Source organism: Lissotriton helveticus, chromosome 5_1 (assembly GCF_964261635.1).
Source record: "Lissotriton helveticus chromosome 5_1, aLisHel1.1, whole genome shotgun sequence".
Taxonomy (NCBI): Eukaryota; Metazoa; Chordata; class Amphibia; order Caudata; family Salamandridae; genus Lissotriton; species Lissotriton helveticus.
Genome location: NC_136065.1, coordinates 1,998,335,634 through 1,999,400,578, shown reverse-complemented (window position 1 = coordinate 1,999,400,578; position 1,064,945 = coordinate 1,998,335,634). Strand labels below are relative to the sequence as shown.

Sequence of the window (1,064,945 nt, the reverse complement as noted above, 5' to 3'; positions counted from 1 at the left end):
GTGCTTTTTCAGGTGCCTCCTTAGTGCTGTTTTCTGGAAGTTCGGGGTGCTCTCATCTTCGCTTCTGTGGAATCTGGCACATACCCAGTCCCGCAACACCTCCCTCCCACCTCCCATTATATGGTGGCTGCAGCACGACTGCGCGCAGCTGTAGCGCTGCTGCCGTGCCTAAGGCAAGCCAGTCTTAACCTGTCCGCACCTGGACGGCGCCCAGCGCCCGACCCCTGCCCCCCAAACGCCACAACGCCCCTCTCTGCTACGACGCCAGTACCCTCCACGCACTCAACACCGATCTCACACATGCTTCCTGGACGCTCCGAAGCGCACATAAGGACTCTTCTCCTGCCAGAACTGCAGCTTTGCCAGCATCCGATCTGCCAATCCACCCACTGTGAAAGAACGCAACCACCTCAGATGCATTCTGCTCAACACCCGCTTCGCCCGCAAACACGCCGTCAAACTCTGGGACCTACTCAACTCAACCTCCCCAGATGTCGCCTTCCTGACGGAGACCTGGTTGACCCTCCTCTGCACCCAACATCGCCATAGCCCTCCCTGACGGCTACAAGATCACCTGCAGGGACCCGACCAACGGAACAGGAGGAGGAATCGCCATCGCCCACAGGAACACTCTAGGAATCTCGACCAGCACCGACGACACCCTCAGTACCGCCAAACACCAGCACTTCCAGATCCACGCCGATCCCAACACTACCCTCAGAGGAACGCTCGGCTTCAGACCCCCTAGACCCCGGCCACAGTTCAGCAACTCCATCGCCGACTTCGTCAGCACACACGCCCTGGCCTCCACAGACTACATCCTCCTCAGGGATCTGAACTTCCACCTCGAGAACAACAATGACACTAACTCCGCCACCTTGATTGCCAACCTCGGACTCAGGCAGCTCGTCACAACCCCCACCCACTCTGCCGGCCACACACTTACCCAATCTTCTCAGCAAGCTCCCACGTCTCCTTTAGCCACACCTCTGAACTCCATTGGACCGACCATCGCTGCATCCACTTCACCTTCCAGAAACCCACCACGCACCACTGCACCCAACAGATCCCTTGCCGCAGCTGGAGCAAAGTCACTGAAGACCAGCTAACCACCACCCGCCGACCCCACCGACCCCGACACTGCCGCCCGCAACCTCAGACAGCGAATCGACGAATGCGCCAATACTCTCTCCCGATCAAGAAACCCTCCAACAGACACACCAACAAGAAGGCCAGCTGGTTCACTGAGGACCTCCAGGCCTCCAAGCAAACCTGCCAAAAACTAGAGAAGAAATGTCACCATGAACTGACACCGGACAGTTACGCAGCCCACAACAACAACACCCGCAGACACCATCACCTCATCAGATCTGCCAAAAGGGCCTCCTTCAAAGACCGCCTAGACAACAACGCACACATCAGCAAAGAGCTCTTCAACATCACAAAGGAACTCTCCAACCCCAGCTCCAACACCAACGACATCCCACCATCGCAAGACCTGTGTGACTCCCTTGACACCTTCTTCCATCGCAAGATCGCAGACATACACGACGGCTTCAACGTCATGACCGCCCCGACAGCCACTGAGACCTCCGACCCCACGCACCGATCCCCTACTCTCCTGGACCAACACAAACGACAAGGACACCATCAAAGTCATGAACACCATCCACTCCGCATCTCCGTCAGACCCATGCCTACAACACATCTTCAACAAAGCCAGTGCCACCATCGAACCCCATCTCCACAACACCCACCGACCATGCACGCAACCTGGGGTTCATCCTCGACTCTACTCTCTCCATGACAAAGCAGGTCAATGCCGTCTCGTCCTCCTGCTTCAACACCCTCTGCATGCTCCGCAAGATCTACAGGTGGATCTCCACCGAAACAAGAAGAACGGTCACCCAGGTCATCGTCAGCAGCAGGTTGACTACGGAAACGCCCTCCACGCAGGTGGCTCGGCCAAACTCCTGAAACGACTACAAAGCATACAGAACGCCTCTGCATGCTTGATCCTTGACATCCCTTGCCGCAGCCACATCACACCCCACCTGAGACCTGCACTGGCTTCCCGTCAACAAAAGGATCAACTTCAAGCTCCTCACCCACGCACACAAGGCACTCAACACCGGACCAGCATACCTCAACAGACGACTCACCTTCTACACCCCCAACCACCAGCTCCGCTCCGCCGACCTCACCCTCGCCACCGTCCCCCGTATCCAAAGAGCGACCTCCGGCGGCAGATCGTTCTCCCACCTTGCCGCCAAGACCTGAAACACCCTCCCCATCCTCCTACGGCAGACCCAGGACCTGCTATCCTTCAGAAGACTACTCAAGACCTGGCTGTTCAAGCAGTAGCAGCACCCCCCCCCCCCCCCCCAGCGCCTTGAGACCCTCACGGGTGAGTAGCACGCTTTACAAATATATTGATTGAGAATCCAAGGCTTTCTAATTCTAACCGATAGGCCGGATCGGACCATCTGCCATTGAACAGTCATGGATCACGAGGAGGCGGGTGGCCAGGTAGTATAAAAAGGGGTTTGACATTCCCATTCCCCCATCGTATGGGGGCCGCAGACAATGTGTAAGGGCCAGGTGTGGTCTCGAGCCACCCCAGAGGAAAGTTGTGGTTACTGTTTGAGTCTATGGAACCAGCTGCGAGGGAGGTGAAGTGGGAGATTCAAGAGTACATATAGGAGGCGAGGCACAACCATCTTTTTGAACAGGGCGATCCTACCAAGGGGGTTGAGCGGGAGGAATCGCCAACGCAGTAGGTCATCGTTTGTACGTTTGAGTAGCGGGTCAACATTGAGGGTTCAGGTCAGCTCTGGAAGAAGGGCAACCCATATTCTGAGGTACATAAAAGAAAGCCTCCATAAGGGAATGCTTGTTTGACTGTTTACACACTTGTGAGACATGTAGGGGCACTAAATTAAATTTAGCTGGGTTAAGACGTAGGCCTGATGCTCCCCCAAAGGATTAGAGTATCTGGAGGCATCTCTGTCCAGATTGGGCCGGATCAGCCAAAAAGAGCAGGACATCATCCGCATACAGGGCAATCCGGTCTTGCCAGCGCCACCCCTCATCTGCACGTATGATACAGGCCAGAGGCTTTATCGCTAGAGCAAATAGGAGCAGGGAGAGAGAGTATCCCTCCTGATGGTAAGTAAAGGCGTTTGATAACACCCCGTTTACGAGAACCCTGGCTGCCGGGTTGGAGTACAGGACCCCCAATTGTTTCCGATAATGAGGACCGAAGCCCGCCTTCTCCAGCACACTCCCCAAGTAGCTGTAGTCAACTGTGTCAAAGGCCTTTTCAAAGTCAAGTAGCAATAAGACTAAGTATGGAGTGAGAAGATGGCGGTGAGCGAGGGCCACATGGAGGCGTCTCAAGCAGTGCCGGGTGCTACGACCCGGAATGAAGCCACATTGATCGGGGTGTATGAGAGTGTATATCACCCATTTCAGCCAGGCGGCCAAGATCGTACCGTAAATTTTGGGCAGTAGTTAGAGCATGAGGCTGGGATGCGGTCCATTTTGGGTATGACTATGCTGGTGGCTGTGTCTGCGTCAGGGGGAAAAGTGCCTCTCTACCACACTTCATCAAACAGGGTGAGGAGCTGTGGGGCCTTGCGGGTAGCCAGTGTCGAGATTGCTTCTCTGATAACCTCAGAAGTAATGGGCTCATCTAGGGCCTTTGCATCCCTCTCTGGGGGTTGCGGAAGGGGGACAATTTGCAGGAAGAGGGCGCCTGTGGTTGACGTACGCGGACGGTCTGCTGTGTAAAGCCTGCATAGTAGTTTGCGAAGGTCTGTGCAATGTCAGCGGGGGTGCGGAGGACCTGCCCTCGAGGGTTTCAAATCTCGGGTTGGCAAGGGTATGAGTAGCAAGCCAATGGAGTAATTTGCTGTTTTTGTCTCAACCATAAACCCGGGTCACCAATGATCGCCAGATCATCTTGGCAGATTCAAGAGAGAAAGACCTGATCATGTGGTGTGGGGGGAATCTTGGGTCTCCAACGGACGGTCAGCAGGGTATGCAACATAGTCTGTGCTGCTGCGACGGTCTTCACTGGATTCACAGAGCTGGCCTCCGGGGGGATAGGCCTGGCCGCCTCCCTTTTGGCCCGGGCTGGACATCGAGTCATCGCCGCCAGCTTCCCCAGGCGGTTATTTGCCTCCAGACTGCTGCAGGGGAGGGTGCCTCAAGCCTAGAGGTGCCTCAGTTGAAGGGATGCCACTGGAGAAGTGTCAGGATGAAGACGAATCTTAGAGAGGTCCAGAGCCCTCTTAGTGTGTGACCGCCATCTTGGCTCGCCAAGTCACGCCCCCAAAATGCTAGGGTGTTAATCCAAACCAGCTGTAGGAAGAGGTTACTTAGACTTCAGTTTAAAGCATCCCTTCCTTGGGGCCTCACTGCCCTGGCAGCCTCTGTTGCCATGAGACAGCTAGGACGACACCTCCTCAGATCCGTTTTAAGGCATGGCGAACATGGGAAACTGCCCTTTGCAAGTGACTGACTGGGACAGGCAGCAATACACATTTGCTCAGCAATAACAATGGATAGACACCAGATTTTTTTAGGGCTTGCCTACAAACAACTGTAACTGTTGGAGACCTTGTGTTTCTTTTAGAGTACAACATACTTATGCATAAACTCTGTATGGAGTGTGGGCTTTTAATCAACCTCCTTCAGCCATTGGCTATTGCCATTTTTATGACTCGGCTAGACAGCGCACGTGCAGTCTCAAAGAGTTAAGTTGTATTTGATATGTGGGATTCAGCCCACCCATAGGCTTCCCATTTGCGAGCTCCATCGCCACTCTCGTATTCTTTCTCTCCATTTGTCCATGACATGCATGCGTCATGCCTTTTCATTTACACAATGCCAGTTCACACCACATAGTTCCACACCACAACACAATTCCACTACACACCACATATATCCAATCCACAACACATAATTCCACAAAATTCAAAACGGTTTATAGTTTACTAAGGAGAGTAACTGTTCCTATGAAAGTGGGAGTGAGGGAAGTCGTTTTAGAGAAAGGCGTGAAAAAGACCTACAGACTTTTGCTTGATGCCCTCACACACCCTGAAGGATGTCATGCTTCATCATGGGGCGGTGCTTCTCATCGGGTTGGCGCTGCAATGCCCTGTGGGTCCCTCGAAGGGTAACTTTATCGGAGATCTTTTGTTGATCAAGCCGTATGATGTGAGCGGGTCAATGCTCAATGAGTAGTGAAAGGTGAGTTAAAAAATGGCTAGAGGGTATCAAGAGTGAGTCAATTTTAATAGGTGAGATCCCTCTGTCATGATTAAAAAACAAAAACTGTTAGGTGCTGCTTGAGGGTAGTTATGGCCCTCAGTAGCTGAAAGGATATAGTGCTTATTAATGAAAGTGGATTGTATACGGTTAGGTCGACATGTTTCACACTTTGATATGGTCTCAGGAGAAGATCCTTAGTGCTTCTCAAAATAGAGTGATAAAGGTATTGGAAAAAATAAATAAATGCGTGTGGTGGCTCAATAAGTGTAGTAGTGCCACTGAGGGGACCTAAAGGTTGGTCCAATCTATTAAGTATAGGTAGAGTATTCCATGAGTCAAGCGAGAGGGTGCTGATCATCACAATGGTTGTGTCGCCAGGCACAGGTACTTGCACCTACTAGACCTCTCTTTTGCTCAAAACGTTCATGGAATACTCTACCTATACTTAATAGATTGGACCAACTCTTGATACCCTCTATCCATTTTTAGGTCGAGCATTCGAGACCTGTTGTAATTTCTCATGTTGGCTTAAAGCCGTTCCCTGCTTTTGATTTGCTTGTTTCAGTGTCCCTTAGAAATCCTTGCTTGCTAGTGGTCAGCCCTGCCTCTTTGTTCCTCCTTTTCCTTTCTGTTCATCCCATGCAGCAGGGACTGTCTCATTCCACTATGGCTTTATGTTTTCTTCTAGGGACTATGTTTTAGGTCTCGCATAGGCAGTGCATGCGCTGCCTCACCGAGGCATCAAATAATCAGTATTACTAGTGAAACTCAACTATTGTGTTTGTCTTTGTTTTGTTGTTTGCCATTGGTGAAATCTGGCATTGCTTTTCTTATCTCGCTCATTGTTGGCTAGTGGGCCCATATGTCACTCCCGTTTTCTTCTGTTTCTGGAGGCAGCAGCATCAACCAACTACAGTTAACTTACGCTGCAGCACGGTATCTTTTAATGTAGGGACTACTTTGTGGTTTTTTAGGTCTCGCATAGGCAGTGCATGCGCCCCCTGCTGAATGTCCTCTGTGCCTTGAACCGCAGCCCCCAGGCCCTCCATTACTGCCCTGTCCACACCGCTCTTTTCTGGCCTGCCTGCGGCAGTACCTGCGCATAGAGATCACCGAGAGCCACTTCGACATCTGCTGCCCCGAGCGCGCTGAGCGCCTGCAGCCCCACCACGTCCACGCCATCCTACAAGAACCTCAGCTACTCGTAAATTACGAGGCCCTCGTGCTGCGCAGACATCTACCTCAGGATCTGGAATGCAGGTGGTGCCTGGCGCCTGACTGCGGGTAAGATTCTAGTAGGTGAGAGAGACGGGGGTGACAGGGAGGTCGGCATGACTTGCATTATTGTTGGTGGACTTTCGATTCTTTGTTTGCTTTTTTGTGCCACCTAGGCACTCCCTTTTCCATACAGTGCGAAGGAACTTTTAAGGTGGAGTTGTGAACATGTGCGGTGGAGCTGCATATCCCATACTGCCTCTACTCATTTATTTCTGTCGCCGAACTAACCACTTGCTACACCACGGAACAATCTCATCACACCAGTAGCCTTTCCATTCCACCCACGCGGGAAACATCCTTTACAGCGCAACTTTCACCACGCAGTGCCTTTACGACGCAACTATTACAACGCATAGCGCTGGGGGGCGCTCTAGGATAGGGAATAGATTTAATTTACTATCCAACACCTTCCCTACTATCCACGGGACTGGAGTTGGAATAGTAAATTAAACTATTCACTATCCAGCACCCCTAAGCACTATGCGTTGTAACAGCATGCGTTGTAAAAACTGCGTTGTAAAGGCATGCGTGGTAAAAGCATGCGTTGTAATGTCATACAACCGTTCCTCGCTAAATGCAGGGTGGTACTATCTTCTTTGATCTCTTCAGATTACATCTCTCAATTATCCATGATAGTTGCAGTGGCGTGGCGGGTAGTGCCCTCACATGCTAAGGTTGTGCCTGTACTTCACCGAACATCACCTGCTGTTAACTAGTCTGTATTTCGATCTGCTAACATTAGATTCTCCGATGTGCATTTGTCAGAGATACTAGTCAGTCTCCACCCTGCCCAAAAAATACATGTTAATGGTTTCTCCGTATTTCCTAGGAACCAGAGTATTCCTGGAAGCCATTTAATTCGCAGATTGTGGTATGCAGTTATGCTCACTCATTGGGCTGCACTACGCTTTGCTTGAATTCAAGTTTACCACGCATAAAATGAGGGTATTGTAGTTAACCGGTGGCAATGAACCGTGCTATAACGCATAAGTTGTCCGAATATTGTGGGACGATGTTGATGGACTCAGTTTGTTAGGTTTTGTTTTTATATCCTTACGCTGAGAAATAGTGCGCGGAGAAATAGGGGTGACGTTGTTTAACAACTTGTTGAATTTTCCATGTCAGTGCCCTCTTTTGTTAGTATGATGCCTCCCTTCTTGTGGATATGAAAAGGTTGAGACGGAAAGTGCACCCTTTCGATAGGTTTGGTGATGCATCCGTTAGATGTAATAGTCAGTCCTGTACGTTAAGAATGTTGCAGAATCCAGGTGTGCTAAAACATGATTTTTGAGACCCTTGCCATACCAACTCAATAAGTGCGAGTATACTTGAAATCACGAAGTACAACGTGTTTTTAATAATAAGTCCTTATTTGTGCTTGAACCAGCTTTTACTCTAAAGCGACACCTTGGCTATAAGTTCTTAGTGCTGGAGATGAGCAAGGCCCCTAGAACAGGGCCTACAGATTCGGGTTTTATATCTGCCTTTCTTTGCACCGCTGCAGTCATAATTTCCTACTTTTTAATGGCAGTGTTTTAAGGATATATTTATTGCCTTTTTTCGTCCACTACGTGGAATCATCGGAATGGAGAAAGAGTAGCCACAAAGCGTCTTCTCAAGAAGAGATAATTAAGTCAGAAGGGCCATGCCCAATTTCGTTTTGCTGACACAACCAGGGGCATTATTGCATATTACAATGGCCATCCGTTGAATGATCTCATAATGGGTCTAAAAATCCAAGCAGACATCATGAAACAAAGGAACATTTTACAATGCTTTTTGCTACTGATTGCTTGTGATGCAAAATGGGACAAATAGAACTGTTCTTTTTGCTTCCTTGGATGTATGTGTTTATGTGCTGGTAGTTGTATAGAGTAAACTTAGCTCAAGAGCAATAGAACAGCATGACCCCTGGGAATGCAATAATTGGGAGAAGGTCAAAGTGTGCACTGTCAGGTCAACAGAGGTGCTCTTTGAAGAAGTGTGTCTTCAGCTTTTTTAAAAAAAATGTAGCAGAGTTGGTACTGATAGAATATCAACAAGCATTTGCAATGCAATAGAGTCTCGCATTTAAGCGAGTTTAAGCTATTGCCATTGTAAATGACAATGCCTTTTATTTATGTTTTAAAAACGAAAACAAAAATAAAAGGCATTGTTATTTGCAATGTCAATAGCTCAAAGTAGCGTACATTTTCAAAACCTCTTTTTTGGTAGGATATTTGGGTTTTTTGGGCTTACTTTTATGGGGAATTGGGCTTGTTGAAGCCTTGTTTGTGAAAAGGCACAAGTCATTGCAGCCCCTACATGTGCTACGTCCCATCCCATTCAGAGGGTTCCTTGCAGCATGAGAAAGGCAACAGCTTCAGCCTCGTTTTAAAAGGTATCCATTATGGCACCCCGGTAGGAATAATGGTGCCTGCACCTTTCTTATGGTCAGTTGCATTGGCAAACACGGATGCATGCCTTTTTTTCTCTTTATTTATTTTGGTTTCAATCGCCGCACTCGCGCTGCGGCGGAATTACCGCCGCAGCGAAGGAGTTAATATATTTACAGTTAAAGCGCGAGTGCGGTGATTGTAAACAAAGTAAATAAAGAGAAAGAAAATGTGCGTCAGCCATTTTTTTCTCTTTATTTACTTTGGTTTCAATCGCGGCACTCGTGGTTTGGCTGTAGACATGCTAAAGCGCGAGTGCTTCAATTGCTTCAAAAGTAAAGAAATAGAAAAAAAAGTTTTTTCTAGTTCTTTAGTTTCGAAGCAATCTTGGCACCCACGTTTAAGCTTAAGATGTTTACAGCTAAAGCACGAGTGCGGCAATTGCATTGAAAATGCTTGTTTATTACTATGCAGGCTGCCACACACATACATTTGTAAACAGGCGCTGTGCTTTGTTTCACAACGGCACCTGTTTTCATGTTTAGGGGCTCCAATGTCTTTTTTCTCTGGCTGCAGCCTCCAGTCCTTACACTCTCAGCACCCACGCTGTTGCATTATGCACGGGCGCCATGTTACCTGTTTTAGCACAGCGCTCCCTTTTATGGCTCAATCCTGCTCTCCCTTGATTTCCTCCAGCTGCAACAACAGCAATGGTGCCTCCTTCCGTGTCCGGCTCCTCCAGTGACGCCTTTCATGGAGCAAGCTTGGAGACTGCATATACCTTTACTATGCCTGGGCGCCACGCTCCAATTTTTAGCATGGCCCCCTTTTTTGTGGTTAATGTTTTTTAGGTCTCGCCTACGCAGCGTGCAATCGCTACATAGGAGGGGACCTTTTACAATCGATCACCACTTTTGTCTAAACGCGTGCATGTTTTGCATTGCTTTGTATTGTAACGCGTGCACTTTTGTCATCTCCCTTGCGGGAATGAGCAGTGGCGCCATCTGTTAGTAATTATCTTCAAAACAGATGGTGCCGCTGCTCGCTTCCGCAAGGGAAACGCTGTGTGTGTCTGGTCCCCCTGCACGTCACCTCCACCCCACCTCCACAAAAGTGCACGTCGCTTTAACTTTCACGGCCGCGCTTGTTGTAATTTAGCATTTGCTACCCGCCGTCGCTGCTGCTGGTCAGTGCTTGTTTTGTTAAGCGCTGAGACTGCTACAGACAGGGACAGTGGGCTAGGATCTTCCACGCAGGGCCCTCCTTCTGTCATCCGGCTGACAACTCTGGACCACAGGCACCGCAGGCGGAGAGGATGGCGCAGGCCTCCCAGCAGCATTTCCTCGTTGGCCGGCAGCCTCAGGTGACCGGACAGAACGGGACTCAAGTGAGCCAACCCCCGCACATTGTATACTGTCAACTGATGATCACATCAGGACTTGGTTTCCCCTCTGACCCTCGTACTCACATGGAGTATGTGCACAACAGGACCGTCCACCCCAACCAGGGACCTGCCCAGCAGGCACCCTTTAATGTCCTCAGGTCTGCAGCTGCCAGTCTTCCCAGGAGCCAGGTCAATCGCTCACCGGGATGTGCGCAGGCCCGTGATTCCGCTGTCCAGGGAACCGCCACTGTGTTCAAAGTACCAACATCTTCAAATCTGCCGCATTCAAGGTTCCTCCTAAACTCATAGCTTCAGCACTTTGACTTTTGTGAGACAGCGAGGCAGTGGAAGGCCCATAGACAAGGGTTTGTTTGGCGCAAGCAGAGTCGGGCAAAAAAAGGCGGGTAAATACTTTCTCTTATTGTCCTTTATATTGTAAGCAATCAATCACTCTCTCTCTCTCACTCTGTTTCCCCCTCTCTTTTTTTCTGACTGTTTACTCTTTTACATCAGCTCACGGAGTTATACATATTTTTTTTGCATTCATTCTGACTACGTGCATCACCCTCTTGCAACCAATGCAATTAATAAATCATGACACTCACACTGAAACCGTTGCACAATGAAGTGTGCATCTTAGAGTGTCCTGAGTTGTTCACGTGAGAAGGATGAGACAAGCAGTGCAAACTGTGGGTATTAAACAAAGGTGACTTATGCTTAAGTTTGCTTCTAATCATTAGAAAAATAGTGTGCCGACTAATATTGAGATTGTGCTATCGAAAGGAACACAATCGCAAAATTCAGATCTAAGCTGCTAAACACGTTGAAGATTCTCACTGCTATCCGAGATCTTGCAGTTTGAGGGGACTGGAAAAAGGAATTTAGCCCTTTACAAAAAACTATAAAAAACTGTAAATAATCTAAATAAATGTGTCAGCTGCTGTCCCAAAACCACAGGAAACAGGTCAGGAAAGTGAAAGAGTGAGGCAGTTAGTTGCAGTCGTGGTTGTACGACGTCTACAGTGGTGTTAAGTGTAATAACAGTCACTAGCAACTAGCCATCCCCAAGTTTATGATAAATTGCATCCTAACATCTGTTTTTGCACAGTACTGTTTTCAGTTTTGGTTTGCTCTTCTTTGCCAGGGTTCTCTTAACACATCCCTAAGTCTTTTATTTTATGCAATAAGCGCGGGGAACATCCTTTACAACGCAACTTTTACAACGCACTACCATTACAACGCAACTTTTACAACGCAAGTGCTTTTACAACGCATGACTTTACAACGCATGCCATTACAACGCAGATGTCATTACAACGCAAGACTTTACAACGTAAGTATAATGTATTTTTTTATATTTTTATATTTTTTTTAAATATTTAAGGTATATTTTTTAAATTTTAAATTTTAAAATGATTTATATCCCTTTCATACTCAAGTAACAAATAAAAAAAGTTATGTAATACTTCGATTATTTTTGATTAAATTATATATTACAATTAATACTCCAGTAACATTTTTATACAATGAAAAGATAACATTTTTTTAAAAATGGGAAATCGGGTTCAGTAGTAATGGATAAATAATAATTAAGTATAAATTATTAAATGAAGGTATTTATTAAATAATTTGATTAATTTTAAATTTTAAATCAAGTTACATTTAAAAAAATTAAATATGAGTAAATTTATTTTAATAGATTTAATATATGTATGTATTTAAAAAATAATACTCAAGTAATAAAAAAAATTAAGGTATATATTAATTAATTTGATTACTTTAAAATAATATTATCAATAAAAATAATAATAAAGTAACTAATTTAATAAATGATGTATGAGTTAATATTTTATTATATTTAATATAATTATAAACATATATTAATTTGTATATAAAATGATTTATATCCCTTTAATACTCAAGTAACAAATAACAAAAAATTAATATTTCGATTATTTATCATAAATTTATATATTACAATTATTTCTGCAGTAACATTTTTATAAAATGAAATTATTATTATTATTATTACATTTATTTTAATAGATTTAATATATGTATGTATTTAAAAAATAATACTCAAGTAATTAAAAAATAAAGGTATATATTAATTAATTTGATTACTTTAAAATAATATTATTAATACAATTAATACTTAAGTAACTTATTTAATAAATGAAGTATGAGTTGTTATTTTATATTTAATATAAGTATATACATATATTAATTTGTATATTTTTATATATTTATTTTATAAAACAATAGTTTATTAAGTAATGAAATGTTTAAAAAAATATTAATTTAAATGAATTATTAAATTTATCTAATTAATATTCAAATAACATTTAAAATAATAATAGAAAATTGATTAATTAAAAGATAAATGAAATAAATATTTATTATTTAAAAAAATTAATTTATGGAAAAAAAAATATTTGTTGAACATGAACAAATGATTTAATAAACATCTATATTATTAAGAAAACTAAAAAATAAAAAAAATTGTTTAAAAATTAAAATATATGACATTTCCCACGCTTTTCTATTGAATTCAATGGAGACTTTTGTCCTTCATTTATTTCCATAGTTGAAGGTATAAATTCCGTGGAACTATTTGCAAGCTGCTAAAAAGGTACAAGAGAGAAGTTGTGGATGGAAATGGAATAAGCATAGAGGTAAGTAATATTTATCATTATTAACTATGTTGTAACATGTATCAATATATGAGATTTAGAATAATTACATTATAAAAAAAAGAGACACAATAGTTTTCATTTAATATTCTTATTTAACAAATTTGTATAGAATAAGAATTATTTTATTCAATTTTGTATTATTTTTTTAAAATTTAAAAGGTAAAGAAACATTAATAAATAAATGTTTTAATACGTTTATTAAAAAAAAATAGTCCTTTTTTCATCTTTGTAGCTCAAGGTGACGTCGACGCGTAAGCGTCCATGCAAGCGGCCATTTTGAACAGCGTCGATGGAGGAAGCAGCAGGAAGCAGATCTGCGCTCAGGTAGGAAACTCTTTAAACTTTATTTATAAACATTAGAATGTTAATTAGGATATATATATTGTAAAGAAAGGATAAGGAGAGGTTGCATATGTTAAATGTAATGTTTACATTGTAATTTCAGCATGTCGCCGATCATGTTAGTAGAGTATGCCTTTGTCGGGTCGCTATAAATATTAGGTTAATGTTATTTATAGATGAATTTTCTTAAAGAAAGGTAAAAGGTAATGTTATTTTAGAACGTCAGACTATTTATTGCTTTAATAAAAGTTATAATTTAAAATGCATTGAAAAACAATATCTAAAAGTGCATCGATTATATGTATTTGGAAATAAAATGGAAATCGAGATTGATAGATAGCTGGTTTCGTGGATTTTGGATTATTTTGGAGATTTAGTTGGATTGAAGTTTGTTTTCAGGAATTGTGGTTTTTATGGCGTTTTAGAATGTTGAACATATGGGCTTTCGGAAAGTTATGAAACCTTGCAAGATGGACTTAGTAAAAACATGTATTTCTAGGACTTACTATTATTTTCAGGATGGAGTTAGACTGTTTTTGGATTTCGTGCACGTTTTTTTACTTTCAGGATGCATATGGAATTTGGAAACCTTTCCAGATTTATTTTGAAAGAATATGGATTTAGTGGACTTTGGATTACTATCAAGATGCACATGGACTTTAGAAATCTTTTCAGATGGATTTGGTGAAAACATGGATTTCGTGAACTTTGAATGACTTTCAGGATGTATATGGACTTTGGAAACCTTTCAAAATGGACTTGGAAAAAACATGGATTTTGTGGACTTTGAATTTTTTTCAAGATGGAGATGGAAAGATCATGGATTTCGTGGACTTTGGATTACTAACAGGATGTACATGGACGTTGGAAACCTTTCCAGATGGACTTTGGAGAAACATGGATTTCGTGAACTTTGGATGACTTTCAGGATATGTATGGACTTTGGAAACCTTACCAAATGGACTTGGAAAGAACATGGATTTCGGGGACTTTGAATTATTTTCAGGATGGAGTTGGCAAGAACATGGATTTCGTGGACTTTGGATTACTATGAGGATGCATATAGACGTTGGAAACCTTTCCAGATGGACTTTGGAAAAACATGAAATTCGTGGAGTTTGGATGACTTTCAGGATGTATATGGACTTTGGAAACCTTACAAAATGGACTTGGAAAAAACATGGATTTCGGGGACTTTGAATTATTTTCAGGATGGAGTTGGAAAGATCTTGGATTTCGTGGACCTTGGATTCATTTTAGGATGCACTTTGAAAGTAAAAGGATTTTATGCGAAAAAGGAATTTTTTTTTAATATCCTTAAATTGCTTGGGTTATTGGATTTTGCCACCAAATGGATTTCTTTTGGGGAAACAAGATGAAGAAAAAGAAAGAAGACAACTAAAGGTAAGCTGACCCGAGGTTAATTTTTTAAAAATAATTTAGAAAAATGTGTTTGCCAATTGAATTGAAACGTTAACATAATTTAGGTAAAAGCAGGAAAGTAAGGTGTAAATTATATTTAGAAATGTAGAATGTTAGCAACATTATCAAGGTAGTCTAAAGCCACACACAACGAAAACTGTTGTAGAATAGCCAATAGTCTCTCCGACATTTCCTTAGATTTTTTGGAAATGCGTGGGTTCAGGCTACCAGTTAATGTTTGAGAGATTCTCATTTCTTGAAAACTTTGCTCCTTCTTCAAAGTTTCCAAAAATGAATAGAAGTTAGGGTGTGGTTTGTCAATTGTATGGTTGAAGGAGTTATGCCATACCTCTATGGCGTTGTTTGTTTTTGCTTCTCCTTCTAAACAGCTCGTGTAGCAGTTCCACCACTCCACATGGAAACGTGGCTTCCTCCTGCGACCCGATCTGCTTAGATGCCCAATCCATGTGTCCTCAAAATAATTTAGTATGGGTGGCAATTTGTCTTCATTTTCGTTAAACAATTCAGATTCAGTAATTGCAGTGTAGTACTCGTCTATACTTTCAGGAGGAACAAAGTGCTGTAAGTTTTTTTAATTCGAACTGTAGTTTGCTATCAGTTGAGTAATCTGCAATCAGGGATGTTTTTTGTAGTTTACGCCATAATGCCTGGGAAAAATGTAAAAAACATCCCTAAATTTGGGTATCCGTGTACCTTTTAGTGATCACATTGATCATAGTCAATTCAAAATCAACAATTATCTTCCTAGGACTTTTATTGGATGTTTTGCTTTTAATCACTGATAAAAGCTCAGTGTAGGTTGCAGATTGCTTATCAGGTAGCAAACTATATACTAAGGCAATTACATTGTGGTTAATCTTTGCGTAAATAGTGTAAATTTGGGTGAAAGGATGGGGTGTACTTTTAAACGTCCCATCCATCATCCAAATTTCACTGTTCTCTAACTTAACAAGGTTGCGGGGTGTACTAAAGATAAGAATACGTTTATGAGGGTTTTGGTTGTCATGCAGGAGGAAAGGTTCATTAGAAAAAGAAATAGTGAGTTCATCAGGAATTTGAATGTCAGAAAAAGTATGAGGAGCTGAAGTCTGTGTATTACTTGCCTGCTTTTGTCTTTGTATAATTCTTCACAAATTGGGAAAAATAGGCATACTACTAGCAACATGACTGGGAATATGCTGTGCAACCTCTCTTAAAATAGATCCAGTAGTGTCATTGGAGGTGCATGCAATTTCTTTCATTTCATTTATTGTTGCTCTTACTACAATCTCCATTGCAGAGGCAGAGTGGTTATGATCTGTTGTTTTAATAATGGTTTCACCAAGGGTAACCGCTCTGCCACTGCAATGGGATGAGTAATATTGCACACACCTCTAATGTCTACGTGGTTCACTTATCCTTTCTTTACAATATATTTCCAGCATGTTTTAACAAGCGGTTTCTCTTTTTAGATTTAATGTAAGATGCAGTTTCTTGAGTTGACATTATCTGTTAAAAAACTTGAAAAAAATAATTTATTATGTGAATTTTTAAATGTTACTCTTAGACTACACTATCACATACTTTACCTACTGATAAACCTTTGTGGAGGTAGAATAGTAAATTACAAAACTCTACACTATCCCTCACGTTTCTTACTGCTGCATCTTTCTGAGGTTTGATTATAATTTTACAGCCCTACACTATCCCTTACTTTCTCTGCTGCTGCACCTTCTTTGAGTTAGAATACTAATTTATACCCCTACACTATCCCTCACTTTCCCTATTGCTACACTTTCCTGGAGTTAGAATAGTAAATTGCACCCCTACACTATCCCTCAATTTCACTATTGCTGCACCTTCCTGGAGTTAGAATAGTAAATTGCACCCCTACACTATCCTTCACTTTCACTAATGCTGCACCTTCTTGGAGTTAGAATAGTAAATTATACCCCTACACTATCCCTCACTTTCCTTACTGCTACACCTTTCTGGAGTTACAATAGAAATTTACACCCCTACACTATCCCTCACTTTTTGTTCTGCTACACCTTCCTTGAGTTAGAATAGTAAATTACACCCCTATACTATCTCACACTTTCCCTACTGCTACACCTTCCTGGAGTTAGAATAGTACATTACAGCCCTAAACTATCCTTCACTTTCACTACTGCTGCACCTTCTTGGAGTTAGAGTAGTAAATTACACCCCTACTCTTACACTATCCCTCACTTTCCCTACTTCTACACTTTCCTGGAGTTAGAATAGTAAATTGCACCCCTACACTATCCCTCACTTACCCTACTGCAGCACCTTCCTGGAGTTAGAATAGTAAATTGCAACTCTACACAATCCCTCACTTTTCCTACTGCTACACCTTACTGGAGTTAGAATAGTAAATTGCATCCCTACACTATCCCTCACTTACTCTACTGATGCACCTTCTTGGATTTAGAATAGTAAATTACACCCCTACACTATCCCTCACTTTCCCTGCTGCTGCGCCTTTTTGGAGATAGAATAGTAAATTACACCCCTACAGTATCCCTCACTTTCCCGACTTCTGCACCTTCCTTAAGTTACAATATTAAAGTATTGCTCTATTTTTAGTTTTATACTGTTGCATTTTGATTTGTTTTACCTTTTTAGTCTGGTCTTCTTTCCTTTTTTTGTAAACTGTGTTTTTGGTCTTGTCTTTGCTTTTCTTTGTTAGGTAGTTGAGATTCTGCAAAGATTGAAAACATAATAAATGTTATTGCATGTTTTAAATTAAAACTTTTAATTGTTTTAAAAAGTTAAGATAACTGTATTCTTGTGCTCTATTTATCTTTTTGCCTACTGGTGCACTATGCTAGATTTAGATTAGGAATTTACACCCCTTCACTATCCCTCACTTTCACTACTGCTGCACCTTCCTGGAGTTACAATACTAAAATATTGCTCTTTGTTTACATTTATATTGTTGCATTTTGATCTGTTTTACCTTTTTAATTTGGGGTATTGCTTTTTTCTGTTAACTGTTTTCTTTGTATTGGCTTTGCTTTGCTTAGTAGCTGTGAATCTGTAAAGATTGAGAAGAATGAGAAGAATGAATATGTTATTTGATGATTTTATTCTTTAAAAAAGTTTCAATGCCTATATTCCTCTGTACTATGTATACCTTTCACTACAGATTAAACTCACAGGAGTAAGAATAGTAAATTGTACCCCTACACTATCCCTCACTTACCCTACTGCAGCACCTTCCTCGAGTTAGAATAGTAAATTGCACCTCTACACTATCCCTCACTTTCCCTACTGCTACACCTTCCTGGAGTCAGAATAGTAAATTACACCCCTACACTATCCCTCACTTACCCTACTGTACAGTGGCGGATCCGCCACGGGGGCGTTTGGGCACCGCCCCACTGCTTTCTCGCCGTGCGAGAAGGCAGAAACAAATAGTAGAGAGCTACCATTTGTTTCTGCCTTCTCGCATGGCGAGAAAGCAGAATTTCCTGTTTGGGAGAGAGTGGGAGGGGTTACTCGAGGGCAGGGGAGTGGCTTTCCCACTGTTGTTAATACGGTCTGTTTGGGCAGCCTGAGAGGCTGTCCAAACAGACAGTATTAACTGTATTAAGAACAGTGGGCAAGCCGCTCCCCCTGCCCTCGCGTAACCCCTCCCACTCTCCCTGCTCTCTGTATGCTGCAGCATACAGAGAGAAATTATGTAGGTAGGGCAGCCGGCCGAACCAATCACAGCGCTGTGCTGTGGTAGAGGGGAGGGAGGCTGCCTGCAGCCTTCCTGCTGCGTCACGACGAGTCGAGCACCATGGGAATTTCAAAAGGACGGCGCAGCGGGAGTCGGGACTTGAAGGAAGCGGAGCCTAAGGTAAGTTAAGTTTGACTTAACGTTAACATGAGCATTTTGCTCGGCCCTCTCTAAAGTGCACATTCAAAGCGCCGGGCATTATTTCCTGGGAAATCTCACTTATTCCATACATTGTTCATGCGCGAGCCGGGGAGGGAGCGCGAGACACTCGATTATAAAGCTTGATGGATGGCGCACCGTCACTATGGGCACTCTTTTTCACACTGACTATAATCGGGATGAGGCTGTGGCGTTTTCTGCATGTTTATAGATTTGCTGAATTTGCCACATACACCATCATCTGCGGCATATTCTGCTGATTTGAAAAACGCAGTTTGTTTAGCGCTGAAACAGATCAAAGGTTACTAATATTGCATCGATCTGTGTTGCCGAGCAGTAGAAGACTGTCAGATCTGCTCTGTGCACCATGCCTTGCTGTATAATTTTTAAAAAAACAAGCCGTTGTTGTGGAGATATTCAACTTGCAGGATAGTTTCTGAAATCTAATTAAGGGAAGCAGATTGCTCAACATGTGTGAACCAGCAAGCAATACAAACACAGTCAGCAAGGTGAAAAACTGCAGAGGCGCGCCGGGGTAATGACTGACTACCCAGCGATAGGGATGGGCTGTTTTATATGCACAATCACAAACCATGGCAGGGTTTTAGTGTGTGCTTTTCTATTGTATTTGAAAGTGTGCATTAGAGATGGGTGTGGAACCAGGACCAGTGAAACAATTCTAATTATACACGACATCTTGGTCTCATTAAATGCAACACAATAACGTTTTTGCAATGCTCTTCTGTTATAGCAGTGTACAACAAGCATGCACCCATGTCACCTGCTGTGTCGATTTGAAAGATATGATCCCCATAGACAATAACGTTACTAATACTTTGTATTTTCCCAAAGGTGTTTGTTTCATTTTACTTTTAGTTTCGAACAGTTATTTGGAGCAGTGCTGTTCTGTGTTTGCTTTTGACTTTCTTCAAGTTGGCAATATTCGAATTGATATTCACTAGGAGCTGACCCATTTCTCTTCCTTCATTACGCTCCACTGTACCGTGACCCTTCTGCTCAACAGTGCTATCCATCACCTTGTCAGTCCTCTCTGTTTCCTCTCATCATTCCATCTCCCTCCCGGGACCCTGCAATACTTGACATATCATACTGAGTACCTGAGGGAAATCTATGTATTCTGCTTGCCACTTCCGGCACCACAATGGTTACGTTTGTACATCTTCTCCAGTGGTCTGTGGCGTTGACCCACTAATGCACATGGCCCCAAAGTGTCAATGAGTCATTGCTTTTGTCAGAGAGATCCTTTTGTTACTTTCAGTTTGTAAGTTAAAATGCTAACATAGAACAGTGAGCTATTAACTGTCATCTAAGAGCTGTATGCAAACAGCAAGGTAAAAATTAGAGCGTTATGTTTTTGTACCGAAGTCTTTGATTTATTATCCTAATGTTTCACAAATAATTTGTTATATTTTAATTTAACCTTACTGCTTCCTCAAATTTGCTTGAAAATTCACCATTTGTCCACGCTTTTTTCTAAGAGTTCGGACTCGGTCGCTACGCTCACTCGCTACGGTGCTCTATGAAATTCATTTTCCGCCTCACCACTAACAAATGTCACCAGCCGCCACTGCTACTGTAGCACCTTCTTGGAGTTAGAATAGGAAATTACACCCCTACACTATCCCTCACTTTCCCTACTGCTACACCTTCCTGGAGTTAGAATAGTAAATTACACCCTTACACTATCTCTCACTTTCTCTACTGCTACACCTTCCTGGAGTTAGAATAGTAAATTACATCCCCTATACTATCTCTCACTTACCCTACTACAGCACCTTTAAAGAGTTAGAATAGTAAATGGTACCCCTACACTATCCCACACTTTCTCTAATGCTACATCTTGTTGGAGTTAGAATAGTAATTTACACCCCTACACTATCCCACACTTTCCCTACTGCTACACCTTTCTGGAGTTAGAATAGTGAATTACATCCCTAGACTATCCCACACTTTCCCTACTGCTACACCTTCCTGGAGTTAGAATAGTACATTGCACCCCTACACTATCCCTCACTTTCCCTACTGATGCACCTTACCTTAAGTTACAATACTAAAGTTTTGCTCTATGTTTAGTTTTATATTGTTGCATTTTGATTTATTTTACCTTTTTAGTCTGGTCTTTTTTCCTTTTTCTGTAAACTGTTTTTTATGGTCTTGGCTTTGCTTTGCTTTTCTTTGTAAGGTATTTGAGATACTGGAAAGATTGAAAACAAAGAATATGTTATAGGATTTTTAAAAATGTTTAAAAAAGTTAAGATGACTGTATTTCTGTGCACTATCTATCCTTTTGTCTACTGCTGCACTATTCTAGAGTTTGAATAGGAAATTACACCTCTTCACTATCCCTCAGTGTTCGTACTGCTGCACCTTCCAGGAATTACAATACAAAAATATTGCTCTATGTTTAGTTTCAAATTGTTGCATTTTGATCGGTTTTACCTTTTCAGTCTGGTGTATTGCCTTTTTCAGGAAGCTGTTTTCTTTGAATTGCCTTTGTTTTGCTTTTCATTTGAAGGTAGTTGTGAATCTGTAAACATTGAAAAGAAAAAATATGTTATAGTATGTTTTTATTTTTTTTTAAAGTTTACATGACTGTATTCCTCTGCACTATCTATCTCTTTGACTACAGATTCAACTCACTGGATTTAGAATAGTATATTACACCCCTACACTATATCACACATTCCCTACTGCTGCAACGTCCTGGAGTTAGAATAGTAAATTGCACCCCTACACTATCCCTCACTTACCCTACTGCAGCACCTTCTTGGAGTAAGAATAGTAAATTACACCTCCACACTATCCCTCACTTTCCCTGCTGCTACACCTTCCTGGAGTTAGAATAGTAAATTACACCCCTACACTATCCCTCACGTACTCTACTGTAGCACCTTCCTGGAGTTAGAATAGTAAATTACATCCCCTATACTATCTCTCACTTACCCTACTGCAGCACCTTTAAAGAGTTAGAATAGTAAATGGTACCCCTACACTATCCCACACTTTCTCTAATGCTACATCTTGTTGGAGTTAGAATAGTAATTTACACCCCTACACTATCCCACACTTTCCCTACTGCTACACCTTTCTGGAGTTAGAATAGTGAATTACATCCCTACACTATCCCACACTTTCCCTACTGCTACACCTTCCTGGAGTTAGAATAGTACATTGCACCCCTACACTATCCCTCACTTTCCCTACTGATGCACCTTACCTTAAGTTACAATACTAAAGTTTTGCTCTATGTTTAGTTTTATATTGTTGCATTTTGATTTATTTTACCTTTTTAGTCTGGTCTTTTTTCTTTTTTCTGTAAACTGTTTTTTTTGGTCTTGGCTTTGCTTTGCTTTTCTTTGTACGGTATTTGAGATGCTGGAAAGATTGAAAACAAAGAATATGTTATAGCATTTTTAAAAATGTTTAAAAAAGTTAAGACAACTGTATTTCTGTGCACTATCTATCCTTTTGTCTACTGCTGCACTATTCTAGAGTTTGAATAGGAAATTACACCTCTTCACTATCCCTCAGTGTTCGTACTGCTGCACCTTCCAGGAATTACAATACAAAAATATTGCTCTATGTTTAGTTTCAAATTGTTGCATTTTGATCTGTTTTACCTTTTCAGTCTGGTGTATTGCCTTTTTCAGGAAGCTGTTTTCTTTGAATTGCCTTTGTTTTGCTTTTCATTTGAAGGTAGTTGTGAATCTGTAAACATTGAAAAGAAAAAATATGTTATAGTATGTTTTTTTTTTTTTAAAAGTTTACATGACTGTATTCCTCTGCACTATCTATCTCTTTGACTACAGATTCAACTCACTGGATTTAGAATAGTATATTACACCCCTACACTATATCACACATTCCCTACTGCTGCAACGTCCTGGAGTTAGAATAGTAAATTACACCTCTAAACTATCCCTCACTTTCCCTACTGCTGCACCTTCCTGGAGTTTGAATCATAAATTGCACCCCTACACTATCCCTCACTTACCCTACTGCAGCACCTTCCTGGAGTTAGAATAGTAAATTGCACCCCTACACTATCCCTCACCCTACTGCAGCACCTTCCTGGAGTTAGAATAGTAAATTGCACCCCTACACTATCCCTCAATTACCCTACTGCAGCACCTTCTTGGAGTTAGAATAGTAAATTACACCTCCACACTATCCCTCACTTTCCCTGCTGCTACACCTTCCTGGAGTTAGAATAGTAAATTGCACCCCTACACTATCCCTCACTTACCCTACTGCAGTACCTTCCTGGAGTTAGAATAGTAAATTGCACCTCTACACTATCCCTCACTTTCCCTACTGCTACACCTTCCTGGAGTTAGAATAGTAAATTACACCCCTACACTATCCCTCACTTACCCTACTGTAGCACCTTCATGGAGTTAGAATAGTAAATTGCACCCCTACACTATCCCTCACTTACCCTACTGCAGCACCTTCCTGGAGTTAGAATAGTAAATTGCACCTCTACACTATCCCTCACTTTCCCTACTGCTACACCTTCCTGGAGTTAGAATAGTAAATTACACCCCTACACTATCCCTCACGTACTCTACTGTAGCACCTTCCTGGAGTTAGAATAGTAAATTGCACCCCTACACTATCCCTCACTTACCCTACTGCAGTACCTTCCTGGAGTTAGAATAGTAAATTGCACCTCTACACTATCCCTCACTTTCCCTACTGCTACACCTTCTTGGAGTTAGAATGGTAAATTACACCCATACACTATCCCTCACTTACCCTACTGTAGCACCTTCACGGAGTTAGAATAGTAAATTGCACCCCTACACTATCCCTCACTTACCCTACTGCAGCACCTTCCTGGAGTTAGAATAGTAAATTGCACCTCTACACTATCCCTCACTTACCATACTGCTACACCTTTCTGGCGTTTTACAAATGTATAAAAAAATAATAATATTTGTATATTATTACCTTTTATATTGTTGATAGGGAATTTGGCTCCTTTTTGAAAATTCTGTTTTCGTGTCTTTTATGGCTTTCACAAATTTAATTATTTGGCTGTCGAAAATACAAATTGGACATTTTCTTATTTTTAAATATAAGTAAATCGATTATTTTTTAATAATATTTAAATACATTTCTAATACTCGAAAAAATGTTTAACACTGTGTCCCTTCACATTTTGCGAACTTGTTTTTATTAATTTGAAATAATATGCATTGTGGCTTTTTAAATGTTTTTTAATGTTACCACTTTTAAACAAATTGACTTATTCTGCTATTTTACTTCATTTGCAAACTTTTGATTAATATTTATAGGTACTTACATATCTGTCTAAATTCGCTTTATTTTCGAAAAATTGCTTTTTAGATTCAGCAAATTATGGAAGATCTGTAATGTAATTAATGATCTAATTTAGTATTAATCCTTAGTTATTAAGGATTAATTCTTGTTATACTTCTATTTCTTTTTAAACTTACTTGTATGTGTCAAAATATCGCTTTTTCATTAACTCCTGGTCGTCGCTGTGTAAAAAGGTCAGAGGGTCAGTTTTTGGCGTCTGCTCTCTCTGGTAGTTGATAATCAACTGTTTTCAAAATGGTGTCTTGCTCGTATTCATAGGTTTGTGTCAGTGTGTTCTTAATTTTTGAGAAAGCCTGCGTTTTAAAAAGCTTTGTAGCAGGGTTTCCGTTCTCCCACAGAACTGTGCATAGAGATTTGGAACCTCGGCGAATTAGGGTGACCCAAAACTCACCTCAGTACCCAAAATCCCCTTACCAGGCTAGCTACAGTGTCTCATTGGTCATAATAAACTTCCAATTATTAGACAAACCAGAACATGAAGTTACGATACCTCAGGTTACGTGGAACACATGAACACTCTTTCGTTATACTATCATTTCAAACCAGAACGGGGAGTAAATGAGGACACGTGCACATTTGAAATATTTATTTACTAATGCCGTTTTCTCAAACGCAGTATCTTAGATAATACAAGGAAACATATTATCACAAGCAAAGTTATCAGCATAGTTACTAGTCCATAGAAAGCAAAAGGTGATAGCATGCTAAGATGCTTTATTGAATAAGGGTTAACAACACCTATTTCTCACCCTCCCTAACTAGCATATTATATTAATATCTAAGAAGGTCTCTTTGGCTTTTAGCAGGGCTGGCCCATACCTCAAGATCCTAGTATGAAGAGATCACATCAGCTTCCACCAGCTCTCTCTGCATTCGAACCGCATCAAGTGTGTATCTGTGCTCTAAGCAAAGCAATATAAAACACGCCTAAAGCCTGAATTTGGCAGAAGCTGCACTTATGTTATGTCTATGAAGGTGCGGAGATCAGACCTCATAACAATTCTGTGTCGTGTTATCCTTGAAGCTTCAGCGCTCTCAATAGAGACATAGTTTATTAAGCAAAGCTGATATCAGAGCAATAACATATTATTCTCATGTAAATCACAACGGTCTTCTAGGTTGAAAGCTAAATCAACAATTATGTGCCGTGTGCAGAAGCAGCAAAAGGAAAAAATTGTGTTTAAATATTTAATAAGCCTATGCTAACTTAACACATTATAAAGATAAGTAGTAGCTATATGACACCCCCCATGATCCGAGCACGGACAAGATAAGATAAGATAAGGGCATCTTCATGAAGGCAGAGTTCAAGAACGATGAGCAATATTATAATATAAAAATTGTTTGGAAAAAAAATTCCATTAACCAATTCAAAAAAATCCAAAATGGCAAAACTGTGTTCACTAGCACTCAAGTCAATAAGTCTGGGAGGCGAAAAATTCAAAGATAAAGGTGTCACGACCAGAAACCTAGAAAGTTTTTAGGGCAAGACCGAATATGCAAAATATGCAGCAACAGCCTCCAACATAAAATCACCGTCTTCATCCGAAAACAGTTCAGCCATCCAATTCAAAAGTGGGAAAGAACATACGTGTTTTTCTGGTACCGGAGCCTCTATTACCATCAGAGGACAACTTGGTGGGTTCTCAAGAAAGCTCTGAGCCAAGAAATCTTGCGCTGCTGCGAGTATGTTCCAAGGACCCATTAGTCTATGCATCAATGCCAAGGCCATAATCCTATCGCCAGAACAAACCAACTCGTGAGCCACGACGGGACACATCAGCTGATTAAAATCGACGTCAGGAGAAACTGTCTTGCAGAGACACAAATCAATGGCCCAGTCAAAATCACAGCTCAGGCAATGAAATACAGGCTGGACACAGGTGAAGTAGGAAAATCGAAACGATAATCCAAACGCCGTGCTTAAAGTTGCAAGCGGCAGTGTGCCATAGTATTCAAGCATCCGGTTGCGAAACAGCGCCAGGAGGGGCTGCGCGGCTTCTTGCACATGAAGGGCATCCATATTTAATGAAACAAAAAATCACCAGAACGCCTGCCGCTAGTGCCAGTAAAACCGGGAATCCACCAAACAGACTTGAAAAAATAGAATGGAAGAAAGCAGGAATGACTCCAAATATTTTCTCAAATGAAGTCACGAGACCGCTTCTAACTATTTTAAAAAAGTGCGCCAGCCCAATCGTGGAGGACGCGTTAAAGATTGAATGAACCAGTTCCCTGAAATGCAACGGTAAATCAGTATTTAAAAGGGCCTGAACCTCTGTACGGGTGTTAGCTATGTGAAGCACGAATGTTTCTCGAGCCAAACTCAAGGCCACTTCTTTTTGGGACAATAGGGCTCTTATTCTTCTCATGCCATTGAACTCCGCTATCAAGGTTGGGATGCGCGGCCAGATGGAAACATCACCGTTCCCATGCGTGGGTGGGTAAAGCACATTTTTGCAGCAAACCACACGTTCAGTTACTGTTACCACATAAGCAACACCTTTAATTAACCCGCAACAATCTTCATTATTTAAAAGCAAATAACTTCCGTTCCCCAGTAAGGTAAAAGTTGGGATGATTGCTGGAACTGGAGTCCCTTTTAAAACACAGGCTAAGTTTGGCCGGTCCTGATTACAAGAACCGTGCAATTGTATGTGCCTACACATCAATGAGTGATCTGGTGTTTCTGTACACTCCTCCCCATTCAGATAAACCTCCTGTCCGTCTTTTAAACATCTGTAAGTAAATGGAAGGGACCAGACTTCATGGAGAAACGCACTACCTAATGGTTCATATTGACCTATGGCAACATATCGCATACAATTTGTAAATTTATACAAAGCAAAAGGTAATGTTATCAAACCGTGGATAAGCCGCGTTGCAGCGGTGGCCTCAGCCACAGAAAAAGGCAAGGACTCTAATCTCTCAATATGTAACATTGAAAAGGATGTATCTCACATGGAAAGCAAGCGCTGCCTGTCAGTCAAATTAAAGGGGGCAAAGAGAGAGGAGACATTCATGTAGGTCCATGGCACCTTGCCAGATTTCAATGTTTGCAGGGTCCACGCAAATTGCATGATAGAACGCAATTGATTTTGACCATGGTACAATACAGATACTTCATCCTGTACAATATCCACTACAGAAGACACAATAATTATCTAACGTGTAAATGCGGGAAGAAAGCATGTTAATACTATTGTCTACCACTGCAAGCACTTTTTCTAGATTAGCTTGATCTATAGCTCTAAGGCGTGTCGCCGCCTCAATCTGTGATGTCTTCCAGATTTCATTGTAAATAGCATATATCCATCGTTTTGATCTACCACTAGCCGGGCCTTTTATGAAATCATTTAAATCTACATCTTCATTCAGCTTGGCAAGATGTAATTTAACTGCAGACAATTTAGAATGTTTCAGCCAATTTTGACATAATTTGCCCACTGAGTAAGTCGTGACAGGATGTTCAGTTTCAAAACGTGGATCAGGTCTGACCTGTTTAAAGCCATCAGATAAACCCAGAAAACGGTGCTGGCATGAATCAGCACTTCTGTGCCACATCAGCCAACCTTTTGGATCCATACTGGATATGTTAAAATATGAATTCAGCAATAGGGTCTGCAAGTCCCTAATAGAAAACTGAGTATAATTGCTCCAGCCAGAATATTCCTCTAACTCAGGGATGGTTGGAGTATTCAATTTTTTAGAAGTAGCCAATCCAAAGCATGTTGTCTGCGAAATAGAGGAATTCAAAAACAACATTTGATTTGGCATGCGATAAGCACGGTGCAAAGCCTCAGTGCCTTGTACCTGCCAGTTTTTAGAACCCCAAACTGATTTAAGGTCAACAGTTTCCTTCCACAATTCATAGCCGCCAACAGCCAGCTGATCAAGAAAGGACTTCGAGTACAATAATTTAGTATCGGTAAGTCTAACCTTGGACATTGGCTTCTGTGTCATTTCAAAATAAAAGAACTCGGGATTGGACTGATTGAAGTCAGTAAAATAAGTGTACTTTTTCAAAAAAGTACTGGAACTGCCTTGTTTAGGAGCTGGGCAATGCTCCCATTGTGTATCATTTACAGTATTCCTTCTAGAAGTAGTTTTATGTAAGAAGTGATTGCCAAAATGTTGAAAGCAAAACAAATCACCATAATTAGCAGATTCTAAGTACAAATCTTCAGCATCAGAGGCAGCATAGTATTTCAAATCAGAAAACAAAGACTCTACGGCCTGAACATCCCAATCATCAGAACGTATGTTTTGTTTCACTACATCCCCCATGTTAACTCTAAGCACATTAGGGACATTAACAACCTCTGTGGGGCCATGAATTTGAAATCTAACGGCATCCCACACTATCCCATCAAGGACAGGCCAAGCAGTGATGTTAACAAATGTCAAGTCTCTTTTCAGTCTGTGTGCAGAATGCGATGAGGAAAGGGGTGCCAAAGTTCCATTGAGATGTCGAATGCATGTTCTTTCCTCGACATAGTGTCCATTTACAATCCGGAAAAAATAAAACACAAACCCAATTGACATAAAAAGGTAAATTGAAAAAAGCACCAGCCAAATATATGTCCAAGGGGGAATCAAAAAATGTTTTTTTAAATAAGCTGGCATAAACTGTAAAACGTGAGGGTTTCTTCGAGGCATTGGAAACAGTGTCAAATGAAAATCTGGATTCTGTGGCCAAACGTGTTTGCAGGTCAGGCATGGATAAGTCAGTGGGGTAAGTGTAGTCTATTTCATCATGGTCAGTACCAGACAAAGTACTTAATAAAGGACTGGAAATTGCAGGCAATTCGATGGCCATTCCAGTTTCAGGATCAGAAGCAGTGGCCAAAACTGAATTTCTCACAATGGAAGGACAGGAGACTGCCGGTGTCATGCTAAGAAGAATCGGCCACTCTGTGTATCTTGACATTGTCAATTGAGATAAACCTGTTTTCCTTACGACCAGGAAGCGGTGGTAAAATGACTGTTCTTGTGCCCTTCATTCCAAGGACTGGAACCGGAGCTCGATAGGAAGGACCAAATTCTTTCTTGTTATCGATCTTCTCTCGAATCAGTTCTCCAACTTGGGGTAGCCAGCCGACTACCGGGATCTGCAACGCAACATCCGATGTGGAGGGCAAATGTTCCTTTGCAAGACTGTCTCTGGTCTTTTGTAGATCCTGTAAAACATTGCAATGTTCATCTACGTCAAAGGTTGTGGCGCGAGCCACGCAGTCTAGACCGTCAAGGTCAGGGACGTACATCTTGATGCCAAAGAGCATTTCGTATGGGGTCCGCCCACCCAGAGACCTTCTAGGGAGATTATTAAGAGCAGGCTGCACGCCATTGAGGTGGGCCAGCCAGTTTCTGCCAGTGCCTATAACTCGAGCTGTCAAAGATTGCTTTAAGTCACGGTTCATTCGCTCCACTACACTATTACCCTCAGGTCTGTAGGGAGACGAAAACTTGACTTGGACCCCCATCGAACTCATGACATCCTTATACGCCTTAGTGGCGAAAGCCGGACCCTGATCCGAATGGAAGGTACCACAGGCAAAAATCCCTACAAAGACACGCAAATCTCTAATGACAGTCCGTGAATCAGCGCTGCGATGGGGCCAAACCCATACAAAGCGTGTGCATGAATCCACTGCTACTAAGATGTACTTATACGCAGTATCAGAGGAAAAAGGACCGCCGTGATCTAAATAAACGCAACCTAGCGGTTTATTAGAAATGTACAACTGTGTCTGTGGCGAACGCGCAGCAGTCGAAGGTCTAATCTGCTGGCAAATGTCACATTGAAGGACATAATCTCGCGTCTGTTTGTACAGTCCCCGCCACCAGAAACGTTGTTATAATAGAGTTACAGTGGCCGAGACGCCCGCATGCGCAGACGCAACACCTTCATGTGCCGCTGTAATCAACGTAGCCCTGCGATCAGAGTTGGGAATCAAACGTTCTCCAACTTCAGGAATTTTCACAAAAGGAACCTGTTCGGGACTTAAGTGGTATGTGTACTTCGAAGGGAACCCCGTAGGATGTTTACCTCCCTACTCAGTGGCTGCAACAGCCGCCAAGATGTCATCATCAATCTTACTTTTGGACCGTGTAACTGCTGCAACTAAATATGTAGACACCGCTGATTTCGCTGCTTCATCAGCAAGCGAGTTACCGACAGCGTGGACTCCCACACGCTGATGGCCGAGAGTATGAATCACAAAAACAAGTGGCAACGTAGCCTTAAGCTCAGCCACTCGAACCCAGATCATCTTGTGTTTTATTGTGCTACCCTTGGAATCACAAAAATCATTCTGAATCCAAAAGAACAAGTTTTCATTGTAAGACTGGACACAGTAATAAGAATCACTCACAATAAGAGTCGTCACACTATGATCTGCGTACTCCAACGCTAGTAATAGAGCACGAAGCTCTGCCAACTGTGCGGTGCAGTCCCCTAGAGTCTGCGTGTGCACTACTCTAGACTTGAACTCATCGTCCACCATGGCACCGACCACAATGGCGCATGCGGAAACGTAGGTGTGTTTAGAGCCATGCGCAACCTGCGCCGAACCATCAGTGTAAATGATGCAATGGAAGTCCTCCAAAGGTCGCATAGCCAGAGGAGCAGGATGAACGAATTCATACTGCAAGTACTCTTGCGACCGTAAAGAGGCGTCAGAAATAAACGTGACATCCGTGGACGTCAAGGAAGCAGCCCATTGAATCCACCGAGGGTGCAAAGCTTTAGAATTTGGTACATTGGCTTTCGTAACTGCCTCTAAATGTGGGCAGGGTGTAACAACCAACATGCGCTTTCCCTGTGACAGAGCACGTTCCTTAAGAATCGCCATCTGCACAGCCGTTAAAACTTTCTCCACAGTGGAAAACCGCATTTCAGCCGAAGTGTACAAGTGTGACTTGTAAGCAATAGGTACTGTGTCTCCTTCATTAAAAGTGAGGTACGTGAAACCCACTGTCCCAGGAATAATTCCTATCACCAGGTTGGTGTGGTTATCACGAGTCAGTAAGAATTTAGAGGCAAGCAGATCAGCCTGCAAGGATTGCAAAACGGCTGAGTGCTCAGGCAGCCAGCATGACTTGGAAAATGTTGGTTGTATCAAAGCATACAAAGGCTTGATACGCTGGGCATATTCCGGAATGTATGTCCTCCCGAAATTTAAAAAGCCCAGTAAAGACTGTAATTTTTTCAGTGTTGTAGGAGCGCGCAACTGTGCGCATTTCTCCAGGAAGTGAGGAGCCAAACCTCTACCTTCATTATTGAGCTCATAGCCCAGGAACAACACTGTGTACTCTGCAATGTGCGATTTTGCAAAGTTAAATTTGTAACCCATGTCTGCAAAGGTACAAATTATCGAATTCACTCGACACAGATGCTCCCAAATTTCGTCGTCTGTGAGATATATGTCATCCACATACGAGCAAGCATCTGGGTCGATCCTCTCCAAAAGAGAGACTATGTGGGCGGTAAAAATACCAGGACTATTCTTATAGCCCATTGGGAGACGCCGAAATTGTTTTTGGACCCCAGCGCTTGTAAAACTGGTCCATTGGGAGCTAAAGCTATCCAATCTGTGGGCATAGAAACCGTTGGAAATGTCAAGCGTGGTTTTAAAACGCTTACGCACTAGACTATCCACTAGGGCAGAGCCGTGAGTATTCTGTACTGCACAGTTACGGCAATGCGAGTTTAAATGCCGGTAATCCAATACCAAACGATATGACTTGTCAGGCTTGGTTACAGTAAAAAGAGGGTTATTCATCGGTGACACACATGTTTCAATAACTCCCTGATATTCCAATTGTTCAAGGATTGCCGCGACGGAAGCTTTTGGCTTCACGCCGTATGGGATATTGAAGTTGAGGCTGCGGCTGAGACCGCAAAGGAATCTCGTGGCACGGGGACAATTTATCCCAACCACATTGGTTGTGGTACAGAGCCAGTGCTAGAGCCCTAGCCCACTCTTCTGCAAAATGCTGCGCATGCTCTTTCGAGACAGTGTTCGCGAAACTCGGGAGGATTACCTCCTCCCCTCGCGGCGTCGCGAGCACAAAACGTGGGGGCCAGTCAGCCTCCGAAAGCAAAATGTCATACGTAGACGAAAGATTTTCCCAAAATACCCCTTTGATGGTACGTTGTATGTCACCTTCTATTAACAGGACAATTTCATAAAGTCTATCAGGGGGAGCAACTCTTGTATCGGCTGTTTCTATCACAACATAAATATCAGTCGCTGTCACCTTCAGTAGTGGACGCAGGGCCTCTCTCACAATGGTAATCTCCGCCGCGCTGTCCAGCAAAGTCAGAGCCCATGTCAGATTCCGAAGCCGCGTTCTCACTATCTGTGGCATATCGATGCGCTGTTGGCAAACTGAGGTCTCTTCGGCGTTGAGCCGTCCTGCTGTCCTGTGCCTTCTGTCTGGCGGGGCTGGTCACGACCTTGCTGACCACCCCGACCCCTTCCGCCTCCTCCACCACCGGTCTTCGGGGCCGATGAGTCCTGAAAGGAACGAGGAGAGCGTTGATCAGAAACCTGAAATCGATCAGGTGATTTAATCATCGCGCGATCGCGCAAGTCATAAACACGTTCTGTTTGCGCAGGCAACTGAGACGCAGGTTGAGACTCCTGTTTCTGTTGTTGTTGTTGCTTACCCTGTTTCTGTTTTTTAGGCCAATTTTGTTTTCCGTTTCTGAAGTCTGCGCTTTGGGTTGCTTCTTCTCTTTTACAGAAAAAGGCTTTAGACCCTTGCTATTACGACCCACCTTTCTATAAGCAGCCACAATAATCCTCGCCAACTGCCTGGGTTTATCGGCATCGGGAATCGCCTCCAAAGCATTAGCCACTTGAAAGTTCACTGCATCCCCCCTGACATTAGCAAGAATGAGATCGCAAACTATATCGAAGGAGCCACACAGGCGCATACCCAATTCAACCGCTGCCTCCGGTCCGTGATCATCTTGAACACGTTTAACGATCGCAGGCAGGACAGCCACAGACACGGTGCCGTAACACCTCGCATAGACCGCCGCAAATGTTTTTCCCCAGGTCTCATAGTCAACGAGTTCGGGGGCCAAATCCTTCGGTAAACTAATCGTTAAGATCCTATGTTTATCTCCAGGAGTTGTATTAGGAAACACTGCTTCCAGCTGGTCAAATTTCTCGGCAAGCCAGAAAGGAAAATCATCCTTTTCCTGGGGACACTTACCCATCACAGCATTGACCATTACAGGACTGAGTTTCAAACCGCCCTGTCCCCACCCGGGAGATGACGACCTATGTATTGCACTAATGCACGAATCACGGCAATAGAAACTACATGTAGTCTACGAACCTCCGCTAAGGTACAATTGCCGTGTTGTGGAAGAGGAGTAAATCCAGCCAAAACAGGCCAATTTGCACCCGGAATGGACAAAGGACCTAACCTCGGAGCGGTCAAAGAATGGGGTAGGGCGCCACCAAACCAAACGCGATGCTGCCAATGATCAATATGTACTTCCAGTGCCCTGTACGGAGTATATTCATTTGGCACATGTGAGGGAGTGTAAGTGTGGAACACACCAGAATTAGCGTCCACAGCCGGAAACGTCACCCACGAAAAGAGTTCGTATGGGTAAGCTGCTTCCGCACTCACCACCAAAATCACAGCCAAGCCATCAACGGGTACATTGTAAGTTTGCAAATGATTGCGCACAGCAATTCGACCATGCTGCGGAATGTCCACAGGCTGGGCCATGACTGCAGAGGAATCAAAGAAAAACAAAGGAAACTTTGTAGCACAACTGGGTAGTAATTCAAGGAAACCGTTTTAGAGAGATTCAAGCTTGAAAAGACCTATTTCAAAAACAGGTAGGTTTTTCCGACACCACCGTTTTCCGGAAACGACAGTGAAGGGGTTAAGGTTTGAATGATATACTACTCGAGTGTCATGTTATAAGACCACCAACGGTTGGGCGCCATGTAGCAGGGTTTCCGTTCTCCCACAGAACTGTGCATAGAGATTTGGAACCTCGGCGAATTAGGGTGACCCAAAACTCACCTCAGTACCCAAAATCCCCTTACCAGGCTAGCTACAGTGTCTCATTGGTCATAATAAACTTCCAATGATTAGACAAACCAGAACATGAACTTACGATACCTCAGGTTACGTGGAACACATGAACACTCTTTCGTTATACTATCATTTCAAACCAGAACGGGGAGTAAATGAGGACACGTGCACATTTGAAATATTTATTTACTAATGCCGTTTTCTCAAACGCAGTATCTTAGATAATACAAGGAAACATATTATCACAAGCAAAGTTATCAGCATAGTTACTAGTCCATAGAAAGCAAAAGGTGATAGAATGCTAAGATGCTTTATTGACTAAGGGTTAAAAACACCTATTTCTCACCCTCCCTAACTAGCATATTATATTAATATCTAAGAAGGTCTCTTTGGGTTTTAGCAGGGCGGGCCCATACCTCAAGATCCTAGTATGAAGAGATCACATCAGCTTCCACCAGCTCTCTCTGCATCCGAACCGCATCAAGTGTGTATCTGTGCTCTAAGCAAAGCAATATAAAACGCGCCTAAAGCCTGAATTTGGCAGAAGCTGCACTTATGTTATGTCTATGAAGGTGCGGAGATCAGACCTCATAACAATTCTGTGTCGTGTTATCCTTGAAGCTTCAGCACTCTCTGTACAGACATAGTTTATTAAGCAAAGCTGATATCAGAGCAATAACATATTATTCTCATGTAAATCACAATGGTCTTCTAGGTTGAAAGCTAAATCAACAATTATGTGCCGTGTGCAGAAGCAGCAAAAGGAAAAAATGGCGTTTAAACATTTAATAAGCCTATGCTAACTTAACACATTATAAAGATAAGCAGTAGCTATATGACAGCTTTTAAAATCATTTTATTTGCTGTGTAAACATGCAATTTAAAACATCGTTTTTAAAAGTGTTTTAAGTTTCTAATTCCGTTTTGGCATCCATTTTGTTTTCAGTGTTTTGCTGTTACATTCATGAAAAGAGTTGTAGGACTATTTTTTAATGTTCACTAATTAAAATGGCTGAAATGTGTTTGTTATTTGTTGGTTGTTTCGGATAGTTATTTTTATTTCTCGTTCTTTTTTTTAAAATGATATTTCGAAGTCGTGCTTATTTTGTTTAAAAAATTACATTTTAGAACATTCGAGTACTTTTTTTAATACTCGTGTATTAATTTAATACTCACGTATTAATTAATTTAAATGCTTTGCTTTTCCTGAAATTTACGTACAGTTTATCAACACATTTTAATACACTTCCCCACCGAATACCCCTATTTTCCTTGCATCCCGTGCCAGGTTTTATTTTACAAAAAAAAAATAATAATAATTTTCGGGTTTTTTTTGCGTTGTAAGGGTATGCGTTATATGTGTTTTCGTTGTAATGGTACTTTTCCATTACTTTTACTATTTCGCGTTGTAATGGTATGCGTTGTAAAGTCATGCCTTGTAAAGGTACTTGCGCTGTAAAAAATGCGTTGTAAAAGCAAGCGTTGTAATAGTATGCGTTGTAACGTCATACATCCAATAAGCGCAAGTGCAGCAATTGCTTAAAAAATAAATAGAAAAAAAACACTTGCAATGCAGTAGCTCTGCATTACTGAAAATTTGAGCTATTGCAGTTGCATTATTATTAGCAAAGCCAATAGCTCAAAGGTTCACTAATGCAAGTCCTATCACATTTCAAGTGCTTGTTTATCTGGTGAGTTCCTTTTTTTTCTCTTTGCCCGTCACAGATCTGAGATTGTGTCCCAGATTCTGCTAAGTATCCCATGCCTCCATATTCGCTCTGCCGCACTTGCTCGGTGACACCACCTTACCCCCCCACACACACTCCCAGCCCAAAGGTTTTCAGGACTGCGAACAGGTATGACCAGTCGACTCGGTCAAACGCCTTCTCAGCGTCTATAGAGAGGAAGAAGGCCTGCGTACGGGAACGGTGCACCGAGTCCATCAGGTGTAGGAGCCGCTTGGTGTTCTCACCCCCTGTTGCGTAGGGACGAATCCCACCTGATCGGGTTCAATGATTCCGTCCATGAACGGGCTGAGGCGTGCAGCCAGGGTACCGGAAAACAGTTTCATGTCGATGTTGAGGAGGGACATGGGGCGGTACGAGCCGCATTCTTTGGCATCCTTACCCGCCTTGGGATGACCGTGATGACCGCCTCGGCCATGGAGGGAGTCACCCATCCAGTCTCCCTGAAGGATTTGAAGAGGCGCGTTAAGAAGGGTGCCAGTACCCCACAAAACTTCTTGTAAAAGGTGGCAGAGAAGCCATCCGGCCCCGGTGACTTGGCCGTCTTCAAGCACGAAATAGCAGAGATAACCTCTTCAACGCGTATCTACGTGTCGAGAGACGCTGCCGAGCTCTGGGAGAGGGGCGTGATTCCACAAGTCGCCAGGTAGGCCTGGACCCGGCCGGGTTCGGGGGGCTCACACGTATACAGCGTGTGATAGAAACGCTGAAAGATCGCCGCTATGCGGTCGTCAGCAGTCTGTTCTACAGCATGCACGTCCCTAATAGCCGGGATGGCCGCTTGCTGCGTGCGGGCCCTCAAGCGGAGCGCCAGCATCCTGCCTCCTTTATCTCCGCTAAGATAGAACTTGTGGCCTAAGCGCAGGAGTACGTACTCGGCCCGGTCAAGGTCCAGATGTTTAAGCATGCGCCTTTTCGTCTCTAGCTCTCTCCAGACACGCTGCGCCCCGGTACGCTTGTGGATCGCCTCCAACCCCTGCATGTCACGCTCAAGCTCTTCCCGTTTCTCCTTGCGCAGTTTAGCCAGCGACGCCGATACCACTATACAGTCACCCCTCACCACCAGTTTAAGCGCTTCCCATACCGAGCTCAATGGCATGCCATCTACATCATTAGTAGCGAAGTAATGCGTGATCGTGTCTCGCAGGCGCTCCACCACTGAGGCGGAATTGAGGAGAGAGTCGCGCAGCCGCCAGCCCCCAGATGATCGCAAGCCGCTGCCCCCTGCCACCCGCACTGAGATAAGAGTATGATCGGATAAAGAGCGCGGGGCGATCTCCGCCGAAGAGAGCTGGGGCATCAGGGAAGTGGAAGCGAGGAAGTGGTCCAGGCGCGCGTAGGTCTTGTGGGCCGCAGAGTAAAAGGTGTAATCGCGCTCTAACGGGTGCAAGGTACGCCAAACATCATGGAGCCCCTTCCTGTAGCCACAACAGACCCCCTTTGGATATGGCCCCTGTTTGGTGCGAGCGCGCTTCTGACCTATCAAGGGACGAGTCCATAACCATATTCAGATCACCCCCAACCAGCACCCACGGGTCAGGAGACATCAGAGCATCCGCAAGAGCTGAGGTCAGGAAGGGTTCTTGCTGCACATTGGGGGCATAGAGGGAGCCCACTGTAAGGTGTGTGTCGCCCCACTGGATCCGGACAGCCAGAAATCGGCCCTTGATATCCACCACCTGGGATAAGATCTTGCAGTGAGCCTTCGCGCTAATCAGTATCGCTACTCCCTGCTTCTTTGTTGTGCAAGAGGACCACATTTGGATCGGGAAACGCCTATCGCTCATTCTCCTGGTATCTTTAGAGAGGAGATGCGTTTCCTGCAACAAACAGATATCACTTTCCGCCCCTTCCAGTAGTGACAAAATCGCCGCACGCTTAACTGGGCTGTTAAGGCCCCGTACATTCAAACTAACAGGTCCTTCCCCATCGTAAAAGCAAAACACAGATAGCTTCACCAAAGCATGGCACACCGCAACTGGACAGCAGATCATACATTTCCAAAATGGAGGCAAGTAACGGCTGATGCGAAGTCCCCCCCGCCTCCCACAGTTCCCCAACCCAACAGCCCACCCCCCCCCCAGGAACCACCCCAGAAACAAAACCCCCAACAATTTGACAGCACCCTCCTGCTCGGAAGACAAGAGGAGGGAACGATAGTCCGTCACATAAGTCCAAAGGGCTGGGGGCATGGACTTAACCCCATCAGCCACCCAGATCCTGATACAGGACAGTATTTTCGGGGAACGCGGCACTACATTACCCATCAAGGTCCATCTTTCGGGTCCCTCCGACGCCAGCCAGCATCCTGCAGAGATCAAGTGTCTAAAGATAGGGATCAGGACCCCTCTGGAGCCTCCGTCACCTTCGCCACCGAGGCCACTGCCGCCCCTCTCTCCTGGAGACTAATGGATAAGTCCGGACCTGAGGGTTTCGCTGGTCTGCCCACTGTTTGCCACTCCGCGGAACGTCAGCGCCTTCTCGATGGGGAGCATGAGGCCTCCGGCTGGGCCTCAGCACCCTCCAGTCCCAACAGTTCACGAGCCGCCTCCAGGGATCGCACTTGGATCAACTTGCCCTTCCACTTGAAGACCAGTCGGAAAGGATGCCCCCAGGAGTAGGGGATCCCTTGTTCGCATCGGAAGGTGGTGATCGGCCGAAAGACTCTCCGCTTTGCTTTCTTCAGAATCCGTTCCTTCAACTGAAAATCGTGGACACATACCAAGATATCAGGGGGAGGTGCATTGGATCCCCGTGGGAGGCCGACCCTATGGACTCTGTCCATCTGAATCTCGCGGAGGTCTTCCTCCTGCAGGACGTGGCGGAAGAGCCCATCGACATATTCCCGCAAGTCTGTCCCCTCTCCTTTCCACGGGACAGCTCTGATCCTGACCTTGTTGCGCCGAGATCTATTCTCGAGATCCTCCGCATGTGCCTGCAGGTCCAGGTTCTGCTCCGTGAGGCGTAGGACATCCTGCTGAAGCTGATGAATGCCCTCGGCCGTCCCTAGGTCATGCTCCTCTAGAGTTGCGACTCTGTCTCCAATGGCGTCAACTTCCCTCCGCACCTCCCTGAGATCTGAGGCCAGCTGAGTCCGCAACTCCTGGATATCTTCCTTTATGGCTGTGAAGAGCTTTCGCATAAAGGCCTTGGTGGCAGGGGCGTCATTGTCATCAGGACTGTGGTGTTTGTCGGCCACTGGTGCAGGCCGCAGCGGCAAGCTCTTCGGGGCCCCATCACTGTACCCAGAGGCTGCTTCGCGTGGCGGACTCTTCTGTCAGAACACCACAGTCGCAGGGCCAAACTCGGTAGGGGCCCCCTGGTAGCGTTTCTGCGTCGTGTCTTCAGGCCCGCCGGCTCTTTGGCTCCGCAGCTAGGCCGGGGCGTCTCGGCGCAGGCCCGGGCAGGAGGGGCTCAAGTGTGGGCCCTGGGTAGCACGCTGTCCGGGGGACCACCAAGCTTCCACCAACCGTATGGCGCACTGCGGTCGCGGGCCGCGTTCACCGCATGGCCGCTCACCAGCGTCACCTCGCCAGCCCTTTAGGCGCCGGTCGCCCTCTCTGCACGGGTCTCGGGGACAGGCAGGTCTCCTCTTCGGGGCCGAGCCCCGACCCCCAGGTTCACGGGGCTGCGGACTCGCAGTGCGGAGCCCCCGAGCACGTCCCGCTCCCAACGCGGTGATCCGCTTACCCGGCTCCACGGGGTCACCCGATCTCCCCCGGTGTCTGTCTGGGCACCGCCGCTAGCCGCACCACTCGCGGGTGCACTCTCAGGACCCCCGGCAGCGGCCCGCCAGCTGCAGGGCGGCGCCGCGATGTCCGTCAGCTCCTTGCGCGGGCCTTCGTAATTCCGGCCCTCTGCGCCGGGGACTCCAGCAGCCGCTCGCCAGAAGCGAGCTCCGGCCACACAAGACGTGACGCCCCTGGTCGCGCGCCGATGGAAGGCCGCGCCCAGCAAGCCGGTCTCGGAGCCTCCAACCAGCCGCTTGACTCACGGAGAGCTTCTAGGCAGTGTCCGAGTGCCCGGCAGCGGCCGCGGACCTCGTACAGGGTGCTCTGCAGGGCACAAAACAATGCTATAAGAAAAGCGGCGACGGAGGGATCGAGCAAGACGTCTTACTCCGCCGCCATCTTGGCCACGCCCCCATCCTATACTTTTTGGAGTACACAGATCTACTCAAAATTGAAGCAGAAAGGGAAAATCACCTGGAATGGTTCTAATCTTTTCTTTGCTCAAGATTACGCCAAAGCCACTCCAGATCGTCGCACGAAGTTTCTGGAGATGAGACCTGCTCTACGTTTTATTGAATGCTAGTTATGGCTTATTCCACCCATGCCTCTTTAAAGTGACTTACAACAACAGGATGACGAATTATGAGGATCCGATGCTTCTTCAACGGTTTCTAGACTCTTGCAGATCTGAATCTATGGACATCCCTCATGCATAAATATTGACCGTAAATGTTTCTGCTTGATGTTGTGATGTTCTGTCAAAATGATCTGCTCTTTTATTTTCCCTGCTGTTTAATGTATTTCAAGTTCTGTTTTGTTATTATCTAAATTATTAATTAATTTCTCTTTCTGGAATCTTTCTTTTAGGTGCAGGTTTTGTGGTCACTTGATCGCTTTATATGTCCTTCATGTTATACCTGGAAGTCTTTATCCCTTTGCTGCGTTCCGATGGAGTCCTTGGTCCGGTGTGCTACCTTCCTTATGTGGTTCCACCATCCCCAGTCTTATTGTTGTTCTGTGGTATGTCTTTTTGATATCTTTTTTCGTCTTTTATTGTTAGATTTTTATTGTATTCTTGTTTTTTGTTTCTCTTTTCTCAGCTTTTTCCCTTCCTGTCCCTTTCACTTCTCTCTTTCTTTCTTTATTCATCTATACTCTACAGTGCTTCTCTTTTACTTTTTTCTTTCATCTTCTCACTCCTGAATTTTCCATATAAGTTTTTATTCTCTATTCTTTTTTCCTCAAGTAACAGGTTCCTGAATTCTTGTGCTGTTTGCATAACGATTGTTTATGTTTTAATTGATAGATGCTCATTTTACTGCTTTTATAATAATTGTATATGTTTGTTTTTAATGGTTCACATTTAGAGTTGTAACCTGGAATGTTAAAGGAGTTAACAATCCTATAAAAAGACAATGCGTGCTAAATTAAATACTGATATTGCTTTTATCCAAGAAACCTTTTTATCAGAAGCGAAAGCAGCCAAATTGAAAAGAGGTTGGGTTGGGCATGTTATTTCTTCCCCGGCTTTAGGAAAGAAAAATGGCTCTTCTATATTATGCCATAAAAAACATCAGCCTTCAGTAGTACATCATGAGAATGACCCGAATGGTCATTGGGTTATTGTTAAATTACTTATTGATCACATTCCTTTAGTATTGTTCAACGTTTATGCACCAGTTAATATTGATAATAAGTTTTGGAATCAAATTTCTGATAAGCTTCTTATGTTTGATGAGGACTATGTTATTTTTGGAGGTGATTGTAACCAGATTATGTACCCTATTTTAGATCGACACTCCTCTGTGAAATTCTCCAATACCAAGATGCACTCACAATTTACCTCTGCCATACGCCGCAAAGTTTTAATTGACATTTGGAGGCTCTGTAATCCAGATCTACAGGAATATACCTTTTACTCTCCCCCTCATAACTCCCAATCCAGACTAGACTATCTTTTTCTCAGTAAACCCTTGTCTCAACTTGTCTCGCGTGCTGAGATTGGCTCCATCCTAATATCCGATCATGCTCCAGTTTTTGTTGATTTTGATCTGCTACCTTTCTCCCCCCACGCTGGTAGGTGGCGTTTTAATAATACTTTACTTTCAGATCCCAATTTCACAGGCCAATTCACCTCTTTTGCGTCTGAATTCTTTTCTATTAATTCCACCCCAGACTCTTCCCCTGTAATGATTTGGGACTCTTTTAAGGAGGAAGCTAGAGGTTTTATCATAGATTTTGTTTCAAAGAAGAAGAACATTTTTTAAGGCAAAAATGCTCAGCTGTTAGCCAAAATTAAGGAACTTAAATATAGTTATTATCGCTCAAAGTCAGAAACATCCTTAAAAAAGCTTATTGAGGCAAAAATGTATTTTAGTAAATCTTCTACGGTAGCCGCATCCTCTTATCTCTTGAAAAGCAGTGCCCGATATTACGGAGGCCAGAATAAAATGGGTAAACTTCTTGCATAATATTTAAAGATTCGCCGGGAATGGACTAAAATTGAGTCCATTCGCAACAATGTCGGTGATTCGCTTTTTAAAGACAATGATATTTTAAATGAATTTGTCTCTTTCTATAAAAATGTATACACGCCGGAGCAACAACCATCTTCTGTTGATCTCTCCTCTTTCTTTCAATCAATTCATTCTCCTCCTGCTCATGACACTGATTTTGCCTCACTTGAATCGGACATCACCTTATGATAAAGATCAATTCAAAATGGTCAGGCGATTTCAGTAGATGATTCCTAAGTTAAATTTGCCCGGCGTAAAAACGCCTCTAATACCATACGAAGTTATTCAATAAAGAGGCAGGCGCTGGAGACGGGAAGACAGGAAACAAGTTTATTCCGACGGAGTAGAACACATCAGATCAGACAACAAGGTATCGTCTCGAGGTGCTCTCTCAGCCTCTTTGAGACCTGGTCTTTTATACACTGGTTTAAGACATGTGGACGTTCTTTATTACAACAAGGACATTGTGAAGTATGAGAACGACATCCCCGGCACCCCCCAGTTCCGGCCCCTTCCAACACATGACAACAGTAGAGGCCCTTTCCCCTCATATGATTGGGAGGGGGCTATCACGCAGCTGAGTGTTCTGCCGATTCCTTTGGAATGTGTGCGCCTGATCGAATCTCAGGGGGTGGGGAGGTTATGATCAATTGTGGCTCCTTTCAGGAAAAGCGAGTGCATACAGTAGTGGGCAATAAACTATATCCTCGGGCTAGAGGATGACCAGCGGTTCGTACAGGCAGTCGGGCTCAGAGGAAGCGGTAATCAAAGGAGGGGTATTCATGGACGGAAAGGAGGTGTTGGTCAGGCGCGGGGTGTGATTCCCTGAGACAGAGTCATGGGAGGGGAGGGTTCATGACTTGTGCATGTGAGTGCGGGGGCAGCCAGGGTGCGCGGGGAAGGCTTGCGAGGTTCAGGGAAGTGTGCTGACGGGCGATCGTGAACACGGAGACCATGGTACCTAAAATGGCTGTCGTGTATGCTCATACATGAGTCTGCAAGATGGCGTAGATGATGTTCAGTACACGAACTAAAATTCCACAGTCCTCCCTTTAACATGTCTCGCCAGCTTGTCAGTTCGGATCGATCCCCATGAGACCACGCACCTCTATCTCATATAGGGGACTCATGTGCTCAGTTTTAAAGTTCAAAGTCTTTGGGCACATACAGTTGGAAATGAGTGCACATAAAGGTGGTAAACATTGAATACCCAAGCAACACCCACACAGTATCATGATTGGTATCAATAAAAATGTGAACAATCTCCATCCCCAGTTCTTCAAAGTGTCCCAGAACCAGCCTCCAAGCGACCATCCTTCCTGCTCCTGGTGAACCTCCGAGGACAGTCTGTGGAGGTGTTCGATTGCTTTGTAGACTTAAGGTGAGTTATCTGGCACGTAGGTGCAACAGCTGGAGCCGATGATGCGGCATGCACCTCCACGGTCGGCCAGAACCACATCTAGAACAAGGCGGTTCTGAAGAGCCACCAGGCGGACTGCCTGAAGCTCAGCCGTGTTGTTAGCAAGGATGCCAGCGGTGATGTTAATGGTTGTTTCTACTGCCTGAGTCAGGTGTCGGATAGCGCGGCTATTTGCCATTGGTCCCCACAGAGGAACAAGTCCCTTTGCTGCATCCAGGAACTGTGCTCCGGTGGAGTCGGCTTGTTCAACATCTCCTGCGCGCTTTTGCCGGTGGTGGTAGGCTGAAGCCACATACGTGGGAGGAAGAATGAAGGCGATGTAGCACAAACCCCTCCAGCCTTTTGGGAGCCAAGTGTAAGCTTTGGTGCCACAAACAAAGAACATATTCGGAGAAGCAACAAAGGAGGGGGGGTCAGCTGAGACCAATGTTTTGGTGATGCGACAAGAACTGTGACCCACCAGCTGCGTTCCTTGTCCTTCGAGGCATACGAGACCTGTGACATTGATGACAGACAGGGCCACGGTCAGGGTGGCAGCCGTTTGTTTCCGCAGGTGGGAGAAGGTGGGTCTGGCTGGATTGTGGAGCACTTGCATTTCGACCCTTTCTTTGGCAGGGATGTGCGTAAGGAAGGTTGAACCTGAAATTGCAGGACAAACGGGAGCAGACATCTTTCCTGTTTTGTTCAGCCAGAACCCATAGTAGAAGTGTGACACTGTTTGACCAGAAGCGGCGTTGTCCTTGTGGCTTTCCTGCATGAGGATCAACCAGGCGAGGCAGGAGCCGTGAACTGAGAAAGGAGAAGGGATGAAGGGGATGGAGTGTCCGGTAGCATGTGGGAGCAACCCACAGATCCAGCAGTTCGTGGCATTTGCAGCAAGGTTGTGCTGGTGCTACAGTTGTACGAAGGAATTGTTCCAGAACTCCTTACGCCTTTCTCGGAGCTGAGGTGAAAGGGTGATCAGGTGGTGCTCTTTCATGGTGGTTGGCTGGACAGTGGTTGGCAACATCTGGTGAGCGGGTGTGCTTTCCTCCAAGATCCAGAAGGAAGTCATGAGGAGAAGGCAAAAGAGGAAGATAATGAAGAAAGCGATTGTCTTTGATTTGTGCAAATTATCAGTCTTTGGGTTTCTGTAGCGGGTATTTCCTGTTGCTTCCGACGTCTTCCTATCTGGCGCTTCCATCATCTTCATCTTCAAGGTGCTCGGTAGTGGGCAGAACCACAGACTTTGTTTAGCTTCTCTCCGGGTAACCCTTGGTTGCTTTGGGTCACCGTTCTGAGATTTTTAACTTAGTCAGTGGCCTACTTAGCCGAAGCTCCCTCCTTTCGACGCAGGAAATACCCTTCTCGGGAAGGCACAGTGGGATCAGAGTGTTTTGCAAGTTCAAGTGCCTCGGTATCAGGATAGCAGTTCAGTGATGGTCGGTCTTTGTTCAGGAGCTCTTCTTGGGTGCTGACGTTGTCTGTCGTGGCCAGGGTCGAGGAAACCTTTTTGCAGTGGTGTGCGTGCAGCCAGTTCTTCTTCCCCTCCACTCGAAGAGCCGTCCGAGTGGTGATCAGTACTTGCCAGGGGCCCGTCCACCGGGGTTCCAGACTCTTCGCTCGTTGAAAGTTCCGGACTAGGACGTAGTCCCCCGGTTGGATATCGTGACCGGGACCCCTGGAAGCATCGGGGATGGCCTGCTGCACCTGTTGATGAATGACAGACAACGTTTTAGTTAATTTGTATAAATAATCTGACAGCAGGACGTCGGGGACGTCGTGAATGGAGGTCGGTTTGGGGGCAGTCCAGAGGTTCATAGGCCGCCCAAACACAACTTCGTAGGGGGTCAAGTGGTGCTTAGTGGGAGTGGAGCGCATCGATAGTAATGCCAGTGGAAGGGCATCTGGCCACTTAAGTCCTGTGGTGGCCACTATTTTTGACAGTTTCAGTTTCAGTGTAGCGTTGTGTCGTTCAACCAGGCCAGCGGATTGGGGGTGGAAGACTGCATGGAACCTCTGTTTTACCCCCAACCCCTTCAGGATTAGTTGGATAACTTCAGCTATGAAGTGGGGGCCATTGTCGCTCCATAAAATTCGACAAAGGCCGTAGCGAGGGAAAAACTCTTTCAGTAGTACTTTGGCAGTAGTCATGGCAGTGTTATCTCGGGTCGGATAGGCTTCCACCCATTTGCTGAAGGCACATACAATGACTAATACGTACTTCAAGCCTTGGCACCTCTCTAATTGGATGTAATCCATCTGGAGGACCTCAAAGGGGTGGTCGGGGATCCCAAACCCTCCCCGGGGTACCACAGTTCCTTTCTCGGGGTTGTGTTGTAGGCAGATAAGGCACTGCTGGACTAGGCGTTTGGCCGAGTCGGGGATCTTGTTGTTGTGCCAGACTTTGGAAATGAGTTCAATCATGGGGGCAGAGCCTATGTGTGCAGGGGAGTGTGCCATTGTCAGTATGGGGATCAAATATGCATCAGGCAGCAACCATTTGTTCGTGTCCTTTGTCCGCCAGCAGCCTTCATCGTCCCTTAGACCCACCCGTGCCCATTCAGTCAGTTCGAGAGGTGTGCTGGCCGATTGGATGTCCCTGATCGTTTCCCTAGCGTCGGTCCATTTTTCTGCTTGTGACCTGGTCACATACATGCGTGTCGTTGTCCTATTCTCAGCTGTGGTTCGGGCAGTGATGTCGGCTAGTGCATTTCCCTGTCCAACTAAATCTGTCACCTTCTTGTGTGCCTGGCATTTGATCACTGCTAATTGTTTGGGGAGAAGAACTGCTTCAATCAGGGCGGAGACTAAATCTCCGTGAAGGATGGGCGTACCGTGGGACGTCAGGAATCCCCTTTCCCTCCACAGGAGCCCAAAATGATGCACCACCCCGAAGGCGTACTGGCTGTCCGTGTAAATGTTTGCCGTGGTTCCTGCTGCTATGATACATGCTCGTGTGAGGGCAATTAGTTCTGCTGCCTGTGCGGATCGTTGTGTGATGCGGGCTGTTTCAACTACTGTTCGAGCTGTCGTCACCGCATAGGCAGCAGAAGTGGTGCCGTCTGGGAGTTTGATACAAGAGCCATCTACCCATAGTTCTCCATCAGGATCTGTAAAAGCAATGTCTCGGAGGTCAATTCTACTCCTAGTCTGTTCGTCCGTGAGGGTCACACAGTCGTGTATAGGGGGCACATCGGGGTCATTTTCGGGCAGGGGTAACAGTGTAGCAGGATTCAATGTCGTGCATCTCTTCAGGGTGATGTGGGGTGCAAGTAGAGTCAATTCGTACCCTGTCAGTCGTGCACTAGTCAGGTGTTGAGTCTTGGTCTGGTTCAAAAGGGTGTCAACTGCATGGGGCACTAATACCGTGAGAGAGTTCGAAAGCACAATTCCCTCACTCTGGCGGATAGAGACAGCAGCAGCGGCTACTGCTCGAAGGCAGGCAGGTAAGGCTCTGGCGACTGGATCAAGAGTGGCAGAGAAGTAGGCACAAGGGCGTTGTTTGGCGCCGATGGGCTGAGTTAGAACAGACAATGCGCATCCCTCCCTTTCGTGAGTGAAGAGGGAGAAGGGCTTGGAGTAATCTGGTGTTCCTAGAACGGGTGCCGAGCAAAGGGCATCCCGCAACTCCTTAAAGGATGCTTGGCATTCGGGAGTCCAAGGGAGTGGGAACGGAACATCTTTGGCCAACAGGGAAAGTAGGGGTTTTATAATGAGACTGAAATTTGGTAACCATTGTCGGCAGAAAGAAGTAAGGCCCACTAATGAACGGACTTGCTTCTGTGTTTTTGGAATGGGGGTGTCTAGGATGGTTTGGATTCGGTCGGGCGTAAGTTTCCTCCCTTCTTTGGACAGGAGATGGCCTAGGTATGTCACTTGGGGCTGGCAGAACTGCAGTTTCTTTTTGGAGACTTTGTGGCCATTCTCCGCAAGAAAGTGCAAGAGTTGGATAGTGGCTGTGATTGCAAGTGGAGTGGTGTCGGCCGCCAAAAGGATATCATCGACATGTTGGATCAACACTACTCCATCTGGTAGCTGGACGGCGTCCAGCTGTCTTTTGAGGGCCTGGCTGTAAATGCTGGGACTTTCAGTGTAGTCCTGGGGAGCTCTACAAAATCGGTATGAACGTTTTTTTAAAGTGAAGCCGAAGAGATAACGGCTGTCTGGATGGATGGGGATAGAGAAAAATGCATTTTTAAGATCAATAACGGTGAAGGTGGTGGCAGTGGACGGGATGAGAGTCAGAATGGTGGCGATGTCTGAGACTAGGGGGTACTGTGGCACCACCACTTTGTTGACTTCTCGCAGGTCGATGATGAAGCGGTACGCTTTCTCATCTCCCTCACCTTGCTTCTTAACAATGGGTAGGATAGGGCTATTGCAGACATTACTAACCACTTCCTCTACCACTCCTGCATCTACCAAGGACTGAATAATCGCTACCAATGCCTTCTCGCCTTCGGGCGATATCCGGTACTGTGGGAGTTTCGGGAGTATTGCATCTGGTCGAACAGTTATGTGTACAGGATCGATCATCATTCGTCCTACATCCGAGTCGTTTCTGGCCCATAGGTACAGGGGTAGGGTATCGAGCAAGGATAGGTCAGCATCTGTTATGGCGTACATATGTCGTGCGGGGTAGGGTCTGGACATGCTCGGGTTGTCGTACAGGATGACTCGGACTCCATCCGAGGAACACCTAATAGTAGCTCGGAAATGTTTCAGTAAATCAATACCCATAATGGCGTCAGGGGAGTTGGAGGAGAGCAGAAACGTGGTGTCAGTGGGATTGTTTCCTAGGTCAAAGGAGATAGGTACAGACAGGGGATTAGTGGAGGGCGTTCCATCGAAACCTATTGAGGTAATGTGTGAGCCAGACAAGGGTGCCCTTGGAATCAGTCGTTTTGATAATACACTACGTGTCCCTCCAGTGTCTACCAAAAATGGAGACTTTGTACCTAGGACCTTAGCAGTGACGTAAGGACCTTGCTGGTCAACACAGAGCTCGACTGGATCCCTCCCTTGCCCCTGGCAGTCCTATGCAGAGTCGTGAGCATTTTTACAGTCGGACTGTTGGCACTGATTCTGTCGGGGGCGGTCAAATGTGTTTGGTCTGCCAGGTCGGTCATTGGTGGTGTCGTAGGTCTGCCCTCGCCCCTGCCCTCCAGTTTTTGGGCCATTTGTCATGTCCCTTGTCTCTTTATTTTTAATCATTTCCCGAAGGGCCGGGCATTGGGACTTCCAATGTCCAAATTCTTTGCAAAATGCACACTGGTTCTCATCGAGGTCAGTTCGTGGAGCACCGGGTGTGGGGTTGCGGTCTCTAGTGGGCGGATTCCTAGGGGCATTCGACTGGTAGTTCCCCCTATATCGTTCCCTTCCTGTAGTCACTCCCAGTAATTGAGCAATCATCACTCGTTCCTTTAAGTCCTTTTTCTTTCTCTCAGTCGCCCTCTCGTTCTCATTCTTTTGGTGTTCGTAATACTGAGCCATCTGAAGGATAGCTGCAGGTTTGGAGGCTCCCCAACTACTCTCACTCGTCTGTAACTTTTGGGAGACCTCTTGCGATAGCCCTTTTATGTAGTTTTGCACGAATAGGTGTTGTCCGGTTGCGGTGGTCATGTCTTGGCCACTGTAGTCGGAGAAAACCGTCTCAAATCGGGAGAAGTATTCTGATACATCCTCCTGAGGTTTCTGGCGGCAAGCCGTGACTACCGACCAGTCTACCTTCTTTTCTGGGATCAACGTCTTTAGCTTCTGCACTATTTTGTCGGGGAGTTCCAGTATGTCCTTTACGGGTTTCTTTCCGGGCTCTCGCTGCCTATCTAGTTCATCGAGTTGTTTCCAGGTGTGTCCGAATAGGTCTGTGTGGTCGGCTTTCCGGATTTGCTTCCACACATCAGCCGGCAGACACAACCCGAAAAACAAATCAATGTCCGATAGAGTCATTATGGTTGAGCCCAAGGCTGTGCATAGTTCGGTATAAAATGCTGTAGGGTTCTTTCTTAAATCGGGCAGGGTTTGCCTAAAAGTTAAAATATCTTGCCGATCCCATGGTTGGTAAACCCAGTTGTACACAACCCTCCCTTTTGCATCTGCGTGGTTGATATCATCGTTTGTTCCCTGACCTCTTGGGGGAACCCAGTAGGGGGCGGCTTCTCTGATAGGCATCATAGTGTTGGCTGCTTCTAATGAGGGCTCAATTGTCTCAGGGACTGTGATCTTGACCTCTGGTTTCTGTTCCGCAAGGTGGCGGAAGACCTGAAGCGTTTGCATGAAGAGGTCCGTCACATCGCTCTCAGTCCCATCTCCAACATCGACCCTTCTATATAGAGTCGTCAGTTTTGCAGGACCCTTATTCTGGTACCTATCCTCATATGCGTTCAGGGTGTGGTAGCTGAACCGTAAAATGAAATGCCGTCTGTGACTACCGGCATGTGAATTATGCATATTCATCGTATATTCTTCGCTCTCCTTCCGTTCTACCAGGTCTTTGCTATCTGGTCGATTCCATCCCGCTCATTTTTGCTCAACCTATTTGGCCTGGCTGTTAGCTGTTTGCCAGTCTCGAGTTCATCTGGTGTTGTTACCAATGCGGCCGGTGCGAAGGCCGTAAGAGTCGGGGCACTAGCGCTATGGTCACCCTCGCCTACATTTTGAACTGGTGAGTGTTGTGCTAGAGGTTGGCTGGGAGCATAAGGAGGGGGCATGTAGATAATTGGAGGACCGAGCAGTAACTCGTCATTTGCCCGCTTTTTGGAGGGCTTCTCCGGGTAGAGCGTAGGGGTGGTCCTGACAGGGCATTGGCCTGCCAGTCCTGATTCTTGTGTTTGTTTAACTTCCTCTCTTTTTCTTATTTCTTCATCTAGTTCTTTTGCGGCCAGATGGGCTGCTTTTCGTAATTCTTTCACTATTTTTGCTTCTTCTCTTTTCCTTCGCTGTTCTGCTTCTTTGCGCCACATGCCAATACTATCGAGCATAGTGGGCGTTGCCTTATTTATTTTTACAGCTGCTTCTAGTGTTTTTATTTTATTTTCATCAAAAGAACCTATCAGTGGCCACTGACTTTCAGGATCCTTTTTTGTATATTTATGCCATAACTTACTATAAGCTATAGCGACTAGTCCTTGCTTTAGTAAACATGTCCTTATTAGGGGTGCCTTCCAGTGGAGCTGGATGGTTCATCTCTAATAAGCGGTCCGGGTTGACCCAACTACTAACCAATGGGGAGAAGATAGGCATGACGGATTACAATGGGGGGCAAAAGCCTGCACTACCTATATTTTCACTACTTGCAAAGACTGGACAGAATATTCTATTCTACGCTATTTGCAAATAGAGAATACCTCCAGAAAGAACCAATTCCAAACAGTCAATGTTTGGACAAACAATCAATCAATGAGGAATGAAATAGGTACGACGGGTTAAAAGCTTGCGTTACCTACCCTTCACTATCTGCAAAGGGAGAGAGAATATTCCTATTCTTCCCCGTTTGTAGGCAGAGAAGATCCTTAAGAGAACCAACTTCGAACAATTCAATGCTCGATTCAATCAATCAATCAATGGGGAGAAAAATAGGCACGGCAGATTACAATGGGGGACAAAAGTCCGCGTTACCTATCCTTCACTATCTGCAAAGACTAAACAGAGTATGGCGATTCTGTGCTTGTTTGCAAATAGAGAATCTCTCAGAAACAGTCAATAAGTAATACTAGTATTTTCAAACAATCAATCAATCAATTTCACGATTCGTCGTGTGTCACGACCTTACCCGGACCGCATGGACAGTTTCTCGTCTTCCGCTTCCAGCGCCCGATCGTCCTCTACTCTCTGTTGCTATCACGGCACTCCTGGTGGTTCCCAGTCAGGACCGTAGATCACTCGGGAGAGGTCTGCTCGGAATCAGTGAAGTTCAGATGATCGGCTGTCAGACGAGGGTCTATCGGACAGGAGCTCTCCCGATCGTTGCAGTCGTTCACTCTGTCGTCGGGACCTCTCCCACTGGATCCACGTGTCGCTGATGGGCCCCGCGTTTGGGACGCCAATTGATAAAGATCAATTCAAAATGGTCAGGCGATTTCAGTAGATGTTTCCTAAGTTAAATTTGCCCGGCGTAAAAACGCCTCTAATACCATACGAAGTTATTCAATAAAGAGGCAGGCGCTGGAGACGGGAAGACAGGAAACAAGTTTATTCCGACGGAGTAGAACACATCAGATCAGACAACAAGGTATCGTCTCGAGGTGCTCTCTCAGCCTCTTTGAGACCTGGTCTTTTATACACTGGTTTAAGACATGTGGACCTTCTTTATTACAACAAGGACATTGTGAAGTATGAGAACGACATCCACGGCACCCCCCAGTTCCGGCCCCTTCCAACACATGACAACAGTAGAGGCCCTTTCCCCTCATATGATTGGGAGGGGGCTATCACGCAGCTGAGTGTTCTGCCGATTCCTTTGGAATGTGTGCGCCTGATCGAATCTCAGGGGGTGGCGAGGTCATGATCAATAGTGGCTCCTTTCAGGAAAAGCGAGTGCATACAGTAGTGGGCAATAAACTATATCCTCGTGCTAGAGGATGACCAGCGGTTCGTACAGGCAGTCGGGCTCAGAGGAAGGGGTCATCAAAGGAGGGGTATTCATGGACGGAAAGGAGGTGTTGGTCAGGCGCGGGGTGTGATTCCCTGAGACAGAGTCATGGGAGGGGAGGGTTCATGACTTGTGCATGTGAGTGCGGGGGCAGCCAGGGTGCGCGGGGAAGGCTTGCGAGGTTCAGGGAAGTGTGCTGACGGGCGATCGTGAACAGGGAGACCATGGTACCTAAAATGGCTGTCGTGTATGCTCATACATGAGTCTGCAAGATGGCATAGGTGATGTTCAGTACACAAACTAAAATTCCACACTTATCCGAAATTAAACATGCTGTATCAGTTCTGAAAAGGGGAAAAGCACCTGGTCCGGATGGTTTTACCATGAAATTTTATACCCATTTCGCATCTTTTATTACATCCCCATCTCTTACTACTTTATAAATTCTTTATTACAGAAGGTTCTTCCTCAGGTTCTTTTCAAGAAGCCGTAATCTCTTTAATTCCCAAAGAGAATAAAGATCACTCTTTTTGTAAAAATTATCGTCCAATCTCTTTAGTTAATTTAGATTATAAGATTATTGCAAAAATCCTCGCCCTTCGTATTGATCCCATTTTACCCAATATTATTGGCCCGGAACAATCAGGATTTGTCAAAGGTCGCTTATCTTCAGACAATTCCAGAGTTTTCTTTAATATTTTAAGTAAAGCTCCCTCCCTACAATATCCCATTGCTGCGATAGCACTGGATTCTGAGAAAGCATTTGACAGGATTGGATGGGATTTTATGTTTCAAGCACTTAAATAGATTGGGTTCCCTGCTAAATTAATTTCTCTTATTTCACTTTTATATTCTGGCAAAAGGCCTCTATTTTTGTTAATGGGAAATCCTCTGAATATTTTCCTCTTTTCAGAGGGGTACGTCAAGGTTGCCCTTTATCTCCTCTTTTATTTATAATTGCTTTAGAGCCTTTTATAACGAACATTAGATTAGATGACAGAATTACTGGTTTTGAGAGAAAACAAGGACCCCCTGGGTATCAGTTATACATAGACTCCTAGGGCAGGGTAATAACCAGTGTGAGTAAAAAATCCTAGGCCATCCGAGAAATAAGTGACCAGAAAGTCTTAATTATTAATTATTAATTATGTGAAACATTATTTGTATTTGGATGTATAATATTCCTCTCATGATGTTCTTTCAGAGTTTCACCTTTGGCTCCTGAGGAAGGCGTTTTCTCTGCCGAAACGCGCGTCGAGTCCTTAAAATCTATTTTGTAATAATTGCAATTGTCTTTTTTAAATTTTCAATGTATAACTATCTGTGATTCCTTATGGTTTTTAATGTTATTATGATGTATCTTGTTTATATTTTTTGAACTCTGTCCATAAACGTTTTTATATGTCGCCATTATACTGTACCATATAGTTTGACTTATGTGTTTAAGTCTCTATATGATTTTTTATTTATGCCTTATTAAATATATATATTTTTTAATATACACAACAATTTTTCGATTATTCTTCTTCGTCTACTGGTATTAGACTTTCTGGTCACTTATTTCTCGGATGGCCTAGGATTTTTTACTCACACTGAGAATTACTGGTTTTAACATTGATACTGCCCAGGTTAAAATGTCTGTTTACGCTGATGATATCCTACTAGGTTCAAGGTTCAAAAGATACTTTATTCGGTTTAAATCACAAAAACCATAAAAGTGTACAAGTATTAAAAAGGTCCACAAGTCACCAGGCTGCATAATTTGTGATAAAATACGACATAGATGCAAAACAGGGAGTACCTAATACAATATGCAATACATGGTGGCAAGAGTTTAAAAACAACAGCATAAACATTGATCACCTAATTAAAAAATTCATGCAATAGTAAACATTTATGGAGAGTCAACTAGGACCAAGCGATCTTTTTGCCAAGTCTCACTGCCATGGTTAAAAATGTTGCCACATTATAGATTTCCCATATTTCTGTCAAAAGTTGGAGGTACAACAGAGCTGGCTTCACTTGCCTAAAGCCTTTTCCTTTTAACAGTGGTATAATGAATTTTGATCTAATACCCTTAAAGTGATCACAAAAAAACAAAAAGTGAACAGTGTCCATAATTGAACAGCCATCGCATTTGCATAGATCTAAGTCCCTACTCCTGGTCCAGACAGGGCGGCCAGAAATTAGGAGGTGAATTTTGTTCAATCGGAACCTTGTTAACAAGTACCTGGTAGCTGGTAGCAGTGGAGGTTTTCCGTTTGACTACGCTTTAAAGGAGTGACTAATCATGGTCCCCCCATATATTATGAAACAGTGACTCAACTTCCACGCGGCAAGACTTCTCTAATTATTAAGAACTATATTCCAACCTCTGATACGAAATTGGACTACATGTTATGCCTTATGAATATTTCGGTTGACTTGACCAGGACTTTAAGGATCGCTTCCACTTGGATTTTTCCAAGCGGACCTATATTGATTACGTGATTCTAGATTTTATTCATTCCTACACTGTGTGACCGGACTCGTGTTTAAATAACACCCTCTAATAATATCCTTGGCCTTGAAAAAGTCTCATGTTGAGACGAAACACGTGTCGGCGGTGTGAGCTGGAAAAACTTTTAATGTGTATGAAATAAAGATTTTGAAGAATAACATCGTGTCTGGATCCGTATTTTGGCATCTTACTTTTTGAAAATGGACTTTATCCCCACTAAATAATTTAAGCACAATTGTCGAATGAATAATGTGTTCCATTACCCGAAGATCTTGTGAATCATAAGTATTAACGTCTGAAATACGCAATAATTTGTAAGAGTGCTTGATAAACCTGTTTTTTTCTTATGTATTTGATATTAGCATTCTGTGCTAGTTGAACACCCCTGGTGGTGGGTGTATAACAGGTTAAATAGTGCACCTTATAGAACTATACTTGTATAATTGACACTACACGTAAATATGCTTTGGGAGTTGTATTAACTGGATGTGCGGACGTTTTCTCTGTTAGAGAAACACTACCACCCTAAACCTGCTTGCAAACAAGTACCTGTGATTGGCATCATTAACAACTTTGAGGTACAGTTCCGGTTCAGGGCCAGCTGATGGGTCCTGACAGAGGGCTTCAGCAGCTCTCTGTCCTCTCTATCCATTTCTCTATTCAGCAAAAAAGTATTTTTGGCCCATTTCAGATCTCCTTTCACCAGGCTGGAAGGTTTATCAAACAATTCGGGCCGACCCAGCTTTTCACACATTTGTTGCACGTATTTCAACCAGGGGATCTTTTCCCAATGATCTAGCAACAAGCAATCTTTTAGGATTTCATGGTTCACTTCAAGCTCTGGGTTTAGCCAAACTGGTAACCATTTTAGTAGGGGGTCCATGGCAATTTTATCCTCCAAGTAACCCACGCCGCATTCCTGATGAGCTATGAAGCTTGCAGTGGATCTTGGGAGGGAAAGAAGTGTTTTTAAAAAGTTGTCCACTGTAACCTGAAGCGATGTAACTGGCCTAAAGCCCCACAGGTCGGCCCCATACATGGCGATGGCGGTACATTTGGCAGCATATACTTTTAACACTGCTTCGATGGGCTTCACCCCTACTTTACGAGAGAAGTTCAGCACCGCCGAAATCGAGCGTGCCAAGACTATTTTTTTCTCTACCATTTGGGGATGCCACGTAGAGCCTTCGTCAAAAACAACCCCCAGGTAGGGAAATCTAGAAACTCGTGACAGCTTGTGTCTGTTACAAAATAATGACATCACATTTTTTTTGATCCTTACTTTGTGGCCCACTACCATAACATGGGATTTGCCAAAATTAACACTTAAATCAAGGTTATTCATAAAAACATAAAAAGAGTTCAACAGGCATTGGAGTCCTACAGCAGTTCTGGCTAGGAGGGCAGCGTCATCCGCATACAGTAAGGCAGGCAGTAAATATTTCCCAGCCTTCGGAATATCCTTGCAAGCAGCACCCAAAACTTTACCTAGGTCATTGATATATAGTGTAAAGAGCAGGGGAGCGAGGATGCAGCCCTGCCTCACACCATTGATGATGCTAATTTTTTCCGTGCAGTTCCCCTTTCTGTCAAAGCGGACCATTGCTGTAAGATCCCTATGGAGGTCTGCTAGGAAATACACTATGTTAGGGTCTATTCCGATATTAAGGAGCTGGCCCCACAATTTGGATCTGTTGACTCGGTCGAATGCCGAGGACAGATCCATAAAAGCAATAAACAGTGACCCTTGCTTGGCTAAGGTGTACTTTCCGATAAGCAGTTGTAAATTTAGGCTTTGGTCAATAGTACTGCGCCCCTTTCGAAAAAAATACTGTAGAGGGGAAAGTGTATTGGTCTCCTCTAACCAATCTGTCAGTTTACCTAGAACCACTCTCCCTAAAACCTTGACTGCAGAATCGATGAGGGATATAGGTCGGTAATTGCCAGGATCCCCCCGGTCCCCTTTTTTATAAATGGGTACAATAACCGACTGCGTCCATGACTCGGGAATGCCTGCCTTCGAGACTCTATTAAAAACATTGGCTAAAACTTTGGACCAAAATAAAATATCAACTTTAAAAAGATCAGAGGGAACGCCGTCTGGTCCAGGAGCCTTATTTCTGGTCATCAGGCTGATGGCCGCTGCCACCTCCTCCTCATTCACAATTAAGGTATAGGGCGATTGGGGGAATGCAGACAAACCTTCTGCCGCCGTGGTCTCTTTTTCATAAACCGACCTAAAGTGCGAGTGCCATCGATCTTCTTGGATTCCGCAATCCAATTCATTATTACTGGAATCCGAGAAATAAGGTTGGTTGACCACAGCCCAAAACTTGGTGCTGCTTTTTAGGACATCTATTGAGGTCAGATCTGCCCAGGCGTCCTCTCTAATTTCGCGCCGCCTTTTTTCGATTGAGGTCTTGTATTCTTTCCTGAGGGTGGCCACAAGCCGTTTGTCTACTGGGTTTGACTTAAGTGCAACCTTAAGTTTATGGTTGGCCGCTGAGCAGTTTTTGTCAAACCAGCCATCCTTCCCTTGTGATCTACCTTTACCCTGGCGAGTCAGGTTGGAGAAAATGTTGAGGCAAACCTTTTTATACGCCTCCATTACTTCACTGTCTCCAGCCTGATCATCCATACACAGCGTTAGGTCGTCCCTGCTACTGAGACAAAGGTTACAAAAAAATTCTTCTGGAATTAGTTTGCACCATTTGATTCTGCGTGCATGGTCTGTCAACCGCATATCATGTTTCCCTACCGGGTTTGGGCAGCTATCCTTGATAACAAATATGTTCTTTGATTTCAGTACAACAGGATTATGATCGCTAAAGTGTGACCCTAGAACTGAGTAACTGCTGATTTGGACTCCACAGGTGCTACTGAGGAATATATAATCAATCACAGAGCCACTGCCACTGTCATGACCTGTAAACGTGGGAATATCCCCCTCACCCCCAATTGGTAAGACAAACCCATTTTCAGCCAACATTATTTCCAAAAAAATACCCTGCTCTGAATGTTCAAAGTGGGTATTTTCTTCATCCGAGGTACCAAATAACACATTGGGGGGACATTTATCCTGGCAACCGTGAACATTGAAGTCTCCCATCAACAAGATGACACAATCATGCTCTGCCGACTCTTTAAAATCAACCAAAAAAGCACTTAACATCATCAGGTTACTAACTGGGCTGTCCCTGTCAAATGAATTATAAAAGTTTATAACCAAAACATTATGGTAACTCCTATAAGTGATTAGAACAGCAAGGCAATAAGGGCAGCCAGTAGCTATTTGCTTGTATGTCCCAGGGATTCTAGCAGAAATCAGGGTTACCAGTCCCCCTCTGGCTCGCCCCCTCGTTGACTCAACAGCCGGTATAAAAAAAGTAGTAAACCCATCCATTGTCAATAAATTTTGGGTATCCCAAGTCTCCTGCATGACTATTAAATCCATAGATCCTATAAGATCCCGCCAAATCGGATCATCCACTTTGTTTTTGAGACCCGCGATGTTCCATGTTGCCATAGTAATGTCCCGGCCACTTCTGGCCACATCTGTTTTTGTTTGCAATAAAGCCCCGCCTTTCGCACCCTTGCCGTGGGTGGGAATTAAATCTGGCATCTGCCCATCCAGAATGGTATTTTCCTTTTGCAGAAGGGTGGGGAGGTTATTGTTGGACCTCTGTCTATCTGCTGAAACCTGTATTTGTCAGTCCACCCAATCCAAAGCTGATAGACAATCATAACGATTAGCAATTGGGAGGTTGAAATGATTGTCATATCCGTTAGCAGGCTGATGGTAATAGAGTGGGTGACTGTTATGAGGCCCAGCGGCAAACCCCCCTTGAAACGGTCTTCCTCTTCTTCTCCCAGCCAAGTTCCAACCCTCATCCCCACCCTCATCCCAGCCCGGAGGGTGCGCCTCCCACGGGGGGTTAAATCTCTGAGTTGCTTTTCGCTCATGTGGGCCCCTTAGCCAACTCCATCTATTGTCTGACTGGTTCCCAGGTAGGTAGAAATAGGAGAGGGGCCTAGCAGTAACAGTGCTTACGTGATATCTAGAGGATCCTCTACATATATATTCTACCGCATGTGTGTTCTCAAAAGTGACCACCACGCAATCACCTTGTAAGTTTTTTCTGTTCCCTCCCACCCAGGGGGTTCTTTCCACCATTAGAATATTACTTGGCATATTTGGCGGTAAGGGATGATTTTTGGAGAGCCAGTGGCACACTTTATTTTTAAGGGCCTGATGGGATTCTACTTCAGGAGATGGGATTTCAGTGACTCCAGTGAGAATCACTACGTAGGGGCAAGCATCTGGAGGAAGATGAATATTTCTATGGGTCTTTGACTTAACTCTAGGGGTCGGGTCAGGGTTTGGGATCTGCAGAGCGGGATCACTTGGTTTAACTTGGGGGATTGACTTGGATTTAATTTAATTCTCGAGTTGTTTTAACTCGGTGGCCTTGGGTTTAGTGCCTCCCAAATTAGGAGTACTACTAGTGTTATTAAGAACATTGTTGTTAGCCACAGTTACATTTTTACCAGCCGAAGATGACTTATTGGCTGTGTTAGCGGTGTGGGATGTCTTGGTGTTCAAAATAAAACTTGGGGCACTTATATCCTTATGGATGTTCATCAAGATAGTTTCTAAACTGCGTAATCTGGCCTCTATGGGTTCAAGTAGGGATTTTAATATCTTAAAAATGTTGTTATTATTAGCCATGCTTGACCCACTCCCATCCTGGCTATATTCGGCTAAGTTAGTGACTTTTCCACTGAGTTCAAGAATTTCCTCCAGACTTTTATCAACGATAGTGTCGTCTGGAAGGCTTAAAGGCAAACCAATATTTGTCAAGTGCACCCCCCTGGTTTCATTGCCACAAACTGCCGAGTTATTATTCACAGTTAGCGGGTCTGAGATGATGTTATTTCGATTTTGGGCGGTTTGTGCTTTCTTCCCTTTGAGGGTGGTGAGTTTATTTGCCTTTTGTTTGGGGATTGCCCCTTCTATCACTCCCCTTTGATTTGTGACACTTGCCCGGAGTGAATTATCTAGCTCAGTTCTGTCTAAGCTACACTCTGTCAAAAAATTGAGGTTGGGAGTAACTTCTAAGTCCATTTGTGGGCTTAAGATTTCAAGATCACCAGTGTCCCCAGTGTTATGTACAATTGCGAGTGTATTGAGACGGGACTCGGGGTTAGGCGTGCATGCCTGAGCAATAAGGCCTAGAGAAGATCACTTGGCCATAGCTAGATCCTGTGACACCCTCCTGTCCATAAGTACTATCCCCTCATCAATCAATGCATTGGTACGAACAATGAAGTCATCCAGAGTCCCAGTTAACTTTTTCGCTCCTGCAACAGCCATACTTCTGGTTTCCCGACGATTCATGACACTCCCCAGTACTGAGTTCAAGTGACTCTTTATCAAAAACAATTCGATGACAGGCCCATGCAAATAGTGCTTGACAATCAATAACATCTAACGTCCCAGTATCCAATGCTTGGTTGTTTGGCAGACTTACAGTTTCTGTGTCCAATGGTCACTTGGGCTGGAGGTAATCGGGCAGGGATGGTGGCCCAGGCCAGGCTCCTCAGGCCTCTGAGGGCCACAGAGGGCCCGCCCTTTGCCCGGGCTTAGCCCCGCGCTGTGCCCCGCTCGCGTCCCGCTGCTCCTGGTCCCGCTGGCAGACTCGTTCTCTGCCTCCGCAGAGGTAGCGTCTCCTCTGTTCACAGCAAATGTTGGAAAGGGCTCCCAAGGCGCTCCGGGCACGCTGGTGTTTTAAGCGCCTCCGGGCACCTACTTGCGCGTCACTACTGCGCGCCCCCGCAAAGGCTCCTGGGGGTTGGAGTCCCCCCGCTCTGCTTCCGCGTTGGTGGTGAGAGGCGGCGGCAGAGTGGACTCAGCTCCTGCTCCTGGTCCCGCTGGCAGACTCGTTCTCTGCCTCCGCAGAGGTAGCGTCTCCTCTGTTCACAGCAAATGTTGGAAAGGGCTCCCAAGGCGCTCCGGGCACGCTGGTGTTTTAAGCGCCTCCGGGCGCCTACTTGCGCGTCACTACTGCGCGCCCCCGCAAAGGCTCCTGGGGGTTGGAGTCCCCCCGCTCTGCTTCCGCGTTGGTGGTGAGAGGCGGCGGCAGAGTGGACTCAGCTCCTGCTCCTGGTCCCGCTGGCAGACTCGTTCTCTGCCTCCGCAGAGGTAGCGTCTCCTCTGTTCACAGCAAATGTTGGAAAGGGCTCCTACTATATTGTTCGAATCCCTCTACTTCTCTTCCGGCGTTCCTTTCTCAAGTTGATACCTTTTCTAAATTATCCGGATATCGACTTAATTCGGATAAATGTGAAGTTCTCCCTTTAAATGTTCTTTGTTTGAAACAGGATGTTATCTCTACTGGGTTCTCTTGGAAAACCTCTAAAATAAATATTTAGGTTTATGGTTTTCCCCCACTATTCCAGAAACATTAAAGGAAAACTTTGATAATCTTTCCAATACTCTATCTACATCTATTGACCGATGGCATCCACTTTTCCTCTCTTGGTGGGGTCGCCTAGATTCTATTAAAATGATGCTCTGCCCACTTATTCTCTATCTTCTATCTATGATTCCAGTAAAAATCCCTAATTTTTACTTAAAAAAACCTGATTCTATAATAAACAAATTCCTTTGGAAAAATAAATCTCCTCGAATAGCTCTTAGTGCTCTTAAAGCTGACAACATTTCTGGTGGTCTCAAATTTCTTGACTTTAAATCGTATCATTATGCTTTTTCTCGGCGACAGTCCTCTGGATGGCTTTCTCCGGATCATTTTGTTTATCCTCCTCTCTGGTTGAATATTGAAAAACACTTTATAGCCCCTTTCCATTTTAATGAAGCTCTTGCTTTTACTAATCATATCTCTTCTTTCCGTCCCCTCGTGATCTCCGATACACATAAAATTCTGATTCCTCTTCTTCCATCAGCTTATCATTCTTCTATCTCGTTAGATCAACAACCTATCTGGCACAATCACTTATTACGCATCAAGGGCCGTACTATTTATTGGAAAACTTGGAGACTCAAGGGATTACTATGGATTTCACAATTGGTATTTAATAATATTCCTTTATCCTTCTCAGATCTTCAATTAAAATTCTCTTTACCTTCTTCCTGTAAATCTCAGTATGACTCACTCCTCCTTCCTCCTTCACAATATCTTCTTTTCTTACCACCTCACCCTAACGTGCATACCAGATGTTCTAATCACTTTCCTTCATTATCTATTCATTCATCGGCTTCTTCTCTATATAGGAATTTGTTTTGTTTTTCTCCTCTGACAGGGTTAAAGTGAAGTCTGAATTGGCCTGGGAAACAGATCTTTCAGAATGTTGGTCTACCCCCTTTTGGGACAAATTATGGTTAATTATGGTTAAAAATTCATAAAACGTCAAAAGCAGCTAATACTTCTCAGACTCTTTGCTTTATCTACAAACGCCTCCTTTTCACCGCAGTCTGATTGGCCTCATTCTCCACAGACTTTTACGGAGGCGGTGGTGATCCGTCCACCATCCGTGCCCGTTCGCCACCTATTCCCCCCCGCCATATTACAATGGCGGGGGACCGCAGCGGGCGGGAAGACCATCTGCAGCTTTTTCGGCGGAAAAGGTCTAATATGTCTGGCGGTGTCTGATAGACACCGCCAGCCATATTAGGACGTGCTGTGGACGTGCCTGTCATGTTGTGCTTTGAAACGCACAACATGCATTTTTAGCATTGCGGCGGGCGGTGATTTCAGCACCGCCCGCCGCAATGTTAAAAATGCGGGATGCACCCGCCACTGTGGCGGATGCATCCTAATTCGAGGAACGGGACGTCCGCCCCTGTGGCGGATGGTCCCGTCCCCCGACAAAGTCAGTCCGCCATCCTAATTGACCCCTTAGGTTGGTCCAAAATTAATTATTTTCAACACCCAAATCCCTTTTTCCATTTCCAACATCTTTTTAGGCTCCTTATAACCTTCCTGGCCGCATCCAACTCCCAACCCCTCATTAATTGACTTATTACTAGCAATAGCCCTTCATTTAATAACTTCACATTGGAAACAAGCTGATAAAGTTACTTTCAGAGCTTGGTGGAACGCTCTTTGTTTCCATCACAGATTAGACATGAACAATGTCACTCCTATATTTTTGTCCATTAAGAGAGATCTTTTACGGCTCCCTCTTTCCTCCTACTTAACGGATGTAGCTTTATTTTCAACCCCTGATGAAGTCCGGAAACCTCCATAAATCCTCTGTTGTCTTTTTCTCTTTATTTCCAGATATGCTGTTTGTTATTACACCTTTTACCTTTTCAATTTTTGCAATTTTTGAGTTTAAGCCTGAATAGTTTACTCATTAATGTTTCTTGTTGATGTAATAGATTTACAATTCTGGTAATTTTCTTATTCATACTGTTTATTAAGACATTCCCCCTTTCCCTCTCTCTCCCCTCCCTCCCCTCCCCCTTTTTATCAATATTGGATTGTATTTTTGTTTTATAATGTATACAATTATTCTCCCCATGTATGCTAAATTCTTATTTTCAATAAACTTTTAAAAAAAAGATATTAATTACATATGTAATTGGGTTGCTGTACGCCCTGAGTTTTGTTTACTCCTTGCAAGCTGTTCCCTTCATATGGGGAATCAGTGCTCTCCTAAAGTTTGAAAAAACGCACATTCTAATGAAGATATCTTTTGGCTCACTCCGTACTCTCTCACAACACTATCTAGCTCTTTCACACACTAATACATCATTTCTCATATTTCTTCAATTTATGTCATTCGGCACAGTCTCATAACCACTTATTTTATACACATTAGCACCTCTAACACAAACTACTATCCCCTGCTTTTCGTGTCTTTTACCTACACATGCATGGCCTCTTTAAACGTCTTCAACCTTCTCTACCCTTCTTCCATTCTTTCACATACAATACACTATCCATATTACTTTCAATATATTCTATACAATGTTCACCAATATCTATTCACCATACCACATAATTCCAAAAAACAAATACACTGAACACCACACAATTCCACCTCACACAATTCAACAACTAAAAATTCCAATACAAACAACATATTACCACTACAAACAACATACATCCACTCCACTACAAACGAACATATGCAAAAAATATTATCGTTTGAAATACCAATAGCTCTAACTTTCACAAATGCGAGACCTACTGCATTGCAAATGCTTGTTTAACTCACCTTTCACTACTCATTGAGCACTGACCGCACACAACATAGGGCTTGATCAACAAAAAAGATCTCCGATAAAGTGACCCTTCGGGGGACCCGTAGGGCATTGCAGCACCGGTCCGACGAGAAGCATCGCCCAATGATGAAGCATGACATCCTTTGGGGTGTGTGATGGGCATCAACCCAAAGTCTTTACAACTTTTTCCCGCTTTTCTCTAAGAGGACTTCCCTCACTCTCACTTTCTTAGGAACAGTTACTCTACTTTTTCGGGAGCACGAGCCACTGGACCTATATCCAGCTCCCTCTCTCCCCCGCTCTTTCTTTTCAAGTACAAAATTTCAACACCACATAATTCCACTCCACGACATACAAAATCACTCCATATAACTGCACTCCATAACACAATCCCATTACAATACCACATTACTATCCACATAATTACACTGCACACCATGCCACATAATTCCACTACACATAACTCCACTCAACACCACACAATTCCACAACAACAATTCCCAACCCACTTAATTCTAATTCACACCACATACATCCACTCCACAACACATGGCTAAAAAACATTGACAATGCCAATAGTTCTCGAATTGCTTTGCCAATTCTCCTTTTTCTTTATGCTGTTCTCGAATGTTTCACGATTTCCATATTTTACTGTCAAATAAATGGCATTTATATCCTTCTGTGATGTGTCCTGATGCTTCAAGGGGTTCAGATGTGCACTTTCCCCACAATTGGCCCTATGATTTCTCTGTGATACAGATTCATGAACAGTTCATGATATGGTAAAGGAGGAGAATGTTGATTGTTTCAGAAAATCAAATTTGTATTCAGAATTGAACCAGCGCTGTAAAAATATCCGTATTAACGCTTCAAAGCTCCCTCAACACCTTTTTGTAATGAAAATTATTTGAAAACAGCTTTACACGAAACCACAAAAATAATGTGTTCTGAGTAAACTTATATGAATAGCAGCAGCGGGTGCAACTGCTGGGGGAAGCTTGGATTTGGGGACTCTCCAGTGGCCTCCAAAAGATCAGAGCGGGCTGCAGCTGAAGGCCAGTCCCCACCTGAACCAGAGAGAAGGAGGGCATGCAGCAAACATCCCCACTACACCGAGACCACTCTGGGCGCCGTATACGGGCACTCAATGGAGTAATGCAGGAGAGTAAGGTCCACGGGGACTAAACTGTATGGATGCTTGAGGTGTCTCCCGAGAGACCAATGGCGATGCACAAGTACACCTGATAAGCGTGAGGGGGGTGGGTGGCCACATTTCAAGCCACACCTGGGACTGGTCTTCATGATGTGGTAAATAAAAATATTACCCTGGCATAATTTCTAGGCATTAACAATTAGCATGCATCAAATTAGAGGCAGAGAGTCCGTGGTGTCCAAGTTAAAAGGGCTTTATTCCAATAACTCGAGTTAAGGGAGAATCTGTTCCATCACCACTGAGGTTCAGGAAGGGTCTTCTAACATTTAATAACAATGAACAACATATATACATTTTGTCTTGTACATAGGGCGTAGGAAGGAACGCAGAGCAGAGAAAGAAACAGATAAGAGCATGTGGGCATACATGTGGGTGTACACTTTATGAGTCATAGGTAGGTGATAGGTAGGTGTCATAGGTGGGTGGTACACAGAGGAGGAGTTTGCAAGACCAGCTGGAACTTTGCCCTACTTGTGTGCAACTTGGTCATGACGTGCAATTGACGTGTAACTGGGAGGAGAGCTGACTTTCAGTCTAGTAGAGAAGCCTTCAGTGTCAGGGCGACCAGTACGTCTTGTACTATCTGATATCTTGATATCTTGAGTCGGGGACGTATTATCTGAAGTAAAAGTTGCTCGTCACTAGGAATCAGAAAAAGCATATATTTCTTCGTTCATTGCGTGGGGCTGTGAGCTTTCTATGGATGCAAGTACTGTGATTTCATTTAAACGGAGACAGGAAAGCTAGGCCCTATCTTTACAGACGGATTCTGTTTACCTTCCTCACTGGGCAGGAATGTGACTCATAATATCTTGGCAACCCTTGCTGGGTCTTTCTGCTGAGCTAGAAGTATGCGAGGTCAGAGATACGTAACTGCAGCCTTCAGTGTGTCAGGAGTCATGAAAAACCCTTATTTCAGAAAGTGGTTCAGACTGAGCCACAAAAAGGGTTTGTCGTGATTTATTTAAAAGTGCAGAATGCAAATACATGGGCCTTAAATGCTAACTTAATATTTCTTACATGGGAGACTTGATGGCTGGCATCCTTAACGCAGGACGTGATTGCAGAGGCCTTGTGATTCAGGCAACTGAGAGAAATATGCATGGGTGACATGCACATATATGTAACATACATGTAACATAGGGTACACGTAGGGGGCATCTTGGTCAGGCAAAATTTCATTTTCCTCAATGACCCAAAGAGAAAATAATCCTGGGGCCATTGGCCTCACTGGACCACTCTGCAGCACCCAGACGTGGCAGAAGCTGGTACTGTCTGACTGGTCACAATGACGCAACCCATACCATGCCCGGCCGTAACGAAAACAAACCTTGTGGAGAGCTTCCATGCCTTCAAATAATGGCTCAGAGGGGGACTGAAAAGGCATAAATTGAGTAGACTTGTGGAACTAACCATGAACTAACCATAGTGCAAAATTCAACAACTTTGATCTCACACAGATTCAGTGGCCAGAGGCTGCTGTATGTGGAGACTAAAATTGAAGTGATGGAAAATGCACATGCGAGGGATTCCGTTAAAGAAAAAAAATCATGGAGCTGCCAGACACACTTGCTAAAACAAGACCCTTGGAACTGTTCCTGCTGGGAATATCTGAAGGTCGGGATAGTTGGGGGACAGGCAAAAGGAGGTGCGGCTCAACAGGCTTCACCACATGAGCCCTGGAAGATTTCCATCTGCACTGAAACTAAAAAGGTATTGGCTAAATTTCATTGCACAACAAAAGTGAGATCTTATTTAAGGAACCGTTGACCAGGACAGTTCCCAGGCCAGTCTTCAGCAGAAAAGCTACTATATAAAATATAGACACGCTCATCAATTTGTCCTTACTTTTGAGATAGAGGGGAAGCAGTTCCAAGTGATGGACAAGTTAGAAGCAGCTTGATTCCTCAACCTCCTCTCTCTCCTAGCTGCTAGCTCTGCAGGCACAAATGCACCTATATTAACCCTTTCATGGTTATGAGGTATGTATCCAAGAGAAACATTAGATCAATCAGATTATTATTATGCCCACATGTGAGGGGAGGGAAGTGCTGTGAGGGAGATCAGTGACCAAAAAGAAAAATAGAACACAGTATTCATTTGTATACACCAAAGGTCAATGTTCATATATACATTCATGAGGTGGCAACCTTAGTTCGGTGCCACACGAAAAATTGCAGATTGTCAATGTATTTTAACAAAAAACCAAACACTCCTAATTAGCTATGCGAATCCTGATTAACATTAGGAGAAGGTGAACACGTTAGAAGTAGTCAACGTTTCGACCCTAAAGGGGTGTAGGGTAGATCGCCCTTACATGATGGGTCTTCATCAGGACTGGGGGGTAGGTGGGCAAGCCTCCTAGGGTAAAAAGAATCAAAAAAACTAATCAAAAAAAGGATTGTATCCGATAAGAAAGTCATAGCGGGAGCACCCGCTACGCAGATTCATTAAAAAGACCTACAGCATGAGAGGACCGCATCCATGAACATTCCATTATGCGAACAAACATTAACCAGAAGTTAGAAGGCAAAAAGGGGTATTACCTTAGAAGAGGAGCAATTAGCCTGGCTTCGAGTGTTTACAAATCGAGCCTTCTACGTTATATTGGAACTACAAAGAAAACCGTGATAAATTATTTGTTAGAGTGTGCACAGATTTAAGACACACACGAAGCAAGGGGTTGTTCACATTGATATTACCGTATTTGCCTATTATCACTACGAAACCGTTGTACTGTATATAAATTGCTCCTTTAAGTTCGGGACCCCTCTGTCCATAATAATTATATACCCAGGTCCCAGTGACTCTTTTTGGGTTCAACCCTGTTTTTGCAGCATACTTCGAGCAGACGCTGTGTGCGAGGTTCATTTCTCTCTAATACTGAATTTGTAAATATTTTGGCTTTTGTAGCTACCACAGAATGGTAGACAAAGATATTCTCACCTACACTGAGGACTATATACAACAACTTTTACATGACCCTGCGAACAACTTCCTCTCTCCTAATATACCGCCCATTGACTTTACACTCAATGATAAGATCAGCAAATTGGAACGCGTAGAAAAAAAGTTGATTAGAACAAAACTGCATGGACATTTTCTGGCACAGTGCCTACAATCTAACATTATTCCAACTGGACTGCAAGTTAAGGTAGAACCTGCGATTTTTGTGGACATCCCGAAATTTAGGGAAGGGTTTAGCTTTGTCGCCAATAACTGTTCAAGACACTGGATGGTGTTGGGAATCGAGACGGCGGCAGAGCAAGTTCAGATTCTCACCAGACAGATAACTGATTTAAAAGCCGAAATTGCCGGCGATACGACACTTACCAACTCAAAAGAAGCGCTGACGAAATTGGTTGCGACACTTCAGGATTTTGAAACTACCACCATCAAGAAGAAACTAGAGAAGCTTGCACGTGACGTGCGACTTTACGATAAAAAGAAGACGTACCCCTATCTAACAGAAGAATACTATCGGCAAGACTCCCAAGGTCGATTCACCAACCGTGGCCGTGGTGGCTTTAGAGGCAGACGCAACTATACTACATTCTCTGACTCATCCTATAGCTCCGGAGAAGACTCTGAGCAGGCAGGTCCCAGTGGAGCCTACGGATATCAAGACCAGTACGGTCCAGCGTACCCACCAAACCCATTTTTAGGACAGGGTGGATGGAGGCCACCACGAGGCAGAGGCAACAACTGGAACAGAGGCACTGGCAGGGGTCAACAGAACATGGAAGCGGCGTGGGACAGCGGGAGAGGAAGAGGTGTGAAACAAGTTCAGTTCCCCCAGGAGGAACACGGGGAGAGATCAACCCGTCGAAAGAACTACAGGTGGTAAGAACGGTGAGCAACCCGGTGATACATATCTCTTCTTACACATTGAAGGAGGAGGAAGTTAAAATACTCAGTCGCGGTCTATCATTTGTACCCACCGCTCTACCCAATGTATTTACAACGGTAGCTGAATTGCATAACTTTTTCCGAAAAATCTGACTTCGTTACTTTTTCAAAGATAAACCATCACTGACCAATATGTCTACAACTGGCCTCCGAATACCATCAACTTTCGTCCCCCCAACCTATGCGACGACATCAAGGATCCTGGCATATGAGAGCCTAGTTCTACGTGACGTAAAGAAAATCCTAAATGAGAAGAAGTATACGAAATATAACATCAGCAAAGCTGAGAAACTCGCTTTATCCTCTCTCAGGGACAATAAAAATGTCATAGTCAAGCGTGCTGACAAAGGTGGGGCCATCATTGTCCAGGATGTGGACAATTATAAGGAAGAGATCATGAGGCAGCTGAATAATGGGATCAGCTATAAGAAACTACCCAGTGATCCGTCAAAAGAGCTTGCAGCTGAGATCCAGAGAGTCACAAAAGAAGGGCTTGAAGAAGGTTTTTTGTCTGATCAAGAATACCAATATTTGAACCAAAAAAATCCCCGCATCCCAACCATATATACATTGCCCAAAGTACAAAAAAACTTGCAAAAACCGCCCGGACGACCTATTGTGTCCGGTTGCGGCTCAATACTTGAACCTCTTTGCCGGTACATTGATTTTTTTCTGAATCCACTAGCGGAACAAACTGACACATACCTACGAGACACCACGCATACAATCAACATAATGGACGGACGTCCGTTTAACTCTAATGAAGAATTCCTGGCCACCTGTGATATTGTGTCGCTTTACACTAGTATCCCTCAGGAAGAAGCATTGGTGGTGGCGACTTTGGCACTGGATAGATGTGAAGCACCAGTACGTGTCCCTACTGCATTTATCATCCTGCTGCTTAAAATCGCAATGATGCGGAACTTTTTCATATTCCAGGAATGTTTCTACCTACAGACGAAGGGAGTTGCAATGGGGGCGGCCTATGCACCTGATTTGGCGATAATCTTCATGTCCACTTTTGAGAATACTTTCATTCTCAATGATTCTAATCCATTCAGGTCCAACATACAACTATGGATGCGGTACATTGACGATATCCTCCTGATTTGGGCTGGCACTGAAACTGAAATCAAAAATTTCTTCACGTGGCTCAACGGTAAATCCCATGATATTCAATTCACCATTCAATTCGATAAGACAAAAATAGACTTTCTTGACCTCTCCATCATTGCAGAAGATGAAGTCTTACATACAAACCTTTTTAGGAAACCAGCGGAACGGAACTCTTTGCTCCAGTATTCCAGTCATCATCCGAGGGGCCTTAGGGACAACTTACCCTTCGGACAATTTCTTAGGATTCGCCGCAATTGCAGCAAAAAGGAGGATTACATGGAACAGTCAGAAAACCTCATGGATCGCCTGATTGAACGCGGCTACCCGAAGCGTCTGACGAAGAAGGCAAGGAAGAGAGCGAGGTTTAATCCTCGAGATACTCTGCTACAACCAAATGAACGCACCAAAAATGTAGATCAACGCCTAATATGTGTAACCACTTTTTCGACCAAGAGTAATGCAATTAAAAAAGCGGTAAACAAACACTGGACAATAATCTCTGAAGATCTTGGCTCCCATAGTTTACCCTTGCACTCTTTCAAGAAGGCAAAGAACATCCGCGATCATGTGGTATGCTCATACTTGGAAAGTACAGCCATACCAACCATCACCTCACTCTGGAATCTTCCGCCCATTGTGGGCCATTTCAAATGTGGCAATTGTAAGGCATGTCCCTGCACCATTCAAACGAAGGAGTTCCTCTTCAAAAACCACCGCGAAAAATTGAAAACACATACCAACTGTAACACCACTGATGTGGTGTATTGTATCGTCTGTCCATGTGACCTAATCTATGTCGGGCAAACGCAACAACGTGTCAAGATGCGCTTTTTACAACATTGCAGGCGGGTCAGGTGTAAAGTGAGTGGGGCGCCACTAGTTGAACACTGTACAAAAGAGAATCATCTCCCTGAAAGTCTTAAATGGCTTGTACTTGAACAAGTGAAACTTGGCCCTAGAGGTGGAAATATTGCTCCTATCCTCAATGTTAGAGAACTAAAATGGATAGAATTTTTCGATTCTGTACAAAATGGTCTGAATGATTCTGAGAGTAGTTTTGCACAACTGGCGGTCTTATAAATCTCTCTATATCTGAATCAGCTGCCCTGCCTATCTATCTGTCTTATTCGCTACCGTATGGTCTCTATCACTATAACAATGACAAAATAATGAGTCGTGCATTTTTACCACCGTGTTGGGTAGGTACCTGCACTACAGTGTATAATCCATGAAAATGTGCCTCTTGTCTCCTTAATTACCTTTCATATCCCTTGTTTAAATTACATCTGTCTGTGGTCATGGTCTTTACCAACATGCTTGTTAGGTACACCAGCTTTTGATCCGCAATGAATAGTAATGATAACAACAATCAAATTGACTTTAAATTACCTCACATATTCGCGTTTCAAGTATGGTAATATTGTCCCAACTGTTTATTATGAATTATATTGGTCTTTACCAACATGCTTGTTAGGTACACCAGCTTTTGGTATACTGTGTATAGGTATATCAACAACAATCAAAATGACACTAGTCCAAGGGAGTTATACGATTTTATTGGAGGTATTTGCCATAAACCGTTTTTTTAAATTTGTTTTTGGGCCGGACAACACAGAATAATAATAAAGTGCTTTCACGGACTGTTAGACCTGTCAGCCCTAAGGTGGTCTTTCCCTGTGTTTTTTTTTTTGCCCTTGCCTCATTTTTCCCACCATCTTTTTGTTGGCCCTTAGGTCTTCGGGCACCTTTTCATGGCTAATCCATGTTAGGGTGCAGGTGCTCTCTACTTCAAACATGGCTGCCACTGGCCCCTGCTACTGCAGCGTGGTCTTTTTAGTGTAGCACCCTAGTTGCCAGGAGCAGGCTGGATCCCCATACAATGTTGCAATGCCAGCCACCCATCCCCTGTCCATAGGTAGAGTGGGGAAGCTCCTGGAACCTTCCAGAAGAAAGGCGCAGCTGATTTTTGCCGCCTTAGAGAGTGGTCACCTGACCTGGGCATATATAAGCAAGGGAGGGAACTTTTTCTAGTCAGTTGGGGCATCACTGACCTGGGGAACCCACGCAGGAGTTTTAGGCGGGAGGGCCTAGTTGGGAACCTATGCTACTGGGAGTGACAGGATTTAGGTGCTGCCTCTTAAGCTGGGTGAGGAGTCCTAGACTAGCCCCCTGATCTGGCCCAGCGTAGGGAACCCCAGGGTCCATCTGCAGTGACTGAGGAAAATTCATCAAGCCTCTAACTCACCCCCCCCCTTTTCAACTTCAAGAAACAAACATCTAAGGGCGCAGAACCATCCAAGCGCCAAGAAGTCTACTTTTCTGTGACCAGAGACTGCTGGGTGATCGACCAGGTACTGGACTGTGCTGCCCTGCGCACCTCCTGCCTGCAGTGGGCCCTCCTTGCCCCACTTGTCCCCCCCTGACTGAATTGCTCTGCTGTCCCTGCTAGACTGTGTGGAAAACGCTAGATACTGCTCCCCCCTGACCAGCGCTGTACATCATCCTGCCTGCCCCGAGCTAACTGTGCTCCCGTGGTTCAAGCGCTGTGATCCTGAGGCGCTTTTCTCCTCAGAACACATCCTGTCTGCAGTTGCCCCCAAGCGCTCTCCTGAGCCGATTGATTTACTTACCCCGTGTAGCGCTCACCGCCGCAGCCCGGAACTGTGTGACGCTGTCGGAGGCACCTGAGGAGGCCTGGCGTTCATCGCGGCGTTTGCGCCGCCCACGCGACACCCCTGAGGTGCGGCTGTCCTGCTGTCGCGTGGCGACCTGCGCCAGCTTCAATTGCCCCCTCGGCGGCCCCCGTATGTGAGGAGAGGGCCGCCGCGTTGCGTGCATCAGGCCGCGGTAGGCCCGAAGCCAAGCTGTCCCTTGCCACGTGACCGGGGAGCTCTTCTGCCCCGCCCCCGGGCGCCGCGCTGCCATTGGTTTAGGCAGGCGCGCCCTCGAGGCGGGCTATGCGGTTGGCTGGAGCCGCCCCGGCCCCGATCTGGATTGGCCCCGACCGGAGCTCTGCCTGTGGGCCCTGAGGCGGCCCGTAAACATCGTGGAGGGGGCCGTGGAAAGTCGACTTTCCATCCAAGATAGAAAATATATGGGGCTTTATAGGAACTAAATACCGCACTTTTCACTGCTCAGTCCATCGTGTGCAATCCCTATAATTAGCACCCTACTCCGAATTATAATATATATCTTGGGTTGGTGTTGACAAGTAGGTGGATGTAATCCATTTGTCTGTGTATCTGTGTATCCAGGACTGGTGCCTCATAATCACAACACCCGAGGCACTGTATAGTTGTCTATATGATTCCATGTGACATTTAATTTGTGATACATAATTGTGTTATATGTTTGTTGCACTTTATTGAATGTATATATGTATTTTCTAATTACTTTGTGTGTTTTTGATGACATAAGAAAAATATTTCTGAAAAAAACTTTTTTATAAAGTATCAATTTATTCAACTACATGGTTGTTCAACCTAGTAATTTGTTTGACTAGGCGGTGTATTAATTGAAATTCAACCTGCTCTGCCATTTGTTTTTGTTTATCCAATAGTAGCGGTCCAGGCCGGTCAGTGACAGGACCCAAGCCTTTCTTTGTTTTTCCCAGCTTGATAGGTACACGGCAGTGCAGTTAAGGGAGTTTTGTCAGGGGATGGGGGTGCCTGTGGGGACGAGAGCTGTAAAAGAGGAGCTCCGTACCGCCTTGAGGGCATGGGTAAGGGCCCACCCAGAGGAAGAAGAGGATGGGGAACAGGTCACACACGGGAAGGAGGACACTCACGAAGACCCAGGCCTGCTCAACATTGACATGTCAGACAATATATTGCCAGGAAGACGTTCCGGGGCAGGGAGCAGTGTATCTAGGGAGAGTGTGTCACCGCAGGAGTACGAGGACAGGAGGGAGGAGAGGCGATTGAAGTGGGAGCTTGCCAAGTTAGAGCACGAGAGGGAGAGAGAAAGGGAAGATAAGAATCTGGCTTTAGAGAGAGAAAGACTAGCTATAGAAGAAAGGAAGCTGGCGCACGAGCTTCAGCTCAAGGAAATGGAGCTGCAAGCATTGCAGTTGTGTGCGCCAGGAAGTCCTAATGGTGGCAGCGTACCAGGAGCTCATCAGGAGCCCAGATTCTGGTTACCTAAGGAGGTGATAGCGAGCTACGCCAAGGGGGATGACATTGCCAGGTGGTTGGAGGCGTTTGAAGTGGCCTTGACTGCCCATTGGGTGCCTGAGAAACATTGGGGAGGTGGTTTGTACCGGTATATACCTCCTGATGTCAGGGACTCACTCCTGTATTTGGATAAGGCAGACCAGTTTAGGTATTCCCCCATGAAGGAGGCGCTTATCAAACATTTTGGCCTCAACCCTGAAAGGTATCTCCAGAGGTTTCGTGGCAGCCATAAGCTGTCCATGCAGAATTGGGTGGATTTTTTTGAGTATGCCCAAAAGGCTCTGGATGGTTGGGTGCGTGGCAGCGAGGTGCGTGATTTTGAGGGTCTGTATAACATTTTTTTGAGCGAGCACCTCTTGGATAAGTGTTTTCCGGAGTTGCGCCAATATCTGGTGGACCGCAAGCTTACTGATCCCCGTGAGCTTGCGGAGGAGGCGGATACTTGGGTTAGCACCCGGGTGTCACACAAGGGCCCCGGGGGAGATGGCCCGAAAGGTGGACAGGGCACCCCTCAGAAGAAACAGGGTGGAGATAAAAGACCGGAGTTCTCACGAGGCCCACAAACTAGACAGTTTGGGAAAGGAGTAGGTACCCCACCTCAGAACCGTTCCCCAACACCCACTTACCCTGACAAGAGTCAGCAGCCAAAAGTGGTCCGGTGCTATGAGTGCGGAGAGGTCGGACACTATAAGGGAGATGCCCAGTGTCGCAAATGACCCCCAGCCCCCACTGGTGGCAAGAGTCCCGAGGTGGCTAGTGTAGCGCTTGGGTTGGAGCTGCCCTAGATAGGGAAGGGGAGTGGACAGGCCTGACCCTGGTTTCACTTGGGGATAGAGAGATGACGCCCTTACCATTGAATACTGCTAAGTACCAGCAGAGGGTGAAGGTCAATGGGGAGGAGGTGGACGCTCTGAGGGACACAGGAGCCAGCATGACCACCGTAGTGAGGCGGCTGGTGTCCCCTGAGCAGGTTGTTCCTGATGTGTACCATCCGGCCGTGTTGGCTGACGGCAGTATGAGCTACTATCCCGTGGCTCAAGTTCCCTTTGAGTGGGGAGGAGTGTCAGGCCCGTTGAGAGTTGCGATCAGCCCTGCCTTGCCTGTGGACTGTCTGCTCGGTAACGACCTCGAACATACCGCCTGGAAGGAAGTGGAGTTTAAGGCCCAGACTGAGATGCTGAGGTTACCAGGGTGGACTTGCGTAGTCACGCGGTCCATGGCTGCCCGACAAGAAGCTCAACCCGGGTTGGAGCCTGAAACAATGGCCCAACCCAGTGCCGGTCCAGAGGAGAGTGTTGAGGAGGACACACCCCGTGTGATGGATGGGGAGCCTGCGGAGGTAACCCCGGAGTCCGTGGAGGTGGATGTCGTTCCCGTGGGGGACTTGCCGACCCTTGCCGAGTGGCATGTGGAAGGCGGTCCTACCCGGGAGGAATTCTGTCGGGCGCAGAAGGAGTGCCCTACGCTTGAAGGCATGCGGCGACAGGCCGAAGCCCAAGCGGCTAACCGAGAGACTGGCGGTTATCACGTGTATTGGGAGGATGGCCTCCTGTACAGTGAGCCAAGGGTTCCGGTGCATGGATCCTCGAGGGCCTTAGTGGTCCCCCAGTGCTACCGGGCCTTTTTTATGGAACTGGCGCATGAGATACCCTTAGCCGGACACCTGGGCCAGGACAAGACCTTTGCGAGGCTCGTCCCACACTTTTATTAGCCCAGGATGAGAGTTGCCCCTGACACCTATTGCAAGACCTGCAAGACTTGCCAGGCCAGTGGCAAGACGGGGACCAAATTGAAGGCCCCATTGGAACCACTCCCGGTGGTCGGGACCCCTTTCGAGCGGGTCGGTATTGACATCGTTGGGCCGTTGGACCCTCCGACCTCTGCGGGACATCGGTTCATTCTGGTGTTGGTGGACCACGCCACTCGGTACCCGGAGGCCATCCCTCTGAGGACCGTTACTGCACCTGTGGTGGCGCGGGCCCTGATGGGGATATTCACCCGAGTGGGATTCCCCAAGGTCGTGGTGTCGGACAGGGGCACAAATTTCATGTCGTCCTACATGCAGGCCATGTGGAAGGAGTGCGGAGTGACCTATCGGTTCTCCACTCCTTACCACCCCCAGACTAACGGGCTCGTAGAGCGCTTCAACAAGACCTTGAAGGGGATGATCCGGAGCCTGCCAGAAGACTTGAGGCGGAAATGGGACATCCTCCTCCCTTGCTTGCTGTTCTCGTACTGCAAGGTTCCCCAGAAGGGAGTCGGGTTCAGCCCCTTCGAATTGCTCTATGGCCATCCCGTTAGGGGACCCCTCAGCCTGGTCAAAGAGGGGTGGGAGAAGACTTCGAAGAAGCTTCCCCGTGATGTTGTCAGCTACATACTGGCATTCCGCAGCCAGATGGCCAAGCTGTGGAAGGAAGCCTCAGACAACTTAGAGGCTAGCCAAGCCGTCATGAAGGAGTGGTATGACCGCAACGTTCGGACGGTAGAGTTGGAAGCCGGACAGAAGGTGTGGGTCATGGAGCCTGGGGAGCTTAGTGTCCTCCAGGACCGGTGGTCTGGTCCGTTCGAGATTGTGGAGCGTAGAGGCCAGACCACCTACGTCGTGGACTTGAAGACCCCCCGATAGCCCCACCGGGTGCTTCACGTCAACCGCCTGAAGCCTCATCATGAGCGATTGGAGCTGGCTCTCCTCATGGTGACGGATGGGAGCGAGGAGGAGGAGTGAGCCTCTTCCTGACCTTCTAGCGGCTCAGGAGAAGGATGGTTCAGTGGAGGGAGTTGTCCTCTCCCCATCCTTGACCCCAGAACAACAGAGGGACTGCCGCCAGGTTTTGGTGCAGCACGCCTCGTTGTTCTCCCTCACGCCTGGAATTACACATCTGTGTACCCATGATGTGGACACAAGGGACAGTCCGCCAGTGAAAACCAAGTCTTACCGGCTGTCCGATAAAGTAAAGAACAGCATCCAGGGTGAGGTGACCAAGATGCTGGAGCTGGGTGTGATCGAACCCTCCAGCAGCCCGTGGGCTAGTCCGGTCGTGTTGGTGCCGAAAGCGGCTCCACCGGGAACCACACCAGAACTTCGGTTCTGTGTGGACTATCGGGGATTGAATTCTGTCACCAAGACAGATGCTCACCCGATACCACGGGCAGACGAGCTGATTGACCGGCTGGGAGCAGCCAAGTACCTTAGCACCATCGACTTGACATCAGGGTACTGGCAGATTGCCATGGCCGATGGAGCAAAGGAGAAGACAGCGTTCTCCATCCCCGAGGGCCACTTCCAATTTCGAGTGATGCCCTTCGGGCTCAAGAATGCTCCGGCCACCTTCCAGCGGTTGGTGAACCAGGTGTTATTTGACCTGGAGTCCTTCTCAGCGGCGTACCTGGATGACATAGCTGTCTTCAGTAGCACCTGGGAGGACCATCTGCAGCATCTGCAGGAGGTGCTGCGGGCGTTGCAATGCGCTGGCCTCACCATCAAGGCTAGCAAGTGCCAGATTGGACAGGGATCTGTCGTGTACCTGGGACACCTGGTGGGCGGGGGTAAGGTGCAACCCCTCCAGGCCAAAATTGAGACCATCATGGCCTGGGAGCCCCCCAAAACTCAGCCTGAGGTCCAAGCTTTCCTCTGCCTCACTGGCTATTACCGCAGATTCGTCAAGGGATATGGCACCATCGTGGCCCCCTTGACCGAGTTGATGTCCAAAAAGCAGCCACGCAAGGTGATCTGGACGGCTGCTTGCCAGGAGGCATTTGAAACACTGAAGCGCGCGATGTGCACCGCTCCGGTGATGGCCACTCTGGACTTCCAAAAAGAATTCATCGTGTAGACAGATGCCTCAGAGCATGGCGTAGGCGCCGTGCTGTCGCAACTCAACGACCAACCTGCGGCCTTCATCTCTAGAAGACTCCTCCCTCGGGAACAGCGATGGAGTACCATCGAGCGAGAAGCCTTCGCTGTGGTCTGGGCTTTGAAGAAGTTGAGGCCATACCTTTTTGGCTCTCACTTCCTGGTTCAAACCGACCACCGACCCCTTCGCTGGCTCATGCAGATGAGAGGCAAAAATCCCAAGTTGCTAAGGTGGTCCATTTCCCTACAGGGGATGGACTTTAGGGTGGAACATCGGCCCGGAGCTGACCACGCCAATGCTGACGGTCTCTCCCGGTTTTTCCGCCTTAGCGACGAGAACTCCCTAGAGGTTGGGTAGTTCTCCCCTCTTTCGGCTGGGGGGGACGCATGTTAGACCTGTCAGCCCTAGGGTGGTCTTTCCCTGTGTTTTTTTTGCCCGTGCCTCATTTTTCCCACCATCTTTTTGTTGGCCCTTAGGTCTTCGGGCACCTTTTCATGGCTAATCCATGTTAGGGTAAAGGTGCTCTCTACTTCAAACATGGCTGCCACTGGCCCCTGCTACTGCAGCGTGGTCTTTTTAGTGTAGCACCCTAGTTGCCAGGAGCCGGCTGGATCCCCATACAATGTTGCAATGCCAGCCACCCATCCCCTGTCCATAGGTAGAGTGGGGAAGCTCCTGGAACCTTCCAGAAGAAAGGCGGTGCTGATTTTTGCCGCCTTAGAGAGTGGTCACCTGACCTGGGCATATATAAGCAAGGGAGGGAACTTTTTCTAGTCAGTTGTGGCATCACTGACCTGGGGAACCCACGCAGGAGTTTTAGGCGGGAGGGCCTAGTTGGGAACCTATGCTACTGAGAGTGACAGGATTTAGGTGCTGCCTCTTAAGCTGGGTGAGGTGTCCTAGACTAGCCCCATGATCTGCCCCAGCGTAGGGAACCCCAGGGTCCATCTGCAGTGACGGAGGAAAATTCATCAATCCTCTAACTCACCCCCCCCCCTCTTCAACTTCAAGAAACAAACATCTAAGGGCGCAGAACCATCCAAGCGCCAAGAAGTCTACTTTTCTGTGACCAGAGACTGCTGGGGGATCGACCAGGTACTGGACTGTGCTGCCCTGCGCACCCCCCTGCCTGCAGTGGGCCCTCCTTGCCCCACTTGTCCCCCCCTGACTGAATTGCTCTGCTGTCCCTGCTAGATTGTGTGGGAAACGCTAGATTCTGCTACCCCCTGAACCAGCGCTGTACATCATCCTGCCTGCCCCGAGCTAACTGCTCCCGTGGTTCAAGCGCTGTGATCCTGAGGCGCTTTTCTCCTCAGAACTCATCCTGTCTGCAGTTGCCCCCAAGCGCTCTCGTGAGCAGATTGATTTACTCACCCCGTGTAGCGCTGCGGCGCCGGGTTATTACCTCTACGAGGCGCTATTGATATCCCCCCTACTCACTGCCGCAGCCCGGAACTGTGTGACGCCGTCGGAGGCACCTGAGGAGGCCTGGCGTTCATTGCGGCGTTCGCGCCGCCCACGCGACACCCCTGAGGTGCGGCTGTCCTGCTGTCGCGTGGCGACCTGCGCCAGCTTCAATTGCCCCCTCGGCGGCCCCCGTATGTGAGGAGAGGGCCGCGCATCAGGCCGCGGTAGGCCCGAAGACAAGCTGTCCCTTGCCACGTGACCGGGGAGCTCCTCCGCCCCGCCCCCGGGCGCCGCGCTGCCATTGGTCCAAGCAGGCGCGCCCTCGAGGCGGGCTACGCGGTTGGCTGGAGCCGCCCCGGCCCCAATCTGGATTGGCCCCGACCGGAGCTCTGCCTGTGGGCCCTGAGGCGGCCCGTAAACATCGCGGAGGGGGCCGTGGAGCCTAAGTGCCCCCTCCTTTCAGCCCGCACGTCAGTCTCGCCCCGGCGCTGGTGCCCAGAAGCCACACCTGTACCGCGCCGGGCCTTGGGAGGGGCAAACACCCCTCCCCTTTACCGGCGACTAAGCAAGGGCCCCGGAGGGCCGAACAACACAAGGTAACCCTCGGGGAGGAGGGCGGTAGGCCGGAGAAGGCCCCGAGGTCACCCCTCCCCCGGGGAGAACTGAGACTGGGCCTTGTTGGCCCCCCCTCTTTCATGTGCCTTGATAATTGGGAGGTTTGAGGGGAACAGATACTTTCCCTACTGAATTGTTCTACCTGGCAGTTTAGGCCTGGAGCCTGTCAATGGAACTATGGGCTTATACTTAGTGATCAGATCACCCTCCTCTGCGATTGTTGGTGTTTTATGGCCTGTCTTGTTCATGCCTATTAATGGAATGGTGATTTACTTCACTGTACTGAATTTCTTGCAGGGGCGGGCTTCTACAGTTCCTGATGGGGCCGAATTCTGATACTTGTTGATTCATTTCAGTACTATTTTGATGACCTGAGTTCTGGTATTGAACTGTTGATATTTACAAGAGGAAATGTTTATGATTGCTTCCTACAGGTTAACCCATGGTTTATGAAACTACCTTTCAGCCTGCTGAATAGTTTAACGTGACAGGCTGTGTATTTGGAGTTTTCTGCTGTACTGAAAGTACTTAATGAAATGTTTTACCCTTTTATAGGAAATGCATTTTGAAAGGCGTTCATGAAATGTTTTAATGTGGTATTTTAAAGTAATGCTGATGATTTGCTAATGCATTATTTGCTTGATCTAAAGCCTACATAAAAGATCTTGATTTTCAAACACAACTAATGGTGTGGTCTCCATTATTGCGCCCACTTCATGACTCATTGGATGCGTGTGTCGAGTAGCTGCTTTACACGTAAGCCCCTGGCTACCTTCCTGCTCGAGCCAAGCTACCCCACGAAGAACTGGTGGTCCCAGTTCTTACACGGACGAATTGTAGATTTTAGAAATCATGGGTCTGATAAATTACGGTTTTCTTTGTAGATCCAATATAACGTAGGAGGCTCGATTTGTAAACACTCGAAGCTAGGCTAATTGCTCCTCTTCTAAGGTAATACCCCTTTTTGCCTTCTAACTTCTGGTTAATGTTTGTTCGCATAATGGAATGTTCATGGATGCTGTCCTCTCATGCTGTAGGTCTTTTTAATGAATCTGCGTAGCGGGTCCTCCCGCTATGACTTTCTTATGGGATAAGATCAGTTTTTTGATTATTTTTTTTGATTCTTTTTACCCTAGAAGGCTTGCCCACCTACCCCCCAGTCCTGATGAAGACCCATCTCGTAAGGGCGATCTACCCTACACCCCTTTAGGGTCGGAACATTGCCTACTTCTAACGTGTTCACCATCTCCTAATGTTAATCAGGATTCGCATAGCTAATTAGGAGTGTTTGGTTTTTTGTTAAAATACATTGACAAACTGCAATTTTTCGTGTGGCACCGAACTAAGGATACCACCTCATGAATGTATATATGAACATTGACCTTTGGTGTATACAAATGAATACTGTGTTCTATTTTTCTTTTTGGTCACTAATCTCCCTCCCAGCACTTCCCTCCCCTCACATGTGGGCATAAGAATAATCTGGTTGATCTAATGTTTCTCTTGGATACATACCTCATAACCATGAAAGGGTTAATATAGATGCTTTTGTGAATAAAAACATCGTACCTCTTTAATTGTTTTCTTTCTTATCACTACGAAACCTTTGTACTGTATATAAATTGCTCCTTTAAGTCCGGGACCCCTCTGTCCATAATAATTATATACCCAGGTCCCAGTGACTCTTTTTGGGTTCAACCCTGTTTTTTGCAGCACAGCTCTGCAGGCACTGCACGAAGGGCTGACCCGGGCCTGGTGGTCTTGGAGATGTCCTTGAACAAGTGACACCACCTGAAGGGCCGCATATTTTCCAAACATATCTCAGTGGATCAAGGACACCGCTCACATCTTAGACACATTGAGGTCGACAGAGGGGTATCATTTTTCTTTTCCCCCCCCACTTCCCTGGGTTTCTGATTTGCTTTTTAGAAGGGGGATACAGTGTTATTTTGGTAAGACAAACTATGGAAAATGCCAGCAAGATATATGTTGATGCCAGGGTAAGGCGGTCCAACTATACTCTCTTTGACCCAAGTAGCAGGTCCTATGCTGAAGTGATCTTTGGGCTGCGGTGGTGCTTGTTGGAGGGGTGAGGTTTCTTGACCCGATTCCAGGTGACTGTGGTTCACAACCTAGACTCTTGATAACTCTGAGGGAATAGACTTATTTCTGCTTTGTTGTGTATGCTTATTAATACGTTTTTTAGTGGAACTGTAAAGAGGGGACAACCAAAGAGCCTTCAGGGGCCACATGAGCTCTCCTTGCAAACGTAGCTACCCTTTAGAGAGGCCCAATCATCTACATCTTTTCAGAGGGGCCATTTGGAAAAGCCTAAAAAACCGCCAGCCCGACATCCTGTACTTGCAGGAGACTCATTCACTGAAGTAGGACCAGTGCAAAATGGGACACCTGTTATATCCCACTGCGTTTCACTCCTTAGTCACTAATAAAGTAAGGGGAAGGGAGTATTTTAAAAAAGTAATCTTCCACTGAGTTTTGGAGATAAGAACTCTTCTCATGATGCATTTATCTGTCACTTTCTGTTTTTTTTAACGATGGTAGAAATTGGGAGTATATATTGCTCACAGGGGAATTTAATGAGATTTGGAACCCAGAAAGGGACAGAGAGCGGGGAGACCAGGGTACACTGGCGCATTCTCTAAGAAACTTAAAAAGACACTTTGTAAATTGAGGTTGACAGACACATGGGGATGAACTTCACAAAATGGAGAAGTCCTTCAACTGAGCGAATTAGTCCTTTCTGCGTTTAACCCTTAAGAGAATGGGGTTAGGATCACATATTTTGGAATATGTTCCAACAATTTTAACCTAACAGCAAGAGTTGCCCTTTATGGCTGCAGGTCCCTTTGCATTCAGGCTGAAGAGCGGAACCAGAAAAGGATGTCCTGTCTCACTGCTTTTCTTTGCTCGCTTTACAGAACTTCTTGCTTGCCCTATCTGAATACATCGTTAGCAACAACTTTGTCTCCTGAGAATACAAAGTCACTCTGCATACTGATGATGTATGTCTCTTGCTATGATCTCTACGCTCCTAAAATCATCAAACCAGTCTCAGAATATTCAATTAACTACGTAAAATCAGTCCTTAAACCTAACCCTTTTGAGTGCGAGGACCAAGTACAGGCATAGTTCCTCAGGTTTCAATGAGTTCACTTGGCGTCCAAAAGACCTATTCAAAGCAAATTATCGCTCTCTTGTATCCACCATAAAATGACATCTTGAAGCATGGGGTGAACTGATAATTTCATGGATGGCAAGGATCAACGCTGTTGGACTTGGCCCTTTTTGCAGGGTCATCCTAAACTTTTTGCCTTTCTCCTAGCCATTTTTCTGACATGGTGTTAGTGGTTTTAGCACTTTAGTACTACGTCCAGTGTAACATGTGTGTGCTCTCCGTGTTAAATATGGTAAGATTGGTCTACACCTGTTTGGCCTATTTAATTTACTTGTCAGTCCTTTGTAAAGTGATATCTCATATACCCAGGGCTAGTGAATTAAATGATACTGGTGGACTTGCAGCGCTGATTGCGCCACCCACCAAAGTAGCCTTTCAAACCTATCCCAGGCCTCTGCCATTGCAGGCCCTGTGCGTGCAGTGTTACTGCTGTTGTGACGTGGCACCTAAAGTGTGTGCCATGTCTGTGATCCCCCTTTTACTGCATGTCAGTCACCCCTAAGGTAGACCCTAGCTAGCCCTCTGGGCAGGGTGCATTGTAGGTAAAAGATAGGACATGTACCGTAAGTGTGTGACATGTCCTGGTAGTGACAAACAGCCATTTTGGTTTCTCACTACTGTGGAGCTGCCCTCCCATAGGAATGCATTGGGGATTCCCTGATAAGTGTTTCAGTGGTAATTCCTGATATGACAGGCGTAGCGTGGTCAAGTTTGGTATATTTGGAATAGTGATAATAAACGCTGAGCAATGGTGTGCGCAGATTATAACTATTTTAGAAATGCCACTTTTAGAGGTTCCAGAAAAGGGGTTGGTGATGAACAGAGTGTCTGAATTAAGCAGACCACTCTTACCCAGTCCAAAGATCAGGGCTTGATCCATCACCGTTATTTATCTCACTGCCCCATCCCAGCTCAGAACCTGGCTATAGGCAAATTAGTCTGTCCCTGGCCCAGTGCATCATGGGAACAGGGCAGACCAAACTACAAAGCCAATTCTTCACCAGAAAGGAGACAAGCTACCGGGGACCGGTTTCTGGCATTTCAGCCTCTTCGGCCCGGCTTGCTTGAATCCTGATGGAGCAGTGAGAAAGGGACTCATGTCTGAGTATACCCTGCCACACCTATAGTGGCCAAAAACGATACAGAAAAGGGGGTGGTGATGAACAGAGTGTCTGAATTAAGCAGACCACTCTTACCCAGTCCAAAGATCAGGGCTTGATCCATCACCGTTATTAATCTCACTGCCCCATCCCAGCTCAGAACCTGGCTATAGGCAAATTAGTCTGTCCCTGGCCCAGTGCATCATGGGAACAGGGCAGACCAAACTACAAAGCCAATTCTTCACCAGAAAGGAGACAAGCTACCGGGGACCGGTTTCTGGCATTTCAGCCTCTTCGGCCCGGCTTGCTTGAATCCTGATGGAGCAGTGAGAAAGGGACTCATGTCTGAGTATACCCTGCCACACCTATAGTGGCCAAAAACGATACAGAAAAGGGGGTGGTGATGAACAGAGTGTCTGAATTAAGCAGACCACTCTTACCCAGTCCAAAGATCAGGGCTTGATCCATCACCGTTATTTATCTCACTGCCCCATCCCAGCTCAGAACCTGGCTATAGGCAAATTAGTCTGTCCCTGGCCCAGTGCATCATGGGAACAGGGCAGACCAAACTACAAAGCCAATTCTTCACCAGAAAGGAGACAAGCTACCGGGGACTGGTTTCTGGCATTTCAGCCTCTTCGGCCCGGCTTGCTTGAATCCTGATGGAGCAGTGAGAAAGGGACTCATGTCTGAGTATTTAGAGGTTGGCATTTCTGTGTGCTATGTGTCTGCCTGCCTGATGTGAATTGCATGTCTGGCTTTTGAGTGACAGGGGCTGATAATGTGTGTGTGACTCCAGGAGGGGCAGGGTGAGTCAGCACTAGGCTGATAGGGATATCTGCGTTTGGAGTAGTGGGAATAGTAGTCCCTGGTCCCGGAATAGGCCTGTGCCTAGCCTGTAGAATGCTGGCTCCGCCCCCTGTGGCGTGTCTGATGACGATCCCCCTCCTGACAAAGGGGACGAGGAGCCTTGTAAACAAAGAGCTCCAATTCCCCCCGAACCTGTTGCATCTGGTTCCCTTGAAGCTCTATGCTGCAAAGAAGAAATGACATAGAAATATAGGGGCTGTGGCCCCATGTAAAGGTGTGTGCTTCCTGGTGCTGAGGGGCCCTGCTTCTGCTGGGCTCCAGGAGGAACCGCCATGAGGGACTGCCTCCCTGCTGGGGGGCTCTGTGATCTGGCCTGCCTGGGCCCAGCCTTGTGCCCCCAGGACTTTGCTTACTGGAGCCTTTGGCTTCTAGCTCCTCGTGAGCGCTGTACTTTGATTGCCCAAGAGGAGAGGGCAGGAGCTTCGCAGCGCAGAGCTTCATCTCATTTAGGGGATTCCCCCACATTATTGCCCGACAGAGAGGGAGCCCACCCCACTTTATACAGATTTTCAAAGCGGGTGCCCACCACGTGTTTCTGCCGCTTTTGGTGGTGTTTGGCGGGTGCCCACCCCGCTTCTGTGCTTGATTGGGGTAGACGAGTGCCCACCCCGCACTTTAACTTTGTTTTTAAGCGGGTGCCCACCCCGCAATTGCAGAAAGAAAAGGAGCACCGAGAACGGAAGTCAGGCACCCACAACTGACTGTGGGCAGGGCCTGCTCAAAGCATGAGAGCCTGGCGGGCTCCCTTTAGTGCATCTCTCGCCCCAAGATTGGAAGTCCGGCGGAGGTGCCGCTGATTGTTGCATGGGGGCCCTCGTGACCTGGGAAGAGAACCCTGCGTGTTTCCTGACAACCAGCTTCAGCAGAGTGCGGCCCCCTCCCAGTTTTCCAAAGGAGGAATCTGGCCGCAGAAGGACCGAGGTTGAGGATAAGTCTTGCTGCTGAGCCACCAGAAAATCTTACGGAGCACGCGTAGGATGTGGAAGTAGGCGGACAAGACTGCGTTTACCTGTTTCTTTATAGATAACTTGCTGTCCAAGATGATGCTGCGGTTGCAGGCGTGGTCTGTCGGGCATGGGAAGGGCCGAGTTCAGCAGGCCACCAAAGTATCGTTCCATGACGAGGTGTTATTCCCAAAGGATGAGGACTTCCGTCTTGTCCGTGTTGAGCTTGAGATAGTTGTCCTTCATCGATTATGAATGGATTACATTTCCCTCACCTCACGCTAGGTGTCACAATTGCGTAATCCATAAGTCAGATTTGCCAAGCCACACAAGGCCACCTTGTGTGGTCCTGTGTGGCATGGTAAGTTTGGAATAACGCAAGGCAGCGCAAGTTGCTGCCTTACGCTACTCAGCCCTAGGAAGGCGTCCATGAGTGAAGCGTGGTTGTTCCCACGCATCCACCTATGGATTCTTAAGCATTTCCAGATTTACCAATACTGGTAGAACTGGGAATGTGTCAGAATGATATGCCTTCCCCATGCGAGGCCCAATGTGGAGAAATATCTTAATTTCTCCTCATTGTTTTCTCTTTCTAAGTGTGCTGCATTTTGCAGCGCACTTAGGAAGAGGAAAAAGCCTCTGGGGATTGTTTTTGTGCAGAACAGTGCCCCTTCCTGCACAAAAACAATCCTGCCTGCAATGCAGGCACTGTTGCACCATGGTACACGGGTTACTGCGTTGGCACTAGGCATCAGCTTTTGCGCCTGTGCAGGCAGAGAGCAGGAATGTGCCATATATTGATAGATATGGAGCATTCCTGTCCTCTTCCTTTCAAGCAGTGCAGCACATTTTGCAGGACTGCATGAAAAAAAAATGATAAATCAGGACCCGATTTATATGGAGTATGCAGGCCTTTTGTGATTTAACATAGGTCAAGAAGAAACAGATCACCCAATGCCTACTTGAGCACTTCAGTTAATGCTACTTTGAAGGTTTGGGATAGATTTGCTGAGGTACGTGGTCCGATGACGTATCCCTCACCTTGCACCCCCAACCATTTTAATGGTGAATTTACCCCACTCTAGGGAGGCACTTGTTTCAGCAATAGAAGAGTGGGTGATGATGAATGAATTTTGCCACTGACCAAGTTTTCTCACACGAAACCTTTGAGCAGTGCAAGGCTGAGTTTCAACAAACTGAAAAAGAGCGTCTACAATATGCACATATGAGACATTGGGTCACTCGCGCCCAACATGCAGCCACTAGAGTAAACTCCTTTTGAGAAACATTTGCCCAAACTCATAGCAGTTTTTATCCTTTATGGGCAATAAGTCACAGTGGACAAACCACAACATTGGAGACATAATAGGGCGTGGGAAGAAACCTTAGACAAGCACATCTCTTGCAAACTCTGGAAAGGGACAGGCCCTCATCTATAGCCGACAGGGAACATCCAGTATAAATTATAGTATGGGTATTACTATACCCCCTCTGTATTCACTTAATGTTTCCCCAATACAAATCCCAAAAGTTGGAGAGGATGTGATGCCATGGGACCCATGTGATATATTTGGTAGCAATGGAGGAAAATGTTTCCCTTTTGGGAGGAGGGGGGAGTCTACCACCCTCAGGAAAGTGTTGGGACATCAGATCTCAGCTTCCCCGCATGTGGTGCTCATGGGCTTTAAGCCGGACATTCTTGCAGCTATGATCATGGATACCCGCATACGGTTCTTCAGTACATAGGGGCTACAAAACTAACCAGGGCATTTAACTGGAGAAAAACAACACCAACCTCTCCGTGATATCATGAAATATTGACAACCCTAGCAATGAAGGGTTTAAATATTAAAATGAATGGCTCTTACCTTCCTTACTTCATAGTCAAATGGAAGCTAGTGTACGAGGTAATATGTACAGTAATGTTATTAGCAATACTGTCCCTGTGGGTGAGGGGGCGCCTGATCAGCTGCACCAGCAACCGGATCGTTTGGGCAAAGAGACACAGATCCAATATATGTAGATGGTGTGTTGTTTCCCCTTTTCAGGTAAATTGGGGGAGGGAATAGAGTTGGGGTTAGTTTATTTGGATAAAAAGGTATATTTTCCATTACTAAGGCCTCCACTGTGCCCGACCTACACAATTTACATTCCAAGCTATCTGGCCAATTGTCATAAACATTGTCGAACATTGTCAGTAAAGGAAAACATTGGCGAATATTGTCAGTATGGAAAACTTTAATAAATCATTTTGAAATTATCGTGCAGATTTGCAGCACGTAGATATGGGGAGGAGGCAGGCCGGGCCGCGCCTTGTCCGGTAAAATAAACCCGGCCCCAACTGCGTCTTATATTGCGCAGATGACCGATGATGATAACCACGCTTTATATGACGACTCATCTATATTAGATCATTTCACGAAATACTATAGCGAACTGTATGGCACGAAAACCACGACCACGCCACCAGAAATACATCAGTATTTACAAGATATTGCGGTAGCTTGGCTATCCGACATGCACCACAAATTCCTAGGCCGTCATATTACTAAGGACGAAATAGAGGACGCCATAAGCTCCCTCCCAAATAATTAAGCTCCTGGTTTGGATGGACTTCTCGGAGAGTTCTATAAGACATGTAGAGAGATACTCATACCGCAATTCGCCGAAATGTATGAAGAAGCATACGAAGAGGGCCGACTACCCGCTTTGCTAAGAGAAGCACTCTTGATAGCGCTCCCCAGACCAGATAAAGATCATACCAAATGTGACTCATAAAGGCCCCTATCTTTGATCAACATAGATGCAAAGATCTTAGCGAAAAAAGTTGCAACCAGAATACAACTGCTACAGGAAAAGCTGGTGTTGCTGGAACAGGCGGGTTTTGTATCCAACAGATTCACTACTCACAACCTCCACACCATCTTTGCTCTGTATCACCACTTAGACCCTGAGATACTAGCAGCGGCGGCCCTATTAGACGCGGCGAAAGCCTTTGATTTCGTGGAGTGGGTGTATATGATCACAGTTCTTTGTCGTATGGGATTTCCGGTGGGCTTTCTGAAGTGGATAATAACATTATACCACACTCCCAGTGCTAGGGTCAGAATTAACGGACAAACATCTGATCCTATACGTATAAGCAGAGGAACGCGCCATGGTTGCCCACTCTCACCTATCTTGTTCACGTTGATATTAGAACCTTTGGCCTGCAAGATAGACAATTGCACCCAGATGCGGCGCTGCAATTCCACCTCCGACCCCTTCATATTGCCCTTTATGCGGATGACATGGTGCTATTCACCGGGCATCCGGACACATACTTGAATACATTGATAAGGGAATATGTCAGGTTTGAGCAATATTCAGGTTTGCGGATCAACTGGGATAAGTCGGTGGTTATACCGCTTACGCCAGCCACTGCATGCCCGAATCTGGATTATCCTTTGACTTGGAGTGCAGATCCGGTAAAATACCTAGACATTTGGATACATAGAGACCCGGAATTGGTGGTAAGAGAAAATTACGAAAGAGCAATGTCCAAATTGGATGAGCAAATAGATAGATGGATAAGGCTGCCTCTCTCTCTTGCGGACCGTATAGCTTTACAGAAAATGATTGTCCTGCCGAAATTGTTGTATTTGTTTAGTAATATCCCAATCTGGTTAACACAGACACTGTTTGCGAAACTGAGAACGGCAATGTAGAAATTAACATGGGCTGGAATACAGGCGAGGGTACGCTGGGATATACTGACAAAACCATATCATAAAGGCAGCTTTGGGGCACCTGACTTGCAGTTATATTATTATTGCGCTCAGGCGCAACATGCCCATTATTGGCTCCAGCCACACGCTTTTATCCCCCACGTGGCGGTGGAAAGGGACAGTGTAGACCCAACACCCCTGACAGCATACATATCAGATCCTAACTCCTTCACCCACTCTGACAAGATAACGCCTGTCCAATGTCCCTCGTGGGCATGGCACACGCTGGCGTGCAGAGCTGAGAAACTTCCTGTCTATGGGGCAGCACTACCACTCGCGCATCATCCGAAATTGTCAGTTACACAGGAGAAGGGCATGCTCCAACTTTTGCGGGACATGAAATTAACCACCATGGCAGATATATTCCCACATGGCAGCTTTATTGGGAGGGAGGATCCCTCGTTGAGCATACACCAAACACCAATGAAACGGTTTGCCCACATGCAATTGCAGGCAGCGATAAAGGAACTATTTATCACATACCCAGATAAACCACCTAAACTACAAGCTCTGCAGGCTTTATTGACTGCACCAGACCACTGGAAACTGATCACACGATTATATAACACATCGCAACTGGAGCAGTGGGACACGGTGAATAGATCATTACATAAATGGGAACAAACACTAGGGGACAATATTAGTGAACAGGACTGGGACTATAGTTGTATGCAGCTGCACCTCATGACACCGAATTGTAATCTACGCATAGTAAACTTTAAATTCCTACACCAATTTTACTATACACCAACTCAACTACATAAATATGGCCTTCGCTCAACAGACAAGTGCTATAGGTGTGAATCTTTGCACGCAGACTTCCTACACACGGCGTGGGCTTACCCACAAACGCACGGATATTGGGAGAAGGTTACGGGAGCACTCACAATTATGCTATCCGAAGAAATACCGAATGCACCACTGACATGCCTGCTGGGTATATATAAGATAGCACCTGTGAAGCAGAGGACATTTCTGGCGGTTGCATTACTACTTGCAAAACACCGGGTCGCCATGAGGTGGGGCAGTAAACGCCCCCCTAGATTCAAAGACTGGCTCAAAGATATGTCCTACTGTACAGACACCTTAGAGACATATGCGGAAGAATTACGACTTGCGTCCAGACCCAGGGATTATTGGGAAGCTCGACTACACTACTTGCAAACCACACAGACAGAGGAGTAACGGACACATCAAACAAGGCAGAGGTAGAGACAGTGGTGAATTCCCTATGGAATGCAGGGGGGAGTATGGGTTTGATGTGAAGTATTTTGAAACTGTATAAGAATCATGTACGGGAATTGTACAACTTGAACTGTTGAGTTAGCCCGCACGCTACTGAGGACCGAGTGAGGTGGAAGAGGTGTAGATGATGATGATGTAGTAATTCCCCACGACAAAGAGGAACAAACAATGTTAACTTTTATGCTATTGACTATGTGATGTAATAATACGATGACTCAAAATGTGCTAAATTGTGAACAATGCTGACTGAACTCAATAAATAAAATTAAAAAAAAAAAAACCAAAAAAAAAAAACTTTTTTGACCTCCCGTTTAGCTTTGCCCCGCTTCACTCCCAAGTGTGTCCTTTCGAATCTTGACTGAACCAAACTAAACAGAACAACCTAATTTTTTAGCAAACTTTGTACATATTCGTCGAAGTTATTAGCAAATCAAAGAGGCCTTTTCAGTGAAAAGTGCAAAGTAACCATGAAAACAGTCTCATACTTGTGAGTTTGTATTCATTAAAGAAGCAGATAGTAGATGTAGTTTTTGCAGTGGCAGCAGTTGCTCCGAATTTCTTTATTTAATAAATGTCACATAAAAAGGAAAAAAATAAAGTAACTTGAAGATGTACTCTCTTCCGATTTCTCCCCATCCAGGTAACAGATAACGGGAACAAAAACTTGGCAGGACAATCTATTCCTAATGGACGCCATTTTATCTCCTGAAAAACATTAAAGAGAAAATACACTTAAGTTAGAGTTAGAAATGCACTTAGAGAAACACATGTTTGGGCCTTATTTAGAGTTTGGCAGATGGAGTAAAGGCAGCCCAGTTGCAGAGGACTTTATGTTGGCCACCTTCCCTTTAGTCCACCTATCAAACTGACAAGATGCCAGCTGGCCTTGCGGGCAGCTCTATACATTGGCAGAAACTGCCGTCAAACATGTTGCTTAGCCGTAAATGTTTTTCAAAGTTTTTATTTATTTTAAAACTCGAGAGATCAGGCTTTGTTTTAAAAAAAGAAAAAAAGATTGACCTACAAACCATGGGAGCTTTCTACTATGAGGTGGCGGGCATTATTATTTTGCCTGCCTCTCAATGTCAAGTTTTACACATAACGTCATCCTATATAGGGCAGACTGTGTTCAATCAATCAATCAAGGATTTATAAAGCACAGCAAATCACCCGTGAGGGTTTCAAGGCGCTGGAGTTGCTAACTGGAGAAAGCACTCAGAAAATGGGGGGAAAGAAAGGAGAAAGCAGTGAAAGCAAAGGGAAGACAGGAGAAGGAGCGATGCAGCAGCAAAGAGAAACCTGGACATGTGACCTGCTTAATGGGGGTCGCACTGCGGTCTCCATTAAATAGGTCCTGGGCAGATGGAGGGACACTGGGAGCTGGTGAGCTGGGCTAGGTGGGAGGTGGGAAAATGGGTAGCAGGCATAAGTGGCAATGAGGGAAAAAGGGAAAAAACAAGGAAGGGGAAATCATTAAAACATGGGAAAAGCAAGAAGGCACTAAAAAATGGGGGGAAGGAAGGAGAAAGCAGTGGAAAATGGGGGAAAAGGAAGGAGAAAGCTCTCAGAAAATGGGGGAAAGGCAGGAGAAAGCAGTGAAAAAAGAGGGAAAAGCAAGGAGAAAGCAATCAGAAAATGGGGAAAAGGCAAGGGGAAGACAGAAGCAGGAGCGATACAGCAGCACACGGAGTGCTGGGCCTGGACCTGCTCAATGGAGTTGCCCTGCGGCTTCTATTAAGCAAGTCCTCGGAGTTGGGAGGGGTGATTGGAGACGGTGGGCAGGACTAGGCAGGATGTCATGTGGCCCTCACTATATAAAAATAAATTTTACTCTGTCGGAATAAACCCGTCCAACACGAAATTGGATGGGGGTCCAAGAGTTTGGTAGAGAGGCCAAGCTCTAAATCTGGCCCAATATTCTGGCTTGTTTTACCTTCACCGTATTTAAATTATATTGTGCATATGTCCACTCCATTTCCAAACACCATGCTCAACAAAAAGGCAATTTCTAATTCTATAATAATTTACTAACCTTTATTAAACCACTCGAAAGTTGGGATGAGGATCCACACTGATTATTATAGTTTTATTCTGCTATATTTGTATTATTGAACTATCGTGCAACAGAGCAGTACAGTCTAAGCTGTATTAGGTCTGGCTGAAGAGAGATTAATACTCAATGGCAGCCTAATGTCTGTACAACAAAACGTTCTCTGCAAATCAGAAATAGGTGTTCTAAGTTTGTTCATTCTTCTCTTGCAGACACTATGGTTCCTTGTGTTCCCTACAAAGAGCTCCTCCTTTCTTCCACAGAAGCGTCATCTATGGGTACTGCCCGAGGGGTTCAGGCAGTTTGGTAGCTGCTCCTCCTCCGCCTGCTCCAGGCAGAGATGCTCACCTAGAGGCTTCCATTTGCACGAGAAGACACTGTCCGATCAACTGGGTTCTCCTTAACCCTTTTCATGCAGTTGCACAAGACAGCGAAGGGATATGTTTGGAATGAGGAAGAGGACAGATATTTTGTCTAGAGATGGAAGACAAGTTACCATTGTCTCTCCAGTATTGGTACTCACTTAGGGATGTTTCCGCTATTGCAGCTATGTGAGCAGGTGAGAGGTCAGAGCACTGGTGTCGAACAGAGCCTTCTTCACCTCGTTTATACACACTATGCAGCTGTAGGTGCCACACGGTAAAGTGCATGTACTTCAGAGAGAGGGGAATAATCATCGGAAGTCAGGGGATAAGAGAGCAAAGACCCATTGTTGTCGGACATATAGGGAAAGATTTAAAGAAAACAGCAAGTCCGAGAACTGTGTGTTCTTGGTTGAACAGATCACGAGTGGACTGCATCGAAGGAGGCTCCAACAGTTCAAAGTAAATCTTCATGATCGTTAAGCATTTTCTCTCGCCCTCAGCCTCTGTAACAACATCACTGCCTCCCAACATTCTGCGATAACCTATCAAATTTCAACCACAGCAAAATTGCAAACATCTACAGCAACTTTACACACCAACCCAACCCCAGAGAACTCATTGCTATCCTAACCACCAGCACGAAGACAGCCACCTAACCACCACCAGCCAAGACAGCCACCTAATTGAATGAACAACCGTCACCAAAAAGGACACAGGGGCAATCATACAGACCATCTACTCCTGGGCCCCAAGAGACCTGCCCCACCACATCTACAGCCTGGGACCATCACCAATCAGCACCACCCTGACCCACATCATCAACACCTACATCAAGTCTGCCACTTTCCTGGATGAATGGAAACGTGCAAAAGTCAATGCCATCCTCATGAAGCCACAGCAGCCAAAGTTATTGACCAGGCCATCAACAAGCAATTCACAGTCCACCTCAAGCTTCATCATCTTCCTTACAACATTCAATCAGGATTCATAAAGATCCACAGCACTGAAACAGCACTCTTCACGGCCACCAACAACATTTGAACCAACCTGGATTAAGGAGAAACAGCTTCCCTCATCCTGCTCTATCTGCAGCCTTAGATACAATCTCCCACAACACCCTCATCAGAAGGGCATAGAAGGATCCGTTCTCAACTTCGGATCTGTTCCTTCTTCATGGGAGGAACCATTAAGGATCAAGCTGCCACCCTTCAAGAAGGTGATATGCAAAGTCCCCAAGAGATCGTCCTTCAGCCCCACTCTTTTCAAAATATACATGACACTGCTAGCCAACATCATCCGATCACAAGACATCACCGTCATCTCCTACACCAATGACACCCCAGTTATACTCCCCCTGACGGACAAGACAGCCACCACCAAAACCAACTTCATCAACTGCGTAACCATCGTATTAGACTTGATGCAAATTAACTGTTCAGCTATGACAAGACTGGCCACTGTCGGAGCTAAGACTGACACCGATGGCAAGCTTAACATGAAGGCTCAAGTCAACGCAGTGAGCACCTCTTACTTCCACATTCTATGAATGCTGCAAACAATAAGAGTTCCAATATTACTTTTATTTGATTTCGTTAAAAATCATAAACGAGTGGGTAAAGCACTTAGTACAAAAATGTTAAAAAATGGGGGTTAAAAAGGTACAAAAGATTAAAAAGCGATGCTGTCATGTACTGAATCATCATCAATAGATAGTACACAAAGTATACATTTGTAGTCGATGCAATTTTGAGCAGTGCAAGGCGGTACAGTGAGCAAGAAGTCGGGAAATAATATCAGTGCAAATGAGAAAGGTCCAAGCAGTCTTATCTAAACCACTCCACTCCAGTTCATTCATTTATGTTGTTTAATTCTTTGGCTGCCATTTTCCAGAGCGTGATGACTTTACAAGATAGTTCAATTGACCGGCCTCCAAGGCATTGTATGACTCTGCATGTCCGTAGCTGTTTTTTTTCTCAAAAGCTCGCGGAGGACCATTTTCCGAATTTTTAAAAGTGAGGGGCAGATGCATAGGAGATGTAAAAGACTCTCTTCTCCTTTTCCGCACAGCCGGCATTCTTTTGTTAGCCATACATGTTTCCATTTTGAAGTTAAATCCTTCGTGGGGAATGACCCCAGCCGTAACATCGTCAAATAATGCTTTTTATGATGTGAAAAGTGTTCCAACAAATATGGTTGTGGTTTAAGCGTCTGATAAGATTGAATCACTGCCCAAGCGTGATTTTTCTTTGAGAATGCAAGTTTTGTCCATTAACTGCAAGATTTGGTTGGTTGCACGGTTTACTGCATTTTTAAAACCAGAGTAAGAGTTGTTTGTATGCCATGCCTCCTCGAGGTGTAGGTCCTTAAGTGATTCTTTTAGAACCGTGGCGATGGAATTATTTAGCCTCGCTTGCTTTTCGATTTCTACCCAGCAAAAGTGGTCTAATGTGTTATCTTCTGCTTGCCTCATCCGCCAATAGTAATTGACAACCGCCCCTTGTCTGACTGGTTTCTGGTTTTTAAGCCCGTATTCCAGTCGAATCTGGGCCTGAGAGATGTGCTGGGGGGAATGAGAACAAACTCTTGAAAAACCTCGATTGTGCTTGGCTTAGTGCGGCTGCGTCTTTTGTGTACATTATTTCCGACCCCTATGATATTGTAGGTATGAATTTTGCTGCGATTAACTTCAGCAGATGCCCTGTTGAGCAGCCTTTTAATTTCCTATGTAAAGTTTTGAAGGCGTGGAGAAGTTATTTTGCTTTCATTTTTCCTTGGTTCAGCTGTTGTTTAACCCCTTGCCCGCGGCCGGAATTCCGCTCCTGTGTGGCAGATTGCGGGCGTGGTCATGACGGCCCTCAGCCGTCATCAGCATGGAAGGGGTTAAAGTTGAGGTTTTGATCAAGTTGAAACCCTAGGTATTTGTAAGACTCCACCTGGGATATTGGTTTGTCACCTAGGTTCCAGATGAATTTGCCTTTTGCCCCTTTTTTATGTTGTTTTGAGAAGCACAGCACCTTGGTTTTCTTGAGATTTATTATTAATTGGGCTGCGATGGTATAGGCTCCTAGTTGGGTCATTGATCGCTGCAGTCCTATCGGTGTTTGTGATAGAAGGACGATATCGTCTGCATATTGAAGGCTGGTGATTAGTGTTTTGCCCAGTTTTGTGGGGTCAGTTTGAACTTGTTGAAGGTGTTTCTCGAGGTCGGCGGTATAGATGTTGAATAGGCAAGGGGCCAACACACACCCCTGTTTCAGCCCGTTTTTTGTTTGGATCTTACTTGTTATACTGCGCCATTCTCTTTATTTTATTTGGACCCACGTATTTGAGTAAAGGTTGATAATTGCCTCCAGAAGTTTTGTTGGTGCCCCCAAGCTTTGCATTTTGGCCCATAGCTTTGCCTTCTGTACTTTATCGAATGCTGCTCTAAGATCAATGCAGCAGGAGTAGAGGGAACGGGATTTTGCCATGGTTTGATTGACTAGGAGTGTGACCGCGGAGATGTTAGTGAGGCTGCCCATTCCAGCCCGGAAACCAGTTTCCGTATTAGGCATCAAATTTGTGTGACTCACCCATTCTTTTTAATCTGCCAGCAGGTTCGAGGCATAAATCTTGGCTTCAACGTCGATAAGTGCATTCAATCTGTAGTTAGCTGGGTCTGAATGAGAGCCCGATTTATATATGGGATTTAGGATGCTTCCTCTCCAGGATTCCGGAACCGTGTCTGATGATAGTACGTGTGTGAATAGCGGAGTAAGGATATCGGACCAAAATAAAGGGTTGTGCCGGAATAGTGCATTTGGCAATCCATTGGGTCCTGGAGCTCCCTCAGGCTTTAAGTTTTTTATGATTTTAAGGACCTGCTCTTGTGAAATCTGCGGGGGGAGATCTGGCAGTTCTATCTTTGACATGTCATGAGCTATTCCTGCAGTAGAGGTTCCGTGATTTATAGCTTCTAAGGGTGGGGTGTCTTTTGTATGTTTGTTCAATGTGTGCTTTCAGGGTGTCCTCCATTACGTCCGAGTTGAAATTTTGTTTCTTGCCGTTTGATAGCTGGTTAATTATATCCCAAAAGAGCATGGAGTCTCTTTGTTTACTGGCATGGAGGAGTTTTGCCCAGAGATGTTATCTGAAATCTTTTTAGGTCTTTTCTTAATTTTTATATTAGTGAGAGAATGTACGAGTTCGCAATTGCCTTAGATGTTTATTCAGTTGATTTTTTTGTTTCCTTGGACTGTTGGTGAACCACCATGCCCCTGCTGGTCTACCTGCTTTACAGCCGTTTACTTGTTTTGAGAATTCTTTGTTTAGATTTGATCAAAAGATTCCCAGGCCTTTATATGTGATGGTTTGACTTTAAAACTCTCCAAAAGAGCAGTGCAGTGCAGAACAGAGCAGTGCATGTGGCCATGATGTCACCAATGTTTTCCTTTTTCCAAATTAAACGTCTCAGGTTGTAACCTTGCGTTTGTTGGGACATTGCTTTACCTATTATTGAGTTAGCCGTGCTTAAAGAGTAGAGTGAAGGTTTGAGATGGTGGTCGCTTTCTGACCTTTTTTTGATTTCGAAGTTAAAGATGTGTGGGAGAATGTCCAGGTCTGTTATTGTATAGTCAATGATTGAGCATGTTTTCTGCGTAACCCTGGTATATGCTGGGAGGCTCTCTGATGTTACTCGTCCGTTTAACACACCCAATGATAGTTCTTCCAGCAAGGATGCGCATTTATTACCGTGTGTATCACGCTGTTTGCTGGGTAGAATATGGCCTTTTGGACTTTCTTTCCTGACATTTAGTAAAATCATGTTAAAATCTCTTGATAGAATGATATTGGCGTGTGGGTGAGCAAGTTTAAGCGTGTCCAATGTTTCTACTAGGGTATCGATATTTGATCTCTTTTGGTAGGATGATGGATGGATGTAGGCATTCAGTATTAGTAAGCTGAAGAGGTTAGAGGCCGTTAGTTTGATACATAACATCCATGTTGAGTCTAGGTCTACTTCCGAGGCCTGCCATGAGATGTAGGTCGAGACGTAGATTGAAAGGCCTCCTTTAACTCTTCGTATTTCGAGTCTTTCTTGGCCGGATTAAGGTATTCTTTGTATCCTACAATTGGTGAAAAATGTGTCTGCCATGTCTCTTGAAGGAGGAGTAGGTCGTGCTGTTTGAAAAATTCCCATGAAATCCGGATCTTCTAGTTTTGAGCTTAGGCCGTTTACATTCCAGGAACAGATATTACACCCGTTGTCTGTTGTTTTAGCTTTGGTGGAATTTGTTCATGCCATACATTGGCGGGTACCTTCTGTATTCAGTTTCCTTTGCCCGGTATATTTGACTGCTTCGGGGTGGGCGAAGGTTATGGTAATTTCCTCCCCGCTTGGTTTGTGCTCTTTGTTGGGCTATGTTGTTCTGGGCTTTTCGCACCTCTCAACATGCCCTCTGGTGAATTTAGTTGTTGTAACGGAGTTGGGTAGCAGGGGGGAACTAGCTTTTTTATTTCTATACCTCATTTAGGAAATGAAACCTGCTGCTGCCAGATTTGCTCTGGGATGGAATTGTCGTAGAAAGTTACTGTGGTGATTTCTCGACCAGATGAGTTGGGATTTGATCTAAATTCTATACTTTCAAGATTGCCAGTGTCGATATGACGCAGAGAAGGAAGTGCTTTGAGCAGTTTTAATATTACGCTTCTATTGAGGATAGTGTGAGTTCCCCTCGATATGTAGTGAGGGATGAAGTGCAGCTTATTGTTGTAGATGTTAATGATGTCAGAAGAGACCAGCCCGCATTCGATGTATTGGCTCTTTTCGGTTTGTTTTTCCTCCGTGGTTTGTCCCGGGGGATCGGGTGAAAATTCTGAGCGTTACATTTATTATTTTAGAAGTTTGTGTATCGTTGTTCATTGCAGGCGTTGGAGCGCCGCTTTCCGTACAGTTCCTGTATGTTATGTTCAGGGTACTCCCGTCCTTACTGTCTCCCTCACCGGACAAGTTTACATCATTAAACTGGTTTTAACAGGTTCTGTCATGTTGCGTCCCGGAATTGTTTTAAGGATTTGTGTGGCCTGAGATGTTAAGTGCCGTTTCTCTTCCTTTTCAACAGGCTTGAATATACTGTATACGTTTGCTGGCTGCGAATGTTCCATTATAGGTTGGTTGTGGATTTTTGAGGTGGTGGGCTTATTGATAGATGGGGTTGTGTCGACCACAAGGCTTGCTTCTCAATATTTGTAGTTGTTGCGTCGTCTTCACTTTGAGTCACATCTAGCTCCTTCTTGGTGCGGGTTACGTTCGGTACCGGTCTTGTTTTTTCCCTTTCTGACCGTTCTCAGGCGTTTTCTCTCGCTTAGATAGTGGAGCTGTAACATTTGTTTCTTTTGCAAGTTGCTCGTTGCAATGATCTATTAGTGGACTGGTTGAGATGCCTGTGTTGCCCAAAGCTGTTTTTGGTTGTAATGTTTTTGTGCTTTCGGGTGTTGGAGCTATGTTAGGCCCCAATGCTTTTTCATTATGCTCTTTTAGGGGACTAGGATGAACCTGATCCACTTCCTTCTGTGTTTCTTTGGTTTCCTAGTTGGTAAATTAGTCTTGGCTGAGGTGTCCCTGGCGACCCCCAGTAGTTTGGAAGTTAAATTTGGAACTACGGCTAGTTGGTCTATTATTTGGGTGCAGAGGCTCATTAGGTATCTTGTTTTTCGATCTTGCTGCACCCTCTTGATCATCTCATTAAGGTTTTGCAGCTTTTGTTCCACCCCCTGAACCTAAATGGCTAGAATGTTTAAGAGATCCACTTGGGCATCTAACTTGTCTGCCTGGTAAGACATGGCTTTACCAATGGTGTCCAGAGTGTTTAACAGATGCGGCCAGACTGCAGAGGGTGGTGGCTGGCTACCTGTTCCTCTAGTGGTGGATGCTCTGAAGACGTAAAGTCCAGAGGAACTGGAATTTCACATACTTTCTCCCTTTTTTGCGACTGTGGCACTGTGGGAGAATTTTCGAGATTCTTGAAATTAAGAAACGAGTCAGTCAGTCAGTCAGTCGAAACCACTTTATTCGATTAATTAAAATCATAAAAGTATGCTGTACAAATACCAAAACATTAAAAATATCATTTAAAAAGTATGGTGTACGAGATAAAAATACATTTTTTTGGTCAAATAAAACACATATCATCATACCCTTATTAAGGCAATTAATAGAAATACATTGTTAAGAGGATTCAAAATCTAAAATAGCTTTCTGTCCAACTCTCTTGCTTCTAACAGACGCTGCAAGAAAACTTGCAACACAAAACATTGTTAGTGGGGATTCTAACAGTTGTAGAAACAATAAAGCAGGTTTACACTGGTTGAAGTTCATCTTTTTCAGCAATGGAAGAATAAACCTTTTCCTGGCATCTTTATACAATGGGCAAAAAATCATAAAGTGCATAGTGTCTTGTGGGGAAAAATCATCGCATTTACATGGGGCAACATCTTCAGGTCTACTCCACCCCTCCAGATCCCAGAGTACTGTGTATATTTGGTTAAACCGAAATTTCGTCAATAACCATCTATGGAAAAAATTTGTCACGATGGTCAGATAAGGTGACATTGCTATTGACTGGGTGACCAAAACATGGCCCCTAACCAAAGGTTTGCACAGTTCTGCACCTTCCCGTTCTACCTCCCTTAATTTAATAAAGTTAATTTTTACCCACTCAAGGTGTGCCTTACAAAGAGATCCTGGGTTGGAAATGATCTCTGGTCGCCCCATATAAGTTGCTACCTTTTTTATGTACGACAACCAATCGATTTTGTACATATTATCGAGCATAATGCAGTCCTTTAAGATCTTATAGTTTAGGGAGAGGTTCGGGTTTAACCAGGTTTTGATACATAGCAGCATTGGGGCAATTTTAATTTTATCTGCTAGATAACCAATCCCCAATTCTAGGTGTACAGAGTGGGTGGCAGTAGACTGAGGAAGGCCAAGGAGGGACCTTAGAAATTTGTTTCTTCAATTTGGATAGCATCGGGTTTGGTATAACCCCAAATTGAGGCCCCATACCTTGCGATGGAGATAGTCTTGGCTTTGTAGATTGTTAGAATTGCCTCACAAGGTTTCCCCCCCAACCTTTTAGCAAAGCCTAGCACTGCTGCCGAAGAATTTCTCACAGAGTTTACCTTGATTGAGAGTTGGGGGGACCAAGAACCCTTGTCATCAAAAACTACTCCCAAGTAGGTAAATACCTTCACCCTGGTGATTACTTCATTACCACAAAAAAAGGTCTTAACTTTGTTTTTTGAAGGCCCCAGAGACATCACATGCGATTTGCTGTTATTGACTACCAAATCCAGACTTTTCATGAAGGCCCCAAACGAGTCCAGCAATCTTTGTAGGCCCAGTGGGGTTCTAGTCAACAAAACAGCATCATCAGCGTATAGGAGTACCGGAACCGGTGTACCTCCCATACGCGGAATGTCTGGGGTCGCTGGTAATAGGTTTAGCTCCAGTGAATTAACGTATAATGTAAATAACATAGGGGCCAAGATGCATCCCTGACGCACCCCTCTGCCAGACTTAAAGCTGGACATACATTTACCCTCATTTGTCATCCTGATTGAGGCGTTCAAGTCTTTGTGCAGCTTGGCTAAGAAATACACAAGGGACCGATCAAGTCCCAGTTCCAGGAGCATGGTCCACAGCTTTGACTTATTAACAAGATCAAAAGCTGTGGACAAGTCCATAAACCCCAGATAGATAGACCCCTAGCAGCCTTGGTGTACTTAGCTGTTATTAAGTGTATGTTCAAACATTGGTCCTCCGTGCTCCTCCTAGCTCTAAAACCATATTGGGCGTCAGACAGAATGTTATTGTCTGAGGCCCACCCTGTTATCCTTGCTAGGATCACTTTCCCCAGAATTTTAATTGAGGAATCTAGCAAGGATATGGGCCTATAACATCTAGGATCGGCCCTTTGGCCCTTCTTAAAGACTGGGATTATTGTTGATCGGGACCAAGATTTGGGGAAACCAACTCGGGCTGAGGTGTTAAAAACATTTGTCAGGATGTTAGCCCAGTATAGTGGGTTTGCCTTATACATATCTGTGGGAACACCATCTGGCCCTGGAGCTTTTCGTCCTGCGGAATCTTCGATTGCTTTTACAACTTCATCCAGGTGAAACCTTACTGGCAAGACAGGAGGGTCTGAGACTGGGGCCACAAAGATTTCTAACTCTAGATGGCTACCATAAATTTGTTCAAAATGGCTCAACCAGTCCTCCTCTGCAATATTTACTTCTAAAACTTGGTTTTTGCTATTTGAGAACAGGGGCGTGTTAATAATAGACCAAAATTTTGCACTATCTTTTAAGGTTGCTTTGTCCATAAGCTCTGCCCACGCATCATGTTTGATTTTATTTTTTCTTTCCTGTACTACTCTAGAGTACTCACTTCTGAGTTGGGCAACCAGAGCTTTATTCCTTGGTCGCTCCTGGAGAGCTTTTTTCAGGCGGTTATGGGATTTAGTGCATATGTGATCAAACCAGCCCGCAACCTCCTTATTTTTAGCTGGACGATTATTGGGCGTGAGTTCTTTGGCCACTAGGGCGCAGATAGCTTCGTAAGAAGAAATTACTAGCTCCCCGGTTGAGTGGAGATCTCCACAGATGTCTAAGTCCTGAGCGGCCTTAGCAGTAATGATATTAAAGAACTCCTCAGGCACCACCTTACTCCAATTTAACCTCCTCCCCTGATCTGTTACTTTTACTTCGGCCAGCACTGAAGGTGAGGTAGATGTATTAAAAAGCAAAAAAACATTTACCAATTCAATAGCCACAGGGTTATGATCAGTAAAACAAGAAGGTATAGCATTATAAAAAACAACATATTTTAAAAGTCCAGAAGAAAGAAATATGTAGTCAATTATGGTTTCACAATCCCTCCCTGTGAAAGTGGGGACACGAGAACTTTTATCAAAAAACTCTACTTCAAACGAATCATTGTTAGATAAAAGTTTCTCCAGTGCTTCCCCCTTGCTAGAGTGCTCAAAGTGTTGTGGGGATGTGAAGTCTGGCCCATCAATGTTAACCAAAGAACAATTTTGACTACATGAGTGGACGTTAAAATCTCCCAACAAGATAAGTTGGCATAAAGTGGTCTGCTTATCAATATAAGTGTTTAAAAAATCTGATAACCACAACAGGTGTACATTTGGGGAGTCCCCATCCTGGGAATTATAGCAGTTTACTAGAATTATTTTAGTGTTATTGGGAAGTTTACATTCCAGAATTAAAAAGTTATTAGTGGCACATTCTACCCTGCTAACTGTCCCTCTTACATTGACAGAGACCAGTAACACAAGTCCCCCTTTATCTCTCCCCGCCAGCGATTTTACTGCAGGGACAAAGTAAGAAGTGAAGCCATCCAACCAGAAGTCACAGTCTCTATCCCAAGTTTCTTGGAGAGCCACAATGTCATAATGTTTCACTTGGTTTAACCAGTTGATGTCATCTTTCTTTGAACGCAGACCAGCGACATTCCAGCTTACCATCTTAACCGTTGCCCCTTTAGCTTTACACAAATTTACAGGGTTACAATGGGTAGCCGGCGGGGTCAGACCAGAGTGGACCTGTACAAAGGGACGGAGGCTAGATGTGACTCTTCCCCAGTTCCCTTTTTAGCGTCCCGTCAATCGCACAGCTCCAAGGAGGAGAGCACATCAAATCTATTGTGAATAGGAATGTTTGGCCCAAAGTTAAAGTAGTTCTCACCTCCAGGTCCCTGAAACAAAACTGGCGTCTGCGCCATAACGGGAGTACAGGGTCTCCTTCTCATACCAGCACTCAAAAAGTTCTCTCCGCAATGACCCGGAATTCAGTTTGGTGTCTGGGCCATAGCGGGAGTGTAAGGTCTCCTTCTATCACTAGATGACTGCTCCCCAGCTAAATGATTGTAAAAGAACCCTAGAGGACGGACCCATATATTATTGGCGTCATGCGTCAATGAGGCTGCTCTCAACAGGACTGTAGCTGCGTGTTGTGGGTATCTAAAATTAATGATTATGCACTCCCCTTTACAGGTCTTTTTAGAGGACCCGATCCAGTTGGCCCTTCTAGTAGAAATAATATCCGGGGCAAATTTTGTAGGGAAACCACAGTTCCTGCTTAACTATGATACGGTCTTATTTTTAAGTGCCTCGTGCGATTCCTCATGTGTTTGGGCTAATTGCGTTTCTAATGGAGGAACGTTTGTTAAGACAACAACATAGGGGGAACATGCTGGGGGTAGGTTCGTAGACCTAGTTCTCTTAACCCAGTTGTTGATGGGTGGACTAGCAGCCCCTGTTGTTATTCCCCTCGCTCCGCTAATAGGAACTATTGTGGTAGGCATAATGTTTTTTGAAACCTCAGTATCTTGCTGCTGGATTACCACTTTAGCTACCTGCTCAGACCCACCTGTAACCATCATCGCTTCCTTGGGACTCTCAGCCATTGTTAGATGCTTAGAAAGCAACCCACCCAACCTCTTAACTTCAGCAGTAACACAGTCGAGTTTCTGCACTAGGGGTTGGACGAGCTGATCCAATTTAGCTTCGAACATTGCTTCCAAGTAGTGAAGTAATTTAGAGAATTGATCAGGACTTAAAGAGCTGTTAGACGCAGAACTATCTGTCTGTACATTATTTTGCTCATCTGAATTGGTGTGCGTTTGTTGGGGGATATCTACCCTTTTTTTTTAATGTTTCCATCCCCTTTTGGTTTGGTGTTTCCTGCAGTTTCTTACAGGTCTGGCAACGGGCATTGCTTCCTCACTATCTTCGCTTACACTATATCTATCTACATCTGGTGGTTCCACATGAACCTGAGCTGTAACCGTAGTGAGCACTACTGGAACCGGGTCTAGGGTAACAGACTGAGGGGAGCTCTCCACAGTGGTTGGCGACTCTAGTATAGTGTTAGAGAGAGTGTCTCTTCCCAGGGAGGCCCTTCTATCACTATTGATTTTTGTAACCATTTTTACAAGGTAATTATCAATAGGCCCTGACCCCGATACAAATTTCTCTTTAGAACTTGGCATGGTCAGACCTGAGCCTAGACTAATGTACTAGGATAATGGTAATGCCACAAATAAGACCAATACAACCAGTACAATGCAATCAGGGATATAGATCAAATATCCAGAGGGCACTTTACCGTCTTTGAATGTCTTTTAGGGTCCAAAAGAACCGATGCAGAAATGACCAGTGAGTGTGGCCCAGCCCTGCCTCTTCCTGTCTATGACTGTCATAGACTGTCCCGCCCTTGTCCCAGGCTTCTCCCAGGCGCGCCCGCGCGTCCCGCGGGACGAGGAGGCGTGTTCTCCTTTATGCGCCTCCCGGCGCTTCCTGAATGCGAGGGCGGCGGCGTCATTGCCGCGATGAGGCTGCTGGGGGTTGTAGTCACAGCGTCCCCCGGCGGAGCCAAGCCCGGCCAGGAGCACCTACAGCAGGGGACTGACGATGGCGGAGCCAAGCCCGACCAGGAACACCACAGCGGAGCCAAGCCCGGCCGAAAACACACAGCGGAACCCAGCCCGGCCGTGTGCTGCAACTGGTGAGTGATTTACGCCTCCCCAGAAACGAGTCATTGTGTGGCATGGAAAGCAATGATTTTCTACTGCTTTGATGGACAGAATCCGATGAATAATGTGGCGAGGCAAATCGGTATTGCTTGTTGGTATTTGCTTTGACAGAGTCGTCTGCAAGTAGGGCCGGCTGCGGCATGTGTGTATTTCCGAAAGGACTTAGGATGTTTGTGCTTATCTGATGTGTTGTGACGACTTCTTTGTTGCCGTAATTGCCTCAGTGGCTGAGTAACAATTGTTGTTGCCCCTTCGGTTGTAATTTTGAGATGGGGGGGTGGTGGTGTATTTGTGCTTCAATGGAATTGACTCTGTGAGTATGACCACTTTCTAAAAGGGATTTAATTGTTTGAACTTGGGGGCCGTGGGCTTCACTTTTTATTGCGTGATCAAGATCTGGTCCAGTTTCCTAAAGTTCAACTGTTTCATTGTTGTGACTCTTGCTGCTCCTATCCTGTCAGGTATTCATTTTGGCTTCACTTTGAACGTAATTGGTGTTGTTGCTGAGATTGGCGTATTTAGAGCGTTTGAATTGTTTAGGATCGTTGCGGTCCTGGTTATTCTTGACAGTTTTTGTGGCCACTTTTAAGAAGTCGGTGATCAATGCCCGTTTGCTACTGTTTGGGCATGAGAGGTGCCTAGTAGGTGCTGATGGCGTGCCCTTCTTGCCACCTTCATGAGTGACAGGCGGGGCAGACTCTGTGACTTTTTTGCTGATGGTTGACTTTGCACTTGAGAATCCTGAGGTAGCTGCAATACTCCATGATAGGGCTCCGGACCCGTGCTGCTTGTCGCTATTTGTTTGCCTCTGCTCAATTAGGGACGTTCCTCCCTGCGCGGTTCCTGATGGGGTGCTGTTATCCTCCATGAACAACGCCAGGGGGGCATTCCCTTTCTTTTTTGGGATTTTTTAGTATTGGCTGATGATTTTTTCTTTTATCTCCGCCCCCTTCGTTCTTCCAGACCTCATGATGGTTTGTTGCCCACCCACCTGGCAACCTAATGCTGAAGCAAAAAGTTTAGCTGAAGATGTGACTGCAAATTTTGGAGAAGATCGTTTTTTGGCAGATTCTGTTGCAGATTCTGTTGCTAAATAAGTTTTTTCTGTTTGTTTGTTTGTCCTTTTGTTTTGTTTGGATGCTTTGTTTATCTGTAGGAGAGATGAATGGTGGATTATGATGGATTTATAAGATTTTGACAGGCCGTGGGGGCATTTTTGGCGGATTTTGGCAATAAGGGTGCAGGACTGACACCCCCTCCCTCTCGCCCCCCTCCCCCCACCGACTTCTCACAGTCTCACTGTCTTCTCAGTATGTCCCACCCCCCGCTGACTCTGCTGGCTCAGTCTGCAGGCGTACTCCTTCTCGCAGGGGGCGGGCTCCTTGCAGCACACTTGACCCCACAGCAGGTGCTGTCAGATGCAGCTTTCTTGCTTGCTTGCTGTTTGCCACCGGCCGCTTGCAGCCTCGTGCCTGCTTCTCCCCTCTTGTGCAAGGCGGTGGTGCTCAGAGCGTCAGGGCTTTAGAGCGTCAGGGCGCAGAAGACGGAAGACCTCAGTGCAGCCGTACAGCTCGTTGACCCCTATGCTTTGGGGAGTTGAAGGGCGAGTGAATGCTGCAAACAATTTTCAAATGGCTGCCTCAGAACACCAGACGGACAATCATGCAAGCAATTATCACCAGCTGGCAGCACTCTTTATGTTGGAATCTCCAACAACTTCTACACATACTCCAGACGATCCAGAACGCTGCCGCAAAATTCATACTTGAACTACCATGACGCACCCACATCACACCACACCTCGGGAAGCTTCAGTGGCCACATTCACACGTGCAGCTAATTCAAACTTCTCACACACACAACAGACAACACTGGACCAGAATACCTGAACAGCTGCATACACTTTGACCAGACACATACGCTCTGCCTCACTTGCCCGCACTTACAAAAGTAAAACAGGAGGTTGCTCATTTTTTTACATCACACCCAAGGCATGGAACAACCTTTTTCAACACATCAGAGCCTCCTCCTCACTTCTATCACCCTACCATGCAATAAATAATTGGCTTCCATCCATTGGAAAAATGATGTTAAGATATCAATCAGACTTGCATAAAGTATGACAATATCCATATAGATCCTTATTAGTCGAAATTATCCTCAAGACATCCAGCAATGGCCATACAATACCGCAACAAAATGAATGGATGTTCCATATGCTTTTAAGACTAAAATCTAATGAAAATTTAAAATAAGGTTTATATTTTCCACGTTGGTGTCCTATCAAACATTCTCGCTGTGACCACCTCAAGCAAAACTATATCACCTAAGAAAGAAAACTAGATGTTTTTTCTAAATTCCTCATACACTCAATACCTTATCAGAAGTACATTGAGTGCATAGTGGTGCAGTACAGAGTATGATAATTCTGTTGAAAGGCATTATATTAATCCATTAATTATATCAAGCAATTGATAATGAAGAGTCAATCTTCAGTAAAAGTGATCCAATCAATAGCAAGACACAGAATTTTAGGTGGGTGACTGTAAATAACAAGGATATTTTTCACATAGGTGATCTGAGTTGAAATAAATAGACAACAAGAGTGAAGATCAAGTTGCCTATGATGTCTCTTGAAGTCCCTCATTAGCTTCTTAATTCTGGTAGATGAACTGGTCACATCCACTGCTCTTCATCCAACAGGGAATGGGGGATTAGGGTGGGCCTCCTATGTTTACAACAGAGGCTTCAACCAAATTCAATACTGATGGAGGCTGACCCAGATTTGCCTCTATGTCAGCTCCTGCCTCCATTAAAAATGTCACCCAACCATCAGCTGAGTAGAGGTCCCCAACAGTAACAGGTAAGCGGTGTCCTGCACACCCAGTGGGTTTTTGCTCTCACATCTCCCTATTTCCTACTCAGGGCATCCTGAAAGGTGGGCGAGGCATCTCTGGCAAGGGTAGAGTCTACGCTTTCCTGCCATGCCTTTCCAAAAAGGAGTACTTCTCGAGAACCGCATCTGGGCTATAATTCCCGAGCAGAAACACCAGGGATGTTTTTCTCATGACTCTATGCACCCCACCACATTCCCCTGGCACTTTGGCTGAATCCCCCAAGGGGACAAAATGTTAAAAACTATATTTCGGGCGTGGCATCAGCGGCAATGGAGTAGGCTGTGACTCCGATGATCTCCGGTGCCCCGCTGACTGTTTGAGCTATCTTGAGTGGAATTTGGGGGCTGCTCATCATCTCCAGGGCTAGGGGAGACCCCTGGTTGAGTGGGATGCTGCGAGAGCGACGACAGGAATCCCGAGCGCTGCCTGCGGAGCTGTGACGCGACGGCGGGGTCCCGGCGGGCAGTCGCGCCCACCATTTTCATTGAGAGGCCGGCGGTGGACCCTTCCCCTTACGCCTGGACTGCCTTTACAAGATGACTCTCGGCAGCGACCTGGTGGGCCTCACAGAGCGGCCCGGGCGTGAGCTCTGATCTTGTGCTGCAACGCCGAAGCCTGGTGCAGCTGACAGTGGTCCCGGCCGGCGGAGGCCTTGGCGCCCCGTAGCTAGAACGGGCGCCGGACTTGGCGGCGGGCTCCTCCTGTGAGCGACGGGGAGGCCTGAGAGAGCGGAGAACCTTGGCGCCGGCTTGCCTGGAGATCGCGGTGCAGCCGCACACTGTGCCTGGAGACGGGCTCCCCCTGTGACAGGTGGAGGGGCCCGAAGGAGCGGAGACCTTTGGCGCTGGCTTGCCGGAGGGTCGCGGCGCTGCGGAGGCGAGACAGGTACGGAGCGCCATTGCAGCTGCCATTTTGGGTATCCGCCCGCTGTGGCGGACGCGGATAGTGGTGACATCGCCGAGCTGCGGAGCCCTGAGGAGCCGACACAAGGGCGCGAGGGCAGAGGTGAGGTGCGTTCGCTGGGGGCTGCGGCTGAACGTGGAGGGCGCCCCCTCGCCCCTGGTGTCTTTGGCGGACTGAGGCCTGTCACCCTGCGCCCCTCCCCCCTTGTGGACTAGGGCCCGGTCCGAAAGCTGTGCTCGACGGGGGAGAATTGGGGCCCTGCGGCCCTCTGGCGCAGGGGACGCAGAGTGAAACTGTGCCTTTGGCTACCTGCTGGCCGCCCTCCCGTGTGTCCCGGAGGCAGGGGACCGCGGCGGACTGTCTCGGCTGGGGGCACTGAGAAGCGGCCTGTAAGGTGAGGAGCGGTGGGGTGCTGTGAGCCCTCCTTGAGGGAGTTCCCAGTCGGTCCGGGGCCCCCTGGGCCTGTGATGGTCCCTGACTGGCGAGCCATACCCTGAGATCAGTGGCGGCGCACCATCGCGCTCAACTGGGCCTCACCTGGCTACAGCCTGACCTCCCAATTGGTAGTGTGCAATTGGCGGGGGGTGCAGGGGCCCTGCAGACATTTGGAACTGCCGCTGGGCGCTGATTGACGGTGGAAGGAGGTGCTGCCTGCCGTTGGGAGTTGCCCTACACCTTGCAACTTGGAGACCTTGCCCCTGGTGTGGTGGCGTGGGCCCTGGACTGCCTGGGCAGAGGAGCTGGCCGGGGGGACTTCCGACGCCACTAGACCCGGGCCCTTGACGTTGGAGGTGTCCCTCCTCCGGCCTGCTCGAGCGGGCTACGGCGCCTTGTTGAGGTGTTGGGGACGTTGCTTCACCTGGGGCATTGCTTCTTTGAACTGTGTGCGCTCTCGCATCTTGTCTCCCTGCCTGTTGCCTCTCTACCCCCGAGTACGGCGCCTTGATCACCGCTCAACACTGCTGGGCCCTACCTTCTGCTTGCACTGCTCGAGAGCGCCCTCCCCCTGGGTCTGTGGTGGTCGGGGGGCCCTGGCCACTGGTCCCTGAACTGCTGCCGCCTGGGGGACCCGGGGTTTCGCCGCATTGAGAGGGGGGTGAGGGGGCTTGCGGTGACGCAGCCTGGTGTGCACTCTCCTCCCGCTGACTATCCCCTTGAGCCTGCGGGGCTGCACCCTGCTTGTAGTGGCACGCGCTCCTAGCTTTCACCTGCAGGCCTGACGATGACAAGGTCCAAAACAGGACCCGGCGGCGACGCCTAAAGACACGTCGCTGATGGCTATGTGGGGCAAAACTGGAGCGGCGGCGCCGGCCGACGGCCCCCCGTTGACGGCTGCGGACTCGCCGCCGGTGACTCAGGCCTTTATGGCCTCCTTCATGTCTGATCTTAAGACGGAGATAGGTTCCTTACGCACGGAGGTGAAAACATGCGTCAAGGAAATGCGCAAGGAGGTCACTGAGCTGGGCGACAGAGTGGACGGCTTGGAGAAGTTAGTCGACGCGCGCACGGAAGACCAAGAACAGCTGTGGCAGAGGGTGGCGGCCCTGGAAGAACAGAACATTGAACTATAGGTTAAGCAGGAGGACCCTGAGAACAGAAGCCGCCGGAATAACCTCCGAATCCGTGGTGTTCCGCTCGACGAGGAAGGGACGGACATTCTGACCTAGGTGGCACAGCTCTTACATGAGGTATGGGGGGACGAGGACGCCTCCCCCTCGACTTTAGATCGTGCCCATCAGGTGTACGGACTGACGGGTAGGGCGGGCCTCCTCCTGGACATCCTGACGCGGGTGCACTACTTTACGGAGAAGGAAGCCATCTTGAAAGCGGCTCGGGACAAGCCCAACCTCACCTACGGAGGCCACAAAATACAGATTTTTCAGGATCTGGCTCCTAACGCCCTGCGCCGGCGAAGAGCTTTTCGGCCGGTGACGGAGAAGCTGAGGGCTCTCAACATTGCTTACCAGTGGGGCCACCCCTTTGCCCTCATCTTTCGCTGGGAGGACAAACGCAGGGTCATCCGGTCCTACCATGAGGCAGCGCAAATTCTCAAGATGCCGGAATCGCCGGCCCACAGCCCTTCACGATCGCGACAACAGGAGAGAGTCCCCGCTCGCCCGGACTGGACCAAGGAACGGCGATATCGTCGATCCCCTCCGGTGGATGAGAGATCCACGTCGCAGGCCAAGCAGGACATCATAGCGCACATCCGCTCTCTTGAGGGCGACCGAGATGGCCAGTCTTCCCATCCGCCCACCCCGTGACCTGGACCTCGTTGGGACATGTTCTTCCGTGGCTTCTCCTGGCGCTATGGGGCGTTCCCTTGCCTACTACCTTGCGATACTGTCTTGGCATGCTGCCTACACTGACGCCCCTTGCGGTGCCTGGACTCCAGCACTTTGCTACTGTCGCCGGATGGAACACCAATCTCCTTGTAGCGCAGACGATCTGCACCCCCGCGACGTCCTGTCCTGGCCTGCGCTTGGGGATTCCACTGCCACCGACTTCAGCATACGGGCCCCCTCTGGTGCCGCTCACGTGGTAAAGTAAAGTCCACATTTGTAAAGCGCACAATCACCCGTAAGGGTCTCTAGGCGCTGGGGGCCGTCGGGAAGATTAAGCGAGCTATTGCCCAGAGTCACATGGTGCTGGGCTAACCTGCCGCCGGAGCCGGGGATCGAACCATGGTCCCCAGATTCCAGCGTCAGTCGCCCTGGCCGCGGCGCCACACCTCCTCCCGTGGTGGGCCTGGACCTGTAGGGGATCCGCCTGAACTGCAATGTCTGGTACGCCATGAGGGGCTGAGTGATGGCCGTTGATATGCCCGACTACTCCGTCCAGCTGTGAGGTGCCCCTGATTCCGGTTCGAGCAGCGGGGCTACCGGGGTCGAGGTTTCCTATCCTACCCGTGGGTACCCCCTGTACTGCCCCATAGGGAGTGACATTCCTGAGTGCGTCCAAACCCTTGGGTAGAGGATGCCTCGTGACTGGGGTAGTCCGAAATGGCCCTGTTGGCCTTTGTTGCCCTTGGTAAATACGAGGCGTGTTTGGCCTCCTGTTGTTTCCTTTCTCCCTCTCTTTCTCTTCTTCTCTCTTTTGCTTTCCTTCCCTTGGAATGCCTCTCTTTCCCTTTCTTCTGGTTTGGCGGGTGGTGGGACAGGGGTGGGGTGGTGGCTACCACCTGGGTGGGGCGGGCGGGTCCTTTGGCAGGCTCCTATGGTCGCCTTTCCCTGCGCTGGTGGGAGCGGGGAACATGGGCGGATCCTACTCGCTTTTCGCTATGGCTGCGATTGTGCCTAAAACCCTGAAGGTTTTGTCACTCAACGTTAAGGGCCTGAACTCCCCTAATAAGCGCAAGCAGGTTTGGCGCTATCTCCTCCAACAGCAACCCAACATTATTTATCTTCAGGAAACCCACCTACTGCAGGGGGACACACACCGCATGGCCCACCCCAAGTACCCTCTTCAGTTCTGGGCAGCTGCGGACACTAAAACTGCGGGGGTGGCCATACTATGCAGAGCTGGCTTCAGGCGGGGAGACTCCAGACCCTATAAGAGTGGGGATGGGCGCTTCCTCAAGGTCACAGTATATGCGGGACGGCGCAGATTCACTTTGTGTAACGTGTATGCTCCAAACCAGTTGCAGGACCGATATCTTCAGACACTCCTGAGGGAACAGATTCCTTGTGGAGACCCGCATATGCTATTAGGAGGGGACTTCAACCTAGTGTGGGAACCTGACCTGGATCGCTGTGGTGCTGCTTCTAACGCCTCCGGGGTGATGTTCTCTGCGCTGCGCAAGCAGATTGCAGACTTAGGACTACTAGACGTGTGGCGCTATCACAACCCGGATCTTAGAGATTATTCATTCTATTCGCACACCCATAGATGCTCCGAGACACGTTGGGAGCCTCCATCTCGGACATTTCTCTGTCGGATCATGCCCATGTGGAAATGTATCTCCAGGACCCGGCAGCGCGTCCCACGCGTGTCGCTCGTTGGTCTTTCCCACTGAGCGTCCTTCGGGACGCTGACGATGTGGATAGCATTCGGGAGGCCATAGACGCCTATTTTGCCTCCGACACCCCGGAAATGCCTTTCCCGGTGGTATGGGACGCCTTCAAGGCCACGATTCGGGGGCACATCACCTCCCTGGCGATTGCAAAGAGGCGCGCTGGCTGCAAACTGGAGGCTGACTTGGCAGTGGACATTAAGAATGCCGAGGTGCAGGATCGGGAGCGGTCGTCGAGAGATACTAGAAGGAGATTGGCCACTCTCAGAGGGCAACTCAGACTTCTGCGCACCAATAAGGCGGAATGTGCCCTGTTGGCCCTGAAGCAAAGGTACTTTGAGGGTGGTGACAAGGTAGGCCGACTGCTGGCGGGAAGGCTGCGAGCGCGCGCTGCCAAGGCTCACATAACTAGCATCCAAATGCAGGATGAGTCGAAAGTATTTTCGGAGAAATCCAAGCAGGCTGCATTTGTGGACTACTATACCTCTCTGTACGGGAGGGAACCTGTCTCGGTGGATGCGATAGCGGCTGTCCTGGATGACTACGAGGGACCGACGTTATCAGCTGGGAGCACAACGGAGCTGGAAGGCTCCATTACGGAGGACGAGGTCACGGCGGCGATTAAGGACCTCCCTTTGGGGAAAACGCCGGGTCCGGATGGCCTGCCGCTATCTTTCTATCGCACATTTCAGACCCAGCTTCGGCCTTACCTCCTTCGGCAGGTCAACTCTTTCTCTGAAGAGGTGGGCCCATCCCCTGACATGGGCATGGCGGAGATAGCGTTAATACCGAAACCCGGGAAAGACCCCGCACTGTGCGCGTCCTATCGCCCTATCGCCTTGCTTAATACGGATCTCAAAATATACACTAAGCTCCTCGCCCAACGCCTAGACCCGTATATGCAATGGCTTGTGGCCCCCGACCAGGTCGGATTTATCCATGATCGTCAGGGGGCAGAAAATGTTCGCAAACTTGCGCACCTTGTAGGGAAAGTGCGTCATTGGAAAATCCCGGCCTGCCTTCTCTCCCTGGACGCAGAGAAGGCGTTTGACCGGGTGGACTGGGCCTTCCTTAGGGCGGTGCTTAGTAAACTCGGGCTGGGTCCGAAGATGATTGCAAGGATCATGGCTCCGTATATAGGGCCCCAAGCTAGAATTCGGGTCAATGGAGACTTAACGCTGCCGCTAGCGATACATAGGGGCACTAGACAGGGGTTCCCCCCTCTCACCCCTCCTATTCGCCCTTGCAGTGGAACCTCTCGCGGAGCTGATACGGCGCGACTCTGGCATCCACGGGATAGCACATGGTGGGCGGGACAATAAGGTGGCGCTGTTCGCGGATGACCTGATCCTTACTCTCACGCGCCCGCGGGAATCCTTGCCGGCTGTTCACAGGGTGCTTTGCCTCTTCAAGAGAGCATCCGGCCTCAAGATCAACCACGACAAGTCCTGGGCTCTTAATCTTACCATCCCGGCGGAGGACCTCTCCACCCTGAGGGGGATTGTGCCCTACCAGTGGGCTGAGCGCCATATCAAATATCTGGGCCTCACCATGACCCCCTCCCTAGACGACTGGACCTCTGTCAATTGGCGTGCCTGCTGAAAGGAGATCCTGGAGGACCTGCGGCGGTAGAAACCCCTGATGTTGTCCTGGTTAGGCCGCCTCCACGCGGTCAAAATGTCGATCCTCCCCAAAATCCTCTACGTGTTTCAATGCCTCCCCACTCCAATCCCGCTTCACTGCATACGAAGCCTACAGCGCGAGCTCACATCCTTTATCTGGGGTGGTAAGCGTTCACGTATCTCCCACAAAATTCTTATGGCTCCGCGAGACAGGGGAGAACTAGCTTGCCCTAACCTGGTCCACTACTACTGGGCTGCGCACCTCCGATTTGTGATAGAGTGGGGGGTCAGAGAGAGTGAAAAGGGGTGGCTACACATGGACAGGGCGGTGACAGGGCGTACCATTTGGGACCTACCGTGGATCCATCGGGCGGCCCGCTCCAGAAGTGCATACCTTGCAGTGCTCCAGGGGTCTTACTACATTCCAGTCTCCGCCTACTCCCATAGCGGCAAACCCTCACTTCCCGCCGGCTTATCAAACTCGGGCGTTTGAGAACTGCGTGGAGGGGGACTGCAGGGTCCTCTGCGACTTGTTTGACGGGGGCTCATTTAAATCGTTCGACCAATGTCGCGAGGAATTCCTCTTGCAGCCCGCTGCACGGCTGCAATATGCCCAACGAGGACATTGGGCCTCCGAGCTGCCACGCGTGCCTTCACCCCTTTTGAACGCTTGGCGCGCACCCTCGGGGGCTTAAAACGGTTGGTCTCCCAAATCTACCACATTCTACAGCATCCACCACGCATACCCGTCCACCCGTATCAGCGCCAATGGCAGATAGCGGTCAATACGGACATTACGCCCTCGCAGTGGGACGCGGTGTGGAGAGACATCCCCAAGGTATATCGGAGTATCCCGCAGAGGGAGAATGCTTATAAGCTTTTAACTCAATGGTATTACACCCCCCTGCGGCTTCATAAGATGTTCCCCAATGTTTTGCCACTGTGCTGGAGGTGTCGGGCTGCGACGGGGGACTTTGTGCACATATGGTGGGCATGCCCGCTCCTAACTGTCTTCTGGAAGGAGGTCCTTAGCCATATCAAGGGGGTGTTGGGGTTCCCCTTGCCTGAAGCCATAGGTACGATCTTGTTGGGTGTCAGACCGCCAAACCTTAAGGCCCTCACCCGTAGTGACTGGATTGTAACGCTACAAATGCTAGGTGCGGCCAAGCAGCTCATAGCCTTGTATTGGAAGAAGAGTGAAGCACCTCCCATAGCTTCCTGGTTTGTGCGGCTATGGCACGTCTTGGCAATGGAGCTTCTCACGGCACGGCTCCAGTTGCGTCACACTCGCTTTGAGTCAGTTTGAAAGCCCTTGGTGCGCTACCTTTGCTCAATGGAACATGCACGACACATGCCCACTAGGCTCCGGACCCTGCATCTCTTTGAGGATGCTGTCGTCCCTACAGATCCCACTAGGTTGTTCCCATAGACGACCTCCATAACATCTGAGTTCTAGAGGCCGACCCTCGCTGCCTGATGCCACCCCTCACTCACGGACCAACTCATCCAACCTGCTAGCGCGCCATCCCTTCCATCTCTTGTCTCTGGCCTCTTTCTTCTTTTCCTTCCTTTTCTCCCCTTCCTTTGTAGCTCTTCTCCTTTGGGTCGTTCACAAGTGCTGGGTTTGTTGACTGCCCACCTACTCTCCCTGATCTGTCTTTGGGGCTCTGTAAGCGCTGAACAACTTTAACAGCTTATCCTAAGCCACGCGGCCGGCCCCCTTGGGGTTGTAGGCAAGGCGCTGTGTTAAACAGTTTGACTACGCAAAATTCAAGGCCCTATTGCACATTCTTCGCGGCCGGCCTCGAATAGAGGTTGTAGGCTCAACGCTGTGTTACTGTGCCCCTTCCAGGGGTTTTGTTCCAAAATAAAACAGACTTGTAACAAAAAAAAAACTATATTTCCTGCCCAGGGGCAAGAGATTGCACACCTCAGCAGGGTGCAATCGAACCCCTTAGGGGGAAACAGGAGTTACACCGCAAGCGGTACAACGCATGCCGTTGCAACACAAAAGGAGTGCAGCAGTGGGTAGAAGGTGTTGGAAATAACTCCAACACCTTCCCTACTGTTGCACACACTAGAGAAGGAATAGTAAATTAAACTATTCCAACTTCCAGCGCCCCCCGCCCCGACAGAAAGTCGGGGGGGTAATGGCATGCATTGTAACATCACATATCCTCCTCAGGAAACAGACAGAAAATTGGCCAACCATTTTGGTTTAGGACCTGATCTGGGCCTTTGTGCCACATCAAAGTATAAAAAACACAGTGATGGAAGGAATGCTTGAATTAATCTAAGCCACTGGTAATTACTCTGGCCGCTTCTCAATCCATTATTATTTTTCACAGAATGTCACCTCAGTGTGGACGCAGTTATTTACAAATCAGTCTTGATCCTACCATCCGATTCATTGAGGACCTGGCTTGGTATCTGGGGCTGGACGTTCTGAATGGAGTACAGTCAATACTGATTAGCACATAGCTGTGTCCAAACTGAAGTGACATGGTGCAAAATAACAATGGACTGGGATGCAGTCCGAGTAATTAACAGTGGCTTAGATTAATTCAACCATCCCACCCATCACCTTTTTGTATACTTTCGTGTGTCACCCTCAGTGGACCGTGCATGCTCAGACGTGGGTCCCATGTACACCTGTGTTACTGGAACCAAGCTCTACCTGGCTGAAGAGCCCATAATTAGGGCAAAACCAGTCCTGGGGTGCTTGTGTTCTGGTTCTGGAAGGATCTGGCTTGGCAATTTGAGCTGGATTGTTCAGAGTGGAGCAGGGCAAAGATGGATTTGCTGGTAGCTGGGTACAAACTGTGGTGACATGGTGTGCAAAATTACAATGGATTGGGATGAGGCCCGAGTAATTACCAGTGGCTGAAATTAATTCCAACATTCCATCCATCACTTTTTGTATGCTTTTGTGGTGCCACAGCAGGCAAGAATATGGACATTTGGGGCACTATGTAAAAGTGGGGAGTTTCCCCACTGTCATGGATTCCTGTTCAGGGATCAATGTTGGGAGCGTAATCTCTGAGCTGGAATCACACCGCCAGGCCAATGAGAGGAAGGTAATCTGTCCAACAGCAAAGGAGACGAACACTGCCCACAGGGGCCCCATTTTAATTTCTTTGTTTTTTTTACATGGGACAGCGGGTCAGCCTTTCAATATGAAGGACTACATTGTCAGCATCTGCTTCTTGACAACAAAACACATTTTTGCCTTTAGCCAATGTTTTCTTTTATAGATTGAGAACAGACAAGCAGCTTCCCCAACAACCTTTTCTAAACACCATTAATTTGTTTGTGGCGTGGGTGGGCCAAGGGGCATAACTAATTTTGAGCACTTTCTATTTCCAGGAAGGGCTGATGGCCTCAAGGCCCCTGAGAAAGAGAAAATATAATTACATTTTAGTTTGCCTTATTGGGCGTGTGGCAAGATTAAGTTATTCTTTATTTTCTCTGCGCACCAATAATTTTTTTCTTCTTTATTTAGGAAATCGTTTTTGCTGTCTTTGTCACTTTTGGAAGACTGCTGCCCAAGCCCCAACTCAAACAATGTAGCATAGCTATGATGCAGGTTTTAATACTGAAATTCCTGTCCCACCACCTCGAAATAAACAACCTCCTGAAGCACAACCAGGCAGGGTCCACGGCCTATCACAGCACAGAAATGGTCATGCTAGCAGTGCTAGACGATCTTAGGGACCGGGCTGACAAGAAAAGGCTGTGTGCTCTGGTCTTGCTGGATCTGTCCGCGGCATTTGATTCGGTCAACCACAACCTACTTCTGTCGCGGATACACGATCTTGGAGTCGAGGGCACAGCCCTCCAATGGCTTACATCCTTTCTCAGCGGCCGATCACAGAGAGTACAGCTGATGGCCCACACGTCCGATTCGGGCAGTCTTTCCTGTGGAGTCCCGCAGGGATCGGCATTGTCCCCCCTCCTCTTTAACGCCTACCTGCAGCCCTTGATAGCTGCCCTAAACACCATGGATTGTCAGATCTATAATTATGCTGATGACAGTCAACTCATAATCCAGATCGACAACTCCCCAGCCTCTCACGCTAAAACACAAAACACCCTTAAATTTATCACCAACTGGACAAGACCGAGGTCTAGGCCATCACCACCGCTTCTAACCCCTGAAGCAACCTCTTCTGGGCTCAGGAACTGGGCGCCGACCCAATCCGGGCCATGGCCGTTAAGAGCCTGGGCATCAAAGTTGATGCTAATCTGTCCATGACTCAGCAGGTGTCTGCAGTAGCGGGAACTTACGCCGGCCTGATGAGACAGCTCCGTAAGCTCGCCCCCCTCTTGACCTTTTCCACTCTCAGATTGATCGTGTCGGCTATGATAGTCTCTTGTATTGACTACGGAAACGCCTTGTACATAGGCCTCCCTGAGAAATTACTTGCCAGACTTGAGGGCACCATGAACGATGCTGCCAGGCTAATATTCAGACTGCCCAGAGGGGCTCACGCCACCCCCCTCCTCCAAAAACTCCACTGACTCCCAGTAAACCAAGTTCAAGGGCCTCTGCATCGCGCATAAGACCATCTATGGCCAAGCTCCTATGTACGTCAAAGATCGCCTAAAACTTTACACCCCGAATAGGGCGCTCCGGTCCTCAGAGGCCTGCCTACTGGCATGCCCTCGCTCTAGGCTTACCTCCAAAGGGGGCAGAGCCTTTTCCACCGCTATCCCCCCACTGTGGAATAAACTACCAGAGACACTGCGCAAAGAGCGCGTCGTTCTCCCCTTTAGGAAGAAGCTAAAAACGGTCCTTTGTTCAGAAGCTTGGGGATCTCCCCAATGCTAATCTCTTCACATCTGCAGGCCAGGACGTGCCTCTCTCTCTTGATAGCGCTTAGAGACCTGTCGGTGATAATTGCGCTCTACAAATGTAAAATACAAATACAAATACTGAGTCTGCATCTGAACGGAGAGGATCATGGGCTTGAATCAGGAAATAATGTTTCAGTTGTTCAGCTGGATGGCATGACACCTGATGATGACTTGTCTTCCATTGATTCTGAGAACATGTTCATGGCAGCCATGATGACCTTTCACAAGTATCATGAGTGGCAGTGTAGTCCATCAGGAGTGCAGGTAGGCACCGTGCAAAACACAGGGAGGTGTGCTCACTTGGCAGCTTACTAATGGGTTTCAGCCACAAATTCCTCCATTTACTGGAGATGCTGGATAAAAAGTCAGTATTGCATTTTTTTTGCCCATTGACTTTCATATTTTTTGTGGCTGACGTGTTCCTTGAAGAAACTGTGCACCAAACAAATTAGCACAGTTTCCGCTGTAGCATGGAGGCACTTTGAGGTCCCATTCTTGGGCACACCTGTGGATTCCCAATTCATGTGGGAAGTTAAAAGAATGTTTGAGTCTTACTATTCTTATGGGATAGTGTACAAACCAATGGAACAGTTTTAGTGGTCTACTCATATGGTTTGGGCAACACCCAACTTCATACTGGTCATGAACAGAAACAGTTTTTTGAGTTTGCAGGGTGTGCTGCATTTCAGTAATAATGGCAGCAATTGCGACAGGATCATCCAGACCATATTTTTTAAATTGGCATGTCGTACAACATTTGTCTGCCAAGTTTTCAAAAGATTTATACTCCTGGAAAGAATATAGGGGTCCAAACTTGGTTAATCATATACAAAGGGCAGTTGCTCTAACATTTGTCTGCCACGTTTTTACAGATTTATACTCTTGGGAAGAATATAGGGGTCACCCCTAGGTTAATAATATACAAAGGGCAGTTGCTGTTCAGGCAGTACATGCCACGCAAGAGAACTTATTACAGCATCAACTTGTACGAGAGTTCTACTGGTTATTTATAAAAACCTGCGAGTATATACTGGGAAGGCCTCTAGTTCAAAACCTGCAGGTTGCTCTTCTACATTAGAACTTAGTAAAAGGATTGCATTGGAGCTTGTGAAATCACTACTTCATAAAGGGTATAATCTTGATGTTGGCAATATCGGTAGAGGAGTCCTGTGAGACTAACAATGTAGGCATTGCGATTTGTGGTACAATTCGAAGTTGCAGCAAAGGATTCCCTCATGAAGATTGTTTCTAAGAATCTCCAAAAAGGCCAGAGCAGTGTAATGTGTTGCAACAAATTGCTGGCAGTGAAATTTATAGATAGATGGCAAGTCCAGGTGCTCATTACAATTCACGGTGAGAGTACTTATCAGGTCACAGTTTGGGGTCAGTTGCAGGAGTTTACAAACTCAACAGTATACTTTATTATAATAAGTACATGGGTGAAGTGGATAAATTGACCAGCTACTACAATCACACTTTGAGACTCACATATGGTATAAGAAGTTGGCTATCCACCAGAACAAGTTGTCAACATAACAGTGCATATGTTGTCTATTATCAGACTACCACATGATTACTGATGTCCTTCCTTGACTTTGAGTTAGCAATTATTGATAGTCCTACTGCTGTAGAAGCAGTAGCCTCTACGTCTGTTATGGAGGACGTTGTCAGGCTGCAGGATCTGCACTTTGATTACCCCATTCCTGCAACAGAGAAAAAAAATTGCCTGTATCGTCGATGCATAGTTTGCACTCTGCAAGGAAAGAGGGCAGAAACGTATTACTGTCCCTAGTATCCTTCTAAACTAGGCCTGTGTTTTCTACCTTGCTTCACTTTATGCCACACAATAGTAAAGTTCTGGGAAAATGACTGAAGTGGAGCAGTCAGATTAATAGTTAGTATTTAACTTTAAACTGAATACATATCTTCGGTGGCCCATTTACGGGGCTAGCTATGCAGCCTTTCACATTGTTCCATCTAATGTGGAAAATCTTTCTAATAGTTCACACCCAAAGACATACCATTACCCAAAACTGTTTTTCCTACTAAATTAGATTGGATACACTGTATTTTTTACTAATTCCAGTAAATTGATACTCATAAGTCGTACTTGTGGTCTGCTTGCTAACTTAATCCTGCACTAAAATGTGGTGGATCCGCTGTATTATAAGTGCAATATAGTCAATGCACTGCACATGATGGTAAATGGGACATCTGGCAAGTTTTGACAGAGAACTCTGTCCGCCAAACCCTACGGTCCCCTGTCTTTCTCCAAGTGCTTCTTAGAGAAGTTAGGAATATCTGACCCAGCAGCTTTTCTCCAATTTCAATTGTGTTCACATTGTCTGATGTGCAGGTCAATAAATACATCTTCAGACAAGTCTTCCTGAGCCCAATTGTAAAGGTCCACCAGGCAATGCACAATATTCTTCTCGCCATTACCTAAACTACACAGGAAAGAAGAAGTATGTCAGTGATTTGATAGTGCCTGGCCAAGAGCACATCGTAGTCAAATGGTGGCCTTGAAAGCTCTACCTCGCAATAGGGTAGAGGTATCCTACTGTCATGCTGAATACAAAATGACACTGAAATAACAGAGGAAATTCCTATAATCAGATGCATGGGATAATCTTCTTAAAGCCAGCATTCTTAAAAATAGTGACATTTTTGGGGAATTAGTGAATTGGCCTATCTTCTCCCTGGACCTCAGAATAGGGAAGAAGGCCTTCAATAAACTAATCAACTCTACAATAAAACTTTTGTCTCACTCATCGGATGAGAATACTTTACTTCAAAGATGGCATGCCTGGACGGTGATCAGCTCATATGGGACAAGGAAGCCCCAGGAATATTTATCAGCCTATTTCTCATTGACCCTAAAACATCAATTTATGAGACGGAGTCTTGGCATGTGGGAAACAAAAATACCTCATCTCATCATGGAAAGTTCAAAGGGAAAATTGAGACTGTAGATTATGCGGATACAAATATGAATCTATCCAATATATTTTCTGCGTATGCCCAAAGTTATTAAAAGAACGGAAGTCACTATTAAAAGGACTAATGAACAGTATGAAAATACGAACGTTTAGAGAAGCAGTAATCATCTGGCTCGGCGGGTCCTCAATCCCCCTAGTATGCAGGGGGGTAACACTTTTAAATTTGTATTTAAAGGAAATTGGTTGAAACTAAGTGGAGATCGAAATAGACTTTTATTGGATAACCAGAAAAAATTCTGATAAGCAAAATGCCGTCATATATGGTCAGTGATAAGGAGTAGTTTCTGTCCTGTAACTCCAGTTCTGTAGTAGGGGTATCTCTGTTATAGTCATAATCTAGTGAATAGTCCCGCCCATGTGCGTGGACCCCGGAGCAATCAAAAATAATCTCTTAAAGTGTCGAAAAAATGCTGAACTTCACAGACACTTAAGAGATAATTTAAAGACAGATAATGCAGCCTATACAAAAGCTACACTGTCCAGTACTTCAACTAGAAATTCCACCACAAAATCCACAGAACAGCAAAGCCTGTACAGATTTCCCTTGCTTTAATAGCAAACACCCTCTGGAATGATAGAGAGGAGGACCTGGACACACAAGCCCCATAGGCTGCCATTATGTGGCTCAGAACAGGATACTGTGCCTTTAAGAGAACCTTCCAGAACTTCACAGTATCCCAGAATGCCCTGCAGGTCCCATTTACTTTCAGTTCTTTTTGAAGGCGTAACACGCCAGACCTGTAGCATTCTTGACATGAATATCTCTCTCCACCGGGGAGGAGGGTGGGCGCTTATGACTATAACAGAGATACCCCTACTACAGAACTGGAGTTACAGGACAGAAACTACTCCTTCTGTAGTAGGGGATCTCTGTGTATAGTCATAATCTAGTGAATAGAATGGCAAGCCCATCCCCACGCCAAAGCGGCGGTGGAGAAACGAGAAATAACACCACTATTGTGCGAACAGATTTCGCAGCGAAGCCTGCCCAACCTGAGCGTCTGCCCTGGCATCAGTGTCCAGGCAGTAATGCTTAGCAAAGGTATGAACCGACTTCCAAGTGGCCGCCTTGCAGATTTCTGCAATTGGCACATTACGGAGCAAAGCAGTCGTGGCAGCTTTGCCCCTGGTGGAATGAGCCTTAGGTTTACCCCCTAAGGTCTAATTAGCTTTTTAGTAACACAATTGTATGCAGGACACAATCCACCTAGAGATGGACTGCTTAGAGGTAGGAAGACCTGTCCTGACTGATCCATAATTGACAAACAATTGGTCCGACCTACGAATATCTTTGGTTTTATCCAGATAAAATTTCAACACCCTCCGAACATCCAGGGAATGTAAAGACCTTTCCGCTGGAGATGAAGGATTCTGAAAACACGTAGGCAAAGTTATAGTCTGGTTGACATGAAAATCAGAAATAACCTTGGGAAGAAACTTAGGGTGAGTACGCATAACAACCTTAGCAGCATGAAATACAGTATAAGGTTCTTGGCAACACAACGCCTGAATTTCACTCACCCTGCGGGCCGATGTAATGGCCACGAGGAACGCCGCCTTCCAGGACAGGTGCTGCAACGAAGCCTTATGAATAGGTTCAAAAGGCTCCTTCATCAACCTGGACAGCACCACATTCAGTTCCCATGAAGGCGAAGGAAGCCTGACAGGAGGAAACACTTTCTTCAAGCCTTCCAAAAAGTCTTTGATCACAGGGATCTGGAAGAAGGAAGTCTGTGAAGGGCATTTCCTGTAGGCAGTCAATGCAGCCAGATGGACCTTAATGGAATGGACATTAAGGCCAGACTGCGGCAGATGCAGAAGGTATGGAAGGATGACATCTTCCTTACACGTCGTGGGGTCATAGTTCTTGGACTTGCACCAGATACAAAACCTCTTCCACTTGTAAGCATAAGAAGTCCTAGAGGAAGGGCGCTTAGCTTCCTTCAGTATGTCCATGCAATCGTCTGGGAGATTAAGATGGCCATATTGCACTATCTCAGGAGCCATGCCGCCAAACTCAAAGATGAGAGGTTGGGGTGCAACATCAGCCCCCCGAACTTCGTGAGAAGGTCCGGCCTGCACGGCAACTTCATGTGAGGAAGGAGAGACCGGTGAAGAGGGTCCGTGAACCACCACTGCCTGGGCCATTCCGGGGCAATCAGTATCATCCGCGCCCTGGACTGGGACAGCTTGATGAGAACCGTCGGAATCAGGGGAATGGGTGGAAAAGTGTACAGAAAGCTGTTCGACCAGTTGATCCATAACGCATTCCCCAGCGTCCCCGGCTGGTAGTACCTGGAGGCGAAGTCTCGGCATTTGCTGTTTTCGGCGGTGGCGAACAGATCTACATCTGGAGTCCCCATCTTGCGAAGACTTCTCCTAGTACTTCGTCGTTTATGACCCATTCGTGGTTTTCCTGAATCAGTCTGCTCAGTGCGTCTGCCTGAACATTCTGCACACCTGGCAGATGGGTGGCCGTTATCGTCAGTCCTCGGGCCAGAAGCCAGTGCCAGATCGCCTGCGCCTCCTGCGACAGGGTGCGTGATCTCGAGCCCCCCTGCTTGTTGAGGTAATACATCGTTGTCGTATTGTCCGTCTGCACAAGCAAAGAGTTGGTCTGGAAGGACGGGTGAAAGACCTTCAGTGCCAAGTGGACAGCTCTGAGTTCCAGGAAATTGATGTGGTACGTGGACTCCGTCGGGGACCACGTCTCTTGAATCTGTAAGTCTCCGGAGTGCGCTCCCCAGCCCTGGAGAGACGCATCCGTCACGATAGTCTGAGTGGGAATGTCCTTGTGGAAGGGAACCCCCTTGAGGAGATTCTCCGCTGAACACCACCACTTCAGAGACTGAAGAGCATGCAGAGACCGTCGTATCTTGTCGTCCCAAGATCCTCTCCTCTGGTCCCACTGATCCTCCAAGCACTCCTGCAGCGGTCTCATGTGCAGCCGCGCATGTGGCGTCAGGAAGATACAAGAGGCCATCGATCCCAGCAGAGAAGACACCGTCCTCACTGTTGTAGAAGGAGTGGCCAGAAGAGCTCGAGCCTTCCGAAGAAGTGGAGACACGCTTGCTGACCTCGTATCGATGGTGGCCCCCAAGTACTGAATGCACTGGACCGGAGTAGGGACAGACTTGGACATGTTGATGTGCAACCCCAGCTTGTGCAAGAGAACGCATGTCTTCTGGAAGTGCGCTTGAGCTTCCGAGAAGGAGGAGGCCTTGATCAACCAATCGTCCAGGTACGGGTAGACAAACACCTTGTTCTTCCTCAGGTGTGCTGCTACCACCGCCATGCACTTCGAGAAAGTCCTGGGCGCAGACTTTAGCCCGAACGGAAGTACTGTGTACTGATAGTGATTGGTGCTGACTTGAAATCGCAGGAACTTCCTGTGTTTGTGTGCAATGGGCACATGGAAGTACGCATCCTGTAGGTCTATTGCACATAGCCAGTCTCCTTGTTGCAACTGAGGATAAATCTGATGCAACGACAGCATGCGAAATTTTTCTCTGCGAATCCACTTGTTTGCTTGTCGCAAGTCCAGAATGGGCCTGAACTCGTTCTTGTCCTTCTTGCAGACCAGAAAGAACCGGGAGTACAGACCTCTTCCTCTTTGAGACAGAGGTAGTTCTTCTATCGCCCTTTTCCTTAACAGGATATCGGCCTCCGCCTGGAGCTCGCGCAGTTGATACTGCGAGCTGACCGGTGGAATTGATGGAGGCGGGCTGGTGAACCGAAGACTGTATCCATTGCAAACAATATTCAGCACCCACTTGTCCTGAGTAATTTTTCTCCACTCTGCCAGAAAAAGTTGAACGCTTCCCCCCACCGGAGCGGGTAACGGATGAAGGGGAAGTAACCGCTCAGGGTCGAGACCCGGCCGGGCCTTTGTTAGCGGTAGAGGACTGTTGTCCACCTCTACCCTTCTGGAGCTTTTGGAAGGGTCGCCGGAACTGCTGCTGTTGTTGCTGCTGCTGTCCCGAAGACTGTCCTCGTCCTTTTCCCTGTGCACCGAACCGTCTCTGGAACGGGCGGTAGGACTTCTTTTCTTTGGGCTTCTCCAAGCCCACAGCCGTTAGGGTCTCCGCCTCCGCCTTCATGCGGGCCATCTCATCATCGGCGTGTTTTCCGAACAGTGTCTCTCCGGAAAAGGGCAGATTGGCCACCCGCTGCTGGGCCTCCGGCTTGAGTGACGTGAGCCTGAGCCAAGCATGGCGGCGCTGGTTGATCCCGTGACAGTAACCATGGGCAGCCAAGAGCGAGATATCCGCAGCCGCGCTAATGACCTGGTTTGAAACCAGCATCCCTTCCTTAAGTATTTCTAGGAAGTCCTCCTTCTTGTCTCGTGGCAGAAGGTCCGCGAACTGTTCCAGGGAGTCCCACAGGGCACGGCTGTACCGCCCCAGCAAAGACGAATCGTTGGGAGGCTTTCATGGTCGTGGAAGAAGTTCCACAAGCCTTTCGCCCAGCCGAATCAATCCATCGGCTTTCCTTATCAGGCGGCACGGCGGAGGACGGGGAGGTAGAGTGTAATTTCCTGGCCGCCGTCACTATAACTGAGTCGGGCACTGGGTCCATCCGCAGGAAGGCCGGGTCCGAATCCGGTGCTCTGTACTTCTTCAGAAGTTGGGAGGGAGCGGCCTTCACCACCGCAGGCGTAAGAAACAGCTCCTCCGCAGGCTCGACCAGCCCTGGCACCAATGGAAGCAGAGGGCGAGACTGATGCTTCTTGTGAAGTGTCTCGAATATCACGGACGTCGTAGGTGTAGGAGCCGTCACCGTGATGCCCAACTTTGTAGCCCCCCTCAGGACAACCTCCTGGAACGTGCTGATGTCGTCCACCGGAGACACCCTTGTCCCCGGGGAATCCGACAAGGTCGGCGAATAGGAGCGTGTCCTGGAGGAGTCCGTGCGTGACCTGGACCCTCGCCTCCTATGGTGGCGCCTAGATCTAGTGGAGGATCAGCGCCGACTCCTAGATCTTCCTCTCCCTCCGGAGCGCGATCTGGACTTCCTAGGCCTTGGGCGATCCGCCGGTTCCACCGGCGCGGGCGTCTTAGATTTGGCCGGGGCCTGCGGCTTAGGAGTCCCCTTGGGAGGTGTCAGAAACCTGGGTAACGAAATCGACCTCGGAGGCACCGGAGGAGGCTTCTCCACCTGAGGTCGAGGTTCAGGTTGCGGAAGCGGAGGCAAAGGAGGAGGGGTAGGAGCCCTCGAAGGGAGACCCCTCGGCAATGGAGGCAGAGGCGTAACTTGTGAAGGCGTATACACCTCGGAATACACCGAGCCCGGTGATCCACCACCAGCCTGGGACGTCGGGGAGCCTCCCATGGCATCAGGCCTCCTCTCCCGTTTCTTCGACGTCGAAGAACGGTGACCAGATGGCGAGCGTCGGCCCCTCGACGTCGAGCGTCTCTTCCTCGACGTCGACCGACGTCCACGCCTCGACGTCGACTTCGAACGTTTCGACGTCGATCTCTCGTGTCTCGACGACGACCTCTTGCGCCTCGACGGCGACCTCTTCCGCCTCGACGTCGACCTCGACGGCGACCTCGATCGCCTCGATGGCGACCTCTTCCGCCTCGACGGCGACCTCTTCCGCCTCGACGTCGGGCCACTCTTCGACGACGAGGATCCCCTCGACGTCGATGTTCTCCTCCTCTTCGCCGACGGCGAACGGCAGTGTCGCTTCGACGGCGAGCGCCGACGCCGGGCCCTCCGACGTCGATCACTCGACGTCGAGACCGACGAGGATGACGACGAAATCGTCACTGGAGACTTCGACGGCGGTCTGTGCACATCCCTCGACGTCGAGCGTCGACGGCGCTTCGCCCCAGAGCCCTGCGGGGACGGGGAACAGACCGCAGTCATTCCTCTCGACGTCGTGGTCTCTGCAATCGACCCAGACGGAGAGTGGGCACGTTTGCTGGTCTTCCTGCCCCTGGAGAGCCCCCCAGAGGCCTCAGCATGGGTAGAAGGAGCCCCTCCAGACCCACCTTGTGCCTTCAGCCTTCTTTCCTCGAGTCCCTGAAGCCTGATCTTCTTTCTTTCCTTCAGGGTCCTGCCAGAGAAGCCCTGGCAAATCTCACACTCCTCTGGGACATGGGAAGATGGAAGGCAGAGGATACACACCTCATGGGAATCCGATTTGGCCTTCTTCCTGGAGCACTCCGGGCATTTGTCAAATAATGCAGGCATATATATATTTTTTTTTAATCTTTTTATTATTATAACACAAGAGGAGAAATATACATATCAGATGTCATTAAACGAAATACAACACAGCTGTGGACGGGCAAATGAAATGGAGAAATACCGTACAGTCAGAATCGGCAAAGAAATCAATACCAGCGTAAAGCAGTAGCAAGACAATTAGATAGCAATGACCGCAGGCACCCCCCCCACAGCACCCGCCCACCAGGAGTACAGGATATACGAAGCAGACATATGACACCCAGATACGGTTAGGCAAAAATCAGGAGAATACGCCACATCTCTTGTGAAGAAGGGAAAAGGGAAATAGAATGGTCATAGAAAATAACAAAGGAAAATTAAGAAACCCCCCACAACCCCCCACCCTACACCCCTGCAGATGGCTATGACCTAACCCCACTAGCAGCGTGCCTGTCGCCCCCTAAACTACACCCCAAGGAAGGGAAAAAGTTGGAGGAGGAGAATGTTGCAAAGGGATACGAGCTCCCGGACTCCCATCCCCCCGCCAAAAGCAGACACGCCCTACCGTAATGTTAAGCAAATTGTAGCAAATCAAGAGACAGTTCGTAGGGGAGCCGCAAACAGAAAAAAGGGACCATCCCGCCCGACCCCCGGCACCACAGAGGCAGCAAATCCCGTTCCGAGCATATCAGACCAACAATAATCAGACAATCAGAGTCACATCTGGCCCTCGCTCCCACAGATATCATCCAGCAAAGACAAAAGAAACAGTACATCAGAGTCCAATCAAGTTCAGCCCAAACCCTCACGATCCATCACGATGACCCCGTCCAATACAAATAGGCCGCTGCGTTTCTCCACGTGGGCTCTATCCATCCGAACCGCCATCGCGACAAAAATAATAGAAGATAGTAGTTTGGCAAAAACAAGTCGATAGGAGGGAAAACAGGATAGACGGCCACAAAGTCCAAAAGTCAATGCAAGTCCACTGCCCACCAGCGATAAATCAGCAAAGCAATTTTGATCACTCACAGAAAGAGGAAAGGATGTAATCCGAAAGACGTTGGGGAAGTCACAATGGCTTACGAAGATAATCAAATCCATCTCGGGCGGGGTCGACATAGGGCTAAATAAACGTCCAGTTCTTTCGAGCTCGATCGCCGCTATTTTAGGGTCGCAGTGGATTTCCGTGTCGGTATTCCGCACAGGGTCCTCGGTAACAAGCAAGGCGGTCTCCGCGGAAGAAAGATCTCGGCTCTCCAGGAACAAGGGGCCGGACTCCGATGCCGAGCCTATATGGTCAACAGTTGTGATAATCTCCTGAAAGGTGGCGGTGAACCGTGTGTGGAGCTCCAAAATGGCGGCCATTACAGTGCGTAGCGACGGTGTAGTTTCAGCCCGCTCCATCGCCCCTCAATGAGCGACCCGGCGGGTGTCCGAGCCTCGGAGGTCGACTACTCCGGGGCACAGGGCAGAAGCAGCGTAGAAACCACTGTTAACACGTCCAGAGCACGATAGCGTACCGTCGCCGCCCACGAGGAACCGAGCCCAGAAAACCCCGGGAGCTCAACGGGGCCTCCGGGCAACGGAACCCCGAGCAAATAATCGGTACAATAGGCCACCGAAGTTACTGGGTAGAGCTGTCACCAAATCACCATCCAGAACGGGAGATGAAAAACGCCACTTCGGGAGACCGGAACCGCCCTCGGTCTGTGGCCGATGTTGTTCAACTCCAACCCGGCCGGGTTAGAACTCGAGGCCCCGGCTTCAAGTCTGGGGTAGGCCAAAAATGGCACACGACATATCTTTGTCGTCCGAGCAGCTGGAAATGTCGGGATTGCACCTTTCGAGTCAGGCGCAGTTCACCAGCACGGGAGTCCGGCGGGAAATCAGGATGGGAATCAGGATTCATGAGCCTCTTGCGGAGGTCGGCGGAGCCGGGAGCTTATGCGGCCATCTTGGCTACGAGCGTAGCTCCTCCTCCCAATGCAGGCATATTTGACATCAAAAGGGAGCAAAAACCAAGAAGAACAGCACTAAAGCACTTTAGAAGCACTCAAAACGAAATTAATAGTGAAAAATCACCAATAAACCCTTGAAAAGGGAGAGCTCAATGCTCCAGGGTCCTGCTTGCAGGAGCCGGAAAAAAGAACTGAAAGTAAATGGGGCCTGCAGGGCATTCTGGGATACTGTGAAGTTCTGGAAGGTTCTCTTAAAGGCACAGTATCCTGTTCTGAGCCACATAATGGCAGCCTATGGGGCTTGTCTGTCCAGGTCCTCCTCTCTATCATTCCAGAGGGTGTTTGCTGTTAAAGCAAGGGAAATCTGTACAGGCTTTGCTGTTTTGTGGATTTTGTGGTGGAATTTCTAGTTGAAGTACTGGACAGTGTAGCTTTTTTATAGGCTGCATTATCTGTCTTTAAATTCTCTCTTAAGTGTCTGTGCAGTTCTGCATTTTTTCGACACTTTAAGAGATTATTTTTGATTGCTCCGGGGTCCACGCACATGGGCGGGACTATTCACTAGATTATGACTATACACAGAGATCCCCTACTACAGAAAGACATAGGCTTTCCAAATCTCTATTGTTTTTTTTTTTTATTTCAAATCGTTTTTATATTGGAGTAAGAAAACAAAAGCAAAAGACAGTACATTAAATCTTCCATCAAAAGTGAATTGATACAGATGTTGTCAGACCAATACAGAAACTACAAATAATAAAAGAAAGAGAAGAATCACTCTTGCTTGTCACATGGTTATTGATTAAGTTGTTATATGTTGACGTGTGGATGTAATGGGAATAGCTCTAACATACGGACTAGGTACACACCCATATATCTAAGGTATTATTACAAGGTCGCATTGCTTCAAGGCGGTTCAAAATGGAGGGATGAATTGTCTAGTGACTTCCATAACTTCTTATTGGATGGACACCACGTGGAGGACTGTAACGCCTGATTCGTGGCACCTCTTAGGAAAGACAGCCATTCCTGCCAAATCTTGAAATGTACTTCCTTAGCACATTTCCACTTGCATAAAACAACCTTACATGCCAATGTCAGCATTAAATCCAAAAGCTGGCGATCATGCTCATCTGCTAATCGCGGTTCCAGCCCCCCTAGAATGACATATACAAATTCCTTCATTGGCTTTATCTTAAATACATGCTGAATGCATACAAATATTTTCTCCCAGTATTCTCTCAGTAGGGGGCAATTGAATAGCATGTGAGGGAGATCACCAGTCCCTGATTGGCAATTCCAGCACTCCGGAGAGTCACGTAGTTTACATTTAAATAGCTTTTCCGGAGTCCAGAAGGACCTATTTATGAGCATATACTTCGTCTGGAAAAGGATGGGTGATACTTTATGGGCAAGTGCTGACTTATGAATCAATTCCCAATCCAACTCTATTCCTGTGGAGTTAGGTTCCGCTTCCCATTTCGCTTCCACAATTCTGTGAGATTTGCTAGGCATCGGTAGCAACAGTTTATACACCTTGGAAACGAAGTGACCTGTGTGCATAATGTGTGGGAGATGTGTTGTCAGCCACGGAGTGTAGGGTTTGAAGTTACGGCTGGTTAGTGTCGCCTTGACTTTTAGAAAGTTATAGAAGTCTATCGGGGACAGGTCAAACTTCGTCTGTAAGCTCGAGAACGGAATTGGGTCGCTATTTTCGTACAAATCTCCTACGAGATTAATACCTTTCCTGGACCATGACTCCCAGAAGAGTTCTACACCCGCGTGTTTAAGGTAGGGGTTTCTCCACAATGACATACATGATGATTTAGAAAATGTCAATGTGGTTTTATGCGTTTGGTCAAGTCTGAGTAGGGCCCTACGGGTATTTAACATTATATATCTGGAGTGAGGCAGGTGGGACAGATCCATGGTGAGCAAAGACTCAAGAGGGGCATTGCCCACTATTGACCTCTCAATGTCAATCCACACAGGGGTGTAAGTTGGTGATTTTATTAACCATTGAGCACCTTGCTTACAAAGAAAGGCTGTCTGGTAGTTCCTGAACGATGGCAGACCCAGGCCACCTTTATCTTTCGCCAGTTGTAGTTTCTTTAGAGATATCCTGGCTTTCTTGCCTCGCCACAGGAAGTTACCAAACAGCTGGTCTATTTTCAAGACAAAATTATTAGAGAACGTCATGGGGAGCATACTGGCCAGGTAGTTAACTAAGGGTGTCGACATCATTTTGAGAGTTTCTGCCCTGCCCCACCACGAGAGAAATTTTGGGGACCAACTTTCAAGAAGAGTAGATATTTTTTTCAAAGTCGATTCTTCATTTATTTTTAGAGTGGAGACTAAATCCTTATCAAAGTCCAACCCCAGGTACTTAAAGCATTGGGGCTGCCATGTAAGACCAGAATCCCCCAGGATCCTTTTATCTCCTATATTGTTCAGCAGTTTTACCTCCGTTTTGTCTTTATTGAGCTTGTAGCCCGATACCTTCGAATAGTCTGCAATGTCCGACATGAGTGCAGACACTGCCTCATCCGCCCTTTCAGATAGAACGAGCACATCATCTGCATACGCTGTCAACTTGACCGTGCAGTCTCCAAACGGTATACCTGCAATTTTAGGATCTTTCCTTATATGGTGTAAGAACGGTTCGATTGCCAATAAAAATAACGATGGTGATAGAGGGCACCCCTGTCTCGTACCTTGTTTTAAGCAAAAGGAGGACGAAAACGAACCACCCGCCCTGACTCGTGCCGAGGGGCAGCAATAAAGGGACATCACTAGCCGTGTAAATGTTTCCCCCAAGTTAAATTTATTGAGGACTGCTTCAAGAAAGGCCCAATCAACCTTATCGAAGGCCTTTTCGGCATCTAACGTTATTGCCACTGTAGGGGTTTCTAAAAGTTTAGCTTTCTCCAGCACATGCGCCAAAATTCGTGTGTTATCACTGGACAGCCTATGCTTTAGAAAGCCCGCTTGAGATGGATGGACTAGTTGTGGGAGCACCTTTTGTAGACGTGCAGAAAGTATCATTGCTAAGATCTTACAGTCAATATTAATTAGCGAAATTGGCCTGTAGTTTTTTGGGAGCGATGGGTCTTTCCCATCCTTAGGGAGTACTGCTATTGTTGCCTCCGCCAGAGTGCCCTTTACTTCACCAGAGCTATTTATCTCTTGGAATAGGTTTAGCAAGGGCCCGGTTAACATAGTTGAGAATGTTTTATAGAATTTTGCTGTAAAGCCATCCGGGCCTGGCGCCTTCCCTGATTTCAATTTTTTAATCGCACTTTCCACTTCTTCAGCACTGATCTGGCCATTTAGACCAATCTGATCTTCAGCAGTCAACCTTGGAAGATCACACTCATCCAAATAATTCTTAATTTTATCTTCCTCCACCTTTGTATTTTTTGCATACAGATCCTCATAGAACACCCTAAACACCTCAGCTATCTTGTCTGGCTCAGAATGTGAGTTCCCTGAGGCGTCCTTAAGGCTGTTAATACAGTTCTTTTGTACTTTAAATTTCAAATATGAAGCGAGACTCTTCCCCGCCTTATTGGATTCACAAATCTTAAATCTCCTACCTTTGTCTAGCCAAATTCCGGCCCTTTCACTTATTAACTTATTGTATTCATATTTTCTATTTGCCAGAGCATAAAGAGTCATATTGTCTCTTAACCTTAGATGTTTACTTTCAAGATCTCCAATTTCACTTTCAAGGGATTCTAATTTCGCGTTATAATTTTTATTCATGGCAGACCTAATCTTGATACATACTCCCCGTATTGTACTTTTCATAGCGTCCCACCTAATAAGATCAGATGTGTCTCCTTCTTTATTAATTTGCAGGAAAGAGACAATGCCAGCTTGTATAGTAGATCTGTGTTGAGCATCGCTTAATATCTCGTCATTCAGGCGCCAAGACGTCTGGCGAGGAGATGATTTGGCATTTGCAATGGACAGGGAAATACAAGAATGATCCGACATCACACGAGGTTCTATGGTGGTAAACTCTATTCTGGGTACCCCGTTCTGTGTTATGAGGATGTAGTCAATCCTGGAGTATGAGTCATGCGGTGTAGAATAAAAAGTATACTCCCTCCCTGTAGGGTTCTGGAGTCTCCAAGCATCCACTAAATGAAAGCGTTCACACAGATTATTAAAGGCTCTATGAGATCTGTTTGGTTTGAAAGGGCAGTGGGAGTCCCTATCTAGCGTTGCGTCTTTTGGAAGATTAAAGTCACCACCCACTATGTGAACAGCACTATCTGGGATATTTTCCATGTGTTTATTTAAATCTTCCCAAAACTTGAGGTCACTGGTGTTAGGAGCATATACGCTCGTGACATAAAACTCCGTATTATCCTTGCTTAGTTTGGCCGTAACCCACCTCCCGTCTAAGCTAGCCTCATGAGATAAAACCTCCACCTTTGACTTCTTTGCGACAAGAATCAACACCCCATTCTTTTTTTGTATTGATTCTGCACCAACAACCTCACTGTAAAACTTATTCCTCAGGTGGTAAAACAGCTTAGCTTCCAGCTTAGTTTCTTGTAGCAATACAATATCACCTTTCAACCTACGCACATAATCCATGATTTTTTGTCTTTTGATCGGCTGGTTCAAACCTTTAACATTGAGTGACAATATCTTCATTTTGTCCATATTACATACTCCCATCGGAGTATTCACAGCGTTATGCTTGAACAGTTAAAGAATGCTTCATTTGGAGAAATACATGCATCTCACTTGACCAACTACCAACTGTTAATCTTCCATCTCCCGGAGACTTCAAAATGACATATGAGTGAACATAAGGGCTATAACCCACACCACCATCAAGTGCCAGCGCAATAGTGAAAATGCAAGCAAGAAGAAAAAGAAGAAGAAGAAGAATCAAACATAAAAGACATGTAACATATACCCGAACCCCCAATCCCCTCAGCCCTCCACCCTCCCCACCCCACCTGTATGCAGTAGGCATGGCGATTGGAGAGAGAGTACGGTGTAGCCTCCCCGTGCCAAAACATATCCATATTATTGGAGCATACAAGACTATTGCCATTTACTGTAAAACTCGTGAGTTGTTCTAACTATCACAACTATAATAAACCATGTATCTAGTAACCATGCACGTATGAAGGAATTCAAAGACTGCAAGATAAGAGATAAACGAAACAAGGCATTACCTTCATATGAATGAATAACAGAACCCACAGCATTATCAGCTGATAAAGGTATAGAGCTACGTAGTGAGCCATGTGAAAGCGCATTAGACGTATCAAACGAAATTGCTCAAGGTAGAAGAATATAAACATGTAGATATGGAAACATCAGTCAAAGCTTTAAACCTGGGCCCTAACCTGTGCCCTCAAAGTAAATAGAAAAATGTTAACAGTATGGAGACATATATGGAGACATGAACTCCTAATCAAAAGCCTTAAACTTTGGCCTTAATCCTTGCTTCCAAAAGTACTATATTCGTGTGACACAATAGCTGAACATATTCCTTTGTTCTGCTTGACAGCCAGGAATAGAAAACCATTGGAAAATGAGTCTACCAGGATGCCCTTCATTTATAACCTGAGGCTGAAGCCTGGTCAGCGGAGCTTCCAGGATTATTCGTCTCCATGTCCAAGTCTTCAGGGCCATCCAGCATACGTTTCAATTTTTGTGGATCTGAAAAAATGTGTGGAGAGCCCTGAATAATCACTCGATACCTTGCCGGACCAATGAATCCATATTGGAAGCCCCTTTTCTTCAGCTGCGGCCGAAGCGCCAAGAATGCCTTCCTGACGTCCACCGTCTCTTTGCTATAGTCTTGAGATATATAGACCTTAGCAGACTTCCACAAAATGTGATTGTTTTTACGCATGAAGGTAAGTATCTGTTCTACATGCTGGTACCGGAGAGGTTTACAAACAATAGCTCTGGGACCCTTTTCATCTTTAGAGATCCTGGCCGGGACTCTGTGGGCTCTATCAAATTCCAAAGGGTGTAGAAACGTCATGTTTGTAGCTTGGGTAAACCAGGACTCAAGAAACGCCACGCAGCTCCCCATTTGATCCTCTGAACCTTCCGGAATACCAAAAATGCGTAGGTTCCCCCTTCGATTCCGGTCCTCCAATTCAGCGAGTTTCCGTGTTGTTTGGTCCGCTGCTATGCACAAGCGTTTAACTGCGTTGCAGGTCTTAACTTCCATATCCTCGAGTTTGCTAATCCTCGTTTCCGCCTCTAAAAGTTTTGCATTGGTGTCGCGGTTATCTTGCCTGATTGCTGCCACTTCTTCCTTAGTCGCTTTCGCCAGATCCCTGACTTCATCAAGTCTGCTAAGTATTAAATCTATTGGATCCGGGTTATCCTTCCTCCCTTTGCCAGGTGAGGGCAGATCAGACTTAAGTCTCTTGAGGCTTTTTGCTAGCTCTTTGTCTGACATGTTCATTCGTGGTGTAGACTGACTGATCGTGGACAGTGATTCCCCTGATTTGTGCCTGCCCGCTGTGGCGCACCTTCTTATCCAGCCTCCGGAAAATGTCTCTATTTGTTCCTATTTGTACTTCCAGATGACCACCAAGAAAGCCGAGACACCCAGGAGCCGGCAATCAACGCAACTGCCCGTTAATTGATTAGGTCGGTCACTGTGCTGAAGGCACCATTCTTATCTCAGGGTGGAAGCTTGCGTCGCCGTTTTGGAGACCACCACAGCGTTAAATAGGTAATATGAGTGAAGTGAAACTCACACTCATTCGCATTGCAGTGACACAGCGTGTGATAGGCGCAATCTCAAAGCATACATTCAGATTCCTCACTCTTTACAGCCCTTACCAGCTTTTACCAATCCTCGGTTGCCACAACTTTTGCCCAACGTAAGACATCAGCTAATCATTCCTTCACGATGAGCCAGCATCCAGCCATCATAACGTATGAAATCGTGGCAGCCCTGATGTCTTAGCAGTATCAAAGTAATTAGGTTGAATTGGGATCATGGTTAAGCCTCATAAACAAGATCACTATTAATCCTCAGGGGTCAAAAACATCACAGAAAGCACATTTCCGCTTGTCATTAGTTTACCGATTTTAAAGGTCCCAATGATTTCAGTGCTCAATCGTTTTTAATGTTCAGCCGTTTTTTAGCTCCTTTACCCCGGTGGAAACGCTGACAGCATATGGGCAAAATTAATTTGTATACCATGCAGCTCCCAACAAATGCGTTATGCCGCCATTTTGTGAGGGTACGAGCGTTGGCTGTTTTCCGTGCACTTTTTGTTGATGTGCCCGCCAAGCGTTACATTTACTCACGGTTTTTCCTCCCGCTACCTTTTTTGTGCATCTCACAGTCTGGTTTGCCGCCGGAATCCTTAGAAGACTGCTCTCATGTCGAGCTGGATCCTCGATTCCCGTCTGCCGGCGTCCTCGGCGGCTTGCTGGGCGGTCACGTAGTATTCCTCCCGCCGTCCTTTACCAGAGCCCGGCAGCACCCGGAGCGGAGCTGCAATAGCTCAAAACCGGACTTCTACTTCACGTAGCTCGTCGACTGAGCGCTCTATGTGACCCGCTCACATTCCGGCGTCCAATTCTTCTATTATTGTCGGCGCTGGAGAGATTTTGCACGCTCCAGATCTAGGCGATTCTTCGGCACGAGCAGAGAGACTCAGAGAGCCGCCATCTCTCTCGGCGTCCAAACCACGCCCCCCCCAAATCTCTATTGTAAATGAATTTTTAAATATTTGTTACACAAATAGATTGTAGATTAACTGTGTAAAAATTCTACCGACGATTTTATCTTATTTATATAGTAGTACTATTTGAAAATGTCGCTTGGTGTAAGGGTTTTGTTTTTAAAGACCGATCACTTAAATAAATTGAAATGGAAATCTTCTCCCTGGACATATATGGAGCTGAAGAGAAGGATTGTACCAGCGGCAATCTACCATTGTCCCTGGTTGACATAAGAAGCTCCACTAAACGTGAAGAGATTCAGTACAACAACCATCTTGGCAATGAGGGGATGGCATTGCGGTCTGGGAGCAAAAAGCGAGACAGGGAGCAGAGCTGAGCTGTACGAGGGATAGAGCTTGTGAAAAGCGTTTTTAAAGAAGTAAAAAAGGAGTTTGGAAACAATGCCCACTGCGTATGCTGAAAGACAGTTGGGCGGTGTGCTTGAGGAGGGCAAAAAACCGGGAGACGCATCACGTATGCATGCTGTTCACGAATGGGCAGGACAAAAAATGGAGCGATGGTGGTGCCAGCAAATGGCAAGCGTAAGGGTGGACTGCAAGCCCAGATGTAGCTACATCATGTATTGGTTCGAGGCAGTGCATGTGTGCCTTCTGGAGCAGAGATCTAAAAAAAATCCCAGCTCCTGCTCGCTAAAATACTTCTATCATCCTCCACCTTTCCCCCCCTTGCCCACTTTCCCTCTCCCTCTTAAAAACACATTTAAAAAAAACGTTTTCTATAGCTGCTATTTGCGGTCCCTTCATCCATCTCTGACTTTTAAGCCAGTGTCACTGTGCATGCTCGTTTTGGAGTCTATAAAACAAACCTACATTTCCCATAATCAAATTTGCTCTTAGGTTTCAATAATCCCAAACATGAGATTAAATGCCAAACAAGACGCTTGCCAGCTGTTTCGGTTTCAAAGTCTTTCTCTTCCCTCTCTTCCTAGTCCACTCATCACCCCCTCCTTCATTATACACAGCTCTCTTACCTGCTGTTGCAATAGTCTCTGTGGCTCTCACTCCCATCCTGTCCCCGGAAGGATCCTCAGCGCTCCCATATTCTTCCCTCCCTCGTTGAGTCCTGGGGAGAGGAGGGGTCGCAGGGTGGGGGGGAAGGAGGCCCCGGAGAAGGTGAAGAGCAGAGACCGGTCATCCACATTGTACACCGAGAGCCTGCCCGCCTCATAGTCCAGGAAGAGACCCACAGCCCTGGGGGGCACACGGGGGGCCAGGAGGGTGGGGGAGGAGGTGAGAGCTTTATATTTACCATCTCTGAGCCACACTGTCCAGAACCCATCCTCAGGTGTTAGTGTGATCCCCCCATTCCTACTCGCAGCCTCGTCACACACCCCCAGCTCCCAGGCCGTCTTGTCTCCCACCTCCACCTCCCAGTAATGCCTCCCGGAGCTCAGGCTCTCTCTGCCCAGGACAGCAATGTAGTAAGTGTATCTCTGGGGCGTGTCAGGCAGATCCTGTTCTTCGTCTCCGTCTCTCACGCTCCTTCCATCCTCGGACAGGACGAGGCTCCAATGAGCAGTGTCCGGATCTAGGGTCACCGCAGCTGCAAAACGGCAAGAGAGGCAGACAACAGTGCTCAGCAACCAGACAACCACAGCAATAACTACAATTCATCAAATCACACAGCACCCACAAGCAGCCAATCAGAATCCCAACAGCACAAGACTTTAACAGCATTAAATTCACATTTCCAACAGCATTGGCAAAGCCAATAGGTTTCGCCTATGCAAATTCCATTGACTGTCATTTTTTTACATGTTGCATATGCTGTGTAACCAGTTTTAAAGTAACAAACAAAACACTAGGACAATGCCGCCCGCATCATAGAGTTTTAAAAAGAGTTTTAGTTGTTACAAGAGATTACGCTGCAAAACCTAAAACGTAATGTTCCATACTTTTCTATAAAAAACAGGGAGCTACTGAGTGTAACGGTTTTAAAGCATGTTTTGTTTCTGAGTGCCTCTTTGAGAGCTATTAGAAGGTGGTAATCAGAGTAATCGCTCTTTGAACCGGCATGCTATGTGGTGCAGGAGTGCGTGGTTGCGGGAGGGCAGCAGGGTAGGTCTGGCGGGGTGGGTAGTGAAAATATACTGCGGAAAAGCTTCTGGTCCTCCTGGAGCTCTGCTGATCTGGGGGCACTGAGACCAAAATACCAGCCCAATATTACATGACTTTCCAAGATGGAGTAAGCCCCCACCGTTTGGACATATGCCCTCAGTATGATGTGGCCTACATCTGATTTGGTTATGGCGAGCAGTCGAAGTGTGTTAAATACAAAGTATGGGATATGTGATGCTGCATGCAGTGGGGGCGGGGTCAGTGAGCGTAGGGGCGAGGGCAAAGGTCTGGCTAAAAAAAACAAAAAATTCTGTGAGTTTTTGGTCTCTCTCCATCAGATAGCAAAATATAAAATAACGCACCTATTAAATGAAAAATTAAACAAAAGTCACCCGGTGGGGAATGCACAATAGTACATTATGAAACCTCTCTTACTTAATGCACTGGAGAGGTGTGTGTGTAACAAGAAAGCCATAGAATTAAATCTTGGTGACAGAAAGCACTATGAACATGTCAGTCGTTATTTGTAAGCTTGCATTACACACAGTTGAAGATCGATTGCCACAAAATGCGCAAAAAGCTTTAAGCTAAAATGCTGCTCCCATAATATAGAGTTTAGTAATACCCAAACTGCATGTAATGCATTATTTTTTATAGATTATTGTCCCTTCAACACCGCCTGAGGTAGTAAGCGCTATGTAAATACAATTACAATTAAATGCACCACTTCCCAGCTCAGTTGTTAACTTTTTGCACTACCACTCAAAAAGAATAAAGCTTTGTCATCATACAGTTCAATTAAAGTTGGCAAGGGCTTCCAAGCATCCTTTACATTTGCAGATTACCATTTACATTTGCAGATTAACTCGTTGCACACATTTGCATTTCTTTCGGCCAAGCAGGCACCCTGGAGGGAAGGCTTGTTAAACTGTCTGCCTGTCACTCGGTTTCACAACACTGGAGACTCACTGAATGACACTTCAGTTAAAGAATTTAAACTATTAGAAATGGACGGATGTCTTTTTACAACAAGCATTTGCAATGCAATAGGTCTCGCATTTGCCAGAGTTTGAGCTGTTGGCTTTGTAAATGATAATGCCTTTTTATTTATGTTTTGGTTTTTAAAACATAAATAAAAGGCATTGTCATTTAGAATGCCAATAGCTAAACACTCACAAATGCGATACCTGTTGCATTCCAAATTGTGTTTAGAAAACTCATGGAATGCATTTGCAGGGGCTCACTGTGATTGATGGCCGGTATAAGGAGGCGAGATATAGGACGGGCACTTTATAGCTAATGTTGTTACAGATGCATTTGAACAGAATGCTGTCACTTGATGGGAGTTTATTTTTGTATATAAACTAACAGGAATGATTTATGTTTCGGTTTTTAAGTACCAAGGAAAATGCGTCCTAAAAATGCATTCCATGTTGGGAAAAAAAGAAAAGCAAAACAGAAATCTAAACTGTTAGTTTATTTTAAAAACCGTCAGGTGAACGTGCTGTGTTTATAAAGCACATTGAATGCAAGAAATGCATTGTGGGGGCTCACTGTGATTGATGGCCGGTATAACAAGGCCAGGAATGCCTCTTTCGGTGCAGCAGGGTAAAACGACGAAGTTGGAGGAAATAAAAGCAAGCGCCCTGAACCTCCCACCCAATTCTGGAGGGTTGGAATGTAAGATCCCTGCCATATCAGTAGGTGACCCCAGTCAGTTTCTGAAAAAGTAAACATGCAATGCAGGCATTTATTTTTTATTTAATAAAATGACAACAATGTCGTGCACACGTTTAAAGAGGCTCCTACCTGAAGGGTCGAGTGCAGAAGTGGAGGACGTGCTGATAAAAGTGAGTGCAGACGGGGTGGATGTGCCGATGGAATTTAGATAATTAACCGCACTAACGAACTCCCGTAGGGTGAACCCGACATTTAAAAACACGGGCAGAAAGACATAGGCGGAAAAAAACAATTACAAGTGATAAGGAAAGGTTACCTGTGTCAGAGAGAGATTACAGCCACACTGTTTAGTGTCCCATGAAGCCCATCATGCACTGTAAAGGAGGCGGGAGAGCCGCGGAGTAATAAAGGTTCAGCAACTTCTCCTCCACAGGAGGCGATGATAAATCTGTGTGCGTCTTCATGCACAAAACAAAAAGGGTGGAGGGGGCAGGGGAGGAGGGGGCAGGGGAGGAGGGGTCCGGGGAGGAGGGAAGGGCCAGAGGGACTTGATGGGAGTGGTGGGGGGGAGGGGGAGGGTATAGAGAGGGAGAGGAGGAGAGACAGGACAGGGGGAAGCAGCAGAGACACGGCGGGTAAAATAAACAAACACGGCTGGCAGGGGAGGGGGCGGAGAGGGGAGAGGTGCGACACGGCAGTAGGAGGAGGAGGGGGGAGGAGAGTAGGGGAGGCACGGCCTAGCGGCAGGCAGGCAGGGGAGGAGAGGAGGAGGGGGGAGGAGAGTAGGGGAGGCACGGCCTAGCGGCCGTGCAATCAAGTAGTGAGGGGGCGGAGCTGGGGGAGGCTGTGAGAGAGAGTAGGCAAGGCAGGCGGCTGGGGGCATGTGCACGCGCTTTTAAGCTCAATGCACATGCGCATTGAGCTTAAAAGTCACGGGCACTGCAAGGAATCGCCACGATTCCTTGCAAGTTAGATAAAGTCTGGATGAGCCCCTATAGTCTCGCTTGCTCGATGCGCATGCGCATCGACAGGCGAGACCTAAAAAGTAGGGGAACGGTTGTTCATAAATCAAAACAAGCATTGGCATAGTCAATAGGTCTCGCCTTTGGGACCTTATAAGGGTTTAGCCAAATAAATTGTGCTACTTAACTAAATACTTATAAGGTCCCAGAGACCTATTGGCTATGCCAATGCTTGTTTTTGTAGTGAAAGTAAAGCATGAAAAGTGGGTAAGGAAGGAGCTGTGCTCTGTAGATAATTCTCAGGAGAGCATCGCAATTTAAGATTGATATAGATTATTCCCAGAACCCTTTTCTCTGACTAGGGCTGTGCAGATTAACTAACAAGGGCCAATGATTTCAGTCCCAGATGAGCGAGCACCATTTTTAGAGGTATATTTTTATAGCACTAGGAACAGGATGTGTGAAGACAACGAAGACTAATATTTGCATTATGACCTACTAACTGCCAGACCGCTAATTGTGCTGCGTTTCTGTGCAGCAGAGGTGCTATGACGTCTGAGTTGGTTCCCACCTATCTGTCAATGCCACAGTTCATTTCAATATCTTTTTATGCAGGCACCGGGAGTCTGAAACACTGTGCATGGTTTTTTGAAAACGGACAGTGTTTTATGAGTTAGGAGAACGAGGGCAAACACTCTGGTTCATGTTGGCAGGAGGGGGCAGCTGGGTACTGTGATCTGCTTGAGGCACACGAATAGGCAGTGCGAGGAGTTCCTACTGTAGCCACAGTATCTTCAATCAATTACCTTTTATGTTTTCCAAAGCCAAGGTTCACTGGCCTGCTTTATCAGCGATATATTGTATACTTCAGGTGCCTATAGAGTTGTGGTCACACAACTAGTGATTACTTTTAAACTGTGCTGTGGTTAAAAAATATGAACAAAAGTTACTTACCTGTAAACTGTGGTTCTCCAGTATTGGTGTCTTTCATAGATTCACATGCTTGAATATCCCCCGTCGTCGAAGTGGGAGTCCCACGGTACATAAAATAGCAGTCATATATGCATGTATACATGAAAATTATAATAAATAAAAATATACATACATATAATGCAATACATTGTAAATTGTACCATAGAACACAATAGGCCCATTGAAAAGCCCAAGGGAGAACTCACTTTAGTAGCATATTAGTGTCATTATGTGTTGGATCACATTCCAGCCAATCAGGCTGTAGCCTCCTCTAGAACCTTCTCCTCAGAAGCCCAAGTCCTCAGATTTTCGTAGCACAAAGAAGGTAAAAGTGCCTGAGGAGAAGAGAGCCTCTGAGGGGAGGATGGGAGGGTCGCATGTGAATCTATGAAAGACACCAATACTGGAGAACCACAGTTTACAGGTAAGTAACTTTTGTTCTTCTCCAGTATTAGGGGTGTCTTTCATAGATTCACATGCTTGAATAGAGTAGAAAGCAGTAAATCATCACATAAGTCATAAAGGTGATACATCAAGCAAAGAAGGTAAACATATTAGACAATATGCATTAAATACCAAAACATTATTAGTAAAAAACCTTTATGACTGGAGGCGGGTAGCAACAGAGGCTCACCTTTATTGGAAAAGATTCCGCAGCACCGCTTGACCGACTGCCGCATCCGCGGCGTCTGTTGATTGCAGGCAGTAGTGCTTAGTAAAAGTATGGCTGCTCGACCAAGTAGCAGCTCTGCAGATCTGTCGTAAGGGTACCCCCGCAAAAAGGGCAGCCGAAGTAGACACTGCTCTAGTTGAATGAGCACGAACTGGAGCAGGAAGGGGCTTTCCAGCCCGTTGGTTGCAGAAGGATATAGTAGAGGATATCCACCTGGTTATGGTCTGTTTGGTAACAGGTTGTCCTTTGCAAGTTGGACCATATGCCACTACAATTGATCTGACTTTCTGATAGGTGCAGTTCGTTGAATGTAGAATTTGAGACAACGTTTCACATCTAATGAATGCAATGACCGCTCAGCTGGAGTTTGCGGAGCAGGAAAGAAAGTTTTCAGGATTACAGGTTTGTTGAGATGAAAGTCACTGGGAACCTTTGGGATGAATTTAGGATTAGTTCGTAATGTCACAGCCTCGTTGGAGAATTGCAGGAAAGGAGGCTGTATGGTAAACGCCTGGATGTCACTGACACGTCTTGAGGACGTCAAGGCGAGCAAGAGAGCAACTTTCCACGTGAGAAATTTAAGATTTGCAGAGTGAATAGGCTCAAATTGTGGTAGAAGCAGTTGAGACAAGACCAAATTCAAGCGCCAAGCAGGCGGAGGGCGACGGATAGGTGGAAACATCCTAAAAAGGCCCTTGTAAAATTGCTTAATGATCCTTGAACAACATAGAGATGTGGAACCATCATGGCGGAAACGGGAAATCGCCGCCAGGAACACTTTAAGAGTTGAGTGTGACAGTCCTGATTTTGCCAGGGATAAAAAGAAAGGTAAAATCTGTTCAGGTTTTGCAGTCATTGGGTCCAAATCCTTAGTGCGGCACCAGACACAGAAACGCTTCCACTTTAATTGGTACGTTTTTATGGTGGAGGGAGCGCGAGCCCACGCTAACACCTCCCTGCAGTCCATGTCAATATTTAAACGTGCAAATTCATTGTACACAGGTTCCAGGCATGGAGTTGAAGATATGCCGGATCCGGGTGACAGATTAGTCCCTGCTGCATCGTGAGGAGGTGCGGTAGAGGACGAAGCGGTAACGGGTCGGACTGCGAGAAGAGGAGCAGGTCCGTGAACCATGGACGTCTCGGCCATTTGGGTGCGATCAGGATGATGCGACAAGGTTGGAACCTCATCCTGTGCAACAGGCGAGGGAGCAGAGGAAGTGGAGGGAAAGCATAGATGAAGTCGTTCGACCAATTGATTGAAAATGCATTCCCGCTCGACTCTCTGTGGGGATGCCGACTTGCAAAGCGTTGGCATTTCCTGTTGACAGCAGTCACGAAAAGATCCATCTGTGGCCGGCCCCACCGCCGGAAGATGGACTCGACCGTCGGCTGGTTGAGTTCCCACTCGTGATTGTCTGACGATGCTCGGCTGAGTGAATCTGCCAGAACATTGGCCACACCCGGCACGTGAATGGCTGTGAGATGAATATGACGCTGAATTGCCCAATCCCATATTTCTTGTGCCAGTTGTGAAAGTAGAAGAGACCTCGTGCCGCCCTGCTTGTTGAGGTAGTGCATGCTGGTGGTGTTGTCCGTCCTTACCAGCAAAGTGTGTCCCTGCACTAACCTCTGGAAGGATTTTAGGGCTAAGAAAATCGCCAAGAGTTCCAGGCGATTGATGTGCCAAGTTCGTTGGATTGCTGTCCACTTTCCTTTCACAGACATGCCGTCGAGATGCGCTCCCCATCCTTCGAGAGACGCGTCTGTTGTAAGCGTCAGAGTTGGAGGTTCGTCCTGGAAGGAACAGCCCGCAGATATGTTTGGAGGGTGAGCCCACCACTCCAGCGCTTTCTGGATGCGAGGTGTTAAAAGGACCTTGTCCTCGAAGGACCCCGACACCTGTTTCCACTGCTTGTCCAGTTCCTCCTGTAGAGCCCTCATGTGCAATTTGCAATTTGGGATAAGTTGGATGCACGAGGAAGCCATGCCAAGGAATGATTTGAACATTCGGACAGAAACGTACAGTTTTGATTGGAGGAACCGCACCATCTTTACCATGCGGTCCTGTCTTTCCTGGGAAATGAACACCTTTCCCTGCCGAGAATCTAGCAAGGCTCTGAGAAAATCTCTCCTTTGCGATGGATGAAAGTGTGACTTCTGGCAATTGATTGAAAGCCCCAAGGCGTGGAAGAGGGAGACGCAGACCTGAGTGTGCTGCTCCGTCAGGTGAAAAGTTCTTGCCTTGATGAGGCCGTCGTCCAGGTATGGGTAAAATTGGATACCCTGGAGACGCAAGAAGGCATCTACCGGGGCCAAGATCTTGGTAAAGACCCTCGGTGCTGATCGTAGGCTGAATGGTAGGACTTTGAATTGGAAGTGTAGCTGCCCGACTGTGAAGCGTAGATACTTCCTGTGTCTGGGGTGGATTGGCACATGGAAATAAGCGTCCTGAAGGTCGATTGTCGAATAGAACTCGTTTGGATTGAGAAAATTCAGAATTTGGAGCAGAGTTAACATCTGAAAAGTTATTGAAATGATAAATTTGTTTAGGGCTCGTAAATCTAAAATTGGACGCCATTCCCCCGACTTCTTCTTGACTAAGAAAAAGCGGGAATAAAACCCCTTGCCGCGTTGACCTTGCGGCACGACTTCGATGGCTCCTTTTCTGATCATCAATTTCACCTGGGCCAGAAGTTCCTTGAAATGAGGAGGTGGTGGCCCCGAAGGTGGATGAGTGGGTGGAAATTTTGTGAATTCCAGGGTATGTCCTTTGGATATAACGTCTAGGACCCATTGGTCGGAGGTGATTTCGGACCATTTGTAAAAGTACTTCGAGATGCGACCTCCAAGATTTACGGTCGGCAAAAGGAAGAGTCTGAGGCAGTCACTGCTTTTTGTTGTTTGAGCCACCTCTATAAGTGGATTTCCTCTGGTATGGTCTGGAGGTGGACTGACGATTTTGGGATTGATAGGAACCCCTCTGTCGGTTATCGTTGTAGGTGTTGTACGAACGATATTGACTTGATCCACGAAAAGTAGAGGAACCTCCGCCTCTACCCCGTGCACCTCGAAAGGGCCGCTTCTTGTACTGTAGGGTAGCCAAGGACCTTGCAGTGTCGGTGTCCTTTTTGATCGCCTCCAGGGCATCATCCACATGTTTGCCAAAAAATAATTCTCCGTCGTACGGTAAGTCTAGGACTCTTGCTTGTACCTCTGGACGGAAGGTGGTAGATCTTAACCAACCTTGACGCCTCAAGACTGCAGCCCCAGCCAATTGTCGAAATCCCGTTGAGGAAATATCGAGTGCACAATCAATGATTTCGGATGAAATCAACTCCCCCTCTTGTATAATAGCCTGTGCTTCTGCACGGATTGCATCAGGTAGCTGAGGAATCAATGCAGCAACCTCGGACCACATCTGGCGGTCGTAACGGCCCAGAATAGCCAGAGTGTTTGCCGCCCTCACCGTAGTAGCCGCCATGGTTGTGAATTTCTTTCCTATTGAATCCAATTTGCGGCCTTCCTGATCAGGAGGAGACGTGAGTGGCGTAGCAGGATTGCGCGATCTTTTTTGTGCAGCCTGTGTAATTACCGAATCTGCTTTCGGTTGAGACACCAAACAGGCCGGGGAAGACGACGGAGCCTTGTATTTCCTGTCCAATCTGGGTGAAACTGCAGGGACAGAATTTGGACGTTCCATCAATTTAAGGCCCTCTTTCCAAATATAATACACGATAGGTATAGTGTGGGATTGCCTTTGAGATAGGTCCTTAAAGTCATACAAAAAGCATTCACTTTCATGCTGTTGTTGCTCGACCTTGAGATGAAACCGTTTTGTAGCACGGATCATCAAATTGTGGAAATGTGCAATGTCCACCGGGGGCGATTGTAGAGGTGAGGTGGGCGGAGTGGAAGGTGTTTGAGCCCTATAATCGTCCCACTCAGTCATGTCGACGTCATTGTCGTCGTCATCATTATTGTGAGGATCCGGATCCTCGTCGCCAGTGTCAGGACGAGTGCCACCCGGTGAAGCAGGTGAAACCGGTGCCTGAGCAAGTTGAGGTTGAGGTTGCGGAGGAGGCGGCGGTGCTGGAGATGCAGGTGTAGAAGAAGGAAACCTGCGGTTATAATCATCCAGCATGTGCTGTAGGTTCATGACCAAAGATAGAGGTATCTGTGTAGTTGGTTTTGAAGGCATCGGTCCTGACGCGTCAACAGGAAACAATTCAGTCCCATCTTCGACATCGTCCACTCCATCACCCTCATCGCTATATTCCTGGCACTTAATGTGTAAATCCGAAGGACTGGTGGCCTGTTTAAAAAATTCTTCCACCTCTGAATCGTTTCCGGATTCCTCCTCACCAGACTGGAACAATTGGTCTGGGAGATGAGTGCCGCTCCTCACTGGACTCAGTTGGATGAGTGGTACTGTTCGCAAAGAAGAAGCAGTAACCACTGTATAGACGGCAGCCGTTTTTGTTGAAGGTGGACACGACGTCAACGAGCCCGTTGACGTAAGTGTGGCAGTGTCAGAAACAACCTGAGGCGGCTGTGTCGTCACCACAGAGGCAATCGGCGTGGAAATGGAAGGTTTCTTCTTCGTCGACGAGGATTCTTGTCCTTCGACGAAGCCGTCGACGGTGCCGTCGACGAGAGTGGAGCCTTGGTCGTCGACGAGTTTGGAGCCTTGGTCGTCGACGACGGTGTAGACGTCGACGGGATGACAGCCGTCGCCGAGGCCGTCGACGATGGAATTCTGGTCGACGAAGGCGCCGTCGACGAGGTGGCCGTCGACGATGGAATTCTGGTCGACGAAGGCGCCGTCGACGAGGCGGCCGTCGACGGGCCCGTCGACGAGGTGCTGGTAGAAGGCTTGATCTTCGTCGACGGTGTACGCGTCGACGAAGGCAGCGTCGATGACTTCGTCGTCGACGGTCTCTCTTTGACGGTCGTCGACGAGATCTTCACAACCGAAGAGATGGGTCTCACCTTCGTGGTCATCGTCGACGAGGTGGTCGTCGTCGACGTAGCGCTGGTCGACATTGTACATGTCGTCGTCGACGTAGAGATGGCAGACACAGATTTCGTCGACGCTGAAGACGTCGACGATCGCGTCGACGAGCCCGTCGACGAGCCAAAACCAGATTTTTTAATGGCAGGCATGGCTTTGGGCGCAGACGTCAGAGAACCAGGTCCCGTAGACGTGCCCTGAAGCAAATCCTGTGGGGAGACAATCCTAGAGGACTCCAACAATCTACTCTTCTTAAGAAAAGGAGAAGGAACCTCAGTCTCAGACCCACGCTTCTGAGAGGACTTTGAAGCAAAAGATGACAGGCTCTCCACATCAGAAACCACAGACTCTGAAGTCTTCAACTTCTGTAGCCACAGAAGGAGACGGGCCTCTCTATCCCTCAGAGTCTTGGGAGGGAAACTGCGACAGTACTTACAGTTTTTCACCTCGTGGTCTGGGTAGAGACAGTAAATGCATTTACTGTGTGGATCCTCGTGGAAAAGACGTAGTTTACTACAAGAAGGGCAAGCTTTAAACAAAGATTTCTTGTTTGAAGACATTTTCCTGAAGAAAAACAGTTGAAGTTGAAGAAAAACTGAGCAGAGCTCAGGGAGACTCCCTTCACACGACGTGCGGTAGAAAATCTGAGGACGTGGGCTTCTGAGGAGAAGGTTCTAGAGGAGGCTACAGCCTGATTGGCTGGAATGTGATCCAACACATAATGACACTAATATGCTACTAAAGTGAGTTCTCCCTTGGGCTTTTCAATGGGCCTATTGTGTTCTATGGTACTTTTACAATTTACAATGTATTGCATTATATGTATGTATATTTTTATTTATTATAATTTTCATGTATACATGCATATATGACTGCTATTTTATGTACCGTGGGACTCCCACTTCGACGACGGGGGATATTCAAGCATGTGAATCTATGAAAGACACCCCTAATACTGGAGAAATATATTTACCACAAGCGTCTTTTTGCTTAGATTAACTGAAGATCTGTGGTAAGACAGTAAGCTGGCAGAGGGAACATCTGTAGCTTATTTATAATGCTTGTGGTGACTGTGGGAATGCACGGTTTCATATCTCAATGCCAGCCAGTTGTGGGGCCAGTCAGGTGTGTGTGTGTGTGTTTTTGTTCCAACATTCCAGTAAAAACATGTCAGGAACAGCTCAGGCAATGCGTTAAAGCGCAGCTGACGGTTTCTGTTCTGCAGACACCTCGCCAAAGTTGGGGGTCATAGGCTTGATGGAGTTAGTGGGTTTTATCCTCGTTTCTATAACGCGTTGCTTCTTTGGGTGGAGCGCCTCAATGCCTTCTTCGGCTAGGCACCCCTTTCCTGGTGCTCTGGGGTTCCCATCGAAGGCTAGTTCATGGTTGCTTCTTGTTACATCCTTCCTTTATTTCTTGTCTCCCTCATCCCTCTCCTCCTTCTCTATTAGATCATCTGGCCTCTGCCAGCCCTAGCATACACTGTGTTTACTTTCCTTTGACATTCCAGATTCTGCATGATTTGTCTTGTACTGGAATCTTGTCGGTGGCCCAGTTGCATCTGGAGCTGTTGATGGATGAACTTATATTGCTGTGCTGGAAATAAATCATCTTCAGAATTTATTGGATAATTGGACTTTTATTTAACACTTCTGTTTAGCTACTGCCAGGCTTATTTATAATTCTCGGTTTAATATTTTCCTCTTAAAAGGGCTGGGAATGCGAACCACGGCCCTATAAGAGGCGTTCCGGCTCGAGCCTCTGCCCACATGACATAGCGCATTTGTGGAAATGGAATTCCTTTCCGAGCACGAAGCTTAAAAAGCCCTGTGTAGCCGGGGGCCACGCTGCCAGCACAAACACATTACGCCATGTTGGAATCCTGGGCTGGCGCGTACTTGGGTCTGTCAAACCGCCTGTGTATGCTTTGGTGCCAAGAAATCAAGTGGTAAAGCTGGGTTCCTGGTGAATACCATCGTTGTCCATCAATCACTGGGGATCGGGCCCTGGAATAAGGGCACAAGCTCTCGTGGCATTGTTAGCTTGGTGCAGTATATGAATTTATGATTGCGCAGTAGTGCAAATGCAGCAAAACAGTAGCACTGCTAGTGGGGTATAGGCAGAATGGATACTCCATAAGCAATGTATTGTGTTTGGAAACGGAGCAGGTGTGGTCTCCGATATGGAATTGGAGCTTTATTTCACTCTCTTAAATGAAATGTTTGGCTAGCATGGCTTCTGGGTGAAGAGCTTGATCCTTTCTGTGCTCTCGCATAAGCTTTGTGCTTTTTTAATTGTTTCCCAGTGGTAGAGGATTATTTTTGAGATGCTAGCTTGTTACAGAGTTCTTGGTTAACCTAATTGATTTGGGATAGAATAAAAGTGGGCATATAACTGAAACAATTTCAAAATCAAATATGGATATAGGATGTACAAGTAGCGTTGATAAGAGAACTGCAATCACTGGTAGTTCCTGTTGCTTATACACCTTAATGACTGTTTTTGTAGCGGTTCACAGATAGATTATTCTAAAGACTAGTAGCCAGCGGAAGAGTATGGTAACTTTGCTGACTGTGGATCAGACGTCATTTCAAATCATGGCTTCCCTCAATGATCACAGTTGTGAGATATTAGGAAATAATGGATCTTGGCCTCATTTTTCTTACTGATCAAAATCTGGAGTGCCTAGAAACAAACTAAATACTATATAAATATCATAAATGCCAAAAGACCTGATTCGGGTGGGAGGTTCCCGATTTTAAAGTAAAACAAGGAATGCACGTGAGAGAGAGGGGGAGAAGGAGATGAGCCCAGGAGTGGTGCGCGCGCAGTCTGTGCATTTTCAAGCACTGCACTCGTGCTTGTGGCGTGCCCCTGCTCGCTCCCGCAAGGTGGATGCCGCCACAAGCACAAGCGTGTGCTTGAAAATGAGCAGAGCGACGGCTAAAGGCCCTCGTATGCAGCGCATGCGCGCTGCGTAGGCGAGACCTAAAAATATGGGCAGGTCCTGTCCCTTTGATCCCGCCTAATTCGACCTCTGGATATGGCTAAACGTGTCTTCATGGCATGCATTTGTTTACATCATTAGTGAATCATGAATTTGCTTGCTTTCTCTTGTGGTCCATTGGTGTTTTCCCGGCAGTCTAAACAGCAGATATTTGGCAAGGATGATTGCAAAAATAATGACCCTCATGTCTTTGTGCTTAGTTTAATCCAGTGACGTCGTGCAGAGGCATGGCCTGGTCTTTCTAATCACTTTCACACAACAGAGCTAAGGAAAAGAGGGAGCACAATGTCTGCGCTCAACTTTTTTTCCTCTTTGCTAGTGATGGCAAGCAAGTGTTGAAGAAAATAAAAAGATAGTGCAACATATTTTTTCACTTGGACCTCATTCCGTGGAGTGTTATCCAGTGGTTAATTCATAAAAAAAATAACTGCCGGGGCTCTCATCAGGAGGCAACTTGCACCAGCCCATGTCTCCTGTTAGTGCCGCCTAAAGCACAAGTTACTTACCTTCGGTAACGATATATCTGTAAGAAACAGTAGTTAGTGTTAGATTCCTTTCCTTAGAATATCCCCAGGCGTCAGGCTGGAACCGGAAAGTTTTGCGTAGCAGTACCCCTGCGCGTCGGTAGGCGTCGTCTGCGGCTCCGCGTCCGTCGTCCGAGTCGTGCTCGCCGAGATGACGTAGTCAGAGTACTTAGACATTGCCCTCGCGCGCTGACGTCAGTTCTTGTACATAGCTTTCCGCGCCAGGAACACAGAGCCATGCCAGAGACCGACACTGGTGCCATGAAAACTAGGGCCTTCGAAGGGAAATACCTTAACCCTAGATGTCGGTTCACAGAACGGGGAGGATGGGTGGGGAGGTAAGGAATCTAACACTAACTACTATTTCTTACAGATATATCGTTACCGAAGGTAAGTAACTTGTGCATCTGAAAGAAACAGGTTAGTGTTAGATTCCTTACCTTAGAATAGATATCCCAGAAATACCAACACCGGTGGTGGGTCTGCAAACCAAGATCACACCAGAAAGTCCTGGAGAACGGAACGGCCGAAAAAGCTATCTCTCCGGACTTGGCTGTCCAGGCAGTAGTGCTTAGCAAACGTAGCCGCCTGACAGATGTCCTGCAAGGGTACTCCCCGACCCAGGGCAGTAGTAGCCGCCGTGGCTCGAGTGGAATGGGCCCTCCGCCCAACAGGAGTCTCCTTTTTCACCAAGGAGTAGCAAACCTTGATGCACAAAACGACCCACCGAGAGATGGTCCGTTTGTGCACCGCCCGTCCCTTCTTAGTGCCCACGTAACCAACAAAGAGCTGGCTGTTCACCCGGAACTGGTGTGTGTCGTCTAGATAGAAGGAGAGCGCACGTTTTAGATGGAGCCTCTCTTCCTCTTTCGAGGGATGCAGAGGCGGAAAGAAGGTGGACAAGGTGATGGACTGCCCGATATGAAAGGCCGTAACCACCTTGGGCAGGAAAGAAGGACGAGTTCTCAAGACAACCTTGTCCGGATAGACAGAGAGGAAAGGAGGTTTAGAAGATAGAGCCTGGAGCTCACTCACTCTCCTGGCAGAGGTGATGGCAACCAGGAATGCAGTCTTAAGAGTCAGAAGATGAAGAGGGCAATTGTGAAGTGGCTCGAAAGGAGCGCACATCAAAAAAGTTAGAACAAGGTTCAAGTCCCACTGAGGCATCCGGAAAGGAACACGAGGGAACATGTGTGTGATGCCTTTTAAGAATCTATTTACAACAGGGGACTTGAAAAGAGAAGGCTGATCAGGAAGCCTCAAGAAGGCGGAAATGGCAGAGAGGTAGCCTTTGATAGTGCCCAGAGCAGAGCCCTGCTGGGCAAGAGAAAGAAGGAAGAGGAGAACCTCTGAAAGGGGGGCAGAGAGTGGATCCACAGCCTTTGCTGTGCACTATGCCACAAATTTGTTCCACCTGCAGGCGTATACCGATTTTGTGGAGGGACGCCTGGCTGCGAGAATCACATCACAGACTTCAGGAGGCAAATCAAATGGCCTCAACTGTCGTCGCTCAATCGCCCACGCATGTAGGTGGAGACCGGACAGGTTCGGGTGGAGGACCGTCCCCTGCTGCTGCGACAGAAGGTCCTCGCGAAGAGGCAGACAAATCGGGGGATTCACTGAGATGCTGAGTAGCTCGGGATACCAGTAACTTTGTGCCCAGTCCGGAGCCACAAGGATGACTTGGGTCCGGTCGCGCCTGATCTTCTTCAGCACTCTGGGCAGAAGTGGTATAGGCGGAAAGGCGTACAACAGACCGCATCCCCACTCGCGACTAAAAGCGTCTCCGAGCGAGTGCTGCCTTGGAAACTCCAACGCGCAGAACTGATGACATTGCACGTTCTCTTCTGTGGCGAATAGATCTAACCAAGGCTCGCCCCACTGCTGAAAGAGGCTTTGCGCCACGTCCGAGTTCAGACGCCATTCGTGATCCATCAAGCACCGTCGGCTGAGTTCGTCCACCCTGGCGTTCAGAGAACCTGCCAGATGTGGAACCACCAGGGTCACCCCCTGATGTTCCAGCCCCTGCCAGAGGTGCAGAGCCTCCTGGCAGAGGGTCCACAACCCCACCCCGCCCTGTTTGTTGCAGTACCACATGGCGGCGGTGTTGTCTGTGAACACCTGCACTACACTCCCCCGGACAGAGGGGAGGAATGCCTTCAGTGCAAGACGGATCGCCCGCAACTCCAGAAGGTTGATATGGAGCCGGGACTCCGCCGGAGACCAGAGGCCTCTGATCTCGGCTCCCCCATGTGGCCTCCCCAGCCCTGGAGGGACGCATCCGTCACAACTACATGCTCCGGCTGGGGTAGGGAGAGGGATCTTCCGCTGACCCAATCGCTGTCCGTGAGCCACCACTGCAACAGTCTCGCAGTGCCCTCCGAGATCAAGACGTGGTTGGACAGGTGTCCTGATGCTGGGCCCACTGAAACTTCAGGTCCCACTGCAGAGCCAGCATTCGCCACAGGGCGTGATGCACCAGAAGGATGCAGGAGGCCATCAGCCCCAGAAGCCACAGCGTCAACCTGACCGAGACTCGGGATACAGGCTGAAAGATCGGAATCAGAACCTGAATATCCCTAACCCGCTGTTCAGGAGGATAAACCCGAAACTGCGCCGAGTCCAGAACCGTTCCGATGAAGAGGAGCTTCTGAGAGGGACACAGGTGTGACTTCGGCACATTGATGGAGAACCCCAGCAGGTGCAGGAGATCGGCCGTAGTCTGGAGGTGTCTGACGACTGTCTAGGGCAAGCCCGCATTCAACAACCAGTCGTCGAGATAGGGGAAGACTGAAACCCCTAATCTGTGCAGATGAGCTGCGACCACCGCCATCACTTTCGTGAACACCCGAGGGGCGCTGGTAAGGCCGAATGGGAGCACGGTAAACTGAAAGTGCTCGTGGCCTACTGTAAACCGCAGGCAGTGCCAGTGGGCCAGCAGGATGGGGATGTGGAAATAAGCGTCCTGCAAGTCCAACGCAACCATCCAGTCTCCAGGGCAGCCAAAACCTGAGCCGTTGACGTTCCGGAGGTCCAAGATAGGGCATAGGCCCCCTTTGCCCTTCTTGGGAACCAGAAAGTAGTGGGAATAGCAACCACACCCTACTTCTGGCCCAGGAACGCGCTCGATGGCCCCATTAGCCATGAGGGCAGTAACTTCCTCTTGCAGAAGTTGCAAGTGATTCCCCGACACGCGGTGGTACTGTGGTGGCATGGCTGGAGGGGTCGCCTCGAAGGGGAGGGAGTAGCCCCTTCGGACGATTTGTAGCACCCACCTACCTGATGTGATGGTGCACCTGTGGAGGAGGTGATGGCGAACCCTGCCCCCAACTGGCGTCGAATGGGCCTGAAAGCACGGGCCCGAATGCGGTCTGGGAAGTAGAGGCCTGGATAACCAGACTCTCCAGGCTGGGGTGGGTGGACAGGAAGCAGGGGTCGCCTGGGCCCAGGCGGTGGCGTCGGGCCATGTTCCGATCTACAGGAAGGTCTGTAGCGAGCTTGGACCAGGTTAAATGTTAAATGTTAAAAGATTTCTAAAGCGCATGGCTGCCCGTAAGCGTCCCAGCGCTGACAGAAGATGAAGTGAGGAGCGGAGGGAAGTTACGGGAACAGCCAGGTCTTTAGAAGCTTCCGGAAGGGCAAGAGGCTGTGTTGGGCACGGAGGTCCGGGGGGAGGGCGTTCCAAAGTTTGGATGCGTGGTATGCAAAGCGTCGGCCTCCAGAGCGCGCTTTCTTGATCCTGGGTGTCAAGGTTAGGTGGGCATTGGAGGATCGGAGAGTTCTGGCGGTGGTATATGGGACAACGAGGTCCTTTAGGATAGGAGGAGCTTTTCCATGGAGGATTTTATGGGTTAAGCATAGGGCTTTAAACTGCACCCTTTGCAGAACGGGCAACCAATGCAGTGCTCTGATGGATGGTTTAGCCGTGCAACGGTTCTTGGTGTCAGTAAGAATCCGGGCAGCTGCGTTTTGCACAACCTGTAGCCTGGCTATGACATTCTTAGGCGTGCCAAGGTACAGGGCGTTTCCGTAGTCCAGCCTGGACAGGATAAGGCCCTGTATAAGGAGCTTTCTTGACTGGAAAGGGAGCAGGGGGAGGATCTTGCGGGCGGTACGAAGTAGACCAAAGCAGATTCCTGCCGTTTTCCTTGCTTGAGTGTTCAGGGTAAGGTTTTGATTGAGCCAGATCCCCAGGCTTTTGATGTCTGTCTTGGGGGTTGGGGGAGGGCCCATGCAGGTGCCCATCAGAACGTCAGAGAGGGCTTCGTTAAACAGCAGCAGAGGCTCCGATGGGCATGACTGCGGATTGAGCACCTCAGTGAGGACGTTAGTCCTCACGGCCGCAACAGGGAGCTGAAGATCCAAGTCCTTGGCAGCCCTTGTCAACACCACGCAGTAAGCAGCCCCTTCCTCCGTAGCCACGGTAGGAGGGGAGACAAAACCAGTGTCAGGGGACGTGTCCAGACCACTGGCCTCCCCCAGCTCAACTGCCCAGTCCGGAAACGTGTCCTCAGACCCCTCCCAGTCCTCCTCGTCATCCATCTCCTGAAAATCAGGTACAAAAGATGGAGCTGGATCATGGATAGGTTGCTCATCTCTCGGCGCCAAAGCCGGCGTCGGGCGACGCCGATCCGACGCCGGATCCGGATCGGGGCTGGGACCGGGGACGACGTCGTCCGGAGACAGTGTTGTGGGCGACACCCTCGGGGTTGGCGCCAGCGGAGGGATCGTAAGGTCGACCGGCGACGACCCGGATCCTGTCCTAGATCCTTCGGGGTCCTGCGGCGTCGGGACCGGAGTCGATGACGGCGCCGGGGCCGAAGCACCAGACGGCGCAGGGGCCGGAGCCACCGGCCCGCTAGGACTCTCAGACGGACCCGCGGGGCCTGAAGGCGACCCAGCAGGGCCGTTGGAGAAGAGAGGTTCCTCATGGCCATGAGGAAGGCCTGAATCTCCTCTGGCGTCGCGTGCAGCCCAGGGACCGGCAGGTGTGGAGCTGGACGCGTCGCATGCGGCTCCAACGGAGCCGCGTGAGCGGTGTCACCCGAACCCCCGGCCGCGTCGCGCGAGTGTCGGGGGAGTCAGAAAAGCGATGACGCTTCTTCGACTTCTTCTTAGAGTGCCTCGACTTACCTGAGGACTTTGAGCCCGACGAGTGGTGGTGAATCATCGAGCGACCATCACGGCTCCGCGACTGGTCCCTCAACCTCCTCCTCGACCGGGGCCTGGAACGGCGCAGAGCCGACTGCCAGAGCTCGAGTGGCTTGCGGGACCGCTCCCACCTAGCCTTCGAGGTCAAGGCCCGGCAGTCTGGGCACGACTTGTCGTCATGGTCGGGCCGGAGACAGTAAAGGCACCGACGGTGGGGGTCGGTCACCGACATCAGTCGGTGACAGGCATCGCAGGGCTTAAACCCGGGAATCCCTATCGGCACCGGAGTCGAGTCCGACTCGAAAAAGAGATCAAAAGTGATCAAAAAAGTTAGTCAAAAATTGACTAGGAGTACTGCTCTGCCCGGATCTGCGCTTGAAGGCGCGGAAAAAAGAAGAACTGACGTCAGCGCGCGAGGGCGGCGTCTAAGTACTCCGACGACGTCATTTCAGCGAACACGACGCCGACGACGGACGCGGAGCAGCAGACGACACCTACCAACACGCAGGGGTACTGCTCCGCAAAACTTTCTGGATCCAGCCTGACGCCTGGGGATATTCTAAGGTAAGGAATCTAACACTAACCTGTCTCTTTCAGATACAGAACCAACCACTAACCATATTGGGAGAGGGTGTGGCGTAACGGTCAGAGCTGCGACTTCGGATCTGGGGAACCAGGTTTGAGTCTTGGCATTGGCTCATCATCCTGTAATTCTGGGCAAATCACTTACAGGTAGATTCATCATCGGCATGTCACTTACAGGTAGATTCATCATCGGCATGTTTTGCGAGTCTGTAATAGCGATTATTAAGGAATCGCTATTACAGACTCGCAAAACGGGATTCATGTAAAAATCGCAATATTTATTGCGATTCCTACAGCTTCCTTATTTGCGATTAGCTAATTGCTAATCGCAAATAAGGAATAACTCCCCATTCATTCCTATGGGCCTAAAGGCCCATAGGAATGAATGGGAAGACATATCAATGTGCGAATCGCTATTAGCGATTTGCATTTTGAGTTTGCGATTTCAAGGGTGCAGGGGTGTCCAAAGGGGATACCCTGTTGCACCCCTGAAATGATATTGGATGCTGGTGTTACGCACACACATGTCCCAAGGACATGTGTGTGTGTAACATGCAACTCAGAAAAATGCACTTAAGTGCATTTTTCTAGGTTTTCGCTATTTACCACGAGGTTTGACTACGCAGTAAATAGCGGCCCAATATTGCAAAATCGCAATTTTTAAATGTTTCATGAATTGCATTTAAGGAATCTCAAATAGAGATTCCTTAAATGTAATTCCTCGCAGATTTGCGAATTCTATAATAGCGAATTTTGCATTTGGGATGATGAATCCCAAATGCAAAATTTGCGCTCGCAAAGGGCCAGATTCTCAGAATCTGGCCCTTTGCGAGCCGATTTCGGCTTCATGAATCTACCTGTTAATCTCCCCATGCTTACCATAAATTAATGTGTCCTTAACTGGAGCTCATGAAAAACGTCGGTTTTGATAATTAAGTGCCGGTGCTGAGCTCCGGAAACCACAGGCTCAAATTAAGCACGGGTGTTACCGTTTGAGACCTTCAACTTATTTGTGACGATAGGGGACGTGCTTGTGTTGGAGTTGATATAACAAAGGCAGTCTTCCAGCATTCCTGAGCTATGTATTATTTTTCTCTTGACTGTATGCTTACTTGGGAGCAAACATTCCGCAGCATTCAGGCCTACTACATACATGTTTAATTGTAATGGACACGCAAAAAGCTGAGATGCAACATTTTTAACTGAAGTTCTGTTTTCATTTAATTAAAAAAGTCTCTCCATATCAAGAGTTGTATTTATATATATTTGAAATTTCCCCTCAGCTTGGTGGACGAGAGCCAGGATACCTGAAAAGCCTTTGCACATATCCAGCTGGCCTGCTCACCCTGATTATCAACCTCGAGCAGCAACGGAAGAGAGGAGGTGGGGGAAACAGAGAAAGCGCAAAGAAGGGAAAAGCAGTGATGGATCAGGGAGGGGGTGATGGGACAGGGCAAGCATTAGGAGGTGCGAGGGAGCAAGAAGGGACAGAAGGGAGGAGGTAGGGGAAACCTTGAAAGCACACCAAAGGAAAAGCAGTGACAGGATAAGGAGTGATCTGTGAATGGGGCAAGCACCAGGAGGTACAAGGGAGTAAGAAGCAACAGGAGGGAGGAGGTAGTGAAGCAACAAAGAAGTGGAAAACAGTGACAGGGACGGGGAGATCTGTGGACAGGGCAAGCAAAGGGTGCAGCGACTGGATGGAGGTGGCAGGAACAGGGCAAGAAACAAGGGAAGCACGTGGGTTGAGAGGGGTGGGTAGAGACAGCTTGCAAAACGATGCACTCTGATGGAGTGCTACAGTAAAAAAAAAAAATACTCCTGCAGGCACACAAAACAGACAGTAAGCAGTACTTGGTCCAAGTTCCACGACATGGACACACACGATCCCGGGGACAAAGCTAAAGGACGGAAGGAGGACCTACAGCGAGAAGCAGCCGCACAGGGCTCCATCGCGGTCAGCCTTAAACTTTAACTTTGTCGTGGTCTAGCGCGACTAGATGTGCCAATAGGAGCTATAGGTTTCTATGTTATATATAATTCTAAAAATGTATATCTCCATTTGCTACATTGGATTTATTTTTGTTTTGGTGTCATTTTAAAGATAAAGATATTTTCAATTTTTATAAATTGGTGTTGGATTTTTATTATGAGTTGTGTCTTAATTATTTACTAAAATTGTGTTTTTAAATACTTTTCATACCTGTCTCTGAAGTTAAGCCTGCCTGCTGGCAGCCAAGCTACAAAGGGTTGAGCATGTGAATAATTTTTTGAGACCTATTCTGAGCCCTAGACTGTGTTAGTGGCTTTATTGCCAGTGGTAGATGCATATTTACCACTACTAATAATCCACTTTCCAACAGAAAGTCAAAGTTGAGACAAGCCTATTGCTACCATTTTGATTCATGTGACTGGTGCCATATTTTACACCCTACTATAAATATTAATGATATAATATCAGATGAGAGCTTTGCAAGCAGGGCACATGTGATACAGTCAATCAATCAATCAATAGTCCTTTATTCGGTACTTAAAAAATACCATAAAAGTACATATTATACAGTTAAAAATCAATGAAAAACAGTTCGTAACACATGGTTAGAGACAATAAATCAAAAAATTAATTCAGCACGGCCCTCTTGAGTTCCTTAACCTTAAAGCAACCTTAATAAAATTCATGATGCAAAACAGTGTATGAGGATCACTAGCCCTTTGCAAGAATAATAAGGTAACCTTTGCGTGTTTAAACTTTGCCTGTTTTAAAATTCCTACTTCAAAACTACACCTAGGTAAAAACATAAAGTGGGCATAATAATACAAAATGAAGGGTATCCTGCGGAGACCTATTGTCGCAGCCGCAGGAACCCTTCTGCTCAACACTTAAAGTAAAACCTGGTGGATCAGTCAGTAGGTAGTGTAAAAGTTTGAGCCTAAAACAAGTAATTAAAAATCTATCCTGTGCATTATACATAAGAGTGGCAGTGGTGTTCTGTGCAGTGCTCTCAAGATGTTAACCAGGCCCTGATCAACCCCTAATCTGGGCATCAAGGCCCACAGCTTCTCTCTATTGACATGGTCAAAAGCTGCAGTGAGGTCCATAAACCCAAGATATAACGCCTCATTACTAGCTAGAGTGTATTTTGCCACCAATAGATAGAGGTTCAGGCACTGGTCCGTTATTGATCTCCCTGCCCTGAACCCGTACTGAGTATCTGTGATAATTTGATGTTCATCGGCCCAGTCCATGAGGCGGTTGAGAACCAATCGTCCCAACACTTTGGCCGTCACATCGATCAAAGATATGGGGTGGTAGCACTGGTGGTTGTCCCTATTCCCTTTTTTAAAGATGGGAACTATTGTTGCCGATGACCATGAACCTGGAAGGCCGGTTGCAACCGCCGCGTTTATCACCCTTGTAAGAATAGGGGCCCACAGCTCCACCTTGTTTAAATAAAGGTCTGGTGGGATACCATCTGGCCCTGGCACTTTATTTTGCATTAGGCCCTAGATACCCACTACCACTTCCTCCAGAGAGAATTCAATCGTGGCAACCCACTGGAGTTCCTTCCCATCATCCTTGTTGTTCTCCGCAGTATGGTTATATAGACTTTTGAAATGATCATACCATTGTTCTGGGAAAATGGTAGTACCAATTTCTGGGGCATTAGTATCCTGAAAACATGGGTTGTTTATTATTTTCCAGAACGCAGTTGTGTCCCTTCTGTCTGCTGCGGCCCTTAAATCTTCCCAGGCTTGTGATTGGAGGGAATATTTCCTGCATTTAATCGCCTTTTTGTATGTGATCCTACACTGTGCAATGCATAACTTGTACAGTGTAGGTACAGTTTTCAAGCTAGATTTGAGCTCTTTCTGTGCCGTCTGTGCCCGGGAACAATCTTTGTCAAACCATCTGGGGGGGGGGTGTTTACTCTCCCTGGCTTAGTGGTCTTTAGTAGCCCATCTATTAGATGCGCCACTTCCTCAAATGCTTTGACAACGGCAGGTCCCTCCACAGAAGGGTCAAGACATGACCCAATCACTTCATTCCCTTTCTCCATTAGGGATTTGTAAAAAGCGACCCCCATCCACTTTAGTCCATCTAAGTCGTCTCCCCTGATCCGTTACCCTCTCAATTCTGGCTGCCCCTGCACCTCTCCTAGCACTTCTAGGGGACAGACCTTCTATCTCCAGCACTAGGGGGTTGTGATCACTGAATATACTCCATTCAATCTCTGCCCTTCTTATCCAGTCCTTAAATAGACTGGAGACCACTACGTAATCTATGAAAGAGCGACACCCTCTGCCCTTGAATGTTGGATTGGCCTCCCCTCCACTTCCTATAGCCACGAGATCTATAGTGTGTACTAGGGCGTGGTTTTTTAAGACCCTATCCAATTCCATCCCCTCACTGGAGTGCAAAAAGTGCGGGCCTTCCTCCACCGTGCAACGAGACCAGTCCTCATTAACAGGTATCAGGTTGGGGCACAGGTGGCAATTAAAATAACTCGCTAAACCCACTAACGGGGCCACCACTCCCTTCCTCAAGGCTGTCTCCGCACTTAATCGATTATCTAATTCACTTATTATGGATCCCTTCCCCTTGACTGCCACTGCGTTATATCAATTAATCAAAATCACATTTAACCCATTTGTATGAAACCCAAGGGCCTGCATGTTATTTGTGGACCAGTTTAAATTGGTCCATACCCCTTCCAACTGCAAATCTACAAATGTCAAAAGTCCTCCCATAGCTCTTCCCGAGGTAGACTTCTGTGCAGGCACGGAAAAACACTTGTACCCCGCTAAATGAAAGGGGCTACAGTCTATCGCCCAGGTTTCCTGCAAACATATTACCTGGCACCTGAAGATATACTTCCTCCATTCCTGGTTATCAAATTTTGCTAAGAGTCCCGCTATGTTCCATGATACCAGTTTCAGCCCCTTCTACGTTTGTGTCTCTCTTGGGTATAGTGTGGCTAGCTTATTGTCATCTGTCCTTTCCCCTTTTGAGTCCTCATTAGCCCTGGGCAGATTGTGTAAATTCTCTAGTCGCTGAGGGTGCAGGAAATCTGACCCAGCCCCACTACTTCCTCACTCCCTGATAACCTACCCGGTTGTCCAGGGGGATTTCCTACGACAGGGGGGACTGCAACACAATCTGTAAGAGTCCCGTCCGGGCACTCCGCAACATAGCTAATTGGCACAATCAATGCACGGTGGTGAGATAAAGTTACAGTCTGGGAGATATTAGGGGGACAACCCTTTTCCCAAATTCAATTCGTGGGAGGGGTTCTGTTGCTCTTTAGTCAGTCCAGCTCCTCTAGTGACATAAGGGGGTCAAATCTGTTCCTCAGGCTCAATGCTCCCTGATTTCTAAAGGAAGCGTATGGCATTGGGCGGCAGAAACCCTTCCCTCCCAAAGGGCTATCACTTCTGCTTCGGAATACAGGGCCTGAACCAAAACACTGAATTCACCTTGGGTAGAAAAATCTCAGGGGCAAAGATCTGATGTTACTTAATTGGCTAACCGGTCCCCAACTTAATATTTGGTCGACTACGCGGTGGTTCCTAAAATGTACCACCACACAGTCGCCAGAAGCATCCTTTGACCTGTTTCCCAGCCAGCTCACCCTTCGGACAAACAGAATTTCCCCCTGTTCATTCCCTGTTAGCGGTCTATTCTTATTCAGCCAGAACATGGTTTTGTTCTTGAGTTCATCATAGACCTCTGTGCGATCTGGCTACAACTCCGGGACCCCCGTGAGTATAATTACATATGGGGCCGCTTCTGGGGGTAAGTTTATGCAGGGTAGTGGGTTAATGGTCGCCTTAGGTGGTGGCCCTTCTGATTGACACAGTGGTAGAGATTCTGGTGAGGGCTTCTTATGGGCTATGACTTATGGGATACATGTTGGTGGGGCAAGAGTAACATCACCTGAGCTCACAGTATAGCCATTGAGAACACAACTAGTATGTGGCTGGTGGGGGTTTGGGGACAATAGAGGATGCGTGGCAGTGGTGTTTTGCCCTTCTGGTGGGTTACTTGGTTGTACAACTAACGGGATCGTGGTGATAGTCTCAGTGACTTTGGCAGTTGTTAGTGGAGGCGAAGAGTTACCCGCCCCCACCCCCTTTGTTTTAACCAAGGTTACCACTTTGTCTAGCCGAATTAGTTTCATTTGAGTGTTAATGAGCTGCTCAAAATGATTCTGCAAGTCACTAATGATTTGAGATACCCAGTTCGGGGGTACTTGTGGTAGCGGCGCGTACCCCTTAAATTCCCCCGCAGCCACATTGCTGATTTCGGGCAGGGCAGGAATAATTTTCCCCCTCTTCTGCCTAGGTTTCTTAATGCTAATCCTCTTTTTTCTGGCGATGTGTCCCTTCCCCCGCTATTTGTGTCTCTAACTCATCATTGGTAGCCAGCTGGGCGCAAGGAATGTCAATGGGTGGAGAAACTGCTACAACATTTGGGGGGATTACAACCATATCAATCTCAGACTCTGGGGACATGGGTGTAAGGTCAATTTGCGGGGTTAATGAAAGACGCCTCTCAGTGCCCTCAATCTCGTTAGTAATCGCACCAATGGCCTTTCGCAGCATTTTATCAATTGCGGTGGGCTGAGCAGGTTTGGTCGCAGATCGGGTATTAGGTGAGATATTCAAGCTCGGCTTGGATCCCATACTTAATATAATTTTATTATATAAAACAAGACAACATTTTGAAACATGACGTAATCCACTTGTCATGTAAGTCTCAGCTGACGGATTGCTTGGCTTTAGGGGCAGCAAAGACTGTTTGACATTGATAAAGCGCCTTCTGTTAACGTGCAGCACTTTGTATTCAAGTTGGGTCAAGTTACAAATTGTTTGAAATAGGATTATCATTGTGAGCCCTTCAGCGCAATGAAGGAAGTTTTACTTGTGACTGCACTCTACAATCAATGCTTACTTGTTTAAGTAAAACTGCAATTTTATTATGACTAAAACACTTTTTAAATGAAAAATAAGCTGCTTGCAGCAGTTCTTTTCAACTGTCCTTTGAGGCCAAAGGAAACAATTATCACAGAAATAAATTAATATTGATGTGTATGCCAAACTACAGAACATTCAGGGGTAAACCTTTACATGCGAAACCTTTTCATACATGTCCTAAGGTTCATAAGATATATCAATTATACAATTATGTACTTCGATCTGATGTTTTGACATATAAACTAACTCGCACAGGGTTGTGCTTTATATGACTTGACACTGGAGTTTTTGAGTACTTAGCAGTCTCTTATAAATGGGGAGATATGTTTGTTGTCTCTTCGTGTACTTAGTCCAAACCATCCAAAATAGATCCATTAACTTTATATAAGGTATCCCTGGTCCCCGTAATGCAGGCGTAACCTTTTTTTTCCATTCCCGAAAAAATAGCAAACACTGGGGACACACAGAGGACAGAGCTAAGAAAAAAATTATACCAGAAGCAAACAGGCATTGGAAAAGTTAATAGGCCTCACTAAGGGGTCGATTAGGATGGCGGACGGACAAAGTCCGTCTGCCATCCTGTCTGGGGCAGGGACCGTCCGCCACAAGGGCGGAGGTACCGTGCCCTGAATTAGGATGCACAGTGGCGGGTGCATCCCGCATTTTTAACATTGCGGCCGACGGTGCTCAAAGCACCGTCCGCCGCAATGTCAAAAATGCATGTTGTGCGTTTCACCGCACAACATGACAGGCACCACGCAGTGCCTGCCATGTTGTACTGTGAAACACAGGGTGGTACCATAGGTACCCCCCCACACCCCCTTCACCCTGGGGGCCCGCAACGGGCCCCCAAAGCAAAGCCCGTATGCCTTTCCGTGGCGGCATTGCTGCCACGGAAAGGCATCTGCATCCGGCCATCCTAATATGGCTGGCGGTGTCTGATAGACACCGCCACCATATTAGACCTTTTCCGCCGGAAAAGTGGTGGACGGTCTTCCCCTTCGCCGCGGAGGGAAAATAGGTGGCGGTCGGGCAAGGTTGGTGGACAGATCGCCACTGCCTGCATGGCGGTGGCGATCCGTCCGCCATCCTAATTGACCCCTTAATGTGCTAACAAAGTCAAACAACATTCATACCATAATTTGTTTGCATGCTGCACATGCTGTATTTGCATGCAGTAGCACAGTGTTTCTAAGCTTTTGACATGAGTGGACTCCCAGTGAATCATTATTGGAAACCAAGGACCCCCACCCACTAAGTCGTTATTGGAAGCCAGGGTCAGCCGGCCTAAGCAATTTTTGTCATTAGAAACTCCAAACAAAAATACATATATACTCTTAAAAATACAAAAACACCAAACAGATGATCAAATATTCAAATATCTTATTTAATTCAAAAGCAAATATAGAAAAAGTTTACAATTTAGCATTTTTATTTGTATATACGTTGTTGATTTGAATTGATTAATTGTAATATTATTTAATTTTGTAAAGCATTTGCGGACACCTTGAGTAGGCCTCACGGACCCCTAGCTCAGACCACAGGTTAAGAACCACTTCATTAGTAAATTAAAGCCAAACCTGTTGGCTTTGCCAATGCCTGCCATCCAATGCAATACAGTACTAATGGCCCCTCTTGAGTCAGGCCCAGGGTCTTGAAGATTCTTACAAAAAGATACAGTATAGCAAGCCTTTAACAGAAGTTACCAAAAAAAAGTACTGTAGTGGGGAGCCACGGCCACCAGCCAATTGGTCAAGAGAGCCGCTGGTCAAAAAAGTTTGGGAACCACTGATATAACCTATAACTTTTGTAGTATTTCTAGGATGTATATCACTTTCATTTTCAGAAGCATTCTCAATAAGAATGTATAAACTCATTAAAAAGCTAATCAAAACTAAAGAAATAAGGATTATAAAAATATTTTTAAAGTTAGGCATCTTCTTTCTATAAAACACAATTCTCAAATATAAAAGTTAAATCTCTTACAGGGAGAAATAAATTCAAAACAAGTTCTTAAAAATCAAAAACCCTCTCAGTGATTCAAAAAATACAGTTTCATCACTCCTTCAGGAAATTATTCAAGGAAGATCACCATCATTCTCAATTAATTTCTGTTCATGAAGGTTCTTCCAACAGAAATCAATTGTCCCTCAGATTAATGTCTCTTTCTTTTGACCACATTTTTTCAGATATACCCATTCAGGTGCTGTGCGATTCTTGTTTGTCACTCCTCACTCTTACTGATCTTCTGAACTCGGGTTTTTCAGATCTTTCTCATTCAGGTTTGTTGCTCTTTGCAATTCTATGTCAGGACTGGAGGAGAGGATTATGACTTCTTTCTCCACTTTATTTAACAGCAGCGAAGATATCAAAGACTACATTTCCCATGGAACCACGGGAACATCTAGTTCAACAAGAAAAAACAGAAACACCTGGTAACAACCAATGAAATGTCCAGTCTCAATGTCCAATCAGGGCTCTGGAAGCCCCCACATAGTCCCTCAACAGTGTCCTTTCCTCCTCTTTCTTCGCTGCTGCGCAGCAAGATAAGTACCCTTCAGGCTTTTCCTTTGTGTTTTAGCCGTTTAAGGGTGATTGACATGTCTATTTGTAAAACGCTGCTTTCGTTTGATAGTCTGTGACTTTCCGCTGCGATAATTGCTCGTGGCTTCACACTGTGATAATTGCTTGGTTGCATTTGTTAGATAATGTGGCTTCGCGCTGTGTTAAGCGAGTTGTGACAGGATTTTCACTGATGCGTTTCAGGTGCTTCGGTTTCATTAGTGTGTACTTTTCTTTCCTACCTTGTTTTTATTTTCCTTCTCCCGCGGCGATAGAGCTGCGGGGAGAGGAGTTGCCGTGGCTACGGGTTTCCCCCGTACCTACGTGGCTCATACTGGCAGTTGCTCCCTGGTCCTCCCGCCTTTAGAGGGCGCGTGTGTAGAGACAGGCGCGGCGCGACGTTTGATCTCTCTTCAGAGAGGTTCAAGCACCGCTCGCGCGTCAGTTGGAAGCCCCGGCTGAGGGAGAACGCCTGTGAGGTGTATCAGCAGTATTTCAAAAGCATTTTTACAGCGATTCTTGTGCCCCACGCTCTGGGCCTGGATTTCTTTTTTGTGCTACCAGGGCAGAGCCTGTATTTGCAGCAGTAGCTGTCTCACGCCTGTTTGGTCTTGTTTGGCGGTTTTCCGCTACCTAAAGTGTTTGGCTGTCACCCAGCCCTTGCTAAGCCTTTCTGTCTCCAGGCCAGGGGGTGTCCACCCTGTTTAATACTTCACAGCTCCACACTGTGACGTCATGGAGTACTATGACGACTATCAGGAGGAGGAAGACCCGCTCGCTAACATGTCCTGGGGGGACGCCTTTTACGAGGCAGTGGATACCTCCATTTATAGGGCGGTCAACCATGCCATTTCCCCTCTATCAGATAGGCTGACGCGCCAAATTGACCAGGCTTTTGCAAAGCTTTCCCAGCAGATTGCTCCTACCCCCTCCCAGGCTTCTGCGCCAGCGCCCCAGGTCCCTCTTGGCTCCCCTCCACCTAAGCGTTCCCACGAGGCGGGTGTGGATGCTTTTGTCCACCTTAGTCAGACCTTTATGGCCAGTAGGCCAGCTGCCCCCTCCCCCCTCGGTTCCAGGACCGTCTTCCTCTCCCAGTCAGGTTCCCCTCCCTACAGTCCCAGTCCCTCAAGCCGTTCCAGGGACATCCCAAGAGCCTCCTAGCACGGCAGATATGTTGGATCCCAATGATATAGTCCACCCGCGGTCCTCGGAATGGACCCCCGCTGATAAAGTGGCAGCTTATGTGGCCGCCCATATCCGGCGCCCTCTTGAAAAGGAAGCTTGCAACTGTTTGCAGGCGGAATGCCCTCGCCCTTCCCTTGACGGGAAGGTGGCCCTTACACCACAGATTGACCCTAGGATGGGCACCTTTCTTCAAACGTTTATTAGAGACCCCAAAAAAGGCATCGACAGATCCTGCCAGGATAAGCTCCTGGACGCCTTGGGACCAATTACAAAAATCCTAGATATGGCCGAGGAGGCCAAAGTGTCCCGGTCTATCATTTCCCTTGAAACCCTTTCAGGCTGAGCACAATGAGTGGTTAATTTTATGGGCAATGCTAACTGTGCCCTATCTACAGAACGCCGCTGGTCGCTCCTTATCAAAATTGACAAGAAGCTCGGGGACCTGGCGGATTGGGAGGCGGGCACTGTCGCCCAATGAGACCTATTTGGCGAGCCCTTCGTGAAGGAGCTCGGTAAATTCGTGAATACCTTCACTTCACTTGACCGTGCTCAATCCACGATTAAGAAGTTTTTTCCCCGTGTTTTTCACGGGCCGGCCAAGGACGGGGCCGCTCGGCCAGTCGCCAACAGCAACGCCAGACGAACCAGAGAGGCTCCGGAAACTACCAGGATCAATCCAGGTTTGGAGATTTTTACCCCACACGAGGAAAAAGGGGTAAAGGGAGAGGATACCGTGGAGGAGCTGCAGCCTCTAGCCCAGGTGAGAATTCTCCCTTCTTCCCCACAAGACATAGGAGGGCGGTTGGCACAATGTTTTCAAGTGTGGCTTACCATCACGCACGATGCATGGGTTTTGCAGACTGTGAGGGGTTTTCACATAGAGTTCGAGGGAACTCCCGTGCAAGGTTCCTTGCCGCGCCCTATTCAGTTCTCCACTCAAGACGCCTTCCAGGTGGACGAGAAGGTTTCCTCCCTCCTTCAGAAAGGCACCATTGCCTGCACCTCTCGGCATCCCTGGGGTTTCGTGAGCAACTTTCTCCTGGACGACAAGACCGATGGGGGGAAGAGACCAGTGAAAAACCTTTCCGACTTCAATCAATGGCTTGTTTATCGCCATTTCAAGATGGAAGGGATCCATCTTCTCAGGGACGTCCTCAGGCCCTTCGAATGGATGGTCCGCTTGGACCTCAAGGACGCCTACCTGGTGATTCCAATTTTCTCTCCCCGTCGACGCTTCCTTCAGTTTCTCTGGGGTCCACACACTTACGAGTTCACATCTCTCCCTTTCGGCCTCTCGTCGGCTCCTTGGTGCTTCACAAAGGTGCTCAAACCGGCGGTAGAGTTTTTACGGTCCAGGGGTGTCCGAATGATCGTGTACCTCGATGATCTTCTCTTGATGGCGGCTTGTCCGCGCCGCCTGTCGCAGCACCTGCAGATGGCGGTGTCACTCCTTCAGGACCTCGGATTCGTGATCAACGAGAAGAAATGTCTGTTACAGCCGACCCAGAGCATTACATTGTTGGGATTCGTCATAGACTCCACGGTATCTCAACGTGGCGGACTGGTCTTCAGATTCCACATTCAAGCGGGTTTATTTCAAGCCGATCTTGAATATGGCACACTTAGTTGTGGTAATAACAAGAGATAGTAGGCGCGGCGCACAGCAGTGGGTAATGGGGGTTCAATAGAGGCAAAGTGCTAGTTCGTTGAGAAAGGTAAAGGTGCTCCTACAGGTGACGCAACTGTCCAGATGCGTCTGACTGATAGATAAAGTTGAGTGCGCTACTGGGACGTAGGCGCATCCCTGTATGTTGGGCACACTTATGTGGTTCAGCAAAGAAGCGTGGCTGACTCCAAAAATGTTCAATGAAATAGTTCAATAAAGAGATTTCAACGTTAGTTGTGTATTTATTTTCAAAGTTTCTTATAGTTTTGGCGTTACATCACGCAGTTCATTCAATTCAACATAATTCGAAGTACTTAAAGAATGCTCCGATGCATTTCGGACTACGGGAGTCCTTTCTCAAGGAGCGCTGTAGGAGGATACAAAAAATGCGTCTTAGATCAACGATGCATGGTGTAAAAATTAACTAGATGTAGTGAAACAAATAGTGCGAAAAAGAAGAATTTAACCGCATGCATGTAAACCAAACCCGTGTTCAGATAAAGGTGGGAGACGAGGGTAGGGTCATGAATGAGAACTAGCGGTGATCGGTGAAATGGGTGGTAAAAGCGGTGAAAAGGTGGAGTTGACGGTGAAAGGTAAGAAGACAGTTTGAGGCACACGGAGCTTACGTGCGAATGTACACAGTCAGGCTCTCGTAGGCACTGGGAAATGAAACGGTACAAGGCCGTTAGAATGTGAGAACGAAGGCGTTCTTGAATGAGTGAAGATGAAACGGTCAAGAGTACTTACTAGTTTAGGCTAGAAAAGCGGGTGGAGTGTGAGCTGGCTCAGCGGCCATAGTCCAGGAACTCCGCAGAGTGACTGCGGAGTTTTGGAGGGGGTTAGAAGAGAAAGTGGAAACAAACGAAGGACAAGAGAGAAAAGGAAAATAAGGCGGCCATAATTAAGTGGAGTCAAAAGAGAATCGAGTGATGATATATGATGGTTATAGTGAACAGAACAAGGGTACAGAGTATCAATCAAGTACCCCCTGGGTACTATAAGTAACAACTTAATTCAGTCCGGTCATTGAGACCAAAAGGTTTCAAGGATTGAAGTCTATAAATCCAAGATATTTCCCGTTGAAGGAGAATCTTGTTGTTGTCTCTTCCCTCTGTGTGTGAAACCATTTCTAGGACCAGGTATTTCAGTTGAGCCACACTGTGATTGGCTTCATTGAAGTGACTTGCCACGCTGGATTTGGTATTCTTGGTGCGTATATTCGACTTGTGTTCATTCAGACGAATTTTGATTTTTCTACTGGTTTTTCCCACGTAGATTTTTCCGCATGGGCATTTGAGTAAGTAGATGAGGTTTGTGGAATCGCATGTAGCGTCTACGTTCAGTTTGATCTCAAAGCCTTTCATCGGGTGGTTAATGGTGTTGCCTCTGATAATGTTATTGCAATTGTTGCAATGGTAACAAGGACGTGTGCCGGTGTGTTTCGTGGGTGCGGTGCTGGCTTTAGACAAAATCTCCCTGATGTTCATGGGTCTTGTGTAAGCAAAAATGGGAGATTCCTTGAACAGGTCCCCGAAGTCTGGTTCAGATGACAATATTCGCCAATGTTTCAGAATGATCTTCTTGTAGATTTTACTAGAAGTAGAGTATCTTGAAACTAAGGCCATTCTTTGGTTGTCATTCTTCTTTTTGCCTTTTAAGGCTTCCGAACGTGAAATTGCTTGTGCTCTGTTTATTGCCTCATTGATGATTGTCTCTGGGTATCCCCTGTTGAGGAACCTGGTGGCCATGGTTTGTATTTGAGAGTTTCTGGTGTTGGGATCAGACACAATTCGTGTGACTCTTAACATTTGGCTAAATGGCAGATGTCTTTTTAGGGAGTTTTGGTGAAAGCTGCTGTATTGTAACGCATTGTTACGGTCGGTGGTTTTGCGGAAAAGGTCTGTTTCAATGCCATTGGGGGTGACTTTGAGAAGTACATCCAGGAACGTAATTTCTTGGTCAGAGATGTTCCATGTAAATTCGATCCGGTCATCTTTAGTGTTCAAATCTGTGAGTGCCAGTTCTAGATTTTCTCGAGTGTCCTTCCAAATAAAAAAAAAGTCGTCTATATAACGCACACATAATTTCAGGTTGTCAATCCAATTTTTGTTCGTCTGAATATGGTTGTGTTCAAAGTTGCCCATGTAAATGTTTGCGTACGTAGGAGCGGCGCAATTGCTCATGGCCATGCCGGACATCTGTAGGTACCATTGTTGTTCAAAAGAAAAGTAGCTGTGATATAAGGTAAAAATCATAAGTTCCAGAATGAAAGTTTTCAAGGGGTCAGTTATGTCTGATTTGAGTAGTGCCAGTTCCACCGCTTCAATACCGCCATCATGGGGAATGGAAGTATATAAGCTCTTAACGTCGGCTGTACATAGTATCACTTTCTCATCTTGATTGATTTGTATTGATGTCAATTTATTAATGAACTCCGTGGTGTCTTTAATGTAACTTTCAAGGCTTACAACCGTGGGTTGCAGGTACCGATCGATAAATTTACCGATCGGTTCATGAATGGATCCTCAAGAACAAACCAAAAACCAGGAAGAATCGCTAGTGATAAACATCTCGGATATCAGTCTCTCCAGTAATGAAACAAGGATCTTACAAAAGGGTATGACATTCATTCCCACGAGTAACACCAACTTACTTGAGTTAGAAGTCAGCACCTTTAAACTAACTAGGAAACTACGTCTGAAACACTTTTTCGAAAATATCTTGGAACCCCCCAAGGAAAGCAAACCTGATTTGTTATTAGGCTTACGTCCATCCAGCAGCTACATGCCCACAAGCAGTCACAAGAGCATCGACACCTTTGAGACCTTGGTACGACAAGACATTTCAAAAATCAACTTTAAGAAAAAAATACGCAGCAACATCACTAACAAAGACAAGGATACCCTAAGAAACATCGCAAATAACGCTGCCATCAAATGCCTCAAAGCTGATAAGGGAGGAGCTTTAGTTATCCTCAACACCAATCTTTACAACCAGCGAGCCATGGAACATGTCATGGACACCAACACTTACTTGCCACTCAAAGGTAACCCCACCAACGAATATAAAATTGACCTATCAAAAATCATCAATAAAGCGAAAGAGGATGACATCATTGATGACAGAACCAAACGTTACTTAACAGTGGAACATCCTAGAAGTCCCACCATCACCATGCTGCCTAAAATACACAAGAACCTGACAGACCCACCTTTCCGCCCCATCGTTTCCACCAGAGGATCCATTCATGAACCGATCGGTAAATTTATCGATCGGTACCTGCAACCCACGGTTGTAAGCCTTGAAAGTTACATTAAAGACACCACGGAGTTCATTAATAAATTGACATCAATACAAATCAATCAAGATGAGAAAGTGATACCATGTACAGCCGACGTTAAGAGCTTATATACTTCCATTCCCCATGATGGCGGTATTGAAGCGGTGGAACTGGCACTACTCAAATCAGACATAACTGACCCCTTGAAAACTTTCATTCTGGAACTTATGATTTTTACCTTATATCACAGCTACTTTTCTTTTGAACAACAATGGTACCTACAGATGTCCGGCATGGCCATGGGCAATTGCGCCGCTCCTACGTACGCAAACATTTACATGGGCAACTTTGAACACAACCATATTCAGACGAACAAAAATTGGATTGACAACCTGAAATTATATGTGCGTTATATAGACAACTTATTTTTTATTTGGAAGGACACTCGAGAAAATCTAGAACTGGCACTCACAGATTTGAACACTAAAGATGACCGGATTCCAATTTACCTGGAACATCTCTGACCAAGAAATTACGTTCCTGGATGTACTTCTCAAAGTCACCCCCAATGGCATTGAAACAGACCTTTTCCGCAAAACCACCGACCGTAACAATGCGTTACAATACAGCAGCTTTCACCAAAACTCCCTAAAAAGACATCTGCCATTTAGCCAAATGTTAAGAGTCACACGAATTGTGTCTGATCCCAACACCAGAAACTCTCAAATACAAACCATGGCCACCAGGTTCCTTAACAGGGGATACCCAGAGACAATCATCAATGAGGCAATAAACAGAGCACAAGCAATTTCACGTTCGGAAGCCTTAAAAGGCAAAAAGAAGAATGACAACCAAAGAATGGCCTTAGTCTCAAGATACTCTACTTCTAGTAAAATCTACAAGAAGATCATTCTGAAACATTGGCGAATATTGTCATCTGAACCAGACTTCGGGGACCTGTTCAAGGAACCTCCCATTTTTGCTTACACAAGACCCATGAACATCAGGTAGATTTTGTCTAAAGCCAGCACCGCACCCACGAAACACACCGGCACACGTCCTTGTTACCATTGCAACAATTGCAATAACATTATCAGAGGCAACACCATTAACCACCCGATGAAAGGCTTTGAGATCAAACTGAACGTAGACGCTACATGCGGTTCCACAAACCTCATCTACTTACTCAAATGCCCATGCGGAAAAATCTACGTGGGAAAAACCAGTAGAAAAATCAAAATTCGTCTGAATGAACACAAGTCGAATATACGCACCAAGAATACCAAATCCAGCGTGGCAAGTCACTTCAATGAAGCCAATCACAGTGTGGCTCAACTGAAATACCTGGTCCTAGAAATGGTTTCACACACAGAGGGAAGAGACAACAACAAGATTCTCCTTCAACGGGAAATATCTTGGATTTATAGACTTCAATCCTTGAAACCTTTTGGTCTCAATGACCGGACTGAATTAAGTTGTTACTTATAGTACCCAGGGGGTACTTGATTGATACTCTGTACCCTTGTTCTGTTCACTATAACCATCATATATCATCACTTGATTCTCTTTTGACTCCACTTAATTATGCCGCCTTATTTTCCTTTTCTCTCTTGTCCTTCGTTTGTTTCCACTTTCTCTTCTAACCCCCTCCAAAACTCCGCAGTCACTCTGCGGAGTTCCTGGACTATGGCCGCTGAGCCCGCGAACACTCCACCCGCTTTTCTAGCCTAAACTAGTAAGTACTCTTGACCGTTTCATCTTCACTCATTCAAGAACGCCTTCGTTCTCACATTCTAACGGCCTTGTACCGTTTCATTTCCCAGTGCCTACGAGAGCCTGACTGTGTACATTCGCACGTAAGCTCCGTGTGCCTCAAACTGTCTTCTTACCTTTCACCGTCAACTCCACCTTTTCACCGCTTTTACCACCCTTTTCACCGATCACTGCTAGTTCTCATTCATGACCCTACCCTCGTCCCCCACCTTTATCTGAACACGGGTTTGGTTTACATGCATGCGGTTAAATTCTTCTTTTTCGCACTATTTGTTTCACTACATCTAGTTAATTTTTACACCATGCATCGTTGATCTAAGACGCATTTTTTGTATCCTCCCACAGCGCTCCTTGAGAAAGGACTCCCGTAGTCCGAAATGCATCGGAGCATTCTTTAAGTACTTCGAATTATGTTGAATTGAATGAACTGCGTGATGTAACGCCAAAACTATAAGAAACTTTGAAAATAAATACACAACTAACATTGAAATCTCTTTATTGAACTATTTCATTGAACATTTTTGGAGTCAGCCACGCTTCTTTGCTGAACCACATAAGTGTGCCCAACATACAGGGATGCGCCTACTTCCCAGTAGCGCACTCAACTTTATCTATCAGTCAGACGCATCTGGACAGTTGCGTCACCTGTAGGAGCACCTTTACCTTTCTCAACGAACTAGCACTTTGCCTCTATTGAACACCCATTACCCACTGCTGTGCGCCGCGCCTACTATCTCTTGTTATTATCACCACCCACTGCCCAATTGGCTGGCAGCACGCACCCTGATCTTTACTCAAAATACAGTACGACGACATTTCCAAATCCACAGAAGCTCACGCTGAAACATTAGCATTTGACTCTGAAGCAACGGAAAGGATCTATGCATTGATCAACGAGGATTTAACCCAAGCACCTTCTAGCAGAACAAAGGAACAGTGTATCAAGCACCTTCTTTACCTTTCAAAACGCCGTATCAACCAGAAACTTCATGCGAACACTTTGATCAAATACCACAAAGTACTCCGCATCCCCCGTGGCCTACGGATTGCCCTCAAACCCTCTTTATGTAAAAACTCAAAAGTATTTTTAGAGAGATGGTACGCTATTCTCAACAAGTGTAGTCTGGACCTCATATTGTTGATTATAGAGGAATTGTCAGGAATATTATTAGAACTGTCTCAAGAGATTACAACCATTGAAGGTGAACTAAAAGATTTAATAACTCCTGAAGAATTAGCTACAACCATGGAAGACGTCAACAGACAACTGGACAGACACTCCAGAGAAATCAATGAACGGAAGTTACGAAAATTCCGACGGGACACCTTGGACTACAAACTCGGGGAAGTATATACTTGGGCAGACGTCTATGCCCAACGCCGAAGGAACAAACCTTACAATCAGAACACCGACACCTCTTCCTCTGGTAGCGACAACACCAACCGTCCACCGAGACGACACCCAACAGGACCATCTACCTCCACTGATCAACTAGGTCAGACATCTGATCCATCTACCTCCAACTTGGATGCAACTACTATCGTGCCTTTTTTAGAGGTACGCCCAGACAGAACCGACGACCCAGACGGGGTAAAAGGGCAGGACAAAAACAACGAAAACACCCAACAACTTTTCAAGAACAAACCAAAAACCAGGAAGAATCGCTAGTGATAAACATCTCGGATATCAGTCTCTCCAGTAATGAAACAAGGATCTTACAAAAGGGTATGACATTCATTCCCACGAGTAACACCAACTTACTTGAGTTAGAAGTCAGCACCTTTAAACTAACTAGGAAACTACGTCTGAAACACTTTTTCGAAAATATCTTGGAACCCCCCAAGGAAAGCAAACCTGATTTGTTATTAGGCTTACGTCCATCCAGCAGCTACATGCCCACAAGCAGTCACAAGAGCATCGAAACCTTTGAGACCTTGGTACGACAAGACATTTCAAAAATCAACTTTAAGAAAAAAATACGCAGCAACATCACTAACAAAGACAAGGATACCCTAAGAAACATCGCAAATAACGCTGCCATCAAATGCCTCAAAGCTGATAAGGGAGGAGCTTTAGTTATCCTCAACACCGATCTTTACAACCAGCGAGCCATGGAACATGTCATGGACACCAACACTTACTTGCCACTCAAAGGTAACCCCACCAACGAATATAAAATTGACCTATCAAAATTCATCAATAAAGCGAAAGAGGATGACATAATTGATGACAGAACCAAACGTTACTTAACAGTGGAACATCCTAGAAGTCCCACCATCACCATGCTGCCTAAAATACACAAGAACCTGACAGACCCACCTTTCCGCCCCATCGTTTCCACCAGAGGATCCATTCATGAACCGATCGGTAAATTTATCGATCGGTACCTGCAACCCACGGTTGTAAGCCTTGAAAGTTACATTAAAGACACCACGGAGTTCATTAATAAATTGACATCAATACAAATCAATCAAGATGAGAAAGTGATACCATGTACAGCCGACGTTAAGAGCTTATATACTTCCATTCCCCATGATGGCGGTATTGAAGCGGTGGAACTGGCACTACTCAAATCAGACATAACTGACCCCTTGAAAACTTTCATTCTGGAACTTATGATTTTTACCTTATATCACAGCTACTTTTCTTTTGAACAACAATGGTACCTACAGATGTCCGGCATGGCCATGGGCAATTGCGCCGCTCCTACGTACGCAAACATTTACATGGGCAACTTTGAACACAACCATATTCAGACGAACAAAAATTGGATTGACAACCTGAAATTATATGTGCGTTATATAGACGACTTATTTTTTATTTGGAAGGAGACTCGAGAAAATCTAGAACTGGCACTCACAGATTTGAACACCAAAGATGACCGGATCCAATTTACATGGAACATCTCTGACCAAGAAATTACGTTCCTGGATGTACTTCTCAAAGTCACCCCCAATGGCATTGAAACAGACCTTTTCCGCAAAACCACCGACCGTAACAATGCGTTACAATACAGCAGCTTTCACCAAAACTCCCTAAAAAGACATCTGCCATTTAGCCAAATGTTAAGAGTCACACGAATTGTGTCTGATCCCAACACCAGAAACTCTCAAATACAAACCATGGCCACCAGGTTCCTCAACAGGGGATACCCAGAGACAATCATCAATGAGGCAATAAACAGAGCACAAGCAATTTCACGTTCGGAAGCCTTAAAAGGCAAAAAGAAGAATGACAACCAAAGAATGGCCTTAGTCTCAAGATACTCTACTTCTAGTAAAATCTACAAGAAGATCATTTATTTATTTATTTATTTATTTTATGTAGCTTATAAAGCGCACAGCTACCCCCGGAGGGGTGTCCCGGCGCTAGAACCTGAGTCTTAGAGGGGAGAGAAGGAACAGAGAGGGGAAGTGGCGTGATAAATCAGAGTCTAGAGAAGAGCCAGGTTTTGAGTCTGGCCCGGAAGGTAGATTCGGAAGGGCAAAATCTGAGATCGACTGGCAGCGAGTTCCATAGTTTTGCAGCAATGACACTGAATCCTCTGCCACCCATTCTGGATAGTCTAAAACGGGGAGAGATCAGAAGGCATAGGTCATTGGATCTCAGAGATCTGATGGAACGGGATATTGAAACTCGTTTTTTTAGGTAGTTTGGTCCGCGATCATTAATGGCTCGGTGAGTCAGAGTGAGGATCTTAAACTGAATACGGCTGGCCACAGGTAGCCAGTGCAGTTCTCTACGATATGCGGCAACTGACTGACGATAAGAAATATTACCAATCAGCCTCGCCGCCGCGTTCTGGACAATCTGCAGCCGGTCAATCAGGTATTGGGGAGCTCCGGCATAGAGGCTATTAGCATAGTCCAGGTGGGACGTGATGAGGGCATGGGTAACTGTACGGCGGGAATCCAGAGGGAGATAGGGGAGGATTTTCCTAATCATGCGAAGCTTCAGGAAGCAGGCAGAGGTCACTTTTTGAATCTGAGTCTTGCATGAAAGGGAGTCATTGAAATGGAAGCCCAGGTTACGGGCCGAATGGACGGGAGAGGGAGCGGGATCGAGTGCCGTGGGCCACCACCAGGAGGAGGGAATGGAATTTTTCTGGTTAAAAAACAGCACCTCTGTTTTGTCTGCATTGAGTCTTAGATGGTTTTCAGACATCCAATCACTGATGTTGTTAAGGCACCGGCGGAAGTTGGAGAACGCAGAGTCAGAGTGGCCTCTAAAGGAGAACACTAGCTGAGTGTCATCAGCATAAGAGACCACCCTGACTCCGCAGGACTCCACCACGCCGGCCAGTGGGGCAAGATATATGTTAAAAAACAGAGGGCTGAGGGCCGAGCCCTGTGGCACACCGCAAGATAAGGGTTTTTCCTCCGATCTGAAAGGCCGCAACAGCACCCTTTGACTTCTTCCAGAGAGGAAGGACTCGATCCAACTGATGGCAGTGCCGCCAATGCCTATATGCCGTAGACGGTCCAGGAGGATAGGGTGGGACACCGTATCGAATGCCGCGGACAGGTCGAGGAGGACCATTCTGAAACATTGGCGAATATTGTCATCTGAACCAGACTTCGGGGACCTGTTCAAGGAACCTCCCATTTTTGCTTACACAAGACCCATGAACATCAGGGAGATTTTGTCTAAAGCCAGCACCGCACCCACGAAACACACCGGCACACGTCCTTGTTACCATTGCAACAATTGCAATAACATTATCAGAGGCAACACCATTAACCACCCGATGAAAGGCTTTGAGATCAAACTGAACGTAGACGCTACATGCGGTTCCACAAACCTCATCTACTTACTCAAATGCCCATGCGGAAAAATCTACGTGGGAAAAACCAGTAGAAAAATCAAAATTCGTCTGAATGAACACAAGTCGAATATACGCACCAAGAATACCAAATCCAGCGTGGCAAGTCACTTCAATGAAGCCAATCACAGTGTGGCTCAACTGAAATACCTGGTCCTAGAAATGGTTTCACACACAGAGGGAAGAGACAACAACAAGATTCTCCTTCAACGGGAAATATCTTGGATTTATAGACTTCAATCCTTGAAACCTTTTGGTCTCAATGACCGGACTGAATTAAGTTGTTACTTATAGTACCCAGGGGGTACTTGATTGATACTCTGTACCCTTGTTCTGTTCACTATAACCATCATATATCATCACTTGATTCTCTTTTGACTCCACTTAATTATGCCGCCTTATTTTCCTTTTCTCTCTTGTCCTTCGTTTGTTTCCACTTTCTCTTCTAACCCCCTCCAAAACTCCGCAGTCACTCTGCGGAGTTCCTGGACTATGGCCGCTGAGCCCGCGAACACTCCACCCGCTTTTCTAGCCTAAACTAGTAAGTACTCTTGACCGTTTCATCTTCACTCATTCAAGAACGCCTTCGTTCTCACATTCTAACGGCCTTGTACCGTTTCATTTCCCAGTGCCTACGAGAGCCTGACTGTGTACATTCGCACGTAAGCTCCGTGTGCCTCAAACTGTCTTCTTACCTTTCACCGTCAACTCCACCTTTTCACCGCTTTTACCACCCTTTTCACCGATCACCGCTAGTTCTCATTCATGACCCTACCCTCGTCCCCCACCTTTATCTGAACACGGGTTTGGTTTACATGCATGCGGTTAAATTCTTCTTTTTCGCACTATTTGTTTCACTACATCTAGTTAATTTTTACACCATGCATCGTTGATCTAAGACGCATTTTTTGTATCCTCCCACAGCGCTCCTTGAGAAAGGACTCCCGTAGTCCGAAATGCATCGGAGCATTCTTTAAGTACTTCGAATTATGTTGAATTGAATGAACTGCGTGATGTAACGCCAAAACTATAAGAAACTTTGAAAATAAATACACAACTAACATTGAAATCTCTTTATTGAACTATTTCATTGAACATTTTTGGAGTCAGCCACGCTTCTTTGCTGAACCACATAAGTGTGCCCAACATACAGGGATGCGCCTACGTCCCAGTAGCGCACTCAACTTTATCTATCAGTCAGACGCATCTGGACAGTTGCGTCACCTGTAGGAGCACCTTTACCTTTCTCAACGAACTAGCACTTTGCCTCTATTGAACACCCATTACCCACTGCTGTGCGCCGCGCCTACTATCTCTTGTTATTATCACCACCCACTGCCCAATTGGCTGGCAGCACGCACCCTGATCTTTACTCAAAATACAGTACGACGACATTTCCAAATCCACAGAAGCTCACGCTGAAACATTAGCATTTGACTCTGAAGCAACGGAAAGGATCTATGCATTGATCAACGAGGATTTAACCCAAGCACCTTCTAGCAGAACAAAGGAACAGTGTATCAAGCACCTTCTTTACCTTTCAAAACGCCGTATCAACCAGAAACTTCATGCGAACACTTTGATCAAATACCACAAAGTACTCCGCATCCCCCGTGGCCTACGGATTGCCCTCAAACCCTCTTTATGTAAAAACTCAAAAGTATTTTTAGAGAGATGGTACGCTATTCTCAACAAGTGTAGTCTGGACCTCATATTGTTGATTATAGAGGAATTGTCAGGAATATTATTAGAACTGTCTCAAGAGATTACAACCATTGAAGGTGAACTAAAAGATTTAATAACTCCTGAAGAATTAGCTACAACCATGGAAGACGTCAACAGACAACTGGACAGACACTCCAGAGAAATCAATGAACGGAAGTTACGAAAATTCCGACGGGACACCTTGGACTACAAACTCGGGGAAGTATATACTTGGGCAGACGTCTATGCCCAACGCCGAAGGAACAAACCTTAAAATCAGAACACCGACACCTCTTCCTCTGGTAGCGACAACACCAACCGTCCACCGAGACGACACCCAACAGGACCATCTACCTCCACTGATCAACTAGGTCAGACATCTGATCCATCTACCTCCAACTTGGATGCAACTACTATCGTGCCTTTTTTAGAGGTACGCCCAGACAGAACCGACGACCCAGACGGGGTAAAAGGGCAGGACAAAAACAACAAAAACACCCAACAACTTTTCAAGAACAAACCAAAAACCAGGAAGAATCGCTAGTGATAAACATCTCGGATATCAGTCTCTCCAGTAATGAAACAAGGATCTTACAAAAGGGTATGACATTCATTCCCACGAGTAACACCAACTTACTTGAGTTAGAAGTCAGCACCTTTAAACTAACTAGGAAACTACGTCTGAAACACTTTTTCGAAAATATCTTGGAACCCCCCAAGGAAAGCAAACCTGATTTGTTATTAGGCTTACGTCCATCCAGCAGCTACATGCCCACAAGCAGTCACAAGAGCATCGACACCTTTGAGACCTTGGTACGACAAGACATTTCAAAAATCAACTTTAAGAAAAAAATACGCAGCAACATCACTAACAAAGACAAGGATACCCTAAGAAACATCGCAAATAACGCTGCCATCAAATGCCTCAAAGCTGATAAGGGAGGAGCTTTAGTTATCCTCAACACCGATCTTTACAACCAGCGAGCCATGGAACATGTCATGGACACCAACACTTACTTGCCACTCAAAGGTAACCCCACCAACGAATATAAAATTGACCTATCAAAAATCATCAATAAAGCGAAAGAGGATGACATAATTGATGACAGAACCAAACGTTACTTAACAGTGGAACATCCTAGAAGTCCCACCATCACCATGCTGCCTAAAATACAGAAGAACATGACAGACCCACCTATCCGCCCCATCGTTTCCACCAGAGGATCCATTCATGAACCGATCGGTAAATTTATCGATCGGTACCTGCAACCCACGGTTGTAAGCCTTGAAAGTTACATTGAAGACACCACGGAGTTCATTAATAAATTGACATCAATACAAATCAATCAAGATGAGAAAGTGATACCATGTACAGCCGACGTTAAGAGCTTATATACTTCCATTCCCCATGATGGCGGTATTGAAGCGGTGGAACTGGCACTACTCAAATCAGACATAACTGACCCCTTGAAAACTTTCATTCTGGAACTTATGATTTTTACCTTATATCACAGCTACTTTTCTTTTGAACAACAATGGTACCTACAGATGTCCGGCATGGCCATGGGCAATTGCGCCGCTCCTACGTACGCAAACATTTACATGGGCAACTTTGAACACAACCATATTCAGACGAACAAAAATTGGATTGACAACCTGAAATTATATGTGCGTTATATAGACGACTTATTTTTTATTTGGAAGGACACTCGAGAAAATCTAGAACTGGCACTCACAGATTTGAACACTAAAGATGACCGGATCCAATTTACATGGAACATCTCTGACCAAGAAATTACGTTCCTGGATGTACTTCTCAAAGTCACCCCCAATGGCATTGAAACAGACCTTTTCCGCAAAACCACCGACCGTAACAATGCGTTACAATACAGCAGCTTTCACCAAAACTCCCTAAAAAGACATCTGCCATTTAGCCAAATGTTAAGAGTCACACGAATTGTGTCTGATCCCAACACCAGAAACTCTCAAATACAAACCATGGCCACCAGGTTCCTCAACAGGGGATACCCAGAGACAATCATCAATGAGGCAATAAACAGAGCACAAGCAATTTCACGTTCGGAAGCCTTAAAAGGCAAAAAGAAGAATGACAACCAAAGAATGGCCTTAGTCTCAAGATACTCTACTTCTAGTAAAATCTACAAGAAGATCATTCTGAAACATTGGCGAATATTGTCATCTGAACCAGACTTCGGGGACCTGTTCAAGGAACCTCCCATTTTTGCTTACACAAGACCCATGAACATCAGGGAGATTTTGTCTAAAGCCAGCACCGCACCCACGAAACACACCGGCACACGTCCTTGTTACCATTGCAACAATTGCAATAACATTATCAGAGGCAACACCATTAACCACCCGATGAAAGGCTTTGAGATCAAACTGAACGTAGACGCTACATGCGATTCCACAAACCTCATCTACTTACTCAAATGCCCATGCGGAAAAATCTACGTGGGAAAAACCAGTAGAAAAATCAAAATTCGTCTGAATGAACACAAGTCGAATATACGCACCAAGAATACCAAATCCAGCGTGGCAAGTCACTTCAATGAAGCCAATCACAGTGTGGCTCAACTGAAATACCTGGTCCTAGAAATGGTTTCACACACAGAGGGAAGAGACAACAACAAGATTCTCCTTCACCGGGAAATATCTTGGATTTATAGACTTCAATCCTTGAAACCTTTTGGTCTCAATGACCGGACTGAATTAAGTTGTTACTTATAGTACCCAGGGGGTACTTGATTGATACTCTGTACCCTTGTTCTGTTCACTATAACCATCATATATCATCACTTGATTCTCTTTTGACTCCACTTAATTATGGCCGCCTTATTTTCCTTTTCTCTCTTGTCCTTCGTTTGTTTCCACTTTCTCTTCTAACCCCCTCCAAAACTCCGCAGTCACTCTGCGGAGTTCCTGGACTATGGCCGCTGAGCCCGCTCACACTCCACCCGCTTTTCTAGCCTAAACTAGTAAGTACTCTTGACCGTTTCATCTTCACTCATTCAAGAACGCCTTCGTTCTCACATTCTAACGGCCTTGTACCGTTTCATTTCCCAGTGCCTACGAGAGCCTGACTGTGTACATTCGCACGTAAGCTCCGTGTGCCTCAAACTGTCTTCTTACCTTTCACCGTCAACTCCACCTTTTCACCGCTTTTACCACCCTTTTCGCCGATCACCGCTAGTTCTCATTCATGACCCTACCCTCGTCCCCCACCTTTATCTGAACACGGGTTTGGTTTACATGCATGCGGTTAAATTCTTCTTTTTCGCACTTTGTTTCACTACATCTAGTTAATTTTTACACCATGCATCGTTGATCTAAGACGCATTTTTTGTATCCTCCCACAGCGCTCCTTGAGAATGGACTCCCGTAGTCCGAAATGCATCGGAGCATTCTTTAAGTACTTCGAATTATGTTGAATTGAATGAACTGCGTGATGTAACGCCAAAACTATAAGAAACTTTGAAAATAAATACACAACTAACGTTGAAATCTCTTTATTGAACTATTTCATTGAACATTTTTGGAGTCAGCCACGCTTCTTTGCTGAACCACATAAGTGTGCCCAACATACAGGGATGCGCCTACGTCCCAGTAGCGCACTCAACTTTACACTTGGTTGTGGGCAAGCTTTGAACAAGCATAATCCTCGCCTCCAGTCCTGACATAGAATGAAAAATGTCCTAGCTAACGTAACGGAAAGTTTCAATTCTATTAAGGACTCGGAGGCGAGGATTATCCTGCCCTGGCTTCCTGGAGGAGACCCCTCCTCGTATGTCAGTAAGTAAAAGTGATTAATTCTGTTTTAAGTGGTTTTCTGCATTGTGCTGACTTTGATTGCTGTTCCTCTGTGCTTCCTCTGGTAATGTAAGTTTCCTCTTGCCCTCAGGTTCGGATTCCAAGCAAGATGCCTGAAGAGATGAGAGTGACTGTCTACGCGCTCAGAAAGAGGAGGAAAGGACTGTGTTGAGGGACTACTTGGGGGCTTCCAGGGCCCTGATTGGACATTGAGACTGGACATTTAATTGGTTGCTACCAGGTGTTTCTGGTATTTCTTGTTGAACTACATGTTCCCGTGGTTCTATGGGAAATGTAGTCTTTGATATCTTCGCTGCTGTTAAATAAAGTGGAGAAAAAAGGCATAATCCTCGCCTCCAAGACCTTTCTCTCACACCTTCAGACCAATCAGCTTGTGTCAAGCTTTCATCTTCAGCCAGATCAGTCTCATTTTTTCTTTACCGGTCTCATGATTAGCCTTGAACTGCTCTTGAAGTTTCCAGAGTTCACAATTTGGAGGTTTGATTTTTGTGTTGTTCTATTTTTGTTGTAGTTCTTGTATTGCTTGTTCTCCTTATTCTCCCTCCACTGGATCTACATAGCAAACTCAAGTTTGACTGTCTGAATTAGTATTTTGTAGCACCACCTCTTCATGTGCAGTCTTTACTTTATTCATGTGAGAAGCATGCATCCAATGTGGCACACCTACACACTTCACAGCAGTATTCAGCACCAGGATCATGTGGCAAGACTCTATCTATCGAGATATAAGACAGTTCCTCCTGACATGCTTCTTCACCACAACCAAATTGCAGGCTCTACGTCGTGGCAAGGATCCTCATTTGCTGAAAGTGGCGCCAAGTGTACCGATCAACCAAACCATTGAAGTATCCAAAACCAGAGTATTAGTAATATTTCCAAGTGCAGCTGAAGGAATACCAGGAATCCTCGTAGGTCGAGCCACAGAATCTAACAAAGAGACAGGCTATTGGTCTTGTTGGTCATGCTCCTCATTCTTAAAAACAACAAAGAAAGGGCATCTGTAGGAAGGTAGATCCCTGACTATGGTTGCCCCCAACTTTTTGCCTGGTGTTTTGCTGGTTTTCTGACTTAGTTGACCTGAGGCCCTGCTATTCAGGACCTCAGGCCTACTGCTCTCTCTGTAAAATGGATTCCATGTACCCTAGGTACATATCTAATTGGATACTGAGTCACCTTATCAGTCCCTGTACAGTGTACCTTAGGTACCCAGGGCATAGGTGTACCCAGGGCCTACCAGGGGCTGCAGCATGTATTATGCCACCCCTGGCTGGCCATCCAAATCTGACACAACTGGCTGCACGACAGCTGGGGCAAGGTGGTGTACTCACCCTTTGCTATAGATATAGTATACCTATATCTAACCCTAAAATGGACACACAGATCTCCTATCAGTCACTCCTATGGCAGGCCTTAACAATCCTGAAGGCAGAGTGCTTGGAATCGTGTGAGATGGTGCTCTGGCATGAGCTGAGCCTGTCTGCGGCTTTCGGGATCCATCCCTTAGCCGTTTCCATGATATCGCATACCATATACTCTTAAGTGCATTATAATCCTCGCGGTTATATGCCAACTCTGGTATCGCTTTATCAAAACATGTCGAGTAAGGTGTCATACGAATTGGAATACTAACCCCTCGCCAATTCTGGCGACGGGGTTAGCATTCCACCCTTCTAGAGGGACACGACATGTATGTAACCCCTAACCCCGGTTAAAGTCAAACAGAGCCTCAGCTCCACAAAATGGATGCTGCCACCGAGACACAAGTCTGCCCTCCTGCTGCTGGGAGTCCTCCCAGAGCAGGAGATAAGGACAAAGGGTTTCCTGCCAGGGGCGGTGCCAGCACCGTCCCAGACAGGGTTTTGTGTATTGTAGGTAGGCAGGGCTTTAGAGGAAGGTGACTGCACGTGGCACCCCGGTGCTCACTGTGCATAGGCTGGCTGGAACCAGTTCCAGGGTCACTCCAGACCCTGTGCTGGGGAAAAGCCCGCCAAGGAAGTGGGTGTAACCACCCCCCTCCTAGTCCCACCCATAGGGCAGGACTTAGTCGCGTGCCAGCCCCTTTTTACAGGATAAAGGTAGGAACTGGCCCCCTTCCAAATCAGATCATCTTTGAATCCTGAAACTACTTTCCACGAAAGGAACTCAAGACTTCTTCCTAAGATTTCTCCCTTGTGACTAAGGAGTAGTCACCCTGCATCCGCAGGCACCATCTTAAGAACACTGCGGTCTGCTGCAAGTCTCTCCTCCGGATCAAGACTGCCCAGCTCGACGAGAACCGGCTTCCCTGGCACCTCTGACCTCTACCTGCATCATCAGTCACGCTGAGATTCGTGGGTGTGACGAGACCTCGAGGGACCGGCCATCTTCAAGACTGCACGACTTCTTTCCAGCAAGCCCGCCGAGTAATTTCCTGGTGAGTGCTTTGGGGTCCGAGAAGCCCCGACCCTGAGCAGCTCCAGCACCGAAGTGCAGCCTCCCAGCATCTCCACGATCTGCGTGGGGCCCTTCTGCTTTTTGCTGCTCACCGCGTTGTTTGGCTACTAGCCCGCTGGCTTGTGGCCTCCTGGACGACGCCCGACGACATTTCTGCTGCTGGTCTGGTTGCTCCAGGCTGGCCCTTGCTCCCTTCCAAAAGAGGAGCACCCCGGACCCTCCTGGTCCACTCAAGACGCCATTTTGAGTCCACCGCGTGGGCTTGAATTAGCCAAGGCTTGTTGCCCAATCCTGGGTAACTTCGACGCCGACAGCTTCATCCATCGTGGGACAGCTCGCCTCTCCATCCTGGTCGCCGACAACGCCTCCTGGTCCGTGAGATCTGCAGAGCCAGCGTCGCCCACTCACCTAGTCGAGGTGACTTCGCCCGGTGCCATCCTGGTGCCCACTTAATCACTGGCTAGTGATTCAAGAACTTGGTCCCCTCTGCTTTCAGGTTTCTTCTTCCTTGATCCAGGCTTGGATCCATCGAACTTTCCTTCACTGGTCGCCTGCCAGCAACTTCCTTCTTCCAGGCTCCTGGTCCGGCAACGAGATCCCCGACGTCTTTTCAGACCTATGCAGCTGCAGCCCCTGGGCTAGGTAACTTCGGCACTTCGGTGTCCCAGCATAGCCTCACTATCCTAGGGTCAGGATCCACTGTCGTTTTCTTCCTACCAGGTCGGGTTCGCCCGTGAACACTAACTTTGCCTTTACTAGCTTCCATAGACTTTGTCCCGCATCCCGCGTGAGAGTGCACACTCTGCACCCGAGTCCCCTAGGTCTCCTAGAAGTAATCTAACGATTCCCTAGTTAAGTCCTAGCGATTCCAAAGCCTATTAGTATTGTACTTACCTGCTAGTAATTTCGCATTCCACTTTTTAAGTATATGGTTTTTCGTGCCCCTCGGGCATTTGTGTATAACGTGCTAACTTAAGTATTTTCGTAAGAGTTTTGTTGTGTGCCTAGCACCCTGTCCTCATAAAGAGTACAGGGTTGTTGTGATTCTAATAAATACACTGTTTATTTTCATAACACTTGTGTGGTGTCCTTTCACTGGGTGTTCAAGGGGTAATGTGATGGTAAAACAGCTGGCTTAACACGCCCTCTAGAGTCTTAGCCTTAGACTGCTCGTATCCATGCTACTAGGATAGCTGGTCTATAAGGTTGACTTACAACCAATCATCAATAAGGGTTGTTTGGACTGATATATAGTGATCACTAGAATAGTGAGCACTGCACATCAGGCCAACTTCTCACATTGGTGAGCAGCGGTTGGGATTTGAGCTTGCTGTTGTTTTACCACACATGCCCTAAGAATATCTTGTGAAAGATCACATAAGTACTAAAGGTACATATAACTTAGCTTAGAATACTCTGAGTTCTACTGAACCAGCTGTTGTAGCTCCTAGGGCCTAGCACACCCTAAACTACAACTCTAGCAAGGGATCAGTAGGCAAACATATAGTGTAGGTAAGTGCACCACTTACACCTCACTAGAAAAGCATGTCTACCCAGGGAGATTCTACTGAGACTCCCCTGGTCAGTGTTGACCCTCCACAGGTCACTTCAAGATATGCAGCTCTCAGTTTCCAGGAGATGAGACAGATCTGTGTCTCCAGAAAACTGAAGCAGGGGTCTAACCCCACCATTCCCTTTCTGATAGGTCTCTTAGAGACATATGATGCCAGAAAGCTTTCTCAGTTACATGAGAACATGCCAGCCTTAGAGGGAACCTCTGGGGATCCAGACCTCCCCAACACTGCTACTGCAGTTGAGGAGGAGGAGGATCAGGAGGAACTCTCTGGGGATGAGGTAGACAAAGGTCTTGAGGTAGTCAGAAGGCTAACCAGGACCAACTTAGACTTACTTGGGCTAGGATCTGGGGGACCCCCAGTACTAACCCGAAGTGGGCCTAACCTTGGAGTTAGGAGAGATAGATCTCTTTCTAGGGACTCCAATAGATCTCTACACTCTAATGCCTCTTCTCAGGGGAGAAGGAATCCTCCACAGAGGAGATTTACTTCCCCTCAGAGAAAAGAGCATGAAGCTAGAATGAGACAAGCTGAACTGAGGATTGAAAGGGAAGAACTTGCCCTGGCCAAAGAGAAGCTTGCCTTTGCTAGAGAGCAGCAGATGAGTGGGCTAGCTCCCACTGGTGGCAGCAATCTCCCAAGAGATAGAGAGAAGGGTTTAGATACTAAACACCTGACTAAAATAGTGCCCCCCCTTTAAGCAAGGGGATGACATCCAAAAATGGATGGCTGCTCTGGAGAGGGCCTGCACTGTGCAGTGCATTCCCCAGAGTCAGTGGGCAGCTATACTGTGGCTCTCCTTTGATGGTAAAGGTAGAGATAAGCTCCTCACTACTAGAGTTGAGGATGCTAACAATTACCAGGTCCTGAAAAATGCACTGGTTGATGGGTTTGGCTTAACCACTGAGCAGTACAGGTTGCTGTTCAGAGACACCCAGAAAACTCAGTCTCAGGACTGGTCTGACTTTGTTGATTGTGCCACTAAGGCTTTGGAAGGCTGGCTACTGGGTAGCAAGGTTACTGACTTCACAGGATTATATAATCTTATTAAGAGAGAGCAAGTCTTAAATAATTGTCAGAACCAGTTATTACACCAGCACCTGGTAGACTCTGATCTGACCTCTCCACAAGAATTGGGTAAGAGGGCAGACAAATGGGTCAGAACCAGGATTAGGCCCAAGAACCAAGGTGGTGACCAGAAAAAGGAATCAACCAAGCCTCAAGAGAAGGGTGGGAATAAATCTACAGATCAAACCACATCAGGGCCCCAAAAATCCTCTGAGGGGGGAGGGTCCCAAAATCCTTCCAACAACCAGAAGAAACCTTATTGTTATCCCTGTAAACAGGTGGGTCATTTAAAAACTGACAGCAGTTGCCCAAAGAATAACAATAAGGAAAACATACCCCCAAGTAACATTCCCAAGCCTCCTGTTACTACTAGTAGAAATCCCCCAGGTGGTGGGAGTGCCCCCAAGAATTTGGGTGCATTTACTTTGGGAGTTCCTGGGGACTCTGGCCTAACCAGGTCCCCAAACTTAGATACTCTTGTCTGTGAGACTGGCATGGGGTTTGCCAACTTCACAACTTGTCCCAACACTTTGGGCAAGTACAGACAGGAGCCCCTCATCAATGGTATAAAAGTTGAGGCCTATAGAGATACAGGGGCTAGCATCACTATGGTGACTGAGAGTCTAGTCCCCTCAAGGCAACTTTTACCTGGTGCCACATACCAGGTGACCAATATTGATGGAGTACAGAGAGATCATCCCATGGCAGTGGTCAATCTCAGCTGGGGAGGTGTCACTGGCCACAAGAGAGTGGCAGTGTCACCAAACTTGCCTGTAGATTGCCTACTGGGGAATGATTTAGAGCTCTCAGCCTGGGCTGAAGTTGAGCAAGAAACCCATTCTAAAATGGTAAACACCCATGGTAAGGTTAGTGGGGCAGTGATAGCCACAGCCCCAGTCCAAGATGTCCTCCCTGAACAGGTCAGGAGGGTTGTGCCAGTCACAACCCAATCTCAGACAACTTCCTTCCCAGAACAGGTTGTCAAGGCTGTCATGGTAACAGCCCACACCCAAACTGAGCCCCCTCCTGAAAAGGTTGGGAGAGTTGTGATGGCCACAGCTCAAACTCAGACAGATGATAGTGTTGTGAAGCCTGAAACTATGGATCACTCCACTCAGACAGAGAGCATTGAGGAGGAAGAGAAATCTCCCTCCCACCAGACTTTAGGAAAAGATCAGCCTCCCCAGGGAACTGATCTGACCCCTTGTGAAGAAACTGCCACAGAGGTAGTCAGGCCTAGCCTGGCAGAACCCCTGATGTCAGTGGACCCTTCCAAGATGGGACCCAGTCTGGAGCAGGTAACCTGCCCCTCTCTACCCTGCCTCAGTCAGCCCAGGGCTGTAGAGGTCAGGGAGGCCAGTGTTGGACCCCAAAGGGCCCCCTGTCCAAAAGAATTCCCCAATCAGCAGATTAAGGGCACTGAAGCTAGTAATCCTAGCCAAGTGAAAATAACACATACTCCTGAGGGATCCCCCTTAAAATTAGTTAGGGACCTCCCACAGATGGACACTGTTGGGCACAGCCAAACTTGGGACCTGAGGGCCCCAAACCTGACCTGTCCCTCCAGTAAGCCAAACAGAGGGACCCAACCTCCAGCTGTAGGTAGCCAGAGGTTGACCCTGAGAGCCCAAAACAACTCAGTCTTGGAAAGAAAGGCCTCTACGGTGGAAAGTGATTGGAGGAAGCTGAGCCCAAAATTAGTGGAGCCTCACTTCAGTACTCCATTTCAGCACCAGCCTTTTACTTTGCCAAAACACACCACAGGTAGAGATTCCCTATGGTGGAGACCCTCAGACACCCTTAGGGTGAGGGATTGCTTAGTGGACCATGAGATAGGGGGTAACCATGCCAGTGCTGGTCCTTCCTTATATGGCCACTCAGGCAATATAGGCTTACCTGGCAAGGCTAGCCTTATCTCCTTTCGTTTGGGGGGGGGGGTTATGTAGGAAGGTAGATCCCTGACTATGGTTGCCCCCAACTTTTTGCCTGGTGTTTTGCTGGTTTTCTGACTTAGTTGACCTGAGGCCCTGCTATTCAGGACCTCAGGCCTACTGCTCTCTCTGTAAAATGGATTCCATGTACCCTAGGTACATATCTAATTGGATACTGAGTCACCTTATCAGTCCCTGTACAGTGTACCTTAGGTACCCAGGGCATAGGTGTACCCAGGGCCTACCAGGGGCTGCAGCATGTATTATGCCACCCCTGGCTGGCCATCCAAATCTGACACAACTGGCTGCACGACAGCTGGGGCAAGGTGGTGTACTCACCCTTTGCTATAGATATAGTATACCTATATCTAACCCTAAAATGGACACACAGATCTCCTATCAGTCACTCCTATGGCAGGCCTTAACAATCCTGAAGGCAGAGTGCTTGGAATCGTGTGAGATGGTGCTCTGGCATGAGCTGAGCCTGTCTGCGGCTTTCGGGATCCATCCCTTAGCCGTTTCCATGATATCGCATACCATATACTCTTAAGTGCATTATAATCCTCGCGGTTATATGCCAACTCTGGTATCGCTTTATCAAAACATGTCGAGTAAGGTGTCATACGAATTGGAATACTAACCCCTCGCCAATTCTGGCGACGGGGTTAGCATTCCACCCTTCTAGAGGGACACGACATGTATGTAACCCCTAACCCCGGTTAAAGTCAAACAGAGCCTCAGCTCCACAAAATGGATGCTGCCACCGAGACACAAGTCTGCCCTCCTGCTGCTGGGAGTCCTCCCAGAGCAGGAGATAAGGACAAAGGGTTTCCTGCCAGGGGCGGTGCCAGCACCGTCCCAGACATGGTTTTGTGTATTGTAGGTAGGCAGGGCTTTAGAGGAAGGTGACTGCACGTGGCACCCCGGTGCTCACTGTGCATAGGCTGGCTGGAACCAGTTCCAGGGTCACTCCAGACCCTGTGCTGGGGAAAAGCCCGCCAAGGAAGTGGGTGTAACCACCCCCCTCCTAGTCCCACCCATAGGGCAGGACTTAGTCGCGTGCCAGCCCCTTTTTACAGGATAAAGGTAGGAACTGGCCCCCTTCCAAATCAGATCATCTTTGAATCCTGAAACTACTTTCCACGAAAGGAACTCAAGACTTCGTCCTAAGATTTCTCCCTTGTGACTAAGGAGTAGTCACCCTGCATCCGCAGGCACCATCTTAAGAACACTGCGGTCTGCTGCAAGTCTCTCCTCCGGATCAAGACTGCCCAGCTCGACGAGAACCGGCTTCCCTGGCACCTCTGACCTCTACCTGCATCATCAGTCACGCTGAGATTCGTGGGTGTGACGAGACCTCGAGGGACCGGCCATCTTCAAGACTGCACGACTTCTTTCCAGCAAGCCCGCCGAGTAATTTCCTGGTGAGTGCTTTGGGGTCCGAGAAGCCCCGACCCTGAGCAGCTCCAGCACCGAAGTGCAGCCTCCCAGCATCTCCACGATCTGCGTGGGGCCCTTCTGCTTTTTGTTGCTCACCGCGTTGTTTGGCTACTAGCCCGCTGGCTTGTGGCCTCCTGGACGACGCCCGACGACATTTCTGCTGCTGGTCTGGTTGCTCCAGGCTGGCCCTTGCTCCCTTCCAAAAGAGGAGCACCCCGGACCCTCCTGGTCCACTCAAGACGCCATTTTGAGTCCACCGCGTGGGCTTGAATTAGCCAAGGCTTGTTGCCCAATCCTGGGTAACTTCGACGCCGACAGCTTCATCCATCGTGGGACAGCTCGCCTCTCCATCCTGGTCGCCGACAACGCCTCCTGGTCCGTGAGATCTGCAGAGCCAGCGTCGCCCACTCACCTAGTCGAGGTGACTTCGCCCGGTGCCATCCTGGTGCCCACTTAATCACTGGCTAGTGATTCAAGAACTTGGTCCCCTCTGCTTTCAGGTTTCTTCTTCCTTGATCCAGGCTTGGATCCATCGAACTTTCCTTCACTGGTCGCCTGCCAGCAACTTCCTTCTTCCAGGCTCCTGGTCCGGCAACGAGATCCCCGACGTCTTTTCAGACCTATGCAGCTGCAGCCCCTGGGCTAGGTAACTTCGGCACTTCGGTGTCCCAGCATAGCCTCACTATCCTAGGGTCAGGATCCACTGTCGTTTTCTTCCTACCAGGTCGGGTTCGCCCGTGAACACTAACTTTGCCTTTACTAGCTTCCATAGACTTTGTCCCGCATCCCGCGTGAGAGTGCACACTCTGCACCCGAGTCCCCTAGGTCTCCTAGAAGTAATCTAACGATTCCCTAGTTAAGTCCTAGCGATTCCAAAGCCTATTAGTATTGTACTTACCTGCTAGTAATTTCGCATTCCACTTTTTAAGTATATGGTTTTTCGTGCCCCTCGGGCATTTGTGTATAACGTGCTAACTTAAGTATTTTCGTAAGAGTTTTGTTGTGTGCCTAGCACCCTGTCCTCATAAAGAGTACAGGGTTGTTGTGATTCTAATAAATACACTGTTTATTTTCATAACACTTGTGTGGTGTCCTTTCACTGGGTATTCAAGGGGTAATGTGATGGTAAAACAGCTGGCTTAACACGCCCTCTAGAGTCTTAGCCTTAGACTGCTCGTATCCATGCTACTAGGATAGCTGGTCTATAAGGTTGACTTACAACCAATCATCAATAAGGGTTGTTTGGACTGATATATAGTGATCACTAGAATAGTGAGCACTGCACATCAGGCCAACTTCTCACAGCATCTGACTATTTCCATGTCAATGCACATACCTTTGCTAGACTTGCTTTCAGTGTATTATTGGCCCTTTCTACAACTCATGATATTTCTATGTGATATCTGCAATGAAATATATGTTTCACCTTCAGTGCCATGCAAAGAATTCTCAGGACCTCATTCTTAAAATGCGTGAACCTATCTTATTCTAAAGAAGTTGGCAACCCAATCCTAGGTATCACCTTTTTCAACAAAAGCTTGGCCACAATGACAGCATCACACTTCCTGGCTGGGCTGGCTTGAACTCACCTGCCAAACAAACAAGTACTAAGATATACTTTAGTCCATTGCATGGTGTCATCTCAACAACAAGAACAATTGTTACTTACCTGTAAACAGGTGGTTCTCCAATATTGGTGTCTTTCATAGATTCACATGCTTGAATATTCCCCGTCGTCAAAGTGGGAGCCCCACAGTAAATAACATAGCAATAAGAAACCAAAAAAAAAATATATATAATAACATATAATAGAGGTTTCGAAACAAGAAATACTTAAAAAGTATCAGGATTAGCATTAACACATAGGAATACATTGGAAAAAAGGAAACACCTTTATAACATATCCATGTCATTATGTTAGTCCAAACTATAGCCAATCAGGCGCAAGCAACTCTCTAGAACCTTCTCCTCAGAGGCTCAGGCTCTCAGATTTTCGTAGCACAGGAGTGACAAAAGAGTCTATTAGGAGAAGCGAGCCTCTGAGGGGAGGTGGGTTGGTCGCATGTGAATCTATGAAAGACACCAATACTGGAGAACCACCTGTTTATAGGTAAGTAACAATTGTTCTTCTCCAGTATTAGGGTGTCTTTCATAGATTCACATGCTTGAATAGAATAGTGAGCAGTAGTAGTCGGCTTTAGGCTCGGAACAGCCATGCAAGCATGAAAAGACTCAAAGAGACATAATGTAGTCATGCAAGTATGCAAGTAATAACAATAGCCATAGAAAATTATACAGGCGGAGGGAAGACAGAGGCTCACCTTAATGAAAGAGATTGCGAAGCACCACTTGTCCATCTGCTGTATCTGCTTCACTGATCGCATCCAGGCAGTAATGCCTCGTGAAAGTGTGCTTGTTGGACCATGTGGCTGCTCGGAAAATTTGATGGAGCGGTACGCCGGCAAACAGGGCAGTAGAGGATGACACCGCCCTGGTGGAATGAGCTCTCACTGAAGCTTGAAGAGGTTTGCAGGCTTTCTGATGGCAGAAGGAAATTGCTGAAGAAATCCAACGTGCATTAGTTGGCTTGGTAACAGGACGCCTTTTGCGCATGCGTCCGTAGGCAATGATCAGTTGATCAGACCTGCAAAAGGGTGCCGTCCTGCTGATGTAAAATTTAAGGTATCTTTTAATGCCCAGTGAATGTAAGCATTGCTCTGCCGGAGATTGAGGATTGTCAAAGAAGGTCTTTAAGAAAACAGGTTCATTAATGTGAAAGTCAGTGGGTACTTTAGGCACGAACTGGTGCGAAGGACAACACAGTCCGATTTGAATTGAAGGAAAGGAGGTTTAATGGTGAATGCGTGAATGTCACTCACGCGTCGTGAGGAGGTCAGAGCAAGAAGATGGGCTACCTTCCAGGTCAGAAATTTTAAATCCGCTTTGTGGATAGGTTCGAATGGCGCTTTCATCAATTGCGCCAACACAATATTGAGATGCCAGGTGGGAGGAGGACGCCTAATGGGCGGGAACTTTCTGAATAGTCCTTTGAAAAATTGGAGAGTGAATCTGGAGGAGCAGAGGGAGGAGAGGCATCCTGCCGGAAACGAGAGATTGCCGCCAAGAAAACTCGTAAAGTGGAATGGGAAAGTCCTGATTGAGCCAGATGTAAGAAGAAAGGCAGCAGTTGATCCGGAGTGGAATGAACGGGACGGACATTGGCATCTGCACACCCGTGACAGAATCTCTTCCACTTTAGCTTGTATGTTTTAACTGTAGACGGAGCTCTCGCATTGGCAAGAATGTCTCTGCATTCTGGTGAAATATTCAAGTGGGCAAATTCAAAGTGCTCAGGTTCCAGGCCGATAATTTGAGAGAGGAGGGATTCGGATGACAAATCTGACCCTTCGATCCGCTCGAGGATGAAGGAGGATGGGCTCGCATTGAGAGAGGAGCAGCAGCTCCGAGAACCACGCTTGTCGAGGCCATCTGGGGGCAATCAGGAGAATGTGGCACAGCTGTCTCCGCATTTTCCACAACACTCGAGGCACCAGCGGAATCGGAGGAAAAGCGTAGGCGAATAGATCGCACCAGTGCATCAAAAGGGCATTCCCGCACGATCCACGGTGGGGATGCCAACTTGAGTAAGATGGGCATTTCCGGTTCTCCGGGGTCGCAAAGAGATCTAAGGACGGACGACCCCAAATCCGAAAGACTGAGTCGAGAGTTGGCTGATGTAACGCCAGAATGTTGGAGATGCCTGGTAGATGAACTGCCGTCAGGGTAATGTGGTGACGAAGTGCCCAATCCCAGATCTCCTGAGCCAGCCGAGACAGGAGATGAGATTTCGGGCCTCCCTGCTTGTTGACATAGTGCATACTGGTGGTATTGTCTGTTTGGATAAGCACCGATTCTCCCTGGATTAGAAGATGGAATGATTTGAGTGCCAGAAAGATGGTCATCAATTCCAGCCTGTTGATGTGCCAAGAGCGTTGAGACAGAGTCCACTTGCTGTTTATGGACAGTCTCTAAAGGTGCGCGCCCCACCCGTCCAAGGAAGCGTCCGTTGTCAGAACGAGTTCTGGGGCAGTGGTGAGGAAAGAAGTCCCCGCAGCAATGTTGGACGGTTGCGCCCACCACTTGAGAGCCGCCTTCATGCAAGCGGTTACACGGATCCAGTCGTTGAAAGAGCCGGTAACCTGACACCACTGTCCGTCCAATTCTTCCTGGACAGGGTGTCTCTTCAGCCTACAATATGGGATCAGAGAGATGCAGGATGACGCCATCCCCAGAAATGACTTCAATATCCGGACTGAAATGGACTGTTTTGAACGAAGAATAGCCACCAGGCGGAGAATTTTCGGCTGACGCTCCTGAGAAACGAATGCCATCGCTAGTGACGTATCAAGAGTGGCGCCTACAAAGTTTCTGTTGGAAGCTGGGTCTACCTGAGACTTCTCGGCATTGATGGAAAGACTGAGGGAGCGAAAGACGTCCTGACAGAGTTGAGTGTCCCGAACCAGCTGTTTGCAGGATTGCGATTTGATGAGGCAATCGTCCAGGTAAGGACAAATTTGAACGTCCCGCAGGCGTAGGTAAGCCACCACTGGAGCCAAAACTTTTGTGAAGACACGAGCACTCTGAACTGAAAGTGTCTCCGTCCCACCCGGAAGCGCAAGTACTTCCGATGCTGGGGAAGGATTGACACATGAAAGTAGGCGTCCTGGAGGTCGATGGTGTTCATGAAGTCGTCCTTGGAGAGAAGACGCAATATCTCCACGAGTGTTAGCATGCGGAAGGATTGAGACTTCAGATATTTGTTCAGTGCTCGTAAATCCAAGATTGGATGCCAGTCGCCTGTCTTCTTGAGGATAAGGAAAAAACGGGAATAGAAGCCCATCCCTTCCTGAAACTTGGGAACCACTTCAATGGCACCTTTTTGTATCATAATGCGAATTTGTTGGAACAGTTCATTGAGGTGTGCTGAGGTGGACCAGTTGGAGGGGTGTGAGGTGGAAATTTGACGAACTCCAGGGCATGGCCCTTTGATACAATTTCCAGTAACCAATGGTCTGAGGTGATTGAGGACCATTGCGAATAGAACAGGGAGATTCGACCTCCAACTTTGGGCGGGAAAGGCAAGTCATTGTCTTTTGGAAGCAGATCCTCTATAGGAAGATTTCCCTCGATAGGATTTAGAATATTGCTGATGGGAGGACTGCTGTGATTGGGAGGAGTATCGCTGATTTCCTTGGTTGTAAGAGCGGTATTGAGTGGATCCTCCACGAAAAGTAGAAGAGGTGCCGCGTCCCCGTGCACCACGAAAAGGCTGTTTGCGGAACTGCAAAGTGCCTAAGGAACGAGCAGTGTCGGTGTCCTTTTTGATCGTCTGCAGGGCCTTGTCGACGTGCGCACCAAAGAGGGATTCACCGCCATACGGCATATCCAAAATTTTCGCCTGAACCTCCTGGCAAAAGGCGAGTAGACCGAAGCCAACCTTGGCGTCGCAACCCAGCTGCCCCTGCGAGCTGATGGAATCCAGTGCAAGCGATGTCCACAGAGCAGTCAATGATTTCCTCCGACGCTCTCTCCCCTTCTTGAAGGATCTTCTGTTTTGGAAGCTTCAGGGATAAGGGCCACAAATACAGACATGTCAGACCACATCTGACGGTCGTAGCGGCCCAGTATGGCCAGGGAATTGGCTGCTCGCACTGTAGTAGTAGCCATCGTTGAAAACTTGCGCCCGATGGCATCAAGGCGACGACCCTCTCTATCCGAAGGAGCCGTAATTGGAAAAGATGGGATCCTGGAACGACGCTGGGCAGTTTGGGTGACCACTGAATCAGGTTTAGGCTGAGCAACCAGGCACGCCGGGGAACCATGGGGCGCCTTGTACTTTTTCTCGAGGCGAGGTAGTTGTGCTGGGATGGAATTTGGCGTTTGCATCAACTTAACCCCCTCATTCCAGATAAAGTCGATAATGGGGACTGTATGGACCTGTTTGAATGGTTGACTTTTCAAATCATACAGGAAGCAGTCTTCATCCCGTTGACTCTAGGCAACTGAAAGCGTTGAGCCGCTCTATCCATAAGCTGGTGGAAGCTTGCAATGTCCACAGGAGGAGAATCCCACGGCATCACAGGAGGTGGGGACGGAGTCTGGATCTGGCACTCGTCCCAATCGGCCATATGACCACCGTCATCGTCCTGAACCTCACCATCCTCTCGTTCTGGGCGGGCATCATTATCATCATACACTGTAGTGTGTATCCGGACAGACGTTTGAACCAGAGCAGACTGTGCTGCTGATTGTGGCAGCGGAGCAGCCACAGGAGCCACAGCAGGTGCATGCTCTGTAGGCGCCGGTGAACCCTGGTGAGATGGCGGGAAACGCCTGTTGTAATCGTCCAACATAAGCTGGAGATTGGAGATGAGAGACAGAGGCAGTGCTGCTGTAGGAACTTGAATCAAACGTTCCTCTTCTTGAAAATACGAATCCTCCTGGTCATCCCCATAGTCTTGGCATTTAATAACCAATTCAGAGGGGGCTTAGTGCTGCTCGGAAAGTATCATCCACATCTTCCTCAGAACCAGAGTCCTGCTCCGAACCTGTGGCAAATAAGGGTGATGGCGGCTGCGTTTCACTTGGAACGGGTAGCGGGTCCAAAGGTACCTGGGGACGCTGGTGGAGAGGGTCAACGGTGGAAGGACCAGACCCGGATGAAACAGGCGGCATCAGTGGTAGAGATGCAAAGGAAGAAGATTTCGTCATCGATGAGATCGTCGTTGATGTAAACGACGGCGATGGTATAGGTGTCGACGAAGCTGCCGTCGACGGAGCCGCCACCGACGGAGCCGCCGTCGACGAGGTTGTCGTCGATGGAGCCACCGTCGACGAGGTCGTCGTCAATGATGCTGACGTCGACGGGGCACTCGTCGACGGAACAGATGATGAAGTACCTTTAACAACTCTCGTCGGCGAAGATCTTGCCGTCGAAGAACTCTTTTTCGACGACGAGGCGATAGGTATCGTCGACGAAACAGTCTTGAAGCTGAGGCATACCTTCGTCGACATGGATGACGTCGACGCAGCCGTCGTCGACGAGCCAGAAGCAGAAGTCATCGTCACTGTTGCCGTCGATTTTGCATGTTTTTTACGGAAACATGCTGTGAAGAAGCCGTAGACGCCTGAGTCAGATCTTGTGGGCGTAGGCGTAGCAGTAGAAGGTGGAGACACAGCAGGAGCCAGAGAAAGTTGCTTTTTCTTCTGCTTTCTTCTTCTGCTATGCTTTGAGGCGGCTTTTGAAGCTCCTGCGTCAGAAAGAGCTGAATCCTTGTCTTTAAACCTTTGCAACCAAAGGAGGAGACGACCTTCCCTATCTTTAAGGGTCTTAGTTGAAAAGGTCCTACAGATCTTACATTTGCCCACTTCATGGTCGGGATAAAGACAGTAAATACACTTCTTGTGGGGGTCCTCAGAGTAGAGCAGCAATTTCCCAGTAGAAGAACAAGGTCTAAATAAAGACTTCTTACTTGAAGACATGGTTGAATCACTGGAAAACCATAAGAAGCAGAAGAAAACTGAGCAGAGATCAGGGAGACTCCCTTCACACGACGTGCGGTAGAAAATCTGAGGGCCTGAGCATCTGAGGAGAAGGTTCTAGAGAGGTGCTTGTGTCTGATTGGCCATAGTTTGGTCTAACATAATGACATGGATATGTTATAAATGTGTTTTCTTTTTTCCTGTGCATTCCTATGTGTTAATGCTAATCCTGATACTTTTAATGTATTTCTTGTTTCGAAACCTCTATTATATGTTATTATATATACATATTTTGGGTTTCTTATTGCTATGTTATTTACCGTGGGGCTCCCACTTGGACGACGGGGAATATTCAAGCATGTGAATCTATGAAAGACACCCTAATACTGGAGAACTATCTGTAATATTGTGAAAGATCCTTCTGATATGACAACTTTTATCTTCCTACCTATATTCATCTCCAGGCAGGTAATGCATCATTGACAAATTAGCTACAATAACGCTAAAGATTGACCAATATTTCTTAAACAGTGATGACATACTGTCATGTCTCACATGTGTAGGTCCATGAAGATACCTTGCCATATGTTACAACATAGAATCAGGCAAAACACATTTTTGTCCGTGGGTGTCCAGATTTCATTTGAATCTTTTTAACAGCCTGCTTTTTCCAACCTTTTTTTTTATACCCTGGCACCTCGTTCTGCAGTTCCCTTCAACTGTCCGAGTGACTGAGTTGGCACAGACAAGAAAAGATAGACATTTTGTTATACATTCTGATGTTATGTTTGCTTCCAATGTCCCAGAATGAGGAGCACAGTACTTTGCAACTTTGTCTGCGAAGTTATTGCCACTGAAACCGTCATGTCCAAACTTGTGTGTTGCAAATTTGATAACAACAAAATTTTTCTTTGGGAACGTCAAATGTTCCAATAAATCCAGAATTCGTAGCCCAACATGGTTGAATGTACAAGAGGATGTCAAAAAACGTGTTGTTGACCACAATTGTCCAAAATCATGGAGACCTCCAAAATCTACTGGCTACCTTTACAGATTGTAACACTCATCTCATTGGCTATAAGGCAAGCTGTTGTAATTGCAAATAATTCTACTGTTTGTGCTGAAGTTAAATTACATAAGCAAGTATGATGCTTCCACAATATATGTTAATTATGCAGCCTGCATATGCTACTCAAAGAGTTCCATAATGGTCCTTCAGACAAGACCATCCTAAAATAAAATCAGCCAATTCAAGTGGTACATCTTGAATATCTGGTCTTGGTTTGGTGCATAATTCTCTCACATCAATACAATCATGGTCACATTCATCCTTTTCATTATCAGCTTCCTCCTCAAGCAATGGCATAAGTGTCGCAAGAGTCAAGTTATTGTAGCGCTTAAAATTTATTCTGCTTCCAGTATGGACTTTTCATATTTAGTTAAACAACTGATGCAGAGTATGGGTACGTGTCAGCAATGTCTCACAGGAATGGGGAACCAGCAGAACATGTGTGTGTCCCATCACAATCGTCTCACTTTGCACAATTCCCAAGAAAGTAGCTGCAACGCTCTTCATACAGCCCAGGAAAGGGGTGTCCCCCTTCATCCAGTTCAGTAGATAAGCATACAATGGACCTCTTTGCTCCATGCTGCCAAGAGAAGACTGAAAGTGTGCATTCTTCTCTTTCATGAAATAAGAAATACAACTATTTCTCGTAATCTGGTATTCCTAGCGCAGGGTCGCTACCCATTCTGTGGCTGGGTTCCAGGAAGGCTTGTTCTATGGTAAAGGGTCCATCACTTCACTGTGAGCCAACCTCTATAAAGGCTATGCAATCAATTAATAGTTTGGAATCACCTGACAACAGTAGCTAACCATCCCTAGAAACATCCTCACTTCTCTTTGTGTTGTTGATGGATTCATTTAAAGAACTGGCAAAATTAGTTCTATGGACAGCTTCCTTATTCCCTTCTAAATCTGGTGTCCCAAATAAATCACTTCTTCCTGACAATACTGTAATTTGGCAGGGGACACTTTATATCCATTTTCGGCTAAGTGGTTTAGAAAACCGATTGTGTCAAGTAAACAACTCTCTCATATTTTAGCTGTGACCTATAGGTCGCCTACAGATTTAAATAGCACTGAGCCACAGGGGTGATTTAGAGCTTCTTAGGGCTTGGGAGAAGATTGAAGAACTTTCTGTTAACCTACACCAAACCAAAACTCTATGGAATCTGAACGCAAACAGGTTTTGACTAACCTCATGAAGAGGAAGTGAGAACAATTCCTGACACTAATCAATCACTGTAAACTACAAGACTTTAGCTGGAATCTGAAACAATATCACTGCAGGATTCGGTAGGATGAGACAAGTTAAATTTGTGCCGGTCCTGTACTACCCCCCATTTTCTGCTACGTTTCTTTACTCCCATCCTCAGAGAGTTACATGGGCTCCCTAACACTTCTCTTATAATGCTCTGCTTAATTATTTTATCAATAACTGGTGCAATTCCGTTCTCTGCTTCACAAGTAAGCTTTACCGAGGAGTACAGTGATACACTGCATTCAGTTTCACAATAGTCTGCACTGGCTGTGCACTTTTAATCAATCCAAACTCTTTTCCAAACCTCCTTGTTCACAGTACACATTTGAGTGGTATTTTGAAATCAATTTGGATTAACCCACAAACCTTTTTCGAATGGCCAGTATTTCCACAGATGGCCTCAGGCCATTTAACATCTGTATATTATTAAAATTCTAATTAGACATGTTGTTCACAAACCCTCTTACCACCTCACATAAGCTGCATATCATTGAATTGTGCATTAATATGCACACCAGGACCAATACTAGATCTAGGCATCTGAAAATCACATTGAACACACTTCTGGAAAAGCTTGGTTTGATCAATCATCACTTTTTTCTTTGTCCTTTTCATCTAAGAATTTCAACAATATTACAATACTTCAAATACGCCAGATTCTCATCCACACATTTGGCCTGCCAACACATTATACCCTGCTGAATATGCAAACTGATCTCTGGATGGAATCCCTAAACAAAGCAGAAATGAATCCTGAAACGCCCTCTTTCCTGGTATCTTTTACTCCCTATTCCGTCTGTAAATGGGCATCAATCTCAAATAATATGTATGCACCGATTCACGTCGATCTTGGGTTGTTGTCATGATTATTGACCACTTTACTTGCTTATAGGGAACCCTGGTCTTCAAATGATCTATAACGTGTTTAGACTTCTCCATAACATCTGGATAAAGCTTATTGAGAAGGGCTTCTTTCTGTGGTTCTTCTGTTGGCCACTTGTTAGACCTGTCTCTCTTAGGGTGGTATTCCCCCAGAACGTGTGCCTGTTTACCTACTCTTTTTGCAGATTCTCTTTGTTGGCGTTAGAACTCTAAGGGCCAGATGTATGACCCTTCCAATTTGCGAATCACAAATTGCATAGTTTTTCGACTTGCAAAATGGAATTTACAAGTGTCTCATACACTGCTTGCCTGCCTCATTAATATTCATGAGGCAGGTGCAATTTGCGATCACATTGGAAATGGCTAGCAGTCGCAGGGATGGCGGCCTGCTGGGGTCAGCCAACCACCATGTCTGTGACTGCTTGTTAAACAATACCCCTTGAGGCACTGTCTTATGCTATACAATAAAAAAAGAGAAAAAATGAAACGTTACGATTTCATTTTTTTTTAGTAGGCAGTGTTCCGTGGGACCACTGCCTTCTCTTAAAAAATATTTTCACTGCCAGTCAAAAAGGTGAAGGAAAGGGAAAGGGGTCCACCTGGGACCCCATCCCATTTGCGAGTGGCTTACCACCCATTTGCAATGGGTGGTAAACTGCAAGTGTTTTGTGGCTGCAAAACAATTGTACATAGAAGTGTGACTCGCTATTTGGAAGGGACGCCCTTGGCACGACCCTTCCAAATAACGAGTCACAAACCCTATTTTGTGAATCGGTGATGGTTACTGAGTCGCAACATAGGGTTTGTAAATAGAGCAGGCCTATTTTGCGGTCGCAAACGGGCCGATTGCCCTTTGCGACTGCAAAAAAAGGTCGTACATCTGGACCAGAGCTCTTTACCACTGTTGATAAATTACATGTGCTTCTCCCCTAAACATGGTAACATTGGTGTGTACCCAATTGGTATATGTAATTTACTTATATGTTCCTTCTAAAGGAGTAAACCATATACCCAGTGCCTACAAAATAAATGCTTCTAGTGGGCCTGTAGAACTCATTGTGCCACCCACACAAGTAGCCCTTAAACCATGTCTCAGGACTGCCTCTACAGAGCCTGTGCCAAGCCTTAAACTTTACTTTTTATTACACGTAAGTCACCCCTTAGGTAAGCCCCTGTTAGCCCACAGGACAGGAAACTGTGTAAGTAAAAGGTAGGGCATGTACCTTAACATTTTGCATGTCTGGATAGTGAAAAACTCCCCAACCAGTTTTTCCCTATTGTAAGGGCTGCTCCTCTTATAGGTTAACATTGAGAATTCCTTAATACACTTTTAAGCTGTAATTCCTGATTAGAAAGAAGTAGCTCTGTTATGTTTCATATCTTTGTTTTTTTGTCCTCGTATGCCTTCTTATTCCTACTGAAACCTCTGTTCTCCCTTCTTATTATGTAGAAAAGAAACCAGCCCTGGTTGAAGGTAAGACAGATAACAGTTTTCCGGGCAAAGAAAGGAGGGGAAGAGATTGACTGTCAAGGCTATAATCATCGGACAGTAAGATAGTAATAACATCGGCCTATACCTACACCTACACTTCCAGGTCCAGACAAGCCCCAGAACCACGCTTCGCAGCACCCTTGCCTAAAGACCCCCCCCGGCTCCCGCACCCTATTCGCCACAACCATCACAGACTTCATCGAACCCCAAGCCATCGCTTCCATGCACTACATACTCATCGAAGACCTCAACTTCTACCTCGACAACCCCAGCGACCACAATGCCACCTCCTTCCTGGGCAACCTCGCCAACACTGGACTAAGACAACTCGTCACCACGCCTACCCACAAAGCAGGACACACCCTTGACCCCATCTTCGCTGGAGGAAACAACATCCAGTTCAGTCACACCACCCAACCCCCTGGACAGATCATCACTACGGGCTCTTCCTCGTCAACAAACCCAAGCCTCCCAAACCTGCCCCACGCCCTCCGCGAAGGAACTGGAGCAAAGCCACAGAGGATCAGCTCAACTCCACCTTCAACCACGACACCCCCACCACCTCGACCGACGTAAACATCGCAGCCAAGGAACTGCACAACCGGATCCTCAACGGTGCAGACAAACTTGCACCCCTACGCTGGTCCGACAGACAGCGCCCCAGGAAGGCCATCTGGTTCACGACTGACCTCCCAGGGAAACCACGCACATCACACCATCCCAGGACCTCTTTCGACAAGCTTGGATCATACTTCCATCTGAAAATCAAAAGCCTCTACAACAACTTCAACGACCAGACACCGGACTCCGCAGCCACCCCCTCCAACGGCAACACCAGCCACCCCACTATCTCCACCTGAACACTGGCCACGACCCAAGAGACCGCCTCAACCATGAAAGGGATCCACTCGGGGGCCCCTACAGACCCCTGCCCATCACACATCTACCACAGAGCCACCACCGCCATTGTGCCAGAACTACGACACACCATCAACACCACCTTCAAGACGGCACTTTCCCTGATAATTGGAAACAGGCTGAAGTCAGACCCCCTCCTCAAGAAGCCCTCAGCAGATCCCACGACCTCAAGAACTACCGGCCCATCTCACTCCGCCCTTTCGCGGCAAAAGTCATAGAGAAGACCTTCAACGCACAACTAACAAGGATGATCAAAGACAACTCTGTCCTCGACCCCTCCCAATACAGATTCCGCAGCAATCACATCACCAAGACCGCCTTACTCGCCGCTACAGACGACATCCGCTCCCTCCTCGAACAAGGACATACCACGGCCCTGATCCTGCTTGACCTCTCAGCAGCATTCAACACCGTCTCCCACCGCACACTCGCCGCCAGACTCCACGACGCAGGTATCCAAGGAAACACCTTCGACTGGTTCCACTCGATCCTCACCGGCAAACCCATAGAAATCAACTGCGGAGTATCCCAGGGATCATCGCTCAGCCCAACCCTCTTCAACATCTACATGGCCCCCTTCGCCGCCATCGTCAGACAGCACGGGCCTCAGCATAGTATCCTACGCAGATGACACCCAGCTCATCCTCTCCCTCACCAAAGACCCCCCCACCACCAGCCTCAACTTCCAGGAAAGAATCCAGGACGTCGCATCCTGGATGAGAAATAGCTGCTTCAAGCTCAACTCGGAGAAGACAAAATCCTCATCCTCTGAAGATCCCCGTCAGCTTGGAAGAACACCTGGTGGCCCACCTCCCTCGGCAGCCTTACGACCTCCACGGACCACCATCGGAACCTCGACATCATACTCGACTCCTCCCTCACCATGAACAGACAGGTCACCTCCAGCTGTTTCAACACCCTCTGCAAGACTTTCAAATGGACCCCCCCTCGAATCAAGGAAGACCCTCACCCACACAATCATAACCAGCAGTCCGAACTACGGAAGCACCCTCTACGCTGGGATCAACAAGTCTCTACTCCGCAAGCTCCAGACAATACAGGACACCGCAGCCAGACTCGTCCTCTGCATCCCACAACACGAACATATCACCCAACACCTACGCGACCTCCACTGGTTCCCGGTCGAGAAATGAGTTAATTTCAAGATACTCACCTACAAATGCCTTCACAACACCTGACCCCAACACCTCAACGAGAAAATCTCCTTCCACGCACCCAAAAGAAACCTCCGATCCACCAACCTCGCCCTCGCCAAAACCCCGCGTATCCATAGAGCCAGAACAAGAGGAAGAGATTTCTCCTACATTTTGAACAAGACCTAGAAATGAGCTCCCGCTCGACATCAGACGCACCCCGTCCCTGAGCATCTTCAGAAAGATGCTTAAAACCTGACTTTTCGGCTGAACAGAGGTGCTCCACCTCAGCCCCCCTCCCTCCAGCGCCTTGAGACCCTTACGGGTGACTAGTGTGCTAACAATCCCCTGATTGATTGAATGATTGATGCCTGTTCTAGGTAAATGCCTGCCCTTTCGTTTGTAACCAACACTTCAGGGGGACCATGGCTTATTCACCTTATTTATTGCCATGCAGTTTTTCTCTATCTCATAAATATATAGAACTGAATCAAGCCATTCTGCTTTGGAGGGAACAGTCGGAAAAACCCCATTTTTTACAAATAAACCTCCTTCCCAATAGTATTAGAAAAGATAACAGCTGGCTGTCAGAATTTGGCTAAGCTCCAGTCTCAGGTATTAATTCGAAAATAATAAGTTCAAGGATTACCTCAAGTTGGATGTGCAAAAGGTCTGACACAAACTTGCACACATCCTTCCAAAACCGGTGAAAAGGGGGACAGCTCAGAAACATGTAAATCAGCAGCATCAATAAGTACACACTTCTTACAACTGGCTCCTGTCGAGCCTATTACTTTCGTGAGGCTCCTAGGGACCAGAAAGCTCTATGGAGGGAGAACAAATGATTTTGTCTTAAATACAGTGCCTTAATCACCCTATATAATAACTGAAAGGATACTTGCCACAGAAGTTCCACATTTGCAGGTTGAATTACTACACCCAGAGCTGTATTGATGTGTTGTCACCTACGCCTTGAATATCCATGATCATCTTATAGCAAGTTGGGACCACCTTCTTTTGATAGTTATTAGTAATTAGGTGTGCTTCCAATTCATTGGTCCCCCGATTATTTTTCCTTCACCGACTGTGCCCAACTTTGTAGCTGTATAAATTTGAACTTGGATACCCACATCATAGTCAACTGTTGAGACTGGAACCAGGAACACAACTGCCCTTCTTGAAAAAGCTGATCCCATTCAGTAATTCCGGCCTCTCTAAGATGGACCGACAGTCTGTTTTCCAGGAATTCAGGTGACCCCAAGGAGTTCCACAATGGGGCGTACTTGCTATAATAAGGGAGCTTTGTTGTGTGTCAAATCTGTACACACAATTGAGCAGCTGCTAGTAGCACCTTTAATTTGATTTTCTTAAAGAATTTCTGGTGTCCAAATTTAAACATAAACCATGCCAACCTTTTCCCACCTCCTCAAGCAGGGCCTACCATAACCTTGTACTACCTGCCCCACCTTTATCTGACAAGAGAAATGTAAAAGTTTTTAATTGAAGAACCCAGGAATATAATTGAAAGTCTGGGAGTGCGATACCCCCTTTGTCGTACTTTTTCTACAGCTTTCTTCTTGCGATTCTTCTCCCCTTTGCAGCCCAGATGAAGGAATCTACCCTACTGAGAAGCTATTTAAAACATGGATTCTTAAAATGAAGAGGTATCATGTTAAAAAGAAATGTACATTTTAGAAGGATTGACATTTTAAGTAAGTTGGCTCTCCCAAATATTGTTAGAGTAAGATGTGACCAGGCAGTTATCAGCCTATTGGTTTCAGCCATCGCTTTCCTGAAGTGTAATTCTGCCAGTTTATCTAATGAGTGGGTCACCTTTATTCCCAGATCATTTATCTCATCTTTTATCAGAACATGACTCTCTTCCATGTTCCAGACCATTACCTCTGTTTTACTCGGGTTTGCCTCGTAACCTGCAGCCATCCCAAATTCTATTATCAGATGTTCAACACTCGCTACTGTTGACAATAGGTTTTGTGTATAGACCATGATATCCTCTGCATTAAGAGATAATTTTTTCCGCCAAACGTCACAATCAAAGAGGGTAATTTGTTGCTCCAGCCTAATTTTTTCTGCAAACAGTTCAATATATAATTTAAAGAACAGCGGGGGAAAGGGGCAACCCTGACTGGGGGTAAAATTACCGTTTTCCAAGATCCTTGCAGCAGGGATCCTATATATCCCCTGTATGGCCCTGCAAAATCTTTTACCCAAATTATAATGATTTAACATAAAGTACAAGAATTGCCAATTCACCCCGTCAAAAGCTTTGGTTGCATGATAATAGCTTTTATGCTGCACTGCCAAATCTATTGTGCCAATGAGATCATGACTTAAACACAGTGAGCAGGAAGTTAGTAGCAGAAGACCAGAAGAGGTTCATGAAACGTAGATACATGCATCATTTATTTAATATCTTAGGAATGGTAATGATCATTTCTCTTTACTGGTAAAGTTGGATTTAACATTACCATTTTAAAAATGCTACTTTTAGAAAGTGGACGTTTCTCTGCACTTAGATCTGTGTGTGCCTGTAGCCTGTCTGGAGAAGGTGACAGTCTCAATTTGTGCAATCCCGCTAGACAGCAACAAACACAAGAAAAGTAGGTGTGTCTCACTGCCTATCTGCATTCTGATGGCACATCCTGGGCAGGATGGGAGGGAGGACCTGACACATCGGAAAGGAAAGTGTCTAGTCCCCACACAAAGGGCTGATTACCCCCTGTTATAGGGGCTGGAAATCGAAGGACCTCTGTGCATTTCAAAGACCCTTCTTTGAAGTCACTCCCACATCAAAGGCTCAGGTGGGTATAAGTACTGGTTCTCTGCCTCCCTCAAATCAGACACTTCTGGACTTGTAAATAACCTCTGTCAGAAGAAAAGCTGTACTGCATCAAGGACTGATAGTCTGTGTGGTACTGCTAATCTGGAAGATCTGCTTGTCTACAGTGCTGCCCTGCTGCCTGCTGCTAGCTGACCCTGCTAAGGGAGAGCTGGACTCATGCTTCCAACTAAAGTGATCTCCAAGGGCTTGTTGGCTTGCCTCCTATTGCTTGAGCCACAGGGCTATCAAAGTCGCTACCCCTGCTTCACTAGACGTGTACCCAGATACTTGCACCAGCAAAACCGACGCATCTCCTGCATTCCCGAAGCAGCACTCAACGCATTAATCCTGTTGCAGGAGTGGAACCGGGGCATCACATTTGGGGCCAGAGCAGCATCACCAGAACTGCTGCATCGACTGATGCATCGCCACAGCCACAGAAGGAAGAACAATGCATCCCTTTGACAAGTGTGAAGAAATCAGGTACATTGGCATCGACGCAGCATTGAGTTAACTGCATTGCCGCCAGCACTAAAAGACTGTTGACGCAACCCTTCGACAAGGATGGACAAACCTGCCGTATCGGCTTTAGAACCAGCTTTCATGCTTGTTTCCAGAAACCAACGCACCGCCATCAACGCTTGTGTAACACTGATGCTCTTCATTTGTGGGAGTGTCATAGACCATCCCACCTTTCATGCTTTTGATAAGGATTATGGTGTTTTTGCTCACACCTGGGCTCACACACTGGGTCCTGTAGCCGGCCAACACTACCTGTCCAGCGCCACCCCTTTTAACTCGTAAAGCGCTATTTTCTTCTGCATTTATCCTTAAAAAATTGATATCTCAGCTTCTACTTATTGGATTTTGTTGTTGTGGTCTTATTTTGTTCAGAATACATTCTATTTTTCTATTTTCTATTTTCTTTTTGTGGTGTTTTCATTGTGTTCCTGTGTGTTGTGTTGCTCAAATACTTCACTGTGAGAGGGACGGGTAAAAGAAAAAGCGGGGAGGCCGAATTCGTGGATCTATGGTGATAGGATTTATTCATGAATAACACAACTGTAGTCAGTTCACTGATTGGACACTGAAGACTCTTTCCGTGAAGGGTTTTGCAGGACTTGTAGGGCTGTTCCTCACTGGCTGGTAGTCTTGATGTGGATTCGCACCCCGGCAGCCTCAGAAAAGACACAGACAGAAATGGCGGTAAGTTATCTGGCCTCACTTCCTACGAAATGAGAACCCTTCACTGAGGTAAGACACACCCTTCGTGTTTTCTGAGGTCTGGCCGGTAACAGCCTGACTGTTAAGAACTTAGGGGACGCAGATAGGGTTTCAAAAGATTGGGGAAAATAAACGGATGAATAGGCTTAAGGAAGATTCAGGATGCACATGCAGACTATTTTACGAAGAAGGACTGGTGAGGGATCACTACGAGGGTCAAGTGCTCACGCACGAACGAGTGCTGGTGGTATATGTACAAGTGATACTGTCGTGGGGATGACCCGTACATTTACACAGAGTTAAGTTGGCATAGGCTTATTAGAAGTTTAAATGCCATTTTTACTTTCCTGCTCTGCTTTGCACAGGACACATTCTTGCGCTAGTGTTTAGAGAACACTGACTATTTTGCTTCACATGAGAATAACTTGTTTTGCTGCACTTCTAGGCTGCTTTGATAGTTTAGTCTGAATAGTGTGAGCCGAGACCGTCAAGGTTATCTTAGACACTGAGGTTGTTGTTCTAACTGATCAGCGCACATTTTAGCCATAACACATATGCAGCTGTGGCCACCTCTTATTTTGGCACGTTTAATAATGCACCGCGTAGGCATGATCACACACACTTAGAGAACATTCGTATGCTGAGAGCTTGTGGAGAATCTGATGTGATCCACTTCTGCTAACTACCAGAGGTATGGGGCCGCCTATGAGACCTTCCATTAGTTATAATAATAACCTACTAGCAAGGGAGGGTGAAATCTAGGTATATGAAAAAGCCTATTTCCAGTTAGCATTATAACATGCTTTCTCCCTTTGTATTCTATGGAATAGTAACTATGCTGACACCATTGCTTCTTATAATATGTTTGCTTGTATTAGCTAAGGTACTGCGCCTGAGATCACGGCGTTAGAAATAAATATTTCAAACTAGCTCGTGTCTCTATTTACTCCCTGTTCTGGACTGGTATGAGAGAGTAATGAAAGAGTGTTCTTGTTTTCCACAACACCTGAGTTGCATGCTCTTGGTTGACTAATCATTGGGGTTTTTGCTATGGGACGAAGAGCCAATGAGTCACTGATGCTAGTCTGGTAGGGGATTTTGGGTACTAAAGTGAGTTTTGGCACACCCTAATTCACAGAGGTCCGAAGTCTCTGCGAACAGTTCTATGTAGGAACAGCATCCCTGCTACATGGCGCCCAACGTGGTTGTCCTTATTTACGAGTCACTTGAGTAGTGCTCATATCAGTCCTTAAGCCCCTCACTATTGACTCCGGTTAACAGTGGTGACGGATAAACCTACCTATAGTTACATAGGTCTTTTCAAGCTTGAATCTATCAAAACGGTTTCCTTTTGAATTACTACCCAGTTGTGCTACAAAGTTTTGTCTTGTACCACTTTCTTTCTGTGCCGCTATAGGTGATGTAGATATACCGCAGCATAGTCGCATTGCGGTACGCAATCAATTGCAGACTTATAACGTCCACTTGGAGGGCATGGCAGTTATTATGGTTGTGAGTGAGGAAGTAGCTTTCCCCTTTGAAATCTTTTACTCGTGGGTGACTTTTCCGGCAGTGAACGCGAATTCTGGTGTGTTTCACACTTATACTCACACAGCTGTGCCTGCGGATTATGTTCTGTGTTGGACGCAGGAAGTTCCTATTAATGCTAGGCAGCATCGAGTTTGGTTTAATGGCGCCCTTCCCCACTCTTTATTGGCCACTAGATTAGGTCCTTTGTCCATTCCAGGCGCTACCTGGCCTGTTTTGGCTGGATTTACACCGCATCCTCAAGCGGGAGCGGTTCCGGTAGCTGATTTAAGGTGCCTACATACGGCCGCAATTGCAGTCATTAAGGTCTTAGTACAATATATTAGCCGCAATCTCCTGGGCGGGGCATCTGTTGTTGCAGCGCTACCAGCCGGACCTGGCGGAATGAAGCTTAGTCCTGTGATGGTTAATGCAGTAATGGGCAAGCGTCCCCAAGATAAGGATGAAATGCCTTTTTGGCTTGCCGGGAAATTTGACCAACTGGAAGCAGTCTTTCCAACTTCGAATCCTGTAGAAAAACACAGGATTCTTACAATTAGTTTGCCCAAGGACTTGGTGCCTGAAGCCGGTGACTGCGAGTCATGTGGTATGATCTTTGCGGCAGTGTACACGAGATGCTTCGGCACTCCGTCAATGACTGTCCTGCCGACGGTCATTAAGCGTGTTCAGGATGAACACGGACCTGAGGCTGCGGTTGAATTGGGGATGAGGCTCTGCGGCACGTTTGATGTAGTTTCCGATCTAGTCCTTGCTAATGTCAAGGGAGATGCGGTAAGCTTTCAAGTGTCTAATGCTTTGCAGGCTGTTCCTGATGCCGACAAACCCCAGCAGTTACCGAGAATTATTATGGCGGCTTATGAGACCGTAGGCCGTAATAGTTTGGGTGTCAAGCCATTCTCTACTAAGGAGAAGAAACACACACAGGCTCCCAAATCTGATAATACAGATCAGCCAAAATCTCAGAAGCAAAATTGGGGTAAGAACAAAAAACAGGGGAAACAACAACAGAAACAGGAGTCACGTCCGGCATCACCTGTGCCTGCGTCTACTGAACGCGTATATGATTTGCGTGACCGCTCTACGATTAAGTCACCTGATCGTTTTCAGGTTTCTGATCAACGTTCTCCTCGTTCTTTACAGGACTCATCGGCATCATCGACCAGTGGTGTAGGAGACGGCAGACGTCGGGGTGGCCAGCAGAGTCGCGACCAGCCCCGCCCGGAAGACGGAAAAGGCAAGCAGGACAATTCTACACCGAAAAGACCCCAGTTTCAGAAAAAGAAAGTTGCCGCTTTAACAGTGAGATATGCCACAGATAGTGAGAACGCAGCTTCGGAATCTGACATGGGCCCTGACGCTGTTGGACAGCGCGGCGGAGATTATCATAATTCGCGAGACCCTGCGAGACCCTGATCAGTTTGTTGTTGTTGAGACAGCTGAAACTAGAATAGCTTTCCCTGACAGGCTTTTTGAGATTAAACTTTTAATTGAAGGGGACATACAACGTACCATAAAAGGGGTATTTTGGGAAAATCTTATGACTACCTATGATATTTTGTTAGCGGAGGATAACTGGCCCCCACCTTTTGTTCTCGCTGCTCTGAGAGGGGAGGAGGTGATTCTCCCGAGTTTTGCGAACACTGTGTCGAAGGAGCATGCGCTGAATTTTGCAGAAGAGTGGGCTAAGGCGCTAGCGCCGGCTTTGTATCGTACTCACTGTGGTTGGGATAAATTCTCCCCACGCCACGAGATTCCCTTATGGTCTATGCCACAGCCTCAACCACAATATCCCATACGACGTGAAGCAAAGGCTTCCGTTGCAGAAATCCTTGAACAATTGGACTATCAGGGAGTGATTGAAATGTGTGTGTCTCCGATGAATAACCCACTTTTTACTGTGACCAAGCCTGACGGTTCGTACCATTTGGTATTGGATTACCGGCATTTAAACTCGCATTGCCGTACCTGTGCAGTACTGAATACTCACGGCTCTGCCTTAGTGGATGGTCTTGTGCGAAAACGGTTTAAAACCACACTCGCCATATCCAATGGTTTTTTTGCCCACAACTTGTCTGATTTAAGTTCCCAATGGACAAGTTTTACTAGTGGTGGCATACAGCCAAAATTTAAACACCTAGCTACGGGCTATAAAAACAGCCCAGGTGTGTTTGATGCCCGTATAGTGTCTCTTTTAGAGAGAATTGATCCAGATGCGTGTTCATATGTGGATGATATTTATCTCACAGACGACGAATTATGGCAACATCTGAGCCGTGTAGACCACATAATTTGTTGTTTTGCGGAATTTGGCTACAAATTCAACTTTGCAAAGTCTCACATTGCAGAGTACACTGTTGTTCCTGGGCTATTAGTTCAATAATGAAGGCAGAGGCTTGGCTCCTCACTTCTTGGAGAAATGCGCACAATTGCGTGCTCCGACAACTCTGAAGAAATTACAATCTTTGCTGGGATTTTTGAATTTCGGGCGTACTTACATTCCCGATTATGCCCAGCGTATCAAGCCACTTTATGCTTTGATACAACCAAATGTTACCAAATCTTGCTGGCTGCCTGAACATTCAGGCTGATCTTCTAGAATCTAAATTCTTATTGACTCGTGATAACCACACCAACCTGGTGATCAGAATCGTCCCTGGGGCGCTGGGTTTCACGTTCCTTACTTTTAACGAAGGAGACACAGTACCTATTGCTTACAAGTCACACTTGTACACTTCGGTTGAAATGCGGTTTTCCACTGTGGAAAAAGTTTTGACAGCAGTGCAAATGGCGATTCTGAAGGAACGCAGCGCACTGTCGCAGGGAAAACACGTTGATTGTTAACCCGTATCCTGCCTTGGAAGCAGTGACGAAAGCCAGTGTACTGAATTCTAAAGCTTTGCACCCACGGTGGATTCAATGGGCCACGTCTCTGTCTTCAGGTGTCACGTTTATTTTTGATGCCTCCTTGCAGTCTCAGGAGTACTCACAGTACGAATTCGTTCATTCTGCTCCTTTGACTATGCACCCGTTGGAGGATTTCCATTGTATCATTTACACTGACGGTTCCGAGTAAGTTGCGCATGGGTCTAAGCATGCATATGTCTCGGCCTGCGCTATTGTGGTGGGTACTATGGTGAATGGAGAGTTCAAGTCCGATGTCGTGCATACACAGACATTAGGGGACTGTACCGCCCAATTGGCAGAGCTCCATGCTCTTTTGCTTGCATTGGAGTACGCAGATCCTGGTGTGACTACTCTTATTGTAAGTGACTCCTATTACTGTGTCCAGTCTTACAATGACAATCTGTTCTTTTGGACTCAAAATGAATATCGAGACTCCAAAGGTAGCACAATAAAACATAAAATGATCTGGGTCAGAGTGGCAGAACTTAAAGCGCGATTGCTACTGTGTATGTAATTCATACTCTTGGTCATTAGCGTTTGGGAGTACACGCTGTTGGCAATAGTGTGGCCGATGAGGCCGCAAAATCAGCAGTATCAACATGTTTAGTTGCAGCAATGACACGTTCCAAGAGTAAGATTGATGATGACATCTTGGCAGCTATTGCCGCTACTATGAAGGGAAGCAAAATTCCTGCCAGATTTCCTTCAAAGTACAATTATCACTTAAGTCCTGATACCGTCCTTATGTGAAAATACCCGACGTCGGTGACAGATTGATTCCCAATGCGGACCGCAGGCCCTCACTGATTACAGCTGCCCATGAAGGTGTTGCGTCCGCGCATGCTGGCGTTTCGGCTACTGTAACTCAGCTACAACTACGTGTCTGGTGGCGGGGACAGTACAAACAGACGCGTGATTATGCTCTTCAATGTGACATTTGTCAGCAAATCAAGCCTTCGACAGCTCCGTGTCCGCCCCAGACACAGTTGTACATTTCTAATAAACCACTTGGGTGTTTTTATTTGGATCACTGCGGTCCTTTTTCCTCTGATACTGCGTATAAGTACATCTTAGTTGCAGTTGATTCTTGCACACGCTTTGTGTGGGTGTGGCCACACCGCAGCGCTGATTCACGAACTGTCATAAGAGACTTGCGTGTCTTTGTGGGAATTTTTGCCTGTGGCACCTTCCATTCGGATCAGGGTCCGGCGTTCGCCTCTAAGGCGTACAAGGATGCCATGAGTTCATTGGGGGTCCAAGTCAAATTTTCGTCTCTATACCGACCTGAGTGTAATAGTGTTGTGGAGCGAATTAACCGTGATTTAAAACAGTCATTGACAGCCCGAGTTATAAGCACTGGCAGGAACTGGCTAGCCCATCTCAATAGCGTACAACGTGCACTTAATAATCTCCCTAGAAGGTCTCTGGGAGGGCGGACCCCATACGAAATACTCTTTGGTATCAAAATGTTCGTCCTGGACCTTGAAGGTCGTGACCGAGTGGCGCTCTCTGCTCCCTTTGGAGTAGATGAGCACTGTCATGTTTAACAGGATCTACAAAAGATGAGAGATGGTCTTGCAAAGGAACACTTGCCCACCACATCTGATGCTGCGGTGCAGATCCCGGTAGTTGGCTGGCTTCGCCGAGTCAGAGAACTGGTCCGAGAGAAGATCGAGAACAAGAAAGAATTTGGCCCCTCGTATCGAGCTCCAGTTCCTGTACTTGGCGTGCAGGGCACAAGAACAGTCATTTTACCTCCACTTCCAGGTCGTAAAGAAAAAAGGTACATCTCCATTGACAATGTCAAACTACACAGAGTGGCTGATTCTTCTTAGTATGGTACCTGCGGTCTCATGTCCGGTACTGCAGAGGAAGTCTCTTTTGGTTCCGGCTCCTAGGAATAGGCCTGATGTTGCTTTCGAGATGCCTACAATTTCGAGTCCTTTATTAACTGGTATTCCTGATTCTGTTCTTAATGAAACTGAATATACGTACCCCACTGACTTATCGATGCCTGATTTGCAAACCCAAATGGCCAATGAGTCCAGATTTTCATTTGACACAAACTCTTCAACATCGAAGTCCCCTTCGAAGATTTATGATTTTGCACATTGGTTTAAAAAACATTTTTTGATTGCCCCTTGGCTGGTCCTTTTTTCAATATTTTTTATTCATGTCAATTGGATTTGTGGTGTATTTTTTCCGCCTTGTGAATGTCCACTACGTTGAGGAAAGAACTGTGATTCGTCCTATTAATGGATCTTTGGCACCCCACTCTTCATCCCTACCTCGAGACCTTGGGTCCCGACCCCTACGCACAATTGCAACAAGGATTTACCAACAATATAACTTCAACTGTTATATACATTGAAAGACAATGCTTAAATTAAGTTTAACATTTATTTCGACACCATAAATGTTCATTCATTTAAATTCATTTAGTAAGTCATGAAACATAAATTTAGTAAGATACATTTCAAAATTTCATTTGTACATGCAAAAATATCATTTCTACATATTCTTCTGTGCTTTCTTGGAGATGCTCTATGCATTTCGGGTCACTCCGGACCCTTCATCAGGAGCAAGTGCCATTTGATCGATCCTAATTAATACTCTCGTGGATCGAAGGACTTCAAATATCTAGTGCCTGCCGCAGAACATCTCATGGAAACTTTCTTCTCTACGCCCAGGAACGGGACTACAGTCGGAAACCCGAATCTTCCTTCTGTTGACACCGCAACTCCGCTTTCTCAAACCTCCGTTTGATCCGTTCGATCAAATGGCACTTGCTCCTGATGAAGGGTCCGGAGTGACCCGAAATGCATAGAGCATCTCCAAGAAAGCACAGAAGAATATGTAGAAATGATATTTTTGCATGTACAAATGAAATTTTGAAATGTATCTTACTAAATTTATGTTTCATGACTTACTAAATGAATTTAAATGAATGAACATTTATGGTGTCGAAATAAATGTTAAACTTAATTTAAGCATTGTCTTTCAATGTATATAACAGTTGAAGTTATATTGTTGGTAAATCCTTGTTGCAATTGTGCGTAGGGGTCGGGACCCAAGGTCTCGAGGTAGGGAGGTTCAGTTTTCGACACGGAAAGGACAAACGTGTCACCCCAGCAGCACGCTAGATAAAGAGTCTAAATAGAGTGAAAATATAGTTGAAAGTGTATAGTAATTCAGAAGGGAGTGCATCTCTATATTTCAATAAACCCCACTCTTCATCCCACATCCACCGGTTCCGGAGAGACTTGGCTTTTGTGAATATTACTGCTTGGCCCGTTTTGGATGGGATTGTTTGGGACACAGTTAAATTTCAGAATCACAGTCCTACAGAAGTTATTAATGTACCAAATGTACTGAGGGTTTCCATGGGGGATGTAATAAAGCAAAATATTCGTTCTGATGATTGGGATGTTCAAGCCATAGAGGCTTTGTTTTCAGATTTGAAATACTATGCTGCCTTTGATGCTGAGGATTTATATTTGAATTCTGCTAATTATGGGAATTTGTACTGTTATCAGCACTTTGGAAATCACTACTTGCATAAGGCGAATACAAGACGAAATATAGTTAATTATACCCAATGGGAACATTGTCCCGCTCCTATAGAAGGGAGCTCTAAAGCTCTTTTGAAGAGATTCACATATTTGACTGATTTCGATCAGTCAAATCAAAATGCATTTTATTTTAAATTGAAGGAAAATTCCTCTTCCAAAGTTAGACTTACCCACACTAAATTGTTATATTCCAAGTCCTTCCTTGACCAATTGGCGGTTGAGTGCTATGAACTGTGGAAAGATACTAATGATCTTAAATCTGTTTGGGGTTCTAAAAGTTGGCAAGTACAAGGCACTGAGGCTTTGCACCGTGCATGTCTCATCCCTAACCATATGTTGTTTTTGAATTCAAGTATTTCACAAACAACTTGATTTGGATTGGCTACACTTAAAAAATTGAATGCGCCCTCGTTTCCTGACTTAGAGGAATATCCCGGTTGGAATAATGATACTTAATTTGTCCATCCGAGAATTACAGACAATGTTACTTAATGCTTCATTTAACATTTCCGAATTAGATCCCAAAGGTTGGTTGTTTTGGCACAAAAGTGCTGATTCATGTCAACATTGTTTTCTAGGTTTGTCTCCTGGCTATACACAGATTAGAGCGGATCCGAGGTTTCTGAGTGACCATTCTGTAACAACTTACTCAGTGGGTAAGCTGTGCCAGAATTGGCTCAAACACTCCACTTTAACATCTGTGAAGTTGCATTTGTCGAAACTGACAGATGATGTTGATCTGAATGACTTTGTTAAGGGTCCTGCAACTGGTAGAACAAAAAGATGGATTTATGCTGCTTACAATGAGTTTTGGAAAATGTCTCAGATTGAGGCTGCTTCGAGATTGAGGGCTATAGATCAAGCAAATTTAGAAAAAGTGCTTGCAGTTGTAGATAATAGCATCAACACACTTTCTTCCCGCATTTACACTTTAGATAATATAGTTTCATCTGTGGTTGATATTGTGCAAGAAGATTTGTCTGTTTTATTTCATGGTCAAAATCAACTGCGTTCCATCATGCAGTTTGCGTAGAGTTTGCAAACGTTAAAGGCAGAACGCGTACCTAGAAACTACATGAACGCATCTTCGATATTTGCTCCTTTTAATTTGACTGAAAAGCCACAGTTTATGTCAATGAAAGATGCAACGTTTTCTATGTTACATATTGAAAAATTAGAACCGTTACCTTTTTCTGTTGCTGAATATAATTCTGCTGTGTGGCTTATCCACTGATTAATCACGCTCCCGTTTCCTCTTTTCAAATTTGAAAGTTGCATGAAGTATTATGCCATAGGTTGTTATGAACCTTTAGGCAGTGCTTATCTGCATGAAGTGTGATCTCTGCCATTTACATACAGATGCCTGAGGGAAGTTGGAATGTATTTACAGCTGCGCATGATTTCGTGACACGCAGTTACATTGAAGTTAACCCGAGTTGTCCTCTGATGGTACTAGAGGCTCTGGTACTTGAAGAACACGTATGTTCATTCCCTCTATTAAATTAGACGGCTGAAATGTTTTCAGACGAGAACAATGATTTCCTATTGGAGGCTGTTGCAACGTATTGCGCATACACGCTGTTGGAATGAGACAATGTTGCTTTTCACTTTTTTCCCGACTGACGTCAGGAGTTCAACGGCAAATTTTTTCTTCTCACTTCTTCCTTTTGATTTTGATTAAATTATGAATGATTAATTTGGATTTTTGTATTTTTCCAAATTCGGAGTTTATTCCCGTTTTCTCTATTGTGGCAAATTTTAACTTTACTCTGACTCTAGAACTTGGACTCTGCGTTCCTGATTTGACCCCATTACTTCCACGTGCTCCGATCAAGGGAGGGTGTCGTGGGGATGACCCGTACATTTACACAGTGTTAAGTTGGCATGGGCTTATTAGAAGTGTAAACGCCATTTTTACTTTCCTGCTCTGCTTTGTACACGACACGCTCTTGCGCTAGTGTTTAGAGAACACGGAGTATTTCGCTTCACATGAGAATAACTTGTTTTGCTGCACTTCTAGGCTGCTTCGATAGTTTAGTCTGTACAGTGTGAGCCGAGACCGTCAAGGTTATCTTAGACACTGAGGTTGTTGTTCTAACTGATCAGCGCACGTTTTAGCCATAACACATATGCAGCTGTGGCCACCTCTGATTTTGGCGCGTTTAATATGCACCGCGTAGGCATGATCACACACACTTGGAGAACATTCATATGCTGAGAGCTTGTGGAGAATCTAATGTGATCCACTTCTGCTAACTACCAGAGGTATGGGGCCGCCTATGTAAGCCTATGAGACCTTCTATTAGTTATAATAATAACCTACTAGCAAGGGAGGGTGAAATCTAGATATATGTAAAGCCTATTTCCGGTTAGCATTATAACATGCTTTCTCCCTTTGTATTCTTTGGAATAGTAACTTTGCTGACAACATTGCTTCTTAGAATATGTTTGCTTGTATTAGCTAAGGTACTGCGCCTGAGATCACGGAGCCAGAAATAAATATTTAAAACTAGCTCGTGTCTCCATTTACTCCCTGTTCTGGACTGGTATGAGAGAGTAATGAAAGAGTGTTCTTGTTTTCCACAACACCTGAGGTATCCTAAGTCGCATGTTCTGGGTTGACTAATCATTGGGGTTTTTGCTATAGGACGAAGAGCCAATGAGTCACTGATGCTAGTCTGGTAGGGGATTTTGGGTACTAAGGAGAGTTTTGGCACACCCTAATTCACCGAGGTCCAAAGTCTCTGCGCACAGTTCTGTGTAGGAACAGAATCCCTGCTAAAATACATATTAGAACATTGGAATGTTGGGAGCTCCATTGAAAACAATGGAGCGCTCCGGGCTTATAATGGCTGGTATAAGCCTGGAGCTCCAACATTCCAATGTTTCTTTGTTCACAGCTCTGGCTGTGAACAAAGGCTTCAGGGAACCTGAGGGGATTCCAATCCCCTCACGCTCCCAAAAGGCTTTGTTTTTTCACTAGAGGACAGAATGTTCTAATAACTTTATAGCCCTTCGTAGATGGGCTATACCGCTATTAAAGTCCCTCTCCCTTGTTAAAGGCCCTCGCCTTTGGCTCGGGGCCTTTAACGCTGGAGAGGACCTTTAATAGCCGGTATAGCCCTCTACGGCGGGCTATAAGGCTATAATAGGGCAGTGGAGTGTCAAAAAGGGGTGTGCATGCAAACTGTAAGTACAGTGCCCCGTTAACCTGTTACCCTACTACCCCCTCCCTTACTGTTTCCCTCCCCTCTCGAGTCATGCACCGCATCAGCCGCAACTCTGCTGAGCGGCTCGTCAGCGTCCACCGGGGACGTCCACCACTCTTCGGTACAGAACTCCGCTTCCTCCTCAGGCTCGTGAAAAGCATTGGGACTGGTCTTCTCACTCGCCTTTCCAAGGTGTCCGCTGTTCTTCACGTTACTCTCGTCCTCCGGCAGGCTCATCTCCTTGCTGCTCCGCGCTCTTCCTCCTTCCTCATTCCGGTTCAACAACAACCTTGAAATGTTCTCCCGGGATCCTTTTGTACTCCCCTAATCCCACCTTCCTGTTGTCCCATTGGTTCCCGCATTCCTCAGACGGGACTCCACCCTGTGTGCAAGAGGCAGTGGAAGAGATTAACTCTTTCTCTCCCTGCCTTCGAGGAACGGGCCTGTTCAGCTTCAGGAATGACGGTAGGAGGGGCATGGTGTTTACGGAGACCACCTCCTCACATTCACACATTGCCTTTTTAGATTAGCCTGACTGCTCTGTGCCACGACAGCAGAGGGTGAGTACATGTACTCTCTTATTGTGTATCTTAGATACCCTGATAAGAATTGTTGTTTTTGATTGTACAGGCTGCATACTCTGACACCCAGAAACTCAATTTCTAACATTGGTGATCAGCGGTGAGTATAGACTTGTGTTTGTGCAATACCATCCAGTAACACATTGTTCACTACAACTCTGTACTAAGACCAATTCAAACCCTTTTGATTCTCCCTAATTGGCCTTTTGATTTCTTTTGCTAAAACTGGTCTCTCTCGGGAGAAACAGCACCTGCAGAATTTACTCTAAGCTGAGCCAGTTACAGTTCTTCACTGTGGCCCAGCTTAAAGATGTTTGCAAGGGGTTCCAAATATCTGTGAAAGGTTTCACCCGGAATGTGGAGCTGCAAAAAGCACTGAGAGCATGGGCAGTGGCCCTTAATATGGGGGCTGGAACCCCAAAGGAGGAGGAACAGACAACTGAGAAGTAAGATGTTGAGCTGATCCTAGACACTGAGGTGGCTCTAGGATTGGCTCTAGATGGGCCAACAACTTGCTGGAAGCATTGTCTTATCGAGGAGCTGTCAGACAGGAGGGAGGAGAGAAAGCTCAAGCTGGAGGTAGGTAAAATACAGCAGGAGCAGGAACTTGCCAAACTTGAGAAAGAGCCGGCCCTAGCTGAGAGAAAACAAGCTTTCAAAGAAAAGAGGCTGGCCATGGAAGAGAGGAAAATGGTTCATGAGCTGACATAAGAGCCCTACAAGTGGGGTCCAGCAGCAGTAATGGCGGCAGCATAGCTGCAGTGTCTACTACTTAAGTCCGAGTCTGGATACCCAAGGATTTAGTTTCCAGTTATGTGGTGAGGGGTGACATAGCGCCACTTCATAGGCTGCAAACCACTTGTCTGAGAGTGTGTTAGGTCTCAGAGGAGTCCTGGGGTGGTAGTTTATGGAGGTATATGCCAACAGTGGGGAGGAACACACTCCTTACACTAGAGGTGGGAGACCAGACATGCTACATTGCAATGAAGGCTATCTTGGTCAGTAAGTTTGGACTGACCCCTGAAAAGTATAAGCAACGGTTCAGGGGCAGCCACAAGATCTCATCACAGACATGGGTGGATTTCTTAGATATGCTAGCAAGACACTGAAGGGCTAGGTGACAGGATGCATCTATATCTATTACCCTTCATTACCCAGCGCAGTTTTTTAACACTGGCGTACAGCATAAAGAGATCCACATTATAGAATGGTTAAAGAGACCGCGTTAGGGTAGTTCAGGTCACCTGCAGTTTGTGCCTGGTCGCACTTATCAATCAACGTGGGGATCCCGTAGTGCTTGCCCACTCCTCATCTTCTATCCCCTTCTATCATATCCCTGATTAAATGCCAAGGGGTGAGTCTCCAACCCTATCCAATACACTTTGTTTGATTCCCCCTCTCTCAATATGCAGTGTCATACTGGCCTGATACTATTACTTTCAAAGATAAGGCTGTGGTGAATCTTCTAAATTAGTGGCTCACAGGAGAACTCCAGAGAATTCACAGAGACCTCAAAGTCTAATAACGTCTGACAAGTCTAATAACAAGTCTAATAATGACTGGTATAACTCGCCCATTGGGAAGAAGACCTGCCAAGCGCAACTTGTGCTAACACCCTTCCCTCCCAAAACAACTTCTATTGATAAGGTGCTGCAAAGAGCGATAGGGGTGGTGGCTACGGGGATAGAACTCACTGTGAGATAGCTGACAATGACTACATTCTCTTGTTGGTATGTCTGATCCGCATATCTGCGTACCCAGTCCAGACAGACCCACAGAGGAAGAGGACCTAAGGAACAGCTCACACATTACAGGCTCCCAAGGAAATCACATCAGTCCCCTTATAGAGAGCCCCTGTAGATGTGCTGTACCTGTGCACAATAGATTTGAGACCTTAAATTGGGTGGATTGATTCCCTGACCCTGCAGAGTCCATGGCCCCCAAGAACTTTAAGCAAGGGCCTTATCAGATTAGGTTGTTGGGATTGCCGGGCTCTCCAAGCAGGGAGTGTTTACAAAGTGGGGCTGACCTCACAGCATTAAAGTAGGATGCATCGTGGGTAGAGCAGGGCCTGACGGAAGTTCCACCTTATCCACTGAGCTACTGTGTCCTGGGAATGAAGGTCTTCGTAACACGAACAAGGGAGCAAGGGGGAGGAGGATGGTCGTAGGGGTGACCGTCCTGCTTCCCACAGACGCGGTCGCTCCCCACGCTGCTCCCCGCCCTGCCTGCCTTGCAGCCTGGTATCGTAGCGCATCACTGAGGCTATTGCTGGATTAATTTGCCCATTTGGATTGCTGGATTAATTTGCTCATTTACATAGTAGCGCAAGACTGCCTTGATTGCTTATTCATTTTAATCATTGTGAAATCGTAGCGCAAGACTGCCTAATTGCTTATTCATTTTAATCATTGTGAAATCGTAGCGCAAGACTGCCTGATTGCTTATTCATTTTAATCATTGTGAAATCGTAGCGCTAGACTGCCTTGATTGCTTAATCATTTTATTCATTCAGACATCGTAGCGCTAGACTGCCTTGATTGCTTAATCATTTCATTCATTCAGACATCGTAGCGCTAGATTGCCAAAGTGCGCTGTGAGTACAGTTTCATTTGTGCTGCGCTGCCTGTAGATTTCGAGGTGTGCCTGATTGTACCGGTTCCACCGCCATTTGCATCACATTAGCTCCCTGTTTCGTTTTAGGCTGCCTGCCATTTTGTTGTTGTTGTTTTGCCTCCCTGCCCGGGTCTCCACCCCGCTCCCGCCCCCCAGCTGATCCTCCCTCCCACTGATACTGTTAGGCCCGCTCTCACGTGATAGCGTTGTGACCGTCCTGCTTCCCACAGACGCGGTCGCTCCCCACGCTGCTCCCCACCCTGCCTGCCTTGCAGCCTGGTATCGTAGCGCATCACTGAGGCTATTGCTGGATTAATTTGCCCATTTGGATTGCTGGATTAATTTGCTCATTTACATAGTAGCGCAAGACTGCCTTGATTGCTTATTCATTTTAATCATTGTGAAATCGTAGCGCAAGACTGCCTAATTGCTTATTCATTTTAATCATTGTGAAATCGTAGCGCAAGACTGCCTGATTGCTTATTCATTTTAATCATTGTGAAATCGTAGCGCTAGACTGCCTTGATTGCTTAATCATTTTATTCATTCAGACATCGTAGCGCTAGACTGACTTGATTGCTTAATCATTTCATTCATTCAGACATCGTAGCGCTAGATTGCCAAAGTGCGCTGTGAGTACAGTTTCATTTGTGCTGCGCTGCCTGTAGATTTCGAGGTGTGCCTGATTGTACCGGTTCCACCGCCATTTGCATCACATTAGCTCCCTGTTTCGTTTTAGACTGCCTGCCATTTTGTTGTTGTTGTTTTGCCTCCCTGCCCGGGTCTCCACCCCGCTCCCGCCCCCCAGCTGATCCTCCCTCGCCCCTCCCCACTCCACTTCTACATATGACAGATGCCTTTGCGCGCAGCGTTCACGCGCAGCGGTTGCGCCCCATGCGCGCCGAAGGTGCGCCAAAGGTAAGCCCGTCTACGCCCGTCCGCGCCCAGCGCCCGACCCCCTGGTCCCCGCAAAACCCACTCCGCCCGCATAACGTACGCCGCCAATACCCTCTTTGCCCTCAACCCCGGACGCACACCACAATGCTGTGAAGCTACCCCAGGACACACCCATGGACCATTCGCCTGCCACACCTGCAAGTTCACCTGCATCAGGACACACACCAAATCCACTTCCTCCAAACACAGCTCCAACTCCAACCACCTAAAGTGCATCCTGCTGAACACCCGCTCGGCCCACAGACACGCCACTGAACTCTGGGATCTACTCGACACTACATCGCCGGACGTCGCCTTCCTTACTGAAACATGGATGAACGCCTCTTCAGCACCCGACATAGCCATAGCCATTCCGGACGGCTACAAGATCATCCGAAAAGACCGCCCCATCCAAACAGGAGGAGGTATCGCCATCGTCCATAAGAATACCATCCGAATCATGACCAGCTCCGACGACAACCTTGCGGCCACGGAACACCTTCACTTCCAGATCCACACCGACCCCAGGACCACACTTAGAGGCACCCTCATCTACAGACCACCAGGAACCCGCACACAATTCAACGAAGTCATCACTGACTTCATCAGCCCACATGCCCTCACATCCGAGAACTACATCCTACTGGGAGACCTCAACTTCCACTTGGAAAAGAAAAACGACAGCAACACCACCACCCTTCTGGACAACCTGGCCAATCTCGGACTCAAACAACTTGTTGACACCCCCACCCACCTAGCCGGACACATGCTCGACCCTATCTTCACCTCCAGCAAACACATCTCCTTCGATCACACCACAGCTCTCCATTGGACAGACCACAGCTGCGTCCACTTCAGCTACAAAAAGACCACGACTCACAACCCCCCACAACCTATTCCTCGAAGAAACTGGAACAAAATCACCACCGACCAACTCTTCACATCGCTTAACCAAAACCCTCCTACCATATCATCAGACCCAAACCAAGCTGCCACCAAACTCACACAATAGATCACCCACAGCGCTGACGAATTAGCACCCTTGAAAAACCACCAGATCAAACATGGTAGCAAAAATGCCCCCTGGTTCAACGGTGACCGTAAGAAATCCAAAAAGTTATGTCGTACCCTCGAGAAAACCTGGAGAAAAAACCCAACCACTGACAACCTGACCACCTTCAAGGACGCCACCCGCAAACACCACCAATTGATCCGATCCTCCAAGAAATCAACATTTAAGGATCGACTCGACAAAAACGCCCACAACAGCAAGGAACTATTCAACATCGTCAAAGAATTTACCAACCCCATCGCCGGCACCAACGACATCACTCCCTCCCAAGACCTCTGCGACTCTTTATCCTCTTTCTTCCACAACAAAATCGCCGACATACATAACAGCTTTGAAAACCAGGCCGAAGAACAGACCACTCCACCCACCTCCGAACCAAAACAGCACTCTCACAACCTCTACGCCTGGAACCCAATCACTTCTGAAGACACCATCCGCCTGATGAACTCCATCCACTTAGGTTCACCAACCGACCCATGTCCCCACCACATTTTCAACAAAGCAGACTCCATCATCGCACCCCATCTCCGCGATGTCATCAACTGCTCCTTCAACTCCGATACCATCCCGGAAAGCTGGAAACATGCCGAACTCAGCACCCTCCTGAAGAAACCCACAGCAGACCCCTCTGAACTTAAGAACTACCGCCCCATCTCACTCCTCCCTTTCCCGGCCAAAGTCATTGAGAAAGCCGTCAATAGTCAGCTCGCCGCCTTGCTCGAATCCAACAAATCGCTCGACCCTTCACAATCCGGCTTCCGAGCCAAACACAGCACAGAAACCGCCCTCATCGCAGCTACAGACGACATCCGAGCACTACTGGACAACGGAGAAACGGTTGCCCTCATCTTACTTGACCTCTCCGCAGCCTTCGACACAGTTTGTCATAGCACCCTCATACAACGCCTCAGCAACGTCGGAATACAAGGAAAAGCTCTGGACTGGATCATCTCGTTCCTCGCCGGAGGAACTCAGAGAGTCCGCCTCCCCCCATTCAAATCAGAGGCCACCGAAGTCATCTGCGGTGTACAACAAGGATCATCGCTCAGTCCCACCCTCTTCAACGTTTACACGAGTCCCCTCGCATCCATCGCGCGACAACACAACCTCAACATCATCTCCTACACAGACGACACCCAGCTGATCCTCTCCCTCACCAAAGACCCAAACACCGCCAAAACCAATCTACACGAAGGAATGAAAGAAGTAGCCGATTGGATGAAAAACAGCCGTTTAAAACTAAACTCAGACAAAACGGAAGTCCTCATCTTAGGATCATCCCCCTCTGCGTGGGACGACTCATGGTGGCCACCGGCCCTGGATACAGCACCCACACCTACAGATCACGCACGTAACCTGGGCTTCATCCTAGACTCCTCCCTCTCGATGACCAGACAAGTTAACACCGTCTCATCTTCATGCTTCAACATCCTACGCATGCTCAAAAAAATATTCCGTTGGATCCCCACCGAAACAAGAAAGACAGTCACTCACGCACTAGTCACTAGTCGACTGGATTATGGAAATACCCTTTACGCCGGAACCACAGCCAAACTACAGGAAAAACTCCAATGCATCCAAAACGCCTCAGCCAGACTCATACTGGACATCCCCCGTCATGATCACATTTCCGGTCACCTGAAAGACCACTGGCTTCCCGTAAACAAGAGAATCACATTCCGTCTCCTCACCCACGCACACAAAGCCCTCTACGACCTAGGACCAGAATGCCTCAACACACGACTATCCTTCTACACACCCACCCGCCAACTACGATCATCCAATCAAGCCCTCGCCGCAATTCCACGCATCCATAGATCCACCATGGGAGGAAGATCCTTCTCCTACCTAGCGGCCAAGACTTGGAATTCTCTCCCCACTCACCTCCGTCTTACACAGAACCACCTCTCATTCATAAAGCAGCGAAAAACCTGGCTGTTCGATAAGTAATGCACCGATCATTCCCTCAAGCGCCTTGAGACCCTCTGGGTGAGTAGTGCGCTATACAAATTCCTGAACTTGAACTTGAACAGGGGTGGGGGCAGAACAGGGGCTTTCAGATATGAGCTATGCTACTAGTATTGAGAATGAGAGATGTCTACCCAGGGTGGATAAGCGAGAGTCAAAAGCGGGTGGGGCTCTTCCAGTTAACAAAACTTTGTCAAATACCGAGAAAGTGGTATACTGAAATGTAGCCGACCTTGGGAATAAGCTAGAATGCAGCGACTAATGCGGCATTTGTAGACAAATTTGATTTAGCATTATTTCAGGAAACCTGGGTGTTAGAAATGGAGTAACCAATTCTACAGGGGTAGCATGGTGCAGAGCAGGCAGGCCAAACTCCTGAGGACATGTGTGAAGCATCCACGCAGTACACACAGACGACACACAAGGCACACCACAAAAAGAGACACAATACCAGTTTTGGTGATAAAGAATAACTTTTGTATTGGGTCAAATATGCAGTAGTAAACACAGTAGTCACAATACTGCGCCAACTGGCGCCAGGGCAATATATACAATGGGATTATTTACAGGGTAACTGAAAAAGGTAAGTCCATCAGTTTCCAGGCTGTAGGAAAAAATAACATAAAGCAACATCATATGGCATAGAACATCAGTAGACATAAATCCTGAGGCCTTAGACGGAAATGATATCAAGTCCCAAGAGCATCAGGCCTAACCTAGAGCAGCCTACTAGACCTTGCAAAAGCATAAGTAGCCTTAACTGTGAGCATCACCCTTAGGAAAGACACATTAGGTACATCAGTGTAGGGCACCATCCCAATAAGCATACATCGCATTAGGCATGACATTCACTGTAGGCACAACCAGGCTCAGGTGGGGGGCACAGACCATGAATCTCAATCACTCTGGGCCTACACAGGTGAGCCTAGGTCTAATATGGACAGAATCGTCGCAGCATAGAGCTTAAACATAAGTACCAGGGGCATATACCTCCCTATACCTCATGGGTGTAAGGCCGATGAACATGGAGGCATGCAGACATTAGGCCTAACTCGGGGGCATAAAGCATTAAGACACATGGTGAAGGGCCTAACACAGGGCCTAGGAGCCTTCTATAGCATGAGCACATTCAACATGGGGCATTAACCTGGGACAACAAGACATTAGGCCTGAACTCCTCCCATCAGGGGAAGCACCAACACCTTTGCATACATTTAGCAGGTCCTCCCTAGGCATCACACATCCAGTTATAAAGCAGCTCTTAAGCCCAGTTCAGCAGGCCTGTAATAACTGTTCCCTCTCACTCTATGCCCCAGTTACAAAGCAGCTCTTAAGCCCAGTTCAGCAGGCCCGTAATAACTGTTCCCTCTCACTCTAGACCTCTTAAGACTCAACACGGTGTGCCCCCAATCGCTGCCACTGCCCCCTGTCCAGCGGGGCAGTGGTGTCCCGTAAAATCAATTCAGGGCCTGGGGGAGCCCCCTCAACAAAACACTGGTCCCAAGGGCGGGCACCGACCCTGTGCCCCCCAACTGCACACGGCCCAAGCCCCACTCACCGGCAGACCTCAGGGCCTCGTCACAGTCCCAGGCTCTCCTCGCCAGTCTCCTCGGGGCATGTGGGGCTCTCCTCTCCGCACGAGAGCCCCGCCCACACCAGCACTCCTCCGGTCTTCACCCGGGCCTTGGCGGCGTGGTGTAGGAGCTCACGCTGGCCAGGCGGGCTCCTCGAGCCGTGTTCCCGGCCTGTGGCTGATCGGGGGCTCACGCTCTCCTCCGAGCCCCCTCACTGATGCTCCGGCTGATCCTGACTCTTCCGGGGCTTCTCCCGGGAGGTGTGGCGCCGGCCCCCAATCACAGCTCAGCCGGCTAGGGGGTGCGGCGGAGGAGGCCAATTGCAGAGCAGCAAGGGCGGGGGCACGGCCTATGATGCGGCCGGTGCCCCCGCCACGTGGGGAAGGTGTTCTATGGCTTCCCAGGCCCGGCGCGGCCTCTCCAAGGCCGCAGCGGTCCTCTCCTTGCTCTGGGGGCCGCAGCGGGGAACCAGGCACCGGCAGCACTTCTCCGCTGAGGCGCCGGGCCGCGGCGGTGTTTTCGGGCTCCAGGTGCAACCGGCCGCAGCGCCACTCGGCAGACTTCCCCCCACGTGGCGTCCGGGCCGCGGCGGTGATTTACGGGCCCCAGAGTACTTCCAGTCAGCTCAGGACAGCGCAGGTAACCCCGGGCCGCGGCGGTGATCGTCAGCAGCGCGTTCAGGCTAGCGCTTTCAAGGGCACAGTTCTAGCGCCACCGTTCTGGGCAGGATAGCGCCTAGAGATCACGGCGCTTTGCAGGTAGAGCTCAGCATTGCCTTGGGGCATCCAACAGCAGCAGCCTTCAAAAGTTCAGCGCTTGGAGATTACAGCGCCCACAGCACAGCGCTTGGAAATGCTAGCACTTAGGAAACAATAGTCCTTCCCTTTACACACAGCGCTTTGGAGGCAGCAGTTCTGGACCAATTAGCGCGTAGGAAGCACAGCGCTTCGGGGCTCAGCACTTCAGGTGGGCAGACATGTCTTCCAGGCACAGATCAGGCAGCAACTCTTTCCCGTCCTGGGCAAGCAGCTTCTAGCCCTCAGCTCCTCCTACAGGCGCTTTTAGGTGTAGCTCTCACGTGGCGCAAGGGCCTACCAGCCTCAGGGACCTAGGATGGCGCTCCTTCTTCAGGGGCCAGGTAGCAGAGCAGCAGGCACTACTGGGCAAGGTCAGCAGTCAGTGGGTACTCATCAGGACAGGGCGGTAGGCTTTCACCATCCTCCACTGTAGCTTGGCACTCCTTCTGTACAGCAGCCTGTACTCCTGCAGTGGGGCTTCCACTAGCCCTGTGGACAGCAGAGGGGTTTTAGTTGGATGCAGGGTCCAGCACACAGGCCCAAGTGGCGGTACCCCCTTGCAGCAGGTCCCCTCACGTTCATGTCCCTGCTCTGTCTGAGCACATGGTGGCACAGCCCCCCTATTTCTGTGACCCTCACTCCACCTACCAGGCAGTGCCAGAAACTTCTAGAAACCTCTGGGGAAGGAGTAGAGCACCCTGGGTGCCAGGCTTTCCCTCCAAACGCTGGGATGGTTGGGTACCGAACTAGACTGCTAACCCACCACAGTCAGGTGGCACCACACACAGCCATGGCATCCATTTTAAATGCAGCATGTTACCAGGGTACATTTCTACAATGGGGGTTAACAAGTGCGCACACCAATGCAGTACATTTACTAGGGCATCTCACACCACACATGGCCTATACAACTTTCTACCATGGGGGAGACATCCTAAAATAGGGGGGTGAAAGGTGAAACATTTTTGGAAAATGGGCCAAGTCCAACACAACTCCCCCCAGTCAAAAGCCAGGGTAGACCAATCATTGCCTTGATGGGCTTCCCTGCTTGGGGCGAGAAAAGGTGGACGCAGGCACGCAACTACAGGAGCACCTGCAGTTTCTTCGCCATCTGGAAAACGATGGTTCCCTCTCTCACCCTCCCTTCACCAACCAAACCACCCCACTGAAGCTCTCCAGCGGGATGTGGCCAGGACCGGCCACTAGGCCATCCAGATGTCTCGGGCCCTTGCTTTCTCACAGAGTGGGGGGCTTTAGCCCCAGGCCCATAGTACCCTTTTACCACTCTCCTCCTACCAAACTGCCACTGGTCTTCCCACCTGGGGTCCGCACCCTCAGGCTGACCAGCCACCAGGGGCGAGGCTCTCCTCCCCCTACCTCTCCTTCTGGGGTTTCGCCCTCTCCTCCTACGCGGGGCACCCTCAGAACACCACTCTCTCCCCAGTCCAGGGCCTTGACCCTGCAACTGATTCCCCAACCTAGAGTCTAAACCCTTAGGTTGAACTGGTGACAGGGGCATGTCCTTCCTCCCCCTGCACCCCCTCCCGGAGTTCCGCACCCTCCTAACTGGAGTAGTACCCCTGGAAGTCAATTCTGGGGGGACACTGATTACAGATGTCCCAATCGCTAGGTCAGGCAACCCCAGAACCTGGCATCCCAGCCCAGAATCTAAACCCTTAACCCCTTCAGTGCTAATGACAAGGGTAACTCGTCATGGAGTTTCCATTGATTTCAATGGAAAGTCAATGGAAGAGCATCAGGTGCCTTAGCAGCCAAGTGGTTAAGCTGACCCGGTGCAAGGGGTGAGTCCTCCCCCCCGCCTGCATCCCCTCCCAGAGTTCCGCACCCTCCTACCGGGAAAGTACCCCTGGAAGTCAATCCCGGGGGGACACTGATGACAAGTGCCCCTCCCTTCAGGTCAGGCACCCCCTGAACCTGGCAACCCAGTCCAGGATCTAAACCCTGCGATTGGGCAGACCCCAGAACCTCCAAAGCTCCGATTACAGATGCTCCGGGTCCTCCTGACACGAGGGGATCCCTTTCACTGGATGGCACATCAGGACAGCCTAGGTTCCCAACCTGGGGTTCCCTTCTGAAACTCTCCAGACTGTGGTTGGGGCACCTCGGGAGACCTCCCCGTCTCACTTCTTCCTGTAGATAGGATGTGAGGCCCTATAACCCTCTCGCTTCCCTGGGACCTAGCTGGGCTATTCCTCACCTCTCCCGCCTAGCTGGGTCGGAAGATTCCTGCACCACTCCTTTCATGATCACTCCCCAATGTCCTCTCAGACTCTCTGGCACTTACCCAAAGGTCTGCCTCCCGTGCAAGTTCCCTGGGGTCTGAGAACCCACACTGCACCAGATGGTGAGGCAGCCTTGGGAAACAATTCCTTAGCATGTGCTCCCTGATAACTACATGGCACAGCCCTTCCCAATCCTCCAATGCGCTACTCACCACCCAATCCTCCAATGCAGTCCAACACACCTCTGCAAACTCCCCCCAGGACTGGTGGGACAGTTTTCCCCTGCCCCTGAACTCCAACTCGTCCCCCTCTTCCTAGGAATCAGGCACCGTCTCCTGGGCTCTGGGAGTGGGACTCCCTGCACTGGAACCACTCTCGCTGCCACCACTGGATCTCACCCTCACTGGTGAATCCAGACTACAAAAAACACTCTCAGGGGACAACCGACCCACCTGAGCTAGTCTCTCCCTTGCAAAGGCCCTGTGCGCCTCCGCCATCCTTTCTTGTGCTAGGGCCTTCACAGTCTCTAGGCTCTTCTCTTCCACTCTCAGCTGCGCTAACTCCTTGGCATGCTCCAACCTGAGCTTCTCCAGCACCAGCTCATGCTCCCTTTCTTCCCTCCTATCTACCCACTCTTCTGGGAACAGGGAAAGGGATGGGGGCAGTGCCCCCGGGACTGGACTCAGCTCGGAACTCCCTATCTATGGTGTCCTCCTTCGCTACTGGAGTCTCCGCCCTATAAACTTCTTCCTCCTCCTCCTCAGAGTCACCACCCTCCAGGGTTATGGACTGGGACCCCTTTTCACTTTAAATATGCTGAGGGGTAATCGGACAGATCCCCACAGGGCTCTAAGGGTTCCCCCCTCTTGAGGGCGTCATAGAGAAACAGCTTCCTGTGAATGTCGCCTACTGGGGGTATCCCTCTCTCTTTGCAGAAGTACAACACTTCCTGCTTGGTGTACTCCATGAGGTAATCCTCATCATAGACCAACCCCATCCTGGCAAGGTACACAATTCAAAAAACACTTTTAGGAGGAAACAGTAATCAGAAAAAACACAATAATCCCCACAAAAACTGTGATTACTTTCCACTGCTCTATTTGCAGTGGGTATACAACCTTTACAACGAAACTTTTACAACGAACTACCATTACAACGCAACTTTTACAACGCAAACTATTACAACGCATTGCTCTGGGGGGCGCTCTAGGATAGGGAATAGGTTAATTTACTATCCAATAGCCTTCCCTACTATCCACGGGGACTGGAGTTGGAATAGTAAATTAAACTATTCACTATCCAGCGCCCAAAAGCATTATGCGTTGTAATGGTATGCGTTGTAAAACGTACGATGTAAAGGTAGGCGTTGTAAAAGTATGTGTTGTAACATCATACATCCTTTGCAGTGTAAACCGTTGCCGCTGCGGTACTGCGCAAACACAAGCCCTATCCCACCGCTGCCACCAATGTTAAAAAATGGGGTAACCAATTCTACGGGGGTAGCATGGTGCAGAGCGGGCAGGCCAAACTCCTGAGGACATGGGTGAAGCATCCACGCAGTACACACAGAGGACACACAAGGCACACCACAAAAAGAGACACAATACCAGTTTTGGTGATAAAGAAGAACTTTTGTATTGGGTCAAATATGCAGTAGTAAACACAGTAGTCACAATACTGCGCCAACTGGCACCAGGGCAATATGTACAATGGGATTATTTACAGGGTAACTGAAAAAGGTAAGTCCATCAGTTTCTAGGCTGTAGGAGCTCACGCTGGCCAGGCGGGCTCTCCGAGTCGTGTTCCCGGCCTGTGGCTGATCGGGGGGCTCGCGCTCTCCTCCGAGCCCCCTCGCCGATGCTCCGGCTGATCCTGACTCTTCCGGGGCTTCTCCCGGCGTCTGGTCTAATCCAGGAAGGCCCCTGGGAGGTGTCGCGCCGGCCACCAATCACAGCGCGGCTGGCTAGGGGGTGTGGCCGAGGAGGCCAATTGCAGAGCAGCAAGGGCGGAGGCGCAGCCGAAGACGCGGCCGGCGCCCCGACACGTGGGAAAGGTGTTCTTTGGCTTCCCAGGCCCGGCGCGAGCCTCTCCGATGCCGCGGCGGCCCCCTGCTTGCTCTGGGGGGCGCAGCGGGGAACCAGGCACCGGCAGCACTTCTGGGCTGAGGTGCTGGGCCGCGGTGGTGTTTTCTGGCCCCAGGCGCTACCGGCCGCAGCGCCACTCGAAAGACTTTTCCCCCACGTGGCGCCCAGGCCGCGGCAGTGATTTACGGGCCCCAGAGTACTTCCAGTCAGCGCAGGATAGCGCAGGTAACCCCGGGCAGCGGCGGTGATCGATCGGCAACAGCGCGTTCAGGCCAGCGCTTTCAAGGGCACAGTTCTAGCGCCACTGTTCTGGGCAGGATAGCGCCTAGAGATCACGGCGCTTTGGAGGTAGAGCCCAGCATGGCCTTGGGGCATCCAACAGCCTTCAGCAATTCAGTGCTTGGAGATTACAGCACCCGCAGCACAGCGCTTGGAAATGCTAGCGCTTAGGAGACAACAGTCCTTCCCTTTACACACAGCGCTTTGGAGGCAGCAGTTCTGGACCAAGTTGTGCATAGGAAGCACAGTGCTTCGGGGCTCAGCACTTCAGGTGGGCAGACAGGTCTTCCAGGCACAGATCAGGCAGCAACTCTTTCCCGTCTTGGGCAAGCAGCGTCTAGCCTTCAGCTCCTCCTCCAGGCGCTTTTAGGTGTACCGCTTGCGTGGCGCAAGGTCTCACCAGCCTCAGGGTCCTAGGATGGCGCTCCTTCTACAGGGGCCAGGTAGCAGAGCAGCAGGCACTACTGGGCAACGTCAGCAGTCAGTGGGTACTCATCAGGACAGGGCGGTAGGCTTTCACCATCCTCCACTGTAGCATGGCACTCCTCCTGTACAGCAGCCTGTACTCCTGAAGTGGGTCTTCCACTAGCCCTGTGGACAGCAAAGGGGTTTTAGTTGGGTGTAGGGTCCAGCACACAGGCCTAAGTGGTGGTACCCCATGGCAGCAGGTCCCCTCACGTTAATGTCCCTACTCTGTCTGAGCACATGGTGTCACAGACCCCCCCTGTTTATGCGCTCCTCACCCCACCTACTAGGCAGTGCCAGAAGCTTCTAGAAGCCTCTGGGGAACTGGTTCTAACTGGCTCAGGGGGAGGAGGAGAGCACCCTGGGTGCCAGGCTTTCCCTCCAAACGCTGGGATGGCTGGGTACCTAACAACTAGACTGCTAACCCACCACAGTCAGGTGGTACCACACACAGCCATGGCATCCATTTTAAATGCAGCATGTTACCAGGGTACATTTCTACAATGGGGGTTACCAGCTGCGCACACCAATGCAGTACATTTACTAGGGCATCTCACACCACACATGGCCTATACAACTTTCGACCATGGGGGAGACATCCTAAAATAGGGGGGTGAAAGGCGAAAAATGTTGGGAAAATGTGCCAAGTCCAACACTGGGCCATGGAGGAGCTAAGGCGAATTGGTAATGCAGCATTTTTCAAACCTGCTGTGACTGCAGGGAGCGGTAGACCCTCGGCGGGGGGCTTACAATCTGGATTGCCAGCTATTTAGGTTGGTGGGCAAGGGAATTTGAGACAGGGTCCCCTGACCTTCTGTGTGTGTTGCAGGAATGTACCTATGCTAGAACTCTAGTACTCGTTTACTTATACCCAAGAACAGTCAATAGGGGACAAGAATCCCCAGCAGTGGAGCAATTATCTATCCTCCTGTCTTCCCTTCCAAGGCATGACCTCAAGATCATAGGGGATGACTTTAATTGCCAATTTGAGCCACTGGGCATAGTACAGAGTGAGGCCTTAGAGGAAGATAGGCAGTGGGCTATACCTGCCTCCCTAAAAAAGTGGTCTTTTATAGCTTTACAGATCTACGCTCTTACACTAAACCAATCAATTTGGGTTTGCAATTGGCGAACAACGTCAGACAAACATGGCCACTCTACGTTTAATCAGACTGCGTCCGAGTCCATTATTGATTATGTCCTTGTGGATTCAAATATGTAGGCTTTGATTCTAGATGTTGCCTTTAGGCCCATAGGAATGAATGGGGAGTCATTCCTTATTTGCGATTAGCAATTTGCTAATCACAAATAAGGAAGCTGTAGAAATCGCAAATAATATTGCGTTTTCTACATGATTCCTCTACATGATTCCCGTTTTGCGAGTCCTTAATAGCGATTCCTTAATAATCTCTATTAAGGACTCGCAAATCGGGACATTGATGAATCTGGGGGTAAGTCTCCTTCTGCAATCAGGAAGGGAGAAACACTCTAGAGACAAACATAGTGACGAAGACTGGAATGATCATTTTTGATCACTTTATGATGTCCCGGATCCCCCTGAGGTAGTGGTGGCGGAAAAAGTAGACCATCAAACATATGACCTGAACCAGGTTGGTATAAAGGCTTATGAGGAATTCCCCATAGTTTCTCTTGCTGTATTGGGTGGTATGCCCATCCCTGAGACCTGAGCCGGGGCTGAAATAATCCCTGTGTATAAGAAAGATTCTGCCCTTTTACCGGGAAATTATAGGCCTTTTAGCCTCATACATGTGATGCAGAAGATTTTCTCAAGGGCCATCCTGGAACGGCTACAAGAGTGGATGGATGTCCGCGATGCTCTTTGCACTTGACAAGCAGATTTTAGAAACCGAACATACACCAATGATCAGGTATTCTGCCTCCAACTCCTCTACTGCAAAATTGTGGTGCTGGAATGTGGCAGTTTGCATCTGATATTCGTAGGCCTAAAATCTGCCTTTGACCTAGATCCAAACTCTGGGCTGTTCTAACTATAATGGGGGGTTCCCACCTACGTCTGTAATATCCTTAGGAGGCTACATGGAAAGAACTTTGGACAGGTTCGAAGTGAGAAACTAGGGGAGCTTTCTGAACCATTTCCAGTAACTAGGGGCATACAACAGGGCTGAGTGTTGGCACCAACCCTATTTTGTTGGTACATCAATGAGTTGGTGGATACCCTAAATGGGGTCGGCGATAATGACGCTCCTAAGATTTGTTCCACCAAAATTCCAGCCCTGATGTTTGCTGATAATACCCTCCTATCAAAATCTCCCATGGGGATCCAAAGGATACTCGATGGGTTTAACTCTTTTTGCTTCCAGCGGGGTCTTGATGTGAATGTTGCCAAGCCGAAATGTATGGTTTTTAATTCTGTGCATTCCACCAGAACCAAACCTGTGCTGAACGGAATCCCACTGGAGAGGGATGCCATTTTTTAGTATTTGGGGATCACTCTCAATGAGATAACGATTGGGCCTTTCACATAGGGAAACCGAGATTAAAGCTAGCACAGAGTACAGGTGGTCTGGCTCAGGTCCACGGGTCTTCATTCTCTAAGCCCCTTAGCCCCCTGATGGAAATATACAAAACCCAATCTCTGGGAGAAATTACTTATGGGGCAGAACTATGGGGCCATAAGTCTGTTAAAGGCATTGTATTGGCAGAAAATAAATTAATAAGGAACTTAGTGTCTCTTCTCCCTAGCACTCCTCCCTGATGTCGCTCCAACTTGATCAAGGGTTGCCCCCCATTTCGGAGACTATTGCTTTAAGACCTCTCCTCTTTTGGAGGAGAGTTTGTTCAACCCCAGAGCTGACTCCATATAGATAAGCATTAGAAAAACTTCTGGGGATACCAGGGGCCAAAAGCCTACCTTGGGTTTCTCTTCTCAGGGATACTCTGACTAGAATAGGACTGGCTTCTCTATGGAAAGACCCTCTAACAACTGCCCTGGATATTTCCAAGAAGAAACGTGTGGATTGCTACAGGGAATCCAGACTTTCCTATCTTATGAAGGGTTCAACAGAGGGCATTTTAACTAGGAATTTCCTACAGATTAAAGACACCTATAGATAAAAGATTTTCCTGGATGAGATCCAGCCAGCACTATACAGGAAGTTGTATTTGCAGTTCAGGCATCGCTCGCTCCCCTACGCACATTTACTAGTGCCTGGTAGAGGGAAATAGATCAGAATTGTCCCTCCTGTAGTACAGCAGAAGAAACCGAAGCACACATGCTCTTCTTTTGTCCGGCATACAAAAGAGTAAGACAAAAGTGGATAGTGCAGATTTGTAGGAACCTAGGGATTCCTAACCACCTAGAGGCCCTTAGAAAACTGAAATACGATCTCCACCACACAATAGTATTCGCAGTATCCAGATATCTTTTTTCCATATTGTGTGTTAGGGAAAGGTTCCTCGGATAAGGGATGGATATCTCACGTTGATCAGAATAGAGGGCTTCTTTGGTGATAAAGTCTAGGCCTATGCTGATGTGGCACTTGATTTTTATACTAAGTGCATGGGGTCTAGGAAGTAACCAATCTCATTTTAAGCTCTTCTTTTTTAACTAATTAGCTCCTTAATCCAATCTGGACTTTAATGTGTACATATTCGACTTATGTGCTTTTAATGCTTTGATGAATTTTAAGGCTTTTTAAACACGAAATAGACACTAAAGGTATGACGGAATGTAAATTTACACACCTTTTGGGTGACGTAGCGGACCCTTTCGGAGCATTTTCATAACGTTTCTCTCATCGAGCTTTTTGTCTCCTGGTCTTGGTTTTATTAAGGGGCAGCATTTGCCAATTGTTGCCCTATGACTGGATTTCATTTCTTTTTTACTGTGCATTGGTATTTGGATGCAGTCTGTCTTTAGGCATTTAAGCATGTTTAATGCTTTTCTACACTGTGCACTTTTATGGTCCACTGAACCGAAATAAAGTTAATATGATGATGATGATGATGAAAAGTTAAACCCAACTGTGACACATAGCTGGTTGGATACGGGTATCAGGTTCATCCCACTGGAAAGTTTACACTTTGACTAAGAGTCTATTTTAGAGTTTGGTGGAGAGAGTACTATGTTGCAATGGAGTACCTTTTGTGACAATCTGAAGGTTCACCTGCCTCATTTAAAGCCGGACGGACCTTCACTATGTCAGTGGCGGGGACAGCTCTGTCCCCGCCGCTGATAAAAATCTTCATGATCCCAACGGATTAAGGGCTGTCGGAGCTGTTGCCAACTGTCACCTGCCCGATTTAAAGTGGATGGACACATGGTATGTATTCACTGTCCATCACTGACAAATAAAACTTGGTGGTAATGGGCAATGAAAGCTGTTAAATTAGCCCTATGCCATGGGAGACGACTTATGTTGCGGGGTGGCGGGGATTTTGTTTTAATTTGCAAAACAAAATTCCTGATCCTGATTTTGTTAATGAAAGAAAACAAGTTACTTACATGTAACTTCAGTTCCCCAGTATTGGTAACTTTCATAGATTCCCATGCTTTTGTACCATTCCCCGTCATAGTAATGGGAGTCTCGGTAACAAAAATAACATAGCAGTAGGTACAAAAGAGAAAGAAACAGGCCTAGGCCTCATTCCCTTTTGTAGCATATCCGCCTCTTTTTGTAAAAGAGACCAAACCTAGGCATCAGCCAATCAGAAGAGCCTCACCCCATTGAACCCTCCTGAAGGAACATCAAAGCCTCAGATTTTCGTAGCCGTTGTGTAAAAGTCACCATGTCTGCTGAAGGCTGAGCTTTCCCCGGGGAGGTGGGTGGGCGCATGGGAATCTATGAAAGTTACCAATATTTGGGAACTAAAGTTACAGGTAAGTAACTTGTTTTCTTGCCCCAGTATTGGAACTTTCAGATTCCCATGCTTTTGTATCAGAGTAGCAAGCAGTTAGCACTAAAAAACACATTTTGTGTCATAACATACCTTGCAATAGCCAACATGACATAAGGATACAAAATATGCAACATAACGGAAGGTGGGATAGAAAGGAAAGCACACCAATTAGTGGAAGAGGTTCCTCAGGACTGCTTGGCCCACAGCCGTATCTTCCTGTTGTAAGGGTTCTAAGCAGTAATGCTTGGTAAAGGTGTGGACGCTGCTCCAGGTAGCAGCTCTGCAAATGTCTGCACACCTGCGAAGAGGGCTGTTGAAGAAGCCACTGATCTTGTGGAATGTGCTCGAACCATGCCAGTCAGTGGTTTGCCTACTGCAGTATGACAATGTAGAATGGCACTGGTAATCCATCTTGCAATCCCCTGCTTTAACAGAGGAAGACCCTTGTTTGGACCACCAAAAGCAACAAGATTTCCGGAATCCTTTGGTACGATCCAAATAGAATTTCAAACATCGCTGTACATCCAGAGAATGTAGCGACCTCTGCGCTGGCGTAGCCGGGTGAGGGAAGAAAGCCTTAAGAATAACCGGCTCATTCAAGTGGAAGTCCGAGGGTACCTTGGGTATGAACCTTGGGTTAGTTCTCAAGATAATTGTGTTCCTTTTGAATTGCAGAAAAGGCTCTTGGATTGTGAGAGCGACGTCTTGCTGATGTGAGGGCAAGAAGGAGAGCCAATTTCCATGAAAGGAACTTGATGTCTGATCGATGAATTGGTTCAAATGGATTTTTCATGAGTTGACTGAGGACTAGATTCAGGTGCCAAGTAGGAGGTGGAGGCCTCACTGGTGGATAGACTCGGAACAAGCCTTTTAGAAATTGCTTCACAATCCTGGTAGACCACAACGAATGTCCAGATTCTGACCGTCTGTACCTTGAAATTGCCGCCAAATGAACTTTTATCGACGAATGGGCCATCCCCGACTTAGCCAAGGACAAGAGATAAGGCAGAAGCTGATGAGGTTTTGAAGAAAAGGAGTCAATCTTCTCTCTCCTGCACCAAATGCAAAATCTCTTCCATTTGAGGCGGTAAGTCTTGTTCGTGGAATGAGCTCTCGCCTGGGAGAAGACTTCTTTAATTTCGTTCGAGATGGGAAGATTCATAAATTCTCGCTGCTCAGGAGCCATGCTGTCAGGTGTAATGACTGCGGATCTGGGTGCCAAATCTGTCCTTTGGACATTGTGAGAAGGTCTGGAATAGTCCTCAAGGGGAGCGGAGGAGCTATCGACAACAGATGGAGCTTCGTGTACCATAACTGTCTCGGCCAAGCAGGGGATATCCAGATCATCCTGCATGGTTCCACTTTGATCTTCTTGATCAATCTCGGGATCAGTGGGATGGGGTAAAGGCGTAGACAAATGTCCTTGACCAGGCTATCGAAAGCGCATTTCCCAATGATCCTTGGTGGTGAAGCCTGCTTGCACAAGACCGGCATTTCTTGTTGGTCGGCGTGGCAAAGAGATCTATTGCTGGTCTGCCCCACTGGTAAAAGACCTATTCTAGCACTCGCTGGTTCAGCTCCCACTCGTGACTGACCGAGGATAACCTGCTCAGTCTGTCGGCATTCTCGTTTAGAATTCCTGGCAAGTGTTCTGCCTGCAGCGACATTCCGTGAAGGATCGCCCATTCCCAGAGCTCTTGAGCTTCCTGTGACAACGGGAGAGACCTGGTTCCTCCCTCCTTGTTCACGTAATGCATGGCTGTGGTGTTGTCTGTCCTGATGAGCACTTGCAAACCTTTTAGGCGAGGGAGAAAGGCTTGTAGAGCCAGTTTTATTGCTCTTAGCTCCAAGAGATTGATGTGGAGCCGACGATCATGAGGAGACCAATGGCCACTGACATGCAGGTCTTGCATCACCGCTCCCCAGCCATCCAACGACGCAACCATTGTCACTACTTGAGGAGACGGATCGCTTACGAAGGATAGAACTTGGGACAGGTTTCTCTGGTCTGTCCACCACAGGGCCGCTCTTTTCATTGACGGAGTGACTGTCACTTTGTCGTTGAATGATTCATGAATTTGTGTCCATTGGATGTCCAATTGCTCCTGAAGAGGACGCATTCGCAGTCTGCAGCGAAGAATCAGAGGTATGCATGACGAAATTACCCCCAGCAGAGATTTGTAGCGGCGTACTGAAATACACCTTTTTTGTAAGTCCAGAGACATGGACTGCAGTTTTTCCTGCCTTTCTAGAGTTGGAAAAGCCTTTGAGAGTTTTGAGTTCAGGATGGCTCCCAGGAAACGTGCTTCCCTGGATGGGACCAGAGATGATTAGTCCTTGTTTAACGTGAGTCCTAGGTTTTGAAACAGGTTTGTACATGCCTGAACCGCGTCTCGCGCAGCTCCCCTGGACGGGGCCTTCAGAAACCAGTCGTCCAGGTAAGGGAAGACTTGAAAATGATTCCTTCGCAGAAAAGCCGCTACTGGCGCCAGCACCTTCGTGAAAATCCTCGGGGTTGAGCGAAGACCAAAGGGTAAAACCCAGAATTGAAAATGGCTCTTGGCTACTGTAAAGCGTAGGAACCTTCTGTGCGCTGGGTGAATTGGTACATGCAAGTACGCATCTTCAAGATCGAGCGAGGCCATGAAATACCCGGATTGATCATGCCGCAGGATGTCTTGAATAGAGACCATCCGGAAAGACAGGGAGATGAGATAGGTGTTGAGCTCCCTGAGATCTAAAATGGGGCGCCATTTCTCTAGCGTCTTCCTTACCAGGAAGAACCTGGAATAGAATCCCCGTCCCTTTTGGTTGGAAGGAACTGGCTCTATTGCCCCCTTCAGGAGTATTTGATGAGCTTCGAGCCGCAGGAGACGCAGATGTTTCAATGGAATGGCTGCAGGGGGCTTGGATGGTGGGATTTGAGTAAATTCTAAGGTATGGCCCTTTCGAATGATGTTGAGCACCCAACGGTCCGATGGTATCCTGGACCAATTCTGAAGGTTTTGGGATGCCCTGCCTCCAACTGTTGACTTTTTGGAGGAGGGCACAGTAGGAAGAGCCAGGAGGCCGCTATTGATGTTTGGACGTATCACGTCCCTGGCGAGCCTGCTTCCCTCTGTTGTTAGGCCTGGAGTGATTGGAGGATTGCCCTGCCTCTGTTGATAAGGCTGGCGGTATTGTTGCGAACCTGAGCCGTAGGGTGACTATCTCTGTTGTTGGTAAGATCCTCTGTAGTTTGTACTCTTTCCTCTGGACCCTCTAAAAGGAGTCTTGCGGTACTGTAGCGTACCCAAAGATTTGGCGGTCTCAGTGTCCTTTTTGATGTCTTGGAGAGTGTCGTCAATCAATTTCCCGAAAAGTGCCTCTCCATCAAAAGGAAGATCCAGGATCTTATTTTGGATCTCGGGTCGAAACCAGGTCGCCTTCAGCCACCCCTGGCGACGAAGGACCGCAGCCCCCGCCAGAGACCGCCAGAGACCGAAACGCCGTCGTGGCAATGTCCATGGCACAGTCAATGATCTCCATTGATGTAGCCTCCCCTTCCTGTAAGACTTTCTTTGCTTCTACTTTTGATTCCGGAGGAAGCTGATCCAGGAACGGTGCGACATCACACCATAGTTGGCGGTCATATCTGCCAAATATTGCCAGGGCATTAGCTGCCCGCACTAGAAGACTCACCATTGAAGAGAATCTCTTCCCGGCATTCTCCAATCTCCTTCCTTCCTGGAGGAGATGTTAAAGGAGCAGAGGGGCTGCAGGATTTTCTCTGTGCCGCTTGAGAAATTACCGAGTCCGGTTTTGGGTGGCCCGTCAAGGCAGCTGGACCATCGTCAGGCGCTTTGTACTTTTTATCTAGACGCTGTAGTACAGGGACCACCGTCGCTGGATTCTTCATTGCCTTAAGGCCTTCCTCCCACAGATGCTGCACTATTGGTATGGACCTTGTCGACTTCCTATAAGGCTCCTTGAAATCATACAAGAAACATTCCGAGGCCACCGCAGGCATTGCCAACTTTAATCTGCCAGTCGCTCTTTCCATCAGCAGATGGAATCCGCCTATATCTACTGGAGGGGAATCCACCGGATCCGGACATGGAGAAGGAGGATCCGGAATGATGTAGTCATCCCATTCAGAAGCTTGATCAGCCCCATGGTCTGAATTATGATCCTCATCCGAGGAATAATCATGGGTGTCTGCTGGCCTGGAAGGCTTTTGTGGAATTGGTGCCTGTGGTTGAGGACACACCTGAGTTGGTACCTCAGGAACAGCTGTTGAGGTAGGTGCCGGGACAGGAACGGCTTGCACAACTGGAGCCGGAGCAGGCTTTGCAGCTCTAGATTTGTAATCCTGTAGCATCTTGTGTAGATTTTGCAGGAAAGAAGATGGAACCGAAACCATGTCCCGATATGAATATTGTTGTGGTTGGGCAGAATGATGATGATGATAATCACCTTCTTGGTCATACCCTCCTTCTGACTCCGTCTCCTGGCATTTGACCAGAAGTTGAGAAGGACTGTCAGCGTAGTCATATGAGTCCTGATCTTCCTCCTCTGACTCATCCTCATCAAACAGTAGTGCTGGTGGCAAGGGCGTTACACTCCTCAGAGAAGTCATGTCCGGTGTAATTCTGGTCATTGAGATAGTGATTCTCTTCTCCAAAGCCAAAATGGAACTGAGAATGCAGCCGTCGTCGGCTTCGGCGACGGAATATGCATCGTCGACACTGAAACACTCGACAAGATAGGCGTCGTCGTTGCTGCCGTCGATGAGACTGTCGACATCCCCGCCGTCGATGTTGTCACTGTTGCCGTTGTCATCGCCATCGTCGACGCTGTAGTCGTCGGCATCTTCGTCGACGACTCCCTCGTCGACGCTGTCATAGCCGTCGTCGGCGATTCCTTCCCCGTCGATGATTCTGTCGTCGTCGGTTGTCCCGTCGACGAGCCCGTCGACAGAACCAGTTTCAGCTTAGGCTTCTTTTTCTTCATCGACAAAGCCTCCGTCGACGACTTGGAACTTCTGTCAGACTTTCCAGAAGATAGGGAAGAGGGTTCCTTGAAGGCTGGATCAGTCTTCGAATCCTTAGAAGGCGTAGATGGTCCTACCCTCTCCTTTTCACCATGGTGAGGAGATTCGCCTGGACCTTGGCTCTCAGACTCTCTGGGGGTCTTTTTTGAGGCCTTAGAAGATGCTCCACAGAAGGAGAAGGGGAACAACCCCTACCCCTTTTGACTGACCTTCTTGATGAAGACGCAGATGCAGAGTCCTCACTGTCGCTGGAGACAGTATCCTTCCTGAACTTCAACTTCTGGAGCCATGTCAGAAGCCTACCCTCACGGTCCCGGAGGGTCTTGGTTGAAAAGGTGCGGCAGATCTTACAGTCCCCAGCCTTGTGATCATGATAGAGACAATAGATGCAGTCTTTATGCTTATCCTCAATGAATAGACCTTTCTTACCACAGGTGGAACATGGCTTGAAAAGGGCCTTCTTTTTCTCCTTGTCAGACATCCTTGAAGGATCAGCTTAAGAGAACCTGAAGAAAAAACCTTGAAGAAAAACTTCTGAAGAGTAGATGTTGAGCAGAGCTCAAAGGAGACTCCCTAGCACAACGTGCGGTAGAAAATCTGAGGTTCCTTCAGGAGGGTTCTATGGGGTGAGGCTCTTCTGATTGGCTGATGCCTAGGTTTGGTCTCTTTTACAAAAAGAGGCGGATATGCTACAAAAGGGAATGAGGCCTAGACCTGTTTCTTTCTCTTTTGTACCTACTGCTATGTTATTTTTGTTACAGAGACTCCCATTCCGACAACGGGGAATGATACAAAAGCATGGGAATCTATGAAAGTTCCAATACTGGGGCAAATAAAAAAACATTGAAAGTTTGCCATACAGCTCCATCATGTTGACAAAGCTGTCTGTAACACTTCCAATGCATTGGCAGGAACTGCCATGACAGCGGTTCCGGTCAGTGCAAGAGATGTCTGCTGAGCCTTTGTACATCTCTAAATTTAACTGACTGGTACTCCGGCCCTGACGGAGTAAAAGCCCATCGACAAACTTCAAATGACGCCCATAGTTGTTTTTCTGGAGAAAACAAATTTCAACGAGGTGGTTGGAGGGCTGGATTGCCAGCTTGATTCAAAGGAGGGCTTGTCGACGGCGGATGCCTGAAGCACAGGGCCTTGATGGAAGCCTCGTGTGGAAGTTCGATGCTCTCTGTGTCAGCAGCGGGAAACCTTAGAGTGGGAGAAATCCGAAGTTGAGGCCGGTGTAGGCATCGTTTTAGTTGGGCTGCTGCTCATCATCGGTCCCAGTGAAGTCCTCTATGTTTGGACTTTGAACATTTCTAGAAGTCAGGATCCTTTTAATCCGGTGAATCAGCAAGTTCATTTCAACCAGTAGTTTGATTTCACGACTGCAGCTTGGTGGCAGTTACCTCTCTTTCTTTTTGCAGAATGTTTGAAAAAAGTTTTCAAGTGTATAGTCTTGCAGTTTTTGAGGGGACAAGAGTAAACTCCAACAGCAGGACCTTTAATGCACCACTTGTGGGTTAGGACACAAACTCTACAGAAGCCAACAGCAGCGTCCTGGGCAAATCCAGTTGAAACTGGTCAGCTGGGCTAATCAGAATCTTGGGCTTCTTGCACTTTTTGTGTTCCTGGAGGTCATTAGGAGCCTAGTCAACTACCCCTTGGAGTCCACTCTTCTTTCCTTGGAACAAGTGAGATCAAGGCCTGCCAATTGTACACCTTTTTAGGGGTCAGAGCACAGACACTCACCGATGAACATCAATGCTCCAGTGTGCAGATTCCTTACACCAGCAATAAAATCCAGCAAAAGGTGTGTGTGTGTGGTAGTGGTGGGGGTTCACGCAAAAAGGCACTTCCTCATAAAACACAATACGTAAACCAAAACAATTCTCTTGTCTGCCTACCAGAATAAGGGGATAAAAAAATCTAAATTTTCACCACAAAATGGGAATGTAACCTTTTACAGTACTAATAATAATGATATTTTTAATAATAATAATGAGATTTATAAAGTGCATAGCTACTTCAGCTGACGTGTCCCAGTGCTGAGTCCTATAATCCAGAGCACAAATACGAGGAACCTAATCTAAATTAACCTGAAAAAACATGTTTTTAAATTCTTGGGAAAAGCTATTTCAGATTGTTCTTGCCTGATCCAAAGAAGTAGGGAGCTCCACATCTTGGCTGCCAAATAGTTGAAGGAATGCCCTCCAAGACGAGCTCTCTTGATTCTAGGGATGCATACAAGACCGGCGTTCGCTGATCTCGGATTTCTTTTAGGAAGTTACGGTGTGTGGAGGGTGAAGATATTTAGGGCCTTTATGGTTGAGAATCTTGTGCAATAGCACATGGCTTCGAAAGACACCCAATACCTTAACGGAAGTCAGTGCCACATTGCTAGAGCTGGGGCCGATGGCGAGCGTCTAGGTAGATTTGATAGCAGCCGAGCTGCCATATTCTGCACCTGCTGTAGTCTTCCTAATCTACATCCAATCACACTAAGATAGATTCTCGACCAGCTGTAACTCACCTTTCAATCAGTGGATCAATTATTGCTCACAAAAGAAATGAACACTATATAAATAGTTCATATACAGCTAGACTATTAAGGATTTCATATGACTTCAAGCTATAGAACTTTGAACTATAACCTGATGCCACACGTCTTTTCATGAGAAAACCTTAATTTTTATCTTGAAGTCTTGGCTTTTGATAAATCCGCTAGCTTTATAGAAGATTCCAAATACTTTTGCACATGAAATCTTGATACTTTTTATCAACAGCACACTTTAAACAGCTTCAGCAGTTCGCGCAAGGCATTAAAATGAAATACACATTTTGTCTTTAACACATGCACAACACACAACACCACTGGCATAATACCACTATAATTTGCACTCTGTAGAATAAATAACATTCCAAACCATAAACCGCAAGACAAGGCGAGTACACCATCACAATTCACATAACAATCCACATTGCCCATGCAATGAAACTCACTTCACAAAATGCCCAAGTCAGGAAGTAGATAAGCATGTGATAGTGAGTCGTGCTCCACCGCATCTCCCGGTGCCCACCCAGAACAAATAGTTATTCTGCCTCATTGGAGGGTAGTCCAGTGACAACAAAGACCCCACAGATAGTGGAATGATTGTTCCCACCCTGACCGACTGACTGTAGGCACCCCAGAGCCTGTCAGAGGGAATTCGAGCTGTGCCGATCACTGAGACAGCCTGAAGCAAGATGGCGGCTGGGGTAAGTGAGCAGTCGGCACGATCTGTGTGGCACCGCAGGATACCAAAATACGACTGCCCTAATGCCTGACTGGAGTGAACATGGGGCACAAGCTGCAGGGAGCTCACAGCAGAACACCAAAGACAGGACGGGCCTCCCCTATCCAGCGAGGCCGGAGAGGTGGACCTAGGCTACAACTACAACCTTGGAGGACAGACATGGCTGGGTTTGCAACGCGCCTGCCCAACTAAACGGCTACGAGACTGTCCAGGAAGTGTACTCACCTTGACGAAAGTTTGACTACAGGGGGTCACTCCCAACACCTTGCTAATTCCAGCGATTCATTTGGTGAAACTCGATTACAAAGTGTGCGTGAAATAGGGAACCACATGTTGGAAGGAATGCATTCCAAAGATACCCAAGGCAGGATCAGAGGGAACTACAGTTTGGGATCTGGAGGGTCCTGATGAATGCTGGAGTGACCCGACTTTGTGGGCACGATTTAAACAGCAGAAACATGTCGACACCTTGGCTTTAAGGAGGGGTAATGGAATATTATTCTTCTCTTGTCACCACCATCCTTCACATTTTTAAGCCTAGCTGAATGGCCCAGGAATAAAGGTTCGAGTGCGTAGACATCTGAGCTAGTTTTAACTTTCACTAGCTGCACTTTTCCTCTGTGATCCCAAATTTTCATTGTTTGTATTGTTTTACCCTCCCCTTTGCTACACCCCAGGCGTTGGTCTGCACAGGGGTGTTAGTAAGCAAGCCCAAAGAGGAAGCATGTCACAATTTTGTGAGTGAGGGCAGTTTTTTCTCACTGAACACGTGCCACCTTTTAATATCCACTTTCCTACTACATTGTGTGTGTTGCACTCATAAATTGGGGAGGTCGGAGTAGGGATGTCACCTCTCCCCCCTTCAGGTTGTGTTAAATTACAACAACAAAAATTCTAGATGTGCGCAAGTTATAGCTCTATAACGTTAAGTGAATGGTGGTGCTATCCAACTTGAAAAGTAGGTTTATGCAATCAGAAATCAATAAATTACGAAGGAAAGGGGGACGTCAACGGGTTGGCATGACATACTATGCATATATGCGAGGGGTCTTAGTTTGTACAGCACCTGGTGTCCCATTCCAGATTCACCACACAGTAATTGACCTGCAGGGGAGGTACACAACCATTAGATGAAATGGAACTGACAGTGATGAGTATTTAAGCGACCAAGGTTAATCAAATTCAATTCCTACACTCTCTGAGAACTAGACTTGAAGACCACCCAGTCTGTGATTGCCTACTGGGAAGGGACTATAACATGGTGGTCAACATACACAGATAAATAGATCAGTGCCTACCCTACAGCTGGACCCCTGCAGGACATCCACTAGGCAGTTTGCCACCTGGTTTACACATTGCCAATTGGCTGAGATATGGGAGGAACAACATCCAGGACAGGCTAATTTGTTGTACTACTCTCATCTACACAAGGTACACACTCCACTTAACATGTTTCTCAGTAATCATGTTGCAGGGCTGGAGATAATAGGCACAGACTACCTAAGCAAGACATTCTCCGATCACAACCACTGTGGATAAAGGTGGAGGCAGGGAACCTGTGGCCCCCTGTGCCAATCTGGCGGCAGCAGGCAGACGCAGTCCTGGACATACCCTTTAGATTCACAAGAGGGGCAAGCATAACACAGTACTCCCGGGAAGAAGGCATGGGCAGTAGTACCTCTTCCGACTGGGAGCCCTCTTAGGTAGTCCTATGCCGGGTGTAGTTGAAGACTGCCTAGGAGACAAGGAGGGTTCTGACTAAAACGAGAACAAACATGGAACTGTTGTGTGCTTCCTGCATGGCCCATTGTAGTTTTCCCTCTGTTAGCCTAACTCTACACGTTGAAGGTCTCGTTTTATTTTGCACATGTTACTTTATAAACATGCTTGATTTTGTGCAACTTTGTATTTTCACACAGAAACCTGCATATGTTTTTGCATTCTGTTCTTTGCCTGAGATTTAGTCTGAACACCATAGACAAGGTCAAACAATAATGTCCCTTGTTATTATTTCTGGCCAGGCACTAGCACCTAGCCATAACACAAGAATGGAGCTGTTGTTTATATGCACACATGTGCTATCATAAAGATGAGCACATGAGCCAAAAACACGCACATGGAACAAGAGGTCCGAGATGAGAGCACTGCGTCTTATGAGATGTAGAGCGTCCAACTGTGTATGCTAAGGTACGGGGTCTGCCAGTAATCCCAGAGATCTTTCATTATAATCATTTAGCTTTAGTAGCAGGGGAGGGGGTTTAGGTCACTCCGTCCAAACAAATGAGGTTGTTTTTGATGGTATACGGATTATTAATCATGCTAACAGTCTTTGTAATATGCATTAGTTTTCTATTTGTGGCATGTATACTGCATTTTCGAGCACAATAATTTAAATGAATATTCTGAACCTCCTTCATGTCTCCTGGTTATCTTATTGTGGAAAAGTATGAGTGGTTAGGAGGGCAAGTGAATCACTAAAGCTAGTCGGACTCAGAATCATAAATACTGAGTTGGTATGTTGACTCAGTCCCTACATACTGATGTTCTATGTTTCCAGGTATAGTTCTGTTCCAGAGCAGAATCCCTGCAACAGAACAGGAGATACATACATTAGAAATGTGTAGAATCAAAGACCCAGAAAAAAAGAGGCAACATATTGATAAGGGTCTCCAATGTCGGTCCTGGAGGGCCGGATCCATGCCAGATTTTTAGCATATCCACGTTTAGATAAATGTAGTTATCTACAAAATATGGCATGAATACGGACCTCCAGGACTGACATTGGCGAACTCTGGGATAAAGAATACAATTATCTGATGCTATGACTTAAGCATCTCAACCTTTGGGAATATGCTGCCAGACAGCACTGGGGCATATATGGTATGAGAGGAAGAGGACCAAAAACCAATTTGAGCACTATGCTTGCCTGGAGGTCACATTGTCCACACACAGTTGGGTATTGATGGAGCAAGGACTCGTATAAAAGAGACTTGCTCGGACGCAATCCTCTCATATAAACTCGTAAAGAAGTATTAACAATGTATTTTGATACTAATATGCACCACATTTCTAGATAAAGGAAGCTTGCCTATGTGTTTTACTAACCAGTAACCTGAGTGGGATTAAAGATGGCTGCTAACGCGGGAAAACGTATTGCGCATGCGTCAACTGCAACTACGCCGAATGACATCTTTACGCTTGGGAGTGAAATTTCTGCTTCTGCGCAATAGCATCTAAAATAGCCGCTTAGAAACTCATGTGCTAAGCATCTGCTTAGCTGAAACTAAAATGAGTTGTATACTAAATGCAAATGCATGAAGAGTCTTTATAAGTAAATGGGATTAGAGTAGAGACAGGTGGTATACAGTGAAATCGTTTAATTTTTAAATTAATACTTTTTCTTTTGACCGCTCTATTAGTTTGTATTTGGGCCTCTGAGCGATGCTAACGTCTAACACCCACGTAGTTCCTCAAGCATGCGAAAAGATGACAACTCAGAAACAGTGAGGTCAGGTCTTGAAACCCGTCCAAGCACGTTCTCCGTACATGTCCTGGAAACCAGCTGAACATCCTGAAGATTCAATAGACAACTGTAAAATGTATACATAAAGTTTGCAAATATGGGTGGGAAATAAAGTTTGGGAGAACAAATTGATGGGTGGGAACTTAAAACAATGTACTAAAGAAAATGTATTAAAACTTAGCATGGTGTGATGATCATCCCCTCAGCTCGTCCAATCAGAAAAAGGAGTTTCATAAAGTTGAAATATTTAGGGGTGGTGCATGTCATTAAGGAAGTATAATTGGGGTAGTTAGTTAGATTAGTTACTGCAGTCGCAGCCAGAAGGCTGAGAGACCAAGATGCAGTCTGAATGCTGCTTGAATACCCGAAGAAGCAGACATCTAATTCTAATTTGCTTTGAAATTCTAAGAAGATCGCGGAAGAATCGAGGAGGTAATAGAATTAGAAGAAGATTGCAGAAGAATCGAGGAGAAAGTTGGTATCAGGGAGGGGTGAGACGCAGGCGTCAAATCCAGTAGCGGTCATCTATCCTGTCCTTAACTCCTTGTCATCTGAACCTTCAAAGGAGCCCATTAGCTCTTGGTCAGAGGGGTCTGATTTTCACACCATCCTAGGTAAATATATCTCTGTGTTTGTGTCAATGTACTTCTCTCTCTCTCCAACCTCTTTTTCCTGAGGAACTTGTTGTTGTGAAATCTCATTTAATAGAATACTAAAATTGAAAATAATGATCTTACTTCCTCGGATATTATGGAGTTATCACTGTAATATGTTTTGCTCATATGAATAATTAGATAAACATTTTAAACTTTCCAGAGTCTGTTATTATTTAACAAATAATAGGGTAAATGAACTTAGGTCATATCATCAATCACTACTCAACTAAAATAGATCCATTGATTAAAGAGTGGGCTTCAGATCAGTAATAGATTAGCAAATTGATAAGCAAATGAATCTACAATTTTAAGCCCTTATAAAAATTGACCCCCAGCGGTGTTGACTAGCCTATATGAGTGAGCGTGTTTATGGGCTAAGATGAATATAAAGTAATAGATTTTCGCAGGTTGGTAGCCCGCTGGATCAGTTAGCTAGTAGCAGAGTTATGTTTTTTATTGATTAGTTTGGTGATTATTGGTTATTGATTTATGTTTTAACAAACCCGTTTGTATATTGTTTCATGTTGTATGGAAATTCCCGGGAAGTGTATAGCGGTTGGGGAATGGAAGCCACACTGCAGTGAGGTTACTCGTCTGTTTGAAATAGTAATTAAGTCTTGTAAATAAGTGAGAGCGATTGTTAGCAAAGAGTTCGCTAGTGAAACTTTGGAGTTATATCACCTAGAAAGGGTAACACTAAAGGGGTAGCAGGTTCTTCTGAGCTTGGGTGAAGAGTAAGTGGAAGGTTTTACTCGCAGTGTATGAAGAGTAAGCGGAGGGTTCTACTCGTAGCAATAGAAATCAACCATTCTTTAGTTTAATGAAACAGACAAACTAGCAAATGTTTTTATGTTGTTATTAATGGAAATTTTGGTGATGGGTTAAAAGAAAATAAGTTTTTCAATTACCTTGTGAAGGGAGGGTCAGCTGCTGAAGTTGCACTGACGTCACAAAGTGCAGTGCTGGGATTGGTTGAGACAGCGGGTGTGTGACAAGACAGGGTATTGTAAAGGAGGGTTTAATTGTCGCACTGGGATTGGTCAAAACAGGGTGTGTGTGATTTGTGGAGGTTTTGTAAAGGAGGGGTCAGTAGAGAGAAGTGATACTGACGTCACAATAGAGCTGCGCTAGTATTGGCTAAGCAAATTTTGTGAAATTGAGCTTGATTGGGTAAGAGAATAAAAGCCGCAACAGTATTGGAGAAACCTGAGGGTAAACAAATGGACTAATTGGTTAGCAAAATAGAAGCAGTAACAATACTAGACAGTGGAGGTTGTATGTGGAAATACGATCCAAAATTAATAGGGAATCACCCAGATAAAATATATTTATGATTTGCAAGAGAAGAATATATAAGAGGATCTTCTCCTGAGATGTACAGAGAGAAAAGAAAAATGTCACTTATGCAGAGAATATAAAATTATTTCAAGAAAGATAAACCCATTACGTCTAGAAAGGGAATTCTTATCCCACCACCTAAAACTCCTGCCTCATTTATGATGATGGAAAGAGGTTACCATACCTGTGAGTGGTTAGAAAATTGGATTGAGTATACAAAAAAAGACGGAATACTAGCTTTCCCAGAAAATGGTACGTTCAATGGGAGAATTCTTCAGAATTTGAGGACGAGGATGAATGAATTAGAACCAAGACCCAGACAAACACAGTTTGAAGCTTTAGAAGACTGGGAAACAGAGGCATTTGAACGAGACAGATCTAGAAGTACCAGGAGTTATAGAGGATTTTACCCTAAACGAATGCGTGAGTCACATGAAGATCAGATGAAACAATGGAGACAATCAATGGTTACAGAAGGACTATATCCCGTATTAATGTTAGAGGAACAGTTGGGAGGAAAGTGTACAGGAAAAACTAAGCATTTAACAGACAGGTTGTGGGGAATCAGAAGAAGAGTTTATGGAAGATATTCTAACAAAGAATCCTCCGACCATACTAGGAAGGACCTAGTAGAACCACTCTAAGTGCCCCTACTCTAGAAACAACATTAGTGCCTACAGTTATGCATGACTCGTTAAATGGAAGGACACTCCAGGAAAAAGAAAGAGAAGCAATAAACAAAAATAGAGAAGAATTAATACAGAAAATAACACAATCGAGTGCACACCCTGAAGCTTTGACTATACCAGTGACTATAGGTCCCGTTGTCCCGTCATATGGGGATAAGAGAAGTTGTCGAAGAACCCGGACGCTGATAGTGAAGACGATACCGATCTGGGAGCGCCGGAAACAGAGTAGGCCCTTAACAGCACGTAGTTGTCATCATAAGGCCACAGTAGATATATATACGATAAGTGAGCCTGGAGTGGCAACCTTTGCATCAAGTCTGCATTGTTTGGTTACTGGAGACCACCAACTAAGCACTGCTAATGTTTATTGATAGTACAGCGTAACATTGGACGTGACGTGCCTGGAGGGAGGGTGGAGGAGGGAATTAGGTTTAGTTTAGATTTGTTAGGGCTAGTGATGCAGAGCTATTTTACGGGCACTATTAAGTACTAGAGGTTACTCCCTTGACCCATGTCTATTTTATCTCAGGGACAAGGAAGGATTTAATGTTTTTTCCCTGATTGTCTGGTCAATTATTCTGCAATATTGGAATTGAAAGTATCATGGATGTACGCTAAAGATCTTATATTTCTATGATTGTAAGCCACACCAGAGGGTGGGAGACTAGGCTTAAGATTTACAAATTGTCAATGTCTTGATTTATAAACCTAATAGAGTTTGTTTTAAAAAGTATTTTTTTTTAAATAAGGGAAGATTTCCAAAACCATCAATTATGGCCACTCCTATAATAGTACCTAGAAAGGAGAACATAATATTTGTAGATCAAGCCAGTGAATGTGAATCAGTAATATCGCTAATGGATTTGCTGATAAGAGAACAAATAAATGAAACTCTGAGAAGATTTGTTCCCAGTTGTTCAAAAGAAATACGATTAGAAACATCAACAGGAACTAATAGTGCCACAATAATGTCGCCAGAAGAATTAGAAAGGTGGGCCCCGGGAATAGACAAACCGAATCAACAACCGAGATTTTAGACATTTTTAAATTAAAAGTAGAATTGGAAGAAATGATAGCCGGAAATGTTGGAATAGACAGGCTAAATATGTATAGTGAAGAAGAATTGTTGTTCATATGCAGGAGCAGAACTAGAACCGTAAAAATATTTCATGAAAAATTGACAGAGCTTGCTACTGAGATGGGAATTGAAATTGGGAGATTAAAGATATTGCAGAAACCATACAGAGCAGAATTTATTGACAAAGGTTTGGAAAATATGAACCTATCTGGAAGAAAATTACAGATTAAAGAATTAATGACAATATTAAAGAAATGGGGAGATTTAGACAGGTGTAAAACAAGGTGGACAAGGAAAAAGGAGGAAGCACACACAAATAGAACCACATCCGAATATTCACTAAGGGGATCTAAAAAGTCAGAAAGATTATACCCAATGAGAGAGGCAGCAGGAGGAGGATATGTTCATGTTCCATGGACCCGACAAGATATTTTGCCATTTACTAATGATTTCCCGAAATTACGAGAGAAGCCAGTTGAATGGTATAGACAGGTTGAAAGGTTTGTGAAAGTGTCTAAAGTTTTGTTGAAGGATTTAGATGGTCTATTTGACATAGTAGTGCCTGCAGATTTATGGACTGAATATAAAATTACAGTTGATTGGCCTAGTGATGAGTACCCAAGAGATGAGAAAATAGAAGCACCCTCAAAGGAGGTAATGAAGAAATATCACCAGGTAATCACTTTCTTGCAAGGGAAAATTCCTCCAAAAGAAACAGATTGGATAAAAATAGACAGAACAACTCAAGAAATAAATGAGACTTGTGCATGCTTATTATGAACGCCTGCTACAGATGTCCAAGCAGTGTAGTGGATTTGATAATATCGGAGATAGAGGTATGGGACTTTTGTGTATCGGTTTGTATCTGGACTGAGACCTGAGATTTGTCAGATGATTCAAAAACATATGTTGTGTTGGCAAGGAAAGCCAATAGATGAGGTAGTGAAATATGCAAAATACTGCGGAAATGAAATCAAAAATAGACGCAAAAAGTTAGAAGAAACGGTAATGTGGGCACAAGTAAAATTGGCAGAACAGCAAGAGCTTAAATTAAATAGTCAGCATAACGATCAAACAAGAGGACATGGACAAAATGAAAATAGTGGGGGAAAACCGAAAGGGAAAATGAGTAGAGAGGAAGCAAAGAAGAAATTTCCTTGTCATGGGTGGGGAAAATTTGGGCATTAGAAAAACGAGTGTAAAATTATTCAAAATAATAATGGCCCAAATCAAAATTTAAATCCACAGACGCAGAATGAGGGGATAATGAGTCAACCGCAACCGGTTGTTAATCCACAGAGTCAGTTACCACCTGCCCCATGCCAAATTTTAGCAAAGTACAGTGCGGACGCCAGATTTCCAGGAGAAAGTGGTAAGATAAATTCTGTAACTTCTTTAGCAGAACAGTTGTTCTTTTGAAGATGATCAATGACGGTGCCTGAGGGGGGAGGAAGAAGAGTGCGTACTTGGTGCATCCTTACCAGTAGATCAATCAGGTCAATATATTTATGGAAAGGTAGAAGGAAAAGACATTACATTTTTGTTGGATACTGGTGGCTACCCGTTCTACTTTGTGAGAACAGCAGACATCCCAAACCTACCCCTCTCGGGCGAAGCCATCCAAGTAGTGGGTGTTTCAAATGGACAGATCAGAACTCCAATCACAGAACCCATGGAGGTATGCATTGGCAATTTTAGGGATATGCACAAATTTGTAGTGTGCGATTCTAGTCCTGTAAGCTTGTTAGGAAGAGACTTACTGTGCAAAATTAACTGCACAATTTATTGTACACCAGATGGTGTTGCAATTCATACCCCTGATGAAGATGGTATTTACAAAATATTGCTAGAAAAACAAGGTACAGAAGTAGATGAGATGTATTCAATGATGACAAAAGATGACTTACCTGTTGAATTGAAATTAACAGTAAATCCGGAAGTGTGGGATTTCACTGGAAAAGAAGTAGTGTTAATGGCAGATGTAGATCTAGTGAAAGTGACTGTGAAAGAAGGTGCCGTTTATCCAAATGAGCCCTAAAATTAAAGCAGTTGTCATAGCAGAAATAAAACGAATGATTGAACAAGGCATTTTAAAAGAAATAATGAGTAGTCCTTGTAATGCACCTAGCATAAATCTAACAGGAAATATCCAATAGTGCAGGATTTGCATAAAATAAATAAAATTATAGTGTCTTGCTGTCCTGTAGTGCCAAACCCAGCAGTAATCCTGTATCAAATAACATGGAATGCAGGATAGTTTACTGTAATTGATTTATATCATGCATTTTTCTCCATCGCATTACACCCAGACAGCCAGTGTCTTTTTACATTCAAATTTGAAAATCGTATCTGTGTGTGGAATTGGGTTCCTCAAGGGTACACAGGAAGCCCTTCAATTTTTAATCAGATTCTGAAAAAGTGTTTAGAAACACTGGTAAGGCCCAAAAATTCAGTCCCAGTCCAATACACTGACGACTTGCTTGTCTCATCAAAGTTACTAGATGATTGTGTCTTTGACTCCATTGCCCTTTTAAATCATATGGCTGATGGAGGACACAAGGCGTCACTAGAAAAACTAAAATTTTGCCAAACTAGAGTTAAATATTTGGGACATCAATTAGAAAGAAGAGTGACACCTGAAAGAATAAAAATAATAAAACAAATGCAGTTACCGCAAACCCAGAGAAAAATTAGAATGTTTCTTGGTGTGGTAGGGTATTGTAGACAATGGATTGTAGGTTTTTCTTTACTGGCCAAACCACTAATACAAATGACAAGAAAGCGAGCAAAGGACCCAATAGTCTGGGATGATGAAAGCAGGGAGGCTTTTGTGAGATTACGAAATTGTTTATTTGAAGCTCCTGCTCTAGGTATGTCAGACTATACAAAATAATTCACATTATTTTATTGTGAATGAGAAAATTGTGCTTTATCAGTATTAACTCAGTGACACGGTTTGATGCGACGTCCAGTAGCATATTTTTCTGCTACTTTGGACCCTGTAGCCTCAGCATTACCTGGTTTTTTAAAAGCAGTGGCTGCAACTTGCACAAGTCTTTAACAAAGTGAGTCCATTGTAATGAGACATCCCATAAAGGTTTAGGTTTATGTCCCTCATTCAGTGGAAATTCTTTTAACTAGAAGAAGAACTCAGTACCTTACTCCAAGTCGAATGACTAAATATGAAATACTATGATCAGGTGTACTATCTTAAACCAGTTGCCTGATGTACATGGAGAAGAAATGAGGGATGACGTTGAGCATGATTGTCTAGACGTTACTGAATATTGTATCAAACCTCACCCAGACATACAGGAAGAGCCTTTGAAAGAATGTGAAAACGAGCTTTTTGTAGATGGCTCGTGCATGAGGCAAAAGGAAGGAGGGTTAAGTGCTACTTATGCTGTCTGTACATTGGCTGGAATAGTCGAAGCATCCTATTTACCTGGAGTAAAGTCTGCACAAATAGCCACATTAATAGCTTTAATTAAAGCATGCAAAATTGGGAAAGATTGGAGAGTAACCATTTACACTGACTGTAGCCAACTCTGGATGCAGAGGGATTTCATGACTTCTTCAGGCCCCTATTAAAAATGGAATATTTGTGAAAGAGCTTTTAGAAGCAATACTATTGCCAAAAGAAGTGGCAGTGGTCAAGTGTGCTGCACATCCGTCTGGAGATCACTATGTGTCTGCTGGTAATCGATATGCTGACCAAATTGCCCAGTACTGTGCCAAAACAAAAATGGCAGTAAACAAGAAAATTGAAACAAGTGGAATCAGATGCCAACTTATGCTAATCTCAGCACTAGAGACATGGGATGAAGTAAGACATTTACAGGAAGAGGTGGAAGTAAATTAAAAGGAAAGTTGGATTAAAACAGGATGTCAAAGGACAGCAGAAGATGGTGTCTGGATTTCTCCAGATTGTAGACCGGTCATGCCAGACTGCATGCTCTCACAAATGGGCAGGATGTACCATGGAGATACACACATAGGTAGAGATGCCATGATCAGACTCTTTAGACAAAATTGGTATAATACGAAGTTTAGAACTGTCGCAGAGAGTCTTTGCCAGAGATGTTTAATTTGTCAACAGAATAACCCAGGTAGGAAAACAGTGGTCAGGTGGGGGAAAATTGGAAAGGCAGAGGACCATTTGTGAGGCTGCAGATTGATTTTATTCAGTTACCACCATGTAAAGGATTGAAGTATATTCTTTTAATAGTATATTTGTTATCACAATGGGTGGAGGCATATCCTACTAGAAGAAATGACAGCATAACAGTTGCCAAATTACTGTTAAGGGAACTGATAACACGTTTTGGTTTTCCAGTAACTGTGGAATCTGATAGAGAATCTCTCTTTAATTATGAAATTATTTGATTAATCTGTGAAGCATTTAAAATTGAACAAAAATTGCACTGTGATTACCGTCCAGAGGCTTCTGGGGTGGTAGAACAATTGAATGGCACAATAAAATCAAGATCGGCAAAGGTGTGCGCATCTACATCACTGTGTTGGCCAGATGCATTACCGCTTGTTCTGATGGGACTCAGAAACAATACTGACAGAAACACAGGGTTGAGTCCCCATGAAATACTCAATGAGATTAACCTATATACCAGGACACAAACTGTTAAGTATAACTGGTGATTTGGTATTAGACTATTGTAAAAGATTGGCTGACCTAGAGTGTTCTGTCTCTCATCAGGTTGGAGAAGAAACAGTTGCCAGGCAGCCGGATCAAGCACATGATCTCAATCCCGGAGACTGGGTGGTGGTGAAGAATCACACCCGAGAGACGTGCCTAGCACCCAGGTGGGATACACCGAGACAGGTCATACTGGTTACAACAACAACAGTGAAATGTGCTGGTTTGCCTAACTGGATACACGCTAGTCATACCATGAGATTACCAGCTCCTGATGAGGGAAATCCTCAACTGATACCAGCAGTTGATGGTGCTCAAGGTTGTGCAGCTGAAGAGTCTAGAATAACAGAGCAGCTGATCAAGAACAACCAAGCACTAGTCAGGAAGATTGGATACATGCCTGATGTAAATATCAAAACAAGAAATAGAATAAAATTAGAAAAGCAAGAACCTACAGAGGACCAGACAGGTGTAGTAGAACAAGCTCAGGAAATAGAAATTGAAGTTGTTGGAGATCCTGAGCAGGAACAGATAAGGAAAGAAAAATATACTCAGACAGAAGTGAAACAAAATATTCACAAATCTGAGGAGGGACAGAACAAGTTCAGGAAGAAGAAGAACAAGCTAAAGTAAAACCTGAACAGGATCAGATAGAAGAAGCAGAACATGTTCAGGCAAATGATGTCGCGATAATAAGTCCTGAACAAGGACAGTTAGAGAGGGATTCGGAAGACAAAGAAAATCAAATTGTGCCACAACTTAACAAAAATAAAAGAACTCTTGAGAGAGAAGAGGAAAGTGAAAGTGCAGTGCACTGTAAAACGGTGAGAAAAGGTGATAATTGGCCTAGTTGTGTCAAAAGACTAAAATATCACTTAAAGACAATAAATGAAGAACCTAAAAACGTGAATGAAGTCACTAGTCAGTCGGGACAATTAATTGAAAAACCCAGGTGAAGAAGTTAAAGACTAAAAATACTGAACACTAAATTCAAAGGACCGAATGGACCTGTGTGTTTATTGAAGAGCTTGAGAATTTAGATTTAAATGAAGAAAGTGACGAAAAAATAATTGCAGAACAGATTGACGAATTAAAAATTACGAAAAAAAGTGAAAGAAAGAAGAGAAATCTTCTTAAAATGCTTAAAGAAGTGCTGTAGAATATGCATATGTAGCATTTTTTTAGTGATTGTAGTATGGTTAATTTTGACTATAGCAATACCATATTTGATGAGCGTAGAAAAGAAAAATAGTACAGACACAAAAGGAAAGTTAAGAAAAATAGTACAGACACAAAAGGAAAGTTAGCTAACTTAAAGGGAGATAGAGTAGACTTAGAAGCATCAGATGAGTCAGAAATACATCACACAGTAACCAATAATAACACAGATTTAAATGTTTTCACCAAGTTATTGTTTCAATTTGTAGACACTATGGAAATTAGTGATTGTTATGTATGTATGAAATTACCAGCTTCAGTACCAGAAGGTGTCACTTATTACCATTTACTGCTAACATATGGCTTTTCATTTAGTGTATTAACAAGTCTGTTTTATAAAACAGGAAATTTGCAATATTATTATTCAAATTTAGATCTGATATTTTCAAATGTTCCAGTTCGGAAGAATATGAATCTAGTACTTAGTAGCCTAGCAGCGCAGTTTATGGGTGAATTTTTCTTAACACCAAAGGCAGAGGCTCACAAGCATAATTTAACATGCTCACTAAAAGAAGAAGAAAATATATTTTTGAATTTAGTAGAAGAAAGCAGACAGTATTTTCAGAAGCCAGTGAACAGAAAAGTAATATTCCACTATGGGCTGAGAAGGAAAGAATTTATACACTTGGCAAGACTCATGCTCCGATGTCTCTAGATTTCGAAAAGAAAGGGAAGATCTGTCTCCATAGATTAAAGACTGACTGTATTAACGCATTTATTGGTTCCAGTGAATGTGAACACAATTGTTGGGTTATTGGAGGATGGGGACTAAAAGGGGGAACTGATCCAGTATTTCCTGTAATTTATTATATATGTGGGAATAAGGCTTATTTTAAGCTACCTGCAAGATGGAATGGGAGTTGCTATTTTGGAATAGTATTCTCTAAAGTCTATAATGTGAGAAGAATCACTGGAAGCAATGAAAACAATAAAGAACTAATCCGTAATAAGAGAGCTCGTTTTTCAGAAATAGAAGGTGACATATTTAGTGAATTGATACCTTCAGTGGGAGTAATTTTGAATTCACGAAGAAATTGTCAACTATCCACAGTTTTGCAAAATCTACTTGCCCTTGATATATTATTGGCAAAAGAGGGGGGAGTCGGTAAAATGCTGAAAGTGCAACACTGTTGCACTTATATTCCAGATGAAAGTGTGGAAATTGGATGGTACATTAAAAATATTACTAAATTGGAAGAAGATTCAAAACCACTGGAAGTTTATGATTTATGGAAGAGCTTACCAAATAGCCTAACATCAATAGGGTCATGGTTTGCTAACCTAGATAAAGGACTTGGAGCTCAAATAATACTACCCATACTTGGAATAAAAATGATAGTTTTAGTAATAATGATATGGTGAAAATGTTATAAAAGGAGAGGAAGGTATGAAGTAAATAAACAGGGAAAGAAGAGAAAATACGAAAAAATTAAGATTGAAGAATTGAAAGGAGAATTATACAAGAAGATGAAAAACATGAAAGATAAAGATTAAGTGGAAATTGAAAAAACAGAGAAGGGAATTGAGATATGCTAAAGTTAGCATCTGGTTGGGTATAAGTAGTTTATGATGGCATAAATGCCATCAGAGAGGGGATTGATGGAGCAAGGACTCGTATAAAAAAGACTTGCGCAGACGCAATTCTCTCATATAAACTTGTAACGAAGTATTAACAGTGTATTTTGATACTAATATGCACCACATTTCATATATTTCTCGATAAAGGAAGCTTGCCTTTGTGTATTACTAACCAGTAACCTGAGTGTGATTAAAGATGCTGCTAACGCGGGAAACCGTATTGCGCATGCGTCAACTGCATCTAGGCAAAATGACGTTTTTATGCTTGGAGGGAAATTTCTGCTTCTGCGCAATAGCATCTAAAATGACTGCTTGGAAACTCACGTGCTAGGCATCTGCTTTGCTAAAACTAATATGAGTTGTATACTAAATGCTAATGCATGAAAAATCTTTATAAGTAAATGGGATTAGAGTAGAGATAGGTGGTATACAGTGAAATCATATTATTTTGAAAGTAAAACTTTGCAAACAGATGCCGCCGCTGCTCGCTCCCGCAAGGCAAACGCTCTGCATGCACGAGTACTCATTGGAAACACAGCAAAACATGCACGACAAAGTACAGAGCGATTCCAAGAGGTCTCTCCTAAGCAGCGTTTGGGCGCTGCGTAGGCAAGACCTAAGAAATGGGTGGGTTATGAGGGAAGAGTCTTGCTCAGGGATACCCGAAGGGGGATCGGCTTGGTTGAGAGAGCCATGGCCTGGGAGACACTGGGGGATACCATGAAAGATCCAGAACCAGAATCGTGAGAATCCACGCCACTGAAGCGACCCTGGAGGTGGGGCTTCTGGAGGAGACCTGGGAGAGTTTGAGGGTAGCCAATAGACTAAATTGGTAAGTTAGAAGAGATCATGATTAGGATAAAATCCAGGATGAGAGTGGGAATAATCCTGTTCACAGCTCTAAGGCACATTGCAGCAATCTGCAGAAGGGGAGGGAGGAGTTTGCAAAAGGGATGTTCTGAACGAATAATGTTGATGCATGCTGTTGTACGCAATGTAATTTGTCTTTACCCATTAACATGTCAAGAGTCTCCAGACTGATAAATACATTGAGTGGTTATTAAATGCAATACAATCTTTTTTTTAAATGACCAGAATGGGTTTATCCCCAACCAGAGTACCTAAATGAACCTGAGACAGCACTTCATGGTTATGGAAAAAGCTCTTGCTGCAGCCCCAAGGTCGTTGATCGCTTCCCTAGATACATAAAAGGAATTCAACATACTGGGGTGGCCTTATATATTGCAGTACCGGACAAACTGAACTTCGGGGGAGAGATCTTGTGGTGGATAGACCTACTTTACAAACGCCAAGCAGTAAGGGAATACACTTTTTCGAACCCTGGGAAATACAGAGAGGTATCCAGCAGAGATGCTCATTTACCCCTATTTTGTTTGCACTGGCCATTGAACTTTTTGAGTGTAAAATGAGGAAGAAAGTTCAAGAATGTGGCATCAAGCTAGCCAGGTGAACCCATATGGTCTCATTATACACAGATGACACACTGCTATATTTGCAGGACCGCAATCCAGCCAACAAGAAGTCATATGTGTCTGGAGGAGTTTGGCCGATTCTCTGGGCTCCGGGGCATTGGGGAAAGTAGTGTTTGTTCCTGATCTCCCTCGGGAGGGTACAAACTGACCCAGGAGGGAGAAGCTCCTGGCTGGGTTGGGAGCCTGATACTTTTCACTACCTTGGTGTACAGATTTACCACACCAAAGAACGTTTGATCGCTGGTAACATAGTGAACGCAATCTCCAGAATTAGACCCACCTTGCCTTTCATGTCCAAATTCCCTCTTTCACCTAGAGGGTGGGTATCATTTGCCAAGATTATAATACTAACATGCCTGATCTATTTGTAGTGTTACCTGCTATGCTAAAAAAATAATTATTCAAAGAACTTATGGGCCACCTGGTTGATTTGAAATGGGCTAACAAAAGGTAACGTTTAGCATATGGCAGGATGATGCGCTCCCTGAGCGAAGGTGGAAAGGGCGTACCTAACTTTGAAGCATATTATAATGCATCCCAATAGATATGGCCCATCCGGAAGGAAGCCACTGGCTGTGAGGCATTATATATAGCTGTGATCCAGTGTCAACGACAAATTAAAGAAGGCTTTATTGGACAATGGGATCCATCGAGAAGGTGGAATGCAGAGCCAGGCTGCAATGGGAGAGGGTTTGTGAAAGTTTCCAACCCATTGGACCAGTGAACCCAGCTCCCGGAGCTATTCCTGGAGGATCAAGATTGTGCCCAAAGGGCACCAAATGAATAATCTCAAGTATGATCCCGGCTTAGTAGGGTCTCGGCCCGACTTGTAAGAGCTAAAAGGAACCTGAACCACGTTTTGCTTCTACTTAAAAATAGTCCAAATCTGACTTTAGGAACAGAGACCCGCCCAAAGTTGTGATCATTATAGAGAAGAGCTAGATAGGAGGCAGCCAAGTCTGAGACAGACTTGTACCGGTGAACAGTTCTTTCAGCCTCCAGAAACAATAATGCCAGAGAGTTTTGGTGGCTGGTAAATTATGCCACAGGTCCACGGTTGCCCCCCTCAACTTTGCACATCACGGAAGCCTCCTTGTCTGCTTATCTTGAGGAAATGTATGGGGGTCCACTATCCCCTTCACAGGGGAACCAAGTAACCGAGCATTCAAATCTGAAGGTAGACTGTTCAGTAAGTTTCATCTCTACAGGAGAATTGGAGAAAATAATCACCACTAGTCGCTATGATGGCCCCCCAGGTTCTAATGACTTACTGCAAGCAATCTTTAAACAGAACGCTCATATGGCCACTTCATACAATCATGTTCTTATTAACCAGGTCATCCCAGTCAGTTGGTGGGGTAGAAACTGGCCCACAATCAACAAAGCAGCAGGCAAGCCCGTCTGTGCCAAGGATGCGCTCAGCGCCAGACAATATGCCGGTTTTTATAGGCATCAGAGGCTAACTATAGGACACTGCCCGGGCCGCTATACCAGTGAGGAACTTCACTCTATTGGTGAGTTAGGCAGGGGTAAGGGAGCTCTTGTCTTTGCTCAGTCAGCCCTCCCGCTGTCTGATTTTCTTGGCACCAGACTATTGTCGTGTGGACTATTGAATGTCAGGTCTCTACCTAAGCACCATACGGAAATTCAGCTGCTGCTGGAACATCATGAACTTGAGATCTTGTTCATGACTGAGACCTGGACCTCTCCCGACTGTGAGGTTGATCCAGGCTGGGCTTGCCCTCCTGGCTATAACATTCGCCACAAACTCCGCCCGCATGGAAGACGTGGAGGAGTGGGGGTGATTATTAAAGAGAGTTTGAATCTGACCATTTTTGATGTGGATGTGATCGCAGGATTTGAATTACTTGGCGTCACCATTAAAAATAATGACGTTCAAGCTCTAACTGGGATCATTTGTTATCGCCCTCCTGGGGTGTTCAGTGTTCTGCAGCAACAACTTTTGATGGAGATGCTGACAGATATGGCGGTCAGTCACCGCGACTAGTTATCTTAGGGGACTTTAACCTCTGGTTTAATGGGTCACTTGACTACGCCTACTCTAATGTCCTTCAGTCCTGCGAGGGCCTGGGTCTTTTTCAGCAAGTGCCCAAGTCCACTCATACAGGTGGGCACATGTTGGATTTAATTATCTCAGAGGATAATCATCTTTTGATCGGGGAAATTTTGCCAATGGAATGGTCTGACCATTCGTTGATTACGTTTTTTGTTAACGATGCTTCCTATTATGGTCGGGGCACAAATGTGGCCCTTGATTACGTGAGCAGGAACTGGAAGTCCCTCGTGCGAGTGAAGGGTGTTGCCCCTATGTTTAGGGTAGATGACCGTTTTTCTCCATCTCGGCCTGTTGCCGAGAACAATGCTTCTTTTTGTAGTGAGATTAAATCTATTCTGGATGTAGCAGCCCCCCTAAAAAATCATCGTGGTAGGGGTAGACCTTCGACTGCGTGGTTCAATGAAAACTTAAAAAGTATGAAATTGGACTGTAAGCATGCCGAAAGGAGATGGAGACGTAGATATCTTTATATCGATAAGACTACGTGGAAATTAAAGATTTCGAGGTACAAGAAAGCGATAAACATGGCTAGGCGGATCACTATTCTTCCCTGATACTTACGGCGCCTAATAGCTCGAGGAGTATCTTTAACATCCTAAATAGCTTGACCAGCCCGGAGTGTGTGAAGAATGTGATACCTCCCTCCCAAGAGCTCTGTGAAGACCTAGCAAGGTTCTTCAAAGAAAAAATGAATACCATTATCAACAATTTAGGAGGGGGCCAGCATCCCTCGGGGACAGTAGACTTGGAGATGGGTAGTGGCGATAACGCCGTCTGTGTAGATGGCGAGGTCCCTCACTGCCTTTCTGAGTTTGTGCCCCTAGGACTAGCTGACTTTGAGAGGGTGGCCGGTGGTGTCCACTCAGGTTCTCCATTGGATCCTCTGCCCTTTAAAATTTTGAGTGAATTTAAGGCAGAGCTATTCCCCACTCTTCGACGGATCTGTAATCAGTCATTGTTCAGTGGGATGGTCCCAGTACAGTGGAAACAAGCAGTGGTGACACCCCTGTTAAAGAAGCCCTCGCTTGATCCGGAATGCCTTAAGAACTTTAGGCCCATCTCCCTCTTGCCTTTCCCAGCCAAAGTCGTGGAAAGAGTGGTGAGTAGCACTCTCTCCAAGTATTTGGAGCAACACGACTTGCTAGAGGAGGTGCAGTTTGGGTTTCGACCAACTCATGGAACTGAAACTGCTCTGGTGACCGTGATGGACGAACTTCGGACGCGGGCAGACAGGGGACAGTCAGCAGTGTTGGTACTGCTTGACCTGTCTGCCGCGTTTGACACGGTCAACCACGGGATCTTGCTGAAGAGATTGAGGGAGGTTGGGGTGAGGGGAACTGCCATGAGGTGGCTGGGGTCATTCCTAGGGGGTAGACAGCAAGCGGTATCCCTCCCCCCATTTCTATCTACCTATGCACATATCTCACATGGCGTTCCACAGGGCTCGGCTATTAGCCCTATTCTATTTAACATCTACATGAAACCTCTGATTGCTGTTATCAAAAAGCATAACATTAACATCTTTAATTATGCAGATGACACGCAGTTGATTTTCTCCCTTGAGGGAGATCAATCAATATCAACAGAAGTGTTTCATGACTGCCTGCGTGATACGACCTCTTGGCTGAAGGAGAACTCGCTGCAATTTAATGCAGATAAGACAGAGGTGCTCTACTGTCCGAGGGACAGAATTCCCTCTGCCTTAGCTTGTGCCCTACCTTGTAACTTTTGGCCAGCAAACACCACGACCATGGTTCAACTGGTAAAGATGGGGCGTAATCTTGGCATCTTGTTCGATTCTAAACTTACTCTTGAATCACAGGTCAGGAAAACGGTGACTTGCTGCTTGGCCATTATTAGGTCCCTGCGGAAGATCCTCCATCTGCTTCCATCTTACGCTCGGGCTTTGATAGTCCATAGCACCATTCTTAGCAGGCTCGATTATTGTAACGCCCTGTTTCTTGAGTCACCTAAGTTTCTGCTTGAAAGGCTGCAAAGGATCCAGTCGACAGCTGCCAAACTGGCCTTGGGGTGGCCTAGAAGATCTGCCTCCTCAGTGGCGATGGCGGAACTACACTGGCTTCCTCTTGCACAGAGAGTTCAGTTTAAGTCTCTATGTATAGTGCTTAAAGCTTTACACAGGGTGGGTCCTGTGTCTATGCAGCGTAAGTTCAAGTGGTATGTGCCTGCGAGATGTCTCCGCTCCTCTGCGGCTAGACTGGTGGTAATGCCAAGAGTTAAGGAAGTCAGGTCAGGTGGGCGAACCTTTGGGTACGCTGCTGCTAAGCTTTGGAACCAACTCCCCTTGGAATTAAGACACCTTAGTGACTTGTGTTCCTTTAGAAGAAGGCTTAAAACTTGGCTGTTTCCTAAAACTTAGTCGGTCGTCCAGTCCCCTGTTTTTCATTTTCATGTTCCTCCTTGTGTTGACTCAGCAGCGCCAGGATGCATTTTTGGTGGTAGTGTGCTTTAGAAGTTAAATAAATAAATAAGGTGGTACTGATTTTGGTGATTAGGTGTGTTACATTTGATAACAAATGAAGGCTAACAGTACAAATATAAGTAAATAATGAATGTTATTGCATGATGTTTTAACTTGTGACTTTTGACTAAATATTATTTTTTTAATTAACTGAATATCGATTTTTTATGGGTAGCTGGGATCCGAAGGTCACTAGGGATAACAGGACTGCTGCTAGGCATCCGTAAAGATGTGCACGGACACCTAAGAGCAGTTTAAGTGGCTTAACATCGCTGGCAAAACTGTACGGTGAAGAAACACAGAGGAAAATTTAACTTGCCCAATATAATAATCCTGGGTGCCTACCAGAGTCTTGCTAAATGTTGGAGTGGCTCTTCCGAAGGCCTTAGTGGGAGGCAGGGATATCTAAGGTGGGGAAACTATACTGAGGTTGCAGGATGACAGAGTTTGTGACTTTAAAGGTGAAGAATGGGCTCGCTGTATGCCAGTTCATAGCACATGAGGAGTTGATGAAAGCGGCTCTGCACACAAGGAATGATGTAGCTATTGAGACGGACTGGTCGGTAGTACTAGATCAACTACTAAAAATGGGCGGCTACAGACATGCAGCGACTATATCGTACAGTAATCTGGCACCAATATTCTACATGGATATCTCTCAGGTTAAGATCGAATGAGAACAAGAACTTGGCAGGGAAATGGCAGAGATGGAATGGACAAATGCCCCCAACTACCCCAACATAGTCATCAGAAATCAAATGTTTAGGTTCAAATAGATAAACCGTCTGCATCAAAGGTATCCCTCAACAAATTGAGTAGCCCACAAATTCCCGAGAACAGAAGACCTCTACCCTACGTGTAGACAGTCCCAGGCGAACTTGTATCACATGGTCTGGACCTGTGAGCAGACTCATGCATACTGGGAGACAGTGATCCGGATGATGGGAAAAATAGTGGGCAAAACAGTGGCAGTAGAACGTGTTATCTGCCATAATAAAACTCATCACCACAACCAAACAGATGTTGTTTTATGGATCAAGAATAGTAGCAGAGAGGTGACTGACGCTGAGAGAGAACAGGCATGTCAAAGAGGACCCGCACAGTCAGAAACGCCCCGCTCTCAGAGCTGGAGTTGTCCACTCTCTCCGCATACAGTTCAATTCTGCGACTGTGGCTCTTTGGAAGCCTGCAGAAGCTCCTGAGGATTGCTCATGCCCTGCTAGACTACCCGCAAGGTTACCTCTCCCTCCTGACCTGTGCCTTGGCATCCCACATGTGCCCTCTACCGGATTAGAGTCCTGCTGCGCTCCCATGAGTGGAACCTTGCAGTGAATTTAGCAGGGGGGATGTGGTTGCAAGTGGTGGGAGAGGACGCCTCAAGGACAGGGGAGGTTGAGGCAATGGTTGGGGGGATTATGTTTTTACATTTTTAAGTGAGGAGGCAGCCCCTAGTACGCCTGCGGCTCCCAGGGACAGGTGAGATTGAGTTACAGCAGCTTCCTCCAGACTAGATTGGCTGTGAATTGGACAGTAGTGGTCCAGTAGTCGTTCAGTACAAGCGAGCCCCCTCAGTGGGGAACCATGCCAGGAATGGCTACCAAAAGCAAACGCTATGGGTAGAGCACGAAAGAGCCTCAACATCGCTAAGTTTACAACAGTCCCTCACGCAACTGCAACATAATGCCACAACAGCCACATGGAATCATATAATCGTTACACAGTATATCCTGCACTTTGTTACACCAATGTCACCCACAAACTAAAAAGCTGGATCTATCAGGCACAAGAGATGACTCCGTTCGATCTGGGAGACTAAGGTCCGTTCGATTTGTAGCAAAGACAAGAAAACGAAAAATTAGATTCTGTGGACTCCTGAGCGTCCTCCTAACGCCCACTGTGTTCAACTTAAAAAAAAAAAAAAAAAAAAAGGAAGGGCACATAGATGAATAATAGGGCAGTAGGGCATAGTAAGTTTAGATGTCTTAAAATCTGCTGCTACTGGCGATGGCCCCAAATGGGAACAAAGGGAGGAATGGGATCAACCGGATCACTGAATTATACGAAACAACCAGTGTCCAACAATCAGCAAAGGGTGCAGCTCAATATGTCCCGTACTAATATACCATTACACAGAACATTCGCTTTGACCATGCTCAACCCAGCTCAGACATAGAGCAAATAATGGCTAGCTGAACATCAAGTCCGCCCCCTTCTCTCAGCCTCCATTCTGAACTGCCAAGATTCAAGCATGACATCCCAGGGGCTCAACGTTCAAGCAAAAATCCAAGAGTACCAAAAGGGCCCACAATAGTGAGGAGAGGACCTTTCCCAAACTTGCAACCCATGGAGCCTCTACCCCAACTAGGCGGGCCACCTGGGAACTGCAGTCGAAAGGCCTCAGGCAAGCAAAGGACAATTGTAAACTCTTACTACTCTGAACTACATATCCACCCACCAGTTCCCAACAATTGGGGCCAAAACTGGGCTCCCTTAACACGCTGATGTCCGGCGCCCACGAAGGCTTAAAAACTCCTGCGAAAGAGATAAAATATGATCCAGAGTGTTGGGCCGTCCTATTGGACACATTACAAGCAACTAAACTTGACCTACAGGTTAAATACCATCGCCGTATTTATCTCGGTAATTGACACCAAACTGGGGACCTTAAACAATCTGATCTCTGGAGTACCAAGAGACCCTGAAACTAAATCAATCACATGCTACTGTCCCATGATACTGGAAAATCTAAGGTCATTGCCTCAGATTTTAAGCAGCTTGATTGGAAGATGAAGAAAAGCACAAGACAATCACAGTCACCAAACTGCGACAAGGAAAGAATCAGCACAAAGGCTAACACAGCCCCCTCAAAATGTCAGAAGGAGCAAGATGCCCCCGGATATAACCATGAGCCTAAGAAAAAAACAACTTATGCAGAATTAACTTCAAAAGGTGTCAGCAAAACATCCAACCCTAAAACTAGAGCAAGGTTCTCTAACGTTTTCTGTAGTGAGAGATACTTCAGATCAGTGAAAAACATTGTGAGCTACTGCAAGCCAAGCCACTCGCCCAATGTAATCAGACAACCCCACACCCAGTTTAATGGAATAGAGCCCAAGACTAAGGTCTGAACAAAATACTTTGACTAGGGGCACTATGACAGGACTGCCATGTGTGTCATCGAGAGCGTGGTCTTTGAGGGATGTATGAACATGTGTGCGCATGAATGGGATTTATGTGTATGGGTGAATGAGAGTCTGTGTTGTATTAACTAGTGGCACAGGACAAAGATTTTGCCATGTGTGGCATTGTTGCATGCATAACAGAAACATACAACCATTTTTTTAAATAGGAGAAAAGTAAAATGCAGAAAAATGCTCAGCAAAAATTTTCATAATATGGAACATTTTTCTGCACTTCAAATTTCTCCCACTTTAAAAAGCTATATTTGTGTAAATGCGACACTTTGAAATGGGAGAAAATTAAACTGTAGAGTTAACTTTATGTTTAAATGGATTCCATACAACTCGTCATTTAAATTTTCTCCCATTTCAACGTGTTGCCTTTACAAACAGCAGGAATCTTGCACCCAGTGGCCTGTAGACATGTTGCTATATTTATAACAGGACAATACAACTAGTTGTTTAAATAGGAGGAATTTAAAGTGAAGAAACATGCTCCTTAAAATATTAAGACGTAATTGGCTTACATGAAAGTGGAGAAAAACATTGACAATGTTTCATAGAAATATTTTTAGCCACTTTAAAATTGTCCCATTTAAATGACACTATTTTACAGTTAAGAATATGGCAGAGTGTCTACTGGTCACTCGGAGCAAAATGCTTGCTGTCTATAAATTCAACACTTTGAAATGGGATACATTTATTTTTGTGTTGTCATTTTTATTGGTTACCAAAACACAGAGTGCGCTGTGGTTGGAAGAGATGTTCTATGGGTTGGTATGGGGGCGTGTCAGGTGCAATCGGAGGGAAGGGGTGGGTGGGTCCTGGTGGGTGGGGGGAGGGGCAGACCATTACGTGGGGTCCCCAATGTGTGGGAGCGGCTGCCTTGCTGGGTAGGGGAGGGGTGTACATGCATACATGTCTGGTGTGGAGAAGGGGGAGGGAGAGGGGGTGGAAGGGAAAGAACAACACTGGAGGTGGTTGGGTGACTGGGGAGAGGGGTTGGAGGGGAGGGGGTAAAAAGAGGACAGGAGGTGAAGGTAGAAGTGGGTGTGGAGGGGGAGAAAGGGAAGGGTGGGGGGTTGGTAGCTGGGAGCTTCTGAAAGAGGTAGGAAGGTAGGCAGAGGAGGTTTAGCTAGTCAGTGTTTGCTGCAAACAGGGCATTCAGGCCGATGGCCGCTGAGGAGGGCGCTAGTGAGTGGCCTCCTGCAGGATGCTCCCAAGGTGTCTCCTACATAGGACCAGAAGGACCGGATAGAGGGGCAGTTGCAGAGAATGTGACCTGGTCGACCCGGTCGCTCCTCCTGCCGCGTGGCCACCCCGAGTGTGCCCGCTCTCCTCCCGCTGCTGCCGCCACTGCCGAGCTCAAGACTGCCCCTGTCTTGGTTGGCCCCGGTTCCCTGACTGTCCCTGTGCCTGCTTGCCGTTTTTTTCATATTGGTAACTGTACTTTCTTTGCTGCCGTTCTCGTTTGTGCCCTTTAGTTGTCCCTCTGTCCCTCGTTGTTGCCTGCCCCACTCCGCTCCCTGCCGCTGCTCCCCCGCGGCCCCACCCCCGCTCCCTCCGGCATCCCCGCCCCACTCGCCACCCCGCTCCCGCCTCTCAGCTGCTCCTCCCTCCCACTTAGGTACTTAAGGAGTGGCTCACGGGGCCAGGAGCTGTGACCTGACCTGACCTGGTCGGCCCGGTCGCTCCTCCTGCCGCGTGACCACCCCGAGTGTGCCCGCTCTCCTCCCGCTGCTGCCGCCGCTGCCGAGCTCAAGACTGCCCCTGTCTTGGTTGGCCCCGGTTCCCTGACTGTCCCTGTGCCTGCTTGCCATTTTTTTCGTATTGGTAACTGTACTTTCTTTGCTGCCGTTCTCTTTCTCGTGTGTGCCCTTTAGTTGTCCCTCTGTCCCTCGTTGTTGCCTACCCCACCACGCTCCCTGCCGCTGCTCCCCCGCGGCCCCACCCCGCTCCCTCCGGCATCCCCGCACGCTCCCCCCCACTCGCCACCCCGCTCCCGCCTCCCAGCTGCTCCTCCCTCCCACTTAGGTACTTAAGGAGTGGCTCACGGGGCCAGGAGCTGTGACCTGACCTGACCGGCCCGGTCGCTCCTCCTGCCGCGTGGCCACCCCGAGTGTGCCCGCTCTCCTCCCGCTGCTGCCGCCGCTTCCGAGCTCAAGACTGCCCCTGTCTTGGTTGGCCCCGGTTCCCTGACTGTCCCTGTGCCTGCTTGCCGTTTTTTTCGTATTGGTAACTGTACTTTCTTTGCTGCCGTTCTCGTTCTCGTGTGTGCCCTTTAGTTGTCCCTCTGTCCCTCGTTGTTGCTTGCCCCACCCCGCTCCCTGCCGCTGCTCCCCCGCGGCCCCACCCCCGCTCCCTCCGGCATCCCCGCACGCTCCCCCCCACTCGCCACCCCGCTCCCGCCTCCCAGCTGCTCCTCCCTCCCACTTAGGTACTTAAGGAGTGGCTCACGGGGCCAGGAGCTGTGACCTGACCTGACCTGGTCGGCCCGGTCGCTCCTCCTGCCGCGTGGCCACCCCGATAGTGCCTGCTCTCCTCCCGTTGCTGCCGCCGCTGCCGAGCTCAAGACTGCCCCTGTCTTGGTTGGCCCCGGTTCCCTGACCGTCCCTGTGCCTGCTTCCCGTTTTTTTCGTATTGGTAACTGTACTTTCTTTGCTGCCGTTCTCGTTCTCGTGTGTGCCCTTTAGTTGTCTCTCTGTCCCTCGTTGTTGCCTGCCCCACCCCGCTCCCTGCCGCTGCTCCCCCGCGGCCCCACCCCCGCTCCCTCCGGCATCCCCGCACGCTCCCCCCACTCGCCACCCCGCTCCTGCCTCCCAGCTGCTCCTCCCTCGCTCCGCCCCCCCCCACTACGCCATTTATGGCGGAGTCCACGCGCACGGGCAGCGTCCGCGCGCAGCGGGCGCGCCAAAGGTAAGCCCGTATGCGCCTGGACCGCGCCCAGCGCCAGACCCCCTGGCCCCCGAAGAGGCCAGCCCACCCGCCGGACCTACAACCACGCCATCCTCAACGCTCTCAACACCGGCCGGACCCCCGGCTGCCACCGAGCCACCCCAGGACGCACCCACGGACCCTTCACCTGCCAATCCTGCAAGTTCTCCTGCTCCCGGACCTGCACCGCACCCGCCAAGACGAGCACCAGCAGCAACCACCTGAAATGCATCCTGCTGAACACCCGCTCCGTCCACAGACACGCCGTAGAACTCTGGAACCTCCTTGACACCACAGCTCCAGACGTCGCCTTCCTCACGGAAACCTGGACGAACGCCTCCTCAGCACCAGACATCGCCATCGCTATCCCGGACGGATACAAGATCACCCGGAGGGACCGCGCCAACCAGACGGGAGGAGGCATCGCCATCGTCCACAAGAACACCATCCGCCTCACGACCAACTCCGACGACACCCTCACAGCCGCCGAACACCTGCACTTCCAGATCCACACCGAGCCCAAGACAACCCTCAGAGGCACCCTCATCTACAGACCCCCGGGACCACGCTCACAATTCAGCGAAGACATCGCCGACTTCAGCAGCCCACACGCCTTCCCCTCCGCTGACTACATCCTCCTCGGGGACCTCAACTTCCACCTGGAGAACAACAACGACCGCAACACCACTACCCTGCTGGACAACCTTGCCAACCTCGGACTCAAGCAACTGGTGACCACCCCCACCCACTATGCCGGCCACACGCTAGACCCCGTCTTCTCCTCCAGCAAGGACATCTCCTTCAGCCACGCCACCGGACTCCACGGACAGACCACAGCTGCGTCCACTTCAGCTTCAGAAGGACCACGCTCCACCACCAACAGGTCCCCCGCAGAAGCTGGAACAAGATCACAGCCGACCAGCTCGCCGCATTCCTGAGCCAGAACCCTCCCGCCAGCTCAGCGAACCCCAACCAAACCGCCAAAAACCTCACGAGGTGGATCAGCAACTGCGCAGACGACCTCGCTCCACTGAAGACCCCTCCCAGCAGACCCGGCAGCAAGAAAGCATCCTGGTTCACCGACGAACTCAAGAGCTCCAAGAAGAACTGCCGAGCCCTCGAGAAAGCCTGGCGCAGAGACCCAACACCAGACAACATGACCACCCTCAAGCTCGCCACTCGAGAACACCACCAACTGATCCACGCCACCAAGAAAACCGCATTCAAGGAACGACAACAACGCCCACAACAGCAAGGAACTCTTCAACATCGTTAAAGAGCTCTCCAACCCCAGCGCCGGAAACAATGACATCACCCCATCGCAAGACCTCTGCAACTCGCTCGCCTCGTTCTTCCACAGCAAGATCGCAGACATACACAACAGCTTCAGCACACAGCCGACGCACCCTATGACCGCACCAACGCCCCCCACCACCACCCTCCGCGCCTGGACCCCGATCAACACCGAAGACACCATCCGTACGATGAACTCCATCCACTCCGGATCACCAACCGACCCCTGCCCTCACCACGTCTTCAACAAAGCCGCCTCCGTCATCGCACCCCATCTACAGGATATCATCAACGACTCCTTCGACACTGCAACCTTCCCAGAGAGCTGGAAGCACGCCGAACTCAGCGCCCTACTGAAGAAACCATCAGCAGACCCCACCGACCTCAAAAACTACCGCCCCATCTCGCTCCTCCCGTTTCCTGCCAAAGTCATCGAGAAGACCGTCAACAGACAGCTGGCCGCCTTCCTCGAGACAAATGGATCCCTCGACCACTCGCAGTCCGGCTTCCGGGCCCACCACAGTACCGATACCGCCCTCATCGCAGCCACCGACGACATCCGAACCCTGCTCGACAACGGGGAAACAGCGGCCCTCATCCTCCTGGACCTCTCCGCGGCGTTCGACACGGTCTGCCACCGCACCCTAGTACAGCGCCTCAGCAACATCGGAATCCAGGAGAAGGCACTGGAAAGGATCACCTCATTCCTCACCGGAAGGACACAGAGAGTCCGCCTCCCCCCGTTAAGATCAGAAGCCACCGAAGTCATTTGCGGCGTACCACAAGGATCATCACTCAGCCCCACGCTGTTCAACATCTACATGAGCCCCATCGCGGCCATCGCACGCCAACACAACCTCAACATCATCTCCTACGCCGACGACACCCAGCTGATCCTCTCCCTCACCAACGACCCCGCCACCGCCAGAACCTACCTACACGAAGGGATGAAAGACGTAGCCGAGTGGATGACGAACAGCCGCCTGAAACTGAACTCAGATAAGACGGAAGTCCTCATCCTGGGATCGTCGCCCTCCGCCTGGGACGACTCCTGGTGGCCCCTTGCCCTGGGCAGTGCACCCAAACCAACAGACCACGCACGCAACCTGGGCTTCATCCTGGACTCCTCCCTCTCCATGACCAGACAAGTCAACGCCGTCTCCTCGCCACCGAAACCAGGAAGACGGTCACCCAGGCCCTCGTCACCAGCCGGCTGGACTACGGCAACTCCCTCTACGCCGGAACCACTGCAAAACTCCAGAAAAGACTCCAGCGCATTCAGAACGCCTCAGCACGACTCATCCTGGACATCCCCCGGCACAGCCACATCTCGGCACACCTGAGGAACCTGCACTGGCTCCCCGTCAGCAAGAGAATCACGTTCCGACTCCTCACCCACGCACACAAAGCTCTCCACAACCAAGGCCCAAGATACCTCAACGACCGCCTGAACTTCTACACTCCCACCCGCCAGCTTCGATCGACCAGCCACGCCCTCACCGCAGTCCCCCGCATCCGAAGAGCCACAACGGGAGGAAGATCCTTCTCCTACCTGGCCGCCAAGACGTGGATCTCCCTCCCCACCCACCTCCGCCTGACCCAGGACCACCTCGCCTTCAGGAAGCAACTCAAGACCTGGCTGTTCAAGCAGTAGCGGACCCCCCTACCCCAAGCGCCTTGAGACCCTCCGGGTGAGTAGCGCGCTATACAAATGCTTTGATTGATTGATTGATTGATCTCCAACACCTTGAGTGGGGCAGGAGGCCGGCCCTTTGTGGAGTGGAGCCTCCATAACCTAAGCCCAATCCTCCTCCTCGACTGTGATCGGTAGGCAGTCCTGCCACTTAGCACGGAGGCCACGTAACAGGGGTTTGGAGAAGTGGCGGCTCGTGAGCGTGCTGTAGTGTCCCAAACATCACTTCCATGCACTGACCCCAAATGGACAGATATTCCACTATCGGCGAGAGCCCAAGGGCGAGGACGGAGACAGCACTGCAGGCAGTGCTGCAACTGCAGGTACTGCCAGGCCTGCCGCGTGTGTAACCCAAATTCCTCCTGCAGGTGGTCGAAAGGTTTCAAATCACCATCCAGTAACACCTGATCCAGGGTCCTAATGCCTGCTTCTATCCACCGTGGCCAGCGGAGTGTCTGACCCTTTATGCGGATGCTGTCATTGCCTCACAACGTCCCCTTAATGTGTAGTGTGTGGTCCACATCTAATAGGCGGTGGGCACGGCGACAGGCTTTATGCGTGGCCTGTATGCGGATGCGGAGGAGGTAATTGAGTGGTGTGTTCTCTGTAATGGGGACTAAAACCGTGACCGCAAACGAGGAGCGAGCGTTCCTCTGTAACCCACGGCAGAGGATCCGGGGTGCCGGGGAGCAGGTAAGCAAACTGGGAAAGATGGAGGGCTAAAGAATAATGCTCCACAGACGGGAGGCCCAGGCCACTACAGGAGCGACAAGCCATAAGTTTGGACAAGGCCAAGCGGGGGCGATTGGAGCCCCACACAAAGGCCCGTATCTGGGAGTCATTGAGCGGAGAGTGGCTAGAGGCACTATAACGGGTAGCATTCCCAGCGCATAAGTAAAGCGTGGCAGTGTGACCATCCTTACAGCTGTACTCTGCCCCACATGGAAAATCCCAGTCTGTTTTCATCGGCGCGATCAGGGCTGTCGGGTCGTCCATGACCATCCCTTCCAGACCTCTGTTGACCAGGATCCCCAGGTATATGAGCAGTGAGGGTTTCCATTGGAAGGGGTAACCATGGATTGCCATCTTCAGGATGCCTAAGGAGAGCGGGAGTTATTTACAACAAGGGGTGGTGAGGGACAGAGTCTCTGAATTAAGCAGAATACTCTCACCCAGTCAAGAGATCAGGGCTAGATCCAACACCGTTTTTTAGCTCATTGCACCATCCCAGTTTCAGAACCTGGCTGTATGCAAATTAGTCTGTTCCTGTCCCAGTGCATGATGGGAACAGGGCAAACCAAACTACAAAAGCCAATTCTTACACTGGGAAGGAAACAAGCTTCCGGGGTGTAATGCCAGAAACCGGTCCCCGGAAGCTTGTTTCCTTTCCAGTAAAGAATTGGCTTGGTAGTTTGGTCTGCCCTGTTCCCATGATGCACTGGGCCAGGGTCAGACTAATTTGCATATAGCCAGGTTCTGAACTGGGATGGTGCAGTGAGCTAAAAAACGGTGATGGATCAAGCCCTGATCTTTTGACTGGGTAGGAGTGTTCTGCTTAATTCAGATACTCTGTCCATCAGCACCCCCTTTTTGAATCGTTTTGGCCACCACAAGTGTGGAAGGGTATGCTCAGATGTGAGTCCCTTGCTCACTGCACCATCAGGATTCAAGCAAGCCGGGCTGAAGACGGCTGTAATGCCAGAAACCGGTCCCCGGAAGCTTGTTTCCTTTCCAGTAAAGAATTGGCTTGGTAGTTTGGTCTGCCCTGTTCCCATGATGCACTGGGCCAGGGTCAGACTAATTTGCATATAGCCAGGTTCTGAACTGGGATGGTGCAGTGAGCTAAAAAACGGTGATGGATCAAGCCCTGATCTTTTGACTGGGTAGGAGTGTTCTGCCTAATTCAGATACTCTGTCCATCACCACCCCCTTTTTGAATCGTTTTGGCCACCACAAGTGTGGAAGGGTATGCTCAGATGTGAGTCCCTTGCTCACTGCACCATCAGGATTCAAGCAAGCCGGGCTGAAGACGGCTGCAATGCCAGAAACCGGTCCCCGGAAGCTTGTTTCCTTTCCAGTAAAGAATTGGCTTGGTAGTTTGGTCTGCCCTGTTCCCATGATGCACTGGGCCAGGGTCAGACTAATTTGCATATAGCCAGGTTCTGAACTGGGATGGTGCAGTGAGCTAAAAAACGGTGATGGATCAAGCCCTGATCTTTTGACTGGGTAGGAGTGTTCTGCTTAATTCAGATACTCTGTCCATCACCACCCCCTTTTTGAATCGTTAAGGAGAGCGGGAGGGCCTCACTTTTATTTCAGTTCACCTTGCTTCCGGACAGGGTCGAAAAGTCGTCGACAACTTCCAGTAATGCCTGCAAGCAGTGCTGGAGATCCGTGAGGGTAAGCAGAATGTCGTCAGCATTTAGGTACACTTTGGAAAGCCCACCTGCAATGGGTACGCCCACTATGAGCGGCAAGTGGCGGATGACAGAGGCCAGGGGCTCCATTAAAATGGGATACACTTAAAATAAAGAATTAACTTAATCATTAAGGTAACCCTTCATTTTAATTTTCTCTCATTGAAAACACCTGGTCTAGAGTCACAGACCCAAGGACAATGCCGCTTGCAGCCGGGGAACTCACAGACACCCGCCTCAAATCATCTATTTCCTATACACAGGAAGAAGCACAAGAGCATGCTCTCAGAGGACTAGGGATGTCATTACCAGTGGCCCCGCAGCAAGAGAATTTGCACGAAGTTCTCCAACAGCTCATCTAGGGGTTATAATGCAAAGGAATTAAGGCGCAATAGCTCCAACTGACACCCAGGCTTAGGCTCTCCAATCGTCGGTGGTGACAGCATAATAAGAGGTGCATAACAAAACTGAAAAGATTGTGAGGCCAATCTGGCAGATTACAAAGAGAAAGCATAAAAAGCTCAGCAAAAGAAGGAAACGTGATTCTAGATCATTTGCGCAGGCAGAGAAGGAACCCGGAATAAAATTATTTCCAATCTTCATTCAAACCCTGGCTTGTACGGATGGGTCAGGCACATCAGGGTAAACTCCCCTGCATTAAACCAGGATGAAGGGACTGCAGTGGGAGGGAGGAGATCAAGGTATACGAAAACATTTTGTGGGGCGTGGCTTGGACGGTCATCATGGCATCTAGTGGAGCTCTGAACTGAACCCTACCGATCCGCCAATAATCTGCAACAGTACCTACCATTGATCTCCCCTCCGCCGTCGTATCGACCCTTTGTACAGCGGTTGCACCATCCCTACCCCCTGGAATCCCGGAGACCCCCTACTGATGTTTGCCAGAATGATAGGACCTGCTGCGCCACCAGAGAGTTTGGGGTAAGGGCCTGCCTTTCGCAGCATTGTCTGCGAAACCCACCTCCTTGGGCCTACCAGTTACAAGCAGACACCAACGTGAGCCTCCACGCTTCCGGCATAGGTGGATGATACTGGCGGATCGGCGGACTGGCATGGGGATCCCGGAGGCTGACGGAGGTATGGGGAGGGCCTGACATTCAGCAAGGCCTCCTGTCGCCCTTCCCCTCTGTGCCGGGGCACGCCGCGAAGGGTGGCGGCGATCCTGCACAGCTTATCCATGGACTGTCTCTCCCCTGGGGCTGGTGACACGGCTCCTGTGCTGCTGCGGCTCCCGGAACCTGGACTCGACCTGGCTTCATACGAGGTATTGCGACCACTGCCTCACTACACGTCTGGGCCCCCTCCCCTGGAGATGGACGGCTGTCCTGAGACACATTGGGGCAGATTTACAAGGAAAGTGACCCAGTGCGTGCTGCAAGCCATTTGGCTGTGCCGCAGTGAGTCACTTTCAAAGCACAGGGATGTGACATATTTACAACAATATGTCACATCTCTGCTTCCCCCTACGCTGGTGCACGAACCGTTGCCAAGCACCGACGCAGGCAACCTTGTACCTTGGTGCAAGGATGCCTGCATCACGGGGAGGATTGTTTATGTGCAGGAAGGGTTCCCTTCCTGCTTATAAACAATCAGAAATGGTGTTTTACAACTTCTATGTGTGCTGGTTTAGCACAAATAGAACTTGCAAAACGTCACTGTGTTAAAGATTGTTTATGTGCAGGAAGGGAACCCTCCCTGCACATACACAATCACCAGAGGTGATATCCTCATATTATGTGTTCTTCAGAATGCAGCACACATAGAAAGAGGAAAACAACTAGGGGAAATTAATACATTTCTCCTCGTTGCGCCTCCATGCGCCTCCCCTGAGGAGGCGAAGCATTCAGATGAATTTCCAGATTTATGATTTCTCGTAAATCTGGAAATGTGTCAGGTTCCATGGGTGTTCCACAGCAACTCCCATGGAACGTCCCTTTCACGCAAATTGCTGTGTGTAAAGGGGCCGTATTTACAAGGACAGAAAAAGCCAAGCAGGGTGGCTTTTCCTGTCCTTGTAAACATGGGGCAGAAAAATATGCTGCCCATGCCGCACTGGTGGCGCAAGGGCCATGTAAAGCTGCTCCTGTGTATCTCACAGCGCACCACGAGGGAGGGCTGGGAGGCACTCCTCTTCCCTGTAGTGACTGAAGTCTGTGGCCCGTTGTGGGCTTTGTTCCTTGCCGTTGGCCCTCTGCAAAGTTCTGCCTCACATCGTGCCGGGTGCTGAGTGGCAGTGATTTGACCCAATTTGATTTTTTCAGCCTCCTAATGTAGGATGTGGACTATCTGATGAAGGCACTCCTGATTATTCCTATGGGGTGCTCAAATGGTCCATCCCCCGGCATATGCCCCTTCCAGCTCCCGTTGCCTGGGGGTCCTTCGTACCTCATTCAGTTTCCAGATCTCTAGCCTTTGTGGTGCTAATCTTCAGTGCAGTTCCCAGTCTGGGAGCAGCTATATTGGGGCCCTGGGAGGTAGTAGCAACTCAACTGCCTTTTTATTGCCGCACTCCTGTTCTTACCCTAACGATGTTTTAGCTGTACTGGTCCCACTTACTTCTTCCCGGATAATTGTTCCATTCTGAGTTGAGCTGCACTGTTGCGCCATCATTGTCTCCTAGGTTCTGGGGTCTTGCTCTGGGACGGCTACCCCTGGTTTGCCGGCAGGTGCTCTGTGGAGATGCTTGACCCATAATCATCTTTAGCATCATGTACAGCGGGGAGAGGGGGCTTTCAACCTGTGAACCTTGCTGCTGCGTTTGTGGTAAGTGGGCCAATCCCTCTTCAGTGTGGAGCCTAGGCAATCAGGCTGCGATGGGCAACGATAGACCTACACGATCTGCTACATCACAGACTCACATGGTCCAATACACTACTGGTCCTGCCAATGCACCAACGGGCCAGTCCAAGGGAGAAAAATCTGTTTTTCCACCCAATGACCTCACTGCTATTCTTCATGCTATCCAGACTTCTCAGGCCGCAGTGGAGATGAAAACTAGAGAGGTGCGAATGGATGTGGCATTACTGTGCCAGGATCTTCGGAAAGCCACGGCGCGCATTACAGAAGCTGAATCGCGAATCTCCACAGTTGCAGATGACATCTCCACTCTCAAAGTCCAGGTGTCGACCTTGCTCTCTCAGAAGGTGGAGCTCCATAGGCGCACTGAGGATGTAGAAAAATGCTGTCAGCAGAACAATGTGCGCCTAATTGGAGTTCCGGAGGGAATGGAGGGCAATGCACCTCAAATGGTAGCCGACTTGTCCTCCTGGTTCACCACAGTAAGGTCACACCAAGAGCTTCCCCCAGACCGATTATCACTTGTATCCTAAACTATAGGGAAAGGGATGTCATCCATAGAGAGGCTCGAATACAATCGGCTCTCCAATGTGGTGACGTCAAAGTTCTCATTTTTCCAGACTACATACGCCGGCGTTCCTACACAGAGGTGAAGTAGAAACTCTGGGCCACGGGACTTCAATACAGTTTATTTCCTGCTAGACTCTGTCATTCAAGCTAATAAGTCCCACTTCTTCGATGATCCTGAGTCGGCTTGGCAGGGGATTACTGAGGAACCCTTGCTTGGTGGATCAACTGCCTCCTTGTCGCACCGACTGGACTTTGCTGCCTTGCGGGATCCGCACTGCTGCCTAATCCTGAAGTTGGCGCACTTGCTTCCAGAGGCGAAGGAGAACAGCCTGCTCTGAGTCACCTCGGCGAACCCCACGGACGCAGCCATCACCACCATCTTTCTTGTCTTGTGTCCCACTTTTGAGGGAGATGAGGGGAGACCTGAGGTCTATGGGCCTCCGAACTTGCCATAACCTGAACCAGCAGCCTCCCATTCAGAAGCTGATCACTCTCGCAGTCCTGCAATTTGACAGGTGTTGAGTCCCAATGACTAAGTGGCTTCACTGTTGTTTGTTTATTAGCTGTGTTCCTCGCTCGGCGGCCGATCTGTTCGTCTGTCTAGCCTTATTGATGCTTCCACTGGACAGAATGGCAGCTATTGTCTTATCCTTTCTGAGGATGGGGTTCTCTCCTTTGATGATTCCAACACGATGTGTATATTGTTTTCCTTAATGTTTTTTTTTCCTAGGGTGACAGATACTTCTGGGGTGGAAGTCTTCAACGCCACAAGGCCTACTACCTCTCACTTTCTCCGACCCTTTCGCCCCTCTCAAAAAGCTACACCTACACTATGGAGCTCACAGGCCTGCACACCTTCTCCATTAAATACCCCCCTAACCTTACAAAAAAAGCGGCCAAAGGCTTCAAACATAGGCTATTAAAATCTCACCCATAAATTCCAATCTCTGACCCTTACTTCTCATACAACAAAGGGCATATAACGAATGACATCATCTTCTATACCAAAAGAAGTGGCCAATGGCGGAAAACATTTCTTGCCCTATTCTCAATTGCATCCACTAAGAAAACAGCACATGGTCTTACATTGTCCATCATTTCCTACCCGTTCTACAAAGCGGCAGCTATAATTACTATATATCATAATGGGATCATCCTCATGCAAGCATCAGACAATAACCTAAATCTACTGGATAACCAGTAGCAGCTCCTGGAGGGAGTGCTGCGGGGCAGGGCGGGTGGTAGTAAATTCCGGCATGCGGCCGAACAGAGGTAAGTAAAGAAATAAATTAATAAAACGAATTACATTGCACGTGCTGCATCGCCATGTAATTATTGCCGGAGTTTACTACCCCACTACCTGACCCTCCCCCGCCCCACGGCACTCCCTCCAGGAGCGGCTACTGTGGATAACATCTTTCCACGCATCAAAGAGAAGGCTGTAAAACCCCATCCCACCTCCCCAACAAACCACTCTCCCAGCTCTTTGCCCGACTCCCTACCTGACTCCCCATCAAGATTCTTTCCCTCGGTATCCCAGTGTGCATATACACCCACCCCATACCCAATCGACACCCCATTGAATGACATGCACCTCCCCAAGTCCTACTCCTCCCCCAGCTCCACCATAACTTCTACTATGCCTATCACTCCTCACACTCGTATCTCCTCGCCTCCAGTCTTCCCACAGCCCCTACCACTAATCCCGTCTCCACAACCACACCCTCTCACCCTTTATATAACACACCCCTCCCCACTTCCCTCTCCATCCCCAGCAACTCAATTACAAATTCTGCTTCAATCTTCCCTACACCCTTACATCCGATCTGCCCGCGTTTCCACCCTCTCCCTCCCCCCTCACGATGAATCTCACCATCCCTCAACCTATAGCACACATCATTACCCCCTCAAGTCCTTTCTCTACTCCCCCCCTTTCCACTGATTGCCACACTGATAAACTGCCATACAACGGACCAGATCACTTCTCACCCCAGGCCCCCACACAAGTAACAACCCTTCCTCACCTAACTACAGTCCAGGCTATGAATATGATAACTCCAACACCTGACCCTAGAGTAGATGAGAGATTACTACCTCTACAACAAGTCAAAGAAGACATCCAAACTCTTCATGACCTGATCTTGCAACAACCCAAGCCACAAGCGAAACTCTCCCATCAGCCACGCGCTAGCTCCCAGATACAGACGCTCCCTGTTGTATAGCATTTTAGGACCCGAGTGTAATTTTCCCGATTTATGCCCTTATATAGTTACAATTCTCATTGCCCTAATATAGACATAGAAATCATAACCATATTTAGACATAGTCTATGCAGTCCAAATACAGGCATGGCTACTTCCACCAGTTCCAAAAAGCCACAACGATTTCTTGGAAAATCGGCTTAAGCTGCTAGGGAACCTCCCCTTGCTTGAATATTGATTTGTCTACAAACTCATTCAGTTTTCAAAGGAATACCATTCCCTAGGGCTTCTATGATGACGTTATTATGTCCGACTTTACGTCAAACCAGGCACATTCAAGGTATAAATATGCCTTCACTTGCTCTTGGCAAATACACGGTGGTTCGGAGCAGTTCGACTATCTACTTGCCCGACGGAACTCGCTAAAGCAAGTACCGAAGGACGTCGACCCTCCAGCTGACGCACTGACGGAGAGGCTGCCTTTCTCTCGCTGAGAATCCAGCTCCAGTGTTTCCAGGCTCCCCTTGTGGGGTGTTGGGAAATCGAGTCTCGAGACAGAGATACCAGAGCTCCTTCATTCTGAAACCAAGGTACCGAGCTGATTAGACCCTAAGAGAAATCTTGGATAGATTCTTGGCAAAAGAATACTAAACCTATACCACAATTACTTCTTCCGTCGTACTAGACTTAGGTTAGGTACATTGGGGTAGGCGCATTTTAGAAGCACCAGTTGAGTACTTTTAGCCATTGTTATTTATGTATGTATTTTATGGCTTAGAAACCATACCATGCTTTTACAGTATTATTTTATAATACTATTCTTGCTGTACGCATTATACTTTACAGCCAGTATTACGATTGTAGCAGTTCATTTCTTCTGCATGAGAAAGAAGACTGTTCAATAAATACTTTTATTGAAAACCCAGTCTCTCTATTTCTCTGCACCTCTGATGAAATGAAGCATGCACGATTGACTGAGTGAAATACTTATCTATTGTTTCCACGACTTTGAAGATACGTTTTTATTCTTGGGGAAACAAAGTTGTCATGTGTATGCGGTTGTCAGAAATTAATCCCTTCTTGTTCATTCGAGAAAGTTTCAAGTGACCTCTGTGCTAGCTGGCACTCACAATTAAGTCTAATATATTTGATAGAGACCTAGTCGATCTAAGTCCTACGTCAATTCTATAGGATATATTATTCCAATGCGCAGACCCTATTGGGAATATAGGAACTACACTACATCCCTAGATAGAAAACAGTACCTTACCCCAATGCCTCATCCCGTCCGATCAGAAGAAAAAACCCTTTATCATTGAAAGATCTAACTTCCCTACTCCACTCTTACGAGCTCCAAACTTCACCCCATAATTTTACGTACACGAACAACACACAGAAATTGTCCTTTATCTAATCCATCCCTTCCAACGCCGCTAGAGCTACAAGACACATCCTCAGAGATATTGTTGAAAACAACCTCAAAAGAGTACCCATCTTACATGAACCCAACTCTACTCCTACCAGGACCTGGCTAAAATGTATCCTACTAAACTGTACGGCGGCCGCACAACATGCCACCGATATTGCCGAACTCTACTAGCTAATGAACCTGACCTCATAATTTTAACGGAAACATGACTAAATTAATCATCTATGCCCATCCTAGACATACTAGTTCCCCCAAACTATCACATCACAGGACTAGATAGAATTGATAGGCCTGCAAACATCGGAACAACCTCTCTGTGAACCGCTCCAACTCCCCGGTTCTCTCTTCCTGTGAATACCTATGTCTAGACATCACTAACAATTGCAAGCCAATATACTCACTACATTAATTTTACCATCCACCAGGAAACAACCTTATCTTCATTGAACACATAATGGATATCTTAGCCACAAATGTCAGACAACAGAACATTCAGATATTCCTGGGGGAATTCAACCTCCACTGGAATGACCTTGACGACCCTGAGGTCAATAGCCTCAAATCTTTCCTGTCCGACCTTAACTTGTCCCAAATTTGTGACAGCCCCACCCATGAAAAAGGCTCAACCCTCGATCTAGTAATTTCCAAAGCGGATTCCACCCAGCCGGAATTGATCCTCCCCTGTGACTAGTCTGACTATCACATCATCACTTTCCATATCAATGAAACTTTAACTACTCTCTGTCCAACCCACGAGAACGAAAATCTGGAAGAGGAAAACGTCAATCCTGTCTCACTCGCAACTTTTAGTCCTATCTTCATGCCCCCACCTGATGGATTAAATGATGTACATGATATGACTAATCATTACTTCCACTTTATGAACATGGTATTAGACAATCTAGCTCCCCTACAATTGAAAAGAGTCGCCACAAAATACTCAAACCCCTGGTATAATGGTAGGCTAAATGAAGACAGAAGATCACAAAGAGCAATTGAAAGACAATGGAGAGCAGCACCATCCTCTAATCACCTCGAATTACTAAGATGCACGAGAATCTCCTATTACAGAAAAGTGAGACGATCAAAAGCTTACTTCATCAGTAAACAATTAGACCAAGCCAAGAATCGTCCCAAAAGATTATTCGAAATCATGAAAATCTCAATCTAAGGGGGTCTCCCACTCTTCCCAAGTTAATCAGTAACACTCCCCAATTGCGAGGAATTTGCTTCCTTTTTCACAACGAAGACAGAAAGCATAAAGACAGACCAACTTAGCAACCTATTATCCCATACAGACCCACACATTATCTCCTTACTGACCCCGCTAAGTTGTTCTGCAAAGCTCAACCTCAAACACAACGCATCCTAGGCCTCCTTCAACCTCTACAGTGAAGAAACTACCCTAAAAACGCTCACGGCCTCGAATCCCTCCAATCACTTTCCAGACCCTCTCCCAGCAACCTACTTAAAAGACTTAATTCCAATGTTAGTGCCTCTATGGACTAGGATTATAAACACCTCTCTTCAGCAAGGAACCACCCCAGACAACCTCAAAGCTGGTCAGGTATCCCCCATCTTAATGAAACCATCAGCGGACCCATCAGACCTGAATAACTATCGCCCAATATCAAACATCCCTACCCTGGCAAAACTATTAGAAAAATGTGTTCACACGCAGCTTAGCAACCACATAGACCACTTCAACCTGCTCAATCAAGTCCAATCAGGTTTTCGAACAGGGTACAGTAGTGAATCAGCAAAACACACAAGATGATGGATGGAATGTTGCACAATGGCAAAACATTCACCCCCAGTCACAGATCTAGTTTTAATCCATCGTTATTTTGCTCACCAAGCCACCCCAGTTCAGACATGGCCATATGCAAATCAGTCTTGACCCTGTGCCTCATGGGAACAGTCCAGCCCGAATTGCCAAGCCATGTCTTCCCTGGACCGGAATCAAGCATCCTAGGACCGGTTTCTGGCTATCAGCCTTCTTCAGCCAGGATAGCTTGACTCCAGTGGCGTAGTGAGCAAGGGACCCACGTCTGGGCATACCCTTCCCACATAGGGTGAACAGCAAAACACACAAGATGATGGACGGAATGTTGCACAATGGCAAAATATTCACCCCCAGTCACAGATCTGAGTTTAATCCATCATTATTTTGCTCACCAAGCCACCCCAGTTCAGACATGGCCATATGCAAATCAGTCTTGATCCTGTGTCTCATGGGAACAGTCCAGCCCGAACTGCCAAGCCATGCCTTACCTGGACCCGAATCAAGCATCCTAGGACCAGTTTCTGGCTATGGGGGAGGGGGCAAAAAGTCCACCAGGCACCAGGGATATGTTTATGGGCATGCCATTGAGTAGCCCCATAGGCAAGGGCTGCTCCCCCTTTTTTAGGCACACATTTTGGAAGGAGGGAGTCCAGGGATGTTTGGCTTGCGTGGATCCCACATTGTTTTCCTACCCAGAATCCCCTGCACACCTCAAATTTTACTAAAAAAAATAAATAAATTTTCCTCACATTTCTGTGTGGGATCACTGCGCCAGCACACATTTCCTACCACCCAGCATTCCCCTCTGTCCCCCAACAAAAATGATACCTCACTTGTGTGGGTGTCCAATGCAGGGCCAGCCTAAAATGTATATATAAACAAATATAGCGCTTAGAGTTCACTGTGCTATCCACTTATTTTCTACGTTTTGGGTCCCTGTCAATCGCAGGCTCTTGACCCACCCACAGAAGTGAGGTATCATTTTACTCGGGAGATTTAGGGGAACACTGGGTCGCAGGAAATGTGTTTTGAGGGTTACAGAGGATTCTGGGTAAGAAAACGTTGGGGGATCCACGCAAGCCACACATCCCGGGACTCCCCCGGGTGTCTAATTTTCAGAAATTTGTGGGTTTGGTAGGTTTCCCTAGATGGCCGGTAAGCCCAACTAAAAACACAGGTGACTCCCTTTCAAAACCAGGTAGTTTATGCAATCGATAATTTCGAAGTCTCCACAGTACTTTTTTGGGTAATTTCCGATCGCGGGCACTAAGCCTACCCACACCAGTGAGGTACCATTTTTATAGGGAGACCTGGGGGAACGTTGTGTGATGGGAAATTAGTGGCCGTCCGGTGATCCCACAACTTTCACAGACAGAAAAGTGAGGAAAATGTGATTTTTTAAGCTAAATTTGAGGTTTGCAGGGGGTTCTGGGTAGGAAAATGATGGGAGATCCATGCAAGCCGCACCTCCCTCGACTCCCCTAGGTGTCTAGTTTTCAGAAAAGTCTGGGATTGGTAGGTTTCCCTAGATGGCAGCTGAGCCTGGGACCAAAAACGCAGGTTACACCCTCGCAAAACCATGCAGTTTTGCAATCGATAATTTTGAAGTCTCCACAGTATGCTTTGGGTCATTTCAGGTCATGGGCACTAGGTCTACCTGCGCAAGTGAGGTACCATTTTTATCAGGAGACTTGGGGGAATGCTGGCTGGAAGTTTGTGGCTCCCCCCAGATTCTAGAACTTTCCATCACAGAAGAGTGAGGAAAATGTTTTTCTTTGTTTTACAAAGTTTGAGGTTTGCAAGGGATTCTGGGTAACAGAACCTGTTGGGAGCCACAAAATTCACCCTATGCTGGATTCCCCTGGGTGTCCGGTTTTCAAAAATGTTTAGGTTTGCTAGGTTTCCGTAGGTGTCTGCAGAGCGAGGGTCCGAAATCCACAGCTCGGCACATTGTGAAAAAAGGGTCAGTTTTCAATGGGAAAATGTGATGTGCCGAAGTTACGTTTTGGGCAGTTTACGGGCACTAGGCCTACCCACACAAGTGAGGTATCATTTTTATCGGTAACGGGAGACTTGGGGGAATGCTAGGTGGGTGGAAGTTTGTGGTTCTCCGCAGATTCCAGAACTTTGAATCACAAAAATGTGAGGAAAATGTGTTTCATTTGACAAAGTTTTCGGTTTAAAGAAAATTCTGGGTAACAGAACCTGTTGAGAGCCATATGTCACCCAAACCTGGATTCCCCTGGGTGTCTACTTTTCAAAAATGTACAGGTTTGCTAGGTTTCCCTAGGTCCCGGCAGAGCGAGGGCCCGAAATCCACAGCTAGGCACATTGCGGAAAAGGGTCAGTTTTCACTGGAAAAATGTGTTGTGCCCAAGTTGCATTTCGGGCTGTTTCCCATCAAAGCCACTAGGCCTACCCACACAAGTGAGGTTCCATTTTCATCGGAAGACTTGGGAAAACACAGAACAGTAGCACAAGTGTTATTATCAATTGACTTTCTATGCTTTTCTGCCTTCCAAATGTAAAACAATGCGTAAAAAAGAAGTCATTTTGAAAAATGTCCTGTAATTCACATGCTAGTGTGGGTACCGACATATTGAGAGATGTGCAAATAACTGCTGCTTCTAAACTCTGTATTTTGTTCCCATTTAAAAAAAATACATAGGTGTCCTCGATACCTATTTTCACTCTTTACATTTTACAAAATGAATTGCTATATCCCCCATACACAATGAGAAACCACTGCAAGGCGCAACTGAGTTATTGGCTCTCGGTACCTTGGGTTTTTGGTGAACCTACAAGTCCTATACATCATCAGAAGGGTCTAGCAGACGTCACGGTATATTGCTTTCAAACATCTGTGAGACTTAAAGAAGTTAAAGGTGACTGTTTTTTTCAACATAATTGCAATATTTTTTATTTCAACTGTTTTTATAGGAACACTTTGAAGGATCTACACAAAGGATCCCTTGCAGAATTCAGAATTTTTTCTACTTTTCAGAAATGTATAGCTTTCCGGGAACCATTATTGGTTTCACACCCATTTCTACCACTAACTGGAAGGAGGTTGAAAGCACAAATAGGAAAAGTAGGCTACGTCCCAGTAAAATGCCAAAACTGTGAGGAAAATGTTGGTTTTCTGACAAAAGTCAGCCTGTCCCTGCAAAGCTGGGAAGATGGTGATTTCAGCACCACAAACCCTTTGTTAATACCATTTGCAGGGAAAAACTGAGACGCTTTCTTCTACAGCACTTTGTCCACATTTTTTCCCCCCAAAAACAAAATGTTGCTGTATTTTGGCTAGTTTCTGGGTCCCCTCCACGGTAATCCACAAACCCTGGGTATCTTTAAAATCCTCAGGATGTTGGAAGAAAAGGATGCAAATTTGGCGTGGATACCTTATGTAGACAAAAAAAAGTTACAGGGGCCGAAGCGTGAACAACCCCAAATAGTCAAAAAAGGTTTAGCACAAGGGGGGAAAGGCCTAGCACCGAAAGGGCTATGCAAGTCCTAGCCACGCGGATCCACCTAGATCAGTGTGGCTTTATGCTGGCCCATGGCACAAGGCCTTGCCTGCCTCAGCTTCACATGGCCCTGGCTCACTGTCATCTCTTACCAAAGGATCTGGCTTGATATGGTGGACTAGGGCTACCTTCGGTTAGTGCTCTGACAGCCAGCCAGAGAACCTCGATTTTGTGGCATGGTCCATGCTCTATATTCCAATCCTACCACAGGGGTCAAGAATAATGGGGTCCTCTACGCACCCTTCCACATGTAAATGTAAATGTGTGTATACTTGTAAAGCGCACTGCCGCCCCATCTCGGGGCATCCTGGCGCTGTATACCGCTGTGGAACCCTTCCTGGCTTTCCCTGTGAGTTGCCCCTCCAGGGCACCCCCAAGGTGAAGCCAGGCATCCCAGCGCTGTTGGGGCCATTGTGGAGATTAAGCAAGCTATTGCCCAGAGTTGCAGAGTGGGACCCATGATTAGAGTAGGCGCCGAGGCGAGAATTATCGAGTCCGCGGACATTGAGCCGAAGACCCTGCCGCGTCAGGAATTGAACCCTGGTCCCGGGCCTGACCTCTGCTTCAGGGTCTGCCGCTTCTAACCAGTGAGCCACACTTCTCCACATAGAGCGGGGGACTAGACAAAGCTGTTCCCTGCACTTGCAATTGAGCTTTTGGCCCGGCTTATTCGTGTGGATGCCCAGTTCCGAAGATTAGTTTGGACTGCTACCCAGGAGGATCACATAGCTCTATATGTGGATGACATCCTTTTATATCTGGCAGACCCCGCTACGAACAGACCCCGGTGTCTACAACTGTTGTGATGTTTCGAGTCAGCCTTAGCATGAATCTCTCTAAATCTGTGTTGGTTCCCTTGACCCTATCTAGAGAATGTTTTGACTGGCAGACTAATATTCCTCTTCGTCGACTCAGCTTCAAATATTTAGGCATCTGGGCCACTTTAAATCCAGACCTCATCGGGGCCCTTACCCTCCAGCTTTTGGTTGCGAGGGCCAAGTCTGACCTGATTCAATGGCAAACACTTCCCCTGAATGTTTTGGGGCGCATACCCAATATAAAATGATGATTCTTACCCACATACCAAGGACGGGCTTTGGAACTCTTGATGGGACGGCCACAACATTTCTGCGGCAAGGGGATCAACCCAGTCTTCCTTTCGCACATTGTCAACGGGTTCCCTACAATGGTTATATGGGAATGACTTATTTGTATCTTTATTATGTGGCTTCCAACCTTCTTGTTATTCACGATGGGTTTAATGGGGGATGGTCTGACCCTACCGATAGATTAGAATTATCCCTGCTGGGCTCGCAGGACCTGCTTTATGGCTCTCCACACCCTTCCACCAGGTCTCCAGTAACTAGCCTGGGGAGCTGCACTTAGACATGAACAATGGGAGGGCAAACGTACGCAACATACACCTCTCTGGCATGGCACATGGATGAGGGAGGTGGCAAAACATCATGGCTTTAGAGCTTGGGATCTCATTGGCATCACTCAATTGGGAGAAGTGTGGTCCGAGATGCACATAAGTTCCTTTTAAGAACTTCAGGCCACATATACCTTGGAAAACACTCAATTGTACAAATATCTTCAACTCTGACATGCACTTCATGCCCAGGCATTGAACTCCTTTCCTGAATTTAATCTTCTTGAGGCCAATCTACTAATGGGTAACCCAGGCTGTGGCTGAATTTCCAAAATCTATTGCCCCCTAATAATCAACTCCCCAGGCACGCTGCAGCATCTGTTATGTTATGTTATGTTATAACGTTTTATTGAGCGCGAACAGCTGCCCCAGCAACGAGGCGTCCCGGCGCTAAACTATAACAAAACCTGAGGGGGGAGAGAGAAAGGAAGGGCAGTAAGAGGTTAGGATGGGGAGAATAGGAATGTTTTAATCGCTTTGCGGAAGGCCAGCAGATTAGTTATGGAGCGAATGTGAAGTGGAAGGGAATTCCAGAGCCTTGCCCCCAGGACTCTGAAAGAGCGACCGCCCATTCTGCTTAGCCTTATACGTGGGGTAACATTAGAATCTTAGATTCTAATGGGAGGGCTGGTTGGTTTCTATTGAAGACTAGGATTGGCATGATGCCCTGATGGCTCCAAAGCAGCTCACTATTTCCACCCATGGTTGGTTCAGACATATTCCTTTTGCTATGCTTACCACTCTCTGAAACGAAATGTACCGAGCATGCCTCTGCTCTCGGTCATCCTGCCCCCGCGGTGGTACGGATCTGGTGTATTTTTACCACATGGACTGGTAATGCTCAGTGATTGCCAACTCCTGGACCAAGGTGACAGGGAATTTATCGGACGACCTGGGGTGGGATGGCCCCCTTTACCCTCTGATGTTATTGTTGGGTGTGCTTGTGGGCTCTGGAGGATCTCCTTGTTGCCAAGCGTGATAATGCAGCTTTATGGTTGTCACCTGCTCTTCCCACCCTGACAGGCTGGCGGCGAAAAGTGGACTGGTGTGATTAACAGAAGCTTGTGGTCTATGAGGCAAGGGGCTGTCCCCACAAACATGGACAGGTGGCTGTATCAATCCGTTTGAAATTGTTAGTGGGGAGTCATTTAAATGGTGCTTTCTTAAAATATGCGGTATGACTTGAGACGCTGATTTGTATAAATGCCAACTCTTCTCCTGTATTGCGCTTAAGGTGTGTCAATTGTTTTATCTATGCCACTCACGGTGGTTTAAAACAATAAAAATGTGATTATGAACAAAAAAAACATTCTGTGGCCCACAATAGCCCATCGACGTCAAACAACTGCTCACTTCATCACATTTGCCAAACTTGACCCCAAGGGCAGAGTCACTATGCAAACATAGCTCAAAAGAAATCAAAGACACACAAATGGATCCTACCCAGGCACATAATAACTAGGGGTTGGCGGAGTTCGCAGAGTCCCGCTACGCGGAATTCCGCGGAGTAGCAAAAAAACTCTGCCGCACCACAGAGGTCCACGTTTGGGAAGAGTTTGGCAGCGTCTGCTCGTATTGCATTGGGAACGCACAGTGTATCCACGTGTTCCAAAATCGCTTGGGAACGGCGCTATGCGATCTTGAAGTGTGATTGCGTTCTAAATCAGGCATGAACAGCACCAAGAGTTCCACATGGGCGCAGCCATAATGTTTTTCTGCTCTCTGTTATGGTGCTGGACCTCATTTTTAATCTGTTCATTTTTTTCATCCTCCTCCTTTATTACTTTTCTACCCCTAATTTTAAATTTTTACAATAGTGTGTGTATTTGTGTATTTTAAGTTTTTGCGTGTTTGTGACTTTTTTACTTCGTTTATTTCCCCCTACTTCTTTCCTTATCTCTTGCTTTACTTTCCCTTCCTTTTCTGTCTTAGTTTATTTGATTTCTCCACCAAGCACCATGGGAGAGGGGCGGCTCCCATGCGGGCGGTGCCGGCACCCAGGTGTCCAGTGCTTGGCGAACTTTGAAGAGGAGGAGGTGGCTGCACTTGGTTTTTTTTTGTATAGCACCAACTCCACTCTATATTAGCAGGAGGGGGAAGGTCCCATAGGAGCTACTCCCTGCGGGAGCTTCGGGGGCGCTGGGGTGCAGTGCGCCGGTGCATGCGTCTCCACAGCGAGGTGTCGCGCACCGCACAGTAAATGAGGCACAGCTGAGATGACTTTCTCGACAGGGAGCAGGACCTGCTCGACCTGCTAGGCGTCGAGATTCTGGGGTTCTGAGTATTATTTGTTGTGTATGTGCTCTACAATGCTAAAAGTAAGTTATGAGTTTAGTAGAGTTTACACTAGTATATTATTTTTATTGTGTGATCCAATTTTTAGTTTCTGCTAGACAGTTGTTGCTACCTAATCACATTCATCAGGTGCTCGCTTTGGCCGATTAGTAAAGAAGCCATTACAGATAGTTTTTTCTGTCACTATATTGAATCACTGAGTAGCGCATTCTCTCTGTGACTTTGTTTATGTAGCTCCTACAGTTCAAGGTTATTTACTTAATTGAATTCATAGCGATGATGTGAAGTATGCATCTATAAATTGTAAATAAAGGAGAGTGAGTTGGTTTATCAAGGGTGTTGAGAAATGGGAAAAGAATAAAATCAAAGATCATCACCTGCAATAAGTCGTTTTTGTTAAGGAGATTTGGAATATGGATTTAACGACAGTCGATAGAGTCGAAAGAAACTAGTAGTACTGTATGTGATCTGTTTTAGCGACTGCGTTTGCTTTTCATAAAATATTTGGTTGAGATTACCAGAATTGCTAATCTATTTTTATTTATATTCTTCATTTCTTTCATCAGCACCCAAAGGGAAGAAGAGGGACGATTCTGAGGGTTCAGGGCAAGCTGGTCAGCCGGCACCGACCACCAGCAACTGCCAAGGGCTCTGCAGATCTCAGTGAGTCCTTTTATGATTGTTGTGGAATCTTAGGGTAGAACAGACTGTAGAATCTTGGAGTATATTTTGTCTATTGGAATGTTGGTTCTATCGTGAAGATTCAGATAGAACACAGCTTTCCAAACTTTTTATGTTGGGGGACACACTTTTTGAAGATGCATCATTTTGGGACACAGTAAGGCAGTGTAGCGAGCGAATGTAGCGTTGCAAGCCCAAACTACCTAAGGGTGGTTCGGGGGGGAGGTCTCACTCACTCTGTCTGTCTCCCTCTCTCTCTCTCTGTAACTGTCTCCCTCCCTCTCTCTCCCCGTCTCCCTCCCTCTCTCTCCCTCCCTCTTCCTCTGTCTCCCCACCTCTCTCTCCCTCTGTCTCCCTCCCTGTCTCTGTCTGTCTGTCTCCCTCTGTCTGTCTGTCTCCCTCTGCCTGTCTGTCTCCCTCTGTCTCTCTGTCTAACTCGCTTCCTCTGTCTCCCTCCCTCTGTCTCTCTCGCTTCCTCTGTCTCCCTCCCTCTGTCTGTTGCCCTCTGTCTCCCTCCCTCTGTCTCCCTCCCTCTCTCTCCCTGCCTCCCTCCCTCTCTCTCCCTATGTCTCCCTCCCTCTCTCTCCCTGTCTGTCTCTGTCTCTCTGTCTCCCACTGTCTGTCTGTCTCCCTCTGTCTCTGTCTGTCTCTCTACTTACCTCCCTCCCTCTGTCTCCCTCCCCGTCTGTATGTCACTCTCTGTCTCCCTCCTTCTGTCTCCCACCCTCTGTCTCCCTCTCCTTCCCTCTGCCTCCCCCTCTGTCTGTCTCCCTCTCCTTCCATCTGCCTCCCCCTCTCCTTCCCTCTGCCTACTACCTCCCTCTGTCTGTCTCCCTCTCTCTGCCTCCCTCCTCTCCTTCCCTCTGCCTCCCCCCTCTGTCTGTCTCCCTCTCCTTCCCTCTGCCTCCCCCCTCTGTCTGTCTCCCTGCCTCTGCTTCCCTCTGCCTCCCCCTCTGTCTGTCTTCCTCTCCTTCCCTCTGCCTCCCCCTTCCTTCCCTCTGCCTCCCTCCATCTGCCTCCCTCCTCTCCTTCCCTCTGCCTCCCTCCGTCTTTCTCCCTCTCCTTCCCTCTGCCTTCCCCCTCCCCTTCCCTCTGCCTCCCTCCCTCTCTCTGTCTCCCTCTCCTTCCCTCTGCCTCCCTCCCTCTTTCTGTCTCCCTCTCCTTCCCTCTGCCTCCCTCCCTCTGTCTCCCTCTCCTTCCCTCTGCCTCCCTCCCTCTCCTTCCCTCTGTCTCCCTCTCTGTCTCCCTCCCTTTGTCACCCTCTCGCTGTCTCCCTCTCTCTCACTCCCTCTGTCTCCCTCTGCTTCTCTGTCTGTCCCTGTCTCCCTCCCTCTGTCTCCCTCTCCGTCTCTGTCTGTCTCTGCCTCTGTCTGACTGCCCCTGTCTCTGCCTCTATTTGTCTCTGTCTGCATCTCTGTCTGTCTGTGTCTCCCTCCCTCTCTCGGTCTCCCTCCGTCTCTCGCAGTCTCCCTCCCTATCTATCTCTCTCCCTTTCTCTACCTCTCTCTCCCTCCCTCTGTCTCACTCACTCTGTCTGTCTCCCTCTCTCTCTTTCTCCCTCTGTCTCTCTTTGTCTCCCTCCATCTGTCTCATGTCTGTCTCCCTCCTTCTGTCTCCCTCTGTCTGTCTCCCTCCCTCTGTCTATCTCCCTCTCTCTCTATCTCCCATCCTCTGTCTCCCTCCCTATGTCTGTCTCCCTCTCTGTATCCTTCCCTCTGTCTCAATCCCTCTGTATCTGTATAGCACAGTACTATGTCGGGACACACAGTTTGGAAAGCTCTGAGATAGAAGTTTCAAGTAAGCTAGTATTTTAAATTTAGAAAATCACCATGTATATTTGTTCAGAAGCCTTTCCTTTTCCTGCGTATGCCTCTCTCTATCACAGTTCAGTTCACAAGACAGGGGCCATGGTCATCATGGACCCCTCCTAGTGTAGCGTGCTGCAGAGTGCAGACACGTTCATTTATTGTTACAGTACACTACTAGTTTCCAATGCCAGTGCAGCAAGGCTGGAAAAAAAAGTATGAGGTCTTTCTCACCTTGCATTTGATACTCAATGCGATAGGTCTTTCATTGGGCGTTATTCCATTGCTGACTTGTCTAAGTTCCGGAACCAACCAATCAAATGCCCAGAGTGATATTTGGAAGATATGTTCTAATTGAGCTGTAGTGCTGCATTGCTGATGTCTGTCTCTGTCTCTCTGTCTCCCTCTGTCTGTCTCCCACTGTCTGTCTGTCTCCCTCTGTCTCTGTCTGTCTTTCTACTTACCTCCCTCCCTCTGTCTCCCTCCCCGTCTGTATGTCACTCTCTGTCTCCCTCCTTCTGTCTCCCACCCTCTGTCTCCCTCTCCTTCCCTCTGCCTCCCCCTCTGTCTGTCTCCCTCTCCTTCCATCTGCCTCCCCCTCTCCTTCCCTCTGCCTACTACCTCCCTCTGTCTGTCTCCCTCTCTCTGTCTCCCTCCTCTCCTTCCCTCTGCCTCCCCCCTCTGTCTGTCTCCCTCTCCTTCCCTCTGCCTCCCCCTGTCTGTCTCCCTGCCTCTGCTTCCCTCTGCCTCCCCCTCTGTCTGTCTTCCTCTCCTTCCCTCTGCCTCCCCCTTCCTTCCCTCTGCCTCCCCCCTCTCCTTCCCTCTGCCTCCCTCCGTCTTTCTCCCTCTCCTTCCCTCTGCCTTCCCCCTCCCCTTCCCTCTGCCTCCCTCCCTCTCTCTGTCTCCCTCTCCTTCCCTCTGCCTCCCTCCCTCTTTCTGTCTCCCTCTCCTTCCCTCTGCCTCCCTCCCTCTGTCTCCCTCTCCTTCCCTCTGCCTCCCTCCCTCTCCTTCCCTCTGTCTCCCTCTCTTTGTCTCCCTCTCTGTCTCCCTCTCTGTCTCCCTCCCTTTGTCACCCTCTCGCTGTCTCCCTCTCTCTCACTCCCTCTGTCTCCCTCTGCTTCTCTGTCTGTCCCTGTCTCCCTCCCTCTGTCTCCCTCTCCGTCTCTGTCTGTCTCTGCCTCTGTCTGACTGCCCCTGTCTCTGCCTCTATTTGTCTCTGTCTGCATCTCTGTCTGTCTGTGTCTCCCTCCCTCTCTCGGTCTCCCTCCGTCTCTCGCAGTCTCCCTCCCTCTCTATCTCTCTCCCTTTCTCTACCTCTCTCTCTCTCCCTCCCTCTGTCTCACTCACTCTGTCTGTCTCCCTCTCTCTCTTTCTCCCTCTGTCTCCCTCCCTCTGTCTCCCTTTGTCTCCCTCCGTCTGTCTCATGTCTGTCTCCCTCCTTTTGTCTCCCTCTGTCTGTCTCCCTCCCTGTCTATCTCCCTCTCTCTCTATCTCCCATCCTCTGTCTCCCTCCCTATGTCTGTCTCCCTCTCTGTATCCTTCCCTCTGTCTCAATCCCTCTGTATCTGTATAGCACAGTACTATGTCGGGACACACAGTTTGGAAAGCTCTGAGATAGAAGTTTCAAGTAAGCTAGTATTTTAAATTTAGAAAATCACCATGTATATTTGTTCAGAAGCCTTTCCTTTTCCTGCGTATGCCTCTCTCTATCACAGTTCAGTTCACAAGACAGGGGCCATGGTCATCATGGACCCCTCCTAGTGTAGCGTGCTGCAGAGTGCAGACACGTTCATTTATTGTTACAGTACACTACTAGTTTCCAATGCCAGTGCAGCAAGGCTGGAAAAAAAAGTATGAGGTCTTTCTCACCTTGCATTTGATACTCAATGCGATAGATCTTTCATTGGGCGTTATTCCATTGCTGACTTGTCTAAGTTCCGGAACCAACCAATCAAATGCCCAGAGTGATATTTGGAAGATATGTTCTAATTGAGCTGTAGTGCTGCATTGCTGATGTATCATTCGGTTGCACATCTGGGATCTAAAGAAAACTATGTGTAATGTTTTATATTCTAGCCACACAGAACATCAGTGATGCCGGCTCCAGTGCTGCCGCTGGAGGAGACGGCGACTGCTCAGTTCTTGCAGAGGGAGAAGTGGCAGCAGGGATGGGCACTGGTAAGTCACATATTTCTTGCAATTACTATGCTCATTAGCTATTGCCATGGCGTTGCTCATTGTCCTCATAAAAAATGACTGTGAGGTGAAACCCCTGCCCCCCCCACCTTTACCAGCCACATCGGTGGTTGTGTTATTAAGGAGGACTCTTCTATCTGCAAATGCAGCAAAATCTCACATAATGCGCTTTGATGGCTTGAGGTAGAGATGAAAGAACAGAAAGCAATTTAAAAGAAAGAAAATGGTATACAAGTGAAAGGGTGGGTGTGCCATTCTTGGCATGTGCCACATTTAATTGTGATACCCATGTGAAGTGATTCCAGAACATACATCATGGTTTCTCATAACAGTTCACACTTGTTCAGATTTTTTCTTGTGAATTTAACCGCGAGTGAATAAGCCAAAGTTGATGAATTGATGATCAGTGCAGTGGCCCCTCTATTATATAGAAAAAAGCTCTACTCTACCTGTCTAATCCCTCTACCCTACCCCCTGCAGTAGAGAAAATCAAGTTCCCTTTCCTTGGTTCTTACCCAGCACATGAATTTGTTGGAAAACGTGGTGGCAGGCGCGGTGACAGGGTAAAGTGGGAGAAAGTGCATGATTTGATATAAAGTTTGACATATGGGATAAACAGTGATGAATGTGCCAAATAAAATCTATATAAACAGTTCCTTTACCTGTAGTGTAGTCCATTACATTCATTTTCCTCAACGTCTACTTACGGCAGACAGGATAATATATTAATAATACCCTCATTTCATATGTCAGGTGTGTGACTGACATAGTATCTTATTTATTTTTCATCTTTGGAGACAGGGTAGAAAGAGAAATGCATTTGGCGAAGAGCAGGGCCATTCGAATTAGATAATTGTCAACTACAGCTGAAGTCAGTAGCAAACTATCAGAGGCGCTGGCTAGCATTGAGCATGGCTTCATTATTTTTCCAATACATCAATAAGAAAGGATCTCTTGGAAGGATCATCAATCAAACAATCAAACCATTCACACTCCAATATCTCATGAAGCAAAAAAGAATATCTCAAAGTCAGCCTTGAAGAAACCCAAAAGGCAATTAAATAAAATGTGTTTAATAAAGCATCCACATTTAAAAAACAATTGTACAGTTTATAAAATTCATATGGTGAAAAAACTCCAAGTGATATCATCAGAAGTATTCAACATAAATGTTATTCGAACATCACAAATAAGAGAGACACAACATTCAAGATGTACAAATTTGTCATTAAAACCTTGGTAATTTAAAGGAATCAATAAGAGAAGATGGCAAAATATCAGATTATTCAATGTGCCTCAAATATAACAACAAGCATTGTCATAGCCAATAGGTCTCACCTTTGGAACCTTATGTGTTTAGCCAGAACTTTTGGCTATGTTGTAGAGCATTGTGGCTGCTGTGCATTATGTTGAAAACTTATAATAAAAAGTGTTAAGCATTTTTGTTACCTTTATACAAACAAAGGCAACATTATATGCAACTGAAAAACCTGATTAAAAAAACATTTTAACAAAAATTGTCTTCTACTTTTTGTGTGCTTGATCTGCTGGCAACTACTTCTTGCTGTTCTCATGCTTGTTTTTTATAATTTTTTTTACTATGGGGGAGCCGTAAATAAATAACGGGGGAGTGGATGTTTGAAAACAGTAATTTAATTAGAACAGGAGCAGCGGACAGACAGTAGGGGAGAATCAACAGATGCCAGATTCCAAGGGCAGACTGACGTGATGCTTAGATGGTGCGCTGATGCAACATGGTGGTGGTAAATGATGTTTGGTGCTCAGATGGTGACACTATATGGTGTGGATTGGAGGTACGTTGTGGATTGTGGAGTTTGGGTGTTGAAATATGTTGTTTGGTGTGTAATTATGCGGTGTGTATTGGAAATGTGTGGAGTTGAATTGTGTGGCCTGTAACTGTGGGGTTCTGTGAAATTTTGCTTAGTGAAATTGTGTCATGGTGTGGAGTGCATTTTACATTAAGTGCAGTGTAATTGTGTAGCATATAATTATGTGGCACTGAGTGATATTGTGTGGAGTGCATGTTGCATTCAGTAGAGTGTAATTATGGGGCACTGAGTGGTATTTGGAGTGTATGTTGCATTGAGTACAGTGTAATTATGTAGCATATAATTATGTGGCACTGAGTGGTATTATGTGGAGTGTATGTTGCATTCAGTAGAGTGTAATTATGTGGCGTGTAATATGTGGCACTGAGTGGTACTTGGAGTGTCTGTTGCATTGTGTGCAGTGTAATTATGTAGCATATAAGTATGTGGCACTGTGTGGTAATATGTGGAGTGTATTTATGTTGCATTGAGTAGAGTGTAAGTATGAGGTGTGTAATTATATGGCACTGAGTGGTATTATGTGGAGTGTATTTACGTTGCATTGAGAAGAGTGTAATTAGGTGGCGTGTAATTATGTGGCACTGAGTGGTAATATGGGGAGTGTATGTTGTATTAAGTAGAGTGTCATTATGTGGCACTGAGTGGTATTATTTGGAGAGTATGGTGCATGGAGTGTAATTATGTAGTATATAATTTTGTGGCACTGTGGTTTTATGTGGAGTGTATTTATGTTGCATTGAGTAGAGTGTAATTATGTGGCGTGTAATTATGTGGCACTGAGTGGTATTTGGAGTGTATGTTGCATTGAGTGCAGTGTCATTATGTAGCATATAATTATATGGCACTGAGTGGAATTGTTTGGAGTGTATGTTGCATTGAGTACAGTGCAATTATGTAGCATATAATTATATGGCACTGAGTGGTATTGTTTGGAGTGTATGTTGCATTGAGTGCAGTGTAATTATGTAGCATATAATTATGTGGCACTGAGTGGTATAGTGTGGAGTGTGTGTTGCATTCAGTAAAGTGTAATTATGTGGTGTGTAATTATGTGGCACTGAGTGGTATTTGGAGTGTATGTTGCATTGAGTGCAGTGTAATTATGTTGCATATAACTGTGGCACTGAGTGGCATTTGGAGTGTATGTTGCATTGAGTGCAGTGTAATTATGTGGCGTGTAATTATGTGCCACTGAGTGCTATAATTCGGAGTGTAAATTGCATGGAGTGCAGTGTAATTATGTAGCATATAATTATGTGGCACTATGTGGTATTATGTGGAGTGCATTTATGTTGCATTGAGTACAGTGTAAGTATGTGGCGTGTACTTATATGGCACTGATTAGGTTAGAGTAATTATAGAGCGCATGGCTGCCTCGGCAAAAAAGGCGTCCCAGCCCTAAAGCAGAACAGAGCGGAGAACTTAAGCAGGGATTAGATCTGAGAGAAGAGCCAGGTTTTCACGTGTCGTTCAACGGTCTTATGATCTGATTCAGCGCAAATGTGAAGAGGAAGGGAGTTTCAGAGGGAGCCAGTCGTCTAAAAGAGCGGCCGCCAGATCTTGCTTTATGTATACGAGGAGTGCGTGAAAGACACTGATTTGCTGAGCGCAGCGCGCGAGATGGAGTGTACAGGGTGCACAGATCATTAAGAATGTCTGGGGCTATTCCTGTCAGTATCTTGTGCGTGGTACAGAGCGTCTTAAAACGAACCCGCTGCTCAATGGGCAGCCAGTAAAAACGGTAGAGGAGGTTGGAGGCGTTTCCACTGTTTATTTGTTTGAATTGCTAATTGTTGTTGGTATTTGTATTTTTGTCCCCCTCTGTTCCTGTCTGCCTGGTTTTCCCTGGTTGCCCCCGTCTCATCCCTCCCCGCTTCCCGCCACCGCCGCTAACCCCGCCCCTTTTTTCATTCTGTACCCTCCCCGCTCCCGCCTCCCAGCTGCTCCGCCCTCCCTCGCACTTGGCCATATATGGCGACCGTGCGACGCAGGTGAGTGTGACCTAGTCTAGGACACCCCCGCGCCGCACGCCACCAGCTGCTGCGAGTGCCTCCCCGCCTGCCTGCCTCTCTGCTCCGGCTGCCGCCGCGTGACCACGCCCCCTGCCATGGAGCGGCGTGGTCTGTGCTCGCTTTCCTGCCTGTTCCACTGTTTATTTGTTTGAATTGCTAATTGTTGTTGGTATTTGTATTTTTGTCCCCCTCTGTTCCTGTCTGCCTGGTTTTCCCTGGTTGCCCCCGTCTCATCCCTCCCCGCTCCCCGCCACTGCCGCTAACCCCGCCCCTTTTTTCATTCTGTACCCTCCCCGCTCCCGCCTCCCAGCTGCTCCGCCCTCCCTCGCACTTCGCCATATATGGCGACCGTGCGAACGCACAGCGGTCACGCGCAGCGGGCACGCCGATTGTGCGCCGAAGGCGCGCCAAAGGTAAGCCCGTCTGCGCCCGTCCGCGCCTGGACCGCGCCCAGCGCCGGAACCCCTGGCCCTCGCAGACCCCAGCCCACCCGCCGGACGTACGACGCCGCCACCCTCAATGCACTCAACGCCGGCCGAACGCCTGGATGCTACCGAGCCACCCCGAGACGCACCCACGGACCCTTCAGCTGCCGCTCCTGCAAGTTCACCTGCATCCCGACCTGCACCACTCCAGCAGTGCCCAAGACCTCGACGAGCAACAACAGCAGCCACCTGAAGTGCATCCTGCTCAACACCCGCTCTGTCCACAGACACGCCGTCGAGCTCTGGAACCTGCTCGACACCACAGACCCAGACGTCGCCTTCCTCACGGAAACCTGGATGAACGCCTCCTCAGCGCCCGACATCGCCATAGCCATCCCGGACGGCTACAAGATCATCCGGAGAGACCGCGTCAACCAGACAGGAGGAGGCATCGCCATCATTCACAGGAACACCATCCGCATCACGACCAACACCGACGACACCATCGCACCCGCCGAACTTCCAGATCCACGTCAACCACCCTCAGAGGCACCCTCATCTACAGACCCCCGGGACCACGCACACAATTCAGCGAGGACATCGCCGACTTCATCAGCCCACTCGCCCTCCCCTCAGCCGACTACATCCTCCTCGGGGACCTCAACTTCCACCTGGAGAACAACGACGACCGCAACACCACCAACCTGCTGGAAAACCTCGCAAACCTGGGACTCAAGCAGATGGTGACCACCCCCACCCACCTCGCCGGACACACACTCGACGCCGTCTTCTCATCCAGCAAAGACATCGCCTTCAGTCACGCCACAGGACTCCACTGGACGGACCACAGCTGCGTCCACTTCACCTTCAGAAGAACGACGACCCACCACCACCAGCAACAGGTTGCCCGAAGAAGCTGGAACAAGATCACAGCCGACCAGCTCGCCGCTTCCCTGAGTCAGCACCCTCCCGCCAGCTCAGCGAACCCCAGCCAGGCCGCCGACAACCTCACGAAGTGGATCAGCAACTGCGCGGACGAACTCGCCCCTTTGAGGACCCCGCCCAGCAGACCCGGCAGCAAGAAAACCCCATGGTTCACCGACGAACTCAAGAGCTCCAAGAAGAACTGCCGAGCCCTCGAGAAAGTCTGGAGAAGGGAACCAACACCGGACAACATGACCACCCTCAAGCTGGCCACCCGGAAGCACCACCAACTGATCCGCGCCACCAAGAGAACTGCATTCAAGGACCGGCTGGACAACAACGCACACAACTGCAAGGAACTCTTCAACATCGTGAAAGAGCTCTCCAACCCCAACGCCGGAAACAACGACATCACCCCATCGCAAGACCTCTGCAACTCCCTCGCCTCCTACTTCCACAACAAGATCACGGACATACACAACAGCTTCAGCATTCAACCACCGCACACAACGACCGCAGCAACGCCACCCACCACCACCCTCCGTGCCTGGACGCCGATCAGCACCGATGACACCGTCCGCACGATGAACTCCATCCACTCCGGATCTCCGACCGACCCCTGCCCTCACCACGTCTTCAACAAGGCCGACGCTGTCATCGCACCCCACCTGCGGGACATCATCAACACCTCCTTCGACACCGCCACCTTCCCGGAGGGCTGGAAGCACGCCGAACTCAGCGCTCTTCTAAAGAAACCAACAGCGGACCCCACCGAACTCAAGAATTACCGCCCCATCTCGCTCCTCCCGTTTCCAGCCAAAGTCATCGAGAAGACCGTCAACAAACAGCTGGCCGCCTTCCTCGAGACAAATGGATCCCTCGACCCCTCACAGTCTGGCTTCCGAGCCAACCACAGCACCGAGACCGCCCTCATCGCTGCCACCGATGACATCCGAGCCCTGATGGACAACGGAGAAACAGCGGCCCTCATCCTCCTAGACCTCTCCGCGGCATTCAACACTGTCTGCCACCGCACCCTAGTGCAGCGCCTCAGCAACGTCGGAATTCAGGAGAAGGCACTGGAATGGATCGTCTCCTTCCTCGACGGAAGAACACAGAGAGTCCGCCTACCACCGTACAAGTCAGAGGCCACCGAAGTCATCTGCGGCGTCCCTCAAGGATCCTCGCTGAGCCCCACCCTCTTCAACGTCTACATGAGCCCCCTCGCGCCCATCGCACGCCAACACAACCTGAACATCATCTCCTACGCCGATGACACCCAGCTGATCCTCTCCCTGACCAACGACCCCGCCGCGGCCAGAGCCAACCTTCACGAAGGGATGAAAGATGTAGCCGAGTGGATGACGACCAGCCGCCTGAAACTGAACTCAGACAAGACGGAAGTCCTCATCCTGGGCTCCTCGCCCTCCGCCTGGGACGACTCCTGGTGGCCCCCCGCCCTGGGTACCGCACCCACACCGACAGACCACGCACGCAACCTGGGCTTCATCCTGGACTCCTCCCTCTCCATGACCAGACAAGTCAACGCCGTCTCCTCGTCATGCTTCAACATCCTGCGCATGCTACGGAAGATCTTCCGGTGGATCCCCACCGAGACCAGGAAGACGGTCACCCAGGCCCTCGTCACCAGCCGACTGGACTACGGCAACGCCCTCTACGCCGGAACCACCGCCAAGCTCCAGAAGAGACTCCAGCGGATCCAGAACGCCTCAGCCAGACTCATCCTCGACATCCCCCGACGCAGCCACATCTCCGGACATCTGAGAGACCTGCACTGGCTCCCCGTCAACAAGAGAATCACCTTCCGTCTCCTCACCCACGCACACAAAGCCCTGCACGATCAAGGCCCGAGCTACCTCAACAACCGCATCAACTTCTACGCTCCCAAACGCCACCTCCGATCAGCCAGTCACGCCCTCGCCGCCGTCCCCCGCATCCGAAGAGCGACAACAGGAGGAAGGTCCTTCTCCTACCTGGCCGCCAAGACCTGGAACTCCCTCCCGACCGACCTGCGCCTGACCCAAGACCACCTCTCCTTCAGGAAGAAGCTCAAGACCTGGCTGTTCGAGCAGTAGCAGCACCTCCCCCCCCCAAGCGCCTTGAGACCCTCCGGGTGAGTAGTGCGCTCTATAAATGTCCGTGATTGATTGATTGATTGATTGAGGCGTGGCTAAATTTCGGCAGGGCAAAGATGGCGCGTGCTGCCACATTCTGGATCTGCTGCAATCTCTTAATCACAGATTTATTGGATCCGAGAAGAAGCACATTGCAGTAGTCCAGGCGAGCCAGGATAGAAGCTTGAACAATCAACTGGCGTGTCTGGGCATCAAAAAGTTCCAGAATTGATCTCAGGCCACGAAGTATCCCAAAACATTTCCCAGCTGCTGTTTTAGGATGTATTTCGAAATTCAGATCTTTATCCAATATAAAGCCCAAGTTTTTTACCGTGGGTTTGGGGTCAGGAGGGTTGCCCAGTGCCGAAGGCCACCATTCATTTGTCCAGAGATTGGAATCTTTGTCCACCAGGAGGATTTCTGATTTGGTGGAGTGCAATTGTAAACAATTGTTTGTCATTCATTCCGCTATGGTGGAGATATCCTCTTTGAATTTTTGTTTGTCTTGAGTGGGATTATTAGATAAGGTGATCACCAGTTGGGTGTCGTTGGCGTATGACAACGGGGAAATTCCTCTAACCTTAGCCATCCTGCCCAGGGGGCTCATATAAATGTTAAAGAGCGTAGGGCTCAGTGCGGAGCCCTGAGGAACCCCACAACGAAGCGGGTGGACCTAAGAGGCAAAAGGGAGAGCGGTCACTTGGAGCGTCCGCTAGGACAAGAAGGAGGAGAACCAAGCTAGAGCAGTATTTCCAATTCCTATCTCCTCCAGCCGGTGGAGCAGGATTTCATGTGAGACTGTATCAAATGCCACGCTTAGATCCAGCAGAACCAAAGCTGACGTGCTGCCGGCATCCAGCACGGATTTGAGATGTTCAGCCACCGCTAACAGGGCAGACTCGGTGCTATACCAAGGTCGGAAACCATTCTGTGAGCTGTGAAGAATGTTATTGATTTCTAAGAATTGCGATAGGGTGGAGTTCACATGGGCTTCCAGGATTTAAGACAGAAACGGGAGTAGTGAGATTGGGCGGTAGTTATCTGATTTGGAGCAATCAAGAGTAGATTTTTCAAGCAGGGGTACTACTTTAGCATACTTCCATGACTTGGGCACTATCGCGGTGGAGAGGGATAGCTTAAGTAATTCCAGACATGCAAGTGGGAGATCAGATTGAATTTTCCTGAAAGCTTCTGGTTTTAGGGATCGTCAGGGGATCTAGAATACATTTTGGCCACTAATCTCTCTAGTTCCTTAAAAGGCATGGGGGGGATTGATGCCAGGAGGGTAGATTCGGGACCGAGGTTCACATCCCTACTGCAGGCACTGGGGGAAGTGTTATTTGCAAGCTTTAGATATATGTCTTTGACTTTCTTCAAAAAGAAGGTTGCCAGCTCCTCACAGTGTAGGATAGAGGAGATAGTATTGCCAGATTCTGCTGGTGGAGTAGTCGGGTCCTTTAATAACGAGAATATCGTTTTACTGTGATTAGTAGTAGTGGAGATCAGATTGGAATAGTGTGCTGCTCTAGTTTTGCACACCAGCCTATGGAATGTATTAATGGCTGTTCTGTATAATATTTTAGCCTGGAGGTCATATGATTTTCTCCAGGATCTTTCCAGAGTTTTGCATTTCTTTTTGGTCAGCGTAAGTTCTTCATTAAACCACGCATTGGCTCGAGTGCTTTTGGGATGAGTAAGTTTAATGGGGATGCACGTTTCTAGGGCTTGGATAATCCATTTTTTAAAGAGCGCATCAGCCTCTTCCACATTGTTTGATTGTAGCAGAGGTTTTGCGCTTAGAGCTGTGCGTAGGTCTGCTTGATCAAGTTTATGCCATGGCAGTTTAAGTAATCGCTACTGGTTGGGCAGAGATTTAGCGCCACCTATCATTAGCCGCATCGGGACGAGGAAATGATCTGTCCAGATCATAGGGAGCGGAGGTAATACTTCCAATGTCTCTAAATTCGAGAATACCAGGTCTAGGAGATGTCCTGCTCTATGTGTCGCACCAGGGGCCAATTGAGTCAGCTGACAAGCTGCCAAGTCCCCAATGAAACTGAGAATCTCCGGAGAGTCCTGCAGTTCTAAGTGAAGATTTAGATTGCCTATGATATTAAAATTGGCGGTATGTAGGGCAAGAGCTGTCACCATAATTGTCAGGGCTTCTCTGAAGCATTTAGATGAGCCGGGCGGACGATAAATAAGAAGGCCGGAAAAGGTGAAGTTAGCACCTAGTGCGATTTTAAAGAAAGCGCTCTCGCAATCTGGAAGGTCAATATGGCACTGAGTGGTATTATGTGGAGTGTATTTATGTTGCATTGAGTACAGTGTTATTATGTGGTGTGTAATTATGTGGCACTGAGTGGTATTTGGAGTGTATGTTGCATTGAGTGCAGTGTAATTATGTAGCATATAATTATATGGCACTGTGTGGTATTGTTTGGAGTGTATGCTGCAGTGAGTAAAGTGTAATTATATAGCATATCATTATGTGGCACTGAGTGGTATTGTGTGGACAGAAGGTTGCATTCAGTAGAGTGTAATTATGTGGCAGTGAGTGGTATTTGGAGTGTATGTTGCATTGAGTGCAGTGTAATTATGTAGCATATAATTATGTGGCACTGAGTGGTATTATGGGGAGGTTATGTTGTATTCAGTAGAGTGTAATTGTGTGGCGTGTAATTATGTGGCACTGAGTGGTATTTGGAGTGTATGTTGCATTGAGTGCAGTTTAATCATGTGGCGTGTAATTATGTGGCACAGAGTGGAATTTGGAGTGTATGTTGCATTGAGTGCAGTGTAATTATGTGGCGTGTAACTATGTGGCACTGAGTGGTATTTGGAGTGTCACTGAGTGGTATTTGGAGTGTATGTATGCATGTGCCTAATAGATTTGGGGATGGGGAGGGCTGCAAGATTAGTAGGGTGCAGACATTGTTACCACCGACTTCTATGAACCTCTCTGGCTAAAGTGGAGGGTAGGGATTTTTTTTGGGTTAGCATTCCCTGTAGCCTAGCTTTCCTGATAGCCACTTCTGGGTTCTGTGGGGAGACAACCGTAAATCGGGGTCAGGATATGGAAATATCCCGTGTGGATATTGCATCTCCTGCAGGGAGATGAACCTTAGGTAGAGAATTGCACTTCTGGGAGAAGCGGAGTAAGGCAGAGAGAAGAGGTGCATCTCAAGAAGGACTATGTCTTAGCTGAAGAATTGCATCTCAGAAGAGCTGAAACCAGAGGTAAGAACTGTAGTTCAAGGGGCGGGAGTACATTTGTTTAAGTGAGAAAAAGGAATCTCAGGGAGAAGAACTGCACACAATCGAGACGACTCGCTTCTCGGGTGAGAATTGCATTTCAGGGAGCAGAGTGATCACCCGAAAAGAAAATCTGCATCTCAAGGAGAAGAACAGTATCTCAGGTGGAGAACTGCATCTCAAAGAGAAGAGCTGTAGTCCAGAGAAAAGAGTTGTGTCTCTGGGTGAACAAATGCGTCTCAGGGAGAAAAGCTGTAACCTAGACAGAAGACCTGCACTTCAAGCACTGCATCACCTTGAAATGAACAATGTCTCAGCGAAGATTGCTTCTGCAGTGGAGGTTTCATCTGCTAAAACTGCACCTAAAATAGACAGAATTGCATCCCAGTTAATGTTACGAAGCCCAAACCCCGAGCCCTCTTCCATGCCTCAGCCATTCCTGCATCACTCCTGCAAGTGTCATGTAAGAGCTCTGTCATTGTACTGACTCTGTGTGCAACAGCAAAAAACACTGCTCAGTTGATGGTTGCCGGTAAAAGTGCTGTTGGGTGGCACACTCCTTACGTGCTTGTGGATGGCACACTCCTGAACAGGAAACTATGGCAGTGAGTATGCCAGTACCCAGCCAAAGGAAGGGCGCGTGTCCCTGTCGGGATAACCTGGCAATAAATCAGTGCCCTTTTGCAAGTCCCAGATCAGAACCAGAGCTCTGGAGAAACTGCTTTCCATCTCACTGAGAACCCTGCCCTTCACCTACAGCCGTGAGGGACTCGGTGGTGGGGGTGCGGGGTGAGCTGGTTCTAGACAAGCCATGGCCAACCTTTGAGCCGGTGAAGCCCACTGGCACTCTTCTAGGGGGACGGCACTTTTTTTCTGCTTCAAGCTTTACCGAGAGCAAGAGATGGAAAACAAACAAAGCAGAGAGACGGAGGAAGAAAAAGACGGGAAACCGCCACCAGGGTAGGAACCAGGATCATGCAAGAGTGAGATAAGGGGGGACGGAGGTTATCTGGTAGTGGATTTAGGACCTCGCTGCCTCATTATTGAGCGTGACATATAAGACTGCGGGCCGCCTAATAATGAGCATTGTTTGAGCAGTGGAACTCTTTCTTTTGCAAATTAGGCACTGGGCCTCACCACTGCAGTGCCATGTGCCTGAACCTTTTGGATGAGGGGGTGGTTATGCGCACACCTTGTGGATTGCCCTTTGTAGTTTCGCTGCTCTAGAGACGTGGGCAATACTGTCAGTGAAAGGTGGGCTAGGTGGAGGGAAGGTGTGGGCAGCCTTGCACACATGGCCTATCACGTCAGACGATATCGAGCAGAAGGTGGCGGGAGTGGCTCGGCTAGAGAGGGAAGGGGTTGACATACATGCGCCATTGACATAATATGCTCCAGGTACCTGAGTGATACTGAGACGCGGTGGGTGGGGTATATTCTGGAGCAGAGAAGCACACACCCTTGCCTTCCGATGCATGCCTTGCTCAAGGGAAGTGATGTCACAGGATAGCGGACAGGGGAGTCCCCGGTGGCCCAGGTTGGGGAGGGTGGGTTTATGGAGGAGACATTCATGAGAATCCATTGCTAGAACATACTTAGAAATAAAAAACTAATAGTTGCAAACATTTGGAAAGTCAGTTATTTAGGTACCACATATCGCAGACGATGGGTTGAAACAACGGGGAAGCCGATTCTGTATATTTCAAATAGACATCAGCCATCAAGCTGTTATAGTTTCATATAGAAATGAATGTGAGCAGGGGGGTGATGTGTGTGTGTGTGTGTATGTATGTATGTATGTATGTATGTATGTATGTATGTATGTATGTATGTATGTATGTATGTATGTATGTATGTATGTATGTATGTATGTATATATATATATATATATATATATATATATATATATATATATATATATATATATATATATATATATATATATATATATATATATATATATATATATATATATATATATATATATATATATATATATATATATATATATATATATATATATGGTCAACTCCAAAAACGTCATGTGCTTGAGGACGCCACTCCACGGGAACTTAGCTTGCAAAGCCTTTATTTTTCACTGCCAACCGCTTCAATTGAAAAAATTATCGGGTCCCTGACGCGTTTCGAGGCAACATGCCTCTTCTTCATAGGGAAAGTAATCAGTGCGCGGTTGCGCCCTACACCCATTTTATCCACTTTGCTCCGCATGCCACTCACATTTTCAGTCTTTGTTTTTGCTGCATGCTGGGGGTTGTAGTGCGTTCCCTCCTTTGGGGTTTTTATAAGCCCCCAGTGGCTGCCGAGCACTGATGTGTTTATTTACTTTTCTTCAAACCCATTCATAACCCTCCAGTGGGTTTCAGTTGAAAACGCTGACAGCATTTTTAGAAGTCCCCGTGCTGCATAACAAGCCGCCGAAGTTCCAGCTCTCAGGCCCGCCTCTTCTGTCCGCGGGTGGTGCATCACTCCACGGCCTGACTGCCGCGTTTATTTAGTCAACTCCAAAAACGCCATGTGCTTGAGGACGCCACTCCACGGGAACTTAGCTTGCAAAGCATTTATTTTTCACTGCCAACCGCTTCAATTGAAAAAATTATCGGGTCCCTAATGCGTTTCGAGGCAGCATGCCTCTTCTTCATAGGGAAAGTAATCAGTGCGCGGTTGCGCACTACACCCATTTTATCCACTTTGCTCCGCATGCCACTCACATTTTCAGTCTTTGTTTTTGCTGCATGCTGGGGGTTGTAGTGCGTTCCCTCCTTTGGGGTTTTTATAAGCCTCCAGTGGCTGCCGAGCACTGAAGTGTTTATTTACTTTTCTTCAAACCCATTCATAACCCTCCAGTGGGTTTCAGTTGAAAACGCCGGCTTGTTATGCAGCACGGGGACTTCTAAAAATGTTGTCAGCGTTTTCAACTGAAACCCACTGGAGGGTTATGAATGGGTTTGAAGAAAAGTAAATAAATACATCAGTGCTCGGCAGCCACTGGAGGCTTATAAAACCCCCAAAGGAGGGAACGCACTACAACCCCCAGCATGCAGCAAAAACAAAGACTGAAAATGTGAGTGGCATGCGGAGCAAAGTGGATAAAATGGGTGTAGTGCGCAACCGCGCACTGATTACTTTCCCTATGAAGAAGAGGCATGTTGCCTCGAAACGCGTCAGGGACCCGATAATTTTTTCAATTGAAGCGGTTGGCAGTGAAAAATAAAGGCTTTGCAAGCTAAGTTCCCGTGGAGTGGCGTCCTCAAGCACATGGCGTTTTTGGAGTTGACTAAATAAACGCGGCAGTCAGGCCGTGGAGTGATGCACCACCCGCGGACAGAAGAGGCGGGCCTGCGAGCTGGAACTTCGCCGGCTTGTTATGCAGCACGGGGACTTCTAAAAATGCTGTCAGCGTTTTCAACTGAAACCCACTGGAGGGTTATGAATGGGTTTGAAGAAAAGTAAATAAATACATCAGTGCTCGGCAGCCACTGGAGGCTTATAAAAACCCCAAAGGAGGGAACGCACTACAACCCCCAGCATGCAGAGCAAAGTGGATAAAATGGGTGTAGTGCGCAACCGCGCACTGATTACTTTCCCTATGAAGAAGAGGCATGTTGCCTCGAAACGCGTCAGGGACCCGATAATTTTTTCAATTGAAGCGGTTGGCAGTGAAAAATAAAGGCTTTGCAAGCTAAGTTCCCGTGGAGTGGCGTCCTCAAGCACATGGCGTTTTTGGAGTTGACTAAATAAAAGCGGCAGTCAGGCCGTGGAGTGATGCACCACCCGCGGACAGAAGAGGCGGGCCTGCGAGCTGGAACTTCGTCGGCTTGTTATGCAGCACGGGGACTTCTAAAAATGCTGTCAGCGTTTTCAACTGAAACCCACTGGAGGGTTATGAATGGGTTTGAAGAAAAGTAAATAAATACATCAGTGCTCGGCAGCCACTGGAGGCTTATAAAAACCCCAAAGGAGGGAACGCACTACAACTCCCAGCATGCAGCAAAAACAAAGACTGAAAATGTGAGTGGCATGCGGAGCAAAATGGATAAAATGGGTGTAGTGCGCAACCGCGCACTGATTACTTTCCCTATGAAGAAGAGGCATGTTGCCTCGAAACGCGTCAGGGACCCGATAATTTTTTCAATTGAAGCGGTTGGCAGTGAAAAATAAAGGCTTTGCAAGCTAAGTTCCCGTGGAGTGGCGTCCTCAAGCACATGGCGTTTTTGGAGTTGACTAAATAAACGCGGCAGTCAGGCCGTGGAGTGATGCAACACCCGCGGACAGAAGAGGCGGGCCTGCGAGCTGGAACTTTGCCGGCTTGTTATGCAGCACGGGGACTGCTGTCAGCGTTTTCAACTGAAACCCACTGGAGGGTTATGAATGGGTTTGAAGAAAAGTAAATAAATACATCAGTGCTCGGCAGCCACTGGAGGCTTATAAAAACCCCAAAGGAGCGAACGCACTACAACCCCCAGCATGCAGCAAAAAAAAAGACTGAAAATGTGAGTGGCATGCGGAGCAAAGTGGATAAAATAGGTGTAGTGCGCAACCGCGCACTGATTACTTTCCCTATGAAGAAGAGGCATGTTGCCTCGAAACGCGTCAGGGACCCGATAATTTTTTCAATTGAAGCGGTTGGCAGTGAAAAATAAAGGCTTTGCAAGCTAAGTTCCCGTGGAGTGGTGACCTCAAGCACATGGCGTTTTTGGAGTTGGATATATATATATATATATTTCTCAATCCTCAATCTCGCTCCAACAGAACAAGAGTGAGCCGCACTCATTATGGTAAGTGAAAGCTTTATTTTCATCAGCGTGTTCCTAATATATTTCGGTCTCCCAGACCTTCATCAGAGGACAGCCGCAGCATCACAGGACCCCAAAGCACAACCACATTACGATGTCAGCGTTATCAGAGTTTTAATGCCCCCTGGTGGATTCGGGCATACTGGTAATTGAGGTGCGTTAGGGTTACTATGTTCTTACCCTTCTGTGGGCGATGTTTGCGCTTTCACTCCACCACAATCAGACAGCCTTTCATGTTGCTGGGGAGTGAGAGAGAGAGAGAGTGTGTGTGTGTGTGTGAGTGTGTGTGTGTGTGTGTATATATATATATATATATATATATATAATGCATTATGGGGCTTTGACATGTCTGAAGAGTGAAATGGAGTGAAGTGGGCGGACGTGCACGCGCTGCATTGGGCCCTGTCCATTCGGTGGTAATATCTTCAGGCGGGTGAGATGGGGGGGGAGGTGTGGGCATGCGTGCACAGTGCCTCCCCCGGTCACGGTGCACTTCCTCGAGTGGGAGGAAATACATGCACATGATTCAGATTGCTGTCTCCAGGCACCAAAAGGGGACTGGCAGACTTGCGCCGTGCTCTCTTTAGTGCCACGAGCTTCCCATAGGCAGGTGCGAAGCCTTAAAATGCCAGATAATAAAATGTGAAATGAAAAAACAAACATCATGTTGTTCTTTCTACCCCTAAAAATGTGAATATTTTCTCAGCTCCAAGCCTTTGTATGCCTTTCACGCACCGTCGGATTACTGGGGCTCCTTCAGAGGTAGGCACGCCCTGTATACTTTTTACACCCCTATTAAAATCCAAGCCTTTTGCAGCCGGCTCATTTGGCACTCGCAGTCCCAGTCCGGGCACCTCCTTTGATCTTCTCACATTTGTGTGCCACACTTTACTGGATGTTGGACATGCAAACAGACGGCATGAAACATAAATAAAAAGAAAGGGGCGCTTGGGTCCTAGCGGTCATTCAGTCTGGAGCATGTCTTGTGCCCCGGAGGAGGGGACAGAATGAAAGGGAAGCGCCCCCTGACAGCAGGCTGCAGCTGTCACCCTATGCGCTTCCGTAGGACGGGGACGCACGGGATGGGCATACAGCCCCACCTCCTATGAGAAGCATAACATGTGCTGGGGGTGTAGAGCCAGCTCGAGTCCACATGCCTTTCTTTTAGGTTTACCCACACACAAGAAACAAGCGCTCGCGCCGCAGCAGGAGGGAGGAGGGCGCGATTCACTCGCGGAAGCGATAATTGCTACCATATGGTGGCACTCACTCCCGCTAGTGAATCTCCAGACGTGCATGCATTGCCATTGAAGGCAAAGGAACGCGTGCACGTGCTTGGCTGAAAAGCCAAAGCGATAGGAATAGGTCATTGTGCCTCTGCAGCACATGCGTGCTGCTAGGCAAGACCAAACAAAAAAGGGCAAAGCGCGTTTCGGTGGGAAAACAAAATGGGACCACCTTCATCAGGACAACGATACAAATGATCTCTCTCACTGACTATGCAGTGTTCATCTTGATTCTATGGATTTTACAACAGGGGTGCATAGCCCAATACGCTGTCACAAGGTTGGTAAGAAGCATATGAGGCTCTTATTTAGTTGATGGTTCCCATAGGTATCGGAGGTTAAGCTTTGCTACAAGTCAGTGAGATACTCGTGATATATTCTGGACACCTTTCTTTCCTCCTCTCCCTATGCAGGACCCCTATATGTCTGTACTCCAAGAAGTTATTACTGATGTCTATCTCTCTCCTCAAAGGAATAAGTAGAATTATTATATATGTTATCATAATCAACACATCAAATAAATTCCAATGGCCCTTGCTACCAGCAAAGTACTAGTACTGTGCCATGCTGTTATTTAAAACAATTGTTTGCAAAGAGCATAATTTACAATTTGTCTTTTTTGTTTTTCTCAATATAGCTGCTCCTGCTAGTCCAGCCAGACCACCCGACAGGCAGGAGAGAGTGTCCCATTCACGGCGGCAGGGGCTGGAGCGTATCCAGCTTGAATACCGGTGGCTGGTGGTCCTGGAAGAGAGGGAGATCAATGTTCAGCTTCTGGGCCCCAGTGCAGCTGGTCCCCCCTCAGCCTCGCCGGCACCGCTGCCAGCCAATTCCAGCCACCCTCATCAGAATGGCAACAGGCCATTGCTGCGCCGCATCCTGCTGCGGCTGGACACTATCAAGGTCCGGCTCACCTCAATGGAGCAGAGCATGGATTAGCTCCGGGACCAACATCCATAATGCCCTCTTCTAACCCTTTTTAAATATTTTATTTTGGTGGGCAGGATTTGTTGTTTGTTGGGGCTTGGTGGAGAGGGTGGGAAGGTAGTTGGGCGTGGGACTCTAGAGACTTTGATGAACATTTTGAGCTTTGGAGCTAGGGTCAGTTTTGTTTGGGAGAGGGGTGGGCATGTTGTTTGGGTAGAGAGGGTGGGTTGCTCTGTAAATAAAGGGGGAAAATATTTTTTATAATCAAAATCTTTGCTTGAAGTAGTATAATTTAAATTTTACTTTGCACTGCTGCCTTCAAGTAGTATTTCATAGCCTATTTATGTGCTTGTAACTTAGGACTGGAGATATCGTAGCACTTATTTATAAAGTCTAAGCTTATACTTCTCTATCTTGACCATTATGTGGACTGCTGTCATGATGAGATGACCTAGGCTATATTGCGTTGAGGGTCTGAACTATCTAGATAAAAAGCAGTAGCAGTTAATTTATTTCCTACTAAGTTAAATTACAGCCTTACTAGTTGTCTTACCTGAATATATTTGCAGCAATAACAGGGGAGGCATTACACCTTTACAAGCGAATAAATGGAAGTAGAAAGACTGTGTAAGTAGGTTATGTATATTTATCAAAGATTTACAAACAATTGACACCACCTGATAAGAGTACGCGATGATGATGACACAATAAGAATGCCTGATTGTGCTAAAATAGAAAAAAATAGCAATACTAGTAAGTGTTTGCTAATGTAGAGCTAGCAGTATTTGTGAAATCTACAAGTTGTCAAAAATGGACTCAAAGTCTGGAGTCAACAGGTTAGGCGTTTACGGTTAGTGACGATGATGCTGACTACTGAAGTTCTTCATTCTATATCTAAAAATGGAAATACCTTCCCATTCATTCCTATGGGCTAGAAAGCCCATAGGAATGAATGGGAAGACATTCTCAATTTGCGATTCTCAATTAGAGAATCGCAAATTGAGAATGCAATTTCAAGGTTGCAAGGGTGTCAATAGGGCACCCTTTTGCACCCCTGAAATTAACATGTGTGCACATGTGGCGCACATACATGCGCTAAGGGCATGTATGTGTGCCACATGGCACTTTGAAAAATGCAAAAAAGTGCATTTTTCACAGAAATCGCAAATTACCACCAACTTGAAGTTGGTGGTAATTTGCGATTCCTTAAGCATAAATTCGCACAACTTGGGTGCTACCTACATTGCATTTAAGGGAATCGCAATTTGGCATTCCTTAAATGCATTCGCAAAATAAGGAATCGCAAATTTTGTGATTCCTTATTTTGCATGTGGGTGTTTGTGTGCTACATAGCACACTGCCCAAATTGCGATCGTAAATGCAGAAATTCTGTGAATTTCTGCATTTCCGATCGCAATTGGGCTACCTACATATGGCCCAAAGACCTGTGTGAATGATTTTTGAATGAACAGACTATTAGTCGTGTGTGCGGACCAAAATATTCTTGTATTTGTCTGTTGTGGAAGGCTTTTCACAACAAAGGGAACCAAAAGGGTCTGGTTTTCTTTGGCCAACTCACCGAATGTGACTACATTTCCCATTAGCTAAATAAGTGCAGTTCTATATCCTAGATCCTTTTTGTATAAATCAAAAACGAAAATTAACAGGGCTAAACATTTTCACAACACACATCCTCCAAATGCATTACCCCGCCTAAACACTGTTTGCGTGGAAAAAACAAGATTTTTTGTGGTTTTTCAAGTTTTGTATTTTAATCCAATGCCATCCATGGCCCAAATGATGTTTCAATTCTACAGATACCACAGAAACAGTTGTTTCATGCACCTGTGAATAGTACAGGACCTACTGTCTGGAAGGCTCATTGGTGAACTAGGACACATATAGCCTGATTCATCAAGCGAAATGCGCTCGCAAAAGGGTCAGATTCTGAGAATCTGGCCCTTTGCGAGTGCAATTTTTGCATTTGGGATTCATCATCCCAAATGCAAAAATCGCTATTTAAGAATTCGCACATTTGCGAAGAATTGTATTTAAGCAATCTCTATTTGAGATTCCTTAAATGCAATTCATGAAGCATTTTAAAATTGCGAAAATGCAATTTTGTGCCGCTATTTACCGAGAGGTCAGACCTCTCGGTAAATAGCAAAAACTTAGAAAAATTCTCTTAAAAGCATTTTTCTAAGTTGCATTTTGCACACACACATGTCCTTTGGACATGTGTGTGCGCAACACCTGTTTCAATTTGCATTTAAGGGGTGCTACAGGGTGTCCTTTGGACACCCCTGGCACCCTTTAAATCGCTATCTTATTTGCGAATAGCTAATTGCTAATCGCAAATAAGGAATACTCCCCATTCATTCCTATGGGCCTTTTGGCCCATAGGAATGAATGGGGAGTTATTCCTTATTTGCGATTAGCAATTTGCTACTCGCAAATAAGGAATGTGTAGGAATCGCTATTTATTTAGCAATTCCTACATGAATACCGTTTTGCGAGTCCTTAATAGCGATTCGCTATGAATCGCTATTAGGGGCGCGCAAAACGGCCCGTTGATGAATAAGGCTGATAGTGAATTAGTTAAACTTATTAAAAAACACGGAGAAGAAAAAAGAAAATGTACTGAACTAAGCAACATTTTTCCTATACAAAAGAAGATACATTTCATACACAAAAACACTAGGCCCCTACTAAAACTGCAGGCCACCCACCACAATAAATTTAAAAATCGAATACTAGTACAAATAAATTCAGGTGCATGCCCCCAGTCAAACAAACAACACCCTTATACACCAGTTTTTCAATGTACTTGTGATGTCTCAAAAACAAAGTCCTTAAATCCAATAGTATATATGCAGCAGACAAGGAGAAGGATCCTTCCAGCTCAAATCCCAATGAAAAGCAACCAGGAGAGGGACAAAGCACTGGGAGGAGCCTGCTGGACAGGAACAGAAAGTTGGGAGTCCCTGGGGCACTTCCTTATGATTCGAAAAAAAAGTTTTCAAAAATGGCTTCTTGCACAAAAAAACCCAACTCCAACTGCCAGTTTGAGATGGAAATCAGCTCCAGATGCCTCTCAGCTGCATTCTCAAGCAGAAAGGCTGGTCAACCACTCCATTTGTGATCGGCTCTAAGAATGCTAGATTGGTGCCGTCACAGCCGGAAGTCGTGAGAGTGACTGCAAAGTCTTGCAGGATATCTCCAGCGGTGTGAGAAGTCTTGCGTGCAATCGTAAGTGACCTATGAATCTTGGCACTCTGCTCGAAAAGTAGGAAAGGCCACCCTAACACTGTCCCAACAGCCAAAAAACTATGGGGCTGATTACGATGGCAGACAAACTTAATTCTGTCTGTTATCGTTCCAGGAATTGGGACAGGCCGCCAATATGGCGGTGGTCCCGCACATGTAATTACAATACAACCGCCACTGTGGCGGTCGCATTGGGCATGTTTACCATTGCGGCGGGTGCTGCTGGCTGCAGCACCCGCCACCATGATAAAAATGCATGCTGTGCATTTCCCTGCACTACGTGACAGGCACCATGTGGTTCCTGCCACCTAGTGTAGGGAACTGTAGGGTGCAAGATAGGTGCCCCTCAAGTGTACAAGTAACATGCCCCTGCAACAGGGGAGCCTGCAACGGGGCCCCCAAAGTACATCCCCACCAGCCTTTGAATGGCGGTTGAACCACCATACACAAGCTGGCTGGGATGCAGCATCCAAATCTGGCGGGCGGTGCCTGCTAGGCATGCCACCATTTTGTGGATGCTGGGTGGGTCTGACAGGCAATCGTAGCGATTGTCTGTAGCAGACCTGTGGCAGACAGGCTTTCCTTCCACCAGCACACCGCCGGTCATCCTTATCTGGCGGGCAGAGAATGGCTGCACGATGGCGGTAAACCTGCCCCGGCAGGCTGCCGGTGGCGGGTTCACCGCCATCATGATGACCCCCTATGTTTGTTCCTAAATACACATCCAAGGGGCCACACAATGTACTAAATCGCGGCAATTTGATAAAACTATTCAAGAACGACGAGAACCCAGAAATCCTAAACATCCTATCGGTAGCATTCTTAAAGCCCACATGAGCCCAAGCGACAGAACCTCCTTGACATCTTTTGCAACACCCGAAGTCGCCCTAAAACGTGCTTGGCGAAAAAGCGAAATTCTGGGACTGGAGAATCTGCATCTGCTCATGGAACATATCAGGCATACACTGATACAGAAGTTGTTCTGTATTTGAGGAAATTCCAAATTATTTTCTTACAGGATACTTGGGCGGAGTACTCGGTGGCCCTGTTCGGGTACCTGGAATACAACAAGACTGCACTAGGATAAAGTCCTAAAGGCAGAATAGTTAACTTATTCTGAGAAACGGCTCCTGTTTGTGAAAATTGAAAACTGGATACAAGGGGCAAAGCAACCACTCATGTTCATCAACGTATACAATAATACTGTATTCAGGAAAAAGATAGCAGCATTGACGAAACTGGAAACAATTCTCAACTATTTGGATCCCTGTTGACAACCTCAGGACTGAGAATATTGAACAGAAAATGTACAGGGTACAAGCCCCGACCTGGATGCACTTCTTGCAAAAGACCACCACCGTAATAGATTACTCAGTTGCCTCTCTTTGAATAAATCAGAAATGTTAGCATGGAAGAGAGTGATCATAACACACAAATAGTTATCTTGAACCTCAAGCCACACTTGCACTCAACAACCAACATCTTCACCTCGGACGTATATACAGAAAATCTGAAGAGGTTAAGATGGCATGTAAGATTCCAGGATGATTTTCTACTAAACGTCACAAACCTGCTGAACAATTATCAACTCACTCCGTACATTGCAATCGCCAACTAGGAACAATACTGTCCGGCATTGCTGTCTAAATACAGCAAGGAGAAGACACACCTTGTAACTGTTAAACAGATACATTAATTATGGATGACAAAACAGCTCATCTCATAAGGCACAACAAGAAAGGGTGAGGAAACTATGCAGAGAATACAAGAGGGCAGTATGGACGACCAAGAAAGAATACACTGACAAGTTCTAGGCAAAGATGCTCCACACCTGTAAAACCAGAAAAACCGAAGCCTTTTGAAAAATAGTCAGATAATTTGACAAGGTAACCAGATGTCTACAATGCACACATAGCCAATGAGTCCTGGCTGCAGTACATGAGGAAGCATGATTCCATTTTGTGTAAGCTTCCAAATCTTTAGCCTGCTGCCAAAAAAAAACACTAACAGCGCCAATAAAGTTATCAGGGCTAAGTGGAAGTAAAGATCAGGATGAAGAAGAAACTAGCAGAACTTGTATCTCCAACAACACAAATCAACTGACGGAGCCATTAAATCTTTCGGATCCAAAGGACAACAAAGAGCAGCCAAGTAAATGAGCCTTGGCAAACAGGCAGGGAACGAGATCGGCTCCTGCCAAGTCCCAGACGATGATAAACAATGGATACCAGGGGATAGCAGACCAAAATATTTACCCCACAGGAATCATCAAATGGAAAAGCAGAGCAGATGGGCTTTGGGCCCTAATGGCTTACCCTCAGCTCTCTTTAAAAGCAAAACAGAGTTCTAGGAAAAAAATATGACTTCCTGTATGGTGCAGTGAGACTGAAACGGGCTATCCTAGACTCCTATTCATCAAATCTTTGAAGGAGGAGATAGGAGCAACCCAGCCAACTACTGACTGAAAACTTTCCTTGATAATAAATCATAGTACTTTGCATGCCTAGTAATACAGGACCTTCTAGCATGGGTAGATAACATGGAACTCATTCTATTGAACCAAGCAGGATTTCATGCCAGGTATGTCACACTTTCAAACCTGGCCAACTTGGCAATTCACAGATAAAACACCCTCATCGCAAAATCTTTTCTCTAAGCGTGGTTCATTAATTTGAAGGCTGCATTTGATAGGGTCCCTCAAGACCTACTCTGGCAGAAAATGATATGTGCTGAAATTCCATCGAAAATATTGAGAGCTACCCAACCTCTGTACTCCAAAACGTGGCTCTGCATGAAGATATGCAACAGCACCAAGCAAATTTGCACCACAGTATGGTTGAAGCAGGGATGCGTTCTTGTCCTCTGCTGTTCAATATCTACATCTTAAGGCTGTGCAGAGGGTAGGCACATTAAATGCTCAATCACCAAAACTCGGTGGTCACCTCCTTACTCACATTCTATATGCAGATGACCTGCTCTTATTGAGTACGACCCTTGTGGGGCTACAGCAACATTTAGACTCTCTTCAGTTTTATGTAGCTGAACAAAATTCAAATCAATCACAAGAAAAACAAAGTTGTGAGGTTTAGTATGGAATTAAGAACAACCGGCTCACCGAACATCAATAGATTCCAGCTTACCTACGATTCATAAAATAAAACAACTGGGATGGTATTCAAATTCAGGGGTACCTTTCCCTTTCATATTGAGGCAATGAAATCCAAAACTGTACCACTGACATCAGGTTTCCATACTCTCTCAAGATCTCTGCACAGCCCATTCTAGGTCCTTTACAGAATGCCATGGCAGCAGAATTTCTACTGACTATTACGTATTGCTGCAAAATCATACCGAGCAAGGTGGCCAGGTTGCTAGATCTACTGATGGCTAAACCCTACCGGTTTGTACATATGCCCTGGAGCTACACTTCACAGGCACAACTGCGCCTGGAGCTTGGGTTGATAAAACAAACATGGGCCACAAACTGCTCTTTTCCTAGGATGTGTGACAAATTCAGAGTGGCTGAAGAAAACGTACAAGCTGCATGCACCTGGCAAGAAATATATAATTAGAACTTAAAATCTATACTTAGATGCTTCCTACAAGTAGCACTGCAGTTGCTAAAAAACATTATTCTATAGAACATTCAGGTGTCAACCAGGGAATTTACAGAACAACTCAACAGCATGACCAAATTCCTCTCCCTGCATAAATTAATTTATTTATTAAGCATGAACAAATGAAAGGAGGCGTCTTGGCACTAGTTGACCAAAGGAAGGTGGATATTGTTCTCCTTTTCTGATTAAAAGGACACCAGAAGGTGGCTATTAATCTACTTTTTCTAATTAAAAAGCCAGGTTTTTAAGGACTTCCTGAAATTAGCAAGAGATGGGGCTTTTTTTTTAAACTTATTTTTATTAAAACTACTTCCACTTTGACAAATACATGAAACATACACATACAGGTGGAGTCCATATAGACAGAGTACAGTTTGTGATATCCAAAGAGCATATTTTGGTATCACCATCACGTTAGTGTACTATTTATCCATTATAACAGTGTAAATGCAGTTTATATTTTTTGTTCATAAGCCTTAGACAACATAACAAATAAACAACACACTAATCATCCCAACTAGGGAGTAAGTACCTGTCCCCCCACCACAGGAAATAAAGGGGGCTGTGCACATGAAGGGTCATATAGGCCATAGAGAGAGCCTTAAAGGCAAAACATAGCCTGGCTTGTAGCCAGTGCTGTTTCTTGATAGCCTCGTTTGCTGACTGGAACTTAGGAATCTTTAACAAAAAGTATGCCACAGCATTTTGCAGCGTTTGAAGTTTCTTCAGTGAGGTATTTGAGGGATTAGAGTAGAGACCGTTACAATAGTCGAGACTCACCAGTACCAGAGAGATGACAACTTTTTTTAGAAGCTCATAAGGTAGATATTTATCAATCTTTTTTTCCAGTCTTAGGGAGTAGAGAGATGTCGACGTGACCTTATTAACTTGCTCTTTGAGATTCAGTTTGCAATCTATCGGAACCCCGAGGTTCTTGACAGTTGGTAGGGAGTGGGTCAATTTGGGAATGTCACCATGATGGTGACCATAAAGATGGATGGACCATAAAGATGGCGTCGCTCTTTTATTTAGAGATTTTCTCACTTGTAAGCAAGAGACCGACATACAAGTGGAAAACTGTGAAACTATGGCATTTTCAGTATCCTTAAACACTAATGTGTTATTCGGAGGAGTACTAATCTACAATCCTCCTGGCTGCACACTAAATTTCAGTACACAACTACTGGAGCAAATTATGCCAGTCTGCTTGAAGAACAAAAATATCCTCCTCCTTGGAGATTTTAACATACATTTTGATAAATGCAATAACCCCCTAACAAAACAATTAGTGGAGGATATGGAAATCCTGCAGATATCCCAAAGAGTTAACCAACCTACACACACGGCAGGTCATATATTGGACTTGGTATTTTCTAACATGGAATCGATTGACATTGACTCTGTAACACCTCTGCTATGGACAGATCACTATATGATCACTTTCCGTATCAATCTACCTACTATACACACGAGAACACTGGGTCTAAGTGTAGCAAGCACAAGGAGCTGGAAAAATTTCTCAACAGACAAATTCAAACAACATTTTTCACACCCGAGTTTAGCAGCTACTGATATTCATGAAGAAATAGATTTACTTCACACAAATATTAAGACTGCACTTGAGTTCTGTTCCACCCTCCGAGTTCATCACAAACCCAGAACTACAAAATCGGAAAGGTGGTACGGACCAGAATTGAAACTTTTAAAGAGAAAATGTACATCTCTGGAACATAAATGGAGAATAGGCAAGTCAGACGACACCAGAAACATTTATAAACAAGCACTCGTACTCTACAATAAAGCAATTAAGAAGGCAAAAAAGGAGTATTTTACACGTAGAATCACTGAGAATAAAAATTCCTCAAAGGAACTTTTTAGAATTGTTGGGGAATTATGTAACCCAACAAATCTTTCAGTAAAACTTACTCCATCACAAGAGAACTGCAATAAACTAAATGATTTTTTCTGTGAGAAAATTGATATCATCTATGCCTCTTTTCCTAATTGTAGGCTAGAAACCATCGAGCGCAGTGTACCAACCACAACTCAAGTTATCTGTTCAAGTTTTGGCCCTTTTTCAGAAGCCGAGGTAGGCAGAGTCATGCTCGAAGTTAAGTCAGGATCCCCACTAGATCCATGTCCGCACCACATTTTTTCTCAGCTAACCCCTATAATTTGCCCTGCTGTAACGAAAGCACTTAATCTTTCCTTATGCTCCGCTACATTTCCAAGATCTTGGAAGCAGGCCCTAGTCACCCCACTAGTAAAAAAGGCAGGATTAGATGTAAACAACCCTGCCAACTATCGACCAATATCCCAGTTACCTTACCTCTCAAAAGTGCTGGAGAAACTGGTCAATAGACGGCTATCCACTTATTTGGAAGCCAATGAACTGTTGGATGTCTCTCAGACAGGTTTCAGGGCGAACAACAGAACTGAAACAACACTTTTGGCGGTGACGTATACTATCAGGGCCCAGGTGAATCATGGTAAGACAGTCGTCCTGATACTCTTGGATTTATCAGCGGCTTTTGATACCGTACCACACGACCAACTACTGAAAGCCCTGGAAGCGAAAGGTATTCGAGACAAGGCATTGGGATGGCTACAATCCTTTTTGGCGGATCGAACACAATCAGTGTGTCTGGGTGATTTTATTTCCCCCCCGCGAAACATTAAATATGGGGTTCCTCAGGGTTCTTCATTAAGCCCAACCTTGTTTAATGTATTTGTTTCCTCATTGGCAGCCATTGGAAGAAAGTGGGGTGTTGAAATGTGTTCTTATGCTGACGACACCCAGCTGATGGTCACCATTGATGAGAAAGATGATCCTAAAACTCGACTACTAAACTGCCTGACTGAACTGGCCAATTGGATGCAAGAGCACTGTCTGAGATTAAATGCAGACAAGTCAGAAATCCTCCTGTTTGGCAAAAATCCCCAGCTCTGGGACAACAGCTGGTGGCCAAGTAACCTGGGCTTGCCCCCAAATCCCACCATAAAAGCGAAAAACTTGGGTGTGGTATTGGACAGTGCTCTGTCCATGAAATCACATGTCTCCACTGTCTGTGGCAGAGGCTTTGCATTATTGAAAATGCTCAGACGAGTCTTCCCCTGGATTCCGACTGAGTGTAGGAAGACCCTGATCCAGTCGCTGCTGATAAGCAGACTGGACTACGGCAACTCTCTGTTTGTTGGAATGGCAGACTATCTCTTCTCCAAACTGCAGATAGTGCAAAATGCCGCGGCAAAGGCTGTATGCAATAGGAAGAGATATGATTCGGCAAAAAGTTGCCTGCGAGAGCTACATTGGCTCCCAATGCGACAAAGAGCCAACTTCAAACTACTGTGTATCACACACAAGGTACTTTACAATACAGGCCCTACTATTCTACACAATAAAATCAAATTCCATAGACCATCAAGGAACCTTCGTTCCAGAACTTTAGGAAGAGCAAACACTACCCGCGTGAAGACTGTTAGGATGGGAGAGCGGGCTTTCTCTCATCTAGCTGCAACCAAATGGAATGAACTACCTTCCAGTCTCAGACTGACAGACTGTCTCCTATCATTTAGGAAACAATTAAAGACACTACTCTTCCCTAAACTAGAGTAATTAGTAATCAGTGCGGTTATCGTACCTCTCAGCACCAAACCTCAGCGCCGTGATATCCTACCCAGGATGATTGTTAGCGCTTTATAAATAAATAAATAAAATAAATAAATAAAATTTCTAAATAATATCACCTCGGTTTTAGATTAAGTTTCAAACTGTTTGCGTCCATCCATTTGCTAACCTCATTCATGCAGTTTCCGAAGGCGTCACCAGAGTTGGTCTCGTTCTTAGGGAGTGACACCACAATTTGGGTGTTGTCTGCAGAGGATGCTAGGGATAGGCCAAAGGATTATATGAGCATGGCTAGTGGGGTTTCATAAAGGTTAAACATTGTGGGGCTCAATGATGAGCCTGTGGGACTCCACATGGCAAAGAGTACGTTCTTGACTTAAACTCTCCCATTGCCACCAATTGTTGTCTGCTGATGGGAAAAGATTATAGCAGAGCTCTCGATCCCCAGCCCCCGCATGTGGTCAATCAGCATAGCATGATTGAGCCGCAGACAAATCCAGTAGAACAAGGGCAGAGTTTCCTTCCCTGTCCAAGGTTGCTCCTGGCGAAAAGGACCCACTCTTGGCAAATCATATATATTTTTTAGAAACATAATTTTGGGTGTTTTACAAGATAACAACAGTAAGTGTCTCTGTGACAGCGCCCTTCCCAGTTCAGGCATTGAGTTCAATTAAACAAGTTACTTACCTTCGGTAATGATATATCCATAAGAGATATATATTAATTATAGATTCCTAACATTAAAATTACCCCCAGGCGTCAGACTGGATCCGGAGACATTTTTTCGTAGAAGTACCACTGCGCGTCGATAGGTGGCATTGGTCGACTCTGCGTTCGTCATCGTGGTCGCCAGGATGACATTGCGGTGTCTACTTACACGCCGCCCTCGTGTGCGGACATCAGTTTTTTACACGACATTCCACGCCAGAAGCGCAGAGCCATGCAAGACACTGACCACTCGTGCACAAAACTAGGGACCTGAAAGGAAATCCTTAACCCTAGAAGACAGTTCGCAAAACGGGGAGGATGGGTGGGGCGGTAAGGAATCTATAACTAATATATGTCACTTATAGATATATTTTGTTACTGAAGGTAAGTAACTAGTTCATCTGACAGAGACTATTAGTTATAGTTTCCTTACCTTAGATTAGATACTACAGCAAAACCAACCCTGGAGGTGGGTCTGCGAACACACCAGGAAGTCCTGGAGAACAGAACGGCCAAAGAAGCTGTCTATCCGGACTTGAGAATCCAGCCAATAGTGTTTGGTGAACGTGTGCAGTGATGCCCACATTGCTGCCTGGCAGATATCATGAAGGGGAACTCCACATCCCAAAGCAGTAGTGGTTGCCAACGCAATTGTGGAATGGGCACGCCGTCCTACTGGAGGCTCCTTCTTTGCCAAAGAGTGGCAAATTTTGATACAAAGGACAACCCACCTAAAGATAGTCCGTTTTTGCACAGACCGGCCTTTTCTGGCACCCACATAGCCAACAAAGAGTTGGTCATCCACCCAGAATTGTTTTGTGCAATCCAGATAGAAAGATTCAGACGGTGGAGCCTCTCTTCCTCTTTTGAAGGATGTGAAGGTGGAAAGAAGGTGGGCAAAGTGATGGTTTGACCAATGTGGAAAAAAGTAACCACTTTAAGAAGAAAAGAAGGCCTTGTTCGTAGGACAACCTTGTCCAGATGAACAGCAAGAAAAGGAGGCTTAGAAGACAGAGCCTGAAGCACACTCACACTGCGAGCAGAGGTGATGGCTACCAGAAAGACAGTTTTTAAAGGCAGAAGTCTGAGAGGACAGTTATGTAGCAGCGTGAAAGTGAAAGGAGCGCAAATTAGGGATGTAAGAACCAAGTTCAAGTCCCACTGAGGCATTACGAAAGGAATAGGAGGAAAGAGGTGAGTAATGCCCTTAAGAAATCTATCTACAATAGGGGACTTGAAAAGAGAAGGATGATCAGGCAGCCGAAGAAAGGCTGAGAGATAGCCCTTAAGTGTGCCCAGAGCAGAGCCCTGCTGGGCCAAAGAAAGGAGGAACGAAAGAGGGGCAGAGAGGGGATCCATAGCCTTTCCTGTGTACCATGCCACAAATGTGTTCTATCTACAGGCGTATACCGTCTTAGAGGAGGGACGCCTGGCTGCCAAAATAACATTACAGACTTTGGGAGGAAGGTCACAGGCTGTCAACTGTCGCCGCTCAATCTCCACGCAAGGAGGTGGAGGTTGGACAGGTTCGGGTGGGGACCGTCCCTTGCTGCTGCAACAGAAGATCCTCCCGAAAGGGCAGTCGGATCGGAGGATCAATGGCCAGATGTAACAGCTCGTGATACCAGACTCTACGTGCCCAATCCGGAGCCACAAGAATGACTTAGGCCCGGTTGCGCTTGATCTTCTTCAGCACTCTGGGCAGAAGTGGTATAGGCGGAAAGGCATATAGAGGACCGCAACTCCACTTGCGACAAAAAGCATAGCCGAGCGAGTGCTGTCTTGGAAACTTTAACGCGCAGAACTGCTGACATTGCACGTTCTCCTCTGTGGCGAATAGATCTAACCAAGACTCTTGCACCACCTCCGAGTGAAGACATCATTTGTGATCCATCATGCACCTGCGGCTGAGTTCGTCCGCCCTCGCATTCAGTGCCCTGATGTTCCAGCCATGTCCAGAGGCGAAGAGCCTCTTGACATAGGGTCCATGACCCCACCCGCCCATTTAGTTGCAGTACCACATGGCGGTGGTGGTGTCTGTGAACACCTGCACTACTCCTCCCCGGACAGAGGGAAGGAATGCTTTGAGAGCAAAACGAATCACCCAGAGCTCCAGAAGGTTGATGTGGAGCTCGGACTCCGCCGGAGACCAGAGACCTCTGATCTCCACCTCTCCTATGCTGCCGCCCCATCCAAGAAGTAAAGCATCTGTCACCACTGTGAAGTCTGGTTGGGGAAGCGAGAGGGATCTGCTGCTGACCCAATCCTGGTTCGTTAGCCACTACTGCAATTGGCATGCAATGCCCTCCAAGATCTGGATGCAATCGGACAGATTCCCCATATGTTGTGCCCACTGGAACTTCAGGTCCCACTGCAGAGCCCGCATATGCCACCTGGCATGATCTACCAGCAAAATGCAGGCGGCCTTGAGGCCCAGCAGCCGCAGGGTCATTCTGACCGGCACCCGGGATAGAGGCTGAAAGATCGGAATCATAGCCCAAATATCCCAGACTCGCTGCTCTGGAGGGTAAGCCCGAAACTGAGTCGTGCACAGAACCGCTCTGATGAAAAGGAGCTCAGGTGTGACTTCGGCACGTTGATAGAGAACCCCAGCGAATGCAAGAGGTCCGTTGTAGTCTGGAGGTGGGAGACAACAGTCTGGGGCGAGCCCACCTTCAACAGCCAGTCGTCGAGATAGGGGAAGACAGGAACCCCTGATCTGCACAGATGAGCTGCGACCACCACCATCACTTTTGTGAAAATCCGATGGGCGCTGGTAAGGCCAAAAGGGAGCATGGTAAACTGAAAATGTTTATGGATCACCATAAACCATAGGTAACGCCTGTGGGCTGGCAGGTCGGGAATGTGGAAATAGGCGTCCTGCAAGTCCAACGCTCCAATCCAGTTTCCAGGGTCAAGAGCAGACAGAACCTGAGCCAAAGTCAACATCTTAAAGTGGTTGACGTCCCTGTGGTTTACAATAGGACACAGGCCTTTGTCCTTCTTGGGTACCAGAAAGTAGTGGGAATAGCAACCACGATCTACTTCTGGCCCAGGGATGCGCTCAATGGCTCCCTTGGCCAAGAGAGCCGCAACTTCCTGGCGGAGAAGGGCCAAGTGATACTCTAACATTCATACAAGGGGTACGAGAGGCAACATATATAGACAGTAATTTACAAAGTCTCTGGTTGAAAAGAATGAGTCTGTGTCGTGGCTTTTGTGTGTCTTTATTGCCGTAATGCTGGATTTTCATAAATGCACAGCCAACGCGTTTCGCCCAAACATGGGCTTCTTCAGGGCTGTAATAACATACAATGTACACACATTTAGGATTTCGCATGTCAATACATTATTGTGTGCACATACGGGTGACAGTTAATCTCAAGTGCTCCTGGTAGGAGAGCATGGAAAATGAGGAAACAGGGGCCGGAAGTCTGTCAAAACAAGGGGGGGTAAGAGTGTCTAACCAAAAGTGACCGGTGACAACTAAAGGTGTGTCGCCACCGGTGTGTGCCATCACATTGAAGGGAAGGGAAAATAGAACCATGTGGCTATGATGGCCAGTATAGTACAGAGCCATTAATTATACCCAAAAGTAAGACATGTGTCAAATTACTCGGCCTACCTAAGTGAGAGTGGAAGAAGGGAGGGTGACAGAAGTGGGACATAAATTGTTAGAGTGCTAAGAAATACATCACTGCAACCATAGTAAAGTGAAGGAACGACGCAAACACTCGAAGGAATGTGCCTGTAGTGTGTCAGAATGCGCTTACCGATTGAAAGGTGTTGTGGTCCTGCCAAAGTAAATTAATGGTGTCTGTAAACATTAAGGTCCGTGTTTTAGACGTAGGATCTCGCCAAGGTAAGGAGATCCCCAAAATACTGGTCCGTGTCAGGACGTGGATTGAGGTGTGTAACCTAAACAAGGGAGGGTAATAGTTTAGGAAGAGTACGGAAGAAGGTACTGCTGGTTCAATGCGTACGGTGCGGTGATGTGAGCTGTGTGTAGACCAACCTCAAGGCTATAGGCGCATCTCGTAATCCTTGTTCAGGTAAAGCTGTTCTCTGCAGAGAGGGTCCGTGTCAGAGACAGGGGGTAGCTGTGGGAAAAGGGGGGTAAGAGTAGAGTAAGTGTAAGCCACGTAGATCAGGCGTTTATGCATGAAAGGCCTGTTGGGCAGAGCGAGTCTCCAAAGGCGCTGTTTAAAAACTGCGCAATGGAGTGTAACTCGGGACAAGTACCTGTGTGTGTAAAGTGATTAGTGTAACTGGGGCAAAGGCTCACAGTAGTCAAATCGTTACCATTTGTCGTGAAAAGCGGTAGGAGACAGCAACTCTACAACACAGGTGGCATAAATAGATGTACTTCTTCAGATGGTATGGAATAAACGACAGAAAGGTTGAGAGCAAGGGCCAAAAGTGTAAAGGGCATCTGCAAGGCCAGAGTACATGCTGGAGCTAATGTGCACTTGTATTGGGCCAGTAAAAACTGCGCTGATATACGTATAAATGTAGTGATGGTTGTTAGAAAGTCCAGAGCCACCCTAATGTGAGAGATGGGCTAAGGCATCAAGGTGAAAGAAGGCTGCGGTGCCCATGTCCATGCGCGTTAGTGAGTGCTAAGCTAGCCCCTTCCAATAGCACATTGATTAAGACAGAATATCGTCCGTTGAGGCCACAACCATATGCTAGGACAGTGGCAGCCGCTATACGTAAAGGTGCCTATATCGCGGTATAGGCAGGGTGATAAACACTCGTGCAAAACAGACCGTGTGCCTGAAAGTTGAGCATCCGGTCCAATGTATACTGCTAGATCAGCTAAGGGTGCCCAATATGCCCCATCACTCCGCGCTAATCCCATCTCTTGTATTAACACTTACTTCTGTGAAAGAGTGAAGCGCTGTCCGTGTTCGGATGGCGTCGGGTCCCCTCAGTGGCAAAAGTGAGAGAGTCATGTCTCAACAGTGAATAAAGCAACTCCCCCATATAGTACTTCCGGTGTGACACGGAGAGTACTTCCGGGTGTGGTGGGCTGCATGAACACGTCTGGTCTGCTAACCAGGGCGGCCATATTGCTAGTATGCAAACTAGACGAACAGTAAGATGAGCCAAAGTTTGGTCAAATCCATGTGTGATGGATAATGATATCCAGAACCGATTGGCGGTGAGAGTAATGGGAAGGCAAACCGCCAAGATAGTTTAAAAAAATTGGTTAAGAAAAAGATCGTTAGGGAGAGCAAGAACACCGTGTAGGTATAAATGGAAAAAGCATGCACAGTAGTGAGATAACGTGAATCAGTGACTTGGGCGTTACTGTAGGGATGGTAAGGAAAGTAAATAAGGGTATTTATAGGTAGGCAGAAGTCAATAAAGCATAAGCTGTTTCAAATAGCTTGGATAATACAGGCAGAGCATGTAAACATTGCTGAAACCAAGAAGGACAATACGTTTGCTGCATGGTACATAAGGTGACACAGGTAAAGGAGGCCAGATTATGCCACAGTAAACGGTAGTGAAAAACAAACGGCGGTGTGAGTACAGATCACAGTGCCATAAGAAACGGTAATGTAGAACAATAATGTAAAATCGCTGATGGTGTGAGTACAGATCATAGTAAACACGATGGTGATCAGTGCCATTGCAATTCAGTGTGTCTGAACAGTATTACACAATAATCAATGTAACTAAATTAAGGTTCTGGACATGCTGTAATATGCGTGTTAGATCCGATGGCCTAGAGTAAAGAAACAAAGTGTATTACATTTAGCAGTATTGTAAGACAGTTGCTGGTACGGGAATAAATGGAATAAAAGTGTTGTAGATCTGTAACAAAAGGATGTAGAGAAGCAGAATAATCCCTAGTGTGAGACGCGAAAACCAGGTAAAATTATGTCACGTACAAGATGGGTGCAGTGGGATGTTGTGCTAGTTTCTGACAGTGGTTCACAAACACAGAAAGCCTAGTGCTAACATTCTCATAGACTTGGCTAACGTGTACGTTGTGTGTGAGGGCACTGGCGAATAGTCATGGTAAACAAAAACACAGGCAAGAAGAGATCTGATTGTACCTCAGTCAGGTGCCTATGAGCATAAGGCACTTATACATGGAACCAAGATGATGTGCCATCATGATGAGGTTATAGGAAGTAGTGCATCTCATTGTCACTATTAAGACATGCAATGGTATTGAGGTGGCATAGATGGATGGAAAGGCACGAAGGGGAGGGAGTAGCCCCTTCGGACTATCTGTAAAACCCACCAGTCCGACGTGATGTTTTGCCAGTGGGGGAGTGATGGCGAATCCTGCCGCCCACTGGCAACTGGTGGCCCTGGAGGGTCGGACTAGGAAGGTTTGGAGGCTGCTGCAGAGGGGGCACTGTTGGACTGGACCGCCCGCTGGCTCCCTGACCCACGCCGCTGGGTCCCACGTCCCCGGCTGCGCAGAGGCTGAACAGTTTGCGCAGGCCTGTGGCCCTGGGCATAACATGGTGGGGCAATGCTTCAGCAGGCACAAAAGGGGCAAAAGCAGACTGCGCAGGCCGGTTGGTAGCGAGGCCTAAGGATATGGCCACAGCCCTAGAATCCTTAAAGCGCTCGAGGGCGCTGTCTGCTTTGTTGCCAAACAGGCGACGGCTATAAAAGGGCCTGTCCAAAAGAGTAGATTGGACATCCAGGCGTAGAGTCTCAAGGCTACCGACGTGGAAATCGCCCTGCCTAGCAATCGGTGGTGTCCAGCCCACACTGAATGGCGACCCTGGCTGCATCTCTACCCTCTGCAACGGCATGGGAGAGAGTGGCTCGGGCCTCCTCCGGGCACTGTGGCAGCACCTGCACAACAGAGTTCAACACACAGTGGGTGTATCGGACCAACATACATGCAGTGAGTGTTCACCGAACGCAGTCCCAAGCTGGCGGAAAAAACCATCTTCTTCCCAAGATGGCCCAGCTTTTTGGATCTGGTGGGGCAGTAGGGAATGCGCGCTTGGATGTAGAGGCTTGGACCACCAAGCTCTCAGAGGTAGGGTGCTAAAGAGAGGAAAATGGGATCGCCCGGGGCCGGGCAGTGGTGTCGGGCAATCATCCTATCCACAGGAGCCACCGTGCTGGGGTTGGACCAGGTTCCCAGAAGGATGTCCGTGAGGTCATTGCCGGTTGAAGAACCTCAGTCAGGAGGTTAGTTCTGACTGCCACCTTAGGAAGCTCGCGGTTTGAGGCCTCAGCCGCCCTACGCAACACCACTGCGTAAGATGCACCCTCCTCCGTAAGCACGGTGGGAGGAGAAAGCCTACCAGGGTCTAGTGAGGTGTCTAGAGCACTGGCCTCACCCAACTCCTCTCTCCAGTCTTGTTCGTCCAACTGGTCTTCAAGAGGGTCCACAGACCCCGCCCAGTTCGCCTCATCCTCACCTGGTTGCCACACAGGGCAATAGGGAACTCCAGGATAGAACGGGGGCACAAAAGTACTCATCGGCATCGGAGCGAGGTCGGTCCAGCTCCGTGTCCATGTTGAGGTGGAGGCTGGGGTCGACGCCGGCTGTCGACACAACTGGCGCCAGAGGCGGCGGAGGTGTCGACTTTGGATTCGGCGCCGGAAGAGGTGTTGTAAAGTCAAACGGCGCCGATCCAGATCTGATCCTTGGGGCCCCCGGCTCGCTGGGGCCGGAGCCGCAGGGTTCAAAGGCCTAGAGCCCCCAACTGTGTCTGTGGAGCATGAAGGCGCACCGGCGGAGTCGGTCTACCCAAAGATGGAGTGGAGGGCTTTGTAAGAGCTACGAAGGTGAGCAGAGGTCGCTCCAGCTCGCAGAAAGGGTGAGGATCTCGGAGCTGACCCAGCTGGCTCCGCAGGCGGAGCCGCAGACCGAGCACCATCTGCCTCTGGACGGGGAGAACGCAAAGGGCGGCGATACTTCTTCGCCTTCTTTTTGTGCTTCGACTTACCCGAAGGGTTTTTGAATAATGGGAATAATGCAGTCACTGAAAGACTCTGTAGAGTTGGGTTTCAGAAATATAGCCTATGTGGATGATGGCAAGAAGTGGAAAGCTGTGCTGTGAGCAGTGGACTGTTCTGAAAGTGAGAGTGTGTACAGGGAGGAGCACTGTTGTTAACTGAATGCTTCAGAGAGAAGGGAACATGGGTGGGACAATGGGTAGACTGTTGTGCAGCACATTGGGTGCAGTGCAGAGAGTTGATTAGTGAGTAGAGTGGAGGAATGTGCAGACACTGAGATCTATTTAGAGAGTAGGGCCTGTTTAGAGAGTTGAGGGATGAGTAGCATTTAAGATTCTGTATACATGTAGGCTGGGAATTGACCTAAGTGGAGGATTGTGGTTGTGATGCAGGTAAAGGGGTGTACAGAGTAGGGCTGTGAAGCAAACTGATTGACAGACTGAAGGGTAAGAGAGTGTGCACTGAACGGAAGGATGTGCATAGAGTGGCAAGTGGGACTAAATATAGAGGTTCACAGCTCTTCCGGGAGTGTAGAGCTCCCTTGACACAGTGGCCCCATTGCATTGAAAACCCACCTATCCCCAAAGCAGGTATAAAAAACCTGGGGGTTTGGATGGAGAACTCAATCAGGATGGATTGCCAATCCAGGAAACTGTCAGGAATATGTTTTTCTCTGCTTAAAATACTAAGTAAGATTATTGAGGTTATCCCGGAACATCTGAAAAAAAATGGTCATCTAGTCTCTTACAATCTCGCGCTTGGACTATGGCAACTCACTTTACGCGGGCGCGCCCAAATGTGTGACAAAGACACTACAGGTAGTACAAAATGCGGCAGCAAGACTCCTTCTAAAAATCCCCAAACGCACTTCCAACTAAAGAAGCACTGAAACAGCTACACTGGCTCCCTATTGAAACTAGAATAACGTTTAAGTCCCTATCCTGGCATATAGGGCTGTTAACAAAAAATGCCCAATAAAACTGAGACAAATGATGTCCAGGTATATCCCGACCAGGCATGTAAGATCAGCCCAGCAACAGCTTCTTAGGATAACAAGAGCCAAAAGAGCAAGGTGGGAGGGGGGCAGATCATTTGCCCACCTGGTACCAAAGATGTGGAATGCCCTCCCATATCAAATAAGAATCCTACCAAACAAAACCATTTTCGGGAAGCATCTTAGAACTTTGCTGTTCCTCTCGTAGATGCCTTATGGATAGAGCTTGTAAACAGTACTCTTTAGAGCTGGGAAGCCTTCGGGCAGTCACGCGCTCTACAAATTCTTAAACATAAACATGTTAATAAGTGTGGCTGTGCAGCGTGAAGTACTTCTCAGTGGCTGTGCAGACTTGATCACTGTGTATACCACGTCCAGTAATTGGTGGTCATGCTGGGAGTAAAGAAACGAGAGGTATTCTGAAAGTGTTACGCTGCAAAAAGTGGAAAGATATGCAGAGTGAGACGTGTAAAGTACTGTGTGTCCAAAGAATGTTGAATTGTGCAGAATGCTGGGCAGGGGTCAGAGCTGCATGCACAGGGATAGCTGTGCTATGCATGGAAGCCTGAGTAAGATGGGGGCTGTGCCTGTGAAGTGAAGAAAGGTTCAGAGAGTAAAGGCCTCTCCTGGATTGGGCAGTGCTAAACAGTGACTGGATCTACAGGTCTCTGAAGTACTATGATCGATAGGATGGCTGTGCTGATCAGTGAATGGCTGTGCAGGCAGCGAAGTACTGGGATTGCAAAGTAGCTCTAGAAGGAGTGTAGTGAAGAGATGACAAGTTGTGCAGATAGAGGATCTCTAGAGTGTGTAGTATGTGGAGCGCTCTACAGAGAAAGGGAGTTGTATCTAATAAATAGAGCCCTGAAAGTGCTAATGTAAGTATTTGCCACCTTTTAGTGCTGAGTGGCGTCTTAAATAACTGAGAAGCTGGAGCAGCACTAAGGGCCAGCTGTACGACCATTCCGTTTTGCGAGTGGCAAATTGTGATTTTTTGTGACTCGCAAAACGGAATCTACTAATGTGTCTTAGACACATTTAACGATTCCCAATGGGGTTGCAAATTACCTGCTTCATCAATATTCATGAGGCAGGTCGCAATTTGCGACCCATTGGCCCCTCCAGGTAGGTCGCTCCCCCGCTGCACAGCTCCGCCTGTGTGCCCCTGCCGCTGCTGAGGTCTTGCTGGTAAGTGTGTTTCTTCCGTTTTGGTGCCCCGTTTTTATTGCCTTCTGTGCCACTGTTTTCTCCCTCCTTGTGCCCCGTTTTTTTTGCCTTCTGTGCCACTGTTTTTCCCCCTATTGTGCCCCGTTTTTTGTCTTCTGTGCCAGTTTTGCCCCCTCTTGTGCCCCGTTTTTTGCCTTCTGTGACAGTGTTTTGCCCCTCCATGTGCCCCGTTTTTACCTTCTGTGCCACTGTTTTGCCCCCTCCTGTGCCCCGTTTTTTTTACTTCTGTGCCACTGTTTTTCCCCCTCTTGTGCCCCGTGTTTTGCCTTCTGTGCCACTGTTTTGCCCCCTCTTGTGCCCCGTTTTTGCCTTCTGTGCCACTCGTTTCCCCAGCCGCTTGTCCCCTGAGGCCCCACCCCCTTGACTGCCCACTTCCCAATCGCTGCTCCTGCCTACCACCTCCCAGCTGCTCCTCCCTCCCACCTCCCCATATAGGCCGACTGCTGCGCGGTGAGGAGAGCGACCCTTGACCCCTCCAGGTAGGTCGCTCCCCCTCTGCACAGCTCCGCCTGTGTGCCCCTGCCGCTGCTGAGGTCTCTCTGGTAAGTGTGTTTCTTCCGTTTTGGTGCCCCGTTTTTATTGCCTTCTGTGCCACTGTTTTCCTTCTTCTTGTGACCCGTTTTTATGCCTTCTGTGCCGCTGTTTAACCCCTTGCTGTGCCCCGTGTTTTGACTTCTGTGCCACTGTTTTCCCCGTTTGTGTCCCGTTTTTTGCCTTCTGTGCCACTGTTTCCCCCCTCCTTGTGCCCCGTTTTTTGCCTTCTGTACCACTGTTTTCCCCCTCCTATGCCCCAGTTTTGCCTTCTGTGCCACTCGTCTCCCCCGCCGCTGTGTCCCCTGCGGCCCCGCCCCTCTGACTGACCACTGCCCATTCGCTTCTCCCACTTCCCAGCTGCTCCTCCCGCCCACCTCCCCATATATGCCGGACCCTGCGCGGCCGCGCAGCGGGCTTGCTGATGGCACGCCTAAGGCAAGCCCGTCTGCGCCCGTCCGCGCCTGGACCGCACCCAGCACCAGGAACCCTGGACCCTGCACACACCACGACACCCACCTCCGCTACGACTTCAGTACTCTCCACGCACTCAACGCCGGACTGCTGCCTGGCCGCCCCCAAACGCACCCAAGAACCCTTCTCCTGCCGGAACTGCAGCTTCACCAGCATTCGGCCCGCCAACCCACCCAACATGGAAACCAACTTCCTCAGATGTATCCTGCTCAACACCCGCTCTGCCCGCAAACACGCCGTTGAACTCTGGGATCTACTCAACACCAACGCCCCCAGACGCCGCCTTCCTGACTGAGACCTGACTGACCCCCTCCTCAGCACCTGACATTGCCATAGCCACCCCAGAAGGCTACAAGATCACCCGCAAGGACCGCACCAACGGAATCGGAGGAGGAATTGCCATCGTCCACAGAAATAATCTCAAAATCTCAACACACGCCAAAGACACCCGCAGCACTGCCCAACACCTGCACTTCCCAACACTACCCTCAGAGGCACCCTCATCTACAGACCCCCAGGACCCCGACCGCAGTTCTGCGACCCCATCACCGACCTCGTCAGCACACACACCCTCGCCTCCACGGACTACATCCTCCTCGGGGACCTGAACTTCCACCTCGAGAACAACAACGATGCCAACTCCTCCACCCTGATCGACAACCTCGGACTCAGACAACTCCTCACAGCACCCACACACTCCGCTGGCCACACACTTGACCCCATCTTCTCAGCGAGCAGCCACGTCTTCTTCGACCGCACCACCGAACTCCACTAGACCGACCACCGCTGCATCCACTTCGCCTTCCGGAAACCCACCATCGCACCCAGCAGATGCCTCGCCGCTGCTGGGGCAAGATCACCAAGGACCAGCTAACCGCCGCCCTCGCCCAGAACCCACCCGCAGACCCAACCGACCCAGACGCTGCAGCCCACAGCCTCAGACAATGGATCAACGACTGCGCCAACACCCTCGCCCCGCTCAAGAAACCCCCGAACACCCAAACCAGCAAGAGAGCCAGCTGGTTCACCGAAGACCTCCAGGTCTCCAAGCGAACCTGCCGAAAACTAGAAAAAAACTGGACCCGCAAAAGAACACCGGAAAGCTACACAGCCCACAGGAATGCCACCCGCCGACACCACCAACTCATCAGATCTGCCAAAAGGACCGCCTTCAGAGACCGCCTAGACAACAACGCACACAACAGCAAAGAGCTCTTCAGCATCGTGAAGGAACTCTCCAACCCCAGCTCCAACACCAACGACATCCCACCGTCACAAGACCTATGTGACTCGCTGGCCAACTTCTTCCATCGCAAGATCACAGACATCCACAACACCTTCGACGCCGTCACCACCCCGGCAACAACCCACACCCCCGCTCCCACGACCACTACCCGCACCAACCGCCTGCGTGCCTTGACCAACATAAACGACAACGACACCATCAAGATCATGAACACCGTCCACTCCGGATCCCCGGAAGACCCCTGCCCACACCACATCTACAACAAAGCCAGCAGCCCGATTGCACCCCACCTCCGGAAAACCAACAACACCTCCTTCGAGACAGCGACCTTCCCGGAGAGCTGGAAGCACGCAGAGATCAACGCCCTACTAAAGAAACCCAAGGCGGACCCCAAGGACCTCAAGAACTTCCGACCCATCTCCCTGCTCCCGTTCCTGGCGAAGGTCATCGAAAAGGCTGTCAACATACAACTGACCAGCTTCCTCGAAGAGAACAACATCCTGGACCCATCCCAGTCAGGGTTCCGCAGCAACCACAGCACCGAAACTGCTCTCATCGCCACCACCGACGACATCAGGAACATGCTCTACAATGGAGAAACCGTGGCCCTCATCCTCCTGTACCTGTCAGCCGCTTTCGACACAGTCGGCCACCGCACACTAAGAGCACGCCTCCACAATGCCGGAATCCAAGAGAAGGCCCTGGACTGGACCACCTCCTTCCTCTCTGTCCATTGTAGATGTGGTGAGGGCAGAGATCTGAGGGGGCTCCGGAGTGGATGCTCTTCATGAGCCTGGAGTGTTGTCAGAGGTTAGGGTAGTCCAGTTGGTCAAGGTCTGCTGGGCGCTGTATTCATTGGGTGCCGTGGTTGCAGGGGGTGGGGGTTTGGGTCTTGGGTTGCAAAGCTGTCGTAGATCTCCTTGATCTTGCGGTGGAAGAAGGTAGCAAGGTTGTCACAGAGGTCTTGGGACGGGGGGGATGTCTGTTTTCTTTGTGCTGGGTTTGGCGAATTCTTGGACTACGGTGTTCTTTACTGTTGTGTGCGTTGTCATTGATGCGTTCCTCAATGGCTGCCTTCTTTGTTTTTCTGATGAGGCAGTGGTGTGCATTGATGGTGGATTTGAAGGCTGCATGGTCTGCCGTGATTCTGCTGCTCCTCCATCTTTTCTCGAGCCATCTGCCGATGCGCCTGGACTCTTGGAGGGCGAAGGAGAACAAGCTGGCATTCTTGGTGAGCTGTTTGCCTACGTGTTTCTTGAGCAGGGCCAGTGTGTGGGTGCAGTCTGAAATCCAGCAGTATAGGTTGCGTGCTGCGGTGTTGGCATCCGTGGATGTCTGTGGTGGGGTCTTGCTGAGGGAGGTAGTGAGCTGGTCTTCAGTGACCTTGTTCCAGCTTCTGCAAGGGTCACAGTAGGCATGGTGGTGTACGGTAGGTTTGGTGAAGGAGAAGTGGAAGTGGAAGCAGTGATGGTCAGTTCAGTGTGGCTCGGAGGTGTGGTTGATGGATATGTTGTTGCTTGCGGAGAAGATGGGGTTGAGCGTTTGCCCTGCTGAGTGAGTTGGCATTATGACCAGATGTTCGAGTCAGACGGTGACGAGGTTCTCCAGTAGGGATGAGGTGTTGTGATCTTCGACGTTGTCTAGTTGGAAGTTGAGGTTGTCGAGGAGGATGTAGTCCGTTGAGGCAAGAGCGTGGTGAGCAATGAATTCATTTATGGCGTCGCTGAATGGGGGTGCGGGGTCCAGTAGGTCTGTAGACGAGGGTGCCATGTAGGGTGGCGTTCAGGTTGGTCTGGATCTGGAAGTGGAGGTGGAGGTGCTCCATGTCAAGTGAGTGGTCGTCAGGGCTGGTTGTGAGGCAGAGGGTGTCTTTGTGCACGATGGCGCTGCCCCTCCCGGTCGGTTCGCAGGGTCCTTGTGGATGATTATGTAGCCGTCGGGGATGGCAGCTGCGATATCCGGGCTGAGCTGGAGTTCATCCAGGTTTCTGGGAAGAAGGCGGGGGAGGTGGAGTCAAGCAGGTCCCAGATCTCCATGGAGTATCTTTTGAGGGAGTGTGTGTTGAGTACGATACATCTGAGGTGGTCGGGTCCCGTTTTTTTGTGTCGTGCAGACAGTAGGTCTGGTGTGCGGAGGCCGGAGAAGGTGTAGGTGTTGCAGGTGAACGGGCCTTGGGTGTTCTTTGGTGATGCAAGGGGCAGGTGGAGTGGCATTCGATATTAAGGACGTGGAGGGTGTTGGTGTCGTAGCAGTGGATGGCCTGAGGACAAGGGTCTGTGGCGCTGGGTGCGGTCTAGGCATAGATGGGTGCAGATGGACTTGCCTTTGGCACCCAAGCGGCTGCCATCAAGTAGCATGAGGGGGAGGGCTAGACAGCTGGGAAGGCGGGAAGCAGGAAAGTAGCGCTGGAGGGGGGGCAGGCCGCAGGATGCTAGCAGCAGCAGGAATACAGCGAGGAAAAAGCGCAAATGTGAAAAAGTGCAGAAAGTGAAATACAGTACCCAGAAAAGTGCAGAAAGTGACAGAAAAGCAGAAAAGATGGAAGGAGGAAAATAGAGATCAGAGGAGAAAAGGCAGAAAGCAGAGAGACAGAGGGTGGAGCAGCAACAGAGCAGAGATGCTCCCCACTGGACCACCAGAGATGAGGCACAGGCGGGTGCCTGTGGGTGGATGAAGGCCTCGAACTTGGGACCTGGAAAGGTCAGGGGGCAACCGCTACCAGACAGAGCTGTGTGGCGAGGGTAACTACCTTCTTAAAAGGTCATCACATTACAGTAACAGTACACTTCACTAGAACAAAATGCCACAAGCGCATATGCTTAAACATACTTGTTACACATTACCACCTCCAGATACCCGCTTTCATAAGACAGTGGAAATAATTGTTGGCACCAAGCATTGCCTTAACTTACCTCCATAGACTTTCAATCAACTAATCAGAAGATTTGCAGATCGCTTCTTGTCACCCGTGAGGGCATCCAGGCACTGGCAGGGTCCAGTTAACTAGCTGAGTAGCCAGGACTTTAGGGACCTTTGGAACTCTGGAAAAGATGGGGAGGTCCTGAGCTGAAAGGGTAGTTTGTTCCATGTCATAGCTACTTGGTAGGTTGAGGAGCGACCTCTACATTTGCTACCTCGAATGCAGGGGTGAGGGTCGGAGAAAGGGAAGCAGGGGTGTCTGATGGGCTGATAGAAGTTTAGGCTGTGGTTCAAGGAGGTAGGCCGGCAGTTCTGTAGGGCTTTGTGTGTGTGTTCAGGAGCCTGAACAGGTATTGTTTCTGTACAGGGAGCCAGTGTGTGTTCCTCTACAGAGATCCAGGACGAGTCTGGCTGCGGTGTTCTGTATGTTCTGTAGTCAGTTAGAGAAGGTGAGCTGTGATCCCTGCGTAGAGCCTGCTGCCATAGTTTAGTCGGCTGGAGGTGACAGCCTAGGTGATGGTGCATACTGAGTTTGGGGTAGCCATTTGAATATCTTACAAAGCATGCAGTGGATGAAGAAGCAGTAGGAGGAGACGGAGTTGACCTAAGTCAGCATGGTTATCTTGTTGTCCAGAACAATGCATTCCTAAATTGGTTAGTTGGGGAAGGAGTAGGTCTGAGTTCTGAGGGCCCCCAGGAATTTTCCCATGGGGAGCTTTTGTTTCCGAAGATCAGCACTTCTGTCTTTGTCTGTCTGTGTTGAGCTTCAGGCAGTTGACCTTCATCCAGCTGGCAACCTCTGTCATGTACTTGTGGAAGTTGGTCAAGGTGGTGTCTTCGGAGAGTGAGGATAAGTTGTGTGTTGTTGGTGTAGGATATGATGATGAGTCTGTGGGTTTTGACGATGCTGGCCAGCTGTGTCATATGAGTGTTTAGGAGGGTGGTGCTGAGTGAGGATACTTGGGGCTACTCCACATATTATTTCCGTGGGTTTGGAGGGGGAAGGCGGACCTTCTGTGTTCTTCTGCTGGGAAAGAGGCGATCCATCTGAGAGTGGTTCCTTGTATGCCTATGTTGGGCAGCCTTGATCTTAGTGTATGGTAGGAGACCATATCAAAGGCTTCTGAGAGGTCTAAGAGGATCAGAGCCACAGTCCCTCCTAATTCGAGGAGGGCTCGGATGTCATCTGTAGCCACTATGGGGGTTAATTCATTGCTATAGAATCCGGAATGGGAGGAGTTGAGTAGGAGGTTCCTTTCCAGATGTGAGGGTAGTTGTTGGTTGATGGCTTTTTCTAAAACTTTGGTTAGGAACGGAAGCAGGGAGATCAGTCGGTAGTGATTGAGTTTGCTGGGGTCTGCTGATGGCTTCATTAGTAGGGCAATGACTTCTGTGTATTTCCAGCCCTATAGGAAGATGGCAATTGAAGTGTTGAACAAGGTGCAGAGTATGAGGATGATTCTGGCTTCGTCTAGGTTGAAGATGTTGTGAGGGCATGGGTCGGTTGGGGCACCTGAGTGGATCGAGTTCTTGATGGAGGGGGAGTCCTGTAGGATGAGCTAGCTACATTCGGTTAGTGGACTGTCTGTGGTGGTAGCGGGGTCGTTGTGTTGCTTGAAAAGCCTAGGGTTGGAGTTTGTAGTGTCTGCAGATTTTGGTGATCTTGCTGTGTAAGAAGTTTGCCACAGATTTCCTGTTAAGGGGTATTGTTGTTTGTTGCAGCTGAGGGATTTGATAATTCTTTGATGAGGTTGAAGAGTACTTTGCTGTTAATGGAGCTTGATTTGATACATGAGGCTAAGGCCTTTTTCTTCAATTCACTCAACTGTCTGTGATCGAGGTTGAGGGCTGTCTTGAAGGTGGTCTGGCCGGTTGTGTCCTTGCTGGTGCGCCATTTCCTTTCCAGTTGTTTACAGTATCGATTAGTGGCTCTGAGGTCTTTAGTTTACCAGTTAGCCTGCTTGGTGGACCTTACGTAGGTGTTGTTGCTGATGGAAGTGACGCTGTCGGCGCAGTTGGTGATTCAATTGTTAACGCTTCTGACGCTCTGATCTAGGTTATTGGAAGAGATGGAGTGGATGGTGTTGGGGGTTTCGATCCATGTGTCTTTTACGACTTTGCTCCAACTGCGATGGGGGAAATTGGGCATACTGGGGACAGAGGTCTGTGAGCTGGTGATGTTGAAGTGCACGATGGAGTGGTCGGTCCAGGTGAGTTCAGTGGTATGGCTCTATCTGATGTGGTCGCTGTAGATGAAGATGGGGTCTAGTGTGCGGCCTGCGGTGTGCATGGGGTCGTGGGCGAGTCTGATGTTGCTCATGCTGTCGAGGAGATTGGTAGTGTGAAGTCATTGTGGTCATCAAGATGGAAGGTGAGGTCACAGATGAAAATATGGTTGTTGGGGTCTATGGCAAGGGGGGCGATGAAGTTGCAGAAGGCTGGACTTGGTCCTGGAGGACAGTAGCAAGGGTGCCCCTGATTGTGGTTTTGCTGTCAGTTTGAAGCAAAAAGCTGAGGTGCTATATGGCTGGGGTGGGATGTTGTCATTTGTGGTGGTGCACTGGATAAATGGATTCCTTGTGTATGATGGTGATCCATCCGCCAGGCTAGTTAAAGCATGGGTGATCTTGTATCCTTTGAGTGGTGCAGTGGTAATGTCTGGCGCGGAAAAGGGGTTGAGCCATGTCTCAGTGAGAAAAAGGGTGTGGTGGTGGAGATACATTAAGCATGTGTTGAGAAGGGCGCATGTGAGTTGGTGTTTTTGTTCAAGTGGCGTCTGTGGTGTGTTTGGTGTGGGGCAGGTCGGTGGGCTAGTGTGTGTGCTGTGGCAGGTGAGTGCAGGTGAAAGGTCCTAAGATGGAGCGTGGATCTTCGGGATGGTAGTGTAGAGCTCCGCAATCGTGTATCAATCAATCAGTATTTGGATAACTGCAGTGTCACCCCTAGTGTATCCGGCCGCTGACGATGCCACGTCTCTGTTGAAGATCCAGTTGCTTTCTGAATTTGCCAGGTAGAATGATGTTCGGAGGATATGGGGCAGGTTGTTCCAGGTTTTGGCCACATATAGGAGGAGGAGCTTCTTCCCTTGCGGCAGCAATGGTGTGTGCGAGGGCAAGTGAAGCACAGCGCAGGTGACTTGCGGGCAGGTGGAAGTTTAGTCGTTGGTTGATGTAGGAAGGAGCTAGGTTGTGTAGAGCCGTGTATGCATGCGTGACAATCTTGAACTGGCATCTCTTCTGCATGGGAAGTCAGTGAAGGTCTCTGAGGTGATTGGTGATGTGGCTCTGTTTGGGGGAGGTCAAGGATAAGTGTGGCTGCAGTGTTCTGTATGGGTGGAGTCCCTACAGGAGTCTGTTGGAAATTCCAGCTTAGAGAGCGTTACCATAGTCAAGACGGATGGTGACGAGGGTCTGTGTGACTGTCTTTCTGGTGTTGATAGGGATCCATCTGAAGAGTCTGTGGAGCATGCACAGGCTGTGGAAGCATGAGGAGGCAACTGTGTTTACTTGACGTTTCATGGTTAGTTGGTAGTCTAGGATGATGCGGCTACAAGTTGTGGTCTCATGCTGGTGTGTCTTTTCTGAAGATCAGTACTTTTGTTTTGTTGGAGTTATGTTTGAAGCAGGGGTGTGGGAGGGCCAGGGGTTGTGGCGCTGGGTGCAGTCCAGGCATGGATTGGCACAGACTGCCTCGCCTTTGGCACGCACGCTGTGTGGTCTCGCTTTAGCCTGCATTAAGAGGGTTCTGAGTTGGGCGAGGCTTCTGTTGGCGGTAAGAATAGTAGGCAGGAAAACCTGGACAGCTGCGGTGTCACTTGGTCAAACTGCGGCAACTGGATCAGGCTGGAACAAGAAGGAACTGGGGACACAGGAAGTGGCAAGCTAAGGGCCAGATGTAGGTAATTCTATTTTACCGACTCATAAATACCAAATTTTACAGATTCGGTATTTATGAATCGGTAAAATAGAAGGTGGGAGATGTAGGTAAAATCGGTATTTGAAATACCGATTCTGTAAAAATCGGTATTTACCGATTCTGTAATTACAGAATCGGTATTTCCCATTGATTCCTATGGGCTTTGAAGCCCATAGGAATCAATGGGAAATACCGATTCGGTAATTACCGAATCTGTAAATACCGATTTTTGCAAGGGTGCAGGGGGTGTCACTTTGACACCCTCTAGCACCCCCAATACTGTCATGTGTGCCATGTGACAGACAGACATGCCCTCAGGGCATGTCTGTCTGCCACATGGCACAGGTGTGCATGCACACATTTGCATGCACACCTGGATTCGGTATTTTACCACCCAATTGGATTGGGTGGTAAAATACCGAATCTGTAATGGCTTTGGGACTCTGAAGAGTCCCACCTACATATGATAGATTCCAAATCTGTAAAAATACTGATTCGGTATTTTACCGATTCGGTAAATTTACCGAATCGGTAAATGTAGCCCCCTACATACCGAAAACCCATTTACCGGTCGGTAAATGGCTCCTACATCAGGCCCTAGATGCCTACTCAAAAAAATAACACTAGCCAAAATGTCTGGAGGTCCAGCCCAGGGGTTCTACATGTAGGGTATATAGAGGGTAAGGCTCAGTTTAGATGGCTACTGAATAGCTGTGTTTCTCCAGGAATTTCATGTGCCAGTCACCACTGCAGATCCCAGCATCCGTGCAGACCCCAGCAGTGGTATATATCCCAGCAGCACTACAGATTCCAGCAACTCTACTGCCAAAGCAGAGTGAATATGCTACTTACCAGTATGCATCTGTTCTTGGCATGTAGGGCTGCTGACATTCATATCTATATCATAGATCGCCGCCTAGTGTTGTGTCCGGATGATTGCACATTGTTGTCCTGGAAGAGTCTTCGAAGTATCACGAGATAGCTGGCTCCTCCCCTGGACTACAGTGCGCATGGGCATCGACTCCATCCCCAGATTGTTTTTAGCCATTGTGGCGAAGATGGAGTGTAACAGTGTGAGCGATGACCATGCTAAGAGTAAGTTTGAAATCTGCAGCCGCTACAGGCGCCGGGGAGGAGGGCGGGCGATATGAATGTCAGCAGCCCTACATGCCAAGAACAGATGCATACTGGTAAGTAGCATATTCAGTTCGAGGCATGTGGGCTGCTGAATTCATATCTATAGCATAGAATATATAGCAGTCCCTCCCCTAACGACGGCTGCCTGTGCCAGCTGCAGACGTTTGAAAAAGTGTCTTAAGAACAGCCTGCCCTACAGCTGCTTGCTGCTTGGAGTGCACATCTACACAGTAGTGTTTAGTAAATGTGTGTGGTGTAGACCATGTGGCTGCTCTACAAATGTCTTCCAAAGGGATATTACCAAGGAAAGCCATGGAGGCCCCCAACTTGCGGGTGGAGTTGGCTCTGGGGGGGACCGTTAAAGTGCGCTTAGCCTTGTGATAGCAAATTTTAATACACTTAACGATCCACCTGGCTATACCTGCTTTGGAAATGGGGTTGCCTTTGTGCGGGGCCGAAAAGGCAACAAAGAGTTGTTGTGTCTTCCTAAAATCCTTGGTCCTATCGATGTAGTACATCAAAGCTCGTTTGACGTCAAGAGTGTGGAGCATACTTTCGGCTACTGTCTCTGGGTTTTGAAAGAACGCGGGCAGTTCAATGGTCTGGTTGACATGGAACTGTGAAACCACCTTAGGAAGAAATTTAGGGTTAGTGCGTAGCACCACTCTGTTTCAGTGAATTTGTATGAATGGCTCTTGGACAGTGAGCGCCTGGAGCTCACTAACACGTCGCAGAGACGTAATGGCTATCAGAAAAGCCACTTTCCACGTTAAAAACTGAACCTGGCATGAATGCAGAGGCTCAAAAGGTGGGCCCATCAGCCTGGTGAGGACCACATTAAGGTTCCATACAGGAGCTGGCGGGTTCCTGGGAGGGATGACCCGTTTCAGTCCTTCTAGGAAGGCTTTAATGGCAGGCACTCTGAAAACGGAGAGATGCTGCCTGTTTTGGAGATAAGCTGCTATGGCGGATAAGTGTATCCGAATGGAAGCATATGCCAGCTTGCATTTGTAAAGATGTAACAAATAACAGATGAGGTTGTGAGTGGATGCATCTAGCGGGTTGATGTTGTGTTCTGTACAGTAAATGACAAACCACTTCCATTTTGCTGCATAGCAAGCTCTGGTGGTGAGCTTTCTTGCCTCCCGTATGATATCCATGCAGTCGCGAGGCAAGTTAAGGTAGCCAAATTCTAAGACTTCAGGAGCCAGATCGCCAGGTTGAGCTGTTGTGGGTCTGGGTGCTGAATTTCGGCATGGCTCTGCGTCAAAAGTCTGGGCGTGAGGTGCAGCCTTTGATGCGGTACCACGGAGAGTTCTAGAAACGTGGTGTACCATGGTTGGTATGCCCACGTTGGAGCAACCAGGATGAGTGTCATCGAGTGTTGCTTTAGCTTTCGTGCCACCAGCGGTATGAGAGGTGCTGGGGGAAAAGCGTACGCAAATCTGCCTGACCAGTTCATCCATATCGCATTGCCCTGCGACTGTGGGTGAGGGAACCTGGCGGCAAAGTGTTGTCATTTTGCGTTTTCCCTTGTGGCGAACAGGTCTATCTGTGGATGACCCCACTGTTGGAAGTACGGGTGGAGTACTGATGGATGTAACTCCCACACATGCATTTGGTGGCTGTACCTGCAGAGCAGATCCGCCATCTGATTGTCCTTGCCGGGGAGGTGTTCCGCCATGAGGAAGATGTTTCTCTGAATGGCCCACTTCCACAGGCTCTGAGCCAGATGAGACAACTGTGGAGAGTGTGTACCTCCCTGCTTCTGAATGTAGTACATGGCTGTCATGTTGTCCGTCCGGATCAACACGACTTTGTTGCACAGATGTACTTTGAATGCCTTCATTGCCATGAAGATTGCCATCAGCTCTAGGTGGTTGATGTGCAGCTGCTTGTGCTGCGCAGTCCATAGTCCCTGCACTGTGTAGTGGAGTACATGAGCTCCCCAACCTTGGAGAGAAGCGTCCGTTGTTAGAATGATCTGTGGAACAGGCTGCCGGAACGGTCGGCCCTTGCAAAGGTTGTGTGGATTCCACCAATGCAGAGAGTTGTATGCCCGACCGGTTACCAACACTAGGTCCTTTAACTGTCCGTGAGCCTGATTCCACTGACGTGCCAAGCACTCTTGAAGCGGACGCATATGTAGCCTCGCGTGCGGGACTATGAAGATGCAGGAGGCCATCATGCCTATCAACTGCATGAACACTCTTGCTGGAAGTGAGTGTCGCGGTCTGAACTTCTGGATGAGCGACTGAATGCTGTTGATCCTCACAGGATTCGGCTGAGCCGTGGCCGCCAGAGTATCTATCGTCGCGCCCAGATACTGCCGCACATGGGCTGGCTGAAGGTGTGATTTGGGATAATTCAGTGAGAATCCCAGACTGTGAAGAAGGTGAATGGTGTGGGACATGTTGGCGGCGCACAGCTGGGCCGACTTTGCTTGGACAAGCCAGTCGTCCAGATAAGGGTAAACGTGAACGTTCTGCCTTCTGAGGTGCGCAGCCACTGTCGCCAGGCATTTTGTGAACACCCTGGGCGCCGTGGTCACTCCGAAAGGTAGGACCTTGAACTGATAATGCCGACCCTGAATGGTGAATCTGAGGTATTTTCTGTGTGATGGATGTAGAGGAATGTGAAAGTATGCATCCTTGAGATCCAAGGTTGCGAGAAAGTCTCCCTGGTTGAGCAACGGAAGAACCTGCTGCAGCGTCAGCATGTGAAAGTGTTCTGAGAGAATATATTGGTTTAGGGGTCTGAGGTCCAGAATGGGTCTGAGGGACCCGTCCTTTTTCGGGATTAAGAAGTACAGGGAGTACACTCCTGTACCTTCTTCTTCCACCGGCACGAGCTCGATTGCCCCTTTTTGCAGCATGACAAGTACCTCCTGCTGCAATAAGTGCAAATGCCCTGTGGACATAGGACGGTGTTTTGGTGGCATGTTGGGTGGAGTGGATGTTAACTCCAGACAATAACCGAACTGTATAAGTTTTCTGACCCACCTGTCTGTGGTGATGGATTTCCAGACTGGCAGGAAATGCTGGAGTCTCCCCCCGACAGGTGTTGTGTGGTCGGGGGGCAGTGGCAGGGCGTCACTGTTTGGTGGTGGCAGAGGAACGGGAGTTGTTATTTCCACGGCCTCTGCCCTTGGCACTGTTGCCCCGATAGCCGCTTCTACTCTGCTTGGTGTAAGAGGACTGCGCTCACCCTTTAGTGTATTGCGTTTGCTGGGACATCTGGCCTCTGGAAACACCTCTATTGCCTGAGCGACGAAAAGTATTGGCCCGAAACTGTTGGGACTGGAGAGCTCCCATGGACTTTGCAGTCTCGGTATCCTTCTTTATTTTTTCCAGTGTGGTATCCACCTCAGGACCAAACAACCTATCAGGGTTGACCGGCTGATTGAGGATGGTGGTTTGTATCTCCGGCTTGAAACCGGAGATTCTGAGCCATGCCTGACGTCTCAACATCACACTGGTGTTAATGGCCCTGGCCGCGGTGTCCGCCACGTCCAGCGTACATTTAATAGAAGCGTTGGAGATGAGATTCCCTTCCTGAATGAGCATTTCCGCCGCCTCTTTATACTGATCGGGTAGATGTTGTAACAGTGTCTCTAGTGTGTCATAGTGCGCCCTGTCATATCTGGCCAAGAGTGCCTGAGTGTTTGAGATACGCCAGATATTGGCTGCTTGAGCCGCCACCCTCTTTCCTGATGCCTCCAGCACTTTAGATTCCTTGTCTGGGGGAGGAGCATCACCAGTGGTTTGCGAATTCGCCCTCTTCCGGGCATTAGAAACGACCAGTGAGTCCAATGGCAACTGGCCCTTGATGTAGGTAGGGTCTCCAGGTGCCGGCTTATATTTTTTTTCAATTCTATGGTTGACCACCCTGGCACGTGTGGGTTCCTTAAAGATGTCTGCAGCATGTTTGAGAACCCCTTTCAACATTGGGAGAGTTTTGACAGTCTTTTCTGCTGTGGAAAAGGTATCAAAAAGGAAGTCCACGTCAACAGGGTCAGCGTGCAGCTGGACGTCGTGGTTTTTAGCCGCCCTTTCAATGAGAGCATTAAATGCTGCAGAATCCTCAGTAGGAGATGTTTTAACAGTGTTCACTTGAGTGTCCGGGGCAGATTGCGGATCCCCTGGGTCCCCTGCATCTGCCCAAGAGTCCTGGTGATCCTCAGGATCAGTGTTGGCAGGAAAGTTATACTCTTCGTCATCACCTTCCCCAGCCTCCACATCTGAATAAGTGGGTGAGGGTGTGGCAACTCTAGGAGTCTGTTGAGCAAGTGGCTCAACCAGAACCGGGGAATCCGTAGAAGGCTTCTTGCGCTTCAACGGAATAGTGTAGGACTCCAAAGGCTGCGTTGCCGTGATTTTTCTCTTGTAGAGGGTAAGTTTACCGGTGTCGACATCGATAAAGTGTTCCGACTGCTCCTCCATCAAGGGTTGTCGATGCTTCAAGCTCTCAAGCTGCGGAGAAGGCTTCGGCCCTTCAGACCCTTGCACGGGTGCGTTGGCGACCGACCTTGGTGCGAAGGCCTTCGGTGCCCCCTTCGGCGGCAACGTAAACAGGAGTGGCGTCGAAGACTTTGGCGTTTTGGCAGCCGGCTTCGGGGTGGAAGCATCCTTCGGATCGACCGCGGAAGCCTTGTTCCTGATGCGTTGCAGTGAGTCCGACACCTGCTTCGTAAAGGAAGCGGACGGTTTCGTCGACCCGACAGACGTCCTCGGTCCACCAGCGTGTGAAGACTCGAGCGTCGATGTCTTGGTTTTCTCCGGCCGAGGCACAGGAGCAGCTTTCTTAGGTGCGCCGTGTCCTCCTTCCGCGCTGACGGCCTTTGGCGCCGACGACTTCGGGTCGGCGGCCTTGACTCCCGGGGTTGGGGCCCCAGTCTTCGGCTCGACGCCCTTGTTTGATTTTGGATCGACGCCCTTGACCGACTTTGGCTCGACGCCTTTGGTCGACTTCACCGGGTCGACAGGCTTTTTCGGCTGCGGCCGCCCCGAAATATCGGAAGACGAGGAGGCGGCCAAAGGGACAGACGTCTTCAGTTTCGTTGGCGTTTCCATCACTTTCGGTTTCGGCGACACCGAGGGTTTTACTTTCGGTTTCGTTTTGACGACCGGCGGCTCCACAGAAGTGTCCGTAGCCGGGCCCGCAGACGAGGCCGTGGATTTGGGTGCAAGGTCTTGGGTAAGGCCGTGTGGCGATCCCGCGACCTGAGCCTTAGTGATTGTTTGAACGGGGCATAGCTCTTCGCCTGAGCTATCTTCCATGGCCCTATAGGCCTCATTGTCGTCTCCTACCTCGTCGACGACTTCTTCTGCAGCCAGCGCCTCGACATCCGCGTCGTAGTCGTAGTCGATCTCCTCCGCAGGATGTGAAATTTGCAGATGAACTTCTTGTTCGTCGGCGTCTTCTCTCTCGAAGATGTCCACCGGTGCCGGGGCCGACTGCTGGGCCTCCAGTCGCGCCACGCGCCGAAGCCGAATCGTCTTCTTCGATCGAAACCGGGAACAAGCCATACAGTTGGCTTTATCGTGGTCCGGCGACAGGCACTTGTTGCACACTGGGTGGACGTCGATGTGGGGATACTTCGATCCACACACGGGACATTTCTTGAACGGGCTCCGTTCCATGATGTGTCGTTGAAAGTCTTGCTGCGTCGACTGGGCCTCAAGCACCAAAGAGTCACGCGACTCCTCGGGACGTCCGACTCGGGGACTGAGCCGGAACAGAGTTGGGCACCGAGCGCAAAAACAATACCGACGGTATAGGAAAAGGCCTTCAGGCCTTAAGAAAGTCTATATCGATTCCGAACTGGAGATAACGAATACACATCCGAACCCAATGGCGGAAAAAAACAATCTGGGGATGGAGTCGATGCCCATGCGCACTGTAGTCCAGGGGAGGAGCCACCTATCTCGTGATACTTCGAAGACTCTTCCAGGACAACAATGTGCAATCATCCGGACCCAACACTAGGCGGCGATCTATGCTATAGATATGAATTCAGCAGCCCACATGCCTCGAACCTAAAGACCCTAGTAGTGGAGCAGACGGCCACAGTGATGCAAAGTCCATCAGCAGTGCAGATCCTGACGGTCCTGCAGACCCCAGTAGTGGTGTAGACCACAGCAGCACTACAAATCGCAGAAGTGCTACAGACCCTAGACGTCATGCAGCACCCTGCAAAGAAACAAGCATCAGCAGTGCCAAGGACCCTAGCATCGGGGCAGAACCCAGCAAAGCTGCAGACTCCAGTAGTTGTGCAGATGTCAGCAGTAGTACAGATAATTTGTTCTCTCCTGACGGGCTGCTCTAGGTTGTTTTGCATCCTATTGCCAAAGCATGAACGATACAAGAACAGGAAAAAAGAGCACATGTATCTTACAGCAGAGACCCCGTGACATGCACCATATTGTTAATATAGGAATGCTATCAAAAGATTGTGCACAGGGAGGGTACAGATCATTGGAAATAGTTACAATAAAATGAAGAAATGAAAAAGAAGTAAGAAGCAAGGAATGAAAAAAAGGGGACATCTTTAGTTACCTGCAAAGCTGCGGGCCCATCTCCACTCTAGACAAAAACATAAAAAAGACAAACTGTGAGAAATAGCAAATATACAAGTTTAGATCTTGAATTAGAAATTGCAATAAAAAAGGTATATTTTAACCATCAAAAAGGGCAATTACCCTTACCCCTATACCATACTTCAGCCCCAATAGTTCATCATCTCTTAATCAAATCCTAATTCAAATTAATCCATAAAGATAACCTAATCTAAAGTATGCTTGTTCTTCATTCGAATGTTACCTGTATTAGAAGGTGTGCAATTCTGCTTTTATGTCAACTGCTGATAAAATATGGACGCTTCCAGTGTAAAACAGAGATGCCCCAATGTAGGCTGACCTACATCTTATCTTCATATTAAATGCCATGGTTACACGCAAAAAAACTCTATTTTTACTCAAAATAATTACCAGAGAGATTCATTGGGAGAGACCGCTATAGAAACCAGGAGCATGGGGGCAGGGGTAGCAGGGCCAAGATATAGGCCGCTCTCTAAAGAGTCTACGCATGGTAGTCCCCATTATCCGGGATCAAGCCTAGTTAACAGCAAATATAAAATGACTCTCCCTGCACCATCTGCCTGTGCAGACAGCCGGGAGTAGATTTTTTTTTTAACTTTACTTAGCATTTTAGTTACAGATACAGTAGAGCACTGGGATCGGAAAAGAACAATTTGATAAGCACAAGTAGGACAAATATATATTTCCCTAGACACTTTCAACAACTTTGTGGTGTGTACATGCCGCCCCAAAACAAGTTCCTCAAATCCCCCATACGTTAAAACGTAAGCCATTACGATCACATATTGAACAAAAGCGAGATAACCACACAAGGGCTGAACATATCGTAGTAGCAATAACAGAATTAACACACCACCTGAGAGGCGGGACGTGTCCTACACAGTGTGACAATCTAGCCAGCTCCGACAGCAACTATTCCATTATTTGCTTGTGTGGAGGGGTCAGTTGCTGGACTTGCAGATACGCCCTGAAGGGACCCCAAATATCTTTGGGCCTGGAGGCGGGGGGAGTGTTGTTGCATACATGTCACTGTTCGTAGAGCAAGATGCCATACTCCTTAGCCATCCTTTCACCGAGGGTGTCGTCTTGCCACCCCAGTGGATCGCCACCTCTCTTTTGGCCAGGAGCAAACTAATAGCGATAAATCTGCGTGTAACCTGTGGGAACTGTGTAACGTATCCCAGCAACGCAATCTCAGGCAACGGGGTCATGGGGACCTTGACCATATCACTCACTATCCCATGAATGTCCACACAATATGCTTGTAAGTTCGGACAAGTCCAAGCCAGGTGGGCGAAATCGGCATGCGAGGTGTGGCACCTGGTGCAGCGATGTGTCCTAGTAGGGTCTATTCTATGGAGTCTGGCCGGGGTAATGTACATCCTATGCAGGAACTTAAAGTGGAGCAATTTGTGTCTGCTGTTGAGGGAGATCTTGCTGGTGACCGCACAGCAGGGGTCCCATTGTTCGTCTGAAATCGAACCGCCCAAATCCTCCTCCCAAGCTTTGCGTATTTTATCCTCATTGACCTGCATGGCAGCAACGCATGACTTATAGAGATGGGATACAATGTGTACCCCTCTGTCGCTGCCAATCACCTTAGTAAGCGGGGGGAAGGAAGGGGGCTCTAAAGGAAAATCTGGGAAGGTAGCCCGAAGGGCAGAGCGAATTCGCAAAAGGACAAATCTGTCCATGAAGTGGCGTATGGGAAGAGAGCCTCGTCACCCGGGTCGAAAGCATGTCCATTTGGGAATCGGTCGCCCATCCTCAGAATGCCAAATTTGAGGCATGTCTTCTGTACCAACTTTTCGCTAGTTATGGGGATCATTTTAGGGTTTGGGAGATCTGAGGAGTAGAGCCGGGGAGTGTGCGTGACACGTTGCAATTGGTCCCAAGCCCAACTTGTGGTCGAGGCAGGTTGGGTATCCTTGGGGTCTCTGGGGACACCCTTCGGTAAAATTGCCACAAGTGTGTCTGGTAGGACTAAGTCAGATTCCGGTCGGAGGTAAGGGATTCTGGCGTCAGGGTGATACCATGCCTGTGCAAAACTGCATTGCGCAGCTAAGTAATACAATCTAAAATCAGGTACCCCGAACCCACCTCTGTCGCAGGGGAGAGTCATCACCCTCCAGCTTACTCTAAGGTGTCCACCCCCCCATACCAGTCTTATCAAATGGGACTGCAGTGTTAAAAAGAATTTCTTCGTGAGTGGGATAGGGATGTTTTGAAATAAATATAAAAATGTAGGCAGCACGATCATTTTAATTAGCGAGACTCGACATGCCATGGACAGAGGAAGTTGAAGCCATTTCTCGATCTGTGTCTCCAATTTAGGTACAGCCGTCCCGTAATTACGACGGATGATCTGTTCAGTACTAAGGTGTATATGAATGCCTAAATACTTGAACGAGTCGGTATTCCACTCCAGAGGGAACTCCAGGTCCCATCTGACCATGCTGGCCGTAAGCGGGAAAATTACAGATTTGTGCCAGTTGATTCCCAATCTAGAATACACACCAAAACGCAATATCTCCCGAATGAGGGGGTCTAGGTTAATCTGGGGATTGCGAACATACAAAACCGTGTCATCTGCATACAATGAGACTAACAGCGGGCCTGTACGAAACTGCAACCCTCTGTGTGAGTGTTTTTCCCCCTGGATGTCTAACGGGTCAGTGAGGTGTTGGCCCAACGAGGACCTCAGCTCGTGGATGCAGAGTTTGCTGTAAGGGGGTCTGACCATTTGAGCCAGTAGTCGGCCCGGTCTCTCACCCTCGCCGTATATTCTAGCATTGTGGCATTTCCCCATGTGAAGTATCTCCCTCTCCGCATTGTCCCTGAAATCTGCTAGGAGTGACAGCCTACGCTCGTCTATGCCAGGCCCAGGAGTCTGGAGCTGCGTGGCATCTAGTGATCCCAACTCCTGCTCTATCCGGGCTAATGTGGTGCGTGAATCTCATAAAAATTCAGCATTTTTGGATATGCACACTCCTCTCATGTAGCCTTTAAAACCCTCCCACAGCTATGCCGCAGTGTCTACTGAGCCAGTGTTAAGGTCGAAGTAGTCTTCTATTGCCTTCCGCAGCTCCTCCAGAAATACGTCATCCTCAAGCGTGCGGCTGGGGAAGCTCCACTGCCTTTCAAAACCCTCAGGGCTTGGTATCCTCAAAGTTAACAATACTGGGGAGTGGTCTGAGAATGTTTGTGGGAGCTTGGCACCAGTTGACTAAGTCTGGGAAAACCAGCCAATAGTCCAGTCTAGTCCACGTATTATGACAGCTGATGTAGTGTGTGAAGTCAGTGTGTAGTGGATTTAGCTTCGTACCAATGTCAGTGCGAGGAGCTTGCTTTGTTCTTCACGAACAAAGTGCAGAAAATTTATGCCACTTTTCCTCAACTCCCCTCTATTCCGAGTCCTGTTACAGTTAAGGAAGGGACCTCTATTCTGACCATGATACCCGAGATCTCATGCGAAGAACTGGGGAAACTTTGTAAAAGGGTCAAATCGGGCTCCCCATCTGATCCTATGAAGCCGGCTCAATTCTTAGAATCTATGGAGCTCATCCAGAAACCACTAGGTCAGATTCTTAATCTATCCTTTACCATGGCCACTGTTCCCCTGGCCTGGAAACTAGCCCAGGTTTCCCCTATTATGAAAAAACCCACTCTTGATCCCTCCTTGCCTGAGAGTTTCAGGCCAATTTCCTTGCTTCCATGGGTCTCTAAATTGGCTGAGTCACATGTGAATGAGGTTCTATCTCGACATATGACCCTTAATAACATCTTGGATCCTTCGCAAAATGGTTTCAGATCGGGTCATAGTACCGAGTCTGCCTTGTTAGCCTCCACTGAGTTTCTAAGAACTACTCTTGACGCCGGTCAGAGTGCAGCGCTCATATTATTAGATCTTAGCGCTGCCTTTGATACGGTTCCCATGACATCTTGTTGTACCGTCTGGAGACTATCGGGATTACAGGCCAAGCTCTGGAATGGTTCCGTGCTTTCTTAGCGGATAGATCTTTTCAGGTGTCGGCACCGCCTTTTCTATCGCAATCTCATCCCGTCCGTCAAGGGGTTCCGCAGGGCTCTGCGTTGAGCCCGACGCTGTTTAACCTTTACGTACAACCGCTGGCAGCGGTAGCAAGAGAGAGGGGCCTAACGTTGGTATCATATGCCGACGATACTCAGCTGGTTGTCACCTTGGCTGGAGGCCCCTCTGCTGCTGCCGCAAGGTTCAGTGACGGTATGACTGCAGTTGCTCAGTGGTTGGCCGACAATTGTCTACAATTGAACACCACAAAAACTGAAGTGATGCTGGTAGGGAAGGACACCTCTCTCTGGAATGAACACTGGTGGCCGGCCTCCTTAGGTACTATACCTATTGCCAAGCCAGTGGTCAAGAACTTGGGAATTTGGCTGGATGCGGACCTCAATTTTCAGTACCACACGAAGAAGGTGGCAGCGACTTGTGTGGGTCTGTTGAGAGGTCTCCGCCCCATTCTGAGGTTCTTTAACGCACCTGTTCGGCAGCTTATTGTCCAGGCTACTATTTTATCTCGCTTGGACTATGCTAGTGCTTTACTTCTTGGCGCTAACAAAGCTGAGATAGTTCGACTTCAGCGAGTCCAGAACTCGGCGGCACGCGCTCTTGTAGGACTCCCACGCAGGTGCTCTGTTAGAGCCACTATCAGTGCCCTACACTGGTTACCGATTCAATTAAGAATTCAGTTTAAGACGCTATGCCTAGCGTTTAAGATTCTTAAAGGTATTAGCCCGGATCTACTCTGCCCTCTTTTAACTCCCTATACCCCTCAACGGAACTTGCGTTCTCTAGGCCAACATTTGGTGACGATACCCAAATTCAGACTCTGTCGTGTTGGTGGCCGCTCTTTTCGACTACTTGCGCCTAAATTGTGGAACTCTTTGCCTGTATCTATTCGCTGCATTGATGAACTTCTAACATTTCGGAAAGCCGTTAAGACATTTCTTTTTCCTCTGAACTAGGTTCTTTTTCTTTTCAGCCTTCTTTGATTCTTGTACAATTGAAACAGCCAGCGCCGGGACGCCCCTTAACTGGGACAGCTGCGCGCTTTACCAATTTTTTAACATAACATACCATAACATAACCAGGGAGAAATGTTCGCAAAGCAATCTCATTGCCTTTCTCGCTCTTGGATTAGGATCTGGAGCGCTAGATGTGGCATCACACAATAAGTCCTGGACAATGTGAACCGGGCCTAGCTGTGCCAGTTTGGAGATCAGGGAGTAATAAAAATCTGGGGAATCAACATAAGGGACCATATATACAGACTAAGGCTATCTTGCGACCCGACAGAGAGCCCAGCACAATGACATATCTACCTGTGCTGTCATGTAAGACAGAATTCAAATGGAATGGCAGCCGCTTGTGGATGAGTATAGCTGTGCCCCTTGCGTAGTTGCTGTAGTTTGCAAAATATCTGTGTGTACCCCAGCTTACGGTAAATCAGGGGACAGGTGAGTTTCTTGTAAGAAAGCCACGTCCACCCTATGATTCAGCAGATACTGTGTTACCTGTCTTTTTCCTAGTGTTATTCAGGCCGCGTACATTCCAGGTAGCTAAAACAACTTCGGAGGGGCCAGCATTATGTCCTATCTGTGTCATGGGGGAAATGTGAGTGAGTAGTGAAAGAAAGGAGACCTTGCGTACTTATCACAATCGGAAATCTGTGCATGCAAACAAGTCCCAGTGCAACAAAACATTGTCCCAGCCATACCCTCCTCCCCACCCAACCAGAGGGGCAAAACCATTATGACCGAATAACAGTGCAAAAACGAAATTTCCATTGTAGTACTGAAAAGTAAACATTGGTAATACTTGCGTAAGTCACACAACAATCTTTAGGTGAAGACCATGTGGGATGGTGGCATCGCCCCCAACAACGGAGTGGCAGCGTACATATAAAATTTGAAAATGATAGCACGAAGTCCCTGCAAAGATGAAGACATCACATGTAACAACACCAGGAAACCAGTTCAGCCATGCCCAGCTCCCGAAAAAAGTTCCAAGCTGGCCTCCGAGCCAATCTGTGAAGGGGGCAATCTGTCCTCCTGGGGGGGGGGCTTGTTATTTAGTTTGTGCTTATGACAGAACTCCTGCACCTCCGTGGGGTTACCAACACACGTGATCGTCCATTCACTTCAATGCGCAACCGAGCAGGATACAGCATACCATATTTCAGTCCTAGGTTCCTAAGCGTCGCCTTGACTCCGGAGAACTTTCGTCTTGCTTCTTGCACCATGATGGTGAAGTCTGGGTAGAAGGATAGTTTGGAGCCCTGCCACAATGTCTCGCCCTGTTCCCTTGCCAGCCGGAGAGCAGTGTCACGGTCTCTAAAGTTCATGACCCTTGCTATTATGGGTCTAGGCGGGCACCCTGGGTTGGGTCGTGGTCCCAAAGATCTGGGCACGTTCGATCACAAAGCCAGATTTAAAGGCCTCTCTCCCAAACAGGTCTATCAGGATAGTTTCCACCAACGGGTCCATGCGACCAGTGGCTGTAGACTCCGGGACCCCTAGGATGCGCACGCTGCTGCGACGGCTGTGCGCCTCCAAGTCCTCATTCTTGACCGCCACTTCTTTAAGGATACATTCCGTTCGATCGAGCCTTTTCAAGGATTGCGGTACAAAAGGGGGTGGTGATGGACAGAGCATCCGAATCAATCAAACACTCACACCCAGTCAAAAGATCTGGGTTTAATCCATCACCGTTCTTTAGCCCACTCTGCCACCCCAGTTCAGACATGGCTATATGCAAATCAGTCTGACCCTGTGCCTCATGGGAACAGTACAGCCCGAACTGCCAAGCCATGTCTTCCCTGGACCGGAAACAAGCTTCCGAGGACCGGTTTCTGGCATTTCAGCCGTCTTCAGCCCGGCTTGCTTGAATCCAGTGGCAAAGTGAGCAAAAAAAACAATGGATTTAGGCCCAGATCTCTGTACTGGGGTGAATGTATGACATTGTTCTGCATTCTGTCCATCACCTGTTATTTTTGCATTTTCAAGGATTGCGCCGCTCTGTCCTCCAAGTCAGAAGTGCGAGATTCCACCACATCAAGCCTCCGGTCATGAACTTGTATCTTCGAACCCAGCTCCGCCATATGTTTGTCCAGGGTATCGAACCGTACATCCAAAGCTTGGAATCCAGCCCTCGTTTCCTGCAGCAACGAACCCAGCTGAGTAGCGTCCCCTTCTGGAGTGGCAACTTTCTGACCACCTTCAGCCATGATGTCAATGGGGTCTTGGGTCGTGTCGGAGACCTTTTCGAAGGGGAGAAGGTGTTGCTTAGGATCCTTGCGGCCCATTCCGCAGATCCCTCCACCGGGTGCCAAACGGGTCCAATATCAGAGCTTATTCCGATCGAGGCCGCAGTGGGGTCATACAAGCAGAGAGAAACGGAGTAGGAACTGGCGTTGACAGAGATCACGGATGGGGCATGAGTGCATTGGCGTGGCAGTCGCCGAGATCCCGGACAGCGCCCGGATGCACACCTCTGCGCAGTGTTAAAGGCAGCGGTGCCACTGATGGGTGGCCTTCCAGTGACCGAGTCACAGTGATCTGAGAACGTGTATCAGGCAGGTGTATCAGTCCCGATGGTGAGTGGGAAAAGGGAGGCTTCACGTCCACAGCACTCCTACGGGATAAGGGTAGCTGTAGTCGGCCAGATCCAGTTTGCCCTTCAAAGTACTGGCATGCAATTAAGTGGGCAAGTAATTGTGCAGCTCGGCAGGGTAGATCATGGCAGTATCTGTAGGGAGCGGTAAATGTGTGGGCCCAGGTTGGGGAAGCCCGTGGGCCTCGAATTCTGTGATGCGGCGCTCAAACTGGTGTAGACATTGAGGCCGTGCAGCAATAGAGGAGGGGGGAGCCGCGCGGGTCGCGGCCGAGCAGGAGCATGCTCCGGAGTGAGAGGGGGGCCCACCAGGCGCTGGAGTGGGATCCCGCCCGGCACAGCCGCAGCGGATGAGCAGGTCCTATCCCTACTCTCCACCGCGGCCCCCCACAGTGTACGCTCAGCGCTCAAGAGGCCTGGAGGCCAAACGGACCTCCCGCTACACACAAGCGCCGAGCAAAAGAACGTCGGCTCACTCTCTGCCCTGGCGCGCAGCCCACGGACTCATCGCACCCCGTCAGCGATTCCAAGCTCCCGGCTGCATCTTCCGACGCCGCTCAGTCCGTCGGGCCGCCATCTTGAAGTCCGCCCGCTCTGAACAGCAACGCCTCAATTCGCCGCAAATCGTCCTCAATTCATGTCAGCTGGGGGTCTAATGAAATCCAGACCCGTTCCGATGCATATTAATGTCGTTCCCCGGGAAAAAGAGGCCGCTGGAAGTAGGGAAATCGGATGTGTGTCACGTCGTTCTGTGGAGGCTCAGAGCCGAGCGACCATCTCGGTCTCCAGCTTGGCCACGCCCCCGACTGCCGGGAGTAGATTGCACCGACTCTGGGGAAGATTGGAGGATCGTGGAGGGAGCGGAGCTGTGGGTCCTACTGCGTCCTATACACTTGCCGTGGGCTGAGGGCAAAGTGTGCAGTGGTAATGTCTAGAGATGGGGCTGCACGCTGCTGCCTCATAGTTCGCTGCTGATCCCTACCTGCATGCTGGGGCAGCCCGCCGCCCTACCAGAGTCGATTGGAAGTGGAGAACCCCCTCTGTGGAGCTGTGCGATACTGTGGTTTCTGGTGGCTGCCTGGCGGGCCCTGGTAGTGCTACTCCCCGCCATCCCTTAGGCACCGCATAAACAGGTGAGCAGAGGGGGGAAATTGCTGAATGGCTGTGCAGCTGATTCCCCCTGGGGAGGGGTGACTAAACAGAGCCCAAGTACCGGATCGGGCCTAGGCTCACCCAAGCCCTGAACACTCTGAAGCCAGGGCTGCCCGCGAGCTTTGTACTGACAGATGGGGCTGTGACACAGGAGCAGGACACGCAGCCCAAAGGATACTTCTCGGCAGCGAGGTGCATTGCACTGCAGTTGGGTTCGGGGTTGATGTCGGTCCCAGGCCTCACTGCTGCTGTTACACAGGGCCTGACTTCGATCAAATGCTTGGGAAAGGCGAGGCGCACTCCCCTGCTGTACCTGCTGACACCACTGCGTTTGCACCCTGACGACAGACCTGGTCGATTTCCGGGGATCGGATGGGAACCAGCATCACACTGCCAGGTGGGGCTCTGCTGGAAAAGGCAGGAACCTTTGACCGGCTCAGGCCTAGTTTCCTGCTGATGGTTGCACATTCACGCCAGTCTACACATCTGCTCCTTAATAGTAAACAGAATCAGACATAGTCGGCACTGTCGATGACCCTAATGTAAGACATTCAGATGATGTATTGTCTCCACTGCTAATCAATCATTGGATACCATTGTGGTTAAGCTGTGGCCTTTTCCTGACGAAGGCACTCCCCAGTGGCGAAACACGCGTAGAATACAACTGTCAAATGAATTTGTGCCATAATGTTTGGTCTAACTCCGTGTGAAATGAAATACATTTGAGAAAAATTATTAACAATTGTATGTATCAAGAAGCACTGTATCAATCTATTACTGGTGTTACTATTTGTGACAATGTTTTTAATTGAGTCATTTTGTGGTATGGTGTGTATGATGATACGATTGAGGTAGTATGAATGGGCTAGGTTATTGAATTAAATATTATTAATAAAAGCATGTTTTGTACTTTTGGATAAAAATTGTATCTAAATTGGTTCTTTCTTTTGCTAATTACTATTCATGTAAGATGGTTATTTTGTTTTGTTGCCTTAAGTCTTTACATTGAATATTAAGGTACTGCCATGGAAGGTGCGTGGTTTCCACACCCCTGAACTTCGCTACGCTACCTACTCTATGTGAATCAGCACTCCATACAAATCGCGCTGCTGCAAGAGTCCCATTTGGCAAGCCCAGAGGCGGCCAAACTCCAGCGTCGAAGAAGTGGGCAGGTTTTTGCCACAGATTTCTCCTCATATACCAGTGGTAGGTTGGTCTGGGTCACACAAGCGATGCTCTCTATAACAATTGTACTGGTAAAAGACCCTGAGGGCAGGTGTACCCTAGTTTCAGGTAGATTGGATGGCCAGCTTATATTGCTTGGTAGCCTCTAAGCCCCAAATACAGATCAAACAACATACTTACATGCTGTTTCTGGGATTCTCTCAGAATAAAATGGGATACTGTTGGGTTCTTGTTCCCGCTCTGTGAGCGCAATGTAGAATGCTCTTCATTATGTGAGAGCACAGTAGAATGTTGGTATTCAAACAGGGAGTGGCAGTTGTGTGACCCTTCTTCCCTGCCAGTCGATTCCTAAAAAGCTCCATAAATATGCAGTTACGTATTTTACATACTACAACTCAAAGACCTCTTTGCATTGGCGACGACCGACTGGCAGGGCTCCCACACTGTTCCTTGGCGTATTCGCCTTGAAGAGCAGTAAGGGCTATCCACGGCAAATCCCTGAAAGGCACCGAAGCTGACTGCATCGCTTGTAGTGATTTTCCCTTATTCGCCGGAGTCATTGACTCGAGGATTTCTTCACTGTGCCATCCGCTTTCGGAACAAGGTGCGGTTTCTCATATTTGTACAGCGCTGCTGGCATCCAGAGCTGTTCCTGACGTAGTGAGGCTGGAACGTCATTATGACTCTGCCTGACCTCTATCTTTGCCTGACTCCTGCGTCTGACCTGTGTTTGCCTGTACCTCTACGTTCGCCTTACTCCTGCGTCTGCCTCAACGTTTGCCTGACTCATGTGTTCGCCTCATCCTCAGTGCAACTTCGTTGTTAGCTGCCGGAGCCCCCTCAGTGTTCCAGCTGTGCATTAATTTCCAGACCTTTGCGTATGTTTCACGCATGGTCAACTCTGCCTTTCTGTGACTCGCACACCACTTATTAAATAAAAGCCATTGCTTAGCTGCGTGTTACATTTCAGTGACACGCACACCTTTAATAAGGCAAAACAATCAATCTCAGCGTTTTGCTTTTCGTTGAAACACACACCAGTAACTTACATGTTTTCCCTTAGCGTGTTTGCTCTTTGGTGACACGCACATCTACAACCAACTAAGTAGTTCACTCGGTATAGCGTATGCCGCTTTTCGGAGATACGCACTCCTACAAGTAGATCGTTACAGATAAAAATATATATATATTTTTTTAAACTTTAACGAAACAAAGAACTAAGAAATAAGAAAAACATTGTTTCATCCAGCGGTGATCTTAACCTTAGATTCTAGACATCAGTATTATCACTTCTTTATGACATTCTTAATATAATATTGCTCACAACAATTTAGTAACAGCATAAATAAGTAAGAAATATACATAACAATGTTGCAAAGCATTATACAACCACCTTCATTTTGTCCTAGCACAACGAAGGCCAGTATAGACTGGGAACTAAGGAAAGAAAGTTTTGAAGCATACATGGCAGCTTGGCGCCGGGAAACCCTTTTTGGGTAGCTGTTGCGCCTTACAAGTTTATAAAATAAAATAAAATTAATTGATGGTGAAGATTTCACCTATACAAAGAAATATGCATTATTACGCCATTGTCTAGGCTCAAAAGGCAGAAAAATACTAAAGTACTTACCATAGCAATCCATATTAGGGGAAGGCGAGGTGGTGTATGAATATATGTCTGAAAGAGAATACTGGACTGAGGTTCAAACCTCACAAGAATGTTGTCTTTGAACGACACAAGTTTCACAAGCGCCATCTACTGCATGGCAAACCAATTGAAACATATGTAGGGGTGTTGAGGTCCTTAGGCTCTTCTTGTGAATATAAGGAATTTGAAGAACTGATTCGTGATCAAACAGTTGAACACACCAACAACAACAAAATTCAAAAGGTTCTGCTTACCACGCCTGATCTCACATTACACAAAGCAGTTGAATTTGCACCTGGTATAGAAAGCACTGCTTCTTTGATGTCTCAAATGTCTTTAACAAGTGAAACTTCTAAAAGCGTACCATCGATTGTGTGTTTTTGTGATAAAAAGAAAGATGATTAAAAAGAAAAGCAAATTACTTTGTTATAGGTGTGGAAAAGGCAACCATTTAGGAAACTCTGTGTCATGTCCTGCTCAGGATAAAATTTGTTCTGGTTGCAAAAAAGGGACATTTTGTGCAGGTATGCAGATCCAAATCCAAGGCAAAGGTATCAAATCCTAAAACGGATAGCGCAGTATTTGAACAAAATTCTAATTACAATTCTTCTGATTCGAGTGATAAAAGTGTGTTACTATGCATAATTGACGCTCAAATGGAGTCACATGTGAACCTCGATATTGATTTTATGCACATGGAAATGGGTGCCATCCAAAGACCATATTGTCTCATAACTGTTGGTAACACAGAAATCAATATGATGGCTGATTCAGGGTCACCATTTACACTAATCGGTACTGAAGATAGGAAAACATTAACAGTGTGACTTTAGCGGAGTCTTATATGAAATCCATAGCTTACAGTGGAAAACCTATTGAGGTTTTAGGTGAATTTAATACAAAACTTTCTTTCAAAGGTAATGTACCCTTGGTGGTTGTATATGTAGCCAAGCATGGGTCATTGTTAGGATGGCTAGAGCAACGGAACTTAGGCATAATATTAGACCCTAATAGCTCGGAACAAGTAATGCTAAGAAAGGAATACACTTGTGTTCATGAAATAAAATCTGCCATATGGGAAACACAATTTCCTAAGGTATTTAGTGATACTCTTGGGAAGTTGGAGGGTTTCAAGCATAAAATTCTGCTTAAAGTAGGAGTCATTCCTGTGGTTCACAAGGTGAGGAAAGTCCCTGTGGCTATCAGGACAGAACGGTTATCTACGGTTGTCCTTGCAAGGAAACCTAATGGGAGTTTGAGAATGTGTGTCGACCTTAGGAATCTCAACTCTAAAATATGGGTGGATCGTCATCCCTTACCTAACATTACGGAGATGTCATCGTTGGTCAAAGGGGCAAATTGGTTCTCTATTCTTGATATGACTTCTGCGTATCATCAGATACTTTTGGATGAGGATTCACGACACTTAACATCTTTATCACCCCGGAAGGTGCTTTACGCTTCAAAGGAATGCCATTCAGGTTGGCTTCAGATTCTACTGTTTTTCAGCGTCTCATTGAATTTTTATTCAAGGATGCTGAAGGGATTCTGTGTTTCCAAGATGATGTATTAGTTTTTGGAGACACTAAGAATAACCACGATAGGCGTTTAGCTCATGTTCTAGATGTATTAGAGAAAAAAGGTGTCACACTCAGAGCAGACAAATGCAAGTTTGCTATTCCTGAAGTAACTTATTTAGATCACAAACTATCTGCAGTCGTTGTTGAGCCTGAGGATAGTTTAGTAAAAGCGGTTGTGGAAGCACCTGTGCCTCAATGCAAGGATCAATTAAGATCTTTCATGGGTTTGATGGAATTTTACTCTATATGTATACCCAGTTGTGCTCAAAGGACACATGCTATGCGCCCATTGTTAAGAAAGAATGAGAAGTTTGTGTGGAGTGATTCGTGTGATCGAGAGTTTGCAGATATAAAACAAGAAATTGGCAATGCTATTCCTCTCAAACCTTTCAACACAAAGGATACTAGCATAATAATTACTAATGCTAGTCAATACGGATTATGTGCCGTGTTACTGCAGAAAAGAAATGTAAGACAGGATGTAGTATAATTTGCCAGTCGTTGTCTTAAAGGTGCTGAGTCATCATACTCTGTGGTGGAGCGTGAAGCATTGGCATGTTGGTGGGGAGTAAATCCCAATTCGATCTGCAAAAATAAACCTTTTCCGAGGCTTAAATGTTCCTTTTAACACATTTGGGCCCAATTCATAAAGGGCCTCAGTGCTTGTGGCTTGTAACTGCAGTACGGAGGTCCTGCCATGAGTGCGCCCCCGCATCACAAGTGCTGGGCCTCCAACACAAGCGCAGAGACCCTTTGGGAATTTGGGCCATATAATTCACCTCTAAGGTTTTACATGTCCTGGAAGTGAAAAACTCCTAAATAATGTTTTCACTAATGCAAAGCATACCTCTCCCACTGGATAAAATAGGGTTACTTTATTACATTCAAGTCAAGTCAAATTTTACTTTATTCGATTTAGCATAGTAAATCATACAATCATAAAATCATAATACCTACACAATTTGTTTAAAACCAGCAAATTTTGTCTGGAAGAATGGAACACCCTGCTAAGTACCTATATACATAAAAAAACAGTATGATTATCTAAAAATTGAAGGTACAGTAAAGCAGGCTTGATTAAAATTCAGTAGCAGCAAGAAGGGACGGATATACTTGTAACATAAATGTGCAAATTGCTGGTTCCGATGGATTGTGCCAACCAAACGTTAACTGAGGGAGCAGGTTTAAACGAAAATAAGTTAAAAGTTGTATATGCAAAACAGGCATGCCCAGTGTCAAATACAATTCTGTTTTGCTTAGGGTTTTAACCATAGCATAATATCTGCCAGACTTTTTAGACAAAGAATGAACAACCCTTTTCTCGTGCACAGAAGTCCGAAATGCATCCTCAATCCACAAGACATCTGCTTTAGAAATTAATTCTGCGCTCAGAAACAGTTCGGATCTGCCAAGATCTCCCAAAAGGCCTTTGACATATTACAACAAAGGTATATGATAGCAACAGTTAAGCACTAGACAGTCTTTCAGAATCTCTCAATTAAAAATAAAGTCATTTTTTAGACAAAGAGGGAACCACAATAGTACGGGGCAGATATGAATACAATCAGAGATAAACCCTGCACCCAGCTCTTCGTGCTCAATCTCTGCGGGAACTCTCTTGGAAAGCCTCAAGACTCTCCTTAAAAATTAATTTTCGGCTACTTGGATGGCAAGACCTATAGCCCAAGAACTCACAGCCAAATGACACAGTCGAGACACATTTGGCGTTATAAAGATCTACTATAGATTTAACATCGGGACGGCCAAGCCACCTCCAGAATGCGTCAATGCTATGGGTTACCCTATTAAAAGATTGCACGTGAGCGCTAAACAGAGGTTCTTAAATCAGTTTGCGATCTAACCTTATGTCGAAGTTGCAGAATTTAGCAGTATCACTAATAGGCTGCCAATTAATTAAAAGGGGGTCTGGTTTTCATAATCATCATCAAAAAATCTTTATTTCGACTAGATTGCCATAAAAGATAACACACAGTGGTGATACAAGTAAAACAAGCAATTGCATCCCGAAGAATTAATCAACAGAGCTAAAATAAATTCTTTGAAGCATTAAAAGCAGTAGAAAATAGTTAGAAATTGATGATGTTTGAAATTGTGCAGCTAGCCTGCGTTCAAAACAACACACAACTATATATATATATATTTTTTTAAGGGAAATTTGTAGAGCGCATGGTTACGCAAAAAGCGTGTCCGCGCGCTAACTGAAGCACTCAGGAGAAGCAGAAGGGGAGGGATCCCGGCTATTTTGAAAAGAGGTGTGTTTTCAATTTCCTCCGAAAACTACATTCAGAAGGATCCAGACGTAGATTAAGAGGTAGAGCATTCCAGCTCTTAGCCCCCAGGTAGCGAAAGGATCTTCCTCCCATGCGAGCTCTTTTCACCCTCTGGACCTTAAGTAGGCCTCCCTGCGAGGAGCGCAGAGCGCGAGATGGAACATACCTGGTGACTAGGCTCTGGAGTGGTGCTGGTGCCTTATTAGCAAGGATACGGTGGCAGGTGCAGAGGGCTTTGAATTCAACTCTGCTCCTTATTGGTAACCAATGGAGGGACTGAAGGGCAGCTTTGGAGTCCGATCTTTTAGGTAGTTTTAGTATGAGGTGAGCTGCAGCATTCTGTAGCACCTGTAGTCGATTTATTGCCTTGCAGGTAGCTCCCAGATAGAGTAGGTTGCCAAAGTCCAGGCGTGAAGTGACCAGGGCGTGCACCAGCGTTCTACGGGCGGCCGTAGGAAGGAGAGCTAGGACTTTCCGCAGGTTTTTTAAAACGCTGAAGCAAATGCCCGTCACCCTATCTATCTGGGGTCCGAAAGACAGGTCAGCATCAAGCCAGACCCCAAGATTTCTAACTTCTTGCCGGGGTGTTGGGGCCTCACCTAGGCATGATGGCCACCATGCCGACGACCAGACAGAAGGATACCCTCCCACCACGAGCACCTCGGTCTTGTTGCCATTTAATTTCAGTCAATTTGTGGACATCCAGGTTGCAAGATCTTGCATGCAGGCCCTGAAACTGTCCATGGCAAGGCTGGGTGCACGCGAGAGGGAGACAACCAGCTGCGTGTCGTCGGCATAGGATACAATTTGCAATCCGTGTCCCGCAGCAATCGGAGCCACTGGGGAGACATAAATATTGAAAAGGGTTGGGCTCAGGGACGATCCCTGAGGAATGCCCTGACCCAATCCCATGTCTCTAGAATAGTGGTCTCCTTGACGGATCTGGAAACTTCTCCCAGTCAGGAAGGATTGGATCCATTGGAGTGCGGCTCCAGATATACCTCCCTTATTCAGACACTGTAGCAAGGTGGAGTGCGCTACAGTGTCGAATGCCGCACTCAGGTCCAGTAGGATAAGGGCCATAGTATGTCCATCGTCCTCCCCCTGCCGTAGGGACTCCACAGCCATCAGAAGTGCCGATTCCGTTGAGTGGCGGGGGCGGAAGCCGAATTGGGTGTCGTGCATTAGGGCGGCTTTGTCCACGAAATCCATAAGTTGGAGATTAACCGTTTTTTCGGCCACCTTGGCCAGGTAGGGTAGGAGAGAGATAGGCCGTAGGTTATCTAGTTTATCAAAACTAATATTGGGTTTCTTCCTGAGAGGAAGGACTACCGCTTTTTTCCATTCTTTGGGCACTGTCTTTGTGTTGAAAGACACGTCCAGTAGATGCCTAATATAGGGCTCCAGAACCCCTAGGCTATCCACTAGACGTTTAGGTGTAGTAGGGTCCCGTGGAGAGCCCGACTTCACAGATCTGCAGATTTTAAGGAGATCTTCAGGGGGCGGGGTGACAAAATTCGTCAGTGTTAATATGTCTCCCCATTTCCTTGGGCTTTCCTCAAACTCTATCCCATTCATGGGTTGAGTTGGGAAGGCCGAGTACATTTTGGATATTTTTTCGGCAAAGAAATCTGCGATTCTGTCGCAAGATTCGGTGAACAGTCATATGGGGCAGTGGCTGATTTTCCACTTGAGAGAGTTTTGTAAAGTAGGAACAGCTCCTTCGTTGAGTTACCAGCTTCGCTGATCCTGGTCGCATAATATGTGGCTTTCGACTTTCTAATTAAGCCATGGTAAAGTCGTCTCTCTGACAAGTAGGCATCTCTAGTATCTTTTGAGAGAGCCCTTCGCCATTGCCTTTCGGTTCTCTTCAATGCGATTTTTGCGTCTCGCAATTTATTACTGAACCAAGGTGCAGTTTTATTAACGCGGCCACTAGATTTAGCTTTTGACAGAGGGGCTGTGAGATCGAGTGCATCATTGATGCGCTTACAGAGATAGAAGTTGGCCGTGTCTGCATCATCCCCCCCGGGGTCCCCTCCTTTAGTCAGTGCCTGACAAAACTTAGACTGGGAGAAGGTAGCCCATTTTCGCCTGAGATGGATACCGTGCAATAGGTTGCAGAGATCTACCTTCAGGAATTCGGATGGTAAAAGGTACCAGATAGTGATCAGACCAGGGGATGGGAATGGGAGTCGTTGCTTCTACTTCCTCCCAGTTAACGAATATAGGGTCTAGCAGATTACCTAACTGATGGGTGGGGCCGCTTACGATTTGATTCAGTTGTAGGGCTCCTAATACTTGACAAAAATTCATGCTAGCGCTGTCAGAGGGGTCATTAAGATGTAGATTAAGGTCACCGAGTACCATAAATTTGTCTTTGCATAACGAGATCTCTATAATGCTTTCAACCAGACTCTCCTCAAACCTGGCCGAGGGGCCAGGAGGTCTGTAGATCAACACGCCTTTCAGTGTGTAGTTGTTATTCACCTTAATCGTGAAACTCCCTGCCTCACTGTCCAGGATGGGCGAGTGTTCTAGTTGGCATCGTAAACTTTCCTGGGCAACAATTGCAATACCCCCTCCTCTACCTGTTGGTCTATCCTGTCTATATATTATATAACCCTCTGGAAGTGCCTCTAGGGCGTCAGGCGTGGAATCGTCATCTAGCCAAGTTTCGGTTAGAAATACCAATTCCCACTGTGTTTCGGTGAGTAGATCATATAGATCTAACTTGTGTTTACGTAGCGAGCGGACATTTATCAGTCCGCATCGTATGGTGTATTCCGAGATGACCATATTCCTACCGGGATCATAGGAGAAGTGACAGTGTTCGCAGCCTATGTTTTCCTCTACTCGTAGATTGTGCTTACACGACTCGCCAGTGCCATGGCGGAAGGCTAGCAGTTCTTGCTTACTCCACCGTATATAGTTCTCCCGAGGGACATGGGGTATGGCCCTGGACCGTGTACGATCGCGGACGAGCGCAGACGGGCTTGCCTTAGGCGCTCCCGCTGCGCTCGTCCGCTGCGCTTGCGTGACAGACACATTTATAGTAAAAGGGGTGGGCGTGGCCTCAAGAGTGGGCGTGTCCCAGCGTTCGAGCCGCGATGGCGGCAGTGCAATCCTTCCCTGACACAGCGCTAAGATCCGCTGTAGCAGGGTAACTGGTGGGCGAAATTCAGGCAAAGTGCTCAGGGTAAGTGGACAGTGAATTTAAAATACAATTATAACACAGTTTCAGGTTTTTGAAAAAGCGAGCAAAACCTCCGGCTTTCCGCCTCAGAGGTCAACAGTTAAGTCCAATGAGAGATAAAAGAAGTTAAAAAAGACAGTAGTTACATGGTGATATTAGTAAAATTGTACAGTTAATCTACAACCCTGGGTAGCAAGCGTCTTCTCTTGTGCCAGAAGGTTTCCAGGTATTTTGCTACCGCAAACACTATCATACTAGAAAGGTCAGATTTAAAGACCCTGTATGCCTGCAGGCAATGAGTAAAGCCTAGATTTCTGCAGGCAGGGACGATCCACTTCCTTCTCGCCTGCCCATAAGTTTGAAAAAAAACAGTATGTGCATCTCGGTTTCCTGATGATGATTGCACCCGGGGCAGTGACTCAGGGAGGGGTCAGTCCACTTGCTAGTAAAGGCTCGGATTAGCAGACTTCCGTACCTCCACTGCAAGTACAACTTCCTAGTATTAGATGGGAATATAACATCTAGGATTCCCTCCAACTTGTAAATGTCCTTGATCCTTAGAAAGGAGTCTGTCAAGGTACCCGACTGTGTGCCCTGTCTCTGCGCCACAATTTTGCTTTCTCGGTAAAGTGAGAGTAGCTGTTTCCTTGAAATAGTAGCGCAGGCAATTGCAGGGATAGTCCATAAATCGGGTAATCCGAGACGCATGAACTCATTTTTTATGTGTTGGAACCAGGGGATGTTCCCTACAATCGGGTAATTTACGATTTCCTGGAGCTCAGTCCTATAACTTGCCAACTCTGGAGTGGTCCAGACTCTGCGCCAGAAGGTTAGGGGCCTAACTCCCAGATCTTCATCAAGAGGCCTTAGTCCCAAGTCTAGCCTCATTGGCAAAAGAGGGGGACTAGGGGGGAGAGATAAAAGCTGCCTAATAAATTTGTTCTCCGTTACCACTAGCTCGCGGTTACACGTATGGCCCCAAAGTTCACTGCCATACATGACCGCTCCCCTAGCCTGCACTCTGTATATTTCTAGCGGGGGACCAATAGCCTTGATGGTAGATTTGTTTTTATTTACAAGGGCGATTACACCTCCCACCATTTGGGCCAATTTGAGTTGGGATTTAGTTTGATGATGGCGCCAAGACATGTGCTCATTTAGAGTCACCCCTAGATATTCAGTATAAGTACGGACTCTCTCCAGCCTGTTACCACCAATAGAAGGGTTGGGGCGAGTTTTTGAGGGAGGATTGAAAATCATGTATTTGGTCTTGAGGTCGTTAATCTCAAGGCCATGGGTTCCACAAAATTCCTCAAAACCCTTGAGAATTCGTTGAATCCCCATAGGTGTCTTAGACAGAAGCAGGGTGTCGTCAGCGAACATAATCGCCGGCACCCTGCTTCCGGCCAGTCTGGGGGCGTCGCCGTCCTCTACCCTATTTAAATGAGAGATTACCCCGTTGACATAAAGGCTGAACAGGGTCGGTGCAAGCACACAACCCTGTCTTACCCCCCTGTCAACGGGGAATCTGTGGGATAGAGAACCGTCCCGGCCACATCTAACCTGCCCATAATTGTTTGTGTGCAGGCGGATAATCATGTATAGGAGGTATCGGGGTACCCCCCAAATTGGACAAAACAGACCAAAGTTTTCTACGGGGTACTAGATCAAATGCCGCCCGTAAATCTACGAAAACGGTATAGAGGCTGCCACCCTCCAATTTTACCGTTTTCCAGTATAAAAGAGCCAAGCGAAAAATTTGGTCTATAGTGGAGACTTTCTTTCTGAACCCCGCTTGGAAAGGGCTCAGGACCGAGTATTCGAGCATCCACTCCAGTAAACGGTCCAGGATGAGCCTTGCGAAGATCTTTTGGGGGACATCTATGAGGCTAATAGGCCTGTAGTTGGCTGGGAGCAGAGGAGAGCCCTTCTTGAAGATCGGTACAATCTCTACTCCCAGCCAAGTACTGGCCACCTCCATCCCACCCAATATTGAATTAAAAAGGACCTGTAAATATGGTGCCCATACAGCTGGTTCGTGCTTGAACAGGTCTCCAGGGAGTCTGTCCAAGCCCAGAGCCTTCTCTGCTCTTAACTTATAGATTGCAGCACCAACCTTCCCAACGATGAATTCCTCCTGGACCAATTCGGAACTAGGACCCCTCAACAGGTTGCATATATCCTCTGAGCAATCTGTGTTGACCAGGGAATATAAATTACGAAAATGAGCCTTCCACACACTAGGAGCAATATTGGCTCCAACTGCTGGTGTTGGGTCCACTGAGCCACTTTTGCCAATCTGCCAGAATTTCCGACTGTCTCTAGAGTTAAGAGCACCTACCATTTCGAGCCAATTTTCATTGTCCCACTCAGTCTTGGCAATCTGAATTTGATATCTATATTCTAGCCTTTTTGCCCTAACCAAGACGGTGCTGGCCCTTAGCTTGATAGCCTCAAGGAGTTCGGCTTTGGCCTTCCTACAGAATGTATTATACCATGAGGCTTTCGTTGGTTTACTAAGCTTTTTCGATACTCGGGGATTTAGCACCTCTGCTATTGCGTTGGTGAGCTCAGAATGAAGATCACCAAGTGCATTATGTTTCTCCAGAGACGGGCTTAATAGAATGAGCTTTTCTACACTTTGGAAGACCGGTACGATTAAGGCATAAAGCCGAGAGATAGATTCCGGGTTCCCTATGACTTTTGCACATCTTATTCTTCGTCTATCACTAGATAGAATCGCACTATGGTCCGAGGGAATTTTAAGCGACTGATTCTCACTGATGTAGCCAGGCACCTGAAAATCCAGAATCAGTGGATTGTGATCGCTTTCATCCCGTGGGGTTACCTGGAAACTCCTCACCATAGCCCAGTTGCGAGTTTCCACAAAAATTTTATCTATACGTGACTCAGACCCTAGTTTGTTATAAGTGGGTCTAGGGGGGATATCCCCGGGGATCCGCCCGTTACAGGCCCTTATAGAGTTATTAAGAGACAGGGCCATAATTTGGGTTGCAAGCGGAGTCCAGGACTTGACAGGTAAACCCCCGGCAGGTGGTATATCCCCTTGATCATCCTCCTCCAGTGTGGTACCTTGCAGGAAGGCTGGCAGAGGCTCAAATTGGCAGTTAAAATCACCCCCTACCATATATGGGGTGCCTTGGGGGATAGTATCCAGGAAGTGAGATAGCTCCTCAATTGTACCTGAAACACTGGTCATGCCCATGGGTCTAGAATATACGTTAACTACTATAAGTTTAGCCGCATTGGGCCACTCCAGTGCCACACTTTGGATATCCGGGGAATTTGTCTCCAATTTTGGTGCTGTACATCCCAGATGTGACCCCACCCAGATGAGAAGTCCACCTGACGGGCGTCCATTCCCACCCCTTTTTGCCTCAATAAAAAATGAGGCAAAGCCAGTACGATGATGGGCTTCCCTGTTCTGGTTTTCACATTTTCTGTCCCAAGCACTATTGTATATGTCTTTTTCAAATTAGTTTTCAGTCCCAAATTAGCCAGAAAATCCATAAAACAATCTATCAAAAGCTGCAAATCATTGGCTGTATGCGCTATGAGAAATGTATTGTTCGTGTACAGTAAGGAGGGGACCAGCCTTTTCCCAACCCTTGGAACGTCCTTACAATGGATCATTAAAAACTGCTCCAACTGGTTAAGATATGAAATAAAAAGTAATGGGGCTAAAATACAGCCCTGGCGGACACCTCTCCCCAGCAGAAAGCGCCTAGTGCATTCGCCATTGGGGCCAAACCTCATGAGGCTTCCAATCCGGCATGCAACTCGAACAGAAATGTTACAAGGGTATTATCTACCCCTTTGTCCCTCAGCACAGTCCATACCTTAAATCTATTTACTGTGTCAATGGCTGTGCTGAGGCACATGAAGGCCAGGTGAATCAACTCTTTCCTCACTATTGTGTACTTAGCAATCGAAAGGTAAAGGTTAAGGCTCTGATCAATTGTCCCACTGCCCGGCCTAATGCCATTTTGAATGACAGATAAAATCTTTCTATTTTCTACCCAGTCCATCAGTTGGTTCAGCAGCACCCTACCAATAACCTTCACTTCAACATCAATTAGAGAAATGGCCCAGTAACAGACTGGATCAGCACAGTTTCCGTTTTTGAAAACCAGTACGATTATCGATTTTTGCCAAGAGGAGGGGATATGCCCAAATGATACTACATTTAGATGTTGTGTGACTAGGGGAGCCCATAGATCCACACAAGGCTTAAAATGGTCACGGGGTACTGCATCCAGGCCAGGAGCTTTATTGGACGACAGAGCCGTTATGGCTTCTGCAACTTCAGCAACGTCAAACAGTACCTCACCTCGGGGGGCGTGGCCAACAGCATGCCGAGCTAGACGTGTAGCTCGTGAGCTCCCGGCCGGCCGATATCAAATCCGACACAAAACTCATCCACGAAGCACTAAATCACAAAGAAAGTGTGGAGGTATACCTGGAGGCTGTCTAGTGAGGTAGACGGCGGCCCCGACGACCTTGGGGCCGGAGAAACGGGGGTTTAGCCGGCGGCGGTGGAGAACCCCGAGGAGGCAAAATGGCGGTCACGCTTTGAAAAGGGTGTCCGAGGAGCGATGTCCGGCGGGTTGCAGCACTGACCCTTGCACCTGGCCAGGAACCAGTCGGCGACACAGTGAGATCGGCGAACCGTGGGACGGCTCAGAGGATCGGAGACCCGCGGTCGGGTGCGGCGCCGGAGCCCGGTGACAACTGCACCAACAGGGCGGACAAGCCAGGCACCCAGCTCCGGCAACCCCGAAGATACTAGCGGTGCTCGGCGGGGGTCACGGAGTCAGACTGCAGCAGGAGAAGTGAGTGGGGGCCCACCGGGGGTAAATTACGCTCGACGGTGCGAGACCCAAGACACGCTGACCCCTGCAGCAGACACCGGCATCGGGGACACCTTCACCAAGATGGCGGCGGGACCCAGACGGGAAACAACAGGCTGTGAGACTCTGCGGTGAGCCAGTGAAAGGTGATGAGACTCCGCGACGGGGGGAGAGGTCGGCGCTAGCCCCCATCGTTAGCAGATCCATACAGCAATCCCGACGGCAGGTGTGGGGCAATCCCACCGATCTCACCCGCCGCACCACTATAGCGGTAGCGGGGCTCCGCAGCTGAGGGGGCGCGCATCGAGGAAGGGCTGGCCAGCTGGCCCATAACCCACCCCAGGGAGCAGTAACCTGCCGAGGCCGGAGCGGAGGCGACGCACCGCCGGCCCATGCCCCATTGACCATCACAACGGCCGCCGGCCGGGCGGAACACGGCGAAACATTGAGGCAGTGACTTGGCGACATCCACATACGTGTCTGCTGCGGTGGAGGAGCGGACAGTCCCTACTAAAGGGGAGAGACAGTGGGGGAACCCCGCGGCTGAAGGAGGAAGGTGCGGCACGCATACAAGCTGCGGGAGGCACCCGGGTGAGTCCCAGACACGGCAATGTAAGTGGGCATAGACGCCCCCACCCCCTAGCGGCACAGGAGGCAGGAACCGAGGCAATAACGGGTGGGCTCACATACAGGCAACTGCCACTGTGGTGGAGTGAATGACCAGGTAGCGGAATATCAACGACGGGGGAGAGTGGATGGACATCATACGAGGAAACAGAGCCCGCATGAACTAGGTCACTGAAATAAAACGCACGTGGTGCTCCCCCCGGACACATACCGCACATAGCGAGCGGCGGTAGTAATCCATCGTCATCCGGAGACACGTGGTGGGGGAGTCCGGCCAGATTCGATGTTGCACACCAGTGGCAGACGGAGCTGAGGCACTACGGCGCCAGCCCCCCGCATCACACACCGCAATATTGAGAGAGGAGGATGGGGTGAATGCTGGAGCTGGAACCTGGTGGACATACCCAGTGACCGGTGAGACCGGGCAGAGGTCCTCCACGACTGCTCTGTCAGGGAGGGACCCGCACGGCCAAGGTCGGACATAGACACACGTCGACCATCATGGGGAAAAAGGACCCGCCGCCCAAACCGCTGCAAAAAGGCCCCATGGACAATTTTGCAGCACCACGACAGGCCAGGGGGAACCAGGACACGTCGGCGGATGGCCACATAGACACGGGGGCACTGCTCGCAGCAATACAGGCTTCAAGAACAGATATTCAAGAATCACGGGCGGCACTGGAAGTGAAAATCGGAGAGGTGGGATCTGAGGTCACACTCCTGCGCCAGGATTTCAGGAACCTCTCAGCCAGAGTAACAGAGACAGAATCGCGAATTGGGGAGGCAGAGGACTCGATTACAACGATTCGGAAAGACATGGCAGAACTCCAAGCGTCACACAGGCAGCTGCTGTAGAAGGTCGATGATGCCGAAAATAGGGTGCGTCGCAACAACCTGCGCTTCGTAGGTTTCCGGGAAGGAATTGAAGGGAATAACATGGCGGCGTTCCTGCACACGTGGCACAAAGAGACTTTCCCGGAGGCACACTTCTCAGCATGCTTTGTAATAGAAAGAGCTCACCGAGCACTGCTGGCGAAACCCCCGGAGGGTGCGAGACCTAGGCCTGTGATAGCACGTTTCCTCAACTTCGCTGATAGGGACTTGATTCTACGCGAAGCACGGAAACTCGGAGTCATAAGGCTAGAGAACACACACATCATGATCTTCCCAGACTATAGCCAGGAGGTGCAGAAGCAGAGACGGTCCTTCGATTCAGTGAAAACCAAGCTCAGATCTATGAACATTACCTACATGCTGCTCTTCCTGGCGAAACTTAAAGTTATATACAAGGAGAAGGCTATTTTCTTCAACCACCCGGACGAGGCATGGCAATGGCTCGAAGAGAGACCGATACTCAACGGCAGGGAAGCTGCGAGGCGAGAGGAAACGGACAGAACTGTACGAGAAAAGACACAATGGAGTCTCCCGAAACCACAAAGGCAAAAAGCTAGGAGGATGCGCTCTCATGCCTCAGGAACCCCCTATCGAGCGAGCACAGCGACGGGAAGTAGGAGGGGGAGGTCGGAGTCGCCAGGAGCCTCCGGTACGGCGGACCCGCTACTACAGGGTGCACACAAACAGGCCTGCTCGGATGGGGATGGTGTGGATGAGGCCGAATCTAGAGACTCGGAAGCGGAGGTCGATGTAAGAGACACGCATCAGAGCTCCGTCCACCCATTAGTGACTGTGATACGAGACATGGAACAGGACAACTCTGACAAATATAGTGGGTCAGAAACCGCTACACAAGACTCCCACTCTTGAATGCTGCTGGAGTGGGCTAGATCAGACGTCGGCCGGAGCACACGATAGCACACAAGTTGTCACTACCCCCTGTTTTTTGTTTTCCTTTACCACTGTCTTCCTATTCTTTTTTGGGGAAGTTGTTCTCAGTTTAAAATTTTCTTCAAGTTTCAATATAACTAAATAGTGGGCGGGTGTGGGCGGGCGACAGACCGACTCCTACTGAAAGCTCGGTCCTCAGAGGGGATGAGTCTGGATGGGGAAGGAGGTGGGGAGGGGGGGGATCGCGGGGGGGGGGAGCAGTTACACAAGTTGGGGTTGGGGGGGGGAGGCAGGGGGGAAGACAGCCACAATCAGAGGGATTGCAGTACAGCCGCTGGCGTCCAGCACAGACTCGAACAGAACATGAACACCGCACCACACCGTGGCAGGTACACTGACGACACCGCTACAAGACGGCAGGGGGGTATCGATCCTCACATGGAATGTGAATGGCCTGGGCTCGAGGATAAAGAGGGGACTAGTAAATGAATATATTAAGAGAGTGGCGCCGGACTTTGCCCTCCTGCAGGAGACACACCTCCGGGGCGAAAAATGTAACTTCATAGCTAGAGGGAGGTATGCGGTCCTAGCCCACGCGGGGTACACCCAAGGCTCAAGAGGAGCTGCTATACTGGTAAACAAAGCATTCCCATTCAAAACAACACGTACTTGGAGCGACCCACAAGGGACATATGCAGGAGTACAGGGACTATGGAGGGGGCAAAGATACACAGTACTCTCAGTTTACGCCCCACCGAAACTACAGGCACGCACATATACGGCGATAGCTACGATCCTCATGAACACTGCAGACACACTACAAATAGTGGGAGGCGACTTTAATGATGTTATGTCGGAAGAGCTAGACCGCACAGGGCCAACACGTAGGGGAGGGGCGGAGACGACACTATCACAACACGTGGCCAACCTGGGTCTCACAGACGTATGGAGATGGCGACACCCCACGCATAAGGATTACTCCTTTTACTCTGGGGCACATAGAGTGTTCTCGAGACTGGACTATATTTTCATGGCCAGGCAATATCTCACCACTGGGGACGAGGCGGAGTATAAGGCACGGGGGATCTCGGACCACTCTCCGTTATACGCTAAGGTGGGGGCAGACAGGGGTAGGACAGGCTCAGAATGGCGACTGGCAGCCTGGGATCTCCAGAAGCCAGAAATGATAAGAGGACTCAGGGCGGACGTTAAAGTATACGTAGCAGAAAACGAAGGCACGGTTGCATCTGGAGTGACCTTTTGGGAGGCCATGAAAGCGGTTCTGAGAGACAGGGCACAGAGTAGGCTGCGGGAGGACCGTAGGAAACAGCAGGCAGTGATAGTGGGACTGGAAGCCGAAATACTACATTTAGAGGGAGAATACCAGACACACAAGGAAGACGGTACTCTACGGCTTTTGCTAGACAAGCAACGGGAATATAGGGAAATAGCCTTGAACGAGGCGCGGACGCAATCGCTAGCCACCCTGCATCGGCTCTATGACGTGGGCGACAAATCAGGCAAGCTCCTAGCGTGGCTGAGTAGGAAGGAGAGGGCAGCCAGATGGGTGGAACAGATTAGGCGGACAGATGACGTCATGGTGTGCACCGAACAAGAGATAGCCGAGACCTTTGCGGCACACTATGAAGGATTTTATGCTGCGAGAGACCTCGGGACGGTTGAGGATGCACTGCACTATATGGAGGGAGTAGATCTGCCGGCTCTAGCCACTGAATCCTGTTCGGCTCTGGAGACAGATATCTCGCTAGACGAGATCTCCGAGGCCATCATTAAGCTCAAAACGGGGAAAACGCCGGGACCCAATGGATTCCCCGCGGAATTTTTTAAACGTACAGCAGATTTGTTGACGCGCAACCTGAAAGCCCTCTACACTGAATCATATCAGGAGGGACGACTCCCACCCGACCTCGCTTTGGCCACCATTGTACCGATTCACAAACAGGGCAAACCCACTGACGACTGTGCTTCGTATCGCCCCATTTCACTCCTTAACATTGAGGTGAAGATCTTGGCTACAATATTGGCGACGCGCCTGAGGTCGGTGATCCCAGATCTCATCCACACAGACCAGTCAGGTTTCCTGCCAGACAGAGCAACTAAACGAAATTTGAGACGCACACACAATTGGTTGCAGGAAGTCAGAGACAGAAAGGAACCCCACTGGTTTCTATCCTTAGACGCAGAAAAAGTGTTCGACGCTGTACATTGGCCATTCCTTTTGGCAACACTGCAACGGTTCGGCCTTGGCCCAAAATTTCAGGGGTGGATAGAGTTAATGTATACAGCTCCGACAGCACGTGTTCGAGACAATGGCAGACTGTCCAGAGAATTTCAGGTGTCCAGAGGCACGAGACAGGGATGCCCATTGTCCCCCTTACTATTCACGCTCACAATCGAGGTCCTGGCCGCCAAGATTAGACAAAACCCCGAAATCCACGGCTTCTTTGGGGAAACATCTGGGGAAACACAGGAGAAAATATCGTTGTATGCAGACGACGTGCTGCTATACATAACAGAACCAGAGGTTTCGGTCCCGGAGTTATTCAGGGAACTAGAGGGCTTTGGCGCAAGAGCGGGTCATTCTATCAATTGGAACAAATCTATACTCTATGACCCACAAGGAGCGGATAGGTGGGGGACCCTACCTGACCAACTGCTCACCACCACTGAGGGGTTTCAATACCTGGGGGTGTATGTTACATTAGACAAGGCGCTCTCGTTCCACAGAAATGTAGAGCGGGTCATGATTGAGGCGGTGGAGGACATGAATAGATGGAGACAACTGCCGCTCACCCTGTTAGGAAGGGCCGCAATGTACAAAATGATTACCCTCCCCAAGTTCCTCTATGCCCTCCAAAACGAATACTACCCGCTCCCGGCCGCCACGCTACCCAAAGTCCACGCAGACCTACGTTCCTTTCTGTGGCTGGGGAAACAACCACGTATTGCACTTCAGACGCTCCAGCGGCACCAGTACAGTGGGGGGATTTCCCTGCCTAATCTAGAAGCGTACTACTGGGCGGAGCACCTGACGCCAATAAACGAGTGGATCCATGCCCCGGCCGACCACCCGACTTACGCACTGGAACGGCAGAAGCTGTCACCCCACAGCGTATACCACTATCTTTACGGGGGTAAGATACGGAGATCGCTTCTACCGGCAACATTGCTCACACTACGGGCGTGGACGCGAGCGACAAAACGTATGGGGTGGGATAAGAGACCGACTAGACAGACGCCGCTATGGCAATGCCATTGGCTGACTGAACTTAAAAAGCTGAAAGGTTTCCAGAGATGGGATGACATAGGTATTTCACATATTGGCGATGTCATACATAGGGGGGAATTGAAGTCGTTCGACAGGCTACAAATGGAATACGGACTACACCACTCGCAACTTTTCAAACATACACAATTGGCTCATGCATGGAGGGCCCAAAACATCACACCCACGGATTTGCCAGAATACGCTCCACTGGAAGGTAGGCTCCTGCAGGAACAGATAACACATCAGGCGGTCTCGCTCACATACAAGACACTCACTAACAATATGCTGGGGGACTTAACGAAACTTAGAAGAGTATGGGAGGCGGAGGTAGGCGAGATGGAGGACTTGGATTGGGAGATGGTCTTGATGCACTCTCACGAGGTAGCGATTAAGTCACGGTTGAGGCTCATTCAGCTGAACGTGCTACACAGGACATACTTTGATAGAGTACGTCTCCTCAAAACAGGGAAAATAACAGACCCCCGGTGTCTCAGATGTCAACAACACCCAGGTGACTTTTATCACACAATATGGGCATGCGGTAAAATACGCATATACTGGACACACATTTTCACGGAGCTGGGGGTAGTCCTGGGGATAGAAATAGAGCGCGACCCGAAACTGGCATTGTTGGGCATGACTAACGAAATAGACTTACCACGCAACCAACTTATATTTTTAGTACTGGCGCTAGTGGTGGCCAAGAGGGACATCGCAAAACATTGGGGGGCCACGGAGACACCAGACATAGAGGAATGGAGAAGGGGCCTGGATCTCTACATGGCGGCAGAAAGGGTGACATATAAGGCGAGGGGGTGCCCAAAAAAGTTTCAGAGGGTCTGGGCGAAATGGAGACAATACCATGGTTTAGAGGGAGGGCAGTGAGGTGTGCTAGGTCGGCCATGGAGGGCCTACAACAGGAGTGGGATCTACCTCACAACTGCGAAGACATGAGTGGGGAGGTATGCAACATCGAGGAGAAATTTTAAAAGCAAAGACCGAAAAGGTGCTGTTCTGGGGGGAAGTGCGGGGATGGGGGGAGGTGGTAGAGGTTGAAACTGTGGTCATAGGGAAGTTGAACCGAAGATTATGCGGCAAAAGGAAATGATGTGGCAACGAGCTTGTAGGGGTTGTTATTCAGTCACAACGACCATAGTTGAGGGAGGGGGGGGAGGTCATTGTATGATAAAATGCAGGGTACCGACTCGACATAGATGACACGCACTGATGCTGACTATATAATGTCCGATTGACTGATTACAGCTGCGCCGCCCAGCCTCCGGGATGTGGGCTGATGGGCCGTGTCTATAACTATATCCTAGATCAGCTCACAATTGATGGTTTGGAAATGCAGCCCACGGGCTGAGGATATACGTGTGTGTACCTGCAACAAAAATAAAGTTTTATAAAAAACAGTACCTCACCTCCACTGGAAAAGGAAGGTTTAGTGATAGAGAGGGGATGGCCTGCTGTAGAGTAAATAGCTTCAAAGTGGGTGACCCAATACATTGAGGGAATAGTATGAACCACATCTGGTGCCACTACCTCACTTAGAAGGAGCTGGTTCACTATTTACCAGAAATCAGGGCTAACTCACAGGCAGTCAATTGCTGATCCCATGCCTGCTGTTTACATGCCTTTTTACGCCTCGAAAAAGCCTCCTAATAATGGCTTCTTACCTCCACTACATCACCCTTATCTCTTGGTTTATGATGAAGGGCCTGCACCAGGTCTTAGTGGGCATTTGAACTATCTTCATCAAATGAATTAGGGGCCTGATCTCTCCGTCTTTCTTATTTTCCTCATAAGGGCAACCGGACTTCTTTACAGATAATTGAGAAGGAATCAAGAATTTCTAGGTCAAGGGAGTCAATAACAGAATGGAGACCTCTTACTTTAAACACCTGTAGGGCCCACCTTTGTTTCAGCACCACCAGCTTTTTCATGGAAGAAAGACCTCCATGAAACTGCTGGCAGTCCTGAAACTTTTAATATGCATGGCAGTGCAGCAGCTGCATCACCTACATCTTACAATGGCCCTAACCACCGCACCAACGCCAGGGAACTGCTGTTCCAAGGCAGAGCCTGCAGTCCAATTACAGTCCGACACCCAAGTTGTAACAGGGCGGCCGGAGCGGCGGTGGCTGGACCACCACCCCTGCGTCACCACAGATCTTGCGGTCCTTGGACCGCCAGACTCATAATTATGCCCTAAGAGTATCCCCCGAATGGGTGTGAGAAAATGAACCTACTCATACTCCTCATGAATTTCTTGCTTCTTCTTACCAGGAGCACAAATAAAACAGGGGTGTATTTTAAAATCCCCTACCAACAGAATCTAAGAAGGGGAGAAGAAAGAAATAAAAAAGTAATCCAAAAATCTTTTTAGATCGGTCTCCAGTAGATCACCTGAAGAGGGAGAATTATAAATGTTAATTATTAAGACACTAGTGTTGAGAGAAAATGTTAGGAAAACAGCCAGGATGTTTGCAGAGTGAGAGGGAACTAATGAATAAGTTACTTACCTTTGGTGACGTCTTATCTGTAGAGACAAGATCTAGTCGCAGATTCCTTAACTTAGAATGATCCCCAGGTGCCGGACTGGATCCAGAAATGTTTCTACAGCAGTACCTCTGCGCGTTGGCAGAGGACATCTAGTGACCCCGTAACGACGTCATCCACCGGATGTGACATCGGTAGAGTTCATATAAGCCCCCCCCCTTTTTTTTTTAAGAGAGAATCAGTTCACAGAGCACGGAGGGTGGGTGGGTCAGCAAGGAATCTGTGGCTATATCTTGTCTCTACCAGATAAGCCATTACCGAAGGTTTAAGTCAATTATGCAGCTGATAGAGACATCTAGCAGCAGATTCCTTATCTTAGAATGAGATACCCAAGCAATACCTTCCCCAGAGGAAGGTCTGAGAACCAGATCGTAGGAAAGATCCCCGAATACACTAACCTGTCTGACATAAGAAGGAAAAGAGAGACCAGCTGCCAAGAAGGTAATAAGAAAGAGAGAAGATATCTCACCAGAAACATTGAGGAGAAACCCATACAGGACTGAACCTGCAACTTGTGCAAAAACATAGGAAGAAGAATAAAGATGAGTCAGAAAGAACAGTCCAGAGAAACACAATACTACATTGTTTCTTTAAAGTCAACAGGGCCAAGAAAATAGAACGGAAGGTCAAGGACAGTAGATAAAACTACTGAGTCAAAGATCCTAGCCATAGAAGCAAGCAATGCAGAGAGCACCAACTAATAGTATAAAAATTATTGTGGGCAAAACAACAAGTAAGGCCACCAACCACACGTGGTCAGAGGAAACACTCAGAGAGGGAAAGGAGCTCTTTGGGACTGTTCAACGTAAAATCCTTGGGGGGAGCGGTTGAAAGGCAGGAAGAGAGAGACCAAAGCAACAAGATGCGGAGGCCTTCCCAGGGTACGAGGAAGAGCGCAGTAACGTAAGCAGAAACACTCCTCTGTAAGAGAGGCAGGAGAAGATTGCTCACTATAGGATACAGAGCAAAGGAAGGTATAAAGGATATGGGGAAATAAAAAACTAAAAGTATATATATATATATATATATATATATATATATATATATATATATATATATTCACTGAAAAAAACAGGCCTTATATAGTTAGGAATTAGCATTTAAAAAAACCTTGCAAATTCACTGAACAAACCATAGGTTTCAGGCCTTATATAGTTAGGAATTGGCATTTAAAAAACCTTGCAAATTCACTGAAAAAACCATAGGTTTCAGGCCTTATATAGTTAGGAATTAGCATTTAAAAAACCTTTGAAATTCACTGAAAAAAACATAGGTTTCAGGAGTTATATAGTTAGGAATTAGCTTTTACAAAACCTTTGAAATTCACTCAAAAAACTATAAGTTTTAGTGGTGTTATAGTTAGCTGGACATTTTACTCATACAAAACCATTGAAATTGCTCCTATATAGTTAGTTGTACTAACTATATTTCGCGCACCCGCAATCCACTGCTAATGATGTCACATATTAGATCATTCATGACATGGTCAGTAACATCACTGATGACATCTCAAATGACATCACAGATTTAGGTATTAAATCTGGTTGCACCCCCAGCCTGTGCTAAAATAGAGGGGTGCATCTAGGGATTAAAATAATTCCACCTGTGTGGGCCCTTGCGTGCAACCAGATTTAATACCTAAGCCACAGGTTCTGTGAGACAGGCAGGCAGTTGTTCCACCTTCAATTCCGCCTGTCCACTGGTGTTTCAGTTTATAGGACTGGCTTGTTTTTTATATGTTGAATGCTTTCCAATTTTAATTCATTTGATATGTATGTATTGTATTCTAAGTTGCATTTTTGGTGTCATGTAATTCTTTGATGATTTAATATTCATGTCTGTAATGTTTGGACCTATTGTGCACACAAATGTTTGTTTTTGTATTTGACTTGGCTGTTTTACGACAGTGTTTTCTTTTTGGACGACATGTTTTCTTGAATTTTGCAATTTGAATGTAAAACTAATTAAATATTCTGCTAAATAACTAGCCTGGCCACGCAGTACTTATGGGCTGTGGGTTTTAATTAGTATTCAAAAGCTTCCTGGCAAGCCACTTTGTTCTGTTTCTCCAAGTATTGAGGTCCAGGCTGGCCAGTTGTTAGGACCCCAACCTTCTTGTGTTCACGTTGTTAGAACCAAGGCACAAGAAAGCAGTGAAACAAAGGTGTGAAACTCGCAAAGGGGCCAGAGTAGAAGCACCCTGACCGCCTAGGCCTGCTCAGGGGGTCCCACAAGAACCCCCAAGGCAAAACAATATATATATATTTTTTTTAAAAAGTCGCGGGGTACCTCCAATTTATATAAAAATGCTACATTTTAAAAAAAACTCTCTTTCTTTTTTTCTCCAGGGTACGCGTACCGGTATGTGTACCGATACGTGTACCAGGGCGCGCATCCCCTCAAAAAAAAAAAAAAAAAAATGAGTGTGAGTGTGTGTGGTGAGTGTGTGTGGGGGGTGGGTGTGGGGTGGGTGTGTGTGTGGGGGGTATGTGTGTGGGGTGTGTGTGTGTAGGATATGTGGGTGTGTGTGTGGGGTGTGTGTGGGGTGTGTGTGTGGGTGTGTGTGTGGGGGGGGTGTGTGTAGGTGTGTGTGTGAGGAGTGTGTGTGTGGGTGTGTGTGTGTGTGTGTGAGGTGTGTGTGTGGTGTGTGTATGTGTGTGTGTGGGGGAGTGTCAGAGGTGTGTGTGTGGGGGGGGGTTAGGTGTGTGTGGGGGATGTGTGGGGTGTGTCTGTGAGGTGTGTGTGTGGGGGGGGAGTGAGGTGTGTGTGGGTGGGGGTGTGTGGGGTGTGTGGGTGTAGGTGGGGGTGTGGGTGTGTAAGGTGTGTGTGTGGGTGTGGGTGTGTGGTGTGTTTGGGTGGGGGTGGAGGTGTGGGTGTGTGAGGTATGTGTGGGGGGTGTGTGTGGGGGGTGTGGGGTGTGTGTGTGGGGGGGTATGTGTGTGGGGTGTGTGTGTGTATGAGTAAAATGTTCAGCTAACTATAACTGGGGTCAAACCTATGGTTTTTTCAGTGAATTTAATAGGTTTTTAAAATGCTAATTCCTAACTATAACTGGTGTGAAACCTATGGTTTTTTCAGTGAATTTCATAGGGTTTTTAAATGCTAATTCCTAACTATAACTGGTGTGAAACCTATGTTTTTTTCAGTGAATTTCAAAGGTTTTTTAAATGCTAATTCCTAACTTTAACTGGTTTGTAACCTATGTTTTTTTCAGTGAATATATATATATATAAAATTTATATGGCAAAATGAAACCCCTCATTTTGTTCCTTTTCAAATTAAATGTATTAAGTGTTACCACTTTATTACAATCAAGACGACTTCAGGTGTGCCATACTTTTGTCATAAGTAAGACTGTTAGCGTTCTAGTTGTTCTTTAGAACACTCTGGGACATTCTGTCATTGGGCTATAGTTGGGCTACATCTGGCTGATATTTGGGCTACATTTGGGCTCTTTTGTCTCTGGTGGTCATCTTGGGAGACTGCATATCAGAATTTTTTTAATGAAATATAAGAGGATTTGAGAAGTCACTCGAAATGTGCCCTAATTTTTCTTTCTTCAGCACTAATCATATTTTCTATGGCAAAATGAAACCCCTCATTTTGTTCCTTTTCAAATTAAATGTATTAAGTGTTACCACTTTATTACAATCAAGATGACTTCAGGTGTGCCATACTTTTGTCATAAGTAAGACTGTTAGCGCTCTAGTTGTTCTTTAGAACACTCTGGGACATTCTGTCATTGGGCTATAGTTGGGCTACATCTGGCCGATATTTGGGCTACATTTGTTTTTTTTGTCTCTGGTGGCCATCTTTGGGCTACATTGGGCTACATTTGGGCTCTAACATATATATAGCCCAATGTAGCCCAATATATATTTTTTCAAAGTTAATTTTCGTAAAAACCACTGGAGCATATATCTTGAGACATAGCAAAGGCACATCGGGGTACCAATCCCTACAATTTTGCCAAGTTTGGTGGAAATCCATTCAGCCGTTCGGGCTAAAAGTGAGTCCAACCACCCTATGGAAATTAACATGGGGAAAACACGTTTTGGGAACCCCCTTTTATCTCGGCCCCCGCTTGACGAATCCCCCCGAAACTTTCAGGGAAGGAGCGGAGCGCAGCGAGGCAAAGTTAAGGAAAATTACAGGCAGATCCCTCAACCGGCGCCAAAGTTATTCCCAATAGAATGTTGCGATATCCCTATGGAAAACTATCCTAACTATATATACCTACTGGCGAAATGTGCCCTAATTTTTCTTTCTTCAGCACTAATCATAATTTCTATGGCAAAATGAACCCCCTCATTTTGTTCCTTTGCAAATTAAATGTTTTAAGTGTTAACACTTTATTCCAATCAAGATGACTTCAGGTGTGCCATACTTTTGTCATAAGTAAGACTGTTAGCACTCTAGTTGTTCTTTAGAACACTCTGGGACATTCTGTCATTGGGCTATAGTTGGGCTACATCTGGCTGATATTTGGGCTACATTTGTTTTTTTTGTCTCTGGTGGCCATCTTTGGGCTACATTGGGCTACATTTGGGCTCTAACATATATATAGCCCAATGTAGCCCAATATATATTTTTTCAAAGTTAATTTTCGTAAAAACCACTGGAGCATATATCTTGAGACATAGCAAAGGCACATCGGGGTACCAGTCCCTACAATTTTGCCAAGTTTGGTGGAAATCCATTCAGCCGTTCGGGCTAAAAGTGAGTCCAACCGCCCTATGGAAATTAACATGGGGAAAACACGTTTTGGGACCCCCCTTTTATCTCGGCCCCCGCTTGACGAATCCCCCCGAAACTTTCAGGGGCGGAGCGCAGCGAGGCAAAGTTAAGGAAAATTACAGGCAGATTCCTCAACCGGCGCCAAAGTTATTCCCAATAGAATGTTGCAATTTCCCTATGGAAAACAATCCTAACTATATATACCTACTGGCGACCGCCAGTAGGTAATATATATATATATATATATATCCAAAAGAAAGTTGCCTTCCGAGTGAGAGGCCCACACAGCAAAGTTGATTGTGTTCAATTTAATGAAGGTTTGCACATGAAAAAGGCATGGTGCCTTGCAGTAGTCTTCGTCCTTCCCCGACGCGTTTCATGCCCTGACAGCACTTCCTCATGGGGCTCTGGACTTCAAACAAGAACACGGCAGTTTCTTGGCGGCATTACCAAACAATTTATTTCCCACCCATATGGGCGTGGCCACCCGCGTGGCCTGTTGGTTCTTGTAGTGCCGTCACTTTTACTTCAGTGAGTTGACGTGCCTTGCATGAAATAATGTCAAACAAATGCTACCCCAGTGGGTTCTGCAGAAAGCATTTCTGCCGTTTTCTGTGCCTCAATGCGCCTTCAAAGACACTTTTCTGTCCCAATGCCGAGCGCCATTTGACATCTCAGCGGGGCTACACCTCCGGCGCAGCAGGGCTCTTCTCGCGGCCAAGGCGATGCCGCTTAACATCCAAAAGAAAGTTGCCTTCCGAGTGAGAGGCCCACACAGCAAAGTTGATTGTGTTCAATTTAATGAAGGTTTGCACATGAAAAAGGCATGGTGCCTTGCAGTAGTATTCGTCCTTCCCCGACGCGTTTCATGCCCTGACAGCACTTTCTCATGGGGCTCTGGACTTCAAACAAGAACACGGCAGTTTCTTGGCGGCATTACCAAACAATTTATTCCCCACCCATATGGGCGTGGCCACCCGCGTGGCCTGTTGGTTCTTGTAGTGCCGTCACTTTTACTTCAGTGAGTTGACATGCCTTGCATGAAATAATGTCAAACAAATGCTACCCCAGTGGGTTCTGCAGAAAGCATTTCTGCCGTTTTCTGTGCCTCAATGCGCCTTCAAAGACACTTCTCTGTCCCAATGCCGAGCGCCATTTGACATCTCAGCGGGGCTACACCTCCGGCGCAGCAGGGCTCTTCTCGCGGCCAAGGCGATGCCGCTTAACATCCAAAAGAAAGTTGCCTTCCGAGTGAGAGGCCCACACAGCAAAGTTGATTGTGTTCAATTTAATGAAGGTTTGCACATGAAAAAGGCATGGTGCCTTGCAGTAGTCTTTGTCCTTCCCCGACGCGTTTCATGCCCTGACAGCACTTCCTCATGGGGCTCTGGACTTCAAACAAGAACACGGCAGTTTCTTGGCGGCATTACCAAACAATTTATTCCCCACCCATATGGGCGTGGCCACCCACGTGGCCTGTTGGTTCTTGTAGTGCCGTCACTTTTACTTCAGTGAGTTGACGTGCCTTGCATGAAATAATGTCAAACAAATGCTACCCCAGTGGGTTCTGCAGAAAGCATTTCTGTCGTTTTCTGTGCCTCAATGCGCCTTCAAAGACACTTTTCTGTCCCAATGCCGAGCGCCATTTGACATCTCAGCGGGGCTACACCTCCGGCGCAGCAGGGCTCTTCTCGCGGCCAAGGCGATGCCGCTTAACATCCAAAAGAAAGTTGCCTTCCGAGTGAGAGGCCCACACAGCAAAGTTGATTGTGTTCAATTTAATGAAGGTTTGCACATGAAAAAGGCATGGTGCCTTGCAGTAGTCTTCGTACTACGGCGACGCGTTTCATGCCCTGACAGCACTTCCTCATGGGGCTCTGGACTTCAAACAAGAACACGGCAGTTTCTTGGCGGCATTACCAAACAATTTATTCCCCACCCATATGGGCGTGGCCACCCGCGTGGCCTGTTGGTTCTTGTAGTGCCGTCACTTTTACTTCAGTGAGTTGACGTGCCTTGCATGAAATAATGTAAAACAAATGCTACCCCAGTGGGTTCTGCAGAAAGCATTTCTGCCGTTTTCTGTGCCTCAATGCGCCTTCAAAGACACTTTTCTGTCCCAATGCCGAGCGCCATTTGACATCTCAGCGGGGCTACACCTCCGGCGCAGCAGGGCTCTTCTCGCGGCCAAGGCGATGCCGCTTAACATCCAAAAGAAAGTTGCCTTCCGAGTGAGAGGCCCACACAGCAAAGTTGATTGTGTTCAATTTAATGAAGGTTTGCACATGAAAAAGGCATGGTGCCTTGCAGTAGTCTTAGTCCTTCCCCGACGCGTTTCATGCCCTGACAGCACTTCCTCATGGGGTTCTGGACTTCAAACAAGAACACGGCAGTTTCTTGGCGGCATTACCAAACAATTTATTCCCCACCCATATGGGCGTGGCCACCCGCGTGGCCTGTTGGTTCTTGTAGTGCCGTCACTTTTACTTCAGTGAGTTGACGTGTCTTGCATGAAATAATGTCAAACAAATGCTACCCCAGTGGGTTCTGCAGAAAGCATTTCTGCCGTTTTCTGTGCCTCAATGCGCCTTCAAAGACACTTTTCTGTCCCAATGCCGAGCGCCATTTGACATCTCAGCGGGGCTACACCTCCGGCGCAGCAGGGCTCTTCTCGCGGCCAAGGCGATGCCGCTTAACATCCAAAAGAAAGTTGCCTTCCGAGTGAGAGGCCCACACAGCAAAGTTGATTGTGTTCAATTTAATGAAGGTTTGCACATGAAAAAGGCATGGTGCCTTGCAGTAGTCTTAGTCCTTCCCCGTCGCGTTTCATGCCCTGACAGCACTTCCTCATGGGGCTCTGGACTTCAAACAAGAACACGGCAGTTTCTTGGCGGCATTACCAAACAATTTATTCCCCACCCATATGGGCGTGGCCACCCGCGTGGCCTGTTGGTTCTTGTAGTGCCGTCACTTTTACTTCAGTGAGTTGACGTGCCTTGCATGAAATAATGTCAAACAAATGCTACCCCAGTGGGTTCTGCAGAAAGCATTTCTGCCGTTTTCTGTGCCTCAATGCGCCTTCAAAGACACTTTTCTGTCCCAATGCCGAGCGCCATTTGACATCTCAGCGGGGCTACACCTCCGGCGCAGCAGGGCTCTTCTCGCGGCCAAGGCGATGCCGCTTAACATCCAAAAGAAAGTTGCCTTCCGAGTGAGAGGCCCACACAGCAAAGTTGATTGTGTTCAATTTAATGAAGGTTTGCACATGAAAAAGGCATGGTGCCTTGCAGTAGTCTTCGTCCTTCCCCGACGCGTTTCATGCCCTGACAGCACTTCCTCATGGGGCTCTGGACTTCAAACAAGAACACGGCAGTTTCTTGGCGGCATTACCAAACAATTTATTCCCCACCCATATGGGCGTGGCCACCCGCGTGGCCTGTTGGTTCTTGTAGTGCCGTCACTTTTACTTCAGTGAGTTGATGTGCCTTGCATGAAATAATGTCAAACAAATGCTACCCCAGTGGGTTCTGCAGAAAGCATTTCTGCCGTTTTCTGTGCCTCAATGCGCCTTCAAAGACACTTTTCTGTCCCAATGCCGAACGCCATTTGACATCCCAGCGGGGCTACACCTCCGGCGCAGCAGGGCTCTTCTCGCGGCCAAGGCGATGCCGCTTAACATCCAAAAGAAAGTTGCCTTCCGAGTGAGAGGCCCACACAGCAAACTTGATTGTGTTCAATTTAATGAAGGTTTGCACATGAAAAAGGCATGGTGCCTTGCAGTAGTCTTCGTCCTTCCCAGACGCGTTTCATGCCCTGACAGCACTTCCTCATGGGGCTCTGGACTTCAAACAAGAACACGGCAGTTTCTTGGCGGCATTACCAAACAATTTATTCCCCACCCATATGGGCGTGGCCACCCGCGTGGCCTGTTGGTTCTTGTAGTGCCGTCACTTTTACTTCAGTGAGTTGACGTGCCTTGCATGAAATAATGTCAAACAAATGCTACCCCAGTGGGTTCGGCAGAAAGCATTTCTGCCGTTTTCTGTGCCTCAATGCGCCTTCAAAGACACTTTTCTGTCCCAATGCCGAGCGCCATTTGACATCTCAGCGGGGCTACACCTCCGGCGCAGCAGGGCTCTTCTCGCGGCCAAGGCGATGCCGCTTAACATCCAAAAGAAAGTTGCCTTCCGAGTGAGAGGCCCACACAGCAAAGTTGATTGTGTTCAATTTAATGAGGGTTTGCACATGAAAAAGGCATGGTGCCTTGCAGTAGTCTTCGTCCTTCCCCGACGCGTTTCATGCCCTGACAGCACTTCCTCATGGGGCTCTGGACTTCAAACAAGAACACGGCAGTTTCTTGGCGGCATTACCAAACAATTTATTCCCCACCCATATGGGCGTGGCCACCCGCGTGGCCTGTTGGTTCTTGTAGTGCCGTCACTTTTACTTCAGTGAGTTGACGTGCCTTGCATGAAATAATGTCAAACAAATGCTACCCCAGTGGGTTCTGCAGAAAGCATTTCTGCCGTTTTCTGTGCCTCAATGCGCCTTCAAAGACACTTTTCTGTCCCAATGCCGAGCGCCATTTGACATCTCAGTGGGGCTACACCTCCGGCGCAGCAGTGCTCTTCTCGCGGCCAAGGCGATGCCGCTTAACATCCAAAAGAAAGTTGCCTTCCGAGTGAGAGGCCCACACAGCAAAGTTGATTGTGTTCAATTTAATGAAGGTTTGCACATGAAAAAGGCATGGTGCCTTGCAGTAGTCTTCGTCCTTCCCCGACTCGTTTCATGCCCTGACAGCACTTCCTCATGGGGCTCTGGACTTCAAACAAGAACACGGCAGTTTCTTGGCGGCATTACCAAACAATTTATTCCCCACCCATATGGGCGTGGCCACCCGCGTGGCCTGTTGGTTCTTGTAGTGCCGTCACTTTTACTTCAGTGAGGTGACGTGCCTTGCATGAAATAATGTCAAACAAATGCTACCCCAGTGGGTTCTGCAGAAAGCATTTCTGCCGTTTTCTGTGCCTCAATGCGCCTTCAAAGACACTTTTCTGTCCCAATGCCGAGCGCCATTTGACATCTCAGCGGGGCAACGACTCCGGAGCAGCAGGGCTCTTCTCGCGGCCAAGGCGATGCTGCTTAACATCCAAAAGAAAGTTGCCTTCCGAGTGAGAGGCCCACATAGCAAAGTTGATTGTGTTCAATTTAATGAAGGTTTGCACATGAAAAAGGCATGGTGCCTTGCAGTAGTCTTCGTCCTTCCCTGACGCGTTTCATGCCCTGACAGCACTTCCTCATGGGGCTCTGGACTTCAAACAAGAACACGGCAGTTTCTTGGTGGCATTACCAAACAATTTATTCCCCACCCATATGGGCGTAGCCACCCGCGTGGCCTGTTGGTTCTTGTAGTGCCGTCACTTTTACTTCAGTGAGTTGACGTGCCTTGCATGAAATAATGTCAAACAAATGCTACCCCAGTGGGTTCTGCAGAAAGCATTTCTGTCGTTTTCTGTGCCTCAATGCGCCTTCAAAGACACTTTTCTGTCCCAATGCCGAGCGCCATTTGACATCTCAGCGGGGCTACACCTCCGGCGCAGCAGGGCTCTTCTCGCGGCCAAGGCGATGCCGCTTAACATCCAAAAGAAAGTTGCCTTCCGAGTGAGAGGCCCACACAGCAAAGTTGATTGTGTTCAATTTAATGAAGGTTTGCACATGAAAAAGGCATGGTGCCTTGCAGTAGTCTTCGTACTACGGCGACGCGTTTCATGCCCTGACAGCACTTCCTCATGGGGCTCTGGACTTCAAACAAGAACACGGCAGTTTCTTGGCGGCATTACCAAACAATTTATTCCCCACCCATATGGGCGTGGCCACCCGCGTGGCCTGTTGGTTCTTGTAGTGCCGTCACTTTTACTTCAGTGAGTTGACGTGCCTTGCATGAAATAATGTAAAACAAATGCTACCCCAGTGGGTTCTGCAGAAAGCATTTCTGCCGTTTTCTGTGCCTCAATGCGCCTTCAAAGACACTTTTCTGTCCCAATGCCGAGCGCCATTTGACATCTCAGCGGGGCTACACCTCCGGCGCAGCAGGGCTCTTCTCGCGGCCAAGGCGATGCCGCTTAACATCCAAAAGAAAGTTGCCTTCCGAGTGAGAGGCCCACACAGCAAAGTTGATTGTGTTCAATTTAATGAAGGTTTGCACATGAAAAAGGCATGGTGCCTTGCAGTAGTCTTAGTCCTTCCCCGACGCGTTTCATGCCCTGACAGCACTTCCTCATGGGGCTCTGGACTTCAAACAAGAACACGGCAGTTTCTTGGCGGCATTACCAAACAATTTATTCCCCACCCATATGGGCGTGGCCACCCGCGTGGCCTGTTGGTTCTTGTAGTGCCGTCACTTTTACTTCAGTGAGTTGACGTGTCTTGCATGAAATAATGTCAAACAAATGCTACCCCAGTGGGTTCTGCAGAAAGCATTTCTGCCGTTTTCTGTGCCTCAATGCGCCTTCAAAGACACTTTTCTGTCCCAATGCCGAGCGCCATTTGACATCTCAGCGGGGCTACACCTCCGACGCAGCAGGGCTCTTCTCGCGGCCAAGGCGATGCCGCTTAACATCCAAAAGAAAGTTGCCTTCCGAGTGAGAGGCCCACACAGCAAAGTTGATTGTGTTCAATTTAATGAAGGTTTGCACATGAAAAAGGCATGGTGCCTTGCAGTAGTCTTAGTCCTTCCCCGACGCGTTTCATGCCCTGACAGCACTTCCTCATGGGGCTCTGGACTTCAAACAAGAACACGGCAGTTTCTTGGCGGCATTACCAAACAATTTATTCCCCACCCATATGGGCGTGGCCACCCGCGTGGCCTGTTGGTTCTTGTAGTGCCGTCACTTTTACTTCAGTGAGTTGACGTGCCTTGCATGAAATAATGTCAAACAAATGCTACCCCAGTGGGTTCTGCAGAAAGCATTTCTGCCGTTTTCTGTGCCTCAATGCGCCTTCAAAGACACTTTTCTGTCCCAATGCCGAGCGCCATTTGACATCTCAGCGGGGCTACACCTCCGGCGCAGCAGGGCTCTTCTCGCGGCCAAGGCGATGCCGCTTAACATCCAAAAGAAAGTTGCCTTCCGAGTGAGAGGCCCACACAGCAAAGTTGATTGTGTTCAATTTAATGAAGGTTTGCACATGAAAAAGGCATGGTGCCTTGCAGTAGTCTTCGTCCTTCCCCGACGCGTTTCATGCCCTGACAGCACTTCCTCATGGGGCTCTGGACTTCAAACAAGAACACGGCAGTTTCTTGGCGGCATTACCAAACAATTTATTCCCCACCCATATGGGCGTGGCCACCCGCGTGGCCTGTTGGTTCTTGTAGTGCCGTCACTTTTACTTCAGTGAGTTGATGTGCCTTGCATGAAATAATGTCAAACAAATGCTACCCCAGTGGGTTCTGCAGAAAGCATTTCTGCCGTTTTCTGTGCCTCAATGCGCCTTCAAAGACACTTTTCTGTCCCAATGCCGAGCGCCATTTGACATCTCAGCGGGGCTACACCTCCGGCGCAGCAGGGCTCTTCTCGCGGCCAAGGCGATGCCGCTTAACATCCAAAAGAAAGTTGCCTTCCGAGTGAGAGGCCCACACAGCAAACTTGATTGTGTTCAATTTAATGAAGGTTTGCACATGAAAAAGGCATGGTGCCTTGCAGTAGTCTTCGTCCTTCCTAGACGCGTTTCATGCCCTGACAGCACTTCCTCATGGGGCTCTGGACTTCAAACAAGAACACGGCAGTTTCTTGGCGGCATTACCAAACAATTTATTCCCCACCCATATGGGCGTGGCCACCCGCGTGGCCTGTTGGTTCTTGTAGCGCCGTCACTTTTACTTCAGTGAGTTGACGTGCCTTGCATGAAATAATGTCAAACAAATGCTACCCCAGTGGGTTCTGCAGAAAGCATTTCTGCCGTTTTCTGTGCCTCAATGCGCCTTCAAAGACACTTTTCTGTCCCAATGCCGAGCGCCATTTGACATCTCAGCGGGGCTACACCTCCGGCGCAGCAGGGCTCTTCTCGCGGCCAAGGCGATGCCGCTTAACATCCAAAAGAAAGTTGCCTTCCGAGTGAGAGGCCCACACAGCAAAGTTGATTGTGTTCAATTTAATGAGGGTTTGCACATGAAAAAGGCATGGTGCCTTGCAGTAGTCTTCGTCCTTCCCCGACGCGTTTCATGCCCTGACAGCACTTCCTCATGGGGCTCTGGACTTCAAACAAGAACACGGCAGTTTCTTGGCGGCATTACCAAACAATTTATTCCCCACCCATATGGGCGTGGCCACCCGTGTGGCCTGTTGGTTCTTGTAGTGCCGTCACTTTTACTTCAGTGAGTTGACGTGCCTTGCATGAAATAATGTCAAACAAATGCTACCCCAGTGGGTTCTGCAGAAAGCATTTCTGCCGTTTTCTGTGCCTCAATGCGCCTTCAAAGACACTTTTCTGTCCCAATGCCGAGCGCCATTTGACATCTCAGTGGGGCTACACCTCCGGCGCAGCAGTGCTCTTCTCGCGGCCAAGGCGATGCCGCTTAACATCCAAAAGAAAGTTGCCTTCCGAGTGAGAGGCCCACACAGCAAAGTTGATTGTGTTCAATTTAATGAAGGTTTGCACATGAAAAAGGCATGGTGCCTTGCAGTAGTCTTCGTCCTTCCCCGACGCGTTTCATGCCCTGACAGCACTTCCTCATGGGGCTCTGGACTTCAAACAAGAACACGGCAGTTTCTTGGCGGCATTACCAAACAATTTATTCCCCACCCATATGGGCGTGGCCACCCGCGTGGCCTGTTGGTTCTTGTAGTGCAGTCACTTTTACTTCAGTGAGGTGACGTGCCTTGCATGAAATAATGTCAAACAAATGCTACCCCAGTGGGTTCTGCAGAAAGCATTTCTGCCGTTTTCTGTGCCTCAATGCGCCTTCAAAGACACTTTTCTGTCCCAATGCCGAGCGCCATTTGACATCTCAGCGGGGCTACACCTCCGGCGCAGCAGGGCTCTTCTCGCGGCCAAGGCGATGCCGCTTAACATCCAAAAGAAAGTTGCCTTCCGAGTGAGAGGCCCACACAGCAAAGTTGATTGTGTTCAATTTAATGAAGGTTTGCACATGAAAAAGGCATGGTGCCTTGCAGTAGTCTTCGTACTACGGCGACGCGTTTCATGCCCTGACAGCACTTCCTCATGGGGCTCTGGACTTCAAACAAGAACACAGCAGTTTCTTGGTGGCATTACCAAACAATTTATTCCCCACCCATATGGGCGTAGCCACCCGCGTGGCCTGTTGGTTCTTGTAGTGCCGTCACTTTCACTACAGTGAGTTGACGTGCCTTGCATGAAATAATGTCAAACAAATGCTACCCCAGTGGGTTCTGCAGAAAGCATTTCTGCCGTTTTCTGTGCCTCAATGCGCCTTCAAAGACACTTTTCTGTCCCAATGCCGAGCGCCATTTGACATCTCAGCGGGGCTACACCTCCGGCGCAGTAGGGCTCTTCTCGCGGCCAAGGCGATGCCGCTTAACATCCAAAAGAAAGTTGCCTTCCGAGTGAGAGGCCCACACAGCAAAGTTGATTGTGTTCAATTTAATGAAGGTTTGCACATGAAAAAGGCATGGTGCCTTGCAGTAGTCTTCGTCCTTCCCCGACGCGTTTCATGCCCTGACAGCACTTCCTCATGGGGCTCTGTATATATATATATATATATATATGATACGACTTTGTTTAAACAACCTCCGCAGTCTAGAGATATATTCTAGACAAAAATCTTCAAAAAATCTTCAAGATCACACTGTTACTTTTGTTAAGATTGCCACTTACAATAATGTCGAACTAATCTGAGAGACAAGACTTATTGAGATACGATCTTGTCATTTACCATCATACTATCGTTAAAATAACTAACAGAATGAACTGAAGGAGTAGCTGGTAGTATGCACAAGGTTATCAACTTTTGCCCAAATATGTGCTATGTTATTCTCTGTTTAAATACTCGTTTAGAGCCGAGCCATATTAAGTAAGTGTGCACATCGTGACAGCGGTTGGTATGTAGCACGCGCTGGTTTATGGTCATTTATTTACTTTGCGCGATGCAGCCCTCTGGCAGTGCACTTTTTTCGGCGCCGAGCAACACAGAGTAGATGTGTACATAGTAACAGTCGTTATAGCTGCTACGTTGCTTAGCAGCCACACTAACAACACGATTGTCCAATGAGTGATTGAAATCTTTCAGCACGTGACGGGTAAACCGCCTATCAGGATTGAGTGTTAACCTAAACACAATCATCGGTGAACATCAGTTATGATTGGACGACTAAATCAAGTGACCGAGGCCGTCCAATCCATTCACTTGTTAAAAACACTCTCTCGCGTTGGCTCCAGCACCTCCCCAATCGGCTCAGATGGAGGTGTAGGAGTACCGACGGAGAGGTAAGCCGAACGCGAATTTCCAACCTTTCTCCCCTTTTTTTAAATCTTTGTTCATCTAGCCTAATTACGCTGGCGAGTTGTCTCTTGAGCACAGGCTCCGAGCTTGTTTCTTCAGAAACGAGATTCATTACGCTGGCTTATGTTTCTCAAAAGCGAACCGCGTCTTTTAACATTCAGGACGCTGAGACCCTCATTATTTCTTTCAAAATTGCCACGCATAACATCTGTGTTAGTAGAACGGCGAAACCCGGGTGTAGTCAGATCGCCATCTTGATAAAAATCCCAGAGTAAACATGACTATGCTGCAATGAAAACCTCATGGTTTACCCCATGGCTCCATGACGTATCACTTGTAATTAGGTACACTTTAGATGTACCGAGGAGGGTCTTCTCTCCTTCCACCTGGGCTACCTCATAATACCAATGGACCCATATCATTTGATATACCAGGGACTCCCTTAGATACCTGCTATGTGTTTTGTTTTCAGTGAGACAAAGAGGCAATTACATACAAACGTGTTTGTTTTTTGCTTCCTTGATTAGAGCGGTGCTTCCCTCGTGTCCTGAGCCGTTGCCAGGCGGGGTGGAGTCATTTACTCCAACTATTATGGTAAGATGGAGTAATTCAACAACATATTTGTATGTCCATATGTGCAATAACAATGAGAATCAATGTGTGAACAAATTAACAACACTTGATTTATAGCTCAATGTGTAACATAACATGATGCTCTGTCTATATGTATGTGGTCATTTTACATGTATTAGTCTGTGTCTTTCTCTTCTTTACCTTATAGTGACGAATATACCGACTGCAAACAAAGGAATACACCGGATGTATGACGTTACAACGCATACTTTTACCACGCCTACCATTACCACGCATTTTTTACAACGCAGGATCCATGACAACGCATACCATTACCACGCATGTATTTACAACGCATATACCTTTACAACGCATACAATTACAACGTAAGTATTGGTAAGTATATAATATTTTTTAATATTTAATTTAAATAAAATAATATAATGTAATTTAATTTAATTTATTTTAATTTAATTTAATTTAATTTAATTTAATGTAATTTAATTAATTTAATCAATTTAATTTAATGTAATTTAAATTTAATTATATTTAATTTTTACACTGTACCCTTTTACCCAAAAACCCAAAACTGACCCTGAACCCAAAAAATACCCCTTTTACCCAAAAACCCAAAACTGACCCTGAACCCTAAAAATACCCCTTTACCCAAAAACCCAAAACTGACCCTGAACCCTAAAAATACCCTTTTACCCAAAAACCCAAAACTGACCCTGAACCCTAAAAATACCCCTTTACCCAAAAACCCAAAACTGACCCTGAACCCTAAAAATACCCCTTTACCCAAAAACCCAAAAACTGACCCTGAACCCTAAAAATACCCCTTTACCCAAAAACCCAAAACTGACCCTGAACCCTAAAAATACCCCTTTACCCAAAAACTAAAAACTGACCCTGAACCCTAAAAATACCCCTTTACCCAAAAACTGAAAACTGACCCTAAACCCTAAAAATACCCCTTTACCCAAAAACTGAAAACTGACCCTAAACCCTAAAAATACCCCTTTACCCAAAAACTGACCCTAAACCCTAAAAATACCCCTTTACCCAAAAACTGAAAACTGACCCTGAACCCTATAAATACCCCTTTACCCAAAAACTGAAAACTGACCCTAAACCCTAAAAATACCCCTTTACCCAAAAACTGAAAACTGACCCTGAACCCTAAAAATACCCCTTTACCCAAAAACCCAAAACTGACCCTGAACTCTAAAAATACCCCTTTACCCAAAAACCCAAAACTGACCCTGAACCCAAAAAATACCCCTTTACAAAAAAAACCAAATAATATTTTTAATAAAATAATATACTTACCAATACTTACGTTGTAATGGTATGCGTTGTAAAAGTGCCTGCGTTGTAAATACATGCGTGGTAATGGTATGCGTTGTAATGGATCCTGCGTTGTAAAAAATGCGTGGTAATGGTAGGTCGTGGTAAAAGTTGCGTTGTAAAGGTTGTATACCGAATACACCTCAAAAATCAGGTGACCTTTTTTCATGTTGCAGGAAATGCATATATTCAGTTACTAAAATAAGCTTTTTATCCACCACTTCACTATTTGCAGTAGCATTCTAACATTTACCGGTCCTGATGAAAGCAATGGACTCGAGAGTCCCTAGTATATTGCTGAAACATGTTGACCATTTTGATACCAGAGTAGATATTTGTTAAATCTACCTATGCTGCTTTTATAATATTGGCGGAGCGAGCATAGAACCTAATAAAGTTTCCTTATTTCTGCTCACTCACCCAATTTTATATATTTTCACTCACCCTTTTTCACACACCACTTTTCACAGCACTGCAAATCAGTCACCCACCTAACAAATTGATGGGTAGTTTGTGACACTCTACCACTATTTGGCCGCCACCTGACTCTTGGGAGGTTATACCAACTGACCCCCCCTTTTTGAGCCAGTGGTGTACCAATCTTTGTGGCCAACAGGAATGCCAAATGATGAAGGGCGGTTCCGTGTGGTGACTGATGGATATCCTGTAAGTGATCACTGGTATCCAGCAATTTTCTCTATCACGGTTAGATGAGTTGACACTGTTCTGTTAGTTTAATGAACCACACATAGACTGGATAGACCCTCTGACACTCTTTTGTTTTTCTACATTCAGTTAGGGAATGTGTCTTGGTCTTTAAAATCCCTTAGGCCCTCCTCCTACCTTATTGTGTTTTTATATATATATATATATATATATATATACACACACACACACATACATACATACACATATATATCAAACACGGTCCTGGCTTCCCACAGACCACTGCTGCTTCCAGACAGGTACGGACCACTCCACGCCAATCAAAATTTCAAAGTGCTTTTACTCGAGCAAAATTTCACAAATAAAACACAAGGTCAAGGCAATTGCCGTCCATGATGCGTTTCGATCGCTACATTGCGGTCTTCGTCACATGATGCTCTGCGTTTGTTAACTCCTTATATAATCATATGCTAATCACTTGTGCACGAATGGGTAAACAACATAGAGAACAAACTATCGAAAATCAGTAATGCAGTAACGTATAAACAAAGTTAAAATATTTCCACAAATGGTGAAATAGCCCAAGACTGGCCAATTGAATTACCTAAAATCACATTATTGAGTTGGCTTTTGCGATGTTCAATTAAGTTGCTGTCTAATACAATGCGTATTCCATACAAACAACAGTAACCACTCCAACAGTCCATGAAGTACTGGCTTTAGTGCAATACTGTCAGCTAATGCTGCCAAAATTACATTCTAATCAGCTATTTCAGCAGGCCACTTGCCAGTGGATGGTATTCGAACTCTGACAGGGTATTAGATTGTCAGCCGCTCTAGAACTCAGATATTTCACTTTGTGGGACGTAAATAAGGTTCCACGGCTTCTTAAACCTTGGCATTCTAATAAATACCTGTCAAGGAAACAACTATCGGCAAAGTTAGCCATCTTGGTGTGTTTAATTTTATGCCGAAAAGTCTCTGATATTCGAGCACTGGAAATAACAGGTAGATTATTTACCCTGGTAGGGGTAGCTTTTCATATTACTCGACAAGCAGAGAGTAATTTAAAGATTGTGTCATAGCTAGAATTTCCCAATGTACCTATGTTATGGGTTGTTAAAACAACAAAGGTGAATGAAGCTGTGACAGAAGACCTACGTCCTCATGGAAAAAGGCAACTGTTGATTGCTCTCACTAAACCTCAGAAGGCGGTTTCTTCCCCTGCGATTGTCAGATGAGCAATGCAAGAGCCAGGTACTGATATCTCCCAATTTAAGGCTCACTCGGAAACAGGAGCCATGGCGTCTAAATCTTTTTCTTTGGGAGGAAGACTGGAGGATATCCTCAATTTAGCAGACTGGTCATCAGACTCCATGTTTAAAAGGTTTTACTTTAAACCATTCTCAAATCTGGCAACTCTAGTGGTGGAAAAGCTTTTAACTAGCCTAATCCTCGCCTTTGCGTCCTAAGGTAGAATGAAACATTTCCTAGCTATGCTAACGTAAAGTTTCAATTCTATTAAGGACACAGAGGCGAGGATTTGTCCACCCAGTGTTTCTAAGATGAGTAATAGACCCACCCGGCAGAATATGCGAATTTCAGTATGCTTGGGTCCTGACATGATATGTAGGATTACTGACAGAATATCAACGACAGGAATATCGAGGTACACAAATAACGTGTACAGAATATCGATGTCAAAAATATCGACATCCTATCTCTTCAAAGGCAAGGACAAAAATTTTGAAACCAAAATATTGTTGTTCAAAATATCGTTTTTTTTAATGTCTTAAAAATAATATAAAATAAATTAAATAATAAATATAATTAATAATGTAATTAGAATGATAAAATATTTTACAATAATTTTTAATAATGTTGTAAAAAAACAATTAAGCATACACATATACAAATTATTATATAAATATTTACTTAATAAAAATGTTAGAAACATAATAAAAATTATAACTACATATACAAATATATAAGTATACTTACACCTGTAACATAAGTATAACAATAATATATATATATATATATATATATATATATATATATATATATATATATATATATATACATATATTACCTACTGGCGATAGCCAGTAGGTATATATAGTTAGGATTGTTTTCCATAGGAAATCCGCAACATTCTATTGGGAATAACGTTGGCGCCTGTTGAGAGATCTGCCTGTAATTTTCCTTAAAATGGTCTCGCTGCGCTCCGCTCCTTCCCTGAAAGTTTTGGGGGGATTCGTGAAGTGAGGGCTGAGAAAAAAGGGGGGTCCCAAAACGTGTTTTCCCCATGTTAATTTCCATAGGACGGTCTAACAAGTCTACAGCCCGAACCGCTGAACGGAATTACGCCAAACTTGGCAAAATTGTAGGGACTGGTACGCAGATGTGCCTTTGCTATGTTTGGTGAAAATTGCTCCAGTGGTTTTTTAGAAAATGAACTTCAAAAACACATATATATCTATAGCAGCTCACCCTAAGCTTACTCCTAAGCTTACCCGTACGCGTACCGTCCGCGTCCGTACGCAGACAGTACGCGTACGTGCGCGTACCCCTACGTGCACGAGCTGCATGCTGATTGGCTGCCACTGTCTGTCAACATTCTAAAACAGAAATTGTGGGCAGCCATCTTGTGCCCCGGTAGAGTGAGGTACAGGAAAGCAGAAAAACAATTGTGTAGAACTCAAAAAGGGGGCAGGGTAGAAGCACCCTGACCCCCTGACTTTTTAAAAAGTCGTGGGACCCCCTGAGCAGGCCTAGGGGCTCAGGGTGCTTCTACTCTGGCCCCTTTGCGAGTTTCACACCTTTGTTTCACTGCTTTCTTGTGCCTTGGTTCTAACAAGGCACAAGATGGCTGCCAACACTTCCTGGTTTTAACTTCATATATCTACTGAATCAACTATTCACACATCTTTGGACAGTCACACACCCCCCACCGAACCACACACACTTTCACACTCCCATACAAATACTCAGTTAACTAATCAATAACTAATATAGACTTTCACATAGCTAGTAACCAACTGTAGAATCAGTTTACACAACAACTGACAAAGTGATACAGATATTCACACAGTTTAGTCACTATCCACTATATTTCGTGAGACATTATAAATTGGTCAAGTAAACAGTCAATTACACTGCTACTAAATCCTCCATCCAAATATTTATTTATATATATCCACTCATTCTTCAATGCAAATTGCTATATATATATATAATGCATATTTAAATAACGAACCAAACCACATTCACTGGATGATGCCATCAGTGATGTCATCAGTGATGTCATTTGAGATGTCATCAGTGATGTCACTGACCAGGTCATGAATGATCTAATATGTGACATCATTAGCAGTGGATTGCGGGTGCGCAAAATATAGTTAGTACAACTAAGTATATAGGAGCAATTTCAATGGTTTTGTATGAGTGAAATGTCCAGCTAACTATAACACCCATTAAACCTATAGTTTTTTGAGTGAATATATATGTATATATGTATATATATATATATATATTTATACATATATATATATATATAATAAATCACGGAAAGGCTCCTTCTACGAGAGATACACCGGACCGGCCGCTACGTTGACACTAAAGGAGGAAACACGACCGGCTGCACCTGGAGTTACATACGGCGAGTCAACCCCCTGATAAGCCCTTTCGCGCTCGGATCCGTCCCTTGTGAGGTGGAGACTGGGAACGCACTTTGTGCTCACCTCTGTTTCTTCCTCCGGGGTTAACGGTTTGGGTGCGGTGTGAGACTTACGTGTGGGGACGACTGTGCACCAAGCGGAGAAATCGTTGTGCACGTATTCCACTGGTGGATCTCCTCGTTGGCTGTCTTTACCCGCGCTAAACCGGCAACATATCTTGATTGTGAAGAAGTTGACCGGCGTGCAGCATGTGTGGTTGACAGCCGTCATTATTTATTTGTTGGATCGTGCGTATGCATCAATAACTGTGTCAACCAGAATCGACATAGTGTGGATTCGATTAGGCAAGGGGAACTCCCTATTTCTAGAGAGGGGACTGCGAGTTACCAACAACACTCAGTTCAACACAATATTTATGACTATTCAAACACAGGTTTTTTGGATTTAACCTAAGATTAACATGGAAGAAGAAGCAGAGAGAAGGGCGGCTGCCCTGGCTCTCTTTAGTAGAAAACCCAACAATTCTAACAACATGAACAGAACAAAGAACCAAGATTCAAAAAAACAAAGCTTGGAAGAAAAGATTAAAAAATTAGAAAAACTTAAACGTACGGAACTATCAAAATGGTGGGAGGCAATCTCGCTTCAAAACTACGTGGACCAGGCTATGGCACCCTGGGGACTCAGGATATTTATTACTCCCACATACGAAGCACCAAATCCTATAATGCTGAAGGAATGGTCTGATCATTCGGCTGCCAGTTCGCGCAAAATGATGGAAATTCTATTCAAATTTGCCTGGTCTGATAGAGAAGATTTATTGAAACAGATCCAGGATATTGTAGAGGAATTAGCGCAATTAATGGATAAAGATGCATTGAAGAAAATGCAAGACAACATGAAGGAACGTCTAAACAAATATGAGGAAGAAATTAAAGTCAGAAAACAAAGGAAAATGAACTGAGACTATGCTGATTATGAATGTGGAAGGATTCTCACTTTCAGTAGGAAGTATGATCATTTGTATAGAAGTCAGTCTCAGTATTCCAACATCAACATTACCAGCAGTGAGGAGCCAAGATGGCGATCGGGAAGGACATGTAGTCTCCCGGCTCCGCGAACCTCCGAGTCCCGCACGACTATCCTGTTCATCATCCTGCAATTGCGTCTCAACTTGGTGTTTGGGAATGAGCGCTGACACGGATAGCGCGTTCCCGTGCTCCCTGCCGGCCCCCTAGTCGGAGAAATTCGTGTCGAATGTCGGCGGCTTGAAAGGCTCTGTGACCAGGACATCCGCTGCGCAACATGGCCGGACGCTGGGACAGCAGCGGCCATCTCTACTGACATGGCGTCGTTCTGGTGGAGCCCAATGCCTATCTGTCCGATCCTTACCGCGGATGCCCTAATCGCCAAGTAACGCGGCTTTGGAACACCCCCCCGGCGGTGACCTGGTGGTACCTTTGTTTGTATGTGGAATTCGGATTGTGGATGCCCCGTCGCGGTTCAAAATTCGGCCCGGTTTTCCCGGGCTGCTCCCGAATTTTCGGCTGGCGTTGATTCAGAGCGACGATGTACAAAGCGTGAGACCGCTCCTTTGGTGATTTGCCTTCACTGTCCCCACGATTCGGATAGTGGTCCCACCGAACTGGACTCGCCTATGCCTGATCTCCAGTCCCCATTTGCGATGGAAACTCAGAAGGGCCACCGAGAAGTGATGGAGGCTGCCTTTCTGACTATCGAGGTACAGCAAGATGGGGAATGCAAACAGCCAAATGGCGCTGCAGTGCGGGGGAGAGGGCCTGCGTTATCTTGTGGAGACATCCTTGTTGCGCTTGGTGCCCTTCGATCTGCCTGGGACTATGGCGCCCGTGAGCTGGGGAGGAAGCTGGATGGTATCGCGTTCATACTGGGGCACTCCCGATCAGGCGCCCGCCTGGTGCATGATGATCCACCCCAGCCTGTTTCCGATGGGGGTGCTGTTGTCGCCCTGGTGTGCAGGGGGGCAGGGATGACATTGGACGATGTTGTGCATTGTCGACGACTATCCGGGGGTTTGGACTATTCTGATGGTTCCCTTTCACGGCAGATGATGGCGGCTCCGTACTCCGTACCGCTACTGCTGTCTTCTGCTTTGCCACGGCAGCGGCTGGATTCTGTACCTGCTTCTTCCACCCTAGTCTTTACATCCCTGGTGTGGAGTACGTGTTCTGAGACTACTTCGGGGAAGATGGCCGTCTTTGTGGATGACTCTGTTGGTGGCCAGCGGCGTCCATTTTGTGCGCTCATGTTGCTCTCTGGCCTTGCCTGGATTCTTTGTTTCCATATGTCGGTGGATGATGGCATTATTCGACTAACTTGCCTCCGGGGACTTTCACGAACTGGCCAAGGATAAGTTGTATTCTTAAATGTTGACATTTAGGTGGCTGGCGGGGGTGGGGGGCGTACGCTCTTCTGATACATTTATTTGTGCAGTATGTTGCTAATTCTCCCCAGTACTTGTTGATCTGCTTGATTAATGTGGTGCATTGTGTATCTTGGGGAGGAGTGTATGTGGCGGGACGGGTTGACCGGGAGCCCGTATGGATGGCCCTCCTCCAGTTTTCTATATAAAACCTTTCTCTTTCTCTTTTCTTCGACTAAATTTCGGGTACTCTCATGGGCGACAGGCACACTGCTTGGGGGGGGGGGGGTAGGCCGTGGCCTCCGCAGGGGTGCAGGGTGGGGGGTTAGGGGAGGGATTTTTTCCCTGTTTTGTTTTTTTTCAGTTCCCATGGGCCTCTATTTGTTTCTTCCTTTCTTCTTTTCTTTCTCTTTCTTTCTCTTTTCCCCCCCCTTTTTTTTGGGTCAGTATGACGGTTAGACATTATACATTTCGCGCTTTGATGGCTGTTTTTTTTCTTTTTTTCTCCTCCCTTTGTAATTATTACTAAGGTGGCCTCACGTCCATGGGGTGGGCGATGACTAGCTCGAAAATGACTACGTGCTCTTTCATCCTGCTGAGTATACTGCAGCTCTGCTAACTTGTTAACGATTACCCGTTCTGTTGATTAATGGTTCCGTGCATTGCCCACCCTATGTCCTTGGTTGATTGTACCGCATCTGATCCTTTTATTTTCATAATATAAAAATAACCTTATCTAATCCTGTAACTCATTGGTCACGTCGAATTGAAGTCCCATTTTGGAATATTGTCATAACTCGTGCTGGAGGGACTGCTGGGTTACTTTATTGCCAACGATTGTGCTTTAAAAATCGCTTTCGAGGCCGGCCAGGTGGTTGTAGGCCAGTATATGTATGCTATTGATGCACAATAAAGGTTTTAAAAAAAATAAAAAAATAAAAAAAAACATTACCAGCAGTAATCATAATGAAAGTAATATCTTGAGTGAAACTGAGTCCGATATCACAGAAGGAAGTGTATCAGGAGATGAAACCACCTCGAGGAAACAAGTCAATTTTTTTAGACGAGTTCAGGGTGATGCAGCAAGATCGTCAGAATGCAAGGGAACATGCGTCACCAACTCCGAGGGGAAGAGGACGCGGACGAGGCAAGACAAGGGGAAACGCCGCAACCGCAAAAAACGACTCAAACAACGCTGGGAATACCGACAAAACAAAGGGCGCCATGGGAAGTTGAACAACGCGCTCAAACAAGACATACTAATGGATGCTACAACGGTAAATAAAACAATCGTGAATTTATCCCAAAAACATCTAACTGACTATGAAAAAAGAACTCTGTGTTTGGGGTTGTCTTTTTGTCCTTCTACACATTTTAATTATACTGACACAAGTATTGACACCTTTAAGTTTGTGCGCAAACTTAAATTAAGGAAATGGCATAAACTCAAAAGACTGGGGCAGCATGCTAGAACTGTGTCGAATGTTGATACTGACGCTAATAATTTGAATTTTGAGATTGGTGATGTAGACGCTTTGGTTACTCTAGCGGAGTTGGATAACTTTGAGGAAACCCTTGATACACACACTAGCGCGACACAATTAATAGATGAGATGCGATTAGAACAGAGCGCACCAGCTAAAACAGATTTCAAAGTCAAATCTACCTTTATGCCTATACTTCCTCATGATAGTGTAGACACCTTTCATGAATGTGTGATCAAGGGGCTCACTGATCTTAGACATAAATGTGGGAGAAATAATGAGAGGAATTATAACAATCTGTCCTCAAACCAACGCAAATTCCTGAAAACACTCCATGATGATACCACTATAGTAATCCGCCCTGCGGATAAGGGAGGTAACATTGTGATTTTAGAAAGGGATGACTACATTAGTGAGGCAATGCGACAATTGAGCGATAACAACTTTTACATACCTGTGACCACTCTGATTTACAACCAAAGCATTACTTCTATTTGGGATAAACTTGTGAACTGGAAAGACAAAGGTCTACTTACGTGGGAGGAATATTGTTATCTAAAAAGAGACTATCCCAAACTCCCAATCTTGTATCTGTTACCAAAGATTCACAAGCATGATACCAAACCTCCTGGACGCCCTATCGTGTCCTCCATAGGAAGTGTTGGGGAACATATTTCCAAGTATGTTGACTTTTTTTCTCAGGGAATATGTCTGCCAGTTACCCAGTTACATCAGGGACACAAAAGATTTTTTGTGTCGTATTGAGAATCTCGTTTGGTGCCCTAATTATCTGTTTATAGTTTTGGATGTTCATTCCCTGTACACCATTATTGATCACCAACAGGGCATAGAGGCATGTGAACATTTTTTGTCCAACCGAGCGCTTAGGTACAGGGAACACACCAAAATGGTTGTGGAGATGATACTATTTTGCTTGCAAAATAACATTTTCTCTTTCAATGGCGCCCTCTACAGGCAGATCAAGGGTACTGCGATGGGGTCGTGCTTTGCACAGAGTTTTGCGAACCTCTTTATGGGGTTCTGGGAACAGGAGATTTTTGCAAGCACGACCCTGTCCGGAGATCTGACAAAAATCGTCACGTGGCTACGCTACATTGACGATTTGTTTATTGTTTGGAGCGGCACCAGGGGAAAAGCTGAAGCCTTCATTGAGAAATTGAATAACAACAGCTACAATATCCTCCTAACTGGCAACATCAGTAGTACCACAACTGAATATCTTGATGTAAAATTGGAGATTGTGAATGATACTATTGCCACCTCTCTATTTCGGAAAGCCATCGCAGGTAACAGTATCCTGCATGCCCTCAGTAGCCACCCTGAATCACTAAAATGGAGTATTCCATATGGTGAGCTGCTGAGGGCAAAGAGGAACTGTAACTCGAGTGTCACATTTGAGGAGGAGACAGTCAATATTGTAGAAAGATTTTCGAAACGGGGGTACCCACAATGGGTTTTGAGCAAAGCACTCAAACGGGTGGCAGACGTTGATAGGAGTGATACCCTTGGTGACAAACTTGATGTTGTTTCGTCTAACGAAACGGATGTCACACGTATGATCCTCACTTTCAATTCTGATTCGCAAAAAGTAAAGAGGATCATCACCAAAAACTGGGATATTCTGAAAACTGATGGTATACTGTGGAATTCGATACCTGAGAGACCCAATATCACGTACAGACGCAGCAGGAATATACATGATCTTGTTGTGAGAAATGATGTGACAAGTTTTTCACCCAGTACACAACATGGTTTGGTTGGTTTTTATCCGTGTGGCCATTGCAAGGCCTGTAAAAACAGCACATTTAAAAACACGGTCACTTACAATGCTGTAACCAAAAAATTGACACAATTTCTCACTTGTGGGACGACATTTGTCATTTATGTAATTATGTGTACATGCGGGCTGTGGTACATTGGCAGCACTACCTTTGCTGCCAAGAAACGAGTCTTGGAACATCTACGAGCCATAACCAATCATGATCCTAAATACCCAGTGGCTAGACTCTTTGAACAGCAGCATTTTTCCAATATCTCATAGTGTAGCTACATGATTTTGGAACATATTCCCAAGCAACCGAGAGGAGGGCATAGGATTTTGGCTCTCAGAAAGAAAGAATCACGATACATAATTGATTTCCAAAGTAAGACCCCGGGTGGTCTTAACATGGATGAGGAATTGGCAGTACACCTGAAAGACTGATAGTATGTACATGAGGTTCTGTGCTTTAATGTTATCTAACTTTGGGTTTTCGTAGTATGTTATGAATGTATCTATTGATTATGTACACTGACTGCTTGTCTCAAAAGCAGATTAGAAATGTTCTTGTTATTTTTTATTTTTGCTATTCTCATCTTATTCTTTCTTCTTTCTCTACAGGAGGAAAGGAAGGGGCCCACTCACGAACATTCACCTTCACGGGCGCACCTAACCTTTGCACCCCTTAGCAGAGACCACGTATGTTATTCACTTTTATCACTCGTGAACATTCCAGATTTGGCAACCAGAAATCGTTTTGTGACTTTGTCCCTTGAGATTTGGCACTTGCCAGTACATACTTGACTTTTGATGATAAGTCATGGAAATGAAGATGGTGACCACCACTTTTTGTTAGAGAGATTTACACAGTTAAATTGCATATGATTATGGTTCATTATTCTCATTACACAGGGGCACTTGCCATTGAAACTATGAGATACGATTGCATTTATCATGGCGGCAAAATTCTCTCTAAGATGTTACTTTTGGTCATGCAAGAGACAATACTTTATAGATATATTTAAAACTTTGTATATTTAGTCTGACATTATCATAACAGTTTGTTTGTGAGCATGAGTTTTATACATTTGACTATTCCAAGATGGCCACCGCTCATTTTTACTTTACTTTCTTTTGGTCCTTCTTCTATGTTCACCATTAACTTTATCACTGTGGTTTGGTCTCTGATTTTCTACACGTGAACAAGCTGCAAGACGAAACGCGTTGTGTGGAATAAACCTGTGTTCCAGTATTTTGTGTTGTTGGATTCTTTTCCTGAGAGCGTACTAATGAGGTTTTGAAAAAGGATTTTGATATATATATATATATATATATATATTTACACAAGCAGCCTGTCCCGACGTTGTCCGGGTATGGATTGCTGCCGGCCTGTAGTATATTGTTTTGTAGGATTTCGTTTTGATAGCATTTCTTATCTGTGACAGACCTGTGAAACGCTCCAATTCACAGTGCACTGCTGATGCACTTAAGAGTGCACGTTCAGTAGTGTGTGAACTCGAGTTTCCCTACTTTATTTTTCCTTGCAATATTATATAGCGCGAACTCGACAACATGGCATGAGCACAATTTACATTACAGAAGAACACATTCATTTGTGGTAGGCACGGGGAGACAAAGCGATTTGCCTGGAATCACAGGATTTTGAGCTGATGCCGAGATTCGAACGTAGCTCCCCAGCTCTAAAGTTCGCAATTCTAGAACTTGTGGCGGGAGGTGTGTCTAAAAGTGTATGTCGGTGCTTGCCATCAATGAGAGAGACCTGTGGATTTTTCAAATGGGTGGTGAAAAAATATGAATATGTTGCTGGAGATGTGGGCCGCAGTGCCACCAATGTACTTACCGGGGGAGGGTAAACACCCATTATTCCGCAACTTTCTTACCGCATACCATCACTCCGCATACTTTCATTACGAAAGTACCATGACTCCGCAATGCCATTATAACGAATGGCATTACATTTTATATGCTTTTACCATGCATATATTTACAACGAAATTCGTTGTAAATGCATGAATGGTAAAAGCATGTTTTTTTTTAATGCTTGGATAAGGTAAGTATGGGTATAGGGGTATATGTTTTGGAGTACTGAGGTATATGTTTTGGGGTGTTTGGGTATTTTAAGGGTTCAGATATAGTTATGGGGTACATGGGTAGTTTTAGGGTTTAGGGATAGGTATGGTATCCTCTTTGGCCTGTCTGGAAGAAAGAGTAGCGACCTCAGTGCAATCTTGCAATTAGATAGCTGACTACTTTCATAATAAGGTACAGGATATCTATGCTGCCTTTCCCAACGCGGCCAGAGCGGCCAGAGCCTGCTCCGGTGACCAAACTCTGCTGGATGAGGGACTTTCAGCCACAGATAAGCTGCGTGCTTTTTTAGCCCCTGACATGGACGAGCTAAAAAAGGTGGCTGGAAGTGTAAAATCAGGCTCTCCCAGGGATCCGGCCCCAGCCAAAATTTTGAGAGGCAATATGGAGACATTAGCGCCGTATGTCAGGCATCTCCTGACACTGTCGTTTGACTCTGGTAGGGTGCCAACGGCGTGGAAACAGGCGGTGGTACTCCCACTTAAGAAGAAACCACAGATTAGCTTCGCTCAAATGAGCAACCTACGGCCTATTTCACTTCTTCCATATATCGCCAAAATAGCGGAAAAATTGGCTAACCAACAACTCATGGCTTACATTGAAACCCAACAACTCTATCATCCCACTGAGGCTGGCTTCCGTGCTCTCCATTCCACGGAGTCTGCTCTACTCTACTCCACGGAGATGCTACGGAAGCATGTGAATGAGGGTCAAACTGCGGCACTGATTCTTTTAGATCTCAGTGCCGCGTTTGACACTGTGGCTCATCACACTCTGCTTCAGCGCCTGAGAGAGGGAGGAGTCATTGGCAAAGCATGGCAATGGCTGAAGTCCTTTCTCCTCGGTCGCAGTTTCTGTGTGGAGCAGGGGCCCCATAGGTCCAGAGCTATCGCCCTGAACCAGGGAGTTCCCCAAGGCTCTAGCCTCAGTCCCACTTTATTCAACCTCTATGTTGCCCCAGTGGCATCAATCGCGGAGAAACATGGGGTTGCTGTGGTGACCTACGCGGACGATACTCAGCTGGTTGTAGCTCTTTCACAGCCAGCTGAACAGGCAGCCAGTCAGTTTACATCTTGCCTCCAGGACCTGGCCAACTGGATGTCAAACAACTGTCTCAGATTAAACGGAGAGAAGACGGAGGTGCTTATCGTAGGCAAGTCTCCGTCTGTTTGGACATCCGCTTGGTGGCCCCAGACTTTGGGCCCCTTACCCCAACGTAAAGATTAGGTCAATAACTTGGGTATCTGGATGGACTCAAAACTATCTTTCGAGTATCATACTAGACGTGTAGCCGGGACTTGCTTTGGCATTCTCCGTTGTTTGAGAAAGACGCTCGATCTGCTCCCAGTGTCAGCAAGGAGGGCCCTGGTCCATGCCCTGGTTACTTTTAGGCTGGACTATGGGAATGCCTTATATTTGGGAGCTAACGTGAGATGCCTCCAACGATTGCAATGTATCCAAAATGCTGCTGCACGCCTAGTACTGACGCTGCCAAAAAGATCTCCCCCCAAAAAGGCCTTGGGGACGCTTCATTGGCTACCAATTAAAGAGCGTGTCCAGATCTTGTGTATAGGCCATCGGATCGCTCACGGTAAGGGCCCTAGCTTCCTGCGGAAACTGCTCACACTGTATAAACCCACTAGGCTCCTCCGATCGGAGGGCACTGGGTTAATGTGTATCCTGAAGACCAACAGGCCAGGATGGGCGGCAGATCCTTCCGCCTTCTGGCGGCCCGGAGTTGGAACACTCTCCCTCTCAGACTCCGGATGGAGCCGTCTGAAAAAGTTTTCCGTAAAGAACTCAAAACACACTTGTTCCCTAAATATTAAATTGTATTTTCCTCGTGAGCTGTACTAGGGATCATTCTGGCCACTGAATAGCGCGGGGACACACTGGCTAGTGTAACCAGGCGCTCTATAAACTCAGTATAAATAAATAAATATAAATGGGTTTTGGGGTACGGGGGTATTTTTAGGGTTCAGGGCTAGGTTTGGGTTTTGGGGTATAGGGGTATTTTTAGGGTTCAGGGGTAGGTTTGGGTTTTGGGGTACAGGGATATTTTAAGGGTTCAGGGCTAAGTTTGTGTTTTGGGGTACAGGGGTATTTTTAGGTTTCTGGCCTAGGTTTGGTTTTTGGGGTACAGGGGTATTTTAGGGTTCAGGGGTGGGTTTGGATTTTGGGGTACAGGGGTATTTTTAGGGTGCAGGGCTAGGTTTGGGTTTTGGGGTACAGGGGTATTTTTAGGGTTCAGGGGTACGTTTGGGTTTTGGGGTATAGGGGTATGTTAAGGGTTCAGGGCTAGGTTTGGGTTTTGGGGTACAGGGGTATTTTTAGGGTTCAGGGGTACGTTTGGGTTTTGGGGTATAGGGGTATTTTAATGGTTCAGGGCTAGGTTTGGGTTTTGGGGTACAGGGGTATTTTAGGGTTCAGGGGTAGGTTTGGGTTTTGGGGTACAGTGGTATTATTAGGGTTCGGGACTAGGTTTGGGTTTTGGGGTACAGGGGTATTTTAAGGGTTATGGGGTAGGTTTGGGTTTTGAGGTACAGGGGTATTTATAGGGTTCAGGGCTAGGTTTAGGGCTAGGTGACCGTCCTGACTCGTGCAGAAGCGGTCGCTCCTCCCTGGTCTCCTGGGTATCGTAGCGCTTTACTCCCCACTGCTGCCAAAAACGATTCTGTGCTTTGCTCGCACTGCCTTGTAATTATGTGTGCCTGCTCAGTATCTGTAGCGCTTTATTTAGTCCCTGCGGCCAAGAAGTAATTGCATTGCTTACATATTAACTGTGCCTGTGTTTTATCGTAGCGCTCCACTGCTCGCATTACCCGCATTGCTCGCTAATTTTAATTAGTGCCTGATTGTGCCCATAGCAATATTTGACATCGTCCCCCAATCTCGTCCTGTTTGGCTTTTGTTGTTGCTGCCATTTTGTTGTTGCGCCTCCAGCCCGTCTCTCCACCCCGCTCCCGCCTCCCAGCTGCCCCTCCCTCGCTCCGCCCCGCTCCACTATCCACTCATGTCAGACGCACTTGCGCGCAGCGTTCACGCGCAGCGGAAGCGCCCCATGCGCGCCGAAGGTGCGCCAAAGGTAAGCCCGTCTGCGCCCGTCCGCGCCTGGACCGCGCCCAGCGCCAGATCCCCTGGCCTCCGCAAAATCCCCTCCACCCGCATAACGTACGATTCCGCTACCCTCTCAGCACTTAACCCCGGCCGACTCCCAAACTGCTACCATGCCGCCCCAGGACACACCCATGGACCCTTCACCTGCCACTCCTGCAAGTTCGACTGCATCAGGACCCACACCAAATCCACAAACTCCAAACAGAGCTCCGACACTAACCACCTGAAGTGCATCCTGCTCAACACCCGCTCGATCCACAGACACGCCATTGAACTGTGGAACCTACTCGACACCACATCGCCGGACGTCACCTTTCTTACAGAAACCTGGATGAACGCCTCATCAACGCCCGACATCGCCATAGCCATCCCGGACGGCTACAAAATTATCCGAAAAGACCGCATCAACCAAACAGGAGGAGGCATCGCCATCGTCCATAAGAACACCATCCGCATCTCGACCAGTTCCGACGACAACCTCGCAGCCGCCGAACACCTTCACTTCCAGATCCACACCGACCCACACTCAGAGGCACCCTCATCTACAGACCACCAGGACCCCGCACACAATTCAGCGAAGACATCACTGACTTCATCAGCCCACACGCCCTCCCCTCCGAGGACTACATCCTCCTTGGGGACCTCAACTTCCACCTGGAAAAGAACAACGACAGCAACACCACCACCCTTCTGTACAACCACGCCAATCTCGGACTCAAACAACTTGTTGACACCCCCACCCACTATTCCGGCCACACGCTCGACCCTATCTTCACCTCCAGCAAGCACATCTCCTTCAATCACACCACAGCTCTCCATTGGACGGACCACAGCTGCGTCCACTTCAACTACAAAAAGACCACGACCCACAACCAGCCACAACCAATTCCCCGCAGAAACTGGAACAAAATTACCACCGACCAGCTCTTCACATCGCTTCACCAAAACCCTCCTGCCAAATCATCGAACCCAAACCAAGCTGCCACCAACCTCACACAATGGATCACCCACAGCGCTGACGAATTAGCACCCTTGAAAAACCATCAAATCAAGCAAGGTAGCAAAAAAGCCCCCTGGTTCAATGATGACCTTAAGAAATCCAAGAAGACCTGTCGCACCCTCGAGAAAGCCTGGCGTAAAAACCCAACCACTGACAACCTGGCCACCTTCAAGAACGCCACCTGCAAACACCACCAACTGATCCGAACCACCAAGAAATCAGCATTCAAGGATCGGCTCGACAAAAACACCCACAACAGCAAGGAACTATTCAACATCGTCAAAGAGTTTACCAACCCCACCGCCGGCACCAACGACATCACTCCCTCCCAAGATCTCTGCGACTCTCTAGCCTCGTTCTTCCACAACAAAATAACTGACATACATAACAGCTTTGGAGACCAGTCCGGAGACCAGTCCACCCCACCCACCTCCGCCCAGAACCCCCCTCCAACAACCTCTGCGCCTGGAACCCAATCACCACTGAAGACACCATCCGCCTGATGAACTCCATCCACTCAGGGTCGCCAACCGACCCATGTCCTCACCACATTTTTAACAAAGCAGACTCCATCATCGCACCCCATCTCCGAGACGTCATCAACTGCTCCCTCAACTCCGCTACCTTCCCGGAAAGCTGGAAACACGCCGAACTCAGCGCCCTCCTGAAGAAACCCACAGCAGACCCCACTGAACTTAAGAACTACCGCCCCATTTCGCTCCTCCCATTACCTGCCAAAGTCATTGAGAAAGCCGTCAACAGTCAGCTAGCCGCCTTCCTCGAATCCAACAAATCCCTTGACCCTTCACAGTCCGGCTTCCAAGCCAAACACAGCACCGAGACCGCCCTCATCGCAGCAACAGACGACATTCGAATTATACTGGACAACGGAGAAACAGCTGCCCTCATCCTACTTGACCTCTCCGCAGCCTTCGACACAGTCTGTCATAGCACCCTTATACAACGCCTCAGCAACGTCGGAATACAAGGAAAAGCTTTGGACTGGATCATCTCGTTCCTCGCCGGAAGAACCCAGAGAGTCCGCCTCCCCCCTTTTAGATCAGAGGCCACCGAAGTCATCTGCGGCGTACCACAAGGATCATCACTCAGTCCCACCCTCTTCAACGTGTACATGAGTCCCCTCGCATCCATCGCGCGCCAACACAACCTCAACATCATCTCCTACGCAGACGACACCCAGCTATTCCTCTCCCTCACCAAAGACCCAAACACCGCCAAAACCAACCTACAAGAAGGGATGAAAGAAGTAGCCGAATGGATGAAGAACAGCCGGTTAAAACTGAACTCAGACAAAACGGAAGTCCTCATCTTAGGTTCATCCCCCTCCGCCTGGGACGACTCATGGTGGCCACCGGCCCTAGGAAACGCACCCATACCAACGGACCACGCACGCAACCTGGGCTTCATCCTGGAATCCTCCCTCTCGATGACCAGACAAGTCAACGCCGTCTCATCATCATGCTTCAACATCCTACGTATGCTCAAAAAAATCTTCCGTTGGATCCCCACCGAAACAAGAAAGACAGTCACCCATGCACTGATCACAAGCCGACTGGACTACGGAAACACCCTTTACGCCGGAACCACAGCCAAACTACAGAAAACAACTCCAACGCATCCAAAACGCCTCAGCCAGACTCATCCTAGATATCCCCCGCCAAGCTCACATTTCTGGTCACCTGAAAGAACTCCACTGGCTCCCCGTCAACAAGAGAATAACGTTCCGTCTCCTCACCCACGCACACAAAGCCCTCTACGACCTAGGACCCGTATACCTCAACACACGCCTGTCCTTTTACACCCCCACCCGCCAACTACGTTTGTCCAATCAAGCCCTCGCCGCAATTCCACGCATCCAAAGATCCACCATGGGAGGGAAGATCCTTCTCCTATCTAGCGGCCAAGACCTGGAATTCTCTCCCCACCCACCTACGCCTTACCAGACCCTCGAGGATATCGCGATTTCGCGATTTGCCGCGAAATTGGCACTTTTTAAAAAATGCCGCGATTTTTACAAAAATGCCCGCGAAATCGGCATTTTTGTAGAAATCGCGGCATTTTTCGCTATATCCTGGGGGGTCTGCTTTATCCAAAGACATGCACCGGTTGCCCCACACCAGTAGATGATCTACAGACACTGGGGTCAGAGGGTTAAAGCAGCTCGGCTGCAGCTGGCAGTGTGAAGGTCTAGGCTCTTTGTCATTCAGAGCTGCCCGGGACTGCGCTCGTTCGCACCTCTTCCTGGCCCACAAGAATGACAATGGGAGCCCTCACCTTGCACATCAACGGGAGGGGGGATGGGTTGTTGTCACAGAGGATGGAGCAGGAATCGGACAGAGCAGTTCTCCTTCGAGTGTAATGTGAAAGGGTTTGCAGTGACAGGAATAGGAACTTCGAGTCTTAGGCCTGTGAGAAGGCTCATTTACTGACCTGGCAAATTGTTTTTAAACACAGTCAGCAAGTCAATTTGGGAAAGAAACGGAGAACAATTTAAATTGAAAACAAAAGACACGCTACCTTAAATCTGTTAATATATATTTTTTTTAACTCGAATCTTGCATTGCTGAGAGATTATCTGCAGCATGCACACCCGGAACTGTCTATGTGCTTGCACTTCTACTCTAATGTGAATTGTATTAGCAAAATATCTGACCTTGCTTTAAAGATGTTGCACTAAGTGCTCCATCCATGTACGATTTTTAGCATTGGATCGTAGCAAGCTTCTCCTTAAAGCTGAAGTTTAGTGCAAAAACGCTGGGCTCTCTATGAGCATACTATGAAATCATGGTTTTATTCTATAGATTAAAGAATTAGCAGAGTATCAATTTTCCGATTTAAAAAAAGGACTACAGGCCATAGAAGGCAAACAAGCAATGGCACCTTTCAGTACTCCAGGATATGGGGTGAATGGATGAATGAAAGATTTAATAAATGGATAATGAGAGAGGATGGATGGATTGATGAGAGGGGAAGGATGGAGAGAAAATTTAAATAGCTGGATGTATGGGTGGAAGGGTAGCTGGATGATGGATGAGGGGAAAGATGGATGAGGGTGAAGGATGGATAATGGATGAAAGGAAGGATGGATGAGGGGAAGGATGGATGGATAAAGGGAAGGATGGATGAGAGGAAGGATGGATGGATGAGGGGATGGATAGAGGGGAAGGATGGATGGATGGATGGGTGGGTGAAAGGATGGATGGATGATGAGGGGAAGGATGGATGATGAGGGGAAGGATGGATGGATGGATGATGATGAGGGGATGGATGGATGGATGTTTGATGAGGGGGTGGGTGAAAGGATGGATGATGAGGGGAAGGGTGGATGGATGGATGGATGATGAGGGAATGGATGGATGATGAGGGGGTGGGTGAAAGGATGGATGGATGATGAGGGGAAGGATGGATGGATGATGAGGGGAAGGATGGATGGATGAAGAGTGGGTGGGTAGATGGATGGATGGATGATGAGGGCAAAGGATGGATGGATGATGAGGGAAAAGGATGGATGGGTGATGAGGGGAAGGATGGATGATGAGGGGAAGGACAGATGGATGGATGGATGGATGATGGGTGGGTGAAAGGATGGATGGAAGGAAGGATGGCTAAGTGAAAGGGTCGATGGAGAGAGAAAGGGAGGATGGATGGATGACTAAAATAGTGGATGGGTGGAAGGATTAGTAAGTGAAAGGATGGCTGGATTGGTGAAAGGGTAAATGGCTGAATGGATGAGTGAATGGATGGATGGGATGAAGAGTGGATGGATAAGTGTACAGATGGATAGGGTGAAAGGGTGGATGGATAATGGAGACGAGTGAAAGGATGGATGAGGGGATGGATGAAGGGATGGATGAGTGAAATGATAGATGGAAGGATACATGATGGATAGGTTTGCAAACGGTTGAATATGTTTGGAAATGGCTGGGCTTACTTATATACTATTGCGCGACCTCTGATGTGTCTGTAAAACGTACCTATTGTCCTGAAGTTTTGTCCTGAATTTTGAGCTCCTGTCCTGAATTTGTGTCCTGAATTTTGACCCTTTGTCCTGAATTTTTACACTCACCGTCCTGAATTTGCACCAATGCCAGTTGGTCACCCTATTCGCTGGCTTGGAGACTGAGCGCCGTGCAGAGATGTTTGTCCCTCAAGATAAACAGACAGAACCACTCAGCCGAGAGAGCTGAGGCGCACACGGGACGGGGTATCTGCAGAGGCGCGCTGGACAAGGGATGAAGTCTGAGGGTTGAGCTCACCTATTGCAGACCATTCCCCCCTGGGAGTGAGCCATGGGAAAAATCCTAGAGGCGAGAAATTTAACACGGGCGTCAAGTGGCCCCATGTCATGGGTGTCAACTTCAACCAGTCCCCGCTTTTAAAGCGGAGACGATTTGCAGGCTGACATTTTGCAACGAAACTACAAGTACCAACATGCAGTTCGCTACTGTGTAGCAAGTGACCACTTGGCGGTTTTGACTGCTCTTTCTCTAGTGGTTAGGTCTGTCGAACGGGCATCCGGTGGGATATCAGGTTGTGTTCAAAATACACTGTACTATTTAACGTGCTTACTAATAAAAGGGGCGATAGGTATAGCCATCATTAGTGCAGCAGGTACAGTGGCACCAAGCTCAAAAAAGCAGCGCAAGGGGCTTGTAAATCTGCCCCAAAATGTCTACATTGTAAAGAAACCAAATATACATAGCTTCATGTTGTTAAATAACTAAAAAAACAAAGATATCTGTGTTTGTTGTAGGAAAAATGGCCACATAAAATGCCGCAAAATTGCCGCTAAATTTCCATATTTGTGCCGCTAAATTTCCATTTTTGTGCCGCTAAATTTGCTATTCCATGCCGCTATATCCTGGGGGGTCTGTATGTATGATCTGATGTTATTAGCAGGGGCGTAGCTACGATTGGTGCAGCAGGTGCAGTGGCACTGGGCCCAGAGCCATGGGGGGCCCATTGAAACCTGTATTTTAGTTGCCCAACAACAGTCAAAGTGGTTCTTTTCTTTTCTTGCACCAGGGCTCATGGCATCATTTCAATGGTACTGGCTATTTACACTCTCCAATCTGCAGCCTGCTCTTTCCAAACAGATGCATAAACCCGAGCTACATATCACTGCTAGCACTGAGAGAGGGTTGCATTTTTAGCAAGAAAGTGGATTTGCGCAGCACCTCGCACAGATAAGACGTGCAAAAACAAGATAAACTGCATGATCTTAAAGTGTAGGTCAGCAGTCAAGCATGCGATGAAATAGCAAAAACTATACTATTACATGAAATTGAAATTTGTTTTCTGACTGAATGCTGGCTTAAAGGCCACTCATCCCCCATTATTGATCTCATCACCACCAGGATTCACAATCATTTGTCATTACTGTAAGGGCTGCATTGGTGGAGGACTCACTATTATTCACAAAACAGGGGTGGCTTCTCCGCGGAAAACAACCTTTACAACGCAACTTGTACAACGCACTACCATTACAACGATACTTTTACAACGCAACATCCATTACATCGCATGCCATTACAATGCATGACACTACAACGCATACCTCTACAACGCATGTCATTACAACGCATACCATTACAACGCATTATATTACAAAGCATAGTACCCTTACACTATCCAACACTTCACTGTTGCACCCCCTGGAGTTAGAATAGTAATTTTTACCTCTACACTATCCAACACTTACCCTACTGTTGCACCGCCCTGGACTTAGAACAGTAATTTTTACCCCTACACTATCCAACACTTACCCTACTGTTGCACCCCCCTGGAGTTAGAATAGTAATTTTTACCCCTACACTATCCAATACTTACCATACATGCAATGTAATGTTATGCGTTGTAATGGTATGCGTTGTAAAGGTAGTATGCGTTGTGATGGAATGCATTGTAAAGGTAGTTTTTAAAAATTCGTTGTAATGGCATGCATTGTAATCAGACCCTCCAGGATATCGCGATTTCGCGATTTGCCGCGAAATCGGCACTTTTTAAAAAATGCCGCGATTTTTACAAAAATGCCCGCGAAATCGGCATTTTTGTAGAAATCGCGGCATTTTTTGCTATATCCTGGGGGGTCTGCTTTATCCAAAGACATGCACCGGTTGCCCCACACCTGTAGATGATCTACAGACACTGGGGTCAGAGGGTTAAAGCAGCTCGGCTGCAGCTGGCAGTGTGAAGGTCTAGGCTCTTTGTCATTCAGAGCTGCCCGGGACTGCGCTCGTTCGCACCTCTTCCTGGCCCACAAGAATGACAATGGGAGCCCTCACCTTGCACATCAACAGGAGGGGGGGATGGGTTGTTGTCACAGAGGATGGAGCAGGAATCGGACAGAGCAGTTCTCCTTCGAGTGTAATGTGAAAGGGTTTGCAGTGACAGGAATAGGAACTTCGAGTCTTAGGCCTGTGAGAAGGCTCATTTACTGACCTGGCAAATTGTTTTTACACACAGTCAGCAAGTCAATTTGGGAAAGAAACGGAGAACAATTTAAATTGAAAACAAAAGACACGCTACCTTAAATCTGTTAATATATTTTTTTTTTAACTCGAATCTTGCATTGCTGAGAGATTATCTGCAGCATGCACACCCGGAACTGTCTATGTGCTTGCACTTCTACTCTAATGTGAATTGTATTAGCAAAATATCTGACCTTGCTTTAAAGATGTTGCACTAAGTGCTCCATCCATGTACGATTTTTAGCATTGGATCGTAGCAAGCTTCTCCTTAAAGCTGAAGTTTAGTGCAAAAACGCTGGGCTCTCTATGAGCATACTATGAAATCATGGTTTTATTCTATAGATTAAAGAATTAGCAGAGTATCAATTTTCCGATTTAAAAAAAGGACTACAGGCCATAGAAGGCAAACAAGCAATGGCACCTTTCAGTACTCCAGGATATGGGGTGAATGGATGAATGAAAGATTTAATAAATGGATAATGAGAGAGGATGGATGGATTGATGAGAGGGGAAGGATGGAGAGAAAATTTAAATAGCTGGATGTATGGGTGGAAGGGTAGCTGGATGATGGATGAGGGGAAAGATGGATGAGGGGAAGGATGGATGATGGATGAAAGGAAGGATGGATGAGGGGAAGGATGGATGGATAAAGGGAAGGTTGGATGAGAGGAAGGATGGATGGATGAGGGGGTGGATAGAGGGGAAGGATGGATGGATGGATGGGTGGGTGAAAGGATGGATGGATGATGAGGGGAAGGATGGATGATGAGGGGAAGGATGGATGGATGGATGGATGATGAGGGGATGGATGGATGGATGTTTGATGAGGGGGTGGGTGAAAGGATGGATGATGAGGGGAAGGGTGGATGGATGGATGATGAGGGAATGGATGGATGATGAGGGGGTGGGTGAAAGGATGGATGGATGATGAGGGGAAGGATGGATGATGAGGGGAAGGATGGATGGATGAAGAGTGGGTGGGTAGATAGATGGATGGATGATGAGGGCAAAGGATGGATGGATGATGAGGGCAAAGGATGGATGGATGATGAGGGAAAAGGATGGATGGGTGATGAGGGGAAGGATGGATGATGAGGGGAAGGACAGATGGATGGATGGATGGATGGATGATGGGTGGGTGAAAGGATGGATGGAAGGAAGGATGGCTAAGTGAAAGGGTCGATGGAGAGAGAAAGGGAGGATGGATGGATGACTAAAATAGTGGATGGGTGGAAGGATTAGTAAGTGAAAGGATGGCTGGATTGGTGAAAGGGTAAATGGCTGAATGGATGAGTGAATGGATGGATGGGATGAAGAGTGGATGGATAAGTGTACAGATGGATAGGGTGAAAGGGTGGATGGATAATGGAGACGAGTGAAAGGATGGATGAAGGGATGGATGAGTGAAATGATAGATGGAAGGATACATGATGGATAGGTTTGCAAACGGTTGAATATGTTTGGAAATGGCTGGGCTTACTTATATACTACTGCGCGACCTCTGATGTGTCTGTAAAACGTACCTATTGTCCTGAAGTTTTGTCCTGAATTTTGAGCTCCTGTCCTGAATTTGTGTCCTGAATTTTGACCCTTTGTCCTGAATTTTTACACTCACCGTCCTGAATTTGCACCAATGCCAGTTGGTCACCCTATTCGCTGGCTTGGAGACTGAGCGCCGTGCAGAGATGTTTGTCCCTCAAGATAAACAGACAGAACCACTCAGCCGAGAGAGCTGAGGAGCACACGGGACGGGGTATCTGCAGAGGCGCGCTGGACAAGGGATGAAGTCTGAGGGTTGAGCTCACCTATTGCAGACCATTTCCCCCTGGGAGTGAGCCATGGGAAAAATCCTAGAGGCGAGAAATTTAACAGGGGCGTCAAGTGGCCCCATGTCATGGGTGTCAACTTCAACCAGTCCCCGCTCTTAAAGCGGAGACGATTTGCAGGCTGACATTTTGCAATGAAACTACAAGTACCAACATGCAGTTCGCTACTGTGTAGCAAGTGACCACTTGGCGGTTTTGACTGCTCTTTCTCTAGTGGTTAGGTCTGTCGAACGGGCATCCGGTGGGATATCAGGTTGTGTTCAAAATACACTGTACTATTTAACGTGCTTACTAATAAAAGGGGCGATAGGTATAGCCATCATTAGTGCAGCAGGTACAGTGGCACCAAGCTCAAAAAAGCAGCGCAAGGGGCTTGTAAATCTGCCCCAAAGTGTCTACATTGTAAAGAAACCAAATATACATAGCTTCATGTTGTTAAATAACTAAAGAAACTAAGATATCTGTGTTTGTTGTAGGAAAAATGGCCACATAAAATGCCGCAAAATTGCCGCTAAATTTCCATATTTGTGCCGCTAAATTTCCATTTTTGTGCCGCTAAATTTGCTATTCCATGCCGCTATATCCTGGGGGGTCTGCCTTACACAGAACCACCTCTCCTTCAGAAAACAACTAAAAACTTGGATATTCGATAAGTAAAGTACCCCCCCCTCCCCCTCCCTCAAGCGCCTTGAGACCCTCTGGGTGAGTGGTGCGCTATACAAATTTTATACTTGAACTTGAACTTAGGTTTGGGTTTTGGGGTACAGGGGTATTTTTAGGGATAGGTTTGGGTCTTGGGGTACAGGGTATATTTATAGGGTTAAGATGGGTTAGTGTTTAATGGTGTTGGGGTATTTTAAGGAGTAAGGGTGGGTTATGATTATGGGGTGCAGGGGTATTTAAAGGGAGCAGGGTGGGATTAGCACACGATATGAGACATGGCATGAAGGGCGGAGCGTACCACACGCCCCCAGCGTTTGTCACGCCCCAGCACACGCCCACAAGGGACTACTTTGCTGGCACAGTTTTTTTACCTTTTAAATGTATATGGTGGGCGTCTGCATAGCCTATGTCCTTCTGCTGCAACTGCCCTTTCCAACACTGCATTGGGTGTTGTGATTGGTGCTGTGGTTCCTGAGATTACCCGCCTCAAAGGTTTGGGCTCTCTCTTTATTATATTAGTATGGATATGGATATATATATATATATATATATATATATATATATATATATATATATATATGAAATTAAAATATTAAAATAATTATTTTATTCTAAAACAACATATTATACTACATTAACTAAAGCAGTTGGGAAAATGTTGGATAGCGTAGAGGATAAAATTACTATTCCGACTCCAGGGAATGCAAAAGTAGGGAAAGTGTTGGATAGCGGAGGGGATCAAAATACTATTCCCACTTCAGCGAGTGCAACAGTAGGAAAATTGTTGGATAGCAGAGGGGAATAATTTACTATTCCCACTCAAAGGAGTGCAACAGTGGGGAAAGTGTTGGATAGCGTAGGGCAGTGGTTCCCAAACTTTTGACTCCTGAGGACCCCCACTGAATCACTACTGGAAGCCAGAGACCCCCAAGCAATTTGGACAGTTTAAATTTCTTTTTAAAAACGCCTTTTGAGGCAGAGGCAATTTCAAGAGGGAGACAGCCTGAATTGGGTCTATTGGCATGGACATGTATGCATACAGCAGTGTATTATTTAATGGTACCCAAGGGCTTGTGGAAAGTGAGCAATCAGTCAGCAGCACGAAAATCCTACTGCTGATCCTGGCTGCATCTATTTTTACCTGCCTGCCAAGTAACTGTAACCTATACACATGTGCCTTTCAACGTTGTATTGCTTTTATTGTATTGCCTGTATTTTCATTGTTGTGTCTGTGACTGCTGTTGTCTGTCTTCCCCGCTGCCTGCACGTGGTCCGTGCCCCTTTTTCTTCCCTCTGTTCCCCTCGCTGTCCCCGTGCCCTCTCTGCCCGGTCTTTCCTTCTGTACCCCTCGCTGCCCCGTGTCTTTACCTGGTTTTCCCTTCTGTTCCCCTCGCTGCCACCGTGCCTCTCTGCCTGTTCTGCCTTCTGTTCTTAGCTGCCCCTATATTTCTGTATTCTGTATTTTGCCTCTGTGTCATTCGTTTTTTGTGCCTTTCTGCCCTCTGTTCCACTCGTTTTCCCTCCCTTCTGCCCTCTATTCCACTCGTTTTCTTGTGCCCTTCTGCCCTCTGCTCCACTTGTTTTTTGTGCTTTTCTGCCCTCTGTGCCACTCGTTTCTCCCTCGTTTTTGTACCTTTCTGCCCTCTGTTCCACTCGTTTTTCCCTCGTTTTGTGTGCCCTTCTGCCCTCTGTTCCACTTGTTTTTTGTGCCCTTCTGCCCTCTGTTCCACTCGTTTGTTGTGCCTTTCTGCCCTCTGTTCCACTAGTTTTTCCCTCGTTTTTTGTGTCCTTCTGCCCTCTGTTCCACTCATTTTTTGTGCCTTTTTGCCCTCTGTTCCACTAGTTTTTTGTGCCTTTCTGCCCTCTGTTCCACTTGTTTTCCCCTTGTTTTTGTGCCCTTCTGCCCTCTGTTCCACTTGTTTTTTGTGCCTTTCTGCCCTCTGTTCCACTCGTTTTTTTGTGCCCTTCTGCCCTCTGTTCCACTCGTTTTTTGTGCCTTTCTGCCCTCTGTTCCACTTGTTTTTCCCTCGTTGTGTGTGCCCTTCTTCCCTCCATTCCACTCGTTTTTGTGCCTTTCTGCCCTCTGTTCCTCTTAGTTTTCCCCTCATTTTCTGTGTCCTTCTGCCCTCTGTTCCACTCGTTTTTTGTGCCTTTCTGCCCTCTGTTCCACTCGTTTTTCCCTCATTTTTTTTTGCCCGTCTGCCCTCTATTCCACTCGTTTTTCGTGCCCTTCTGCCCTCTGTTCCACTCGTTTTTTGTGCCTTTCTGCCCTCTGTTCCACTTGTTTTCCCCTTGTTTTTGTGCCCTTCTGCCCTCTGTTCCACTTGTTTTTTGTGCCTTTCTGCCCTCTGTTCCACTCGTTTTTTTGTGCCCTTCTGCCCTCTGTTCCACTCGTTTTTTGTGCCTTTCTGCCCTCTGTTCCACTTCGTTTTACACTCGTTTTTTGTGCCCTTCTGTGCCACTCGTTTTTTCCTTGTTTTTGTGCCCCTTTTGCCTTCTGTTCCGCTCGTTTCCCCAGCCGCTGTGCCCCCTGCGGCCCGCCCCCCTGACTGCCCACTGCCCATTCGCTTCCCCCGCCTCCCGATTGTATTGGTGTGGTCTCACCACCCCTGCGCCAACATTTACAGCTCTTGTGTGCTGTGAGGCACTCGAGTCCTGCGGACTCCTTGGGAATGTCTCAAGGACCCCTGGGGGTCCGCGGACCACAGTTTGGGAAACTCCAGGAAGTGCAACAGTAGGGAAAGTGTTGGATAGCGGAGGGGAATAATCTACTATTCCCACTCCAACTAGTGCAACAGTAGGGAAAGTGTTGGATAACGGAGGGGAATAATTTAATATTCCCACTCCAGGGAGTGCAACAGTACAGAAGGTGTTGGATAGCGGAGGGAATAAAATTACTATTCCCACTCCAGAGAGTGCAACAGTAGGGAAAGTGTTGGATAGCGGAGGGTAATAATTTACTATTACCACTCCAGTAAGTGCAACAGTAGTGAAAGTGTTAGATAGCGGAGGGTAATAATTTACTATTCCCACACCAGCAAGTGCAACAGTAGGGAAAGTGTTGGATAGCAGAGAGGATACAATTACTATTTCCACTCCAACAAATGCATAAACAGGGAAAGTGTTGGATAGTGCAGTGGAATAATTTACTATTCCCACTCTAGCAAAATAATAAACATTAATTAACAAATATTTAAATAATTTACCTCCCACCAAATCCCCCTTTAAATGACACCACCAATATTGTAAAACATTACACAATTAACATTATTGCATAATAAATTAATTAAATAATAACAATGAACAATCAAATAAAAAAACAACCAGTAATAAATTAATTCACACTATTAAGACTGTAAAATAGCAATAACTAAATATTATATAAAAAATATTACAAAAACAATAAATTGTAATTACTTCCCACACTACTCCCCTATAAATCCACAATACACTCCCAAAAAAACCACAATTTACATTTTTACCAATTAATTATTAATAACCAATTAATAATTAATAATAAATTATTTAACACAATTCATATAAAATATTAAATCCAAATATTAAATAAAACCATTAACATATTTACCAATGAATAATTAATATCCAATGAATAACTAAATAATAACAAATTAATTAACACAATTAACAATATAAATTATTAAATACAAAAATATGAATTAATTCAAATTATTAATTAATTATTGTAATTAATTTACTTCCCACCCATTTCCCTTATAAACCCACAACCCGCTACAGAACCAAATTGCAATATTTCCACTACGGAACTAAAATACGCAAAAAGTAATTAGCATAAAATTCATTATTTCTAAAAATTTCAAACATACAATACAAAAATAAGCTACGCTTATACAAAATAATTAAATCCCATACTTTTAACACATATACTAAAATTAAGACCACTAAAATAAATTTCGATATTATTAACAACAATATTTTTACTAACTTCGATATTAAGTAAAACAACATTTCTTACCTGCATGCCGATATTCTGGTCGACAAATTCTTGCAGGTCAATATTGTGCCACATTGATATTTAAACTTCGATATTCTGGTATGTCGATATTTAAACATCGATATTATGTCTGCATACTGATATGTAAAGTATATATTTTATGGTTTAGGACGGTTTACAGGGTTGAACATGTTAAATTGTTATGTTTTCTCTCTGCTAACTGAAAGTGGGTTTCAAAGGATGAGATAACCGACATTTTGAATTACGTTTTGTTCTCAAGAGCAGAACCCAATAAACAGGAATGGATTTCAGAAGAGACAGCTGTGTTCGCAGAAAGAACGAGGAGGACAGAGAGTCTGCAATGATCGTTATAAGGAAGCGCAGCTCCTTGATTGGATTAACTGTTTTTCTTTTTTCCCAAGCATAGTTTATGGTTAAAATCTAAAAATGTGAAAGGCTGCTTGTTAATTAATGTAAAGAAAATAAAGACTAATCTTTGCCTCCATGTCCTTAACAGAATTGAAACTTTCTGTTATGAAAGCTAGGAAAATTTTCATTACTTGCTCACCCTGAGGTTGTGAAAGCAAAACTCTTTCAGGCCCTAACTGAATATTTTAAGTATTGAAAGACAAGATAAGAAATTTGATACCACATTGGCAGCTAATCGCGTACTCAATTTTGGAGACAGAAAACCATGTATAACATCCACCATTCCCTGGGAATCTTTTCCCTTCATTTCTGGGGACATTTGTGGTTCTTTTTTTGCCCTGGTCCACAATAGTTGAGATGGTAGCACTGACATGGAAATCAAAGGTAGCAATGGTGTGGGGGCGAATCCTCTAAAATACAGCAAAGTTGGATTTGACTAAAGTTTTTCCCTTCTGTAATGAAAACTAGGTTTCCCTGAACTCTACATGATGTTGTAATAGCGAGGGTGGGAATGGGAAATCAGCCAATTTTCCATGAATGTGTCATGTCCACCCTCCTATAACTCACGCCCTGGGAATATTTAAGGAATATCTGAGAAATCTAGTCTAATGTTACTATTATTTTTGAGAACTCAAGTCATTTATCACTTGGTATGTGTTGAATCATGCGTATATTCAATGACATTCATGACAAATAAATATGTTTTACAGTAAGATGCTGAAACAGGATGTTAAATCAGTCACTTAGCAGAACACTATAACATTAAACATAAATATATATGAATATATATATATATATTTTTTTTTAATTTTCAAAAATCTTTATTGGGAAAAAATGCACAGCACATTCACAGAGTTCCACGTTAGCAAAGGATTCAGCCCAAGAACACAATGCAGCACAGCAGAAATGGTTGCAACCTTGTGACACTTAGAGACGATGTCATGGAAAGTTGTCATAAAACCACTAGAGAGTTGAAAGCCTACGGCAGAGAGATGCACCATGAGTGAAGGAGAGAGGCAGTGGGGATGAAGGAGGGCGTTAGCAAAGGGAAAGCAGCTCATGGACTTACACCGGCAGCCGCCGCAGGCGGGGTGCTGGCAGGGAGCGCGGGAGAAGTCGCAGGATTGCTGGGAATCATGGCTTGAAAGGTAGGTGACAAGTGGGCCCCATAAATCAAGTGGGCGAGACTTGTCTGGTAAAAGGTACCAGAACTCAGACAGGAGGGTTTGGCGGCGGGATGCATCCTCGAGCCAGAGTGCAACCTTGGGTGCAGGCCTCCGACCCCAGCACATGGAGACCCTACACCGCGCGAGGACCAGCAGCACAGAGGCATCCGGGCAAAATTTAATGAAGCCTAAGAGACAGAGCACGGGGTCAGGTTGAAGGGGTGACGAGGTAATTTCTGAGATAATAGCGCAAACCTCACACCAATATGCCGAGACCCGGGGCACAGCCAGGCGAGATTAGAGAAATCAGCCACGTGCGCGGAGCAGCGCAAGCATCTGTCATTTGCCACAAGACCTAACCAATGAAGGTGGGCAGGAGTTTCATACAGCCTGTGTTGTATTTGAAGTTCATAAGGCTCAAACGATAGTTGGGGGAAGAGGCGTTTGATCTGAGTGCAACAAAACAGCCAATCAGCTTGAGAATTCTCGATCCCTAGGTTCTCACCCCATGCTACGTGTGCCCAGTCAGTGGAGATGGAAGACGCTGATAGAGTGTAGGCATAGATTTAAGTAACCAATTTCTTGGGAGAAGAGGAGGCATAAAGAAGATCAAGAGTGGCCATCGATGGAGGGGGCTGGGGAAAGGAGGAGTGAAGCTTCCTGCAAACAGCCCGGAGTTGGTAGTCTAGCATGGTGTCCATGGGGCCAGAATCGGTGGCAAGCGAGAAGAATATGTACCCCGGATACAGATTCGATACTGTAGAGAGGCCCAGACGAGCGGCGTGTTTAACCATCCCAGGCGAGTGGAGCGGAGGAAAAACAGGGTGGTGAGCAATGGGCTTCTAGATCTCGGAAAGCATATCAGAACCAGAAGTTTTACATATCCCGTCCCAGGCCCAGCGCAAGGGTTCGACCGTGTCGATTTCAGTGCGTTGGAGTTTCACCGGGTCAAATAGAGCAGTCGTGAGAGGCCACGGGTGGTGAGGGCGGTTTCCACCGCGACATGGGGCTGGAATGAAGTGGGGTAGAGTCAGAAGTGGAGAAAACTGGCCTGAGCACTGAGAGCATAGAGCTTGAAGTCCAGGCGCCCAGCCCGCCATGCGACATCGGATGTTATATATGATCCGGGGTTGCCCTTCGGCCCAAACCAGGGTAATAAGCAGAGAGCGAACCTTTTGAAAAAAATGAGCGGTGAGAGGGATGGGGATGTTAACGTAGAGATATAAGAACTTCGGAAGTACCACCATTTTGGCGATAGGTATGCGCCCGGCCAAAGAGAGTGGCAGCCAGTTCCAAAGAGGGATCTTGGATTCTAACCAGTCCACTGCGTGACCAAAGTTAACTCTCCAGAGTTCATCCACACCCCTGCTTAGCCAGATACCCAAATACCTAGTGGGCTCCGCAGCCCACACAAAGGGATAATCAGGTTGTGGCATTCGTGAGGGGAAATAGTACAGATTTATTCCAATTAACCTGAATGCTGGAGTAGCCACCGAACCGTATCACCTCGAGGACTAGTGGACTAAGATTCTCCTGGGGATGACGGACATAAAGAGTGATGTTGTTAGCGTACATGGAAACTAGTAGAGCGCGAGCTGGGAATCTAATGCCTAACTGGGTATGATGTTGCCGGAGACGATATGCGTAAGGTTCCATGGCGACAGCGAACAGCATTGGGGACAGCGGACAGCCCTGTCGAGTACCGCGCCCAATAGGAATAGGCTCGGAGATCTGTCCGTTAATGTGGAGACATGCGGTAAGAAGAGTTTACAGAAGTAGCACCCTGCATATAGAGACCTGGCTGAAGCCCAGGCGGAGAAGAAGATAAAACAGGAAGGGCCATTCCAAGGTGTCGAAGGCCTTGGTGGCATCGAGCAGAGCTTTCACTGCCGGAAGCGACGGGTCAATTTGATGAAGAACGGAGAAAATGGTCCGGAGGTTGTGGGAGGTGGCACAGCCAGGAATGAAACCGGACTGGTCTGGGCGAGCAATGAGCGGCATGAGAGGGAGGAGATGGGAAGCAAGCAACTTCGCGAACATTTTGTTGTCTGTGTTGATGAGGGATAGGGGGCGGTAGGAATCACGCTGCTCGGGTGACTTGTCCTGCTTGAGAAGTAAGGTTAATAATGCCTCACGCAGCGATGGGGGGAACTGGCCTGTTTCGAAGGACTCGTTATACATGGCTGCTAAATGAGGGAACAAAAGCGGGGCGAAGGCCTTGTAAAAGGAGGCCGGTTGGCCGTCAGAGCCAGGGGCCTTGTCACCGGGCAAACTGTTAATTGCAGCAAGAATCTCCTCTTTAGAGAAGGGCTCATCCAGGAATTCCCCGATGTGAATTACCAAGCGAGAGTAGTTGGAGTGTGTCAAAATATTGATCAAGAACTTCGCATGGTGGTACCGATCCAGCCGTATATAGTTGTGTGTAAAACGCATTGAAGCACGCTTTAATTTCATCAGGGGAGGTAGTGCGGGCAGGTCTGCCGACCTGAAGGGCAGTGATGTACGATGCTGCTCGAGGCTGGCGAAGGAGATTAGCGAAGGTTTTTCCAGGGCGATCGCCCTTACCGAAGCGGCGCGCCCGCGCCTCTTATTATATTTATTTATTTTATTTTTTGACATTTGTAAAGCGCACTATTACCGTACGGTGTCCTGGCGCTCAACCGAGAAACGCCAGTTCTTTATTCGCCTCGTCAGCAAATTCAGTCAGTTTCCCGCGTATCTGAGCGAGTGTGTCGGTTTTGGGCATGGGAAGCGTCTAGCTGTTTAACCTCCCTTTTAATTCTGTCCAGGGTGCCGCAGATTAAGCGTAGGACACCAGACTGCTTGGAGATACATTCCCTGCGGATGACAGTTTTAAACCCCTCCCAGAGCGTTTGAAGGGAAGTCCACTGAACCCTCGTTGAGCTCAAAATATTTCACGATTGCAGTTTGTATCTTGTCACAAAAGACAGAATCGCGTAGTGCATTCGGGGGAAGCCGCCAGGAGAAGGCTCGACAGGGAGAATGTGGAAGACGGAGGGATGCGTGGTCAGAGAGAGTGCACGCCATATGATCAACCGAGGTTAGCCAGACCAGAGCGTCCGGAGTAGTGATCCATAAGTCCAGTCGGGACCAGCAGCCACGAGAACCAGTGACACGTGCCCTCTTGCGCAGCAGGGTGAGCGTGGCGCCATGTGTCATGCAGGGAGTTTTCCAGGAGGATAGAGCTGAGAAGTGAGGCTGCGAGCGGGTGGGGAAAATGAGAGGCAGACCGGTCTAGGGTGGCGGACAGTGTCACATTAAAATCACCCTCTCCAGAGGAGAGCAGCGGGGCCAAAGGAGGAGATGTGGTGCCAGACTTGTGCATGAAAGTCTGGGTCGTCGCAGTTGGGGCCGTACAGCGTAGCTAGCGTCAGCAGCTGGGCCTGCAGGGAGCCGTGAAGGATTGCGACCCCCCCCCGGGTCAGTTAGCACTCCTCCGCCGGTTCCTGTTACTCGTCCTAGGTTTGATGGGCTTTACTAGAGGAGACAAACGGTCCCTCAATAATCCATTTTACGAGTCAGGATCCATGTAGCTATATATTTTGTAAAGACAACGTACTTTACGAATGGGATCTGTAAGTATACCGACCCACTACATACACAACGCGCTTTAGGGTGCGCGTTGATACAAACGACACACAGCTGGGGCCACCCCTTTTTTGGCCACCGCACACTTTTCGGTCCTGAAGAAAGCCTCACGATTAGCGAAGAAGGCTGAAACTAGTAGACCTGTACACACTTTTTATTGTGATATAGAGGGGCATCACCACCTCATATATATCCGATTGCTGTTTTTACCCATGCCATAGGACCCTTCCATTAAAACTTTTTCAAGGGTATTTCCTATAGGCATTTTTAACTTATACCTCACTTTACATAGCACTGTCCACTTATACACAAAATCCCGCTCCGCTGTAAACAGGCGTTGTAGCACAGCTGGATCGCATTCAGTGATCCAGCTGGGCCCCGATGATGAAGCATGCCACCTACTAGGTAGGTGGGTGAGGGCTTTTCAAACAACAAGAATGTGTTGTTGACTCTCAAGGGCTATGCTCTGACCAGTACCTGCCTGAGGTTTTGTCTCTGCTGTTGCATCGTATATATCTGGGGAAAAGGACAAGCACCTCTGTTTATTCCTCACTCTCTTGTTGCTATTACCACTCAGGAGGTCTGCCATTGGAGCCCTTTGCGAAGCAGTATGAACACACCCGAGAGTAGTTGGAGTCGACGGAGGAGTTGATTTCCCCCCCAATGTCGAGAAAAGAGTCTAGAGGTTGTGGCCAGTAGAAGATGGGTCTTTTGTAAAAAACAGATGTCCACCTTGTGCCAAATACAGTGAGCATGAACCAAACATGCCTTGCGATCGTCACTGAGCCCACGAACATTCCAAGTCCAAAGTGTAGTGTCAGTCATGGTGCTGCAACAAAGGAGGGAGTGTCCAGAAAGGGTGAAAAAGAAGGCAGGAGCTGCGTGCAACAATAGTGAGTGGTGCCATGAAAAATTAGGAAGGAGGGCAATGTAATAACCATGGAAGCATATTGACATGGCACAATCAAAGATATAACGAAGTCCCCAGGAGAGGCCAGCAATACAAACAATACAATCCCCTCAGCAAGCATCTGGATAGCATGGGAAAGGAACCTGTTCACGAAAAGGGCCGTATCTAGAGCCTGTGCAAAAGAGAACAACATGGCCTCATAAGGAGGCCGCAGACCCCAAACCCCCAACCCCCGGAGCCCACCCCCAAAACAAGAAACCCCAGGAAGTCCCACAACCCTGCACCCACACCAATCCCCCAATCAGGCATAACCACCCCAGGGACCCACAACTAGGAAGAGAAAAACCTGGGTCCGTGATGGGAATTATCCTGTGCGGGCATGGCAATGCCCAGCATGCACCCCTGCCAGAGAGACAGGGTGGCCAAGCCGTAGGTGACAGCAAACACCAGGAATGAACATCGAGGGGTGAGAAACACCACGTCAATGGTAAAGCGATGAGCAGAAATGACCTAGGAGGCCACGTGAACCCAAAGGTCTCAAAACAAATTATAAGCCTGAATAACACACGGAGTAAAAAACATAATATCTAGGCGTGAGAACAGGTCAGTCATTGTCACTGAGATTATCATCAGCAGCAGCTTGGGAGTTGGCAGGCGAGGAGCGGTGTGACCTGTCAAGTTTTGGGGCAAACGCCAGCACCTCCCTTGGATCCGGAAAAGTAAGAGTCTTGGAGCATTGTTTAATGTGCTGTTTAGCTGGGTGCACCAGCGAGTAGGTGCTTCTGAAGAAGCTGTTTAGTTGGTGAAATCACGGCGTGGTGCCTGAACCGCGATGGTGTAGTGAGGGTAGAATGAGAGGGAGTTACTCTGGTGGCGAATTTCCCCTTTCTCTCTGGCCGCCCGAAGGATGGCATCACGGTTCCTGAAATTCAAGATTTTGGCTAGGATGGGGCGGGCCGGCAGTCCAGGACGAGGACAGAGAGAACAGTGGGCCCGCTCAACAATGAAAACAGATGAAAGAACATCGCCAAAGAGCTCACAAGCCAATTGTCCCACATAGTCCTCCATGCGAGAGATGTTAGTAGATTCGGGCACTCCTGTGACGCGGAGGTTGCTCCTACGGGAGCACCCTCCAAATCCTCGTTAATATTTCAGATGACATCTAGTATCTTGTCCATCTGCAGCATTTTCTGGCGGTCTTGGGTGGCGGAGTCCTCTGCGTCAGACACCCTGGTCTCAACATGAAGAAGACTGGCATCGTGAGAGTCAACCCGAGCCTTCCCCGTGTCCAGGCCGACAGTTGGTCCAGCGGAGTGCTATGCTGGTGACAGTGGATTTGAAGTCCAGCATGATGGCCTTCAGATTGCCCTCACGAGACTGTGCCATTTCAGATGGAACCAGAGGGTCACCCCACGTCTGGCGGCACTGATTGAAGGTGATATTGGGCTGCTTGGGGTCGGTTCTCCCCATGGCAAGATGACGCCGGCGAGAGGAACAGCCAGGCAGCAGAAGAGAGGCCACAGGTATGGACGCGAGGACCAATGTACCCAAAGGGCGGCGGACCGGCAAAGGAGAAAGGGGAGGCTCAGGCCCAGCAAGCGGTTGCAACGACGTGTGGAGGCAGAGTACAGGTGGGCCGGTTGTAGGAGAGGCGTGAAGACTGCAGGCGCCAAGTCCAGCACCAGCTGGCCGCAGGGCCCAGGGCACACACAGCGGCGGAACCTTACCCCAGGGTCAGGTGAGTGGCAATGGCGCGGTTCTGAGTGGCGGTGAGTATGGCGTCTGCAGGATGGTAAAGGATTTTTGGCTTGGCCGGCAGAGGCCACTGAAGGTGTGCGCATTTTGCAGCCGGCTAAGCCACACCCCCTATGAATACATATATAGGTATTTTTACAGAACTTCAAAGCTGCTAGTCCGTTTTATAAAGTGGTCTTTAAATACTGCATTCCTGTTATTATTACCCTTGATTTACTGTAGTTCTTTTATAACATACATATATATTTACCCAAACACCAAATACATTTTGTGGTGATCTGATAAATAGAGGCATTGGTAGTTTACTGGACATTCTTTGTAGTAACACTAGGACAAATGTATAGTTTCTCACCCAATGAGTCAATTATCTGTATCTGCAGGTCTGCATCATCCTCTTCCTCCTCCTCAGTCTCCTCTTCTTTCCCCTTAAAGGTATCATAAGATGCATGCTGCGCTTTCATGTTTTCATACCTAGAAAAGAGAAAATGGGAATGCTATTAAATTCCCATTTGTTCAGCTAGGGGTAGTTTAGAAATCCTGTATTCTGTCAGATAAATGAGAGGAAGTACAACAAAAAGTAAGTGTACACCATGATGGATACAAAACTTCACATGGTAAAGGATCTGAATGGGACTTCTGTGAAATAAAAAAGGACTACAAGACCTCTGGCTATAAGGATCAGAGAAGGAGTGCACCTCGCCAGATAAATACACAGAGGAATTACCTAATAGGAACTGCTATCAAAGATGTGGTGTGCATTTAAAAATAAGAATGGGAGAAAAAACATATACATTGAGGAAAATCAAACTGTCATTTCTAGCATACAACTCCAAATATGTTAATGGTTTAAATATTATTTACTGTCATATAATTAAACTATACTATATGAAAATGCCGCAAAAGTGAAACAGTAAAAACTTTTTTTTTCGAAATTAACTAATATTACCTTGTTTTTATATAGCACATTATACTATATTTGTACAGTTTCTAAAGGCTGTAAATAAAGCCCACTGTTAACCACCTGAATGGTATTCACGTTAGCAACATCAGAAGGATGGATGTCGGAGTCTGCCTTGCAGGGATTGCAACTTGTGACCTGCATGGTTCTGCAGCAACTGTTAATATCAGTGAACCATACTGTATCAATGAACATCAATCAATCAATCAATCATAACACTTGTATAGCGCGCTACTCACCCGGAAGGGTCTCAAGGCGCTGGGGGGGGGGGGGTCCGCTACTGCTCGAACAGCCAGGTCTTGAGTTGTCTCCTGAAGGTGAGGTGGTCCTGGGTCAGCCGAAGGTGGATGGGGAGGGAGTTCCATGTCTTGGCCGCAGGTAGGAGAAGGATCTGCCTCCGGCGGTGGCTCTTCGGATGCGTGGTACGGCAGCGAGGGCGAGGCTGGCGGATCGTAGTTGGCGGGTGGGCGTGTGGAAGGTCAGGCGGTCGTTGAGGTACTTGGGGCCCAGGTTGTGGAGAGACTTGTGTGCGTGGGTGAGGAGCCTGAACGTGATCCTCTTGTTGACGGGGAGCCAGTGCAGGTTCCTCAGGTGGCCGGAGATGTGGCTGCGTCGAGGGATGTCCAGGATGAGTCGGGCGGAGGCGTTCTGGATGCGTTGTAGTCTTTTCTGTAGCTTGGCTGTGGTTCCGGCGTAGATTGTGTTTCCGTAGTCCATCCGGCTGGTGACGAGGGCCTGGGTGACCGTCTTCCTGGTTTCGGTCGGGATCCATCGGAAGATCTTGCGGAGCATGCGGAGGGTGTGAAAGCATGAAGAGGAGACGGCGTTGACTTGTCTGGTCATCGAGAGGGAGGAGTCCAGGATGAAGCCTAGGTTGCGTGCGTGGTCTGTTGGCTTGGGGACGGTGCCCTGGGCTGGGGGCCACCAGGAGTCGTCCCAGGCGGAGGGGGATGGTCCCAGGATGAGGACTTCCGTCTTGTCTGAGTTCAGTTTCAGGCGGCTGTTCTTCATCCACTCGGCGACGTCTTTCATCCCTTCGTGTAGGCTGGTTCTGGCGGTGTCGGGGTCTCTGGTGAGGGAGAGGATCAGCTGGGTGTCGTCGGCGTAGGAGATGATGTTGAGGTTGTGTTGGCGTGCGATGGCTGCGAGAGGTCTCATGTAGACGTTGAAGAGGGTGGGGCTGAGTGATGATCCTTGCGGGACGCCGCAGATGACTTCGGTGGCCTCGGAGCGAAACGGGGGGAGGCGGACTCTCTGTGTTCTTCCAGCGAGGAATGAGATGATCCACTTCAGTGCCTTCCCTTGGATGCCGGTGTTGCTGAGGCGTTGGACTAGGGTGCGGTGGCAGACAGTGTCGAACGCGGCGGAGAGGTCCAGGAGGATGAGTGCCGCTGTTTCCCCGTTGTCGAGCAGGGCTCGGATGTCGTCGGTGGCTGCGATGAGGGCGGTCTCGGTGCTGTGGTTGGCTCTGAAACCGGACTGCGAGGGGTCGAGGGATCCATTCGTCTCGAGGAAGGCGGCAAGCTGTCTGTTGGCGATCTTCTCGATGACTTTGGCAGGAAAAGGGAGGAGCGAGATGGGGCGGAAGTTCTTGAGGTCGGTGGGGGCCGCTGTTGGTTTTTTCAGTAGGGCGCTGAGCTCGGCATGCTTCCAGCTCTCCGGGAAGGTGGCGGTGTGGAAGGAGGTGTTGATGATGTCTCGGAGTTGGGGTGCGATGGTGGAGTCGGCCTTGTTGAAGACGTGGTGGGGGCAGGGGTCAGTCGGAGATCCGGAGTGGATGGTGTTCATCGTGCGGGCTGTGTCTTCGGTGGTCACTGCGGTCCAGGTGCGGAGGGTGGTGGTGGGGTGCGTTGGTTCGACGGTTGGGTGCGAGGATGGTGTGCCGAAGCTGTTGTGGATGTCGGCAATCTTACGGTGGAAGAACGAGGCGAGGGAGTCGCAGAGATCTTGTGAAGGGGTGATGTCGTTGTTGCCGGTGCTGGGGTTGGAGAACTCCTTGACGATGCTGAAGAGTTCCTTGCTGTCGTGGGCGTTGTTGTCCAGTCGATCCTTCAGAGATTTCTTCTTGGTGGTGCGGATGAGCTGGTGGTGCTTGCGGGTCGCGTGTTTGAGGGCAGTCATGTTGTCAGTGGTCCGGTCAAGGAGCCAGGCTTTCTCGAGGGTACGGCAGGTCTTCTTGGAGTCCTTGAGTTCATCGGTGAACCAGGGGGCCTTCTTGCTTCTGGGTTTGCTGGGAGGGTTCTTCAGTGGTGCGAGGTCGTCGGCGCAGGCGGTCAGCCACTGCGTGAGGTTGCGGGCTGCTTCGTTGGGGTCCGTTGTGCTGGTGGGTGGGTTCTGGCTGAAGGAGGCGGTGAGCTGGTCGGCGGTGATCTTGCTCCAACTTCTGTGAGGAACCTGTTGCGGGTGGTGGTGGGTCGTGGTTCTTCTGAAGCTGAAGTGGACGCAGCTGTGGTCGGTCCAGTGGCGTGGCTGAAGGTGATGTGCTTGCAGGAAGAGAAGACTGGATCAAGCGTGTGGCCGGCGTAGTGGGTGGGGGTGTTGACCACTTGCTTGAGTCTGAGGATGGCGAGGTTGTCCAGCAGGGTGACGGTGTTGTTGTCGTTGTTGTTCTCCAGGTGGAAGTTGAGGTCCCCTAGGAGGATGTATTCGGCGGAGGGGAGGGCGTGAGGGCTGATGAAGTCCGTGATGTCTTCGCTGAATTGTGCGCGTGGTCCCGGGGGTCTGTAGATGAGGGTGCCTCTGAGGGTCGTCTTTGGGTCGGGGTGGATCTGGAAGTGGAGGTGTTCGGCGGCGGTGTAGGTGTTGTCGGCGTCGGTCGTGATGCGGATGGTGTTCTTGTGGACGATGGCGATGCCTCCTTCGGTCTGGTTGATTCGGTCCTTCCTGATGATCTTGTATCCATCCGGGATGGTGATGGCGATGTCGGGGGCTGAGGAGGCGTTCATCCATGTTTCAGTGAGGAAGGCGACGTCCGGAGATGTTGTGTCGAGCAGGTTCCAGAGTTCGATGGCGTGTCTGTGGACGGAGCGGGTGTTGAGCAGGATGCACTTGAGGTAGTTGCTGGAGCTTGGCTTTGCGGGCGCGGTGCATGGTCGGATGCAGGTGAATTTGCAGGTTGTGCAGGTGAAGGGTCCGTGGAAGTGGCTCGGGGCGGCCCGGCAGCAGGCGGGGTTCCGGCCGGCATTGAGTGCCTTGAGGGTGGCGGCGTCGTAGGTCTGTCGGGGTGTCTTGAGTCGGTGGGGGCCAGGGGTCCAGGCGCTGGGCGCGGTCCAGGCGCGGACGGGCACAGACGGGCTTGCCTTTGGCGCGCCATCGGCGCACAATCGGCACGCCCGCTGCGCGTAACCGCTGCGCGTACGCGCGGTCGCCATTTATGGCGAAGTGGGAGGGAGGGAGGAGCAGCTGGGAGGCGGGGAGGGCACAGAAAAAAGGGGGCGTGGCCGCTAGGACGGCGGCGGGAAACGGGGAGCGGGGCGGGCACAGGGAGACAGAGGTAACAACAATGAGCCGAAAACAGCAATGAAAATAGCAGTTACAGAACGAAAAATGATGGTTAAATACAGTTATCAGCAGGCAAAGCACACGCACGCAAAATGCGGCGGGAAGGCAGAGAGGTAGTCACAGCAGGGCTGCGGGCAGCAGCGAGGCAAGGGGGAACACACACAGCTGGTGGCCGTGCGGCGCGGGGGTGTCCTGTCCTAAATAGTGCTTTATAAAATAAACTTTGCAAATTAAGATGAAAACAGACACTAAGAAAAGGACATAGATAAATCAATGAGAACAAATTGCACCCCTTTAATGCTCATGACGGAATGGTTCCGTCTTGAGCACCAGTGCTCCTGTGCTCACGATGGAACTATTCTGTAATGCACAGGCGCACTAAATCTCTCTACTGCAAATAGCAGAGAGATTCCCTTTTTTGGGGGGCCTCTGGAGGTGGGGGAAGAGCTTCCCCAACCTCCCAAGCCTTTTTTCTCAATGTAATAAAGATCGCGGGCATGGCGCACTGTCATCATTACATTGAAACTATAGAACAAGTTACTTACCTTCGGTAACGATATATCTGTAAGAAACAGTAGTTAGTATTAGATTCCTTACCTTAGAATATCCCCAGGCGTCAGTCTGGATCCGGAAACTTTTGCGTAGCAGTACCCCTGCGCGTCGGTAGGCGTCGTCTGCAGGCGTCCCCTGCGGCTCCGCGTCCGTCGTCGGCGTCGTGCGCCGTGATGACGTCGCTGGAATATATAGACGCCGCCTCCGCGCGCTGACGTCAGTTCTTTGTACACAGCTTTTCCGCGCCAGAACACGCAGAGCCATGTGAGAACCAACACTGGTGCCATTTGAAACTAGGGCCCTGAAAGGGATGTCCTTAACCCTAGGTATCAGTTCGCAGAACGGGGAGGATGGGTGGGGCGGTAAGGAATCTAATACTAACTACTGTTTCTTACAGATATATCGTTACCGAAGGTAAGTAACTTGTTCATCTGAAAGAAACAGGTTAGTATTAGATTCCTTACCTTAGAATAGATACCCCAGCAATACCAACCCCGGTAGTGGGTCTGCGAACCAATACAATCCTACACCAGAAAGTCCTGGAGGACCGAACGGCCAAAGAAGCCATCCCTCCGGACTTGACTGTCCAGGCAGTAGTGCCTCACAAAGGTGTGCAGCGAGGCCCACGTAGCCGCCTGGCAAATGTCCTGCAAAGGGACTCCCCGGCCCAGGGCAGTAGTAGCCGCCGTGGCCCGAGTGGAATGGGCCCTCAGCCCAACCGGAGGCTCCTTCCGAGCCAAAGAGTAGCACGCTTTGATGCACAGAACGACCCACCGAGAGATGGTCCGTTTATGTACCGCCCTTCCCTTCTTCGCACCCACGTAGCCAACAAACAGTTGGTCATCCACCCGGTACTGGCGTGTGCGATCCATATAAAATGAAAGCGCACGTTTTGGGTCCAGACGATGGAGCCGCTCCTCATCCTTTGAAGGGTGCGGAGGCGGAAAGAAGGAGGGTAAGGTGATGGACTGCCCGATGTGAAAAGCAGAGACTACTTTGGGCAGGAAAGAAGGTCTAGTTCTCAGAACCACCTTGTCTGGATGAATTGACAGGAAAGGAGGTTTGACAGAAAGAGCCTGGAGCTCACTCACCCTCCTGGCAGAGGTGATGGCAACCAGGAAGGCCGTCTTTAAAGTCAGGAGACGGAGAGGACAGGAATGAAGCGGCTCAAAGGGAGCGCACATCAAGAAAGTCAGAACCAGGTTCAAGTCCCACTGAGGCATCACGAACGGAACAGGTGGATACATGTGCGTGATGCCCTTCAAGAATCTTGTTACAATAGGGGACCTGAACAAAGAAGGTTGATCAGGCAGCCGTAGAAAGGCCGAAAGGGCAGAAAGGTAGCCCTTGACAGTGCCCAGAGCAGAGCCCTGCTGGGCAAGAGAGAGAAGAAAGAGGAGAACCTCGGAAAGAGGGGCAGAGAGAGGGTCCACAGCCTTTGCTGTGCACCATTCCACAATGTATACCGACTTTGTGGAGGGACGCCTGGCTGCCAGAATCACATCACAAACCTCAGGAGGCAAGTCAAATGGCCTCAACTGTCGCCGCTCAATCTCCACGCATGGAGGTGGAGACTGGACAGGTTCGGGTGGAGGACCGTCCCCTGCTGCTGCGACAGAAGGTCCTCCTGAAGGGGCAGGCGGATCGAGGGACCGACTGACATGCTGAGTAGCTCGGGATACCAGTACCTTCGAGCCCAGTCCGGAGCCACAAGGATAACTTGGGCCCGGTCGCGCCTGATCTTCTTCAGCACTCTGGGCAGAAGTGGTATAGGCGGAAAGGCGTACAATAGACCGCAACTCCACTCGCGCCGAAAGGCGTCGCCGAGCGAGTGCCGTCTTGGAAACTCCAACACGCAGAACCGATGACATTGTGCGTTCTCTTCTGTGGCGAATAGATCTAACCAAGGCTCTCCCCATTGCAGAAAGAGGCCTTTCGCCACGTCCGAGTTCAGACGCCATTCGTGATCCACCGAGCACCGACGGCTGAGTTCGTCCGCCCTGGCGTTCAGAGAACCTGCCAGTTGTTGAACCGTCAGAGTCACGCCCTGACGTTACAGCCATTGCCAGAGACGCAGAGCCTCCTGGCAAAGGGTCCACGACCCCACCCCGCCCTGCTTGTTGCAGTACTACATGGCGGTGGTGTTGTCCGTGAACACCTGCACTACACTCCCGTTGACAAAGGGGAGGAATGCCTTCAGTGCTAGGCGAATCGCCCGCAGCTCCAACATGTTGATATGGAGCCGGGACTCCGCCGGAGACCAGATGCCTCTGATCTCCGCCTCTCCCAAGTGGCCTCCCCAGCCCTGGAGGGACGCGTCCGTCACAACTACGTGCTCCGGTTGGGGAAGTGAGAGGGATCTGCCTCTGACCCAATCGCGGTCCGTAAGCCACCACTGCAACTGTCTCGCAGTGCCCTCCGAGATCAGGACATGGTCGGATAGGTTGCCTTGATGCTGGGCCCACTGAAACTTCAGGTCCCACTGCAGAGCCCGCATCCGCCACCGGGCGTGATGCACCAGAAGGATGCAGGAAGCCATCAGCCCCAGCAGCCGCAGCGTCAACCTGACCGAAACCCGGGATAACGGCTGAAAGATTGGAATCAGAGCCTGAATATCCCGGACCCGCCGTTCCGGAGGATAAACCCGAAACTGCGCCGAGTCGAGAACCGCTCCGATGAAAAGGAGCTTTTGAGAGGGACACAGGTGTGATTTCGGCACATTGATGGAAAACCCCAGCTCGTGCAGGAGGTCTGCCGTCATCTGAAGGTGGTGGACGACTGTCTGGGGCGAGCCCGCCTTCAACAACCAGTCGTCGAGGTAGGGGAAGACTGAAACCCCTAACCGGCGCAGATGAGCTGCGACCACCGCCATCACTTCGTGAACACCCGTGGGGCGCTGGTAAGGCCGAATGGGAGCACGATAAACTGAAAGTGCTCGTGGCCTACCGTGAACCGCAGGTAACGTCGGTGGGCCGGCAGGACGGGGATGTGAAAATACGCGTCCTGCAAGTCCAACGCCACCATCCAGTCTTGTGGGTCCAGAGCAGCCAAGACCTGAGCCAAAGTCAACATCTTGAACTTCTCCTTCCGGAGGAAGCCGTTGACGTTCCGTAGGTCCAAGATAGGACGTAGGCCCCCCTTGTCCTTCTTGGGTACCAGAAAGTAGTGGGAATAGCAACCACACCCTACTTCTGGCCCAGGAACGCGCTCGATGGCCCCCTTGGCCAAGAGGGCCGTAACTTCCTCCTGCAGAAGTGTCAAGTGGTCCCCCGACACACGGTGGTTCTGCGGTGGCATGGCTGGAGGAGTGCTCTCGAAGGGGAGGGAGTAGCCCCTTCGGACGAGCTGCAGCACCCACCTGTCCGATGTGATGGTGCGCCAGCGGGAGTGGTGATGGCGAACCCTGCCACCCACTGGCGTCACATGGGCCTGAAAGCTCGGACTAGGAGGATTTGGAGGCTGATGCTGCGGGGGGGGGGGTGTGGCCTGACCTCGCCGCTGTCCCCGACCGCCTCCACGGCGGAATCCACGGCCGCCACCGCGTTGAGAAGTGTTCTGCGGTGCGTGGCTGGCAGCACGTGTGGGACCGCCCCTTCCGTGGCCACGAAAGGAGCGAAACAAACCCGTTTGCTGGCGCTGGGTCGAGAGACCCAAGGACTTGGCCGTGACCCTGGAGTCCTTGAAGCGCTCCAGCGCGTGGTCCGCTTTGTCGCCAAACAGGCGACTGCCATCGAACGGCATGTCCATCAAAGTATTTTGGACATCCGGCGAAAAGTTGGCGGATCTCAGCCAGGCGTGGCAACGAATCGCCACCGTCGTGGACATCGCCCTGCCTAGCGAGTCGGTCGTATCGAGACCACACCTGATGGAATATCGTGCTGCGTCTCGGCCTTCAATCATAGCCTGACCGAGCTTTGCCCGTACCTCCTGCGGGCATTGTGGCAGACACTCCGCGACCGTATCCCACAGAGAGTGGGTGTAGCGGCCCAAGAGGCATGCGGTGTTGCAAGACCGCAGTCCCAGACTCAGGGACGAGAAGACCTTCTTCCCATACTGGTCGTACCTCTTAGATTCCCGGTCGGGCGGGGCCGACGGGAATGCGGTTTGGGAAGTCGAGGCCTGGATCACCAGACTCTCAGGGGTGGGATGGGTGGACAGGAACTTGGGGTCATCCGGACACGGACGGTGGCGTCTGGCCACGTTCCTATCAACAGGCGAACCTGAAGCGGGCCTGGACCACGTGCCCAAAAGAACGTCTGTTAAGGCTTCATTGAACGGCAGCAGAGGCTCCTGTGGGCATGACTGCGGTTTGAAGACCTCAGTGAGGATGTTAGGCCTCACGACCGCGACGGGGAGCTCAAGGCGCAAGGCCTTGGCAGCCCTCATCAACACCACTGAATAAGCAGCCCCAGCCTCCGAGGCCACAGTAGGAGGCGAAACAAAACCAGGGTTAGGAGAATCGTCCAGACCACTGGCATCACCCAAGTCACCTGTCCAGTCCACGTCGTACTGACACTCGCGTGACAGAGGGTCCTCAGACCCCTCCCAACCCTCTCCATAATCTGCATCCTCACCATATTCTGAGTCAATGATGTAGACCGGCTCCTCGGGGTCAATGGGCCCCATCGGCGCCGGACTCGGCGTCGGACGACGCCGGTCCGACTCCGCGTCCGGAGTAGGAGAGGGAATGGGGGTGGCGCCGCCCGGAGCCGGCGCCCCGACGCCGGCCGGAGCCGGCGTCGGAGTCCCGGCGCCGCGCGGAGGCGGCACCATGGGTTGCCCCGATGGAATCGGCGCCGGAGAGGCCGGTGGACCAGCCGGCGTCGACCCTGAAGGGCCCAGCGGCGCCGGGGCCGTAGCCGCCGGCGGCGTCGGGGCCGGAGCACTCGACGGCGTCGGGGCAGGAGCACCCGAACCACTCGGGCCCCCGGACGGGACCACCGGGCCCGCAGGCGCCGTAGGCCCCGTCGGAGGAGACAGCGCCCTCATGGCCATGAGGAACTCCTCTATCTCCTCGCGCGACGCGCCTTGCCCAGGGACCGTCGGGTATGGAGCAGGCAGCGCCGGCGACCCACGCGGAGCCGCGGGGGTGGGGCCACCCGAACCCCCGGCCGCATCGCGCGAGCGTCGGGGGGAGTCGGGGGTACGATGACGACGCCCCGACTTCTTGTGCCTCTTACCTGAGGAACCAGAGGAATGGTGACGACTTCCGGAGCGCTCGTGGTGGCTCCGCGACCGCTCCCTCGACCGCTCCCTCGACCTCCGGCCAGACCGGGACCGCTCCTGACGCGGGGCCGACACCCGGAGCTCGAGTAGCTTGCGGGACCGCTCCCGTCTAGCCTTACTCGTCAAGGCCCGGCAGTCGACGCAGGACTCCACGTCGTGGTCCGCGCCCAGGCACCGGAGGCAGAGTCGGTGGTGGTCCGTGACCGACATCGTGCGATCACACCCGTCACAATTCTTAAACCCGGGCATCCTATCGGCACCTTAGAGTTAGAAAGATATCAAAAAACTTTGGTCAAAAGACCGGAGTACTGCTCTTCGGATCTGCGCTAACTGGCGCGGAAAAAAGAAGAACTGACGTCAGCGCGCGGAGGCGGCGTCTATATACTCCAGCGACGTCATCACGGCGCACGACGCCGACGACGGACGCGGAGCCGCAGGGGACGCCTGCAGACGACGCCTACCGACGCGCAGGGGTACTGCTACGCAAAAGTTTCCGGATCCAGACTGACGCCTGGGGATATTCTAAGGTAAGGAATCTAATACTAACCTGTTTCTTTCAGATACTAGGTTTCAGTTTAATTTTTAATGTTTTTGTGCTCGTGGGGCTATCTGAGCCCCAGAGCAGCGAAACACACAGGAGAGGTTTCACAGGAAAGAGGAGAGTTTCCCCTTGCCAATGGTTTTATGTTCCATATAGGTACCCTGATATGGCCCGGGTAATATCATAGGCCTTCACCTACATTACCTCCCCTACACTACACTGTAACAAGCCTTTTGGGATTGAACCTTTACTTAGTTCTAGTACTGGGCGCAGAAGGAGGGTTTTCCCTGAACAATAGTGTCCTATAACTTCATCAATAGACTCACACAGTATGAATGGATATTCATATGGGTTCTTGTAAGCAAGGCAGGGGCTAGACCAGCTGCATAATATCTACGTACAAGGTTCATCCAATACGTCATCATCAAATCCAACCATGGCTAACTCAAGAAACATGGGACAAAGGAATCCTCTATACCTTCTGTATAAATACATCACATCTTGCTAGTGTTAGCCAGAAGGAATAGAGACTTCCAGGCTGACACACTGACCAGGGACATTGAGGCGCCTGCATGCAAATGCTCCAGCTGTCAGTGGTTTGAGAAATCCCTTGCAGAGTGTCCAATACGAGACCAGGACGGGGTCCCACACTATCTTGCTTCAGGTAATGGCATTAGTCTAAACCTCTATCAATCAATCAGGGAATTGTAAGCGCGCTACTCAAGGCGCTGAGGGAGGGTGGGGTCCGCAGTACTGTTTAGCCGAAGAGACAGGTCTTGAGGGTCTTCCTGAAGGTGTTCAAGGAGGGGCGACTCTGATGTCGGCCGGTAGCTCGTTTCAGGTCTTGGCTGCAATGTGAGAGAAGGATCTTACGCCTGCTCTGGCTCTGTGGATGCGCGGAGTTTCAGCCAGTGCGAGGTTGGAAGATCAGAGGATTCTTTTGGGTACGTAAAAGTTGATTCTGTCGTTGAGGTATTTGGGTCCGTTGTTGTGTAGGCATTTGTAGGCATAAGTGAGGATTTTGAAAGTGACTCTTTTCTCCACAGGGAGCCAGTGGAGACTTCATAGGTGTTAGCTGATGTGTTCGTGTCGGGGGATGCCGAGGACGAGTCTGGCGGCGGTGTTCTGTATTGTCTGGAGCTTGCGGAGTAGGTACTTGTTGATGCCGGCGTAGAGTGCGTTTCCATAGTCCAGTCTGCTGGTGATGAGTGAGTGGGTGACTGTCTTCCTTGACTCAGGGGGGATCCACTTGTAGGTCTTGCGGAGGGTGTTGAATCAGCTGGAGGTGATGGCGTTGACCACTCAGTTCATGGTGAGTGATGATGCCGAGAGGTTTTGGCGTGGTCTGAGGTGGTAGGTGGGCTTCCGAGGGCGGTCGGCCACCAGGTGCTGTACCATGCAGAAGGGGTGATACCGAGGATGAGGACTTCTGTCTTCTCGGCGTTGAGCTTCAGGCAGCTGATGATCATCCAGACTGCGATGTCTTGCATTCCTTTCTGGAAGATGAGTTTAGCAGTGGTGGGGTCTTTGGTGAGGGAGAGCTGGGTGTCGTCGGCCTAGGATACGATGTTGAGGCCGTGTTGTCGGACAATGGCTGCGAGGGGGGCCATGTAGATGTTGAAGAGAGTGGGGCTCAGTGATGAACCCTGTGGGACTCCGCAGGTGATTTTTGTGGGGTCGGAGAGGAAGGGTTGGAGTCTGATCCCTTGGCTTCTTCCGGTGAGGAATGATCGGATCCAGTCCAGGGCTGTCCCTTGTATGCCTGCGTTGTGTAGTCTAACGACTAGTGTGCAGTGGGAGACGGTGTCGAAGGCTGCTGATAGGTCGAGTAGGATGAGGGCTGCGGAGTGGCCTTGGTCCAGAAGGGTGCGGATGTAGTCTGTGGCAGCGAGTAGGGCAGTCTCTGTGCTGTGGTTGCTTCAGGATCCGGATTGGGATGGGTCGAGGACGGCGTTCTCTTCAATGAATTGTGTCAGTTTCCTGTTGACTGTTTTCACTGCAACTTTCGCTGCGAAGGGGAGGAGCGAGATGCGAGTTCTTGAGATCGGTGGGTTCAGCTGGGGGCTTCTTGAGCAGGGGTTTGACTTCAACAAGCTTCCAGTCATCTGGGAATGTGCCTGTTTTGAAGGTGGTGTTGATGGTGCATTGTAGTTATGGTGCAATGGTGGCCGTGGCTATGTGGTAGCTGTGAGGTGGGCAGGGGTCAGTGGGGGCCCCCCAAATGGATGCTTTTCAGCGTCGAGGCGGTCTTTTTGGCCGAGATCGGTGTTCAGCTGGAGATGGTGGACTGGCTGGTGTTTCTGGAGGGAGGGGCAGTCTGTGGCGCCTGGTGAATGGTTGATGAAGTTGTCGTAGAGGTTTTTGATTTTGAGGTGGAAATAGGTTCCAAGCTTGTTGCAGAGGTCTTGGGAAGGGGTGATGTCTATGGCTTCGCTGCGTGGGTTGGTGAATTCTTGAATGACACTGAAAAGTTCCTTGGAGTTGGTGGAGTCAGCCAGGATTTTGTTGTGGATGAAGTTCCTCTTGCTGGCTCTGATTTGGTTGTGATAGTCTATCATGGTGTCCTTGTAGGTAGTGTGGTTTTCGGTTGTCTTGGTATTTCTCCAGTTCTTCTCTAGGCATCTGCAGGAGGGTCTGGCTTCTTGGAGAGCGGTGGTGAACCAGGCGGCTTTCCTGGGGCATTGTCAGGGTTGCGTAGCGGGGCGAGCTCGTCTGCGCAGTTGGAGATCCAGGTGTGGAGTTCTCTGGCTGTGTCATTTGCGTCGGGTGCCCAGGTGTGGCTGTCTCTGGTGAGGGTGGAGTTAAGTTGCTCATATGTAACCTTGCTCCAGTTCCTTCGTGGTGGGTGTGGGGCTGGTTTGGGTGCCTTGGGTTTGTCGATGGCGAAGTGTACGCAGTAGTGGTCGGTCCATGGCGGCTGCATTGTGTGTCTGAATTGGACGATGTTTCCTGCCGCGAAGATGGGGTCAAGCGTGTGTCCTGCCCTGTAGGTCGGTGTGTTGACAAGTTCTTTAAGTCCGATGCTGCAAGGTTGTCACGAAGGATAGTGGAGTTGGGGTCGCTGCGGTTGTCGAGGTGGAAGTTCAGGTCTCCAATGAGTATGTAGTTTCCTGAGGCGATGGAGTGGGTTGCGATAAAGTAGGTGATGGTGGTGGGGAAGGGTGTTTGGGGGCCAGGGGGTCTGTAGACGAGGGTTCCTCGGAGTGTGGCTTTGGGGGTGGTCTGGATCTGGAAGTGCACATGTTCGGCAGAGGGGAAGGTTTCGCTGGTGGTGGCCCCCTCCTGGGTGGTCTTTCCGCTGGATCTTGTATCCGTCTGGGATGGCGGTGCTGATGTCGGGGGCGGAAGATGTGTTGGTCCAGGTCTCTGTGAAGAAGGCGATGTAGGGCAAGAGAGAGTTGAGTAGGTTCCGGATTTCCATGGCCTGTTTGTGTACATTGAGGAGGATGCATTTTAGGGTGTTGCCGGTGCTGGCGTCGGCGGTGTTGGAGGCCGGGGTGGCGGTGAGCGTCTGGCTGCAGTGAAGGCAGGAGAACTGGCCGTGGGTCGTGTTCGGCGAGGCCTGTTGGCATTCTCGAAGTCTTCCAGGGTTGAGTGCGAGGAGGGTGGTGGTGTGGTAGCAATGGGTAGTGCGAGGTTTAGGGTTCCTGGCGCTGGCCGCAGTCGGGTCGCGGACCGGTGAAGCGGCTGCCATTAAGTAGGGGAGGTGGGAGGGAGGAAAGGCTGGGGGCCGAGAGCGGGGGAATTCCGGGGGGGAAGGGGCCGCAGGGGCAACAGTGGCGAAGGAAGAGGCAGGCACTAGAACATAAAAACAGTGGTGGAAGTAAAGTGAGACGTAGATGGGCACATTAACAGTGGCACAACAGGGAAAAAGTAAGAAAAAAACAGCTGAGAAAGGTTACGGTGGTAGCAGGCAGTCTGGTCGCAGTTGGAGCGGGCAACAGGAGTGGGCAGCAGCCTCGAACCTCCCAAGGAGGAGGTCGTGGTCTGGAGGCAAGAGACGGCACAGGCGGAGCTGCGGGGAGAGAGTGGACCTAGACCGAGTGTGGGTCGGAGGTCTTACTAAACCTAGAGGGATTCTTGGCTTCACACCTACTTACTTGCTAGGTCCCCCTAGGTACATTTAGATAGGCAATGCACTTTCTTTTATCATGCATTTTCTATTCATGGATGTATTCATGATTATTACAAGATGGTAAAACTGTACCTTTTATAATCACTGTACTGCAAATCACATATATCTTCTACTGTCTAACGATTGTTGCTGCATCATCAAGTTCTAGCGAGTGGTGTAACCTACAGACATAAATGAGGGTATCCCTGTCTGTACTATCCTTACGTGCAGATGGTCTGTTGTATAAATGCAACTATCATCCCACTGGTTACTTAATGTAAAGACAACCAAGGTATCTCATCATTTAGTTCCATTTGTATCGCTTTTTGGCCTGAACACCCAGCATTTTTCACGATGGAACAAAAAATTTGAAATGTCTAATGTGTGTAGGATAGTAGAGGCAGGGATACCCTCATTTAGGTCTGTAAGCTACACCACTAGCTAGAACCTGATGAGATTGACCGTGGTAATTTAACCAGGTAGGATTCCTACAGGTAGCAGCAGCACGCCTGAAATCACGCACTTGGGAGGTGGAGTAACACTGCTCCCCTGCACATCTGCGTACAAACATGCTATGTGCCACACTTGGGTTTCTATATAATCTATAATACTTATCAAGGGACCTTCTCTCCTATCAACATCACGCAGTGGAAAGGTCTGTTTTGAGACCCATGAGTCTACGCTCCCATAGACACTACTTTGTTGAGAGGTGGTGTTAGAATTGCCTTGAAGCACTAGGCATGAAAACATCCACTTGTTCGCCACTGTTATTGGAGAATAAGGAAATTAAAAATGCGGTTTATTTACCCCATTCCTGCTTAAAGTGCAGCGGGGTGCGGTTTATTGCAGCTATATTCAAATAGCTATGACACATAGCTTAGTGTATTGTTACGATTGTTTCAACATTGAAGAGTAGGGTCCCCCTTCTCACGCATGCGCAATAGACACACTGATAGCATGCGGGCACACTCGCTCTTTATACGGATTGCGAGTGTGACGGGGAAGTCTGTGCACTGAGTAAAGGGCGATTAGGTCATGAAATCTCCTGTTTATTTGGTCGTTCTGTCAATTAAATGATCAATTAAATGAGAGTTTTTTTTTATATTTTATTACACGTTATCAATGTACACTGCCTTTTGCCTACAACCCAGGGGCCGGCGGTTGAATATATGGACGGCAATACACAGCTATATTGGCCAACATCCCAGAGGGCAGGCAGCGAGATATCAACAGCATATAGTCCAATATAGTACGTTGTCCACAGTGCAGGTGAAAAAACAGTTCTCAACAAAATCATAAATAATACGTACAAACGTCTCCCCCCAGTTACCGACCCCCTTAGCAGCAGAAATCGCACTGTTGAACTGTCCTTCCTAGTCTCCCGCATCTTATCTGTTATTTCCCAGGCACCCCATTATTGTCCCCTCTTCTCGTTAATGGTGTACAATGTTGTCATTGTCCTCTGCCTTAAACGTGTTAACCTTCGGGATTCATAACATAGTCTCTTCCCCTCCACACAATCATTCATTCACACTGGATGTCAGCTTCCCTTAATCGTAGCCAATCAGAGAATGGTACCCATATGTCAGACGGTCTGGACTCGCTTGGCATTAACTCCCAAAACACAGACAATTGATTCCTGCAATACGTCACTGCCCTAATCCAGTCAGCCACCCTGGGCGGTCTTCGTTTCTTCCAATGAATAGCCACTTGTCGTTTCGCTAGCAACAACAACATAGCCACAAGTTTACGGTGTTCACTGGGTATTTCCTGAACATATCCCAATAGTGCCACCATAGGTAGTAGTCTGCATTGTGACACTTGTTATGCGTTCTATATGCTGGAAAATGTCCGCCCAGTATTGGAACACTAGTCTACAGTCCCAGGCCAGGTGGGTGAATGTGGCGCTCTGGGCACCGCATCTCCAACATCTCGCCTCATGAAGTAAGCCCATACGCAAAAGCTGTGACGGAGTGTGATATAATCTATGCAGGAAATTAAAGTGGATTAATTGGAGTCTATAGTTTGGTGACAGGTGTTCGAGCTGTGTGCAACAGAACTGCCACTGCTTATCAGAAATGACCAGTCCTGCTTCCTCTTCCCAGTCTGTTTTAGAGCTAGTGTGCGTGATCGGAGATTCACGTTGCGTGATGCTGTAAATGCGTGTAATGAGTTTTTTCGGTGATGAATTCGACAAAAGATTCTCCAGTGCAGGCAGGGACGTTGGTTTGCTCGGAAATTGTTTATATCTAGATCTGCATGCCGCCCTGATCTGATAATATAGTATTGTGTCGGCTGCTGTGGGTGTCTGTGATGTACACATATGTGATATTGTTAAAAACTCTCAATCAGGAAATAGGTCTCTCCCCCTCTCCAGGTTGTGCGCTCTTGCCCGCAGCCCAGTTGCCTTGTCTAATAGAGGTCCAATTAAGGGGTTAGCGTCTAGGGGCATAGACGGTGCATACAGCACCTCCAGCTTTGCTCTCTTTGCTATATTTTTCCATGCCCACCTCACCGCCTCCACTGTGTGAATCTCCTGTTGCGGACGTTTATAGGGCTGAAATATCGCCGTGTTCAGTGGGAGCGGTGCGATCCTGTCTATTTCCACCGCCATGTGAGGTTGAAACGATGTGGGATGGTGCCAAAAATGTAAAAATTGGGCCTGTGCGCTATAGGCATAGAGTTCAAAATCCGGGGCTGCCAACCCACCTTGCGTGAAAGGTAATGTTAGTGTGTTCCATGATATTCGGGGTTGTCTGCCCGCCCATACCTACTCAAGTACAGCAGAGGGGAGCCTCTTGAAGAAGTGGGCATTCAATGGCATAGGGATATTAACAAAGAGGTATAAAAATTTGGGCAAAATCACCATCTTAGCGATGGCTATGCGTCCCGTTAGAGACAGCGGCAGCTTCTTCCACCTAGGCAGCTTACCCTCTAGCCAGTCCATCGCTCTGCTATAATTAGCCGCCCATATTTCCTGTAAAGTTCTACTTATATAGATACCTAAATATTTCGTTTCTCCCTCTGCCCACTGGATCGGGTATTCCGATACAAAAGGAGCAGTGCTGTCTGTTAGTGGCAGTATCACTGATTTCTTCCAATTTATCTGTATTCCCGTCAGCCCTCCGTATCTAATAAACTCCCTCATCAGTACATCTAGATTGTCACCAGGGTCCGTCAAGTATATGGGCATGTCATCTGCATACATGGATATCAAAATGCCTCTGGTCGTAAACCCAATGCTTTTCTGTGTGTGGAATTGCCTGAGTCTCGCCGTCAGAGGTTCCATCGCTAAAGAGAACAATAGCGGTGACAGTGGGCATCCCTGTCGCGTCCCCTTGGTAATAGCGAAAGGCTCAGATATCTGGCCATTTATCTTAATTCTGGCTGTCGAGTTCGTATATAGGACTTGGATTTGCTTTAGAAACAGTGGGCTAAAGCCTAGGAGCGCTAACACAGTAAAGAGAAATTCCCATTCAAGAGATTCGAACGCTTTGGTGGCGTCCAACAGCGCGGCAGCGGCCTTCACCTGGGGCTCCAAATAATGAAGAACACCAAAGATTGTCCTCAGATTATGAGCAGTGGAGCGGCCCGGTATGAAACCCGACTTGGCTGGTAAGGCTATTTGTGGCAGCATAGGCTGCAATCTGTTAGCAAGCAGTTTAGCGTATATTTTAGTGTCTAAGTTTATGAGGGATAGCGGACGCAGATAGCGGATAGAGTCCGGTGATGTCGGGTCTTTGTCTGGTTTTAGGATGGTTATTATAGTGGCCTCTCAAAGTGTCGGGGGAAGCATTCCGGTCTCCGTGGCCTCCTGATATACCTGTAACAGCCTAGGGGCTAGGATATCTACATACTCTTTATAGAACGCCGCCGTCAGGCCGTCCGCCCCCGGGGCTGCATTCCCCTTATTACTTGTTACATCTTCTAGGGTGATAGGCAAGTCCATATACTTTCTGGCCCCGTCATTAAACCAGGCCAGCCCTATATCATCTAAGAAGGTAGTTATGTCCATATGCGTCAGGCGTATTTGGGAGCGGTACAAGTTAGAGTAGTAGTTGGACATCACACCCAGTACGTCAGGCGGTGTTCTGACTAACTCGTCGGTTTCCGTATGTAGTTCCGTGATGTAGGCGGAACCTCTGGGAGTTTTCAACAAGCCAGCTAGCGTTTTTCGCGGTCTATCGCTTTCTCCATAGCGTCGCGCCTGGGCATGTTTATATAAGTACACCGTTTCTCTCTCGGCCTCATTTTGAAACTCCGTCAGTTTGGCCCTAATAGCTGCTACAGTATTTGGGGAAGGGGTCTGCATTTGGGATCGCTCCAGCACCTTTATTTCCCCCTTCAGATGGCCTAGTGTGTTGCGTATGTCAGCTAGTACTCCCGATTTTAGCGCTATGCAGTTCCCTCTTGTGACCACCTTAAAGGCCTCCCAGAGAACTCCTGGTGAATCAACTGTACCTTCGTTTAAAGCGAAGTATTCTAAAATGTTATTGCGCAGCTCTTCCCGGAAGACCAAGTCCAGCAGCGCTTTTGATGGAAATGTCCAGACGGCCGGGCATATATAGGGGGTAGGCGCAAACATATCTGGGCCGGGGCGTGATCCAACAGCGTGCGTGGGTGATGTGTGGCATCAGCCAGCCAAGTGTGTAAGTCATTTGATACTAGCCAGTAATCTAGGCCCAACCATGCATTGCGATGGTGTGTGATGCATGTGCCCTCCTTTGCTGTAGGATGCAGGGCCCTCCAGGAGTCTATTAAGTGCAGGTCTTCTATGACATTGTGTAGTGTTACAGCTGCCTTCGCGTGATATGCACGTGGTGAACCCTGTCGGTCCAGCACCATTGAAAGAACCACATTAAAGTCGCCTCCCCACAGGATTGTGTCATACCTCAGTGTCTGTATTTTGTGCCCTATATCCTGAAAAAACTCCAGGCTGTCCGTGTTCGGACCATATATGTTTATTAGTGCTATGTGTGTGTGACATAGTTCTCCCTGTAATATGAGGTATCGTCCCTCACGGTCTACAGTCGTGCTGTGAGTGCGCCACTGTAGCCCTCTGCGCATAAGGATCGCGACTCCTCTAGAATAATTAGAATATCCAGCCTCTACAATCACCTACCAGCGGTTATTCCTTAGTGTCCCCGCGGAGGCGCTCGTTTAGTGTGTTTCTTGTAGGAAGCATATATCCACCCCGTGTCTCGTAAGACAAGAATGAATCAGTCTCATTTTCCTGCGATCGTTTAATCCCCGGACATTCCACGTGAGGCATGTCAAAGTATTCTCTTTACGTGATTCTGTCATTGCCATTTGTCCATTTCAAGCAACTGCCATATTTGTATGTGGGACCTCAAAGCGCAATTGCAATATACATGTACAATTTCAAATAGTGCAAACTTTCCTTCAATACAAATGAGGACATCAGGCTTAATAGGTCAGTGCCGCGTGCACAGAAATCTGCCACCAGAAACAACTTAAGATAACTAAAACCCACAACAATCCCCCCTCCACCCACACCAACCCCTCAATCAGGTTGTTTAATCCCTCCTCCTGTGTCCCACACCAACAACCGTGTCAAACAGATCATACGATCTAGGGGAATCATCCCATGGGGTACGTAGGTTCTCCGGCATCTAACCCCGTGCTTATGACAGGGTGGCCAAGCTGCGAACACAACGCACATACACTAAGAGCTCAACTGAATACAATAGCTCAGAACTGTCGTTAGGGATGCCCTCAAGATTTAGAGTAACATGTACCCCTCAAATAACAATTCAAGCTCTCCTTACCAATCGATAGTCGAACCACTGTCCTCAGCACTCACTGTATATAATTAGTTGCAATGAGCTCTCCGCAACAGCGATGTTTCACTCATTGTCGCTTAGTCTGCTCTCCGTCTGGTTTCCCTCTGGGGTCTGTAGGTGCTTGTGGTCTTTCGCCATTTGCTTGGCATAGGTGAGTGCCGCTTTAGCGTCCAGAAAGAAGGTAGGTCTGCCCGGGCCCTGAACACGCAGCTTTGCCGGATAGATTAAGGCATATTTTGTTCCCAGCTGTTGAAAAATTTTCTTCGCAGGGATGAATTCTCTCCGGGCAGCCTGTACTTGCAGGGTAAAGTCCAGATACATGGCCACATCGTTTCCACGGTATTGGATAGCTCCCTTTTCCCTGGCGAGACGTAGTATCAAATCACGGTCCCTGTAATTAAGCACCCGTGCCAAGATTGGCCTGGTTTCCGCCTGGGCCCAAAGGATCTATGTACTCTTTCTATAAGAAACATTGGAGACAGATTCGTGTCAAATAAGTCTTTCATCATGGTTTCCACGTATTGCTCCATGTTTACAATGCCTGTCGATTCAGCAATTCCCGTGAAGCGTATGTTGTTCCTTCTCGATCTCTCCTCCAAATCCTCATTCTTCTGCTGAATTAGAGCCAATATCTTATCCATTCCCTTCAATTTCCTCTCCATGTCGGTTTCGCCTTCCTCCGTCTCCGTCACCCTTGTTTCAAGGACGCCTACTCGGCCCTTCTGCTTGTCCATTCGTTGTGGGATTCTATCCATACGCTCAGCCAAAGTATCCATCTTGGAGTCGATGCCCTGAAAGCTAGTTTTCAGGTCTTGAAACATCAGTCGGACGTCATCCACCGGCAGTTGGGCCGACGCTCCGCTACCCGTCGTTTCGCTATCTGTTGCCTCAGTTTCAGTAGACTTACTGGATTTCTTCTCGAAATTGATCTGTGGCTGTCTCGTGTCCGGCTTCCCCATGATTAGGTCAGGTCAACTCCGTCCGCTTTGTACCCGTTTGCGCCCAGTATGGGTTATGCCAGACATCTTCCCGGCGCTTTCACAGGATACCTGTACGTTGACCGTGTCCAGGCAATGATTTGTTCACCACAAGTAGTTAATCCGGTCGGGTTCCCCGCTAGATCCAGGCCCTCAGCACGCCTCTCGGATCTCACTATCTCTCCAGCCACAGGATTCGCCAGGACTTGCTGAAGCCGCTTCCGCTCGGCCCACAGTGTAGTTGCTTGCGTCACAATAAAGTCGAGATATGATGTACACCTGTGTTCCCCTATGCGCCGTCTCCTTGACACCCCGATATTCCTTCGCAGCCCAATTCCGCCAGCAAACAGTCAAAAAGGGGGGCTTGGCGACTTTGAAAGTGTTGTCCACGTTTTCATGCCCACAGGACAGTACCCTCGAACGATGCGAGCGCTACCGCGGGTCCCACAATCCTGCACTTGGGGGCCCACGCCCTAGCTTCGCGTCCGACATCCTCTCACCAGCGTCGTCGCTTAAACAGCACAGCAACTGATATCTGGTAGCCTTCCAGGTGCTGCCTCCAATGCTGCCCATGTATTATATGGCACTCTGCTGCCTGTGTGCACTATGCCATAGCAGCTCGCCCCAGGGGGGTCTATATTACGCAACAATGATCGCAGCTTCTGCGCTCCTTCAAAGCTGCCCTTTATTCTCAAAATGGCGGACGGCCGCCCGTATATTTCGTATATTTCGGCGGCCGCCGGTGCATGCAGGTTGCTTCCTTCTGCCTCTCACCTCAATGCCTGCGAGATGTGGGGCCTGTACAGCGCTATTCCGCCGGCATCACCCCAGACAAAAAAGCTCACCGGCACTCTGTGCTACCTCAGCTCTCCGAGCTGCGCACATCCATCTTGCCGACTCCTTTCGCAGGGTGCCCACCAAGCGTCCTCGTCCCTTTGCCTCTGAGGCTCTCACCGTGGTGCCCAGACGCCGTGCCACTCACCCTCCGCCTTCTATTGTGGGGTCTCGTCTCAGACGCCGAGGTCCGTCACTATCTATCAGACTGCAGTGCCGTGCGACCCAGGCGGCCGGCCACGCAAGTCACCGGCTTCCTCCGGCCGTCTAGGCTTCTTCCGGGTTCAGTATGACCTCAGCCAGCACCTCGCTCCCACTCCAGCTACGAACCTCGGGAGTGCACCGATGCGTGTACAGTTTACCCCATGTATGACGTGTGGGGGCCCGGATAATGACTGATAGATAAGCTCGGCCGGCGGAGCTGCGTTAGTAGGCAGCCATTCCGCTGCACTGCCAAGTCCCGCCCCCAATTAAATGAGAGATTAATAGCATCAAGAGATGGTCGCCACTGCGCAGCACCAATATAACAGCGGCTTGATACCGCGCATGCGCACAGTGGAGTTCGAGTAGTTGTTAAGACCAGCGTCTCGTTCTGTATACATGCGCGAGAGGAGAAACGAGCGGGTCCTAAAGGCAGCGTAACAGACGCCCACGCTTGCACCGGAGGGCACTTTTGCATTAAATAAGAACACTATATAAAGCGATCCTACCTGACCATCAAGTACCTCCGGGGGCAGTTCAGTACCGAGACGGGGTACCGACGGACAGGTAAGGTGATCTAGGCTCTTTGACACCATCCTAACCTTGCCAATTTTATTGGTTTATTTATTTATTTTCAAGTTATTCAGTTATTCAGACACTACTCTCCCTTATTACAATAGCTATAAGGGAATAGTTTGGCTCTCTGAATACTGCCTGAACTCTTTTAGAAACCTGTTATGAACAACACCATTTAGGCCTCCTTCCCCGCTTATTACACTTGGGAGGTAATGGTTGGGCCTTGTTCACAATAAGACCAGTATACTAGTAGAACTGGGGGAGAGGCACCATAGGGTATATCAACATCATTACCCTTTAGATTGTGCTTACTACCAACTTTCTACTATACCTCAGCTACGAGATCACAAGCTTCAGTGGGGATGCCACAACACTGAAGAATGGACACATTATTTTAATAAGATGTCCCACCTAGAATTTTGGACAGGTGTGACTTAGGAACTTTGTTTCCCACAGAGCGGGCCCCCTTCCCTGAGCTGTTGCCAGGTAGAGGTGAGGTGTTTTATCCTACAGTTGGACCACATGTAATACCAAATGCATGCCTATTGACAATAGGATTAATTATAATATGTCACAAGCATGGCACGAGAAATTTACAGTGTGTGTTGTTTGTTTTTTCTCTCTCATTTTTTCACAGATATCCCCAGTAAATCCTGACAGATTACTGGTGTTATATCTTTTACTTATTTTTATTATCACTAACATAAATAACAGCAGCAGATTGAACAAACATCTCTCTGGTCCTGAAGAAAGCTACTGATACAAAGTATTGATCACTAGGCTGAAACATGTCGTACTGATACAATGAGTATTTTAAAATCTATACTGCTCACCGCACTGCTTTTTAGGTATCGCCTATGCCATCCCTTAGGGATGGTGGACGAGATTTATAGTAAGGCTTTCAAAAAGTCTCCCCAAACTGCGGAATAGGTACAGTTCATGTGAGCCAGGCGTGTGCACATCGCCAGCCACATCACACACCATTCTGAGCCTCAGCATCAGACTTCAAAGCAATCCGCTCCCCCCCATCAGACTTTAAAGGAATGCGCTCCCCCGCCCTCGCCACAGCAATGCCGAGAGCTTGTTTCAGTAAGCGGCACCTTTGTCCTTTGGCTGTTCGGTGGTCTGAATTCCTAAAGTAAGAATGCACGCCAATATACCCAGGCTAGGGAACCCAATTGAGTGAAATATAATAGAATTTAGCGCCTATCATCCCAAACATAATCCCTCTCTGTCCTTTCCGTCCCTTCATCACAACAACCCCTCACTCTGTCGCCGATCTCTTTACGTGACCCATATGCTATCTCCTTTCCACTCTCGGTTCATCTTTCTCTCGCTCCTTCTCGCATTCACTTTTCATCTCGCGTGTTCGATATCTCCCTCCACCACCACCTCTCTCCTCCCCCAAGCATTTCTCGCCCTCTCTATCTGTGTAGGTGCGTGCCTTCAGAAACTGTGCAGACTTGGGAGGGGGCGTTGTTTATTTGATTACAGTGTGTGTATTCAGCTGTCTCCTAGGAGAGGCTGGCCCCACCAGGCGAGGGAGTACACTTAAAAACATGCCCTAGAAGAGGGATTTCTTAATTTCCTGTAACTATACCGCATTTATGGGTTGATTAAGAGCTGCTTCCTTTTCACAATTCCATCATTGCAGGCCAGTCCACCCTATGCAGCCTCAAAACGCAACAGGCTGGTAGCCCTTATCCTTGCACGACTGCCTTTATTTAAACTCTAAATCCATGATAAGGAGTAGTTTCTTACCTGTAACTCCAGTTCTGTAGTAGGGGTATCTCTGTTATAGTCATAATCTAGTGAATAGTCCTGCCCATGTGCGTGGACCCCGGAGCCATCAAAAATAATCTCTTAAGCTGTCTTCTGTGCAGACCTGCATAGACACTTAAGAGAATTAAAGACAAATAATGCAGCCTATACCTATAAGGATACACTGTCCAGTACTTCAACTAGAAAAGCAAAGGATATTCCACCAATATCACATTTAACACAGTCTTTCAATTTTCACCCATAGAGAAACTTCCCCTTCACAAAATCCTTGGAATGATAGAGAGGAAGGGATGGACAGATGCCCCCATGGGCTGCCTTTATCTGTCTGGAAAAAGGATACCATGCCTTTAAGGAACTCTGCAGAGAACCTCGGTATCCCATGATGCACAGCTAAATCCTTTTACTTTCAGTTCTTTTTGAAGGTGTATAAAGCAAGGTCTGTAGCATACATCACAGTTCCATTTTCTCCACCGGGGAGGAGGGCGGGCGCTTATGACTATAACAGAGATACCCCTACTACAGAACTGGAGTTACAGGTAAGAAACTACTCCTTCTGTAGTAGGGGATCTCTGTGTATAGTCATAATCTAGTGATAGAATGGCAAGCCCATCCCAACAACTAATACGGCGGTGGAGAAAAAGACAGCCCCACTACTGTGCAAACAGATTTCTTAATGAAACCTGCCCAACCTGAGCATCTGCTCTGGCATCAGAGTCCAGACAATAGTGCTTAGCAAAGGTATGGACCGACTTCCACGTGGCAGCCCTGCAGATATCTGCAATGGGAACATTGCATAGCAAAGCCGTTGTAGCCGCTTTGCCCCTAAGGTCTTATTAGCCTTTTGGTAACACAACTGGATACAGGACACAATCCACCTAGAGATGGACTGTTTAGAGGTAGCAAGACCAGTCCTGACCGACCATAGTTGATAAAAAATTGGTCCGACCTACGAATATCCTTGGTCTTATCCAGATAGAATTTCAACACCCTCCTGACATCCAGGGAATGAAGAGACCTTTCCGCTGGAGTGGAAGGATTCTGGAAAAACGTAGGTAAAGTTATAGTCTGATTAACATGAAAGTCAGAGATCACCTTAGGAAGAAACTTAGGGTGAGTACGCATCACAACCTTAGCAGCATGAAAAACAGTATAAGGTTCCTGGCAACACAATGCCTCAATTTCACTCACCCTGCGGGCCGATGTAATGGCCAAGAGGAACGCCGCCTTCCACGATAGGTGCTGCAACGAAGCCTTATGAATGGGTTCAAACGGTTCCTTCATCAACCTGGACAGCACCAAATTCAGCTCCCACGAAGGCGAAGGAAGCCGAACAGGAGGAAACACTTTCTTTAAACCTTCCAAAAAATCCTTTATCACAGGAATCTGGAAGAAGGATGTCTGCGAAGGACATTTCCTGTACGCCGTTAAGGCTGCAAGGTGAACATTAATGGAATGGAAATTAAGGCCAGACTGAGCCAAATGCAAAAGGTATGGAAGAATGACATCCTCCTTACAGGTCGTCGGATCATAGTTCTTAGACGTGCACCAGATGCAAAACCTCTTCCACTTGTAAGCGTAAGAAGTCCTGCTGGAAGGTAGCTTAGCCTCCTTCAATATGTCCATGCAATCCTCAGGAAGATTCAGGTGGCCATATTGCACTATCTCAGGAGTCATGCCGCCAAACTCAACGATGAGAGGTTGGGGTGCACCATCTGCCCCCCGAACTTCGTGAGAAGGTCCGGTCAACATGGCAGTCGCAGGTGAGGCAAGAAAGACCGGTGAAGAAGGTCTGTGAACCACCACTGTCGGGGCCATTCCGGAGCTATGAGTATCATCCGCGCCCTGGACCGAGACAGCTTGATGAGCACCGCCGGAATCGGGGAAATGGGTGGAAAAGCGTACAGAAAGCTGTTTGACCAGCTGATCCATAACGCCTTCCCCAGAGTCCCCGGTCAGTAATACCTGGAGGCAAAGTCTCTGCATTTTCTGTTTTTGGCGGTGGCGAACAGATGTACGTCTGGAGTGCCCCACCTGGCGAAGATATCTTTAAGCACCTCGTTGTTTATGACCCACTCGTGGTTTTCCTGGATCATCCTGCTGAGTGCGTCCGCGTGAGCATGCTGCACACCTGGCAGATGAGTAGCAGTTATCGTCAGTCCTCCGGCTAGCAGCCAGTGCCAGATCGCCTGCGCTTCCTGTGACAGTGTGCGCGATCTCGAGGTCCCTGCTTGTTGAGGTATTACATTGTGGTCGTATTGTCCATCTGCACAAGCAAGGAGTTGGTCTGGAAGGACGGATGAAAGGCCTTCAGTGCCAAGTGAACAGCTCTGAGTTCCAGGAAATTGATGTGATACGTGGATTCCGCCAGGGACCACGTTCCCTGGATCTGTAGATGGTCTGAATGCGTTCCCCAGCCGTGGAGAGACGCATCCGTCACGATAGTCTAAGTTGGAATGTCCTTGTGAAACGGAACACCCTTGAGGAGATTCTCTGCTGAGCATCACCATCTCAGAGACTGTTGAGCGTGAAGAGACAACCAGATCCTGTCGTCTCAGCACCCCCGCTTCTGGTCCCACTGATCCTCCAGACATTCCTGCAGCGGTCTCAGGTGTAGGCGTGCATGTGGAGTGAGGAAGATGCAAGAGGCCATCGACCCCAGAAGAGAAGACACCGTCCTCACTGTTGTAGATGGAACAGCCAGGAGAGCCTGAGCCTTCCGAAGGATCGATCAGCGTCTCCCCTCCGAAGGAGACACGCTTATTGACATCGTATTGATGGAGGCTCCCAAGTACTGTAGGCACTGAACAGGAATCGGGACAGACTTGGATCCCAGCTGGTTCAGCAGGACGGCCGTCCTGTTGAAGTGCAATTGTGCTCCCTGGAAGGTGGAGGCCTTGATCAACCAGTCGTCCAGGTAAGGGCAGACAAACACCTTGATCTTTCTCAGGTGCGCTGCCACCACAGCCATGCATTTTGAAAAGGTCCTGGGTGCAGACTTCAGTCCAAATGGTAGTACGGTGTACTGATAGTGATTGGTGCCGACCAGGAAGCGCAGGAACTTCCGGTGTTTCTGTGCAATGAGTACATGGAAGTAGGCATCTTGCAGATCTATTGCGCAAAGCCAGTCTCCTCTCTGCAGCTGAGGATAAATCTGGTGCAAAGATAGCATGCAAAACTTTTCCCTGCAAATCCATTTGTTTGCTTGTTGCAAATCCAAAATGGGCCTGAACACGTTCTTGTCCTTCTCGTGTACTTGTCCTGAGTAATTTTTCCCCACTCTGCCAAGTAATGTTGTATGCTTCCCCCCAGAGCGGGTAACGGACGAGGGGGAAGTAACACCTCAAGGCCTAGACCCGGCCGGGCCTTTGGGCGTCGAGGAGGACTGCTAAACGCCCCTGCCCCTCTGGCGCTTCTGGAACGGCCGCTGTAGGACAGTAGGGTCTGCTTCCTATGGTCACCCCCCCTTTTTGCTGTGATTTACTGGTTTTTGACTCTAGTGTGGCTGTGGGCCTGCTAATCAGACCCACAGCCCAACTGTTCTCTCTTCATACCATGTACTTTAGGTACATACCTAATTGGATATTGGGTCACCTTGTGAGTCCCTGTATAGTGTACCTTAGGTACCCAGGGCATAGGTGCATCCAAGGCCTACCAGGGGCTGCAGCATGTATTATGCCACCCCTGGCTGGCCATCCACATTGACACAACTGGCTGATCACTCAGCTGGGGCAAGGTCGTGTAATCACCCCTTGCTTAGGTATAGTATCCCTATACCTACCATTACATATAGACACATAGTAACCTATAAGTATGGCAGGCCTTAACAATCCTGAAGGCAAAGTGCTTGGTTTTATGTGAGATGGGTCTCTAGCATGTGCTGAGCCTTTCTGCATCTTTGGGAACCATGTCCTTATAGCTGTTCTATGATATAGCCATACCATATACTTTTAAGTGCATTATAATCCTCGCGGTTATTGCTATCTTTGGTTTGGCTTTATCGAAACATGTCGTGTAAGGTGTCATATGCTTTGGAATACTACCCCCTCGCCAGTTCTGGCAACAGGGGTAGCATTCCACCCTTATAGAGGGAGAAGACATGTAGTTGTACCTTTACCCGGTTAAAGTTAAACAGAGCCTCAGCATCACAAAATGGATGCTGCTGCCACAGACACGAGTCTGACCTCCTGCAGCTGGGAGCCCTTCCAGGGAGCCAGGCCTGGACAATTGATTTCCTGCCTTGGGAGGTACTAGTACCTCCCCAGACAGGCCTTAGTGTATTAGGGCAGGATGGGCTGAATGAAATGAGACACTGCCTGGGGCACACAAGGTGCTCCACGCATAGCCCGGTTCAAACCAGTTGCTGGGGCACTCCAGCCCCAGCTCTGGCGTGAAACTGGACAAAGGGAAAGGGGTGTAACCCCCCCCTTCCCTGGTCCCACCCATAGGAGGGACCTACCAGGTAATCCAGCCCCCCAGATTGGTATATAGGTAGGAGCTGAGTCTAGAGACTTTAGATTATCCTGAACTGAAACTCTGAAACAAAACTCTAGACCTTCGACATTCTACTGCAACTAGAAGACTGAAGAATCTCCCTTGTGGTCAAGGAGTGACCACCCTGTGCAAACAGGCACCAACTAGTGAATTGCTGGTTTGCGTTGTCGACGCTCCTGAAGGATCCCGACGACCCTGCTTCACAGGACTGGACTTCCAGACTTCTTGGACCCCGACCCACACCTCCAGCAAAGCTGAGACCCGTGGCGAACATGGGAGACGTGGGACTGGACTCCTGGCCATTTTGCTCTTTGCTAAACTGTGCAGCTTCTGAGGCACCCTCGAAGTTATGCATTGGGGACTGAGAAACCCCAGACCTGAGCACCATCTCCACCGAAGCTCAGCCCTCCACACTCCACGAGTGCCGCGTGGGGCCGCTCCTGCATTTTCAGCTCGTCTTCCCGGTTGCTAGCCCGCTGGCTAGTGAGCCCTCTGAAGACGATCCTTTGAATTTACACCGCTGGCCTGGTTGCTCCAAGCTTGCTCCAGCTTCCCTCCAAAAGAAAAGCTCCCCAGTCCTTGCTGGTCTGAACAAGAAGCCATCTTCACTTCCTGCGTGGGTTGCCTTTGCCGAGGCTTGTTGACTCCAATCCGAGAGCCGACACCGCCAACAGCGAGATCCTTCGTGGGACAGTCCGTATCCAGCTCCTGGTCGTCGTCGACGCCTCCTGGTCCACGTGGCTGCAGAGACAAGCTTCACCTCTTCAACTTGAAAGCACCCGACATCGCCTGGTTCCTTCCTGGTCACTGGCTAGTGACCCAGACTCTGCTCCCTCTGCTTTCAGGTACTCTTCATCCTCGATCCACCCTTGGATCCAACCGGACACTTCTATCCTGGTCGCCTGCAGCATCTTCTTGCAGCTCTCCATAGGAAACAGCGAAGAAACCCAACACGATTTGACATCTATGCACCCGGCTTCCCTGGGTGAGGTAACGCGAGTACTCCGGTGCTCCTGTGGGTATTGACTATCCTAGTGTCCTAGGTTAAAGGGGTTTTATCCTAGTCCAATCGGAAGTGTCCTGACTCTACTACTTTGTAACTTTTACGTTCCCATTCTAAGTCTATGAGAACTCACGTGTGTGTTAGCCACTGCACACGCCTCCCGTGGGCCTCCTACTTCCTAACCTTTGTTTGTATAGTGTAGCCCCAGCGATTCTAAAGGCCCTAGGCCTATTCTCTATTTCTGAAGTGGTCCTTATACCACTTACTTAGTATATGGTTTGCGTGGCCCCCTAGGGCAAACCTGTATTTGTGCAACTTATAGTATGCTAATTGAGTAACTTGTGATGTATCTCGAACTCTGACCTCATGGAGAAGTCAGAGGGGTTGTGTTAGAAATAAATACATATATATTTGATATATACCTTGTGTGGTGTCCTTTCATTTGATGTTCAAGGGATTGCATTTGGTAAAACAGCTGGCTTTTACATGCCCTCTGAAGTTTTAGCCTAACACTGCTTTGTCCATGCTACCACTAGGATAGTTGGTCTATAAGGTTGACTTTACAACCATCACCATAAGGGTTGTTTGGACTGGTGCAAGGTGCCCACTAGAAGAGTGGACATTATATACCAGGCCAACTTCTCACAGCCGCCGCTGGTACTGCTGCTGCTGTTGTTGCTGCTGACGAGCTTGAAGCCCTTGCCCTCTTCCCTGGGCACCAAAACGTCTCTGGAATGGAAGGAAGGTCTTCTTCTGCTCTTTTGGCTTTTCTAACCCGACAGCCGTCGGGGTTTCTGCCTCCGCCTTCATGCGGGCCATCTCCTCATCCGCATGCTTTCCAAAGAGCGTCGAACCAGATAACGGCAAGTTGGCAACTCTCTGCTGCGCCTCTGGTTTCAGCGATGTCAGGCGCACCAGGCATGGCGTCTCAGATTAATCCCATGGCAGTATCCATGAGCCGCTAAGAGAGAGGAATCTGCAGCCGAGCTGATAACCTGATTGGATACCATCATGCCCTCATTGATAATTTCCTGGAAGTCCTCCCTCCAGTCCCTCGGAAGGTGCTCCAGAAACTGCTTCAGGGACTCCCATAAAGACCGGTCATACCGACCCAAGAGAGCCGTGGCACTAGCGGCTTTCATAGACATAGCAGCCGTACCATAGACTTTTCGTCCCGCTGAATCCATCAGCCGGCTCTCCTTATCCAGAGGTACCATCGAAGACGGGGCAGTAGCGTGCTGCTTCCTGGCCGCAGTGACAATCACTGAATCCGGCACCGGGTCTGATCTAAGGAACGCCGGATCAGAGTCTGGTGGTCTGTACTTTTTCTGTAGCCGGGAAGGAGAGGATTTCGTAGATGCTGGACTCAGGAAGAGCTCCATAGCCGGTTCCTCCAGCCCTGGTACAATGGGCAACAAGGGTCGAGACAACTACCGCTTGTGCAAGGTCTCGAAAATCACCGATGTCGAAGGTGTGGGTAGCGTTACAGTAATTCCCAGCTTCGCTGCCCCTCTCAATAACACCTCCTGAAATGATACTATGTCATCCACCAGTGACACTCTCGTACAGGGTGAATCCGATAAGGTGGGGGAATACTCCCAGGCACTGGAAGAGTCCGTATGACGGGACCTTGACCTGTCCCTCCGGTGACGATGCCGGAACCGTGTCGAAGATCGACGGTCACTCCTGGACCGGTGTCTCCGTCCGGACCGTGACCTCGACCTCCCAGGCCTCGGGCAATCCACTGGCCATACAGGAGGCGGAAGCTGCGGAGGCAGCATCGGAGTCCTAGGCTGCAGAGGCCCCATAGGCGGCGACGGGAAGCGTGGCAGAGACAGAGATCTTGTAGGAGGTCGCGGTGGAGGAGGAGGTGGAAGATGAGTAGGAGGAGGAGGATCCTTAGGCAATGGAGGAGGCGTAGGCGTCCTGAGCCTCTAAGGTGAATAGGCCTGAGAATATTCAGAGTCCGGAGACCCAACCACTCTCCTCTTCTTCTTCTGCGCAGGCCTCGATGAGGATGTTCTCAAGGCCGACCTCTTTTCAGACTAGCACCGGCGCCGCCGCGACCGGGGGCTCGTGGATGCAGAAGACAGGCTGACCACAGAGGCAGAGGACACAGTCCTGGCCCTTGATCGCCCCCTCGACATCGATGTCTTCTTCCTAGACGTCGACCTCCTTTTCGACGTCGAACGTCTCGACGTAGATACGTCCCTCGACGTCGACTCTGTTCTCTTCGACGTCGAGTCGACCTCGACGGCTAACGGCGGTGTCGCCTCGACGGCAAGCGCCGGTGCCTGCTGGACCCATCCCGACGGCGATGTGGTCTCGACGTCGATGTTGTCTCGACGTCGATGTTGTCTCGACATCGATGAAGTTCTCGAACGGCGACGTCGCTTCGACCCAGAGCCCTGGGGAGACGGGGAGCAGATGGTGGTCATCCCTCTCGACGCCAACGTCGAGGCTATAGACGTCGACAGAGATCTGTGACGTTTTCTGGCCTTTTCTTGACTGGGGAGCCCCCCAGAGGCCAAAGCACTGGCAGAGGACGATGTCCCTCCATGCCCAGACCCACCTGGTTCCTGGTGCCTCCTCAGCTCCAGGCCTTGGAGGCGAATCTTCTCCCTGTCCCTCAGGGTCCTCCTGGGGAAGGATTGACAAATTTCAGTCTTCAGGGACATGAGAGGATGGGAGACAGACGATACCCACTCTGTGAGCGTCCGATTTAGCCTTCTTCCTGGCACACTCTGGGCACTTGTCGAACAAGGCTGGCATATTCGACAGAAGAGTGGGCAAAACTGGCCAAAAACTCCAGCAAATGGAAGTAGAAGTAGTCAGACTTCGAGTGAAACACTCAAAACACTTAAAAAGTGCCAACAAATTGAAAAAACACCCAAAAAGGGACAGCTCAATGCTCCAGGATCCTGCAAGCAGGAGCCGGAAAAAATAACTGAAAGTAAAAGGACTTAGCTGTGCAGCATGGGATACAGAGGGTCTCTGGAGAGTTCCTTAAAGGCACGGTATCCTTTTTCCAGACACATAATGGCAGCCTATGGGGGCTTGTCTGTCCATCCCTTCCTCTCTATCATTCCAAGGATTTTGTGAAGGGGAAGTTTCTCTATGGGTGAAACTTTACAGATTGTGTTATATGTGATATTGGTGGAATATCCTTTGCTTTTCTAGTTGAAGTACTGGACAGTGTAGCCTTGTAGGTATAGGCTGCATTATTTGTCTTTAATTTTCTCTTAAGTGTCTATGCAGGACTGCACAAAAGACAGCTTAAGAGATTATTTTTGATTGCTCCGGGGTCCACGCACATGGGCGGGACTATTAACTAGATTATGACGATACACAGAAATCCCCTATTACAGAAATACACAAACACAGGCGCACAAACACATATACCTGCGTACACTCACTAAATGGCACCGACAAACGCTCACACAAACACAACCACGATACATATATAAACACAGGCACTTACACCCACCAACAGGCACATACACACTCTGGCAGTCTCACTGGCACACGTTTACACCCTTTTGCCCCTTTGCCATTTAGCCGCGGACACATTTGGACTGGGTTTCAATAATGGTGCAGAAGGCTTGCACTGCGGGGTAGGGCACACAGACGGCTGCCTGCGGGGCTGGATGGGGGCAGGCGCGTCCTCACTGTAGGAATACTCCTCTGCAGCCCACCACGAGGACGAGGGACGCACATACAGGCACAAACACAAGCACAGACAGACACGACCAGAGAGATATACACACACAAACTCACTGAGGCAGAGACACACATAAATACTCATTACCCCACAAACTCAATCCAGATTAAGCACTCGCACAATGCATACACAAACACAGGCACATGCACGCACCGGTATACACTCCCATAAACACATCCATGATAGATACACAGACACATTCAGTGTTTATGCTCAATGGTTATTGCAATTCTAACTCAATACTCCTCCACGTGCCAAGCTTTCAATTCACCCGGTTCCCGTGTTGCCTTACCCCCGCACTCCCCTCCTCATTCTTCACCAGTTGAAAATTTCCTGCTCCACTCCCCACCCGTTGTTTCTTTGAAACTTGCCTGAGGCACCTGTTAGTGCCTCAGGCAAGTGAAACAAGAGGCGGCATCTTGGCACCCACTCCCTGCCTCCCACTCTCCTCTTTGTTTTTCACACTCACTCACCCCGCCCCCATTGTGCTGCATCACAGGTCCCATAGTTTGAGCACTGCAATAATGCTACTAGTATTGACAACAATATTAGGTGATTGAGACAAGAGGTGTTTGTTCAAAGGCTGAAACGCCGTAGGTGCAAGTGCCCTGGAGCGCCGCTGCCAGGCGGATTAGACACGACGGCGCCTAACTAAATGCCAAGCTTAAGTATATTTAAAGAAGGTCACACTGCTCCCACACATAAATAACATATTTGAAGAAGAGCGGGATGAGATCAAAGCGCATGCGCGATGGTGCACCAACATGGAATGTGGCTCTGGCCGGCGTATCCTGCCTGACAGTGCAGTTGTGCAGAAGGCTTCTCTGTAACAAGCATTGGCAAAGCCAACAGGTTTCGCCTATGCAAAATCTACTGGGTGTGTCAATGATTTTTTATTTTTTTTTACACATTGCTGATGCGGCACAAGATTAGCAAAAAGTACTGGCAAATTTGATAGGCTTTCTCTGGGGAGACGAGGCAGGAACGCTTGGCTTTGCCAATGCTTTTCTTTACATAGCGCTTACTGTTTGGTTGCGCTTTAGCAACATATGTTACCTCCACCCACTACCTAAACCAATGGGACTCATTTTGTCAATCTGCGCATCAGCCTGATAGAGTGAGTCTAAACAGCATCTTCGATGCCCTCATTAATTGACTGATCACCTTCGGGTCGGCGGCAGACATGCAACAACCACCCGTAATCCTGGGAGGTTTAGATACTGTGCTCGGTTTTTAGGTCTCGTAGCCCAGCCTACCTCACACAAGCTTCTCCCAGCAGGCAGCCCACCCCCCTCCCTCTCCATATGGTCGCTCGAGTTGCAGGCAGCCCACCCCCTCCCTCTAATCTAACATCTGCCCCGAGCCTTCTGCTTATCAGCCTCCCTCCCACCTCCCCCCTAATTGCTTTAATTTTCACGGCCTCAAGGCCGTGAGCTACTTCAAAGAGATCCGCTCTGCAGCTAATCAGCCTGCCCACCCCCTCCCTGTCTGTGCCTTTATCTCCGTGCCCCTGCACCAGGCCGCACTGTACCATGCTAGACAGCACCAGTGTGCACTTCCATGATACGGCGCCGTAGCAATGTTCTTTTAATTTATGCACACACTTCACAAGATGTTATTTTTATTTATTTAGACTTTTTGAAGGATGCTCAGTGCGGCACCCGCTTCACGGCCGCCACACTTCCTGCGCACACGTCCTGCAATGTTATTTTTAAGTAATAAGACTTTTTGGGGGTGCGCTGGTTGATGCCCGATTCACAGCCGCCACACTTTCTTTGCTCTTTCGGCCCCTTGCTCAGCACGGTATCTCCGTGCCCCTGCACCAGGCCGCACTGTACCATGCTAGACAGCACCAGTGTGCACTTCCATGATACGGCGCCGTAGCAATGTTCTTTTAATGTATGCACACACTTCACAAGATGTTATTTTTATTTATTTAGACTTTTTGAGGATGCTCAGTGCGGCACCCGCTTCACGGCCGCCACACTTCTTGCGCACACGTCCTGCAATGTTATTTTTAAGTAATAAGACTTTTTGGGGGTGCGCTGGTTGATGCCCGATTCACAGCCGCCACACTTTCTTTGCTCTTTCGGCCCCTTGCTCAGCACGGCAGGTCTCTACAATCTGCTACCTGGGCTCAGCAGCACCCTGTCAGGACAGCAGGATACCATCTGCACGGGGTCAGCTGCCGGAGATTATCACTCATGTGGCCATCTTCCTTGGTGGCTAGCCATTCGCCCCTTGTTTTTTTTCTTAATAACAAGGCTTCTTTTGATTTTATGTCTTGCAGCTTTTTTTGGGGGGGTGTTAGGATAGTCATTACTAAGAGCATCTGTGTCGCTCGAGAGGTTCCATTTAAATATACTTTGTGCTTCATAAAGCATTCATGCGCCCTTTCCGTTTGTTTTGCGGTCACGTTTTAATCCGGGGTGTGTTTATTTTGCTCCGAAAGTGTGCCTTAAGCAAGATTGACTAGGGCATGCGCTAATATGATTACATGTGCAGGTGAATGAATATCTGAATACAGGCAAGAAAGCCTGAAAGCATATGCAAACATGGACAATGCCGCTCCCCCTGCGCTCATTTCGTAAACTTTATTAGTGTTTTTAGCACTTCCACGGATCGCTGCCCCAGACAGCTGCTTGGTAGGAGTGGATAGGACTAGCAGCGCGGACAGCCCTTTTCACATGGACATGCTGAGGCACAGTTTCCCGGAAAGTCTGCTGCATATTCCGGGCTTAGGAGACCAGCAGTTCAGAGTGCTCCAGCAGGGGCTGAGTGTGGCACGTTTTCCCGTCACCCTCCCCCATGCACCTCAATTAAGTTCCTTTTAGAAACAACTACTAGCGCTTCCGGTCCACCCAGGGATCTAAAATGATTACTGATGCATCCCATACAAAATGCTTATGTGATCAATGCTCTACTTTAGCCATTTTGGCTCAGCAACAGAAAGAAATAGTAACAGTGGGAAATCTGGTTTAAAGCATAGGCCCGAAGCAGGATGTGCCATCATCCGTGGTGTATTTTAGCTGACTGGTGAGGCGGGGAGAGAGCAGCTATTCTGCCACCCAGCTGTGCTAAAACGATTCCAGATCTTGCGCTAGGGACAATTGCCACCCAGTTAAAGTCAGTGCAACTCCGAATTCAGACTCGTGTGATATAAAACGAAGCATGCAGCTCCAACAGCTATACTAATTGATGCTTTAAGAGATGCAAGCCTTGTCATGAATTATCCGGCTTCTTCAGTTGCCAGTGATGAGTGCAACCAGAGCCCTAGTTGTTCACTGCCGTTCAGTGTTAGCAAGGCGCTGCACGCATGCTTTATGTAAATCTGTGCGTTCCATTCAGTGTCCGGGAGAGAAAGCTCCTAGACAGAAAATCTGTGAGAAATTATGCACCTTACAGTTCCAAGATGGCTACTCACTGCGATGTGAACAGAGCGACCCATCTAGCATTGGTAGGTGCAAAGTACACCATTGATCTGCTGGGAGACCGCAATATGTTTCCTGTCATCCATGCTCCTTCCTTGAATTTATCTTGCATACGCTTGAGTGCTTGATTATTTCTCAGCAGTGGGTGAGTGGCTGAATGCAAGTGTCAGTAAGTGGAGAGAATAGATGCATGAGTGCACGGATCATTGAGTGGATGGAGTGAACAGATGTATGATTAAATGGATGCTTGAGTGCAAGAATGAGTAACAAAGCGCATGTAGGAGGAGTTCAAGGTTCAAGTCTTTCTCTCTATACTTGGTCAATAACCTTAATATCCCTGAGTTTTTATTGCCTTTCTTTGTAATACGATCCGAACACATTATGCTTCGTTTAATTTGCAACATGCACTGGCGAGCCATGGGCATCCTGCAGCTCCCGATTTATGTGACTGCTGCTTTCAAGCTTGTGAACAGAAGATGCTCGGTTGCAAGTTAAATGATAATTCAACCCCCCACACACACAACCCCACGCACAACCCCACACACAACCCCCCACACACAACTCCACACACACACAACCCCACACCCACAGACACACCCCACACACTCACACCCCTCACACACCCACACACACACCCCCCCACCCCCCCACATACACAACCCCACACACACACAACCCCACACACACATACAATCCCACACACATACAACCCCATACACACAAATTCACACACAACTCCCCACACACAACTCCCCACACACAACTCCCCACACACACACAACCCAACACCAACACACCCCACAAACACCCCCCCACACACACCACAAACACACCCGACATACAAACCCACATCCCTACCCCCACCCCCCACCCCCACACACACACCCCCACACACACAACCCCACACACACAACCCCACACACACAACCCCACACACACAACCCCACACACACACAACCCCCCCCACACACAACCCCCACACACAACACCCCCACACACACAACCCCCCCACACACAACCCCCCCACACAACCCGCCCACACACACAACCCCCCCACACACAACCGCCCACACACACACAACCACACTCAACCACACTCAACTACACTCAACCACACAGACAACCACACACACAACCCCAAACAAAACACAACAATTAAAAGCCATTGTTATTTGTAATATCAATACATCTAAGTCACGTAAATACAAAACATGTTGCATTACAAATGCTATAGGTGTCACATTTGCAAAAGATAAAAGTATTGGCATTGTAAATGACAAAGCTATTCATTTCGCTATTTTCAAAACCAACACATAAATAAAAAATGTGTCATTTACAAGACCAATAGCTCAAACTTTCCTAATGCGAGACCTATTGCATTGCAAATGCTTGTTAAGCAAGTTGGTAGATTAGCGCTTTGAACAAAAACAACGTCCTCAAGGAACTGCAAAGCAGACCGTCTTACAGAATGTCAAACAACATAAGACTGCAGTGCCCAGGTTATTTTAATGAATGTGTCCTTCAATGGAATAATTTTCAGGATTTTACTAATCCTTTCTCGTAGCTGCTTTCTAATATTTATATTTCATAACTGTTTGTACAGTTTGTACTAACCCGGAAGAAACCCAAACTGAATGGAGCATGGGGGTGAATTCGCAGCGCACACTATGAGGACAGATCTCAACAACATGCAGCTAAACCACTGAGCTATCTGACCTCAAAAGAAAATAAACGAAGACTCGGCTCCTCACAACAGACAACAAAGAGGTCCTAGCAAACAAGCATTTGCAATGCAATAGTTCTCGCATTTATGTGAGTCTGAGCTATTGACATTGTAAATAACCATGCCTTTTATTTTTGTTTTTGTTTTTAAAACATAAATAAAAGGCATTGTCATTTACTAGTTGTTTCTTGTTGGCCCTACTCCCCTGCACTTCTCAGCCACAAGCACATTCACAGCCTTCTAAGACAGAGTCACACGTTTGTGAAAGTATTACTTAGCACATCTTTAACACTACTGTGAGTGTTGGCTACGCTGACTCTAAGGCAGCCTTGCTTCCCGTATTTCAATAGAGTGGTGATGTCATGCTACATTCCGAGGCCTCCTCCAGCCAGCTGCCGAGGATTGAAGGGGGAGCTGCTTCCGACACTTGGTCCAAGCAGCCATTTGTTCTTCTGCCTTTCATGAAAGGCCCGAGTCACAAAAGTACAAATACAGGAGCCACCAAACATGAGGGCAACAAGGGTCAACAGATACAGCTGTGACCGATTGCCTTTGCCAATACTAGTTTACTATCAGCCCTTTGCATGGTAGGGCTTGTAGTTGAGTTTTTTTTCTCGTAAACATAGGACTAGTAGTGTTAGCATAACATCTTTATAAATAATAAAAAAAACTAGGGCGGAATAAATATGCCCCTGCTAAGATTTGTTCAAGTGGCAAATTGTAGTCCTGCATTTATTATGGACAACGAAAAAAGTGAATTTAAGGTTTATTATCTCAGTAGTGATGGGCCAGCCCGTGTTTTACGATAATAATTGCTTCATCAGGGACTACATTTCATTTCCAATCAAATTTCTTAATTAATAAAAGGGGGACCCCAGATCTCAGTGAGCGACAGTGCACACTCGGAGTGGAACTATGTTGTTTCTCTTCTGCACTAAGAAACGCAACTGCTTAGATTTGCTCCAACGGTTCTTTTTTTTTTTAGAGAGACTGTATTTATAAATAATAAAAAAAACTAGGGAGGAATAAATATGACCCTGCTAAGATTTGTTCAACTAAGAAACGCAACTGCTTAGATTTGCTCCAACGGTTCTTTTTTTTTAAGAGACAGGTTTATGAATAATTAAAAAAACTAGGGTAGAATAAATATGCCCCTGCTAAGATTTGTTCCAGTGGCAAATTGTAGTCCTGCATTTATTATGGACATTTAAAACGAAAAACGTGAATTTAAGGTTTATTGTCTCAGTATTGATGGCCCAGCCCGTGTTTTACGATAATAATTGCTTCATCAGGGCCTACATTTCATTTCCAATCAAATTTCTTAATTAATAAAAGGGGGTCCCCAGATCTCAGTGAGTGACAGTGCACACTCGGAGTGGAACTATGTTGTTTCTCTTCTGCACTAAGAAACGCAACTGCTTAGATTAGCTCCAACGGTTTCTTTTTTTAAGAGACAGTGGGGGTTATTTACAAGCCCACTAGTTGTTGAAAGTTTAGACCTACACTTGTAAAGAGTGCCTGTGCTGCAGTCTCTTGTTTGTATTTACATGCCGCATGGGTGCAGCTGCTAGGTACTTGTACTCCCTTCTGGAAGATGTATGTGAAAGCAGTATTCTTGTGGAATGTCATTGTTCCATGCTGAACAGACGGAGGAAGACACCTATATTTTTTAACTCAATGCATATAGTCCTTTTTAGGTCTTGCTGAGCCAACTCCCCCCCACACACACCCTCCACCACACACACCCCCCACACACAACCCCCCCCCCCCACACACACACACACACAACCCTCCACACACACAACCCTCCACACACACAACCCTCCACACACACAACCCCCCACACAACCAACCCCCCCACACACACAACCCCCCCACACACACACCCCCCACACCCCCACACACTCAACCCCACACACAAACCCACACACAACCCTACACAAACCCACACACAACCCTACACAAACACACATCCAAAACCCTCACACACACAACCCCACACACACACTACCCACCACATACAGAACCCCCACATACACAGCCCCCACACACAACCACCCCCCCACACACACACAACCCCCCACACACAACCACCCACACACACAACCACACGCACAACCCCAAACACAACACACACAACCCTAAACACAACACAACCCCACACACACAACCATACACACAACCACACACACAACCATCTATCTATCTGTCGCCCTCTATCTATCTATCGCCCTCACTCTATCTATCTGTCGCCCTCACTCTATCTATCTATCTATTGCCCTCACTCTACACAACTCCACACACACACACAACCCTACACACAACAACCACACACACACAGCCCCACACAAAAACCCCCACACAACCACACACACAACCCTACACACACAACTCCACACACACACACAACACCCCCACACACACCCAGACCCCCCTACACACATCCAGACCCCCCTACACCCCCCCACACACACACTCAGACACACCCCCCCACACACACACCCACCCACACAACCCCTCCCCCACACACACACCCACACAACTCCACACACACATAACCCCCCACACACAGAACCCCCCACACACCAACACCCCACCCCCCCACACACAACCCCACACACATAACCCCACACACACACACACCCCACACACAACCACACACACAACCCCACACACAAACCCACACACAAACACAGCCTCACACAAACACAGCCTCACACACACACAGCCCCACACACACACAGCCCCCACACACAGCCCCCCCACACACACAACCCCACACACACAACCCCCCAGTTGTTGCCATTCATAACATAATTAAAATGCACAGATTGATAGAGAAGCACCCCACTCCATTTGTGCCAACCTTTCTTTTATTTTTTGTTTTACCATTCAACTTGGATCCAAAAATAGAAAAAAAGGCACTCATCTAATTTTTTAGGCGCATGTTTTATTGGTGTGCGCACCTACAAAATGACATGCAGGTCGCTCAAGTTTTTTTTTAAAGCCATGCTGCACAGTATTGGTGACTGCGCACTCACACGTTGCTCACCCACAGTAATGTAGTCCACATATACTGCACCCTCACACACACTGCCCCCTCACACATTGCGCACTCACACTACTTTAGGCCACACACACTGCACCCTCACACCCCGCACCCTCACACACCTTGCACCCTCACACACTCTCATTACACTGCGCCCTCACACACTGCGCCCCTCACACACTGACCCCTCACACACTGCACACTCACACATTGCTCACTCACACTACTTTAGGGCACACACACTGCACAATCACACCCCTCACTCACTGTCCCCTCGCACATTGCGCACTCACACTACTTTAGGCCACACACACTGCACCCTCACACCCGCACCCTCACACACCCGCACCCTCACACACTCATTACACTGCGCCCTCACACACTGCCCCCTCTCACACTGCCCCTCACACACTGCACCCTCACACACTGCACCCTCACACATTAGCCCCCACTCGTCGCCACCACAACATCCCTCAGTGCCATCACAGCATCTATCTGTGCAACCATTCAACAACAACTGGTTCAAATATGTTCTCTCAATGTTTCAAGCTTTATTACAAATGTCACAATTTTTTTTAATATTTCACTTCTGTTCTTGGATTTTCGTCACAATAAAATACACTAAACAATCTTCACAAAAGTTATTTACAAAAGTTTAAGCTATTGCCATTAAAAATTACAATAATTTTGATTTAAGTATTAATTATTAAAAAAAATAAAAGCCAATGTTATTTGTAATATCAATACATCTAACTCACGTAAATACAGCACATATTGCATTACAAATGCTATAGGTGTCACATTTGCTAAAGTTATAACTATTGGCATTGCAAATGACAAAGCTATTAATTTAGCTATTTTCAAAACCAACACATAAATAAAAAGAAAAATGCTACTTACCAGTATGCATCTGTTCTTGGCTTGTAGAGCTGCAGAGTCGTACACTATGCATTAGATCGCCACCTGGTGTTGGGCTCGGATGATTGCAGGTTGTTGTCTTCTTGGAGAAGTCTTTGTAGTCACGATATAGGTGACTCCTCCCTTGGACAATACTGCGCATGGGCATCGGCTCCATCCTTAGATTGTTTTTCGCCATGATGGGAAATGATGGAGTTAGTAGAGATACAGTAAGAAAAAAGGATGTCCATGCGTGTGCATCTAAGTAAGATGAGAACTGGAATGGCTACAAGTCCGGGGAGGCGGGAGGGCGTGTACGACTCTGAAGCTCTACATGCCAAGAACAGATGCATACTGGTAAGTATCATTTTCCGTTCGAGGCATATGAGCTGCAGATCGTACACTATGCATCGATTGTGCAGCAGTGTGTCCCCTAGCGGTGGTTGCATATATCCATTGCAGTAGTCTAAAATAGTGTTCTAAGGACAGCTTGGCCTACTGCAGCTTGCTGTTTGGCTTGCACGTAAACACAATAGTGTTTAGTGAAGGTGTGTGGTGTAGACCATGTTGCTGCCTTACATATGTCCTCCAATGGTATATTTCCTAAGAAAGCCATAGAGGCTCCTAGTTTGCGAGTGGAGTGTGCTCTAGGAGGAACTGTTAGTGTGCGTTTCGCTTTTTGATAGCATATTTGTATACACTTTACAATCCACCTGGCAATCCCACCTTTAGAGATAGGGTTGCCTTTGTGTGGAGGAGAGAAAGATACAAACAATTGTTTTGTCTTTCTAAAGGATTTAGTTCTATCTATGTAGTAATGTAGAACTCTTTTAACATCTAACGTGTGTTAGGCCCTCTCTGCTACAGAGTCTGGGTTTTGGAAAAACACAGGTAACTCTACAGATTGGTTTAGGTGAAAAGGTGAGATAACCTTTGGTAGAAATTTTGCTTTAGATCTGAGAACCACTTTATTGGGATGTATTTGAAAAAATGGTTCTTGTATAGTGAACGCTTGTATTTCACTTACTCTTCTGAGAGAGGTGATGGCAACAAGGAAAGCAGTTTTCCATGTGAGAAATTGCAGTTCACATTTATGCAGAGGCTCAAAAGGGGGTCCCATAAGTCTCGTAAGGACAAGATTCAGGTTCCATACAGGAGAAGGTGGCAGTCTGGGAGGGATTATTCTCTTTAATCCTTCCATGAATGCTTTGATTGCAGGTACTCTAAAAAGAGACAGGTATTGCCTGTTTTGTAAATAGGCTGCAATTGCTGCAAGATGTAGGCATATGGAAGAGTATGCCAAATTAGACCTTTGTAGATGTAAAAGGTAACAAATTATATTTTAGATGGAGGCATCCAGTGGATCAATGTGATTATGTTTGCAATAAATTGCAAATCTTTTCCATTTAGCGGCATTACACGCTCTGGTATTAGGTCTTCTGGCCTCTTTAAGGATGTTCATGCAGTCTGGTGGTAGGTTGAGATAACCAAACTCTAAGACTTCAGGAGCCAGATCGCCAAATTCAGTTGGTTTGGGTCTGGGTGTCTGATTTCTCCATGGTTCTGTGTTAACAGCGAGGGTGTGAGCTGTAACTTTTGATGTGGAACCAGGGAGAGGTCTAGTAGTGTGGTGAACCACGGCTGGCGTGCCCACGTGGGAGCTACTAGTATGAGCTTGAGAGACTGTTGTTTGAGCTTGCACACCACTAGTGGAATGAGGGGGAGAGGCGGAAAAGCGGACGCAAATCTGCCTGACCAGTTCATCCATATTGCATTGCCCTTGGACCGTGGGTGTGGGAACCTGGCGGCGAAGGTTGGGCATTTTGCATTTTCGTGGATGGCAAACAGGTCTCTGTGTGGGTGCCCCCACTGCTGGAAGAATGGCTGAAGAACTTGTGGATGTAGCTCCCATTAGTGAATCTGTTGTGACTGCCGACTTAACAGATCCGCTATCTGATTGTGAACCTCTGGAAGGTGTTCCGCTAACAGATATATGTTTAGAGGAATGGCACATCTCCAAATGTTCTGTGCGAGCTGGGACAGTTGCAGAGAGTGTGTCCCCCCCCCCTGTTTTTGTATATAGTACATCGCTGTCATATTGTCCGTCCGGATTAAGACAGCTTTGTTCTGTACTTGAAGTTGAAAGGTTTTGAGTGCTAAGAATATCGCTAGCAACTCTAGATGGTTGATATGGAACAGCTTTTGCTGGTTGTTCCATCAACCTTGAGTAGCATGGTGTAAGAGATGGGCTCCCCATCCTGTGAGGGATGCGTCTGTTGTGAGCACTATCTGTGGAACAGGCTCGAGGAACGGCCGTCCTCTTGTCAAGTTTTTGGTTTTCCACCATTGCAGAGAGCGATGCGTACGGCTGTCTACCAACACCAGGTCTGTGAGCTGACCTTGAGCCTGATTCCACTGTTGTGCCAGACATTCCTGTAATGGACGCATTTGCAGTCTTGCATGTGGTACTATGAAGATGCCGGATGCCATCATGCCTATTAACCTCATAAACAATCTTGCCTGGAGAGATTGCTGGTGTTGGAAAGTGGAGACTAAGGCTTGAATGCTCTGTATCCTGGCTGGACTGGGATAGGCTAGAGCTGTAGACGTGTTTATGGTAGCTCCTAGATACTGATGCACGTGCGAAGGCTCTAGGTGCGACTTTGTGTAGTTGATCATAAACCGTAAGTTGTGCAACAGTTGAATTGTCTGCTGAGTGTGTTGTACTCCTTGGTGGAATGACTTGGGTTTTATGAGCCAATCGTCCAGATAGGGGAAGACGTGTATCTGTTGTCTTCTGAGATGTGCTGCTACTACTGCTAAGCACTTTGTGAACACTTGTGGTGCTGTTGTGACACCAAAAGGAAGGACTTTGAACTGATAGTGTTGTCCTTGTATTACAAACCGAAGGTACTTCCTGTGAGCAGGATGTATTGGGATGTGAAAATAGGCTTCCTTCAGGTCTAGTGTTGAAAGGAAATCGCCTTGTTGCAGTAGTGGGAGCACTTGTTGCAGAGTGATCATATGAAAATGATCTGATTGTATGTAATGGTTGAGGGGCCTGAGGTAGAGAATTGGTCTCAGTGTCCCGTCCTTTTTGGGAATTAGGAAATACAGCGAGTAAAACCCTGTTCCTTGTTCTTCTTATGGGACTAGTTGAATAGCATCTTTTTGTGGAAGTGCTGGAACTTCTTGTTGAAGCAGAGTCAGGTGATCTGTTGACATAGGACGCTGCCTGAGTGGTATGTTTTGGGGGGGTTGCTGTAAGTTCTAGGCAGTAGCCATGTTGGATCATCTGTCTCCCCCACCTGTCCGTTGTAATGGAGTTCCAGACAGACAGGAACTGTGTTTAATCTGCCCCCCACAGAAGTGGAATGTTGTTGGGGGAGCAGAGGGAAGTCACTGTTTAGTTGTGGAGGAGGAGCGATTGCTGTTGTTACCGCGTCCTCTTCCCTTGTTATTATTGCCCCTGTATCCTCCTCTAAAATAACCTTTGTTAGAGGATGTTTGAGTCTGCGTCTTGAAAGATGTTGTTGCATCTGCTCCAGTTTGCTTGGAGCCTCCTCTATAAAAGGAGCGACGAAAAGAACCTCTAGTCTGTGTAGACTGTAGAGCTCCCATTGACTTTGCAGTGTCTGTGTCTTTCTTCATTTTCTCCAGTGTAGTGTCTACTTCTGGGCCAAATAGTTGGTTTTGGTTGAAAGGCTGGTTCAAGATTGTGGTTTGCCCCTCTTGTTTGAACCCTGAAATGCGTAACCACGCATGTCTTCTCAGTATGACACTAGTATTTACAGCTCTAGCATTTTACTGAGGCATTTGAGATTAATTTGCCTTCTTGTCTTGCCTGTTGCCTGATCTTTATATTGATCTGGAAGGTGTTGTAGTAGTGTCTCTAATTGGTCGTAATGAGCCCTGTCATAATGTGATAGAAGGGCTTGCGTATTGGCAATGCGCCATATATTTGTGGCTTGTGCCGCTATTCTTTCACTTGACGCATCAATAACTTTGGATTCCTTGTCAGGTGGGGTCGTTTGACCAGAAGTCTGTGAATTCGCTCATTTTCTTTCATTGGACACTACTAAAGAGTCTAATGGAGGGTGTCATTTAATATAGGATGGATCAGCGGGTGCAGCCCTATATTTCTTTTCTATTCTTGGGTTTAGTACCCTAGTGCGTACAGGATCTTTGAATATTTCTGGAGCATGCTTAATGACTCCCTTGATCATGGGAAGAATTTGAGTAGATCTGAGTGATGGCTCAAATGTGTCTACTAGAAAGTCTACTTCAATTTCATCAGAATGCATTGTGACATGTGGTAAAGAGCAGCTCTGTGTAAGAGGTGGTTAAAACCAATGCTGTCTTCTGGTGGAGAAGGCTTTGACGGGTATAACTGTGGATCAGGGATATCAGGCACATTATGTGGTGGAAAAGTGTAGACATCCTCATCTAAACGATATGTATTTGGTTCCACATGTGGATCCTCCCCACCACCTAAGTCATACTCCTCATCAGTCTGTGGTGAATGTGATGATGCAGGAGAGGGGACTGGAGAGATTTGAGGTGATATGTAAGGAGGGACAGGAGAGGAAGGAGATACAGGACAGGGAGGGTGCATAGGAGAAGTTGCACAGTCCTTCTTCTTGGCAGGAACCACAGGTGAAGGTGGTGTTTCTGCTGGTCTCTTTTTATGAGGTATAGCACCTACATGTCCAGTCTTTGGGTTTATGTAGATCTTCTTTTGTTTAGGATCTGGTCTAAACAGTTCATCTTCCTCTACAACCTTCTTCGGCGTAGACTTTTTCGGTTCCGACAGAGGTTGTTTTTGGCGTTTTGCCTTGGGAGGTGTTACAGGGTCCTGTGGCACCGTTTTCGGTGCCGAAGGTGTTGTTTTAGGCTTGGTAGGCATGTCCGAGGACTTGGGAACCTCAGAATCAGGCCTTACGGGTGTTGGCACCGGAGCGGGATTCTTCGGAGTGGAAGCTGGCCTCGTCAGCTTTGTGGCGTCGGGCGCTGGATTTCCCTCTTTAGGTTTGGAAGCGGACGGCTTCGGAGCCGGAGCTTCTTTCGGTGCCTGTACCTCTTTAGGTTTTGGCGTCGAAGGATCTTTTCCTTTCGGTGCCGAAGGGTCTTTCGCGTTGAAGGCTGGGCTTTATGAGGAGGTACTTGGTCTCGACTGGGCCTCTTGGGCGGTGTGCTGACCTTCACCTTTGGCTTGGGCAGTGCATGTGGTGCAGGGGCAGAAGTACTCACGGGTTGACGTGATGGAATCGAGTCGTACGAGTCCTCTGCTCTGATATAATCTGGAGATCAGGCGAATCATCTTCCGGAACGAGCGGAACCTCGTCGTCGAAGATATCCTCCAGTGCTGGGGCTGATCTCCTCATTTCATGTCGACGGGCCACCCGATCCCGTATGGTCTTTTTCGATCGGAAGGATGCACAAGCTGTGCAGGTCGACTCGTCGTGATCCGGCAATAGACAGAGGTTGCAAACCTCGTGGTGATCGCTATGTGGAAATTTTGCTCGGCATACCGGGCATTTCTTGAACGGAGTTCTTTCCATGTGGTGTAGGCCGCACGGTGTCGATAGGCCCAGCGGCCCGCGTCGATGAACCGGAATCAAGTTGATGGCGTAGAAAGTTGTACTCGATGTCGATATCAGTTATAGGAAGTTTTTGCGCTTTGAAGTTGCTGAAAAGTCTTTTTCTAGCCGGAGAGGAGAAACTTTCATCCGAACCCAGTGGCGAAAAAAAAAACCTATCTAAGGATGGAGCCGATGGAGGAGCTACGATAGCAAGCAAGATGGCCGCATAGTCTCCCGGCTCCACTGACCTCCGTCCTGCGCTCCAAGATCCTGTCACTTATCCTGATTTCCTGCCCCGGATCTGTGTGTGTGAACTGATCCGCACTCCGATGGTGTGATCCCGGGGTTTTTCTGACATTGTGGAGCTGAGTAACATCGAGGACCGATTTGTGGCCTAACCCAGTCTGGAAGCCTGGGTCTCGAGTGCTGGCTTAGCCGGGTCTGAGTTGAACAACAGCGGACTGTTGAGGGCGGCAGGGTCCGGTCTCTGGAACTTTCGGAAATTTTTGGATTGCTTTGCTATCATCTGCACCCTGGTGCTGTGTTGGAGGTGAGGAGACGAGTGACGCACGGTGCGGTGTCGCGGGGGTCCCTGACCAGGAGGCCCGGCACTTGTATCGCCGGCGCACCTTGGGTTGGAGTCTCGCCGCGTACTAATGCATACTGACGGTTGGTCCCTCACCGCACAGTCCTGCTCCTGCTGATCTCACCCCGGAGAAGGCGCCTCTCCGTGGGGACCATTATGCCTGAGGAAATGTGGAACCAGGCAGAGCAGGCCCAAAGGGGCCCGTCATAGCGGGAGGTGCTGGCGGCCCTAGAGGCACTTCAGGCGACTGTGGCAGCTCAGACCTGCGGCCTGTTGTCGGCGGCGGATGGACTTAAAGGACTGAGACCGGATCCTGACTCGATGCCCGAGACCCGGCAGCCAGCTTGCCTCTTGATCGACGCCCCAGTGGCGCAATTAGACCCAGTGCCGGAAGCTGTGCCTGCCCCTACAGAAGTGGATCTCCTTGAATGGGCTGTGATCGGTGACTTAACTAATTTTTTGGAATCCCCCGTTTTGCAGCTGTCGGAACATTCAACTGCTGTCCCTATCCTGGAACCTTTTACTTGGTACTGTGCACTGTTTTGGATTGTGTCGAACTCCCTCCCCAGTCAGTATATCAAGATGGCGGATGTGATAAGGCCTGGCTTCGGAGACGGGGAGGGACGTCGTCGGTACCGGCTGCTTACTTTGGGATCTACAGTTCTTCTTCCATCTACTGAACTATGTTCCGACCACTTCTATGTATCTTTTGACATTTTGATGATGGGGCTTTATTCGTCTGAGGGACTCGGCGAATTCGATCGACGGGGCCAGGGCTGAGACTGTTGTTTGGGTTGTTCATTGTAGTCTTATCGGTAACGGGACTGCTTCATTTGCTCAACGGAGTCCGGGGCAGGGTGGTGGTTCCCCCCGGGATGTTTTCTCAGTTTGGACTATTTCGATGTGACAGTTTCGGGGGGACCCCTTTGTTAGGGCGGGGGGGAGAGACCGGGAACACGTAGAAGATAGCCCTCCTCCATTTTCCCCTCTTTGGGTGGGGTTTAATTTCTTTCTGTCTTTCTCTGGGTCTTTCTATATTTCGGGTCTCAGTTCTTGGGCGATAGGCACGCTGCTGGGGGGTAGGCCGTAGTCATCTGCAGGGGTGCAGGGTGGGGGGTTGGGGGATGGGTGTTTTGTTTTCGTTTTCTTTCTATGGCCTTTTTTCTTCTTATCTTTCTTTGCCCTTTTCTTTTCTTCCTTTCCGGGTCAGTGTAATGGGTTCAATTTTATGGCCATCTCTGCTGTATCATATGTGCCTCAATTCTCACGATGTTTCAGTGCTATTGGGCGGGCATTCAGCTGGCGTGAACTGTATTTGTACGCTCGCTTACCATTAATAATATGTTTTAACGCCGCTGACTTACGCGAAGATGATTTAACTGTGGACATATGCTATTTCGCAACTTGAGATATTGTATGGCACCTGATCCTTCTATCTTATATTATAAAATGGAACCTTTTTATCCTGTTACCAACTTGATATGTTTACAACCAGTACGTATATTGGGCGTGGCGAATCTGCTCCCGGGATGCTGAGTCTGGGTTTTGATTGTTTTATTGTGTTGCAACTGCTTAGCGGCCGGCCCTGGGGGTTGTAGGCCCGTGTTTGTACTTGGTTGTAATGTCAAATAAAGGTTTTTCAAAAAAAAAAAAAAAAAAAGGATGGAGCCGATGCCCATGCGCAGTATTGTCCAAGGGAGGAGTCACCTATATCGTGACTACAAAGACTTCTCTAAGAAGACAACAACCTGCAATCATCCGAGCCCAACACCAGGTGGCGATCTAATGCATAGTGTACGATCTGCAGCTCATATGCCTCGAACATGTGCAATTTACAATAACAATAGCACCCACACTACACCATACCTTCACATATGGGATTTTAGCATCCTAGTTACACTAGTGAACATCTGTTGAAAACATCCCTGAGCTCCTTCGTCACAGTGAGGGACTTGTAGCCCTCGGCAGGACTAGGATTTCCTGCTGGGAGGAGGAATCCATATGATGAAGCATGTCACCTTTGGGTGAGTGAGGGTTCTAGTCCTTAAGGGATACTTCCGCCTTATTGGTTATATCTGTTTCACAATTCTTTTGAGAGTACTTGTATATTCATCACACACAACTCATGTGCTAACATATAGACCCGAGGTAGTATTGTGTTATTGATTATGTGAAGGGTAGTTCTCCTCGTTGGTCTTTAAACTAATTTCACTAGGACCCCACCCCACCCCACCCTTTTGTTGTTACAAGTAGATAGGGATCCCACAGAGAGCGTGTGCAGTGTGAGTACACAACCGCGTGCTCCATACAACTCTACGGGTACGTCGTGGTTGAAGTTTTAATGATTAAGGACCCTTCCCAGTGCATCCTGAAGAAAACCCATGAAAGACAGAATGTTGGAGAGCCACCCCACCCTTGGATACCCTAGTAGCTACATTACCAACACATGGGAAGCGAGGTGCATGAGTGTGAAGTGGTGTTGGAAACCGCCTTCGAACCGAATGGAGGACATCAGGAAAGTGCTGCTGCTGGAAGAGGAGAAAGTGTCTGTGGAAATCCAAATGCGGATTCTGGATGAAGAGTACCTGAAAGAAGAGGGGACACAGTCTGGGTCACTTAGGAGTGACCAGGAGCTTGGTAGACGAATGCCCACCAATGTCGGGTGCTTCAGGGAAGATGTCGAGGATGTTAACTCTGCAGCTGTTGGGACCAGGCGACGCTGTGGATGATCAGGAGCCAGATACGAGCTGTCCCTTGAAAGATGTCAAGTGCTGGGGGGTCAGTGTGCGGCAGGAGCACCAACAAGCATTGAGAAATGCAGCCCACGCAGGAAGTCAAGAAGTTACAACGTTGGGACCAGCAAGGTCCAGGAGACTCAGCACAAGCAGGGGAGTCACGGCAGGCCCAGGCAATCACGGAAACCCGAAGAAAACAAAGGTGACCCTCAAGTGAACTCCCAGGACGGAGCACAGGAGTCGCAAGAGGACCTCAAGCAGCTCATCAAAAGGAGGTAGATCACGGTGCAGACGGTGCGGAGTGGCTGAAGCTTCTGGTCTCTGGAGAAGCTCGAGGTTGGAGCTACTTGGTGCCCGAAGAGCTTCCTGGTGAGACTTCGACCAGGTATTGCACTTTGCAATGGACGCAGTGCCCAGGGGTTCGGTTATTGCAGCCCCACGAGGAATACTGGCCTCATACTCAGTCAGACAGCAGGGCAGGCCTCTGGAGCTATGGAAAACCACCACCTGGGTTGCAGACATCACAGAGTCTGGAGGAGCTCAGGATCTGCAGACCGGTCGTCTTAGTTACAGTGTCTGCAGATGCAGGGGAGTTACTCCGTCACTCCAAGGGAGATTTCTTCAATGTCTTCAATACTTCACAGGTCCTGCACGGACTCTGTATGATGCACAGGCACGGACGTTGCAGCAGACTGGAAGGGAGACGAAGTAGGGCCCAAACAAAGTCCAGAGTGCCCAGAAGGTAAAAGTTGCAGTGGTACTGGAACTGAATCTTGTCCTACAACGAATCTAAGGACCTACACCCAGGTAAGCTCTTAAGCACGCTAGGTAAAGGGTTGGGACGATTCAGGAAACCCTCCCAGGGGAAGATCTGTTACGGGGGAAGTTTACTCCCATGTCCTATGTCCAGTTTCGCGCCAGAGCGGGAGCCAACAGCTCCCAGTACAGGTCTGAACTGGGCCATTCACAGTGTCACCAAAGGTGCCCCTCATGCAGACTTTCAGGCGCTGGCAAGCGCACCCACCCAGCCCCAATATACTAAATCCTCTGTGGGAGGTGACAGGATGCCTATTGTTCCACTTTCCTCTGCTTGAGCTTGGTTTAGCAGCAGGAGGGCAGAAATGTGTCTCTGGTCGGCAGCAACCACTTTGTGCTGTCCAGGTGAAGAAGGCTGGTACCGGAAGAACCAAGAGCCTAACGGAGGCCCGTTCTGGTGTCTGAAATCATACCTCCCACACCCTTTGCGGTGTGAGAGGTATGATTCCAACATGGTTGATACCCAACATGATAGGAATCACTGCAAACAGTTTTGAGATGGTCCTTGCATAATGACGTGGTGCCCCTCTATATAGTATACTAGCAGCCCGTCCCGACGTTGTTCGGGTATGAATTGCTGCCGGCCAGTAGTATATTGTTTTGTAGGATTTCTTTTTGATAGCATTTCTTATCTGTGACAGGCCTGTGAAACGCTCCGATTCACAGTGCACTGCTGATGCACTTAAGAGTGCGCGTTCAGTAGTGTGTGAACTCGAGTTTCCCTACTAAATTTTTCCTTGCAATATTATATAGCGCAAAGTCGACAACATGGCATGAGCACAATTTACATTACAGAAGAACACATTCATTTGTGGTAGGCACAGGGAGACAAAGCGATTTGCCTGGAATCACAGGATGTTGAGCTGATGCCGAGATTTGAACGTAGCTCCCCAGCTCTAAAGTTTGCAATTCTAGAACTTGTGGTGGGAGGTGTGTCTAAAAGTGTATGTCGGTGCTGGCCATCAATGAGAGAGACCTGTGCATTTTTCAAATCGGTGGTGAAAAAATATGAGTATGTTGCTGGAGATGTGGGCCGCCGTGCCACCAATGTACTTACCGGGGGAGGGTAAACACCCATTATTCCGCAACTTTGTTTCCGCATACCATCACTCCGCATACTTTCATTACGAAAGTACCATGACTCCGCAATGCCATTATAACGCACGGCATTACATTTTATATGCTTTTACCACGCATACATTTACAACAAAATTCGTTGTAAATGCATGAATGGTAAAAGCATGTTTTTTTGTAATGTTTGGATAAGGTAAGTATGGGTATAGGGGTATATGTTTTGGGGTACTGAGGTATATGTTTTGGGGTGTTTGGGTATTTTAAGAGTTCAGATATAGTTTTGGGTTATGGGGTACAGGGGTAGTTTTAGGGTTTAGGGATAGGTATGGGTTTTGGGGTACAGGGGTATTTTTAGGGTTCAGGGCTAGGTTTGGGTTTTGGGGTTTAGGGGTATTTTAGGGTTCAGGGGTAGGTTTGGGGTACAGGGGTATTTTAAGGGTTCAGGGCTAGGTTTGGGTTTTGGGGTACAGGGGTATTTTTAGGGTTCAGGGCTAGGTTTGAGTTTTGGGGTACAGGGGTATTTTAGGGTTCAGGGGTAGGTTTGGGTTTTGGAGTACAGGGTTATTTTTATGGTTCAGGGCTAGGTTTGGGTGTTGGGGTACAGGGGTATTTTTATGGTTCAGGTGTAGGTTTGGGTTTCGGGATACAGGGGTATTTTAAGGGTTCAGGGCTAGGTTTGGGTTTTGGGGTACAGGGGTATTTTAGGGTTCAGGGGTAGGTTTGGGTTTTGGGGTACAGGGGTATTTTTAGGGTTCAGGGGTAGGTTTGGGTTTTGAGGTACAGGGTTTTTTTTTTAAGGTTCAGGGCTAGACTTGGGTTTTGGGGTACAGGGGTATTTTTAGGGTTTAGCGATAGGTTTGGGTTTTGGGGTACAGGGTATATTTATAGGGTTAAGATGGGTTAGTGTTTAATTGTGTTGGGGTATTTTAAGGAGTAAGGGTGGGTTATGATTATGGGGTGCAAGGGTATTTAAAGGGAGCAGGGTGGACACCCGGAGCTGGAATGTACAGAACCTGGGAAGAAAAAACAATGAAATATTGGGCACAACGCTCGCTTTTTTTTTCGTATCCCGCGCCCCGCACACACCCACACCCCCAGCACACTCCCACAGCACACGATATGAGACATGGCATGAAGGGCGGAACGTACCACACGCCCCCAGTGTTTGTCACGCCCCCAGCACACACCCACAGCACAACACAGACACGCCCACAAGGGACTACTTTGCTGGCACGGTTCTTTTACCTTTTAAATGTATATGGCGGGCGTCTACATAGCCTATGTCCTTCTGCTGCAACTGCCCTTTCCAACGCTGTATTGGGTGTTGTGATTGGTGCTGTGGTTCCTGAGATTACCCGCCTCAAAGGTGTGGGCACTCTCTTTATTATATTAGTATAGATGGCTGCTTCACTGACAACCCAAGAGAATGGGCTTTGTAGTCTGCAGGGGTGTCCTGCTCATGCAGGGGCACCCTCTCACTAAGAACCATGCACCCTGCCGTCAGGATTGTAAAGGCCTGCTATAGGGGTGACTTATAGGTTTTTAAGTGGAATGACTTTAGATATAGTAAACCTATATCTTTAGTAATTGGTGCATGCACCAACTTAAACAGGCTGCAATGGCAGGCCTTTAGTTACATTTTGAATGGTCTCTCAAGGGTGGCATGATAGATGCTTCAGCCCATGGGAGACCTCTGGGGTACCTATGCCCTGGGTACCTTAGTACCATATACTAGGGACTTATAAAGGTACCCTAGTATCCAATCTGGTATGCACCTAAGTACTTACCAACACATTTTTGGGAGAAAACAGATAGACGGGGGTCCTGATTAGCTGATTAGCAGGATCCCAGTCAGACTAGTTGAAAACCAACACAACACCAAGCAAAAAGTGGGGGCAAACATGCGGAAGCATCATACCTTCCTACAATGGCTTTTTTGTACGTTGGGGTAGGAGCTGCCCAGAATGGGCATACCATTCCCCACCCCCAAAAATAGCTACAGTCTTTCTATCGGGGCAAATGTGTGGGGCGGTTAGCTAATTTTTGAGGTTTGCAGGGGATTCTGGGTAGGAAAACATTGGGGGATCCACGCAAGCCATACTTGCCTGAACACTCCCAGGTGACTTTTTTTCAGAAATGTCTGGGTTTGGTAGGTTTTCCTAGATGGCCGGTGAGCCCGGAACCAAAATACACAGGTGGTCCCCTTTCAAAAGCAGGTAGTTTTGTGATAGATAATTTAGATGTCTCCACAATAAACGTTTTAGGCCCTCCCCTGCCGTGGGTACTTGGCCAACCAAGTGAGGTACCATTTTTATCAGGAGACCGGAGGGAACGCAGGGTGGTGGGAAATTTGTGTGAGCTCTGTAATCCTACAACTTTCCTACACAGAAATTTGAGAAAAATTTGATTTATTTCAGCTAAATTTGAGGTTTGCAGAGGTTTCTTGGTAGGAAAACGTTGGGGGATCCATGCAAGTCACACCTCCCTGGACTACTCCGGGTGTCTAGTTTTTGGAAATGTCTGAGATTGGTAGGTTTCTCAAGGTGGCTGCTGAGCCTGGGATAAAAACCACAGGTGACTCACTCACAAAACAACGTATTTTTGTAATCGACAATTTTGAAGTCTCCACAGTACGTTTTGGCCCAATCCTTGTCATGGCAACTAGGCCTACCCACACAAGTGAAGTGGCATTTTTATCGGGAGCATTTGGGGACTGTTGGGTGGGTGGAAGTTTGTGGATTAACACAGATGCCAGAACTTTCCGTAACAGAAATGTGAGGAAAATGTTATTTTAATTTTCACAAAGTTTGAACTTTGCAAGGGACTCTGGGTAACAGAATCTGGTGAGAGCCACACAAGTCACTCCATCCTGGTTCCCCTGGATGTCTTTCTTTCCAAAATATATAGGTTTGCTAGGTTTCCTTAGGTGCCGATAGAGCAAGGGTCCAAAATCCACAGCTAGGCACATTGCAAAAAAAGGGTCAATTTTCACTGGAAAACTGTGACATGTACACATTGCGTGTTGGGCTGCTTCCTGTCACAGGCACCATGCCTACCCACACAAGTGAGGTAGCATTTTTATCTGGAGGCTATGGGGAACACAGAATAGTAGAACAAGTGTTATTACCAATTTACTTTATTTGCATTTCTGCCTTCCAAATGTAAGACAATTTGTAAAAAAGAAGTCCTTTTGAAAAATGACCTCTAAATCACGCTTGCATGGGTACCCTCACTGTTGGAGATGTGCAAAAAACCACTGCTTCTAAACTCTATATTTTGTTCCCTATTCCGGAAATGGATTAGTTACTTACCTGTAATCCTAGTTCTCTTCCAGGGGTATCCTCATCAAAGTCATAAGCATTAGAATATTCCCGCCCATGTGCGGGACCCCGGAAACACTATATTATATGTGCCCGACATATATATACTCATATATATGTATAAATACATATATATATATATAAAAACGTGCAATAGCAGCCAAATAAAATCAGAGCTGAAATATGCTGTGAAGAATTTCCACCATACATGAATAATAAGCATTAGAAACATGAAAAACAACAACAAAGTTTGTTTAGAAACTGTTTTAATGCTCAGAAAGCAGTAGAAATTCTCATAACTCACTGGAAGCATAGAAAACTCCCAGGCTGCATTGCAAACACACAGTCTAAAAAGACTGAAAAGCGAACCTGTAGCTGCATAGCAATAAACTGACACCGTGCCTTTAAGGCACCCATGACCCCCAGTATCCCATCATGCCTCAGGGGTGACAGTTAGGTCAGTTGTTCTTTTCGAAGACTGAAAACAAACCCAGTAACAAATAGGTTAATGATATCTCCTTATTAAAGAATGTCCTTTGCCCGGGGAGGCGGGAGGGTTGCTTATGACTTTGATGAGGATACCCCTGGAAGAGAACTAGGATTACAGGTAAGTAACTAATCCTTCTCTTCCAGGGGATCCTCATCAATAGTCATAAGCATTAGAATAGAATAGCGAGCCTCACCTCATCTCCCTGCGGGCAAAGGAGTAACAATACAGTAATACCCATACTAAGCCTAGTAACAACTAAGCACGTACAGGCCGCAGGCTACCCAAATAGATTCCTCAAAGAGGCTTGTCCTACTTGAGTATCGGCCCTGGAATCAGAATCTAGGCAGTAATGCCTCGTAAAGGTATGAACTGATTTCCATGTTGCAGCCTTGCATATTTCTGACATTGGGATGTCGTGCAAGAAAGCTACTGTGGCCGCTTTCCCTCTAGTAGAATGCGCTTTGGGTGACACCAACAAAGGCTTGCCTGCAAGCTGGTAGGCCAATTTAATGCAAGAGACAATCCATCTAGAGATGGACCTCTTGGCCGCCGGAAAGCCTGTTCTCATCGAACCATAGTTCACGAACAGCTGATCCGACTTCCTGATTCCCTTGGTTTTTTCCAAATAGAACTTGAGCACTCTCTTTAAATCTAATGAGTGCAACGACCGCTCTGCTGGGGTCGCTGGATTTGGGAAAAAAGAAGGGAGGGAAATGGACTGATTTATATGAAAATCAGAAACCACCTTAGGTAAGAAGGACGGGTGAGCCCTCAGGACAACCCTATTGTGATGGAAAACAGTATATGGTTCCTTCGTACAGAGAGCTTGTATCTCGCTTACTCTGCGTGCTGATGTGATTGCCACTAAAAAGGCTGCTTTCCAAGATAGATGTTGCAAAGAAGCCTTGTGGATAGGTTCGAAAGGAGGTGACATTAACCTGGACAGAACCAGGTTCAATTCCCAAGGAGAAGGATTTCGCACAGGGGGATAGACTTTCTTCAACCCCTGGAGGAAGTCCTTAACCACCGGAATCTGAAAGAAAGAAATCTGATGAGACGATTTCCTGTACGCCACTATGGCTGACAGATGCACTCTAATGGAAACATATTTCAATCCAGAAGTTGCCAAGGAAAGGAGGTATGGCAGGATTACCTCCTCCTGCCCTTTAGTAGGATCCAGATGATGATCCCTACACCATAAGTAAAACCTCTTCCACTTGAACGCATAAGACGCTCTTGTGGAAGGCCTCTTAGCCTCCTTTAAAATGTTCATGCATTCGGGAGGCAAGTTCAGATGTCCATATTGCAGGACCTCAGGTGCCATGCTGCTAGGTTCAGCGATGGGAGGTTGGGATGCAGTATCTTCCCTTTCATCTTGCTCAACAGGTCCGGCCTGCAAGGAAGTCGTTTGTGTGGACACACAGAGAAATGTAGAAGGTCCGGGTACCACCACTGCCGTGGTCAATCCGGAGCTATTAAGATCATCTCCATGTCCGACCTGAGGAGCTTGGACACTACCTTCGGAATCAGAGCCAGGGGAGGAAACGCGTAAGCGAATGTTCCTGACCAATCCATCAGAAGAGCATTCCCCTGCGTCCCTGGTCGGTGGAACCTGGACGCGAAGGCGTGGCATTTGGCGTTTTCGTCGTCTGCAAACAAGTCTATGGCTGGATGACCCCAGCAACGAAAAAGCTCTTCTACCACCTCGTCGTTTAGCACCCAGTCTGGCTGATCTTCGAAGTGCCTGCTGAGTGCGTCTGCTTTTACGTTCAACTCGCCTGGAAGGTGCACCGCCACTACTGTGAGGCCTTGAGAGAGAAGCCAGTGCCAGATTGTTTGAGCCTCTCGGGAGAGTGGGCGAGATCGTGTGCCTCCTTGTTTGTTCAGATAGACCATGGTGGTTGTATTGTCCGTCTGAACTAGGACTGAGTTGGACTCGATCGCTGGAAAGAAATCTTTGAGAGCTAGGAAAACTGCTCTGAGCTCCAGCATGTTGATGTGGTATGTCTGCTCCTGCGCAGACCACTGACCTTGTATTTGAAGTGGACCCATGTGCGCTCCCCAGCCTTGCAGAGAGGCATCCGTCACTATAGACTAGGATGGAAGAGGTTGGTGAAAAAGTACTCCTACCCGCACATTCTTTCCCCGAGTCTACCATTTGATGGCATCCTTCGTCGCTTGGGAAAGAGTGATACGATCTTCCCAATGCCCTGTCGCTTGGTCCCACTGGTCCTCTAGCGGTTGTTGCAGAGGACGCATTCTCAGCCTGGCGTTTGGAATGAGGAAAATGCAGGACGCCATGGAACCCAGCAGGGATGCTACTTGTCGGGCTGTTGGAAACCGAGACTCTAGCAGAATCTTGCATTTCTGACTCATGGAAAAAAGTCTCTCCTCCGAAGGAAACGCTTTTCCCAATTTTGTGTCCAGAACTGAGCCTAGGTAGTGGATGGACTGTGTCGGCCGCTGGACTGACTTCTCCAGGTTTACACGGAGACCGAGTTTGTGCAACAGGTGTAGGCAAAGTTGCAGATCGTGTGTTACCTGAACCGGAGACGAGCCCTTTAGGAGCCAGTCGTCCAGGTATGGGTAGATGAAGAGACCCTTTTTGTGAAGAAAAGCCGCCACCACTGCCATGCATTTGGTAAAGACTCGTGGTGCGGACTTGAGACCGAAGGGTAGCACCTTGTACTGGTAGTGTTTGCTTCCCACTACAAACCTCAAGTACTTGCGATGCTGTAGAGCAATCAGAATGTGAAAGTATGCATCTTGCAGATCCACCGAACACATCCAATCTCCGGTTTGAAGATGTGGGCATATTTGGTGAAGAGCTAACATGCGGAACTTTTCTCTGACGATGACTTTGTTCAAGAGACGCAGATCGAGTATTGGTCTGAACTTGTCTCCCTGATCTTTTTTGGGGACAGAAAGTACCTGGAGTAGACTCCCTTTCCTTTTTGAGAGGGGGGAACCTCCTCTATAGCTCTTTTTTGTAGTAGAACTTGCACCTCTCTTCGGAGCGAGCTTAGCTGGTGAGGGCAAGAGTTCTTTGGAGGAATGCTCTTTGGAAGTGCACGGAAACGAAGTTTGTATCCATTGCGCAGTATATTCAGCACCCACTGATCCTTTGTGATGCTGACCCACTCTGCCAGGTGTTGTGAAGCACTTCCTCCCACTGGAGTGGGCAACGGCGCCAGAGGAAGCCACTGCTCAGGCCTTTCCTCCTCTCGTGGTGTTAGAGGATTGTTGGTGACCTCCTCTACCTCTGTTGGCTTTGCCTCGAAACTGGGTTTTCCCTGGTTCTTACTTTGGGACCACTGAGGGGTTTGAACCCTCTGTTGAGCCCCTCTCCCCCTGCTGGTCTTAAAGCGGCGTTTGAATTCTTTTTTCTTTTCCAAACCCACCGCTTTTACTGTGTCCAGTTCTGTCTTCATACGGGTCATCTCTTCGTCAGCATGTTCCCCGAAGAGAGAGGAACCCGAAAAGGGAAGATTGAGGATGCGATGCTGCACATCCGGCTTCAGCCCTGTAAGGCGCAACCAAGCCGACCTACTGGCACAAACCCCATGCGAGTAGGAATGCGCCGCTAGCACTGCACCATCCGCAGCTGTGCTTATTAACTGGTTCGCCACCAGACATCGTTCTTTCATAGTCTCTTCATAATCCTTCTGGTCTTCCTTTGGCAGTTTGGACTTGAACCTTTCCATGGAGTCCCATAAGGCTCTGTCGTATCTACCCAGCAGCGCAGCCGCACTGGAGACCTTCAGCGTGGAGGCAGCTGAATTGCAAACCTTGCGACCCCAGGAGTCTTGAGATTTGCTGTCCTTGTCTGGTGGGATTGAAGAGGTAGCGGCCACTGCATGAGTCTTTCTCGCCGCTGCCACTATCACAGTCTGCTGGAGGGTCAGATTTTACAAAAACTGGGTCAGAAGAAGCCAGTTTGTATTTTTTCTGTATGCGGGCTGGAACCGCTCTGATAGCCGCTGGGGTTAGGAAAACGTCCTTGACAGGATCCATAATCCCCGGGACTAAAGGCAGCAGTGGACGAGAGATAGATTTTTTGTGCAAAGTTTCAAAAATTACTGTAGTAGTAACTTGAGGGACAGACATTTCAATGCTCAGCTTCTGAGCTCCTCTTTGTAGGACATCCAGATAAGTGCTGATGTCATCCACTGGAGAGGATCTAGAGGTAGGACTATCCTTCAGCGTAGGAGGGTAATCTCTTTTGGAAGACCTGGTCGAAGAGGTAGATGAAGTAGACGGAGTCCTTCGACGTTTACGGTGAGCACTGTGCCTCCTCTCCCGCGATCTTCTTGAATGCTCTTCCCTTCTAGGATAGCGAGATCTGACCCGATCTTCCCCTCTGGGCGAGCGAGGCCTGACCGGACTGTCTTTTCTGGGAGTTCGGGGTCTAACCAGAAGTTCCCTTCTGGGAGATTTGTTTGGTGTTCTCACAGGTGATTTGCGCCTGGGAGGACTACGCTTGTCCATCTCTTCCACCAGATTCTGAAGAGGAGACCCGTGCAGAGAGCTGGCATATTCATACATACGTTTGGCAGCCCCTGAATTTCGCCAATGGTCTAATGATCTGTACCATATAGGTGACAGTCTGATCTCCGCAGCCGAAGGATCTGGCTGACGCACAGGAGACTTGCGGACAGGGCTTCTGGACCTCGAGGATGCTGTTGAGGAGCCAGAAGACTGTGAAGTGGAATGACGAGAAGCTGACTCCGTAACCATGATAACAGAGTTTCTTTCTGAATGTCTCGACGTCGAGCGTTCTTTTCTCGACGCCGAACGCCTCTGGGGGGTCGTCGGGTCGAACAATCTCGACGGCGACCAATGCGAGGATCTATGGTCTCTCGACGTCGACCGGTGATGACCAGCAGTCGACGGAGCCCTCTGTCTCGACGTCGACCGGTGATGACCAGCCATCCACGGAGTCCTCTGTCTCGACGTCGACCGGTGATGACCAGCCGTCGACGGAGTCCTCTGTCTCGACGTCGACCGGCGAGGACGAGCCGTCGACGGAGTCCTCTGTCTCGACGTCGAACGGTGATGACCAGCCGTCGACGTAGCCCTCTGTCTCGACGTCCAATGTCTATGCGACGACGGCGGAGGGATATTGGACACCCTCGACGCCGAGAGACGACGAGACGACGACGGAGACTGCGTCCTCGACGCCGATCGACGTTTCCCTGTCGACGTCGGAGGGGTCTTGGTTCTCGATGCCGAACGTCGTTTCTTAGACGACGGCGGAGGGGTCACACTTCTCGACGCCGGACGTCGCTTGGATGACGACGGCGGAGAAGTGACCTCCCTCGACGCCGATCGTCGCCTGGTTGACGACGGCGGAGGGGCCTTTGATCTCGACGCGACCGTCGCCCAGTTGATGGCGGCGGAGTCACATTCCTCGACACCGATCGTCGCCCGGTTGACGACGGCGGAGGGGATTTCGACGACGGGACTGGATCCTTCAACGTCATCTACGTACCTGGTCTTCTCTTCGACAGCGAGCCCGCCGTCGACGGTAGTTTAGACGAGAGCTGATCCACCGGTGGTTCTTTTCTCAGCGCCGAGCCCGACGCTGATGTTGAAGGGTGTGAAGACTTCTTTTTTGAAGATGTTTGAGCCTTCTTGGAGCCCTTTCTTCACCGGAGATCTTCCTCTGGGTGACCTGTGAGCCAGGCCATAAATGCAAATCCTCTCCCTGTCTTTAAGAGTTCTTCCTGACAGGTGTTCACAGTGAGGACAGGTGTCTGGATCATGATCTTCAGGCAGACACAAGATACAGACGTCGTGATTGTCTGATTTTGCCTTCTTGTTGCCACAAGATGGACATTTGTCAAAGAGTGAAGGCATTCTCAGAAGAAAATGTTCACTAAACTGACTAAAAAAGACAGTATCTTACTTGACTAGTTGTTAAATGTCAAAGTAAGTGTAAAAATAGACAAAAGTGAAGTATTTTTCTGTCAGAAAACAGAAAATTAGTGGAGCTGTGTAACCAGGATCCTTCCTCAAGGAGCCGGAAAGAACAACTGACCTAACTGTCACCCCTGAGGCATGATGGGATACTGGGGGTCATGGGTGCCTTAAAGGCACGGTGTCAGTTTATTGCTATGCAGCTACAGGTTAGCTTTTCAGTCTTTTTAGACTGTGTGTTTGCAATGCAGCCTGACAGTTTTCTATGCTTCCAGTGAGTTATGAGAATTTCTACTGCTTTCTGAGCATTAAAACAGTTTCTAAACAAACTTTGTTGTTGTTTTTCATGTTTCTAATGCTTATTATTCATGTATGGTGGAAATTCTACACAGCATATTTCAGCTCTGATTTTATTTGGCTGCTATTGCATGTTTTTATATATATATATATGTATTTATATATATATATGAGTATATATATGTGTGGCACATATAATATAGTGTTTCCGGGGTCCCGCACATGGGCGGGAATATTCTAATGCTTATGACTATTGATGAGGATCCCCTGGAAGAGAAATATAGGTTTCCTTGGTACATACTTTTCATTACTTATATTTTACCGAATGAATTGCTGTATACCGGTACACAATGAAAAACCATTGCAAGACGCAGCTCAATTATTGGCTCTGGGTTACTTGGGTTCTTGGTTATGTTAACTGTATTTGTATAGCATATTATTGCCCTGAGGCATCAAAGCGCTGTAATGTATAAATTGTGAGTGTCAGCCAAGGGCTGTCATAGGAGTTACCAGGATTTGAATAACCAGGTATTTACAGCCCTCCTGAAAGCAAGGAGACTAGATTAGTTTTTTATGCAGTGAGGAAGTGCATTCCATATTTTGGATGCTTCCAGCAAAATGCTCTTTCGAGCCCATCTTACCTTTTTGAATCCAGGTTATACAAATAGGTTAGCAGTGGCTGAACAGAGCTTTCTAGCAGGAGCATACAATTTAATACTTTGATTCAAGAAGTCAGGACCAAGATTATGAACTGCCTTATAGGTTAAACATAACACCTTAAAGGTTATTCTTTGCTTAACAGGAAGCCAGTGTAGATATTTCAGGTTTTGGGCAACTGAACAGAACTTAGGGATTTTCAGTAAAAGCCTAGCTGCTGCGTTTTGCAGCACCGAAGTTTGTTTAGGTTATACTTATGTGTGGTCCGAAGATGGCTGTTTCAATAATCTATTTTAGACAGGATTAGTGGGGTAACTAATGATCTTTTTTTAGGTTGGCAGGTATGAAAGGCAGAACTTTTAAAATTATTTTAAGGATGTTAAATGTGTAGGAAGTACGTTTATTTACATGATCTGTAAAGTCAAGTTTGGTGTCAATAATCACACCCACATTTGGTGCCTTTTACACTCGAAGGGGAATTGGGCCCATAGTGGTTGACCAGGCTGACAGACCCCATAAATGTGATTTTGGTCCAAACAGTAGGACCACTGTTTTTTTCTGAGTTCAGTTTGAGGCAATTTTTATCCATCCAATCGCGGAGGCTATCATGCAGTTCTGAAATCTGTGGACGCCATGGTCTCCACACTCCAAGGGATGGACACTGACGCAGAGAACCCGACTACATCACAGAGGGTTATTACTCAGGGTATGTCTCCCACTGATGTGCCTGCAGACTGAATCCGACGCCTGCACTGAGTAAGCCCCTCTGCCTCGGTGCCCCACTGTCACTGGCTCTTAGTGGCCCTTGGCCCCCTAAATACACTGGATATGGCACCAGGTCTTGAAGCGACTCTCCCTTACCCTTCCTTCGCTTATGTTGTCCTCATTTTGTTGTATCCTATGTCCCTGGTTAGGTTTGAACTGCACCATACCTGCGCTACTCGCATGCACTCAATACTATGGACTTTGTCAGTACTGCTCTGCCTTTGTTGGGATATTGCCTCCTAGTCTGGTGTGCTCGTCATGCCTTTTCATCACGGTTTTCCTGATGAGCGCTGATCTGACTGTATGCTTTCCTAATGATGTGCAAAAGAAAAATGTTAATAAAAATGATTTAAACAAATTCAGTTCTGAAAACTGTTTCCAGTATTATCATCATTTCTCCCTATGGGGACAACAATTTTGGTATCGTCAGCATAGGATGTGAGTGGAAATCCGAAATTTCTAATCAGATCTGCTAAAGGGGAAACATAAATGTTAACAAGAGTGGGGCTCAGCGAAGATCCCCGTGGGACTCCACGTGGCAGAAAGAACGAGTGAGAAGTAAAGTTCTCTAACTTCACTACTTGCTCCTGATCCGCTAAGTAGGACTTTAGTAACTTCCACTCCTGACCTGTGATTACACAGGTAGTTAGGCGACTTAACAGTAATTTATGACTGACAGTGTCAAAAGCCGCCAAGAGATCTAGCAGGATCAGGGCTGCCCCTTTTCCCTGATATATGGCTTGTCTGATCTCTACGGTTGCCTTGAGCAGTGCTGTCTCCGTGCTGTGGCTCGTCCGGAACTCAAATTGTGTTCTATCCAGAAGTATGTTGGTCTCGATGAAAGATACCAATTCTTCATTCAGAAATGTTTCTGCTATTTTGTCTGGTAGTGGGAGATGGGGAATTGGCCGATAGTTGCACGGGTCTTTATGATCAAGAGAAGCTTTTTTTAGCAGAGGGATCACAATAGCCTTTTTCTAGATCTTTGGGAAAGTGCCTGTTTCACACATACTTTGATAAACAGGTGTTAGTTTAGACGCAATGATTTCTGCTGCTAGTTTAGTTATATTTGGCGGGCATGGATCATCTGGTGAGCCTGAGGTAGCGGTGTTTAATAGGTTTATGATATATTCTGTTGGTGGAGGAACAAATTCAGTTAAGGCTTTGGTTGTATTGAGGGGGTGATTGCTCTCGATAGTGGGTGTCAACGTAGTGCATAATTTACCATCTGAGAATTTATCAATGATTGATTCTACTTTTTCTAAGAAGAAATCTGCCAGTGAATTACAAAAAGACTGCTTGGCAGAAAAAGCTCGTTGGTTGAGTCTTTTGCCTCCTCAATCTTCTTTGTGGTGAACCAACAAGTCCTATTATAGCCCCGCAACCAGAAGGGCTCAGCAGATGTAACGGTATATTGCTTTAAAAAATCTGTCATACTTACAAGAAGTTACAAGTGAAATCGTTGACACAAATAGCAGTTGTTTTACGTCAATTTCAATATTTTTAAATTTTCAACTGTTAGTTTCTATAAAAAAGCCATGAAGGATCTACACAAATGACCTCTTGCTGAATTCACAATTCTGTCTAATTTTCTGAAATGGATAGCTTTCCGGGATCCATTATTGCTTTAATACCCATTTCTACCACTAACTGGAAGAAGGGTGAAAACACATAAAAAATAGCAAAAATAGGCTATGTCTGAGTAAAATGCCAAAACTGTGTAAAAAGTTGTGGTTTTCTGACAAAAGTCTGCCTGTCCCTGGCAGCTGAGAAGATGGTGATTTAAGCACCACAAACCATTTTTTGATACCATTTGCAGGGAAAAACCAGACGCTTTTATTCTGCAGCACTTTTTCCCCATTTAAAATATTTTGCTCTATTTTGGCTCATTTCTGGGTCCACTCCAGGGGAATCCACAAAGCCTGGGTACCATTAGAATCCTCAAGATGTTGGAAGAAAAGGAAGCAATTTTGGCATGGATACCTTATGTGGACAAAAAGTTACAGAGGCATAAGCGTCAACTACCCCAAATACCCAAAAAGAACAAATTACTTACCTTCGGTAACAATATATCTGGTAGACACACAGTCAAGCCGTAGATTCCTTAATTTAGAATATCCCCAGGCGTCAGACTGCATCAGGAAAACTTTTTCCCCAGCAGTACCTCTGCACGTCAGGGGGCGGCATCGCTCGGCTCCGTCCTGAAATCGTCCACGGAAGTGACGTCAATGGAGCCATATGAGACCCGTCCGGCATGCTGACGTCAGTTTTCTACAGTGAAACTTTTCCGCGCCAGAACGCGGAACCACAACAAAAACTGCGAGAGTATAGGAACAGTGAGTCAAAAAAAGAACAAAAACCTTTGAAAACAACAATGATAAAAAAAAATCATAGAAGATTAACACCATGTTGAACGAGTACCCAAGGCATGTAGGGACTGAAGTGTGTGAACGGAGCACGCACCCCATCAAAGTCTCATAAAAGCGATGCACTGTGCCCCCCCCCCCAACCTCTAGAGGCTGCGGCAGTGGAAGCGAATGGCATGACGAAGGACAGTGGGCAACCACAGGATGGAGCTGTATGAAACACAAACTGTAACCACAGGATGGAATTGTAAAAGACCACAAGACTGGAGCAGTATGACTCACAGCAAGTGACCAGAAGTGAACTGCCATATAGCATGTGCACCACAGTCCCCACAGCGACCTATGAACTGTAGCATAGACAAATAGCATCTCAACCCAATCGACTGTAGCATAGAAAAGGAGGTCCCAGAGAAAGGGGGGAAACAGACGAGGAAGGATAGAAAACAGGAGAACCTCCACGCTGGAGAAAACCAAGAGAAGCAGCATTGAAAAGCACAGAGCGCCGCAACCCAAAAACGAGAATGAGTTGAGGGCCAATTCCCCAAAATAGAATGACATACGCAAGAGCACCCCCCAGGAAGAACAAGGCCACCTGTAAGGAGGCTAGGTGGTAGAAACCCCACCTGGAAGGTCCTCGCAGAACGGGGAGGATGGGTGGGCGTTAAGGACTCTGCGGCTAGACTGTGTCTGTACCAGATACATCGTTACTGAAAGTAAGTAACTTGTTCATCTGATAGAGACATCTAGCCGTAGATTCCTTAACTAAGAATAGATACCAAAGCCATACCCCATTGGAGGAGAGTCTGTGACTGAAACCCACCAAGTTCCAAAAGAACTTACCCGTCAATAACAGTGACTAAGCACGGTGGGAACAGCCGTGTCAGCGCGGCTGATACCAGACCTATGAAGCCCTGTAAGGGAGCATGAACAGGGGGGTGGGGGGGGTGGGGGGGGCAAAGGCACCACAATTCGTCAGAGGACGGTATGAGAACTCCCTCGTCCAGACAGGGATGAAAAGAGACACAGAACCAGAAAGGGAAGTGCAGAATGGATCCGACAGAGACCCAGAAAAAAGGGGGCAAGATAGTAAGCTATCGGCAGAGCATATCCACTGAACATACACCACAGAGGATGCCAAAAAGTGAAATATGAGGAGACAGATATCACCATGCAGAGATGTACTGAATCATGACTACCATGAGATACATGCATGTGGATGATAGGATACACACAAGGACATAAGAGTGTACCGTGAGAACCACACGTCAGCTAAACAAAAGCCCAAGGAATGGGATTACCAACGGCACACATGTGGCAGCAAAGCAAGGCGGGCGCATCACAAGGTAGTCAACCTGCCAACCGTACCCAGAGGTACAAACGGCAAAGGGAACCAGCAAGCCGGGGACACACAGAATGCTCTTTTCCATATAGTCCAGGGCAAAAGCCCCGATACTAAGGCAAGGAAAAAACCTAGTAAGTATACTCTCTCACTGTGTGGATAAATCATTATATGTATGCCAAAGACATATATATATATATATTGAAGACCTTGTATTTTCATTTTTCCTTAATTTGTTATATACAGAAACGGAAGCAGGTGGGGCCTCTGAAAATCATCTTAAGCGGAGCCCATTGATGACCTGAGAAGCACGCAATTCTGGGAGCATCTGATGAAGGCTTACGCCGAAACCGGTAGTGCTGTACCCTGAATAAAGCAAGCCTCTACCAAATCCCGAAGTGTCCTTTGCTTTCTTCTTTTTGCCGCAAGTAAAGAGAAGCTGATTATATATATATATATATATATAATCAGCTTCTCTTTACTTGCGGCAAAAAGAAGAAAGCAAAGGACACTGAGAAGCACGCAATTCTGGGAGCATCTGATGAAGGCTTACGCCGAAACCGGTAGTGCTGTACCCTGAATAAAGCAAGCCTCTACCAAATCCTATTGTACGACTTCCCTTTCTCTAGAGCGTGGTCTTCGAGTTTCCCCTTGTATTTTCATTTTTCCTTAATTTGTTATATACAGAAACGGAAGCAGGTGGGGCCTCTGAAAATCATCTTAAGCGGAGCCCATTGATGACCTGAGAAGCACGCAATTCTGGGAGCATCTGATGAAGGCTTACGCCGAAACCGGTAGTGCTGTACCCTGAATAAAGCAAGCCTCTACCAAATCCCGAAGTGTCCTTTGCTTTCTTCTTTTTGCCGCAAGTAAAGAGAAGCTGATTATAATCAGCTTCTCTTTACTTGCGGCAAAAAGAAGAAAGCAAAGGACTACAGCTTCATCCGACGTTCCCACAGGGACTTCGGCTTCAGCTGCCGGCAGGCGTCGCACTCGCTGGAGTCGTGGTGCTCGCCCAAACACCACATACAGATCTCGTGTAGATCCATCGCCGACATCTGCCACGAACAGGACACACACGATTTGAAGCCCACATGGATCGACACACTGTTCCAGACACGAAAGGCGTTGTGAATGCCTAACCCAAAACAGACCAGAGGAACATCAGAACACGGGATCCGTGTTGGGACGCGGAAAAGAAGAACACTGACGTCAGCATGCCGTGGGGGTCTTATATGGCTCCATTGACGTCACTTCCGTGGACGACGTCAGGACGGAGCCGTGCGACGCCCCCGCCCCCCAGTGTGCAGAGGTATTGCTGGGGAAAATATCTCTGTTATAGTCATAATCTAGTGAATAGTCCCGCCCATGTGCGTGGACCCCGGAGCAATACAAAATAATCTCTTAAGCTGTCTTCTTTGCAGTCCTGCATAGACACTTAAGAGAAAATCAAAGACAAATAATGCAGCCTATAAATAAAAATGTAAATGTAAATGCCATTTTTAAAGCGCACAGCTACGTCCAACGGAGGTGTCCCGGCACTGTCCGTATACCGCTTAGGAACCCTTCCTGGTTTTTCCATGTGGAATGTCCACTCCTGGGGACCCCCAAGGTGCAGCCAGGCATCCCAGCGCTGTTGGGGCCGTTGTGGAGATTAAGCAAGCTATTGCCCAGAGTTGCAGAGTGGGACCCATGATTAGAATAGGCACCGGGGTGAGAATTATCAGGTCCGAGGAAATTGAGCCCAAGACCCGCCGAGGCGGGTATTGAACCCTGGTCCCGGACCAGACCTCTGCATCAGGGTCTGCCGCTCTAACCATTTGAGCCACACTTCTCCACCTACTTCACTATATACAAGGCTACACTGGCCAATACTTCCACTAAAAGTGAAAGGATAGCCAAATAAAATAAAATTTTACACATATGGCCAAGTTTCACCCATAGAGAAACTTCCCTTCACCAAAATCCTTAAAATGATAGAGAGGAAGGGTTGGACAGACAAGCCCCCATAGGCTGCCATTATGTGTCTGGAAAAGGGATACCGTTCCTTTAAGGAACTCTCCAGAGACCCTCGGTATCCCAGTATGCACAGCCAAAGTCCTTTTACTTTCAGTTCTTTTTGAAGGTGTATAAAGCAAGGCCTGTAGCATACAGTACATTATCATTTTCTCCACCGGGGAGGAGGGCGGGCGCTTATGACTAGAACAGAGATACCCCTACTACAGAACTGGAGTTACAGGTAAGAAACTACTCCTTCTGTAGTAGGGGATCTCTGTGTATAGTCATAATCTAGTGAATAGAATGGCAAGCTCATCCCAACAACCAATCCGGCTGTGGAGGAAAAAGACAACGCCACTACAGTGCAAACAGATTTCTCAACGAAGCCTGCCCAACCTGAGCATCTGCCCTGGCATCAGAGTCCAGACAGTAGTGCTTAGCAAAGGTATGGACCGACTTCCAAGTGGCAGCCCTGCAGATATCTGCAATGGGAACATTAGGTAGCAAAGCTGTTGTCGCTGCTTTGCCCCTGGTAGAATGAGCCTTAGGCTTACCCCTTAAGGTCTTATTAGCTTTCTGATAACATAACTGGATACAGGACACAATCCACCTCGAGATGGACTGTTTTGAGGTGGCAAGACCAGTTCTGACCGACCCATAATTGACAAACAATTGGTCTGACCTACGATTGTCCTTGGTCTTATCCAAATAGAATTTCAACATCCTTCTGACATCCAGGGAATGTAGGACCTTTCCGCTGGAGTGGAAGGATTTTGGAAAAACGTAGGCAAAGTTATAGCCTGATTGACATGGAAATTAGAAATCACCTTGGGAAGGAACTTAGGGTGAGTACGCATCACAACCTTAGCAGCATGAAATACAGTATAAGGTTCTTGACAACACAATGCCTGAATTTCACTCACCCTGCGGGTCGATGTAATGGCCACGAGGAAAGCCGCCTTCCACGATAAGTGCTTCAATGAAGCCTTATGAATAGGTTTAAAAGGTTCCTTCATCAACCTGGACAGCACCACATTCAACTCCCATGAAGGCGAAGGACTCCAAACAGGAGGAAACACTTTCTTCAATCCTTCCAAAAAATCTTTAATCACAGGAATCTTGAAGAAGGATGTCTGTGAAGGGCATTTTCTGTACGCAGTCAATGCAGCGAGGTGAACCTTAATAGAATGAAAATTAAGGCCAGACTGAGCCAAATGCAAAAGGTATGGAAGAATGACATCTTCCTTGCAGGTCGTCGGATCATAGTTCTTGGAAGCGGACCAGATGCAGAACCTCTTCCACTTGTAGGCATAGGAAGTCCTAGTGGAAGGACGCTTAGCTTCCTTGAGTATATTCAAGCAATCGTCAGGCAGATGCAGGTGTCCATATTGCACTATCTCAGGAGCCATGCCGCCAAACTCAACGATGAGAGGTTGGGGTGCACCATCTGACCCCCGAACTTCGTGAGAAGGTCCGGCCGACATGGCACCCGCAGGTGGGGTAGGAGAGACCTGTGAAGCAGGTCCGTGAACCACCACTGTCGGGGCCACTCCGGAGTAATGAGGATTATCCGTGCTCTGGACGGAGACAGCTTGATGAGTACCGCTGGAATAAGGGGAATGGGTGGAAAAGCGTACAGAAAGCTGTTCGACCAGCTGATCCATAGCGTGTTCCCCAGAGTCCCCGGTTGGTAATACCTGGAGGCGAAGTCTCTGCATTTTCTGTTTTCTGCGGTGGCGAACAGATCTACGTCTGGAGTGCCCCACCTGTCGAAGATGTCTCCTAGCACTTCGTCGTTCAGAACCCACTTGTGGTTTTCTTGCACCAGCCTGCTGAGTGCGTTCGCCTGAGCATTCTGCACACCTGGCAGATGGGTAGCCGTTATCGTCAGTCCTCTGGCTAGCAGCCAGTGCCAGATCGCCTGCGCTTCCTGTGACAGTGTCCGCGATCTCGATCCCCCCTGCTTGTTGAGGTAATACATTGTGGTCGTATTGTCCGTCCGTCCGTACAAGCAAGGAGATGGTATGAAAGGACGGATGAAAGGCCTTCAGCGCCAAGTGAACAGCTCTGAGTTTCAGGAAATTGATGTGATGCGTGGATTTCGCCGGGGACCACGTTCCCTGGATCTGTAGATGGTCTGAATGCGCTCCCCAGCCGTGGAGAGAAGCATCTGTGACGATAGTCTGAATGGGAATGTCCTTGTGGAATGGAACCCCATTGAGGAGATTCCCTGCTGAGTAACACCATCTCAGGGACTGTTTAGCGTGAAGGAACAGCAGGATCCTGTCGTCGCAGCTCCCCCGCATCTGGTCCCACTGGTCCTCCAGACATTCCTGCAGTGGCCTCATGTGGAGGCGGGCGTGTGGCGTGAGGAAGATGCAAGAGGCCATCAACCCCAGTAGAGAAGACACCGTCCTCACTGCCGTAGATGGAACAGCTATGAGAGCCTGAGCCTTCCGAAGGATCGATAAGGGTCTCTCCTCCGAAGGAGACACGCTTGCTGAAAGAGTATCGTAGGAGGCTCCCAAGTACTGTAGACACTGGACAGGAGTCGGAACAGACTTGGACATGTTTATGTGCAACCCCAGTTGGTTCAACAGAACCGCCGTCCTGTTGAAGTGCAACTGCGCTTCCTGGAAGGTGGAGGCTTTGATCAGCCAGTCGTCCAGGTACGGGTAGACAAACACCTTGTTCTTTCGCAGGTGCGCCGCCACCACTGCCATGCACTTTCAAAAAGTCCTGGTTGCAGACTTCAGTCCAAACGGTAGTATGGTGTACTGATAGTGATTGGCGCTGACTAAAAAGCGCAGGAACTTCCAGTGTTTCGTGCAATGGGCACATGGCAGTACGCATCCTGTAGATCTATGGCGCAAAGCCAGTCTCCTCTTCGTAGCTGAGGGTAAATCTGGTGCAAAGACAGCATGCTAAATTTTTCCCTGCAAATCCATTTGTTTGCTTGTCGCAAATCCAGAATGGGCCTGAACTCGTTCCTGTCCTTCTTGCGCACCAGGAAGAACCGAGAGTACAGGCCCTTTCCCCTTTGAGACAAAAGGACGTCTTCTATTGCCCTTTTCGTAACAGGGTATCGGCCTTCCCTTGGAGCTCGCGCAGCTGGAACTGCGAGCGAACCGGTGGAATTGCTGGAGGAGGGCTGACAAAACGAAGACTAAATCCATTGCAAACAATATTCAGCACCCACTTGTCCTGAATAATTTTTCTCCACTCTGCCAGGTAATATTGTATGCTTTCCCCCACCGGAGCGGGTAACGGACGAGGGGGAAGTAGCACTTCATGGCTTAGACCCAGCCGGGCCCTTGTTCGCCGAGGACTGCTGGCCACTTCTGCCCCTCTGACGCTTCTGGAAAGGCTGCCGCTGGTACTGCTGCTGCTGTTGTTGCTGCTGGCCAGTCTGACCACCTTGTCCTCTCTTCTGGGAACCATATCTCCACTGAAACGGACGGAAGGACTTCCGTTGTTCCTTTGGTTTCTCCAAACCAACGGCCTTCATTGTCTCCACTTCCGCCTTCATGCGGGCCATCTCCTCATCCGCATGCATCCCGAAGAGCGTCAATCCAGAGAATGGCAAATTTGCGACTCTCTGCTGCGCCTCCGGTTTGAGAGAGGTAAGGCGCAACCAGGAATGGCGTCTTAAATTAATGCCATGGCAATACCATGAGCCGCCAGGAGAGAGGCGTCCGCCGCAGAGCAGATGACTTGGTTGGAGACCATCATGCCCTCGTTCAATATCTCCTGGAAATCTTCCCTCCTGTCCCTCGGAATGAGCTCGAGAAACTGTTGCAGAGATTCCACAAAGCGAGGTCAGAGCGACCCAAGAGCGCCGAGGCACTCGCCGCCTTCATTGATGTGGCAGCCGTACAGCAAACCTTCCGTCCGGCTGAATCCATCTGATGGCTCTCCTTGTCCAGAGGCACCGTAGAAGACGGAGCAGTAGCGTGCTGTTTCTTGGCTGCTGTCACGATGACAGAATCCGGTACAGGATCTGACCTCAAGAACGCCGGATCAGAATCCGGGGGCCTGTACTTCTTTTGCAGCCGAGATGGAGCCAACTTCACCGAAGCCAGGGTCAGAAACAGCTCCATGGCCGGTTCCCCCAGTCCTGGCACCAAGGGTAACAACGGGCGAGAAAGATGCCGTTTGTGCAAAGTCTCAAAGATCACAGAAGTACATGGTGTGGGTACCGTCGATGTGATCCCTAACTTCGCTGCCCCCCTCAGCAGCACCTCCTGAAATGTCACAATGTCGTCCACAGGTGACACCCTCGAAGGAGGGGAATCCGATAATGTTGGAGAATACCTCCGGTCACTCGAGGAACTCGTGTACCGGGACCGCGACCTGTCTCTACGATGGCGGTGAGGAGACCTTGTGGAGGAGCAGTGTCTACTGCGAGCACGATCCCTTCTTCTAGACCTTGATCTAGATCTCCTGGGCTTCGCCGGTCTTAGAGGAGGTGGAAGCGTAGTAGTCGGCGCCGGATCCTCAGGCGGAGGTTGTGGAGGCTAGGGAGGCGGTGGAAGAGGAGGCAGGGGCGGTGTAGGAGGCGATGGAGGAGGAGGAGGAAGCGTCGCTGGAGGAGGAGGAAGCCGCGGAGGAGGCATCCTCGGAGGCAGCGGTGGAGGTGTAGGCGTCCTGGGCCTAGAAGGTGAGTAGGTCCGTGAATACTCCGATTCCGATGACCTCACCACTCTCCTCTTCTTCTGAGCAGGCCTCAAAGATGATGTTCTGGAGGCAGACCTCTTTTTGGACGAGCGCCGCTGCCGCCGCGACCGGGAGCTCTCCGATGAAGACGACAGACTGACCACTGAGGCCTGGGACACTGTCCTGGTCCTTGAACGTCTCCTCGACGTCGATTTTTCCTTCCTCGACGTCGACCCCTTCAACTTTCTACTTCCCGACGTCGATCTCCTAGACGTCGATGCACTCCTCAACGTCGAATGTCTTCTCCTCGACGTCGACTTGCCTCTTCTTGACGTCGACCTTCGTGTCGACGGCGAACAACTGTACAGCCTCGACGGCCAACGTCGTCGTCTCCTGCACTCGACGTCGATGGTGTGTCGACGCCGGTGAAGTCCTCGACGTCGACCTCGTCCGAGGTCTCGACGTCATGCCCCTCGACGTTAAGCGGCGACGCCGCTTGGACCCAGAGCCCTGGGTCGACGGAGAGCAGATGGTGGTCATACCTCTCGACGCCGATGTCGAAGCGATCGACCTCGACCGGGATCTGTGCCTTTTCTGGGCCTTTTCTTGACTGGGGAGCCCCCCCAGAGGCCGAAGCACGGGCAGATGATGATGACAGAGTCCCTCCATGCCCAGAAGTCCCACCTGGTTCCTCGTCTCTTCTCTGCTCCAAGCCTTGGAGACGATTCTTCTCCCTGTCACGCAGGGTCCTCCTGGAGAAAGAGTGACAGATATCACAGGAGTCAGGGACATGGGTGAAAGGGAGACAGAGTATACATACTCTGTGGGGGTCAGATTTAGCCTTCTTCCTACCACACTCGGGGCACTTGTCGAATAAAGCTGGCATTTTCGACAGAAAGATGTGGTAAAACTGGTTTAAAAACAGAGCAAATGGAAGAGGAAGACCCCAGATGTCGAGTGAAACACTCAAAACACTGGAAAAGTGCCAAACATGGAGAAAAAAAAAAAAAGGGAGAGCTCAATGCTCCAGGGTCCTGCTAGCAGGAGCCGGAAAAAAGAACTGAAAGTAAAAGGACTTTGGCTGTGCATCCTGGGATACCGAGGGTCTCTGGAGAGTTCCTTAAAGGCACGGTATCCCTTTTCCAGACACATAATGGCAGCCTATGGGGGCTTGTCTGTCCAACCCTCCCTCTCTATCATTTCAAGGATTTTGGTGAAGGGAGGTTTCTCTATGGGTGAAACTTGGCAATATGTGTAAAATTTGATTTTATTTGGCTATCCTTTTCACTTTTAGTGGAAGTATTGGCCAGTGTAGCCTTGTATTTATAGGCTGCATTATTTGTCTTTGATTTTCTCTTAAGTGTCTATGCAGGACTGCAAAGAAGACCGCTTAAGAGATTATTTTTGATTGCTCCGGGGTCCACGTACAAGGGCGGGACTATTCACTAGATTATGCCTATACACAGAGATCCCCTACTACAGAAAGAAGTAACTTAAGTAAAAATATCCAATAAACAGAAAAACAGTAAGACATTGTGTGGTGATGTCTTCTTTAAGAGGGAACTTTCAGATGTATGTGTGACATCATGAAAGATTATTTTGTAAGCAGTTGCAGCTGAGGGTCACTGATTGCTGTATCTTAATAAAGAAGCTCTTCAAACCTACTGAATGTCTACTGAATTTTAAGTGTGATTACTACACATAGCTAATAAGAAACCTAAATTAAATACAATAGAATTTAAACTAGTGGAGGAACGAAAAAATAAGAGAAAAAGGGTGAAAGAAAATACATTAAATAATAAACAAGAAAACAAAAGGCACAAAGGTAAGAGAAAATGCTAAAAAAATAATTAATCAAAATAATTTAAAAAAAAGAACACAAAGGAACACATTAGGTAAGAAAAGGTGAATATAAAGAAAAGAACCAAGAAAATGAATAAAGGAAATAAAGGTAATAATTAGGATAGAAGTTAAATAGAACAAGCATTGGCAAAGCCAATAGGTCTCGATTTTGGGACATTATAAGTGTTTAGCCATGCCACAGTTGATGTTGCACCAAGGATATTGTGCTGCAGAAATAAATACTTATAAGGTCCCAAATGCGAGACCTATTGGCTATGCCAATGCGCTGCTAGCCTTCATTTTTGCACTGACACGCTAGAATGGGTAGGGGAGGTGTACATATGGCTGGAGGTAGACGTAATTTTCAAATATGGGCCGGCGTTTTATCCTAATCGAAAAGAGGAATAAGTTAGCCAACATAGAGAGAGTAGCATTAACATGTATTATCGATTCATTGGAAAGCCACGCCACTGCATGCTATTGTGACCTTGTTTGGTGAGTTCCTCTACATTTACTTGGAAGTCCCCATTATTAGTTATAAATAGAAATAATTTGTTTACATTGATGTCGATATCGTTGAGACATGGTGATTGAATTTTTTAGAATGAATGTAATGACATGCACGTTGAAATAGATATTAAAAGATGGCAACCGTTTACGAAGGTTACCTGTTTTCGGATCGGTCGCACACTGCACAGGTGCTAATAATTAACTGAGCTTTAAAATGCCGGCTGGATCGGAATGCGAATCCTTTGACCTGTGTGCACACGCAAGCTATTGGTTATCACGAATACGGTAAGAGCATACGGCAAAACTGATTTTTCCATGTGCTTGATTACAGGTTAAGAATATAGCATTCTGGGTCCATGTTAGTAGATCTTATTAGAGCTTACTTATCTTTTAGGGAAGACTGGAACTTGGATAGAACAATCGGTGGGGAACATACGTTCTCGATGATAGACATAACGAATGGGTCTTCACACACTTTGCATGGGCTTGTTTAGCAGTCCTCATACACTGTGGCCATTGCATTTGTTGGGAATGGATAGCTCATATTTAGATGGCTTCCAGGCATGAAAAATTGAATTTTGAGCAATTAAAAGGTCCCTTAAAGTGTTTTATACTGGTCAGGCTAGCTGCTATGTTATGCACTTAGGCCGCCATGTACGACATATCCTAAGATCTGACCTGTCACTTTTATCCACAAGTATGTGTGTGGGTCTATGCGTTTATTATAAAATAGAAGAATTGAAATAGTGACAGTTGTCCCGTACATTTTGATGTATTATGGAAGACGTTGTGATATTCATATATACGTGAGTTACAGATAAATGTAATTGCTCTATTTGTAGGATATAAATTGTGCATCAAAGATCAACACAATGATCTTTCCTTGTTGCAACTAATGAGAGATTGTGATTTCCTGATATATAGTATGAGGGAGACAGCATAGAGGATATAATCATACTGTTTATTTGTGATCTAAACAGATTTCGATGCCAATATAGGCCCTGAATATGTATCCTGAGGGATTTATTTCTAAAGAGATAGGGATATGCCAACACAGCAGTAAGAGGTACATTTTCTGATAACTTTGCTTGGAATACACTGCTGACAATATACTCAAGTAGATAAATAAGAAAAGTACAGTTCAAGTAACAGATTTCTTATACATTTGATTTAGAATTGGGGACAACAAGTGTATGGGGCCAGCAGATTATATATATTTGAACTTTGGAGATGATGGAATTTCTCACCTGGACATGATGTATTTTAAACAGGAGAATAGGATCCTTGAGCGCTCAATGCACTACATTATAAATCAAGGCACATTACAATGTTGAATTGGTTCACACTGTTGAAGTTATGTTATAATAAATCATGACTTTAGCAATATGAGTTTTGAGTATTTGATACAATCAGCTGTGTCTCAGTAATTGTCTGAAGAATCAACCTGGTGGAGTCAAGGGAGCGACCCCACGCCACGGCCACATCACCCCCCACCTGAGAAACCTGCACTGGCTCCTTGTCAACAAGAGGATATCCTTCAAGCTCCTCACCCACGTACACAAGGCACTCGACAAGACCGTCCCAGCCTACTTCAACAGACGGCCCTCCTTCTACACCCCCAACCGCCAGCTACGCTCTGCCGACCTCTCACTCGCCACTGTCCCACGCATCCGAAGAACAACCACCGGTGGGAGATCCTTCTCCCACCTCGCTTCCAAGACATGGAACACCCTCCCACTGAGCCTACGACACACCCAAGACCTGCTGACCTTCAGGAGGTTACTCAAGACTGGCTGTTCAATCAGTAGCGCCCCCCTCCGCCCAGCGCCCCGAGACCCTCGCGGGTATGTAGTGCTCTTTACAAATGATTGATTGATTGATTGATTGGAATGTTCTTCATGGCATACTGATAAGAGCATTTGTTGGACGTTCTGTAGACCTTTTCTGAAGAGAAGTAAGCATGGTGGTAAACGGTTTTTGAAATTGACACCGAGATTGAATTTAATGTACTGATAAATAAATATTTTGATCATTAGCGATTCGCCCAGTTGTAGCTGAAGGCTTGTGCACTTCAAAATTCTTAATGAGGAGATCACACTATTTATCAGCATGAATGTCAGCTACATAAAGAATAAACCCACTTTTTAGGCCACTTTTAATCATGACAATAATGTATAAAATTCATGTTATAAACTGAACCTTTCGTAGGTGCTTGAAATATCGAGTGATATAATTACCCAATTAAAAGTGTCACTATATCGACCTCAGACAGATGAAAGTCTCATTCGGCCCTGCCAGTTGATGAACCCGTGACCTTGTTGTCTCAGAAAAGATGCCCAGCTCCCGGAGCCATTATTTCTCACCTACGACAATTATGGTTCATTTAACAATTCCGAACTTGCAACCAAAGAAGGCAGTTCTACTGGAGTCCGAAGCAAAGAATAATCGCGTTATCTCACTTTCCCAATCCTGGTAAATCAAACTATATTAGTCTGTCTTTCTAGTACAACAACCACCGAATTGTGTGTGCATTTCTGCACATTTCCGAGGTACGAACCCTTGTGATGCCACTGATCTCTGGAGAGATGTTGTTAGTTATCTCATCTCCCCTCTCCCCAGATATGAGCTGCTGCGCACAGTATGCCGCGTACAGCAGCGGCACATGCTTGATGTTCTTGGCCCTATTATGGGCTTCTTATCCAATCACAATGGATACTGTCAGCCTGAGATCCGGCTTCAATCCTTATCTCCGAAACAATTGCGTCGAATGCTCTCTGGCAGGAGTGGAGAGAAGATGCTAGAAACTGTATAAAACAAGCTCCCTGATGGCTGGATACAGTCCTCAAGATTTACATACAGCTGCAATGGGCGATTAGTTGTCTTTAATGTTAAAGTATAATTGTATTATTAAACCTTTATGCATTATACAAAAAAGCAAGTCTCCAAATATAAAATCCTAGTCTGCAATTAAAGCAAAAATAATTATTCGGGAAGGTTACAATTAGTTACGTCCAAAATTTGCACATTTCTGGCCAGCTCACCAAGACACAAAGGAGGTCAGCTTCTTCCCGGCCATGCATTCTGGAGAAGGAAGTGTTGCCCCAGTTAAGCGCGAAAGTGAAAGTGATCGCGATCAAAGCAGCAGCATTCTAATGATAATAGATGCGCACGAGCACGCTTGTGTGAACGCAAGAACTAGGCAGCACTTTGAACCAGCTGAACCTCTCTCTACTAGGGTACGCCGGACCGATGAACCATTGTGTAAGCACATGCTTCCCCTGTTCTACCCGAATAGATTTTTTAAACTTCTTTAAGCCCATATACAATATCACAGGCTGTCCCACTCAATTTTTAAAGCACCGCCAGAGTGAATGAATCTTTAACTGCACCTCAAACATGAAAATAAAAGCTAAGCACATATAGTCATGTGCAGGCTGTGGGTACACTAGCCCTAGCACAAGTGCCCGGCACATAGAGCCGCTCTCCTGAGTTCATTGTCAGAGCGGGCATCCATGGGTGATTCTGCAGCGCACTGAAGACACGACGCAGGTGCTAGACCCCGCCAAACCTTCCGAGAAGCGTCTCAGCGCTGGAATGTTCTCCCGTCCAGCCCGAGTGAAAGTGATTTATCTTTCCAGCTCAGCCCTTTCCACCGGAGAAAAGAGTTATCATTTCAGGTTACAAGGCTATCCCGGCAGATGTTGGACCCGCTGACAGCCGTTGTGTAATCGCAAGGCCAGCACGCGCTGATACAGTGCGTTCCTTTCTGCGGAGCACCCACGTGTCGGACGCGAGGCTCCGGTGCGCAGAGCGTCGCTGGAGCACCACTTTTATAAAAGCTTCTTTCAAAAGCATGACGCCGCCGTGAGAGCTTGGTTTTTGTGCGTTTTTCGAGGTCTCTTTGCAGAAGGCAAAGTAGTGTTTGAAGAAGATTGTGTCCTTTACCTTTACCAGTCGCCAGCAGCTTGCAAGTTTAATGTGTGTGGCCCTCTTTACATTCATAAAGAATTATCAGAGGACGGAAAGCGCGTGGGCACGGTACAGCCTTAGTTACTGTAGGAGATTTTCCTACTACCTCATGCAGAAACTCGTGCGGCAGCAGGGGTGAGGAAGGGGGGCCTGCACTTGAGGGAGCGAAAATTGCTGTCATTTGGCGGCGCGCGCTCCCGCAAGTAGATCGCCTCACGTGCACGCGTTGCCATTGATGGCAATGCAACGCAGCACGTTTTTGGCCCAAAAAGCAAGTCGATTACATGAGGTCCCCTCCTATGCAACGCATGCACGTTGTGTAGGCGAGACCTAAAAATGAAATAATAAAGAAAATTAACAGGAAGATAAAGGATAGAACAATAATAATGAAATAAGCAATTAAAAGTAAAATTAGACACAAAATAAAATCCTAAAAAGAAATATGACTATCACTTCCCACTGAGTAGAAAGCCTGAAGCAAGAATATCCACTTGCGTTTCATCATTTCTAAATTTCTGGAACAAAACAAATACTTCTCATGGTACAAATATTGTAAAAGCTATGCTGTTAGCACCTAATTTGACCTATCAAAATGGGTCTACTCAAGGGTCAGAAATACATAAGTAAAACTATAGAATGATAAAAGTAAAAGTTCCTTGTTAATTGTTTATACGGTGAGCTGTTAATAAAGGCTAATCATACCTTCTCAATGTGTTCTTCACATCCTGGGGAGAAAAACACAAACAGGTCAAGTTTTTGCTCACAGTCAAATTTATATTTCAAAAAGTTCCTCAAATGCAAAATAGTCTTTCTTGAAGATAAGATTAGCTCAGATAAAGAGATGATTGTGTGAAGGAGGAATACATTCTGCTGGCTGTCATCAGTTTCTCAGTTCCCCCAGGGCCTTTAAACTCACTATCGAGTAGGGCATCTCTTTCTCTAAATACAAGAGCAGTCGCCCGCTCCCTCGCTGAGGGGCACAAATTGTGGTACTCACTATGTACATAAAACTAATAGCACCTCAGTCATTTAGTGTGAAAGAGGACAGGGAAAGATAACGGACAGGGAAAGATAACGTACTGAAGAATAATCACCCAGTCACAAAACAGACAACAGATGTAATTGCAACATAGCAAGGTGCTACTGAACATTAATAATTCTAAGGTAGAAAATTGAATTTGTGTAAAATTTGCAGGATTATTTTGTACATGGCAATTAACAACGTTTCAGGGAGCTCTCAAACACTTTTAACTAGTTTTTAATGCATCTGCTAATCTAGGTCTATTTTTCTCCTTGAAATTTGGACAGCAGACAATAGTAGGTCTCCCCCATCTCATGAATCGTAGACCCTGGAGATGTTAATAGATCATCTACCTATTCGTTTTTTGCCAGACTCAACTTTGGTTGCTAGGCCATGGTCACAAGGATTTCTTTGCAGACAGTATAGCTATGTTGATTTCAGAACACGTATTCTCATAGTAATGTTTTAGCTAGACATTATGCTTGTAGATCTCAGTCTGGGTCTTCATCTCCTAACATCATTCTGCACAATGTGCTAAATGCACAATCTGGTATTGCTGATGTCTGGGAAGGAAAGAGGTTAACTCCAAAGCCTGAGACCTCTCATGTTCAAGTCTTACTTTTTTATCTGGGCCCTTTTTCTAAAACATTATTTTACAGTTCTGATACAATCATTGTTCAGCTATGTCCCTGGGCAATTCTGTCTTCAACTAGGCAAGGAACCTTTTCTCTACAGATGTATACATCGCAACAGCCCTATAATGTATTCTCTAGATATCCCATGTTGTATCTTTTCAATTTGTCCTTGGTTTTCTTTTGGACTTGCCTGACAAATACTGGCTGCCTTTGCAATAGTTTTCAACTACACTATTCATGCTTTTCTGCATTGTATTGATCAATGGAGTTTCTGTTATTGGTGTCCAGTGTTTCAGGCTGCTGCTCCAGAGGAGTAGATGTTTCAAAAGAAAGACGTGATTTTCGTAGGTTAGTGCCTATGCAAGTACAAGGCTTGGACTCTATCCTTAAGATCTGCTTTGAAACCACTGTGGGATTAATGTTATGTTTTTTCTTTCTAATTTTGCTTAAATCATTTAATTTATAAAGTGAGCGTCCACTCATAAGCATCTCTTCTACTAAAAGTGAATAAAAGTTCACACAGAGTCAGCGCTAAGAGGGATGGAAAACAGACACTTTAAAAAAAGCCGTTTTAACACTTTTTTTTAAACTCGAGTTGATTGCGCAAAGATGATCATAGAGAGCGACTTTTCATTCGAACAAGTCTGATCATTGATACTTGCAAGAGTAGTTGTGCATTTGAGCATAAGAGGCGAGAGGTCCTGGGTCTTCCAAAGTTTAATGACTTTTTTAGCCTATGAAATAATTGCCTAATCACACACAGAAACACCTCGACTCAATATTTCACATTGATATACCCCCTGGGCAGAGACAGCTTTTTTTGAAACTCGAGTTGATTGCGCAAAGATGATCATAGAGAGCGACTTTTCATTCGAGCAAGTCTGATCATTGATACTTGCAAGAGTAGTTGTGCATTTGAGCATAAGAGGCGAGAGGTCCTGGGTCTTCCAAAGTTTAATGACTTTTTAAGCCTATGAAATAATTGCCTAATCACACACAGAAACACCTCGACTCAATATGGGCAGAGACAGACATAGCGAGGGTAGGGTAGTGCTGCCTAATTTATTTATTTTTTATTATATATCACTCCTGCTGGGTCCAGAATACAAAGTTACTGCTTTCTGACACTAAGACAGGTACGCTGATCTTGTATCAATTTAAAACCCTTGCTTACCTTCAGTAACTCCACACCCTGCTGCTGACACTTGGATTCGATGTCTGTGATCAGGCTCCTGAGGACGGATTGCTGTTCTTCTAATTTAGTTAATGTCTCCTTGATGCTCTGCAGATTGTTCTTCTCTTCCTGCTCCAGGTCTTTTAGGTAACAAGATTGTTCCTTCTCCAAAAACTCCTTGAGCTTCTCAAACTCATTAGCGATTCGCTCTCTCTGGCTTTTGAACATGGCCTGCAACATAAAAATAAATTGCTAGCACCTCAGACATATGTAATACGTTTATCAACTCGGGCTAATCCACTATGACATACGTTATCCTATCATTCACTGGTTGATTGAAGGCCATCATATTTGCCAGATCAGAGAAAGGGGTGTCCAGTAGGACAGTGGAAGACAGAGCAGGTAGTTTTATCCCTCGTGTGGATATATCCTATTCTGCTATTTGAAGCCTATGTGGAAGAAAGGAAGTGCTTTGTTGTGATGGGAAGAGAACTGAATGGCTCCATTGTAAGCTTTGATAGATACATCTATTGGTAAACTGATATTGTTTAACGGCACTGATCATTTCTCATGAACTTCACTGTGGCATGATAGGGATCTGACAGGACTGGACTGGGAAAATAATACAGCCTTAGCAAATGTTTTGAATCCAGCCATCATGTGCACCATGTGAGTTAAACTCTTGTCCTCCAGAGTAGAATCTTTCCAAAGATAATTAAGGATATGTAAAGCAGTTAGATCCCTTTTAGACTTGCTGATAAATGTTTTATAATTAAATATTCCAATACATACAGAGTTTGCCACACTAACTAGTAGCACTATTCCTCCACAGCATCTAATCATGCATGCACCTATGTAAAAATTGTGTGCCTGACAAGAACTACTACAAGATGCTTTCTTCTCATCAATCCCTTCATCTGCCTTCGGATGGGCCCAAGCTCCTCATGCATACCCTTATTTCACATAGTATTGCTCTGCAAGTAACTTCTTATCCTGCAAAGGAAAAGACAAGTGTGAAAATGTAAAGTTAAGATGGATTGGATTTGACATATCAGTGGTAACAGCTCAAATATTTCCTGTTTTTCTATCATGTATAACAACAAAGGACACTTACAATATACCTGAAACCCATGGTGCAATTTATTTACACAGAAGGTCCATTTCAAGCACAAGTTGGAATTTGTGCTAGGTTGCATTTGAATATGGGTACATGAAACCTTTTCTCTAAATGTCCTGCTAAAACAGGCCTTTGTTGCAAAGTTGGCACATACAAACCAGGAAATATATCAAGGCCCCAATTCCAATTCAGTTTATGCATGTGGCCAAACTCTTGGTTCAGCTCTCTCTATTAATTTGGGAACATTCTCACCTCTACTAACAGTACAAGAGTGCATCAAATTGGAAATGAATGCTAAATCAACCAATCATGCCTGTGTGGTATATAAATAAATAATACCGGATCTATTTTTGAATGAATGAATGAATAACAGACAGCTCAATAAAATAAGAGTCAAGATTCGAGGTAGTAGGAGTTTCTGCAGGTTTATTACAGCATAAGGACAGGATCAGGACAACCTGCATAGGAACAGAGGTGACAGGGCCCAGCAGGACAACTGGGGCCCAGCAGCTGCCGGGGCTTGATCTGGGATGAGCGCGCTAACTTTCAATAACAATACATCAACTTATATACATAGCGCAAACACATAGCATTACATTGCAGTAGGCGTAACAGTGGGTGGAGCAGAAGGCGTGACGCGTAGCAGTCGCGAAAGATAACAGTAGAAAGAGGTGTAACTGGGAGTATACTTAGGCATGTGATGAAAACGTAACAGAATATGTCATGAATGGGCGGAAACATTGGAGGGGGCTACCTAAGGAGCCGGGACCTCTAATCTAATGGTGCGCGTAAACTGGCAATGACGTGTTACTAGGAGAAGCTGGGGGCTACGAACTCTGTGCTAGGAGCAGAGACTAGAGTCTGGAGGGTCGGAGCGACATGTACCTAAACCCTATCTGGTATCTGATGTTTAGGGAACATGTTGATATAAACTAGAAGTCATGAGGGGAAAAGCTAACTTGATTCTAAGACTGGACCATGCATTATTCTACATGTAGTGCGTGATGAAGAATATTAAATGAGCATTAATACAGTATTTCTCTAACGTGGAGCCGAATAGGCTAGACAATGACGGAAACTATTGATGCAGTTCAGTAGCTTAGGAATGCAAAGAAGGAGGACTGAACTGATAACTGGAACTATAACATACTTTTGGCAGACTCAGAGGCAGAGCCAAGCTGCACCGGGCACTGCGAGGCAGGAAGTAAGTGAAGGGTCGAGGATACAGGTGGGGGCTGTATCGCTCCTCAGCGAGGCTTTCAGGAGACAGGAGCTGAATCTGATGTCCGGGCCCTTTTGAGGCCTAGAAACGGGGACTTTATACTGGAATAACGTGCATACTGAGAACCGTGGCAACATTACTTTACATAGGCATGATATTCGTAGTATTCACGAGGACTGGAAAATGTCATACCAGAGGTGGACACAACTATAATTGCGTCATTAATCAGACATGGGGAATAACATATGCATATTGGTCATGCACACATAACATATGATGGATGAGGCGTAGGGACACAGAACATGGCAAAATTTACTTTTCCACATTCCCTCCTTGTCACTACGTTTCCATCAGGAAACATCAATTTTCATGATACCGTCTATCATTTCATACAGTACCATTTGCTCGTCTCGAATTATCCTGGAACGGGACTTAGAACGGGGCTTGGGACTAGGAATACAAGAGGTAGCACACATGCTGCAAATCGCAGGGCCACATTGTATACAGAGGCAGCAGCTAAATATGATCGCTACTGCAATACCTAGAAAGGACAGGACTTTCCATCCCCATGCGGAAATTATATTCCAGAACCAACCTGTCCATGTCCAGGTGCCTGGATCTTGGTGTAACAGATGGGCAATTTTATGGAGTCTGGTTATAGCTGAATAAACAGACGGCGCGTTATTTGGAATAAAAATGCAGCAACTAGATCCGATGACTCTACAGGCCCCGCCCCTATCGGCCAGTATGACGTCAAGGACGAGACGATTTTGCAAAACGACAAATCTCATAGCAGATTGTTCTTCGGTTAGGTTACCTAGAGCAGAGGCAGTCTCATTTACTACAGCTTCAAGGGTTCTTGTTAACCTACGGATCAGTTTACTATTCTGGACAGGTCCTACAAAGAAGAAGAAACCTTTATTGAAATCTGTATACTGTTCTAGAGTAGTTTCAGTATAATCGACAATTGGGGACTCCCTTCTATGTCTAATGTGTACTAGATGTGTGTTTCTGTGATAATCAGATGGGGCTAGGAAAACAGGTGGCAGTAGGAAAGCAATGTAACAGGTTCCCTCCCAATCGAGGGGCAGACGGACATATGCAGTTTGACCACAAATAAAATAAGAATGACGTGAAGCTTTGAAAACAGATTTCCTACTGTCACTATACTGGATAACAGTAGTACAATCACTATGTCCTACGTGTACGGAACCATAACTACGGACACATAATTCGCCTTTGACAGGTAGTACTGAAATAGCAGGTAAGTCTGGAGTAGTATCAGACTGAACATTCAGGACCATGAAATTCGACGAATAATTACCTAAATTATACACCTCATTTTCTAGATCTAAACCTGTTCTGTGGGGGAGACCTTGCTTGTCTGGAAAACATGTACTGTTAAGAAAAGACATATCTGTTGAGGATGACGTTAACGTGAACCATGCTCCACACGAACCATTGTGTGAGAATGGATAAGGAAAGAGTGGCAGAACTCCCTTCGGTGTCTGAAAAGGGGGGAGTCGACCACACACCCAACAATTAGTGGCATTGCTGGTCTGGTGTGAATAATGTAACATACGGATAAATGAGTTGTTGCGCATAGCGAGGCGGTATGAATATTCGTGAGGAGGCAGATCACTAAACGTGTGCTCTACTGTAGCATTAGCAGACATATTTACATGAGGAACTGGAAAATACAGATAGAACGCATAGCTGGTGCAGGAAATCATAATGCTGATGAATAATACGAAACTCAGAAAAACGATACATTGAATTGAACTTCGACTGACTCTCTCACTATGGGGGTCTATTTTATACATATCAGAAACAGTCTAACCGTTTCACCTAGGGGAGGACTTATACAATCAAACTGACTGACTTATTTTACTAGACCTGAGCTTTAACTTATACTCCTGTTGCGGAGTTTTCTCTAACAAGGGAGGGGTTGTAATAATGTCTTGTGCGGGACAGTCCTTAAGAGCAATATTCTGGCAGTCCTTCAAATCCTGGGAAATGTTTTTAGAAACGGATTTCAGTCCTTTAAAAAGTTTAATATGAGAAAGGTGGACCCACCCCTTCCTGCCTTCCAACTTGACGGCAGTACGGGTGGTCAAGAGGACCTGACGTGGCTCCTTCCAACGTGGTTCCAGCGGACTTGATCTGTGGAAATTCCGGACCATCACTAGGGAGCCTGGAACGATCTCGTGCGGTGCCACCTCGGTATTGTCTGGAAATGCGGCGGCAACCTGTGAACGACATGAGTTGAGGGCAGACATCAAGGAAGCTAGGTAATCTGTCAGCATATTACATGAAACATCGGTAATACTTCGGGGTCTAGGAGTACCCCACATGTTAGGGGGGCGGCCGAATACGACCTCGTACGGGGACAGACCTGATCTGGAATGTGCAACCATGCGCATATAAAACAAAGCGACTGGCAGAGCTACTAGCCAGTCCACACCTTTTTCTTTACAAACTTTTGCGATACGGATTTTCAGAGTCTGGTTATGTCTCTCTACGAGACCGGCTGCTTCAGGATGGCGTACACAATGAAACTTCCACTGGTACCCTAACAACAGGGAAACATGCTTCATTAACTCTGAGGAGAATGGCTGACCGTTATCAGAATATACGACTCTAGGGAGTCCATACCTAGGGAAAAATTCACGAACCAACTGTTTGGCAGTGGTCGCGGCTGTGTAATCTGGGACTGGATATGCTTCTGTCCACCTGGACAAAGCGCATACTACTACAAGGACATACTTGAAACCTCGACATCGCTCCATCTGAATATAATCCATCTGGAGGACCTCAAAAGGGTGGTCAGGGGGCTGGAAACCACCTTGTTCCACCGGGACACTTTTACCTGGGTTAAACTGACAACATATCATACAGGTACGGACTTTCTGTTTGGCTGCAGCTCGTAAATGCTTGTTGAACCAAATGTTCTGGATACTGTCTAACATAGCTTTTTCTCCTAAATGTGCTGGACTATGTGCGGTATTGATAATGACTTGAACCATAGAATCGGGGAGAAACCATGTGGCTCTACCCTTCGTTAACCATCCTTGATCTGTCTGGACCCCTCCTTGTTCAGACCATTTCTTGATTTCATCGGGAGTAGCATGTAACTGTATATCTATGACGTCTTGAGTAGGGTCCTTAACTGTCATGCATGTAGTCGGATCTGGAGTATGTGTCTGATTAACTGGAATGTCTGGAGTCTGTGCTGTAAGCTTGGCTGTGCGATCTGCTAGATCATTACCTTGAGAAATAATGTCAGTAACTTTCGTATGTGCTTTGCACTTCATGATAGCAATAGATGTCGGTAAATGTATGGCATCTAACAGGGCTTGAATAAGGAGACCATGCTGAATCTTGGTTCCATGAGAAGTCATGAAACCTCTCTCCTGCCAGAGCACTCCGAAGTCGTGTACAACTCCGAATGCGTAACGTGAATCTGTGTAAACATTAACTTTCAGGTTCTTGGCGTGTATACAGGCTTGTGTCAGGGCGACTAGCTCTGCTGCTTGAGCGGACAGGGTATCAATACGGTGTGTCTCAATAACTTCGGTGTCAGTAGTTACTGCATATGCTGCGACTAGTTCTCCTGTACTAGTTCTCATACATGAACCATCCACATAAAGTGTCAGGTCGGGATCTGGTAACGGAATATCTGTCAGGTCTTGTCTTGGCTTTGTCGTAATGTTAACTACTTCCACACAATCATGTGTGTCTGGATTTAAATTAACTGATGGTAACAGTGTAGCAGGATTCAGAACGTTGCAGCGTCTGATTTCTATGTGTGGCTGGAACAGTGTCAATTCATAACCTGTTAAACGTGCAATTGTCAAGTGCTGTGTTTGTGTTCGGTTTAAAAGAACTTCTACGGAGTGTGGAACTTGTACTGTCAGGGAATGCCCTAAAACTATGGAATCACTTTGTCTGATAGCTAGTGCTGTGGCTGCAACTGACTTGAGGCACGCAGGCAACGCCTGGGCGACTGGATCTAATGTGCTCGAAAAATAAGCACAGGGCTTGTATTGTCCTGCTTGATCTTGTGTGAGAACAGATAATGCTGTACCTTCACGTTCAGTAACGAAAAGTGTAAAAGGCTTACTGTAGTTCGGTGTAGCTAGAACTGGAGCTTGACATAGGGCTTTCTTTAACTCATTGAAACTAAGTGTATGGTCAGATGTCCAAGGGAGGACAGTCGATACGGCTGCCTCCTGTGTCGTTAACTGTATCAGTGGCTTGACTAGAAATGCATACTGGGGAATCCATTGTCTACAATAAGAAGTAAGGCCGATAAAGGCACGTACCTCCTTCTGGGTTCTGGGCTGGGGAAGACTCGCTATTAACTGGATACGGTCGGGTGTCAACTGCCTACCCCTCTTGGACAGCAAGTGTCCTAAGTATACCACTTGCTGGACACAGAATTGAAGCTTCGAAGGTGACACCTTGTGCCCCATCTCGGCTAGAAAATACAGGACTGTAAGTGATGCTCGCTCGCAGTCGCGTTCAGAACGGGCTGTGATCAGTAGATCATCGACATACTGGAGTAGGGCAGTGTCAGTTGGCATGTGAATGTTGTCTAGTTGTCTCTTGAGTGCTTGACTGTAAATACTAGGGCTTTCTGTGAAACCTTGAGGAGCGCGTGTAAACATATAGCTCCTTCCGTTTAAACAAAATCCGAAAAGAAACTGGCTGTCTGGATGAATTGGAACACTAAAAAATGCATTCTTGAGGTCAATGACAGTGAAAAACATGGCTTCGGAATCAATAGCAGTTAACAGGGAAGAGATGTCTGGAACAACTGGGTACTGAGGAATAATACATTTATTAAGCTCTCGTAAATCAATCACTAATCGATATACTGGGGGTGCATTTGGATCAGTACGTTTCATGACTGGAATGATCGGAGAATTACACACATTGGAGTCAGTTTCTACAACTACTCCTTGAGCCATGAGCTCGTCAATAATTTTGGATAAGGCTGCTACAGCCTCAGGTGGCAATCTGTACTGTCTGATTCGTGGTAACACTACACCTGGTTTGAGAGTCACACGATGGGGTGTGATTTGCATGTAACCTACATCAGTTGGACCTTGCGCCCATAAGTGCTGTGGAACATTAGACAATCTTGAATCAAAATCTCGTAATACATAGTGACCCTTAAAGTCACGTAGGAACAGACGTATTCCCTCTGGGGAACAGCAAATAACTGCACCTAATTCGTTCAGTGTCTTAATGCCTAATAGATTTTCTGGACATGTCTTAGTGAGTAACAGATCAGTAGTGCGGGACAATGGACCTACTTCTAGAGTGACTGGCTTTGATATCTCATTAACTATTGGCTTTCCTGAAAATCCAAGGGAAACATTTCTTGAGCCTGAGAGCGGAGCCCCTGGAACTTCGGCATGGCTAATTGTGGTCCTACTTGCCCCTGTATCGATCAAAAACTTTCTGTCTTTCCCTAATACTTGACTATGAACATAGGGACCTTCTTGATCTACGGGTATCTCGATGAGAGGCAAGCCTACCTCCCTCTCTAGGCTGTTTCATGAATATGGCTGATACTCTGGATACTCTGTCTGAGCATACTGGTACATCTGTGATGTAACGTGCTGTGTTGCAGCAATAGGCTGCGGTGCGGAAACTGTCTGTTGTGCATTCTGTGACTGCGGAGTCTGTGAAACTTGTTCTTGTCTAGGCGGACGTGGTCTTTCTTTAGTCTTACCAGTAGCTATATTATGTTTCAGAACTGCACACTCGTTTATAAAATGACCTGGCTGTTTACAATAATTGCAGTTCCCTTTAACGGGAGCTGCAGGATGACTGGCTTGATTCGGACCCCTCTTCTGACTGTCTTGAGGAACAGATTGTGCAACTAGCACTTTCATTTTCGTGTCTTTCATACGTTTTCTTTCGTGTTCTTGCTCTTCCCTGATTCTATTCTGGTGATACTGGAGCATCTGGAGCATCTGGGACGGGGTATTTGCTTGCCAGGTGCTTTCGACTTTCAAAACTCGATTTTTAATTTGTGGACTTGAATTCTCGACTAATTTGGTAACGAAAAGGTGAGGGTATGACTCACTACTTGTCTTGAGACCACTGTTAATACTGAAACATTTCTCAAATCTAGAATAAAAATCACTAATATCTTCATCTTGTTTCTGTTTACAGGCTGAGATTGCATCCCAGTCTTCTTTTCTCGTTGTCAATAATCTAGGTAAAACTTGAATCAATAATTCTGGTAATTCTTTACATTTATCTCCAAGACCGGTACCTGGTACTCGTGCCTTGTCTTCAGCTTCTAGAACTGCCCAATCGATCTTTTTCTCTCCCACCTCCCATTCCTTTTCCTTTAACTTTTCATACACCCCTGCGGGTAACAGGACCTTTAACATTTTAATGATATCTGGGTAAGTGTATTCTCCCATACGGAGCATGTCTTTTAATTCTCTATGGAACCCGGCTGGATCTTTGTCATGACAGGGAATTAATTTCTTCATTTCAAGAAGTTCCATCTTTGAAATCGGAGTGTATACAAACACTCGTTGCATTACGCCACCCGCCCCTTGGACTGGGTGGACTTCTCGTAACGGATTCTGTCTGTCTATGTAAAATGATTTACTTTCTGGGGGTGAGACATGAACAAAATGCGGATTCAGGAACGTTCTATACTTGTGACGCTGTTCTAGAATGACACTCATTAAATCGGTACCTAGACCTCTCCATCTATACTGGAGTAACTCGTTCAGGATATCATGCAACGGACCTGGATCAGAATGTTGACCCTCATACAGAGTAATAAGGTGTTGGATCATATACATACCCACCAGTCGTTGCTCGGCTGGGGGCAGTTTCAGAAACATTTGTGCCACTATTTCGTCTGGAAAAGTGGTAGAATCAGTAATCCATCGGACTGCTGATCGGGCTAGTTCTTGTTCATGCATGGTACTTAACTCACTATAACCGATTCGTGATTTCAGAATGTGATCGGTAGCTTGAAATACTTGTTCTAGAGAACCTTGTTCTGGTGCTGGATGATGAAAAATAGACTTGTGTTCTAGACGTAAATGGCGATCCGGAAATCTAGATTTTCCTACATACGCTATTCTGGCGGAATTCTCGTCTTCCTCTTCAGGATCAGAGATACTTTCTTTCTCGCTTACTTGTGCTGCTTTACGCTGGTCGTGTAACCTTATTATTTCTTTACGAATTTTCTTGTACATACTCTCCATGGCACCGACGGTCTTGTGCTTACCCTCGGCTATATTATCACTCCACCTTGTCAGGATTCTCATTTCGGCAGAATCTTTAGACGGGTAATCTTGTTCTCTTATTAGACAATTGATCAGGAACTTTAATATCATGAGCTGAATCTCGGCTTTCCTTTGAGACATAATCTCGCCAATACTTTCTGGATCATCCCCTGTACGGATGAAACGATATATTCTGTCTAGATCTTCTTTCATATTCGGTAAGGTGACTAGATACTCGGCCACCTTTCTTACGCGGAATGAATATAAAACCATATTATCCTCGCCTGGGACTGGATCATAGACACATTCGGCAAGGGCTTGTCTGATTTCTGCAACAGACTGATATCTAGGCGTACGCTGTGATGCTTGTGCATGTAATTCGGCTAACGTTAAACGCTTGTGTGGCAGCGGGGTTTGAGGAAGACCTCCTCCCGCGGCCCCTAAACCAGAATCATCAACTGATGCTTTTTGTGCTGGCAGGGTCGGTAATTGTAACGTGGGCTGGACTTGTATGGCAGGCTGACCCGGGGGAGCTGTTAAGGGCACCCCGGTGCCTGGAGGAGCAGGAACTACCTGATTTACAGGCACTGGCGGAGCGCGAACAGGATTTGCATATTCGGGGACTGTGTCGTCCAAGTAGGACGAAATAAAAATATCAGCTGCGGTCTGTTTGTGACGTAACTTAGTCGGAACTAATGGTGGCGGGAAATTATTGGATGCCTCTGGGGTCGCTTTTGGCACACCTTCGGCAAGAAGAGGATACATACCCTTAATGAGGGCATGCCTCTGTCTGTCTGACTGTTCGGCTTTGACTTGTTCACCTATCTCGATTAATTCTCTTTCTTGGGCTCGTTCCTGGGATTCTCTACTTAACTCTGACTTTCTGACTTCTTTCTCGGTTCTTCTATGAGCTTCCTTACGCCATAACTCGATGGCATCTTTCTGTGACTGTCTGGCTTTCTTTTTCCATAATGCTTCTTCCACTCGCATGATACATTCGGCATCCCATGTACCCGATACGGGCCATCTATACTTTTCTTCTAACTGTTTGGTATACTCTACCCATAAATCTAGATACATTATGGCGCTTATGCCATGTTTCTGATACATAAAGTGACCTGGACTGTCCCTGGGCGGGACAGGAACCGCTTCCTCTAACAGACCCTTTCTAGTTTTTAACTGACGTAACTTGGAAAATATAGGCATGACTGAACTGTAATCTGGACACAATACAATACACAATAAAAACACGAAATCACATCACACTCATACCACAACAGTAAAATACATGAAGAACATTATAAATAACAGTTCGAACAGAATATTACCTGGAATACTGAGAACAGAAACAGAACAGAATTTCTCGAGAACGGAACAGACTAGAATTACTGGATGCACTGCTGTAACAGTACGGAACATACCGGTCCCATAAAGGGACGCATCAAGACCCGTATCCACCTAGGTGAACACTTCGTTTGTGAGTCTGGGCACCACCAACCCACGGACCAGGAGTCAATTTAGATTGGTCCTGTCTAGATACTACCCCAGCAATGGTACTCACCGGGCAGCACGGAACGGAAGGCCTCGGACTGGACTGGACTGCGGACGACGAACTTCGGACTTCAGTTACAGGTGGGCCTCCGGATACCTCGGACCTTGGACTCTCGGCTTGGGCTCTGGTCGGGACTCGCCGCGTTCCTCCACCGTCTCGTTTGGATGCTGGACCGCCTCCTCCGTCTCCTCCGTGGGCCTGAGGGATACTTGGAGCAGAAATATCTGCCAGTGCACGGTATGGTTCCGTCACGACTGCAGAGGGTCAGGGGGTCGGCGTGGCTTCACCGACGCGTAGGGAAAGGGCAAGTCCCTGTTCGGGCGCCATTATGTGGTATATAAATAAATAATACCGGATCTATTTTTGAATGAATGAATGAATAACAGACAGCTCAATAAAATAAGAGTCAAGATTCGAGGTAGTAGGAGTTTCTGCAGGTTTATTACAGCATAAGGACAGGATCAGGACAACCTGCATAGGAACAGAGGTGACAGGGCCCAGCAGGACAACTGGGGCCCAGCAGCTGCCGGGGCTTGATCTGGGATGAGCGCGCTAACTTTCAATAACAATACATCAACTTATATACATAGCGCAAACACATAGCATTACATTGCAGTAGGCGTAACAGTGGGTGGAGCAGAAGGCGTGACGCGTAGCAGTCGCGAAAGATAACAGTAGAAAGAGGTGTAACTGGGAGTATACTTAGGCATGTGATGAAAACGTAACAGAATATGTCATGAATGGGCGGAAACATTGGAGGGGGCTACCTAAGGAGCCGGGACCTCTAATCTAATGGTGCGCGTAAACTGGCAATGACGTGTTACTAGGAGAAGCTGGGGGCTACGAACTCTGTGCTAGGAGCAGAGACTAGAGTCTGGAGGGTCGGAGCGACATGTACCTAAACCCTATCTGGTATCTGATGTTTAGGGAACATGTTGATATAAACTAGAAGTCATGAGGGGAAAAGCTAACTTGATTCTAAGACTGGACCATGCATTATTCTACATGTAGTGCGTGATGAAGAATATTAAATGACCATTAATACAGTATTTCTCTAACGTGGAGCCGAATAGGCTAGACAATGACGGAAACTATTGATGCAGTTCAGTAGCTTAGGAATGCAAAGAAGGAGGACTGAACTGATAACTGGAACTATAACATACTTTTGGCAGACTCAGAGGCAGAGCCAAGCTGCACCGGGCACTGCGAGGCAGGAAGTAAGTGAAGGGTCGAGGATACAGGTGGGGGCTGTATCGCTCCTCAGCGAGGCTTTCAGGAGACAGGAGCTGAATCTGATGTCCGGGCCCTTTTGAGGCCTAGAAACGGGGACTTTATACTGGAATAACGTGCATACTGAGAACCGTGGCAACATTACTTTACATAGGCATGATATTCGTAGTATTCACGAGGACTGGAAAATGTCATACCAGAGGTGGACACAACTATAATTGCGTCATTAATCAGACATGGGGAATAACATATGCATATTGGTCATGCACACATAACATATGATGGATGAGGCGTAGGGACACAGAACATGGCAAAATTTACTTTTCCACACCTGACACATTACAACTTAAGAGCTGTGTCTAGCTTCAGTTATGCATAAAGCATAAAGTCAATGAGTGATAGAGACATAGTTATGACATTGTGGTATAGTCTTCTTTAGGCCAGTGTTGAAGATGTCCTAATGGATACAAAGAAGTTGTTCTAGATCCTGTGTGCATAGATGGAAAAGTCATGATGCCTTGAATATTTTTTTACACCTCTTAGTCTGCAGTCTGATGGTGGCATGGCTGCAGTTGTGATGAGATACAGCTGCAATAGCGAGCTTATCTGGAAGATAAGAAGAGGTGCTGTCAATGATGGCTTTGTGAATTATGCAACTAGTTTTGAAAATGGTGAGAGACCGCAAATAGGGGGTGGGAATGGCGTTCCATCAGTATGGGGAGATGTGATCATATTTCCTCAGAGACTGGATGAGATTTACTGTGGGATTTAGTGTGTCCTTAAGTGGTGCCAGTCTCGCATGCTATGAAGCAGGGCATTACCACCATCCAAATTAAGATGTTAGAGGGCTTGAACCAACATTATTTTTGTATAGAATACATTTGCTGCGATAATCAGTTGAAAGAAGCAGATGAAAGATGGAGTACCGCAGGGCTCATCCCTCAGTCCGACACTTTTTAATATCTACGTGTCGGACCTAGCAAGAGTCATCAAAGCCTATGGGATGAGCCTTACATCTTATGCGGATGACACTCAGTTGGTGTTGGCAGTATCTGATGATGGAGAGAAGGTGGCAGAATGTTTTCAAGAAGGAATGTTGGCCATCAGCAACTGGATGGCCAGCAACTGCTTGAAACTTAACTCCGAAAAAACGGAGGTTATTATTTTCGGAAAGCTCTCCCCGGAATGGTCCGGCTTATGGTGGCCTTCACCACTGGGTACTTTACCCAGTCTGGTACATAAGGCTAGGAATTTAGGAGTCATTTTTGATGACAATTTGAATTTTCTATCACATACTAACCAAGTAGTCTCAACTGCCTTTTATAAACTCAAATTGATTAAAAAATTGATTCCCTATCTTATGGAAGCTGCAGGTAAAATGTTGGTCAGCACTTTGGTGATGTCCTCCTTGGACTACTGTAACAGGCTGTTTGCCAATGCACAATGCAGGGTGATTAATAAATTGCAAACAGTCCAGAATGCTGCCGCAAGACTGCTATCGGGGCCCCCCAAATTTAAACCCATAACCCATGTCATCAGGAGTTACCATTGATTAACGGTCAAGAACCGGTTTAAATTCAGAGCTCTATGCATAGCATTCAAAGCTGCACATCAACTGGGCCCTCAGTTCCTGAAAGATCATCTATCATTCTACTGTCCCAATAGGCAACTTCGCTCAATGACTGCCTTTCAGTTACAGGTCCCTAGAGTAGACAGTATCTTGGGGAGATCGGCGTTTCGTAGTTACAGCGGCCAGACTGTGGAACGCTCTGCCCCCACAGATCCGTTCATGTCAGAAACTATTGCACTTCCGTAAATTGATAAAAACATGGCTGTTTAACCAATAAGCGGTGGCTCTCCTGTAAGCTGAAGTGTATTATGGTCATCTATCCTTCAGTTACCTTTTGATCCTGCTCAGTTCATAGCGCCGAGACGCCCAAGGGCATTTGTTGCGCTCTATAAGTTTTAAAAATAAATAAATAAATAAAATAAAAGTCATTACAGGCAGCAAAAGCGTAAATAGTAGATACAGTTTTACCATGGTGCTAAAACAGTGTGTATATATGCAGGCCTATAAACAAGGAGTCAGGCGTACTACTACTATGCAAACCCTACTCTCAGTGTAGCAATAGTGTGTGTAGGTGTAAAGCCAAGAATCTCCCCAAGGGACGACCGCTGCGAGGTGAAGTCTCAGCATGCAGGGAACCTCAGTCTCAGCTGAAGTGCCTCCTCCGCTAATCTATCGGCATGCTCATTATTTATAATAGAAAGCAGCCTTGCGATGTACGTTGTAGATTAGCAAAGTTATGGATATGAAGATAGCTCTGTAACCCTGTGGATGAAGATAGAACGACATTTGTACATAGTACTTTAAGGGGCCTTGTACATGTTCTAGGCATCATGATCATGTAGTGTGAAGCTAGATGTGTTGTTTCAGAGAAACTAATCTAACATTGTTGTGCATGCAAAAATGTGCAAAAATTCACAGCAGAAATGTTATTGTGAAAAAGAGGACAATGTAAGAAATGAGCAGCTTCGCTACATGGGCCTAACTCAGGAACATAACACCCACTCCTCATACTAAGGCTCAATATATCAAAGTTACCTAAACAGTCAACAGCCTATAATGAAACAAAATTAAAAAGGTTATAAAACTAATCTTAAAATCATCTAAAAAGCAAGCTTCCCTCTAAAATATGAATATAAAAGCCTTAAAGTCATTACAATATTTGAAATTCCAAGCATTCAGAAAGCAATGGTGCCTAGAAAAAACAAAAAGCTGTTTTGATTAATTTTTGTAAAAAACCGGCCAAATTGGTCCCACAGGGAAAAAGCCAATTGTTTATGTGTTCCGTGTGTTCGATGCAACATTGCTGTTGCCGACAACTGTAAACGATGGTCCCAGAGGTGCATCTTGAAGCAGGTTTATGGAGCAAAGGTGATTCCATCCAATTCCCACAGTAGCCGAGGGAGGGAGGGACTGCATCCTGTGAGCATGTCGTTGAGCCGGTGTCCATCTCACTAGGAGCCAGAGCATCCCAGGGTGGCTTGAAGAATGCATTAATCAGCAATGGAGCACACTGGTGACAACAATACACATGGGCCTTTAAGGAGTCCATCAATACCTAATTGGCCAGAGGCGCAACCGATTGTGATCCTAGGCCTAGATCCAAAACACATTTGTGGCTGCAAAGCAGGCAGTGGAATACAGGTTGTACGCAGTGATTCAAACAGGCCTGAAGGACAAGAACCAATGCTCATTTAATTCTCAAACCTGAAGTGTGCCGAAGCAGTGTACCATGCGCTCACGGCATTGCAGCACAAACAGTGCGGTCTCCATTCCGGGTTGAAATGAGGCGTCCATTGCGGAGCAAAAATATTAAAATCAGGATTCTGGCCACAAGCAGCAGGATAAGCGGGAGCCTGCCAAAAATGCTTCCCAACATGGAGTGTATGAAAGATGGTATACCTACAAATGTCGTCTGAAAGGTGCTAACCAGTCCAGAGTCTATACATTTAAAAAGTGAACTATTCCCTTCGTATCAGACATATTAAAGAAACGGTGAACCAGCTCCCCAAAATGTACCGGGAAGTTAGTGTGGAGTAGTGTCTGTATCTCACACGAGGACCTTGCCACCTGGAGAACAAACATCTCTCTGGCTGAAGTTAAGGCCACATCCTTTTGAAAAAGCATGGCTTTCTGTTTGCTCAGAGAATCAAAGAGTATGTTGGAAACATTTACTGAAGGCCGTTGCGTTGCCTACAATACTTGTGTGCAACAAGTGACTATGGAATTAATTGTCACCAGAAAAGCGATGACCAGTTCCATTTCAACCTTGATGATCATTCAGCATCAAATAGCTCCCATTTGAGAGCAGCTTGAAAACTGGATGAATCAGGGTAGCTGGGAAACCCTTCAGATAACAGGACAAATTCGCTACAGAAGCATTGCATTCCCCATGTAGAAAAATGTCCTTGCAAACTAGGGCCCCACCTAAAGCATCCTCACAGTCGGAAGCACTAAGGAAAACGTCTGTGTCCCCATTCCTACATCTAAACCTAAATGATAACTCCCAATATTCATGCACACAACCTTCCCCTAGAGCTTCGTATCTGCCTACCTGTTGGTATTGGTGATAATATTGGAACTGGAAAGTCGTAACCAGTAGGGTGATGCAACCATGGATAATCCAGTCTGTGGATGGTGTCTCAGTATCGGTGAAACTTTTCCATATGCAACATGGTATATTTTGCATCTCTGCATGCCATAACTATCTGTCTTTCCGTTCGACCGTATGCAGAAAACAGACTTGTACTATTGATGCAACGCCATGGCACATGGACAGAACATAGTGTTTGCAACGTCCAGCTCAGTATTACAATGGACAATAATTGTCACTGTTCATGCTGTAAAATAGACATGTCTTGCTGTATTATGTCAACTGCAGAACACATTATGGATGATAATGTAGCCATACCTTTGTCAACTACAACCAACCAAAGCCTTTTATAAATTAACTCCGTAGATTTTGCGCAATCTCTCAACACTTTCTGTTGAGCTCATTGCATATTTCGTACAAGAAGCGCTTTTGGTGTCCGTTCCGGGGACCTAATAGAAAATCCCTGAGATCCATGTAGCAGAAAAAAGGAAAAAGTGTTGCTTCACCTGAGAGAATGTTGAGGTTTTTAGCCAATCAAGGCACAACTTCCCATATGTCACCATCCCAGAGTGTTCTGTTTGTACATGTCGCTGATCAGGCCCATCGATTCTAAACCATTTGATGTTGCCCAGGATTCTAGACTGACAACCATTTGTGTCCACGGGCCAAACCAACCATCCCTTCCAATTGGGGTCTGATGAATTAATAGAATCATTAAGTATCATGATGTCTAATGTATCCCCACTGAAGTGTGTTAAGTGCTGCCAATTCTCGAAGCGTGAGAACGTGGGAATACGAGGAGTGTTCAAAGTCTTTATTTTGGCTATTCCAAGACAAGGGGTTTGTTGCACTGTTCTATTCAGGAAAATTATTTGATGTGGTATGAGGCATGCTCTAAAGAAGGACTCCGTTCCCTAATCCTGCCAATCTTTTGACCCCTAGACAGATTTTGTGTCTATGGTGTCTTTCCAAAAGTTGAAACCCTGTGCACACAGTTGGGAAATAAAGGAAGCAGAGTATATCAGCTTGGTGTTTGTTACCACATTTTTCTTCGCAGGTGTAGCTGTGTAGCAGTGAAGGTCCACGCAGGTAGGATGTAGTTCATGAAGTTTTATTGAAGATATTTACATGTAGATATGTTCCTGTGCAGCAGGTAGTTAAGTTTTGTAAAGCAGCCCCACCAGGACCAGCCACCCTGCTGCTCAGCCCATTCTCCAACTGTCACTTCACCTTACAGGCTCCCAACATTCCGAAGCACATCATCACTCCAACATTCCATGCAGCACACAGCACACACACACAGGCGGATCAGGTGGTGAAAATGGCAGAACATTAACATGGGCAGGATACTACATATCCCCTTTACTTATACAGCAGAAGAATTAATGTGGTTTCTTGAAAGAAGATAAAACACTATGGGCCAGATGTATCAAGCTATTTAGTGGAGAAGCGTGGCTCAGTGGTTAGAGGCGGCAGACCCGGAAGCTGAGATCAGCCGTGGACCAGGGTTCGATTCCCCGCCTCGGCGGGTCTCGGGCTCAAAAATTCCACGGACTCGACAATTCTCGCTCCGGTGCCTACTCGACTCACGGGGTCACACTCTGCGACTCCGGGCAATAGCTTGCTTAATCTCCACTACGGCCCCTCGCGGCGGGATGCCTGGCTTTCACCTTGTGAATACCCTGCCGGGGTATCTCACAGGGGAATACCAGGACGGGTTCCCTAAGCAAGCGCCTTGAGACCCCTGGGTGATTAGTGCGCTATATAAATCGAAATACATTTACATTTACATTTACATTTACATATTTTGCGAATGCAAACGGTAACATTCGCAGAATTTCACTGTTTGCGATCGCAAAATCGTAGTGTGCAATGTAGGAAAGAAAAAAACCCTTTTGCAAAATAGGAAATCGCAAACATTGAGTCCACTATTTTTGCGATTTCCAAATTTGCAAATATGAATTTTGCGAGTTTCAAAATGTGACTAGCTAATTGAGAATTTGCAATTAAAAATTCACAATTAGGAATTCGCAAAGAAATGTATGAAAAATCGCAATTCGCTATTTCATTGAAAATCGCAATTTGCGACTCGCAAATTACCACCAACTCAAAGCAGGTGGTAACAAGGTGCACACTATTTAAACAGGCCCAGAGTGCCTCACAATCTTTCACAATGGCAGCCCTGTATGTCACAGCGAGGAGGATGCGGATACAAGCAGCAGCACAGAGAAGGAGGAGGAGACAGGAACGCATTTACAGAGTGTGCATTACCTTGTTTCAGCAGACAGAAGAAGAAATACATGACCTACATCCAATACTGGAGCATCAGACCCGTAGGACCCAAGCCATTCCAACACATGTGCAGGGCCTGTGTTCACTGCACCTACTAGCATTAGGGAGTTACAGGGGTGATAGCTGTAGCTGGAGGGGTCTCCCAAAGTTGCCTGTCACGCTTTTTTAATTCTTTCCTGGATGCCATGGTTCAAAGAATGCACCATTACATCAGGTTTCCTACTACGCAACTGGAATTGCTGAAGAAAAAAATTGATTTTTACCAGATGGTACAATTCCCACGTCTTTGGGTGCATTGATGGGACACATGTCACAATCTGTTCCCCCTCAGCTAAAGAGTATGTGTATAGAAACAGGAAATCATTTCATTCCATCAACGTCCAGGTCATATGTAATGCCTCACCCATCATCACTGATATTGTTGTCAAATTTCCAGGTAGTACGCTGGACACTTACATATTCAGGCATAGTGGAATGTATACACCTCTCACTGGGGGAGAATTTGGAGAAGAATACCTGCTAGGAAAATACATGTCACACACTCTGATGGACACCTTGCATGTTTGAAATTGGCCTGTGATTAATATTTTTCGCTTTCTCATGTAGGTGACAGCGCATATGCAGTGCGTTCATTTATACTCATACCATACCTCAATCCAACTACCCCAAATGAAAGGGGATACAATGCTGCCCATAAATCGACACGCAGTGTGGTGCAGCGGACATTTGGACTGCTGAGGAGTAGGTTCTGCTGCATACACAAAAGTGGAGGAGCACGGCAGTACCGCCCAGAGGGATGCTGTAAAATCATTGCTACCTGTGCCATGATACACAACCTAGCAACAAAAAAACGGAATCCTATTGGACATCACAGATTCCGACTCAGAGGATGATGATGACCCACCGCCACCTCGCAGAGCGCAGGTGGTGTAGGTGCCGCAGATGGGAGACACAGACGTGATGAGATCACACCCAACTATTTCTAAGTGAGTAATAAAACAAAGCAAATTATGACTGTTGCAGAACTGTGTTTAATTAACCATCAGGTAATATGTGTGCACACAGACTCACGATTGTGTGCCTTGAGTTGCTCATCATGGCATATTTACACTCCATGCACATTTACAACCCTTTTACTCTTATGTCATGGGTTACCTTGCCCATTTGCATGTCTCTGCCACAGCAGTAATTATTTTTTGCGACCCACGTGCAGCACTGCTATGGTCAGTGTTCACACTGCCCTCCCTTGAGGAGGGTTCTGCTGCTGTCCCTTGCCTTGCACTCTGCCGTCTGGGCTCAGTGACCGGTGGAGTGATGCTGCTGCGGCTTGAGACCTCCTCACTGTTCACAGCAAGCAGTACATCTGTGTCAGCTATGTTGGCTGTCTGTAGCTGGTCGACAGCATTGGTGACTTACATCAATCCCCTTGCAACATCCAGGCTGCAGTGGGCCATTTCCACCTGCATGGAGACGGTGCGTCTGGCATTACAAAGACGGTTGACTGCCTTTGTGTACCCATCCGTACGGCTAAATAGGCGTTGCTTTTCGCGGCGCTTTGAGCCATGTTTCCGGTGCCTGAAGTTGAAGTTTAGGGATTTATAGAGCGCTCGATCACTGTGCGGTTTCTTGGCGCTAAGGACGGGTGGCCCGAAAGAACAGGGAAGGTCAACTGGGGTGAATAGGCTCGTGAGAAGAGGAAGGTCTTAAGGGCTTTACGGAAATCGGGGTAAGCTGGAATCGATGGATTGGGAGGGCATTCCAGAAAGACGGAGCCAAGGTGGAAAACTTCAGGCCCCCTCATTTCTTCTTCCTAAAGCGGAGTTGAGAGGAGGAACGCAGATCTCTGTTGGGGACATATGCTTTAATTTTAGAGTTAATGAAGGCTGGTGCAGTGCCAGCCAAGGCTTGAAAAGTCATACAACCCATCTTGAATAAGGAGCGCTCAAGAATGGGAAGCCAATGCAGAGTTCTTAGCAAGGTGGTGACATGGTGAAATTTGGGAAGTTTGTAAATCAATCGAGCTGCATGGTTTTGAATAAGCTGAAGGCGCCAAAGATCATAGGCGGGGGCCGTCAGTGTACAAAATGTTGCCATAGTCGAGGCGTGACATGACCATGGCCAAAAGAATAGGCTTGAGGGCTGCAAAAGAAAAAAAGCGGGAGATCTTGCGAATGGTGCGGAGTGTCAGAAAGCATGATGAGGAGACCACAGTGCTAATCTGTGAGCGTATTGTGAGGTCATTATTGACTTTAATCCTCAGGGTTTTTACAGAGGAAGAGGGTGAAGGGGGGGCTGGGGGGGGGCAAGGGAAGAGGGCCAAAAGGTAGAGGTCCAGGGGCTGGAACTGCCACCCGTAAGTACCAGTTCGGTCTTATCAGGGTTTAACTTGAGGTGATTACAGTTCATCCAGTCGCTTATAAAGGTCATGGTGGTTTGGAAATTGTGAATGGAAGCAGGGAGTGGGGAAAGATTAAAGATCAGCTGGAGATCATCGGCATAGTTGAATACCGAGACATCCATCTGTTGCAGGGCGAATATAAGGGGGAGAATGTAGAGATTGAAGAGGAGGGGAGAAAGGGAAGAGCCCTGAGGTACCCCACAGTGGACGGCACGAGTAGGAGCCGAGAAGTCTGCCAGCTGATCAGCCTGAGTATGGTTCCCTAGAAAGGAGGTAAGCCAGGCCAGGGCGGGTCCCCTGATGCCGGCGCCCTTGACACGGTCGAGAAGGATGGAGTGGTCGACCGTGTCAAAGGCGGCGGACAGATCAAGAAGGACCAGCGCCTGGGGTGAGTTGACGTCCGCACCCCTTCTAAGCTAGTCCAGAACAGAAAGTACGACAGATTCTGTGGAGTGTGATGGACGAAAGCCAGTCTGGTGGGGTGCTAAAAAGCGGCTTTCCTCAATAAAGGTGCTGAGAGCTTTGGTGACATGGCATTCTAGAATTTTTCCCAAGAAAGGAAGAAGAGAGCTAGGGCGATAGTTAGAGAGGGAGGAAGGGTCAGCGCCTGGCTTCTTAAGGATGGGGATTATTTTAGCTGATTTATGCGAGTCAGGGACAATTCCTTGCATGAGAGAGTTGTTATGAAAAGTTAGTGGAGGTTGTGGACAGGCAGAAAAGATCTCTTTCAATATGTGGGCCGGGATCCTGATTTGACCTTCATTAGCAGGGTGAGGAAGACTTCCTTAGAGATAAAAGGGAATTGATCTAAAAGGGAAGAATTGAGCAGAGGTTGGGGACATTGAAAGGAGGGGGACGGGGAGGGAATATTAGACTTGATGATTGCGATTTTCTCGATGAAGTAATCATTAAGAGAATTGCAGAGGGATTGTGAGGGAACCGGTGGTGCATAGCTGTTGTATTGCTACAGTCATGTCCTTGATACTCTCTGTATTAGCCCTATGACCCTCAGCAACAGTGTTGTTTAGATCACGTATGCCATCCTTGATATCCCTCATGTTATGATTCAGGGACATCAGCTGCCGCTGCACTGATCTCATGCTTTGTAATTGCAGCCACTGCACCTTGACCATAGTCCCCTCAAGCCCAGAGAAGACAGTGGATTCCTCCCCCTGGTCAGCAACACGTTGGTACTTTGCTCTGTGTCTCAGGCTACTGGTGTTGCTATGCTGCACAGGATACTGGTGAATTTGACGCTGTACTAGCTCTTTGGGCATGGACTGTGGATCATCCTGGATCTCTTCCAATTCTACCTCCACCTCCTGTAGTGGTGCCACAGTGTACCTGCTTGGTCTTGGTGCAGGTGTTGTTTCTGTTCTTGTATGTGACTCTTCCTCCCCTGCATGTTGTTGTTGCTCAAGTGCCTCAGTCTGTGTGTCTTCTGCCTGTGGCACAGGTTCTCCTGTGAATATAAGATAACCATTTACTGTGTTCTCCTTCTTTCTGTATTGTTGTATTAAATGTACATGGTTATACCCAAAAACTGTGCTTAGCCTGATCGTTGACTGGTGTGAGTACACTACGGATATGTTTCTCTGTGTCACTGCTTTGCTATCTAATGTTTGGGACTGCATCTCTCATGATGCATTGCTGGGTGTTAACAAAATGTGGACTGGAGTAGCTACCTTACTGGCTCATTGGGTCATTTAGGAGTGAGGAGTTTGGAGAGTGATGGCTCAGGGGAACTTTAGCATGCATCTTACCTTGTCTGGTGTTGTCTGTGGCTTAGCTGTCAACATCTCCTATGCCACTGATTCTTTCTGACTGGAGGGTGGACTCCACCAAGTCCTCCAAGGGTGTTGTCGCTGGCTTTGTGAATGGTCCTCCACCAGGTTTCTTTGCGTCCTAAAGCCTTTTTGCAACCTTCTCTTTAGCCCTTGAGTGCAAGTCGTACCAGCGCTTCCATAGGTCTTCAATGGAGCGCTGTGTGACCACAATTGCATTTACTGTGGCTTGAATTTCCAGCCAGATCTTCCTCTTCTCAGATTCTGGTATGTGCAGTGATTTTTTTCCGAAGAGTTGTTCGTGACTCTTCACCATTTCCTCAATGACTATCTCCAATTCGTTCTCACTAAATTTATGTTTTCTTTTCCTTGCTGCAGGCACCTTTCCCTTCTCGTGTGTCCATTATGTGAGTTTGTGCCTGTCTTAGCACTCCTGATGAACTCCTGAGTGGTGTGCTCCTACATCTCAGTCTCTCCCACAGCCTCAGGCACTCTGAAACAGCATGGGCAGTTTCACTTTCTGCTTGTGATGACATCAAACTACACCAGAATAGCAGAATGGCAAAATTGCGATTTTTTTTTAAATTGCGATCTTGCAAATACCGAATCTGTAATTGCGATTCTTTATTTCAATTTGCGATTTTTAAGGAATTGCTACATTTTAAAGATTTTTTTCAAACATAGCGATTCCCAAATAGCAATTCTGTGAAAATCGCTATTTGTGAATCGCAAATTTTGTTTTTGGTACATCTGGCCCTATGAACCAAGAAAAAGAATAAAAGAGAGGAACACAAATGAAAAGGAGAGAGCAGAAAGATAGGTGGAAGTAAAAGAAGAGGAAGCAATAGATAAGTATGAACAGATTGATATGACCCATCCTCCCCTTCCGTAAATATAAACAGAATAGAATACTAATGTGAGGAGAAAGAAACAACGTGAAAAAAATTGACGAAAAAGCACCAATGACTAACCCCAAACACACCACTGGCCGACGGGCATGAGAGAAGGAAAGACATAGCACGACACAAATAGAACACTAGACTTACAACGAGATACACGAAAAGGAGAAAGAAGGATCTCCTCCTAATCATAGTAGAAAGAGAATCACAGTAAAAAAGAGGGAAAGACTATGGACAAAGGAAGACCAACAACCATATATATAGTCCAGATTCCAAGAATGAAAAGAAGATGTAACATCACCTGAATAATTGAACAAATTCAAAAACAGAGAAGAATAAACATACAAAAAAGTATAATTCATCCTTCCCCATTGTCATAATGATATTTAAATAAGTTATAAGAATAACGTTGTGTGTTCAAATAGACATTTGACAAAGAATAAACGAAACATTGCGAGAACGCCCAAACGGGGATAGATAATGTAGACGATGGGAGAGAACCCAATAAGACAAACCCTGTGAGGGTAACAGTGTACAAATGGTACGTGAAGGTGGCACTAAGGCCCATAACCTAGCCCAATCATAACAGCGAAAGCTAATGTAAATGGGCCTGACACCCATGTCCTACCCCTGACATGAGGGCGTAAGCAAATGTGAATGAGACTGACCCCAATAAGACACACCCTGTGTGAGGGTAACAGTGTAAGAGAAGATGAGACTGAAACCCATGACCTACCCCGAGACATAAGGGAGGTTAGCTACTGTAATTGGGACTGAACCCATAACCTATCCCCTGGCATAGAGATGGTCAGCTAATGTAAATGGGACTAACACCCATTCAATGATACCCTATGTGAGGGTGGAAAAAGTAAGTAGCCCATGTAGGCAAATGTACTCTGAGCAAATAGGACTAGAACCCATTGCCAAACCCACCAACCAATCCCATGCAGGATAAGTGTGAAGCAAGACAGTTCCTTCATGAAATGCACCACAAGACAAAACAAAAATGTAATGTAATGTAATGTAAAAAGTTCTTGTATAGCGCGGCCTTCACTCCAAGGAGCATCTTGGCGCTTTAGACAGGATAGGCAGAAAGTGGGGAGTCTCGCTGAAGGTAGTAGGAAACTGCGTATTCAGATTAGGCTTTTACACATGGTGTCGGATAGATTGTATATCCATGTTTTTAAGGTCTTTCTGAAATCTGTTTCTGATCTGATTTGGCGAAGGGATAGCGGAAGAAGGTTCCAAGCCTTGGAACCCAAGACTGACAGAGCCTTTCCTCCTCTCGTTTTCAGTTTGAAATTGGGGATGGTGAGGAGGTTGGCTTTTTGGGACCTCAGGTTCTGAACATGCTCCGAATGTAACTGGGTCCTTTCCCATAGAAGGCCCTGTAGGTGATTAGAAGGATTTTGAAAAGAACCCGTTTATGGATCGGCAGCCAGTGTAGTATGTCCATTGCTGTTGTGGCCGAGGTTCTTCTGTTCCATCCTAGCACCAGTCTTGCCGCTGAATGTTGTACCATTTGCAATTTATGGCAGACTATCCTGTTTGTCCCTGCATATAGACTGTTGCAGTAGTCAAGACGAGATGTTATCAGTGCTACTGCAGCCATTTTACGTGCAGGGAGTGGTATTAGGTCAACGAATTTTCTGAGCCCTTTTATGATGCCGAAGCATGTTCCTGCCACAGTGACTGCTTGATGTTTAAAAGTCAGAGAGGAATCGAATCTGATCCCTAGATTTCGGGCTGGCAAGATGGTGTAAGGGGGGACGGTAGCATCTTCCGGCCACCATAATGAGGGGTTAAACAGATTCCCCTTTCCATATGGCACAATCTCTGTTTTCCCTGAGTTGCATTTAAGATGGTTCGCGCTCATCCATTGGAATGTGGCTTTTAAGCAGTTTTTGAGCTTCCTTTCAGCCTCATCGGTGTCATCTTCCATCACCAGGATGAGCTGCGTATCATCCGCATATGAAATGGTGTATATGTTAAAGGATGATATAAGTGCGATCAGGGGGGCCATATATATAGTAAAAAGTGTCGGGCTCAGACAGGAGCCCTGAGGCACTCCCGAGGTGAGCCGTTATTCTTCAGACCTAAACTGGCCTAAGGTGATCATTGTCGCCTGTTAGATAAGAAACATTTTAGCCAGCCCAGCACATTTCCAGCTATCCCTGCCGCGGCTAGGCGGTCTACCAAGATGACATGTGATACCGTATCAAACGCCGCGGACAGGTCCAGCAGCACCAGGACCGCCTTCTTTCCCTGGTCCAATGCATATGGTGTAAACACTGCCAAGTATACAATAGGTTTAAATAGTGAATCAGATTAATGTTAGTTGACTGTCAAAGTTAAGGTTGTGCCTGTCACCTAGTCCTGAGTCACACACTGGAGTTTGCAAGAAGACAGGATTTGCAGAGATAGCAAATGGCTGACAATGACTTGAAACACCCATGAGCACTGACAGATCATAGAAGAAGTCAAAAAATTTAAGGTGGCACCCATAAAAGATATGCAGAAGCAGTACACTGCGAGTCTGTAGTCTGTAGAAATCACAGCCACAAGATGTACTCACTATATTCACCACAAGTCCGTTTAAGTAACTATAATACTACTCCTGGGAAGTGCCAGTGTTCCAAAGCAGAGATGGTGAAAACCCACAATTGTTGATAACCTCCAAGGATGAAGACAGGATGCAGCTAATATACAGCGCTGCACCGGAAGGCAAAGTAAACAAATGAAGGCAAGATCTGGAGGTTGTTTGCTGTTGCCGATCACAAGATGGTGGCACGCACGATGCGCTGTGCAGGACGGCTCCCGGCGAGCTTGGGCACCAAATAGTGTCACGTAGGCAAATTTGACAAGGAGGAAGATCTCGACGTCCAAGTCTTAATTATCTCACGGTTGGATTACTTAAAGTGTTACATTTAGGGGTGTCACAGTGTCGCATGATGCAACTTCAATGAGTGCAGAACGCAGTGGCCCATCTGCTACATAACCTGCTGAAGCGTGTCTCAATGGGGTCCTCACCCGCCAAGCTACACCGGCTTCTGGTGAAGTGGAGGATCTCATTTAAGGTACTGTGCTACTGTTATAAAGCGGTGACAAATAGTGGCCCTCGGTACGTACAGCCTCTCATCCAACCCAATATTCTACGGAGGACCTATACTCCACTGAGGAATCTTCGATCCTCAGTAGAGAGAAGAGTGTGTATTAAAAGAGGGAGAAGAGTGCGCATTGGGGGCAGCTCGTTTCGTTTTTTAGCATAAAAAATGTCGAAATCACTGCCTTTGTCTGTTCGACAGGCTACTTTGGAACTCGTGTTTGGAAAGAGATTGAAAACTTGGACATTTAGACAGAATGGATCTGTTGCTTGCGCGAGTGCTAAGCACATGGGAGCCTGGAATATAGCGCAGGGACACGTCATAGTGAGGTAGGCATGTGCTTTATAAGCTTCATTATTTTTATTACTTATGGAAGTCCTGTTTTCGGACCTGCCTTCGACATAGTAGATACAACATCAACCACAATGAAATTAATGTCATGCTGCAGGATTCTGACCATTTTGACCGCAATGTTTTTATCCATCCTCTTGTCTACTTTCTCCTGTGATCAATCTGTTAATGTGGGCAGCAACAAGGTAGCTGTTATTAACGCGTACATTCAAGTTAAAAGAGCTCCGTTAAAAATCAAATCAACAGCTATTGTAAAGTGCCGTGTGACAACATTGCACACAGCACCATTCTTGGGGCCATAAAAAGGCTCTAAGGAGTGAAAGTAGCCTACAAGTTCTCCATTCTCTCTGAAGTTTGGCTGCTTACCCAGCTGGCCAGTCTTACCATGGGATCAGATACTTATTTCAAGATGCGATATGCTATGTACTGGGTGGAGAGATTCTGGTGATGAGAGATGCTGCAGGCTGGTAGGAGATGCATCAGGCCTTATACCTAAGCCTCTGCTCCACAGGAAGACAGCTGAAGAAATCTTGTACCACATCTGGAGAACACAGATACCTCCACAGAGAAATGTCCACCATGTGTAATTTATGGATGTGTGTATAGGGAGGCCAAAGCAATAGCACAGAAAAAAAGGCTATCTGGTTCAATGATCGAGAAGATGCTTGTAAGGGGACAATATTGTTTAATGACTGCAGTTAGTGAAGTAAAAGTCTTAATCAGTGAAAATTCTGTGATTTATAACTCAATTACACTCGGATATTGTCAATGAAAGGGTGACAATAACATGGATTGATGAGAGATTACCTGTCCATATTATATCTTTCTCCTGTATATTAAAGCAAAGGCAGTTCTGGTTCATCCAACAAGAGTATAAATAATGGAAAAAGGAAAGAGAATGTTTCGGGTGAAGTACATTTGTCTTTCATCAGGACAAATACAACACATGTGTTTTGGTCTTGGCACTCACTTTACAATACATGATAAAAATAAGCATAAAAGATAAAAACTCATGTAGACACAATTCATTTCCCAAAAACCTCATTACCTACATGTAGGCTTGCGACCAGCCTATGAATTAGCACAAACTCCTGCCTGGCAAAACATCAATGGTATCACAGTACAGAAAATGGTCCTAATCATATGAGCTATAATATGAATCTCCCAACATTGTACATCTACAATACTTTGTGAGATTAACAACAAATATGAGCACTTACTAGATGGGAAACATCAATTACAAGGCAGGCATTACAATGCAAGGCCTTTACATTGCAGCCAATAAAACGCAAGTTCCATAACAATGCATGCTATTACAACCCATGCCATTGCAATGCATATATATGCCTCACTGACCAGCTCCTTCCCTGAGGAAAGCACCCAGCAGTGTTAGAATAGTAATTTACGTTTTGATGGTACATGCGTTGTCATGGCTTGTGCTGTAATAGCATACGTTGTATTGGAAGTTGCGGTGTAAAAACTGCATTGTAAAAGTATGCGTTGAATAATTTGCATAGTAACATCATACATCCTTACTAGAAGAAACAAGCATTGGCAAAGTCACTATATCCTACTTTTTATAGGGAAACGGTGTGTGCATGCACATTCTCACGCCCTTGCTCAGCTTACAAAAATGCCTTCAAGTGCTATGTAGAGCAGCTAAACTTGTGGTAAAGAGGAGGCTAATTTCCTTTTACAAGCTTAAACATCTATCTCACTCTTGTGGGAAGCAGCCCATACAATTCCATGTCAGCTAAACCATACACCCCTCAAGCGATTTCGGATGTCACTGGAAGCTACAGGGGAATTCAGCGCTGTTCGCAACTACTGCTTGCCACAGGAATGTTCCTGCAATCTGGAAGATAAAGTCTGCATGTAAGCAAATGGTAGGACTCTGTCTGGATAGCACTGACATTGTAAAGGTGGGCTATAAGAATTCTGGCAGGGTTTGAGTAGTTGAAATACACCACTATCAAAGTTCTTGATTGGGTTCACTTAAGACATGGTAGTTGGAAAATGTACTGTGGGAGAGGCACTTTGGGATCAAACATAACATTTGTCTGCAGAACAGGTCAAGGTGCTGTGCTACAGAGGTGAATGCTTATCTAGATAGTGTGAAGGCAGCAGAGGGCATTGCAAACTCTTGAAGATGCTTCAGCAATTGTCAAGAAAAACTTTGCAATCAGATGGTGCATGGACTACCCCACTCAGAACCACATTAGACCAGTTCTTCACGTGGACCATGCCCTTGACAGCAAGCTGCTATTTCTCCTGGTTAGACTGTAGGACCAGATACCCTTACAAAGGAGATAAGAAGAAGGCAAGATTCATCTACTTTCTGTGCTGCTAGACACCAAAAAGTGTATCAGGAAAAACAACTATGTTTAAAAACTCATGCATTAAATGGAAGAAATGAATATACTTAAAAGTACAGATGTGTCTTGAAAAAACATGGAGCAGCTACCCAAGGAGAGATGCTGAAAACTCCCAGCACGCTGAAAGACCAAGGACTTGTCAGAGTGAAATTGATAATAAAATATTATTGTTCATTTGATGTGCTTTAGCATAATTAGGCTGAGAAAAGGTCAAATCAAGCTGGGCTTTACCATTCATTTTGCAGCATTCATAACATAGATTTAAAAAGTGAACTGTGCACCTCGTAAATGTTTTCATTTCAGGCATTGTTTGTTTTCCTTTCTTCTCTAAAATAGATGGTGATGTGTCCTGTTCCACTGGCTTCAATTGCATTTAATTGCTTCTTCTTAATGTGCTGATTAAGTAATATTTTAACTATTCTCTCAGTGTTCCAAGATCTCTAACATATTTCAAGGATTTTTCCTGTTTCTGTGGACAATTCTGAAATGTCTACTGTATTGAATATATGCAAATCTGTCTGAGTCATGTTCTGTATCGATGGCAAAGGGAATGCTAGAATATTGATTTGGGGAGAGCTTTTAGAGTGGGCTGTTAGTAAAGAAAGTGATAGTATAGACATGGATGAAGGACCCAGAGAAAATGTCACTAGAAAGACTCACCTGTACCAGTACATGAATGTACATGATTAGAAAGAAGTATGTGCCCAATGCTACAAAATAATGAATTATAGTGGGCGAGCTCAGAGAGAGAACAGCTGCAACCTTTGATACATACGGACGGTAAATAGAAATCAATAAAACAAACAAGAAGTCCCTTGAACAAACAAACCAGTATTGATAGTTCCTCCGGAGAATGGTGGTGCGAGGAGGTAGTACAAGGGGAGTGATGCAAGTAAACCAATCAGCTTTGACGTCAACTTAGTAGGGAAAGATAGGACACAGGGATGATCAAAATAGCTTGCAACAAGAGCAAGATCACGCTCTCTGTTTATGCTGAGGTTGAAGATATTGACATGTCAGATAGACACATAGTCAGATTGTACAAATCAAATAACACAGTCAGATCACGCGTTCTGCTTGAGCTGAGGTTTTAGGACATGTTAATTACACAAACTAAATACCAAGTAGTCATTTAGCACTTAGAACAGCTAATCAGGCGGGTGGGAATGATTGCACCAATAAATGAAAGAGGGCGAGAGGCTTGGCTTTAATTGTGTAATGTTGCTCAAATATGATTAGTATGTATGATTCAGCAAAAATACACTATATAAAGGGCTACCTGATGTAGCCAATTTGAGAGTTGGGTGGCAATCGTACCTGGGTTCATCACTCTTCCAACCGCTGTAAAATAAAACTGTAGCGTATCATCACTCCAACATTTTTTGCAGGACACAGCACAAACACACTAGCTGAGCAGGTGGAGAAAATGGCATAACATTAACATGGACAGGATACTACAAAAACCTTTATTCTACATCCATTACTCTTGCTTGTTTTTCTACTTCAATTAAGGTCTAACCAATATTCTGGCGAGCCAGACAGGAGAGGTCACAAAGGTCATTGCCAATGGCAACCAACGGACAGGAGACTGCCCATTGTGAATAGGACTGAGCATTTCTCTAAGAAGGTAAGCAGACGCCTGTTTGTTCAGATGAATGTCTCTTCTCATAGGTAGTTCTCACTCTGAGGTGGTGGCTGTCATAGGGTGAGGCCAATGCCTCTTGAATTATAACAATTGAAGTAGTGTTGTGATAAAGAAAAAAAAAATACATTTGTTATGATAAACGTGCACAAAGCATCTAGGGTATGCATAAGTGAGCTCCACATCCGCGGGCCGGTAAGGAAAGCAAATCTGAAAGAAGAAATAGGTCTAAAGTTGTAGACCAAAATCTAATTCTAACTTTAGAGAGTTCCGCAGACCAGTTCAGGAAGATCTGAAGAGAACGTAAATCTAAAAGATTGAATTGATTGAGGGCCGGAAAACTCATGATACCATTCTGCAGATATCGCTTATATCAGATGTAGCTTAGAATAAATAAGTAAGTATATAGAAATACATAAATAAAGGCTCTAAAAAGAACTAAAATAGTCCAAAAATATAGAAGGCCAGTCAGCTACCAAATACTAGATAAAAAGATTAGACACACTGCAGGTAGAATGTGATGCAAATTACAGGCATGCAAGATGAAAGAGGAAAATTAATGATTCCTGCAATTCTACTAAAAAAGATTTACATACAGAGGTTAAAATAGGGTGTCCCCTAGCACACATGCTAAAGGTATTTCCAACTGACAAGAAAAGAATAAACACATATAACCAAGAATGGCACAAGGGAACCACAACAAATTCACACTTATGGCCAAAAGATGGTTAATTTGACAAAGACCTTGTAGCGCCACATTAACATTTATCAGGGCTAAATTTAATGGTAAGAACATTAAATAAAAGAGAGTCCATTCCTAGCTTATGGGCTATATTTAAAAACAGCTCTGAAAATAACAAGGAGCTGCCAATTAAAAGGCAGAGCCCACAACACCCCTACCCACCCTGCATATGTAGGAATATACCCAAATCTTTTGCCCCCAGCAGCAGAATATGAAAAACGCCCAGAAGTACAAAATACTACAACTATTAAACAAAGCCCAAAAGGAGTACATGCACAAGAAACAGAGCTAGCTCAAAGAAATATACAGGCTGGGCGTAAAATTGAAAGTGGAGAACGGGGCAACTTTTATTTAGAATAAACAAAAAAGGGCATAACAAATTAAAAGATGCAGCACATTATTTGGTTCATTATGAAGAGCAAACAGATGAGGTCTCAGAAGAAGAATGGGACACAGAGGAAGAAGTGGAAGAACTAGGAGACCTAATAGAAATGCCAACACAAGCACCGTCCCACTATTTCTCAATGCCCGCATCCCCACACCCACTTATGTTAGGAAATATACATAAATCCTAATAAAATGCCACCACCCCTACCAACACAAATGTCCTATGCAGATACAGTAGTAGGAGAACCGCACAATTCAATAGAGTAGCAGACAGGTTAAGAGCACATTTAGGAGAGTAAGTGTTAGACCTGGTACCCTTGGAGTGAGTCTCCCTTCCACTTTTTTACTGATTGCCTCCTCTGTTTTTGATCTGCTTTGCTGGTTTAGATGCTTTGGGCACTATGCCACTGCTATTCAGTGCCATAGTGCAAGTGCTCCCTGTGTTAAATTGATGTTTTGATTAGTGACTCCATGATTGACTTATTTGATTTACTGTCAGACCCTCGTATCGTGCACTGCGTGTGCCCGGGGCTTGTAAACCAAATGCTGCTGGTAGGCTTGCAGCACCGATTGTGCCACCCACCGAAGCAGCCCGTAAAATGTAACTCAGGCCTGCCACTGCAGAGCCCATACGCAGTCTGGGACTGCCGTGTCGACTAGGCGGCTTCTCCCACTTGCCAGTCCTTGAACCTTCCCTTTTCTGCATATCAGTCACCCCTACGGTAGGCCTACGGGCAGGGTGCGTATAAGTAAAAGGTATGACATGCCCTGATGTGTGTGGCATGACCTGATAGTGAATTACAGCCTATTTCGTTTTTCACTATTGCAAGGCTACCTGTCTCTATTGGCCAGAACGGGTGGATTGATTATAACATCTTATAATCCTAACTGACCCGGGATACGAGGTAGCGATTCGAGTTTAGTATGCCTGAACTCAGAATGATAAAATGCATCTTTTAGTGAAGTTGGTTTTAACATTCTGTGTTTCAAAATACCACTTTTAGAAAATCGGTATTTTCTTACCTGACCATCCAGTCTGCCTATGCTAGCGTGTGTATTGTATGTCTGGGTTTGTGAGTGACAGGGTATGCGGGATCCAGGAGACAGGGTGAGTCAGTTCTAGGCTGATAGGCCAATCTACCTGAGGAGTGGTGGGAGGAGTAGCACTTGGACGTGAATAGAGCTGTGCCTGCCTTCCACAATGCTGGCTCCACCTCCTGTGTTGCATGTGATGACCCTGACCTACTCTGACAAAGGGAGAAGTTGTGCACTGGGTACAGGACCCTCTGCCTACAGAGGACAAAGGATTTGTGAGTATAAATATGGGGACCCAGATCCCAAGAAGTTAGATCACTTCTGGGAATAAAAGACAAACCTTTGCCGAGGAGAAGAACTGAAGGAACTTGCAGGAGTTTGGACTGCCCCTCTGCCAGTGTGCTGTTGGGTTGGCCTGCAGTGGTGTCGTCATTGCCGAGGAAAGGAGAAGGAACTTTTACAGAACTTTCATCATCTTGCAGAATATTTCTCCAAGGGCTTTAACTGAGCTTGCCCCCTGTCTGAAGTCTCAGGGAATCCAAAGACTTCACCCCTTCTGTGTGCTTGCTTCTGGAACTTGCTGTTTCAGTTGCTATGGAAGGAATCTGCAACACCGAAGCCAGTGAACGTCACCGCAAATCTGCATCAAAGTCGTGAGCGCTGCTCCGACTTGTACCCATAGACCAACGCCTGCTGCTGTGCCGTATCGACTCCGAAACCAACATCATCGCAGAGCTGATCCTCAACGAAGGTGGCCAATCAATCAGTCTTTTGTTAAGCGCACTATATACCCGCGAGGGTCTCAAGGCGATGGGGGAGGCAGGTGGGGGCTGCTACTGATCGAACAGTCAGGTCTTTAGTATCCTCCTGAAGGTCAGCAGGTCTTGGGTCTGTCGTAGACTCAGTGGGAGGGTGTTCCGTGTCTTGCCGGCGAGGGGGGAGAAGGATCTCCCGCATGTGGTTGTTCTTCGGATGCGCGGGACGGTGGCGAGTGAGAGGTCGGCGGAGCGTAGATGGCGGTTGGGGGTATAAAAGGCCAAGAACGCATAGACACAGTGACATCGTAAGGGACGGTGGTTTCGGCGCCATCGTAACGTCACCTCCTCTCCGGTCAGGAACCAACGCCTCCCCTGCCTGTGCAAGCATCCAGGTCCCAACGCTTCACCTCCCCCGAATCAAGGAACCGACGCTGCAACGCGCCAACGACACCGCATCTCCCCGACGCCGTGAACTGTCTTTATTTTCCAAGGTGCTGTTCTGTGGGGGTCTGTTTTGACTCCGGGCCAGACGCTGCGCAAATCGCGGTTGGTGCCATACTTTGAGAACACTGTTGACCTCGACGTTGTGATAACTCCCGCTGGGGTTATCTGTTGCTAAAGACTGATTAAGTGAAGAACCTATTATTGAATTACTTTTACCATCGTGAAGTATTAATTGTGATCACAGTATTGTGGATTTTTGTCGTTTGTGGTATTGTGATAAGTCTATATAAAGAATACTTATTTTTATACAACCCGGTGTGGTGTCCGTCTGTAGTGTTTTCACTGTATTACTGTATGTGTTCACAAATGCTTAACACATTGCCTCTGAGATAAGCCTGTCTGCTCGTGCCAAGCTACCAAGGATATGAGATGGGGTTATCCAGTAGTGTAATCCCCTTTCCCTGACTTAGAGGCAAGGGTCCCTATTTGGACAAAGGTGTATACCATTTCCAACTAGAGACACCCAGTTCTAACAGCAAGTAAGAACACCAGGAATGACTACAAGAAGTATGGGCTCAGCTGCCAATGCTGCATTGACTGTGAGAAATAAAGAGAGGAAGAAGTAGAGATCACACACCTAAACAGATCATTTCTGAAAAAGAAGGGGATATATATGTGAACCCCTTCTGTAATTATTTAGTTTGTTGGACAGAAGGACAGGCCACACATAGACCATGGCCCACGGAAAGATCATTTGACCCGGATGACATGGCAATAGCAGAACGATGCATCAGGAATGAGGAGGGTGACCCAGACTGGGATTATGATTATATGAAAAAATGTCTAACGGTTAGGGTAAAGTATTCAATACGCCAATACGGAAGGAGTAGTTTCTGTCCTGTAACTGCAGTTCTGTAGTAGGGGTATCTCTGTTATAGTCATAATCTAGTGAATAGTCCCGCCCATGTGCGTGGACCCCGGAGCAATCAAAAATAATCTCTTAAATCGTCAAAAAATGCAGACCTGCACAGACATTTAAGAGAGAATTTAAAGACAGATAATGCAGCCTATATCCACAGGCTACACTGTCCAGTACTTCAACTAGAAATTCCACAAAAAACCCACAAACAGCACAGCCTGTCCAGTGTCCTCCACAGAGAAAAACCTTCTCCTATCAGCAAAAGCCTCTGAAATGATAGAGAAAGTAGTGGACAGACAAGCCCCATAGGCTGCCATTATGTGGCTCAGAACAGGATACTGTGCGTTTAAGAGAACTTTCCAGAACTCTCTCAGTATACCAGAATGCACAGCAGGTCCCTTTTACTTTCAGTTCTTTTTGATGGCGTAACACGACAGACCTGTAGCATTCCTTACATGAATATCTTTCTCCACCGGGGCGGAGGGCGGGCGCTTATGACTATAACAGAGATACCCCTACTACAGAACTGGAGTTACAGGACAGAAACTACTACTTCTGTAGTAGGGGATCTCTGTGTATAGTCATAATCTAGTGAATAGAATGGCAGGCCCTCCCCACACCAAAGCGGGGGTGGAGAGAAGAGAATAACACCACTACTGTGCAAACAGATTTCGCAGCGAAGCCTGCCCAACCTGCGCATCTGTCCTGACATCAGAGTCTAGACAGTAATGCTTAGCAAAGGTATGGACCGACTTCCAAGTGGCCGCCTTGCAGAGTTCTACAATTGGAACATTACGGAGCAAAGCAGTCGTGGCAGCTTTTCCCCTGGTGGAATGAGCCTTAGGTTTACCCCCTAAGGTCTTATTAGCCTTCTGGTAACACAATTGTATACAGGACACAATCCACCTCGAGATGGACTGTTTTGAGGTAGCAAGACCGGTCCTGACTGATCCATAAATGATAAATAATTGGTCTGACCTACGAATATCTTTGGTTTTATCCAGATAAAATTTCAACAGCCTCCTAACATCCAGGGAATGCAGAGACCTTTCCGCTGGAGACGAAGGATTCTGAAAGAACGTAGGTAAAGTTATGGTCTGGTTAACATGGAAATCAGAAATAACCTTAGGACGAAATTTAGGGTGAGTACGCATCACAACCTTAACAGCATGAAATACAGTATAAGGTTCTTGGTAACACAACGCCTGAATTTAAGAGAGAGAGACCGGTGAAGCAGGTCTGTGAACCACCACTGCCTGGGCCATTCCGGGGCAGTCAGGATCATCCGCGCCCGTGACTGGGACAGCTTGATGAGCACCGCCGGAATCAGGGGAATGGGTGGAAAAGCGTACAGAAAGCTGTTTGACCAGTTGATCCATGGCGCATTCCCCAGCGTCCCCTGCTGGTAGTACCTGGAGGCGAAGTCTCGGCATTTGCTGTTTTCGGCAGTAGCGAACAGATCTACGACTGGAGTCCCCCACCTTGCGAAGACTTCCACTTTTTTACTGATTGCCTCCTCTGTTTTTGATCTGCTTTGCTGGTTTAGATGCTTTGGGCACTATGCCACTGCTATTCAGTGCCATAGTGCAAGTGCTCCCTGTGTTAAATTGATGTTTTGATTAGTGACTCCATGATTGACTTATTTGATTTACTGTCAGACCCTCGTATCGTGCACTGCGTGTGCCCGGGGCTTGTAAACCAAATGCTGCTGGTAGGCTTGCAGCACCGATTGTGCCACCCACCGAAGCAGCCCGTAAAATGTAACTCAGGCCTGCCACTGCAGAGCCCATACGCAGTCTGGGACTGCCGTGTCGACTAGGCGGCTTCTCCCACTTGCCAGTCCTTGAACCTTCCCTTTTCTGCATATCAGTCACCCCTACGGTAGGCCTACGGGCAGGGTGCGTATAAGTAAAAGGTATGACATGCCCTGATGTGTGTGGCATGACCTGATAGTGAATTACAGCCTATTTCGTTTTTCACTATTGCAAGGCTACCTGTCTCTATTGGCCAGAACGGGTGGATTGATTATAACATCTTATAATCCTAACTGACCCGGGATACGAGGTAGCGATTCGAGTTTAGTATGCCTGAACTCAGAATGATAAAATGCATCTTTTAGTGAAGTTGGTTTTAACATTCTGTGTTTCAAAATACCACTTTTAGAAAATCGGTATTTTCTTACCTGACCATCCAGTCTGCCTATGCTAGCGTGTGTATTGTATGTCTGGGTTTGTGAGTGACAGGGTATGCGGGATCCAGGAGACAGGGTGAGTCAGTTCTAGGCTGATAGGCCAATCTACCTGAGGAGTGGTGGGAGGAGTAGCACTTGGACGTGAATAGAGCTGTGCCTGCCTTCCACAATGCTGGCTCCACCTCCTGTGTTGCATGTGATGACCCTGACCTACTCTGACAAAGGGAGAAGTTGTGCACTGGGTACAGGACCCTCTGCCTACAGAGGACAAAGGATTTCTGAGTATAAATATGGGGACCCAGATCCCAAGAAGTTAGATCACTTCTGGGAATAAAAGACAAACCTTTGCCGAGGAGAAGAACTGAAGGAACTTGCAGGAGTTTGGACTGCCCCTCTGCCAGTGTGCTGTTGGGTTGGCCTGCAGTGGTGTCGTCATTGCCGAGGAAAGGAGAAGGAACTTTTACAGAACTTTCATCATCTTGCAGAATATTTCTCCAAGGGCTTTAACTGAGCTTGCCCCCTGTCTGAAGTCTCAGGGAATCCAAAGACTTCACCCCTTCTGTGTGCTTGCTTCTGGAACTTGCTGTTTCAGTTGCTATGGAAGGAATCTGCAACACCGAAGCCAGTGAACGTCACCGCAAATCTGCATCAAAGTCGTGAGCGCTGCTCCGACTTGTACCCATAGACCAACGCCTGCTGCTGTGCCGTATCGACTCCGAAACCAACATCATCGCAGAGCTGATCCTCAACGAAGGTGGCCAATCAATCAGTCTTTTGTTAAGCGCACTATATACCCGCGAGGGTCTCAAGGCGATGGGGGAGGCAGGTGGGGGCTGCTACTGATCGAACAGTCAGGTCTTTAGTATCCTCCTGAAGGTCAGCAGGTCTTGGGTCTGTCGTAGACTCAGTGGGAGGGTGTTCCGTGTCTTGCCGGCGAGGGGGGAGAAGGATCTCCCGCATGTGGTTGTTCTTCGGATGCGCGGGACGGTGGCGAGTGAGAGGTCGGCGGAGCGTAGATGGCGGTTGGGGGTATAAAAGGCCAAGAACGCATAGACACAGTGACATCGTAAGGGACGGTGGTTTCGGCGCCATCGTAACGTCACCTCCTCTCCGGTCAGGAACCAACGCCTCCCCTGCCTGTGCAAGCATCCAGGTCCCAACGCTTCACCTCCCCCGAATCAAGGAACCGACGCTGCAACGCGCCAACGACACCGCATCTCCCCGACGCCGTGAACTGTCTTTATTTTCCAAGGTGCTGTTCTGTGGGGGTCTGTTTTGACTCCGGGCCAGACGCTGCGCAAATCGCGGTTGGTGCCATACTTTGAGAACACTGTTGACCTCGACGTTGTGATAACTCCCGCTGGGGTTATCTGTTGCTAAAGACTGATTAAGTGAAGAACCTATTATTGAATTACTTTTACCATCGTGAAGTATTAATTGTGATCACAGTATTGTGGATTTTTGTCGTTTGTGGTATTGTGATAAGTCTATATAAAGAATACTTATTTTTATACAACCCGGTGTGGTGTCCGTCTGTAGTGTTTTCACTGTATTACTGTATGTGTTCACAAATGCTTAACACATTGCCTCTGAGATAAGCCTGTCTGCTCGTGCCAAGCTACCAAGGATATGAGATGGGGTTATCCAGTAGTGTAATCCCCTTTCCCTGACTTAGAGGCAAGGGTCCCTATTTGGACAAAGGTGTATACCATTTCCAACTAGAGACACCCAGTTCTAACAGCAAGTAAGAACACCAGGAATGACTACAAGAAGTATGGGCTCAGCTGCCAATGCTGCATTGACTGTGAGAAATAAAGAGAGGAAGAAGTAGAGATCACACACCTAAACAGATCATTTCTGAAAAAGAAGGGGATATATATGTGAACCCCTTCTGTAATTATTTAGTTTGTTGGACAGAAGGACAGGCCACACATAGACCATGGCCCACGGAAAGATCATTTGACCCAGATGACATGGCAATAGCAGAACGATGCATCAGGAATGAGGAGGGTGACCCAGACTGGGATTATGATTATATGAAAAAATGTCTAACGGTTAGGGTAAAGTATTCAATACGCCAATACGGAAGGAGTAGTTTCTGTCCTGTAACTGCAGTTCTGTAGTAGGGGTATCTCTGTTATAGTCATAATCTAGTGAATAGTCCCGCCCATGTGCGTGGACCCCGGAGCAATCAAAAATAATCTCTTAAATCGTCAAAAAATGCAGACCTGCACAGACATTTAAGAGAGAATTTAAAGACAGATAATGCAGCCTATATCCACAGGCTACACTGTCCAGTACTTCAACTAGAAATTCCACAAAAAACCCACAAACAGCACAGCCTGTCCAGTGTCCTCCACAGAGAAAAACCTTCTCCTATCAGCAAAAGCCTCTGAAATGATAGAGAAAGTAGTGGACAGACAAGCCCCATAGGCTGCCATTATGTGGCTCAGAACAGGATACTGTGCGTTTAAGAGAACTTTCCAGAACTCTCTCAGTATACCAGAATGCACAGCAGGTCCCTTTTACTTTCAGTTCTTTTTGATGGCGTAACACGACAGACCTGTAGCATTCCTTACATGAATATCTTTCTCCACCGGGGCGGAGGGCGGGCGCTTATGACTATAACAGAGATACCCCTACTACAGAACTGGAGTTACAGGACAGAAACTACTACTTCTGTAGTAGGGGATCTCTGTGTATAGTCATAATCTAGTGAATAGAATGGCAGGCCCTCCCCACACCAAAGCGGGGGTGGAGAGAAGAGAATAACACCACTACTGTGCAAACAGATTTCGCAGCGAAGCCTGCCCAACCTGCGCATCTGTCCTGACATCAGAGTCTAGACAGTAATGCTTAGCAAAGGTATGGACCGACTTCCAAGTGGCCGCCTTGCAGATTTCTACAATTGGAACATTACGGAGCAAAGCAGTCGTGGCAGCTTTTCCCCTGGTGGAATGAGCCTTAGGTTTACCCCCTAAGGTCTTATTAGCCTTCTGGTAACACAATTGTATACAGGACACAATCCACCTCGAGATGGACTGTTTTGAGGTAGCAAGACCGGTCCTGACTGATCCATAAATGATAAATAATTGGTCTGACCTACGAATATCTTTGGTTTTATCCAGATAAAATTTCAACAGCCTCCTAACATCCAGGGAATGCAGAGACCTTTCCGCTGGAGACGAAGGATTCTGAAAGAACGTAGGTAAAGTTATGGTCTGGTTAACATGGAAATCAGAAATAACCTTAGGACGAAATTTAGGGTGAGTACGCATCACAACCTTAACAGCATGAAATACAGTATAAGGTTCTTGGTAACAGAACGCCTGAATTTAACTCACCCTGCGGGTCGATGTAATGGCCACGAGGAACGCCGCCTTCCAGGACAGGTGCTGCAACGAAGCCTTATGAATAGGTTCAAAAGGCTCCTTCATCAAACTGGACAGCACCACATTCAATTCCCATGAAGGCGAAGGAAGCCGGACAGGAGGGAACACTTTCTTCAAGCCTTCCAAAAAGTCCTTGATCTGAAGAAGGAAGTCTGTGAAGGGCATTTCCTGTAGACAGACAGCGCAGCGAGATGAACCTTAATGGAATGGAAATTAAGGCCAGAATGCGCTAAATGTAGAAGATACGGAAGAATGACATATTCCTTACATGTCGTTGGATCATAGTTCTTGGACTTGCACCAGATGCAGAATCTCTTCCACTTGTAAGCATAAGAAGTCCTAGTGGAAGGTCGCTTAGCTTCCTTCAATATGTCCATACAATCCTCTGGTAGATTCAAATGGCCATATTGCACTATCTCAGGAGCCATGCCGCCAAACTCAAAGACGAGAGGGTGGGGTGCACCATCTGCCCCCCGAACTTTGTGAGAAGGTCCGGCCGGCACGGCAGCCGTATGTGAGGAAAGAGAGACCGGTGAAGCAGGTCTGTGAACCACCACTGCCTGGGCCATTCCGGGGCAATCAGGATCATCCGCGCCCGTGACTGGGACAGCTTGATGAGCACCGCCGGAATCAGGGGAATGGGTGGAAAAGCGTACAGAAAGCTGTTTGACCAGTTGATCCATGGCGCATTCCCCAGCGTCCCCTGCTGGTAGTACCTGGAGGCGAAGTCTCGGCATTTGCTGTTTTCGGCAGTAGCGAACAGATCTACGACTGGAGTCCCCCACCTTGCGAAGACTTCTCCTAGTACTTAGTCTTTTATGACCCATTCGTGGTTTTCCTGAATCAGTCTGCTCAGTGCGTCTGCCTGAACATTTTGCACACCTGGTAGATGGGTAGCCGTTATGCGTTATCGTCAGTCCTCTGGCTAGAAGCCAGGACCAGATCGCCAGCGCCTCCTGCGACAGAGTGCGTGATCTCAAGCCCCCCTGCTTGTTGAGGTAATACATTTTGGTCGTATTGTCCGTCTGTACAAGCAGAGAGTTGGTCCGGAAGGACGGATGAAAGGCCTTCAGTGCCAAGTGCACAGCTCTGAGTTCCAGGAAATTGATGTGATACGTGGACTCCGTCGGGGACCACGTTCCTTGTATCTGTAAGTCTCCGGAGAGCGCCCCCCAGCCGTGTGTGGGAATGTCCTTGTGGAAAGGAACCCCTCCGAGGAGATTCTCCGCTGAACACCACCACTTCAGAGACTGAAGAGCATGCAGAGACAGTCGTATCTTGTCGTCCCAAGACCCTTTCCTCTGATCCCACTGATCCTCCAAGCACTCTTGCAATGGTCTCATGTGCAGCCGTGCGTGTGGAGTGAGGAAGATACAAGAGGCCATCGACCCCAGTAGAGAAGACACCGTCCTCACTGTTGTAGATGGAGCGGTCATAAGAGCCTGAGCCTTCCGAAGGAGTGATAATCGCCTCTCCTCCGACGGAGACACGCTTGCTGACAGCGTATTGATGGAGGCTCCCAAGTACTGTATGCACTGGACCGGAGTCGGGACAGACTTGGACATGTTGATGTGTAACCCCAGCTTGTTCAAAAGAACGCACGCCTTCTGGAAATGCGCTTGAGCTTCCGAGAAGGAGGATGCCTTGGTCAACCAATCGTCCAGGTACGGGTAGACAAACACCTTGTTCTTCCTCAGGTGTGAAGCTACCAGTGCCATGCACTTTGAAAATGTTCTGGGCGCAGACTTCAGCCTGAATCGTAGTACTGTGTACTGATAATGATTGGCGCAGACTTGGAATCGCAGGAACTTCCTGTGTTTGTGTGCAATGGGCACATGGAAGTACGCATCCTGTAGGTCTATAACACATAGCCAGTCTCCCCGTTGCAGCTGAGGATAAATCTGATGCAACGACAGCATGCGAAACTTCTCTCTGCGAATCCACCTGTTTGCTTGTCGCAAATCCAGAATGGGCCTGAACTCGTTCTTGTCCTTCTTGCGAACCAGAAAGAACCGTGAGTACAGACCTCTTCCCCTTTGAGACAGAGGTACGTCTTCTATCGCCCTTTTCCTTAACAGGAATTCACGCAGTTGAAACTGCGAGCTGACCGGTGGAATTGCTGGAGGCAGGCTGGTGAACCGAAGACTGTATCCATTGCAACAATATTCAGCACCCACTTGTCCTGAGTAATTTTTCTCCACTCTGCCAGAACAAATTGAACGCTACCCCCCACCGGAGTGGGTAACGGATGCAGGGGAAGTAACCGCTCACGGCCTAGACCCAGCCGGGCCTTTGTTCGCCGCTGCGGACTGCTGGCCGCCTCTGCCCTTCTGGCGCTTCTGGAAGGGCCTCCGGAACTGCTGCTGCTGTTGTTGCTGCTGTCCCGAAGCCTGCCCTCGCCCTCTGCCTTGCGCCCCGAACCGTCTCTGGAACGGGCGGTAGGTCTTCTTCTCCTTGAGCTTCTCCAACCAGACAGTCATCAGGGTCTCGGCCTCCGCTTTCATGCAGGCCATTTCGTCGTCCGCATGCTTGCCAAACAGGGTTTCCCCCCAGAAAGGCAGGTTGGCCACCCGCTGTTGAGCCTCTGGCTTGAGAGATGTAAGGCGAAGCCAAGCGTGGCGCCGTTGGTTGATACCATGGCAGTACCCATGCGCCGCCAGAAGAGACACATCAGCAGCCGCGCTGATGAGTTGGTTAGACACCAACATCCCCTCATTCAGAATCTCCTGAAAGTCCTCTTTCTTCTCTCGAGGAAGGAGCTCAGCGAATTGCTGGAGGGACTTCCATAGGGCTCGATCGTATCGCCCTAGCAAAGCAGCGGCACTTGCAGCCTTCATTGCAGTAGATGTCGTTCCACAGACCTCCCTGCCTGCCGAGTCTAACCAGCGGCCCTCCTTATCAGGAGGTACTGTCGACGACGGGGAGGTGGCATGCTGCTTCCTAGCCGCCGTCACTATGACCGAGTCCAGTGTCGGATCCATCCTGAGAAAAGCCGGGTCAGAATCCGGCGCCCGGTACTTCTTGAGGAGCCTGGAAGGGGCCGCCTTCGTCACCGCCGGAGTGAGAAACAACTCCTCGGCGGGCTCCACCAATCCTGGTACTAGAGGCAGCAGCGGTCGAGACAGGTGCTTTTTATGTAGCGTCTCGAAAATCACAGACGTCGGGGGCGTGGGCACCGTCATTTTGATGCCCAACTTAGCCGCACCCCTCAGCAGAACATCTTGGAATGAGACGATGTTGTCTACCGGCGACACCCTCGTCCCAGGGGATTCCGAAAAAGCCGGCGAGTAGTCCCTGGTCCCAGAAGAGTTTGTGCGGGATCTTGACCTGCGCCTCCTGTGGCGTCGCCTTGAACTCTTTCACGATCGATGACGACTCCCGACGGCGGCCTGACCGGGAGCCTCGGCTGAGGAGTCCCCTTAGGCGGCGTCGGGTACCGTGGAAGTGAAACCGGCCTCGGTGGAACCGCAGGCGGTCCAGAAGGTGGAAGCAGCGGATGAGAATGAGGAGGAGGCGGTGGTGGAAGCGGAGGCGGAGTGGGAGTCCGCGGCGAGGATCCTTGGGCAAGGGAGGAGGAGGGGGAGTCTACCTCGGCTTAGGAGGTGTATATACCTCAGCATACACAGAGCCCTGTGACTCCTTCTTCTTAGGCGGAGGCGATGGAGAGACAGAGCCTCCAGACTGACTCCTGGCGCCAGAACTCCTTCTGCGCTTCTTTGGCGTCGAAGAACGTCGCCTCGACGGTGAACGCCTCCTTCTCGACGGTGAACGCCTCCTCCTCGACGGCGAACGATTTCTCGACGGAGAACGTCTTCTCAACGGCGAACGACTTCTCAACGACGAGCGTCTCCTCGACGCCGAACGCCTGCGAGACCTCGACGTCAAGGATCCCCTCGACGCCGACCTCCTCTTCTTCTTCGCCGACGGCGAACGGCGGTGTCGCCTCGACAGCGAGCGCCGACGCCGGGCTGCCTCTCGACGTCGATGACTAGACGACGACGATGACGACACAGTCAGCGGCGACCTCGACGGCGGCCTAGTCAGTTCCCTCGACGCCGAACATTGATGTTGTCTCGACCCAGAGCCCTGGGGAGACGGGGAACAGACTGCTGTCATCCCTCTCGACGCCGTTGTCGGTGCTATTGATGCCGGCGGAGAACAGGGACGTTTGCTGGTCTTCCTGCCCCTGGGGGGCCCCCAGAGGCCTCAGCATGGGCAGATGAAGTATGCCCAGACTCATCTTGTGCCTTCCTTCTATCTTCCAGGCCTTGGAGTCTGATCTTCATCCTCTCTCTCAGGGTCCTGCTGGAAAAGGACTGGCAAATGTCACACTCCTCCGGGACATGAGATGAGGGAAGGCAGATGATGCACACCTAGTGTAGGTCCGACTTGGCCTTTTCCTCGAACACTCTGGGCATTTGTCAAACAAAGCAGTCATTGTGACAAATAAAAGAGTGCTGAAAGACACACACAAGGAAGAAAACACCAAAGTACTTCAAATGAAAGCACTCAAACACTTGAAAAGTGAAAAAATCAGTAAAGAAACCCTAAAAAGGGAGAGCTCAATGCTCCAGGGTCCTGCTTGCAGGAGCCGGAAAAAAGAACTGAAAGTAAAAGGGACCTGCTGTGCATTCTGGGATACTGAGAGAGTTCTGGAAAGTTCTCTTAAAGGCACAGTATCCTGTTCTGATCCACATAATGGCAGCCTATGGGGCTTGTCTGTCCACTACTTTCTCTATCATTTCAGAGGCTTTTGCTGATAGGGGAAGGTTTTTCTCTGTGGAGGACACTGGACAGGCTGTGCTGTTTGTGGGTTTTTTGGTGGAATTTCTAGTTGAAGTACTGGACAGTGTAGCCTGTGGATATAGGCTGCATTATCTGTCTTTAAATTCTCTCTTAAGTGTCTGTGCAGGTCTGCATTTTTTGACGATTTAAGTGATTATTTTTTATTGCTCTGGGGTCCACGCACATGGGCGGGACTATTCACTAGATTATGACTATACACAGAGATCCCCTACTACAGAAGCCAAATTCAAAAAGGGATTTGCGGCAGGGAAGGATATAATGATATAATGATATAGACACCAAGGCAATAAATATTTAAATAATTCAGTAACCACTGATTCAGAAAGGAGCAGGTCAGTTAAATTATATCCCATAGCCACAAATGGACAACGAAGGACTAAAAAACAAGTTACCACCCCTATCGGACGGGGCAGATCAGTAGCTTTGAGAGACATACTGCAGGGAAGACCTTAACTAATCGAAATATAAAAAGTCTATTGAGTAGGTTAATTTGGAGCCAAAACTGACATTTTCAAAATAGCTAGAATTCCAGGAGTAACACCTAAGAGAATACATTTGATGGATCTCAATTTAACAATTACAGAACAGAAATATGGGAAGCACTAAGGAAAAACAATCCCAAATGAACCTGATATAGAAGGCATGATGGCAGAGACAATGAGACCGAATGAAAATGTAACTGATTATGTAAACAGAATTAAAGAGAGGTGAAGTAAAGAGACAGGGAAAGTATTGGAGAAGGAAGGAAGTAACACTATATTCTTCTATAAGATAACAAAAAGAAGGCTACTACCAGCAGATGTGCAGGCCAATTTAGAGAATATAGTAGGGTTGGAAACAAAGCCCTGGATGGAAATTCTGGTGCATAGTGTATACTTTTACAAGTAGGAAAGGAGAAAGAAAAACAAACATAAATAAAAAAGAGTAGCTGCTAGACTAGTACAACAAATTTAAAAAGACAGCAACAGAAGGGGCACTATTGGTTGCAACAGCACCTCAAAATATAATGTCTCAACCACAGCAGCAATATTACAGAGGGAATCAGTCAAGTAGTGGAAGAGGAAGTTTTAGAGGAAATATAGGCAACCAAAAGGCAATAATAGAATGCTTCTACTGTCATAAAACAGGCCACATGGCAAGAGAGTGCAGATACAAGAAAGCAGACATAGAGGCACCAGCAATGGAGATACAGAGGCAGGGACAACAAGTGCAGAACACACCCTTGCAAAATAACTTGATGCAACGACAACAAATTCTGAGTTCACCCCAGCAAAGTAACTTATCAGAATCAGAATCCACAAATCCAGCAGCAGCAAAGGAACCCCTCAAGACAGCAAAGAAAGGGAGGAATGGTAGTGATGTCAGGAACAAATCCATTCTATGGGAATATGGGAGGCAATTGTTAGCAACAACAATACATACAATGAAGGGTCCCACAGAGCATTCCAATGTGTCCAGTATTAACATTGATGCACAGATTGGATGAGGAATCCACTGTGACAGTCGTCATAACCAACATTCCCTATACCTTCCTAGTAGATACAGGGGCAACAAAATCATGCATCAAAAAAGGAAAAATACAACTATGGACACACAATGATTCACTGGGGGGAGTAAATAGGGTTGCATTTACAGAAACCGTTGGAATGGAAATAGGAGGAGCTTTAGTAGATGGAACACTGTCATACTCACAATCATCTCCAGCTAATCTTTAAGGAAGGGATTTGATGTCCAATATGACAATACATTTTGGCTCAGATGGCACAATGGTCTGCACAACTCCAGGGAGTTCAGAAAAATAGCCATGATGTTACTTATGAGAGCAGAGATCAATATGTTATGTTATGTTATGTTATTTTGGTTCTTCTATAGCGCAACAGCTACTCCAAAAGGGGTGTCCCGGCGCTTTGGCGAAGAAAACCTTCAAGGGCGACAACACAACACAACAGTAAGGGAATGCGGCAAGCCTATCTGGTAAAGAGCCAAGTTTTTAAGGCCTTTCTGAAAGACAGAAGGCTGGAAATCTGTCTAAGGGAAAGAGGAAGCTCGTTCCAAGCACGAGGAGCCACGTGATGAAAGGATCGGCCGCCCTGTCTAACGCGTTTAATGGTCGGAACTACCATTTTAGACAGGGAGGCGGACCGTAGAGCTCTATTGGGTTTGTATAGGACCAGACGTTTCCTGATGTAGCTGGGGCCAATATCATGGAGGGCTTTAAAGGTCAACGTCAAACTCTTAAACAAAACTCTCTTGGCTATAGGAAGCCAGTGCAGCTCTTTAAGCAGATCAGAGGTACTTGCGCGTCTAGGTAGCCCATAGATGGCACGGGCAGCTGAATTTTGGACTACTTGAAGTCGCCTCACAAGGTATTTAGGAAGTCCTAGATATAGGGCATTGCGTAGTCTAATCTAGACCCAACAAGTGCTTGAACAATGACCCTTCTGTGATTGGTAGAAATCAAGGGGAGAAATTTTCTAAGCATCCGGAGGATGCCGAAACATTTCCCCGAAAGGCTAGATATTTGGGGCCCAAAAGTTAGGTCATTATCAATAATAATTCCTAAATTCTTTGCTTTAACACTTGCCTTTGCAGGTGGGAACAAGTCTTGCGGCCACCAGTTTTTCCAAGCTGGCTCAGTAGCATAGCCAAAGAATAGCAACTCCGATTTATCGGAGTTGCATTTTAGACCATGCTCTCTGAACCAACCGAAGACCGCCTCTAAGCAGCTTCTGATGCGGATCCCGTCGAACACCTCATTCTTGTCGTGGGTAAACAAGAGTTGGGTGTCGTCAGCATAAGACACGATCTGGGCGCCAAAGGACTCCGCCACCTCTGCAAGAGGGGCCAAAAAGATGTTAAAAAGCAGGGGGCTAAGAATAGACCCCTGAGGGACTCCTACTTCCAGAGGTGCCATAATGGCGGAGTGTGGAGGCGCCCAGATCGTTTGTCGACGGTCGGCTAAGAAGGATTTAAGCCAGTTCCACACCGTCCCCCGAAGACCACATTCGTATTAGGAGGGTTTCATGGGGAACGGTGTCGAACGCCGCCGACAGATCCAACATAACCAGCATGGCCTTTTCCTCCCGCATCTAACACCTCTCTAATAGCGACAGTGACTTCCAGCAACGCGGTCTCCGTGCTGTAATTGGCACGAAAACCGGATTGGGTGTTGTGCAACAGATCATTCTCTTCGATGAAATCCGAGATTGATCTGTGCACATGTCTTTCTGCCACCTTCGCCAGAGCGGGGAGGAGAGATATAGGCCTATAGTTGGCATGGACGGTAGGATCTAGAGCTGGTTTTTTTAGGAGTGGGAGAATGAGCGCACACTTCCAGGCCGGGGGGACCACACCAGAAGATAAAGAGGAATTAAGGATGAAATTAATGGGACCATTTAGGGCTGGGGCTATTTTGTTGAGACAAGAAGCCGGGCAGGGATCTAAAGGAGAGCCCGACTTCAGCCCAGTCAGATGGGCTAACGAAGAATCAAGGCTCAGCGTGGGGAATTCCCAGAGAGTGGGAACCATAGCTGGATTGGGGAAGGAGAGGGCACCAGGTAGATCAACCTTAGTGTGATTGGAGTAACCTGCGAGGGAATCTTGGATGGTTTTTATTTTGTTAACAAAATAATGTGCCAATTCAATCAACCAGGGTTTTGAATGGGGTTGAGCCGGGGTACCCAAAGACGGCGCAGTAAAATCCTTAACAATTTTAAAAATGTCCTTACATGTATTTCCTGCATCATCAATACGACGTTCAAAATAGGTTTTTTTTTCATTCCACATCATCTTGTGGTAGGATCTAGTCAGGTTTTTAAGTTTAGCTTTTGCCAAGGGATTATAATCCCTCCTCCAAACTCTTTCAGCTCTCTTACAATTTTGGCGGGCTTCCCTAAGCTGAGAGGTAAACAATACCAAGCCAGGCCCACTGATGAAAGGCAGTTTCCAAGGACTGTATATGCTATAACAGCAAAGGCACCCCAACTGAAGGGAAGAGTAGTAGAAATACCAAAATGATTCCTATTCAGATGCCAAGGAACACCCCAATCACAGCAGTTGCAGGACACACCACTCCTCTTAACCATAGATGAAATTTAAATAACTCCCACACATGGTATACTATTGGCCCCTGACAAGCACCAAGCAGCATGGGCATGTGTAATATTCATGAACCCCGGACTAAGATTACGAGACCAACTTGATGAACAACTGTTTGGAGACAGTAAGCCAACAACTTCCACTGTCGTGTTTGAAAATATATTTATGAATCCGGTAGAATTAGAGATAGGAACATTCACATCCACACCCAAGCCAAGTCCCAACTCATACATATGATGTAGGTTTAATACAGACAGCAACACCAGTAAAAATTACCATAAAATTAGGAGCACTTTTACCTAGGGTTAAGCAGTATTCTTTGTCAAAAGAAGCAGATGAGGGGATTGCACCTACTATTACAGCATTGGTGCAGCAATGGAGTACTATAACCAGGAGTTTCACCATGTAATACTCCTGTTTACCATGTAAAGAAATCAAGTAGGGGTGCTTGGAGGATGGTACAGGATTTTCGTCCACTCAATAATATAGGGGTACCCGAGTTCCTAGTGGACACGGATACGTCAATAATACTGACCAACATCCCAGCTAATGCGACATATTTTTCAATGATTAATTAAAAAAAATGTTTTATTGTTAAATGTGCACATACATACAGAAAAAGAACAATAATAAAAAAACTAAAAAAAGGGGAGAGAGAGGTTACAATGTTATTGTCTTTGAGGGGGGTGGGAGGAGCGATGAGGCATCCATGTCGAGGGAAATATATATATGGTGATTATGAAAACAAAGAAAAAGTGTTTTCATTACTGGATCAAGCATATAAATCCAGGATGGAAAAAGCACAGGAGGATATTAGTCTGTTTTGGCAATAGGTGTTCCCCACCAAGAAGACAGTTTACATAGTGAGAACTTGGTGTGTTCAAATAGGGGATAGAATAAGAGGAAAGAGAGAGTGGGCGGAGAGGCTGCCCGCATGGATACTCTAGATAGACAGGTATAGTGGCCGAAAAGACCGAAACTGTTTTGAGGGGGTGCTGGAGAGGAGGATGTTATGTAGGCAGCTAGAAATTTAGTAAGTGTGAGACAGACATATATCCCTATGGGAGCAATTCTGAGTGTGGACATGGTGAGCTCGTGGGCATTGTTCTGTCCTGATCAATTGAAAGTCAAGGGGCTGGGAGACTTGTTACAAAAGGCGTAGGTAGAGGCAATATATATGCCAGATATCCTTGGGTCGTGAGGTAGTTGGTTGGAGTGAGGAGTATATCTCAGTCTGCATTTCGCAGTAGGTCATACTACGAAGCCATGTCTCCTTCCTGGGACATTGTCTAGTGCCACAGTGTAATGCGATTTCCCTTTTTGCTAACATTAGTGCTATAGCTATAAATCTGCAGTAACTGAGCGGTATATCGCTGACTATTCCCAGAAAAGCCTGTTTGGGGGAGGAGGGGACCGGCGTAGAGATTATATCAGAAAGCACCAGAAATAATTCTGTCCAGTATGTAGATATGAGTGGGCAGGTCCAAGTCATGTGTGCTAAATCAGCGCTACGGGATTGGCATTTGGGACATTGGGGTGATTTGCAGGGGTGGTATCTGGCCAGCTCTACCAGTCTGACATATATTCAATGAATGAATTTGAAATGAAGCAGCTTATGTCTGTGATTAGGGGACACCCTCTTAAATTGTTCATGGCTACAGGTCCACTCTTCGTCAGATAGAGGGTGGCCTAGGTCCTCCTCCCAATGGCGTCCCGCCCCTCTGTCTTTCACTTGTTTGAGTGCCATACATGCTCGATATAGCTTGGTGACCAGCTGTGGGCCGTCCTGTTCGGCAAGTGGTAGATAAAGGCTGTATATTGTTTGTGTCTAGTCGCATGCCTAATGGAAATATTGCTCCTAGAGGAGTGGGTTCGGACAGGTCCCACTCAGGTTTGGTGTATGGTATGCGAGCCTCAAGATGGAATCAGTGGTAAGCGAATTAGGATTGTGCGACCAGGAAATATAGATGCAGATCAGGGACGGCAAATCCTAAGGTGGATCAACAGGCCACGGAGCTGCAAAAAGAATGCTTAATTAATGGTATTGGTATGCTGACAAATAGGTATAGGAATCGAGGGAGGACGTTCATTTTAATAAGAGGAATGCGGCCAGCCATGGACAATGGTAGCTGGATCCATCGTTCTACCTGTAAAGTAAGCAGTTCCATTGCTGGTCCATAGTTATAATAATTTGCTATTTCTTTCTGTCCAGGGTGATTCCGAGGAATTTGGTGGTATCCGCCGCCCATCGGAGGGGGAGATTGCCACCTGCCGAGTTTGTCGAGTCTGTGATTGGAAAATGCTCCGACTAGTCCCAGTTAATACGCAGGCCGGACATGTGTCTGAGGTGTATGATCTCGGCTATGAGAGGTTGCAAATTTGTGCCAGGGTCCCTGATGAAGAGCAGGAAGTCATCTGCATACATGAATCAAAGCAACAGTCCTATGCAGAATTGGAGGCCGCTGTTCTTGTAGGTGCCTGACTAGTGGATCCATTGCTACTATAAAGAGCAGGGGAGGAAGAGGGCAGACCTGGCGTGTGCCGCAGATGATCGAAAAGGGGGAGGAGAGAAAATTGTTCACTCGGAGCCTGACGGTGGGGGAAGAATAAACCTTTTCTTACTGTGTTGCTGCCGTAGTTTGCCGAGCCCACAATCTCCCACTGAGTGATAGTGTTCCTCGCGGACCCGCCCGCTAGTCTCCCGCTGCTCCGCCGCTCTCTGACCAACTGGAGCGGGGGCCGCCGAGTGGAGACCGGCGAGGGGCAGGACTACAATACCCAGAAGCCCTGCTGGGGATCCGCGTCATCTCAAAAGCGCCAGGAGGCGCTTAAAAAGGACAACAGCACCATTGGAGGCGGGAAACCTTTTCTTACTGTGTTGCTGCCGTAGTTTGCCGAGCCCACAATCTCCCACTGAGTGATAGTGTTCCTCGTGGACCCGCCCGCCAGTCTCCCGCTGCTCCGCCGCTCTCTGACCAACTGGAGCGGGGGCCGCCGAGTGGAGACCGGCGAGGGGCAGGACTACAATACCCAGAAGCCCTGCTGGGGATCCGCGTCATCTCTAAAGCGCCAGGAGGCGCTTAAAAAGGACAACAGCACCGTCTCGCGGGACGCCGGGCGAAGCCCGGGCAAAGGGCTGGCCCGTTTAAGCCCGTTCAAGACCGGGTAAGACTGGACTGGGCTATGTTATGTGCACTCTTTATTTAAACTGTGTCATTTAATTGCACCGTGTAATTAGTCTCACTTAACTGTCGCCCACACTGACCGATAACGACGACCATACTTTGTGCGCTGATTCTCTTTCCTGTCAGGAAATGACTTCCACAAGAGGATCACGAAGTAAAAATGCGCAGAATACAGCCCTAATTACTGGCCCTATAGATCTTTTTATTACCAGAACCAACGAGGCGATTAATCAAAGTATATCTTTGTTAGAGCGGAGGGTCTCGCAAGAGTTGGAAAGAGCGAGGAGGTCCTCTTTAGGTCCTCTCGCTTTTGCCCAAACTCCTACACAGTTAAGGCCGACCACCTCTCCTGCAATGCAAAATAAAACTGTCGCAGAGATCTATACTGTCCCTAGTACGGTAGACTTATCTGCCACCCAGCTGTCCCTTGTTTCATGTTTATCCGACGATTTAGAAAAAACACCAGACTTATCCCAATGCCAAACCCACGTTGTGTCATCTGAAAAAAAGGATAAAGGGAAGAGGGAAGGCGTAATAGCCAAACAGATAAAGAAGATAAAGAAGAAAAACGGAGCCAAGTTTAATCCTACTCCACCTACACCCTCTGTAAATATTCAGGCTTCTGATGCAACTCACTCTGCACAATGCCCACAAAACGATAACAACACTTCTGTACTTAATATTTGTGATATTCCTGAGAACTCAATTAGCACGCGGTCGGCCAGGGGTACCTGTGACACATGTGCCTCAAATGCCCAACTATTAAATAGCGTGGGGGAGCTTTTTAAACGTTATTTACATCCAGTAGAAAAAAGCTTAATGAAGATCGAAAAACAGCTGGCGAAGTTAAATACCTTACCTTTCAACCAGAAAACCTTGGCCTCTACGCACTCGGGGGGGGGGGGTTAAATCTAATGTCCCAGGTATACCTCTTAAATCAGTCCAAACTGATACCCGACTTCCAATTGTAGAATCTATAAAACCTGCAGACGTACAGACTGTGCGGATACCTGCACATGACATCACTGACACCACTGCAGGGGTAGTAAAGGAAAAGTCTAATACAATCCAAGATATCTCTAAGCCCATTGTAGGCTCAATGAAGGTTACTGCCGTGGCAGCCAAGGCAAATTCTACATTACACCCTACTCCAAAAGTGCAGGTTACACAACCAAGGGGATAAGAGAATAAGAAGGGAGCAAGGCCTAGGCGGCCGGTACATCTTCCCCCCGAGGTGACGCCTTATACAGTTATCCTCACGGGGGTCCCTGAGCTGATGGAAAATACGGATGAACCTTCCTGGTCCGTCACAAGGTCCTTCAGTGGTTAGGTACAAACAGACCTCTCCAAGCCCCATATACTAGTAGAATTACCACAGTCCGAAGAGTAGTATGGATTGGGGATTCTAGAAAAAATATACAGGGCAACTGCGTTATAGTCAGCTGTGGGGATTCTGCCACGGCGGATTATATTTGCTCTTGGCCTGACTTAGAAAAAAAGGGGGGATTGATGCTTATCGTCTCTCCTTTTTTTATCCACCAACAAACTCATACAATAATGCAGAATCCCAATTCTGGGAGGAGGGCATGGACTGGTCTTGGAACCAAGTGGGCCACTGGAATGGAAATAGATACAGATCGAGAGACTGGGAACCTAGACCCTGGCTGCCTAGGAGAAATCAGTACAACCTGGATGGATGGAGGGGTATCCCCCTGAGAAATAGGTATGATTGCCTTGATATGGTTGATTGACCATTAGGGTACCCATTAAGGATTAATATGGAGTGTGGTACCGTGTCCAGCTTTCCAATCTTAGGTAATAAATCCGATTTGTGTAAATTGAAGCTGCCCTTTACCACTTCAACCCTGACTACTATGGAATTTGACCCTCTCTGCCCATCACCTAACGAGCCATCTGAAACTTCTATACAAGAGACAATAAACAAAGGTTTTCTAGACCCGATAGGGCACAATGTAGATAAAAGTGTGAGCCCACAACACTCTGAAATAGTACCATCACAAACACCGAGGAAAGATAATCTGGCTTTAACCTCATGGAACGTTGCGGGCCTACACAAGAAATTGAATGATCAGATATTTCTATCCTTTGTAAGTAAATATGACATTGTTTGTCTTCAAGAGTGTTGGGACCAGGAGGAGTCGCACATAGAGGGTTTCACTACGATCTTTACACCATCTATGCAGGGAAATCGAGGCAGGGGCTCTGGGGGGCTATGCACTTATGTCTCCAATCTGGTGAAAGTTACAGTGAAGAAAGTAGTATGGGAAGGGCCAAATGACAGAGCGTGTAAATCCTTGCAGGGCCTCTCAGTTGTAGGTGAGGGGATGAATCTCCTTCTAATTAACCTTCATAATAACATCTGGAAAGAAGAACCGAAAGTCATCATAGAGGACCTAACCAATATCTTAAATTTGGGATCAGGAAAGGCGGATTGCACCCTTATTATGGGTGATTTCAATTGCCATTTATGCCCCCATAGTGGTGTGGATATCTGTGGTATAACTGATGTCAAGGGTGAACCGAGCTCTCATTTTGAGCATTCCACTTTTGGCAATATGTTAAACCAACTCATGCATCAATGGTATCTTGGATACGCAAATGAACTTTGTGAGCCTGTAGTTGATTTTCAAACAACTTTCCATGGGCATGGGGCGGGGACCACGATTGACTTCATGCTGATATCTAATAATAAACAGGGACATGTTCAGGGATTTAATATTGAAAATCTAGCAATTAGCGATCATTTCCCAATTAGTATCAGTTTGCATACGGCCCTGCATGATGATGGTCACGCTTTAAGTCTTCCTGATAAATTATACTGTCACTCCATTTCTCTCTCCAAAAGAAATGGTTATGCTGTGAAGTGGGCGAAAGTCGATCCCATAAACTTTCTAAAAGAAATAATTATAAAAGATCAGGAGCACTTTATGACGTGCTTGGAACAAGATCCCTCCCCCGAGATGGTTAAGCTGGCCTACAGTAAGATAGCGGATACCATAAAGGGTAAACTGATTAGGAAACGTAAAGACGGGGAAATGATTAAACTGAACCGTTGGTTCAACTCTGCCTGTACCAAAGCCCATACATCTTTATTGCAGGCTATAAAGACACTCCCAAAGGATACTAAGCTAGTTAGAGAAGCGAGGTTAGTGTACAAACAGGCTCTTGTAAACAGGTAAAATGAACTTAAAAAGCATGCATGGGAAGCATTAATAAGAGTTAGCGCCCTTCGTGATAACATCTCCTTTTGGAGAGAAGTCAATGCCCCGTTTTTTATAGAAAGTAGGACTGACTCCCTCGATATTGCGATAGCTGAGGACGTTTGGGTCAATTATTTCACGGTATTATATAAAAAGGATGATCTACTGGAGATGAATCATTGTGAAATCCCTGCAAACAATCTTATTGACCCACAGCCAGAGGTAACTTATCTCGTAGATACCTTCCCTTTGAATATAGCTTTCTCGTCTGCAGAAGTCGAGCTGGCCATTTGTGAGAGCGCAAACTCAAAAGCTCCAGGCCCAGATGGTATTCCCATCGATGTATTTAAAGACAGTTTGGACCTCTGGGCTCCGCTTCTCACAAATGTTTTAAATGCCTATAGTCAAGTAGGTTTTCCTGTTACGTGGCAAGAAGCCATCGTAATCCCAATTTTAAAAAAAGGCGACAGGCAGGATCCTAAATGCTATAGGCCTATCTCCCTGCTCGATTCCTTGATGAAAGTAGCAGGGAGAGTATTACTGACTAGACTACAATCAAGGGCCAACGAATAGAGGGTCCTTTCTAAATTCCAGTATGGATTCAAGAGAGGTTTGGGCACAGTTCAGCAGGGCCTGAATCTGGCACTAATAACCAGTAAATATACGATGGCTAAAAAAGGTAACTTGTTCATGACATTTGTCGATCTAAGCTCGGCCTTTGACTGCTTGGACCACAAATTGTTATGGACAACTTTAACTAAGCTAGGTTTAGATCCCCCCATTCTGAACTTCATCAAGGAACTTTATAGAGGTGCAGGAGCAATGGTCCGCTACGGCAAAAACGGTGAATGCACCAGGAAATTTCCCATAGAAAAAGGGGTGAGGCAAGGATGCATCCTGGCACCCTTTCTTTTTAACCTTTACATAAACGAAGTGGCAGACTTTTTAACTAACTTAGAAGTTGACTATCCTAAAATAAATGGCTCGTCGGTGCCAATACTATTATACGCCGACGATGCCGCAATATTATCCCAAACTCAGATGGGCCTTCAAAAGGCACTAACTGGTTTTTCAACTTTTATGGGGTCCAGAGGTTTGAAGATTAACGTGGGAAAAACTTTTACCATGTGCTGTACCCCCAAGAGAAATTTTAAAACAGACTGCAGAACCTTCGTTAATCAGTCTAAGATAAGCTTGACCAAAACTTTTTCATATTTAGGCATCATTTTTAATAATAGAGGAACTTGGTCAACAGCGATAGCCTCACGAAATTTGGCCTTCACCCGTACTATTGGAGCAGTAAAACAATTTGCCAAACGCCTGGGTGGGAAACCCATAGATACTTTGATTAAAATTTATGCAGCTAAATGCGTATCAACTGCAACCTATGGCCTGGCATATCGGGGTCGGCCGATTGCTCACAAATTCAACTAGCAGAAAATGCCTTTTTCAGATACTTGCTAGCAGTTCCAAGATCTGTTTCTACCACCATTTGCCATAAAGAGTTAAATCGAGTGCACATTACAGATTTAATAAAGGTCACACCCGTCATGCTATGGCATAAGATCTGGTCCTCGGATGAGACAGCCTTCAGCAGGGACGTGATTCAGGACTGTATGAATCAATCAGCGGCTAAGAAGATCATTTGGCTTCAATATATTAAAAGTTTTATGACCTCCATTGGGCATCCTGAACTCTTCGCAACCCCGAGCACATGCTCATTAATATCGAAAAAAAAATTAAAAGACACTTGCCTTGAATTGCTGGAAGAAAGACGGTGGTACCTGGATGGTAACAAGTCAACAATCATCTCTCACCGCCGCATTCTACACGGACCTGGTTTACATCCGTATTTGGCTCCGGAAATTTCCAGTTATACAAGAATGCTTTTAACTAGGATGAGAACCGACTGCTTCTATAGGATGATAACATTCCCAATTCCAAATGACTGGTCGCTGTTACTGATAAAATGTCCATGTGATGACATCTCGACTCAGTCTAACATCCATAGCATCTTTTTTTGTAAATATTATGAGTGGGGGAGAAGGAGAATCTTGTTACCCCTATTAAGGCTGTGGGGTCTGCGTCAATGCAGACCTGCTCTAATTAGACTGTATATGTTACACGACGAACTTACTGTGGATGCAGCTGCTAAATATCTGAAATACGTGGTTAGAACTAGGGGCACTATGACCTAATGCTAGTGTTGGACCCTATATATATATGTAGTTATTAGCATATTCAATGAACTGATTTCCTCTGATCACCTTTTTATAATGCTTTTTATACACGGTTCTCAGCACTTTTAATGTTTAACTGTATTACTTATGTGGTATGAATTTCATATGTGCTTTTATGGTCTTTTAATAATACCGAATAAAGCTATCTTGACTTGACTTGACTTGAATATAGGAGTGCAGTCAATGCGATCAAGTTTGCTGGTATGCCAAGCTTACGTATTGTGGCAAACAGTGAAGGCCACTCTAGGAAGTCGAAGACTTTCTCTGCGTCGAGAAGAGCCCCTGCTGCTGGGGTGGACGGTGATATCCTATTTATTACAAGAAAAACAGTCAGGAGATTCAGGGCGGTCATCTATGCGGTATGAAACCAGATTGTACTGGTGAAAGAATTTGGTCTAACAGCAGCTACAGCCTGTTGGCTAACACCTTAGCAAGTATTTTGTTGTTGAAGTTTAAGCAGAGGGGGCGGTAAGAGTTGCAAGTGGTGGGTTCTTTGCCAGGTTTCACTAGGAGGGAGATCGCCGCTTCTCTCATTGAAGGGGGAAGGCGCTATTAGCAAGTGATTCAGCATAGACCTCAAGCTGATGTGATGTTGCCGTTTGCTTGAATGTTTTGTAAAAGAAACCCCGGACAGTCCATCTAGGCCGGGGGCCTTAGATCCATCAATAGCGTCTATGGCCTGGCCAATCTCTTCCAGGGTGAAGGGTTTACTGAGGAATTGCGCCTGTCCTGTGGTTAGCCATACCATTGCAACCCCTTCCAAGTAGGTGAGTTGATGTGTAAAGTGAGTGGGGAGTTTGGTCATGTATAGTGATTGATAGTATGAGACTAGCACTGCCATTTTATCGGTATTGTCTGTGGCGATAGAGTCGACGGGCCGTTGCAGTGAAGTGAGGTGTCGCACCAGGCGTGCAAGAGTCCTGCCAGGGCACTCTCCCTCTCCGTACCTACGTGCCGCATGATACTGTTATGTTATGTTATGTTAAGGCCGTACTTTTAGAGCGCACGGCTACCCAAAGGGGTGTCCCGGCGCTTTGGCAAAGAGACCTGAAACCTAAAAACACAAAGGCAGCAGCGCTGCAGTCACAGTGATTACACGGAGAAGAGCATGGTCTTCAGCTCTTTCCTAAAAGCCAAAAGACTCTTGGCTTTGCGGAGGGAGAGAGGGAGCTCGTTCCAGAAGCGAGCTGCCACAGATTGAAAGGACCGTCCTCCCATCCGGACTCGTTTGGCAGTAGGCACCTCCACTTTGGCCAAATCGGCTGACCGCAACATCCTCCGCGGCACATAGAAAGCAATCCGCTTTCTAATATAGTTAGGACCGACAGAGTGCAGGGCGTTGAAGGCCAGCGTGAGGATTTAGGCAACCAATGCAACCTATTCAGAAGCAGTTGAGCGCTGGCTCTCCTAGGCAGGCCGAGAATAGCTCTGGCCGCCGAATTTTGGACAATTTGCAGTCTGGCCAAGAGGTACCCAGGCAGACCCGCAAAAAGCGCATTAGCGTAGTTTAACCTAGATCCCACTAGCGCATGAACTACTGTCTTCCGATATTGTAGAGAAAGCAAAGGAAGAAACTTCCTCAGCATCTTGAGGATGCCGAAGCATTTCCCGGAAATCCCCATAATATGGGGGCGGAAGGAGAGGGCATCATCAAACACCACTCCAAGATTTTTCACTTGGGAAGATGATTCCTCAGGGGGGAACATATCCTGGGGCCACCAGGACTTCCAGCCCGATCGGGAGCACAGCCAAAGAAAAGCAACTCAGACTTATCCGAGTTGCATTTCAGGCTGTGGCGTTGAAACCACGCAAAGACTGCACTCAGACAGCCTTTAATCCTATCGCCGTCAAAAGCCTCTCCTTTGCTGCATGTGAACAGAAGCTGGGTGTCATCAGCATATAAGATGACCCGGGCCCCATAGGCCTTCGCTACCACCGCCAGAGGGGCCATATAGATGTTAAATATGGTGGGGCTCAGAATGGACCCTTGGGGAACCCCAACCTCTAGCGATGGCATTTCGGCGGAGAACGGAGGAGCCCAAATCACCTGACGGCGGCCAGATAAAAAGGATTGAAACCAATCCAACACCGTCCCCCGCAGACCGATCTCCCTGAGTCTTAAAAGGAGACCAGCATGAGGGACGGTGTCGAAAGCCGCCGACAAGTCCAACATGACCAACATAGCCTTTCCCCCTCGATCGAGCGTCTCCCTGATGGCGTCGGTCACCTCCACGAGGGCCGTCTCCGTGCTATAATTCGCACGGAAACCGGATTGAGAGTCATGGAGAATGTTGTTGTTCTCAATAAAGGTGGTAAGTGTGTGCTGGACATGCTTCTCAACCACCTTCGCCAGAGCAGGGAGGAGGGAGATCGGTCTATAGTTGGCCAGCAGCAAAGGATCTAACTGAGGCTTTTTGATCAGCGGCAGTATGAGAGCGTGTTTCCAATCCCGAGGCACCACTCCGGAGCTCAAGGACAAGTTGAGCAGGGGGTTCAGCAAGCTGTTTACTGCCGGTGCCACCCTGCCCAAACACCTTGCTGGACATGCATCCAGGGGTGAACCGGATTGAAGCCGGGACAGTAGCTCCAGGGATATTGCATAGGACAGTTGCGGGAAGACCGATAGTGTGGGCTCAGGCTCTGCCTCTAAAGATGGTACCGGCACATTGCTGACGAAATCGTCAACTACCCCAGAGGTGTCCACAGGAGGAAAGGAATCCTGAATAGTTTTAATCTTAGTGACGAAAAAGTCAGCAAGCTGCCTAGTCCACCCTTCAGTATGAGAGTGTGAGAGGGCACCTACAGCAGGATCCACAAACTCCTTAACAATTCTAAAGAGTTCCCTGCTCGTATTATCCGCACGATCTATCCTGTGCTCAAGGTATTCCTTTTTGGCTTCGGCAATATCTTTATGGTAGTGTTTTATGGCATCACGATACTTTATTTTCTCCACTGGATCGTATTTATGACGCCAGCGTCTTTCCGCCTTTTAACAGTCTTGGCGCGTTATACGTAGTGTGGGAGTAAACCATGGGGCAGAATCGTGACAGGGAGCAGTTCTCGTTGGCTTCACTGGAGCTAGCTCCTCAAATCTTGTTTGCAGCCATTTCTGGACCAAAATCAGATCAGAATCTAAGTTCCCTGTAAGTTTACATGGGTGTTGACAAAGAGCAGCCGATACCATATCTGCTGTCACTAAATGAAATGCTCTAGATTGACGAGTCACCTCCTTCTGTGTTCTTTGCCTGGGCCTAGTTTCATATGAAATAACAAACTTTATTAAAAAATGGTCAGACCAAAGGACTGGAAGCGGCAAGGACACTTCAATCGACGCCGTAGAAAAAATTAAATCTAACGTGTGCCCTTTAATGTGAGTAGGGCTGTCAATAAAAGGGGCAAGCCCCAGCTGTGCAGTAATATCCCGCAGCTTTGACGCATTGGCGTCTGATATAGAGTCCATATGCAAATTTAAATCGCCCAGCAACATGCAACGTGCTGAACGCATGCAAGGTACGGAGAGAGCCGCCTGCAAGTCCTCAATAAAAGCACCAATAGGACCAGGTGGTCTATATACAAGAATCCCTGTGCACGTCTGAGAAGCAGAAAGGCTAAGTGTAAAGCCTAAAGCTTCACAACCTGCGATGTTCTCCACGGGGAAAGAGGAACAACCCAAGGCCTTGTCCACTATCAAGGCCACTCCTCCTCCTCTACCCCCGATTCTGTCTTTCCTTAAGATGGTATAATTAGACGGCAAGGCGCAGGCAATATCCGGTTCAGAACCTGCCCCCAACCATGTCTCCGTTAAGAATAGACATGATATATCGGATTTAGCAAGCAAATTCCAGATGTCCGTCGCATGACAAGCCAGGGACCTAGTATTCAATAGAGCACAGTGATAGTTCTGGGTGGAAGATGGCAGAGCAGGGTTTGGCAAAGTCGTAGGGCGCCAACCACAAGCAGGACAGCCTTTCCCCAGAAGGCGACCTCCGGGAAATAGACATTTACAGCCCAAAGGGTGAGTGCGCATGGATAACAAAACATCCGCGCTATAAGATAACACCCCAGGGGATCGTGAGCGGCACATACCTTATACTTGCCCAATAATGTGGCTTCTGTGTCAGCATGTTTGTTAAATTCAAGTATAAGCCTCTAAATTTACATTCTTTATTGCTACCGTCCTTCAGCAATTGCTCCAATTTTTCCACCCGGCGTGTGGTGTCTTTGTCCTGGTCTTCATGGGTGGAAATACGTTTTTCAGCCTCATCGAGCCGGGTGTTATGCCCATCAAGGCGTTCATTCTGTCAAGTCGTGAGGTGAGGGAGTTAATCTGGAGTCAATGGCACGGAACCCGGCACAAAGCTCTGCCATGATAGCCGGCCTGCCCTCCAGGGCAGCGGGCTGTGCATACGGCTCCTCCCCACCCTCAGCATTGAGGCGCTGACCAGAGCGCTCCGATGTGCCTAGAAATGTCAGTTTACGCTGTTTTGGATTGCCTAGACCCATTATGCCAATTGGAAAGACGATGGCAGCCAGGTAAGTTATTGGGAACGCTGTAGTGAAAAACAAGGGGGGCCCCAAAGCGGGAGTCGCCAGCAGGCGGTGGGGATCCAGAGATCGCGTGTTGTAGGTCGTGCTCTAACTATGGGTCTTGGTGGGTATTGCCCTGCATAAGTAGGCAGAGTACGGCTAAGTCATAAAGTCAAGTGTGCAGGGGCCAAAACAAAATAGGTGGGGTACCATAGGGTCCCAGAGCTGGGGCCCACACAGTGTTTTTCCTCTACTCGTCCCCCCCTCTCGATGACGATGCACCCAGCCTACGGTATGGAAAGGAGGGGGCACGATCCACACACTGTGCCCCTGCGGCACAAGAAGCCCACGGGGAGTCGAATGCTGTGTGGGATGAGTTGGGGCCTTGCCCTGGGTTCTCCGCCGGGCCAACAGCCCACCCTGCGCTGTTGCGAGCAATTAGTGTACGGCTTCTCCTCCCGTTTGCCTGGTCTCCACACTGGAGAGAGGGAGTGCATGTGCTGTGTCACAGAAGTGAACGGGCCAGTGCAGATGTCTTGGTGGATGGTGCTGGGCCCAGAGAGGACAGCGGATCAGGGTCAGGCATGCGCTGTGCGCGTTACAAGGCCCCGCTGCGGCCTACGTCACTCACCCGGGTACCAGATGCAAGCTGTCTCAGCTGGCACCCACCATCCAGGTCACAGTGCCTTCAGCCAAGGGCAGTTCGGAGCAGGCAGGGGGCCCAGCGGACCACCGCAGCTCCGGCCTCAGGCTCGCCCATGACCCATGTCATCGCGGGCCCTCTGAGGCGGGCTGGGCCACCCCACGACCCGGCGGTGTCTCGCGTCGGCTTGATGGAATGGAGCCGAGACCCGTCACCCTCAGCGGTGTCCCCGCAGAGTCTGGGGTCCGTTGAGCCACATTTCCAGCGGTGTGGGTAGTAGAATCATGTCGTGTTTGATGGATGGTGGGCACTGGGTGCCTGAGCTTCATTACCGTGCGGCCATCTTGGTCGCCAGCTTGGCCACACTCCCCTTTCAGTGATTGATTTGAATAAATGCTTTCTATAGTGACCTCCTGCACCCAGAAATTACATCCCTAACAGCATTTACCTATAGAGGAACGCAGTATTTGTATACACATCTTCCACAGGGGTACTGTGAGTCCCTTACTATATTTTACAGGGTAGTCAAAAATGACCTTTCAAACCTCCAGTGTGACAGTGTGCTGCTGCAATATGCGGATGACAACATCATAAGTAGCAGGTCAGAAGAGCAGTGCGGAAATGATACCATCCATTTGTTAACCCCCTTAGCACAAAGAGGCTACAGAGTTAAATAAGATAAAGTACAAAACGCAGTTCTAGAAGTGAATTACTTGGGCCAAATAACATCTACCTCATGACGAAGAGTTAAACCAGAAAGAGTGTATTAGGAAAAAGACAGCGCCTAAAACAATGAAAGAGATGCAACAATTCTTAGGCCTCTGTAATTATGTCAGACAGTGGGTGTTTGATTACAGCTCACTGATAGCACCATTATTACAGGGAATGAAAGAAGCAAAACAAACAAAAGAAAAATATGCTGGACAGAGGAAATGACAGCAATGTACGGGTTCCAGGAGGGACTTGGCACAGTCGAACAGGCATTAAATTTAACCCTTCTAATAGGTAAATATGCTGGGGCTAAGTGCGGCAACCTATATATAGTGTATGTTGACCTTAGCTCTGCTTTCGACTGTGTGATCCATTCTAAGCTGTGGTCCATTCTTAGTGAACTTGGGGTGGACCTCCTCTTATTAAATTCCTCCGCGAGCTCTATTCTGACGCCACAGCGCGCGTGAGATATGGGCTATGCGGTGAATTAACACCCCTATTTACAATAAAGAGAGGAGTAAGGCAAGGGTGTGTCCTGGCCCCCTTCCTGTTCAACCTCTATACCAATGGGGTTGAGACGGCCTTGCTGGAGGGAAGCCAGGACTTACCATCTATTAATCACCGCCCAATCCCCGCTTTATTATATGCGGACGATTCCGTCATATTAGCAAGGACACTAATACAGATGCAAAATCAACTAGACAAATATTGCCAGTTCATGCTCTCTTTGGGGCTAAAAGTTAATAAGAGTAAGACCTATGTTATGCACTTTGGTCCCAAGGCGAAGAATCCTAAATCCATCTTTATAGAACAGGTTAGATTGGAGCGTGCTAGGGAATATCCTTACTTAGGCATTCTAATGGATGATCAGTTAGCTTGGAAACAAGCAGTGGCAAGTAAAAAAATGCTCTTTCAAAGAGCAACTTCAGCTCTTGTTTCCTTCTCAAGAAAACTGGGTAAACCAGCCCCAAAAGAGTTGCTTAAAATTTACCATGCAAAATGTCACAGTGTAACTACCTACGGTGCTGGCGTTAGGGGCTACGCTTCCGTAGATGGTTTACAACTGGTCCAAAATGGGTTTCTTAAATACATTCTGGCACTTCCTCATAGTGCTCCAATATACGGTTCCCATATCGAGCTGGGTATCGATTATATAACTGATAACATTAGATGCCAGTCGATCCTTCTATGGCACCGTATTTGGACTAAACCCCAATGCCACCTAACCCGCTCCTTACTACAAGACTGTCTATCCTTGGTGAATTGGAAAAAAATTCCATGGCTTCTTTATGTTTCCAATTTCCTAATGGATTTGAATTGCGCATCTTACTTCATTGAACCATCGTCACTGTTAGACATCAGTAGAAAGGCGTTGAAAGCTCTCTGTTTAAATCATTTGAGAGATCTCCGCCTTTTAAATGAAGTTTCTAAGCCAACAAATGTGCAAATTCTTATGGTTCAAACCTCCCCTGGTATTCAGCCTTATTTAACATTCTTTCTATCTAACCATGAAAAATTTGTTCTAACGAGGTTTCGTTTCAACTCCTTTTTTCGCCTTGTTACCTTCCCAAAAGCGCTAATTTGGTCTCATGACCTGGCAAATTGTCCGTGTGATGGTATATCACCACAATCGACCATTCACCTCACTTTGTTCTGTCGCTACTATGAACAATCTCGCAAACCATGGATCATCCCACTCCTTCGAAAAATGGGGTTGAGAACATGTCGGCCAGCTTATCTGGCACTTCAGATGTTAGACACACCTTATGTAGCCAAATGTGTAGCTCTTTTTCTAAAATCATGTTTGAGAATGCGTTGTAACATAGGGCTCCCTTCACCTTGATGTGTTGTAAAATTGCTGTCTTACTGATCAATTTGTATATGTCGTTTTTTAGCCATGTCTTAAACACTATCTTGTTTTTACTTGCACGATAATCCTGTGTTTTTAAATTACTTATTCGATTTTTATGATGTACTTTTTATGATTCAACTGAATGTTAATCGAATAAAAGTTATTGAACTGAACTGACAGCAATGTTCAAGAAACTATAAGAAGAGATAAGTATAGTCCCTGAGCTTGGTACACCAGATTACAGTAAGGAATTCTAACTGTTCTGCCATAGTAATGGCACAACCATGACAGCAGTACTAACACAAAAATATCCTTTGGGCCATAAACCAATTGCCTACTATAGTGCATTATTGGATCCAATAACGAAAGGGTACTTTCCATGCAAAGCACACCTATTGTGATGGGCTCATCTCTTACTTTGTATATGCAACAAACAGTGTTTGTCATAATACAGAAAGCAAAAGGCACATTAACCACACAATGAGTTTCAGTTTATGAAATAATATTATCTTTACCTTCACTGAAAACAGTGAGATGTCACCCTGTAAATCCCGCCACATTCATAGCACACCCAGTACAGAAAGAAGAGAAGTACATGACTGCTCCACATTTATGCCAGATGAGATTATAAAGGAAGAAGAAGAGTCAATACCCAACAGCACAATATACTTTGGTGATGGCTCATCCACAATTGACCAAGAAACAGGAATACGACATACCAGTGCAGCAGTAGCGGAAGGTAAAATACACAGTGATATGTTCTTGATAACAGAGCAAATAAAGACTGCCCTCCCATTATTCGGCATAGGCAGTGGCACTCAAAGCTCTGCTGGCTGCTCTGGAACATGGGAAGGGAGATAATATTACAGTGTATTCAGATGCAGCTTGTGTCACCACCACAGTTCATTCTAGTATCTCTAGGTGGAAAAGAAGGGGAAAAGTAATGGTACACCAGTAGCACATAGAGATATTTTAGAACTCATCATTGAAGCACTAGAATTACCAAAAAGAGTGGCAGTAGTGAACTGTTCAGCACACACGGAGCACAGGACTTTATGTCCAGAGGAAATGAGTTAGCAGATCAAGAGCAAAAGAAGCAGCTAAAGGCACACAACCAACACACCAAATTTTCTACGCAGGACAAAAAGAGAATGAAGAAAATGAGACAGATTATATAAACATATCCAGAACAACACCATATGTTGAGACTTCCCAGCTACATCTCAGAGAACTGCAAGAGGCAGCACCTGAGTTTGAGAAAGATCTCTGGAAACAGAGAGGATGTCAACAATCTAGTACTGCAGGATATTCAGACTGAGCACTACAGGCAAACCAGTGATGCCCCAACAGCTATTGATCATTGCTTTAGATCAAATATATCCCCCTGCACACTCCGCCTTTACTCCTATATGCAATGAGTCGCAACCATACCAAATTTACATAAGATGTGACTATATATTTAAGTGAGAGCCAAACCTGTCGTCAATATTCCCCAAAGTCAACTAAAAAGTTATCATATCAATAATACCATGCCCACAGGGTCATTTCCGCGCTTTGCACATTGACTTTTTAGATCTGTTAGATAAATGCTACTACAGGTATTTATTCGTTGTAGTCTGTCCATTCTCAAGATGGATAGAGGCAGACCCATGCGTACATTGTGATGCAAAATCAGCTGCTAACTTCCTAGTAAGAGAGGAGATACCGAGATGGGGAGTCCCAGAAGCAATAAGATCAGATAACAGAACTAATTTCTCAAATGATATCTTCAAGTATATCACAGACATGTTAGGAATAAAGCATAAACTGACTTCAAAGTAATGGAATTGTAGAATGCCTTAATGGCCTTCTCAAAAAGAAAATTAGCAAAATATCAGCAACTTTAAACAAAAAATGGTTACACCACCTTCCCATTGCATTTTTCTCACTATGAAACACACCGAGTACTGATCATTACCTCACACCTCGTCAGATAGTGACAGGCAGGACTATTAAAATGTATCCTCCTTCATTCACACGAAAAACAGATGCTGTAACAAGTAGTGAGGTACTTGTAAAAGAAATGTATGACTATTTGTCGCGCAATAACAACAGAAATTCCCTTCTGGGAAAAAAAAACACAGGAAGAAATTCTCACGTGTGACATCATTTACTCCACAGTCTAACCAGATAACAAAAGCGATAAAAAAACATGGGGGCATCCTGCAAAATAGGGGGGTGACAATATCCCCCTCCCACATTCTCGTTTAAACGCACGTGGAATCTGAGACATACTATTGTCCACACAAGACCCAAACCTGCACATAGACAAACACAACAATCTCTGTGGGGGTCTTCCACGTGTAACTGGACATTTTCCGTGCGGGTCCTGCTCGGTCTGTGCACTGACAAAAACATCTAAAACTATACGACTAAATGAACACCAGATATGAACACAGGGATCCCACTCCAACTACAACTCCATGCACTGCATCTACATGATCACCTGCCCATGTAACATGCGGGATGTGGGCATGAGGACATGCATGGTAAAAACAAGAATAATGGAACACCACAGTAATATACGCTGGAAAAAACTGACAACCAAGCTGAGCACGCACTTTATTGAAAAACCACACTTCCCAGACCACCTTCTCTGGACACTGTTGGAAATGGACCCCCATGCGACCAAAGACTAATTGTTCCAAAAGGAACAACGTTGGATTTTTCGCGTATCCACTCAGACAACAGTTCTCAAAGATGATATCCCCTGGGGAGAGATCCGTAATTAAGATCTACTCACGTCTGACATACAACTGACTCGCCCTTATACATGATGATAGGGTTATCTGCCACATCGATCGCTACCAAACGTCTATGTTACGACATTAACCCCATTTGTGTGCCTGCTGTGACTACCTTTGACGTGACTGGACCTTCCATGAGGCCATTTTTGATCTGTATTATTTGTTTTGATTGTTAGGACGGATCTCCAGACCCATTGTTAAAGTTTTGCCTTTGGTGGACTTGCACACCCTTCCAACATGGCTCCTGTTGTTTATATTATCTTTGGGTAATTTTGCCATTCCAAGATGGCCCCCGGTATTCCTAGACATCAAATATGGCGTGCCTTGCGTACCATTTACTGAGCATCACACGGTCTAGAGGCTCCTCCTACTCGGCGCTACTAGTATCTCAAACCTCGAGACTACCAGCACTTGAGCCAAGAAGAGGAAAATGTAGGTCATACGCATTCCGCAACGATCACAAACCGTACGTACAGCTATGAGTTTCTACCACTCTCTCCCACTCCTCCCCACAGTCTGCGAGTATTTTTAACTTTGTCCAGTTACCTCGTATTTTTTTTTTAGGCGGGAGGGCACATTTCTGTGCAACTCCGCTTCGGCTCAGTGGAGTCCTCCGCTCGCACTAAGCGGTAAGCTATCTTTTGATAACTCCATGCAGCTCACCCAACGAATCGCACAAGAGTGTGGCATACTGTTTATGTTTGAGCACTTCCCCTACACTAACCTCTATGGGCACTTCGAAACGGCGCGTGTGTCTCACACCCGCCGTAGCATATTATAGCGCAGGTTTCATGTGTTGACTGTGCTTTGTCTATGTGAGTGTATGGTACCGGTGTTCATACCCAGCAATGTGTGTCACAATCCACTTCACATATGTGGTGTGTTTGACTGTAGTCTTCCAACACGGCGATCTCGACCATTACTCATTTACTGAGATGCCTACAGTATGCATGTGAATGAACGCTCCTACTACTATAAGTAAGATGCATTTAGGAACTGGAGGCTAAGCATTTTCCAGGCTATAGATTCAATTGAGTCCCTTCACTCTTTTGACCGCCTACCCTTCGCGATCACTTACCGTTACCAGCAAACCTTGGTACATGATCTGGCCACACCACCAGATTAACCTAGCACTACCTGAGCATGCGATCATCTGTCATGCACACCTATTTGAGCACAGTCACTGTCTTTGTAGGCTGTATGTTCTACCTGTGCTTCAATTTTCCCTGATCCCCCCCCCTTTTTTTCTCCCCTTTAGGTCGGTATACTTTACCTCTTTAAGGTACATAATATCATCCTTTCTGCGCTTGGGACAGCTAAGCACCAAGTAAGACTGGTGCACACAACTGTCCATTTTGGAGTAGTTTTAATGGTTCTTTCACAGTCCTGACGAATTGATCTTTTTATACTTTGCGGCAAGAAACATGATGACTACCACCAATTCCAAGAGCTAACCCGGTCCATTATAACCACTTTAGCCCACACTTGTTTTTAATATAACCTAGAGTTCTAAATATTCAATAAATTCTCTCTACAAATCCCTAGAGTCATTTTTAATACCTCTCACCACTCTAATCACACATCACACGCTCACTACGACACCCACACTTCACAGACGACAGCTCAAAAGACCTCCGGCAAAGAGCCCTCCTGCGGGGCCTGTTCGGCATTGCAGTGCCGGCCCAACGAGGAGCTGCCCAATGATGAAGCATCACACCCTTCGGGGTATGTGAGGGCTCTTGCTCCTCAAGGGTCAGATCCCCAGGACTCGATCCATTGACGACCCCACTGACGTACCACCTATAGGAACTGCACACCCTTTTGTTTCTCTATTTGTCTCAACCAACAAAGGCAGCAGAATTGTTTTCTAAACAGGTGTTACGGTACCAACAAAAGAGCTCCAACGATCCTGCAGAGTCAGACCGGTTCCCACAATCAGGAGACATAGTTTACATCAAAAAGGTCATCAGGAAGTGGAAAGACCCTAAGTTTGAAGAACCTTACACGGTCACTGAATCAACAGATACTGCACTGAAAGTAAAATACAGAACACCATCGATCCACCTGCGTCAGATACAACGGACAAACAAAGCTTAATACCAGAAGATGTGAAGAAAATAAAAGGGGTGGGGGTTCAGAAGAAAGGAGAGGCAACCTGAGACTTCCTCCCCTCCAACATAGCATTTGGACTTTAATTCACCACAAAGAGATATGAGATATGTATTTTGTCAATTTTTCTGTCATTCACGACTGGAATGGATAGATATATATTAGCTCCAAGTCCCATCTAATCTGCTGAACTCATATGGCGCTAGCCTCCGAATCGTGAAGGTAGGATTCACGAAGAAACATGCAGGCTGCACAGAGAGGTCGGGGCACTCACAGGATGTCCAATGCATTTATTTGATAAACCACAAACAGACGAGTTTCGGCACAATGCCTTTATCAATGTCGGGATTCCAACAAGCACCAACTGTTTTCACATTTTAAAAGGTACCGGATGTTGCCACCATGGGAGAATTCAATATGCGGCAATGAAAAAGGACTCACCATGTTCTCACTTTGTTAATCAAAAGTAGCCACAATACTTGCATGCCAATCGTCACTGTTCTCCACATGGCAGTGTTGTCATTTTGTCGATGTACAATTAATTACAGATTTGCTCCCAAGTTGACACTTTCCACGACTACGATATTTTTAATTTTTTTGTCAAATCTGTTTATTAGCATTTTATATTTCAAACATTACATTAGGCGCACCGTTGCAATTGTTACAGCCCTGGAACCGAATCAGTTGGCAGTGCACAAGTATGGAAGCGTAACATTAGGGCGTGACATCTTTACACATGAGCAGCATGCAGTTGTACCGTAGGTGCCCAGGCATGCTCGCAATATATAAAAGAGGTAACGTGCCCAGTCTCTGCAGGAATTGACAACTCCCATTTGTGCGCATAACAACTGCAAAGTAAAAGCATCAACACCAAACAGAAACATCGAACTGCGGTATTATCATATAGATACAGTACTAAGAGCTCGATTAGGATGGCGGACGGAAACGGGTACTGTCCGCCATGTTTGGGGAATTTTAACTCCCGGCAGCGCCGCGGAGAATTCACGGTTGCGATTAGGATATTCATGTCAAGAAACTCCGACCGCGGCGGACGGATCACATCAAACACCGTCCGTGGCGGACGGATCACATCAAACACCGTCCGCGGTGGACGGAACACATCTAACACCGTCCGCGGCGGGCAGACCCAAATGAACACCCACCGCCGCGGACGGACATGACCGCGGAAACAGCCACATTTACCGCCATCCCTGTGAAAACTCTGTGTCCGCAATTAGGATAACGCCGCCTGTACCACGGTCCGCACAGCCATCCACGTCCGCGGCGGAAAGAATGCAACGAGAAACAGTGCATCACTGCGGAAGGCCAACAGGAACAACATCCCTACCGTCAAACCAATGTCAAAAAGTGTGCCGCCAGTAAATAGCAAACACACGAAAAAGGACAACCCCCCCACCTGAAACACCAACACCAATCACAAGCCACTATGACACCCCCCCAAGTACCCAATAATGCACACTAGTCAACACACCCACCTACCACCTGACTGCCAACAACCATTGAGACACGACTATAAAATGACACCCACCCACTACCACAATCCTTTGTATCACAGCATTGCTGCTAGCAAGAGGCCCTATACGATCTACAGCATACTCAAATTTAAGGCACACAACCACCACCCTACCACACCCACCACACAAACACCCACCACACCATTCCTACACACCACACACCACACACCTGCAACCCCCAACTCACTCAACCCACACACTGAGCACCACACACCATGGCACCCAAAAAAAAACCTAAATTCACGGAGACCGAGTTGAAGGTAATGGTCGATAAAATTCTCCGTGTTGAGCCCCACATATTCGGGGCCCAAGTCCAGCAGACCACCGTGGCGCAAAAGAATCACATGTGGGACAGAATCGTCAGTCGGGTGAATGCGTCAGGGACCGTGCCAAGGACAAAGCACGAAATACAGAGGCGTTGGCATGACCTGAAAACCAGGGTGAAAGGCATCCGCGCCAAAAACCATGCGAGAGCCATTCACACTGGCGGCGGAACACCCCCGGAGCCCATACCCTACACCGATTGGGAGGAGAAGGTGCTGGTTATACTTTACCCAGAGAGCCTAGACGGACTTGAGGAAGGAGAAGAGGCTGGTAAGTACAAACCAAGCACCACGATCAGTACGACATGGTCAGCCTCACACAACTGAGAAGACACATCTCCCAGGCCCCAACCCATTCACGTCGGACACATACTCACCAAAATGTAAATGGCTACCAACATGCCCCCATGTCCACAGGGAGGGTGGTGGAGGGTAGGGTGTGTGGGGTGTGTGAGAGGTCACAACTACAACTCCCTACAGGCCCCCATGTCCACAGGGAGGGTGGTGGAGGGTGGTGTAGGGTGGTGGAGGGTAGGGTGTGTGGGGTGTGTGAGAAGTCACAACTACAACTCCCTACAGGCCCCCATGTCCACAGGGAGGGTGGTGTAGGGTGGTGGAGGGTAGGGTATGTGGGGTGTGTGAGAGGTCACAACTACAACTCCCAACAGGCCCCCATGTCCACATGGAGGGCGGTGGTGGTGGGTGGGGTGTGTGAGAGGTCACTACTACAACTCCCAACAGGCCCCCATGTCCACAGGGAGGGCGGTGGTGGTGGGTGGGGTGGGTGAGAGGTCACTACTACAACTCCCAACAGGCCCCCATGTCAACAGGGAGGGCGGTGGTGGAGGGTAGGGTGTGTGGGGTGTGTGAGAGGTCACAACTACAACTCCCTACAGCCCCCCATGTCCACAGGGAGGGTGGTGGAGGGTGGTGGAGGGTAGGGTGTATGGGGTGTGTGAGAGGTCACAACTACAACTCCCAACAGGCCCCCATGTCCACAGGGAGGGTGGTGGAAGGTAGGGTGTATGGGGTGTGTGAGAGGTCACAACTACAACTCCCAACAGGCCCCCATGTCCACAGGGAGGGCGGTGGTGGTGGGTGGGGTGTGTGAGAGGTCACTACTACAACTCCCAACAGGCCCCCATGTCCACAGGGAGGGCGGTGGTGGTGGGTGGGGTGTGTGAGAGGTCACTACTACAACTCCCAACAGGCCCCCATGTCCACAGGGAGGGCGGTGGTGGAGGGTAGGGTGTGTGGGGTGTGTGAGAGATAACAACTACAACTCCCTACAGGCCCCCATGTCCACAGGGAGGGTGGTGGAGGGTGGTGTAAGGTGGTGGAGGGTAGGGTGTGTGGGGTGTGTGAGAGGTCACAACTACAACTCCCAACAGGCCCCCATGTCCACAGGGAGGGCGGTGGAGGGTAGGGTGGGTGGGGTGTGTGCGACAGGACACTGAAATGTATACAAATTGATATGAACATGTAATGTCCACATTACTGACCTGCACAATCTTGTCCCTCAGGTGATCGTAATCTGACTGGGGAAACCAGCACCCGGCCGCAAGACTCGCCTCACACCCATACCGGACTCTCTGGGGACGATGACACAGGCAGCTCCGGTGCGGAGGATGGTGCGGGCCCAAGCAGACAGCCAGGGCCATCTGGCTCACAGGGAATCCCGGCCCGACAACCGTCGCATGTGTAACTCCAGCGACACCGGCCTCAGTGATCTGCAGAGTCACCACCTCCACCACCACCACCACCACCAGTACCAGTACCACCACTCCTGCCTGTGCCACCCTGCCTAACCCACCGAACGACGCAGGTCCATCGGCCTCCCACCCAAGCAGGGTGAGTGGGCCACAAAGGAGAGAGGCGAGGCCACAGCAGGCATTCAGGAGACCCACACTCCGCCGCACAGAGGAAGGACACCCACCCCATCCTGTGGCAGAGTCCCTTGAAGCCCTAGCCAGGTGCCAGGCTTCATACGACTGTGGCCAGGAACAGGCAGATCGTGCCCACCAGGACTCGGTGGACAACACGAACATGTTGCGTGAAATTTCGGGCTACGTTGGCCAGATAGTGGACATCATGGGCCAGCAGACAACAATGTGGAGGGAATGGATAGCCCGGAACAACCTCACCCCCCCTCAACCAATTGTCCTGGCGCCACGGCCAGCAACACCACCGCCACCGCCACCACCACCACCACCTGTGCCCCTGGCGACGGATGTGGCCCCTGAACAACCTGCCCCCCCAGCTGACTCTGTTCCACCTCAAAGACGGAGGGGCCGTCCGAGGCTGGAAGTGGGTGAGAGCAGTGTGGGTGCGCCATCCACACGCTCCAAGAGGGGCCGCCAATGACTCTGACACTGCCTGAGCCAGCCATTCACCCTGCCAAGTATCCTGTCCCACATAGCCAATCATTGGCACAGGTCTGCTGGACTAGCCTGACACCACCCAATGTGGTGACAGCACGGACATTTCATCGGCCATTACCTTCAAATCCCACTCCCCCACCCCACACTTACTTGTAAATATTCACCTGCACAAATGCACAACCTGTAAATAAATGCCACTTACACACTCAATGATGTGTTGCCTCCATGTTTAATCACATGATTGCCTCAGAAACAGACGTAACCAGGTGCAGGGATCCAAGTCGTACATAATCATGCCGCTGCGGGAGTGACCTAGGGAAAATCAGAGACAGCAAACACACGTCAGGAAACAGATTCACACACATCACAACACACTGCACAGCAACATTACACAAACTACACTCATCACAAAAGCATTGGATGAGAGGACACACATCATGGAGACTTGCATGTCCAAATAAATGAACACACACATATGCAACCATCACATACCAGAACACACAGCTGATGCACCCCACATCCACACAACACCAGCAAACATACATAAGGCATTGTCAACCGGCACAATAGGTAGTTACTCACATTCAAGGGAAGTTGCGATCAGTGAGCTGGCGCCTCTGGTCCACACCTTCCTCCTCACCACTATCCTCATCAGTCGACATGGGTGGGATGGGAGGCCGAGGAACTTCTTCGTCTTCAGGGTCCAAGAGCAGTTCAATGTCATTGCGCACGGCCAGGTTGTGGAGCATGCAGCAGGCAATCACGATCCTGCATACTTTGCCTGGTGAGTAAGACAGGGCCCCTCTGGTCTTATCCAGGCACCGAAACCTAGACTTTATCAGTCCAAAGGTACGTTCAACCACTCTACGTGTCCTTCCATGTGCATCATTGTAGCGCATTTCACCCGCAGTTGTAGGATTACGTATGGGACTCAGGAGCCAGGGCCGGTTTGGGTACGCCGAGTCGCCTATGTAGGGGGATGACAGACACAAATATCACAACCAGATTTGCTGGGTACCCCATGCCACACAGAGATCACAAAAGTCCCCACGCCAGACTCACCAACAAGTCACGCTTGACCGGGACGCAGATTTGCCATCAGTTGGGGGACAATGCTGCTCCGCATGATGTGGGCGTCATGTGCGGAGCCTGGAAATCTTGCGCACACATGGGAGATGATGTTGTCGGCCAGGCACACCACCTGCACGTTCAGCGAATGGAAGTGCTTCCGATTCCTAAAAACCTGCTCACGTGCCCGTGGTGGAATGATAGCGATATGTGTGCCATCAATGGAACCCACTACGTGTGGTATCTGGCCCAGTGCATAGAAGTCTGCTTTGACTGCTGGCAACTCTTCCGGCCGTGGGAAATGGATATAGTCATCCTTGTACAGCATCATAGCTTTTAAAACATCCCGAAGTACCAATGCTGAACATGGACTGTGTAACAACAAGGGGGGAATGCCAATGCTGATAAGTTTTTTCAAAATATTAACTTACACCTGAAGTACAGACATCAGTTCAATACCTGGGTTTATTGCTATTTAAATAGCTATTTATTCACAATGATTTAAACATCGCACATTTTTCTGTTTCAATATATCTTTATAGATTGTATTCTTCACAAACAAGGACTTGGAACACAAAACAATAAAAAATTGTAATTGCAACCATCTCAACGCTCAACAAGCATGTCACATTCGCACCACTCACACTCAAACAATGGTAAAATACATAGGGCCAACCAAAATAAATTGCAGAAAACTTTTTAAGGAATAATGCAAACAAAGAATACACCACTATTGATTTTGCTTTCAGTTGTCAGAAAAAACATATATTAAACACTCAATGGGTGTATAGACGCCAAACCGGGTGGCGAAACATTAGGGCACCCGGGTGGCAATGGTTGACCCTACAGGGTCTACGCGTTTCGAATCCTCTCTACTCACGGGATACTCTTCAGGACCTAAGCGTGCTCTGCAAAGGAGACAAAAAATTGGGAGAGAAGACCAAATCTAAGTATCTGATAAAGTGGTTGAGAAGACCTCAAAAACCCCTAAGCACTACTGCACCACAAAATCCAAATTCAGCTTACCCAACAGTGGAGCAGACGGAAATATATCTAAAAGTCAAAAAAAGGAAAAAGAAAAAGAAAAACAGGAGAAAAGAAGACAGTAGGATATTAGTGCCATTCTTCAGAGCCTGATTTCTGTTCTAAATGACAATCTAAACTCGTGATGTACCTGAGTGAGAAATCCGAATGTTCTTCATTAAAGACAGTCTTCAACAACAATAATGTACGGTCGGCCGGGGAAGTCCTAAAGGATAGCGTGTCAAGAGTTATAATGTGCTCGTTCTCAAATGAAAGCGACAGTCAAGTAAATGCACACAAGCACGCCAAAGTAAACAAAGCGTGCTTACCGGGCCGGGTTCGAGCTTCAAGCCCGGAGATGGATTCAGTATATTAGTTTTACACCAGGCGGCGTCGGAACTGGTAATCAATACGTCGAGTCTCTAATAAAAACAAGGGGGACGATGTCATACTCAGTTAGAGGCAGACTTGAAACTTAGTTGGAAAAATGCAATATCTAATCCCAAGGGCCGAACACTCACCGATAACGGGCCGCGTCTGGTTCCCGAAGTACACACTTAGTCAATGGCCGTCAGGCGGGTGAAGACGCATGCGTGGTTCTAAGCCTGCTGGTAAATGTAGTTTTTCTAGTGCGAAACAATCGCATGGAGAAACCTTTAGCAGATACGGACTCTCTGAGATCAGAGGACACGGGGACCGGCATCATAAAGCGGAGGGTGATGTCATCAAAAGGATCCCCTAGGGGAACTAATTGAACTAGTGCAAAATTATTGGAGACTTATGTATCAAAATGAGGGGACTAATCACGTCAGACTAGGCTACACAGAAGGAATTTAAAGTTTATAAATTTCAGATAATTCGTTGAGACCTGACACGGCCGTGACGAATTTGACAATAAGGAGAGCTTCTCTCCTCGACAGTTTTTGATCCCAGTCGCCTCCATAGGAGTCTTTTTCTATTTTAGAAATGACTGTCCATTTCAAGTCATTTATCTGATGTTGGCATCTAATCCAATGGTTAACCAGAGGCGCGGTCTCCACCTTCTGTTTTAACCTGGACTTGTGTTGCGAGATCCTTTGGCGGATCTCTTGGTTAGTTTTGCCAATATACAGTAGTCCACACGGGCATTTAATTCCATAAACAACGTATTTGGATTTACAATTGCTGAATGTTTGATGTTTCCAGGAAATCCCATTATGTTGGAAGAGCGTACCTTCCACCGTAAGGTCGCAGCACAGGCATGTACCACATTTGTGGTGCCCTGTTATGGGTGGCAAACCCATAAGATGTCTTAGAGTGGGTTGTTGTTCCTTTATTGTCGCTGCTTTTACTACATAGTTGGAAATCGATTTTTCTTTCTTGAAAGAAAATAGGGGAGATTCCTGTAGACTCTCATGTAGGTTTTTAACCAGATGCCAGTTCTGTCCTATGATTTTTTTCAGTTTGTTGGCATTGGGGCAAAAAGTTGTGACGCAGACCTGACGTTTCAATTGGACTTTCTTTTTACGCTCGAGAAGACTTTCCCTTGGTGTCTATCTGGCGCGTTTCATTGAATTCCTCACCAGTTTTTTGGGGTAACCTCGATCGCATAATTTTTTGACCAAGTTACCAGCATGCAGATTAAAGTCATCATTGTTTGTACAATTCCTACGCACGCGTAAAAATTGGCCGTAAGGAAGATTTTCCTTTAAACTCCTGGGATGGTTACTTGAAAACAATAAGGCCTTGTTTCTATCAGTTGGTTTCGTAAATAGTGAGGTTGCCAATTTGCCTTCAACAGGGAAGACTTCTACATCCAAGAAGGATATTCTTTAGTCCGATTGGACCATACTGAACTTGATGTCAAAAGTTCTGTCGTTCAGCCAATTATGGAAAAGTTCCAACTTTTCTAAACCTCCTGACCTAATCATGAAAACGTCATCGATGAATCGTAGCCATATCACGATGTACTCAGAGAATGGATTATTGTGATGTACGTAGGTGTCCTCATACAGTGACATAAATAATACTGCCAGCTCCGGGGCAAAGGGACACCCCATTGCCACTCCTTTTGTTTGGAAAAAGAACTCTTTCCCAAAACGAAAATAGTTCTTTTTTAGAGCGAAGGACGCCAGATCCACCAAAAACTGTGTGGGAACTTGAACTGGTCTTGGTCTCAAATTTGGGAAATGGGAAAGCACTGCCACTGCTTCGTCCTGTGGTATTTGTGTGTACAGGGAAGTCACATCCATCGTGACTAGTAAGTCCCTTCCTGTGATGAAATTCATTGTTTCCAGTTTTGTGATGAAATCCGTTGTATCTTGTATGTAGGAAGTTATATGCACCATGAATTGTTTCAGGAAACAGTCCACATATTTCGCAATTGGCTCCAACAAGGAATCACAACCCGCCACAATTGGTCTTCCGGGCGGGTTGGTTTGGTTCTTGTGGACCTTTGGTAAGATGTAAAGCAATGGGACTTTAGGATGTTTATTCTGTAGATAGTCATATTCTTTCGGTCCAAGGAACCCCTGTTCAAAGCCTTCTTTAAGTACGGTAAATAGTTGGTTTTGTAATTCAGTAGTGGGATCTTTTTCGATTTTCCGGTAACAAGATGTATCATTAAGCTGTCTCATGACCTCAGATGTATATTCAACTGTGTCCCAAACCACAATAGACCCACCCTTGTCGGATTGCTTGATTGTAATAGTGGAGTCGTTGCGTAAAGATGTTAAAGCATCAGTTTCATCTTTTGATATATTAAATTTGACGAATTTCTTTTGTTTTTCCATTTCAGAGATGGCAGACAAAACCGTTTTCTCAAACAAGATGATTTCCTTGGGAATCTTATTGCCTGGAAGGCAAAAGTTGGATTTTTTCCGTAATCCAGTTACTTCGAATATCGGGGTAACTGGACTGTCAGCAAAAAACAAAGTCAACCTCAGTTTACGGCAGAATTCTATGAACTCGGTCTTCATGCGTACGAAGTCCGTTCTCCTAGATGGCACAAAAGAAAGTCCTTTGGCTAGAACGCTTTCTTCCGCTTTATTTAGAATTCTTTGTGATAAATTAAAGATTGGGGACACCGCTAGTTCTTGTAATGTTGGCGGCGAGTTGTCATTTCCCACGGTTGTGCATATCTTGTTTTTGCTCTTGGCCTGGATTGGCCTCTTCCTAAAAAAGGACTCGAAGGTTGTCCTTGAGGCTGTTGTTGTTGATTCCATTTACGATTTCTATTAGGTCTGTTGCCACTGTTGTCACTATCACTGCCTCCTGATGAAGACGTGTCAGAGAACGTGATAAATTGATTGCGTGACCGTCCTCTATTGTCTCCTAAGAAGCGTCTTGAGTCGTACTTTGTATAAAAGTCTGTTTGTAAAAAAGGGTAGACGTTATCCAATGAAAAGTTTTTGGTGTAAAACTAATATACTGAATCCATCTCCGGGCTTGAAGCTCGAACCCGGCCCGGTAAGCACGTTTTGTTTACTTTGGCGTGCTTGTGTGCATTTACTTGACTGTCGCTTTCGTTTGAGAACGAGCACATTATAACTCTTGACACGCTATCCTTTAGGACTTCCCCGGCCGACCGTACATTATTGTTGTTGAAGACTGTCTTTAATGAAGAACATTCGGATTTCTCACTCAGGTACATCACGAGTTTAGATTGTCATTTAGAACAGAAATCAGGCTCTGAAGAATGGCACTAATATCCTACTGTCTTCTTTTCTCCTGTTTTTCTTTTTCTTTTTCCTTTTTTTGACTTTTAGATATATTTCCGTCTGCTCCACTGTTGGGTAAGCTGAATTTGGATTTTGTGGTGCAGTAGTGCTTAGGGGTTTTTGAGGTCTTCTCAACCACTTTATCAGATACTTAGATTTGGTCTTCTCTCCCAATTTTTTGTCTCCTTTGCAGAGCGCGCTTAGGTCCTGAAGAGAATCCCGTGAGTAGAGAGGATTCGAAACGCGTAGACCCTGTAGGGTCAACCATTGCCACCCGGGTGCCCTAATGTTTCGCCACCCGGTTTGGCGTCTATACACCCATTGAGTGTTTAATATATGTTTTTTCTGACAACTGAAAGCAAAATCAATAGTGGTGTATTCTTTGTTTGCATTATTCCTTAAAAAGTTTTCTGCAATTTATTTTGGTTGGCCCTATGTATTTTACCATTGTTTGAGTGTGAGTGGTGCGAATGTGACATGCTTGTTGAGCGTTGAGATGGTTGCAATTACAATTTTTTATTGTTTTGTGTTCCAAGTCCTTGTTTGTGAAGAATACAATCTATAAAGATATATTGAAACAGAAAAATGTGCGATGTTTAAATCATTGTGAATAAATAGCTATTTAAATAGCAATAAACCCAGGTATTGAACTGATGTCTGTACGTCAGGTGTAAGTTAATATTTTGAAAAAACTTATCAGCATTGGCATTCCCCCCTTGTTGTTACATTGATTAGGCTCAGCCTTGCTGAGTAGAGCCAACCCTTATTTGCTATTAGGAACATGGACTGTGACATCCCCCCGGCATGTCCAACTGTGTACTAAAAGGTTCCAGTAGCAAAAAAGTGTAGGGCCGCCATCACCTTTGCTGTGGGTGTAATGGAACCAGGATAAGTCCTTCGTGGCTGCAGATGAGGAGACAATTGGGCAACAAGCTCCATCAACCGACGTCGATCAAGCCGGAATTTCCTAATCACCTCCTCGTCAACCATATCCTCCAGCACAGTGTATGGCGATGCACATTTGGAGCCCTCCTGTGTGGGAGAGAGATGTAACTTGAGTCAACTTGCAAACGACGCATACGTGTGCAACTACATCACATGTAAGCCAACATTAGCAAGAAGAAAAATGTTTAGGAGAATGGTCATATGTGTGACATCTCTGATAGTTACTACAATACGGAGTGGCCCTTTAACAATGTGCAGCCACTTGCAACAGGAAGTGTGTCAACACGTACAACGCAACTTAGTCACATGTCAACATTACTGACAATACGTGTGTCATGACCCTAATGTGTAGAAGCCACATCACAGACACACATGCAAGTGCATGCACACTAACGATAATGATACACACACACCATGTCATCATGCACCAATGTCAACACCAACAATGGTGAGCATGCAGTCATTACATGCATGGTGACACAACAGCCAACACACATACACTGAATGCATGTGTACCCCCACCATTGTAGTCACCTCGCCTGAACCACACACTGCAACAGATTCATAATGTGGCCATACAGCCGTGATGTCATGTGTAGATGTAATAACGTCTGTAGGGTCACACCCGACGTCAACACGTCGACATGCACATCTGTTGCACATTGTGTGCCCACCGATGGGCATAGTATGGACACACATGGAATAGTGCATGACATATGAAGTTTCCCTATCACGCTCACAACCCTCATGACGCAACTGCAGACAACACATCACGGTGCAGCGTCTGACAATATAAAATCCTTGGCGCCGCCATGGCGGTGCACTGCTTCCGCTATCTTCCAATGGCCATACGCGGCCAGCGTTCCCTCTTCCCATTGGCTGCATGTGCACGGACCGTCACGGTCACACATCGGCAACCGCACGTGCAAGCTTCCGGCACGGATGCTTCAGTCGCAACAATGTTCTATCACTGGCGCCACCATGGCGGTGCACGTACTCTGCGGGGGAGGTGCAGGCCTACACACCCTTTAGATGTAGTCAATGGACATGGCAGTTCATGTCCCCTCTTACAGTCACATTGCATCATCCACCGTCCACCGGCCGGACGAGCCGCGGTGGCTGACATGGCCGGCATGCCGGCCCTAGGCCAGGCGTGGTACGGCGGTGGCTGACATGGCCGGCACGCCGGTCCTAGGCCAGGCCTGGCACGGCGGTGGCTGACATGGCCGGCACGCCGGTCCTAGGCCGGGCCTGGCACGGCGGTGGCTGACATGGCCGGCACGCCGGTCCTAGGCCAGGCATGGCACTCCGGTGGCTGACATGGCCGGCACGCTGGTCCTAGGCCAGGCATGGCACGGCGGTGGCTGGCATGGCCGGCATGGCCGGCACGGCGGTCCTAGGCCAGGCTGGCCCGGCGGTGGCTGACATGGCCGGCACGCCGGTCGTAGGCCAGGCCTGGCACGGCGGTGGCTGACATGGCTGGCACGCCGGTCCTAGGCCGGGCCTGGCACAGCGGTGGCTGACATGGCCGGCACGCCGGTCCTAGGCCAGGCATGGCACGGCGGTGGCTGACATGGCTGGCACGGCGGTCCTAGGCCAGGCCTGGCACGGCGGTGGCTGACATGGCCGGCACGGCGGTCCTAGGCCAGGCTGGCACGGCGGTGGCTGACATGGCTGGCACGCCGGTCCTAGGCCAGGCCTGGCACGGCGGTGGCTGACATGGCCGGCACGCCGGTACTAGGCCGGGCCTGGCACGCCGGTGGCTGATATGGCCGGCACGCCGGTCCTAGGCCAGGCATGGCACAGCGGTGGCTGACATGGCCGGCACGCCGGTCCTCGGCCAGGCATGGCACGGCGGTGGCTGGCATGGCCGGCACGGCGGTCCTAGGCCAGGCGTGGCACGGCGGAGGCAGACATGGCCGGCACGCCGGTCCTAGGCCGGGCTGGTCCGGCCGGTGGATGATGCAATGTGACTGTAAGAGGGGACATGAACTGCCATGTCCATTGACTACATCTAAAGGGTGTGTAGGCCTGCACCTCCCCCGCAGAGTACGTGCACCGCCATGGTGGCTCCAGTGATAGAACATTGTAACAACTGAAGCATCCGTGCCGGAAGCTTGCACGTGCGGTTGCCGATGTGTGACCGTGACGGTCCGTGCACATGCAGCCAATGGGAAGAGGGAACGCTGGCCGCGTATGGCCAATCGAAAGTAGCGGAAGCAGTGCCCCGCAACACCAGGACCAGTCATTGGCCCTTTTACGAACACGCTTCCAGGGCTGACCAATTGCTGGCGACGTATGCCACTGACACGTGCTGAGGGCCCTATATATGTGTGATGTCAAAAAGCACACATCCTACCCTGGGAACCAGTGCTGCCTGTTCACCTCGACCTGCTGCTGCTGAGCTGACCACCGACTGCTGCCTGTGACCATCACCTCGACCTGCTGCTGCTGAGTTGACCACCGACTGCTGCCTGTGACCATCACCTCGACCTGCTGCTGCTGAGCTGACCACCGACTGCTGCCTGTGACCATCACCTCGACCTGCTGCTGCTGAGCTGACCACCGACTGCTGCCTGTGACCATCACCTCGACCTGCTGCTGCTGAGCTGACCACCGACTGCTGCCTGTGACCATCACCTCGACCTGCTGCTGCTGAGCTGACCACCGACTGCTGCTCCAGTGCCATACTCCGTGATCTTGCCATGTCGAGAGAAAAAGAGATCCGGTCTCGTCCCTTCACCGCCGCGGAACTTGATGTCCTCGTGGACGGTGTGCTCCGCAACTTTGGACGGCTCTACGGCGCACCCGGACAGGTGGTAAGTGCAGTGTGGGACATGTTGGTGTGCATGAGGTGGCCAATGACTCCTGGCTTCTGCAATCTTAGCTGTGTACTGTGGCCTCAACATATTTTTCGGATTGTGCATGGCGGATGACACATACGTGTTGCCCCTATCTGTGTGACAGGCCAACTGTCCACTGACTTGCACCCTTTTGTCTCCCATCATGGTAGGTCAAGCTGCACCTTCGCAAGGACGTGTGGAGGAGCACTGCACGTGATGTACGGGCATTGGGGGTGTGCAACAGACGACATACACACTGCCACAAACGCTGGGACGACATTTCCAGGCTGAGCAAGAATGTAGCGGAAGTGACACTGGGGATGATTCCAAGGACGCCACGTCTGGTCCGACGCTCCATGACCCCTCTCATGCACCGTATCATTGCTGTGACGCATCCTGACCTGTCCGAACGGCTGAGTGTTGATCAACAGCAAACTAGCGGTGAGCATACTGTCTGTGTAGGATACTTGGGAGTGCAATGCATGTATTGGTGCCCAGACACAGTATTGAGTTCCGTGGTGCGTATGTATCTCTGCGATGCCATGTTGGTGCCATTGGGTGTGTGTAATTTGACATCCAGGTCCGGCTTGTTGACACGCCACTTGCTTAGTAGTTGAGTGTTTAAGCACATGCCGTAGTGGTCCGTGGACCCATGGCAACACATGTGTGCAGATGTACGTGCTCCTGCCCTGTCCGCATGCTGTACATGTGTCACGGCCACCAACGCTTATGTAATGTGAGGATGACTGGTAGAGGTGGGCCGTGTGCAGGATGGGGGCTAGAAGAACTTTGTCAGCTATGGAATTAGGGATTCCTTGGCCTTCTGTACGTAAGTGTGCCCATGACTTACACCTCTTTTCTGTGCATTTCAGCTTTGACAGAGGGCACTCAGCCACAGACGGCGGAGATGAGTGGAGGCAATGCATCCGGATCAACTTTGCGCACACGCAGACTGACACAGAGGAGGGCAGCGCCGGAGAGGGGGACAGGACCGTCCCTGAGGACTCGCATGTGGAGACACCATCGTCCTCATCTTCGGAAAATCTTGGTGAGCCAGCACTGTTGTCACAGACTGGGAGTGGGCAATCAACACCTTCTGTCGGGACACAGCCCACAGGGCCCACACTTCCGCCAACTGCACCGTGTACTGTTCGTGCACGCAGGAGTAGGGGGAGCAGAGTGGCGTTCGGTGCAGGCACCGCTGCCCCTGCCACGGTGAGCCGAAATGCACTGTGTGCTGAGGCTGTTGATCTGCTGCGACAGCTGTGTGTGGGGCAGACCAATATGACAAATGCTTTCCAAGACCATGATAGGAAGTTGGGGCAGGTGGTGGCATTCATGGAAGGGATGCATGGCGATCTTGCTGGTCTACACAGGACAGTTCAGTCATTGGCAAGCAGTGTGTCGTCTGCCATAGTACAGTCGCATGGACAGGGTGCTACTTCTGTTTCCCCATCTACACCACTGGATGTCTCAGGGGGTAGTGAATATTCTGACCAGGACTCTAATACAGGTTATTGCACTAGAAGCAGCGTCAGACAGCACGTCAGGGCACGGAGGGCACAGACACCATCCACTAGGTCAGCAAATTCTGTTCACAAAGACAACGTCAGATACACTGGAGTACACACACAGGATCCACAAGTGGTGTTGGGGGACATGCCTTCACATGCTACACAGGCATTCAACACAAAAGGTACTCCCAAGGCAAGGGATACTCCCAAGTCCATGGACAGTCCCTTGGACAAGGACAGTCAAAAGACAAAGGCACCTCCTAAGAGCTGGGAGAGTCCCAAGGGTAGGCCCACAACAGAGGAAGGGGCCACTCCCAAGGACAGGGACAGGGACAGTCAAAAGACAAAGGCACCTCAAAAGAGCAGGGAGAGTCCCAAGGGCAGGCCCACAACAGAGGAAAGGGCCACTCCCAAGGACATGGACAGTCAAAAGACAAAGGCACCTCCTAAGAACAGGGAGAGTCCCAAGGGCAGGCCCACAACAGAGGAAAGGGCCACTCCCAAGGACAAGGACAGTCAAAAGACAAAGGCACCTCAAAAGAGCAGGGAGAGTCCCAAGGGCAGGCCCACAACAGAGGAAAGGGCCACTCCCAAGGACATGGACAGTCAAAAGACAAAGGCACCTCCTAAGAGCAGGGAGAGTCCCAAGGGCAGGCCCACAACAGAGGAAGGGGCCACTCCCAAGGACAGGGACAGGGACAGTCAAAAGACAAAGGCACCTCAAAAGAGCAGGGAGAGTCACATGGGCAGGCCCACAACAGAGGAAAGGGCCACTCCCAAGGACAAGGACAGTCAAAAGACAAATGCACCTCAAAAGAGCATGGAGAGTCCCAAGGGCAGGCCCACAACAGAGGAAGGGGCCACTCCCAAGGACAAGGGCAGGTAAAAGACAAAGGCACCTCCTAAGAGCAGGAAGTGTCCCAAGGGCAGGCACACAACAGAGCAAGGGCCATCTCCCAAGGGCAGGGACACACACAGTGAGCAGGTGTCTTCTGGAGACAGGTACACCACAGACGACAAGTCTGCTGGCCGGAACAGGGCACCGTCCAGGGCACAGGCAAAGTCCAGAGACAACACTCCACCTACGGATAAGGCACATCCTAGGGACAAGGATTCTCCCATGGACAATGGCGCAGTCAAGGACAGGCATACGTCACCCCTGGCTGCACTGCGGCTAATGTTTTCAAATGAACGGCAAACAGATGTCTCCGTGGCGGAGTACCCCCATACCTCCACTCCCATCCAGGCCAGTCAGAAGCAGAGGAGGGAGTCCCCTGTTGTTGCATCCCCCATTACACATGATTCTGAGTCCAGGCGGCAGGCACACAGCAAACGACAAGCAGGCTCCAGCACGTCCCCAGAAAGCCGATCCCCGGCAGCAGATGCTCCACCTATGGTGGGTGATATTTGTTTTGAGTCACCACCACTTGCCAGTCCTGTCCTGTCCAGGGTGCACTCACATATCCCTAAGAAACGCAGACACACACCATTGACACCTGCCCACCCCGATGTCGCTTAAGTACAGCTATCCCCAGCTCACAGTGCCACCCTGCCTCCTGGCCCATACAGCCCTGTGGCTCATCATTTAAGTGGTCCCAGTGGCGCAGGTGCAGTTGACTCTCATGTATCAGATAGTGGCACTGTGTCTGTTGTTTGCTGTCATGCATCATGTAGTAGCACAGTCTCAGTTGTGCCCTCTCCTGTTTCAGGTGCTGGCAGTGTATCTGGGTCTATGGTTCATGTGTCAGTGAGTAGATCTGTGGCTGTGTCTCACACTCCTGTTTCTGGTGCTGGCAGTGTGTCTGGGTCTGTGGCCCTTGTGTGTGTCACTCGGGCTGTGGCTGTGTCTCACACTCCTGTTTCTGGTGCTGGCAGTGTGTCTGGGTCTGTGGCACATGTGTGTGTCACTCGGGCTGTGGCTCACATTCCTGTTTCTGGTGCTGGCAGTGTGTCTGGGTCTGTGGCCCATGTGTGTGTCACTCGGGCTGTGGCTGTGTCTCACACTCCTGTTTCTGGTGCTGGCAGTGTGTCTGGGTCTGTGGCCCATGTGTGTGTCACTCGGGCTGTGGCTGTGTCTCACACTCCTGTTTCTGGTGCTGGCAGTGTGTCCGAGGCAGGTAGTTCACGCAGTCCACCTGATTCAGTGATGTGAGGTGCTGTTCACTTCACTCACATGTTATTTCACATGGTGTGTGCATTGTCCATTGAGAACAGCCTTGCACTGTTGTGGTCCCTGGGACGGGTTGGTTGGAACACGTACTTGTGCTGCCTCTGATGTACCTGCTCTGTTGTCCACAATGCCCTGTTGATGCTGTGATACTGCATTCTGCCCTCTCACGTGCTGCCTCTGATGTACCTGCTCTGTTGGGCACAATGCCCTGTTGATGCTGTGATACTGCATTCTGCCCTCTCACATGCTGCCTCTGATGTACCTGCTCTGTTGGGCACAATGCCCTGTTGATGCTGTGATACTGCATTCTGCCCTCTGATGTGCTGCCTCTGATGTACCTGCTCTGTTGTCCACAATGCCCTGTTGATGCTGTGATACTGCATTCTGCTCTCTCACATGCTGCCTCTGATGGACATGTTCAGTGCTATGGACTTTTGATGCACTTAGCCCCTCTCACGTGCTGCCTCTAATGGACATGCAAACACAACAATGATGGACAGAATGTGGATCAATGTCACACATTCACCCCAGTCCAAAGATCTGGGCCCAAATCCATCGTTTTTCCACTCCACACCACCCTGGGTTAGACAATGGCGATATGCAAATCAGCGCTGACCCTGTGCCCCATGGGAACAGTCCAGTCCGAACTACAAAAGCCATGTCCTTCCCAGAACGGAAACAAGCATCCGAGGACCGGCCCGGTTTCGAGGTAACACCTCTCTTCAGCCCGGCTAGCTTGATTCCAGTGGTGTGGAGTGCCTGGGACTCACGTCTGAGCATCCCCAGTACACTTAGAGCGGTAACTGCAAACACAACAATGATGGACAGAATGTGGATCAATGTCACACATTCACCCCAGTCCAAAGATCTGGGCCCAAATCCATCGTTTTTCCACTCCACACCACCCTGGGTTAGACAATGGCGATATGCAAATCAGCGCTGACCCTGTGCCCCATGGGAACAGTCCAGTCCGAACTACAAAAGCCATGTCCTTCCCAGAACGGAATCAAGCGGAATCAAGCTAGCCGGGCTGAAGAGAGGTGTTACCTCGAAACCGGGCCGGTCCTCGGATGCTTGTTTCCGTTCTGGGAAGGACATGGCTTTTGTAGTTCGGACTGGACTGTTCCCATGGGGCACAGGGTCAGCGCTGATTTGCATATCGCCATTGTCTAACCCAGGGTGGTGTGGAGTGGAAAAACGATGGATTTGGGCCCAGATCTTTGGACTGGGGTGAATGTGTGACATTGATCCACATTCTGTCCATCATTGTTGTGTTTGCAGTTACCGCTCTAAGTGTACTGGGGATGCTCAGACGTGAGTCCCAGGCACTCCACACCACTGGAATCAAGCTAGCCGGGCTGAAGAGAGGTGTTACCTCGAAACCGGGCCGGTCCTCGGATGCTTGTTTCCGTTCTGGGAAGGACATGGCTTTTGTAGTTCGGACTGGACTGTTCCCATGGGGCACAGGGTCAGCGCTGATTTGCATATCGCCATTGTCTAACCCAGGGTGGTGTGGAGTGGAAAAACGATGGATTTGGGCCCAGATCTTTGGACTGGGGTGAATGTGTGACATTGATCCACATTCTGTCCATCATTGTTGTGTTTGCAGTTACCGCTCTAAGTGTACTGGGGATGCTCAGACGTGAGTCCCAGGCACTCCACACCACTGGAATCAAGCTAGCCGGGCTGAAGAGAGGTGTTACCTCGAAACCGGGCCGGTCCTCGGATGCTTGTTTCCGTTCTGGGAAGGACATGGCTTTTGTAGTTCGGACTGGACTGTTCCCATGGGGCACAGGGTCAGCGGTGATTTGCATATCGCCATTGTCTAACCCAGGGTGGTGTGGAGTGGAAAAACGATGGATTTGGGCCCAGATCTTTGGACTGGGGTGAATGTGTGACATTGATCCACATTCTGTCCATCATTGTTGTGTTTGCAGTTACCGCCTCTAATGGACATGTTCAGTGCTATGGACTGTTGATGCACTTAGCCCCTCTCACGTGCTGCCTCTGATGGACATGTTCAGTGCTATGGACTGTTGATGCACTTAGCCCCTCTGATGTGCTGCCTCTGATGTACCTGCTCTGTTGGGCACAATGCCCTGTTGATGCTGTGATACTGCATTCTGCCCTCTGATGTGCTGCCTCTGATGTACCTGCTCTGTTGTCCACAATGCCCTGTTGATGCTGTGATACTGCATTCTCCCCTCTCACGTGCTGCCTCTGATGTACCTGCTCTGTTGGGCACAATGCCCTGTTGATGCTGTGATACTGCATTCTTCCCTCTGATGTGCTGCCTCTGATGTACCTGCTCTGTTGGGCACAATGCCCTGTTGATGCTGTGATACAGCATTCTGCCCTCTCACGTGCTGCCTCTGATGTACCTGCTATGTTGGGCACAATGCCCTGTTGATGCTGTGATACTGCATTCTGCCCTCTCACGTGCTGCCTCTGATGTACCTGCTCTGTTGTCCACAATGCCCTGTTGATGCTGTGATACTGCATTCTGCCCTCTCACGTGCTGCCTCTGATGTACCTGCTCTGTTGGGCACAATGCCCTGTTGATGCTGTGATACTGCATTCTGCCCTCTCACGTGCTGCCTCTGATGTACCTGCTCTGTTGGGCACAATGCCCTGTTGATGCTGTGATACTGCATTCTGCCCTCTGATGTGCTGCCTCTGATGTACCTGCTCTGTTGTCCACAATGCCCTGTTGATGCTGTGATACTGCATTCTGCCCTCTCACGTGCTGTCTCTGATGGACATGTTCAGTGCTATGGACTGTTGATGCACTTAGCCCCTCTCACGTGCTGCCTCTGATGGACATGTTCAGTGCTATGGACTGTTGATGCACTTAGCCCCTCTCACGTGCTGCCTCTGATGGACATGTTCAGTGCTATGGACTGTTGATGCACTTAGCCCCTCTCACGTGCTGCCTCTAATGGACATGTTCAGTGCTATGGACTGTTGATGCACTTAGCCCCTCTCACGTGCTGCCTCTGATGGACATGTTCAGTGCTATGGACTGTTGATGCACTTAGCCCCTCTGATGTGCTGCCTCTGATGTACCTGCTCTGTTGGGCACAATGCCCTGTTGATGCTGTGATACTGCATTCTGCCCTCTCACGTGCTGCCTCTGATGTACCTGCTCTGTTGGGCACAATGCCCTGTTGATGCTGTGATACTGCATTCTGCCCTCTGATGTGCTGCCTCTGATGTACCTGCTCTGTTGTCCACAATGCCCTGTTGATGCTGTGATACTGCATTCTCCCCTCTCACGTGCTGCCTCTGATGTACCTGCTCTGTTGGGCACAATGCCCTGTTGATGCTGTGATACTGCATTCTGCCCTCTGATGTGCTGCCTCTGATGTACCTGCTCTGTTGGGCACAATGCCCTGTTGATGCTGTGATACTGCATTCTGCCCTCTCACGTGCTGCCTCTGATGTACCTGCTCTGTTGGGCACAATGCCCTGTTGATGCTGTGATACTGCATTCTGCCCTCTCACGTGCTGCCTCTGATGTACCTGCTCTGTTGGGCACAATGCCCTGTTGATGCTGTGATACTGCATTCTGCCCTCTGATGTGCTGCCTCTGATGTACCTGCTCTGTTGTCCACAATGCCCTGTTGATGCTGTGATACTGCATTCTGCCCTCTCACGTGCTGCCTCTGATGTACCTGCTCTGTTGGGCACAATGCCCTGTTGATGCTGTGATACTGCATTCTGCCCTCTGATGTGCTGCCTCTGATGTACCTGCTCTGTTGTCCACAATGCCCTGTTGATGCTGTGATACTGCATTCTGCCCTCTCACGTGCTGCCTCTGATGGACATGTTCAGTGCTATGGACTGTTGATGCACTTAGCCCCTCTCACGTGCTGCCTCTGATGGACATGTTCAGTGCTATGGACTGTTGATGCACTTAGCCCCTCTCACGTGCTGCCTCTAATGGACATGTTCAGTGCTATGGACTGTTGATGCACTTAGCCCCTCTCATGAGCTGCCTCTGATGGACATGTTCAGTGCTATGGACTGTTGATGCACTTAGCCCCTCTCACGTGCTGCCTCTGATGGACATGTTCAGTGCTATGGACTGTTGATGCACTTAGCCCCTCTCACGTGCTGCCTCTAATGGACATGTTCAGTGCTATGGACTGTTGATGCACTTAGCCCCTCTCACGTGCTGCCTCTGATGGACATGTTCAGTGCTATGGACTGTTGATGCACTTAGCCCCTCTGATGTGCTGCCTCTGATGTACCTGATCTGTTGGGCACAATGCCCCGTTGATGCTGTGATACTGCATTCTGCCCTCTCACGTGCTGCCTCTGATGTACCTGCTCTGTTGGGCACAATGCCCTGTTGATGCTGTGATACTGCATTCTGCCCTCTGATGTGCTGCCTCTGATGTACCTGCTCTGTTGTCCACAATGCCCTGTTGATGCTGTGATACTGCATTCTCCCCTCTCACGTGCTGCCTCTGATGTACCTGCTCTGTTGGGCACAATGCCCTGTTGATGCTGTGATACTGCATTCTGCCCTCTGATGTGCTGCCTCTGATGTACCTGCTCTGTTGTCCACAATGCCCTGTTGATGCTGTGATACTGCATTCCTCCCTCTCACGTGCTGCCTCTGATGTTCATGCTCTGGTGCCCACTTTGCCCATGCTCACGCATACACTGTGATTATACCCCTATTATGTGTAATAAAGGTAGTCAATCATGTCTCGTGGTTTGTCGTTGTCATTCCTGCTTGCGTACTACAAATGTGTATTTCTATTTGCTTCTAATCAGTGGTTTCGGTAACATGACACTCCCCCTCCCTACGTCACGACCCTTGCAGGTATTCCCCTCCAGACAGCCAATGGTTTGTGCCTTACCTGCGTCGGCGTCGATGGTGGGCCAAGACTAGGACGTGGTGGATCGCGAAGAGCATCGGGAAAGCGTGTAGCGCTGGGTCCATGGCGGCGAACAGCTTGTGTTGTGGGTATCTCTGCTATGTACCTTATCTTTGCTGTGGGGAATCCGCCGTGTTCAGACAGGTTGTTTTTCCGCAGCGGTTTTATGTGTATTTTCCGCCATCTTGATTTGGGGGACGGTCTTAGACGTCAGTACGTACGGCGGAGTCTCAGGATTCGTTCCGTCCGCCGCGTGGTCGGGTGTAGTTGGGCGGCGGTGCGTGTTTTTCCGTCGCGGACGGAATTTTTACACTATTTCCTATCCTGATATGGCGGACGGAGTGTCCGCGGCTGGCGGACACGGAAAAGGCATTTTCCGCTTACTCCAGGGCTGCGGTCGCTCTTCCGTCCGCCATCCTAATGAGCCCTCAAGTCTTCCCCCTACCCGTTCCCAAGCCCTCCCCCCACCATTCCCCATCCTTTCTCCCAGGCGCTCATGCCGCTGTTGCGATTGCGTCTGTGTCGCGCGTGTGTGTGGTGCACCAGTCAGTGTATCAGGCTTGCCGCCCGCGGCGTGCCCCCCCCGCCCGCTGTGTTCGCATCTTCCCCTGCCATCCCCTCGCCCGCAACGCTCTCTGCCGCCTGCAAGGTTTTAAGCATACACTCCCACTTCTCCGCCATTGGTTCCCTACGGAGCCCAACTGTTTCCTCCCTCCGTATAGCGGTCCATTCTGCACGGGCCCACAACAGGAGAGACAGTGTCCATGCCCGCACACTGGGTGAGTTGCTCGCCTTCCATTTCCTAGTGAGGAGTCGCGTAGCCGTCCCTAACCCCCAAATCTAGAAAGCGGGACGATACCTTGTCTTTAGGCGTCCGCTTGAAGTGGTGTAGGAGATATTCAGGCCAGTCACAAGGGATGGTGCGACCGGTGCAGCGCGCAAGCAGCACACTGATGTCCCTCCAGTAAGTGCCAAGGCCAGGGCAGTATCACAGTAAATTGAGGAGGCCAGCATTCACCTCACCACATCGAGGGCAAGACGTGTCAGCCCTATGGAAGTATTTATTGATTAAGTCAGGGGTGAGGTAGGCCCTGTGAACTATGTATACTTGAATTTGGCGGAAGCGCATATTCCTGGGGATGCGCGTAGGGCTTTTAAGGATCTTCTCCCATTCTTTGTCCGCTAGCATCCGTCCCAGGTCTCTCTCCCACTTACCACAGAGCGGAGTCAGGTCCAGCTCCGTGTGCGTCCGCAGGGAGGCAGCGAACCACTTGATTAGGTGCCTACCCCTACCCATGACGTGCAGATACTGCATGGTCAGGTGCTGCATTGGCTCCACCGCGACGTCACCCCACCGGGCCGCCATGTGAGCCGTGAGGGAACGGTGCATTAGGAACCCCCAAGGTGGGAGCCCAGCGTCTGTGACTTCCACAACTACGATTTTATAGCCAAATATTTAGCAAAGTCCTTTTATAACAGTTCATCCTGCATGGATTCGCCGCTTTCTGATCACTTTCAAAGTGTGCCTGTCACTTACATGCATTCCCTCGCCAACCGCTTATTTAATGATCTGCCGCAGGAGAAAGTAAAATTACTTAGCATCCTCAAACTTGAATAGTTTGCAACACACAGTTGACAGAATATCTTAGATCTGGGTGGTTCCGGCAGTTAAAATTAACATAGTAGCTCCAAGTCCCACCTAATCTGCCGAACTCTTATAGTGGGTGCCTCCGAATCGTGAAGGTAGGATTCACAAAGAATACAGAGGGGTTGTGGCACTCACGGGATGTCCAATGCATTTATTTGATAATCCACAACAGACACGTTTAAGTGCAATGGCTTTATCAATGTCTGGATTTCAACAAGCACTAACTGATTTCATATTTTAAAAGGTACCGGATGTTGCTCTCACCTGAGCCACATACAACAGACAAACAACATTTAATACCAGTAGATGTGAAGAAAATAAAAGGAGGGAGGCTGAAGAAAGGAGAACCAAATGGAGATGTCCTCCCCCAACGTAGCATTTGGACTGTTTTACCACAAAGAGATAGGAGCTATGTATTTTGTAATTTTTTGTGTCATGAACAGCTCGTATATATTATAATAATTCATGTAAAGAGTTCATGTGCAACACTGCTAGGGGTAATAATAGCAATAGTGACAATGACAGAATAAAGAAGCATACACGGAGGGAAACTAGAGAAACAAATAGCATATACTCAAGCACCTACACCAATGATGACAAGATTTATACAGAATTAAAAGATAACACATGGTATGCACATATGAAGTACATCAGAGAACAGACCATAACAACATCATGTTACTTGTATTCATTAATACCTCACTTAACATCCGCCCCAATTCTATACTTAACAAAGGAGGAATCCCCAAACATCACCCTCTGCTTGATTCATTTGCTTGCCTGTAGAGTGAAAGGTCAAATACAGCCCTATTTATTCCAAGCAACACACAGATTCACGAACGCCTCTGCCTATGAAACAAGTAACAGTTTAACCAAAATCATAACAGACAGATCCATGATACGTGAAGCACTAGAAGATATGGGAAGAAGAAGACATATTTTAGGAAGGTATAAAAGACATGAATTCCTGAAAGAATATATGATAGAGCAGGGACAGCTAGTAGTATACGATCCTGATCTTTTTTTTGATAACCAAATTTTATTCCGTTTACAGAAGGAATGCACCAGACAGATCGCACGATATTTCAATAATCGAGAAGTAGTCATAAATTCTCCTTACCCAAAGTACAGACATTAATAAAGCAAAGGTATGATGGAAACAATCTAACCCCCCCATGATTAGACCCCCCTCATATATGCCACCAGAAAGTATCAACTCTAGATGGGGTCTCTCTCACAGGGCCACTGGCACCAATCGATTTCGATTACGCCCCTGGATTGAGTGCTAGGCCTGCAGAGGTCGCCCAGAGGTAGGCTGTCTCCTTGTCCAACTCCCATTTCCGTTCCGTTGTACCTTGCCCCTTGGGAGGACCGGACCACAAACCTCTGGCATAATCATTGGACTCCTTATTTGTCAGACCATACTTTCAGAGCAGACCATACCTTAGTAGCTCCCTCTCCGCTACACAACATATCAAACTGACTAATAGCCATGACATTTCTTAGGCAGTCAGCGAATCTCGGGGGGGCCTCAGATTTCCACTCTCTGCAAATCTCCCTCCTAGCGATAACAATAACATAGAATATAAACTGTATTTCTTGGGGCATTATTGCGGTATTTCTTGGGCCAACGCCGCACGGTTGGGGGTTCATGGCACTTCCAGAAGGCTGCAATGTCTCTTTTGGCTACCACCATGGCTGTAGCGAAAACAAAAATTGTTGCGCGACCCATCTAACCCATCAGTGATTCCCAGAATCGTGTGCTTAGGGTCGTGTGGACCCCCCACCCCAGAACTTCAGAGAGTTCTTCCTCGATGACCTTCCAAAATCCCGCTAGGAAGGGACAGGCCCAAACCAAGTCAGCGGGGTCTTGGCCACACCTGGTACAGGCTGAGGACGGACTAAGCCCTACGCGATGAAGGCGTACAGGGGTGAGATATGAGGCAAGTAGATAGTTGAGCTGCACTAAGCGCAGCCTAGCGGAGGCGGTGACCGTTCTTGGGGCCATAAGGGCGTCGCGCCAGTCCTCTTCTTCCAGTTCCAGGGGGCCCACCCAGTCCTCCCATTGCGTCCACAGTCGGTCCAAGGGAGTCGGGGTGTTGTTGATCAGTGTGCGGTAAATGCGGGAAATGCTACCCTTCCTCAGGTCACCAAACATAACCTGTGCTTCACGCCGGCTATGATCTGGCAATCACGTGCTTGTTTCAAGGTGTGAGCGTAGGGCATGCCGCAGCTGGAGGTAGCAAAAGAATTGCGAGTGATGCAGCGAGTACCTGGTTTGGAGATCTTCAAAGGAGCGCATATGATCCCCCACCCAAATGTCCCAGAGCTGTGTGATGCCTATAAGGTCCCATGCCTCAAAGCCTAGAAGCCCAGTCACCTCCCTGAGCCAGGTCCCGCGCCCCAGGAGTGTACAGTGGGTCAATGTGTGTGTCCAGTTGGTGTGCCGCAGTGCTGCCCGCCAGCCCAGTAATACAGAGCGCTTCACCTCCGGAAGACAGGATAGAACCGGGGTCCCATATAGAAAGGATTGGATTCTGTCGAGGCCCAGCTCCCCAAGCTCGAGCCTGGAGGCCAGATCGGACCACCCCCGTTGAACCAGTCATGTATGGAGAGAAGTTGCGTGGCCAAATAGTACCGGTAAAGGTGAGTCATCCCCAAACCCCTGTCGAACAAGGGGATCCTGCAAGTACTGAGCGCTAATCTGGACCTACCCTTCCCCCATAAGAACTTGCTGGTTAAGCCGTCAAGTTCACAGAACCAGGCCCTGGGGAAGCAAATGGGGGAGTTCTAAAGCATGTAAAGGAAGCGGCGGAGCACGATCATTTTAATAAGGGCCACCCTCCCCATGGGGTTGAGGGGCAACGACTGCCACAGCTGGAGATCCGCCTTGGCTCGCTTCATCAGTGGAGTGACATTAAGGGCCCAGCTGAAATCAGGCAGCAGGGTCACCCAGATCCCCAGATATTTGAATGATTGACGGCGTAGAGGTATTTCGGACTGCCATTCAAAGCATTCCCGGGAGAGGTGAAGGGGAACCAGGACCGATTTGTTGGGATTCAAACGAAGGCCCGAGGCCTGCTCAAAGGACTGCAAGATACGAAGACATTGGGGGCCAGACCTGGCAGGATCTGCCAAGTAGAGGAGAACGTCGTCCGAGTAGAGGGTGATTTTATCCGGATCAGCGCTGGGCCATTCCCGTCCCCGCGTCCGACCGCAAGACAGCATCAAGGACCACAAGGGCTCCATCACTAAAGCAAAACGCAGGGGGGAAAGGAGACAACCCTGCCTCGTTCCCCTACAGACCGGGAAGGGATCCAACAGGACCCCGTTAACTAGAACGCGAGCCCTCGGGAGGGCCTACAGAACCTTGACCATGGATCGAAAGCGGGGACCAAGTCCCATCATGTCAAGAACATCTTGAAGGAAGCCCAAATCCACAGAGTAGAAGGCCTTCTTAAAGTCTACTAGGAGAAGCGCAAGATATGGGGTGAGGTGGTGGCGATGGGCCAAGGCAGAGTGCAGTCTGCGAAGACAGTGTTGGGTGCCGCGGGAGGGCATAAACCCACATTGGTCGGGGTGGAACAACGTAGATAGATGGGGCTTGAGTCACTGGGCAAGGAGGGTGGCGAACAGTTTGACCTCAGTGTTGATGAGGGAGATGGGGCGGTAGTCTGCAAACTGCCGCAAGGGGGGGCTGGGATTTCGGAAGGACCACAATGGTGGCTTTATCGGTTTCTTGAGGTAAGGAGCCCTTCTCCACAGCTTCGCGAAACAGTGCATCGAGATCGGGGATGAGAACATCCCGGTAGTGGCCGTAGTATTCTTGAGGAAGGCCGTCTGGGCCCAGTGTCTTGCTAGATGAAACAAGAGCGATTGCGTCTCCAATGTACTCACGGGAAATGGGACGGTCCAGATTGGCTTGAGCGGCGGCATCTAAACGCGGAAGCCGGCCATCCTCCATGTCCATCAGGTCCGTAAGGGACAGGATTGGGGCTCGGGCCTTCTGTAGCCTGTGGTAGTAGGTGGCAAAGGCCTGCGCCATTTCCATTGGGGCACGGCATTGTGACCCGTCTGGTGCCGCTATTTCAGGGATTATACGGTTCGCCCTTGGGTACGTAGCCAGGCGGTGAAGGCGTGCGCCATTATTGTCGCCCCATCCATATACCCTGGCCACGGAGGAGCGCCAAAGGAGTTTAGCCGCGTCCAGCGACAGCTGTTTGATCTTCGACCGGAGCCGGGTCAGAAGTCTTGTGTCGAAAACATCTGGGGACCGGGACGCAGCACATTCGATGCGCAGGGCCTGCGCCTCTCGTGAGGTAATCTGTTCCAATTGGATTTGTCGCTGGAGCTTGAGTTGGCCGTTGGCAACCCCCTAATCGTGGCCTTGCCTGCCTCCCAAGGGTACCCGGGGAGGACACAGACCCCTCGTTGGAGAGAAAGTACTGTTTGAGCTCCTCCCCCACCACCTTCCTAAACTCCTGGTCTTGAAGAAACCAGGCATTTAACTTCCATGTTTGCCGGACAGAGGCGGGGGGACCCGCACGGATCATCACTGGCGAGTGGTCAGAGATACCTCTCGGGAGAAGCAAGACATCCTGAATTAGAAGACAGTCCGTTGACGGAACGAAAATGGCATCAATTTGTGCCTGTGTATGGTGTGCCGCTGAGGTGTGTGCAAATTGTTTAGAGTGGGGATGCCACAGTCGCCAGGCGTCGCATAAACCTAGTGAGGCTGCCCAAGACCGCAGCTGCTTGACTTGTGCAATTCTACCTGGGGATGGCGGGCCTGTCGTGTCGAGGTCCGGTGACGAGACCGTGTTAAAGACATCCCCGAGGAATTTAGGACCGGGGGCAATGAAGCCAGGCGATCAACAGACTTAGCTAAAGTCGTCGTCAGCATCGAGGGGGGAGAATAAAGGTACACCAGGTTAAGCGGGTTGCCATTTATTGTGCCACTGATGGCCACAAAAGTGCCCTTGTAGTGTAGTTCCTATATTCCCAATAGGCTCTGCGCATTGGAATAATATATCCTGTAGCTTAGACGTAGGACTGCGGTCTACTAGGTCTCTACCGAATATATTAAACTTAATAGTGAGTGCCAGGGATTAGTTTCTGACAACCGCATAAACATGACAACTTTGTTTCCAATATTTAAGAATGCAATCTCTAGAGTCGCGGAAACAATAGATAACTAATTCACTCAGTCAATCGTGCATGCTTCGTTTCACCAGAGCGGCTGAGAAAACAGAGAGACGGGTGTTTTCAATAAAAGTGGTTATTTATTGAACAGTCTTCTTTCTCAAGCACTGAAAATGAACTGCCACAATAGTAAAGCTTACTATGAAGTACAAGGCATATAATACGAACAGTATTATAAAGTAGTACTGTAAAAGCATGATATGGGTGTTAAGCCATGAGGTGCATAAAATGTATAAAATACATAAAATACATATAGTAATAAAAGGATGACTAAAAGTACTCAACTGGTGCTTCTAAAATACGCCTACCCCGGTGTACCTAACCTGAGTCTAGTACGAGGGAGGGAGTAAATGAGGAGGAGTTTGAGTCTAGGAGTTTTTTCTGCCAAGAATCTAATTCCAAGAATTCTCTAAGAGGGCTAATCAGCTCCGTACCTTGGTTTTAGAATGAAGGAGGTCTTGTATCTCATTCTCGGGACTCGATTTCCCAGATACCCGCAAGGGTAGCCTGGAAACACTGGAGCTGGATTTCTCGGCAAGAGAAATGGCAGAGTCTCGCAGTGCGTCTGGTGGAGGGTCGGCTTCCTTCGGCACTTGCAGTTGCAGGGCGTCGGGCAAGTAGATAGTCGATCTGCTCCAAACCACCGTGTGTTTGCCTGGGCACATCAAGGCATATTTATACTTTGAAGGTGCCGAGTTTGACGCATGTTTGGACTTAATAACGTCACTCAAAGGCTCAGTTCTTAAAAAATACCGGGAGTTCTAGGAGAACTTAATATTCAAGCAGGGGGAAGTCCCGGGCTGCTGAAGGTGGGTTTTTCCAAGAAAACTTTGTTAATTCTTGGAGCTTAGTGGAAGTATCCCTGCCGTATTTGAGCTGTATGGTTTGGGCCAAATATGGTAATGATTTCTATGCCATTATAAGGATATGATAAAGTATACCTATATAAGGGCATGAATCGCGAAATTTATACTAGGGTCCTAGATTCGTTTACAACACCCACTCCACGAATTTAAGTTCAATAAGCTAACCATGTAGGCACTGAACATATCTAAAGCTAGTGTTTACAATCCCACCCCAAAATACATAAATTGCATTCAAATTGGTCATGCAGAAAAAATATTTTAGCATTTCTACAGTATGCAATGTACTTAAGTGAAGAATATCTAAGCATAAAGTCATCCGTCAAACATATGCGAAATGAAATGTTCATGGAATTACATTTATGAAAATGGCTCTTAAATACAGAAGAAAATGTCGAGACCATTGCATTAATATGTCATATTAATAATTCTATTAATAGGTGACAAGGTCAAATATTACTTTTCAGTCAATGTTCCAAAAAAAGGAATTTCTTGTTCTCTAGGAATAGTCCTACCTTAAGCAGATTACTCTGTGCCACAGAAAAAAATCAATCTATTTTGATAAGGAAAGAAATATTATGCCAAAGTCAAAGTTTTATGTTTTGAAAATTGAAGGCCGAATTTCAGAGTTCTGGGAAGGCTGTGTGCATAAATCAAAAGTTATTCTCGGCGTCAAGAGAAAACATCAGGTCGTCTAAGCTGGCAAAGAAATCGTCTACCACAGTAGGTGAAAGTGGAACCACTTGATCTAGCAGATCAAGTGTGCACAGATGAGAAGCATTGCCGTCAGTGCTTGTTGATGCGTTAGCAATGGTCATATCAGATGGTACCTGTGTGCCTGTCGAATCCCGTATCTCACCTTCAGTCAGACTTAGTGGTGGGATCTCAGTGAATGCCGTCATCAGAATTTGTAGCCGTTGGGGACAACACAATGCATGAGCCGTTACAGGAACTAGCAGAATGTCGACATCCGATGGCAGAACTGATGGAAGTGTAAGACAAATGTCTAACACGCATTCTTCTCCGCAAAGCAGGCATCGTAGAACAGGTAAGATGCAATCTTGCCAGATTGGTCTGAACGAGAGAAGCCATGTCGTATTCAGATCTCTTAAACGAGCCAAACCAAGAATCTGTGTTATCCTTTCACGATACCTCTGGGCACGGACAGTTTGTTCCATGATATTCTGGGTATCGCTGGTTACCGGACTTGACTATATCGGAGCAGAAGAAATAAAAATAGTATTCCTGCTACGAGTCCCAAGATGAGAGGCAGGCCGCCGAACACAGAGTGCACGAAATTTGGAAAAATGCCGAGGACTGCTTCAAATGGTGTTAACAGTCCCGAAAGAATTGTCTTAAATACATGTACGATGCCACTGGTATCAGACATGTTCAAGATTTGACTTAACATTTCTACGAAATGTACAGGGCAGCTTGTTGATAATAATGCATTTATCTCTGCAGATGTCCTTGCAACTTGCAGATCATACGTTTCTTTTGATGATGTCAGTGGCACAGATTTTTGCAAAAGAATAGCCTTTAGTCTGCTTAAAGTATCAATTTGTATAGAAGAGATATTCAGTGAAGGCCATATTGCCGTCTCACTGTCTGACTTGCGAGTGGGATACAATACTTGCATACAACAAGTGACCATGGACGACACACTAACCAGATAAACTTTTCCTGGCACCATGCCACAGCAGCTGTTATCATTCAACATAATGTAACTGCCATTGGATAGCTGCCTGAAAACGGGTTCTATCAGTGTGGAGGGTGTACCGTGCAGGTGGCAAGAGAGGTTATTCGCAGAACCGTCGCAGGCTCCGTGTAAATTAATACCTTGGCACAGAAGTGTACCACTTAGTGAGTTTTTAAAATTTTTCCCACTAAGGAATACTTCTTTCCCCTTGTTCCAACATTTGTGTGTATATGGTAAAGTCTATGTTGACTTAATGAATTCTTTACCCAACCTTTCATACAGGCCTTCTGGTATATGCTGTAGACAATACTGAAATTGGAAAATCGTCACTGGTATCATGATGGTGCCACGAATTATCCACTCAATGACATGTTTCTCAGAAACTGTCAATGGTAATCTTTCCAGTTTTTCAATGCTCAGCACCGTATATTCTGATCCTTTTTGTGCCATAGAGATTTGTTTATCTGTAAGGTTAAACACAGAAAACAATGACGTTGTGTTGATTAGACGCCATGACACGTAGCCTGAACGCAGATTTTGCAACGTCCATACAAGCTGCATTATGGAACGTAATTGAGACTGGCCATGTTGTAACATTAGCAAGTCCTGTTCTATTATGTCTATGGCAGATGATACAATGCTGTCCAATGAATATTTTCTGGAGGACAGAGTCGTTAACCCATTGTCCACTACAGAGAGTGCGTTCTCTAAATTAATACGATCAATTTCTCGTATTCTTTCTGCAGTTTCTAATTGTGTTACTTTCCAAGCTTCGTTGTAAGCAGCATATATACCGGTGTATATGAAACGTTTCTGCCGTGGTTTGCGAGGTCCATATAAGAAATCTCGCAAATCATTGATTTCTTTAAGTAAAGATAAGTGTTGTTTAATTTCCGCAAGTGTAGATGTTTTCAGCCATTCAAGGCATAGTTTCCCTACACTATATGTTGTCACTATCCCTCGATGTTGTCTCTGGGAGTATCTGGATCTGGCCTGTTAAGTGTTAAACCCTGTGTTTTGTTCAGGAATCTATCTTGACAGTTATTGGTGTCTGTGGGCCAGATGAACCATTTTTTCCAATCAGGACTAGTTCTGTTCTTTGTGAAAACATATTGTATGTCTATCTCCCTGTGGTATTATTATTCTCAGGTATGGGCTTTGGTATAGACGTTTTTTTTAAATCTTTTATTTTTGCTAGGCCAAGACAAGATGTTTGTTGCACAGTGTCATTTAAAAACATTATTTGTTCAGGTATAATGCAGGCTCTGAATAAGGCTTCCAAACCTTGCACTTGCCATTCCTTTGTGCCCCAGACGGTCTTTGTCTCTATGTTGTCTTTCCAGAAGTCGTAACCGAATGTGGACAACTTAGCATAAAAGTTTACAGAGTAAATTTGTTTGGTATTGATCAACATTGTTTTCATTCCTGTCTCATTCACATTTTTAAAATAAAACGTTTCTGGATCTGTAACATTAAATGCTGAGAAGTAAGGACATTTTTCAACAAATGTTTTAGAGCTGCCTTTTGGTGGCGTTGGACAATGTTCCCATTGATTATATTTAAAAAAAATTCTAGGGTTTGCAGATTTGTGCAAATAGTGATGACCATAATGATTAAAACAATATGTGTGTTCATAGTCTGATGACCCTTCTAAATAGTCATGTTCAGTATATTTTGCAGACATTTCTAAATCTGACATCATATTATTTATAGTCTCAAAGTCCCAATCATCAGAAAATGTGCTGGGTGATACAAAGTCATTCAGAGAGACCTTGAACTGATGTAGAATCCTCAGCATTTCTACCGGGCCATATATATCATAATCAGTTTTATCCCATGCTATACCACCCGGTATAGGGATGGCTGTGATGTTCACTGATGACAGGTCTCTTTTTTCAACATGTGATGATTTGTGAGGTTTTAGGACCAGGTTGATTTTCTGACTTGCTGTGTCCATTGTACTGTATTTTTCATCTATCATTTGTCCCAAGCTTAAAACCAATATTAGCCAGAGCAGGAGGAAAAATGCACCTAAACCAATCCAAAATTCAATCCATGGTGAAACCAGATATATTTTTCAAGTTGATGAAAAAGTTCTGTCGTTTTTTCTTTGAGAGTTTTCTTTGCTGTTGTTTCTTCAGGTTCACTGAGATCCTCGGAAAAGTTATCAAAATTGATAAAATATCCAGATGCAGTTCTGTCAATTGTTTGAATGGCATCGGGGTTTGTTGAAATCGCTGGAACTGATTTCTCCTTTGTCATATTAGTATATTCAGGTGTTACATCATTGTAGACTGGTGTTTCTGGACGAACTGTTATTTGGGTCTTCAAGAGGTAAGAGTTCCATTGCTTTGTTGCATAGTCCTTCTTTTCTTACTGCAGGTTTATCAAAGGTGATAAGTCTTTCAGTTTGAACCTCTTGGATTGTAGCAAGATTTGGCTGTCTGCTACATCTTGGGAGTCCACTTGGCCTACTACTTATTATTGGCCACATGTTGTGGTTTTACCAGGTCGATGGACACGACTCTGTTCTCCTTTTTTACCAGCAAGGGGCGGTAGTACTACTGATCTCGTTCCTTGTATACCCAAGACAGCTACTGCTTTTCTGTAAGAAGGCCAAAATTTCTTCTTCACCGCTATCTTTTCCCTGACTAGATCCCCAATCTTTGGAATCCAGACAGGTCTTGCTGGGACAGGTGAATTATCTTCAGTGGCTGTTGGCTTTTGTGTTGTATTACTCAGACTTCTTCTTGTTTCATTTAAGTCCTGTAAGACAGCCAAACGATCTTTGATATCAAAGGGTTTTTGTTCTACCACTGAAGTTTGACAATCAAGGTCTTCGATTATCATTCTAGCACCAAATAGTAGTTCATAAGGAGTGACACCCCCCAGAGAATTTCTTGGCAGATTGTTAAGACTACGTTGGACACTTATTAGATGTTTGACAAACCCATCACCCGAACCTAATACCTTTGCTGTTATGGATTGCTTTATGTCACGTTTTTTTCTTTCCACAACCGCATTACCCTCAGGATGAAAGGGACTAGAATACCGCAATGCAACGCCCAAGCTAACCATGGCCTCCTTGTAAGCTCGAGAGCTAAACGCAGGACCCTGGTCAGAATGTAGCGTGCCAATTGCGTATGTGCCGATAAAGACTTGCAGTTCCTTTATAACAGTTCTGGCGTCAGCCGAGCGCTGGGACCACATCCAAATAAATCGTGTGCAGGAATCCACTGCGACCATAATATATTTATAGTTGCCATCCCGTGTTAAGGGACCGCAGTGGTCCAGATAAACACAAGCTAACGGTTTATCTGAAATCAGAAGGGGCGTTTGCGCAGGACGTTTCACTGTAGAAACTTTCATTTTCTGGCAGATTTCACATTCTAGGACATAGTTTCTAGTTTGTTTCCTCATGCGCCGCCACCAGTATCTCTGTTTTAATAATGATACAGTGGCGGAAACACCTGCGTGTGTAGATGCGAGCCCTTCATGTGGAGAAGTGTGGCTCAATGGTTAGAGCGGCAGACCCTGATGCAGAGGTCTAGCCCGGGACCAGGGTTCAATTCCCCGCCTCGGCGGGTCTTGGGCTTAAGAATTCCACGGACCTGATAATTCTCGCCTCGTGCCTATTCCATTCATGGAGTCCCACTCTGCAACTCTGGGCAATAGCTTGCTTAATCTCCACAACGGCCCCCACAACGCTAAGGATGCCTGGCCTCCACCTTGGGGGTGCCCAGGAGTGGACACCTCACAGGGTAAGCCAGGATGGGTTCCACAGCGGTATTCGTACAAGCGCCTTGAGACCCTTGCGGGTGAGTAGTGCGCTATACAAGTATCAATTTACAATTTTTCATGTGCTGCTACGAATATCCCTAACATATGTTCCATATTTGGTATTGCCCTATCCCCCACTCCAGGGATTCGAACAAAAGGAAATTTGTTTGCATCAGTCCTATATGAGTACTTTACTGGAAAGCCTTGCGGGAGTGTCTTACCACTGTCTTTGATTGAAGCAGTAACAGCTAGCATTATTTCGCTGTCTATTTTTGTTTTTGACCGGGTGATAGCAGCTACGGAAGCCGTTTGCACAGCTGACTTCGCGGCTTCATCAGTCAATGAATTCCCTGCAACGTGAAAGCCATCACGCTGATGACTCAGTGTATGTATCACGTGAGTCTTTTCTAGTTCTTTCTGTAAAAGAGCTACTTGTTCCCAAAGCAACTTATGCTTGATTGTGCCACCTTTAGCGTCTTTGAAGCCGTTTTGAACCCAGTTCTGCAGATACTCATTGTGAGATTGGACGCAGTAATACGAATCGCACACTATTAGTGTGGGGAATTCGCGATCCGTATTTTCAAGCGCCATCTTGAAAGCCTGTAGTTCAGCTCGCTGAGCTGTACAGTCTCCAAGTGATTGAGTTTTTGTGACCATAGGTCTGAATTTGCCTTCGCGCCAACGACCTTTAACTCTTTCCGTGCTGATGAAGAAACCGCTACGTCATCAGCCGCGCCCGCGGCTGATGACGGAGCGGTTCAGTCATGGCCCGCCCATCGCGCCTGCGCGGCGCGGATTGCGCGCCTGCGCGAGGCGTTCTATTGAGCGGGCGGGGCCATGACGGAACCGCTCCGTCATCAGCACAGCTCAACCACGGCTGGTGACGGAGCGGTTCGGTCACCAGCATGGGCCCGCCACGCGGCCGTCCCGCCCCATTAGCGCTGCGGCGGAATAGCCGCCACAGCGAAGCTGCCCCACAGCGAAGGTGTTAACGATCGCGCACGCAGCACTATAGGCTTGTTTACCCCCAATTGCGAGCTGTGCTGCTCCGTCTGTATATATTATACAGCCATAGAGGCAGAATTTAGGTCGGCAGAGGACAATCGTGTTCGTATTGGAGATTTTCTTGTGTCTTTAAACTAGGGTCAAAAACGTATTCAACGTCTGTTGCAGCAAGAGAGTTAACCCATTGAATCCATCTCGGATGTAAGGTTTTTGCATTTGGAATGCTTGCCTTCGTCACTGCCTCCAAGGCAGGTACAGGTGTAACAATCATTATGTGTCTACCCTGCGCGAGAGCTCTCTCTTTTGCTACAGCACTTTGAACCGCTGTCAGAATTTTCTCAGTAGAAGTGAACTTCATTTCTGCTTGTGTGTACAAGTGTGATTTGTGAGCTATTGGTACTGTTTCTCCTTCATTAAAGGTGAGGTACGTGAATCCGCATCTTCCTGGGATGATTCGGATTACAAGGTTGCGCACGTTTTCGCGTGTGTCTAGTTTTGTTTTTGTTAACATGTCTGTCTGGACTAAACACAAATTTCTGTGTGTGTTTGAGTCCAATGTGTTGGTTTAAAATCAGGTTTGATTAATTCGTAGAGTGGTTTAACCCTCTATGCGTAATTTAGAACGTAAGTTCTTCCTAAATTCAGGAAACCTAGAATTGACTACGTTTTTCAGCGTCTTTGGAGGTTGGAGCAGCGCACTTTTTTCTAAAAAGTTTGCTGCTAGGCTTTTGCCTTCACTTGACAACTCATATCCCAAAAATAGGACATTGAGGTGGGCAATTCTTGATTTTTTAAAGTTGAATTTATACCCTTCAGATGCGAAACCAATTATGATGGTGTTCACTCTTTTCAAGTGTACCTTCAAGTCATCATCCGTAAGATAGATGTCATCGACATATGATAATGCCTCATCATCGTACGTTTGGAGTAATTCTGTTACTCTGGCTGAAAATAACCCTTCAAATGCCTGCTTTCAGGTGCAATGTTTTGACAGAAAAATCCATTTGAAATGTTTAATGTCATTTTATATTTTTTGCGCACTATGTTATTCATCAGTGCTGCACTGTGTGAATTTTGTACTGCAAATGTTTTGAAACAAGAGTTTAAGTGTCTGTAATCCAATACTAGACGATATGAATTGTCTGGTTTGGATACAGGAAACAAATGATTGTTCATTGGCGAGGTGCATGTTTCAATCACCCCTTGGTATTCAAGTTGATTTAAAATCTCCCTGACCTGTTTTTTAGCTTCTTGCTTTACCGGGTACTGCCTATGTGCAGTGGGTTGGTTTTTTAACTGTATTTTGTGGTGAGGCGAGTCCTCATCCCATCCTACATGATTTTTATATAATGCTGGAGCCTGAGCTACTGACCATTTTCTGGCATATGAATATTTTTTATGAATTGGAATGTGATTAGAGAAGGCTGGCATAATTATTTCTTCGCCATGTGGGCACTCACTGACAAATTCAGGCGGCCAGTCTTGTTCAGCTAGAAGAATGTCATAGCCCTTAGAGAGCTTCTCCCAAAAGAGTGCTCTTATTCTTCTGGTTATGTCCCCCTCCATCCGGAGTGTTATTGCATATAACTTGTGGGGTACACTAACCCTGCTGTCTGCAGTTTCAACTTGAATGCATTCATTCATGCCCACTGTCTCCAGATGATCTTGCGAACTATGGTTACTTCTGCTGCGCTGTCTAGCATTGTCTGAGCCCACTCCCCGTTCTTGAGTTGTGTCCTCAAGATCCTCGGCATGCCTAATTTTTATGCTTGCCACCTTTTTTTTGGAAAATGTAGGTTTTTTCATTTTGGTGAACGGGTTCCTTGTCTTTGGCCTTGAGGCGTTTTTCCTTGTGTTTTGACCGTCCTCTTCTTTCCGATTTCTGCGAGGAAGTCTGAAAAGATCAAGAGTGACGTGTATCATTATCTCGATACTGTCAGGTTTTTTCAAATTCTCCCTATTTCTAAGATTATATCTCTTTTCAGAGGGCTCACTTTGGGGAGACTTGTCTCTCTGTTGGGGAGATCTTCCTCTGGGCTGAGAATATTTTTCTCTAGGAAGAGTCTGTTTATTACTCTCCCACTTCTTCTTTGAGTAGTGAGATTATTCTTAATAAATGTTTTTTCAGGATTTTCAGTTAGTTGGGGCTTTAATGGTTTCCCCCCCAAACTATCTCTACCTAATTCTTCGTAAGATTTTTCAATAAGTCTAGCAAGTTCAAAAGGCTGGTCTGCTATATCTGTTTCTTTTCATTTTTGGCGGATTAACACTGATGCTGCTTCACCTCTAATGTTTGCTAATAATATAGCTGAGACCTGTTTGAAATCTTTCAGTAATTTCATACCTAGATTTAAGGCCGGTTCTGGACCGTATTCATCCTGAACCTGGCTCAGAACATCTGGTATTACCGCCATGGACGGAACACCATGTGTTTTTGTGTAGATTGAAGCAAAGACTGTACCCCAAGTGTAACAGTCCTCCACATGCGGTGCAATCCCCATTGGTAAACAGATTGTCAGAATTCTGTGTTTTTCATGAGGTGTACAATCGGGAAATACTGCCTCTATTTGAGTAATTTTTTTGTGCTAGCCAAAACAGAATTTGTTTCCTTTTGGCGGGCAATTTACAATGACTGACTGGATAGTCTGTGGTGTAATTTTGTTTGTGTTCCCCTGATACGGGGTGTGTTGTGGAATTTTTATTGCTGGTTGGACTGTCAAAGTCCTCATGACATATTGTGGGAAAGTAATCCAAGAGTAGAATACCTCTGTCTGCCGATATTCATGTGCCTCTATCACAAAAATCACTTTACCACCTCTCGATGATACCCCAGTTATGGTTTCCTTACATTTGCCGCGATGATTACAGAATCATCGTCGTCTTCATTAAACTCTGTATCGTCTGAACCCGGTTGCGTTGCATTTACTGCAGCTCCACCGGTTGCGTTGTTGTCGTGGTTAATCGACATTGTTTAATTAAAGTTTTGCAAAACAAGTTTCAAGGAAACAAAGATTAGATGCACAATATTTTAGAACACTGTATCCTTCAACATTGAATAAACCAAAAACTGATATATAGGATTCTCGTCCTACTCCGTTCTGGAGGATATTATGGCCTTTCACCCACTCCATACGTCTATTGGAGTTTTTACGGGAAAGAGGGGTCTGTGTGAAAAGCACGACTGAGTTACTCTAGTATCTAGCGTTAAATTATCGTCTTACCAAACGTTGGGCGCCATGTAGTGTGATTCCTATATTCCCAATAGGCTCTGCGCATTGGAATAATATATCCTGTAGCTTAGACGTAGGACTGAGGTCTACTAGGTCTCTACTGAATATATTAAACTTAATAGTGAGTGCCAGCTAGCTCAGAGGTCACTGGAAACTTTCTCTAATTCACAAGAAGGGATTAGTTTCTGACAACCGCATAAACATGACAACTTTGTTTCCAATATCTAAGAAAGCAATCTCTAGAGTCGCGGAAACAATAGATAACTAATTCACTCAGTCAATCGTGCATGCTTCGTTTCACCAGAGCGGCTGAGAAAACAGAGAGACGGGCGTTTTCAATAAAAGTGGCTATTTATTGAACAGTCTTCTTTCTCAAGCACTGAAAATGAACTGCCACAATAGTAAAGCTTACTTTGAAGTACAAGGCATATGATACGAACAGTATTAAAAAGTAGTACTGTAAAATCATGATATGGGTGTTAAGCCATAAGGTGCATAAAATGTATAAAATACATAAAATACATATAGTAATAAAAGGATGACTAAAAGTACTCAACTGGTGCCTCTAAAATACGCCTACCCCGGTGTACCTAACCTGAGTCTAGTACAAGGGAGGGAGTAAATGATGAGGAGCTTGAGTCTAGGAGTTTTTTCTGCCAGGAATCTAATTCCAAGAATTCTCTAAGAGGGCTAATCAGCTCTGTACCTTGGTTTTAGAATGAAGGAGGTCTTGTATCTCGTTCTCAGGACTCGATTTCCCAGATACCCGCAAGGGTAGCCTGGAAACACTGGAGCTGGATTTCTCGGCAAGAGAAATGGCAGAGTCTCGCAGTGAGTCTGGTGGAGGGTCGGCTTCCTTCGGCACTTGCAGCTGCAGGGCGTCGGGCAAGTAGATAGTCGATCTGCTCCAGACCACCGTGTGTTTGCCTGGGCACATCAAGGCATATTTATACTTTGAAGGTGCCGAGTTTGACGCATGTTTGGATTTAATAACGTCACTCAAAAGCTCAGTTCTTGGAAAATGCCAGGAGTTCTAGAACGTAATATTCAAACAGGGGGAAGTCCCGGGCTGCTGAAGGCGGGTTTTTCCAAGAAAACGTTGTTAATTCTTGGAGCTTAGTGGAAGTATCCCTGCCGTATTTGGGCTGTGTGGTTTGGGCCACATATGGTAATGATTTCTATGCCTTTATAAGGATATGATAAAGTATACCTATATAAGGGCATGAATCGGGAAATTTATACTAGGGTCCTAGATTCGTTTACAACACCCTGGGCATCAAGAGTCGCTTGGACAGTCACCAGAGGAAGGGAGCATCTTACCAGGATTACCACCCACGGGAACCCCTTGTAAACCCCGAGTGCCACGCTCTGTCATAGCTGTATCGCGTTAAGAAGGGGCAGTGATTACCCAGCAGGTGGCTTTCTTGTAAGAGTAAGATGTCCGCCCCTGAGTGATGCACGTACTTGAGGACAGCCTTTCGTTTAAAGCGGTCCAGGAGGCCATTAACGTTCCGGGACATGATGCGCAGGGGGGTGTTTTGTTTATGGCGTTTCAAACATGGTGCTTGGTTTGACAGTGGGACTACAAGTCTGAAGGGGGAGGTCGGTCTGTCTGTCTTGTCGGGTGTACGTCAGGGTGCTTCATGAATGCTGGTGTGGTCAAACTAAGAAACATAAAGAAACACAGAATTGAGGAAAAAACTCCGGACAACGGTCCCACCCCCCCACACCCACCCTACACTTCAGGAACAGAAGCATCTGTCGCCCTAACAACAAACCAGACAGTGAGCAACCAAACTAAAACGCTTGGGGGTGGGAAAGTGTGGAGGACCCCTCCTCATTGCAGGATGCGCCTAAACAAGTCCATCAGGTGAGAAAGGAATATGGTAGAACTAGGTATACCCTCCGGCTGCGGAGCCAGGCCCGGCAGGCAGAGGTGAGTTCAAGCAGGGTCTTTCAGAAGCATTGTCCTGCATGAGAGGTCTGTGTCCGGGGGAACCTGCAAGGATGGTCGGGCGAAGCGTCCCCATGAGCCAAATGGTCAGATGACCCAGAGCGTTTCCCAGTGATGGTTCATCGGAGAGCAGTATCGGTTGAAGGGGGCGGCCTGGCGGGGAGTCTGAGCGGGTCCACCCCCCTTCCACGGCACCTGGTGGGAGCGGTTACGTTGGGCCTGGAGAGCGGGAGGTGAGAAGCGAGCTGGACCGCCCCCAGCCCCCTCCTGTTGCGGGGCTCGAACATCAGTGTGCAATGGGCGTTCCTCCATCGCCCAGGTCCAGGCTTCAGTTGGGCTTTCGAAGAACAAGGTCTTGTTGGCGAATAACACTCGCAGGCGTGCCGGGAAGAGGAGACGGTATTGGATATTGAGCGACTAAGCTTTTGTTTCACATCGTCAAAGGAGCGGCGCTGGCTTTGGACCTTGCGGGTGTAGCCCGGAAAATCATGATAGTGCAATTTTTGTGCAAGAGCTGTTGCTGTTTTTGGGCTTCCGACAGACAGGATGGGGTCCCGGTCTTTCAAGTTAAAGACCCGCATTATGATAGGTCGAAGGCCGCACCCGGAAGAGGCTTAGGAGCCAGGGACCGATGGGCCCGCTCAAATGCGAACCAGGGAGAGAGTGAGCCCTCAGGGACCCATGATCTGAGCCATTTCTCCAGAAAGTCCGCCATGCGGCCTTGCTCCGCCCCCTCCGGGAAACCCAACAGGCTAAGATTATTGCGCCGGGACCTATTCTCTGCATCCTCTGCCCGGCGATGCAGCTCCTGAGTGTGAGATTGAAGGCAGGCTACCTGCCCCATTAGTTGCTGGCCGTTGTCTTCCACGGTGGAGATACGGGATTTGGTTTCCTTGATCCGGTCGTTGGTGTTTCGGAGATCTTGCCGGATAAGAGTCATGTCCAAGCGCACCTCCGCGATCTTGCCCTCCACCAAGGATTGCGAGGCATAGATGGCTTGCAGGATAGTAGATAACTCTGCTGAGGGCGGCGGCTCCTGTTCTGCGGCCCCCCACAGGTGCGCCCGCCTCCAAGATAGTGAAACGGTCCATCTTGGTTTGGGTGGCAGGAGCCTTTGACGACCTGCCCATCCTGCCCATGGTGGCACCACAAAGAGCCGTAGCGCCTGGGCACCCTGCAGGTGGGTCCCACAGTGGGCAACCAGCGCACCTCTGTGGGCGGCCCGAAGTCAAGCAGGTGGCACAATCAACGCCGATGCACAGTCAGGACCAGATCGCTGCCGCCCAATGTATGCGGCCGACTCCGCTGCCCCGGACAGAGTGGGTCTTTGAGGGGGGGGAAGGGGGACGGTGAGATGACTAGAGGCCAGGCCCCTGGGCTGCAGGCCGGGCCCCACTGGTCGGAGACACAGATCCTACAACTCAGGCAACAAGTCGCCCCTCTTCCAGAGCCAAGATTCCTGGGTGTGACGGCAAGGGGGGGGGGGGCGCCACCCAGGGCCACCGCCCAGCGCCACAAATGCAGACCAACGAGCCCTCCCAAACAGCCGAACAGTTGCCACCCGGAGCGTGTGGCCGAAAGCCCCAACAGGAGGTCTTCAATTGTTGATGCGGCCTGGGAGGGGGGGGGGGGGAGAAATGAGGGTCTATTAGTAGGGCAAGTAGGGCCCTCCATCCTGCCCGCACCAACGCATTCTCGAGGGCGAGAACAGTCCTCCCGTGTCCACCAAGGCGGTAGAGGATCCGCCTCGTGCTCTCCGCCGCTCGGTTCTGCGGCCAATATGGAGTCCTGGGCCGGCCTGAACCCAGGGGCGCGATATCAGGCCCTGTCAGCTCAGATTCAAACAGCGTACCTTCCGAGAGGGAGAATCAGTAAGGGGGACCACTCAACAGCAGCTGTCTGCGCGCGCGGGGGCCCCCAATCAACTGTCCCTGGACCCCACCGCCGCCAGGACTTACCCACTTCAGCACGCATCTCACCCCAGATCTTCAGGAGCCAGCGGCCCCTCATCTCGCCCCCAGGCTCACAGATACTCCCCGCAGCACCCGCCGCCCGATATTGCGGCCGCTCCTCTGATCACTCCACAAGTGGGGGCAAGGTGCGGGCGGGCTAGATAGCCTCAGACATCAATCCCGGCGCCACCCGGCGCAGCGCGGCTCCGGGCCCCCAAGGATCTTGTTGGTGCGCACTGGAAGGCGAAGGCGTCCGTCTCCCTCTCCCCACGCTGCCCAGCACCGCATACAGCGAAGGGGCCACGTCACCGGAAGGCCGGGTGCCAGCAGCCGCGTATGAGCCAGTGAGGGAGACACGAGACAAAGTCCAGCAAGAGGCTCGCAGTCATCCCCGCAGCTCCCACCGCCCGATATGGCGGTTGCTCCTTTAATCACTCCGCAATGGGGCCATGGTGCGGGCGGGCTCAAATGCCTCGGGTGTCACTCCCGGCGCCGCCTGTCACAGCGCGGCTCCGGGCCCCCAAGGATCGTGCCGGTGCGTGCCGGAAGGCGATAGGATCCGTCTCCCTCTCCCGGGGCGGCCCGGCACCGCATGTAGCGAAGCGGCCGTGCAGCCGGAGGGCCGGGCGCCAGCAGCCGTGTGCGAGCCAGCGAGGGAGACAAGAGGCAAAGTCAAGCGGACCCGGGTGGTGGGGGCTTGTCAGTGTCAAAGAGCCCCTCAGCTCCTAGGGCCGGGCGCTGCTTCCAATGGAGGAGAACAAGGAACGGCCAGCGCTGCAGTCACTGACCGGGAGCCGCCATTTTGTCCGTGATATTCGGCAGGCCGGTCCACAGCTTCAGAGGTCCCGCTGCGGAGATCTACACTCCCAGACACTCCTACAGAGCACCATGCCAGGTAATGAGGGAGATACAGGTCCTGATGATTCGTTGTAGGCTAGGATTACGGGCGAATGATAGAGGGGTTCCGGAGCACTCTTAGAGTGCGTCCACCATCTTGGCTCGGTTAGCCACGCCCATACGATCCCGATCCTAGATGTAATAATTACACAGACATTCATGAGACTTCCCAAGATGGGTGTGATATAAGGCCAACAATGCTAATAAATGGATCAATTTACTCACAGGAGGGGTGGAGTCACAATCTCACCATTTCTTGCCATCGGAGGTCTCTGTGGGAAGTTAGCCATAGTTCTAAAAATATAAATGTGATTAAAGTAAATCATTTTTCTTTATGCTGAGGACAATGGTACAGTTTCAGTGGGGATTAACCATAACTGCATCAACACTAAAAATCTAGGATGTTTTGTGATGTATTCCTATAGGTTCTGAATCGATCCCCCTATTCCTGACCCTATTCTGGTTAACAAACCAACAAGTTAACTAGCAGTCAGCCCATGAGGCAGCAAACCCCCATGATGCAGATACCGTTATCTGACGAAGCCACACTACGGCACAGGAACGTGTTATCTGATTAGGTCATAACGCTTGCGATCTAATTAGACAAGCGATATTCCTCCAGCCCCTGATAAGGCATACGGAGTTCTCATAACAAATCAAACCTATGACAACCTGGGAAAAACCCCTGCGGCCATTGTTTTGATTTCACCAAGAACTTCAGCAAAAGAATGTGCTAACGACCTGGTCGTATGACATCCTTATTGACGTATCTATGTCCATCCTTACGTCAATCTCGGCACCTTAAAGGTATAAATATTACCGATATTGCCCTATGCAAACACACGCGGTGGTGACGAGACGGAGCAGCCATACTTGCCGAAGCCCAGAGCAGAGCAGACCCCGCTGGCACAGCCCCGCCTTCCTGACGCGCTGAGAACGAGACGCGCTGCTTTCTCCTGCCGAGAAATCCAGCACCGGCGTTTCCGGGTAGCCCTCGCAGGCAGCCTGGAATATCGAGAGCAGAGAGAGAGATACCATCCCTCATTCATCCTAACTTCCAGGTACAGAACTGAATAACCCCTCACAGAGAATTCTTTAGTCAGTCACTTGGCAAAAACGAACTTAACTTAAACTGTAACTTTCTATTCCCGCCCACGTATTAGGCTCAGGTCAGGTACACGGGGTAGGCGTATCTAGAAACACCAGTTGAGTACGTTTAGTCAAATGTATATGTGTATGTAATATATTTTATTCATTTTAAACCTTCATATGGCTTAGAAACCATATCAATGTTTTTACAGTATTATTTTATACTTCTGCTTTTAATGTATGCACTTTACTTAACGATAAGTATTGCAATAATATCGATCCATTTCTCTTGTACGAGAAAAGAGACTGATCAATAAATAACATCTTTTATTGAACACGCCCGTCTCTTCCTTTTCTCTACAATCTGATGAGACTAAGAATGCACGTACTGACTGAGTAAAATAAATTGCCTTTTGTTCACACGACTCTCGAGATACACTCTTGATTAGGGGAGAGCAAAGTTGTCATGTTCTATGGTTGTCAGAAACTAAATCCCTTCTTGTCTAATCAGGGAAGTTAATTCCTTCCTGAACATTCGAGAAAGTTTCTAGTGAACTCTGAGCTAGCTGGCAAACCCAAAACTTTAAGTCTAATATCGACAGTAGTAGACCTAGTTAACGTCTGGTCTAGGCCTATACTATTGAAGGTATTATTCCAATGCGCAGAGCCTATTGGGATAATAGGAACTACACTACATCCCCCTATTCCTGACCCTATTCTGGTTAACAAACCAACAAGTTAACTAGCAGTCAGCTCATGAGGCAGCAAACCCCCATGATGCAGATACCGTTATCTGACGAAGCCACACTACGGCACAGGAACGTGTTATCTGATTAGGTCATAACGCTTGCGATCTAATTAGACAAGCGATATTCCTCCAGCCCCTGATAAGGCATACGGAGTTCTCATAACAAATCAAACCTATGACAACCTGGGAAAAACCCCTGCGGCCATTGTTTTGATTTCACCAAGAACTTCAGCAAAAGAATGTGCTAACGACCTGGTCGTATGACATCCTTATTGACGTATCTATGTCCATCCTTACGTCAATCTCGGCACCTTAAAGGTATAAATATTACCGATATTGCCCTATGCAAACACACGCGGTGGTGACGAGACGGAGCAGCCATACTTGCCGAAGCCCAGAGCAGAGCAGACCCCGCTGGCACAGCCCCGCCTTCCTGACGCGCTGAGAACGAGACGCGCTGCTTTCTCCTGCCGAGAAATCCAGCACCGGCGTTTCCGGGTAGCCCTCGCAGGCAGCCTGGAATATCGAGAGCAGAGAGAGAGATACCATCCCTCATTCATCCTAACTTCCAGGTACAGAACTGAATAACCCCTCACAGAGAATTCTTTAGTCAGTCACTTGGCAAACCCAAAACTTTAAGTCTAATATCGACAGTAGTAGACCTAGTAAACGTCTGGTCTAGGCCTATACTATTGAAGGTATTATTCCAATGCGCAGAGCCTATTGGGATAATAGGAACTACACTACAGTTTACAACAAGGCACCTTCAGACTAATGGATTACTAATAGCAGTGTGAAGAAAAAAGTCTATGCCCAACTGCCACCCGGATGGCACGGTGTCTGTTCCCTGGTGACTCTGTATACCCCGGTGCTAATGATCCATTGGGAGGATATTTCAGCATTGCACAAACACCCAATGAGTAAAAGGATTGCCCTTCTTCACCAGAAAAGTACAAAAAGAGAAACAGAGTATTTCGGATGGAACATATACAAAAATATTCCACAAGACCTCAGACTTTTCAGTGAAAGACAAGTGAATGCCAGGTCAATACCCTTCTTCACCTTGCAAATAAAAGCAAATGCAAGGTGGCTCCAAATGCCAAGATGGGAGTTTCTAAAAATGATTAACCATACTGAAGACGGCTTTAATTCAATTAAAAAAGAACTTAGAGCTATGAGAATGATGGTAACCCAAAAAAGATATGTGTTGGATTTTCTCACACCGATTGACGATGGAGTTTGTGCAAAAATAGGAACTGCATGCTGTAAATTTATTCCAGCAAATAATGCTGAAAATAGTTTTGTAACTAAAGCCATACAGAGTTTACATGATCTACAACAGACAATGCATGAAGAAGGAGATGCCCCAGATGAACAGTTCTCGAACTGGTTTAGTTGGTTTCCGAATTGGGAATCTGGACTATTTAAATCCTTACTACCAATAATAGTGGTGCTGCTGGTTATGTGTTGAATTTTCCATTTAATATTACATTGCTGTAAATACGCAGTCATAAAATTGGAAAAGGGAATGTATGTTAACAAACAGTTTGCAAACCTCACATCCAAGATGACTGAAGAAAGGACAACCTCTGAGATAGTTGAAGAATCAACTAAAAGGGGGAATGTTAGTATAGAAAGTTTTAGTATAGACATGGAGGAAGGAGACCCAGAATTTTTTTTCACTAAAAAGCCTCATCTGTACCAGTACAAGAATGTACATGATTAGACACCAGTATGTGCCCAATACTTCAAGTTAATGAATTACAGTGGACGAGCTCAGAGAGAGAACAGCTGTAACCTTTGATACGTACTGACGGTAGCTAGAAATCAATAAAGCAGACAAATCAAGAAGTCCCTGTTACATCAAACAAAGGATTGACAGTTCCTCCCCAGAATGATTGTGCGAGGAGGTGGTACAAGGGGAGTGATGCAAGTAAACCAATCAGCTTTGAGGTCAATTTCGTGGGGAAAGATAGGACACAGGGATGATCAAAATATGTTGCAACAAGTGCAAGATTACGAACTCTGTTTATGCTGAGGGTGTAGAAATTGCCACGTAGTCAGATAGACACAGTCAGATTGCACAAATCAAATAACACGCAGTCAGATCACGCGTTCTGCTTGAGCTGAGGTTTTAGAATACATAGATTACACAACCCAAATAACATGTAGTCAAATAGCACTTAGAACACGTAATCAGGAAGGTGGGAACGATTGCACCAAATGAATGAAGGAGGGTGGGAGGCTTAGCTTTAGTGGTGTAATGTTGCTCAAATATGGCCATTGTGGGTCAGATGATTAGTATGTATGATTCAGCAAAAATACAGTATATAAAGGCTACCTGATGTAGCCTATTTGAGAGTTGAGTGGCAATCCCACCTGGGTTCATCACTCTCCCAGCCACTGGCTTAGGTTCTGTCATAATAATTTTAAAATGTTCAATGTTCAACCCATGGTGACACTTCAAACCATACTAATGGCTTGTCTTTCACTACTAAAACATTACAATATTGCTTGTATTTCGACTGTGTGCCAATATTTTTTCATAGAGACAGACTCCAGGTCAGTCCTCGTGATGATCTTATACGCATAATATTTTTAATGAATTTTTTCTTGTTATATTCAGAGACAGACCTTCAGTTGGTTCTCTTATTGACTTTATACTCGATACTCAAGCTGTCTTTGGACAAATATCACTTCCACTGCTCCACATTGATACCACCCCTGAGAGTGGAACAAAAGAAAACATAGAAATGGTAAAGGTCCTCAGAAGCTGTCCATCAGTGTATCTCCGCAAAGGAATTATGGCCTCTTCATTAACATTTTATTGTAACCTAGACTACTGTCCCATTTGATGTATACCCTTATTTAAATTTCCAAAAGTTGAATGAGTTGTTTCTAGTTGGCCTGTGCAGTGGGGACAAGAACACGGATACCAAGTCTAAGGGCCTGATTTATATTTCGGCAGACAAGTTACTCAGTCACAACGGTGACGGATATCACATCCTCTAAAATTTAAATGCCATTATTTTCTATGGGATTTAGATTTCGGCGGGCGGGATATCTGTCACCATTGTGATGGAGTAACCCGCCCGCCTCTATCTAAATTAGGTCCTTCATCAACATGCAAATCCAAATACAGCACATTTCTCCATATAAATCTTGTTTTCAGTTTGGTTGTTTCTACATTTTATATCAATAATACTCATTCGCTATGTTCATCATTTCCCAAAGAATCTCTGGGAGTTCAGAGCTAAAACATAAATCTTGTAATAAAAAAAGAATCTCAGCAAATTGGGTTTTTCACTTACACATCGCCTCAATGTGCATACACAGTATACATGGAGAAACATCATATACTTCATCTCTTCAATATTGAGACCCATTTATTATGAGTGAAGAACTACACCATTTCTTTCAATGAAACTTAACAATGTGACATTATCTATATAGGTTGGAAAATAGGTACATACACATACCTCAATATTTCCAAATTCTTTAAAGTTGGAGCGTTCAATGGATTGAATTCTTGACCTTATAAAGGACATTGGCCTTCAGCCTCATTCCTCTGTATGGTCATAGAACACCTTGGACTCGTGCAAAATCCTTATAATGTACGCCAAGTGTACCTTATCTGATACATAATGTCAATTCATATGTACACAATGTGTTTATCAAGAGATGGTGTTCATAAATCCACCAAAATATAGAGGATGCTTGTTGCTGGGTGTCACAAAAGTGAAGAGCCAGCATTCATCAGACAAAGCAATTGGTAAATACACCAAATACAAGGAGGGATACTTTGCAAACGTTCGAATAAGATGAAGAAAGATATTATTGCATCTGGGTTTGATAATTGTCCACCTCCCTTCACCAGCACCCATCATATGATTTACACCCGAGGAGAGTGGTACCGCCTTCTGGTATTCCAGCCTTGCTGAACATCAATGACAAGTCTTGGATGTCCTGGTAGTTAAGAACGGTAAAGAAGGGAGGTTTGAAGAGGAAGCTGGAGGATACATACTGTCACAGTGACCACTGTCCAACTACACAAACAGGCAAATACACCAAATACAGGAAGATAAACTGGAAACTCTACTGAGACCAGTGCTTAATTTGACCCAGTGGTTTCCGGTGCTCTGCACCAGCACTTATTTGTGAACACTGGAGCTTTTGGCAGCCTGCCACAAGGAGGCAATTTCTCAGATGACCACAACAACAGTCAATTATGAATCCAATATACATTAAAAATGACTATTACCTGCTGCCCATGCTGCTTGATCTGTCTGCTGCCTTTGACACCATCTCTCATCGCACCTTGTTGGACAGGCTCCGAGAGATTAGTGTCAGAGGCATGGCCCTTAAATGGATTCAGAACTATCTGTCTGACAGAACACAGAGTGTCCAGTTGGACTCTTTTGTGTCACAAACCACTCTAGTAGATAAGGGAGTCCCACAAGGCTCAATCTTGAGCCCTACCCTGTTCAATATATATGTGGCCCCCTTAGCTGCCATCATTAGGAATTGTGGTTTTGAAACGAAATCTTATGCAGACGACACACAGGTGATAGTCCCATTTGAGGTGAACCCTTCAGTAACCAAACTTAAATTTATAAACTGCATGACCAGTATAGCAAGCTGGATGAAGAAGAATTTCCTCCAACTAAACTCCTCTAAAACAGAGATTTTACTGTTTGGCAAAGCGAAGGAGATATGGACCCCTGATTGGTGGTCAGCAGAGTTAGGAGAATCTCCTTTCCCTAGAGAATGGGCTAAGACTCTGGGCATCAAAATTGACAACAAATTATCCATGGAAGAGCAGGTGAAGACCGTGGCAGACACCTGTTTTGGTACAATGAGGATGCTCAGAAAAATCTTTCCGTGGATCCCGCTAAGTGCCGGAAAGACTCTTATCCAGTCACTCTTAGTTAGTCGACTGGATTATGGCAACTCCTTGTTGGTGGGAATAAGAGAGGACTTGACGGCCAAACTGCAAGTGGTTCAAAACACGGCAGCCCGTCTTGCCCTCAACAAGCCTGCTCGAACCCCCTCTCTACCTCTCCTGCGTAAACTGCATTGGCTCCCCAATAGAAAAAGAGCCATCTTTAAGCTGTTATATATGGTTTTCAAGGCCCTCCAGGGTAAGGGGCCAAAATAAATTGACCGTTATCAACCCGTACGACAGCTTCGATTCAGCAACTGCAACCTGCTCTGTACTCGGAGAATAAGGAAGATCAAAACGGGTGGGTGTGCTTTTTCTTATCTGGCTCCCAGTCATTGGAATTCTCTCCCCGAAGAGCTCCACGCCTGTTCCAATTTCCTTCCATTTAAGAAACTGCTTAAAACCTGGCTTTTCTAAACTGGTTCCCACTGTCAATAGGTTGTTCTCCTCTCAGGCGCTGAGAGATCCCCCGGGGTATGATTAGCTGCGCTCAATAAATGACCAAATAAATAAATACATTCATATAGCTTTTGGTGCCTTGAATAGTCTGAATTGTCACGCATGTAGGAACGTAATGGTTAGTAGTTGTGTGTAGTATCTTCATGTTGTGTTAGTACGTACTATGTTATCTTGTTCCTAGCTGCTCAGCCAGTGTGTGTGTTCTGTATGGAATGTTGGTGTGTGGGCCATGAGTGGAATGCTTGAGTGACTGGTATGAGTGGTGACAGTTGGTGGATGGGCTGATCATGGTGGGGCTGCTCTACAGAACTGCTGCTTTGTGTAACTTGAATAAACCTACTTAAACTACATCTACAAGTGTGGACTACGTTACTACATTTATTTTGGCGACAAGTTGGAGGCTTGCTCACGCTCTACAGTGAAAGAATCGTAAGACAACACAAAGAAACATTTTATAGTCTGGGTCACAGGAGGCAACACGAAAACAAAAGAAGTCACCAAGAAAACGAAGGAAAATGGAGTAGCACGCCTTGCAGCCCCACCAGTGTCCATTACAGCGGACATCCTCACCCCAAGCGTGCTGTACTCTGTTTCATCTGGCACATATCGACAAAAACTGCGACTTCAAGAAAAGTAAGCCACTTCATTTTTTACATAACATTGCTTCTGTTGGTTTGTTATGGAAGCAAAAAGTGCATGATACATCTGGTTAAAGATAAATGTAGTTGGACTTACAATTTACATTATTGAAGTTACGGTTTTGTTTTGCTGTGTAGCTCACAACTCATCAAATATGGATGCTGCCCACATAGACTCAGCAAACCTGTCTACCTCCATTTCATGTTCCTGGCACCCTGCACCTGAAGAACTTTAAAATTGCGTTTGCTGCGTGTCTCTTAAAGGATTTTATGGTTTGGTGACTACTAAGATCTGTTATCTCCACTGGAGCGGAAAAAGCTACACACTGGGAATTCATACTTTGGCACATTAATTCATTGTGGAGTGTCTGACGGCGTTGGTCAAGCACGGCTTGCCAATTTGGAGTGTTTTGGGCATGTTTGGTGATCGGCCCAGGAGTCGGGGCATGTGCTGGTGAGATGGTTATCTTTTTTTTATGAATAATTTTAATTTGAGGCCTCTCCATCTTCAATGGCAGTTAGCCCGCTGTTGGTGCGGTTTATAAACAGACGCAAGACGCATGTTGCACGCTCATACTCTTACTGTCATGGGATTCGCGTGCAGGCAGGTGCACAGCTGACAGGGGACGTTCATCTCCATAGCTGCTGTTGGACGCTTTTATTCACAGACGTGCCGTGAGCCATCCCGCTCCGCGTCAAATACGTGCCGCCATCTTGGGGTTTCAAGGTATTCCTCGTCAAGCTTGTCAGCAGTCTTCAGTCAGCCGAAGTTGTTACTTATGTTTGTCAGGATGCTTCCAGTCTGGTATTGTTTTTCTTGCCCGCAAAATCCATCTGCTTCAGCCCAGATCAAATGAACTTTGTTCTCCATTTGTCATCAAGACACATTACAATGACACGTGCACTAAACAGGTTCGTGCAGTTATTTGTTTTGGGTTTCATAGTTATGCCTTCTTCTGGCTCAAATGTTTTTCACGATGATAAAATATTCCCAACCTCCTCAGACACTACCAGTAGTGACTCGTTCGGCTTTACTGGTGTGGCGGTTGGCACTGAGACACATACACTGGGAATCCAAAATCACACTGCAAACTCCATTATGGCACAGCACCAGGTTTCGGGATTTGGGGACTATGACGGGTTTTCAGGATTAAGACCTGGTAGGCATTACCCACCTTGGGGACGTCTGGAAAGGGGACCATCTGTCCTCCTTCCAATACCTACAACGCACATATTCGTTGCGGTCTACGCAATTCTTTAGATATCTCCAGCTACGGCATGCTCTTACCATTCACATCCCTGACCCAGAGTCATTCCCCGAGTTCAGCCCCTTGGAAGCCAAAATTCTCATGGGGGACCTGGGAAAGGGAGGCGTATCCCAAATCTACCGGTCCCTGATAAACAGCACTGCGTCCACGCTGGACCCTCTTAAAACTAGGTGGGAGGGTTGGGTGGGCCCTCTCGGGGACGAGGATTGGAGGGACGCCCTTATGGCCCCCAGAACTCTCACGATCTCTGCTAGACTTCGCCTCATACAGATATACTATATTCACTGCACAAAGCTGGACTCCTCCCAGCCCCACAATGTCCACGCCGTAGAGAAGGACCAGCTGACTTCTTTCATATGGTCTGGTCCTGCGCAGTCATAGCCAAGTACTGGGCGGCAATCACAACGGAACTTAGTGGAGTATTGGGATGGGAGTTGCCCCTTGCTCCACTGGCTCTTCTCCTCGTGGTGATGGAAGGGATGGACGGCTCCCGAACCGACAAGGCGTTCCTAGGTACAGCCCTCCTGGTTGTTAAAAGAGACATTACAGTGGCCTGGAAAGACTCCAAGCCTCCTTCTATTTTGAAATGGCGCAGGGGAGTGGATTGGTGTGTGATCCAAGAAAAAGTGGTTTATGATGCAAGAGGGTGCCCAAATAAATATGAGCGAATATGGGGGACATGGGTGGGCTTTTGGACTGATTGCTCATGGCACTAGGGGTAGACTCTTTCTTATGTAATCTTAAAATGTATTACTCAGAAGATAAGAGGATATACGATGAAATGTTGTTTATGTCACGGTGCTACAAATAATTCCAATAACAGTCTTGTTTTTGTTTATAAAATGCCAATAAAGTTGGTTATAAAAAAAAAGTATTCCCAACCTCAACTCAACAGGCAAAAGAGTATGATTTGCTGATTTTGGCAGTTTTTAGGTCTCGCCTATTCCATTCCGCAGGAATGAATATGCAAGTCTAATGCCGCTAAACCACCGCTAAACCAAGACTTAAACCCAAGGCTCTCAAAAGGCTCTCAAAAAGCGGATTTCCAACAGTTCACGAGAATCACGTGACCACAAGCACGCGCATTTCCCCACATGAAAGGCATCAACCTCCCTCCCACAGGCTTCCCCAGCGGGCGCTCGGCCGGCCTCTGCCAGTTCTCCTCCCCTAATTATTCACTTCACTTTTCACGGCCGCAGGCCATGACTCGCATCTCTACTCCCCCCAGCACACCCGGCCTCACTTCTCCTCCCCCTAATTACACGTCTTTCACGGTAATCCACTCCCCGCCCCCCGGCCGCTTGTTTTGCTTCGGCTCCTCTCCGCCCAATTCATTTAATAGCCCTCCCCCAGTGCTCGTCCTGCAGTTTTCTCTGCCCACCATCTCCAAACCTTGTTCCTTTAGCTGTTCCCACTTTAATTCCCTCCCACCCTTCTCTACTATTTCTCATCCTCCTGCCTCTCCTCTTAAGTCTACTCACCCCTTCCCCTCCTCCGTCCTTGTTTCCTTCCTTCTCATCCTCCTGCCTCTCCTCTTAAGTCTACTCACCCCTTCCCCTCCTCCGTCCTCGTTTCTGACTGTCTTCCTCCCTCACCTTCCTTTCTCTGCACCTCTTCCTTCCTCCTGTCTTTTTCCTTCCGCTTCTTTCATTTTCCTGTCCCCTTTCAGTTATCATTCGCCTCATCTGCATGATACCTTACTGTCTCTGCCACTGACTCAATCCAACCATCTACGACCTCGAAACACATCCATGCACAGCTGAACAAAGTTAGCATTTCAAATACGATCCTCCTGCTAGGTTTCTTCACACTTTCCTCTCACTCGTCAACCCCAAAAACAACCCAGCATACCCTATCACTCCAGATTCGATCACATAAACATGTATTAGCAAGGCTACTGGACTTTACACTGCACATTGGCAGAAAATATATCACATCACATCATACCATACCACACGGCTCAGTACACACTGCACAAGTACCACTAGACGGAGCCATCCTGCTTAATGAATGGTTTGAAATTCCACATTTTAACAGTATAGCGCCTACCTTCTTTTCATACACGCCTAGCTCACCATCTCGCCAGGACACTATACATACAACCGTCCGTTCCTGCTGCCGCGCGAGGCACGTCGCTTTACATTTAAACAGCGTGGGACTCAGTAATTCTAGGGGCATGTTTGTAAGAAATACTACAAACTCCAATTCTTTAGGCAACTTGCACTCTCTCCCCATCTTCAGATCTTGCCCTCACAGAAGTATAGTGCCTACCTTCTTTTCATACACGCCTAGCTCACCATCTCACAAGGACACTATACATACAACCGTCCGTTGGGCCCAGCTCTCCCTGACTCTAGTTTTTTTAACTCTTACAAATCCACTCGTTAAGTCTCATTACAAGGTACGTTCATTTGTAAATGCGAATGAATGGCTGGGGCCTAGACGCAACCAGCAGGGTGTGTATTTTAGAATCAGCCTCGCCCCGGGCGTGTGCACGAGCGAGCAAAGTCTACCCACCTCCAGCCACGAGCACCCAGTGAAATCTTTTCAGCTGTCCACGGACAGGGAGGATTACTACACTCCCATGGAAACCAGGCGAAGAATTCCACTGATTTCGACATCGAAGTGAAAAACACAAACATCACAGTTTAAGGTGACATTTCCTTGTGGGAAAACACAGGTATATGCTTTAAAAGCCGACTTCCCATGGGAATTGCTTCTTGATAAATCTAGCTCCTTGGTTTTATATAGCGCTAAATTGCGCACTGCTGTTGTTTCTAAGAACTGAAAATAATACAGATCGTGACCACGCCCTCACTTCGCAAGTTTACTAATGCTAAGTGCTGCAAATAACTGGACTAAATCCCAACTTAGCGTGCGCTGAAGGATGGAAGGCAGAGCTGGCCTTGCACGGATCCATACTTGTGAGCTGAAGCATACTTACATTGTCTACATTTAAACAGCGTGGGACTCGGTAAACACATCTTTATATGGCAGGGGAAAGATATTAAAAGGATCGGCGACTTAATCTGTGTCCCCAGCAAGAAATGCAGAGAAGTCAGAACATAATTCTAGGGGCATGCGTGCAGCCCACGGCTAAGGGCTTGTCGCCGTGAGTTATACCCTAAAACACTGACCTGCCCAACATACCAAGCATCTAAGCCAGGTACAAGCCCCCTCTCTCTCGCTCTCTGCTCTGGCTGTCATTACAGAACCAAGACAGGGTGTGGCTTAACGCTCAGAATTGCCGGCTCCGGGCTTTGGACGTCTACTGAACATCCTGTGATTCAGCGCAAATCACTTACTCACCCCTTGCTTGCTACATAAGAATGTGTCCCTGTATGACATAACTGCTGCAGCATCACTCAGCGCTAGCCCAGCATCACTCAGCGCTACCCCAGCATCACTCAGCGCTACCCCAGCATCACTCAGCGCTACCCCAGCATCACTCAGCGCTACCCCAGCATCACTCAGCGCTACCCCAGCATCACTCAGCGCTACCCCAGCATCACTCAGCGCTACCCCAACATCACTCAGCGCTACCCCAGCATCACTCAGCACCACCACATTATCACTCAGCGCTACCCCAGCATCACTCAGCACCACCACATTATCACTCAGCACCACCACAGCACCACTCAGCACCACCACAGCATCACTCAGGGGCACCACAACATCACTATGCGCTACAACAGCATCACTGAACGCCACAGCATCACTTGTCCCCAAAACAACATCACTCAGCACCACCACAGCATCAATCTGTGCAACCATTCAACAACAACTGGTTCAAATATTTACTGTCAATGTTTCAAGCTTTATTACAAATGTCATAAAAAGATTTTAAATGTTTTCACTTCTGTTCTTGTTAAAACATTGTGATTTGTCAGATCAATACATGTAAGACAGGGGAAAAGTAAACCTGTACCTTTACTAATGCTATAGATGTAACATTTGCTAACTTTATAACTATTGGCATTTCTAATAACAAAATTAATACTTTTATATTTTGAAAAACAAACAATAATTAAAAAATATTTACATTTTACACACCAAAAGCTCAAACTTTTCTATTGCGAGACCTATTGCATTGCAAATGCTTGTTTCAGACTGTCTTCGTTCTGCCTCTTTAGAGGCTTTCATTTCGGCAACATTTAAAAAAAGATTGGGGACACATATTCAAGGAAATTAACTCTGTATTTCGTGTACCCTTGATGAGGATGTAGCCAGATTAACATGTCTCGGGTGAGAGATCGCTCACCGACGAATGGTTTCCAATGTGCTTTCATTTGACAATGTTCTACATTGTGTTCTTGCTTTTTGCTTTTCAGGTCGGGTGGATGTTTATATGACGTACTTCATTGACTCTAATTACACATATCCGTGTTTATGGGTGGTTTGTGCCCATTTGTCCTTTCCTTGTTCCTTCTTACACACTCTTACAGGAGGATGATCGGTTTGTGTGTTGGTGTAGTGTCGGCCAGTGTTTCTTGTTTGTATCCCTTTCTTAAGGGATGGAAGTGGTTTTAAGGGCCTTTAGTCCCACTTCCACATTGTAGCCATTGTACCCTTACATTAGGGTTGGCTTAAGGGGTTTGGTTCCCTTTCATGCAGGAATGGGTTTTAGTCCCATTTCATCACTGTGAGCCATTTACCCTTACATGAGGGTTGGCTTTAGGGTTTGTTTCCCTTTCATGCTTGGAATGGGTATTAGTCCCATGTCCATACATTGCGTCACTGTACTTTTACATGAGGGTTATCTTACAGGATTTTTTTTTACACAGAGAATGGATTTTAGTTCCATTTGTTACAAGGTTTTTTGTTCCTTGTGTGCGTAAGTCACCATGTGCCGGACGTTCGTCCTACAAAGAGTGTGTTGTCTTGGGTGTCAGTCCCATGTACATCTTTGGCCATTTGGTGGAAGGTTTTGTTCCTTGTGTGTGTAGACACCATGTGCTGCATGTTAGTGTTTGTTGTAGTGGATGCTTTTCACTACCTTTCAATGGGGTTTTGGCCCCTAGGGTCCCTTATTTGGGGCACGAATTTGGGTTTTAGACCTTTCTTTCCACATTTGTACATGTTTTTTCTCCGCACATAGGCGTATACACGTTATTCTTTCGTTTTTGTTTATTTATTAAAGGAGGAGGATGGGTAATTCTTATGCATCTTTCCTCCTGGTGTGGTTCTGGTTCCTCTTGTGATGTGGTTTCTACTTTTCATCCCTGGGTTATGGACCATTTACTTTTGTTTACGTAGTAGTTTATGTAGTATCTTCATGTTGTGTTATTATGTACTATGTTATCGTTTTCCTAGCTGCTCAGATAGTATAAGTGTTCTGTGTGTAATGTTGGTGTGTGGGCCATGAGTGGAATGCTTGAGTGACTGGTATGAGTGGTGACAGTTGGTGGATGGGCTGAGCAGCTAGCAGGCTGCTCCTGGTGGGGCTACTCTACACAGCTTAACTACTGCTTTGAATAACTTGAATAAACATACTTAAACTACATCTACCAGCGTGGACTACCTTACTACATTGTGTTACTACTATCACTGGCAGCATAGCAAGGTCAATGTGTGGAGCAAGCTGCAGTGGTTTCCTCATGAGAGCACTGGCACTTATTTACTTACAAATCAAGCACTGACTGAAACATACCTGAACATGTTTTAATGTACTTTGATAATATCCTTGCTATCATCATCCCTGGACTATGGCCATCTCTCCTCGTCCCCCCCCCCTCCAAAAAGATAGCTAAACATAAATTAAGGATAAAGTTAAAAAACAGAAGGTCCTCGGAGTTGAGCAACTTACACAACATACAAATAATATCTCTGTCAAAACTGTATGTACTTAGAGTGACATTATAAATTTATTTTTAAGAAAGTTGACGGTCATAGTTTCAAAGCATAGTCAGGATATCTCAGACCCATGTATTGTGGATGCCGGACACGAATTCTCTGGTCATGTTGGAAAATGATGAAGCGAAACAATGTCTTCAGTTCTCGCACCATGCTACTGAAATATCAATAACTCCTTTCTTACCTCTAGCTGTTTCATTTTCATCTCTTCTTTCAGATGCAGTTCAAACATATCCTCAAGTTTTTTCTTCAAAGTGTCTAGATAACTTTGAAACTTTTCCTAAAATGAAGAAAGGCTATATTTTCAAAACCATAAAAATATTGATAGAGATAGTGTGCAACTCTCAGGGTCGGACTGGCCTATTGGGTAATCAGGAAGTGCTTGATGGGCTAGTCTGACAGACCAGTGTGTGTTCAGTTTTTTGGATGATTGTGGGGTGGTTTTATGGTTTGTTTTTACTGTTCATTTTCCTAATATTAAAACAAACTTTGTTAGAAGCAAGCTCAAATCCATGCTGTTTTCCGGACCTTGCAAAACCCCTACACCGCATACCTTTACAAGTTTAAAAGTGTTCCAACTTGCAAAAATGTACCACTCTTTTAGCTATCTAACTCAATAATGGGTGCCACTTTCATTTTCTGCCCCAGTCTGACTCTGGCAACCCTGCATATGTCTTTTATTAACAGGATGGGAATCCTCTGGACATACAATGTGTAAAGGTGGCACATCATTTATGACCATATGCATGTGGTGATGTTATGGTGACAGCTAGTTAGCAATCATTTGAATTATGATGGGCATGCCCTTTGGCTAGTTTCTGATGATAGGCTTGTACCCTCGCCACAACTCCTGGTGATAGGTACCTTCTCTTGGCATCCCTGTGCTGCTGCACAGAAGGGACCGCAGGTATTCGCCTGGTCTTTTCCACCAGCACACCAGTGAAGTTGAAGTGGCAACCAGGTATTGCTGCTCACTCATAGTTGATGGGTGGACTTTTGAAAATGGTGAGGGGAATAGGAAAATTGTGCCCCAGACCTTGATTAGTACAGGTTAGTTAGAAAGAGTGTAGTGGGGCCTTAGCTGCAGGATTACTCTTGTCAGCTTTTGAGTAAGAATGGGGATCTAGAGAGGTGTGGTGCCTTAGGCTTCAGGATCAATCAATCAATCATTGGCACTTATAGAGCGCGCTACCTACCCGTAGGGTCTCAAGGCGCTAGGGGGGGGGGGGGGGGGTGCCGCTACTGCTCGAACAGCCAGGTCTTCAGCTTCTTCCTGAAGGAGAGGTGGTCTTGGGTCAGGCGCAGGTCGGTCGGGAGGGAGTTCCAGGTCTTGGCGGCCAGGTAGGAGAAGGACCTTCCTCCTGTAGTCGCTCTTCGGATGCGGGGGACGGCGGCGAGGGCGTGGTTGGCTGATCGGAGGTGGCGTTTGGGAGCGTAGAAGTTGACTCGGCTGTTGAGGTAGCTCGGGCCTTGGTCGTGTAGGGCTTTGTGTGCGTGGGTGAGGAGGCGGAAGGTGATTCTTTTGTTGACGGGGAGCCAGTGAAGGTCTCTCAGATGTCCGGAGATGTGGCTGGTTCGTGGGATGTCGAGGATGAGTCTGGCTGAGGCGTTCTGGATCCGCTGGAGTCTCTTCTGGAGCTTGGCGGTGGTCCCGGCGTAGAGGGCGTTGCCGTAGTCCAGTCGGCTGGTGACGAGGGCCTGGGTGACGGTCTTCCTGGTCTCGGTGGGGATCCACCAGAAGATCTTCCGTAGCATGCGTAGGATGTTGAAGCACGCCGAGGAGACGTTGTTGACTTGCCTGGTCATGGAGAGGGAGGAGTCCAGGATGAAGCCCAGGTTGCGTGCATGGTCTGTCGGTTTGGGTGCGGTGCCCAGGGCGGGGGGCCACCAGGAGTCGTCCCAGGCGGAGGGTGAGGAGCCCAGGATGAGGACCTCCGTCTTGTCTGAGTTCAGTTTCAGGCGGCTGGTCGTCATCCATTCGGCTACCTCTTTCATCCCTTCGTGCAGGTTGGCTCTGGCGGCGGCGGGGTCGTTCGTCAGGGAGAGGATCAGCTGGGTATCGTCGGCGTAGGAGATTATGCTGAGGTTGTGTTTGCGTACGATGGCCGCGAGGGGGCTCATGTAGACGTTGAAGAGGGTGGGGCTCAGAGATGATCCTTGGGGGACGCCGCAGATGACTTCGGAGGCCTCTGACTTGTACGGTGGTAGGCGGACTCTCTGTGTTCTTCCGTCGAGGAAGGAGATGATCCATTCCAGTGCCTTCCCCTGGATTCCGGCGTTGTTGAGACGCTGCACTAGGGTGCGGTGGCAGACCGTGTCGAAAGCCGCGGAGAGGTCTAGGAGGATGAGGGCCGCTGTTTCTCCATTGTCCATCAGGGTTCGGATGTCATCGGTGGCGGCGATGAGGGCGGTCTCGGTGCTGTGATTGGCTCGGAAGCCGGACTGTGAGGGGTCGAGGGATCCGTTTGTCTCGAGGAAGGCGGCCATCTGCTTGTTGACGGTCTTCTCGATGACTTTGGCTGGAAACGGGAGGAGCGAGATGGGGCGGTAATTCTTGAGGTCGGTGGGGTCCGCTGTTGGTTTCTTGAGTAGAGCGCTGAGTTCGGCGTGCTTCCAGCTCTCCGGGAAGATGGTGGTGTCGAAGGATGTGTTGATGATGTCTCGCAGGTGGGGTGCGATGACAGCGTCGGCCTTGTTGAAGACGTGGTGAGGGCAGGGGTCGGTCGGTGATCCGGAGTGGATGGAGTTCATCGTGCGGATGGTGTCTTCGGTGCTGATCGGGGTCCAGGCGTGGAGGGTGGTGGTGGGGGGTGGTTGTTCGGTCCTGGTGTGCGTTGGTTGGTTGTTGAAGCTGTTGTGTATGTCCGCGATCTTGTTGTGGAAGTATGAAGCGAGGGAGTTGCAGAGGTCTTGCGATGGGGTGATGTCGTTGTTTCCTGCGCTGGGGTTGGAAAGCTCTTTCACGATGTTGAAGAGTTCCTTGCAGTTGTGTGCGTTGTTGTCCAACCGGTCCTTGAATGCTGTTTTCTTGGCGGCGCGGATCAGCTGGTGGTGTTTCCGGGTGGCAAGTTTGAAGGAGGTCCTGTTGTCTGGTGTCGGTTCCCTTCTCCAGGCTTTCTCGAGGGCTCGGCAGTTCTTCTTGGAGCTCTTGAGTTCGTCGGTGAACCATGGGGCCTTCTTGCTGCCGGGTCTGCTAGGCGGGGTCCTCAGTGGGGCGAGTTCGTCCGCGCAGTTGCTGATCCACTTCGTGAGGTTGTCGGCAGCCTGGCTGGGGTTCGCTGAGCTGGCAGGAGGGTGCTGGCTTAGGGAGGTGGCGAGCTGGTCTGCCGTGATCTTGTTCCAGCTTCTGCGGGCGGCCTGTTGCTGGTGTTGGTGGGTCGTTGTTCTCTTGAAGGTGAAGTGGACGCAGCTGTGGTCCGTCCATTGAAGCTCTGTGGCGTGGCTGAAGTCGATGTCTGTGCTGGAAGAGAAGACTGCGTCGAGTGTGTGTCCGGCGAGGTGGGTGGGGGTGGACACCAGTTGCTTGAGTCCCAGGTTGGCGAGGTTGTCGAGCAGGGTGCTGGTGTTGCGGTCGTTGTTGTTCTCCAGATGGAAGTTGAGGTCTCCCAGGAGGATGTAGTCAGCGGAGGGGAGGGCATGCGGGCTGACGAAGTCGGCGATGTCCTCGCTGAATTGCGTGCGTGGTCCAGGGGGTCGGTAGATCAGGGTGCCTCTGAGGGTGGTGTTCGGGTTGGTGTGGATCTGGAAATGCAGGTGTTCGGCGCTGGTCAGAGTGTTGTCGATGCTGGTCGTAAGACGGATGGTGCTCCTGTGGATGATGGCGATGCCTCCTCCCATCTGGTTGGCGTTTCGGTCCCTCCGGACGATCTTGTAGCCCTCTGGGATGGCGATGGCGATGTCAGGAGCTGACGAGGCGTTCATCCAGGTCTCCGTGAGGAAGGCAACGTCAGGGGCTGTGGTGTCGAGTAGGTTCCAGAGCTCGACGGCGTGTCTGTGGACGGAGCGGGTGTTGAGCAGGATGCACTTGAGGTGGGTGCTGCTGGTGTTCGACTTGGCGGGTGCTGGTGCGGGGCAGGTCCGGGTGCAGGTGAACTTGCAGGCGTGGCAGCTGAAAGGTCCGTGGGTACGTCGTGGAGTGGCTTGGTGGCAGTCTGGAAGTCGGCCGGTGTTGAGTGCGATGAGGGTTGCGGCGGAGTACGTCAGGCGGGTAGGTCGGGGTCTTCGTGGGCCAGGGGTCCTGGCGCTGGGCGCGGTCCGGTCGCGGACGGGCGCAGACGGGCTTACCTTTGGCGCGCCTTCGGCGCACAATCAGCGCGCCCGCTGCGCGTGACCGCTGCGCGTTCGCACGGTCGCCATTTAAGGCGAAGTGCGCGGGTGGGCGGAGCAGCTGGGAGGCGGGAGCGGGGAGGGAACAGAAGAGAAAGGGGCGGGCCAATGGCGGTGGCGGGAAGCGAGAGCGGAGGGCGGCGAGGTAGGCGGGCAATCAGGAAGGAAACTGGACACGGCACAGAGGATGCAAATTAAATTAACAGGCACAAATGGAGGGCAAAACGAAGGAAACAGAAGGAAAAATGGAGTTACGGCAGGAGGAAATGCAGGCACAAATTACGGGCAAAACAAAGAAAAACAGCTAAATAAACGAGCAGACGGCAAAAATAAACAAGCACAAATATAAGGCAAAACAACTGGTAAACCAGAGGGGAGCGACCACGGCGTCAGCGAGGCCGGTGGCGAGGCAGAGGGCAGGCAGAGGGAGACACACGCAGCAGCTGGTGGCCGTGCGGCGCGGGGGTGTCCCACAAGTGAGTTCCACAGCTGTGGGGAAAAGGCAAGAGGCAAAGCTGTTCATGGGCAGGCTCATGCCATATCCTGTGAGCAAGTCACAACAAGGACAAGGAGACCCTACTCACTAGAGAACCAGGGTATACACAATATATCAAAAACAATGGTTCTTGTGGCACATTAGTAAAATAAATATTAAATATAATAACCGTTAATCAATAACATATAGGAAGGGTTTTTAGAAAAATGATTAGAAGTAAAGACCTTCGAATTACGTCAAAACACCTTATGTCATTTATGTATTATCGGGTAAGAATTACTTCTCCTTACATTAGTGAAATGACATAAGGTGTTTTGACGTAATTCGAAGGTCTTTACTTCTAATCATTTTTTTAAAGGTGCCACCTTGATTGCCACAATGATTTATCCAGTCTTCATCCACCTAGGGACTGTATAATTACACCGCTACAGTGGTAAGTTATTTGAGAATCATACTATATTGAATGAGACGTAAAGTAACAAGACACTAATTCGGTACTAATTTCTCTCTCCTTGTTACATCCCTTCTCCTTGATACATCGCGCAACAGTACCCGGCTGGGTTAACTGTGAGTGTAATTATTTTCATCACATATGGTGTTGTACTCCCACCCTAATATCAGTTTTGCCAACGTAAATCAGGTAACCCGCGAGTAAGCCTCCTACATTAAAGTAAACTAAATGAAAATAAGCACGGCAGTAATAGTGTTTTATTTACTTTCCCAACTCACAGAAGTCCCCTACACCTCTCCAGTCCTAACGACACCCACTATACTAAATGGGTCGAAACGCTGTCGACGCCCCTAGAAAACGAACCCTACAAACAGCGGCTATGATTCATGATAGTCACTGAGACATATATTCTTGTCATTTTTCATTAAATAACTGGTCGTTTTTCTAATTTTCTTTGTATATAAATCCTCTTAGAAACCTTTGATAATTCACTTTGTAATTGTTATTTCATGTGGTTTTTTGGTTCTTCTAAATACACTTTGGGTCACTTCTGCATATTTTGTATTTAAAATGCTATATGTGTATAAATGTAACTTTGATTGAAAAAATTCAAATGATGGTTTAAAAAGAAAAAATGAAAAATGAAATATAAATGATGATGCAACATCTTATTGTGTAGAGTTCTTTTTCGCTTTTGGACATACTTCTAAAAACCCTTCCTATATGTTATTGATTAACGGTTATTATATTTATTAATTATATAACTAATGTGCCACAAGAACCATTGTTTTTGATATATCCTGTGAGCAAGGCTGCGAATGATAGTGCCAAAACAGAGGGTGCAACACTAGTCTCCCTTGTGCTTGACAGACCAGGGAGGGGAGTGAGAGCAGAACTATTCTTGAAAAAGATCGGGACTCCTGCCACAGGTAATTTTGGACTCAGACCTTGTCCTAGGGAAGGGGGCATAGCCTTTTTACCTCAGTCATTTGTTTTTAGGTCTGGCTACAAACTGCTATAGCTGCTTTCTCCCGATCGCATATCAGCATATCATACCACAAAACATACAGGGAAGGGCTTTGGGTCAGCCACCTGCTGTCACTGGCTTCTTCTGACAGACTATTTTCAGGCATTGGCTTGCTGTGTTGTTTGCCAGGTTTTATTAGTGCCCAAATGTTTACATTTTCGCCTAAAGATTTCTAAATGTTGAATATCCAAAGAGAAATCCGTCTCTGGCGCTGTATTTCCTAAGACTGCCACTACATCAGTGTCATATATTTTTTTTTTTAATAATTTTTATTGCAGATTTAGAAAACATACAGTTGTATATACCTATGTGGCCGCCCCTCCCAAACGCCTTGCTCAATCCGTCCATCAGCCCCTTACACAGCCAGTATGCCCACATCCCGGAGGCCGGGCGGCGTCATTTAGATTGCGCTCAAACCTGATAGTAGCTTAGGGAAGCCAGGACCGTCACTCGGTCAAAAGATCTAGTATCTGCTTTTAACTCTGGAACCCCATTCCCCAATCCCAACCTGTTGAACAATCCATGTCTAAGCTCAAATAGGAGGTCCTAACGTATGCCACTATTATGGTCCTAAGGTCCCACCATTAACCTCTCTGTCCTTCCCGCATTCGCTCTTGGGGGTATACCCCATGCGCGCTCAGTCCATCATAAAGGTATCAAACACACTACGCAGAGCATCAGCTCATGCCATCTTCCTACGTCAGCACCCCTGTACAACAACATGGGATTCCTTGCCCTCCCATCCCACCCCCCCATCCAACCTCAACTGGTGTGGGCCTAACTCGTACATAATACCTAACAAAAGGAAGAGACCATCGTGACCTTATGCTTGTATTGTGCATCTCAAGGAACTTCCTTTCACAACCCTTCAAGCTTAGCCCTCTTCAGTGTCTACGCTATTTTTAAACGTCTGTGTTAAGTCTTCCCATGCCCTTGCCATTTCTAAGCTCTTTTCATTAGCCGTGCAGATTGCCTGCCTACGTCTAATAGTGCCTTCGCTACAGGCCCATTTGCACATCTCATTCGTCCATCTCTTACTCGAGGGGCCCTCCTTCGACTTCCAGTGCCAGGTTATTTCCCTCTGGGCTAGCATAAGGCCCAAGTCAATACATTTACTGGAGATTTTAGTTTTTATTGTATGAGGAAAACAAGGCAGCAGGCAGGTCGCCATATCATATTCTACCTGCCTTTCTGTAGCCTCGCTCAGTAGCTCCCCCACCTCCGCCCAATAGTGTCCTAGCTTAGGGCAGTCCCACAACATGTGCTCTAACTCTACTGCAGGCATCAGGCATCGAGGGCAAGCTGCATCTTGGACCTGGAAATACTTCTTGATTCTCCCTGGGGTAAGGTAGGCCCTATGTAGCACAAAAAAGTGCACTTGCTGGAAGCGAGCATTCCTGCTCCCTTTCCACGTCCTCTTCATGATCTGGCCCCATGTTACGTCCGGTATGGGCTTCCCCATACTCTCCTCCCACTTCTGCTTCAGTGCAGTAAGTGTTTCCAGTCCTTCCTGCAACATTCGAGATTGTAAACAAGTGACCGCCTTAACGGTGCCCGCCGCCATCACCACGTATTGGCAGGCCATCGTGGTCTTAGGTTCCATTTGTCCTGATTTCCAATGCTTCTTTATCGCAGATGTGACAGCCATGTATAATAGGAAACTCCCATCATGAAGACCAAACTGTTCTTGCACTGCTCGGAAGGGCAACTATTCACCCTCAGCGTATAGGTCCCCTAGTACTTGGAGCCCCATGTCTTCCCATTCCAGTAGCCGTGACCAATCCCCCCCATGTGGCAGGGCCGTCAGCATGCCCAGAGGGATATCGGGCGCGTATGGGTGAACCACACCTGCCTTACGCTGGCTTCTATTCCAGCACAATCTTAGAGTTCTTTCCTCTGATGTTAACTCCTTTAACTCTAGTTTTTGTTGCATGACAATATAAGAAAGTACATGCCTCTGGATTCCTACCCCGCGGGTCTGTTCCGGGCCCCTGAACGCATTCGCAATATTCTGCATGAGAACCTGCAGCTGCGCTGCTAAGTAGTAAAGTTCGAAGTTAGGGACAGCCAACCCCCCGTCCAATTTCGGTCTCAGCAGCGTATCCAGCGCCACTCGCCTCCTCCCATGTCCCCATATGAAATCTATTGTGAGCGTACGCAGTTCGCGAAATAATTTTGGGGGTATCCACAGCGGCAGCATACGGAAATAGTAGAGTAGGCGAGGTAGGGCCACCATATTTAAAAGTGCCACTCTCCCCACCACTGATAGGGGAAGTGTAGCCCAAAATGCCATACAGCCTCTCAGAGCCCTAATACAGCGCCCCACATTCCCCTCCAGCATGGCGTCCGTATCATGATATATCCGGACTCCCCGGTAGGTAAAGCATGACCGCTCCCATATCAGACTAGGTGGCAACATTGGTTGCTGCATGTCTGCCTTCAAAGGGAAAACACATGTCTTATTTCAGTTAACTCTGAGGCCAGAAAGTGTTCCAAATTCAGTGAGCAGGGTCACTGCCCCCTGTAGTGCAACGGTCGTGTCCTCCAGGAACAGTAGCAGGTCATCCGCATACAAGGAAATGTGGTGTGGATTTCCTCCACATAGACGGCCATTGTATGCCTTCCCTATTCTGGCTTGGGTCGCTAGAGGTTCAATTGCCAATGCGAACAGCAAGGGCGAGAGGGAACAGCCCTGCCTTGTTCCTCTCTGTACCGGATATTGCGATGATATAACCGTTCTCAGTCTCACCGTGGCCGTCGCTAACTAATATAGTATCTTCCTCCACCTTCGAAACCGTTCCCCCGAGGCCAAACCTCTCTAGCACTCTATCCAGGTAGCCCCATTCCAGGCTATCAAACGCCTTCTCTATGTCCACCGGCAATACAGCCGGGAGCATATCAACCTCCAGGTCACACTCCAGCACTCGCACTAGTCGGCGAATGTTGACCGAAGTATTCCTTGTTGGAATAAACCCCGCTTGGTCAGTGTGAATCAGGGCGGTCATGTGGGGTAGCAGCCTTGTGGCCAATATTTTACTCAGGATCTTATAGTCTACCGTCAACATTGACAATGGCCTATAAGAAGCCACGTCGCTACCTTCCCTTCCAGGTTTCAATAGGGGGATTACCAGCGCCTCCCTCATAGACTGCGGTAGGTGGCCCAGTTCCGCCGCCTCATGATATACCTCCATTAACCGGGGCGCTAGGACATCTACGTATTTTACATAGAACTCTATGGGGAGCCCATCTACTCCTGGGGTCTTATTCTTAGCCATCTGTTTGATCGCTCCTCTCACCTCTTCCAACTGAATTTTCTGTCCCAGCCTCTCAGCATCCTCCTCTTCCAACTGCGGGAGCGGGGTCCCCATTAGATATTCCACTATATCTGGCTCCTCAGCTTCTAGATGATCACGATACAGTATCGTATAATATCTCAAGAAGCGTGAGAGGATTTCAGATTCGGAGTACACCACTTCTACCGATTCCGTTCTCATGTTTAAGATCGAGCACCCCCCTGACACTGGTGTTGCTAGTTTTGCAAGAAGCGTCCCCACCTTGTCTCCCTCCGCATGAACTTTTACCATATATTATCTGTAGTCAAAGCACCGTAATCTTTCCGTCTCAGCCGCCACAAGCTCTTTAGCCTCTAGTAACCGTCCCTGTAGCCCCGTCTGTTCCGGTCTTTGCGTCTCTACTTCCCGCAGCGCCGCTTCTGCTTTCGCCATATCAGCCAAAACTACCCTCCTCTCCCCTGTATGATTACCAATACATAACCCTCTCACCACTACTTTGAAAGCGTCCCATTCCACTCCCCTGGTAGATGCCGTTCCTTCATTCACTGCAAAATAGTCATCAATACCTGCTTGTAGTTTGGTACTAAAGACCAGATCCTCCAGGGTGTCTGGTCGCAATCGCCAAGTGGGAATTGCGGTTCTCGCTTGTTGCCATTGGAAGGCCACCACTTGAGGATTATGATCCGACAATGTCCTGGCCAAGTACTCAGAGCGAGTCGCTAGGGGTGCCAACGTACGGCTACAAAGGATTGTGTTGATTCTAACATGCAGCTCGTGGAGCGCAGAGAAGAAAGAATAATCCCTATCGTCCGGATGGTATCCTCTCCATATATCAGTGAGCCCCCACCTGTCCTGCCAATTCGCTCTCTGCCTCGCCGTTCTACGGACCAGGGAGTCAATCAGTGGAGGATGTGACCTGTCCAAAAGTACATCAGTTATGGAATTGGAATCTCCCCCCATTATCACAGTACCAGCTAGAGAGTGTGCTAAAGATCCAGATAGTTTATTCAAAAACCGGGGTTGGTCCGTGTTTGGAGTATAGACACTGCAGAGCACCACTTCCCTTCCATATAACCTCCCTTCCACCGCTACATATCTACCTTCCAGGTCTACCACGGTATCCGTCACCTGAAAAGGAGTCCCCGCTCTCACCCATACCATGACCCCTCTGGCAAATGCCGAGTATGTTGTACCAAACACCTGGCCCCGCCATTGCCTATGTAACGCTGTACATTCTTGCTTAGTTAGATGGGTTTCTTGGAGAAACGCTATTTGGATTCCCCGCCTCACCAAATATGCATGCACCTTATGGCGCCTGGACATAGTATGCAATCCACGTACGTTCCATGTGATACATTTCAGTTCAGGTAATGTCCCCATCGTCAAGGCACTCTGTACTCTTCTTCCCCCAACATCGCCAGCCCACACCAGGACCCTTGAACCTTAAACCCGCAACTTGTCGAACAATACCCAATACCCTCCCCCTCAGAACAGGACCCAATAACACAGTATCAGTTCCCATCCAAACTTCCATAACAGTTCACACACTCCTACCCTGTAGTTACTACCACAGACCGCCTTAAGGGCTATAGGGAAGTGGCGTAGGCCCGACAGGCGATGGCTCGCACCTAAGCCCCCAGCCCATTAATCCCCACAACAAAACGATGCAGCCCAAATGTTCACAATAACCATCAGCCGTCCCAGCGGACCCTCATCCAGGTCTCGTATATTTACCCTCCTTGGACTTGGTTAGATTTACAGATCGTCAGCCGTCCTTGGTGTTATGTCCGGGCCTTTAATACTATCTGTGTCCGAGAACTCAGGGCCCGAATGATGTTTATCTTCTTCAGAATCTGTGCCCCTGGTTGAGTTCTCAGTTTGCGATCCAGTGATTGCCGCCGTGGCCATTTGCGCACCCTGCCCGTCTGCCGCTAATTGTGAGAGCTGTGAGGCTTTCTTGGCTTTGTCTCTCTTGCGGATCCGTTGTGATTGGCGCATTCTCGGCTGTTTGTACTGTCCACTAGGCCCTTTGTTCCTGCGATCCGTGCCTGCTCTATAGGATTCAAGCCACGTCCACGCCTCATCTGGTGTCAGGAAAAACTATGTAACACACATCCACGATTACCCTCAACTTTGCAGGAAATAGTAGCGAATACTGAATCCCTTCGTCTCTAAGCTCCTTTTTAATTGCCAGGTAAGAGGCTCTCCGTCTTTGTATGTCTTGGGTATAGTCCGGGAAGATTGTGACAGTGCAGTTCTCTACCTTAAAGGGCCCATTGGAGCGTGCATTCTGGATTAGCAGGTCCCTATCTTTATAATGAAGGACCCTGGCCACCACAGGACGAGGAGGGCGCCCCGGTAGGGGCGGCTTGGCTGGAACCCTGTGTTCCCTCTCCAGGGTGAAGAAAGAGGATAGACCCTCCGGGGTTACCCGTGTCTTGAACCAATCCTCCAGGTATGATACCATGTCCTTTCCCTCTATTTTCTCGGGCAGGCCCACTACCCGTACATTGTTGCGTCGATTACAACTTTCGGAATCCTCTGCCCTTCTTTCCAGAGTCGCCAATCGCTGCAGCGCATCCTCCAGTTTACGTTCCACCGTTACCACCGCCGGCTTCAATTCCTGTATAGTCGATTCGGCATCCTTGACCTTGTCTGCTAGCTTCGCATGATCCGCCCGTAGGAGCCCCAGTCCTGTAGCCACTTGTGATATATCCTGGTGCAGGGAATCATTCGTTGCCGCAATCGCTTCCAGGATTTTATCCAGGCGTTCAGTGAGTCTCTTCTCCGCTGGCGTGCCCTCCGCGTCCTCATTGCCGCCTCTGGCACCATCCTGATCCGCTGCCCCCTCCGTTTTGCCTTTGGGCTTCATTCTGACTGATTGGGTGTAACACCACTCTGCCACTAAGTGGTTCCTTGTTCAGCTACTCTTGTAGCCAGCGAAGCCGCAAGTCACCGCAGCAGGGAGGGACTTCCCGCGACCCCACAACGCGCCCGCACTCTCCTCACAGGGCCCCCGTGCTCTGATAGATGCGTCCACTGCCTAGTGCCTTTGTCGGGTGCCTCTCACCAGTTTCCAGCACCAATAGCACTCAGTGTGCAAGTCTCATCTCCCCCTGCTGTTCGGGCCCCTAACCATCATAGCGCTCGTGGGCTGCTTCGGTGCCACTAATCCACTGTGGATCTTTCCCCAGTGATGTCCTCACTTGTCCATCGTAGCCCGATAGCAGGGGGCTAATATCAATGACAGGGCCCACTGGCTCCAATTTGCCCCATCAAACACTGCTTGTCCAGTAATCCTCTTTTGCCCAGCCGTCGCCAGTTATTCATCGTCTTTCCCACTTTCAAGGGGGGGGGGGGGGGGGGGAGGACGCGGCATCCAGGATCCAGCTCCGTGGACTGCCGAGCTCACTTTCCAGGTTCCCCAGGTCCGTCCCCAGTTCCGCTGTGGCGTCCTTGGGCCTGCGCCACCGCTCTCACCCACGTCCGCTGACCTTCCAGTCACCAGCCGTCGCCTCTCAACGATCACTCGCGGGGCACCCCCCCGGCGATCTCAGCCGCGTCCCAGGCGGCAGTCGCGCAGACACTCACCCCGCTCATCAGCACTCAATAGCCGGTCGACTCCTCATCCCCGGACCTCAGGAGCCTCAGACCCCAGGAGCCTCCATCTTGCTCCCCTCGGGTAGATTATTCAGTCGACCTCCGGCTCAGCGCCCCTTGGTCTGCCGATGTCTTGCGCCTCCCTGCTTCTTCACTTCAGCGCGCTCCCGGCAGTCTGTCCCCTCAGCGCCGCACTGGATACTCCGGGTGAGGCAGCCGGTCTCAGTTTCCGAGTTCGAGTAGCGCCCCAGCCACTATTTGCGGGTTCCTCACCGCCTGTATCGCCGACCCCACGGCGATCTCCGGTTTCAGGCTCGCTGCGGATTCACGAACACTCGGCACTCCCAAGGCACTTCTCCTCAGCCTCAGATGCCGAACACCGCCGCCATTTTGCCGCACCTTTTCTGAGATTGTCAGCCCCGTCCCTCGCCGCAGAGGCACTCCGCGACCTTCAAAAGGCACCGCAACCGGTCAGCATGTTCTCCAGGTGTTCCGACACCCGCGGGTGCGACAAGGGCTGCACCACAGGTCAGTTCTACAGGATAATTGGTGGGATCAGGTCCGGAGCTAGCCGCTCACGCCGCCTCCACCATCGGCGCCCTAGCCACGCCCCTCACTACATCAGTGTCATGACCTAACAACCATCTTACATGTGGAGATTCTGCTTCTATGTTCCCCCACAAGCACGTCCACCCAAACTGGAAGGTATCCTGCACTCCTGCTGGTGGCACCACCCGGCCTGTACACGTGTCACTGCCTGCCGAGCTCCAGTGACCACTGTTTATGGCCACATCTTGGGACCCACATCTCTGCCCAGACTAGCACCAGCACATATTTCTATCTTGCAGCCACACACCATCGCAGGTATAGGACACAGCATGCTCCTGCTGCTACACCCCTCACAGGCATGTTTTCTCTTTCTCACACATACCTCATGGCCTCAGTGCTGCAGGTATATGCCACGCTTACTCCCTTCCTTTAGTGTAAACTTAGGATTTTACCTGATCCTACAAGGTTTGACTTTCCCACCCAGCGATACCTGAACTTGATTCAGGGCATCAACGCTTCAGTGTGAAAGTCCATGTTGTTGTATTCACACACAACTCCAATCAACATATTAGTTGATGTGGTGTCTGTGCTTTATGGGTTACTACAGTCCCATTTAACGGTGTCAGGAATGCAATGGTGATTCAAACCGAATTTTGTTCTTTAGAATATCACACACGGTGGTGTGGCCAAGATGGTGGATTGATAGAATGCATGATCATGTCCCTCCGGCACCGCCACTCCTTAGCATTGAATTGAAGCCCATTCTTCATTCGTTCTTTATTGCAACGTAAGGGAACCGGGGGGGTATCTGTGAGCAGCGAAGTGCCCGATTGCCGAACTTACGCTTACTCGATATCAGTCGGCAATAAGCATGGAGGCCGGATCGGACTCGCAGCAAGAGGAGCAGGGCGGCCAGATAGCGTACGGAGAGCGCCTACTAAGAGAGGGCTCTGAGATGCCTCTGGGACCTGAGGTGTTGTACTGGCACAAGCGGAGACCTGCAGAGGAAACAAACTGGCCACACAGCGGATGCCATAGTGAGAAGTGGTAAAGGGACCGCCATTTTGGGGGAGGTGCAATCACCGAGAACACCTGTGACGTCAAGAGCCAGCCCCAGGTCGCTGTGGGATTCGGCAACACTGCCGGAGTTCCGCAGTGTAGCAGTCCCCATAAGAAATCCAATATTGGCACCCGCAAATACGTGGAATAGAGGCAGACAACCATCCGTACCTGGTGGCCAGAGGAGCCCCTGAAGACGAGGTGGGTCCCGGCGCGGGCTGAAAGGGAGCGGCGTGCTGCGCAACACCGGTGAAGAGGCTCCGGCATGCATCTGCCAGGGCTGGAGAGGAGGAGAAGAGCCCAGACACCAGCATGGGACTCAAACTCAATGCCTTTGGCAGCCTCTCTAACTACAAAGGCGAGGCCTGGCGACATGACGCTAGCGCACCGAGTGGCCTACCCTTGGCCTGATAGCATGCAGGGCAGCAAGGGCCCGAAATAGCGGCGCGGCAGAGGGATGATTTGGCGAGTGGCCCCTAGCCCTGATGCAACGGATACCCAAAGTTAGGATACCCCTGGCGGAGACCTGAGACGTTAAGGGGGGTTATAGATCGCAAAGTTTGGCCAGCGGGTGAGAATTACTTCACAACTGACCCGCAAACCTTAGCCCGGGCTCAGATATAGGCCTTAAATCAGTTACCCTGCAGGATCCACAGAGGATTCACACAAAGGCAGCCCTGGCAGCAGCCCGCTACAAGCGTGGATGGTACGAGCCCGGCACTGAAAGACACTGTGGGCCAGCGCGGACACACACAAGACGGGGCCTGGGTGCGACTCCGTCCGTTGGGAGGCGCAGTTGCGGGTTCTGCCGGGACCAAATAGGAGCGCCAAACCCTTGGTGAAGCACTCCTCGCTGAACGACTGGGAGGCGAGCAAGGTGGCACTGCGACGGTTCTTGGCACCCACCACTACATAGTTCGGAGAGGAATAAAGGTGGACCCTGAAAGAGATGCTCCTGATGCCATCTGGGCACACGACACCTGCAGCTGAGAGACAGGACGGGGCACTGGAGGGGGGTGAGGGCCTGGCCACTAAGTCCTTCATGATGGAACTATTCCCTGCCATTAAAGAAGATATTCAAGACCTGAAGGGCCAACTCTCTCCCGATCTCAGGGCGGTTAGGCGCAACATTGATGAAGTGGGAGAACGGATGGGCCACCCTGGAAGAACATGAGCTCAGCCGAGAGGAGGAATTCCACCAGATACAACAAGACCTGCTCCGTCTCAAGGAGCAACACTTGGATCTGCAGGCACACACCGAGGATCTTGAGAATCGCTCTCGGCAGAATAACGTTCGGATCCGAGTTGTGCCTTGGCAAGAGAAAGGAGATGATCTCAGCTCCTATGTTAGGGCTCTGTTCCAGTAGGTATTGGGTGAGGATGATACGAAGGTCATACAAATGTACCGAGCTCATAGGGTGACAAAGCGCCGCCTCCGGACATCCTTGTGTGTGTCCATGACTTTCAACTTAAAGAAAAGATAATTCGCAAAGCCCGGGGAGCTCATCCTGTCCAGCTTCGGGGTCAGACCCCAGCTATTTTCCAGGATTTGGCGGCATCCACATTGGCCAAGCGGTGAGAATTCAGGGTGGTCACCTTCCATCTTCGTGAGAAAGGCATTCTTTATTATCCAGCAACGATGGCCAGAGAATGAGAGGCTGTGCTCTCCTCCCTAGTGCAGCCTTCAGAGCACTCAGCCACCATATGATCTACGCAATCGGACTACACCGGATAGGGTGATGTAGTAGGCACACATTTGGGGAGGCTTCTGGGTTTAAAGTCAACCTGGGCAAATCAAATATTCTGAACCTATCAATCCCTCAAGCTATGGTGGATGGCCTATAGCAACAATTTTCATTCCAATGGACCCAACAAGACATATCGTACCTTGGCATTCGCCTTGCGCCAACCATTGCCCGGACAGTAGCCCTAAACTATGCGACTTTACTGGAATAAACGGCCAAAGCGCTGGACACTTGGGCACAAGTGCGATTGGCTTGGTTAGGGAGAATCGCGGCTGTCAAAATGACTGTACTCCCTCGCATCCTTTACATGTTTCAAATGATCCCCATGGCCACTCCACCAAAGGCATTAGCCTAATTGCAGACCCTTATCAACAAATTTGTATGGGGAGGAACAAAGTCGCGCCTCCCGAATGGTCCGTCCGAAAAAAGATGGGAGAGTGTGCCTTCCATTGGTTAAAGGGTATTACCAGGCGTCGTGCCGTCACTACATCGTGGAATGGAACAGACCCTTGTCTGGTAAGCATTGGAACTTCATGGACCAGATGGTGGCTGGAATCAACATCTGGCGGGAGCTCTGGTTACCACGCAAGCATAGGGCCTGGGAGATTTACTCCTTGCCAGTTACTTTCCCAACACTGAAGGCTTGGGACACGGTGACCATCAAAAAGGGCTGGCCGACTTTTCCTTCACCAAGGACTCCAATTGTAGATAACCCGGAATTTCCACCAGGGCAGACCTCAGTAGTCTTCCAAAGATGGAGAGAAGAGGGATGCAAGAGAGTTGGATCTCTCTTCGACATAGAAGGCCTAAATCAGTTTGCTCAGCTTAGGCAAGAATATGATCTCTTAGTGACTGATGAATATGCATACTGCCAAATATATCACTGGGTCACAATGTTCCCCAATTATAACAGAATGTCCCGACCTCTCACAACATTTGATAAATGGCTGGTCTGAAAGAAGATGACCGTCGCCTGATCTTCGAATTGTATTCTATGCTCATTGCACGACCCACACAGCAACGGACAAAGGCGCAAGTCCACTGGGAAACAGAGCTGGGGAGGCCACTATCCGCCAAGGAATGGGATCATATACTTTATCGAGCACACCACACAGCACACAATACTGCCGGGGCGTAAGCCACATTTAAGGTCTTTTCACACTGGAACTATACCCCAATGCGAATACACAGTTGGGATAAAAGCAAATCTGAGCTATGCTAGAGGGGTTGTGGGATGTCTGGCACCCTATCGCACTTGCTATGGCACTGTCCCAAGCTGCAGCGCTACTGGACTGAGGTCCTTAATAACATTGACAAAGCATTTGACACCTCTCTACCCCGTTCGCCGGAATACACCATCCTTGGACTGTCACATCCTCATGTCTTCCTTCTACACTCCATGAGAGGCAGGCAAATGGTGCTAACTTTATTAGCAGCAAGACAGGTCATCTTAGCCCAGTGGGGAACAACTGCCATACCAGCGGTTACGTCTTTGTTGCACCACCTGCGGCACATTCAGGCTATGGAGCGTCTGTCCATAGTGGTAGATAAGAAGGGGGAGGTCTATGCCAAACTGTGGGCCCCCTTTCTGCAGCTGCTGTCCAAAGAACTAAGGGAAAGCACATGCCCTAAATACCTACAAATCCTTAAACTTTTGCCACAAGACACCACCATAGCTGCCCGTTGAAGGGGACCTGCTACCAACTTGTACGATCGTAGGTTAGGGAACTGATCGGGCTAGGTAGACTGGTGCAGAAGAGGGTGGGGTTGGGATGGGGGGTTTATGTTTGGATATGTTCTCCTTTTTGCTTTCCTCTTTCTTTCTATACATTGAAAAGTAGGAAGTCACTGTCTAATGCAAAGAGTCATGCCTGTTATAACACTGCCGGCTCAGGGTTGTTGGCATAAAAGCGGTGTATTGCTGTTTGGGGTACACTCTGCCGGCCCGTGGATGTAGGCAGGAGGCGGTGTTCTTTCATTTTGACTCCTTACCAATAAAAAGATTGGTTCCATAGAATATCAAACACAAGTACTGTACTAAGAAAAGACACTTTATGCTTAAAATTTTCATTTCAACAGTCTGATCCTGTTGCTTACTACCTGAATAATAACCACACATATTATTAAAACAGCACTAATGCTTGCCACTAACAAAGAGAATAGTATGAAAATTTCTAACATAGTTGGAACGTCATTTGGCAACCTAACACACTAAAGACAACTTCCATGTATAAATTTGAACAACATTCTTAGTGTACGTCATTCTACATTTACATACATATAGAGAATCACATGTACACTAAGAATATAGTTCGAATTTATGAGGTGCATCTACTGAGGTGCATCTACTTTTAACATTTACGTGTTGACTTCCACTGATCTCCACAGGCAATAGAGCTTCTGGATGATGACAAGCTAAGCAATGACCCAATTGCTCTTGAGAACTTTACTCTACACTGTGCAATATTCTGGGACCACGAGGAGCTAAAATTAATCCCCAAATAGGAAAAAGTGCCAGTGCGGGATAAAGTGCTTGTGCCTATAGTAAAGGAATGTAATTTTGAGTGCTTCGGTCCAGAGGTCAAAGATAATTTTGTCTTTCAACATTTATTTTTCTTTCTGTGACTTAAGTTATAGGATTTTGTAAAGGTAACTTTGTGATAGTTGAACTGCGCAAAGCATGTTATATGAAAGGCTCTAAAATGTCAGGCTTTTTTCTAACACAACACTGAAATAGCTAAGTGAACTGTTCAAACATTTCAAATATATTTCACTAGTTACGAAAATCCATTTTCGTAATTCTGTGGTTAGAATACTTTACTTGGTGATGTGCATATTTTAAATATATTTGCTGAAACCCAATTTCCAAACATTGTTTACGCGCTATTATCAATAAAACTACATGTTAGTGGGAAGGTTTTGTGGCCATTTCAATGGAACATATGCTATTTGTAAATGACAGTGCACTACCACATCATGCTTTGGTAATATATTTATGAAAAGCGAGTTTTTAAACATGAACTGGGAATTATTACTGCTCCTGCCCAGATGACAGTGAACTAAGAGGCAAGCCAGGGATCGTGTGTACCCTATATGATGTGAGTCTCTAGAGCAGTGCCCTGAAGGCCTCGAAGAGTTGCTTCTGTGTCTCCACTCTCATTTTGGGATTGGCAGCGTGATAAGTAATAAATGATTAGGCCTTTTTCTCTGTTCCCTTCAAAGTGCATTGTGACCCCACCTGTTTATTAAATATGACAGTCTTTCTAAACCAGGGTCTTTTACATCCATGTGTGTGGGACATTTAAAGAAGGCATGTTATAGACCTCTTTCCAGGTCTGTGCTAGTGCATGGTGGATTCCATTTTGGTACCACTGGTGTGTGGCAGCTAAAAATGGTGGCGAGGCTGCCCAGGCACATGCCATTCTGCATTCTTTTCCAGACTCCCCTAGTAGAACAAGTTACTTAACTTCAGTAATGAAGAGACATATATTAGTTATAGAATCCTTACCTTAGAATTGCCCCCAGGCGTCAGACTGGATCCGGAGAATTTTTCTCCGGCTTCACCCCTGCGGTTCAGTAGGTGGCGTTGGTAGACTCCACATCCGTCGTCATGATCGTCGTGATGGTATCACAGAGCCTACTTAGACGCCGCCCCATCGCGTTGATGTCAGTTCTGACACGACTTTCCACGCCAGAAGAGCAGAGCAATAAAAGACATTGACCACTGGTGCGCTGCACTAGGGCCCTGCAAGGGAGTCCCTATACCTAGAAGTCAGTTCGCAGAGCGGGGAGGATGTGTGGGGTGGTAAGGAATCTATAACTAATATACATCTCACACATCATTGATTCCACGAAATTACTGGGAGTTGTGCTAGATAAGAACCTAAACATGCAAGATCATATAAGAGCATCTACCAAAGGAGCGAACTTCCAACTGAGTATCCTAAGAAAACTTAAACCCTTCCTTCCACAAGATGACTTCAAATCGGCGGTGCAAGCACTAGTCATCTCAAGACTTGAATATGGCAGTGCTTCTCTATGCAGACTTTCGAAACTCAGTCTAGCCCCCCTCAGAGCATCCCTGAATGCTGTGACTAGACTCATCACTGGTTCCACGAAATCCAACCACATATCGCCGGACCTGAAATCGCTCAACTGGCTTCCATTTGAGGCAAGGATCTAGTTAAAAAATGCATGTATGACCCATAGAGCACTACACTTCAATACCCCTTTCTACCCGACAAATAAGCTCGATCTATTGGGTGGCTCCCGGCCCTCAACGAGCACCTGCACACTGCTCCTTAAGCCGAAGAAATGAAAAAAAATGAAAACCTACAAGTGTACATTGTCTGGCATTGTCTGGCATTGCCCTGAGAATCTGGAACTCCCTACCTTGCACCACCTCTGAGAGAAGACGACATTTGTGATCCACCAGGCACCGACGGCTGAGTTCGTCCACTCTGGCGTTCAGAGAATCTGCCAGGTGTTGAACCACCAGGGTCAAGCCCTGATGTTTCAGCCATGTCCAAAGGCGAAGAGCCTCTTGACATAGGGTCCACGACCATACCCAGTCCTGTTTGTTGCAGTACCACATGGCGGTAGTGTTGTCTGTGAACACCTGCACTGCCTTCCCCTTGAGGGAGGAAAGGAATGCCTTCAGTGCCAAGCGAATCGCCCTGAGCTCCAACAGGTTGATATGGAGCCCAGACTCCGCTGGAGACCAGACTCCCCTGGAGACCAGACTCCTCTGATTTCCGCCTCTCCCAAGTAGCTGCCCCATCCTAGGAGTGATGCATCGGTCACCACCATGACTTCTAGTTGTGGAAGGGAGAGGGATCTGCCTCTGACCCAATCCTGGTTCGTTCACCACCACTGCAGTTGTTGCGCAGTTCCCTCCAAGATCTGGATGTAGTCAGAAAGATTCCTCTGATGATGCATCCACTGGAACTTCAGGTCCCACTGCAGAGCCCGCAAGAGGCCTTGTGGCCTAGCAGCCTCAGGGTCATTCTCACTGAAATCCGGGATAGAGGGTGAAACATCAGTATCATAGTCCGAATATCCCGGACTCTCTGCTCAGGAGGATAGACCCGAAACTTCACTGTGTCAAGAACAGCTCAGATGAAAGGGAGCGTGTGAGAAGTTGGCCTGATGTGCAGTGTTCACTATTCTAGTGATCACTATATATCAGTCCAAACAACCAAATTTGATGATTGGTTGTAAGTCAACCTTATAGACCAGCTATCCTAGTAGCATGGATACGAGCAGTCTAAGGCTAAGACTCTAGAGGCCGTGTTAAGCCAGCTGTTTTACCATCACATTACCCCTTGAACACCCAGTGAAAGGATACCACACAAGTGTTATGAAAATAAACAATGTATTTATTAGAATCACAACAACCCTGTACTCTTTATGAGGACAGGGTGCTAAGCACACAACAAAACTCTTACGAAAATACTTAAGTTAGCACGTTATACACAAATGCCCGAGGGGCACGAAAAACCATATACTCTAAAAGTGGAATGCGAAATTACTAGCAGGTAAGTACAGTACTAATAGGCTTTGGAATCGCTAGGACTTGACTATAGAATCGTTAGATTACTTCTAGGAGACCTAGGGGACTCGGGTGCAGAGTGTGCACTCTCACGCGGGATGCGGGACAAAGTCTATGGAAGCTAGTAAAGGCAAAGTTAGTGTTCACGGGCGAACCCGACCTGGTAGGGAGAAAACGACAGTGGATCCTGACCCTAGGATAGTGAGGCTATGCTGGGACACCGAAGTGCCGAAGTTACCTAGCCATGGGGCTGCAGCTGCATAGGTCTGAAAAGACGTCGGGAATCTCGTTGCCGGACCAGGAGCCTGGAAGAAGGAAGTTGCTGGCAGGCGACCAGTGAAGGAAAGTTCGATGGATCCAAGCCTGGATCAGGGAAGAAGAAAACCTGAAAGCAGAGGGGACCAAGTTCTTGAATCACTAGCCAGTGATTAAGTGGGCACCAGGATGGCACCGGGCGAAGTCACCGCAGTCAGGTGAGTGGGCGCTGCTGGGCTCTGCAGTCTCTCGGACCAGGAGGCGTTGTCGGCGACCAGGATGGAGGTGCGAGCTGTCCCACGAAGGTTCTTGCTGTCGACGTCGCTGGACCCAGGATTGGGCAACAAGTCTTGGCAAATGCAAGGCCCACGCGGTGGACCTAAAATGGCGTCTTAGCCGGACCAGGAGGGTCCAGGGTACTTCTCCGATGGAGGGAAGCAAGGGCCAGTCTGGAGCAACCAGACTAGCAGCAGTGATGTCGTCGGGCGTCGTTCAGAAGGCCACAAGCCAGCGGGCTAGTAGCCAAACAACGCGGTGAGCAGCAAAAAGCAGAAGGGCCCCACGCAGATCGTGGAGATGCTGGGAGGCTGCACTTCGGTGCTGGAGCTGCTCAGGGTCGGGGCTTCTCGGACCCCAAAGCACTCACCAGGAAATTACTCGGCGGGCTTGCTGTGCAGAAGTCGTGCAGTCTTGAAGATGGCCGGTCCCTCGAGGTCTCGTCACACCCACGAATCTCAGCGTGACTGATGATGTAGGTAGAGGTCAGAGGTGCCAGGGAAGCCGGTTCTCGTCGAGCTGGGCAGTCTTGATCCGGAGGAGAGACTTGCAGCAGACCGCAGTGTTCTTAAGATGGTGCCTGCGGATGCAGGGTGACTACTCCTTAGTCACAAGGGAGAAATCTTAGGACAAGTCTTGAGTTCCTTTCGTGGAAAGTAGTTTCAGGATTCAAAGATGATCTGATTTGGAAGGGGGCCAGTTCCTACCTTTATCCTGTAAAAAGGGGCTGGCACGCGACTAAGTCCTGCCCTAGGGGTGGGACTAGGAGGGGGGTGGTTACACCCACTTCCTTGGCGGGCTTTTCCCCAGCACAGGGTCTGGAGTGACCCTGGAACTGGTTCCAGCCAGCCTATGCACAGTGAGCACCGGGGTGCCACGTGCAGTCACCTTCCTCTAAAGCCCTGCCTACCTACAATACACAAAACCCTGTCTGGGACGGTGCTGGCACCGCCCCTGGCAGGAAACCCTTTGTCCTTATCTCCTGCTCTGGGAGGACTCCCAGCAGCAGGAGGGCAGACTTGTGTCTCGGTGGCAGCATCCATTTTGTGGATGCTAAGGCTCTGTCTGACTTTAACCGGGGTTAGGGGTTACATACATGTCGTGTCCCTCTAGAAGGGTGGAATGCTAACCCCGTCGCCAGAATTGGCGAGGGGTTAGTATTCCAATTCGTATGACACCTTACTCGACATGTTTTGATAAAGCGATACCAGAGTTGGCATATAACCGCGAGGATTATAATGCACTTAAGAGTATATGGTATGCGATATCATGGAAACGGCTAAGGGATGGATCCCGAAAGCCGCAGACAGGCTCAGCTCATGCCAGAGCACCATCTCACACGATTCCAAGCACTCTGCCTTCAGGATTGTTAAGGCCTGCCATAGGAGTGACTGATAGGAGATCTGTGTGTCCATTTTAGGGTTAGATATAGGTATACTATATCTAAAGCAAAGGGTGAGTACACCACCTTGCCCCAGCTGTCGTGCAGCCAGTTGTGTCAGTTTAGTTAGTCAGCCCAGGGGTGGCATAATACATGCTTCAGCCCCTGGGAGACTTCTGGGTACACCTCAGCCCTGGGTACAGGGACTTGGAGAGGGCCCAGTGCCAATTCAGTACCTGAGTACAATTTGGATAGAGAGAACAGCTAGGCTGTGGGTCTGATTAGCAGGCCCACAGCCAGGGAAAGTCGTAAACCAGTGCAGCAAAAAGCAAAAATCTGGGTGATCATAGGATTGCAGACCCTACTCTCCTACAGAGCGACTGAGAGGGAGGAAGATGTGACTTCGGCACGTTGATAGTCAACCCCAGCGCATGCCATAGTCTGGAGGTGGGAGACAACAGCCGGGGGCGTGCCCGCCTTCAACAGCCAGTTGACGAGACAGGGGAAGACTGGGACCCCCAATCTGCGCAGATGAGTTGTGACCACTGCCATCACTTTTGTGAATACCCGAGCAAATGAGCCCTCATCGGGACTTCCCGGGAAGCCCGGCTATCTGGTTGCCCCATTAAAAGTATTGCGCGCAACCAGATGGCAGAGGGGATAGGTGCGACCAGATGGCCGAGGGGATAGGTGCGACCAGATGGCCGAGGGGAAAGGCGCAACCAGATGGCCGGGCTCGAGGGCGGCCATCTGATCGCTCTGTGCCCTAACGAAAGGGTGAGCAGATGCCGACACATGGGGGTGCCGGAGGCGCTGGGCCCCAGCTGGGCTCAGCCATGGGCCACGAGGGGGGAGTCGATGAGCCCTCCGACCAGGGGGCCGTGAACACCTAGACAAGCAGGCGAAGCGAGAGAGGTCTGCACAGGACCGACGGACCCCGTCATGGGCCCTTGGCGGAGCAGCAGGCTGGGGGAACGGGGCCCCGGACTGGAGCATCCGACCTGGGGCCCTGTGGGCCCCTGGACCCTATCAGGGCACCCGGGCCCAGAGGCGCAGGGGAAGCCTTTCCAGGCCCCCGGACCATGTCCTGAACACCCTGCCACGCGGCAGGCCCGAGGACGGAGCCCGGGGTGGGGAGACCGCCCTCTCCAGGACCCTCAGGGGCCCCGGGCGGAGCTTCTGAACCCAGCCAAGCAGGGGGAGACTGCCCAGGCATTACGGAACCCCGTACCAGGCCTTTGGAGGAGCAGCAGGAAGGGGGACAGGGCCAGGGCTGGAGCACCCGATTCGGGGCCCAGCGGGCTCCTGGACCCAGCCGGGGCTCCCTGACCCATGGGGCTGGGGAAGCCTACGTGGGCCAGCGGGACCCTGTTCCGGGCACCCTGCCATGCAGCAGGGTAGAGGAAGGAGCCGGCCCTCCCCAGAACCCTCAGGGGCCCCAGCCGGAGCTCCTGAACCCAGCCAAGCAGGAAGAGGCTCCCTGGGCACGACGGAACCTCATCCCAGGCCCCTGGCGGAGCAGCAGATTATTAGACGGAGCCCAGGGTGGAAGCGCCCTCCCAATGGCCCAGCAGGCCCCCTGGACCCCATTGGGGCTCCCGTGCCCAGAGGCGCAGGGTGGTGCCTCCCCGGGCCCACAGGACCCCGTCCCGGGCACCCTGCCACGCGGCATGTCCGAGGACGAAGCCCGAGGTGGGGAGGTCGCCCTCCCCAGGGCCCTCTGGGGTAGGACCTTCAGAGCTCTTGTACTCAGCCAAGCAGGGGCAGGCTCCCAGGGCCTGGTAGAACCCCGGCTCTGAGGGGAATCAAGGCACGGACGCGCCCAACCTGCTGGAGCCTTGGCTGGGATCGAGGAGGCAAACAAGCCCTCATCTGGACTTCCAGGGCAGCCGGGCCAACTGGTCGCCTCATTAAAAGCATTGCCCAATACCAGATGGTCGAGGGGGAAGGCGTGACCAGATGGCCGGGCCCGAAGGATGCCAATCTTCCCGCCCGAGCCTTCGCAGGAGGGCTCCCGCCTGCCCTTTGGAGGGCTCAGAGACCCCGGCTGGGCCTCGGGCCTGCGGACGGGGGTCCCAAGCGGACCGCCGACCCGGGGTCCCCCAGGCCATCTTGACAGGCGAGCAAAGCAGGAAGGAGGCCTGCCCGGACCCCTGTCTTGGGACCATGGTGGAGCAGGGGGACAGGGCCTGCTCCCCTGGGCCCGGCCGGAGGTCCAGGCCCGAATACGCAGGGGATGCCTCCCCAATGCCCACGTCTCTGGTGCCCTGCCATGCGGCAGGTTAGAGCCCGGGACGGCCCTGCCGAAGCTCTTGACCCTAAGCCGAGCTGGAGAACGCCCGACGGCCCCCAGGCCATACCGGAGCGGAGGACGGAGCCCAGTGTAGGGAGCGCCCGGCCAGAGCTCTCGAATACGGACGGCTAAGGGAGGACCGCCTGAGCCCGATGTAGCACGTCCTGGGCACTTTGCCACGTGGCAGGCTGGAGGACAGAGGCCTGAACAGGGGGGGGGAGGTTTTTGCCCGGCTCTAGCCCATCTGGTCACCGGCTAAGAGCCCCCCAGCCTGTGAGGGGTTCCGGCGTACCCTGTCCCTAGTAATCCAGAGGAAGGGTACTCACTTTTCTGGTAACCCGTGCGCACCGAGAGACTGAGGTGACCCAAGGTGCGGATGTGCCGGACCTCCTGGAGCCCTGGCTGGGATTGGGGCGGCAAACGAGGGCTCATCAGGACTTCCAGGGCAGCCAAGCCATCTGGTCGCCCAATTGGAAAGCATTGCGCGCAACTAGATGGCCGAGGGGAAAGGCGCAACCAGATGGCCGGGCCCGAAGGTCGCCAATCTGCCCGCCCGAGCCTTCGTGGGAGGGCTCACGCCTGCCCATTAGAGGGGTCAGGGGCTTTGCTTTCCAGGGGCTCATCAGAACCCTTAGCTGTGTCTCGGACATGAGGCTGAGAGAGGGGACCCCCGCGGAACACTGACCCAAGGCCCACAGGCACCTTGACATGCAGGCGAAGCAGGGAGCCTACCCTGGCCCGATGGACCCCCGTGACAGCACCCAGACCATCAGCTGGCCACAGGACGTGGGCTCCTGCACCCCAGGGCCCACCAGAGCCCAGGCGCCGGAACCGGTCCTTGCTTCTCAACCCAGCCATGCCGGGGAGTGAGGGGGAGCCTCTCCGGGCAACAGGGACCCCCGTCCCAGGCGTACGGACCCTTGGCTGGCCATAGGACGCGGCCTCCCGCACCCCAGGGCTAGCCAGAGCCCAGGCCCCGGGCACGGTCCCTGCTTCTCAACCCAGCCAGGACGGGGAATCTGGGAGCCTGCCCGGGCACGAGGGACCCCCGTCTTGGGCACACGGAGCCTCGGCAGGCCACAGGACTGGGGCGCCAGTTCCACTGATTTTTTTCATAACTCTGTGGAACTACGCGTAGTAGCATAACGCCAACTCCGCCCAGGGTTAGTCTATAGGGGAATGACAGCATGGACAGCCCTTACTGGCCATAGCATTACCTGACCAAGAACATGTAAATGTGTTCAAAGGAATTTTATCATGTCTAAATTGGATATAGTGCTTTCTATCAGCCGAGATATGTATCAGATCAAGGAAAATCTCCAACGATCGCTGCAGTTTGAAGTCTAAGAATTCCCCTGTTAGTCTTCCTGATCTCATTTCCAAATACCGAGTTCCAATACATGGATTTTAGTTGTTTTTTGTGGGGAGGTCTTGGGATGAATGCAGCCTTCTTGTATCCCAACGTTTTTTTTGTCAAAAGTATGTTTATTGAGTTTTAAAACATAAGAAGAAGATGCGAAAATCCCGCACATTGTCCCTCACAGGGGATAGCGTTGCTTCCGCCCACATGCACCCCTTACGCTAGGAGAGTAGTCTTGCCCAGACCCCAATAGATAGCATAACGCCTCTACAAGTGCAGTGTCTGATGTGTGTGGGGACTCCAGGTGATCAGTATGTTTAGCGGGGAGTCAGCCACAGACTGTCAAGGGCCTCTATGGCAGGTTTGGCAGATTTCTATATGCCCTGGACGAGGGTCTAAAGTTTCCACCCCATGTTAGTTCAGACGGCGCCCAGCTGCATGCAGGTACCCCGGGGGCAATGCCGTGGGAAGACCTCATGCGGGATGCAAAGAAAGAACAACAAACCCCTACCCCCCCCCGTCCCTCTCCCCTCTCCCCTCAGCCCTCCACCTCCCCAGTGGTGGTAGCTATTTCGAAGACTTGGTTCAAGGTACTTGTAAATGGAAGTTCAAAATTGAAACAGGTGAAGGGATCGAGCACTCGCCGGGCACACTGCGGACGGCAAGCCTTGGGACAGAAATCTAACCAGCGGGCCCCAACGGAATTCAAAGTTCTTGAAGTCATCCAAGAAGATGTCCGCCATTCTCTCTAGAGTCAATAGCCTCCAAAGCCGTGAATGCCAGAGGGAGATGGCCGGCGCCTCCCTCCTTTTCCATGCTGCAGCAAGAGTGAGCTAGGCCGCCCCGATGCAAAGCCACATAATCTTCTTGTCCGCCCTAGTCTGATGTTCGAGACTAGGATCACGGAGTCCCAGAAGGGTAGTGGCTATCGACGTAGGAATGGGGTACCCCAGTATTTCCTTAATTTGAGCAAGAATTTCCTCCCAGTATGGGCGAATGATAGGACAGTCCCACCAGATGTGCTAAAAATCTCCTAGCAGCCTACACCCCCTCCAGCATTTGTCGGAAGTGTCAGGAAAGATCTGTCGCAATATGACTGGATGAAGATACCAATCCAACATGGTTTTCATGTGTGCTTCCCTTAGGTCCATGGAGTGGTTAAACTTGGATATGTCAGACCATAAGTGTGACCATTCTGCATCAGTAATATCCCGTTGAAGGACTACCTCCCACATGGACATGTATCGGGGTCTGGGTGTGATCGCAGTGGCAAGTAGGAACCCATAAATAAAGGTGATAGCACCTTTCATGGAGGAGGTTTTGGTCAGAAATATTTCAAACTTTGTGAGGGGGCGTGAGGCTGCTTCCCTCACTGGGGGAGACAATGCCCAGTGGAGTAGCTGAGCGTGGTGGTAGCGTTCCGTCTCCTGAATCCCGTAGTCCCTCTTACAGTTATCGAAAGTGAGTGGGGCAAAGCCGTGGAATAGGTGTGTGAGAGCTAGACAACCCCCTTCCCGCCAGGCGTCAAAGGGCCCCTCAGAGGCTGCTGGGGGAAAATCAGGATTAAAATGTAGAGGTGTAAAGGGAGAGGGAAATGTAGTCCACCTATCGTCCCTGGAGATAGAGTCCCAAACCCTCAAGGTGGTGCGAGTGGGGGTACTGATGTAAGCATTTTTGGGTCTGTCACCTTTGGGCCTCCACACTAGGTCCCAGATAGTCCTCCCCGCAACACTCCGCTCCATATGTAGCCAATGTTTTTCCGACTCCTGCTGCGACCATTCCACTAGCACTCTAAGCTGCGCCGCTTTATAGTATAGATGCATATCGGGTAACCCCGCCCCACCGTCTGTCTTTAGTCTACGTAGCGTGGCGAAGGAGAAGCACGCTCGCCCCCCCTGCCAGATGAAGCGTAGCATCATGGATTTCACTCGCCGGAAAAATTCTCCATCAAGTTCAATGGGCAGGGCCTGGAACAAGTATAGAAGCTTGGGTAGAAGGGACATCTTGATCGCGTGGATCCTTCCTAGCCAAGATATGAACAGTGGTTTCCAGCGGTTTAGGTCGGCCTGGATCTTAGTTAACAAGGGAGGGAAGTTGGCAGAGTAGAGTTTCCCCAGCGTGGGTGTCAGATGGACTCCCAGATAAAGAATAGAAGAACTGGCCCACGGAAGGCGTATGAGCATCGCGAGACGGCGGACCTCGGACTGGGGAAGTGTGAGATTCAGGACATAGGATTTACCATAGTTGACCTTAAATCCCGACACCGTTTCAAAACACTCCAGTTCCGCTTGGACGTGGGGGAGGGATTGGCCGGGTCAGAAAGGGAGAGGAGGACATCGTCCGCGAAGAGAGTTATCTTGTGCGCTTACCCAGTGAAGGGTAGGCCTTGGATGTCGGGGTTGTCTGTCACTGCCAGTGCCAGTGGTTCTATGCTTAGAGCAAAAAGTAGAGGCAAAAGAGGACAGCCCTGCCTAGTGCCCCTGGAGTGCGCGAAGAAGGAGGACGCGCGGCCATTCACCGATACTCTGGATCTGGGGGAGAGGTAGTTCGCCCGAATCATCGTCAAGAATTTAGAGGAGAAGCCGCAGGCACCCAGCGTTTGAAAGAGAAACCCCCAGTCAACCCTGTCAAACGCCTTATGGGCGTCAAGCTCCACTAGTACTGCCGGGATTTTGAACGTATTGGCCTTTTCGATCAGATGTATCACCCGTCTCATGTTGTCGTGGGTTTGCCGTCCCTTGATGAATCCGGATTGGTCCGGGTGTATGAGTGCCGGCATCAGGTCATTGAGTCGCCGGGCAATGATGGAGGAGTAAAGTTTCGCATCTAGGTTTAGAAGGGCGCTATCGGCCTATAGGAGGCACAGGCACTGGGGTCCTTCCCGGGCTTGGGAATAACCGAGATAAGGGCTTCAGCCATCGTACCCGACGTCTCGCCCTCATCCACCATGCTATTAAATAGGCAGACTAGATATGGACTGAGTTCCGTGGCAAAGGTTTTGTAAAAAATGGCCGTGTATCCATCCGTCCCCGGGGCCTTATGGGGTTTCAAGGCCTTGATAGCTGCCAACACGTCATCCCTAGTGAAAGGAGCCGTGAGCGCCTTCTTCCACTCCGCTGAAACCTGGGGTATCGGTAACGTTTTCAAGTAGTCTTTCTGCGTAGCAGCGTCTAGCGAGTCCCCAGAATAGAGGGTTCGGTAGAAGGAGCCAAAAAGTTCGGCCTTAGTTTCTTCTTGATGCGTCAGTTTGCCTTGCGCGTCCTGAATCCCTCCAATGTATTCCCGTTCTCTCTTGTGCCGAAGTTGCCTGGCCAGGTGCTTCCCCACCTTGTTGCCCTGTGAGTAGGACAGCCGTCGTAGTTTTAGGAGAGTGTATTCTGCTCTATTATTATAATGCGCCTTCAGCTTACCCCTGACGGCCGTGAGATGCCTCATTGCGCGCCTAGAAGGGTTCTCCTTATGCTCCTTCTCCCAAATCCAATTGTTCCCTCTCACAAGCTCGCTGCTTGTTAAGCGCAGCATTCAATGCCATACATTGCCCTCTGATGCAAGCTTTAAGAGCGTCCCATGTGGTAAAGACAGAGGTATCCCCCGTGTCATTGTGGGCAAGGAACTCTGATATGGCGCCCCTCAAATTGTTACAGGAGGTTTTATCCCGGACCAAGGATGCCGGGAAGTACCACCGAGGGCCATACTTTTACTCTTCACTACCCAGTGGAGGCCCACCGCGAGTAAGCTATGATCGGACACTGATAAAGGAAAGATCTTGGCCTCGTGAAGGTCACCCTGGAGCGATTGACTCAGAAAACAGTGGTCTAGTCGGGAGTATGAGCGGTGAACGTGTGAAAAGAAAGTGCAGTCTCTAGATTGGGGGTATAGGAACCGCCATGCGTCAAAAAGGCCCATATCCAAAAACTTCTGCTTCGACTCAGAAGAAAAGGAGCCCATGTCAGATCTGTGAGCGTGAGTACTGTCCATGTCCCTCTGCCAGACCAGGTTAAAGTCCCCCATAACAAGCAGAGGCCCTTCCGCAAAATCCAGGACTTTACCCAGTAGAGTGTGGAGGAAGCCATTCTGCCCACAGTTGGGTGCATACAGTACAACAAAGGTACATAATCTACCCCGCAGGAGGCCCTTCACCATGACCCAGCACCCTTCTCTATCACTTTGTACCTCCGTGGGCTGGAAATGTACGGTCGAGCGGAACATAAGGGCCACTACCCTCTGCTTAGTGGAGGCAGACGACCTGTAAATGAGTGGGAATTATTTGTGCTTAAGGCGGGAGTCATCCGTTTTAGTCAAATGGGTCTCTTGAAGGCCCACAACATTGAGCTGGTGGTCAATAATATATTTCCAAACCTTTTGACGCTTCTGGGGGGAGTTCAGTCCCTTAATGTTCCAAGTCCCTAGAGTTAGTGGCATCATCTAATGAGTGGGAACCCCTCAGCTCGCTTCGTACCCTCAAGGATCGGACCCCCTGCTACCACCACTGCCCCCCCTCCCCCTCTCCCCACCCCCTGAGACACCTGCGTTCCCCAACTGTGTCCCCCGGTCCCTGAACCCCCCCTCCCTGCCCAACGCCCCTCCCCCCCCCTCTGCTCCCCCCGCCTCCCCTCTCCCCCTAACCCCAACTAAGAACCCAAAAAAGCGAACCATAGTCATAGTCATAGTGGGATAGGTGTGGCGCCGCGGCCAGGGCGACTGACGCTGGAATCTGGGGATCAGGGTTCGATCCCCGGCTCCGGCGGCAGGTTAGCCCAGCACCATGTGACTCTAGGCAATAGCTTGCTTAATCTTCCCGACGGCCCCCAGCGCCTAGAGACCCTAACGGGTGATTGTGCGCTATACAAATGTGGATTATTATTATTATTATTATTATTATTATTAGTCCCAGGCCTCTCAAACCAGTTCAGGTCCGTGGGAAAGTCTTGTGGAGGGTAGTGTGGCAGTGGCGACCTCGTCGGCCCCCCCGGCCCGTCCCCCTTACCCATACGGGCGTGAGGCAAAGAATGCGAATCCCGCATCTGTGCTTGTTCAATGATCCGTCGCAGTGTCCTTGACCACTTCTTGTATGGCCGCTGCTTGTTCCTGGGCCATGGTAGTTATGTCCAGCTTAAGGTTCGCTCTGGGGGAGCGCTGGCGCCCCACTCGTTGCCACTCGCCCCTGTGGTGATGCTTGGGTTCCTCCTGCGAGCGTCGTGGGGAGGTGCTGCCTTCCTGGTTGTTTCCCTCCGGGTTGATTCCCAGCAGTGAGCATGTGTCTCTGAGGGAGCGAAGTTGGTGCAAAGTTAAAAAAGTTAAAAAGTTAAAAACGAGACGAAAGGGATGTCCCCAAGAGTAGGTTACCCCATTGTCCCGGAGGAACGTTGTGGCCACCCGGAAGGCCTTCCGCTTTTGCAGGGTGATGGCAGAAAGGTCCTGGAACAAGGCCACCGGGTGGCCTCGAAAGTGGAAGAGTTGTTTTGACCGTGCCTCCTTCAGAATCCTTTCCTTTAGAGGGAAATCCGGTAGAAAGGCCAGTATGTCCGGGGGGCGCGTCTTGCCAGGCCTACTCTATGCGCCCTATCTATGCGGATTTCAAAGTCTGCTGGTTCGCCTAGGATATCTCTGAAAAACTCCTGCAGATATTCGGTGACGCTGTTCCCCTCCGCTTTTGATGGCACTCCCCGGACGCGGATGTTGTTCCTCCGGGAGCGGTTCTCCAAATCTTCTGCATGTGCTTGGAGGTCTACCTGTTGTTCCCGGAGGCGGATGACCTCTTGCTGTAGGTGATCTACCTCCTCGCTCCGTGTCTGCTCCGCCTCCTCCACCGTCGCCACTCTCTTCCCCATGCTGTCCACGTCCCGGCGAAGCTCGCGCTGCTCCCCGGCCAAGTCCTGTTTTAGAGTCTGAAAGTCTTCCCTCAGAGAATTAAAAAGGGACTCGAGAAAGGCCTTGGTGATGGGGGCCCCTCCGTCGTCTTGCCCCGAGTTGCTTGTCGTCGCCGGTGGGGATGTGCTTTTGTCCCCCTTGGGGGTTCCCTTGGTGAGCATGTCCGTGATCGTGCGGCCTCCCCTGCGCCCCGTGGCAGCCATCTCGCACCTTCTGTCAGCTTGCCGGGACCACGGAGGTCAAGGATGTCCCCCCGAGGCGGCCCTGTGTTGCTTGGGCCTGCACAGCTAGCCCGGGCTCCCTCGGGGTTATCGCTGCACAAGGGGGTTATCGCTGCACAAGGGGGTTGTCGTTCCCTCCTGACTTGAAGCTTTTTCAACGGGCTGGCCCCGTCAGTCACCCGCGATTCACTGGGCACCCCCGGCTGCTTCCGTGCCCCTCCTCACCTCATATGTGCTTGCACCGTCTGTGAGCGACCCCAATCCCCTGCAGCTCTCGATCGCGTGGTCTGAGGGTATCTGGGCGGGCCTCGTCCCTCTAGTCGTCCGCCTCTGCTGTAGGCCCCAAAGCCTGGGCCTCTATTTTCGCGCCGGGCCACGTCCCCACAGTCAGCCTCAGGTCTCTCCACCAGGCGCTCTCACTGCCAGGGTTAGGGTCGCTGCCTGTCCGCTGGTTACAGGCCCGGGCCTTGCTCAGGAGGCCCTCCCTGCGCCTCCAAATTATCTTGTGAGCCCGCCTCGATACTGCCTGTAGGCCCCAGGCCGGGGCCTCGATTTCCACAGCACCCGCGTGATGCGTGCAGGCTGCCGCTTCCTCCGCTTTCACTTTGGTGTCCTGGGCGGTAGATCCCCCCTACACGGTGCAGTTCCTAGGCAAGTGCGGGATTCCCCTCAATCCGCCTCTGGCTCCGGTCACTCGTCGCTGCTCCGGGCCTTGGAGCTCCGCGTGCGACCTCCTGCCGCGTTGCTGACGAGACACCGCAGCTCCAGATCGGGACTTAGGCTCCGGGCGAGACGGCGCTTTGCGGGTCACTCAGGTCCGTTTGTCAGCCCCAGAAGTCAGTCCGATGGCTCCGCTGGCCAGCAGCTACAGATGCCTGCGCTTCTCGGAGCTCACATGCAGCTATTCAGGCTGTATTGGGGTTCGGGCCGGAGGAGCCTCGCACTGCTGCGTCCACTCAGGCCGCCATCTTGGTGCCCCCTTCATTCCAACGTTTTTTAATACAATGTTTATATTCCTTATCCAGCCTATCTTCTTGTATGTGTCTAAAATACATACTTCCTTGAGAACCATGAATTTGTTCTGGTTAAGTTCCCAGCGCTATGTTCAGTACGTTTGGGGTTGGCTACAAAGTATGTGGTAAGCTGCTCAAAAAACATTACATGCAACTTACTAACATCTTCCACATCTCCTGCGGCCACTCAAAGGAATTTGATCTCCATCGATCGGGCCAATAGGTCCTGCTTAGTTTTGCAAAGTTTGGTTCCATACCCAAGAATCAAGGGCCATTTAAGATGACGCTTATCACTAGTGGCTACTACCTCTTTCGTAATCAGATTGCTCCTGGAAGCACTAACTTTCCCCTACCAGGGAGAGTCTAGCTCCAGACTAAGTATTCGTCGAAGATCCTCGGTCCTTCAACAGCAAACTGAAACCTGCCTCACCCTATCAGTGACCTATATTGTGCAATTGTATGGCCAACGCGTTTTTCGTACAATTATGGATCAGTCACATAATAAATTATCTGCTGCATAATCTGCAGATTTTAACAAAACAAATCGTTCTTAGTTCAAACTGTTCCAATGTTACTAAAAGTGCAGCGTCGCGGTTTGCAACAGTCGACTGGTCACATTTCCCTTGCTTACTGCTATGTTTGGGTGTTAAACTAGCAATAATGAAGTGCTACCCATACCCAGACCATACTAACATGTGTAAAAATGACAAAATAATAAAGTAATACTATCACAAAAAGTGCTGCATTAAGCAGCATAATTTGCCTTTTCTTGATGCATAATTTAGTCAACACTGCTGCATGATTTAGCCCTTCCCTGCCACATAATTCCAGTGACCCTGCTTATAGTACACATACTTGGGCCACTTTCAATAAACCCAATAGCTATATTTCCACAAGCATTGCATAAGGGAGTATTATTTAAGCTCTACTGTGTGCTAATGAACATTTGAACCACAATGAACTTTTCAAGTTTTTATTTTCTATCTTTGGCATACGACATTGGTCTTCAAAACCTTTTAATGATGCTCTCCCCTCATATGAAAATAAATTCCCAGGGGCCCCCAAAAGGATAAACTTATGTTTTCAAAATCATTCTATATCATATTCAATATTACTAGCAAGCTAAAAACATTTAGCTGGCTTATGAGTACATCCTCTAACAGATAATTCATTCGCAGTAGTGTTTTTAAATTCATGATAACTATATTAAGTTAAAAACATACCAAGCCAGACAAACAATTCAAGTGAGATCGTAAGATGGAATGGTGTCTTAAAATAAATATCCATGAGCAATATTCTAACCTAATTTTATTAACAATAACAAAATAATTCCACAGGCAAAATTGAAAATATATTGTAAAGAAATGAGTCAAAGTATGACAGACTTTAAAGGGAGTCAAAGAAATGTTGACCACAAAAATATTTTGTTTTTATTTTAGCATATTCTCCTGTGCAACTGGCCCTTTGGCCTGTGAAATAATTTCAGCATTTCAGATACAGCGTGGGTTGATTTAGTGGGTTTGTACCTTAATTTTTTCGGCGGCATTTCAACATGGCCTGGAGGATGCAAATTATGGGTTTCTGAACAGCTTCCTTCCTTACTTAATGAAGGATTTTATCGTGACAGGGGGCGCCAGCGGCACAGCGTCCTCTTGGGCCTGTCTGCATAAGTCAGAGAGGGGCTTTGATTGAATTGCGGAGATGCTAGTACAGTGTGGATGGAGCCTGCATCCAAGGGTCACCCTAAGCTGCGGAAATTCCTGGGTTTGTAGGGGCATTTCAGAGCGGTTCTCTGGCAATGGCAACTCGCAGCATGGGAATACAGAGGCAGCTTAGAGCAGCACGCTTTCAACCTTCCAATTACGCACGTTTATGGGAGTGCTGTGCTTTTCAGAGACTGCGGTGAGGGACAGCTTGAGGGGGAGGCACTGCTCCTTGCTAATGACTAAACAGTCACTACAGGTAGGCCAATCTTTTTTATAAACTTTATAGCTGTGCTGTACTTTTATGATTGGTTGTTTCCTAACCCATGGCCTGTCTTTTTAGGGCTCGGGCCTGCCGTACACTGCGCATGCAGTGTCGCGCAGCAAGAGTCCTTTTCCCGGGGATTTGGAAAATGGACCTGGAAATTCCACGCAGTTCGTGCGTGTTATTTCCAAGGTCCATTTTCATTGGCTTTCACGTGCGTGCTGTTTTTTAACAGAACACGCAATAGGCCATGGGCAGTCGCGTAGCTCCGCTCATGGCCTATTGGTGTCTGTTACACGCACCAGAGGCCATATGTTTTGAATTATCGCGGCTTGACAGCCACGATAACTCAAAACATATGCTCGCAGTGTCACGCACACCACTTGCGAGCTTTTTTTTTTTTCCTGCTTGCACAGTGACCGCAACCAACCAGGAGGGCCCGGACGGTCTGAGATGTTGGATTCAGGAAGGGTTCACTTGTGAGGAAGATGACGAAGCTGTGCCAGAGACGTTTTCAAGGATGGGTAAAGTGGGCCACTTTTCAAGGGCCCCAATGGGAAAGTGACGTGTCTCTCTATATTACCTATATTTTCCATCTCAACATCTGTTCCTCTTTGTGCCTTTGTACCCCACAATCTGTCTCTTTACCCTGTGTCACAGAAGGATTTCAAGACCCCAGCTAAGAAGCGTTTTCGTTTGTTTGGAGTTTCTGAAAATTTTAATTATTGTTTGGCAGAAAATGGCTAATAAAACTCAAAGCTGTTCTGGACGGGGGGGCCCAAAATATGTTTACCCTTGGCGCCATAAATCTTCAGATGACAGTGAGCTTAAGACAGTGAGTTTCACGAACTTGCAAGATGAACACTTTCACTATTGTATATTTATTTGACGCTGCTCACCTGTCCAAAGTCGAGAGTCTCGATGACGACGTGATAGAAGTGAATGTATGAAATAATACTACGTGAAAAACAGAGGGGAGAGCAAGGTATTTGGTTCACCAAGTGAACGGGGGAATACTCCTTTACCCCTGGGTATACTGATAAAGAACAAAAGGAGGAGTACCACCCAGCGGAAACGGCGGTTCCTATTGGGGTACAGGCTGGAACAAAAGGGGGGGATTTCCTTTTGTTTAGAAACCCCTCACTCACCACCTAGTGGTGACATGCTTCATCATCGGGGTCCACCCTAATGACCTAGCGTCATCAGGGTGTGCTACAACACCTGATTACAGTGGAGCTGGTTGTGAGTGAGGATGCGTGAAACGAAAAAGGGTATGTGTGTTAAAAATTGTCCTGGTTTAACTTAAGAAATGGAATTTTTATTTATAAGCAACTGGACAATGTTAAAAACAAAAGTGCGAGATAAAGTGAGGGTGATTATGAGCCCTTGTATCTCTATGTGTTTATCAGGTCTACATGTTTCAACCATAAAGGTGTGGGTTCACCAGGTTTTCATCAGGACCGTTGCCCGGAGAGTGGGTAGTGTGCGACCCCTAAAAGGCGCACCCAGTCCTACTCTCTGGGACCACAATGATTGACAAAAAAGTAATTGTCTGTGGTAAACGCTATAACCCGGTTGGGTTAGCGTGAAAAATCAAATACCTGCAAAGAAATTGGGGAGCAATGTCAGATAATCGGTTTGTATACAAGCCTGTAACGTCGTGCAGTGTCTCACATTCGTGTCTGCATGCTGATGATCCCATTAGGACAGGTACCTTGTGTTCGTGTACACGGTACTTGCACTCAGTGCCATGATGTGGAGGTACCTGAGTTGAGTTTATAAGTGGTGTGCTGCTTAACCACTCGAGTTCAAAAACGCTAATTTTGCGTGCGTCAATATCTATTAGATGCATACACCAGACATCCAGTTTATGTGGCGTGTACAAATCTTGCAAGCCTACAGTGAGGGCAAAATTTTCTTTAAAAGTGCATAGGCTGCCATGCTCTACATGCGTCACTCGTACCGGACTCACAGACAAAAAACATAGAAAGACACACAAGGGTTAGGCTTACTCGTATTGGGGTATTAAGAAACCTCGTAGGGCGGGGAAGGCTAGCCTCGTCAGGAATAACGTATTCTGAAACAAAAATCGATGGTATGTTTCAAGAATAGCGTCTAACTAGGAACAGTGGGTAAAGAGAGTTGGTTACGAACAAGTCGGGACCGGGCGCTGAGGTCTGTGCAGCCCGCGGGACCCGGCACCTGAATTACTTACAGTTTAGTGGAGAGGTTGCTTGCCGTATACCTACTGCGGTCCTCCGCCCTGCTACAGTGGGAGCGGGCGTCTGGGACGGTATGTAGGCTTTCTGCTTCCGCGGTGGGCGGAATTGGCTGCCGGTCACGTGGGTCGGCGTCAATGTCGTCATGGGCGCTGGGAAACGTATGGTGGCCGCATTAGCTCAAACTCGCCCTACACTTTAGGGTTCGATTCCCGTGGAGGGGATCGATCTGTTTGGGAGCAATAAAATTAAATACTTTATGGTAATTACGCTGCTACGAGGGTAAGAATTTGAACACCCTTGGAAATTAAATAATAATGATAGCGCTGCTACGGGGGTGGTATTAAAGCAATAAAATTAAATGATTAAAGGTAATTACGCTGCTCGAGGGTAAGAATTTGAACACCCTTGGGGAGTAAATAATAATGATTGCGCTGCTACGGGGGTATTTAAAACCCTGGGGAGCACAAATATGAACATATTTAGATCAATGAGAGAAGAGATTGGCTGAAGCCTGTACTGGTGTCAAATTCTGCTCAGGATGTCAACCCGGATGAGGGCTTAGTGGAGTTACAGCCAGGGTCCTAGCCGAGTGGCCCTGCGGAAAAGGCTATTGGACTTTATGTGGAGAAATGGCAAGTCAACCCACAGCTTGGTGTTGGGACAGTGTGACGGCAGATGGTGTCAGATAATGCTGGAAGTGAGCGGCTGCTTCACGATGAGGGGCCCTTTCTCAGATCTGAGAGTGAAGAGAAGGGTTCGTTTGGAGTCATTGTAGTACTGAATGCCACGGGATATTATCGTTGAGCCCTGTTCTGTGGGTAGACAGTCTGTAGACCCAACGTTGTTCCTTTTCATATAGGAGCCGCTGCGTATTGGGTACCTGTGGGACTTGCTCAATTACGGTCCATCTCATATCGTTGGGTGTGTGATGAACCTCGAGAAAGTGGTCAGTAAGTTTTGTTGCATTTTTCTTGCAGCGTATGGTGCTGCGGTGCTCGCAAATCCGTTGCTTGACTTTGCGGGTCGTCATGCCCACGTACGATTTTCCACATGCACCCTTAATTAGATATACCACATTGGCACTGTTGCAGTTAGTGTGTGCACGTTGTTCCCATACTTTACCGTCCTCTAGGTTCAGTGTCTTGGTGTTTTCTGTCAGATGACAGACACTGCAGTCTCCACATTTCAAGTGTCCTGTAACTGGAGGTAGGTTCCATGCTGTGGTAATACTCGGGTTGAGGTTGACAGGATTCAGTTTAGGTCTGGTGGAAACTAGGTTGTTTTTCAGACTTGGTGCTCTTTTGTAAGAAAACAATGGCTTGTCCCAATTGAATGCACCTGTGTTCACTATTGCCCAGTGTTTGTTAATACATTTACTCACTTGGTTGGATATGGTATTGTATGTTGTGACGCAGGTGAGTGGTACTTGGTCTGTTCCCACTGTTTTTTCTTCAAGGAGCCCCTCTCTTGGTTGGTTCCTAGCTCTCTTTTGACATTTTTCGATGATTCTGGTAGGGTACCCACGTTGTTGAAGTTTACTGGTTAGATCGCGGGCTTGAACTTTGTAGTCAGATAGGTTACTGCAGTTTCTCCGGAGTCTTAAGTATTGCCCGTAGGGTAGATTTTCCCTGAGAGGACGGGGGTGGAAACTCTCATACCTGAGGAGGTTGTTTTTGGCAGTTGGTTTAAAGTGAGTTTTGGATGTTAGGCTGTTTCCATCTTTTGAGATTTCTAAGTCCAGAAACACAATGTGTTGTTTGTCAAAACAGTGGGTGAATTTCAAGTGTGAGTCGCAGGAGTTTAGCCAACTAATGAACTCCATGAGTACTTCCTCTGGTCCTTGCCAGATGGCTAGGACGTCGTCAATGTAACGTCGCCAAAATTTGATGTGGTCGCCAAAGGGGTTAGTTTCAGATTGGATGAATTTCTCTTCGAAATCATGTACGTAAAGTCCTGCCACGCTTGGGGCAAAGACACTGCCCATGGAAGTCCCACCAATCTGGAGGTACAGAGATCTCTCATATTCAAAAAAATTCCTTTTTAACGCTAGGGTAGCGCATTGAAGGATGAAAGATACTGGCGTCTGATGCTCCCAGTTGTTGTTCTCTAAGATAGTTTTTAGCACATTGATGGTGGCATCCTGTGGTATGCTGGTATACAGACTTTATATATCGAGGCTGAGTAGGATGGTTTCCTCGTCAACTTTGATCTCTTTCAGGAGTACCAGTAGGTCTTTAGTGTCCTTTAGGTATGTGGGTGTGGATTGTACTATGGTTTTAAGGAAGAAGTCACAATACCTCGAGAGTGGTTCCAACAGTGATCCAATGCCTGACACAATTGGCCTGCCAGGTGGGGGAATTTTTCCTTTGTGCATTTTTGGCACAATGTAGAAGTATGGAATTTTTCCTTCTGTTTTACTGAGGTAATCAGCTTCCTGTTTAGAGATGTTGCCTGTAGCTTCTGCCGTCTCCACTAGTTGAAGGATTTCTGCTTTCAGATCCTCTGTGGGATCTCTGGGTAACGGTTGGTAGTTCCTCACGTCTCCAAGGAGTCTTCTGCACTCTGTATCATAGTCGGTTTTATTCATGATGACCAAGCCTCCTCCTTTGTCTGCTGGCTTGATTATGATGTTGTTATCTGTTTTCAGGTTCAGGATAGCACTTTGTTCAGCTCTGCTGTTATTTTGAAACTGTTTGTTTTCTTTCATCCGTTCAATGTCATTGAATACTGCCTGTTCGAATGTGTTGATCTCAACTGGGATAGTGTGAGGAGGGGGTATGAATGTGGACTTTATTCTTAGTCCTGTTTCATTTGGTTTCCCATCCATGTCCTGGCTAGGGTGTTTCTCAAAGAAAGCTTTCAGTTTCAATTTGCGGAAGAAGGCGGATAACTCGCAATGTAGCTTGAACTTGTCGAGTCGAGTTGTAGGCACAAAACCCAGACCTTTATTAAGGACTTTGGTTTCGATGTCGGTTAAGGCTCTTGAGGATAGATTAGTCACTAGCTCCTCATGTTGCTGGGACCTGCTTTGTTCGTTCCTGCTCTGCTCCTGGTGTTGTTGCCTACCGGGTCTTCCTCCTCCCAGTGGACGTTGTTCCCAGGTTTTTTTCTTCCCCTCCCGCGCCTGACTCTGTTCGAAAAAGGAGGGCGGAATTGGTGTGGTTGGAAGAATTGTGGTTGGAACGGTGGTTGCCATCCATACATCGGGTATGCTTGGTCTGGCATGAACGGTGGGGGGAATCGAGGTTGGCCGTATTGTGGCCATTGATATTGTCCTCTGAATCCTCCTCGTTGTCTTTGTTTTTGGTTGCTGCTTGCTGAGCCTCCACTATTGTTTGAACTGTTGGAGCTGTTGCTAGATACATCTGAATCTGGATCAGTGCCAGGTGTCACTTTGTAATCTGCTTCCGAGTAAGGGTAAGCTTTGACGAAAGAGAAACGTTTGAGGTCTTTTTGAAATTTTTGAACCTTTTGTTGGGTTAGATTCTCCCTGTATTCGTTGATCTCTTTATTGAGATCATCTAGTTTCTTCTTGTATCCCGTGATGGTCGTCTTGATTTGGGCTTCCGTGACTTGTATGTCTATCTGTATTTTTTCAGACAGACGTAGTGCGGTTTTAAGGATCAACATGATCCAGTCATGTGTGCAGTGCCATACTATACGTGCCCAGTCCCTTCTGAACTCATGATCATCTAGAAAGATGCGTGGGGCATTAGTGACCAATAGTCCTTTCGGTGCCATTTGGTTGGTCACGTATTCCTTGAGGATTGTGCCGTGAAGTATAGTTCTAATACGGTTTCTCTTCATCTCTGTCAGTTTATCCCAGTCGGATGTCTGGGCGATTGTGTTACTTACGTTGGCATCTGCAAAGACAGCGAGGTTGCCCATGATGGAGTCAATTTCTTCTGTCGAGTAAGTGAGGCCTTGGTTGTCTGCCATGTTTGAACAGTGTGTCCATTGGTGAGGTGAGCTGCGAGGTAGGCTAGGTTGCTATGTCTTAGCTCTCACAGCTGTGCGCTGCCAGAACATGAAAAACAGAGGGGAGAGCAAGGTATTTGGTTCACCAAGTGAACGGGGGAATACTCCTTTACCCCTGGGTATATTGATAAAGAACAAAAGGAGGAGTACCACTCAGCGGAAACGGCGGTTCCTATTGGGGTACAGGCTGGAACAAAAGGGGGGGATTTCCTTTTGTTTAGAAACCCCTTACTCACCACCTAGTGGTGACATGCTTCATCATCGGGGTCCACCCTAATGACCTAGCGTCATCAGGGTGTGCTACAACACCTGATTACAGTGGAGTTGGTTGTGAGTGAGGATGCGTGAAACGAAAAAGGGTATGTGTGTTAAAAATTGTCCTGGTTTAACTTAAGAAATGGAATTTTTATTTATAAGCAACTGGACAATGTTAAAAACAAAAGTGCGAGATAAAGTGAGGGTGATTATGAGCCCTTGTATCTCTATGTGTTTATCAGGTCTACATGTTTCAACCATAAAGGTGTGGGTTCACCAGGTTTTCATCAGGACCGTTGCCCGGAGAGTGGGTGGTGTGCGTCCCCTAAAAGGAGCACCCAGTCCTACTCTCTGGGACCACAATGATTGACAAAAAAGTAATTGTCTGTGGTAAACGCTATAACCCGGTTGGGTTAGCGTGAAAAATCAAATACCTGCAAAGAAATTGGGGAGCAATGTCAGATAATCGGTTTGTATACAAGCCTGTAACGTCGTGCAATGTCTCACATTCGTGTCTGCATGCTGATGATCCCATTAGGACAGGTACCTTGTGTTCGTGTACACGGTACTTGCACTCAGTGCCATGATGTGGAGGTACCTGAGTTGAGTTTATAAGTGGTGTGCTGCTTAACCACTCGAGTTCAAAAACGCTAATTTTGCGTGCGTCAATATCTATTAGATGCATACACCAGACATCCAGTTTATGTGGCGTGTACAAATCTTGCAAGCCTACAGTGGGGGCAAAATTTTCTTTAAAAGTGCATAGGCTGCCATGCTCTACATGCGTCACTCGTACCGGACTCACAGACAAAAAACATAGAAAGACACACAAGGGTTAGGCTTACTCGTATTGGGGTATTAAGAAACCTCGTAGGGCGGGGAAGGCTAGCCTCGTCAGGAATAACGTATTCTGAAACAAAGATCGATGGTATGTTTCAAGAATAGCGTCTAACTAGGAACAGTGGGTAAAGAGAGTTGGTTACGAACAAGTCGGGACCGGGCGCTGAGGTCTGTGCAGCCCGCGGGACCCGGCACCTGAATTACTTACAGTTTAGTGGAGAGGTTGCTTGCCGTATACCTACTGCGGTCCTCCGCCCTGCTACAGTGGGAGCGGGCGTCTGGGCCGGTATGTAGGCTTTCTGCTTCCGCGGTGGGCGGAATTGGCTGCCGGTCACGTGGGTCGGCGTCAATGTCGTCATGGGCGCTGGGAAACGTATGGTGGCCGCATTAGCTCAAACTCGCCCTACACTTTAGGGTTCGATTCCCGTGGAGGGGATCGATCTGTTTGGGAGCAATAAAATTAAATACTTTATGGTAATTACGCTGCTACGAGGGTAAGAATTTGAACACCCTTGGAAATTAAATAATAATGATAGCGCTGCTACGGGGGTGGTATTAAAGCAATAAAATTAAATGATTAAAGGTAATTACGCTGCTCGAGGGTAAGAATTTGAACACCCTTGGGGAGTAAATAATAATGATTGCGCTGCTACGGGGGTATTTAAAACCCTGGGGAGCACAAATATGAACATATTTAGATCAATGAGAGAAGAGATTGGCTGAAGCCTGTACTGGTGTCAAATTCTGCTCAGGATGTCAACCCGGATGAGGGCTTAGTGGAGTTACAGCCAGGGTCCTAGCCGAGTGGCCCTGCGGAAAAGGCTATTGGACTTTATGTGGAGAAATGGCAAGTCAACCCACAGCTTGGTGTTGGGACAGTGTGACGGCAGATGGTGTCAGATAATGCTGGAAGTGAGCGGCTGCTTCACGATGAGGGGCCCTTTCTCAGATCTGAGAGTGAAGAGAAGGGTTCGTTTGGAGTCATTGTAGTACTGAATGCCACGGGATATTATCGTTGAGCCCTGTTCTGTGGGTAGACAGTCTGTAGACCCAACGTTGTTCCTTTTCATATAGGAGCCGCTGCGTATTGGGTCCCTGTGGGACTTGCTCAATGACGGTCCATCTCATATCGTTGGGTGTGTGATGAACCTCAAGAAAGTGGTCAGTAAGTTTTGTTGCATTTTTCTTGCAGCGTATGGTGCTGCGGTGCTCGCAAATCCGTTGCTTGACTTTGCGGGTCGTCATGCCCACGTAGGATTTTCCACATGCAATACGCTGCAAGAAAAATGCAACAAAACTTACTGACCACTTTCTCGAGGTTCATCACACACCCAACGATATGAGATGGACCGTCATTGAGCAAGTCCCACAGGGACCCAATACGCAGCGGCTCCTATATGAAAAGGAACAACGTTGGGTCTACAGACTGTCTACCCACAGAACAGGGCTCAACGATAATATCCCGTGGCATTCAGTACTACAATGACTCCAAACGAACCCTTCTCTTCACTCTCAGATCTGAGAAAGGGCCCCTCATCGTGAAGCAGCCGCTCACTTCCAGCATTATCTGACACCATCTGCCGTCACACTGTCCCAACACCAAGCTGTGGGTTGACTTGCCATTTCTCCACATAAAGTCCAATAGCCTTTTCCGCAGGGCCACTCGGCTAGGACCCTGGCTGTAACTCCACTAAGCCCTCATCCGGGTTGACATCCTGAGCAGAATTTGACACCAGTACAGGCTTCAGCCAATCTCTTCTCTCATTGATCTAAATATGTTCATATTTGTGCTCCCCAGGGTTTTAAATAGCCCCGTAGCAGCGCAATCATTATTATTTACTCCCCAAGGGTGTTCAAATTCTTACCCTCGAGCAGCGTAATTACCTTTAATCATTTAATTTTATTGCTTTAATACCACCCCCGTAGCAGCGCTATCATTATTATTTAATTTCCAAGGGTGTTCAAATTCTTACCCTCGTAGCAGCGTAATTACCATAAAGTATTTAATTTTATTGCTCCCAAACAGATCGATCCCCTCCACGGGAATCGAACCCTAAAGTGTAGGGCGAGTTTGAGCTAATGCGGCCACCATACGTTTCCCAGCGCCCATGACGACATTGACGCCGACCCACGTGACCGTCAGCCAATTCCGCCCACCGCGGAAGCAGAAAGCCTACATACCGGCCCAGACGCCCGCTCCCACTGTAGCAGGGCGGAGGACCGCAGTAGGTATACGGCAAGCAACCTCTCCACTAAACTGTAAGTAATTCAGGTGCCGGGTCCCGCGGGCTGCACAGACCTCAGCGCCCGGTCCCGACTTGTTCGTAACCAACTCTCTTTACCCACTGTTCCTAGTTAGACGCTATTCTTGAAACATACCATCGATCTTTGTTTCAGAATACGTTATTCCTGACGAGGCTAGCCTTCCCCGCCCTACGAGGTTTCTTAATACCCCAATACGAGTAAGCCTAACCCTTGTGTGACTTTCTATGTTTTTTGTCTGTGAGTCCGGTACGAGTGACGCATGTAGAGCATGGCAGCCTATGCACTTTTAAAGAAAATTTTGCCCTCACTGTAGGCTTGCAAGATTTGTACACGCCACATAAACTGGATGTCTGGTGTATGCATCTAATAGATATTGACGCACGCAAAATTAGCGTTTTTGAACTCGAGTGGTTAAGCAGCACACCACTTATAAACTCAACTCAGGTACCTCCACATCATGGCACTGAGTGCAAGTACCGTGTACACGAACACAAGGTACCTGTCCTAATGGGATCATCAGCATGCAGACACGAATGTGAGACACTGCACGACGTTACAGGCTTGTATACAAACCGATTATCTGACATTGCTCCCCAATTTCTTTGCAGGTATTTGATTTTTCACGCTAACCCAACCGGGTTATAGCGTTTACCACAGACAATTACTTTTTTGTCAATCATTGTGGTCCAAGAGAGTAGGACTGGGTGCGCCTTTTAGGGGACGCACACCACCCACTCTCCGGGCAACGGTCCTGATGAAAACCTGGTGAACCCACACCTTTATGGTTGAAACATGTAGACCTGATAAACACAGAGATACAAGGGCTCATAATCACCCTCACTTTATCTCGCACTTTTGTTTTTAACATTGTCCAGTTGCTTATAAATAAAAATTCAATTTCTTAAGTTAAACCAGGACAATTTTTAACACACATACCCTTTTTCTCGTTTCACGCATCCTCACTCACAACCAGCTCCACTGTAATCAGGTGTTGTAGCACACCCTGATGACGCTAGGTCATTAGGGTGGACCCCGATGATGAAGCATGTCACCACTAGGTGGTGAGTGAGGGGTTTCTAAACAAAAGGAAATCCCCCCCTTTTGTTCCAGCCTGTACCCCAATAGGAACCGCCGTTTCCGCTGGGTGGTACTCCTCCTTTTGAAATAATACTACGCCACGCATCCTGCGGAACGTGCCTCCTCTCGCGTGGGAAAGACCTGTCTTGCAGAAATACTCTTTTCAGAGGGTGTGATGGGCAGTGGGGTCTGTGTGACTCCGCCTCCTCCACATGCCTGCCCGCGGCTGACCCGAGCTAGCTGTCAAACAGCAGCAGTGCCCCGCATAGACCAGCCAGAGTGTCACCTGCTATGCTGGGTGAACGAGAAGCCGAGGAGGAGCCCAGTGCGCCTGGAAGCCCCTCCGCCACCAGTGAGGCTAGCGCTACAGTCCTGCTCCAGTGCAACGGGACCCACAAGGTAAGAGCCAGGCAGGAACATTTTCTACCACATTGAAAGACACAGGAGAGTGGTGTTTTTCTCTTTTCGGATTAATTAATTCTATTGACTAAAACTGTCCACATGACAATAACACAATATACACATACACATTTTCAATACAAATACAAAATAACAGGAATTATTTGCTTTTGAGAGCCGAAGAAATAGAGACATTTGTGGGGGGGAGGTTCCTTCTCTTTTAGGTCTCGGGCCTAGCAGCAGAGTGAGAGTGACAGCAGAGTGAGAGGAAAGTGACAGCAGTGTGAGAGTGACAGCAGAGTGAGAGTGAGAGCAGAGTGATAGCAGAGTGAGAGTGACAGCATGAGAGACAGCAGAGTGATAGTGACAGCATGAGAGACGTGAGAGTGACAGCAGAGTGAGTGACAGCAGAGTGAGAGACAGCCAAGTGAGAGTGACAGCCGAGTGAGAGTGACAGCTGAGGGAGAGTGACAGCTGAGGGAGAGTGACAGCAGAGTGAGTGTCAGCAGAGTGAGAGTGACAGCAGAGTGAGAGACAGCAGAGTGCGACGGCAGAGTGAGAGGAACGGCAGTGAGACAGCAGAGTGAGAGTGACAGCAGAGTGAGACAGCAGAGTGAGAGTGACAGCAGAGTGAGAGTGACAGCAGAGTGAGTGACAGCAGAGTGAGAGGAGAGTGACAGCAGTGTGAGAGTGACAGCAGAGTGAGAGTGACAGCATGAGAGACGTGAGTGACAGCAGAGTGAGTGACAGCAGACTGAGAGAGACAGCATGTGAGACAGCAGAGTGAGAGACAGCAGAGTGAGAGACAGCAGAGCGAGAGTGACAGCAGAACGAGAGTGACAGCAGAACGAGAGTGACAGCATAGTGAGTGACAGCAGAGTGAGTGACAGCCGAGTGAAAGCTGAGTGAGAGTGACAGCAGGGTGAGAGACAGCAGAGTGAGATACAGCAGAGTGAGAGACAGCAGAGTGAGAGACAGCAGAGTGAGAGTGACTGCAGAGTGAGAGTGACAGCAGTGAGTTACAGCAGAGTGAGTGACAGCAGAGTGAGTGACAGCAGAGTGAGAGTGACAGCAGAGTGAAACAGCAGAGTGAGAGACTGCAGAGTGAGTGACAGCAGTGAGAGTGACAGCAGAGTGAGAGTGACAGCATGAGAAACAGCAGAGTGAGAGTGACAGCATGAGAAGCAGCAGAGTGAGAGTGACAGCATGAGAGACAGCAGAGTGAGTGGGACAGCAGAGAGACAGCAGAGTGAGAGAGACAGCAGAGAGAGACAGCAGTGAGAGAGACAGCAGAGTGAGAGAGACAGCAGAGTGAGAGAGACAGCAGAGTGAGAGAGACAGCAGAGTGAGTGACAGCAGAGTGAGAGTGACAGCATGAGTGACAGCAGAGTGAGAGTGACAGCATGAGTGACAGCAGAGTTAGAAACAGCAGCGTGACAGCAGCGTGAGAGACAGCAGAGTGAGAGACAGCAGTGAGAGTGACAGCAGAGTGAAACAGCAGAGTGAGAGTGACAGCAGAGTGAGACAGCAGAGTGAGAGAGACAGCAGAGTGAGAGCGACAGCAGAGTGAGACAGCAGAGAGAGAGTGACAGCAGAGTGAGAGTGGCAGCAGAGTGAGATAGCAGAGTGAGAGTGACAGCAGAGTGAGAGTGACAGCAGAGTGAGACAGCAGAGTGAGAGTGACAGCAGAGTGAGAGTGACAGCAGAGTGAGCGTGACAGCAGAGTGAGTGTTCCAGAGAGCAGGGTATGCTTGTGCACTTACACGGTGCACTGACACACAGGAGCTATAACAAAGAACAGCTGTGTCTTTGGAGCTTCATGGAGGCAGCCGGCCCATTGTGAGGGGAGCAGCAAGGAGGGGACGCCCCAACCAATCGAGCGCAACTACTCACAACCTACTGTGCGATTACAACACAGGCCAAAGGGCAGAGCTAGGTCTTTTCGCATTACGTAGGGTGAGCAGTATGTGAGTGTGTAGGGTGAGCAGATTGTGAGTGTGCAGGGTGCGCAGTGTGTGAGCATGCAGGGTGAGCAGTGTCTGAGTATGCAGGGTTAACAGTGTGTGAGTGTGCAGGGTGAACATTGTGTGAGTGTGTAGGGTGAGCAGTGTGTGAGTGTGCAGGGTGAATATTGTGTGAGTGTGTAGGGTGAGCAGTGTGTGAGTGTGTAGGGTGAGCAGTGTGTGAGTGTGCAGGGTGTGCAGTGTGTGAGTGTGCAGGGTGAGCAGTGTGAGTGTGTAGGATGAGCAGTGTGTGAGTGTGCAGGGTGAACATTGTTTGAGTGTGCAGGGTGAGCAGTGTGAGTGTGCAGGGTGAGCAGTGTGAGAGTGTGAAGGGTGAGCAGTGTGAGAGTGTGCAGGATGAACATTGTGTGAGTGTGCAGGGTGAGCAGAGTGTGTAGGGTGAGCAGTGTGTGAGTGTGCAGGGTACGAAAACTCAAACTAAGTCCACCACGCACATAAGACCACACACATAACACCACACACACACACACACACCACCACACACACAACACCACACACTCACCACCACACACCCACCACCACACACCCACCGCACACTCACCACCACACACACAACCACACCATCAGTGCATGCTTTCACTGGGCACAAACACCACCAGCCGTCAGTGCACACTTTCACCAGGCACACACCACCAGCCGTCAGTGCAGGCTTCCACCAGGCACACACCACCAAACATCAGTGCACGCTTTCACCAAACACACACACACCACCAGCCATCAGTGCACACTTTCACCAGGCACACACACCACCAGCCGTCAGTGCACAATTTCTACAGGCACACACACCACCAGCCATCAGTGCACACATCAATTGTTAACGCATCCACAATTAACTATTGTAGCAATCGCAGTAAGGTGCACTTTACTTTTAAACATATTCATCTAAAGCGCAGCATGCCACCATTGCTACAATTCCAATCCAACCCACATAATTCCACTACACACCACATGCATACCCTCCATAACACATGGCTAAAAGACATTGCCATTTACAATGCCATTAGCTCCAACTCAAATAAATCCGAGACCTATTGCATTTCCAATGCTTGTTTCTCATTGGCTGTTGTTTTCTGCTTTGTTTTCAGTGACGTTCTCGGTGCTGTGCCAGTATACCAGTGTTGTCGTTTTCTGGACAAGGGTTGAGTTTACCTGGTCGGAGGTCTACGGTGCCTTTTACCAGCTCAGGCTCAGGCTGGAATGAGGTAGTCTAATGTATCCAAATAAATGCTTAGATTAAATCTAAGACCATATTCGAACAATTAGACATAGCCCACATTAAACCTAAATAGGATAAAGAGTAGATCCGGGTTTTAGTAAAATAATGTAATGGGTCTGTTAGAAATAAAGAATCAGATATGTGCATTATCTTTGTACAATCGTAATGGTAATACGAGATTGCCCAAAGTAAGATGGCCGCCATAGTGCTAGTGCTCACAGAGAAATAATAACAAAAAATAATAAGATCCAGAGACAGTTATTAGTAGAATCTTTACTAATAATCGAGCTGAACTTTTGTGTATATTTTTGATTATATATCCTTGATTTTATAGCAGTCAAGTGCCATCCATCCGGCCTATATCGGGTGTCCAATCACCAGTCTAAGATGGCCGCCATCCTTTTAGGAAGCGAGTGTAGTTGCATTGTATTTAATATCACATGTATCCGAATAGGGGGGACGGTTAAATTGTCCCGGAGATGAGGTCGTTTTGTATACCTTTGATTGTATAGCGATCTAGTACTAGTTATCCTGCCGTAACTGGTTGATCAAGCACCAGTTTAAGATGGACGCCGTTTTTACGGGAAGCGAGTCTAGCGGTAACGATTATAATATAATACACTTCCAGCACTAGATTAATTAATTAAACGATGTTTACAATCTAACTTCTCTATGCATATGGACGTGTAGAATAATATCCCGCTAGACGAGAATAAATTATTTCAATTAGACGTGAACTTTCACCTCCCGGATCTACTTAAAAGACCACACGTACTACTGCATTCTCCACCCACAATTGAGCCGGGACCGCGTTGGATGCAGGGAGACCGTTTCCATCGACGAAGGTAAGCACTGCAGACGCTTTGGGAACCCGTTGCGGTTTGGAGATTAGTGTAGACAGGGACGTACCCTATACTCAATAGGATTATTGAAGCTGGAGACAAAGATTAGATACTCTGCTGAGATTTCTATCTACAAATTCATACTGGCTAGAAACGTTAGTATAGTAAGATGAATATCTATGAAGTTTTCACCCATAGAAAGTAACTAACAAACCAATGCACCCACTAACCGTATGATAAGAGGGAAATGCTGAGTAAAATCGGCTTAGATGGAGAGCAAATTCATAGATTGCAATTAAAAAATGAGGAATAAAACGCTCAAAAAGGCAGAATCTCTAACAGAGGCATGTAATTCTTTGCATTGCAGGTCTGTCAAGTATTTTTAACCCGCACAACGCTATAACTACGATATTCAGGTAAACAGTAAAAGAGATTAACCAAAAAGCAATAAAAAAAGATTTTTTGATTCTAGGTAAAACTTTTTTATAAATAAAATAAATAGTAATAGGCAACATAATTTCTATAATCACCGTCCAATAAGAATTAAAAGAGGACATATCACCCGATTTCAAGCCCAGTCTACATCCAGACGTGACTGTAGAGTTGACCTGTATCAGGCTTCTTGACAGCCTTCTATAAGGCAAGTATTATGCCCAAGCAATACGTAAATTGGAATTTAAATTCCTAAAATTGGGATTTTAGAAATATTTTGTATTATTATTGTTTCTAAAGTCGTATGTTCTTTGTTGACAATACGGTGGCTCCAACGAAGGTCCTTCTGTTTCAAAGCCTTATCCAGTGGTATGTACAGAGAAGAAATTAATACTTAACTCTTTCCCTGTGTAAATTGTAATAAATAATAATTGTATATATAAAAACATTTTTCACAGCACATCAACATGAAAAGGGAAAGCGTAAAATGTCACCTTTCCCCGTTGTAATCTATACGGTGACAACGAGACTAGAGGGAATTAAAACCCCTAATTTGTGAAAGGTATGACAATTACGGTCTTCTTAAGTCAAAAATATCTTAGATGGGACTCAGGCAAAGGACTATATTAATAAAGTCCTGTAAACTAGGTTATGTGCCATAAAAAAGAATGGTTCTTTCGACAAAAATGCGGAATAGCCATTAGAATAATTACAGTGGGTACTGTGATTCATATAAACTTACGGGTTGGATAAGAGCTCTCTAGGGTTTTTTGTCAGCAGTTCAACGTTGGTTTAATAATAGAAACTTTTCTCTACGGTTTAGAAAACTGTCCTGATGAAGGTGAAAATCAACTGAATCACCGAAACGCTGCGTCGACCTCTGTTTTCTTCTTATTGTTGTTTTGATTGAATGTATAAAATATTTCTTTGTACAAACTGTATGAACTGTTTTTAAATTGTATGAACTGTTTTTAACTTGTGAAAAGTTTTCTTTTTATAATATGTACATGTAATAAATAGACACGAATATATTTTTTTAAACCGCTTGGTACTCTTAATTTTACATTTATTCGCTGACATAACTCTGCTCTTCCACCTGATTTTGTTAATGGTAATTGTTTAGATCCAAATGTGTTCCTAAGGCCTTCTTAATCTGGGACCTCTTGTTTTTTAATGTGTTCCTGGCTTGCCATGCAACCGGCTGCTCTACGTCCTTCTGCAGGGGTTTTCCTCTATCTCCAAGATGACAATTTTGTTTTTTGTTTGACGTTCTGTCTGCTGGACTCCTGTTTTGGGAGCATTTCAGCAGGCTTTGTTGCTGGAGATGTGCGGATAGAGTTGCTCGGGCCTAGTGGTTTAGGTCTTAGCCTCTTACCCTGACGGTTATGGGTTTGACTCCCATTGTTTCAATGGTTGTGTGAGCTCAGTTGTAATGTTAGAGCATGTCTGATTCTTTACAGCTTCTTTGCTCTACTTTAGTCCAACTGGAGCGATGTGGTGCCTTCCTCCAGCCAGGGTGGGCTGTATAGATTGCCAGGCTTACAGTGTCTGCTCAGGGTTCCACTGCTCGCCCTGCATGGCTCAATGCGTTCAGCCTGAGCAGGTGCCCGGTTTATGGTAGCTTGTTTGGTCTGTGTATAGTTGTTTGTGGATTTTGGCCCATGGGTGGCATTCTTCCATTATGGTGCAAGTGCTGAAATTTTGATTCTGATGCTTTGTCCAGTGGGATTCCCCAGGAGCCAACGAGAGGGGAAGTGTGGCAGGTTTTATCATTGCACAGTTGATCTACTCGCACAGCCAGAGGGCTGCTGTGCTTTTCGTCGGCCAGGTGGAGTATTTCTCTGTAGTCATGGTTCCAGCTGATATACTGCAGCTATGCATCAGAGTCCTGTCTTGGGGGTCTCATGATGAGTTCACCTCTATGGCTGTGGTCAGTTTCGGTCTGTATCTTCTTGGGGCCTTGGTCTCCCTTAGATTAGAGTGGTGGATTAGAGTGGTGAATCGTTTGGCGGTGCTGCCGACGTTTGAGTCTACAGTAGGTAGTTCTAGTCCCAGCATCTGCTCTGCATTCTGTGTTTCTGGGCAAATTGATCTTTACCTGGGCTTATGGAAAGTGGGTCTGCCCTCCTGGTCAACGTGTGGTCTAGTGATCTTAGATAGTGCTCCTATGCCCGTGGGCCTTGTTTCACTCAATGTGAAACTGCACAATGCATTGTTTCAGCAGTTTATTTATTCTGCATTTATAGAGCGCCTGGTTACACCACTGGTGTGTCCCTGCGCTATCAGCTCTATCTAACAACTCCGGAAATCAGCACATCAGAGGACGTGGGGAGCCAAAAACCACTAAAAGTTGAAAGAGCCACGTTTTTAATTTTTTACGGAAGAAGCTCTCTGATGGTTCCTCACAGAGGGACAGGGGCAGGGCATTCCAGCTTTTTGCTGTCAGGTAGCCAAAAGAACGCGCACCCATTCGTGCTTCCTTTATCCTGGGAACTTTCACCAGGTGAGTCCCGGTGGATCTAAGATGCTGTTCAGGATTATAGGGAGTTAGAAGGTCCCGCATAAAATTGGGCTTTAGCCCTGCAAGGTGCGGTGGCAGAAGCATAGTGCCTTGAATGAGATCCGTTTCTGAATGGGTAGCCAGTGTAGTGAGTCCAGCGCTTTCTTTGAGGATGCCGTTCCCCGCAGACTCAAGACCAAGCGAGCTGCTGCGTTCTGGATACATTCCAGCTTATGGAGAACCTTTTTGGTTGCACCCAGCTACAGCACATTTTCATAATCTAGTTGTGCGGTAATGAGAGCGTGGGTCAGGGTTTTCCTAGCCGACATACGGAGAATGTCAAGAGTTTGAGTCTTCAGGATTCCGAAGCACCTGCCTGCAACTTTCTTGATGTGTCTCTCAAAGGAAAATGTGGAATCTATCCAGACTCCCAAGTTCTTCACCTCTGTCTCAGGGGTGGGAACCGGGCCTAAGATTGATGGCCACTAGGCTGAGGACCAAATGGATGGAGTGTTCCCTATTATCAGTATCTCGGTCTTATTACCATTTAGTTTCAGGCAATTGCCTGTCATCCAAGAGGCCAGATCTTTTAAGCAGTCTGCAAAGCTACTGGCTGCTAGCACCGAATTCGGAGCCAGGGTGACCACTAGCTGCATGTCATCTGCATATGACACTTTTGTGACACCATGTTTTTCCACAATGATAGCTAAGGGGGCGACATATAGATTGAAAAGAGTAGGACTCAAGATTGAGCCCTGAGGCACCCCCTGCACTAAAGTGATGTGTTCGGAGATATGTGGAGGTTTTGTCACAGTTAGTTGTATCCGTTCTGTTGGGCTTACACCATGATTAGTTTGGCTCCTTTTTTCGGGTAAACTGAGTCTCTTCGGCCTTGTGGTTAAGGTCTTGGACTCTAAGGGTGGTGATTCCTGTTAAAGCATTGCTGTCTCTGCAGCCCTATGCCTGGGGCATTGCACAGAGTTGTATAAAGTGTTTCAGTTTTTGAGTAGAGATGCCTCGGCTAGGGTCTATGTTTTTTCGGTTTGCAGTTTGTGTCCGGGCGATGTTTAATGCTGCAGTCACTAGTACTTTGTCTTCCATGTGCTCGCTTTGCGGGCTTAGGTCCAGTTAGTGTTTGGTCTGGATTCTGCATCATCTGATACACAACTCATTTTTACCTTCTCCAAAAACACTACGGCTGACCAAATCAAATTCCAGGAAGATATCCTGGCTATATCAAACTGGTTGTCGCAGAACTATCTCCAGCTAAACTCATCTAAAACAGAGATACTTCTCATAGGCAACGAAACACAGAAATGGGACAAACATTGGTGGCCCCTTACATTAGGACCTCCCCCCCCTCCTAAGGAGGTAGTCAAAAATCTGGGCGTGATGTTGGACAATTCACTCTTGCTGGAGACTCATGCCAAAAGAGTGGCAGGGACCTGTTACAGTTGCCTACGCTCTCTCAAACCTATTCTCGGTTTCTTTGAGCCTCACACTCGTCAGATCATAGTCCAGGCCCAAGTCTTATGCCATCTAGACTATTGCAATGCTCTCATGCTTGGTTCTAACCTGACAGTAATAAATAGGCTACAAAGAGCCCAGAATGCTGCCGCCCGTATTTTGTTTGCACTACCAAAAACCTGCCATACCTCTCCTATTCTTCGACGCCTGCACTGGCTGCCGATCAAACGCATCCAGTTTAAAACTCTATGCCTTACCCACAAAATCCTGTATGGTGTTGGCCCCCAAACTCTGCAGGGACTCTGTTCCCTTTATGCCCCTACGCGTGCCCTCCGCTCGGCGGATCCATTTCTTGCCCGCACAATTAAGATCCGGAGGAGTAGAGCTGGTGGCCGCTCCTTCAGGTATCTGACCCCTAAGCTTTGGAATTCGATCCCTCTAGGGGCTCGGACCACTGCTAACCACATGCTATTTCGTAAACAGATTAAAACCTGGCTGTTTTCCTCCATTTAAACTCACTCTTACCTGCTGCGCTGTTCTGCCCTCTGGTATGTCCACAAGCGCTGGGACGCCCCGTTGCTGGGGTAGCCATGCGCTATATAAACAGATTTAACATAATATAACATAACATCTGCTGGGTCCGTTCCAGTGCGGCATATGGTGCCTGGTGGGTAGTTCATCCCTGGGATGTTCTGGCGGACATTCTGTCATTTAGGCATCATTCTGAGCTTGGTGCCGCCTCCAGTAGAGGGGGCTGCTGGAACCTTCTTTTCTGTATTTTGCTCCGCCTATGGCACTGGCTGTGCCATTCTACCCATTGTTTTTGGTGGTGATCTTGGATTTGGGGGTTGGGGGACCGGAGCGTGTCCTTGTTCCACGATTTCCTCACAAGTCCTTGGCGTTGGAAGGAGTAGGGACATTGTTGTCCTGTTCTGCCCCGATTGTTTCCATTTTGGCAACTCTTTTTGGCTGATCCTCTTTACTCCGGGTGTCTGTTGACACCATCAGATCTTGTGGTTCACGTGTTGGGTGGTGGCCTGCAGTGTTCTTTCACGGCCTCTTGTTGGTACTCGGGATGGCGGTGACACCTCAGTTCTTAATGTTTGGGTTTTTTGACCCTGGCATAGGCCTTGACTGTGGGTTCCGAGGTGTCAGATGTCTTGGTCTCGGTGGGCCTATGTTGTAAACAAATGGAAGTCCGGACTTCTAGCGTAGATTAGTTAGGTTCTTTTATTTGAGTTGTTACAAGAAGTTAAGAGGAAAACCCCAGCAGGAGCAGCTGCCCAGCTGCTCAGCCCATACCCAACTGACACTCACAGACATCCAACATTCCATTCATCCAACATTCTACGCCACACTCATCCTGGCTGAGCAGCAGGTAAACATAAGTTACAACAGCCTACTGGCTAGTTTCCTGGCTAATGTGTTGGCGGCTGTACTGTGGCTGCAGCCGTTTTATCCTCCTCAGCAATGCTGCCCCACGGTTCCCTCTGTCTCCAGTCCAGGTCGGCATCCTTCCAGGATAGGTGATTCTCCAAGTCCTGCAGTCCGGTTTCTATGCATGTGGTAAACCTTGGTCTCGCTAGGATGCCGGGGTTGTCCTGTGATTCCTTTGTGCGGGGTCCTGTTCCTATTCTTTCAGTAGGGTGCAAGGTTCCTCCGGGTATGGCTGGCAGCAGGTCTTCACCACCTGGGTGAGCCCTTGAGTCCGCACTCCTGGTAGTCCTGTGGAAGCAAGTCTTTGGGGTGGTTGGTATCGTTGGGTTCAAGGGTGTTTGGCCGGTGTGGGTTCTGTAGCACCTTAATGACTGGATGGGCTCCCCTGTTGGTTGTTCTTCGTCTGCTGGGGATTTCCTTCTTCCCGGCTGTTGGTCAATAGGATTTCTCTTCCCCTGTATTGTTCCCATGTGCAGCCACTGCTGGTTCTTTGGTCTTCTCTTGGCTTCTTAGTACTTGCATGGTGGTCACGCCTTTGTTCCTTCTTGGGATCAAGGTTTTTTCAGGCCTGTTCCGGACGGTTCTGGGTCTAGTGTGCCATCGCCAAGACTCATGGGTGCTGTAGTTTCCTTTGCATCTGCAGGCTCTATTGACGGCTCCTGTTTTGTTACTCTCATTTGGGGGGGGTTGCTTTTTTCCCCCCTGCGTGTTTGACACACTTGGATGGTTTGGGGGTTGGATGCCCTGCTGTGTCCTTGGCCGTTAGTGTTCTGCTGGCTCTTATATGGTCCCTCGGTGCCTGGTTCACACTGCTGTGGGTATCGATGGAGGGTCTGGAGTGGTGGCTTCCATTGGTTCAGTCTCCCCTGAGGTTTCCGTGCCTCCTGGTGTCCTCTCTGGCAAATCTCAAGTTCACGTTTTGGTAATTGCACAGGGTAGCTTCCTGTTGCGGGGTCTCTCAGCCTAGGTCTCCTCTTCTGGGCTGGCATACGGAAGGTTTCTGCCGGGTCTTCTGCTCGACAGTGGATGCTGTTTCGGGCTGCGTGTGATCGATTGCATGTAGCTCCACTTTCTGTGTTCTGCCTTAGGTGTTGGAATCCCTCCAGATTGAGTTTCTACAGCTTTCCGGTCCCCTTTGGGGTGTCTGGTGATCGATCTGAATCTGGTCTCCAGGGTCTTTAAGGGTTTATCCTATCTATGTCATTTCCCTCAGGTGGTGTGCCCCTCATGAGATTTGCAGGCTCTCGAGTATCACCGTTTGTGCCTCTGTCGTCTGGTGGCGGTACGGTCGGCTCGCCGACCTTGGGTCCTTATCTCGTTGTCTTGCCTGTTTACCCTCTTTCATGTGTTTGGGTCAGGTTTTTGGCTCTACAGTTCTGTCTACTGTTTTGGGAATGTACTGTCTTTACTTTTTGTTTGCATAATGTAAAGAAAGAGGCCCCTGCTAAGAGGTAATGTTCCTTAATGCAGGGCTAGAATAATTCAATGTAAATACTTAAGGCAACATATACAAAACAATCATATTACAATCAATATAATGCAAATGACAAATAAACAAGAGAAAGAACCAACATGACTGTATTTTTTAGAAAATTACAAAAGTTATTTTACTAGAATTCTTTTTAACAAAAAATAAAATGGAATAACTCATTCACGCTGATCGATTTATGTCTACATTCATATAGTCTCATGTACTCTAAGCACTTTTAAAAACATTGTCCATTCTCATTGTTGTTCAATTGTGATTTTTGTAGACAAAAAGGTGTGGCACAATTTATATATGACAGTGGTCTTCTACACGCGTTTTGGCACAGGGAAGTGCCTTCGTCAGGACGAGAGGGCCACAAAGCTTGGACAATGATATCTGGTTTATGTCCAATGTATCTGTGCTGAGTCTACTATTGTTACAGCACCGTATTTCGTACTGGGAATACCTGGGAGGACTAGTATGATGATACTGATTAGGTCTTGACTCGTACCTCGGGGATGTCAGTGCTATGAATTGGTGACAATATATTCTTTGATTAAAACGTCCATGGCTTAGAGCTCATGATGATGGGCTCAATGCGGGATGACGATTATATTTCTGCTCGATGCTGATTGTCGGATGTGGGATTCAGTCACACGCCGCTATTGCGTTTTTGTTTTACCATTTCTGTGCATTTTTTGTAGTATATCTCATCAGCATTAAATTATACATTTCCCCTGGCCTTTTTTGGCTTGGTATGTCTTGTTGTGTAATGGAGATACACGAGAGGGACGAGGAGGTAATTATTCTGTTACTTAATGAAAATTGCATTGCTCCGTGCCCTACTCTTGCTTTTCTCTATTATGGCCCTGCCTCCCTCCCAGTTCTCAGGTCAGCTATGTCTACGGAAACTTGGAAAATACAGGAGGTGTGTAGGGGGCAGTAACTTTCTATAGGGGTAGGGGGTGTGTCTACAAGAAACAGGCCTCATTGCGTAATGGAGATAAGCGAGAGTAGGACACAGAGTAATGCAATTACTGGTAACTAATAGACGCATCTCTGAACAGATTTACCACTCCAACCATTGCAGGTATACTTGGGTGAGGGTCCAGAAAGGTTTTTTTCTAGGGCTGGGGTGCACTGCCTTACGGTGACGCTAATACTCAAAGGAGTAGGAATTCTTTGAAAAAGAATGAGGTGCAAAAGGGCGAGGGGAAAAAACTTATAACCCCTCAGTGGAGTGACAATCTCGATTGGCACTGTAAGAGTACAAAAACAGAAAGCCCATGCACACTCTAAAATGGGTTAAATGAAATTCAAACATAAATCAAATGCAATAATGGAGACAAAGGCATGGAAAATACATTCGCAGTTGTGTTAATTCAGAATAATAACAACAGGTTTGTCCTTGGTGTGAGGTGTCTTTAATGTTCAGACACATGAAGAACCAGCCGGCACGTGTTTCGGCGTGTATGGCACAGGCTGCCTATGACTCTTCAGGGCTGTACAAGATTGGAAGGGATCCGAAGGTCGCTCAGTCTGTGATAATTCCAACCCGACAGGGCTCTGGACCGTAAAAGGATGAATGGTTCAGGACAAGTTCCTAAAACTCTTGCTGGTCAATCAAGATATGATATGCGAAGATATAGACGTTGATATTGCTTCCGATCATTGAGAAAGAAGCGTTGTAAACATTGTTGTTAGGCGAAAATATATATATATAACCCCTCTGGATTGGGTGTGGGTTAGGTAGGACTGTTAGGCGGGTGAGTCCTGCAGTCGTGACGTCGTAGGCAGACTGTGCCATACACGACGAAACACGTGTATGGAATGTATTTTCCATGCCTTTGTCTCCATTATTGCATTTGATTTATGTTTGAATTTCATTTAACCCATTTTAGAGTGTGTGTGGGCTTTCTGTTATTGCAGGTATACTTGGCTATCCCTTTTAAAAGGGCACACAAATATACATAATTGTAACATGCTGTTAGCAGACCTATCACTCTGGAGGGTCCACTGTGACCTCTCATCAGGACTGACTTTTCATCATGACTGACTTGGAAGGTGTTGAGATTTCATTTGAAGCTCTGATTTTGAGGTATGTCCCCGGTGTTCAAGATCAGTGGCATAAGGCACATCCATTATGAATGATATATATTTTTTGGTAGCCTCTTGAATGGTGAGAACCGTAGCCTAGCCTAACCCTGACGCAGCTCTAGTCTACAGCACACATACCTTGTACTCCTGGACAGCTTCTTGTATGGGGAGCACCATGTGAGGCTTGTGATCACGTGACACGCTGCAAACTAGACAGATGGGCTCCTGGTCATCTTCACAAAAGAGTTTCAGTTGCTCTTCGTGTTCTCGGCACAGATTCTCCTTCTGGGGGGTCGCAGTCGATACCTGAAGATGTTTGGCGATTTCCACCACATTCCCTAGTTGCCAATTGGGCCGAAGTGTTTTGGTCTCAGCGACTGCTCTACACTGAGGGCAGGGGAAGGCTGCCTGCAGCCCCTCCCAGCACTGGGTGATACAGGATAGGCAGAAGGTGTGTCCACACTCCACAACCATGGGCTCTGTGAAATATTCCAGACAGATGGAGCAGATGGCCTCCTCCTTCAGGCTCTGGAGATGAGCTGCAGCAGCCATGTTCCTGTCGGAGAGGAAGAGGTCAAGTTATGTTTCATTCTCGCACCTTGTGAAGTGGGGGTGTCTGTCTCACTCGCTCTCCTTATACATTTTCTCACTTTCACTGGCTCTGCACTCCAAGAAATATAATCTGGAAATGCCTGCCGCAAAGCAGGGAGTGTCCTTGCCTGAGCTGGGGCTACGTGTTGCAGAGCAAGGAGTATACGTGAGCTCAGTGTCAGCCTATGTGTGCAGCTAGAATGAGAGTGTGTACAGCAGTGCTGAAAGTGTCAGCCAATTCACTTAAGAGTGGGTGTGCGAGTTCAGCCTATATGGGAGTGCGGCTGAGCTGGGAGCTTGTGCAGCAGTGCTGAGGGTGTTAGCCTATGCACTCAGTGTGTGTGCGCGGCTGAGCTGTGTGTGTGCAGTACTGCTGTGTGTGTAAGCCTATTCATTCAGACCGTGTGTCCATAGCTGCCAAAGTTTTAGATTGCTTATTTGTAACATTTCTGTGTTATCTACGTGGTCATGTGTGGCATTTGATTGCCTTGTGACACTGAGGCAAGTAGAAACAAGCAGTTGTGCTTGGCACCATTGTGCACAAATGCACATACACTGAATGCAAACTGAGTAGAAATGCCTGCGTGCCACCGTTTGTTTACTTGGGAGCTAGGAGTTGCCGCCTAGAAGACATAATGCTGCTTCAGAAACAAATTTAACTTTACTGATGTTATAAGGAATATATTCATATGAACATGGAGCTGTTAATAAACTTTAGGCTAACACATAGTCAAGTGGAAGTGTGAGGGGTTGCAACACCATCAAAACACCTTTATAAACAACCCTGGGCCATAGATGCATATCAACCATTACTGATTTGCTTTACTTATTTTGTACTCTTAAACACTAGCATATCTACAACTACGTGGTTTGTGTTTGAGAGTTCTAACAGCAATGTCAACACATGCTTATTTTAGGTCTTAAAAAAAATTGGCCTTTATTTATGTAAACTGTTCCTACGGCGGGTTACAGGTTTCATTCCGTTCCCAAAATCGATTACTTAAAAGTGACTTTCTCGCTGGAAGTACTACGGTCAACCAAGAGCGCCATAAAGCCGCGGTACACATACCACCCTACAATGAATAACTTGTCTTACCGTATACTGGTCCCATCACACACAGCCCTTGCAGCGCGCTTCCTCTTCGGTGCCATTCTGCGGTGCTCCTCTGTCCGCCTGCTCCACAATTATGTAGGCCTCTGATGCAGGCGCGGCTCCACTACTGTGTGGGGCCTTGAGGGCGGCCTCAAGCTGGTGATGTCTCGCGGTCGCAGCTATCACGGCCCAGTCAGTCACTCCAACATGGACTCCTTTGATAAACAAGGACGAATGAAAAACGGATGAAGAGAGAAGCGCGAGGTGCTCAAATGCAAGTGCGTATATGGAGGCAGAAATCCCAGGAGGCGAGGGTGGGCGTGGCTACAGAATTTAGACCGTCCAATCAGTCACGGAATGGGAAAGCCCAGAATGCAAAGCGCTTTCCTAAAAAGGATTGTATTTATTTATTTTATTTTATTTAATGCGATTTTATATAGCGCGAACATTACCCGAAGGTGTCAGAGCGCTTTACATAAGAACCAGTTGCGATACATAAAGACTCAGGATTACGTGCGTTGCATAAAAGATACAAACAGAAAAAAATTGCAAATGTACAAGTTATAGAGTCACACTTGGAGGAGCATTCAAGGAAGGGATACGAATGGATATACTCTAAGAGTCACATAGGAATGGTAGAGAGTACAAAGGTCTACTGCATATACTAGTGATTAGAGTTATCTCTATATACATAGGGAAGGGATACGAATGGATATACTCTAAGAGTCACATAGGAATGGTAGATAGTACAGAAGTCTACTGCATACACTAGTGATTAGAGTTATCTCTATATACATAGGGAAGGGATACGAATGGATATACTCTAAGAGTCACATAGGAATGGTAGAGAGTACAAAGGTCTACTACATATACTAGTGATTAGAGTTATCTCTATATACATAGATATACAAATAGTAGATTTTCTCAGGTCAAGACCCAAAAAACCAGGAGAGCAGAGTTCCATTAAGTGGGGTCGGAGGGGGGATGCAGTCGCAACACCAAGCACCAAGGGAGGGTGGGAGGGATACAAAGGTATGGAGAAAAGGCAAATCAGAAAAAGGAAGAAACATTTAAGGATCGTCAAGGGGGAAACAAGGGAAAATGCAGAAAGTTATGTAGATCTTCTTCAATATTCAGTCCGATTGGGGATTTTACAATCTAAAGTTAATATACATGCTCTCCAGCCTCCTTAATGCTTTAATCCTTTTTGCCACACAGGGCTACTGGGACACTTGAAGCACACTGTAGCTTTGTCTGTGTTGTTGGCGAACCTTGGCTCCTGGTGCTTGGGGCGGGGCCTCTGTCACATCAGGGCTTGGCAGGCCTTCAACTGTGCCACGCAGATGCCTTTATTATAGAAGTGGCTACCCAAAACAAGCATTTGCAATGCAATAGGTCTTGCATCAGTGAGCGTTAAAGCTATTACCATTGTAAATTATGTTTTCTACCTATGTGTTTTATTTTAGAGTGCAGTGGATGGATATGACGTGGAGTGGAATTATGTGGTTGTATTGTTAGTGGTGTAATTGTGTGTTGTGTAGTATATAGTGCAAAGTCGACTCAGAGGTATTGGAGTGCTTTACATGAGCACCAGTTACATTACACAAGGACACATCCACTTTGGGTAGGCATGAGGAGATTGAGTGATTTGCCCAGAATCACAGAATGTTGAAGTGATGCTGAGACTCGCGCCTGGTTCCTCAGCTACAAATTCGGCAGCTCTGGCTGTTCTTTCAATGGAAAGGTCACTGTCATCAAGAGCGCCGAGTTCTCCATCTTCAGCACACTGCACTTTATATGCTCAGCACTAAAGATGCTGTCGAATAAAAAGCCAGTGCTGAGTTACGTCTTTTTTGAGGACATGATTAAGAACTTGTTAAAAAGTGAACCCGACTAAATGGAAATAAACGCTAACATCTACTCAGCCAGCAAAATTCCATGTCACACTGTGAAGGATTTGCTAAACAAGCGGTAAAGCCAATCGGTTGGGCTTTGGAATAATGAAATACTTTTATATGCTTCACTGACAAACAATGACAGATTGGGAACTGCAGTGGTAGCTTTCCTAAAACACACATCACTGCATGACCCATCCATTTTCCACAAAAGGAGAGGAAGATATGAACACCATCAGGTCGGACTGACGGCTCAGGGATCCCTGCATGAAGAGATATGTTTCTCGCAGCTGCTGCCTCTGTCCAACCGGAGGGTGCCTCGCCCAGGGGTCATCCCAACTGGAGTCCTGCACAACAAACCCATGATGTGACTGTTTGGTCCGAAGAGTCGGCAGTGGAGAACTGGTCTCTCTGTGCGTCTGATATCAGGTTAGTCTGTTTCAGTTTTATGTGGATGTGGTACCATTGTAAATTGGTTTTGTTTCAGTCTTAGGGTTGTTTTGGTAAAAAGTGTTTGCAAATACTTTGCCAGGTAAAATAACGACTTTGTTTTTCTTTTCTTTGCAATGCCTGGTTGTGAGAAATTGGCCTGGTATATGATGTCCACTATTCTAGTGGGCACCTTGCACCAGTCCAAGCAACCCTTAAGGTGATGGTTGTAAAGTCAACCTTATAGACCAGCTATCCTAGTGAAGCATGGACAAAGCAGTCTTAGGCTAAAACTTCAGAGGGCATGTAAAGCCAGCTGTTTTACCAATTTGAATTCCTTGAATACCAAACGAAAGGACACCACACAAGGTATATATCAAATATATATGTATTTATTTCTAACACAACCCCTCTGACTTCTTTATGAGGTCAGAGTTCGAGATACAGCACAAGTTACTCAATTAGCATACTATAAGTTGCACAAATACAGTTTGGCCCTAGGGGCCACGCAAACCATATACTAAGAAAGTGGTATAAGGACCACTTCAAAAATAGAGAATAGGCCTAGGGCCTTTAGAATCGCTGGGGCTACACTATACAACCAAAGGTTAGGAAGTAGGAGGCCCACGGGAGGCGTGTGCAGTGTCTAAACACACACCCGAGTTCTCATAGACTTAGAATGGGAACGTAAAAGTTACAAAGTAGTAGATTCAGGACACTTCCGGTTGGACTAGGATAAATCCCCTTTAAACTAGGACACTAGGATAGTCAATACCCACAGGAGCACCGGAGTACTCGCGTTACCTCACCCAGGGAAGCTGGGTGCATAGGTGCCAAATCGTGTCGGGTTTCTTCTCTGTTTCCTATAGAGAGCTGCAAGAAGATGCTGCAGGCGACCAGGATAGAAGTGTCCGGGTGGATCGAGGATGAAGAGTACCTGAAAGCAGAGGGGACAGAGTCTGGGTCACTAGCCAGTGACCAGGAAGGAACCAGGACGGAACCAGGCGATGTCGAGTGCTTTCAAGTTGAAGAGGTGAAGCTTGTCTCTGCAGCCACGAGGACCAGGAGGCGTCGACAACGACCAGGAGCTGGATTCGAGCTGTCCCACGAAGGATCTCGCTGTTGGCGGTGTCGGCGTCCGGATTGGAGTCAACAAGCCTTGGCAAAGGCAAACCACGCAGGAAGTGAAGATGACCACAAGGGAGATTCTTCAGTCTTCTAGTTGCAGTAGAATGTCGAAGGTCCAGAGTTTTGTTTCAGAGTTTCAGTTCAGGATAATCTAAAGTCTCTAGACTCAGCTCCTACCTATATACCAATCTGGGGGGCTGGATTACCTGCTAGGTCCCTCCTATGGGTGGGTCCAGGGAAGGGGGTGGTTACACCCCTTTCCCTTTGTCCAGTTTCGCGCCAGAGCTGGGGCTGGAGTGCCCCAGCAACTGGTTTGAACCGGGCTATGCGTGGAACACCTGTGTGCCCCAGGCAGTGTCTCATTTCATTCAGCCCACCCTGCCCCAATACGCTAAGGCCTGTCTGGGGAGGTGCTAGCACCTCCCAAGGCAGGAAATCTATTGTCCAGGCCTCCCTCACTAGAAGGGCTCCCAGCTGCAGGAGGTCATACTCGGGTCTGTGGCAGCAGCATCTTTTGTGATGCTGAGGCTCAGTATAACTTTAACCGGGTAAAGGTACAACTAAATGTCTTCTCCCTCTAGAAGGGTGGAATGCTACCCCCGTCGCCAGAACTGGTGAGGGGGTAGTATTCCAAAGCGTATGACACCTTACACGACATGTATCGATAAAGCCAAACCAAAGTTAGCAATAACCGCGAGGATTATAATGCACTTAAAAGTATATGGTATGGCTATATCATAGAACAGCTATAAGGACATGGTTCCGAAAGCTGCAGACAGGCTCAGCTCATGCTAGAGCCCCATCTCACATAAAACCAAGCACTCTGCCTTCTGGAATGTTAAGGCCTGCCATAGGAGTGACTTATAGGTCGAGGCTCTCGATTGACAACCAGCGCCATCTTGGGTGTGGGGATCAGCCGTCCACTAGTGAACGCCATTTTCTATCGCGCTCTAGTGGCTGGCTGGCTGCATTCGCCTGCCTATTTAGGACGGGGCTTTGCAGGCGCGCGGCGAACTAGACTTGAATTCTCAGACCTCACACTGACCTCCTGACTGTGGGGAAGCTGCGGTAGGATCCTGATATGCGCAACAAAAACGAGCGAACTGTTCTTTTTAAACTATTTTTAATTAAAACATTGTGGCTTTGCTACTATTTTAGACCCACTTACTTGCACTCTAAAAAAAATTGCACCTCACCTGCTGCTTAGCGGGACTCTAACCCCCTCGAGGCATTCGATTGACAACCAGCGCCATCTTGGGTGTGGGGATCAGCCGTCCACTAGTGAGCGCCATTTTCTATCGCGCTCTAGTGGCTGGCTGGTTGCACTCGCCCGCCTATTTAGACAAGGCTATGCAAGCGCGCAGCGGGCGTGCCGAAGGCGTGCCAGTAGCGCCATTGGCAAGCCCGTCTGCGCCCGTCCGCGCTCAGTGCCAGACACACTGCCCGGCAATACAGAGAAGAAGGTAAGACAACCTACTCAAGGGAACATTTATTGGAAATAGGCAAGAGGGAAAGTAGGGGGGCACCACCACTGTCCACCTAAAGTAGGTCAGGTTAAAAATCCCTTGAACTGTGGGATGATTAACAACAGATCCTTAGTAAAGCATCATTTGAAAGTATGCTGTATGATAGAAGATATGGATCTGGATGCTCTCTTCTTAACAGAGACCTGGACCAGCCCTGACTCTGCTGTAGAAATGGGATTTGCCTGCCCCGGGGGATATAAAGTTTTTCATAAACCCAGGCCCGCGGGGAGGGGAGGAGGGGTTGGGGTTATCTTCAAGGAGGAATGGAACTTTGCGCCGCTAGAGATAGATGACGTAAAAGGAATTGAAATCCTGGGCTTCTCATTGCAGGAGGCCAAAGGTAGGCTGCTAACAGGAATGATCTATTATAGACCCCATGGGCAAGGTACTCACTTCCAAGCACTTTTTGATATCATCACAAATCTGACCCTAACCCACTCTAGAATGGTCATAATGGGTGACTTCAATCTATGGGATAACGGAAGTCTGGGCAGCCACCTGAGAGACTTGAGGAATACCTGTCTGAACCTTAATCTACACCAACTGGTTCAGCAACCCATTCATCAAGGGGGGCACGTGTTGGATCTCCTGTTCGCTACAGAGACTGAGACAGAGGTGATAGATGTACTGCCACAAAGCTGGACTGACCACTATTTAGTCCATTTTAGTATTAAGGTTCTTAGTTCCACGTACAATGACGACTGTCCGGTGTCTTACAGAAGGGGAAGAGAATGGGCCAAATTGGGAAGAAATAAGAATTCGCAGATCTTTACGAATGTAAATCTTTTTTCCCCCTCCACTTCCATAGAGGAGAATTATAAAACATTTTGTAATCACATAGCCAGTACTCTGGATCCAATAATCCCTGTAAAAAGCCTTAAAAATTAGAAGAAAGCCTCAGCCCCCTGGTATAATGAGGAATTGAATTCACTGCGCTCGACATGTAAGAAAGTTGAGAGAAAATGGAGGAAGACCTACTCTGACCCAGATAAGAAAGCCTTGAAATCTGCGTTAGCTATATACAAGACGGCTATTATTAAGTCCAAATCAGATTTTTATGCTAATTCTATACTACAAGCTTCAAATAGCACTAAAGCTCTGTTCAAAATTGTCAAGGACCTCTCCTGTCCAACTGGCATGAGCAAGAAGGTAGCTGCTTCGCAAGAACTTTGCGAGGAGATTGCTGCTGATTTTAAAGAGAAAATTGCCAAAGTTGTCTTCATCCCAATGATACTAGTGACCTGGACAATCCTATCCAGAGGCCGGTTGAAGTGGTCCGGGTGAACACCTCCCTGGACAATTTTCCTGTCCTCACGGATGACTCCTATAACAATTTGGCTAACAGTGTGTCCTCTGGCTCCCCACTTGACCCCCTTCCACGTAAAATCTGGAAAACTATTGGCCAAGAAACCTTCCCTTGGCTGCAACAGATCTACAGCCAATCCTTGGAAGTAGGAATTGTTCCAGAGGCGTGAAAGCTGGCGGTAGTGACACCTCTGTTGAAAAAACCCTTGCTAGACCCTAAGACACCAGCAAACTTCAGACACATCTCCCTCTTGCCTTATCCAATCAAAATCTTGGAAAAAGTAGTCAGCAAAAGTCTTTCTTGCTATCTGGAAGACAACCATCTGCTGGACAGGGACCAATTTGGGTTTCGCCCAGGTCACAGCACTGAGACAGCTCTGGCAACCGTATTAGATAACCTACGAATGCGTGCGGACAATGGGAGTGACACCATTCTAGTGTTACTCGATATGTCAGCCGCATTTGATACGGTGAGCCACGCAATATTGGTGGAAAGGCTGGAGAGTATAGGGGTGTCAGGGCGGGCCTAACAATGGTTACGGTCCTACCTATCAGGAAGACAACGGATGGTGACTCTGACACCTTTTACCTCCAGTAAGTCTCCAGTGCACTATGGGGTACCGCAGGGCTCTGCGATCAGTCCCATCCTTTTTAACATCTATTTACAGCCCCTGTTCCCCATTATCAAATTCTTTGGTATTCACCTGGTTAATTATGCCGACGACACTCAACTGGTGTTCTCCCTTGAGGAGAAGCAAGCAGTATCGATGGATACGTTCCAGGAGTGTATGCGTCAGACTGCTGGATGGCTAAAGAGTAACTCTCTACAATTCAATGGAGGGAAGACAGAGGTGGTATACTGCCCCACGGCCAGACTGTCCCAACATTTACCTCTGGAGTTTAGGCTTACACCGGAGGAGGAGCCTCTGGCTCCAGCCAAAACAGTGCGCAATCTGGGAGTCTTGGTGGACAGTAGCCTTCAAATGGAGTCGCAGACTCACAAAACTGTTGGCGTATGCCTTTCTTTAATGCGCATGCTACGACAGATCCTTCCACTACTCCCTAAAGACTTGCGCTCCCTTTTAGTGAGGAATATAGTGCTGAGCAGGCTGGACTACTGCAATTCCCTGTATCTTGGAGCACCGCGATATATCTTCTAGGGGTTGCAGAGAGTCCAGTCTATGGCAGCGAAGATGGTGCTAAATAGGCAACGCAGATCCTCCACAATGTTGGCTCTGAGACCTTCATTGGTTGCCTATTAAGGAAAGGGTACACTTAAATCACTCTGCATTGTCTACAGAGCTGTGCATAACTCAGGTCCTGTCCCACTGCAAGAGAAGTTTACCTGGTATAATCCCAAAAGGCAGCTCCGCTCCTCTAGCGCAAATCTGCTGACGACCACCAGATTTAGGCGCTCCAAGATGGGGGGAGGGCCTTTAGTGTGGCAGCCACTCATTTATGGAATGAGCTGCCCCAGAATATCAGACAAGCTAACTCTCTGGCCGAGTTTAGAAAGAGCCTGAAAACTTGGCTCTTTCCTAGGATTGATCCTTAAGCATACTCCTACTGTTGACCCGGTCTGTGTCTAGGTCGATCTATTTAAGTCTGAGCGCCAGGATACCCGTAGGGTGGCAGTCGCGCTATATAAAAGCTTAATTCAATTCAATTCAATTCATGTGCCTATATGTAATGGTAGGTATAGGGATAACATACCTAAGCAAGGGGTGATTACACGACCTTGCCCCAGCTGAGTGATCAGCCAGTTGTGACAATGTGGATGGCCAGCCAGGGGTGGCATAATACATGCTGCAGCCCCTGGTAGGCCTTGGATGCACCTATGCCCTGGGTACCTAAGGTACACTATACAGGGACTCACAAGGTGACCCAATATCCAATTAGGTAGGTACCTAAAGTACATGGTATGAATTTAGAGAGAGAACAGCTGGGCTGTGGGTCTGATTAGCAGGCCCACAGCCACACTAGAGGAAAAAAACAGTAAATCACAGCAAAAAGTGGGGGTGACCATAGGAAGCAGACCCTACTCTCCTACACTGGTTTTAATAAATTCAGAGTTTGTGTTGAGGTTGTTGTTCTACAGATGCACGGTTGGCAGAATCCCAGCCTGCACCTCCTGAGGGCAGTCCTAATTATGATATGTATATAAAACATGGCTTGGCCCTATTATGTTTATTACATCTTGGCACAAATATACGAGGGACAATGCAGAGTTACTGTGGCCTTTGACAGGCTCCTTTGATGAACAAAAGATGGGATTTCTTCAAGAACAGTTGTTTAAAAGACGCAGTCGACAGTCCATGTTTGACTCCATTCATACTTGGCAGAAGGAGGCCAAACAGGCGATTAAAAATGGAAAAAGACGCTAGAAAGCGAGGTATGCAGACCCTTACACAGAAGGCTGTCGCTTATGATAACAAGAAGCAGGAAACAGGGATAGAATGTGCAGACAGGAGATTTTGGTTGCAAATTGATGGTCCTATATGGCTCAGGAGGACGTAAATACTTTTATGGAGACCCTAATAGATGCCCGACCCCCACCACCATATATTCCAGAACGGATATACCCTGTTGTTCACCATCAGCAACAACAACCTGCACCTGTCTCTACAAGTATCACACCTGGGAAACAGCCTTTTTGACGCAATCGTTACAACGCATACAATTACATCGTAGGACGTTGCAACGCAATAGGTGAGCAGCAGTGGGGAGAAGGAGTTGGATTTAACTCCAACATCTTCCCTACTGTTGCACACACTGGAATTGGAATAGAAAATGTATCTATTCCAACTTTCAGTGCTCCCCATCAGAAAGTCGGGGTAAAGTTTTGCGTTGCAACGGCATGCGATGTATTCGCATGCGTTGTAACGTCACATATTCATCAAACCTACCACCCCTGTTAATGTACCCCCTACTTCTTCTCTTTCATTCCAATTTCTGACTGCGGCAATACCTGTTACTCCTGTACCAGACATTCATCCTCTACTGTCACTTATTACTGACACACCAGTGCATGGTCCGGAAGATAGAGATTTGACCGGATTCAGAGAACGGTTAGGTCTTTTAATGCGATCCGGAGTGGGGGAGCAAGAGAAGAAAGTAATAGCAGACCAGGCAATACGGTGGGCTCGCAACCCAATTTACAGTCTTGAGGATATCTGGCAGGTAATGCAAGACTTTAACCCTTTTCTGCAGAAACATGCCCTTAAACACTTGTCATCCACCCTAATTGACCTCTGGCGCACACACCTCGAAATTCCTGTATAGGAATATTTTAAAGCTCTTGACTTGTAGAGGTAGACTGCATGATAAGAGTCCCACTAAATTAACTCAATTCCCAATGCAAGAGGTTCACCCCTTTTATCATCCGGAAATTCCTGAAGTGGTAGATCAACATGAAGCGGTTACCAGACCGGCTGTGGCTGCTCATTTTCAGGAACAATGGGTTTATACTCCATGGAAAAGGAGTGACGTTCTGGCCCTTAAGGCACGTTGCCTGACCCTAGGAAAAATACTACTGCTTACTACAAAGAATTGACAGAGGCTGCACCTTCTACTGTGATGAATGAATGAGTACGCACTTGTATAGCGCATGGCTACCCTGAGGCATCCCAGCGCTGCAAGACCACGGACAGAAGAAGACAATCAGTGGAACAAAAATGTCTTCAGTCGCTTCCTGAATACGAGATGATTCATTTCCAGCCTGATGTTATCTGGGAGTTTGTTCCAGCCCTTGGCTACAAGGAAGGAAAGCTGGCGGCCACCCATACGGGCTCGCTTCACCCTGGGTACCACCAGCAAATTTAGCTGATTAGATCTCAAGGATCTAGCGGCATGATGCCGGCAAAACAAGGGCTGGAGGATGGTAGGACCAACATTACTTATAGACTTGTGTGCCATACAGAACGTTTTAAACAAGATCCTTTCCTGGATCGGGAGCCAGTGAAGTGACCGAAGTGCCGCCTTCGCCGAACAGCATCTGGGAAGATTCATAAGCAGCCGAGCTGCACAGTTTTGTACTGATTGAAGAATTTGGATAAAACCAACTGGATAAACGGCATTTGCGTAATCCAGACACGATAAAATCAGCGACTGGACCAGCACGCGTCTGGCCTCAAAAGGTAGGAGGGACAGGACTTTCCTGAGGACCCTAAGCAGTCCATAGCAAGTCGCTGCCACCTTCTTGGCCTGGACCTGAAACCCCAAGGTGATGTCTAGCCAGACCCCCAGGCTCTTTATTTGGGTCTTTGGGGTGGGAGGGGAGCCCAGACAGTGCGGTCACCATGGGTCAAGGTTGATGGGAGCTTTATAACCCAGGAGCATGATTGCAGTTTTTGCCCTATTTAGCTTTAAAAATGACGTCGTCATCCACTCCAAAACCTTGGTGAGACAGGGGGTCAAGTTGTTACTCCCCTGATCTCCGGTGTCATCCCTTGCCAGGGAGACGACCAACTGCGTATCATCGGCGTAGGTGATAAGCTGAATTCCCCAGGGAAGCACCACCTCAGCCAGTGGACTCATGTAGATGTTAAATAAGGTTGGACTGAGAGAGGAGCCCTGGGGAACGCCGTGATAAAGTTGCAGTTGGTCGGATGATACCTCCTCCTCAAAGACGGAGAAAAATCTCTCCGCCAGAAAGGACTGTAGCCATTTAAGGGCCATTCCTTAGATCCCTGCCCGATGGAGGCGCTGAAGCAAAAGTGGATGATTAACAGTGTCGAAGGCCCCTATTTCCATGACCTCTTCCTCTAGTGGACGAAGCATTGTGCAAAAGCACAGGGCACTGGCTATGCCAGTGTATTTCTTCCTAGCAATAAGCGCACTTATTCTGCCCCAAAGGTGTCATGGGTGGCTGTCTTGCGCAGCAGATTTGCTTTTGGGGTCCCCGTCCCCTAGTGTTATTTCAATATGCTTGTTGCAGTATTACTTTTGTCTTCAGATACTGTAGATCGTTCTGACAATTATTTTGACAACACAAGGAATAGGCATTACTACGACGACTATGATCTCGATGATGTGACAGGATGTTTTTCAGCTAGGAAAGCCGGGGAACGGGTACAACGCCAGTTCATATACCTGTAGACGAGCATGGCCCTTATGTCAACATAGATCTGCAAGGATCTCCTAAGGAGTTCTTGGTTGATACAGGTGCCACGCAAAGCTCTATTTCTCGACACCTGGTCTCTGGGGTTCCCCTGTCTGACCATAATAATGTTTCAGTCAAGCAATCAATCAATCATTTGTAGAGCGCGCTACATACCCGTGAGGGTCTCCAGGCGCTGTGTGGGGGGGGGGGTGAGGGGGGCGGGGGGGGTTTGCTGCTACTCGAAGAGCCAGGTCTTGAGAAGTCGTCTGAAGGCCAGCAGGTCCTGGGTCTGACGTAGGCCGGTAGGGAGAGTGTTCCAGGTCTTGGCGGTGAGGTAGGAGAAGGATCTGCCGCCGGCTGTGGTTTTCCGGATGCGTGGAACTGTGGCGAGGGCGAGGATGGCTGAGCGGAGGCTGCGGTTGGGGGTGTAGAAGCTGAGTCAACCGTTAAGGTAAGCTGGTCCGGCGTTGTGTAGGGCTTTGTGTGAGTGGATGAGGAGTTTGAAGGTGATCCTCTTGTTGACTCTGCTAGTGACGAGGGCCTGGGTGACGGTTTTTCTCGTGTCGGAGGGGATCCACTTGAAAATCCTGCGGAGCATTTGGAGGGTGTTAAACCAGGAAGCGGAGCCGGCATTGACCTGCTTGGTCATGGAGAGGGCAGAGTCGAGGATGACCCCCAGACTACGTGCGTGGTTGGTGGGTTCTGGGGTGTTCCTAGCGATATTGGCCACCAGGAGTCGTCCCAGGCTGAGGGGGTGGAGCCGAGGATGAGGACCTCCGTCTTGTTTGAATTCAGCTTCAGTGAGTTTTTCAGGAGTACCAGTTCTAAGCCCCATCTCACGCCCCCTTGCCCTTACTGTTGGCCCTTTTACAGTGGATTCCCAATTTCTTTTGACTTCCAATTGTGGTGAGACTTTGATGGGCTTAGACCGACAAAAGAAGCTGCATGCTATCATATATTGTTCACCTGATGGCGTCTATATTACAATCGGCCCGTACGTGGGTACCAGTCCATGCCTATATAAGGATGCTCCCATTCCACCCGAACTTGATAAAGTCCCACACACGTTATGGGCAACTGGTGACACCGATGTAGGCTTGTTGCATATACCCTTAGTTTCTATACAGGTTAAGGACAATGCCATATTGCCCTGCATTCCTCAATAGAAAATCGTACAGTCAGGAGAACGAGCTCTTCTTGATGTTGTTCAGGACTTAATATGCAAGGGAGTCGTCGAAGAGACTACAGGTAACAAATGCGATAGTCCGATTCTTCCGGTCTTAAAAGGGCACCTCTAGACTCTCCTAATGGGCTAATGATATATATCAGTTCAGTTCAGTTCAAAATCTTTATTCGAATTGCAGAAATTCATAAAAGCACATATCTTAATACACAATTTATAAAAACCTATGTTCCATTAAAAATACAAAATTAGGGATAAAACGGACGAAGGTATTACTTTAGGCATTTTCCATCATCTTGCGAGCATGAACAGCAATTTTTAAACAAGCATTTACAATGCAACGGTTTCGCCTTTGCAAAAGTTAGAGCTATTGGCATTGTAAATGACAAAATTGTCATTTATGTGTTGGTTTTGAAAACAGATAAATAAATGGCATTGTCATTTACAATGCCAATAGCTTAATCTCTCGCAAATGCCACACACAGACCCACACCTACACACACACAGACCCACACCTACACACACACAGAGCCCCCCCCACACACAGAGCCCGCCCCCCACACACACAGAGCCACACACAGAGCCACACTTATGTCAAATAAAAATGTGATACCAGATCTTACGTAATCTTGTAAAGAAGCAGATAATATTTACAAGAGTCCTCTAATACTTCCCAAAGTTATATCCAGATTTCTTAGTGGTATTTACCGCACGCATGGCTGCCTTTACTGTTTGAAGATGCCCTCCAGGTACCAGACGTTAGAAACAATTTCTATCCAAGAACTTGGTAAACAAGTGGGGCCGGAGACACGGACAGCGGGAGGGGGGCGGGAACGGCACATGGACAGCGGGAGGGGGGCGGGAACGGGCACACGGACAGCGGGAGGGGGCCGGGAACGGACACTTACCTGCATTAAGTTGAAAAATATCAACTCGGAACACGGCCTGCAGTGCCACAGATTTTAGATCAGAATGGGATAACACTCAAATTGCGGGCAGTGGGAGAGAAGGATAAAAATAGTCGAATTTAAACTTTTATGAGCCAATGATGCTCAGCTGGCGAAGTGTGCTACACCCAGCGATGCCTGGGCTTGATAAATATGGGAACAACCGATGCACAAAGAAATCAAGCACGGCTGGTGGACACACACTGTTTTGCTCTCTTCTTTTGGAAACCATTCAAGCATTTTCCGGAACATTGGCAGATGTTTCACGTTTTGTCTGTGTTCCCACACTGTGTCAAAAAGAAATGTGATACCAGATCTTACGTAATCTTGTAAAGAAGCAGATAATATTTACAAGAGTCCTCTAATACTTCCCAAAGTTTTATCCAGATTTCTTAGTGGTATTTACCGCACGCACGGCTCCCTTTACTGTTTGAAGATGCCCTCCAGGTACCAGACGGTAGAAACAATTTCTATCCAAGAACTTGGTAAACAAGTGGGGCCGGTGACACGGACAGCGGGAGGGGGGGCGTGAACGGGATAAAAAAAAAGTAGTAAAAAATGCCGCTTACGTGCAAATCAAGGAAAGTGAAATCGCGCAGCCCACCCCTGCAAAGCACACGTTGGAAATGAAACAAACATGCCGAGACAAAAAAAACAAGAACAACCGCGAACATTGGCAGATGTTTCACATTTTGTCTGTGTTCCCGCACTGTGTCAAATAAAAATGTGATACCAGATCTTACGTAATCTTGTAAAGAAGCAGATAATATTTACAAGAGTCCTCTAATACTTCCCAAAGTTCTATCCAGATTTCTTAGTGGTATTTACCGCACGCACGGCTGCCTTTACTGTTTGAAGATGCCCTCCAGGTACCAGACGGTAGAAACAATTTCTATCCAAGAACTTGGTAAACAAGTGGGGCCGGAGACACTGACAGCGGGAGGGGGGGCGGGAACGGGCACACGGACAGCGGGAGGGGGGGCGGGAACGGGATAATAAAAAGTAGTAAAAAATGCCGCTTACCTGCAAATCAAGGAAAGTGAAATCGCGCAGCCCACCCCTGCAAAGCACACGTTGGAAATGAAACAAACATGCCGAGACAAAAAAAACAAAACAACCGCGAACATTGGCAGATGTTTCACGTTTTGTCTGTGTTCCCGCACTGTGTCAAAAAAAATGTGATACCAGATCTTACGTAATCTTGTAAAGAAGCAGATAATATTTACAAGAGTCCTCTAATACTTCCCAAAGTTCTATCTAGATTTCTTAGTGATATTTACAGCACGCACGGCTGCCTTTACTTTTTGAAGATGCCCTCCAGGTACCAGACGGTAGAAACAATTTCTATCCAAGAACTTGGTAAACAAGTGGGGCCGGAGACACGGACAGCGGGAGAGGGGGGCGGGAACGGGCACACGGACAGCGGGAGGGGGGGCGGGAACGGGCACACGGACAGTGGGAGGGGGGGCGGGAATGGGCACAAGGACAGCGGGAGGAGGGGCGGGAACGGGATAAAAAAAGTAGTAAAAAATGCCGCTTACGTGCAAATCAAGGAAAGTGAAATCGCGCAGCCCACCCCTGCAAAGCACACGTTGGAAATGAAACAAACATGCCGAGACAAAAAAAACAAGAACAACCGCGAACATTGGCAGATGTTTCACATTTTGTCTGTGTTCCCGCACTGTGTCAAGTAAAAATGTGATACCAGATCTTACGTAATCTTGTAAAGAAGCAGATAATATTTACAAGAGTCGTCTAATACTTCCCAAAGTTCTATCCAGATTTCTTAGTGGTATTTACCGCACGCACGGCTGCCTTTACTGTTTGAAGATGCCCTCCAGGTACCAGACGGTAGAAACAATTTCTATCCAAGAACTTGGTAAACAAGTGGGGCCGGAGACACTGACAGCGGGAGGGGGGGGCGGGAACGGGCACACGGACAGCGGGAGGGGGGGCGGGAACGGGATAATAAAAAGTAGTAAAAAATGCCGCTTACCTGCAAATCAAGGAAAGTGAAATCGCGCAGCCCACCCCTGCAAAGCACACGTTGGAAATGAAACAAACATGCCGAGACAAAAAAAAACCAAACAACCGCGAACATTGGCAGATGTTTCACGTTTTGTCTGTGTTCCCGCACTGCGTCAAAAAAAATGTGATACCAGATCTTACGTAATCTTGTAAAGAAGCAGATAATATTTACAAGATTTCTCTAATACTTCCCAAAGTTCTATCTAGATTTCTTAGTGATATTTACAGCACCCACGGCTGCCTTTACTGTTTGAAGATGCCCTCCAGGTACCAGACGGTAGAAACAATTTCTATCCAAGAACTTGGTAAACAAGTGGGGCCGGAGACACAGACAGCGGGAGAGGGGGGCGGGAACGGGCACACGGACAGCGGGAGGGGGGGCGGGAACGGGCACACGGACAGTGGGAGGGGGGGCGGGAATGGGCACAAGGACAGCGGGAGGAGGGGCGGGAACGGGATAAAAAAAGTAGTAAAAAATGCCGCTTACCTGCAAATCAAGGAAAGTGAAATCGCGCAGCCCACCCCTGCAAAGCACACGTTGGAAATGAAACAAACATGCTGAGACAAAAAAAAAAAAACAACAACCGCCCACCGCCGCTGGACATTGTTAAAGGGGCGGGGAGCGAAAAAAATCGCCGGAACGCCCACGAATCTGCTCGGGCAATGACTGACAGATCTCTCTTCCAATGGCTAGCCTCCATTTATGGAGGGAGCCAATGGAAGAGAGAGGCGGGACAAATCCCCGTTCTGTCTAACATAAGATTTCGCCTGCGCGAACACTGCTGCGCAGTGGACGCCAGGCGAAACCTAATAAAGGGCCGGATGACGATTTTGTGATGGTCGTTGTCGCGCTCAACATACATTTCTATCCCCCAAATACCATGAGCGATTACTGCTGCAACAGGCTGGACAAGAGAGGGGGAGGGCATCAAGACACTTAATGGGCACAAAATAAAGAGGCCCTTGTATTGAGGTCCTCCACAGGCGACACCAGGAACTTGGTTATGCCGCCAATATGGCGGTTGTGCCGGTCCTGGTGTACTTTCCCGGCAAGGTAGGGGGAGGTGGGGCCCACGCTGGTGATGCCCGAGGGTCCCGCCCTCACCCATTGGCTGAGAGGGTTTTGCCCCGAAAGTAGTTCAAGTGCTTCCGGGGTAAACGTAAGGCAAAGGGTCAAGGATCTCGTCGGGTCCTTTTTCAACTGGTTCGTGGGGAAGGACCCCTTTAAGAGCACCATCTGAGCGGCGAGAGAGCCTCTTCCTTCTCCGCCGCTCTGCCAGTAATCCACACCCATCCGACTGCTCATGGAGGACTACAGGAAGCCTCCGTGTGGTTTTTTTCTTTCCCCACCCACCATACCCTGAGGCAGCAATGTTTAGAAAACGTTATGTCCAGCTTGTGTAAAAGCTTTGCTTATCAGATCTCAAACGAAAAGGGTTAGTCACGTTTCCAAAGAATGTCATCTCTTATGCTTCCGTTACAGGAAAAATCAATTTCGTCATGTTAATGTCTCTGAGTATCCTTTGTCTGCAGTAAGGTCATGATTGCTAGAAAATATTTATTTGTCCTAGTAGGCCTCCCATTGTTTTACGGGGACGCCGGGGGGGGCAGTGGTCCTGTATCACACTCCAGGGGGCACTTACGGCCGGTAGGCTGAAGGGTACGGGGTAGGAAGTCTCGCTTCCGGTAGGCCACTTGGGCCAACCCCTGCGCAGGCGCATTGGGCACCAACCTGGCACAACACCAGCCCCTGGGAGGTACGATGGAAGGGCGTGGGGGACACCCACGGAACCTGGTCGGTACACTGGCCTCCTGCGCAAGGTCACTCCGTAAAGGGGGACCTGGCAACTAGTTGGGAACAGTCATGACCTTGCACATCGGCTCATCCAGGATACGCAGAAAACAAATTGTACACATTCCAGTTTTAGGTTAGGTATGGCTTTGTATTAGACTCTTGTTAAGATTAGCCATAAAAATGTATCTCTGTATTGCAAAATGGAATTGGATGTGTTTTGAGTTTTCTGCATATATTTTCAAAAATCGTTTAATTATGAATTGTTAATAATGTTTTTTATTAATTTGTAATAAGTACTGCCAGGGATATACTACCCCTAATGCAAAGAACTGGTGTTGGATATTATTACTGATGCTTCGTGGCGGGGGGAGGTTTGGGGACAGTGTTCAACTGATCATGTCAAGGGAGGGGACTCAGTAAGTCCAGGCCATGTCCACAGGCGACACCGGGAACTCGGTTACGCCGCCAATATGGCGGTTGTGCCGGTCCCCGGTGTACTTTTCCGGCGAGGTAGGGGGAGGCGGGGCCCGCGCTGGGGTCCCGCCCTCCCTGCCCACGCACAAAGGCTGAGAGGGCTTGCCCCGGAAGCAGTTCAAGTGCTTCTGGGAAAACATAGGACAAATGGGTCCCGGGTCTTCCCGGGACCTGTATCAACTGGTTCCAGGGGTAGGACCCCTTTAAGAGCACCAGCAGAGTGGCGAGAGAGCCTCTTCCTTCTCCGCCGCTCTGCCAGTAATCAATGCCCGCCCCACTGCTCATGGAGGACTCCAGGAAGCCTCCGTGTATTTTTTTCTTTCCTCACCCACCATACCCTGAGGCAGCAATGTTTAGAAAACGTAATGTCGGGCTTGCGTAAAAGTTTTGCTTATCAGATCTCAAGCGAAAAGGGTTAGTCACTTTTCCAAAGAATGTCATCTATTATGCTTCCGTTACAGGAAATATCAATGTTGTTGTGTTTGTGTCTCTGAGGATCCTTGGTCTGCGGTAAGGTCATGATTGCTAGAAAATATTTACTTCACTTAGTAGGCCTCCCATTGTTTAACGGGTAGGCCGGGGGGGGGCAGTGGTCCCGTATCACACTCCAGGGGGCACTTACGGCCGGTAGGCTGAAGGGTACGGGGGTAGGAAGTCCCGCTTCCAGTAGGCCGCTTGGGCCAACCCCTGCGCAGGCGCATTGGGCGCCAACCTGGCACAACACCAGCCCCTGGGAGGTACGATGGAAGGGCGAGGGGGGCACCCACTGAACCTGGTGGCCACACGGGCCTCCTGCGCAAGGTCACTCCGGTAAAGGGGGTCCTGGCAACTAGTTGGGAACAGTCATGACCTTGCACGTCGGCTCATCCAGGATACGCCGAAAACAGATTGTACACATTCCAGTTTTAGGTTAGGTATGGCTTTGTATTAGACTCTTGTTAAGGTTAGCCATAAAAATGTGTCAATCTCTGTATTGCAAAATGGAATTGGATGTGTTTTGGGTTTTCTGCGTATATGTTCAAAAATCGATTGATTATGAATTGTTAATAATGTTTTTTAATAATTTGTAATAAATACGGCCGGGTATATACGACCCCTAATCCAAAGAACTGGTGTTGGATATTATTACTGATGCTTCGTGAGGGGGGGGGGAGGTTAGGGGACAGTGTCAAGGGAGGGGACTCGGCTTTACCAGTACATATCAGTGCGGGGGTGGTAGGGGTCCTTGACCTCTGATTCAAGGTGGTATCCCTGCTCCAAATAATGTGCATTACAACGTCTCTGAAATGGGAAATTACATGCAGACCCTGGAATAACAGGTCCTTTTCAACATGTGATTTCCCATTCCATAGGGGCCCGTTGCCGCAACCGTCACCCACCTGCTTTGATGCATGGCAGCAGGGGAGGCTGTGGGGCAGGTGCCGGGGGTCTGGGCAAAGCTGGGTAGGGCAATGCCGGGGACAGTGCTATATGCAGTTGCCCTGAAAGTCATCACCCACCCCTGCCTGCCCTCTTGGCAACTCTGATGAGGCCCTTCTGCCATACTGAGTATTATACCGAGGCGAAATGTAAACTACACAGGCATAATTCAAGTAAATTTGTGAATTTCACATTACATATGTTAAACAAGGACCCCAAAAGTATGCCATTACTCCACAATGCTTAATTACGCCTCTGTTTGCAGCAAAATGACGGTGCGCAAATGCAGGACCAATGGAACCCACCAGAACAAGAGCGGTTATACTCCGCAGTTGTATTTCCCGTGCTCTTTTTTAGCATGAAATGCATTCTCACATCAAAAATGCACACGAGGAAGCATTTTGCAAAAATATATAATGCTAAATGACAGATTTGCATTTTGCATAATTATGCCATCACTTTGCTTACATGTCCCCCCAAATTTAGCGTAATTACGTCTAAGCAAAGTGCGTAAATTTCGCACATCACTGCTGAGAATTCGTCTGGCACCCGAAGAAGTGCCCTGTAGCCTCTGTACATGTACATGTAGCTCTCTGTGGCTCGCAAATGTCTGTCCTGAACTATCTATTTCGGATTGGAGCTTGTGTCCTGGGTAACGGCTGCATTTACACCCAAAGGGATCTTACTGGCACTCAAATAGACCTGCCGCATACATCTGCCTTGGCCAGGTGCATTGACCTGCTCAGCTATCATACTGGTGCTGGAGCATGTGACCTAGATGTTGCACACTGGGCTCTGTAACAGGCGCACTAACCTTCAGAGCTATCTTTCTGCGCTTGAGCCTGTGACCTGCAGATCACTAACAGAAATGTACAGTAGGTGCATTGACCTCCTCAGCTATCTTACTGGTATTGGAGCATGTGACCTGCAGATCGCCTACAGGAATGTACAGTAAGTGCACCAACCCCCTGAGATATCTCAGTGCCTTTGGTTCTTATGAGCTGCACGGTGCACACAGGCCTCCCTCTGTGGCCAGTGCCCAAACGCTGGAAGAGACCCGAGCCTCCCTGGAGCGCTGGAGGGGCCCAGCCCGGCCTGGGGGCAGACAGGGGCCATCTCTCGCGGCCCCCGGGTTGTTGATTAACCGGTATTGAATTCACAGAGTGCCTTTGGACCCCTCTCCCTCCAGGAAACAAAAGCTGGCGGGAGGGGAGGGCTGTTCGGCCCTTATGTCTGGAGGGGAGGGGTGCAGGGGTTCTAAGCTCATGTTTCCCCTGCCCAGTCTCTGCTCGCATGGGGGGGGGCGGTTTCAGACTTCTGTCCCCTTTGCCCTTTGGTGGCCCTGCTGACCAGGCAGGGTCTCCATCTGTCCCCTCCTTGTCTCGGTCCTTACCCGCGTGGCAGGCTCCTGGAATGGATCCCAGGGTCCCACTGTGCGACAGGCTGGTGGGGCTGGGGCGAGCAGAGTGGGGTGGACAGGCGTGAGACCGTCCTCCACAGGGTTACGCACCAGGTGACCCCGCGTCACCAGGACACACCCTTCCCAAAGGGCCCATTCCCGTCACAATCTTTCTCCTCCGGTGTGGTAACTGAGAACCCAAAGGGTCCATTAACAGTAAAGCAGGACTTCAACTCCCAGAATAAACTGACTTGTTTAAGGAAACTTCGGGAATAGGGCACATGCGCACCTTATAATGGCGAAGAGCCAGGCGACCATCTACTTTGGCGCTGTTGCTTCTCTTCGGGTATTAATCTAGCGCCTCAAGGGGCACCCAGGCGCTGACTTTACCCAGCATAACTACAAAAAAACAAGCATTGGAAATGCAATAGGTCTCGCAGCATTAGAGTTAGTGCTTTTAGAATTGTTTATGGGTTTTTTTGTAAATCTTTAGCATTTTTGTTTCCTGTAGCCAATGCTAAAGAATAAAAAAAAAAAAGCCATAAACATTTCTAAAAGCTCTAACTCAAATGCTCCGAGACCTATTGCACTGTGTGAGGGTGAGGAGTTGAGGGTGAGTGAGGGTGAGGGTGGGTGAGGGTGAGTGAGGGTGAGTGAGGGGTTGAGGGTGAGTGAGGGGTTGAGGGTGAGTGAGAGTGAGGGAGGGTGAGAGTGAGGGTGAGTGAGGGTGAGGGTGAGTGAGGGTGAGTGAGGGTGAGTGAGGGTGAGTAAGGGTGAGGGTGAGTGAGGGTGAGGGTGAGTGAGGGTGAGGTATTGAGGGTGAGTGAGGGTAGAGGGTGAGAGAGGGTGAGTGAGTGTGAGGTGTTGAGGGTGAGTGAGGGTGAGGCGTTGAGGGTGAGTGAGGGTGAGTGTGGGTGAGGGTGAGTGAGGGTGAGGTGTTGAAGGTGAGGGACGGACCCATATCATATTGTTTAGTACCTTGTGTATTTCCGGAAGCCATTCATATGCCCTATGTGTTTATTGAATGATCTGAAAAACCCACTGATGTCTTATGCATTCTTTCTTGTCAGTGAGTATCGTGCACCTAAATAGTGGTGTTAGGTTATCTTAAGAGGAAGTTGATTCCTAGGACACAGTAATATAACATAGCTTAACTCAATGGCACACATAAATGTTTGTATTGTCAATGAATTAGAGGCTTTTCACATTAATAAGCGCAATGGGAATCCATCTTTCTCTGTTCTTCCGTGCAGCTGTTCTACCCCATCCTATGAGTATTAAATAATGCGCCATTTTGTAACAATGGCTCACAGGAGGTTCAGTTTCTCTCTTAAATTGAAGCACATGGCACTTTGAGCCAACGAAAATCAGAACGTTCGGGGACTCGTGATTGCTTTGAACTTGAAACACGTATGTTTGAATAAAAACAATTTCACAGCTTAGATAGCAAATAAACATCTTTGTATATTAGTTGCTCTTGTCATCATCACTACATACTTGTAAGTAGCGGATGCTGTACGCAGAGGTTAGCGAGTTTGGGAACTTCACGAGGACAGAGCTGTGCAACCTGCAAGAGCGCGCGGATGAAGGAAGAGAGAAAGAACAAAAGACGCAAGGCGTCGGAGCATTAATCATGCTCAGCTGCGAGAGCTCGAGTATGCACCGGCATGCATATATCGTAATTAAAGCGAGGCTTCCCCTGTACACCAATAAATAGAGTCAGCCCGGTAGCACACTTTAGATGAAGCTTCCTTCTGAGAATAGCGAAGAAATATTGCCGGGTGGCATGCGCGAGGCAGGAGGTCAAGCAGAGCTCCCTGTTCCCCGCAGTGAATCCTATATCAAAAGTAAACTCGACCTACTTGCAGCGTCCCTGTTTATTTTTAAATGAGGTCGCAGTATTGATCCGGCAGCAGACGGAGAGCAATGGATGTGTGCCGGGCTCGCGGGGCGATCGGCATTCGTTTAGTGCTTTTGTCTCTAAGGTTGTCTTTTTAGGCAGTGGCGTTTTGACAAGCCTCCCTTTTGCATTACTGTCTTACACTTAGGAGGCGGAGGCACCGTGCCAGCTAGGTACTCATCCGGGAGACTAAATCATCTTGAAAGTGTTCTGTATGTGTGTGCTCGCGCCACGGTTGGGTCTGTCGTTGTTAAACTGTTGTTTCCTGCTGCGCGTGTGATGAACGGAGGGAAGAGAGGGGAGGGGGGAGGAGAAATGCGACACGGCGGGAAGGGGAGGGGGCGGAGCGGGTAAAATAAACAAACAAGACGGAGGGAAGAGAGGGGAGGGGGGAGGAGAAATGCGACACGGCGGGAAGGGGAGGGGGCGGAGCGGGTAAAATAAACAAACAAGACGGAGGGAAGAGAGGGGAGGGGGGAGGAGAAATGCGACACGGCGGGAAGGGGAGGGGGCGGAGCGGGTAAAACAAGACGGACGTGCACGCGCTTTTAAGCTCAATGCGCATGCGCATTGAGCTTAAAAGTCACGGGCACTGCAAGGAATCGCCACGATTCCTTGCAGTGGATAAAGAGTGGATAAGCCCCCATAGTCTCGCTTGCTCGATGCGCATGCGCATCGACAGGCGAGACCTAAATAAAAAAAAATATATATATATAGTGCTCCAGTCCATACCACACGTCTGCTGATTCTAAGCACTGTAGATAACAAGTGTTAATAATGCCTGATTTAACAACCATTAGGACTGCGACAATCAGCCTCGCTAATGTTTAACCTCATGACCTGCTGCCCCCCTCCTCCCCAGCAGCAAACACTCAGCGGACTGGGCTATCTCCAGCCCGAGGGGGGACTGGTGTAAAAACAACACCTGGCGACCTTTTCACCCAACGCACAACTTACTCCGCTTTGATCTACGTAATTTGCAGATTTTCTTTCAGCTGCTCCTGTTCAGCGACTTCAAAAGTAAAACAAGGAATGAGGGATGCGGCATGAGGAAGTAGGAGTGACGGGCGTTTCTCGGAGCCATTTGTGAATGACCTCGGAGAAACATAGTGGTGTGGAGCGCTCCTCTCTTGCCTTACGATCTCGGAAGGCAAGAGAGGAGCGCTCCACACCACCATGTTTCTCCAAGGTCATTCACAAATGGCTCGGAGAAACGGCCATAAATTTTTGTATTGAGGGGCGTGTTTAGGTCAGACTGGGACCTCGGCGAGAGGGAGGGTGTAACGCCCACCACTAGAAAAGGGGCGGAGCTTAAAAAAAGAGAGAAAAACGCCCCCGAATCGCGTCAAGGCGGGCCATGAACTGAGTGACCCTCCTTTCCTCCAATGGCTGGCCAGCATTTACGAGGCCAGCCAATGGAGAAGAGGGGCGTGTTCAGGCCCCCATACTACACAACATAAAATTTCGGCTCCGCCCACTGCTTACGCAGTGCGACGGTAGCCTCAACCTAAAAAGTACAAATACGACAGGTTATTTCCTCATTGTCAAGAGTTAACAGCGCCTGATACGATTGGTCCAAAGTGATAGGTCTATGTTTTTTAAAAAACTGGATTAAAAACCATTTTGTATATTTCAGATCGTATTTACAGGAAAAAAGAAAGTGCAAATCATTTTGGTTACTTTGCCCATTACAAGGGCAACTGATTGTAACTGTACTTGGCTGGTGACCCAAGGGAAAATTTAGCAAATACCTGATGGAGCCAGCCCTTAATCGAAACAAAAGACTTCTTTCCCAATTTGTCAGTGGTAATGTTAGATACAGTGCAAAAGGATGTCTGGGTGCCTCTATATTCAGGTACCTAACAACTGTAGTTTTCCTCAATTCAATCTTAGATCTTCTCGATGAATAAAGTGCATATAGTGCTTCCTTTAGTTCAGATTTCTTGACTGTACTAGCGTGACTTGGGTTAACAAAGATATTATCCATGCCTATTTTGCACAAGTTGATATACACATATGAAAGCCACGGGATCTTCATCCCCCTATCACAGCTTAAGCAGTCAGTTATTATCTCTTGTGTGAGTGTCGCTGAGTGATTCATCCAAACTGAATGCCAAAATAGCACTGGTCGGGCACTAACAAAATCCAAGACGAATTGTACGTTAAATTCATTGTGTAAGATAAAATTAGATGTAGAAATTGGCACACTTAACAATTTCCTGCAAAACCTATTTTCTTCTTGTTGGATAATGGTATTGTTCCCAATGCCCCATAATTCTGCCCCATAGGTTGCTACTGGGACACACTCTAAGTTAAAAAGTTTAACAATCGCTTTAGTGACGTTGGATCTCTTTGGTCTAGGGATACTTTAAATCGAGTTAGTGGCCTTTGAGAATTTGCTCGTGGCCTGGGCCAAATGCCCAGTCCACGAGCCATTCGCAGCAAAGGTCACTCCCAGATATTGAAAATTGTAGGTTGCAGTAAGTTTTTCTTCACCAACCTGTATGGAGTTCATCTGTCGTTTTTCTGGCCCACATGACTTTATAGAAGACTTTTTAAAATTAACCCGCAGGTCTAAGTTATCCATAAATTTTGTAAATTTAAAACCAAAATACGGAGTGAGTTCGGTGTGCGTCCCTTTAATACCGCATCGTCTGCATACAGAAGAGCCGGTATGGGCTTACCATTTATTAGGGGCACATCTGTGGTTGACTTTCCAAGATGGTTACTGAGGCCGTTAATATAAATAATAAAGAGCAGGGGTGCTAAAACGCACCCCTGCCTAACTCCTCTTCCAATTTTAATCGGTCCTGATAGTTCCCCACCCATTCCTATTCTCACTCTGGACTTTAGATCTGTGTGTAAAAAAGCTAAAAAGTGGACCAGGGAAATATCCAGGCCATACTCCAATAAAATAGACCAAAGTTTGGATCTGTTGACCAAATCAAAAGCGGATGACCAGTCCATAAATGTTAAATAAATAGGAACGGAGCGAGCGATGTTATATTTATCAATAATTAGTTTAATTAGTGCATTGTTCAACTGTACCAACCCTACTTCTGAACCCTAATTGGCAAGGTGATAAAATCCCACTTTCCTCTGTCCATGAGATTAACCTATTGTAGATGACACAGTCCAAAAATTTTAGTGTGTTATCTAACAGTGAGATCGGTCTATAATTCATAGGGTCAGACCTATCTCCTTTCTTATATATGGGGACTGTTATACTAGTACCCCAAGTATCAGGCATTGTAGCTTGAGGTAGGCTATTAAAAACGTTCACCAAAATCGGAGCCCAGAGATCAGGTTTCCATTTAATAAGGTCTATGGGCAACCCGTCTGGACCGGGAGCTTTGTTTCCAAGACTTTGGGCAATTGCCTCCTCCACTTCTCCCAACGTTATCTTTAGATTGCTAGTCGTCTCAAGTGTATCGAGAGTCAGATTATTTAATGGTGTGGCATACATTTTTGAAAAGTGGGATTCCCAGGAACTACTGGCAATAGTACAACTAATTGGGGTGAGTTGTTGGCCCATATTCCGAAGTTCTTTTACTGCAGGCCAGAATAAGTTACTTGATTTCCCTCCAGCAGTTTCAGCCAGGGCCTCCCAGCGTTCACCCAATAGTGTAGCTCTCCGTTTATCTAAAGCTAATTTGTATGCCTTCCTTGCTGCACTAACATTCGCCCTAACTCTGGGAGTCTCCGAAAGGGCCTTGCGTAGATTCCTATTTGCCACAGAACAGCTGTTGTCGAACCACCTAGGGTCTTTGGGGGCCTGGGCTACTGGTGCTGTCAAAGTTCTGACTGTGGAGCATATTGTACTAAAGTATGTAATAATTGCCTGACCACTAGTTGTGGAATCTAGACAGCAATCTATTGATCTCTGTTCTTCCGTTAATAGGGACATGGTAGTTCCATCTTTATCTATGCCTTTCCATTTCAACCTCAATTTATCTGTAGTTACACTTCTATCCTTTGCTCCTTGCATCATACTAAAGACGGGTCGGGAAACTAATTTCATAGTTACAGTTACAGGATACTATTGTGTCAGTTGTTATTATACGGTCTGCCATACCAGGAGAAACAAAAATAAAATCAATGGTTGACCTGCTAGCTAGTCCTCTATGAGTGGGGGCCTGCTGCGACAGGGGCTTTTGACCAAAGTCCATTATGTTACTCAAGATATGCTCGTCTAGCATGACTCTCAATTCTTGGCCCCTTTGATTAGCTAAGTCCCCCTTTCTTAAATCTGCCTGCCGTATATTCTTTGGGAGCTGAGCATTGAAGTCGCCACCCAAAATAATCTCTAATCCGTCACTTTTGCCCCGAGTATCCTCTAATTTAGAGATAAATTTGGAAAGTGCTAGGAAATTCCTATTTGGAACCGAAATAAAATAATTATTATAAAAATGTATTAAAACAAAAGAAACTTTCTGCGTATACTCAATAGCTTGTATATTGGCATTATTAGTGTTAATAATCCTGTGTTTTCCCCCAGCCATTATACTAAGTCCAACAAACAATCCTCCGACTGCTCGACCATAATGTGACTTGCGAGCCACTGTGTTATAACAGTGAAACCCGTTAACATGCAGGTCGTGGGGTGCCCAGGTTTCTTGGAACATAATTATGTCGTACCTTGAAATTAGGTCAACCCAGTCTTTATCCATTAGTCTAGGTTCAAGGCCTTATTCCAGCTAAGTATTTTTAAATCGGGGGCGTTGTTCCTTTCAGTTATTGACAATCTTATAAATTGCCACGTTTGTGCGGATGGGTCTTTAACTAGATTTTTGTTACTCAGTAATTCATTATCTACCACCAGTTGCCTTGCATGTTTCTCAGGCTCATCCTGTTTAGTAGTAGTGATTCTAATCTATCCAGTGAGGCCGGTACTGAATGCAGGACTACCTGCGCCTGTTCCCTGTTCGCTACACTGCTTCGTGGTTCAGACGAATTATAAGTTGCTGGGGTCCCAATCTCAACAAAGAGTCAATCCACTCCCTCGAGGCCTTCCTGAGAGTGGAAGGCGTCAAATCGGTTGAAAGTAGGTATCCTGTATTGGTTATCATAAGGGTCATAGTACCTACTTCCTTGTGTATAGTTTGAGAACATATTGCGTTGAACTATGGGTGGTGAAGGGTAGAAATAACTGAGATCTACTGTTTGAATTCTACTTTCTAAGTCACCTTCCCTCCAACCGCTAATACACCACACGCCAGTCTTTAAAATTTATGATAATACAATCACCTTCTTGGTCCTTTTTAGGTCTCGCCTGTCGATGCGCATGCGCATCGAGCAAGCGAGACTATAGGGGCTCATCGACTCTTTATCTAACTTGCAAGGAATCGTGGCGATTCCTTGCAGTGCCCGTGACTTTTAAGCTCAATGCGCATGTGCATTGAGCTTAAAAGCGCGTGCACAGCCGCCCGCATTCCTCCGACACCTTTGAAGTGAAGCTTAGCTTCACTTCAAAGGCCCGGCTTCTTCACACCCACATGCCGCTCTGCCCCGCTCCGCCCCCTCCCCTGAGTCATCCTGCCTGCCCCTTCCCGCCGTGTCGCATTTCTCCTCCCCCCTCCCCTCTCTTCCCTCCGTCTTGTCTTTTAGGCCGGCTCGCACAACTTAATTTGCTCTTCCCCTGTGCTTCTCTTCATATGGGAATGAAGCCAGGGAGGGAGATGGCTCTCACAGTGTGCATTAATGCGTGGCAGTATCACCCAGGCAGTGTGCATTAATGCGTGGCAGTTTCGCCCGGGCAGTGTGCATTAATGCGTGGCAGTTTCACCCGGCATGAAGCAGGCGCCTCCTTTCTTTTGTTTTATACGCCGCGGCGTGCTCCTTCAAGCTCCCCTGCCCTTCGCATTGAATCCCCTCTCTTCCCCCACGCTTGGCACACATGCAATCTTTCCCTTAAGGTTGCAACGCTTCTTTAATACACACTTCCCTCTGCAGCATTTGCTGCTCTGCCCAACTTCCTCCCTCCGCTCGCGGGCGCCTCACCGCTCCACCACGCAATAAAAGTACCGGTAAGCCTGGAACATACAGACACCCGCCGGGCAATAGAAGTTGCACAGTTTGTGCCCGACGTACATGCTCGCCTGTGAAGTGAACAAGTTCCTAGCCCCATCCAGCTCTGGCGCGCCCAACTTCCCTCTCTTCTTTTATATCTTGCGTGCAAACAGCACAACAATCAGCCGCACCAGTGAATTATTCACGTCTTTAATTTGCTCACTTAATGACACCGGCGTTCTGTAATCAGAGTGCAGAGCCTGCTACCAAGCATTATGGATGACGGCCGGATTTAAATGCTGGACAATATAAAGCTCTCAGTGGTTCTGTAGTTAGTTTTTCACAAGGCAGTACTTAGATAAACTGCTGTAACGCATATTTCAAACACACTGTATGATGTAGACTAATCATGTTATCCCGTAGACAGCCCTGTTTCAATGGTTTATTTGCTTTTAAAAAAGACTGGTTAAAACTGTGTTACATGAAATAAATGCACAACTGCACAGTTAACCAGAGGTAAGTTGTTTATTCAAATAATTTTGATCAGCCTGTGTATGTAAAATTAAACAAGATCTAAAGCGCAGTTTCAGGGCAATGTGAACAAGGGCACCATGCTGAGTGAATACCTATAATGTTCTCAGCCACGCAATACCTACAGTGTGCACGGTCGCCGAATACTTTTATTTTATTAACATGATGCCCGCTTTATTCACAGCCCTGCAATACCTATAATATGCATGGCTGCTGAAAACTTTTATTTATTAACATGGCGCCCGCTTTATTAAGAGCCTTGCAATACCTATAATATTCACAGCCACGCAATACCTAGAATGTGCACGGCCGCAAATACTTTTATTTATTAACATAAAGCCCACTTCACTCGCAGCCGCACTTAAAAACTGGCACGCACTATAACAATTTGCATTAACTTGATAAATGTGCTTGTCAGGGTGGAATCTAAACGCAGAACTTTGCTTATGTCAGCTGCTTTTGAACCACATGAACAGTGTAACGCGGGGACGCCAGTGGGTGCACAAAACTGCGATTTCTTCGTCGCGGAGCTGTTAGTCAGCTGGTTGGTGCTTGCGTAAAACGAATTTAGAAACGGTCGTTTTCAAGCGTCGTAACGGCAGTATGTGTGCGACTATCTTTAATTAAGTATTTGTGTAATTCCAGCAAGCATGGAGCGGTAAAATCACGGCACAGTTTCTTTCTGTGAGAAAATATGTTAATCTGTTTTTCTTCGCACTGGAAGCGCCTTGCCCTCGGATGACAGGCTGTGCCACTGGTGACTCACGTTTTGCTTTAGGCAACCCGTCTATGTTTTAAAATTCAGCAATCGTTTGCAAAAACATCTATGTATTTTTCCGCAGTGGGACCCCTCACCCCTAAAAAACAAAACTAAAAAAACACACTTTGCAGCTTTCCCCGTACTTCTTCTAATATACAAAGCACACCGCTGAATTGCATTGCTTGCCAAATGTGTTTTTCCTCATACATATCTCGCTGTCATTAATTGATTCTTTTCACCCGGAAACTGGTGCTCAAATGCCTTTAAAATCTCGGGTACGTGCTCTGTTTGACTGATGTGGCGTGCCTGTGGTGATTACCGTGAGCTGGGGATGTCATTTGTGTTGGAGAAGCACTGTTTGAGCATTAATGCACATGGAACGAGCTGTCATACATGTGATCAAGGCTACATTGTAGTTTACGCAATCCTGAGTCCAGAGTTTTACAATGTTTTCCAGCGCCATAAAAATTGTGTGATCCTGGGCAAATCGTGTTTCTGTCTTTATTCTACGAACTTCCAATAGTGCGCAGGTATTGGATAGGAAGTATCCGGCGCTAAAAAAACGCAAGGAGTCCATTCCATAGTGCATTTTTAGATGGATAATTGATTTTATTGATGCATATTTTTTCCCAGCGATTTTGACTTACGATTAATCTGTTAAATATAGCTATATAATTTCTTTTTTTTAAAACTCGATAATTGAAGTGAAAAGCGCAAAACTGAATATACGAAGCATGCGCGCGGATTTTGAGTCCTTTTTCTTTCTCAATTACCTACATCTTGTGTTTTTCCTCTCTCCTCTGGACCGACATGATGGCAGCAGCAACGGGAACCCGAGGTTACCTCACCTTTCGGCCATGAGCCAGCACCTGTACAGCCCGGCCCCTCCTCTCTCTCATTCTGGCTCGTCTGACTTTCAGCCTCCGTACTTCCCGCCCCCCTACCAGCCCCTGTCGTATTCCCAGTCGGCAGACCCCTACTCACACCTCGACCCCTTCTCCATCAACTCCCTCCACCAGTCTCACCAGCCCTCCCCCAGCCAGCAGCAGGGCTGGCCCAACAGGAACAACCCCTCACCCTCACTCACCCTCAACCCCTCACCCACCCTCAACCCCTCACCCTCAACCCCTCACCCACCCTCACTCACCCTCACCCTCAGCCTCACCCTCACTCACCCTCAACCCCTCACCCTCACCCTCACTCACCCTCACTCACCCTCAACCTCATGCTAAAGATTTACAAAAAAACCCATTAACAATTCTAAAAGCACTAACTCTAATGCTGCGAGACCTATTGCATTTCTAATGCTTGTTCCTCTGTCCCACCCAGCTTAATCTTTTTACATGGAGTATTTGACCATTTAGGAAAGGGGGGATAGGCCTGTGTTTGTTTAGCCAATGGCTAACCTTGTTCTTTAGTTTAGAGTGGTTTTCTAACTTTCCCTCTCCTAAAATTGGTACTCCTATCATGACCACAGTAAAAGGGTGAGACTCAGGTGGCAAATCAATGCGTGTGTTCTTGTTGGGTGGTTTGCTCTATTGGGTTGCTTCTGTTGGTTGTTATTATTCAGACCCTCAGCTACCCTCTTACTCTCATCCCTCCCGTTTGTATTTTCCGGTCCTGCTTCTCTGGACTGTACACTAGCGGGCAACTCATCTCTATTCCCACCTGAGTGTACTGGCGGGTCCTTTGATGACTCCTTATGCCCGTTGCCTAATAGTGTCAGTGGCTGTGTGCGTTTGGCAGGTTTGCGTATGCCTGGTGCAGCTTCTGTAGTATTCTTGTTATTTGGTAGGTTTGCTGGCCTGTCATTAATTTTATTCTGGATCTGTGTTTGGGGGGGTTTAATATATTTCACCAGAATTTCATTGTTATGCTGTTGCAATTCCTCTATTTTTGCCAATTTCTCCCCTATCACTTTTACCCTTTCGTACATTGGGAGCATGAGCGACTTCATTAAGTGTTCCATTCTTTGCATGAGGGTTTCCACGCAAGTATTATTATCACTTGCCTGATTAGACAGTTCTATATCGGGGCCTGTGGTTCCCTGGGTAGCCATTGTCTGTATTTGATCTACAGAGGTGGTCACTTTGTCTACAGGATTACTGTCATTAATAATACAAACATCCGTCCCTTCTACACATCCGAAACATTAGTGAATGGGGGGAAATCTACATTTATCCCCATATTAGGAGTCAATGACAACCTGCTTTCCCGAGTGAAAAAGTCAGTTGGAGAGGTTTGATATAGTGTGGTTGCACAGTTATTCTCTTTTTCTTTTTCCGGGAAGCCTGCATATGATTCCATAAGAATGGAGTCCTGTGAATACGCAGTTATTGTGGAGGTGTTTGCATGCATATTAATTTCCTGAGTGAGCTTAGTGGATAGGCGCATACTTGGAGGTAATGAGAGGCGCCTCTCTGTGCTCTCTACAGTGACAACAACTCCTATAGTCTTTTGGAGCATCCTATATATTGCTGTTAGGGTTGGGAGTGGGGTAGTAATTTGTGCTTTTATCCTTGAGGACGAACGAGTCACCATTGGTGTTCTTTTGTCCGTACTTATATTTATAATTGCCTTTAAACAACTGTGAGTATATGTCCAAAATGAATCTATACAATACAATTAGTGCACAGTACCAACTGCTTAACAAGTTTTTTTTATATGAACTGAAAGGTTTTTAAAAGTCACCTTGATCGCAGTTCCCAAGAGGCGAGATGTAAGATGTAAAGGGGGTGGCCCAGTCCAGTCTCCGTCAGGCCACAGTCGGCCCGCCCTTGTCCCGGGCTTCTCCCGGCACGTCCCACGCTGGAGCAGGGCGCATTTTTACAGCGCCTCCGGGCACGGGAAGTGTTGTGGGCGGCTCCTGCCGCTAGTGCCCCTGGGAAACGTAGTTTCTCAACTCGGCGGCCACGATGAGGCAAAGTGCGGCGGCGGGAGAGCTATGCACAGTTTGTGTGGTCCGTTCAGCAGTGTCCCGGTGTCCCAGTGTAGTGAGCAGCGCCCGCTCACCCGGAGCAGGGCGCGTTTTTACAGCGCCTCCGGGTGCGGGAAGTGTTGTGGGCAGCTCCTGCCGCTAGTGCCCCTGGGAAACGTAGTTTCTCCACTCGGCGGCCGCGATGAGGCAAAGTGCGGCGGCGGGAGAGCTATGCACAGTTTGAGGGGTCCGTTCAGCAGTGTCCCTGTGTCCCAGTGTGGTGAGCAGCGCCCGCTCCCCCGGAGCACGGTGCGTTTTTACAGCGCCTCCGGGCGTGGGAAGTGTCGTGGGCGGCTCCTGCCGCTAGTGCCCCTGGGAAACGTAGTTTCTCCACTCAGCGGCCGCGATTAGGCCAAGTGCGGCGGCGGGAGAGCTATGCACAGTTTGTGGGGTCCGTTCAGCAGTGTCCCTGTGTCCCAGTGTGGTGAGCAGCGCCCACTCCCCTGGAGCAGGGCGCGTTTTTACAGCGCCTCCGGGCGCGGGCAGTGTCGTGGGCGGCTCCTGCCGCTAGTGCCCCTGGGAAACGTAGTTTCTCTACTCGGCGGCCGTGATGAGGCAAAGTGCGGCGGCGGAAGAGCTATGCAGTTTGTGGGGTCCGTTCAGCAGTGTCCCTGTGTCCCAGTGTGGTGAGCAGCGTTTTGTGATTGATTTGCACGAGGTCAATAAAATAGTGGTCCCGCAATTCCCAGTGGTTCCTGATATCACTACACTTTTAACAATGATCCCATGTACCGCTAAGTTTTTCTCCGTTATTGATTTAAAAAATGCATTCTTTAGCATTCTTATACACCCAGACAGCAGGTACTTTTTTAAGGTTTTCGCTAGCTGGTAAAAGTTTCAGATTTTGTTGCACTCTTCAAGATTATACTGAAAGTCCTAGTACCTATAGTCAAGTATTGAAAGGTCAGTTGGATTCACTCTCACTTTCTCCAGGTAATGTATTGGTACACTATGTCAATGATTTGTTGATTGCCTCTGATACGGAACAAGGTTGCAAGGATTGTATGGTGAGGTTGTTGCACTTGGCAGATCATGGTCATAATGTTTCCCTTTCAAAGCTACAATACTGTCGTCAGGAAGTCACCTTCTGTCGCACGCATCAGTACCATTAATAAAATGCCCTGTCCACAAACTGAAAGGATGTGTATGCTTTTATAGGCATCAATTCCTACTGTCGCCAGTGGATCCTTCATTATTCCTTTCTAATCAAAACTCTGCTTGCATTAACAATGAAATCAGTGCATGAGCCTTTGCCTTAGACCCGAGATTGGCAGCAATCTTTTGAACAATTAAAAACTGCGCTTTGCTCTGCTCCAGTGCTAGGCACGCCTGATTATAGGAAACTGTTTGTGCTGTATGTCCACGAGATGGCTGGTTGTGCTCTTTCTGTCTTAACCTAAAAATCTGGAGATAGACAGAGACCTTGTGCTTATTTGTCTGCTGTGCTCGATCCTGTCTCCAGGGCCCCCCGAGCTTCTGAGAGCAGTCGTGGCCACTTCTATTAGACAATCACAATCAGCTGGGCTCATACTTGATACTGACCTCACAGTTATGGTACCCCATGCTGTGGATACACTTTTAAATAAAACAATGACAGAGCACCTCACCAGTGCACGTCTTACCGGCTATGAATTGACATTGCTTACTTACGAATTATGCAGTCGACAAACATGACTGTATTTTCCGAACAGAGGAAGGCACAAAAGGACGGGTAGACTTGACTGATGTTCCTTTATCTGACCCCCAACGTGAACTATAGGTCTATGGCTCTTGTTTTAAATGGCCAGATGGTACCACCACTGCAGCTTATGCTATCACTTCATTGCGTACGGTAGTCGAGACATCACTGGTCCCCTATCAATCCGCGCAGGCAGCAGAACTTGTTGCCCTTATACGAGCTTGTGAATTGAGCAAGGGGTTAGTTGTCAATATTTATAGTCAGTCAGATATTACGATTGTTATCTGCACTAACACTTCCTAAGAAAATGGCTAATGTAAAGTGTAGTGCCCACAAGAAAGTGACAGATTACGTAGGTAGAGTGAATGCATTCGCAGATCAGACAGCCAAGGAAACGGCTCAGAGTAAGATGAAGAGAATGTTTGTTGCAGGCCCAGTTAGATGGGTTACCGAGAACGCCATGTTTGAAAACATGGTTGAGAGTGTGAAAGAGATACAGAGTGAGGCCACGATAGAAGAATTATCGGTGTGACAAGACAGTACAGCACGCTTAGATGATGAAGGGTGTTGGATTGATTTGTCTGGAGAACAGAAATAGATGTTACCTGATGCTTATGTACTCTCTGTGGTTACTATGGCTCATGGTCCAGCTCATATCAGTGCAAAAAACGATTTGTAAATTATTGGCCCCGGTTTGGCGTAATAATAATATCTCCAGGACCGCTACACATGTAGTGAAAAGTTGCATGATTTGCATGAAGCACAAACCAGGAAAAGGTACCCCCTACACCATCTGGTAACTTTACACCACCTGCATTTTCCTTTGAATTCCTCCAGATGGACTTCATTGAGCTAGAACATTGTAACAATTTCAAGTATGCACCAGTGATTATATGCACATTCAGTAACTGGGTTGAGGCTTACCCCACTAAAGACAATACGGCCACCACAACTGCGAAGGTTCTCATTAAAGAGTACTTCCCACGATTTGGAATGCCTAGTTATCTGGAGTGCTAACAGATTTAATTTTAATGGGAAAGTGATTACGCTACTATGTGAAGGCTTGCATATTAAGCAGAAGTTCCATGCCGCCAATCACCCGCAGTCATCGGGTCTTGTCGAGAAGTACAAAGGAACATTAAAACTGAAATAGGCAAAAATTCAAGAGATGACGGTTGAGATGACCAGATGCTCTTCCGTTGGCTCTTTTTTCAACCAGTGCTACAACACAGTCTAGCAAGGATGTACCAACTCGCTTCTCTTCTTTGCTCTCTTTACAGAACTTCTTGCCTACCCTCTCTCACAATCTGAAGACATCATCACTCCGAATACCTATGATGTACATCTTTTGCTAAGATCTCCACACTTATCACTTCTGGCAGTAATTGAGCTCCTAAAATCATTCAAACTAGTCTCAGACTATAAGAGGAACAATGTGAAATCAGAGGCCTTAAACCTAACCATTTTGAGAGTGAGACCAAAGAACTGATATAGTTCCTCACGTTTCGCAGAGCTAAGAAGCACATTAGGTACTTAGATCAAAATCAGTTGGTACTCAAACGATCTCTTCAAGCAAACTATCGCTCTCTTGTAGCCACCATAAAATGACATCTTGGAGCATGGGGTGAATTGATAATTTCATGAATGGGAAGGATCAAAGCTATTAGGATGAATATCCTCATAACGCTTTTATGTTTATTTCAGGCTCCCCTGATATAGAGTGACAGACTGTGTTTAAACCATATCCAAAATATCTTCTTGTGGTTTCTGGGGGGAAATAAAAAAAACAAACCTAGGTTACCTCAGACGCTTTTCACTCAAGCCAAAGGCGATAGCGCACTTGCCCTTCCTAGTGTCCCTCACGGTTATTGCGTAAGCCCAATTGAGAATAGCTGTGGAATGGTCCAAAAGAGAACCTGGTAAAAAATGGGGACTAGATTTATCAAGCAATCCATCAAAAATTATAAAGCGCAGTAAATCACCCACGAGGGTCTCAAGGAGCTGGAGTTGCTAGCTGATTTGTGGTGTTTTGTTCATTTGAACAGCCAGGTCTTGAATCCTTTCCTGAAATACCGGAGCGATGCGGCGTTCCTAAGGTGCAGGGTAAGGTTGTTCCAGGATTTGGCTGCCAGGTGAGATAAAGAGCGTCCTCCACTGTTGGGTCAGTGGATCCAGGGGGCTGTCTGTGAGGAAGAGGAATGTAGGTGTCTGGTCAATTGGTAGAAGGTTATTCGTTTGTTGGTCCTTCTTAGGTCAGCATCTTGATCTGGCATCTCTTCTGGATCTGGAGCCAGTGTAGTTTTTGGAGGTGCAGGGTGATGTGAGTCCGTCTGGGGAATTCGAGGATGAGTCTTGCGGCTGAGTTTTGTACCGTCTGCAGTCTCTTCAGGAGGCATGCAGTGATTCCTACGTATAGTCTTCCCGTAGTCCAGCCTTGCTGAGTGGCGGACCTTCTGGTGTTGATTAAGAGCCACCTGGAAATCTTACGGAGCACGCGTAGGGTGTGGAAGCAGGCGGACAAGACTGTGTTTACCTGTTTCTGCATTGATAACTTGCTGTCCAAAATGATGACTAGGTTGCTGGTGCAGTCTGTTGGGGCGGAGGAAGGGCACAGTTCAGCCGGCCACCAAGCGTCGTTCCATGGCGAGGTGTTGTTCCCAAAAATGAGGACTTTCCATTTTGTCCATGTTGAGCTTGAGAAAGTTATCCTTCATCCAGTATGAATGGAGTGCATTTCCCTTACCTCTCGCAAGGTGATGCAATTGCAACACAATCCTTAAGTCAGACTTGCCAGGCCACACAAGGCCACCATGTGTGGTCCTGCATGGCAAATCTGCAGTAATCTAAGGCAGTGCAAGTTGCTGCCTCGCGTTACTCTGCCCTGGGATGGCGTTCAATGGGTGAAGCGTGGATGTTGCCATGCATCCACCCATGGATTCTTAAGCATTACCAGATTGGCTGCCACCTATCTACAGTGGTAGGGTGGCCGGGGAGGGGGATGGAGGGATGAATAAAATAAGAATAAACAGACTTACCTGCTACTCAGCTCAAGTCATTGCTTCTCTCGTCCGGCCCGGAAGTGGATGGGCCTCAAAGAACAGGCTCCGCATCCAATCTAGACATTGTTTTCATAGCATGAGAGCAGTGCCAGAATTGGTCTGAGCAGCCTGGTTTTTCGCTCAGACAGTGCCTGGGAGCCTGTGGCTTTTCTCCAAACTGGCTGTGCCAAACATTTCTGCTTGCCTGGTCTAACTAAGATGGCTGGCCAAACTGACATGCGCACTTATAAATGCACACTACTCCTCCCTGCAATGCCTGGCCCTGGCCTGCCCAATACTAATTGCTCAACTCCATCACGGACCAGACAGAGATAAATAGAATAACAACAACATTGTGTCATCATTATTTAATTTATCATCTGCTAGCTCTGGGCAGTGGGGTGCCGATCCTCAGCTATTGTGGAAGTGCCGCCCATGTTACTAATACAGGTAGGCCTTGGAATGTGACAGACTGCTCTGCCTTCCACATGGGAGTTAGTCACATAGACAATAAATCCAACCTCATTGTTTTAATCACAATGGGGATGCGTATTCAATATATTCGATATTTACACATTCAATAGGTGGTGGACCAGTGCCCCTAGGGGGGAAAAAAAGGGGGGGTGTGCGTGATCTTGTGAGGATAATGTGGTAGGGAGGGAATTCAAGTGACAGAATAATCAATTGATCAAAAACCAACTAGGTACAAAAGTTACATACTATGTACAAGACACAGACAAAAGGTTCAAATTATACATCAAAGAGTATCATACTCCACATAATACAATAAATGAAAGATTGGGACGTGGAGTTGATTAAAAACAGGCAGTTGTCGACGTTTCGACCCTCTGGAATGCGCAGGTTTTTTAATATCCTTGCAACGGGGTCTTCATCAGGACAGGAGAGCGGGGCAGACCACCTAATTAATATATACAAATGGGAGTAATTAATTTGGAGTTGAGAGATACGGAGATTATTTCCATTATTTTAACAACGAGCACACCGATCCTAACATGGATCAGGGATATAGGGAATAGGATTATAAATAGCATTCAGTATATTGGACATTTGATGACATTGTTATTTTTGGGATAACATTAATTACCACCAAAGTCGTAGTCCGTGGATATAGGGGAGTAATTTCGGAGTGAGAGCGGCCAATAGCCAGCCATATGGTGGTACAGTTTGCAGGAGATTCCTAACACAATTCACATAGGGATATCTTTCATTACCTTAATGGTGTCCAATCAGGGATGATTAAAGCTGGAGGAAACCATTCGATGTGTCTGAAAAAGAATGCCGACACTCAGTCAGGAATGGGACTCATTAGTGCGGTTAGAAGAGCATTGCGATAGTGAGCCCATATTACATGGTTGTCAGCGTGACATTGCGATAATACGCCCATATTGCATGTTTGTCAGCGTGGCCGCATACAGGGGGAGTAAAGACTTACCCCGTCGCTGCGATCAATTCAAGCAGAAAGGTCCGAGATCTCGGTGAGACGGGCAGAGGAATCTGGTTAATCTACACGGGACGGAGCGAAACATTAGCGGCCTCACTGGCTATAGCTTGAATCTAAAATGCAACACCGCAGCACAGGACTTACCAGTTGCCGAATGAATCTAGCATTGGATACCGCTCGAGTTCGCAATAGCGAGCCTCGGTTCCGGATTCATTTTGTTGCCACAGGAACGAAGTCACGTGGTGAGCAGCACCCGTGTAGAGATGGAAAAAAGACTAAGTTGTATCTGGTCAGTCGCCTGGGTTACCGTCGTAATAATAATTATTTTAAACAATTATATTTAGTCATTTTAAACAATTATATTTAGTCATTGGTGTGGAGGGCAGGCTTGTCGGTGGGAACCACCCATGTTGGGGGAGACAGATGACTAAGTTATTCAAGATCAATTGCCACCGTCAACAACATCGTCATTAATATTACAAAGAAGACACTTATAGTCGTCAGACATTGGTGCATTTAGACTGGTCATAATTAAATACCTCATATATGCGAGACACCCGTCTAAGGCTAAACGAGAGACTAAGTTAGTTTAGGGCAGTTGCCTAGGTTACCAACGATATCGTTTTGAAGAGGACAAGTTTGATCATGGGTCCTATGTTTGCCAATATGCTTGCCATAATCAGATACCTCATATGGTAGTGGGTGAGCACCATGTGTTCCGATGGCGTACCTCTCACACGAGGGTAAAGGCCAAAAGTAAAACAGTCTGCCCAACAGTAAAGAAGAGGTCAGCTCATATATACATTGGCATGATTATAAGTTCAGTGTGGCGTACCTCTTACATAAGGGTAAAGGCCAAAACAGTACAGTGTAAACTCGATATATAATCAGGGTAGAATGGCCAACTGGGAGAAAGAGCTGTCATGCTCATTAAGGCCTGTATCAATAGAGTTAAAGAAAAACATCCATTTTAGCTCCCGTGTATCCAAGATACTGGAAATGTTCCCGCCCCGGGGTCCCAGGAGAGCTTTTTCAATTACTACCCATTTGAGACTCTCAGGGGGGTGAGATGCAGTGGTAAAGTGTTCAACAAGGGGTGCTCCCTGTACCTCACATCTAATTCTGCTCATGTGTTGAAGGATTCGTACTTTGATTTTTTGTTGCGTTTGGCCTATGTAAATCAGTTGGCAAGGGCACAATATCGCATAGATAACGTTTGAGGAGTTACAATTGGTGTGTGTCTTTAACTGAATTGTCCGCTGGCGGTGTTGGAATTCCTTTACTTGGATGGTGGTATCACAAGCTTTACAGTTCCCACATTTGGAGTGGCCAATCACCGGGGGCCAGTTCCATAGGGTGGTGATGGTCGGGTCTTCCGGGGTCGCTAGAAGAGATCGTACCACAAAGTCTTTAACGCTTTTGGTTTTTTTGAAAGCGTGTAACGGTGTGGCAGGTTGGTTTATATCCTCCGATATCAATTCCCAATGGTGATTGATTATACGTTTGATTCGGTTACTTTTGGTGTTAAAAGTGGTGACGCATACGATCCTGGTTTCCTGAGAGTCCTTGTTGGCCTTTGGAGACAGTAGTTCCTCGCGTGGATAGAACCATGCTCTTTTTCTAGATTGCTTTACTAGCCGTCTGGGGTAACCTCTCTGAAGTAGTCGACTTGTAAGTTCCTCTGATTCCAGGAGATAATGGTCTTTATTGGAACAATTCCTACAGATTCGTAAGAATTGCCCAAAGGGCAAGTTGTCCCGAAGGGCTCTCGGGTGATGACTATCATAATGCAACAGTGAGTTCCTCTCTGCAGGTTTCCGATAGAGTGTCGTTAGTAAGATTCCTGAGTTCTCATAGATGGTAAGGTCGAGAAAATTTATCGTGTGATTGTCAGATTGAAAGGTGAACTTGAGAAAGTCAGATTGGAGGTTCAACCAAGCGAAGAAGGACAATAGTACTTCAGTGTCGCCGTTCCAAATTAAAAAGATATCATCGATGTATTGCATCCAGAGACCAATCTGGTCTCTGAATGGATTTACTTGATTGAGTACCGAGTCCTCCTCAAATGCCGCCATGTATAGAATGGCCACATCTGGAGCAAAAGGGGCCCCCATTGCTACTCCAGACGTTTGGATGTAGAATTTGTTTCTGAAAAGAAAAAAGTTTTTGGTCATGGCTATCCGGAGTAAGGCCACGATGAACTCCGTTGGTACTTGCACCGGCGCTGGTCGGTGTTGTAGACAGCGTGGTTATGACGATCAGTGCTTCTTGTTGCGGGATGCATGTATAGAGCGATACCACATCGCATGTAGCCAGTCTTTGATGTTCTGGGTCGAAGGCTGCATTCTCAACGATATTGATAGTGTGCATAGTGTCACGCACATAAGCCGGAGTTGCTTCGGCCAATGGTTTCAAGAAGAAGTCAATGTATTTGCCTAGGGGCTCAAGAATAGAGCCACACCCAGACACAATCGGTCGACCCGGTGGGTTCACCATACTCTTATGAATCTTGGGAAGGGTGTAGATTGTTGCAAGTCGAGGGTGCTTTTGATTCAAAAATTGAAATTCGGTTTCAGATAGGAAACCATGATCAAGCCCTGCTTGTGTTATTTCTAGGATTTCGAGGGCAATGGCTTTTGATGGATCAGATCGCAGTTGTTGATAGCTTACTCCGTCGTTCAATTGACGAAAAATTTCGGATTCGTAGGAGGAAATGTCTTGAACAACGATTGCTCCCCCTTTATCCGCGGGTTTAATCACCACTTGGTTGTTACGGGTGAGTGTCTGTAGTGCCATCTTTTCTTTCTTGCTCGTGTTGTACCGGATGAACGATTTGGTATCCAGGAGTTGTTGGACATCATGCCAAACCACCTCTTCATATGCCAGAATCTTGTGCGACATAGTGCTATTGTAGGGTACGAACGTAGACGGAGGTCTTAGGCCCGTTACTGATGGTTGGGTCATTGGTACTGAATTCCGGAAGAAATACTTCAACCTAATCTTACGAAAAAACTGGTAGAGTTCTGCACGGATAGTAAAGTTAACTGGATTGTTCGTGGGGACATAGGATAGCCCTTTTCCCAGTACTTTTATTTCATCCTCATTTAGAACTGGTTTAGATATGTTGACAACCGGATTGCTAGACAATGGTGGTGCTCCTCCCAGTAATTCCATTTGGAATTGTCCATCTGGTGCATCTACCATCTGTAGGTTTTGTTGCGAGTTACTCGTTCCCCATGTTGCTCCGGTTGGAACTGTACCTGCTTTTGAGGTTGCCCTCTGCCTCCATCCCAGTTGCTTGTATTGGGTTGGGATCCACGTTGTTGGCCTCTTGTTGCCTCTGCCTCGCGAAGGACGCCATGGCCATTGGCGTTGACCTAAAAAAGGATTGTATTGTTGTTGCTGTTGGTGGTATCCGTAGTCTGGGCAGTTGTATTGGTGGCTAGGGCCGGGTTGTTGTTCCTGTTCCCCTTCGGAGCTGTAGGATGAATCAGAAAATGTCTGATAGTTCCGTCTGCCCCTGTAGTTGCCTCGACCACGGTTCGTGAAACGGCCCTGATTGTCCTGGCGAAAGTAGTCTTCCTGTAAATAAGGATAAGTCTTCTTCTTATCGTATAGCCGTATGTCACGGGCCAGTTTCTCCAGTTTACGGTTCTGGGTCGTGAGGTCGGAGTCTTTCAGTGTAGCTTCAAGATTGGTAAGGGTTTCCTTGGCACTCGCGAAATTAGCATCTGCTGCTATCTCAGCTTTCAAGGTTTTGATTTCAGCAGCGATCAGTTGGACTTGATCGGCGGCCGTCTCCACACCGAGGACCATCCAATGGCGGGAGCAATTGTTGGCAACGTGGCTGAACCCTTCTTTGAATTTCGGCACCTCTATGAAGATGGCCGGTTCAATCTTGATTTGCAATCCCACTGGAATGATGTTCTCTTTGAGATACCGTGTTAGAAGATGCCCATGCAATCTGGTGCGGACCAGTTTTTTCTCCAGTCGCTCTAGCCGGGAGATTTTATCTTTCAGTGTAAAGTCAATGATTGGAATGTTAGTTGAGACAAAGAAATTGTCAGGATTTTCCAAAAGTTTGTCAATATAATCCTCAGAATATGAAAGAAGTTCCCTTTCTACCATTGTGTGCTAAGCCCAACTTAATTGGACATGAAAACCTCGCAGACCGACGTCTGCTCGAAGTAGTGTACACTTGGGGGGGTTTTACCCAAATAAAGTCACTGGGACCTGGGTTCGCTACGTACTAAGAGGAAGGGGTCCCAATGTAAATAAGAACACAGAGTAAAAATAATAAATAAAGTCACATAGACAATAAATCCAACCTCATTGTTTTAATCACAATGGGGATGCGTATTCAATATATTCGATATTTACACATTCAATAGGTGGTGGAGCAGTGCCCCTAGGGGGAAAAAAAGGGGGGGGGTGTGCGTGCTCTTGTGAGGATAATGTGGTAGGGAGGGAATTCAAGTGACAGAATAATCAATTGATCAAAAACCAACTAGGTACAAAAGTTACATACTATGTACAAGACACAGACAAAAGGTTCAAATTATACATCAAAGAGTATCATACTCCACATAATACAATAAATGAAAGATTGGGACGTGGAGTTGATGATTAAAAACAGGCAGTTGTCGACGTTTCGACCCTCTGGAATGCGCAGGTTTTTTAATATCCTTGCAACGGGGTATTCATCAGGACAGGAGAGCGGGGCAGACCACCTAATTAATATATACAAATGGGAGTAATTAATTTGGAGTTGAGAGATACGGAGATTATTTCCATTATTTTAACAACGAGCACACCGATCCTAACATGGATCAGGGATATAGGGAATAGGATTATTAATAGCATTCAGTATATTGGACATTTGATGACATTGTTATTTTTGGGAAAACATTAATTACCACCAAAGTCATAGTCAGTGGATATAGGGGAGTAATTTCGGAGTGAGAGCGAGAGCGGCCAATAGCCAGCCATATGGTGGTACAGTTTGCAGGAGATTCCTAACACGATTCACATAGGGATATCTTTCATTACCTTAATGGTGTCCAATCAGGGATGATTAAAGCTGGAGGAAACCATTCGATGTGTCTGAAAAAGAATGCCGACACTCAGTCAGGAATGGGACTCATTAGTGCGGTTAGAAGAGCATTGCGATAGTGAGCCCATATTACATGGTTGTCAGCGTGACATTGCGATAATACGCCCATATTGCATGTTTGTCAGCGTGGCCGCATACAGGGGGAGTAAAGACTTACCCCGTCGCTGCGATCAATTCAAGCAGAAAGGTCCGAGATCTCGGTGAGACGGGCAGAGGAATCTGGTTAATCTACACGGGACGGAGCGAAACATTAGCGGCCTCACTGGCTTAGCTTGAATCTAAAATGCAACACCGCAGCACAGGACTTACCAGTTGCCGAATGAATCTAGCATTGGATACCGCTCGAGTTCGCAATAGCGAGCCTCGGTTCCGGATTCATTTTGTTGCCACAGGAACGAAGTCACGTGGTGAGCAGCACCCGTGTAGAGATGGAAAAAAAACTAAGTTGTATCTGGTCAGTCGCCTGGGTTACCGTCGTAATAATAATTATTTTAAACAATTATATTTAGTCATTTTAAACAATTATATTTAGTCATTGCTGTGGAGGGCAGGCTTGTCGGGTGGGAACCACCCATGTTGGGGGAGACAGATGACCAAGTTATTCAAAATCAATTGCCACCGTCAACAACATCATCATTAATATTACAAAGAAGACACTTATAGTCGTCAGACATTGGTGCATTTAGACTGGTCATAATTAAATACCTCGTATATGCGAGACACCCGTCTAAGGCTAAACGAGAGACTAAGTTAGTTTAGGGCAGTTGCCTAGGTTACCAACGATATCGTTTTGAAGAGGACAAGTTTGATCATGGGTGCTGTGTTTGCCAATATGCTTGCCATAATCAGATACCTCATATGGTAGTGGGTGAGCACCATGTGTTCCGATGGCGTACCTCTCACACGAGGGTAAAGGCCAAAAGTAAAACATAGTCTGCCCAACAGTAAAGAAGAGGTCAGCTCATATATACATTGGCATGATTATAAGTTCAGTGTGGCGTACCTCTTACATAAGGGTAAAGGCCAAAACAGTACTGTGTAAACTCGATATATAATCAGGGTAGAATGGCCAACTGGGAGAAAGAGCTGTCATGCTCATTAAGGCCTGTATCAATAGAGTTAAAGAAAAACATCCATTTTAGCTCCCGTGTATCCAAGATACTGGAAATGTTCCCGCCCTGGGGTCCCAGGAGAGCTTTTTCAATTACTACCCATCTGAGACTCTCAGGGGGGTGAGATGCCGTGGTAAAGTGTTCAACAAGGGGTGCTCCCTGTACCTCGCATCTAATTCTGCTCATGTGTTGAAGGATTCGTACTTTGATTTTTTGTTGCGTTTGGCCTATGTAAATCAGTTGGCAAGGGCACAATATCGCATAGATGACGTTTGAGGAGTTACAATTGGTGTGTGTCTTTAACTGAATTGTCCGCTGGCGGTGTTGGAATTCCTTTTCTTGGATGGTGATATCACAAGCTTTACAGTTCCCACATTTGGAGTGGCCAATCACCGGGGGCAAGTTCCATAGGGTGGTGATGGTCGGGTCTTGTGATACACATGAGCAGAATTAGATGTGAGGTACAGGGAGCACCCCTTGTTGAACACTTTACCACGGCATCTCACCCCCCTGAGAGTCTCAGATGGGTAGTAATTGAAAAAGCTCTCCTGGGACCCCGGGGCGGGAACATTTCCAGTATCTTGGATACACGGGAGCTAAAATGGATGTTTTTCTTTAACTCTATTGATACAGGCCTTAATGAGCAGGACAGCTCTTTCTCCCAGTTGGCCATTCTACCCTGATTATACATCGAGTTTACACTGTACTGTTTTGGCCTTTACCCTTATGTAAGAGGTACGCCACACTGAACTTATAATCATGCCAATGTATATATGAGCTGACCTCTTCTTTACTGTTGGGCAGACTATGTTTTACTTTTGGCCTTTACCCTCGTGTGAGAGGTACGCCATCGGAACACATGGTGCTCACCCACTACCATATGAGGTATCTGATTATGGCAAGCATATTGGCAAACATAGGACCCATGATCAAACTTGTCCTCTTCAAAACGATATCGTTGGTAACCTAGGCAACTGCCCTAAACTAACTTAGTCTCTCGTTTAGCCTTAGACGGGTGTCTCGCATATACGAGGTATTTAATTATGACCAGTCTAAATGCACCAATGTCTGACGACTATAAGTGTCTTCTTTGTAATATTAATGACGATGTTGTTGACGGTGGCAATTGATCTTGAATAACTTAGTCATCTGTCTCCCCCAACATGGGTGGTTCCCACCAGACAAGCCTGCCCTCCACACCAATGACTAAATATAATCGTTTAAAATGACTAAATATAATTGTTTAAAATAATTATTATTACGACGGTAACCCAGGCGACTGACCAGATACAACTTAGTCTTTTTTCCATCTCTACACGGGTGCTGCTCACCACGTGACTTCGTTCCTGTGGCAACAAAATGAATCCGGAACCGAGGCTCGCTATTGCGAACTCGAGCGGTATCCAATGCTAGATTCATTCGGCAACTGGTAAGTCCTGTGCTGCGGTGTTGCATTTTAGATTCAAGCTAAGCCAGTGAGGCCGCTAATGTTTCTCTCCGTCCCGTGTAGATTAACCAGATTCCTCTGCCCGTCTCACCGAGATCTCGGACCTTTCTGCTTGAATTGATCGCAGCGACGGGGTAAGTCTTTACTCCCCCTGTATGCGGCCACGCTGACAAACATGCAATATGGGCGTATTATCGCAATGTCACGCTGACAACCATGTAATATGGGCTCACTATCGCAATGCTCTTCTAACCGCACTGAGTCCCATTCCTGACTGAGTGTCGGCATTCTTTTTCAGACACATCGAATGGTTTCCTCCAGCTTGAATCATCCCTGATTGGACACCATTAAGGTAACGAAAGATATCCCTATGTGAATCGTGTTAGGAATCTCCTGCAAACTGTACCACCATATGGCTGGCTATTGGCCGCTCTCACTCCGAAATTACTCCCCTATATCCACTGACTACGACTTTGGTGGTAATTAATGTTATCCCAAAAATAACAATGTCATCAAATGTCCAATATACTGAATGCTATTTATAATCCTATTCCCTATATCCCTGATCCATGTTAGGATCGGTGTGCTCGTTGTTAAAATAATGGAAATAATCTCCGTATCTCTCAACTCCAAATTAATTACTCCCATTTGTATATATTAATTAGGTGGTCTGCCCCGCTCTCCTGTCCTGATGAAGACCCCGTTGCAAGGATATTAAAAAACCTGCGCATTCCAGAGGGTCGAAACGTCGACAACTGCCTGTTTTTAATCATCACCTCCACGTCCCAATCTTTCATTTATTGTATTATGTGGAGTATGATACTCTTTGATGTATAATTTGAACCTTTTGTCTGTGTCTTGTACATAGTATGTAACTTTTGTACCTAGTTGGTTTTTGATCAATTGATTATTCTGTCACTTGAATTCCCTCCCTACCACATTATCCTCACAAGATCACGCACACCCCCCCCCCTTTTTTTCCCCCTAGGGGCACTGCTCCACCACCTATTGAATGTGTTAATATCGAATATATTGAATACGCATCCCCATTGTGATTAAAACAATGAGGTTGGATTTATTGTCTATGTGACTTTATTTATTATTATTATTTTTACTCTGTGTTCTTATTTACATTGGGACCCCTTCCTCTTAGTACGTAGCGAACCCAGGTCCCAGTGACTTTATTTGGGTAAAACCCCCCCAAGTGTACACTTCCACATGGGAGGCTCGATTTGGAGAAATGTCTTAATTTCTCCTTGTTGTTTTCTCTTTAGCTTAGAAAGAGTAAAAAGCTTCAGGGAGAGTGTTTTTGTGCAGAACAGTGATCCTTCCTGCAGAAAAACAGTCCTGCCTGCACCGCAAGCACTCTTGCACCATAGTGCAAGGGTTCCTGCATTGGTAGAACGTAGCAGATTGTGGGCCAGTGCAGGCAGAGAGCAGGAATGTGCCATGTCTTGATAAATAGGGTGCATTCCTGCCCTCTTCCTTTTAAGCAGCGCAGCATGGTTATTTGCTGTACTGCATAAAAAAATGATAAATCTTGGCCCGATTTATATGGAGTATGCAAGGACCTTTGTGATCTAACATAGGTCAAGAAGAAACAGACCAACCAATGCCTACTTGAGCACTCCAGTTAATGCCACTTTGAAGGTTTGGGATAAATTTGTGGAGGCATGTGGTTTGATGATGGATCCCTCACCTTACAGCCCAACCATTCCAATGGTGAGTTTACCCCATTGTAGAGGTACACTTGTTTTAGCAATAGAAGAGTGGGTGATGCAGAATGATTTTTGACATGGACCATGTTACCTCTCCCGAAACCTGAGCAGTGCAAGGCTCAGTTTATAAGTGATAAGGAGTGTCTTTAATATGCACAGATAAGACATTGGGTCACTCGCGCCTGCACCCAACATGCAGCCACTAGAGAGCAGACTCCTTTTGAGATACGTTTGCCCAAACTGATAGCAGTGTTTAACCTTTATGAACAACGAAGTTGCAGTGGACAAACCACAACATTATGGGGAGCAGATCTCTTGCAAATAGTGGGAAGGGACATACACTCATAGCGGGCAAGGAACATCCAGTATCAATTATAGTAAGGGTAGTTCTATACCCCCTCTGAAACAAATCTCAAATGCTGGAGAGGATCCAATGCCATGGGACTCATGTTACATACTAGGTGGCAATGTCAGAAAATGTTTCCCTTTTGTGAGGGGGATTCTGCCATCCTTAGGGAAGAGTTGGGACATCTGAATCCAGCCTCCCTTTCTCATGGGCTTTAAGCTGGATAGTCTTGCAGCATTGATCAGGGATACTGGCATATGGTTCTTCAGTGCCTAAGGGCTGCAAAACTAACCATGGCATTTAACTGGAGAAAAAAAAGAATTGATACACCAATCGCTCGGTGTTATTATGAAATGTTGACAATCTTAGCAATGAAGGTGTTAACTCTTAACATTAACGGCTCTTCTCTTTACTTCATAGTCAAATAGAAGCTAGTGTACGAAGTAATGTGTAGAGACCTCCCGAGCCACAATGGAGAGGCTTAGGTCTCTTTGACTGAATGTAATTAGCAAGACTGTCTCTATGGGTGAGGGGGCGCCTGAGCTAGAGCAGCAACCAGACGGTGTTGGGCGAAGAGACACAGATTAAATATATGTGATGGTGAGTTGATTCCCCTCTTTAGTAGAAGTGGGGGAGTGAATGGAGTTGGGGAAGGTTATTTGGATCAACAGTTATATTTTCTATTAAAAAGGCCCCGACTGTGCCCCACTTAATTTATATTCTAAGCTACCTGGCCAATTGTCAATAACATTGTCGAACATTGTCAGTAAGGGAAATAAAACATTGTCGAACATTGTCAGTAATGGAAAACCTTAATAAGCAAATAAAAAATATATATTTTTGTATTGACCTTTTCGAAAATAGCATCTCGTGGACAGGAAGGCCCACACGGATACAGACATTCTCATAATTTGCATGTACAAAACAATACCAATGTATAACCCACAACCCTCCTCCCCTTAATAAACAATTTTGAAAAAAAGTTTCTTTTTTGACCTCCCCTTTAACAATGTCCCTCCCCACTCCTAAGTGTGGCCTTTCCAATCTTGACTGAGACAAGCTAAGCTGAACGCCCTCATTTCCAGGCAAAGTTTGTACGGATTCGTGGAAGTTATTAGCAAATCAAAAAGGCCTTTTAAGTGAAAAGTACAAAGTAACCATGAAAACAGTCACACACTTATGAATTTGATTTTATTAAAGAAGCAGATAGTAGATGCAGTTTTTGCAATGGCATCAGTTGCTCCGAATTTCTTTACTTTTGATTAGCTCCCAAGTTCCACCTAAAAAAGAAAATAAAATTCGCAGATGTACTCTCTTCCGATCTTTCCCCCTCCAGGTAACAGATTGTGGGAACAAAAACTTGTCAGTCCAATCTAGTCCTAATGGATGTCATTTTCTCTCCTGAAACACATTAAAGAGAAAATACTTTTAAGTTGCAGTTAATAATACACATAAAAGAACACGAGTTTGGGCCGGAGTTAGAGTTTAGCAGATGGATTTAAGTCAGACCAGGTGGCAGATGACTTTGTTCGTCACCCTCCCATTACTCCGCCTACATAGATGCAAGCTGGCCTTGGAGGCAGCTCTATACATTGCCAGAAACTGCAGTTAAACATTTTGGCTGGTCGTAAAGGTTTTTCAATTTTTTTATTAAAAAATAAATAAAAAACAACGTCCTAAAACTGGACTATATTTTTTAAAAATAAGCTAATGGCTTCCACACCATGTGAGCTTTCCCCTATGGTGTGAAGGTCATTATTATTTTGCCAGTCCCTCAATCCCAAGTTTTACATAACGCTATCCTAAATGGGGCAGACGGTGTTAAAAGATTTATAAAGCACGGCAAATCACCTGTGAGGGTCTCAAGGTACTGGCGTTTCTAACTGCTTCGTGGTGATCTGAAAAGCAAGGAGAAAACACTCAAACTGGGGAAAAAGCAAGGAGAAAGCAGTGAAAACGTGGAAAAAGCAAGGAGAAGGCATTCAAAAAAAGGGAGAAACCAAGGAGAAAACAGTGAGAAAGAGGGAAAAGCAAAGACAAAGCAGTGAAAAATGAGGGAAAAGCAAGGAGAAAGCACTCAGAAAACAGGGAAGAAGCAAAGGGAAGTCAGGAGCCGGCGAGATGCATCAGCACGGGGAGAGCTGGACCTGCTCAATGGAGTCACGCTGCTGCCTCCATTAAATAGGTCCTGAGAAGAGAGTGGGGCAGTGGGCAGAGCTAGGCGGGAAAACTGGTGGCACTAGTGAGTGGCAATGAGGGAAAAAATATGGAGAAACCTATGAAAACGAGGGTAAAGAGGAGAAGGCACTGAAAAACGTGATAAAGGAAGGAGAAAGCAGTGAGAACGCGGGAAAAGCATGGAGAGAGCACTCAAAAACAGGAGAAAGGGAAGGAGAAAGCAGTGAAAAATGAGGGAAAGGCAAGGAGAAAGCACTCAGAAAATGGTAAAGAAGCAACAGGAGAAGGGGCGATGCAGCAGCACTTGGAGAGCGGGGCCTGGGACCTGCGCAATTGGGTCACACTATGTCCTCCATTAAGTAGGTTGTGGGAGGAGGGAGGGGCGCTGGGCGGGGCTCGGCAGGATGTTATGTGGCCATCAAAATGTCAAAATACATTTTACTCTGTTAGCATAAACCTGGCCGTCCGTCCAACTTGAAATCGGATGGGTGGCAGAGAGGCAAAGCTCTAAATGTGGCCTTTTATTCTGGCGTGTTTTACCTTCATCATATTTACCTTATATGGTGCATTTGTCCAATACATTTTCAAACACCCCGCTCAGCAAAAAGGCACTTTCTAATTTTATAATAATTTACTAACATTTATTAGACCACTTGAACGTTGGGAGGAGGCTCTGCACTGATCATAGTTTTATTCTGCTATACTTGTATTATTTGACTATTGTGCAACAGAGCAGTACAGTATAAGCTATATTAGGTCTAGCTAAAGAGAGCTTTAGTTCTTGATGGCAGCCTAATACCCCTACAACAAAAAGTTCCCTGCAAATCAAAGAGATGTTCTAAGTTTATTCATTCTTCTCTTGCAGACACCACAGTTCCTTATGTTTCCTACAAAGAGCTCCTCCTGTCTTTCACTGAAGCTTCATCTATGGGTTTGGCCAAAGGGGTTCAGGCACTGTGGTAGCTGCTCCTGCTCCAGGCAGAGATGCTAACCTAGAGGTTTCCAGTTGCACTGGAGGACACAGTCCCATCCATTGGGTTCTCCCTAACCCTTATCATGCAGTCGCACAAGACAGAGAAGGAATATGTTCGGAATGAGGTAGAGGACAGATTAATTGTCCAGAGATGGCTGACAGGTTACCATCGGTAGTTTTCCCTCCAGTCCAGGTCCTCACTTGGGGATGTTTCCTCTATTGCAGCTATGGGAGCTGATGAGAGGTAAGAACTCTGGGGTAGAACTGGGCCTCCTTCACCTCCTTTATACACACTACGCAGCTGTTGGTGCCTCAGTATAAAGTGCATGTACTTCAGAGAGAGGGAAATGAGCATCGCAAACAAAGGGCTAGAAGAGCAAAGACCTATTGCTGTTGGACACATAGGGATAGATTCCAAGAAAACAGCAGGCCAGGGAACACGGTGTACCTGGTTGAACAGGTCACTAGTGGACCACATCGGAGGAGGCTCCAACAGTTGCAGGGAGATCTTCTTACCTCGCCCTCAGCCACTGGCAACAATATCACTGCCTCCTAACATTCTGCAACAACCTGTGAAAACTTTTTCCACGGGAAATTCGTAAACATCAACAGCAGCTTTGCACACCAGTCCAACCCCAGAGAACTCATTGCTAACCTAACCACCACCAACCAAGATGGCCAACAAACCGAACGGTCACCCCTCACCAGAAATGACACGGAGGCAATCTTACAGACCATTCAGTCAGGGCCCCCAACAGACCCATACCCCACCACATCTGCAGCCTGGGGGCATCACTAATCGGCACCACCCTTACCCATATCATCACCTCCATTAAGTCTGTTACTTTCCTGGATGAATGGAAACTTGCAGAAATCAACACCATCCTCATGAACTCCACAGCTTCTCCCCTATCCAGCCAAAGTGATTTGAGAAGTCCATTAACAAGCAACTCACAGCCTACCTGGAGCTTCACCTTCTTCTAGACAACTTTCAATCAGGATTTATAAAGAACCATAGCACCGAAACTGCACTCTTCACGGCCACCACCAACATTAGAACCATCCTGGACCAAGGAGAAACCGATTCAGTCGTTCTGCTCTACTTCTGTGCTGCATTCCACACAGTCTCCCACAACACCCTCATCAGTAGACTCCACAAGATTGGCATAGAAGAATTAGTTCTGAAATTCAGATCTGCTCCTTGCTCATGGGAAAAACCCAAAGGGTCAAGCTGCCACCCTTCGCATCAGAGACCAAGAAGCCAATATATGGATTCCCACAGGGATCGTTCCTCAGCCCCACCCTTTTCAACATATACATGACACGGCTCGTCAACAAAATCCAATCCAAAGACCTCACCGTCATCTCCTACGACAAGGACACCCAAGTTATTCTCTCCCTGACGGACAAAACAACCATCACCAGAACCAACTTCATCCACTGCATGACCATGGTAACAGACTGGATGTGAACCAACTGCCTGATGCTAAACTACGACAAAACTGGCGGCTCTCAGAGCTAGGACCTAAACCCACACCCAAAGACCACGCAAGAAATCTTGGGATCATCCTAGATGACAAGCTCTTCATGATGGCTCAAGTCAACACAGTGAGCACCTCCTGCTTCCACATCCCATGAATGCGGAGAGAGATTTTCAAATGGCTGTCTCAGAACACAAGATGGTTCATCACGCAAGCACTCAACCACCAGGCTGGACTACAGCAACACTCTCTACGTCGGAATCTCCAAACACCTCCTACACAGACTCTAGGCTATCCAGAATGCTTGCGAAAGACTGACACTATCTCCCATGCGGCAACCACATTACACAGTACCTCAGGAAGCTGCACTGCCTTGCCATTCACAAGCGCAGCAATGCGCATACTTACAAAGCCCTACACAAAACAGGACCAGAATTCCTGAACAGCTGCATACACTTTCACCAACCCCCCAGACACCTACACTCTGCCTCACTTGCGCCCCACATCCACAAAAGCAAAGCAGGTAGCTCATTCTCCTACATTACACCCAAGACATGGAACGACCTCCCACAACACATCAGAGCTTCCTCCTCTCTTCTTATCACCCTACGAGCAATACATTGATTATTTTCCATCCATTGTAAAAATGATGTTAAGATATCCATTAGACTTAAAATATGGCAATATCCTTATCTATCCTTAATAGTTTTAAATATCATTAAGACGGCCATCAATGGCCATAAAATACCTCAACAAAACGAAAGCATGTTCTATGTGTGCTTGTATGACTAAAACATATCGCAGCTTTACAATTTGGTTTATATTTTCCACATTAGTGCCTTATGTAACATGTTCACTATGGTCACCTCAAGCAAAACTATTTCACCTAACAAAAATAAATGAAATGCATTGTTTCTAAATCCCTTATATATTAAATACCTTTATCAGAAGTAACTCGAGACCACAGAAGCGCACTACAGAGTAGAACGGGAATCATGTGATGTCACTAACAGGCATTATATTGAGCCATTGACAGTGTCAAGTCAATAATCTCCAGTTACAGTGATCCAATTAATAGCAAGACACAGAATTTTAGGTGGGTAACTGTAATAAGGATGAGGCGTTCGGAGAGGATATAGACAACAAGAATGAAGCTTTAGTTGCCTATGATGTCCCTTGGAGCCCCTCATTAACTCTGGTGGATGATCTGGTAACATCCACTGCTCTTCATCCAACAGGGGGAGTGGGGGATTAGCATGTGCCTCCGATTCTTACATCAGAGACTTCAACCAATTTCCACACTAATGGATCCTAATGCAGATTTGCTTCCCTGTCAGTTCCTGCCTCCTCCTGCCCCCATCAATGATTATACCTAGCAATTAGCTGACTACATGTTCCCAACAGTAACATGTAAGAGGTATCCTGCACATCCAGTGGGAGTTTACTCTCATCTCCCTGCCTCCCACTCAGGGCATGCTGAAAGTTGGAAGAGGCATCTCTGGCAAGAGTATAGTCTTCCCTTTCCTGCAATGCCTCTCCAAAAGGACCATTTCTTTGAACCACATCTAGGATGCAATCCCCAAGCAGGGATCCCCACTTACCATCAGGGATGCTTTTTTAAGGTGTCTATGCACCCCTCCATGCTCTCCAGGCACTCTGGCCGAATACCCCATAGGGGCAAAATGTTAAAAAGAATATTCCCTGCCCTTGGGCAGGGGATTGGGCCCCTCAGCATGGTGTGATCGACTGCTATTTTGTGTTTTACCTGATCTGGGGCTTTTTGCCACCCCAAAGTATACAAAGTATACACAAAAGGAATGGATTGAATGCTTTAAATAATCAAGCCACTGGTAATTACTCTGGCTAAATCAGTCTTAACCCTGCGTTCCGGTTCAGGTAGGACCTGGCTTAGCAGTTGGGGGAGGAGGGGGCTGTTCTGAATGTACCACGGTCAAGATTGATTTTCATATAGCTCGGTCCAAACGTAAGTGACATGGTGTGCAAAATAACAATAGACTGGGCTGCGGCTCGAGTAATTATCAGTGGCTTGGATTAATTCAACCATTCCACCCATCACTTTTTTGTATGCTTTAGCTTGTCACCCTAAGTGGAATGGATATGCCCAGACGTGGGTCCCGTGTATACCGTCACTGGAATCAAGATGTGCTCGGCTGATAAGCCCATATTTAAGAAGAAACCAGTCCTGGGTTGCTTGTGTCCTCTTTCCCTTGGGCCGGTCACTCCACTACGCACCGCGCACACTCCCCGTGGGTGTGCCCAGGCTGCCTCGTTCCCGCCGCTGCCCGCAGCTGTGCTCCTGACCACCTGACCACCAGGCGTGGTCTCAGCGCTGTAGAGCTTCTGTAGCGCAGCGCCGCTTCCTGCTGCCTGCTCGACTTCTCCCCTGCTCGTCTTCTCCCCCGCTGCTCGTTGTTTCCTGCCTCTGCACTCTCGCTCTGTTTCCCCCCTGTATTGGTGCTGCTTCCCCTGTTGTGCCCAGCCTTTCTAGCTTTCTTTGTGTGTCCCTTGCCTAGTCCGCCGTTTTTCCCACTTTTCCCCCGCCGCGCTTGCCGCCACTTCCCCGCTCCCCGCCGCTGATCCCCTGCGGCCCGCCCCCCTCCACCTGGACCCTTCCCTTCCCATTCGCCGCCCTGCTCCCGCCTCCCAGCTGCCCCTCCCTCCCACAGGACCTTATAGGGAGGAGTGCACGCAGTGGTGATCAGTGACCTCTGTCCCTTGGGCCGGTCACTCCACCACGCACCGCGCACACTCCCCGTGGGTGTGCCCAGGCTGCCTCGTTCCCGCCGCTGCCCGCAGCTGTGCCCCTGACCACCTGACCACCAGGCGTGGTCTCAGCGCTGTAGAGCTTCTGTAGCGCAGCGCCGCTTCCTGCTGCCTGCTCGACTTCTCCCCTGCTCGTCTTCTCCCCCGCTGCTCGTTGTTTCCTGCCTCTGCACTCTCGCTCTGTTTCCCCCCTGTATTGGTGCTGCTTCCCCTGTTGTGCCCAGCCTTTCTAGCTTTCTTTGTGTGTCCCTTGCCTAGTCCGCCGTTTTTCCCACTTTTCCCCCGCCGCGCTTGCCGCCACTTCCCCGCTCCCCGCCGCTGATCCCCTGCGGCCCGCCCCCCTCCACCTGGACCCTTCCCTTCCCATTCGCCGCCCTGCTCCCGCCTCCCAGCTGCCCCTCCCTCCCACAGGACCTTATAGGGAGGAGTGCACGCAGTGGTGATCAGTGACCTCTGTCCCTAGGGCCGGTCACTCCACCACGCACCGCGCACACTCCCCGTGGGTGTGCCCAGGCTGCCTCGTTCCCGCCGCTGCCCGCAGCTGTGCTCCTGACCACCAGGCGTGGTCTCAGCGCTGTAGAGCTTCTGTAGCGCAGTGCCGCTTGCTGCTGCCTGCTCGACTTCTCCCCCGCTGCTCGTTGTTTCCTGGCTCTGCACTCTCGCTCTGTTTCCCCCCTGTATTGGTGCTGCTTCCCCTGTTGTGCCCAGCCTTTCTAGCTTTCTTTGTGTGTCCCTTGCCTAGTCCGCCGTTTTTCCCACTTTTCCCCCGCCGCGCTTGCCGCCACTTCCCCGCTCCCCGCCGCTGATCCCCTGCGGCCCGCCCCCCTCCACCTGGACCCTTCCCTTCCCATTCGCCGCCCTGCTCCCGCCTCCCAGCTGCCCCTCCCTCCCACAGGACCTTATAGGGAGGAGTGCACGCAGTGGTGATCAGTGACCTCTGTCCCTTGGGCCGGTCACTCCACCACGCACACTCCCCGTGGGTGTGCCCAGGCTGCCTCGTTCCCGCCGCTGCCCGCAGCTGTGCTCCTGACGACCAGGCGTGGTCTCAGCGCTGTAGAGCTTCTGTAGCGCAGTTCCGCTTGCTGCTGCCTGCTCGACTTCTCCCCTGCTCGTCTTCTCCCCCGCTGCTCGTTGTTTCCTGGCTCTGCACTCTCGCTCTGTTTCCCCCCTGTATTGGTGCTGCTTCCCCTGTTGTGCCCAGCCTTTCTAGCTTTCTTTGTGTGTCCCTTGCCTAGTCCGCCGTTTTTCCCACTTTTCCCCCGCCGCGCTTGCCGCCACTTCCCCGCTCCCCGCCGCTGATCCCCTGCGGCCCCGCCCCCCTCCACCTGGACCCTTCCCTTCCCATTCGCCGCCCCGCTCCCGCCTCCCAGCTGCCCCTCCCTTGCTCCGCCCCCCCCCACTCTCCTCATATGGCAGAGTGGCAAACGCGCAGCGTTGACGCGCAGCGGGCGCGCCGATTGCGCGCCAAAGGTAAGCCCACGTGCGCCCGTCCGCGCCTGGCCCGCGCCCAGTGCCAGGCCCCCTGGCCCCCACCACCGGAAGCCGACCCGACGGTCCTACAACGCCACCGAACTCAACGCACTCAACACTGGCCGAACCCCGGGCTGCTACCGAGCCACACCGAGACGCACCCACGGACCCTTCAGCTGCCACTCCTGCAAGTTCACCTGCAACCGGACCCACGCTACACCAGCACCCCCCAAGCCGAACTCCAGCAGCACCCACCTGAAGTGCATCCTGCTCAACACCCGCTCCGTCCACAGACACGCCGTCGAGCTATGGAACCTGCTCGACACCACAGACCCAGACGTCGCCTTCATCACGGAAACCTGGATGAACGCCTCCTCAGCGCCCGACATCGCCATCGCCATCCCGGACGGCTACAAGATCATCCGGAGGGACCGCGTCAACCAGACAGGAGGAGGCATCGCCATCATCCACAGGAACACCATCCGCATCTCGACCGACACCGACGACACCCTCGCACCCGCCGAACACCTGCATTTCCAGATCCACATCAGCCCCAAGACAACCCTCAGAGGCACCCTCATCTACAGACCCCCGGGACCACGCACACAATTCAGCAAAGACATCGCCGACTTCATCAGCCCACACGCCCTCCCCTCCGCCGACTACATCCTCCTCGGGGACCTCAACTTCCACCTGGAGAATAACAACGACCGCAACACCACCACCCTGCTGGACAACCTCGGACTCAAGCAACTGGTGACCACCCCCACCCACTACGCCGGACACACACTCGACCCGGTCTTCTCTTCCAGCAAGGACATCGCCTTTAACCACGCCACGGGACTCCACTGGACGGACCACAGCTGCGTCCACTTCAGCTTCAGTAGAACCACGGTCCACCAGCAACAGGTTCCCCGCAGAAGCTGGAACAAGATCACTGCAGACCAGCTCGCTACTTCCCTGAGCAAGAACCCTCCCACCAGCACAACGAACCCCAGCCAAGCGGCCACCAACCTCACGAAATGGATCAGCGACTGCGCAGACAACCTCGCCCCTCTGAAGACCCCGCCGAGCAGACCCGGCAGCAAGAAAGCACCATGGTTTAACGACGAACTCAAGAGCTCCAAGAAGAACTGCAGAGCACTCGAGAAAACCTGGCGCAGAGACCCAACACCGGACAACATGATTGCCCTCAAGCTCGCCACCCGAAAACACCACCAACTGATCCACGCCACCAAGAAAACCGCATTCAAGGAACGACTGGACAACAACGCACACAACAGCAAAGAACTCTTCAGTATCGTGAAAGAGCTCTCCAACCCCAACGCCGGAAACAACGACATCACCCCTTCGCAAGACCTCTGCAACTCCCTCGCCTCCTACTTCCACAACAAGATCGCGGACATACACAACAGCTTCAGCACTCAACCGACGCACGCCACGACCGAACCACCGCCCCCCACAACCACCCTCCGCGCCTGGACCCCGATCAGCACCAAAGACACCGTCAACACGATGAACTCCATCCACTCCGGATCTCCGACAGACCCCTGCCCTCACCACGTCTTCAACAAGGCCGACGCTGTCATCGCACCCCACCTGCGGGACATCATCAACACCTCCTTCGTCACCGCTACCTTCCCGGAGAGCTGGAAGCACGCCAAACTCAGCGCCCTACTTAAGAAGCCATCAGCCGACCCCACCGACCTCAAGAACTACCGCCCCATCTCGCTGCTCCCATTTCCGGCAAAAGTCATCGAGAAGACAAGCAACTGGCCGCCTTCCTCGAGACGAACGGCTCCCTCGACCCCTCGCAGTCTGGCTTCCGGGCCAACCACAGCACAGAGACCGCCCTGATCGCAGCAACCGATGACATCCGAGCCCTGCTCGACAACGGAGAAACAGCGGCCCTCATCCTCCTGGACCTCTCCGCGGCCTTCGACACTGTCTGCCACCGTACCCTAGTACAGCGCCTCAACAACGTCGGAATCCAGGAGAAGGCACTGGAGTGGATCATCTCCTTCCTCGCCGGAAGGACAGAGAGTCCGCCTCCCCCCGTTCAGATCGGAGGCCTCCGAAGTCATCTGCGGCGTTCCTCAAGGCTCCTCGCTCAGCCCAACACTCTTCAACGTCTACATGAGCCCCCTCGCAGCCATCGCACGCCAGCACAACCTCAACATCATCTCCTATGCCGACGACACCCAGCTGATCCTCTCCCTCACCAACGACCCCGCCACCGCCAGAGCCAACCTACACGAAGGGATGACAGACGTTGCCAAGTGGATGATGAACAGTCGCCTGAAACTGAACTCTGATAAGACGGAAGTCCTCATCCTGGGATCATCACCCTCCGCCTGGGACGACTCCTGGTGGCCCCCCCGCCCTGGGCAGCGCTCCCAAACCCACGGACCACGCATGCAACCTGGGCTTCATCCTGGACTCCTCCCTCTCCATGACCAGACAAGTCAACGCCGTCTCCTCGTCGTGCTTCAACATCCTGCGCATGTTACGTAAGATCTTCCGATGGATCCCCACCGAGACCAGGAAGACGGTCACCCAGGCCCTCGTCACCAGCCGTCTGGACTACGGCAACTCCCTCTACGCCGGTACCACCGCCAAACTCCAGAAGAGACTCCAGCGGATCCAGAACGCCTCAGCACGACTCATCCTGGACATCCCCCGCCGCAGCCACATCTCCGGACACCTGAGAGACCTGCACTGGCTCCCGGTCAACAAGAGAATCACCTTCCGGCTCCTCACCCACGCACACAAAGCCCTACACAACCAAGGCCCAGGATACCTCAACAGCCGCCTCAACTTCTACGCTCCCAAACGCCAGCTCCGATCGACCAACCACGCCCTTGCCGCCGTCCCTCGCATCCGAAGAGCCACCACAGGAGGAAGGTCCTTCTCCTACCTGGCCGCCAAGACTTGGAACTCCCTTCCGACCCACCTACGCCTGACCCAGGACCACCTCACCTTCAGGAAGCAACTCAAGACCTGGCTGTTCGAGCAGTAGCGGACCCCCTCCCCCCAGCGCCTTGAGACCCTCCGGGTGAGTAGTGCGCTATACAAATGCTCTGATTGATTGATTGTGTTCAGGCGTACGGAGGACCTGGATTGGCAGTTCGGGCTGGAATTTTCAGATAAGGCTGGGTCAAGTCTGATTTGCTTATAACTGGGTCCAAACTGAGGTGACATGGTGTACAGAATAAGGATGGATTGGGATGCAGTAAATATCAGTGGCTGAGATTATTTGTATACTTTTGTTGTGCCACCCCAGGAAGGAATATTGACATTTGGGGCACTATGTAAAAGTGGGAAGTTTCCTCACTGACATGGATTCCTGTTCAGGGATCACTGCTGGGAGTGTAATCTCTGAGCAGGAATCCCACCGCTAGGTCAAAAGAGCTGAAACCCACCCACAGGGGCATTTTTTTTTTTAACACGAGACAGTAGGGAAGCCTTTCAGTATGGAGGGCTACTTTATGGACATCTGCTTTTTGAGAACAAAACATATTTTTGCATTTAGCCAATGTTTTCTTTTTTAGATTGAGAACTGGCAGCCAGCTTCCCCAAAAATAAAGTTTAGCAAACACCTTGAATTTTATTGTGGGTTGGGGGCACAATTAATTTTTTTTAGCATTTTCCATTTCCTGGAAGGGTTGATGGCCCCAAGGCCCCTCGGATCCTAAGAAAGGGACCCTTTTATTACATTTAATTTGCATTATTGGGAGTTTCGCAAGATTAAGTCATTATTTATTTTCGCTTTTAGGTGTTTTTTTAAACAAACTTCTGAGAGCAGACTGAAGAGTGCCAATTGATTTTTTTTTCCTTAGGAAATAGTTTTTGCTGCCTCCGTCACTTTTAGATTAATTCTGCCGAAGCTCTAACTCAAACAATGTAGCAGAGCTCTGATGCAGGTTCTAATACCAACTCTGCATCCGACAGGAGCGGATCATGGGTCTGAATCTGGGAGTGATTTTTGAGTTGGATGGCATGACACCTGATGATGACTAATCTTTCAGTGATTCTGAGAACATGTTCATGGCAGTCATGATTTCCCTTTGCAAGAATCATCAGTGCAGTTGAGAAACACTGGCAGTGTAGTCCAATCAGAAGTGCTGGGAGGCACCACGGGGAGCACGGGAGTGCTCACTTTGCAGCCTACTAATGGGTTTCAGCCACAAATTCCTCAATTTACTGGAGAAGCTGGATGTAAAGTCAGTTTTTGCAGTTGTTTTGTCCACTGACTACTTACATATTTTTGTGGATTACATGTTCCTTGGAATGTAGGATATTACAACGCATTCCGTTGTAACGCATGCCTTTACCACGCATGCGTTACAACGCAAATGCCCTTACCTCGCATAACCTTTACCACGAATATTCCCTTACCACGCATACTTTTACAACGATTTTCATTGTAAATGTATGCATGATAAGGGCATATTCCTGTTAAAGGTCATTTCAGTCCCCTTTTTAAAAATATTTTTTTACATTGAGTACCCACACATGCTCCGCGGTTTTACCGGTTACTTACAGTTCATGTTGATTCTTTTTTTCATCTCGCTTGTTGTGACGTAGTTATCATTTTTCCAGTACTCTAGTGTAATTCCCTTCCAGTCACAAGATTGAGGCACGTAGTGAAGGCCGTGCCGGGTGGCTTGCAGCCAAGACACGCTTCAATATTCTGTCACTTTTTACGTTATGCCCACATCTTTAAATAAAATCCTTGCGCATTTAAAACACGGTGCGTTTATTTTGGGGGGGGGGGGAGACCCCCCAAACCCCTTTTGCTTTTCACACTTTTTTTGGGGGGGAACCCCCCCAAGCCCCCATTTTTAATGATCGCTTTTACCACACATGCCTTTACTACATATCTCGTAGTAAAGGTATGCGTGGTAAAGGCTATTCGTGCATTACAACGCATGCGTGGTTAATGTTATGCGTGGAAACGCGTTGTAGTGGCCGTTTCCCGTTCCTTGAAGCAACTGTGCACCAAACAAATGTGTGTGCTTTCCAAGGCAGAATGGAGGCACTCTGGGGTCCCATTAGAGGCACTCTGGGGTCCCATTCTCGGGCCCACTTGTGGATTCCCACCTCGCTTGGGAAGTTAAAAGAATGCTTGGGACCCACTATTCCCATGGGATAGTGTACAAACCAATGGAACAGTTTTACTGGTCTACTCATATGGTTTGGGCAACACCCAACTTCATACTGGTCATGAACAAAGATCAGTTTTTGAGTCTGAATGTATGCTGCATTTCAGTAATAACGGCAGCTATTGCCACAGGACCATCCAGACCACATTTCTAAAAATGCCTTACATTTGTCTGGTATGTTTTCACAGATTAATACTCCTGGGAAGAATATAGGGGCCCACACTTGGTTAATACTATACAAAGGGCAGTTCCTATTCAGGCTGTACATACCAAGGAAAAGAGCGTGTTACAGCATCAACATGTACGAGAGTTCAACTGGTTAATTATAAAACCTGAGAGTATATACTGGGAAGAACTCTAGTATAAAACCTGCAGGTAGCTCTTCCACATTAGAACTTAGTAAAAGGATTGCATGGGAACTTGTGCAATCACTACTTCATAAAGGGTATAATCTTTATGTCGACAGTATTGGTACAGGAGTCCAGTGAAATGAACAATGCTGGCAGATATCCTGGCGAACCTGCTCTCACCCTATATACCTACTCATCCAACTATGATCTATGGGCCAGCATTCGGCGGTTGTCCTGCGGGTGAGGAAAGTGCGAGCAGGAGGATGCTCCTTCCGCGTCCTGGCTGCAAAATTCTGGTACTCTTCTGGGGAACATCCGTAGCACTAACAACTTCATGGCATTTCACAAAGCCATTAAACTCAACTTTTCCCTCTGCTATAGTCCCTGCCATCTTTCAGTACCCTCCACCCCCCAACCCAACCCAATTTCTGCTAAAGTTAGCGCTGGGACGCTCCTTTGCTGGGGCAGCTGTGCGCTCTAAAACCTGTAACGTAACATAACTGTGGTTTGTCGTACAATTCGAAGTCGCTGCAAAAGATTCCCACAAGAATCTCCAAAAAGACCAGATCAGTAAAACGAACTGCTGGTCATGAAATTTGTAGATAGATGGCAAGTACATGTGCTCACTACAATTCACGATGAGAGCACTTCTCAGGTCACAGTTTGGGGTCAGTTGCGGGAGTGTACAATCTCGAAAAAATACTCATTTATAACAAGTACTGGGGAAAGGGTATGCAGACAAAATATCGATATTTAAGTATCGATATACAATAATATTAAAGTTTAACTATCGAAGGGACATAATATAGAAGGTAAGTAATATCGATAGTTTTTAATATCAATATTAGTAATATCGATATTTTAAATATCGATGTTAGTATTATCGATGTTAATAATTTCGATTTTTAAATTAATTTTATGTATATTATTATGTATTCATTATGTTTTTAATTTATTTTTATGTAATTGAATTAAATTTTGTATTTTAGTACTGTAGCGGGTTGTGGGTTTATAGGGGAATAGGGTGGGAAGTAATTTAATTATACTAAATTAATTATTAATTAGTAGGAATTATAAATTAATTTGAATTGGTCACTAATTTTAATTAATTGGTAATTAATTGGTAATTAATTTTTATTCATTGATTAATTGATAATTATTTTCTGTAGCGGGTTGTGGGTTTATAGGGGAATAGGGTGGGAAGTAATTTAATTATACTAAATTAATTATTAATTAGAAGGAATTATAAATTAATTTTAAATAATTAAAATTAATTAGTAATTAATTTTTATTTATTGATTAATTGATAATCATGTTCTGTAGCGGGTTGTGGGTTTATAGGGGAATAGGGTGGGAAGTAATTTAATTATACTAAATTAATTATTACTTAGTAAGAACTATAAATTAATTTTAATTAATTGGTAATTAATTGATCATTATGTTCTGTAGCAGGTTGTGGGTTTATAGGAGAATAGGGTGGGAAGTAATTTAAATTTAATTAAGTAATAATGTTTTTTAAATAATGGTTTTGTTAATTATATCATTGTTAATTAATTATTAATTGGTAATTAAATTATTAAATGGTATTTTTTATTAATTTTTTAGATAATTATTTATTGCTAATCATGTTTTTAATAATTATGTATTGGTATTTGTAAATGGTTTATATGTAATAGTTACGTTTTTTATTATTTAAAAAATAAATTTATTTATAAGTATGTTTATTTTTACCCCTACGCTATCCAACACTTTCCCTACTGTTGCACTCTCTGGAGTTGGAATAGTAATTTTTACCCCTAGGCTATCCAACACTTTCCCTACTGTTGCACTCTCTGGAGTTGAAATAGTAATTTTTACCGCTACGCTATCCAACACTTTCCCTACTGTTGCACTCTCTGGAGTTGGAATAGTAATTTTTACACCTACGCTATCCAACACTTTCCCTACTGTTGTACTCTCTGGAGTTATGTTATGTTATGTTAAAATCATTTTTACCGCGCACGGTCACCAGACGGTTTCATGGCGCTCAGACAAAAGCGGAGGGGCAGAACAACAGGATTACTCATAGGCTAATTGAAAAAGATGAGTTTTGAGTAGTTTAGGAAAGCATGTATAATTGGCGCAGAGTCTAAGTGAAATCGGAAAGGAGTTCCACAGTGCGGGGGCAAGAAAAGAGAAGCACAAGCCTCCATGCTTTTTGCGTTTATACCTGGGGACAATTAGGAGGTTGTGGGCAATGGACCGGAGATTTGAGGGAATATGACGCTTAAGGCTGGAGGAAGTGAAAGCCGGGGCAAGAGCAAGGAGGGCCTTATAGGCGGTACAGCCCAATTTAAAGATGCAGCGAGAAGCCACTGGGAGCCAGTGCAATCTCCTCAACAGGGGTGAGACATGTTGGTGTTTGGGCTGTTGGAAAACCAGTCTGGCCGCCTGATTTTGTACCAGCTGAAGCCGATGGAGATGGTAAGCAGGGATCCCAACATAGAGGGAGTTAGCATAGTCAATACGCGAGGTGACAAGAGCCATGATGACAAGTATGAGGGCCTCAGTAGTAAGGAACCTACGGATTTTGCAGATCCTGCGTAGATGGAAAAAGCAGGACGATGTAACAGCATTAATTTGAGGCCTCATAGATAAGTCACTGGATATAATTACACCAAGGCTCTTCACCGAGTTGACAGGGCAGGGCGGAGGGCCAAGAGAGGGGGGCCAAAAACTAGGGCTCCAAGGGTTAGCTGACCCTCCTGTCAATACTAACTCCGTCTTGTTGGGATTAAGCTTCAGCTGGCTAACATGCATCCACTCAGAGATGGCAAGCATGGTGGATTGGAAATTGGTACAGGAGGAGGGAGAGGGATCAATAGGAAAAATCAACTGTAAATCATCTGCATAATTGAAGATAGTGACCGGGGTGTGGCGGAGAGAAACTATAAGAGGTTGCATGTAAAGATTAAATAAAAGGGGCGAAGGAGCAGAGCCTTGAGGGACACCACAGGAAAGTAAAGAATAAGGGGCTGAGAAAGTGGACAGATGAACTGACTGGGAGCGCTGGTGCAAAAAAGACCTGATCCAAGTTAGAGCCATGCCCTGAATGCCAGCGTTATTGACACGGTCGATCAAGATAGCATGATCGACAGTGTCAAAAGCAGCCGACAGATCTAATAGAACAAGTGCCTGGGCCAAGTTCTTATCGGCGCCTTGCCTCAGCACATCCATTACAGCCACGATGACAGCTTCAGTGGAGTGAGCCGGTCTAAAACCGGCTTGATGGTTATCTAAAAAAGAAGACCCCTCAATGAATGCGCAGAGGCAACGAGTATAATAGGTCTCCAGAATTTTCCCCAAGTAGGGGAGAAGGGAGATCGGCCGATAGTTACTCAGGACAGAGGGATCAGCACCAGGCTTTTTAAGTATAGGGACTACAACCGCCTGTTTGAAAGCAGCCGGGACAGAGCCTGTGGCGAGCGAGTTATTAAGAAGTGCCAGCGGGGGATCAGGGCATGCCAGAAAGGCGGCTTGCAGGATTTGAGGGGGACAGCAATCGCTGGGGGAACCCGAGCTAACCGTGTGTAACAGAGAGATGAACTCGGTCGGGGAAATGGGAGGGAACACATTAAAACGACAGGGGTTCATTAGGGGTAAAAAAGAGGCAGTAGACGGAGAAGGAGGAGGGATATTGTTTTTAATGGTGGTGATTTTATCAATAAAAAATGAATTAAGGGAGTCACAGAGGGCTTGTGTAGGTTGAGGTTGGGCAGTGACACGGTCAGGTAGGGAAAGTATCCTTAGTCTTAGAGGCTGAATTCAGGATTTTCTGAGAAAAGTAGGAGGTTTTAGCCAGTAGGATAGATTTTTTTGTAAAGTTTTAATAGGTCGACATATGCAATTTTTAATAGTGGGTCATAATTGCACCTCCAGCGGCGCTCAGCTTGTCGGAGGGCCAGTTTGTCCAGTTTCAGTTGATCCGTGAACCACCGCTGAGCGTCGTGAGGGCGTTTAGTTTTAGTGGTTCTTAACGGGGCCACTACATCACTCGCATGTACCAGCCACTGGTCGAGGACATCAGCCTGGGCAGATGTCGAGGCCATGTCACCGGGGGCTGTCGCAGCTAGAATAGAGTGGAATTCTGTGAGATTTGCTCGCTTCCAGATACGCGCAATAAAGTTGGTAGTAAGTGGAGGGTGGCAGGGCAGAATGAACTTCAGGGAGAAGGAAATAAAAGAGTGATCTGACCAAGAGCAGGGATATACTAGAGGAAGGTAAATATCGAGATTGGCCGTCCAAACTTGATCAAGGGTATGGCCCTTGTTGTGAGTGGCCACTGTAATGTGCTGATTACAATTCAGGCCAAGTAAAAGATCCGTAAATTCTTCAGAAAGGCTACTTTCACAGGGATCTAACGGCCAATAATTAAAATCGCCAATAATAAGAATTTTGGCAGAATTAATAACGGGAAATAAGATCACCAAACTGCTGGGAAAAAAGGGGCATATTGTCAGGGGGTCTATAGACCAGAACACACAAAGGAAAACCTAGGGGAAATAAATTTAAGTGAGAATGTCAGTTTTAGGGAGAATAATAGTTTCAAGGATGGTAAACTTATATTGGGAACGAATGATAGCTGCAACCCCCCCACCTGCTCTACCGACTGCCCTGTTGGCCTGTAAGATATAATAGCCAGTAGGAACAGCGGCGAGGATGTCAGGGGTAGAGTCATCAGTTAACCAAGTTTCCGAAAGAAGAAGAATGTCTACGTTATTATCTTCCAACATCTGAAATATTTCAAGCTGGTGCTTCACCAGCGAGCGGGTATTAAGGTAGACTATTGCCAGAGAATGTGGTACAGATGGCCCAGTAACTGGTGAAGTAATGGAGGAAACACTGCAGTTAGTGGGAGTACACAAATCATGTGTACCTGTACAGGAGCCCTGAGAGGTCAAGATGCCGCAGTCTCGAGCGGCACCAATAGCATGGGGGTAAAGTGGGCCAGAGCGTTGGAGGGCAAAGAGATCCTTGGAGGAATAAGTAATGCGATGGGCATAGTGGGAGGCCGCTGGACGCGGCGGACGGGCGCAGACGGGCTTAACTTTGGCGCAACTTTGGCGCGAAGTCGGCACGCCCGCTGCGCTCGTCCGCTGCGCTTCCGCCAGGTCACCATCTTAAATAGCCCAGGGGGAGGGGACAACTAGCGCGCTGACCTGCGTCGACAGCGTGGCAGGCAGGAAGGGGTGTAGGGCGTGTTGCTCGCTAAATGACCCTCCGCTCGATCGGCACACAGCCGCGGCGGAACGGGGTCAGGAGCAAAGGAGGCAGCAAGTAAGTAATGAATATGCTACTTACCAGTATGCATCTGTTCTTGGCATGTAGGGCTGCTGACATTCATATCTATAGCATAGATCGCCGCCTAGTGTTGTGTCCGGATGATTGCACATTGTTGTCCTGGAAGAGTCTTCGAAGTATCACGAGATAAGTGGCTGCTCCCCTGGACTACAGTGCGCATGGGCATCGACTCCATCCCCAGATTGTTTTCGGCCGCCTGTGCCAGCTGCAGACGTCTGAAAAAGTGTTTTTAGAACAGCCAGCCCTACAGCTGCTTGGAGTGCACATCTACACAGTAGTATTTTGTAAATGTGTGTGGGGTAGACCATGTGGCTGCTCTACAAATGTCTTCCAAAGGGATATTTCCAAGGAAAGCCATGGAGGCCCCCAACTTACGGGTGGAGTGGGCTCTAGGGGGGACCGTTAAAGTACGCTTAGCCTTTTGATAGCAAATTTGAATACACTTAACGATCCACCTGGCTATACCTGCTTTGGAAATGGGGTTGCCCTTGTGCTGGGCAGAAAAGGCAACAAAGAGTTGTTTCGTCTTCCTAAAATCTTTGGTCCTATCAATGTAGTACATCAAAGCTCGTTTGACGTCAAGAGTGTGGAGCATTCTTTCAGCCACTGTCTCTGGATTTTGGAAGAACACAGGCAGTTAAATAGTTTGATTGACATGGAACTGTGAAACCACCTTAGGAAGAAATTTAGGGTTAGTGCGCAGCACCACCCGGTTGGAGTGAATCTGTATGAAAGGTTCTTGTACAGTGAGCGCCTGGAGCTCACTGACACGTCGTAGTGACGTAATGGCTATTAGGAAAGCCACTTTCCATGTTAAGAATTGAATCTCGCATGAGTGTAGAGGTTCAAAAGGTGGACCCATCAGTCGGGTGAGGACCACATTAAGATTCCATTCAGGAGCAGGTGGGGACCTGGGAGGAATGACTCGTTTGAGCCCTTCTAGAAAAGCTTTAATGGCAGGCACTCGGAAAAGGGAGAGATGCTGCCTGTTTTGGAGATAAGCCGCTATGGCGGATAAATGTATCCGAATGGAAGCATATGCCAGATTGCATTTGTAAAGATGTAGCAGATAACAAATGATGTTGTGCGTGGACGCGTCAAGCGGGTTAATGTTGTGTTCCCCGCAATAAATGACAAACCGCTTCCATTTTGCGGCGTAGCATGCTCTGGTGGTGGGCTTTCTTGCCTCCCGTATGATATCCATGCAGTCAGGAGGTAAGTTGAGGTAGCCAAACTCTAAGACCTCAGGAGCCAGATCGCCAGGTTGAGCTGTTGCGGATCTGGGTGCTGAATGTCGCCACGGCTCTGCGTCAAAAGTCTGGGTGTGAGGTGCAGCCTTTGATGCGGTACCACGGAAAGTTCTAGAAACGTGGTGTACCATGGTTGGCGGGCCCACGTTGGAGCAACCAGGATGAGAGTCATCGAGTGTTGCTTTAGCTTTCGTGCCACCAGCGGTATTAGAGGTGCTGGGGGAAAAGCGTACGCAAATTTGCCTGACCAGTTCATCCATATCGCATTGCCCCGCGACTGGGGGTGCGGGAACCTGGCGGCAAAGCTTTGGCATTTTCCCTTGTGGCGAACAGGTCTATCTCTGGATGACCCCACTGCTGGAAGTACGGGTGGAGTACTGATGGATGTATCTCCCACTCGTGCATTTGGTGGCTGTACCTGCTGAGCAGATCCGCCATCTGATTGTCTTTGCCTGGGAGGTGTTCCGCCATGAGGAAGATGTTCCTCTGAATGGCCCACTTCCACATGCTCTGAGCCAGATGAGACAATTGTGGAGAGTGCGTACCTCCCTGCTTTTGAATGTAGTACATGGCTGTCATGTTGTCCATCCAGATTAACACGACTTTGTTGCACAGATGTACCTTGAATGCCTTCATTGTCATGAAGATTGCCTTCAGCTCTAGGTGGTTGATGTGCATCTTCTTTTGCTGTGTCGTCCATAGGCCCTGCACTGTGTAGTGGAGTACATGAGCTCCCCAACCCTGGAGAGAAGCGTCCGCTGTTAGGATGATCTGTGGAACAGGCTCCTGGAACGGTCGGCCCTTGCAAAGGTTGTGTGGATTCCACCAATGCAGAGAGTTGTATGCCCGACCGCTCACCAACACTAGGTCTTTTAATTGTCCGTGAGCCTGATTCCACTGACGTGCCAAGCACTCTTGAAGTGGACGCATATGTAGTCTCGCGTGCGGGACTATGAAGATGCAGGAGGCCATCATGCCTATTAACTGCATGAACACTCATGCTGGAAGCGAGTGTTGCGGTCTGAATTTCTGGATCAGCGACTGAATGCTGTTGATTCTCACAGAATTTGGCTGAGCTGTGGCTGCCAGAGTATCTATTGTCGCGCCCAGATACTGCCGTACATGGGCTGGCTGAAGGTGCGACTTCGGATAGTTCAGTGAGAAACCCAGATCGTGAAGAAGGTGAATGGTGTGGGACATGTTGGCAGGCACTGCTGGGCTGACTTTGCCTGGACAAGCCAGTCGTCCAGATAAGGGTAGACGTGAACGTTTTGTCTCCTGAGGTGCGCAGCCACTGTCGCCAGGCATTTTGTGAACACCCTGGGCGCCGTGGTCACTCCGAAAGGGAGGACCTTGAATTGGTAATGCTGACTCTGAATGGTGAATCTGAGGTATTTTCTGTGTGACGGATGTAGTGGAATGTGAAAATATGCATCTTTTAGATCTAATGTTGCGAGGAAATCCCCTTGATTGAGCAACGGAAGAACCTGCTGCAGTGTGAGCATATGAAAGTGTTCTGAGAGAATGTACTGGTTTAGGGGCCTGAGGTCCAGTATGGGCCGCAGGGACCAGTCTTTCTTTGGGATCAAGTAGTACAGGGAGTACACTCCAGAGCCTCTTTCTTCCACTGGCACGAGCTCGATTGCCCCCTTTTGCAGCATGACGAGCACTTCTTGCTGCAATAAGTGCAAATGCTCTGTGGACATAGGACGGTGCCTTGGTGGGATGTTGGGTGGAGTGGACGTTAACTCCAGACAGTAACCGTATTGTATAAGTTTTCTGACCCACCTGTCCGTGGTGATGGATTTCCAGACTGGCAGGAACCGTTGGAGTCTCCCCCCCCGACAGGTGTTGTATCGTCGGGGGGCAGTGACAAGGCGTCACTGTTTGTTGGTGGCGGAGGATCGGGAGTTGTTATTTCCACGACCTCTGCCCTTGGAGCTGTTGCCGCGATAGCCGCCTCTACTCTGTTTGTTGTAAGAGGCTTGCGCACCACCTTTAGTGTACTGTGTTTACTGGGACATCTGGCCTCTGGAAACACCTCTATTGCTTGAGCGACGAAAAGTACTACCCCTGAACTGCTGGGACTGGAGAGCCCCCATGGACTTTGCAGTCACGGTGTCTTTCTTAATTTTTTCTAGGGTGGTATCCACCTCAGGTCCAAATAAGTGATCAGGGTTTACAGGCCGATTGAGGATGGTGGTTTGTATCTCTGGTTTGAACCCGGAGATTCTGAGCCAGGCCTGACGCCGCAACATCACACTTGTGTTAATGGCCCTGGCCGCGGTGTCCGCTGCGTCCAGCGCACATTTAATAGAAGCATTTGAGATGAGCTTCCCTTCTTGAACGAGCATTTCCACTGCTTCCTTATACTCATCTGGCAAGTGTTGTAACAGGGTCTCAAGTGTATCATAGTGTGCCCTGTCATATCTGGCTAAGAGTGCCTGAGTGTTTGAAATACGCCAGATATTGGCCGCTTGAGCTGCCACCCTCTTCCCTGATGCTTCTAGCACTTTAGATTCCTTGTCAGGGGGAGGAGCATCACCAGTAGTTTGTGAATTCGCCCATTTTCGGGCATTAGAAACGACTAGAGAGTCCAACGGCAACTGGCCCTTGATGTAGGTAGGGTCGCCAGGTGCCGGCTTATACTTCTTTTCAATTCTGGGGTTTATAACCCTGGCACGTGTGGGTTCTTTAAAAATGTCTGCAGCATGTTTTAAAACACCTTTCAGCATTGGCAGAGTCTTGACAGTCTTTTCAGAGGTGTAAAAGGTATCAAACAGAAAGTCCACTTCAATAGGGTCAGCATTCAGCTGGTCGTCGTGATTTTTAGCTGCCCTCTCAATTAGAGCATTGAATGCCACAGAATCCTCAGTAGGGGAGGTTTTGACGGTATATACTTGAGTGCCCGGGGTAGTTTGCGGATCCCCTGGGTCCCCAGCATCTGCCCATGAGTCATGGTGATCCTCAGGATCAGTGTCGGCAGGGAAGTTGTACCCCTCATCGTCCCCTTCCCCAGCCTCCACATCCGAGTAAGTGGGTGAGGCTGGAGCAGTGTCACGAGGCCATGGATTAATCGGTTCAACTAGAACTGGGGAATCCGTAGAAGCCTTTTTCCTCTTTAAAGGAATTGTGTAGGACTCCATAGGCTGTGCCGGCGTGATTTTCCGCTTGTAGAGGGAAAGTTTACCGGTGTCGGCGTCGATAAATTGTTCCGACTGCTCCTCCAGCAGGGGTTGTCGATGTTTTGTGCTTACAAAGGCATGAGGAGGCTTCGGTCCCGTGGACACATTCATGGGCGCGTCATCGACCCTCCTGGGCGCGAACGCCTTTGGCGCCACTTTCGGCGGCAGCGTGAACTGGATCGGTGCCGTTGACTTTGGCGGTTTGGTAGCGGGCTTCGGGGTGGAAGTATCCTTCGGATCGACCGCGGAAGCCTTGTTTCTGATGCGTTGCAACGAGTCCGACACCTGTTTCGTGAAGGATGCGGACGGTTTCGTCGACCCGACAGGTGTTCTCGATCCACCAGCATGTGCTGACTCTAGCGTAACAGTACTTTTGGCCTTTTCCGGCCGACGTGCAGGGTCGACAGCTTTTGGGGCTCCGAGTTCCGTGTCGACGGCCTTCGGCGCCGACGGTTTCGGGTCGGCGGCCTTGACAATTGGTGTTGGTGCCCCAGTCTTCGGCTCGACGCCCTTGAGCGACTTTACCGGATCGACAGCCTTCTTCGGCTTTGGCTGCTCCGACATGCTTGAAGACGTGGAGGCGACCAAGGCGACAAACGTCTTCTGTTTCGACGGCGTCGCTATCACTTTCGGTTTTGTCGAGACCGAAGCTTTCACTTTCGGTTTCGATTTGACCAACGTCGGCTCCGTAGAAGTGTCCGTAGTCGGGCCCGTAGGCGAGACCGTGGATCCCAGAGCAAGATCTTGGGTAATGCCATGTGGCGATCCCTCAACCTGAGCCTTAGTGATTGTTCGAACGGGGCATAGCTCTTCACCTGAGCTATCTTCCATGGCCCCATAGGCCTCATCGTCGTCTCCTACCTCGTCGACGATGTCTTCTGTATCGAGCATTTCGACGTCCGCGTCGTAGGTGGAGTCGATCTCCGCCGCTAGAGTTGAAATCGGCTCTCGATCTTCCGGCTCGTTTGCTTCTTCCTCCTCGAAAATGTTCACCAGGTCAGGGGCCGTCTGCTGGGCCTCCTGGCGCGCCACGCGCCGAAGTCGAATCGTCTTCTTGGAGCGAAAACGGGAACAAGCCATACAGTTGGCTTCGTCGTGATCCGGCGACAGGCACTTGTTGCACACCGGGTGGACATCGATGTGGGGATACTTCGAGTTGCACACGGGGCACCTTTTGAACGGGCTCCGTTCCATGATGTGTTGTCGAATAAGTCTGGTTGCGTTGACTGGGCCTCGAGCACCGAAGAGCCACGTGACTTCTCTGGATGTCCGACTCGGGAACTGAGCCGGAACAGAGCTGGGCACCGAACGCAAGACAATACCGACGCTATAGGAAAGGCCTTCGGGCCTAAAGGAAAGTTTCTATCGATTCCGATCTTGAGTGATCAAATATGCATCCGAACCCAATGGCGGAAAAAAACAATCTGGACATGGCGTTGATGCCCATGCGCACTGTAGTCCAGGGAAGGAGCCACCTATCTCATGATACTTCGAAGACTCTTCCAGGACAACAATGTGCAATCATCCGGACCCAACACTAGGCGGCGATCTATGCTATAGATATGAATTCAGCAGCCCAAATGCCTCGAACATTAAAACAGTTTTAAAATATGCATCAAGTGTCGAAAATCCCACCATAGCAATATATACAATGAACATATACACGGAGGAGGCTAGCGCAAAGTGAGCTTCAAGCAGCCTGACTCGCCGCTATTGTCACCGGGAGCGCGAAAGCCCACCCCTTAAAATAGCCTGGAGCATTGCAGCAACTAGCGCGCTGACCTGCGTCGACAGCGTGGCAGGCAGGAAGTGGTGTAGGGTGTGTTGCTCACTAAATGACCCTCCGCTCGATCGGCACACAGCGGAACGGGGTCAGGAGCAAAGGAGGCAGCAAGTAAGTAAATTAAAACAGTTTTAAAATATGCATCAAGTGTCGAAAATCACACCATAGCAATATATACAATGAACATACACACGGAGGAGGCTAGCGCAAAGTGAGCTTCAAGCAGCCTGACTCGCCGCTATTGTTTTGGAATTGAGTTGGAACAGTAATTTTTACCCCTACGCTATCCAACACTTTCCCTACTGTTGCACTCTCTGGAGTGGGAATAGTAATTGTTACCCCTACGCTATCCAACACTTTCCCTACTGTTGCACTCTCTGGAGTTGGAATAGTAATTTTTAGACCTACGTTATCCAACACTTTCCCTACTGTTGCACTCTCTGGAGTGGGAATAGTAATTTTTAGCCGTACGCTATCCAACATTTACTTACTTTTTTTTGTTTTACATTTTTATTAATTGTTATTTATATTATTATCTTATGTATATACATCTATTTGTAATTTATTACATTTTAATTTATTTATAAGTTATTAATATAATTTTTTTGAGTTATTAATAATGAAGTATATACTATGGGGACGATTCGGATTCGGGAAAAACCGCTCCGAATAGCCGTTCGGAGCAATTTTCCCATACGAATCGTACCCTGCAACGTCCCCCGTATGTACGACGAAGTACGATTCATACCAGGAGCCGTACTCCGTACGAGTCGTACAAGACACCGTACGACTCTAATCTCCGTACGATTCTTCCTCGGAACCCGCTGTACGCGACATTTGTACGGTTCGCGGCCGGTTTTTACTACCCAGCAAGTACGATACGTGAAAACAGCCGTAAAAGCAGAGTTCGTGCCGAAACAGGTACGGAACGGCCCCCCCGGGTACGGTGCGTACCCCCCATGATCGCAGGGGTACGCACCGTACCCCTGCGATCATGGGGTGTACGAGCCGTACCCCCATTGTACGATCGGTGTACGAGCCGTACCCCATGTACGATGGGTGTACGAGCTGTACCCCCATTGTACGATGGGGGTACGGCTCGTACACCCATCGTACAATGGGGGTACGGCTCGTACACCGATCGTACAATGGGGGTACGGCTCGTACACCGACCGTACAATGGGGGTACGGCTCGTACACCGACCGTACAATGGGGGTACGGCTCGTACACCGACCGTACAATGGGGGTTCGGCTCGTACACCGATCGTACAATGGGGGTACGGCTCGTACACCCATCCTACAATGGGGGTACGGCTCGTACACCCCATGATCGCAGGGGTGCGGTGCGTACCCCTGCGATCATGGGGGGTACGGACCGTACGGTGTGTATGTGTTTGTGTGCTTTTCCGTACGACTCGCCCTTACCTGACGTGGACCGTACGAATCGCGTCCTCATACCCCGGCCCGGATCGTACTCGTCGGGTCGTACGGCATGTGTACGAGTCGTACGGTTCACTGTTTCAGCCTTGCAATACGTACAGATCGCGACGATTCGGACGGAATCACGGAATACGGATCGTACTTCGCGACTCGGACGGACACGATTCGTATGGAGAGGGCTCCGGATACAAATCGTACGGACGGTTCTTTTCCCGAATCGGAATCGACCCCTATGTATTATATCTTTATTATTATTTGTTTTTATTACATTATTTATTAATTTTAAATATTATAATATATTTTTAACTATGTTTATTACATTTATAAGTATTATTTTGTTAATATTACATTTTTTTAAATTTAAAAATAAACAATATTTTTTTAAAAACTATATTTTTGACATCTATATATTTTTTTTAGATATTTTTGTACTTACCTTGTTAGAGATAGGATGACGATATTATTGTAATCAATATTTTTGTTGCGATATTTTTGTAGGTAGATATTTTTGTATTCGATATTTTGTCATAGATTCGGGGAAAGTGGATAAAAAATGCCAGCTACTTCAATCATATAATGCGACTCAGACATGGTATAAAAAATTGGCTATCCACTAGAACCAGCTGTTAAAATAATAGTGCAAATGTTGTGCATTAATAATCAAACAGAGGGCCATTCAAGGTCCAACAAACGCTCCCCCAGGAATATAAGTATACATAGAGGTGTGCAGTTCCTATATCGGGGGGAGGTCTGGAGAACCAGAGGGATCAAGTCAGGGGATCTGATCCTTCAGGAGCAAGAGCCCTCACACACCCCAAAGGGGGTCACACTTCATTATAGGGCAGCTCCTTGGTGGGCAGTCACTGGAGTGCTCAACGGGCGCCGCATGAGGGCTCTTTGCAGGAGTTCTTCTGAACTGCCACAGTTAAGTGTTAGGTGCTATGTGAAGCTGTTGTGAGTGAGCAGGATGGTGTATTAAAAATAACGAGGTGTTAATAAAGCAAGTGTTTAATGTATGGAACCCTTGGTTATACTAAAAACAGGTATAGGCCAGAGTGTCTTTTCACGATTGGCGGTCGCCGCGGAAAGCGTGGACCTACCCCTGGCTCCGCTACTGCTCATTTGCGAGTGAGGTAGCGGGTCCGGTATAGAAAAAGAGAGATTTTGAGGGATACGTCATCATGGCATGCCCACAGCACAAGCCCCTCGGGGCTGCTGGTGAGGAATTCAGGGAAAAGCCAGCACCGTATTGGATCGTGGTAACAGGAGAAACCAGCGCCATCTTAGAGTGGAGTTGTGAACAAATTTGTCTAAGGATGGCTTGATTACCAAGAAGTGTCCAAAACATTAGAATCGTAAACAGTGTTGCACTACTGTGATGGGAATAGTTAATGTAGGTGGTAGAAGATTGAATCATTTATGGTGTACCTATAGTGGGGATCAATGTTAAATCTCAAAATAGCGCACAAGAGGGTAACACTGATCAGTTCAGGTGACCATGTCACTGTTGTGTCGACAGTACAGGGAGTACACATCAGTGATGAAACAAACTAACACTGTCAAGGTCAGTATACAAGAGAGAATGGCAGTGATAACTCTGGTAGCTTATGATCAAATGGTAAGGGTCAAGTCTTTCAAGAAATCTAAACAGTTGCAGTCAGGAGGAGCGAGGGACTGGGGGTCAGGGCGGCGTCAGTTATATATCTCGCCTCAAGGTATGTCGTTGTTCAGTCCGGTTCTGTGTGTGGACAAGCGAAAGATCCACCTCTGTTCTTTTTGTAACAGGGCGGTCTCGGTTGCGCTGTGATGTTTTTCTAGTACTGTCTAAGACAGGTTGTCGGGGGAGTGGAAATACTGCGATGTACCATTATTCTTGTTTTTATCATGCGGGAGGTCATGCCAATGTAGCAGGTTACAGGGACAGGTGATCATATAAATGCAATTCATAGAATTGCAATTAGTATGTGATTGTTGTGTCCATACATGGTGGTCATTTAGTTGAATGGTTTGAGGGTCTGGAGAGGGCACATACCCCGCACGAGCCACATGGGCAGTGCCCGGTCACGGGAGGTAGGCCCCATAATGGCTGCTGGTTAGGTTTTGGCATAGTTCTTGGTCTCATATGTACAATGGTGTTCTTTATGTTCCATGTGCGTTTAAAGGGAAATCTGGGTAAGGGGTGTTCCTGCTCCAGTGTCCGCAGAATGCACCAATGCTTTTTGATAATTTTTTTGATCTGATTCGATTGGGGTCTGAAAGATGTTACACATGACAGAGTTTTGTCTTGGACTTTAGATTGTATTGCCAAAAGGGAGGGTCTGTTACATGCTCTTTTTCGTGCTGTTTTCACCATGTGGGTTGGGTAATAGCGTGTCTTGAGACTGGTTGTTTAAGCAGTGGCTTTATATATGTTGTGTATGATCAGACTAACATGTGAATAAGCATGTCTTTACTTGACTTTGAGATAGCAATTATTGATAGTCTTACAGCTATAAAAGCAGTTGTTTCTACCTCGGTTGTGAAGGACATAGTCAGGCTGCAAGATCTGCACTTTGACTCCATTCCTGCTACAGAAAAAGAGCTGCCGGTATCGTCAATGCAAAGTATGCGCTCTGCCAGGAACGTGGGACAAAACTAGATAATACTGTCCCTAGTGTCCATCTCAACCAGGCCTGTGTTTTCCAGCTTGCTTCACTTTTGTCTTGGTCCATCAGCTCCCTCCACCTTGGAGCTGTTATGGCCCGTTAGCTTGGGCGCGCCCCCCACACCCAGAGACAATATAAAAAGTCTTGGGGTGTGGCTGGACAAAGCCCTGACCTTTAACATCCAAGCAACTAAGCTGTCTGCGACTTGCTTTGGTCTCATCAGGATGATGAAAAAAATCCTTCCACTTCTACCTTTTGAAGTCAAGCAGGTAGTCATGCAGGGTCCAATCCAGTCCCGCCTTGACTTCAGTAACGCCCTGTATTTAGGGGCGCCTGAATACTGTCTGCAAAAACTTCAGCGGATTCAGAATTGTGCAGCACGCACATTGCTTGGTCTGCCACGTAGAACCTTGGTGAAGCCTGGGCTGAGAGCCTTGCATTGGCTCCCTGTCAGGGAGAGAATCGAGTTCAAGTCCATGTGCATTTCCCATCAAGCATACTGGAAATCTGGCCCAGCAATAAATCACTCTCTGATCACCCCTCATCGGCCCAACAAACAGCTTCGCTCTTCCCACGCCTTCTTGGCGGCAGTTCCCCGGATCCGGAGATCCAGAGCTGGAGGTCGGTCATTTTCTTACAATGCAGCCAAGTTATGGAACTCACTTCCTCTCCATTTAAGATCCAATCCTAACTTGACGACCTTCCGCAAACAGCTTAAGAACTTTCTTTTTAATAAATCAGGCTAACCTTTGGTCCGATCTCATTGGAGGGTACTAACCTAGTTCTCGAGCCTGGACGCCTCAGGGCAGCAGCTGCGCTTAATAAAACCAAAAAAAAAAAAAATGTCACACAAAAGTAAAGTTATGGGAAAATGACTGAATTGAAGCAGTCAAATTAATAGTATGCTACTTAAAACAGCTTTGAACACATATCTTCCATGGCTCTTTACTCGGCTAGCTATACAGCTTTTCAAATTGTTTCATCTAATGTGGAAAATTGTTGCAATAGTTCACACCCAAAGATTTACCATAATCCAAAACAGTTTTTCTTCCTAAATTAGATCAGATACACAGAATGTTTTACTGATTCCACTAAATAGGTACACATACATCGAACTTGTGATCTGCTTGCCAACTTAATCATGCACCAAAATGTGGTAGATACGCTGTATTTCAAGTGCATTACGATGCACTGCACATGATGATGATGATGAACGGGACATCTGCCAAGTACTCTGTCCGCCAAACCCTAAGGGCCCCAGTCCTTCAGTAAGGGCTTCTTAGAGAAATTAGGAGAGTCTGACTCAGCATATCTACTCCAGATTCAATTGTATTTTGGTTCACATTGTCTGATATATAGGTCAATTGATAGGCCAATAAAGGCATCTTCAGACAAGTATTCCTGAGCCCAAGCAAGCTGAAAGGGGTAGGCAATTGTAAAGGTTCACTGGGCACTGCAATATTTGTCAGGCTAGCTTAACCTAAAGCTTTATTATAGGGACCTTGTGTAGGTCGAATCCAATTGGTCATGGTTGGAGTGACCCACAGATTACTGCCCTTATCACTACTCTAAAAGTACACACCTCTCAAACCACGCATAGAGGACCCCCGGTAAACAATGCATACTTTTTGCATTGGTGAGTTTCTTAAAAATGCCAGACTACACATGTTGGCTCCCAAGTGCTATTTAGGAGGGACCTATGATGAAGCATGTCGCATATACGGGTGAGGAATTATCTTTTTAGTAATTTTTTCCACTGCCAGAAACACATTTAAAAAGTTATTTCATGTCTGTAACATATTTAACATATTACTTCACTACATTTAACATGACTTCATTAGTCATTTTCATACTTCAGTCGCTACGCCAGTAATTTATGTGCTTTCTCTATGGCAGAAGAAAGGTTTGGTATTCCACCCATATGCAATCAATCGTGATTTAATGTAGGGTATGACAGGAGTCTGTGGTCCCGGACTCGGCCCCTACCCAAGAAAACGAACTAAACCCAGACATTTCAGAAAACTGGACATCCAGGGGATTCCAGGGTGGTGCGACTTGCATGGATCCCATTAAGTTTTCTTACCCAGAGTGTCCTACAAACCTCATACTTTGGCTAAATTTACACATTTATTTGCCTCGCATTTCTTTGTGGCAGTTCAGGAATCTGAAGAAATCTACTAAATTCCTAGCAATTGAAATTCCCAAAATTCTCCAGATATAACTGGTTCTCCACTTGTGTGGCTGGGCCAGTTACTTGAGAATAGTATGGACCGAATTTGAGACCATGCCCTGTCATTTACTTGGTGACAGTGAGTGAGAAGCCTTAATCTCAAAATTAATCATAACCTGTAAAGGGGACTTTTAGAGGGTGTATGACAGAGCTCTAGATCCAGAAATAACATTGCAATCTTTTGGTTATATTGCGACCCGTTATTACGTAAACTGCACAGGAAAGAAGCAGTAGATTGGTTGTTTCATGGTGACCGCTCAAGGGTCTAGTGTAGTCTCATGGTGGCCTTGAAAGCTCTACCTCGCATTAGGGTAGAGGTATCTCGATGTTAAGCAGAATACAAAATGCAGCTGAAATAGCAGAGGAAATTCCTAAAAGCGGCTGCATAGGATAACCTTCTTAAAGCTAGCATCCTTAAACTAGTGAACGTGTAACATCCTTACAAATAGTGAACGTTTGTGGGAATTAGTGAACTGGCCTATCTTCTTCCGGGAGAAAAAAAGGAGGGAGTTGATGGTCATATTATGCCCTCCGCAGGGATAGACCATTTAAAAAATATGTATGGTGCTGAGGAGAATGATTCTACCAGCAGCTATCTACCACTCCCCCTGGTTGAGAGGAACCTTGTGTTTGAGGTTGGGGAGGTAACCATGGCCATTAAGTTACTTTCTATAAATATAGCCTCTGGGCCGGACGGGGTTCTCCTGGACATATATAGGTCTCACCTGATCAACCGAGCACCAAGCTTGACCAACATTAGGAACACAAGTCCTGGAAACAATCAGTAAGTGTCCCAGTGTTCAAGAAAGAGGAACACAGTGATCCCATTTGTTATTGCTCAATTTCCCTTATTGATTCGGTTGTGAAGGATGTGGGGAGGGTGCTAGTCTAGGTTATCATCCTGGGCAGAGGAGAATAATATCCTCTTGAATACGAGGTATGGGTTCTGGCCTGGCCAAGGTACCTTTCATCGATGCCTGAACCGACATCTGCTTGTTGAAAAATTTACTCGAGTAAGGGATGGTCCTCTCCATCTTGCCTTTTTGCATTTATCATTGGCCTTTGACAGAGTCAATAGGGGAAAATTGTGGAATATAATGTCTGGTATGGGAACCAATGGGCCCAATATTGGTTACATTCTTGAGAGAGAGACATTTTTGTGCCCAGCCTCCACCGATATTCCAAGGGTGGGGAAGGATAAATTACTTGCCTGTAATCCTAATTCTATGTCAAGACCGGGGCAAGGATTATGCTGTAAATTCCTTTATTCCTACAGCCAGCAGTTTTCAACTCAACTAATAACAAAAACTAGCACTCCCAAGGTGACCTGGGCAGTCCATAATGTCCACCAATCAGCATGCCCCGTCATCCCCGAATTTCGGGACCAACATCTAGCTTTCTACCAAATTAGGTATCATTCTATTCAGCATTTTGGGCCGTAGTCGTGTTCAAAATCCCTATGGAAAAATGCAAGGGAAGAACATGTTTTGGGACCTCCTTTTATCTCTGCTCCCGTTTGACAGATCACCCTGACACTTTCAACACAGCAGCTGAACCAAACAGGGGAAAGGCGTTGAAAATTTCGTGAAGATTCGTCAAGCGGCGCCAAAGTGATTGGCAAAACAAAAAACACTTTTCCTATGGAAAGATGGTTCTAACTATAACTACCTACTGGTGGTTGCCAGTAAGATATAAATACATACACACACACACATTTCAAATGTTCTCCGTTCTCCGTGGTCCCCGCACGTGGGCGAGAATATTCAATTCTTAGGACTTTGATGAGGATCCCTTGGAAGAGAAGCAGCACATTCCAGCACTCCTTTATGCGGATGATTCTGTTCTGATTGGGCATGACGCTTTGAGTTTCCAACTCCTTTTAGATAGCATTGATTGATAAATAGTTTGGACCTAAATACCAATTACAAAAAAACCTCACAATATGGTAACAGGCCACGAAATCAAAATGGTACATTTTGGGGGAAAGGGGAATTGACTAAGGTAGGCTCCTATCTGGGTATCAATTTTGACCATAAAGGCAGTTGTTCACCTGATAAGACAGCAAAAAAACATGTTATGACTAGATGTGGAGCGGTAAGTTGGGAACAGACAATGGAGGCACTGTTAAAATAATTTCAATCCAAATGTTTAACTACAGTTCTATAAGCTGCTGACTTATGGGGCTATACCAAGATGCCGGCCCTACGGTTAGAATAAAATTAATTCATGAGACGTTTATTGTCAGAATGATATCCCAGCAATACCAGGTAAAGAATGTCACTAGAAGGGTGGAGTTTCGTTGATAAGCCCTTTATCTCAGTCACCAGGGAGATACCGGGCTGAGCGGAGATATGGAGGTAGGCTGAGGCGAGGTGGGAGAAGGGAGGGATACAATAACAGCCTAGACTTGAAAAGAAATTCCTTGAAATACCCTATTAGTACACTCACTGCTAAAAGAAAACAGCAAAAGACTGAAAATGGCTGGAAGAGAGCACTCGTATAATGTGTCACACTCAAACTGGAATTTTACTGTAAATAAAACTAGTACTTCCCTGATGGACAACGGGGAGACAACCGCCCTCATCCTCCTAGACCCCTCAGCCGCCTTTGATACCGTCTGCCACCGTACCCTAATAACCCGCCTCTACAACACTGGGATCCAAGGAAAAGCGTTGGACTGGATCACCTCGTTCCTCTCCAAGAGAGTCCGCCTCCCGCCGTTCCGCTCCACGGCCACCAAGATCATCTGCGGCGTACCACAAGGCTCCTCGCTCAGCCCAACCCTCCTCAATATCTACATGAGCCCCCTCGCCGCCATCGCACGCAATCAACCTCAACATCATCTCCTACGCCGACGACACCCAGCTGATACTTTCCCTCACCAAAGACCCAACCACCACCAAAACCAACCTCCAGGAAGGAATGAAGGACGTCGCGGAATGGATGAAGCTCAGTCGGCTGAAACTGAACTCAGACAAAACGGAGGTCCTCATCCTCAGACAATCCCCATCCGCCTGGGACAACTCCTAGTGGCCCTCAGCCCTGGGCACCGCACCGTCACCCACAGACCACGCACACAACCTGGGATTCATCCTGGACTCCTCACTCACGATGACCAAGCAAGTAAACGCCATCTCATCCTCCTGCTTCAACACCCTGCGCATGCTCCGAAAGATCTTCCGGTGGATCCCCACAGAAACCAGAAAGACGGTCACGCAGGTCCTCGTCACCAGCCGACTGGACTACGAGAACGCCCTTTACTCAGGAACCACAGCCAAACTTCATAAACGACTTCAGCGCATACAGAACGCCTCCGCACGACTCATCTTCAACATCCCTCGCCACAGCCACATATCGGCCCACCTGAGAAACCTGCACTGGCTCTCCGTCAGCAAGAGGATCACGTTCAGGTTCCTCACCCACGCACACAAAGCACTACACGACATGGGCCCTGAATACCTCAACAACCGCCTCTCGTTCTACTCTCCTACCCGCCAGCTCCGCTCCTCCAGCTTCGCCCTTGCAACCGTCCCACGGATCTGCAGAGCCACCACCGGAGGAAGGTCGTTCTCCTACCTGGCCGCCAAGACATGGAACTCCCTCCCCGCACACCTACGACTGACCCAGGACCATCTCATCTTCAGGAAACACCTCAAGACCTGGCTATTCGAGCAGTAGCACCCCCCCCCCTTCCCTTCAGCGCCTTGAGACCCTCGCGGGTGAGTAGCGCGCTCTATAAATGTATTGATTGATTAAGTATCCGTCTTTGTGTGATCCCTCTCTGTGAGTACTGCAGCACCCTTTTAAAAAAATATCCTAGCCCCTGCTTGCTAAAATAATTTTATCATCCTTCACCTCCTCTCCCACTCTCCCTCTCGCTTTTAAAAACACATTAAAAAAAACCTTTCCATAGCTGCCATTTGCGACACCTTCAGCCCTCTCTGACTTTTAAGCCAGTGTCAATGTGCTTGCTCGTCTGAGTCTAGAAAACAAAACTACATTTTGCACAATGCAATTTGCTTTTCGGTTTCAATAAACCCAAACCTGTGATGAAATGTCACACAAGACATTTGGCAGCAGTTCAGTTTCAAAGTCTTCCTCTTCCCCTTTCTTCCTAGTCCACTCATCACCCCCTCATTTGTAAATAACGTTGAGCCTCAGCATCAATTAGTTTTTCTCAGCATCATGGCTGCAAAGGCAGATTCCAAGACTGGTTCCATCCTCACTCTACTGTCTGTGCCTTGGGCACCGGAACTCCGTCTCTTTACTCCGGAAGCGGAAGGATGTGTTGTGTTTTTCTCACTCAGCTGTGATCTGCAAGCACATAAAGTGTGCCCGCTGCCGGGCTACGTCCATCACAGCTTCTGAGGGAAGCCAGCCGGCAGCCCTGAGCCTGCACGCAGCAGGTCTGTGATATTACTACTCACTTGTAATGACAATAAACATTGTGTCCTTACTGCGGGTTCCTTTACAGCTCATGCACCTGGAGGCAGAGAGTGCCTCTGTACACTGCTCTTACCTGACGTTAGTCACAGTAACTTACAGTGTACACATCTACTATACCTGACGACAGAGGGTACCATTACTGCTCCTTTATCTGGTGACAGTGAGCGATATGAAACCCACCTTTATGTGGTAATGAGGACATTAGGGAACACAAGGAGATGATGGACTGAACACTGAAACTTTCACACACTCACCCCCAGTCACGGATCTGGGTTGAATCCTTCGTTATTTAGCTCACTTCGCCACCCTAGTTCAGACCCAGCCAAATGCAAATCAGTCTTGACCCTGTGCCTCATGGGAACAGTACCGCCCGAACTGCCAAGCCAGGTCTTCCCTGGACCGGAAACAGCATCCTGGGACCGATTTCGGGGTACCACAGGCTAGGCTAGCTAGAATCCAGTGGTAAAGTGAGTAAGGGCACGATGGATTCAACCCAGATCTTTAAGTGTCTGAAAAGTTTCAGCTCTCCATCCATCATCTCCTCATGTTTTATAATGACATTATACACAGTCCTCTTACCTGGTACAGTCAACAGTCTCGACTGCTCTCACTCCCGTCCTGTCACTGGCACGATCTGCAGGGCTCCTACATTCCTTCCTCCATCGTGGAGTCCTGGATAGAAGTAGGGTCGCAGGGTGGGAGGAAACGAGGCCTCTGAGAAGGTGAAGAGCAGAGACCGGTCATTCACATTGTACACCGAGAACCTGCCCGCCTCATAGTCCAAGAAGAAACCCACAGTCCTGGGAGGCAGACAGGGGTTCAGGATGGTGGAGGTTGGGGGGTCAGTGAGAGCTCCATATTCACCATTTTCGAGCCACACTGTCCAGTATCCATCCTCAGGTGATAGTGTGCTCTCCTCCGTCCTGCTCACAGCCTCGTCACACACCCCCAGGATCCAGTCTGTCTTGTCCCCCACCTCCACCTCCCAGTAATGCCTCCCAGAGCTCAGCCGCTCTCTTCCCAGCACATTGGTGTACTTCGTGAATCTCTGGGGCGTGTCGGGCAGATCCTGCTTGATGTCTCCCAGCCGCACGCTCCTTCCGTCCTCAGAACAGATGAGACGGCGATTCGCAGTGTCTGGATCGAGGGTCACCTCAGCTGCAAAAGGCAGAGAACAGAACTCAGCAACCACACAACCACAACTCAACCAACCATACATCACTCACAAGCAGCCAATCAGAATCCCAACAGCACAACACTTTAAGCATTGAATCCATTCACATTACTAACAAGCATTGGCAAAGCCAATAGATGTCGCCTATGCCAATTATTTTGACTCACCGTTTTTTACATGTTTCAAATGCTGTGTAACCAGATTTAAAGTAATAACAAAAAGAACAATGCAGGCAGTGTCATAGGTTTTCAAAAAATGTTTTAGTTACAGGAGATTTGGTGGTGAAAGCTAAAAAAGTGATGTTCTATACTTTTCTTTAAAAAACAGAGTTGCAGAGTGCAACAGTTTTAAAGCATGTTTTGTTTCTGAGTGTGTCTTAGAGAGCTACTAGAAGGTGTGAATCATGGCAATCATCCTTTGTAACGGCCTATCATGTGGTGCAGGAGTGTGTGGTGACGAGACGACAGCTGAGTAGGGGTGGAGGGGTGGGTAGTGAAAATATACTTTGGAAAGGTTTCCAGACCAGAAAGGTCAGACCAGAATACCAGCCAGAGACTACGTCTTTACAAGAGGGGATTAGCACCCCCAAACACCTTCACCCCCCACCTCTTTAGACATATGCCCTCAGTATGTTGCCTGCATCTTTTTTAGTTTTTTATGGCCAGCGGTCGAGGTGCATTAACGCCTTCGCTGCTAGGCCTCCCCACCCCCGTGCTAAGCCCTTTTGTGGCTATTTGGGGTAGCTTGTGCTAAGGCCCCTGTAACTTTGTCCACATAAGGTATTCATGCCAAATTTGCGACCTTTTCTTCTAACATCCTGAGGATTCTAATGATAACAAGGGTTGGTGGATTCCCCTGGAGCAGTCAGAGAAATTAGCCAATATATGACTACCATTTTGGGGGAAAAGCGCTGCAGAAGAAATCGTCTGGTTTTTTTCCTGCAAAAAGTATCAACAAAGGGTTTGTGGTGCTAAAATAACGATTGTCTCAGCTTTCAGGAACAGCCAGAATTTTGTCAGAAAGCCAACATTTTCTACACAGTTTTGGCATTTTACTGTGACAGCCTATTTTTCCTATTTTTTGTTCTTTCAACGTCCTTCCAGTTAGTGGTAGAAATGGGTGTGAAAGCAATAACAGATCCCAGAAAGCTATTCATTTCAGAAAAGTAGACAAAAGTCTGAATTCAGCAAGTGGTCATTTGTGTAGAAAAACAGGCTATTGTATCAATGTTTTCACCTATAACTTTTTGTAAGTAGAGCAGATTTTTTAAAGCAATATACTTTTAAGTCTGCTGGACCCTTCTGGCTGCAGGGATATATAGGATTTGTAGGTTCAACAAGAACGAATAGTTTCCTTACCTGTCGGTGTAGTTTTGCAGCTTGAAGATCTTTCTGGATTCACTATGCTGTGCATTATTCCGCGGTCTTGTGGTTGGGTCCGGATTCGTAGTCTTTTCTTTGTTTTTTTTTTTTTTTCTTAGCCCAGGTGGGCGTCGGCGTCACACCCCCTTGGGTGTATTTCCGGTGACGTCGGCATGCTTCCTGCGGAAGCTCCCACTCTTGGGCGCCATCTTTGGGTTCATTTTTTCCGGGTTTCTTTCGTTTCCGAAGTAATGGCAATGTTCTATTTAGTTTGTATTTACCGCTTTGTACTTTCAAAGTCCATTCTTTAGTTAACCACCTCTTCTCTCTCCAGCCTCATCTTTCTGGCGGAGGTGGGTGGGTTCGCTAGTGAATCCAGAAAGATCTTCAAGCTGCAAAACTACACCGACAGGTAAGAAAACTATTCGTTTTGCAGCGTGAATCTTTCTGGATTCACTATGCTGTGCATAGATTTTGTAGCGGTTTCTCATCTCTGTGGCGGCTGGGTGGAAGATGAGCGTTGGGTGTTGAATATGTGCTGTAGCACCTTCTGTCCCACTTGAGCTTCCTTGTTCATTTGTATGTCCACACAGTAGTGCTTCGTGAACGTGTGCACCGAAGCCCATGTTGCCGCCAGGCATATGTCCTCTATGGGTGTGTTAGCCAGGAAGGCTATTGTAGCGCCCTTCTTCCTGGTGGAGTGGGCACGTGTCCCCTCAGCCAGTTCCTGTCCTGCACGTTTGTGGCAGAGTTGAATTGTCTGTGCGATCGTGCAATGGTCTTTTTGGTTACTGCTTTGCCCATGAAGCTGTTTGCGAATGACACAAAAAACTGTTTTGTTTTCCTGTGTCCCTTTGTCCTTTCAATGTAGTGCATGACTGCCCTTCTGGCGTCCAGGGTGTGCAGAGCTCGCTCTGCGCTGGTTGTAGGTTTTTGGAAAAAACTCGGTATCTGTATAGACTGGTTCATGTGAAATTTGGATACCACCTTCGGCCTGAAGTGTGGGTCAGTCCTCATCACAACTCTATCGTTGTGTATTTGTATGTATGGTTCTTGTAGCGTCAGCGCTTGAAGCTCGCTTACTCTGCGTAAGGACGTTATTGCAACCAGGAAGGCTGTTTTCATAGTTAGCATCTTTAGGGAGGCTTTGTGAAATGGTTCAAAAGGCTCTTTCATGAGTTCCGTTAGGACTGTGTTCAAGTTCCATGCAGGTGGCGGCACCCGCTTGGGTGGTGCGATCCTTTTCGCCCCTTCTAGGAATCTCTTCACCACTTGTGATGTGAAGAAACTCCTGCAAGTTTCTCCCCTTGTGTAGGCGACTATCGCTGCCAAGTGGACTCTTAAAGAGGATGAGCTAAGGTTCTTCTCCAGCAAGTGCGTCAGGTACCTTAGCACTGTGGAGTCCCTCTTCATTCGATTGTGTAGTCTTTCCTGTCTGCACCATATTGTGAATCTTTTCCATTTCGCAACGTAGCACTTTCGAGTGCTGGGCCTTCGTGCCTCCCTAAGTACTCTCAGGGTGCTTTCTGGTAGCCTCAAATGTGCGAACTCTATGTCCTCAGGAGCCACGCCACTAGGCTCATGCTCTCTGGCTCTGGATGTAGCACCTCTCCGTTCTGCATGGAGAGTAGGTCTTTCCTCCTGCTGAATCTGTGGGGTGCACACTGTGTCATCTCCATGATCTGCGAGTACCATGTCTGCCTCGCCCACTGTGGTGTGACCAGTATCAGTGTCATGTTGCTCGCTCTGCACTTGCTCAGCACTCTGTGCATCAGTGGTATCGGGGGAAAGGCGTAAGCAAATGTCCTTGACCAATCTATCCATAGGGCATTCCCCAGTGACCCCTCTTGGGGCTGCCTGGATGCGAAGTTTTGGCATTTTGCATTTTGGCGTGTGGCAAACAGGTCCACCGATGGTGTCCCCCACCTGTCGAACAGGCACCTTGTCTCCTGAGCATTGAGCTCCCACTCGTGGGATGCCGATGTCTGCCTGCTGAGCCAATCGGCTTGTATGTTGTCCTTCCCCGGTAGGTGTATGGCTAGCAGGTCTATCTTGAGAGGGATGGCCCATCTCCATATCTCCTGCGCCAGCGTTGAAAGCGGTGCTGACTGTGTGCCCCCCTGCTTGTTGATGTAGAACATCGCAGTGGTGTTGTCTGTATCAATACCTTGTGTTTGTACAGTCTTGTTTGAAAGGCTTTCAGTGCAAAGAAGATCGTCTTCAGTTCTAAGTAATTGATGTGCTTTGCCGCATCTGTTGTCGTCCACAGTCCCCTCACCTTGAGCTCCTCCATGTGAGCGCCCCATCCCTTCAGGGATGCGTCTGTGGTGATGGTCACTGTTGGCGGCGTTAGAGGCTTACCCCTTGTTATGTTCTCCATGGTCCACCATGCCATCTCCTTCTGCACTGCGTGCGTTACAACCACTAGATCCTCCCAACTGCCTGTGGCTTGTGACCATTGCTCTTGCAGCCATTCTTGAATGGGTCTCATGTGGAGTCGTACATTTGGTACCAGGTGGATGCATGATGCCATCATGCCCATGATCTTGCTCGCAGTCCTCACTGTCCGAGCTTGTCCCTTCCGGTAGAGGCGAGTTTCCTTCACCAGCGCCCTTGCCCTCTTCTCGCTGGGGAACACCTTGCCCTGTAAGGTGTTGATCTGTGCTCCCAGGAAGATTTTTACCTGTTCCGGCTCCATTGATGATTTCTTCCAATGGATGGAGAACCCCAGGTTTATGAGCGTGCTCGTCACTGTATGTGCGTGCTGCTTGCATTTCTGGTATGAGTTTGCTTTCACCAGCCAGTCGTCCAGATAAGGGTATACGTGTATACCTTGCCTTCGTAGGTGCGCTGCGACTGCTGCGAGGCACTTTGTGAAAACTCTTGGTGCTGATTTTAGTCCGAAGGCCAGTGTCGTGAACTGGTAGTGGCTTTCTCCAATGGTGAACCTGAGCATGTGTTTGTGCTTTCTGTTCATTGGGATGTGCAGGTAGGCGTCTTTGAGGTCTATTGTGACCATGAAGTCCCCGGTCTGCAACTGTGGGAGCACCTCTTGCAGGGAGGTCATTTTGAATTTTTGCGTTCTTATGAATTTGTTCAGGAAACGTAAGTCTAGAATGGGCCTCATTGTCTCGTCTACCTTTGGTACCAGGAAGTACGTTGAGTATATTCCTGTGTTTCTTTCCTTGAAGGGCACCCGTTCTATGGCCTGTTTCCGCAGGAGTTCCTTCGCCTCCTCCTGAAGACACTGCAGCTGCTTGCCTGCTAGTGGCTTTCTTTTTGGTTTTCTGCTTGTTGGTCTCCCCTCCAATTCTATGCAGTATCCTAATTGGATAATGTTGAGGATCCATTTGTCTGATGTGATTTCTCTCCACTCTCGGAGGTAAAATCTTAATCTTCCTCCCACTGGTGTCATGTGGTCGTAGGTGTCTAGCTTGTCTTGACCCATCTGCACGTGCTGCCCCCTGGGACCTTTTTTGTGGGCGGGCACACGGAGTTTTTTGAAGTCACTTAGAGGTGGGCTGCTGCCCTCCTCTCCTGTTTTGTCCCCGTCCATTTCTCCCTCGAAAGGACTGGCCTCTTTGTTGGTACTGCCAGGACTGCTTCTGCTGACCATGCTGAGCTTGCGGGTCTGACTGGTGCGTTTGCTGGAAAGCCTGGTGTGATGTACCTGGCTGGTTTCCGCCTCTCCCGCCGGGCCTCCGTGACGGGGTGCCCCTCTTGTTCCCTCTGAACTGCAATGCTCCCATGGATCTTGCTGTTTCGTTATCTTTTTTCAGTTGGCTGAGCGTTTCATCAACTGTTGTCCCGAAAAGCGTGCTGCCGTTGAACGGTGTGTTCAGGATGCTGTGTTGCACCTCCGGTTTGAAACCTGAAATCCTGAGCCAGGCGTGCCTCCTTTCCGTGACACCCATCATCATGAGCCTGCTGGCTGTGTCTGCCCCATCCAGGGCCGTCTTAAGGCAAGAATTAGCTGCGTTCTTTCCCTCTTCAACCAGCTTTTCGGCCTTCTGCCTGGCATCCTGGGGCAGGTCCTTCACCAACTGCCCCAGCCCCTCCATGATCTGGTACATGTGCCTGTTTATCAGGGCGTTGGAATTAGCCATACGCCAGTGGGTCGCGGCATTCCGTTCGATCCTTCTGCCCACCAGATCCATCCTTTTGCTCTCCTTATCCGGTGGCGGGCCCGAGGTAGTGGGTACGTTAGCCCTCCTCCTTGCTGTGGCCGTGATAATGGAGTCTGCGGAGACCGTGCCCTGAATGTAGGCCGGGTCCTTTGCGGCATGTTTGTACTTTCTCAGTTCTGGGAGTTACTGCTTTGCATGTTGCGGGCTCCCTGAATGCTTCCTTCCCCTGAGCCAAGATGCTTTCGAGCATTGGAAGGAATTGGCTCCTCGTTTGTGTTGGGAGCAATGTTTCTAGAAGGAAGTCTGCTTTCTGCTTCTCTTAGTCAAGCTTGAGCTTGAAAGCTGCTGCGGCAGATTGTATCACCGAGTTGTAGGCCCCGATGTCGTCCGGCGGCGAGGGCCTCGAGGGGTAAGTGTCGACCACCTCCTCCGGGCTGTCGGTGTTGACATCGATGTAATCTACCTCCTGAAGGTCCGAGGGTGCCGACTCTGTCTGTCCTGCCATCCTCTTCCTCCCCATAGTTGTAACTATCGTAGGGATTCTCGTACTCCTCCTGGTCGTCGATCACCTCGATGTCCTGGTCTTGTTCCTCTGTGACTTCGGCGATCTCCTCTTCCTCCTCGACCGCCTCCATCACCGGTGGCTTGGTCTTGTGAGGGATCGTGAAGGCTTTCATCTTTGCGTCGAAATCTTTCTTCCGCTGCATGATGTTCTCCATTTCTGCCTCGAGGCGCCTTCTTTTCTTCTCCATCTCGGCCGCGTGTTCCGCGTCGGATGGGTCGGCCGCTCTCTTCGGCGGATGGCTCGTCGCCGTGCCTCTCGGAGTCGAAGTTTGACGTCGAACCGGATTTTGGGTCTCTGGTCGTCGTCGTCAGTTTTGGGTCTTTCTCCCTCGGCGTCGATCGATCCTTTTCGGGGACGATTTTCGACGTTTTCTGCTGATCAGCAGCTCTCGGCGCCGGGGACTCCTTCTCGGAGGATCCGCTGGGCCTGGGAGTAGTCGCGGACGCCGCCTTTTTTGGCGTCGGCGCTTTCGGGGTCTTGCCCTCGATTTTTCTAGACTCAGAGTCTCTCGGGTTCTTGGGGGCCGAAGAGTCTCCTATCTTGTCAGAAGTCTTCGTGTAATCGGTCTCTACGACCGTGTAGCTGTCGTCTTCGGCGGCAGCGTTGTCTTCTTCCTCGGAGGACATCCCCAGCTCGTAGAGTGACGGAGTCGGGGGCCTTCCCCTGCAGGGCGGCGTGTGCTACCCTCTGCCTCTCTCTCACACGAAGGGTCTTCGGGGTGAAGGCGGAACAGGCGTTGCAGTCTCCGCTTTCGTGGTCCACCGGTAGGCAAAGGTTGCATACATGGGTGCTGGTCCTTCTGCGCGTACTTGTGGTGGCAGTTACGGCAGAACTTGAATGGCGTGTTGTCCATCATCGAGCGTCCAGGGCCTCTCTGGTCGCATGTTCGTCGACGAAGATCTCGATGGAAAACGCCTTATCCTTGCTGGTTTTTCGTCGATGAAGTCCCCTGGAGTCTGCAGATGACTTTTCCTCGTATTTTCTTTCTTCTTTCTCCAAAAATGTCTGGAGCCCAAACGGGAACGATCCAGACCCGACCGCGGAAAAAAAGAATCTGAAGATGGCGCCCAAGAGTGGGAGCTTCCGCAGGAAGCATGCCGACGTCACCGGAAATACACCCAAGGGGGTGTGACGCCGACGCCCACCTGGGCTAAGAGAAAAAAAAAAAAAAAAAACAAAGAAAAGACTACGAATCCGGACCCAACCACAAGACCGCGGAATAATGCACAGCATAGTGAATCCAGAAAGATTCACGCTGCAAAACCCAAGTTATCCAGAGCCAATAACAGAACTGCGCCTTCCAATGGTTTAATTGTGTAATGGGTATATAGCTATTCATTTGGCAAAATAGAAATAGTGAACAAACAGTTATCAAGGAAACCTATGTATTTCCTAAATGGGAACAAAATATAGAGTTTAAAATCAGTGGTATTTGCACATCTCTGAAATTTTGGATACCCGTACTAGCATGTGAATTAGAGGACATTTTTCAAAATGACTTTTTTTACACATTGTCTTACATTTGGAAGGCAGAAATGCATAGAAAGTCAATTGGTAATAAGACTTGGTAATAACACTTGTTCTACTGTTCTGTGTTCCCCCAAGTCTCCTGATAAAAATGGTACCTCACATGAGCGGGTAGGCCTATTGCCCGCGACAGGAAACGGCGCAAATCGCAACGTGGACCCATCATACTTTTACAGTGAAAACTGACCCTTTTTTCGCACTGTAAGTAACTGTGGATTTCATACCCATGCACAGCTGGCACCTAAAGAAACCTAGCAAACCTGTACATTTTTGAAAACTAGACACCCTGGGTAATCCAGGATGGGGTGGCTGGTGTGGCTCTTACCAGGTTTTGCAACCCAGACTCCCTTGCAAACCTCAAACATTATAAACAAAAAAACAAGGTTTCCTCAACAATCTGTGATGGAAAGTTCTGTAATCTGTAAGGAGCCACAAACTTCCACCCACCCAGCATTTTCCTAGGTCTCCCGATAAAAATGGTACCTCACTTGTGTGGGTAGGACTAGTGCCAACAAAAGGAAAGACCCCAAAACATACTGTGGAGACTTAAACGGTTCATATGGCAAAACTACCTGGTGTTGCATGGGAGTCACCTGCGTTTTTGGTCCCGGGCTCAGTGGCAATCTAAGGAAACGTACCAAACTCAAACATTTCTGAAAAATAGACACCTAGGCGAGTCCGGGTAGGTGTGGCTTGCGTGAATCTACCAACATTTTCATACCCAGAATCCACAGCAAACCACAAATTTAGCTGAAAAAATCATGTTTTCATCACTTTCATGTGGAAAAAGTTAAAGGTTCACCTGGCCGCCACAAGTTTCCTACCACCAAGTGTTCCCCCCGCTTTCCTGTTAAAAAAACAGGTACCGGGTTTGCAGACATCTAGGGGAACCTAAAAAATCCAGACATTTCTGAAAACTAGGCACCTGTGGGAGTCAAGGGAGGTGTGGCTTGTGTTGATACCCCAACATTTTCCTTTGCCGAAGCAGCTAAGAAAATCAAATGTAGCTAAAAAGTAATTTTCCTCTAATATCTTTGTGGGAAAGTTGTGGGATCACGGCACGGCGCCCATTTCCTACCACTCACTGTTCCCCCTCAGTCTCCCGATAAAAATGATACCTTACTTCTGTGTATGGGCAGAGTGCCCATGACATGGAAGGGCCAAAAACATGGGCAGATTGGTGTAGGAGAGTAGGGTCTGCTTCCTATGGTTACCCCTACTTTTTGCTGTGTTTCACTGTTTTTTCGACTTTAGTATGGCTGTGGTCCTGCTAATTAGGCCCACATATATATATATATAGATATAGACACATATACACCTATAAGTCACTCCTTAACAATCCTGGAGGCAGAGTGCTTGGTTTTATGTGAGAGGGTGCCCTAGCATGAGCTGAGCCAGTCTGCAGCTTTCGGAAACATCTCCTTATAGCTGTTCTATGATATAGCCATACCATATACTCTTAAGTGCATTATAATCCTCGCAGTTAATGCTAACTTTGGTTTGGCTTTATCAAAACATGTCGTGTAAGGTGTCAAAGACTTTGGAATACTACCCCCGCCAGTTCTGGCGGCGGGCGGGGGTAGCATTCCACCCTTCTAGAGGGAGAAGACATGTAGCTACTGGTTTGCCCGGTTAATGTTAAACAGAGCCCCGGCATCACAAAATGGATGCTGCTGCCACAGACACGAGTCTGCCCTCCTGCTGCTGGACGAAACTCCGGCAGGGGAGGTTTGGAAAAAAGGTTTCCTGTCCAGGGAGGTGCCAGCACCTCACCAGACAGGCTTTAGTGTATTGGGGCAGGGTGGGTTGCATTTAGCGAATGCTTTCCAGACACTGCCTGGGGCACACAAGGTGCTCCATGCATTTCCCAGTTCAAACCGGTTGCTTGGGCACTCAGCCCCAGCTCTGGCATGAAACAGGACAATGGGAAAGGAGTGTAACCACCCCCACCCTGGGTCCACCCATAGGTGTGACCCTAGAGTTAGTCCATCCCCTAAACTTAGTATAAGTATAGGAACCCAGTCCCTAGGACTTTAGATTACCCTGGACGAAACTCTGCAACATATATCTTGGACCTTCGACATTCCATTTCGACTGGAAGACGGAAGAAATCTCCCTTGTGGTCAAGGAGTGACCACCCTGTTCAAACAGGCTCCAACTGCATTTTTGCCGGTCTGCATTGTCAAGGCTTTCGCCGGATCCCGAAGTCTCTGCAACTCAGGACACGGACTTCCAGACATCTGACGCTGACCTGCACTCCCAGCAAAGCAGAGACCTGTGGCGGACACGAGAGACGTGGGACCGGAACTCCTGGACATCCTTCATTTTGCAACCTGCACCGACTTCCTGAGGTATCCCAAAGTTGTGCATTGGGATGCTTGAAGCCCCAGACCCGAGCACCATTTGCACCGAAGATCGGAGGCCCACACTTCATGCATGTCCCGTGGGCCTCCGTTGTGCATTTCAGCTCCAAGCGTCTTCGTGGTTCCTAGTCAGTTGGCTAGTGAGCCCCCAAGAAGACAAATCTTGGTTTCAACTTGCTTTCCTGGTTGCTCCAGGCTTGCTCCAACTTCTCCCCAAAAGAGAAGTTCCTCAGACCTTGCTGGTGTGCACCGAAGCCATTGTCGACATCTTGCGTGGATTGCATTTGCCAAGGCCTGTTGGGTCCAATCCAGATACCGACACCGCAGTCAACTAGATCCTTCGTGGGACAGCTCGAATCCAGGTCCTGGTCGTCGTCGACGCCTCCTGGTCCTCATGGCTGAAGAGACAAGCTTCACCTGGAATCACCCGACATTTGGTGGCATCTTCCTATCACCGCCCTGTTCACTGACTAGTGGCCCAGACTCGGTCTCCTCTGCTTTCAGGTTCTTCAGATCTTCGATCCACCCGGACACTTTTCCTTTGGTCGCCTGCAGCACTTCTTCGCAGCTCTCCATTGGAATCGACAACGAATCCCGACACGGAAAGACACATATGCACCCGGCCTCCCTGGGTGAGGTAACTAAAGCACTCTGGTGCTTCCATGGGCATTGACTCTCCAAGTGTCCTAGTCTAAAAGGCTCCATCGTAGTTCACTCCTTTGTGCCCTTAATCTTTAAATTTGTAACTTGAAAGTCAATGGTAACCCGCGTCTGTGTTTAGACACTGCACGCGTCTCCCGTGGGCCTCCTGCACCCTATCCTTTAGTGGTTCTAGACAGCCCCAGCGATTCCACAGGCCCTAGGCCTGCTTTCTATTTCTCACGTGGTTCTTATACCACTATATTAGTATATGGTTTGTGAGGCCCCTAGGGCAAAACGTATACTGTGCAACTTGTGTTTAGAATAAATACATATATATTGGTTATATACCTTGTGTGGTGTGCTTTCATTTGGTACTCAAGTGATTACAAATGGTAAAACAACTTGCTTAACTCGCCTCTGAGTCTTAGCCTGAAGGCTGCTCTCTACAGCTACCACTAGGAGAGCTTTCTATAAGGTTGACTTTACAACCTACCATCAATAGGGATCGATTGGACTGGTGCAAGGTGCCCACTAGAATAGTGGACATCATATACCAGGCCAACTTCTCACAATCGGGTTCAAGTATTTGGGCATCTGGGTGTCCAAGGACCTATCTCGCTTCTATGACGCTAACCTTCGGCCTCTGCTGGTATGTCTGAAATCTGACGCGCAGCACTGGAGGTCGCTCCCCTTAACTCTACTGGGGAGAGCAGCATTATTTAAGATGATGTCACTTCACCGGCTGCTGTATGCGCTGCATAATACGCCCCTCCCGGTCTCAGCGTCGTAGTTTAAGGAGCTGGAGTCTACTGTGCGAGACCTGCTGTGAGAGGGAAAGCCCCCCCCCCCCCCGCACTGCCACACAGAAACTCACTCTGGGATGGTTAGACAGTGGCATCGGACTCCCTGACATGAAAAAATATTACTGGGCCTCGCAGCTTGTGTCTATCAACCAATGCAGGTATCGTCGGGCATGACAACACGGCCTTTCAGATAGATCGTTGGCTCCACCTGGGAGGTGGATTTGAGGGGGCGCTGTATAAAAACAAATATATCAGTATCGCCCATCCTCTCCGGCCCGACTCACCATGCGGTGCAGGCATGGAAAGAAGCCAATAGAAGCCTGTGTTGGGAGGGCAGGCTCACTCGAGCTACGCCGCTCTGGCACTGTGATCAGCTGGGTCAGCGGTCGGGTTCCTGGGGTTTTGACATCGGAATCTCCAGTATTGGGGACCTTTGGAAGGTCGGGCGATGTCGTACCATTTTCCAGCTTACAGAAAGAATATGAGATGGCAGACTCTGAACGTTTTCGCTATCTCAAAATTTGACATGCTCTGCTGGCCGTTCTCCCAAGGGGTGCAGATCTCCCAGAATCCTCCCCATTAGAGGACAGGATCCTTGATGGCGACTTGCCGGAAAAGGCCATATATCTCATATACAAAAAGCTACTGAACAACACGCCAGATCCCCTGATTCGTCTCAGAAGTAAATGGGACCACAACGTGGCTGGGTTGGATGACGAGGAATGGCGGGCTGCAGTGGCATCTCCACGTCAGGTGGCCATCTCCTCTGGATTCAGACTAATACAGCTAAAAGTCCTTCACAGAACATATTTGTCTGGACCCTCACTGGTCCATATGGGCTACACCCAAGATAGTGAATGTGTACGTGGATGTGGGCAGGAGGGCACCTTTATCCATATCCTTTGGGAATGTGCAGCCATACAGAAATATTGGGAGGGGGTGATACTTAAGATGGATGAGGTGCTGGGGCAGCATATTCACACGAATATCAAATTGATCCTATTGAATGTAAGGGACCCAACGGGTCTCACCAAAAAAGAGAACCTGGGTCACATTGGGCTACATGGCTCCCTCCGCGTTACAGTATGGTCTAAGGACATGAATTGGTGCATGGTAACAGATTCCTATATATGTCTCTAGGGGGTGCCCGAAGAAATGGTCACACATGTGGGGAGCTAGAACTCATTCCGGGGGAATATATGTTAACCACATAGGTGCTTGGATGACAATGCCGCTGATATTGAATAATATGCATTTCCTGATGAATCTTTTCTGCTGTACCATGTAATGAGCCTCTGATATTTTTTGCTACTGTACTGCCTTTGGAACATCTGTACAATGTTGGTGAAACATACCTGTTTTTATTTTTCACAATACATTTTTTTTTTTAAATTTGCAGATTGAGTGGGGCCCAAAGCAGTCTAAAAGGGCAGTTTCTTTATACGTTTTTAGGCTGATGCTACTTTGAGCACCCACACAAGTGAAGTATAATTTTTCTCAGGAGACCACGGGGAATGCTGGGTGGTAGGAAGTTTGTGCCTGGCGGTGGATCCTACAACTTACCCACACAGAAATGGGAGGAAAATGTGACTTTGTAAGTACATTCGAGTTGTGCTGGGGATTCTGTGTAAAGAAACGCCGGGCGATCCATGCAAGCCCCACCGCCAGCCAAAAGTCCGTATACCCACCACTATCCACGCACAACAGCCAAGCGCCTCCCACACACACTGCTAGCCAAGCGCCATCCATGCACACCGCCAGCCAAGCACCATCCATGCTCATCGCCAGCCAAGCGCCATCCATGCAGTCAACCAAGCACTATCCACGCACACCGCCAGCCAAGCGCCACCCACATCAAGCGCGAGTCCACACACACTGCCAGCAAAATGCCAGCCAAAGGTCAGTACACCCAGACCGTCAGCCAAACTCTAGTTCACACACACAAAGTCTCCCTGGATTCTAGAGGTTTTCTGCCCCCTTGGCGTCAGATGAACTAAACATATCAATGATAAGCCAAAATGTGTGCCTAAAAAAACAAGCATTTACAATGCAATGGTCTCGGCATTATTAAAGGTAGAGCTATTGGCATTGCTCATGACATTTTTTTTTAATTTTTTTAAAAACATAAATAAATGGTATTGTCATTTACAATGGCAATAGGTGAGCATTAGAGAGTAGTAGAGAGTATTCGCGGACACAGAGCCACACACACAGACAGAGCCGCGCACACACACACACAGAGCCGCACACACACACACAGAGCCGCACACACACACAGAGCCGCGCACACACACACAGAGCCGCGCACACACACACAGAGCCGCGCACACACACACAGAGCCGCGCACACACACACAGAGCCGCGCGCGCACACAGACAGACAGAGCCGCGCACACACACACAGAGCCGCGCGCACACACACAGACAGAGCCGCGCGCACACACACAGACAGAGCCGCGCGCACACACAGACAGAGCCGCGCGCACACACAGACAGAGCCGCGCGCGCACACACAGAGCCACCCACACATAGAGCCACCTACAAAAAAACTACACACACACAGACAGAGCCACAGACACACAGACAGAGCCCAACACAGAGCCCAACACACAGACAGAGCCCAACACACACAGACACAGAGCCACACACAGCCACACACAGACAGAGCCACACACACAGACAGAGCCACACACAGAGCCACACACACACACACACACAGACAGAGCCACACACACACACACAGAGCCACACACACACACAGACAGAGCCACACACACACACAGACAGAGCCACACACACACACACACAGACAGAGCCACACACACACAGCCACACACACACAGCAAGAAAAACGGCACAATCAGGGGGCAGAAGGCACGAAAAGCGGCCCAATCAGGGGGCAGAAGGCACGAAAAGCGGCCCAATCAGGGGGCAGAAGGCACGAAAAGCGGCCCAATCAGGGGGCAGAAAGCACGAAAAGTGGCACAATTAGGGGGCAGAAAGCACGAAGTGGCGCAATTAGGGGGCAGAAAGCACGAAAAGCGGCACAATCAGGGGGCAGAAAGCACGAAAAACACAATCACTATCACATTCAGTTATCTATCCCCTGTGTACATTCTATACAGAAAACATTTTTTTTCCTTCCCTCCTTTCTTCCCAGCATTGCAGAGCCCAAGGGACTAGCTTTAAAACTGTAAACCAATTTTGTGCATATAACACATGTAAACTGCGTTTGTGAGGGGCAGTGTTTACATACGTTACCACACTAAACTCACACCCATTGGCGCTTCCAATTGTATTACAACATTTACATAGCGCTTTGTGGCATGCCTACTTGTTTTTTTCAGAATGCTTTCCCATTTTTAAGTCCGACATTGCCAACTACATGCCCCGTTATAATGAGGAATTAAACAGAAAATGGAAATTATACCCTACCTTCCTCAAACCCAGGGAGGTCACCGTGTGGAATGTGCCATTTCTTTCCCCAGCACTTCCCTGGGTGTGTATTGCGAGCAGGTACAGCTGCGTCTGTGTTGTTACTTAAATCAGAAAAGAGGCGCCTGACAGGATGTGCTCCGCTGCTGTTCCCCCCTGGCAGCCTCCGAAAGCATAGAACAGTTCTCTTTCTTAGGGAGAATGCCCCCGCCCCCTAAAGTACACGTTTTCCTAAAGTCACTTGTCCTAAGAACACGATGCCGGGTGTGCAGGGGGCAGCGTCGTGGTGTGGAAGACAGCGGTGGCTAGTCAACTCCTTAACAACAAACACAAAACGAGAAAAACATAAAAGTAGGAACAAACACTCTGCGAGACCCTGGCTGCACAAGGGCATCGGCGCCCAGAACACCCATGTTTGAGTAAGGAAAAGAAACGCTAAACCGTTTTTTCTGACTCCTTATTGCAATAACTCATTAAAGCCACAAAGCGCCTTGTGAGCATACAGCCCATGGAACAGCGCTATGCAGTCGGGCCAAAGTCATTTATGCCCCAGGCCCCCTTTACATTTGATGAAGTCATAAGCACCTCGAAGCCCACCAGCGTTTTAGAGTGTTACAAGTAAAGCATTAAGACACAGACATGGCTGGGAGATGTGTAATTACTTCAGTGGAAAGTTAAAAAAAAAAAAAATCAACAAAGACACAGACCTGACTTAGTCAATAAAACATGAAATAGCCACGGGAGTTTGTGTGAGCCACGAAGCTCTATGTATATGAACACAAAATTCATCCACAAAGCTCATACAATGATACCATGACCCACGGAATTGTCACAGCCACTGTGAGTAAGAAAGTGCCCCTTCAGCTAGGTGTTTTCCCCGTAAGCCATGAAATGGCCCTCACTCACACATATAATGAGGGAAAAACTATAGGGGGGAGAAAAGGAGATGGGAGTAAAGTTGAACAAAATAGAGCAAAAGCAACAATAAAGGCAGGGAAGCGGTGATAAATGTGAGCAAAAGAGGCAAAATAACACACACTCCCTCCCTCTCTCCTAAAGCACACATTAACACCAACTAATCGGTGAAAAAGGCACAAATATCGAACCTCCACATAGAGATTAAGGCCGAACCCCGATTACCCCAAGCACACCTGGAAACACCACACACCACCAAATGCCCACACACTGCGGGCATATACATATACACATCCCCGAATGCAACATACACGAATGAATGGATGCAAACACACCATAAGATGCACTCAAAGAATCACCAAATGCGGTAGGGTGGGGGTACAATACACATTTATGCAGCCACCGTTAAAGACACAATTTCGCACTTACCCTCCATTCAATGCACACAACCCACATCAAATGCACAAACACACATTATATTACAGAAACACACACATACATACATCAAGTCAACACACTCGCTTGTTATTTTGTCATTGGGATAGAAGCAAAGACGTGCACGCACAGCTGCACACACTCATAAAACACTTATTTTCACACAAACCAGAGATAACACGAGTCAACGAAGACCCTGAAACACCGGAAGCTGACTACTTTGCAAGCAGTCGGCATGGTGTGCACCGTGGGTGCAGCATCCGCAGACACACAACAACATGTAGATAAGTCTCTCAACTTTTTTGTGTGCTCTGGATAATAACTTCTCTTTAAAAAAACATATATACCTTAGCGGGGAATTCGGGTAAACGGTGCTTTGCTGAGCCGGAATAGAACAAGGCAAGCTCCAGATTCCAGTGTGGCAAGTGGCACCAAAGCAGCAGGACAGTAGGTGAGTGGCACCCATTCTGGATGACAAAGGGCCAAAAGTCACTATCTTAAGATGCCAGAGAGTTAGCTCACCCACCGAGGAAGGGAGTGGAGCAGGTCCCTATTTCTCAGAAATGTGTGTTATTACTTCAGATTGGCCAAAGGACAGCTACAAACCCTATAGAGTGGCATAGGGTCATACGTTTTCAACTAAGGGTAGCAAAAAGCAAAGATCCCCAGCTCAAAGAGTAGAGGGGGCCAAGTGATGCGGTTGTAGCATGTCAGAGGCGTCCATTTCCTGGTGGTAGTGATGGGGAGGCTGAGCTTCTCATCACGGTGAAAAGGGGCTGATATAGGATGGCACAGGTCACCGACGAAGGGCCACCACCTCAAGATAGCAGTAGTGCAGCTGTTGTGGTCACTGGATGCCAGTGGGGCACGTCAGTATAAAATTAAAGAGGAGTGGGGCAAGTGTGTTCATCCCAAGATGCCAGAGGTGAGAGGGGCTCGCTCTTGGTGATAGAGGGACTGGTGTAGGCACCTCAAGTTGAAAAAGGGACCGATGCGTTCGTGGTAGGGAGCCAGAAGGCAGACAGAGAATTAAAACCCCGAGACACGGCTCCTGTTATAATAATAAACAAGTGGCAGCAATGAAGAATGCGGACTCAGAGGGACGTCAGAGAGGAGGCAGTGAGCGGGGCAGAGTGCAGTGGCTGCAAGTTGAGAGAGAATTGTATCCGTTTCACGGGGGGCGGGAGATTGGACATGGAGAGTGGGATAGGTGGAGAAGGGGGGGGGGGCGGGGGTAGATAGGAGGGCAAACAAAAGCCGCCTCGGATGCAGCACTCTTGCTCCGGAAACGTCCAAATTGGCCCCTGCCTGTGGTTCAACACTAAAACAGGGTCGCTCTTTGAATCTGGGGAAGCAAGGGGAGGACTTTTAGGCAGGCTTTGTTCTCGTCTTCTATTAATGGGAAGGGGCTACAGTTAGTCTGGACATAAATATCTCGAGTTGTCCTTTTTCCTGGAGAGGAGAGCGGTAGGGTGGGGGTACAATACTTCCTGCCTGACCTTTCTTGACGGAGTTGAGCTGGGGTCTTGTTGCGGTTGGAGCAGGGGCAGCATCCTTACCTTGCCATGCGTCATCCTGGTTCTCGGCTCCTTTCCCCGCCGGAGATGCTCTCCTCTGCTGTACCGGGGGTCCGCTGAAGCCGAAGGGGCGTCCTGTGCCGAGTGCGGGCTCCTTTTTCCTGGAGAGGAGAGCGGTAGGGTGGGGGTACAATACTTCCTGCCTGACCTTTCTTGACAGAGATGAGGTGGGCTCTTGTTGCGGTTGGAGCAGGGGCAGCATCCTTACCTTGCCATGCGTCCTCCTGGTTCTCGGCTCCTCTCCCCGCCGGAGATGCTCTCCTTTGCTGTACCGGGGGTCCGCTGACGCCGTCGAAGGGGCGCCCTGTGCCGAGTGCGGGCTCCTTTTTCCTGGAGAGGAGAGCGGTAGGGTGGGGGTACAATACTTTCTGCCTGACCTTTCTTGACGGAGTTGAGGTGGGCTCTTGTTGCGGTTGGAGCAGGGGCGCCCTGTGCCGACTGCGCGCCGGGGTACTCCGCCTGTGCTGCTACGGTATGTGCCCAGAGGATGCTTTCACATTCTAGCAACATCCACCGGGCTCCAGAGCACGCAGCAGGACTGTACCATCTGCGGGCAGCAGAAGAGGAGGCTCCGGTCTGCTTCCTGTAAAATCGGCACACAGAGCACACTGCGGTCTTCTGGCAGGCGGCGGCGGGGATGCAACGGCCAGACGCGGTTGGGCAACAATGGCGGCCGGGCAACAATGGCGGCCGCAAGAATCCGAAAATTTCGGATTCGGGGGCGTGTTTTTGGTATTTTGAGTGACGGATGACGTCACAGGCGAAAGAACGCAAAAAAACACGCCCCCGAATCCGAAAGAGACGGGGCTTTATTGGAGTGACTCCCTTCTCCAATGGCTGGCCTCCGTTTAGGAAGCCAGCCAATGGAGGAGAATGGAGGAGAGAGGCGGGTTCCAATCCCCCTAACTCCAAAACATTAATTCTTCGGGACTCCGCCCTCACTGCTTCGCTGTGAGAGCTAGGTCCCTCGACCTAAAAAAGGGGGGAGAGGGAAGTGACCCTTGTCTATGGGGCTTCTTCCTGACATGCCCATAAACATACCCCTGATGCCTAATGGGTTTAATTGCCCCCCAACAACCCAGGGAGCGGTGGGGGAAGGTAAGGGGCTACAGCCAAATCTGCCTTTTGAGAGGCAGGGGGCAGAAGGATAATGTTACTTAACCAGTAAGCATCTGTTCTTGGCATTTATAGCTGTAGATTCACATGCTTTGCATACTCCTGCCATCTAGTGTTGGGTCCGGATGTTTGCACTTTGTTTTTCTTCGAAGAAGTCTTTTCCAGTCACGAGGTAGGGGACTCCTCCTTTCGGTGATAGTGCACATGGGCATCGACTCCATTGTTAGATTGTTGTCCTGCAAAGGGTGAGAATGGAGTAGTGGTAAAGAATAGAGATGTCCATGCGTATGTACGTATACTAAAGAGAACTGCAGCAGCTACAGGTACCCGGGAAGGTAGGTGGGTGCATGTGAATCTACAGCTATACATGCCAAGAACAGATGCTTACTGGGTAAGTACCATTATCCGTTCGAGGCATGTGAGCTGTAAATCACATGCTTTGCATAAACTATATAGCAGTATCCTCCCAAAGCGGTGGCTAGCCTGTAGCTGTTGGAGGTGTCTGAAATAATGTTTTAAGTACTGCTTGGCCCAGATTAGTTGTTGTCTCGCTAACACATCTACACAATAGTGTTTGGTTAATGTGTGTGGTGTAGACCATGTTGCAGCTTTGCAAATGTAAACTATGGGGATGTTTCCTAGGAAAGACATAGTAGCCCCTAAGTGAAATACGCTCTAGGGGGGATAGTTTGAGTTTTTGGGTTTTGCATAACAAGTTTGAATGCATTTAACTATCCACCTTGCAATACCTGATTTGGAGGTAGGATTTCCCTTGTGTGGTGATGCAAAATCAACAAGTAGTTGTTTGTTTTTACAATATGATTTTATTCTTTCTATGAAATATAAAAGTGCTCTTCTGACTTCTGAGGTGTCTAGAGTTCATTCTGCAGAATCAGGTTTGGGGAAGAATACAGGTAATTCTACCGACTGATTTATGTGAACTGCAGATACTACTTTAGGTAGAAATTTGGGCTTTGTACGAAGAACCACGTTGTCTCTGTATAGTTGGAAAAAAGGTTCTTCTATGGTTCGTGCCTGTAGTTCACCCACTCTCCTCAATGAAGTGATTACAATGAGGAAAGCGGTTTTCAAAGAGAGAAACTATGGTTCGCATTTGTACATGGGTTCACAAGGATGGCCCATTAATCTTGTGAGAACTTGGTTAAGATTCCACACTGGGGCAGGTGGGAGTCTTGGTGGTATGACTCTTTTTAGTCTCTCCATGAAAATTACGGGCACTCTAAAAAGCGATAAATGTTGCCTGTTTTGTAGATACGCAGCTATTACTGCGAGATGTAGCCTGATGGAGGAGTAAGCTAATGCGGACTGCTGCAAGTGTAACAGATGATAGATGATGTTTTTATGGAAGCATCAAGCGGGTTGCTATGATTGCTATTGCAATAGATAACAAAACCTTTCCATTTAGCTGGGTAACAGGCTCTTGTGGTAGGCCTTCTGGCCTCCCTAATGATGGTCATACAGCCTGGTGAAAGGTTCAGATAATCAAACTGACATCAGGAGCAAGATCACGAGGTTCAATTGTTTGGGATCTGGGTGTCTGATTTCTCCATGGCTGTGTGTGAGTAGACTGGAGGTTAGGTGCAGCTTTTGATGTGGGACCAGAGACCGCTACAACAGGGTTGTGAACCATGGTTGACGGGCTCATGTGGGAGCTACTAGGATCAGTGTGAGGGATGTTTGCCTGAGCTTCCAAACCACTAATGGAATAAGTGGGAGAGGCAGAAAAACTTAGGCAAATATCCCTGACCAGTTCATCCATAGTGCATTGCCTTTTGAGAGCTGGTGTGGGTACCTGGAGGCAAAGCTTTGGCATTTGAGTGTGGCAAACAGATCTATCTGAGGGACTACACTAGTTTGGAAGTATGGGAGGAGAACAGGAGGGCGAAGTTCCCATTCGTGTATCTGCTGCCTCTGTCTGCAATCTAGTTGTTCACTCCTGGGAGGTGTTCCGCTAGGAGATAGATTTTGTGGTGAATGGTCCACCTCCAGATGTCTTGGGCTAAGTGGGACAGTTGGAGAGAGTGTGTTCCCCACTTCTGTTTGTATGTAATACATAGTGGTCATGTTGTCGGTACAAACCAAGACAGCTTTGCCAACCAGGTGAGTTTGAAATGCCTTGAGAGCTAGATAGATTGCAAGCAGCTCTAAATGATTGATGCGGAGCAACTTTTGCTGTTGGCTCCACAGGCCTTGCACTGTGTGCTGCTGAAGATGAGCTCCCCAGACAGTGAGGGACGCGTCCGCTGTTAGTACGGTCTGTGGAACTGGTTCTATGAAGGGCCGTCCTTTTGATACACTTTGTGTGTTCCACTACTGCAAAGAGCGATCAGTATGGCCGTTTACTAATACTAGATCGATTAACAGACCCTGTGACTGATTCCACTGACAGGCTAAACATTCCTGAAGTGGACGCATGTGCAGCCTGGCATGGAGGACGATCATGAAGCAAGATGCCATCTTTCCCAGTAGTTGCATATAATCCCGAGCTGGAAGCGAGTGATTGGGTTGAAACTGGATAACTAAAGCCTGAATGTTGCAAAATGGCTGCGTTGGGAAATGCAAGAGCCTTTTGAGTACCTCAAGTGGCTCCTAGGTAGTTTTGAGTATTGGCCGGCTGGAGATGTGATTTTAGTATATGGACTGTGAAACCTAGTAACTGAACTGTTCTGTGACTGTGCTGGAGACATTGCGGATTCGTACAGGCTTGGATGAGCCAGTCGCCCAAGTATGGGAAGACATGGATGAGTTGTCGTCTGCGGTGAGTAACGACTGGCGCCAGACACTTTGGGAAGACTCTGGGGGCAGTGGGGACTCTGAACAGGAGTACCATGAACTGGTAGGGTTGACCCGCTAACACAAACCTGAGAAATTTGCAATGAGCGGGCTGGATTGGAATATGAAAATAGGCGTCCTACAAGTTTACGGTAGACAGAAGGTAGTTCTTTTGCAGAAGTGGTAGTACTTGTTGAAGTGTTACCATGTGGAAAAGATCTGACTGTACGTAAAGATTCAGTTCTCTGAGATCTGATTTTGGTCTGAGAGAACCATCTTGTTAGGGTATTAGGAAGTAAAAGGAGTACATGCCCGTTGTGTATTGGTGGTACGAGCTATATATAATCTTTTAGAAGGAGAGACTGAACATCTTGTTTGAGGAGGTGTAGGTGATCCGGTGAGTTTGAGTGACTGAGAATGTTTGGAGTATTGTTGGTGAACTCCAGGCAGTAACCAGAACAGATAATTTGTAGTCCCCACTTGTCTGTGGTTATGGACTACAGATTGGTAAGAAATCTGAAATTCTTCCCCCGACAGGTGTTAAATTGTTGTAGGACAGTGTAGGGAAGTCACTGCTTTGTATTGGAGGAGGAGGTGCGTGTTTTCGAACCTCTACCTCTGCCTTTGCCGTTGTTGCCTCTGTAACCCCCTCTGAAGTAACTTTAAGAGGCAGAGGGTTGGTTGTTGCCTTTGTACGCAGTGGTGCTTTCTGAGGAGGTATTTTTGGACCCCCGCGGTAGCAAGAGCATCAAAAGGAACCACGGTGTGCGTTAACTGAAGGGTTCCCATGGACTTGGCCACTTCAGTGTCTTTCTTCATCTTTTCCAATGAAGATTCTGCCACCGGGCCAAGGAGGTGTTCTTTATCAAAGGGTGTGTTCAGTATGTAAGTCTGAACCTCAAGTTTGAACCCTGACATACATAGCCAGGCGTACCCTCTTAAAAGGACGATGGTGTTTATAGCTCTAGAAGCAGTGTCTGCAGCATCTAGGGAGCACCTGATTGCATTATTTGAAATGAGCTGTCCTTCCCGCACTAGGTCTTGTGGTTTAGATTTATGTTCCTCTGGCAGAAATTGGAGCAATTGCTCCATCTCGTCCCAATGCGCTCGGTCATACCTTGGGAGCAGCGCTTGCATGTTAGAGATGCGCAAGAAGTTTGCTGCTTGAGAGGCAACCAGTTTCTCTGAAGCATCAAGAAGCTTGGATTCTTTATCTGGGGGCGGAGCATCTCCTGTAGTTTTACGTGCGTTGGACACCACTAGGGAGTCCAATAGTAATGGTGCCTTTGTGTACACTGGGTCAAATGGTGCTGGCTTGTACATTTTTTCTAGCATAGGGGTAATGATACGGGCCCTGACGGGGTCATTAAATAGGTCATCAACATGCCTGATCATACCTTTGAGCATGGGCAGTGTGTGCAATGACTTGTGTGCTGCCAAGGGTTTGAAAAAGGAAATCCTCTTCAAGGGATTCTTTGTGCAGCTGTACCCCATGGTAGTTGGCAGCTCTACCGAGTAGTACAATGTAACCTACACTGTCATCCGGTGGAGAGGGCTTGGTAAGGTACAAGTCAGGATCATTCCTTGTGGGCGAATTGGTATTGTAGTCGTCCTAGGGGTCTGTAGGTTATGGCTGATCATCTCGATCCCAATCCCCATCCCCATCATCCTGATTGTAAGGTGTATGTGGTGGTGAGTGTTCAGGTAAAATTGGCAAAGGTTGAAAACGAGAAGAAGGTGGTGATGGAAGAGGAGGATGGGATGGGTTAGTTTAGAAATGTCTCGCTTTTAAGGGAATGTGGTATTCCTCTCCTGTTGCAGCTTTGCGTTTTAAAGTCACTTTGGTGGTAATGTGTCCAGTTTTTGGATGAATGAAGAGCACCTTTTGTTTAGAGTTCGGTTTGTCAGTTGGAGTGTCGAAAAGGTGCTTTTTTGGTGAGTTTGGCACATCTGGCTATTTTGGGGGCGAAGGTGCCGGTGTTTTAGGCGTTGGTGTTTTCAGATCCGGAGTGTGTTTTGGTGGCGAAGGGGGTGGGTCGGAATGCAAACATTCAGAACCAACACTAGTTGGCAGCAGTTTGCGCAGCATGTAATATTCAGCTCACATGCCTTGAAATTAATTTTTTGAGGTGTGGGGGCTTTGGCACGCCCATTCTGGGCAGCCCCTACCCCTACATATGATAAAAAAACAATCCCTGGTGGCTAGTGGGCTTTCTACCGCTCCCTCCCCCCCCCCCCACCAATTTGGGAGGTATTGCCCCCATCTGCCTCCCAGGGGGGCAAATCAGCATTTTCGGGGAAATGTTTGGGGTGGGGGCAAATGCCCTTGCCCAAGTGGCCGCGCCCCACATCACTCGTGCCTAGTGGGTGGATCCATGCAGGGGGATGCCCTCCTGTGGCAATCCCCAAGCAGGGATCCACTGGGGAGAAGTACCATTGGAAAAGGAAGATTCTCCCCTTTTCAATGATACCTCTCCAGTCTGCCTCGGTGCTCAGGGGGATGAGATCGCCCCGTGAGCACCGAGGCAGTGAAACTGAAATAAAGCTGAGGGCTCATTTCAATTTCTCTAAAATTATGTCAAAGCGACATGCGTCCTCATCCTCATTTCAGAGAACCAATCAGAACAGCTTCGGGAGCTAGGGAAGCTCTTCCTCGGCTCCTAAGGCTGTTCTGATTGAAAGGAAATCCTGTGGCAAGTGCATGTATGGCCGGGAGCTATCGGACGCACATAAGCACTGTGGCATCAGGCGGCTCACGGGCGTCCGACGCACGCAAGGGGTTAAAGAAAAGTATGGGAATTGTGATGCTGCATGCAGTGGGGGCAGGTTCAGTGAGAGTGGAGCGGAAGTCAAAAGTGTGGCAAAAAAAGATTCGGTGATTTGTTCTGGTCTGTCATCATTGGATAGCTACATATAAAATAATGCGCAATTAAATGAAAAATAGAAAAAGTTTTTACCTGGGGTGGGGGGTGCACAATTGTACATTATGAAACCTCTCTTAAGTTAATGCACTGCAGAAGTCTGTGTGTAACCAGAAAGCCACAGAAAAAGCCATGAGAAGAACTAGACAGCGACACCTTCATCCCGTAATGGACAGTTGGTATCCTGACAGCTGGGGGTTGGCCTTACGTCGCTCCGTGTTGGCACGGGTGCAGCAACCACATAAAATCATTGGGTAGCAGGCACAATACGAAATAGAAGAGCACAGGCTAAATAATGAGATGGCAAAGTAATGCCCAGTGGCTTGAGTTTGTTTCAGGATAGGTATCAGGCGTTAGTCATAAACGGCGCGGCACTCTTATGATCACCCATAAGTTAACGCTACCTGTGTACTGCATAACAGAATATGAATGAACTTACAGCAGTTTTCCCATTAAAACAAAAAAGTGTTGGTCTGTTTTGTTGATGATGCAACTGTATTTTGTCACAAAAGTACGTGTATTAACAAGTCTGATAACAGAAGGGCTAGAGGTGGAAATGCTAGGAACTGTGCTGATTTGGAGACCCTGCAATCTGTGCCCAGCAACAAGTGCCCTCGCTCTAGGTCATTGGGGAGGCAGTGCTGTCGTGTGGGGTCCTGTGACACTTCCCTCTGCTTGTGAGAGATATTTCCAAGATTCACGCATGACCCTCTGGGACAGGTTTACTTTATTAACACTGATGCATGCACAATGGGGAGGGGCAGGTGCTATCGGCTGTGCTGATGATCACTCTTCACATTCAAAAGGAGTTTTGCGCCAGAAGTTTACAAGAGGGCAATCTCAATAGTTCATGAAAGTGGGCATAAAAGGCCGATGACCGTGCAAAACCGTAGGAATCCACAAAAAGTCAGATAAATGTCAAGTGAAGCAGCACGTCATGGCTTTGTTTGGTAGCCTAGAAGCAAATTAAAACCGGCGCAAACAGTGGACAGGCGGGGGCAACTTTACTTGCTCGTAATTTGAGAATTTCCACAAGTGGCAAAGTGCTCGCCTACAACAATTGAAAGTGTGCCTGAGCCCTACCAGAGGGCAGCAAGTGAGTTCAGCTGCAGCATTAAACAGCACAGAGGTCGCGTGTAAATCACACCGTGCATCACTTTGGCTGACATAGGCGCCGTAAGAAAAACCAGATATTCCGCCTCAAGTGCCAATCAGACGCCATCACAGACCTATAATGGGTGGCGCCTTGCCAGAAAACCCCAGGCAAGTTACCACCCACGGATCCACTAAACGTAGTCACTGCCAGGTCCTCAGTACATTTGTTTACACCACACAGAGAATCTGAATGAGACCACGTGGTTTTTGGCACTCAGCATAAAAAAAGTCAACGATTCTGTGTTGACTGGTGTTGTGGTACATTTGTTGTAGGATCTGCTTTCACGGTTATCCCCACTTTTTGCTGGTGTCATTCTGTTTTCCGACTAGTCTGTCTGGGATCCTTCTAATCAGGACCCCAGTCACTGTGTTCTCTCCCTAAATTGGACTATGGTAAGTACTTTGGTACCTTCCTAATTGACTGCTGGTGTACCCTTCTAAGTTCCTAGTATATGGTAATAAGGTACCCAGGGTAAAGGTACACTAGCGGTCTCCCCTGGCTGCAGCAAGTATTATGCAACCCATGAGAGACCACTCAAACTGTGACTATGGGCCTGCCATTGCAGCCTGTGTGAGTTGGTGCTAGCGCCACTTACCACAGTATATAAGTTTCCTTATATCTGAGGTCACTGCACTTAAAACCTATAAGCCCCCCTTACGGTAGGCCTTTCAATCCTGAAGGCAGGGTGCTAGGTTATAAGTGTGCGGGTGCCCTGCATGAGTAGGGCACGCCTTACAAACCCTGGAGTCAATTCTCCAGGGTCTGTAAGTGCGGTGAGCCATTTTAGACATATAGTGGGCATCAAGTAGATTACGAGATGTCTATCTGTATATTGGCTACACCAAAACCAGTCATGTATGGTATCAAACATGTTGGATCCTTCCCCAACACGGATTCCAGTGTTGGATGTAGGATCCCGTGTACTGGAGGGCTCCCCTATGGAGATTCCCAGTACCAGCCTTTCAGGGTCTAACAGCAAGCTAGTGCTGCTGCCGACTACAGACCGGATTCTGCCCTCCTGCCGCAGAGCCAGCATCGAGCAGGGGAATGTAGAACAATAGGTTTCCTGTCACAGGGAGGTGTGACCATCTCCCAGACAAGGATTTGTGTATTGGGCTGGTGTGGGAGCGCTAGCCAGCGCCACCAGACTACTTTGAAAGGCACATTTGGTGCCCTCCTTGTATACTTTGGCGCAAAACTGGGCAAAGGACGAGAGTATCGTCCCCTCTGTCCAGACCCTCCTCTGGGTGGGCGCCCTGAATAGTCCCAACCCTTTCCTTTGGGTAATTAAGGGCTTACCTGGGGGTGGCCCTTCAGATTCGTCGTGGGACAAGATTCAGATCTGAAACCACTTCTCCTTCCACCGTCTGGACACTTTGGACTTCACTGGACTGCATCGGTAAGACTTCTGCTGCTCCTGGTCTCATTGCCCTGCCACTTTTTGTGTAGTCTGTGCTTTGCTTCATCCAGGTTCTTCTCCAGGCGTGTGGGCATCAAAGACACCTGAAGGAATCTCCCTTAGAGTGAAGGAGTCACTCCCCTGCATCTGCAGGCACCGCAACTGAGCTGACCGGTCTGCTTCTCTGGACGTCCTCCGGATTTCGAAAGGTCCAGCAACACAGGTCGTGCTTCTAAAACTCCCTTGAGGCATGCACTGTCTTCTTACCGAGTTTGAGGTCAGTATCCCTCGTCGGAACCGCTGGAACAGCACTCCTTTGCACAGCGTTGACTTGCAGTTGCCAAAGCTTGTTGATTCTTACCCAGAGATCGAGCTCCAAGAAGCTCTAGCATCTCATCCTGCCAAGATCTTCATCCTCACCACATCCTCTGCATCTTTGGTGAGCAGCTAGAGGTCCTCTTCGGACTCCTGGGCCTTTGGCCTGTGGGCCCTATTGGGGGTTTTAATTAACTAAAAAAATTATAAAGTGCCCAAATTACCCCTGAAGGCTATCTTCGCGCTGTAGGAAGCAGGACAGCAGAAGTTAATTGGCAAAAAGTTTGTTTTAAGGAGTTTCCTGAAAAGTGAGAGATCTGCACACTTCCAAAGTTGAAGGGGTAGGTGATTCCAGAACAGGGGGGCCAGATAAAAGAAGGCTTTACCTCGTGTGCGGGATGTCCTAAAACAGAGTGTAATAAGAAAGGGATTTCTCCCTGGAAGGTAAGGATCTGCTCGGCTGGTATGGGATACATTTTTCAGTTAAATAACTGGGTCCTTTGCCATTTAAGGCTTTGTGTACTATGCAGCCGATTTTGAACTTAATTCTCTGGTGAATGGGGAGCCAGTGGAATTGTCGCAGATTGGGGAGAGAGGCCGTTCTGGGTGGCATATCCTGGACTAGCCAAGCTGCTGTGTTCTGCACCACCTGAAGTTTATTCAGTAATGATTCATTAGCTCCTGCCAAATTAGCATTACAATAGTCCAGGCGGCTAATGACCAGTGCCTGAACCAGGGTTTTATGCACAGACTGAGGAAATACTCTATGCCAGAGGCTCATCAAATGAAAGCAGGTGCCATTGGAAGTCACAACTTGATCTTTCATGGAAAGAGCCTGAGCCAAATAAACACCCAGATGTTTAACCACTGTCTTCGGGATAGGAGCTGTGCCTAAGTCAACAGACCACCACTCTGCAGACCAAAGTGTACGGGCATTGCCAAAGAGCATAATCTCAATCTTTCCAGCGTCAGCTGGAGAAAGGTTTCCGTCATCCAGGAGGAGATTGCTTTCATGCCATCTGAGAAATGGGATTTAGTGGTCATAGTGCTATTAAAAGACAGGAGAAGTTGGGTATCATCTGCATAGGAGAGGAGGGTGAAACTCAATTCTCTGATATTCTTAGCAAGGGTGAGTTTAGTGGAACAAGATCGGAAAGTCCAAGGTTATGGTCTGAGTGCGATGTGTTAAACTAGAGAACCATTGTAGAGCTTGTCCACAAATTCCTATCTCCTTTACTCTTTGAATCAGTGTGCAATGTGACACTGTCTCGAAAGCTACAGATAAATCCAACACCACCAGCAGCATAGCCTAGTTGTCATCAAGAGAATATCTGATGTGATCTGTTACTGGTATCAGTGCTGATTCAGTGCTGGACATAGGTCTACAACTGGATGGTTAAGGGTATAGGCAACCAATATGCTCTATGTATTTTGTGAGTTTTTTGTTAATATGGCCTTTTAATAATTTGCTCATCAGAGGAAGAAGGGAGATACAGCGATAATTAGACAGATCAGATGCTGGCTCCAGTGGGCTCCCTTGCTTTCTCGTGGCCTGCTCTGACTCTCCTACACTTAGTAAGTCCCTCAGACCTTGCTGGTCCTGACACTGCACCTTCTTCGTTTTCCATGTCTGTTGCTGCTGCTAAGGCGTGCTGGTGCTCCCCCTGGACACAGACCCCCTGCTTCTTGACCTCTGACAGCTCGTGAACGGCTCCTGGTCTTCCACGGTGTTGTCTGTCCTGACAGCTGCAGCAACAAAGTCACCGTCAACTCTCCTGCATCTTCAGTAATAGGTCTTCCATGCCTCCTGGTCACTCCAGAGTGGCATAGACTCTGCCCCCTCTGCTTGCAGGTAGTCCTCTTCAAGAATCCACCCTTGGATTCCACCGGACTCCTTCACCTTCTTCGCTCACGGCATCTTCACTGAAGTCCTCCATTGTGGTCTATGGCAGTTTCCAATATCACTTCGCACCTATGCCCCACGTTTCCCTGGTGGAGGAATCCTGGTTCCTGGGGTATCCACAGGTGGGGTGACTCTCCAACCTTCCATTTTCCCAGGGGTTTCTTCAGGGTCCTTCTTGAAAGATCCAAGCTCCATGCCATGACCTACAAGAGCCCGTGGAGGACGCCAGAGGAGGAACTGTCCAATAAGATGTAGGTAAAGAAGAGCAACGTAGGAGCCAACCAAAGGCCAGTAATGGGTGGGCTCTTGTAAGATGTTTCTTTTGTTACCAGAGATATCGCAAACACAGGGCAAGCTCTGTGTAGGTTAGCCTAAAAATCAAGACACAGCCTATAAATCATACAGTGACTCACACTTCTGCTCGTTAGCAAGCGTATTTACTTGTAGTTTCTACATTTTTATTTAAGTTAAGAGTACTCTAAGGCTGAAAAAAACAAACCACTTAATTTTGGAGAAGAGGATTGCCAGACTCTGTAGCGCTGCACCTCTGTAATTTGAAATAACCATTTCTAGTTGTAAAACCGAGGGGGTATAACTTTAGTAAAATATTAACAGAATACTCAATTCAAATGACTAAAGTAAACAGATGCGCAATGTACAATATGTAAATATTTATTATAAATCCATGGGTTATGGTAGTAAATTATCAAAGCTATTCAAATTCAGAGGGATACCCTCTTCCAAACAAATTCTTATTTTTTCCATTGAAGAAATAATTCCCTTATCCATATTCTTGGCCCGCTTTCTGCTGACCACTCATACTGACGATTATACAGCTCTCCAGGAAAAACCAGCCCATTGTTTACAAGATAGGAGCAGAACCAAAAGTTAGGAAACAAATCCACCTCCTCCAAATTGTTAAAGGCCTACCTCCAATTTAACTATTTACGTATCATTTTGTTGAATAGCAAGCAGACTTGAAGACTAGAAAACTCTGTTCGTTTTTTATTTCGAAATTGCTTATTTGTGCTGCTTTCAAATGTAAAATTAATTATAAAATTCATTTTTATGGCATGTTCCTGCAGAGAAGGTCAAAATCGAGAAAAGCCTATTTCTGCCATTTTGATTCGAATGTATGACATTACAACACATGCTTTTACATCGCATGCCTTTACAACGCATAGTGCTTTTGGGCGCTGGGTAGTGAATTTTTAATTTACTATTCCAACTCCAGTCCCCGTGGATAGTAGGGAAGGTGTTGGATAGTACATTAAACCTATTCCCTATCCTAGAGCCCCCCCAGCGCAATGCGTTGTAATGGTTTGCGTTGTAAAAGTTGCGTCGTAAAGGCACTGCGTGGTAAAAGTTGCGTTGTAAAGGATGTTCACCTTTTGATTCATGTGATTCAGTTTTTAGGAGACTAGTGCCATATTTCACATCCTACTTGATATTAATGATATAATCAGATGAGATCAGTGCAAGTAGGGCATATGATGTAGTCCAGGAGCTGTAGAGCGCTGTACCCTCACATGAGGTGTTTTAACAGTCAGGTTTGTGGGTCCAGCTGAGACTTGATAAACCCAAATCTCACTCTTTAGTCTCATTTCATTCAACTCATGATGCACTTTCGAAAAGACGAATGCTTAATAGCAGGAACCTACCTGCTTATTTGGAATGTTGAAATAAGCTATTTTAACACAGCCATGTTAACTGCCTTTAAACATAGGAGCAAAAGCCAACATATTCTCTGCTAACTATAACTGCAACCACTCACTCCAATCATTCTTGAAGATTCCTAATCATCATGTTTCTCACACATCATGCAATTAACTCCCTTCTAGGTCTAGTCTAGGTTGCTTCTAATTTCTAAATCTCTCCTCAGCTTCTTCCTGTAAATGAATCTCTTGTTTCTTCAGTATTTCTACTAAATGTCTCATAAAATTCTTGAATTGAATTATTATTCTTATTAACAGAAACCAAATTCTTCATTTCAGTAACTCGTGACATGGTATTTCGTAGCCTATCTTTAACTCCACCAATAAATCCTTTTTCAATTAAAGTAAAAAAACACCATTACACAACAAAGAATAGCTTTTGGGAAACTGCAGACCTCAGCAGCGGTATATATTCCAGCAGCGCTCCAGATTCCAGAAGGGCAACAGTCTCACCGTAGTGGAGAAAACCTTCACAGTAGGGCAGAGTCCATCAGCAGTGCAGACCCCAGTAGTGTTTAGATCCCAGCAGCACTACAGATCTCAGAACTACTACAGACCTCAGCAGTAATGCAGCCTACCAGCAGAGAGGCAGTGATCAGCAGTGCTAGACACTAGCAACAGTGCAGAACCGAGTAATGCTCCAGCAGTTGTGCAGATCCAGGCAGCGGTGTAGATAATTTGTTCTCTCCTGAAGAGCTTATTTAAAGAGTTTTATATAGCGCTGGCAAGACCCGGGGACATTGGAGCGCTTTACAGACATAAGGATAGACAATGTTGAGCTGATAGCATAGGACACATAGACCAACCTCGTTGAGGGTCGGGTCAAAGTATTATCATAGCGCTTTACAGACATTGAGAAGTCGATATTGAAAACATAGATTACAAATTACAGACTTGTTGAGGGTCAGATCACAGTAGTATGTGGGGAGGGGACTTACATATAGTATTTAATATGAGGAAAAGAGTCAACTTGACAGCTTAGTGTTAGAGTCTGTAGGGTTGAAGTGTCAGTTGAGAAGATCATTTAATTGTCTTTTGAAGCTCACAAAGTAGTGGTTCATTCGGATATGAACTGGGAGGGCGGGAGTTCTACATTTTGAGGACATTGCCCAAAAAACAGCTCGAAAGGGGAGTCTGGGGGCAAGTAACCATCAGTGGCCCAAACGATGGGCCTGAGGGGAGAACAGGGCGCGCAGGCTCCAAATCGGTGCGAGCCGACGTTTCCTTCACCTTCGAATTATCTGAATAAGGAGCCAATGTGCCCGATTTTGTGAATGCTTCAATTAACTTCACAGGCCAAGCAGATTAATCCTGACTGGACCCTTCCTTCCTTAAACAGCATTGACAGAGTGTTTTGCTCGCTCACACCGATTTGGAGACTACGCGCCCTGTTCTCTCCTCAGGCTCATCGTTTGGTTCACTGATGGTAACTTGCCCCCAGTCTCCCCTCCCCACAGTCCTTTCCTGATGAAGACCCCCATCATAAAGGACATACTTACCTACATCTTTCATGGGGTCGAAATGTTGACATCTACCACACTAGCCAGTCTGACCAACAGCGATTAATCACTGTGGCCTTATCTATAACTATGGCTATGGCTATCTAAATATCTGGATGTAATGTGATTTACCTGGCTCTTAAATGAGCCCTTTCCTGAGAAAATAACTGAGTTTGTGAATTGTGCACTTTTCCATTCACTACCTTAACCTCACTTCATTCACTACGCCCTCACCCTTCCCTCCTGGGGCACTGCTTTGAATATTGTGTTAACAAATGTTATAAAATACAGGCTGTTCAGTGTGATTAAATAACTCTTCATTAAGAATACCTCGATTCTGTGTATAACTTTTTCTTGGTTCTTTAAAACACAGTAATTCATACACTGGGACTGCTCTACTGCCAAAGCATGAATGATACCACAACAGTAAAAAATAGCCCATGTGATTTGCAGCGGAGGCCTTCCGACATGCTGCACATTGTTAATATAGGAATGATATAAAAAGAAAGCACAGAGGCTCAGAGGGCAGATCCTTTGAAATAGTTACAACACGGAGAAATGAGAAGCTAGCAATAAAAAGGAATGACCATCTTTATTTACCTGCAAAGCTGCTGACCCATCTCCACTCTAGGAAAAAACAAAAAGGAAACAAATTGGAAAAAAAAAAGAAATAGCACATATACAACTTAAATCAGAAATTTAAATAAAAAAAATGTATATTTTCAGTGGAAATGGTCTTAAATCTAAATCATAAAAAAAGTCAATTTAACTTAAACCCTAACGCATGCTCCCACCCGAAAGTCAATTTACCTTAAACCCTAACGCCTGCTCCCACCCCAACAGTTCACCATCCTTTAACCAAACCCTAATTCTAAACAATCCATAAAGATACCATAGGCTCACTGTTTTCTTTGCCTCAGCCTAAACCCATCTTTACCATAACCCGAACCTCATGCCTTACCATAACCATTAACCTAAGATGATCCTTTATCCTAACACAAACCCATATCCTTACTGTATTCGTTAATCCTAAACATTATCTATAACCCTTACCAACTACCTTACAATGTCCTAAAACCAACCCTTGACCTTACCCTTAAACAGATCCATTCAAAAATCACTTGTAATTCATATTGTAAGTATAAAACTATGTTTTTATAAAACACATTTCATTTAAAAAAAATTAAATGCAACCATTTATTTTAAATAATTATCGATATATTACAACTTTTTTGAGCCATGACTTTTTGCATTTTTTTTAAGTATATTTTTATTGTCATTTCATAATCTTACAATCACAAAGTCCACAAACAACAATCATCTCCAGTAGGAATTAATTCAAGCACTCAATATTGCATTGCACATATGTCAGCCTATCCTAGCCCACCGTTATTACAATAGCGCAGGGAACGTCGGCCTCTTCAGTATCCCCCAGTTGTAGTTCCGTACATTGCTAGCACACTGTCTAGCTCATGGGTACTCACAAACTTTCTCTCGGGGGCCAAAATTAAAGTGTGGTTTGTGGCCGAGGGCCGCACCGGTGGGGGCGGGGTCATTGGGGGGCGGAGTCATTAGGGGTGGGGTTAGAGGGGTTAGTAGAGCGGGCGGAGAATCAGAGGGCGGGAATAACCAGAAGATTGGGCCAGTGGGCAGAGTCCGGTTTGGCCAAAAAGAGCAAAACATCCCAATGTTTAGTATTTGCTGGCATTTCATAGCCCAGTTACATCTTATTACGTTATATAATTCAACCAATGCAGTTTCTTAAATATCTCCAGCTAGCTGAAAGTACAAAGAAGGAAGCAAGCATTAGCAAAGCCAAAAGGTCTAGCCTTGGCAAGCTTGCAATGAATTGATAGCTTGCTGACGTCTTTGGCCCAGTCACTGAAAGTGCACAGGTGCACTTGCCTAAATTCTCAATGTGTTTACATTTTATAATCATGGCTAGTAACAGTGTTTTCAATATTGTAACACAGCAATAGCTCACTAATATTACTGCAAGTAATGTCTGTGACACCACTCCCATTTGTCATATGTGAGTTCCTGTTTTGATCTAACATTACTACAATGGCATGTGAGACAGGTGGGGAGAAAAGAGAGATGATATCCCAGCCCTAACGGGCAATGAGTTCTGCGGGGCTTTTCGAATCTCCACTCTGGGTCTATTTTATAGCACTCAGTTGCTCTTTACAGTACCTGGATTCTTAGAGGATGTCATCAGGTAATCCACGTATGCTATCTAACCCCACCCCCTTTAAAAAAATGTGTTCAACAGAAAAGAAGGATTGGACTGGAACCAACAGAGCCAAGGTTCATGAGATGTTTCCCTCTTGGTTCCTTTGACTGGTCTGGCTGCATTTTCAATCACTTATTTGTTTAGGCCTGGGAGGGGGGGGGAATCTCTTGATCCGAATGACCATCCTTTCACCTCACTAAAGACAGGTCAGCATCATCAGTGTTAATTGCAACCTTTATGGGAACGCTCTTTACAGCCCCAGTGCATGTGGGCAAAAAGTAAGAATTAATCTTGCACCGGCACAAGCCTGTCCCTCCATAGCATTGGTAGTATTGTACTGTAAATATATATATATATATATATATATATATATATATATATATATATATATATATATATATATATATATATATATACACAGCACTTCATACCACTAACGAGGCACTGAAGTGCTCTGTGGATGGTGTGTATACCTCTTCATTGGCTTTTGCTTAGTGTGAAGCCTGTAGGTTTGTAGTGAGGCCCTTGGAGAATGTGTTCCGATGTGTGGTTTTACCAGACCTTTGATCTTGTTATGTTATTATATGTCAATGAGATTTGATGTGAAAGGTAGCAAATATAAGGCATTTATATGTTTGGTTGAAAGGGCGAGGATGTATGCTTTGACCTATATGGGGAGTATTTGGGGTTGTGTGTGATTGGCTGTTCATGTTGTGTCACATCACTCTTATAGCAGCACTTGTGCATTAAGTGGAGTAAAGGAGAGCGAGAGATAGCTTTTTTTTTAGGGAGTTTTATATAGCACAAACTCGACCCGAAGGTATCAGAGCGCTTTACACGAACACCAGTTGCCTCACAGAGGGACACATTCATTTTGTTAGGCACGGGAGATTAAGTAATTTGCCCAGAATCACAATATGTTGAGCTTCTCAGCCGAGACTCGAACCTGGTTGCTTAGCCTGGAGGTCGACAGCTCTAGCCGTTAGGCCACATCAGCTTGTTAGTATATCACATAATGCACAACTTAATCAGTTCTACACACTCATGTAATAACTATTTAACAAAGCCCCCTATCCAGATAAGTGTTTACGGGGGTGGCAAGGTCTCAGTCTATCAAATAGAAATGTAAAACATTTAAAGCGCATGGAAGGGGTGATTATACCGGACTGGAAACAGAAAGCTGGTCTGTAACATATTTTAATATCTCCTCCTGTGCGCCATACATGTGCTCTCCTGCCGTGGCCGGGTGCAACTCTCCCTAACATATTGCATATTTGGCTACTCGGATCAATTTCAATTACAAGTATCTCACTCTGGAATAACGTAAATAACAAATAACGTACCTTCGGATTTACAGGGGTGGTGAAAATACAGGTTTCTTCCTCTTCTTTTGTCCAACCGTATTTCACACAGTAAATGACACCCCGAGTAACAATTACCAAAAGCAGTGGTGACAGCCTGTGTGTTACGGTAATTAATGTCCATTGAATGCGGCACACACGTCACCCGAGGTCTTTTCTATCTGTTGCATTTCTTCCTTTCTCGCCAGGCACGCTGCTAATACACATTACGCCCGGATCACCATAAGAATTCAACATCCATTGCTGGAGGAGTTGAATGAGTTTTTAAAGTCGGGGCCCAATGGTATTAACTGCGCACAGCTAGGGGCTCGGCTTCAGAAATGCGCGAACCAGCTGCAGCCCCGGAGAGATCACAAGGGGAGGGGGGCAGGGGGCGCAGCTTCAGAGGAGGACAGCGCGGCACCCCAGCCAGGACCAGGGTATGTAAACAACAAAGGTTTTCCAGGCGCCAGGTGCCGGGTGTGACGTCCCAGAGGCTAAGGCCAACCAGAGGCAAGCATAAGCAGAGAAGATGGTCGCAGGAGCAAACGCTGTGAATACGTATTGAATACGTATTCACAACGTGTGCGCCTGCGGCCATCTTCTCTGTTTAAACTTTACATGACGGGCTGGTATGGCAGCAAGGTCCGAGGGCCGCCAATTAAGGCCGAGCGGGCCGCCAGCGGCCCGCGGGCCGTACTATGAGTACCCCTGGTCTAGCTCATCTCACCACCATTCATGGGCTGTCGTCTGGGGTCCCTGTTGCGTGTGGTGGATCGCAGAGATTCCCCCGGGACTCATTCCACCTCCCCCAAATTCTGGACCACTTTTTGGGACACCCTCTGTGAATATAGACTTTTTGCAATTTTAAGCAAACACAGTATAGAACATAATTCGAGGTCCTGTGCATATTTTAGTGCGAAGTTTGAGTGTATTGTCTGCAAGACAAATACTTTTGATTTTCACGGCATCCCTGTACTAACAGGACTGCTGATAAGTTTTGTGTGAAATATTTTGTTTGCTACATCACGCTATTTCCTGATGCACTGCGTGTGTGACAACCACTAGTCCTTCCCAACTCCCGGTTGCCTGAGACCATTGCTGCTGTATCCATTCCTAGAATGGCCTCATGTGTAATCGAATATTTTGGACTAGGTGAATGCAAGACGCCATCATTCCCATTAGCTTGCTCACCGTCCTCACAGTCAGAACTTGCCCCTTGCGATAATGACGTGCTTCCTTTAGTATCGCCAAAGTTCTCTTCCTGCTGGGGAGCACTTTGGCATGTATAGTATCGATGTCTGCCCCTAAGAATATCTTGATTTGCTCTGGCTCTGTGGACTATTTCTCCCAAAGAATCGAGAAGCCCAGTCCGGTCAGTGTTAGTATGACCTGCTGGATGTGTAGTTTGCATTGATTGTACAAACTTGCCTTCACGAGCTAGTTGGCGAGTTAGGGGTATACGTGTATCCCTTGCCTCCGTAGGTTTGCTGAGAGAGCTGATAGGCATTTTGTAAACACCCTTAGTGCGGATTTCAGGCCGAATGCCAGTACTGTGAACTTTTAGTGGCTTTGGTTGATCAAAAACCTTAGTAGGCGCTTGTGTTTGTTTGTTGATGGGGATGTGTAAGTAAGCGTCCTTTAAATGTATAGTAGCCATGAAATCTCCTTGCTGTATTTGTGGTATTACCTCTTGTAGGGAGGTCATCTTGAATCCTTGAATTATGAATTTGCTCAGGAACCTTAGATCTAGGATAGGTCTTAGCGTTTCGTGTACCTTTGGCACCAGGAAGTAAGTTGAGTAAACCCCCTTGTTCCTTTGGTTTTACGGTACCACTATTGCCTCCTTGCTAAACAATTCATGCGCCTCTAGCTGCAAGAGCGAGAGCTCCTTTGCTGAGTGTGCTTTTCTTCTTGGTCGTCTAGTTGGAGGTTATCTTTCTCACTCTATACAGTATCCGTATTATATGATGTTTAGTATCCATTCCTTCCTCCATTCCTGGATGTGACCTTTCTCCTTTCCTGGATGAAGTCTCTTATTCTTCCTCCTACCAGTGTTGAGTGTTCGAGGTACTGTTTGTTGTTGAACGTTTGGGTGCATCTTTTCTTTTTGTCTTTCCGCCCACCCCGAGGTGTTGCTAGGGTGGGGGCCTGATGCATGGCGGAGTCACTTGGTTGACGGCTGTTGTCCTCCCCTTCGTGTTTGTCCTCGTCCGATTCCGCACCCTCAAAAGGACTGTCCCCGGGGTTGGTACTGCCAGTTTTGCTGCTGCTGTCCCTGCTGCTGCTGGCCTTGGTTGCTCCATTGGTAGCCTTGCTGGAACGTTTGGTGCAATGTGGTCGGCACGTTGCCTCCACTTCTACCACCTGGCCTCCTTGTGGGTGTGCCTCTTCTCATTCCCCAGAACTGTAACGCTCCCATGGACCTTGCTGTTTCGTTGTCCTTCTTGAGCTGCGTCAACTTGTCGTCCACTGGTGTGCCGAACAGTTGCTCTCCATTAAAGGGTATATTTTAGATGTTACTTTGTACCTCTGGCTTGAATCTCGAAATTCTGAGCCATGCGTGTATTCACTCAGTCACTCCTATCATCATTAGCCTCCTCGATGTTTCTGCAGCATCCAATGCCGATTTCAGGCATGTGTTCGCCATGTTCTTTCCTTCTTCTACCAGGTGAGCTGCCCTTTGTTGGTACTGGTCTGGTGGATGCTTTATGAGCTGCCCCACTTCATCCCAGTGTTCAATCAATCAATCAATCAATCATAGCACTTGTATAGCGCGCTACTCACCCGGAGGGTCTCAAGGCGCTTGGGGAAAGGGGGCCGCTACTGCTCGAACAGCCAGGTCTTGAGTTGTCTCCTGAAGGCGAGGTGGTCCTGGGTAGATGGATGGGGAGGGAGTTCCATGTCTTGGCCGCCAGGTAGAAGGATCTGCCTCCGGCGGTGGCTCTTCGGATGCGTGGTACGGCGGCGAGGGCGAGGCTAGCGGATCGTAGCTGGCGGGTGGGCGTGTGGAAGGTCAGGCAGTCGTTGAGGTACTTGGGGCCCAGGTTGTGGAGAGACTTGTTGTGCTTGGGTGAGGAGCCTGAACGTGATCCTCTTGTTGACGGGGAGCCAGTGCAGGTTCCTCAGGTGGCCGGAGATGTGGCTGCGTCGAGGGATGTCTAGGATGAGTCGGGCGGAGGCGTTCTGGATGCGTTGTAGTCTTTTCTGTAGCTTGGCTGTGGTTCCAGCGTAGAGGGCGTTTCCGTAGTCCAGCCGGCTGGTGACGAGGGCCTGGGTGACCGTCTTCCTGGTTTCGATCGGGATCCAACGGAAGATGCGGAGGGTGTGAAAGCATGAAGAGGAGACGGCGTTGACTTGTCTGGTCATGGAGAGGGAGGAGTCCAGGATGAAGCCCAGGTTGCGTGCGTGGTCTGTCGGCTTGGGGGCGGTGCCCAGGGCTGGGGGCCACCAGGAGTCGTCCCAGGCGGAGGGTGATGGTCCAAGGATGAGGACTTCCGTCTTGTCTGAGTTCAGTTTCAGGCGGCTGTTCTTCATCCACTCGGCGACGTCTTTCATCCCTTCGTGGAGACTGGTTCTGGCGGTGTCGGGGTCTCTGGTGAGGGAGAGGATCAGCTGGGTGTCATCGTCGTAGGAGAGGATGTGGAGGTTGTGTTGGCGTGCGATGGCCGCGAAGGGTCTCATGTAGACGTTGAAGAGGGTGGGGCTGAGTGATGATCCTTGCGGGACGCCGTAGATGACTTTGGGTGCCTCGGAGCGAAACGGGGGGGAGGCGGACTCTGTTCTTCCAGCTAGGAACGAGATGATCCACTTCAGTGCCTTCTCTTGGATGCCGGTGTTGCTGAGGCGTTGGACTAGGGTGCGGTGGCAGACAGTGTCGAACGCGGCAGAGAGGTCCAGGAGGATGAGTGCTGCTGTTTCTCCGTTGTCGAGAAGGGCTCGGATGTCGTCGGTGGCTGCGATGAGGGCGGTCTCGGTACTGTGGGTGACTCTGAAGCCGGACTGCGAGGGGTCGAGGGATCCATTCGTCTTGAGGAAGATGCCAAGCTGTCTGTTGGCGATCTTCTCGATGACTTTGGCCGGAAACGGGAGGAGCAAGATGGGCGGAAATTGTTGGGGTCAGTGGGGTCCGGTGTTGGTTTTTTCAGTAGGGCGCTGAGCTCGGCATGCTTCCAGCTCTCCCGGAAGGTGGCGGTGTTGATGAGGTCTCGGAGTTGGGGTGCGATGGTGGAGTCGGCCTTGTTGAAGATGTGGTGGGGGCAGGGGTTAGTCGGAGATCCGGAGTAGATGGTGTTCATCGTGCGGGCTGTGTCTTCGGTGGTCACTGCGGTCCAGGTGCGGAGGGTGGCAGTGGGGTGCGTTGGTTCGACGGTAGGGTGCGAGGATGGTGTGTCGAAGCTGTTGTGGATGTCGGCAATCTTGCGGTGGAAGAACGAGGCGAGGGAGTCGCAGAGATCTTGTGAAGGGGTGATGTCGTTGTTGCCGGTGCGGGGGTTGGAGAACTCCTTGACGATGCTGAAGAGTTCTTTGCTGTCGTGGGCGTTGTTGTCCAGTCGATCCTTCAGAGATCTCTTCTTGGTGGTGCGGATGAGCTGGTGGTGCTTGCGGGTCGCGTGCTTGAGGGCGGTCATGTTGTCGGTGGTCCGGTCGAGGAGCCAGGCTTTCTCGAGGGTGCGGCAGGTCTTCTTGGAGTCCTTGAGTTCTTCGGTGTTGGTATGCGTGCCTGTTGATCAGGACGTTGGAATTTGCGCCGCGCAAATGTATTGCCGCATTTCTCTCCACTTTTCTCCCTGTGAGATCCATCCTCCTACTCTCCTCGTCTGGAGGTGGTCCGGAATTCGTGGGAACATTAGTCCTCTTCCTAGCAGCTGCTGCATTTATGGAGTTGGCTGCACTGACTCTTGGATGTATGCAGGGTCCTTTGAAGAATGTTTGTACTTCTTCTCCATTCTAGGTGTCACAGCTTTGCATACTGCTGGCTCCTTAAAGGCCTCTCTTCCCTGTTCCAGCACACTAGTGAGCATGGGCAGGAATTGGCTCCTAGTCTGTTGAGGCAGTAGAGTTTCCAGGAGGAAACATGCCTTGGGCTTCTCCTCCATTTTCACTCCATAAGTCTGTGCAGCCTTCTGTACGGCCATGTTGCAGATCCCTATGTCGTCTGGCGGCGAGGGCCTCGAAGGGTAAGTGTGTATGCCTTCTTCCGGCGATTCGATGTAGAGCTCTTGCCATTCCACGTCTTCTGCCCCCGAGGACGTCAAGTCCCGGTAGGATTGCAGATCTTCGTCGCCTTCTCCCTCGAAATAGTAGTCTTCTCCCAGTTCCTCGACTGGTTTGGGCGTTTTTGGCGGTTCAGCTTCTTCGTCGTCCCTTTCGACTTCGACCGCGGGTTTCGGTAGGATGGTGTATTGGCTCATCTCGTCAAAGTCCTTTTTCCGCTGTAGGATACTCGCCATTTCGTCCTAGAGCTTCCTCTTCTTCCTCTCCACCTCGGCGGCAAGGTCAGCGACTAGGGTTGGAGCGCTTCTCTTCTAGGAAGTCGATGACTGCCCTTCTTTCCTAGTGCCGAGATGTCCTTCTCGAGGGCAACCTTTGACGTTATTTCGAGCGTTTTTGCCGATTGGGAGTCCTTTTCGAAGGATCTGCTCGGTTGACGGTCTCTGGAAGCTGTTGCATTCGTCAAGTGTTTCAGCGGCAGAGCTCCCTTTGAGGACTTCGCTTAGTGTGTTTATAAGTAACTACATATATTTTAAACTAGTATATGTGATTATTGGTGTATATAAGTGAGTATATGTGAGAGTGAGAGATTAGCGGAGTTCCTGTATGAATAAGTATGTGTTTCTATAAGTGATTGTTCAAAAGAATAAGTATGTGTAAGTGTTTGTAGAAGTAAGTGTGGTGGTGTGTGTAAAACTGTATATGCAAGTAAATAGATATTGGATTCTTTATTAGCATGAGTGACTGTGTGAGTAACTATGGATGAGTGGCATGAATGGCAGTGTGTAACAGGATGTATAGGTGTAGGAGTACATATGATGAGTGAGTAAATGTATGAGTGACTGTTGGTGAATGAGTGGTTGTGTATGTAGATTTTAGAATTACTGAATAGGTTGTTGCACCTGGTATTGGTATGTCCATTGTTTTGAAATTTTTAGTTTCTATTTTTGTATGTGTGTATCAAAGGTTATATTAGGGTGAGAGGAGGTCTGCCACTCCATCACAAGGATGATGTCATGAGTGATGTAACATGTGACGTCATCAGCAGTGCATTGCGGGCGCGCGAGTAATAGTTAGCTGAACTAACTATAACGGGGGAATTTCAATGGTTTTGTGCTAGTGAAATGTCCAGCTAACTATAACGCCCCTGAAACCTATGGTATTTTTAGCGAATTTCTAAGGTTTTTTAAATGCTCATTTCTAACCATGCCTACAGAGATAGGACATGTGAAGAAAAGAGAAAACACACAGAAAGAAAAAAAACAAATGCAGAAAGAAGCAACAGAAGTCCTCAAAGACGAAGAAAAGTGCAAGAAGGAAAACGTGTAGAAAGAACAAACAAAAGAGCAGAAAGAAGCCTTGTTTCCAAATCATCCTGTACCCTCAACTTTTTCAGACGGATACTGGTGGTAACAGAATCTGACTAACCAGTGCTAGAGACAGTGCTATGTTAAAAGACACTTAGAATACAGTGAAAAAACCTACATACACTAGGGAACACTATGCGTTGGGGTCCCCATGTGATTAGCATGACCTCCTCTGTAAGCCCCTAGTATATAATAGAGCAGGTGGATTAAAACTACCTCTTAAAATGCGCCACAGGGCGTGTTTGCACCCGTCACCTCAGGCCCGTCCTCTCCCTTCACCACTGTGCAAACACGCGCTGTGGCAGTTTTAAGTTGGGAGATTAAGTCCCCTTGAATCCTGAGGGACCCTAGAGTCCAACTAGCCCACTAGGTACCTCCAGTAAGCGCCACAGAGCTGCGTTGCATAGCGGTGTAAAAAGGGGCACAGCCTAATCAACCTCTCTGTAGCGCAGTGGCTCTTTCTGAAAGCACCTGGTGGGCTGGTTGGCCCCCAGGGGCCCTCAGGTTGGAAGGGAAATTATTTCCCCAACTTAAAAAGCACCACATGTAGTGTTTGCACACGTCACCTCAGGCCCAGTCCCCTCCCTTCCCCACTGTGTAAATGCACACTGTGTCCGTTTTAAGTTGGGAGATTAGGACCCCTTGAATTGTGAAGGTCCCTAGGGTCTAACTAGCCCACTAGGTACTTCCAGTAAGCGCCACATAGCTGTGTTGCAGAGAGGTGTTAAAAGTGGCACAGCTTGGACCACCTCTCTGCAACGCAGCGCATTGGCGCTTACTGGAAACACCTGGTGGGCTAGTTAGCCCCCAGGGTCGCTCAGGATTCAAGGGGAATTATTTCCCCAACTTAAAACGTGCCACTGGCGTGTTTGCACACGTCACCTCAGGCCCCATCCCCTCCCTTCCCCACTGTGTAAACACGCCCTGTGGCCGTTTTAAGTTGGGAGAATAACTCGCTTGAATCCTGAGGGTCCCTAGGGGCAAATTACCCACTAGGTACCTCCAGTAAGCGCCATTCCAGAGAGGTGTAAAAAGTGTCACGCCCTGCAACACCTCTCTGCAACGCAGCAACACTTACTGGGAGCACCTGGTGGGCTAGTTGACCCCAGAGTCCCTCAGGATTGAAGGGGAATTATTTCCCCAACTTAAAACGCGCCAAAGGGCGTGTTTGCACAAGTCACCTCACGCCCGGTCCCCTCCCTTCACCACTGTGTACACGCGCCCTGTGCCGTTCTAAGTTGAGAGATTAAGTCCCCTTGAATCCTAAGGGTCCCTAGGCTCAAACTAGCCTACTAGGTACCTCCAGTAAGCGCCACAGAGCTGCATTGCAGAGAGCTGTAAAGAGGGGCGCAGCCTCTGAACACCTGTCTGCAACGCAGCTCCCTGGTGCATACTGGAGATACCTTTTGGGCTAGTTGGCCCTCTGGGACCCTCAGTATTGAAAGAGAATTAATCCCCCAACTTACATCTCGCCACGGGGTGTGTTTGCACAATGGTGAAGGAAGGGGGCGTTGTCTGAGGTGACATGTGTGCTAACACGACCCGTGGCACGTTTTAAGTTGGAAAATTAATTCCTCCTCAATCCTGAAGGTCCCTGGGGTCCAACTAGCCCACCAGGTACCTCCAGTATGCGCCAGAGAGCTGAGTTGCAGAGGTGTTCAGAGGCCACGACCCTTTTTACAACACTCCGTGGCGCTTACTGGAGGTAAGCGCCACGGGGATCCCATCCCCCCGGGGCCTGGCCATTTTTTTTTGTTTTTGGAGGGGGGCCCCCTCCTCAGGCCTATTATGGCCTTGGGGTCCCCATCCCCCGAGGCCGTCCTGCTTCTTTTTTTTATTATAAGGGGAGGAGCGCCGCGTGGCCCCCTCCCGGGCCACTTGTAGCCCCGGGAACCCCATCCCCCGAGGCTGGTCCTCTTCTTTGGGGACCATGGGGGGGTCCCCATACCCCCCACAGTCCCAGCCGGCTCCCCGCCTCCTGTGGGAGCCGGCATTGCTTTTCCACATGGGGAGAATCTAACATTCTGCTCCCCATGTGGAAAAGCAATCTGCTTTTCTTCATTGAACCGAGAGCAGGTTTCCCTGCTCTAGCTTCAATGAAGCAAAGCAGTTTGCAATGACAGGGCGGGAGCCGCAAGGCTCCTGCCCTGTCATTGCAAACAGCAGTGTCCCGGGGGTGGGCACCCCGGGACACTGCAGGAGCCGGCCCTGGGGGTGGCAATCCCCAGGGCCATGACAAGGCTCCAGGAGGGGGGCTGCGTGGCCCCCCTCCCAACATCTTCAAAGCCCCGGGGAGGTGGTGTTCCCCTGGGCTTGGGGGTCCGTCACGGACCCCCACATTTTAATATTAGAGCCCCGGGGAGGTGGCGGTCCCCAGGGCGTGTAGGGGGCTTCAAGACCCCCATACAGGTTTTTTTTTTTAATGAAAAAGAAGCCCCGCCTTGAGCCCCCCACAAATGTTTTATATAAGCCACGGGGGTGGCGGTCCCTGTGGCTGGGGGGACTGAGAGCCCCCCCCCCACCTATTTCAGCATAGCCCTGGGGGGCCAAGTCCCGGGGGCAATATGCATATTTTAATGGCCCTGGGGACCGCCACACCCCCCTAATTTAAAACTAAGCGCGGGAGTCCGAGCTTCGGTTTTATTCCTGCTGTGGCCTTGGGGGTCCTTGTGGGACCACCTGAGCAGACCTAGAGGGTCAGGGTGTTTCTACCCTGCCCCCTTTGCGTGTTTTTTGCATTTGTTTTTACTGCCTTCTTGTGCCTCGGTTCTACAGAAGCACAAGATGACTGCCCACACTTCCTGGTTTGGAGTGTTGACAGCCAATTAGCATACAGCTCGTGCTCGGCAGGGTGCACGGATCTTTCGAGGCCATAGATGTGTGGTTTTACTTTTGATTTTCTCAGGAACTACTTAGCGGATTAACACCATTTAAGCAAAAGGCACGGCCCTAAACCAAGGGCTACCTCTTTGCCAAATTTGGTGTCATTCCGTTCAGCAGTTCGGGCTGTAGCTGCGATTCCTATGGGAAATTGCATGGGGGAAACACGTTTTGGGACCCCCTTTTTTCTCGCTCCCCCGATTGACGAATCACCCCGAGACTCTCCGGATAGGAGCGGACCGGAGCGGGCCATACGTTTTGAAAATTTGGAGAAGATTCGTCAACCGGCGCAAAAGTTATTCCAAATAGGATGTTGCGGATTTCCTATGGAAAATAGGTCCCAACTATAACTACCTACTGGCGACTGCCAGTAGGTAATATAATATACATACATACATATATACACACACATACACACATATGTATATATATACACACATATGTATATATATATATATATATATATATATATATATATATATATATACACACACACACACAATACCAAATTAATTTAGTGGTGATCTGATAAATACAGCCATTTACAGTTTACTGGACATTTAATAGTAACAATAAGTCAAGTTTGTAGTTTCTCACCCAATGATTCAATTATAATTATCTGCAGGTCCTTTTTCCCCTCCTCCTCCTCCTCATCTGGATTCTCTTCTTTCCTCTTAAAGGTGTTATAAGATGCATGCTGAGTTTTGATGTTTTCATACCTAGAAAAGAGCCAAATGGAAATGCTATCAAATACCCATCTCTTCAGGTAAGGGTAGTTGAGAAATCCTGTATTCCGATAAATGCAAGGAAGTAGAATACAGTAAATAGGTAGTGAGCAGGCAAGCAGATTCCCTACGGGAAAAATGATGAATGGAATTCCTGGGTATGACCAAAAAGTAAGTGCACACCGAGATGGATACAAAACTTCATATCCTAGAGGATCTTAATGGGAAAATAAAATACAAGCATTGGCATAGCCCATAGGTCTCGCCTTTGGGACCTTATAAGTAAGGGTGGGCGTAGTTCACGAAGTATCGCATTGGCATAGCCCATAGGTCTCGCCTTTGGGACCTTATAAGTAAGGGTGGGCGTAGTTCACGAAGTATCGCTACGCGAAGCTATGCAAAGTGCACCACGCGAGCTACGCGTAGCACTTCACAAACTGCGTAGTAACCTGTTCGCACTGTGCAAGATGCTGTTTTCAATGATTGCACAGTGCGGACATGGCATCCGGCACCATGCAGTCATTGAAAACGGCATCTTGCCCAGTGCGAGCTGGAGTTTTCTGCTGCTCGAGTAGATTTTTACTTGAGCAGCAGCTTTCTCAATGCGGACTGGTAGTTTCTCATCGCGACCACTTGCAATGAGAAACCGGACCTCCCAACGTTGAGAATCTCCCCGGGAGGTTTATTTTCCACGCTCGTGATCGGCAACTTGATGCTGCTGATCGCAAACGAGGAAAAAGTCTCGCCGGGATGGCATTTTGCTTGCTCGCGGTCGCCAACTTGACGTTGAGGACCGCGAGCAAGCAAAAAATGACCGCTGCACCACGCAATGCTACGCGTGTTTGCACTGTGCTACGGGCAATTCACGTAGCGCAAACTACGCGAGCGTAGGGCTTTGCCCAGGGTTACTTATAAGTATTTAGTTATGCTGCTCAATATCCTTGGTGCAACAACATCAACTGTTGTATGGCTAAACACTTATAAGTTCCCAAAGGCGAGACCTATTGGCTAAGCCAATGCTTTATTCTGCAAATGTATTCATGCTGGTCAGAGGGTTAGGCTCACAGTTTACCAGCGAAGGCCTTGGGGCTGAAGCCCTAATCTCACATTGTGCAGCCCCTTTCTGCAGCCTTCTGTTGGGGAGGTGAGATCATGGCAGGGGCAGGAGGTACAGAGAGTTGGGACTGCCACTGAGGGATACCACTAGCTTCCCACTGAGCCCACCCCTAACCCACATGCAACTCTCACGTGCAGGTGATTATGCATCACCCCAGTATTTACATCCACATCATACTTCCTAAACTGAATAAAAAGAAATCTCAACATTAGAGGAAAGAAAATCCCCCCCAAAAGAAGTGATGCAGTGAGTCTGCATTAAAACTGTTCTCGTCGGTTTCTCCGGGCGATTTATGGCTTTCCAAAATGGTCTCGAGCAACCTCCCAAGCCCAGTCAACCTAAGGCCCAGTTAATCAGCCCACATCTGGAATTTTTACGGAGTAGTAATTTGAAACCTCGAGCTGGGCCGTTTGCATCGGAGGAGCTGCCTGGGAACATTCCATGGTGATTCAAAAAGGGAACATTCAGGCAGACACGGAGGAAAGAGTCTGGAAGAGCTGAAAAGCACAAGGGGGGAGGGAGAGGGTGCGATCGAAGAGGGGGAAAGGGGAGAGCAGGGGAGGGGAGGACTGCGCAGTTACTTAGAAGAGAGACTGGAGGATGAGGAGAGGTGCAGGGAAGAAATGGAGGAAGGGCAAGAAATGGAACTCAGGAGACACACAGAGGGAACTCGATGGGACGAGAGACCCTGGAGGGACTGAGGAAAAAAAGACAGACCCTTCCTGAAGATACAGAGAAACTGGAAACCGAGGAGAGAGGTGAAGTGAGTAGAAAAGAAGGCAGGGTTTAGAGCATTCTGCTACTGAACACTTTGCCAAGGAGTTTAACCGTGTGCGCAGCAAACGCTGAAAGCCCCGTTTTCTGCAGCGGCATGAGGAGGGAGTTTGGGCGACTACAGAGTCCGAGTACAGGCCCTCTGTTGACGAATTAAACAGCTATGCATCTGCAGTGCTGCTTGCAGGGCTTTCCCAAGTCCCTGGCCCGCTTGTGAGGGGAAAAAGACGCCTTGATCGTTCTGTTCTGAAAGGCTCGAGTCTCACGCAGTGAGCACAGAGGAACAAGCCCGGGTGTTGTGTGCGCGCGCGCTTTGAAGGGGGTGGGAGAAGAGGGGTAGCTGAGGACGAGTTTCCTCATGAGAACAACAGGGGCTGGAAACCGACTGACGAGGGGAGTCCTGTCACAGCATCCAGTTCCTTCCAAGCTTGCGCCATGTCTGCCTCTCTGGTGTATGCCTGCGCGTGAGGGCTCAGACAATGGAAGCTTGTGGGGAGGGAGAGCCCAGAAGCTTCCGCCCCTCACTGGCGGCGCCCCCGCCCCATTCAGGGGCGAACAGCTGAGTGGGCCAGGCCTGCGCACTCAAAGGATGGGCAGGCCACTCGGACCTGCCTAGAACTGCGCCGAGGACCGGACAGTGTAAATGCACCCAGGCTGCCCAGGGCAGAGCGAGGGCCCGCGGCGAGTGTGCCACAAGATGCAGGAGGCTGTCGTGGCATATCGTATGTGTAGGAGGTGCCGGCCCGGGCAGCGGTGTTTGTGGGCGCCATACGACTCATACAGATTAAGAGCAATGGGCCACTGCCCACAGATTTCTTAGTCATCCTGGTGCTTTTGAGGAGAGAGGAAGGGGTTGTTTAGCTGTGGTTTTACAGCAGCATATAATAAATTAGGTATTCACGCGGTGAGCACAGATAAACAAGCCCGGGAGTTTTGTGCGCGCGCGCTAAACAGAATTTTTTTTAAAAAACACGCGAGTGGTGCATGGGACAAGCAGGAATGCAGAGTGGGGGGAAGCAATTTCAATGACATTCATTCAGCAACAAGGGAAAATGCTTCCAGGTCATAGGAAAACACAAAGGGTGGTTGGGGGAAGTAAGCGGGTAGGAATGGAGAAGACACGGACGGAGGCAGAGGGGAAAACACAAGCACTCATGTGGAGTGCTGAAACAGAAGACGCGAAAGTGAAAGTGATCGCTCGCTAATGATGAGGAAAGCCAGATGGCACATGACGCTTAGAGGAAGAGATAGGAAAGGCAGATGGCGGCTGCGCGAATGCACAGGCGCGTAACCGCAAGCTTGAGGCCATCAAAAGCGTGTGGTAGCACTTTGAAAACCCACTTACTAAATGTCCCGCAGAGCAGCACTGGCTCAGGCGAGATCTAAAAAGGACTAGAAGACCTCTGACTATAGGGATCAGAGAAGGAGTGCGACTCGGCAGATGAATACATGGAGGAATTTGTTCAAGGGAATGGTTTCATTGGGAATAAATAGTAACAAATCCAAGAAATTTTGTGCACTCAAAACTAAAATGGAAGAAGGATCATTTACACAGAGGAAAATCAAACTTTCATTTCTTGCATACAACTACAAACACGTTAACGGTTTAATTATTATTTGCTGTCATATAATTAAACAATATACCAATGCTCTGAAAGTGAAACAGTAAAGAAAAATTTAATTTTAGAAATCAGACTATTGTTTCCTTATTTTTATATGACACATTATACCATATTTGTAGTTTTTAAATGCAGTATATATATAGAGCACTGTTGACCCCTTGATGGTGTACAGGTTAGCAACAGCAGAAGGATGGATGTCTGAGTCTGCCTTGCAGTGATTCAAACTTGTGAACTTCCAAAAAAGGCATAGTTCAGCGACAACTATTCCACTCATTGGACCATACTGTGCCAATGAACAACAAAATACTGCTTAATAAAACAAAGACTGCAAATTAAGATGAAAAAAGACACTAAGAAAGAGGTATAGATTTACAAATGAGAACTAAAGAAACATACAGAGGCAAAACAGTGGAGTACACATGAAGCACAAAGAAAAACAGAAATAGTACCAGAAACAATATGAACACACAAAGATTTAGACATGGGTCACTTAAAGAGAATGGAAATTAGTTAGGGAAGTTAAAAAATACACTAATGGAAAGAAAGGTAGTTAAAATATATGAAAAAGAGGTGATTGGGGTAATAGGTACAAGCGCCACCTGTTGTTGCTGGGCCTTACATTGGCAAAGAGGGACATTGCCAGGGCGTGGAAGGCGCCTCGGGCTCCATCATTGACTGCCTGGAGGAGCGGCATGGACTTCTGTATGGGACTCAAGCAACCTGTGTTCGTAGCCAGGGGTTGCCCTCGTAAGCATTTTAAGATCTGGAAGAGGTGGCCTGACTATCGTGGTCTAGATTTAGACCCGCCACCTGAGAGGCCTACGCTCCCAACGATTTGACAGATGGTTCATTGTTTGAGAGCATGGAGTGTCCCGATGGACTTGGCAAGCTTTATTATGTTTTATACTGTGCTTAGGAGGCAGCTTCAAGGCAACGGGGGAATGGGGTGGAGGGAGGGGTTGTTGAACAAGTTACTTACCTTCGGTAACGATATAACTGTAAGAAACAGTAGTTAATATTAGATTCCTTACCTTAGAATATCCCCAGGCGTCAAGGACTGGATCCGGAAACTTTTGCGTAGCAATACCCCTGCGCGTCGGTAGGCGTCGTCCGCGGCTCCGCATCCGTCGCCGGCATCATTAGCGCCGGAATGACACCGCCTGAGTACTTAGACGCGCCCTCGCGCGCTGACGTCAGTTCTTATACACAGCTTTTCTGCACCAGATAAGCAGAGCCATGATAAAAACCAACACTGGTGCCATTGAAACTAGGGCCCTGAAAGGGGATGACCTTAACCCTAGATATCGGTTCGCAGAACGGGGAGGATGGGTGGGGCGGTAAGGAATCTAATACTAACTACTGTTTCTTACAGATATATCGTTACCGAAGGTAAGTAACTTGTTCATCTGAAAGAAACCGGTTAGTATTACATTCCTTACCTTTGAATAGATACCCCAGCAATACCAACCCCGGTGGTGGGTCTGTGAACCTGGAGGACGGAACGGCCAAAAAAGCCATCCCTCCGGACTTGGCTGTCCAGGCAGTAGTGTCTTGCGAACGTGTGCAGCGAGGCCCACGTAGCTGCCTGACAGATGTCCTGCAAGGGGACTCCCCGGCCCAGAGCAGTAGTAGCCGCCGTGGCTCGAGTGGAATGGGCCCTCAGCCCAACAGGAGGCTCCTTCTTAGCCAAGGAGTAGCATAACTTGATGCACAAAACGACCCACTGAGAGAAGGTCAGTTTCTGCACCGCCCGTCCCTTCTTAGCTGCCATGTAACCAACAAAGAGTTGCTCATCCAACTGGAACTGGCGTGTGCGATCCAGATAATATGAGAGCGCACGTTTTGGGTCCAGACGGTGGAGCCGCTCTTCCTCTTTTGAGGGAGGCGGAAAGAAGGTGGGCAAGGTGATGGACTGCCCGATATGGAAGGCTGTGACTACCTTAGGCAGGAAAGAGGGTCTTGTCCGCAACACAACCTTGTCTGGATGGACAGAAAGGAAAGGAGGTTTGGAAGAAAGAGCCAGGAGCTCACTCACTCTCCTGGCAGAGGTGATGGCAACCAGGAAAGCAGTCTTACGGGTAAGAAGACGGAGAGGACAGTTGTGAAGTGGCTCGAAAGGAGCGCACATCAGATAAGTTAGTACAAGGTTCAAGTCCCACTGACGCATCACAAAAGGAACACTGGGGAACATATCCCCCGGGACCGGCCCGGGACCAGGGTTCAATTCCTAAAGCGGCAGGGTCGTGGACTTGGGTCAGCAGACTCGATAATTCTCGCTTCGGTGCTTACTCTAATCAGGGGTTCCACTCGGCAACTCTGGGCATTAGCTTGCCTAATCTCCACAACGGCCCCATCAACTCTGGGGATGCCTGGCTCCACCTTGGGGACTCCCAGCAGGAACCATCCCACAGGGAAAGCCAGGACGGGTTCCCCAGAGTTATACAGCGCCAGGAAACCTACGGACGGGTAACAGTGCGCTTTACAAGCTCAAATACATACATACATACATACATATGAGTGATGCCCTTTAAGAACCTATTTACAATGGGGGACTTGAACAAAGATGGCTGATCAGGTAGCCTTAAGAAGGCGGAAAGGGCAGAAAGGTAGCCCTTGATAGTGCCCAGAGCAGAGCCCTGCTGGGCAAGAGAAAGAAGGAAGAGGAGAACCTCAGAAAGAGGGGCATGGAGAGGATCCACAGCCTTTGCTGTGCACCATGCCACAAATCTGTTCCACCTACAGGCGTATACCGACTTTGTGGAGGGACGCCTGGCTGCCAGAATCACAGTACAGACTTCAGGAGGCAAGTCAAATGGCCTCAACTGCCGCCGCTCAAGCATGGAGGTGGAGACTGGACAGGTTCGGGTGGAGGACCTTCCCCTGCTGCTGCGACAGAAGGTCCTCCTGAAGAGGCAGACAAATCGGGGGATCGACTGACATACTGAGTAGCTCGGGATACCAGTACCTTCGTGCCCAGTCCGGAGCCACAAGGATGACTTGGGCCCGGTCGCGCTTGATCTTCTTCAGCACTCTGGGCAGAAGTGGTATAGGCGGAAAGGCGTACAGCAGACAGCAACTCCACTCGCGACGAAAAGCGTCTCCGAGCTAGTGCCGCCTTGGAAATTCCAACACGCAGAACTGATTACATTGCGCGTTCTCTTCGGTGGCAAATACATCTAACCAAGGCTCTCCCCACTGCAGAAAGAGGCCTTGCGCCACGTCCGAGTTCAGACGCCATTCGTGATCCATCAAGCACCGTCGGCTGAGTTCGTCCACCCTGGCGTTCAGAGAACCTGCCAGATGTGGAACCACCAGGGTCACCCCCTGATGTTCCAGCCCCTGCCAGAGGTGCAGAGCCTCCTGGCAGAGGGTCCACAACCCCACCCCGCCCTGTTTGTTGCAGTACCACATGGCGGTGGTGTTGTCCGTGAACACCTGCACTACACTCCCCCGGACAGAGGGGAGGAATGCCTTCAGTGCTAGACGAATCGCCTGCAGCTCCAAAAGGTTGATATGGAGCCGGGACTCCGCCGGAGACCAGAGGCCTCTGATCTCCGCCTCTCCCATGTGGCCTCCCCAGCCCTGGAGGGACGCGTCCGTCACAACTACGTGCTCCGGTTAGGGAAGGGAGAGGGATCTGCCGCTGACTCAATCGCGGTCCGTGAGCCACCACTGCAGCGGTCTCGCAGTGCCCTCCGAGATCAGGACATGGTCGGACAGGTTGCCCTGATGCTGAGCCCACTGCAGAGCCCGCATCCGCCACCGGGCGTGACGCACCAGAAGGACGCAGGAGGCCATCAGCCCCAGAAGCCGCAGAGTCAACCTGACCGAGACCCGGGATAAAGGCCGAAAGATTGGAATCAGAGCCTGAATATCCCAAACCCGCTGTTCGGGAGGATAAACCCGAAACCGCGCCGAGTTGAGAACCGCTCCGATGAAGAGGAGCTTCTAAGAGGGGCACAGGTGTGACTTCGGCACATTGATGGAAAACCCCAGCTGGTGCAGGAGGTTTGCCGTTGTCTGGAGGTGGCTGACGACTGTCAGGGGCGAGCCCGCCTTCAACAACCAGTCGTCGAGGTAGGGGAAGACTGAAACCCCTAACCTGCGCAGATGAGCTGCAACCACCGCCATCACCATCGTGAACACCCGTTGGGCACTGGTAAGGCCGAAGGGGAGCACGGTAAACTGAAAGTGCTCGTAGCCTACCGTGAACCGCAGGTAACGCCGGTGGGCCGGCAGGACGGGGATGAGGAAATAAGCGTCCTGCAAGTCCAATGCTACCATCCAGTCTCCAGGGTCTAGGGCAGCTAAGACCTGAGCCAATGTCAGCATTTTGAACTTCTCCTTCCGGAGGAAGCCGTTGACGTTCCGTAGGTCCAAGATAGGGCGTAGGCCCCCTTTGCCCTTCTTGGGTACCAGAAAGTAGTGGGAGTAACAACCACACCCTACTTCCGGTCCAGGAACGCGCTCGATGGCCCCCTTGGCCAAGAGGACCATAACTTCCTCTTGCAGAAGTTGCAAGTGATCCCCCAACACGCAGTGGTGTTGTGGTGGCATGGCTGGAGGGGTCGCTTGAAGGGGATGGAGTAGCCCCTTCGGACGATTTGCAGCACCCACCTGTCTGAAGTGACAGTGCGCCAGTGGAAGTGGTGATGGCGAACCCTGCCCCCCACTGGTGTCACATGGGCCTGAAAGCACTGACTAGGAGGGCTTAGAGGTGGATGTTGCAGGGGAAGGTGTGGACTGGCCTCGCCGTTGTCCCCGACCTCCGCCACTGCGGTTTCCACGGCCGCCACCGCGCTGCGTGTTAGCCTGCGGTGCGTGGCTGGCAGCACGTGTGGGAGCACCCCTTCCTTGGCCACGAAAGGAGCGAAAGGCACCCGTTTGCTGGCGTGGGGCCGAGAGGCCCAAGGACTTGGCTGTAGCCCTGGAGTCCTTAAAACGCTCAAGCGCATGGTCTGCCTTGTCGCCAAAGAGGCGACGGGCATCAAACGGCATGTCCAGAAGTGTAGCTTGGACATCAGCCAAAAAGTTGGCGGACATCAGCCAAAAAGTTGGCGGACATCAGCCAAAAAGTTGGCGGACATCAGCCAAAAAGTTGGCGGACATCAGCCAAAAAGTTGGCGGACATCAGCCAAAAAGTTGGCGGACATCAGCCAAAAAGTTGGCGGACATCAACCAGGTGTGGCGTTGAACCGCCAACATCGTAGCCATCGCTCTGCCCAGTGAGTCTGTGGTATCCAGCTCACACCGGATTGAGTACTGTGCCGCATCTCGACCCTCCGCAAGGGCTTGGGCGAGTTTAGTCCAAACCTCCCCCGGACATTGTGGCAGCACGTCCGAGACTACACCCACACTCTGTGGGACACAGAGGCCCAAGAGGCATGCGGTGTTGACTGACCGCAGTCCCAAACTCACGGAAGAGAACACCTTCTTGCCGAATTGTTCGTACCTCATGGATTCCCGATCGGGTGGAGCTGTCGGGAATGCGGTCTGGGAATTAGAGGCCTGGATAACCAGGCTCTAGGGGGTGGGGTGGGGTGGGAGGACAGGAAGCAAGGGTCGCCCGGAGCCGGGCGGTAGCGTCTGGCCACATTCCTATCGACAGGCAGACCTGTAGCGGGCCTGGACCAAGTGCCCAAAAGAACGTCAGACAAGGCCTCATTAAACAGCAGCAGAGGCTCAGCCGAGCTTGCCTACGGTTTAAGGACCTCAGTGAGGAGGTTAGTCCTCACGGCCGCGATGGGGAGCTCTAGGCCCAATGCCTTGGCCGCCCGCACCAAGACCACACTGTAGGCAGCCCACTCCTCAGAAGCCACGGTAGGAGGAGGAGATAAAGCCAGTGTCTGGAGAGGTGTCCAGTCCACTGGCGTCCCCTAGCTCACCTGTCCAGTCCTGTTGAGACTGACACTCACGTGCCAGAGGGTCCACAGACCCCTCCCAATCCTTCACGTCACCCATCACCTGGTATTCAAAGGATGGGGCCGGTTCATTGAAGTAAAAATCTCCATTGGAGCCACGTGGGTGGTGTCACTCGAACCACCGGCCGCGTCGGAGGCGGGGGTCGGAAGAGCGATGACGCCTTTCCTACCTCTCTGGCCTCTTACCCGAGGATGAACCTGAAGACCGATGCCGACTCCCGGAGCTACGAGGGCTCCGACCCCGCGACCAGTCCCTCGACCGGGACCTCTAGCGGCGCGGGGCCGACTGCCGGAGCTCAAGTCGCTTGCGGGACCGCTCCCGCCTAGCCTTGGACATCAGGGCCCGGCAGTCGGAGCAGGCTCGGTCTTCGTGGCCGAGGCCTAGACATTGAAGACACCGGAGATGGGGGTCGGTAACCGAAATCAGTCGGCTGCACTTGGAGCAGGGTTTGAACCCGGGCATCCCTACCGGCACCGTCGGAGTCGATCGACTCGAAAAAATAGATCAAAAAGATCAAAAAGTTTAGGCAAAAATTGACTAAAGGGTAGAGCTTCTCCGGATCTGCGCTAGCTGGCGCGGAAAAAAGTACTAAGTACTCCGGCGACGTCATTCCGGCGCTAACGACGCCGACGACGGACGCGGAGCCGCGTACGACGCGCAGGGGTATTGCTACGCAAAAGTTTCCGGATCCAGTCTGACGCCTGGGGATATTCTAAGGTAAGGAATCTAATACTAACCTGTTTCTTTCAGATTGTTTCTTTATAAAAAAAAGTCTAGGATGTTACTGCTGCTCTATTGATGTGTGCAGTAGTCTCCGGTTCCCGGAGCTATGAAATCTATGTGAACTTTGACTAATAAAAATGTGTTTTCAAAAAAATATATGAAAAAGAAAAGGATAAATGAAACTGAAACCAAATTAGACATAGCTAATTGGAGACAAATAAGACAATAAAATAGAATTTAAACTAGTGGAGGAAAGAAAAGAATAAAAGAAAGAAGGTGAAAGTAAATAAATTAAATACAAGAACACAATAGAAAACAAAATGCACAAAGGTAAGAGAAAATCCTAAAAAAGAATGAGTTAAACAAAATAATAAAAAAGAAAGATTAGAGTAACATATTGGTAAGAAGTAACAAGTGAAATATAGGATAGAAAGTAAAGAAAAAATAATGAAAGCAAGTTAATAGGAAGACGAGGAGAATAATATTGAAATAAACAATGAAGGGCAAAATTAGACAACAATCAAATATAAAGTAAACATGATTATCTAACTCTCCTTGTTGAGTAGCAAGTCAGAAGAAAGAATATTCATTCGTGTTTCATCTTTTCTAAATATCAGACAAAACAAGTACTTCTCACGGTACAAATATTGTAAAAGCTATCCTGTTAGCGCATAATTTTAGCTATTAAAAAAGTGGTCTACCCATGAGGCACAAATACATACGTAAAAGCATAGTAGGATATAAATAAGGTTCCTTGTTCATTTTTCATATGGTGAGATGTTAATAGAGGATAATCATAAATAGAGGATAATCGTACCTGTTTAATGTGCTCTTCACGCCCTGGGGGAAAAACACAAACAGCTTAAAGTGGAGCGGATAAAGCTTACATTCACAGTACAAAGGTATATTTTAAAAAGTTACACATAAGTGTAAAAATTACAAATAAGTATAGACAAATATAAACAAATGGATTAATAATTACCACTGACATTTTTATTACCAGCCTTCACAGACCAAGCAGCACCAAGTGCAGATTTACCAGATTAACTACTTTCAATGCAATAGGAGTCAAGAACAATACTGCATCATTATAACAATGGTACCCAGACAAACAGATGGTTGTGTGGAGAAGGAATACATTATGCTCGCTGTGTAATCGGTTTCTCCCCCAGGGCACAGGAGCAGTAGCCCACCCCCTCACTGAGGGGTACAAAGCACAAATCAGAATCCTGCACCTTTGTGGCAATCTTTGGAAATCCTAGAGAGGGCTGGCTCCACACTATCCAATTGTGTGCTGCATAAGTCAGTAAAGTAAACCACTAGACCATACTATTAAATGGTATACGCTATGGTCACACAAAGAACAACCAATTTGTACTGGGAATAAAATGGTAGTCTACCACTTTACCTATAAAGTAATGCAACACAGGCCAACGGTGGTACTCACTATGTACATAAAACCAATAGCACCTCAGTAATTTAGTGTGAAAGAGGACAAGGCAAGGTAACATAATAAGAAATATCCACCCAGCCACAAAATAGACAACAAATTTAAATGCAACTAAATCGCAAAATAACAGGGCATTTGTTACTGACTCAAGTAGAAAACTAGTGGATGAAGAGAAGGAGGAAAAGGTGACCAGAAACTGTAAAGCTCCTTAAAATTTGGACGGCAGACAACAGCAGGTCTCAACCATCTCATGAATCTTAGACCCTGGAGATATTAATCGATCATCCACCTATCCATTTTCTTTATAATTTAGTTTAAATTATTTAATGTATAAAGTGTCAACTCATAAGCATTGTTTGCTAAAATGAATTCAAAGATTACACAGAGCCAGAGAAAAGAGAGTTGGAAAACAGATAAAGAAAAGCAACGTTTCAATGTTTTTTCTAAACTCTAGTTGATTGTGCAGGGATGATCAAAGAACGCGCCTTTCTGTTTGAGCAAGTTTGATCATTGGTACTTTTAAGAGCAGTTGCACTATTGAGCATAAGAGGCGAGAGGTCCGGGGTCTTCCAAAGTTTAAAGGCATGACTTATTTTAGCCTATGGAATAAATGCCTAATCACACACATTAACAAACACACCTACTCAATATTTCACGTTGATATGCCCCTCTGGGCAGAGACAGACACAGACACAGCTTGGGTAGTTTATCCTTTTTATCATATATCGCTCCTGCTGGGTCCAGGACACAAAGTTACAGCTTTCTGACACGAAGACAGGTATGCTCATCTTGTTGTATCGATGTATAACCCTTCCTTACCTTCAGTAACTCCACATTCTGCTGCTGACACTTGGATTAGATCTCTGTGATCATGCTCCTGAGGTCAAATTGCTGTTCTTCTAATTTGGTTAATGTCGCCTTGATGCTCTGCAGATTGTTCTTTTCTTCCTGCTCCAGGTTTTTAAGGTAACAAGCGTTTTCCTTCTCCAGAAACTGCTTGAGCTTCTCAAATGCATTAGCAATTCGCTCTTTCTGGCTTTTGAACTTTGCCTGCAACATAAGAATGAATAGCGTATTCACATTGCTAGCACTTCAGACATGTGTAATACGTTTATCAATGGATTCTGGGGCTAATCCACTACACCATTTTCTAACATTCACTGGCTGATTGAAGGCCATCATATTACTCATATCACAGAAAAAGGTGCGCAGTCGGACAGCAGAAGACAGAGCAGGTAGTTCTATTCCTCGCATGGATATTTCCTATTCTGCTATTTGATGCCTTAGTGGAAGAACAGAAGTATTTTTATTTTGTCTGAGAAGAGAACGGAATGACTGTTGTAAGCTTTGACAAACATATTTCTTGGCAAACGGTTATTGTGTAACAGCTCTGATCATTATCACGAACTTCACTGTGGCAAGCCAGGAATCAGACAGGACTGCAGTGGGAAATGAAAGCAGCCTTGGCAAAATGTATGAATCCTGCCCTCAGTTAAACTTTTGTCCTCCAGGACCAAATACTTCTACCCTATTGCCATCTAAGCAAAGTACATAATCACTGGATTATTTATTTATCCACTTAACCATGATTGTTTTTGTACTACAATGAGGAAAAATATGATTGCCATATTATTTCTCTATTCATTAATCTGTCATGCATTTGACCATGTTTTCAGGAGTAAAAAAAAAAAGGAGGTACACAAATGTTCAAGTGTGATTTACAGGTTGTAAGATAATTATTTTACCTTCAATGTATCTTTTTAATAACACTTTAATCTTGCATATCTCTGTCAGCTGATCAAAATGTAATCCACAATTTCAGCCTTGAAGAAGCCCCAGACCTGTGGCGTACTAATCTAACTAAAGTGATTAGCACGTTATAAATGTTGGTGTCTGCATTATATATAATTTGTTTAACTTCTCGATAGGATGGGGGGGGCAGTGGGGGGGAACTACATGATCCCAGGTCTTAAATGCATTTAGACACTACTCATACCTGTTTTCAATATAACCAAGCATATAATTACAGGGGTTACTATAGGCTTCAAAATTCAACCTCCCACACTACCAATCATTTCACCAAATAAGGAAAAACTCTTTCCAATCGCTCAAACCATGAACCAACCATTTTCCATGCACCAATCTGCTCAAACCTACAAACGAGTGTACAGACTTGTACTACTACCATAGCGCTGTTGCGCAAATGGCTTCTTGCACACTTGCACTTCTTATTGATTGTTTTTTTAACGACTTAAGGTCGGGCCATTTTTACTACTAGTTGCACCCCTCTAGACCGCCATTTTGGGAGGGGATCTGCTTAGTTTTGCTTTGCTGCCACGCCTATTTAATCCTGGTTGGGGCGCGAATGCGCCTCTGGTACACAATAGGCAAGCCTGTTCCCGCCGGGAGCAGGTGCCAGCCATTATGCTGGAAATTATTCTTACTCATCCAACAGACTCAAAGCACTTTATTCAGTGAGCTTAGTTATTTGCCTTTTAACGGTGACAAAACTAAAAGATCTTGGACTTCTAGCTGTTAAATAGTCTTACTTACCTCGGCAGCGGTAAGTAACCTAAAAACAGTACCTTTACTCGAAAAGTCTTCTACTGATTCGGATTCAAAGAGTTCTCAACACTGATTTATTGAAATAAACGCTCTTGTTGGGGGGCATGGCAAAGCCAGGCTGCAAGATGGCCGCATTACCTAGCGGCTCTGCAGGCAGAGCACATAAATCCGACATACATCCGTGGTTTGGTGGACAATCCGAGGAAAACTCACACCTCACCTACTTTGCCTACCTCCGGAGACTCGATCGGTGCCGTCCAGAGTTGCGGGTGAGGCGGGGAACCGCAGCTGCCGAGAAAAGGCGGTACGGCCCTTTTCCAGCTGAAGATTCTAGCGGAGGTCCGGAGTGACATCGAGAGGCGACCCAGCATCAACCCCTTCGAGCCGGACTGAGAACCAAAACCGGCCCTGGCAAAGTGCTCGGCCGCCCCCCTGGGGTGCGATCGAGCTCTTTGCCGGGGCCGGTTTTTGGCCGATTTTGTTAGAGGGCCGATTTTGCAGCTATGCTGCAAAAACGGCCCGGTAACAAAAACGGACCCCAGGGCCCAAAACCGGCCCCATCCTTGCGGCGTACCGGGGGATTGCCCGGTGCCCGCAACGGCCAGTCCGGGCCTGGCTTCAACCTGTGCCCGCAGCCACTGGACGAGATCTGTGACTATCGCTGAGTTCGCAGCAGCCCGGGAGCGAAGATCTCGCTGACCGCAAGCTCAAAATGGTAGACTCCTAGTCCCAGAGCCCAGCCTTGCTGCGGTTGCTGCGGCCAGGAGTTGAGACTTGAGGACAGGGCGGTGGGCTCTCCCGCCAGTGGACACATCTATCCCCTCTGGAGGAGTCCTAAGACCCGCCACCACTGCCATTGGGTGGCTGGGTGCGGGAATACATGAGTGGTGTCGGCAGTCTGGGGAGAGGCGGGATTATCGCCCGGGGGAGATCCGGATAGTGAGGCAGCGGCATTGAGCGGAGACCAGCTGGGGGCACCGGGACACAGTGCGCACCCGAGGAGACCTTGCGGGAGCCTATGCTCAGCTGCCTTCCTGCGCTGGACTGTCCCGGTAGGTGTGAACGCTTTGCAGCCCTGCTGGGGAGGTGAAGCCCGGTAACACTCTGCTTTGGGGGAATTGGAGCCCCGTGGTGGCATTGAGGCACGCATCCTGCAGGTCATCAGCCGATTTCAACCTGAGGACCCGAGTAGCTACTACCCCCCCACACCATGGACTTGAGCAAAGTAGTGGAGGCCTAGTGGTGCAACGTTGTACTGTGGGGTGGGAAACCTTAGCTCCCCCCCTCCTTTCTTGACTTCAAGGCACCTTCTGAAGGGCTGAGGGCGTCAAACAATCACACTTCACCCCGTTGCGAATGCGGGGGACAGAGGCTTTGCTCTTCGTGAACCCTGTGAAGTGTGGTGGAGTGTGGGAGCCACATATCCTTCAAGGCCTACGTAGCCTGAGGTAGTATTGCATCACGGTTAGCGGGTCAATGCATCTACGTTCAATATCGGTGGTGTTGCGCTGGCCCCTGACTGCAATTACTCCCCGCGAGGCCGGGCCTCTTCTACGCGACAACATATCGTGTCTGCCGGATCCCTGTGTAAGCCTACTTAGGAGTATTTCTACGTGCAAGTCAACGCCACAAGGCAAAATGGGGAAAGCCAATAAACAGCCAAAGATACATTTCAAAAAACGAATAGTTTTCTTACCTGTCGGTGTAGTTTTGCAGCTTGAAGATCTTTCTGGATTCACTATGCTGTGCATTATTCCGCGGTCTTGTGGTTGGGTCCGGATTCGTAGTCTTTTCTTTTTTTTTTTTTGTAGCCCAGGTGGGCGTCGGAGTCACACCCCTTTGGGTGTATTTCCGGTGACGTCGGCATGCTTCCTGCGGAAGCTCCCACTCTTGGGCGCCATCTTCGGGTTCTTTTTTTCCGTGTTTCTTTCGTTTCCGAAGTAATGGCAATGTTCTATTCAGGTGATATTTTACCGCTTTGTACCTTCAAAGTCTTTTCCACTTTTCTATTTCCACCTCTTCTCTCTCCAGCCTCATCTTTCTGGCGGAGGTGGGTGGGTTCGCTAGTGAATCCAGAAAGATCTTCAAGCTGCAAAACTACACCGACAGGTAAGAAAACTATTCGTTTTGCAGCGTGAATCTTTCTGGATTCACTATGCTGTGCATAGATTTTGTAGCGGTTTCTCATCTCTGTGGCGGTTGGGTGGAAGATGAGCGTTGGGTATTGAATATGTGCTGTAGCACCTTCTGTCAAACTTGAGCTTCCTTGTTCATCTGTATGTCCACACAGTAGTGCTTCGTGAACGTGTGCACCGAAGCCCATGTTGCCGCCAGGCATATGTCTTGTATGGGTGTGTTAGCCAGGAAGGCTATTGTAGCCCCCTTTTTCCTAGTGGAGTGGGCACGCGTCCCCTCTGCTAGCTCTTGTCCTGCACGCTTGTGGCAGAGTTGAATTGTCTGTGCGATCCATCGTGCAATGGTCTTTTTGGTTACTGCCTTTCCCATGTAACTGTTGGCGAATGACACAAAGAACTGTTTTGTTTTCCTGTGTCCCTTCGTCCTCTCAATGTAGTGCATGACTGCCCTTCTGGCGTCCAGGGTGTGCAGAGCTCGCTCAGCGGCAGTTGTCGGTTTTTGGAAAAAAACTCGGTATCTGTATAGACTGGTTCATGTGAAATTTAGATACCACCTTCGGCATGAAGTGTGGGTCAGTCCTCATCACAACTCTATCATTGTGTATTTGTATGTAGGGCTCTTGTAGCGTCAGAGCCTGAAGCTCGCTTACTCTGCGTAAGGACGTTATTGCAACCAGGAAAGCTGTTTTCATAGTTAGCATCTTTAAGGACGCCTTGTGGATTGGTTCAAAGGGCTCCTTCATGAGTTCCGTTAGAACTACGTTTAAGTTCCATGCAGGTGGCGGCACCCGCTTGGGTGGTGCGATCCTTTTCGCTCCTTCTAGGAATCTCTTCACCACCTGTGATGTGAAGAAACTCCTGCAAGTTTCTCCCCTTGTGTAGGCGACTATCGCTGCCAAGTGAACTCTCAAGGAGGATGAGCTAAGGTTCTTCTCTAGCAAGTGCGTCAGGTACTTTAGCACTGTGGAGTCCTTCATTTTATTGTGAAGTCTTTCTTGTCTGCACCATATTGTGAACCTTTTCCATTTCGCAACATAGCACTTCCGAGTGCTAGGTCTTCTTGCCTCCCAAAGTACCCTCAGGGTACTTTCTGGCAATCTTAAATGTGCGAACTCTATGTCTTCAGGAGCCACGCTACTAGGCTCATGTTCTCTGGCTCTGGGTGGAGCACCTCTCCGTTCTGCATGGAGAGTAAGTCTTTCCTCCTGCTGAATCTGTGGGGTGCACACTTTGTCATCTCCATGATCTGCGAATACCATGTCTGCCTCGCCCACTGTGGTGCGACCAGTATCAGTGTCATGTTGCTTGCTCTGCATTTGCTCAGTACTCTGTGCATCAGTGGTATCGGGGGAAAGGCGTAGGCAAATGTCCTTGACCAATCTATCCATAGGGCATTCCCTAGTGACCCTTCCTCGGGCTGCCTGGATGCGAAGTTTTGGCATTTTGCATTCTGGCGTGTGGCAAACAGGTCCACCGATGGAGTTCCCCACCTGTCGAATAGGCACCTTGTCTCCTGAGCATTGAGCTCCCACTCGTGGGATGCCGATGTCTGCCTGCTGAGCCAGTCTGCTTGTATGTTGTCCTTCCCTGGCAGGTGTATGGCTAGCAGGTCTATCTTGAGAGGGATGGCCCATCTCCATATCTCCTGCGCCAGCGTTGAAAGCGGGGCTGACTGTGTGCCCCCCTGCTTGTTGATGTAGAACATCGCAGTGGTATTGTCTGTTTGTATCAACACCGTGTGTTTGTACAGTCTTGTTTGAAAGGCTTTCAGTGCAAGGAAGATTGTCTTCAATTCCAAGTAATTGATGTGCTTTGTCGCATCTGTTGGTGTCCACAGACCCCTCACCTTGAGCTCCTCCATGTGAGCGCCCCATCCCTTCAGGGATGCGTCTGTGGTGATGGTCACTGTTGGCGTTAGAGGCTTTCCCCTTGCTATGTTCTCCATGGTCCACCATGTCATCTCCTTCTGCACTGCGTGCGTTACAACCACTAGATCCTCCCAACTGCCTGTAGCTTGTGACCATTGCTCCTGTAGCCATTCTTGAATGGGTCTCATGTGGAGTCGTACATTCGGTACCAGGTGGATGCATGATGCCATCATCCCCATGATCTTGCTCGCAGTCCTCACTGTCCGAGCTTGTCCCTTCCGGTAGAGGCGAGTTTCCTTCACCAGCGCCCTCGCCCTCTTCTCGCTGGGGAACACCTTGCCCTGTAAGGTGTTGATCTGTGCTCCCAGGAAGATCTTCACTTGTTCTGGCTCCATTGATGATTTCTTCCAATGGATGGAGAACCGCAGGCTTATGAGCGTGCTTTTCACTGTATGTGCGTGCAGCTTGCATTTCTGGTATGAGTTTGCTTTCACCAACCAGTCGTCCAGGTAAGGGTATACGTGTATCCCTTGCCTTCTTAGGTGCGCTGCGACTGCTGCGAGGCACTTTGTGAAAACTCTTGGTGCTGATTTTAGACCGAAGGCCAGTGTCGTGAACTGGTAGTGGCTTTCTCCGACGGTGAACCTGAGCATGTGCTTGTGCTTTCTGTTCATTGGAATGTGCAGGTATGCGTCTTTGAGGTCTATTGTGACCATGAAGTCCCCGATCTGCAATTGTGGGAGCACCTCTTGCAGGGAGGTCATTTTGAATTTTTGCGTTCTTATGAATTTGTTCATGAACCGTAAATCGAGAATGGGTCTCATTGTTTCGTCTACTTTTGGTACCAGGAAGTACGTTGAGTATACTCCTGTGTTTCTTTCCTTGAAGGGTACCCGTTCTATGGCCTGCTTCTGCAGGAGTTCTTTTGCTTCTTCCTGAAGGCACTGCAGCTGCTTGCTTGCTAGTGGCTTTCTTTTTGGTTTTCTGCTTGTTGGCCTCCCCTCCAACTCTATGCAGTATCCGAATTGGATAATGTTGAGGATCCATTTGTCTGATGTGATTTCTCTCCACTCTTGGAGGTGGAATCTTAATCTTCCTCCCACTGGTGTCATGTGGTCGTAGGTGTCTAGTTTGTCTTGACCCATCTGTACGTGCTGCCCCCTGGGGTCTTTTTTGTGGGCGGGCACACGGATTTTTTTGAAGTCACTTGGAGGTGGGCTGCTGCCCCCCTCTTCTATTTTGTCCCCGTCCATTTCTCCCTCGAAAGGACTGGCCTCTTTGTTGGTACTGCCAGGACTGCTTCTGATGACCCTGCTGAGTCTGCGAGTCTGCCTGGTGCGTTTGCTGGAAAGCCTGGTGTGATGTACCTGGCTGGTTTCCGCCTCTCCCGCCGGCCTTCCGTGACGGGGTGCCCCTCTTGTTCCCTCTGAACTGCAATGCTCCCATGGATCTTGCTGTTTCGTTATCTTTCTTCAGTTGGCTGAGCGTTTCATCAACTGTTGATCCGAAAAGCGTGCTGCCGTTGAACGGTGTGGTGTGTTCAGGATGCTGTGTTGCACCTCCGGTTTGAAACCGGATATCCTGAGCCAGGCGTGCCTCCTTTCCGTGACGCCCATCATCATGAGCCTGCTGGCGGTGTCTGCCCCATCCAGGGCCATCTTAAGGCAAGAGTTTGCCGCGTTTTTTCCCTCTTCAACCAGCTTTTCGGCTTTCTGTCTGGCATCCTGGGGCAAGTCCTTCACCAACTGCCCCAGTCCCTCCATGATTTGGTACATGTGCCTGTTTATCAGGGCGTTGGAATTAGCCATGCGCCAGTGGGTCGCGGCATTCCGTTCGATCCTTCTGCCCACCAGACCCATCCTTTTGCTCTCCTTATCCGGTGGTGGGCCTGAGGTAGTGGGTACGTTAGCCCTCCTCCTTGCTGTGGCCGTGATAATGGAGTCTGCGGAGACCGTGCCCTGAATGTAGGCCGGGTCCTTAGTGGCATGCTTGTACTACTTCTCAGTTCTGGGAGTTACTGCCTTGCATGTTGCGGGCTCCCTGAAAGCTTCCTTCCCCTGAGCCAAGACGCTCTCGAGCATTGGAAGGAACTGGCTCCTGGTTTGTGTTGGGAGCAATGTTTCTAGAAGGAAGTCTGCTTTCTGCTTCTCTTCGTCGAGCTTGAGCTTGAAAGCTGCTGCGGCAGCCTGTATCACCGAGTTGTAGGCCCCGATGTCGTCCGGCGGCGAGGGCCTCGAGGGGTAAGTGTCGACCACCTCCTCCGGGCTGTCGGTGTCGACATCTATGTAATCTACCTCCTGTAGGTCAGAGGGTGTCGAGTCTGCGTCTGTCCTGCTTTCCTCCTCCTCCCCATAGTTGTAACTATCGTAGGGATTCTCGTACTCCTTCTGGTCGTCGATCACCTCAACGTACTGGTCTTGTTCCTCGACGACTTCGGCGATCTCTTCCTCCTCCTCGACTGCCTCCACCACCGGTGGCTTGGTCTTGTGAGGGATCGTGAAGGCCTTCATCTTTGCATCGAAATCTTTCTTCCGCTGCATGATGTTCTCCATTTCGGCCTCGAGGCGCCTTCTCTTCTTCTCCATCTCTGCCGCGTGTTCGCGTCGGATGGGTCGGCCGTTCTTTTCGGCGGATGGTTCGTCGCCGTACCTTTCGGCGTCGAAGTTTTCGACGTCGACGTCGGACCGGATCTTGGGTCTCTGGTCGTTGTCGTCAGTTTCGGGTCTTTCTCCCTCGGCGTCGATCGATCCTTTTTGGGGACGATTTTCGACGTTTTCTGCTGATCAGCAGCCCTCGGCGCCGGGGACTCCTTCTCGGAGGATCCGCTGGGCCTGGGAGTAGTCGCGGACGCCGCCTTTTTTGGCGTCGGCGCTTTCGGGGTCTTGCCCTCGATTTTTCTAGACTCAGAGTCTCTCAGGTTCTTGGGGGCCGAAGAGTCTCCTACCTTGTCAGAAGTCTTCGTGTAATCGGTCTCTACGACCGTGTAGCTGTCGTCTTCGGCGGCAGCGGTGTCTTCTTCCTCGGAGGACATCCCCAGCTCGTAGAGGGACGGAGTCGGGGCCTTCCCCTGCAGGGTGGCGTGTGCTACCCTCTGCCTCTCTCTCACACGAAGGGTCTTCAGGGCGAAGGCGGAACAGGCGTTGCAGTCTCCGCTTTCGTGGTCCACCGGTAGGCAAAGGTTGCATACCGGGTGCTGGTCCTTCTGCGCGTACTTGTGGTGGCAGTTATGGCAGAACTTGAATGGCGTGTTGTCCATCATCGAGCGTCCAGGGCCTCTCTGGTCGCGTGTTCGTCGACGGTCGTCGATGATCTCGATGAAAAACGCCTTCTCCTCGCCGGTTTTTCGTCGATGAAGTCCCCTGTAGTCTTCAGATGACTTCTCCTCGTCTTTTCTGTATTTTCTTTCTTCTTTCTCCAAAAATGTCTGGAGCCCAAACGGGAACGATCCAGACCCGACCGCGGAAAAAAAGAATCTGAAGATGGCGCCCAAGAGTGGGAGCTTCCGCAGGAAGCATGCCGACGTCACCGGAAATACACCCAAAGGGGTGTGACGCCGACGCCCACCTGGGCTACAAAAAAAAAAAAAAAACCAAAGAAAAGACTACGAATCCGGACCCAACCACAAGACCGCGGAATAATGCACAGCATAGTGAATCCAGAAAGATTCACGCTGCAAAACTCTCTTCGCGCCTACATGAACCTTTTCCGTCATTCTTTAACTGTGGTTCCCGAAACACAACTGGATTCTGACCAGGAAGACGACATCAGAGTGCTGATGCGCGAGGTGAGAGGCAGCCTGAAACCTAATGACACAAAGCTAGACAATATGGCAGACAGGATGGACCACATGTTGCAAAAACTTGATAAACATGAAGGCCGACTGGACATGCTGGAGCAGCAGGTTTCAGGTACAGAAGACCGCCAAGAAACAGCAAGTGGAGCCGTGCTCAGACCGGAGAAAGTTCTCAAAGTGATCAAGGCCCGCAATGAGGATTTGGAGGCGAAGTCCAGGAGGAATAACATCCGCATTACGGGAATTCCAGAATCCACCAACATCCAGAATATGGAGTGATACGTGGAAGATCTGCTCCGTGATCTGTGTGCGGAGACCCACACACCGATGTTCCTGGTGGAACGAGCTCATCGTACCCTGGACCCGAGGCCTAACCCGGGAGCCCCTCCAAGACCAATTATAGCTCGGCTGCTAAATTATAGAGACAGAGACAAGGCCTTGAGAGCTGCCAGGGAAAAAGGTGACATTGAATATCAGGGCAATAAAATTGCGCTGTTTCCAGACTTTACCCAGACTGTCCAGTCAGCAAGAAGAGACTTTATCCCGGCTAAGAAATTACTCCAACAATCTGGCATAAAGTACGCAATGTTGTATCCGGCAAAACTTCGCATTCAAACAGACAGTAAACCCCTGTTCTGCACCGACACAAGTGCGGCTTTGAAATTTGAGAAGCAGAAGAAGCTGAAGCCCAGCATTAGCTGGCAAACCCGCGCCCCCTGCGGGATGATTCCCAATTGTACCATGTTACGAGGGCTCCCTCATGTGGGGAGAAGTTTTGCATGGGATACACAACCTGATTGGGGGGTTGGTGTGGGTGGGGGGGGAGGTAGTTAATGTTTGTTGTTGTGAGTCACAAAACAGAACAGCCGCTGAACATCGTGACCACTTCCATGGTCAGTGGGTCATTGTCAGTATGTTACGTATGCTTCCACAGGTCACACACTACAGATATCGGATCTCACTGAGAGCAAAGCAGGGAGAATACACAAATAAGGAGATACTTAACTCCCCATAGGAGCATGTCTAGCCTCATCTGCCTGTCTTGGAACGTGCGAGGTCTAAATGACCACCGCAAGTCCAGACTGGTACAATCCTATTTATCGAGACACCAAATCGGTATCTGTCTCCTGCAAGAGACGCATCTTACAGGATTCATCACATGCGAGATTGTCTGCTGCTCGCTGGGGAGAGGTCCATAGTGCAGGCTACTCTAGCTACTCCAGGGGGGTGGCAATCCTTATTCAAAATGGGGTAAAATGGCATACACACCCCTCAATTGTAGACCCGGAGGGACGCTTTCTTCTGCTGCAGGGAAGATTATACCATCGTACATTGATCATAGCTAAGCTCTATGGGCCTAATGTTGATGACCCCGAGTTTCTCCAAACCCTTTAGCATAGAATCCAATCTATGGGTGACTCAGCGATGCTTTGGGGAGGGGACTTCAACATCTCGATCTCTCCGCACCTGGATAGGGAGGGTGCGACGCCCACACTTCATCCGCAAATGTCTATGGCCTTACAAGGTATCATACAAGATTATAATTTGACGGACCCTTGGAGGGCTCTCCATCCAGGGACTCGGGAGGGCACCTGCATCACACATCGTCAGGCCTGGTCCTGAATAGATTTTTAGCTTTTAACTAGGGACATGCAGACCACAGTGCAAATTGCTCGTCATCAAGCGAGGAGACTCTCTGACCATGCCCCGGTGGCCTTGACACTGTTGATTCCGCAGCCTTATAGACAGCCATTTTCCTAGCGACTCCCCGCTAACGCCTTCTTAGACTCTGCATTCTGCGAAAGTATTAGAACACATATACAGGACTACTTTGACCATAAAACGGGTTCGGTAGAGTCAATAGGCAGTCTGTGGGAGGTGTTTACAGTAGTGATCAGAGGTCATTGCATTGCAGAACAGGCTGGGGTCCTTCGAGATATTAGAAACACTTTGGGCCGTCTTGAAAAAGAATTGCACACATTCGCAACACAATATTGCGCGACACCAACACCCTCCCTATTGGCAGAGATACGTACCTCCCTCACATCATTTCAAGAAGAATTTGAGCGTAAAGTTAAATTCTTACATAAACAAGCAGCAGCGCGCAGATTTGGGGAGGGGGACAGGCCGAGCAAAACACTAGCCGCTCTCATGCGGGGACCCAGGGGTTCCTCCTTTATCACAGATTTAGTCACTGGGGAGGGGGAGGCAGTTCGCACTCCACCGGACATCCTGTCCACGATGCGCGAGTTTTATGCGAACCTGTATACATCAGTCATAGGCCCGACAGAAGACCTATTACTTGAATACTTCAACTCCATAGAAATGGTTTGGTTTGAACAAGCTAACAGGGAGTATATGGAGTTACCCTTTATGGTAGAAGATATCAAACAGGTCATTGGCAGTATACCTGCGGACAAAGCTCCTGGCCCAGATGGCCTGATGGCTAAGTTCTATAAAGAATATGCAGATCTCTTAGCTATTCACCTTTTGAAGGTATACTATAAAGCAATCAAGGTAGGTCAGTTACCCCCCTCAATGAGGGAAGCCATGATAATCTTGAAGCCAGACAAGAACCTGACCAAATGGGATTCGTATCGCCTCATCTCGCTACTTAATATAGATTAAAAAATCTACGCAAAGCTTTTGGCCACCAGAATGCTTACACGTATTATCCTTCCAGATCTGTCCGGTTTAATAACAGGATGATCTACGTCCCACAACCTCCGGGTGATATTTGACCTAATGGACTACCTAGATGCTAACGTCCAGGCCATAGCAGCCCTATTGGATGCCACTAAGGCGTTCGACTCCCTGGAATGGAGTTTTCTCTGCCCAATACTACGCCATATAGGTCTAAGACCACTATTCGTTCAGCAGATCCAATTATTATACACAATGACTACAACGCGTGTGAAAGTGAATGGGCTGGTCTCCGAACCCTTCAGAATAAGTAGAGGGACACGACAGGGATGTCCCCTCTCACCCCTCCTTTTTGCAATTACGACAGAGCCACTAACGGCGAATCAGACATCATACATAGCGCAGTATAGGATTTATATCGCATAGGTTATCTATCTCCCTCTTCGCTGATATTACACTATATATGGTTGATCCCAGCGAAAATCTAACACTCATGATGAGAGAATTGATTTGGTATGGTGAACTCTCCGGGGTCCGAATCAATTGGGCCAAATCTGTCATCTTCCCTCTGACCTCCGGCACACACCCCTTTGACACTGAATACCCCAGTACATGGGCGACAGGACCCACACGCTATCTGGGGATTTGGTTGTGCGGAGACGTAGCTGAACTATGGTCCGAAAAATATGGTAGGACAGTTGATTGGATCGAAGACAGGGTGTCCCGCCGGAAAACACTACCCCTATCAATGATGGGGCACATTGCACTGATCAAAATGATCATTTTACCCAAGCTCTTGTATCTATTCGTTAACATCCCCATCCCTCTTACAATGCATTTTTTTTAAACACTTCGATCCCTCATGGTGGAATTGGTATGGGCTGGGAAACAGCCCCGGATAGCGTGGGAGACACTCACTCTACCCCAATCGCACTATATGCTCACTGTGCACATGCACATTTCCTTCACTACTGGATACACCCAACACCATTCCAACCACACGTTGCTGTAGAGTCGGACAGAGTTGCCCCTCTACCGCTTGCAACCGCCGCCTTTCAACAATACAAAAGGCCCCATGGAGAGGTGAATTCAGTGGAAGTATTGCGTTGGGCCTTGTCAGGACTGTGTAGCAGAGCAACACTAGACAAGCTATACGCTCCCTCGATGCAATTAGCAAAGCACTCGCATATACCCCCACTGGCGGACCGAAGAGCACACGAAAGGGCGACACAACTTAAACTTTGCAAAGGCACGGACCTCTTCCTTGACGACACCTTTTTAACAATACAGCAGATGTGTGGACAGACTCCACCCATAGCAGCTGACACGCTCTTGTATTATCAGATAAGGTCCTCCTGTAGAAATAGTTGTGACACGTTTCCACCCCTCCCCCGACCCTAGAGAGTGTGCTAGCGGTCGAACATGGCCTGAAGCTGATCACCCTTCTATATAACACCATGCAACTGGAATCCCCAATTCACATTCCGGAGGCTAGAGCGGGCTGGGAGACAGATATGGGGACACACATCCAGGATGACAAATGGCTATTAGCCTGCGGACAGAGGAGACTGCTGTCTTCTAACTACCGGTTGCGACTGATACACTTTACATGTATACACCGCATGTACTGCACCCCCGTACAAATGCACCGAATGGGCCTGCAACTGGATGGATGTTGCTGGCGATGTGGGGCCTTGAGGTCCGGTAGTAGGAGACGCTAGGTGCCGAGCAGGTGTCAGGCGTTGCGGGCAGTGTGCCATTGTTGCCTCCACCCCCTCCCGAGACCTATGGGGTGTGGATCTTTTAATTTACAAACTATACAGGTTCCTCTCAATTGAGGGAAAACCCACAACTTGGTTTGTTTGTTGCACCCTTTAATTTTCACACCTAATTTTAACTTTCACATCCTCTGGTAAGGGTGGGCCTTAGCGCGCCCATACCGCCGAGGTACACTACTTACGGTCCTGATGAAAGCCCAGTAAAATTACACATAGATGGGCAGAAACATGTCGACCCCACTTTAAGTGGAAATATCCAAACCATTATTTGGTAGATTTCCCACACATATATTTTTATCCATGTCAGACTGACCATTGAATAAATCTTTTGTATGGTACAGCCTTTGACATTTTTAAATCACATTCCTTTTGACACTATTGCCATGAATAACCAGCTCCGCAGTAATCTGGCATTGTAGCACACCAGTGTGACATTCGGCTTCTCCTGGTGGGCCCGATGATGAAGCATGTCACCACCCAGGGTGGTGAGTGAGGGCTTCTTTAGAAATCCCTAGTGATTTCCAATGTATTCAGGTTGATTTTTCCTTCTCTGCTTTCTGTATTCATACATTTGTTTTTCACGACACTTTTGTTGTTTGCAATTACTTTTCTCCCGGTAATGTGAGTTCAAATATTTCAGAATGCTATTGATAGAGCAAGAATTTGCATATTACGCGACTTGCTCGAGTCATGAACCTCGAATCCGTTATAACCAGGTAACCCAAATTGTTCGCTTTACTAATTTCATCTATTTTGGGATATGCGTGTATCTTAGAGAGGCTTGCCTATGTGTTTTACTAAACCCATTAACTCTTGTCCGTAAACATGGCCGCTGCTTTTAAATTCGCTTCTGCGCATGCGTTAGTCATACTCACGTGACGTAGTTAGATTCTTGGAGGGAAAAGGGTGCGCATGCATAATGCAGCTAAGATGGCTACTCATCGTATTAACGTGGTGAAGCTCGTGCAGATGCTCTCGTGTTATTGTGTATTGCACTAATCTATATTTGCATAGTATATTTTTATAAGGTGAAATATAAAGTACCCACATATAAGATGTAGTACATTCATTTATTTCTATGTTTTAATTTGTTTTCGCTTACTTTTCATGTACCGCGATAACTGGGGGGTCTAAATGAGACAAGAACCATTTTGAAGGTCCCTTCTGAGCAGAATCGTGCAGCCAGGGAGAGATGTAGCCTTGAGCAGTGGAACTCAGCCAGCTGGCAGCCACAGTCAAGATGCTCCTGCGAAAGCCACCTCTGACCCAGGAGGATGGAGTAGAAGTTGTTCTCTAATTGTAACATTTGTATTGTTTTATTGTATTCTGTGCTACTTTTCCGTGGGAACCCCAAACTTGCTAGGCGGATCCCTAGAATGTAAATTTAGGCTTACCGTAGTCTGTTCTGATTGGTGTGTTAACCTATCCTACTTTAGGACCAATCGAAATTGGGGATTCTGACACTTTGCAACATTGAGGGGTGGTACACTGACCCAAAAACAGTATAACTAGCCTGAGTTCAGCTAGAGAAATGGTCCGACTTGTCCGAATAGCTGACCTGTCACTGACCCATCGCACTCAATAGGTGACTTGATACAGAGGTGCTGCGGAGCACTCTGTCCGAATTGGACCATAGACTTTAAAGGTTTTACTAAACCTTAAGTGCTGGCGGAGCACTTTGCTGGGGAGTTCGCTAACCCAATCGGGGTTCTGACTGATATCTGCAGAGAGGGTGGAGCGCAGGCGTTGCTTCCAAACTGCGGGTGCTGGTCGTGTCCTGGTGGTCCTGTCCTGATCCTAATCGGGGTATCCTGTCCTGGGGTGCCCATTCTGCACCTGCTGTCCCATTGAGGGTTATCCTTCCCTGAGGGTTTTCCTGTCCTTGACTGACCCGTGGCCAGGGTTGGTTTTCACACCAGTCTAGGTAATTATAAGAGCGAAACTCTAAACTGCACCTTTCTATTTTTCTGTCTTTGCTTCAATAAAGACGTACCTTTTGCATACGTTAACTTTCCATGCTTTTCGCAATCTACTATATGAAGACTCAAAGCATATATTTTCCATAGCATGTTCCTATGTTTCCCTACCTTTTAGAGTACAAATCTCTCCATACTGTTTATGAATTAAATGTGTTTTACAATTTTTCTCCTAAATCCTGAATTGAAGTAATAATGCTAGAACTATAGCGTGATTCACTTTTCTACCCCTCCATAGGTTGTATAGGGTTTCCTAGATACTCACTCATGAAGTACATCCAAAATAGTGTAATCTTATATGTGCATAGTTTTGCCCATTTATAGTTTCCCAATCTTGCATTTTTTTAAATCTACTTAGTATGTTCTCTGTCTACCTATTATTTTTTTAAAGACTAAATGATTGCCCTTACCTTGTTTCTTTATGGTTATATGCTTTTCGTTATCCTGATTATTGACTGCCTTTTAACTGTAAGCCTAATGCTCTCAGAAAACGAATTCTAGATAAAATTCTTAAAACTTCTCAGTTGTCCGTGGTCATTTCAATGAATACAAAGTAAGAGATTAAAGCTAGTATTTGTTGTATTTTTGCCTGCCTTTCTTCACAGCTAGCTCCCTGATCTATCAGGGTCATAGGTACCCGTAACGGTGGATGGTAAGTCGGGTACATTGGAACCAATAGGAAGGAATCAGGGTTACTGATGGTAAAATCGTGAGGTCATCTGATTAATGTATATGTTGAATTGAAATTTATGGGCCCGGAGAAATATATAGTGAAATTGTTGGTCGGGTGACCCACGATCTCTATCAGTAATTTTCTGGTAGCAGAGGTAATGGTTAGGGACTAGTTAAAGTTAGGTAGGACTAGTTAAGCTAGATAAGTTGGATGCTGCTAAAAGGTTTTTTTTTTATTTTTCGTGTTTTTGCTGCTATGAAAAGTGAAGCAATTCAGGTGAACTGATCAATCGTGTGAAATGTTTTTACTTTGAAAAAATATGAAATGTTTTACATTGTTTTTTCTTATTATTATACTGATATATGTATTAACACATTTGTAAGTCAAGCGTTAAATGTTTGTTAAGAATCCCCGGGGAATTGAATAAGCGAGTGGTGAAGAGAATCCACTCGTTGTGAGGTCACTGACTCTAAGGAAAGTTGGTGCAGGTTAGGTAGAACTGGAAGCACTAACTAGGGGATTTTTCGAATGCATGTTTGAATAAATGTTAGCAACGAGATCATTGGCAAAACTTCTAGCGTGATACAACCTATTTAGGGTCACATCGGAAGGAGTAGCAGGTTCGTCGGAGCTTGTGTGATAGCAAAGGGGTTCGCGGGTGAAACTTTAGACTTAGCAAATATCCCAGAAAGTGGATAGGTCTGAGGAAGTAACAGGTTCCCTAATGCTTGAGTGAAGGGTAGGCGGAAGAGATCTATCCGTAGCGTGTGAAAAGTAAATGGAAGTAGTTTACTTGCAGTGAAACCAAATCTATTCTGTCTAGACACTTGAGTACAGTGGCGAATGTGTATTCGTTGTTAAATAACCAAGCACAAGCACTTTAGAGAGAAATTTAGTTGCTTTTACCTTGTGAAGGAGGGAGTCAGTCGCGAAGCTGCTCTGACGTCACTGGGATTGGTAGACGCAGCAGGCGGGTAGCAGAGCTGAAATTGTAAAGGAGGGGTGAGTGCCGAAGCGTGAGAACTGTCTCGCGAAAAGGCCGCGCACCCATTGGTCGAGATTATTTGAATTTGTGCATTTCATTGGTCGCACGAAAATAAGAAACGCGTTTAGATTGGAAGTGATTTTGTAAACAAAGAATTGCTTGAAGGAAATTATATGTGGCATACGTACAGACCGCATACTAGACCAGATCCAAGACATTTAGGGTTTGAGAACGATCAGTGGAAAGGACATAAAACCGACATTATGTACGGAAATAAGAGGAAGTTGTCACTTGTGAACAAAGTTAAGAATTATTTCAAGAAGGACAAACCAATTAGGACTCGAGAAGGTGTTGTCATTCCACCACCTAATACTCCCGCATCTTTTATGATGTTTGATAAAGGGTATCACTCATGTGTATGGTTGGAAAATTGGGCGGAATACACAAAAGATGACGGAGTATTGGCTTTCCCGTTAGAAGGTACATTTAATGGCAGGATTCTATTTAATTTGAGAACCCGAATGAATGATTTACATCCCAGACCTAGACTAACGCAGTATGAAGCACTAGAGGATTGGGAAATCGAGGCTTTTGAGAGAAACAAGCCCCGAATGGATAAAGGGTTAACAAAATTTTATCCGAAATTAAAACAAGAGACCCGAGACAAAAAGATGAAACAGTGGAGACAAAATATGATTGTTGAGGGACTGTTTCCAACGATGCCAGCGGGTGGTCCTCCCGGGGGGGAGAAGAGAACAGAAAAATTTAAACATTGGGTGCCCATTGGAGAGTCGGATGATGAATTGTTAGATGACATGTGTATGAGAAGTCCGCCTCCTTATAATGAAGGACACCGACCTTCTAGTGAAGGGGATAATTCTCGAAGACCTCCGGCTCAGGAAGAGGCCAGATCTGCAAGTGTAGGAGGGGGATGTCATATACCTCCCTATACTGAAAGCCTAGGACCCATAGATGCCAGAGATATTTATCCAAGAAGACCCACTAGTGGGGAGGCAAGATACTCGCGAGAAAGGGGTTCTTGCTCTAGACTTCCCTATGAAGGTGAGGAAAGACCATTAAGTTCAGGAATGCCGATTTTAAATCCTCTTTATGAGGAAGAACCAAGATCCCTAAGCACGGGAAGTTTATTTCCAAAACCTAATTATGGTGAGGGACCAAGGGAGACACATCCCACTGCCCCGAGTTATGCTCCAACTTTGACCCCACAGGTAATTCATGACAATTCAGTCGAAAGGATATTGGAGGACAGGCAACGAGAGGCTCTAGCCAAGCAGAGAGCTGAAATAATTCAGAAAATATCCCAGTTAAATACAAGTCCTGAGTCCTTAACCATCCCGGTTACTATTGGACCCGTGGTTCCATTGTATGGGGATCGACAGGGGAGTCCAAGAACTCCAGTTATTACCCCAGTTGTGGCCCAGCCGAGACCAGAGCCCTTAATTGTAGATGATTTAACAAGCGAATGTGAGTCTGAAGTCTCGCTAATGGATCTGCCCATTAGGGAAACGGGAAAAAGGATGCCGAAAAGACATAATCCTTTTAATACGAGAGAAATTCAAATGGAATCAGCTTCAGGTACTAAGAGCGTCACAGTGGTGACTCCTGAAGAAATTGAGAGATGGAGTCGAGAATTAGAAAAACAAGTTCCTCAGTCGAAATCTTTAGATCTCTACAAACTAAGAGTAGAAATAGAAGAACTATTGGCCGGAAATGTGTGATTAGACAGACTAAATACCTACTCAGAAGAAGAGCTGTTGTTTATCTGCAAGAGCCTTACTCGAAATGCCAGAGTACTCCATGAAAAACGAACTGACACTGCAGCTAGTATGAGAATAGATATCAAAAAATCAAAACCTTTGCAAAAGCCGTATAGAGCAGATTTCTCGGACAAAGATTTAGATAACCTGAATGTGTCTGGGAAAAAGGCACAGGTCAAAGAATTATTGACCGTGTTGCAGAAATGGGGAGATGTGGAAAAATGGAAAGCCAGATGGGCCAGGAAGAAAGATGAGGCAAGATCCAAACAAGTAACTCCTGAATTTGTTTTAAAGGAAGCTGACAAACCAGAGCAGTTATATCCTATGCGAGAAGTGCCAGGTGGAAAATACGTGCATGTTCCGTGGTCCAGACAGGATATTGTGTCCTTTACAAATGACTTTCCAAAATTACGAGAGAAACCTGTAGATTGGTATAGACAAGTGGAAAGATTTGTAAAGGTGCAAAAATGCCTGTGGAAAGACTTGGATGGGTTCTTTGACATTGTGGTCCCTGTAGATTTATGGACCGAGTGTAAGATTGCTATAGCTTGGCCTAGTGAGGAATACCAGAGGGACTCTAAAACAGGAGAACCTTCTATTGAAGTGATGAAAAAATATGAACAAGTAATTCAACATTTGAAGCAAAAGGTGCCCGCGAAGGAAACTGATTGGACCAAAATAGATAGAACCACGCAGGAAAGGGATGAGACTGTACACTCTTTTTATGAAAGACTATTACAGGTGTTTAAGACCTACAGTGGTATAGATAACATCGAGATGAAAGACATTACCCACTTCATTTACAGGTTTGTAAACGGTCTAAGACCCGAAATTTGCCAGTGGATAAAAGATAATAAAATTTGTTGGCAGTCGAAGAAAATGGATGAGGTCCTCCGGTACGCAAAGTACTGTGAGGATGAGATGGCAGAAAAGCGAAAGGCTCTAAAGGAGAAAGTTATGTGGGCACAAGTAAAGCTCGCAGAACAGCAGGAAAGGCAATTAAGTAAAATAAGTAAGAATGCCCAAAATCAAGGCCCTGGGGGTGGGGGAAAGCCCAAAGTAAAAATGAGCAGAGAAGAAGCTAAAAAGAAATTCCCCTGTCACCAGTGCGGGGAAATTGGACATTGGCGAGACGAGTGTCCATATTTACAGCATGATAATACCCAATCCCCTGATTTAATTCCACAGACGCAGAATGAAAAACCAAGAGACTCAGCAGCAGGTAAAAACAATTCAAGTACCCCGAGCGCCAAAACCAAATATTAAGGGAAAATCACCGCAGGGTGACGACATATCAATCTGGGGAGGCAATGAGAACAGAAATGCAGCAACTTCGCAGTATTTGTTAAATCACACTTTTTTCTGTGATGACCAGTACTGACGGGGCCTGAGAGGGGAGGACAAGGAGTGTGTACTTGGCGCCTCTTTGCCGGTAGACCAGTCAGGACCATACATTGAAGGGAAGGTTGATGGAAATGATGTCACCTTCCTATTGGACACTGGTGCTACCCGTTCTACTGTGAGAACAGCGGACGTTCCAAACCTACCCCTCTCGGGAGAAGCAATCCAAGTAGTGGGTGTATCTAATCAACTGATTAGTACCCCCGTTACCGAGCCCATGGAGATCACAATAGGGAATTTTAAAGAAATGCACAGATTTGTCGTTTGTGATACCAGTCCTGTAAACTTACTGGGACGTGATTTGTTGTGCAAAATGAACTGTACCATCTTTTGCACACCAAAAGGCGTTGAAATTCAGACCCCAGACGAAGATGGCATCTACAAGTTAATGTTAATCAGACCTGACTCAGAAATTAAACGAATGACTATACAAGATTTACCTGAAGAACTCCAACAGACAGTGAAACCAGAGGTATGGGACTTTACTGGAAAGGATGTAGGATTAATGGCAAATGTAGACCCCATACAAATAACCATGAAAGAAAATGCAGTTTACCCCAATACTAAGCCATACAGAATGAGTGCAGAAGTGAGAGCAGGAGTTGCCATTGAAATACAGAAGTTGCTGGAAGCCAACATCATACAGGAAGTAATGAGTAGCCCATGTAACTCTCCCATAATTGGAATCAAGAAACCTAGTGGCAAGTACAGAGTAGTGCAGGACCTGAGAAAGGTAAACAAAATTGTGGTTCCTTGTTGTCCCATTGTCCCGAACCCAGCAGTGATCCTGTATCAGATTCCCTGGGATGCTGAGTGGTTCACTGTGATAGACCTATGTCACGCATTCTTTTCGATCCCATTGTATCCAGACAGCAAGTTTATTTTCTCATTTGCTTTCAACAGTCACGTGTATGTTTGGAATCGTGTCCCTCAAGGGTACACAGAAAGCCCCTCTATCTTTAATCAGATCTTAAAAAAGTGCCTTGAAACTTTAGTCTTACCTGGGAAGTCTGTGTTGGTGCAATATATAGACAACCTCTTAGTGGCATCTAAAAGTCATAGAGATTGTGTGATTGACACCATTGCCTTGCTGAATCACCTAGGTGAAAAGGGACATAAAGTGGCCCCTGAAAAATTGCAGTTTTGTTCAAAGTCAGTGAAATATCTGGGGCACCAGATAGAAAAAGGTATCAGAAAAGTCACCTCAGAGAGTGTCAGAATAATTCAAAAGATGCAGTTGCCCCCTACTCAGAAAGAGATCAGAATGTTCCTTGGGGTGGTAGGTTACTGCAGGCAATGGATTGTGGGATTTGCAGTCCTGGCAAAGCCTTTGATACATATGACAAAGAAAGGAGCAAAAGACCCAGTAGAATGGGATGATGAAAGCTTAACTGCATTCACTAAATTGCGAAATTGCCTGTGTACAGCCCCTGCTTTAGGGATGCCTGACTATTCCAAGGATTTTGCCCTATTTTGTGACACTCGAGATAATTGTGCATTGTCAGTTCTAACTCAAGAGCATGGCCTGACTAGACGCCCCGTGGCATATTTCTCCGCCACTTTGGATCCAGTGGCTGCTGGATTACCTGGATGTCTGAAAGCAGAAGCTGCCACATGCACAAGTTTAGAACAGAGTGAATCCATTGTGATGGGACATCCTGTAACTGTATATGTTCCACATGCAGTTGTAATTTTACTGACCCGAACTAAGACCCAGTATCTCACCCCTAGTCGACTGACTAAATACGAGAGGATTCTCGTGGGTGCTGCAAATGTAGACATTACTCGGTGTAATATCTTGAATCCAGCCACTTTGCTCCCTGACTCAATGATTATAGAAGATGAAGGAGAGAACGAGCATGACTGCATTGACCTGACAGAGTGCAGTACAAAACCCCGCCCAGACATTAAAGAAACACCTTTGCCTGTACATGAAGAGGAATGGTTTGTAGATGGCTCATGTATGAGACACGAACTAGTGGGCCTAAGTGCTGCTTATGCTGTGGACAGCATTAAAGAAGCATCCTGTTTATTTGGAGTAAAGTCTGCACAAGTAGCCGAATTGGTAGCATTAATAAGAGCTTGCAAATTGGGTAAGGACAAGAGAATAACAGTGTATACTGACAGTCAGTACTGTTATGGGGTTGTGCATGACTTTGGCCAGTTGTGGCTACAAAGAGAATTCCTGACCTCATCAGGTACCCCTATTCGGAATGGAAGGGTTGTACAAGATTTATTAGAGGCAATCCAATTACCAAAAGAATTAGCAGTGGTCAAATGTGTTGCCCATAAAAAGGGCCTTGACGCTGTATCTTTGGGAAATCATTTTGCTGATGAAGTGGCAAAACAATGTGCTAAAGACCGCATGTCAATAAATATTAAGCTGGGAGGGATTGGAAACAGCTGCCAACTTATGGTGTTTGAAGAAGTGCCTACCTGGGATGAAGTGAGAGAATGGCAGCATGCTGTACCCTGGGAAGAGAAAGAAAAGTGGAAGGAACTTGGTTGTCGACCAAGGAGAGAGGATGGTGTCATTGTGGGCCCAGATGGTATGCCTGTGTTACCTAGACACCTGCTCTCCTCTATGGCGAGATTGATACATGGGAATTCACACGCTGGGGGGGCGCCATGGTTCTGGTTTTCCAACAAACATGGTACAATCCGAAATTCAGGAAGGTGGCAGAATCACTCTGCCAGAGGTGCTTGACATGTCAGCAGTTCAACTGGGAAAAGAACAGTAGTTGAACTGGGGAAAATTGGAAAATCAGGGGGTCCCTTTGTGAGAGTACAGATTGATTTCATCACCATGCCTCGTTGTGAGGGAAAAAGATATGTCCTTGTCATTGTCTGTCTGTTTTCAAAATGGGTGGAAGCCTACCCTGCCAAACAGAGTGACGCCATTACTGTAGCCAAATTGTTACTAAGGGAATTGATACCTAGGTTCGGGGTTCCAGTCACTATTGAATCAGATAGAGGAAAACATTTTCAGAATGAAGTGATCGATCAGCTCTGTAAAGCATTCGGGATCACAAAAAAGCTGCACTGTGCATACCGTCCAGAGGCTTCTGGAGTAGTAGAGCAAATAAATGGCACTATAAAATCGAGATTAGCAAAGATGTGTAATTCTACTGGCATGAACTGGATAAATGCCTTACCTCTTGTTCTGATGGGACTCAGGAGCATTCCAGACCGAAAAAAAGGCCTGAGCCACCATGAAATCCTGATGGGAAGAGTGATGAGACAAGCATGGGTGCCAGGATACAAACTGTTAAACATTTCTGATGATTTGGTACTTGAGTACTGCAAGCAACTAGGTGACCAAGTGCGTTCTATCTCTCGCCAGATTGGGGAAGACGCCGTTGCCAATCCAACAACTCCAGTTCACAAATTGGTCCCTGGTGACTCGGTCAGAATCAAGAAACATACTCGTTCGAGTTGCCTTGCACCGAGGTGGGGAGAAAAACGCCAAATCATACTGGTGACCACGACAGCGGTGAAGTGTGCAGGCGTTCCCAAGTGGATCCATGCCAGCCATACAAAGAAGGTGACTCCAGACGAGGAAAAGGGCGCTAAAGGTTGTCCAGCTGAGGGGTCTGCAGACGTTGGTCCTGAAGTAGCTGATGACGAACAACCGAGCACCAGCCAAGATGATTGGATACCAATAATCGACCTGACTGGAGACCCAATCAGAACAAGAGAACGAACCTACGAAGATAGAGAGTGGAATAGCAAGGAGGAGACAGGCACAGGCGAAGAGCCTCAGATCATTGAGATTCACGTCAAGTCTGAGGAAGGAGAAGGTCAGATAGGGACAGAACAGGTGATCGATACACCTCCACAAACTCCTGAAAATGAAAAGGGACAGACTAGAACTAGTCCAAAGGTTCGAGCAGAAGAAAATCAAGAGATCGAAGTGCTTGAACAGGATCAGACAGAATTAGAAGAACGTGTTCAGGACACAGAAACAGAGACATTTGATAACCAAACCCAAAATTCTCCTGAACCAGGCCAGCTTAGTAACCAGGCAGAAGAAATAGATACAAGACCTGGGACTAGTCAGACAGGAAGGGAAGAGACAGAAGCAGAAGTGCCACAAGTAAATGAAAACAAAAGAACATTAGAAGAAAGCCAAATAACAGTGCCAGCTAAAAGACTCAAGAAAAAGAAAAATATTGTTGTGTATTCCCCTCTGAGGCGCATAGCCGGAGGTTCTCTGTGTTCTCTGCACTCTGTTTCATCTTTTACACGGATTGAAATAATAATCGTGTAGATATTTTTAAACAAATTGTATTATATTTTAAATTGTGCAATTTTAGTTACTTCACCCACCTCGAGGCGAGATTACTTCGCCGAGGTTCACCGCGCCGATATTGCTAGGCGCCGCGAAACCCTCATCCTAACTTCAGGGGCCATCTTGGATAGGGAAGGCGGGCCGTAGAGCTCGGCGCCCCTCCCGCCCTCCCAGGATATTTAAGGGTGAGACTCCTCTCCCTTGGTGATTGTGTTGTGTATTCCCCTCTGAGGCGCATAGCCGGAGGTTCTCTGTGTTCTCTGCACTCTGTTTCATCTTTTACACGGATTGAAATGATAATCGTGTAGATATTTTTAAACAAATTGTATTATATTTTAAATTGTGCAATTTTAGTTACTTCACCCACCTCGAGGCGAGATTACTTCGCCGAGGTTCACCGCGCCGATATTGCTAGGCGCCGGGAAACCCTCATCCTAACTTCAGGGGCCATCTTGGATAGGGAAGGCGGGCCGGAGAGCTCGGCGCCCCTCCCACCCTCCTCTTCCCCAATACCATGCATATAAACAAGGGACCTACCCGACCGCGCAGCGGGCGGGCGCAGCGGGAGCGCCGACGGCGCGCCGGAGGCGCGCCAAAGGCAAGCCCGTCTGCGCCCGTCCGCGCCTGTCCCGGGCCCAGGGCCACCCCCCCTGGTTCGCACCCTCTGGCTCCTCGCATCCACTATTCAGCCGCCCAGCTCCAGTGTCTACGACCCTCGACTAGTAATGCATGTCTCAATTCCCACCCGATTTCTCTGCTTACTAACCCAGACACATACTGTCCCGGCTGTCACACTAGGATCCCTCTATATCATAAACCCCCGGATGGTAAACCTTACACTATGAAAACCCACACCATAGCCCTCACGAATGTCCGCTCGCTTGGTAAGCACAGTCAAGACATTCATGAGTTGATCCATGATCACAAAATAGATCTTCTATTCATGACAGAAACGTGGATGGGCCAAGCGTCCGATCCGGACTTGGTCATAGCTGTCCCCGTGGGGTATACCATCCATAGACTAGATAGGCAAATCAAAAAAAAGGGAGGAGGCATCGCCATTATCGCCCGTGATATTTACACTGTAAGGTTCACCATCATCCCACAGACCTCTTGTGAAGCCATTGAATTTGCAATTAAACTGTCTCCATCTTACACTTTTAAAGGGGTTCTCCTCTACCGCCCCCCAGGGCCCAGAAACTACTTCATTGGTGCCTTCAGGTCGTTTTTGGAAGTATCTGCATTGGACAATCCTTTCACCATTCTAGGTGATTTTAATTTTCATTTTGACGTCCTTGATAACCCTGATACAGCTACGCTTTTAGCCGACTTGTCCACTTTTGGCCTTGCCCCCTTGGTTCATTTCCCTACGCATGAAGGAGGTCACACCTTAGATGGCATTTTCACCAATGCCACGGGCTTTCAAGTCACACACATACTCCCTCTAACATGGTCTGACCACCATCTCATTTTGTCATCGTTACAAATACATGATCCTCTGATCAACAAATCCTACTGTAACCCCCGTCAACCATACCTGGCGTGGGATGACATAGATGAACGTAGGCTAAAAAATCTGCTCATAGATACCACCCCCTCGTTATCTACTGACCCCAATACGGCTACGTTCCAATTTTACAACTGGGTCAGTTCAGCAGCTAAAGATCTGGTCCAAATCAAGCAACGGTCACGCAATAGATCAACCCCCTCGGCCCCATGGTATACTGATGAACTACGCACACAAAAACAACAGTGTCGAAACAGAGAAAGACACTGGCGAAAAGATTACACTCAGGAATCTAAATCTCTGTACAAAGATTCTGTAGCCATATATAAAAATCTCATCACAGACGCTAAGAAAAAGTACTATTGTCATAAAATCGAAACCGCACAAAATTCTAATAAATGCTTATATGAGACGACCAAACAGTCAGCAGGCTCCTCTGTTGACCTTACTCCCCCCCCGTCCCAAGCACTCTGCGATGCTCTGTCCAAATTTTTCTTTAGCAAAGTTGATGACATTTATCGAATCTTTGCCAATATCGCTACCCAATCCCATGGGGCCTCTATTGATCTCGATGGACCAGTTTTCCACCAGTTCGAAGAGGTGACCTGCTCTTTGGTGTCAAACATCATATCTTCCATTAAATCAGGGTCGGCCCGAGACCCTTGTCCTCTGAAGGTTCTGCGGCCTATGATGGATGTAGTTCTTCCATCCATAACTGAGATCTGTAACTCTATGTTTTCCACAGGTTCCTATCCGGATACCTTAAAGAAAACACTTATAAAACCACTCCTCAAGAAGCCCACCCTTGATAAAGAAGAACTTAAAAGTTACCGACCCATCGCTAGCCTGCCACTTTTAGCAAAAATCGTGGAAAAAATTATGAATGCCCAACTCTCCCTCTTTATCGAGGAGAACAAAAGGCTGGACGATTCGCAATTTGGCTTCCGCCGATACCACGGAACTGAGACCGCCCTTGTCAAAGCGGCAGATGACATTAGATCCATCCGGGACGCCGGAGGATCAGCCATCCTGATCCTACTGGACCTATCGGCGGCTTTCGACACGGTCGACCATACCACCTTGGTCGGCCGTGTCGAGAGTATAGGGATCCGAGGTAACGCCAAAAATCTCATTACCTCCTTCCTGGCTAATAGGACCCAGGTTGTCACCGTGGGACCTTTTGAATCCTCCCCCTTGTCAATACCTTGTGGAGTTCCCCAGGGCTCATCCCTCAGTCCGACACTCTTTAACATTTATGTGTCGGACCTAGCCAAAGTCATCAGGGCATATGGGATGAGCCTAACGTCCTACGCAGACGACACCCAACTGGTCCTAGCAGTCAAGAATGATGGGCCACAAAAAGCCAACATGCTCAATCAGGGCATGCAGGCAATTGGTAGTTGGATGGCCCACAATTGCCTGAAATTAAACTCAGAGAAATCAGAAGTCATAATTTTCGGCAATCTCTCCCCGGACTGGTCCTCTTTATGGTGGCCGTCGTCTATGGGCCAGCCTCCAGACCCGGTCGATAAGGTTAGGAACCTGGGTGTCCTATTCGACAATCGACTGAATTTCTTACCTCATGCCAACCAGATTTCCTCCTCAGCTTTTTACAAACTACGGCTCATTAAGAAAATTCTGCCATTTATACCTGAACATCTCGCTAAAACATTGGTGAGCTCCCTGGTTCTCTCCACCCTGGATTATTGTAACGCTTTGTTTCTAGGTGCCCAGGAGAGAGTGCTAGCCAAGATGCAGGTTATTCAGAACGCAGCCGCCAGGCTCCTAGGGCGTATCCCTAAGCACCAACCGGTCTCACCAATTATCAGACAACTTCACTGGCTCCCGGTGAAAAAGAGGATTAGGTTCAAAGCACTGTGTCTGATCTATAAGGCCTTACATAATACCGGACCAGTCTTCTTTACTCAAAACCTAACCCCCTACTGTCCTTCTAGAACACTGCGCTCTTCCAACTCCTCTGACCTGGTGGTCCCCCGAACTAAAACTGTCAACTGGGGTGACAGAAGATTCCTGGTGGCGGCACCGAAATTGTGGAATACTCTCCCTCTTTCAATTAAGACCAGTACCTCCCTCTGGTCTTTTCGAAAAAGCCTCAAAACTTGGCTTTTTAATCTTTGATTTCTCATAACCTTGGTATATCAACACCTCCGTGGGTTAAACACAGCAGCTATTTAGCGCCGAGATGCCCCAGGGCCGTCGTTCGCGCTCTACAAATGTTGTTATAAATAAATAAATATAAATAAAATAAACCGGGCTTTATTAAGAAACTGAGACTGAGAATAAAAACAGTAGAAGAAAAACTTGCAGAAAGAAGGAAAAGCCCACGAATTACAGGGCAAGCTGGAGACAGCTCCAAAAGAAGGAGTGATCGAATAAAAAGGCTGAACGAAAAATACCAGGATCCTGAGTGGACATATCTAATCTTGGAAGAGTTTGAGGATCTTGATATAACTGACGAAAGTGACGAAGAACAGATTGCTGATCTGTCTGCCGAAGAAGACGAACTCACTTGAAGTTACTCAATGTAAGATACCTGTGTAAAGTTACAAAGAGGGGTTGAGAAATTTCTTCTGAGCAAAATGTCTGATTCAAGAGTGAATGGAAGGCCTAAACGCAATTGTTGAAAAACATGTTGCAAAGTATGCATATGTAGTATAGCTATAGTAATAATAATATGGATAGGACTAACAGTTTTCATTCCTTTTATGGTAAGCAAAAATACTGATATTACTTCTACACCGACTGTGACCACTGACACTGAAGAACTGACCACACGAAGTGTAGAAAGACGTGAAAATGCACTTAGACAGAAAAAACGAGACTTAGAAGCATCAGATGAGGAAGGACTACATTACCACGGAGTTAAGAACCAGACTAATTTAAACGTTTTCGCAAACTTGTTAGTGCATTACGTAGAAACTATGGAAATAGAAGACTGCTATGTTTGCATGAAGCTACCTACTTCTGTAGCTGAAGGCGTGACTTATCACCTACCTTTGACTTATGGAATTTCCTGTAGTATTTTAGCAAGCTTATTTTACAAAAGAGGACCGTTACAGTACTACTACTCTAACGCAGACGTAATATTTTCTGAACTTCCTATACGTGGAAATATAAATCCTGTACATACTAAAAGTGACGTTACACGTTATATGGGAGAATACTTCCTGACTATAGGTATCATAGACTTAAATGAAGCACACAGAGACAACTTGACCTGTTCATTACATGAACAAGAGAAAATATTTTTAAACATGGCAGAGAAAAGAAGAGAGTTTCCAAAGAAAGGCTAATGACAAGAGACAGAAAACTCCTAAATGGGCTGAGAACATGGAGAGCACCTCAAGTGGTGGGGCTGGTCCTGCTTTGTTGCTGGATTTCGAAGGAAAAGGGAAACTCTGTCTGCACTGCGGAAGGACTAGTTATTATAATAACATTTTCATTGGTTCCAGTCAATGTGAACACAATTATAAGGTAATTGGAGGTTGGGGTTTCAAAAATGGGTCAGAACCTGTGTTTCCTGGAATTTATTATATATGTGGGAACAAGGCTTATTTCAAATTGCCGGATCACTGGTATGGAAGCTGCTACTTTGGCATTGTCTTCCCGAAAATATACCATGTGAATAAAATTGCTGGAAGCAATGAAAACACTAATGGCTTAGTGCGTAGTAAAAGAGAAAGCGTAGGTGAAATAATGGGTAGTATATTTAGTGCACTGATACCTGGAGTGGGAGTGGTTCTGAACACACAGAATTTGCAAATTATCCACAATAGTGGATGTACTGTCTACTGACACAGCTCATGGATTTCTATTGGTCAATACCGAAATGGTTGCGATCAGATCAATGGTTTTGCAGAACAGACTTGCGCTTGATACCTTATTAGCAAAAGAGGGCGGAGTCTGCCGGATGCTGAAGGCGCAACATTGTTGCACTTACATACCGGACAAAAGTGTACAGATCAAAAGATATGTGAAAAACATTACTAATTTGGAAAAGGAACTCAAACCACTGGAGGTTGATAGTGCCTGGAAGAGACTCGATGGTCTCTCCAATGTAGGTCATTGGTTTGCTAATTTAGGTAAAAGTTTATTGTTTAAAGTACTGATGCCAATTGGAGTGATAGGTTTCCTCCTTTTCCTCATATTTGTCTGCTGCAAATGTCGCAAACACACAAAGAAATACACTATGAAAAGAAGAGGTGTGAAACGGAGTGTGGATGAACTTGAATAATCAGATTTACAAAAAGGTGAAAAATTCTCACCCTGATAAGGAAGTGAAAGAGAAAATGAATCGCCTGTTGGAAGAGATTGAAATGTACAAAGTATGAGAGAAGTTGGCATCTGGTTCCATTTTGTTTGTGATGATAGTAAATATCATCAAAGAGGGGATTGATAGAGCAAGAATTTGCATATTACGCGACTTGCTCGAGTCATGAACCTCGAATCCGTTATAACCAGGTAACCCAAATTGTTCGCTTTACTAATTTCATCTATTTTGGGATATGCGTGTATCTTAGAGACGCTTGCCTATGTGTTTTACTAAACCCATTAACTCTTGTCCGTAAACATGGCCGCTGCTTTTAAATTCGCTTCTGCGCATGCGTTAGTCATACTCACGTGACGTGACATAGTTAGATTCTTGGAGGGAAAAGGGTGCGCATGCGTAATGCAGCTAAGATGGCTACTCATCGTATTAACGTGGTGAAGCTCGTGCAGATGCTCTCGTGTTACTGTGTATTGCACTAATCTATATTTGCATAGTATATTTTTATAAGGTGAAATATAAAGTACCCACATATAAGATGTAGTACATTCATTTATTTCTATGTTTTAATTTGTTTTCGCTTACTTTTCATGTACCGCGATAACTGGGGGGTCTAAATGAGACGAGAACCATTTTGAAGGTCCCTTCTGCGCAGAATCGTGCAGCCAGGGAGAGATGTAGCCTTGAGCAGTGGAACTCAGCCAGCTGGCAGCCACAGTCAAGATGCTCCTGCGAAAGCCACCTCTGACCCAGGAGGATGGAGTAGAAGTTGTTCTCTAATTGTAACATTTGTATTGTTTTATTGTATTCTGTGCTACTTTTCCGTGGGAACCCCAAACTTGCTAGGCGGATCCCTAGAATGTAAATTTAGGCTTACCGTAGTCTGTTCTGATTGGTGTGTTAACCTATCCTACTTTAGGACCAATCGAAATTGGGGATTCTGACACTTTGCAACATTGAGGGGTGGTACACTGACCCAAAAACAGTATAACTAGCCTGAGTTCAGCTAGAGAAATGGTCCGACTTGTCCGAATAGCTGACCTGTCACTGACCCATCGCACTCAATAGGTGACTTGATACAGAGGTGCTGCGGAGCACTCTGTCCGAATTGGACCATAGACTTTAAAGGTTTTACTAAACCTTAAGTGCTGGCGGAGCAGTTTGCTGGGGAGTTCGCTAACCCAATCGGGGTTCTGACTGATATCTGCAGAGAGGGTGGAGCGCAGGCGTTGCTTCCAAACTGCGGGTGCTGGTCGTGTCCTGGTGGTCCTGTCCTGATCCTAATCGGGGTATCCTGTCCTGTCCTGGGGTGCCCATTCTGCACCTGCTGTCCCATTGAGGGTTATCCTTCCTTGAGGGTTTTCCTGTCCTTGACTGACCCGTGGCCAGGGTTGGTTTTCACACCAGTCTAGGTAATTATAAGAGCGAAACTCTAAACTGCACCTTTCTATTTTTCTGTCTTTGCTTCAATAAAGACGTACCTTTTGCATACGTTAACTTTCCATGCTTTTCGCAATCTACTATATGAAGACTCAAAGCATATATTTTCCATAGCATGTTCCTATGTTTCCCTACCTTTTAGAGTACAAATCTCTCCATACTGTTTATGAATTAAATGTGTTTTACAATTTTTCTCCTAAATCCTGAATTGAAGTAATAATGCTAGAACTATAGCGTGATTCACTTTTCAACCCCTCCATAGGTTGTATAGGGTTTCCTAGATACTCACTCATGAAGTACATCCAAAATAGTGTAATCTTATATGTGCATAGTTTTGCCCATTTATAGATGCCCAATCTTTCATTTTTTTAAATCTACTTAGTATGTTCTCTGTCTACCTATTATTTTTTTAAAGACTAAATGATTGCCCTTACCTTGTTTCTTTATGGTTATATGCTTTTCGTTATCCTGATTATTGACTGCCTTTTAACTGTAAGCCTAATGCTCTCAGAAAACGAATTCTAGATAAAATTCTTAAAACTTCTCAGTTGTCCGTGGTCATTTCAATGAATACAAAGTAAGAGATTAAAGTTAGTATTTGTTGTATTTTTGCCTGCCTTTCTTCACAGCTAGCTCCCTGATCTATCAGGGTCATAGGTACCCGTAACGGTGGATGGTAAGTCGGGTACACTGGAACCAATAGGAAGGAATCAGGGTTACTGATGGTAAAATCGTGAGGTCATCTGATTAATGTATATGTTGAATTGAAATTTATGGGCCCGGAGAAATATATAGTGAAATTGTTGGTCGGGTGACCCACGATCTCTATCACTATTATGTACAGTCTGGATGTATGTAATAATGCTGATTGCTCACTGCCACTATGCGTCATGTAGTATTGTGTATCTTCTCTGCTATCACCGACATGCGATACGACTGATACAATTATCTGTAACCCACAAACTAAAAGTACTGTGCTGATTGTCTTGTTGAATGTAAATGTTTAATGTTTTGTATTGCAAATGCCAATAAAAACAAACCCAAAAAAATAATAATAAACGCTCGTTAGACAAACTGGAGATTTTTGACTTGTAAAACACAGAAAATCCTGATATTTTATTCCTTAGTGAAGCTTGGCCAACAGAAAAGCCCACTCCTGATATTTTAGCAGCCTTCCCACATAGGTACTATATCCTCCAAACGATTAGGCATTTAGGCAATATGGCCGTGATGTGGCAACTATTATTCTCAAAAAAGTTGATTCAACCTCATCACTGGCACAGCATCCCAGAAACGGACCTTCTAGCTATCAAAGTGGAACATGCAAAACAGTCTTTGGTCTTAATCTTAGCATACTGCCCTCTTAAGAAAGTGCCCAGGAAGTCTTCGAGGTAATTTCTCCCTTTTTAAATTGATCATGTTAAGTGTCTCATTTTAGGGGACTTTAATTATTGAGTAACCAAGGAGAACAGTTGCTCAAAATCTAGAGACTTTATGGAGCTGTTATCTAGTTGTAATCTTGTTCAACATTTATCCTCTCCTACACATTTTAAAGGACATATTCTTGGCCAAGTTTGGACAACAAATTTTTCACTCTAGTTTGTGTTTTTTATTGTACCCAGTCTGTTAATTTTCTACTATATTTGTCGTGACTGGCCTAAAACAACAAGTTATAAAATCTAGTAACAATATCCATGTTTGTATTTGGTCAAGCATAGACACTAATGAATTTCCTGCAACTCTTAGGGCACTGTATCAAGCTTCTGTCAAGATGCTCAGCGAATGGAGAGAAAAGTCTCCTCTTGTCTACTAAACGTGAGTAATCAACCCCTTTATGTAAAGATAAAAACACAAAATGCACAATCTCTTCTCTACGGTTTACCGAGAAATTGAAGTTTACAAAATGTACACCACCAGTTGGAAAGGAAATCGGGTAGAAACAATGCCTCTGTTAATGACATTCTTTCTAAAAGGGGTTTAAAGGACTATAAAGCCTTATTTTTTTTAAGACCACTTCCTTTACAAACAAGACAATGCACTCTGCCAACAAATCCAATAATATTTTTTTAATTGTATCCAAATTATCCAGCACACAGACTATCCGTCAATAGCCCCTACTCAGAAATTATGTAATATGTTAAATACATACTTTACTGAAAAAATGTAAACCATTTAAGACCGCATTGCACCGGACTTCAAGGAGCCTCAGATCTCCTTTTCTGACATAAATCTTACTGTACTCTCAGATTTCCCTATTCTTCCCCTAAGGTAAGCTCAAGGTACCCCTGTGGGCAGGGTGCATTGTTTGTGAAAGGTAGGACATGCCCGGATGTGTGTGGCAGGTCCTGATCCTGACATACTGCCAATTTCGTGTTTCACTATTGCAAGGCTATCTGTTCCCATAGGACAGAGTTCGTCTATAACATTATATAAACATAACTGACCCTTGGAAAAAGGTAGAAAATAACATTTAGTATGCCTGAACTCAGAATGTTAAAGTGCATCTTTTAGTGAGGGTGATTTTTACATTCCATGTTTGAAAATACCACTTTTAGAAAGTAGGTATTTTCTTGCCTAACTATCCAGTGTGCCTCTGCTAGGTTTGTGTATTGCATGCCTGGCTTTTGGATGACATGGGCTGGAGAGGGGCTGTGGCTCCAGAGGTCTGATGAGTTAGGGCTGCATTTAGAGTAGGGGGGAGATTTCCTTGCCACCTGAATGGGCCTGCTCTGCCTTCAAAAATGCTGTCTCCACCTCCTGCCAGGAAGCTGCAGCTGCACCAGTGAGGACAGAACAGGTTTGGACCAGGTACAGACACTCTCTGCCTTCAGAGAACAAAGGATTTTGGTGTATAAAAAGAGGGGCCCAGACCCCAGACTTTTAGATCACTTCTGGAAATCAAGAGAAACCTTTGCCAAGGAGAGGAGGGGGAGAAGCTGAGGAGGAATATTGCCCCTGTGCTGTTTGCTGTCTGGGGTTGGCCTGCAGTTGCTGCTTGCTGCCAAAGACAGGAGAAAAGGACTTTGCCATTTGCTTTGTCATCTTGAGGAAGATCTCCAAGGGCTTGAAACTGAACTTGCCTCCTGTTCTGCAGTCTCAGAGACACAAAGACTTCATCCCTCTGTCTCTGCATCTGGAACTGCTGTTTCAGCTGCTACAGAAGGAAATTGCAACACCAACGCCGGCGAGCGACGCCGTAACGTGCACCGAAGCAGTGGGCACTGTTTGGAAGACCACGACGCACTGCCTTGACCTGCACCGTAGGCCCGATGCCTGCTGATGCCGCGCCTCACCGACTCCGAAGCCGTTATAGAGGCTGTTGCCTGCACCGGAGCAGGACACAGCTCGTGACGTCCATGACGCACACTCCAGACTTCGACACCGGTGCTTCATCAACGTGGAGCCGATCCTTGACGTGGATGACTCCCGAATCCATAGATATCGCACCGTTGTAAGGAACCCAAGCCTCGCCACCATCCGTGACGTCACCTCCCCGACGTCTCACCTCTGCGCTGCAGTAAGGAACAGAGGCATTGCCTCCCTATGGGTCATAAGAAGCCGACGCCGCAGGCGCCAACAGAGCATCACCTCCCCGGCGCCGTGACCTGCCTTTGCTTTCATCAATTCCAAGGTACTGTTCTTTGTGGTTCTGCTCGACTCCGGGCCTGACGCTGCGCACCTCCCGGTCGGCACCGTTCTTTGGGTATTTTCATCTGTCACAACGTCATAATAACTCCAGGTGGAGTTATTTGTTGCTAGAACCTTTATTTGAGTGAATAATCTATTTTTCGTGTCAAAGTTCTTTTTATTGAGCGTCATAAGTCAAAAATAGGACAACATGAATACATTAGGGCGTGTAGGGCCCGGGGTAAAAAAAATATTCACTTATCGAGAGCCTAGCGTCATACGTCTCAGAGTCCATACAACCCTCTGTTGAAAATATAGAGGACGCCATTTTCCGAACAGGCCTTGAGGGTAGTCCCTCCGTCACCAACATCAATTCAACAAACAACCCAAGAATAAAAACTCCCCCTCCATGTCCTCCCCCCTCCCTGGTGGTGGTGATGGCACAAATGAAGTAGTAGATAGCAACAGTGCTGCTATAAGGCAGAGTGGCAGACCTGGGGCTCTGACCTCTCAAGAGATGAGGTTTGCGTCAACAAAGTTCCAATTCGGGATGGGCTAGATCTGGAATAGGTGCATGGCCCTTATGGAGGACGGACAAACTGCAGAAGACAAACCTAGATAGATAGGTTACAAGTGGGCCCCGTTTACGTTCAAAGGTCTTGTAACTGTCTCGGAAGATATATGCAAGACGTTCCATAGAGAGGAGTCCCCAAAGGCGGGCATCCCACAGCGACGTAGCTGGTGTGTCTTTTTTTACCAAGCTGCCGCTATCGTACGTTTCGCAGCTCCTAAACATGTCCACATGATTGCCTTGTCAGCTTTGGTTTGATGTTCTATCTCCGGATCTCTAATACCCAAATGGAGCCCCCTCAATGGTGGTCAGAATCGGGTATCCCAGTATATCCTTAAAATGAGAAAGATTCTCCTCCCAAAAAGGCCGATTAGCTGGGCAATCCCACCAAATGTGGCGGAAATCCCTCCGCAGGCTTAGTAGGATAGAGGTACCAATTAAGCAAAGTCTTATAGTGTGCTTCTCTCAGCGCCACAGCATTGTGTCTAGTGAGGTCACCCCATAAATGTTTCCATTCCTCCTCAGTGATATCGCGCCTTAGAACCTGCTTCCAGAAGGACATGTAGCGAGCCCTGGGTGCGTGTAGTGTAGTCAATAACATGGTGCCTTAAACCAGCCTTGTGAACCGCCATCTTCCCCATGACCGTTAATTCCCCAGTCACGGCCTCTCTAGTGTGTAGTAGTTTGCCCCAGTGTTTAAGCTGGAGGTAGTGGTAGTGATCGCTATGGGGGATTAAAAACTCTTTTGCAATTTTTGAATGTCAGGATGTCATTATTATGGAATAAGTCAGATCTTTAGGCATCCCCACTCCCTCCAGCAGTCAAAGGGCCCTTCATGGAGTGCCGGTGGGAACGCCGGATGAAAGTCAATCGGGGTATACGGGGAGGGAAATGAGGTCCACCCCTCCCTCCTTGTAACCTGATCCAAGATCGTCAGAGAAGTGAGTGCTTATGTAAGTGTTCTTAGGCAGGTCTTTCTTTGGCCTCCACAGGACATCTCAAATGGAGCGCCCCACAATCGACCGGTCCATATGTAGCCAGTGCTTGTCGGACTCTCGTGCAGACCATTAAGCCACCACTCCTAGCTGTGGTGCTTGATAGTTAAGTGTGAAGTCCGGTAGAGCCACCCCACCTTCGCTCTCCGTTCGCCGTAGTACCTGAAAAGGGAGACAGGCCCTCCCACCTTGCCAGATGAATTTAGTGACTAGGGAGCGCAAGGGGGGGCAGTAGATCTGTCAAGTTCAATAGGTAAAGCTTGAAATAAATATAGAAGTTTTGGGAGGACCGTCATCTTAACAGCGTTGATTCGCCCAAGCCAGGAGATGTAAAGTGGCGTCCATCTCTTAAAATCTTGTTGCAACTTGGTCACCAGAAGGGGAAGTTGGCACTGTATAGATCTCCAAGTCTGGGGGTAAGGTGAACCCCCTAGTAAAGAAGAGTGTTTAGCCCATTGCAGGTATGTCTGCCCTCTCAAACTTGTCGCCTTAAGGGCGGGGAGCATGAGATTCAGTATAGAGGATTTGGATAGATTCACCTTAAATCCGGCCACTTGTTCAAAGTGGTTCAGCTCCTCCTGCGACGCCTTGAGTGAGGAGGCTGCTCTGTGCCACTAAAGTGTATTCCCCGAATCTCCTCGTTGGTCCGATATGTTACCGCAAGGGGTTTGATGCGGAGGGCAAAAAAGAGGGGAGAGCGGGCATCCCTGCTGCACGAAGAGTAGCAAAGCGCTTCCATTGACCATCACGCATGAGCAAGGGGGGTGGTAGTTGGCTTTGACGATGTTGAGAAATACATCACCGAAGCCAAATTTCCTCATGGCGAGGAAGAGGAATGACCAGTCTACCCTGTCGAAGGCCTTTTCCGCATCAAGACCCACCAAGATTGCCACAAATTTAAATTTAGACGCCTTCAATAAGATGTATGGTGTGGCGGATAGTATCACAGGTTTGCCTTCCCTTTATAAAGTCTGATTGGTCCGGGTGGAATAGGTCGGGCATCAAATCCTCCAGCCTTGCGGCTAAGATCGCGGAATAGAGCTAGAGTCAAGATTGATAAGTGCTATGGGCCTATAGGAGGCACAAAATTCGGGGTCCTTCCCTGGTTTGAGAATAACAGATATAACTCGATAGAGACTCGCGCCTCTGCTGCTAACACCTGAAATAGCTCAGTGAGGTGGGGAATGATTTCGGCCGCAGTGAGGCAGTCAGGTCCAGGGGCTTTATGAAGTTTGAGTCTCAAGAAGGCTTGCCTCACCACTTCTGAGGAGATGGGAGCATCGAAGGAGCCTGCAACCATGGGAGAGATTGGGGGGAGAGGGGGAGTTAGTCATCGAATCCAGATATTGCTGTTGTAGGTGCCCATCTGGAGATGTACCGCGATAGAATGTCCCAAGTCGTTGAAGAGGTTGGCCTTGGTGTGGATTAGCTGACCCCTCTGGTCCCGTATACCCCCAATAAATTCACGCTCACGTTTCACACGAAGTTGATGTGCTAAGGGTGGACCCACCTTATCGCCTTGCGAATAAGTTGACTGGCGTAACTTCAGTAATGGGTACTCAGCTCTATTATTGTAAATGGCGAGCAATTTGCCTGGTAGCGCAGTAAGTTGCAGCTGCAAAACAAGCTTGGGTGTGTCTTTATGTGCGGTTTCAACTGTTTCTAACTACTCCTCAAGGGCCACGCCTTCCTTTGCCCGCTGTTTATTTAGGACCGAGTTAGCTGTTTATTTAGGACCGAGTTAAGTTGAATGCATTTACCTCGCAGCACCGCCTTAAAGGCGTCCCAATTGTTCTGTGGGGATGTAGCCTGCAGGCTATTAAGAGTAAAGTAATCCGCGATAGATGCCCTCAATTCCTTGCACAGAGTTTTGTCACGTGTGATCGCAGCTGCGACATACCACCGCAGTGAGTTAGATTTGGGCCCGCCCCAGGACAAATTGATAGTGATTAAGCTGTGATCGGAGGCTGATATCGGCAGATTCTGCGCTGCCCCACCAATGTCGGGCTAATGAAAATATAGTATATCCTAGAGTACGTCTGATGGACGTGGGAGTAGTATGTGTAGTCTCTGGTAGTGGAATTCATCGTTCTCCAAGCATCGTAGAGGTCTAGAGTGTGCATTTTCTGTTTGACCTCTTTGGAGAAGCTGTTGGTGGTTGCCCTGGTGGCTTGTGAGCTGTCCAGTGTTTCGTGCCATGTCAGGTTGAAGTCACCTAGCAACACCACCGGCAAATCCGCTTATCAAGTCTAAAGCGATATATAAGAATGTTGACTGGCCCGAGTTGGGTGCTTAGAGAGAAACAAATGTGCATGAAGTGCCCCTCCGCCTCCCCCTGACCATTATGATTCTCCCATCCCTGTCTGTCTTGGTGGCTTCAGGTTGGAACTTAGTAGTGCAGTGCCACTCCTTTTTTATTTTATTTATTTTTTATTAGAGCAGTGCCACTCCATTGAGTTTGGTACCTACGGATGATGTGTAAATTAAAGGATATAATTTGTGCCTTAGCCTATTGACCTCAGATTTCTTGAGGAGTCTCTTGGAGGGCACCCACCTCGAACCTGTGGTCTGCAAGGTATTTCCATATTCTCTGCCGTTTGGGGTGGGGGGAGGGGGAGAGTTCAGCCCCTTAACATTCCAGGATGCGATCGAAACCATCAGGCAGACCTACCTCCCTCATTCCCCATGTGAATCACCTCGTCTGAACATGCAGTTTTGCTGCCTATCGAATTAGAGAAACATTGGTGGTCAGTGGTGAGGATCAGGACTTGCATTTGTGATCCACATACAATAACTAGTGATGCTACTAGTGAGTGTAGGCCTAGGCGCCACCACATATGGTTTGATTTTGTTCTATTGTTGATTGTAAATGTTAGTTATGTCTACAACAGGTAGGCCAACGTCCAATGCTTCAGAGGATCTCATCTTTGAGGAAGAGAGGTTCGAAACCTACACTGCCAAACAGCTTAAGTCTTTTTGCAAGCGATTCACAATCCCTGTTGCGGGTCTCTAGGAAGGAGTATCAGAAGGCGCTTAAGGCCTGGTTAGAAGCGAGAGAGTCCGCTAGGAATGAGGGAGAGAATGCTGGAGGGCAGCAGGATGACGAAGTGGATTTAGTGGGAGGTAAAGCACTTTCCAATCCAGGTACTAGTGTGTCCTCAAAGGGTCTGTCTCCAGAAGCGATGATGGACAGGGAAAGAGATAGGAGGCATAGTTTGGAAATGGCCAAATTAGAAGGTCAGAAGGACCTAGAGAGTACAAAATTGGATATTGAGAATAAAAGGTTGGCATTTAAACTTGAGAAAATAAAACTTGAGCATCAGAGTATTGAGATAGTTGGAGATCAAGGCTAAGAGTTTACAGATATCCCCCTCTGGTGGCAGCATACCTTTAGTACCTACCGAGAGTAAGAGTTTACATACTCAAGGATGTCATCAAGGATTTCCATAAGAGTGAGGATATTGGGCAATGTTTTTTTTGTATTACAGATATTATATGTCCATGTGGGATTCAAATATTTTATCCTGAAGAAGGTGTTGGCTCTTTAAAATACTAGCCCACCGAAACGCGCCGATGCATATTTGAGTGAAAATACGCCAAGTCTGTGAAGCAACAACTCTGCCCACAAAAGTGATACATGTGTTAGAGTCTGATTACTGTTTGACTATTGTATTTTCCTCATTTCAATAGGAACCATTTATTCCTTACTTTTGTTTACCATTTTTGTGTTCTTAATGTGTACAATCGTATATTTGTATGTGTATCACTATTATTATTTAATAATGTACTGATGATAGGGTATATTGTGTTTCTAATATTTACTTGAATAAACTGTACAGTTTTATGAAGTTACTTTTACATTTCCTCCTTGTTCATCTTTGAATTTAATGTTGTGAATGCAAGTATATGTGATATAGAACTCTATCCAAAGGGGAATCCCTTTTCTGACACTTGTCTTTTTTGGTACCCTACCCCTTTGGCTGTTGGGTCCCTCTCTTTTACTAGAGACAACATAATGGATAGCCAAGGTGTCCCACCTGGTCCCTGAGAAGGATTTGGAAAGCGGGGTGTTGGGGACGCTTTGCGATTGCTGGGAAGGATACCCTGTTGGATCAGCCTGAAGAGAGCAGCATGGTGTATGCCCACATGATGACCAGATCTGGTTTGACCCTAGAAATGTATAGGCAGAGGTTTAGAACCTGCAAGAAGTTAGGGGGTACTACTTGGGTTAAATATGTGTCTTTTTTTTGGCAGAGCAATGGATCGCTGGGTAAAGGGTAGCAAAGTGGAAACTTTTGAGCAACTGTATGATTTGTTTGCATGGAAGCATTTATCTAGTAACTTTTCCAGAGCTACGCCAGCACCTTATTGATAGAAAGCTAACTAACCCTAGGAAGCTTGCTGAGGAGGCGGACCACTGGGTGAGCAGCCGGGTTAGCAGGGGTCCTGTGGGAGACTTTGCCAAAGTTGGGCAGGGTCCCCAGCAGAGATGTGTGTGTGTTTGGGGAGGGGGGGGAGGAGGGGGTGGACAGGGGTAAACGGAGGGAGTTCCAGAGAGCGCCCAAAAGTAGTTCCCAAGGGAACCAAGGAGTGGAGTCCCAGCCTTCCCCTGAGACTAAGCCAGTGCCATCGACAGGTAGGCCTGTTCAGAGAGGGGCTCTTACTTGTTAAAAGTGTGGTTAAGTGGCCCACCGGTATTACGATCCCTAGTGTCCCCAGAGGACACTGTCCATAGCACCACCCCGCCAGATTGCTAGTGTAGCCCTGGGAGAGGAGGAGATGGGTGCCCACGGTGGGTGGAATCCCGTAGAATTGACCCTTGTCTCGCTAGGAGACTTTGCGAACGTCCCTAACCCCACGCTGCCTGATAACACTAAGAAGTACAGGCAGTGGGTGACCATCAATGGCCATAGGGTGGAGTCTCTGAGGGACACAGGAGCTAGTGTGACTGCTGTCAGCTCCCGGTTGGTGTCCAAAGAGCAGGTTGTCCACCATGCATTCTGCCCAGTAGTGTCAGCACACAACTCTGAGAACCAGTGTGAGGAGGTTCAAGTTCCCTTTGAGTTGGGGGGGCTGATGGGGGGGGGAAGGGGGAGGGGTGACTCTTCAAGTAGCTGTGAGGCCATCCATGCTGGTACAATGTTTGTTGGACAACGATTAGAGAACTCCCCGTGGGCTACGGTAGAGAGGAAAGCTCACTTGGAAATGTTGGGTCTGCCTGAGAGAGCGTGCGCGACCACTCGGTCCATGGCAGCCAGTAAGGATGTTCAGAAGGACTTGGAGTCTGAAAGTATGGCCCAGGCCCCTGCCTTAAAGAGAAGGGGTAGGGGGTGCGGGAAACCGGCCCCCATAGTTCTCACGGTTCAGGACGGAGCAGACCTCGAGGGAGATGCCCTGGAGCCTACAGGGGAACAAGTAGCCAAACTCGGGGACCTAACCCATTGGCAGCAGGAAGGAGGGCCAACTAGGGAGGAATTTTGTGAACAGCAGAGAACGTGCCCTTCTCTTGTGGGGCTGCCGCGACAGGCTGCAGCCCAGGCAGCAGATGATCAGTCAGGGTCACATCTGATCTATTGAGAGAATGACCTCCTTGACAGCGAGCCTAAGGTTACTGAGTCTGGGTCAGCCCGTGTGCTGGTGGTACCCTAGTGCTTCAGAGCCTTCCTACTGGGGTTGTCTCAAGATGTGCCAGTGGGCGGCTCTGGGGGAGACAAAGACCTTTGAGAGGCTGGTCACCCACTTTCATTGACCCCAGATGTGCAGGATCTCACATGCTCACTGCAGGACATGTAAAACTTGCCAGGCAAGTGGGAAGAGTGGGGGGGGGGGGATCAAGGCCCCACTCCAGCCCTTTCCAGTAGTCAGTACCCCATTCGAGCGAGTGGGCATTGACATTGTGGGGCCCCTGGACCCCAAAACAGCCATGGGCAACAGGTTCATCCTGGTCTTGGTCGACCATACCACTCTGTACCCTGAAGCCATCCCGCTCAGGACAGTGACATCTCCCGTGGTAGGACGGGCACTGATGGGGATCTTCTCCCATGTGGGGTTCCCCCGAGGGGTGGTGTCCGACAGGGGGACCAACTTAATTTCCCAATACATGAAGTCTCTGTGGGAGTACTTTGAAACTTTCATCCATCTTGCTGAAGAAACTACTCAAGGGCCTGATTTGATCTTGCCTCCTGCTGAAGTCTCAGGGGGATGTATGACGTTAAAACGCATACTTTTACAACGCATACCGTTACAACGGGACTTTTACAACGCAAATACTATTACAACGCATGTATTTACAACGCATTTTTTTACAACGCAGGTACCTTTACAACGCATACCATTACAACGTAAGTATTGGTAAGTATATATAATTTTTTTAATTGTATATTATTTAAAATTAATATAATTTAATGTAATTGTATTTAATTTAATTTCATTTAATTAATTTAATTTAAATTTAATTTTATTTTATTTTTACCCTGTACCCCTTTACCCAAAAACCCAAAACTGACCCTGAACCCTAAAAATACCCTTTTACCCAAAAACCCAAAACTGACCCTGAACCCTAAAAATACCCTTTTACCCAAAAACCCAAAACTGACCCTGAACCCAAAAAATACCCCTTTACCCAAAAACTGAAAACTGACCCTAAACCCTAAAAATACCCCTTTACCCAAAAACTGAAAACTGACCCTGAACCCTAAAAATACCCTTTACCCAAAAACTGAAAACTGACCCTGAACCCTAAAAATACCCCTTTACCCAAAAACTGAAAACTGACCCTAAACCCTAAAAATACCCCTTTACCCAAAAACTGAAAACTGACCCTGAACCCTAAAAATACCCCTTTACCCAAAAACTGAAAACTGACCCTAAACCCTAAAAATACCCCTTTACCCAAAAACTGAAAACTGACCCTGAACCCTAAAAATACCCCTTTACCCAAAAACTGAAAACTGACCCTAAACCCTAAAAATACCCCTTTACCCAAAAACTGAAAACTGACCCTGAACCCTAAAAATACCCCTTTACCCAAAAACCCAAAACTGACCCTGAACCCTAAAAATACCCCTTTACCCAAAAACCCAAACATGAATCTGAACCCTAAAAATACCCCTTTAACCAAAAACCCAAAACTGACCCTGAACCCTAAAAATACCCCTTTAAAAAAAACCTAACATATAACATTTTAAATATAATTATATACTTACCAATACTTACGTTGTAATGGTATGCGTTGTAAAAGTACCTGCGTTGTAAAAACATGCGTTGTAAATAAATGCGTTGTAATAGTATTTGCGTTGTAAAAGTTCCGTTGTAATGGTAGTGCGTTGTAAAAAATGCGTTGTAATGGGTGTATACCGTCTCAGGGACATTAGACTTCACACATCAGCCGCCTAGATTCCTATTTGAGGGGGATTCAACTCACAGGTGAGGCCTCTGTTGAGAATTCCGGGGCCGCTGGTTCTACTGCAGGGAATGCGGGCTGAAAGCCATCGTTATCGCTAATGTGGGCCGGCGCAGCAGAGGAGCTGTGCCGCTGAGTGCCAGCATTTCCGTACTACGAAAATCATTGCTATCGCTAGTGTGGGCTGCTGCAGCTGAGGAGCTGTGCCGCTGAGTGCCCGCATTTGCCGTCCTACGAGAATCATCGCTATCCCTATTGTGGGCCGCTGCAGCTGAGGAGCTTTGCCGCTGAGTGCCTTCACTAGTCACCACTTTGAGGATCTTTTTATCACCTGCATGTGCGTCTGTGTGTCTGCCTTTAAGCCCCGTCGGCAACTTCCGCTACAGCTGGGAGCTGTGGCTGCTGCGAGTCCGCCTGTCATCACTGCGCCTTCCTTGTGAGGCTGCGTGCCGTGCCCCCTTTAAACCTCAGGTACATTGTGCATCACCGGGTTGTGTGGACCCCAGCCTCGAACTAAGTTCGTTCCACGCCCTGAGTGCCTTTATTGCTTTTGAAGTCAATCTGTAATGATGTGCATTATGGCTCCTTGGGCGTTTTTTAGCCTCGTGTTCAGTCTACTTGGTGTTAGTTTGTAGCGTCTTCACTGCGTTGGTGTGTATGGTCATAAATGCTTCACACACTGCCTCTGAGATAGACCTGTCTGCTAGTGCTATGTTACCACAGGGTTGAGCAGGGGTTATCAAAGGGTGTAGCCCCCTTACTCTGACTTAGGAAGAAGGATCCCTATTTGGACCTCGGCGCCAGCCGCTGCCAACTAGAGATCCCAGTTTCTAACAGGAAGGAAATAGCTCTTACAGCCTGGCATCTGTTTGCATCAGAAACAAGACGACGACTCCCGGCTCTGCACTCTCCCCAACAACCATCTTGAAATCAGGCAAAGCCTCATGAGGCAGACTCTCGCCGGGCCCACTGTGCACATCGGCCAACAGTGGACGGAAGGGGCCGGTCAGTGTGCAGACAGCTCACAGAGGCACAAGAAAGGAGCCCAGCGCCGTCGTGATCAGCCTGAGTTGCAGGCCGACTCCCTTCCAGAGCGATCTTACTAGTCCGCCCCCCTCGAATAACCTTTTTTTAAGGATATTTTTGATACTGTATTATGGATTTTTGTCCTTTGGTCGTTTTGGTTTAGATAAAGAATACTTATTTTTCTAAACTGGTGTGGTGTCCATTTGTAGTGTTTTCACTGTTTACTGTTTGTGTTCACAAATGCTTTACACACTGCCTCTGAGATAAGCCTGTCTGCTCGTGCCAAGCTACCAAGGGGGTGAGCAGAGGTTATTTTAGGAGTGTATCCCCATTACCTTGACTAGAAGCAAGGGCCCCAATTCGGACAAAGGTACCTACCTCTGCCAATTGGAGACCCCCATTTCTAACAGCGTTCTACTAAAAAGATAGACCCCAAGCTAGTAGAATAGCTAATAAGGACAGCGGGCCTAGCTCCCAAGGCCTCCTCTTTGGAGAAGACTTCATAAGGGAAATGGCCAAATATGTAGCAGTGTTTCGCTCCATTCAGAAGTCCCAAAGGGACATAAAAAGGGTGTTCCAGCATACGTTTTTTGGCAGGGCCAGGAGAACTCAGGGTCGATTCTCTGGCCGTGGCGAAACCTCATCAAGGCCCTTCATGGGCAGTGGCACCATATTCTTCCAATCAACCTTTACCAACCCTTCTACCTGCAAAGACAATGAAGCCGTGGAAGACTTCATTTCAAATACCACTATAAAGGTATAAAGGTGGGAGGCAGATTAGCCCAATTCTCTGGGAACTGGAATCTAGTGACACAGGATCTCTGGGTTCTGGGTACAGTCAGAGGATATAAGAAAGAGTTCCTGAATACCCCTACCCAAGTGAAGAGACAGTGGGAAATGTCTTTCTCACAGGAAAACAAGAACCTAATGTCTCAGGAAGTAAAGGATTTAATAGCAAAAGGGGCAATATAAGAGCTCAGAGTTAGGTTTTGTCAGCAATATCTCACTCATGAAGAAGGACAAAGGGTAAAGAACAGACATAAACCTGAAAGACCTAAACTAATGGGTAACATACCACCATTTCATAATGTATGGGGTCCACTGTGTTTGGATATTATGGTCCGGATGCTCGGCGGTGCCCTGGGAGGAATACTGATCACCTAAACATAGCACATTATCAGGTGACAATGTAATGAATTATACCAGAGTTGCCGCAATTGAAGAGCTGAAATCCAAGAACTGTATGATTTATGAATAGTAGTACGAAATTCGTCATTTTCTCAGATCAAAAGGAAACATGGTTCTGCTGAAAGCAACATGAGAATAGCACTCACTGAGTTCATTCTGTATCAAGGTTGCAGTAAAAGGAGTTTAGGAAAAAGGAGGAAAGAGAAAAAAAATTATATTTGACTCTTCTTCTTGGATGGAGACTATTGAGGGTGGAGACTATTGAGGGTAGTTCATATTATTTGTCCCTACCCATCGAAGTGAAGACTGAAAAGGCTGTAGTCCACAGCTGTAAACTGATCTGTGATCCTATGAAGAGGGATCGAGCTAGTGTATTGACATAACTACAATTTAGAATAGAGACACAAACTCCAGGTTTAGAGACCCTCTGTTGAATTGCCTCTGGCGGGTCCTGATGAAGGTGGTCTCCATTGCTATTTTTCCACCGAAACACGTCGGCCATTTTCCTATTTAGATCCAACCCTTTTTGGTTGCATGCTGGACAACGGATGCAAAACAACAGGTTTTATGGTTGTATTGGAGTTGTGCAAGTTTAGGATGTGTGATTGAGTGTGTATGTATGTGGTTCTCTACCTGGGTTATTAGAATTGTCTCACTTTTAAGATATATGCTATGTATTTATAACTGAACTTTTGGAAATGTATTTAAAGAAATGTATGTGATATATATTGAATAATTTTTAACATCTAGAAAAATGACAAAGAAATGAGAAAAAGACTTTAAAATATAATAAATAAATAAATCAAAAAAAGTCAATATGTGGTTAGTTGTATGCCGGTGATATCAGAGGTTATACCCAGTTGCAAAGTGTTTAAAGGTCACGGGGGAGTTTTTTTTGCTTCTGTTTGCCTTTTTCCGCCTCTACTCCTTGACCTAAAGTAAATTTGAGAGGGGGTCCCCATTTTTTTCTAAATAATGTATGGGGTCCACCTAAGGAACTTACTGAGAAAAGGGGACTGGTTGACAAGACTAAACCTAAAGGAAGTCTATCTGACCACTTCGATTTGGGGTCAGCATCAAAATTTCTTCAATTCACTTGGAAGGGAAACACTGGGAGTTCTGCACTCTCCCCTTCAGACTGCCGTCGGCCCCTTGGTGCTTCATCAAGAATCTATGACACGTAGTGGCCTGGCTCAGAGGAGTAAGACATAATATACCTGGACGATATCCTATTAATGGCTCAATCCAAATTTGTGGTCTCTCGCCACACAGACCTAACCATATGCTTATAGGGAGGAGCCGACTACTAGCTCGACACACCTGACTCTCTCCTGCCTTCCGCGGGAGCCCAGCTTAACGAAGCCCTGTGATTTTAAACTTTTTGCGCTTACTTTGCCCTCATTTTTTAAAACTTACCACTAGCCTTCTCAGGGACCTCTCTTGTCTCGTGGCCCCCCGCGTAGCCGAGGTTGACGCTGCAGCGGGTCAGGCTTCCCTCGCTCGCCGCCACCAGCGAGCCGCCCCTCTAGCCACGCCCACCTCCGCCTGGCCACGCCCTGATCGCCACTACAAATCATGTTTCTCCCCCGTACGCGCAGCGGACGGGCGCAGCGGGCATGCCGTTTGCGCGCCGAACGCGCGCCTAAGGCAAGCCCGTCTGCGCCCGTCCGCGACCGGCCGGGACCAGGGGCCACAGACCCTGCCCGTCCATTGGTCTACTCATCCGATCAACTTTCTGCACTTACGGCCCCCAGCCCGCTTTCCCCTCCACTGGTGCAACGTCTCGACACTCTTGGTGTTTTCGCGCCCCACCTTCCCTGGTCACCCTCCTCTTCACACAGCCTCACTTCTTCCCCTCCCGCCCTTCTAGTAGCATCTCCACCCCCATCCTCCGCTTCTGCAGCCTCTGCCTGCCTGCTCAACACTCGCTTGGCAGTCAAGCATCAAATCGAGCTTTTTAATCACTTAAGCTCGGATTCTCCTGACTATTTATTCCTCACCGAAACTTGGTTCTCCACAGATTCACTTCCGGATCTCCTGGCCATTCTTCCCGACACCTATTATGCTCTGCGAGCAGACCGCCCGGCCGGAAAGGCTGGAGGTGGTGTGGCAATGATTCTTCGTTCCACCGTTAAATTCCAGCTTCTAGACCACCCCCCCATACCCAATGTGGATTACCTTGTGGCTCGGTCCCTTAACCTCACAGATCCTCTTACTTTTGTTCTCATGTATCGCCCTCCCCTACCCATGCCTCAGTTTGTAGCTTCCTTGCAGGACCTGCTGGCCACTCTGGCGGTTAATAACTCGTCTGTCATCCTACTTGGAGATTTTAATTACTGGCCTGATGACCCTAGAGAAAATTCCTCATCTAAAGATTTTTCTGCTACCCTTCAGTCCTTAAATTTCATGTCTCACATCGCAGCCCCTACCCATGTCAAGGGCCACACTTTGGACCAAATCTGGTCATTACGCCGCGAAGTTTGCCCCCCATCTATTTCTCCGTGTATTTGGTCGGATCACTTTACTATTTCCTTTAGTATTCTTTCTGCTTCTCCCGTTAAACCCCCCTTACCCAAGAACATGTTAGCCCGTAGTTGGAACCAGACGGACCTCACTCTTCTTTCGAGTGGTGTGGCTCACTGGTTAGAGGCGGCAGACCCGGAAGCAGAGAACGGCCCGGGACCAGGGTTCAATTCCAGACGCGGCAGGGTCGTGGACCAGGGTCAGCGGACTTGATAATTCTCGCCTCGGTGCCTACTCTAACCAGGGATCACACTCGGCAACTCTGGGCATTAAGCTTGCCTCATCTCTACAACGGCCCCCCACAGACGCCGGGGATGCCTGGTTTCACCTTGGAGATACCCAGAAGGGACCATCTCACAGGGAAAGCCAGGACGGGTTCCCCAGCGGTCTCCAGCGCCGGGACGCTTACGGGCAGCTGTGCGCTTTACAAGTACAACACATTTAACATTTAACATATTCAATAGAGACCTAGTCGACCTCAGTCCTACGTCTAAACTATCGTTTGTTATTCCAATGCGCAGAGCCTCTTGGGAATATAGGAACTACAGTACATGTGGAGAAGTGTGGCTCAATGGTTAGAGTGGCAGACCCTGATGCAGAGGTCTAGCCCGGGACCAGGGTTCAATTCCCCGCCTCGGCGGGTCTTGGACTCAAAATTCCACGGACCTGATAATTCTCGCCTCGGTGCCTATTCCAATCATGGAGTCCCACTCTGCAACTCTGGGCAATAGCTTGCTTAATCTCCACAACGGCCCCCAGAACGCTAAGGATGCCTGGCCACCACCTTGGGGGGTCCCCAGGAGTGGACACCTCACAGGGAAAGCCAGGATGGGTTCCACAGCGGTATTCGTACAAGCGCCTTGAGACCCTTGCAGGTGAGTAGTGCGCTATACAAGTATCAATTTACATTTACATTTTACATTACCTCCTCAGCGCCTGACTTGATGGATCTCTCCCTCGAATCCCAAGCTAATGCCATCAACACTTGGCTCTCTTCCTCTTGTGATCAGGTCGCTCCACTTAAGAAAGTCAAATCCGTCCGTCCATATGACGCACATAGATGGTTCACGAGTGAGCTTAAAGACCTTAAACTCAATCTCAGGCGCTCGGAACGCCACTGGAGACAAAATTATTGCCCTCTGCTCCGTGCCAAATATAAACTTCTGCTCAACAGCTATAAGAAAGCAATCCTGTTGGCCAAAACAAATTATTTCACGGAGAAAGTTGCTCTTTCTGTAAATAAATCTCGCGAAATTTTCTCCCTTGTTCAACAACTTGCCACCTCCGATCGCACGAGCACTAGTCCTGCCCCCACTCAATCCTTTTGTTTTGCACTTAACGATTACTTTATCGACAAGATTGCCAACATTAAAGCTAACATCCCCGCAGTCTGTCAACCCCGCGTCACTCTTCCCCTTCCTCTGCCGTCTTCCTCTCTGGACCACTTTCCTTCTATCTCCACTGACAGATTCCTCCACTTGCTCTCTAAAGTCAAGTCCGGCTCTCCGGCCGATTGTGCTCCGGCCCGGATCCTTAAAACTCTTTTTACTAGCTGCCCCGCCCCCCCTCTTACTTTGCTCAACACTTCGTTGGCTCTCGGTTCAGTCCCTGTTTCTTTTAAAACCGCTATGGTTCTCCCTATCATTAAAAACCAGGCCTGGATCCCTCTTTCCCCACCAATTTCAGGCCTATCTCTCTTCTTCCTTACTTGGGGAAGATTTTGGAAAGCCACGTAACATCTTGCCTGTCCTCGTATATCGAGGAAAATCGCCTCTTGGCCCCTCATCAGGCGGGCTTCCGTCCGGGCCACTCTACGGAGACTGTGATCATGGCTGTTCTGGACGAACTCAAGGGGAAAGTAGACTCTAACCTTCCCCAAGCCTTGGTGCTCCTCGACTTGTCGGCTGCGTTTGACACGGTCGACCATGCCATTCTTCTCGACCGTGTCAGCGCAGCCGGCATCAGGGGAGCAGCACTCTCCTGGTTAGCGTCCTTCCTCCAAGGCAGGTCACAAGCCATCCATCTTTCAGGCTTCTCCGCCCCCCCGCCCAGTTGTGTGCGGGGTCCCCCAAGGCTCCTCTCTTTCCCCCCTTCTCTTCAATCTCTATATCTATCCTCTTATTCTTTCTCTCCGCGAGCAGGGGGTCTCCGTGTACAACTATGCGGATGACCTCCAGCTCGTCTTTGATCTCTCCACCTCTCCAGATTCCCCTCTCTTCCTCAGTTCCACTTTAGTCTTTATCTCGGAATGGATGAGCATCAACCATCTTAAGCTTAATCCGGATAAGACGGAGCTTATCCTCACGGGTGGTCCCTCCAACCCTTGGTCCCCGATTCATTGGCCCCTTTCCTTTGGCTCCCCCCCTTACCGGTTTCCTCTGTTCGCACCTTGGGCATCAAGGTCAGTAATGACCTTACCATGCATGCCCAAGTTAGCTCCGTCGTCTCCTCCTGTTTCCTATCCCTCCGTCTTATCCGAAAAATATCCCGGTACTTCTCCACAGACGCCCTCAAATCCATAGTCATGGCCCTTATCACTTCCCGCCTTGACTATGGGAATGGCCTCTACGTGGGCATATCGGCCTTCGAAACTCGACGGCTATAGGCCATTCAAAATCAGGCAGCCCGTCTTATTTTCCACCTTCCCAAATCCTCCCACATCACGCCTGTACTCAAGTCCCTTCATTGGCTCCCTGTGCACTTTAGATCTTTTTTTAAATTGGCCTGTTTAGCCTTCCGGGCTTATACCCACTCTGCTCCCCTTTTTATTGCTTCCTTAATCACTCCTTACACCCCGGCTCGCACTCTCCGTTCTTCATCTCTCTCTTCTCCAAGTCCCCCGCTTCCGCAAATCCCGAAAAGGGGGCACCAGTTTCTCGGTTCTTGCCCCCCAGTTCTGGAATAGTCTTCCCCTCTATTCGCTCTATTCCCACCTACCCCTCTTTTCGCAAAGCCCTGAAAACTTTTCTTTTTGCCCAGGCCTTCCCTTGTTAGCCCTCTCGGATGCTCTGTAGAGTCAGGTACTAGTTCTCAGCGCCAGGAAGCCGCTTGGCCACAGTGCGCTTTAGCAAGTCCCTTTTTTCATTTCATTTCATTATTACAACACCTGGGATTTATAATAAAGAAAAAAAATCATGTCTAGTGCCAAACCAAAAGACAGTTCCTGGGCTTTGTTGTAGACACAGTAAGAGAAGAACTAAAACTCCCAGGAGAGAAAGTAAGAAAACTTCGCAAAGAACTGAGAAAATACTGGCACAAAAGGAATTCCCTTTAAGGTTTCTAGCAGGGATGCTGGGTCTCTTATCCTCCACGATCCAAGCCATTTTCCCAGGACCCTTATACTACTGTGCTCTCCAGAGACTCAAAGCAAGGATATTGAGAACAACACAATTGCACTCTCAGACGGTATCTTTAGACCAAGATTCAAGAATGGACCTCCTATGGTGGCTCAAAAATGCAGAGGCATGGATTGGCAGAGACATCTTTGTGAAGGAACGAGATGCGAGTTTAGAAGGATGAAGTGCAAGATGTGGCAACTCGTCAACAGGAGTCTCTGGACAGATCAAGAGAATTAATTGCACATCAACTGTTTAGAATTACTAGCAGGTTCGTTTGCAGTTCGTTGCTTCACCCAGAATACGATGAAATGCTGTGTGATGCTACGATTGGAGAATGTGTCAGCAGTGAGGTAGGTCATCAAGTTGGGAGGGCCCCTCTCTAAGGGGCTTTCAGCTCTAGCGATGGTTTTCTGGGGATATTGCTTGAGCAAAGGACTTTCGGTTAGAGCAAAACACATTCCTTGTTCAAGAAATTGTGTGGCGGGCTGGTTTGACAGGAATTTCAAGGACTGCAGCAATGGGAGACTAGACCGAGGGATATTCCTGACTATCCAAGCCAAATCGGGTCCCTTTGGGACAGACCTCTTTGCGGACAGACGGAACACACAGTTGAAGAAATTCTTCAGCTGGAGGCTGGACGATGAAGCTCAAGGGGTAGATGCATTCCTCCAAAGGTTTAGCACCTTATGCTTTCCCTCCATTTGCCATGCTACCACGACTACTCCTGCATGCAAGACGGTGCAGAGAGAGACTCTCTGCACCGTCTTGCATGCAGGAGTAGTCGTGGTAGCATGGCAAATGGAGGGAAAGCATAAGGAAGTAATAACACCCCTTTGGAGATCACAGGCCTGGTTCTCAATCATTCTGGAAATGACCATAGACTTCCCCATCCTAATACAGTCATTCAAGGATATACTCTCAGACACAGAAAGAGTTACATCCCCTCATAGAATAGGAATAGAAGGGGTCCCTGCACAAAGTTCAGCTCCCATGTTTATGGATGGTTTCAGGCAGCAGTCAGAATGAATAGTGGTGAGTTGCAAAGGAGGTCTGGCCGATCCATCCAGGGGAGGTAGAGGTACGACTTATCCCCAGGATCACGGGAATAGTGGAATGCAGTGTAAGAGGATCAGTAGTCGCAGTGAGATGCAGAGGAAGTCTGGGCGAGCCAGTGGAGGCAGTGAAGCAGCTTCTCCCCAGGATAACCGGAATAGAGGAGTGATGTATTAGCGAGTCGACCCTCAGAGCTAGAAGGGTAGGTATAATTTGAGTCCCAGGGGACCAGGGAGGAGTGATGGGTCGGAGATTTGGATGGGATAAGGGGACAATTAACAGGAAGTCCGTCGGTTGAGGTGCCATAAGGAGAAGTACATCCTTGTAGTGGGGAAGAAGTGTTAGTATGTCAGTTGCCCATTGTGAAGGGATGATTGGCAGGCTTAGTATCAGAGAGGGAGTTAAAGTCTTTCCCGAGAGATGCAAGTTCTAACGTCAAGATAGAGGTGGAGATCAATGTCAAGAAGTGATTGGGCTAAAAACGTGGACGGTAAGGAGGTCGTTAGGGAGAGTGGTAAGTTCCATATTAGCTGTGGAGAGAGGAATAGGAAGTGGACGTGGAGGGAAACTAGGAGGCGGGAATTGAAGGGTGTTCCGGATGCTAGCCTGCGGATGAATTGTAGTGTGAGCACCCATATATCCAGGGGTCTGATGGGTGCTAGGGGAAGACGAGGGGGAAAGACGCAAGTGAGGAGCAGTGCTATCAAGTCTTAGGGGGTCGGAACCATTTGGATTAGAAGGGATTGGTGTCAATAGTGGGGTAGTAGGGGGGATGATGTGAGAGATCAGAGTAGGGGGAACAATCTGAGGGGGCTTAGGGGAATGAGAGGTAAGAAGGGAGTGATTGGAATTGAGAAGAAGCGCAACAGGGGGAGTGGAGGGGATCTGGGAGTCCGAGAGGGATGGCGGAATATCAGGAGATAGTAGGGAGGCCAATGAGGAGAGGGGTTAGAGGGTTTGAGTGGATAGGTAAGATGTAGAAATGTCAAGCGAGGGAAAGGATGCTAAGGGGGCGGTGGAATCAAGGGTCTGGGATTGCGAGACTTCATAGGTCGTTGCAGAATCAGATAGTGGTGGGGTTGGAGTTAGAAGGGGCGAGGCCGGGAGGACTTCTTGTGGTTGAGAGGCTGTACAGATAAGAGCAGGAGAGGATAGTAGATCATGTAAGGTGCTGAAGTGGTGCTCAAAGATGGAGAGGTGGTTTTCAGTGGCTTGGATGATGATATTTCCGGATTTAAAAAAGGAGATGTCAATTTTGCCTAAGAAAGTGGGGGAAAGGGTGGTAGACAGCTTCAAGCCATAAGGAATTTTGCAAGATTTCGTTATGGGAAGGTGATGGAGGAAGATACTTTTCTAGGGGCGTCTAGAGTAAAAGATATAGTTAGTTTTGAAGAGGTGAGACTTAGATAATTGTCGATAAGGTTTCTTGGTGACGTATTTATAGTTTGTGTTTCTAGTTCTTTTTGCCATTTTTAGAGAGGTTGGGGGGTAAAGAATGGTCCAAGAGTTAGGGCCAAACCTAGTGATGAGTATTCGTAGCAGTAAGGGTATGATTCAGGGGAGGCATAGTAATTCAACAAGTATGATCGAATGTGCTGGCAGGAAAAGGAGGGAAGCGCATAGGTTGAGTGAGAGTGGCAGGGGGGGGGGGTGGACTGTGAATGGGAAAAATTAGCCCAAAAACCGGGGCACGGGTCGTGAATTAAGGCGTTTAGAGACAGAGTTGTTGGGATTAAGAGGGATAACCAGAGGTAGCGACCGTGGATTGGGTACGCACGATAGAGAAGGAGAGGGTGTTGTAGTGATCACCAGGAGGCCGAAGTGAAAAGCAAGAGTGAGATCTGAGTAAAACTAGGGGGCAAAGTGCAATGCGCAATAATGTTGCTAATTAAGGAGTAGGCAATGCCACATTCACGGCTATAAAATCCAAAAGAGGTAGATCAGTTTGGGTGCTCGAAGTAACATTGGACAAAGGAACATCAAGTCACAACTCAAATGCAAAACAAATAGACAAGCAACAGAACAGGCAAGATAACATTTGAGATAAAAAGCATCAAAATGAGGTAAATACATTTGAGTGCATGTAGTGCATAAGGCTAAAAATTTCGAGGACATAGCAGCCGCTAACGAGATATTTGTGAAGTTGGAGCAACAAGAGGAGGTAGGTCCATTAGGATACACAGGTCATAAAAAAAGTCAAAGACATCTAGTGACAGTACATTAGGATACACAGATAATAAAAAATGTCAATGACATCTAGTGACATTACAGGAGAAATATTACAGGCTATCAGGCAGCAGGTAAGTAACACATATAAAAATTGTAGCGTCAAAATGAAGAAAATAAATATTAAGGGGGTACATTGCACATTAGGAAGTAAACATCAGAGCTGTCCAAATAAAATAAAAATGAAATACAAATAAAAAGATTGTTTGTCAGCAGGAAGAGAAGCAAGTCTCTCCAAGAGGTAGCATTTAAGTGTAATAGGTGAGAGGCGTCTGGTTTGAATTGGACACAAGATGTAATTTGTTGAGCCGCCAGGAGTAAAGCAATTAAAAATAGAATAGAATGAAAAACTTTTGGGGGAGCAAATTAGTCCGAAGTGTATGGGTCTCATGCCAATCCAAAGTATACTGTACCCCTGGAGAAGTGGGATGGTTGGAGCGGCATTATAGGTGCAGTGAAGTGTTACTAGCCGCAGTATGGACTCATAGTGGGGAGGGCACATTTTAAAGCATAAGGACAAAAATAAAGATGATATCCTGTAGTTGCACGGGCAGAGTGACTTAAACTATAGTGGTGAGTGCCATTCCAAGATGGCCCCCCTAGTATAACAAGGGGCAAGTCCTTTTTCTCTTTCTACTCCAGGTCCAGCCAAAGGTCCAAAGAAGGGAGGCAGCCTCATCCAGCTCGAAATAAAATGCACAAAATGGCAGCAAAAACCTCTCAAACCAAAATGGACGCCCAAGAGTGAAGCCCCAAGTCAGGCAAAGCCCCAGCACAGGCCAAAATAAATCCAAAGAGAACACTCACCCATCTGACTTGTGCTGCCCAGGAGACGCGCAGATCAAAAAAACCAACAGGCCAACCTTTTGATCCAGCCTAGTTCAAATATTGTCCCGGCTCAGAGTGCCAAACGCCAGCACATCTCGCCGTGAAGGGCACTCAGCACGGGTCGGATCCGGTAAAACAGGACTTCAGGCGGGTCCCAATGGAGCAGGGCCAGGCCCGGTCTTAGTTGGGAGGCCAGACCCAAGATGCCGGCGGCCCCTGTGCGGATCGCAGGGCGGAGGTGGTACCACTAGGTACAAGCCAGGATGGGGCCAACAGATCACAACCCCCTTTCACCCACCCAAGTGAAAGACCCCGACCGGGGGGGAAAGGGAGGGGGGGGTCAGGAGGGGAAGAGCATCCAGCAGGAGGAAGCGACTACCGTGCTCCGCTCCAGTGCCAGCCGGAGACAATCACCCGTGGCCGGCAGGAATCTACAGGCCACTCACCCCGACACTACGATCGACCCAAGGAGAAGGCTGACAGTGGAAAGGACGCCTTCCACTGCGGATGTGGAATCAGAGCTCGGCTGCGGTGGCTACGGACAGCAGCTCTCTTGCATCAGCTGGAGACTCCCAGGCAACATACGCTGACACCGCGGGCAATTAGAGGAGAGGGCGTCCGTCAGGAGGATCACCACTGCACACACCAGACGATCGAGACAAAGCAGCAGGGCAGGCAGCTCTTCAATGAAGGAGCGAGTAGCGGTCATAACAGTGGCTTCACTGCTCCCAACAACCCAATCAACAAGCATTTACAATGCAATGGTTTTGCCTTTGACAAAATTAGAGCCATTGGCATTGTAAATGTCAATTTTCACCTATGTTTTTTTTTGTAAAACATAAACAAATGGCTTTGTCTTTTACTAGTAAATAGCTTTATGGTTACGAAATGTGAGACCTATTGCATTTGCACTTCTACACACATAGGTATATGTACACAGAGCTATACACACACACAGAGCTCCTCCTCTACACACATTGACAGGCTTTGTATACACAGCTACATACACACACAGCTACAGACATGCACAGTTACACACACACACACACACACACAGTATTATACATACATAGCATCACACATACATAGCATTACACACAGACAGCATCACTCAGCTCCTGGACACATCTGCACACATACACAGCTACAGACCCACACATACACATAGCATAATACACATATAGCATCACACACACATACACAGCATCACTTAGCTCTTGTACACATAGCTGCACACATACACAGGTACGCACAGTCCGTCAGCCTGCACTCACAGCCTGCACTCAGTCTCACAGGCACGAAAACGGAGGCACAAGCAGGCAACAGAGTCACGGCACGAAAACGGAGGCACAAGCAGGCAACAGGGAGACACGAAAACGGAGGCACAAGCAGGCAACAGGGAGACACGAATTGTAACTTTAAATAAAAGCAACCTTTTTCACCGATGTGTCTGTGTGTATTTATTTATTTAATTCTATGTCCGTGTGTCTCTGGCATCTTTCTGTCCGGGGAATTTTTGTCAGGAGAAGAGTGGCGGCTCCAGAGTGTGAGGTGAGGGCAGAGGGCTGCGGGTCTGGGGTGGGCTGCGGGGGGGGGGGGGGGGGGGGGGGGGAGAGATGTGCAAGGCAAGAGGGGGGTCACTGAAGGCTCCAGGATGTGTCGACGATGCACGGAGTGCTGGGGGTGTAGTGCCTTGTGGGGGTTGGATGGCGCTGGAGGGATCTAGCCGGATGCGGGGTCCTCTCGTGGCTGAGAGCGCTGCAGGAGCCAGGCAGTGCGGGGCAGTGTGCGGCCCCCCCCCTCGGCAGGAGATGTGCGGGGGAGGGCGCATCCTGCATCAAGGCGGCAGTAGTGAAGGAGTAGGGGCAGGGGAGGGGTGATTAGCCAGGGAGGGGGGGGGTGACAACGGGAGGGGGGGCAGAAACGCAGAAGCGCTGAAAATATCGCAGGGCTGGGACAGAGTCCGTGTAACTGGCAGATCCCGGCTTCCAATGTTACTGAGGTAGCTCAGCGGGTTAACGCGGCTCCTTCTCGTAACTGTACATGGTAAAGGGCCATGTTCACACCCTGAAGGGGCTGCTTTGTGCTTCGGTACAAAGCGCCCCATTGCGTGGGAATAGAGCCTTTCTTCACGGCATCCAAACCAGGAGAGCGGGAGGGGGGACGGCGGCGGGAGGAGGGACACGGAGAACCTGAAAACTCACCGGACTGCTCCCAGGAGGCGGCGGGGGCGCTTGCGGTGTCCTTCCTCTGCCGGGGCCTGGGCTCTCTTCTCGGGTGCCGCGGGCGGGGCTCTCCTGCACCGGGGCCTCGCTGGCAGCCGCACTCCTTTCTCCTGGGCACTTTTCCCCTGGCATAGAAAGAGCGGCGGCGGGACTTCCGGCTTGCTTGCGGCCCGGCCGGACCAGATTCGGGGGTGTTCCCGGCTTTCGGCTGACGTCGCGTGACGTCGGCAAAAGCCAAAGAATCTCGGGAACGCCCCCGAATCTGGTCCGGCATTGACGGACAGGCCCCTCGTCCAATGGCTAGGCTCCATTTATGGAGCCAGCCAATGAATGACGAGGGCCGACCCAAACCCACACTACAGTTCTCATCAGGTTTTCGCCTGCACGAAAAAGATGCGCAGAGCGCATCTTTTCGCCAGGCAAAACCTAATAAATGGGGCCAATAAGCAGCGCGGAGCCCGGGTAGCATCAGGCAGTGGAGAGACAGACCCAAGTCGTCCGGAGGGATGAGCCTGCAGGTAAGGTGAATAAAACAGATGGATTCTTCTCCAAACAGGTCTCTGTAGATCCTTGTGTGGTCCAGTGGGCAGTATTATCCAGGTAAAGCTGATGGGAGGACCGGAGGGGCGGTTTCTGCAGGGATAACAACCTCATAGGTAAACCCCAAACCAGGAGCTCCTCCTACGCAGGATTGACATTTATATTTTTCACAACCTTAAAAAGACACAAAGACCAAGATTACCCCTCCGCATAACATTGTTGCCCAACTCAAGTGGAATCAAATGTATTAGCTAAATGTTCTTGTTTTTTTGCATTTTTAGAATAAGAAGTCTTGTCTGTTTGAAATTGTTAACGGTGAACCGTTTTCCACTGAAGTTTAAGTTTTTCTATGGAGTTTTCTTGTTCGCAGGTCCAAAAGAAAGAAGATGGCTACACGTGAGGGGACTTTATATGTTCCTTGAAGTTCTATATACTTCAATTGTTGCTGCTGTGAGCTGACAAAAAAGGAGATTTGCATAATCTTAGCCTCCGTATCTTTAATAAAATCCAGATTTTCTGCCCAAACAGGTTGTGAAAATTCTAAATTGTCACAAGTTGAAGGAGTGGTTTCTAGTTGGCTCGTGCAATGGGGACAAGCACTCCGATACAAAGACGTAGTCAACATGCAAACCCAATTACAGCACATTACTCCGTGTCAATCTTGTTTCCAATTTGGGGTTTCTTTATTTTATAGCAAAAATACGAATTTGCTGTTTTTCATCATTTGCCAAAGAATCCCTAGAAAGATCTAGGTAAAATATAAATCTAGCAACAAAAAGTCTTAACAAATTGGATGTTTCACTTAAACATTGCCTCAATTTATTTACCAACTTATGTAGAGAACGTCACATACTTCATCTCGTCACTATGAAGACTCATTTATTATGAGTAAAGAAATATAAAATTACTTACAATGAAACTAAACAGTGTGACACTGTTTATAAAATCTGAAAAATGAATACATACACATACCTCAATATTTCCAAATCCTGTATTGTTGTGAGTGTTACATGGACTGATTTCTTGATCTTAAGGAGCTCGGCCTTCAGCCATCATTCCTCTATAGGATCATGGAACTCCTCAGACTCTTGCAAAATCCTTACAACGTATGTCAAGTGTACTGTATCCGATACAACGTGTTTATCAAGAGGTGATGTTCAGAAATCCACTATGAGTAATGGATGCTTCTCTCTGGATGTCTCAGAAGTGAAGTGCCAGCAGTCCTCAGACAAAGCAATTGTGGTTTGCTCTGTACGGTAATCAAGGGAGATTGCAGCGAAAGCTGGAGCAATGCAGAGACTGTACCAGTGACCAGGTCAAATTTCACAACTAGGCAAATATACCAGATACCAGGAGATACTGTGCAGACCTTTTGAATAAGATAAAAAAAGGCATTATTGCATTTGGGTTTTTAAATTAGGCCGCCTTACTTCACTAGCTTTCATCACTGGATTTACACCAGAGAATGGTGGTACCATCTTCTGAAATTCCAGCCAAGCTCACCATCAATGACAAGCCTTGGACGTCCTGGTTGTTAAGAAGGGTAATGAATGGAGGCGGAGGTAGAAGGTGGAGGATACAGACTGTCCCAGTGACCACTGTCAAACTACACAAACAGGCAAATACCGGAAAAACTAAATATTCTATTGAGACACCCCTGGACATGTTGTAATGTACTTTAATAATATCCTTGCTGGCATTGTCCCTGGACTACGAACATGCACTCGTGAAGATAGCTAAACATACATTACGGATACTGTTTGAAGAAAAGAAAAAAGATCTGAGTTGATAAACTTTACATAACATCCAAATAATAACTGTCAAACAAATATGTAGATGCTTCAACTGACATTATGCATTTAAGTTTCAGGACATTGTCCGTGATAGTTTCAAAGCATAGACAGGACAACCCAGACCCACGTATAGTGGACGCCTGACACAAATGCTCTGGTTATGCTGGAAAATGTTAAAGAGAGACAATGTTTTCAGTTCTCACACCATGCTACTGGAATATCAATTACTGTTCTTACTTCTTGCTGTTTCAATTTCATCTCTTCTTTTCGATGCAGTGCAAGCAGATCCTCCAGCTTTTTCTTCAAAGTGTCAGTATGAGTATGAAACATTTCCTAAAAGAAGAAAGTCTATATTTTCAAAACCATACAGATATTGCTAAAGACAGTGTGTGCAACTCTCAGGGTTGGACTGGCCTATAGGGAAATCAATTAATTATAATGGGGTAACCCAGTGACCCTCAGAACCTGGGTAGACAATGGCAAACAAAGATTGGTTCTGTCGGGGAGTAAACAATTTCTTAGTTATGGAGTCTATACTCAAATAACTTTTCTCACTCAGTTATACTTGGAAGTAATAGAATTGGAAAATCACACACCACACATTTTTCAAACAAGAGAAAGATTCTTATTCGTCAATCTCGTTACAGCAGTTCATTTCAACACTTAAAAGAACGCTTGTCCATGCAATAGATTTCAAAAACAAAAGTACACAAGTGAGTTGAACGTGAACAAGTGATTGGGGTGTATCATACAGTGAAACAAATTTTACAACAAAATATTAAAAGAAGTCACGGTCCAAGGATGATATCAATGTCCACAAACAGTACAATTATTAATATTTTTCTGCTGTGTTTTTAACAAGGACCAGTTGAAGAGTTAACGTCGACGTTTCGACCCTGGGGAGCGGTGCTGTCTTATTAGCAACCAGTTCGGGTCTTCATCAGGACGATAAAGCAGAAGGGACAACCTGAGATTTCGTCATTTAGAGAGGGTATAGGCGTCCTATTTCTGCCTCTACACTCGTGGTTCTTAATGTTCATTGGAATGGATTAACTCGCGTGTGACACACAGACGTTTGCTGTTACGGTTCCCGAAGTGATCGCGGCTGCGGCACTACAGGCTTGAATCTCAGAAGGTAGCGTTTTAAACACTAAGATACAACGCCCTGAAAACCTTGCCAATCTGTATATCGACCTACAGCACCTTCCCCTATTTGTACACCGGACGGTGACAAATATTTGAGAATCAACGCTAGAACATTAAGAACCACGAGTGTAGAGGCAGAAATAGGACGCCTATACCCTCTCTAAATGACGAAATCTCAGGTTGTCCCTTCTCCTTTATCGTCCTGATGAAGACCCGAACTGGTTGCTAATAAGACAGCACCGCTCCCCAGGGTCGAAACGTCGACGTTAACTCTTCAACTGGTCCTTGTTAAAAACACAGCAGAAAAACATAAATAATTGTACTGTTTGTGGACATTGATATCATCCTTGGACCGTGACTTCTTTTAATATTTTGTTGTAAAATTTGTTTCACTGTATGATACACCCCAATCACTTGTTCACGTTCAACTCACTTGTGTACTTTTGTTTTTGAAATCTATTGCATGGACAACCGTTCTTTTAAGTGTTGAAATGAACTGCTGTAACGAGATTGACGAATAAGAATCTTTCTCTTGTTTGAAAAATGTGTGGTGTGTGATTTTCCAATTCTATTACTTCCAAGTATAACTGAGTGAGAAAAGTTATTTGAGTATAGACTCCATAACTAAGAAATTGTTTACTCCCCGACAGAACCAATCTTTGTTTGCTATAGGGAAATCAGGCAGTGTCCAATGAGCTGTGTGTGGGCCTTTTTATGGGCTGTTTGTGGGATGGTTTTATGGTCTGCTGGGTCACTTTTTACAGTTGGTTTTCCTGATAGTAAAACAAACATTGCTTGAAGCAAACTTAAATACTAACACAGCCAACCTTCATATGTTTAAACCTATACCAATTTGTAAACAAGTTGAGCGTCATTGCCAAGACTGGAACCCGGTGCCTCAGATTAGAGATCGACGGCCCTAGACGTTAGGTCACATCCTTTCCCCAATTTGGCACCCGGACCTATTTTCTGTCGCAGTCCACGCCTGACAACTACGTATGTGTCTTTTGTTAGCAGGATTGGCATCTTCTGGACATACAATGTAAGTTGAAAGGCATGTTAGGTGGCACATCATTTATGACAATATGCATGTGGCGATATTATGGCGATGGCTAGTTAGCAATCATTTGAATTATGATGGACATGATCTCAGGCACATTTCAGACAATAGGCGTGTTCCCTGGCCACAACTCCTGTAAACAGGCATCTTCTCTTGGCATCACTGTCATGCTGCAGGGAAGGGACACCTGGTATTAGCCTGGTCTTTTCCACCAGCACACCTGTGAAGTTGATGTGGCAACCAGGTAGTGCTAGTCACTCATAACTGATGGCAGGGAGTTTTGAATAGGGTGAGGGGCATAGAAAAATTGTGCCCCAGCACTTGATCAGTACAGGTTGGTCAGAAAGGGTGTAGTGGTGCCTTAGCAGCAGGATTAACATTTCCAGCCTTTGAATAGCAATGGCGAGCTAGAGAGGTGTGGTGCCTTAGACTACAGGGGGAGTTCCACAGACGCTGGGAAGGGGACAGTGGGGAAATGGCTAGACTGTTCAAGGGCAGGCTCATGCCATACCCTGTTAGCAAGGTTGTGAAGCTAGAGCTGAGACAGGGCGCTGGAACATTAGCCTCCCTTTTGTTTGACAGACCAGGGAGGGGAATGAGAGCAGTATTCTTGAAAAACATGACTCCTGCCCCAGGGAATTTTTGATCCTCAGAAACTTTAAAAAATATATATATTTTAATTTCTTTATCAGGTAGAAAGAAATCCATTACACCACCATTTTCCATGATTCGCAGTACATCGTTTCATCAGTTAGTACCCGTCATTCGTACAATAAATGTAGAACCAACATAGAAAAATAGAGGAACTCAAGGTTAAAGCCACTGCACGAAACAGGGCTTGGGGGGGTTCCTCCCTTTGTTGTAGGTCGTTTTAGATTACAAATGAATTTTCCCGATTTATGCCCTTATATCGGTACAATTCGCGTTGCCCTTATATAGGCATAGAAATCCAGTCCTTATTTAGGCATAGCCCATGCTACCCAAATACAGGCATGGCTACTTCCATCCGTTCATCTAGGTCACGAGTTCTAGGAAAACCAGGCTCTTAAGCCGTAAGGGACTTCCCCTTGCTTGGATATTGATTTCTCCAAGAACTCATTTATTACGCATGAACAACTATTCCTTAGGGGTTCATCCATTACGTTCATAAGCCCGACTTTACGTCAAAGCTGGCATTCCTAAACACCTTCAAGGTATAAATATACCTTCACTTGCTATAGCAAAGCACGGTATGGTTCGGTGCAGTTCGACTACATACTTGCCCGACGCAGCTCGCTACAGCAAGTGCCGAAGGAAGCAGACTCACCAGCTGACACACTGACAAGAAGCTGACATCCTCCTGCCGAGAATCCAGCTCCAGTGTTTCCGACTCCCCTTGCGGGAATTCTTGGAATAACTAAAACCTATGCTAAGCAGCACTTCTTCCATGGTACTAGACCTAGGTTAGGTACATTGGGGTAGGCGTATTTTAGAAACACCAGTTGATTATTTTAGCCTATGTTATTTATGTATGTATTTTTATATATTCTCTTGCATGAGAAAGAAGACTGTTCAATAAATTCTTTTATTGAAAACGCCAGTCTCCCTATTGCTCTGCAACTCTGTAGAAACGGAGCATGCACAATTGACTGAGGGAAATAATTATCTATTGTTTCCACGACTCTGAAGATATTTGTTCCAGTCCTAGGGAAACAAAGTGGTCGTGTTTATGCGGTTGTCAGAAACTAATCCCTGCTTGTTTATTTGAGAAAGTTTCTAGTGACCTCTGAGTTAGTTGGCACACACAATTAAGTTTAATATACTTGACCAAGACATAATGACCTCAGTCCTATGTCAAAACTATAGTGTATATTATTCCAATGCGCAGAGCCTATTGGGAATATAGGAAATACACTACACCTTGAGCACCCCTAGCCTTTTTACCATGTGTGAAATAATACCTGTTGCACAATTGCGTGCGCAGATTTATTTGCACTGTTGTAATGTTACTTTTAAAATGGAATCCATTTCTGTCTGGTTGTACCGCCTGCCTGAGGTGGGTTGCCAGCAGGGGCGGCTTGTCCATAGGGGCGTTGGGGCAGCGCCCCCCACCAAAGAATCGGGCAACAGAAGAACAGAAATGTAAGCAGACAAATTGACAGCTTACAATTCGTCTGTTTACATTTCCGGGCCCGCCTGTGCACTTCACTTGTGAAAGTGCGCAGTTCACGCAGCGCACGCAGGCAGAGACGAGCAGGAGTTCCGAAGATGGTCTGCGCATGTGAGAGAGGAGCGTTGCCCCTCACTCACATTCACAAACCATAAAGGTATGCTGCGCATGCCCAGTGTAGTGCAGCAGTTTGAAGATGGGCTCCTGATCGGGCGGTGATGCGTTTTACGCAAAGTCGCCCCATGCCCTATTAAATGGCAGGACAGAGTAAACAAGGTTCACCCGTCCGGCACTCCGTCGCATCCAGTCTCCTAATTGGCAAAAGAAAAGAGCGGGGAGAAGTTACTTCCACCACGCTGCAGAGGAAACGTGATGCAAAGCAGGACCGGAGCCGGAGGGGATGCCTGGTAAGTTCTTTTATTCATTAAATGATCCCCTTCTCCCCCAGCTCCTCCCCCCAACTTCCCCCCTATCCTCCTCCCCCGCACGTACCCCCCCCCCCCACTAGTCATGCCGGTCGTGTTCGTTCTGGGTTGAATGTGTGCATACAAGTATAATTGTGTGAGCACTCTGAAGCCACAGCCAACGCTTGTTTGTTATCTCCCATTACGTCTGGGCATTCACGAGACTACACGACCCTCACACAGGTGCCTCTTACCACACCGCACACTGCCCTTGTCTCTGCCCACTCATCAGACTAAGATACAAACGTTTATTGGGCTGTAACAGAGGGGTTAAAACAGGGGGCTGAAAAAGGGTTATTTTACCGCACAGGGACTCTGTCACGAAAGCGATTGTATTTGACTTTTTTTGTGTGTCTAACCTCCTGTGTCACTTCATTAACACAGCAAGTTAACTTCGAAAAACGAACCAGGTACAGTTTTAATAAACTGTCATCTGGCTGATTATTAGAAAAAGGAGCAGTGTCTATCAAAATATAGCATTCAGATAATTTTGATTTATATATGTGAGTATTCAGTTTTACAGATGTTTCCTTACATCTTTAATGTAAAATATACAGTTATATTGGCATATAGCAAATACACTCGATTCCCGTGCATGGCGTTTGAGGCCATTCCTCTTTTGGACCTGAAAGGCCCTTATTGAGCAAAAGAGATTCAAATGCTTTCTTTTCCGGGAAAATCACTTGAAGTACACGTGCATTAAAGCTTTGCGCTGGAGAACATTTTCACATGGAGCGGCGAGGGGTAATCCTATAAGCCCTAAACTTCAACTAGCTGAGCATCATTGCTAAGCGGTGCAGCTACAACTGGATCAGTTGGACGTGGAAGTCCCTAGAGTTACACCAATTTGCACAAGTACTCGCACCCACACCCACTTTGGCTTTTCAGTCATTCATTTTCACTTTATTCGTGGCGATGTTAGTCCTTTTGGCTGTTTTGTTTTATGGGCATTTGTGTAGCGCTTTCTGCTGTTGGTATGGCACAGTACTGCTGGTTTATTCTCAACGTCCTTTCGCACAGCATTGCATATTGCACTATTTGGTTGTGTCTGTTGTGAGTAGTGTTTCATGGTATATGATTAGAAGAGGATTGTTTTCTGTTAGGTTTAGAAGTGGTTTGTGGATGTTAATTTGAAAGTAAAGGGCGCTTGGTGTAGATACAGATCTTTCTGATGCAATGTGTGTATGGATGGGTGTGCCAGAGAACTTTGATTTTTTTTCTCTATAGTGAAAATGTTTCTACCAATACCTAACACAGGCACAATATGGACAAAAGCAGTGCAAGCTCCCCCAAAATCGAACCTAGAAATAGGGTAGATGGCAGTAGTAGTGCAGCCTTGGAAACTACAGGTGTGACTCCTCTTCAGGAGCTCCAAAGCATAGCCTGGACCCACCTATGAGACCACGGGGCCACTGTAAATTATTCTATTACACTTGTAATATTTATTTAGCAGTGTTCATGCCTCTGAGACCTGGCCCTGCTGCTTGGTTTGACTCCTGGTTAAGAATCATGGTTTGCCTGTTCCAGTTTCCAGCACCAGATTTAATTTCTCATCTGCTGCGCCATTGAGGCTCTGTGCAGCCAGAAAAAGAAGGTTAAAAAAATAATTCAGTCTTCTTTCTAGGTGCGTGTGCGAGTAAAAGTGTGTTTGACTGAGAGAGAATGAGATTAAGCATAGTGTTTGAGTGTCAATGAGAATGAGAGTGAGAATCAATGAGGGAGCGCGAGTAAGGGAAAGAGAGGTAGTGAGTAAAGTAGTGGGAGTTACAATGAGTGTGTGATTGAAAGGGCGTGGGAGTGAGTCAGAGGTGCCTTTATCAATGGTGCAGCTGGTGCAGTGGTACCATGGCATAGAGGCCCTGGTACAGCTGCTCTCGCTGTGCATTAAACAACTGTACCTTAGGAGTTCAGATCAGAGCCCCTGTATACCAATGGTTGTGATTGAGGTTCAGTTATTATTAAAGTGTGTGTGCATGTGCGTTTGTGCACAAGAAGCAGTGTTGGTGTATGGGTGCTTTAGTGTGTTAAGGCACCCAAGGCAATTTTTGACAGTTATGAGGGGAACCAGTGGCACGTATTACACCTCACCACTTTCAGGGATCACCAGCCGCCACTGGTTGCCAGTCTAGTTGTCTGTTGTCCACCAGCTTTTAAGAGGGAAGCCTGGCAGACAGGGTCCTCTACACCTCCCCCTAAACCAGTTGGGACCGGTTCCCCAGGGAACCTTCTAGAAGCTTCCAGCCATTTCTGGTAGGTGGAGTGGGGAGTGTATAAATAGCGGTCCCGGTGCCATCATGTTCTCAGACTGAACGTGGACCTGATTGAGAGGGGACACTCTGCTAGGAGGTACCGCCACAAGGGCCTGTGTGCTGGCCCCTGAGCCCATCTGTACCCCTCTGCTGTCCACAGGGCCAGTGAGAGCCTTTGCTAGAGTGAAGACTGCGGTGTCAGGAGTGCCACTTTATGGGAGATTACTGCTTCTAGGAGCTGCTGCCCTGTACTGATGAGCCCACTGTCTGCTGATCTTGCCCAGCCTGCTCTGCTGCCCTAGCGCCTCGTGAGCGCTATACTTTGACTGCCTGTATTACCAGGAGTGTGAGGAGGTTGGGCACTACTTTCTTGTGTGGGACTCTGGATCCTCGCCAGCTCCCTAGCGCCTGGGAGGCACTACTTTCCTGATTGCCAGAGTAGGAGCTGACGCCTGCAGTGCGGTGCTGAAATAGCACTACATCTCCATCCCCAAAGAGAGGAGGGGCATGGATCCTGCAGCTGACATCTGGTGAGGGAGATCCCCTGCATGTTCTCCTAGCACCTCCTGGGCGCTATATTTGGAGTGACTGGGCTCTTCCTGCTGCCTAGCGCCTTGTGAGGGCTGCAGCGCTATCCAAGCCCCTAAGAACTTTCCTGCCGCCTTGCACCTCATGAGCGCTATCTTCTGGTTGCCTGCAATCCAAGGAGTTAAGGAGCGTGGGCGCGACATCCTCGGGTGGGACCCTGGGACTGTGAGCCATCTGGCGCCTCGTGAGCGCCGCCTCCAGCCCCTGCCCAGGAGAAGAAGGTGCGTGGGTCCTGCAGCGCTGTGCTGCCAAAGTGCTATTTTCGCATCGACTGTGCTCTGCTTGTTGTCTAGCTCCTCGTGGAGTGCTACAACTGTTTTCCAGGCTACAACTATTTTCCAGCCACCAGGACTCTTAGTCCTGCATTCCTGGACTTAGCACTGCAACTTTACTCCTGCACGAGGAGACCACTTTTATTTACACTGCCCACCTGAGAGACAGCTACTTCCAGGGAGTGGTGACAATCTTTGCAACGTGTGTGCATGTATAAGGTTCACCCTTCTGACTTGAGGCCTAATGCATTTCTACGCGCAGTGTAATCCTGCCATGATGTTCATGCTCTTATGCTTATGAGAAATGCCCTAATGATGCCTAATGTACCTGCAAAGATTTGTGCCTAAGGTGTTTATACCCCAGGATTGGTGCCTATTGTATTGGATGATGCTGAATTCCATGATGTATGCCTAAAGTGTCTTTACACTAATGATATTGCATTCCTGCCTCATCTGTTTTACTGCATAAGTTGGCTGCAGGCTAATGCCATGCGTAATGTGTTTCAAAACCTATGGTTGAGGCCTGATGTTCTCGCCCCCCACCCGACTTATATTGTTGGTGTTCTGCATTATGGGGTCGATTAGGATCGCGGACGGACTTGAGTCCGTCCGCGACCCCTGAGGAGGAGGGAACGTCCGCATGGGCTGCGGCGTTCCCTCCGATCTGATTAGGATGTGACCGCCAGGGTGGCGGTCACATCCTCTATCTCTAACATTGCGGCGGGTGCAGCTTCAAGCTGCACCCGCCCCAATGTAATAAATGCATGCACAGCATTTCCGTGCACAAAGCGGCAGGCACCGCGCGGTGCCTGCTGCATTGTGCACGCAAATGCAGGGGGGTACCATAGGTACCCCCCATGTGCACCCACCACCACCCCTTCACCCAGGGGGCCCGCAACGGGCCCCCGAAGTGAAGGTCCGTATGCTTTTCCATGGCGGCAATGCCGCCGTGGAAAAGCATATTTACACACACATCATAATATGGCGGACGGTGTCTCATAGACACCGCCTGCCATGTTATGGCTTTTCCGCCGCGGTCGGCTCCGACCGCGGCGGAAAAGCGGCGGACGGAATTCCAGACCCACCAGCCATCCTAATTTGGCGGTGGGTCTTTGGAGTCTCCGCCACGGTTTTTCCGCATCCTCCAGGCCGGCGGACACTTCCGCCGGCCCGGAGGATGCGGAAAAACCGCCATCCTAATCGGCCCCTATGTGTTTTTACGCCTATGGAGATGCCCCATGCAAGTATGCCTCATGTCATCGGATCCATGCCGCCTTGTAATGTGATGATGTTTATGTCTATGACTAATGCATTGATTCATGATAATGCCTTTTCCCTAATGCCTACATGGCTGGTTTTATGTTTAGGCCTACTGCCTTCATGCTGTTAATGTTCTCAGGCTAATGAGGTTTATACTCCATGTTTAGGCCTACCCTGATAAATGCCTAAAATGATTTATGCTCATCGTAAGGTTGCTCAGTGCATGGCCTTGCCAATAATTACTGGATGGTAGACATGTATTGCTGATGGTATGAAGTAATGCCAACGGTAATGTGATTAGACCTAATGTGTTGCTCATGCTTTATCCTAGTGTTTGCATGCTAAGGTGATGATGCTCTATGTGTAGGCCTAAGGCTATTTGCATTGTGGCTAAGTGCATGATCCTGCCAGGACTTACTGGCTGCTTTATGTTTATTACTGATGCTTCCATTTATTCTAATTGTGCTGGTGATGGTTCTGGCAGAGGCCCGATTGGCCCTGCCTTGTAAAAAGTCACCCTGTGAACTGCTACCCAGTGCCGGTTGGCACAGTTTATCTGTACCTGAGATTGCATTCTAAAATGTGTTTTATAATACATACATTATTTTAATGCAGCCTGGTAAGAAGTCTTTTGTAGTGTGTCTGGTGTGTCGCCTGTGGGTGTGCTGCGCAGATGCTTTACACAATGCCCTGTAGCCTACCTTACATGCATCGTTCCTAATTATTAGTTAACTGCTACAATTCATGGTACTTGCTTGCTCGCATTATTATAGCACCTAGAATCACAATGAAAATACAAAAAACAGAAAAGGTGAGCAGTCAAGTCCCAAGCAGAGACCCATATGCAAACACGGAAGACTCACTCTTGCACACTGCCAGAGGGGCCAAAAGGCTTACACAACCCAAGTGTAGTCTAATGATTGGAATCCTGATCCAACACTTCGCACAAAATATCCCGACAAATTTTGATTGCTGTAATTGCTGTGGGAACAAGCAATACCAATTGCCTATTCCATTTAAGCCATGCACAAAGTAAGCTTCGCTAATGCTTACCGATTGCGATTTGGTTGTCTGTGGATTATTCCGCATTATGTGGTTAATTTGTACATAAGAAAAAGCTAGTTTGGGGGAAGGGAGCGGGCGGGTCGCATAATTACTGGCAGGCAGCTGTTCCCAGGATTTCTCATTGTCCCCGCCAGCATAGTCGCCAAGCCTAGAAAAGTCCTCCATTTCCCAACCCCATACAACTCTGCTCTTTAAATGAATACCCAAAAAAGCACAATCCCTTATATACTTACCGGGATGGAATTAGAGGCAACTGAAATTCCTCTTTGAATTGTGTGTATCTAAAGGCCAAGATGTGTGGGAACCTAAATCTGGTGCACTTCGGGAATTTAAGAAAAACTGGGACCAGAATATCGGCATCCCGTAGCATTTGCTGGACGTAAAAACTATTTGACTGGTTACTCGAGGCTGCTGGTTGGATAAGCCAGTCAAGGGAGGCAGCTGGATAATACTTTGTGATGTGCGGGTGCGCCAACCACTCCTCCTCAGTTTGAAGTTCTAATGCCCTCAAGTTGGTACAGGCCTTCTTCCTCTACCACAGGACGTGATGTAGGGCTTTGACTATCTCGTTAAAAAAAAAAGACTAATGAACTTCAATCATGACATTACAGAAGATAAAAACAAATTTAACGAGAAAGCCATTTTAATAAGAGCAATGCGCCAAATAATCATTAGGGGCAAGGATTGCCATTGCTAAGTAAACCACGCACCTTCTTAAGAGTGACTATGCAGTTTAATTAGAATAGATCTGCAAAGTGGTGCGAGCCTTGAATATCCAGATATCTAATAGGGTTAGTAGCAGAGTAGTGCAGCCTCATTTCATCAGGAAGGACTGATGGGGTGCTATTAAACACAAGCATTGAAAATGCAATAGGTCTCGCAATAGAAGAGTTTGACATTTTTCGTTTTGCAAATGGATGAGTGACACCTATAGCATTTGGAATGCAACATGTTTTGTATTTACGTGACTTATATGGCAGCTCTGGTTGTTATGCTACATCTCTAGATAGTTTTATCTTTCGCAAATGTGACACCTATTGTAACACAATATGTGTTGTGAGGGTGAGGGGTTGAGGGTGAGTGAGGGTGAGGGTGAGTGAGGGTGAGGGGTTGAGGGTGAGGGGTTGAGGGTGAGGGGTTGAGGGTGAGGGGTTGAGGGTGAGGGGTTGAGGGTGAGGGGTTGAGGGTGAGGGGTTGAGGGTGAGGGGTTGAGGGTGAGGGGTTGAGGGTGAGGTGTTGAGGGTGAGGTGTTGAGGGTGAGGTGTTGAGGGTGAGTGGATCTGGGGGATATGGTGGTGGTGGATGTGGTGGTGGTGATGGTGGATGTGGTGGTGATGGTGGTGGATGTGGGGGTGGTGGTGGTGGATGTGGGGGTGGTGGAGGTGGTGGATGTGGTGGTGATGTGGTGGATGTGGTGGTGATGTGGTGGATGCGGTGGTGGTGGAAGTGATGGTGTTGGGTATGGTGGATGTGGTGGTGGTGGATGCGGTGGTGGATGAGGTGGTGGTGGATGCGGTGGTGGATGTGGTGGCGGTGGATGTGGTGGCGGTGGATGTGGTGGTGGATGCGGTGGTGGTGGATGCGGTGGAGGTGGTGGATGCGGTGGAAGTGGTGGATGTGGTGGTGGATGCGGTGGATGTAGTGGTGGTGGATGCGGTGGATGTAGTGGTGGTGGTGGATGTGGCGGTGGTGGATGTGGCGGTGGTGGATGTGGCGGTGGTGGATGTGGCGGTGGTGGATGTGGCGGTGGTGGTGGTGGATGTGGTGGATGTCATGGTGGATGTGGAGGTGGATGTGATGGTGGATGTAGTGGTGATGGCGGATGTGGTGGTGGATGCGGTGGTGGATACGGCGGATGTGGTGGTGGTGGTTGTAGTGGATGTGGTGGTAGATGTAGTGGTGGTGGGTGCGGTGGTGGTGGATGTCATGGTGGATGTGGAGGTGATGGTGGATGTGGTAGTGGTGGTGGAGGTGATGGTGGATGTGGTGGTGGTAGTGGTGGTGGAGGTGATGGTGGATGTGATGGTGGATGTGGTGGTGATGGTGGATGTGGTGGTGGATGCGGTGGATGTGGTGGTGGATGCGGTGGTGGTGGTGGATGGGGTGATGGATGTGGTGGTGGATGTAGTGGTGGTGGTGGTGGTGGTGGATGCGGTGGTGGATGTGGTGGATGTTGTGGTGGATGTGGTGGATGTTGTGGTGGATGTGGTGGATGTTGTGGTGGATGTGGTGGATGTTGTGGTGGATGCGGTGGTGGTGGTGGATGCGGTGGTGGATGCGGTGGTGGATGCGGTGGTGGTGGTGGATGCGGTGGTGGTGGTGGATGCGGTGGTGTTGGATGTGGTGGTGGTGGATGTCATGGTGGATGTGGAGGTGATGGTGGATGTGGTGGTGGATGCGGTGGTGGTGGTGGATGCGGTGGTGGATGGGGTGGTGGTTGTGGATGTGGTGGAAGTGGTGGTGGATGTGGTGGATGGAAGTGGTGGTGGATGTGGCGGTGGTGGATGTGGTGGTGGATGTGGCGGTGGATGTCATGGTGGATGTGGAGGTGATGGTGGATGTGGTGGTGGATGTGGTGGTGGTGGTGGATGTGGTGGTGGTGGTGGATGTGGTGGAGGTGGTGGATGTGGTGGTGATGGTTGATGTGGTGGTGGATGCGGTGGATGTGGTGGTGGATGCGGTGGATGTGGTGGATGTGGTGGATGCGGTGGATGCGGTGGATGCGGTGATGGATGGGGTGGTGGTTGTAGTGGATGTGGTGGTGGATGTAGTGGTGGTGGGGGTGGTGGTGGATGTGGTGGATGCGGTGGTGGTGGATGTGGTGGTGGTGGATGTCATGGTGGATGTGGAGGTGATGGTGGATGTGGTGGATGTGGAGGTGATGGTGGATGTGGTGGATGTGATGGTGGATGTAGTGGTGGTGGGTGTGGTGGTGGATGCGGTGGTGGTGGATGCGGTGGTGGTGGTGATGGTGGATGTGGTGGTAGTGGTGTATGTGATGGTGGATGCGGTGGTGGTGGATGTGGTGGTGGATGCGGTGGTGGTGGTGGATGCTGTGGTGGTGGATGGGATGGTGGTTGTGGTGGATGTAGTGGTGGTGGGGGTGGTGGTGGTGGATGCGGTGGTGGTGGTGGATGCGGTGGTGGTGGTGGATGTGGCGGTGGTGGACGTGATGGTGGTGGATGCGGTGGTGGATGTGGTGGTGGATGGGGTGGTGGATGGGGTGGTGGATGGGGTGGTGGATGTAGTGGTGTTGGATGTGGTGGTGGTGGATGTGGTGGTGGTGGATGTGGTGGTGGTGGATGTCATGGTGGATGTGGAGGTGATGGTGGATGTGGTGGTGGATGCGGTGGTGGTGGATGCGGTGGATGTGGTGGATGGGGTGGTGGATGTAGTGGTGGTGGATGCGGTGGTGGTGGAAGTGGTGGTGGATGTGGTGGTGGTGGATGCGGTGGTGGTGGATGTGGTGGTGGTGGATGTGGCGGTGGTGGATGTGGCGGTGGTGGATGTGGTGGTGGTGGATGTGGTGGTGGTGGTGGTGGATGTGGCGGTGGATGTCCTGGTGGATGTGGAGGTGAGGGTGGATGTGGTGGTGGTGGATGTGATGGATGTGGTGGATGCGGTGGTGGTTGTAGTGGATGCGGTGGTTGTTGTAGTGGATGTGGTGGTGGATGTAGTGGTGGTGGGTGTGGTGGTGGTGGTGGATGCGGTGGTGGTGGATGCGGTGGATGTCATGTTTTTGTAGGCTCACAGCCAATTGATTAATATATCTACTCGGCAATAACTTCTTTAAATGGGTCTGGCACTCTTTACTCATTAAAGAGACAAATGATTCTTCCCATCACACCGCATTAAATAAAAATTACCAACTGGAAAAATGTGGTATTCTTCAGGATATGAGACACGACCAGAAAGCTTAAAAAAAATACTGGACTCAGGTAAAAAAAAAAAAAAAAAAAAAAAAAAAAGAAGAAGAAGAACTTCAAAGCAGCAGATATACTTTATCGAAAGTTAATACTAAAAGTTAGTATCTGCTCGGTTCCTGGAACTTATACCCAACTACGGCCTGGAAACGTAAATATAAATAAATATTTCCTAACGGCATAAAAAAAACACTTGCAGAAATAACGCAAATTCATTTTCAGTGGCTGTGCATGTAAAGGTCAATGTGTTTTACTTATGTCGTAGGTCTGTATTTGTTGGCGCTATTGGCGTTATAAATGGCAATTATTTTTACGTATGTGTTAAGGAGTTAAATGACTGGGACATTGAGAGTAACTGAAAGGCACCGAGGGCAAGAGAGGGCAGATTGTGTGAGGGTGAAACAGGTCCACATCATGACGGAATTGAGGGTTGAATGAAGAAAGAGGTGGCTAATTTAGCAATAAGCCGATAGCCAGCAAGAGCCGATGCAAGAGTTAGCTATGACTGCAGCACCAGGGCACCGGAAGGTTGATGGACAGGTGGGAGGGGCCAGAGCAAATGGCAGGGGGAGATACAACTCACCTGAAAGTTTTGCAGGAGAGGAAGAGATGAACTGAGGGCCTCAAGTAGGGAGGGCAGTGGGAAAGACTCATGGGGAGAGGAGCCTGTTCGCGAGTTCTGGGATAGCAGAAGAGACAGGCTCAGAGAGAGAGGAAGTGTGGCAGACTGAGGTTAAAATGTTTTGGGGGTAGTTGGGGACCGTGTGGGATGGTGTGCAGGGGAGGGAGGGGTGCAAAGACATAGGGTATAGACGCTGATAGACACTTAGGAGCAGCAAAGAAGAGATGTATGTTTAGGAGCACACTGTGTGCTGGGAGCAAGACATGACTAGCCTGCATTGAAATACCTGTATTTTCGGGCATTCTCTTGGTCAGGAAGTAAAGGGCTTTGTTAAACGAGGCGCTTTTACTTACTTTCGCTTTTAGTGCAACGAGGGTGGAAAGTGACGGGCAGGAGAGAGGCTGGGGAGCGGAACTATTGGGGCGAGAAGTTGAAAAATGTGATTCACTTTGTGACAGCAGGGGCACCCCTCTCCACTGCCACGGCATTAATCAAGGCACTTTGGTGACACCCCGGGTGGCTAATAAGGCAACTGGGAAAGTGCTGCGAAATCCAAAAGCAAGCGCACAGAGTGGTCCCGACTGTACCCGCGCTGAGGGAGGGAGGAGAAATACGAGACGGCCTGCCGGCCGTGAGACGTGTGAAGACGCGGGAGGGGGCGGAGCGGGGAGAGCGGCATGTGGGTGTGAAGAAGCCAGGGCCTTTGAAGTGAAGCTAAGCTTCACTTCAAAAGGTGTCGGAGGAATGCGGCTGAGGGAACAGACGGCGATTGCGGCTAAGGGAACTGATGTGCACGCGCTTTTAAGCTCAATGCACATGCGCATTGAGCTTAAAAGTCACGGGCACTGCAAGGAATCGCCACGATTCCTTGCTTGTTAGTTGAAGGTTGTTTAAGCCGCAATAGTCTCGCAAGCTCGATGCGCATGCGCATCGACAGGCGAGACCTAAAAAGGACCTCAGATTTAGTATGGTTTCTTTTTTAGCTACCGATATCGGTGAATGTCTCAATAAGGATCTCTGGCAGTATCTCATCCAATAATCTTGAGTGAAAACCACTCTGCCTCCGTGGTCACTTCATCGTGTTTTTATAGTGTTGCCCACCAACCTTTAACTTACATGGGGAACTTTGGGGAATTTCCATTAAATTTAAGACGGAACATGTATGCATCAATATGCTAGTCTTAAAACAAACTAGTATAAACCAGCATGACAAAAATACTTCAATTCAGACTACATTGTAAAGAGCAATGAAATGATCTAGAACTAGCCATGCTCCTTTGTTCTGAGGAACTACTGATCCATCACTTACGACTCCACCAAGGTTGTTCCAGTTGCCACTCGGCCAAGCGAATCTATGGCAAGAAACGACCCATTCATCTGTCTTAACCCCCACCCCTTGGATGTGGGAATGTGCCTGTCCATAAAGACATTCAGGAAGGGGATCTCCTTCTGGTTCCCTGCCCTGGCAACAACTAATACCACCAATTACAATTGTCACAATGCAGAGAACCAATGAGAAAAGAAAGAACAGGGCACTGTAAATGCGAATTCATGAAAGTCACTAGACTATTTTATTTATGTCTTGTTGTGATATAGCATATGCATAAATAGCTCCAGTGCACCTCCCAGCCAAATCCAACAAGCATTTGCAATGCAATAGGTCTCGCATTATGAAAGTTTGAGCTATTGGTCTTGTAAATGACAATTTTTTAATTTATGTGTTGGTTTTGAAAATAGCTAAATTAATGCTTTGTCATTTACAATGCCAATAGTTATAACTTTCGCAACTGTGACACCTATAGCATTTGTAATGCAACATGTTTTGTATTTACGTGACTTAGATGTATTGATATTACAAATAACAATGGCTTTTAATTTTTTTAAATAATTAATACTTAAATAAAAGTGATTGTAATTTATAATGGCAATAGCTTAAACTTTTGTAAATAACTTTTGTGAAGATTATGTTCAGTGTATTTTATTGTGACGAAAATCCAAGAACAGAAGTGAAATATTAACATCTTTTTGTGACATTTGTAATAAAGCTTGAAACATTGAGAGAACATATTTGAACCAGTGATGCTGTGGTTGCGCTGAGTGATGCCGTGGTTGCGCTGAGTGATGCCGTGGTGCTGAGGTGCTGCTGAGTGGTGCTGTGCTGGTGCAGAGTGGTGCTGTGCTGGTGCAGAGTGGTGCTGTGCTGGTGCAGAGTGGTGCTGTGCTGGTGCAGAGTGGTGCTGTGCTGGTGCAGAGTGGTGCTGTGCTGGTGCAGAGTGGTGCTGTGCTGGTGCAGAGTGGTGCTGTGCTGGTGCAGAGTGGTGCTGTGCTGGTGCAGAGTGGTGCTGTGCTGGTGCAGAGTGGTGCTGTGCTGGTGCAGAGTGGTGCTGTGCTGGTGCAGAGTGGTGCTGTGCTGGTGCAGAGTGGTGCTGTGCTGGTGCAGAGTGGTGCTGTGCTGGTGCAGAGTGGTGCTGTGCTGGTGCAGAGTGGTGCTGTGCTGGTGCAGAGTGGTGCTGTGCTGGTGCAGAGTGGTGCTGTGCTGGTGCAGAGTGGTGCTGTGCTGGTGCAGAGTGGTGCTGTGCTGGTGCAGAGTGGTGCTGTGCTGGTGCAGAGTGGTGCTGTGCTGGTGCAGAGTGGTGCTGTGCTGGTGCAGAGTGGTGCTGTGCTGGTGCAGAGTGGTGCTGTGCTGGTGCAGAGTGGTGCTGTGCTGGTGCAGAGTGGTGCTGTGCTGGTGCAGAGTGGTGCTGTGCGGAGTGATAATGTGGTGGTGCGGAGTGATAATGTGGTGGTGCTGAGTGATAATGTGGTGGTGCTGAGTGATAATGTGGTGGTGCTGAGTGATAATGTGGTGGTGCTGAGTGATAATGTGGTGGTGCTGAGTGATAATGTGGTGGTGCTGAGTGATAATGTGGTGGTGCTGAGTGATAATGTGGTGGTGCTGAGTGATAATGTGGTGGTGCTGAGTGATAATGTGGTGGTGCTGAGTGATAATGTGGTGGTGCTGAGTGATAATGTGGTGGTGCTGAGTGATAATGTGGTGGTGCTGAGTGATAATGTGGTGGTGCTGAGTGATAATGTGGTGGTGCTGAGTGATAATGTGGTGGTGCTGAGTGATAATGTGGTGGTGCTGAGTGATAATGTGGTGGTGCTGAGTGATAATGTGGTGGTGCTGAGTGATAATGTGGTGGTGCTGAGTGATAATGTGGTGGTGCTGAGTGATAATGTGGTGGTGCTGAGTGATAATGTGGTGGTGCTGAGTGATAATGTGGTGGTGCTGAGTGATAATGTGGTGGTGCTGAGTGATAATGTGGTGGTGCTGAGTGATAATGTGGTGGTGCTGAGTGATAATGTGGTGGTGCTGAGTGATAATGTGGTGGTGCTGCTGAGTAATAATATGGTGGTGCTGCTGAGTAATAATGTGGTGGTGCTGCTGAGTAATAATGTGGTGGTGCTGCTGAGTAATAATGTGGTGGTGCTGCTGAGTAATAATGTGGTGGTGCTGCTGAGTGATAATGTGGTGGTGCTGCTGAGTGATAATGTGGTGGTGCTGCTGAGTGATAATGTGGTGGTGCTGCTGAGTGATGTTGTGGTAGTGCCGAGTAGTGCTGTGGTGGTGCTGAGTGATAATGTGGTGGTTTGGTGCTGAGTGATAATGTGGTGGTGCTGAGTGATAATGTGGTGGTGCCGAGTGATGCTGGGGTAGCGCTGAGTGATGATGTGGTGATGCAGTGGGCAGAAAGGCACAAAAAACGAGTGTAACAGAGGGCAGAAGGGCAGAAAAACAAGGGAAAAAGTAGTCTCACAGAGGGCAGAAGGGCACAAAAAACGAGTCTAACAGGGGGCAGAAAGGCACAACAAGTAACGCTCCACCTGCCATGACACTGATGACAGGAAAAAAACTACATTTTATATTTCTTCCTTCTGCATCATGAACCCCGGAGAGGGGTGGTGTTTACACATTTTTGAAACAACTGAATAATTAAATGCGCTTGAGCTTTTTGCCGTTACCAAGCATACATCTGTCGCAACCAAGCATACATCTGTCACCACGGTATTTCCACATGCCAGCCTGCCTAAAATGTAGATCGATGTGTCATCTGCAGGCTGATGATTATTGAGCACATATGGAAGCGCCATGTTTCTGCATAAGTTATCCATCTGTTAGAGCAAATCATGTGAGGAGGAAAAGGAACATGCAGATACAATTGTGAATGATTTCCTGCAATACCTGTAAGACAGGCACCTGCAAGGGCGTTGTCTACAGATAAACTATGGTCTTATTTTTCATTATGCAATTGCAAATCGAAATATATGACTGTGCTTATGCCTGAATTGTCTCACTATCGATTTTTCACTTATGTACGGGTGTAAAATAAATGGAGCTTATTTAAAAGTGTACAAGGGAAACCGGAAGCGATGTGATATTAAGAGCCCCAGTAAGTAGAGATGCCTATGCATGAGTCCGCATTAATTGCTTCTTATTGGAGCCATTTGTAATCCCATTTTCAGAGATTTTGTTCCGCACAATTGGCGCACTATACTAAGCGTAACAAGGCGGTCTTATTTCGTATAATGATACGGCCAGGAAAATGCCTCGCCAGTATCTAAGCAGTTTCATTTCTGCGTGTACCATTTTTATTTTTTAAGAATATACGTGTTCAAATGAACGCTTCTGTGTATGTGGAACAAACACGCAGCCTGCTGACGTGTCCTTTGACATTCCCCATTAAATGAACACATATTTTAACCCAGTTCATTTTCTCCAAGATAAATGTAAAGAGCGCTTCGGTTTTTGGTAAGTGGTTCAATTCCACGCGTGGCATTTGGGAAGTCGTATCACGTTTTTTCGAACTCTTGAGGACAGTAAACAGCTCATATGTGAGGAAAGAGAGAGTTTCAGAGTAGGCCGCGTAGGTAGTAGTTAACAAGCCCTCGCCATATTTTGCCTGTGGGGAGGCTGTGGGCAGCAACAGCAGGGGTGAATAATTAGGGGGGGGAGAAATGCGAGACACGGGCGGGGGAGCGGATCCCTTTGAAGTGAAGCTCACGGAGGCAGGCGGCTCGGGGAGCAAATGGTAAAAAGCGTGTGCATGGGCACATGCACTCGACGTAATCCGCGATGGTTTCAGAGCTTGGATGAGCCTCTATACTCTCGTCCTAATATCGCTTGCGCGAGCGCTCAGAATGACTGGCTGTATGAAAATGCTAAAGTCACCTCAGTATCACGTTGTATGCATTTGTCCAAAATCCTCTTTCCTTCAACAGCAAACTGAAACCCGCCTCGCCCCATCAGTGACCTATAGTCAGGTACACTGATTGCGCGGCTGCAGCGTTTTTCGTAATATTATGGGTATGCCACATAACGTTTGCTGCATAATATGCAGATAACAAAATAATTGTTTCTAGCTCAAATTGTTTCTAAGTTACTAAAAATGCAGTGGCGTGTGTTTCCACGTAGTGGAAGGGCCTTTGCAAATGTCGACTGTTCACATTTCTATTGCTTATTGCTATGTTTGGTTGTTAAACTGGCAATAGTGAGGTGGAACCCATGCCTAGACAGTACTAACAGATGTAACAAGCATTTGCAATGCAATAGGGCTCGCATTATGAAAGTTTGAGCTATTGGTCTTGTAAATGACAATTTTTTTATTTATGTGTTGGTTTTGAAAATAGCTAAATTAATGCATTGTCATTTACAATGCCAATGGTTATAACTTTCGCAAATGTGACACCTATAGCATTTGTAATGCAACATGTTTTGTATTTACGTGACTTAGATGTATTGATATTACAAATAACGGCTTTTGGTTTTTTTTAATAATTAATACTTAAATAAAAGTGATTGTAATTTAAAATGGCAATATCTTAAACTTTGTAAATAACTTTTGTGAAGATTATGTTCAGTGTATTTTATTGTGATGAAAATCCAAGAACAGGAGTGAAATATTAACATCTTTTTGTGACATTTGTAATAAAGCTTGAAACATTGAGAGAACATAATTGAACCAGTTGTTGTTGAATGGTTGCACAGATTGACGCTGGGGTGGCGCAGAGTGACGCTGGGGTGGCGCAGAGTGACGCTGGGGTGGCGCAGAGTGACGCTGGGGTGGCGCAGCTGAGTGGCGCAGCTGAGTGGCGCAGCTGAGTGGCGCAGCTGAGTGGCGCAGCTGAGTGGCGCAGCTGAGTGGCGCAGCTGAGTGGCGCAGCTGAGTGGCGCTGCTGAGTGGCGCTGCTGAGTGGTGCTGCTGGGTGGTGCTGTGTGATGCTGTGGTGGTGCTGAGTGATGCTGTGGTGGTGCTGAGTGGTGCTGTGGTGGTGCTGAGTGGTGCTGAGTGATGCTGTGGTGGTGCTGAGTGATGCTGTGGTGGTGCTGAGTGATGCTGTGGTGGTGCTGAGTGATGCTGTGGTGGTGCTGAGTGATGCTGTGGTGGTGCTGAGTGATGCTGTGGTGGTGCTGAGTGATGCTGTGGTGGTGCTGAGTGGTGGTGCTGAGTGATAATGTGGTGGTGCTGAGTGATGGTGCTGAGTGATGCTGTGGTGGTGCTGAGTGGTGCTGTGGTGGTGCTGAGTGGTGCTGAGTGATGCTGTGGTGGTGCTGAGTGATGCTGTGGTGGTGCTGAGTGATGCTGTGGTGGTGCTGAGTGATGCTGTGGTGGTGCTGAGTGATGCTGTGGTGGTGCTGAGTGATGCTGTGGTGGTGCTGAGTGATGCTGTGGTGGTGCTGAGTGATGCTGTGCTGGTGCAGAGTTGTGCTGGTGCAGAGTGGTGCTGTGCTGGTGCAGAGTGGTGCTGTGCTGGTGCAGAGTGGTGCTGTGCTGGTGCAGAGTGGTGCTGTGCTGGTGCAGAGTGGTGCTGTGCTGGTGCAGAGTGGTGCTGTGCTGGTGCAGAGTGGTGCTGTGCTGGTGCAGAGTGGTGCTGTGCTGGTGCAGAGTGGTGCTGTGCTGGTGCAGAGTGGTGCTGTGCTGGTGCAGAGTGGTGCTGTGCTGAGTGATAATGTGGTGGTGCGGAGTGATAATGTGGTGGTGCGGAGTGATAATGTGGTGGTGCGGAGTGATAATGTGGTGGTGCGGAGTGATAATGTGGTGGTGCGGAGTGATAATGTGGTGGTGCGGAGTGATAATGTGGTGGTGCTGAGTAATAATGTGGTGGTGCTGCTGAGTAATAATGTGGTGGTGCTGCTGAGTAATAATGTGGTGGTGCTGCTGAGTGATAATGTGGTGGTGCTGCTGAGTGATAATGTGGTGGTGCTGCTGAGTGATGTTGTGGTAGTGCCGAGTAGTGCTGTGGTGGTGCTGAGTGATAATGTGGTGGTTTGGTGCTGAGTGATAATGTGGTGGTGCTGAGTGATAATGTGGTGGTGCCGAGTGATGCTGGGGTAGCGCTGAGTGATTATGTGGTGATGCAGTGGGCAGAAAGGCACAAAAAACGAGTGTAACAGAGGGCAGAAGGGCAGAAAAACAAGGGAAAAAGTAGTCTCACAGAGGGCAGAAGGGCACAAAAAACGAGTCTAACAGGGGGCAGAAAGGCACAACAAGTAACGCTCCACCTGCCATGACACTGATGACAGGAAAAAAACTACATTTTATATTTCTTCCTTCTGCATCATGAACCCCGGAGAGGGGTGGTGTTTACACATTTTTGAAACAACTGAATAATTAAATGCGCTTGAGCTTTTTGTCGTTACCAAGCATACATCTGTCGCAACCAAGCACACATCTGTCACCACGGTATTTCCACATGCCAGCCTGCCTAAAATGTAGATCGATGTGTCATCTGCAGGCTGATGATTATTGAGCACATATGGAAGCGCCATGTTTCTGCATAAGTTATCCATCTGTTAGAGCAAATCATGTGAGGAGGAAAAGGAACATGCAGATACAATTGTGAATGATTTCCTGCAATACCTGTAAGACAGGCACCTGCAAGGGCGTTGTCTACAGATAAACTATGGTCTTATTTTTCATTATGCAATTGCAAATCGAAATATATGACTGTGCTTATGCCTGAATTGTCTCACTATCGATTTTTCACTTATGTACGGGTGTAAAATAAATGGAGCTTATTTAAAAGTGTACAAGGGAAACCGGAAGCGATGTGATATTAAGAGCCCCAGTAAGTAGAGATGCCTATGCATGAGTCCGCATTAATTGCTTCTTATTGGAGCCATTTGTAATCCCATTTTCAGAGATTTTGTTCCGCACAATTGGCGCACTATACTAAGCGTAACAAGGCGGTCTTATTTCGTATAATGATACGGCCAGGAAAATGCCTCGCCAGTATCTAAGCAGTTTCATTTCTGCGTGTACCATTTTTTTTTTTTAAGAATATACGTGTTCAAATGAACGCTTCTGTGTATGTGGAACGAACACGCAGCCTGCTGACGTGTCCTTTGACATTCCCCATTAAATGAACACATATTTTAACCCAGTTCATTTTCTCTAAGATAAATGTAAAGAGCGCTTCGGTTTTTGGTAAGTGGTTCAATTCCACGCGTGGCATTTGGGAAGTCGTATCACGTTTTTTCGAACTCTTGAGGACAGTAAACAGCTCATATGTGAGGAAAGAGAGAGTTTCAGAGTAGGCCGCGTAGGTAGTAGTTAACAAGCCCTCGCCATATTTTGCCTGTGGGGAGGCTGTGGGCAGCAACAGCAGGGGTGAATAATTAGGGGGGGGAGAAATGCGAGACACGGGCGGGGGAGCGGATCCCTTTGAAGTGAAGCTCACGGAGGCAGGCGGCTCGGGGAGCAAATGGTAAAAAGCGTGTGCATGGGCACATGCACTCGACGTAATCCGCGATGGTTTCAGAGCTTGGATGAGCCTCTATACTCTCGTCCTAATATCGCTTGCGCGAGCGCTCAGAATGACTGGCTGTATGAAAATGCTAAAGTCACCTCAGTATCACGTTGTATGCATTTGTCCAAAATCCTCTTTCCTTCAACAGCAAACTGAAACCCGCCTCGCCCCATCAGTGACCTATAGTCAGGTACACTGATTGCGCGGCTGCAGCGTTTTTCGTAATATTATGGGTATGCCACATAACGTTTGCTGCATAATATGCAGATAACAAAATAATTGTTTCTAGCTCAAATTGTTTCTAAGTTACTAAAAATGCAGTGGCGTGTGTTTCCACGTAGTGGAAGGGCCTTTGCAAATGTCGACTGTTCACATTTCTATTGCTTATTGCTATGTTTGGTTGTTAAACTGGCAATAGTGAGGTGGAACCCATGCCTAGACAGTACTAACAGATGTAACAAGCATTTGCAATGCAATAGGGCTCGCATTATGAAAGTTTGAGCTATTGGTCTTGTAAATGACAATTTTTTTATTTATGTGTTGGTTTTGAAAATAGCTAAATTAATGCATTGTCATTTACAATGCCAATGGTTATAACTTTCGCAAATGTGACACCTATAGCATTTGTAATGCAACATGTTTTGTATTTACGTGACTTAGATGTATTGATATTACAAATAACGGCTTTTGGTTTTTTTTAATAATTAATACTTAAATAAAAGTGATTGTAATTTAAAATGGCAATATCTTAAACTTTGTAAATAACTTTTGTGAAGATTATGTTCAGTGTATTTTATTGTGATGAAAATCCAAGAACAGGAGTGAAATATTAACATCTTTTTGTGACATTTGTAATAAAGCTTGAAACATTGAGAGAACATAATTGAACCAGTTGTTGTTGAATGGTTGCACAGATTGATGCTGGGGTGGCGCAGAGTGACGCTGGGGTGGCGCAGAGTGACGCTGGGGTGGCGCAGAGTGACGCTGGGGTGGCGCAGAGTGACGCTGGGGTGGCGCAGCTGAGTGGCGCAGCTGAGTGGCGCTGCTGAGTGGCGCTGCTGAGTGGCGCTGCTGAGTGGCGCTGCTGAGTGGCGCTGCTGAGTGGTGCTGCTGAGTGGTGCTGCTGGGTGGTGCTGCTGGGTGGTGCTGCTGGGTGGTGCTGCTGGGTGGTGCTGCTGGGTGGTGCTGCTGGGTGGTGCTGCTGGGTGGTGCTGAGTGATGCTGTGGTGGTGCTGAGGTGGTGCTGAGTGATGCTGTGGTGGTGCTGAGTGATGCTGTGGTGGTGCTGAGGTGGTGCTGAGGTGGTGCTGAGTGATGCTGTGGTGGTGCTGAGTGATGCTGTGGTGGTGCTGAGTGATGCTGTGGTGGTGCTGAGTGATGCTGTGGTGGTGCTGAGTGATGCTGTGGTGGTGCTGAGTGATGCTGTGGTGGTGCTGAGTGATGCTGCTGAGTGGTGGTGCTGAGTGATAATGTGGCGGTGCTGAGTGATGCTGCTGAGTGGTGCTGCCGAGTGGTGCTGTGGTGGTGCTGAGTGATAATGTGGCGGTGCTGAGTGATGCTGTGGCGGTGCTGAGTGATGCTGTGGTGGTGCTGAGTGATGCTGTGGTGGTGCTGAGTGATGCTGTGGTGGTGCTGAGTGATGCTGTGGTGGTGCTGAGTGATGCTGTGGTGGTGCTGCTGAGTGATGCTGTGGTGGTGCTGAGTGATGCTGCTGAGTGGTGCTGCTGAGTGGTGCTGTGGTGCTGCTGAGTGGTGCTGTGGCGGTGCTGAGTGATGCTGTGGCGGTGCTGAGTGATGCTGTGGTGGTGCTGAGTGATGCTGTGGTGGTGCTGAGTGATGCTGTGGTGGTGCTGAGCGATGCTGTGGTGGTGCTGAGCGATGCTGTGGTGGTGCTGAGCGATGCTGTGGTGGTGCTGAGCGATGCTGTGGTGGTGCTGAGCGGTGCTGTGGTGGTGCTGAGCGGTGCTGTGGTGGTGCTGAGCGGTGCTGTGGTGGTGCTGAGCGATGCTGTGGTGGTGCTGAGCGATGCTGTGGTGGTGCTGAGCGATGCTGTGGTGGTGCTGAGCGGTGCTGTGGTGGTGCTGTGGTGGTGCTGCTGAGTGATACTGGGGTGGTGCTGAGTGATGCTGCAGTGGTGCTGAGTGATGCTGGGGTGGTGCTGAGTGATGCTGGGGTGGTGCTGAGTGATGCTGTGGTGGTGCTGAGTGATGCTGTGGTGGTGCTGAGTGATGCTGTGGTGGTGCTGAGTGATGCTGTGGTGGTGCTGAGTGATGCTGTGGTGGTGCTGAGTGATGCTGCTGAGTGGTGCTGCTGAGTGGTGGTGCTGAGTGGTGGTGCTGAGTGATAATGTGGCGGTGCTGAGTGATGCTGCTGAGTGGTGCTGCTGAGTGGTGGTGCTGAGTGATAATGTGGTGGTGCTGAGTGATGCTGGGGTAGCGCTGAGTGATGTGGTGATGCAGAGGGCAGAAAGGCACAAAAAACGAGTCTAACACAGGGCAGAAAAACTGAGTCTAACAGAGGGCACAAAAACCGAGTCTAACAGAGGGCACAAAGGCACAAAAAACGAGTCTAACAGAGAGCATAAGGGCAGAAAAACAAAGGAAAAACGAGTCTAACGGAGGGCAGAAAGGCACAACAAGAAAAGGAAGAGAAATTATGATTCCTCCAGCTTTTTATAAACTTGCAAATTACTCCACTGTGACATTAGCCTTTCCACAAACTGCTTTGCACTTAGATGCTTAGTTTGCAAAAGTTTTAGGATGCAAGCATGACGCTGCACTGAGCTGCATGCACAAAACGTAGGTACAGAAGACGTGCGGTATTTGAAGGCCTAGAGCAAAAGTCTCAGTTGTAAACTTTTAACATAAACATAAAAAGAAAAATATCCCAAAAGTTAATTAAAATGTTCACCCTCGATCTCTCATCAATACTGTCGCATGGGCAGAATTATTAACTGTAATATTCACGTCAGATTTTACACGGCGTTCCAATCCATGCAAACAGAAGCTCTGTAACACAAAGATTATCATTACTCAAGTTAATGTTCCTCGTTGTATCGACAGTGTAAAGTGGCCCTGCCGGATTTGAACCATGTTATTCCAACCTTGTCTGCAGATGTATTAGCCCGCTGAGCTACCGCTTCAACGTGCAGACGCCATACATCGTTTAATAATACAGTTCGATCTCCTGATCGTGAACTACTGGTTCGGTGTATATTTGTGCGAGATGTGCTCACAGAAAGAAACATGAATGCACACACTGCATGAATTAAACTAACTGCTACTGAAATGAGAGCGGCATAATAGGACTCTAGTGATGGTATTTAAAAAGAAAACATAAATGTACAAACCTTTCGATTAAAAAAAATGTCCAGCTAGGTTAAAGTCCGAATATAAATACAGTATCAGGAAATACGTCTGGTGACTATAAGTTGACTATTGACGCAGTGACGAGAGTTAGGACTTCCTCAAACGATAAAACAGCGTGATCTGGGCCATATATGTCCGTCACTGGGTACAGGTAGTTAGGAACATCAGGTCTGATTATTGATTCCAAAGTACGCAAGTTTAATATCGCCAAATTGTTTCCTATAATAAGTTTCCGAAGGTGGCATGAGAGCGCGGATGAGTGCTTTGTTGGGGATCTTAACCTGGGGTAAAACCGAACTTTATAGCCCCAGGCAAAGAAGAGAGAGTATTTATGTTATATTTAATATCAAAGTCAAGGCGCTTTGACTGCGTGCGGCAAAGTACCTGCGCACAATTGGAAACCAGCACATGGGAGAAGCACAGTATGCAAGCGAGCCTTAGCTCCATTTTCAATAATAGCAGCGTCGCCCGGGAGGCAGCAGAGCTCCGGTGGGCAGGGGGAGGAGGAGGGGCAGGCGATGATGTTTCTCAGAAAAACGGCCGAATTTAACAACGCAGGTAAACACATAAATGTTTATTCAAGTTGAAAAGCAAGCACTATACAAAGACCTTCTTTAACAAAAGGCAATACATGTATATGTTTTGTAGGACGCAAAACAAACAACTCATCGCGCTAAGAAGCAAACCGTTTAAGAAAGATAAATAATGGTAGGAACCAAACTAAAGATTTAAAAGCTGCTTTAACCACAGTTAAAAAAAAAATCGATATTCCTGACAGGCCTTCTGTGTTTTACAAAAGAAACAAATATTCCCCAACCAAAATCAAAGTGCATCGTGCAGAAACTATACTTCAAATGAGAAGACGACCAACGCTTCTCAGGTATAAACGATAAAACAAACTCTTGGCATTGTTGTGGGGAGGCCGCGGGCAGCAACAGCAGGGGTGAATAATTAGGGGGGGGGGGAATGCGAGACACGGCCTGGCGGCCGTGAAAAGTGTGAAGCAGGGGCGGGGGACTGGATGCCTTTGAAGTGAAGCTCTGAGGCAGGCGGCTCCGGGAGCAAATGGTAACTAGTGGTTACAGAAAGCTTCTGGGTCAGCTATTTTACCTTCACATAACTGTCTATGGGTTGGGGGAAGAGGGTGTTTTGCGCAATTCAGTACAGTTTCTACAATGTTTCACTGTGGAAATCATTCAAGTCAAAATAATTAAACGATAGTGCCTAGAGGAAGAGTATTTGCGATTACATTTTACATTATACTGAATAGTGGAGGTTATTGGTGCACACTTTATAATCATCAAGATTAGTTTCTGTGTTCTTTTACAAACTGAACAGGTTGTGACCAGACATATTAATGCAGCAATGTTAGTGTTGTGTGTTGTTATTCCATACTGTGCACACGTCAATGTTTTCTCTGCTGCCCCATGTTAAAGCTTTGACCTATGACGGCCGCCAGGGTGGTGAGAGCAGTGAATCGCTTCCAAAGTACACAATAGTAATTGGACGACTGTCATTACAGTGAAATCCTCTTAACAGGAAACATTCGCACATCCAAATAATTTCCTTCTGAAAACTAAACCGGACTCCTGCGACACAGCTATGCAATTAACCCCTTGCCCGCGGCCGGAATTCCGCTCCTGTGCGGTACATTCCGATCGCGGGCGTGACGGCTCCCGGTCGTCATCAGCACACGAGCACTGTGTGCCATGACGGACGGGAGCCGTCACCAGCATGCAAGGGGTTAAGTGCGTGCGCATTGTTGTTCTGTTTCTTTAAACTTGCCAGGCAATGTCACTACTCCCACGTGGAACCAAACATTAGCAGCACTTTCACCCCTGCTCTACCTCAGTGTGATGCAAACCGCAGCAGTGGCTGGAGCGGAAATGCCCCAAACCACCGTAGTCGCTGATTTATTGCCTCCTACCCTTGGGAAAACGAGTCAAACAAGCATTGGCGGCCGCAAAAAAAAAAAAGGCTACGAAATGAAAATAAAACAAAAAACGCAAGTGATTACGCGCGTAGCTGTGTATGTGAAGTAGTGTGCATATAGTGCGTGCGTGTGTGTGTAGTATATGTGGATGCACGGATGGTTTGTGAGATTGGTGTGTGTGCGTGTGTGTATGTGCGCATTTCTCTATTGTTTACTGTTGTCAGTGGCCGCAGGCTGTCTTGGCATTGCTGAAGTCAGAGTGGGGCGGGGGAGAGGAGGCGGGGGAGAGCTCTTTGGAGAAGTGAGGCCAGCGCGCACTGCGCACGATGGGGAAGCCTGTGGGAGGGAGGCTGATTGCTTTGATGTGGAGAGCATCAGAAAAGCTAAACCAGCAGGCGGATGGGAGCGCGTTCACGAGACCACATTCACTTGTGAAAATCCGCCGGCTGGTTTAGCTTTCCTGATGCAACACTAAAATTCTCGCTATTCATTCCTTGCGGAATGTAATAGCGAGACCTAAAAATGACAATATAACGATTCAACTCTATCAAAAAATGTACCGCATCACGCAGCATAATCTGCCTTTTCTTGAAGTATAAATTAGTCAATCATGACGCATAATTTAGTCCTCCCCTGCCACATAATCCCAGTGGGTTGCCTATAGTACACATCCTTAGGCCACTTTGAACAATCCCAATAGCTATATTTCCACAAGCATTGGACAAAGGAGTATTATTTTAGCTCTATAGTGTGGTAATAAACTTTTGAAGTTGCTATTTTCTATGTTTGGTATAGGATAACAGCCTTCAATTTTTTTTAATGACGCTCCCCCTCAATTCCTCGTGGGCCTCCAAAAGAATACGCTTACGTTTTTCAAAATTATTCTGTAGCATATTAAATACTGCAAGCAACCTAAAAACATTTAGCTAGATTATGGGCACATCCTCTAACAAATACATCATTCGCTGTGGTGTTTTTAAATTAATGATAACCGACTATGCAGTGAAAAACATATCAAGCCAGATAAACAATTCAAGTGAGACACTACTTGCTAAAGGTGTTGCACATGACATGGGGCTATCACACAACTTTGGGCATATTTAACACTTCAGCTATTGCAGGTACAGTTTGCTATGCCTTGTAAAAGCGTGATTGTAATATGTTAGCAGACCTTTCACCATGGCGGGCCCAATGTGCCCTTTTATCAAGAATGACTGGGGAGGTGTTGAGATTTATTTTGGTGCTCTGATTGCGAGGTGTGCCGCGCGGTTTTAAGACTGGTGGGATAAGGCACATCCATTAGGATGCAGTCTCTTGAATGGCGAGAACCGTAGTCTAGCCCACCGTTGACCCAGCTTTAGTCTACAGCACACATACCTTGTACTCCTGGGCAGCCTCTCGAATGGGGAGCACAGTGTGAGGCTTGTGATCACGTGACATGCTGCAGACCACACAGATGGGCTGCTGGTCATCTTCACAGAACAGTTTTAGCTTCTCTTCATGTTCTCCGCACATATTCACCTCCTGGGGGATACCAGTCGATACCTGAAGCTGTTTGAGGATTTCCACCATGTTCGACAGTTGCCTGTTGGGCCGGAGGAATTTGGTCTCAGAGACTGATCTACACTGAGGACATGGGAAGTCTGTCTGCAGCCCCACCCAGCACTGACTGATACAGGACAGACAAAAGGCATGGCCACACTCCACAGACACCGGGTCTGAGAAATACTCCAGACATATGGAGCACGTGGCCTCCTCCTTCAGGCTCTGGAGATGAGCTGCTGCAGCCATGTTCCTGTCGGAGAGAAAGAGGTCAAGTTAAGTTTTGTTTCTTCCAGCTTGTAAAGTAAAAGTGCCTGTCTCGCTCCCTCTCCTCATACATTCTCCCACTTTTACTGGCTCTGCACTTTCAGAAATCTAACCTGGGAATGCCGAAAGCAAAGCAGGGAGTGTCCTTGATTAAGCTGGGGCTGAGTGCAGCAGAGCAAGGAGTGTACGTGAGCTCTGTCAGCCTAACCACTCAGGAGTGTGTGCGCGAGTATCATCCTATGCACTCCGAGTGAGAGAGAGCGTGTGCGCACTTGTATCAGCCGATTTACTGTGTGCGAGCGCGGCTGAAATGGGTGTGTACAACAGTGCTGGGTCAGCCTATACACCGACTGTGTGCGCGCGAGTCTATGCACTGAGTGTGTGCGGATGAATGAGTGTGCAGCCGAGAGTGTTAGCTTATACACCAAAAGCATGCCCGTGTACGCACTCGGAGCGTGTGTGCATGGCTGCCAAAGTTTCAGATTGCTTGTGTGACATTTCTGGGTTTCGGTGTGCTTATGTGTGACATTTGATTGCCTTGTGACACGGTAACGTGCCTTGCACCATTGTGCACTCACAGACCGAACACAAACTGTAGAAATGGCTAAGTGCTACCATTTGTTTACTTAGAAGCTAGGAGTTGCAGCCCAGAATACATAATGCTGCTTTAAAAACACATTTATGTTCGCTGGCGTTAATAAGGAATGTATTCACATGAACAACAGCATTGTTGAACTTTAGGCCAACAAATAGTTGAGTGGAAGTGTGAGGGGTTGCAACATCACAAAAACACACACGGCAAGGTGGGTGTAGGAAAGTGAAGCAACACACACGGCAAGGTAGGTGTAGAAAAATGAAGCATATTGTGGCTGATTTGCACAATTTGAAACCAGAAAACATGGAATTGATCAGGGCTTCCCCACTTAACCAAACTGTGCGATCCTAGGTTGTTTTTTAATGTCACTTCCCCTCACTATACTTCATTATCACATGTGTGGGGGAGCTTGAAATACATGGATTTGTAATGTGCGCTGTCCAAAACATTCTCCTGGGTTTGATTTAATAAACTATAAAACTGTTCAGAGACGAAACTAGGGCCAAATTTCCGGGGGGGGGGGGGGGGGGGTATGGCGCTAATTCTTCCAGCAATAGGCAGAGTGGAGATGTAGTGATTAAGGAATGAACACAACGAAACCTCTTTAACAAGTAAATAGTCTTTTAAAGACCTGTGAAGTACTCGGGAGCGGCTGCAATAAGACGGTCCCCAGCCCGGGAAGCTGTCTCGGCCCGGCTGACGGAGGGGGGGGGGGGGGTTTGAAGCCCTTTAAGCCCAAATGGCTTTGCGCGCCTGATGCTGTTCATGTAAAAAAGGTATCCAAGCCATCTAAAGAGTACACTATACAAACGACTTGCGCCCTAGTCCACTATTGGCATTGTTTTCGGGAAGGGGAGATAATTAATGTTTCTCAATTTAGGTTTAAATATGTATCACTTTAAAAAAACATACTGCTCAATATACTGGTAATCTGTCCCACTAAGGTGAAACGGTTCTGGAGGTTAATTGAATACACTTTTTTTTAATTCTGAAGAGATGTTTACACTTTTGCTGCACGAGGTCTTTTAAATGAATGTGATCCTAAAGTTAAGGCGTGCAGGCCCTCTTAGTTATTTCCTTTAACTTTAATTAACCGTTAACAAAATGATTGCCTGTTTAGCTCAGTTAAGTAAACAGCAGCCAAGTGCTGCTGGTGACAAGGGTGCAGCATGTGAAGGTGAGTAGGGGCGCTTGCGGCTACCGGGCCGTACTTTATAAAAGTATCGCTGGATAATGATTGATTCGTCTTACCGTACACTGGTCCTATCACACTCAGCCCCTGCAGCACGCTTCCTCTTCGGTGCCATTCTGCGCAGCCTGTGTCCACCTGCTCTAAATTTGTAGGCCTCTGATGCAGCCGCGGCTCCACTGACTGTGGGGCCTTGGGGAGCCTCGAGCTGGTGATGTCTCGCTCGCGGTCGCAGCTATCACGGCCCAGTCAGTCACCCCAACACGGACTATTTTGTTTAGCAATGGCGAATGAAAAACAGGAGTGAGAGTACACAACTGCAAACCCGATGGGAATGGCGCGCAGTACTAAACTGCACGTGCGTGTTCACAGGTAGCAGGAGGAGAGGTAGGCGTGGCTACAGGATTTTGTCAGTCCAATCAGTGTCGGAATGGGAAAGCCCAGAATGCAAAGCGCTGTTTCCTAAAAAAGGAAAGGCTGAAGGTGTCACGCATTGGGGAGGGATTGGGAACAGTCTTATTTTTTTTTGAATAGCTGCTTCTAGAATAGAGTATACAAATATCTGATGTCACTCTGAGCAGCCTGAGGTAAGAATGTCTGCCACCGAGATGGGGGGTATCTAAAAATGTAAACTGGGAGCATTCGCCTCTCGAGCTGGGAGTGATGACCCCCCCCCCCCGACGATGTCTGCAACTTGAAATGGGAGCGCCCGCAGAAGCACCGACGAATTTTTTACGCTGCCAAAATAATTCTTTCCCGGAGTCTGACCCTGGCCTGCCCAAGCGCAGATTTAAACCAAGAGCTTTGTAATGGTCACTTTAAGTAGCTCGTGTCGTTCGCGTGGTGTGTCATGCGAATGACACGAGCATTGTGTTGTGTTTTAAATATGTTATATTTAAATGTACCATCCTCGCGCGATGCCACCGTTCAATGAGTTCACCTAACGGAAGACTGACTCTCCGTTAGGATCTTCGTTGGTACCTGGACATGAGCGGAGGCATCGCGCATCGGGTGGAGTTTGCTTTATGTACTCTGGAATAAAATCCTTTAATTACTACAACCGTTTCATTGGATTTATCATCACAACATTTGGCGACGATTTGGGATTACTCCACCCAACACCCACGCAAAAATTTTTGCATCAAAAACCAGATTTGAAACTTTGGACAAACGTACCTTTCATCGAGAAACCGAATCTTCATCAACATTTTCTCGAGGTACTCTGGCTCATGTGCATTAAATTGAAGAAATACTAGGACACGTCAAAGGTTTTAATCAATTGTGATTGGCCGTAGTCCTTAATCTTCATTAAAAATAAAACCCAGGATTGGTTTACTTCATCACAAGACAAAGACCGCTTCCCATTTGTCACCGCGCTTCAACTATAGGACAAAGACTGCTTCCTATTTGCTATCACGCCTGACGAATCAGAGAGGCGCTCAACATCGGCAAATTATTACTTCAAACGCCGAACCAGAAATTGTCACTGCTGCGCAGTTCAACCGGGGAAAACTGATTGATGTGAAGTTTCAGGAAGAGACGAAGCGGTAAGAAATATCTATGCGCATTCTACACAGCGATGCGCACGCTTTAAAATAACTTACATCACACAGTTATTTAAACCGGATTAAACAGCGCACCGCTTCAGCGATGCGCACGCTAGGTAATTAACTCTTTGTCAGCGCATCACTTCAGCGATGCGCACGCTTGATATTTGTCAGCGCATCACTTCAGCGATACACACGCTTGATAATTAACTCACTGTCAAACAACACACCGCTGCAGTGAAATAATTGAAATTACCTGTGAACTACTGCATTTGTCAGACGGTGAACTACTACATTTGTCAGCGCATTACTCCAGTGACGCGCACACTTATAGTAACTACAAGAATAAGAGGGTTTTATTAGGCTTTGCCTCTATGATCGTTCCAGCTTATTCAATAATATGTTTATTAGTTTGTCATACATATTAAGATTAGTTTAGTAACATACATGCCTAGGCCATTTTAAATTTTATTCTAGTATATTGTGAACTTTCAAATTAATTACAAGAATGGCAAATTTACAACTACAACACATTACACAACCACCCCATTTTTTGAGCAAACCAGGCAGCCCAGAAATTATTTGGAAAGAATGGTATTCTTTATTTGAAAATCACCTTGTCGCTATAGACGCTGTGGGATTTTCTGCTGAACGAAAATTCGCTTTACTTTTCGGTTGCCTGGGGCAAGCAGCTCAACGCATTTTCAAAAGTATTCCTCCGATTCCACCCCCTGCTGGCCAAAGTGGTGACCGTAACTGGAATGTTTATTTGGAGGCTATTGCACGTTTAAAAAAACAGTTCTCAGAAGAACCAAATATTATGTTAGAAAGACATAATTTTTACGCCAGAAAACACAAAGAGGGGGAAAAGGTAGAGGAATACATTTCTACACTAAGAGTGTTGGCAACTACTTGCGATTTTGGCCCTCTGTGTGATAATTATATCAGAGATCAATTCGTATTTAGTTGTGCTTCTAGAAAGATTAAAGAAAGAATTCTAGGTTGTAAGAACCCAACTCTAAGTGAAGTTATTGAACTTTCTTTAAGCATTGAACGATCAGCAATCACAAACAAGGTCATGGATGAATCATCCAAATGTAGTGTTAATTTAGTGAATTCTTCTGAGTCTAGTTTTGATAATGCTGTCTGCACTGTAAATTTTAAGAACAAGAACACAAGATTTACCCAAAGGAGACCGTCTTCTTCCTGTTATAGATGTGGGTCCAAAAACCATTTAGGTAACTTCCAAGGATGTCCAGCTATGGGTAAACGTTGTGTCATTTGCAAGAAAATAGGCCATTTTCAGGGCGTTTGTAGGAATGCTAAGAAGACAGTTTCCGTCAACTATGTTGAATCCGAAATGTTAGATGAATGCACAAATTCTTTTAACAATATAGTTGTAACTCTGGATGATGAGGGAAAAGTAAATGATATTAAAGGTCCCCTGTGCTCTGCCATAATTGATAATGTACCTTTACAAGTAATGGCAGACTCCGGGTCTCCATATACCATCCTCAGAGATTCAACTTTCTATGATTTATGGAAGAAGAAAGTTGAATTACTGGAGTCGGATGTAAACCCGAAAGCATTTGGGGAAAAGAATATTAATATGATTGGATATTTTGAAGGCTTAGTACAATGCTTAGGGAGAGAAACAATTACCAAAATTTATGTAGCGGAAAAGGGCAAGAACATTGTAGGATGGATGGACCTAGCTCGCATGGGTTTATATTTGGTTCCAGGAGACGAAAATCCAGTTAAAGTGGGTGATTTACCAAAGAAGAAAACTGAATGTATGTCAATAGAACAACCTTTAGACACAAAACAAATCATGGAGGAGTTTAAACCTGTGTTTAAAGATACAGTGGGAACTGTGGAGGGATTTGAGCATAAAATAAGGTTGATACCAGGAGCACAACCCATAGCTCATAGAGTTAGATCAGTTCCCCTTAGCGTTCGGGCTGAATTGGAGAAGTCTTTGAAGAACCTATGTGAAGAGGGGATAATCCAACCTGTAGATTCTTCCCAATGGGTCGCCCCTATTGTCGTAGCCCGTAAAAAGACTGGCGAGATTAGGCTCTGTGCGGACTTACGCGGATTAAATAAAAATATAATTATAGATTGCCACCCCCTGCCTAAGATCCACGAACTTTTGGCCAACCTAGGTGGTGCTAAGTGGTTTTCTTTGATAGATCTGAAATCGGCCTATCACCAAGTCGCTCTAGCAAAAGAATCACAAGAGTTAACCACTTTCATCACACCCTTCGGCGCATTTAAGTTTTTGCGCCTTCCTTTTGGCCTAGCTTCTGCTGGAAGTGTGTTCCAGAAACTAATGGACACTCTCTTTCGAGAGGTAACAGGGGTACAAGCCTATCTAGACGACATTTTAATATACGCCAAATCATTAGAAGAACATAATGTCATATTAAAACGTGTCCTCACTATTTTAATGGCTAGAAAAATGACTGTCCGTGGTGACAAATGTAAATTTGCAGTAAATGAGTTGGATTATTTGGGTCATACAATTTCCAAGGAGGGGATCAAGCCAAAATTTTCTGTAGTAAGAGCTATTGAAGACGCTAAACCTCCATCAGACAAGGATTCCCTCAGATCTTTTCTTGGTCTGGCTGAATATTACGCTAGATTTGTTCCTGCTTATTCAAATGTAGTTGAGCCTTTACGTAAATTGTTAAAAAAAAGGGAATAGTTTTGTATGGACCACTGAGTTAGACAGAGTTTTCAAAGATGTGAAAAAGTTAATTGTATCTGCCAAAGCCCTCCACGCATTTAGAGATGATTGTTTCTCATCCATAACAGTGGATGCAAGTATGACCGGGTTAGGAGCAGTTTTGACACAGAGAGTGGGGACGAATGAACAGACTGTGGCTTTTGCATCACGATCATTGAAACCATTTGAGACCAGATACAGCACAATTGAGAGAGAGACGTTGGCATGCGTGTGGGCTGTACATAAGTTCAGGACGTACATCTGGGGTAGAAAGTTTATACTCATCACAGATCATAAACCCCTGGTTTTCATCTTTGAGAAAGTGAATTCTTCTAGTATGTCAGCTAGACTCATGAGACTAGTCAGTAAGTTACAGGAATTTAACTTCGAAGTTAGACATATTAGCGGGGGAAATTTTTTTAGGGCGGACTGCCTTTCCAGGTTGTCTATGATTAAGGATGATGAGGAAGATACTTGTCAGGAAGATATTGAGTGTGTTACTCTAGTGGACGCTGTTGAAAACCTGTCTCCCATATTGTCTGAGGAAGGCTGGAAAGAGACAAGTGACAGTGACCCTGTTCTTTTACAGGTTATTCATTATGCAACCCACAACTGGCCTGAATCTAGGAATCTAGAAGGGGATTTGAGAAGGTTTTCACAGGTGGCTGATGAAATTTCGGTGGAGAATAACATTGCCCGACGGGGGGATAAATTTATACCTCCCTTTAAACTTAGACCTTTGATCATTAACGAAGCACATAAAGGCCATTTAGGTTCCACTAAAACAATAATGAAGATAAAGGAACATTATTGGTGGCCATCTTTAGACTCACAAGTTAAGAGCTTAATTGACTCATGCCCTGAATGTTTGGTGTCTGATAAACATTGGCATATGACAAAGGTTCCATTGTCCCCTACAGAATTTCCACATACTGCTTGGGAGAAAGTAGGTATTGATTTTTCAGGACCTTATTCACTTCTTGAACAAGATTGTAAATATGTCATACTTTTGGTAGATTATTATTCTAAGTGGATGTACCACGATTTCGTGGAGGCCCCTGATTCTGATTCGACCATCTCATTTTTGAAGAAAATTTTTAGTATTGAAGGAGCTCCTAAAGTACTGGTCAGTGATAATGGGACACATTTTGTGTCAGAGAAAATGAGAAATTTCCTCAGTGACCTGGATATTAAACAACTTAAGGTCGCATTGTATTCCCCATCCTCCAATGGGTTAGTGGAAAGGGGAAATAAAGTGATCAAAGAGGGAATTCAGACTGCGCTGGCTTGTGGGACAAATGCTATTCAATTTGTTAAAAACAAAGTTTGGCATTACAATACTTCCCCTCATTGCACCACGGGAGTGTCTCCTTTTGTTTTACTTAGAAATAGAGGTTCACACTCCAAATTGTTTCCTTCATGGCTTGAAAAGTTGTCTGGGAAGAAAGGTGTGGATGTGGATGCTGTTCATAATAAGGTTATTGAGAGACAAAGGATTATGGAGAAAAAATTTGGGCATAAATGTTCCGTTTCATCAGTGGATATTTGTACTGGTGACTGGGTTTTAATCAAAAATCCTATAAAAGGAAAGAAAGGGGAGTCTAAATTCCTACGACCTTTAAGGGTAATCAGGGTCAGCAGAGGCGCAGCCTTTGTAGATAACAAAGGTTGGTGGAACAAACGTCATTTAGTGAAAGTTTCACCTCAACAAGCTGACATTATAAAAAAAATTTAAGAAGGAGGCCGTTGATTGTTCTGAATGGAGCCATTGGTTAGACTATCCAGTCAGTACTGGTAATCATGTCAATGATCAGACACAACCAGTCCTGTTACATACAAACCAGGCGCAGACAAGCTCCAGCATTGTTTTACCCTCTGTTCCATACTCAAGAAATGTTTCTTCTTCACAGGCAACGTCTTCACGTGGGAGAGTTATCAAAGAACCTAGGAAGTTCAACGATTTTGTAAGATACTGATTTCATACTAATCTAATTTTATTACTTCTGTTCATTATTATAAGGGGGAAGGTGATGTAATGGTCACTTTAAGTAGCTCGTGTCGTTCGCGTGGTGTGTCACGCGAATGACACGAGCATTGTGTTGTGTTTTAAATATGTTATATTTAAATGTACCATCCTCGCGCGATGCCACCGTTCAATGAGTTCACCTAACGGAAGACTGACTCTCCGTTAGGATCTTCGTTGGTACCTGGACATGAGCGGAGGCATCGCGCATCGGGTGGAGTTTGCTTTATGTACTCTGGAATAAAATCCTTTAATTACTACAACCGTTTAATTGGATTTATCATCACAACAAGCTTTAGGACGGGCCCGGGCTTTTATATTGACACTAACTGGAGCTGGAAGAGGAAAGGGCGGAGAGTCGAATGCCGATGTAATTTCCGAGCCCAATTTTGCCCTTTACGTTATTTCAAGCAAATTGTTCATAAATCCACATGGAATCGGGTGTTTGAATATAGCCTTATAGCCCGCCGGGCTATACCGGCAATTAAAGGCCCTCTCCAGCAAGGGAGAGGGCCTTTAATAGCCGGTATAGCCCAGCTATGAAGGGCTATAAGGCTATTAGAACATTCTGCCACTAGAGGGCAGAATGTTCTTCACCATCAGTATTCCATCTGTTTTTTTTCTTCACAAAATGTAAACAACAAGCATTTACAATGCAATGGTTTCGCCTTTGTTAAAGTTTGAGCTTTTGGTATTGCTTTTGACAAATGGTCTTTTCTAATTTCTTTGAATTATGTGTAAAACGTTGATGTGTTTTACTTTACACAGAAATATGGATTGCATTTATAATGCAATTAGTTGTAGATGCACAGTGAATTAGAATACAAGTTATTTCATAAAGCATGTTAGCATGTTAGTGAAGCCAGGAGTGTGAGAGAAGACAGGAGAGAGAGAGGGCAAGAAGGAGAGAGTGTAAGATAAAGAGAGAGGGCAAGAGGGAGAGAGATGGAGACTGAGTGCAAGAGAAGAAGTGATAGATATAGAAGTTAAGGAGAGCAGGAGTAAGAAGGAAGAGAGATCAAAAGAAAGAGAGGGCAGGAGAGAGAGGGAGGGCAGGAAGGAAAAGAGGCAGAAAGGAGAGGGCGGGCAAGAAGGAGTGGGAGGGCAGGAGGGAAGGTAGGAGTGTGTGAGAGAGGGCAGAAAGGAGAGGGCGGCAGGTAGGAGAGGGAGGGCAGGAAGGAGAAGCTGGGCTAGAGGAGGAGAGGACAAGAAGGAGAGAGAACAAGAGAGAGATGGAGGACAAGATTCTATCTCCTCTCCAATCCCAGACAGGCAGGGCGGTGATTTAACCAAACACCAACCACTCTGCACACGGCACAAACGCCAAACCATGTGGCGTTGTCTCGTTGATGGAAGGACTTCACATCCCACGTCAGAGCAGGTACTGGCTGAAAGAAAGTGCAATCAGGAAATATATCCTGAGGTTGCACCTCTGGGAGGACCAGGCAAGAGCCAGAAGCATGAGAGGTTTGGTGACATCCAGCCATACCTCTTTCAGAGACTCCAGTCTCTTGAGAAATATTGTCTTTTCTTTCTAGACAGGCACCTTCGCTCTAAAAATATAGTAACAGACTACAAAATCCTGGAGGCAGAGAGAAGGGTAAAGGGGCTTAGCTTCAAACACATAAAAATAGCTGCATGTCGCCAATGCATCTTATTTATTCAATTATTTATTTATGGCATTTATTGAGCGGAGCCTAGCCACAGGGGTAGACGTTGCTTTATGTTTAACAGTTCAGAGAGACTAGAACACCGTCATAACTACAACTACCACCTGCATTCTGGGTGGGTGGTATCAGCATCACTGGTACCAAGCTTCTAGCCAGTAGAGTCCCAGGGTAGAACAAGCCGGGAAAGGCGCATGAGGATTTATCATAAAGCAGGCCTGAGAACGCTCTTATGGATTCTGAGAACCGGTCCATAGCCTGGGGCAAGGCGGGAAAAAGCCTGCTTTGCAGTTAGGGTGTTCTTCGGCATCGCAGCCTCCAGGCGTGGCTCTCAATTCGTGCTAAGGCATTATCTGTGACCTCTGGCTGTTAATGCAAGAACAGAATGAACTAGAGGGGGAAATCTTCTGCGTACACTTGTCATGAAGATCTCACACGGAGTACAATGTCCCCCGTTCTGCCTAAGTGTGTGTGAACAGGAAAAAGCACTAAACCTGGACCTTGATTCAGCAACTGAGCCCGAGTTGTGGCCACTTCTATAGGTTGTAAGCCAGAATATTGAGCGAAATAGGACATAGTGCCCAATTATTGCATACAAAATATTGAAAACCAAAATATTGTGAAGATAAGTATATATAGGCAGGTATAGATGTACTATTCTTAACTCCATACCTATGTACTTTGAACATACATATATATATATATATATATATTGTATTGTAATTGCATTTATATGGCGCTTACTACCCCTGACGAGGCGTCGAAGCGCTTATATATATATATATATATATGTGTTTGTGAATTAATTATAGTAAATCTATTTTACCCTATGCATACTTAACTTCACAAAATTGTGCTTCTCAAAAATCAGGCCTCAACATTTTGGTCCCACTATCTTTTGCCTTCTATATTCTAGCTGAATACCATTTATTTATTTTGGGAAATGGTGATCATAGAAATAGTTTTTTTAATTCCTAAAGAGTTGAATCTCGCACAAAATGTTACCTGTGCACCAAAATGTCCCCTTCAACCTCTGACAGTGACCAGAAGTTTTGTGAGTCATACAACTCCACTGATAAAATTTCGTACATAAAGCATAAAATATGTAGACAACCAGTATGGATATGGGCATCCCCGCTCATTCTGCAACAAAGAGGTCTAAATGTCTAGATCAGAAAAACAAAAAAGAGGAAATCTCACAAACCACTGGCACTTTGGAAGTGGTACAACACCATTGCAGTAATGTCTACCTAACCTAGGAGATAACGCAAAGGGAAAAAAATGCTTAGAACACAAATCAGATCTAAAAGCGACCTTGACACTAGAAGGGCAATCACAATAAAATATGCAAAAACCAAACCAAAGTCAAGCATTAATTCAATAACAGACTGAACCCAGAAAATAATTAAGATTCCTTAAACCAAACTTCCAACTCCCAGATCTTAAGGTAGGCTCACCGGATGGACCCTTAGAGTCATGGGCTTTCTGTCAAATAACCAGTGCATTCTGGGATTTGTAGTCTTGGTTTACTGCAATCAATTAGACCTGAATGATACATTGCAATCCTTTGGAAAAAGGACTGGAGGGTAACGATAGTTTGAAGAGGAGCAACTGTAGGGACACAACTTTCTCCAATCAGTTACTGACTTAAAAGGGTTCCATTGCTATATTGACAAAAAAGAAGTGTGAATGGAGCAAAGGAATTCATTATTCACCATACTGCTGTGACAAAAATACTTCATGGGAAGAAAATGGCAGCAAGTGGTACTCGCAGCCAGGATCAAACTGTCCCGAACCCACCCCCAATTCCATCTGAGCCAATATGATGGAGCAAAACCATCGAAAGCACCATTTAACTTGGAAAATTCTCCAACGTGCAATTTACTGGCTGGTGATGGGAAAACTGGAAAAAAATGGAAACAAGTTCTCAATCCACGAACATCAAAAAAAGGCCTTCACCAAAAACACTTCATATCGCGACGGACGCGTCTTTCGATGAAACAAAGCCCAACCAGGCACAGGACGACCAAAACAAACAAACAAACAAACAAACAAACCTGGCATGCCCAAGATGTACCCTCCGTCATTGCATACCTCCAATTTCAAATTAGATTAACCTCCAAATACAGGTTGGTACAATTTTCCATAAATGACAGTTATCATGTGGCACTTGTCGGCGTTCACTAAAACACCAAATTATACATTTTGTGTGACATGAAACCAGCCGGGCTGTTAACTGAGGCACTTTTGAGGCTCTCCGGCACAAATGATATTGCGTCATACAGGGAATGAGGTAACCTGCTCAGTGGGTTAATGCTCCTGCAGCAGAAATGTCAGCAACCTCGAGCACCGAAGGGGCCCACTCAGCCTTCTGTCGTTGTGAGGAAGAAGAAATTACCCCCCTCGAGTTACCGAACACATTCACCTGCCGCTAACATCTCTAGAAAGCGTCTTGACTGTGACAGCAAGCGTCGTATAACACACATTATTCATTCTTCAATAATTATTAGGGCGAAATAGGCTCAGTTCACCATCATCTCTTAAACTGCCCCTATCCACCCCCAGGCGCCCGAAACAATGGGTGTCGCACGGCTCGGCACTATCCACACTGGCGCGTGCGGCCGCCGGACGTGGGATGCACTGGCAAGCCTCTTGTTCAAGATGAATGTCAGGCTTGTCCGGCTCCTCAGAGACGCACGTGCATAACTGCATAGAAAAAAAATCTTAAAATAACATCTATCTGCGAAACACCAACCGAGACGAGCAGTGTGGACTAGTAATTTACTACTACATCAAACACTTGTGCACGTCCTAAAAGGATAACCAGTACATACAAATATGTATGTATACATAATTATATATAATACATAGATAAGCATATGCGCATTCCTACCTTGAGCGCACAGCAGATGCGTAACCAAAACTAGCGCTAATTCTTGTCCCTCGGTCTTCAATGCGCTGTAGGGCGACAGGGAGCCTTGCACATGCTGGCGACAGGTCCCAGAGAAGTGCGGAGGGAGGGGTGTCTCTGTGTCTTTTAATGTTCCGTCCAAGACCAGAGAGTGCCCCCAGGCCCGGGGGGCCTGCCACTGTCTGTTGTGATGCCACAACCTCCTATTTTTTGTTGTTGAGCTGTGTTTTTTTTGTGAGTTGCTTACAAAACTTTGCTCAAGTTCAGTTGAATGAAAGGATTTTTTGCCGGCGGGAGGAGGAGCAGCGGGCAGCGGCGGGCAGCTCCCTGGACCCTATCCGATCTCAAGCAGGCAGAGAAGGGGAATGAATACCAGCCCTCGAGGGGAGCTGGGTACTGTACCAGAGAGTGGGAAGGGGGATGAAAACAAGGCGATGAGGGCTGGAGTGCTCTCTGCCTACAAATGAACCCTGCTCTCTTAGACTCATATTCCCTCCAGTTCACCTCCTTGGGGTGGAAGGGCACACGGACAGCGGGGGGGGGGGCAGGAACGGACAGCGGGAGGAGGGGCAGGAAGGCAAGGAAAAACAAGCACTCACCTGGACTTCCTCCTGCGGCGGTCGGCCGCGGAATGGCCAAAACAAACCTGGAGGACAAAAAAAAAACCCCGGCCGCATGACGTTGCGGAGGGAAGAAATCGCGGGAACGCCCACGAATCTGGTCCGGCCATGACGGACAGAACTCTGTTCCAATGGCTAGCCTCCATTTATGGAGCTAGCCAATAGAACAGAGGGCGTATTCCAAAGCCACATATTATTCTCATTAGGTTTTCACCTGCGTGAAAAAGCTGTGCAGTGCGCAGCTTTCACTTAGGCGAAACCTAAAAAATGATTAAGCCTCAGAATGTATAAGCGATATTTACAAAAAACAAACAACAACGAAAAAAGGCCAACCAAGAAACATAAAAAAATTAAAATAGCACAAAAAAAGGCTAACCAAGAAATATAAAAAAATAAAAATTGCAAAAAAATAAAGCAATAGCATAATACACAGGGAAAACATACTGAATAATACATATCATAAATGATTCTTTGACACCTAACACCAATAATCCACACTTATGCTTGAGTCCGCTATCGGAGCCCAGATGCTTTTTCCCAGCTTCCTAGCTTTCCACCCTTTCTTCTCATACAGACCTTTTTCCAAATTGTACATGCCAGAAGCCTAGAGACCCATTGCTGAAATGTGGGGGGGGTTAGAATCTTTCCAGGCTGCGGCAACACAAATTCTGGCAATCGCCATGGCAACAAATAAAAACTCTCTGTGAGGTATTACATCACCCTCCCTACAATTACCTAACAATCATTAATTCATTAGATAGATTTAAATTTTTAGCGATTGATCCAAAAAGGACTCTATGGCACCTTTCCATTGATCAAGTTTTGGGCAGGTTGCGAACATGTGCAAAGCATCAGCCTCCAGGCTGCCACACCGTGGACAGCTGATTCCCGTTTGTCCACCCCACTGGGCTATTTTCGCCGGAGTATAGTAAAGATTAAAGATCGTTTTAAAGTGTTGGGCTTGTAGGTTTGCTCTCTACAAAACCACGCAGCCCATTTTGAGCGAAGTTGCCAATTCACTACCATCGATACCCAGCTTCTCCCTCCATTTCTCAGTATGTTTAATAAGATCATCATTTTGCTTTTGATTTAGCTCACCATATTGTGGGGATATGGAGCAGCCTTCAGGATTTTGCAGCCTATCCATAACTATTTCTTTATCCAAACCCTTTACTCCCCCCTCTTTTTACTTAAAGCTGAACGTATCTGTATGAATTTAAAGAACTCCCTTCGGTCGAGGTTAAACCGCCTTTGTGCCAATTCGAATGTTATTATACCATCAGAGTCCATTATATTACCAATAGTTTTTACCCCCATCCCGTCCCACCGCTTCATTATATTATCATGCAACGTCTCTGGGAGAGCTGGATTTCCGAATAAAGGAGTATATTAGTTCATTCTGCCTATCCCTAGCATTTTTATAACAGAAGTCCAAACTGAGATTGCTGCTCCTAGAGTCTTAAATTTCACCTTCTTGTGGTAGCTAGCCTCGTGAAACCTTAGAAGCCATTTGTGTGCTTCCCCTTTTAAAAGGAGCCCATATACTTCTGGGACGGTTTCATCCTCCCTCCAGTTATCAATCACAGATTCCCCCAGCAGCCCCCGCATGTACTGCAGTGCCCAATAGTATAATTTTAGATTGGCAACTGCCCAGCCACCTCTCTCCCTAGGAAGCGTCATAAACTTATAGGCTCTTCTCGTCCTTCCATGGGCCCAGATGAATCTGTTAATCATTCTCTCCATCTCTTAATAATAATAATAATAATAACTTTATTTGGATATAAAAAAATATATCCTTAAAAGCCCATCACAGTGATTCCAACCACTATAAACGCTATTAAGAGAAAAAGGAGGTCAATTAAACAACAATGATTAAATGGGAATCATCCAAGTCGCGTTATTCAACTTCTGTTACATATAAGAGATTAAAACATAAAGTGCAGGGCAGTAAAAACACATGACATTAGGACAGAAGAGGTTTGTAACACTAACAGTTAACAATGTTGGACTTGTAAAAACAATCTGGTATTCAGCAAATTACTGCTAGTTATGATAAAATGCAATCAGATAAAAGCAGAGCGAACTGATCAATAACAGCGGGTTATGATAAAATATAGTCAAATATGAAACAGTTTTAGCAACTTAAAAGTAAAGTGCTTTTTAATTTAAACAGTTACTTAAAGGAGAGAGGCGTTGGCTGGCCCTTCCGGCTTCTGCTTAAAATTACGGTATGCATGCCGTATAAGGTTGTAAGGCCTATGTTTAAAACGGTGTTTTCAGGGCTCAAAGCTGCAATAATTGCCTGTCTGCAGGTCCGAACACCCAGCCTGTTCCACTCCACTTTCAGTTTGCGTCTCCGTTGTGACATAAGGGCGGGCCATAGACAGACCACGTGCTCCAAAGTTTCAGCCGTCTTGCCACACCCTCTCCACGTTAAATCTTCTGAGGTGCGCCGCCAAGGGGGCAAATCTTTTAGGAATTGCCAGTCACCCAATCTAATGGCCATAAAGCTGCGTTTTAGATACAGAGAGTAAGTGCAGGAGAGGTAGGAAGCGGTGGATATCCGCCCATAGGAATTCATAATTGACCATGCATGTCTGCGTTTAGCAAGATGAGCTTTATCAATAATGAGGGAGCTCATTCTGACGCATTTCTTAATACTAGTTTTGAATACTGTCGTGCTAGGGTTGAGGGCCCATAGATCGCCCGCCGACATTTTGCAAATGGAATCGTTAAAAAGGCGACCATACGTGCCCCCTGGGTTTTTCTGGGTGATGTCTAACCAAACTAGTGACTCTAGTGAGCCTATATCTGCTTGTCTTAGTTTATGGCAAAGATTTAAGTACGTGCCGATGTTAGAGGCCTCATAATTTAATAAGCCCAGTTCTAGTCTAATCTGGGCAGCAGAGGCAGTTTTAGGCAAATAGAGGACTTTTTTTTATAGATTTTAGTCACGTGTTGGTTTAAGTTGGTGTTTAGTTTACCCCTGAAAATCTCAATTCCGTGCGACAGGGTAGGCCCAATTTTGGCTCTCAAAACTTCCAATAAAGGTGATAAACTTGGACCAGACAGATTTTTTGAAAGCTTGAAGAGGGTCACCTGTAAGGTCATGGCTTTTACTGATATCTCGTTGCGCTGTTTGGCGAGGTTACCCCTGGAGTCAAAATGGACCCCATAGTATTTATATGTACTTCCTGTTGCAAGGGTCGTGTTATTGTACGACCAGCCACCACCCACGTTGCTTTTTCTTCCAAAGGTTACTACTTGGGTTTTCTTTAAGTTAACCTCTCCATCTCTTGAAACCAGCTATTATCAAATTTTAGAGGTATTGTTCTAAAAAGATAGAACATCTTTGGGAGAAACAGCCTTTTAATAATGTTGCATCTACCGACGATCGTTAGATGCAAGTTGTTCATCTTATCTAGATCCCTCCTCGAGTTCTTAATTATAGGAGAGATATTTCTTTCAACAACTTTTGTTAAATTGGATGAAATTACCACCCCTAGGTATGTGGCTGATTCGGTGACACGTGAATCTACCAAGCCAATATGCTCATAAATAACTATCTGAGTTTTCCCCCCGTTGAGTGTGTACCCAGAGACCAACCCAAATAAATCTGCCTCTTGTTCAATTTCAATCAAGGCCTTTGCAGGATGAGGGGACATAATAGCCAAATCGTCGGCACAGCCCAGTATTTTTGTTTCAAACCCATTAAACTGTATTGGGGCAATGCGTCTGTTTGAAACTATTTTCCTAATAAATGGGTCGATGTAAAAAGCGAAAAGGAGGGGTGAGCACGGACACCCCTGCCTAGTTCCACGTTTGATATCTATAACATCACTTTGTCTTCCCATCACCCGAACCGTAGGGTTTTTGTATAGGACTTGCAATGCTCTTAAGCACCCCCTGCCGATGTTAACTCTTTCCAGTACTGACCAAAAAAAGCCCCACGAGACCCTATCGAACGCCTTTTCCACGTCAAGCAGGATAAGTGCCATAGGGTTTCACGTGACTGATGTACCGTCAAGAAGGGTGAAAACTCTCCTCACATGCTCAGCTGTTCCCCTGCCTGGTATAAAACCATGTTGCTGCACAGATATCACTTTTCCTATTATCAAGCTGAGGCGATTGGCCAGGATCTTCGAATAAATCTTAGAATCGCTATTCATTAAGCTTATTGGCCTATACGACCCGAGTTCAAGGGGGGGTTTGCCTTTTTTTAAAAACACAATCATAGTACCCTCTCCCCATGTTTGTGGAGGTGTTAAACCGCTCTGTACCTGTTGCAGTATATTACATAAGAATTTATTTAACAAAAAAAAAAAGATTTAATAAAATTCCAAGGGAATGATATCCGGACCAACCGCCTTCCCTGATGGTAAATCAAAAATAGCTTTCCTAATTTCTTCATCTGTAAAGCTAGTTTCCATTGCATTTGAATCTTCTGGAGAAAAAACATCAGCCGAAATTGAATTTAAGTATTCCCTATTCCCCTCGGGATCTCTTATCTCATCCTCATTATATAATTTTTGGTAAAACCCTTGAAAGGCCTTACAGATATCCTCTGGGGTTTTAGCAACCGTGCCATCTAAAGATTTAACTTCTGTGATCTCACCTTTAGAAGCTAGCTGTCTTGTCCTTACTGCCAATAAATGCCCTACTTGCTCGCTAAATTCGTACTGTGTTTGCTTCCATGCTAGGAATTTCCCTGCTGCTTTTGCTGCAATATCTTCCCCTGCGGTTGCTTTTGCCTAAGTCAGTTTGCACAGGATTCCCTCTATATTCAAGCCGTGAGCAATTGCCTTAACCAGCTCCTCTTCAAGATCCTCAATTAACCTCTGCAAAGCCTCCCGTTCACACTTTTCCAACCGGTTCCTTCTAAAGGAGTAACTCGTTATTTCCCCCCGAATTCCGGCCTTAAGAGAGTCCCAGACAATTCCAGGTTCAGCACTCCCACAGTTAATCTACAAGAAATCCTTGAACCAATTATTTATATGGTTTACATATTCGGAATCGCGTAATAAAGCTTGTTAAAATGTCCAATTAACAGTTTTTTTGCCCCCCCCCCCATTGGTCTGGATGTCTAAGATCAAAGGGCTATGATCGGATAGCAGACGCTGTAATTTCTTGATTTTGCAGGCTGAGATAATTGATAGGGAAACTAAGAAGTAATCCAAACGCGCCACTATCCTGTGAGGAGCAGAATAATAGGTGCTACCGGTGCCTAGGGAATTATAATGCTCCCATACACCGACAAGGCCATTATCCTCCATCGTTTGGGTTACCGCCCTATGACCCTTCTTTTTCCGGCCTGTAAATTTGGTTGGATCCCCCTTCCATAACTCATTCATACCATTTATATTAAGATCTCCACAGTAAATAATCGGGAGTGGCCAATTCGCCAGTTGTTGATTAACTGAATCAAACATCTCTGCATCATCAGCCGTGGGGCCATAAACCGAGCAAAGTATGAATTTAAATCCTGACATTTGACCCTCTACAATTACCCAACGACCATACTTGTCGGACAGGCACTTTTTAAAGGTTAGCCCAGTGCTTCTAGCCAATATTGCTACCCCCCTGGTCCTGGTTCCCTGTGAGGTACAAGCTATTAATTGAAAGCCTAGTTTTCCAAAAGGAACTTGCGTGACCCCTCGACATGTGTCTCTTGCAGGCAGATTATATCTGCCCGTAGCGTTTTGAGATCTTCGCTCACCGCTCTCCTTTTAACTGGGTTATTCAAACCACAAATGTTAAGTGTAATTACTCGCATGAACTATAAGGGTTAGCGTAATACCAATCCTAATAATCTTGGCCTTTTTGCAAATCAACTTTATCTTCTTTATTAGGCCGTCCATTCTTCAAACTAGATGGTGAATTTCCCCCCCTTTTTCCCCTCCCACACCCACCATGCAAATCCCCCCTCCCAACCCCCCCACTCCCCCACCTACATTGTGAAGCAAGCAGACCTAAGGTCTCTGTGATGGTGCCTGAGAAGGGACCCTCCTCGCTGCAGTCAAACCTCTTTATTTCTGTGCAAACCCTGCAGCCAGCCCTACATAACTAACCCTATTAATAACCTAGATGTGTGTCTAGCCTATCATTCCCTTACCATCCTACCCCATGTCTTTTCAGACTTCCCCCCCTTTTAAAATACACTACCCCATGTTACAGTTGCCCTAGCTTACAGACTCAAGGTTTGTTTGAGCTCAAAATATACAGCAGGTTTTTAATCCACCTATGATTTAGAAAATTAATCCATATAAGCCTTTGATTGAATCTCTGAAGTAAAGATTTTGGATGTGTTTTTATCAATAATTTTTAGTTTTGCAGGATTCATCAGAAAGGCCTGCGCATCCAAAGCTTGACAAGGTTGGATCAGTTCTCTTAGCCTCCAGCGTCTTTCCACGGTTGCATGACAGTAGTCCGGCCTGGTGAAGAAAGACTGGTTCTCAAATGAGCGTTTAGCATTGGGCGTGCCTTTGCTTAGATCTCTTCTCGAAGCAAGAAATTTCCAAAGTTGGATCTCAACCTCCCAATTCCAATGTTGTAGCTCAGGGAAGGCACCTTTCATCAACTTCAAGACATAGGCGTGGATGTCGTCACCCTCTGCGCCTTCCTCAATTCCTAGAACTCGGAGGTTATTGCGCCGTTGCCTGTTCTCAAAGTCCTCCATCTTCCATTGAAGATCGACCAGTTGTTTGTCATAAGAGTTAGCCTGAGCTTGGGCTTTCGCTGCATTATCTTCCAAAGTGCTTGTGCACTCTTCAACATGTGTTATCCTTGTGGTTACATCCGTGCAAGCCTTGGCCATTTTCCTTACTGCCCCTTGCAGTTTTTTAGTAGCAAGTCTATTTTTCTTGCCATCCATACGTGTCTCCTCCTGCAGTTGTTTGATAGAATCGAATATCATTTTCAAGTATGGTGGGGCTTCATCTCTACCTTCTTCCGATCCCGTTTGATCTGGATAGGTGCTCCTGGTGGCCGAGTAATCCCATCTCAAAGCAGTGTCCAAGCTGGCTCTTTTTTCTCTTTGATGAGCCTCCGCGCTTTTCTCCAGTACCGAACCTTCTCTCTGTTTCTTTAGTATTTTCTTTCTCCTAACGACTGTGTCTCTCTGAGGTGTGCCAGGGCTTGTCGTGGCGCTTGAGAGTTGCGACTCACTCTCTTCCACCTCCGAGGGGCTTAGATCAGACCCATCAGAACCATCTGTCACAGAATAAAACTTATCTCCTAGGTCAATATCAAGGTCAGCCAGTTCTCCCAAGACATTGGTTACTTCAACCCATCTATAAGTGCGCTAGTGTCCATTTGCGGCTCAGTTGAAGGCGGTCCCCCGGTTGCCCCTAAGGCCCCAAGTGCTGCGGCTGCCTCTGGGGAGACCCCTTCCCTTGTTGGGGGGTGAGTCATAGCCGGCCTTCCTAAAGGGGTTTGTATGGTTGCTGCAGGGTCAGTTTGTGGGGTATGCTCAGGTGTAAGATCAGCATGCACATTGGTGTGGATGTGTATACTAGAACCAGGCTGAGAGGGTGGTGACAGTGCCTGCTCGGGGTGGTCAAGTTCTGGATCCACCATCAGCTCCTCTCCTTCACCCCGTACTGGAGCCTGTGAGCCCTTTTTTTAAGGGCTGATGCTGTACCAGAGAAAAAGTATGTAATAGCATTTCCCTTCCCGGGATCCTTAAAGCCCGTTTTTGCCCCCTTAGCACCTGCAGCTGCACCCACAGTGCTCTTCTCCTTGTCCTTTTCTCACTTTTTCTTGCTTACCTCAGTGCTCTCACCTTTTAAAGCAATGTTTGGGTGAGCTTGAGGTGTTTTTGCACTAATTAGGCCTTTTCCTCCCTTGGTAGCGTTTGTCTCCACTCTTTCCTGTGGTGATGAACAGATCTGCGTCTCTGGAGCCTTTCCCCGAGCTCCACGAGTCGTCTTTGCAGCCATTCTCATTGCTTGTGGCAATTGGGAGCGGTATCCTGCCGCGAACCAGCTGGGCCGTGTAGCCGGGTCCGCCCACGCTCCTCGGCACTCCGTGCACTTTCTGGGGATTTGCGCCGCTCCGGAGCTCCACCAGCACCAGCCGCACCACTGCCGAAGCCGCCACCAGCAGCTCCTCGACTACAGCAAGAAATCCGGCATCAGCGAGATCCCAGCCGGGGGGCATCTGCAGGTAGGCGTGCTGCTTTCCTACCGCTGACTTTTACCGCTAGCCGGCACAGTTCAAACCATAGATTGATTACGAGCCGCGAGGAGAAATCTCCGAGCCGGCTACTCAGGCGCCATCTTGCTTCCAAAGCCTTATGGGAGGCTCCCTGAAGCCTTTGTTCACAGTCACAGCTGTGAACAAAGAAACAATGGAATGTTGGAGCTCCAGGCTTATACCAGCCATTTTAAGTCCAGAGCTACTCCATTGTTTTCAATGGAGCTCCCAACATTCCAATGTCCTAATACATGAATAGGGAAACTAGTCTCCAAATTTGTAGTCTCCCGCCTGCATCGGGACGGTTGGCATGTATGGAAAATGCCACGGGACCGCTACAGAAAATAATCTTTTTTTGTTCAACTCACACTTGCTCCAGGGCAGACTGTTTGACATGAATGGTGGATGCTCACACATATTGATAAAGCCATATATTTAAATTGCGCGTACGCTGTTCATTTATCAGGGAGTTCCGATGTCTGCTCTGTAAGTTCACTCACGAAAAGCCCCTCGTCAAATATATTTTGAGTGGCAGGAATTGCATTAATAAGTGTTATTGCTGTATTTCTATGCCAAGACAGGCAAAACAAAAAACAAGAATTCATGATGGTACAGTATTTCCCCTTAAACAGTGAATTAGGCACTGATGAAAAAGGGTTCAGGCAGATCAAGTCGTTTTACCCCTTTTCTAGGTTTGCCCGGCGTTAGCCGCTTCTCACCCAACTCACGATTCCCAAACAAAGAGGCAGGCGCTGGAGACTGGAAAGCGGGAAACAGGAGTTTATTTCCGACGGAACAGAACACGTCAAATCAGACAACAGGGTATCATCTCGAGGTGCTCTCCTGACATCTCTGAGGCCTGGCCTCTTATACACTGCTTTATTACTTTATTACATGCAACACATTCTTGGTAATGCTTTGAAGTATGGAAAAGGCGTCTTTGGAATCCCCGGTTCAGGCCCGTTCCCACACATATCTACAGTAGGAGTCCCCACCCCTAATCTCAGCATGATGGCTATCGCGCAGCTGGACATTCCGTTGGGAACAGAAATGCGGGTAATCGATCGGATCTAGGGGTGTGAGGGCATTAATTAATCCCCGCTCCTTTGAAGTGAGGCGAGGTCTTACTGTAGGGGCAATAAACTGCATCTGTTGGGCTAAGTGATGGCCTGGGATCAGGCCGAACAATAGGGCTAGGAGGAAGAGGTTATCGAAGGGCCTGTTTTATGAATGAGATGAAAGGGAGTGGGGGTTCAGCACGGGATGTGGCTCGGAGGCAGGGTCGCGCTGGAGGTGCGTTTAGGGCCCGAGCAGGAGAGACCGGGGGGCTGTCAAAAAGGGGGGGTGAGACGCGGCTATCGGCAGTAGGCAGAGAGATCATGGCATTCAAAATGGCTGCTGCTTACGCGCATGCATGGATCTGAAAAGAGACAAGATGGCGCCGATAATGTTTATGCCGCGATCTAGATTCTAACAGTCCTCCCTTTTCAACATATCTAGCCAGCTTGTTAATTTACGTCAATCCCCATTATATTTCCTATTTCAAGGTCATACAATGCATTCATGTGTTCTGTTTTGAAGTCTGAAGTCTTAGGGCACATGCAGTTAACAATGAGCAAACACAGAGGTGGCAAACACTGAATACCTAGGCAACACCCACACAGTATCACGACCGGTATCAATATAAATGTGAATAACCTCCATCCCCAGTCCTTCAAAGTGCCCCAAAACCAGCTTCCAAGCGACCATTCTTCCTGTTCCTGGTGAATTTCTGAGGAAAGTCTGTGGAGGTGTTCGATTGCTTTGTAGACTGAGGGCGAGTTATCTGGCACGTAGGTGCAACAGCTGGATCCAATGATGCGGCATGCTCCTCCTCGGTCAGCTAGAACTACATCTAGAACAAGGCGGTTCTGAAGAGCCACCAGGCGGACTGCCTGAAGCTCGGCCGTATTGTTAGTGAGGATGCCAGCCGTGATGTTCATGGTCGTTTCTACTGCCTGGGTCAGGTGTCGGATGGCGCGGCTGTTTGCCATTGGGCCCCACAGAGGAACAAGTCCCTTCACTGCATCCAGGAACTGTGCTCCAGTGGAGTCGGCTTGTTCAATGTCTCTTGCGCGCTTTTGCCGGTGATGGTTTGCTGGGGCCACGTACGTTGGAGGGAGAACGAAGGCGACGTAGCAGGTACCCCCCCAACTTTTTGGAAGCCAAGTGTAAGCTTTGGTGCCACAAACAAAGTACATATTCGGAGAAGCCACAAAGGAGGGGGGATCGATGGAGTCCAATGTTCTGGTGATGTGGCAGGAACTGTGACCCACCGGCTGTGTTCCCAAGCCTTCGAGGCACACGAGGCCCGTGACATTGATAACAGACAGAGCCACCGTCAGAGTGGCAGCAGTTCGTTTCCGTAAGTAGGAGAAGGTGGGTCTGGCTGGATTATGGAACACCTGCATTTCGACTCGCTCCTTGGCAGGGATGTCCATCTGGAAGGAGGAGCCAGAGGTCAAAGGACAAAAGGGAGCAGAAGTCCTTCCGGTTTTGTTCAGCCAGAACTCGTGGTAGAAGTGTGACACTGTTTGACCAGAAGTGGCGTTGTCCTTGTAGCTCTCTTGCAAGAGGGCCAACCAGGCAAGGCAAGAACCATGAACTGAGAAAGGGGAAGGGATGAAAGGGATGGAGTGTCCAGTGGCATGCAGGAGCAACCCGCAGATCCAGCAGTTTGTGGCGTTGGCGGCAAGGTTGTGTTGGTGCAACAGTTGCACGAAGGAATTGTTCCAGAACTCCTTACGCCTTTCTCGGAGCTGAGGCGAAAGGGAGATCAGGTGATGTTCTTTCATAGTGGTTGGCTGTGCAGTGGTCAGCAATATCTGATGAGCGGGTGCGCTCTCTTCCATGATCCAGAGGGAAGTCATGAGGAGGAGGCAAAAGAGGAGGACAATAAAAAGAGCAATTGTCTTCGATTTGTGTATACTGTCAGTCTTTGGGTTTCGATAACGGGTATTTCCTGTTGTTTCCGTCGTCTTCTTATCTGGCGCTTCCATCATCTTCTTATCTGGCGCTTCCATCGTCTTCAAGGTGCTTGGTAGTGGGCAGAACCGCTGACTACGTTTAGCCTCTCTTCGGGTAACCCTTGGTTGTGTTTAGGCTACCGTTCTGAGATTCAACTTAGTCTGTGGTCTACTTAGCCGAAGCTCCCTCCTTTCGACGCAGGAAATACCCTTCCCTGGACGGCACAGTGGGGTCAGAGAATTTTGCAAGTTCGAGTGCCTCGGTATCAGGATAACAGTTCAATGATGGCCGGTCTTTGTTCAGCAGTTCTTCTTGGGTGCTGACGTTTTCTGTCGTGGTCAGGGTCGAGGAGACCTTCTTGCAGTGGTGTGCATGCAGCCAGTGTCGCTTCCCCTCCACTTGAAGAGCCGTTCGGGTGGTAATCAGTACTTGCCAGGGGCCCGTCCACCGGGGTTCCAGACTCTTTGTCCGTTGGAAATTCCGGATCAACACATAATCTCCCGGTTGGATATCGTGACCCGGACCCCTGGAAGCATCGGGGATGGCCTGCTGCACCTGCTGATGAATGACAGACAATGTTTTAGTCAATTTGCACAAGTAATCAGACAGTAGGACGTCTGGGACGTCGTGAACGGAGGTTGGTTTAGGGGCAGTCCAGAGATTCATTGGTCGCCCAAATACAACCTCGTAGGGGGTCAGATGGTGCTTAGTGGGAGTGGAGCGCATCGATAGCAATGCCAGTGGGAGGGCATCTGGCCATTTAAGTCCTGTGGTGGCCACTATCTTTGACAGTTTTAGTTTCAGGGTGGCGTTGTGTCGCTCAACTAAGCCAGCAGATTGGGGGTGAAAGACTGCATGGAACCTCTGTTTTACACCCAACCCTTTCAAGATGAGTTGGATAACTTCAGCGATGAAGTGGGGGCCGTTGTCGCTCCATAGAATCCGACAAATACCGTAGCGAGGGAAAAACTCTTTCAGCAGTACCTTGGCATGGTCATGGCGGTGTTATCACGGGTCGGATAGGCTTCTACCCATTTGCTGAAAGCACACACAATGACTAATACATACTTCAGGCTCTGGCATCTTTCTAGTTGGATGTAGTCCATCTGGAGGACCTCAAAAGGATGGTCGGGGACCCCAAACCCTCCCCGGGGTACCACAGTTCCTTTCCCAGGGTTGTGTTGCAAACAGATAAGGCATTGCTGGACCAGGCGTCTGGCTGAGTCGGAGATTTTGTCGTTGTGCCAGACCTTGGAGATGAGTTCGATTATGGGGGCAGATCCTATGTGTGCAGGGGAGTGAGCCATAGTCAGTATGGGGATCAGGTATGAATTGGGTAGCAACCATTTGTTAGTGTCCTTCGTCCGCCAGCAGCCTTCCTCGTCTTTCAATCCCACCCGTGCCCATTCAGTCAATTCATGTGGTGAGCTGGCCATCTGGATGTCCCTATTCGTTTCCCTTGCGTCAGTCCATCTTTCTGCTTGTGACCTGGTCACATACATGTGTGTCGTTGTCCTATTCTCAGCTGTGGTTCGGGCAGTGATGTCGGCCAGCGCGTTTCCCTGTCCGACTAAGTCTGTCACCTTCTTGTGTGCCTGACATTTGATTACCGCTAATCGTTTGGGGAGGAGGACTGCTTCAATCAGGGCGGAGACTAAATCTCCGTGGAGGATGGGCGTGCCGTGGGACGTCAAGAATCCCCTTTCCCTCCACAAGAGTCCAAAATGGTGAACCACTCCGAAGGCGTACTGGCTGTCCGTGTAAATGTTTGCAGTAGTCCCTGTCGCTATAATACATGCTCGTGTGAGGGCAATCAGTTCTGCCGCCTGTGCGGATCGCTGCGCGATGCGGGCAGTTTCAACTACGGTTTGAGCTGTGGTGACTGCATAGGCAGCTGAGGAGGTGCCGTCGGGGAGTTTTATGCAAGAGCCGTCTACACATAGCTCTCCGTCGGGGTCTGTGAAGGCGGTTTCTCGGAGGTCAACTCTACTCCTAGTCTGTTCGTCTGTGAGGGTCACACAGTCATGTATGGGAGGGACATTTGGGTCGTTTTCGGGCAGGGGCAACAAGGTGGCTGGGTTCAGTGTGGTGCATCTTTTCAGCGTGATGTGGGGTGCAAGCAGAGTCAGTTCGTATCCGGTCAGTCGTGCGCTAGTCAGGTGTTGCGTCTTAGTCTGGTTTAGGAGGGTGTCAACAGCATGGGGTACTAATACCGTGAGGGAATTCGAGAGTACGATCCCCTCACTTTGTCGGATAGAGACAGCAGCGGCAGCTACGGCTCGAAGGCAGGCAGGCAAGGCTCTCGCTACGGGGTCAAGGGTGGCAGAGAAATAGGCACATGGTCGCTGTTTGGGGCCAATAGTTTGAGTTAGGACAGACAAAGCGCACCCCTCCCTTTCGTGAGTGTAGAGAGAGAAGGGCTTTGTGTAATCGGGGGTTCCTAGGACCGGTGCAGAACAAAGGGCGTCTCAAAGTTCTTTGAAGGAGGATTTGCATTCGGGGGTCCAAGGGAGTGGGAAGGGGACATCTTTGGCTAGTAGGGAAAGTAGTGGTTTTACAATAAGGCTGAAATTTGGCAACCACTGCCGGCAGAAGGAGGTGAGGCCTACCAGGGAGCGGACTTGTTTCTGGGTCCTTGGGACAGGGGTTTCTAGAATGGCCTGAATTCGATCGGGTGTAGGTTTTCTCCCGTCTTTGGACAAGAGGTGGCCTAGGTAGGTGACCTGGGGTTGGCAAAATTGCAACTTCTTCTTGGAGACCTTGTGGCCATTTTCCGCAAGGAAGTGCAAGAGTTGGATGGTGGCTGTGACCGCAAGTGGAGTGGTGTCGGCCGCCAAAAGGATGTCATCGACGTACTGTACCAACACCACTCCCTCCGGTAGCTGAACGGCGTCCAGCTGCCTCTTGAGGGCCTGGCTATAGATGCTGGGGCTTTCTGTGTAACCTTGGGGAGCTCTACAAAATCTATATGAGCGGGATTTTAACGTGAAGCCGAAAAGGTAGCGGCTGTCCGGGTGGATGGGGATGGAGAAGAAAGCGTTTTTGAGGTCTATTACAGTGAAGGTGGTGGCTGTGGAAGGAATCAGGGTCAGAATGGTGGCGATATCTGAGACTACGGGGTACTGAGGTACAACTACCTTGTTGACCTCTCGAAGATCGATGATGAAGCGGTACGCTTTCTCATCTCCTTCGCCCTGCTTCTTCACAATGGGTAGGATAGGGCTGTTGCAAATATTGCTGACTACTTCCTCTACCACTCCTGCCTCTACCAGGGACTGGATTATCATCACCAATGCCTTCTCACCTTCGGCCGATATCCGATATTGTGGGAGTTTTGGGAGTATCGCATCTTGGCGGACAGTTATGCGCACGGGGTCGATCATCATTCGTCCTACGTCAGCGTCAGTCTTAGCCCATAGATACAGAGGCAGAGAGTCAAGTAAGGATGCGTCAGTGTCAGAGATGGAGAGCATGTGTTGTGCATGATGATGTCTGAGCAGAGTCGGGTTATCGTACAGAATGACTCGAACCCCGTCCTGTGAACACCTGATAGTAGCTCGGAAATGCTTTAGTAAGTCAAGTCCCATAATGGCATCGGGGGTGTTGGAGGAAAGCAGAAACGTCGTGTCAGTGGGGTTACTGTCCAAGTCGAAGGAGACCGGTGCGGATAAGGGGTTAGTGGAGGGCGTTCCATCAAAGCCTATTGATGTTATGTGTGAGCCAGACAAGGGTGCCCTTGGAATCAGTCGTTTAGATAACGCACTACGTGTTGCGCCAGTGTCTACCAGGAATGGAGATTTCATACCTAGGACCTTAGCTGTGACATAAGGACCTTGCTGGTCAACATAGAGCTCGACTGGATCCCTTCCTTGCCCTTGGCAGTCCTATGCGAAGTCGCGGGCATTGTCGCAGTCAGACTGTTGGCACTGAATCTGCCGGGGACGGTCAAATGTGTTCGGTCTGCCAGTTCTGTCATTGTTGGTGTTATGGGTGTACCCCCGTCCCTGCTCTCTAGTCTTGGGACCATTCGTCGTATCCCTCGTCTCTTTATTTTTGATCATTTCCAGAAGAACCGGACATTGAGATTTCCAATGGCCAAATCCTTTGCAAAACGCACACTGGTTCTCATCGAGGTCGGTTCGTGGAGCGCCGGGTGCGGGTGTGCGGTCTCTAGGGGGTGGATTTCTAGGGGCGTTTGATTGGTAATTTCCTCTATACTGTTCCCTTCCTGTCGACCCTCCTTGTAATTGAGCAATCATCACTCGTTCTTTCAAGTCCTTTTTCTTTTTCTCAGTCGCCCTATCGTTCTCGTTCTTTTGGTGTTCATAGTACTGAGCCATCTGAAGGATAGCTGCAGGTTTGGAGGCCCCCCAACTACTTTCACTCGTCTGTAATTTCTGGTAGACTTCTTGCGATAGACCCTTTATGTAGTTTTGCACGAATAGGTGTTGTCCGGTTGCAGTGGTCATGTCTTGGCCACTGTAGTCGGAGAACACCGTCTCAAATCGGGAGAAGTATTCTGATACGTCTTCCTGGGGTTTCTGACGGCAAGCCGTGACTACCGACCAGTCTACTTTCTTCTCTGGGATCAATGTCTTTAGCTTCTGAACTATTTTGTCCGGGAGTTCCAGTATGTCTTTACAGGTTTCTTTCCGGGCTCTCGCTGCCTATCTAGTTCACTGAGTTGATTCCAGGTATGTCCGAACAGGTCTGTGTGGTCGGCTTTTCAGGTTTGCTTCCACACATCAGCCGGCAGACATAACCCGAAAAACAAATCAATGTCCGCTAGAGTCATTATGGTTGAGCCCAAGGCTGTACCTAGTTCGGTATAAAATGCTGTCGGGTTCTTTCTTAAATCGGGCAGGGTTTGCCTAAAAGTTAAAATATCTTGCCGATCCCATGGTTGATAAACCCAGTTGTACACGACCCTCCCCTTTGCATCTGCATGGTTGATATCGTCGTTCGTTCCCTGACCTCGTGGGGGAACCCAGTAGGGGGCGGCTTCTCTGATAGGCATCATAGTGCTGCCTACTTCTGATGGGGACCCAGTCGTCTCGGGAACGGTAATCTTAACTTCTGGTTTCTGTTCCGTGAGGTGGCGGAAAACCTCAAGCGTTTGCATGAAGAGGTCCGCCGCGTCACGCTCGGCCTCGTCTCCAATATCGACTTTTCTGTATAACGCTGTCAGTTTAGCAGGACCCCGATTCTGATACCTATCCTCATATGCGTTCAGGGTGTGGTAACTAAACTGTAAAATGAAATGCCGTCTGTGGCTACCGGCATGCGAATTGTGCATATCCATCGTATATTCTTCGCTCTCCTTCCGTTCTACCAGTGCCTTTGCTATTTTGTCAATTCCCTCTCGCTCATCTTTGCTCAATCTATTCAGTCTACTCGGTGGCTGCTTGCTAGTCTTGGGTTCATCTGATGTCGTTACTAACGCGGCCGGAGCAGAGGCCGTGAGGGCTGGGGCACTAGATTCAAGGTTATCCTCATTTGCACTCGGAGCTGGCAAGTGCTGTACTAGGGGTTGGGAGGGGGCATATGGGGGGGGCATATAGATGATCGGAGGACCTAGCAGCAGCTCATCGTTCGCCCGTTGTTTGGAGGTCAGCTCAGGGTAGAGCGTAGAGGGGGTCCTAACAGGACACTGGCCTGTCGACTCAGATTCCTGCCTTTGTCTGCTTTCTGCTCTTTCTTTTATCTCTTCTTCTAGTTTCTTAGCGGCCAGGTGGGCTGCTTTTCGTAACTCTTTTCCTATTCTCGCTTCTTCTCTTTTCTTTCGTTGCTCTGCTTCTTTACGCCACATGCCGAAACTATCAAGCATAGTGGGCGTGGTTTTATTGTTGCAAAGGGCTGTTTCCAGCACGCTTATTTTTGTGTCATCGAAGGATCCTATCAGTGGCCACTGACTTTCCTGATCCTTTTTAGTATATTTATTCCATAACTTACTATAAGCTACGGCGACTAGTCCTTATTTTAAAAACATGTCCTTATTAGGGGTGCCCTCCAGAGGAACCGGATGATCCACCTCTAATAAGCGGTCCGGGCTGAACCAACTACTGACCAATGGGGAGAAGATAGGCATGACGGGTTACAACGGGGACAAAAGTCTGCACTACCTATCCTTCACTACTTTGCGAAGACTGGACAGAATATTTCTATTCTGCAGTATTCGCAAATAGGGAATACCCAAAGAGCGAACCAATATCGAACAATTAATGTCCGTTCAATCAAACAATCAGTGGCGAGAAAGAAATAGGCACGACGGGTTACAACGGGGGAAAAAGCCTGCGTTACCTATTCTTCACTATCTGCAAAGGAGGACAGAATACTTTTATCCTTCCCCGTTTGTAGACAGAGAATTGTCGAGAAAACAATCCTCGAACAAGCAATGTTCGGGCAAACAATCAATCAGTGGGGGAGAAAAACAGGCACGACGGATTACAACGGGGGCAAAGGCCTGCGTTACCTACCCTTCACTACCTGCAAAGGAAGAGAGAATACTTTCTATTCCTCTCCGTTTGCAGACAGAGAATCTCTAAGAGAACCAACAATTCGGAGAGTAATACTAGTATTTTCCAATCAATCAATCAAATATTTCACAGTTTGTCGTGTTACACGACCTTACCCGGACCGTATGGACAGTTTCTCGTCTTCCGCTTCCAACGCCCGATCGTCCTCTATTCTCCGTAATTGCTGTGGCACTCCTGATGGTTCCCAGTCAGGACCGTAGATCACTCGAGAGAGGTCTGCTCGGAACCAGTGAAGTTCGGATGATCGGCTGCCAGACGAGGGTCTATCGGGCAGGTGCACTTCCCGATCGTTGCAGTTGTTCACTCCGTCGTTGGGACCTCTCCCACTGGATCCACGTGTCGCTGATGGGCCCCACGTTTGGGACGCCAATTGATGAAAAAGGGTTCAGGCAGATCAAGTCGTTTTACCCCTTTTCTAGGTTTGCCCGGCGTTAGCCGCTTCTCACCCAACTCACGATTACCAAACAAAGAGGCAGGCGCTGGAGACTGGAAAGCGGGAAACAGGAGTTTATTTCCGACGGAACAGAACACGTCAAATCAGACAACAGGGTATCATCTCGAGGTGCTCTCCTGACATCTCTGAGGCCTGGCCTCTTATACACTGCTTTATTACTTTATTACATGCAACACATTCTTGGTAATGCTTTGAAGTACGGAAAAGGCATCTTTGGAATCCCCGGTTCAGGCCCGTTCCCACACATATCTACAGTAGGAGTCCCCACCCCTAATCTCAGCATGATGGCTATCGCGCAGCTGGACATTCCGTTGGGAACAGAAATGCGGGTAATCGATCGGATCTAGGGTGTGAGGGCATTGATTAATCCCCGCTCCTTTGAAGTGAGGCGAGGTCTTACTGTAGGGGCAATAAACTGCCTCTGTTGGGCTAAGTGATGGCCTGGGATCAGGCCGAACAATAGGGCTAGGAGGAAGAGGTTATCGAAGGGCCTGTTTTATGAATGAGATGAAAGGGTGTGGGGGTTCAGCACGGGATGTGGCTCGGAGGCAGGGTCGCGCTGGAGGTGCGTTTAGGGCCCGAGCAGGAGAGACCGGGGGGCTGTCAAAAAGGGGGGGTGAGACGCGGCTATCGGCAGTAGGCAGAGAGATCATGGCATTCAAAATGGCTGCTGCTTACGCGCATGCATGGATCTGAAAAGAGACAAGATGGCGCCGATAATGTTTATGCCGCGATCTAGATTCTAACAGCACCAGAACCAGTAAGAGCACTTGGGGTTTGAATTTGCTGTTCTTTGGACTGCTTTACTGCAACTCAGCCCGAAGGGCCCAAATTTATTGAGTAACCCATCTACAAACTGGGGCAGAGGTCACACATCAAAGCCAAACTGATACATTTTATCTCAGTACATTCCACTTGACTGCGCTGAGCTAAATGCTTGTAATATATTTACTGCTACGCTGCATTCTGGACTACTCAAATTCTCTACAGCTGGAGAGTCAAGTGATCACTGGGAGTAACTTGGTTTTCTAATTTGAATGCCTTCGTACTTGCAGATCTGGGACACTAGTGGTAAACAACAATACTCACAGAAACCACTGACTACCCCAGCACCCTCACAAAGTGTAGACCCGTAGGATTGTTTTCTGCTGAGTGAAACTTAGTATATGATTTAGACAAACTAAAATGTAATTCCAGTTTATGTAACAGAAACTCACCACTGAGGAGTACATTATTAGGTCTCGACTACGCAGCGCAGATGCACTGCATAGGAAAAAGACCTTTAGAAATTGCTCCCGTTTTGGAGGCAAAAACGTGCACGCGTTGCATTGCTTTGAATGGCAACGCATGCACGTTTGGCGATTTCCTTGCGGGAGCGAGCGGCACCATGTGTTGGTAATTATCGCTCTCGCTCCCGCAAGGTAAATGCTGCGTGTCCCTGCCGCGATTGAAGACGGCTCAGTTCTTTTACCGAAGACACATTCCCACAAGGCTGCTGGCCTGTCAGCGGCCAGCGTTCACACTCCGGCTTGTTTTTAAAAGCCGTCTGCTCCTATTTTCTTTATTGGTGCGAGTATCTGTCCGCAGGCTTTCTGTTGAGAGTGGAGGAAGCACAGAGAGCAAAGCACAGGCCCCTGCAGGCATTGGAGCCAGTTTCAGAGGCTCTGTATTACATGGGGACAGACATTCAACCAATTACAAAGCAGGTGAGCTGTAGAGCGCGGGCCATTAGTGCAGAGAGGGGGAGCCGTGTCTTCTGGCACATGCTGACTGACAGCTGCGCACTGCAGATCCTAATGCAGTGCTTAATTTACGCCTGTGGGGGCCACCAGCAGTTATTTGTGGGGCCAGTGGACCACTGGTACTTATGTTTCCTCGTCAGACAGTCTGAAAGAGGGGAAACACACAAAGAAGAAGAGAGCAGGAGCCTGTAAAGAAAAATAATCAGGGAGTGCCTGGAAGTAGATTAAAAGGGTGCGAGGTGCATACAGGAATATGCAGACTTGCATCGGGCGCGGGACCATTGAATAGCACCGGAAGCTGTATTTTGGGCAATGCTTTGGGCACTGGCACTCATATTATAAATTAAGCACTGCTCTGTATTGCTGTGCTTGTTTCCCCACCTGTCGCTGCACCAGGGATTCCTGCTTAGTCTCCAGCTTTGACTGTCAAGGGGAACATATGCTGTGATACTGCAGCACTGTGGTATTATGGGTCGTCGACTACATCTCAATAATATCTGTCTTTAACCACCATACTGAATGAGGGGGACCCATTTTACTTGCTTGCACGGGGGCCCATGGCACCCTTGCTACGTCACTGATCAACTTGACTTTTGTCACCTCTGTTGAAGACTCTCCTTATCTGTTTCGTCCCCGCTCTCCGTGAGACCTACCTGATGCTGAATTTGGCTCTCACGCAGCAGCTCTGTCCACCGCGCACTGAGACGCTTCTACCGCAGGAGAAACAACTCTAAACTGGACGAGACATATTAGTGACGTGATACGGCATGGCTGCGGATTATATCTTTGGGACAATTCCTCTAATGAGGGCGGCTAGCCTCGAATTTGCTATCCGTCATCTGTGGGGACAGTGAGGTGTTCCTGCCGGGGGAAGTTGACACTGCAATATTCAGAACACATTGGACTTCATGAAAAAATGTAAATCTATCCTCTCTAGAACGGTGGTGTCCAAACGATGTCCAAGAGGGCCGGATTTAAGACAGATGTTCATCATATCTGCGAGACAAATTTGCACATAATGATCTAAATATTACTCGATTACAAAGTTAAGTGGCTCTCCTGGAAATCTGACACAAATTCGGCTCCCCCCTCTCATCCTCCCCTCGGGAACTACTAAACTAGGAGATAGGTTGTTGCAATATCCAAGTTCTTCTGACCCCTTCCTCCTCACAGATAGAGCTAGACAGACTTGACAGAACAGTATCATCACTTCCTGCAACACACGAAACAAAAAAAGGGAATTAAAGTATAAATGTTAACACACCCACAGTCCACCCAGGATACGGTAGCTATTCCTTTCACAGCTCAGGATACGTCAGACAGAATCTTCAGATGGCGTTCAGCAGCAGCAGCTACAGGGAAAATGTTAAAGAAAAAATACAAATACAATATTTCCTTCAAATGAAATAACAATCACTGATGCTGGAAACGAAGGTTAATGAACCGGGTGGCACCAGTTAGTGTAGCATACTCTTCATGGTCAGTACAAAAAATATGTAAGCCAGGTTATCGTACAATTATTTAAGAAACGAATTGCTTGATCAACTGAAAAATTGTTTTTGAAATATTTTTTATCAAATATCATAGCCATGGTTCAGCAAGAAATAGCATAAAGAAGCTCATAACATAATATTAGAAAAATAGATCAATGTCACTATGGCGTAGTTAAATTACAGTGATACATGTCTTCTCTACAATGAGCATTACCTCAGAAGCAAAAACCGAAACATAACCCATGTCAGGCCTGTACGCTCATTGCTCTGGGTGGTAGTGCTTGGCAGTTTCTCATAACTCCGCATCTGACAAACTGTGGATGGGAATCCACACCCTACATCGGTATCAGCATGCAACCTGCAGGTCTACGTTCAGAATATGGGAGACAGTCCAATTGTTTGCTCCACTCCAGGTTTTCATCCAGTCAGCGCATTACATTCTGACAATTGTAATCTTAGGGAGACGAATCGCAGGCCTGAGCTGGAGAGCTGATTTGCTATGAGCTCAAGGGAGTAATCAGAAAATGTAAGTACCCCCCACTTTGAAATAAAAACTCCGGTGGCTAAAAGCAAACAAAGCAAGTGAGCCCGCCCCTCCCTAGATGAGCTCCCCTGTCTCTTCCATTTAGACATCGATCCTATCATCCTTACATCCACCCACTAATATACACAATTTCACCTTTACATTCTTACATCCATTCACTGTTTTATGTACCAGTCAATCTTCCCCCTTCCATCAATCTATCCACCGATCCACCCACCCACTCTGCCATCCATCCACACTTCCATTCATCCATCTATCCATTCACTCTGCCATCCTTCCACTCAGTACACTCTGTCATCTATATGCTCATGTTTTCACGCATCTATCTATCTAGCTATCTATGTAGCTATCTATCTATCCATTGATTCACTGAATCGTCCACTGGGCCAGCCTGACACTTGTCTATCCACCTATCCATTCACTTATTATTTCACCCATTCATCGGCCTACTCATCCCTCCATTCTTCCCTTCACCCTTCCTTCTATTCAATATTCCGTCCTTCGTTCCCTTTTCGATTTATCATCTTTTGTTTTGTTTTCCCTTGCTCCTGCACGCTCTTTTATTGACACTGAATTCAATCACTGTTTTAACAATGAGATTTTGTCTGCCCTGCTGCAGATAGTAGAGGCCCATAACGTGCCCCACCCCGCTGTAGCTGCCAAAAGGGGCGGGGGGGGGGGGGTGTCTCACAACACGCCTCTATGCGCTGCACTGAATGCAGCCCAGGTTCACTAAATGTCGATATTTAAAACATTTAAAAGATCTAGGAATTGTCCCTCTGGAGGATTTCCTTAACCATGTTCCTTTGCCGATTTGCCTGGCACATCCGGATTCCGGTTGCTACTTCTTGCTGCTCCTGTATTTGCAAGCCTTTTCCCTCTGTCGATAATCCCATACCTTTCCGTGATTGTCTTCATTTTGAGTCGGTTAGGATTTCCTGTAGTTCCAACTAACATCTTTAGGTAGCCCGTGTTCCCATTCCCTAGCCTGTTTTGCCTCAGACAGCTTGCACTGTCCTAGGTTGAGCGGAGTTTGCAGTCCCCATGTTGGCGAGGTGTTACAACATTGTGAGCTTTGACTTTTGTCCTCCGATTTCCAGACTATGCTGTGTTGGCAGCATTCCTGTAAATGTGCCAGCGAGCACTAGCTAGCTACCCATATGCTTGTAGGCCTGGGCACTGCTGCTTGGGTTCGCTGCATTTTCAAGCTTACTGTATTGCAGCACACCTTGCTTCTCGTTCCTACCCTCTGGACGAGTTTACTCAAGCCTTTTCTTGTAATTTATTTCAATTAATCGAATTTATCTTTATTCGATATGCAGTAGCAATCATAAAAGCACAGTACAAACAGTTAAAACAGTTAAACAGCTTCAGTGAATACATGAGCTAGCCAGAAGCTACAAATTCATATGTAACCATAAAACGCCTTCGATAAAAATCTAGAAAAATTGTATTTTACCTAATGTGTACTGGATTTCATCTGTTCTTGATTTCTACACCACAGAGGAACGCATTTTCTTTTTATATTGCTCTTTATTATTTTTCAAATGAACTCATGCATGCCATTACCAGTATTCATAAGTAAATACCGTGTACTAGTCATTCTAAATGAACATCATAAGTTGTAGCAGCATATGTTATGAACATGGTACAAAGGAGTATAATCAATATAAATATAAACTTTCAACAACTAACTTCCTCCTGGCCTCCCCCACTCGGAGCTACAGAGTCCAGGAGCTAATCTCTACCCCATTCCTATGTATATACATTAAGTGAGATCAGCTGCGTATTTATTCTGCATCACTATGTTCCAGACCGTAACTGGGACAAATGGGACCTTCATTTATCTGTTGTAATCACTCGGGTAAGTGACCTCTGACAGACTTCATTAGTAGACAGCACTTCTATTATGGAAGCAGAGCCCTGAACCCTAAATTCTAGTACCACAAAATGCTGATCCCTTTGAAATTCCACATTAGTGGTTCTACTTCATCACCCTTGATCTTGCGATAACAGAACACCCTTCTCAACATCAGATGGCACATCAATTAGCAGAGTAATACATTAAGTAACTTTGCCTGCTCAATAACTGAGTTGTAGATCAGGGAAAGGTTAAAGGGTTTTACTACAAAATCTAAACAAGCATTGACATAGCCAATAGGTCTCGCCTTTGGGACCTTATAAGTGTTTAGTTATCCTGCACAATATCCTTGGTGCAACAACATCAAGTGTTGCATGGCTAAACACTTATAAGGTCCCAAAGGTGAGACCTATTGGCTATGCCAATGCTTGTTTTTTCATAGCTGTTGGATGTATATGTTTTTAAAAAGCAGCATGTTAGACCTGTAAGCCTTAGGGAGGTCTTCCCAAAACTCTTTTTGCCTTCTCCTCCACGTTTTTGCTGAATTCGTTTTTGCTGTCATTAGCATTCTGCACACTTTACCACTGGTAACCAGTGCCAAAGTTCATGTGCGTCCTCCTCAAAATATGGTAACATTGGCTAATACCCAATTGGCATATTTAATTTCCTCATAAGTAACTAGTAAAGTGGTACTATATGTACCCAGACCCTGCAAATTACTTCTAGTGGGCCTGCAGCCCTGATTGTGTATCTCACTTAAGTAGCCTTTTCAAACATGTCTCAGGCCTACTACTGCAAAGCCTCTGTGTGCAGTTTAAACTGCCATTTCAACCTGGCAAAATAGACCCTTTTAATGCAGAAAAACGGGGGATGAGATGCACTCCTGTGTACTCAATATTAATCATTTTGAACTTACTAAACATGCTGAATGCGTGCAAGTTTGCTTCGCGCTCCGCTGAAATGCGCTGCAATCAAACTGAACAACGAAGGGACCTAAGTCAGGTACCAAGTCAAACTGCACAGCCACGACCATTGTAGAATGAATCCAATCAATCAAAGCTACATCATTATTTTCCTCTTCGATTCTTCAGAAACTTTTACTTATCTTGCTCAAAAATATTTTTCAATTCATTTTATTTATCCAGGTGCCATAAACAGATGTAATCAAAACGCAGGAGACGTAAAATCAATCCACATGCCACGATTTTATTAAAAAATGTCCCAATGCATTTTGGGAAACTTCCTTTCGTCAGGGGACTCTAAGAAAACAGAAATAAACACCACCATCAACAAAAATAACATATCTCGCTATTATATGCGAATAATGTTTTAAACAATTATTGTGTTGCTTATTTGAGCCTGTAAACGATGTCCGCCAACCCACATTTAGTAATAACCACTGTGCTTCTCTCAATTTGACACTCAAAAGCTCGCACTGTTAAATCCCGCCCGAACCATAATGAACCAACGCTTATTAATCGTAGAAACCTCCCGTACCTCAGTAACACCCACCTCCCGCGTGCTCAAAGTACTCCCACTACATCCCCATCAGCATATGTATCAACCACAAACTTACCGCGGCATATGCTAAATTGTTTCTATAACAAAGGACCCGACCTCACACGGTATCCCACTTATGAATGCAGTACTTACCACATAATCTATCATCTGACGCAGAATTTGCTTAAACTGCAAAGTTACTAAAAATGCGGTCACCTATGTTACTGCACAGTGGAAAGTTCCTTCCTGAGGGTTGCCACCATCAGAGGCTTATTGCTCAATTAAAGTGGCACTAATTAAGTGAAACCTTTGCTAAGACATGTTTTTTGGGAGGAGTTTTATGTACCACTTTACGTGAGCACAAGTTGCGTTACAGACAGACACATTCATTTTGTTAGGCACAGCGAGATTAAGTGATTAGCCCAGAATCACAGGATTTCAAACGTCCCTGCTGAGACTCGAACCCGGTTCCCCAGCTTCGAGGTCCACCGCTCTAACCGTTGGGCCACATCTTATTAACAAGGGTTAAAAATGGCAAAATTAAGTAATACTGTCACAAAATTAGTTGTATTAAACTGCATCATATGCCTATTCTTGCTGCATAATTTAGTTCAATCTGCCACATAATTTGATCCCCCCTTTCTGCATAATTCCAGTGGACCTGTTTATAGTGGAAGGGACATACCTCCTATGCCTGCTGCCTTCTGACGTCATGTACGCAGTGACGTGCAGCAGTTTGCAAAACTTAGCAAGTCATACATTTGAAAAAAAACAGTTTTTGCCCTGTGTTTCCCTGTTTAGCACCTGTTAGAATCCCGTCAGTGAGCTCTGCAGGTCCGTCTTGTGTTTTAGCTCCAGGGCGCCTGTACCCTTTGGCGCTTTGAAAATGGCGCGCCTTGGTGCTGATGGAGGCGCTCTGTTCCTCGTCCCCGTCAGTGGCGGCACAAGGCAGGAAGGATTTCCTCATCCGATGCCCTTTGATGCAGGCTTTGGGATAAGGTCTTCCTAGCCACTCTTCCGCGCTCCTGTGCTAACAGATGAATAATATGACACAAAACCACACTTGTTGTGGTTATACCTGGCTGCGTCCCAAAACATGACAAGAAAAATATAGCAGTTTTTTGTATTTTCCCACCCATAATTTTGGATGGACGCTGCATCTCTGTTGCCAGCCCATCCTGGCGACGGAGCAATCTTCCTCTCTGCAAGACATAATGCATAAACGCTACGGTCTGTTAATGTGAAAGCGCTGTGAAAACTTAAGAACTCCCATATGAGAGAACGCAGTGCCGCAGTTTGTTAAAGTGAATGCGGCAGGGTGAAATAGAGACTCTCATATCAAACAATAAACATCGAGGTTTGGTAAAGCGAAAATGCAGCGAAAATGTAAGAAGTAGCATATTGAAGAAAGTTGTGCTGCTTTTTGTAAAAGTGCAAGCTCCATAAAGATGGAAAATGTTAATATGAAGAACGTTGAGCCGCTGTTTGTAAAAGTAAAAGCGCCATAAAGATGGAAAACGTTATCCAACACACAATAAACGCAGTGAAACACCGTGAAGTGTAAGAAGTTACATACCGGAAAATACAGCGTAGCTGCTATTGTCCCGGAAAGTATGTGTATAAAATAGTACTGTGGCAACATATACATCCAACCAAGTTAAGCCCCGAGTGCAAAATCCAGTCCGTATAGGCGAGCCGAAAAGGAGACAGGCAGGGAATAAACAAGCCTCACTCCAAATCAAAAGCGAGCGTTTAGCATAAAGTGTGACGCGCGCCAATCAAAAGCATGGGCGGAGCGTCCATTCCACTTCCAAAATCAACTCGACGACAATAGATCTCGCACAGCAAGCGGCGCATGCGCTCCAATGCTAGCCGAGACCTAAAAAGTAGGACATATGCTTTTAAATTTTACATGTCCTGGTAGTTAAAATGTATAAATTTGTTTTTTACAACTGCCAGGCCTATCTCTCCCATAAGATAACATTGACGTTATTTTATTACATTTAATAAGCTGTAGCTTCCAAATAGGAATGTGCAATCTATCCATGTTTGGTGTCTATGGGATGGCGACAAAAAATCCTCTTCTATGGTAAAGTCAGATTTGTAATGACAATTTTGAGGAAAATGCCACTTTTAGAAAAGTGTCATTTCCTGCCTTCGCAATTCGGTGCCTGCAGCCTGTCTCTGGGTCATAGGTATAGTTGACAGTTAGGCTTTGTGTATTCCTCCTAGACAGCCACACACAGTAGGACACTTAGGTGTGCCTGGATGGGCCATCACTGGTAGGATGGGAGGGAGGAGCCAGGCACAGCCTTACTTACACTTGAATACGCTATGTTGTGCCTCCACACATAGGGCTGCATGCCCCCAGTAGGTAGCCTGGAGTCAGGGCAGGAGAGGTAGGACACCTGTGCATTTCGAAAGGGAACCTGTAGTAGCTGTTCCCACTTCAAAGGCAAAGCTAGGTGTATATATACTTGAGCTCAGACACCAACTCTTCAGTACACTTCTGCACATGTGGATACTCTGCCTGGACGAAGGACTGCTGTATTGTTGAAAGGACTGTCACTATGCTGGACTGCTGTGCTGACCTGCCGCTCTATTGCCTGGGTGAGTAGAGCTGGACTTGCATCTCTTGATTCCAGGACCCCAGATTGACTCCAAAGGCTAGTCGGCTGGCCTCCTGATCTAAAGCCTGAGGAACACAACAGACTTCCAACAACCGTGCTCCTACACCTGGACTTTGCCATCTATGAGTCTACCATGCCAAGTGGTGCCACCTCAGTCCTGGACCCTTGGAAGTGGGCCTCAGGGGTCTGCCACCCTCTGTAGATCCAGCAGAACTGGCGCACCTCCTCTGCTGAGTGGCGCAACCCTGAAGAAAAATTGACTCAGTCCTGCTGTTGCGTGGATCTACCCCATCGTAAGGACCCGCTTCACCCTCTCAGCCCACAACCGTCTTGGAACCGCCTCTGCACAACACATCCTCCATGTAGGTCTCTGCATCCCTCATCGTCAGCGGTCTTGATGCTGATGGCAGACTCTGTATCATAGGCTTCGCAGCTCCTCATAACCAATTAATCGCCTCAACTGCATTAGTCATCTTCGATGCTGGACTTTGCCTCGCAAGCCCTCGTCCACTGGATACTTGGTGCTGATGCTAGACCGCCCATCGCAGCCTCACCCTGCTTCAGAACCAACGCATCTCTTCGGCTGCGCGATGCACAGTTGATGCAGAGCCTTCCAGTGTTCCACAAACCAGGATTGATTGTACTCTTATTCAACAGGCCTAACTGGGTCCTTCTCCATCGGGGTCGGCCTGAACTAGCGACTTTGTCCCGGTTTGGTGCAACCAGATAGCCACAGTTGGCGCTTTGTGCTTTTTGGCACTATCTTCACTAAAATCTTTCAATTTGCAGATCTCCGGTCCTACTTATTAGATTTTTGTTGTTTTGGTCTAGTTTTATTTATTGAAAATTACTCCTATTTTTCTAAATCTGTAGTGGAGTCCTTTTGTGGTGTATTTTTACTGTGTTACTGTTTAACGTGTTGCACAAATACTTTACACATTGCATCCAAGTTAAGACTGACTGCTCTGTGCCAATTTACCCAAAGGTTGAGCACAGGTTAATTTAGGGTTTGCTTGTAAGCTCACCATGAGAAGTATTGTGGTTGCTTCTTGGGAAGGGTTTCACCCCCTCAACCAGTAACCTAAATTTCTTACACAACACAACAAACTTTTTATGACCCCTAACAAAGGCTGCTGAAATAAAGGACTTCGACCAATTTCTCTAAGAAAAGTTTTAACCTGCCGGGCTGCACACTCTAGGCTGATTTTCAGTCAAAAGATGTAATGTCCTATGAAGTATAAAGAGAGATTTCAATGGAGCAAAGTTTGAGGTCTCAGGTAGGAGTTGAAAAGGAGTCATAGATTCAAAGTTGCTCCAAAGAGGGAGGCCCAAAATACATCATGTCTGGGGCTTTATAAATCCTTAAGCTGTTATTGCTTGAATACAGAGGGTGGTGCAGCCCATTGAGAGCGGATACACCTCGGCCGCCGCTACCTGCGGATGTGGTTTGGGAGGGATCCTGTTTTACCTACCTAGGAGTGAGGATCTATCACAGAGCTGGAGATTTGCTGGAAGGGAACATAGGACGCTGCATGAGAGCCCTGAGGGGCTCGGTGGCATTTTGGGCCACACTCACGTTGTCGGTGGTTGGAAGAGTGGCGCTGCTCAAAATGATGGCCTTGCCGCGCCTCCTGTATTATTTTAGAACATTACCAGTGTGGATCCCGCCTAGGTTCTTTAGGGACCTACGGACCCTCACCATTGAGTTCCTATGGGGGAATGGAAGGAGACGGGTGGCGTTGTACACACTGCGTCGGCCGAAACTCGAGGGGGGAATGGCGGTGCCAGATTTCAAACTATATTATTTTGCGGCGCAGTTGCAGATCCTCACGCAACACGTGGCTAGGGAATTTCGGGACCCTGACATGCACCGAGGGACGGGGATACCGAGACATGTGTTGTCCTACATTGTCATGCAACAGCATCTTGATGTGAGAGACCTGACGCTCGAAGAAAAAACTTTATGGTTGTGTTTGAATAGGTGTCAGAAGCGGGCGGGAGTGGTACACCGGTATGCCCCGGAAATACCCCATGGCATGCTAACAGCATTACCACATGGAGGAGACTGGTCCCCCCTTATGGAGTGGGAGGAGATGGTGCTCCACATGGTGGGCGATTTGTACGCCGACGGAGAATTGCTGCCCTTCCAAGCGGTGCAGGACCAATTTGGACTCCCGACTGGGAGCTTCCTATTGTACATGGCCGTAACAGCGGCAATAAAGAAGCATTGGAGGGTAGGGCTGTTGGAGCCGACAACCACGATGGCGTGCCAATATGTGGTGATGACGGCGGGAACGTTTAAAGCGGTTACGTGTTTGCATTCTCGAATACTTCACGAAGGCCTGACACCCCTCACAGCGTTGAAACTGAAATGGGAGGAGAGTGTAGGGAAGCTTATACCGGATGACACATGGGGTCATCTCCTGAGGAGGGCGTGGAAGGGATGTAGGAATGCCCGCTTTCAACAAGTACACTTCTTTGTGGTACACAGGGCTTATTTAACTCCAGGCAAGATACAAAGGCATTTCCGTGCGGAGGGGGCGGCGTGCCCGAGGTGCTCCTTCCCAGGGGCGGAGCTGGATCACATGATGTGGGATTGCCCGAAGCTGGGATTGTATTGGGCAGACGTGGGAGCGCTCTTGAATGGGGTAACAGACTTTTGATAAAGCAGCCTGTCTGCTGCTCTAGTTCCCGCACACAAAGAAAACGAAAGTCACCAGTAAATTTATGGACCTAGGTCTTATTCTGGCCCAGAGAGAGATCACCTGGCACTGGAAGTCGTCGGAGGGCCCATCCAGTAGGCGCTGGGCGATGGAATTGGAAAAATGGGCCAGAAGTGAAAGTATGGTCCGGCTTAGACAGGCGACCCGTACCGCTAATGAGAAAGGCTTGGAGGTGGCGCGGGCGTGGGAGGGTTTGGTACTTACACTGCATGATTACCAATCGCAGGAGAGGGACCAGGAAGAGTGAGGCTAATAGAGGATTCCAGGTAATGCATGATTGTATGAGTGTTGTTCCCTTAGCTCCTGAGTGACGGGATATATTCCTGAAGTTGGCCCACACCAGCGATAGATTAGGGAGTGGGTGGAGGGTGGGGGTGTGAGGGGCCCCTGCGGAAGGCATGAGGATGATTGCTCAATGTGTGGACGGGGAGATGGTAGTAGAATAATGGGTTTGTCTGATAGGTTCCCTTGGGTAGAGCAAAGGGCATTGACCTTGTTCACTATTCTTCACTGCTGACCGGGGGGGGGGCATGTTGCTGGTTGGGGTTAGGGGTTGGGTAGGCACAGAAAAGCAGATCTTTTATACAAGCCCGAATGTACTGCTGTCGAGTAAATATTAAGGTTATTGTATTATCGCCTGGCTTAATTACGGATTCCTAGCTTTCGCCGCCCTGCCTCCAGGATGTGGGCTGAAAGGCTGTGTGGTGTTCTGTTAACGATTCGGGACCGGCGATAAGAGGAGGCGGGCGGAATTGACCACATGATTGTACATTTCTGATTCTGCAATAAAAATTAAAGTTAAAAAAAAAAATACAGAGGGCGGTGCAGCTGTTGGAGCACCACAAAGAGTGGACGTATGTGCTGAGTGGATTGTCTGTTGAGGGCAGTATTGGTATTGTAGATGTTCCGTGGATGGAGGATGGTACAGACAGCCCTGCTCAGGGTTAGAAGATGATGCAACTGTGAGTGCTGTGAAGAGAGTGGTGATGAATTGTGAGTGAATAGCTGTGCAGAGGTAAGAAGAGTGCCACCGCTTGCAGAGATGGCAAACTGTGCAGAGAGTGGGCCTGAGACAGAGGTACAGAGATAATGAAGAGCTTTTGTGGGATTGTAGGGCAGTGCGGAAAATATTGTGCAGAGTGCAGCACTCCCCAGTCGTAGTGCAAAGACTTAAACCCCTTGCAGATGGCTTCTAGAGAGTGGTGGTTGTGCTGAGAGTGGAGAGAAGTTTAGGGTTGAAGCTTGTGTGTTAGTAGTGTGCTACGAGTGAGGAATGTGAAATGTTCTGTACAGTGGAGCGATGTGCAGAGGGGGGCCTGCGAAGAGAAGTATGCAGGAGGAGGACTGTGCAGTAAATAGAGGATTGTCCAGAGAGACAGGGGCTGAGACTTCAGGGCTGCCTAAAAGGCAGTGGTCTTGTAGAGCAGTGCTTCCCAAAGTTTTGGCTCCTGAGGACCCCATTGAGTCAGCACTGGAAACCGGGGACCCCCTAGCAATCTGTATAATTTAAATTTTAAAAAGTAATCCGAAAAGTCGAATTACTAAGTATTTTAGTATTTTATATTGAAAGAATCTGCAAAAAACTAAAAACCTTATTGGGAAGGTTGGTGCTGCATCTCCATGACTAACTTTTAAATGGTTGGTTTTATTTCACACTACGAGGCTCCTGCTCCTGCCAGGGCCAGTCTGGAAACCCAAAGCAGCCCTGGCAAATGTTTTCAGACCAGTCCCCACAGGGTGCACACCAAGTGCAGTGAGTGAGTCGAACCACTACAAAGGGGACTTTGGGAGGCTCTCCCCCAATACAATTTAGGACACAATAGTGCATTCTACAACACATTTATCATTATATATTGAATTGTATTAGCTTTAAAAGAATAGTAAATGATGACTTTACTATGCACCAGGATACGATAATCTTTGTTCGGGTTCTTCAATGATTCCCTTTTTATCACACTCCAACAGTGCCTCTCATCTCTCCATAGTCCCTCTGTCACATGTATTTAATTTGTTTTATAGCATCTCTCATACCATTGTAGGATGTCAGAGTACTTTACAACACACACACATATAGGGCAGATATACAAGATCCTTGTGCAACCGGTGCGTCACAAAAAGTGACGCTCCGGCAGCGCATTTTAGTGCCCCATATTTATAAGAACAGGAAAAGCCAACCTGCGTGACTTTTCCTGTTTTTATAAATATGGCCCCTTTGCACACAGAACTTTGCGTGAAAGGTGCGTTTCATGGGTTTTGCTGTGTGTGTTCCCAAGCAACACCCATAAATCCAGACACATTTCCAGATTTACGAGAAATCATGAATCTGCAAATGCATCCGAATGCTACACCTCCCCAAGGGAGGCGTAGGGAGTTGCAACAAGAAGAAATGTATTCATTTCTCCTCGTTGTTTAGGAAGATTAAATCCCCTCTAGTGATTGTTTATGTGCAGAAAGGGAATCCTACCTGAACATAAACAATCTCCCCACAATGCAGGCATTCTTGCACCATGGTACAAGGGTGCCTGTGCCGGCGCATAGCAGCAGTTTGTGCACCAGCGCAGGGAGAGCACTGAGATGCAACATACTATGGTAAATATGTTGCATCCCTTTGCTTTGAAAGTGACTAAGTGCAGCAGAGCCAAATGGCTTGCAGCACTCACTGAGTCACTTTCCTTGTAAATCTGCCCCGTAGAGACAATGAATCATACATGTAATAACATAAGGCAAAGGTGACTACTAGTTGTAGGATTCACATCATTCATACTGGTAGGCATAACACAGTGTTTAGCATTGACTTTAACAATGAAACTTTATTTCCATTCAAATAAACCTTTTTAGCAGCATCAGGATAATGAAAGACTGGGAAGAAACTTAAGTTACTATCTTGTACCATGCAGTTTGCAAACATCTTTTTGATGCCAGTTTATACGTCTCTGTGCTAGATCACAATTGTCACTTACAAACTGCACAATAACTAAAGAATCTCTGTGACAAAAGCAGTAATCCATTGACCTATGCAGATCAAACACAGTTAAAAAAAATTAATACAGGCACACTTTCTCTGCAAGAGGCATATTAACCCTCTGTGCTACCTTAAATAAGTCAAGCTGCCACTGGACAAAACTCATCTCTCTCCAGCAGGAACATTTATCACTGGTGTTATCTTGGTCTTGACACTTTTATTGTTGCTCGAAAACTTCTAATTATACTTGGAACATTTACAATGCTATTAAAACTGCTGCCTGCAGACCCCGTGGGAATGTGTCACGGACCCCTAGGGGTCCGCGGACCACAGTTTGGGAAACACTGTTGTAGAGTATAGAAATCCTTGCAAAGTGGACTCTGTTCCTGTGAATCGAGGGGTGTTCAGATAGTAAAGGCCTCATCTGGATGGGGCAGTGCTGCTGATCAGTGACTGGCTCTACAAAGAGAATGAAGTGCTGTGGTGGGGCCAAGGGCTGTGCTGGTCAGTGAATGGCTCTGCAGACAGCGAAGGACTGCTATTGAAGTATTTCAAAAAGTGAGCCCTGCAAGTGCTTATCTACAACACAGTCTCTGTCACAGTTTTAGGCTGGCTGGTGTGTTAAATAGCCGAAAAGTTGCTGATGTGCTATTTTACCACCTTAGACAGTGGTAAGTGATTGTCTATCACAGGAAATGAAGAGGCTTGTGCTGCCTAAAACTTCACTTTGCAGTGATGCAGCACAAAAATATGGTGGCATACAAATCAACAAAGCAATTCGCACCATTAACAAACTGCCACACAACACATATGCATAAACATTCCTGTGACACATTAACATCTCCAGAAATGTTCTTTCATAATATGGCGGTAAAAGGTGTTTACATCAAGCACTGCCTTAACTTGCCACCAAGAGCATTAAATAGCAACAGTCAAATTATTTTTGAGATCCAGCCAAGGAGCTCTACATTGAGCATATAGTATAAGCTCTGGTATTATATGCATTGTATGGTTTCTACTCAAGGAACTCCATGATCAGCCATTAAATACCCAGCAGCGCTGCAGACCCCAGCATCAGTGCAAACACCTGCTGCAGTATAGACCACAGCAACACCACAGATCCGAGAAGTTCTACAGACCCCAGGAGTGGTGCAGGCCTTAGCAGTGGCGCAGACCCCAGAAGTGCTCCCAATCTGAGCAGCTCAACAGACTGGCAGTGCTGCAGGCCCCAGCAGCAGCGCAGATCTCAGCAGTGCTGCAGACTCCAAATGTGGTGCACTTCCTAGAAGTGGTGCACATCCCCAGCAGTGGTATAGACTGCAATGATGCTCATTATCCGCTTCCTGCGAAAGAGCTGCTCTATATTATGATGTTTCTATTGCCAAAGCATCAACGACACCAGAACGTGCAGAAAGAGCCTAGCTGTCTACCAGCAGAGACTCTCCGACGTGCTGCTCATTGTTAATATATGATTGACATAAAAATAATACAGAGAGACTCTTAGATACTCCTCATGGCAAATACTCACATAACTTGAACAATTCAAAGAGAATTAAGAAGTGAGGAATCAAAAAGGACAGTCTAGTTACCTGCAAAGCTGCGGGCCCATCTCCAGTCTAGAAGAAAACAAAACAAATATATAAACAGAAAATGCACAAAGATGGATCTACAATCAGTGTCTAAAATTAAAAGGGCAAATTTTAACTGAAATCTAATTTACTAAACAAGGTAATAACTCTTACCCAGCCCGGTCACCATCCCTTAGTTAAACTCCCAAGTATATGAAAAGGGATATCTCAGGTAGTGTCTGGATTGGCTGGAGTATCCACACAGTGTCTCTGCCCACTGGGCCAGTGTATCCGGAGTACATCAGGGCTGCATCCTTGCTCCCTTTTTTGATTTTGTTTATATATAAATGACTTGGAAAGCCAAGTCAAAAGAGAGAACGTGGATGCACCGCTAGTAGGTCGCAGAACACTACCCGCACTGTTATACGCGGACGACTGCATATTGATGTCCCGAACGGGGTGGGGCTGCAGAGGCTTCTAACTAGCTTTAATAACTTCATGAATGATCTTGGTTTAAAAACCAATGTAGCGAAATCACATATCATGGTGGTGGGCAAATCTCCCAAGATTTTAAAGACATGTTACATAAAAAATGAGAAATTGTCTTATATGGCAACTTTTTCTTATTTAGGGATTTTGTTTGATCAAAAAAGTTCTTGGCACCATCTAGTTGAGGATAAGATTAGGGCTTTAATTAAAATGTGGAGTCTATCTCAGATTCACCAAAAAGTTGGGCACTAGGCCTATGAAAGCATTTGTTGACATCTATAAAGCCCGCATATGTGCTGTCACTCTGTATGGCCCGGGAGTTTGGGGCTCCAGCAATATCAAGGGCCTACAGAGGGCAGAGAACACGTTCATGAAACGACTTTTGACAGTCCCTAAAAGTACTGCTGCCACTATTTGCCATAGTGAACTTGGTGTGACACCGTTGTCCTTTTGCATACAACTAGCTCCTTTATTGCTATGGCACAACATCTGGGCAAAAGAAGAAGCAGCCCTGAATCACGCTTTCATTTTAGAATGTTTAAAATTAGATTTAAAAAAATCCCTTGGATTACCTATATTAATGACCAGCTTGAGAAATTGGGATTGGTAGACTGCCTCAAAAGTCCTGAAAACATAGCCAAAATACTGAGAGCCAGGCTGAAAAAAGAGTTTTCACCCATTTGCATCTGGCTAGAGACAACCTGGAGAGGGGAAAAAAAGGGTTGTTGACCATTCTTTGTTAGTTTGCTCCCCATGTATTGCGCCCTCTCTCCTTCTATTTCAACCTTGCTAAAATGTTTTATCTGATAAGGTTCAGGATGGGCATTTCTCATTTACTGGTCTCATACCCACATGACGCGCACTGTGATGCTAACCTGGATCTGTGTCCAAGTGACCCAGTCAGTTCAGAGCACTTTGCATTTTATAGTTTTTTTGTAAACGTTATACTAAATCAAGATGTGCCTTATTAAAACCACTTTTATGATTTTTAAACATTCGAAAGTGTCGGGCGGCGTTACATCATCTCCAACTTTTAAATTATGAATTTATTTGCTTAATGGTCTACAAGTAAAGCTCGACGGCTGTTCGGCATCGGAATATTGTTGGAAAATGATTGCCTTGTATTGATCATATTATCAGACCTGGGACTTAAGACTCTTTTATCTTGAAATATAATACAATATTGCTTAATTCTGGAACTTGAAGCGAACATTTATATGGACTTTGTCTATAGATGTCCTCTTAACGTTTACAATCAACCTGATTGAAATGTGGTTATGTTTTGGATTTATAGCCCTCAGTGATGAAACTGTTACAAGAGATTGACATTGGGTTACTTGTAACCGCTATTGCTATGGATTTATCATTTGTTTGTATTTTATTTTATGAAACACTTTTATGATGCTTTCTTTTATGGCTAGTATATAGCCGAATAAAGATTTTGACTGACTTATAACTGAAATCTAATTTACTAAACAAGGTAATAACTTTTACCCAGGTCACCATCCCTTAGTCAAACTCCCTAGTATATGAAAGGGGATATCTCAGGTAGTAAAGCACCGCTACACAAATAAATCCCCACCAGTCTTGGGAGAATAATAAATCTCTGAAATGTCCTCTTATAAAGACGCTGAGTCGTAATGTACAAAAGTCAGTGTTCTTTTAATGATCCACTTGTGGACAAGACACCAGCCAACGCGTTTCGTTCTGTCAATCAGAACTTCTTCAGGGCTGTGAGTTAAAAAAGACATACAAAAATATATATAACACCATGACTGCCACATAAAGCCACATACAAGTAAACAAACATGTGTCAAATAGATATGTAAAAAAGGTTACAACAATACAGTGCCTACAAACACACAAATAATGTGGCATATAATTCCTAAAAACATCTCACATCCTATTCGTTCACTTATATTTAACAATAAAATATCTACTTTCTCAGTAACGTTTAATGTTAGCAAAATCTTTGGGTATTGTGTCTCATTATAAAAAAGGTTTAATATCAGTAATTGAATACCTGTTGTGGATCATTTTGTACATATATATATAACAATCAAAACTGCCAGCGTCATTTAATGTATCCACCCTAATCAGTGTCAAATGTGGAAAACATCCTGCGCACAACATATCAACCCAGCCCAACTCTAGATACATGATTATTAAACATTTGTATAGATCAATTAGTATCGGAGCCTTAGTGAAGTTTCTAGTACTAACTATTTGCGATCAATGGAAGTTGGTTTCCACTATTTTAATGCCCAGTTATCTGATGTTGAAATTAATATCCTACAAAAAGGCTTAAGTTTTTGCCCGTCACAAGTTGGGGACCCAACTTCATTGATGATTGATTTGTTTAAATTTGTAAGACTCTTAGAATTAAAAGATCATTTTCAAAACAATCCAAGCGTTCGTAATGACAACTTTACTACTACATCTACATGTAGCACTACTATTTCTGAGTTGCAGAATGTGTCCATCGAAATGGGTGACAATCCTTCTTTGCAGGAAATAAGATCTGACCTTACATCGAAGAGGATATAACAATCACAAGTGGTCTTAAACCTCGCTCCAAATATATTCTGGCTAATACACACAGAAATATTGATCTATTTAGGGAACGAGTGTCAAAGGATCTCTATAAAATGATCCTAACAAATACACTAACAAACATCAAAATATGACAAAGACAGAAAGACTGGCACTTGATGGTCTTGCAAAGGATAGTAACATTACTATCAAGGAAGCGGACAAGGGAGGGAATGTGGTTGTTATGAATACTGCTGATTATGAAAATGAGATTAAAAGACAACTTTCTGATACAACATGTTACAAAGCTTTAAGTGACAACCCCATTCCCTCTCTTGTCGCTCACATTAATGCAAGAGTACACGACTGGGGTGAAATTGGTCTCCTCTCTGAAGAAGAGTGTCGATATCTTAAAGTGGTAAGTCCAATGGCACCATGCATTTACCTACTTCCAAAGGTACACAAGCGAGGGCCCTTTCCCCCAGGACGCCCTATCATATCGGGGATTAATTCCCCCACTGAACGACTCTCACAATATGTCGATGGGTTCTTACAACCCCTAGTGGGGAACCTACCTGCTTACATCCAGGATTCAGGCGACATATTGAACAAATTTGATGGTTTACAGTGGTCTTCTGATCTTATGTTTGTCACATTAGACGTGACAGGTTTATATACCTGTATACCACAACATTTTGGAATAAGAGCCCTTTCCTCGTTTTTGTCATTGAGAACAGCTGACCACGTTGAACATAATGAAATGCTAATTGAAATGACTGAGTTAATACTTTCTAGAATTTTTTTTCTACATGGTGACACTTGGTACCACCAGATTAGGGGTACCGCTCTGGGGAGCAAATTTGCTCCCTCGTATGCGGGACTCTTCATGGGATGGTGGGAAAGAGAACATGCCTGGGGCAGATATGCCTCCCCCTGGATGGATATGATCGTCTTTTGGGGGAGGTATATCGACGACATCATAATGCTCTGGAAGGGAAGTGAAGTACAGTTGGCAGATTATTTTTCGTACCTGAACAACAACCCCTTCAATGTACAATTGACCATGAAATCAAGCGACACCCAAATCGAATTCTTGGACGTACTTTTTTATGTGGATAACAACATGATACAGAGCAATCTATATCGCAAAAGCACCTCCTGCAATAGCTTACTGCATGACTCGAGTGCGCATCCTAGGTCTACTATTAACAACATACCGTTTGGAGAGATGGTGCGCATCCGACGCAATTGCAGTACTGAAAATAACTTCTTGGAACAACTTAAGGAAACTAAAACCAGATTTATAAACAGGGGGTACAATGCAGACATCTTGGAGAAAGCAGAGAAACGAATACAAACTGTTACCAGAAAAAATACTTTGATTATGAAAGGAACTATAAACAAAAAACCTCAAGAACCAAACTTGGCCTTTGTTACACAGTACACACAAAACAGTACTGAGGTTTTCAAGGTCTTAAGAAGACATTGGAATCTGCTTACTGAGATACCCAACCTGAGAAATGAGATTAGTGACACTCCGAAAATCACCTTCAGACGAGGTAAAACCTTACGCAATGTACTTTGTCCCAGCTACCCTACAATTGCGAAAACTACAAATTGGATGCCTACAAAACCAAAAGGTTTCTTTACATGCGGGGGCTGTAACATCTGCCCTCTGGGAAAGAACAAATCTAAAAAATTCCAGTACAACACCAATTGTGAATATCAGATAAGGCACTACATAAATTGCAATACCAGCCATGTAATTTACGTAATTGGTTGCGAATGTGAAAAAATCTATGTTGGCAGCACTGTACGTTCGTTAAAATTGAGAATTCAGGAACATGTACGTGCCATAAAAAATTATGATTTGAGATACCCTATGACTTACCATATGCGTGAACATCATAAAGACAATAATACCATATGGGTTCAAGGTATTGATCATGTACCTTTGCATCCCAGGGGGGGAGACCGAGAACTAACTTTACGCAAAAGGGAGGCTGCCTGGATATGCCGCTTGAGATGCTTAGAGAGGGGACATAACACGGAAGATGAGATGCACTATCATCTGCAATGAATTATGATACAATGCTCTTTTTAAAATCTGATTGTTTAATGAAAATATATAGGGGCATTCTTCTTGGGTCTATGTAATCAGATTTCTCCTTTCCCTTATGCCCTTATCTGAAATACCAAACACTCAATACCCCATCTTTACTATGGGGTGATTGTCTTTCACCATCAGACTTGAACTCATGCCATCGGACTTTGCTGGTTACTACCTTCTAGTGTTGATAACAATTAACTTTGGTTGTTTGATCTGTATCATGATACATATAAAAAGCATCTAACAGTATATTCATATGCTTCATATGCTCTGCAAGTGTACCAATGAAAAGAAAGGAAAAGAAGAAAAAAAAAAAGTTAATTATTTTTTTTTTTTAAATTCTAAATTCTATCTTCACATATGGCCTAAGGGAGCTCGTTTGATTGTTGTCATCACAACTGTTACTGTTGTCATTACGGCCGTCCAAGACTTCTATGGCACTTGTCGCCATATATGACTGAAACAGTACTAATACATTTCCATATTGTTCCTTGTATTGTACCTATCATGCTAATTATCATGTTCCAGACAAATAGTTGCCCATTATACTCTTTTATAGGTTCATGTACTGCCCCACATGACTCATAGAGACATGTTTAGACTGTAGACCTATATGCTGCATCTCCAATAGTTTGACCCTATCCGCTTTTGTTGCGATATTATAAAATAGACCGCATTTTCTTGCATAATAGAGGACAACGGGATTATTTACTAATGTTAATGCAGAACAAATTTAGTGTATACACTGTTTATATTTACTCATCTCTATTGTCTTGCTGTTCGATATAATATTAGCCTGTAACCGCTTTTACGCCAACTTGGGTGCGGTTGTCAGTATATTAAATCTACCATAGAGTATAAAAGGACCCTGCCAAGATGGCGGTACCATTGGCTTTACAAGTAGTGGTTTTCGCCGTACGGCATAATGTCCGGCACACGTGATTAAGGCGGCGACCCATTTAAACTTTAACTTGGGGCGGGTCGCGTTTCCAGGAGCAGAGACGAACGCGTGTTGAAGTTCCGGGACGCGGACCTTACGAAATCCGGATCGACCGAACAGGTAGGCGCTGTTAAGTATCACCAGTCTGGCCCAGTAGATTTGCTAAGATGCTTTTTCCAACATAGTTTAGAGTATATAAGGACAGGTTTTACGTTTAAACATCCTAGCGTGTGTTTTTCACTGACCACGCCATGGGTCGCTTTAAGATACTTCGTTTCTTTGCGTTTGTACTTAAGCCCGCCATGAGTTCATATACGGCACTATTGTTTTGATTGGGATTACCAGGTATATATACAATTTTCGGCATGCAAGATGAGGTATCATCATGTGACGTTCGTCAAATACTTCTTTACAGGTAATTGCCGTAAGGAGATATCACTTTGGTTACCTTCAAGGAATAGGATTTGGGACCCCATTTTTAACCATGTCGAACTAAGCCTTGAAATAATACAAGGTAGGTGCGCTATCAGATGTTGTACATAGATTATAGAATAAATACGTTTGTGGGACTTAATTTTCCCTACGATTTCGCTTTTCCCTCTTTCTTTTCTTTTTCTGGTAATACTAGGTTAAAAGTTCTATTTGTGAAAAAAACAAGCAATCCAGATGTAAATCTTGAAATCATTTGAAGTACTCAGATTTTCGGTCCCCTGGTAATAGAATAACCAAAGATAGAAAATCCTGAAATACAGGAAAAACATTGATATTAAGGAATCCGTTTGAAATATCATACGACTGGAAACACTGATTGTGGTAGGATGCATTCCTTATTTATTTTCAAACCTACATTTTTAATATGGTTTGTACGGTATACTCGAGTGATACGCATATTATGAAAACAATAGGCTGACAAAAAATATCAGTATGCATGCACTGCGATAATTTGTCATACTTTCTTGAAAAAGCTGGAAGAATGATTAGAGAGGTTTTTGGGAATCCATTAAAATGGACTATCAGTCTTCCTCAAGTGTATGGTAGGTGATGAATAGCTATAAACTAGAACTCTAGACACATTATTCACGGTTAGTTTGTAAGACAAATTACACATTGGGGACAGCATATGTGGCCAGTGGTGATCTGAACAGGTTTCTATGAGCATATGTGTAAATTGGGACATACCCGACTAATGTCGATATGTCTCGTATATATATAAGATCTGATTGGGCAGATAACTGGGCATTAAAATAGTGGAAAACAACTTCCATTGATCGCAAATAGTTAGTACTAGAAACTTCACTAAGGCTCCGATACTAATTGATCTATACAAATGTTTAATAATCATGTATCTAGAGTTGGGCTAGGTTGATATGTTGTGCGCAGGATGTTTTCCACATTTGACACTGATTAGGGTGGATAAATGACGCTGGCAGTTTTGATTGTTATATATATATATGTACAAAATGATCCACAACAGGTATTCAATTACTGATATTAAACCTTTTTTATAATGAGACACAATACCCAAAGATTTTGCTAACATTAAACGTTACTGAGAAATTAGATATTTTATGGTTAAATATAAGTGAACGAATAGGATGTGAGATGTTTTTAGGAATTATATGCCACATTATTTGTGTGTTTGTAGGCACTGTATTGTTGTAACCTTTTTTACATATCTATTTGACACATGTTTGTTTACTTGTATGTGGCTTTATGTGGCAGTCATGGTGTTATATATATTTTTGTATGTCTTTTTTAACTCACAGCCCTGAAGAAGTTCTGATTGACAGAACGAAACGCGTTGGCTGGTGTCTTGTCCACAAGTGGATCATTAAAAGAACACTGACTTTTGTACATTACGACTCAGCGTCTTTATAAGAGGACATTTCAGAGATTTATTATTCTCCCAAGACTGGTGGGGATTTATTTGTGTAGCGGTGCTTTTCCACTCAGGACAAAAAATAGACATTTTTCCCAAGGTTGGGTTATGCTCTTGGGACAGGGAGCATGTGGAATGTGCACACTGATTCATTGAAAATTTATTAAGTTGGTGATACTTGGATTGGTGCTTTGATTTTGTGTTTAAGTGGTCCACTGTCCAATTCACGTTGTAACAAAGATATCTCAGGTAGTGTCTGGGTTGGCTGGAGTATCCACACAGTGTCTCTGCCCACTGGGCCAGTGTATGAAGCTACACATTATTACACTACACTGTCTTGGTCCAGCTCAGATTGCCTATAGCAATGTATCCCATTGTCAGAAGATGCCGGGGTAGACAAAACACTACCTTTCTTTCTGTCAGCCTTGTTGCTGCACCACTAGAGGCTAAGCCCTGGCTCCTTAAATTTGCCCAGAGCCTGTAGAAAGTGTTACTTACCTTTGGCGATGACATTCGGAGTAGTTGATGAGGGGCCTGCACTGCTGCCAGCCGTGGGTCAATCTTCAATGCCAATGCTTTGGAGTTTTGACAAGCCTTCAACTGCCGAGCGGAAAATGCTGTGTTTGAAACGGTGCAAACCATCTGTCTGAATCAAACTGGCGGTGGAGGGGCATAAGATGAGCCCAGAAATTCCTCAAGGCCCTAAGGGGACATGGGAAGAAGCTGCAGAGGACCAAGGTATGCCCAGCAAACCCATCTGAGCAGTGTCATCATTAGGTGTCGAAATAACCTAGGAGAGGATCTGGCAGTACTGGGCTCAGTGCCAAAGTAGAGCCAGGCACCGGCCCAACCGGACAGGAGCCAAGTCTGAAGACAATGTCAAAGTGGAGTCAGAGTCAATGGACGATCCTGAACAGACAGCCTTTCCCCGAAGGTAAAAGCAACCTCTGGAGCCTCTAGAGATAAACTGAACCAACCAGCGGTTGCTCACCTGTCCACCTCCCCAGCAGCCTAAAAACAAGAAAATACAGTGTTGGAGGTGGAGTGGTGGGCACTCTTGTCAGTGTGCATATCGGTTTGCCCTCTCTCTTAGGATGGCCAAACCGACTTGCGCACTGAGTTGTCTACAACCCAAGCTGCCTTGCCAATGAGGAAACGATCAGGCGCAGGCTGACAGTCTCTCTGGGAGAGCAAATCGAGGGTGCTCAGGTCAATCCTGACCCTGCTCTCATGCTGCCAGAAGCATGAGAGCAGCATCTGGTTTGGCCGCAGGGGAGTCTAGGAGCCTGTTTCTGCAGTTGAGAGGAGCAGAAGATGTGGTGGACAGCAGGTAAGTTCTTTTGTTTTGTTTAATATGTGTATTAACAGGTCTGTGTGTGCATTTTGTTATGTACATTTTTGCATGTGCATCTTCTTGTTAATATTTGTATTCAGCTGTTATGTCCGCGCCTCTGTCGTGTTCTAGATCCTACAGGAGTTAGGACTAACAGATGCAAGGAAACAGAGCAGGCAAGGCTGCGTCTGGTGCTCTCTCCGTATACAAGTGTTTCAATTTAATAAAGAAGTTTAATGTTCATATTTCATGGACTTCATCGTTACAATTTGACGAGGAGCTGGTTGGAACACCAAGAATATGCGATTTTGGAAGCAAAGGGAGTATTTGCATTTTTTTGTTTTCAAGAAAAATTGGGATTTCCTGGAATTTGTGAGGATTTTTCAAGCATTTCGACTGGAATTTGTCTAGTGGAGTATTCATGTGCTAGACAGTGCCTTTTGGAGCTCTGTGGCATCTTTGGAAAGTACTTCAGTGTTCCTGCACAGTGGCACTCCGAGATTCATTTCAAGGATTCCCGGATTAGCAAGTGATGTTCCATGTCTGGAATATGAGGAGCGTATACATAAACAACCTATTGTGACCAATCCCACATCTATTCGGAGTCCCCAGCGGTATAGCAGAGGCTAAATTAGGTAAGTATTAACAGCTCTATTTGTGATAGTGTGGTCGAGCAGTTATCCAGAGGGTGTGTTAAGCATTTATTCTATTCACTCACTGAAGGACTGATTACACACACTCAGAGACAGAATCCAGACCAATTGGATAAGTATAAAAAAGGTATACTTCGGTTTTATTTCAAGAACCAAGCAGGACTTGGTACAGGTGGGTAAACGTACTTTCAATGGTAAGCGTTTACACAGAAATGCAAATGGAAATGGATTTGCAAATATTACAGGTTGGTATGTTTTCATAAAGCATATTAAATTACACAGTAATTACTTTTAGAATACTTTTTGATTACTTTCAGATTATACTGACCATTGGGGGTGGTATGCCTAGATACCACACCCAGGGATCTCACAATACATGGTAAATAAGACTTTTCTTGGTTTAAGTTATAGTGACTTTTTCCTCCATACAAAACAACTTTTCAACACTTGGACAATTTTAGGCCCAGAAATCATAACATGGGGTCCTATGGGAAAAAATGGTTATCGCTGTCACAGGTAAGTAAACATCTCACAAGAGGGAGTTTTGGGGTTAGGACCAAGGTTCCACAAGGTCTAGGTAGGCACTCATGTTGCACCACCAGCGGCACTGGGCAGAAAGGTGCAGAGTGCAGAGGCCCAATTTATTTTATTTTATTTGAAGTTTTATATAGCGCGAACATTACCCGTTAGGGTATCAGAGCGCTTTACAGGGATAAACACGCTGTGTACAGTATAGGCAAGGGATGGGGTTAGGGAATTGACTACAGTAGGACAAAAGTCAAAGCTATATGCAATAATGGCTCGGTCCTCTACTTCATGCTCGCTGACTACTCTCCCCGCCATCTCTCTGGAGAAGCTCTCAGTGATCTGCAGGAAGGTCAAGTCTGGCTCCCCATCTGACCCCCTGCAGCCGGCATATGCTTTGAGAATCCTACCTGTGCTCATCCCCCTGGTGTGCCATGTGATCAACCTTTCCCTCTCCACAGCGACTGTGCCTTGCACTTGGAAACATTCTAAAGTGGTTCCTTTATTAAAGAAATCTAACTTTCTCATCTAGAGTCTTTGCCGTCAAGCAGGGGGTCCCTCATGGTTCAGCTTTGAGCCCCACCCTGTTCAATCTGTATATGCAACCATTGGCAGCGGTGGCTAAGAACAGAGGGCTCACGGTGGTGTCGTATGCAGACGATAACCAGTTGGTAGTCACTCTCATCTACGATACTACTCGAGACGCCTGCAAGTTTCGCAGCGATCTTGAGGCTGTCGCTGGGTGGATGACTGCCAACTGTCTACAACTCAACGCTAGTAAGTCAGAGGTTTTGTTGGTGGGGAGAGACCCAGAGTTGTGGTGTGAACACTGGTGGCCCGCTGCTTTGGGGCTGGCACCCGCCCCCAAACAGCGGTGAAGAACCTGGGGGTCTGGCTGGACACTGCCCGCAACTTCAGAACTCAAACTAAGAAGGTGGCTGAGACGTGCTTTGGGCTGCTGTCGGGGCTTAAACCCCTTCTGGGCTTCTTTGATCCCTCAGTCAGGCAGGTTGTTGTCCAGGCTCTGGATTTTGTTCTGACTGGACTATGCTAGCTCCCTCTACATTGGGGCTAATCAGACCGAGATAATTAGACTTTAAAGGGTTCAGAACGCAGCTGCCCGAGCGCTCCTTGGCTTGCCAAGGCGTTGTGCTATTTCAAATGCTATTCACCGCCTTCAATGGCTGCCCATTGCTAGGTGTATTAAATTTAAGGTTCTTTGTATCACCTTTAAAATTCTCAACTCCTCATCGCCCAGCATTTTGTCTGACCTGCACTCCTTCTATACTTCCTCCCGCCAACTTCGTTCCATCGGACAGAACCTGGTGGTTGTCCATAGGGTGAGGAGGGCGCGTGCTGGCGGCGGCTCATATCGAGTGTTGGCTTCTAGACTTTGGAATTCGCTACCCGTCTCCATTCGTAGTTTACAGATTTATTTGCCCTTTCGTAAAGCGATTACAACGTTTTTGTTCCCTTCGTTATAAGTTGTTCATTTGTCTTCAGCTGTACTAATCTGGTTTCAGCGCCGGGACGCCCCTTTGCTGGGTCAGCCGTGCGCTTTACAAATCCGTCTAACATAACATAACATAAACAGTACAGTACCAAAATCAGCGAGCTACATGTCAGCAATAAAACAAGGGGAACAATTGAAACATGGAGAGAGCCAATCACTACAGGAGATCAGCTGCTTTTTAACATTGGCCAAGACCCAGAAGCTGACAGACTCCGCTTTGCTAGGGGAATCTCTGCAATTTCCAACTGGTTGACCAACAACTGCTTACAGTTAAATCCAAGCAAGACGGAAGTCATGCTTCTGGAGAAGGCCGAAGCAGTCTGGTCAAAAGATTGGTGGCCACCTAAACACGGCCCACCTCCAATTCCGAAGCCTTCTGTCAACAATTTGGGCATAAAATTAAATCAGTCCTTGTCCATGCAAGATCAGGTAGCCGCAATATCAGGGGCTTGTTACTATAGATTAAGATTACTACGGAAGATCCTGCCGTTCATCCCCTTAGAACATCACAGATTAATAACTCAGGCCGTGGTGATGAGCCGCATGGACTACGGGAACGCCCTGTTAACCGAAGTGGGAGCTACGGCTCTGAAAAAACTACAGGTGATTCAGAACACGGCTGCCAGGCTGGTTCCGAATATGCCGGCTGGCACCTCCTCACAACCACTGCTGAGACAGCTACACTGGCTTCCAATCAAGCAGAGAGCTTTTTTTAAGATCTGCTGCCTTACCTTCCGTGCACTTCAGGGTCAAGGTCCAGAATATCTCCAGAATAAATTGGAAAGATATGTGCCAACTCGCTGCTTAAGATCCTGCACACAGCAGCTGCTTCTTGTGCCCCGTAGCAGACGCCAGCGATACGGGGGCATGGCTTTCTCTTATATCGCCCCAAATACTGGAATAGTCTTCCACTTTCCTTACGAGAAATTCCCTCCTACCTCGTTTTTAGGAAACATTTAAAAGCTCTCCTGTATTACATTTGTCCTCTTACTGTCCTACCTCAGAGGTGAGTTAGAGTAAAGCGCCGAGATGCCCCCAGGTGATTCGAGCGTTGAGGTTCTGTGATTTCGAACCAGACTCCATTTTGTTTGCGTTGCTCGAGACGCCATTTTGTGTTGCCCTCACGTAGGCCTTGGAAGTAAACGAACAAACAAAGTTGCATGGGCTTCGTTGTCCATGTACATATTAACTTGCCCTTTCTGACTTGTGAGTGAACTGCAGGACGCTGACCTCTTCACCTGAAACTGACCCTTCACGAAGCCAATTTCCCTTGGTTTGATTCTTTTCTGAGATTGCCAATCAATGTTCAGTACCTCGTTAACTTTTAGTTTCCTTGCACATATCTTATCCTAATCAGCATCTGAATTGTTTCTTTCTTTATGACTTTTCATTACATGGGTAGTGCTTTCAATTATGGGTTTGTCCGGCTTGTGGAAATTGAATTTGGGACATTCCTAATATTTAACTTTTGAGTTGGGTTACTGTAAATTGGGTTTTTGTTAATGTGATACTCAGTTGGAAAATGTGTCCTATTGGTCAGAATTTTGCGCAGTGGGTGTACATTTATAATGAGAATATTGTGTATAAATACTGATGTCTTGCTCTATGAAATTGAACAGTTTCTTGAGTTGTACACCGTGTTGTATTGCTGGGATTACTGTTACTAGCTGCAGCTAATAAATTTGATCTCTGACGCCACCTAGAAGTATTCTGAGTCTCTGTTTGCCAAGACAGGAGAACCCGAAGACTTTGGGCGTGTGCCTGGCGCCGCTGGGTTCTAAAACCCGGTTCTTCAGCGTGATACAAAAGCGAATAACATAACATAACATGCACAGAAAAATAGGCCATGAAAAGGCGGAATGCACAATAAAGGAGAGTTATTGGAGGAATTTGCTCATTAGGAAGGTTTTCGCTTCCTTTTTGAAGCGCGACAAAGTAGGAATTCTTCTGATGGAGGGGGTAGCGAGTTCCAGATTCTTGGTGCGGCCCCAGAGAATGCTTGGTTATAAATTTTTATACTACGGAAGCGGGTGGCTGGAGCATGGGCTCTTGCGGACCAGGAGTTTCTTGTTCTCCCAGATATCACAATTTTCTGGGCAAGATACTTCGGGGTGTTCGCGTACAAGGCTTTGTGAGTAATGCAGGCCAGCTTGAGCTAGATTCTGCCTTCAAGAGAAAGCCAGTTCAAGGTCTTCAGATGTGGTGAAATGTGGTCAAATGTTTTTGAGCCAGATAAGAGTCTAGCTGCTGCATTGAGGCAAGCTTTTAGCGGGGCCGTCAAAGTCTTTGGTAGGCCAGATAGAGTAGAGCAGCCGTATTCAATTCTGGACATAAGTAATGCCTGAACTATGGTTTTTAGGTCGGCAGTATCAAGGAATGGTTTTAGTTTTCTCAAGTAGCTCAGATGGAACCCCGCAGTTTTGGCCATCGAATTGATGTGTTCACGTATATTCAGGTTGCTCTCCAAGGTTATCCCGAGCCATTTGGCAGAATCAACTATGGTAGGCGTGCAATTGAGTGCTGTAATCGAGTTAATTCATTCAGGAATGTCATTGGATTTTTTTGGGTGGGGAGATGAGAAGGAACTCTGTTTTTTGGGCATTGAATTTGAGCTGGTTGTTGGCGAGCCATTGAACAGTCAGAATTCAGGGCATCATTCAGATAGGTAATCTCCTCAAGAGAAGAGATTTTGATGTATATCTGAGTGTCATCAGCGTACATGTGAAAGGAGATGTTGGCGGTGTGAAGAATTTCAGCTAGTGGTTCAAGATAGAGATTAAAGAGGGTAGGGGGACAGAGTAGAGCCTTGAGGGACACCGAAAAAGATCGGGGAAGGAACAGATAGGTTGTTGTGGACTAAGAATCCCTGGGTGCTGTTTTGGAGGAAGGAACCAAACCATTTGATGACAGTACCTCCTAGGCCCATGCTGTGTTCGAGGCGTTCAAGAAGTTTCTCATGGTTGACTGTGTCGAAAGCTGAGGAGAGATCCAGGAGGATCAAGAGACAGGTTTTGCCTTGGTCAAGGGCTAGGAGAGCATCGTCTACGAATTGAAGAATAGTGGTTTCAGTGCTATGCTGAGGCCTGAACCCAGATTGGAAATCGTCAAGCAGATTGAAATCAGCAATGTGTTGGCTTAGTTGTAGCTGCACACATTTCTCCACCACTTTCGCAAGAAGAGGAATATGCGAAATAGGTCTGAAGCTGTCTGAAATTTCCAGGTTAAGAGAGGGTTTTTATAGGATGGGGATGACTTGCCCGGTTTTCAGGGAGTCTGGTATGGACCCTTGAAGAAAGGAAGTGTCCATAATTGTGGTCCAGATGGGAATGATGAGTGGGGAGGTCGCTGCCAAGCAGTTGGTACGGAGAGGGTCGTTGAAGTCGGGGGAGGTCATGTAGGATGTAAAGAGTTTCCTCCTCCGAGAGGTAGCATGGAAGTTTGCGAGGGCAAAGGTGTCTGCTGGCCAGTGCCATAGGCTGGACAGGGTGGGGATGGTGAGCAGGGGAAGGGCTGAGGTAAGGGAGGGCTTAAGGGTGTTGATAGAGTGTTCAGTGAGGAGAAGGATGTTCTTCAAATCAAATCTTTTCTGAACTATGATGGCTGCTTTGGTGTTCAGGGTTTCAAAGTCCAGAGGTGTAGGTTGCGCTTATGGGCAAGGGACCAGGGGGACAGGACAGGGTCTGGATGCATGAGCGGTCGGGCAGGCGGGGGATCTCGACCCCCCTATGGCTAGGTTACTGGGAGGAGTGGGGAGAGGAGGGCTAGGCAGTCTCCGAGAGGAGGAGGTTCCGGGACTGATGCGGGGAAAGATAGGTGAGGTGATTGTTAGTTGCTAGTTGAGAGGGCGAGGAGCGAGGATAGGAGGCGGTGGTGGCAGCAGAGACATATTGGCGGATGCTAGGGGTTGAGTGGAGGGGAGTTCTCTGAACGCAATAGGAGAGATTCTATCTCTGTATTTGGACTGATTGGAGGACACGGAAGGGTTTGTGCCAATCCGACCTGAGGGAGTGATAAAGGGAGTGGAAGGGGAGTAGCAGCAGCATTAGTAGGTCTAGACAGGGGGCCCTTACTCGTGGAGTTGAGTGGCCTGGCGCTGCAAAGGGAGTCAGGGGGTGACGGCAGGCCCAGGGGGTGTGTAGAGGAATGAAGTACTTGTTTCTTAAGGATGGCGAAGAAGTCAGCGAATTTGTTGAGATCTATGTCAGATGCTTGGATCATGACGTTGGCGTTAACCTCTCTGTTACTAGTCTGTGATTTCCTTGTATGGGTTTCTAGTTCCTCAGCGCTAGGCCACCTTCATTCCCCTTTCACCCTCCCCTTGATGCCTGAGCCGGTCTGCTCCCATCTGTCTCATGCAGGATCTCACTGCTTTGTTGTTGGCTTTGTTGCTATGTTCACCGTCAGGGCAGAGGTCGGAGGTCACAGTCCCCTCTCCCCACGCAGCAGGGGATTGTCAATTCCTCACTATGTGCCTGAGAGCGGAATAGTTATACAGCTAATCACTGCGGCAGACCCCATCTGGCACATGTTTACAAGGCCCATCTCGCCACCAACTTGGAGTCAGGCACTAGATGTTACAATCTAGGGCCTCTGCCGGGATTGATTCCTTAGTTGGAGCTTCATCGGCTCCCCGTCCCACAACCCAGCAGTCCCACCACCCACCCCTGCTCCTGTGGGTCATCACAAAGGTATGACTCTGGACCCTCAGGGTTGGGCTGTGCATTCCGCCATTTCTTGCTGTTTCTAGGGGGTGTTGCACACCTCTGATCAGGGCCTCAGTGCTTTACTGCTGCACTCACTGCCGCGGAGAGGGTAAGAGGTCCAGTCCTTTCTCCCCGGGAATCCCACTGCAGGAGAAGGTCAGGTCCACGTTATGCACCCAGGAGCTGTAGATGCATGCCAGTGCTTGCAGTGTCAGACCCTGACTGGAGAAAGTTCATGGGGCCCATCTCGCCACCATCTTAGAGTCAGGCAATGGCCGTTACAATCCTGGGCCTCTGCCGGAACTAAATCTCCAGTTGGATCAGCACAGTATCCCGTTGCGCACTCCTAGCAGTCCCGCCACGTACCTCAGTTCCTGTGAGACCTCACATCAGGTAGGGTTCTCAATCACTCAGGCTAGGTTTTTGTTGGCCAATGGAGCTAGGGGCCCTTTGGTTAGAGACTGCTTACAAGCAGGCCACTCGTGTAGGGGAGCAAGCTCCTGGGGTTAAGGTCAGCACTGCAGGGACCAAAGATCAGCACAGGAGCTGCACCAGCAGTGGCAGTGGAGCTGCCGGGTGCGTCAGGGACCCTGTGGTTTACAATGGAGACCTTCGGTTCGGCAGAGTTGCTGGAATCTCGGGAAGGGAGACTGCCTGAAGACGACCACTGGCTGGAGAAGTAAGTTGCCTTCTTGGGGGATGCCTGACACTGTCGGTTGGCACACCTAAGGCCCTGGAGCATTGGGCGCTTTGTTTTTCTTTCGGCGTTTTTTGTTTTTACCTGCTCCGGTTGCGGTCGGGGGGACCCTTCAGGTTGGCGCTGCAGTCGTCGTCTTGAGGCTTGAGGGAGGTCGGGGATCACCAGATCGCTGGTCAGGATCACTGAGAAGACCTTCCTATGGTGTTGGGCCACTCGAACTCGGGCCATGGGCGTCGGGTGGAGAGTGGTGCAGAATCGCGGAGTCGCCTAGATCCGGATTCTGTGGTTGAGTCTTGGGTTGAGCAAATCCGGTGCTCACGGGAGACAGAGTCTGTAAGGTGAGTGTAGGGCAGGTCCTCCAGGCTCTGGGGGCTGCTGGATATACCGGTTTCTTCACTGTAGGCAGCTCTGAGTCGGGACAGGCCGGTAGGGCTTCGGCCAAAGCAGTTGGTGTCCTCTTCTTCCTGGGTCAGCACGGCTCTTCGGACCTTCTTCTTTCTTTCTCGAATCTGAGGAGGCAAAGTTTGGGGTTGCCCCAAAATACAAAATTTAGAGGCGTTAAAGGGGTGTGCAGGTCGGGACAAATAGGTCCCTTCCTTGGGGTGGGTACACCCCCTATTATGCCACCCTCCAATGGGAGGGGGCATGAGCCTCTCTTGAATTGGCTGGGTCCCCTCATCTTCAAGGTGGAGGGGACTGAGATGTGTTCTTCACCTCGCCTCCCATACCTGAAGGGTTGGGTTGGCAAAGGTGGCCATTCCTCTCCTCATACCTTGGTTTTCCCGCCGATTCTCCCACCCAAAGTGGGGGGCAGAACTAGAGGGAGACAGTTGCTGGGGGCAGCAAAAGGCAGGGACAGCTTCTAAAGATGGCAGGCCTTTGAAGCTTTCCCTTCGTGGACCCAGCCCATCCTGGGGCAGGAGCCATGGCACCTTTCCCCAGGATGGGCTTTGTTTCTGGACCCAGAGAACGGAGGCTCTCTACCCAGAGGTCCAGAAACCTGTCTGGTGGTACCAAATGGCGGGCAGCTATTCAGGAACCACACCAGGGCTGCTCCTCTTTCAGGGGACACCTCCAAGATGCCCTCCGAGTGCTTTTTACATGAAATCCCACACAGGCATCAGTGTAGGTTTAATGTGCTGAGACGTTTGCAACTAAACTTCCCAGGTTTTAGTAAAGCCATTATGGAGCGGTGGAGTTTATAATGACCAACTCCCAGACCATATATTCTTTATGGCTTTCCTACACATACAATGTCTAAGAATGGACTTAGACACTTCAGGTGTTCAGGGCCCATGCCACTATACCCTCACCTGAGGGCTAGTGCACCCTGCTAGAGGGGTGGCTTACCGAGGCCTCAGGCATTGGGTTGTAGGCATGGCACGGAATTCAGGGATATGTGCCATGTCGATTCATCAATTTTCTCTGCACCAAAACACGCAGCCTGCAATGGCAGTGTGTGGGTGAGTTCAGCACAGTTCAGCACATTAGGTTCAGCACATTAGGCAGCAGCACATTAGGTCCTTGCCTGGTCAGAGGGCCTTCCCTGGTCACAGTGCCTTTGGTACCCATGGTTCCATTTAGCAGGGGCCTACCTGTGGCCAGAGAAGTGCCAATTGTGGGTACAAAGGTACAGTTTTGGGGAAAGAACAAAGGCCCTGGTAACATGATTGGCAGGGACTCAAGGCCCATCAAGTTGTTTGCATAAGATGTCAGGCAAAAAGTGGGGATAACCATGCAAAAAGGGGCATTTTCCTACACCTGGCCACTCATCCCTGACATCCGCCGCTCCTTGAACCAGCCAGGGCCCAGACTGGTCCAGAACTCGGACACACAAAGGGTGAAAAAGCCAGGGGGAACTCAGGCAATCACAAACAGATCTACAGCACTGCAAAACAGAAGACCTTTAGAAGAGAGTATATCAGTTCTCCATTTAAGAGACCTGATGTCAGAGTATTGGGTGGTGTCATATATGGCTTCATGATGTCACTCCTGGGTCCACTTTACCACCTGGGAGAGATTTATAAGGCGAGACATCTGCCGGCAGGAGTATTCATAAGTGCTGTGCAGGTGAATGGTAATGTGTGCTTTACAGATGATGGCTATGTAGAAACTGGGCATACACTCTGACAGGTTTTCACATTAAAAAGTGTGGCTATATCTGAAGAGGGTCCCTATCTGTCTAGCACACAGAGTAGCTTACTATGAGCAGAAGCTAGACAACTTTGATCAGCACCCTCTTGCAGCAGTATGCACATAACAGCATCTAGTTGTCAGTGTACAATTGTATTCAAGCTATAACAGCAGAGGAACAAAGATGTGCACAATAATTTTCCTGTATTTACTACAGCTTATTTATCCTTGCAAATAATGGACAATATACCAGACTGTCACTGTACTACTACTATAACTACAATCATATTATTAATAAATGATGCAGTATTATTGCTGTTATTATCATCACCATTATCATTATTTGGAATACAAGTAGTTGGTGAAGGTGGTTTAACTAAATTGTTTGGTAAACATATAATTTTGTTACAACTGTACTCAAAACAAACTATTCAAGTGGGGGCAGAAAGGGCGGGACAGGAAATCGGAAGCAGCCCTGTCACAAAGTTAAAACTATCCCTCTCTTTCCTATCTTTTTCGATCCATTCCATTCTGTTTCTCTCCTCTCTCAAAACTTGCTCTATCATCTCTCTCTCTGCCGGTCTCTCTTCTTATTTCTCTTTTTCTCTCACTCCCCCTATATCTTTGTCTCTCTTTTCCCTGGGAGAGCTGGAGAATGTGTCACATGCGTCAGCAGTGGCCTTCACAAACCGGCCTTGAGTGACACCAGCCCACTGGAGAAATGTCAGGTGGAATAAATGGGCAGTCCTGCCCTGGGGATGGTGCCTATAGTGATTCATGGATGGAAGGGGAAGATATGCCACCAGTGAGAACAGAAACTGTGCCTGCTTTTAGTAGTTCCTAAATGATCATTGGTTGGAAAAAGGCCAGCTTGTTCCTCTGCTTCTGTCAAATGCGCTGCATCCCATTTACAGGTGGGGAAACTGCTGGGTTTCCATCAGTGGAGACGCATCTGACTCCATCCATGCAAAACCTTCACCAGGTGGCCTTTCCAAGATAATGCAATTGTTATATGGCCATTAGGGTCATTGTCAACATTGGTAAGTTAGCATGAGATCTGCTGCCATGATGCTGCTTTTGCGCACATTACTACATGACTTTATTTGGAAAGACTCTGTTTATGACTTTCACACGAGAACTGTCTGATTTTCGCTTTCCCTGCTAGTTCCTGAAGTTTAGCCTGAACACGATGTGCAAGGTAGATAAACAATGCCCATTGTTATATAACACCTAGACAAAACATGCTAAACACAGCTGCACTGCTGGAAATATGTGCTTTGACATTACGGGGATGCGTGTTGTTCAAACATACTCTCGGGGAGAGACCTTTCCAGGGAGAAGAGCTATGCTGTGCCTATGATGTAAAACTTCTATCTAGGCACTAATGTATGGTGTCTGCTGACAAAGCCCAGAGATCTTCCTTTATATAATAAAACTGGACCTTACCAAGGAAAGGGTGGTTAACCCTTATAGTCCCTTTTCCACTGTCTGTATATGATAACATCCCCCTTTATATTCTATGGAGTTGTAACAATGCTATACTGCATTATAGATCACGATAGTTAAAATAAACATTTTGAACTATTACAGTGACTCTGTCAATTCTTATTGTGGACAAGTACGAGTGAGTGAGCGAAAGGGTATGTCTTGTTACCGTGTTTACTGAGAGAGTCAGGAGTGTTGTACAATCATTTGTAGCTTTGTGATTATGTAGGAGAACGAATGAGACACCATAGCTAGTCCGTTTTGGTATTTTGGGCACTAAGGTGGTAGGAAGGTACAACCACTATATACCGAGGTCCTGTTTTCCTGCGCATAGTTCTGCGTATGTGCAGAATCCCTGCAACATGGTACTGCCAACGTTTGGTCTGGTTCTTATCTGCGAGACTCCTGAGTAGTGCTTGTGCTTGGCCATAAAACCATCACTTCTGCTTCCGGAGACGCTGGTGGCGGTGTTGCCTCCTATATTCTGATATTTTATAGGTTTTTCAAGCTTTAATTTTGGAAGGTCTTTTTCGTTCCTATTACCCCATAATTGCACTGCCACGCATAGGTTGTTATTCTCTAACTACTGACTATGGTTGTTATTGCTCCGCCTAACCGAGCAGCAGTCACAGGTTATTTGACTCAACACGGAGTCCCTAATGCTGGTGTTCCGCTCATTATTGTTATGGAAAAGGATGCATTTTACCGCTTCGAGGTATTTTATTCTTGGGTCACCTTTCCGGCAGTCAATGGAACAGATAATTTGTTTCGCAAATATACTACCACATCCCTTCCTCAGAATTATCGTCTTTGTAGGTCTCTTGGAGTTCCGCTTACGGCTTGGCAACACCAAATATGGTTTAATGGCACTCTTCCTGACAGGATAACACCGATCCGTTTAGTATAGATAGATGGGGCCACATGGCCTGTTTTAGCTGGGTACACACACCGCACCCAAATTATCTCACTGCTACAGTTGTGGAGCTCCGTGTATTACATACTTCATTAATACGTATACATAGAGCTGTTATTCAGTTTAAGTTGCGCAACTTCCAGGTGTGACCACCTGGCATTTCTGCGCAACCACCTGCACCTGGTGGTGTGATCATCAGTCCCTTAATGATAGATTCTGCGATGTGTAAGCATCCACAAAATAAGGATGAACTTCCTTATTGGCTTGCTGAGAAGCTGTTTTTCCAAATACCACGCCTGTGGAGAAACACAGAATATTGACCATGAGTCTGCCTAAAGGCCTTGTTCCCGAATTAGCTGATTGTAACACTTGGGGTAGAGTGTTTGCAGCGGTATATTCAATGTGTTTCGGAACCCCCTCAATGACCGTTCTTCCTTCCGTGATTAAACGTGTTCAGTATGAACATGGGGCCGTGGCGGCCCTGGAGTTGGTAATGAGACTGGTGGGTGTGTTCGATACTCCTATATGATCCTTGGTGATGCTGTAAGCTTACAAGTGGCACAACGCTTGGAGGCTGTTGCTGACGCAGACAAACCGCGCACATTGCTGAAGATTACTGCTAAAGCTTATAAAACCTTGGGGCGCAATAGTCTGGGAATTAAGCCTTTTACTCAACCACACACGCAGGCTCAGACTAAACAAAAATCCCAGACTGATAAAGATGGGCGCTCGTTATTTCCTAAAAGGAACTGGATAAATAAAAAACAGGGGCAGCAACATCAGAAGCAGAGTTTGCATGCTGGTTCACCGACACCCGAGTCTTCTGAGCGTACTTATGACTTGCGCGACCGTGCGAAAATTAAGACTCCTTTTAGATTTCAAGTCCCTGATCAGCGCTCTCCTCGTTCTTTACAGGACACATCAGACTCTCAAGTCGGTGGTGGGGAACGCCAGGATCATGGCACGCAAAAGGGACGGGATCAACTTCAACAGTTTGACGTTAAAACCAAACAAGAGGATCTGCCTCGATTAGGATGCCCGTATCAGAAGAAGAAAGTTGGCACTTTAACAGCGAAGTGTGCCTCAGACGGTGAGAATGTGTCTTCTAGACTGGACATTTGGCAGTGAGTCTGCTCGACAGCGCAGCAGAGGTTACCATAGTGCGGGAGGCTCTAAGTCCCTCTCTGGAGGCGAGAGCAACTCACAGCAGATACACGAGTTGCCCCCTGGATAGACTGTATGAAATTGTCTTCCAAATTGAAGGTGATATACAGCGTACAATTACAGCGTTTTTTTGGGAAGATCTCACCTCTTCAAATGACATTTTATTGGCAGAGGTAGATTTGCCTCCACCATTTGAGCTAGCCGCTTCTAGAGGGGAGGGCGTGATACTTCCGAGTTTTTGTTGTTACGTCCCACGCATCAGAGTGGGCTTTGGCCCTTGCCCCAGCAGTGTACTGTAATCAGGTGGGCTGGGATCACTGTTCCCACTAACGTGCGTGCGCACACCTCTCTTAAGGCAAGCGCGCACTTAAGTATGTGCAGCGCGCTCACACAGGACATCCCGCAAAATAGTGGCTCCGCTCGGTGTGCCGGTGGAAGAGTCGGGTAAGGCTGGCTTTTGGGCTTGGGGGCTAGCGGCTGTGGGAACTTGCGGGGCAGATTGTGGTCTTTTGTCTAAGTATTCATGCTAATCACAGACCCTTCACGAGCTGTGATTAAGATGAATACTTAGACAAAAGCCCACAATCTTCAGAATGTACACGCTGGTTTTTTTAACTTGCTCTGCTCTTTTGTTTGTAAAACACGGTGCGGGGGAAGATTGTGGGCTTTTGTCTAAGTATTCATGTTAATCACAGCTCGTGAAGGGGCTGTGATTAGCATAAATACTTAGACAAAAGCCCACAATATGCCCCGCACCACTCTTTACAAACAAAAGCGTGGAGCAAGTGTAAAAACACAGCGTGTACATTCAGAAAGTACACGCTGGTTTCTTTAACTTGCTCTACTCTTTTGTTGGGTTCGTTTGTAAAACGCGGTTCGGGGAAGAAATTAATAAGCCTCTGTAGACATAGCTGCCAAGGTTTCAAGAATGCTATGTGTGACATTTTCATAATTTGAGTGTAATTATGAGTGACATATCCACAAATATGAGTGACACTTTATAGCAAGCAAATGAAGACAAGGGAAACATATAAATATCCGAAATTACAACCATTTAAGCACAGCTGCTAATGTTTCAAATTGCTTATGTGTGACATTTTTATGGATTCAGTGGATTTTTGAGAGACATTCAGTGACTAAATGTGTGACACTTAAAGTGACTCTTTCTTGCAACCAAAATGATGCAATGAAGTCCATGAAAACAGACAAAAATCAGAAATCACACTCATTTGTGCAACAAGAAAGGCGAACTCTGCAGCAGGTGCTTTTAAAGCTATTATTTAAATTTTAAATAATCAGCACCCTGCACCCCGACCTCAGCTCCAGGTGCGGCTGAACCACAAGTACGAAAGGGATCTCTGTCACAAAAGCAGAAACCCACTGAGCTATCCACATACAATACAGTTCTGTAATGGTGGCAGACTTTCTTTATATCAAGCATATTAACCCTCTACACTACTTATGGTGAGAGTGAAAACTGCCAGTAGAGAAAACTGTGACCTCTCTCCAGTGGGAACATTAATCACAGGACGTATCTGTGACTTTCAATAAGCAAATCTCTTAGTGCTGCAAAATTAAAGCCTTCTGCTTCGTACTGTCAAGCAGGGATATTACATCTTTTGAACTAATAAGTCAGCAACACTACTATTTGAATTAGACAAAACTACTGCATTAGATGGCCCTGCATTTATAGCACAGACAAACAACTTTAGTGTGCGCATTTGCAGCATGGCGCTATGCTGTGCTGGAGACACCTCCTCATTCACGTACTAAACATTTTAACTGTCAGCAGCAGTACATTATTATATTAAAATGTGACTTACTAAAACCCTTGATGGAATTATCCACTTAGAGAAGCTGCTGGTGTGGCATTGTTAGTCTGTCTCTTCTTGAGAGTCAACGAGCGAGCCGTGCTGCACTGCCTTAGCGAGTGCCAACTGCTCTCACTGTGTGTCACGGCGCATTCTCGGCGCCCCAAGAGAACACTGACGACTTTCACAGCTCCGTGTAGATGGAGGCGTCTGTAACGGAACTACAGTTTCCATGAGGCCGTGGGAGACGTCCCATTGATGACGTCAGATGCACGCTGGAAGCCGGATTTAGTGCTTCCTGAAACCCCCGTCTCTGCCACTAATTCCTGGATTGTTTCCTGCATTCTACCGCGTTGAAACTGAAGTCGGTGTTCAGTTTTAAGGAGGCTAGAATTTTAGAGACGGACTGGTCATCATAAAGTTCGAAGTTGGACCAGTGAGCCTTATTTTTGGGTGTTGTTTGGAGGGGACGAGAGGGGAGAAGGGCTCCAATAGGAGAAGGGCCGTTTAAGGTGGTATTGAGTTTGTTACCTAGAGAGTTGAATTTGGTTGTGAAGAAGGAGGAGAATTCATATAAGGTTATTAGGGATTTAGTTGTTTCTTTTGATGACTTCGCTAGTTTGTTTGATTGAAGTTTGACTATTTTGAAGACTTTGCGGGGTCTGTTCTTGGCATTTTCCAGTTCTGATTTGAAGAACTCTTTTTTTGGACATGACGATATTCTTGTTGTAGGTATTTCTGGCCTGGTGGAGAAGTTTGAGATGGGAGGCTGAGGGGTGCTGTCTCTAGTTTCTTTCTTTAAGGCGGAAAGCTCTCGAGGGGTCCGCTGAACAACGGTTTTTTGTCTTTGATTTGGGACCTTTTGAGCTTTAAAGGGGGCAGATCATCCAAGATGTTAGTCATAGTCGAATTGTAGTGCTCTATGAGGTCGTTGACCTTAAAAAGATTGGAGGGGGGAGGTAGCTCTTGCAGCGAGCTGTCAGCTTCTCGAGGTCAAGATTCTTAGTGTCTCTGAGCCAGCATTTTGGTTTCACAGGTTGCCAAGGCATTTCAGGCGGTAGTCCGGTAATGTGAAGGTGATGGCGTGATGGTCCGACCAGTCGCATGGCTGAATTGAATTCAGCCTGACCGATAATGCCTTAGCGATTATCCAATCCAAAGTGGCGCCTTTTTTGTGGGTAGGTAGGGTGCATGCCTGGGTGAGTGATTGGTCAGTTAGGGAGACTTTGACAGCGTTGACTTGGGAATCATTAGGGTCGTGCCAATGCAGATTAAAGTCACCAAGGAAAATGCCATTTGAGTGGGGGGAGACCTTAGCAGTGATGATTTCCATGAGGAGATCCGTGAAAGTGTCATTCTTGCCTGGGGGATGGTAGAAGATGTGCAATGTGCATAACTGAGTAGTGTTGTTACTAATGGAAAGAGCAAGATAATCACAGAAGTCCATAGGTGCTGAATGGAGTTCTGTGACAAGGAGATCTGAGCGGTAGATGCATGTAATGCCTCCCCCTTTTTTTATTTGTCTATCTAGTCTAATGATGTTATAGTCAAGGTGGGACCAATAAATCAAGGTAAGGAGATGAGGAATTATTGAGCCACGACTCGGTAAGGATAGCTACATCCATTTTATGGCTTAGGATGAGGTTGACGATGTCCGAGGCGTGTCTCGCAGCTGAACGACATTTGATAAGGAGGCCAGAGAGTGGAGCATCGGTACGAGTGTTGTAAGAAGGGAAGGTTAAAAGTACTTGTGTTAAGTTGTTGTTATTTACCTTTCCGTTGTGGAGTGATGATGATCTATTGGAGTTGATTGTGATAGTGGGAATCAAGCAAAAGACTTTCTTGTTGGGAGGACGAGGGCATCGGGGGAGGTCATGTAGGATGTAAGGAGGGCTAGAGTTTCCTCCTCCGAGAGGTAGCATGGAAGTTTGCGAGGGCAAAGGTGTCTGCTGGCCAGTGCCATGGGCTGGAGGGTGGGGATGGTGAGCAGGGGAAGGGCTGAGGTAAGGGAGGGCTTAAGGGTGGTGATAGAGTGTTCAGTGAGGAGAAGGATGTTCTTCAAATCAAATCTTTTCTGAACTATGATGGATGCTTTGGTGTTCAGGGTTTCAAAGTCCAGAGGTGTAGGTTGTGCTTATGGGCAAGGGACCAGGGGGACAGGGCAGGGTCTGGATGCATGAGCGGTCGGGCAGGCGGGGGATCTCGACCCCCCTATGGCTAGGTTACTGGGAGGAGTGGGGAGAGGAGGGCTAGGCAGGCGCCGAGAGGAGGAGGTTCCGGGACTGTTGCGGGGAAAGATAGGTGAGCTGGAGGTGAGGTGATTGTTAGTTGCTAGTTGAGGGGGCGAGGAGCGAGGATAGGAGGCGGTGGTAGCAGCAGAGACATATTGGCGGATGCTAGGGGTTGAGTGGAGGGGAGTTCTCTGAACGCAATAGGAGAGATTCTATCTCTGTATTTGGACTGATTGGAGGACACGGAAGGGTTTGTGCCAATCCGACCTGAGGGAGTGAGAGAGGGAGTGGAAGGGGAGTCGCAGCAGCATTAGTAGGTCTAGACGGGGGGGGCCCTTACTCGTGGAGTTGAGTGGCCCGGCGCTCCGAACGGAGTCAGGGGGTGACGGCTGGCCCAGGGGGTGTGTAGAGGAATGAAGTACTTGTTTCTTAAGGATGGGGAAGAAGTCAGTGAATTTGTTGAGATCCATGTCAGATGCTTGGATGATGACGTTGGCGTTAACCTCTCTGTCACTAGTCTGTGATTTCCTTGTATGGGTTTCTAGTTCCTCAGCACTGGGCCACCTTCATTCCCCTTTCACCCTCCCCTTGATGCCTGAGCCGGTCTGCTTCCATCTGTCTCATGCAGGATCTCACTGCATTGTTGTTGGCTTTGTTGCTATGTTCACCGTCAGGGCAGAGGTCGGAGGTCACAGTCCCCTCTCCCCCAAGAGCCACGCAGCAGGGGATTGTCAATTCCTCACTATGTGCCTGTGAGCGTAATAGTGCGGCAGACCCCATCTGGCACAACTTTACACTAGCCGAGCAGTGGACGCGAGGAGTAGGTCGACTCTGATCTTACCTGCCTGAAACTAAACTGTTATTATACAGGCATTGACCCTACGCCCTGCCCGTTGAAGCCCAGAGCACTCATATTTGAGTCTCTTTTTTACCGGCCAGCTCACTTATTTTATTGAGCGGCACTCACCACTGGCAATTTTTGCCAGTAGGCACACAGGGGATCAAGGACGGGTGTGCTTTTTAGGGAGCACGCACCCCCTGTCCACCTGTTTTTTCTGGTCCTGACGAATACCGGGCAATAGCCCTTATGGTAGAAACATGTTGACCACTCAACACATATAGAGATCCCTGGGTCGTAACCCTCCCTACCAGGATCTCGCCAGTATTAATTTTAAAACATTGTTCAGTTGCTCTAAAAATAAAACTACTTTTTCTGAGTACAACCAGGACAATTTTTAACATTTTTTTGCACCTACAGCCACAACCCGCTCCACTGTAGTCCAGGTGTTGTAGCACACCTTGGTGTCGCTAGGACGCCAAGGTGGACCCCGATGATGAAGCATGTCACCACTAGGTGGTGAGTGAGGGGTTTCTATCAAAAGGATGAATTTCCTTCTTTTTGCCAAGAACCGATCCTCCAGATACGTCTGTTCTTCAAAATCATAGTGGATACTCCTTCCTTTGTTTTTGCCATATCTCCTCCCTGGGGAATAGGAGAAGTCTCTAGTTCACTTTTGGGTGAACGAACTCCCTTACTCTCTCTTTTGTTTGGAACACAACTTTACAAGGCCCATCTCGCCACCAACTTGGAGTCAGGCACTAGATGTTACAATCTAGGGCCTCTGCCGGGATTGATTCCTTAGTTGGAGTTGCATCGGCTCCCCGTCCCACAACCCAGCAGTCCCACCACCCACCCTGCTCCTGTGGGTCATCACAAAGGTATGACTCTGGACCCTCAGGGTTGGGCTGTGCATTCCGCCGTTTCTTGCTGTTTCTAGGGGGTGTTGCACACCTCTGATCAGGGCCTCAGTGCTTTACTGCTGCACTCACTGCCGCGGAGAGGGTAGGAGGTCCAGTTCTTTCTCCCCGGGAATCCCACTGCAGGAGAAGGTCAGGTCCACGTTATGCACCCAGGAGCAGTAGAAGCATGCCAGTGTTTGCGGTGTCAGACCCTGACTGGAGAAAGTTCATGGGGCCCATCTCGCCGCCATCTTAGAGTCAGGCAATGGCCGTTACAATCCTGGGCCTCTGCCGGAACTGAATCTCCAGTCGGATCAGCACAGTATCCCGTCGCGCACTCCTAGCAGTCCCGCCACGTACCTCAGTTCCTGTGAGACCTCACATCAGGTAGGGTTCTCAATCACTCAGGCTAGGTTTTTGTTGGCCAATGGAGCTAGGGGCTCTTTGGTTAGAGACTGCTTACGAGCAGGCCACTCGTGTAGGGGAGCAAGCTCCTGGGGTTAAGGTCAGCACTGCAGGGACCAAAGATCAGCACAGGAGCTGCACCAGCAGTGGCAGTGGAGCTGCCGGGTGCGTCAGGGACCCTGTGGTTTACAATGGAGACCTTCGGTTCGGCAGAGTTGCTGGAATCTCGGGCAGGGAGACTGCCTGAAGACGACCACTGGCTGGAGAGGTAAGTTGCCTTCTTGGGGGATGCCTGACACCGTCGGTTGGCACACCTAAGGCCCTGGAGCATTGGGTGCTGTGTTTTTCTTTCGGCGTTTCTTTTTTTTTACCTGCTCCGGTTGCGGTCGGGGGGACCCTTCAGGTTGACGCTGCAGTCGTCGTCTTGAGGCTTGAGGGAGGTCGGGGATCACCAGATCGCTGGTCAGGATCACTGAGAAGACCTTCCTATGGTGTTGGGCCACTCGAACTCGGGCCATGGGCGTCGGGTGCAGAATCGCGGAGTCGCCTAGATCCGGATTCTGTAGTTGAGTCTTGGGTTGAGCAAATCCGGTGCTCAAGGGAGACAGAGTCTGTAAGGTGAGTGTAGGGCAGGTCCTCCAGGCTCTGGGGGCTGCTGGATATACCGGTTTCTTCACTGTAGGCAGCTCTGAGTCGGGACAGGCCGGTAGGGCTTCGGCCAAAGCAGTTGGTGTCCTCTTCTTCCTGGGTCAGCACGGCTCTTCGGACCTTCTTCTTTCTTTCTCGAACCTGAGGAGGCAAGGTTTGGGGTTGCCCCAAAATACTAAATTTAGAGGCGTTAAAGGGGTGTGCAGGTCGGGACAAATAGGTCCCTTCCTTGGGGTGGGTACACCCCCTATTATGCCACCCTCCAATGGGAGGGGGCATGAGCCTCTCTTGAATTGGCTGGGTCCCCTCATCTTCAAGGTAGAGGGGACTGAGATGTGTTCTTCACCTCGCCTCCCCCACCTGAAAGGTTGGGTTGGCAAAGGTGGCCATACCTCTCCTCCTAGCTTGGTTTTCCCGCCGATTCTCCCACCCAAAGTGGGGGGCAGAGCTGGAGGGAGACAGTTGCTGGGGGCAGCAAAAGGCAGGGACAGCTTCTAAAGATGGCAGGCCTTTGAAGCTTTCCCTTCGTGGACCCAGCCCATCCTGGGGCAGGAGCCATGACACCTCTCCCCAGGATGGGCTTTGTTTCTGGACCCAGAGAACAGAGGCTCTCTACCCAGAGGTCCAGAAACCTGTCTGGTGGTACCAAATGGTGGGCAGCTATTCAGAAACCACACCAGGGCTGCTCCTCTTTCAGGGGACATCTCCAAGATGCCCTCTGAGTGCTTTTTACATGAAATCCCACACAGGCATCAGTGTAGGTTTAGTGTGCTGAGACGTCTGCAACTAAACTTCCCAGGTTTCAGTAAAGCCATTATGGAGCGGTGGAGTTTCTAATGACCAACTCCCAGACCATATATTCTTTATGGCTTTCCTACACATACAATGTCTAAGAATGGACTTAGACACTGCAGGTGTTCAGGGCCCATGCCACTATACCCTCACCTGAGGGCTAGTGCACCCTGCTAGAGGGGTGGCTTACTGAGGCCTCAGGCATTGGGTTGTAGGCATGGCACGGAATTCAGGGATATGTGCCATGTCGATGCATCACTTTTCTCTGCACCAAAACACGCAGCCTGCAATGGCAGTGTGTGGGTGAGTTCAGCACATTAGGTTCAGCACATTAGGCAGCAGCACATTAGGTGCTGCTGCCCTTAGAGTCCTTGCCTGGTCAGAGGGCCTTCCCTGGTCACAGTACCTTTGGTACCCATGGTTCCATTTACCAGGGGCCTACCTGTGGCCAGAGAAGTGCCAATTGTGGGTACAAAGGTACAGTTTTGGGAAAAGAACAAAGGCCCTGGTAACATGATTGGCAGGGACTCAAGGCCCATCAAGTTGTTTGCATAAGATGTCAGGCAAAAAGTGGGGATAACCATGCAAAAAGGGGCATTTTCCTACACCTGGCCACTCATCCCTGACATCCGCTGTTCCTGGAACCAGACAGGGCCCAGACTGGTCCAGAACTCGGACACACAAAGGGTGAAAAAGCCTGGGGGAACTCAGGCAATCACAAACAGATCTACAGCACTGCAAAACAGAAGACCTTTAGAAGAGAGTATATCAGTTCTCCATTTAAGAGACCTGATGTCAGAGTATTGGGTGGTGTTATATATGGCTTCATGATGTCACTCCTGGGTCCACTTAACCACCTGGGAGAGATTTATAAGGCAAGACATCTGCAGGCAGGAGTATTCATAAGTGCTGTGCAGGTGAATGGTAATGTGTGCTTTACAGATGATGGCTATGTAGAAACTGGGCATACACTCTAATTCTGACAGGTTTTCACATTAAAAAGTGTGGCTATATCTGAAGAGGGTCCCTATCTGTCTAGCACACAGAGTAGCTTACTATGAGCAGAAGCTAGACAACTTTGATCAGCACCCTCTGGCAGCAGTATGCACATAACAACATCTAGTTGATAGTGTACAATTGTATTCAAGCTATAACAGCAGAGGAACAAAGATGTGCACAATAATGTTCCTGTATTTACTACGGCTTATTTATCCTTGCAAATAATGGACACTATACCAGACTGTCACTGTACTACTACTATAAATACAATCATATTATTAATAAATGATGCAGTATCATTGCTGTTATTATCATCACCATTATCATTATTTGGAATACAAGTAGTTGGTGACGGTGGTTTAACTAAATTTTTTGGTAAACATATAATTTTGTTAAAACTGTACTCAAAACAAAGTATTCAAGTGGGGGCAGAAAGGGCGGGACAGGAAAACGGAAGCAGCCCTGTCACAAAGTTAAAAATATCCCTCTCTTTCCTATCTTTTTCGATCCATTCCATTCTGTTTCTCTCCTCTCTCAAAACTTGCTGTATCATCTCTCTCTCTGCCGGTCTCTCTTCCTATTTCTCTTTTTCTCTCACTCCCCCTATATCTTTGTCTCTCTTTTCCCTGGGAGAGCTGGAGAATGTGTCACATGCGTCAGCAGTGACCTTCACAAACCGGCCTTGAGTGACACCCGCCCACCGGAGAAATGTCAGGTGGAATAAATGGGCAGTCCTGCCCTGGGGATGGTGCCTATAGTGATTCATGGATGGAAGGTGAAGATATGCCACCAGTGAGAACAGAAACTGTGCTTGCTTTTAGTAGTTCCTAAATGATCATTGGTTGGAAAAGGCCTGCTTGTTCCTCTGCTTCTGTCAAATGCGCTGCATCCCATTTACAGGTGGGGAAACTGCTGGGTTTCCATCAGTGGAGACGCAGCTGACTCCATCCATGCAAAACCTTCACCAGGTGGCCTTTCCAAGATAATGCAATTGTTATATGGCCATTAGGGTCATTGTCAACATTGGTAAGTTAGCATGAGATCTGCTGCCATGATGCTGCTTGTGCCCACATTACTACATGACTTTATTTTGAAAGACTCTGTTTATGACTTTCACACGAGAACTGTCTGATTTTCGCTTTCCCTGCTAGTTCCTGAAGTTTAGTCTGAACAGGATGTGCAAGGTAGATAAACAATGCCCATTGTTATTCTGATCTGGTCAGTACCTAACACCTAGACAAAACATGCTAAACACAGCTGCACTGCTGGAAATACGTGTTTTGACATTACGGGGATGCGTGTTGTTCAAACATACTCTTGGGGAGAGACCTTTGCAGGGAGAAGAGCTATGCTGTGCCTATGATGTAAAACTTCTATATAGGCACTAATGTATGGTGTCTGCTGACAAAGCCCAGAGATCTTCCTTTATATAATAAAACTGGACCTTACCAAGGAAACGGTGGTTAACCCTTATAGTCCTTTTTCCACTGTCTGTATATGATAACATCCCCCTTTATATTCTATGGAATTGTAACAATGCTATACTGCTTTATAGATCACGATAGTTAAAATAAACATTTTGAACTATTACAGTGACTCTGTCAATTCTTATTGTGGACAAGTACGAGTGAGTGAGCGAAAGGGTATGTCTTGCTACTGTGTTTACTGAGGGAGTCAGGAGTGTTGTACAATCATTTGTAGCTTTGTGATTATGTAGGAGAACGAAGAGACAACATAGCTAGTCGGTTTTGGTATTTTGGGCACTAAGGTGGTAGGAAGGTACAACCCCTATATACCGAGGTCCTGTTTTCCTGCGCATAGTTCTGTGTATGTGCAGAATCCCTGCAACATGGTACTGCCAACGTTTGGTCTGGTTCTTATCTGCAAGACTCCTGAGTAGTGCTTGTGCTTGGCCACAAAACCATCACTTCTGCTTCCGGAGACGCTGGTGGCGGTGTTGCCTCCTATATTCTGACATTATTTAGGTTTTTCAAGCTTCAGTTTTGGAAGGTCTTTTTCGCTCCTATTACCCCATAATTGCACTGCCACGCATAGGTTGTTATTCTCTAACTACTGACTATGGTTGTTATTGCTCCGCCTAACCGAGCAGCAGTTACAGGGTATTTGACTCAACATGGAGTCCCTAATGCTGGTGTTCCGCTCATTATTGTTATGGAAACTGATGCATTTTACCACTTTGAGGTATTTTATTCTTGGGTCACCTTTCCGGCAGTCAATGGAACAGATAATTTGTTTCGCAAATATACTACCACAGCCCTTCCTCAGAATTATCGTCTTTGTAGGTCTCTTGGAGTTCCGCTTATGGCTTGGCAACACCAAATATGGTTTAATGGCACTCTTCCTGACAGGATACCACCGATCCGTTTAGTATCGATAGATGGGGCCACATGGCCTGTTTTAGCTGGGTACACACACCGCACCCAAATTATCTCACTGCTACAGTTGTGGAGCTCCGTGTATTACATACTTCGTTAATACGTATACATAGAGCTGTTATTCAGTTTAAGTTGCGCAACTTCCAGGTGGGACCACCTGGCGTTTCTGCGCAACCACCTGCACCTGGTGGTGTGATCATCAGTCCCTTAATGATAGATTCTGTGATGTGCAAGCATTTAACAAAATAAGGATGAACTTCCTTATTGGCTTGCTGAGAAGTTGTTTTTCCAAATACCACACCTGTGGAGAAACACAGAATATTGACCATGAGTCTGCCTAAAGGCCTTGTTCCCGAATTAGCTGATTGTAACACTTGGGGTAGAGTGTTTGCAGCGGTATATTCAATGTGTTTCGGCACTCCCTCAATGACCGTTCTTCCTTCCGTGATTAAACGTGTTCAGTATGAACATGGGGCCTAGGCGGCCCTGGAGTTGGTAATGAGACTGGTGGGTGTGTTTGATACTCCTATATGATCCTTGGTGATGCTGTAAGCTTACAAGTGGCACAACGCTTGGAGGCTGTTGCTGACGCAGACAAACCGCGCACATTGCCGAAGATTACTGCTAAAGCTTATAAAACCTTAGGGCGCGATAGTCTGGGAATTAAGCCTTTTACTCAACCACACACGCAGGCTCAGACTAAACAAAAAGCCCAGACTGATAAAGATGGGCGCTCGTTATTTCCTAAAAGGAACTGGAGAAATAAAAAACAGGGGCAGCAACATCAGAAGCAGAGTTTGCATGCTGGTTCACCGACACCCGAGTCTTCTGAGCGTACTTATGACTTGCGCGACCGTGCGAAAATTAAGACTCCTTTTAGATTTCAAGTCCCTGATCAGCGCTCTCCTCGTTCTTTACAGGACACATCAGACTCTCAAGTCGGTGGTGGGGAACGCCAGGATCATGGCACGCAACAGGGACCTGATCAACCTCAACAGTTTGACGTTAAAACCAAACAAGAGGATCTGCCTCGATTAGGATCCCCGTATCAGAAGAAGAAAGTTGGCACTTTAACAGCCAAGCGTGCCTCAGACGGTGAGAACGTGTCTTCTAGACTGGACATTTGGCAGTGACTCTGCTCGACAGCGCAGCAGAGGTTACCATAGTGCGGGAGGCTCTAAGTCCCTCTCTGGAGGCGAGAGCAACTCACAGCAGATACACGAGTTGCCCCCCGGATAGACTGTATGAAATTGTCTTCCAAATTGAAGGTGATATACAGTGTACAATTACAGCGTTTTTTTGGGAAGATCTCACCTCTTCAAATGACATTTTATTGGCAGAGGTAGATTTGCCTCCACCATTTGTGCTAGCCGCTTCTAGAGGGGAGGGCGTGATACTTCCAAGTTTTTGTCGTTATGTCCCACGCATCAGAGTGGGCTTTGGCCCTTGCCCCAGCAGTGTTCCGTAATCAGGTGGGCTGGGATCACTGTTCCCACTAACGTGCGCGCGCACACCTCTCTTAAGGCAAACGCGCACTTAAGTATGTGCAGCGCGCACACACAGGACATCCCGCAAAATAGTGGCTCCGCTCGGTGTGCCGGTGGAAGAGTCTGGGTAAGGCTGTCTTTTGGGCTTGGGGGCTAGCGGCTGTGGAAACTTGCGGGGCAGATTGTGGGCTTTTGTCTAAGTATTCATGCTAATCACAGCCCCTTCACAAGCTGTGATTAAGATGAATACTTAGACAAAAGCCCACAATCTTCAGAATGTACACGCTGTTTTTTTTAACTTGCTCTGCTCTTTTGTTTGTAAAACACGGTGCGGGGGAAGATTGTGGGCTTTTGTCTAAGTATTCATGTTAATCACAGCTCGTGAAGGGGCTGTGATTAGCATGAATACTTAGACAAAAGCCCACAATTTGCCCCGCACCACTCTTTACAAACAAAAGCGTGAAGCAAGTTTAAAAACACAGCATGTACATTCAGAAAGTACACACTGGTTTCTTTAACTTGCTCTACTCTTTTGTTGGGTTCGTTTGTAAAACGCGGCTCGGAGGAAGAAATTAATAAGCCTCTGTAGGCATAGCTGCCAAGGTTTCAAGAATGCTATGTGTGACATTTTCATAATTTGAGTGTAATTATGAGTGACATATCCACAAATATGAGTGACACTTTATAGCAAGCAAATGAAGACAAGGGAAACATATAAATATCAGAAATTACAACCATTTAAGCACAGCTGCTAATGTTTCAAATTGCTTATGTGTGACATTTTTATGGATTCAGTGGATTTTTGAGAGACATTCAGTGACTAAATGTGTGACACTTAAAGTGACTCTTTCTTGCAACCAAAATGATGCAATGAAGTCCATGAAAACAGACAAAAATCAGAAATCACACTCATTTGTGCAACAAGAAAGTCGAACTCTGCAGCCGGTGCTTTTAAAGCTATTATTTAAATTTTAAATAATCAGCACCCTGCACCCCGACCTCAGCTCAAGGTGCGGCTGAACCACAAGTACGAAAGGGATCTCTGTCACAAAAGCAGAAACCCACTGAGCTATCCACATACAATACAGTTCTGTAATGGTGGCAGACTTTCTTTATATCAAGCATATTAACCCTCTACACTACTTATTGTGAGAGTGAAAACTGCCAGTAGAGAAAGCTGTGACCTCTCTCCTGTGGGAACATTAATCACAGGACTTATCTGTGACTTTCACTAAGCAAATCTCTTAGTGCTGCAAAATTAAAGCCTTCTGCTTCGTACTGTCAAGCAGGGATATTACATCTTTTGAACTAATAAGTCAGCAACACTACTATTTGAATTAGACCAAACTACTGCATTAGATGGCCCTGCATTTATAGCACAGACAAACAACTTTAGTGTGCGCATTTGCAGCATGGCACTATGCTGTGCTGGAGCCACCTCCTCATTCTCGTGCTAAACATTTTAACTGTCAGCAGCAGTAAATTATTATATTAAAATGTGACTTACTAAAACCCCTGATGGAATTATCCACTTAGAGGAGCTGCTGGTGTGGCATTGTTAGTCTGTCTCTTCTTGAGAGTCAGCGAGCGAGCAGTGCTGCACTGCCTTAGTGAGTGCCAACTGCTCTCACTGTGTGTCACGGCGCATTCTCGGCACCCCAAGAGAACACTGACGACTTTCACAGCTCCGTGTAGATGGAGGCGTCTGTAACGGAACTACAGTTCCCATGAGGCCGTGGGAGACGTCCCGTTGATGACGTCAGATGCACGCTGGAAGCCGGATTTAGTGCTTCCTGAAACCCCCCGTCTCTGCCACTAATTCCTGGATTGTTTCCTGCATTCTACCACGTTGAAACTGAAGTCGGTGTTCAGTTTAAAGGAGGCTAGAATTTTAGAGACGGACTGGTCATCATAAAGTTCGAAGTTGGACCAGTGAGCCTTATTTTTGGGTGTTGTTTGGAGGGGACGAGAGGGGAGAAGGGCTCCAATAGGAGAAGGGCCGTTTAAGGTGGTATTGAGTTTGTTACCTAGAGAGTTGAATTTGGTTGTGAAGAAGGAGGAGAATACATATAAGGTTATTAGGGATTTAGTTGTTTCTTTTGATGACTTCGCTAGTTTGTTTGATTGAAGTTTGACTATTTTGAAGACTTTGCGGGGTCTGTTCTTGGCATTTTCCAGTTCTGATTTGAAGAACTCTTTTTTTGGACATGACGATATTCTTGTTGTAGGTATTTCTGGCCTGGCGGAGAAGTTTGAGATGGGAGGCTGAGGGGTGCTGTCTCTAGTTTCTTTGTTAGTCATAGTCGAATTGTAGTGCTCTGGGAGGTCGTTGACCTTAAAAAGATTGGAGGGGAGAGGTAGCTCTTGCAGCGAGCTGTCAGCTTCTCGAGGTCAAGGTTCTTAGTGTCTCTGAGCCAGCATTTTGGTTTTACAGGTTGCCAAGGCATTTCAGGCGGTAGTCCGGTAATGTGAAGGTGATGGCGTGATGGTCCGACCAGTCGCATGGCTGAATTGAATTCAGCCTGACCGATAATGCCATAGCGATTATCCAATCCAAAGTGGCGCCTTTTTTGTGGGTAGGTAGGGTGCATGCCTGGGTGAGTGATTGGTCAGTGAGGGAGACTTTGACAGCGTTGACTTGGGAATCATTAGGGTCATTCCAATGCAGATTAAAGTCACCAAGGAAAATGTCATTTGAGTGGGGGGAGACCTTAGCAGTGATGATTTCCATGAGGAGATCCGTGAAAGTGTCATTCTTGCCTGGGGGATGGGAGAAGATGTGCAATGTGCATAACTGAGTAGTGTTGTTACTAATGGAAAGAGCAAGATAATCACAGAAGTCCATAGGTGCTGAATGGAGTTCTGTGACAAGGAGTTCTGAGCGGTAGATGCATGCAATGCCTCCCCCTTTTTTTATTTGTCTATCTAGTCTAATGATGTTATAGTCAAGGTGGGACCAATAAATCAAGGTAAGGAGATGAGGAATTATTGAGCCACGACTCGGTAAGGATAGCTACATCCATTTTATGGCTTAGGATGAGGTTGACGATGTCCGAGGCGTGTCTCGCAGCTGAACGACATTTGATAAGGAGGCCATAGAGTGGAGCATCGGTACGAGTGTTGTAAGAAGGGAAGGTTAAAAGTACTTGTGTTAAGTTGTTGTTATTTACCTCTCCATTGTGGAGTGATGATGATCTATTGCAGTTGATTGTGATAGTGGGAATCAAGCAAACGACTTTCTTGTTGGGAGGACGAGGGCATCGGGGGAGGTCATGTAGGATGTAAGGAGGGCTAGAGTTTCCTCCTCCGAGAGGTAGCATGGAAGTTTGCGAGGGCAAAGGTGTCTGCTGGCCAGTGCCATGGGCTGGAGGGTGGGGATGGTGAGCAGGGGAAGGGCTGAGGTAAGGGAGGGCTTAAGGGTGGTGATAGAGTGTTCAGTGAGGAGAAGGATGTTCTTCAAATCAAATCTTTTCTGAACTATGATGGATGCTTTGGTGTTCAGGGTTTCAAAGTCCAGAGGTGTAGGTTGTGCTTATGGGCAAGGGACCAGGGGGACAGGACAGGGTCTGGATGCATGAGCGGTCGGGCAGGCGGGGGATCTCGACCCCCCATTGGCTAGGTTACTGGGAGGAGTGGGGAGAGGAGGGCTAGGCAGGCTCCGAAAGGAGGAGGTTCCGGGACTGTTGCGGGGAAAGATAGGTGAGCTGGAGGTGAGGTGATTGTTAGTTGCTAGTTGAGGGGGCGAGGAGCGAGGATAGGAGGCGGTGGTAGCAGCAGAGACATATTGGCGGATGCTAGGGGTTGGGTGGAGGGGAGTTCTCTGAACGCAATAGGAGAGATTCTATCTCTGTATTTGGACTGATTGGAGGACACGGAAGGGTTTGTGCCAATCCGACCTGAGGGAGTGAGAGAGGGAGTGGAAGGGGAGTAGCAGCAGCATTAGTAGGTCTAGACGGGGGGCTCTTACTCGTGGAGTTGAGTGGCCCGGCGCTGCAAACGGAGTCAGGGGGTGACGGCAGGCCCAGGGGGTGTGTAGAGGAATGAAGTACTTGTTTCTTAAGGATGGGGAAGAAGTCAGCGAATTTGTTAAGATCCATGTCAGATGCTTGGATCATGACGTTGGCGTTAACCTCTCTGTTACTAGTCTGTGATTTCCTTGTATGGGTTTCTAGTTCCTCAGCGCTGGGCCACCTTCATTCCCCTTTCACCCTCCCCTTGATGCCTGAGCCGGTCTGCTTCCATCTGTCTCATGCAGGATCTCACTGCTTTGTTGTTGGCTTTGTTGCTATGTTCACCGTCAGGGCAGAGGTCAGAGGTCACAGTCCCCTCTCCCCCAAGAGCCACGCAGCAGGGGATTGTCAATTCCTCACTATGTGCCTGTGAGCGTAATAGTGCGGCAGACCCCATCTGGCACAAGTTTACAAGGCCCATCTCGCCACCAACTTGGAGTCAGGCACTAGATGTTACAATCTAGGGCCTCTGCCGGGATTGATTCCTTAGTTGGAGTTGCATCGGCTCCCCGTCCCACAACCCAGCAGTCCCACCACCCACCCCTGCTCCTGTGGGTCATCACAAAGGTATGACTCTGGACCCTCAGGGTTGGGCTGTGCATTCCGCCGTTTCTTGCTGTTTCTAGGGGGTGTTGCACACCTCTGATCAGGGCCTCAGTGCTTTACTGCTGCACTCACTGCCGCGGAGAGGGTAGGAGGTCCAGTTCTTTCTCCCCGGGAATCCCACTGCAGGAGAAGGTCAGGTCCACGTTATGCACCCAGGAGCAGTAGAAGCATGCCAGTGTTTGCGGTGTCAGACCCTGACTGGAGAAAGTTCATGGGGCCCATCTCGCCGCCATCTTAGAGTCAGGCAATGGCCGTTACAATCCTGGGCCTCTGCCGGAACTGAATCTCCAGTCGGATCAGCACAGTATCCCGTTGCGCACTCCTAGCAGTCCCGCCACGTACCTCAGTTCCTGTGAGACCTCACATCAGGTAGGGTTCTCAATCACTCAGGCTAGGTTTTTGTTGGCCAATGGAGCTAGGGGCTCCTTGGTTAGAGACTGCTTACGAGCAGGCCACTCGTGTAGGGGAGCAAGCTCCTGGGGTTAAGGTCAGCACTGCAGGGACCAAAGATCAGCACAGGAGCTGCACCAGCAGTGGCAGTGGAGCTGCCGGGTGCGTCAGGGACCCTGTGGTTTACAATGGAGACCTTCGGTTCGGCAGAGTTGCTGGAATCTCGGGCAGGGAGACTGCCTGAAGACGACCACTGGCTGGAGAGGTAAGTTGCCTTCTTGGGGGATGCCTGACACCGTCGGTTGGCACACCTAAGGCCCTGGAGCATTGGGTGCTGTGTTTTTCTTTCGGCGTTTTTTTTTTTACCTGCTCCGGTTGCGGTCGGGGGGACCCTTCAGGTTGACGCTGCAGTCGTCGTCTTGAGGCTTGAGGGAGGTCGGGGATCACCAGATCGCTGGTCAGGATCACTGAGAAGACCTTCCTATGGTGTTGGGCCACTCGAACTCGGGCCATGGGCGTCGGGTGCAGAATCGCGGAGTCGCCTAGATCCGGATTCTGTAGTTGAGTCTTGGGTTGAGCAAATCCGGTGCTCAAGGGAGACAGAGTCTGTAAGGTGAGTGTAGGGCAGGTCCTCCAGGCTCTGGGGGCTGCTGGATATACCGGTTTCTTCACTGTAGGCAGCTCTGAGTCGGGACAGGCCGGTAGGGCTTCGGCCAAAGCAGTTGGTGTCCTCTTCTTCCTGGGTCAGCACGGCTCTTCGGACCTTCTTCTTTCTTTCTCGAACCTGAGGAGGCAAGGTTTGGGGTTGCCCCAAAATACTAAATTTAGAGGCGTTAAAGGGGTGTGCAGGTCGGGACAAATAGGTCCCTTCCTTGGGGTGGGTACACCCCCTATTATGCCACCCTCCAATGGGAGGGGGCATGAGCCTCTCTTGAATTGGCTGGGTCCCCTCATCTTCAAGGTAGAGGGGACTGAGATGTGTTCTTCACCTCGCCTCCCCCACCTGAAAGGTTGGGTTGGCAAAGGTGGCCATACCTCTCCTCCTAGCTTGGTTTTCCCGCCGATTCTCCCACCCAAAGTGGGGGGCAGAGCTGGAGGGAGACAGTTGCTGGGGGCAGCAAAAGGCAGGGACAGCTTCTAAAGATGGCAGGCCTTTGAAGCTTTCCCTTCGTGGACCCAGCCCATCCTGGGGCAGGAGCCATGACACCTCTCCCCAGGATGGGCTTTGTTTCTGGACCCAGAGAACAGAGGCTCTCTACCCAGAGGTCCAGAAACCTGTCTGGTGGTACCAAATGGCGGGCAGCTATTCAGAAACCACACCAGGGCTGCTCCTCTTTCAGGGGACATCTCCAAGATGCCCTCTGAGTGCTTTTTACATGAAATCCCACACAGGCATCAATGTAGGTTTAGTGTGCTGAGACGTCTGCAACTAAACTTCCCAGGTTTCAGTAAAGCCATTATGGAGCGGTGGAGTTTCTAATGACCAACTCCCAGCCCATATATTCTTTATGGCTTTCCTACACATACAATGTCTAAGAATGGACTTAGACACTGCAGGTGTTCAGGGCCCATGCCACTATACCCTCACCTGAGGGCTAGTGCACCCTGCTAGAGGGGTGGCTTACCGAGGCCTCAGGCATTGGGTTGTAGGCATGGCACGGAATTCAGGGATATGTGCCATGTCGATGCATCACTTTTCTCTGCACCAAAACATGCAGCCTGCAATGGCAGTGTGTGGGTGAGTTCAGCACATTACGTTCAGCACATTAGGCAGCAGCACATTAGGTGCTGCTGCCCTTAGAGTCCTTGCCTGGTCAGAGGGCCTTCCCTGGTCACAGTACCTTTGGTACCCATGGTTCCATTTACCAGGGGCCTACCTGTGGCCAGAGAAGTGCCAATTGTGGGTACAAAGGTACAGTTTTGGGGAAAGAACAAAGGCCCTGGTAACATGATTGGCAGGGACTCAAGGCCCATCAAGTTGTTTGCATAAGATGTCAGGCAAAAAGTGGGGATAACCATGCAAAAAGGGGCATTTTCCTACACCTGGCCACTCATCCCTGACATCCGCCGTTCCTGGAACCAGACAGGGCCCAGACTGGTCCAGAACTCGGACACACAAAGGGTGAAAAAGCCTGGGGGAACTCAGGCAATCACAAACAGATCTACAGCACTGCAAAACAGAAGACCTTTAGAAGAGAGTATATCAGTTCTCCATTTAAGAGACCTGATGTCAGAGTATTGGGTGGTGTTATATATGGCTTCATGATGTCACTCCTGGGTCCACTTAACCACCTGGGAGAGATTTATAAGGCAAGACATCTGCAAGCAGGAGTATTCATAAGTGCTGTGCAGGTGAATGGTAATGTGTGCTTTACAGATGATGGCTATGTAGAAACTGGGCATACTCTCTAATTCTGACAGGTTTTCACATTAAAAAGTGTGGCTATATCTGAAGAGGGTCCCTATCTGTCTAGCACACAGAGTATCTTACTATGAGCAGAAGCTAGACAACTTTGATCAGCACCCTCTGGCAGCAGTATGCACATAACAACATCTAGTTGATAGTGTACAATTGTATTCAAGCTATAACAGCAGAGGAACAAAGATGTGCACAATAATGTTCCTGTATTTACTACGGCTTATTTATCCTTGCAAATAATGGACACTATACCAGACTGTCACTGTACTACTACTATAAATACAATCATATTATTAATAAATGATGCAGTATTATTGCTGTTATTATCATCACCATTATCATTATTTGGAATACAAGTAGTTGGTGACGGTGGTTTAACTAAATTTTTTGGTAAACATATAATTTTGTTAAAACTGTACTCAAAACAAAGTATTCAAGTGGGGGCAGAAAGGGCGGGACAGGAAAACGGAAGCAGCCCTGTCACAAAGTTAAAACTATCCCTCTCTTTCCTATCTTTTTCGATCCATTCCATTCTGTTTCTCTCCTCTCTCAAAACTTGCTGTATCATCTCTCTCTCTTCCGGTCTCTCTTCCTATTTCTCTTTTTCTCTCACTCCCCCTATATCTTTGTCTCTCTTTTCCCTGGGAGAGCTGGAGAATGTGTCACATGCGTCAGCAGTGACCTTCACAAACCGGCCTTGAGTGACACCCGCCCACCGGAGAAATGTCAGGTGGAATAAATGGGCAGTCCTGCCCTGGGGATGATGCCTATAGTGATTCATGGATGGAAGGTGAAGATATGCCACCAGTGAGAACAGAAACTGTGCTTGCTTTTAGTAGTTCCTAAATGATCATTGGTTGGAAAAGGCCTGCTTGTTCCTCTGCTTCTGTCAAATGCGCTGCATCCCATTTACAGGTGGGGAAACTGCTGGGTTTCCATCAGTGGAGACGCAGCTGACTCCATCCATGCAAAACCTTCACCAGGTGGCCTTTCCAAGATAATGCAATTGTTATATGGCCATTAGGGTCATTGTCAACATTGGTAAGTTAGCATGAGATCTGCTGCCATGATGCTGCTTGTGCGCACATTACTACATGACTTTATTTTGAAAGACTCTGTTTATGACTTTCACACGAGAACTGTCTGATTTTCGCTTTCCCTGCTAGTTCCTGAAGTTTAGTCTGAACACGATGTGCAAGGTAGATAAACAATGCCCATTGTTATTCTGATCTGGTCAGTACCTAACACCTAGACAAAACATGCTAAACACAGCTGCACTGCTGGAAATACGTGTTTTGACATTACGGGGATGCGTGTTGTTCAAACATACTCTTGGGGAGAGACCTTTGCAGGGAGAAGAGCTATGCTGTGCCTATGATGTAAAACTTCTATATAGGCACTAATGTATGGTGTCTGCTGACAAAGCCCAGAGATCTTCCTTTATATAATAAAACTGGACCTTACCAAGGAAACGGTGGTTAACCCTTATAGTCCTTTTTCCACTGTCTGTATATGATAACATCCCCCTTTATATTCTATGGAATTGTAACAATGCTATACTGCTTTATAGATCACGATAGTTAAAATAAACATTTTGAACTATTACAGTGACTCTGTCAATTCTTATTGTGGACAAGTACGAGTGAGTGAGCGAAAGGGTATGTCTTGCTACTGTGTTTACTGAGGGAGTCAGGAGTGTTGTACAATCATTTGTAGCTTTGTGATTATGTAGGAGAACGAAGAGACAACATAGCTAGTCGGTTTTGGTATTTTGGGCACTAAGGTGGTAGGAAGGTACAACCCCTATATACCGAGGTCCTGTTTTCCTGCGCATAGTTCTGTGTATGTGCAGAATCCCTGCAACATGGTACTGCCAACGTTTGGTCTGGTTCTTATCTGCAAGACTCCTGAGTAGTGCTTGTGCTTGGCCACAAAACCATCACTTCTGCTTCCGGAGACGCTGGTGGCGGTGTTGCCTCCTATATTCTGACATTATTTAGGTTTTTCAAGCTTCAATTTTGGAAGGTCTTTTTCGCTCCTATTACCCCATAATTGCACTGCCACGCATAGGTTGTTATTCTCTAACTACTGACTATGGTTGTTATTGCTCCGCCTAACCGAGCAGCAGTTACAGGGTATTTGACTCAACATGGAGTCCCTAATGCTGGTGTTCCGCTCATTATTGTTATGGAAACTGATGCATTTTACCACTTTGAGGTATTTTATTCTTGGGTCACCTTTCCGGCAGTCAATGGAACAGATAATTTGTTTCGCAAATATACTACCACAGCCCTTCCTCAGAATTATCGTCTTTGTAGGTCTCTTGGAGTTCCGCTTATGGCTTGGCAACACCAAATATGGTTTAATGGCACTCTTCCTGACAGGATACCACCGATCCGTTTAGTATCGATAGATGGGGCCACATGGCCTGTTTTAGCTGGGTACACACACCGCACCCAAATTATCTCACTGCTACAGTTGTGGAGCTCCATGTATTACATACTTCGTTAATACGTATACATAGAGCTGTTATTCAGTTTAAGTTGCGCAACTTCCAGGTGGGACCACCTGGCGTTTCTGCGCAACCACCTGCACCTGGTGGTGTGATCATCAGTCCCTTAATGATAGATTCTGTGATGTGCAAGCATTTAACAAAATAAGGATGAACTTCCTTATTGGCTTGCTGAGAAGTTGTTTTTCCAAATACCACACCTGTGGAGAAACACAGAATATTGACCATGAGTCTGCCTAAAGGCCTTGTTCCCGAATTAGCTGATTGTAACACTTGGGGTAGAGTGTTTGCAGCGGTATATTCAATGTGTTTCGGCACTCCCTCAATGACCGTTCTTCCTTCCGTGATTAAACGTGTTCAGTATGAACATGGGGCCTAGGCGGCCCTGGAGTTGGTAATGAGACTGGTGGGTGTGTTTGATACTCCTATATGATCCTTGGTGATGCTGTAAGCTTACAAGTGGCACAACGCTTGGAGGCTGTTGCTGACGCAGACAAACCGCGCACATTGCCGAAGATTACTGCTAAAGCTTATAAAACCTTAGGGCGCGATAGTCTGGGAATTAAGCCTTTTACTCAACCACACACGCAGGCTCAGACTAAACAAAAAGCCCAGACTGATAAAGATGGGCGCTCGTTATTTCCTAAAAGGAACTGGAGAAATAAAAAACAGGGGCAGCAACATCAGAAGCAGAGTTTGCATGCTGGTTCACCGACACCCGAGTCTTCTGAGCGTACTTATGACTTGCGCGACCGTGCGAAAATTAAGACTCCTTTTAGATTTCAAGTCCCTGATCAGCGCTCTCCTCGTTCTTTACAGGACACATCAGACTCTCAAGTCGGTGGTGGGGAACGCCAGGATCATGGCACGCAACAGGGACCTGATCAACCTCAACAGTTTGACGTTAAAACCAAACAAGAGGATCTGCCTCGATTAGGATCCCCGTATCAGAAGAAGAAAGTTGGCACTTTAACAGCCAAGCGTGCCTCAGACGGTGAGAACGTGTCTTCTAGACTGGACATTTGGCAGTGACTCTGCTCGACAGCGCAGCAGAGGTTACCATAGTGTGGGAGGCTCTAAGTCCCTCTCTGGAGGCGAGAGCAACTCACAGCAGATACACGAGTTGCCCCCCGGATAGACTGTATGAAATTGTCTTCCAAATTGAAGGTGATATACAGTGTACAATTACAGCGTTTTTTTGGGAAGATCTCACCTCTTCAAATGATATTTTATTGGCAGAGGTAGATTTGCCTCCACCATTTGTGCTAGCCGCTTCTAGAGGGGAGGGCGTGATACTTCCAAGTTTTTGTCGTTACGTCCCACGCATCAGAGTGGGCTTTGGCCCTTGCCCCAGCAGTGTACCGTAATCAGGTGGGCTGGGATCACTGTTCCCACTAACGTGCGCGCGCACACCTCTCTTAAGGCAAGCGCGCACTTAAGTATGTGCAGCGCGCACACACAGGACATCCCGCAAAATAGTGGCTCCGCTCGGTGTGCCGGTGGAAGAGTCTGGGTAAGGCTGTCTTTTGGGCTTGGGGGCTAGCGGCTGTGGAAACTTGCGGGGCAGATTGTGGGCTTTTGTCTAAGTATTCATGCTAATCACAGCCCCTTCACAAGCTGTGATTAAGATGAATACTTAGACAAAAGCCCACAATCTTCAGAATGTACACGCTGTTTTTTTTAACTTGCTCTGCTCTTTTGTTTGTAAAACACGGTGCGGGGGAAGATTGTGGGCTTTTGTCTAAGTATTCATGTTAATCACAGCTCGTGAAGGGGCTGTGATTAGCATGAATACTTAGACAAAAGCCCACAATTTGCCCCGCACCACTCTTTACAAACAAAAGCGTGAAGCAAGTTTAAAAACACAGCATGTACATTCAGAAAGTACACACTGGTTTCTTTAACTTGCTCTACTCTTTTGTTGGGTTCGTTTGTAAAACGCGGCTCGGAGGAAGAAATTAATAAGCCTCTGTAGACATAGCTGCCAAGGTTTCAAGAATGCTATGTGTGACATTTTCATAATTTGAGTGTAATTATGAGTGACATATCCACAAATATGAGTGACACTTTATAGCAAGCAAATGAAGACAAGGGAAACATATAAATATCAGAAATTACAACCATTTAAGCACAGCTGCTAATGTTTCAAATTGCTTATGTGTGACATTTTTATGGATTCAGTGGATTTTTGAGAGACATTCAGTGACTAAATGTGTGACACTTAAAGTGACTCTTTCTTGCAACCAAAATGATGCAATGAAGTCCATGAAAACAGACAAAAATCAGAAATCACACTCATTTGTGCAACAAGAAAGTCGAACTCTGCAGCAGGTGCTTTTAAAGCTATTATTTAAATTTTAAATAATCCGCACCCTGCACCCCGACCTCAGCTCAAGGTGCGGCTGAACCACAAGTACGAAAGGGATCTCTGTCACAAAAGCAGAAACCCACTGAGCTATCCACATACAATACAGTTCTGTAATGGTGGCAGACTTTCTTTATATCAAGCATATTAACCCTCTACACTACTTATTGTGAGAGTGAAAACTGCCAGTAGAGAAAGCTGTGACCTCTCTCCAGTGGGAACATTAATCACAGGACTTATCTGTGACTTTCACTAAGCAAATCTCTTAGTGCTGCAAAATTAAAGCCTTCTGCTTCGTACTGTCAAGCAGGGATATTACATCTTTTGAACTAATAAGTCAGCAACACTACTATTTGAATTAGACAAAACTACTGCATTAGATGGCCCTGCATTTATAGCACAGACAAACAACTTTAGTGTGCGCATTTGCAGCATGGCGCTATGCTGTGCTGGAGCCACCTCCTCATTCTCGTACTAAACATTTTAACTGTCAGCAGCAGTAAATTATTATATTAAAATGTGACTTACTAAAACCCCTGATGGAATTATCCACTTAGAGGAGCTGCTGGTGTGGCATTGTTAGTCTGTCTCTTCTTGAGAGTCAGCGAGCAAGCAGTGCTGCACTGCCTTAGTGAGTGCCAACTGCTCTCACTGTGTGTCACGGCGCATTCTCGGCGCCCCAAGAGAACACTGACGACTTTCACAGCTCCGTGTAGATGGAGGCGTCTGTAACGGAACTACAGTTCCCATGAGGCCGTGGGAGACGTCCCGTTGATGACGTCAGATGCACGCTGGAAGCCGGATTTAGTGCTTCCTGAAACCCCCCGTCTCTGCCACTAATTCCTGGATTGTTTCCTGCATTCTACCGCGTTGAAACTGAAGTCGGTGTTCAGTTTAAAGGAGGCTAGAATTTTAGAGACGGACTGGTCATCATAAAGTTCGAAGTTGGACCAGTGAGCCTTATTTTTGGGTGTTGTTTGGAGGGGACGAGAGGGGAGAAGGGCTCCAATAGGAGAAGGGCCGTTTAAGGTGGTATTGAGTTTGTTACCTAGAGAGTTGAATTTGGTTGTGAAGAAGGAGGAGAATACATATAAGGTTATTAGGGATTTAGTTGTTTCTTTTGATGACTTCGCTAGTTTGTTTGATTGATTGAAGTTTGACTATTTTGAAGACTTTGCGGGGTCTGTTCTTGGCATTTTCCAGTTCTGATTTGAAGAACTCTTTTTTTGGACATGACGATATTCTTGTTGTAGGTATTTCTGGCCTGGCGGAGAAGTTTGAGATGGGAGGCTGAGGGGTGCTGTCTCTAGTTTCTTTGTTAGTCATAGTCGAATTGTAGTGCTCTGGGAGGTCGTTGACCTTAAAAAGATTGGAGGGGAGAGGTAGCTCTTGCAGCGAGCTGTCAGCTTCTCGAGGTCAAGGTTCTTAGTGTCTCTGAGCCAGCATTTTGGTTTTACAGGTTGCCAAGGCATTTCAGGCGGTAGTCCGGTAATGTGAAGGTGATGGCGTGATGGTCCGACCAGTCGCATGGCTGAATTGAATTCAGCCTGACCGATAATGCCATAGCGATTATCCAATCCAAAGTGGCGCCTTTTTTGTGGGTAGGTAGGGTGCATGCCTGGGTGAGTGATTGGTCAGTGAGGGAGACTTTGACAGCGTTGACTTGGGAATCATTAGGGTCATTCCAATGCAGATTAAAGTCACCAAGGAAAATGTCATTTGAGTGGGGGGAGACCTTAGCAGTGATGATTTCCATGAGGAGATCCGTGAAAGTGTCATTCTTGCCTGGGGGATGGGAGAAGATGTGCAATGTGCATAACTGAGTAGTGTTGTTACTAATGGAAAGAGCAAGATAATCACAGAAGTCCATAGGTGCTGAATGGAGTTCTGTGACAAGGAGTTCTGAGCGGTAGATGCATGCAATGCCTCCCCCTTTTTTTATTTGTCTATCTAGTCTAATGATGTTATAGTCAAGGTGGGACCAATAAATCAAGGTAAGGAGATGAGGAATTATTGAGCCACGACTCGGTAAGGATAGCTACATCCATTTTATGGCTTAGGATGAGGTTGACGATGTCCGAGGCGTGTCTCGCAGCTGAACGACATTTGATAAGGAGGCCATAGAGTGGAGCATCGGTACGAGTGTTGTAAGAAGGGAAGGTTAAAAGTACTTGTGTTAAGTTGTTGTTATTTACCTCTCCATTGTGGAGTGATGATGATCTATTGCAGTTGATTGTGATAGTGGGAATCAAGCAAACGACTTTCTTGTTGGGAGGACGAGGGCATCGGGGGAGGTCATGTAGGATGTAAGGAGGGCTAGAGTTTCCTCCTCCGAGAGGTAGCATGGAAGTTTGCGAGGGCAAAGGTGTCTGCTGGCCAGTGCCATGGGCTGGAGGGTGGGGATGGTGAGCAGGGGAAGGGCTGAGGTAAGGGAGGGCTTAAGGGTGGTGATAGAGTGTTCAGTGAGGAGAAGGATGTTCTTCAAATCAAATCTTTTCTGAACTATGATGGATGCTTTGGTGTTCAGGGTTTCAAAGTCCAGAGGTGTAGGTTGTGCTTATGGGCAAGGGACCAGGGGGACAGGACAGGGTCTGGATGCATGAGCGGTCGGGCAGGCGGGGGATCTCGACCCCCCATTGGCTAGGTTACTGGGAGGAGTGGGGAGAGGAGGGCTAGGCAGGCTCCGAAAGGAGGAGGTTCCGGGACTGTTGCGGGGAAAGATAGGTGAGCTGGAGGTGAGGTGATTGTTAGTTGCTAGTTGAGGGGGCGAGGAGCGAGGATAGGAGGCGGTGGTAGCAGCAGAGACATATTGGCGGATGCTAGGGGTTGGGTGGAGGGGAGTTCTCTGAACGCAATAGGAGAGATTCTATCTCTGTATTTGGACTGATTGGAGGACACGGAAGGGTTTGTGCCAATCCGACCTGAGGGAGTGGAAGGGGAGTAGCAGCAGCATTAGTAGGTCTAGACGGGGGGCCCTTACTCGTGGAGTGGAGTGGCCCGGCGCTGCAAACGGAGTCAGGGGGTGACGGCAGGCCCAGGGGGTG

The 1,064,945-nt window shown here is 47.4% G+C and overlaps 1 protein-coding gene and 1 pseudogene across 4 annotated transcripts; both read right to left on the bottom strand.

Annotated features, from left to right (window-relative positions):
• Positions 1–91,796: 91,796 nt before the first annotated feature.
• On the bottom strand, positions 91,797–728,122 carry LOC144756153 (E3 ubiquitin-protein ligase TRIM39-like). Of its 3 annotated transcripts, none has more exons than XM_078645732.1 (9): positions 727,827–728,122; positions 726,278–726,695; positions 665,070–665,165; positions 533,827–534,057; positions 531,699–531,721; positions 449,047–449,165; positions 362,621–362,647; positions 140,818–140,999; positions 91,797–91,969 (listed from the first exon to the last, which is right to left on the bottom strand). In XM_078645732.1, the coding sequence occupies exons 1-9, from the start codon at positions 727,880–727,882 to the stop codon at positions 91,829–91,831; spliced, it is 1,293 nt and encodes a 430-aa protein (XP_078501858.1). In that variant the 5' UTR covers positions 727,883–728,122; the 3' UTR covers positions 91,797–91,828. The 3 variants fall into 3 exon arrangements, with proteins under 3 accessions (XP_078501858.1, XP_078501856.1, XP_078501857.1); XM_078645730.1 differs by having other exon boundaries at positions 91,840–91,969; positions 140,428–140,999; XM_078645731.1 differs by lacking the exon at positions 665,070–665,165 and having other exon boundaries at positions 91,840–91,969; positions 140,428–140,999.
• Positions 728,123–777,715: 49,593 nt separating this feature from the next.
• LOC144756152 (E3 ubiquitin-protein ligase TRIM39-like) lies at positions 777,716–967,666 on the bottom strand (annotated as a pseudogene). The gene is made up of 9 exons (XR_013595083.1): positions 967,373–967,666; positions 965,095–965,512; positions 935,066–935,161; positions 873,192–873,422; positions 871,740–871,762; positions 860,637–860,758; positions 847,606–847,632; positions 813,844–814,422; positions 777,716–777,944 (listed from the first exon to the last, which is right to left on the bottom strand). The product of XR_013595083.1 is annotated as an E3 ubiquitin-protein ligase TRIM39-like (transcript).
• Between the last annotated feature and the right edge of the window lie 97,279 nt (positions 967,667–1,064,945).

What these genes read in the sequence shown, in the direction of transcription:
- LOC144756153 (XM_078645730.1), bottom strand. Translation starts at nt 727,882, where the DNA reads ATGGCACCGAAGAGGAAGCGCGCTGCAAGGGCTGTGTGTGATGGGACC. An exon ending in TGTGATGGGACCAGTATACG is followed by an intron (nt 726,696 to 727,826) that starts GTAAGACAAGTT and finishes CCTCTCCGACAG; the next exon opens with GAACATGGCTGCTGCAGCTC. An exon ending in AAGCTGTCCAGGAGTACAAG is followed by an intron (nt 665,166 to 726,277) that starts GTATGTGTGCTG and finishes TCTTCATTTTAG; the next exon opens with GAAAAGTTTCAAAGTTATCT.